Source organism: Homo sapiens, chromosome 10 (assembly GCF_000001405.40).
Source record: "Homo sapiens chromosome 10, GRCh38.p14 Primary Assembly".
NCBI lineage: Eukaryota > Metazoa > Chordata > Mammalia > Primates > Hominidae > Homo > Homo sapiens.
The window spans coordinates 102,092,535-103,198,671 of NC_000010.11; the positions used below are offsets into that span (position 1 = coordinate 102,092,535).

General features: G+C 46.2%; 23 protein-coding genes, 8 long non-coding RNA genes, 1 other non-coding gene and 9 pseudogenes across 227 annotated transcripts, besides 173 other annotated features; 23 read left to right on the forward strand and 18 right to left on the reverse strand.

The window, feature by feature from the left end:
• Positions 1-9,553: 9,553 nt before the first annotated feature.
• LDB1 (LIM domain binding 1) lies at positions 9,554-28,908 on the reverse strand. Of its 9 annotated transcripts, XR_001747255.3 has the most exons (12): positions 21,872-22,468; positions 18,900-19,002; positions 18,722-18,766; positions 18,535-18,610; positions 18,335-18,437; positions 17,995-18,167; positions 17,387-17,509; positions 17,066-17,149; positions 16,850-16,973; positions 16,501-16,643; positions 12,646-12,710; positions 9,554-10,012 (listed from the first exon to the last, which is right to left on the reverse strand). XR_001747255.3 is itself a non-coding variant. In XM_017016867.2 (11 exons), exons 1-11 carry the CDS (start codon positions 27,574-27,576, stop codon positions 12,696-12,698), a joined length of 1,020 nt encoding a protein of 339 aa, XP_016872356.1. In that variant the 5' UTR covers positions 27,577-27,834; the 3' UTR covers positions 11,426-12,695. The 9 variants fall into 9 exon arrangements, 8 of the variants coding, with proteins under 8 accessions (XP_016872356.1, XP_016872357.1, XP_047281936.1 ...); XM_017016867.2 differs by lacking the exons at positions 9,554-10,012; positions 21,872-22,468 and adding an exon at positions 27,552-27,834 and having other exon boundaries at positions 11,426-12,710; positions 16,495-16,643; XM_017016868.2 differs by lacking the exons at positions 9,554-10,012; positions 21,872-22,468 and adding an exon at positions 27,552-27,834 and having other exon boundaries at positions 12,681-12,710.
• Positions 14,986-15,487: an enhancer, noted in NCBI's record as "H3K4me1 hESC enhancer chr10:103867277-103867778 (GRCh37/hg19 assembly coordinates)". NCBI's record gives its function as "activates a minimal SCP1, AML or CMV promoter by ChIP-STARR-seq in naive H9 embryonic stem cells {active_cell/tissue: H9 hESC(naive)}" and the evidence as "EXISTENCE:reporter gene assay evidence [ECO:0000049][PMID:30033119]".
• Positions 17,725-18,924: an enhancer, noted in NCBI's record as "CDK7 strongly-dependent group 2 enhancer chr10:103870016-103871215 (GRCh37/hg19 assembly coordinates)". NCBI's record gives its function as "activates an origin of replication core promoter dependent on BRD2, BRD4, P300/CBP, MED14 and CDK7 cofactors, with strong dependence on CDK7, by STARR-seq in HCT116 cells {active_cell/tissue: HCT116}" and the evidence as "EXISTENCE:reporter gene assay evidence [ECO:0000049][PMID:35650434]".
• Positions 21,820-21,909: a silencer, noted in NCBI's record as "silent region_2739". NCBI's record gives its function as "represses an Ori minimal core promoter by ATAC-STARR-seq in GM12878 lymphoblastoid cells {active_cell/tissue: GM12878}" and the evidence as "EXISTENCE:reporter gene assay evidence [ECO:0000049][PMID:35858748]".
• Positions 21,960-22,109: a silencer, noted in NCBI's record as "silent region_2740". NCBI's record gives its function as "represses an Ori minimal core promoter by ATAC-STARR-seq in GM12878 lymphoblastoid cells {active_cell/tissue: GM12878}" and the evidence as "EXISTENCE:reporter gene assay evidence [ECO:0000049][PMID:35858748]".
• Positions 22,130-22,279: a silencer, noted in NCBI's record as "silent region_2741". NCBI's record gives its function as "represses an Ori minimal core promoter by ATAC-STARR-seq in GM12878 lymphoblastoid cells {active_cell/tissue: GM12878}" and the evidence as "EXISTENCE:reporter gene assay evidence [ECO:0000049][PMID:35858748]".
• Positions 22,390-22,599: a silencer, noted in NCBI's record as "silent region_2742". NCBI's record gives its function as "represses an Ori minimal core promoter by ATAC-STARR-seq in GM12878 lymphoblastoid cells {active_cell/tissue: GM12878}" and the evidence as "EXISTENCE:reporter gene assay evidence [ECO:0000049][PMID:35858748]".
• Positions 24,610-25,312: an enhancer, noted in NCBI's record as "H3K27ac-H3K4me1 hESC enhancer chr10:103876901-103877603 (GRCh37/hg19 assembly coordinates)". NCBI's record gives its function as "activates a minimal SCP1, AML or CMV promoter by ChIP-STARR-seq in primed H9 embryonic stem cells {active_cell/tissue: H9 hESC(primed)}" and the evidence as "EXISTENCE:reporter gene assay evidence [ECO:0000049][PMID:30033119]".
• Positions 24,901-25,140: a silencer, noted in NCBI's record as "silent region_2743". NCBI's record gives its function as "represses an Ori minimal core promoter by ATAC-STARR-seq in GM12878 lymphoblastoid cells {active_cell/tissue: GM12878}" and the evidence as "EXISTENCE:reporter gene assay evidence [ECO:0000049][PMID:35858748]".
• Positions 25,313-26,014: an enhancer, noted in NCBI's record as "H3K27ac-H3K4me1 hESC enhancer chr10:103877604-103878305 (GRCh37/hg19 assembly coordinates)". NCBI's record gives its function as "activates a minimal SCP1, AML or CMV promoter by ChIP-STARR-seq in primed H9 embryonic stem cells {active_cell/tissue: H9 hESC(primed)}" and the evidence as "EXISTENCE:reporter gene assay evidence [ECO:0000049][PMID:30033119]".
• On the forward strand, positions 27,355-57,799 carry PPRC1 (PPARG related coactivator 1). 25 transcript variants are annotated; one of them, XM_047424879.1, is made up of 15 exons: positions 27,355-27,490; positions 29,403-29,843; positions 45,316-45,504; positions 46,085-46,231; positions 46,345-46,446; positions 46,566-49,470; positions 50,511-50,564; positions 51,716-51,773; positions 52,486-52,556; positions 54,138-54,858; positions 55,838-55,987; positions 56,094-56,160; positions 56,283-56,404; positions 56,644-56,795; positions 57,392-57,799. In XM_047424879.1, the coding sequence occupies exons 3-15, from the start codon at positions 45,400-45,402 to the stop codon at positions 57,493-57,495; spliced, it is 4,758 nt and encodes a 1,585-aa protein (XP_047280835.1). In that variant the 5' UTR covers positions 27,355-27,490; positions 29,403-29,843; positions 45,316-45,399; the 3' UTR covers positions 57,496-57,799. The 25 variants fall into 25 exon arrangements, with proteins under 25 accessions (XP_047280835.1, XP_024303682.1, XP_047280834.1 ...); XM_024447914.2 differs by lacking the exon at positions 27,355-27,490 and adding an exon at positions 27,921-28,439; XM_047424878.1 differs by lacking the exon at positions 27,355-27,490 and adding an exon at positions 27,921-28,060.
• Positions 27,474-27,543: a silencer, noted in NCBI's record as "silent region_2744". NCBI's record gives its function as "represses an Ori minimal core promoter by ATAC-STARR-seq in GM12878 lymphoblastoid cells {active_cell/tissue: GM12878}" and the evidence as "EXISTENCE:reporter gene assay evidence [ECO:0000049][PMID:35858748]".
• Positions 27,634-27,713: a silencer, noted in NCBI's record as "silent region_2745". NCBI's record gives its function as "represses an Ori minimal core promoter by ATAC-STARR-seq in GM12878 lymphoblastoid cells {active_cell/tissue: GM12878}" and the evidence as "EXISTENCE:reporter gene assay evidence [ECO:0000049][PMID:35858748]".
• Positions 27,720-28,471: an enhancer, noted in NCBI's record as "NANOG-H3K27ac-H3K4me1 hESC enhancer chr10:103880011-103880762 (GRCh37/hg19 assembly coordinates)". NCBI's record gives its function as "activates a minimal SCP1, AML or CMV promoter by ChIP-STARR-seq in naive H9 embryonic stem cells {active_cell/tissue: H9 hESC(naive)}" and the evidence as "EXISTENCE:reporter gene assay evidence [ECO:0000049][PMID:30033119]".
• Positions 27,774-28,073: a silencer, noted in NCBI's record as "silent region_2746". NCBI's record gives its function as "represses an Ori minimal core promoter by ATAC-STARR-seq in GM12878 lymphoblastoid cells {active_cell/tissue: GM12878}" and the evidence as "EXISTENCE:reporter gene assay evidence [ECO:0000049][PMID:35858748]".
• Positions 28,094-28,223: a silencer, noted in NCBI's record as "silent region_2747". NCBI's record gives its function as "represses an Ori minimal core promoter by ATAC-STARR-seq in GM12878 lymphoblastoid cells {active_cell/tissue: GM12878}" and the evidence as "EXISTENCE:reporter gene assay evidence [ECO:0000049][PMID:35858748]".
• Positions 28,472-29,223: an enhancer, noted in NCBI's record as "H3K27ac hESC enhancer chr10:103880763-103881514 (GRCh37/hg19 assembly coordinates)". NCBI's record gives its function as "activates a minimal SCP1, AML or CMV promoter by ChIP-STARR-seq in naive and primed H9 embryonic stem cells {active_cell/tissue: H9 hESC(naive and primed)}" and the evidence as "EXISTENCE:reporter gene assay evidence [ECO:0000049][PMID:30033119]".
• Positions 29,224-29,973: an enhancer, noted in NCBI's record as "H3K27ac hESC enhancer chr10:103881515-103882264 (GRCh37/hg19 assembly coordinates)". NCBI's record gives its function as "activates a minimal SCP1, AML or CMV promoter by ChIP-STARR-seq in primed H9 embryonic stem cells {active_cell/tissue: H9 hESC(primed)}" and the evidence as "EXISTENCE:reporter gene assay evidence [ECO:0000049][PMID:30033119]".
• Positions 34,825-35,655: an enhancer, noted in NCBI's record as "H3K27ac-H3K4me1 hESC enhancer chr10:103887116-103887946 (GRCh37/hg19 assembly coordinates)". NCBI's record gives its function as "activates a minimal SCP1, AML or CMV promoter by ChIP-STARR-seq in naive H9 embryonic stem cells {active_cell/tissue: H9 hESC(naive)}" and the evidence as "EXISTENCE:reporter gene assay evidence [ECO:0000049][PMID:30033119]".
• Positions 40,329-40,608: an enhancer, noted in NCBI's record as "active region_3922". NCBI's record gives its function as "activates an Ori minimal core promoter by ATAC-STARR-seq in GM12878 lymphoblastoid cells {active_cell/tissue: GM12878}" and the evidence as "EXISTENCE:reporter gene assay evidence [ECO:0000049][PMID:35858748]".
• Positions 40,589-40,768: a silencer, noted in NCBI's record as "silent region_2748". NCBI's record gives its function as "represses an Ori minimal core promoter by ATAC-STARR-seq in GM12878 lymphoblastoid cells {active_cell/tissue: GM12878}" and the evidence as "EXISTENCE:reporter gene assay evidence [ECO:0000049][PMID:35858748]".
• Positions 40,979-41,028: a silencer, noted in NCBI's record as "silent region_2749". NCBI's record gives its function as "represses an Ori minimal core promoter by ATAC-STARR-seq in GM12878 lymphoblastoid cells {active_cell/tissue: GM12878}" and the evidence as "EXISTENCE:reporter gene assay evidence [ECO:0000049][PMID:35858748]".
• Positions 41,059-41,178: a silencer, noted in NCBI's record as "silent region_2750". NCBI's record gives its function as "represses an Ori minimal core promoter by ATAC-STARR-seq in GM12878 lymphoblastoid cells {active_cell/tissue: GM12878}" and the evidence as "EXISTENCE:reporter gene assay evidence [ECO:0000049][PMID:35858748]".
• Positions 45,704-46,903: an enhancer, noted in NCBI's record as "CDK7 strongly-dependent group 2 enhancer chr10:103897995-103899194 (GRCh37/hg19 assembly coordinates)". NCBI's record gives its function as "activates an origin of replication core promoter dependent on BRD2, BRD4, P300/CBP, MED14 and CDK7 cofactors, with strong dependence on CDK7, by STARR-seq in HCT116 cells {active_cell/tissue: HCT116}" and the evidence as "EXISTENCE:reporter gene assay evidence [ECO:0000049][PMID:35650434]".
• Positions 59,341-60,540: an enhancer, noted in NCBI's record as "CDK7 strongly-dependent group 2 enhancer chr10:103911632-103912831 (GRCh37/hg19 assembly coordinates)". NCBI's record gives its function as "activates an origin of replication core promoter dependent on BRD2, BRD4, P300/CBP, MED14 and CDK7 cofactors, with strong dependence on CDK7, by STARR-seq in HCT116 cells {active_cell/tissue: HCT116}" and the evidence as "EXISTENCE:reporter gene assay evidence [ECO:0000049][PMID:35650434]".
• Positions 59,446-59,745: an enhancer, noted in NCBI's record as "active region_3923". NCBI's record gives its function as "activates an Ori minimal core promoter by ATAC-STARR-seq in GM12878 lymphoblastoid cells {active_cell/tissue: GM12878}" and the evidence as "EXISTENCE:reporter gene assay evidence [ECO:0000049][PMID:35858748]".
• NOLC1 (nucleolar and coiled-body phosphoprotein 1) lies at positions 59,855-71,336 on the forward strand. Of its 4 annotated transcripts, none has more exons than XM_005270273.3 (13): positions 59,855-59,996; positions 64,485-64,540; positions 64,652-64,794; positions 64,897-65,021; positions 65,515-65,680; positions 66,659-66,804; positions 66,899-67,034; positions 67,362-67,490; positions 67,699-67,809; positions 67,918-68,559; positions 69,022-69,128; positions 69,299-69,391; positions 69,577-71,336. In XM_005270273.3, the coding sequence occupies exons 1-13, from the start codon at positions 59,877-59,879 to the stop codon at positions 69,733-69,735; spliced, it is 2,133 nt and encodes a 710-aa protein (XP_005270330.1). In that variant the 5' UTR covers positions 59,855-59,876; the 3' UTR covers positions 69,736-71,336. The 4 variants fall into 4 exon arrangements, with proteins under 4 accessions (XP_005270330.1, NP_001271318.1, NP_001271317.1 ...); NM_001284389.2 differs by having other exon boundaries at positions 66,659-66,774; NM_001284388.2 differs by having other exon boundaries at positions 64,655-64,794.
• Positions 59,916-59,965: an enhancer, noted in NCBI's record as "active region_3924". NCBI's record gives its function as "activates an Ori minimal core promoter by ATAC-STARR-seq in GM12878 lymphoblastoid cells {active_cell/tissue: GM12878}" and the evidence as "EXISTENCE:reporter gene assay evidence [ECO:0000049][PMID:35858748]".
• Positions 71,337-132,232: 60,896 nt separating the features above from the next.
• ELOVL3 (ELOVL fatty acid elongase 3) lies at positions 132,233-137,055 on the forward strand. Of its 2 annotated transcripts, XM_011540245.2 has the most exons (5): positions 132,233-133,378; positions 133,900-134,115; positions 135,092-135,223; positions 135,883-136,034; positions 136,291-137,055. In XM_011540245.2, the coding sequence occupies exons 2-5, from the start codon at positions 134,015-134,017 to the stop codon at positions 136,716-136,718; spliced, it is 813 nt and encodes a 270-aa protein (XP_011538547.1). In that variant the 5' UTR covers positions 132,233-133,378; positions 133,900-134,014; the 3' UTR covers positions 136,719-137,055. The 2 variants fall into 2 exon arrangements, with proteins under 2 accessions (XP_011538547.1, NP_689523.1); NM_152310.3 differs by lacking the exon at positions 132,233-133,378 and having other exon boundaries at positions 133,765-134,115.
• Positions 133,747-133,796: a silencer, noted in NCBI's record as "silent region_2751". NCBI's record gives its function as "represses an Ori minimal core promoter by ATAC-STARR-seq in GM12878 lymphoblastoid cells {active_cell/tissue: GM12878}" and the evidence as "EXISTENCE:reporter gene assay evidence [ECO:0000049][PMID:35858748]".
• Positions 137,324-137,492: a silencer, noted in NCBI's record as "fragment chr10:103989615-103989783 (GRCh37/hg19 assembly coordinates)". NCBI's record gives its function as "represses an EF-1alpha promoter that drives an FKBP-Casp9 reporter gene in an ReSE screen in HepG2 liver carcinoma cells {active_cell/tissue: HepG2}" and the evidence as "EXISTENCE:reporter gene assay evidence [ECO:0000049][PMID:32094911]".
• Positions 137,655-148,978, reverse strand: PITX3 (paired like homeodomain 3). 2 transcript variants are annotated; one of them, NM_005029.4, is made up of 4 exons: positions 148,799-148,978; positions 139,429-139,558; positions 139,054-139,256; positions 137,655-138,567 (listed from the first exon to the last, which is right to left on the reverse strand). In NM_005029.4, exons 2-4 carry the CDS (start codon positions 139,544-139,546, stop codon positions 137,980-137,982), a joined length of 909 nt encoding a protein of 302 aa, NP_005020.1. In that variant the 5' UTR covers positions 139,547-139,558; positions 148,799-148,978; the 3' UTR covers positions 137,655-137,979. The 2 variants fall into 2 exon arrangements, with proteins under 2 accessions (NP_005020.1, XP_047281308.1); XM_047425352.1 differs by lacking the exon at positions 148,799-148,978 and having other exon boundaries at positions 139,429-139,866.
• Positions 137,849-138,108: a silencer, noted in NCBI's record as "silent region_2752". NCBI's record gives its function as "represses an Ori minimal core promoter by ATAC-STARR-seq in GM12878 lymphoblastoid cells {active_cell/tissue: GM12878}" and the evidence as "EXISTENCE:reporter gene assay evidence [ECO:0000049][PMID:35858748]".
• GBF1 (golgi brefeldin A resistant guanine nucleotide exchange factor 1) lies at positions 138,109-290,362 on the forward strand. Of its 39 annotated transcripts, none has more exons than NM_001391924.1 (41): positions 138,109-138,382; positions 153,110-153,247; positions 166,395-166,500; positions 167,516-167,582; positions 251,517-251,648; positions 258,722-258,840; positions 259,309-259,417; positions 259,924-259,984; positions 261,066-261,120; positions 265,505-265,652; positions 265,972-266,195; positions 266,736-266,901; positions 267,650-267,861; positions 268,488-268,586; positions 269,184-269,378; positions 269,941-270,130; positions 270,722-270,862; positions 271,176-271,264; positions 272,863-273,065; positions 273,849-273,972; positions 274,551-274,676; positions 274,944-275,026; positions 275,684-275,920; positions 276,205-276,298; positions 276,677-276,853; positions 277,177-277,241; positions 277,327-277,450; positions 277,640-277,711; positions 277,850-277,944; positions 278,173-278,326; positions 282,825-283,050; positions 283,738-283,898; positions 284,026-284,266; positions 284,401-284,594; positions 286,750-286,900; positions 286,987-287,117; positions 287,319-287,420; positions 287,715-287,828; positions 287,972-288,152; positions 288,593-288,721; positions 289,522-290,362. In NM_001391924.1, the coding sequence occupies exons 3-41, from the start codon at positions 166,405-166,407 to the stop codon at positions 289,800-289,802; spliced, it is 5,568 nt and encodes a 1,855-aa protein (NP_001378853.1). In that variant the 5' UTR covers positions 138,109-138,382; positions 153,110-153,247; positions 166,395-166,404; the 3' UTR covers positions 289,803-290,362. The 39 variants fall into 39 exon arrangements, 33 of the variants coding, with proteins under 33 accessions (NP_001378853.1, NP_001378852.1, XP_006718110.1 ...); XM_006718047.3 differs by lacking the exon at positions 138,109-138,382 and adding an exon at positions 261,836-261,934 and having other exon boundaries at positions 152,998-153,247; positions 266,733-266,901; positions 284,401-284,606; XM_006718049.3 differs by lacking the exon at positions 138,109-138,382 and adding an exon at positions 261,836-261,934 and having other exon boundaries at positions 152,998-153,247; positions 266,733-266,901.
• Positions 138,119-138,218: a silencer, noted in NCBI's record as "silent region_2753". NCBI's record gives its function as "represses an Ori minimal core promoter by ATAC-STARR-seq in GM12878 lymphoblastoid cells {active_cell/tissue: GM12878}" and the evidence as "EXISTENCE:reporter gene assay evidence [ECO:0000049][PMID:35858748]".
• Positions 148,840-149,129: a silencer, noted in NCBI's record as "silent region_2754". NCBI's record gives its function as "represses an Ori minimal core promoter by ATAC-STARR-seq in GM12878 lymphoblastoid cells {active_cell/tissue: GM12878}" and the evidence as "EXISTENCE:reporter gene assay evidence [ECO:0000049][PMID:35858748]".
• Positions 152,746-152,805: an enhancer, noted in NCBI's record as "active region_3925". NCBI's record gives its function as "activates an Ori minimal core promoter by ATAC-STARR-seq in GM12878 lymphoblastoid cells {active_cell/tissue: GM12878}" and the evidence as "EXISTENCE:reporter gene assay evidence [ECO:0000049][PMID:35858748]".
• Positions 153,006-153,455: an enhancer, noted in NCBI's record as "active region_3926". NCBI's record gives its function as "activates an Ori minimal core promoter by ATAC-STARR-seq in GM12878 lymphoblastoid cells {active_cell/tissue: GM12878}" and the evidence as "EXISTENCE:reporter gene assay evidence [ECO:0000049][PMID:35858748]".
• Positions 176,947-177,447: an enhancer, noted in NCBI's record as "H3K4me1 hESC enhancer chr10:104029238-104029738 (GRCh37/hg19 assembly coordinates)". NCBI's record gives its function as "activates a minimal SCP1, AML or CMV promoter by ChIP-STARR-seq in naive and primed H9 embryonic stem cells {active_cell/tissue: H9 hESC(naive and primed)}" and the evidence as "EXISTENCE:reporter gene assay evidence [ECO:0000049][PMID:30033119]".
• Positions 177,448-177,948: an enhancer, noted in NCBI's record as "H3K4me1 hESC enhancer chr10:104029739-104030239 (GRCh37/hg19 assembly coordinates)". NCBI's record gives its function as "activates a minimal SCP1, AML or CMV promoter by ChIP-STARR-seq in primed H9 embryonic stem cells {active_cell/tissue: H9 hESC(primed)}" and the evidence as "EXISTENCE:reporter gene assay evidence [ECO:0000049][PMID:30033119]".
• Positions 198,898-199,192: a silencer, noted in NCBI's record as "tiled region #13217; HepG2 Repressive non-DNase unmatched - State 16:ElonW". NCBI's record gives its function as "represses a minimal TATA promoter and a strong SV40 promoter by Sharpr-MPRA in HepG2 cells {active_cell/tissue: HepG2}" and the evidence as "EXISTENCE:reporter gene assay evidence [ECO:0000049][PMID:27701403]".
• Positions 213,538-213,832: a silencer, noted in NCBI's record as "tiled region #15234; HepG2 Repressive non-DNase unmatched - State 15:Elon". NCBI's record gives its function as "represses a minimal TATA promoter and a strong SV40 promoter by Sharpr-MPRA in HepG2 cells {active_cell/tissue: HepG2}" and the evidence as "EXISTENCE:reporter gene assay evidence [ECO:0000049][PMID:27701403]".
• Positions 254,680-258,782, reverse strand: LOC107984263 (uncharacterized). The gene is made up of 2 exons (XR_001747574.3): positions 258,668-258,782; positions 254,680-255,025 (listed from the first exon to the last, which is right to left on the reverse strand). It is a non-coding gene; the product is annotated as an uncharacterized LOC107984263 (long non-coding RNA).
• Positions 269,305-269,505: a silencer, noted in NCBI's record as "peak1080 fragment used in MPRA reporter construct". NCBI's record gives its function as "represses an SCP1 promoter by STARR-seq MPRAs in K562 erythroleukemia cells {active_cell/tissue: K562}" and the evidence as "EXISTENCE:reporter gene assay evidence [ECO:0000049][PMID:32103011]".
• Positions 294,787-295,347: an enhancer, noted in NCBI's record as "H3K27ac hESC enhancer chr10:104147078-104147638 (GRCh37/hg19 assembly coordinates)". NCBI's record gives its function as "activates a minimal SCP1, AML or CMV promoter by ChIP-STARR-seq in naive H9 embryonic stem cells {active_cell/tissue: H9 hESC(naive)}" and the evidence as "EXISTENCE:reporter gene assay evidence [ECO:0000049][PMID:30033119]".
• Positions 298,993-299,500: an enhancer, noted in NCBI's record as "NANOG hESC enhancer chr10:104151284-104151791 (GRCh37/hg19 assembly coordinates)". NCBI's record gives its function as "activates a minimal SCP1, AML or CMV promoter by ChIP-STARR-seq in naive H9 embryonic stem cells {active_cell/tissue: H9 hESC(naive)}" and the evidence as "EXISTENCE:reporter gene assay evidence [ECO:0000049][PMID:30033119]".
• Positions 299,501-300,007: an enhancer, noted in NCBI's record as "NANOG-H3K27ac hESC enhancer chr10:104151792-104152298 (GRCh37/hg19 assembly coordinates)". NCBI's record gives its function as "activates a minimal SCP1, AML or CMV promoter by ChIP-STARR-seq in naive H9 embryonic stem cells {active_cell/tissue: H9 hESC(naive)}" and the evidence as "EXISTENCE:reporter gene assay evidence [ECO:0000049][PMID:30033119]".
• Positions 301,437-301,836: a silencer, noted in NCBI's record as "silent region_2755". NCBI's record gives its function as "represses an Ori minimal core promoter by ATAC-STARR-seq in GM12878 lymphoblastoid cells {active_cell/tissue: GM12878}" and the evidence as "EXISTENCE:reporter gene assay evidence [ECO:0000049][PMID:35858748]".
• NFKB2 (nuclear factor kappa B subunit 2) lies at positions 301,576-309,995 on the forward strand. Of its 6 annotated transcripts, none has more exon segments than NM_001288724.1 (23): positions 301,576-302,066; positions 303,354-303,446; positions 303,719-303,800; positions 303,915-303,955; positions 304,191-304,289; positions 304,370-304,521; positions 304,768-304,874; positions 304,993-305,151; positions 305,447-305,551; positions 305,678-305,763; positions 305,851-305,989; positions 306,205-306,330; positions 306,754-306,963; positions 307,043-307,184; positions 307,546-307,660; positions 307,744-307,957; positions 308,121-308,290; positions 308,413-308,515; positions 308,646-308,797; positions 308,915-308,984; positions 309,211-309,383; positions 309,514-309,625; positions 309,721-309,995. In NM_001288724.1, coding segments are annotated over 22 exon segments (2,700 nt in total). In that variant the 5' UTR covers positions 301,576-302,066; positions 303,354-303,425; the 3' UTR covers positions 309,843-309,995.
• Positions 301,847-302,136: an enhancer, noted in NCBI's record as "active region_3927". NCBI's record gives its function as "activates an Ori minimal core promoter by ATAC-STARR-seq in GM12878 lymphoblastoid cells {active_cell/tissue: GM12878}" and the evidence as "EXISTENCE:reporter gene assay evidence [ECO:0000049][PMID:35858748]".
• Positions 303,187-303,236: an enhancer, noted in NCBI's record as "active region_3928". NCBI's record gives its function as "activates an Ori minimal core promoter by ATAC-STARR-seq in GM12878 lymphoblastoid cells {active_cell/tissue: GM12878}" and the evidence as "EXISTENCE:reporter gene assay evidence [ECO:0000049][PMID:35858748]".
• Positions 303,647-303,766: an enhancer, noted in NCBI's record as "active region_3929". NCBI's record gives its function as "activates an Ori minimal core promoter by ATAC-STARR-seq in GM12878 lymphoblastoid cells {active_cell/tissue: GM12878}" and the evidence as "EXISTENCE:reporter gene assay evidence [ECO:0000049][PMID:35858748]".
• Positions 305,238-305,532: an enhancer, noted in NCBI's record as "tiled region #13585; K562 Activating DNase matched - State 16:ElonW". NCBI's record gives its function as "activates a minimal TATA promoter and a strong SV40 promoter by Sharpr-MPRA in K562 cells {active_cell/tissue: K562}" and the evidence as "EXISTENCE:reporter gene assay evidence [ECO:0000049][PMID:27701403]".
• Positions 306,747-307,066: a silencer, noted in NCBI's record as "silent region_2756". NCBI's record gives its function as "represses an Ori minimal core promoter by ATAC-STARR-seq in GM12878 lymphoblastoid cells {active_cell/tissue: GM12878}" and the evidence as "EXISTENCE:reporter gene assay evidence [ECO:0000049][PMID:35858748]".
• Positions 308,341-309,037: an enhancer, noted in NCBI's record as "H3K4me1 hESC enhancer chr10:104160632-104161328 (GRCh37/hg19 assembly coordinates)". NCBI's record gives its function as "activates a minimal SCP1, AML or CMV promoter by ChIP-STARR-seq in naive and primed H9 embryonic stem cells {active_cell/tissue: H9 hESC(naive and primed)}" and the evidence as "EXISTENCE:reporter gene assay evidence [ECO:0000049][PMID:30033119]".
• On the reverse strand, positions 310,085-327,412 carry PSD (pleckstrin and Sec7 domain containing). Of its 4 annotated transcripts, none has more exons than NM_001270965.2 (18): positions 327,340-327,412; positions 326,167-326,225; positions 323,851-324,587; positions 323,483-323,585; positions 322,329-322,695; positions 321,235-321,663; positions 319,847-320,041; positions 319,613-319,693; positions 319,173-319,285; positions 318,524-318,582; positions 318,324-318,413; positions 314,689-314,732; positions 312,812-313,002; positions 312,649-312,719; positions 312,364-312,521; positions 312,049-312,193; positions 311,308-311,451; positions 310,085-310,896 (listed from the first exon to the last, which is right to left on the reverse strand). In NM_001270965.2, the coding sequence occupies exons 3-18, from the start codon at positions 324,502-324,504 to the stop codon at positions 310,666-310,668; spliced, it is 3,075 nt and encodes a 1,024-aa protein (NP_001257894.1). In that variant the 5' UTR covers positions 324,505-324,587; positions 326,167-326,225; positions 327,340-327,412; the 3' UTR covers positions 310,085-310,665. The 4 variants fall into 4 exon arrangements, 3 of the variants coding, with proteins under 3 accessions (NP_001257894.1, NP_001257895.1, NP_002770.3); NM_001270966.2 differs by lacking the exon at positions 327,340-327,412 and adding an exon at positions 327,122-327,187 and having other exon boundaries at positions 323,851-324,097; NM_002779.5 differs by lacking the exon at positions 327,340-327,412 and having other exon boundaries at positions 326,167-326,251.
• Positions 311,278-311,572: a silencer, noted in NCBI's record as "tiled region #3575; K562 Repressive DNase unmatched - State 8:EnhW". NCBI's record gives its function as "represses a minimal TATA promoter and a strong SV40 promoter by Sharpr-MPRA in K562 cells {active_cell/tissue: K562}" and the evidence as "EXISTENCE:reporter gene assay evidence [ECO:0000049][PMID:27701403]".
• Positions 316,250-316,369: a silencer, noted in NCBI's record as "silent region_2757". NCBI's record gives its function as "represses an Ori minimal core promoter by ATAC-STARR-seq in GM12878 lymphoblastoid cells {active_cell/tissue: GM12878}" and the evidence as "EXISTENCE:reporter gene assay evidence [ECO:0000049][PMID:35858748]".
• Positions 317,579-318,261: an enhancer, noted in NCBI's record as "H3K4me1 hESC enhancer chr10:104169870-104170552 (GRCh37/hg19 assembly coordinates)". NCBI's record gives its function as "activates a minimal SCP1, AML or CMV promoter by ChIP-STARR-seq in primed H9 embryonic stem cells {active_cell/tissue: H9 hESC(primed)}" and the evidence as "EXISTENCE:reporter gene assay evidence [ECO:0000049][PMID:30033119]".
• Positions 318,262-318,943: an enhancer, noted in NCBI's record as "H3K4me1 hESC enhancer chr10:104170553-104171234 (GRCh37/hg19 assembly coordinates)". NCBI's record gives its function as "activates a minimal SCP1, AML or CMV promoter by ChIP-STARR-seq in primed H9 embryonic stem cells {active_cell/tissue: H9 hESC(primed)}" and the evidence as "EXISTENCE:reporter gene assay evidence [ECO:0000049][PMID:30033119]".
• Positions 320,610-320,759: a silencer, noted in NCBI's record as "silent region_2758". NCBI's record gives its function as "represses an Ori minimal core promoter by ATAC-STARR-seq in GM12878 lymphoblastoid cells {active_cell/tissue: GM12878}" and the evidence as "EXISTENCE:reporter gene assay evidence [ECO:0000049][PMID:35858748]".
• Positions 328,220-328,689: an enhancer, noted in NCBI's record as "active region_3930". NCBI's record gives its function as "activates an Ori minimal core promoter by ATAC-STARR-seq in GM12878 lymphoblastoid cells {active_cell/tissue: GM12878}" and the evidence as "EXISTENCE:reporter gene assay evidence [ECO:0000049][PMID:35858748]".
• Positions 328,302-330,602, forward strand: FBXL15 (F-box and leucine rich repeat protein 15). 2 transcript variants are annotated; one of them, NM_001387294.1, is made up of 5 exons: positions 328,302-328,423; positions 328,518-328,648; positions 328,820-328,973; positions 329,253-329,758; positions 330,270-330,602. In NM_001387294.1, the coding sequence occupies exons 2-5, from the start codon at positions 328,596-328,598 to the stop codon at positions 330,457-330,459; spliced, it is 903 nt and encodes a 300-aa protein (NP_001374223.1). In that variant the 5' UTR covers positions 328,302-328,423; positions 328,518-328,595; the 3' UTR covers positions 330,460-330,602. The 2 variants fall into 2 exon arrangements, with proteins under 2 accessions (NP_001374223.1, NP_077302.3); NM_024326.4 differs by having other exon boundaries at positions 328,302-328,648.
• Positions 328,930-329,099: a silencer, noted in NCBI's record as "silent region_2759". NCBI's record gives its function as "represses an Ori minimal core promoter by ATAC-STARR-seq in GM12878 lymphoblastoid cells {active_cell/tissue: GM12878}" and the evidence as "EXISTENCE:reporter gene assay evidence [ECO:0000049][PMID:35858748]".
• Positions 329,600-329,929: an enhancer, noted in NCBI's record as "active region_3931". NCBI's record gives its function as "activates an Ori minimal core promoter by ATAC-STARR-seq in GM12878 lymphoblastoid cells {active_cell/tissue: GM12878}" and the evidence as "EXISTENCE:reporter gene assay evidence [ECO:0000049][PMID:35858748]".
• Positions 330,160-330,219: an enhancer, noted in NCBI's record as "active region_3932". NCBI's record gives its function as "activates an Ori minimal core promoter by ATAC-STARR-seq in GM12878 lymphoblastoid cells {active_cell/tissue: GM12878}" and the evidence as "EXISTENCE:reporter gene assay evidence [ECO:0000049][PMID:35858748]".
• Positions 330,410-330,459: an enhancer, noted in NCBI's record as "active region_3933". NCBI's record gives its function as "activates an Ori minimal core promoter by ATAC-STARR-seq in GM12878 lymphoblastoid cells {active_cell/tissue: GM12878}" and the evidence as "EXISTENCE:reporter gene assay evidence [ECO:0000049][PMID:35858748]".
• Positions 330,550-330,609: an enhancer, noted in NCBI's record as "active region_3934". NCBI's record gives its function as "activates an Ori minimal core promoter by ATAC-STARR-seq in GM12878 lymphoblastoid cells {active_cell/tissue: GM12878}" and the evidence as "EXISTENCE:reporter gene assay evidence [ECO:0000049][PMID:35858748]".
• CUEDC2 (CUE domain containing 2) lies at positions 330,715-340,040 on the reverse strand. Its single transcript, NM_024040.3, has 9 exons — positions 339,992-340,040; positions 332,581-332,664; positions 332,115-332,258; positions 331,965-332,026; positions 331,730-331,860; positions 331,462-331,644; positions 331,264-331,325; positions 331,123-331,183; positions 330,715-331,038 (listed from the first exon to the last, which is right to left on the reverse strand). Exons 2-9 carry the CDS (start codon positions 332,652-332,654, stop codon positions 330,892-330,894), a joined length of 864 nt encoding a protein of 287 aa, NP_076945.2. The 5' UTR covers positions 332,655-332,664; positions 339,992-340,040; the 3' UTR covers positions 330,715-330,891.
• Positions 340,005-340,134: an enhancer, noted in NCBI's record as "active region_3935". NCBI's record gives its function as "activates an Ori minimal core promoter by ATAC-STARR-seq in GM12878 lymphoblastoid cells {active_cell/tissue: GM12878}" and the evidence as "EXISTENCE:reporter gene assay evidence [ECO:0000049][PMID:35858748]".
• Positions 340,305-340,474: an enhancer, noted in NCBI's record as "active region_3936". NCBI's record gives its function as "activates an Ori minimal core promoter by ATAC-STARR-seq in GM12878 lymphoblastoid cells {active_cell/tissue: GM12878}" and the evidence as "EXISTENCE:reporter gene assay evidence [ECO:0000049][PMID:35858748]".
• Positions 340,305-341,041: a biological region, named in NCBI's record as "H3K4me1 hESC enhancer GRCh37_chr10:104192697-104193332".
• Positions 340,406-341,041: an enhancer, noted in NCBI's record as "H3K4me1 hESC enhancer chr10:104192697-104193332 (GRCh37/hg19 assembly coordinates)". NCBI's record gives its function as "activates a minimal SCP1, AML or CMV promoter by ChIP-STARR-seq in primed H9 embryonic stem cells {active_cell/tissue: H9 hESC(primed)}" and the evidence as "EXISTENCE:reporter gene assay evidence [ECO:0000049][PMID:30033119]".
• Positions 341,042-341,675: an enhancer, noted in NCBI's record as "H3K4me1 hESC enhancer chr10:104193333-104193966 (GRCh37/hg19 assembly coordinates)". NCBI's record gives its function as "activates a minimal SCP1, AML or CMV promoter by ChIP-STARR-seq in primed H9 embryonic stem cells {active_cell/tissue: H9 hESC(primed)}" and the evidence as "EXISTENCE:reporter gene assay evidence [ECO:0000049][PMID:30033119]".
• MIR146B (microRNA 146b) lies at positions 343,978-344,050 on the forward strand. The gene has a single exon (NR_030169.1). It is a non-coding gene; the product is annotated as a microRNA 146b (primary transcript).
• Positions 344,051-357,282: 13,232 nt separating this feature from the next.
• Positions 357,283-363,759, forward strand: C10orf95-AS1 (C10orf95 antisense RNA 1). 2 transcript variants are annotated; one of them, NR_038937.1, is made up of 5 exons: positions 357,283-357,488; positions 357,653-357,826; positions 358,865-359,021; positions 359,556-359,653; positions 362,803-363,759. It is a non-coding gene; the product is annotated as a C10orf95 antisense RNA 1 (long non-coding RNA). The 2 variants fall into 2 exon arrangements; NR_038938.1 differs by lacking the exons at positions 358,865-359,021; positions 359,556-359,653 and having other exon boundaries at positions 357,653-357,796.
• C10orf95 (chromosome 10 open reading frame 95) lies at positions 357,303-359,009 on the reverse strand. Its single transcript, NM_001363580.1, has 2 exons — positions 358,852-359,009; positions 357,303-358,613 (listed from the first exon to the last, which is right to left on the reverse strand). The coding sequence occupies exon 2, from the start codon at positions 358,557-358,559 to the stop codon at positions 357,918-357,920; it is 642 nt and encodes a 213-aa protein (NP_001350509.1). The 5' UTR covers positions 358,560-358,613; positions 358,852-359,009; the 3' UTR covers positions 357,303-357,917.
• Positions 357,844-357,923: a silencer, noted in NCBI's record as "silent region_2760". NCBI's record gives its function as "represses an Ori minimal core promoter by ATAC-STARR-seq in GM12878 lymphoblastoid cells {active_cell/tissue: GM12878}" and the evidence as "EXISTENCE:reporter gene assay evidence [ECO:0000049][PMID:35858748]".
• Positions 357,964-358,453: a silencer, noted in NCBI's record as "silent region_2761". NCBI's record gives its function as "represses an Ori minimal core promoter by ATAC-STARR-seq in GM12878 lymphoblastoid cells {active_cell/tissue: GM12878}" and the evidence as "EXISTENCE:reporter gene assay evidence [ECO:0000049][PMID:35858748]".
• Positions 358,976-359,658: an enhancer, noted in NCBI's record as "H3K27ac-H3K4me1 hESC enhancer chr10:104211267-104211949 (GRCh37/hg19 assembly coordinates)". NCBI's record gives its function as "activates a minimal SCP1, AML or CMV promoter by ChIP-STARR-seq in primed H9 embryonic stem cells {active_cell/tissue: H9 hESC(primed)}" and the evidence as "EXISTENCE:reporter gene assay evidence [ECO:0000049][PMID:30033119]".
• Positions 361,847-362,435: an enhancer, noted in NCBI's record as "OCT4-NANOG-H3K27ac hESC enhancer chr10:104214138-104214726 (GRCh37/hg19 assembly coordinates)". NCBI's record gives its function as "activates a minimal SCP1, AML or CMV promoter by ChIP-STARR-seq in naive H9 embryonic stem cells {active_cell/tissue: H9 hESC(naive)}" and the evidence as "EXISTENCE:reporter gene assay evidence [ECO:0000049][PMID:30033119]".
• Positions 362,436-363,023: an enhancer, noted in NCBI's record as "OCT4-NANOG-H3K27ac hESC enhancer chr10:104214727-104215314 (GRCh37/hg19 assembly coordinates)". NCBI's record gives its function as "activates a minimal SCP1, AML or CMV promoter by ChIP-STARR-seq in naive and primed H9 embryonic stem cells {active_cell/tissue: H9 hESC(naive and primed)}" and the evidence as "EXISTENCE:reporter gene assay evidence [ECO:0000049][PMID:30033119]".
• Positions 363,024-363,613: an enhancer, noted in NCBI's record as "NANOG-H3K27ac hESC enhancer chr10:104215315-104215904 (GRCh37/hg19 assembly coordinates)". NCBI's record gives its function as "activates a minimal SCP1, AML or CMV promoter by ChIP-STARR-seq in naive H9 embryonic stem cells {active_cell/tissue: H9 hESC(naive)}" and the evidence as "EXISTENCE:reporter gene assay evidence [ECO:0000049][PMID:30033119]".
• Positions 363,614-364,201: an enhancer, noted in NCBI's record as "NANOG-H3K27ac hESC enhancer chr10:104215905-104216492 (GRCh37/hg19 assembly coordinates)". NCBI's record gives its function as "activates a minimal SCP1, AML or CMV promoter by ChIP-STARR-seq in naive H9 embryonic stem cells {active_cell/tissue: H9 hESC(naive)}" and the evidence as "EXISTENCE:reporter gene assay evidence [ECO:0000049][PMID:30033119]".
• Positions 364,202-364,790: an enhancer, noted in NCBI's record as "H3K27ac-H3K4me1 hESC enhancer chr10:104216493-104217081 (GRCh37/hg19 assembly coordinates)". NCBI's record gives its function as "activates a minimal SCP1, AML or CMV promoter by ChIP-STARR-seq in naive H9 embryonic stem cells {active_cell/tissue: H9 hESC(naive)}" and the evidence as "EXISTENCE:reporter gene assay evidence [ECO:0000049][PMID:30033119]".
• LOC124902493 (uncharacterized) lies at positions 368,259-380,381 on the reverse strand. 2 transcript variants are annotated; one of them, XR_007062270.1, is made up of 3 exons: positions 380,301-380,381; positions 373,144-373,280; positions 368,259-369,526 (listed from the first exon to the last, which is right to left on the reverse strand). It is a non-coding gene; the product is annotated as an uncharacterized LOC124902493 (long non-coding RNA). The 2 variants fall into 2 exon arrangements; XR_007062271.1 differs by lacking the exon at positions 368,259-369,526 and adding an exon at positions 374,199-374,291 and having other exon boundaries at positions 373,080-373,280; positions 380,301-380,359.
• Positions 368,380-368,449: an enhancer, noted in NCBI's record as "active region_3937". NCBI's record gives its function as "activates an Ori minimal core promoter by ATAC-STARR-seq in GM12878 lymphoblastoid cells {active_cell/tissue: GM12878}" and the evidence as "EXISTENCE:reporter gene assay evidence [ECO:0000049][PMID:35858748]".
• Positions 368,577-369,260: an enhancer, noted in NCBI's record as "H3K4me1 hESC enhancer chr10:104220868-104221551 (GRCh37/hg19 assembly coordinates)". NCBI's record gives its function as "activates a minimal SCP1, AML or CMV promoter by ChIP-STARR-seq in naive H9 embryonic stem cells {active_cell/tissue: H9 hESC(naive)}" and the evidence as "EXISTENCE:reporter gene assay evidence [ECO:0000049][PMID:30033119]".
• Positions 368,720-368,939: a silencer, noted in NCBI's record as "silent region_2762". NCBI's record gives its function as "represses an Ori minimal core promoter by ATAC-STARR-seq in GM12878 lymphoblastoid cells {active_cell/tissue: GM12878}" and the evidence as "EXISTENCE:reporter gene assay evidence [ECO:0000049][PMID:35858748]".
• Positions 368,861-384,511, forward strand: SLC68A1 (solute carrier family 68 member 1). Of its 23 annotated transcripts, XM_006717973.4 has the most exons (12): positions 368,861-368,916; positions 373,448-373,553; positions 375,753-375,798; positions 376,219-376,308; positions 376,421-376,663; positions 377,459-377,541; positions 378,131-378,583; positions 378,739-378,862; positions 380,320-380,416; positions 381,036-381,207; positions 381,285-381,478; positions 383,188-384,511. In XM_006717973.4, exons 5-12 carry the CDS (start codon positions 376,496-376,498, stop codon positions 383,448-383,450), a joined length of 1,554 nt encoding a protein of 517 aa, XP_006718036.1. In that variant the 5' UTR covers positions 368,861-368,916; positions 373,448-373,553; positions 375,753-375,798; positions 376,219-376,308; positions 376,421-376,495; the 3' UTR covers positions 383,451-384,511. The 23 variants fall into 23 exon arrangements, with proteins under 23 accessions (XP_006718036.1, XP_011538462.1, XP_024303939.1 ...); XM_011540160.3 differs by having other exon boundaries at positions 375,753-376,308; XM_024448171.2 differs by lacking the exon at positions 378,131-378,583.
• Positions 369,261-369,943: an enhancer, noted in NCBI's record as "H3K4me1 hESC enhancer chr10:104221552-104222234 (GRCh37/hg19 assembly coordinates)". NCBI's record gives its function as "activates a minimal SCP1, AML or CMV promoter by ChIP-STARR-seq in naive H9 embryonic stem cells {active_cell/tissue: H9 hESC(naive)}" and the evidence as "EXISTENCE:reporter gene assay evidence [ECO:0000049][PMID:30033119]".
• Positions 380,931-381,374: a silencer, noted in NCBI's record as "fragment chr10:104233222-104233665 (GRCh37/hg19 assembly coordinates)". NCBI's record gives its function as "represses an EF-1alpha promoter that drives an FKBP-Casp9 reporter gene in an ReSE screen in phorbol 12-myristate 13-acetate-treated (for megakaryocytic differentiation) K562 erythroleukemia cells {active_cell/tissue: K562(+PMA)}" and the evidence as "EXISTENCE:reporter gene assay evidence [ECO:0000049][PMID:32094911]".
• Positions 386,695-410,178, reverse strand: ACTR1A (actin related protein 1A). Of its 2 annotated transcripts, NM_005736.4 has the most exons (11): positions 410,066-410,178; positions 398,015-398,079; positions 396,529-396,604; positions 395,616-395,741; positions 393,075-393,199; positions 391,626-391,842; positions 390,477-390,569; positions 389,467-389,641; positions 389,303-389,364; positions 388,598-388,638; positions 386,695-388,431 (listed from the first exon to the last, which is right to left on the reverse strand). In NM_005736.4, the coding sequence occupies exons 1-11, from the start codon at positions 410,111-410,113 to the stop codon at positions 388,329-388,331; spliced, it is 1,131 nt and encodes a 376-aa protein (NP_005727.1). In that variant the 5' UTR covers positions 410,114-410,178; the 3' UTR covers positions 386,695-388,328. The 2 variants fall into 2 exon arrangements, with proteins under 2 accessions (NP_005727.1, XP_047280383.1); XM_047424427.1 differs by lacking the exon at positions 398,015-398,079.
• Positions 408,162-408,662: an enhancer, noted in NCBI's record as "H3K4me1 hESC enhancer chr10:104260453-104260953 (GRCh37/hg19 assembly coordinates)". NCBI's record gives its function as "activates a minimal SCP1, AML or CMV promoter by ChIP-STARR-seq in primed H9 embryonic stem cells {active_cell/tissue: H9 hESC(primed)}" and the evidence as "EXISTENCE:reporter gene assay evidence [ECO:0000049][PMID:30033119]".
• Positions 410,057-410,156: an enhancer, noted in NCBI's record as "active region_3938". NCBI's record gives its function as "activates an Ori minimal core promoter by ATAC-STARR-seq in GM12878 lymphoblastoid cells {active_cell/tissue: GM12878}" and the evidence as "EXISTENCE:reporter gene assay evidence [ECO:0000049][PMID:35858748]".
• On the forward strand, positions 410,285-541,001 carry SUFU (SUFU negative regulator of hedgehog signaling). 12 transcript variants are annotated; one of them, XM_047425335.1, is made up of 14 exons: positions 410,285-410,452; positions 411,590-411,800; positions 416,635-416,769; positions 457,436-457,572; positions 500,048-500,190; positions 501,102-501,187; positions 501,459-501,531; positions 504,603-504,759; positions 506,899-507,010; positions 522,734-522,868; positions 524,756-524,894; positions 533,277-533,402; positions 534,641-534,709; positions 537,532-541,001. In XM_047425335.1, the coding sequence occupies exons 2-14, from the start codon at positions 411,619-411,621 to the stop codon at positions 537,619-537,621; spliced, it is 1,584 nt and encodes a 527-aa protein (XP_047281291.1). In that variant the 5' UTR covers positions 410,285-410,452; positions 411,590-411,618; the 3' UTR covers positions 537,622-541,001. The 12 variants fall into 12 exon arrangements, with proteins under 12 accessions (XP_047281291.1, XP_011538165.1, XP_047281292.1 ...); XM_047425336.1 differs by lacking the exon at positions 410,285-410,452 and adding an exon at positions 412,749-412,885 and having other exon boundaries at positions 411,438-411,800; XM_011539863.4 differs by lacking the exon at positions 411,590-411,800.
• Positions 410,507-410,576: a silencer, noted in NCBI's record as "silent region_2763". NCBI's record gives its function as "represses an Ori minimal core promoter by ATAC-STARR-seq in GM12878 lymphoblastoid cells {active_cell/tissue: GM12878}" and the evidence as "EXISTENCE:reporter gene assay evidence [ECO:0000049][PMID:35858748]".
• Positions 411,254-411,723: a silencer, noted in NCBI's record as "silent region_2764". NCBI's record gives its function as "represses an Ori minimal core promoter by ATAC-STARR-seq in GM12878 lymphoblastoid cells {active_cell/tissue: GM12878}" and the evidence as "EXISTENCE:reporter gene assay evidence [ECO:0000049][PMID:35858748]".
• Positions 412,038-412,332: a silencer, noted in NCBI's record as "tiled region #236; HepG2 Repressive DNase unmatched - State 2:TssF". NCBI's record gives its function as "represses a minimal TATA promoter and a strong SV40 promoter by Sharpr-MPRA in HepG2 cells {active_cell/tissue: HepG2}" and the evidence as "EXISTENCE:reporter gene assay evidence [ECO:0000049][PMID:27701403]".
• Positions 412,625-413,125: an enhancer, noted in NCBI's record as "H3K4me1 hESC enhancer chr10:104264916-104265416 (GRCh37/hg19 assembly coordinates)". NCBI's record gives its function as "activates a minimal SCP1, AML or CMV promoter by ChIP-STARR-seq in naive H9 embryonic stem cells {active_cell/tissue: H9 hESC(naive)}" and the evidence as "EXISTENCE:reporter gene assay evidence [ECO:0000049][PMID:30033119]".
• Positions 419,633-419,772: an enhancer, noted in NCBI's record as "active region_3939". NCBI's record gives its function as "activates an Ori minimal core promoter by ATAC-STARR-seq in GM12878 lymphoblastoid cells {active_cell/tissue: GM12878}" and the evidence as "EXISTENCE:reporter gene assay evidence [ECO:0000049][PMID:35858748]".
• Positions 444,643-444,802: an enhancer, noted in NCBI's record as "active region_3940". NCBI's record gives its function as "activates an Ori minimal core promoter by ATAC-STARR-seq in GM12878 lymphoblastoid cells {active_cell/tissue: GM12878}" and the evidence as "EXISTENCE:reporter gene assay evidence [ECO:0000049][PMID:35858748]".
• Positions 473,144-473,843: an enhancer, noted in NCBI's record as "OCT4-NANOG hESC enhancer chr10:104325435-104326134 (GRCh37/hg19 assembly coordinates)". NCBI's record gives its function as "activates a minimal SCP1, AML or CMV promoter by ChIP-STARR-seq in naive H9 embryonic stem cells {active_cell/tissue: H9 hESC(naive)}" and the evidence as "EXISTENCE:reporter gene assay evidence [ECO:0000049][PMID:30033119]".
• On the reverse strand, positions 480,103-480,710 carry RPL23AP58 (ribosomal protein L23a pseudogene 58; annotated as a pseudogene).
• On the forward strand, positions 498,990-499,093 carry RNU6-43P (RNA, U6 small nuclear 43, pseudogene; annotated as a pseudogene).
• Positions 504,242-505,218: an enhancer, noted in NCBI's record as "H3K27ac-H3K4me1 hESC enhancer chr10:104356533-104357509 (GRCh37/hg19 assembly coordinates)". NCBI's record gives its function as "activates a minimal SCP1, AML or CMV promoter by ChIP-STARR-seq in naive H9 embryonic stem cells {active_cell/tissue: H9 hESC(naive)}" and the evidence as "EXISTENCE:reporter gene assay evidence [ECO:0000049][PMID:30033119]".
• Positions 507,218-507,968: an enhancer, noted in NCBI's record as "H3K27ac-H3K4me1 hESC enhancer chr10:104359509-104360259 (GRCh37/hg19 assembly coordinates)". NCBI's record gives its function as "activates a minimal SCP1, AML or CMV promoter by ChIP-STARR-seq in naive H9 embryonic stem cells {active_cell/tissue: H9 hESC(naive)}" and the evidence as "EXISTENCE:reporter gene assay evidence [ECO:0000049][PMID:30033119]".
• Positions 511,186-512,385: an enhancer, noted in NCBI's record as "P300/CBP strongly-dependent group 1 enhancer chr10:104363477-104364676 (GRCh37/hg19 assembly coordinates)". NCBI's record gives its function as "activates an origin of replication core promoter dependent on BRD2, BRD4, P300/CBP, MED14 and CDK7 cofactors, with strong dependence on P300/CBP, by STARR-seq in HCT116 cells {active_cell/tissue: HCT116}" and the evidence as "EXISTENCE:reporter gene assay evidence [ECO:0000049][PMID:35650434]".
• Positions 535,925-536,467: an enhancer, noted in NCBI's record as "H3K27ac-H3K4me1 hESC enhancer chr10:104388216-104388758 (GRCh37/hg19 assembly coordinates)". NCBI's record gives its function as "activates a minimal SCP1, AML or CMV promoter by ChIP-STARR-seq in primed H9 embryonic stem cells {active_cell/tissue: H9 hESC(primed)}" and the evidence as "EXISTENCE:reporter gene assay evidence [ECO:0000049][PMID:30033119]".
• Positions 537,078-537,372: an enhancer, noted in NCBI's record as "tiled region #14384; K562 Activating non-DNase unmatched - State 10:DNaseD". NCBI's record gives its function as "activates a minimal TATA promoter and a strong SV40 promoter by Sharpr-MPRA in K562 cells {active_cell/tissue: K562}" and the evidence as "EXISTENCE:reporter gene assay evidence [ECO:0000049][PMID:27701403]".
• Positions 539,026-539,773: an enhancer, noted in NCBI's record as "H3K27ac-H3K4me1 hESC enhancer chr10:104391317-104392064 (GRCh37/hg19 assembly coordinates)". NCBI's record gives its function as "activates a minimal SCP1, AML or CMV promoter by ChIP-STARR-seq in naive and primed H9 embryonic stem cells {active_cell/tissue: H9 hESC(naive and primed)}" and the evidence as "EXISTENCE:reporter gene assay evidence [ECO:0000049][PMID:30033119]".
• Positions 539,774-540,519: an enhancer, noted in NCBI's record as "H3K27ac-H3K4me1 hESC enhancer chr10:104392065-104392810 (GRCh37/hg19 assembly coordinates)". NCBI's record gives its function as "activates a minimal SCP1, AML or CMV promoter by ChIP-STARR-seq in naive H9 embryonic stem cells {active_cell/tissue: H9 hESC(naive)}" and the evidence as "EXISTENCE:reporter gene assay evidence [ECO:0000049][PMID:30033119]".
• Positions 548,918-549,212: a silencer, noted in NCBI's record as "tiled region #2079; HepG2 Repressive DNase matched - State 2:TssF". NCBI's record gives its function as "represses a minimal TATA promoter and a strong SV40 promoter by Sharpr-MPRA in HepG2 cells {active_cell/tissue: HepG2}" and the evidence as "EXISTENCE:reporter gene assay evidence [ECO:0000049][PMID:27701403]".
• Positions 549,645-550,274: a silencer, noted in NCBI's record as "silent region_2765". NCBI's record gives its function as "represses an Ori minimal core promoter by ATAC-STARR-seq in GM12878 lymphoblastoid cells {active_cell/tissue: GM12878}" and the evidence as "EXISTENCE:reporter gene assay evidence [ECO:0000049][PMID:35858748]".
• Positions 550,258-550,655, reverse strand: TRIM8-DT (TRIM8 divergent transcript). Its single transcript, NR_186489.1, has one exon. It is a non-coding gene; the product is annotated as a TRIM8 divergent transcript (long non-coding RNA).
• Positions 550,583-551,337: an enhancer, noted in NCBI's record as "H3K27ac hESC enhancer chr10:104402874-104403628 (GRCh37/hg19 assembly coordinates)". NCBI's record gives its function as "activates a minimal SCP1, AML or CMV promoter by ChIP-STARR-seq in primed H9 embryonic stem cells {active_cell/tissue: H9 hESC(primed)}" and the evidence as "EXISTENCE:reporter gene assay evidence [ECO:0000049][PMID:30033119]".
• Positions 550,583-552,094: a biological region, named in NCBI's record as "hESC enhancers GRCh37_chr10:104402874-104403628 and GRCh37_chr10:104403629-104404384".
• Positions 550,605-550,664: a silencer, noted in NCBI's record as "silent region_2766". NCBI's record gives its function as "represses an Ori minimal core promoter by ATAC-STARR-seq in GM12878 lymphoblastoid cells {active_cell/tissue: GM12878}" and the evidence as "EXISTENCE:reporter gene assay evidence [ECO:0000049][PMID:35858748]".
• Positions 550,935-551,034: a silencer, noted in NCBI's record as "silent region_2767". NCBI's record gives its function as "represses an Ori minimal core promoter by ATAC-STARR-seq in GM12878 lymphoblastoid cells {active_cell/tissue: GM12878}" and the evidence as "EXISTENCE:reporter gene assay evidence [ECO:0000049][PMID:35858748]".
• Positions 551,115-552,094: a silencer, noted in NCBI's record as "silent region_2768". NCBI's record gives its function as "represses an Ori minimal core promoter by ATAC-STARR-seq in GM12878 lymphoblastoid cells {active_cell/tissue: GM12878}" and the evidence as "EXISTENCE:reporter gene assay evidence [ECO:0000049][PMID:35858748]".
• Positions 551,338-552,093: an enhancer, noted in NCBI's record as "H3K27ac-H3K4me1 hESC enhancer chr10:104403629-104404384 (GRCh37/hg19 assembly coordinates)". NCBI's record gives its function as "activates a minimal SCP1, AML or CMV promoter by ChIP-STARR-seq in primed H9 embryonic stem cells {active_cell/tissue: H9 hESC(primed)}" and the evidence as "EXISTENCE:reporter gene assay evidence [ECO:0000049][PMID:30033119]".
• On the forward strand, positions 551,945-565,785 carry TRIM8 (tripartite motif containing 8). Of its 3 annotated transcripts, none has more exons than NM_030912.3 (6): positions 551,945-552,653; positions 562,119-562,214; positions 562,546-562,779; positions 563,572-563,603; positions 563,736-563,851; positions 564,213-565,784. In NM_030912.3, the coding sequence occupies exons 1-6, from the start codon at positions 552,084-552,086 to the stop codon at positions 564,818-564,820; spliced, it is 1,656 nt and encodes a 551-aa protein (NP_112174.2). In that variant the 5' UTR covers positions 551,945-552,083; the 3' UTR covers positions 564,821-565,784. The 3 variants fall into 3 exon arrangements, 2 of the variants coding, with proteins under 2 accessions (NP_112174.2, NP_001332879.1); NR_144321.1 differs by having other exon boundaries at positions 551,961-552,653; positions 563,711-563,851; positions 564,213-565,785; NM_001345950.1 differs by lacking the exon at positions 562,119-562,214 and having other exon boundaries at positions 551,961-552,653; positions 564,213-565,785.
• Positions 552,195-552,324: an enhancer, noted in NCBI's record as "active region_3941". NCBI's record gives its function as "activates an Ori minimal core promoter by ATAC-STARR-seq in GM12878 lymphoblastoid cells {active_cell/tissue: GM12878}" and the evidence as "EXISTENCE:reporter gene assay evidence [ECO:0000049][PMID:35858748]".
• Positions 553,105-553,204: an enhancer, noted in NCBI's record as "active region_3942". NCBI's record gives its function as "activates an Ori minimal core promoter by ATAC-STARR-seq in GM12878 lymphoblastoid cells {active_cell/tissue: GM12878}" and the evidence as "EXISTENCE:reporter gene assay evidence [ECO:0000049][PMID:35858748]".
• Positions 553,380-553,596: a silencer, noted in NCBI's record as "fragment chr10:104405671-104405887 (GRCh37/hg19 assembly coordinates)". NCBI's record gives its function as "represses an EF-1alpha promoter that drives an FKBP-Casp9 reporter gene in an ReSE screen in phorbol 12-myristate 13-acetate-treated (for megakaryocytic differentiation) K562 erythroleukemia cells {active_cell/tissue: K562(+PMA)}" and the evidence as "EXISTENCE:reporter gene assay evidence [ECO:0000049][PMID:32094911]".
• Positions 556,028-556,995: an enhancer, noted in NCBI's record as "H3K4me1 hESC enhancer chr10:104408319-104409286 (GRCh37/hg19 assembly coordinates)". NCBI's record gives its function as "activates a minimal SCP1, AML or CMV promoter by ChIP-STARR-seq in primed H9 embryonic stem cells {active_cell/tissue: H9 hESC(primed)}" and the evidence as "EXISTENCE:reporter gene assay evidence [ECO:0000049][PMID:30033119]".
• Positions 556,253-556,312: an enhancer, noted in NCBI's record as "active region_3943". NCBI's record gives its function as "activates an Ori minimal core promoter by ATAC-STARR-seq in GM12878 lymphoblastoid cells {active_cell/tissue: GM12878}" and the evidence as "EXISTENCE:reporter gene assay evidence [ECO:0000049][PMID:35858748]".
• Positions 556,323-556,372: an enhancer, noted in NCBI's record as "active region_3944". NCBI's record gives its function as "activates an Ori minimal core promoter by ATAC-STARR-seq in GM12878 lymphoblastoid cells {active_cell/tissue: GM12878}" and the evidence as "EXISTENCE:reporter gene assay evidence [ECO:0000049][PMID:35858748]".
• Positions 556,613-556,662: an enhancer, noted in NCBI's record as "active region_3945". NCBI's record gives its function as "activates an Ori minimal core promoter by ATAC-STARR-seq in GM12878 lymphoblastoid cells {active_cell/tissue: GM12878}" and the evidence as "EXISTENCE:reporter gene assay evidence [ECO:0000049][PMID:35858748]".
• Positions 556,763-556,822: an enhancer, noted in NCBI's record as "active region_3946". NCBI's record gives its function as "activates an Ori minimal core promoter by ATAC-STARR-seq in GM12878 lymphoblastoid cells {active_cell/tissue: GM12878}" and the evidence as "EXISTENCE:reporter gene assay evidence [ECO:0000049][PMID:35858748]".
• LOC105378460 (uncharacterized) lies at positions 557,622-562,597 on the reverse strand. 3 transcript variants are annotated; one of them, XR_007062272.1, is made up of 3 exons: positions 562,513-562,597; positions 559,004-559,593; positions 557,622-558,595 (listed from the first exon to the last, which is right to left on the reverse strand). It is a non-coding gene; the product is annotated as an uncharacterized LOC105378460 (long non-coding RNA). The 3 variants fall into 3 exon arrangements; XR_007062274.1 differs by lacking the exon at positions 562,513-562,597 and having other exon boundaries at positions 557,622-558,087; positions 558,353-558,595; positions 559,004-559,122; XR_007062273.1 differs by having other exon boundaries at positions 558,045-558,595; positions 559,004-559,066.
• Positions 560,580-560,629: an enhancer, noted in NCBI's record as "active region_3947". NCBI's record gives its function as "activates an Ori minimal core promoter by ATAC-STARR-seq in GM12878 lymphoblastoid cells {active_cell/tissue: GM12878}" and the evidence as "EXISTENCE:reporter gene assay evidence [ECO:0000049][PMID:35858748]".
• Positions 568,734-568,793: a silencer, noted in NCBI's record as "silent region_2769". NCBI's record gives its function as "represses an Ori minimal core promoter by ATAC-STARR-seq in GM12878 lymphoblastoid cells {active_cell/tissue: GM12878}" and the evidence as "EXISTENCE:reporter gene assay evidence [ECO:0000049][PMID:35858748]".
• Positions 576,561-577,163: an enhancer, noted in NCBI's record as "H3K27ac-H3K4me1 hESC enhancer chr10:104428852-104429454 (GRCh37/hg19 assembly coordinates)". NCBI's record gives its function as "activates a minimal SCP1, AML or CMV promoter by ChIP-STARR-seq in naive and primed H9 embryonic stem cells {active_cell/tissue: H9 hESC(naive and primed)}" and the evidence as "EXISTENCE:reporter gene assay evidence [ECO:0000049][PMID:30033119]".
• Positions 577,164-577,765: an enhancer, noted in NCBI's record as "NANOG-H3K27ac-H3K4me1 hESC enhancer chr10:104429455-104430056 (GRCh37/hg19 assembly coordinates)". NCBI's record gives its function as "activates a minimal SCP1, AML or CMV promoter by ChIP-STARR-seq in primed H9 embryonic stem cells {active_cell/tissue: H9 hESC(primed)}" and the evidence as "EXISTENCE:reporter gene assay evidence [ECO:0000049][PMID:30033119]".
• Positions 577,766-578,367: an enhancer, noted in NCBI's record as "NANOG-H3K4me1 hESC enhancer chr10:104430057-104430658 (GRCh37/hg19 assembly coordinates)". NCBI's record gives its function as "activates a minimal SCP1, AML or CMV promoter by ChIP-STARR-seq in naive H9 embryonic stem cells {active_cell/tissue: H9 hESC(naive)}" and the evidence as "EXISTENCE:reporter gene assay evidence [ECO:0000049][PMID:30033119]".
• ARL3 (ARF like GTPase 3) lies at positions 581,197-621,863 on the reverse strand. 2 transcript variants are annotated; one of them, NM_004311.4, is made up of 6 exons: positions 621,739-621,863; positions 612,812-612,955; positions 606,839-606,955; positions 597,359-597,409; positions 593,282-593,467; positions 581,197-584,407 (listed from the first exon to the last, which is right to left on the reverse strand). In NM_004311.4, the coding sequence occupies exons 1-6, from the start codon at positions 621,739-621,741 to the stop codon at positions 584,360-584,362; spliced, it is 549 nt and encodes a 182-aa protein (NP_004302.1). In that variant the 5' UTR covers positions 621,742-621,863; the 3' UTR covers positions 581,197-584,359. The 2 variants fall into 2 exon arrangements, with proteins under 2 accessions (NP_004302.1, XP_016871749.1); XM_017016260.2 differs by lacking the exon at positions 621,739-621,863 and adding an exon at positions 621,261-621,627.
• Positions 581,271-581,820: an enhancer, noted in NCBI's record as "H3K4me1 hESC enhancer chr10:104433562-104434111 (GRCh37/hg19 assembly coordinates)". NCBI's record gives its function as "activates a minimal SCP1, AML or CMV promoter by ChIP-STARR-seq in primed H9 embryonic stem cells {active_cell/tissue: H9 hESC(primed)}" and the evidence as "EXISTENCE:reporter gene assay evidence [ECO:0000049][PMID:30033119]".
• Positions 621,523-621,622: a silencer, noted in NCBI's record as "silent region_2770". NCBI's record gives its function as "represses an Ori minimal core promoter by ATAC-STARR-seq in GM12878 lymphoblastoid cells {active_cell/tissue: GM12878}" and the evidence as "EXISTENCE:reporter gene assay evidence [ECO:0000049][PMID:35858748]".
• Positions 621,663-621,712: a silencer, noted in NCBI's record as "silent region_2771". NCBI's record gives its function as "represses an Ori minimal core promoter by ATAC-STARR-seq in GM12878 lymphoblastoid cells {active_cell/tissue: GM12878}" and the evidence as "EXISTENCE:reporter gene assay evidence [ECO:0000049][PMID:35858748]".
• Positions 621,780-622,174: a silencer, noted in NCBI's record as "fragment chr10:104474071-104474465 (GRCh37/hg19 assembly coordinates)". NCBI's record gives its function as "represses an EF-1alpha promoter that drives an FKBP-Casp9 reporter gene in an ReSE screen in K562 erythroleukemia cells {active_cell/tissue: K562}" and the evidence as "EXISTENCE:reporter gene assay evidence [ECO:0000049][PMID:32094911]".
• Positions 621,780-622,504: a biological region, named in NCBI's record as "H3K27ac hESC enhancer GRCh37_chr10:104474219-104474795".
• Positions 621,928-622,504: an enhancer, noted in NCBI's record as "H3K27ac hESC enhancer chr10:104474219-104474795 (GRCh37/hg19 assembly coordinates)". NCBI's record gives its function as "activates a minimal SCP1, AML or CMV promoter by ChIP-STARR-seq in naive and primed H9 embryonic stem cells {active_cell/tissue: H9 hESC(naive and primed)}" and the evidence as "EXISTENCE:reporter gene assay evidence [ECO:0000049][PMID:30033119]".
• Positions 621,993-622,142: a silencer, noted in NCBI's record as "silent region_2772". NCBI's record gives its function as "represses an Ori minimal core promoter by ATAC-STARR-seq in GM12878 lymphoblastoid cells {active_cell/tissue: GM12878}" and the evidence as "EXISTENCE:reporter gene assay evidence [ECO:0000049][PMID:35858748]".
• SFXN2 (sideroflexin 2) lies at positions 622,102-650,958 on the forward strand. 14 transcript variants are annotated; one of them, XM_047424568.1, is made up of 15 exons: positions 622,102-622,147; positions 623,700-623,795; positions 624,080-624,177; positions 625,169-625,246; positions 634,078-634,263; positions 634,453-634,623; positions 635,897-635,995; positions 636,785-636,860; positions 637,189-637,274; positions 639,189-639,249; positions 639,618-639,684; positions 640,325-640,374; positions 641,020-641,069; positions 643,328-643,375; positions 645,129-650,958. In XM_047424568.1, the coding sequence occupies exons 4-15, from the start codon at positions 625,236-625,238 to the stop codon at positions 645,226-645,228; spliced, it is 1,005 nt and encodes a 334-aa protein (XP_047280524.1). In that variant the 5' UTR covers positions 622,102-622,147; positions 623,700-623,795; positions 624,080-624,177; positions 625,169-625,235; the 3' UTR covers positions 645,229-650,958. The 14 variants fall into 14 exon arrangements, 11 of the variants coding, with proteins under 11 accessions (XP_047280524.1, XP_047280525.1, XP_011537563.1 ...); XM_047424569.1 differs by lacking the exon at positions 623,700-623,795; XM_011539261.3 differs by lacking the exons at positions 624,080-624,177; positions 625,169-625,246.
• Positions 622,505-623,080: an enhancer, noted in NCBI's record as "H3K27ac hESC enhancer chr10:104474796-104475371 (GRCh37/hg19 assembly coordinates)". NCBI's record gives its function as "activates a minimal SCP1, AML or CMV promoter by ChIP-STARR-seq in naive H9 embryonic stem cells {active_cell/tissue: H9 hESC(naive)}" and the evidence as "EXISTENCE:reporter gene assay evidence [ECO:0000049][PMID:30033119]".
• Positions 636,239-637,013: an enhancer, noted in NCBI's record as "H3K4me1 hESC enhancer chr10:104488530-104489304 (GRCh37/hg19 assembly coordinates)". NCBI's record gives its function as "activates a minimal SCP1, AML or CMV promoter by ChIP-STARR-seq in primed H9 embryonic stem cells {active_cell/tissue: H9 hESC(primed)}" and the evidence as "EXISTENCE:reporter gene assay evidence [ECO:0000049][PMID:30033119]".
• Positions 637,014-637,786: an enhancer, noted in NCBI's record as "H3K4me1 hESC enhancer chr10:104489305-104490077 (GRCh37/hg19 assembly coordinates)". NCBI's record gives its function as "activates a minimal SCP1, AML or CMV promoter by ChIP-STARR-seq in primed H9 embryonic stem cells {active_cell/tissue: H9 hESC(primed)}" and the evidence as "EXISTENCE:reporter gene assay evidence [ECO:0000049][PMID:30033119]".
• Positions 651,061-651,110: an enhancer, noted in NCBI's record as "active region_3948". NCBI's record gives its function as "activates an Ori minimal core promoter by ATAC-STARR-seq in GM12878 lymphoblastoid cells {active_cell/tissue: GM12878}" and the evidence as "EXISTENCE:reporter gene assay evidence [ECO:0000049][PMID:35858748]".
• Positions 651,391-651,550: a silencer, noted in NCBI's record as "silent region_2773". NCBI's record gives its function as "represses an Ori minimal core promoter by ATAC-STARR-seq in GM12878 lymphoblastoid cells {active_cell/tissue: GM12878}" and the evidence as "EXISTENCE:reporter gene assay evidence [ECO:0000049][PMID:35858748]".
• Positions 651,414-723,728, forward strand: WBP1L (WW domain binding protein 1 like). 3 transcript variants are annotated; one of them, NM_001083913.2, is made up of 4 exons: positions 651,414-651,609; positions 705,459-705,561; positions 717,359-717,520; positions 720,061-723,728. In NM_001083913.2, exons 1-4 carry the CDS (start codon positions 651,520-651,522, stop codon positions 720,795-720,797), a joined length of 1,092 nt encoding a protein of 363 aa, NP_001077382.1. In that variant the 5' UTR covers positions 651,414-651,519; the 3' UTR covers positions 720,798-723,728. The 3 variants fall into 3 exon arrangements, with proteins under 3 accessions (NP_001077382.1, NP_060257.4, XP_011538215.1); NM_017787.5 differs by lacking the exon at positions 651,414-651,609 and adding an exon at positions 683,687-683,883; XM_011539913.3 differs by lacking the exon at positions 651,414-651,609 and adding an exon at positions 704,123-704,219.
• Positions 652,051-652,280: an enhancer, noted in NCBI's record as "active region_3949". NCBI's record gives its function as "activates an Ori minimal core promoter by ATAC-STARR-seq in GM12878 lymphoblastoid cells {active_cell/tissue: GM12878}" and the evidence as "EXISTENCE:reporter gene assay evidence [ECO:0000049][PMID:35858748]".
• Positions 682,542-683,073: an enhancer, noted in NCBI's record as "H3K27ac-H3K4me1 hESC enhancer chr10:104534833-104535364 (GRCh37/hg19 assembly coordinates)". NCBI's record gives its function as "activates a minimal SCP1, AML or CMV promoter by ChIP-STARR-seq in naive H9 embryonic stem cells {active_cell/tissue: H9 hESC(naive)}" and the evidence as "EXISTENCE:reporter gene assay evidence [ECO:0000049][PMID:30033119]".
• Positions 683,606-684,137: an enhancer, noted in NCBI's record as "H3K27ac-H3K4me1 hESC enhancer chr10:104535897-104536428 (GRCh37/hg19 assembly coordinates)". NCBI's record gives its function as "activates a minimal SCP1, AML or CMV promoter by ChIP-STARR-seq in naive H9 embryonic stem cells {active_cell/tissue: H9 hESC(naive)}" and the evidence as "EXISTENCE:reporter gene assay evidence [ECO:0000049][PMID:30033119]".
• Positions 684,138-684,669: an enhancer, noted in NCBI's record as "OCT4-NANOG-H3K27ac hESC enhancer chr10:104536429-104536960 (GRCh37/hg19 assembly coordinates)". NCBI's record gives its function as "activates a minimal SCP1, AML or CMV promoter by ChIP-STARR-seq in naive H9 embryonic stem cells {active_cell/tissue: H9 hESC(naive)}" and the evidence as "EXISTENCE:reporter gene assay evidence [ECO:0000049][PMID:30033119]".
• Positions 688,417-688,917: an enhancer, noted in NCBI's record as "H3K27ac hESC enhancer chr10:104540708-104541208 (GRCh37/hg19 assembly coordinates)". NCBI's record gives its function as "activates a minimal SCP1, AML or CMV promoter by ChIP-STARR-seq in primed H9 embryonic stem cells {active_cell/tissue: H9 hESC(primed)}" and the evidence as "EXISTENCE:reporter gene assay evidence [ECO:0000049][PMID:30033119]".
• Positions 688,918-689,418: an enhancer, noted in NCBI's record as "H3K27ac hESC enhancer chr10:104541209-104541709 (GRCh37/hg19 assembly coordinates)". NCBI's record gives its function as "activates a minimal SCP1, AML or CMV promoter by ChIP-STARR-seq in primed H9 embryonic stem cells {active_cell/tissue: H9 hESC(primed)}" and the evidence as "EXISTENCE:reporter gene assay evidence [ECO:0000049][PMID:30033119]".
• Positions 703,776-703,825: an enhancer, noted in NCBI's record as "active region_3950". NCBI's record gives its function as "activates an Ori minimal core promoter by ATAC-STARR-seq in GM12878 lymphoblastoid cells {active_cell/tissue: GM12878}" and the evidence as "EXISTENCE:reporter gene assay evidence [ECO:0000049][PMID:35858748]".
• Positions 711,395-711,497, forward strand: RNU6-1231P (RNA, U6 small nuclear 1231, pseudogene; annotated as a pseudogene).
• Positions 722,886-723,419: an enhancer, noted in NCBI's record as "H3K27ac-H3K4me1 hESC enhancer chr10:104575177-104575710 (GRCh37/hg19 assembly coordinates)". NCBI's record gives its function as "activates a minimal SCP1, AML or CMV promoter by ChIP-STARR-seq in naive H9 embryonic stem cells {active_cell/tissue: H9 hESC(naive)}" and the evidence as "EXISTENCE:reporter gene assay evidence [ECO:0000049][PMID:30033119]".
• On the reverse strand, positions 737,997-744,879 carry CYP17A1 (cytochrome P450 family 17 subfamily A member 1). Its single transcript, NM_000102.4, has 8 exons — positions 744,531-744,879; positions 742,720-742,858; positions 742,251-742,480; positions 741,502-741,588; positions 740,459-740,674; positions 739,977-740,146; positions 738,974-739,077; positions 737,997-738,451 (listed from the first exon to the last, which is right to left on the reverse strand). Exons 1-8 carry the CDS (start codon positions 744,825-744,827, stop codon positions 738,168-738,170), a joined length of 1,527 nt encoding a protein of 508 aa, NP_000093.1. The 5' UTR covers positions 744,828-744,879; the 3' UTR covers positions 737,997-738,167.
• CYP17A1-AS1 (CYP17A1 antisense RNA 1) lies at positions 740,142-741,970 on the forward strand. Its single transcript, XR_428804.2, has 2 exons — positions 740,142-740,337; positions 741,643-741,970. It is a non-coding gene; the product is annotated as a CYP17A1 antisense RNA 1 (long non-coding RNA).
• Positions 744,839-745,118: a promoter, noted in NCBI's record as "SacI/NaeI fragment for -235 to +72 promoter". NCBI's record gives the evidence for it as "EXISTENCE:reporter gene assay evidence [ECO:0000049][PMID:1964490]".
• Positions 744,839-745,651: a biological region, named in NCBI's record as "CYP17A1 promoter". NCBI's record gives its function as "regulatory_interactions: CYP17A1".
• Positions 744,921-744,939: a protein binding site, noted in NCBI's record as "-57 to -38". NCBI's record gives the evidence for it as "EXISTENCE:protein binding evidence [ECO:0000024][PMID:11897684]".
• Positions 744,921-744,939: a protein binding site, noted in NCBI's record as "H17-a Ad4BP site". NCBI's record gives its function as "positive regulation of promoter activity" and the evidence as "EXISTENCE:protein binding evidence [ECO:0000024][PMID:1517227, PMID:11897684]".
• Positions 744,921-744,939: a protein binding site, noted in NCBI's record as "-50 Ad4BP site". NCBI's record gives the evidence for it as "EXISTENCE:protein binding evidence [ECO:0000024][PMID:19359379]".
• Positions 744,921-744,939: a protein binding site, noted in NCBI's record as "-57 to -38". NCBI's record gives the evidence for it as "EXISTENCE:protein binding evidence [ECO:0000024][PMID:11897684]".
• Positions 744,933-744,959: a protein binding site, noted in NCBI's record as "GATA site -75 to -49". NCBI's record gives the evidence for it as "EXISTENCE:protein binding evidence [ECO:0000024][PMID:14988427]".
• Positions 744,955-744,992: a protein binding site, noted in NCBI's record as "FP1". NCBI's record gives the evidence for it as "EXISTENCE:protein binding evidence [ECO:0000024][PMID:11463853, PMID:14684846]".
• Positions 745,030-745,042: a protein binding site, noted in NCBI's record as "Ad4BP site -150/-142; H17-b". NCBI's record gives the evidence for it as "EXISTENCE:protein binding evidence [ECO:0000024][PMID:1517227, PMID:11145739]".
• Positions 745,030-745,042: a protein binding site, noted in NCBI's record as "Ad4BP site -146". NCBI's record gives the evidence for it as "EXISTENCE:protein binding evidence [ECO:0000024][PMID:19359379]".
• Positions 745,031-745,060: a protein binding site, noted in NCBI's record as "FP2". NCBI's record gives the evidence for it as "EXISTENCE:protein binding evidence [ECO:0000024][PMID:11463853, PMID:14684846]".
• Positions 745,064-745,101: a protein binding site, noted in NCBI's record as "FP3". NCBI's record gives the evidence for it as "EXISTENCE:protein binding evidence [ECO:0000024][PMID:11463853]".
• Positions 745,083-745,099: a protein binding site, noted in NCBI's record as "Ad4BP site -211/-204; H17-d". NCBI's record gives the evidence for it as "EXISTENCE:protein binding evidence [ECO:0000024][PMID:1517227, PMID:11145739]".
• Positions 745,152-745,180: a protein binding site, noted in NCBI's record as "SF1 -294/-285 site". NCBI's record gives the evidence for it as "EXISTENCE:protein binding evidence [ECO:0000024][PMID:19359379]".
• Positions 745,152-745,180: a protein binding site, noted in NCBI's record as "-290 to -276 SF1 site 3". NCBI's record gives the evidence for it as "EXISTENCE:protein binding evidence [ECO:0000024][PMID:11145739]".
• Positions 745,491-745,520: a protein binding site, noted in NCBI's record as "S2 site". NCBI's record gives the evidence for it as "EXISTENCE:protein binding evidence [ECO:0000024][PMID:28530704]".
• Positions 745,618-745,651: a protein binding site, noted in NCBI's record as "S1 site". NCBI's record gives the evidence for it as "EXISTENCE:protein binding evidence [ECO:0000024][PMID:28530704]".
• On the reverse strand, positions 752,615-753,033 carry PFN1P11 (profilin 1 pseudogene 11; annotated as a pseudogene).
• PTGES3P4 (prostaglandin E synthase 3 pseudogene 4) lies at positions 753,067-753,492 on the forward strand (annotated as a pseudogene).
• Positions 761,245-761,758: an enhancer, noted in NCBI's record as "H3K27ac hESC enhancer chr10:104613536-104614049 (GRCh37/hg19 assembly coordinates)". NCBI's record gives its function as "activates a minimal SCP1, AML or CMV promoter by ChIP-STARR-seq in naive H9 embryonic stem cells {active_cell/tissue: H9 hESC(naive)}" and the evidence as "EXISTENCE:reporter gene assay evidence [ECO:0000049][PMID:30033119]".
• BORCS7-ASMT (BORCS7-ASMT readthrough (NMD candidate)) lies at positions 761,676-809,365 on the forward strand. Its single transcript, NR_037644.1, has 15 exons — positions 761,676-761,893; positions 767,798-767,860; positions 767,964-768,007; positions 769,626-769,646; positions 770,339-770,398; positions 777,271-777,311; positions 777,550-777,677; positions 779,914-780,064; positions 780,563-780,699; positions 782,058-782,127; positions 784,420-784,501; positions 785,845-785,976; positions 786,315-786,457; positions 798,010-798,144; positions 808,059-809,365. It is a non-coding gene; the product is annotated as a BORCS7-ASMT readthrough (NMD candidate) (long non-coding RNA).
• Positions 761,725-772,427, forward strand: BORCS7 (BLOC-1 related complex subunit 7). 2 transcript variants are annotated; one of them, NM_144591.5, is made up of 6 exons: positions 761,725-761,893; positions 767,798-767,860; positions 767,964-768,007; positions 769,626-769,646; positions 770,339-770,398; positions 771,196-772,385. In NM_144591.5, exons 1-5 carry the CDS (start codon positions 761,753-761,755, stop codon positions 770,388-770,390), a joined length of 321 nt encoding a protein of 106 aa, NP_653192.2. In that variant the 5' UTR covers positions 761,725-761,752; the 3' UTR covers positions 770,391-770,398; positions 771,196-772,385. The 2 variants fall into 2 exon arrangements, with proteins under 2 accessions (NP_653192.2, NP_001129672.1); NM_001136200.2 differs by having other exon boundaries at positions 770,339-772,427.
• Positions 761,741-761,800: an enhancer, noted in NCBI's record as "active region_3951". NCBI's record gives its function as "activates an Ori minimal core promoter by ATAC-STARR-seq in GM12878 lymphoblastoid cells {active_cell/tissue: GM12878}" and the evidence as "EXISTENCE:reporter gene assay evidence [ECO:0000049][PMID:35858748]".
• Positions 761,741-762,271: a biological region, named in NCBI's record as "H3K27ac hESC enhancer GRCh37_chr10:104614050-104614562".
• Positions 761,759-762,271: an enhancer, noted in NCBI's record as "H3K27ac hESC enhancer chr10:104614050-104614562 (GRCh37/hg19 assembly coordinates)". NCBI's record gives its function as "activates a minimal SCP1, AML or CMV promoter by ChIP-STARR-seq in naive H9 embryonic stem cells {active_cell/tissue: H9 hESC(naive)}" and the evidence as "EXISTENCE:reporter gene assay evidence [ECO:0000049][PMID:30033119]".
• Positions 761,871-762,060: an enhancer, noted in NCBI's record as "active region_3952". NCBI's record gives its function as "activates an Ori minimal core promoter by ATAC-STARR-seq in GM12878 lymphoblastoid cells {active_cell/tissue: GM12878}" and the evidence as "EXISTENCE:reporter gene assay evidence [ECO:0000049][PMID:35858748]".
• Positions 763,068-764,040: an enhancer, noted in NCBI's record as "H3K27ac hESC enhancer chr10:104615359-104616331 (GRCh37/hg19 assembly coordinates)". NCBI's record gives its function as "activates a minimal SCP1, AML or CMV promoter by ChIP-STARR-seq in primed H9 embryonic stem cells {active_cell/tissue: H9 hESC(primed)}" and the evidence as "EXISTENCE:reporter gene assay evidence [ECO:0000049][PMID:30033119]".
• Positions 775,887-775,985, forward strand: LOC124902567 (uncharacterized; annotated as a pseudogene).
• AS3MT (arsenite methyltransferase) lies at positions 776,936-809,365 on the forward strand. Its single transcript, NM_020682.4, has 11 exons — positions 776,936-777,059; positions 777,271-777,311; positions 777,550-777,677; positions 779,914-780,064; positions 780,563-780,699; positions 782,058-782,127; positions 784,420-784,501; positions 785,845-785,976; positions 786,315-786,457; positions 798,010-798,144; positions 808,059-809,365. Coding segments are annotated over exons 1-11 (1,128 nt in total). The 5' UTR covers positions 776,936-777,058; the 3' UTR covers positions 808,167-809,365.
• Positions 795,252-795,682, reverse strand: RPL22P17 (ribosomal protein L22 pseudogene 17; annotated as a pseudogene).
• Positions 805,525-806,025: an enhancer, noted in NCBI's record as "H3K4me1 hESC enhancer chr10:104657816-104658316 (GRCh37/hg19 assembly coordinates)". NCBI's record gives its function as "activates a minimal SCP1, AML or CMV promoter by ChIP-STARR-seq in naive H9 embryonic stem cells {active_cell/tissue: H9 hESC(naive)}" and the evidence as "EXISTENCE:reporter gene assay evidence [ECO:0000049][PMID:30033119]".
• Positions 806,026-806,526: an enhancer, noted in NCBI's record as "H3K4me1 hESC enhancer chr10:104658317-104658817 (GRCh37/hg19 assembly coordinates)". NCBI's record gives its function as "activates a minimal SCP1, AML or CMV promoter by ChIP-STARR-seq in naive H9 embryonic stem cells {active_cell/tissue: H9 hESC(naive)}" and the evidence as "EXISTENCE:reporter gene assay evidence [ECO:0000049][PMID:30033119]".
• On the reverse strand, positions 806,169-825,801 carry LOC107984265 (uncharacterized). Its single transcript, NR_160733.1, has 3 exons — positions 825,634-825,801; positions 807,860-807,976; positions 806,169-806,938 (listed from the first exon to the last, which is right to left on the reverse strand). It is a non-coding gene; the product is annotated as an uncharacterized LOC107984265 (long non-coding RNA).
• Positions 817,498-817,792: an enhancer, noted in NCBI's record as "tiled region #3077; HepG2 Activating DNase matched - State 8:EnhW". NCBI's record gives its function as "activates a minimal TATA promoter and a strong SV40 promoter by Sharpr-MPRA in HepG2 cells {active_cell/tissue: HepG2}" and the evidence as "EXISTENCE:reporter gene assay evidence [ECO:0000049][PMID:27701403]".
• Positions 817,498-817,792: a silencer, noted in NCBI's record as "tiled region #3077; K562 Repressive non-DNase unmatched - State 23:Low". NCBI's record gives its function as "represses a minimal TATA promoter and a strong SV40 promoter by Sharpr-MPRA in K562 cells {active_cell/tissue: K562}" and the evidence as "EXISTENCE:reporter gene assay evidence [ECO:0000049][PMID:27701403]".
• Positions 824,713-825,399: an enhancer, noted in NCBI's record as "H3K27ac hESC enhancer chr10:104677004-104677690 (GRCh37/hg19 assembly coordinates)". NCBI's record gives its function as "activates a minimal SCP1, AML or CMV promoter by ChIP-STARR-seq in primed H9 embryonic stem cells {active_cell/tissue: H9 hESC(primed)}" and the evidence as "EXISTENCE:reporter gene assay evidence [ECO:0000049][PMID:30033119]".
• Positions 825,400-826,086: an enhancer, noted in NCBI's record as "H3K27ac hESC enhancer chr10:104677691-104678377 (GRCh37/hg19 assembly coordinates)". NCBI's record gives its function as "activates a minimal SCP1, AML or CMV promoter by ChIP-STARR-seq in naive H9 embryonic stem cells {active_cell/tissue: H9 hESC(naive)}" and the evidence as "EXISTENCE:reporter gene assay evidence [ECO:0000049][PMID:30033119]".
• Positions 825,556-825,735: a silencer, noted in NCBI's record as "silent region_2774". NCBI's record gives its function as "represses an Ori minimal core promoter by ATAC-STARR-seq in GM12878 lymphoblastoid cells {active_cell/tissue: GM12878}" and the evidence as "EXISTENCE:reporter gene assay evidence [ECO:0000049][PMID:35858748]".
• Positions 825,760-997,688, forward strand: CNNM2 (cyclin and CBS domain divalent metal cation transport mediator 2). 3 transcript variants are annotated; one of them, NM_017649.5, is made up of 8 exons: positions 825,760-827,567; positions 957,173-957,316; positions 961,795-961,932; positions 964,261-964,430; positions 976,095-976,188; positions 979,240-979,305; positions 983,552-983,736; positions 984,437-997,688. In NM_017649.5, exons 1-8 carry the CDS (start codon positions 825,947-825,949, stop codon positions 984,644-984,646), a joined length of 2,628 nt encoding a protein of 875 aa, NP_060119.3. In that variant the 5' UTR covers positions 825,760-825,946; the 3' UTR covers positions 984,647-997,688. The 3 variants fall into 3 exon arrangements, with proteins under 3 accessions (NP_060119.3, NP_951058.1, NP_951059.1); NM_199076.3 differs by lacking the exon at positions 979,240-979,305; NM_199077.3 differs by lacking the exons at positions 957,173-957,316; positions 961,795-961,932; positions 964,261-964,430; ... (2 more) ...; positions 983,552-983,736; positions 984,437-997,688 and adding an exon at positions 834,811-835,084.
• Positions 826,346-826,435: a silencer, noted in NCBI's record as "silent region_2775". NCBI's record gives its function as "represses an Ori minimal core promoter by ATAC-STARR-seq in GM12878 lymphoblastoid cells {active_cell/tissue: GM12878}" and the evidence as "EXISTENCE:reporter gene assay evidence [ECO:0000049][PMID:35858748]".
• Positions 880,205-880,405: a silencer, noted in NCBI's record as "peak1082 fragment used in MPRA reporter construct". NCBI's record gives its function as "represses an SCP1 promoter by STARR-seq MPRAs in K562 erythroleukemia cells {active_cell/tissue: K562}" and the evidence as "EXISTENCE:reporter gene assay evidence [ECO:0000049][PMID:32103011]".
• Positions 991,138-991,432: an enhancer, noted in NCBI's record as "tiled region #2614; HepG2 Activating DNase matched - State 5:Enh". NCBI's record gives its function as "activates a minimal TATA promoter and a strong SV40 promoter by Sharpr-MPRA in HepG2 cells {active_cell/tissue: HepG2}" and the evidence as "EXISTENCE:reporter gene assay evidence [ECO:0000049][PMID:27701403]".
• On the reverse strand, positions 995,483-1,100,738 carry NT5C2 (5'-nucleotidase, cytosolic II). Of its 53 annotated transcripts, NM_001351187.2 has the most exons (22): positions 1,100,702-1,100,738; positions 1,088,697-1,088,794; positions 1,082,324-1,082,448; positions 1,046,872-1,046,945; positions 1,019,211-1,019,271; positions 1,014,055-1,014,172; positions 1,013,172-1,013,267; positions 1,012,824-1,012,847; positions 1,008,701-1,008,792; positions 1,008,511-1,008,568; positions 1,008,218-1,008,430; positions 1,007,392-1,007,485; positions 1,006,397-1,006,450; positions 1,004,757-1,004,840; positions 1,003,405-1,003,446; positions 1,001,814-1,001,921; positions 1,001,438-1,001,504; positions 1,000,605-1,000,775; positions 999,030-999,081; positions 998,402-998,462; positions 998,077-998,253; positions 995,504-997,374 (listed from the first exon to the last, which is right to left on the reverse strand). In NM_001351187.2, the coding sequence occupies exons 12-22, from the start codon at positions 1,007,449-1,007,451 to the stop codon at positions 997,138-997,140; spliced, it is 1,113 nt and encodes a 370-aa protein (NP_001338116.1). In that variant the 5' UTR covers positions 1,007,452-1,007,485; positions 1,008,218-1,008,430; positions 1,008,511-1,008,568; positions 1,008,701-1,008,792; positions 1,012,824-1,012,847; positions 1,013,172-1,013,267; positions 1,014,055-1,014,172; positions 1,019,211-1,019,271; positions 1,046,872-1,046,945; positions 1,082,324-1,082,448; positions 1,088,697-1,088,794; positions 1,100,702-1,100,738; the 3' UTR covers positions 995,504-997,137. The 53 variants fall into 53 exon arrangements, with proteins under 53 accessions (XP_024303669.1, XP_047280809.1, XP_011537839.1 ...); NM_001351196.2 differs by lacking the exons at positions 1,008,218-1,008,430; positions 1,088,697-1,088,794 and adding an exon at positions 1,005,514-1,005,554; NM_001351186.2 differs by lacking the exon at positions 1,088,697-1,088,794 and having other exon boundaries at positions 1,008,218-1,008,409.
• RPS15AP29 (ribosomal protein S15a pseudogene 29) lies at positions 1,032,483-1,032,882 on the reverse strand (annotated as a pseudogene).
• Positions 1,042,844-1,042,993: an enhancer, noted in NCBI's record as "active region_3953". NCBI's record gives its function as "activates an Ori minimal core promoter by ATAC-STARR-seq in GM12878 lymphoblastoid cells {active_cell/tissue: GM12878}" and the evidence as "EXISTENCE:reporter gene assay evidence [ECO:0000049][PMID:35858748]".
• Positions 1,082,839-1,084,544, forward strand: MARCKSL1P1 (MARCKS like 1 pseudogene 1; annotated as a pseudogene).
• Positions 1,093,874-1,094,375: an enhancer, noted in NCBI's record as "H3K4me1 hESC enhancer chr10:104946165-104946666 (GRCh37/hg19 assembly coordinates)". NCBI's record gives its function as "activates a minimal SCP1, AML or CMV promoter by ChIP-STARR-seq in primed H9 embryonic stem cells {active_cell/tissue: H9 hESC(primed)}" and the evidence as "EXISTENCE:reporter gene assay evidence [ECO:0000049][PMID:30033119]".
• Positions 1,094,376-1,094,875: an enhancer, noted in NCBI's record as "H3K4me1 hESC enhancer chr10:104946667-104947166 (GRCh37/hg19 assembly coordinates)". NCBI's record gives its function as "activates a minimal SCP1, AML or CMV promoter by ChIP-STARR-seq in primed H9 embryonic stem cells {active_cell/tissue: H9 hESC(primed)}" and the evidence as "EXISTENCE:reporter gene assay evidence [ECO:0000049][PMID:30033119]".
• Positions 1,099,479-1,100,167: an enhancer, noted in NCBI's record as "H3K27ac hESC enhancer chr10:104951770-104952458 (GRCh37/hg19 assembly coordinates)". NCBI's record gives its function as "activates a minimal SCP1, AML or CMV promoter by ChIP-STARR-seq in primed H9 embryonic stem cells {active_cell/tissue: H9 hESC(primed)}" and the evidence as "EXISTENCE:reporter gene assay evidence [ECO:0000049][PMID:30033119]".
• Positions 1,100,168-1,100,854: an enhancer, noted in NCBI's record as "H3K27ac hESC enhancer chr10:104952459-104953145 (GRCh37/hg19 assembly coordinates)". NCBI's record gives its function as "activates a minimal SCP1, AML or CMV promoter by ChIP-STARR-seq in primed H9 embryonic stem cells {active_cell/tissue: H9 hESC(primed)}" and the evidence as "EXISTENCE:reporter gene assay evidence [ECO:0000049][PMID:30033119]".
• Positions 1,100,553-1,100,832: a silencer, noted in NCBI's record as "silent region_2776". NCBI's record gives its function as "represses an Ori minimal core promoter by ATAC-STARR-seq in GM12878 lymphoblastoid cells {active_cell/tissue: GM12878}" and the evidence as "EXISTENCE:reporter gene assay evidence [ECO:0000049][PMID:35858748]".
• Positions 1,104,588-1,105,069: a transcriptional cis regulatory region, noted in NCBI's record as "candidate enhancer chr10.3946 targeted for multiplex CRISPR interference". NCBI's record gives its function as "positively regulates NT5C2 gene expression with high confidence in K562 cells {active_cell/tissue: K562}" and the evidence as "EXISTENCE:mutant phenotype evidence [ECO:0000015][PMID:30612741]".

The window sequence follows — 1,106,137 nt, forward strand, 5'->3', positions numbered from 1 at the left end:
TATTACCACCCATCCACCTTTTCCTATCACACAAGTTTTAACAGAATTGAAGCCACTTTGTATGATTTTTTTTTTTTTTTTGAGATGGAGTTTCACTCTTGTTGCCCAGGCTTGAGTGCAATGGTGTGATCTCGGCTCACCGCAACCTCCATCTCCTTGGTCTCAAGTAATCTGCCTGTCTCAGCCTTCCAAAGTGCTGGCATTACAGGCACTAGCCACTGCACCTGACCTAGCAGCCTATTTCATAACAGCAAAAAAGTGGAAGTAACACAAATGTCCATCAATTGATGAAAGGATAACTATAGGGCCGGGCACGGTGGCTGACGCCTGTAATCCCAGCACTTTGGGAGGCTGAGACGGGCAGATCACGAGGTCAGGAGATCGAGACCATCCTGGCAAACACAGTGAAACCCCGTCTCTACTAAAAATACAAAAAATTAGCCGGCCGTGGTGGTGGATGCCTGTAGTCCCAGCTACTAGGGAGGCTGAGGCAAGAGAATGGCGTGAACCCGGGAGGCGGAGCTTGCAGTGAGCCGAGATCGCGCCACTGCACTCCAGCCTGGGCGACAGCAAGACTCTGTCTCAAAAAAAAAAAAAAAAAAAAAAAAAAAAAAAAAAAGAAAGGATAACTAAAATGTAGTATATCCATATAATGTAATATTATTGAGCAATAAAAAAATTAAGCCAGGTGCAGTGACATGTGCCAGGAGTTTGAGTCCAGCCTAGGCAACATAGTGAGACCTTGCCCCTTAAAAAAAAAAAAAAAAAGAAAAAAGAAAAGAAATACTGGTACTTGCTACAAAATGGATGAGTCTTGAAAACCTCATGCTAAGAGATAGAGGCCAGTCACAAAAGGTCATATATTGTATGATTCCATGTATATGAAATGTCTTATAGACATAGATTAACGATTACCTAGGGCTGAGAGAGTGGGGAAAATGTGGAATGACTGCCAACGGATACAGGTGTTCTTTCGGAAGTGATGAAAATGTTTTAAAATCAATTGTGGTGATGGTTGCACAACATTATGAATACGCTAAAAGCTGCTGAATTGTATACTTTATTTATCTATTTATTTATTGACAAGGTCTCACTCTGTTGCCCAGGCTGGAGTGCATTTGCCTGATCTTGGCTCACTGCAACCTTGACCTCCTGGGCTCAAGGCATCCTCCCACCTCAGCCTCTAGAGTAGCTGATTACTACATGCTTGTCTAATAGTTGTATTTTTTTGTAGAGACAGGGTCTTATTATGTTGCCCAGGCTGGCCCCCAGCTCCTGGACTCAAGTGATCCTACCACCTCAGACTCCCCAAAGTACTGGGATTACAGGCGTGAGCTGCCTGGCCCAGCTGAATTGTCATTTTCATTTTACTTTTTTGAGATGGAGTCTCACTCTGTCACTGAGGCTGGAGTGCAGTGGCACCGTGTCAGCTCACTATAACCTCCATCTCCTGGGTTCAAGCAATTCTCGTGCCTCAGCCTCCCGAGTGGCTGGGATTACAGGCACCTACCACCATGCCCAGCTAGTGCTTTTTTTGAGACAGAGTCTCGCTCTATCCAGGCTGGAGTGCAGTGGCGCCATCTCGGCTCACTGCAAGCTCCGCCTCCCCAGTTCACGCCATTCTCCTGTGTCAGCCTCCCGAGTAGCTGGGACTACAGGCGCCCACCACCACGCCCGGCTAATTTTTTGTATTTTTAGTAGAGACGGGGTTTCACTGTGTTAGCCAGGATGGTCTCGATCTGCTGACCTCGTGATCTGCCCGTCTCAGCCTCCCAAAGTGCTGGGATTACAGGCATGAGCCACCACGCCCGGCCATGCCCGGCTAGTTTTTATATTTTTAGTAGAGGTGGGGTTTCACCATGTTGTCCAGGCTGGTCTCGAACTCCTGACCTCAGGTAATCCACCCACCTCAGCCTCCCAAAGTGCTGGGATTACAGGGGTGAGCCACTGCGCCCAGCTGTCATTTTTATTTTTATTTGTTTTGTTTTTGAGACAGATTCTCACACCGTTGCTCAGGCTGAAGTGCAGTGGCACAATCTCAGCTCACTGCAACCTCTGTCCCGGGTTCAAGCGATCTCCAGTCTCAGCCCCCAAGTAGCTGGGATTACAAGCGCCTGCCACCATGTCCGGCTAATTTTTGTATTTTTTGTTGTTATTGTTGAGATGGAGTCTCGCTCTGTTGCCCAGGCTGGAGTGCAGTAACGTGATCTCAGCTCACCGCAACCTCTGCCTCCTGGGTTCAAGCGATTCTCCTGCCTCAGCCTCCCGAGTAGCTGGGATTACAGGTGTGTACCACCATGCCCAGCTATTTTTTTCTATTTTTACTAGAGACGGGGTTTCATCATATTGGCCAGGTTGGTCTTGAACTCCTGACCTCACGTGATCCGCCTGCCTCAGCCCCTCAAAAGGCTGGGACGACAGGCATGACCCACCATGCCTGGCTCCCATTTATTTATTGAGGGGCCTTTTAAAAAACAAAACAAAACCTATTTTGCATAAATTAATTATACAAAAATTATTTATTTATTTATTTTTAGGATCAGAGTCTTGCTATGCTGCCCAGGCTGGGCTCAAACTCCGAAGCTTTTTTTTCTTTTTCTTTTTTTGAGATAGAGTCTCGCTCTCACCCAGGCTGGAGTGCAGTGGCGCAATCTTGGCTCACTGCAAGCTCCGCCTCCCAGGTTCATGCCATTCTCCTGCCTCAGCCTCCTGAGTAGCTGGGACTACAGGCGCCCGCCACCGTGCCCGGCTAATTTTTTATATTTTTTAGTAGAGAAGGGGTTTCACCGTGTTAGCTAGGATAGTCTCGATCTTCTGACCTTGTGATCCGCCCGCCTCGTCCTCCCAAAGTGCTGGGATTACAGGTGTGAGCCACTGCGCCCGGCCTCAAACTCCGAAGCTTTATAAAGGGATCCTCCTGCCTCACCCTCCCCAGTAGCTTGGACTACAGGTGTCCCACACTGCACCCTACTTATACAAAAACATTTTAACTCTTTATCATATTTGCTGCAAATATATTTCTCAGCATATTGCTTTCTTGTTTGTTCTCTTTAGAGGTTTGGTTTCGTTTTTACTTATACATATATACACCAAAGTTGTAAATTTGTATGTAGTCAAACTGGTCATTCTTTCCTTTTTTTTTTTTTAATTGGGATAAAATTTACTCTCTTCCTTTTTGATTTCTTCTATAGTATTTAAGCTTGCAAGTTTATCACCCACACACATATTCCTACAAGGCTGATGAATACTATTTAATCTCATTTTCTTCTAACTTTATTTACTTACATTTAATTCTTTAATCTTGTTTTTCTTTTTTTTTTTTTTTCTTTTTTGATGGAGTCTTCTCTGTCACCCAGGCTGGAGTGCAGTGGCACTATCTCAGCTTACTACAACCTCAGCCTCCCAGGTCAAGCAATTCTCCTGCCTCAGCCTCCCGTAGCTGGGATTACAGGTACCTGCTACCACACCTGGCTAGTTTTTTTTTGTATTTTTAGTAGAGACAGGGTTTCACCATGTTGGCCAGGCTTGAACTCCTGACCTCAGGTTTTGAACTGCTGACCTCAGGTGATCCACCCACCTCGGCCTCCCAAAGTGCTGGGATTACAGGCGTGAGCCACCACACCCGGACTAATTCTTTAATCTTGTATTTGTTTTATTTTATAAGTTAGGATCTTTTTGTGTGGTTTGGTTTGGGTTTTCTACATTACTAGCAGCATGGACCTCATAGCCTCCTAATTAGTTTCCCCTCTCCAGTTCTACACACCACATCAAACTAACCTTATTTAAAAAAAATAAAAAAATTTAAAAAATAACAGATCTGAGTAGGTCACTTCTCTGTTGAAAAACTTTTGGTGGTTTTCCACTCTCTATAAAATTAAGTCTAAACTTCATTGGCCAGGCTGGTCTTGAACTCCTGACCTCAGGTGATCCACCCGCCTCGGCCTCCGAAAGTGCTGGGAGTACAGGTGTGAGCCACCACACCCGGCCCTTTCTCTCTTTTCTGGAAGGCAGGGACCAGCTCTTAAACATGACCTGCATTAGATCCTTTGGTGACAACCCATTACATTTGGATGAAATTCAAAATCCTTGCTGGCTCTGTGACCTTGGGCAAGCTGCTTGACCTCTCTGTTCCTTAGTTTCCTCCTAGGTAAATAAAATGGGAGACAGCTGGGCGTAGTAGTGCATGCCTTTAGTCCTAGCTATTTGAACGGCTGAGGCGTGAGAATCCTTTGAACCCAGGAGTTCATGGCTGAGATGAGATATGATAGCATCATTGCACTCCAGCCTGGGTGACAGTGAGACCCTGTCTCACAAAATATATAAATAAAAATAAAAAATAGGCCAGGCTAGCGGCCAGGTGCGGTGGCTCACGCCTGTAATCCCAGCACTTTGGGAGGCCGAGGCAGGCGGATCATGAGGTCAGGAGATTGAGACCATCCTGGCTAACACGGTGAAACCCCGTCTCTACTAAAAATACAAAGAAAAATTAGCCAGGTGTGGTGGTGGGCGCTTGTAGTCCCAGCTACTCGGGAGGCTGAGGCAGGAGAATGGCGTGAACCTGGGAGGTGGAGCTTGCAGTGAGCCAAGATCGCGCCACTGCAGCCCAGCCTGGGCGACAGAGTGAGACTCTGAATCAAAATAAATAAATAAATAAATAAAATAATAAAAAATAAATAAAAATAAAGATAAATAAAATGGGAGCTAATTGGTCCTCCATATATATGTTCAGGTTCTGCATTTGTGGATTCAACTGACCACGGATGGAAAATATTCCAAAAATATGATGTCAACATCATTATAGAAAAAGATAAGAAAAAAAAATTCCCCCTAAAAGGATGGTTGCATCTGCACTGAACATGTACAGAGATTTTTCCTTGTCATTATTCTCTAAACAACACAATATAACAATTATTTATATAGCATTTACATTGTATTAAGTATTATAAGTAATCTTGAGATGATTTAAAGTATATGGGAGAATATGCATAGGTCATATGCAAAGACTATACCATCTTATATAAGGGACTTAAGCATCCGTGGGTTTTGATATCCATTCTGGAACCAATTCCCCCAGTACCTACATCATACAGTATGGTCAGGTTTTTTTTTGTTTGTTGTTGTTGTTGTTTTGAGACAGAGTCTTGCTGTGTCGCCCAGGCTGGAGTGCAGTGGCACGATCTCCGCTCACTGCAACCTCTGCCTCCCGGGTTCAAGCGATTCTCCTGCCTCAGCCTCCCAAGTAGCTGGGACTACAGGCGCCCGCCACCACGCCCGGCTAATTTTTGTATTTTTAGTAGAGACAGGGTTTCACTATGTTGGCCAGGCTGGTCTTGAACTCCTGACCTGGTGATCTGCCTGCCTCAGCCTCCCAAAGTGCTGGGATTACAGGCGTGCGCCACCGCGCCTGGCCCAATGTGGTCAGTTTTTTTTGTTTGTTTGTTTGTTTTGAGATAGAGTCTTGCTGTGTTGCCCAGGCTGGAGTGCAGTGGTGCGATCTCGGCTCACTGCAACCTCCACCTCCCACTTTCAAGCAATTCTCCTGCCTCAGCCTCCCGAGGCACATGCCACCATGCCCAGCTAATTTTTGTATTTTTTTAGTAGAGACAGGGTTTCACCATGTTGGCCAAACTGGTCTCGAACTCCTGACCTTGTGATCTGCCCGCCTTGGCCTCCCAAAGTGCTGGGATTACAGGCGTGAGCCACCTCGCTTGGCTGGTCAGTTTTTAATGAGAAAATTGACTTAAAGGGTTTCTCACAGTAGCTGGTGCAGAATGAATGTTAAACGCTATCATTATAATAATCATCAACACAGCAGCCTTGTCCAGTCTGGCTCCAGCTTCTCCCTCCTGCTACCATTTGCCCTTGTTCAGAACCCACTGGTTTTCTTCTAATCTTTTTTTTTTTTTTTTTGAGACGGAGTCTCACTCTGTCGCCCAGACTGGAGTGCAGTGGCATAATGTTGGCTCACTGCAAGCTCCGCCTCCCAGGTTCACGCCATTCTCCTGCCTCAGCCTCCAGAGTAGCTGGGACTACAGGCGCCCGCCACCATGCCCAGCTAATTTTTTGTATTTTTAGTAGAGACGGGGTTTCACTGTGTTAGCCAGGATGGTCTTGATCTCCTGAGCTCGTGATTCGCCCGCCTCGGCCTCCCAAAGTGTTGGGATTACAGGCATGAGCCACTGTGCCCTGCCTTTTTTTTTTTTTCTTTGAGATGGAGTCTCGCTCTTTCACCATGCAGTGGCATGATCTCAGCTCACTGCAACTTCCACCTCCTGGGTTCAAGCGATTCTCCTGCCTCAGCCTCCCGAGTAGCTGGGACTACAGGCGGCTGCCACCACGCACAGCTAATTTTTGTATTTTTTAGTAGAGATGGGGTTTCACCATGTTGGCTAGGCTGGTCTTGAACTCCTGACCTCAGGTGATCTGCCCGCCTCGGCCTCCCAAAGTGCTGGGATTACAGGCATGAGCCACCTCGCCCAGGCTCTTTTTTTTTTTTTGAGATGGAGTCCCACTTAGTCGCCCAGGCTGGAGTGTAGTGGCATGATCCTCGCTCACTGCAACCTCTGCCTCCCAGGTTCGAGCAATTCTTGTGCCTCAGCCTCCTGAGCAGCTGGGACTACAGGCATGCACACCACACCTGGCTAATTTTTTTTTGGTATTTTTAGTAGAGACAGGGTTTCACCATGTTGACCAGGCTGGTCTTGAACTCCTGACCCCAAGTGATCCACCCACCTCAGTCTCCCAAAGTTCTGGGATTACAGGTGTGAGCCACTGCAGCTGGCCTTCTTCTAATTTAACCCAGCAAACACTCCCCAGCATCAGAGTGTGTTTCCTATACCTGAAATCCTATTCCCCATACTCTTTACTTGACTAAGTCTTCCTCATCCTTCAAGTCTCCGCTGAAATATTCCCTCAGAGAGGCTTTCCTTAACACACCAGATTAAATAAGGTCTCCCTGTTATATGTTTATCCTACACTATTTGGTTATATCATAAATTGTCAGCTGGGTACAGTGGCTCTCCCCTGTAATCCCAGCACTTTGAGAAGCCGAGGAGGGAGGATGGAGGATGGCTTGAGCCCAGGAGTTTGAGACCAACCTGGGCAACATGGCAAAACCCTGTCTCTGTAAAAGCATACAAATATTAGCCAGGCATGGTGGTGCATGCCTGTGGTCCCAGCTACTCTGGAGGCTGAGATAGGAGAATTGATTGAGCCCGGGAGGTTAAGTCTGCCACGAACCATGATCGCATTACTGCACTACAGCCTGGGCAACAGAGTGAGAGCCTGTCTCAAAAAAAAAAAAAAAAAATTGTCACTGCGTATGTGTATGTATGTGGCCATTTGTTTATTTTATTTTTTTATTTTTGAGACGGAGTCTTGCTCTGTTGCCCAGGCTGAAGTGCAGTGGCGTGATCACTGCTCACTGCAAACTCTGCCTCCCAGGTTCAAGTGATTCTCATGCCTCAACCTCCAGAGTAGCTGGGATTAGGTGTGTGCCACCACATCCGGCTAATTTTTTATTTTTCATAGAGATAGTGTTTCACCATATTAGCCAGGCTGGTCTCGAACTCCTGACCTCAAGTGATCCACCCACCTTGGCCTCCCAAAGTGCTGGGATAACAGACGTGAGCCACCGTGCCTGCCCCCATTTGTTGTAATATCTATTTCTCCACCCAGTTGTGTAATATGCCATATTGTCTTATTCACTGTTCTGTCTCCAGCTCCAGGCATTTTGTAGATGCTCACTAAATTTAGCTTGGTTGACCGAATGGATGAACGAGCCGAGTAGAGTTTATATAGCAGGGACTCAATAAATGTTAAAATTTTAATTTGAGTTAACCGTAGAACTTCCATAGTAAAAGCACTCAAGCTTAGGCTTCAGAGGTGGGAACATGAGTTTGCAGAGACTACTACTAAACATATAACCAGGAAAAACTGCACATTTACAGTAGGAGATGGAAGTAAAATTATGGAAATACTCTTCACAATAGCCAAAACCTGGAAACAACCCAAATGTCCAGTGACAGGAGAATGAATAACTGGGTAGAGTCACAAAATGGAATATTATAGAGTTCCCAAAATGAGTAAACTGTAAGCAATATGTAACAATATAAATCTTGTTAATACAATATAATAAGCCACCAAAAATTACATACAGCAATACTCCCTTATAATAATGTAAAAAATAACTAAACTTAAAAAAAATTTTTTTTTTCTGAGATGGAGTAATCCCAAGTAGCTGGGATTACATGTGCCTGCCACCATGCCCAGCTAATTTTTGTAGTTTTATTTTTTTTATTTTGAGACGGAGTCTCGCTCTGTCGCCCACGCTGGAGTGCAGTGGTGCCATCTCGGCTCACTGCAAGCTCCACCTCCTGGGTTCACCTGCCATTCTCCTGCCTCAGCCTCCCAAGTAGCTGGGACTACAGGCACCCACCACCACACCCGGCTAATTTTTTGTATTTTTAGTGGAGACGCGGTTTCATCGCATTAGCCAGGATGGTCTCAATCTCCTGACCTTGTGATCCGCCCGCCTCGGCCTCCCAAAGTGCTGGGATTATAGGCGTGAGCCACCACACCCGGCCAATTTTTGTATTTTTAGTAGAGACAGGGTTTCACCATGTTGGTCAAGCTGGTCTTGAACTCCTGACCTCAGGTGATCCACCCGCCTCGACCTTCCAAAGTGCTGGGATTACAGGTGTGAGCCACCGCTCCCAGCTAAAAATTCTTATAAATTTTCAGGAATACATACAGCTGGTAAGTATGGAAAAGGAGCCAGGTGTAGTGGTGCCACCTACAGTCCCAGCTATGCATGTAGTCCCAGCTACTTGGGAGGCTGAAGCAGGACGATTGCTTAAGTCTAGGAGTTTGAGGTTGCAGTGCACTATGATCGGGTCTGTGAATAGCTACAGCACTACATTCTGAGCAACATAGTGAAACTCTGTCTTATAAAATATATATGTGTGTGTATATAAGGAAAACAAGAGAATGATGGATATCTTGAGAGATGGAACACATAGCTAGATTTATTGCCAAGTTATTCCCAAGGTCCTAGCTTTCATGCTGATTATTTCTTTTTTTTTTTTTTTTTTGAGACGGAGTCTTGCTCTGTCGCCTAGGCTGGAGTGCAGTGGCGCGATCTTGGCTCACTGCAAGCACCGCCTCCCGGATTCACGCCATTCTCCTGCCTCAGCCTCCCGAGTAGCTGGGACTACAGGCACCCGCCACCATACCCGGCTAATTTTTTGTATTTTTAGTAGAGATGGGGTTTCACCGTGTCAGCCAGGATGGTCTCAAGCTCCTGACCTTGTGATCCGCCCGCCTTGGTCTCCCAAAGTGCTGGGATTACAGGCATGAGCCACCGTGCCCGGCCCATGTTGATTATTTCTTATAGTCTTTTTTTGAAATGGAGTCTCGCTCTGTCGCCCAGGCTGGAGTGCAATGGTGCAATCTCCGCTCACAGTAACCTCCACCTCCCGGACTCAAGTGATTCTCCTGCCTCAGCCTCGCAAGTAACTGGAATTAACAGGCATGCACCACCATGCCCAGCTAATTTTTTTTTGTATTTTTCATAGAGACAGGGTTTCACCATGTTGGCCAGGTGGGTCTTGAACTCCTGACCTCAGGTGATTCACCTGCCTTGGCTTCCCAAAATGTTGGGATTACAGGCGTAAGCCACCGCACCTGGCCCCATATGATAGCCTTATAAGTAAATGTGTGCTGTGCATGGAACAATGATGAGAGTGTGTCATGAACCAAGGTTATGATTAATCTAGTTCTGTGCATCTGAAATCCGTTAAAGGAAAGGGAGAGAAATTAGCCTACCTCATCCTCCAGGCAGCCTCAGTTGTTGGGGGTGATGGGGAGAAGATTTTTCTCCCCCAAGCTCCTTTGGGACTTTTCTCCAGGGACTGGCCCTAGGTCCTCCTCTTGTAGAGGTGAGCTGGTGGAATAGAGGTGGAGCAGCAAGGAGGGAAGTAATCCAGGGTTTGGCTTCCTCTGGAAATGGGTCCTGAAATCAGTGGGAAAATGAGCCTCTCCTGAGGCTGAAGAAGGAATCTGGAAGTGTGAGTCAGCTTCCATTCCCATTCAGCTTCCCACACTCCCCAGCTTAGAACTTTTGAGTATGTAGTCTCCCATCCATTTCATCTATGACCTTAGGGTGGGGGTTAGGAGGAGCCCCAGAGCTGGGCCCTGAGTGAATGGGGCTGTGGCCACATGAATGACAGTCATAGTCGTTATAAACATTCTGGGTACTAGGGAGCTGGGACCAAGGTCTTGCTATGTTGCCCAGGCTGAAGTGCAGTGGCGATTCCTTGGTGCTATCATAGCACACTGTGGCCTCAAGCTCCTGGCCTCAAACAATCCTCTTGCTTCAGCCTGCCACCTGCCAAGTAGCTGGGACTATAGGCACAGAACTATATGGGCACAGTCCCACTATGCCCAGCTTAAACCAGTGGCTTCGAAGTCCATCATGAAACTAGGGAGCTGCTGACTCAATATATATATATTTGAGACAAAGTGTTACTTTGTTGTTCAGGCTGGAGTGCAGTGGCACAATCTTAGCTCACTGCAACCTCTGCCTCCCAGGTTCAAGTGATTCTCATGCCTCGGCCTCCCGAGTAGCTGGGACTTCAGGTGCATGATCATGCCCAGCTAATTTTTGTATCTTTGGTAGAGATGGGGTTTCACCATGTTGGCCAGACTGGTCTCGAACTCCTGACCTCAGGTGATCAACCTGCCTCGGCCTCCAAAATTGTTGGGAGTACAGGCGTTCTGAACCACTGCACCTGTTTTGTTGTTGTTGTTGTTGTTGTTGTTTGAGACAGAGAGTCTTGCTCTGTCACTTGGGCTGGAGTGCAGTGGTGCAATCACAACTCACTGTTGTCTCAACTTCCCAGGCCCAAGTAATTCTCCCACCTCAGCCTCCCAAGTAGCTGGGACTATAGATGCACCACCACACTCAGCTTATTTATTTATTTTAGAGATGAGGTCTCGGTTGGGTGGAGTGACTCAGGTCTGTAATCTCAGCATTTTGGGAAGCCAAGGCAGGCAGATCACTTAAGGTCAAGGGTTCAAGACCAGCCTGGCTGACATGGTGAAAACCCATCTCTACTAAAATTACAAAAACTAGCTGGGCATGGTGGTGCGCACCTGTAGTCTCAGCTACTAGGGAGACTGAGGCAGGAGAATCACTTGAACCCAGGAGGCGGAGGTTGCAGTGAGCCGAGATCATGCCACTGCACTCCAGCCTCGTCGACAGAACAAGATTCCATCTCTTAAAAAAGAAAAAGTAGAGATGAGGTCTCACTATATTGCCCAGGCTAGTCTTGAACTCCTGATATGGTAAAACCACGTCGCTACTAAAAATAAAAAATAAAAAAATTAGCCAGGTATGGTGTCATGTGCCTGTAGTCCCAGCTACTTGGGACGCATGAGAATCATTTGAACTAGGAGGCAGAGGTTGCAGTGAGACGACATCATGCCACTACACTCCAGCCTGGGCGACACAGCAAGACTCTATCTTAAAAAAAAAAAAAAGAAGTCAGGCTGGACTGGGCTAAGGGTATAAAAGAGGGGTTGGAAGTTGCACCAGACTACAGTAGGTTCCTAGGAAAGGGGATGGAGCTCTCTGGCTGAATCAGATCAGACCGGGTCAGGAAAAATGAGGAAGGAGCTGGGAGTCCAGGAGGGACAGAGGTTTGGGGTTGGGTTCAGACCTCTGTGGATCCAGAAGCCCTGGCTGGGGTACATGGTCAGACTATCCGAATGAATTAATTCACCAACAGACACATACGTAAACATATGCGTATACATGCCTACATACAAACACACGTATACACTGCCTTACCTGCACATATAAACAGATCCAGGCCCTCCCTAGCTCAGCAGCACAAAGCTCTTCAGCAATGTGCTAAGGCTTGGGACTGGGCCCACATATGTACCTGAAAACAAAGGGCATGAGGGTTTTGGAGGGTCTCTCTCTTCCCTCACCCCAGTAATTCCTCTTCACCAGGGGTTCCTGGGGGCAAATGGGGAGGAGCCAGATATGGGGCTCCAGAGGAAGTTGCTGGCCACTGTGTTTCCTGAGTTCAATAGTGTGTTTTCCTGCTTCTCTGACCTACCCCCTGCCCCCAAGTAGGATGGGGTCCAGGCCTGGCAATCTACCTTTTCCCTTGACTATCTCCCTCCATACACAAACATATACATACAAGACGTGAACCTACAAATACCCAACCGAGTCACACAACCACTGTCCCAGCAGCCCCATAACTCAACACAGTCGCACTGCTAAGCCACACATTTAACAACACACCCTCATTTACGGATTTATAGCCTTCACTCACACTCAGCAGTCACATCTTCTCTGCTTTGTTCAACATCATATCCCCAGCACCTAGAATGGGCCTAGTACCTAAAGAGGGCTCAATGAATAATATTTGAATGAATTAATTAACCAACAGACACATACATAAACATATGCATATACATGCCCACATACAAACACATGTATATACTCCCTTACCTGCACATATAAACAGATCCAGGCCCTCCCTAGCTCAGCAGCACATACATACACACACACTCAGGCTAATGGGCTAGATGTACACTCAGTGCCAGACACAGACCCACTGTAGATGTTACCTGGCACTCTCAGGGTGAGTTGCTGGTGGCAGTTGGCTGGTAAATGTCCTTCAGGCTGGCCAGATCTACAAAGGAAGAGTTGGGGGTGGGGTGCAATAGCATTCCTTGGGGTCCTGAGGCACTGGGTTATGAGAAGCTGGGCTGGCAGCAGGGCACGGCCAAGATAACTGTAGATTGGAGATTGGACAGGTCATACAGTCCCTTCCTCTGGTGTCTTCCTACCAGCTAGGGAGGTGAGGGTAGAGGTGCCAGTCTATCGGGCTTTATTTCAGGTCCAGGGAGAACTTAGGAGGGGAACAGTTTGAGGCCTCAGCTTCCCCTGCCTGGGATGACAAAGAGGGACACTGGATAGGGAGCTTTATGGGCACTAAGACCCCATCTCCAATCTACAGCGGGGTCTCCATATCTTCCCAGTCTGGAGAGTAGCAATCCTGCTACTCTCTTAATCCCCCACCCAGGGACCTTAGCACCAGGGGAGACTAATTTAGACCTCAGCTGCTGACCGGGCAGAGTGGACCACGCCTATAATCCTAGTACTTTGAGAGGCCAAGGCGGGTGGATCACCTGAGGTCAAGAGTTTGAAACCAGCCTGGCCAACATGGTGAAACCCTATCTCTACTAAAAAAAAAAAAAAAAAAAATACAAAAATTAGCCAGGCATAGTGGTGGGCACCTGTAATCCCAGCTACTTGGAAGGCTGAGGCAGGAGAATCACTTGAACCCAGGAAGTGGAGGTTGCAGTGACCTCAGATCATGCCACTGCCCTCCAGCCTGGGTAATGGAGCAAGACTCCATCTCAAAATAAATAAACCAACTAACCAACCAACATCAGCCAGGCTAGTAGACTGGGGGCTGGGTAGGGGTAGGAGTCTCCCAGGTACTCTAAGTACCCCAAGACCATCTAACCCAAGCCCCCTCCTGGGCCAAGTCCCCTCTCCCACCCCTCCCTCAACGGCATAACCCAAGGCAGTCTATCCCAGGAACCTGCCCCAGGAGGGCCACCTGTCTGGCTGCCCCATGACAGCTAAGGGTGAGAAGCAACAGTCCTGGGGTGAGAGGTGGGGAGCAGACTGAGAAAGCCAACTCTCCCTCAACTTTTGAGGGAGATGGGGCCAAGCTGGGACATCTGGGAACAAACTTTAGGGTCTTGGGTGAAGGAGAAGTGTAATTCAGGGAAACAACTTCAAGAGTGAGGGGAAATGTGAGGTGAGTGAAGGGATCCAATTCATAGTCTTAGGAACTGCAAGGATGGGGAAAAGATTGCCTTGGACTGAGTCATTATTAGGCATCAATGACCAACCAGGACACTCTCAAACCGAAAAGTCTCTTTATTGATTGGTACCATACATGACTCAAATGGCCCAAAAAAAAAAAAAAAAAAAAAAAAAAAAAAAAAAAAAAAAAAAGGCATTACAGTTGGGATGGGATGTCCACCTTCCTCACCCCTTCCCTCAGCTCCTGACTCAATACCCTTCCAAAAGTGGCAGCTGGAGTGGAGGAAATACGGTGTGGGGGACCCCAGAATCCAGAGGGAAGAGTGGGGAGAGAGGTGGTGTTAGCACTTCCTGGGACTGGCCACAGGAAAAGGCAGCAAAGCCACAGAGCTGGACCAGCTGCGTGAAACCCTGCTCCTGGCTGCACCCTGGCAGAGCCGAGGATCCCGGCTGCCTCCTCCTCCTTCCTTCTGTGAGGAAGGAGCGGCAGGGGATACTGGCAGGTGAAGACCCTCTACCTCTACCTCACCTATGGGGACAGAGGCCTGTTCCTCCCTGGTGGGCTTAGAACTGGGATGTCATCTGTGGCTCCTTCCCCTCTATGAAGGACAGAGTAGGATTACATATGCAGTTGGAGGGGCTGAGGGAAGATTCTGGAGGAAAGTGGCTGAGCCCCTCTCCCATCCCATGCCTGCCCAACTGAAACAAAACCAAAAATACAGCAACAAGGCTGCTCCCTTCTCTCCACGCTCCCTAAGGGAAGGAGCCTCCCCTCCCCGCATCCTAGACAGCTGCTCTTGTGGAGGACTTGTAAGGAATATACATACCATGGGGGTGGGGCTGGAAGAGAGGGAGTCACAAGCACTAGGAGGGCAGGCCAGAGTCCAGAGAATGGGGACACAGAGACAACAGCAGGGGTCTGTCACCAAAATGTGGCCACCAATGTCCCCCTACCCCATGGCATGCTTTCCTCAACTGCAGTCACCCCAGAGGAAAGGGGGAGAGATGGTGAAATGTCTCCTTGGTCTGAAGCTCTCACACCATATAAAATGGTATGCACACCTCCCTCCCCCACTCTCACCCCCACCTAGGCCCTAGGCCCCCATCTGCCAAGAGTAGGGAGGTAGCTGGACTTTTAATAGGGGGAAGAGGGGGGGACATGAGTGATTTTTTTTTTAACTTACATTTTTAATAATATTATTTTTAAAAAAACTTGGAGCTGGGATAAGTGGCAGCAGGGAGGAGGGGCCCAGAGCTTTACCCCTCTATTACCAGCTGCCTAGGGGAAGGAGCATTCAACGAAGCCCCGTAACTTTAAGTCCCTAAGGGCTGTGGGTATAGACAACCCCAGGCTTGAAAGGGGTAAAGTCAGGGGGATGGGAAACCCACAATCTGGGGTGAAGATGGAGGCAAATGCCCTGGGGGGTGGTCAGGACATGTCTCAGAGGCCCAGGTTCCAAGTAGGCATCCACATGAGTACCCCCTCCCCCTAAAAGGCTCTGTAGAGGCCAGGCCCAGCCCAGGGCCACTGGGGGGGCAAATCTTGGCACCTGCCCCCAGAGAGTCCAGTTCCTCCCTGAAGCGGGTGGATGGAGGCTGCCCATTTTAGATGCTCAGTCTCTTCATTCTGTCTTCTGCTCCCTGGGGCTGTGAGGGGTGGGGCAGGTAGGCAGAGCACTGGGTGGCCACAGCAGGGCCTTTTACTGGGAGGCCTGTGACGTGGGGTTCTCCGATTTGCTTTCTTGGCTGGACGGAGGCTTGCTGTTCCAGGGGCTGTTGGCGCCCAGTGCAGGGGAGTTGTTAAAGCTGTCCTCGTCGTCAATGCCGTTGGCTGCGTCAAACTGGGTGTTCTCCAGCCGGGTGATGAGCCTCTCGTCCTCGTCCCCGAACTCCCCGCCCATCAGGGTGGGCTCCCCCACCACCATCACATCCTGAGAGTGGCGGAGGTCCCCAAACATAATCGGGGCAAGGGCTCGCCCGGCCCAGGGCGGCAGATACCCCCAGAGCCCCAGTACCCACCCTGGAAGCTCAAGAGTCCCCACCCCCTCCTCATACCCGAATTTAAAACCCCAACTCCTGACACCCTCAGCTCCTGGAATCCTTCCTACTGAAGAACACCAGAGCATCAAAGCCTTTAGCCCATATCCATTACATTCTAGAAGTCACTCTACTCCCCTAGCTCCCTAGCCCATCTCCCCAAAATTTTAGGGGACTCCTCAACTTCTGTCCACATGTAAGAAAGGGAGCATATCAAAAACATGAGGGAGGGCAGTGTGTGCATGTGCAAGGGTATGTATTCTGGATCTGCAAACACTCCAGTCTGCATGTCTATCAGTGTGAGTGTGTGTGCTGGATGGTCTGTGAGCCCCAAGCTGTCTGTCCTGAATATCCGTATGTCCTCATGGGTGTCTCTGTCCCTTTATGCCCTAGCTTCCTATGGCTGAGTCTGTGTGATCACACCCATGCAAGTGCCTGACAAGAACTCTCTCACCAGTAAAAGCAGTTAGCCCATGCTGGCAGAGTACATGAGAAAAACTGTCTTTGCTTCTACGCCTGCTAGTGAGCTCAGGCTTGGAAAGGGGTCAGGGGTGAGTGGTGGGGCAGCCCAGAAGAGAGAAGAAAGCCGAGATGCTTACAGGTACCTGGCTGGAGAGGGCGAAGGTGCTAGCTGGGCTCTTCTTCTTGCTGTTGCTGTTGTTGGTGTTGCCACCACCAGAGCTCATGGTGCTGCCCCCTGACATCTTCCGTTTCCGCCGTTTGCTGGGCTGCTGACGTGTGGGCTCCGCTGTGCCGGTAAACGGAGACTCAGATGGGAGAGGGCCCCAGGTCCCCTATTCTCCATTGTGGCTCCCAAGGAGCATGAGCCTGCCCTGATCCCAATTTTGTAGACCCGGGAACAAGGAAGGGGTGGGGAAAACTTCAAAAGGAAATAAAGATACAGCTTTGGGGAGCGGTGTGAGATCCTGGTAAGAGCAGGTGCAAGGCACTCACCAGGGGGTGCTACCATGCGCTGCCACTTCTGGAAAAGGCAGGTCTTGAGGCAGTCGCGGGGGCTGAGGCTGTAGGTCTTGTGGCGTGACATGAGCTCTTGCATGGGCTCGAGTATCACACAGAGCTAGGGGTAGACAAGGAGGTGGCTTGTCAGGGGACAGACATGGAGCCGAGACTAAATGGACTGGGGCAGAAACTGGGTGGTCGGAGACTCACTCGGAGGTAGTTGAGAGTGGAATTGGACAGCCCACACCGAGTGATGTTTTTGGAGAGCTGATCCAACATCTGGGGGTCTTGGGCCTAGAGTGGGAGAAAAGACAAGAAAGAACACTGACACCTGGGTTGCCTCTGCTCACCTGCCCTATCATCTGAGCATTGTGACACTCCTGAGAGAGGATAGTCTCTTATTAAACCTGCTGTTCAGATGAAGAAACCCTAACCCTCTGTCTAAGTAGTCAGTCGGGAAATGGCAGACCTTGTTCCACCCTTCCCCCGCCTGCCTTCACTCTTGCATCCTGGGTCCTGCCCACGACTCACATGCATGGCAAGGATGCTGCGGGGGATGAGCTCTCGGTGCTGCCGGATGCTGAAGTGCCACGTCTTTATCCGCATCATGTCGTCAAACATGAACTCCAGGTACAACCGGCCCTCCACACACACCTGGGGACAGGCTTGTCAGAACCCTGCCCCCTCCCCACATACCATACCTGAAGGTATGTCTATTACAGTCTCCCATTTGCTTACAACTCTCCCATTGCATACACTTTTGTCACCTGCACATTAAATCTGGGTGCATAAATGTCACAGTACCCCCCACCCATATACCTGGCCCTTACACACACAGACACACAGTAGAAAAGCTTAACAGATCCTTGTCCTCTCCCCATGTGGCTAGTGATACACCCACCTGCTCTAAGCTATATGAGGGCAGACTCTTGTTCACTCGTGTAGCCTTGGGGCCCAGAAAACTATCCCATACAAACACAATACATGTTTGCTGACGGTTGCAACATGCCTACCCGCCCTTCTTATTTTGCCAGTTCACATTATGCCTCCCTGGGGAACAGCTGTGAGTATACACTGGGAGAGAGGATGGGAATCAAACCCAGGTGCCATGGTGTTCCACATCCAGCTGGGTTGCTGACCTGGGTGAACATGGGCTTGCCATGCTGGGTCACCATGCTGCCCTGGTCACAGTCGAGGGACACAAAGTTGCTGTGGAATGCCTCCTTGGGGTGCTTAAGAACATAGTACAGCTCCGTAGCACCCCCCTCAAAGATGCTGCGGAAGTAGCGTGGGATCAGGGTCCGGCCAATGGCTGTAGAGATGGGACAAACTCTTCAGGACAAAGGGACCGCAAAAGGGGCCAGGCAGATGCCTCCCCTACCAATCTAGATATCCCCTGGCACTCCCAGACCCACTTCTAGACCTTAGAACGACATAGGAGGTATACACCCTCATAGCAAGACCCCAGAGGCCACTTACTATATCTCTTTGGTCCATCCTCCAGGCAGAAAGTGATGGTCAACATGGCATCATCCTCAAAGAACTCAGTCGTGAATGCATCCCACCAGAGATTGTCACACTCCTAGGGAGCATGGTAACGGGTGTTCATGTGTCATAAGATATCCCATAGGGTGCCCAGATGGCCCTCCTGCTCCCAGCCCCTTTTCCCTTGGCCATACCTCTGTCCAGTTCTGAAGCCGTTTGTTAAGCTCAAATATTCTGTAGTCAGTTTGGTTGCCATATGGTGTGTGCCTCCTGGAGGAAGTGAAGGAGAGAGGTCAGTAGGAGCGGAGCCTGCCCCCTCCACCCCCTACCTCGGCCTTCACCCAGTGGAAAGCACCTTCTTCCCCACTGGACTCCACTTACCCAATCCCTGGCTCCAGGTATGTAGGCGGATACATGGGAGTTGGGCTGTGTAAAGGAAGAGGCTATGAGAATGGGGGTTGAAGATAGGAATTATTGGGGGCAGGGGGCTACTCCCTCCCCTTTCCAGGCAGGATCCCACCTGGAGAAGGGTTAGGAAGTGGCCAAGAGACTCACTTACCCCACATCCCTATCCAGCATGGTGCCGGGATGGAAGGGGGGAAAGGCGTTGCCGTTCGGGGGCTCCTTCGGCGAGTACAGCTTGAATGACTTTGAGGAACAACCTAGACGAGAAAGAAAGGAGTCATAGCTGGGCGCGGTGGCTCACATCTGTAATCTAGCACTTTGGGAGTCCAAGGCAAGAAGATTGATTGAGCACAGGAGGTCGAGGCTGCAGGGACCAGCCTAGGCAACATAGCGAGACCTCGTCTCTAAAAATAATTGAAAAGTTGGCCGGGTGTGGTGGTGCATGCCTGTGGTTCCAGCTACTTGGGAGGCTGAGGCAGGAGGATCACTTGAGCCTGGGAGGTCAACACTGAAGTGAGCGGAGATCATACCACTGCACTCCAGCCTGGACAACAGAGTGAGACCCTGTCTCAAAAAGAAAAAGGAGTCCCCTGACCCCCTCTTGGGAGCTGTCCGATAATCCTGCTAGACTGTGTGGATAGGGACGGTCTTATGGAGCTCCCTGGCCTGATTATAAGAGAGTGGTGGACTAGGGGAGGGGGCTACTCTAGGGAGCACCTGTCTCTCCTTCTAATTCTGGCTCCAATCTTATTTCATTAAGAAACAAGAGTAGTCCACCCTAATCCCAGCGCATACCCAAGATCCCATTTCTTCATTTGGCTGAGTCCTAGATGACAGAAGAGGAATTGAAGCTGGGAAGAATGATTACAGAATAAATAAATATCCAATCATTAGAATCTAATATTGATAAACCCCCTTTTAATCTACATACTTTCACTCAATCATCAAAACAACCTTATGAGGTAGCAGGGCTGACCATAACATTCCCATTTTACAGATGAGGCAACTGAGGGCTCAAAGGACCTTGCCAAGATCATAAAGCTAGTAACTGTCAAAGCTAGGACTTGAGCTTGGATCTTCTGATTCCCACATCCTATACTCTTTCTACCATCTGACCCCTCTATTGCCCTCTAGAGACCAAAGTGGGGGAGGAAAAGGGAGGATTTTCAAACTCTGCCCTTCCTCCACCCTCAGGGTCTCAGGAGGGCAAGGGATGGAAAGATAAATGGGGGTGGGTGCCTGTTGGGTGTGGCCTACCAGATAACCAGTTGGGCCTTCTGCCTCCCCACTAACGGCCACTCCCTTATCAGCCCAGCCCCCACCCCCGCCCCCAAGGGTAGACAGTATTGTCTCCAAACCAGAAACCCAAAGCCTCAACCCCTTTTCTCTTCTGAGACTTGGGAGTCGGGGAAGCAGGCAGATGAGCCTCCTTTGCATCCCACTCTACCTACAATTGAGAAGTAGGTGGTCTGGGAAGAAGCCTATGTTCCTCAGTCTAGGGGCAAGTGGTCACTAGACAGGGGTCTCACTAGTGTGTATCTGTGATGTGCACATGTCCTCTCTCTCACCTCACCTAACAGCAAACAGTTCCTGGAATACTGTTTTCTGACTGGAAAAAGTGTTAAATTCATAGTTGGGTATGAGCCAGGTACCCCTGCAACTCTGTTTCCCCTTCTCACCAGATAGGAGGGGAAACTGAGGCACAGGCCCAAAAGTTCATCTGACTCCAATCACATTTGCTTCCTTGGGTCCCTAAAACTCGACTGCATTTGGAAGGGTAGCTAGATTGGCTGTATCTAGATCTCCTCCCCAACTTAGATACAAAACCTATTTTGTTTCTTTGGGGGGAAGAGACAAAAGAAGACCCTGTGCCAACATGTGTCATTTAATTCTCTCCCCAGAGCCCTGTCCTCACAATGCAGGCAAAAGGAGGGTCCCAGACTGCACAGTCTCTGAAGATGCCAAGTCAGAGCCTGTGTGTGCCTGCACACACGTGTGCCTCATCCTGCCTAGCAGGCTTTCACCCTCAGCTCGCCCTAACATGCCTATCAAGGGCTGGAACCCAGCAGCCCCAGGCAGATTCAGATGCCCGCAACAGGCCCTCACCCCATGCACGAGCTCTCACGGGCCACATCCATATGCTCCAAGAACAGCACACACAGCCTTCACATGCCAGTCTGGACTGAGCCTGTGTCTCCAGAAAGACAGTCCCCACCCAGCCACCAAGTCTCCCCAATCCACAGACAGGCAGACTAAGGCCACACAGGAAGCCCAAACTCACACAGCCCACCAGAGGCCAGGCCTGGGCAATAAACCCAAGAGTAGATTCTCAGACCTGGCCCTCATCCCCCAACTAGGCCATCCTTTCTCCCATAGCTTAACCACCCCTGCCTCCTCAGTTTCCGGGCCACTTGAAATGTGTTAGCTCAAGAACCTGAAGAGACAGGAGGCAGGACGCCTGGGTTTCTCTCCAATTTTGTAAAAAAAAAAAAAAAAAAACTCTCAGAGCCTCCATTTCTCTCTCTAGAGAATGAACAGGCATTGTCTAGGCCTGGGTAAATAGCTCTGAGGAGCTAGAGCCCAAAGCTCTGGGCCTCTATTTACACCTCCAGTGAATGGACACAAACTCAGCATCTCTCCAGAGCCACAACTCCCAGTGGCTCCAGCACAAGGGCTTGGGAGTGAGTAGAGAAGGGGAGGGACATCACCCAGACCATCTGTCCCTGTTGCTGCCTGTCCCCAGCAGCAGGAGTAGAGGCAGCAAGGTGGGGGGACGGAGGAGATGTGTCATCCAGCCCTGGAGTCAGCCATAGCCCCCCTCCCACCTCTAGCAAATTGGAAGCCTTTAGGAAGGGGGAGAGAAGAGCCCAGAACTAGTAAAGTTTTCTCAGGGTGGAAGCTGCATCCCGGGGCTGAGGGGGGCACCTCCAGCTGGGTATTGCCATGGTAACCAGGCTGACTCGAGGGCAGGCCTCCTCCCTTTAGGGACTGGCCACAGGTCAGCAGGCCTGAGCGCCCCGGCGGCTCTGGGCTGGGGCACCTCTCCCCCAGCCCGCAGATCAGGCCCGGGCCGGGCTGAGGGCCTTCCGCCCACCCCCAACAGGCTCGCAGGGTGCCCAGACTTACCTGGGAGAACTGAGGGGGCCAGGAGAGGTACGGGGGAGCGACTGCAAGCCCAGAGGAGTCCTGGCAGGGGTGAGGGCTGACGGGGGGACAACTTCAGCAGCTCATGTCCCGAGTGGGACGGGCAGGCCCGACTGGGAGCTCCAGTCCGCCGGCCGCACAAAGACTCGCACGCACTGCCTCGGCCCGCCCCGCGGCGGCCGCTGTCCCGGGGGAAAGTTACAATGGCCACTGGGCCGGGGGCCGGGGGCCAGGGGGCCGGCCTGGGGGGCGGGGGGCCGCGGGGAGTCCGGAGCCTTCTTTGTTTGCAAGGTTTCCCTCAACAATGGCTGCTCCGCTCTTTCCTCTCTCCTCCTCCTCCTTCTCGGCTCTCCCCGCCGCCGCCTCTTGCTGCCTCTGCCTCCGAGCAGCCCGCCCGCCCTCCCCAGGCCACCGGGCCCCTCTGCTGGGGGCACCAGGAGAGGCAGGACCCGGCACTCACACTCACTCACACTCGCACACTCAAACACACACGCAGCGCCCGCCGGCTGCCTGCCTTTCTCCCTTTCTCTCCCTGCCTCCCTCCCTCCCCGCTCGCTCTCTCCGAGCCTCTCTCAGAATGAGGCCCCAGGGCGGGCGGAGGGTGGAGCTGCCCCCACCGGCCCCGCCCCCTCCCTGAGAGGAAAGAGGAAGAGCAAGGGAGGGAGGGAGGCTGGGACGGAGGGACTGCTGAGAAAAACAAAAGAGAGACAGAGACTGGGAGAGACAGGGGACGGATCAGATTGGGCCAGGAGAGACCTGGATGGAGGAGAGGCCTGTGGGGGCCAGGAACGAAATGCAGCCCGCCTCCCCCGAGCCCCAGGCACGGTGCTCAGGAGTGAGCAGGTGGGCCAAAGCCACTGGCAGAGATGGAGGAGGGCGGGCTCCTCTCTGCAGACTCCAAGATCTTCAAAGCACCTCCCAAACCTCCCCCAAATCTTTCTCGCCCCTGTGATCGCTCAGGTTGAAGGCTGGCCCGGACTGCCAGCCTGGGCTCCCCTGGTGAAATCCTGGAGCAGCTGGGGGGAGAGGCTCCAGGGGGTTATTTTTGACAGACACACATTCTGACATCAGACTGTAAACACTGATTGGAGGAAGGGGGACACTCCAGGCTTCCCTGCCCCCAACCCAGCTAAATTCCAAGCCTTGACTTAGATCCCCCTTAACAGGAAGCCCCCTTCCCCACCACCACTGAAGACAAGTGGGTGCCAGGGAAAGAGGCATTGTCAGAGCTAGGGAAAGCCAACTTGGCCATCCAAGGGTCCCCAGAAGGAGCTTAGTTTGCTGCTGAATCCTCCCCACCACCCCAGAAAAAAAAACGTGTGGTTAGTGGATAGGACCTGTTCTCCCATCCAGCAGGGCATCCCAAGGGAGCAGATATTTCTATTTTTTTTCCTAAGGTAATTTTGTTGTAGCAGGAGGGAATATTTCTAAAACTTGGGTAGTGGGCCAGACCTTACTCGTGGACAAATAGGAAAAGGAAAATACATAGTACACACACACACACACAAACACACACACACACACGGGAAGGGGGAGCACGAACCTTCTATTTCCTTCTTTGCAATTTGAGTGTCTGTTTCTCTACTTCCTGTCTCCTACCCCCAACTATATTCACACATAACTCCAAGGACAGGATTTCTTATGACATACTCACTAGTTAACTGTGCAGTAATATTGCACCTGGCTCTGTGAACATCTTCCACATAAATAACACATCTCACTTTCACATAAATCACTACCTGATACACATTTCAACCTGTGATATATCTTTTTTCCAAGACGGAGTCTCGCTCTGTTGCTTAGGCTGGAGTGCAGTGGCGCGATCTCGGCTCACTGCAACCTCCAGCTCCTGGGTTCAAGCGATTCTCCTGCCTCAGCCTCCTGAGTAGCTGAGATTACAGGTGCATGCCACCACACCCAGCTAATTTTTGTATTTTTAGTAGAGACAGGTTTCACTATGTTGGCCAGGCTGGTCTCGAACGCCTGACCTCAGGTGATCCACCCACCTTGGCCTCCCAAAGTGCTAGTATTACAGATGTGAGCCACCGCGTCTGGCCATCAACCTGTGATATATCTCAAATCCTAAATATACCCAAATCCTGGATATATACACACACACACAGTCTAAGTCATACACACTGGGACCTATGACACGCATCCTGACCTCAATACACACACCAAAACTGTGTTATAACCCCTAAACCTGTGACAGCCTATCACATACACACCCCGATCATTTATTATGCAAGGACTTAACCTATAAATCACCCTCTCTGAAGCCTGCGTACCATTCCTCATCACAGCCTGGCCATAGAATAAACCCCAGCTTTCACAAACATACTGAAATCTATAACATTCAGCCAGACCCTGCAACATACAGCCTATCACCAGGACTTAAGACACTCCCACTGACTCCCAAATTTACAGCTTAACTCTGGGGTAGTCCCACTTCTCCCCCACTGCCTTTAAACTTTCCAAAGTGCATTCACAGGCAGTACCTCAAGAGATCCTCATAGCACATAGGGCCAAATATCCTAACAGTGAGATCCTAACAGAACCCACTGAGACAGGATGACCAGGGTGGGCTGGGGGGTGGGGGGGTTGAACCCTGCACTTCTAAACCCACCAGATACAAGCCAAGCCCTGCAGCCATTCCTACTCCCTTCCCCCTCCAGGCCTCAAATCACTGTCCTCATGGGGAGGGGGAAATGTGCTCTGGCTTTTGCCTCCAGCCCAGAGCTCAGAACCCCACACCCACCCTGTCTCCTCAGACAGGAGGGACTACAAGGGCCCTCCAGTCTCGCTGTGGGGTGGAGGGGCCCCTAAATGCCAAGATGTATCGACTGGCAAACCATTCAAAACAGGCCTTCTAGTTATTCTCTAGCAAGTCTGCTCCTTTCTCTGCTCTGACCAGATTTACCCAGTTGCACAGGGGCAGAACAGGTCCAGCTAAAAAGAGCAAGTCTGAGTTAGAAGGCCTTAGAATTGGTGGTGAGGTGGAGGGAGCAGCAAATAATGACAAAGATGATGAGGGAAAGTACTCCTCCTGGAGGTGGGGACTCAAAGGACAGCAGCCAGCCCCAGCCCACAGGATGAGGTACCAGCACTGCCCCCTGCCCGGGCCCCTGGGGCTCCCTGACCCAGGCCTCCAGTGTGCCTGCCCCCCTTCCTTTGTCTGTGCCCGGCCTCCCGTTGGCCTGGCGCTCTGCCATCCTCCTCTCCTGGCTCCCAGCCGCCACCACTGCTGCCTCCTCCCCTCCCCCTACTCCTCCCTGCCTTAACCCTTCTGAGCCACATGCTGCCCCAGACAGGCCCTGGCCCCCTCAGCCTCTTGCTCAGGGTGATGCCCCTTAGTCAGAGGCTCTCCCTGCTCCCAGCCATTCCAGCCCCAGAAGCTGGTCCTCACCCCAGGAGCAATATGGGTGTTGGGCATGTGTATGTGTGTATCTTGTGGTGCTTCTGCGTGTGCATGTGTGTGGGTCTGTGTGCGCTCTGGCTTCCCTCAGTCACATGTGTGGGGCATGTGCTGTCTCTGCCGGGCTGGGGGAGGAGGAGGAGCCCGGAGACAGCAGAACACAAAGGAGAGACTCAGACAGGCAGGCAGGCAGGCGGCAGGCGGCCTGCCAGGGCGCCTCAGCCCTCACCCCAGGGCTGCTCAAGGTGGGGGAAATCTTTGGGCCTGGACTGCTACATGCTGCCATGCCTTCCTTGTGTTCAAGCATGTGCTCCCCCATCCAAGCAAGCTGCAAGCCAGGTCCCCTCTCTAACCTCAACTGCTACTATTCCCCACCTCCAGTCTACTCTGAAGCCCTCCCCATGTGGTTCTCCTTGAAGTCTAACCTCCATCCACCCTCTTTGGCATCAATCTATAAGACTTCTTCATGATCTGGAAAAAGACTCCCCACTCTTCCCTATCTTTTGCCCTCTCTCCCTCAGTCAGACCACCAGACACAAAAGGAACATGCCTTCTGGGGCATTGACTGAAGTTGTCTTCCCACCCACCCACAAACCCCTGGGCTTGGGCCCTCTTCCTGTTCCCATGCTGCTCCCAGAGACTAAGAAGAAGAGATTTTCTCTCTCCTCCCACTGGACCCAGGCACCCTGCCCCAACTTCAGGGCCAACCTCCCATCCACCTCCAGCCTGACAACCCCTCCATACATACATACCCGCTTACCCACTATTTGTAGGAACTAAGAATCACAATTTAAGACTCATCCCTCTAGCTTGTTCAGATCCTTAGTTTAACTGCTCTGCTCATGTGTGTTGATGGAGGGTCAGGGCCCTGGGGTGGGCTAAGAACATGATGGATCTGAAAGGGGTACCCAGCATGGGTCAATTATAAAGGAGAAAATCCACAACATAAACATGTACACCAAGCTGGTAGAAAGAGGGACGACGGGGCCAGACAGGATTCCAGCTTGGCAAGCTCTTCCCTCTCCTCTCCCCAACCCTCTGCAGCAGGAGCCAGTGGTTCCCATACTCGGATATTCTAGGATTGTTAGGTTCTCTTATTCCTCCTTCTGGGACCCATGCCCCTTAGACATCAGCCTCAGCAGGCACCTGAAGTGTGTGCCCAGCCCAGCTTGGCCTGGGTCACATGATTTTCAAGGAAGCTTCCGCACTGGCAGCTTCCCTTGGGGATTTGTGGGGGAGTGGTGGGTGTCCAGCTGTGAAGTATGTAGCCAAAGCGGGCTACATTCAGGGACACTGACTTCCAGGAGAAAGCTGACTCCAGTCTGGGGCAGGAGGGCCAATTCCAGGACCCAGAGTCCCGGGGATGGAGACAGACAGTGTGCCGTGAGGCCCTCTGTAGACTACCTCTCCAGTCGCATGGCTTCTCTCTTTCCTCCTGGCAGTGAGGTAGACGCCCTCCGCCCCCCCCACCTGCCCCCCAGGAAAAAAACTCAGACCTAGGCTATCCCTGGCAAGAGCTGATATGTTTTGGGGAGGCAGGGATCTGAGCCTGGGTCCTCTCTCAAGTTCTCAGTTTTGGGTCAAGTATTGCTCCCCCAGCTTACCTCTCCACAAATCACTCTATTTCCTAGCCTGCCCTCCCACTAGGGCGGAGATGCCAGACCCAAGGGTCCAATTATCTGGCACCTCTTAGGAGTACCTCCGGTGCCTCAGGAGGGCCAACCTTCCCTGGCAACAGGCAGGAAAAGTTGAAGGTGGGGGGCAAGATGGGCCGCAATCAATACCTCCCTGCAAACAGGGTCCTCAGAAACAGCATGGGGGGGATGTCACAGGATAGGTAAGAGGCAATGGGCAGCAGGGAAGGGGGGGCAGCCCAAACCAGCCAATCACAACTCTATGGTGACCTGAGGGGGGGGGTCAAAAGTCCAGAGTCACTTCTGATTGGCTAACAACCTGGAATTCTGAGAATTTCAGCCCCCCCCAAACCTCTCCCCAATTAGCCTACCCCCAAAAAAACATACACATAAGCCACCCCCAGCGTCTCCTCCCCGTGTTTCTGGGCTGCTGCGCATTTACACAGTTGGGGAAAACGCTACCCGCCAGCCTGAGGCCCCGCGTAGCCCTTCCAGCCCCCGGCTTCCCCCATGCCATCGACGCCCCCCACACAAGTTCTCGCCAAACACGGGGTGAGGGGTCCGCAGGGACGGCTGGGCAGGAAGGGGCCGAGTGGCCGCACGCCCCACTCACCAGGACAGGCACAGCCCACTGACATCTTCACATCGCCCGCCTCTGGGGGCCCAGCCGAGTCACGGTGCCCGCCCCTCGCGGGGACAGGCCGGGCATGAGCCGCCGCCGCCGCCCGCGGCCCCCGCTGCGCTCGCCGCCGGCCCGGCCCGGCCTCGGCCCGGTGCGGGCGGCCCCTGGCTGCGGCGAGGGGCCTGTCAGGCGCGGAGCAGACAGGAAGGAAGCCAGGCAGGAAGGCGAGCGGCCTCTGCGTGTGTGCGCGCGGGTGTGAGTCCGCGGAGTGTGTGTCCGTGTGTGCGTGTGTGCGCGTGTGCGTGTGCGTGTCTGTGCGCTCCCGCCGCCGTCGCCGAGCGCCCCCCTCTCCGCCCTCGCGCTCGCGCTCCCTCGCGCCGGCGCCGGCTCCCCAGCCCAAGCCGGGCAGGGCCGGGCTTTATTAATATGCTAATTGTCCTGCTAGTGGGAGGGGAGAGCCGTGTCAAAGTGACCCGGGAGAGCGCGCAGCAAGCGACGACGTGCGTGCGCCGCGCGGCGGGCGGGCGGCGAGGGGCTGGGAGCGCTCGGGGAACGGCATGCATGTGACGCAGCTTTTAAAAAAGGAGACGGAGGCAGAGACCCCAGAGAGGGAGGGCGAAGGGGAGGGCTTGGAGGCGCAGCCGCGCGCTCGGTGTCCGTCCTCCGGGTGCCGCCGGATGGGGAGTCTGGCTGAGCCGGAGCGGGAGCCGCGGCTGGGGGAGGCGGAGCCGGGGTGGGCAGTGTGGTGTATCTCTCTCCACCCCGGGCCGCGCTCCGGGAGGGAAAAGGGACTGCAGACCCCCTGTCCGTGCTCCCTGCTGAGACGCCAGCCTTCTTCTGGAGGCCCCTTGTTTCGCGTCCCTACCCTAGGCTGGATGGGTAAAGAAGCATTCTCTTAATTCTTGTAGCAACCCCTCAACTCACCCCTTCCCTAAATTAACCACTCCTCCTTTGCCTGCGAAACCAGTTGGGACTAGAACTAAAAGGGTTAATTAAGTGGGGTCCCCGCCCTCCTCCGCCTAAGGGCTTGGGATCTGTGTTTTGCTGGGGGGAGGGGGCTGCGGAATGACCACCAGATTGGATTACGGAGGGGCGATAGGAGGCCATCCTTCCTTCTTGCAGACTGACGCATCAGTCAAGACACTCTCTTCCCTTCCCCCCTTTCTCCAGCCTTGGTGCCTTCACCTCCGTACCAACCGCCCAACCCCACCGCCTCCGACCCCCCTGCCTGGAAGCTGCTGTCCTTTGAGGGCTTCGGAGATGAGAACAGGAAACAGGCCCCTCCAGTGCCCCCTAACCCAGAGAGGCAGAGGCTGTGGGCCGTGGGGGGTTGGATGGGAGATGATGTGGATGGTCAATGTAAGGAACACTCCTTCCCCTGGGAGGAGCCTCCCAACCTTCAGTCACACTTCAAGGACTCCCCAACCCAGCCCTAGGAGGGGAGGGGCTCCATCTCCATCCCTTCCCAAAAGCTCAGCTTTAGCTGCCTCATAAACAGGAAATACCTATTAGCCAGGAGGAGGGAAGGGAGGGGAGCCGCCTGGAGTAGAGAGTTGACCCCCTCCCTCCTGGGGTCCCCAGCTGCTAGCTTTTCTTTCTTAAGTTTCAGTATGGGCTCCAGGGATAGACGATGGAGACTTGGACTAGTGTCTCCTCCCTAGGGCGTCTGGCCCTGACTGGGTAGGGGGTTCTCCTCTTTGTTACTTAGAGGGGTGTTGGTTGAGAAGGCTGTTTGGTTCCCTCACTCTGGCTCAGAGTCTGCACAGCTGGCTTGACTGGCTGGGGGAGGGTTACAAATGCGGAGGCTTAAAGTGTTTATGAGACCTCTTCTCTCCACCTTAGGTTTTTGCTGAGGGAGCATGAAATGATGGAACGGTGCAGAGTCCAGGGATTGAAAAGAAGGCCTGCCTAGGAATGGAGACCCTCCCCACCATGTGCTTAGGATGGGGGATAGGGGAGCTTGTACACTGTGGAGTCTCCCACCCCCAGGTTTCCCCATCTCCACCCCCACCAGGAGCAGAGAGGACCTGACTGAAGCCATCCACACTCACACAAGTATTTCCTTGGCAGCATCCCCTGCCTGAGTGCACCCCCTCCCTGCATTCTCCCAGACAAAGGTCAGCACTAGAGGGAGTAGAGAGAACATAAGGCAACAGAACACTGGCCCGAAATTGTGGATACCTAGGTTTGAACGCAAGATTCGCTCCTCAATACCTGAGTGATTTGAGACAACTGACCACCCCACCTGGGACACTAGCTTTATCCTCTGTAACCTATGGCTTGGTGAGTATCAAACTAGACAATGTACACCCAGTCACGTAGCCCAGTGTCAGCCAGGCAGTCCTGTAAATACGTGTTCTTTCTGCCCTTTTTTTTTTTTTTTTTTTAAGATTATCCAATTCCAAGAGAGGAGGGGGCTGGATTGGCAGGACAATTTGAGATGGTTTGGAGGAGGGGGAATACCTACCTTGACCTCCTTCTCTCTTTTCTGTCCATGAATTTGCCTTCCTCCAATCCTGTGACCACTTACGCCTAAGGCCACTCATTCCAAACAACTAGCTTGGTCAGATTCCATGCTGACCAACACAATGGTGATCATCTGGGTGGACAGGGGGACTACAACCCACCCTATAAAGGTCTTTGCCTCCTGTGAATCTGAGATTTCCCTCTCCTAGATTACACATGTGGAAGGTAGAAGCTTAGGAAGGAAGAAAAAACTGCCTTACTTGAGCATGCACTAATGCCAGGCACTGCCCTAGGCCTTTTACACTTGCCGACTCATTTACCTTTCATGAGGACCTTTGGAAGAAGGTGCTATTACCTCCATTGAACAAGTAGGAAAACTGAAGTTCAGAGATGATAATAAATTTGAACTTGCCTGTAAAACACTGTTCTCCCTCTTCTTCACCTACTAGTTAATGCTTCCTTAACACCTTAGTTCTAGCTTCACCTTCTCTGGGAAGATTACCCTTCCCACTCCCACTGACACTATAGCCCAGTTACCGGTAAGGAAATACCATCTCAGTACTGTTGAATGGGTGGTTAAAATAAGTGATTGGGGCTCCTACAGGAACTCCATTTAGGCAAGTTAGTTAACTTTGCCAAGGTAACAGAGCTAACAAGCACTTGACCCATTGCTCCACTCCTTGCCTTACTTCTAGTGTGGATCAGACCTGGGGAGGGAGAAGAGAACATCTTTGGAGCATCTCTGGGAATTGTGGTATAGGCAAAAATGGGAAGAGAGGTCACAGACACCTGGCAGACAGAAGGGATGTGGTAGGAAGGGGGTGGAGTCTATGTGGAGGGGGGGTCTTTAACTTAATGACAATGTCCTGGAGGACTGGAGGCTTAGCTGATTTGTATGGATGGGTGTAAGTGCCCAGTATTCTCTCTCTCTCCCTCTGTATGTGTGTGGTAAAATTCACATAACATAAAATTAACCTTTTTTTTTTAGACGGAGTCTTGCGCTGTCGCCCAAGCTGGAGTGCAGTGGTGCAATCTCAGCTCACTGCAACCTCCACCTCTCCAGTTCAAGCAATTCTCCCTACGCCTCAGCCTCCTGAGTAGCTGGGATTACAGGCACCTGCCACCACGCCTGGCTAATTTTTGTATTTTTTTTAGTAGAGACAGGGTTTCTCCATGTTGGTCAGGCTGGTCTGGATCTCCCAACCTCAGGTGATCCGCCCACCTTGGCCTCCCAAAATGCTGGGATTATAGGCGTGAGCCACCACGCCCGGCCTTTTTTTTTTTTTTTTTTTTTTTTGAGATGGAGTTTCGCTCTTGTTGCCCAGGCTGGAGTGCAATGGCGCAATTTCAGCTCACTGCAACCTCTGCCTCCCGGTTTCAAGTGATTCTCCTGCCTCAGCCTGCTGAGTACCTGGGATTATAGGCATGCACCACCATGCCTGGCTAAAAATTAACCATTTTTAAATGATCAATTCAGAGGCATTCTAGCTTTTTATTTTTAAACTTTATTCTTTTTTTTTTTTAGACAGAGTCTCGCTCTTGTCGCCCAGACTGGATTGCAGTGGCACGATCTCAGTTCACTGCAACCGCCGCCTCCCAGGTTCAAGCGATTCTCCTGCCTCAGTCTCCTGAGTAGCTAGGATTACAGGCACCACCACCACACCTGGCTAATTTTTGTATTTTTAGTAGAGATGGGGTTTCGCCATGTTAGTCAGGCTGGTCTCGAACTCCTGACCTTGTGATCTGCCTGCCTTGGCCTCCCAAAGTGCTGGGATTACAGATGTGAGCCACCGCGCCCGGCCTTCTTTCTTTTCTTTCTTGTTGAGACAGTCTCACTCTGTTGCCCAGGCTGGAGTGCAGTGGTGCAATCTCAGCTCACTTTAACCTCCGCCTCCCGGGTTGAAGTGATTCTCTTGCCTCAGCCTCCGGAGTAGCTGGGATTACAGGCGCGCACCACCACACTTGGCTAATTTTGTATTTTTAGTAGAGATGGGGTTTCACCATGTTGGCCTCCAAGTGATTCACCCGCCTCGGCCTCCCAAAGTGTTGGGATTACAGGCGTGAGCCACTGTGCCTGGCCATTTTTTTTTTTTTTTTTTTGAGACAGAATCTTGCTCTGTCACCCAGGCTGGAGTGCAGTGATATGGTCATAGGTAACTGCAGCCTCAAACTTCTGGGCTTAAGCAGTTCTCCTGCCTCAGCCTCCCAAGTAGCTAGGACTATAGGTACACACCACTGTGTCCAACTAACTTTTTTATTTTTTGTAGAGACAGGTTTCTTGCTGTTAGCCAGGCTGGTATTGAACTTCTGGCTGGCCTCAAGTGATCCTCCTGCCTTGACCTTCCAATGTGCTGGGATTACAGACATGAGCCACTGCCTGACCCTGGCCCTTGTTTTTTGTTTTTTATTTTATAGTCTTGCTGTGTTGCCCAGGCTGGACTCGGACTCCTGGGCTCAAGCAGTCCTCTTGCCTCAGCCTTCTGAATGTCTGGGACTACAGGCCCGTACCACACCAAGCCTCTAGTATTATTTATTTATTTATTTATTTTTGAGACAGAGTCTCGCTCTGTCACCAGGCTGAATGCAGTGGCTTGATCTCAGCTCACTGCAACCTCTGCCTCCCCAGTTCAAGCGATTCTCCTGCCTCAGCCTCCCAAGTAGCTGGTACTACAGGTGTGTGCCACCACACCCAGTTAATTTTTTTTTTTTTTTTTTTTGAGACAGAGTCTTGCTCTGTCACCAGGCTGGAGTGCAGTGGCACTATCTCAACTCACTGCAACCTCCGCCTCCTGGGTTGAAGCAATTCCCCTGCCTCAGCCTCCTGAGTAGCTGGGATTATAGGCATGAGCCACCACACCTGGCCAAATCTTTTGTATTTTAGTAGAGACGGGGTTTCACCATGATGGCCAGGATGATCTCGATCTCTTGACCTCATGATCCGCCTGCCTCAGCCTCCCAAAGTGCTGGGATTACAGGGGTGAGCCACCGTGCCCAGCCACTTTTAGTATTTTTCAATACTAGTCATTAGTGCAAGATGGACTCTGGACACAGGCAGGAGGTACTGAGAAGAGATTAAGATTAGGAAAGGGGAAGGGAAGAGGAGCCTTACAAAAAGGCAGACAGCAGAAGCAACTGGCTAGACTCATTCCAATAGAGGTAAGCCCCCTGTTTGTCCCAACTCCTAGAACCGCTCCCATCCAACTCCCTCTGCTGACCTTGGCCTTCTATATTTTCTCTTATATTTCTCTCACCCTTGAAATTCCTTCAACTAGTTATTGGCACCACTCTGTCTTTCTTTCTTTTCTTTTTTTTTTTTTTTTAGACAGAGTTTCGCTCTTGTTGCCCAGGCTGGAGTGCAGTGGCACAATCTCGGCTCACTGCAACCTCCGCCTCCCGGGTTCAAGCAATTCTCCTGCCTCAGCCTCCCAAGTAGCTGGGACTACAGGCATGCACCACCATGCCCGGCTAATATTTTGTATTTAGTAGAGTAGGGGTTTCACCATGTTGGTCAGGCTCATCTCGAATTCCTGACCTCAGGTGATCCACCCGCCTTGGCCTCCCAAAGTGCTGGGATTACAGGCATGAGCCACCGCGCCCGGCTTGGCATCACTCTGTCTTTCAAGGATGAATCTTGACCTGGATGCTATGGCTCACACATGTAATCCTAGAAACTCAGGAGGCTGAAGAGGGAGGATCACTTGAGCCCAAGAGTTTGAGACAGCAGTGAACTGAGATTGCACTATTGTACTTTAGCTTGAATGACAGAGTGAGACTGACTCAAAAGAAAAAAAAAAGGATGAATCTTTCTCCAAACAGACAGCAGATGATATATGTCTTATGGACGGCCAAACCTCCAGCATCTAACAGAGTACCTGGAACCTAGTTTGTGAACTATAACTTTTTTTTTTTTTTTTTTGAGATGGAGTCTTGCTCTGTTGCCCAGGTTGGAGTGCGGTGGTGCGATCTCAGCTCAGTGCAACCTCTGCCTCCTGGGTTCAAGCGATTCTCCTGCCTCAGCCTCCCACGTAGCTGGGATTACAAGCATCCACCACCATGCCCAGCTAATTTTTATATTTTTAGAAGAGACAGGGTTTCATCATGTTGGCTAGGCTGGTCTTGAACTCCTGACCTCAGGTGATCCGCCTGCCTCGGCCTCCCAAAATGCTAGGATTACAGGTGTAAGACACCACACCCAGCCGCAGCCGTGAACTGTAACTTTTGTTGAATGATTACAGCAATTTTTATAGATCGTCCCTTGCCCTGACACGTGACTCCTCCCCTCTTGTCCATTTGCTATCATCATCAACATCATTATTTACAAACATCAGTCATTTTTCTGCCAAAGCAGTTTCTCAAAGTATGTAAGAAATTCCCAGGAAACTTGTTAACCATGGAGAAGGCACCATCCTTGGATGAACTAAATCATATTTCTGGAGAACCAAGGAATATGGTTTTTTATCATATATATATATATATATATATATATATATATATATATATATATATATAAATTAAAAAAAAATTGAGACAGAGGTCAGGCATGGTGGCTCAAGCCTGTAATCCCAGCACTTTGGGAGGCTGAGGTGGGCAGATCACCTGAGGTCAGGAGTTCAAGATCAGCCTGGCCAACATGGTGAAACCTTGTCTCTACTAAAAATACAAAAATTAGGCAGGTGTGGGGGCACAAGCCTGTAATCCCGGCTACTCAGGAGGCTGAGGTAGGAGAATCGCTTGAACCTGGGAGGCAGAGGTTCAGTGGGCTGAGACCACGCCACTGCACTCCAGCCTGGGCAGCAGAGTGAGACTCCGTCTCAAAAAAATAAATAAAATAAAATACATTGTGATAGAGTCTTGCTCTGTCTCAAGGTTGAAGTGCAGTGGCGCAATCTCAGCTGGAGTACAGTTGCACGATCTCGGCTCACTGCAACATCCACCTGCTGGGTTCAAGTGATCCTCTCATCTCAGCCTCCCGAGTAGCTGGGATTACAGGCAAGTGCTACCACGCCCGGCTAATTTTTTGTATTTTTAGTAGAGACGGGGTTTCACTGTGTTAGTCAGGGTAGTCTTGATCTCCTGACCTTGTGATCCACCTGCCTCAGCCTCCCAAAGTGCTGGGATTACAGGCGAGAGTCACCACGCCCGGCCTGCCCAGCTGATTTTTTTTGTATTTTAGTAGAGACGGGGTTTCACCATGTTGCCCAAACTGGTCATGAACTCCTGAGCTCAGGCAATCTGCCCATCTCGGCCTCCCAAAGTGCTGGGATTACAGGCGTGAGCCACCGAGCCCAGCCTATTTTTTAAATTTTTTCTAGAGACAGGGGTTTCGCTATGTGTCCCAGAGTGGTCTTGAACTCCTGGGCTCAAGCGATCCTCCCATCTTGGCCTCCTAAAGTATTGGGATTACAGGTGTGAGTTGCCGCACCTAGCTGGTTTAAGATTTCTCACAAGGTTGCAGTCAAATGGCCAGCCAGGATGTAGTCATCTTAAGGCTTGACTGGTGTTGGAGAATCTGCTTCCAAGCTCACTGTCATGGTTGTTGGCCAGCCTCAGTTCTTCACTGGTTTTTGGTCAGAAGCTGCTGCTGCTTTTTTTTTTTTTGAGACAGAGTCTTGCTCTGTCATGAGGTTGGAATGCAGTGGTGCGATCTCAGCTCACTGCAACCTCCGACTCCCTGGTTCAAGCGATTCTGCTGCCTCAGCCTCCCGAGTATCTGGGATTACAGGCACGTGCCACCACGCCCAGCTAATTTTTGTATTTTTAGTAGAGACGGGGTTTCACCATGTTGGCCAGAATGGTCTCCATCTCCTGACCTCCCACATTTGATCTGCCCACCTCAGCCTCCCAAAGTGCTGGGATTACAGGCATGAGCCACCGCACCCCGCCCCTCTAAAAGCTTCCATTTTTTTGCCATGTGGGCCTCTCCATAGTACTGCTTATAACATGGCACTTTGATTTCCCCAGAGCAAGAGATCCAAAAGAGGGAGAAAGAGAGAGCAAGAGAGACAGAGAGAGACAGAAAATAGGAGCCCCTAAGCCCACAGCTGCAGTCTTTTTTTTTTTTTCTTTTTTTTTTTAAGAGTCTTGCTGTGTCGCCCAGGCTGGAGTGCAGTGGTGCAATCTCGGCTCACTGCAAGCTCTGCCTCCTGGGTTCACCTGCCATTCTCCTGCCTCAGCCTCCTGAGTAGCTGGCACTACAGGCACCCACCACCATGCCGGGCTAATTTTTTGTATTTTTGGTAGAGACGGGGTTTCACCATGTTAGCCAGGATGGTCTCGATCTCCTGACCTCGTGATCCGCCCGCCTCGGCCTCCCAAAGTGCTGGGATTACAGGCCTGAGCCACCATGCCCGGCCAGCGGCAGTCTTTTTTTTTTTTTTTTTTTTTTTTGAGACGGAGTCTCGCTCTGTCACCCAGGCTGGAGTGCAGTGGCGCGATCTCGGCTCACTGCAAGCTCCGCCTCCCGGGTTCACGCCATTCTCCTGCCTCAGCCTCCCGCGTAGCTGGGACTACAGGCGCCCGCCACCACGCCCGGCTAATTTTTTTGTGTTTTTTAGTAGAGACGGGGTTTCACTGTGTTAGCCAGGATGGTCTCGATCTCCTGACCTCGTGATCCGCCCGCCTCGGCCTCCCAAAGTGCTGGGATTACAGGTGTGCACCACCATGCCTGACCTCCACAGAAAATTATAAGTCAGTTATTATAATCAGATGAGTCTTTGGCGAGCATGGAGTCAGAAAAGGACAAACGATTGGAGGTTCCCAGTTTTTGGTGGCCTATGGCTCTAAGGTTTTCCTTCATGGTCATTAGGAATGCACTTAAGGACTAGTAGTCACAACACCCCTGTTCAGGTGGCACTGAAGACCCAGAGATATATTACCTTTTTTGAGTAGATTTTATGGAGACACCAGACTTAGATGAATAGATTGTTTCTTCAGATGCTGAATAAAGCAAAAAAGTGGCAAAACGTTCCGCTTTCTTTTATATTAGTCTTCCTCTCAAAGCCTTATCACCATAAACCAGTAGCATTTTATTTTTTTTTAATTTTTATTTACTTATTTATTTTGAGATGGAGTCTCGCCCCGTCGCCCAGGCTGGAGTGCAGCAGCGTGATCTTGGCTCACTGCAACCTCTGCCTCCCGGGTTCAAGCGATTCTCCCTGCCTCAGCCTCCTGAGTAGCTGGGATTACAGGTAGGCGCCACCACGCTTGGCTAATTTTTGTATTTTTAGTAGAGACAGGGTTTTGCCATGTTGGCCAGGCTGGTCTTGAATTCCTGACCTCGGTGATCCGCCTGCCTCGGCCTCCCAAAGTGTTGTAATTACAGGCGTGAGCCACTGTGCCCAGCCTTAGAGCATCTTTTAGAGTATGCATCTTCCACACAGGAAAAACTATGCCATCTGTATTAATCTTGCTGGCTGCTCATAGGCAACTTTATTTCAAACTTTATTGTTGCTCCTCATATGACTATTTTATACAGAAAACTGTGAACAAGACTCAGTTTCCAAATTAGTGGCTTTTAAAGCCTTTTTGAGAAGACAAAGTTAATTCACCTGAAACAACTAATTAAGAAACAATTAGGCTGGGCGCTGTGGCTCATGCCTGTAATCCCAGCACTTTGGGAGGCCAAGATGGGCAGATCACGAGATCAGGAAATCGAGACCATCCTGGTTAACATGGTGAAACCCCATCTCTACTAAATATACAAAAAAATTAGCCAGGCGTGGTGGCAGGTGCCTGTAGTCCCAGCTGCTGGGGAGGCTGAGGCAGGAAAATGGCATGAACCCGGGAGGCAGAGCTTGCAGTGAGCCGAGATCGCGCCACTGCACTCCAGCCTGGGTGACAGAGCAAGAATCCTTCTCAAAAAAAAAAAAAAAAAAAAAAAAAACAACTAAACAGGGCTGGGCGCAGTGGCTCACGCCCGTAATCCCAGAACTTTGGGAGGCTGAGGCAGGCAGATCACCTGAGGTCAGGAGTTTGAGACCAGCCAGACCAACATGGAGAAACCCCCTCTCTACTAAAAATACAAAATTAGCTGGGCGTGGTGGCACATGCCTGTAACCCCAGCTACTCAGGAGGCTGAGGCACAAGAATCACTTGAACCTGGGAGGCGGAGGTTGCGGTGAGCCGAGATTGCGCCATTGCACTCCAGCCTGGGTGACAAGAGTGAAACTCCATCTCACACACAAAAAACAAAACAAAAGAAACAACTAAACAGCCAGGCACACTGGCTGACACCTGTAATCCCAACACATTGGGAGGCCAAGGCAGGAGGATCTTCTGAGGCTAAGAGTTGGAGAACAGCCTGGGCAAGATGTGAGACCCCCCAAGAACCCCCAAAAAATTAGCTGGGCATGGCCAGGCGTGGTGGCTCACCCCTGTAATCCCAGCACTTTGGGAGGCCGAGGCAGGCAAATCACGAGGTCAAGAGATCGAGACCGTCCTGGCCAACATGGTGAAACCCTGTCTCTACTAAAAATACAAAAACAAATTAGCTGGGTGTGGTGGTGGGCACCTGTAGTCCCACCTACTCGGGAGGCTGAGGCAGGAGAATCACTTGAACCTGGGAGGTGGAGGTTGCAGTGAGCCAAGATCGCGCCACTGCACTCCAGCCTGGTGACAGAGTGACACTCCATCTCAAAAAAAAAAAAAAAAAAATTAGCTGGGCATGGCAGTGTGTACCTGTAGTACCCAGCTACTCTGGAGGCTGAGGCAGATGGATCCTTTGAGCTTGAGAGATCACAGTGAGCTATGCTATGATCTGCCACGGCACTCTTGCTCACCGCACTCCACACTGCAGCCCTGGGTGACAGAGTAAAACCCTATTGTCTAACAAAAAAAAAAAAAAGAAAGAACATCTAAGAAAAGGTCCAGAAAAGGTCCTCTCTTTTCATGAACATGTGTGGGGATGTATAGTGATGCAATATTTCTAAAGGGCAATTTTCTACTGTATTTCAAATACATGCATTGTTTAACTCGGCACTTGAATTTCATGGAAACTATTCCACAGAAAGATTGCACAAAAGTGCAAAGGTACATGTACATGACATATGCAAGGGTGTTCATCATAATAATATGTAATAGTGAGAAACTGTAAACAACTTAAATATTATTTATTTTTGAGAAGAAGTCTCACTCTGTCACCCAAGTTGGAGTGCTGTGGCATGATCTTGGCTCACTACAACCTCCACCTCCTGGGTTCAAGCAATCCTCCTGCCTCGGCCTCCCGAGTAGCTGGGACCACAGATGTGTGCCACCATGTCCAGCTAATTTTTAAATTTTTGGTAGAGGTGGGGTTTTGCCATGTTGTCCAGGCTGGTCTCAAACTCCTTAGTTCAAGTGATTCACCCACTTCAGCCTCCCAAAGTGCTGGGACTACAAGTGTGAGTCACCGAGCCACGGCCAGAAACAACTTCAATATAATTTAAATAACAATACATTCATAAAATAGAACTGGTGCTAAAGGCTCAGTAAATATTTAGCTAGTGAGTGGATTAACATATTGTTACATAAAAAAAGCAAATCACCAATTTGTGCCCCTATATATTTTTCCATTCATAGAAAAAAGCGTCAATGAATACACACTAAAAGTAACAAGGGGTTTAAATCTGGGCAGTAGAACTATAATTTGCAGGCCTACTACTTTTTTTCCTCTAAACAGTCTTGTACTTTTTGAAATAATTTTTGTGCTTTGTAAAAAGTTATTTAAAAATAGCAAATATGAAGTAGCTTTTAAGTGGCAAATGAATGAAGAGTAGAGACAGTGATGGACCGTAGAAACGCAGAGCGGGATCCCTCTTGGCTAGGACAACCAAAGCCTTTCCTAGATTAAATAAGGCATGAAATGTTTTGAGGTTCAAGTATTCCAGGTCGACATATAGGCAGGAGAACACCTGTTGTCTTTAGGGAACAGCAAGGAGACCTGAAACAGCAAGAAACAAATTTGATAGAGAAGGCAACGTAAGTTTCTGAGTAGTAGCAGAGAGGGCGGAGAACGCGACATTTTCCGATTAAGTTTGCAGTACTGCCGCAATATGGGATTAGGTGAGGATTAGCGCTTGGAGCGCAAGTGCCCACTAGGGGGTGGTGTTTCAAAACATATACAGGCCCACTTGGCCCCACTTGGACTAAGGTGAAAGGAACGTACAGCAGGTAGAACGTCAAAGAGGACGTTCCAACAGTTGGACAAGTTAACGACAATAAAATACGCAAATGTTAACTTTCCCCCTAACTGCTGAGCGCTCCCTAAATCGGTATCCCAGTGTAACGCAAAACTAAGCCCTACAGGATGCCTGCAGCTAGTGCCAAACGGTCCCCACTTAAAGGGACTACTACTCCCAGGAACCTTCGCGCGAGGCCAGGGCCTTCTTCCAGGGTGCAAGTGGGTCTCGCCGCACGGCTCTCTGGGATTCGTAGTCTTGCAGTGTCATTCGGGAGTTGTAGTTCCTTTCCCACAATCGGCTGGGCGAGGCGGCGCCAGCGATCAGAGCAGCGCTGGGTGTTCAGGGGCCAAGATGGCGGCGCGCCGGGGACGGAGAGACGGAGTCGCGCCGCCCCCGAGTGGGGGCCCCGGTCCGGACCCTGGCGGGGGAGCCCGCGGCAGTGGTTGGGGAAGTCGAAGCCAAGCGCCGTATGGGACTTTGGGCGCTGTGAGCGGCGGCGAGCAGGTGAGAGGTTGGCTGGCGGCCCGCGACAGGCAGCAAAGCGGTGTGTGCCGGGCGGTGACACGTGGACGCCACAGGAAAGAGAGGAAGCGCCTGAGAGTCGATGCCGGGTGGCCGCGGGAGCCGGGCCGGAGCAAGTGGGCCCTAGGCCGTTTGCTGGGGGTAGGCGGGCAGAGGCAGCGTCTCTACGGCCATTCCTGGGGGACGCCGGAGGGGGAGAGCGGGGTGTCGGAAACATAACCCGCGGCTGGGGGTCAGGGGTTCGGACTTGGGGTCGAAGGCTGAGACCTCCATGTAAGGATGCCCAGTGAGGCTCCCCGAGCCCGGCGCCGCAGTTCCCTTTTCGGAGCCACGTGGGGTTGGGGGAGCAATTTTCCCGGGAGAACTTGTCTGCCTCCCCTCCCCCTCTAGGCGGCCCGGGCATCCACGTGGGTCGGGCTCCTGGTGGAGGGGGGCGCAGGCAGCGGGTCCACGTGGGGGCGGGGAAGGAACGTCCACGTGGCTCCCGTCCCAGGCTGTCGGGCATCTAGTATCGGCCTTGGAGCCTGGCTGACGCGAACTGGGTGTGTCTCCACGGGTCCCGCCATCTCCTGCCGGGGCTGGAGGCCCGGGCCGGGAAGGAAGGTAAGGGCTGCTAGAGTCAACTTTGTTCAGAGCCTTGGAGGTTTTTTTTTTCCCTGCTGCTTGGGTCCGCAACGTCTCTCCACTGCGGATGGTGAAGGACTCTCCAGATGTTGCGGGAGTTTGTTCCCTGCGGATGGCTGAGTGTGATGGGGAGGGTAGAGGGCTGAGGCTGAAGGGTTGTGGAGGAGTGAGTTTGTGGCGCTTCCGTCTGACCGGCTTGGGGTGGGTTGTGAGTCACGGGCATTGGCGTTTTGGTTGCCTTGCAGTCTTGCCTTATTAGTGATTCAAGGGGTATGGGGAGTGTCAACATACACCTGGGACAAGGTTAAGAAAGGGAAAGGGAATCCTCTCCTCACTTTTTCCTCCAGCATCTCTTTTGGGAAGGCATGCTCCTGTAATCTGACACGCAGAAACTGGGGTGGTCCGTACTTAAGGCTCTTCGGATTTTTTGCTGGGGATGGGAAAAGTTGGAGGCGGTTTGAGAACTGTTCAACATGTTCAACAGTTGAACATACACTGGATGAGGAGGATTCTGTTAGATATTTTTTTCTTGGCCTTCAAAAAGTGTTATTGTTCTACTCTACAGTGGAGGGCTTCTTAAAAGTTTCCACCCAGGGTAGAAGGGGCAGGAATTAGTTTGAACTGTTACCTCTCTTAAACAATTAAGCTGAGTCCTTGACAGCATTTTTTGTGTGTTACTAGGTGGGAGTTGGGCTGCAGGCTGCCTGGTAATATCAGGTCCGGCAGACCAATCCAGGCCCTTGCCCAGGGGAGAATGGTTTCTGGGGCAAGAATTTGGGAGCGCTGATCCCTTCTCCCCTACTTTCTCAGAGGTCACATCTTTTGGGGCTGGTGCTGCCTACCTACCAGAGCCCCAGGGTCTAGGCCAGAATCTCAAGGCAATGCCCAGCTCTCTATGAACCATTCATCTTCACCTCCATCAGGTGTCCAGTCAGAGACACACCCTCACACCTGACCTCACCCATCACTGAATTCCCAAATAGCACAGGGAGAGTCAGGAAGGATCCAAGATCCAGCTATAATAGTTAAGTAGTAATTTGGGATTGGAGAGGATCTCATGGAGAGATTGTCATTCCCTTCCCCCGAAAACCAAAGATGGGTATATGTGAGCTGGTCAGTCAGCCAGTTATTTATTGAAATACCATTATGTTTAGGCACAGGGGACAAACTGGTAAACCACATAAACATGGTCTTTATCCCTCAGGATCTATGTTTTAATCAGGATAGACCGATGATAAATAATAATGAATGAGACAAAAGTGCAGGATATTTGGGATTATGTAATTGGCAGTAGTGATCTACTTTGCAGAGTCTGAGACGGGACATTTAAAGCTGAGATGTTAAAACTGTGGAAAACCTTTAATCAGGGAAAAGTGAAGCCCTCAAGGAGGAAGAGAGCATGGCTTATTGGAGAAACCGAGACCTGTACTACAGAGTAGTGGGAGAGGACACGCTGGAGCAGAGGTCTGGTGGGGAAGACAGGACTTTTGTAAGCTATATATATATATATTTTGTTGTTTTGTTGTTGTTTTTGAAATGGAGTCTTGCTTTGTCACCCAGGTTGGAGTGCAGTGGTGTGATCTTGGCTCACTGCAACCTCCATCTCCTGGGTTCATGCAATTCCCCTGCCTCAGACTCCTGAGTAGCAGGGATTACAGGCAAGCACCACCACACATGGCTAATTTTTGTATTTTTAGTAGAGACAGGGTTTCACCATATTGGTCAGGCTGGTCTTGAACTCCTGACCTCAAGTGATCCACCCACCTCAGCCTCCCAAAGTGCTGGGATTACAGGCGTGAGCCACCACACCCGGCCTGTAAGCTATATTAAAGAGTTTAAACCTAATGCTAAGAGCAGTAAAATGCCATTGAAGGGATTTAGGGAGGGTCTCAGGCAGTGATCAGATACATATTTAAAAAGTTTCTGACTGTTTTTGAACCCTGGAGGGAGCAGGTTTGGTGGGTGAAAGCTACTTGGGAGGTTTTTGAAGTTAGAGGTGCTGATGGCTGGCTTACTTTCAGCCTGGGCTTAGCACTCGGATGATCTTGGTACTCTGGGAGCTGTGCTGTTTGGGAATTGAGTGATGGGTGAGGTCAGGTGTGAGGGTGTGTCTCTGACTGGACACCTGATGGAGGTGAAGATGAGTGGTTCATAGAGAGCTGGGCATTGTCTTGAGATTCCAGCTTAGTCGCTGGGGCTCTGGTAGGTAGGTGGTGGCAGAGCAAATGGAGTTGCAGCCTCTTGGCTCACCCTGGAGTGTTTGCAGAGCCAGGTGCTATTCAGCTGCTGGTTTGTAATTATAGGATTGTGAAGGCCTGGGAGGAGTTAGTGCCTAAAACCTACCACTTTTTGCTTATTCTCTGGGCCTGGCCTCCTAACGCGTCCTTAACCAGCCTTTCCTTTTCCTGGGCGTTGGTACTCAGCTCTGTTAGGAGGGTATATATTGCCGGGGTGTGGGGGGTGGGGGTGTGGAAGACACCTGTTGCTTTTTTCTTTTGGAAGTGGTGCGGAATTTCACTTTGTTGCAGAAGAGGAAAGGGAAGGTCTGGCCTGTCTGTATGTGATCCTGTTCTCAGGCCTTTTTACTTCATGTTTCCTATGCGGTAGTTTCCCCTTATCCACAGTTTCTGTTAACCTGCTGTCAACTGGGGTCTAAAAATACATGAGTACAGTACAGTGAGATATTCTGAGAGCCAGAGAGCCCACATTCGCATAACTTTTATTATAGTATATTGTTTTAATCTATTTTATTATTAATTTCTTATTGTGCTTAATTTATAAGTTAAACTTCATCGTTGGTATGTATTGTTTGTATCAATACATACCAATGTATTGGTAGTATCTGTGGTTTCAGGCATCTACTGGGGATCTTGGAATGTATCCCTCTAGGATAAGGGGGGACTACTGTAGTGGAGATCCCCCTGGCTCTGGCCTCACCACTACCATTCTGGTCCCTTCCGGCCCTGCCCACACCCACACTCTTGACAGGTCTGGGCGGGCTGCTTGATGCCTGACACGAGAGGCCGTAAATGCTGCTAGTTCTTAGAGGAGTGTGGGGCGGGGCCTTTCCATCTAGGGAATCAAGCTTTCTCTTCACTTGCTCTCATCTGGTAGGAGTGGAGAAGAGGCCCTTCCCTTGGAATTACCATTGAGAGGTTGAGTGTCTCACTGTTGGGCCTTCAAAATAAGTGTCGGCCGGGCGTGGCGGCTCACGCCTGTAATCACAGCACTTTCAGAGGCTGAGTCGGGCGGATTACTTGAGATTTGGAGTTTGAGACCAGCCTGGCCAATAAGGTGAAACCCTGTCTCTACTAAAAATACAAAAATTAGCTGGGCGTGGTGGTGGGCGCCTATAATCCCAGCTGCTCCGGAGGCTGAGGCAGGAGAATCGCTTGAACCCAGGAGACCGAACCCATGAGTGTCATGGGGATGGGGGTAGGGGGTGGGGTGTGATTACCAGAAAAGTTAATGCTGCAGAAAAGTCTGTGATTTTAGAGTTGTGAGGAGAGATCACCGTGGGCTGGGGAAGCTGGGGTGTCTTCTTGAAGAAGGTAGGATTTGCACTAAGCAGAGAACTAAATGGGATTTGAGGTAGGTGAGGTTGTTGGAGCTGAAGCTGTCTCCTTGCTGACCTCTTTTGCTTTGGTGTGCCCCTCAGACTGTTATCTTCACTGCTGCCAGTAGATGATTCTGAACAATCTTGATTTTCCTGATGTTTTTACTCCCGGGTTTTAATCTGTGACTCTAGCTGTTTCTGGTTGGAGCCCAAACATTTTTCTGCCCCAGAAGGTCCCTGAAAACTGCCATCCTTATTGGGGTTTTTGCTCATAGGTTGTGCTTCTCTCTGCTCTGCTAGCCCAGAAGTTTGGCGACAGTGTTGCTGCTGCTGAGTTTGGCCCCAGCAGTGGAGGGTACCTGATTTATGGAGCATATTATCAGCTGCTGCCAGAGAGCTCATACCCTTCTCACCTTCTTCTCTGCTCCAGGTGCTGCTGCATGAGGAGGCGGGTGATTCTGGCTTTGTCAGTCTCTCTCGGCTGGGCCCATCTCTGAGGGACAAGGACCTGGAAATGGAGGAGCTAATGCTGCAGGATGAGACACTGCTGGGGACCATGCAGAGCTACATGGATGCCTCCCTTATCTCCCTCATTGAGGATTTTGGGAGCCTTGGAGAGGTGAGCTGGGGCTGGACTCTGAAATCTTCAAGCAGGAGGTTTACATGGGAGGTTCTAGCTCAAATTCTTGGCATGGCTCTGCTCTCCCAGGACCTTAGCTTCTTCCTGGGTGCCCAACCTGAATCCTTGAAGTGTATTTTTTGTCTCTAAGTGGGAATTAGGCTGCAGGCTGCCAGATTATGTCCCATGTAAGAATTCCTTTCCTAGCTTAGACTATAGTCCAAGGCCTTTCCCACTGTCTGGGCCCCTGAACTACATGTCCAGAGGATTCTGATCTCTGTTTTTCAGCTCATTTCTAGCCTAGCCGATGGTTGTCTGCTGAGCATCCCACATCTTATCTGAGGGTAGGGGAATGTGTGAAACCCAAGCTTGAGTCAAGTCTGACAGGTCTCTGTTGACACCAAGAGCTGGTGGATGGTAGCTGAGATTGGAATCCATGCCTTCTGGTATTCAGATCCTTCTCGCTGCCCCATTAGCTGAGTTGAACCTGGGAGACTGATTCTCTCGATATCCAGTCCTTAGTGGCATAGTAGGTCATTAGGGATGTTGGTAGGACCTTCTGGTTGTTTTTCTGGAGCAGAGCAGGTTATCTCTGGAGGACCAGAATGAAGTGTCGCTGCTCACGGCTCTGACGGAGATCTTGGACAATGCAGATTCTGAGAACCTTTCTCCATTTGACAGCATTCCTGATTCGGAGCTGCTTGTGTCACCCCGGGAGGGCTCCTCTGTGAGTGTGGGACCAGGGGAAGGGGATTAGTACAAAGTTTAGACCCATGCCTGTGGACCTACTCATATAGCTCTGAAGCATAGACTGATCTCAGGTCTTTCTTTCCCTCTTAGCTGCACAAGCTGCTTACTCTCTCTCGGACACCCCCAGAACGTGACCTCATCACCCCAGTTGACCCACTGGGGCCCAGTACAGGCAGCAGTAGAGGGAGTGGGGTAAGCCTGACCTAGAGGGTTTCAGAAACTCCCAGGTGGGAGGAGGAGTGTGTGGGGACAGGTCTGGAAAATACTTTCCCAAAGAAAACTCCTCCTGAGACCTCTCTTCTCTCCTGCAGGTTGAAATGTCTCTTCCAGATCCCTCTTGGGACTTCTCCCCACCCTCTTTCTTAGAGACCTCTTCCCCCAAGCTTCCTAGCTGGAGACCCCCAAGATCAAGACCACGCTGGGGCCAATCCCCACCTCCCCAGCAGCGCAGTGATGGAGAAGAAGAGGAGGAGGTGGCCAGCTTCAGTGGCCAGATTCTTGCCGGGGAGCTTGACAACTGTGTGAGCAGTATCCCGGACTTCCCCATGCATTTGGCCTGCCCTGAGGAGGAAGATAAAGCAACAGCAGCAGAGATGGCAGTGCCAGCAGCTGGTGATGAGAGCATCTCCTCCCTGAGTGAGCTGGTGCGGGCCATGCACCCATACTGCCTGCCCAACCTCACCCACCTGGCATCACTTGAGGATGAGCTTCAGGAGCAGCCAGATGATTTGACACTGCCTGAGGGCTGCGTAGTGCTGGAGATTGTGGGGCAGGCAGCCACAGCTGGCGATGACCTGGAGATCCCAGTTGTGGTGCGACAGGTCTCTCCTGGACCCCGGCCTGTGCTCCTGGATGACTCGCTAGAGACTAGTTCTGCCTTGCAGCTGCTTATGCCTACACTGGAGTCAGAGACAGAGGCTGCTGTGCCCAAGGTAACCCTCTGCTCTGAGAAAGAGGGGTTGTCATTGAACTCAGAGGAGAAGCTGGACTCAGCCTGCTTATTGAAGCCCAGGGAGGTCGTGGAGCCGGTGGTGCCCAAGGAGCCTCAGAACCCACCTGCCAATGCAGCACCAGGTTCCCAGAGAGCTCGAAAGGGCAGGAAGAAGAAGAGCAAGGAGCAGCCAGCAGCCTGTGTGGAAGGCTATGCCAGGAGGCTGAGGTCATCTTCTCGCGGGCAGTCTACTGTAGGTACAGAAGTGACCTCTCAGGTAGACAACTTGCAGAAACAGCCTCAGGAAGAACTTCAAAAAGAGTCTGGGCCTCTCCAGGGTAAGGGGAAGCCCCGGGCTTGGGCTCGGGCCTGGGCAGCTGCCTTGGAGAATTCTAGCCCTAAGAACTTGGAGAGAAGTGCTGGACAAAGTAGTCCTGCTAAAGAAGGCCCTCTAGACCTCTACCCAAAGCTGGCTGACACTATCCAAACCAATCCTATACCAACCCATCTCTCATTGGTCGACTCTGCCCAAGCCAGCCCCATGCCAGTTGACTCTGTTGAAGCTGATCCCACTGCAGTTGGCCCTGTTCTAGCTGGCCCTGTACCTGTTGACCCTGGGTTGGTTGACCTTGCTTCAACCAGCTCAGAACTGGTTGAGCCTCTCCCGGCTGAGCCAGTGCTGATCAACCCAGTCCTGGCTGACTCAGCAGCAGTTGACCCTGCAGTGGTTCCCATCTCAGATAACTTGCCACCAGTTGATGCTGTCCCGTCTGGCCCAGCACCAGTTGATCTAGCACTGGTTGACCCTGTTCCTAATGACCTGACTCCAGTTGACCCAGTGCTAGTTAAGTCCAGACCAACTGATCCCAGACGTGGTGCAGTGTCATCAGCCCTGGGGGGTTCAGCACCCCAGCTCCTCGTGGAGTCAGAGTCCTTGGACCCACCAAAGACCATCATCCCTGAAGTCAAAGAGGTTGTGGATTCTCTGAAAATTGAAAGTGGTACCAGTGCTACAACCCATGAAGCCAGACCTCGGCCTCTCAGCTTATCTGAGTACCGGCGACGAAGGCAGCAACGCCAAGCAGAAACAGAAGAGAGAAGTCCACAGCCCCCAACTGGGAAGTGGCCTAGCCTTCCAGAGACTCCCACAGGGCTGGCAGACATCCCTTGTCTTGTCATCCCACCAGCCCCAGCCAAGAAGACAGCTCTGCAGAGAAGCCCTGAAACACCCCTTGAGATTTGCCTTGTGCCTGTAGGTCCCAGCCCTGCTTCTCCTAGTCCTGAGCCACCTGTAAGCAAACCTGTGGCCTCATCTCCCACTGAGCAGGTGCCATCCCAGGAGATGCCACTGTTGGCGAGACCTTCCCCTCCTGTGCAGTCTGTGTCCCCTGCTGTGCCCACACCTCCCTCGATGTCTGCTGCCCTGCCTTTCCCTGCAGGTGGGCTTGGCATGCCCCCCAGTCTGCCCCCACCTCCCTTGCAGCCTCCTAGTCTTCCATTGTCTATGGGGCCAGTACTACCTGATCCGTTTACTCACTATGCCCCCTTGCCATCCTGGCCTTGTTATCCTCATGTGTCCCCTTCTGGCTATCCTTGCCTGCCCCCCCCACCAACGGTGCCCCTAGTGTCTGGTACTCCTGGTGCCTATGCCGTGCCTCCCACTTGCAGTGTGCCTTGGGCACCCCCTCCTGCCCCAGTCTCACCTTACAGTTCCACATGTACCTATGGGCCCTTGGGATGGGGCCCAGGGCCTCAACATGCTCCATTCTGGTCTACTGTTCCCCCACCTCCTTTGCCTCCAGCCTCCATTGGGAGAGCTGTTCCCCAACCTAAAATGGAGTCTAGGGGCACTCCAGCTGGCCCTCCTGAAAATGTACTTCCCTTGTCGATGGCTCCTCCCCTCAGTCTTGGGCTACCTGGCCATGGAGCTCCTCAGACAGAGCCTACCAAGGTGGAGGTCAAGCCAGTGCCTGCATCTCCCCATCCGAAACACAAGGTGTCTGCCCTGGTGCAAAGTCCCCAGATGAAGGCTCTAGCATGTGTGTCTGCTGAAGGTGTGACTGTTGAGGAGCCTGCATCAGAGAGGCTAAAGCCTGAGACCCAAGAGACCAGGCCCAGGGAGAAGCCCCCCTTGCCTGCTACCAAGGCTGTTCCCACACCAAGGCAGAGCACTGTCCCCAAGCTGCCTGCTGTCCACCCAGCCCGTCTAAGGAAGCTGTCCTTCCTGCCTACCCCACGTACTCAGGGTTCTGAAGATGTGGTACAGGCTTTCATCAGTGAGATTGGTGAGTGACACACAGTTCCCCCATGTAGTCCCCAAGTTGGCTGGGGGACTCTAGAATAGGATAAGCCACCCTGATGAGGCTGGCCTTTGTTGGATTTCTTTGGAGGAGTTTTTTTGTTTTTATTTTGAGATGGAGTCTTGCTCTGTCTCCAGGCTGGAGTGCAGTGGTGCAATCTCGGCTCACTGCCTCCCAGGTTCAAGCAATTCTCCTGCCTCAGCCTCCCAAGTAGCTGGGACTACAGGTGCCCGCCACCACGTCTGGCTAATTTTTCTATTTTTAGTAGAGACGAGGTTTCACTATGTTGGCCAGGTTGGTCTCAATCTCCTGATCTCGTGATCCGCCTACCTCAGCCTCCCAAAGTGCTGGGATTATAGGCGTGAGCCGCTGCACCATGCCTTTTTTTTTTTTTTTTTTTTTTTTTTTTTTTTTTTTGAGATGGAGTCTTCCTCTGTCGCCCAGGCTGGAGTGCAGTGGCGTGATCTCGGCTCACCGCAACCTCCGCCTCCCGGGTTCAAGCGATTCTCCTGCCTCAGCCTCCCCAGTAGCTGGGATTACAGGCACTCACACCCACGCCCGGCTTTTTGTATTTTTAGCAGAGATGAGGTTTCACCATGTTGGCCAGGTTGGTCTCAATCTCCTGACCTCGTGATCCGCCTGCCTCAGCCTCCCAAAGTGCTGGGATTACAGGTGTAAGCCACCGCCCTTGGCCTGTTTTTGTTTTTAAGAGATGAGGTCTCACTGTGTTGCCCAGGCTGGACTTGAACTCCTGGGCTCAAGTGGTCCTCCCACCTCAGCCTTCCAAGTAGCTGGGATTTATAGGCACAGGTGTGTGCCACCGTGCCTGGCTGTGGAGGGTTCTTCAGAGGCAGAGCCCTGGGTTGGTTTGAATCCTTCATGCTTTGTGCTGCTACCTTGGTTCACTTAGTACAGAGGGCAGGGGGAGTGGAAAGGGAGAAGTGAGATGATTTGGGGGCTTCCTGGGACCTGTGTACTAAGTTGATAGGGGCTCGTTTTCAATCCTGTGTTGTGTGCCTCCACAGGAATTGAGGCATCGGACCTGTCCAGTCTGCTGGAGCAGTTTGAGAAATCAGAAGGTGAGGGAACATGGGTAGTTTTGCTCCAACTCTTTTTTTGGTGATACTTTTTTGGGCCCAGCCCTGTAGTTGCTTAAACTAGGGTGAGAGGGGACAGCCTTAGCCACTGGAGCAGACCCCTAATTGGAAGAGAGAGACAAGATTGAACTGTGACGGTAATCCAAGCCAGGGACGGCAGTGATACAGTAAGGAAGGTATTAAAGAGTAGACTGGGAATCCAGGCCAGGCGTGGTGGCTCATGCCTGTAATCCCAGCACTCTGGGAAGCTGAGGCGGGTGGATCATGAGGTCAGGAGTTTGAGACCAGCCTGGCCAACATGGTGAAACCCCGTATCTACTAAAAATACAAAAATTAGCTGGGCGAGGTGGCGGGCACCTGTAATCCCAGTTACTCGGGAGGCTGAGGCAGGAGAATTGTTTGAACCCAGCAGGCAGAGATTGCAGTGAGCCGAGATCGTGCCATTGCACTCTAGCCTGGGCCACAGGGTGAGACTCTGTCTCAAAAAAAAAAAAAAAAAAAAAGGAATCCAAGCAGGTTGGGGTTGTTTAGGGACATTTTTCTAGAGGGAAGTAGCTTTCAGGCTGGGCATTGAAAGACAGGTAGGAATTCACAGAGAGAATATGTGTGGCAACTAAAGGCAGAGGGTAGGTATAGGAAGAATGGCATATGGCACATTTGAAAGGCAATGGATAGCTGGCTTTCTTAGTATAAGGCGTGGATGTAGGTGCTATGGAGGACACTATCTTCTTCTCAAGGAGCTTATGGTCTAACTGGGGAGAAGAATCTACAGAAATGATTCCTGAGTTGGTAACAAGGCAAAATAGAAAATGTGATTTGTAGAACAAGAGTAGGCTGTGAGGCCAGGAAGCTAGTTAGGCAGATCATAGATCACCTTGAACGCTAGGCTTATACATTTGGACTTTATCTCAGATTCAGTGGAGGAATGTGGGTGTTTCTGAGCAGAAAAGAGACATGATTAAAAATAGTACTTGGGCATCCACTGGAGGAGACTAGATCTCTTTGGGGAGATCCCAACAGGGAATATGTAGGCAAAGTGGATTTTCCTCCTTTGGGTCTCAAAGCAAGCCCTTCTGTGCCGCCTCAGTCTAGAACATCTGGTTGGGCTTTTAACTAGTATGGTTTCTTTGCAGCCAAAAAGGAGTGTCCTCCTCCGGCTCCTGCTGACAGCTTGGCTGTAGGAAACTCAGGGTAAGTATGGAGACATGAGCGAGTTACCCTACAGCTGTTAGTCAGCAGCCGGCTGACACTCCAGGACTGTCAACTGGATGCCTCTGTTGCAGGGACGCTGTAGTCAGCTCTAGAGTCTTTCCCTGTTTCCCCACCCCTTACTCTGCCTATCACTACCGGGCAGTGTCTTGGGTGGTGAGGTGAGAACGGGGCATGTTCACTGCCCTCCAGCTGATTCCAGTCGGGCTCCAAATGTCCTAGAGGTGCCTTTTATCTCCTGGCAAGTCATACCTTTGGGGATTTCTTTCTTTCATTTAATAACACTTCAAGTTTGCTCAGTGCTGGTAATGGTGTAACTTAAAGTGGAGGAAGATGTTAATGGCTAGGAGTCATTTTTCATGTTCATGATCCTCCATCCTGTTCTGCCAAGCATGTTCCCCTCCACATTGATTTCAGGTTGGTGTGAGCTGGGCAGGTGAGACTCGATGTGAAGGAGGTGGGGGGTATTCAAGGTCATGGCCAGCCTGCCTCTTGGAATTGGGCAGGGCTCAGTTGAGATCCAATTTGTAGTTCAGTCAATAAGACCCTTTTGTGCAGGAAGAAGATGATGGAGGCAGTTTGTGCATCCCATTCTTCTCTGCACCCACCCCCTCCCATTGATTTCTGAGAAAGGCAAATGTATAAGATATTGAGAAGGCAATGAATCAGGCTTTCCCTTTTCCCCCCCCGCCAGCGGCGTTGACATTCCCCAGGAGAAGAGGCCCCTAGACCGGTTACAAGCCCCAGAACTGGCCAACGTGGCAGGTGGGTTCAGGGTGGGGAATTCTGCCTGTGATTAGTCTATGCAGCAACACTTGCTGAGCCTACTCCAAATCCATTGTGTGTAGGCGTTAAGGACATAGAGATCTGATCTCCAGCCTTGAGATACTCACAGTCTAGGGGGCAGACTTGTAAACGAATGAGCATGTTGAGTATCAGGTGCTATGTTACAGCCTATGGGCTAGGCGCAGTGGCTCGCGCCTGTAATCCCAGCACTTGTGGGAGGCTGAGGCAGGCGGATCACTTGAGGTCAGGAGTTCGAGACCAGCCTGGCCAACATGGTGAAACCCTATCTCTACTAAAAAAAATACAAAAATTAGTTGGGCGTGGTGGTACACGCCTGTAGTCCCAGCTACTTGGGAGGCTGAGGCAGGAGAATTGCTAAAATCCAGGAGGTGGAGGTTGCAGGGAGCTGAGATCGTGCCACTGCACTCCAGCCTGGGGGACAGAGCAAGACTATCTAAAAAAAAAAAAAAATGTCGGGCGCGGTGGCCCACGCCTGTAATCCCAGCACTTGGGGAGGCCGAGGCAGGTGGATCACGAGGTCAGGAGATCGAGACCATCCTGGCTAACATGGTGAAACCCCATCTCTACTAAAAATACAAAAAAATTAGCCGGGCGTGATGGCGGGTGCCTGTAGTCCCAGCTACTTGGGAGGCTGAGGCAGGAGAATAGCGTGAACCCAGGAGGTTGAGCTTGCAGTGAGCTGAGATTGCGCCACTGCCCTCCAGCCTAGGCGACAGGGCAAGACTCTGTCTTTAAAAAAAACAAACAACAAAAAAAAACAACCATGGATTACAGTGAGATGTGAAGAGGGACAGTCAGGGAAGGGTTATATAGAAACTAATCCCCTAAGCTGAGGCTTGAGAAACTCTATCAGGTGGTAGATTTAGGGAACAGGGCATTCTAGGAAGACAGAGCATCTTGAATGAACTGAAGAAACAAAACCAACTGGGTATGTTTTGGGGAATTGTGAGAGGCTTGGTTTGGCTGGAGTGTAGTAGCTGATCAGGGCAGTGGGCAGAGGTAAAGCGAGAGATAAAACTGGAGTGGTAAATAGAAGGTCAGATTATTGGGACCTCGAATGCCATATTAAGCTCTTTGGACTTTATCCTGTGCATTGAAGAAACTTTGCCAGATTGGTTTTTGGGTGCTCCATCTAGCAGGAATGTAGAAGACAGGTGGACTCTGAAGCTGCAAGTGGGGAGACGATAGATGATGACTGCATGAGTGCAGGAAAGATGCAGCCTAGAAGTCAGGCAGTACTCGGGGGAAGGGGCGGATCTGAGAATGGAGAGCTTAGACTCTAGGACCTGGCTACTAGGTTTGGGTAGTGAGAGGATGAGGGCTTCAGGAAGACCCTAGCTGGCTGGATTTCTCTTGCTGGTCCCCAAGTTGGGGAACATGGGGAAGGGGCAGTTGAAGCAGTGGGAAAAGTTGGGCTGCTTACCTTGCTTGGTGTACTTTGTGAGATGAGGTGGGGGTCTCTGGAGGCTATATACACGGTATTTGGAAGCGTAGAATCGGATCTCATCCTGCTATCTCCATCCTCCCTCCCCACCACAGGGCTCACCCCTCCAGCTACCCCTCCCCACCAGTTATGGAAGCCCCTGGCTGCTGTCTCACTGCTGGCCAAAGCCAAATCTCCTAAGTCCACCGCCCAGGAGGGAACCCTGAAGCCTGAAGGAGTTACGGAGGCCAAACATCCAGCTGCAGTTCGCCTCCAAGAAGGGGTCCATGGCCCTAGTCGAGTCCATGTGGGCTCTGGGGACCATGACTATTGTGTCCGGAGCAGGACCCCCCCAAAAAAGATGCCTGCCCTAGTCATTCCAGAGGTGGGCTCCCGATGGAATGTCAAGCGCCATCAGGACATCACCATCAAACCTGTCTTGTCCTTGGGCCCAGCTGCCCCTCCGCCCCCATGCATAGCTGCCTCCCGGGAGCCGCTTGATCACAGGACTAGCAGTGAGCAGGCAGATCCCTCAGCACCCTGCCTTGCCCCATCCAGCTTGCTGTCCCCTGAGGCCTCACCCTGCCGGAATGACATGAACACTAGGACTCCCCCTGAACCCTCAGCCAAGCAGCGGTCAATGCGCTGTTACCGAAAAGCCTGCAGGTCAGCCAGCCCCTCAAGCCAGGGCTGGCAGGGCCGCCGAGGCCGCAACAGCCGTTCTGTCAGCTCTGGGTCCAACCGGACTAGCGAAGCATCTTCCTCATCCTCATCATCGTCTTCCTCATCCCGATCTCGGTCCAGGTCCCTCTCCCCCCCACACAAGAGGTGGCGAAGGTGAGCTTTGATGGCCCTGTAGGTCCTCTCCATTTAGGAAGTTCACGTACTTCTGTGGTTTACTTTGAAAGCTTTTACCCGTTGACTTTGGTACTTTCAGGCGCTAAGGCTTCTATTTCTGACTTTGGCTTTTGTGTTTTCCCTTTTCCTGGATTGTTGAAGGAGGCAAGCTGTGAGACAATTGCTTCTGTCCCCTGTTGGAGCTTGGGGTGTCAGGTCTCCTGCTTCTTTGAGACCTGCCTTGGGGAGACTTTTAGGGTTTGATTTTGACCATGTTGATTTTTTTCACATACTGTATCAGCCTTCATTTTTGGTATTCTGGGCGCTATGTGAGGTAGTGGGTTACTTGTTAATAGAAAATAGTTCTTCCCTTAATCATCTGCTGAGGAAGGTGTCTGGGGCAGTTCCTTTGGGTGTCACTATGGCCTCATCTATTTCCTGGCAGTATCTTTTTTTCTCAGTAACCAAGTTTTCCCACTTAATGAAGAATTCTTGGGTTTTGGAGATGATATATGTCTTCAGAACTGGCCCATACTACAAGTCTAGCAGTTAACCTCTCTCATGGTCACAGTATTTCAGTGAGACCTGGTAGGGGAGCAATAGTAACCCAAAAGACCCAGGCTTGGCCCCAGCACCACAGATAGCTGGGTGTGAGACCTAGGGCTCACCCCTCTCCCTGAGTCTCCATTTATTGTTCTTCCTCTTTCTGATTTGTTAAATATTTTTCAATTTTTAAGTGCACAATTGAAAATGTGATCTCTTCCAAAACACTTCACAACATTCCAGGTACACCTAAAGTTCCATGAAGGGCCTCAGTTTGTTCATCTCTGAATGAAAATTGTTCTTCTAGACCTCTTCTACTCTGCTTTGTCTTTGGTCCTGAGCTTCCTAAAAGAAAGGCAGGACTGGGGCCTGGGTGAGATAAGCAGAGTATACCTGAACCACTCCCAGCATTCCTGCATGCCCTCTTATCCTTCAGGTCCAGCTGTAGTTCCTCTGGACGTTCTCGAAGATGCTCTTCCTCTTCTTCGTCATCATCTTCCTCTTCGTCTTCCTCATCCTCATCATCCAGTTCTCGAAGCCGCTCACGATCCCCATCCCCCCGCCGGAGAAGTGACAGGAGGCGGCGGTGAGCATGTGTTCAGGGAGCGCCATGCACCTGGGATGCAGGTGCCTAAGAGTTGAGTCTTGAATTGTCTTATGTTTGGGGGGCTGATGACACCCTCTTTTGTCAGGTACAGCTCTTATCGTTCACATGACCATTACCAAAGGCAAAGAGTGCTACAAAAGGAGCGTGCAATAGTGAGTAGAGGAACAGATCATGGGAGGATGGGGCTTACCCCCTGAGCCTTGAGCTCAGAGAGCTGCCTGCAGCTGTAGCCCTGGCTAATGGTGTGTTGATTTTTTTTCATTTCCAAACATAGGAAGAAAGAAGGGTGGTCTTCATTGGAAAGATACCTGGCCGCATGACTCGATCAGAGCTGAAACAGAGGTTCTCCGTTTTTGGAGAGATTGAGGAGTGCACCATCCACTTCCGTGTCCAAGGGTAAGCTTGGGCCCCAGGCTCAGGATGTTCTTTCTATCCCATTCATCTACCTTGGTGTTTCTTTGTCTTGCCTCCTTGCTCTGGTGTGCTGAGCAATATGGGGCACCTTCATTTCTGCAGTCAGAGGGTTGGCCACTGGGAATGAGAAGAACCACCTCTGTACCTTGGGATGCTGTGTCTCCTCTATGGCATGGGCCCATATAGCCACTCCAGCCCCTGCCTCACTCTCCTCCTACTAGGGACAACTACGGCTTCGTCACTTATCGCTATGCTGAGGAGGCATTTGCAGCCATTGAGAGTGGCCACAAGCTGCGGCAGGCAGATGAGCAGCCCTTTGATCTCTGCTTTGGGGGCCGAAGGCAGTTCTGCAAGAGGAGCTATTCTGATCTTGGTGAGTGGAGGGAGGGCCTAAAGCTTTGGAATGCTTCATCCCCTCCCCAGAAGGGTTCCTAACCCTTTGTGAGTGGGGCTAGGCAGACTTACCTTAGTTTGACATACAAAGAACCCAAGGGGGCTGGGCATGGTGGCTCACGCCTGTAATCCCAGCACTTTGGGAGGCTGAGGCAGGCAAATCACGAGGTCAGGAGTTCGAGACCAGCCTGGCCAACATGATGAAACCCCATCTCTACCAAAAATAGAAAAAATTAGCTAGAGGTGGTGGCACGCACCTGTAATCCCAGCTACTCGGGAAGCTGAGGCAGGAGAATTGCTTGAACCCAGGAGGCGGAGGTTGCAGTGAGCTGACATCACAACACTGCACTCCAGCCTGGGCTACAGAACGAGACTGTCTCAAAAAAAAAAAAAAAAAAGACCCAAGGGGTGGGACGAGAGGAGAAATGGGGACTGGGGACTCTCCTATCTCTTTGACTTAAAATTAGAGCAGTTTTCACTCCATCCGTTTTTGGGATGGGAGATAGCTAGCCATTTGCAGACCCTGTGGTTGGGAAGTGTGGTCAGAGACCTTGAAGTTTGTCTTTACCTTTATAGACTCCAACCGGGAAGACTTTGACCCAGCACCTGTAAAGAGCAAATTTGATTCTCTTGACTTTGACACATTGTTGAAACAGGCCCAGAAGAACCTCAGGAGGTAACCTTGGGCCCTTCCCTGCTATCCTTTTTCTCCTTTGGAGGTGCCCAACCTCCTCCACCCCCTTCCCCTACTCTAGGGGAGAGAGCTGCTAGTGAGATGACTGTTTTATAAAGAAATGGAAAAAAGTGAAATAAAAAATATGTTGAATCAGATTTTTTAAAAGGGGTATTTGTTTTTTTATAACAGGTATTGAAACAAGTTAACTTGCATTCCTATGTAAGATAGGAGGGGCTGAGGGGATCCCCAGTGTTTGGAACATAAGTCACTATGCAGACTAATAAACATCAACTAGAGAGAACTCCCAACTGCTGTTGTGCGTCTTTATATGGTGCTAATGCCAAATGTATTCACTTTTCCTATCTGAACATGGTCCAGGGACATGCCTCTCCCTGGTCAGGTGCAAAAATCCCACTGGATTTGAACCTTGGTTCCTCAGATGTATTGTCTAAAATGAGTCATTTAGGACAGTGCTTCTCAACTTTAAAGGGAATTTGAATCATCTAGCGATCTTTTTAGAATGTAGATTCTGACAATGGGATGATGATACTGGTCCAGGAAGGGATTTTGATAACAAGGACCTAGAGAAGCTCACACTTGTTCCAAAGAAAGGTTTTCTAAACTGCGACAGGTGTATACATTCATCATGTCAGTTATGTTCATCATTTTATAATAGCTTGAGCACACTGCATGGCACAGCAGGTGCTCAAATGTTTTAAATAATGCATGCATGTGGGTAGAACAGGAAGCGTGGGGAAGAGGGAACTGTGGAGTTTTTTGTTTCTGTTTTTGAATTTTTTTGTTTTGTTTTGGAGATGGAGTCTTGTTCTGTCTCCCAGGCTGGAGTGCAGTGGCACGATTTTGGCTTACTGCAACCTCTGCCTCCCGGGTTCAAGTGATTCTCCTGCCTCAGCTTCCTGAGTAGCTGGGATTACAGGCACCCGCCACCATGCCTGGCTAATTTTTTTTGTATTTTTAGTAGAGACAGGGTTTCACCATGTTGGCCAGGGCTGTTCTTGAACTCCTGACCTCAGGTGATCCACCCACCTTAGCCTCCCAAAGTGCTGAGATTACAGGCATGAACCACCGTGCCCAGCTTTGTTTTTGATTTTTGAGATAGGATCTCACTCTGTGGCCCAGGCTGGATTGCAGTGGCAGGATCATAGCTCATTGCAGCTTTGACCTCCCTGGCTCAGTTGATCCTCCTGCCCCAGCCTCCCAAGTAGCTGGGACCACAGGTGCATGCCACTACACCTGGCTAATTTTAAAAATTTTTTGTAGAGATAGGGGGGTTTCACTGTGTTGTCCAGGCTGGCCTCTTAACTCCTGGGCTCAAGGGATCCTCCCACCTAGGCCTTCCAAAGTGTTGAGATAACAGTTGTGAGCCACTATGCCTGGCCAATTTTATATAGGAGAGGGGGGTGTGTTCCCATGAGGATCCTTATCTTTCCTGAGCGGCATTAGTGGGAGGTAGCCAAGGGGTAGTGGGTAGGATTGAAGGGATTGCTAACTGCTAATATCTGGAATGTGGCAGAACTTGGAATTAACTTGGTAGGTCTGAGCATTGATACTGGAGTTACTCATGACAAAGGCATTGATACTGGAGTTACTCATGACAAAGGCAGAGTGTGAACTCTGATCCCGGAGGAAGAAGGGTTATTTTCAACAATCTCTTCAGCTTGAATAGATTGTTGCTGTGTGTGATTCAGGTTTGGTGCATGACACCTTTCCTCTTCATGGAGCTGACCTAAGGCGGAATATAAGGGAGATGGGAGGGGCAGCTTGGGAAATCAACACCTCCCACCCTCACGACGGATAACCCGAAGGATCTTCTGCAGCAGAGGCAGGAGTCTGGAGGCTGGGATGGTATCAGAAAGGGCCTCCCTGGGTATTGGAGGCAGTGAAGATGAAGGGCGAGAATCCATTGGCCGTGCCAGTACGCCATGGGGGCGGTTGGGAGATCTTGTAGAACAACTGTTCGAGCCCGCTTGTCCACTCATTACTCTGGAATCCGAGTCCCAGCAGGGGCGCGGGAAACCGCTGCTCTGAGAAAAGGTACCTCCCCCAGAAAGACTGCGCGGGAAGTCCCGAGTTTTCCCGCCACGCCGAGGGCGTGATCCCTGACGTCAGAGCTCCGCCTCCACAAGCTGGCGGCCGGTGGGCTCCGCCCTTAACCAAGATGGCGATACGCGTGGGACCGGAAAGAGTTTATAGATTTCCCGTCTACCCTACCTCTGAGGTGAAGGTGGGACTGCCCTGTGGAGCCCACCCTTTCCGTTATGCGCCCGCGCGGCGCAATGACGTAACACAGGCCCGCCCACTGCCCCTGTTGGGTTCCTGAGTCGTGCTGCGTCGACAACGGTAGTGACGCGTATTGCCTGGAGGATGGCGGACGCCGGCATTCGCCGCGTGGTTCCCAGCGACCTGTATCCCCTCGTGCTCGGCTTCCTGCGCGATAACCAACTCTCAGAGGTGGCCAATAAGTTCGCCAAAGCGACAGGAGCTGTGAGTTCCGGGCTTGGGGCGGGGACCGGGCTGAGATGACCACAAGGCTTCAGGCCCTGACGTGCTTAGGTTTCCAGGTGGGGAAGTCTGGGGGTCCGCCAGTCCAGTGTCTGCAAGGCCTTTACGCCGACCCCTCGGCAGTGACCAGAGAAAGCCTGCGGCCTCGGTCGCTTACCTTCCTCCATGTCTGAGTAGATATCGCTGAGTCTTGTTGCTTTTTTCTTGTGACCTGTGCAGCGGCGGCAGCGTGGGAGCCTCGTGGCCCCAAGCCACATGGCTGGCAGAGTGCAGCGGGGAGGTAGAGTCTTGTTCCACTGAGGACGTTGGTTCTTCGGCATCTTCTGGGGGGCTTTTCGTTGGGTGAGGCAAACCGTGATTTGACCTTAGCCTCAGTCACATTTACTGGGATTCAAAAGCAAGTGAAATTTCTTTAGAATGAAGTCTGGGATTTTCGTTTGTAAAGAAGAAAATGAATGAAAGTAGAAGCAGAGTTTTGTTTTGAGTTACACTGAGAATTGAGAGTCATCAACAGCCCTACCAAGTAGGCATAGTAGTGGGCTTGGAGCTTTGGCTAATTGAATCAAACAAACCTAGGTTTGGGACCAGGCTCTGCCACTTTTTAGATACGTGACCCGGGCAGTTTATTTAACCTTTCTGAGTCTTTCTACAGGGATGTCATCATCCACTTTATAGGATTTTTGTGAGTTTCAGTAAGATGATGTGTAAGAGTAGCAATCTCAGTGCTGGTACAGAGGAATCTTGTAAAAGTGAAAGCTGTACCATAGTTATGGCAATTTAGGATGCTCCAAACACATGTAAGAGTAAGAGAACCAGGAATGTGAAAGGTTTGTAATCTACATCAACGGACATTCCTGCATGGGAAGACACTTTGAGAGAGGAGAGAGGGGGGGTCTTCAGCAGGGATGATAGCATGACTAGGAAGGATGGCTTGCACTTTTAGCAGAATCAGGCTGCGAAAGCAAAGAATCAGATCAGCCTCAAAACTTCCTTAAGCTGGGACAGGCTGCCATGTGATCTAACTGCTTTCTTAATGAAACTGTTTAGAGTTGACTGTTAAGGAGACTGCGGAGAGTGCTTTCACAGTGGACTGGATGGAATTGGACATTTCAGAATTAGGATTCTTTTTTTTTTTTTTTTTTTTTTGAGACGGAGTCTCTGTTGCCCAGGCTGGAGTGCAATGGTGCGATCTCGGCTCATTGTAACCTCCGCCTCCCAAGTTCAAGTGATTATCCTGCCTCAGCCTCCCCAGTAGCTGGGATTACAGGCGCGTACCACCACGCCCGGCTAATTTTTGTATTTTTAGTAGAGATGAGGTTTCACCATGTTGGCCAGGCTGGTCTTGAACTCCTGACCTCAAGAAATCCACTTGCCTCAGCCTCTCAAAGTGCTGGGATTACAGGCGCGAGCCACCGTGCCCGGCCTCAGGATTAGGATTCTGAAATGGTTTTATGTGAGAAAAGCTAATCTTTGTGAAGAGCTAACTAAGGGTCAGATGCTACGCCCTTCACATGCATTTAATTTTTTTTTTTTTTTTTTTTGAGGCGGAGTCTGGCTCTGTCGCCCAGGCTGGAGTGCAGTGGCACGATCTCAGCTCACTGCAACCTCTGCCTCTCAGGCTAAAGTGATTCTCCTGCCTCAGCTTCCCAAGTAGCTGGGACTACAGGTGTGCCCCACCATGCCTGGCTAATTTTTTTTTTTTTTTTTTGTATTTTTAGTAGAGACGGGGTTTCACCATGTTGGCCAGGCTGCTCTTGAACTCCTGACCTCAAGAATCTACTGCCTCGGCTTCCCAAAGTGCTGGGATTACAGGTGTGAGCCACCGCACCCGGCCAACATGCATTATGTCTTATCCTCTCAATAACTTAATGAGATGTGTAGTATTATCTCCATTTTATAGAAAAGAAAATAATCTCAGGGAGATAAGGTAATTTGTCCAAAGGTGAGTTCCCATCTGTACTGACTCTGATCATTTACTCTTTTTTGGACCACAGAGTCTCACTGTTGCCCAGGCGGGAGTGCAGTGGTGCAATCTCAGCTCACTGCAACCTTTGCCTCCCAGGTTGAAGCGATTCTTGTGCCTCAGCCTCATGCCTCAGCCTCCCAAATAGCTGGGATTACAGGCGCCCGCCTCCACGCCCAGCTTATGTTTGTATCTTTAGTAGAGATGGGGTTTCACCATACCAGCCAGGCTGGTCTCAAATTCCTGATCAGGTGATCCACCCACCTCAGCCTCCCAAAGTGTTGGGATTACAGGCCCGTGAGCCACTGCACCTGGCCTGATCCTGTACTCTTCTGTGTATTGTTTTGTGTTTGTTTGTTTCTTTTAGAGGGTCTCACTCTGTCGCCCAGGCTGGAGTAAAGTGATGCAATCATACTTCGCTGTAGCATCGAACTCCTGGGCTCAGGCAATCCTCCTGCCTCAGTCACTGGGGTAGCTAGGACTACAGACATGTACCACCACACCTGGCTAATTTTTTTTTTTTTTTTTTTGTGACAGTTTCGCTCTTGTTGCCCAGGCTGGAGTGCAATGGTGCAATCTCGGCTCACCACAACCTCCACCTCCTGGGTTCAAGCGATTCTCCTGCCTTAGCCTCCTGAGTAGCTGGGATTATTACAGGCATGCGCCACCACGCCCAGCTAATTTTGTATTTTTAGTAGAGACGGGGTTTCTCCATGTTGGTCAGGCTGGTCTCGAACTCCCGATCTCAGATGATCCACCCGCCTCAGCCTCACAAAGTGTTGGGATTACAGGCGTTTAGCCACCACAGGCCAAGCAACCGCAGTGCCATTGCAATCCAACCTGGGCGACCAAGAGCGAAATTCCATTTCAAAAAAAAAAAAAGAGAGAGAGAGAGAGATGGAGGTCTCACTGTCTTGCCCAGGCTGGTCTTGAACTCCTGTCCTTAAGTGATCCTCCTGCCTTGGCCTGCCAAAGTGTTAGCGTACCTGCGCCCGGCCTGAATGCATTTTTTTTTTTTTTTGAGACTTACTCTGTCGCCCAGGCTGGAGTACAATGGTGTGATACTGGCTCACTGCAACCTCAGCCTCCTGGGTTAAAGCGATTCTCCTGCCTCAGCCTCCTGAGTAGCTGGGATTACAGGTGTGCACCACCATGCCCAGTTAATTTTTTGTGTTTCTGGTAGAAATGGGGTTTCACCATGTTGGCCAGGCTGGTCTCAAACTCCTGACATCATGATCTGCCTACCTCGACCTCCCATAGTGCTGGGATTACAGCAGACCTGAGCCACCGTGCCTGGCCCTTAAATGCAGTTCTTTACATTCAATACAGTACTTACTAGTCTTGTTTCTTTCTTTTTTTTTTTGAGACAGAGTCTTGGTCTGTCGCACAGGCTGGAGTGCAGTGGCGCGATCTCAGCTTACTGCACCCTCCGCCTCTGGGGTTCAAACGATTCTTCTGCCTCAGCCTCCCGAGTACCTGGGATTACAGGCGCCTGCCACCACACCCGGCTAAGAGACAGGGTTTCTCCATGTTGGCCAGGCTGGTCTTGAACTCCTGGCCTCAGGCGATCTGCCCGCCTTGGCCTCCCAGAGTGTTGGGATTATAGGCGTGAGCCACTGCATCCCGCCTGGAGGCTTATTTCTAATGATTTGGTATTATAATCCACATTGCAGGAAAAACCTTCTTGTATTAGTGTTTGTACCCTCAAGTAATGGATAAGATTACATTCTTAGATAGTACATTGCTAGAGTAAAGAGAGAGCCTTTTTTTTGGCAGAGGGGTAGAGATGGGGGTCTTGCTATGTTGCTTAGGCTGGTCTTGAACTCCTGGCATCCAGTGATCCTCCTGTCTCAGCTTCCCAAAGTGCTGAGATAACATGAGATAACAGGCATAAGCCACTGTGCCCAGTCAAAAGTGATTTTTTTTTTTTTTTGAAATGGAGTCTTGCTCTTGTTGCTCAGGCTGGAGTGCAGTGGCGCGATCTCCTAGGTTCAAGTGATTCTCCTGCTTCAGCCTTCTAGGTTCAAGCAATTCTCCTGCTTCAGCCTCCCAAGTAGCTGGGACTACAGACATCTGCCATCATGCTGGGCTAATTTTTGTTTTAGTAGAGATGGGGTTTCACCATGTTGGCCAGGCTGGTCTTGAACTCCTGACCTCTTGATCTGCCTGCCTCGGCCTCCCAAAGTGCTGGGATTACAAGCATGAGCCACCGTGACTGGCTGATTTTTTGTTTTGTTTTGTTTTAGGACTTTGATCAATATAGATTGGCAGGCAGGGGGTTAGATGGTTAGATGGTGCCGCAAACATAGGAGTAGCCCGTTTTTTACATCAGAAATTGGGAAATCCACAAATAGAATATTTTTCTCCTGATTTATGCACGTAGCAAAAGTTTTATGAAGATGTAACATTTATACCAAATTTAGTAATTATGTATGTAACAGGCCACATTTAATGAAAGCATAACCAGGATAAAATAATTTCCTTACCCAGCTCTTTTTCTTCTACAGACACAGCAGGATGCCAATGCCTCTTCCCTCTTAGACATCTATAGCTTCTGGCTCAAGTAAGCCTTTCCTGTTCCATTTTGGCTATTTTCTCCCCCAAGATAGGCTGGGCTGTGTTTCTTGGTTTGGGAAGATTCCAGTCCCCTAGAAATTGGTCCAATCTACCTCAGCAGGTCTGCCAAGGTCCCAGAGCGAAAGTTACAGGCAAATGGACCAGTGGCTAAGAAAGCTAAGAAGAAGGCCTCATCCAGTGACAGTGAGGACAGCAGCGAGGAGGAGGAGGAAGTTCAAGGGCCTCCAGCAAAGAAGGCTGGTAAGGCAGAGTAGCAGGTGGGCTTGGTGGTGCCAGGAAAAGAATTTACAGCCTGCTTGTTTCACATGGCTGATTCTTACTGGGACCTGTGTGTTTGTTCAGCTGTACCTGCCAAGCGAGTCGGTCTGCCTCCTGGGAAGGCTGCAGCCAAAGCATCAGAGAGTAGCAGCAGTGAAGAGTCCAGTGATGATGATGATGAGGAGGACCAAAAGAAACAGCCTGTCCAGGTTTGCAGCTTTGGGAAGAAAAAGGGGTTTAAGGATTAGAAAGGAAGAAACCTAAAATCTTGGCCTCTAGCTTGTAACCAAGGGGTGATGGCGGCAATACAATAGGTGATTATGAGGAAGAAAATCTGGGGATTTTCAGGGAGCTGATAAAAGTATGAGGTCTGGAAGGGATGTGTGAGGTTGAGGTCAGGCTCCGAATCTAGAGGAAATTAAACCCATTCTGCTTGAGGAGTTTGGGTTCTTCTGGGACACTATTCAGGGCTCCAAGAATAAGAGAGAGTGTTTTCCTGGGAGCTTTGGCAGGATAAGGCAGGAACAGGGCCAGTGTATCAAGTGGCTGAACTTTGTTGTTTTTTGCCCTTTCCGTATCCTGTCCTTAGCTTTCTTTTGCTCTTACTGCTCCATTAGGCCCCTAAAAATAAAAGGAACCTAGGATGCCCTTTGGGTACCCGGAAGCTTTTGCTGATTTCTCTCCTTGTGTCTTTTCTAACAGAAGGGAGTTAAGCCCCAAGCCAAGGCAGCCAAAGCTCCTCCTAAGAAGGCCAAGAGCTCTGATTCTGATTCTGACTCAAGCTCCGAGGATGAGCCACCAAAGAACCAGAAGCCAAAGATAACACCTGTGACAGTTAAAGCTCAGACTAAAGCCCCTCCCAAACCAGGTACTGTTTCTGTTCCCAAGAGGCTGGGCTGGGGACCAGATTGCTCTGGGGACTGGAGTTAAAATTGCCGATTTGGCACAGGGGTGAAATGGTACTGTTTGTTGAACTGGAGGTGTTGATTACTGGTCTTTTAATTTTAAAGGTTTTACTAATAAATAACAAGATTTCATAGGAGCTAGTAAATAGAGAAAGTTATTGCAGCAAGAAAAAATGTGTATTTTTTTTAATGGTATCCATTTGGTATTTTGTGACATTTCATAGACATTTTATGTTTTCACACATCCCATTCCACTGTAATCACTTAAATATCTATTTGTTGTGCTTTTCACTGCCATTTTTACTCTTGTATGTTCATTCTATGAGACAAATGAGAATTTTTCTTTTTTTCTGTAACTTGTGATGAGGGTTAGGTTATTTCTCTGAATGGAGGTTGAAGTGAAAGATTTTAGAGGGCGTATTGAGATTATTTATGTCATCTTTTCTAAGAAGACAGTTTTATTCCTGCCATGGGATAGGAAAGGTATCCTTTGATGTGGTAAACCATGGCTGGCATTCTCCTCGATGGCTGCTCTAAAGTTGAAAGAATTGGTGGACTCCTGGCCAGGCACAGTGGCTCACACCTATAATCCCAGCACTTTGGGAGGCTGAGGCGGGCGGATTGCTTGAGGTCAGGAGTTCAAGACCAGCCTGGCCAACATGGCGAAACCCTGTGTCTACTAAAAATATAAAAATTAGCTGGGCATGGTGGTGGGCACCTGTAATCCCAGCTACTCCAGAGGCTGAGGCGGGAGAGTTGCCTGAACCACTGCACACTAGCCTGTGCAACAGAGCCAGAGCCAGACTCCGTCTCCAAAAAAAAAAAAAAAAAAAAAAAAAAAAATGGTGGACTCCTAAGTTCTCTGCTCATAGGAAGGAGGTTTTTCATGGTCCTGACTTGCCCTAATACTCCTTACTCTTTCTTTTTCTTGGGTATTCCAGCTCGAGCAGCACCTAAAATAGCCAATGGTAAAGCAGCCAGTAGCAGCAGTAGCAGCAGCAGCAGCAGTAGCAGTGATGACTCAGAGGAGGAGAAGGCAGCAGCCACCCCCAAGAAGGTCTGGACCATAACTTCTGTCAGGGCAGAGGTGACCAGGGTGTGATGTGTGTGTGTCTTCCTTCCCTGGCAGGATTGGTTGGGTCAGCATTTTCCTGTGGTAATCAATTTTCTTTCTAATGCAGACTGTACCTAAAAAGCAAGTTGTGGCCAAGGCCCCAGTGAAAGCAGCTACCACCCCTACCCGGAAGAGTTCTAGCAGTGAGGATTCCTCCAGTGACGAGGAAGAGGAGCAAAAAAAACCCATGAAAAATAAACCAGGTGACTGGACATGGGGAGCGAAGCTGTGTGACTGTGGTCAGGGCCCAGCTGCAGTAACCACATGGACCTCTCCATAGAGGTGCATGAGCGTCCTCATGACATGACAGCTAGCTTCTCCGAGCACTAGTGATCCAGGAAAGCAAGGAGAAATCTCCAGTGCCTTGTGTAACCTAGACTCAGAGGTGACACCATGTTCTGTTAGAACTGAGTCATTGATTCTGGCCCATACTCAAGTGAAGGGGAATTAAGCTTCATTTCTACAAGAAAGTAGTATCAAAAAAAGTTGTAGACATATCCTAAAACCATCACACTATCCTTTTTAAACAGGTCCCTACAGTTCAGTCCCCCCGCCTTCTGCTCCCCCACCAAAGAAGTCTCTGGGAACCCAGCCTCCCAAGAAGGCTGTGGAGAAGCAGCAGCCTGTGGAAAGCAGTGAAGACAGCAGTGATGAGTCTGGTGAGTCAGAGGGATGCAGCCTCCCCTCAGCGTGGGTCTGGAGGAGGGGATGAGGAATAAGGGAGAGAGAAAGCCTTCCATCCTTCGGTTGCTTTTTGCTTAAAGCAAGACAGAGCTAAGGCTCTGTGCGTGTCTTTGCATTCTTTTTATTGCTGTCCTGGTTGGGTTGGGACTCTGGACCCAGCATAATGCTACAGGTTCTCCTCAGATTCAAGTTCTGAAGAAGAGAAGAAACCCCCAACTAAGGCAGTAGTCTCTAAAGCAACCACTAAACCACCTCCAGCAAAGAAAGCAGCAGAGAGCTCTTCAGACAGCTCAGGTAAGGCATATGGAGGCCCTCAGTTCAGTGAGATGCTCTCAGGCAGCTGCTAAGGGCTCCCCTGAATCCAATTTGGGGAGCTGTTGATTCCATCCCTTCTGTGTCTAGACTCTGACAGCTCTGAGGATGATGAAGCTCCTTCTAAGCCAGCTGGTACCACCAAGAATTCTTCAAATAAGCCAGCTGTCACCACCAAGTCACCTGCAGTGAAGCCAGCTGCAGCCCCCAAGCAACCTGTGGGCGGTGGCCAGAAGCTTCTGACGAGAAAGGCTGACAGCAGCTCCAGTGAGGAAGAGAGCAGCTCCAGTGAGGAGGAGAAGACAAAGAAGATGGTGGCCACCACTAAGCCCAAGGCGACTGCCAAAGCAGCTCTATCTCTGCCTGCCAAGCAGGCTCCTCAGGGTAGTAGGGACAGCAGCTCTGATTCAGACAGCTCCAGCAGTGAGGAGGAGGAAGAGAAGACATCTAAGTCTGCAGTTAAGAAGAAGCCACAGAAGGTAGCAGGAGGTGCAGCCCCTTCCAAGCCAGCCTCTGCAAAGAAAGGAAAGGCTGAGAGCAGCAACAGTTCTTCTTCTGATGACTCCAGTGAGGAAGAGGAAGAGAAGCTCAAGGGCAAGGGCTCTCCAAGACCACAAGCCCCCAAGGCCAATGGCACCTCTGCACTGACTGCCCAGAATGGAAAAGCAGCTAAGAACAGTGAGGAGGAGGAAGAAGAAAAGAAAAAGGCGGCAGTGGTAGTTTCCAAATCAGGTCTGTACCCAATGAACATGCCCTCTGGGTTTTGTCCCCCCAAATCAGGATGGGATATACTCTTTGAGAGTAGGGTAGTGAGAGGAGGCCCACCACTGGGCTTCCAGTTGTGGAAACTGGGAGGAAGAACAGGAAACTGGTTACCTTTTTTTTTTTTTATTAGAGTCTCACTGTGTCACCCAGACCAGGGTGCAATGGCATGATCACGGCTTGTGCAGCCTTAACCTCATGGACTCAGGTGATCTTTCCACCCCAGCCTCCTGAGTAGCCGGGACTACAAGCATGCACCACCATGTCTGGCTCATTTTTTTAACTTTTTATAGAGACAGAATCTCACTATATTGCCCAGGCTGATCTGAATTTCCTGGGCTCAAGCGATCCTCCTACCTTGGACTCCCAAAATGCTGGGGTTACAGTTGTGAGCCACTGTACTCGGCCTGAGTCTGGCTTTTTGTTTTGTAGGTTCATTAAAGAAGCGGAAGCAGAATGAGGCTGCCAAGGAGGCAGAGACTCCTCAGGCCAAGAAGATAAAGCTTCAGACCCCTAACACATTTCCAAAAAGGAAGAAAGTAAGTTGTCTCACTTTCTTCTCAGGAGCCAGCTCTTTAAAAGTAGAAAAATCTAGGATCATCTTGACAGCTCTGCCTGGCGTGACCTGGTACATGTGCCCATGTGTATCACTCAGGAGAACTGTTACATGACCACTCTGTCTTTAATTTCCTACTTCATTCTTCTGTAGGGAGAAAAAAGGGCATCATCCCCATTCCGAAGGGTCAGGGAGGAGGAAATTGAGGTGGATTCACGAGTTGCGGACAACTCCTTTGATGCCAAGGTGAGAGAGAGATCTGTGCCATTCTTGGGAGGGAGGATGGGTAGTGTCAGAGAGGACAATTCTTGGTTCAGGTTGGTGGGAATCTTCTCTGGGTTCAGGTTTCCTTGAGCAGGGAGTAGAAAGAATAAAGTGACAGGGCTCCAGCATGGTCCTCCTCTGTGTTAATCTCCCTCTCTACTTACCAGCGAGGTGCAGCCGGAGACTGGGGAGAGCGAGCCAATCAGGTTTTGAAGTTCACCAAAGGCAAGTCCTTTCGGCATGAGAAAACCAAGAAGAAGCGGGGCAGCTACCGGGGAGGCTCAATCTCTGTCCAGGTCAATTCTATTAAGTTTGACAGCGAGTGACCTGAGGCCATCTTCGGTGAAGCAAGGGTGATGATCGGAGACTACTTACTTTCTCCAGTGGACCTGGGAACCCTCAGGTCTCTAGGTGAGGGTCTTGATGAGGACAGAAGTTTAGAGTAGGTCCTAAGACTTTACAGTGTAACATCCTCTCTGGTCCTTTTCTGTGTTCCTAGTTTTGTACAGACTTGTTTTTGAGTGTTGAGTAGCAGGGACAAAATAAGGGAATGTTATTTTTTAAGAAAATTCATTTTCATTGTTGTCTCCTTCCTTTTCTGTGAAAGTCCTCATACTGAGAAATTTGTATATTTTATATTAAATCACTTACTATTGATTTTTGTTGTGATTTTCAAAGGTGGATTCCCACAGATAAAATCTTGGCTATTGCCCAAAACATAGTAAAGGGTCACGTGTGACTTTTTATAATAGGAAGAAAATTCTGCCTTTGTGAGTGCACATGTCCACATTTCATCCCTCCTTCCCTCAAAACCCTAGAGAGGGGCATTAAAGAATTGTTGATGTATATGCAATGTCTGTTAAGCATGCACTATGTATTTCATCCTCATTTATTGGGTCTGGGACTGAAGTTTTTAGCCAGCATGGACCTAACCTACTTTTTGGGATAAAATTCTCTGTTTTGTTACAGGCAAAATTCTGGTATGGCGTGAATGCCATGGGTCATTCTGAATATATTTTTTTCTGTAATTTTATCATTACACGATGTTTGCAATACGTGCTTTGTTTTTTAATTTGAAAGCAAACTTTTCTACTGTTGAAAGACATTTTTTGACAACTTGACCCTTCCTAGTATTGAGTTCTAAGTTGAGGACTGCATCTTCTCGTTTTTTACAGTATAGAGAACAAAATGACATGAGTTTGAAAAATACATATCACTTGGTATTGCTGTCTTGGTTGCAGTGGTGATACAGAATTGGTTTCATTAATTCCTACATGGTTGAGAATCACTGATCAAGAAAGTGGGGGGAAAAAAAACAAACGTTAAAACCTCAATCCTCAGTAGGAAGGTAGATTACATTAGGTGAAATTATAGGTAATCTATGTATGTGCTAATGGGGTTGGAAAGAACCTTACAGAGCATATTACCTGATAAACTGGAGTGGGTTTGGGAGAACAAACTAATAGGATTATTGTGTCTCCTAGTTGGTACCTGGGAGCAATTGACATGCCCCCTTCAGAACCTTAACTGTTAGTAGCAGTGGCTGTAACAACACAAACCAGTGACCAGAGATAACAGCTTTTAGGCCAAGCTGGCCTGACGGTATGGCTGCAGGAAGTGACTGAGCAGTAGCGGTACTCAGCCAGACCAAGACGGAGAGGGAAGAGTCCACAGCTTTCTGGAAGCTAAGGCATTCTGGTGGTAGAAAAGTGTGCCCCAAGCCTTCATGGACGAGTTATAGGTCTTAAGATTAGTCTCCTCTTGTTTGGATTCCATACTTGCTAAATAACCTGATAATAACCTGGTTTTCCATGTAACTGCCTCTAGGAAGAAAATGTACTGTTCATGCTGACACAGATATTTCAGTCTGCATGGTAAAAGTTCTAAATCTTACTACAAAATAATAAACTGGCTGGTTTATAATGTGTCTTGGGAGTTTTATTATTGTGAGTCTAAACCCCTCCCACCCCCTACTCAAACCAGAACAACTTTGGTGCCAGTTATAGGACTGGGGTCCAGACCTGTGATTTCACTGCAGAGGCTTTTTGGCAGCAGCTTGTCTCACGGTGCCTTTTCCAGGCTATATTCTAGCCTACGCATAGTCCAAATTGGGGGTTGGCAAAATGGCCTATGGGTCAAATCCAGCCCATGGTTTGTTTTTGTATTACCTAGGAGCTAAGAATGGTTTTTACATTTGTAAAGGTCTTTTAAAAAGAGAATGTGTGACAGAGATCTTATCAATGGCCCACAAAGCCTAAGATATTTAGGATGCGGCCCTTTACAGAAGAAGTTTGCCAATCCCTGGTCTAAATCAGCGATTCCTAAGACATCAGCTGAAAATTAGAATCATCTGAGGAACTTAGAAGCACGGATACTCGCAAATCAAAACCACAATGAGATACCATCTCACACCAGTTAGAATGGCGATCATTAAAAAGTCAGGAAAGAACAGGTGCTGGAGAGGATGTGGAGAAATAGGAACACTTTTATACTGTTGGTTGGACTGTAAACTAGTTCAACCATTGTGGTAGACAGTGTGGCGATTCCTCAGGGATCTAGAACTAGAAATACCATTTGACCCAGCAATCCCATTGCTGAGTATATACCCAAAGGATTATAAATCATGCTGCTATAAAGACACATGCACACGTATGTTTATTGTGGCACTATTCACAATAGCAAAGACTTGGAACCAACCCAAATGTCCATCAATGATAGACTGGATTAAGAAAATGTGGCACATACACCCCATGGAATACTACAGCCATAAAAAAGGATGAGTTCGTGTCCTTTGTAGGGACATGGATGAAGCTGGAAACCATCATTCTCAGCAAACTATCACAAAGACAGAAAACCAAACACCGCATGTTCTCACTCATAGGTGGGAATTGAACAATGAGAACACTTGCACACAGGGTGGGGAACATCACACACCAGGGCCTAATGTGGGGTGGGGGGAGGGAAGGGATAGCATTAGGAGATAGATATACCTAATGTAAATGACAGTTAATGGGTGCAGCAAACCAACATGGCACATGTATACATATGTAACAAACCTGCACATTGTGCACATGTACCCTAGAACTTACCCTAGTATAATATAAAAAATAAAAAGAAACACGGATACTCAGGGGCCCATCCTGAGATCTATTGAGTCAGACCCTGGTGCTGTCTGGTGAGGCCCGGGCACTAGGGTATTTTTAAAGCTCCCAGATGATTCTAATGAACAGGTAGAGTTGAAAACCGCTTATCTAAAGAGTATTTGAAAAGAAGTGAATTGGTATTTCCCACCTTCATGCTTCCATTTTCAAATATACTTGTTAAAAATAATAGTATAAAATGAAAATTTCAGGCCAGGTACAGTGGCTTACGCATGTAATACCAGCACTTTGGGAGGCCAAGGCAGACGGATCACCTGAGGTCAGTAGTTCGAGACCAGCCTGGTCAACATGGTGAAACCCCGTCTCTACTAAAAAATACAAAAATTAGCTGGGCGTGGTGGCACGTGCCTGTAATCCCAGCTACTCGGGAGGCTGAGGCAGGAGAATTGCTTGAACCCTGGAGGTGGAGGTTGCAGTGAGCTGAGATCGTGCCACTGCACTCCAGCCTGGCGACACAGTGAGACGCTGTCTCAAAAATTTAAAAAAAAAAAAAAAAAATTTCATCTCAGCCCTGTTTCCTGGAACCTGCTTCTGTGTCTCCTTCCAGACAGTTTCTAGGTATGTGCTACTATATGCATCCTCCCCTCCTTTTTTTCTTGGCACAAATGGGGCAGTTCGTCAAGTGCAATGTTTTGCAACTTTCAGAGCTCAATTCATAGCAGAACACAGCAGCTCATTTTTAATGGCTATATGGTACTCTGTTTTAAGTTATTTAAATTAGTACTTTAGGGGCAGAAGTTTAAGTATTTTGCTATTACAAATAGTGTTACACTGGGTAGTCTTATACATGAGACTGAGTATCTGTGTGTTTTTATGTAGGAAATATTCCTAAAAATGATGGCTGGTTCAAAGGATATTTGCATTTATTAATAACATTTTGATCATTATTGCCCTCCAAAATCGTTCTACTAATCGTATAGTTCCAGCAACATTTTATCAAAGTGCCTCTTTGCCCTCTTGCCAACACTATTTACCAAATTGATCTTTGCTACTTGGATAAATGAAAATGCTCTCTCATTTTTGTTTGTTTTTGTTTTATAGTGGTAAAACACGACATTAAATTTACCACTAACCATTTTTAATTGTATGGTTTAGTAGTGTTAAGTATATTCCACTGTGTAACAGATACCTAGGACGTTTTCATCTTGTAAAATTGAAACTATATTCATTAAACACTAATATCCCCTCCTCCCCAGCCCTTGGCAACCATCTTTCTACTTTGTTTTTATGATTTTGGCTACTTTAGATATAACCTCATGAGTGGAACAGTAATGATATTATCTTTTTGTAGCTGGCTTATTTTACTTAGCCAAGCCAATGTCCTCAAGGTTCATCCATGTTATAGCAGGTGACAGGATTCCCTTCCTTTTTAAGACTGCATGATATTCCATTGTACGTCTATACCACTTTCGCCCAGACTGGAGTGCAGTGGCGTGATCTCAGCTTACTGCAACATCCGCCTCCCAGGTTCAAGCAATTCTCTGCCTCAGCCTCCTGAGTAGCTGGGATTATAGGCACCTGCCACCATGCCTGGCTAATTTTTGTATTTTTAGTAGAGACGGGATTTCACCATCTTGGCCAGGCTGGTCTTGAACTCCTGACCTCGTGATCTGCCCACCTCGGCCTCCCAAAGTGCTGGGATTACAGGTGTGAGCTACCACGCCTGGCCTTGGCATTTTTATTTTATTTATTTTGAGACAGGGTCTTGCTCTGTCACCCAGGCTGGAGTACAGTGGTGCAAACTTGGCTCACTACAACCTCCACCTCCCAGGCTCAAGCAATCCTCTCATCTTAGCCTTCCGAATAGCTGGGACCACAGGTATGTGCCACCACACTTGGCTAATTTTTGTGTTTTTTGTAGACAGGGTTTTGTCATGTTGCCCAGGCTGGTCTCGAACTGAGCTCAAGCTATCTGCCTGCCTTGGCCTCCCACAAGTGTTGGGATTACAGACGGGAGCCACCGCGCCCAGCCCGTTTTCATTTTTAAGTTGAATATGACATACATCCATTAATTTATTCTCCTTAAAACATAAATAATTTGTGAGGTTGCTGTTTATTGTTTAAATCATGACTTTTCTTCTGTATTGTATAACCCTTCTCAGTCTTGTTTGCTTTTTTCCGACAGAACTCATTTCCTCTTAGGCCTTGCAAAGCTGAGTCTGCTACGTTTTGCAGCTAGTGTGTTACACAAATGAGGCGGTTTAGCAAATTGCCTAACAGTATTCATTAGGAAGGTTAACCTGAGTCTGCGTTTGTTTGTTTGTTTGTTTGTTTTTGAGACAGGGTCTTGCTCTGTTGCACAGGCTGGAGTGCAGTGGTGCGATTACGATCACCGCTCACTGCAGCCTCAGCCTCTGGGGCTCAAGCAGATACTCTGATCTCAGCCCCCTGAGTAGCTGAGATCCTCCCACCTCAGCCTCCTGAGTAGCTGGGACTACAGTAGTCACTAGGCTTGGCTAGTTGTTTTTTTGTTTGTTTTGTTTTTGTTTTTGTTTTTAATTTTGTTTTGTAGAGACAGGGTCTCCCTGTGTTGCCCAGGCTACTCTCAAACAATCCTCCCACCTCAGCCTCCCAAAGTGCTGGGATTACAGGCGTGAGCCACTGTGCCCAGCCCAGAGTGTACCTTCTGATGTAAAATGAGAATACTGGCTGGGCCTGTAATCCCAGCACTTTGGGAGTCCAAGGCGGGTGGATCACGAGGTCAGGAGATCGAGACTATCCTGGCTACTTGCAGTGAGCTGAGATCGCACCACTGCACTCCAGGCTGGGTGACAGAGCAAGGCTCTGTCTCAAAAAAAGAGAGAATACTATCTCAACTCATTTGTAGATTCTTGACTCTCTCAGAGGCTTGTTGTAAGGACTGAGAATTTAAAGCACTTAGTACAGTCCCTGGCATATTATAAGCACTCCATAACTGCCTCTTGCTCAACAAAAAAAGCTTTGGAAATGATGTTCTTTGGTTTCCTTGTGATGTGCAACATGCCATTTTGGCAAAGGCATCAAGCATATGTTAATGATTATTTCCCTGCAATGGTTTTTTGTTGTTTCACGTTTATCATCTTTATTCCTGATACAAAAATGGATATGTGGAATTGGTCCTATTAGAAACTTCTTAGTTTTGTGAAGAATCTGGAATTCCTACCCCTTGCTGATGGGCTCTGGCACTGAAATCCGCAAATTCAGTCAACCAGACACATGGCTCATGCCCCTCTGCATCATGCTTCATGGACACAGGCAGGAGACTTCCTAATGCCCTGTTGGGGGCTTGCCCTTCGCCCGGTGTAGCCTTACTGCAACCCTGTTAGGTGGGTATCGAGTAGATCATTCCATTTGGGGCCAGGTAAGTCTTTGCTTTTGAGGACTGTCCTGTGTGTTGTAGGATGTGTGGCAGCGTCCCTGGCCTCTAACACTGCATGCCAATAGTTTCCCCTAGTTGTGACAACCAAAAACGGCTCCAGGCATTGCCAAATATTTTCTGGGAAGGAAAATTGCCCCTAGTTGAAAACCACTACGGAAACAGCCCTGAGTATCAAATGATTTACTTAGGGTTGATGAAACTGCAACTTAGTGGCACATTGAGACAAGAACACAGGTCTCTGTATGTCCAAACATGGAGCTACCTGTATTCAATAGTCTTTGTGAACCTGCTATGTACTCGTCATAGAACTCCCAGAGAGCTCAGTGTCTAATGGGGAAAGTCAGGCATGGGAATGGTTTCTGTGCACTGAGCTGAGTTCTGTCCCAAACTGAAGGTCAGAGTAGCACCCCTAAGGGTACAAGCAAGAAAATACTTGGCTTGGCCCGGTGTGGTGGCTCACACCTGTAATCCCAGCACTTTGGGAGGCCGAGGCAGGCAGATCACGAGGTCAGGAGTTCGAGACCAGCCTGGTCAACATAGTGAAACCTCGTCTCTACTAAAAATACAAAAAATTAGCCAGGTGTGGTGGCAGGCGCCTGTAATCCCAGCTACTCAGGAAACTGAGACAGGAGAATCGCTTGAAACCGGAAGGCGGAGGTTGCAGTGAGCCAAGATCGTGCCACTGCACTCCAGCCTGGGCAACAAAGTGAAACTCTGTCTCAAAAAAAAAAAAAAAAAAAAAGAAGAAGAAGAAGAAGAAAAGACTTGGCTGATGGTGGCCTAGGATTCTGAAGACAGCTGCAGTTTGCCAGGAGCGAGAAAAGTGCATACCGTGTAAGGAAGAGTGCCTTTTCCAGTGGGAGAAGAGGGCTGTTAGAATGGGTCAAGCAGAGGTGTGCGGGAGGTGGGGGCAAGATACTGCGAAATTTCACTGAGAGTTCAATGTCAATGGCCTTTTGTACCTAAGTTAGGAATTAGTACTTTATTTTGTCCACCTGAGTATGTTAGGAGATTTGATAGTCTAATACAATACTCCTGGCACTAATCCGGTTGCGGTGAAAGCACTATTTCTGCCGGACCACGAAGTTCTCAAATCCCTCCTGCAGAGCCTGTCTGCAGTTACCGATGGGGCCAGTAGGTGGCGATGTTGCCCCCCTGTTTAGGGAGCTGGGCTGGACTTAAATAGAAGCTTAACTCCTTACTTACTCCAGTGCTATTCAACAAACTTGAAGAGCCGGGCGCAGTGGCTCACGCCTGTAATCCCAGCACTTTGGGAGGCGGAGGCGGGCGGATCACGAGGTCAGCCGATCGAGACCAACCTGGTTAACACAGTGAAACCCCGTCTCTACTAAAAATACAAAAAATTAGCGGGGCGCCGTGGCGGGCGCCTATATAGTCCCAGCTACTCGGGAGGCTGAGGCAGGAGAATGGCGTGAGCCCGGGAGGCGGAGCTTGCAGTGAGCCGAGATAGCGCCACTGCACTCCAGCCTGGGCGACAGAGCGAGACTCCGTCTCAAAAAAAAAAAAAAACACCTTGAAGAGCCCACTGTGAGCCTTTGGATACACAGATGAATAAGACACAGGCCCTCATCTGAGGCTCTTTAGTTTTGGAAATTAGAGAAGGGGTTTTTTGTTTGTTTGTTTGTTTGTTTGTTTTGAGACAGAGTCTCGCTCTGTCGCCCAGGCTGGAGTGCTGTGGTGCCATCTCGGCTCACTGCAAGCTCTGCCTCCTGGGTTCACGCCATTCTCCTGCCTCAGCCTCCCGAGTAGCTGGGACTACAGGCGCCCGCTACGGCGCCCAGCTAATTTTTTTGTATTTTTTAGTAGAGACGGGGTTTCACCGTGCTCTCCATCTCCTGACCTCATGATCTGCCCGCCTCGGTCTCCCAAAGTGCTGGGATTACAGGCGTGAGGCACCGCGCCCGGCCGAGAAGGGAGGTTTTCTGGTCTCTGGTCTGTACTGGTTATCCATGAGAGGTTACCTGATACCTGAAAGCCAGTGGCAGGCAACATGGCTTGTAGAAGATTAATGTTCCCCGTGGAACCCCAACCCTACCTCCAGGTCCTGGCAGGGCCTTCGGGCTCCTGCAAGGGTGACCGGCTGCAGATCCCACTGCTGATGGAAATTGCGGGCCTGTGTTCTTCCTAGGTCTGGGAGCTCAGAGGCTTTGATGCCTTCTCCTCTCTCCTCTCTCTTCCCTCCTCTCCCAGCATAATCTCAAGGAGCTCAGGATTGAGGAGAACAAATGCCAGGCTTCCGCCTTGGAAGTGGATACTTCCAAGTGGCAGAGGAAGTACAGAGTATTTCAAGAAATTAGCCTGCCAAACAGAAATTTATCCATTCAGCAAAAATTCATCCATTCAGAAAATATGAGTGGCTGCCATGCGCCAGGTACATGACATGTGATCCTGTGTGGTAGCTGTTGCAGATACAATCCTGAATGAACAAAAAACACAGTTCCAGCAATCAAAGTTTACTCAAAAAAAGTTTTGTTTACTCAAAAAAGACAAAAAGTTTGTCCGACTAGTGAGGGACAAAAATATTAATCCTCACAAATAAATGTGTAAATACAAACTTCAGTGTGTGAAGGCAGGTTGTACAGAGCTATGAGAGCATGTAATAGGGGCAGCTGACCCATGTGGTGGTGGGACTTCCTCATGGATAGCATGACCATGTAACTTTTTTTTTTTTGAGACGGAGTCTGGCTCTGTCGCCCAGTCTGGAGTGCAGTGGCCTGATCTCCGCTCACTGCAAGCTCCGCCTCCCGGGTTCACTTCATTCTCCTGCCTCAGCCTCCCGAGTAGCTGGGAGTACAGGCGCCCGCCACGCTAATTTTTTGTATTTTTCATAGAGACGGGATTTCACCGTTTTAGCCAGGATGGTCTCGATCTCTTGACCTCGTGATCTGCCCGCCTCGGCCTCCCAAAGTGCTGGGATTACAGGCGTGAGCCACCGTGCCCAGCATGACCATGTAACTTATTGTCTGAACTGGGATGCTTTTGAGAGGAAGAGGGAGGGAAATTAGTCTGAGATGAATAGGTGTAAAGTGAGGCTATGCTAGTCATGCCAGGACATATGGTCACTCTAGTAATAGAAATCTAAGAATAGGAAGTGATGTTTCAGCCAAAACCTGAAGTTAAGGGTTAATTAGGGGAAGCTAGAGGGTTGGGGGTGCTAGATATGTGAGTTTTCCAGTTAGAGGGAATAGCACGTGCAAAGACCTTTTTGTGCCTTGGGAGGATGATGGAGACCCCACACTGAAAGGTCTATGCAGCTGGAATGCAGAGTGAGGAGAGAGAGCAGTGTAACATGAAGCTAGAGAGGTAGGCAGGGGTAGAGTAGGCAGAGGCTTTGTAAGGCATGTTTGAAATGTCGGTCTTTAATAAGGCAGTAGGGGCCAGGCTTGATGGCTCATGCCTGTAATCCCAGCACTTTGGGAGGCTGAGGCGGGCAGATTCCCTGAGGCCAGGAGTTTGAGACCAGTCTGGCCAACATGGCAAAACCCCGTGTCTACTAAAAGTACAAAAAATTAGCCGGGCGTGGTGGTGGGCACCTGTAGTCCCAGCTACTCGGAAAGCTGAGGTAGGAGAATTGCTTGAACCCGGGAGGCGGAAGCTGCAGTGAGCTGAGATTACACCATTGCACTCCAGCCTGGGCAACAAGAGTGAAACTCTGTCTCAAAAAAAAAAAAAAAAAAAAAAAAAAAAAAGGCAATAGGAAGCCATTCAAGGTGTGAGTGTCTTAGCTTGGGCTGCGATAACTAAATACTAGACTGGGTGGCTTAAACAACAGAAATTGATCTCTTACATTCTAGACTCTGGGAAGTGAAGCATCAAGGGGCCGACCAATTCACTTCCTGGTGAGGGCTGTCTTCCTGGCTTGCAGATGGCCATCTTGCTGTGGCCTCACATGATGGGGGCAGAATGGGGCGAACAAATTCTTTGGTGTCTCTCTTTTTTCTTTTGTGTTTGTTTGTTTTAGAGACAGGGTCTTGCTATGTTGTCCAGGCCATAGTGCAGTGGCTATTCACAGGTGTGATCGCAGCACACTACAGCCTCGAACTCCTGGGCTAAAGTGATCCTCCCACTTCAGCCTCCTGAGTAGCTGGGACTACAGACACGTGCCACTGCACCTGGGTCTTCGGTCTCTCTTTTTTTTTATTTTTTTGAGACAGAGTCTTGCTCTGTCGCCCAAGCTGGAGTGCAGTGGCACGATCTCAGCTCACTGCAACCTCCACCTCCTGGGTTTAAGTGATTCTCCTGCCTCAGCCTCCCAAGTAGCTGGGATTACAGGCACGTGCCACCATGCCCAGCTAATTTTTGTACTTTTAGTAGAGACGGGGTTTCCCCATGTTGGCAAGGCTGGTCTAAAACTCCTGACCTCAGGTCGGGCACAGTGGCTCACGCTTGTAATCCCAGTACTTCCGGAGGCTGAGGCAGGTGGATCACGAGGTCAGGAGATTGAGACCATTCTGGCTAACACGTGAAACCCCGTCTTTAGGGAATATACAAAAACTTAGCCAGGCGTGGGGGCGGGTGCCTGTAGTCCCAGCTACTCAGGAGGCTGAGGCAGGAGAATGGTGTGAATCTGGGAGGTGGAGCTTGCAGTGAGCCGAGATCGCACCACTGCACTCCAGCCTGGGCGACAGAGCAAGACTCCGTCTCAAAAAAACAAAACAAAACAAAACAAAACAAAACAAAAAAAACACTCCGGACCTTGTGATCCGCCCGCCTTGGCCTCCTGAAGTGTTGGGATTACAGACGTGAGCCACTGTGCCCAGGCAACGGGCTCTTCTTATGAAGGCACTGATCTCACCTGGGTCTGCACCATCATGACCTCATCTAAACCTAATTAGGTGGTGATTAAAGGCCCCATCTTCCAACATACCACACTGGGGATTAGGGAGTCAATATATGAACTTGAAGACTTCACAAATATTCAGTCCATAAGAGTGAATGTGTATGCGTGTGTGGTTTTTTTTTTTTAATTTTTTTTAATTTTTTTTTTTTTTTGAGGCAGAGTCTCGCTCTGTCGCCCAGGCTGGAGTGCAGTGGCACTATCTCGGCTCACTACAAGCTCCGCCTCCTGGGTTTGCGCCACTCTCCTGCCTTAGCCTCCCGAGTAGCTGAGACTACAGGCGCGTGCCACCACGCCCGGCTAATTTTTTGTATTTTTAGTAGAGATGGGGTTTCACCGTGTTAGCCAGGATGGTCTCGCTCTCCTGACCTTGTGATCCGCCCACCTTGGCCTCCCAAACTGCTGGGATTACAGGCGTGAGCCACCCTGTCCGGCCTTTTTATTTTTTTGAGACGGAGTCTCGCTGTGTCACCCAGGCTGGAGTGCAGTGGCGCCATCTCGGCTCACGGCAAGCTCCACCTCCTCGGGTTCACGCCATTCTCCTGCCTCAGCCTCCCGAGTAGCTGGGACTACAGGTGCCTGCCACCACGCCCAGCTAATGTTTGTATTTTTAGTAGAGACGGGATTTCACTGTGTTAGCCAGGAAGGTCTCGATCACCTGACCTCGTGATCTGCCCGCCTCAGCCTCCCAAAGTGCTGGGATTACAGGCGTGAGCCACTGCGCCTGGCCTTTTTTTTTTTTTTTTCCCCTAGAAACAAGGTCTCACTATGTTGCCCAGGCTGGTCTGAAACTCCTGGCCTCAAGTGATTCTCCTGTCTTGGCGTCCCAAAGTGCTGTGGTTACAGGCATGAGCTACTGTCCCCAGTTGTGTATGTGTGTTTTTTTCTTTTCTTTTCTTTTCTTTTTTTTTTTTTTTTGAGATGGAATCTTGCTCTGTCGCCCAGGCTGGAGTGCAGTGGTGCCATCTCGGCTCACGGCAAGCTCCGCCTCCCGGGTTCACACCATTCTCCTGCCTCAGCCTCCCGAGTAGCTGGGACTACAGGCCCCCGCCACCACGCCCGGCTCATTTTTTGTACTTTCAGTAGAGACGAGGTTTCCCCATGTTAGCCAGGATGGTCTCGATCTCCTGACCTCGTGATCCGCTTGCTTCGGCCTCCCAAAGTGCTGGGATTACAGGTGTGAGCCAGCGCGCCCGGCCGTATGTGTGTTTTTAAAAAGGATTTTATTAGGGAAATTTTCACATACTTACCAAAGTAGGAAGAACAGTATAATTAAGCCCCATCTTCCCATCCAGCTCTTAACAATACACAGCCCATCTTATTTCATCTCTTATTAGCCCAACTCATTCCCCTTCCCACTTCCCATTGGATAATTCTGAAGCAAAAACAAGACTTTTTTTTTTTCTAAGCAGTCTCACTCTGTTCCCCACCCTGGAGTGCAGTGGTGCAATCTGGGGTCACTGCAACCCCAAGCCTGCAACCTCCAGCCAGGCTCAAATGATCCTCCCATCTCAGCCTCCTGAGTAGCTGGGACTACAGGTGCACACCACCATGCCCAGCTAATTTTTCATCCCATCAGAACAAGTAAACATGTGGGCCCCACGGCTCTTGTGGGTACTGTCTCCCTCATGGTGAACAAGCCTCCTGGTGTTTCGTCCAAGAAAAGGAAGGGTGTCAGCGGAACCACAGTCCTTTTTCATTTATAAACTGCCTCTTCATGTTGCCTGCTCAAGTTTCCACGTAGAATTGCTATCACTGTGGCTCTTTATTTTTCTTTTTCTTTTTTTTTTTTTTGAGACGGAGTCTTGCTCTGTTGCCCAGGCTGGAGTGCAGTGGCGCGATCTCGGCTCACTGCAAGCTCCGCTTCCCGGGTTCACGCTATTCTCCTGCCTCAGCCTCCCGAGTAGCTGGGACTACAGGCGCCCGCCACGGCGCCCGGCTAATTTTTTGTATTTTTACAAAATACAAAGTAGAAACGGGGTTTCACCATGTTAGCCAAGATGGTCTCGATCTCCTGACCTCGTGATCCACCCACCTGGGCCTCCCAAAGTGCTGGGATTACAGGCGTAAGCCTCCGCCCCCGGCCCACTGTGGCTCTTTCTAAAAATCCTTCTATTTAACTGGCTCACTGAAATTAGTCATAGGAAACTTGTGATTTGGTGAAGAAGCATTCCTTGTAATAACCAAATGATGGGACGGTTTGCATAGCAACAGTGTTACACTTATGGGGGCCGTCTCTAGAATCCAGGAAGTCTCTGGATCTGAAGGATGAACAGTTCTTCCTGCTCTGAATGAGAGTGGACTCTTCCCCTCACCTCCAACTGAAACCACGAACACCCAGAATCTTCTGGGATTCTGACTTAAGAGTCCTTGTTATAGAAGACCTTGTTGCTATGGAACATGAAACTGTGTGTGTCAGATGGAGAGATTCCCTTAACTTAAGAGCCTTAAATAGCCCTGAAAGTACACCGGGACAGTTTGCCATGTAATTAAAATTAGAAGTGAATATTTTTAGGTGCCCTTGAAGCTTTCTGGGGACTCAAAATTATCAAGAGTCAGGGACAGTCCGAAGGAAGAACGTCTGTAAAAGTGGGTTCCTGGAAGTACAGACAGATGTGGCTTTTTGTAGAACTTGGTGGGGAGCGGTGCCTCGTAAGAGCGGAATGGCCTGGCGTAGCCAGTGCTTCCCGGCAACACGCAGCTCTGCCAGCCTCCAGAATTCCCCCGTTCTGAGCTTGATGCCCTTAGCCTGTCCCCCACCTCCTTCTTCCCCTCCCCTCTAGCCCTCTCACAGGGGTGATTGCTACCACTCTTTTCTTGGGCCTAGGCAAGTTTTAGAGGAGTTCTCAACCATTGTCACGAAGCCTGTGTGCTCCCTGGGCTGGATGGCCTGGGCTTGCGTGTGGCCCGAGGGCTCTCCTGGGGTCTTTTTCCCAGTCACCGTCCAAGCCACAGTGCACTCATTGGATGTATGTTCTTAACATAGCTCACTGCTTCTCTTTCTACATTAAAAAAAATCATTATTGCATTTTGGAAAGCAGTGCTTATCAAAAGCAACTTTTTTTTTTTTTTTTTTTTGAGAAACGGAGTCTCTCTCAGACGCCCAGGCTGGAGTGCAGTGCCACGCCCGGCCCAAAAGCAACTTTTAAAACCTATTTTATTGTTCCTTTAAATGTTCTCTCCCGCTGAAACTGCCTTGGGGAGGCTAGCAGCTGCTCTTCCATTTCCCCACATCAGGGTATTCTCCACGTCACTGAGTGGAGATGACTCCAGGTATGTTTAAAGACTGGACAATTCACCTGTACTGTGTAGGAAATTACCTCCTTAATTACCTGGTAGAATTGTCAGCAGACATGTTCATCCGATGATAGTACTGCAGTTTTCTATAAATAATTTGCTGACTTTTATCTAACCTGCACTCATGTACAGATTATTAAAAGTTTTAAAATGTAACTGATCAGTATTGATCAATCATTATCTTGACTTTTTTTTACCGTGTATATTTCTTTTTTCTTTTTATTTTTTTGAGACGGAGTCTCGCCCTGTTGCCCTGGCTGGAGTGCAGTGGTGCAATCTCGGCTCACTGCAAGCTCTGCCTCCCGGGTTCACGCCATTCGCCTGCCTCAGCCTCCCGAGTGGCTGGGACTACAGGCGCCCACCACCACGCCCAGCTAATTTTTTGTATTTTTAGTAGAGACGGGGTTTCACCGTGTTAGCCAGGATGGTCTTGATCTCCTGACCTCGTGATCCGCCCACCTCGGCCTCCCGAAGTGCTAACAGGCGTAAGCCACTGAGCCCACCCCCTATAGTGTATATTTCTAATCATATTCTTTAAAGCCAAGAGAACTGGTTGAATGAATGTTTATTTTCCTGAAGGTATTTTTAGGATAAAGCTGCCTAATGGCCTGTAAACTTTGCATATATATGTAGTTTGATACATATTGTCACATTTGAAAATCTTGTGAGTTGTAACTGGTTTTATACAAAATATCGAATAGTGGAAATTGTATAATTACAATCATGTAATTAAACTCCCCCCCCAAAAAATACCAAAATTAGTCGGGCGTGGTGGCATATGCCTATAATCCAAGCTACTCGGGGGGGCTGAGGCAGGAGAACCGCCTGAACTTGGGAGGTGGAGGTTGCAGTGAGCCGAGATCTCACCACTGCATGCCAAGCTGGGCAACAAGAGTGAGACTCCATCTCAAAAAAATTAAAGTTAAGCCTTTAAGGAAAAAGGCTTTACTTTTCACACTTAAAAGAATTATCAGGCCGGGCGCAGTGGCAGGCGCCTGTAGTCCCAGCTACTCGGCAGGAGAATCACTTGAACCCAGGAGGCGGAGGTTGCAGTGAGCTGAGATTGCACCACTGCACTCCTGCCTGGCGACAGAATGAGACTCTGCCTCAAAAAAAAAAAAAGAATTATCAGTATAGTAATTAGTTGGTATCATTAAACATCCAGTGAGTATCACCATCCAGTCAGTAGAGATGGGATTTCACCATGTTGCCCAGCCTGGTCTCAAACTCCTGGGTCCAAGAGATCTGCCCACCTCTGCCTCCCAAAGTGCTGGGATTATAGGCATGAGCCACCACACCAGGACTTTAAAAAATTTTTTTCTTGAATTGAGTAGTGCTTTAGAATTATCCATTAAGCTTCATGTTTATGTTTGCTGTATTTCACACACACATACAAAGTGTTGTTGTTGTTTTAAAGAAGAATGCTGTGTTTCCTTGGGACAGGTGAGGTGAGAGGAGAAACGTAGAAGGAGAAAAGTAGAGAGATGGAAAAAAGAGGGCTCTGAGGAATACAAAACCTGCAAGACAAAAGGGAAAAGAGTGGCTGTGGGGGCCGTGGACCCTGAGAAGGTGTTTCCAGGTTCTCCACAGAGGGACCCCAGACCTTGCATCTGCAAGCCCACTTGAGCTCCAGGCTTCTGGAGAGGTCTCCAGAGAGCGGGACTAGAAAGGCAGCCCCAGGAGTGATGATGGTGAGCCTGCCCGGGCCAGAGCAACTCCAGGACAAAAAGCAAAGGGGCCTGGGAAGTTGGAGAAAGTTTCTTTTCATTTTCTCTTTTTCATTTGAGAAAGGCAGCAGAGAGCAGTGGAAAGGACCAAAGGGCCCCGTGTCTGAATTGTAGCACTAGTAGTTGTGTGATACTGGGTTATGATACTCCATTAAATTTTTTTTTTTTACTCTCCTCTAATTTCTTTTACCAGACTCCATTAATTTTTATCTCAGCTTCATTATACAGGTTGAGTATCCCTTATCCAGAAGGGCTTCAGATTTTGTGTGTTTTTTTGTTTTTGTTTTTGGACTTTGGAATATTTGCATGTACATAATGAGATATCTTGGGGATGGGACGAAAGTCTAAACAAGAAATTCATTTGCGTTTCATATACATTTTATACACATAGCCTGAAGATAATTTTATTATGTATTTATGTATATAAACATAAAAATATGTGTGTATATTTATTTTTTTGAGATGGAATCTCACTCTATTGCAAGGCTGGAGTGCAGTGGCACGATTTTGGCTCACTGCAACCTCCACCTCCTGGGTTCAAGCGATTCTCCTGCCTCAGCCTCCTGAGTAGCTGGGACTACAGGAGTGTGCCACCACACCTGGCAAATTTTTGTATTTTTTAATAGAGACAGGGTTTCGCCATGTTGGCCAGGTTGATCTCGAACTCCTGACCTCAGGTGATCCACCCGCCTAGGCTTCCCAGAGTTCTGGGATTACAGGTGTGAGCCACTACACCTGGCCAATTTTATATTATATTTTAAAACAATTTTGTGGCTGGGCGGAGTGGCTCACACCTGTAATTCCAGCACTTTGGGAGGCTGAGGTGGAGCCCAGCATTTGGAGACCAGCCTGGCCAACATGTTGAAACCCCGTCTCTACTAAAAATACAAAAATTAGTCAGTAGTGGTAGCTGGTGCCTGTAATCCCAGTTTTTCGGGAGGCTGAGGCAGGAGAATCTCTTCAGCCTAGGAAGTGCAGTTTGCAGTGAGCCCAGATCGTGACACTGCACTCCAGCTTGGGCAACAGAGTGAGACCCCATCTCCAAAAATTAAAAAAAAAAAAAAGAAGCTGAGGTGGGCGGATCACTTGAGCCCAGGAGGTCAAGGCTTTGGTGAGCTGAGATCACGCCACTGCACTCCAGCCTGGGTGACAGAGCAAGACCCTGTCTCAAAAAATAAAATAATTTTGTGCATGAAACAAAATGTTGACTTCATTTGACTGAGACCTGTCATATGAGGTCAGGTGTGGAATTTTTCACTTGTGGCATCATGTTGGCACTTAAAAAGTATCAAATTTTGGAGTATTTTGGATTTCAGGTTTTGGATTAGAGATGCTCAGCTCAGCTTGCATGTAAATAGTAACAATAGCCAAGCTTTATTATATGCTTACAATAAGCCAGGCCCTGTAAACCTTGAAAATACAACTCATTTGGCCAGGCGCGGTGGCTCATGCCTGTAATCCCAGCACTTTGGGAGGCCAAGGCGGGCGGATCACGAGGCCAGGAGATAGAGAACATCTTGGCCAACATGGTGAAACCTCATCTCTACCAAAAATACTAAAAAAAATTAGCTGGGCATGGTGGCATGCACCTGTAGTCCCAGCTACCTGGGAGGCTGAGGCAGGAGAATCGCTTGAACCTGGGAGGCAGAGGTTGCTGTGAGCACCACTACTCCAGCCTGGCGACACAGCGTGACTGCATCTAAAAAATATATATATATATATATGCACATACATATATATATATGTCTTATTTACTCCTTACAACAGCCCTCGAAGGTATTATCCACATTTTACAGGTGAGGAAAATAAGGCAGACGGGTTATGTTACTTGCCCATATTCACACAGGGAAACGTAGAGCTGAGACTTGAATCCAGGCAATTGGACTCAGAATCCATGTCCTTACCACTATATTACCATTGCCAAGAGATATAACATTACAGAATTGTTTTATTGGTTATAGATAATTAATGCAAAGTACCTGGAACTGAGTAAGTATAGTCGTCCTTCAGTATGGGGGAGATTGGTTCCAACCCCCCAATACACCAGATATCAAAATCTGCAGATACTGAAGTCCCTTATATAAAATAAGCAGTACTTGCATTTAACCTATGAACATCTTCCTGTATACATTAAATCATTCTAGATTACTCATAATACTTAATACAATGTAAACTCTATGCAAGTAGTTGTTATACTATTTTTTTATTTGTTTGTTTTTTGAAATGGAGTCTCAGTCTGTCGCCCAGGCTGGAGTACAGTGGCGTGATCTAGGCTCACTGCAACCTCCACCTCCTGGGTTTAAGCAATTCTTCTGCCTCAGTCTCCTGAGTAGCTGGGATTACAGGCGCTTCCCAGAACGCCCGGCTAATTTTTGTACATTTAGTCAAGACAGGGTTTCACCATGTTGGCCAGGCTGGTCTCGAACTCCTGACCTCGGGTAATCCACCTGCCTCGGCCTCCCAAAGTACTGGGATTACAGGCGTGAGCCACTCCACCTGCTCCTGCCTCTTTTCTTCTTAAAAATCTGTTGGAGAAAGCATTTTAGAAGAAAATGAGTCTCTGGTCTCACGTTTCATCTGATCTCTTGTGGCTATTTTAGGACACTTTATTCCTAGACGGGTAGGTCCTGGAAGCTCATTTTTAGCAGGTTGTGAAGTCTCATGTCCTATGAAGAGAAAATGGGGGGAGGAAGAAAGAAAAACAACAACAAACAAAAGAATAATCCTGGAAAAATTGATATAGGCAACATTACTCTGAAGTCCATACATTAGTAGGCAGGTATGAAAGTGGCTTATGTATATAAATAGGTGGCTGTTATTTTCTTCTGACACTTAAATTGTCTGGCTTCAGTTCACAGGGCATTAAGAAAGCACAGTTTAGTTTTCAGTGAATCCAAATTAGGAAAAATGGGGGAAAAAGAAGAAAAAAAAATGAAAACAGTATTTTGAAGTCTTGTAGCTAAGAAAAATTAGAATTTGGTTCAAACTGTAGAAAACAATAAAAATTGGCCGGGCGCGGTGGCTCACGCCTGTAATCCCAGCACTTTGGGAGGCCGAGGCGGGCGGATCACAAGGTTAGGAGATCGAGACCATCTTGGCTAACACGGTGAAATCCCATCTCTACTAAAAATACAAAAAATTAGCCGGGCGCGGTGGCGGGCGTCTGTAATCCCAGCTACTCGGGAGGCTGAGGCAGGAGAATGGCATGAACCCGGGAGGTGGAGCTTGCAGTGAGCCGAGATAGCGCCACTGCAGTCCGGCCTGGGCGAAAGAGCGAGACTCCGTCTCTAAAAAAAGAAAAGAAAAGAAAAGAAAACAATAAAAATTGAAAAAATATTAGGCAAGACTAGAATCTAACAACAGGTGTACTATAGTTTTAAAACATAATTTTTCTCTCTCCAGTTTCCCATTTTTACTAAAGACAAATCATGGTAGGACTGGTTTGCTTTATTACACTTGGCATAATTATTTGTATACAGTGCAGCAAGAATAATCATTTTTTTAATGTAGGCTTTTAAATTGGCTTTGATGGAACTTGTTCCATAGGAGGATTCTCAGATAAGACTTTTTAAAGCCGAACCCAGTCATGGATTACAGGCATGAGCCACTGCACTCGGCCGCTTTTTGAGAAACTTTTACTATAATGGATTATAAAAATAACCACTTTAAGGACAGTATCAATAATTTAATTTTATTATTATTTTTTTGCCCCACCCCCTCTGCCTCTTAATTATTTATTTATTTATTTTTTGAGAGGGAGTCTCGCTCTGTCGCGAGGCTGGAGTTCAGTAGCGCAATCTCAGCTCACTGCAACCTCTGCCTCCCAGGTTCAAGTGATTCTCCTGCCTCAGCCTCCTGAGTAGCTGAGACTACAGGTGCACGCCACCATGACCAGCTAATTTTTGTATTTTTAGTAGAGACAGGGTTTCACCATGTTGGCCAGGCTGGTCTCAAACTCCTGACTTCAAGTGGATCTGCCTTCCTTGGCCTCCCAAAGTGCTGGGATTACAGGCATGAGTCACCAAGCCTGGCCAATTTATTTTTTTCTCCCCTTAATTTGAAATGCTACAGAATGAAAGATTTGTTTGTTTGTTTGTTTGTTTATTTATTGAGATGGAGTCTTGCTGTGTTGCCGAGGCTGGAGTGCAGTGGCGCGATCTTGGCTCACTGCAACATCCGCTTCCTTGGTTCAAGCAATTCTCTGCCTCAGCCTCCCGAGTAGCTGGGATTACAGGCGCTGCCACCACACCCAGCTAATTTTTGTATTTTTAGTAGAGACGGGGTTTCACCATCTTGGCCAGGCTGGTCTTGAACTCCTGACCTCGTGATCTGCCTGCCTCGGCCTCCCAAAGTGCTGGGATTACAGGCATGAGCTACCACGCCTGGCCTTGGCATTTTTATTTTATTTATTTTGAGACAGGGTCTTGCTCTGTCACCCAGGCTGGAGTGCAGTGGCACTATCTCGGCTCACTGCAAGCTCCGCCTCCCAGGTTCATGCCATTCTCCTTCCTCAGCCTCCTGAGTAGCCGGGACTACAGGCACCACCACCACGCCTGGCTGATTTTTGTATTTTTAGTAAAGACGGGGTCTCACCATGTTAGCCAGGATGGTCTCGATCTCCTGACCTCGCGATCCACCTGCCTTGGCCTCCCAAAGTGCTGGGATTACAGGCGTGAGCCATTGCTTCTGGCCTTGTTTATTTTTTATTTTTATTTTTTTAAATTGAGACACAGCCCAGGCTGAAGTGGTGAGATCTCGGGTCACTGCAACCTTTGCTTCCTGGGTTCAAGTGATTCTCCTGCCTCAGCCTCCCAAGTAGCTGGGATTACAGGCACTAAGTCCCTATGCTGCACACAGCACAGGAACCCTTGGCCCAGCCCACAAAACTAATTTTTCCTCCTAGGCCTCTTGGCCTGTGATGGGAAGGGATGCTGTGAAGACTTCTGACATGCACTGGAGACATTTTCCCCATTGTCTTGGGGATTAACATTCGGGTCCTCATTACTCATGCAAATTTCTGCAGCCAGCTTGAATTTCTCCTCAGAAAATGGGATTTTTTTTTCTATCGCATTGTCAGGCTGCACATTTTCCAAGCTTTTATGCCCTGTTTCCCTTTTAAAACTGAATGCCGGCTGGGCGCGGTGGCTCACGCCTGTAATACCAGCACTTTGGGAGGCTGAGGTGGGCAGATCACGAGGTCAGGAGATCGAGACCATCCTGGCTAACACGGTGAAACCCTGTCTCTACTAAAAAATACAAAAAATTAGCCGGGCGTGGTGGTGGGCGCCTGTAGTCCCAGCTACTCGGGAGGCTGAGGCAGGAGAATGTGTGAACCTGGGAGGTGGAGCTTGCAGTGAGCCGAGATTGTGCTACTGCACTCCAGCCTGGGCAACAGAGCAAGACTCCGTCTGAAAAAAAAAAACAAAACCAAAACTGAATGCCTTTAACAGCACCCAAGTCACCTCTTGAATGCTTTGCTACTTAGAAACTTTTTTCCACCGGATACCCTAAATCATCTCTCTCAAGTTCAAAGTTCCATAAATCTCTAGGGCAGGGGCAAAATGCTGCCAGTCTCTTTGCTAAAACATAACAAGAGTCACCTTTGCTCCAGTTCCCAACAAGTTCCTCATCTCCATCTGAGACCACCTCAGTCTGGACCTTATTGTTCATATCACTATCAACATTTTTTTTTTTTTGAGACGGAGTTTCGCTCTTGTTGCCCATGCTGGAATGCAATGGTGTGATCTTGGCTCACCACAACCTCCACCTCCTAGGTAAGTGATTCTTCTGCCTCAGCCTCCCGGGTAGCTGAGATTACAGGCATGCACCACCACGCCTGGCTAATTTTGTATTTTTAGTAGAGAAGGGGTTTCTCCATGTTGGTCAGGCTGGTCTTGAACTCCCGATGTCAGGTCATCTGCCCGCCTCGGCCCCCCAAAGTGTTGGGATTACAGGTGTGAGCCACCATGCCTGACCCATTATCAGCATTTTTGTCAAAGCCACTCAACAAGTCTCTAGGAAGTTCCAATCTTTTCCACATTTTTCTCTCTTCTTCTGAGCCCTCTAAATAGTTTCAGCCTCTCCCTGTTACCCAGTTCTGAAGTTGCTTCCACATTTTCAGGTATCTTTTCAGCAACACTCCACTCCTGGTACTAATTTACTGTATTAGTCCATTTTCATGCTGCTGATAAAGACATACCTGAAGCTGGGCAATTTACAAAAGAAAGAAGTTTAATGGGCTTACAGTTCCACATGGCTGGGAGGCCGCACAATCACAGTAGAAAGACAAGGAGGAGCAAGTTACAACTTACGTGGATGGCAGTAGGCAAAAAGAGAACTTGTGCTGAGAAACTCCCATTTTTAAAACCATCAGATCTTTTGAGACCCATTCACTATCACCAGAACAGCACAGGAAAGACCCACCCCCATGATTCAGTCATCTCCCACTGGGTCCCTCCCACATCTTATTGGAGCTACAAGATGAGATCTGGGTGGGGACACAGAGCCAAACATATCACTGCATGTTCTCACTTATAAGTGGGAGGTAAATGATGAGAACACATTGGCACAAAGAGGGGAACAACAGACACTGGAGCCTACTGGAGGGTGGAAGATGGGAGGAGAGAGAGGATCAGAAAAAATAACTAATACTAGACTTTATACTTGGGTGAAGAAATAATCTGTACAACAAACCGCTGTGACAAGTACAAATTTGCTTATATAACAAACCTGCACATGTACCCCTGAACTTAAAAGGTAAAAAACAAACAAATGAAATCAACCCAATAGTTCCAGAGACTATTGTTTTGGATAAACATAAAAATTTATCTTTCTGGTCTTAAAGCTTGAAACTTATATTTGCTTTATTTGAGTTCCTTCATTAGTAAATGACCTTCAGGCTTCTCCCCCGCAAAAAAAAAGTATCAATGAACTGAAACTCACCAGATCACTACATCCAGACAATGAGACTTTGGACCCCTCATTCATCATGATTACTTCCTTGGCCCTCCCTACTTCCTGTTTTCTTACACATTACATTTCTTCCCCTCTGTATAAAACCCTTGTTTTAGTTGATCAGGGAGATGGATTTGAGGTTTTGAGCTCCCATCTTCTCAGCTGCAGCACCCGATTAAAGCCTTCTTCCTTGGCAATACTTGTCATCTCAGTCATTGGCTTTCTGTGCAGCGAGCTGTAGGACCTAGACTGAACCCCTGATGTTTCAATAACATATTTTGGTTCCCTGACTGGGAACATGTTGCTTGTGGCTCAGCTGCCATGGGTGGAGTCTCAGAAGCCCTCTTATGCAGCTGCCTGACAAATTTTATTTTATTTTATTATTTTATTTTATTTCCTTTGAGATGGAGTCTCACAGTGTCACCCAGGCTGTAGTGCAGTGGCACAATCTTGGCTCACTGCAACCTCTGCCTCCCAGTGCTATAGGAGTCAGAAGAAATCACTTGGGCAGATAGCCAGGGTACGGGAATCCTCAGTAAGGCTTTTCTTTTTCTTTTTTAATGAAAAGCTGCCCCAAATCATTTTCTAACAAAGAGCAGCCTGAAACCTGGGAGTTTGCAAGGGTGAATGCCAGCAGGAACTAAGGAGTAGACATGTTCAAGATAGCGACTTCATCTTCCCTTCTCTGCCAGTCATGTGTACTGTAAGGAGCAGACCAGATGGTGTCGATCACCTCGCCTCTACTAAAAATATAAAAATTAGCTGGGCGTGGTGGTGGGCGCCTATAGTCCCAGCTGCTCAGGCGGCTGAGGCAGGAGAATTGCTTGAACCGGGGAGTCAGAAGTTGCAGCGAGCTGAGATCGCACCATTGCACTCCAGCCTGGATAACGAGAGCAAAACTCTGTCTCAAAAAAAAAAAAAAAAAAAAAGAAAAAGAAAAAAAAAACAGATGGTGTCGATCAACTGGAAAGGCCATTTGCGTAACAAGATTAGGGTGGGGCAACCAGCCTTTCCTGAGCACTATGTAAACGTCATAGCTGATCAAACCAATCTGTGAGCCCTATGTAAATCAAGACACATTAAAACAGTCCACACTAAATCAGACACTGCCTCCTCAAACTGGTGTCTTCACTACCAGCCAGTCCTTTCCATTCGGAGACCTCTTCTTCTATAGAGGAAGCTATTTCTCTTTTCTCTTCTACCTATTAAACCTCTGCTCCTAAACCCCTTGTGTGTGTCTGTGTCCTAAATTTTCCTGGCCTGTGACAATGATAAATATATACCTGAGGGCATATACCCCAGACAATGTAGCCACTTCACCAGGTTCAAGTTATTCTCCTGCCTCAGCCTCCCCAGTAGCTGGACTACAGGCATGCACCATGCCCATCTATTGACCAATATCAGCTGGAAGTGAGTTTCAGTTTCTCTCTGGCCCCACCATGGTCAGCCCCAACCATCCTCCTGATTGCCTTGGAAGAATAGCCTTCGAAATTGGACATCTGCATCCAGATAGGTGAGTATCCTTTGTGGGCCCAGACAGCAGGATTTGCTCCTCTCAATTTGGGAAATTTTTAAAAGAATTTTCATTTGCAGGTTGAACAAGCCCAACTGACTGAGGGAGGGAAACACCCTGACTGTTTTTATGTGGACACTCTTGGGGGCTAGTTTATAATTGTATGTTGTGTCTGGGCAAGTGAGTGCCTCGTGTGTGTACCAGACAGCGGGATCAGTTCCTCTCAATTTGGGAAATTTCCTAAGGAATTTTTGTTTGCATTTGATCAAGCCCAACCAATGAAGAGAGGAAGCACCCTGACTGTTTGAGTTTGGACACTCTTGGGGCTTGTTTTTTGCTGCAGCAGTTGGATTGTGTTTTGGTGATCATTTGTGTGTGTTTTATATAGTCATGAGAAGTTAGAATTCGGTAAACTGATATTCATTTGCAATACTGTTGGCCCCAGTGTTGTTTGGAATCTGGCGTTTGCTGTTTGGAATCTGGAGTTTGCTGCTGAATGGGAAAGTGGGATGGAGTTGTGTGTATCCAGGCTTTTGTGCTGCTGTTCTAAGCAAGGTTGGGCCTGGCAGGTATGTGATGTTCTCCTTTGTTGCTGTTTGACCCCAATGTTCTTTGGAGTCTGAGGAGGTTTGGCCTTTAAAAATCAAACTGCCATGGAAACTACTATACCCAAAATTTTGATTCACAGCCTTCACTGAATTACCTACTGGGACAAAGTGTAACCATGTAAAACCAGTAAGCTTGTATTGCTATCTCATAGCTATAGTTCCAAGGTAAAAGCTATTGGATCTTTGTTTATGTGTGTATATTCATGTTTAGATGTGTTTATTTGTATGTACCCTTATTGGTATATGTTGTGTCTACCAAATTGGCTTATAAGTAAAACAGCACTCATAAATTAAATAAGTCAAAGCAATTTTCAAGTTCGTGTGAGTTAAGTAAATTTTTTCGAAACCAGCTGGCTGTAAAATTATTGGTAAAATGAAAATAAAAATGTCTTCAAAATTGTGAGCATACATTTTTGTCTGGATTTTATATTTGTCTCTGGTAGATATTTTGAGGTTTCAGGGTTTGGCATAGAAGGTTATAAAATTATAAACCCAGCCAAAACAAATGATCTTCATGAAAATTTTTTGAAAAGTAGTATTACGGGATCACTGGATGTCAATTTTTCTGGCCAGAAACCTCTGTGGCCAGTGGTGCTTTGCCTGAGTTCTTGTCCTGCGTTCAGGAAGAATGAGGTACTCAGGCAAGTGAACCAGACAAAGAGGAGCTTTATTTAGTATTAGAGCAGCTCAGGGGAGACGCACAGTGGGTAGCTCCTTTCTGTTACTCGTTGTCCCAACGTCTGCTGCTCTCAGCAGAGAGGAGGCCCTGGAGAGGACAGCTCCTGTCTGCTACTGGTCATCTTGACGTATGCTGCCCTCAGCAGAGAGGAGGCCCTGGAGAGGATGGCTCCTCTCTGAAGCTGGTCCACGCAATGTCTCTTCTGGTCTCTGAAGCTCTTAGCAGAGAGGGTAGCTCCTTTCTGCCAGCTGGCCATCCCATTGTCTCTAGCTATCAGCAGGGGGAATAGCTCCTCTCTGCATTTGGTCCTCTTGTTGTCTCCCCAACCTCTGCCCTGCTGTGGCTGAGCCCAGGGCTTTTATGTGGCTCGGGGAAGGGAGTGTGTGCTGACTGGTCCACAGGAAAAAGCACCATGAGTTCCTCCTCCAATCAGCAGGAATGGCAGCCTGGCCCCCACACTTCAGGCCTGTCCTGGCATGAAGGTGGGGCTTCACTGGGGACTTGCCCCCTTCCACCCAGGAGCCTGTCTGCCTTCCACAGCCATCCATAGTGCCCAGGCTGCTGGCACCAAGGGGCACCTGCAGGCCAGCACCAGTCACTCTCAGCCCCTCTCAACTTCCCTTCCTGCACTCCTCAGTGCCCAAAGTCCAGAGGGGGGCAGGGCAGCAGGGGACTGGCGTGTCAGCACTGCCCTGAGCTTGCACACACCTGGCAGCACTGTGACAGCCCCTGGACTTGGCCCCAAGCCTGGTCCAAGATCAGAGTGGGCACCGGGAGCAGGGAAAGGCCAAGCAGCAAGAGCAGGGAGAGGCCAAGCAGCAGGAGCAGGCAACTCTGAGCCTACAAGGGCAAGGAGGGGGCCTTTTCAGGCCCCCCAAGAGTGCAGGGATGCCTGGGTCTGCAGCCCCAATTTGGGCGGCTGCAGCACCCCACAGCGGGGTGGGGTTCCTGCCTGCTCTGTGGAACTGGAGGCCTGTATCTGGAGCTGTGGACCAAGTTGCTGCAGCTGCACCCAGGAAGGGATGGATCCTGCCTGCTCCTGGCCCCAACAAGAGCACAGGGAGGCTCAGATCTGCAGCGAACACCTGTAGTCCCAGGTACTCAGGAGACTGAGGCAGGAGAATTGCTTGAACCTAGGAGGCAGAGATTGCAGTGAGCTGAGATTGTGTTACTGTGCTCTAGGCCAGGGAACAAAGCAAGACTCTGTCTCAAAAAAAAAAAAAAGACTTTTGTCAACCACAATCGATGTTTTGCTTTGATTCTTCTCAAAAAGTGACTTACAATCAGCTACAGTCCAGGGCTTGCTTCTTTGGAGGAGTTCATTAAAAGGACTTTTGATTTGCAGGTTTCTGATAACTTTGGGGTTTGTGCCACTGAATTAGAGAGAAAACTTCCAGGACTGTAATTGAAAAGCTGGTGTGTTCATAAAGATTGCTAACTCAATATGAAACAGAGCAAGAGTTGATTGCATGAATTGAAACTGAAACTGAAATAGTTTTTATGGCTTTTTGTTTGAAATATTGCTGATTCTTTTGTTTGTTTGTTTGTTTGAGACGGAGTTTCCCTCTTGTTGCTCAGGCTGGAGTGCAGTGGCGGATCTTGGCTCACTGCAACCTCTGCCTCCCAGGTTCAAGTGATTCTCCTGCCTCAGCCTCCTGAGTAGCTGGCATTTCAGGCATGCATCACCATGCCCAGCTAATTTTGTATTTTTAGTAGAGACAGGGTTTCTCTATGTTGGTCAGGCTGGTCTCGAACTCCTGACCTCAGGTGGTCCACCCACCTCAGCCTCCCAAACTGCTGGGATTACAGGTGTGAGTGACCACGCCCAGCTATATTGCTGATTCTTTTTGTTTTTTCAGAGTCTGAATAATTTTTCCTTTTGAGCTGTTTATAGCCTTTAAGCATACTTTAAGTGTATTAAGTGGAGTATACTTTTTTTTTTTTTTTGAGATGGAGTCTCGCTCTGTTGCCCAGGCTGGAGTGCAATGGTGTGATCTTGACTCACTGCAACCTCCACCTCCTGGGTTCAAGCAATTATCCTGCCTCAGCCTACTGAGTAGCTGGGATTACAGGTGTGCACCACCACTCCCAGCTAATTTTTGTATTTTCAGTATAGATGGGATTTTGCCATGTTGGCCAGGCTGGTCTTGAACTCCTGACCTCAGCTGATCTGCTTGCCTTAGCCTCCCAAAGTGCTAGCCACTGCACCCAGCAAAAGTGCAGTGTACTTTTTAATTTTTTTGAGATGGAGTGTCACTCTGTTGCCCAGGCTAGAGTGCAGTGGCGTGATCTTGGCTCACTGCAACCTCCGCCTCCTGGACCCAAGTGATTCTCCTGCCCCAGCCTCCTGAGTAGCTGGGATTACAGGCGTGCGCCACCATGTCTGGCTAATTTTTGTATTTTTAGTGGAGACAGGGTTTCACCATGTTGGCCAGGCTGGTCTCAAACTCCTGACCTCAAGTGATCCACCAGCCTCAGCCTCCCAAAGTGCTGGGATTACAGACGTGAGCCATCGCACCCAGCTGAGTATACTTTTGTAAACAGAATTTGAGTCATATATCTCTCTCTGCCTAATTTCTCCAAAATTTGTAAACTATTTGTGAATATTCTTAATTCATGGCAATGTATATGTTTGCATATACTTAATAACAACATATTTTCAGCCAGGCGCGGTGGCTCACTCCTGTAATCCCAGCACTCTGGGAGGCCGAGGTGGGCGGATCACGAGGTCAGGAGGTCGAGACCATCCTGGCTAACACGGTGAAACCCCATCTCTACTAAAAACACAAAAAATTAGCTGGGCGTGGTGGTGGGCGTCTGTAGTCCCACCTACTCGCAAGGCTGAGGCAGGAGAATGACGTGAACCCAGGAGGCAGAGCTTGCAATGAGCCAAGATTGTGCCACTGCACTCCAGCCTGGGCAACAGAGCGAGTGTCCATCTCAAAAAAAAAAAAAAAAAAAAAAACCAACAACATATTTTCTTTTGTAACAGGGCACAATTGAAGGAACTGGTTTTATTATCATTATTATTATTATTATTATTATTATTTTGAGACAGAGCCTTGCTCTGTCACCCAGGCTGGAGTGCAGTGGCATGATCTTGGCTCACTGCAAGCTCCGCCTCCTGGGTTCACGCCATTCTCCTGCCTTAGCCTCCCGAATAGCTGGGACCACAGGTGCCCACCACCACGCCTGGCTAATTTTTTTTTTTTGTATTTTTAGGAGAGACAGGGTTTCACCATGTTAGCCAGGATGGTCTCGATCTCCTGACCTCATGATCCACCCACCTCGGCCTCCCAAAGTGCTGGGATTACAGGTGTGAGCCACCACACCTGGCCAGGAACTGGTTATTTTCTCAGGGCTTTGACTGAAATGGTCTTGTGAGATGTTCCAGCAAAGCTGATTTGGGAGAGTCTATATGGACAATGATTCTTGCTGCACTGTGTGTGGGTAATCAGGTCGATTATATGGGACTGCAGCTTATTTTGCAGGTAGATTGGTCCTGCTGTGATTTGTCTTTGGTGGAAGCAGTGGACTGTAGAGAGAAATATCATGTGTCAGAAGAAACTCTACATTAGATTAACCTTTGATCCCTGGATGGCTACATGGTCACCCATGGTATGGAGCTGCCTATGACACCCCTCCTCATTATGAAGCAGCCAGAAAGATAGACAACCAGATTCCTCATGATTGAGGAATTGATCAATAGAAAGGGGGCACTGAAACCAACCCAATAGTCCCATAGACTGTTCTTTTGGATAAACATAGAAATTGACCTTTCTGATCTTAAAGCTTGAACCTTATATTTGTTCTACTTGAGTTCCTTCCTCAGGAAAGGACCCTTAGGCCTTTTAAAAAAAAAAAGAAAACTGAAACTCATCAGATCATTACATTTGGATAGACTTTGGACCCCTCATTCATCGCGATTGCTTTCTTACCCTTCTCTAGTTCCTGTTTGCCTACACATTGTTACATTTCTTCCCTGCTATATAAACCCTTTGTTTTAGTCAGTCAGGGAGATGGATTTGAGGCTGAGCTCCCATATCCTGGGCTGCAGCACCCGATTAAAGCCTTCTTCCTTGGCAATACTTGTCGTCTCAGTCATTGGCTTTCAGTGTGGCGAGCAGCAGGACCTGGACTGAACCCCTCGTGTTTTGGTAACACAAAAAGAAGATGGCTGACTGGAGGCATCTTGCACTTGCCTCCTCCACAAAGAAGAACCAAAATAGCGAATAGATAATAATACTTTGAATCAAGCATCTAAGGGAGACCACTGGAACTCAACAGGGAAGTGACAGGAAACACCTGAGGCACAGGAGGAGAGGGAAGCGAGACAGCCAGCTCTGCAGGCCAGGATTGGCTGGGAGGCCAAGGAGTTTCCCCAGTGTGGGAAAGTGTAAATGAGAGATCCCTAGTGATCCACATTCCCACCTGAAACCCGAGACATGGGAGAACCTCGTGATCCTTGCAGGCCCTGAGAATAGTGTAGGAGCTGCCTGGAGACTGTGTGACGTCAGTGCTCTAGAGAGGGAGCTCACACTGGGTCCCACACCCCTCCTCCATGACCCCTAAGCAGCTGCAGCATGGGATCATTTTTAGAGCTAAGCACCTATCAGACTGCATTCTGTCCTGGGGCCCAACAGCCCTTGCATCTCCACATCTCTGGAGCCTCACTGACATCCACCTGTGTCCACCTGGAGGGCTGAAGCAGCAGACGTGGTTGGACCCAGTAGAGGTTCCCTCTGATGTGGTTGCTCTAGCACACAGTATCTTGTACCCTAGGGAACAGGTAGTATAGCACACCAGGGAAGCTGCCCCTGGGGCAAACAGAGCCAAAACACAAAGTCCCTAGAGCCTGAGGGAGATGGGTTAATGGACACAAACATACAGTTAAATAGAAGGAATAAGTTCCAATATTCCACAGCAGAGTAGGGTGACTATAATTTGCAACAATATATTGTCTATTTCAAAATAGCTAGAAGAGAGGACTTTAAAGGTTCCTAACACATAGAAATGATAAATACTTGAAGTGATTATGAGAAACCCTCACCTGTCCAAAATCAAAGAATGGACTCAGAGACACGAAATGCAGCAGAAGCGAGACTTAATGGCGGTCTTGCAAGATCAGGTGTCCGGTAGGCAGGCATACCCGGGGCAGTTACAACAGGTAATTTATCTCCTAGCACGCAAGGCCCTCCCCCAGCTCCTCGTTGGTCTAGTACTATGGGGTTACAATCTTCCCGGACATCGCCTAAGTTTCATTATCCCCTTATAAGGTTATACCCCAGTCCCCTTCCTCACTTAAGTTTCAATTTCCCAATAATGAAACTTTCTTCCCTTTTATGGGCTGACCCCTCCTCTACATTCTGTTCTCTTATCGTGACTTTCTAGGTGCATGAGTTGTTCGGTTTGTCACATCTGCAGGCTGGCTGCCAGTACACAGATTTATCATGCCTTGAAAATAGACCATTTAAAATATTCTCTCACAAATTCCCTCCTCTTTTCTATTTACTTTCCTCAGTCTCATTTTTATCTAAACCCTTTTGGTCCTGAAATTGCTCTAGAAGTCATTTACTTTCTTCCTCATAGGAGAGTGAGTTTAATTTGGTTTCTAATAGTAGTAGGTTATTTTTCTGGTAAATCATGGGCATTTGTTTATTAATAGCTGTTTCAGGCCGGGCGCGGTGGCTCATGCCTGTAATCCCAGCACTTTGGGAGGCTGAGGCAGGCGGATCACTTGAGGTCAGGCCAACATAACAGCACCCCATCTCTACTAAAAATACAAAAATCAGCCTGGCATGGTGGTGCACACCTGTAATCGTAGCTACTCCAGAGGCTGAGGCAGGAGAATTGCTTGAACCCGAGAGGCAGAGGTTGCAGTGAGCTGAGATCGTGCTACTGCACTCCAGCCTGGGCGATAGAAGGAGACTCCAAAAAAAAAAAGAAAAGAAAAAATAGATGTTTCAGTTAATCTCTGTGCTAGTCCCCTCACACAAAGGATAATACAACATCCCACTGCTAAGACTTCTGCTACAATTATGAGAGATGTAAGGATTGAAGCTACCATGTACCATGCCTTTCCTTTTTTTTTTTTTTTTTTTTTTTTTGAGATGAAGTTTCACTGTAGCCCAGGCTGGAGTGCAGTGGTGCAAACTCAGCTCATTGCAATCTCTGCCTCCCAGGTTCAAGCGATTCTCCTGCCTCAGCCTTCCAAGTACCTGGGTCTACAGGCACACACCACCATGCCTGGCTAATTTTTGTATTTTTAATAGAGACAGAGTTTCATCATATTGGCCAGGCTGGTCTCAAACTTCTGAACTTATGATCCGCCCCACTCGGCCTCCCAAAGTGCTGGGATTATAGGCGTGAGCCACCATGCCCAGCCACCTTTCCATTTTTTTTTTTTTTTTTTTTTGAGACAGAGTCTCATTCAGTCGCCCAGGCTGAAGTGCAGTGACGCGATCTCGGCTCACTGCAAGCTCTGCCTCCCGGGTTCAAGCCATTCTCTTCCTGAGTAGCTCCTCCTCTCCTCAGCCTCCCGAGTAGCTGGGACTACAGGCACCTGCCACCACGCCCTGCTAATTTTTTTGTATTTTTAGTAGAGACGGGGTTTCACCATGTTAGGCAGGATGGTCTTGATCGCCTGACCTCGTGATCCACCCGCCTCGGCCTCCCAAAGTGCTGGGATTACACGTGTGAGCCACCGGGCCTGGCCCACCTTTCCATTTTTTAAACCATCTTTCTAGCCAGTCTATAAATGGGTCATCAATCCCAGCATTTTCTGCCAGTTTGTTGGCTAGGGTTGTTAGCCCTTGTAATGCCTTTGTGATAGTTCTATCTGGGGCAGTATTATTGGGAATGAAAGTACAACATTTTCCACCTAGCATAACACATACACCTCCTTTTTCTGCTAATATCATATCTAATGCAAACCTGTTTTCCTAGGCTGGTGGCATCTAACTGGCTAGCCACCCCCTTGAGGGCATCTTGAGTATAATGAATGTCTGTTGATTATAATAGATGTAATTAATCCAATCTACTTTTTTGTTAATAGTTGACCAGCAGAAGAGTGCTGACTCAAACCCCACAGCTATTTGGTTTTGGGCCTTGAATTAATTAGGCACCCCCCTGGGGACTCACTGTGTCAATGTAGATATTGGGATTAAAGGAATTTGTTAAATGTCTCCGGTTTTGGTGGCCATGTGAATTTTCAGGTATCTTATGGAATGCCAGGGTAAAGGGAACAGCCAGTTGGACTAAAGCACAAGTACCGGTCCAATTGGACCGTAACAGGTTATGGAGGTTCCTCTTCCCACAGTACCACCAGACATCAGCCCAGGGTATATGGAGAACTGAGTAATTGCCATTGCCTGACTCACCAGTGACGTTTAGGATGTGGGTACAAGTCAAGAGTTCTCCCATGGACTTATTGAACTCAGCCTCCTGCCTGGAGAGACAAGAGGAGTGGTTCATACTCCCTATAGAGAATGAGGGGATTGCTGTGGGATCCGACCTCTGCAATGCAGGAAAGAGTAATGACAGACTCTTACAAGTCTCATCTCCCCATGCATTCTTGTCCTGGTATAGAGCCAACATGCAATGCATTCCTTCAGGATTGGTATCCCGTCCTAGGGGAAACGGAACCACCTGTGCTTGTGGTCATCCTGCAGCACACATGTAGCAGTTACTCTTGTTGAGGGCTTGTACCAAAAATTTGACCTATTTGACCCAGGCATTCACATCTGCTTACCCTGTCTCAATTTCTTTTGCCTTTTTCCCCCTTCTTTCCTTCCTTCCTTCCTTCCTTCTGTCCTTCCTTTTTCTTTCTTTTCTTTCCTTCTTTCCTTTCTTTTTTTTGAGATAGAGTCTCACTCTGTTGCCCAGGCTGGAGTGCAGTGGCACAATCACGGCTCACTGCAACCTCCGCCTCCCAGGTTCAAGCTATTCTCCTGCCTCAGCCCCACTAGTAGCTGGGATTACAGGCACATGCCACCATGCCAGGCTAATTTTTGTATTTTTAATAGGGACGGGTTTTCGCCATGTTGGCCAGGCTGGTCTCAAACTCCGGGCCTCAGGTGATCCACCCGCCTTAGCCTCCCAAAGTGCTGGGATTACAGGTGTGAGCCACCGCACATGGCCCCCGTCCCAATTTCTAAGGTTTGCCTTAAATCCTTCAATTATTTCTATTCTTTTAGGATTATTGTTGGGTGAACTAGAGTGTTTGTTGGGGTCTGGAGTTGGAGTGGTCCCAGGCAAATGAGAGGTTGAGTTCTCGACTAACTTGAGGATAAATCTACCTAAAGGATCCCTCCCAATAATATCTGCCCCTAACTCATATACTCAAGATGCTACCTCTGGCTTTTGGTTTAAAATGACTGGGTTGTCAATAAAGATGAGTATAGCATTACATTGTAGATTCTGACAATTATTTGGTGGGGAGCCCTTGGACAGTTGTATTTTATTATTTAGGGCCCTCCAAGATGGGGTTACCCACCCCATATTGACAGTCCAACCCTGGTATTTGGTGGTCCAGCAAACATCATCCCAGCTAGGTCAGGGACTTGCCCTACGGTAGCCTTTGTCTGGTTCAGGGCAGAGATATACTTATCTGCCTGTGAAAGCTGCCTCTGGTTTTCTAAACTTCTACAGGATAAAATTTGGCAGGCATCAAACTATAGTTTGGGGTGCTATTGTTCTAGTCACATTAATCACCAATTTGATCGGGTAGGAAGGGGTCTCCTGCCAATTTCCATTTTGACCTTCCACCCTTTGTATAGTAAGCCATCCCAACCACATTAATTTCCAAAAGTAGGGCCTTCCCATGGTCTTCTTTGTTAAGTTTTTTTTCAGACTCAACTTTAAAGATTTCTCGGGTAACTGATACACTTTCCACTGGTCTTTCTTCCTCCCTTCTGGGGTTTCTTTTACCAGTCTCTTGACTCATGTATAGTGAGTCCACCCCCGTTCAGCTTTTCATACAGCTGTCTTGGTGGTCAGGAGCACTTGATAGGGAACTTCCCAGCTGGGTTGGAGCATATCTTCTTTCCAAGTCTTAATCAGCACCAAGTCATTGGATTGGAAGTGGTGAACTGTGAACTCAAGAGGCAGGGTTTGAGTTAGAAGTCCTTTTAACCTAAGGGATGACAAGGTGGAGTATATGGCCAGTATATAATTTCTTAAGAATTGGTCCTTGGTTTTCATAGTAGGAAGATCTGTAGCCCTGCCCAAATATTGGAGTCTGTATAATAACTCATATGGGGACAGTCCCAAGTCTGTTTTTGGGGGCTGTCCTTACCCTAAGGAGTGCTACTGGAAGACATTTGGTCCAAGGAATTTTAGTTTAGTTTAGTTTTTTTTTTTTGTTTTTGAGATGGAGTCTCACTCTGTCGCCAAGGCTGGAGTGCATTGGCGCTATCTCGGCTCACTGCAAGCTCCGCCTCCTGGGTTCACGCCATACTCCTGCCTCAGTCTCCCAAGTAGCTGGGACTACAGGCGCCCGCCACCACGCGTGGCTAATTTTTTGTATTTTTTAGTAGAGATAGGGTTTCACCGTGTTAGCCAGGATGGTCTCAATTTCCTGACCTTGTGATCCACCTGCCTCGGCTTCCCAAAGTGCTGGGATTACAGGCATGAACCACCGTGCCCAGCCGAATTTTAGTTTTTAAGATTAGTTTGGTAATATGCTTTTTGAGAGTTTGATTCATTCTTTCTACGTTTCCAGAGGAAGGGGGATGCCAAAGGGTGTGATAATCCCATGTAATTTGTAAACCTTCCGTAATTCCCCTTAATACCCTTGAGGTAAAATGGCTCCCATTGTCTGAATCAGTATTTTCTACCAAGCCAAATCGGGGTATAATCTGCTCTAAGATTATTTTGATCACATTCGTGGCAGTAGCTGTTGGAAGGGGAAAGGCTTCCACCCTGCTGGAAAGGTAATCTGCTATCACCAGCAAATACTTTAGTTTTCCTACTTCAGGCATTTCTGTGAAATCTACTTGAATGCTCTGGAATGGTCTCAGTCTGGGAGGTCTTCCTCCTGTGGCCTGTTTTCTAATTACCTTTTTGTTTGTCCTTTGACAAGTTACACAACTTCCACATATTTGTTTAGTGAGGGTGTGGATCCAGTTATTCCTAGGTATTCCATCACACAGAGCCTGGGGTTCCCAATGACTCCCTTTGCGTAATATAGACATTAGTTCTGTCATCAGGGGTTTACTTATCATTTCTCTCCCATCAGGAAGTACCCATTTCCCATCTTTAGTTCGAGTGACCCTCTATCCTGTCTAATTCTTCTTTCTTCTCTCTGGTAAGCTGGGGTCTTCATACTACCTTAGGGATGTCTGGGATCAGGCTAAATAGTCTAATTTCTTTCTCCAGGGAGGCTTGCTTAGCAGTTTCATCTGCAAGCCTGTTTTCTGCAGCTTCTATAGTGTTTCCTTTCTGATGACCATTTACTTTTATTTTTATTTATTTATTTATTTATTTATTTATTTTTGAGATGGAGTCTCTCTCTTGTCTCCCAGGCTGAAGTGCAATGGCGTGATCTCAGCTCACTGCAACCTCCACCTCCCAGGTTCAAGTGATTCTCCTGCCTCAGTCTCCTGAGTAGCTGGGATTACAGACACCTGCCACCAAGCCTGGCTAATTTTTGTATTTTTAGTAGAGACAGAGTTTTGCCATGTTGGCCAGGCTGGTCTCGAACTCCTGACCTCAGGTGATCCACCCACCTCGGCCTCCCAAAGTACTGGGATTACAGGTGTGAGCCACCACGCCCAGCCTGTCTGATGACCATTTATATGAACTATGGTTACTTCTGCTGGAAGAAGGAGGTTTCTAAAACCTGTCTGACCAGTTCCCCAAGTACCAATTCTTTTCCCTTGCTATTTATTAGGCCCTGCTCTGTCCAGATTTTTCCAAAACTGTGTACCACCCCATAGGCATATTTAGAATCAGTATATATAGTGCCTTCTTGGCCTTCAAGGAGCTTTATGGCCTGGTTAAGAGCATATAATTCACAAGTTTGGGCTGACCAGCCATTAGGTAATCTACCTTCCTCACATAAGGAGTGTTTATTTTTATTAATGACAGCATGACTGTTATGTTTCTTGGCATCTATCACTCTGGATGACACATCCACAAACAGGCTTATCCTACCATGTAGGGGAGCTTCTCTAAGGTCTGGGCTAACTTTGATTTGGTATTCTATGATATCTAAGGCAGTTATGGACTGATGCCTCTTTGTTCTTCTCTCCTTTCCATAAGAAACTGGCTGGATTCAGGCAAGTATCTGTTGTTATGACCAAATCATCTTTTTCTAGTAACATGGCTTCATATTTTAGAATCCAAGAATCCATTAACCATCTCTTGGCTTTTTGATTTAATATATTCCTGACCCGATGTGGGGTGCTCACTGTTAGGCCCCAGCAAAGGTTAACTTTTGACTCTCATCTGCCAGCAGGGCTGTGGCAGCTACTACTTGCACACATTTGGGCTATCCTCAAGAGACAGGATTGAGAAGCTTGGAGACAAAAGCAACAGGTTGCCTCTTCCCTCCCCAGGTTTGAGTGAGCACCCCAAGAGCCACACCCTGGTCTACTGTTACAAATAGATGGAATGGTTTCTCTAAAGATGGGAGGGCCAGGACCGGGGCTGTAAGGAGGGCCTGCTTTAGCTCTTTTGTGTCTGGAATTGGTGGGTTCTTGATTTCACTGACTTCAAGAATGAAGCCGCAGACCCTTGCGGTGAGTGTTATAGTTCTTAAAGCCAGAGTGTCTGGAGTTTGTTCATTCTGATGTTTGGATGTGTTTGGAGTTTCTTCCTTCTGGTGGGTTCGTGGTCTCGCTGGCTCAGGAGTGAAGCTGCAGACCTTCACAGTGAGTGTTACAGTTCACAAAGGCAGTGCGGACCCAAAGAGTGAGCAGCAGCAAGATTTATTGCAAAGAGCAAAAGAACAAAGCCTCCACAGTGTGAAAGGAGACCCGAGCAGGTTGCCACTGCTGGCTGGGGCAGCCTGCTTTTATTTCCTTATCTGGCCCCACCTACATCCTGCTGATTGGTGCATTTTGACAGGGTGCTGATTGGTGTGTTTACAATCCCTGAGCTAGACACAAAAGTTCTCCAAGTCCCCACAGAGCACTGGTTGGTGCATTTACAAACCTTGAGCTAGACACAGGGTGCTGACTGGTGTGTTTACAAACCTTGAGCTAGACACAGAGTGCTATTGGTGTATTTACAATCCCTTAGCTAGACATAAAGATTCTCCAAGTCCCCACCAGATTAGCTAGACACAGGGTGCTGATTGGTGTGTTTACAAACCTTGAGCTAGGCACAGAGTCCTGATTGGTGTATTTACAATCCCTTAGCTAGACATAAAGATTCTCCAAGTCCCCACCAGATTAGCTAGACACAGGGTACTGATTGGCGCATTTACAATCCTCTAGCTAGACATAAAAGTTCTCCAAGTCCCCACCAGATTAGGTAGGTACAGAGCACTGATTGGTGCATTTACAAACCTTTAGCTAGACACAGAGTGCTGATTCGTGCGTTTACAATCCTTTAGCTAGATGTAAAAGTTCTCCAAGTCCCCACCAGATTAGCTAGATACAGAGTGCTAATTGGTGCATCCACGAACTCTGAGCCAGACACAGAGTGCTGATTGGTGCATATACAATCCTCCTGCTAGACATAAAAGTTCTCCAAGTCCCCACCCGACTCAGGAGCCCAGCTGGCTTTGCCTAGTGGATCCCTCGCCGGGGCAGCGGGTGTACGCCTGCATTCCTCAGCCCTTGGGCGGTCGATGGGACCAGGCACTGTGGAGCAGGGGGTGGCACCTGTCGGGGAGGCTCAGGCCATGCGGGAGACTACTGCAGGGTGGGGGCTCGGGCATGACGGGCTGCCATTCCTGAGCCCTGCCTTGCGGGGAGGCGGCTGAGGCCCAGAGAGAATTTGAGCATGGCACAGGCGGGCTAGCAGTGCTGGGGGACCCGGCGCCCCCTCTGCAGCTGCTGGCCCAGGTGCTAAGCCCCTCACTGCCTGGGGCCGGCGGCGCTGGCCGGCCGCTCGGAGTGCGGGGCCTGCCAAGCCTGTGCCCACCTGGAACTCGCCCTGGCCCGTGAGTGCCACATGCAGCCCCGGTTCCCGCCCATGCCTCTCCCTCCACACCTCCCTGCAAGCAGAGGGAGCTGGCTTCGGCCTCGGCCAGCCCAGAGAGGGGCTCCCATAGTGCAGCTGCAGGCTGAAGGGCTCCTCAAGCACGGCCAGTGAGGCCGAGGAGGTGCTGAGAGCCAGCGAGGGCTGCGAGGGCTGCCAGCACGCTGTCACCTCTCACTTTCACTGCCTGAATTTCCTCTGGGGACTACTGCAAAGGATCAGGTTCCTCTTCTTGTGACTTGAGATACAGGATCTTTGTCTTTTGAGCACATGAGTCAATCCATAACCTCCAGTAGCCAGTTAAACCTAAAAATTTTCAGAGTTCTTTCTTTGTCTTAGGCAGAAGCCCACTATTCCTGGTATTCTTTCTGGGTTTATTCTCCACCTCCCTTCATTAATCAGGTATCCTAAATATTTAACTTATTTTTCTACAAACTGCAATTTGTTCTTAGAGATTTGCAACCCCCTTTCTCCTAGGGAATTAAGCAAGCTTATGGTGGTTTCTGATACTTTGGTCTTCCTCTCCCTAGAAATTAAAAGATCATCTACATATTGTAATAACTGGTTTCCCCTGGAAGGTTGGAATTCCTTCAGGACTTTTTCTAAGATTTGACCAAATAAGTTTGAGGCATCTGTGAAGCCTTGTGGCAGCACAGTCCAGCAGTACTGTTGTTTTCTGCCAGTTATGGGATTTTCCCATTCAAAGGCAAAGAGATCCCTACTCCTAAAGTCTAGGGGACATCTTTTCTTTCCTGCTCCTCTGTTAGGAGGCCCATCATTACTTTTATTTGTCCTTCCTCTATTCCTAATCCTAAACCCAATCTCACAATCAGGTCTCAACTCAGGAGGTTAGTTGCCTGCTTCAGGAACATATAAGAGTGACCCCTCTATTTGTTCTGGTCCTAATCTAATTACCATTTTCTTGAATATCAGAACCTGAAATCCCTCCCCTTTTACCCCTGATACTGTCAATTTTTCCTTCGAGTCCTGTACCCCTTGGTTGATTAATTAGGAAGGAGAGAGACAGCCCAGTATCAAGCAAAAATGTTACTTCTTCCCCATCGGGTCCCACCCTCAAATTTATCAAGAGTTCCTGGTGGGACCTACTTACAAGGAACCCCTGACTCCCTAATCTTCATCAAAAGTCATACAGTGGATTACTTCTCTTCCTTTTTCCATTCTGGACATTCTCTTTTAAAATGTCCTGGTTTTCCACACTTGTAACATCCACTTACAGTCTTAGGAGTTTTTCCTTGTATTTCTCTTCTGTCTTTTTGCTGAAACCTAGTATTTTCTTGTCTCCTCTGAGAGGGGTCTTGATCTAACTTCTTCCTGACTACCTCCTCTGCAGTGGAAACCATTATTTTCGCTTTTTGTTTCTGTTTCTCCTCTTCTCTTCTCACAAAGATCTTTTTGAGCTTCCCTCAGTAATTCCTCAATTGATTTTTCATTCCAACCATCAATCTTCTGTAATTTTTTTGTAATGTCAGGCTAGCTCTTAGTTACAAAGTTAACATTCAAAAGGCCTTGCCCTACTGGGGCCTCCAGATCTAATCCAGAGTATTTTCTCATCTGATCTCTGAGCCTCTGCAGGAATGCAGAGGGAGTTTCCTCTTTTTCTTGTTGAATCTTTGAGACATTTGAGACATTTTGTGTCCTAGAAGTCAATTATTTGATCCCTTTAATTATTAGTTCCCTGAGGTCCTGCATTTGGGCCTGGTCCCTGGGATCATTATTATCCCATTCGGGATTGACATTTGGAAATTTTTTGTTTGGCTGGCAAGACTCCTTTCCTCGGAGGATGTTGCCTCTTCCAGATGGTCATTGCCACCCTCCTAATCATTCCTCTTTCTTCTCCTGTGAATAAGATATTCATGATAGGCATTATTTCAGTCCAGGTATAAAAGCTGGTCCTAGGAATTGGTACAACTTGTCTGCTAAATGAAGGGGATCCTCTAGGAGTGGTTTCATTACCTTCTTGAAATTCCTAACTTCAGTACTTGTAAGAGGAGCGTTTACAAAGCCAATCTCTTTCTGTCCTGTGGGAACTTCCCTAAGAGGGAACATGCTAGATGTTTGCTGTTTGGAGGGGATAGGGAAGTTCTCAATATCTCTTTTACATTATTCTAATTCTTTTCTTAAATTTGGATAAGGGTCTAAAGGAGCAGTTGGTTCAGCTCCCCCATGGTCTCCAGGTCTTTCTTTCTCTAACTCTCCTGCTGCCCCTTGATCTCCCTGTCCCCTATTTTGTGAGACATATGGAGGGGGCTCCCATGATAGGGGGTCCCAGGGCTTTTCACTGGGCAAGGGCTTTTTACTAGGCTCTTTTTCTTCTTCTTTGAGGGGGGAACATGGGGGCTAATTCCTTGATCCCACAGACAGCATAACCTATCTTCTCCTGTGCAGATGGGGTTTTATCATTCACATAGAGAATTAAAGCTTGGCACACCCAATCCTCATCTGAGCCAACCTTAGGCCAAAAGACTGAAGGCTTATGAATGGGGTCTTTGGGTCAGGTAAAACAGCAATACTTTATCAACTTTTGCTTTTCCTTGTCCCTGGCTGCAGGGTTGTCCCTCCAAACCTGCAACATTCATTCACCCCAAAGGACTATCTGGGGGAATGTCAGAGGGAGTCTCTTTGGCTCCCTCTTTCCTTTGTCCCTAGGCCTAGAATTTCTGTTTCCCATTTTTGGCCAGTCTCTGTGTCTGGGCCTTTCCCTATGTACTCAACCCTCCTACTGGAGGTTTCTTGCACACCCTGAGAATCGCTTCATCTGTTTCCTGCCGATTCCCTCGCAGGAGAACGGAACTGTGGATTGGGACTCCGTGCTTGCTTCGTATCTAGGGTATGTCTCAGTCACACACACTCAACCTCCAAAAATGCCCAACCACCAAGGTGGTACTTACAGTCTGGTTTTCCTACCTTGGCTCATGCACAAGGTTGCCTGGTTGCCATAGTGTCTGCTTTTCTCCCTATGTCACCTCTGCTGCCTGCTGAATAACAATCTCAGGTTTGTCTATGGCCTATGTGGGGAGCTGGGACACCTGCACAGAGCGGGCCACCTAAAATTGGGTGAGATGTGTCTCCCCTCTTGGCTGGAGTCCCATTCCATGCAGGCACAGAGATCCTGGATGAGCCCCCAAGTTTGTGAGAAACGCTCACCTGTCCAAAATCAAATAATGGACTCAGAGACAGGAAGTGCAGCAGAAGCAAGACTTTTAATGGCAATCTTGCAAGATCAGATGTCTGGTAGGCAGGCACACCTGGGGCAGTTACAGCAGGTAATTTATCTCCTAGCATGCAAGTCTTTCCCCCAGTTCCTTACTGGTTGAGTACTACAGGGTTACAATCTTCCCAGACGTCACCTAAGTTTCATTATCCCCTTATAAGGTTATACTCTGGTCCCCTTCCCTGCCTATGTTTCAACTTCCCAATAATGAAACTTTCTCACCTTTTATGGGCTGACCCTTCTTCTACATCTTGTTCTCTTATGATGATTTTCTAGGTGCATGAGCCATTCAGTTTGTCACATCTGCAGGGTGGCTGCTAGTACATAGATTTATCATGCCCTGAAAATGAACCATTTAAATGTTTTTTCACAATGGCATATACCCTAAATGCCCTGACTTGATCATTACATATGCTATGCATATAACAAAATACCACATGCACCCCATAAAAATGTACAAATATTATATATCAATAAAAAATTTAAAAAAAAAGAAAAAGGGAGAAAGATGTTGAATCTACAACCACACTTTACAATCTAAGGAAGTAGAAAAAGAAAAACAAATGGTAGCAGAAAGAAAGAAATGAAGACTAGAGCAGAGATAAATGAAATAAGAAATAGAGAAAACAATAGAGAGAATCAATAAAAACCAAAAGTTGTTTGTTTGAAAAGATCAACAAAAGGCTGGGCTCGATGGCTCACGCCTGTAATCCCAGCACTTTGGGAGGCTGAGGTGGGCGGATCACGAGGTCAAGAGATTGAGACCATCCTAGCCAATATGGTGAAACCCCATCTCCACTAAAAATACAAAAATTAGCTGGGCATGGTGGTGTGTGCCTGTAGTCCCAGCTACTTGGGAGGGTGAGGCAGGAGAATCACTTGAACCCGGGAGGTGGAGGTTGCAGTGAGCCAAGATAGTGCCACTGCACTCCAGCCTGGCGACAGAGAGGGACTCTGTCTCAAAAAAAAAAAAAAATGTTCAACAAAATTAACAAACCTTAGGCCAGATGCAGTGGCTTACATCTGTAATCCCAGCACTTTGGGAGGCCAAGGCAGGCAGATCACCTGAACTCAGGAGTTTGATAACAGCCTGATCAACATGGTGAAACCCTGTCTCTACTAAAAATATAAAAATTAGCTGGGCATGGTGGTGCATGCCTGTAATCTCAGCTACTCAGGAGGCTGAGGCAGGAGAATCACTTGAACCCAGGAGGTGGAGGTTACAGTGAGCTAAGATCGTGCCGTTGACTCCACCCTGGGCAACAAGAGTGAAACTCTATCTAAAAAAATAAAAATAAAAATAAAATAAAATTAGTGGTGGTCCACACCTGTAATCCCAGATACTCAAGAGGCTGAGGTGGGAGGATCGCTTGAGCCTGGCTGGTTGAGGCTGCAGTGAGGTGTGCCACTGCACTACAGCCAGGGTGACAAGAGTGAGACCTTGTCTCAAAAAAAAAAAAGAAAAAAAGGCCAGGCGTGGTGGCTCATGCCTGTAATCCCAGCACTTTGGGAGGCCAAGCCGGGTGGATCACCTGAGGTCAGGAGTTCGAGATCAGCCTGGCCAACATGGTGAAACCCCGTTTCTACTAAAAATACAAAAATTAGCCAGGTGTGGTGGCAGGCGCCTGTAATCCCAGCTACTTGGGAAGCCTGAGGCAGGAGAATCACTTGAACCCAGAGGTGGAGGCTGCACTGAGCTGAGATCACGCGATTGCACTCTAGCCTGGGCAACAAGAGTGAAACTCCGTCTCAAAAAAAAAAAAAAAAAAAAAAGAAATGCCTAGAATAGGCAAATTAATACAGACAGAAAGTGGATGAGAGCTTACCAGGAGCCAGAGGGAAGGTGCAATGGTTAGCTGTTGCCTCACAAGTACAGAATTTCTGTTTGGAGTGATGAAAAAGTTTTGGAACTAGTCAGTAGTGATGGTTGTACATTATGAATGTAATTAATGCCACTTAAGAATGGTTAATGTGCACATGTACCCTAAAACTTAAAATATAATTTAAAAAAACAACAAAAAAAAGAATGGTTAAAAGGGGCCAGGCATGGTGGCTCATGCTTGTAGTCCCAGCACTTTGGGAGGCCGAGGCAAGTGGATTACGAGGTCAGGAGATCGAGACCATCCTGGCTAACATGGTGAAACACCGTCTCTACTAAAAATACAAAAAAAGTTAGCCAGGCGTGGTGGTGGGTGCCTGTAGTCCCAGCTACTAGAGAGGCTGAGGCAGGAGAATGGCGTGAACCTGGGAGGCAGAGGTTGCATTGCGCCGAGATCGTGCCGCTGCACTCCAGCCTGGGCGACAGTGCTAGGCTCCGTCTCAAAAAAAAAAAAAAAAAAAAAAGAATGGTTAAAATGGCAAATTTTATGTTATACATTTTCATCACACAAAACAAAGACACTTTGGCAGCTGTAAAGAAACAAGACTAGCCGGGCACAGTGGCTCACACCTGTAATCCCAGCACTTTGGGAGGCCAAGGCAGGTGGATCACGAGTTCAGGAGATTGAGACCATCCTGGCTAACACGGTGAAACCCCGTCTCTACTAAAAATACAAAAAATTAGCCAGGCGTGGTGGCGGGCGCCTGTAGTCCCAGCTACTCGGGAGGCTGAGGCAGGAGAATGGCGTTAACCCGGGAGGTGGAGCTTGCACTGAGCCGAGATTGCACCACTGCACTCCAGCCTGGGCGACAGAGCGAGACTCCGTTTCAAAAAAAAAAAAAAAGAAACTAGACTCTAGGTTAAGGTTACTGAAGTAATCCAGGCTAAAGATCATCTTCTGTTTGTCCTTCCAGGTGCACACTGCCCTCTTCCTTGCTTTGTGCTCCAGGATGCTGACCTGTGTTGACTGATTAGCAGATTCTTAGGCCCTCTGGCTTCTGGTTGAATTTGACCAATGTGGAGCACTGGCAAGTGATCCAAGAGTGAGAGGAAAGTGACAGCAGGGTAGTCCCCTGGCTCCCAATCTTCAGGTTGCTGTGGGCTGCTGTATCCCTTGACCAAAGGTCACAGCTCCTGTCAGGCAGCCTTCTCCACAAAGCTCTGTCTCTGTATTGTATTAATAGTAATGGCTTGGCCGGGCGCGGTGGCCCAAGCCTGTAATCCCTGCACTTTGGGAGGCCGAGGTGGGTGGATCATCTGAAGTCAGGAGTTTGAGACCAGCTGGCCAACATGATGAAACTCCGTCTCTACTGAAAATACAAAAAAAATTAGCCAGGCCTGGTGGCCGGCACCTGTAATCCCAGCTACTTGGGAGGCTGGGGCAGAAGGGTCGCTTGAACCCGGGAGGCAGAAGTTGCAGTGAGCCAAGATCATGCCACTGTACTCCAGCCTGGGTGACAAGAGCGAAAATCTGTGTCAGAAAATAATAATAATAATAATAAAATAGTAATGGCTCCCTCCGCCATTCCTCCTAGGGGAAAAATGGCCCCAACTAGTCTAAGGCAGGGGGTAGACAGCACGGTCCATTTGTGTGTTTTCCTTTGTGTGTTTTCCTACATGAGTTTATTAGTTTAATAATTCCTTTATTAAGCTTTCATCAAATTACCCAGTTTGACCGTGCTGTCTATTTCCTGCCTTAGACTAGGATGGAGAGAGAGCACTAAATCTATGTGGAGGTAGAGCCTTGAGGTTTTGGTAGTTTGGATGGTTTGGCAAACTTGGCCCCTGGCTCTCAGAAAAGTTCTCATAAACTGGGGGAGACAAGACACATAGCTTAGAAAAAACACAAGATTCACACTCATAGCAAGTAATCATAGTGAAGTCCAGTATAGGCTCAATTTGCAAAGTGGCTGATAGCAGGTACTTAATGCACTAATTCGTCTGTTTTCCTATGTTGGGGACAGAATTGACTCTTCTTCAAGTATGAGAGAGGTTGGAAGTGTTTGGCTAGTTTCCACAGAAGACTCAGAATACTCAAGTGTCCCGAGAAACAGTGGAAATAGAGGTTCTTGGAAATGATCCCAGAAAACAGGTCTAATCAACTGGGTGAAGTGTCAGGATCCAGACAGTGACTTATAATGGCTCAACCTCCAAACCAGTGATCCTGAGATAAATGGGAACACCCAGCTGTGGATGTGTGCCGACTTCAGGGTTTTTGAAGCAATACCCTGTTACATCCATCAGCTGTCCTCCTGAACCTGTTCCCTCCCTGAAGCCACGTATGGAGCAAAAAGAGTATATTTCTCCATTACAGGCCCTGCCTCACTTATCTCCTCCATACTACTTCCCCACTTTCCTTGTTTTCCCCAAAGGCCTCTCTCCCACTCTGGCTCTCCCAGCTACACATATCAAACCTACATCTCTGCCAGGAGGCAGGGTGTCTGTGGTAGAGGAGTGACCCACACATTTGAGATTTTCCCGGGTCACACTGGAAACCCTGGATTCCTGCCTGGTTTATTTCCCTTGGATTCAATCCATAAAACCCTGATTGGTGTGTAACTCCCATAACATGATCCTTATCTCTTGGGCCCAGGACCCATCATCTGAGGCCTGCCAGCTGTTTCAGCCCAGGCTTTCATGCCAAGCTCTCGAATGGATGTGGCCAGTAAAATACAGTCTCCTTTTTTTTTTTTTATTTAAAGGCAAAACTCAATAAATGTTAGCTATTATTATTATTACTAGATTTAAAAAGTACCAATATGCTCATATAATAAATACGAGCTGGGCATGGTGGCTCACGCCTGTAATCCCAGCACTTTGGGAGGCCGAGGCAGGCGGATCACCTGGTCGGGAGTTCGAGACCAGCCTGACCAACATGGAGAAACCCCGTCTCTACTAAAAATAGAAAATTAGCCGGGCATGGTGGCGCATGCATGTAGTCCCAGCTACTCAGGAGGCTGAGACAGGAGAATCGCTTGAACCTGGGAGGCGTAAGTTGCAGTGAGCTGAGATCGCACCATTGCACTCCAGCCTGGGTGAAAAGAGTGAAACTCTGTCTCAAAAGTAAATAAATAAGTATGACCCACTTCACCAAATTTGAGTCTAAAAGGATGGTCACATTTCTCCTCTCTCTTTTTTTTGAGATGGAGTCTCGCTGTGTCACCCAGGCTGGAATACAGTGGTGCAGTCTCGGCTCACTGCAACCTCTGCTTCTTAGGTTCAAACGATTCTCCTGCCTCAGCCTCCTGAGTAGCTGGGATTACAGGCACGCACCACCACGCTCAGCTAATTTTTTTGTATTTTTAGTAGAGATGGGTTTTCAGCATGTTGGTCAAGCTGGTCTTGAACTCCTGACCTGATGATCTGCCTGCCTTGGCCTCCCAAAGTGCTGGGATTACAGGCGTGAGCCACTGCACCTGACCTCTCCTCTCTCTTTTTAAAAAATTCAAAGTTCAGTTTATTTTTATACCTGTTTTACTTTATTTATTCCTTACATAAGTAATATGTGCACCCAGAAAAATTCTAAGAAAGTCAAAAGGCCTGCCACTTTTCCCAACCCCCAAGTTTCCCTCTCCACAGATGCCCCTCTTACCAACTTCTTCCATGGACTTGAAGAGAGTCTATGCAATTACAGACACTGATATGTTTTTCCTTGTACAAATACAAGTTATATATTTTGGAGAGTGTCAATTCTTATTGAGTTGCCTAATTCTTCCCTTTAATTACTCCCAAACCTATTGAGGTATGTGTGTACTATCCTTTTTTTTCCTTTCTTTCTTTTTTCTCTTTTTTTGAGACAGAGTCTCACTGTGTCACCCAGGCTGGAGTGCAGTGGCATGATCTTGGCTCACTGCAGCCTTGACCTCCTGGACTCAAGCAGTCCACCTGTGTTGGCCTCCCAACAGGCATTAGCCACCGCACCTGGTGAGGTATAGTTTTCTTTCTTTTTTTTTTGAGATGGAGTTTCGCTCTTGTTGCCCAGGCTGGAGTGCAATAGAATGATCTCGGCTCACCGCAACCTCCACCTCCCAGGTTCAAGCGATTCTTCTGCCTCAGCCTCCCTAGTAGCTGGGATTACAGGCACCTGCCACCATTCCTGGCTAATTTTTGTATTTTTAATAGAGACAGGGTTTCTCCTTTATTGGTCAGGCTGGTATCAAACTCCCGACCTCAGGTGATCTGCCCGCCTTGGCCTCCCAAAGTGCTGGGATTATAGACATGAGCCACCATGCTCAGGGAAGTATAGTTTTCATAAGGTAAAATTCATCCATTTTAACTTTACAGTTTGATAGATGTTGGCAATCGTATACTGTCATGCAACTGTCACTACAATTAAGATATAAAATGTTTCCATCACCCTAAAAAGTTACCTCCTGCCCTATTACAATTCAATCCCCTCACCTAACAGCTCTAGGCAACCACTGACCTGCTTTCTGACACTGTAGTTTTGCTTTTCCTAGAATTTCTTATAAATGGAATCCCACGATATATTTTTTTATGCTTGACTACTTTCACTTAGCATAACGTTTTTGAGATTCAGCCACATTGTTGTACATATCAATGTCTCATTTCTTTTTAGTACAGAGTAGTATTCCATAATAAAGAAATTGTTCATTCACTTACCAGTTGATGGATATTTGGTTTGTTTCCAGTTTGGCCCTATTATGAATAATGCTGCCGTAAAAATTTGCATACCAAGTCTTTAAGTAAGCATGTGTTCTCTTTTGTTCTTGGGTAAATACCTGAGAGTAGGATTGCTGGGTCATATGGTAAATAAAGTATTGTTACTTTCATAAGACACTGCCAAACTATTTCCCAAGTGTCTATACTATTTTGCAAATCTCACCTACAATGTTTTGGAGCTCTAGTTTGCCTCATTCATTGTAACAGCTGGAATGTAACTGGTGGTGGAAAAGAGCAATAAAGCAAATGTGGCAAATGCTAACAATTGGTGAATATAGATAGAGTATGTGGATGTTCATTTTATTATTAATCCCATTTCTTTTTTGAGACAAGTTCTCATTTTGTTGCCTAGGCTGGAGTTCAGTGGTGTGGTCATGGCTCCCTGAAGCCTCAACTGCCCAGGCTCAGAGGATACTCCTGCCTTAGCCTCTGAAGTAGCTGGGACTATTGATGCATACCACCATGCCTGGCTAATTTTTTGTACTTTTAGTAGAGACGGGGTTTCACCATGTTGGCCAGGCTGGTCTCGAACCCCTCACCTCAGGTGATCAGCCCGCCTTGGCCTCCCAAACTGCTGGGATTACAGGCGTGAGCCACTGCACCTGGCCTACATTACTAATTTAAAAATTGTGGCAAAATATATATAAAACATAAAATTTATCATTTTAAGTGTACAATTCAGTGCATCAGTTACATTCACAATGTTGTACAATCATCACTGCTATCTAGTTTCAAAACTTTTAATCACCTCAAACAGAAACTCTGTACTTATTAGGCAATAACTCTCTATTCACCCCTTGCACTAACCACTTGCAAGCTGTGGTCTACTTTCGGTATATGTGAATTTGCCTATTCTAGATATTTCATGTAACTGGAATCATACAATATTTGTCCTTTTATGTTTGACTTCTTTCACTTGGAATAATGTTTTCAAGGTTTATCCATGTTGTAACATGTATCAGAGCTTCATTCATCCCTTTGTATGGCTGAGTAATATTCTGTTGTTGAGTATACACCACATTTGGTTTATCCAGTCATCTGGTGATGGAGACTTCTGTTGTTTCCACTTTTTGGCTATTGTGAGCAAAGATGCTATGAATATTCACATACAAGTATCTGACTGAATCTTTGTTTTTAATTCTTTTGGGTATATACATAGGAGTAAAGTTGCTGGGTCATAAGGTAATTCTATGTTGAGCTCTTTGGGGAACCATCAGACTGTTTTCGATAGCAGTTGCACCATTTACATTTCCACCAACAATGCAGAAGGGCTCCAATTTCTCCACATCTTTGCTAACATTTGTCTTTTTCCTTTAAGAAAAAAAATAGCTATCCTAGTAGGCATAAAATGACCTCTCACTGTGTTTTTGATTTGTATTTCCCTAGACTAAGGATGTTAAACACATTGTGCTTATTGGCCAGTTGTATATCTTCTTTGAAAAAATGTTTATTCAAGTCATTTGCCCTTTTTATTTATTTATTTTTGAGACGGAGTCTTGTTCTGTCACCCAGGCTGGAGTGCAGTGGCACGATCTCAACTCACTGCAAGCTCCACCTCCTGGGTTCACGCCATTCTCCTGCCTCAGCCTCCTGAGTAGCTGGGACTACAGGCACCCGCCACCATGCCCAGCTAATTTTTTGTATTTTTCGTAGAGACAGGGTTTCACCGTGCTAGCCAGGATGGTCTCGACCTCCTGACCTCATGATCCGCTTGCCTCGGCCTCCCAAAGTGCTGGGATTACAGGTGTGAGCCACCGCGCTGGGCCTTCTTTTTCTTTTTCTTAAGTTATAGGATATGGTACATTCATGTAATGAAATAGTACACAGCTATTCAAAAAATGTACTAATATGGTACACTCTCTGAGACAAATTTAAAAAGCAAGGTATAGTCTGGGTACAATGGCTCATACCTGTAATCCCAACACTTTAGGAGGCTGAAGCAGGAGGATTGCTTGAGCCCAGGAGTTGAAGATAAGCCTAGGCAACATAATGGTATCTCATACCTATTTAAGAAAAAAAAAAGCAAGGTATAAAATAATATGGAAACCCACACACCTACAGTGAACCCATTTTCGACAAAGGTGCCAAGAACATACACTGGGAAAAGACAGTCTCTTCAACAAACGGTGCTGAAAAAACTGAATATCCATATGCAGAAGAAGGAAACTAGACCTGTATCTCTCACCATATATAAAAATCAAATTAAAATGGATTAAAAACTTAAGTCTAATACCTCAAACTATGAAACTACTACAAGAAAACATTGGGAAAAATATCCAGGACATTGAACTGGGCAAAAATTTCTTAAATAGCAACCCCAGAAGCACAGGCAACCAAAGCAAAAATGGACAAATGGGATAATGTCAAGTTAAAAGGCTTTTGCACAGCAAAGAATACACTCAACAAAGTTAAGAGACAACTTACAGAATGGGATAAAATATTTTCGAACTACCCAGGTGACAAGGGAATAATAACCAGAATATATATGAAGCTCCAACAACTCTATAGGGAAAAAAATCCAATAATCTGATCAAAAAATGGCAAAAGATTTGAATACACACTTCTCAAATTAAGACATACAAATGGCAGACAGCCACATGAAAAGGTGCTCAACATCACTGATCATCAGAGAAATGCAAATCAAAACTACAATGAGATATAATCTCACCCCAGTTGAAATGGCTTATATCGGTAAGGCCATAACAAATACAGGCAATAACAAATGCTGGTGAGGATGTGGAGAAAAGGGAACCACTTTACCACTGTTGGTGGGAATGTAAATTAGTACAACCACTATGGGGAACAGTTTGAAGGTTCCTCAAAACACTAAAAATTGAGCTACCATATGACCCAGCAATCCCACTGCTGGGTACCTGAAAGAAAGGAAATCAGTGTATCAAAGATATCTGCACCAGGCGCGGTGGCTCATGCCTATAATCCTAGCGCTTTGGGAGGCCAAGACAGGTGGATCACCTGAGGTCAGGAGTTTGAGACCAGCCTGGCCAACATGGTGAAACCCTGTCTCTACTAAAAATACAAAAATTAGCCAGGCGTGGTGGTGGATGCCTGCAATCCCCGCTACTTGGCAGGCTGAGGCAGGGAGAATTGCTTGAACCTGGGAGGTGGAGGTTGCAGTGAGCAAAGATCTCATGACTGCACTCCAGCCTGGGAGACAGTGAGACTCCGTCTCAAAAAAAAAAAGGCGATATCTGCACTCCTATGTTTGTTGCAGCACTCTTTATAATAGCCAAGATTTGCAAGCAACCTAAGTATCCATCAACAGATGAATGAATAAAGAAAATGTGGTACATATATACAATGGAGTACTATTCAGTCATAAAAAAGAATAAGGTCCTGTCATTTGCAACAACATGAATGGAATGGGAGATCATTATGTTAAGTGAAATAAGCCATGCACAGAAAGACAAACATCACATGTTCTCACTTATTTGTGGTATAAGTGAGAACAAAACAATTGAACTCGTGGACATAAAGAGTAGAATGGTGGTTATCAGAGGCTGGGAAGGGTAGTGAGGGGCTGGCTAGGGGAGGTGGTGATGGTTCATCAGTACAACAAAACAGAAAGAATGAATAAGACCTATTATTTGATAGTACAACAGGGTGCCTATAGTCAATAATAACTTAATTGCATATTTTAAAATAACATAAAGAGAGTAATTAGATTGTTAGTAACTCAAAGGATAAATGCTTGAGGGGATGAATACCCATGTTCCATGAGGTACTTATTTCACATTGCATGCTTGTATTGAAACATTTCATGTACCCCATAAAAATATATGCTTACTATGTACCCACAAAAATTAAAAATGAAATTTTAAAAAATTTTCTTTTTTCTTTTTTCAAGACAAGGTCTCACTCTGTCACCCAAGCTGGAGTGCAATGGCATGATCTTGGCTCACTGCCATCTCTACATCCTGGACTCAAATGATCCTCCTGCCTCAGCCTCCCAACTAGCTGGGACTACAGGCAAGCACCACTATGCTTGGCTAATTTTTATATTTTTGTAGAGACAGGTCTTGCCATGTTGGCCAGGCTGGTCTCGAACTCCTGGACTCAAGTAATCTGCCTGCCTCAGCCCCCCAAATTGCTGGGATTACAGGCGTGAGCCACCACGCCCAGCCCCCAAAAAAATTTTAATTAAAAAAAAATATGAAGGCCGGGCACGGTGGCTCACGCCTGTAATCCCAGCACTTTAGGAGGCCAAGACAGGTGGATCACGAGGTCAGGAGATTGAGACCATCCTGGCTAACACGGCGAAACCCCATCTCTACTAAAAATACAAAAAAATTAGCCGGGCGTGGTGGCAGGCGCCTGTAGTCCCAGCTACTTGGGAGGCTGAGGCAGGAGAATGGCGTGAACCCGGGAGGCGGAGCTTGCAGTGAGCCAAGATCACGCCACTGCACTCCAGGCTGGGCAACTGAGCGAGACTCTGTCTCAAAAAAAAAAAAAATATATGGAAACATGCTACCACTTAAGAAGTTATATACAAACATACCCTTTTATGCATAGATGATATTAGAAAGGGTATGTAGCAGACAGGTCATTGCAGTGCCTCTGGAAGGAGAACACTGAGGACAGCAGTGGGAGACAGTTAATTTTATCAGTTTACCTCTTCTTCTTCAAAAAAATTTTTTTTTGGGGGGACAGAATTTTGCTCTTGTTGCCTAGGCTGGAGTGCAAATGGCGCAGTCTCGGCTCACTACAAACTCTGCCTCCTGGGTTCAGGCGATTCTCCTTCCTCAGCCTCCCAAGTAGCTGGGATTACAGGTGCCCTCCACCACGCCTGGCTACTTTTGGTATTTTTAGTAGAGACGGAGTTTCACCATGTTGGCCTGGCTGGTCTCGAACTCCTGACCTCAGATGATCTGCCCACCTCCGCCTCCCAAAGTGCTGGGATTACAGGTGTGAGCCACCGCACCTGGCCTATTCTCTTTAAGTTTTTTTTACCATTCACTTCAATTTCACGTGTATGCGTGTGTGTGTGTGCACATATATGTTAGTAATGGAAAAAACACCATTTTTCCTTTCTTCTGATTAATTTCAGAAGACTTTCTGGACAAGGAAAGGATAATTCTAAAGTATTCAGAAGAGACAGGTTTTTCCTAGCTATGGGAGAGGGGAGAGGCTTAGGACAGGGCTTCAGAATAAGTTTTGAGGGTCATCAAAAATGGTAGAACAGGCCGGGCGCAGTGGTTCACGCCTGTAATCCTAGCACTTTGGGAGGCCGACGCGGGTGGATCACCTGAGGTCGGGAGTTTGAGACCAGCCTGACCAACATGGAGAAATCCCATCTCTACTAAAAATACAAAATTAGCCGGGTGTGTGGCGCATGCCTGTAATCCCAGCTACTCGGGAGGCTGAGGTAGAAGAATAGCTTGAACCTGGGAGGCGGAGGTTGTGGTGAGCTGAGATCGTGCCATTGCACTCCAGCCTGGGCAACAAGAGTGAAACTTCGTCTCAAAAAACAAAACAAAACAAAACAAAAGTAGAACAGGCAGCTTCAAAACCCCATCCCTCCATTAGGGCAATGATTAAGCTGCAAAAACTGTCAGAATCTACTTTTTTGGAATTCTGGAATCTAATAATAAAAAACCTGACAACAACCAGAGGAATTCTTTTCTTTTCTTTCTTTTTCTTTTTTTTTTTGAGACAGAGTTTTGCTCTTGTTGCCCAGGCTGGAGTGCAATGGCGTGATGTCATCTCACTGCAACCTCTGCCTCCTGGGTTCAAGCTATTCTCCTGTCTTAGCCTCCCGAGTAGCTGGGATTACAGGCATGCACCACCACGCCAGGCTAATTTTGTATTTTCAGTAGAGACGGGGTTTCTCCATGTTGGTCAGGCTGATCTCAAACTCCCAACCTCAGGTGATCCTCCCGCCTCGGCCTCCCAAAGTGCTTGGATTACAGGCCGGGCGCGGTGGCTCACGCCTGTAATCCCAGCACTTTGGGAGGCCAAGGCAGGCGGATCACGAGGTCAGGAGATCGAGACCATCCTGGCTAACATGGTGAAACCTCACCTCTACTAAAAATACAAAAAATTAGCCGGGCGTGGTGGCAGGCGCCTGTAATCCCAGCTAATCGGGAGGCTGAGGTAGGGGAATCACTTGAAACCAGGAGGTGAAGGTTGCAGTGAGCCGAGATTGTGCCACTGCACTCCAGCTGGGCAACAGAGCGAGACTCTGTCTCAGAAAAAAAAAAAAAGAAGAAGAAGAAGAACCAGCATTAAAGAGGTGGAAAGAAGGGGAAGAAAATCTCACAAAGGCACAGCCAGAAATATCAAGAAAAAAACAAGACAGTAAAATACCGGGGAAACGATGAGTTTGGGAGGAATGCAGGATCCCAGGGTAGGGAACCGGAAGCAGAGAAGTCAATTAGTGACAGAGCACATGTAAAAAAAAAAAGACTTCAAGATATTTCAATACATTTATTATTACTTTTAAACATTTACTCATTATAAGAATAATTTTAAAATTCTGCCATTCAGAGACAAATTCCATTAGCATCTTGGTATATTTCCTTCCAATCTTTTTTCTCTATGTGGTTTTCTTGCATATTTTTTCCCTACAAAAATTTTACAAACATTCTTCCCATCTGAATTGCCTCCACATTTTTAGTCAACAAATTTGAGACCATACTATACATATCGTCTCATATCCTACATTTTGAAACTTAACATAATATTCTGAGCATTTCTTATGCCATTAAAAAGCATTATTTATTGGATGCAAAGCATTCCAAAATGTATACATCAGTTTTAAAACAACATGAGAGAAAATTTAAAATACTTCTAAGTTTATGCCTATAATCTCACCCACACCATCAACTGATTTCACATTTTAGTGCTTCTTTTCAACTTCAGTCTTTAGGAACATTATTGCTTTTAGATAATTGAGGTAATAGGAAAGGTATGGTTTTGAATATTGTTTTTCTTTCACATTATTTTGGAAACATAGTTTCACGTTTCTTCATATTCTGATAGATGCAAGCTGTTCTGTGATGTTAGTTAAATGTTTGTTGCGATGTTAAATTCAGTAATTATCCATCAGTGGGTTGTTTCTAGCTGTCTTTTTTTTCTTTTTTTTTTTTTTTTTTTTGAGATGGAGCCTCACTCTGTCACCCAGGCTGGAGTGCAGTGGCTTGATCTCCACTCATTGCAACCTCTGCCCCCCAGGTTCAAGCAATTCTCCTACCTCAGCCTCCGGAGTCGCTGGGATTATGGGCGCGCACCACCACGCCCGGCTAATTTTTGTATTTTTAGTAGAGACAGGGTCTCAACATGTTGGCCAAGCTGGTCTCAAATTCCTGACCTCAAATGATCCACCCACTTCAGCCTCCCAAAGTGCTGGGATTACAGGCGTGAGCCACCGCCCCTAGCCTTCCAGCTTTCTATTATTTTAAGTCCCACTGACTTAATATGTGACTTAAAATATGACTTTCAAATATATATATATTTTTTGTTTGTTTTGTTTTGTTTTCAGATGGAGTGTCACTCTGTCCCCCAGGCTGGAGTGCAATGGTGTTATCTCGGCTCACTACAACATCTGCCTCCCAGGTTCAATCAATTCTCCTGCCTCAACCTCCCGAGTAGCTGGGACCACAGGAGCAGGCCACCACGTTCAGCTGATTTTTGTATTTTTAGTAGAGATGGGGTTTCACCATGTTGGCCAGGCTGGTCTCGAACTCCTGACTTCAAGTGATCCACCCACCTCGGCCTCCTAAAGTGTTGGGAATACAGGCATGAGCCACCTCACCTGGCCTAAAATATACATTTTAATAATGGTGACATAATTTGGTAGCCAAAGAAACTGCTTTGAATGTTCCAGGCTATTGGGCCATTGATGGGGAATTAAAGTAGGTTGAAATTTAATCAGTTGATATTACTTTGTAAGGCTAATTTTTTTCCTTTTTGAAATGATTTCATTAATAGCTGACATATTTATTTTGCAACAAGCTACTTACAATAAAGGAATAATAGTCTATTTATGTATTACTTGTGATTGGCCCTTTACTGCAAATAACAAATGCCACTAAATGCAAGCATTTACAAAAGGTTTACAATCCAGTCTACAATCATCAGAAACCTGCTCTACAAATCACTGCTTTTTTTAAAAAGTATTTAATCATTTTTTTAATTGACAAGTAAAATTGTGAATATTCATGGGGCAAATAGTGATGTTTTGATACATTATAATGTATACTGATCAGATTGGGGCAATTAACATCCATCATCTGGAACATTTATCATTTCTTTGCATTGGGAACATTCAATTTTTTTAAAAAGCTGGTTTTCATGGGGAAGAAAACCACACTTATTAATATTTTCTGTGTCTGGTCAAGTACTCTTTATATATAATTAACAGTCTCAGCTGGGTGCAGTGGCTCATCCCTATAACCCTAGCACTTTGGGAGGCCAAAGAGGGAGGATTATTTGAGCCAGGAGTTCAAGACCAGCCTTGGCAACATAGCGAGAACTTATCTCAAAAAAAAAAAAAAAAAGCTGATGTGGTGACACATGCCTGTCATCCTAATTACTTGAGTGGGTGGATTGCTTGAGCCCAGGAGGTCAAGGTTGCAGTGAGCCGTGGTTGCACCACTACACTCCAGCCTAGGCTGGACAGAGTCTTGCTCTGTCGGGATCTCCACTCACTGCAGCCTCCACCTGCCGGGTTCAAGTGATTCTCCTGCCTCAGCCTCCCGAGTAGCTGAGATTACAGGCATGTGCCGCCACACCTGGCTGATTTTTGTATTTTTAGTAGAGATGGGGTTTCACCACATTGCCCAAGCTGGTCTCGAACTCCTGACCTCAGGTGATCCACCTGCCTCGGCCTCCCAAAGTGCTAGGATTACAGGCTTGGGCCACCTCACCTGGCCTTTTTTTTTTTTTTTTTTTTTTTAGTCTTCCCAGACACTGATAATAGATAGGCATCTTTCAAGCTGATCCCCACTCGAGTTTATAGGTGGTTTGACAGCTGCCTCTCCTCAACGTTGCATCTGTTATGATGGTTTAATTGTTGAGTCAGAGCCAGTGAACATTTATATTTCCTACCAACTACCTTGAAGTAAATATCTTGGGAGCTGCTGGCCTGGAAAGGTTGTGAGAAGGCTCCTGGCTTCTTCTTTGTCTCACTTAACATTTATTTTAAGGTCAAAGCAATATCTGCACACTACTTTCTCTTTGGTCCCCCAGATACAGTGAGCCCCTTGGTCCAGTCCTCTCCATGTCCTATATGTAGTTTCACCCTAGATCAGATTTTGTGTCTTGGTTCTCAGACCAAAACGGGAACACTGCATGATTGTTTTCTGGAGCCCATCCATCGTGGATGCCAGCCTTGTATCCACATAGGAGTTGAAGCTCCTTTTGTATTGTATTTCCTGAATCACCACTAAGCGAATACAGTCTTTTCTCATCTAGGCTGGGGATGTTGAAAATGCTCAGCCTTCTATAGAAATTCTTAAGTTCTCATTAACACATTTCACAAAAGGAAATGAGTATTATTTGACATGGTTCAGATGGTGTTTTAATGGTCAGCATTTGAATAAATACTTGCATTATAATTTGTCCCTTTAAAAAAGTTGTAGCTGAATGTAACTTATTAAATGTTCAGTGGAATGTAAAAATATATATATATTAATACATACAGATTTTTTTTTCTTTTGGATTATTTCACTGGGTTGAATTCCTAGGTGAGACACTGGGTCAAAGCATACCAGCTCTTGCTAAGTGTTGCCTAAGTGTGTTTCTACAAGGATTATATCAGTTTACTTGGCCACTAGCCAGGTGTGATTGCACCTGTTTCCTAAAGCTTTGACTGGCATTAGGTATTTAATTGCTGCTTAGCTATTAATTGGGACCACACTATACATACAGTCTTTAATTTGCATTTCCTTAATTACTAAGAAAGTTGAGTCTTTTAAAAAAATGTTTATTGTTTGTATTTCCTCTTAGGTGCCTACTCAATTCAAAGCAACAGACATATTTTGAGTGCCCACTATGTGCCAGGTAGTATGTGCTACCCTCAAGGATGAGTGACCTAGTGAAAATGACCATTTGGGATAGGGTGAGGGAGCCAGAATAGTACAGAAAATATATGACTGACTGTCCTCCACAAGTAGAAGCACAATACTGGCAGGCAGTTTGGGCAAAGTTTTTTGAATGAAAGACAAAGAAGGAAGGGCCTGACTCTGAAATATATTAGGCTTTTGCAGGGCAAGTGACTTTAGAGCTAGAGCTAGAGTTAAGATTTGTCCAGGTGAGAAAATGATGTATGGGGGGAGAGGGAAAGATGCGTAGAGAGGTAAAGGGGTAAGTATGTAGAGTTGTCCATTATGGCTACAATGCGGAATGCTGGGGGGAGAGGGAAAGATGCGTAGAGAGGTAAAGGGGTAAAAGTATGTAGAGTTGTCCATTATGGCTACAATGCGGAATGCTGGGGCTGAGGGATGGTGGGATTTTGGCTGGAAATGAATGGTCAGGGCTAAACTCAGGAATCTGATCTTTGTCCTGAGGATTATTTTTGTTCTTAATGAGGAATGACATGAGCTCATGTGTTTTAGAAAGACCTTTCTGGCAGCAAATGAGAGGCAGATTTGGAGACACTGGAGTGTATGAAATGAGCTTGTTTGTATCCTTAGCCATTTACCAAGGGTCGAAGATAAGACTATGAATAAGATTTTTGTGTAGTATGCACATTAACCCTTTATCTGACCTACTTAAAACAACATTTCAGGCCAGGCACAGTGGCTCACGCCTGTAATCCCAGAACTTTGGGAGGCCGAGGCGTGTGGATCAACTGAGGTCGGGAGTTCGAGATCAGCCTGGCCAACATGGCAAAACCCCGTCTCTACTAAAAATACAAAAATTAGCCGGGCGTGGTGTCGCACGCCTGTAATCCCAGCTACTCTGGAGGCTGAGGAAGGAGAATCGCTTGAAGCCGGGAGGTGGAGGTTGCAGTGAGCCGAGATCGCGCCACTGTACTCCAGCCTGTGCAACAGGAGCGAGACTCCATCGCAAAAAACAAACAAACAAACAAAAAAAGAAGGTAAAAATGTCGCTTTTTTTGTAAATAATTACTGATGCTTACTCAACTCTTTACATTGTATAATGCTCTTTATTTATTTATTTTTAAATTGAGACAGAGTCTCACTCTGTTGCCCAGACTGGTCTTGAACTCCTGGCCTCAAGTGATCCTCCTGCCTTGGCCTCCCAAAGTGCTAGGATTACAGGCATAAGCCATCATGCCCCGCCAATGCTCTTTAACATATATTATTTCATTTGATCCTCATAAACATCCTTCTGAAGTAGTTATCTCCATTGTACAGATGAGAAAGCTGAGGCCATGATATGTTTGATGATGTCTTCGCCAAGGTTACCTAGGTAGTAAGTGGCAGAGATAAAATCTGAATATAGGCATTCTGATGACCATGCCACCTCCAGAAGAAATGACAGGACCTTGTGTCCTATAGAAGAATATAACTTGACCTCACAATTTCTAGCCTGAAAAATTATATAAATAGTGGCTGGAAAAATCAGCCTATTTTGGAGGTAGATAACAAATTCTGTTTGGGGTGTGTATTGCTAAGGATGCTAGCAGAACATACCGGTAGAGATGTCCAACAGGCAGTTGGAAATAGGGAGAGAAAGAAGTTGGGTTGAGAACTCATAGACACAGAAGGCAGCTACTTGGCACCAGGTAATACAAGTGATTGGTGTTCTATAAACTTCCAAAGCCTGCTCAGTTATTCATCTGCTCACACCATCCCATGCTTAGCGCTTCTTCCTCTATGTTGAGGCTTTCAGGAGGGCTACTGGGGAAAAAAAACAAAACAAAACCAGTGACCACACAAAAGATAGGCTTGGAGTATTTATCCTGGAGAATAAATAATGTCACTCAGGTTTACATGCCAAGGATTTCATCCATTCAATCACTTGCGCAACAAATATTACCTGGGTTATGCTCAGGGTTAGGAGAATGATGAAAAAAACAGACATATTCCGGCAGTGGCTCATGTCTGTAATCTCAGCACTTTGGGAAGCTGAAGTGGGCAGATCACTTGAGGTCAGGAGTTCAAGACTAGCCTGGCCAACATGGCGAAAACTGTCTCTACTAAAAGCACAAAAATTAGCAAGGCGTGGTGGCACACATCTGTAGTCCCAGCACTCAGGGGACTGAGGTACGAGAATCGCTTGAACTCAGGAGGCAGAGGTTGCGGTGAGCCAAGATCAGGCCACTGCACTCCAGCCTGGGCGACAGAGCAAGACTCTGTCTCATAATAAAAAATTTTAAAAAATAGACATAGTCCCTGCATTCATGGAGCTCAAGAACTAGTAGGAAAAACAGGCATTGATCAAGAAATCACAAAAACAACTAATTATAAACTCTCACTGAAGAAAAGAAATACCATGCTCTGAGAACAGTTTATATAAAATAAGGGTACCAGACCAAGTCCAAGGGTCAAGGAATGTTTCCTCTAGAATATAATTTCTGAAGATTTTTCCTCTTCTTTTTTCTTTTTTGAGACAGAGTCTCGCTCTGTTGCCCAGGCTGGAGTGCAGTGACACAATCTCTGCTCAGTGCAACCCACGCCTGCCAGATTCAAGCAATTCTCCCTGCCTCAGCCTGCCAAGTAGCTGGAATTACAGGTATCCGCCACTACACCTAGCTAATTTTTGTATTTTTAGTGGAGATGGGGTTTCACCATGTGGGCCAGGCTGGTCTTGAACTCCTGACCTCAGGTGATCTGCCCACCTCAGCCTCCCAAAGTGCTGGGATAACAGGCGTGAGCCACTGCACCTAGCTTTTTTTTTTTTTTTTTGAGACAGAGTCTCACTCTGTCACCCAGGCTGGAGTGCAGTGGTGTGATCACAGCTCAGTGGCACGATCACAGCTCACTGCAGCCTTGACCTCCCTGGCTCAAGTGATCCTCCCTCCTCAGTCCCTGAGTAGCTGGGACCACAGGTGGGCGCTACCATGCCCAGCTAATTTTTGTACTTTTTGTAGAGATGGATTTTCACCATGTTGCCCAGGCTGGTCTCAAATTCCTGGGCTCAAGCAATCCCCCCACCTCAGCTTCCTACAGTACTGGGATTACAGGCGTGAGCCACCGTGCCCAGCCCCGAGTGTTCTTCTTTCCCTCTTCCACATACACCTCCTCCAAGCCTCACCATTAAACCTCACAGGGAAAGACAATGTTAAATATCTTCACAGAGAAATCCAGGACTGAGTATATATTCTCCATATGCACTTGTAAACCTCCCATAATGATTCACCTTGCCATTTCCATGTGTCTAGTCCACAATATCATTTTATCTACATTATCTGGCTTGCATACTAATCACAACCTTGTGACATAAGCAGGCGAGTATGACTATATGCATTTTTTTCTGAAGTAGAATGTGACAAAGGCTAGGTAACTTGCCTAAAATCACATGGCTCATTAATGGGGGTGCTGGGACTTGAACTTGGGTCTTGTAAGACCTAGATGGCATTATTCTTGTAATATTCATTCTTTTATTTATTCATTCATCCATAGACATGTATTGATCACCTTTTGATTAGCTGTCAGGCTATATATGGAGCCATCAGGAACCACTGAAGGTTTTTTTTTTTTTTTTTTTTTTTGAGACGGAGTCTCACTCTGTCACCCAGGCTGGAGTGCAGTGGCACGATCTCTGCTCACTGCAAGCTCTGCCTCCCAGGTTCACGCCATTCTCCTGCCTCAGCCTCCCGAGTAGCTGGGACTACAGGCGCCTGCCACCACGCCCGGCTAATTTTTTGTATTTTTTAGTAGAGACGGGGTTTGACGGTGTTAGCCAGGATGGTCTCGATCTCCTGACCTCATGATCTGCCCGCCTCGGCCTCCCAAGGTGCTGGGATTACAGGCGTGAACCACCGTGCCCGGCCGAACCACTGAAGGTTTTTAAGCAGGAAAGCAGAGCTGTTTTCTGGATGAGCAAACAGAAAGTAGTGGTTTTCCAAGTACAGTCTGAGACAACCTATAGGACCAGAATCTCTGCAGTTGAGGCTCAGGAATCTGGTAATCAGCCAGGTATAGGAACTCTTTTCTGATTGCAATGCAGTGAAGAGCAGAAGCACTGTATTAGAGAAAGAGGCAGTGCAACCAGGTAACGTGACCAGGTGAGAAGTGATGAGGTACAGAGACAAAGAGATGCACTTTTGAGTCACTTAGATGGCACTGATAGGACTTCCACTACACCCTCGCATAGACAGTGGCTGAGGTTCAGGAAATAGAGCTGGGGTTCCTACTTGGATCCTCTGGCTCTAGAGCTTTACTGCACATAGCCATTTATACCCACATCTTGATTTTAATTATTTTATATCTATGTTTCTTAGCACTTTTTGCAAATTTCCACCTTATCTCAAACTGCCCTCAAGCCTTGTATTTCTCCTTCGCTTTCATAAAACCTAGGAAAGAAATAAGGGACAGCCAAGTAAAACTTTTAAAAGTTTTAGAACATTTATTTCTTTGGGGCTGGTTACACAGGCGAGAAAGAAGTAGATTTGGTTAGGGAGAGAAAACAACAGGCCTTGGGGAGATACACTGGCTCTCCCCCTCCCTAAACCCTAAGAGGCCTCCAGGAAACCTGAAGACAATAATTCCAGAAGCCCAGAGGGTGACCCCATTTCCTCTCTCCATGGTTATTACTGTCAGTCTGGAGCAGTTCAGGAATTCAGGAAACTATAAAGAAACCACAACAGCCTCAACAACCCAAACATCAACATCAACAACCTCAACAATAAAACTCCTTAAAATTCATCTCCTTCCACCCACTCACAACCGCAGACTCGAAGCTAGGAGGTGGAAGGGACTACAGAAGCTCTGCGTTGCCCAGGTTAGTATTTGCTCATCACAGGCCTGGGTTTCCCAGGATCTCAGGGAGCCTGGAAACTGACGCCTCCATTTCTGGGTGGGAGCACCAAAGCCTAAGGACACCTTTCCTCTCTCTTCACTGCTAAGCAGGTCAAGATTAAAGCAAACCGAGGCAAAGGCCACGGTTGACAGTTCCAAGGGAACCCGCAAGGCCGCACAGGATGGGGTGGACGTTTTACGGGAGAAAAGGCTGGGGAAGTGGGCGGGCGATGGCCTACGACGGGACTTGGGGCGGGGTGTGCGAAACGCCTGGCAGGCGGGCCCTTGAGTATGACCAATCAGAATGCGGACTGCGTCCCAGGGGCGGAGCAGAGGCGTATCTTGGTCGAGATTGGATAGCGGCGGGGCGCAGGAAAGAGGTCGCGCCAGCCCGGGCAGGCAGCTTTGCAAGTCCGCGTTATATATCGCAGTGGCTGCGCCCGGGATAGCTGGCTGCGCCGCCGCGCACATGCCTAGGTTCGACGCCCTCCTCCCTTTGCCCAGGAGTTCCTTCTGTCCCGGCTCTGTTCCGTCTCGCCCCGAGGTTCACGCCATCCTCGGAGCCCCAGCCTTTCACCCAGCGCCTCCAAGCTTTGGACCTTGACTTCTGCAAAACTAGATGGTCACAGCCATGAATGTCTCACATGAAGTAAATCAGCTGTTCCAGCCCTATAACTTCGAGCTGTCCAAGGACATGAGGCCCTTTTTCGAGGAGTATTGGTGAGACTTTGGGAGAGGGAAAGGCCATGCCAGGGCCCCGGGGCCGGGGCGCGAGGGGGTGGCATTGAATGCCCACAATGATTTTCTTACAGAGCAGAGTTATGGGACTCCCTTGTACTGGCTTCACACTACCTTTGTCCGAGGTGCAGGTAGTATGTGGCACCTCAAAGAGATTAGAGCTGAAAGCAAGCAAGCAGAAATAAGAGGATGAGGGAGAACGTGGAAATATACAGAAGTCAAAGAGAGCGTGTAGTGAGAAGGGTCTTGGAGGCGTGAGGTTGATCTGAAGCCTTACTAGATGACTTCCCCGTCCTTTGTGGCTGTGTGTGCGCGCGTGTGTGCACAGTGCAGGGCCCGGGGGACAGCCTGCCCTTTACAATTATCCCATCGTTCCCCAGGTGCTCCACCGTTCCTGCTGTGGAGAAGGAGGCGAAGTCAGAGAGCTCTTCCAAGCTTTCCCCAGGAAGAGCTCTCTGGCTTTGCCTTAAAGCTCCCCAGAGGTTTTGGAGGCTGACTTTATGCTCCAACCAATTTGCCATACCCCAGCCAGGGAGAAGCTATTGCCACATTCTTCTTACGCCACAGCCCTGGTATGCTTCTAGGAGCCCCAACCAGGGAGAAGCTATTGCCACACTTCTTACACCACAGCCCTGGGCTGCTTCTAGGCGCGGGCCAGACAGCCGTCACCCACCTCTAACCCCACTGAGAGAGCAATAATCACAGAAACCTTGGACATAGCTCCTGCCCTGTGCTAGATACTTTGTATACGTTAATACCCCCAGGAGAGATGTAGTATTCGCGCTCTACAAATGAGGAAGCCAAGGCTCAGAGAATTAAGTTGGTTTTTCCAATGTCACATAGCTAGTAAGTGGCAGAACTGGGACTCCAACCCAGAGCACTCACCTGGAGAGATGAGTGGGCATTTCTCTAATCAGCACCCACCCATGAGCCCATCCCTCTGCCTTCTGCTTGCCAGGGCAACCTCATTCCCCATAGCCCTGATCTACCTGGTTCTCATCGCTGTGGGGCAGAACTACATGAAGGAACGCAAGGGCTTCAACCTGCAAGGGCCTCTCATCCTCTGGTCCTTCTGCCTTGCAATCTTCAGGTAAGACCCCATCCCACTCCCTGCCTCTTCTCTAGATCTTAGACCACCATTCTATCCCTTGAAGCTTTCCCGATTGCATCAACCTCCATCCTGTCCCCAAGTTGCCTTGTAACACTCTCCCCATCTCATTCTCGGCTTTAGTTCCCCTCCCAGCCTTCACCCTCTTCTGTTATATTATCCTGTTTTCCTTCTCTTTTAGACCCCTACCTGGTGGTCTCTGCTTTGTCCCTCTTGCCTTCGTAGAGTCTGTACTCGCAACTAATTTCTCCAGCCTCTAATAGTGTCACCTCCTAACACCCTCTCTCAAGACCCTCCAATAACTTCCCCATATTTTCTCCCCCAAACTCCTTCAGTCTTCCCCTATCCCTCTACACATCTCCTCCCAGGCTCCTAACCCCTCCCAAGAACCCCATTCCTTAACTCAACTTTCAGTCCCATCCCCCTGCATTCCCTGATCTTTCTCCAGCCCTCGTCTCCTCTAGACTACTGATTGGATCTACCAGATTGGCTTCAGGATCTCAGGAGCTTTGACCCACCCCCTGTGGACAGGTGGGGAGGTGGTAGAGCTTGGAACACAGTAACCTGGCCAAGCCGGGGGAAGGGTGGATTATTGGTGCCTGGGGATGACACTTACACCATCTTCCTTTGTCCCATTTCAGTATCCTGGGGGCAGTGAGGATGTGGGGCATTATGGGGACTGTGCTACTTACCGGGGGCCTAAAGCAAACCGTGTGCTTCATCAACTTCATCGATAATTCCACAGTCAAATTCTGGTCCTGGGTCTTTCTTCTCAGCAAGGTCATAGAACTCGGTGAGTGGCAAAGCTTTGTCTTTCTGGTGCCTTGTGAACTGCATCCTTCCTCAGGGCCCTCCCTTCACCCATCCCATGGAGGGTCTCTTTCCTACCCTTGGGTCCCAATAATACCTCTCACCCAAGCCCCTCTACAGATTCTCTGCCACAAAGACCCCCTTCCCTCCCCTGAGAATTTCTCCCGTGTCCCTACATCCAGTGCAGAGGGTGGTCCCAGCACTGGGTGGTATGCCAACTATGACTCTCCATCTCCCAGGAGACACAGCCTTCATCATCCTGCGTAAGCGGCCACTCATCTTTATTCACTGGTACCACCACAGCACAGTGCTCGTGTACACAAGCTTTGGATACAAGAACAAAGTGCCTGCAGGAGGCTGGTTCGTCACCATGAACTTTGGTGTTCATGCCATCATGTACACCTACTACACTCTGAAGGCTGCCAACGTGAAGCCCCCCAAGATGCTGCCCATGCTCATCACCAGCCTGCAGATCTTGCAGATGTTTGTAGGAGCCATCGTCAGCATCCTCACGTACATCTGGAGGCAGGATCAGGGATGCCACACCACGATGGAACACTTATTCTGGTCCTTCATCTTGTATATGACCTATTTCATCCTCTTTGCCCACTTCTTCTGCCAGACCTACATCAGGCCCAAGGTCAAAGCCAAGACCAAGAGCCAGTGAAGGTTTGGAGAGAACAATGAAGCTCCAGGCTCTCTCTTCTCCAGGGCACCAAGAGGCTGGGCTTAGTTTTGGGAGAATGATTAGGTTGCCTTACCTGCATGGTTTCCCCAGAGGATGTGTGCCCCAAGGTGGCTGGAATTTTTGACAGACAAGAAGGGTGACCTTGGGATGGGGGTGTGGTCTGTTACTTTAATGTTTCTGTTTTTAATGTGAAGGCCAAGCAGGCCCTGGGATGGGAGTGGGGCGGAGGAGGGTCCTAAGAGCTGATTATTTAATTTCTATCCAGAAATCTTTCTTCTTCTTGCTCTGTTTTTTTAAATTAAAGATTTCAACAAAATTTTGAGAGTTGGGGGATTTGGGGGGAAAGAGGGCTGCTGTGATGGCAGGAGGCTGCTACCAAGGGGATGATCTGCAGGTGGGACGCCTGAGGGTGTGTGGAAGGGTGAGAGGCACACACACAGACACTGAAAGAATCCTAGGCCTGGTAGGCACTTAACAAATGTCTGTTACAGACCAGAATTTTATTGCTGTTAGAGACCCAAGCCCCTCATAGGAACAGTGAGAAACAGGTGCAGAAAGGCGGAGTAACTTTATCTAAAGTCATAGGCTCCCTGAATAGCAGAGCTGACACCTACAAGGAAGCGTTGGAGACCAGATCTACCAGCTAGCCTCCCTGAGACCACGAGGTGGCGCCGCAGCACCGGCTGTGGCCGATGCCAGCCAGGTAGCCGGTTTCCCACGTCCCCCGCACGCACGCACCTCTTTGCTGCAGGAATCCCGGGCTGCCCCGACCTGGAGTAGGGGGGGTGGTGAGTGGGACTGAGTCCCTAGAAGCCTGGACCCTCACTTCGTTCCTGTACATCCAGCTCGCCTGTAGACAGTGGGGGAGGATGAAGGGAAGAGGACTCAAGCGCAACTTTGAATCATCACGCCTTCGACAGTCCGCGCACGTTTATTTCATTTATCTTTGAAAACGAGGGAGGGGAAGCCTGGAGAAGGCGGGATGGGCCAAGGGTGAGTTGGCCCCCGGGGAGCTGGTCCCTGTTCCTGGCTTTAGTCCCAGGGGCGCGGTCTGTGTGTAGGGCCTAGTCCACCCCTCAGGGCTGGGAGGGGAAGGCCCTCTCCTGAGCCGGTGCCCCCCAGCTGCCCAAACACCCCTTTCAGACCCTGGGGCGGGAGCAAGCCAGTCAAAATGACCCCAGTCCGCGGAGGCTGTGAATCGTTGCCCCCGCCCTCGGGGATGATCTACGGGCGGGGCCGCTCATACGGGCCTTTCCACGGCGTACTGGCACGGACTAAGGTTGGCTGCCGGGGGCGGCCCGTGCACAGCGGGGTAGCTGAAGGAGGCGTGCTGTTTGGCTTTGAGCCGCAGGCTGGCCAGGCTCGAGTTACACGGGTCCCGATAGACGTAGGGGGAAGAGGCGGCAGCCGCGGCGGCGGCGGCGGCCGAGGCATAAGGGCAGGACACGGCCCCGGAGGACACGGCGGCCGGAGCCAGCCCGGGGGGGCCCCCGCCCAGGCCCTGCAGGGCCCCAGGCCCTGGCACGGTGCCCGGGGCAGCCGCGGCGGAGGGCACCATGGAGGCGGCGATGGAGCTGGGTGGCGAGAAGACGGGCTGCGAAGCCAGAGGCCCCACGTTGACCGAGTTGAAGGCGAATGGAAAGGTCTTGGCGGCGAGCGGCGGGGCAAGAGCCTTGGGCGGCCAGTTGCCGTACGAGTAGCCGGGGTACACCTCCTCGTAGGGCGGCACCAGCCCCCCGAGCGGCGCCGCGAAGCTGCCTTTGCATAGCTCGGCCTGCTGGCTGCGCTCGCGCTTCCGCCATTTGGCGCGCCGGTTCTTGAACCACACCTGCGGGCACGGGAGAAAGGCGGTCAGGGCCCGGGGCCGGGTCCCAGCGGCTGAAGGGCGGGCCACCCCGACGGGGCTTCCAGCCGGGGCCCTGCGGTCAATAAACGAGATGAGGTGGCTAGAGACGGGGTGGGAGGGAAGGAGCGCACGGAGTCCGGGGTCGGAGAACAGAAGGCGCGGGCGGCTGGACCGAGTCATCGGCGCCAGGGTCTGGCGGGACAGTAGGATGGGGTTGAGGAGGGGTGGTGAGGGGAAGGAGAGACGGTGTCAGGGCCGAAGAAGCGCGCGGTCCGAGTAGTAGGGAGCAGTGGGAGCAGAGGCTGGAGGTTGGCGGGCAAGAGACCGCGTGGGGCTGCGGCCGGGAGCCAGGGTCCGGGGTCCGGGGTCCGAGGGAGGGGGCAGGTGGGGTGGAACCGCTGGCCTCCGGGTCGCAGGCTGAGCGCGGAGGGCCCGCGCGGGTGCGAGTCGCGGGTCTGGAGAGCATACCCGCACGCGGGCCTCGGTGAGGTTGGTCCACACGGCGATCTCCTCGCGCGTGCTCATGTCGGGGTAGCGGTTCCTCTGGAAGGTCGCCTCTAGCTCCTGTAGCTGCTGGCTGGTGAAGTGCGTGCGCTGCCGCCGCTGCTTCTTTTTCAGCGAACCGTCCTCTGGGGAGCCGCCGGGCAGCGAAGCCGAGGCCTTTTCTGAGTCTGGGGGCCAGGGTGGGGGCAGGTCACAGAGCGCCCAAGCCAGCGCATATTCTCCGGCTCGGGGACCTCCTAAGCCACTCGCTGGCTCCCACCGGGGCTGCCCAGCCGGGGTCCCACCCGCACTGGGGATGAAGCTGTTATGTCCTGCACCCCCGGAAGGGGGCGCGCTTACCGCTGTGCTCCTGGCCCTTGCAGCCGTGCTCTGGGAGCTGGGGGTGCGGAGTGCCAGCGTCTGACAGCGACAGGGCAGGGCTCCGGGCCTCTGCCTCGCTGAGCAGGCCGAACTCCATGGAGGGAGGGCTCTGGAGGCGAGAGAAGACACAGACCAGGGTAATGGGGGTAAAATCTCCGGCTTAGCTAGGTCCCAGCAGCGTTTCCTCGTAAATTCCCTGGCGCCTTTCTCAACCCCAGCCGTAAAGCTGGGGCTGCGTGGGGCTCCTTAGGATAGAATCGGGAAATAGCATCCTAAGGACGCAGAGGTGCATGCTGAGAGGTTCTCTGCATAGATATATAAACTAGACTTCGTTTCGTTTACTGCTGGGAACTAGAACTGTGCCAGGTATACAGTTGGGGTTCAATATTTATTGAATTAATAAAAATGTAGACTATAGGCCGGGCGCAGTGGCTCACGCCTGTAATCCCAGCACTTTGGGAGGCCAAGGCGGGTGGATCACCTGAGGTCAGGAGTTCGAGACCAGCCTGGCCAACATGGTAAAATCCCGTCCCTACTAAAAATACAAAAATTGCTGGGCGGGGTGGCACGTGCCTGTAATCTCAGCTACTCGGGAGGCTGAGGCAGGAGAATCGCTTGAACCTGGGAGGCGGAGGTTGCAGCGAGCCGAGATGGTGCTACTGCACTCCAGCCTGGGTGACAGAGCAAGATGCTGTCTCAAAAAACAACAACAACAAAATCTACACTATAGCACGCTACATACCCTATACTACATCTGCAAAAACTTAAAATCCTTCTCACCTGAATGCTTAGTATCCCCCTATACTCATACATGGTCCTCAGCCAATCATACCTGAGACACAGACCAGATGTCTGTTACCCATTCTCCTTAGGACAGATTGTATTTTGAACCAGACCTGATATTTCTCCCTTAAGAATAATGTATACTTACTGTGAGCCTTTACCTCATTCTCTCTCCCCTCACAAGAATACCTCAAGTATGATCATCCTTTTTCTGCTGAGGAAACCGTAACTTGAAGGAACTTGATGAGGCTCACAGAGCTTGTAAGCAGTGGGATTGAGATCTGAACTAGGTCTGTGAGACTCCTAATGCTTTTTCTTTGTTTGCTTTTTATTTTTCTTTTATTATTATTTTATTTTTCTGATCCAGTCAACTCAGAACGCTTGTTTTCTCACACTGTGCTTTCTGGGGCCTTCCCTCGAGATTCGCTCAGGGACTCAGCTGCGGTTCTAGCCTGGCCTTGCTTGGGTCGGCTTCAGCTAGGGCAGCGCTGCTTTGGTCTGTTTCGTTTACGACTTCTTTCTTTTTTTTTTTTCCTTCTTTTTTTTTTTTTTTTTGAGATGGAGTCTCGCTTTGTTGCCCAGGCTGGAGTGCAGTGGTATGATCTCGGCTCACTGCAACCTCCACCTCCAGGGTTCAAGCTATTCTCCTGCCTCAGCCTCCCATGTAGCTGGGACTACAGGCACGTGCCCCCACGCCTGGCTAATTTTTGTATTTTTAGTAGAGACGGGGTTTCACCATGTTGGCTAGGCTGGTCTCGAACTCCTCATCGCAGGTGATCTGCCTGCCTCGGCCTCCCAAAGTGCTGGAATTACAGGTGTGAGCCACCATGCCCAGCCTGTTTTGTTTATTATTTCTGAAGAGATTTCATTTGAAAGAAGGTAACAAGATCAAACACAAGTATAAAAACCACTGGGTGCTTGGGCCGGGCCTGGTCTCATGCCTGCACCGACACACACTGCATCCCACCAGTGACTGCTCCACTCATGGACAGCCTCTACCAAGCCTGCTCCAGGCCATAGGCAGGAGCTTCATTAGACCACCTTCCTACTCATACTTCCTTTCCCAAACTTAGCCTCACATTGCCCAGGAGCCTCCCAGGGTCCTTCTCCAAGTTTCCCCCGCAGGGTCCCCTTTTCTGCCTGCTCTCCCAGGACCCCTCTGCTGCGAGGAAGGGAAATGGGCAATACTGGGGCTCAAGACTCTGGGTGCCTTTTGGTTGGAGGAGAACAGAAGGAGGCTAGGGACAGAGGGAAGGGGTAGAGAGCTGAGTGGGAGGGGCCTCTCTGCCTCTCTCACCCCTTCCCCATTAACAGGGGCTTAATGCAGGCTGCACAGGATGGCATTAATGTGGTGGATTAGCCTAGATTGAGATGTGTGTCACTTGGCTGCTCTGGATTTATTAGGAGCCTTTCTCAGGGAGGTGCAGATGGGCAGCAGCCTGTATTTGCACATGGTAATGCCCCCTTCAACAGCTCAGAGATCACAGCTGTGCCCCCACTCCCCACCCCACCTCTCAAGCCAGGTTGGGAGTGGAACCGAGGTCAAGGCAGGAGGTTGAGAAAGAGTCCCTGCTCTTTCCACAGGCAGAGGGGTCTAGATCTTGGACCTTTTATTGGGTGTGAAGAGACAGGGCTGGAGGGAACCCAGGACAGGAGAAAAGTCAGGCCAGAACTGGAGGTGTGCTCAGCTTACTTCCCCTTCCAGGTCGGGTCAGGTCAGGGGGTTTGGAGCTGGAAAACTTTGGCCAACAATGCTCTGATGGAAGGGAGATGTCCCTGAGAAGGAACTATGGTAGCCTTGGCTGGGAAGATGAGGGAGGAAGGGTTAGAACTGAGAGTTGGAAAAAGGGGTGCTCTGAAGTCTCCCCTTACTTCATACCCCTTACTTCATACCCAAGATGCCCTTGAAATGCAAATCATCCCCCTGACTTTTCCAGAGGCCATGGAAGCAACATGGAGCTGGGAAAAAACCCAGAGAGGGGTTTACCTGTGGGAAAAGCAGTCCCACCCTTGCCACCTAGCCTTCCAGTCAGCTTTGGCTCCCGACTTGCAGTTTTCCAAATTACCCTGTCCCCGGCATTCCATACCTGCATCTTGCTTTCACTTTATTTCAGCAGAGGGAGGCAGGGTGAGAAGGGATATGGGCGAGGAAAAGCCGAGGCCAGAAAGCCGAGTTCAGGCTGCGTGTTCCCAGAGACAGACAGACACATGTGCAGACACACACAGGCCCCCACTCAGACATAATAAGCACTTGGACTTGGAGCTAGGGGCACACAAACACACACTCTCCCACACATGCGCTGCCACATCCAGGCAGACAGACACGTACCGTCACACAGTCTCCTCTCTGTGACAGGGACAGCTGCCGGGGCTGTTTTGGAGCTAGCCATTATTACCCTTCCCCCACCCCCCACCCCCCCACCGCCTCCCTGGCCCCTCTGAACCTCAGCTCTCAGTCCCAGGAGCTAAGGACTCTGTGTGGGGGAGGAGCAGGCCAAGGGGCCAGGGGAGTGTTCTGCACTGGATGCTGCTGAGTGAGGAGAAGGCATGAGAATGCTGGAGCTAGAGGATGGGGTGGGGAGGAGGGGCAGAAAGTGCCCAGGCCCCTCTCAGGAAAGTCATCTGGTATAGCCCAAAGAAATTAGGTTTAGAGTCAGCAGATCTAGATTCACGTCCTGGCTGTACAACTTACTAGCTGTGTGTCCTCGGCAAGTTACTTTACCTCTCTGAGCACATTTCTTCATCTCCGAAAGGAAGTTCATGATCCCTTCCCTACTTGCCTTCAGTGTTGTTATAAGGTTTAGATAAAAACATAAACATGTAAATATGAGTAGGGATAAAACTCTACCTGAGTAGTTTTTTTTCCTCACTCATTAAACAAATGTTTATTTAGCACATTCTATGAGCTGGGCATTGAGTTAGGCACTGAGGGTGGAGTGGTGGCTAAGATCTCATCCCTGTGTCTGCCCTTCCTTGAGTGAGTCATCTGCCCAGACTCTGTATCCTCCAGTGAAGTGTTTCCCTGGTGAATGAAGGTGAGTACGCTGCATTACTGAGAGATAGGCAACACATGCTGTGAACACTCTGTCCTGAGCATAGGTGACCCAGTCAACAAGGTAACAGCAAAATGGGCAGAGTAACCCAAGCTGGGAGCCACTTTGGGGACAAGGGACTGGTAGAGGAAAGAATGAAGCCTTTAGGCTCTTGCATGGGCTAGTAACAGCAGAGAGAGGAGCCACAGCTGAGAAGGGACCTGACCGTGAAACTGAAGAGAGAAGGAAAGAACAGTAAAGCCAGGCAGGCAATAGAGAGATGGAAGGGTGGGGGCATAGACCTCTAGCCGACTCACGTCCGGGTGGGCTGGTCAGGCAAAGGCTGGGGGCGCCAAGCTGTTGTCTGAGCTGGAGACAGGCTGGCTGAAGATTAAGCTCCCCCAAACTGCTGGAGGTCAGGAAGCTAGGGAGTTGGGACTGAGGCCAGGGACTTCGCCTCACTCAGTGGATAGGGAAGAACAAGCAGTAGGTCTGGAAGCCGCAGGATTGGTTGATGCTAGTAAGAAATGCCCAGGCAGGGACAGAGAGAGTCAGAAGATAACAGTGATGGTGAGTCCAGCTCTGGAAGGGGGCTGCCGGCCCCACCCCTAGACTTTTTGCCACACCCTGCTAGGGATGTGAGGGATGTGTGGCCCAGTCCCACTGGTATCAGGGTGGCAATCCCAGGCCCAGGGAGTACAGAGGGCCTACAGGTATGCTCTGATTCTGTAGTACAGGCTGGAATTACAGGAAGCCTGGTCATGGACTGCAGCAAGAATGAAATATCCAGGACATATGAAGGTGGAGAGCAGATCCCAGGCCAGGGAGGCCACAGTGGGGAGGCCATGGTTTCCAAGAGACACAACCCCATGGCAATAAGTCAGCTGTCATGTGGACCCACTTAAGTCCTGAAGCCAGAGAGGTAGACCAGGGACATAGTGAGAGCCCACAATCGGTTGCAATAATAATGCCTGAGGCTGGAGGCATAACCTGGAACTCAAATAGGAGAAAACCTTTCTCATTCAGGGGCTAAATGGAGAGATGAGAGGAGCTGGAGTTGTGATGTTTTCATCTTATAAACATGAAACTGAAGTGAGGTCCTTAAGTGGACATGGCTGCATGTTCATTAGGGACGCTGAGCACCCAGACTCTATGGTTTGCTGAACTGCAGTGTGCAAATGGGAGCAAATCGAGACACATTTGCAGCAAAGATTTGAAGCACTCAAGTTATTAAGGGACGATTCGGGGATCAGAGAAATGACTCCACAGTCTTCCTGCTCTTCCTTGCTTCCTTCCTTCAGCAAGTATTAGGTGTTAAGAGGGATCCCAAGAACAGTAAGGCAGAGACCCTATCTTGTAGGAGTCTGCAGTGTAGGGAGGCAAACAGAGCACAGGATGGAAAGATGGACCGCATGGGTCTGACTCCCAGACTGTGGGAGATCAGAGAGAGGGAAGCCCATGGAAGGTGGTACCGAGTGTTGGGAGCTCAGAGAATATAGGCACGTGACTGAATTGGGAGTTCAAGAGGAAGAGAAGGGGTATGGCATTCTAAATAATCAGCAGTGTTGGGAATAAGCTGGCAGGCTGGGAGGGCAGTGGTGAGCCTAGGTTAGTCAGAGTCTCAGTGTAGGCCACGGGAGATCTGCAGAGAGAAACGAGTCAAACCGAGGGGGCCTCCAATGGGGGACAAGGGGCAGTGGTTCAGATTTGACAAAGTCTAGGCTACAGTATGTCCAGCTTTTTCATCAAAAACCGCTAAGATTCACACTGAGCAACAGCCCTGAATAAAGAAAAAAACCCTAAGACCAGTCAAAAACAACATCTACTAGAAAACAGAAGCATGACCTGAAACAGCTGCCACTAGTATGAAATTGTTTTGAGGTCACCAGCTTTATGTTAAAAATGCAAACAAATTTTTCGTTCTATTCCATACTTTAGTCATGGATTATAAAATATTTTAATATAAAAATAAAGCTTTTTTTAATATAAAACCCCCCAATCTTCAAGTGATATCACCACACCAGGAAGATGGGCCCTGTTTAGACTGTGTGTCATGCCTCCTCCACTCCCGTACTGCCCTCCTCCCCCGCCCACCCCACTATGAGAAGCAATGCACCAAGCAGTAGGGGTCACTGGAGGCTTGTATCCAGGGGTGTGACAAAAAACAGCATCTTTGTGACCTTTATTTGACCATGGTGAGCATAAAGGGTTGGGCAGGGAAGAAATAGGAAAGGAGAAACTATTAACTGAAAGGTGTAAAAAAGGCCCCGGGGCAGGACAATGGGAAAGGAGAGATAGAGTTTTGAAAGTTATTCCTCTCTGTCTTCCCCCAACTCTTACCCCACTGATGATCTTTTCCTTTTCCTCCCCATCATTCTTTTCATGAGTCCCTGGCAGTGGCCATGGACACCCTAGACACCCCAAAGCTCAGGACCTAATGGATCCTTCAGGTTAGTCTAGGAGGCATCATTTAGTGTGAATGGAGAAGAAAAGATTCTACTGGCCCCATCCTTCAGTCACCACAAGTCAGCTCTAGCCTGCTGCGTTTGCCCTCCCGTCCTGAACCTGAGTCCTGGGCCAATGTTCCCATCCCTGAGCAGGAGGCAGGCAGAGATATTTGGCCTGGTAGACAGGCTGAGCATTTGGGGAGCTCCCCAGAGTTCTCAGACAGCGGCAGGGGTAGTGGCCAGCATCTGAAGTCCACGATAGGGTGGCCCGTCTGTCATTAAGATCCCTCCTATGGCTGCATCAGGGATGAGATTAGGCTGCTCTAAGTCTCAGCCCCACTTTTCCAAACAAAGATTCTGCAGCTTGGGCATAATAATAGCAGTGCTTCTTATTTATATGATGCTCCTCCATTTGCAGAGGGCCTTCACAGACATAATTTCATTTAACTCGCACAACTGCCCTGCATGGCTGGAGTGCCTATCCCCATTACACCTCTAAGAAGGCAGGATGCAAGGTTACACAGTTTGAAGAGATTTGAAGAGATTCAAACCATCTAGTTCTGCTCTTTCCATGCCTCACTCCCTCCACCCTGTAGCCATTTGTGACTCTGACATGTGCTGATCCTTCCAAACCCTGAAGGATTCCATTTCTACTTCCTGCCTCTATCATCTCTCTGGAAATGAGCTCTGGAAGTATGCTGCCCACTGTGTGCCAAAGAACATTTTTCTATTCATCCTGAGCTTGCATCACTCCAGTTCTAAAAGGCCCCCTCATCTCCAGTTTCAAGATTTGGGGAGCAAGCAATTCTTCTGCATATCTAGGTCTTTTATTATGCTGTAGATTTCCATCCTGTCTCACCTTCCAGAGGACTAAACTTTGAAATTTGCCCTCACCAGCAACCCCTGGCTCCCCATTCTGCCAATCATTCTCTGACCCTACTCTAGGCCCATGACATTCTTCCTAAGAGCCAGTGACCAGGCATGCGTTCAGTTACAAGGCTTTATGCAAGGGTGGGAAAAGGTTCTGTCTTTTGTTTCCAATCACCTTCATTATGATACCACCTCTTTGGCCTTTTTGGCAAAAGCCAACTTTGAGCTAAAGTCTTCAGGGAACCATCTGTAATGCTTTCCCTGTTCCTTTCCTGACACAGAGTCCTTCATTTCACCTATAATTTCAGTGATTTTATGGGAGCACAGCAATGGGAGCACAAGCCCCTGAAAAGTGTATCAGAATGTGATGGGGATAATTGTGGTGTGTCTTTATATTGATCAAAATAGGGCAAATGAAAAACAAAAGTTGAGAATCCTAGCCAGTAATAAGCAAACTTTAGAACTGAGGAATGGACATGGGAGTATGGGGAATACGTATTGTATGTCACTCACAGGTGAAGGGTAAGAAAGGTTGAAACCACTGTTTAGATTACTCATTGCTAAATACAATGCCTTGCACTTGTCCTTGTGAAAACTCAGTCCCCAGCTGGGCTATCTTGCTCACTTATATGGACTCGTTCTCCCTGTTCTGTCCTCTTCAGCATAATTGAGCTGTGGTTAGAATTGGGGTCAGGGTGGATGGTCACTGTATGGGCCCAGCAGAGTCAGGGCTGTATCCCAGCTGCAGGGAAAGTAAACCCGGCTGTTAGGTAGGGCCAAGATATCCTTCCCAACCAGACTGAGAGGGCCAGATAGCCCCCTGTTGGACTCCAGAGTCTGGATTCCATGAGCCTCCTTCCCACCTCCGCTCAGCCACCAGGGTGGTGTTGGGACTGGTAGGGCTGAGGAAGAAAAAGGGAAACAGGACCACAGGATTTGCTTTGCTAATGGGGCTGTAGTTTTCTCTTCTGGCCTGGGCTCCTGCCCACTGTAGGGAAGGAGCCATTGGTCGCCTGATACTCCAGCAAGGAGTCTGGGGGGTGTCTGGTTAATTGTATTGGAATTAGGGGGCAACTGAGGCTGCCAGGGGCTTGTACCCAGCTCCTTCCTGTTTTCCCATTGCCTTTTGTCACCTATTCCTTCCTTTCCTGGTCTTGATTCCCACTAGCAGGCTCCTCATTGGCCTTCTGTCCTCAAATTTGGATTCTGGAAGTACAGAGTGATGCTCTGATCTATTCTGAATTGAAGGGGGCATGTGTCCCAGCCCACCTCACCCCAAGGCCAGGTTGTAGCCTTTACTCTCGCTCCCTGCTCACAGCTTCGCAGCCCGAAGGAGCTGAAACAAGTTTGCAAAGTGTGAGCTGGGATTTGAGGTGACCCACCGCAGCCGACCCCATCGCACACGCAGCAGCTGGGCAGGCGCTGCTGGGTAGACGGACATGCCACCCAGCCAGGGACATTCTGTCCGCCACTGCCAGACACAACTCCCGCTCCGGAGAGACCCACTTCGCTACCCGGACATTCTGTCCGCTCCGAGCCCCATGCACCGCGGACATTCTGTCCGATTCTGAGGCGGCCTCAAGTCAGGACCCTTCTGGGCCCAGACACCCCAAGCCAGATCCACTATACCCGCCGCCTGGTCACTCTGATCCGCACAGCGGCCATCTGACTCAGTCGCGGCCGGGCTCTCACAACACAGCTCCTATTCCAACTGCGGAGCAGCTGGGAAGAGAAGCGTGTGCGACCAGGCGCACCCCGGCTCCCAGCCCCAGGAGTCTGAGCCTAGGCCGAGGGGCATCGGGCGCCGTCAACTGCCCCCACACTGGGGGCCGCCCCGCCAGCTCCCCCGCTGGCCAGGGCCTCTGTAACCCCTTTCGCTCCCTGGCCGCCTGCCCCGTGCCCTGGGATTCCAGGGCGCTTTCTGGTAATGGTTTCCAGACTCCCTACTCCCTGCCTCGCGAAGCCCCTATCCTGGTTTCAAGTCTCCGGCTTCGTTCCGGATCCTCTGAGTCTCCCCCTTCCCTATCCCCTGGTTCTTACCCTGAGTTTCCCTTTTCCCAAGTCCTGGCCCCAGGTCTGCAGTCCGCCCTCCCATTCTCGACCTGTTCCCAAGGCACCGGAGTTCAGCTGCCCCAGGTCTCGTTTTAGGGATTCCAAGGTCCAGCAATAGCTCCTCGGCCCCATGAGCCCCTGTCCTTAGAATGGTCAAACACTCACAGTGCGTCCTGCAACAGGCAGACTCCCAGTAGCGGCGGCTGCGGCGGCGATCTAGAGGGCAGGCAGGGGCCAGGGGCCGGGCACCCGGCCGGAGTGGGGGCCGCCCCCCTGCTCCCGGGCCGCCTCTCCGCTCGGGCGCTCCTGGACTCTCGGAGGGAGTGAGCCTCACCGCGTACTGCCACCCCCAGCCGGCGCCCATTCACTTTATGGCAGACCAGGGCGCCCCCAGCCCGCCGCGGCGAGCCGCGCGCGTCAGGCCCCGCCCCTTTCCAGCTGCCCTGCTGGGGCTCCGCCCTTTCCAGCTGTGGATCTCCAGGCCCCGCCTTTGAGGGAGGGGTCTGGCCGGCGAGACGCCAAGAACCCCGCCCTCTGGCCAATCAGAAGCGCTCTTCAGCAACTCGGCCGCGCCCCTCCCCACGTGGCAGAGACCGCGCTCCGGCTAGGACGCTTAGGCAGAGCCAAGTGGGCGAGAGTAGAGTGGTCCCGGTAGCCACGGGTAAAAGGGATCGGCTGGCAGCGAAGTGGGTTGGGCCGCTACCCCGAGGAAAGTGGATCGGCGCCAGGTGGGAAGGCGCACGGGGCCGCCGGGTCTCAGCGCTCAGACTTCTCTGCCACTCAAGTTTCGCCGATTTTCTCCACTTGTCGCTGTCCGTCTCTCCTCCCTTTTGTCTCTGTTCCAATCCTCCCACGTCTCGCCTTTCTTTCCTCTTCTTTCTCCTCAGCCGCTTCGCTCCTGCTGTTTACCATTCTCCTTCCTCTGCCACTTTAAAAGACTCATTTCTCTTTCTCTCTGCTCCTCTTTCCTCATATCTTTCCTCTTCTTCATTTCCCCCTTCTTCTCCAAGGAAGGTGACTTCGTGGAGACAGCAGGGTTTGGAATGATACAAACCAAAGTAGTATTCCAACGCTGCCACGAACTGCACCATCACTGAGTGAACTTGGACGAGTAACTATCATCTCCCTCCCCGCGCAAAACAATTAAGAGGAGGTTCCTGCTGGATCTCAGGGCTTGGGCTGGGCACTCCAAAGGCATTGCCTTTCAGTCTGTACCCTTGTCTTGCTTAGGCTGTGCTCTCCCTCCTTCAGCAGGGCTGGTTTCCCGCTGGTGGTACCAGGTTAAGTCCTGTGGGCAAGGTGTGGCCTTGGTGCCTGCTGGTTAGGAATTTGCAAGGGACAGGACAGATGACCAAGGAACATCCTGGCAGACTGTGACTTCGGCCCTCTCTGACTTAGGCCTCAATTTCCAGGAAACAGGCTCCTTCTCTTCTCCCAGTTAGGCTATGTTGCTTGGGTGCTCCGAAGAGCCTAAGCCCAGGCCAAACACTGTGGCTCATGCCTGTAATCCCAGCACTTTGGGAGGCCGAGGCGGGCGGATCACAAGGTCAGGAGATTGAGACCACCCTGGCTAACACGGTGAAACCCCATCTCTACTAAAAAATACAAAAAATTAGCCGGGCTTGGTGGCGGGTGCCTGTAGTCTCAGCTACTGGGGAGGCTGAGGAAGAAGAATGGCGTGAACCCAGGAGGCAGAGCTTGCAGTGAGCTGAGATCGCGCCACTGCACTCCAGACTGGGCGACAGAGCAAGACTCTGTCTCAAAAAAAAAAAAAAAAAAGAGCCTAAGCCCAGTCACACAATATGCCCCTAAGGCAAATCTGAGCAGTCATGTCTTGACTGTTCAGTGACTCCCATTGCCCTTAGGATAAAGGTCAAGCTCCCTAGCCTGGCATACAAGACCTTCAGGACCTGACCTTGTCTTCATCTCCAATTTCCTAGTAGTGTCCTGCACACCTCTGGCCCTTCCTGTGAAAGTAACCCATCTTTATATTGTCAATTCCTACTCCTCCAATGTTCCACTCAAGTCTTATTTTCTCTGGGAAGCCTTTTCTGAACTCTCAGTTTAGCCCCTTGCTCTCATGACCCTCAGTGTATACCTTCTATTACACCACCCACCATATTGAAGGGATCAGCTTATGTGTTGTCTGCTATGATAATAAAATTTAGGAGGGTAAGGACCATGTCTGTTATTCCCAGGCATAATGTAGAATCTCAATAAATGTCACACTGAAATCTATGAGGAAGATGTTCTGCCTGGTAAGATGATGATTAGTGGTTAGGAGGGACTAGGGAATTGTCATCTCTCTCCTCCCCATCTCTATTGCACAATCACATGCTTTTAGAATGATGAATTTCTGGAGGTATGTAGAAGTAGATATTGGCGAGCAGAAATTTTTGGCCCACTTAGAGGATTTTCCAATCGGCTTTCCAGGACCTCTCAATCTGAGACAGGCCCAGGACACCAACTCTCAGTTTTCAAATGAAGAGGAAAATGGCTTTGAGGTAATGTGGAAAGAGGTGCTATGATGGTATATCCTCTTTCCCTGACTCTCTTTGGGTGATAGAGGCTAGATCCTCAGCTGGACCCACCGACCAGAAGCCCAATGTGCAGGTGTAGGAAGTTACTGAGGGGTTCTTCACGTCTGATATCTGATGGGTGCTTTACACTAGAGCATCGTGGCCAGGTGTGGTGGCTCACACCTGTAATCTCAACACTTTGGGAGGCTGAGGCGGGTGGATCACCTGAGGTCAGGAGTTCGAGACCAGCCTGTCCAACATGGTGAAACCCCATCTCTACTAAAAATACAAAAATTAGCCTGGTGTGGTGGCAGATGCCTGTAATCCCAGCTACTTGGGAGGCTGAGGCAGGAGAATCACTTGAACCCAGGAGGTGGAGGTTGCAGTGAGCCAAGATCACAGCACTGCACTCCATCCTGGATGACAAAGCAAGACTCTCTCAAAACAAACAAACAAACAAAAGACAAAAAAACAAAACAAAACAAAAAAATAGCGCATCGTAGCACACGGATGGTCTTTGGATGTCTGGTTTTGAGACTACTTTCCTATGTGGTTAGTTATAGAGCTTCCCTGGACTTGGGTCGTCCATAATTGGGAGGATGTATGGAAAGAATTAGGTATTTTTTTTTCACTGCCTCCCAGCAGCTTCTCCAGGTCTGCAGGGACACTGGGGCTCTAGTGTCCCAAATAGGCTGGGAATTTCATGATTCAGTCTCCTAGGAGAAAACCCATCCTCTTGTCCTCTTCTCACGCATTCTCACTTCCAGGTAATACAGGTAATTCTAAATAGCTTAGTAACCTCTATCATCTCTTGCAAGGGGAGGAGGCAGCTGGGGGCAAGACAGTGAAAACAGGTGGGCATCCAACCCTCAGGCCCCTTAGCGTTTCTAAGGCAAACAAGAAAGACTTCTGTTTCCTATCACTGATGAGGTGGGCTAAGCTGCGTATTTAGCCTGGTGGATAAGGCCCGTCAAAGGCTTGGTATGAAAGGCAGACCGGGAGTCAAAGCCCGATATACTAAGGCATAAGAGGTGACAAAAGGCGATGAAAAGAGTTGGCCTGGGGGTGAGGAGACCCAGGGGTTCGTCTCTCTGCTCTGCTATTTACTAATTATGTGAACATGGGCCCAGCCTTCCACCCTGGGGCTGTTTCCTATAATGTAAAATGAAGAGACTTAAATTAGATATCCAGGGCTTCTGCTACGTCCCATTTTCTCTATTTCTGGATGATGGGAGTGGGGCAGAGGACGCTGAAACAGAGTTGGGACGTGACAGACATAACTGTGAGAAGCCACGACAGGGAAGGTGGACAAGAGGGCGAGGAGAGCAGGGTGTGGAATAGATCGCTGGACTTGTTTTTAGAATGAAGGGAGCCCAGAGCTGCCTCGAAAAGGAGTGATTCCTCAAGGGGCATGGTCTTGGCCCAGGTAACTTTGATAATACGTGGACAGGGGAGTAGGGATGCCCGCTCAAGTTCTCAAAGCGGACCCCGCCCCTTTCCAGCCAATTGTAGCCTTTTTCCCCATAATGCCCAGCAGCCACTGCCAAACCGCGCACTGCAACCGAACTCTACCTAACTCCACCTCTCTAGCCGCCCAGCCCAGTTCCTCATTTTTTATTGGTTTTTTAAACTGTCACTCAGAGAGTACTCGTATCCGTTGGTTGTCCCCTAACATACCCTTTCTTTCCCTTGTAATCGCGCTTCTTTAGGCACTACCCGCCTCCTGAAGCCAATTTCCTTTATTCGATTGGATAGTCGGAATGCTACTTTTCACGGTGCAAAGCTATGATTGGCTGCGCGCGGCAGGGCTCGCGCAGTTACCAGGCAGCGGGCTAGACTGAGGCTAGTTACCACGTCAGTGAGCTGACAGGGAAGGTACCCGGCTCTACTGCCCGTCCCGGACGACTCATCCTGGCGGACTGTGCAGTCCCACCCTGACTTCGGCCTCAATTTCCAGGAAACAGGCTCCTTCTCTTCTCCCATCTGCTACCAGAGCCGGGAGAGCTGCTCGGAGACGCCTCCGGGGTGCGGGCTGGACATGAGCAGCGGCTGCCGGTCCTGGGACTAGGCCCCGCCATTTTGGATCCGCTGACAGGTCAGCGAAGTCTCTTCCTAGAGTTCCGGTGTCGTGAAGGCCGCCCTGACATCGCAATAGGGAATTAGTGGGAAGGGCCCTTAAATTGGGCGAGCCAAGGTGGGCTAAGGACGCAGCGGACAGGAATAAGACGAGGGAAGGGTTGTTGTGGGAGGGAACAGGGAGGTATGCAGGGGCAAAGGTCATGCCTCTGCCGCAGGAGGGGCGATTTCTGCTCTCATTACTGATCCTTTGCAGGTGCCCAAATCTTCTGTTTTCCCAGGCTTGACCTAGTATTTAGCTTCTCCTTTCCAGCGCTTTCTGCATCCTGAAGAGCCCAGTACTCAAAAGCTGAAAGCAAACCTAAGGAGCATTGTGTCTACTTTTATGGGTTTTCAGACTTTAGATGTGAAAGTCTCTCTAGATTCTGTACAGCGTCTACTTCTTTGTGATTGCCTCACTAATACAAAGGAACTGCTTCATTAATAATGATGAACTAGTGCACCCTAGAATCAGGTTGTCAGCAGAGGGACGTGTGGAAGGCTTGAGGTTATAGCAGCGCAGGGAACTGGGCTATGAGAAGGCTTCCCTCTTACAGGACAGCTCAGCTGCCAGTCTGGGTCTGTATGTAAACACTATACTTATCTTCTGGGCCTGTTTGTTCCTTTATACAATCTTTCACAGGCATTCTTTTGTAGTGTATGTTTTTGTTGACATTTTTCTCTCAGATCTTCACTAAGGAGATGAGGCTTAATCATAAGGAAACCACTCTATTATGACATATTTGACTGACAGCAGAGAGAGATATTTGAATACTGGCAAAGTTTGGTATTGTCGGCCTATTATGTTTAGTGGGCAAAAAGAGTCATGAGAGATTTTCAGCCAATTGTAGGGTCAGAGCCCCAGAGTGAATGATGGAACATAACCCTAGAGAGTAGTTTATGGCACTGTGATGACCTTTGATAAACTGCTGTGTTGTAAAGCTATAAAAGTCCACCAAGGGTAACGAATGCTTTTAGAAATAAGGAATAGTGTAGATGGTGTTTTTTAATGCACAATGTGGAAACTTGTGCATTAATTCAGGTATAAAAGGCACTCTAGGCCCTGTGGAGGATACAAATGGAAAGGTCTGCTTTGGGACTGCTCAGTTAATGCACTTCTTAAAAGTAGTAGCATGTATGTGCAGTGGCCTAGCTAGAGCATGTAGTAGGTTAAGAGCAGGATCAACCTAATACCTTTTGGTATGTAGTGGGCACTCAATAAACGTTATCTCTATCTGGGATTAGTTTCAGTATGTGATCAGGACTTGTGGCCTGCTTTTGGCCCTGGCAGTCAGGAACACTTTGCACTTTTGCATGATGAGGTAGTAACAAGGAGGATCAAAACCTCATAGTGTCAGAAGAGAAAACTATTTAGGATCTTGGAATGACTAACTCAATTTTTCCTACCTTTGTCCTTATGAAATTGAAATTTCATAATTTCCCTTTTCCCTTCCTACCTTCGTCCTTATGAAATTGAAATTTTTGTGTGTGTTGGGAGAAGGGGGATGGCATTATTTATGCTTCACCTGTGTTGATTTAGATGGAAATGGTACAGGAAACTATTTGCATTTTAACTTGCTGATCTAAGTTGTAGAATTCCTCCCCTCTCCCCGCCCCCAAGAAAGTAGTTGAACGCAGCAAATGAAATGACATACCTCAGGAGGTACCCAGGTTTGATGATCCTGCCTTGCTCACTTGGGCCATTGCCCTGTTGAGTTGATATGCTTTGCATAACAGGCAATCTAGTCTCTGGGTAGGCAGTGTGATCAATCCAGGATCCAGTCATCCTCAGTTGAGCCTAAGGGTGACTATAGAGGCATCAAAACGTTTTCTCTTTCTCTCTCTTTCTTTTTTTTAATCCTAAATGTCATTTCTAGATAGGAATAATTTTCTAGATAGGAATAATTCCCACTCCTACCCACAAATCAGAAAATTCATCCTTCAAATACAAGTCCCAAGCTTGTATTTGAGCTTCTTTTTAATGGTGTTTGTAGACAGTATGTTCCAGTCTTGACAGTGATGCTCATTGGCACAGTGGGAACTCAGGCTATAGACATATCTCCTCAGTAGCTGGGCACCAATCCCAGTTTCAGCTCAGAGTTCTCAAAGTTACACTACTATTTTATTTCCCTCTTTTCCAGAAGTCAGGATGACTGCCACTTTCACATAATAACCTCATTGATAGGGTACTTAGACTGGCTGCTGTGGGCAGCTAAAGAGGAAGAAGACACAGCTCTTGCTTTTGAGGAGACTCTATTTATAGAGTACTCACTGCAAGGATCACCCTAATCTTTGTATGACACTTCTCATTGATTGATCACACACTATATCCCTGTGGCTCTGTGTGACTGATTAGAATGATTCTGTTGTTGGGTTAATGGTGGGATTGAATTTAAGGGTGTATGTTTTTGTTGACATTTTATCCTCAGGCTAGAAGAGCTATGTAAATATAATGAGCTGCTGTTTAGCTGTTACTCTTTTTTTTTTTTAATATTTCAGTATGTTCAACTGCAGTTGTTTAACTAAATGAAAATATAATAAAGCAGTGTGCTGATTTGGAACCCCAATAATAATAGAAGTGATCATAGAAGTGATTATTTGTTCTAGTAGTAGTGGAAATTACGATAGATGCAATAGTAGTGTAAATGATCATGGAAGTATGATGGCAAAGTAATGGTTTGCCAATCATATAAACCAGGGGTTACGAGCTCATGTGCCTAAATGCCAGGCAGGTAATGTAAATGAGTTAATTGAGTCCCATGGGAATGTATTAGGATTAGTGGGGACTGTTGTGTACTGGACAACCCATGCCTTTATTTTTTTTTTGTCTTTAATTTTAATTTCTTTTTATTGAGACAGGGTCTTGCTCTGTCACCCCGGCTGGAGTGCAGAGGAACGATCACAGCTCACTGCAGCCTTGACCTCTGGGCTCAAGTGATCTTCCTACCTCAGCCTCCCAAGTAGCGGGGAACACAGATGTGCGCCATCATGCCCAGCTAATTTTTTAATATTTTGTAGAGACAAGGTCTCACTGTATTGCTCAGGCTGGTTTCGAACTCCTAGACTCAAGCAGTCCTCCCACTTTTGCCTCCCAAAGTGCTGGGATTTTAGGAATGAACCACCATGCTCAACCCATTCCTTTATTTAGAAGAGCCAACTGCTCCTTTTTCAGCAGATTGTTACTGTTTTAGAGTGCAGGCACAGAATGACCACTCTTTCTATTTTTCAGGAGAAACTGGAAATTTAGATCATTGTGTTTTCTAATTGTTGGAAACTAGTTAAAAGTATTTTTAAGCCTTTTTCAGGCCAAAGAAAATATGTCTGTGGACTGGATTCTGCCCAATGGTTACTGGATGATGACCCTCAATAAACAAAATGGGCAGGCCTTATGAGACTTAATCACTGCAGTTCTCTATACATAATCACATAGACTTTTTTTCTTTGTCCTACTCTGCCAGCTGTCACCTTTGTACCTTGGGTGCCCTGAGTGGCTAAAAGATGGAGTGAGATAGAGAAGGTTTGTTTTATTTTTCATCTCCAAGCTGGCAGAAGGGACAGCTTTGGACATATTAGTAGCTTACCTTGTAAACGGTTTTTGAGATACTCTCAGAATCTCCACAGGGGGAGGAGATGGCATGCTAGAGCTGAGGTACCCTGGTCACCCGATTATCAGGTCTGGGAGGATTTTCCAGTGATGCATTGTCAGGGCACCAGCTTTTTTCCCAGTTTAACCTTCTTTTACTTCCACCCTTTAAGTAAATTTCTTGAGCTCAGTAAGTTGTTTCCTAGTTTAGTAACTTTGGTTATTCTCAATAAAGCACAGAACTATGATGTGTTCCTAGGCCAGCTCTGGAAATGTTAAAAGCTCTGCATCTTTAGTGTTTCTCTGGCTTTTTTTTTTTTTTTCTCTGATGGAGTCTTGCTCTGTTGCCCAGGCTGGAGTGCAGTGGTGTGATCTTGGCTCACTGCAACCTCCGCCTCCTGGGTTCAAGCAATTCTCCTGCCTTAGCCTCCCAAGTAGCTGGGACTACAGGTGCACGCCACCACACCCAGCTAATTTTTGTATTTTTAATAGAGATGTGGTTTCACCATATTGGCCAGGCTGGTCTTGAACTCTTGACTTCGTGATCCGCCCACCTCGGCCTCCCAAAGTGCTGGGATTATAGGTGTGAGCCAATGCGCCCAGCCTTCTCTGGCTTTTAAAGGTATTGAGTGAACATAAACCTTAGAAGGGCCTATTGCTGGTCCTTTAGCTCCCTACTACCATCTACCTTTTCAGAAAGTCCATCAGTTTTTCTTGGTTTGCCCAGCTCTGTATTAGACACAAAGGCATCATGAAAAAGAAAAACAAAATTGCGCTTTTGCCTTTGGAGAATTTATTTGCTAGTTGGATAAGAATAATTTTTTTTTGAGACAGAGTCTCTCTCTGCCACCCAAGCTGGAATGCAGTGGTGTGAGATCTCGGCTCACTGCAACCTTTGCCTCTCAGGCTGAAGTGATCCTCCCATCTCAGCCTCCTGAGTAGCTGGGACTATAGGTGCGTGCCACCACGCCTGCCTGATTTTTGTGTTTTTTGTAGACACAGGATTTTACTATGTTGCCCAGAGTCCAGTGGTGTCATCATAGCCCATTGCAGCCTTGATTTTTTTTGGCTCAACTGATCCTCCTACCTTAGGCTCCCTAGTGGCTGGAACTACAGGCATGTATCACTATGTCCCACTAATTTTTTTTTTTTTTTTTTTAATTTATGTTGCCTAGGCTGGTCTCTGACTCCTGAGCTCAACCATTCCTCCTGCTTTGGCCTCCTAAAGTGCTGGGATTAAAGATGAGAGCTACTGCACCTGGCCAAGGAAATGTTTAAAAGTGATTAAGAGGCCGGGCGTGGTAGCTCATGCCTGTAATGCCAGCACTTTGGGAAGTCAAGGGAGGCAGATCACCTGAGGTCAGGAGTTAAAGGCCAGCCTGGCCAACATGGTGAAACGCTGTCTCTACTAAAAATATAAAAATTAGCTAGGCGTGGTTGTGGGCGCCTGTAATCCCAGCTACTCGGGAGGCTGAGGCAGGAGAATCACTTGAACCCTGGAGGTGGAGGTTGCAGTGAGCCGAGATTGCGCCACTGCACTCCAGCCTAGACGACAAGAGCGAAACTCTGTCTCAAAACAAACAACCAAACAAACACAAAACCAAACCCCATAAAAGTGATTAAGAAAAAAAAAAAAACCACTTAAACACTAGTGTACTAAAAACAGCTATTTAGAGCCAAAGAAAATAAGGCATATATGAAGAATTGACAGTTACATTAAAAATTATATATTTCACAAAAATGTGAATGTGCAAATAACACTTAAGGAGATGTCAGGAAGATAGACGTGAAAAAAGAAGCATTATGATATGGCTGGTAGGTAAATGTGGGTTCTTTTTACCTGTATGGAAGGTTTGTAACTTCTGGTAGAGAAGCAAATATATATTATCAAAAAAAGGTTTGCCAGTGTGGCTCAGAGTTATTGTCTTCTATGAAGTCATTTTTCTCATGAGGTGGATGTGTGCTGTACCACTCTTGAAGAGTCAGTCTTGATGTTATTTCATTTGTTCATCTAGTATTTATTGATCATTTTTCTTACTATGTGTCAGGCTTTGGAGATAAAAGGGTAAATAAATCATGGTCTTTCCCCCTGAGATAGAGCCTGATAGTCCCATGGTGGTGATACACTAAATAAATAATTATAAATTAGTATAAGATGTGTTTATTTTTATTTTCATTTATTTATTTGAGGCAGAGTCTCACTCTGTCACCCAGGCTGGAGTACAGTGGCACGATCATACCGCAAGGCAACCTGGAACTCCTGGGCTCAAGTGATCCTCCTGCCTTAGCCTCCCAAGTAGCTGGGACAACAGGTGTGCGCCACCACACCTGGCCAATTTTTCTTTATGTTTTGTAGAGACAGGGTCTCGCCATGTTGCCTAAGCTGGTCTTGAACTTCTAGGCTCAACTGATGCTCCCTCCTTGGCCTCCCAAAGTGCTGGGATCACAGACATCAGCCACTGTCCCCAGCCAAGATATGTTTAGAGATAACTACAAAGTGCTGTGGGTGGCCGGGCATGGTAGTTCATGCCTATAATCCCAGCACTTTGAGAGGCCGAGGCAGGCAGATCACTTGAGGTCAGGAGTTTGAGACCAGGAGTTTGAGACCAGCCTGGCCAACATGGTGAAACCCCAACTCTACTAAAAATACTCTGCTAAAAAAGTGGAAAAAAGGGCTGGGCGCAGTGGCTCACACCTGTAATCCCAGCACTTTGGGAGGCCGAGGTGGGCAGATCACCTGAGGCCGGGAGTTTGAGACCAGCCTGACCAACACGGAGAAACCTCATCTCTACTAAAAATACAAAATTGGCCCGGCATGGTGGCGCATGAATGTAATCCCAGCTGCTGGGAGGTTGAGGCAGGAGAATCGCTTAAACCTGGGAGGCAGAGGTTACGGTGAGCCGAGATTGTGCCATTGCACTCCAGCCTGGGCAACAAGGGGGAAACGCTGTCTCAAAAAAAAAAAAAAAGTGGAAAAATAAATAAATAAATAAATAAGTGGTTTTAAGATTGTTCTTAGAACCACTGTGATATTCTGACTCCCTCATTGACTTTTGGATGGAATGAGTAAGGGTTTATCAGGTGGACAAGAGTGAGAAAAAACATTCAGAATAGAAAGGGAGCTTCATATGCAAAGGCAAAGAGGCAGCAAAGACCATGACTTTAAAAAGTAGGAATGATGTGGCGTGGTGGCCCACACCTATAATCCCAGCATTTTGGGAGGCCAAGGCAGGCAGATTGCTTTGAGCTCTGGAGTTTGAGACCAGCCTGGGCAACATGGCAAAATGTTGTCTCTACAAAAAATACAAAAAAATTAGCCAGGCATGGTGACTCATGCCTGTAGTTCCAGCTACTTGGGAGGCTGAGGTGGGAGGATCGCTTGAGCCTGGGAAGCAGATATTGCAGTGAGTCAAGATTGTACCACTGCACTCCAGCCTGGGCGACAGAATGAGACCCTGTTTCAAAAAAAAAAAAGGAACTTTTTAACTTTTTAGGGTCTTTTATTTTATTTTATTATTATTATTTTTTGAGCCGGTGTCTTGCTCTGCTGCCCAGGCTGGAGACCAGTGATGCAATCTTGGCTTACTGCAACCTCCACCTCCTGGGTTCAAGCAATCCTCCTGCCTCAGCCTCCTGAGTAGCTGGGATTACAGGCCCCTGCCATCATGCCCAGCTAATTTTTGTATTTTTAGTAGAGTGGGGGTTTCACCATGCTGGCCAGGCTGGTCTCAAACTCCTGACCTCAGTTGATCTGCCTGCTTTGGCCTCCCAAAGTGCTGGGATTACAAGCATGAGCCACTGCCCCCAGCCGAGGGGCTATTTTAGACAAAGAATATGTGTAGCTTATATGGGGCACCAATGGCTGCCACCCAGCTTGAAAAATAACATCACCAAAACTGAGGCTGCATGTATGTATGCCCTTCCCTGTTAGTTCCCCCACACTCCCTGCCGCTTGCCACTATTCTCAATTTTTTTGTGTGAGCTTCTCTGGGGTATAGTCCTAGAAGTGGAATTGCTGAAATATAGGATATGAAGTGCTTTAGCTTTGTAAGATAATGCCAAATTGTTATTCAAATTCATATTAATTTAGATACATACCAGCCACTTGGTCTGCATTTTTTACCAACTTAAAAACAATTTTTTTTTTGAGACAGGGTCTTACTCTGTTGTCCAGGCTGGAGTACAGTGGTGTGATCGTGGCTCACTGCAGCCTTGACCTCCTAGGCTCAAGTGATCCTCCCACTTCAGCCTCTCAAGTAGCTGGGACTACAGGCACATGCCACCATGCCCTACTAATTTTTAAATTTTTTGTAGAGATGGAGTTTTGCTATGATGCCCAGGCTGTTCTCAAACTCCTTGGCTCAAGTGATCCTCCTGCATCGGCCTCCTAAAATGCTGGATTATAGGCGTGAGCACCTGGCCTTTTAAGTATTATCAGATTTAAAGTGTTTTGCTATTTCAGGAATGTAAAGTGGTATATCATTATAATCTTATTTTGTAATTTTCCTGATTATTAATGAAGCTAATAATCTTTTCATATATTTATTTGCTGTTTATGTTTCCTATTCTGTGAAACACCTATTCATCTCTGTTGCCAATTTTGGGGAGGGGTTATATGTCTAGTTCTTATAGTTTTGTAGCAGTTATTGTATACTCTGGATATTACTCCTTTATATTAGTTATATGTGCCTCAAATATTTTCTTCTGGTTTGTGCCTTATCTTTTCCCTCTTTTTTATGTTGTCTTTTGAACAGGCATTTTTAATTTTAACATGGTTGAATTCACCAATTTTTTAAAGAGGTTTTGCTTTTTGTTTCTTGTTTAGGTACTTCTCCCTTATGCTGAGTTTATAAAAATACTCTCCTGTAGCCAGGTGCTGTGGCACACACCTGTTGTCCCAGCTACCCAAGAGGCTGTTGTGGAAGGATTGCTTGAGCCTAGGAGTTTGAGTCCAGCCTGGGCAACATGGCAAGACCCTATCTCTAAAAAAAAATCAAAAAGAAAATATTCTCATATATTAGCTTCTAAGAGATTTCAAGTTTTGCTTTTCATATTTAAATAACCTGAGATATATTTTTGGTATTCCATTAAATAAGAATACAATTTATTGTTTCTTTTTCTCCTGCTTTTGTTGGATATAGACAGAGTTGCCAAGTGATACAGTGACTCCTCTTTGGATCCTGTTGAGGTAACTGGGATGCCACAAAGCACTAGGGGAATGTTCTAGACCCAGCTTTAAATGGACAGTGGTTTCAAGGGTACATGTTACTCAGAGTCTCTGGGCCAGTGGCTTATCTGGCTAAGGGTGTTAGTTGGTATTTATTTAGTTGTTCCCTCTCTTATTTATTTTTTTCTATTAATTTTTCATTTGTGTGGGTACATAATGAATGTATTTCTCTTGTTATTTCTGACACAAGATAAATCTTAAGTTCGTTTCTACTATACTTTTATGAGGTTTCTGCAGGCCTTTATGACCTTGTGACAAGGGATTTCTTGGCCATTGGCTACCAGGCAGCAAGTGGTTCATCAGTTTCCCATCTGAAGCTGAAGGGCACAACTGTTTGGAGATTCCCTGAGTGAGGGGACATACTCAGAGACCTAGAAGGAGATTAGGCAGCTCTGCATAGTACTTGAAAATAATTCCTCTTCATTCCCTAGATGTTTCTTTTTTTTTGAGACAGAGTCTCACTCTGTTGCCCAGGTTGGAATGCAGTGGCGCGATCTCGGCTCACTGTAACCTCCACCTCCTGGGTTCAAGTGATTCTCCTGCCTCAGCCTCCCAAGCAGCTGGGATTACAGGTGTGTGTCACCACACCTGGCTAATTTTTGTATTTTTAGTTGAGGTGGCGTTTCACCATGTTGGCCAGGCTGGTCTTGAACTCCCAACCTCAGGTGATCTGCCCACCTCAGCCTCCCAGAGTGCTGGGATTATAGGCGTGAACCACTGCGCCCAGCCCTAGATGTTTCTTTTTTACAATGATTTTTTGCTTAGACCTTTGCTGTCTTAGAAAGTGGTTACTTCTTTTCTAAAGGGCTTATTCATTTTTAGTCAATCAGCTGATTAAAATTTAAAAGTAGTTAATAGGTAATATATGTTTGTGACACAAAATTCAAAAGGTAAAAAAGAATATACAGAGAAAAGTTAGTCTTCCTTTCACTCCTCCACCACTCAGTTCCATAGTCATCCAGTTTCTTTCCCTGGAGGCCGTAACCTCTTAGCATTTTCTTACAAGTCCTTCCAGAGACCTAGAGCATATTCATCTTGCCTACATAATTTAAGGAAAGGGAAATACCAGGAAAGATTTAATCTTTTCTCTTCTGATACTTTAAATCATTTTTGAATATATCTTTCTTCTATTTCTAAGTTCTCCTCCTCCTCAGAAGAGAGCGTGGTTGTACATTCATATCATTGACACTTCTCAGAAGAGAACGTTGTTGTGTTCCTAGAGCATTTGGAAAGCAGATAGTCTTCTGAGATTAACCTAGTTTTTTAAATTGTCATTAATATAAATCTTGTGTTGGATTCCCTTGTGGACTGGGGAGCTGTCATGGGCATGGACACATTATTATTATTATTTTAAGACAGAGTCTCGCTCTGTTGCCCAGGCTTGAGTGCAGTGGCACGAACGCGGTTCACCGCAGCCTCAATCTACCGGCCTCAAGCAATCCTCCCACCGCAGCCTCCCTGGCAACTGGGACTACAGGTGTGCACCACCACACCTGGCTAATTTTTGTATTTTTTATAGAGACAGGGTTCGCCATGTTGCCAAGGCTGGTCTCGAACTCCTGGGCTCAAATGATCTGCCCACCTCAGCCTTCCAAAGTGTTAGGGATTACAGGTGTGAGCCACTGCGCATGGCCCCTGGACAAAATTTGTACCAGTTTCTTTTTCCTTTATCATGGTGGTTTTCATGCTTTTCACTTTCTTGGGGGGCCTCATCTTATGCAAAATATGCAAATTGAGCTACTTGCTAGGTACATTTCTTTCTCTATTATCTCTGGCTGTGTCTGTTTTTGTATCTATTCCACTAAACTGTATAAATGCCTCAAGGACATAAATTATATACCTCTTATCATTATTAATGTTTAATTATATTGATAGTACAGTAATACATTCTCTTTGTAAAAAAAAAAAATTTTTTTTTTTTTGGGATGGAGTCTGGCTCTGTTGCCCAGGCTGGATGGAGTACAGTGGCATGATCTCGGCTCACTTTAACCTCTGCCTCCCAGGTTCCAGCGATTCTTCTGCCTCAGCCACTCGAGTAGCTGGGATTACAGGCGCCCTCCACCACACCTGCCCAATTTTTGTATTTTGAGTGGAGATGGGTTTCACCATGTTGGCCAGGTTGGTCTCGAGCTCAGGTTATCTACCTGCCTTGACACTCCTGAAGTGCTGGGATTACAGGCATGAGCCACAGTGCCCGACCTTCTTGTAAAAAGTTAAAATATTACAGATCCAGCCTGGGCAACAAAGTGAGACCCCATCTCTACAAAAAGTACAAAAATTAGTTGGGTTGGTGGTGTGCGCCTGAAGTCCCTGCTACTCAGGAGGCTAAGGCAGGAGGATTGCTTGAGCCCAAGAGTTCAAGTCTGCAGTGAGGCATGACAGTGCCACAGGACTCCAACCTGGGTGACAGAGTGAGACCTTGTCTCAAAAAAACCCCAAAAGACAAAACGATTACAGATAAGGCTCAAGTATCCTCTGATTGCACCCTGTTTTCACAGCACCTTCTCTAGGAATAATTATGGTTATAAGTTTGGGTATATTAGCACAGACCTTTTATTTTATATTTACATATCATATTAATGCTTTCTTGCTGTCAGTTAATATGAGTTTTCAGAACTTTTCAAAGGTCTTGTCACTGTCACTGTCCAGTTTTCTGGAGCTGACTGGGCAGATTGGATGCAGTCATTTGTTTATATTTATATTTATATATTTTTAGAGATAGTGTCTTGCTCTGTGACCCAGGCTGGAGTGCAGTTGTGGGGTCATAGCTCACTGCAGCCTCGAACTCCTGAGCTCAAGTGATCCTCCCGCCTCAGCCTCCCCAGTAACTAGAACTACAGGTGTATGCCACCATGCCTGGCTAATTTTTTAGTTTTGTTTTTTTGGTAGAGACTGGGTCTCACTGTTTGCCCAGGCTGGTCTCAACTCCTGGGCTGAACTGATTCTCCTGCCTTGGATTCCCAAAGTGCTGGGATTGCAGGTGTGAGCCACTTCACCTTGTCTGGATGCAGCCTTTACGCTGACATTGCAACTGTGGTTCTAAACCAACACTATGCTTCCAACAACCTTTATTCTTTTCTTTAACTTGAATCTTTAAATTCAAGTTAAATTTTTATTGAGTAGATTAAAAAGAACAAAGGGAAGACTATATACTTAGGAGAGAGCGAGAGAGAGTGTCTCGATATGCTGCCCAGGCTGGTCTTAAATTCCTGGGCTCAAGCAATCCTCCCGCCTCGTCCTCCCAAAGTGCTAGGATTATAGGCATGAGCCACCATGTCTGGCCAGAAATATTGTTTTTAACAAGCTGACATTACAGTTGTATCTGTGTACTTAAAGGCATCATAGGACTTTGGGAACAATTGACTTTGAAGAATTTGACATGCTTCCTGAGGATTGTTGAGGTGCCTTTGAAAAATGTTCTGGATTGACTCGCTTTGAGTTGTATCTTGAACTACCTTGAACTTCTAAAGACCCCCAGGAGAGCCAGATAGTTGGATTCATAACATAAGATGGACTTCATCTCATTTTAGTATTACAGATTTTTTTTTTTTTTTTTTTTTTGAGGTGGAGTTTCACTCTTGTTGCCCAGGCTGGAGTGCAATGGGGCGATCTTGGCTCACACAACCTCTGCCTCCCAGGTCCAAGCAATTCTCCCATCTCAGCCTCCCGGGTGGCTGAGATTACAGGCATGCGCCACCTCGCCTGGCTAATTTTTTGTGTTTTTAGTGGAGAGAGGGTTTCTCCATGTTGGTCAGGCTGGTCTTGAGCTCCCGACCTCAGGTGATCCACCTGCCTCTGCCTCTCAAAGTGCTGGGATTACAGGCCTGAGCCACTGCACCTGGCTAACAGATTTTATGAGTATAGAAAATTTTGGTACTGGCCAGGTGCAGTGGCTCACGCCTGTAATCCCAGCACTTTGGGAGGCCCAGGCGGGTGGATTACCTGAGGTCTGGAGCTCGAGACCAGCCTGACCAACACAGAGAAACCCCGTCTCTTCTAAAAAAAATACAAAATTAGCCAGATATGGTGGCGCATGCCTGTAATCCCAGCTACTCAGGAGGCTGAGGCAGGAGAATTGCTTGAACTCGGGAGGCAGAGGTTGTGGTGAGCCAGGATCACGCCATTGCACTCCAGCCTGGGCAACAAGAGTGAAACTCTGCCTCAAAAAAAAAAAAAAAAAAAAGAAAGAAAGAAAGAAAATCTTGGTACTGAAAAGTTAAATCACAATTCTAACCTTATCAGGTACTGATTTTTAAACTTGGGTATGCTTTGGGTAACCAAATATTAACCAGACTATTATCTTAACTGTTTTGGTAGGTTTGCCAAGATGGTGGATAAGAATATTTACATCATTCAAGGGGAGATTAACATTGTGGTTGGGGCCATCAAACGAAATGCCCGATGGAGCACCCATACACCACTGGTAAGTGGGAAATGGATAAATAGCCTGGTCACTAAGTTTTTATAGGGGATCTGTTGGCATGGTTAAAAGAGTAATCAAATTCCTAGTAATAATGAGAATAGTAGGAATTCAGAGTTGTTCTTGATATCTTGTTTTTTTGTATCCCAACTAGCATCAGATATATAGGCTATCTTTTTTTCTCTGGGACCCAAAAGATGACACCATTCTTCTTCTAAATATTTTTGTAAACAGCTTAAGCTAGTCCTGTGCTTGGGACCTCTTTAGTATGCCTAAAAGTATCAGAAAGATTCTTTATTTTCTAATTCTTTAGGGCTATAATTAGCTATCAAATTTATTTAAATCAGGGTAGTTATTGATACATAGAACATGACTTAGTGATGGTACTCCTTCTTGGGGGTTCAGCAAACTTCCATATATAGAGTAGGCCATATCTTACCAATCAGATGAGTAAGAAACTTACCTGTTATACAGTTGGCTTTCTTTGCTATATATGTTTGAGGACTTTTTTTTGTAGAATTGTGTAAAACAATTTTTGGCCCAGTTGTAAAAGCAAGTTTAGAAATTGCCAACTTGGGAGTTTATATGAACATAGTTGGTAAGTGCATTTGGAAATTTCTCAAGTTCTTTCATAAAAATGTATTGATTTAAAAGTGAGCATGGCATCAGGAATATCTTTGAAATGAATATGTATGATGACATAGTGGGTATGAAAAGGGAGAGAAGACAGAATAATACACATATAAAGGACCTGGCAATCTGTAGTAGCTTGAGTGTTATGGTGATGATATAGATTAGCACTTAAGAATTCACTATTTTGTATAAGCCCAGAGTATCTCTACGAAATAAGAGATTAGGGTACAGAAAAATATGAACTATGGCTAATTTTCTTTTCCTCAGAAGGAAAACTTAAATGATTTTCTGATTGGATTCATAGAAAGAGCCCTTGATCTGTCCTTTATTTTCCTTTTCCTCTTTTGGCCCAATAATGACTTACTTTAATCTATGTGTTCTACAGGATGAAGAACGGGATCCTCTGCTGCATAGTTTCGGTCATCTAAAGGAGGTTTTAAACAGTATAACAGGTAAGTCTCCATATGTATGTGGATTACTAATCTTGGTAAAAAATATGTGTTTGATTTATTGAAAGGATAGACAAACTTTTTGTATAAAGGACTTTATAGTAAATAATTTAGGCTTTGTGGGCCATACACAACTGCAACTACTTAACTCTGCCTTTGTAGCTCAAAAGCAGCCATAGATAATATATAAATAAATGAGAAATATATATTTTCTTTTTGTTTATTTCATAGAGACAGGGTCTTGCTATGTTGCCCAGGCTGGTTTCAAATGCCTGAGCTCAAGCAATCCTCCTGTCTTGGCCTCTCAAAGTGTTGGGATTCCAGGCTTGAGCCACTGTGCCTGGCCTATATTTTCCTTTCTTCTTTTTTTTTTTTTTTTTTTTTTTGAGGTAGAGTCTCTGTTGCCCAGGCTGGAGTGCAGTGTCATGAACTCAGCTCACTGCAACCTCTGCCTCCTGGGTTTAAGCCAGTCTCCTGCCTCAGCCTCCTAAGTAGCTGGGATTACAGGCGCGTGCCACCACACCTGCCTAATTTTTGTATTTTTAGTAGAGACGGGGTTTCACCATGTTGGCCAGGCTGGTCTCAAACTCCTGGCCTCAGGTGATCCACTGCCTCGGCCTCTGAAAGTGCTGGGATTACAGGAATGAGCCACTGCGCCTGGCCTATATTTTCTTTAAAAAAAAGAATCTGCAAGCCAGATTTGGCCCATGGGTGCAGTTTTCCAATCCTTGGTTTATTGCATTGGTTTCAGTCTTCATGATCTTTCAGTCTTCATGTGTTCTAGAATCATTTGTCCCTTTGTTTGCCCCCTATTTTCCTAATCACGGTAACCTTATATAATATATTCATATGTTTAGAATTTTCAAAGCCATTTTCACATTTATTACCTTATTGAACTTTTATACAACCCTGTGAGGGAGGCATGGCAGCTATTGTCCCCTTTTTGTGAAAGAAGTTAAAGCCCAGAGGAGTTTAAAGTGATTTAGCTGAGGTCACACTAATCCTAAGAGGTGGAGTCAAAACTAGAATTCAGGCCTCTGTTGCCTGGTTTAGGGCTCTTTGCTCTATATTGCTTCTGTACATGTGATTAGAAGAGAATGTACACATTAAGTACCTTATATTTGTGTGTGTGTGTGTGTGTGTGTTTATTTTATGTATATATATACACACACACACACACATATACACTGGCAGGAAAGGAGGAAAGTGTCAAAACCAAGGGGATGTAGATACAGACTGAAAGGGACAGCCTCAGAGCTATGTTCCTTTGTTGACCACAAAGGGCTCCTGCAGTGTATAACCCTGGAATGCTTTTGGCTAGTGACATATGTCAGACTGTAATTGGATAGTGTTTAGGCTTCTGCAAATTAAACAAACAATAAGAAAATTTCTTCTTTTCATTAGAAATATGGGAGAAGATCTGGAGAAAAAATCTATTTTACTTTCCTAAACATGGGCTAAAGTTATCTAAGAGTTCCCTACATATTTTCTTTCTTTCTTTCTTTTTTTTTTTTTTTTTTGAAACAGTGTGTCTCTCTGTTGCCTAGGCTGGAGTGCAGTGGTGTGATCTCGGCTCACTGCAACTGCAACTTCCGTCTCCCAGATTCAAGCGATTTTCGTGCCTCAGCCTCCCAAGTAGCTGGGATTACAGACGTGCACCACCACACCCGACTAATTTTTGTATTTTTACTAGAGACGGAGTTTCACCATGTTGGCCAGGCTAGTCTCAGACTCCTGACCTCAGATGATCCACTTGCCTTGGCCTCCTAAAGTGCTAGGATTACAGACGTGAGCCACCGTGCTCAGCCCATATTTTCTTTTTGTGCAGTGGCGTGATCTCAGCTCACTGTAACTTCTGCTTCTTGGGTTCAAGCAAGTCTTCTGCCTCAGCCTCCTGAGTAACTGGGATTATAGGCGTGTGCCACTATGCCTGGCTAATTTTTGTATTTTTAGTAGAGATGATGTTTCACCGTTTTGGCCAGGCTGGTGTTGAACTTCTGACCTCAAGTGATCCGCCCACCTTGGCCTCCCAACCATATTTTCTTTAAAGGAGCAAATTTCACTCAATTGAAACAGCTTGGAAATGTTAGCTAAGAAGGATCAAGTATAGAGGAGGCAATTGTTGACTAGTTAGCAGGGCAAATGCTGCTACTAGGTGGCATGTTCTTATTTTATGGCCTGTACCGACTGGTACTTGAGTGCTTTAGAATGTTGGCTACTTGCACAGATTTTTTTTTTTAATTTTACAGATAAAGCTTACATATCCCAATTAGAAAGGAAATATAATGAATGGAGATTTACAGTTCTTTTTGTTTGGTTTTGAATTCAGAGTACTGTCTTCTTAAGAGATATTAAGAGGATCAAACAAGTTAATATAATTGGAAACACTTGGTAAACATCTTATACACAGTGAAGGATTGTTGTTATAAGTGACTGGGAATACCCTAAAATGACTGAGATCACCCTGGCCTTGTAGGCCTTTTGGTCATTCTGCAAACCTTGAGGAGCTGAGGTGGTGCTGCTATCCTGACAGAGCCACATTTCCTGCCTGCTACTGAATCCAGATCCCATGCTTATTTTCTTCATGCTAACATGTCCCAAGATTTTACCTCAGAGACCATACCTGTGGTGAATGATGCAGTCTAGGAATTGTAGACTATTTAAGAGCTATCAAAGTTGAGTCTGACGCCTGATTTCCTTACGTCCTTGGGTCAGAAATCCAGCCAGATTATCTGCTCTTGGAACTAGTAAAACCAGAGTGTGTTCAGGAGCCATTTCTCTCATTGGTGGTAGGAACATCTCTGGGTGTTGCTAAGCTTTCCCCTGGAGTGAGAGGGAAGGGAGTAGTGTTTTCCAAGGCCAACAGCTGTGGCATGTCTTGAAATGGTGCCTGCCAAGGTTGCTACATTGTTCTTGGTTTTTAGCATATTACCTGCCTGAGAAAATGACAGAATAGACCTAAAATAGAGCATTTATGGTCTTCATATTGCTTCTGACCCCACACACAGTGCCGGCTCCCAGGAGCAGGTTTATGGGTCAGCTGTCCCTGTGGTCCTGGACTCTGCAACCCATGACTAATTTCTTGTTTCTTTTACGGAAACAAACAGATTTTTCTGATTGGCAGTGTCAGGAGGACTGCTTTCCTGGAAGCTTATTAATGGTAGGAGGCTGGGAAAGGGTTTTTAACTTGGAGAGAAAACTGAAGGGAATGTGCTTGTGTTAGATGACCAGTTAAGGTGTACCACTTAGATTGGAGGAGGGATAGCAGGAATTCTAGGACTTCTACCCAGTTTCTCATGAAACTGACTTGGACATGGTCCTTTTTTGCAAAGGGTTTCTGTTTGCATTTTTCTAGGCTTTCTGCTGGCTTGATTGGTAAGACTATCACTGTTGGAAATGGGTGGTTCATTGGACATTGTCAGTAAACCAAAATGATTTTTTTTTCTCTTTTTGTAGAAAGAATCTTTAAAATGTATAAGTACTACCTACACTACTCCTCCAGGAATATTATCTCATTATTGTGAAGGAAATAAGTCCTTTTCTCCAGTAAGGTTGGCTAAGTCCATACTAGTTTTTCTCACAGATGTATGTCATTGGACCACATTTACAGTCAGTATTTGCCTAAACTGTATGATGACTACAAGGTCTATAGCATTTAGAGTAATAAGATATTCTAATAATACCAAATTTGAAAAGAGGGTTGCTCTTGGAAGAAAAAGGGTGTCCAAGAGCAAAGTTTGCATACTGTTACTTTGGATAAAGCTTTAGCTTACCACCAGTGAGAGAGACTTGACTGCTGTCCCTCATTTGGTCTTGAAGTCCTCTCAGGACTCCTTTTAGATTATTCTGAAGGAGTTAAAACAGATGTGTGGTTACCAGGGGCTGGGAGGGGGTATGGAGAGTGACTGCTAATGGCTACAGGGTTCCTTTTTGGGGTAATGAAAATGTTCTAGAATTAGATAGTAGCGATGGTTGCACAACTTTGTGAGTATACAAGAAACCACTGAATTGTATACTTGAAAAGGATAATTTTATAGTATGTGAATCATATCTCAGTTTATAAAGGAGGCAAATGTAGGCTGCAGAAGTGATGGATTTGCCAGTTTTTTCTCAGGTCTCAGAACTGTGGAGGGAAGTCTCTGTAGTCACTGCTGTGCTTTGGACCCATTACCCAGCAAAGGCAGCATAAGGCTCTGTTCAGCTTCTGGCCCAGTTTGTCCTTTTATGTCTCTCTCATTAACTCAAGGAAGCACATGGCTTTTATATTTAAATTTATTCAAACTGTAATCTTTGACATTTGAGTTAGCTTTTAGTACAGTTTTGCATTTATAGTAATATATATTATGTATTTTCTCTATCCCCAAAGAATCCGTTTTAATCTTTTCCGGATGCAAATTTCAGGCTGTCTTGTCCCATCTTCCCTCTCTTGCTCTCTTTCCCCTCCCCCCACGGAGTGTGTTTGATCAGGTGTGGCAGGAATATCCACTGTCAAGCTGCGCCCTTTATATTAGTCAATATTATCCTTCTCCCCCCTCCCTGTCTGTCTGCCCCTTTGGGCTTTCCCAGTTGATTTATAATTTTGGAATTCTCATTGGAGTCTGTAATACAGTTTGTTCATTATTTAACCAAAACCTGTTTAATGAGCAGAGAGAGGCAATGTAAATGTTAGGCATGTTGCAGTGATGTACCTTTGTGCTTCTCAGAGCGGGTGGGTAGTTAACTCTGTGCTGCCTGCAGGGCTGGGGTGTCCTGGCCTTAGGGGCAGAAGGGCCACTGCCTCTCTCTTACATCTGCCCAAGCCCTGCCATGGGTTTAGATTCCAAAGACACATTTCCTTTTATTCTTCTAAGAATCTTTTGGGGCTCTTGCATATGGGAGTTATCTTCAGTCTCGCAGCTAGACCTTGTGGTAGGATCTGTGGCATGGGATGGGGCATGGAAGGGAAAGTGAAATATCAGGATACTTGATATTGCTCTTGGTTTTAGATCTGACAAGAGTAGACAGTTTATGGGAATGCTTCTAGCCAATATGGTCTGTGGTCTTTGATCTCTTTGTTCCCAGACTAGATAAATTCTTGCAAGCCTTAGTTCCCTTCATCCAGTATAGCTTTATGGAAAGGGCTATAGTCAGTTGTGAGTTGTGGTGTTTGGTTGTAGTCATTTGCCTCCAGATATAGTCTGTCTTTGTCCTTGGTCTTTAAACTTAGATCATTACAAAGAGATTCTTTTCCAGAAAATTTTTGGTTTAAAACAGGAGAGGAACAGTCTAAAAGTATCACAACCAGGCTAGGTGCAGTGACCCACATCTGTAATCTAGCACTTTGGGTGGCCAAGACAGCAGGATTACTTGAGGCTGGGAGTTCGAGACCAGCATGGGCAACATACCAAGATTCCCCCCATCTCTACAAAAATAAAAATAAAAAAAATTAGTTGGGTATGGTGGCGTACAACTGTAGTTCCAGCTACTTAGGCTGAGGCGAGAGGATCACTTGAGCCCAGGAGTTCGAGGTTACAGTGACCCATGATTGCGCCACTGTACTCTAGCCTGAGTGACAAGAGTGAGACCCTTTCAATGAATGAATGAATGAATGAATGAATGAAAGAAAGTATCACAACCAAAATCTTCTCTTATGGGATCATCTTTTAATGACTTACTTTAAAGCCTTCAGGGCCAGGGCTTGAGGAAGACTTCTTAGGGTGTGCGTGTGTCTATGTGCGTGTGAGGGTGTGGTGGTGAGGAGTTTGCCTTTGGAGATTTAGTCCCAGGTCTTTTTAGCTCTGAGGACCTAATGTCCAGTTTTGGTTATCAGGACTGGGGTTCTCAGTGTAAGACTAAGGTGGAGGGCCGGGTGCGGTGGCTCACGCCTGTAATCCCAGCACTTTGGGAGGCCGAGGCGGGCAGATCACGAGGTCAGGAGATTGAGACCATCCTGGCGAACACGGTGAAACCCCGTCTCTACTAAAAAAATACAAAAAATTAGTCGGGCATGGTGGCAGGCGCCTGTAGTCCCAGCTACTCGGGAGGCTGAGGCAGGAGAATGGCCTGAACCTGGGAGGCGCAGCTTGCAGTGAGCCGAGATCGTGCCACTGCACTCCAGCCTGGGTGACAGAGCGATACTCTGTCTCAAAAAAAAAAACTAAGGTGGTCTTGAGGCCCAGTATAGGTACCCATATTAACTATAACATTGTTCTAGCTTCTTAGACCTTTTCTTTTGGGGATTCTCCAAGATTTGGATTCCTTCAGGGCCTAGCTTATTGAGTTGCTTCTAACTGATATTTATTGACTATCTGGTATGTGCCAGGCATTTTTCTTAGGTACTTAGGAAGTGGGTCTGTAATGGTAAACAATCAGTCAGACTTCCTGCCCTCATAGCCACTGGTTTGACAGGACTAATGACTCTAGCTGATCATTCCAAAGCTAACATTTTGTAGCCTCTACTTTATGCTATATGGTCCCTATCAGGCATGGAATGGATGACCATGAGTGAGAGCAATCTGCTGCCAGCTTTTCTTATTCCTGCTCTTTCCTTAAGGAACAAGCCAAAGAAATAAGTAAAAACAATAGCTCATATTTGCTTATTTGGCTTTCACATGTAAAGCTGTTATGGCCAGAGTTTAGCTATTCCCAAAGACATTGGTGGGTTGCATAGCGTAATTCTGGGGGATAGGATATTTCTTTACAGAGCTTACTGGGACAGCAGGTTATGGCGTGCTTGAGTTTAAGAGGGAGAAGCACGTGCCAGGAGAAAGTGGATGTGTCAGGAGTTTATTTAAGTATAGTTTATCCTGGACAAACACACCTGTAGGGTACTGTCTGTCTCAAGCTTTGTGAATTCAGAGTCTGAGCTAGGAGGTTTGAGTCCATCTAACCTCCAGAGGTTTGCAGAGAACATTTAAACAGAGTCTGGAAGCCAACTTGGGAGGAACTATGACTTAACACCTGTCTGGCCTGGGCCTCTTAGCAGTAGCCGCTTAGGTAGAAAAGAAACTGTTTGAGAATGCCTGATACCTCAAGTTTAATCTGTTTCATTTGGAAAATGGGGAGGTGTAGAGAAAAGAGATTTTAGTAGTCATTGTCAGGAAAAAGATTGAATAAGAGTATATTATATGTGCCAGGCATGGTGGCTCACACCTGTAATCCCAGCACTTTGGGAGGCTAAGGCGGGTGGATGACTTGAGGTCAGCAGTTCGAGACCAGCCTGGCCAACATGGTGAAACCCTGTCTCTACTAAAAATACAAAAATTAGCCAGGTGCGGTGGCGCATGCCTGTAGTCCCAGCTACTCAGGAGGCTGAAGCAGGTGAATTGCTTGAACCCAGGAGGTGAGATTGCAGTGAGCTGAGATCGTGCCACTGCACTCCAGCCTGGGTGGCAGATCAAGACTCCATCTCAACAACAACAACAACAACAACAACAAAAGCGAGTATGTTATATGAAAAAAATTTGCTGGAGTCCTATTGATTAAGTGCCTACTTTTATTTTTTCCTACAGGGGTCTATAGTTTAGGGAGTAAAGTAATATATCATTATTAATCAGCATGAGAAGAAGGTTGAATGGGTCATCAGCTTTTGTTCCACTTGGAATTGAGCTTGTGAATTGTTCAAGGCCTAAGTAGGAACTAAAAGAACCAAATGTGATAAAATTTGGCAGACAAATTTTGTGAAGGGCTGAGTGTTAGGAAAGGCAATGGGCACACTTAAAAGTATCCATTTCCTGTGCCCTGTTTTACTTTCTTGGTTTATAATATAAAACTATAGTTGAGTAATACATTAGAATGTGACTTGAATTTGAGTCAGACTGACTTTGGCACCTTAGAATCTCTGTAACTTGAGTGGCCACAGACTTGTAGACATTTCAGCACAGTTAGAGTGAATAAAGGTACTGTGATTCTTTTTTTCCCCAGGGACTATTCATATTAAAAGGGTAGCTCCAAGAGGCCTATATTTTGATGACTTGATTTTGCCATTTCTTTTTACTGGGGCCTTCCCCAGATGATTTATGAATGCTCTTCATTTGACACTTTTAAACCAAGAAGTTCTTCCAAACATTTGTTTGTACTCAAGGTTAGGAAATGAAGACTCTTGAGAAGAAACAGCTCTGCATAATCTGTCCTCTCATGGGTTCAGCTCTCTCTTTTTCTCTTCCTCATACCCAGGCACACTTAGCCATCAGAACTAGTTTCCTGGCTGTTGAGGGGGCACATTTTCTACTGCATGTATCAGAAAAGGAATTGTGTAAAAAGAGGGAAAAGCATTCTTAATAGTTTAGCTCTCAAAAACAGAGAAACCTAATTTCTTTGTAGCAAAGGTTAGGGGGCAGTGTAACAGTGTGGTTTGTGGTGGGTATCAAAGTTGCTGGTGTTTTTATTGCATTTGTCCTCTTTAGCACAGCTACCTCTTGAGGCCTGAAACTTCTGAGTATATGCCCAACTTACCATGACAGCAGTCAGATGAGTAAAAAGAAAGCCAGCTGCTGTTTTTTTTTCAAACAAGGAGGCAGGCAGAGTCCCTTCCTGCTTTTCCACCCATTCAAACTCAGGACAAGTGCCAAAAGGGTTTCAGAAGAAGCCAAATGCTTGAAATTCAATGTGTTGTTTTGATTAGGAGAGATAGTGAAGAGTTTGTCTCAGCCTTGCCCCCCTCTGACTATCTCTCTATGTTCATAGATACTTAGTTGATAACCCAGTTTCTGAAGTGATAGTGGATATGTTTATGGAAAGGGTGAGTACATTTGTCTTTTCTCTCCTGGCATCTGTTAGAAGATGGAGTTGGCTATAGAGCAAAATGGAGATAAGATCATTTCAGCTCAGATCACTTCATTAAGAAAGGGTAATAGATGGAGAGCAATGACTACTTTAGGCTCTCAGTTTTACTCTAGGAAACCAGGAGATAATTTGCACCTCACCAGTTTAGGGGCCTTTATTCCTTTCCTTTATTCTTTGAAGATCCTAAAGAACTTAGATGGACAAGCACTTCTGGCTGTCTGTTGGCTGGGTTCTCATGGCATGTCTCTTCTGTAACATCAGCATTCTGTTACCACTGTTACCACTGTAGGTCGAGTTGTGAAGGGCTGCCACATGTGCACAGATCACAACTGACCTTTCCTTGTTCCACGCTTATTGAGCAATTACTTGCCCGTTTGTGGAACTCACATTATTGTCTTGCATTTCTGGCCCAGTGTGAAGTGGGGGCATCCAGGAAGTGGCCTAATGGACTGTACATCAGAGGGCAATAAATTGGCATATGATTTGGTGGAAAGGCAGGGCCAGATGTAGTGTGGGAGCTAGAGTTTTTCTGCAGTCAGCCATGCAGCTTGCTTCCAGGTGTCCTGGAAAGCAGCTTGGGAACTAGAGGGTAAGAGTAGTTGAGGACATTCACTGGGGAAGAAAAGGATCAAAAGCACTTCAGTGTTATCTGGGATTGGCCCTGAATTGAAAAAAAATCCTCTAAAAGTAGAGGGACAAATGAGATTTCCCTGACACTGACAGGGACTTTTCCACAGATTATTTTTTGTTTTCAAGTAAAGTGAGTTATTGTAAGAAAAAAAATCTAAAATTTGAGAGACCCTTGACAAGAGGATGTAGAATGAGAAAGCCTCATTCCAAATGAGTTTTTGCATTTAAGAAAACTGGTACCAAATTGATTAAATGAAATGAGAGCTGATATGGTATTACAACTGCCCTGGGCTACAGTGGTGTTTTTCAGACTGTAGGTTGATTTGCATTAGTGAATTACATCACTGTAATGGGTTGCATGGCATTCTCTCCAATTTTTTTTTTTTTTTTGAGACGGAATCTTGCTCTGTCACCGCGGCTAGAGTGCAGTGGCGCGATCTCAGCTCACTGCCAGCTCTGCCTTCCGGGTTCACGCCATTCTCCTGCCTCAGCCTCCCAAGTAGCTGGGACTACAGGCGGCCGCCACCATGCCCGGCTAATTTTTTGTATTTTTAGTAGAGATGGCGTTTCACCATGTTAGCCAGGATGGTCTTGATCTCCTGACCTCATGATCTGCCCGTCTTGGCCTCCCAAAGTGCTGGGATTACAGGCGTGAACCACTGCACCCGGCCTTTTTTTTTTGAGACGGAGTCTAGCTCCATCACCCAGGCTGGAGTGTAGTGGCGCAATCTTGGCTCACTGCAACCTCCGCCTCCTGGGTTCAAGCAATTCTCCTGCCTCAGCCTTCTGAGTAGCTGGGATTACAGGCACGGGCCACCACGCCCAGCTAATTTTTGTATTTTTGGTAGAGACAGGGTTTCACCATGTTGGCCAGGTTGGTCTCGAACTCCCTCGGCCTCCCAAAGTGCTGGGATTACAAGTGTGAGCCACTGTGCCCGGACTGCTCTCCAGTTTTTTATGATGAAAAATTTTAAACTTAGCAAAAATTGAAAGAATACCATAATGATTACCCATATTTCACATTTAGAGTCAAAATTACTAACATTTAGGCATATTTGCTTTATCCGTATATGTGTATTATCATTTTTTTCATGATCCATTTGAAAATAAATTGCAAACATGTTGACATTTCACCCCTAAATACTTCAGCATGAATCCTAAATAAGGATGTTCTCCTACATAATACCATTATCACAACTAAGAAACAACAATAATTTGCCAATTCTAGTTAATATCCAGTTCATATTAAACATTTTCCGTTTGTCCCCAAACTTTTATAGCTATAATTGGTTTTAGAAACCAAAATCCAAGCACAATTCTCATTTCATTAGGTAGTTATGTCTTTTTAGACGTTTTATTTTATTTATTTTAGAGATGGGGGTCTCACTGTGTCACTTAGGGTGGAGTGCAGTGGTACGATCATAGCTCCCAGCAGCTCAAGCGATCCTCCTGCCTCAGCCTCCTGAGTAGCTGGGACTACAGGCGCATGCCACCAAGCCTAGCTAATTTTTTATTTTATTTTATTTTATTATTATTATTATTATTTTTTGAGATGGAGTCTTGCTCTTTCGCCCAGGCTGGACTGCAGTGGCGCTATCTCAGCTCACTGCAAGCTCCGCCTCCTGGGTTCATGCCATTCTCCTGCCTCAGCCTCCCAAGTAGCTGGGACTACAGGCGCCCGCCACTGCGCCCGGCTAATTTTTTGTATTTTTAGTAGAGATGGGGTTTCACTGTGTTAGCCCAGATGGTCTCAATCTCCTGACCTCGTGATCTGCCCGCCTCGGCCTCCCCAAGTGCTGGAATTACAGGCGTGAGCCACCGCACCTGGCCCATGCCTAGCTAATTTTTAAAATTTTTTGTAGAGACAGGATCTTGCTGTGTTTCCCAGGCTGTTCTCAAGCTCTTGGCCTCAAGCAATCCTCCCACCTTAACCTCCCAAAATTGTTGAGATTACAGGTGTGAGCCACTGCACCTGGCCCTAGGCTTTTAAAAGACAATTTTCTCCACCTTTTTTTTTTTTTTTCTTTTGCATTGGCTTTTTGAGGACACCAGCCCATTTATGTTTAGAATGTTCTACATTCTGGATTTGTCTGTGTCCTTGTGGTATCATTTAACTTGTTCCTCTTTCCCGTATGTTATGTACTAAAAGGATTAAAAGCTTGATTAGATTCAGGTTAAATATTTTTGGCAAGAGTATTTTATAGATGATACTATGTAATTCATATTATTACTATTATTATTATCATCATTACCATTATTTTTTGAGACAGAGTCCTGCTCTGTCCCCCAGGCTGGAGTACAGTGGTGTGATCTCAGCTCACCACAGTCTCCACCTCCTGGGCTCAAGTGATCCTCCCACCTCAGCCTCCCAAGTAGCTGGGACTACAGGTGCATGCCATCATGCCCAGCCAATTTTTTGTATTCTTTGTAGAGACAGGGTCTTGCCATGTTGCCCAGGCCTGTCTTGAACTCCTGAGCTCAAGTGATCCACCCACCTCAGCCTACCAAGGTACAGGGATTACAGGTGTGAGCTATTGCGCCCAGCCTTATTTCATATTATATCACCACAGGAAGCACATCCTGTCAGGTTGTCCTGCAATTGTTGATTTTTTTTTTTTTAGACGGAGTCTTGCTCTGTCACCCAAGCTGGACTGCAATGGTGTGATCTCAGCTCACTGCAACCTCACTCCCAGGTTCAAGTGATTCTCCTGCCTCAGCCTCCCCAGTAGCTGGGATTACAGGCACCCACCACCGCACATGGCTAATTTTTGTATTGTTAGTAGAGACAGAGTTTCGCCATGTTGGCCAGGCTGGTTTCGAACTCCTGACCTCAGGTGATCTGCCCACCTTGGCTTCCCAAAATGCTGAGATTACAGGCATGAGCCACTGCACCCGGCCGCAATTGTTGATTTTAACAGTTTTGTTACTTGCTTCTTATGGTGACTGCCATATCTCCTAATTTTGAAATACGTTAATTTTTCTTTTTGTAATTTTAAGTAATCTGTGAAGTAATATTTTTGCACCTTGTAAATATCCTGTCCTCTAATATCCTTTTACCTAATGGTTATCCACTGATTAATATTTGACTGAATCTTTTATTTCACTGGTCACAGAATGATTTTTCTAATTCTGTCATTTTTTTCTACATTTATTAGCTAGCATTTTCTGTAAAGAACTATTTTCCCTCATCAACTGGAGGATAAACCAATTTCTTCTAAAAAGGCAGGATAAATGCTTAATTCATTCCCTTTAATTGGCAGTTTTCAGATTCAGAAGTGAGTGTTAATAATGATCACTAGTGGTGGCAAATGTGGGTCTGCCTCCTCCTAGGGGCTTGTGAGTATTTTTTAGTGTTTTACAATTAATTACAGATATGTTTTTTTCCATTGTTATTTTTGGTGCTCACATTATTTCAAGTTTGGCCAGTGTGCGTCCCCTTCAGACTGGTTCCTTTGTCTTTTGACATGACATCTTTGAACACTTCCTTGCTTTCTGGTACAATCAACCAGCAATAAAGGGGAAAAAAGAATAGAATAGAAATTATCAGTGTATCTGGCCGAGTGTGGTAGCTCATGCCTGTAATCCCAGCACTTTGGGAGGCTGAGATGGGTGCATCATGAGGTCAGGAGTTTGAGACCAGCTTGGCCAACATGGTGAAACCTTGTCTCTACTAAAAATACAAAACTTAGCCAGGCATGGTGGCACGTGCCAGCTACTCAGGAGGCTGAGGCAGGAGAATTGCTTGAACCCAGGAGGCAGAGGTTGCAGTGAGCCGAAGTCGCGCCACTGCACTGCAGCCTGGGCGACAGAGCAAGACTGTCTCAAAAAAATAAATAAATAAAATAAAAAATAAAAAAAAGAAATTATCAGTGTATCATACTTAAGAAAGATAAGTATTGTTTTTCGCAACTTGTTTTAGTTAGAAACCTGTATTTTCTGGGTTGTAGCGTAAGCTGTATCTTCTCCTATCCATCATGGTCAAAAAAGTTTGAAAGCACTGGTAGAAAGTTTGTGATGTACTCCTGTTCTAGCACTGGTTTGAATTTGTCTGTCTGCAATGTTATTTCATGGGCAAGGAGTCAAGGAGGATATTGAGTCAGGGTGCCCTTCTCACCATTTTCTTGACATTCTGTGAAGGACTCTGTGAGGCACCTTAGCCCCCTTGACTTTTGGGAATGAGTGGATTCTTCATCCCTATCAACTTTGATTTCAGTAAGACAGTTCTATTTAGATGGTTGTTTCTGGATGAATCAGCTTTTGCCAGGCAGAGATTAATTTGAGCCTATTTGAGTCGTTATAATCCTGGAAAATATTAGAGTAAGTATTCTTCCCCAAGGAAATAAGAATTGTGGAAGTAATTATGACTGATTAGTCACTTTGCACCTTATCCCTTTTATGTGATGCTATACAGATTGTTTAGACATATCATGTTAGACATGGCCACCCTTTTGAATCATCTTGGTGAGCTGAGGGAATCATTTGTCCTCGAAAGACTCCAAAAGAGCATCTTCTCCAGGAACTTTTCTGTTAGTGGAAGTTCAACAAATATTTGTTGATTACTTACTATGTGCCAGGAATGGAACTAGGTTCTAGGGACCTAGTTTTCAAGGAGACTGACACAGTTCCTGTTCTCATAGTTTATGGTCTAGTGGGCTGGTGATTTGAGAAGCTCTGGAATTTGAGCAGACAACTGGGCACTAGTTTGAAGTCTGCCAGTTTCCACACGTGACCTCAGGAAATTGTTGTATGCTTTGGTTTGCTGAAAGAGGTTCTAGGATGGTCAAAAGAATAGCATTGGTGTTGTCCACATTGTCTGTCCCACCTCCACCCTGTGCCCTAGCCCTGCCTGCTTGGCAGTGACCCTGGAAATTCTGTGCATGGCAGCTTCATTAGCTGCTTTTAGGGCCTTGAATGTCTTATAGTTGATTAGTCTATTAAAAAAATTTTTTTCACCTATAATATGTTCTATGATATGATTAGTCTCTTTATATTGGCCTTTGATTAATCAGTCTGTGCATCACAGACTGACCACATCACAGACGGACCACAACTGACCACAGTTGAACCATAGGATAAGTTATCAATGGCTGATTGTTTTTTCTAATAAAATTCAACTTTGCATTTGAGTCCTCTTTGGCTTGGGCTTCTGACACAATTTTTAGGACATTGAAGTCTACAGGTGCAAAACAAAGATTTTTTTTTTTTTTTTTTTTTTTTTTTTTTGAGAGGGAGTCTCACTCTGTCGCCCAGGCTGGAGTACAGTGGCGTGATCTTTGCTCACTGCAACCTCTGCCTCCCGGGCTCAAGTAATTATCCTGCCTCAGCCTCCCAAGTAGCTAGGATTACAGGCACCCACCACCACGCCAGACTAATTTTTGTATTTTTAGTAGTGACAGGGTTTCACCATGTTGGCCAGGCTGGTCTTGAACTCCCAACCTCAGGTGATCTGCCCGCCTTGGCCTCCCAAAGTGCTGGGATTACAGGTGTGATCCACCGCGCCAGGACTTTTTTTTTTTTTTTTTTGAGACAGAATCTTGCTCTGTTGCCCAGGCTGGAGTGCAGTGGTGCAATCTCCTGCCCTCAAGTGATCCACCGGCCTCAGCCTCCCAAAGTGCTGGGATTACAGGCATGAGCCACTGCGCCCAGCCAAAAACAGATTTTAGTAGCTGTTTACCTTATGTTGCTAAAAGAATGAGGAAAGCTGTTTTTTCCAGCCAGGGTCTAATAGTCCCAGTTCACAAATAACAAAAGTGTTTTTTAGTAGCAGCCTACTACCTTTAGCCCAAGGGTCTCATGTGAGGAAAGTAGTACCAAAACCCTTGTAACTTTGAACAGGATTTAGCTTCATAATCAATAGGACATTTCATCATATATTTGTCTTTTGAATCCCAGAGAAAGCACCTAGAAGTAGCCTTTGGGAGCATTGAGACCTCAGAGAGACCGTCCCCTTGTGTAGGAATAGTATTCCTAGGATTTTCAAGGGTAGAAAGAGGTGGTGAGGCAGTGAAACAGTTAAACAGTGGTTAAGAACTTTCTAAAAGAGAAAGTTGGAGTGAATGTTGGAGTACAAATGTAGTCCACAGAAAGACCTGTGACCTGTCATTTGCTTGAATGGCTTATCGTGTTCTGAATTTAAAGTGCAATTCTTTCTCCTTTGCCTCTTTTTTTCTGGGATGAATCTATATCCAAGTTACATTATTTAATACCTACTATAGCTAAATACTTTTTGTGACCAGAATCTGTTGACTCTGATAGGATCCTTGTTCCCTCTGGCCTGGGAAAAAAAGTTCTTGGTTCAGTCCACCTGGACAGAAGCATTGTAGGGAAAATAGTCAAAGGAAAATGGACTTCGGTTCTCAGACTCCAAGTAGGTTTCATTAATCCTCCCAAGTGAGCCAAGACTGCATCTTAATCAGTTTCATTTCAGGGGTTTTAAATAATGTTTCTGGGCTGGGCGTGGTGGCTCACGCCTGTAATCCCAGCACTTTGGGAGGCCGAGGCAGGTGGATCACCTGAGGTTAGGAGTTCTAGACCAGCCTGGCCAACATGGTGAAACCTCGTCTCTATTAAAAATATGAAAATTAGCCGGGCATGGGTGTGAGCGCCTGTAATCCCAGCTACTGGGGAGGCTGAGGCAGGAGAATCGCTTGAACCTGGGAGGCAGAGATTGCTGTGAGCTGAGATCGCGCCACTGCACTCCAGCCTGGGCAACAGAGGGAGACTCCATCTCCAAAAAAAGGCCTGGCGCGGTGGCTCATGCCTGTAATCCCAGCACTTTGGGAGGCCGAGGCAGGCGGATCACGAGGTCAGGAGATCGAGACCATCCTGGCTAACACGGTGAAACCCCGTCTCTACTAAAAAAACAAAAAATTAGCTGGGCATGGTGGCGGGCGCCTATAGTCACAGCTACTCAGGAGTCTGAGGCAGGAGAATCGCTTGAACCTGGGAGGTGGAGGTTGCAGTGAGCTGAGATTGCACCACTGCACTCCAGCCTGGGCGACAGAGCTAGACTCTGCCTCAAAAAAAAAAAAAAAAAAAATGTTTCTGTTGCCAAGGTTCTATAAGGAAGAAAATGAGTAGTGCTTGCCTTTGGTAGAACTGCTTTTTATTTAGAGAATGGGAGATGGTGCCAGGGTCCTAAGTAATCCTGGGTAGGCCGTAGGCTCAATAGTCAACAAAATGGGTTGTGTGCATGTAGTAAAGGAAGGTAGAGAATGGGAAATATTTGGGTTGGTAATAGTCTAACAAAAGCTCCAAAGGGAAGCAAAAAGTTGGCTACTAGAGGTTGTTTTACTGCTATTTAGAATGTGAATTCATCCCTATTTCCTTTTTACCTAATTGGTATCAGGACATTGAATCAAATGAACAGATGGTGAATTTTCTTGAATTTTTATTTTGAAATAATTTCAAATTTAAAGGTGCAAGAATAATAGGTCTCCCATATGTCCTTTTGCTACTTACACACACACACACACACACACACACATGCACACACGTATGTATGTATGTATGTATATATAGACATAAAATTATTTTTTGGCTGGGCACAGTGGTTCACATATATAATTCCAGCACTTTGGAAGGCCAAGATGAGAGGATCACTTGAGCTCAGGAATTTGAGATTATCCTGGGCAACATAGGTAGACTCCATCTCTACAAAAAATTAAAAAGCCAGGTGTAGTGGCATGTGCCTGCTGTTCCAGCTACTTGGGAGGCTGAGGTAAGAGGATCACTTAAATCTGGGAGGTGAAGGCTGAAGTGAGCTGTGATCATGCCACTGCATTCCACCATGGGTGACAGAGTTAGACCCTGTCTCAAAAAAAGAAAAGTACATAAATAAATAAATTTTTCTAAATCATTTGAGAGTAGGTTATATACATTGTGACTTTTTTTTTTTTTTTTTCAGACAGTCTCGCTCTGTCACCCAGGCTGGAGTGCAATAGCGTGATCTCGGCTCGCCTCCCGGGTTCAACCGATTCTCCCTGCCTCAGCCTCCTGAGTAGCTAGGATTACAGGCGCCCGCCACCACGCCCAGCTAATTTTTGTATTTTTAGTAGAGACAGGGTTTCGCCATGATGGCCAGGCTGGTCTCGAACTCATGACCACAGGTGATCCGCCCACCTCGGCCTCCCAAAGTGCTAGGATTACAGGCGTGAGCCACCGCACCCAGCCTATCATGATCTTTTATCCCTTAATACTTCAGTGCATATTTCCTAAGAACAAGGATATTCTCTTACTAATTTAAGTATAGTTATCAAATTCAAGAAATTTAGCATTGATACAATAATTTACTATTCATATTCCAATTTTGTCAATAAACTTTTATTATTTGTTTTTTTTTTCCCCTTCAGCCAAGGATCACAAATTACATTAGTTGTCATGTTTCTTTAGTCTCCTTTAATCTGGGACCGTTCTTTAGCTTCTCTTTATGCTTCATGACATTAGCATTAAAAACATTTTTTTAAAATTTTTTCAGCCAGTGGTTTATGCCTGTAATTCTAGCGTTTTGGGAGGCCAAGGCAGGAGGGTTGCTTGAGGCCAGGAGTTTGAGACCAGCTTTGGCAACATAGTGAGAACTCATTGCTTCAAAAAATAAAAAAAATTAGCTGGGCATGGTGGCGTGTGCCTGTAGACCCAGCTACACAGGAGGCTGAGGTGGGAGGACTGCTTGAGCCCAGGATTTGGAGGCTGCGGTGAGCTATGATCATGCCACTGCACTCCAGCCTGGGTGATTAAGAAAACAAACAAAAAAACATTAAACAAAAACACTTTTTTTTTTTTTTAGAGTTATGGAGTTATCTGTAACTCCATAACTGTTTACAGAGTCTGGTGGTGGGATCGTAGCTTACTGCAGCCTAGAACTCCCAGCCTCAACTGGTCCTCCTGCCTTGGTCTTCCAAAGTGATGGAATTACAGGCATGAGCCACCACAGCCAGCTGACATTGACATTTTTTATAACTACAGACCAGTTCATGTCTGTGTTCTTTCTTTTTAAAAAATTGATCCATAATAATTATACTTATGTATTGGTTACATGTGATATTTTGATACATGAGTACAATGTGTAATGATTGTATTTAGGATATCTATCACCTCAAACATTTGTCGTTTCTTTGTGTTGGGAGCATTTCAAATCTTCTCTTATAGCTATTTGGAAATATACAGCAAATTATTGTTAACTATAGTCTCCCTAATTTATTTATTTCTTTCAAGAATATTTCTCATTTTGGGTTTGTCTGATGTTTTCTTATGGTTAGATTCAGGTGGTGTGTGTCTATCGTGAATCTGTAATATATACCACTACTGATATAGGGTCCTTCTCAGGGTATCACAACTGCAGGTGCTGTTCATTGGTGATACTAATTTTGATCATCTGGTCAAGTGTTAATCTGATTTATTTACTGTGTAGATGTTATTTCCCCTTGCAACTAATAAGCAATCTGTAGGGAAACATTTGAAGATCATACTCCTCTTTAAACTTTCCCTCTAATACCTAACATACATTGATAATTCTTGCCTGAACCAATTTCTGGTTGCAGTTATGGTGAAATTTGAGTGGTTGCTTAAAATACTTGTTCTTAGGTGGACACAAACTGTCTTTCTAGCTTGCTTCTGTTTGTTTCTCTTCCTATAAGAAACACAATTGCATACCCTAAAGATCTATATTTTTTTATGTCTAAATCTAATAACTAAAAAGAGTTTGAAAATTGGAAAAAGGTTTGGCTCAATGAGGCTTGACTTGGAACTTGGTAATTTCCTAGAATGGCCACATCACCCAGTGGAATTTGTTCTCCACTCAACCAACAGCATAAGTGCTTTTTCTCTAAGCCAGACTGACAACAGCCATGTGAAGTGGATTCTTTTTTTAAAATTTACTCCCTCTTTTAATAAGTGGGATTTGCTATGAATTCATCATTATATTTCAGCTTTTGTTCTCAAATCTATTTTAATAGCTTGATTCATCTTATTAAGCACTTCCACTTAAGCTTTAACAAAATCCATAAAGTTTGGAAATGCCCATTGTCCAGGAGCTTTAAGAGAGAAAAGGTTAGGAGAAACGTTTTCCTATTCTCCTTTTCTATCATTTTTTTCTTTCCTTCCCTCTTATTTTTCTGTATTTTTTCCTTGTGCCTTTCCTTTCATTCCTTTGAAGCATGATTAGGATGCATGACTGAGCCTCCAAAAGCAGAGAGAAAAAGAAGTATTGCTTCTTGAGACTCAGGTTTTTTATTGTTATTACTACGGAGAATAGGCTAATGATATGATAATTATGACCATTACTAATGAATGCCTTATCAGCTATCAGTTGTTTCTTCGAGGGAACCTTGCCCTCAAAAAAAGTGGCTTACGCCTGTAATGACCAGCACTTTGGGAGGGCGACGCAAGAGGATTGCTTGAGCTCAGGAGTTTGAAACCAGCCTGAGTAACTAGTGAGACCTCATCTCTACTAAATTTTTTTTTGTTTTAATTAGCCAGGCATGGTGGCACACACCAGTAGTCCCAGCTACTTGAGAGGCTAAGACAGGAGGATCTCTTGAACCCCAGAAATCAAGGCTGCAGTGAGTAATAATGGCACCACTGCACTCTAGCCTGGGTGACAGAGGAGTCCCTGTCTTAAAAAAAAAGAGAGAGAGAGAGAGAGAGAGAAATAAGTAGAGACAAAAGAAAACAACTAGAGAGTCAGAAAGAGGAAAGGGGCAGAAGCAAAGAACTTGGGGATGGGGAGGCAAGGGTAGGAGAGAAGGACAGAGAATACAGAACTCCTAAAATAGGAAAATGGGAGTCAGCTCTAACATTTACCTTTACCCAGTCCAGTGTGTGGGTTTTCCCCTTTCAGTAGAATGTTCTATGAGATAGGATGAGATGGGGTGAATGAAATTGTCCCATCCTTGACTCCTTGGATCTGTTTACATGGAACTGAAGGTTTTACCCTGTAATGTGACTTGATAGCCTGATCCTAGTGGGTTGGGTAGGAAGAGGCTATTAAGTGATGTTTTTTGGCTTGCTAGCATTAACAGAGTTATTTTTAACCTCCCATTTCAATCTCTTCGTTGTTCAGGTTCCTCTGCTGGCTACCATGAGAGCAGTCAAAATTAGCAACTATATAAAATGAAGTACCTCTTGTCTCCCCAGTCACTTCCAAAATAAACAGGGAGTAATACTGTCCATATTTTGTCTCACTTTACTCTGAAGGCTAGCAATAGAGGAAGCATGGATTAGTGTGTAGTGATTTCCAGGCTCTGCCCTCTGGACAGATTCCCCTCTGAGTGCTCCAGTTGAGTGACAGGACCATGTGGCAGGAGTGCAGCTGGAAGTATATCATCGGCAGATTTGGGTTGGGTAAATATAGCAGGAGCAGGATGTCAGTGTGGGAGATGGATTGTTCTGGGAAAGGAAGTGTTGTCTTTCGTCTGAGAAACAATTTCCTGCACTTCTGGGACTTTTGCTTTCTTCTTTTTCTTTTTTTTCCCAGGGCAGAGCAGGAGTTGGCAGGGGATGGGTACACTTGCTGAATTCTATCTCTGGATGTCTGCATGTTTCTACATTTGAAGTTGGGAGTAGAGATCAGATCTGTTTCAGCCAGTTAGGAAATGGACCTAATAAATTATCGTACCCATGCCTTAAGTTTCACTTTTTGAAGTTTTAAATTAAAGCACCTATCTGCTTAAAGCCTCTTTTTAAAAAGTTACTGTTCTTTTAGTGAAATAGACGGGTTGAGAGGCAAAAATAATTACGTAAAGAAAATCAACTCTATTGCAAGTCAGACATGAGGCACCAGCTGGCAGGAAACAGCTGGGATATTTCTGGGGGCTAGACTCTTCCACACCAGCACTTAACTCTTCAAGTGATCTCTGTTATCTGAGCTACTTAAGATAGCTACCTACCTTACCAACAATCTGCATAAAATACTAAATCTACTAAATTATGTGATATTTTACAATTGACTAGAACTTTATAATTTATAAAGTGGTTTTTCATTATAGCCTTTCAATTTTAGAATCTATAAAGCACATAAATTATAATCTATAAATTATATTTTTATAAATTATCTATAAATTATATTTATATAAATTGTTATATTATAACTTAGACTCATACATAATCTATAATAGATTATTTCTATAAACATATTTATAGAAGAGTTGTAAAGAAGTTCTCATCTATCCAATGCCCAGTTTCCCCTGTTATTAACATCTTACATTAATATGACACATTTGTCACAATTAATGAACAAATATTGATTCATCATTAATTAAAGTCCATACTTTATTCAGATTTCATTAGGTTTTTACTTAATGGCCTTTTTCTGTTCAAGGATTCCATCTAGGATACCACATTACATTTAGTCATCACATCTTGTTAGGTTCCACTTGGCTGTAACAGTTTGCCTGTATTCTTTTTCTTTTCTTTTTTCTTTCTTTTCTTTTTTTTTTTTTTGAGACAGAGTCTCGCTCTGTCGCCCAGGCTGGAGTGCAGTGGCGCGATCTTGGCTCACTGCAAGCTCCGCCTCCCAGGTTCCTGCCATTCTCCTGCCTCAGCCTCCTGAGTAGCTGGGACTACAGGCGCCCACCACCACACCCGGCTAATTTTTTTTTTTTTTGTATTTTTTAGTAGAGATGGGGTTTCACCGTGTTAGCCAGGATGGTCTCAATCTCCTGATCTTGTGATCCACCCGCCTCGGCCTCTCAAAGTGCTGGGATTACAGGTGTGAGCCACCGCGCCCGGCCGCCTGTATTCTTTTCAAGTTTCACAAAAACTCACAAGATAGACTGTGCCTTTATTAATATTCCCCTTTTACAGATAAAACTCAGGTTCCAGAAAAATTAAGTAACATTTTCAAGGTTATACAGTAAAAGCTTCTTTTAAAGTGTGATTATGATTTGGAAAAAGGCGATGAGGTTATTTATTTGCTTTTCACGTGAATAAGGGCAGACTTACAGCTAACCTTCAGGTGGGCCATTTACTGAAGAGGAACAAGAGACAGAGGTGAGTCTAGCTTGTTCCTGGACTCTTCTGTCTTGCTGGAGACAAATTAACATTATTATTTTAATCACAATTATTTTGGGAAAACCCCTTTCTCTTTGATTCTGCTATGTCTACCAAAGGAACTGATGGCAGAAAATCCTGAGTTAGCCTTGTTCCCTGGCAACAGACTTCAGGCTGCTTACTGGTCCCTGTTGTTGGATACCAGGTTCAGTAGGAAAGTCTGCTGAGAGTATAGCATGAACACTAACCCAACTAGCCTATTTCCAGCACGTGTGGTGTTAACTATCTGGGAATAGGAACATGAGTTTTTAAATTCCAGTCTCTAATTGGGTAGGCTGAAGTTCTGGCTTGGAGTAAGGAGATTCACAGAACTGCAGTGCTAAGAGATAGTAGAAAAATTTAAAAATTCAATAAGACATGGCACTTAACTGACTCTGAATGCTCTGTCCGGAGGGATGAGTAAAGGGGAGAGGTGAGAGGAGGTAAAGTAGCGGGTTACTAATGATCCTAGATACTATTAAAAGATTATCACAAGGAGGTGGAAACTATTGAGGTACAAACCATCAGATCTTAAGGTAAGGAGTCACTCATCTTGCCCAGAGAAGTAGTAGTGAAGATAGTACCTGGATCCTAAAAGGTAACTTTTAAAGTACTTCAACCTAAGATGACAGAGGGTAGGCAGTTTATTGATACCCTTAACAACCACTTGTTAGTAGAGCCATTTTAATTAATGGGAAAGGGGATCATTCTCCGTTTATGCTTTTATTATATGTAGCTATGAGCATAGAAGCTGTGTTTGGACCCTCTGGTGACTATTGCCCTCTTCTAGTTGTGTCCAGGCACAGGTAAATTCTTGAGGCCAGGAAGGGCCTGGCTTTATCTCCAAAAGGAAGCTGTGGAAATAGCAATGAGCAAAACAATGAGAAAGAGCTTTAGAAAATTTGCAAATATTGTGTATCTTCATGGCATGATGAAGTGGGATTAGGACAGGGGAGAAAGTATAAACCACCAATTATAGGAGTCTTTAAGGGCTTGGGTGACTGAGGCCTTCTGCTAGGAGGCTGGGAGGTTGTTGATGACAGCAAAGATGTAACAGGTATTGAATACTAGAGGATAGACCTCATACTCTGAAAATGCTTTTGCCTCAACAATTTGAAAGAGAAATATGAAAGACAAAGTGACAATATGAAGAATGACTATTCAAAGTGCTTCTACCAGTAAGTCTTGTCTGTTGGCAAGTTTTAACCTGTAGGTAGGGGAAAAACGTGGGAGGATCTCTTATTCAGAATGCAAAACAGGAGACAGTGAAGTACCTGTGTTTCCAAAGAACTCCGAATTGAGCTGTGGTGGAAGAGGAGGAAATTTCTTACTGTGGTCTTGTATAATGTGAAATCTTTGTGAAGTCTCAATAGATGTTAAGTCTCCAAGGAGGGGAGACTTTTTAGCTGCTAAAGAAGCTTAGGTTCAGTGAGCCTCCAGTGGGAATACAGACATAGACGTCCACTGACATTTCTGCAACCAGTTTTGGTGAGTGGAAAGCAACTAGGTAAGTTTCACTTTTTGCAAGAATCCCAAGTGACCCTTTGCACTATGGACTGAGGTACCTGCTTGTCTCTACAAAAACTATAGAGGAGACACGACAGGCTTTAACTGGAAATTGTTCATGGTTTCTTAGAAGGGAAGCTCATATCCTGTTAAAGCACTTTAGAAAAATAAAGTCAAATTAGAGATAAGAGGATCTTTACTTGTATTTTCAAGAGCTTTTTTAAAAAACTGAAGTGAAATGCATATAACATAAAATTAACCATTTTAAAGTGAAACAATATAGTGGCATTTAGTACATTCACAATGTACCCTATCTAATTCCAAAACATTTTCATCGCCCCAAAAGGAAATCCTGTACCCATTAAGCAGTTGCTCCACACTTTCCCTTCCCCTCCAGCCCCTGGTAGCCATCCATCTGCATTCTGTCTCTGTAAATTTACCTATTCTGGATATTTCATATAAATGGAATCATATAATATGTGTCCTTTTATGTCTGGCTTCTTTCTCTTAGCATAATGTTTTTGAGGGTCATCCATGCTGTAACATGAATCAGCACTTCAATTCTTTTTAGGATTGAATAATATTCCATTGTGTGTGTATACCACAATTTGTTCATCCATTCATTCGTTGATGGACATTTGGACCATTTCTTCCTTTTGGCAATTATGAATAGTGCTGCTAGGGACATGTGTATACATGTATTTGAGTATCTGTTTTCAATTCCTTTGGATATATACCTAGGACTGGAATTGCTGGGTTGTATGGTAATTCTATGTTTAACTTTTTGAGTAACTGCCAAACAGTTTTCTATAGCAGCTGAACCATACTACATTCCCACCAAGAATGCATGAGGGTTCCAGTTTTTCCGCATCCTTACCAACACTTGTTATTTGTGTTTGTTTTGTTTTATATAGCTTCAAAAGCTTTTGAGACTGGATAGGACTTTGATGATAAAGCTCCTTTCAGGTCTTATGGATCTTCTGACATGCTTCTCTCCTGAAATAACTGGATGGCTCTTCTGGGCCAAATAAGGTATTGAGATTTTAGCTTTTATACTAAAGGATTACTTTCTTCCAAAATTTCCAATAAACAGCGAACACAGATTTTACAGATTTTACAGGTTGCCTAGACAGGGTCGAATTCTGACTTGCCAAAAGAAGAGTGTCAGTTACACTTTGGGTCTTGAAAGTAGATGATGGTATTTCTGGTTTCATTTGCCATCAGAATCCTGGACCAGGCAATAGGCTAGGTCTTGCTGACTATACAGGTAGCTCAGTTTGCTTACACATTACCAGCTTATCTTCCTGCTCACAGAATAACCTTCTGGGGAGGGAGTTAACTCTAATTCCTGATAAATGACTGGCTCTTTTTAAGGTGCTATATAAACTGAATTTGGATGTTACTTCGCCACTACTTACAATGATACTATGTACAGATATTAAAACTCTAATGTTCCCATCTCCTTACTGTGTGGCTGGGTGGTTTCTTATTTTGATGTCTTCTACATCAAACTGTTGAGTTCCTAAGTGTTCTCTTCTTACCCCTCTCTTTTTTAGTCTCTCAGTTTCTACTTCTTGCATCTATATATTTTGTGATTTGTCTAATAGTCACTGTGATTAATGTTTTAGTTTGTTTTTCTTTTGTGAAAATTATTTTCTTCTTGTGAAAGGTGAAAATTAGTTTCTTCTTGTGAAAGGAGAAAACTGGTACAGAAATCTAGGACGCTGGAACTTCTAGCTCTCTCCGTTTTTTCTAGAATTGTAGCTTTCCTTCTTTTTTTTTCTTTGACTGTTTTCTCCAGTTTATATGTTGAGTGGTAGGTTTTTCTAACTTTTAGAAAAAAATTATTTTGCTATTTAATGTGTTTGCTGTATCTCCTTGAAATATTATAAATCAGAATACATTTTAGTGTTTATTGCTGCCATTGGTTGCTTTAAAAAAAAAGGTTGAACCTGTTTTCAAAGTAAACAAAATTGTAGCCTCTACTTACCTTCCTCCTTTCCCCACCACAATACACAGTGTTGTTGGGTTTGCAAATTCATCCTAACCATTTGATCAAAGTCAGGCTTTGAACAAGGCTTTATAGTGAGGTGTGGTGAATGACAGGTATGTCTGGATTTGGCCTTGAGAGATTTGGGGATGTAAAAGCATAAGGGTTTTTTTTTTTTTTTTTTTTTTTCTGTCTTTCTTTCTCTTCTCCTAATGTACTGTGGTCTATAATAGGTTGAGTTGTAACATTCATTAAACCACTCCTCGCATTCCCTGTTTTCAAAGCTTATCAGGATGACTTTGATTTAGTTATTTGGAACCAAAAAGGCAGTTTGTGGAGCCTGGTCTGGAGCTGTGTAGCAGTAATATATCAGAGATCAGACTTAGGTCCCAGTGGGATTATTCCTCGGGATTTATTTGCCTGGAAGTACACACAGGAGCCAAATGGTATGTATGGAAAGCTTTGCTGGAATGCAAATTGGACACATTTTGTTGGGACCTGTAGGGGATTTTCACTGCTTCATAATTTTTCAAAGGTTTGTTATACATCAGACAGTCACTGCCTCTTCTTTAAATCTTTAAATCCCCCCTCTTTTTCCTGTTGTAAAGGTCAGATTTTTTTTGACAACTGTGTGCAGGAACAAGATTTGCTAAATCCCTTCATTTTTATTCATACAAATATCGGAATTCAGTGAGCATCAGTTATTCCAGCATTTAGAGGTAAGGAAAACTCAGGGAGAATCTTGTGAATCTCAGCTTTGTGCTAGACATATATCTCTGGGGATAAATTTGCTGCCTCAACTTTAACCCCTTGACTGCTCTGATGTGAGACGACACCCTTACAGTGGCTGCCTTGTATGTGAAACCTACCCTTAACTAACCCCCATTTATGGCTGTAGGATATGTAATATAATTACTGGGAGGGGACTGTGTTGGACTCTTCTGATGGGGCCTTTTTGGCTGTGACAAGCCTTAGATTAGTGTTGGAAGAGAAGGACAATTCATTCCCTCCAGTGGAGCCCCTTCTTTAGGCATATTTAGCTTTTAATGGTATCATAGGCAATAACCACTTTTAATTTGCAGATGATTCTTTCTCAACCAGTAGATGAAATAATGATATCAAATGGTACATTTCCCCATCAAACTTGCTTAGTTTGATGTTATGTTATTATGTTATCGATTGCTGGGTAACAAATTACCCCAACAAATTACCTCTCCTACCCATCTATTGCTGGGTAGCAAATTACCCCCCAAAATGTGGCAGCTTAAAATTAAAAAACAAAAAAAATTTCACACAGTTTCTTTTATTTTATTTTCTTTTTTTTTTTTTTTTTTTTTTTTTTTGAGATGAGGTCTCACTGTGTTTCCCAGGCTAGTCTCAAACTCCTGGGCTCAAGTGATCCTCCCACCTTGGCCTCCCAAAGTGCTGGGATTACAGGCATGAGCCACTGCACCTGGTCTATTTCACACAATTTCTAAGGGTCAGGAATCTGGGAGCTGCTTAGCTAGTGGTTCTGGCTTAGGGTCTCTCAAGATGTCAGCCAGGGCAGCAGTCATTTGAAGGGGTGGGCTGGAAGATCCATTTCCAAGTTCATTCATGTGGTTGTTGGCCAGAGGCCTCAGTTCCTCACAATGTGGGCCTCTCAATAGGACTGCTCACAGCATGGAAACTAGATTCTCCATAGGTGAATGATCTGAGAGAGAGCAGAAGCCACACTTTGTTTTCTGACCCAACCTCAGAAGTAAACCTCAGGAGTAACCATCACTCCTGCTATATTATATTAGTCACATAGACCAACCTAAATACATAAAGATGTAATCACTGGGGACATCACTGGGAGTCATCTTGGAGGCTGGCCTTGCAGGAAGTTAAATGGAAATTTTTAGATGTTCACTGGGACTTCAAGATTGATTTTTTTAATTTGAAAAATTTTGTTCTCCCCAGTCAGCCCTGTCTCCCTGTCTTCTCCCAAACCTTTATGTCTCTGAAATTGTCCAATATGTATATGGCAAATATCTCTTTCTCTTCCTTTGCTGTCTCAGCCATAAGCGCTAGTAAAAACTTTCCGTTTTTCTAAAGCAAGCCAGTAAGCATGATCGATCTACCTCCTCTACCCGTTTTGCTGGGACATCCATGGCAGCTGGTCAAAGGAGGCTTCTGCTCATGAGAGCACTTCAACTGGATTCAGATAATCCTTTGTGGTTTCTCCACCTATTTACTACTGATCCTCTAAAATTTGGTGCAAATGAACTAGACTGACTAGAGTTACAGTGTTACCATGTTTTTTTCAGACTGAGATATATAATGATATAATGATATGAGCTCTTTTTGGATTCTATCCAGGATCTCCAAAATGGAGATAAAGACCTAATGCTCGGGAGTGATTTAAAAACGAAATTACGGCCGGGCGCGGTGGCTCACGCCTGTAATCCCAGCACTTTGGGAGGCCGAGGCGGGCGGATCATGAGGTCAGGAGATCGAGACCATCCTGGCTAACAAGGTGAAACCCCGTCTCTACTAAAAATACAAAAAATTAGCCGGGCGCGGTGGCGGGCGCCTGTAGTCCCAGCTACTCGAGAGGCTGAGGCAGGAGAATGGCGTGAACCCGGGAAGCGGAGCTTGCAGTGAGCCGAGATTGCGCCACTGCAGTCCGCAGTCCGGCCTGGGCGACAGAGCGAGACTCCGTCTCAAAGGAAAAAAAAAAAAACAAAAAAAAAAAACGAAATTACTTGTCACTAGATAGATTCATCTGGTCCTTTGTATACCAGTCAGATAAGAGCCTTAGGAGTTGGCCGCATGTGGTGGCTCACGCCTGTAATTGCAGCATTTTGGAACGCTGAGGCGGGCGGATTACTTGTGGCCAGGAGTTTGAGACCAGCCTGGCTAACACAGTGAAACCCCATCTCAACTGAAAATACAAAAAAATTATCTGGGTGTGGTGGCACACGTTTGTAATCCCAGCTACTTGGAAGGCTGAGGCATGAGAATCACTTGAACCCAGGAAGCAGAGGTTACAGTGAGCCAAGATCATGCCACTGCACTCCAGTCTGGGTGACAGAGCAAAGACTCTGTCTCAGAAAAAAAAAAAAAAAAGCCTTAGGAGTTATTTACTATTCTTCACCTTTCTAGGACAAGCAAGTCGATAGCCACAGTGATGAGGACTGCACAGGCAGACCCTAAAGCTAACCAGGGACACTGTCTTGCCTCTGTGTTTGGTAATCATTCCAGCTATGCAGTTTCATTGATGTCTTTCCCTCCTTGGTACATACCTTACTCTATACCTGATAATAGAAATCCTTGTGAGAATATACTTATTCAGCTCTTGGTGACAGGAGGTGGGTGGAAGTGTGGGGCAGAGAACAGGGGTGAGGTTGTTACAATGGAGAATCAGTTTACTTTTTCAAAAATTCTGGAAGCCAGACATGGTGGCATGCGCCTGTAATCCCAGCTACTTGGGAGGCTAAGGCAAGAGGATCATTTGAGCCCAGGTGTTTGAGACTAGCCTGAGCAACATAGTGAGACCCTATCTCAAAACAAACAAAAATTCCAGAGCATCTTTGGCTTCCTAGGAAATAGCCTAAGGCTGTAAATAAACCCTGGCCTCATATTCCTGTTGTCATTTACTGGCGTAGTAGACAATTCATAACTGGGAAAATCCTTTGGGTGTTTTTTTGATGTAGGTTTTATAGAATCAGAGAGGTTCCAAAATTGTGTTTAACTGATTCTATAGAAGACTATAAAAGTAACAAAGCAGGCAAACAAGAACAAAAACCTTTGTGCCATAAAATCACTATTTAGGCCAGGTGTGGTGGCTCATGCCTGTAATTCCAGCACTTTGAGAGAGGCCTAGGCGGGAGGATTGCTTGAGCACAGGAGCTCAAGACCAGCCTGGGCAACATAGTGGGACCCCGTCTGTACAAAAAAAAATTTTAATTAGCTGGGCGTGGTGGCAAGTGCCTGTAGTCCCAGCTACTCAGGAGGCTGTGACAGGAGGATTGCTTGAGCCCAGGAGGTCAAGACTTCAAGTGAGCCATAATCATGCCACTTTCCAGCCTGGGCAACAGAGTAAGACCCTTTCTCAACAAAAACACAAAAATCACTGTTTACCTTCTCTAACCCTTATCATTATGTAAACATAATTTAATAGTTTAATCAGTATGCCTTATTATTATTTTTTCCTCTTATTCATTTAGTATCATTTTTTAAAGTATATTTTTATAGGCACTATAGAACCTTGCTGAAATTGGCTGAGGATACTCTTCAGTGGGGCCAGAAGTTCTTAGCATTATTTCATACAGAATTTTCCATGCATTTACCTAATATATTTATCATCTTTAATGACATTATAAAAATACATTGAACCAGAATGCCATAGATTAACTATCCTTTTTAAATTTTGATTCATTATATGTAGTAGAACCTTATCTCTGTGTTGATAACAGTTTTTCTTTTTCTTTTTTATATTTTTAATTTTTAATTTAATTTAAATTTTCAGACAGGGTCTCTGTCGCCCAGGCTGGAGTGCAATAGTGTGATCACAGCTCACTGCAGCCTTGACTGCCTGGGCTTAGGTGATCCTCCATCTCAGCCTCCCTGAGTAGCTGGGACTACAGGTGTGTGCCTCCACTCCTGGCTAATTTCTATATATTAATATTTTGTAGAGATGGGTTTTTGCCATGTTTCCCAGGCTAGTCTCAAACTCCTGGGCTAAAGCAATCCACCTGCCTGAGCCTCCCAAAGTGTTGGGATTACAGGCGTGAGCCACCACACCCAGCCTGCTTTTCTTTTAAATTATTTTCTCGAAGTAATAGTCCCATAAGTAGAGTGGGTTTTGTAGCTATGCTGCATCCTATATTGAGTTTTCTAACTTCTCTTTAATTTTGCTAATTTAATTGACAAAGTGATGCTTTTATAATTTGTTTCACATTTCTTTAATTACTAGCATTTTCTCAAGTGTTTTACTGTTTGGGGTTTTTCCTATTGAATTATCTGTTCTTATCTCTTGGCCACTTATTGGACAGAAGTTGGATAGGAACCTTTCGGATTTGTATTACATGTATCAGGTTCTTTCATAGCTGGATAGTGTGTTTTTTATTGCCAAGTCTCTTTTTTTTTCTTTCTATTACTATGAGCTATTCACTGCTTTGTTTGTTTGTTTGTTTGTTTGTTTGTTTTAAATAATACCCAGACTGGTCTGAGACTATGGGCTATTTCAAACCTAAATAGGTAGTGGTATTTTTTTATCCTTACAGAGAAGTGCATCAACTAGTTTATTTGCATTTGAAGTGTAGAAACGAGAGGTCCTGGCTGAACTTTTGGCATGGGAGCAGTGTGTGTGGAGAGCAGGCTGTCCATGATAGGAGGGGAGTTGAGGACAAGGCTGACACCAGGCCTATAAATACCCTAAGGTTTAGCTTTGTACTTTGAAATAGGAATTAGGTCACTTTTATTGTCTTCCCCAGACTTTTTACTGGTTGGCTGTGGAGAAAAGGCATCAGGACTTTTAGAGGAAATGTTACTGTTTCCAGCTCTCAGAAAGGTGGAAAGTGCTGATATTGGTCAGCTCTTACTCTTGTTTTCTCATTTCTGTTAGACTGAGGTGACCAAATGGAAAGCGTGGGAGTGGAGACTTGATATTTGGCTTCCTAAGTAAGAAGTGGAATTCTGAACAGCGAAAGGCCTTGCCTGTATCCCTTTGCCGTGGCACCATGCCTTGGACAGATGGATGGGGAGCTAGTTACCCAGCATCTGTCATTCTCCTTACCATTGACAAAGGTTCTCTTTTACCTTTATCATAGGCTGCTGTGTCCAGTCATTCTAACTGGGCTTTCTGCAGAGGGACCCAAACCCCTAGAACTTTTCTTTTTTTTTTTTTTTTTGAGAGGGAGTCTCGCTGTGTCGCCCAGGCTGGAGTGCAGTGGCACAATCTCAGCTCACTGCAAGCTCCACCTCTCGGGTTCATGCCATTCTCCTGCCCCAGCCTCCTGAGTAGCTGGGACTACAGGCGCCCACCACCACGCCCAGCTAATTTTTTGTATTTTTAGTAGAGACGGGGTTTCACTGTGTTAGCCAGGATGGTCTCGATCTCTTGACCTCGTGATCTGCCCGCCTCGGCCTCCCAAAGTGCTGGGATTACAGGCATGAGCCACCATGCCCGGCCCCTAGAACTTTTTCTAAGGTCCTAGTTTCTAGTATTCTCTTTGGCCTTTCCATTTTCTTCTCTAAAATAAGAAAATTCTGGAATCTCTGGGACAAACAAACAGAAAAGAAAAAAAAATTTAATGATAAAAAAAATAAGAAAATTGGACCAAACGATCTCTCAAGTATGATGTATGTATGTACTTGTTAATTAAAGACAGGGCCTTGCTGTGACGCCCAGGCTGGAGTGAGTTGCACAATCGTGCAATACTTCACTACAGCCTTGAACTCCTGGGTTCAAGCAATTCTGCTTCAGCCTCTCCAATAGCTGGGGCTACAGGTGTGTGCCACCATTCTCGGCTACTTTATTTTTTCATATTTTTAGAGATGGGGTTCTCGCCAGTTCTGCCCAGGCTGGCCTTGAACTCCTGCCTCAAGTTTTCTTCTCACCTTGGTCTCCTAAAGTGCTGGGATTGCAGGCATGAGCCACTATGCCTGGCTCAAATGATCTCTAAAGTCCCTAAAGTCCTAAGATTTTTTGGAGTTTGATGTCTTCCCACACAAGTTTGGAAATACTTTCAGAGGGATTCTATTCCATATGAATGTCATTACAATTTTAATGAAAATTTTGATGTAGCAATATTGTAGAATATATTTTAAAGAGGTAAATATACACAGTCTTCTGTGCATTTTGAGATAGTCTGACTTTATAATTTTCCTTTGTCTTTCTGTTGTCCAGTTGTCAGTTTTCAGATAAATTCTGCTTCAAACTTGTTATGTAAGTTTCTATTGGGCATTTAGTTTCAAATTACTGTTTCCAAAATCTTCGTATTTCTTTAAATTTTCAATCATTCTTAAAAATAGATTAATATTGCATGAATGTCAAGAGAACCTCTTCTATTTTCATTTTAAAATTTTAATCATTAAAATATACTGCAGTGTCTCTATATTAATTTATCTGAAGATGCATCAGTGTACAGTCAGGTGCTGCATAACAACATTTCGGTTAACAATGGACCCCATACATGATAGTGGGCCCATAAGATTATAATGGAGGTAAAAAAATTCCTATCACTTAGTGATGTTGTAGCCATCATAATGTCATAGTATAACGTATCACTCGTGTTTGTGGTGATGCTGTTGTAAACAAACCTGTGCTGCCAGTCATATAAAAGCATAGCACATAAATTATGTACAGTATATAATACTTGATAATAAATGACCATTACTAGTTTATCTATTTCATATATTATATATCATTGTTTTAGAATGTACTCTTTCTACTAATCAAGAAAAAGAGTTAACTATAAAATAGCTTTAGACAGGTCTTTCAGGAGGTATTCCAGAAAGCATTATTATCATAGGAGATGACAGCTTCATGGGTGTTATTGCCCTGAAGACCTTCCAGTGGGACAAGCTGTGGAGGTGGAAACCAGTGATATTGATGATCCTGACACTCTGTAGGCCTAGGCCAATGTGAGTGTTTGTGGCTTAGTTTTTAACAAAAAAGTTTAAAAAGTACAAAATAAAAAATTTAAAAATAGAAGAAACCTTATATAATAAAGATATAAGAAAATATTTTGTACAGCTGTAGTATGTTTTGTGTTTTTTTTTTTTTTTTTTTTTTTTGAGATGGAGTCTCACTCTGTCGCCCAGGCTAGAGTGCAGTGGCGTGATCTCTGCTCACTGCAAGCTCAACCTCCCGGGTTCACACCATTCTCCTGCCTCAGCTTCCCGAGTAGCTGGGACTACAGGCACCCACCACCACGCCCAGCTAATTATTTGTATTTTTTAATAGAGACGGGGTTTCACCGTGTTAGCCAGGATGGTCTCGATCTCCTGACCTCATGATCCACCCGCCTCGGCCTCCCAAAGTGCTGGAATTACAGGCATGAGCCACCATGCCCGGGCTGTAGTATGTATGTTTTAAGCTAAGTATTATTATAAAAGTCCAAAAGCTTAAAAAAATTTAAAAGTTATAAGGTAAATTATGGTAAGCTAAGGTTAATTAATGAAGAAAGAAAAATCTTTTTAAAAATAAATTTAATGTAGCCTAAGCATAGTGTTTATAAAGTTTGCAGCAGCATACAGCAATGTCCTAGGCCTTCACATTCACTCACTATTCACTCACTGACTTATCCAGAGCAACTTCCAGTCCTGCAGGGTCCATTCATTCTAAGTACCCAGCACAGGGTTGCCATTTTCTTTTTTTTCTTTTTCTTTTTTTTTTTTTGAGACAGAGTCTTGCTCTGTCGCCCAGGCTGGAGTGCAGTGGCGCAATCTTGGCTCACTGCAACCTTCGCCTCCTGGGTTCAAGCCATTCTCCTGCCTCAGCCTCCTGAGTAGATGGGACTACAGGCGCCTGTCACCACGCCCGGCTAATTTTTTGTATTTTTAGTAGAGATGGGGTTTCACCGTGTTAGCCAGGATGGTCTCGATTTCCTGACCATCTGCCCACCTCGGCCTCCCAAAGTGCTGGGATTACAGGCGTGAGTCACCATGCCCGGCCCATTTTGTATCTTTTATGCAGTATTTTTACTGTACTTTTTCTGTGTTTAGATATACAAATCCTTACCATTGTGTTAAAATTGCTTACAGTGTATAGTATTCAATACAGTAACAGGCTGTACAGGTTTGTAGCCTAGAAGCAATAGGCTGTACCATATAGCCTAGATATGTAGTAGGCTATACCACGTAGGTTTGTGTAAGCATACTCTATGATTTTTGCACAACAATGAAATCACCTAACAATGCATTTCTTAGAATGTATCTCTGTCCTTAAGCAATGAATGCATATCAGTTAAGCCTGTGAGGTAGGCCTGAGGATGTGGAATAGCAGACACCAATATATCCTAATCCCAAGAGGCAACTTCTTTCATCTCTTTTAGTAGATTCTTTTGGAATTTACTCCCATATTTCTAATTAACAAGTGTGTATTGCTGCTTCTTAGTTTTTCAGATTAAAGGATAGAGCTCCACTCATTTGTTTTGTTTCTCTGTCAATATTTACAAGAGTCAAGTTATCTTAGAACTGGAAGAGACTTCAGATCCTCCAGAGAACTAAACTCAAAAACTGTCAAGGGCTTGGCAGATAACTTAAATGAAAAGAATAGGGAGTAGTATGGACTGTGGCAGACTAGAATTCTGTGCCATCTAAGGACATTCAATTCAGTTTTAACTCTGCACATATCAAACAGTTGCAATATATGGACCTTGTTTGGATAGTGATTTATACAACAAACTATCTTTAAAAGTTTATGGCAGTTATAGAAATTGAATAATTGCAAATTGAGCACTAACTAAAATTTTTATATTAAAGCAATATTACTCTTTTAGATGTGATGATAATGATATTAAGGTTAAAGATGTATGAAATGATATGATAGGCAAGATTTGCTTCAAAACAATATGGGAATAGAAGGGAATAGAAGGGAAAAAACAAGATAAGCCCTAAGTTGCTAATTATTGAGGCTGGGTTTGGGATATTTGGGCGTTTGTTAGTCTGTTTACATAATTTACATTTATATAATTTTGAAAATTTTCATAAGCTTTTTTTAAAAGACTTATGTGGGTAAAACCTTGTCTCCTTCGAAGAGGAATATTAGAATGAGGAGAAAAGGAATCCAGATTAAGCGAGAATAGAGGCAGTTCTGTTAGCTATACTGATTAAGGGTTGTCACCAGAACCTTACTAGTATATTCCATTGAATAAATATGTATTTGTTATTATACATATTTATTTGTTTGGCATATTCTGTTAAGTTTATTTGTATACTCAAATAAATACTTATATCTTAAGTAGCGGACAATAACATTCATTCCAAAATGTGGTTTCACTTATTCTCAATAAACTCATTTATTGCTATTAAAAAAATAAAACACAATATAATACTAAGCAAAACACATCTATGGACCAGCCCAAATTTGTAAGCTGGCTTTCAGTTTGTGATTTCTGAGTCTATTCTCACCAGCTTGTTTCACAGAAGAAACTAAAACTTAAACCAAGGTCACATAGCTTATCAGGGGGAAAGCTAGAACTCAGGTCTCCTGATTCCCCATTCATTGCTGCTGCTTATGAAAAAAACTGCCCAACTGACTTAAATAAGAAAGAAGGGTTATGGTTTTGCCTGGCAATTGTCTCCTGTTTCCTAACCTTGACTATTTTTTTTAGAATATAGGTTTGAGATTTGTCTTCTCTCTTTTTGTAAGATGATAGGGATAAGAGATTCAGCCTTAAACTTCTGGTAGAAATCCAGGTCTAAGGATAGTTATATTTCTTTGAATGATAAAGAATTGTAGGCCAGACGCGGTGGCTCACGCCTGTAATCTCAGCACTTTGGGAGGCCAAGGCGGGTAGATCATGAGGTCAGGAGTTCAAGACCAGCCTGGCCAAGATGGTGAAACCCCATCTCTACTAAAAAGACAAAATTAGCCGGGCTTAGTGGCGGATGCCTGTAATCCCAGCTACTCAGGAGACTGAGGCAGATAATTGCTTGAACCCGGGAGGTGGAGGTTGCAGTGAGCTGAGATCGTGCCACTGCACTCCAGCCTAGGCGACAGAGTGAGACTCTGTCTCAAAAAAAAAAAAAAGAATTGTAGGCCAGGCACAGTGGCTCACACCTGTAATTCCAGCACTTTGGGCAGCCAAGGTGGGCGGATCACTTGAGGCTAGAAGTTCAAGATCAAGCTGGCCAATTTAGTGAAATCCCGTCTCTACTAAAAATACAAAAATTAGCTGGACCTGGTGGCGCGTGCCTATAATTCCAGCTACTTGGGAGGCTGAGGCACAAGGATCGTTTGAACCCGGGAGGCAGAGGTTGCAGTGAGCCTACGTCGCACTACTGTACTCCAGCCTGAGCAACAGAGCGAGACTGTCTCAAAAAAAAAAAAAGGAAAAAAAAGGTAATTGTAGCATTTAAGCAAGTTATAAGCATAAGACTTAAGATGAGGCAGGACTGGAAAAATGAACCCCTTGGTTCTATTTGGTCCCCAAGTGACATTTCACTGCCACTAAAAATTGCTGCTGTGTGTGGGCTTTAACATTTATTTTTAAAATTTAATTCTTTTCTCTAAGTCCAGAGCACTAAGCAAGCAGCATAGATGTACAGACTTGCCAGCTATTGGGGATGTGTTGCTAAGTAGCTGTGACAGCCTTCGTTAGATGCTTTGCTGTACAGTTATCACTAGACTTTGCTCCCAGGTCTAATTGGGAAATAAGGATTCAGGCAGTTTTGTTTTATGTATGTTTTGTTAGCATGCTTAATTTAAAAGCCTAATAAACCTGAGCTGACTTTTGAAAAACCATTTCTGTACTAGCAAAGATTCACATAGCAAACATCAGTTGAGGAGAGATTACTAGAAAGCACCAGAAGAAATTAGAATGACTCTTGTAGATAGATTTGAATAGTCTTTCTACTATTCCAGCTTATTCTCTTCTTTTTTACCTTCTTATACTACTCCTGTTTGTTTATATATTTTTCCACTCAGACCAAATGGAAGCAGAAGGGAAAGAAATGATCTTATTGAATTCCTTTGGACATAGAATTTGAGTCCTTCTGGACCTTTTCATAACCCCTTTGAAGTATACTCTGTTTTCCTAAAGAACTTGAAAATTTTATAAACCAATCACTCATCAAGTAGTATAAAACTCAGGCCTTTTATAGAATTTTTTTCCTTTCATAGGTAAAAAGTTGTTAGAACAAATACCACTTTGAAATTGATGCAGGTACCTGGAATGAAAGAGTTGAAACTAGTAGTTTTGTTTTTGGTTTTTGGTTTTGGTTTTTTTGAGACAGAGTCTAGCTCTGTTACCCAGGCTGGAGTGCAGTGGTGCAATCTCAGCTCACTGCAACCTCCGCCTCCTGGTTTCAAGTGATTCTCCTGCCTCAGCCTCCCGAGTAGCTGGGATTACAGGCGCCCACCACCACGCCCAGCTAATTTTTGTATTTTTAGTAGAGACGGGGTTTCACTGTGTTAGCCAGGCCAGTCTTGAACTCCTGACCTCGTGATCCCCCCGCCTCAGCCTCCCAAAGTGCTGAGATTACAAGCATGAGCCACCATGCCCGGCCGAAACTAATAGTTTTAAAAATGTATTCTAGATGTCGACTAGTAAAGGCTTTGCTGTTATCTATACCTAGGTAATGTTCTAGACTAGATGACAAGTCGAGTCCACACCTGAGTGTTGATTTTGACTTTAAAAAATTAAATAGAAAGTTAAAGCTATTGGCTAAAATTGTGAGTTTATCTCTATATTTGTAGATCCAGTCACACAGTTTAGCATCATATTATATCATGACATTAGTTCTACTTTTAGAAAAGTGTATCTTTTAGCTAGAATATGTGCTCTTTGTAGTCAGGGACCATGCCTTCTAAATCTTTCAGAGATTAATAAATACTCGTATATTTCGTAAGCATTTTGGCCTCTCTTTTTGTCTCTACTCAATATAGGTGGTAATAATACTCTGTATCAGGAACTTTGTATGTATCATCTCATTGAGTTCCCCCAAGGATATTTCAAGGTAATATTATCCCCATTGTATAGAAGAGGAAACAGAGGTTCCAAAAAGTGAAGAACTTGTGTAAGGTCACATACTTAGTAAGTCACAGAAGTGGGACTGTAAACCTAGGCCTGTTTCACTGATTATACCTCCTACTCTTACCTCTACATCAAGATCCCTTGAGAGCTTTGGAATTGTCACTAGAAGTCTTGACTATTCTCATCCTCATTTTTGGTAAATATGAAACTCATTTGTTCTGTTGTTCTAGAAAAGCTCTTAATGTTTAAATCAGGATCATGGACTACTATCCCCCTCTTCTAAGAGCTTAGATTAATAGGGGCAGTATAACATAGTGGTTAAGAGTGTATATAGGTTCTAAAGCCATGCAGACTGGCTTTGAATACTGGCCTCACCTTGATGACCTTGGGCAGGTTGCATAACCTTGCTGTACTTTAAGTGCCTTATGAGGCACTTACCATAAAATGAGGATGGTATGGAATACTACTCAGCAATAAGAAAGAACTATTGATACATGCAATAACCTAGGTGGATCTCAAAGTCATTCTGCTGAGTGAATGATTCCAGTTACATAGCATTCTGGAAAAGGCAAAACTGTGGTGACCAGGAACAAGCATGATTGCCAGGGGTTGGTGGTGGGGAAAGCGTGTGACTACCATGGGGTAGTATGAGGTGATTTTTGAGGAGATGAAACTGTTCTGTATCCTCATTGTGGTAGTGGTTACATGAGTTAGTACATGTGTTAAAACTCATAGATAATACGCTTCCCCAAGGAATCCATTTACTATACATTAATTTGTTAAAAAAATAAATGTAAAAAGGGCCAGGCGCAGTGGCTCATGCCTGTAATCCCAGCACTTTGGGACGCAGAGGCGGGTGGATTACCTGAGTTCAGGAGTTCGAGACCAGCCTGACCAACATGGAGAAACCCCGTCTCTACTAAAAATACAAAATTAGCAGGGCATGGTGGCACATGCCTGTAATCCCAGCTACTTGGGAGGCTGAGGCAGGAGAATCGCTTGAACCCGGGAGGTGGAGGGGTTGTGGTGAGCCAAGATCACGCTGTTGCACTCCAGCCTGGGCAACAAAAGCGAAACTCCGTCCCAAAAAAATTAAAAAATAAATGTAAAAAATGGGGCAGTAACAAAACCTACACATACCTGTGTACTACCTACTATACAGTACATAACTATATACTAAATTATTTTTATTATTGTTATTTTATCATTGTTATTAAAAGTATGATATTAAATATGGTGACATTCATTTAAAGTAGGATAGAATAAACTTTCACACCATCTGCATGGGTATGGTCAGTAAATGTGAGAAAAATGAGTAACTGTTGAGTCAGGTGGAGTATGTTTTCACATGATTTGGCAGGGGATCTGAGGTTTTCTGGACAGTGGAGGATTAGGCCTAGTATTTCTGGAGTATCTTGCAACTGACTTCTTGTCTGGCTGCATATACAGTTCCCTTGATAGTATTCTTCAACAAAATAGCTTTGGTCTTAGAAGCCACAGCTCTTTTCACTGGCTTCAGATTAGATCTGAAATTTGGACTGAGCAAACTGGTCAAAGAAGGAGCTGGAAGTGGTTCTTATACTTGGAAGATGGTAGCTGTTCTGTATAACAGCTGTAGCTTCCAGAGGCATTTCTTCCTGCCAGCCATAGTCTCTGGATTAGACAGTGATAGCAGTAGGGCAAGCATTATTCAACAGCTAAAAAAAAAGTTAAGGTCGCAGTGGCATTGTAGTTACACTAGCAGTGAAAAAGAGGTTCTAAAGTGAAACCATGACCTTTCCATCAAGTGGGGTGGTGCTTTTGTAGAGGAACTCACAACCTGAATCAAAACAAGTTAAATAAATGGTAAAAAGGATTCTGACCTTAGAATGCTTGCTATGTTAGTTGGCACTTACTGGTCTGTATATTCATTTTTACCTAATGACGCCAGAATTCAGGAAGCAGGGGGGAAAGGGGAATGTTTGTGGTTCCTGGTACAGGGCATTGGTTTAGCAGTGACTTAACTTTTCCTAATTTCTTTACAACAGTGACACTAAATTTCAAGCAAAGCTCCGTCGTCATTCAGTTTGCTTCTTTTATAGCTTGTTGTACATATGTGACTAAGTTATTGATTGCTGTTGAGGAACATCACTCTTTTGTGGCTTTGAGGAGACAATGCCAAATTGACTAGCCTATTGTTTTATTTTGGTTTTGTGTTTTAGTTCTCGTTAATTATGCTAAGAGTAGTTTGTTAGGACAGTGGTTTAAAATATATAAGAGAATCAGTATTTTCTTTTCTTTTTTTTTTTTTTTTAAGTATTTATTGATCATTCTTGGGTGTTTCTCGCAGAGGGGGATTTGGCAGGGTCACAGGACAATAGTGGAGGGAAGGTCAGCAAATAAACAAGTGAACAGAGGTCTCTGGTTTTCCTAGGCAGAGGACCCTGTGGCCTTCCGCAGTGTTTGTGTCCCTGGGTACTTGAGATTAGGGAGTGGTGATGACTCTTAATGAGCATGCTGCCTTCAAGCATCTGTTTAACAAAGCACATCTTGCACCACCCTTAATCCATTTAACCCTGAGTGGACACAGCACATGTTTCAGAGAGCACGGGGTTGGGGGTAAGGTTATAGATTAACAGCATCCCAAGGCAGAAGAATTTTTCTTAGTACAGAACAAAGTGGAGTCTCCTGTGTCTACTTCTTTCTACACAGACACAGCAACAATCTGATTTCTCTATCTTTTCCCCACATTTCCCCCTTTTCTATTCGACAAAACCGCCATCGTCATCATGACCCGTTCTCAGTGAGCTGTTGGGTACACCTCCCAGACGGGGCGGCTGCCGGGCGGAGGGGCTCCTCACTTCTCAGACTGGGCAGCTGCCGGGCGGAGGGGCTCCTCACTTCTCAGACGGGGCGGCCGGGCAGAGACGCTCCTCACCTCCCAGACGGGGTCGCGGCCGGGCAGAGGCGCTCCTCACATCCCAGATGGGGCGGCGGGGCAGAGGCGCTCCCCACATCTCAGACGATGGGCGGCTGGGCAGAGACGCTCCTCACTTCCTAGACGGGATGGCGGCCGGGAAGAGGCGCTCCTCACTTCCCAGACTGGGCAGCTGGGCAGAGGGGCTCCTCACATCCCAGACGATGGGCGGCCAGGCAGAGACGCTCCTCACTTCCCAGAAGGGGTGGCGGCCGGGCAGAGGCTGCAATCTCGGCACTTTGGGAGGCCAAGGCAGGCGGCTGGGAGGTGGAGGTTGTAGCGAGCCGAGATCACGCCACTGCACTCCAGCCTGGGCAACATTGAGCATTGAGTGAACGAGACTCCCTCTGCAATCCCGGCACCTCGGGAGGCCGAGGCTGGCAGATCACTCGCGGTTAGGAGCTGGAGACCAGCCCGGCCAACACAGCGAAACCCCGTCTCCACCAAAAAAATAGAAAAACCAGTCAGGCGTGGCGGCGCGCGCCTGCAATCCCAGGCACTTGGCAGGCTGAGGCAGGAGAATCAGGCAGGGAGGTTGCAGTGAGCCGAGATGGCGGGAGTACAGTCCAGCTTCGGCTTGGCATCAGAGGGAGACTGTGGAAAGGGAGAGGGAAAGGGGAGAGGGGAGAGGTTAGTATTTTCAAAAATCATCATATAGTACGTGGTTACACAACTCTGAATATACTAAAACACATTGAATTGTATACTTTAAAGGAGTGAACTATATCTCAATATATAAGGGGTGAGTTATAGCTCAATAAAGCTGTTAACAACAAAACAAAAATGCCATACCAAAAAAAAAATCATCATACTGATCTGTGACCTTCCAATGGAAGGAATTAAACTAAACTTTTCAAAATGGGGCTACTGGCCCTTAGGCAAGGTCCTGAGATTATCCTAAAATTATGGATTTAGAGTATTTAATGACTTTTCTGAAGAATTCTTAGAATTCATCTACTAAGCAAATAACCATTCATGTAGTTATGATGTAGTCATTGTCAATTTTTACAAGGGAGGAGGATAAGGATCATCACTAAGACTAAAACAATGATTCTGAACTGGGTGATTTTGCCCCCCAGAGAAAGTCTGGCAATATCTGGAGACATTTTTGATTGTCATATCTCAGGCATGCTACTGGTATCTAGTGGATCAAAGCCAGGAGGGATGCTGGTAAACATCCTACAATGCATAGGACAGCCCCCATGATGAAGAATTACGTGGCCCAAACTGTCGTTAGTGCCAAGGTTGAGAAACTCTGGTACAAAATGTACATCTATGTTTTCTTTCAAGAGTTTTAGCTTTTACATTTAGATCTTTGATCCATTTTAAGCTTTTTTTTTTTTTTTTTTGGAGACAGAGTCTCACTCTGTTGCCCAGGCTGGAGTGCAGTGGTACGATGTCAACTCACTGCAACCTCCGCCTCCTGGGTTCAAGTGATTCTCCTGCCTCCACCTCCCAAGTAGCTGGGATTACAGGTGCATGCCACCACACCCAGCTAATTTTTGTATTTTAGGTAGAGATGGGGTTTCACCATGTTGGCCAGGCTGGTCTCAAACTCCTGACCTCAAGTGATCCACCCACCTCGGCCTCCCAAAGTGCTGGGATTACAGGCGTGAGCCACCATGACCAGCTTTAATTTTTGTATATGATATGAGGTAGGGGTCCAGTTCATTGTTTTACATGTGGGTATCGAGTTGTCCCAGCAACATTTGTTGAAAAGGCTATTCCCCATTGCATGGTCTTGGCATCCTTGTCAAAATCAATTGACCATAAATGGCCCTGGTGTAAAATGGCTAATGTCTGTACCTATTTCTCCTAGAAAAAGCCTTACACAGCCTCCCTGAGGTCTTAGAAAATCTTGATGACTTTCTACTGCTATGGCTGCCTAAAGAATAATTCAGGTTGTTTCCATATGAATACTGCTACACCTGAGTGAGAACAGGTTAAGGATTACAGTGTCTGTAAGCCTCCTGTCATATATTCAGGCAGCTCACACCACGCAGCTTCAGTTCTCCAGGCTAAGGCATGGCATTAAAATTGTGAAGGACTTCAAAAATTTAATCCGACTTTCTACCAAGTACTCTAAATTATCTCAAATATTATTGTTGTTTTATGATAAATCTCAATATACAAAGCAGGTACCCTCTCAGTACTTACTTTTTCAAAAATTTCCTTAGCTATTCTTATCTGAATGTTTTAAATACATTATTTTGTTTAATTATCAAGCCGAGGAGGTAGGGTTGTGCTATTTTCTTTGTCATTTTACAGATGCAGAAACTGAGGCTTAGAGAAGTTTATTTGCTATGGTCATACCAGGACTGGGATTTTAATCTAGTTTTTTTTTTACTCCAAAGGCATTGCCTTTAGAGAGCACATAATGAATTATATGTGAAGTCTCCATCTTCACATATAATTAAGTTCTTCTAATAGGAATAAAATAACTGCAAAAATATATCCAAACAGAAAAATGGTACATAAGGTTTAAGCTTAAGCCAATATATACTTAAGGGGAAAATCTAAACTATATTTAAGATTCATTGGCCTTTTATAATCTATATTCTGACTTAGAAAGGGGATATGGACCGTTCTTTGAATACTTACTTGTTTTATAGCTAAAGAGGTCCTCACAGTCATGGGCCACATCGTATGTAATTTTGAAAACATTACAACATGCAAAGACTTCGAATGCCGTATGTGGTTCTGGTTGCAGCATCTAAGAAAGATATATATATTTTTTAAATCTGAGAAAATTTTGGAGTGGTAAAATAAAATACTTTCCAGTCTTAGAATATTAGGATTTAGGAACATAATCTTCAAGGTGAAATTAGGTAAAAGGGGCCGGGCATGGTGGCTCATGCCTGTAATTCTAGCACTTTGGGAAGCCAGGGTAGGTGGATCACTGAGATCAGGAGTTAAAGACCAGCCTGGCCAACACAGTGAAACCCCATCTCTACTAAAAATACAAAAAAATTAGCCAGGTGCGGTGGCACACGCCAGTAATCTTGCTACTAGGGAGGCTGAGGCAGGAGAATTGCTTGAACCTGGGAGGTGGAGGTTGCAGTGAGCTGAGATTGTGCTACTCCACTCCAGCCTGGGCAACAGAGTGAGACTTCATCTCAAAAAAAAAAGAAAGAAAGAAAGAAAGAAATTAGGTAAAAGGAAAAGTTCTTCCTTATGTAGTAGTAAGTAAATTTTTAAAATTTTATACAAGCCGGGTGTGGTGGTGCAAGCCTGTAGTCCCAGCTACTCAGAAGCCTGAGACAGGAGGATCGTTTGAGCTCAGGAGTTCAAGACCAGCCTGGGCAACATAGCAAGACGCACATCTCTTAAAAAAAAAGAAAGAAAGAAAGAAAGAAAGAAAGAAAAAGAATAAAAAATTAGCTGGGTGTGGTGGTTCATACCAAAATAAAAATTTTATGTAAAACATTGGTTCCAGAAGGATTGAGATCAGGCATTCTGATCTGGGATCCAGCAATGGGCTTCAGGAGATTAATGAACCTTCTGAAATTATATGCAGATTTGTGTGTGTGTGTGTGTGTGTGTGTGTGTGTGTGTGTGTGTGTGTACTTGATCACCTCAGTGAAATAATATTAAGAGGTGAAATAATATTAAGAGGTACCACTGTACTTCTAATTCTGGACAAATCTTTCTCCTAGCTATAGAAATTGGAGTCCTGGCCAGGTGCAGTGGCTCATCCCTGTGATCCCAGCACTTTGGGAGGCCAAGACAGGCAGATCACTTGAGGTCAGCAGTTCAAGACTAGCCTGGCCAACCTAGTGAAACCCCATAGTGAAAAATACAAAAATTAGCTGGGTATGATGGCACGTGCCTGTAGTCCCAGCTACTTGGGAGGCTGAGGCAGGAGAATCACTTGAACCCAGGAGGCACAGGTTGAAGTGAGCCAAGATCATGCCACTGCACTCCAGGCTGGGCAACAGAGCAAGACTCCATCTCCAAAAAAAAAAGAAAAAAGAAATTGGAGTCCTTTCACTGTGTTTCTTTTGAGACGGAGTTCCGTTCTTGTCGCCCAGGCTGGAGTGCCATGACGCAAGACTCTGTCTCCAAAAAAAGAAAAAAGAAAAAAAGAAATAAATTCGAGTCCTTTCATTGTGTTTCTCTCCTAAAGAGTCATTTCAATAAATTTGTATTGAATATCTTTTGTATGCCAGACACTTGTGGGTGCTTTGTGTAATACAAACATGATCACTTTAAATGAGTGTGAAGTACTGTTCTGGGCAGGTGAAGGGTAAAAGGAGAGCATCCCTCTCAAAATGATGGAAATAGGATGATAGGTTTGGGGGAGAGCAGGGATCTCCAGAGGGAGAGAATGATGAATAGGTAGGTTGGATTCATGTTGTGGATGCCCTTAAATACCAACTGAGCAAGGTTACTATATATATATACAATTAAAGGATACCTAAGAAGAAGCCTGAAGACTTGAGATATAGACTGGGCTTTATCATAATTAGCTGTGTTACCCTTAGGTAAGTGATTTTACCTCTCTTGACCTCAGCTGCACTACTCAAACACACACATAAACACAAATGAGACGGGAAATGAGCTGGGTGTCTGTTTCCTTACAGCTCTAAATTCTGTTATTCCCCTTAATTCAGTTTTAATAGAAGTGGGAAATCATTCATTGAAGGTTTCTGAGCATGGGAGTTCTCTTCAACAGAATTACTGCTGTTTCACTACCTGGTTGCTCTATTTATTAATGCTCTTTCTTCCACCCTTATGTGATTGCTCTGGGAGGGACTGTCTCTTTATTTGTTTTTTTGTTTTTTTGAGATGGAGTTCTGCTCTTGTCGCCCAGGCTGGAGTGCAATGGCGCAATCTTGGATCACTGCACCCTCTGCCTCCCAGGTTCAAGCGATTCTCTGGCCTCAGCCTCCCGAGTAGCTGGGATTACAGGCGCCTGACACCAAGCCTGGCTTATTTTTGTATTTTTAGTAGAGACGGGGTTTTGCCATGTTGGCCAGGTTGGTCTTGATCTCCTGACTGCAGGTGATCTGCCCACCTGGGCCTCCCAAAGTGCTGGGATTACAGGCGTGAGCCACCGCACCCAGCCGGGGCTGTCTCTTTAGATAGTTACTGATGTGGCCAAGGAATTGGCCATTATTATTAGCTTATATTATTGAGAACATGGGGATGGTCAGGTATCTATTCTTGAATTAGATCTGAAGCTGGTCTTGTTTCCTCATGTTATCAGTCACTGACCTGTGAACTGATCCATGTGTCCACAATGTGGGCAGCAGGTAAGTGCTGACATTTTGATGGCCACATCATATTTCAGGGATCTATGAGAAGGTCTGTAATGACCATGGAAAGCCAGCCAAGAATCTCCTTGCCATGGACAAATGGGAGAAGTTACTAAATTTAGCGGACATTAAGCTGTAAATTATTTGAAAGGTGGAAAAGGATTCTATTCAGAGACTATCCAGAATTTCCATTTACTAATCAGGCCTTGTGCTGTAGAGGCTTTCATCCCAGGAAAAGTATTGCTTTCTCTCTTCCTCTTTCCCCACACTTTTGTTCCTGTTATAGTGGGAGGATGATTTTCAGCTCTTACTATAACATGGACTTCAGTGCATGTTGCTATTAGATGCCAAGAGCCTCAGGATGATAAAATCTGAGGATTCTGATTCTGATTCTGCTATTTAAAAATTAGAATATGAGCTGAGTTTGAATTTTTTAACTACAGAATGATAGAGACATATATGAAATACAGTACATTTTTGCTTTTTGAAAGGAATTGTTATAGTGATGTTCACAAATCACCAACCTTGGCAAAAAAAAAAAAAAAAGGTCCCTGTGAGAACCGGTGTAAATCAATAAGAAAAAAGCAGATTTCCCAGCTGGGCACAGTGGCTCACGCCTGTAATCCCAGCACTTTGGGAGGCCAAGGCAGGCGGATCACAAGGTCAGGAGATTGAGACCATCCTGGCTAACACAGGGAAACCCCATCTCTACTAAAAATACAAAAAAATTAGCCGGGCGTGGTGGCGGGTGCCTATAGTCCCAGCTGCCGGGGAGGCTGAGGCAGCAGAATGGCGTGAACCCGGGAGGCAGAGTTGCAACGAGCCGAGATCGCGCCATTGCACTCCAGCCTGACTGAGTGACAGAGCAAGACGCCGTCTCAAAAAAAACAAAAAAAACAAAAAATCAGATTTCCCAGTAGGAAAATGGGAGAAAGACTTGAACAGACATTCACAATAGAGGATACCTAAATAATCAGTAAACATAAGAAAAGGTGCTCAACTTCATTAGTCATTAGGGAACTTCAAAACCACCATAGAATACTACTACACATAGAGCAAAATAGCAAAAATGAAAAAGATACACAATATCAAGTGATAGCAAGGATGTGGAGTAACTCAGACTTTCATACCCTAAGGGTAAATAGGGTAAATTGGAAAGCTGGCTGCATCTACAAGAGCTGATTTGCCAGCAATTACATTTCTAAGAATATGCCCAGCAGGTAATCATATATATGTTCACCAAAAGATGTTTATGAGAATGTTTATAGCAGTGTTGTTCACAGAAGCTAAAAAAAAAAAAAAAAAAGAGGAAACTGCCCAAATCTCCATCAGAAATAAAATGGATAAGTAAAATGTGAAAATTCTCATAGTGGAATACTATAAATAAATGAGAATTAGTAAACTACAATATCTTACAACACAGATGACTTTCTCCAGCATAATATTGAGTGAAAGAAGCCAATCCATACCCAAAAGACTATAAATCATGCTGCTATAAAGACACACGCACACGTATGTTTATTGCGGCACTATTCCCAATAGCAAAGACTTGGAACCAACCCAAGTGTCCAACAGTGATAGACCGGATTAAGAAAATGTGGCACATATACACCATGGAATACTATGCAGCCATAAAAAATGATGAGTTCATGTCCTTTGTAGGGACATGGATGAAATTGGAAATCATCATTCTCAGTAAACTATCGCAAGGACAAAAAACCAAACACCACATGTTCTCACTCATAGGTGGGAATTGAACAATGAGAACACATGGACACAGGAAGGGGAACATCACACTCTGGGGACTGTTGTGGGGTAGGGGGAGGGGGGAGGGATAGCATTAGGAGATACACCTAATGCTAAATGATGAGTTAATGGGTGCAGCACACCAGCATGGCACATGTATACATATGTAACTAACCTGCACATTGTGCACATGTACCCTAAAACTTAAAGTATAATAATAATAAAATTAAAAAAAAAAAGAAGCCAAACCAAAGGAGCTTCTACTTCATGATGCCATTTATGTAAAGTTCAGGCAGAGAAAATCAGTGGTTTAAGAAGTTAGAATAATGATTATCTTTGGAGGGATTGCAACTGGAAGAAGTCATGATTGGGATTTCTGGGTCCTAATAGTGCTCTGTGTCTTGATCTGAGTGCCGACTACATGAGTGGTTAGGTTTGCAAAATTCATTGAGTTATGCACTTAATGGTGTTGTCTTATTAGAGCTGATGGAGGAGAGAGGGCTTCAATTTGCACAACTGAGTAATCAGCTAGGCCCAGTCACTAGGTGAACAACTTACTGCTACCAATCAGCCTTAGAGCAGGAATCAAACTCATGTCTCAGAAAAGTTATTAATTACAGCTTGTCTTGGGACTTCCTTCAGAGTCACTCTTGAATAGCTGAAATAGTAAATGTTAAATCTGTGGATGCAAGTGTGTAAATTATTTTAGTCATCAGCTCTAATAAGATGGCCTTTGGGGAAATGAGTATAAGGTCACGAAAATGAAATGGCAAGAAGGAGGTCTACTATTTCTTCTGTAATACTGATTTTTACCCCATCAGGGTCAGTCCCCAGAGGTTGTAAATGTGAAGCTTGTTCTTTTTCTTTAGTAAGCTGAGTTTGTGGCTTTTTAAAGCTTTGCTTCACTGTTCTCATTTGTAAGTGAGATATTGCTTGTTCACCTCCCATAGCTGATGAGGAGATTCTTGTGCACTGTATTTGTTGAGATAAGGCTGGTTTGGGGTTTTGTTTTCATCTTTGTTTTTTAGTTAAATCATAACCTAGTTATGATTTTTGTGTGTCCTTGTTTATGGATCTGGAATTTAATTCATTATTAGTTGTAGAATGAAAGGTAAGATTTTGTTTTACTCTTCTCCTGAATTTTCTCCCCATTCTAGATCTGTTGGCATAAAATTTTAACCAGAAGCTAATTTAGTGATGCTGAGTTAGTCCTAGAAATTAGTTTCAATTCTAGTGTTAATATAGTCTGGGTTTCTAAGTTGTAGAAAAATCTCATTTTTTGGTTCTTGGTTTTCATTTGTATAATTTAGGGAAAATACAACCAACTGTATTTTAAACATATATAGTCCTCATCTTTTCTGTTGGGCTTGAAGAGTTGTACTGGGTATTATGGAACTGGAAAGAAGCCATGTGGATAGTTACGGTATTTAGGTGGATTTGTTGTTGGTAGAAGTGGTGAATTGGAAAAGTGATAGGGTACATATGTTTCGCCTTCAAGGCAAGTCTATTCTTACTGTTTGATGTCAGAGTAAAAAGTGTCAGTAGCTGAAAAAGACAAAAGAATCTTGACAGAGTGGGAAAAGTCGTGCCTCATGTTCTATTGATCAAAAGGAGGTTATATTTTCAAACTAGCTTCCTAAGATGAAATTGAAGCTGTACATGTGCCCTACTTATCCTTGTTTTTCCTGATTTTGGTTTTTCAGATTATTCCTATTAAACATGATATGCTGATTAGCACTGAATATTTTAGGTCTGCTACGCCTGTATTAGTTGAGATTCCTCTTAATTTGTGTTAGATCTCTGTTAGGTCATTTCTACTGCTGGCATTCCCTAGACTAGAGGCCTGCACGCACATTTGTATTCTAATGAGTATAAGCACTAGGTGTTTTTCTTGGCACTAAGAAAACCTTGCAGCATCATTAACCTAGGAGAGATTTGGGGTTTACACATTAACTATGGGAGGTTGATCAGTTTGTGGCCTATACACCAAGACTGTTCTTTATCACCCCCAAGCCACATTTGAGCAGGGATTGAGGAAGGGGTTGATTTTTCTGTTTATTAGAGGTGACATGAGCAGTGGGGCAGCGGCAAAGAGGCCATGTTGCTCTTGCTAAATATACATCCCTGACAGTTGGATAATAGGTTCCAGGAAGTTCAGTGGAAAATTAAAACAAAGCAACATTTATAGCTGATTGAACTTGAAAAGCCATTTTGGTGTTGAATGGCAAATATGTGGACTTCAGCATTCCTGGAGCCTGATGCATCCCGCTGGATGGCCCTGTTCCTGTGTACATGATGGCCTGGGGACTCAGCAGTGTGCAGGGTACTCTCCTTTAGAGGGTGCTTTGAGGAAAGAAGTTTGCTGCCACTTACAGAAGTCCCCTTCCCATACAGTGATATAACACAAGTACCCCATGTCCAGGGAGCATCTTTCCTCTGATGGCTTGAGGACTTATTTATTAAAAGGACAGGAATGTCTGGCAAGAAACAGAGGAGCTCTTAAGTACTGTAAATACTCCTAGTCACTCTGCATCAGGGCTGCAAGTTTAAGCAGATTGCTGTGGTGTATACACATGATTTTAGCATGATAACACTTCTGTTTAATGTCCTTAGTTGTTCTGGGGCCACCACTGGCGTGAGCCTTAAGAAAGGCTAACGCGGCTGTGAAGAAAGGGCTTTATAGTCTGTGTGTGGAGTGGTTAATTTTCTTAGAACTAAAAGAGAAGCTGCAGGGGATGGGAAGGGAAAATGAAGTCATGGTACAGGAAATATAGGTGAAGAGAGAATTGAGCCATTTGCAAGTATCAAGAAAAGTTGCTACACATTCCCATCTTTTTCTCCAGGATGATCTTACGCTATTGCTTCTATGTGTTTGTCTTTTGAGAAGCAAGGCCAGGGTGTCTGATGGGAACTTACGAACCTTGGTTTGCTAAGGGTGATGAGAAAACCTCTGTCATTTGACCCTGTCAGTCCCTTGGTGACTTCATCCAAACCAGCTTGGCTGTCAGGAAAATATGAATTGTGGCTATGGGCCTAATTTCTTCTGTTCCCACTCAAATGAACTGCCTTTGCTAGCTGTAGAATCAACTATTCCTATGCCCCATGAATTTCCCCAAAGTTGAACTACTCCAGTGGAACTGAGGGTTTATTGGTTCCCTACCATTTCAGGGCATTTCCCCAGCAAATAAGAGTCTTTCATCCCTTGTGTTTTAACTGAAAAACAGAGACCCAGCCATAACAATTCCCTCAGCTCCTCCTTTACTTAATGAAGAGCTTGAGTAGGCCCCACTTTTAAATATCTCTTCTATAAGTATGGTGCACTGTTCACAAACTTAGAAAATGTTAAATCTCGCCGGGCGTGGTAGCTCACGCCTGTAATCCCAGCACTTTGGGAGGTCAAGGCAGGAGGATCACCTGAGGTCAGGAGTTTGAGACCAGCCTGACCAGCATGGAGAAACCCTGTCTCTACTAAAAATACAAAATTAGCTGGGCGTGGTGGCGCATGCCTGTAATCCCATCTATTCAATGGAGGCCGAGGCGGGAGAATGGCTTGAACCTCGGGGGTGGAGGTTGCGGTGAGCTGAGATCTTACCATTGCACTCCAGCCTGGGCAACAAGAGCGTAACTCTGTCTCAGAAAAAAAAAAAAAAAGAAAGAAAATGTTAAATCTCTCTCTGCCCTACTCTGCTGTGGGGTTGAGGAACAATCCACTTAATGGGTCTCTTCTCTTTTGCTTAGCTGTAGCCACGGCAGCTCTATGTGTAGGTTGGTTGGCAAGCATTTATAAACTTTGGATAACCTGGCACCCAGCCCTTGGTTCACTTATTTTAATGCTACTAAAGTTTAGTTTTCAATTCAATAATCTTTGTTGGTAGGGCGTAACTATTCTAGTTAGCAATTCCATCCGTTGTAAGGGAATGCTGACAGCTGACCTGCTGTCGTCTATGCAGGTTAAAAGATCTTAGTTAAAAGATCTTAGTTGGAGTAAGCCTATACTTTTGGTGTTCCCAGACTATGAAACTGCTGCAGGTAGAAACAACTGTTTGTTTTGGTTTCTTCAGCAGATAGAGCTTTGCCCATGAGACACTGCTCCTGGTGTTTGCCTCGGGTACCTGTAAAGTCACTGAGGAAGAAACAGATCTTCCAGTGAATTGAGCTTAATTGTGGTCTGTTGCTTTCTCTGTCTGTGTCTCATACTGGCATCATGAGTTTCCTTTCTGAGTCAGTTAAATCTGAGCTGTGCCTTGTCCTGTGGAAATCTGAGGCTTGGCTAGGCTCATCTTGATGGTCTCCAAATGGTGAAATTGGGGCTAAGGTGTGTGGAAATGCACACCTTAGCCCTGTGTGCAGGGCTGTGGTGTCTTATAGATACAGTACTTTCTAGTGAGTGCTCACTTAGGCAGGGCCAAGAAAGTAGTTCTGAATGGGAACTCCAGAGGCCTAATCCAGATATAGCATATTATAGGTGCTAATGAAGAGGAATTGTGCTGCTGAGCAAAGGAAAGCTTTTGTGACTTGAAAGCACGTTCTGTGTATCATGGAGGCTGGGTTATTTTCCCAGCTTTAGGCGAGTGGCACTAACTACAAGTTTCATGTTCTTCTGAGTACACATGAGTCGGTACTGCAGTCAGTATACTTCTTTTCCTGAAATAAGAAAGTGATTTACGAGGTGTGGGCCCTTACGTGAAAGAAAACAAAACCAGCCGCTCTGTGGGCCTGTAAAATTCCTGTGCCATCTCAGTGGTGTGGGTTACAGGAGGAGAAGATGGAGAGGGCTAGCTGGCCCTCCCTTGCTGGGGCTCAGCTGCCCCAAATACTTGTGATATTGCAGGTTATTTATGAGCTCGTCTGGACTGGGATTCACTGCCCCACACCCTGGTAGGTGAAGATTTGCAGGCAGAATGTAGAAGCCCTCATTAATCTTCCTGGTCTTGTTGAGGATTTCTTGTCGGCCTGAGCTCCTGTTGGAGAATGAACTGGCTTTTCCACTGAACTACAATGGCTCAGATTAATATTAATCCCCTTAATGCTGCAGTTCATGATATAGTCATTAGGTGACTTGGAACTAATCCTGTCCACCTAACTAGTGTGATTTATTAAATACACATGGAGATCGAGTCTGAATACAGCTAGGCAGAATCAGCAGCAAATAAATACCTCTGTGTATCTGTATTAATGCTGGTTGATTGGGACACAATTGCAGGCTGGGCTAGGGAGAAACAAGGGCCAAAAGGAGGCTGAGCTCTCTTAATCAACAGTATTTTCCCACCTCTACCCTTTAATTTAGATGGCAGAAACTATTAAACTCTTGGTAACAGTTTTAGGAGCAGTGATGAGAGCGTATGTCAGGAACAGGGATTATAAGTAATCCAGTTCTGTGCATGTAAAGTCAAAGAAGAGAAAAAAAGAAACCATATATGCATTTGAAAAAATGTAAAGACATAAGCTCAAACTAAGGAAGAAGAAATCCTTTAAACATATCTTTTTTTTTTTTTTTTTTTCTGGAGTCAGGATTACGCTCTTTTGCCCAGGCTGGAGTGCAGTGGTGTGAAAATGGCTCACTGCAGCCTCAACCTCCTGGGCTCAAGTGATCCTCCTGTCTCAGCCTCCCAACTAGCGGGACCATAGGTGCACACCACCACACCTGGCTAATTTTTAATTTTTTTTGTAGAGACAGGGATCTTCCTATGTTGTCCAGGCTGGTCTTGAACTCCTGGGCTCAAGCAGTCCTCCCGCCTAGGCCTCCCAAAATGCTGGGATTACAGGTATGAGCCACCGCACCCAGCAACCTGTCAATTATTTGAGTGACTTTTCCTCCTATACTTTCTTCCTTTAAGTTTTAAGAGTAACGGTTCAAATGGAGCTTTCTCTACAATTTAACTTCCTTAGCTTCCTTTAAATTCTTTATCAGTAGACACCCTAGGCCAGGCAATGATCTCACTGTTCTATTACTTCTCCTGGCTTCAAGGCTTGAATTTTTCTTTTTGAAATGGGTAAGGAGATGGAGTAGCCATGCCTGCCATATAACAGTTCTCTTCTCTGAGATCCTTGCCCAAGTTAGCAGAAGCATAATTTCTTTGGTAAATAATTGATGTTTATCGTTTCCCTTTCTCAAACCTCCTTTTCTTCCCCTTCTTTGCTCTTTCAGCAGAGATGGCATTAATATGAAAAACATCTACCTAGCTGGCTTCATTTAATCAGGCAAGTCTGACATTTGTGAAACCTCTCATTAACATTTTCCCCAAAGAGCACAAAATGGCCTCCCCTCCAAATACAGCCACCTCAAAGTTTAGGCTTCTTTCCATCACCATTGGCAGGCTGTTCTCAGAGATGTTACTTCTCTAAACTCACACTCCTGGCCAACAGCCACTGGTCACATATGGGGGGACCTTCTGTTCAGGTGCTGCCCTATTCCTTGTAAACATCGCTTATTACCAATTTTCCTGGAAATAACAAGAAATCTTTGATAGGAATACTGGAGTATAGGTTTCTTCAGTACTTACATAGGACCTTTCTCCACCAATTCAGAAACATCAGTTGAAGACTACTATGTTCATGGTCCTCTACTTCAGGGGGTCCCCAACCCCCTGGCCACGGACCCGTTAGGAACTGGGCCGCACAGCAGGAGGTAAGTGGTGGGCGAGCAAGCATTACTGCCTGAGCTCTGCCTCCTGTCAGTTAAGCTGCAGCATTAGATTCTCATAGGAGTGTGAACCCTATTGTGAACTGCACACATGAGGGATCTAGGTTACGTGCTCCTTATGAGAATGTAACTAACACTGTAGAACATCGGTTCCCCAACCTTTTCAGCACCAGGGACTGGTTTCATGGCAGACCATTTTTCCACAGACAGTGGGGCTGGAGGGCAAGGGAGGTGTTTGGGATGAAAGTGTTCGACCTCAGCTCATCAGGCATTAGATTCTCATAAGGAGCACCAACCTAGATCCCTCACATCCCTCACATGTGCAGTTCACAATAGGGTTTGTGCTCCTATGAAAATCTAATGTCGTCGCTAATCTGACAGGAGGCAGAGTTTAGGTGGTAATGCTCACTCGCCCGCTGCTCACCTCCTTCTGTGTGGCCTGGTTCCTAATGGGCCACAGACTGGTAGTGGTCCATGGCCTTGGGGTTGGGGACCCCTGCTGTAGGTAACAGAAAAGCAAAGAAGCCTTGTCCCTTTCTGCTTTCCAGGAGCTTGCAGACTACAATTTAGCAATTCCATAAACCAGAATATGCTATACTAAAGCAACAGAACTCTATAGAAGTTCTAAGAAGGAAGAAATTAATTCTGATAGCAGACTATATAATACTAATACTAGTAATAGTACTAATATAGTACTATTAGTGCTATATCCTCTTACCAATTCATATCAGGATGAGGACAGTAGTCTCTGTCATTTACCTTTCTGTTTTCCTTCCCTCCACTTTTTTTTTTTTTTTTTTTTGAGATGGAGTCTCACTCTGTCGCCCAAGCTGGAGTGCAGTGGTGCAATATCAGCTCACTGCAACCTCTGCCTCCTGGGTTCAAGCGATTCTCCTGCCTCAGCCTCCCATGTAGCTGGGATTACAAGCGTGTGCCACCACACCTGGCTAATTTTTGTATTTTTAGTAGAGATGGGATTTCACCGTCTTGGCCAGGCTGGTCTTGAACTTCTGACCTCAGGTGATCCGCCCGCCTTAGCCTCCCAAAGCGCTGGGATTTACAGGCATGAGCCACCACGCTCGGCCTTCCCTCTACTTTTTGACCTGTCTAGTTTTTGACTGAGTACAGTTTAAGTAAGGACATGGATTGCTTATACTTCTTGGTAATTTTAGTAGTCCTCTTCCTCTTACCTGTTCTCCATCTCATCACAATATTAGTGTCTTTTTAACAAGCATTAGGAACAGAACCACCATTTAGGTCTTCAGTGAGTCACAGATATAAAACTGTGCCACAGTTAACGAGTAGAATACTTGGCATGCCTGACAATCAGAAATCATAGTCATTGAATTTCTGAGCCATATGGCCATTTCCAGTCCTATCCTTTTAGATAGATAGACAGATAGACCAACTGATAAAATAAGACCCAGAAAATTTGAAGTTTGGCTGTGGTCATAAAAGCTAGTGTAGTCTATAGTCTGTAAGCAAGACTTTGGATTATTCTTCTTTGTATATCCAATGGCTAGCAGTGCCAGGCCCACAGAAGGTACAAAATAATATTCACTGAAGGAGAGGATGAGGGATTTGAATGCAGGAAGGCCAGTATTGTTTCAGTAATCCTATAAATGCCATTTTAAATAATTATTTTAAATTCCCTAATAATGGGAGATTATGCTAAACATCATTTTTAGCTATTCATGAACAACAAAGCAGTGCTCATATTAAGTTTTGGGAAGTGAGTTTTACTAAAACTTAGTAATAATAGTCTTCAGACTCTGTGATTTAGGCTGCCCAGTGCCCCCTTTTTTTTTCTAACTGGCTTTTAAAAAATAACATTTAGTAGTAATATAAGCCAGGCACAGTGGCATGTGTTGGTAGTCCCAGCTACTCCAGAGGCTGAGATGGGAGAATCGCTTAGCCCAGAAGTCCAAGTCTAGCCTGGGCAACATAGTGAGACCCTGTATCTAAAAAATAATAATAGCCCATGTCTACATAGACTATTATATAAATTTAGGAAGATACAAAAAAGTTTAAAGATGCTGGGCATGGTGGCTCATGCCTGTAATCCCAGCAGTTTGGGAGGCCAAGGTGGGTGGATCACCTGAGGTCAGGAGTTCGAGACCAACCTGGCCAACGTGGAGAAACCCCATCTTTACTAAAAATACAAAATTAGCCAGGCATGGTGGCACATGCCTGTAATCCTAGCTACTTGAGAAGGCTGAGGCAGGAGAATCGCTTGAACCCAGGAGGCGGAGGTTGCTGTGGCCAAAATCACGTCATTGCACTCCAGCCTGGGCGACAAGAGCAAGACTACATCTTTAAAAAAATAAAAAAGTTTAAAGAGATGGAAACAAGAACCTCCATAGTCCAATCACCTAAAGATAACTATTATTTTATCTTTTTTTAGCGCACGCAAACACAATATCACCCTTAGCAAAATGGGAATCATATTCTATACATTTTTGCCTCTTCTTTTATCATGTTATGGGCATTGTCCCACATCATTACACATTAGAAAATAAGATCTAATGATATTATTCATTGTATGAATGTTACAGAATTTATTTAAGAGCTTCCTGTTGTTGGTTATTTATTTATTTATTTTTATTTATTTATTTATTTATTTTGAGACGGAGTCTCGCCCTGTCACCCAGGCTGGAGTGCAGTGGTGTGATCTCAGCTCACTACAAGCTCTGCCTCCCGGGTTCACGCCATTCTCCTGCCTCAGCCTCCCAAATAGCTGGGACTACAGGCGCCTGCCACCACGCCTGGCTAATTTTTTGTATTTTTAGTAGAGACAAGGTTTCACCGTGGTCTCGATCTCCTGACCTTGTGATCCGCCCGGCCTCGGCCTCCCAAAGTGCTGGGATTACAGGTGTGAGCCACCATGCCCAGTCTATTTATTTATTTTAAGATAGTGTCTCACTTTGTTGCCTAGGCTAGAAGGCAGTGGTGTGGCTCACTGCACCCTCAACCTCCTGGGCTCAAGTGATTCTCCTGCCTTAGCCCCCCAAGTAGCTGGGACTACAGGTGCGCATCATCACACCCGGCTAATTTTTGTAATTTTTTTTTGTAGAGATGGGGTTTCGCCATGTTGCCAAGGCTGGTCTTGAACTCCTGGGCTCAAGCGATCCACCTACCTTGGCCTCCCAAAGTGCTGGGATTACAGGCATGAGCACCGTGCCCAGTGGTTATTTAGATTATTCCCAGTTTTTCAATATTATAAGCAATGTGGTATAAATATCTTGGTACACGATTTTTTGCTTATCACTCTTAAGGATCCTTATAATAAATTCCTTCTATTATTTTTATTTCTCTTTAGGTAATACATGTACATAGTTTTAAAAAGTCAAATTGTGCTGCAAAGTCCAACTTCCCCCCCTTCAAGGTCCCCTCCCTAAACTCTTTTAGCTGTTTATTCAGTTGTTTTCTTTTCTATTTCTAAATAATATGTTGATACTACATTTTTAAATAGGATTTTTACATTTTAAGCATTATCTATTGACTTCCTACTCCTACATGTAGATATAGCACATTTGCAATACTCACCACCCCATTCTCCTTTCCTCCATCCTCCCAATATAATTATCACCCCATTTGGTTAAACCAGTACTCATTCTTTACCTTATTAAGACCTTATAGCTGGGCACAGTGGCTCATGCCTGTAATCCCAGCATTTTGGGAAGCCAAGACAGGAGGATCTGTTGAGGCCAGAAGTTCAAGACTAGCCTGGGTAGGCTGGGCGCAGTGGCTCATGCCTGTAATCCCAGCACTTTGGGAGGCTAAGGCAGATGGATCACGAGGTCAGGAGATCGTGACTATCCTGGCTAACATGGTGAAACCCCGTCTCTACTAAAAATACAAAACAAAATTAGCCGGGCGTGGTGGCAGGTGCCTGTAGTCCCAGCTACTCGAGAGGCTAAGGCAGGAGAATGGCATGAACCCGGGAGGCGGAGCTTGCAGTGAGCCGAGATCGCGCCACTGCACTCCAGCCTGGGTGACAGAGTGAGACTCCGTCTCAACAACAACAACAACAAAAGGCTAGCCTGGGTAACATAGCAGGACTCCTGTCTCTAAAAAAAAAGATCTTTAGTATTATTCATTTGAATTCATTATTCAAGTTTTCCCTTCCTTTTGAAAATATGCTGTTTTCTGTTACTATTACTGTTTCTTCTCAAATTCTACAAGTTTTAAAAACTGAATATTATTTTTCCACGTGGTCAAACACACAGCTCTTCTCTTCCATTTTTATCTCTTCCTAGAAACTCCTTCTCAGAGCCTCCCATCCTCTTCTTCTATTCTGTATTGGTTACTGTCTAGACCTCAGGCACAGCTGTCCTTCTGGAACTTCCCTTCAGTTTTCTCTAGATCTCCTTTTTCTTGTTTATGCTATGTCCATTTCTTTCTTTTTTCTTTTTCTTTTTCTTTCTTTTTTTTTTTTTTTTTGAGACAGAGTTTCACTCATGTCGCCCAGGCTGGAGTGCAGTGATGTGATCTCGGCTCACTGCAACCTCCGCCTCCCAAGTTCAAGCAATTTTCCTGCCTCTGCCTCCTGAGTAGCTGGGATTACAGGTGCCTGCCACCACGCCCAACTAATTTTTATATTTTTAGTAGAGATGGGGTTTCACCATATTGGCCAGGTTGATCTCAAACTCCTGACCTAAGGTGATGTGCCTCTGCCTTCCAAAGTGCTGGGATTACAGGCGTGAACCACTGCACCTGGCCCATTTCTTTCTTGATTTACTGTCTCACATTGGTTTTTTATTTTTTATTTTTTACGTCATCCAGTAGCTTCTAGGAAAGGACACCTGGGGATGTATGGTTTTTTTAGACATTGCTTATCTGAAGCTATCTTTTTATTCTATACTGACACTAATTGAAGGTTTTACCGGATATAGAATTCTAGTTTGGAAATAGTTTTCCTTCGAAACTTGATGGCTCTGCTTCTTTTTCTTCTCATTTCCAGTGTTGATCTTGAGTAGTCTGATGCCATATTGAATCTCAGTCCTTTATATTTAAACTGGAGTTCTTACAATTTCTTTATCCTCATTATTCTGAAACACTTGGTGTGGGTCTCTTTTAGTTATTCTGCTAGGTTCTTAGTAAGGGTCTTTTTGATCTGCAAAATTATATCATTTGATTTTGGGAAATGATCTTATATTAGTTCCTCAATAATTTCCCCTTTTCCCCCTTCTCCATTTTTTCTGTTTTCTCAATTAGTCCCCCTGTTTTCTGTTCCATGTCTCACCTTCTACCTGGTGCCTCCTTCCAGAGCTTGTTTCTTATTGGTACTTCCTTCTAAAGCAACTTGCTCTTCAGCCTTTTCTGCTCTGCTTATATTTCCTTTTCTTCTGCTAAGAATCTGTTAATGAATCTATGCTTGATTTTAGCTGAAAGGCTGAGAAGCAATCTGTTAATGAATCTCAGACAGTTTTCTTTTCACCTCAAGATCATTTTATTCTACTTATTATATATTTTAGTTTTTATTTTTAATTCTTTTTTTTTTTAAATGGAGTCTGACTCTGTCGCCCAGACTGGAGTGCAGTGGTGCAGTCTCGGAGTCTCGGCTCACTACAACCTCCACCTCCTAGATTCAAGTGATTCTCAAGCGTCAGCCTCCCGAGTAGCTGGGATTACAGGTGTGCACCACCACGCCCGGCTAGTTTTTGTATTTTTAGTAGAGATGGGGTTTCACCATGTTGGCCAAGCTGGTCTCAAACTCCTGACCTCAAGTGATCCACCCACCTTGGCCTCCCGAAGTGCTGGGATTACAGGCATAAGCCACGGTGCCCAGCCTATATTTAATTCTTAACCACTCTGAACACCTTGTATTTCTTCATAACACTTACAATTAGTGTTAAAATCATAACTTATAATTAGTCACAATTATAATTAGTTAATTGTGTGATCCCTTGCCTAATGTCTTTCCCACTACACAGGAAACTCCATGAGGACAAGGATTGTGTTGCATTGTTCACCATCATATATCTATTATCTAGCCTGGTGACTGGCACAAAGTTGGCACTCATAAATATTTAATAAGTGTATTAATTTGCATCTTTCTTTAATCAATATAATTTATTCTGTCAAGTGGACTGAAATAGGAATTTAACTTTTCCCACCTAACATCCCATTTATTGAATGCTCTTTATCATATATCATATACTACATATTGTCCTACCTATTCTTTTGCCAATAGTATACTGATTTATTTGTTGTAGTATTATAAGACATTTTAAAATGATACTGCAGACTTCCTGAAATTAGTTTTTTGTTTGTTTTTGTTTTGAGACGGAGTCTCGCTCTACTACCCAGGCTGGAGTATAATGGCACGATCTCAGCTCACTGCAACCTCCACCTCCTGGGCTCAAGCAATATTCCTGTCTCAGCCTCCCGAGTAGCTGGGACCACAGGTGTGTGCCACCACACCTGGCTAATTTTTTGTAGAGACGGGGTTTCGCCATGTTGCCCAAGCTGGCCTTAAACTCCTGAACTCAAGTGATCTGCCCACCTTGGCCTCCCAAAGTGCCAGGATTACAGGTGTGAGTGAGCCACTGCACCCAGCCTGTTTGTTTTTGAGACAGGGTCTTGCTCTGTCACCCAGGCTGGAGTACAGTGGTGCAGTCACAGCTCACTCTAGCCTCAACCTCCTGGGCTGAAGCAATCCTCCCAGCTCAGCCTCCAGAGTAGTTGGGACTACAGGCCTGCAACACCACGCCCAGGTAATTTTTTGTATTTTTTGTAGAGACAGGGTTTCACCATGTTGGCCAAGCTGGTCTTGAACTCCTGGGCTTAAGCAATCCACCCACCTCGGCTTCCCACAGTGCTGGGATTACAGGCGCAAGCCAAGCCACCATGCCTGGCCTCATTAGTTGTTTGAAAAAATATTCTGGCTATCTTCATCTGGTTCTTCTTTCACATGAAGTACAGAGTCACTTATTCAAGTTCTTTTTCAAAGACCTTTAAGATTTTGATTCAAAAACATAAATTAGTATGGAGAGAATTGACATCTTTATAATATATTTGGCCTCCCTAACCAGGAACATGTTATGGCTTCTCCATTTAGTCAAGACTTCTCTGGTGACCTTGGTAAAGTTTGTAGATTCTTCTTTCCCCAGTTTATGTCCATTTCTTGTTAGATTTATTCCTAAATATGTGTATGTTCAATTGCTAAAGGAAATAGGATTTCTCCCCACTATAAATTCCTTTTATCTCACCTAAAACTGGGTAAGTTTCCCTTTATTCCTACAATACAGTTTACATTATATGCCCATGACAAAATACTAGTGTTAGTAGTTCTCCTTACATGTGGTGTCTCATGCCTGTAATTCTAGCACTTTGGGAGGCCGAGGCAGGAGGATCTCTTGAATCCAGGAGTTTGAGACCAGCCTGGGCAACATAGTGAGATCTCATCTCTACAAAAAAAAAAAAAAAAAAAAAAAAAATTGCTGGGTATGGTGGTGCATGTCTGTAGTCCCAGTTTCCTAAGTTAGCTTCATTTTTAATAAGAGCCAGTTGTTTCAGCAAGAATCGCTTGAACCCAGGAAGCAGAGGTTGCAGTGAGCTGAGATCACACCACTGTAGTCCAGCCTGGGTGACAGAGCAAGACTGTCTCAAAGTAATAATAATAATAAGAAGAAGACAAAGAAGAGCCAGCCATTTCAATGATCTATTACTGTGTAACCATTTCCAAACTTTGTGGCTTAAACCGACAACCATTTTATTGTATCACAATTTTGTGGGTTGTCCAGGGCCCAGCTGAACACCTCTTCTCACAGTCTCTCCTGTGGTTGCAGTCAGCTGCGGCTGTGGTTTGGATGTCTGGTACCATGTGGCTTCCTTTGACATGATACCTCAATCTCCAGGGCTTTTCCTCATGACCTAGCTCTCCTGCAGGGTAGCTTAGACTGTGTACATGGCAGTTTAGATCTCCAAAATTGAAAAAAAAAAAAAAAAAAAAAAGAAGAAGAAGAAGCTTCAAAGCCTTTTTAGTGCCTGGGCATGGAAGTCCCAGATTGTCATTTTCTCTGCATTCCGTATGTCAAAGCAGTCACAGACGAGATTCAAGGGGAGCAGACACAAGCTGTACCTCTTGATTGGAGGAGGAACATGTGAGGGGTGGCACTGTAAGGGACTACCTTTGGAGATTAACTGCCATAATGGCATTTGTTCATTGGCCCTTGTCTTCTTCCTTTTCTTCTTTTATTCCAGGTAGCTACCCTAGACTTCAGTGTAGACTAAGTTCTTTTAAGCATGTTTGCACTTTTTTTTCTGTCTTTTTTTTTTTTTTTCCTTTATGTGGAGAACGGGACCTCGCTATATTGCCCAACTCCTGGGCTCAAGTTATCCTCCCATCTCTGCCTCCCTAAGAGCTGGGATTACAGGCGTGAGCCACCATGCCTGGCCATAAGCTTGTTTAATCCAGTCAAATTTCAGTACCAAATAACTATATTCATTGTCATAAATAGGAATCTGAAGGGGGTAGCAAGGGAAGCCTTTCTTTTAATGTTTCCATCTTCACATTTGTTTTCCTGGATGAAGTTTAACTCTTATGGACAGAAATACAGAGTTCACTTGAGCATGAAATACCAGACAAAGAGACAGGTGTAAATTGGCCCTGTTCTTCTGAACCCTGCCTGCCTACTTTCTAGGAAGGCTAGCCTTCCCCTCTTTTCCCCAGCATAAGTCCAACCCCTTCCCTCATTATGGTTTGTCATAAGAACTCTCTCTTATACTGGTGCAAGTGGAAAAAAGAGAGTATTATTCCTTTTCTTTTTTTCACAAAATACTTCTTCCTACCCTGGATTTGCTAACCTCTGGCTTAAATACGCACCAAGCAAAGATGTATATATAGTCTTCCTCCCTTCCTCTCTCTCCCCTTAGTCTGAAGGAAAGCAGCAGGTGATGGAATGCATAAAGGATCGGGGCAGGGCTAGAGTCTTTTCTCACACACTATGGACGTTGCTCAACAGAATGGGTGTGAAATTTAGTCAGAGCCACAGCATGTGTTTCAGTTTTCCAGGGAATTTCCTCTTCCTAACTGTAGGTTTAACCCTTTCTTCTGTGTAGGGAATGCCAGGGGCTACCCAAGAAATATGAAATGAGTTATTTGTAAGAAGGAAAAAATGCCAGGCTTTTACCAGGCTCCTTTGGGATCTAGGATCTCCAACTTACTTCTTGCTAAATGATTGTGGAAAAAGACATAGACTTTGGAGTTGGATAGACCTGGCTTCATATCCCATCTCTACCATTGGGTGGTCTTGGGCAGTCATTGGTGGCAGTTACTTGATCTTTTTTTTTTATTTGAGACGGAGTTTCGCTCTGTCACCCAGGCTGGAGTGCAGTGGCGCAATCTTGGCTCACTGCAGCCTCCACCTTCCAGGTTCAAGCGATTCTCCTGCCTCAGCCTTCTGAGTAGCTGGGATTACAGGCGCCCGCCACCACGGCTGGCTAATTTTTGTATTTTTTAGTAAAGACAGGGTTTCACCATGTTGGCCAGGCTGATCTCAAACTCTTGACCTCAAGTGATCTGCCTACCTCTGCCTCCCAAAGTGCTGGGATTACAGGCGTGAGCCACTGTACCTGGCTGATCTTTTTGAATCTCCATTTTCTCATCTGCAAAATAATATAAAAACTTGCCTTATAGTATTCTTGTGAGAATTACATGAGTTGATGTGTATAAGGTGCCTAGTACAATGCATACCCTCTCCACAGTATGCACTCTACATATGATTATTTTCTTCTCCAGTCTTTACCTCTGGATTCTGAGGCTATCTACTCTTCTTTTGTGCCATGCCATGTTGGGTGTTTGCCATGGTAGCAGCTTTTCACTAAAGTTTGTTGCTTTTCTCCCCGAATCTAATTCCCTAAGTGCGTTACAGGGAGGAGTTATTTCACATGATATGCAGAATCCCTCTTGGGGTCCTCATTAAGCTAAAGGACAAGTCTCTATACGAATGCTGAGAAGGGCTGGGCCCAGTGGCTCACGCCTGTAATCCCAGCACTTTGGGAGGCCAAGGCAGGCGGATCACCTGAGGTCAGGAGTTCAAGACCAGCCTGGCCAACAATGGTGAAACCCCGTCTCTACTAAAAATGCAAAAATTAGCTAGGCGTGATGGTGGGCACCTGTAATGCCAGCTCCTTGGGAGGCTGAGGCAGGAGAATTGCTTGAACTCAGGAGACGGAGGTTGCAGTGAGCTGAGATTGCTCCACTGCACTCCAAGCCTGAGCGACAGAGCAAGACTCCGTCTCAAAAAAAAAAAAAAAAGAAAGAAAAAATGCTGAGAAGGACTATAGGGCTTTCCTTGCCCGTCTCATACTGGAACCCATATGAACTTACAAAAGTTTTTTTTGTTTTTGTTTTTTTTTAAGACACAGTCTCACTCTGTCACCCAGGCTGGAGTGCGGTGGCACAATCTTGGCTCACTGCACCCTCCGCCTCCTGAGTTCAAGCGATTCTCGTGCCTCAGCCTCCCGAGTAGGTGGGATTACAGGCACATGCCACCACACCTAACTAATTTTTGTATTTTTAGTAGAGATGGGGTTTTGCCATGTTGGCGAGGCTGGTCTTGAACTCCTGACCTCAAGTGATCCACCTGCCTCGGCCTCCCAAAGTGCTGGGATTATAGGTGTGAGCCACTGCGCCCAGCCTACACTTATAAGAGTTCTAAAATCATACAGTGTTAGAACTGAAATGAAGTATAGAGGTCACCTGGCCTATTTTATACGGAAAGAACTGTGGCTCGGAAAAGGTCATGTCATGCAAGGCCTCATAACGGAGTAGTGGCAGCTCTGGAACTAAAGATCTGTCTTACTTGTCTATTACTATGGTTATAATTTAATTTTTTTGAACGCTATCTGAGTTCTAAGTGCTCAGGGCCTAGTATGCAAGTTTACGCCAAGTATGTAAACTTGCTTCTAAATTGGAATGCTGATCATACTTTTAGCAATGGGGAAGTAAACACTGTTGAAGACATTTCAATATCATTCCCTTGGGGAGTAACAGGGCTTCAATGAGAATATTATAAGCTACCACCTGAAAACCTCATTTTTCTACAAAGGTTGCCCAAGGGGCACTGAGGTGGCAGTTCAGCTGGCTGTTGAGTCTCTGCTCCCAGACTGGTGAGTTGGGAAGCAAACTTGTTTCTTCTGTTCTTTCTTCATTCTCCCAAATAATACCAAGTAGGGGAAGCTCACCCCAAGCCCCCATCTGGCTTTCCTTTTTTTTCAACTTGAGGTATAATTAACATACAATAAAATATGCAGATGTTAGGTGTTCAGTTGGTAAGTTTTGATAATTGTATAAACCATGTAACCAGCATGAATAAAGAATACACAGAACATTTCATCTCCCCAGAAATATCCCCCATGCCTCTTTGAGTCCCCCAACCCCACACATATATACAAAACCATTTTCTATCACTATGGATAAGTTTTGTTTTTGGATTTCATATAAATGGAATCACACAGGATATACTCTTTCATAGCTAGCTTCTTTTAGCTTAGCATGTTTTTGGAATTTATCCATGTTGCATATATCAGTAGTTTTTTTCTGTTTTGCTTTTCTGAGTGGTAGTCAATTGTGTGGATATATAAGGAGAAAAGGTAGAGGTTGGTGAAGGGCTTTCATCTGGCACGTAGCCTGACTACCCTTTGCTCAAGAGCATTTGGACCACCAGAGGCCCCCCTCCTTAAGATTAAGATGTTCACTTACCTGCTTTAAATGTACCACGTCACAGCATATACACTATTATGTAGCTATGTCTTGTAAAAGTCTCTAATCGGCATCCATTAGATGAGCCGAATTCTCCTGGCCAAGCCTTAGCCTCTCAGGGGGCTGGCACCAAACAGGGAGGCTGGAGTAGGGTTTCAAACACCTGTTTCAGCTTTTTAAGTGTCCGATTCAGGCCACTGTGCTCTGGCAGCAGGGATCCTCATGATGTGGCTTCTTCTCTCCTGCCAAATCCTCAACTTAAAGAACCTAGGCCCTTAGGGGAGGAAAATATAGAGCTGGTGGAGAGGGGAGGGGTGTGCAGCAACATTGAAGAACTGTTTCTTTTAAAGTTAAATGCACATCTACCCTGTGGCTGAGCACTTTCGCTCTTAGGTATTTAGTCAAGAGAAACAAACACATTTACAAAGAGACTTTTATAGGAATGTATACAGCAGTAATAGTAAATAACTGGAAACAACTCAAATATCCTTCAATAAGAGAATGGATAAATTCTTTGGGAGTGAAGGACTTACAGAGGATTCTCTGGCGGCCCTCCTCTCTTTCTAGGAATCATTCTTGTTTCTATTCTTATTTCTTTCTGGATTTTTCTGAATTTGGTTGTGTTTTAAATGCCATGTAATGGAATACCCATTATTTGTAAGTTGATTGAGCATAAAGTATTTTATTATAAAGTGGTCATCCGTCACAAGAAGGCATGTGGCTGTAAAAAACATTAACTCTGCACTCTGGGCTGGAATGCAACTTTACCAGAATAATGGAGCTTTTGTATTAAGTGTGCAGTTGGGATAAAACAAGAGACAGACAGACAGACAGTGTTGGGGAAACAGGTGTTGGCTGGGCCCAGCTTCTGTCCCATGTTTTGTGAAATTGTTTTCCAACCCTTTGAGGATTGCTCCTCCAGATTCAGCTGTCTTAAAGGTTCTGTCAGCACCTTTCGAGCAAATAAGGTGTGACTTTTCAGGGTACTGCTGCTTCCATAAGCTTTATTTGTTTACTGTCCAGCTCACAGACATGTCTAGAGACAGCAGTGGCAAGTGATTACCATACTTATCCTAGCTCCATCTATTTTTGACGCTTTTGTTTTCCCCATCAGTAAAATGGGAAATATCCCTTATCATAAAGTTCTTGAGCCTTTTAGCATGAGGGTGGCTGAAACAGCATAAAGACTTCTTAATCTGGCTGGGCACAGTGGCTCATGCCTATAATCCTAGCACTTTGGGAGGCCAAGGAAGGAGGATCACTTGAACCCAGGAGTTCAAAACCAGCCTGGGAAATAATAGCAGGACCTCGTCTCTACAAAGAAAAAATTTTTTTTAATTAGCCAAGTGTGGTGGCACACGCTTTAGTCCCAGCTACTTGGGAGGCTGAGGTGGAAGGATTACTTGAGAGGTTGCAGTGAGCCGAGACTGTGCCACTGCACTCCAGCCAGGGTGACAGAGTGAAACCCTCTCTCAAAAAAAATAAAAATAAAAAGACCCCTTAGTCTTGTTGTCACTAAGAATTTATGATATGCTGCTGTAGTAACTATTTCCAGCTCTTGGGAAAACATTAACTCTGTACTCTGATAGTACAGTAAGTGAGAGTGAATAAGTAAGGTCCTATACACTGAAGGGATAGGGAAAGGTTACTTATCAGTCCTGTTATTGAGACTGGGGACTGTCTGATTCTTCTCCAGGAGCTTTGACTATTATCTCTTCAGGCTTTTTCATCATCTGTAAACTTTGCTAATGTCAGTTCAGAATTTAGTTCTTTTTAATTTCCTCTTTGTCTTTTTCAGGGCTGGTAGAGAAGACCTGACATAGTTATAATTGATAATAAACCTATAATGCTGCTGTTGAACAATGAAATTTTTTACTAGACTCTGAAAGGAATTTGTATTGAAAAAGCTGCTCCAAGTGTAATGACTGCATAAAGCTGGGGTAAATTGTTCTGTTGTCAAGTATACCAACAGAAGTTTTTAATTTCTCCTGGGCTTTCAGATTGCCTGCTTAAGTTGGGGCTTGGTCTTCTACAGTGCATGCAGAAAACAACAAGGCAGAGTGAAGGGCCACAGTAGCTCTGGTTTGTCTGTATGCTATAGCTGAATTGCTTGCCTTTCAATATGTGCCAATTTCCTCTAGAAAGAAGAGAACTAGTATTTAAGGTTGATACGCATCAAACTTGTGCTTTCAGTAAGACAGATGGATCAGTCTGTCCTTGGGTCTCTGAGATATGATTGAGGCCAGTCCCTGTGGGCCTCATTTATCCCTGCCAGCCTTGTTAAAGGGGCCTCACTCTCCCTCTTTGGATTAGGAGGGAACCTAGGTAAACCTGACACTTAATTTGTATGGCAGTACTACAAGCAATAACTAACAATGTTTAGTCACTGGTTAGGAGAAGGAGAGGTGCAGAAGAAACTTCAGTTCTAGGATGGTTGAGTTTTAAAATTTTTTGTTTTGTTTTGTTTTTGAGACGGAGTCTTGCTCTGTCTCCCAGGCTGGAGTGCAGTGGCACAATCTCGGCTCACTGCAAGCTCCGCCTCCCAGGTTCACTCCATTCTCCTGCCTCAGCCTCCTGAGTAGCTGGGACTACAGGTGCCCGCCACCACACCCGGCTAATTTTTTGTATTTTTAGTAGAGATAGGGTTTCACCGTGTTAACCAGGATGGTCTCAATCTCCTGATCTCATGATCCACCTGCCTCGGCCTCCCAAAGTGCTGGGATTACAGGTGTGAGCCACCAAGCCCGGCCAAGTTTTAAATTTTTGTCATCCAAGTCATGCAGTTAATATATCTAGTAGTAAACTTATACAATAGGCCAGGCACAGTGGCTTATGCCTATAATCCCAGCACTTTGGGAGGCTGAGGCAGGAGGATCATTTAAGGCCAGGAGTTCAAGACCAGCCTGGGCAACATAGCAAGACCCCCTATCTACAAAAAATTTAAAAAATTAGCTGGGCATGGTGGCACATGCCAGTAGTCTTAGCCACTCAGGAGTTGGTAGTCTTAGCCACTCAGGAGTCTGAGGCAGAAGGATTGCTTTTGAGCCTAGGACTTTGAGTTTGCAGTGAGCTATAATTGCACCATGGTACTCCAGCCTGAGCAACAGAGCAAGACTCTGTCTCAAAACAAACAAACAAACAAAAAGCCCCCTGTACCATAGCATGGTATAATATTGAAGAGTATAATACAGTGGCTTTGGAGTCACAATAGACCTGGATTCAAATTTTATCTCTTCCACTTGCTGTGTGACCTTGGGTAAGTCACTTAACCTCTTAGAGCCTCGGTGTCCTTATCTGTAAAGTGAGGACAGTAACACTATTTCCCAGAGTTATTGGGAGGATAAAATAAAATTATATATGGTAATTATGTTTAATAATATAATGTAGCTGGCCGGGTGCAGTGGCTCACACCTATAATCCCAGCACTTTGGGAGGCTGAGGCAGGCAGATCACCTCAGGTTAGGAGTTCAAGACCAGCCTGGCCAACATGGCGAAACCCCGTCTCTACTAAAAATACAAAAATTAGCTGGGTGTGGTAGTACACGCCTGTAATCCCAGCTACACTCAGGAGGCTGAGGCAGGAGAATCGCTTGAACTCTGGAGGTGGAGGTTGCAGTGAGCTGAAATCACGCCATTGCACTCCAGCCTGGGCAACAAGAGCAAAATTCCATCTCAAAAAAAAAATAAATAAAAATAATATAATGTAGCTGTTGCTGATGTCTGAGGCAAATTAAGGTTGTTGTTCTGGCAATGAAATGGGATTCTTGTGAGGGTGGTAGATAGCAGCTCCTAGCAACAAGTTAATCTGGCTATTTAGCAGGAATGCCCAAGGTAGGAAACTCATTCCTCTTCTAATCAGGATTCATACATCATATTGGACAAAATCATACAATAAACTATTTTCCCATGTGTATGCTGCCTTTAAGTGCCTGTCTTATCTTTTGAAAGTGGAGGCTAAATCTGACCTGAGGCAGACCAGGGCAGCCTCACTCAGCAAGGAGACGATGGCAAAAATGACGATTTCAGGAGCAGAGATTTACGGAAAGCAGCCTGCTCTGAGATACACATGCTGTTAGGGATTTTGACCCTGAAAAAATATATCCTCTTCCTATCCTCTCTCTAAGGAGAGGTTGAGCTGCTATAGGGATGGAGATGGGGGCAAGGTCCTGACAAAGGTGTTCAAGCCAGAGAGCATATATAGATGGCAAAAATAATTTTCTGTCATGGTCATCTTGAACCTTTTTGCACCAGGTATCTAGGGAGGAGGAGTTCTTACATAATCTCTGGGTTAGGTTGGGGCCTCATGAACATGATGCTCCATAAAGTACTTATCAGTGGCAGTTTTGGAGAAAATATAAAATTATGATTTCTAATCCCTGGGGTTTTCAGACTTTAAATGTAACCTCAAGGTGTATACATTCAGGAACTCCTCATGTTTAATCAGAGAGTTAAGGTTTGGGGTTTTGATTCATTAAAAAAAACAGATTGGGGCTGGGCACGGTGTCTCAAGCCTGTAGTCCCATCACTTTGAGGGCCAAGGTGGGTGGACTGCTTGAGCCCAGGAGTTCAAGACCAGCCTGGGCAAGAGAGAGAGAAGAAAAACAGGGTGGGTTGACCTTTGAGGGATTGATCAGCCAGAAAAGTGAACACTTTCCAAAGGGTTTGTTTTTGTTGTTGTTGTCTTTTGAGACAGGGCCTCACTCTGTCGCCCAGACTGGAATGCAGTGGTGCCATCATGGCTCACTCCAGCCATGACATCCCTGGGCTCAAGTGATCCACCCCACACGTCAGCCTCCCTAGTAGTTGGGACTACAGGCGCACGCCACCATACCTGGCTAATTTTTTTTTTTTTTTTTTTTTTTTTTGAGACAGCGTCTGGCTCTGTCGCCCAGGCTGGAGTGCAGTGGCGCAGTCTTGGCTCACTGCAACCTTTGCCTCCTGGGTTCAAGCGATTCTTCTGCCTCAGCCTCCTGAATAGCTGGGATTACAGGCGTCTGCCATCACGCCCAGCTAATCTTTGTATTTTTAGTAGGGACAGGGTTTCGCCATGTTGGCCAGGCTGGTTTCGAACTCCTGACCTCAAGTGATCTACCCGCCTCCGCCTCCCAAAGTGCTGGGATTACAGGTGTGAGCCACCGCACCCAGCCTTCCCCTATACTTTAAATCATCTCTAGATTACTTGTAATGCCTAACTCAATATAAATACTATGTAAATAGTTATACCATATTTAGGGAATAATGACAAGGGAAAAAGTTTGTAGATGTTCAGTACAGATGCAACCATCCACTTAATTTTTCTGAATATTTTTGATCTGTGGTTGATCGTGTACACTGATGTTGGATCCACAGACACAGAGGGTCAACTGTAATTTGCCTTTTTTTTTTTTTGAAACAGAGTCTTGCTGTGTCACCCAGGCTGGAGTAAAAATGTTATGATCTCGGCTAACTGCAACTTCTGCCTCCCCGGCTCAAGCGATTCTCGTGCCTCAGCTACCAGAGTAGCTGGGATTACAGGTGCGCACCACCATGCCCAACTAATTTTTATATTTTTTGTAGAGACAGTGTTTCACCATGTTGGTCAGGCTGGTATCTAACTTCTGACCTCAAGTGATTCGCCCACCTTTGCCTACCAAAGTGCTGGGATAACAAGCGTGAGCCACCAAGCCCAGCCTAATTTGCCTTTTTCAATGTAAGTGGTTGGTACCATTATCTTCTACTGCTGGCCCTAAGTGGATCTATGGATCCTGATTTTTACCTTGATGCAGCAATGATTAAGCCATAATCATACTTTGTCTCTTAAAAATCATAATGTCAAAGTTAATAGCCCCCTAAGTCTAGAAGCATCCTGAGAAGCTAAGAATGTGTTTGATAAAAAGAAGCAGATCTGAGAAACTGTTGTGTGATAGCTGAGAAAAGAGCCACTGTGAAGAGCTTAGACAAACAAACAGGACTTGCCTTCCCTCCAGGCTAGACTGTCTGCATTCATGTGCATTTACTTCCAAATGGTACTTTGCATTTAGAATCATAAGTTTTAGGGACCTTAAAGAATCTAGTTAAATTACTATCACCACCACCACCTTCCCCAGGAAATCCCAATGGATGAGGAAACTATGGCCCAGAGAAATGAGGTGTTTTTGCCCAAGGTCACACAGTTAATGACAGAATCAGAATTGGGCCTAGTGCATTTCTTTATTTCATATCTCCTGTTGTATAGGGCAGGGTCTATCTGGGTTTGACCCTTAAGCCCAGGCTAGGAAATACAGGTATGGGACCTGTCCGTTGACAGTGTTTTCTGGAATCCGTTCCTGAACCAAGCCTAAATTCCCACCTGTCCATTCATAGGTCTGGAAAACTTTGAAGCTGATAAACGAAGGTATGGGAGGTTTGGCAGTTATTCCAGAGGCTTCTGGCTTTGCCAAAGTTTAGCTTTGATTATTCTTTGGACCACTACCCCTCTTTTTTTTTTTTTTCTTTTTGAAACAGGGTTCCACTCTGTTGCTCAGGGTAGAATGCAATGGTATGATCAGGGCTCACCTCAGCTTCCTGAGTAGCCAGGACCACAGGTGCGCATGCCTGGCTAATTTTTTCATATTTTGTGCAGCTGAAGTCTCACTATGTCGCCCAGGCTGGTCTCGAACTGCTGGGCTCAAGTGATTCTCCCACCTCAGCCTCCCAAAGTGCTGGGATTACAGGTGTAAGCCACCACACCTGGCCTGGACCACTACTCTTGATGTCCTCTAGTGACCAAAAAGAACACAGCTTCTTCCTACGGAGCTTACCATACATCAGACATTTTTGTAGATCACTATCAATCTTGACTTTTGCAAGAAATATATTCCTGGGGTGTACAGCATAGTCAGAAAAGTAGCATATGAGACCTAACACTTTCTCCTAAAATGGAATGTACAGATACAGACAGAAAAGCCTAAAACCAAAAAGCTTTTGTCGTCTGTCTCTGGATACAGAAATGTTAGAGGGGTAAATGAACTAATTTCTTTTTTTATCATGCTATGATTTATTAGTCTGTTATACATGATCCATCTTGTGAATGATGGCATTCTGTCTCCAGGAACATGGGCCAATATTTGCAGGGTAAAGAACATGCATGGGAGCAGGCTGGTGACCCTCTAGAAAGCAAGAAGAGAGAAGTAGACTCTGAGGGCAAAAAGGTCGAGACAGGCATTTCTGAAGCCAAATGGTGTTGAAATAACATACCGCAGGCCTTTTTCCTTGTCAGCGTAATCCAATTGAGAATGCCCAACTGCCCCTGATAAGAGTCACTCAGGAGTGAAGAGCTTTGCTACCAGGGAAAGCAGCTTATGTGTGCATTTTGGCTCAGGAATGTGCCAGCCCAATGCTGGCCAAATGAGAAAAGGCTGCTGCGGCCTGGAGAACACAGCCTCCTGGGAGGATGGTGGCTGTTCCCTTGTAGCTTAGGAGAGTATTCTGTTTTGTCCAAGGGCAGTGCTTGAGGCCACATGTTGAGGCCTTTGACATAGATTATCAGAGATGGTAGCAGCTCTGACATGAGAAGAGAAAATAATGTCAAGATTCAGCTGGGCGCAGTGGTTCATCCCTGTAATCCCAGCACTTTGGGAGGCCGAGGCGGGCACATCACGAGGTCAGGAGATCGAGACCATCCTAGCTAATAACGGTGAAACCCCGTCTCTACTGAAAATACAAAAAATTAGCCAGGCGTGGTGGCTTGCGCCTGTAGTCCCAGCTACTCGGGAGGCTGTGGCAGGAGAATTGCTTGAACCGGAGAGGCGGAGGTTACAGTGAGCCAAAATTGCACCATTGCACTCCAGGCTGGGTGACAGAGCGAGACTTCGTCTCAAAAAAAAAAAAAAAAGTCAAGATTCATCCCCATTTTGGAGAGGTCACCTCATCATTTGGGAAGACAAGAGGTGTGGGACATCTGCAGATTCTCAGACAGACATTGGGCCAAATTGACACTTCTGTTTTAATGTCATAATATGGGGAGTGAAGCACCCTGCCCAGTCGTATTGAGTACAGTATGAGCAGACCACCACCAAGACATCTCCAAAGGGCTTCACTTTGCTTTGGGTTGAAGTGACTCATGAGCCTCTCCAGAAATAATTTAATAATTCTTGTTGTAATTTGTCACTGACTGTCCAGAAATTGGATCCGGATTTGATTCTGGAAGGATCCGAAGTGTTTTCTCCAATGGGGGGTTAGATTTCCCCTCCTTGTGCCCTTTTTCCCCCAGATGACTGGCTCATCTTAGAACATGGACCAGTCACCTTCAGAGCACCTCTCTACCTAATCTGCACTCTGTGTTTACTGGACTGTTTGTGCCTTGAGGTTGACAGTCTTCCAGGGCGGGAATTTTGGCTGCTTGGCTGGGGTGTCAGATGTCTCCTTGGTTGTGAAATTATTCAGCCTGCTTACTATGAGCAGAATCATGGCACTTTTCTCCTGAAGGACTCAGGCAGTTTTCACTCTTCTGGAGAAGATCCAGACAATTGAATCTCAGTTCCCAGCCAGGCTGAACCGTGAGATAGGACACCAGAAACCTTTCTGTTCTAGCCTTGTAGGAAGCAGTAAAGTCGGATGGCTACGAGCAGAGCTTTTGGAGTTGGATGGACCTGGATTTGATTCCTGTTTCCACTACTAGCTAGTGCTATGATCTTAGCTGGTGGGGACATCTCGTTATCCTTTCCAAGCCTCATTTTTATCTTCAAAATGGGGTTAATTATGAAGAGTGAAGGTATGTAAAGTGCATAGCACTTGGCATGGCGCAGGTAATAAATGTTAATGAGTACTTTAATAATTCATTTTATTAAAAGGAAGCCTGTTCTTTCTCTGATACCTTGGAGAAAGCTGAAGCCCTCAGAAATTAAAAGTGCTATCCCAAATTGTACCGTAAATATCAACCACCCGTTATCTCAGTATTTATCCTTAACTTGTGTTTGTTTTATGGTTTAGGAGTCAAAGGTAGAATTTTTATATATATATTTACTTAAATCTTAAGAAATGAACTGGTGGCCAGGTGCAGTGGCTCATGCCTGTAATCCCAGCACTTTGGGAGGCCGAGGCAGGCAGATCACAAGGTCAGGAGATCAAAACCATCTTGGCCAACATGGTGAAATCCCATCTCTACTAGAAAATACAAAAATTAGCTGGGTGTGGTGGCATGTGCCTGTAGTCCCAGCTACTCGGGAGGCTGAGCCAGGAGAATTACTTGAACCGGGGAGGTGGAGGTTGCAGTGAGCCAAGATCACTCCACTGCACTCTAGCCTGGTGACAGAGCGAGACTTTGTCTCAAAAAAAAAAAAAAAGAAAAAAAAAAAAGAAAGAAATGAACTGGTATACAATATAGAGAACACTGGACTGCTGTGACTCTAGAGCTAAAAACTAGAACAATATCTTAGTTATCTTTATTATACACTTTATTCCATGCATTGTACCAAGTGTTTTACATGCATCAAATGAGATAGTGTGTAAATTGCTTAATACCATGCCTGGCACATAGTATACGCTCAGTGAATGTTAGTTGCTATTATTATTTATTTTAAATGTAATTTATTTAAATTATCTAATACCCATTTACAAGTAATAAAATTAGAGACCCAGAACACTTAAGTAATTAAAGTCACATAGCTATTAAGTTGCAGAACTGGGATTTGAATCGTCCACGAAAGCCCATGATTCTACCTAGAGCCCTTAGCTTCTAGTCCTGGTTCCAATACTAACTGGCCTTGTACAAATTACTTAACTTCCCTAAATCTCAGTTACCTCATTATAAATTATTTTCAGGCCCTATTTTAGCTGTAATATCCTAGGATTTGGAGGATTTTCCTGAACAGTCAAAAATTATGACTTATTTTTGTAGGGTATGGTTTAATCTCTGAGTAACAGTTCCCTAGAAAACTGATGCAGCCTACAAACTGCTGCTTATACACAAAGAGATATATACAGAAGTTGAAAGTATTTTAAAAATTTTATAACAATGTGACAGTAGTTACATGTATGTTGATTCTAGTAATAAAAAAATTGGACTTTATGTTTTTAAAATTTTTCTAGTAATTAACTGTATTTTATAAAACTATGGGTCTGCACGGGCTGGGCGAGGTGGCTCACGTCTGTAATCCCAGCACTTTGGGAGGCCGAGGTGGGCGGATCACGAGGTCAGGAGGTCGAGACCATCCTGGCTAACGCGGCGAAACCCCATCTCTACTAAAAATACAAAAAGTTAGCCGGGCATGGTGGTGGGCGCCTGTAGTCCCAGGTACTCGGGGGGCTGAGGTGGAAGAATGGTGCGTGGGGGAGCTTGCAGTGAGCCAAGATCTCGCCACTGCACTCCAGCCTGGGCGACAGAGCGAGACTCCGCCTCAAAAAAAAAAAAAAAAACTATGGGTCTGCAGTGGATTGACATAAAGAAGAAAAAACTGCTCTTCATCACAGATAATTTGACAAGCACTATTCTAGATAACCATCTGAACATCTCACCAGGATTATAAATTCAAATTTGTTTGTTTTTAAATTACATGTTTACAAAAAGTTACCCCTTAAATTAGAAATATCCTTACTAAAGGCTGGACGTGGAGACTCACGCCTGTAATCACAGCACTTTGGGAGGCTGAGACAGGTGGACCACCTGAGGTCAGGAGTGCAGTTTGAGACCAGCCTGGCCAACATGAAGAAACCCCATCTCTACTAAAAATATAAAAATTAGCTGGGCCTGGTGGTACATGCCTGTAATCCCAGCTACCTGGGAGGCTGAGGCAGGAGAATCGCTTGAACCCAGGAGGCAGAGGTTGCAGTGAACCGAGATCACACCACTGCACTCCAGCCTGGGTGACAGAGCAAGACTCTGTCTCAAAAAGAAAGAAAGAAAGAAAGAAATATCCTTACTAGTGATGCCCCACTAGGAGTTCAACTTGCCCCCAACCCCACTTGTTGCAGAGTTGCTCCTGTTAGAGCTTCTCTTATGCTCCTGGCAATCAACAGTTGAACCTAGAGAGCAAAACTCTTGTTCTCCCTAGACAAAACTCTTTAAGGAAAGTTAACTTTATATATCATGATTCTCTTTTTTGGAAGAGGTAGGGAAGTGACATGATAATGAAGGTTCCTGGTGGGCTCATTAAAAAGTTTAACCCTTCTAGTTTTTCATCAGTAGGTTTCTATAAAGCACTGACTTACCAAATGAAAGTACTGGAATGAACATATCTTAGCAGTCATAGATTCCAACAACCTTCTTCTTTTTTTTTTTTTTTTTTTTTGAGACAGAGTCTCCTTCTGTCACCCAGGCTGGAGTGCAGTGGTGCAGTCTCGGCTCACTGTAGCCTCTGCCTCCCAGGTTGAAGCAATTCTCATGCCTCAGCCTCCAAAGTAGCTGAGATTACAGGCACGTGCCACCACACCAGGCTAATTTTTTTTGTATTTTTATTAGAGACATGGTTTCACTATGTTGGCCAGGCTGATCTGAAACTCGTGACCTCAAGTGATCCACTCACCTCGGCCTCCCAAAGTGCTGGGATTAGAGGTGTGAGCCACTGCGCCCAGCCGATTTCAACTATCTAATTTGACAGATGAAGGTCTTGGGTATCATATATCTGGCTATTGATAGGAGTGAGACTAGTCCATTGACTGAATTGTATGCTGTGTGAGGGTTACACACAGAGCCTCGGCTGGGTGCGGTGGCTTACACCTGTAATCCCAGCACTTTGGTAGGCCAAGGCAGGCGGATTACCTGAGGTTGGGAGTTTGAGACCAGCCTGACAAACATGGAGATACCCCGTCTCTACTAAAAATACAAAATTAGCTGGGCGTGGTGGCGCTCATCAGTACAGTGATGAGAGAAACCAAGAAGATCTGAATAATGGAGAGACATACCAAGTTCATGAATTGGTAGGCACAACATAGCAAAGATATCATGTCTCCCCAAATTGATCTATAGACTCAATGCAATTCCTTTCAAACTTCCAACAAGGCAAGTTTGTCTTAAATTGAAATGGAAAGGCAAAGGAATTGGAACACTGAATGATATTGGAAAAAAAAATGAAGTTGGAGGAATCACACCACTGTTATTAAGACTTAGTATAAGCCGGGCATGGTGGCTCACGCCTATAATCCCAGCACTTTGGAAGGCCGAGACGGGTGGATCACCTGAGGTCAGGAGTTCAAGACCAGCCTGGCCAACATGGCAAAATCTCGTCTATACTAAAAATACAAAAATTAGCCAGACGAGGTGGTGTGTGCCTGTAATCCCAACTACTCAGGAGGCTGAGGCATGAGAATCACTTGAACCCGGGAGGTAGAGGTTGCAGTGAGCCGAGATCATGCCACTGCACTCCAGCCTGGGTGACAGAGCGAGACTCTGTCTCAAAAAAAGACTTAGTATATATCGGCAGGGCACAGTGGCTTATGCCTGTAATGCCAGCACTTTGGGAGGCTGAGGCGGACAGATCACAGGGTCAAGAGATCGAGACCATCCTGGCCAACATGGTGAAACCCCGTCTCTACTAAAAGTACAAAAAAATTAACTGGGCGTGGTGGCACGTTCCTGTAGTCCCAGCTACTCAGGAGGCTGAGGCAGGAGAATCGCTTGAACCCAGGAGGCAAGGTTGCAGTGAGCCAAGATCGAGCCACTGCACTCTAGCCTGGGTAACAGAGCAAGACTCCGTCTCAAAAAAAAAAAGACTTAGTATATATTTATAATAATTAACACAGTGTCGTGTTGTCAGACTTAGACACATAGATCAATGAAACAGAACAGAACCCAGAAGAGACTCACAAAAATATGGCCAATTTAATTTTTATTTTTTGGAACAGGGTCTTACTCTGTCACCCCAGGCTGGAGTGCAGTGGTATGATCACAGTTCACTGCAGCCTCAGCCTCCCAGGCTCAAGCAATCCTCTCACCTCAGCCTCCTGAGTCGCTGGGACTACAGGCACATGCCATCATACCTGGTTAATTTTTTTTTTTTTTTTTTGAGACAGGATCTCACTTTGTCACCCAGGCTGGAGTGCAGTGGCACGATCTCAGCTCACTGCAGCCTCTACCTCCTGGGTTCAAGATATTCTTTCACCTCAGCCTCCCCAGTAGCTGGGACTACAGGTGCGCGCCACCATGCCCCACTAATTTTTGTATTTTTTGGTAGAGATGGGGTTTCACCATGTTTGCCAGGCTGGTCTTGAACTCCTGACCTCAGGTGATCCACCCACCTCAGCCTCCCAAAGTGCTGGGATTATAGGCATGAGGCATGAGCCACTGCTCCTGGTCCATGCCTTTTTTTTTTTTTTTTTTTTTTTGAGACAGAGTCTCGCTGTGTTGCCCAGGCTGGAGTGCAGTGGCACGATCTCCGCTCACTGCAAGCTCTGCCTCCCAGGTTCACGCCATTCTCCTGCCTCAGCCTTCCTGAGTAGCTGGGACTACAGGCTCCCGCCACCACGCCTGGCTAATTTTTTGTATTTTTAGTAGAGACGGGGTTTCACCGTGTTAGCCAGGATGGTCTCGATCTCCTGACCTTGTGATCCGCCTGCCTCGGCCTCCCAAAGTGCTGGGATTACAGGCGTGAGCCACCACGCCTGGCCGTTTTTTTAATTATTTTCTGTAGAGATGATCTCACTATGTTGCCCAGGCTGGTCTCGAACTCCTAGACTCAAGGGATCCACCCACCTCAGTCTTCCAAAGTGCTGGGACCAGTGCCCAACCTGGTCAATTTATTTTTGACAAAGGTGCAAAGACAACTTAATGAGATATGTTGGAAACAGTAGGAAATTCTTAGGCAAAGGAAAAATGAGCCTCAATCTAAACCTCACACCTTATGCAAAAATTAACTGAAAATAGATCATAGGTGAAAAACATAAATCTGTAAACATTTTAGGAGAAAATGGGAGGGTGGAAATCTTTGTGACTTGGAATTAGGCAGAGTCAATTTAGACATTAAACCAAAACACAATCCATAAAATATTAATAAGTTGGACTTCATCAAGAGTAAAAGTGTCTGTTCTATGAAAGATGTTAAGGGAATGAAAAAATAAGCTTAAGACTGGGAGAAAATACTTAGAAATAACTGTATCACTACTGAAGGACTTGAATTCAGAATAAAGAAGTCTCCAAACTCAATAGTAAGAAAACAATTTAGTTTAATAATGGATAAAAGACTTGAGCAGACATGTCACCCAAAAGGATATACAGACGGCAAATAAGCACATGAAAAGATGTTCAACATAATTAGTCATTAGAGAAATGCAAATTTAAACCACATGGAGCTACTATTACATACATACTTGAATCGCTTAAGTAAAAACACTGAAATACAAAGTACTGAAGAGGATGTGGAGAAACTAGAATTCTTATTGCTAGTGGGAATACAAAGTGATAAAATGACATTGGAAAAGAGTTTGACAGTAAAGCTAACCACACCTTTACCTTTTGACCCAGGAATCCTACCCCTGGGTACTTACCCTAAAGAAGTGGAAACCTGTGTTCACACAAACACTGATACACAAATGTTTATAGCAGCTCCATTCATAATTGCCCCAAACTGGAGATCCCACATGTCCTTCAACCAGTGAATGGATAAAGAAACTGATACATACAGGCAATGAATACTACTCAGCAGTAAAAAGAAACAAGCTATTGATATATGCAATAGCTTGGAAAAATTTCAGTCATCATGTTGAATGAAGGAAGCCAGTCTGAAAATTGGCTGTAAAATTACATGCTGTATAAATCATTCATTTAAAGAAAAGAATTAATTTTACCAAATTAGCAAAAAGAGGCTGAATGCACATCACCCTAGAAGTGTGGACCCCATATATAAAACTGCCCTACTCTTTTACCGTGAAGGAAGACATGAAGCAAGTATATAGTTGTAGCAACTAAATGAAATCACAGAAAATCTGTACCTGTCCCGATTCTCAAAGATTTTTTTCCTCTAGACTTTTATATGTCAAATATACCTCATGACCACTTTTAAGATAACAAACCAAATTGTACATAATTCATGCTCCTAAAGCAGCAAGACTAGATGACTTTACATTTTTTTATGTACTTTTTTTTTTTTTTTTGAGTCGGAGTCTTGTTCTGTCACCCAGGCTGGAGTGCAGTGGCGTGACCTCAGCTCACTGAAAGCTCTGCCTCCTGGGTTCACACCATTCTCCTGCCTCAGCCTCCCGAGTAGCTGGGACTACAGGTGCCCACCACCACACCCAGCTAATTTTTTTGTATTTTTAGTAGAGACCAGGTTTCACCATGTTAGCCAGGATGGTCTCGATCTCCTGACCTCGTGATGCGCCCGCCTCGGCCTCCCAAAGTGCTAGGATTACAGGCATGAGCCACCGTGCCCGGCCCTTTTATGTGCTTTTTAAAAGTACGTTATGTATTTCAGTTTTTCACACACACGCACACACACACACACACACTCACACACAGACACACACACACGTTCTTCTCTAGGTTTTTTCTGTAAATTTTACATCTCTAGGTGGGGGTAGTAGGGGAAGAGAAGCAGGTTTTTTTTACAGCTGATGTGATCACTGTACAGACAAGCTTGGAAAATGCTACCCAATCTGCCAATTAATTAAAGCGTTAATCTGAGGAGCAGCCGGGCCCAGGGAATGTTTACCCAGGGAGGAGTGGGGGTGGTAGGAACTGAGTAGGCAGCTCCCTATATTTGCATGAAAATGAAGGTGCTTAGGAAACCCTGCTTCCTTTTGTCTCTAAAGGTGGGGCAGCCTAGATCACATCCCTAAACACTTTTGGTCTCTTTAGGAAGCCTTTTAGGGAGCTGGTCTCTGAAAGATGAAAGCACAGCACAATCTAGAAAAACAAATTTAAATTCTGGTCAGAGTAAGGTAGGGAGTAAGTACAGTGTAGTATTCTTTGACCTAGAATGGAATCTTCTAAATTCAGGAGTAAAATTTCATCTATTTAGGTAGAATAGATGAAGGGGTTTTACAAGTTTTAAAACCACATAGGCTGGGTTCAAATCCCAGCTCTGCATATTAGTTGTGTGATTTGGGACTAATCATGTATCTTATCTGAGCCTTTTCTCATCTGTAAAATAAAGATTATCAATTGCCCCTTCATCTCAGAGCAGTTAGTTCTCTGCTAACTCTAGGCAGGAAACAGGCCGGACAGTGGTTACGAACTTCCAAGATTACAGACTGCCTCCATGACTAAGAGACTGCTCAGCCTTTTGTTCTTGTTAAACTTTTTTCTCAGCAAGGGATTATAAACCTCAGAGTTTCCTCTCACCCTCCTGGAATATGCTGCACTCTTTCTCTAAGAGAAGTGACCCTGACCATAACAGCAAAGGACATAAAGACAGGAGCCCACCTTGGGACCTAAGGGTCGCATTGGCTCTACCCAAGATGACGTTACCTATTTATATCACAGGGGAGGGTGGTGAAATGGGCATGGAAAATTGACTCACAATATTTGATGATATTGAAAAATTATTGTTAATTTTTAAAAATTGTGATAAAATACATATAATGCAAAATTTACCATTTTAACTGTTTGTTAACTCTTTAAGCATAATATTGTGGGCCAGGCACGGTGGCTCGCGCCTGTAATCCTAGCTCTTTGGGAGGGCAAGGCAGGGACAATTGCTTGAGCTCAGGAGTTCGAGACCAACCTGGGCAACATGGTGTAACCCCATCTCTACTAAAAATACAAAATTAGCCGGGCATGGTGACAGACGCCTATAGTCCCAGCTACTGAGGAGGCTGAGGGGCTTGAGCCCTGGAGGTGGAGGTTTGCAGTGAGCTGAGATCATGCCACTGCACTCCAAAGCAGGACTCTGTCTGACAAAAAAAAAAAAAAAAAGATAATATTGTGTTTTTGTTCTTTTTTTAAGATTCCTAATCTTTTAGATCTACATGCTGAAAATTTTACAGATAAAATGATACAGTGTCTGGGATTTGATTCAAGGTAATCCAGAGGGAAGAAGATTGACCCAACAACAAAGACCTCTAGCCTCATGGCACAAACAAGAAACTTTTTCCAGGGTTTAGTTTTCTCTTAGATGATACCTCTTCATTTCTGTGTATTTTCTTGCAGAACTCTCAGAAATTGAGCCCAATGTATTCCTTCGACCTTTTCTGGAAGTGATTCGCTCTGAAGATACCACTGGCCCTATCACTGGACTGGCACTCACCTCTGTCAACAAGTTCCTGTCCTATGCACTCATAGGTAAGAGCTCAGGCTTTGTTGCATGACCACAGCACTTCATTTCCCACCTTTCCTGGGGTGCCCAGGCCTTAGGCAATGAGCTGGTGATAGTGGGAAATTTTTTCCAGTCACCTCTTTTCTTGTAGAAGAGAAATAGGATTGTTGTTGGTTATTCATCATGCTAGCTGACTCACGTTGTACAGGGTGGGAAGGGCAAGAGAAGAAGTTTTCCTTGGCACTCTGGCTTCTCTATGCTTTGGAAAGAGTTAAGGGTATGGTACCTTACTCTTGGAAGTTTGGTTAGGTTTGTTTGTTTGTTTGTTTGTTTGTTTAGTTAGAGATGGAGTCTCACTCTGTCGCCCAGGCTGGAGTGCAGTGGTGTGATCTCGGCTCACTGCAAGCTCCACCTCCCGGGTTCATGCCAGTCTCCTGCCTCAGCCTCCCGAGGAGCTGGGACTACAGGCGCCCACCACCACGCCCAGCTAATTTTTTGTATTTTTAGTAAAGACGGGGTTTCACCATGTTAGCCAGGATGGTTTCGATCTCCTGACCTCATGATCTGCCCGCCTTGGCCTCCCAAAGTGCTGGGATTACAGGTGTGAGCCACTGTGCCTGGCCTGGTTAGGTTTATTTTTAAAGTTATTTTTTCAAACATAATGCATGCACATTATAAGAAGACAGACAATAGAGATGTTCAAAAGAAAAGTTAATTGTCCTTCCTGTACTTTCTCAATGTTCCTCCTCCTTCTTTAGGCAAATAGTGTGAACAGCCTAGTTTGAATCTTTATGTTTTTCTATGTCTTTATAAATGAAGTACCATTCCTTTTTAAAATGAAATAAGGCCGGGTGCGGTGGCTCACGCCTGTAAGCCTAGCACTTTGGGTGGCCAAGGCGGGTGGATCACGAGGTCAGGAGTTTGAGACCAGCCTGGCCAACATGGTGAAACCCCGTATCTACTAAAAATACAAATATTAGCCAGGCGTGGTGGCGGGCTTCTGTAACCCCAGCTACTGGGGAGGCTGAGGCAGGTGAATCGCTTGAACCCGGGAGGCGGAGTTTGCAGAGAGCAGAGATCGCGCCACTGTACTCTAACCTGAGCAACAGAGCGAGACTCTGTCTCAAAAAAAAAAAAAAAAGAATAGAATAAAATGAAATAAAAATAGGATTATGTGCTACATATTTTCTTTTTTCATTTAATGGTATTAACTTGACCAGGCACAGTGGCTCATGCCTGTAATCCCAGCACTTTTTGAGGCCGAGGCGGACGGATCATGAGGTCAGGAGTTTGAGACCAGCCTAACATGGTGAAACCCCATCTCTACTAAAAATACAAAAATTAGCCAGGCAGGGTGGTACGTGCCTGTAATCCCAGCTACTCAGGAGGCTGAGGCAGGAGAATCACTTGAACCCGGGAGGCGGAAGTTACAGTGAGCCAAGATCACACCATTGCACTCCAGCCTGGGTGACAGAGCAAGACTCCGTCTCAAAAAAAAAAAAAAAAAAAAAAAAAAGCAGATAGTATTAACTTAAATGTACATGATATAACTATTCATCTGATTTATTCTTTTATATTGTAGAAAATATATATAAAACTTGCTATTTCCATCAGTTTCAGTTTACAATTCATTGGCATTAATTACACTCACAATGTTGTGCAGCCGTCACCACCATCTATTTCCCAAACATTTTTATTACCCCAAATAGAAACTTAACATAATGGGGAGTTAACATTAACCAATAACTCCCCATTTCTCTCTCCCCTCAGCCCCTTGTATGATTTTTTTTACTAGCTCTATAATTTCCATAGTGTAATATAGATATAACACAATTCATGTGCTCATTCTTAATATTTAAGATTGTTTCCTATTGAAGTCATAAATAATGCTAATATAAGCATCCTTGATCACATGTCCTTATTAATAATTTTTTTAATTTTTATTTTTAGTAGAGACGGGGTTTCACCATTTTGTGCCACCACGCCCGGCTAATTTTTGTATTTTTAGTAGAGACAGGGTTTCACCATATTGGCCAGGCTGGTCTCAAACTCCTGACCTTGTGATCCACCCGCCTCGGCTTCCCAAAGTGCTGGGATTATAGGCATGAGCCACCATGCCCGGCCCCTTATTGCTAATTTTACTCTTGTATGAAAGATTTCTGAACTTGGAATTTCTGGATTAAAGACCACGTGCATATTGCATTTTTATAGCTATTACCAGGTTGCTTCCCCAAAAGGTTACATCATTTATACTTCCACCAGCAGTGATTGAGAATTTCTACTTCCTTACCCTGTCATCAGCACTGAATATTATCAGTTTTATTTGTGCCAACTTGGTAAGTAAAAAATGATATTTTGTTTTTATTTTTTGAGACAGGGTCTTGCTCTGTCACCCAGACTGGAGTGCAGTGGCACAATCACGGCTCACTGCAGCCTTGACCTTCGGGCTCAGGTGATCCTCCCACCTCCGCCTCCCAAGTAGCTGGGACTATAGGCACACGCCACCACACCCAGCTAGTTTTTGTACTTTTAGTAGAAGTGGAGTTTCTCCATGTTGCCCAGGCTGGTCTTGAACTCCTGAGCTCAAGAAATCCACCACCTTGGCCTCCCAAAGTGCTAGGATTACGGATGTGAGCCATTGCACTCAGCCTTTTGTTGCTTTTATTTCCTGGAGGCTGAACATTTGAATTTCCTGTCCTTCACTTCTTTTTTTAATTGAGTTGGGTTTGTTTTTCATGTCAATTTGTAGGAGTTCTTTGTATGGTAGGAATATTAACCCATTGCCTTTCATAGCATTACAATTATTTGCTCCTAATCTAGGCCAAATATTTCCCTTAATCTGTAGTTTATCTCTAAATTTCTTCATGGTGTCTTTCTTTGGATTTCTTTTTTAGTTGGTCTTGACACTCAATTTGGGAATTCATTTTCCCTGATTGGCAGCCCATGTACAAGGATGAAGAATATAGAAAACAGGCAGCTGTCTTTGTTTCTTAAGCAGGGAGACAAGAAAAGATAAGGCTCAGGCTTTAGCTAGCCAGAAAAGAAAATAGTCTTCAGTTCAGAGCAAGAAAACCCTTTATTCTAGAAATGTTGGATTTGCTTAGCTGATGCATTCAGGATCCTGAGCAGGAATCCTGGGTACCAACTAGCTTCTGAACAGGTGCATCAGCCTCTCCGACACCCTAGTCCCAGCTTCATACTTTTCCTAAACAAAATCAGGCCCAGCCACTTCCAGCCTTGCCCTGAGCACCACCTGCAGGTCATCTTTCTTCACAGCCTCCAGTGGCTGCCGCTGCTGTGCCTTTTCCCTCTGCTGTCTTGTTGGTGTTACTCTTTCCTCTTCCTGGACTTGGCAGACAGGCTGGTCATTGGAGACCTCAGGCCACCTGGTCATTGGAGTTTCCTGTGGTGGGAAAGGAGAATGCTGGAGGTGGTTATTGCAGTGGGCATGAGAAAAGGAGCAGGAAGGAGTGTATGAAAGCCAAGAAAGCAAAGGAGATGGGATTGGCAGATTTCCCTGAAGTTGGTTCCAGAGTAGCCAGAAGAGGAGGACATTTTAAAGAAGGGTTTAGGCTGCTCTTCTAGAAGAAAACTCCTGTCTCTTGCTCCTATGATCCAAGGTTTCAGGGATTATTTTAGATCCTCCAAGGACTAGCCTTTTGTTTGGCCCCATACAGCTGCCAGACCAGAATTTTTGTGCCATGGATTTCATGGGTTGCTAGCAAGCCTTGCCTATGGTTCTTGTCAAAGACCTGTCACTCTAGTCTGCCTTTTTATTTTTATTTTTTATTGGTTTTTATTGAGACAGTTCGCTCTGTTGCCCAGGTTGGAGTGCACTGGTGTGATCTTGGCTCACTGCAACCTCCATTTCCTGAGTTCAAGCAATTCTCATGCCTCAGCCTCCCAAGTAGCTGGGACCACAGGCATGCACCACCACGCCCGGCTAATTTTTGTATTTTTAGTAGAGATGGGGTCTCGCTGTATTGGCCAGGCTGGTCTCGAACTCCTGAGCTCCGGCAATCTGCCCACCTCAGCCTCCCAAAATGCTGGGATTACAGGCATGAGCCACCGTGCCCAGCCCATAACTGCCTGTTTAGAAAATTAACTTTGCTACTTCATTCAACCTCAGGGGACAAGAACTACAAAGAGATCAGTAGAGCTTAAACCCCATTAATGGAGTCTCTCTGAATCTATTCTGGTTGGGGGATGGAAGGAGTGTCTGATTCAAAGTAATAATTTAAAAGACACCTTAACAAGAGAGATTACTGAAAGAGAGGAAGAAATGGATCCCCAGGAGCCTTGTGAGATGGGAACAAGGCTACTATTCACTTATCTCTGAAATGCTACACAACACTGAGAAGGACCTGGGTTTCCTATGTGGGCCCTGGTGGCCTGGGTAGGGACTGTCAGGCAGGGCTATGAGATAGAGGCCCTGAGAGTATGGGATTTTTTTGTGCTGATCGGGAGAAACGTGGAGAGGTGGTGTGATAGGAGGAGCTGGGTCACCCCATTTTATTATATGTCATGAAACTGGCTTCCTTCTGCATGACCTCTAAAGTAACTACTCCCAGTGCTGAGTAGAAGGACACTGTAAATAGGACAAAGAAAGTCTTGATGTGGTGTCGGAGGCTAATGAGGACAGAAGAAAAAGAGGAAACATTCACAATTAGTAAAAGACTTCTGGCTTATCATTGCAAGAGAAATGTTTGGGGGCCAGGCACAGTGGCTCACACCTGTAATCCCAGCACTTTGGGGGTCCAGGCAGGCAGATCACTTGAGCCCAGGAGTTCAAGACCAGCCTGGACAATATGGGGAAACCCCATGTCTATAAAAAATACAAAAATTCTCCTGGCATGTTAGCACACATCTGTAGTCCTAGCTACTAAGGAGGCTTAGGTAGGAGGATCACTTGAGCCCCAGAGGTCGAGGCAGCAGTGAGCCATGATTGCACCACTGCACCCCAGCCTGGGCGATAGAGCAAGACCCTGTCTATTTAAAAACAAAAAAAGAAAAAAAAAAGTTTAGGTTCTCAGCCATCCCCTGAGCTTTAGGCTCAGGAACTCTCTGATTTCAGGTACCAAGAAAGAGAAAATGGGCTGGGCACAGTGGCCCAAGCCTGTAATCCCAGTACTTTGGGAGGCCAAGGTGGGTGAATCACCTGAGGTCAGGAGTTTGTGACCAGCCTGGCCAACATGGTGAAACCCCATCTCTACTAAAAATACAAAAATTGCTGGGTGTGGTGGCAGGCACCTGTAATCCCAGCTACTCAGGAGGCTGAGGCAGGAGAATTGCTTGAACCCAGGAGGCAGAGGTTGCAGTGATCCGAGATCATGCCACTGGACTCCATCTGGCCTGGATGACAGAGTGAGACTCTGTCTCAATTCAAAAGAAAGAGAGAGAAAAAATAACAACAATCTTATAATTCCTGTGACTAAAATTAGGGGGTGTTCCTGCATTACACCATGCCACCTCTGGAGCAACTTTCTCTGTCACTCACAAAGCTTTTTCATATGCCTGCCCTTTCCCCCTACTTAGGCTCCCCCTTTAGAACTAAACAGCTCTGGAAAGGATCCTTCAGAGCAGACCTAGGGCAGGAGCTAGGCAAGACCCTTGATGGTGACAACTTATTTGGCTATTTCTCGTGGCTATTTAATACATGAATGGGAGCTGAGTTCCCTGCTTAATAGCATTTGTGTTCATTTCCAGCGTGGTGCCGGTTGTCTGACCTCTAGCTTCTCCCCTCTTATTCTGTACAGCTGAAATTCTCCCTCCTGCCTACCCCCCAGCTAGTCAGCCTCCAGTCCTGTTTAGTTTATCTTTTTTCTCTCCTAATGCCTGTTAAGCTGGAAACAGGATTCTTGCTCGTCGTCATATTATTTTAAATAAGAATGAAACTAAAGAAGAGGTCTTTGGGCCAGGCATGGTAGCTCACACCTGTAATCCCAGCACTTTGGGAGGCCGAGGCTGGCAGATACCTGAGGTCGGGAGTTCGAGACCAGCCTGACCAACATGGAGAAACCCTGTCTCTACTAAAAATACAAAATTAGCCAGGCGTGGCGGCGCATGCCTGTAATCCCAGCTACTCGGGAAGCCTCAGGCAGGAGAATCGCTTGAACCTAGGAGACGGAGGTTGCAGTGAGCCAGGATCTCACCATAGCACTCCAGCCTGCCAACAAGAGCGAAACTCCATCTCCAAAAAAAAAAAAAAAGTCTTCAATCTGCTGTAATGTGGCACTCAGATATGAGTATTGGCGGCAGTGAGTGTTCATTTCCTCCTCCTGCTCCCCTAATTCAGTTGCGCCTGAACACAAAACTCCAAAAGCAACCAGAGAGAGAAGCTGTGTTGAAAGATGAAAGGAGAAAAGGCCACAAGCTTTGGCCCTACCTGGTTCTTGTTCTGAGTCAAAAACTCTTGTTTCCAGGCCCCTCGTCTATGAAATTAGTAGATTTATACTAGTGATTCCCAGAGTATGGTCCCCTGCTCGGTGGTGTTTAACTTCAACTGGGGTCTTGTTAGAAACACAAATTCTCAGGCCCCACTCTGGGCATACAAAATCAAAACTTTGTGGTATGGGTCCAGCAATTGAGAACCACAGTTTTACCCAGTGGATTTTGTGTTGAGGAGCTCATTAAAACCAGTTATGGGGCCGGGTGCAGTGGCTCACATCTGTAATCCCAGCACTTTGGGAGGCCGAGGCAGGTGGATCACCTGAGGTCAGGAGTTCAAGACCAGCCTAGCCAACATGGCAAAACCCCATCTCTACTAAAAGTACAAAAAAAATTAGCTGGGCATGGTGGTGGGCGCCTGTAATGCCAGCTACTCGGGAGGCTAAGGCAGGAAAATCGCTTGAACCCAAGAGGCGGAGGTTGCAGTAAGCTGAGATCACGTCATTGCACTCCAGCCTGGGCCACAAAGTGAGACTCTGTCTCAAAAAAAAAAAAAAAAAATCAGTTGTGGGCAAAAATTCTCAGGTAGCTCAAGGAGCCACGGGTTAGGGAACTGAAGAGGAAAAACTGTCTCTCAAAGCTAGACAGGCTGCCTTACCTTTTATCTCTCTCCTCTCCACATCACTTAATCTTTCCTTTTTCGCTGGAGCAGATCCCACCCATGAGGGCACAGCAGAGGGCATGGAGAACATGGCAGATGCTGTCACCCATGCTCGTTTTGTGGGCACGGATCCTGCCAGTGATGAAGTTGTCCTGATGAAAATCCTTCAGGTAAGCGAGAGGGAAATAGCAATTAGGCTAATGGCCAGGGGCTGGTGCCGCAGACTCTACTTACTCTGCCCACAGCATGAAACTGTGTTTTGACTCCACTGGGGCTTAGGGGAGCTACTTTGTTTCCAGACAAGCAGCTGGGGTACCCAAAGTAAAAGCTTTTTCTAAGGAAAATCAGTAAAAGCTTTATATGAAGTGATGTCAAATACCAGAAGCCTTAAATACACTTGTACCTCTGGCCGACTGTATTTGTGCCGTCCATCTCTTGGGCTCATGGGCTAGGGCTAGAATCAGTTCTGAAATATGTCAGGGTCATAAAAAGTGAAGAAACAATTCCAAGGACAAGCTTCTTGGAGACCTCTCTACCAAGCTGAGGTGAGGTCAGCATTCTTGCTAACCCCTCTCTCTTACCCTTGAGTACCTCTCAGTACCTTGTTTATCACAGTAATTCCTTTTTCTTCCTGATAGGTTCTACGGACTCTGCTGCTAACCCCAGTGGGTGCCCACCTAACCAATGAATCTGTGTGTGAGATTATGCAGTCTTGCTTCCGGATCTGCTTTGAAATGAGGCTCAGTGGTAGGTGCTTGGATATTAGCCCCTTCACCATTCCTGGGGCCAGTGTCTGAGTATGAATACAGGAGGCTGTCTTCCCAGAGAGATGGAAAATTCAGGACTTCTCCATCATCTATCTCATGCGATCATAGGGGTCTAGAAGAAATGTCTGTACTTGGCTATTGTGAAGCTAGAATAGAGACCTCAGCCCATTATGCCAGGGCAGGAGTTGGGATGGATCCCAGATTGACTTAGCCCAGGCACCAAATCACCCTCTCTTGGGGTTTCTGGGATTGACACCAACCTGCAACCCCCTAGAACACATCTATACCTCCCCTTTTTTCCCTGACTCAGTAGTGCCACCTAGTGGGCCAGTGAAGTTCTGGCTGCCAGGCTGAGCTGGAGCTGGTTTTAATAAGTTTGGCATAATCCTTGGTAAACAAGGTTTGGAGGGGAGTCTGCTCTGAGAACCCTCTTGATAATAGCACAGCAAGTAATGACACCTGTGTTATTTGTTTTTGCCTGTGCAGAGTTATTGAGAAAATCCGCAGAGCACACTCTCGTAGACATGGTGCAGCTGCTCTTCACAAGGTAAACCTGCTGCTGTTTGCTTCAGCCCGGCTGCCCAGGCCTCTTGAGTCTGCCTGCTTCCACACAGCCACGTCAGGGACCTGGCCAACCCCACAGCCGCATCAGAGGCCACTGGGATTATGGATGGGGGGTAGTTCTCTGGGCCCAGGGTTACTGAGCAAGGGAGAAGGAGGAGGGAGCTGATTTGGCCTCACGGGGAGGCAGAGGGTTATTTAATATAGGCCAGCAGACCTCATTCTGCTTCCCAAATTTGTGTCTGTTTCTGTGCAGGTAGCAGCTGGGAAAGGGAACCCAGAGAGGAAGCCAAACTCAAGGGATCATGATTTCTGTGGGAGAGGGCCAAAATTAGGGTGACTAGCAATTGTGAATTGCCTGGGACTGTCCTGATTTCAGCACTAAAAGTTCTGCATCCTGGCAAACCCCCCTCAGTCCCAGGCAAACCAAGATGGTTGGTTACCCTTTGGTAAGGCCCTTAGCCTAGGGCCTAGGAGGCCTTTTCATACTAGGCCTGTTTCCTGCACCTCCTTTCAACAGACTCACAGAAGAGCTGAGGCAATGGCTTTAAACCTTCCTCTGGGATTTCTTTTTGCTCTCAAATCTATAGATAATAATCCTTATTATCTACAGACTAGACTGCCCTTGGATCCTGCTGCAAAGAATTTTTTGCTCCTCAGGCTCAAATTTACTGGTTTCAAAACTTCAACCTGCCTGTTAATTCTTCTCTTTTGCCCACTCTCCTAGGGTTTTGATAGACTGCCCTCCCCCCATCTCTTGGCAGCAGTATTTGCCAAGTAAATATAAGCAGGAAGGAATCAGTCTCAGGATAAAAAGAGCCTCCACACTCCAAGGGCACTTACCTTGCTCTCACAACTACCTCCTTTTGTCCATGTCACACATCCCCCGATTCCTGTGGCTCTTTGATGAAGCTCTGAAAAGGATGAAATTAGTCTGCTTCTCTTTTGTAGCCTTTTCTAAGACACAGGGCATGCTCTGGCTCAGAGCACCTTTGGTTTGTGGCTGGCATGGAGGGAGACATTTGTCATTATCCCTAATGACAGTTGATGGATTTTCTATCTTATAGGTTACCTCAGTTTAAAGAAGAACCCAAGAACTATGTGGGGACCAACATGAAGAAGGTATGATCTGAGAGCTGATCTGCTGTCCCTCATCCAAACCTTAATCTCCCAACTTCAGTGCCTTGGGGTAACCTTGCTTAGCAAAGATATGCTTTTGCCTAAACAGGTCTGCTTGGAATCTAGAAGTAGCTCTCACTCCTTTCGTGAGAAATGTATTCTCTTCCAGATATATCCCTTCCTCAGCTTTTCTGCTCTGGCCTATCTTTGAACCACCATGTAAGCTGGTGAGCCAGTTCTTCATGGAAACTGCATGGTACCCATCAGTCTTGGCTAAAAATGTCTGTTGACAAAGATGAAAGTCCTGCCATCCCCTCAAGACTTAGCCTTATCCGCAGGTAGAAGGCCTAGAGAGGCTATGTCCCAAATCCTACCTCAATGCTGAATTAGACTGGGCTCTTGCTTGTGCTAGTCTGTATTGAAGAGATTAGTCAAGTTAAGAACCAAAGGGTTCTTAAACTGCTAGGAGAAGAATAGTGGTCAAAAGAATGGCTTCTTTCTATCTTGAACTGAAGCCCTGGACTTCACGGGCCTCTGATGAGGATTCCGCTTGCAGCCCTAAGAGGGTCTACCTATGGAGATGACCCTTAGCTGTGTGATGCATGCACCTGACCTTCTCCTCTCCCCTGTCATCCATCCCCATTCCTGCCCTGTTCCCTGTTGGTATGTGTCTGAGTTTATTTCACTGTTAAATCGTGCGTTTGCCTGTCTTTCGCAGATATCTCCATGTCTCCTCAACAAACTGGAGCTAAGTAGTGGGGAGCAGACCAAAGCCCTGAACCAGTTAGAGAGGGTACTACTCTTTAAGAACCTCAAGGTCTCTCTCCCTCTCTTTCCCTTCCCCTTTTTATTTCTTTCAATGTTTATTTTTTATATATAACACCTGGGTCCCATTTCCATTGTGTAGAGCACAACTTACTCCTCCCTAGTAACACAGCACGGCTTTGGAAGAGTTGCACGTGATTGTAGCTTTGCAGTGTTGGGAATTCTCCTGGGGCATCTGGTTGCCTGGATACAGGAGAAGGAAGACTTGAACATCACATAGTTAGCCTAGAAAGCCTGGGGTCTGCTGTTACCTTGTGGGGAGGCTTAAGATCTACCATTTCTAGGGAAACCGTGAGGGACCTTCAAGCAAGACCCTTCCCCCTTCTACCTTATCCTTGTCTCAGAGCTGGCATAGAGAGCTTAAGCACAGTCCTCAGCTCTATCTGGATTACCTGGACTGGGTTTGGAGGGAAAGGGTAGTCCATCTAGTTGGGATCTTTTTTTTTTTTTTTTTTCTTGGTTACCATTAAAGAGGTCATTCCAAGGATTAGAACTCTAGATTGATGGAAAGAAGCCAGGTGCCAGGATAGCCCAGGACACTGGGAATACTTTGGGATCTGTGAAGATGCCCTCTGTCCTCTAAAAGTCAAGGTATAGGGGAGCTTAGGGGAGGGATCCAAGCTAAAGATTACCCTAATCTGCATATACCTGCCTTAGGAAGAAAGGGGAGAGAAGGAGGTGTGGGCTGTCTGGGCTGTCCATCACAAGAGTGTGCATGCTGAAGGTGTGGTTGTGGACATACAGGTCACTGAAAGTAAAAAACTCTGTGTATGTACACCTAGCTAGATAGTCCATTGGCCCGTGTTCTCTTTGAATGCATTGTGTCATTTCATTTGTGTGCTTGCACAGTCTCAAGCTGCAGCTCTCATTAGTGGCTATCCAGCATGTTGCCATGATTATTAACCTGGGACCTGCTCCTTTTTTGTAAAGCTTACACTGTCCTTTGGAGTACAGAGTCATACAGATAAGGTGGCGTAGAATTCCATGAATACCTACTGCCCACCCCACACCTTCAGACCTTAGGAGAGGGAGAATAGCTATACCTTTTAAGGGCTGAGGCATTCGTGAGAACTGGCAGCCTCTTGGCCCCTACTCCAGCCAGCAGGCTGAGAACACTAATTGAAATGATCAGGTTGGAGCAAGCTTTGCAGAAGATAGAGAAGGAAACGTGAAAAACTGATCCTCGTATGGGAAGGAATCTCAATGACTGACTGGCTTCTCAGTGGAAGTAGGACTGCCTGGAGTCCCTGAAATGGGGGAGCCTCCTGGAGAGAAAGGCTACCTCATAAAAGTAGATCCAGTTCTTAGTACTTTTGGGAGCTCAATGATAACTGCCAGTAGAGCCAGGAGGTCTCTCATTGATCTCTTGGCCTCTTGCCCTTTTGCATGTTTGGCGGACTCTTCTCCCATAACATTTTTTACTATGAACTTGATCCAGTTGAGCTCCAGTGGTTCCTGGGGAGAGAATCCTTTTGCTTCCTCCTTAGCTATAGCGGTCAGTACGCCTGAAGCTCAGTTCTAAGCATATGACTGCAGGCATTTTGGAGATGGATCATCTAGAAGTATAAATCCAGTATGAGGCTGTTGCTATGTTACTAAGAGCTGGGGGAAGGAAGGGCTCAGCTGTTCAGCCTCATCTTTATTGGAAGGAGCTATGGGTAGGAATGGAAGAATTGTGTGGTTTCTAAGCAAGGAATCAAAGATTACCCAGGTTCTGAGAGCTTGGGGGAGCTTGAGGAAGGGAGTCAATCCCTCACTATCAAAAGGAATTGAACAGGCCATGGACAATAGGATATATTCAGCCTTTAGGAAGAGGCAGAGAGAAAAAGTGCTTCTGCTCTCTTTAGAGTCATTCTAATGGTTTCTGGAAGAGTGTTGCCATTGCCCAATCCAGGAATGGTCCAATCCAAGAATGGTCTATCAGTCTAGGAATAGTTTAGAATGACTTTGTAGAGGGACTGAGTTCAAACCCAACTGAGAAAACATCAGGGCTTAAAAAACAAATTGGGCCGGGCACAGTGGCTCACACCTGTAATCCCAGTACTTTGGGAGGCCAAGGCGGGCGGATCACGAGGTCAGGAGATCGAGACCATCCTGGCTAGCACGGTGAAACCCCGTCTCTACTAAAAATACAAAAAGAATTAGCCAGGCTTGGTGGCGGGCGCCTGTAGTCCCAGCTACTCAGGAGACTGAGGCAGGAGAATGGCGTGAACCCAGGAGGCGGAGCTTGCAGTGAGCCAAGATCACGCCACTGCACTCCAGCCTGGGTGGCACAGTGAGACTCTGTCTCAAAAAAAAAAAAAAAAAAAATGGGGCCTAAACAAAGTAACTTTGAACTTAGAATGGAGGAAATACATAAAAACACAGATCCTAGGGAATAGTTAACAAACAGGTGATAGAGATTGTCCCTTGCCACTAAAAGTAAGCTATAGGAAGAACAGAAATACAGCAAGAGGGGAGTGCAACAGAGCAAGGAGTCAAGGAATCAGTGGCCTTACCATCTGACAACATAAAACTGCATCTGGAAAGACCAATAGTGAGAGGGCCAGAGGGACAGGTAGTCTCATTGATATAACAAATTGGGAGCAGCAGAGAGCACAGCAGCAGCGTGACATGACCTTCTATCCTGAACTCCACAAAGAAACTGGGAGGCCACTCCTTCCTTAACTCCAAGGAATGAGCTTTTGACCAATCTGATACAGAAATTCCAGAGAGTAAGAGATATGTTAGCTGGGTGCAGTGGCTCACACCTGTAATCCCAGCACTTTGGGAGGCTGGGGCAGGCAGATCACCTAAGGTCAGGAGTTAGAGACTAGCCTGGCCAACATAGTGAAACCCTGTCTCTACTAAAAATACAAAAATTATCCAGGCGTGGTGGTCCACACCTGTAATCCCATTTACTCAGGAGGCTGAGGCAGGAGAATCACTTGAACCCAGGAGGCAGAGGTTGCAGTGAGCTGAGATCGTGCCACTGCACTCCAGCCTGGGTGGCAAAGCTAGACTCCATCTCAAAAAAAAAAAAAAAAATATGTTTATGGCTTAGGCCCAGCTCACATACCAGTAAGAAAACCAGGACAGGAAGGAATAGGCTCTTATAGTTGGATAAAACTACAAGTAGGAGGCTGCTCTACAAGCTAGTTGAGGAGGAAAGCCGAGAGACCATGCACCTGTAGAACTGAGTGTCAGGGCAAAGGAAACCCTGCCCTTACACTTTCTGCAAGAGGGTCATGCATCATCCATAGGGCTCGGGATTTCCTGCTTAATGTAACACTCAGGACCCAGAGAAGCAGAGTGATAAGTGTGAGGACTGGCCCTACCAATGACCAGCCCAGAAACAGAATGTCACCTTCTACATGGAGGCTGCCATGCCAACCTGTGAAGTGGTAAATGTAGAAGCCAAGTTAGAAGAGTAGGAATGTGAACTGATGGTCTAGAGTCTTACTTTAGCAAAGATATGGGGTATAGCTTGTTTTCTAGAGATCAGTAGGACTAAATGAAGGGAGATTAATAGGGATAGAGTCTTAGTTTGAATACCATTGCTAATGGGGTATGATATTTCCAGCTGAAAATGAGAGCCGGAGGCATGAGTGATTCATCCAAATGGAAGAAACAGAAGAGATCCCCTCGGCCCCCACGCCATATGACCAAAGTCACACCAGGTTCAGAGCTGCCCACTCCCAATGGAACCACCTTATCATCTAACCTCACTGGTGAGTGCCCTGGACTACTTCCTCTGATTAGACAAAAGAAGAGCTCCTTTCTCTCTTAGGGATTTTGAAATTGAAGACCAACCAACTGAGGGGCTTTGGTCTTGGCGCTGAGAACAAAAAGGGAAACTCCAGGTCAAATCAGAGTGTGACCATTCAGCAACTATGCAGTGACTTAAGGTTGTTCTCTGACAACTTTAGAGACCAATATATGCAAAGATAAGCATGTAATCTGGGAAACAGAGACCCTAGTACCATAGAGGGTTTGTTTTGCCCACAGCCTCTTTCTTCTCCTTCAAGCGTCACATACTTTTCTTGGCAGGTGGCATGCCCTTCATTGATGTGCCCACTCCCATCTCCTCTGCAAGTTCAGAAGCTGCCTCAGCAGTGGTCAGTCCCTCTACAGACAGTGGCCTGGAATTCTCCTCCCAAACCACTTCCAAGGAAGACCTTACTGATCTAGAGCAACCTGGCTCTCCAGGGTACAGCACAGCTACAGAGCCTGGAAGCAGTGAGCTAGGTGTTCCCGAGCAGCCTGACCTCCAGGTATGGCTTTGATTTTTAATGTCCCTCTTCAGTATTCCACTGTGGGAAATGGCTTGATCCTTTGGATCCTTTATGCAGGACTTGGCTCGAAAGAAGCTTGGGGTAACTTCAAAAGAAGCTCTGATCTTTCCTGCTTCTCAGAATTGGTTGTACTGCCTTGAAAACCCACAGCATGACTCACTGTGAGAGATAGCTCATGAGATTTATCAAGTTATGCATATAGGTAGTACTTGACAAAAGGGAAGGAGCTGGCCATTGCTTTTTCTGGAAGGTAATGATCCAAATCCTAAGCCTGTGAGAGGCTCTGTGTCTCTAAGGTTCTAGTCATTGTAGGTCAGTGAAGCCTCAGGAGATGTTTTTCTGAGTCCTTCATCATACTCCTACCTGAGCCATCTTGCGGTGATTCATAAACCACTGAGTTGGCCCTACATCTGTAGCCCATTAGAGACAGCTTGGAAGACAGCTACTTCAGGGGAGTAAGTTCCAAGTTGCTCTTGCCTCATCCCTCTTCCCATATCTCCCTGCTACTGGTCATAGCAGGAAGGGACCCATGTGGAAAAGTCCCAGTCAGCATCTGTGGAGTCCATCCCTGAAGTGTTAGAGGAGTGCACGTCCCCTGCCGACCACTCTGACTCTGCCTCTGTCCATGACATGGATTACGTCAATCCCCGGGGCGTGCGCTTTACACAGTCCTCCCAGAAAGAAGGTGGGTATTCTGGTAGGCTCTGCCAATTCACCTCCCCCATCCTACCTACTAAGCTGCCTGAGCCTAGACCGTCTTAAACCAAGATATTGGACTACTGCCTGTTGCTCCAAGTTCTAGGCTATTTTCTAGTCAGGAAATGGAGTCAAGCCATAGACTGTTGGCATGGAGGGAGCCCTTCCCTAACTTATACTACAGGGAGGAAGTTTGATGGGCAATAGGAAGCAAGAAGGAAGGGAAAAAAGCTTAGGACTTTTAACAGAAAGGTAGGATCATCAATTCTGATTTCCTCCAGAAGTAGACTAGTCCCCTCATGTCCCCAGGAAAAAAAAAAAAATCCTTTTCCTTTTTTTTTTTTTTTCCTGTCGCCCAGGCTGGATTGCTGCAGTGGCACAATCACAGCTCACTATATCCTCGACTTCCTGGGTTCAAGCAATCCTCCCACCTCAGCCTCCCAAGTATTTGAGACTATAGGCATGCACCACTGCACTTGGCTACTTTTAAAAAATCTTCTGTAGAGATGGGGTCTCTCTGTGTTGCCTGGGCTGGTCTCAAACTCCTGGCCTCAAACAGTCCTCCCACCTTAGCCTCCCAAAGCACTAGGATTACAGGCATGAGCCATCACGCCCAGCCCTTTTCTTCAAAGAGAATCACTTACCTAAAATTGCCTTGTGTAATGCAGAGCAGGCTAGGCAAAGCCAGCAGACTAGTTGTTTTATAGCAGTCTCACTCTCCTCCTGGCCTTCCCCAGGCACAGCTTTGGTCCCCTATGGTCTTCCCTGCATCCGCGAGCTCTTCCGCTTCCTCATCTCCCTCACCAATCCACACGACCGCCATAACTCAGAGGTTATGATTCACATGGGACTGCATTTGCTGACAGTGGCCCTTGAGTCAGCCCCTGTAGCCCAGTGCCAGACCCTCTTGGGCCTCATCAAGGATGAGATGTGCCGTCACTTATTCCAGGTAAGACAAGATTGCTAGAGGGTCTCAGAGCCTCTTTCAAGGGCCAGGGGAACACAGGGAGGTCTGGCTGATTACGCAAAGAGTATAGGACCTAGGAAAGCATCTCCCTCCCAGTTGGCTAGTAGTTTTAGTAAGAGGGTTCCAGTAGTTCCCCAGGGACTCTGGCAGCCAGAGAGAAATATAGGAATGGCTAGATGTAGAGTTCCCTGGAAGCAATGGACCTCAGTGACACCTTCACTCAGTTTGCCTCTTCTGCCTCTCTTGGTTGAGCCATAGTCAGCTTCAGAAACCTCACAGCCGGGCTGGGTGCAGTGGCTCACGCCTGTAATCCCAGCACTTTGGGAGGCCAAGGCGGGCGGATCACGAGGTCAGGAGATTGAGACCAGCCTGACCAATGTGGTGAAACCCAGTCTCTACTAAAAATATCAAATTAGCTGGGCATGGTGACGTGCGCCTGTAATCCCAGCTTCTTGGGAGGCTGAGGAAGGAGAATATCTTAAACCCAGGAGGCAGAGGTTGCAGTGAGCTGAGATTGCGCCACTGCACTCCAGCGTGGGCAACAGAGTGAAACTCCGCCTCAAAAAAAAAAAAAAAAAACTCATGGCCTACCCTGCTCTCATCTCCAGCTACTCAGCATAGAGCGACTAAACCTTTATGCTGCTTCCCTGCGAGTATGCTTCCTACTGTTTGAGAGCATGCGAGAGCACCTCAAGTTCCAAATGGAGGTGAGTTTCTTGATGTGGAAAGAAAAGGGGGAAAAAAAATAGGGAGATATATGGCATCTTCAGTGGGGCCAGCTCTATCATGCTACAGGGGTAGGATTTAGGGACTTCCTATAGGAGAGTCCTTTTAGCCTCCAGAGTTCGGTTCAATCAACTGGCCTCTTTTGTGGAAAAGTTAAAAGGAGACCAAAGGAAACTGGCTGACCCCAAATATGAGAACTGCCAGGTAACCTTACCATGAATAGGGACAGCTCTTCTGCCCAGCAGTTACTCTGCAACACAGGTAGGTAAGTCAAGCCAGCATTGTCACTAAATTGCTAAAAGGAACTCTAAATAGGACCAGGTCATGTTCACATAGCACAAAAGGGCAAGAGGCAACTTGTCTGGGACCAGGTATGTGGTAGAGAGCCAGGCCTTATCCCCCAACATGGAGGCCAAAGAAGAGATATATTTAGGGGATGGAATACCTTTGGGTGTCTCTTAATACATGCCTCTAGGCTGGGCTTCTGCATCCTGTTTAATGTTTTTCCTGTCTAATTTTTTCTCTTCCTATCTTGAATCCTTTCCCCACCCAAATGGCAATTACTGGGTTATTGCCAGATGTACATCAAAAAGCTTATGGAGATCATCACTGTGGAGAACCCCAAGATGCCTTATGAGATGAAGGAGATGGCACTGGAGGCCATTGTGCAGCTCTGGCGCATCCCCAGCTTTGTCACAGAGCTCTACATCAACTATGATTGTGACTACTACTGTTCCAACCTCTTTGAGGAACTCACAAAGCTGCTGTCCAAGGTGCTGAGCACTATAACTGGCTTCTAGGAAAAAACGCATTATAAAGGAAATCTCCCTGGTGGTAGTGAGGATGTTACATACAGAGAGGGGAACACTTGAGAGCTGGGAAATAGAAGAAAGGCATTTTCTTTTCTTTTCTTTTTTTTTTTTTTTTTTTTTTTTGAGATGGAGTCTCACTCTGTTGCCCAGGCTGGAGTGCAGTGGCGCGATCTCGGCTCACTGCAAGCTCCACCTCCCGGGTTCACACCATTCTCCTGCCTCAGCCTCCCGAGTAGCTGGGACTACAGGTGCCCACCACCACGCCCGGCTAATTTTTTGTATTTTTAGCAGAGACGGGGTTTCACCATGTTAGCCAGGATGGTCTCGATCTCCTGACCTTGTGATCCACCCGCCTCGGCCTCCCAAAGTGCTGGGATTACAGGCATGAGCCACCACGCCCGGCCAGAAAGACGTTTTCTAAGGGCAATGTACAAGTTAGAAGAAGTTTTGGAAATTTTAGAAAATGATCAAAGTGTAAAGTGTTCTCCTAACTACAAGTCCAATTGATCTGTTTACTTTCCAGAATGCCTTCCCTGTGTCTGGTCAACTCTATACAACACACCTACTATCTCTTGATGCCCTATTGACAGTGATTGACAGCACCGAGGCCCACTGCCAGGCTAAAGTCCTCAACAGCCTCACCCAGCAAGAGAAGAAGGAGACAGCCAGACCAAGCTGTGAGATAGTAGATGGCACCCGAGAAGCTAGCAATAGTGAGAGGCATTTCTTTCTTTGATGAACCCAGTGTTCTATGCTTATCCCTTCTCTACTCTCTGAGTCGTTTTTCCTGTCCCCATATCACTTCCCCTGGGATGCTCCCAATTCTGTTTCTGGGCTTTGGCAGTTTAAATCACAGGCCAGTCAGGCAGATTAGTAGAACTCATAGCCTTCTCCCTTTTTCCTCCTCCCCACTTTGGTTTTTTACAGAATTATTATTTCTTTATGGCAAGAGAAGAGAACAGAGATTAAAGAATATAGGATTTCTGTCTCTGAAAGCTCCAGGTCCCACCATCCCTCATCCCCAATATCTGCCTCCACTCTAATTAGTCCTCTCTAGCTCCCCCTTGAAATTTGAGGTTGCAGAAGATCAGGGAAAGTGACTGGGTAATCTCTTCATTAAATTAGAGAATCTAATGCTTGGCTGGGACAGGGACTACTTATTTTGGCTTGGGTTTGTCCTGCTCAGGGCTGGCGCCCTGTGCAGGAACCATGCAGGTCTTCTGGGCTTGGGATTTGATCTATCCTGCAGCTCTGCTTGGCTTCATACCCTATAAGTCTTCACGTATCTTCTTCTCTCTTACCAGCTGAGAGAACTGCCAGCGATGGGAAAGCTGTAGGCATGGCCTCAGACATCCCAGGCCTGCATCTGCCAGGTGGAGGGCGGCTGCCACCAGAACATGGGAAATCAGGATGCAGTGATCTGGAGGAAGCTGTTGACTCTGGGGGTGGGTACTGGGTGTCCATGACCCTAAGCTCCTCACCTGGAGGGCCTGGTGAAGAGCAGAGGGAGGGAGCAGACACCTAGGATAGTAACTAAGCAAGCCTTGGTAGCCCGCCTCGCCTTCAGACTCAGAGAGAGGGAAGCAAACATATGGACCCTCAGTTGATAGGACTTCCAGGGAAGTGGAAGACTGGTGAGGACAAGATTTCTGAGGCTCCTTCTTGAAACTGGGGAGTATATTGGTGACCTTCCAAAAGTCCTTATCTGGGTAAAAAAAGGTGTTACAGATATTTCCCCCCTCTTCTTCCTACTCCTAGCTGACAAAAAGTTTGCCCGGAAGCCACCCCGATTTTCCTGTCTCCTGCCAGATCCACGGGAACTAATTGAAATTAAAAACAAAAAGAAGGTACATACATGTATTCCCCAGCCTCTGTCCACCTCTGTCTGGGTGTCCAGTGTTGTAGGGTTTCCATCTCAGAAGATGAAGGAGAGTCTAGCACCTCATTGTACAGCTTCCTGAGGCCAGTCTTTGGGCTTGTTGGGACTTCAGCAACTCCCATTTGAAGCCCTTCCCTTACTCCTAAGCTATGTAGTTGAGCATACCCTATGTATGCCCCTGCGCAAATGCTGTACCAGTTGAGAGCCAAGTGTCACTAGTGGCAGTGACAGGAGCCTTGGGAGTTGGTGTCTTGTGGGTCATTGAAGGTTACTGTCATCTCCAGCTCTTGCAAGATGATTGGCAATAAAGGGAAATTGATATTCATTCTGGTGCTTTAGTAAGGTTCAAATAGTAAGGTTCAAATAACTGTTTGTACTTTGGATTTCTTTTTTTTTTTTTTTTTTTTTTTTTCAGACGGAGTCTCTCTCTGTTGCCTAGGCTGGAGTGCAGTGGCATGATCTCAGCTCACTGCAACCTCCACCTACCGGGTTCAAGCAATTCTTCTGCCTCAGGCTCCCAAGTAGCTGGGACTACAGGCGTGTGCCACCATGCCTGGCTAATTTTTTGTATTTTTAGTAGAGACGGGGTTTCACCGTGTTAGCCAGGGTGGTCTTGATCTCCTGACCTCGTGATCTGCCCACCTTGGCCTCCCAAAGTGCTGGGATTACAGTCGTGAGCCACCATGTCTGGCCTGTACTTTGGGTTTCTTAACACAAAGAAAACCTAACCCTTTCTGGCCGGGCGCAGTGGCTCACGCCTGTAATCCCAGCACTTTGGGAGATCGAGGTGGGCAGATCACCTGAGGTCAGGAGTTTGAGACCAGCCTGGCTAACACGATGAAACCCCGTCTCTACTAAAAATACAAAAATTAGCTGGGCATGGTGGTGCATGCCTGTAATCCCAGCTACTCGGGAGACTGAGGCAGGAGAATCAGTTGAACCTGGGAGGCAGAGGTTGCAGTGAGCTGAGATCACGCCACTGCACTCCAGCCTGGGCAACAGAGTGAAACTCCATCTCGGAAAAAGAAAAAAAAAACCTAACCCTTTCTTTCTCTTATTGCCAGCTTAAATGACTTTGGTTCATGTGTGCCCTTGAGTACCTGGCCGTGACTGGACATACAGAAATATGAGTTGCCTCCACAGTTAGTCCACTTTGTCTTTCAAACCCAGGGCATTAAGCTAGGCAACCAAAGAAGCTAAGCTAGGCTAAAAACAAGAGGCTGGCTATCAACAAATGTCAGGGATGGATATAAAACTGGAGAGAAGAATTACCTAGTTTCTTTCTTCTACTTTTCCCCCAATCCTAAGTTAGAGAAGAGGAACTGTTTTATGTATCTTGAGCACTCAGGAAAGGAGTAAAAAAGAGCTCGTAAGCCAATTCAATTAGACATGAAGATGGGGGAAGCTAAGGCCATTATGATCTAGCCTTAGTTCTGTAATCACTAAGAACCACATCCTAGGAGCTTTTTAGCTGACCAACTGTGGGTGGGCTATGGTGGACTCCAGGCTGGCCTTGTCTAATTTAGAGGCAAAGTAGCTTCTATACCTCTAGTTTTTCTCATGCAGCTGCTAATCACTGGCACAGAGCAGTTCAATCAGAAACCAAAGAAGGGGATTCAGTTTCTGCAAGAGAAAGGCCTCCTCACCATCCCAATGGACAACACAGAGGTTGCTCAGTGGCTCCGAGAGAACCCTCGGCTGGACAAGAAGATGATTGGAGAGTTTGTGAGTGACCGCAAAAACATTGACCTGTTGGAGAGCTTTGTGAGGTGAGGAAGCTGTAAGAAATGTGGGATATAGCCAGGTATGGTGGCTCATGCCTGTAATCCTGACACTTTGGGAGGCTGAGGCAGGCAGATCACTCGAGCTCAGGAGTTCAAGACCAGCCTGGGCAACATGGTGAAACCCTGTCTCTACAAAAAATACAAAAATTAGCTGGGCATGGTGGCATGTGCCTGTAGTCCCAGCTGTTCAGGAGGCTGAGGCAGGAAGATCACTTGAGTCTGGGAGTTCGAGGCTGCAGTGAGCTGTGATCATGCCACTGTGATAGAGTGAGATAGAGTGAGATAGAGTGAGATCATGCCACTGTGATAGAGCTGTGATAGAGTGAGACCTTGGCTCAAAAAAAAAAAAGGTGGGACATGGTTAGTGATCAGTTTAAAGGGACAGAACATCCCTACCTCAAAGCGGTCTCTATAAATTTCTTCTGGAGACCCTAGCCAATGTTCTTCCTCTACCCATCATTTATATCTATTGGACCTGAAAGGGACTCCAACGAGATAGTTTGGGGAGCCCCCTCCATTCTGCATGGAGTCCATTCCAAAGGGGTAGAGCAGGGTTCCAGGGGGTGAGGGTTCTAGGCAAGAGTCCGTGGATGTGAAAAGTATTAAGGCTAGGGGTTGTGTTAGGGATGAACAGGAGATACTGCCCCTTTACTAGAGACCTCAGCCTCCTCTCTTCCAGTAAGAGTAGGTTAGGAGGACAGTGACTAAAAGAGCCTGACATGTGCAGCTTACACATTTTCAGCCTCTTCTTCCTTTCTTTCCCTATAGCACCTTCAGTTTTCAGGGTCTGCGACTGGACGAAGCCCTCCGCCTCTACCTGGAAGCCTTCCGTTTGCCTGGGGAAGCACCAGTCATCCAGAGGTTGCTGGAGGCATTCACAGAGCGTTGGATGGTGAGTTTGAGTGTCAGGGGCTGAGCCCAGGATCCAAGGTCAGTTTGACTGAGGGCTGAAGAATCCAGCTGCTGTCTCTTTTTTTTTTTTTTTTTTTTGAGACAGAGTCTCGCTCTGTCACCCAGGCTGGAGTGCAGTAGCGCAGTCTCAGCACACTGCAACCTCCACCCCCCGGGTTCAAGCAATTCTCCTGCCTTAGCCTCCTGAGTAGCTGGGATTTCAGGCACCTGCCACCAAGCCTGGCTAATTTTTGTATTTTTAGTAGAGATGGGTTTTGCCATGTTGGTCAGGCTGGTCTCGAACTCCTGATCTCGGGTGATCCGCCCACCTCGGCCTCCCTGAGTGCTGGGATTACAAGCGTGAACCACCGCACCCAGCCTGCTGTCTCTTAAAAAGTCAGAGAGCAAAATTAGTGACCTTTCCACAAAGAGATCAGCTTCTGTTAAGGAGTTGGCAAGAGACTGGCCACTTTCTGGATGGTACCTCTCCTCTGTACTAGCACTGACCAGTGGGTTGGTAGTGAGGGTTTAATTGGCCAGAGAAGGGCATTGACACAGGCGGGATCTTTGCTTTTTCAGAATTGTAATGGCTCCCCATTTGCCAATAGCGATGCCTGCTTTTCCCTGGCCTATGCTGTCATCATGCTTAATACTGACCAGCACAACCACAATGTTCGTAAACAGAATGCACCCATGACCCTGGAGGTAAGCTTGGGTCCCAGTCAAGGCAAAGAAGACCCAGCACAGCTTGGGAGGTAGCAGGAAGGACATAGGATTTCCAGTGGGCATGATGGATGGGGTTCTGTCCAAGGGAATCAGGAAGGGCTGGCCAACCTAGAAAAGGGACTGGGGTGGGGAAGTGGGTTTTTTCGCTTACCTTTTCCTAAGTCCTATTTACTGAAAACCCAGGAGTTCCTTAGGTGGGGCTTCAGTGTTGACACAAGGGGAAAAAACTTACTGGCCTGTCTCTAGGAGTTTCGCAAAAATCTGAAAGGTGTGAATGGAGGCAAGGACTTTGAGCAAGACATCCTGGAGGACATGTACCATGCCATCAAGTGAGTATACATAGAGAATAGTGCAGTATCTCTGTTAAGAAGAAGCACATTGCTTCCTTTCCCAGTTTTTAGAGTCATGTCAGACTGCAGTGACTCACATGCCCTGGATTTAGCCTCAGGACTTAGTTGGGCAGCCCCCTCTCTGCCAACTGTTTCTTCCTTAAAGAAGCCCAAATGATATTGGGACTCTAGTACTCTAAGCCAGGGTCCAAAGTGCTGCTCTTAAGTAGGATATCATGGCCCCATTTTCTGAACTTAAAACAGGTACATTTTCCTGTATAGATTACAAGATGCTGGCTGGTAGAGAACCCAAGATGGGCACTGGAGTGTGAGGCCCAGGTTACAGGTCAGAAATGGGCCACTTAGTTTTTTACTGTAAATCAGAAAAGGTAGAATTGTTCATTTTATCACACCTAGTAAGAATGTGTGATCTTACTATAGAACTAAAGGCCTCACTTACAGATAGGGCTTTGAGATTATGGGACACTTCCTTTCTTTCTGTCTGCTCCCACTGGTGGGTGGAAAGCAGACCACTGAGCTGCAGTTCTGATGACCTCTCATCAGTGGAGAGTGCTAGTATGGATGAACTCCTAGTCTTGGTTTGGAACTAGTCAGGTTCAAAGCAGTGCAACTGCTCCTTCCCTTACCTCCTGACAGGAATGAGGAAATTGTAATGCCTGAGGAGCAGACAGGCTTGGTTCGGGAGAACTATGTGTGGAATGTGCTGCTTCATCGAGGTGCCACCCCTGAGGGCATATTCCTGCGTGTGCCTACTGCCAGCTATGATCTTGACCTCTTCACCATGACCTGGGGCCCCACTATTGCTGCTCTCTCTTATGTCTTTGACAAAAGCCTTGAGGAGACAATCATCCAGAAAGCCATCTCAGGCTTCAGGTAGCCCAGCTTTGGCCTTGGTCTTCACCTCCCACTAGCTCTGTGAGCTAACATGGTTTTCTCCATGCCTCTCTGACTCCTACTGTTACTTCATTAGAATGGGGTTCCCCCTGAGTTTTTGGAGGGAGGCTGAAGCTTGGGTAGGCTCAGTCTTAAACAGAAACAAAATTAAAAGGTTTCTTCCTGGGACTGACTGGGGAAGAGCCCCATGCAAGCTCAGGGACTTGGAAGGGCTGCTTGGCCTTCCAGTGACTCTGTTTCTGGGATGGGGGGTAACATTACAGGAAGTGCGCCATGATCTCCGCCCACTATGGCCTCAGCGATGTGTTTGACAATCTCATCATCTCTCTATGCAAATTCACAGCTCTCAGCAGTGAGGTGAGCAGGTGCAGGAACTGTGTACTTGGAGCTCCAAAGGAGGACCTCTCTTTTAGCCATGGATCTACCCTTATCAACAGACCTGGTTGCCCTCAGCGTCTTCCCTCACTGCCCCCACTTGAATATACCAGAGCTTAGGCCATTTCTGTCTTGCACACTCTGGGATAAAACTAGTGTTACTTCATGTAATGGGGATGGGAAAGGAGATACAGGAGTGGGGAAGGCCTTAACTAGGTTAACCCACTCCCACCAGTATTATGGGGGATTGAAGCAGAGCCAACAAAAGGACCTGAGGGAACCATCATAGGCAGAGACCTAAGAGATTTTCCTTTCCAGACATTAGCTCGGCCTTAAGTCTGTTCTCTTCCTCTTTTCCAGTCTATTGAGAACCTGCCCAGTGTATTTGGAAGCAACCCTAAAGCCCATATTGCAGCCAAGACAGTATTCCATTTGGCCCATCGTCATGGTGACATCCTGCGGGAGGGCTGGAAGAATATCATGGAGGCCATGCTGCAGCTCTTCCGAGCCCAACTACTGCCCAAGGCTATGATAGAGGTAATTCTTAGTAGGAGACTAGTGAGCGATAACAAGGCAAGAGCTGCAACATTGTATGCTACCTGTACATAGAAGTAAGTGGTTGAGAGTAATGTTGGGCCTGATGCCTGCCACAGCTCACCAGGAATGCCTCAAATGTAAGACCACAGATCTTGGGGGATAGCTGTAAAAGAAGGCTGGTAGATGCCATTGCCAGTCACCAATTGGCACAATAGCATAGGGGCAGAAGACTAGAGGAGGAAATCCAGAGAACTTTGGTGGGTGGAGGCGGGCACAAATGCAAAGGACACATGGAAAGAAATTATTTTGACTTACTTTTCCAGGTAGAAGATTTCGTGGATCCCAATGGCAAGATCTCTCTACAGCGGGAAGAGACACCATCAAACCGGTAAGAGCAGACCAGAGGCTCAGGGGCTTGGGGAGGGAGAGTCAGAACTTTGGGGCTCACCAGGCCATGTGCCCTTTTTCTACAGAGGAGAGTCAACAGTGCTGAGCTTTGTGAGCTGGCTAACACTGAGTGGTCCTGAGCAGTCTAGTGTTCGGGGCCCATCCACTGAAAACCAAGAGGCCAAGAGAGTGGCCTTAGAGTGTATAAAGGTAACTGCCCATCCACCCCTGGTGAGAAAGCCTAAACACCTTCCTATTAGATGCTACTTGGTGAACTGAAGAATAAATCATCCAGGATTTGTAACCAGGGCTGACTCTGCCCTCTCCCCCTGGCTCTTGGGGACATTCTGTTCTCTTCAGCCTTTGTCAAAGACCCCCTCTCTCTTTTGCCCTCTCTAGCAATGTGACCCAGAAAAAATGATCACAGAAAGCAAGTTCCTCCAGCTGGAGTCACTACAGGAGCTCATGAAGGTAAAGGATGAAGAAAGGAAACATGGAACAACTGGCTGAATCTGGGAGGGGTGACAGGGACAGTATTATTTCTGTCAGGGCAGGGCCAGTGGTTGGCTTCTTTTCCATGCCTACTTTCCTGCTGCTGTTCCCCTTCAGGCTCTGGTCTCAGTGACACCAGATGAAGAGACATATGATGAGGAAGATGCTGCTTTCTGCCTAGAGATGCTGCTAAGGATTGTGTTGGAGAACAGGTAAGATGAGCGTAGTCTTTAGGCAGACCCCATGCTGGGCTTGTGCCAAAGGGATGGAAGCCATCTTGCTGAGTGGGCTCTGGGGAACTGTAGGCAGCAGGGGAGAAGCTTACTCATCATACCTGTCTACTTAGGGTATAATACCAATGAGTCCTGAAAGGCCTAGGGGACCTGTTGCCCAGTGGCCCCTCTGGCTGAGACTATCTTCATTCCTTTATGTCTACACAGGGATCGTGTGGGCTGTGTGTGGCAGACTGTTCGAGACCATCTATACCACCTCTGTGTTCAGGCACAAGATTTCTGCTTCCTTGTGGAGCGGGCAGTGGTGGGGTTGCTACGCCTGGCCATTCGGCTTCTCCGGAGAGAAGAGATCAGTGCTCAGGTAAGCAGAATGCATCTTGGAGAGTGGGCAGGTATGCAAGGGATTAAGGCCACAGTTGTCAATTATGAATATGGCCTGAGACAGAGAGTACATTTAGTGCCCCATAGCATGAGTCCAGTGACCAACCACAGGGCTGGTGCAGTCTAGCGGGTGGTACTGGGAGTGAGCCTGGAATGGCCTCAGGCATGGAGCTTGTGTTTGGCACCTCAGCCTCCTATGAATCTGCTTTGTAGGACTGGCCTGCTACTGCCTTATAATAGTCTCAGCCCTATACCTGGTTTCCTGTCATGCTTATGACCCTCTTGAGATCTCTTTGCTTAACTACAAAAAACAACAAGCATAGAACTAATAAGTGGATTCAACAAGGTCACAGGATGTGAGATCAATACACAAAAAGTAATTATATCTCTACATGCTAACAATGAACAATATGGAAACTGAAATTTAAAATACAATACCATTTACAAGGGTTCCAAATAAAGTGAAATACTTAATATATAGCTGACAAAACATGTATAAGATTTGTATGATGAAAACTACAAAACTACAAAATAAATTGAAGAAGATGTAAATAAATGAAGAGGCATACTATGTTCATGGATTGGAAGGCTCAACATAGTAACTTTGTCACTTCTCCCCAAATTGATCTGTAAATTCAACATAACTCCTATAAAAATCCCAGAAAGGTTCTTGTAGACATAGGTAAGCTTATTCTAAAATTTAGATGGAAAGGCACAAGCTCTAGAATAGCTAGAAAGAATAAAGTGGAAAGAATCACTCTCTCTGGGCCGGTTGCTGTGGTTCATGCCTGTAATCTCAGCACTGCGGGAGGCCACAGCGGGCAGATCACTTGAGGTCAGGAGTTCAAGGCCAGCCTGGCCAACATGGTGAAACCCCATCTCTACTAAAAACACAAAAATTAGCAGGGTGTGGTGGCACACACCTGTAATCCTAGCTACTTGGGAGGCTGAGGCAGGAGAATCGCTTGAACTCAAGGCGGAGGTTGCAGTGAGCTGAGATCGCGCCACTGCACTCCAGCTGGGTGACAGAGTGAGATTCTGTCTCAAAAAAAAAAAAAAAGAATCACTCTGGTATTAAGACTTACTGTCCACTTTGGGGGGCTGAGGCGGGTGGATCACGAGGTCAGGAGATCAAGACCAGCCTGACTAACGTGGTGAAACCCCGTCTCTACTAAAAATAGAAAAATTAGCTGGGCGTGATGGTGAGCGCCTGATTGCTACTCGGGAGGCTGAGGCAGGAGAATCGCTTGAACCTGGGAGGCGGAGGTTGCAGTGAGCCAAGATTGCGCCACTGCACTCCAGCCTGGGCAACACAGCGAGACTCCATCTCAAAAAAAAAAAAAGACTTACTCTCGGCTGGACACAGTGGCTCACGTCTGTAATCCCAACACTTTGTGAGGCCAAGGCAGGCAATCACCTGAGGTTGGGAGTTCGAGACCAGCCTGACCAACATGGAGAAACCTCGTCTCTACTAAAAATACAGAATTAGCCAGGCATGGTGGGGCATGCCTGTAATCCCAGCTACTCAGGAGGCTGAGGCAGGAGAATCACTTGAACCTGGGAGGCAGAGGTTGTAGTAAGCCAAGATCACACCATTGCACTCCAGCCTGGACAGCGAAACTCTGTCTCAAAAAAAAGACTTACTGTATAGCTATAGTAGTCAAGATTATGTGGTGTCGATGGAGGGACAGACACGTAGATCAATGGAAAAGAATAGAGAGACCAGAAATAAGCTCAACACAAATATGTTCAGTGGATTTTTTGACCAAGATGTAAGAACAATTCAGTGGAGGAGGAATAGCCTTTTCAATAAGTGGTGGAGTGATTAAAATCCATAGGAGGAAAAACCAAATGAACCTTGACCTAAACCTCATACCTTACAGGAAAATTAACTCCAATGGATCATAGATTTAAATGTAAAGCTATAAAAACTTTAGAAACAGGAGAAAATCTTCAGGATCTAGAGCTAAGCAAAGAATTTTTAGCATGTTTGGCAGTCCTGTGGATCTGTCTCTTGCCTCAACACTGTCTGGATGGAACAGATCCGGGGGAGACTCTCTTTCAAAAAAAGTAATAATTTTTAGACTTGACATTAAAAGCACAATCTAGAAAAGGAAAAATTGATAAGTTGGGCTACATTAATATTTTTAAAAGTTTTGTTCTATGAGAGCCTATGTGAAGAGGATGAAAAGACAAGCTGTAGACGAGGAGGAAATATTTGCAAATCACATATTTGAAGAAAGGTATCTGTAATATAAAAACTCTCAAAACACAACAGTGATAAAACAATCCAATTATTAATAGAAAATGGACAAAACATAGGAACAGATGTTTCACCAAAGAACACATACAGATGGCAGATAGGCACATGAAATGAAGATAGCATCATTAACCATCAGAGTACTGCAAACTAAAACCACAATGAGGCTCACACCTGTAAGCCCAGCACTTTGGGAGGCTGAGGTGGGTGGATCACCTGAGGTCAGGAGTTTGAGCCCAGCCTGGCCAACATGGTGAAACCATGTCTCTACCAATAAATACAAAAATTAGCTGGGCGTGGTCACACACACCTGTAGTCTCACCTACTGAGGAGATTGAGGTGGGAGGATCGCTTGAACGCAGGAGGTTGCAGTGAGCTGAGATCGTGCCACTGCACTCCTGCCTGGGTGACAGAGCAAGACTCCAAAAAATAAAAACACAATGAGACATCACTACCCACTTTTCAGAATGGCTGAAATAAAAAGTAGTGACAATACCAAATGCTGAAAGGACGTGGAGAAACTGGGTCATTCATATATTGCTGGGTGGGAATGTAAAATGGTACAGCTACTCTGCTGGCAGTTTCTTATAAAATGAAACATATAATTACCATACAACCCAGCAATTGCACCCTTGGACATTTATCCCAGAAAAGTGAAAGCTTACTTTCTCATAAAAACCTGTACATGAATGTTTATAGAAGCCTTAGTTGTAATAGCCAAAAACTGGAATCGGCCCAGATGACTTTCAATAGGTGAATAAACTGTGGTACATACACACCATGGAATACTATTCAGCAATTTAAAGCAACAGACATCTCCAGGGAACTATGCTGAGTGAAAGAAAAGCCAATCTAAAAAGGTTATGTAATATATAATTCCACTTATATAACATTTTTGAAATGACAGAACTTTAGAATTTGAAGACAGGCTGGGCGCAGTGGCTCACACCTGTAATCCCAGCACTTTGGGAAACTGAGGCTGGTGAATCACTTGAGGTCAGGAGTTCGAGACCAGCCTGGCCAACATGGTGAAACCCCATCTCTACTAAAAATACAAAAATTAGCCAGGCGTGGTGGCTCGCACCTGTAATCCCATCTACTTGGGAGGCTGAGGCAGGAGAATCACTTGAACATGGGAAGCAGAGGTTGCAGTGAGCTGAGATCCTGCCTGCACTCTAGCCTGGGCAACAGAGTAAGACTCCATCTCAAAAAAAAAAAGAATTTGAAGACAGATTGCTAAGGATTAGGGATGGGGGCAGGAAGGAGGAGGTGGGTGTGGTTATAAAAGGGCAACATGAGCTGGGCATGGTGGTGCATGCCTGTAGTTCCAGCTACTCTGGAGGCTGAGACAGGAGGATCACTTGCGCCCAGGAGTTTGAGGCTGCTGTGAGCTATGATCATACCACTGCACTCCAGCCTGGGTGACAGAGCAAAACCTGTCTCTAAAAAAAGAAAAAGGCAACATGAGGGATACTGTTGTGGTGGAACTGTTCAGTATGTTGTTTTGTGGTGGATACCCAAACCTACACAGGTAATAAAATTGTATAGAAATTAATACACACAAAAATGCAAGTAAAACAGGAAATCTGAATAAGATCAGATAGTATCTTGATTATGATATTATACTATAGTTTTGCATAATGTTACCATTGGGATAAACTGGGCAAAGTGTATAAGGGACCTTTTTGTATTATTTCTTTACAACTGCATATGAGCCTATAATTTTCTCAATAAAAATTTGTATTTGAGGCTGGGTGCAGTGGCTCATGCCTATAATCCCAGCACTTCAGGAGGCTGAGACGGGAAGATCGCTTGAGCCTGGGAGTTCAAGACCAGCCTGGGCAACATAGCGAGACCCCATCTTTCCAAAAAAGAAAAAAAAAATTAGCCAGGTGTGGTCACATGCACCTGTAGTCCCAGCTACTCCAGAGACTGAGGCAGGAGGATCACTTGAGCCCAGGAGTTTCAGGTTGCAGTGAGCTGTGATTGTGCTACTGTGCTCCAGCCTGGGAGACAGACCAAGACCCTGTCTCAAATAATATAATTAATATATTTCTATTTGAAAAAAAAAAAAAAGACCAGAGCAGTATCCTAAATTGGGTCCTAGCCAAACTGTCTTCACTGGCCTAAGGAGACTGGTGGGAAAGAAAACTAGACAGGAAGCTGTGTGCCCACACAGCTCCCCGCTTCCCCGCTCCCTGCCCTAACCCCACTCCAGGTGCTGCTCTCCCTGCGCATTTTGCTACTGATGAAGCCCAGTGTGCTATCCCGAGTCAGCCACCAGGTTGCGTATGGGCTCCATGAACTCCTGAAGACCAATGCAGCCAACATCCACTCAGGTGATGACTGGGCCACACTCTTCACACTGCTGGAGTGCATCGGCTCAGGTGTGAAGCCTCCAGCTGCTCTGCAGGCCACAGCCAGGGCAGATGCACCTGATGCCGGTAAGCCCTTTCCCAGGGAGACTCAGGCTGGCAGATAAACAGTTACACCCCAGGAGTTGGGACAGGAAAACAAAACACAGGTTACTGTGTTCAGCAGATTAAACAGCCCTGGCTCCTGCCATCACTTCCAGAGCTTCCAGTGCCCGCTGGCTAGTACCCATAAGTTAAATAGCATGAGGGCAAATAAGCAATGCAGACGGCTGTGAAGCCAGGCTTCCTACTGTCCTGAGGACTGATTTGTCCTGAGGACTGTTTCCCAGTTTCTGTTTCTGAGCTGTCCCGAGGACTGTTTTCCCAGAATTCTGGGAAAATAGAATTCTGTGAGCAGACTTTATATCACTAAATCGATACATCACTAAATCCCAGAAACTGGGAAAACAGTCCTCAGGACAGTGGAAAGCCTGGCTTCATAGCCTTCTGCATTGCTTATTTGTCCTTGCCACCACTCCCTAGAGTGGTGCTACAGCTGCCACTAGATGCCATCAGGAACCCAGATTAGCCTGCCACCTTATTTGGTCAACAGAGAAACTGTTCCGGCCATCCTTTGGCCCTCTGGTGACAGAAATTAAACTATGCCAGAGAGAGGGGAGGCCAGGCCTCAGCATCTTTTTTCTGAGAGCCTGATTTATCCCTCATCCCAGTGCCCCATCCCCACCCTGACTCTGCCCTTCTCCCTGCCTACCATAGGGGCCCAGTCAGATAGTGAGCTCCCATCCTACCATCAGAATGACGTGAGCCTGGATCGAGGGTACACTTCCGACTCAGAGGTCTACACTGACCATGGCAGGCCGGGCAAGATACACCGATCAGCCACAGATGCCGATGTGGTCAACAGTGGTTGGTTAGTGGTGAGTGACAATATGGGCAGCAATTGAGTCTCTCCTGCTTGACCTGTGGGAAGAATTCCTGGTCCTCTGCAAGGACATTCACACAGGGGCCAAGCCTGTGTCCCCAGCTCCTCTGTGTACTTTACAGGTTGGGAAGGATGACGTTGATAACTCCAAGCCAGGGCCCAGCCGCCCAGGCCCTTCACCCCTGATCAATCAATACAGCCTAACAGTGGGACTGGATTTGGGGCCACACGACACTAAGTCTCTGCTTAAGTGTGTGGAATCGCTGTCCTTCATTGTGCGTGATGCTGCCCACATCACACCTGACAACTTTGAGCTCTGCGTCAAGACTCTCCGGATCTTTGTGGAGGCCAGTCTGAATGGCGGTGGGTCAGCTGATGAGGGGGCAGCTGGGGAGTAGCCATGCAATTATGCAGGGGAGAGGCTGAGAGGGGAGAAAAGGCAGGGTATCTATGCCTATATAGACACAGAAATGTGACCTGAGTCTGGCTCTGCTCAGGATGCAAGTCCCAGGAGAAACGTGGCAAGAGTCACAAATATGACAGCAAAGGGAACCGCTTCAAGAAGAAATCCAAAGAGGGATCAATGCTTCGCCGGCCTCGAACCTCCAGCCAACATGCCTCTCGGGGCGGGCAGAGTGATGATGATGAGGACGAAGGCGTGCCTGCCAGCTACCATACGGTGTCTTTACAGGTCAGTCAGGACGTAAGTATGGCACCCTTTACTTCCTCTCCTCCCCTGCACCTGATACTGGGAGCCTGGGGCGGCCAGGGAAAGCCAGGGCTGAGGGGAAGGGCCCATGTGTGCCAGCCCAGGCCCTGGACCACCATCTTCACAATATTCCCTTACCCAAAACCTTACCTGTAAGTCTTTATTTGCTTAAATTTATTTATTTATTTATTTTTATTTTTATTTATTTATTTATTTATTTATTTTTTGAGATGTAGTCTCTCTGTCACCCAGGCTGGAGTGCAGTGGCGTGATCTCGGCTCACTGCAACCTCCACCTCCCGGGTTCAAGCGATTCTCCTGCCTCAGCCTTCCAAGTAGCTAGGACTACAGGCGCGTGCCACCATGCCTGGCTAATTTTTTGTATTTTTAGTAGAAACGGGGTTTCACCATGTTGGCCAGGATGGCCTTGATCTCCTGACCTCGTGATCCGCCTGCCTCGGCCTCTCAAAGTGCTAGGATTACAGGCATGAGCCACCACACCTGGCCTTTAAATTTATTTTTAAACTAAGATTTACTTATTTTTTGAGTAGGTTCAAAATATACAAAAGGGTAAACTGATAAAACTAAGTTTCCAATCCATTCCTGTCCCCAGCTTCTGAGTTCCCCTCACTAGAGGCAGCCACTGTCACCAGTTTCTTGTCTATCCTTCCAGAGTTACCCTGTGTCTATTCAAAGGCATATAAAATTAATTATGTGAGCAGAGTTTATATCACTAAATTGATGGAGAACCAATTGCCTTAAATAGAATAACCATACAAAAATGACAAAAGTGGCTGGGCTTGGTGGCTCCTGCCTGTAATCCCAGCACTTTGGGAGGCCGAGGCGGGTGGATCATGAGGTCAGGAGATGGAGACCACCCTGGCTAACACGGTGAAACCCCGTCTCTACTAAAAATAGAAAAAATAGCTGTGCATGGTGGCAGGCGCCTGTAGTCCCAGCTACTCGGGAGGCTGAGACAGGAGAATGGCGTGAACCCGGGAGGCAGAGCTTGCAGTGAGCCGAGATTATGCCACTGCACTCCAGCCTGGGCGACAGAGCAAGACTCCATCTCAAAAAAAAAAAAAAGAAAGAAAAGAAAAATAACGAAAGTAAAAATGTATTAAATCTGGCCAGACACTATTGCCCAATCAAAGCCTCTGAGCCTGAGGTTTTCTGTTTTAAAAATGAGATTAACAGCCAGGTACAGTGGCTCACACCTGTAATTCCAGCACTTTGGGAGGCTGAGGCGGGAGGATCACTTGAGGCCAGGAGTTCGAGACCAGCCTGGGAAAAATAGCGAGACCCTGCCTCTACAAAAATAAAAATGCAAAAATTATCTGGGCATGGTGGCACACATTGTAGTCCCAGCTACTGGGGAGGCTGAGTAGCTGAGTAGGTGGGAGGATTTCTTGAGCCTAGGAGATCCAGGAGGCAGTGAGCCATGATGGTGCCATGCACTCCAGTTTTGCACAGAGCAAGACCCTGTCTCAAAAAATAAAATAAGAAATAAAATTAGGCCGGGCATGGTATAATCACACCTGTAATCCTAAAACTTTGGGAGGACTATTGCTTGGGCCCAGGAGCTCAAGATCAGCCTGGGCAACATGGCAAAACCCCATCTCTACAAAAATACAAAAAATTAGCTGGCTGTGGCAGCGCACAGCTGTAGTTCCATCTACTCATAAGGCTGAGGTGGGAGGATCACCTGAGCCCAGGAGTTCGAGGCTGCAGCGAGCCGTGATTGTGCCACTGCACTCCAGCCTGGGTGACAGAGTGAGACCCTGCCTCAAAAAATAAAATTAAATTAACAACATGAGGCTTTCTCTGTCATCAGCAGGTGTGAAATAGAATTGAAAAGAAAGTATCTTTCTCACTGTGAGTAAGGATTGTGAAATACTCAGTCCACACACCTCCTAAGGCTCTCTCTCTCATGAGTAATCTCTGACTTGGAGAGTCCTTTACAAGGACTGGAACAACCAGGAAGTCAAGTCAAGGGAAAGAGTAGCGAGGGGGTGAGGTATGGCATGATTGGTGCTAGGGACACCTTGAGGACTTAGTTAGGGACAGTGAGTGGGGAGGGGGAAAGGGATCCACGAGACCTAACCCCACTCACATCCTGCCCCCTCCTGTGATCCTAGTTGCTAGACCTGATGCACACCCTGCACACGCGGGCAGCCTCTATCTACAGCTCATGGGCGGAGGAGCAACGCCACCTGGAGACAGGTGGCCAGAAGATTGAAGCTGATTCTCGCACCCTCTGGGCCCACTGCTGGTGCCCTTTACTGCAGGGTAAACCAGGAGGGGCAGAGGTAGGGAGTTTGGGGAGCATCAGGATCAAGATGCCTGAAGGATCCTGACCCTGCTCTTGCTCTCAGGTATTGCCTGCCTGTGCTGCGATGCCCGGCGCCAGGTACGGATGCAGGCACTGACCTATCTGCAGCGAGCACTACTTGTACATGATCTGCAAAAGCTAGATGCCCTGGAATGGGAGTCCTGTTTTAACAAGGTGGGACTTCCTACTGGTCTTAAGATAAAGTTCAAATCCTAAGAAAAGGAAAGCCAGGCAGCCTGAAGAGCCCCTAATGTGAGTCTTCAGCCTGCATCATACCTTCCCTTCAGCTCTATGCCCATCCAGTTCCTGGCTTCCTTGGGGCAAGGCTGCCTAGCTGAACCTCATAGGGAGACATTGCACATTTACCCCCACCAGGTGCTGTTTCCTCTACTTACCAAGCTCTTGGAGAACATCAGCCCTGCAGATGTGGGTGGGATGGAGGAGACCCGGATGAGGGCTTCCACATTGCTCTCTAAGGTACTGCTCACCACCCTATACCCACCCTCTCTCCCATACCTGCCTTTTCCCGAGGAGGGAAGCCAGGGCTTCTGGCAGGACCTAGAGATGCACTGTAGGTGCTCACAACCCCCCAGCTATGGACACTAAGCAGGACCTAGGGACCTGAGAGGATTCTGAATCTTAAATCAGAGATTCCTCCATCTCTGATCTAAGATTCTCATGCAAGATAGGACAGGCTTAGCTACCCAGCCTCAGAGAGGGGTCCAGAGGCTCCTACAGTCCCCTCAGCTGAAGGGGGCTGGTGGGCCATAGGTCTTCCTGCAGCACCTGTCTCCACTGCTGTCACTCTCTACCTTTGCGGCCCTCTGGCTCACCATCTTGGACTTCATGGACAAGTACATGCACGCAGGCTCCAGCGACTTACTGGTATGTTCTACCTCAGCTCTGCTGCCTGCCTCCTGTCCCACCTGTTGGAAGGACTTGCCCTTTCCCCCTTGGTAGCTACCTCCCTTTACCATACTCCCCCCATGCCCTCTTTCCTATTCTCATGGTCCCACTGCCACCTGCAGTCAGAGGCGATCCCTGAGTCTCTGAAGAACATGCTTCTGGTGATGGACACAGCGGAGATTTTCCACAGTGCAGATGCACGGGGAGGCGGCCCCTCGGCCCTCTGGGAGATCACCTGGGAACGCATTGACTGTTTTCTCCCTCACCTACGAGATGAACTCTTCAAGCAGACCGTCATCCAGGGTAGGGGGCTCAGCCCAGCTTTATCAAAAAGAGTCTCCTGCCTGGGCACAATGGCTCACACCTCTAATCCCAGCACTTTGAGAGGCCGAGGTGGGTGGATCACCCGAGGGCAGGAATTTGAGACCAGCCTGACCAACATAGTGAAACCCCATGTCTACGAAAAATACAAAAATTAGCCAGGTGTGGCGGTGGGTGCCTGTAGTCCCAGCTACTCAGGAGGCTGAAACAGGAGAATCACTTGAACCCGGGAAGTGGAGGTTGCAGTGAGCCGAGATCACAGCCTGAGTGACAGAACGAGATTCCATCTCAAAAAAAAAAAGTCCCCAAAGCTGAATTTATTGTCTGTGCCCTGGGTGGGTAGAAAGGCTGTTGGGTAGCTAGGGCTCTGCTGGAGAGAGAAAGCACTAAGAGGTGCCATCTCAATTCTCTACCGTCTCCAGACCCCATGCCCATGGAGCCTCAAGGCCAAAAGCCTCTCGCCTCAGCCCACCTGACTTCCGCTGCTGGCGACACTAGGACACCTGGCCATCCACCGCCCCCAGAGATTCCATCTGAGCTGGGGGCCTGTGGTGAGTCTCTCTAGCCTAGCCTGATAGGCACTGAGTAGCAAGCAGGGGGCCTAAGAGGAGGCCCAAGGGGGCGTGGGAATGCTGCTGAGCAGGGTCTGTGAGCCGAGGGAAGAAGGCCACTAGAGAGAACTGTTGCCGCTCTTCCCATGGGAAATGACAGGACCATAAGCTATGAGGAACTAGCTGCTTGCAGTCTTCAGGCTTGGGAAGAGAAGGCTGGGTCAGGGACTTGGAATGAATTTGCAGAGGTTTCCTTTCAGGGATTCTAGTAGAGAGTAACCTGGCGGCCAGGCGCAGTGGCTCATACCTGTAATCCCAGCACTTTGGGAGGCTGAGGCAGGTAGATCACCTGAGGTCAGGAGTTTGAAACCAGCCTGGCCAACATGGTGAAACCCCGCCTGTACCAAAAAAATATAAAAATTAGCTGGGCGTGGTAGTGCACACCTATAATCCCAGCTACTGGGGAGGCTGAGGTGGAAGGATCGCTTGAACCCGGGAGGCAGAGGTTGCAGTGAGCTGAGATCATGCCACTGCACTCCAACCTGGGTGATAGTGAGACCCTGTCGCGAAAAAAAAAAAAAAAAAAAAAAAAAAGAGTAGCCTGGCAAAGGAGATAGAAGGTAGCTGAACATTGAAATGAGTTTTGAGGGGAGACTCCCAACTTTTTAGGCTGGTGGGGGGCCGTGTTGCTTACTGGAACAAGGAGGAACAGAGACTCTATAAGCAGCCAGCTGGGCAATGTGAGAGTTGTCTTGTACCAACAAGGGAATCTGACTGTAACCACCTTGCTTTCCCTACAGACTTTGAGAAGCCCGAGAGCCCCCGAGCCGCCAGCAGCAGCTCCCCAGGATCACCAGTGGCCTCAAGCCCCAGCAGGCTGAGCCCCACCCCCGACGGGCCTCCACCCTTGGCTCAGCCCCCACTGATCCTGCAGCCCTTGGCCTCCCCACTGCAGGTGGGCGTGCCACCTATGACTCTGCCCATCATCCTCAACCCTGCGCTCATCGAGGCCACCTCACCAGTGCCCCTCCTGGCCACACCCCGCCCCACAGATCCCATACCCACCTCTGAGGTCAACTAAGGCAGGTCACTCAGAGATCAGGACCAGTGCTTCCCACCAGGCTTTCCTTGACCCCACTTCTGGCTGTCCTGCGGGCCACAAGCTCTTCAGGCCAAGTCAGAGCTGCTGTTGCTGCCACTTGGATGGGGACCTGAAAAAGAGAATGTTGATAGCCCCAGCTAAGACCCCCAATCAGCTGTGGGACCTTTTTCCTCCTCTGCGCTCCATTCCTGGGGGTTCAGCCTGAGAGTGAACTCAGCTGTCATCTGCAGCCTCTGCCTCCAGCCCGGCAGCTCTGGGGAGGCATCCGTGTGCCGGCCCTGCAGTGCCTGCCCACGGTCAGGCATTGAAAACTAAGCCCAACCACTCTGCACTTTGTTTCCCACTCCCATTAGCCCTGGGCCACCTCCTCCAGTTCTTCCTCTTTTACTAATTAGTTGGTCAGTTTGGAGAGTTGACTGGCACCATGGAGGGTAGGCAGGTGGGGGCTGGGTGGGGGACTGCCCACAGGAGCATGTACATATGGAAAAACAGAACAACAGTGGACTTTTTATGATATAATAAATGTCTTAGTACCAGCATCATTGTCTCTCCCTCCGGTTTCCTTCTTGAGCTTGTGGGTCAGGGCACCATGTTATCGGGTGCGCAGGGCTTGGACTTGGTGTGAGCAGAGGCTGAGCCTACCTAACACCACCACCCCCCTCCCCCACCCCGCCAGATGCTAGGCCGGGGGTCAGGATTCCTTCACTGCTGCTGACCCCTGCCCTGCCACAGGGTGTACCCTTGTCATCACAGGTGTGCCCAGGGGCTTGGGCAGTGGCTCGGGCAGTTGTCGTAATCTTCCCTAACAACTGTAACAAGGGAGACACGTGAGACAACCTGGCCTAGGTGAGAGGGAAGAGGAGTGAGGGCTGAGTTGTAGTTATTCAGAAGTCTTCTCTCAGATGTGTCTCACCATCCAAGAGACCAAAACAGCTGTTGGGGTTTCAGAGGAGCCCAAGAGTTCGAGGCTGCAGTGAGCTATGATTGTGCCACTGCACTGGAGCCCCCCTCTGTCACCCAGCCTGGAGTGCAGTGGCACAATCATAGCTCACTGCAGCCTCAAACTCTTGGGTTCAAGCAGTCCTCTCACATCAGCCTCCCAAGTATCTGAGACTAAGGTGTGCACCACCACACTTGGCTAATTTTTTGTGTAATTTTTATAAAGACAGGGTCTCACTATGTTGCCCAGACTGGTCTGGAACTCCTGGGCTAAAATGATCTTCCTGCCTAGGCCTCCCAAAGTGCTGAGATTACAGGCATGAGCCACTGCACCCAGCCCTGGGAAGGGTATCTTGCCCACAGCTGCAGTCATGGGTTTGGAGCCCAGGGCATTCATTTTGACCCCAAACTGAAAAGGGGTAACTTTTCCCAGCCCCACAAACCTCAAACCTCACTCACTGCAGCATGATTAGAGGACCCCTCTTCTCCTTTCCCTTGGCATCAGGGTAAGACAGGTGGGAAGTGTGTATGGGGCAGGCTGTGTGGCCCCTGCAGGGTGGAGGTGCTATGGGTGTGTGATACTGTGAAATAGATATTTGGTCTTCACCCCGTTTCCTGGCATAACTCTTAAAATCCTTAGAATCTCCAAAGTGATGTCCTTTAATATATGATTGACTGATAGCTGGCAGCCCCTATGTAGCTGCTGGATGGGGGCTGGTCACCAAAGCAGAATTAAAGGGTTGGGACTTTCAGGCTCAGCCCCCAACCTCCAGGGAGGGAAGAGGGACTGAAGGTTAAGTTGATCACCACTGTCCAATGGTTTAATCAACCGTGCCTATGTAAGGAAGCTTCTCTAAGAACCCAAAAGGGCAGGGTTTGGTGAGCTTCCAGAGAGCTGAACATGTAGGCTTACAGGAAGCCAAACGAGTGCATCCTTGTGCCCAGAGGGTGGCGCACCACAACTCCACGGGGACATCACTCCCGGGCTCTGGACCCTTTCAGACCTCACCCTATGTATGTCTTCATGGCTGGTTATTTGTATCCTTTATAATATTCCCTGTAGTAAACTGGTAAGTGTGTTTCCTTGAGTTCTGTGAGCTACTCTAGCAAACTAGTTGAACCCAAACCCAAGAAGGGGGTCATGCGAAGCCCAATTTATAGCTGGTCAGTAAGAAATACAGGAAAAACCACCTGAAACTTAACAATTGGCATCAGAAGTGGAGGCAATGACCGGGCACCATGGCACACACCTGTAATCCCAGCACTTTCAGAGGCGAGGCAGAAGGATCCCTTGAGGCCAAGAGTTCAAGACCAACCTGGGCAACATAGCGAGACCCTGTCTCTATTTAAAAAAAAAAAAAAAGCATTTTTGTAAAGAAGTAGAGTACAGTCCTGGGGAATGAGCCCTCAACCTATGGGACCTGGCACTATTTCCAATTAGATAGTGTCAGAATTGAATTGGAGGCCACCCAGCTGGTGTCTACTATAGAGCTGATTGCTTGCCTGGTGTGTGGGGGTTTTCCCACACACACACATTTGGTCACAGAAGTCTTCTGTGTTGATTGTTTTTGAGTGAGAAAATAGAAACACTTTGAAGGTGTTTTCCCCTCTCATGGTGGGATACAAAATGCTGGGTATTAAGCTTTCCCAAGTGAAGCATCCACATCATCTTGGTTTCCACCTCCGCAATGGTGCCTTCCCTTCCCTGGGGCACAGAGAACAGTGTGGCCCTGTTGTACTTCCAGCTGGCCTCCATCACAGAGAGTTAGGGGCACTCACCCCCTGCACTGGGGCCCAGCTGGCAGTATGATTCTCCAGCACCAGGCTTCCCTTTGCTCAGCACATGCACATGGCTGGGCATTTGGACCTCTGCAACGCCTCCCTCAGTGTAGAAAAAGGCACCTCAGAGTGGGAACAACCTGAAGTGGAAAAATACTGATATGAAACCGGAAGCTCTTAGGCTAATTTCTCCCTCTTCCCTTCCTTCTTCCTGAAGTCCAGGCCATGCCTGGTTTGCATACTAACCAGAAGTCTTGCCCAACCCTGCCCCTGGGAAAATTAGGAGGGGCAGAAAGCTCTATGTGTGTGCAGAAAAGCCTGGATCTACAGCCAGCTAGATACTGGGGCATTTGGCTTCAACTGTGGTGTCTCTGTTCTCCCATCTGAGCCCCACAAGCTCTGCCTTTAGAAGCTTCCATGTGTTTCCCTATGGGAGAAATAGTGTTAACTGCTGCAAATAAGTCTGAAGGCCATCCTATGAACAAAGAAATAGGACAGCTCTAATGTTCCTTATAAAACCAATCTCAAAAATTAGGAAAGAAGTGGGAACAGGAGTGGGGTGGGGTGCGGTGGCTCACGCCTGTAATCCCAGCACTTTGGGAGACTGAGGCAGGAGGATCGCTTGCCCAGGAGTTCAAGACCATGTATCTGTGGCCTAGCTACTTGGGAAGCTGAGGCAGGAGGAGTGCTTGAGCCTGGGAGGTTGAGGCTGCAGTGAGCTATGATGGTGCCGCTGTACTCCAGCCTGGCAACAGAGCAAGACTCTGTCTCAAAAAAAAAAAAAAAAAGCTGGAGCAATTGCAAACTGGCCGTCTCCCTGCTGGGAAGCAAAGAAAAACATTTGCTGGAAGTTGCATTCTGTTATTAAAAAGTAGCTGAGGCCCGGTGCTGTGGCTCACATCTGTAATCCCAGTACTTTGGGAGGCTGAGGTGGGAGGATCACTTGAGGCCAGGAGTTTGAGATCAGCCTGGGCAACATAGTGAGACCCCCATCTCTATTTTTAAAAATATTTCAAAAATATATTTAAAAAACAAAAGACCAGCTGATATGCGTGATTTGTATTATGGACAATCTTGTCTCAGAAAGCAAAGGAAGCTGCAAGAGGAACTAATAAGTAAGCCTTAATCCTGACCAACAAAGAAGAATGGCTTGGTGATGTGGAAGTAACCAAACCTTGGGGAAAAGTAATAACATAGTCTGGAGGGAAATGCTGGTCTTAATGACATCTCCCACCAGAAATCCAGGATAGCAGATAAAGTCAGGAGGAAAGGTAGAGATGGTTCCATGACCTAAGACCCTAACATAGAGCACTGGCATCGCTAGAGCGCCTATATGTGTCAGTACTGAGTGCCTTGCTCAAACATTTTATTTTTATTTAATGTGGGGAGGGGGATTTTTTGTTTTTTGTTTTTTGTTTTTTTCTGAGACAGAGTCTCACTGTGTCACTCAGGCTAGAGTGCAGTGGTGCAATCTTGGCTCACTGCAACCTCCGCCTCCTGGGTTCAAGCAATTCTTGTGCTTCAGCCTCCCAAGAAGCTGGGATTACAGGTGTGCACCACCACAACTGACTAATGTTTTTGTTTATTTGTTTGTTTGTTTTTAGACAGAGTCTTGCTCTGTCACCCAGGCTGGAGTGCAGTGGCGCGATATCGGCTCACTGCAACCTCCACCACCCGGGTTCAAGCAATTCTCCTGCCTCAGTCTCCTGAGTAGCTGGGATTACAGGTGCGTGCTACCACGTCCAAGTAATTTTTGTATTTTTAGTAAAGATAGGGTTTCACCATGTTGGTCAGGCTGGTCTCGAACTCCTGACCTCATGATCTGCCCGCCTCGGCCTCCCAAAGTGCTAGGATTACAGGCCTGAGCCACCGCAACTGGCACTGGCTAATGTTTTGTACTTTTAGTAGAAATGGGGTGTCACCATGTTGGCCAGGCTGGTCTGAAACTCCTGGCCTCAGGTAACCCACCCACCTTGGCCTCCCGAAGTGCTGGGATTACAGGTGTGAGCCACTGCACCCGGCTGTTTTTGTTTTGTTTTTTGAGATAGGGTCTCCCCCTGTTGCCCAGGCTGGAGTGTAGTGGCACAATCACAGCTCACTGCAGCCTTGACCCCCAGGCTCAAGTGATCCTCCCACCTCAACCTTCAAACAACATTTTAGAGGCATTTTCTCCTCTTACAGATGAGGCTATAGGTTCAGAGGCCAAGTCATGGAATTTAGGGAGCTGGGAATCAAACCCAAGTCAGTGTCACTCTAAACCTTGTGTTCTTTGGTATGACACTTTTTCCATTCAGAAGTAGTGATGGTGAGGCCAGGTGCAGTGGCTCACACACGTAATCCCAACACTTTGGGAGGCTGAGGTGGGCGGATCACCTGAGGTCAGGAGTTTGACACCAGCCTGGCTAATATGGCAAAACCCTATCTCCACTAATAATACAAAAATAAGCCGGGTGTGGTGGCTCACACCTGTGATCCCAACACTTTGGGAGGCCGAGGCAGGGGGATCACGAGGTCAGGAGATCGAGACCATCCGGGCTAACATGGTGAAACCTATCTCTACTAAAAATACAAAAAAAAAAAAAATTAGCCGGGCACGGTGGCACACGCCTGTAGTCCCAGCTACTCAGGAGGCTGAGGCAGGAGAATCGCTTGAACCCAGGAGGTGGAGGTTGCAGTGAGCTGAGATTGTGCCACTGCACTCTAGCCTGGACAACAGAGCGAGACTCCCTCTCAAAAAAAAAAAAAATTTAGCCAGGAGTGGTGGTGGGCACCTGTAATCTCAGCTACTCGGGAGGCTGAGGCAGGAGAATCGCTTAAACCTGGGAGGCACAGGTTGCAGTAAGCCGAGATGGCACCACCGCACTCCAGTCTGAGCAAGAGCGCGAGACTCTGTCTCAGACAAATAAATAAATAAATAAATAAATAAATAAATAAATAAATAAATAAATAAAAGTAGTGGTGGTGGTGGTATAGAAACCCTCCAAAGCTAAACACATTTTCTGTAGCTTCTCATGTGAAATAAAAGGCTAAGTACCTGAGGAAACAGGTTATTACCTAGTGAGCTCAGAGTTTAGTAGGAGTTTATAAAAACTGGAAACAGATGCCCACAACCAAGAAAAATATGTGAATTTTCTACACACATAATGATATGAGAAAGAACAAAATATAGAATGAGCTACAATGGGCATTCCTCCCTGCCCCGCCACCAAATAGAAAAAAATACTAGGAACAACAAAAGCTGTGGTTATTGGAGCCATGGGTATTTACCTTTGTTGAGGGCTCACTGGTTGGAAGACAAGTGGCTGTGAATGAGCAGAGTCACTCAGCCCCAGGGCTCCCATTGAGAGGGGCCTGTAATCCCAGCTACTCAGGAGGGTGAGGCAGGAGAATCGCTTGAACCCGGGAGGCAGAGGTTGCTGTGAGCTAAGATTGTGCCACTGCACTCCAGCCTGGGCAACAGAGTGAGACTGTCTCAAAAAAAAAAAAAAAAAAAGGCTGGGCACGGCGGCTCACGCCTGTAATCCCAGCACTGTGGGAGGCCAAGGCGGGCAGATCACGAGGTCAGGAGTTCAAGACCAGCCTGACCAACATGGTGAAACCCTGTCTCTACTAAAAATACAAAAATTAGCCGGGCGTGGTGGCGGGTGCCTGTAATCCCAGCTACTCGGGAGGCTGAGGCAGGAGAATCACTTGAAACCGGAAAGCGGAGATTGCAGTGAGCCGAGATGGCGCCGCCGCACTCCAGCCTGGGCAACACAGTGAGACTCTGTCTCAAAAAAAAATAATAATAATAATTAAAGAGAAATAAAAATAAGTAAAAGGAAAAATTCTTGATACCCCCTACAAATCTGCTCCTCTCTCAGTGTGCCCCACATCACTAAAGGACAATTCCATTCTTTTTATGCCAAAACCCCCTCTTTTCTCACATCCTGCATCTAATCTTCAGCAAGTCTTGTTACTTCTATCTTTAAATCTATCTAGAATTGCGATTACTTCCCACCACCTTCATCATCCACTAGCACCCAAGCCTCAGCCGCTGTCTGTTGGACTCCTGGTCTCCCTCCTTCCTCCTAGGTCCTTGCATTCGATAGTCTTTACACAGCAGCCAAACGGATCCTTTTCTGTTTGTTTGAGACGGTCTCGCTCTGTTGCCCAGGCCGGAGTACAGTGGCACAATCTAGGCTCACTGCAATCTTCACCTCCTGGGCTCATGCAGTTCTCTGACCTCAGACTCCTGAGTAGCTGGGAATATAGGTGCATGCCACCACACCCAGCTAATCTTTGCATCTTTTGTAGAGAAGGGGTTTAACCATGTTACCCAGGCTGGTCTCGAACTCATGGGCTCAAGCAATCCTCCTGCCTCGGCCTTTCAAAGTGCTGGGATTACAGGCATGCAGCCCAAATGGATCCTTTTAAGACACATTATACCCCAGCCTGGACAACACAGCAAGACCTTGTCTCTAAAAAAAAAAAAAAAAAACTAAAAAATAAAAATTTAGGCTGGGCATGGTGGCTCACACCCATAATCCCAACACCTTGAGAGGTCAATGTGGGCAGGTCACTTGAGCGCAGGAGTTGGATACCAGCCTGAGCAACATGGTGAAACCCATCTCTACAAAAAAATGCAAAAATTAGCTGCACATGGTGGCATGTGCCTGTAGTCCTAGCTACTCAGGAGGCTAAGGTGGGAGGATTGCTTGAGCCCAAGAGTTTGAGGCCGCAGTGAGCTATGATCACGCCACTGCACACCACCCTGAGTAACAGAATGAGAGCCTCTCTCAAAAAAAAAAAAAAAAAAAAGGATACATTATACAATTTTCACTCCACTGCTCAGAACTCTCTAACGGCTTTCCATCTTGATCAGAACAAAACCCAAAGTTATTACTTTATTCCACCTACTAACTTTCTTGCTGTTCCTCAAATATGCCAAACACTTGTATCAGAGCTTGGCCCTACTGTTCCCTCCACCTGGAACACTCTTCCTCCAGATATTCCCCATGACTCACTCCCTCACTTTTTCAAGTCACTGTTTAATTGTTACCTTATCAGAGAGTCCTGCTTTGACTGATACCTAGAAAATCCTTGTCACTCTCAATCCTTTACCTACTTAATTTTTCTTTGTAGCACTTATTACCAACTGATATATATCTGTTTGAGTTTTGCCTGCAAGCAGCGGTGTTGTTTAATGGAGTGGGCTCTCACTATTTATCGGTAAATGAATGGAATAAATTAGTGGTGCATCTGCTCTGGGCTAGGCATTGTGCTAGAGCTGGGTGCGGAAACAGATGACGATTAGGATGAAAATTAGTGTAACATGCAATGAAGAACTTTCTTTCTTTCTTTCTTTCTTCTTTGTTTTGAGATGGAGTCTCACTTTGTTTTCCAGGCTGAAGTGCAGTGGCATGATCTCGGCTCACTGCAACCTCCACCTCCCAGATTCAAACGATTCTCCTGCCTCAGCCTCCCTAGTAGCTGGGACTACAGGCGCCCACCACCACACCCTGCTAATTTTTGTACTTTTAGTAGGGACAGGGTTTCACCATGTTGGCCAGGCTGGTCTCGAACTCCTGACCTCAAGTGATCCACCCGCCTTAGCCTCCCAAAGTGCTGGGATTACAGGTATGAGTCACTGTGCCCAGCCTAACAAAGAGGTTTCTTAAGCCCAGATAGATGAGGCTCTAGCAAGTGACAAGCTATTTTGAGTTAGTTTAAATCTCCAGGCTAACATGCATTAGGAATTGTTGAATCTGACAGAGGGGCACACGAGGGCTCATTATACTATTCTCTCCACTCTTCTTTTTTTGAGACAGCGTCTGTCTGTCACCTAGGCTGGATGGAATGCAGTGGCACGAACATGGCTCACAGCAGCCTCAACTTCCTGGGCTCAAGCAATCCTCCCACCTTAGCCTTCCGAGTAGCTGGGACTACAGGCACTCACCATCACATGTGGCTAACTTAAGTAGACATGAGGTCTCCCTATGTTGCCCAGGCTGTTCTCAAACTCCTGAGGTCAAGTGATCTGCCTGCCTCAGCCTCCCAAAGTGAAAATCTTTGTATGTTTGAAATGTTCTCTAATAAAGGTCTTGTTTTGTTCATCTTTAGATAAATTACGCCTTAGACTGTTGTAACTAAAATAGCTCAACCCTTAGGGGTGCTTTTAGAGATGTTGTGGAGACTCAAAGAATCCGTGCTGATTTTGGTGGCAATTTATGAGCACTTTGAAAGGATAGATGTGATCAGTGGTAACCAGCACGGGTTTACTAAGCTAGAGTATACCAAGATGAATTTACTCCATTATACATTTAATTTTTAATTTTTAATTTATTTATTTAGAGACCTAGTTATGAGACAGGCTAATTTTTGTATTTTTGTGGGGAAAAGCAAGAGAGATCAGATTGTTACTGTGTCTGTATAGAAAGAAGTAGACATAGGAGACTCCATTTTGTTCTGTACTAAGAAAAATTCTTCTGCCTTGAGATTCTGTTAATCTATGACCTTACCCCCAACCCCGTGCTCTCTGAAACATGTGCTGTGTCAAACTCAGGGTTAAATGGATTAAGGGTTGTGCAAGGTGTGCTTTGTTAAACAGATGCTTGAAGGCAGCATGCTCGTTAAGAGTCATCACCACTCCCTAATCTCAAGTACCCAGGGACACAAACACTGCGGAAGGCCGCAGGGACCTCTGTCTAGGAAAGCCAGGTATTGTCCAAGGTTTCTCCCCATGTGATAGTCTGAAATATGGCCTCGTGGGAAGGGAAAGACCTGACCGTCCCCCAGCCCGACACCCGTAAAGGGTCTGTGCTGAGGAGGATTAGTATAAGAGGAAGGAATGCCTCTTGCAGTTGAGACAAGAGGAAGGCATCTGTCTCCTGCCCGTCCCTGGGCAATGGAATGTCTCGGTATAAAACCCGATTGTACGTTCCATCTACTGAGATAGGGAAAAACCGCCTTAGGGCTGGAGGTGGGACATGCAGGCAGCAATACTGCTTTGTAAAGCATTGAGATGTTTATGTGTATACATATCTAAAAGCACAGCACTTAATCCTTTACCTTGTCTATGATGCAAAGACCTTTGTTTGTCTGCTGACCCTCTCCCCACTATTGTCTTGTGACCATGACACATCCCCCTCTCAGAGAAACACCCATGAATGATCAATAAATACTAAGGGAACTCAGAGGCTGGCGGGATCCTCCATATGCTGAATGCTGGTTCCTCGAGTCCTTTCTCTATACTTTGTCTCTGTGTCTTTTTCTTTTCCAAGTCTCTCATTCCACCTCACGAGAAACACCCACAGGTGTGGAGGGGCAACCCACCCCTTCAATTTTTTGAGACGGGGTTTCACCATGTTGCCAAGGCTGGTCTCGAACTCCTGGGCTCAAGTGATCCACCAGCCTTGGCTTCCTGAAGTGCTGAAATTACAGGTGTGAGTCACCATGCCCGGCCTTAGTCCATTTTAATTTAAGGTTAGGAATCTGACTTACCAGAGAAACGTAGTAGACAACATATCTGGATTTCAGCAAATTGTTTGGCAGAATCTTATGATATTTGTTTGAGAGGCCCACAGTAAGGTGGAAAGGGCTGCTTTGTTTTATATAAACTTAGGGGAGAAAGCTTCATCCTGGAGTCAACAGATTGGGTTTGAATCCTGGCTCTGTCCCTTTCTAGCTGTGTGTTTGGTTGTTACTCCACCTCTCTGAGCCTTAATTTCTTCATCAGTAAAAGTAATATTCACCTCCTAGGGTTGTTGGGAGGGAGAATAAGAACTTCTAAAGTACCCGAACCTAGCAACTAGGACACTATATTTGCAGGCAAGATGAAGAGGGGTGGGGAAGTAATAGGAAACAGCCCAAATCGAGAGCCATAATAGTCTCTCTTTACTTAGTGCCAGTGCAGGCCTGTGATTCTGTTCTTAAAAACGTCTGGGGCAAGCTGCAGGAAAGACCCGAGATAGTTTATGTTCTACCATAAGCCTAAGGGAGGAGGACTCCAGGCAGGGAGATTACTCATGGCACCTGCTAAGGAGAAACGCTACTGACCAGAGAGAGGTCCAGTCATGTACTCCGTGCTTGGTGAATTTCTGTCCTGACCTCGCTGCCTCTAGAAGTGTTCAGGTGGAAATTGGAAGGTCTATAAGAGGCAATTCGGCAGCATACAGTGGCTCACGTCTGTAATCCAAAATCCAAGCATTTTGGAAGGCCAAAGTAGGAGGATCACTTAAGCCCAGGAGTTTAAGACCAGCCTAGGCAACGCAGTGAGATCCATCTCCACTAAAAATTTTAAAATTTGCCAGGTATGGTGGTGTGCACCTGTAGCCCCAGCTACTCAGGAGAGTCAGAGAATCGGCGCACCCCGGAGTTCGAGGTTGCAGTGAGCCATGATCACGCCACTGTACTCCAGCCTGGGTGACAGAGCAAGACACTGTCTCAAAAACATAAATAAATAAATAAATAAATAAATAGGCCGTGCGCAGTGGCTCACGACTGTAATTCCAACATTTTAGAAGGCGGAGGCCAGCGGATCACCTGAGGTCAGGAGTTCGGGACCAGCCTGACCAACGTGGTGAAACCCCCAACTCTACTAAAAATACATAAATTAGGCGGGCGTGGTGGTGGCCGCCTGTAATCCCAGCTACTCGGTAGGCTGCAGCAGGAGAATGGTTTGAACCCGGGAGGCAGAGGTTGCAGTGAGCCAAAATCCCCTCACTGCATTCCAGCCTGAGACTAAAAAAAAGAGGCGATTTCCCACATCGGTGGAAATTTGAGCTGTTTAAACTCTGGATGCCTTTTTCAGTTCTAATATTCCAGATCTCCTTGGTGGATAAACACTTCATTTCCCTTCTCCTGAGCAGAGCTCCTGAGCCCTGGCCCGCTGGGAACCTGTCACTTCTAAAAAAGTTCGAGGTCCGGACTGTCTCTCCCGGAGCCTTGAGGCTGATGAGACGGAGCGAGAGAGGGGCCGGGGCCGAATGGAGTCTACTCGCGGGCCCAGGGAGGCCGCCAGAGGGCGCCCGGGACCGACCGCAAGAATAACTTCCTTCCTCTTCCGCTAACTTCCCGGCAGCGCGCCGCTCAGGGTGGGGGCCCCGAGGGCTGGGGCCGTCGGCTTCCCCCTGGGGATCCCCCGCTTCAGAGAAAGCCAAGCGTTAGGCGCAGCCAAAGCCGAGAGGCAGCGGAAGCTCCCGGCCCGGGGTGGCGCTGGGTCAGCGGGTACCTTCTCGGCGGTCCCCTGGCCGGCCGAACTCGCGCCTGGTGTCCTGTCACCCCGCTCCCCGCCCTGAGTGAGCCTGTCCCCTCTCAGGGGCGCGCCCGAGTCGCTCCGGGTTGGCTGCGCCAGTCCAGAGTTAAACTTTCAGCCAATGAAAAAGGGCGCGAGGCGTGACGCACGGAAACGTCATGGGAATTCCCCCCTCCGGGGGGCCGAGAAGGGGCTTTCCCGGCCCTGAGCCCTGCTGGCAGGCGAGGTGTCGCGACCGGTCCCAGGTGGGTCGGGCGCGGAGAGAAGCCGCAACCAGAGCCGCCGCCACGGTGAGTGGCTGGATTCAGACCCCTGGGTGGCCGGGACAAGAGAAAAGAGGGAGGAGGGCCTTTAGCGGACAGCGCCTGGGGCTGGAGAGCAGCAGCTGCACACAGCCGGAAAGGGCGCGCAGGCGACGACACTCGGATCCACGTCGACACCGTTGTACAAAGATACGCGGACCCGTACGTACACCTGTACCTGTGCTGGCGCACACACGGCAGCGTCCGTGCAGTCGCACTCGCACACACATGCACACGGAGACGTGCCCACCGGTGCACTGGTGCCTGCACCCACACCCTTCACGCACAAACTCAAGATACGCTCACCCGTGTCCGTACATCAAGACAGGCGCTGACACACACCCACACTGAGAAGCTCGGGATTCACCTATCTACACACATGCTCGCTTGCACACTCATGTTGACGCCATGGACACACAACATGCAACCAAGCACTACAGCCGAAACACACTTGTGGAGCTGTGATGGAGACACACTCTTGTATTAGGTGGGGGGGGGGGGGGGGGAGCGTGCAGAGATCTCCCTGTCGCCTGCGCGCCCAGAACCGGTGCGGTGTGGGACCAGCTGCTGTTGTGAGGTTTGGGAGAGAGAGAAAAGAGCCCACTCCGAGGAGGAGACACTTTTCCCGCAGCCCCAGAATCGCGTTCTCGGGGCAGAACCCCGGGGCCTCCCACAGGAAAGAGCCCCCGCCTACAGGCTGTTCGAAGGGGAGGCCGTCCGACAGCAGGAATGTCCCCCCAAAAGCCCCCGGGGTTTATCAGCCGTGGCCTCCCTCCTGGCAGAAAATCCCAAGGTTGCTCCAGACCGGGGGAGGGGAGCGGGAGGCGGACTTGGCCCCAGACTGCCAGCCTCCTCCCGGCCGTGAAAGACCCTCCTGTTCCCTGCCCTGGAGGGAGGAGGGGGCTTAACCCCCACCGGGGCTTCCCGGATTCTCCTAGACCTCTGCCCGCTGAAAAGCAGCGGGAGCCCGTAGACTGTCGAGGGCCTCCCGCCCCTCCCGTCGCGAGGGCGGGGCCAGTGGCGTCATTTCCAGGCCCGCCCCCTCCGGCCCCGCCTCCCCTTGGTATTTTCGGGACTTTCCTAAGCTGCTCTAACTTTCCTGCCCCTTCCCCGGCCAAGCCCAACTCCGGATCTCGCTCTCCACCGGATCTCACCCGCCACACCCGGACAGGCGGCTGGAGGAGGTCGGACCCTCCCCCAAATCTGGGCCCCCATCTCCCGCCCACCCCCATTTAGATCTGACCCCCTCCCCCACGCCACTCCTCCCAACTTTAGGCGGGCGTCTAAAATTCTGGGAAGCAGAACCTGGCCGGAGCCACTAGACAGAGCCGGGCCTAGCCCAGAGACATGGAGAGTTGCTACAACCCAGTGAGTCATGCCGCCTGCCCCTGACCCGGCCGGCTGCCCCTCGTGTCTGTCCACCTGTCTGCCCGAGCCCCCTCTGCTGCCTTACACCTGTATGCTCGCAGATGCTCTCAGCCTGCCAGTCTGTCCATCTGTCTGCAACTCTGCCTCCAAAAGGAGCTTTCTCTTGGGTCTGAGGAGGAGGGGGGAGTGACCACTGAAGACTTGGAGATGGGAGGTGGGGCTGTGGGGGGTGCTGAGAGTCGGATGCCACCCCCAGTCTGTCTCCAAACCAGGGTCTGGATGGTATTATTGAATATGATGATTTCAAATTGAACTCCTCCATTGTGGAACCCAAGGAGCCAGCCCCAGAAACAGGTCAGCAAGTTCACTAACCTCCCCTAGTCCTAAAGCGGGGGAGGGAGAGCATGTGCCCTCTCTCTGGGGGAGGGGCTGGGAGATCGTGGCTCAGCAAGGTCTCTCTGTCCCCAGCTGATGGCCCCTACCTGGTGATCGTGGAACAGCCTAAGCAGGTGAGTGAGCAAAAGGGAGGGTGTGGAATGGCTTCAGCTTTGGGGACAAATGGGGTAGTGGTAGCTGGCTGGCCATGGAGGAGCCATTGCCGAAGGAGGCCACAGGGGATTGGATGGTCACTGCTGCTGATCAGAGTGCTGTAGTTTGGTTCAGGGCTACTACCAGGCACTGCGGTCACTGCTGGCCTGGGTGGTCTTCCCTGATCACAATGCTACTATGCCCTTGGACCTTCAGAGAGGCTTCCGATTTCGATATGGCTGTGAAGGCCCCTCCCATGGAGGACTGCCCGGTGCCTCCAGTGAGAAGGGCCGAAAGACCTATCCCACTGTCAAGGTGAGCCAGGATGGTGCTGGAGGGTGGGCTAAGTGGACAGCATGCCCAAGGCCCTGACTGACAGTCCCTGCCTCTCCTAGATCTGTAACTACGAGGGACCAGCCAAGATCGAGGTGGACCTGGTAACACACAGTGACCCACCTCGTGCTCATGCCCACAGTCTGGTGGGCAAGCAATGCTCGGAGCTGGGGATCTGCGCCGTTTCTGTGGGGCCCAAGGACATGACTGCCCAGTAGGTGCCCTCTACGCCTGGCCCCCACTGGTATGCCCGTCTGCCAGTCCCAGGCCCCAGCCCACCTCCATGAGCTTAGCATCTGACCAAGGGGAAAGATGTAGGTTGGCCCCAAACCCAAGGGCCTAAGTAGAAACTCCAATGGCTTCCTTGAGGAAGTAAGGCTGAGCTGAGCCCTGGCAATGGGAAAGGTGCCTCAGGAAGAAAGAACTGCATGGCCAAAGGCCTCCGATTCTCTCTTCTCAGATTTAACAACCTGGGTGTCCTGCATGTGACTAAGAAGAACATGATGGGGACTATGATACAAAAACTTCAGAGGCAGCGGCTCCGCTCTAGGCCCCAGGGCCTTACGGGTATGGGTGCAGGGGGTGGGTCGGGTATGGGTGCAGGGGGTGGGTGGGTCATGGGAGGTGCTCATGGAAGGAGCAGGGAGGGAGAAGCCCAGGGGTCACACATGTACCTACTGCCCAGAGGCCGAGCAGCGGGAGCTGGAGCAAGAGGCCAAAGAACTGAAGAAGGTGATGGATCTGAGTATAGTGCGGCTGCGCTTCTCTGCCTTCCTTAGAGCCAGTGATGGCTCCTTCTCCCTGCCCCTGAAGCCAGTCATCTCCCAGCCCATCCATGACAGCAGTGAGTATCCTGATTGCCTGGGGTGCCAGGCCTGGTGGCAGAGGTGGCATGAGGGGTGACCTCAAGCTGTGCAGTCAAACAGACCCAGGTTTCAGAACCTGGCCCTGCCACATATGAGCTGAGTGATCCTGAGCAAGTCATTTCCCCCCCGAAGCTTCTGTCTTTAGTAAATGTGTATATTGGGTGTTTCCTGCAGCTCCAGGGGTTGCTGAGATAAGGAATACAAAGCCCCCAGCTTCTTAAATGTGGCCTTGGCTATTGCATCATCTCAACTAATCCATATCCCACTCCATAGAATCTCCGGGGGCATCAAACCTGAAGATTTCTCGAATGGACAAGACAGCAGGCTCTGTGCGGGGTGGAGATGAAGTTTATCTGCTTTGTGACAAGGTGCAGAAAGGTGAGACTGGAGCCCACTTTGGGCACCAAGGACATCGAGTATAAGACTGGGGCCAGGGAAGCTCTAGGGTAAATGGCCCCAGAGATTCCACCGGGAGCTGTGGCCAAGCTTCCGTTTTCCTTGTAGATGACATTGAGGTTCGGTTCTATGAGGATGATGAGAATGGATGGCAGGCCTTTGGGGACTTCTCTCCCACAGATGTGCATAAACAGGTACCCAGGGCTAGGGCCCGGGCCCGGGCTGGGGGCTAAATTAGGCTAAGGACTCACTGACACCCTGTGTCTCCCTGCACCCCCCAGTATGCCATTGTGTTCCGGACACCCCCCTATCACAAGATGAAGATTGAGCGGCCTGTAACAGTGTTTCTGCAACTGAAACGCAAGCGAGGAGGGGACGTGTCTGATTCCAAACAGTTCACCTATTACCCTCTGGTGGAAGGTGGAGCTGGGCTGAGGACCTCAGGGTGCTGGCGGGGGGCCAGGCTGGGCTAGAAGAAGGTCCCAAGAGCTAGATGTGGGGATGCATGAGCCAAGTCAGAAGTGCGAGGGTCCCAGGAGGTGCTTCCTAGGAGCCGGCCCTGAGGGCTCTTCTGGGAAGGGCCCCTGAGGCATGACACAATAACTGGGCTCAATCTCATTTTCCTCTGCCCCCAGACAAGGAAGAGGTGCAGCGGAAGCGGAGGAAGGCCTTGCCCACCTTCTCCCAGCCCTTCGGGGGTGGCTCCCACATGGGTGGAGGCTCTGGGGGTGCAGCCGGGGGCTACGGAGGAGCTGGAGGAGGTGAGGGGGTACTGATGGAGGGAGGGGTAAAGGTAAGAGAAGCTGTGGAGGAAAAAAATCTGGGGGAGGCCGGGCGTGGTGGCTCACGCCTGTAATCCAGCCCTTTGGGAGGCCAAGGCAGGCAGATTACCTGAGATCAGGAGTTCAAGACCAGCTTGGCCAACAGCGTGAAACCTCGTCTCTACTAAAAATACAAACATTAGCTGGGCATGGTGGCAGGCGCCTGTAATCCCAGCTACTCGGGAGGCTGAGGCAGGAGAATCGCTTGAACCCTGGGAGACAAGAGGTTGCAGTAAGCTGAGATCACACCACTGCACTCCAGGCTGGGCAATAAGAGCGAAACTCCGTCTCAAAAAAAAAAAAAAAAAATCTGGGAGAGTCATGGCTGGTGCCCGCTTCCCACAGCCCTGCCTGTATCCACAGGTGGCAGCCTCGGTTTCTTCCCCTCCTCCCTGGCCTACAGCCCCTACCAGTCCGGCGCGGGCCCCATGGGCTGCTACCCGGGAGGCGGGGGCGGGGCGCAGATGGCCGCCACGGTGCCCAGCAGGGACTCCGGGGAGGAAGCCGCGGAGCCAAGCGCCCCCTCCAGGACCCCCCAGTGCGAGCCGCAGGCCCCGGAGATGCTGCAGCGAGGTATGGACTCCGGGGCACGGGCGGTCGGGGCGCCGGGGCTGAGGACCTAGCCCTGACCCACGCCCTCTGTGGCCCGTAGCTCGAGAGTACAACGCGCGCCTGTTCGGCCTGGCGCAGCGCAGCGCCCGAGCCCTACTCGACTACGGCGTCACCGCGGACGCGCGCGCGCTGCTGGCGGGACAGCGCCACCTGCTGACGGCGCAGGACGAGAACGGAGACACGTAGGCAACAGAGGGCCTGGCGGACGAGGCGCGGGGTGGGGGCAGGAAAGGGACCGGCACGGAGGCGGGCTCTGCAGTTTTCGGACACGCCAGGCTTCAAGTCCGGCCTCGGTGTTCACAAGCTCTGTTCAAGCTGCTTGGTCTCTCCAAACTTCAGTTTGGTCGACCGTGCAAGGGGTACAGTCATAGCACTTACCTACCTCAAAAGGTGCTGCGAAACGTTAAGTGCAGGCACAGCGATGCCCTGGGCCACGTGCTGGGTTCCATGGGCCCCAGCGAGGGAGACTATGAGGGCGGTGGGGCCTTGAAAGCGAAGGATGCTCTGAGTGGCTGGGCCAGACTCTCGCTCCCCAACCCCCAGACCACTGCACCTAGCCATCATCCACGGGCAGACCAGTGTCATTGAGCAGATAGTCTATGTCATCCACCACGCCCAGGACCTCGGCGTTGTCAACCTCACCAACCACCTGCACCAGGTGCGGGGGCGCCTACTGGGGAGGTGGGAGGGGTTGGAAGGCAAGTGGGTCTCGGGCCTGGCTCACCCTGCTTTCATCCCCAGACGCCCCTGCACCTGGCGGTGATCACGGGGCAGACGAGTGTGGTGAGCTTTCTGCTGCGGGTAGGTGCAGACCCAGCTCTGCTGGATCGGCATGGAGACTCAGCCATGCATCTGGCGCTGCGGGCAGGCGCTGGTGCTCCTGAGCTGCTGCGTGCACTGCTTCAGAGTGGAGCTCCTGCTGTGCCCCAGCTGTTGCATATGCCTGACTTTGAGGGTGAGCTCCCCATCTCACCTGACTAAGGGGGCAGGCGGGGACCAGGGAGGGTATCTGGCCAGTGCCCAGAATGGACTATGAGGTGTCGAGATTGAATGGTCAGGGCTGGTCCAGGGGCTGCCTTAAGGGTCACAGCTGCAGGTTGAGCATCCTGCATCCTTAGGACTGTATCCAGTACACCTGGCAGTCCGAGCCCGAAGCCCTGAGTGCCTGGATCTGCTGGTGGACAGTGGGGCTGAAGTGGAGGCCACAGAGCGGCAGGGGGGACGAACAGCCTTGCATCTAGCCACAGAGATGGAGGAGCTGGGGTTGGTCACCCATCTGGTCACCAAGGTGGGACTGAGGATTGTGGAAGGAGTGGGGCCAAGGGTGGTGGAGGGGCCAAAGATGGTGAAGGGGGGGGCTGGCCAAGGGGACCATGCTGTGGTGTCAACTCTCGCTGCTCGCACCCCCAGCTCCGGGCCAACGTGAACGCTCGCACCTTTGCGGGAAACACACCCCTGCACCTGGCAGCTGGACTGGGGTACCCGACCCTCACCCGCCTCCTTCTGAAGGCTGGTCAGTCTCACCCTCAGGGGCACTTGAACAGGGTGGGGGGAAGGGAGAGAGGTGCCTCCCAGTCCCCCGACTTTGCAGTCCTTAATGTAGGCCCCCACCATACCGCCCCATGACGGCCTCCCTCTCCCAGGTGCTGACATCCATGCTGAAAACGAGGAGCCCCTGTGCCCACTGCCTTCACCCCCTACCTCTGATAGCGACTCGGACTCTGAAGGGCCTGAGAAGGACACCCGAAGCAGCTTCCGGGGCCACACGCCTCTTGACCTCACTTGCAGCACCAAGGTGAGGCCAGCCCGGGACTAGAAGTGCTCTGAGTGACGGGGTCCAGAGTATCTGGACTTAAAGACACAGGCTTAAGGACGAGGTGGGAGGTAGTCAGAACTGCGGCTGTCTCCCCAGGTGAAGACCTTGCTGCTAAATGCTGCTCAGAACACCATGGAGCCACCCCTGACCCCGCCCAGCCCAGCAGGTGAGAAGCATCAGGCATCCCCAGCCCGACTCCTCTGACTCCTCACAGAGGTCTCTTCTCCTTCAGGACCTCTGAAGGAGGCCTCCCTTTCTCTACCCTCAGCCCCGTCCATCACCCCTCATGGTCCTGTCTGTCGCTTACCTTGGGAGAAAGGCAGTGTTCAGGTGTCCATGTCCCCACCCAACTCTGGAGGTAAATGACATGTCTGTATGTGTGTCCCCCTAAGGGCCGGGACTGTCACTTGGTGATACAGCTCTGCAGAACCTGGAGCAGCTGCTAGACGGGCCAGAAGCCCAGGGCAGCTGGGCAGAGCTGGCAGAGCGTCTGGGGCTGCGCAGCCTGGTAGACACGTACCGACAGACAACCTCACCCAGTGGCAGCCTCCTGCGCAGCTACGAGGTGGGTTGGCCTGTGCCCTGCCCCCTCCCCAGCCTCCTTTCCCGATCTGAGTCCAGGTGCCTCCTTGGCCCCAGGGCTCCCGAGCACATGCCCTAACCATGACTCAGACCTCATTCCTCTGTCTTCTCAGCTGGCTGGCGGGGACCTGGCAGGTCTACTGGAGGCCCTGTCTGACATGGGCCTAGAGGAGGGAGTGAGGCTGCTGAGGGGTCCAGAAACCCGAGACAAGCTGCCCAGCACAGGTAAAGGGGCCTCCCTGGAAGGTGGATCTGGACCTGGAGGGCCGGAGGCCTGAGGCTTTGACTATCCCATTCCTGTCCCCATTTACCCCCAGCAGAGGTGAAGGAAGACAGTGCGTACGGGAGCCAGTCAGTGGAGCAGGAGGCAGAGAAGCTGGGCCCACCCCCTGAGCCACCAGGAGGGCTCTGCCACGGGCACCCCCAGCCTCAGGTGCACTGACCTGCTGCCTGCCCCCAGCCCCCTTCCCGGACCCCCTGTACAGCGTCCCCACCTATTTCAAATCTTATTTAACACCCCACACCCACCCCTCAGTTGGGACAAATAAAGGATTCTCATGGGAAGGGGAGGACCCCTCCTTCCCAACTTATGGCAGCCCCTGATGTGACTCTTGTCCCTGGAACCAGCTACCCACCCTGCCCACATGCCAGGCATGGTGAGAAGAGAAGGAGGAGGCCCAGCCAGCAAGTCCAGAGCAGTTTTAATGGGGGTGGAGGCTGTACAAAGGGCAAGGCCCACTGAAGCGGGGGAAAGCCAGGCCGTGCTGCCCCCGGCCCAGGTATGGGGCCTTGGCATGGACGCCCTTCCTCCACCTCCAGCAAGAGAAAGAGTAAGCCCTTGGGGAGGAAGGAGGGGAAACCAGCTCAGCCCCAAATCCTGGTCTCTGTCCAAGCCAGGCCCCAGGACAGAGGGGGACTGATGGTGTCAGGGTGGGGGTGGTCTCAGCAGAAAGCAGAAACGGCATCAGGCCTCTCCCACACAAAAAAAAAGCATCAAAAGTTCAGGGGCGCTAGCCCCTCCCGCCCCCGCCCACCCTGTACGAAAAAGTGCAAAACATTATCACAAAAAGGGGCTCTCGGAGGTGCCCCTAGCCTAGGCTCCTGAGGCCCAGGCCCCAGCCCTGCCCTGCCCCGGACACCGCGTCCGGCGCGGTCGGGCCCTAGGCCGGGAGGCCCTCGTGGGTGGCCCGAGGCCGGCCCGGGCTCAGGCAGGGCCATGTCATCCTTCAGGTGCCCAGCAGGCACTCCCCACCCTAAACCTCATCTCAGGGCTTCCGCCGCCCACTGCCTGCCCCTGGCCGAGGCTCTGAGCTGTGACGCTGAGCCCGGGGCTGGCTGGAGGGTTTGGGCTGCAGGGAGGGACTGGAGTGAGAAGGAGGGAGTCCATCCTCTGTGCTCCCGGCCTGGGCCAGTGCTGCCTCCACTGCATCCAGCTCCTCACTGCCTGCCTTCAGCTTGACCCGAAGCAGCGCTGCATAGGTGCTGTAGCGGGATTTCTGAGGCAGAGGGGCAGGGGCTGTGAGAGCCTCTTCTCTGCCTTCTGCCCACCCCACCATCTGGACCAGGGAGGGCCGCCAGCAGGGCAGAAGATGGCAGGTGCCCACCCAGGACTGTGAGATGGTCCCATGCGGGCTGGTGCCCCCTCTGGGCTCTCCTGGGACCATCATCTATAACCTAATGTGTCTTGAGCCTTTACTAGAGCTGGGGAAATGGCACGCTTGAGACATGCCTCACCTCGAGACCCCAGTGGATGTCAAATGTTATCCTTGTTGCACAGAGGAGGAAACTGAGGCTTAGGTTAAGCAACCTGCCCAAGGACCTCCGGCCGGTTCCACTGTTAGAGTTCATGCCCTTCACCCTAGTATGGGCCTGCGTGTGTGGACAGAGGGGCAGACAGGGAGGCTCACCTCAAACTCCAGGTAGGCCTCCTTCTGCCGCTGCTCTTCAGCCTCCTTGCCCCGGCCCTTCTTGCCCAGCTGGGCGGCCCGGTGCTCCCGCAGCTCACTTGCCATGGCCTTCAGCTTGGCCTCGTGGGTCCGCACCTGCTCCTCCTAGCGGCCAGGGGGAGGCATGGTCATGGTCACTCTGCCCTATACAGTGCCTCTGCAGATTTTTAAAAAGATACCCCTTCCAGCCGGGCGCGGTGGCTCACGCCTGTAATCCCAGCACTTTGGGAGGCCAAGGCGGGCGGATCACGAGGTCAGGAGATCGAGACCATCCTGGCTAACACGGTGAAACCCCGTCTCTACTAAAAATATAAAAAATTAGCCAGGCGTGGTGGCAGGTGCCTGTAGTCCCAGCTACTCAGGAGGCTGGGGCAGGAGAACGGCGTGAACCCGGGAGGCAGAGCTTGCAGTGAGCTGAGATCGTGCCACGGCACTCCCACCTGGGCAACAGAGCGAGACTCCATCTCAAAAAAAAAAAAAAAAAAGATGCCCCTTCCTTTGGACAAACAAAGCACTATGTTTGGGTTCCCAGCCGGCAAGCGGGACCCAGTGGGGGCTGGATTTCAGTCCCTGCTCACCCCTGTGGCCAGCATCCTGGTGCAGGGGACATCTCCACGATCACACGCAGCAGCCTTGAGTGCAGTGGGCCTGAGCCTAACACCCTCCATCCCACTGGCACTAGGTGGACAGAGCTTGGGCTACCTGGGAGAGGCGGGTGGCAGCGCTGGGCAGGAGAGGGCGGCTGAACTTCTTTTGGGAGCTAACAGCAGCTGGGAAGGGGGGCGCAGAGAACATAGCGGCTACTACATTGATGCGAGTGATCCAGGACTGCATCTGCTCCAGGCTCCTGGGGAGAAAGCACAGCCCTTTGGGACCTGGGCCCAGGGTTTCTGTCCCAGGATGCCAGTCCTGGCTCAAGTGTGGCCTGAGAAGGAATGAAAAAATCCAGGGACAGGGAGGGGAGCAGGATGGGAGGTGGGGGAAGGGGTCCGGGATGGGCAGGAGGAGGGCACTCACGGGGCCTGGAAGAGGAAGACCCGCCAGTCAGCTGTGCGCAGGTAGAAGACGTGGGGCCTCTTGCTGTAGTCACTGGCACGAGTGGCCAGGGCATGGTGGATGCTGATGGCATTCTTGAGCTCCGTCTCTGAAAGGGCCTTCCCAGGCTTGTACTCCTCCTGCAGGGGTGTCCATCTTGTCCTGGCCCCAAATGCAGCCTGGCCCAGCCCCTCCTATTCCCACCCATCACCCCACACCCACCAGCCAACTCAGTCCCAGCCCCAGCCCCCTGGCCTGACCCCGCACCTTCTGCAGGTAGAGGATCATGCCCTTGAGGATCCCGTGGAAGCTCTTCCAGCCCCGCTTGCCCCGAGGTGCTGCGGGGAGAGAAGACAGGTCAGGGGGCCCTGGAACAGGCCCACTCCCATCCATCCCCTAGACGCCCGCCCCCCGCAACTCGGCCACATACTCTTCCTGCAGTCAGGGTCTGCGTGCACCTTTCGCACCAGGGCCCCGTGCTTGTAGACGGCAGCCCCAGGCTCGGGAGTCAGGTCCAGGAAAGGGCTGGAGCCACTGCCACTGCCCCCGCTGATCCGCTTGATGACCTTGGGGTTGGGGTCGGCCAACTCAGACAGAGAGCGTCTCAGCTCCTCCTCGTCTCTGCAGGTGTGATCACCTCAGAGGGGGCTGGCCATGGAGCCGCGGCCCCCGCTTCAGTTCTGGCCTCTGCTCGCCCTGGAAAAGCTCCCCCAGTGTTTGTGGCTTGGGGGGCTCAACCTGAGGGTCCTGCCATGTCTCCCGTCTCAGATCAGGCCTCCACAATGTGTAGCTGTGCCTCCTCAGAGCAGGGCACCTCCCTCAGAGCTCCCCAGCCTAGAGCCACCACTGTCCCTTCCTCCCAGCAAGTAGGGCCAGCACTATCCTCTCCATTGCTGCACACCTGCAGCCCTCACACCCTTCTCCACCAGGACAGCCCCGGGCCTGCCTCCGCTGGCTCAACCACATCCAGCCCCAGGCTTTGCTCACGGTTTGTGGGCTAAATGGTAGCAGATGGAAGAAGTAGTTTCCTAGTGCCGCCCCCACCCCAACCCCATACATCCTGGTCTACAGGCTCAGTCAGATACAAAATTTCGGATTCTATCTTGTCACTCCCTTGCTCAAGAACCTGTGGTAGTTCCCTGTTACTTCCCATATGGAGCCTACACTGCATCTCCCCCAACAGTGTTTTTCTCCGTCCCAGCTAGGCCTGCCTCCCTTGGTCCCCCACCCCATACTCATTTCAGCCACCACACCTTTGCCTCCCAAATTCCAGCTTCCCCTTTCCTCTTCCCAAATGTTGCCCCAACTTCATGGCCCCAGTCTCAACCCTCCAAAAGCCTTCCCTGATCTCCCCCTGCACCCTAATCCTGAGCTGCACCTCCCCTGAGATCTCCAATGACTGGGAACTCCCAGCTAACTGGACAGTGAGGGAGTCTCAGTGGATAACGGCAAATTTGAATGATCTATGAACTGTGAAGATAAGGCCTCTACCCTCAGACTGGGGACCCCAAGGCCCAAACTGGATTTCTTCCCTCAGACTAGAAGACTAGACTCTTCCAAGACTTACTTATGAGTCTCTGTGTTTCTTTTTTCTTTTTTTTTTTTTTTTTGAGACGGAGTCTCTCTCTGTCACCCAGGCTGGAGTGCAGTGGCGGGATCTCGGCTCACTGCAAGCTCCACCTCTCGGGTTCACAGCATTCTCCTGCCTCAGCCTCCTGAGTAGCTGAGACTACAGGTGCGTGCCACCACGCCCGGCTAATTTTTTGTGTTTTTAGTGGAGACGGTTTCACCGTTTTAGCCAGGATGGTCTTGATCTCCTGACCTCGTGATCTGCCCGCCTTGGCCTCCCAAAGTGCTGGGATTACAGGCGTGAGCCACCTCGCCTGGCCGAGTATCTATGTTTCTATTGGAGCCTTCCAAGAACAGACAGCATGGTTACTTGTTTTGTTCTGTGACATCTGGGCTCCCTAGGACCTGTGAGGGCCTCTTGTGCTGCTGGTCAAGGCCCTGCTTCCAGAGGCTTCTGCTTTCCCACTCAGGTTGCCAGGGGACCTCCCTTTGATGTTTCAGCACCTCTCCTCCCACCCCAACCCACTTGTCATAACAACCCAGCTAGAGACAAGATACAGAACCCCAAATCCAGGCAGACATCTCCAAAGAAGGAAGTGAGGCAGCCTCACTGCCTCTCATGGCCTCTCACTCCCCTCCCCTACCCCCACCCAGGGCCTACCCCAGCTCTCTCAGCCTCCCCAGGCAGCCCCTTCCCCATGCCCCATCCTAGCCCCACCACGCAGCCCCGGGACTCACATGGCCCACTGCAGCTTCTCATTCTTGATGGAGCTGTACAAGGCCTGGGGGGTGGGGGGAACAAATTAGGGGGTTGTGGGTCAGTACCGCAGTGTCAGAGCTTAGAGCCTTCCCCTCTAACTTGAGAGATGAGCCAGAACTAAGGGGAAAGGGCAGCAAGATATAATGACCAAAAATACAGGCTCCAGAATGGAGACCCAGACCCGGCTCCACCACCTGAGCTGCATGACTTCGGGCAAGTATCCATGGAGAGGAACAAACGTAGTAACATGTGGGCACAGGCAGTTAGCACAGGGCATCCCAGCACAAGGCTGACGCACAGTAAATGGTTGTTGCTATTATTATCTTTATTGTTGTTAAGGGGCTGTCCTGCTCAGATCCTGGGCTGGAGAAGCACAGCCCTGGAGGGAACGGGAAAAGCAGCCCAAGAAATTCCCCTTCCCCCAACCACGCGCTCTGGCCTGTTTCCACAGGATGAGCCCACACATAGCATATGGGGAAACTGCGACCCCAGGATAGGGGACTCGCCCTCTCAGCACTTTCCTTCCCTAATAGAGAATACACTATCATGGCTCCCAACACCAAGACAAGCTGAGGCCTCCCCCTAACCCTGACAGCCCCACCAAGCCAAATGCCAGGGTGGTCCAACGCCCTGCCCACGTGCACACTTTGTCACTGGAGAGTGAACACTCCTCTAAAAAGCAGTGGTTTTAGCTTCCAATCCCTGCATAGCCCAAACTCTGTGCGATGTGAACCAGCCACTTCCCCTCTGTGCAGTTGGCCTGGGGACATTTGGGGGTCCTGGGGTGGTCAGAAGAGAGAATAGGCTCCAGGAGTGGCATGGGGTCCCCTCTTCTCCAGAGTGGTCTGGAATATGGGTCCACGCCAGCACCTCCAACTGTGGGGTACTTCCGTCAGCCTGTCCGTGAGTGGGTGTGTCCCCAGCATGTGCATGTTGGGCTAAGTGTGTGGCGTGTGATGCTGCCTGCATGTGAGCTGGGTGCAGTGGTGACGTAGGCACCTTCCCTGTGATGGGACACAGCCTCCCCTTCACTCCTCCCAACAAACCACAGTCTCTGACTCTCTCACTGCCCACAGCCATGCCCAGCCACAAGGCAAACCAGGCATCCCAACTGGGCACACACTGTTCACACCCTATCTGGGGATGGGTGTACCCCACAGCCTCCAACCCCCACTCCACCGCCCCCAGCACAACCAAGGCAAATCAACACATAGACCTTCCAGCACACACCCAGACGAAACCCAGCATGGCTCAGACCCTTAACCCTCACTCCGCAACTCTCTGGCCAGAAAGCGGAAGTGGCCACCAAGATCCAACCTGCAATCCTTGCCTCCCGCCTTCTAGTTCATCCCCTGCCCTGTCTCAGGACCCCCTTCGGCCCACCATCACACCTCATTCGAGGGCCCTGAACCCCATCGGTGGGCCGCAAGTCATATTCAATCTAGAAAAGCCTCTTCGGTTTTTGAGGCCCACCTTGGCCCCAGGGTCTGTGCCCTCCCTGCCCCCCCAGCCCGTGCCCGCCTCTGGCTGCCCATGACCTCTGTCCCTACCAGGCTCCGCCCTCGGTTGGCACCGCCCTCGGTGCCTCCCACAAGCCGCCCCCTCGGTCGCCCCGCAACCTGGCGTGGGCCGCGGCCCCAACGCCCTCACCGCCTTTTTCTTCTTGCGGCTCTGCAGGCGGCTGACCACCAGGTCGGTGTAGAGCACGGGCTTGAGGCTGCGCGAGCGCTGCGGCCAGCCGTAGCACAGGGTCTCCGCGCCGCGGTGGGTGCGCCCGTAGCGCACGGAGCACAGCGAGCGCGAGCGCAGCCGCCCGGCGCTGCTGTGGATGCTGTTGACGCCGATCATGCTGGCCCGGCCGGCGCGCCGCGGCCCCCGGCCATGCCCCCGTCCGCCCTCGGCCCCCGGGCCGCCCGGACGGCCCGCGGACCGCTCCCCCGACAGCCAGCGCGAGCGGCGCGGCCCGGCCCGAGCCGGCCCGGCTCTCACGGACGCACGGAGTGCGCGGCGGCGGCGGCGGCGCTGTCTGCTCTGCGGCTTGGCTAGAGCGGGAGGGGGGCGCCGACGGGAAAGGGAGGGCGAGGGCTGGGGGCGGGGACCGCATGAAATGGAGGCGCCCGATCGCGAAGGGGGCCCTCCCCGCGCGGCCACGGGGAGGAGCCTGGGGAGGCCAGCGTGGGTGGCAGCTCCAGGGAGGCTGAGAGCACCGCTAGGCCTGGGGCTGTGACGCTGGGCGGACCCGGCAGGGTCTGGAACTCCCTTCTGGCTGGTCTGGGTTGGGGTGGTGGGAGGGGAGAGGTCGGACCGCTTCCCTGCAGCCCTTTTCCACTGAGCCAAGAGGGGCCTCGAGGGAGGACGGAGGCAGGGAAGGAACAGCCCTGGCCTCATCCAGCTCACCCGCAGATACCCCACCCATATATAGATCTGAAGTCACGTAACACACCTCGATTCTGACATACACCCCAACAAACCAGACGCACCAGTTCACGGTCACCCCAACTCGCAGACACTACCCATTCAGATGGACACTTCAAAACTTAGAATCTTTAGCTCACAAAGATACACCCCCTACTCAGAGGCATATGGCATACCTCAGACACGGCCAATTCGAAGATGTAAACCCCACCACACATAAACATCCAGCCTACACCCCAACTCAAACACACACTCTGAATCGTAAGCCCTAAAGCACAAACACACCAAGCCATACAAACCCTTGATTCACGACGCCCGGGCACACAGATGCAACTCAACTCAAGCAACACCCCAGCTCACCATGGACGTTCCCTCTCAGATATACCCCAAACTCAGAAGCCCAGCACCCCAAGCTCACAGAAACGCCCTAGGACAATCCTGTGCTGTTACATGTATGTAGTGGAGCAGAGACACCTTTGTCCTAGCCTGGGGGTTTCTTCAAGTGAGTCCAGGCCTCTCTAGATAAACTACCACCAGATCAGGGAGAGGAGTGAACCCACTGGATGAGCCACTCCCTTCTCCTACCGGCACCAGCCCCTACGTATCTGAGCCCTCGGTTGCGGGCCATGGAGCTGGCGCCTGGGAACGGGACCTGCTCACAGGGAGCCAGAAAGCAGTTTCTAGCTCCAGCTTTGCGCTAACTCGCTGCCAGACCTTGGAAAAGCTTAGTCCCTCTCAGGCCCCTCTCCCTCCGGGTTCCTGCAGCGCAGCAGCACCGGGAAGGTCTTTTTGGCTGTCCACGCGGCGGGGGAGCAGTGTGGAGTGTACCCCCATCCAATCCCTGTCCCGTGCAGGGACCCCCGCAACTCCCGCCTTCCACCCCAGCGCACACTGGAGGAGGGGAACTGAAGGCAAACGCAGGGGCCGGGGCCGCCTGCTCGCGTTTTCCAGAGCCGGGTCCCCTCCCCCGCCGTGCGCAGTCGCGACCGCACGCATGTGCGCATGTTCCGGGAGAGCCTGCGCGTGGGGCCTGGGGAGGGGGCGGTCCCCAGGCTGAGTCACGAGAGCCCGGGCTTCCGTGGCAGGAGCCGGGGGTCGGCAAGCCCCAGCCCTGCCCTCCCTCCGACTCTGGACTCCGTCGCCGACTGGGTCCTCCATCCTTCCCCTCCAGCGACTTCTACCCTGCCCCGCCCCCCACCTTGAGCAGCTCCCTAGGGAAGTCGCCGCCATCATTGAGGCCCTCCAGGTTCCCGATGAAGTCCCCGCAGGTCATGCGCTTCCCGATGTTCTAAGGAAGGGAACGGAGGCCTGTGAGTTTGGAGGGCCCTTGGCCTCCCAGGTCCTGCATGTCTGGCCAGGGGTTTGTTTTCCGGCTCCTGCCCGCCCGCCTCCACTCACATGGCCGTGGAGATCCGTGTTGAGCAGCATGAGCGCACAGGTCAGCGTGTGGGCGCCGTCTAGGGGAGAGCTGACTTTCAGCCTTGGCTGCCTCCCAGGGACCCTTCCCACAGCCATCTTCCCCAACCTCCCATTTCATCCCCACCCCCTTTGGCCGGCAACTTCCTACCTCCTGAACCCCGCTAGTAAACCCTCCCCACAAAGAGCTCCTCTTCCAGCAGATCCGTCAGCAAGGACCCGTCCCTGGCTCCCTCAAGTACTGAGGGCTAGTTGCCCCAACGTACTAGTTGCCCCAACGTTCCCTTGCCTCTAAGCCTGGACCACGAGAAAGTGAACCGCAGCACAGTCCTGTAGACCAGTGCAGCCAAACAGAATCCCCTCTCCAGCCAAGCACTGGCCTGCACAGGCATGCAAACTCCTGCCTCTTCACAACACACTCAACCCTAGCAATATGCCTGCCCACATGTATAGTTCCACATACATGCAGCCATGACAGCGCTGTCTGCACACATGCAAGTTCACATGCCTACACGCATGTACATCCATTCCCTGCTGTACACACACTCATGCTCCTGTACACACACACAGGGCCCAGCCCATTTTGCCACTGTGGCCAGCTAAGGACACCCCTGCTCTCGGAACTCCTCACCCTCTGAGGACAGGGCTTCAGGATTGCACTGGAAGTATCGCTGGGAGAAGTGGGCCAGCACGCGCTCTCGTTCCTGGGTCTCACCCATTAAGGCCAGCTCCTTCAGAAACACCCTGGAGAAGGGGCAAGAGAGGGTTGCCTAGCAACCAGGAGTTTCCAGCCTCTGTCTCTGGGGTGACAGGAGGCTTTGAGAGTACAGCAGCTGGGGTGGGAAGGGGAGGAGAGAAAGGGGATGAGGGTATGCACCCTGACCCTCCACCCATCACCCCTACCCAAGGTCCCTTTACCAGGCAGCTCTGGCCCTTGGCCATGCCCAGCCATCTTGGGAAGGGTGATGTCAGGACGGCTTGTGGGGGACAGAGGGGCTCAAAGGAGGCATCCTGGGGCCCTAACACGAACCCCGGAGAGTGGGGGCTGTCCTCCAAGGGGTCAACACCCACCTGAGAGCTTGGTCCAGAGTCATGCCCGTGAAGACAAAGAACTTGAGGTACTCCCCAGCCACCAGTTTGCTGAAGTCATTGCTGTGGGCAGGGCAGAGAGACAGGTAGGGTCTCAAGGGGAAGTGCAGGGGGTCAGGTGGGGATTACCCAATGACCAGGGGACATTAGATGGAGAGCTGCCTTCAGGATGCATTCCCTCTGCCCCCATCCTCAGTCCCAGCCTAGTGGCTTTACTTCTTGCCCAGGTGCCGGGCCACATCGGCCTTCCTGAAGCCATCTAGTCGGTACAGCCTCTTGGCCAGGCGCTGCGCAGCCTCCAGGTCCGCTTTCTGCCCATTGGACAAGGTGTCTGTGCTTCCCAGGGCCAGCCGCTCTGTGCTGTCCAGCTCTGAGTCTGAGTCGGACACCAGCTGGCTCAGGGGTGGTTCGCTGCCGGGGTAGAACACCAGCTCAGGCTGGGGCAGGGTCCTTAGGAGCCATCCAGACCCTCCTTCTGCCTCCAGGCCCAGAAGATGGAGAAGGGGAGGGAGTGGAGGGACATGGGGAAAGCATTCTTCTTTTTTCCAGGGAAGGAGATTAGATTCTCTCCATCAGCCTACTCCATCATTACCACCTCTCTGTGGAAGTCCTGCCTCAAATCTAACCCACATCCGTCTTGCTGCTGTGGGAGTTCTGGCTGCTTCCTCAAGCTCCCAGGGGCCTACATTTGCTATTAGACATAGATTATCTGTTCCCACCCTGGCCCTACACAGAACATAGTCCTTTGTCTCTTAGACTATGGACAAAGCTGGAATAGATGGGCTACCACGGAGGAACTGTGGAGGGCCAGGGAAAGATTTGAGGGCAGCAGGGATACTGGTCCGAAGGCTTTCCCCCTCCTGCTTTTTAGGGAGAGGAACCTCTCCTTGGTGCTCCCCCTCTGCCCACACAGAAGCAGGCTCTGGAGTTAGGGGGTTAAGGGTCGGGGTGCATACCCTCATTCCCTTTCTTTCCTCCCCTTCCCACCCCAGCTGCTCTACTCGCAAAGCCACCTGTCAGCCCAGAGACAGAGGCCGGAAACTCCTGGTTGCTAGGCAACCCGGTCTCCCTGGCCACCCCCTCCTGTTGCCATGGCTTCCATGACTGAGAGGGTAGCTGGCAGAGGGGAGAGCAGAAAGGTTAGACTGTGAAAGGACTTCCTGGAGCTGGACGAGAGATGCCTGATTAGGCAGGGGTGACATGGGAGGGAGGCAGTGGGAGAGGCTGGTGGCTGCATCTTTGGTGAAGCCTTCAGGCTGGGTGAGGGTAAGGTCACAAGAATTCTGAGCAGGCTAAAGACTCTGCCAAGGGAAGAAAGGGCCCTCCAGGAGAGCAAGAAGGGTATTCTCCTGGGATCCTTCAATGCTGAATCATGCTTTCTCAAGCCACTGGACTTGAGACCAAGAGGGGTGCTGTGAGGGACTCTCCCTCACAGCTAATGGCAGTAGTCCTCCAAATAGGAAAACAGGATCTGCATCCCTTAACCACCCCTACTCAGGGGTCAGGAATATAAACCAATCCTCACACTCAGGATCTGTCCCTTACAGCAGCTGTTTCTGGAGCCCTGGGGGCCTCAAGTCTGAGGGACAAAAGGAATTACTTACCTGCCAAGGGGTGCTGCCCCCAGCCCAAGGCTGTCCTCTGAGTGGCAGGGACTAGGGGGCTCCCTCCCTGGGGCCAGCTTGGCTCTGGCCTCTGCCTCCTCCTCCTCCCCTCTCTGTGTCCAAGGACCATCAGCAGCAGAGCTGGTACCAGAATCCGGTTCAAGAGGGGCAAGTGGGGCGGGAGCTGGTGGGTCGGGCCGGGGTGCAGGGGGTTGGGGAGGCAGCTCAAAGGTGAAGAAGGGGCTCTGGGTTGGGCCAGGTGAGGCCAAGGCCTCCAGCGAGGCGAGGCTGGTATAGGAGGTGCCTTTGGCCCGGTGTGACTCCAGGATGGCTTCGAACACACAACTGAAAGAGTCAGGCCCATCAGCCGAGGGGCTCGTCCCAGGTAGAAAGGGCACAGGTGACTTGAGAGGCATCCGGCTCCCTGGCCTGCAGGGGCAGGGAGAATCTCTGATTAGGGGCCCAGATCACAGGGCTGGGGCAGGATTTCACTGAACTCTCACACTGACTCTGCTAAGGGGATTATCATCCCCTTTTCACTGGCTCCAGCCCACTAACAAAAAAGAGCCTCTAGGGTAGGGCGCCAAGCTATTCAGTGCCCCCTGGGGCACACCAGCCCTACCAGTCCCCAGCACCCCATCCCCTCCCTCCCTGCTAATCTCCCTTTCTCCTCCTTTTCCGTGATCCGCTTCCCTTCTGCCATCCCATTTCTATTTCTAGCAACATCTTAGGAGAAGATGAGGCTCCAAGCGACACTGGGGTGTGAGACGGAAAGGAATGTCCCCACACTCCCCACTCTCCCACCAGGATCCAGGATCCAGACTCATGCTCCTGTGTTCCTGGGCTTGACTGTGGCCTCTGGCCTCTCACCCTGCCCCCTGTTCTGCTAGAACCCCTGGCCTCTTTGCTCCCCACATCCCCAGTGTTCTGCCAAGCCTCAGGCCTCTGTCTAGAATCTCCTGCTATACACACTGCCCCGCCAGCCCCACACCCATCTCTATCCCAGGCCCTTTGAGCCCGGCTCTGCCTGTGGGCCAGTGCGAAGGAGCAAGCCGCTTCCCTCTCCCACTTCCCCCTCCCACTTCCCCACTCACCGGGCCCCTTCAGAGGCCTCAAACACCTCGTCGTCCACATCTTCTTCCCCACCTGCCTCATCGTCGTCCTCATCCTCATTGCCACTGCCGAGGCTGGGATGAGGGCCAGGGAGTGGGCCGGGCCGTGGGGCAGGTGGGTAGGCAGTGCCTGGTGGGCCCTCAGAGCTGGGCTGACTTTCGATGGCCGAGTCGGCCTCCTCCCGCTCAGCCAGCACCTCATCGATGTCAGTCTCGCGGTAGCACCTCAGGGGCACCGTGTCCAGGTCTGTCTCGGAGTACTTGGCTGCTCGCCCCACAGCCACCCCAGAGCCCTGCCTTGAGCCCACCCCAGGTGGAGATGGGGGGGCCTGCTCTGGGGGCTTAGCACCTGTAGTGTGCATAGGCATCCAGGTCAGGAGGTTATCCACGTCAGCTCCCTGTCCTAATTCTGCTCTAGGATCTCTGCCCACTGCCTCATATTGACAGGAAGTTCTTTCACTGTCTAGCCACCATTCCTCCTGCTACATACTTAGCTTGTTCCTGGTGCCAGTGGAGCTCATTTTAAATCAAGTTCTTGTCAAATGGCTTTGAGGAGCTGGGGGAAGACCAGCCTTTTTCTGTCTTTTTTATTTATTTATTTATTTATTTTGAGACAGGGTCTCACTGTGTCACTGAGGCTGAAGTGCAGTGGTGCAATCATAACTCACTGCAGCCTTGACTGCCTGGACTCAAGGGATCCTCCCACCCAACCTCCCCAGTAGCTAGGACTATAGGTGCACACCACTACATCCAGCTAATTAAATTTTTGGTAGAGACTTGCTTGTTGTCCAGGCTGGTCTTGGACTCCTGGCTTTGAGCAGTCCTCCTGCCTTGGCCTCCCAAAATACTGGGGCCACTGAGCCCTGCTGAGCCTCTTTTCTACTCCATGGAATGCCCCTCAATATCCTTCTGTCCCCTCCCTCCATTACTCAGCTTCCTCCAGGTGCCCTGCCCAGTCCTATCCTCCAGCCTCCCATCATAGCGCAGATGGAAAGATTGAGGCCTGGGGAGACATTGGCTGACTCAAGAGCCAATTCCAAGGATTGGGGGAAGTTTGAAGGAGGGCTCCCTACTGAGCCTCAGCTGCTGTGGGGAAGGCCCTGCCCTGTTCTCCCTGCCTCAGTCCCAGGCCTTACCTGAGCTGGGGGGGTCCAAGGAGCCATAGAAGAATTCCCATTTGGCTCTAGCGATTCTCTGGGCATGAGAGGAGACTTCCCGGGGGGAGGACCAGGTATCCCCCTGAGCCAACGAGGGAGACACAGGCACCCAGAGATAAAGCCAGACATACAAGGACACAAGAATATGGGACAGAAACAGAAATTAAAACATGCATCGACAGAGATGGAGGTTCAGAGACACAGAGACAAACACAGAGGGCAAGAGAGAGGCAGATTTAGAACAGATTAAAGGATTCAGAGTGAACAGCAGACAAGCCCATGTCTGACAGGAGGCTGAGCCTTGCCCCTTCACTGGGGGCCCAGGGAGCCCAGGGGAAGTTGCATACCTGGTTCAGGAATCCAGTGTCAGCAGGTCCTCCGAAGAGTGTGGCCAGGCGCTCAGGGGGGCCCCCCAGCCCATTGGGGAGAGAGGAGTAAAGGCCATCTGCTCCAACCTGGGGTGGGGCTGGCGGCCCATGTACAAGGTTCCGGCTGCCAGGTAGGGCCGAGCCTCCTCTGGCGGGGAGTGGGTCTGATGTGGATGCTTCCAGCCGTAACTTCCGGTTGGAGCCAGGCCCAAGGGCTGGGGTGGGCCTGGGAGGAGAAACCCCACCCAGATCCCAGCTCCGACTCAAGCCCCCTGGAGCAGGTAGCCCATTCAGTGGCCTCACACTGGCCTTCTCCACAAAGCGGAAGATGACCACAGAGCTCTGGGCCCCGGGTGGGGGCTGCCCAGTGGGTGAAGAGGGTGCCCAGGGTGAGGGAGCAACACGGGGTGAGGGGGGGCCACGCAGAGGTGTACAGGGTGCTGTCACACGTCCCAGTTCCCGGCCTCGAGGACCTGGACCTGCCACTCGCCGTAGCAAGGAGCCTGTGCTGCCATACATGCTGGCTGGGGGGCTCTGGGGCACCGGGCCTTCGGGGAGCCAGCGGCGTGGGCATCGTGGTGGGGAGATGGCACAGTCGCCTTCCGAGCAGAAGCGCATGGCACCCTGGGCCATGCTGGGGCCGGGGGTCAGGCTGGGGGGGCAGGGATGGCGAGGCCAGGCGGGGAGTAAGGGGGCTGCATGCTCTTCAGACAGGCCTGTAAGAGAGGAAGGGGAGCATGGGGTGAACTGCCAAGGAGTTAGATGGATAGGACAGCAGAGATAGGGAAGGGAAAGTTGGCTAGGGCCTCTGAGTATCAGGGACCTAGCACACCCTGGTAATATGGGATCATTGATCCCACGCCTGGGGACTACTTCCATAGAGGCCTGACGAGAAAAGACTTATACACCCAGTGGGCCCCTGGCTCCTTTCCTTCTGCCTGAGGCCCTGAGCATCACCCTGGGAGGAGAGAGGAAGCAACTTCAAAGTTGAGTGAGCCCGGAGTTCTTATGGCACTTTGGAGCTACTTCTAGAATAGGGGAAGTTGGTACCCCACCCTCTGGAAAAGGGGTGTCAGCCAGCTGTCACCATCATACAGCCCTGTGACCCCTATAGTCTCTCTTATGGAGGCCCCTCACTCAGGGAAGGGAAACTCAGGCCTCCTGGAAGGAGAGGGAAGAGGAACAGGTGTTATATAGGGATGCTGAAGGGCTGAGAGGCACAGCATGGAAGTGGGGAGAAAAGCCTGAGCAGAGGCTCCTACCCCCAATATATACATACTGAGTGGGAAAGGGACATTCTTCTTTTTTTTTTTTTTTTTTGAGATGGAGTTTCGCCCCTGCTGCCCAGGCTGGAGTGGAATGGCGCTATCTCAGCTCACTGCAACCTCCGCCTCCCAAGTTCAAGTGATTCTCCTGCCTCAGACTCCTGAATAGCTTGGATTACAGGCGCTCAGCACTATGCCTGGCTAATTTTTGTATTTTTAGTAGAGATGGAGTTTCACCATGTTGTCCAGGCTAGTTTCAAACTCCTGACCTCAGGGGATCCACCCACTTTGGCCTCCCAAAGTGTTGGGATTACAGGCGTGAGCCACCGCACCCGGCCAGGGACATTCTTTTCTTCATACAGGTACAGACAGGCACCTACACACACACAAACACACACACACACACACACACACACACACGCACACACATACATAAGGACAAATATGTCAGTACACAGTTAAACACATTCATAGGCAACACCCTCTGGCACACACACAGACACACACACACACACACTGCTCAAAGACACACCCTCATGCACTCTCACAGTCATAACAAGTATGTGTGTAATGAAAAGGCACATGCTTGTTTTACACACACACCATCATCAAACAGGAACACACAAAGAGGTACCCAAATATATACACAAGCTGTCATTCTCCAGTGCACACAGAGGTCCAGGTGTATCAGACACTCACAGAGACCTACTGCTCACAGTCACATACACATACAGATGTACACATACAGATGTACACACTCAAGCAGGGACACACACCGTCCCCTCCCCCCCACCTACTGGGGTCTCTTGAGGGGAATCTGCACCCATATTCCTCTCCTCTCCCTCTCTCCCCAGGGGTAAGACAGATCCCGCCCAGGAGAGACCATAACCAGGTAAAGGGGCCTCTGGTGGCAATGCAGGGGAGGGGCAGAGGTCAGGAGTAGCAACCCTGCCAGGCAGGTTCCGGAAGCTCAACGGGGTCCCAGCGCATACCCGGTGCAGCCCCAACTCAATGCCACCTCAGTACTCACCGCTGCTCGCCCAGAGCTGAGACCGAGGAGAGACAGAGGAGAGGCTGGGCCCAGCTGAGCTGTGAAGGCAGCGCGGCTCCCGTTTGCTCCAGGCCCGCCCGCCTCTCAGTCCCTCCCCCTACCCCCTACGCGCCGCTCAGGCAACGCTAATCCCCCCCACCCCCCGCCCTCTCCCAGGGCCCAGAGCCCCGGAGGCTGCCAGCCCCCCTTGTCGCTAGGTCCCCGCTGGGCTCTCCCGCCAACCTAAGACCCGCCCCAGACAAGGAGGAGGGCGCATGGAACCCCTGGTTCTATTCCCCAGACCCTCACGTGCCCCACCCCACTTGTGTCCACGTCTCTCTCGCCCACCGCCCCTTGAGCCACACGTAAGGCCCGGCTGCACACGCGTGTCCCGCTCCAGACCCCACGCGTGTCCCTAGGAGGCTGCCACATGACCTGTTACATGCCACACGCGCTCCCGCCCCCACGAGCACGCGGCCGCGCCAAGCACACGGTATGGGTGTAGACTGGACCCGCCCCCTAAATCCAGGAGACCATCAACTATGGAAAGGAGATCTAGGGAACACCGTCTTGAACCCGCCAGGGGTTTTGAGTCTCGGACCCAGGAGATCCAACCCTGACCACCCTCCCAGGATGCAGCAGGGGGATGTTAAATCAGACTTCAGGAAGAACTTCCTTGCTGCCTGAGTTAGGTGTCGTCACGCCTGCCCAGGGGTAAGAGGTTAGACGGGATGAACTAGGGACCGGAAGACGTGGGGGACCGGCAACCCTTGTGCCCTTGGCCAGGGTAGAAGGGGGCCCTGCTATTTTAAGAAAGAGCCGCTGGAGTTACTATGGCAACTACTCTCTTTGGGAGGGCCAGGGCGGGCAGATGGTGACCTCGGAAGGAAGAAGGGGTCTGTTCGGGCAGTCAGGGGGCGCGAGGACGTGCGAGGCGGGGGCGCGCGGGGCTCACCGCGGGGAGGGGCGGCGCGGACTCCGCGTGGTGCTGAAGGGGACAGCGCCAGATTTGTCGCACTGCGCAGGCGCAGAGGCGCGAACAAAGAGGGGAGGGGGACGAGGCGCGCGGCCGGAGGTGGTGCGCGCTCACGTGGCTCTATCTTTGCAGGGGTCTGTCCTCCCAGCTACCCCCTCCCTAAGCAGGCTGAGGAAGAAGAGATAGCAAGCCCTCACCTAACTTGACCCCTTTCTTGTCTCTCCCCGCTGCTAGCTTCTCCCTTCTCGCTGCCTTGCGGGGTGGGGAAACGTGGAAGGAATTCTGGGAAAACCAGATGTCTGGGTTCTCTATTCCCGTCTGGCTTGATTCTGGACAAGGGGCTTCCTCTCCAGGGCCTCGGTTTCCCCATCTTTAAAATGGACTGATAGCATAGACCTGCCCACCTTTCAGAGGTGCCCGAAGCCTTGACGAGATAACAGATGAGAAGTGGTTTTCGTTGTGATGAGCCAGCTGAAGCGGTTGCACCGGAGCGCCAGACCGTCAGCGGTGCAGTGGCTCTCGCGTCCTTCACATCCCCCCACACCCATCCCGTGGATGATGGGGGAAGGCACTACTCCTGGGGTTCCCCGAAGCGGATCCTGGGACTGGGACCTGGGGACGCGGTGAGAGGCAGCCCTGAAGCTGAGTCCAGAGGTCTGGGGCGTCATTGTCCCAGGGCGGACCCAGCCCCAGACCCTACAACTAAACCCAAGGCCAGCCGAGAAGCACTACCACTGGCGGGCTGAGCTGAGCTCTCATTCTTCTTAGGACTCTGGACCTTTGGAGGAAATGAAAGGGACCCAGTTGGAAATATAGTCTTTCTTCGCGCCCCCTACATCTCTCTCCCCCGGCGGAAACGCGGCCCAAACTGTTACGAAGTGGAAGAGGCTGGATAGCTCTTCATAATTAATCAGGAATGGGAGGTTTGAGCAGGTTTACTTGATGAGGGAAACATTATAGCCTCGCCAATTCATTCATTATTTCAACAATTACTTATTGAACACCTGCTACGTGGCAGACAGTAAGAGCCTGGATAGTTTCTCCCCGTTTTTCAAAGTCGCTAAACGCGACCAGAGGGCAGAGGAGAGGCCGGTAACCTAAGAGTCCTGGCTCCGCCCCCTCCGCGTTTGGCCTTGCCTGCTCCTCCCACCACCACTTCGCTCAGAGGCGGCTACTGGCTCAAGAGGACGACAGAAGCCAGTCTCTGATGCCCACCGCATTCTCCAGCTTCAGGCCTCAAGCCCTGTAGCCGAGAAGGCGAGGCCTAATGTTACACCACCGGTCTGTTCCGCCTCCGTTTCGGGGTCCACCCGAAAAGCTTTCAGATCGGATCCTCGGTGAGACGGCACTCGATTAAATAGGTCTGTCTCTACAGGCCAAGGAGGCGGGTTTGGTGCGGCCACTCCAAGGCCAAAGCGAGAAAATCTTACTGCGCACGCGCAATAGACAGCCGATGGAGCCACCGATGGAGCCGTCCGGAGGGGAGCAAGAGCCCGGAGCCGTCAGGTACCGAGCACCGGAGGGGCCGAGAGGGAAGAGGAACCTGAGGGAGGGGAGCCGAGCCGGGGCTGGGTCTGGGGGCCGCTCTTGGGAGCTGGGGCGCAGGAACATAACGGAGGCGGACTCGCAGGTAATAGTGGCCCCGGGACGCCAGTGCCAACGCCCCTTTACTCGCAGGTTCCTGGACCTGCCCTGGGAAGACGTGCTGCTCCCACACGTCCTGAACCGGGTCCCGCTGCGCCAGCTGCTCCGGCTGCAGCGCGTTAGCCGGGCCTTCCGGTCGCTGGTGCAGCTTCACCTGGCCGGGCTGCGTCGCTTCGATGCCGCGCAGGTGAGCCGGGGGCTGAAGCCCCGCCCCTGCCTGGGTACCGCCCCGCCTCTAGCCCAGCCCCCAGCCCCGCAGTATGCCCTTCTGGACCCCCTTGGGCCGCCGGGGCTGCCCGGAAGGGATCCACGCACCAAAGGGCAAATACTCGGTAGCGACTCAGAGGGAAAGTGGGGTCTCTCCTGGGAGAGCAGGAGGCTGCCAGAAAAGAACTCAGGTCAGGGGTGCATAGGCGGCTGAGGAGTGCGGGACGGGCTGAGAGTTGGGGTGCCTCCCCGCCCGCAGGTGGGTCCGCAGATCCCGCGGGCCGCATTGGCCCGGCTGCTGCGGGATGCCGAGGGGCTGCAGGAGCTGGCACTGGCGCCGTGTCACGAATGGCTGTCAGACGAGGACCTGGTGCCGGTGCTGGCGCGGAATCCGCAGCTGCGGAGTGTGGCGTTGGGCGGCTGCGGGCAACTGAGTCGCCGGGCGCTTGGGGCTTTGGCCGAGGGCTGCCCACGCCTGCAGCGCCTGTCGCTCGCGCACTGTGACTGGGTGGACGGGCTGGCGCTGCGCGGCCTCGCTGATCGCTGCCCGGCCCTGGAGGAGCTGGATCTCACCGCCTGCCGCCAGCTCAAGGACGAGGCCATCGTGTACCTGGCGCAGAGGCGCGGCGCTGGTCTCCGCAGCCTCTCTCTGGCCGTCAACGCCAACGTGGGGGACGCCGCGGTTCAAGAGTTGGCTCGGAACTGCCCAGAACTCCACCACCTTGACCTCACCGGCTGCCTCCGCGTCGGAAGCGACGGTGTCAGGTGCCTGGGCCTGATAGGGCGGGAGGAGGGCAGTCACTTAGCCTCTGCTGGTATGGGGCGGGCTGTAGTTGTTAAAAGGCCGGACTGAGGGTTCTGAATCTTCCTGCAAACCACAGCACCCCCATTCTGAACAGAAAGGGCCTCTAGGATTGCCTAGGCCAGAGAGCCCATAGTTTAAAAACTTTTTTCAACCAATGTTTACACATTGGGAGATTTCACATAGAAAGTCGACTTCTGGCTTTTCTTCAACAAGGGGGAGATCTTGCAATCCTAGGCGGAGCTGAGGGCCAGGTTCCCCCCTTAAATGAGACAGGAAGTCTCCAGCTCACTGGAAGCCAATCCAGGCGCCTCCCTTGTGTAGGGACGGAAAAAGTATGCCCCTGCCCCGAGCTGGAGGGAGACCGGGATTTTGCCGGAGCCAGTCCGAGGCTGAGTGAGCCCGGGCCTCCACCTTACCCCACCAAAGGTGTGGTGGCCTCATGTCCCTAGCCTCACCCTGCTCCTCCCTCAGGACATTGGCCGAGTACTGCCCCGTGCTGCGTTCGCTGCGGGTGCGGCACTGCCACCATGTGGCGGAGTCCAGCCTGAGCCGCTTGCGGAAGCGCGGCGTGGACATCGACGTGGAGCCGCCGCTGCACCAGGCCCTGGTGCTGCTGCAGGATATGGCGGGCTTCGCACCTTTTGTCAACCTGCAGGTCTGACCCGCCTGCCAATCGGAGCACAGCTGGACTGTGTGGCTGGGGCCTGACACTGAGCTGTAGGGAAACTGAACTGTGAGGACCTCTGGTGAGAGGCCAGTGCCCTGCCCCACCCTGGAGCTTCAAATAAAGAGCTTTTTACCCCCTCTTGCCTGGTGCTGCCCTGTTGAAGATAGGGGATTCGAGGTTGGGGAGGAAAGGTCAGACAGGCATAGTATCCCAGTCCTGAGGCAGAAATGACCAGAATGCACTCACACCTTCCTTGGGCCACCTTTACTGTGCCCATGGAGGCAGCTCCGAGAGTAGGTTAACACTATGGAGCAAAGGAGTAGAGAAGGGGGACAGGAGTTAGGGGGCCCCTGTGTAGGGGTATAGGGCTCCTGCATCCCTCTGGGATCTGAGCCTAGAAGGCTCGGGCAGAGTCCGGCGAGTGCCTCAATGGAAGCGGTACTTTCTGGCTGGCTTGAGGTTGATGTATGTGGCCTTCATCTCCTCGGCCTCAGGGTTCCGCACATCTTTGAATCGCTCCCCTTTGGTGCTCACTACCTGGTTGTCGATGTATCGGATCAGCTTCTTGGGGGCCTGTCAGGCAATCAGCAGTGAGTGGCAGAAGCCAGGAGCCAGTCCCACCCATTCCGCATCCCCAGCAACCCTTAACTCTCTCACCTCCTTGGGAGCCATGGGCCGGTGAATCTTCTGATCCTCTGCGCTATCCACCATCATGTACCTGTCAAAAACTGGCTGGGTGAAGCTCCTGTCACCCTGGGAAGACCCTCTAGGGCCCAGCCCAGCCCAGCCCAGACTCACTTCTGCAGGATGAAGGACTTCAGCTCATCCTTTTGGGGGCCTCTGAGGCGTCTGGGCAGGTCCTGCAGAGAGGGGAGGCCTGGTCTAGGCCCAAGGGCACCAGCAGGGGAAACAGATGGGGATAGGTAGGGGTTGGGGCTTAACACCAAGGTGGAATGTAGCTGAGGCTACATGGTAGAGGGTGCTGGGAAAAGATACCTGGTTGGGGCCCTCCCAGGCTGCAGGCCCCTCTTCCTTTCCCTCTACCAGCATCTGCACAGCTTCTTCCAAGTCCCCCCGAGCTTTGGCCAGCACCCACTGGGCCTGCTCCACCGAACAGGTAGGGAACACCTCCAGGAGTACATCCACCCCTGGCAGAAGCTCCTCCTCAGCGCCAGTTGCCTAAGGGTACAAACGTTAACAAGAGGCAATACTCCCCCCTTTCCAGCCCCCTGGGTCCCTCATCGGTACCCTCCTCTACCAGTACCTCATCTTGGGTGTCTGCAGCAGCAGCAGCCGAAGACCTAGTCTCTTCTTTGAGCATTTCGGGCCGCTGCAGGGGCTCTGGGGAGATGGGCACCTGACCTTGGACACCAGAGCTCTGCGGTTGCAGGTTCTCTTAAAGAGGCAAAGAGAGCATCAGGTTTGCCAAGGCTCTGGGGAGCAGGCAGTTGGGGGAGCGGGATTATGAATCACTCAGGTGCCCAGAGCCCCAGACTCACCTTTGTTCCTGGCATCGCTCAGCTGCCCTGAGAGCTTCTGCATCATGTCCCCTATTGTGCCCCTGAAAAGATGAGGGCAGTGAGAGGATGACTCTGCCCACCCCATAATCAGCCAGCCCCTTCCTCCTCCTGGCCCTAGCCAGAACCTACCTGGGGATGTGGGCGAAGCCAGGCACATAGGCCTCCATCATCTCAGTGAAAGCCTCCATATCGAAGTTCTCCTCTGATGGGCCCGAGGGGCCCAGGTCCTCCAGGACCCCAAGCACATAGGAGAAGATGACCTCATCCAAGCCACTGCAGGAAGGGAACAGGACAAGCCCTGGGTAGGACACTGGATGCCTCCAGCACCCCCACCTATCCTGAGACTCCAGCCCTCAGCTTCATGGGGTCTATGAGCTAGACCTTTATCTTTAAGGCCAGAGAGTATAACCCCCTCCCTCAGAGCTATGGTTTCCCATCTGCCCAACAAAGGTGACAGGGACAGGATGAGAGGTAAGGCCTCTCAGCAAATCCTAGTCAGCCCTCCTGCTGTCTTTCCATCAGCCAGTACCCATAGTACTGCCCGGCAGCTCCAGCTCCAGCACTGACATGAGCCTTCCGGGGGACCCGTCTCTACCTGAGGTCGGCCTCCGGGAGGTGTGTCTGGACAAAGGCAAGGAGGGCTGCACTGACGATCCTCTCCAGCTCCATGCTCTCTCTTCTGAAGGGACACAGACAGGATGGCCAGGCCTTCTTCTGCCTGCCCCCACCCACTGGGCCTGGGGGCAGTGGCTCCTCCCTCCTGGCCTGCTATGGAACCATCTGTTGATGCTGCCCTCTCTGTTCCCCCAAGTAGAACCATGCCCCCTCCTCCGCCCATCTCACCTCCTTCAGCCTGAGACAGGACAGGGCACTGTGTCTGGAGACAGCCTCTAGAGGAGGCGCCCCCCCACCTCTCCCCACCCCCCTACCTCTCCCCACCCCCCTACCCCATTCCCCAGCAGCAGTCCCAGACCTTCTGACAAGGTCTTGGGGTCACATGCCTCCTGGCTCAGGAATCCCATCACTGAGGGAGCCCCTTGGCCCCCAAGTCCAATCACAAGGGGCCCCATTGTCCAGCCCCTCAAGGCTCAGCCTCAGGACCAAGCACAGCCCTTCCCCCACCCAGAACAGGCCACCCACCCTCTGCACAAAGGGGCTTTTCTGGCTCTGGGGCCCAGATAGAAGGGGAAGCCTTTCATGGATTCTCTCTTCTCGCCCAGTCCCTGCCCTTCCTGCAGCTTAGGACTATCTGCACAGCACTTTCCATCCTCCTCCCCAAGGCCTGAGGAGCCCACAGATCTGGCCCTCTCCCAGCTCTCCAGCCTCCCCAGTCCCTCCTCCCTAGCTTGCTCCCACCCCACCTTCTGTCCCTCAGACTTGCTGAGCTTCCTCCTGTCTGTGTCCTGCGGGACATCCATGGCTCGTCCAGTCACTCCTCAGGGCTCCGCTCAAATGTTACCTCCTCAGAGAGCCCTTCCCTGACTAACCTATGGCAAGTAAGTCTTCTCCATGCCCCTTAACCCTACATAGCACTTACTACCATTAACATTATTTTGTGCTTATTTGCCTATTGTCTGTCTGCCCCCATAAAATGGAAGCTCCAAAGCAAGGTGGGGATGAGGGGGACACTCTGTCTTATTCATGAGTGTAACCCTAGCACCTAGAAAAATGCCCATACTGGCTAGGTGCTGAATACATACCTGTTGACATGCTCCATTCCCATCTACATGCTTTTGACTCCCAAAAGTCTGTTTGGGAGTCAGGAGCATATGGGTGGTAATGAATGGCTCCAGACCCATAGGTCCAAATGCCAGCTCATCATCCCACTCAGAAGGCTCCGAGGCACCACCAGTTCCACGCACCTCACACTCATCATAGACTACTGATCTGCGCACATCCCCCTCCAAACACACATCTGCTTCATCAGCTGACACCACTCACTCAGCTGCCAAAGCTGAAACCTGGGGATTACCCTTGATTTTGCCCTCTTTCACCCCTACCAGTCAATCACCAAGTCTGTCAATTCTATTTCCTTCTTTCCTTCTTATCTGCATTGTATCCACTTCTCCCTATCCTGAGTCTGGCTTCTGCTCCAAAATCTCCACCAAAATTTCTTCTTTTTCTTTTTTTTAGGCAGGGTCTGGCTCTGTCACCCAGGCTGGAGTGCAGTGGTATGATCTCGGCTCACTGCAACCTCCATCTCCCCAGCTCAAGCCATCCTCCTGCCTTAGCCTCCGGAGTAGCTGGACTACAGGCACACACCACCTACTAGTTTTTTGTTGTTGTTGTTTGTTTGTTTGTTTTAGTAGAGATGCAGTTTTGCCATGTTTTGAGTCCAGGGTTCGAGACCCAGGCTGGTCTCGAACTCCTGGGCTCAAAGCAGTTCGCCCACCTCAGCCTCCCAAAGTGCTGGGATTACAGCCATGAGTCACCGTGCCCGGCCTCAAAATTTCTTAGACTGAGGTCATCAGTTACTTTTTCCAGGTTTTAGTCTAATTAGGTTGAACCATATGAGCTTGCCAATTTTGTCTGGTTTTGATCTACAAAAAAAAAGGGGGGAATTTCTCATGATTTCACCTTCTATTTGCCCTTTCAGCAGCTCCAACTTTGGTTTCTGAGATGCCATTCTTTCCTGGTTTCCTTCTACCTCTCTGGCCATTTCTTCGAAGGCCCTTTCTCTGTCCCCTTCTCTGCTCCCCTCTAAATGTGGGAGTTCCTCACATGCAAGGCTGCCTCTCCTTCTCACTGCAGCGCTCTCTCTCTCTCTGGAAGATCTCATCTGGGCCCACATCTTTATGTACCAATGCCATGTCATCAATTCCCAAATGTCCAGTCCTCTAGTCCAGTCTCCTCTGAGCTACAGGCTTGGACATCTACCTCTCTAACACTGCCACGTGTATGTTTTACAGGCATCTCACAGTTAGCGTGTCCCAAACTAATGTTCTCTCAAGTGCTTTACTCCTCCAAGGCCATTCTCAGTAAATGCATGTCCAGGCACCCGGCTGTTCCTGCCACAAATCTGGGAAATATCCTTGACACCATCCTACCCCTTGCTCTCCCTCATCCAATCAGTCGCCAAGCCCTAATCATTATCTCTTGCCACATCTATTTCTCTCCATCTCTACTCCCACTTTTCTCCATCTCTTGCCTGCAAGAACTTCCTAACCCTTCTCCCCACTCCATCTTCCCCCCAACAACCTATTCTCCACACCACAGCTGTGTGATCTTTACAAAAAAATCACATCTTTTCCTGCTTAAAATCTATCAATGCCTTCCTGCTACCCTTCAGGGAAGTCCAGAATCTTTTCATGGCTTTCCATTGCCGTCCTTACCCTGTCTATATCTCTCTCCAGCTTCACCATGCACCATACCTTCCTGGATCATTTCCCTCCCTCCACCCTGGCTTTGTTTTTTGTTTGTTTGTTTGTTTTGTTTTGTTTTTGAGACAGCCTCACTCTGTTGCCCAGGCTAGAGTGCAGTGGTGCCATCTTGGCTCACTGCAACCTCTGCCTCCTGGGTTCAAGCGATTCTCCTGCCTCAGCCTCCCGAGTAACTGGGATTACAGACATGTGCACCACACCTGGCTAATTTTTGTATTTCTAGTAGAGACAGGGTTTCACCATGTTGGCCAGGCAGGTCTTGAACTCCTGACCTCAGGTGATCCACCTGCCTTGGCCTCCCAAAGTGCTGGGATTACAGGCATGACAAAGCACCCGGCCCCACCCTGGCTTTCTTTCAGTTTGCTAACACTCAAACTCTTTCATGGCAAGGTAGTATACCCTCTGAGCCTTCTGCCTCATCATCTGAGTGGGACAATGAGCTGCCATTTGGACCTATGGGTCTGGAGCCATTCATTACCACCCACATGCTCCTGACTCCCAAACAGACTTTTGGGAGTTAAAAGCATGTAGATGGGAATGGAACATGTCAACAAGTATGTATTGAGCACCTAGCCAGCACGGGCATTTTTCTAGGTGCTAGGGTACACAAACTATTTCCTCTGCCTGGGCACCCTTCTGCCTCCACCCCTTCACTTACTGTCACTCTGATCTTTTGGGTCTCATTTTAAAATTCCCTTCCTTGGCTGGGCACGGTGCCTCATGCCTGTAATTCCAGCACTTTGGGAGGCTGAGGCAAGAGGATCGTTTGAGCTCAGGAGTTTAAGACCAGCCTCGGCAACATATCAAGACCCCATCTCTCTTTTTGTAGAAAAATATTTTTAGGCCAGGCACGGAGGCTCATGCCTGTAATCCCAGCACTTTGGGAGACCCAGGGGGTTGGATCACGAGGTCAGGAGATCAAGACCATCTTGGCTAACACAGTGAAACCCCGTCTCTACTAAAAATACAAAAATTAGCTGGGTGTGGTGGCACGCGCCTGTAGTCCCAGCTACTCAGGAGGCTGAGGCAGGAGAATGACATGAACCTGGGAGGCGGAGGTTGCAGTGAGCCGAGATTGCACCACTGCACTCCAGCCTGGACGACAGAGTGAGACTTTGTCTCAAAAAAAAAAAAAAAAGAAAAGAAAAATATTTTCAAATAAAAATAAAATAATTCCCTTCTTCCTCAAGGGACATCACCCCTGACCTAGAACTCATTTGGGCCCTGCCATATTACACTCTCTATGCAGGCTGCAAGTTTTCTGACTAGCAGCACCTTTCACAGCCATAATTATTATTTGGACAATGTTTAATGTTTCTTCCAGTTGTCTCATGAAGCAGGGACTAAACACCGGGCTGACATTCACCAGTGTATACTCAGCATCTCTCATGAAGTGGGCACTCAATAAACAGTTGAACCCCAATTTACCTATGAAGAAATGAAGTTCAGTGTGTTTAATGACTTGCCCAGAGTCACCTGGCTTGACTGCGGTAGTCAGATTTAAATCCAGGTCACCTAGTTCAGCATCTATTCTAGGGGCTACTCTGGGGAAGGGAGGATATCAAGACTTTCAAGTGGGTTGGGACAGGGCTACCTTCTATGCTTACAGTTGCCTGGTCCCGAGTGGTAACAGAGTTGCTCATAGCACAGGGGTCACTTTGGAAAGCAGGACTGAGAAGCCCCAGCCTACCAGGGGAATTCATACCACCTGCGCCAGAGCCCTCATGGGCCCTGAGGAAGAGCAGAATGGCTCAGCCCAGGCATACTAGATCCCATCATGCAGCTCCCTCAGGGTAGAACCGCCTCCAGGGACCTACCTCGACCCTGGGTTACATCACCCTCGAATCCTGGGCTGTCAGTTGCATGGTAGCCTCTGCCGGGACAAAGGCCCATGGCTGCTGCATGAAAGCCCAGTTTCTTTCTTTTTTTTTTTTTTTGAGACGGAGTTTCGCTCTTGTTGCCCAGGCTGGAGTGCAATGGTGTGAACCTGACAGGGTCAAGCAATTCTCCTGCCTCAGCCTCCTGAGTAGCTGGGATTACAGGCGCCTGCCACAACGCCCAGCTAATTTTTTGTATTTTTGGTAGAGACGGGGTTTCACCATGTTGGCCAGGCTGGTCTCGAACTCCTGACCTCAGGTGATCTGCCCACCTTGGCCTCCCAAAGTGCTGGGATTACAGGCATGAGCCACCTGTGTGGTGGTGACTGAAACTTGGCTGAAAGCCCAGGTTTTCTTTTTTTTTTTTTAATTTTATTTATTTATTTATTTATTTATTTATTTTACTTTTGAGACAGAGTTTCACTCTTGTTGCCCAGGCTAGAGTGCAATGGCGCGATCTTGGCTCACCGCAACCTCCACCTCCTGGGTTCAAGCGATTCTCCTGCCTCAGCCCTCCTGAGTAGCTGGGATTACAAGCATGTGCCACCATGCTCGGCTAATTTTGTATTTTTAGTAGAGACAGGGTTTCTCCATGTTGGTCAGGCTGGTCTCGAACTCCCGACCTCAGGTGATCTGCCCGCCTAGGCCTCCCAAAGTGCTGGGATTATAGGCGTGAGCCACCGTGCCCGGCCTGAGAGCCCAGTTTCTAGGGAAGAAGCTTCTCAGGGATGTGTCTCATGCTTCTGGGTTTTTAGCCAAGGCCTGGGGGCCAGGGAATTTTTAGGAAACTCTTCACTGTCCCCAAATAAAAAGACTTGCTCCCCTAAGCTTTTCTCTAGTTTGTATTCCAAGGGAACATCCTCCCTCCCTCCTCCTGTTTTTGGTCTACCCAAACTTCACCCAGGCTTCTAAGCTCTTTTACCCTTCCCCATCCCCGGTAGCCTTCCTAAGTACATCCTTCCTGCTCAGGGGCTCCTAATACTTCTCCCCGCATAGCCCCTGAGTTGGGGAAGATCTGGTCTGCCAGACTGGTTTCCTAAGTAGCACCTAAGCAGCCACCCTTCTCCAGGGTAAGAACATGATTTCCATGAGACATTTCAAATTCCAGATGTAGCCCACAGAACCCCATTGCTTCTTGGGGGCCGCAAATTAGAGATCATTGGTTGATGGTGTCTACCAAATGTGACTGTCATCCTGTCATGAGTCCTGCCTAAATGCCTCCGATGATGGTAATATTAGCATTTATTGCCTCTGCTTACGAGGCATTGTCCTAAGCACTTTTACATGTATTAACTTACCTAATCCTTACAATAACTCTAAAATGTAGATACTGTTATTCTCCCCATTTTATTTTATTTATTTTATTTATTTATGTATTTTTGAGACGGAGTCTCGCTCTGCCATCCAGGCTGGAGTGCAGTGGTGCGATCTCAGCTCACTGCAACCTCCACCTCCCTGGTTCAAGCAATTCCCCTGCCTCAGCCTCCTGAGTAGCTGGGATTACAGTCGCATGCCACCATGCCTGGCAAATTTATTTTGTATTTTTTAGTAGAGACGGGGTTTCACCATGTTGGCCAGACTGGTCTCGAACTCCTGACCTCAGGCAATCCACCCGCCTCGGTCTCCCAAAGTGCTGGGATTACAGGCATGAACCACCGCGCCCGGCCGTATTATCCACATTTTACCTGAAAGGAAATGAAGGCACTATGAGGTTAAGTAACTTGCCCAAGGTCACAAGGCAAGTTAATGGCAGATTTACACCCAGGCTGTCTGGATCCAGAACCCTCACTGTTAACCACCACACTACATCACCTCTCACGATGCAAATTGTGTGGCCCCATCCTATATTCTGAATCTCCTCTCCTGCCTGGCTGGCTATATTGTCTATTTCAGAATCTTTGCTCACACCACTCTCCCAGCCCAGAGCATCTGTCCCTCTGCCTCTCCAAATCTCATTCTGCAGGACTCCCTTTCTGCAGCCAACCCTAACTGCCCCACCTTCACTGCTCCCAGCTAGCCTGGGAGCTTCCCAAGGGCAGCACAGGCCTGGACCCTCCAGATGCTAGATAGAGACACTGTGGACAAATTTAAGTGAGAGTGGGGTAAGAAGTACTATGCTGCTCCCTTGGGGTGGGGAGGTGCTTAAAGTGGAGGGAGAGCAGGCCATGTGGGAGGAGGAATCCTGGGAGCTAGTGTGAAAGGAGTCCTAGCGAACTTCTCAGGGAGGCAGCAAGGGGTCTAGCATGGAAGGTCTTCACTGCTTCTCCCAGCCCCTGTGAAGCCCGGTTCCTGAGGCCCTGGACCCATAACGCAGGCCCCAGAGGATATCATTGTCCTCTGATACCCAAGTCAGACCTTAGAGGCACCAAGGGCATTGAGGGGAACAAGGGATCCCTGCATCCAAAGTCAGGCGGGAGCACAAACAGGGAGGGCGAGCACAGGAAGTGGGACCGCGATGATGGACGACCCCTGAAGCAGCAGCTCCCTAAACCCGCTAGCGGGACACCCGTAAGCGTCCAGAATAGTGGGCCCGAAGGCACAGGGATGCGGCTGTGGCCTTGGAGGACACATGACGAGGCAGGCCTGAGCAAACTGGATGTGCCTTGATACAGGCCACGGCGAGAATCAGAGATGGGGGTCCGACGGGCCCCGGGGGGGGTACCGTGGGGGAACACATCGGACGGGTACCCTGGGTCAGCGCTCTCCGCGACTCTCCTAGCCCTGGGCCGGGGGCAGGAGGGGAAATCACCTGCTCCGTCGGGCGCCGCCGGCGACTTGTCCCGCGCGGTGCAGCTCTCATCCCCCAGCCCCACCAACGAGATCAAAGGCGGGGCCCAGAGCGGTTCCCTTCCAGAGGCGCCGTGGCGGCCATGTTTGAGAAGGGCAAGTTGCCCACAACAGGGCGGAGCTCCTGCTCTAATTCTCTAACGTCCCAGGGCTATGGACGGGCTCCCTTGGCGGCCAGTTTTGTTGCGCGTAGGGAGGCGTTAGGCGTGAAGGTCTTGAGAGGGGGTGGAGTCGAAGTGGGTAGGACTGCATCCCCGTCTTGTTCCTTCTCATCCGTCAGAGACCCGAAACCTTTCTCTTTCTTTCTCTCTCTCTTTTTCTCGTCTCTCTCTCTCTCTCTCTCTCACTTTTTTTTCCTTTTCTTCTTCTTTTTTTTTTTTGGGAGGGAGCCTCGCACTGTCTCCCGGGCTGGAGTGCAGTGGCGCGATCTCGGCTCACTGCAACCTCCGCCTCCCGGGTTCAAGAGATTCTCCTGCCTCAGCCTCCCGAGTAGCTGGGATTACAGGCGCGCGCCACCACGCCCAGATAATTTATTGTATTTTTAGTAGAAACGGGGTTTCACCATGTTGGCCAGGCTGGTCTCAAACTCCTGACCTCGTGATTCGCCTGCCTCGGCCTCCCAAAGTGCTGGGATTACAGGCATGAGCCACCGCGCCTGGCCTCTTTTCTTTTCTTCTTTCTTTATTTTCCTTTCTTTCCCTCCCTCCCTTCCTTCCTTCTCTTTCTTTTTCTTCTTTTCTTGCTGTTACAGCCCCAGGCTGGAGTGCAGGTTCACGAGTGCGAACATGGCTCACTGCAGCCCCGACCTCCTGGGTTCAAGTGATCCTCCCATCTCAGCCTCTGGAGTAGCTGGAACCACAGGCGCGTGCCACCACGCCGAGCTAATTTTTTTTTTTTTTTTTTTTTTTGTAGAGACAGGGTTTTTGCCACGTGGCCCAGGCTGGTCTCTTAGGTACTGACTTCCCCACCCTGTCTGTACCTTTTGCATTCCCTTAACAGCAATGTCTCCCCTAGATTGGGGTGAGCTACAGGTCTGTGTCTCCGGAGGGTGGAGCCTGGGATTTTGGACGTGGTCTGGGAGAGGTGGAGTGGTAGCAGGTGCCAGGATGAGGATCCACCTGAGCCCTGTCATGGACAGCCTGTAGACCATGCCTACCCCCCGGGGCCTTCATCCCCCATGTTGGCAGGGCTGCTTGTCTAGGACAGGAGAGCTGAACTCCAGGGCCCAACAAGACTTCAACTTCCTCTTTTTGTTCCTGCTGCCACAGATTCCCGGTGCTGCCCTGTGGGGAAGCCCCACAGCCCTCCCCTCTTGGGAACCCTGAAATGGGTCACAAGGGGAAGAGTCCCCTTCAAGGATAAAATTTCCCATCCCCCATCAGCAGGGATGAGCCCTTTTTAGTGCTAGTTCCTTCGTGGGGTGCTGGGGACCCGGAAGCTGTCCCTGCCCTCAGGGAGCTCACAGTCCAAGAGAGAAGTCCCATCTTTCCTCTCTCCTAGGGACTAAGGCAGTGCCAAGATACTATGCTGCAGTGGCTCACACCTGTAATTCTAGCACTTTGCAAGGCTGAGGTGGGAGGATCGCTTGAGCCCAGGAATTTGAGACCAGCCTGGGCAACATGGCAAAACCTCGTCTCTACAAAAAATTTAAAAAATAAAAAATTATCTGGGCATGGTGACACACGCCAGTAGTCCCAGCTACTCCAGAGACTGAGGTGGGAGGATCATTTGAGCCCCAGAGGTCAAGGCTGCAGTAAGCCGTGATTGTGCTACTGCACTCCAGCCTGAGTGACAAAGCAAGACCCTGTCTCAAAAAAAAAAAAAAAAAAAAAAAAGAAGAAGAAAAGAAGGAGAAGGAAGAAGAAGAAACTATGGAGAAAACGGGATGACTGCTTATTGCTTTCTCTTCCACCTCTGGTCCTCACAACAGCCTCCTTCCTCTTCTGGCCTCAGAGACAGCAAGATGTTGGCTGCTTGGGGGAGGTAGCAGGGAAGGAAGGGGCACATTCGCGTCGCTTTGCCCATAAAAACACTGCCACTCCAGCCTGGTGATACTAGGGTTAATGAGGGGTGGGGTGACAGCGACTTTGAACTCTGGCCGGGCAGGCCCCTAGGAAGGGGGTGATGGGCAGCCCACAGCCCCAGGCCTTTGCCTGTCCTCCAGAGACCAGCCATCCCTTTCCTCCCCCGTCCCCTTTCCTGCTTCCCCCTGTCCATTGCACAATACTGATGACTCTTCTCTCCCTACCACCCTCCATTCCCGGAACTTTCAAGTTTCCTCAGTAGAGCTGCCCTGAGTTCTGGCCCAAGACCCCTGCAAGCCATTTCTGACTGTGTGCCTTCCCCTCTCCCCTATCCCCTGTTTGCTGGATGGCAGCTGCATGTGACTTGGTATCAGAAAGAACTTCCTGAGCTTTCAAGGGAGGAGGATGGAAAAGACTTCTTAGGGGGAGTCCCTCCTTTCCCAACTCAAACTCTGGGGAGTCCCAGCTCTGTGCAGCAGGAGTCAAGTTCTGGGGGGTCGAGGACAGAAGGTGGGCTGAGGAGAGGGAACCCCACAGACACAAGGACACACACATACTGTAAGGTAGGGGCTCCCGGGATCCCTGCCCTGAGGGATTCTGAAGCTGGCTGGAACTTCAGCCCCTGATTTTCTTTCCCCTCAGGTCTCAGTCTCTCTCTCCCCAAAATGGGAACAGACTCCCCACTGCCCTTTGGTACTGCTTGAAGCGGCACAGAGCTAAAGGAGGCAGAGGGATGCCTTTTCACCGCCATTCCTTCCAGTGAATTTTGCAGCTGGTGTTTGGGTGCCTGGATCGCCTTAGCTGGTGGGAAAAGCTAGAAACCTACGCTGAGGCTTCCCCTAGCACCTCCATTCCCCATCATCCTGCTTCAAAATGAGAAACTGGACTTGAATTTGGCATAAAGGGCAGATTTTTCAGGCAGAGTAGAGAGAGAGCCCAGCGGGCTGGTCTCAAGGGGTGGGAAGAACTCAGTTAGAGACCAAGGTGAGGAAGGGGAGGCTTCAAAGAATGGCGGGGGCGGGGTCCCGCTCTGGCTTGAGGTTAGAAAGGGCTCTCTGGGCAGGGTTCCTGGCCCTCCCACACCTTCCTCCTTTCTCAGAAGAGCCAGCATGGGGCGGGGGCGGGAGGCGGCTGGGGCGGGGGTGGGGGCCTTATTTAAGGAGCACCGGCTGAGAACATCGTTGCAGATCCAGCCCCAGGAGCCATAGAGAGGAGGTTTCGTGGGTAAGTGGCTGTCCCTCTCTCTGGATTCAAGCAGGGGTCGGGATGGGGTGCCCCTGAGGCGCAGGCTTGGCTTTCCCTCTCTGGGATAGGCTGCAGCTTTGCCATGTGAGTGAGGGGAGCACCCAGCCCTCGGCTGAACTCTCCAGAAAATGAAAGTGTGCTTCAGGGAACTCTTTCTCCTCCACTCCACTATCCCAGGTACTTCAAATCTTTATTCAGGGTTTTGGGGAGATTTCTGGGGAGCTAGGACTCCTGGGCTGGGCTCCTATCTTGGGGATCCATATCTTGGGGACTCCCTTTAGCTCAGAAAGCCCCTTGGTTTGCATAGAGATGCCCTTCTCAGTGTGCGTGTTCTGGCTCTTTCCCCAGCCCCTCACCCCTCCAGCCCCACATCAGGCCCCACCAGGAACACATCTGGGCAGGAAGCGACAGATGGATCCCTGCCATGGCCCTGAGCCCCCTCCCCTCTTAACCTACTCCAATTCCTGTTGGAATTTATGGAACTCCTGTCCATTTCCTTAGCTGTGGGCCCCCATTTTCAGCTCCAAGCTCAGACCCTCCCTGGAATAGGAGTTCTCTTGGTATCACAAGTTCCTTATGTGACCCATCCTGGGCCTCAACTTACTCATCCTGGGAACGGGAGACGATTCACAGAAGAAAGCATGCAAGAGCAGCGTCCAGGCTGAAAGAACTTTGGCCACCTGGCACTGAGAACTGAATTCCATAGGCTGTGAGCTCTAGCAATGCCCTGTGGACTCAGTTCTGGTGCCCGGCAGTGCTACAACATCAATGCCAAGGCCGTGGGGCAGCTGATGGTTTGGGCTCCCAACTTCCCAGCCAGGTGCTTCTGCAGGCCCACATCTTGCCCACTGGCCAAACCTTTAAATAACTTTGACTCGGGCTACTCTTATGCTCAAAGACGTCAGGGGCTCTCCCAAATCTCTTTACCCTGCCAGAAAGTCTTCTATAGTACGGCCTCCACTTAGCTTTCACGCCTGATCTTCCATCGCATCCTGCTCATAACCTGCCACTAGTGAACCCCTGCTGCTCCGGCTCCACACTTCTCATGCTGGTCCTTCCTCAGTGCTCCTGGGGACACCTCTTGCCTGTCACTGTCTGTTGGAATCCTGGACATTCTTCAAAGCCTCTCTCAGATGCCTCTTCTTTTTTCCTTTTTATTTATTTTTTTTGGGATGGAGTCTCATTCTGTGGCCCAGGCTGGAGTGCAGTGGCGCAATATCAGCTCACTGCAACCTCCACCTCCCAGGTTTAAGTGATTCTCCTGCCTCAGCCTCCCCGAGTAGCTGGGACTACAGGCGTGTGCCAACACACCTGGCTAATTTTTTTTTTTTTTTTTTTTTTTTTGGAGACGGAGTCTTGTTCTGTTGCCCAGGCTGGAGTGTGGTGGTGCAATCTCGGCTCACTGCAACCTCTGCTTCCCGGGTTCAAGTGATTCTCCTGTCTCAGCCTCCCAAGTAGCTGGGATTATAGGCACACACCACCACGCCTGGCTGATTTTTTATTTTTAGTAGAGATGGGGTTTCACCAGGTTGGCCAGGCTGCTCTTGAACTCTCGACCTCAGGTGATCCGCCTGCCTTGGCCTACCAAAGTGCTGGGATTACAGGCGTGAGCCACTGTGCCCAGCCAGATGCCTTTTCCAAGAAGCCTCTCTCAACTCCCCAACAGTGCATATGATCTCTTACAGATCCTCCACACCCCTCTTCATGAGCCCTGTAGGGTCTAGTCCAGCGTCCAGCATATAGTAGCTGTTCAATAAATATTCCTTGCATTTTTGTTGAGTTTGTCTCCTGTATGAAGAGACAGTTTGACCTACAGGTTAAGACTGCGATCAGTTAGCCAGGCATGGTGATGCGTGCCTATAGTCTCAGTTACTCAGGAGGCTGAGATGGGAGGATGGCTTGAGCCTGAGAGGCAGAGGTGGCAGTGAGCCAAGATCATACCACTGCACTCCAGCCTGGGCCACAGAGCAAGACCCTGTCTCTCTCTCAAAAAGAAAAAAAAAAAAAAAAAAAGAAAAGAAAAGAAAAAAAAAAAGATAAGAAAATTACAATCAAATTTCCCAGGGACATTCTTGGGGTATAGCCTTGGGTAAGTTGTTAACATCAATGGCCCTCAGTTTTCTCATCTGCAAATGGGAATGATAATTGCATCCATGGGATGTAATTATATCCACATCAAGGTTTTGTGAAGATTAAATTAAATGTGTTGATAGTTTCTGTTCAGGGTTTTAACGTGGTGCCTGGCATAGAGCAAGTTCTCATAAGTATGTAATGTTATGATTCCTATTTTATTCCCTTGAGTAGAATGTGAGCCAGACAAAGGTAAGGTCATTGCGGGGTGGAGGAGGGCTTGAAATTGGTCAGTCAGGGCTTGTTGACTGAGGGGGTCCTGACAAAATGGATTGGGCGACAGGTAAGGCTGGGGCAGGGCCAGGAGGAGGAGGCCATCAGGTCAGGGCTTGGAGGCCCAGGCCCCGCTGGGAGCTAAGAGTCCTGGATTCCTGCCTACAGTTTGAGCTCCGGTGAAGCACTCCTTCTTGATGGCTCTGGTTTCCCAGCATAATGTAAATTGAAGAGATCGAACCAGATGAATGGCAAGGTCCCTGGCAGCCCAGATGTTTTGTGAGTTCTGAGCTTCTAAGTTAATTTGAAAAAAAAAAAGATCAAACAAGGAAGCATCTGTGCTTCCTCTAGGGCTCACATCAACAGGGCCTGGAGTGAAATGGGATGCTGGACTCAGTGAGTGGTAGCACCTCCTTCAAAATGCCTGCAGTCAGGGGCCCTCCTCCCTCACTGGGGCTGGGGCTAGGGGTAAACTGTGTGCAGTCCAGGGCCACTTCCAGAGAATGCCCCAGGGAGGAATGGCTAAGAGAATGCAGATCCTCAGAGGTGGGGGACATTGAGAGACTTCAAGACCCAAGAGACTTCAAGACCCAAGACTTCTAGGCCGGGCACAGTGGCTCACGCCTGTAATCCCAGTACTTTGGGAGGCCGAGGCGGGAGGATCAGAGGATCACGAGGTCAGGAGATCGAGACCATCCTGCCTAACACGGTGAAACCCCGTCTCTACTAAAAATACAAAAAATTAGCCGGGTGCGGTGGCGGGCGCCTGTAGTCCCAGCTACTTAGGAGGCTGATGCAGGAGAATGGCCTGAACCCGGGAGGCAGAGTTTGCGGTGAGCCGAGATCGCGCCACTGCACTCCAGCCTGGGCAACAGAGCCAGACTCCGTCTCAAAAAAAAAAAAAAAAAAAGACCCAAGACTTCTGGACCCAAGAGGACAGAGAGGGAAGTGAATACACAACACACCTTATGCTGGAGTGGGACTCATCATTTATTTGAAGCCTGCATTGTTTCAAAAAAGGATTTGAGAATGCTCACCAGCATGCACACAATTCTCCAACATTAAAAAGTAAAATCAGGCTGGGTGTGGTGGCTCACTCCTCTAATCTCAGCAATTTGGGAGGCCCAGGTGGGTGGATCACCTGAAGTCAGGAGTTCGAGACCAGCCAAGCCCACATGGCGAAACCCCATCTCTACTAAAAATACAAATACAAAAATTAGCCAGGCATAGTGGCAGGTGCCTGTAATCCCAGCTACCTGGGAGGCTGAGGCAAGAGAATCACTTGTACCTGGGAGGCAGAGTTGCAGTGAGCCACGATCATGCCACTGCACTCCAGCCTGGGCAACAGAATGAGACTACGTCTCAAAAAATAAAATAAAATAAAAATAAAAGTAGGCTGGGCGCAGTGGCTCACACCTGTAATCCCAGCACTTTGGGAGGCCGAGGTGGGAGGATCACGAGGTCAGGAGATTGAGACCACCCTGGCTAACATGGTGAAACCCCATCTCTACTAAAAAAATACAAAAAATTAGCCAGGCATGGTGGCGGGCGCCTGTAGTCCCAGCTACTCTGAGGCTAAGGCAGGAGAATGGCGTGAACCCGGGAGGCGGAGCTTGCAGTGAGCCGAGATCGCGCCACTGCACTCCAGCCTGGGGGACAGAGCAAGACTCCGTCTCAAAAAATAAAAAATTAAAAAAAAAAGTAAAATCAAAGCCAGGTGCGGCCGGGCGCAGTGGCTCATGCCTGTAATCCCTGCACTTTGGGAGGCCGAAGCGGGTGGATCACGAGGTCAGGAGATCAAGACCATCCTGGCTAACATGGTGAAACCCCGTCTCTACTAAAAATACAAAAAATTATCCGGGCACGGTGGCGGGCGCCTGTAGTCCCAGATACTCGGGAGGCTGAGGCAAGAGAATGGCTTGAACCTGGGAGGCGGGGCTTGCAGTGAGCCGAGATCACGCCACAGCACTCCAGCCTGGGCGACAGAGCGAGACTCTGTCTCAAAAAAAAAAAAAAAAAAAGCCAGGTGCATTGGCGAGGGCTTGTATTCCCAGCTATTCAGGAGCCTGAGGCAGAAGGATCACTTGAGCCCAAGAGTGTGAGGCTGCAGGGAGCAGTAATTGCACCAGTGCACTCGAGCCTGGGCGACAGAGCAAGATCTGTCTCAAAACAAATAAATAAAAATAAATAAATTATTTTGAAAAAGTAAATACTGTCTAATGTTAGCACTATGTAAAAAAGAGGTTTAAAAGATAAGCTCGGCCGGGCGTGGTGGCTCATGCCTGTAATCCCAGCACTTTGGGAGGCTGAGGCGGGTGGGTCACGAGGTCAGGAGATCAAGACCATCCTGGCCAACACGGTGAAACCCTGTCTCTACTAAAAACACAAAAATTAGCCGGGCGTGGTGGCGGGCGCCTGTAGTCCCAGCTACTCAGAAGGCTGAGGCAGGAGAATTGCTTGAACCCAGGAGGTGGAGGTTGCAGTGAGCTGAGATGGCGCCAGTGCACTCCAGCCTGGGTGACAGAGAGAGACTCTGTCTCAAAAAAAAAAAAAAAAAAAAAAGCTCACTCGTGCAGTGGCTCACGCCTGTAATCCCAACACTTTGGGAGATCAAAGCAAGTGGATCACTTGAGTCCAGGAGTTCCTTTGAGACCAACCTGGGCAACGTGGTGAAACCCTGTCTCTACTAAAAATATAAAAACTTAGCTGGGTGTAGTGGCACACGCCTATAGTCCCAGTTACTAGGGAAGCTGAGGAGGGAGGATTGATTGAGCCCAAAAGGTCGAGGCTGCAGTGAGCAATGATTCTGCCACTGCACTCCAGCCCTGGGCAACAGAGTGAGACCCTGTCTCAAGGGGATTTAAAAAAAAAAGCTCATTGGTTGGGTCCCAGTACAATGACTCATACCTGTTATGCCAGTGCTTTAGGAGGCTGAAGTGGGAGGATCCTTTAAGACCACCTGGCAACATCTCCTAGACCCTGTCTCTATAAAAAATTAAAAACAAGGCTGGGCACAGTGGCTCACGCCTGTAATCCCAGCACTTTGGGAGGCCGAGGTGGGCAGATCACGAGGTCAGGAGATCGAGACCATCCTGGCTAACACAGTAAAACCCCGTCTCTACTAAAAATACAAAAAATGAGCCGGGCGTGATGGCGGCCTGTAGTCCCAGCTACTCTGGAGGCTGAGGCAGGAGAATGGCGTGAACCCAGGAGGCAGAGCTTTCAGTGAGCCAAGATTGTGCCACTGCACTCCAGCCTGGGCGACAGAGCAAGACTCCATCTCAAAAAAAAAAAAAAAGAAAGAAAGAAAGAAAAGAAAGGGCTGGGCATGATCTTATCCCCATGGCTGAGCATAATCTATAGTTCTTATTCAAATCTTGCTACTTGTCCCAGTAATGTCCTTCGTAACAGGTTTTATTTTGGTTCAGGATCCAATCCAGGATTATGCATTGCATTTAGTTTTCATGCCTTTTTAGCCTCCTTTGAATCTGAGACATTTCTCAAGTTCCCATAGTCTTTTTTTGAGACAGGGTCTCACTTTGTCACTCAGGCTGGAGTGCAGTGGCATGATCACAGCTCACTGCTGCCTGTACCTGCCAGGCTCAAGCGATCCTTCCACCTCAGCCTCACGAGTAGTTGGGACCACAGGTGCACATCACCATGCCCGGCTAATTTTTGTATTTTTTGTAGAGATGAGGTTTTTCTATGTGTCCCAGGCTGTCCTTGAACTCTGGGGTTCAAGCGATACACCCACCTAGGCCTCCTAAAGTGATGAAATTACAGGTTTGAGCCACCGCGCTGGGCTGGTGTCATAGTCTTTTATGACATTGCCATTTTTGAGCAATACAGACAAGTGGAATCATCTCTCCGTTTAGGTTTATCTGAGGTTTCCTCATGACTGCATTACTGCTGAACTGATGTTGTGTTTTTTAACATATCAGGAAGCTTATGATGTTGATTTGTCCCCTCTAATGATAATGTCAACTTGTTTCATCCTGCTGAACCCACAGTTGGAATCACCCCAAAAGCCTTAGCAGGGGAGTTTCCACAAGGGAGTGCCCCAGACCTTTTCCAGGTGGGGCCAGTTGGGATTCCAAGGGAAGTAGCACTTAGCACTAAATAAACAACAGGGTGATCAGTCCAAAGCATTTATTTATTCATTTAGACAGGGTCTCGCTTGCTCTGTTGCCCAGACTGGAGTGCAGTCACACAATCATAGCTTACTGCAGCCTCAATCTCTTGGGCTCAAGCGATCCTCCCACCTCAGTCTCCCAAGTAGCTGGGACTACAGGCAGACACCCCCACACCCAGCTAATTTCTTTTTTTTTTTTTTTTTTTAGTAGAGAGAGGTCTTGCTATGTTGCCCAGGCTGGTCTCAAACTACTGAGCTCATGCCATCCTCCTTCCTCAGCCTCCCAAAGTGCTAGGATCACAGATGTGAGCTGCCATGGTCAGCCAGTCCAAAGCATTTATTAGGGGAACCTTACGTACAGAGTGCTACAGCAATCCTCACGACAGACAGTAACAGAAAAGCGGTGATCCCCCTAGGTATATCCAAGCAAAGTGGTCAGGGGATAGAGTTTATGTGAGCCTTTAAGGCATTTGGCTCAGGGCTGGGGCTTGTTTCTTTCTGTTTTGGTAACAACCTAGATAATTTTATCAGTGCCAGGAAATGTTCAAGACCCCAGTGTGGGTTCAAGCCTTCAGGGTAAAACATGTTGGGTCACAGAGGGATCAAAAGGACTCTGTGATCTTTGGGTCAAGACACAGAAATAGGGGACAGACACTGGGGGACCCTACAGCTTTGATAACTTAGTTAAGGTGATATACACCAGTTTTCCCTATTATACGACTAGCTTACTCTTTTTCGCTTTGTAATTAATAAATATCTTATTGGAACATATTTTGAAACTAAACTAAATAAATATCCTGTTTTTATTCAAATTTGTACTCATTAGTTTTATTATCCATGAGTGACCTGAATCAATTTAGTATCACCTGAATCAATTATTACTATGATGGCTGGGATGGGAATGGCAATTTTCTTTTCTTTCCTTTCTTTTTTTTTTTTTGAGAAGAAGTTTCGCTCTTGTTGCCCAGGCTGGAGCGCAATGGCACGATCTCAGCAGCTCACTGCAACCTCTGCCTCCCGGGTTCCAGCAATGCTCCTGCCTCAGCCTCCCGAGTAGCTGGGATTACAGGCGCCCGCCACCACGCCCGCCTAATTTTTGTATATTTAGTAGAGACGGGGTTTCACCATGTTGACCAGGCTGTCTTGAACTTCTGACCTCAGGTGAACTGCCCACCTCGGCCTCCCAAAGTGCTGGGATTACAGGCGTGAGCCATGGCGCCCAGCCTTTTTTTCTTTTCTTTTCTTTATTTTTTTTCCCCGAGATGGAGTTTCACTCTTGTTGCCCAGGCTGGAGTGCAATGGCTGCGATCTCAGCTCACCACAATCTCCGCCTCCTGGGTTCAAGCAATTCTTCTGCCTCAGCCTCCCGAGTAGCTGGGATTACAGGCATGTGCCACCATGCCTGGCTAATTTTGTACTGTTAATAGAGACGGGGTTTCTCCATGTTGGTCAGGCTGGTCTCCAACTCCCGACCTCAGGTGATCGATCTGCCCGCCTCGGCCTCCCAAAGTGCTGGGATTACAGGCGTGAGCCACCGCACTGGGAATGGCAATTTTCTAATTTTATTATTCCTTCTACTGTAAGGATTAGTTTTTCCTTCATATTTATTTATTTAGTGATTATTAGTATGGACTTATGGATTCTTATTTTTTTCAATGAGTTATAATGAATTACTGTCATTATTTGTTTTGATGCTTAAATTGTCCCTAATTTGGCCAGTGGAATTCCCTTGAAGCTGGCTTCTTTGTACTTTTGACTTTTTTTTTTTGAGATGGAGTCTCACTCTGTCGCCCAGGCTGGAGTGCAGTGGCGCCATCTCGGCTCACTGCAAGCTCCACCTCCCAGGTTCACGCCATTTTCCTGCCTCAGCCTACCGAGTAGCTGGGACTACAGGCGCCCGCCACCAAGCCCGGCTAATTTTTTGTATTTTTAGTAGAGACGGGGTTTCACCGTGTTAGCCAGGATGGTCTTGATCTCCTGACCTCGTGATCCGCCCGCCTCCGCCTCCCAAAGTGCTGGGATTACAGGCGTGAGCCACCGCGCCCAGCTGTACTTTTGACATTTTTGAGCAGTCCTTTATTTTCTGGAATAAGTTGTTCTAGGCTCCTCATGTACCTTCACTGCCCCAGACCTGGAATCAGCCATTTTCCCAAGGACCCTCATTCCTTTTAGTTGGGAATGGAATTTAGAACTAAAGACCTGAAGCGGCCGGGTGCGGTGGCTCACACCTGTAATCCTAGCACTTTGGGAGGCCGAGGAGGGCCAATCACGAGGTCAGGAGTTCGAGACCAGACTGGCCAACATGGTGAAACCCAGTCTCTACTAAAAATCCAAAAATTAGTGGTGGTGGGCGCCTGTAATCCCAGCTACTCAGGAGGCTGAGGCAGGAGAATCGCTTGAACCTGCGAGGCGGAGGTTGCAGTGAGCTGCTGAGATTGCGCCATTGCACTCCAGCCCGGGCGACAGAGTGAGACTCTGTCCCCCCACAAAACAAAACAAAACAAAACAAAAAAAGAACTAAAGACCTGGATTTTGGTCATTCTTATTGCTACTAGCTGTCATTGTTCAGTGATTCAGTTTCCATCTCAAAGACTTTACATTCGACAATTTAATACTTGTATATGTGAACAAAGATGCATATTCAAGGACATTTATTTTCTCATCACCCTTACTACTTCCAAATAAAACGAAGTCATGTCTTCTATTTCCTGTATTACAGTCATGTATTGCTTAATGATGGGGATACATTCTGAGAAGTGCATCATTAGGCCATTTTGTCATTGTCTGAACATTCTAGAGTGTACTTACACAAATCTAGATGGTAAAGCCTACTACACACCTAGGCCATATGGTAGAGCCTATTGCTCCTAGGCTACAAACCTGTACAGTTTGAGGCTGTACTGAATACTGAAGACAATTGAACACAATGGTAAGTGTTTGTGTATCTAAACAGAAAAGTTACAGTAAGAATATAGCATTATAATCTTAAGGGACCACCATCATATATGCGCTCCGTCGTCAACTGAACCGTCATTATGGGGTGCATGACTGTACTTCAAAGCCTAACTGCCCCCCATTTCCATGATGACCCCTCTATAGTCTCTTTTCCACATAGCAGCCAGAATAATAATAATTTTTAAATCTGATAACATTACTCCTATGCTCATAACCCTCCACCCACTAATAATAAAATCCAGCCGGGCACTGTGGCTTGCTCCTGTAATCCCAGCACTTTGGGAGGCCGAGGTGGGTGGATCACAAGGTCAGGAGTTCGAGACCAGCCTGACCAACATGGTGAAACCCCATCTCTACTAAAAATACAAAAAATTAGCCGGCCATAGTGGTGCGTGCCTGTAATCCCAGCTATAGCTACTCAGGAGGCTGAGGCAGGAGAATCACTTGAATCAAAGAGGCGGAGATTGCAGTGAGCAGAGATCACACCACTGCACTCCAGCCCAGCCTGGGCGACAGAGTGAGACTCCGTCTCAAAAAAAAAAAAAAGAATAAAATCCAAAATTCTCAATACAGCTTCATTGCACCACAGGTTCTGCTTAATCTCTTATCACATGTGCTTGCTCACAGGACAAGGACACTCATCCACAGGGTGGTCATACCTGCTTTTCTTCCCCAGGTACTCAAATGACTTGCAAAGGTCTTTATTATGACTATACTCAAGTCACCTCTTGGGAGAAGCCTCCTCAATCCCATTTAAAACACCACCCATCAATTATCACTATTTGACGCTATATCACATATTCACCTATTTGCTTGTCAGTCTCTCCTCCTCTGTTACACCTCTAATGTAAGATCCATGAGGGCAGAGACTTGTTTGGTTTTCTGCTGTAGCCCCAGTACCTGGAATTCTGACTGGCATATTTGGGCTCTCAATGCCTGTTAAGTGAATGAAGATAACTTTCACTCCTTAGGGCTTCTGCACTCACCATACTCTCTGCCTGGCTTCCCCCTCACCCTTCTCTGCATGGTTAACTTTGCATTCTTTAGATCTCAGTTTAAATGTCACCTGCTCAGAGAAGCCATCTTATTCTAAAGTAAGTTCTGACACTTATTTTCTAAATCAAAAATAAAAATAGACCGGATGTGATGGCTCACACCTGTAATCTCACCACTTTGGGAGTTTGAGGTGGATGGATTACCTGAGGTCAGCACTTTGAGACCAGCTTGGCCAACATGGTGAAACACTGTCTCTACTAAAAATACAAAAATTAGCTGGGCATGGTGGCCCACACCCATAATCTCAGCTACTTTGGAGGCTGCGGCAGGAGAATTGCTTGAACCCGGGAGGTGGAGGTTGCAATGAACTGAGATTGCCCCACTGCACTCAAGCCTGGGTGATGGAGCGAGACTCCGTCTCAAAAAAATAAAATAAAATAAAATAAAATAAGAAATAAAAATAAAAATAAAGCCTGGGTGGGGTGGCTCACGCCTGTAATCCCAGCACTTTGGGAGGCTGAGGCGGGTGGATCACTTGAGGTCAGCAGTTCAAGACCAGCTTGACCAACATGGTGAAACACTGTCTCCACTAAAAATACAAAAAAATTAGCCGGGCATGGTGGCGTGTGCCTCTAATCCCAGCTATTTGGGAGAAGAATTGCTTGGACCCAGGAGGCAGAGGTTGCAGTGAGCTGAGATGGCACCATTGCACTCCAGCAGCCTGGGTGACAAGAGCGAAACTCCGTCTAAAATACATACATACATACATATATATATATACACACACACACATATATATATACACACATATATATATATATATTTTTTTTTGTGCATAGAAAAATAGTAGATTGGACCTCAATGATCATTAAGGGGTGAGGGAAATCAGAAAAGAATTTAACTTCCTATATCACATATTTCTGTATTGCAAACTATGTTTAAATCAAACACTGGCCAGGTGCAGTGGCTCACGCCTGTAATCCCAGCACTCTAGGAGGCCGAGGCAGGCAGATCACGCGGTCAGGAGTTCAAGACCAGCCTGACCAATATGGTGAAACCCCATCTCTACTAAAAAAAAAAAAAATACAGGCTGGGCGTGGTGGCTCATGCCTGTAATCCCAGCACTTTGGGAGGCTGAGGTGGGTGGATCACGGGGTCAGGAGTTCAAGACCAGCCTGGCCAAGATGGTGAAACCCTGTCCATACTAAAAATACAAAAAAATTTGCCAGGCATGGTGGCGTGCTCCTGTAATCCCAGCTACTTGGGAGGCTGAGGCAGAGAATCCCAGGAGGCAGAGGTTGCAGTGAGTCAAGATCATGCCACTGCACTCCAGCCTGGGAGACAGAGCCAGACTCCACCTCAAAAAAAGAAAAAAAAAATTAGCCGGGTGTGGTGGCGCATGCCTATAGTCCCACCTGCTTGGGAGGCTGAGGCAGGAGAATCGCTGGAACCCAGGAGGCAGAGGTTGCAGTGAGCCAAGATTGTGCCACTGCACTCCAGCCTGGGTGACAGACTGAGACTCCATCTCAAAACGAACAAACAAACAAACAAACACTAACATTTTAGCACTTAACACATGCCAGGCACCGTGGTAAATGCTTTCTGTGCACTGTAGAAACACAGATGTCATGGCATCTTCTCAATAACCTCATGAGATAGGTTTTTGTATCATCATCCCCATTTGGGATGGGGAAACTGTTTCATGGACATTAATTTGCCCAAGGTCACACAGCAGACCCATCACACTATGCCACCTCACCTTCTTGTGTTTTATAATTTTTTACAAAGGAAAAATAAGGTGAAACTAGGGATAACAGAGTTCAGGATGCAGGTTTTATATAAAAGACACTAAGCAGGCCGGGCACGGTGGCCATGCCTGTGATCCCAGCACTTAATGAGGCCAAGGCGGGCAGATCACTTGAGGCCAGGAGTTTGACACCAGCCTGGCCATCATGGGAAAACCCCATCTCTACTAAAAATACAAAAATTAGCTGGGCGTAGTGGCACACACCTATAATCCCAGCTACTTGGAAGGCTGAGGCAGGAGAAGCGCTTGAACCAGGAGGTGGAGGTTGCAGCTGCAGTGAGCTGAGATCATGCCACTACACTGCAGCCTGGACAACAGAGTGAGACTCTGTTTCAAAAAAAAAAAAAAAAAAAGACACAAAGCAAATTTGGCTCTGAGCTCCTTGGAAACCAGGACCAAAAGAAAAATATGATCAGTAATGAGATTCGTAGCGCTTAAAAGACAAAAGCAAACCACTGATCAGGAGAAACACCTTTTCCAAGGGCTGAGGTTTGAGACAACTTCTCCAAGAAGCTCACAAATACAGCAGTGCCCAATCAGCTGGCCTACAGCTTCAATAACTCACCTGTGTATACCCAGGTAACTATTGGTCAGTTACAAATGGAAGTTCAGTAAAAGAAATTTCTACAGCTGGGCCTCAAATCTGGCTAGATCCTAGTTAAAATTGGCTATGTGGCCTAACATTCCAGAAAACTCCTAGAATATTGCAAACCTCAGCCTATTAAGAATTAACGATTATTAGCAAGAATTGGGAGACAAGAAGATACATTCATCTTTTTTTTTTTTTTTTTTTTTTGAGACGGAGTCTCGCTCTGTCGCCCAGGCTGGAGTGCAGTGGGGCCATCTCGGCTCACTGCAAACTCCGCCTCCCGGGTTCACGCCATTCTCCTGCCTCAGCCTCCCGAGTAGCTGGGACTACAGGCGCCCACCACCTCGCCCGGCTAATTCTTTGTATTTTTAGTAGAGACGGGGTTTCACCGTGTTATCCAGGATGGTCTGGATCTCCTGACCTCGTGATCCGCCCACCTTGGCCTCCCAAAGTGCTGGGATTACAGGCATGAGCCACCGCGCCGGGCGGAGACATTCATCTTAACTTCCAATTAGGCCGGGCCGAGACATTCATCTTAACTTCCAATTAGGCTGGGTTACTTTTACGCCTCTTTTACTGATGAAGAAACTGAGAGTCAGAAAGCCTTAAGTTACACAGGTAGAAAATGTCAGAGCCAGCCCTAAACTCAGGTCTCAGACATCCCTCTCCTAGTGAAGCCTTCCACACTTCAAAAATAGAGCTTATGCCCTCAGCATCTCGGAGGGTGGTGGGCCAAAGGACCAAGGAGAGTTAGAAGGTGCTGGCCTGCACACTTGGAGGGAGATGGTGAAGAGGGCAGCTGGGCCCAGCGATCAGACACATGCTTTCTCCAGAGGGCCAGTTCAACTTCACGCCCCTCCACCCTACCTTCCTGTACCCCAGGGTGGGCGGTAAGACTCCCATTAAACAGATAAACAGATGGAGAAACACCACCCCAAAACATAACAATGATCTCGCAGTGTATACTTGACTTCGCTCATTTATTTATTGTTTTTTTTTTTGTTTGTTTTTGTTTTTGAGACAGGGTTTCAGTCACCCAGGCTGGAGTGCAGTGGTGCGTTCGCGGCTCCTTGCAGCCCCGCCCTCTCGGGCTCAGGTGATCCTCCCATCTCCGCCTCCCGAGTAGGTGGGACTACAGTAGTGTATCAGCACACCCGGCTATTTTTTTTTTTTTTTTTTTTTGTAGAGACAGGGTTTCGCCATGTTGCCTAGGCTGGTCTCCAACCTGGTCTCCTGGGCTCAAGCGATCCGCCCGCCTCGGCCTCCCACAGTGCTGGGATTCCAGGCGTGAGCTACCGCGCCCGGCCTATTTACTTTTCTTACTAAGCTGGGGATCACCGTCGCCCTCGGCTTGGCAGGAAGGCGGGGGTAGGGGAGCGGTGGGAAAGGGGGGTGGGCGACGACTCTGATAGAGGGAAAAGAGGAAGGGAAAGTTGGGGCTTACTGCAGGGCAAGCTCCTTAGGAGAAGGTGGGGAGGAGGAAGGAGGGAGGTCCAGGCCCTTCTTCCATCCCACGTCCTCCACTTCCCAAGGTGCAAGAAGAAAAGAGGTACAGAACACCCAGAGGTGCCCTCGATTCCGTCTTGCACTTGCCCTTCTCCCACCGTCCAGCAATAAAGCGAGAGAAACAAGTGCAGGAAACTGGCCGGCAGTCATGGGAGAAGCCAAAAAGACAGGTGAGCAGCGCGTCCGCCTCCCGCGCACAGGTGAGGGCTCACTTCTGCCTGTCGGCGGCGGCACACACAGGAAAGAGCCAAGCGCGTGCACGCGGGCCCGCCCCTAGGCCTTGCGGCGGCTTCAGCTCAGGCCCTTGCTCTTCCTGGGGCGGCCGCGCTCCGCGGCTTCCCGGGCTGGGCTGCTGTCGCCGCTGTCGGGCCGGCGCCGCACGCGCCACTCCACGCGGTGGTCGGGCTCGAGCACGCGCGGCGTCGCCTGCAGCAGGAACTGGCCGCGGCGCTGGGTGACGCGCACGTCGGCGCGGGGGTAGGTGCCGTACGCGCGCCGCAGCTCCCGGCGCACGAAGTCCGGTAGCTGCAGAGGGGGGCCCCGCGCGCGCTCCACGCGGCCCCAGCGCAGCTCGGTTTGCAGGCTCCCGCCCTCCGGCCACGGCGCCCAGCTCTCGGCCACCGCCGCGGGCGCCTGCAGCGACAGTCCCGAGATGCCGGCGGCGGCGCAGGGCCGGCGCAGGGTCGTGGCGTAGGCCGGAGGGCAGGCCCACCAGGGCGGCGCGGCCTCGGGTGGCGCGGCGGGGCCGTAGAAGCGGTGGTATTCCCGTGGGGCCGCCCACTCGCCCGCATGCAGGCTCCCGGGCCGGCTGCGGAAGCTGTGGGCCTGGACTGGGGGTAGCAGCAGAGGGGCGGCCAGGTAGGTGCAGGTGAGCAGCTGCGGCGGCGGCGGCCAGACGCCCTGTTTGGGCGGCGGCCAGCTGTACACATACATGGTCGGCCCCCCAGGCGGCTGCTGTTCTTACTGGGGGCTCCTGCGGATCCAGACCTGCGGCGGAGGAAGGGATATGTAGACAGACTTTCTACTTAACCGCCTCCTGTCCCTGTGGGCCGGTTCCCCGGGACGCCGGTTCATGGCTTTGGGGGAATTCATCCCAAATCGAACATTCAGCTCCCCGCCTAGCCTCTTGTCCCAAGGTCGGGCAGAGCCTCAGGCTCCCAGCAGACAATAAGGAGCCTTTTCAAGCCCTCCGCCGGGATGCTCTTCCCAGTGACTCCCCACTCACTTGTCTCCTTCAGCCTTGGGGAGCCGGCGGGATCCAGAGCGGGGCTCCTCTCCGCACTTTGTAGCTGCGTTGCTCCGCTCCATGCCCTGCCTCAGCCACTCCTCCTGGTTACCAGGCAAAAGGAAACACCTTGAGCTGGCCAGGAGCTACCAGCGTCTGTCTACACCTGGGTGAGCCGTACTGGTCGTAGTGGCCCCACCCTACAAGGATGCCCTTCCTACAGTATTACTGATGGCTGTCTAATCCGGTTAGCTCCCAGTCACTACACCCCAGCCTCCCAGCGCCTGCAGGTGGATTGGGTTATCCTCACATTTGAGTGAAACTCCTGCACACCAGACACTGAATCGAGTTGTCTGGGAGCATCTAACTGCAAGTTATGTCGATCCGAGGAAGGGGGGTACTGATATTACCCCTGCTTTCCATAGCAAAAAGCTGCTTGCCTCACAGTTGGTGTCCAGTGTATTCAGTGACTGGAGCTTATGTAGGTTAAATAACTCATCCCAACTCACACAGCTGGCTATAGTAAGGGCAAAATTCAACCCCCAGTCTGTCTCAAGACTCAGGCTCACAATGTTGGTCTTATTGCCCACCTGTGCAGGAGCTTCTCGCAGACTGTCTCGAAGTCCTCCCACTCTAGAATGTTACATAAGCGCTTTAATTTTTTTTTTTTTTTTTTTGAGATGGGGTCTTGCTCTGTTGTCTAGGCTGGAGTGCAGCGGCATGATCTCGGCACACTGCAGCCACCGTCTTCCAGGTTCAAGCGATTCTCCCACCTCAGCCTCCCGAGGAGCTGGGATTACAGGTGCACCACCACCTCCTGCTAATTTTTGTAGTTTTAGTAGAGACGGGGTTTTCACTATGTTGGCCAGGCTGGTCCCGAACTCCTGACCTCAGGTGATCCACCCTCCTTGGCTTCCCAAAGTGCTGATTTTACAGGCGTGAGCCATCGCGCCCGGCTGCTTTAAATTCTTTTCTTCCTTTTTTTTTTTTTTTTTTTTGAGACAGAATCTTGCTCTGTCGCCCAGGCTGGAGTGCGGTGGCACGATCTTGGCTTACTGCAACCTCTGCCTCCCAGCTTCAAGCGATTCTTCTGCCTCAGCCTCCCAAGTAGGTGGGACTACAGGCGTGCCCCACCACACCTGGCTAATTTTTGTATTTTTTAGTAGAAATGGCGTTTCACCATATTGGCCAGACTGGTCTTGAACTCCCAACCCCGTGATCCGCCCACCTTGGCCTCCCAAAGTTTTGGGATTACAAGGATGAGCTACTGCGCCCGGCCTACTTTAAATTCTTAATAGCTATGTGAAGTGCATAGTGATGTCATGCTCTTTTAGTAGATAAGGAACCAGAGGCTCAGAGAAGTTAGGCCACTGTCCCAGGTTCACACAGCCTGTAAGTACCACAGTGGAATTTGAACCCAGTCCAACTGATGTCAAAGGCCAGAAGCCATTTGAGTGAAGGCAGGAAGATTGCTTCATCCAGATGGGGTGAGCCCTGTCTGAGTTCCAGTCCCTTCTGGTGTGGGTCACAACCCCTGCACCTCTTCCTTCTCCAGTGGGGAGAGTGGTAGTTATGGATGATTAAAACTGAAACCGTCTCCCAGCTGCAGGGCTGCCATGTTGCCACACTTTCCTTCCCCATCTCCTGTTGACTGAAGCAGTATCACCAGCAGCCCTGACAGAAAGGTTCTTCTGGGTTCTCAGTATCCCTCAAAACTCAGCTACCCTCTGGTGGTGGCCACCATTTGGTGACTCACCCTGGTGATGTCATGCTATTCGTGACTGAGCCACTGCTCCAAGTCTTAATTCGGGCCAGTCCTTTTGAAGGCAGGTGCTGGGGCTGGGCTGTGGATGGAAAAAAGGGGCCTGGTTAGGGTTTCATTTGGACTCTAACACTGTCATAGAAACCCAGATTCAGGCTGGTGAACCTGATGCACAGCTAAGGCCAAACAGTGGGAGATAGAGAAAGGTTTATTTGATTTGGCCAAAGTGAGAAGGCGGGAGAGCAAATCTCTCAAATCCCTATTAACAGAAAAAAAGCAGCAGGGTGGCTTACACCTGTAATCCTAGCACTTTTGGAGGCTGAGGCAGGTGGACTGCTTGAGCTCAGGAGTTCGAGATCAGCCTGGGCAACATGGTGAAACACCGGCTCTACAAAAAAAAAAAAAAAAAAAAACCAGGCATGGTGGCATGTGCCTGTAGTTCCAGTTACTTGGGGCGCTGAGGCAGAATGATCACTTGAGCCCAGGAGGTCAAGCCTGCAGTGAGCTGTGTTCATACCACTGCACTACAGCCTGGGTGGCAGACTGAGAGCCTGTCTCAAAAAGCAGCAGGGAGTTTTTAATGTGACTAAGGAGTGACGGAGGGGGCATTTCAGGGAACCCAGGGTAAAAGTCTGTGTTTCTTCAGTCTCAGATAACCCCTTGAGCCACCAGACTTCTGGGCATCAGCAGCTGGTCACAACGTCCTTCAAGGCATTCATTCCTGCAATTTTTTTTTTTTGAGACGGAGTTTTGCTCTTTTTGTCCAGGCTGGAGTGCAATGGCGGGGATCTTGGCTCACTGCAACCTCCGCCTCCCGGGTTCAAGCCATTCTCCTATCTCAGCCTCCCAAGTAGCTGGGATTACAGGCATGCGCCACCATGGCCAGCTAATTTTTTGTATTTTTAGTAGAGACGGAGTTTCACCATATTGGTCAGCTGGTCTTGAACTCCAGACCTCGGGTGATTCACCCACCTCGGCCTCCCAAAGTGCTGGGATTACAGGCATGAGCCACTGTGCCTGGCCTGCAATTTTTTTTCATGACCACAAAGTTACCTCTTCCTGCTTGACCAAGAAACAGCACATCAGCAGTTTATATTGTGGGAACAAGGAATATTGGGCAAAAAGTGAGTGGTTAGCACGTGCAAGCAAGCATCGGCCTGATCAGAATTTTTTTTCTTTTTTTTTTTCTTTTTGACAAGGTCTCATTCTGTCACCCAGGCTGGAGTGTGAAGGGGTGGGTTGCCCCTCCACACCTGTGGGTTTTTCTCGTTAGGTGGAACGAGAGACTTGGAAAAGAAAGAGACACAGAGACAAAGTATAGAGAAAGAAAAAAGGGGGCCCATGGGACCGGCGTTCAGCACACGGAGGATCCCCCCAGCCTCTGAGTTCCCTTAGTATTTATTGATCATTATTGGGTGTTTCTCGGAGAGGGGGATGTGGCAGGGTCATAGGATAATAGTGGAGAGAAGGTCAGCAGGTAAACAGTGAACAAAGGTCTCTGCATCATAAGGTAAAGAATTAAGTGCTGTGCTTTAGATATGTATACACATAAACATCCCAATGCCTTGAAGAGCAGTATTGCTGCCCGCATGTCCCACCTCCAGCCCTAAGGCGGTTTTCCCCTATCTCAGCAGATGGAATATACAATCGGGTTTTACACCGAGACGTTCCATTGCCCAGGGATGAGCAGGAGACAGATGCCTTCCTCTTGTCTGAACTGCAACGAGGCATTCCTTCCTCTTTTACTAATCCTCCTCAGCACAGACCCTTTACGGGTGTCGGGCTGGGGGACGGTCAGGTCTTTCCCTTCCCACGAGGCCAAATCTCAGGCTATCACATAGGGAGAAACCTTGGACAATACCTGGCTTTCCTAGGCAGAGGTCCCTGCGGCCTTCCGCAGTGTTTTTTGTCCCTGGGTACTTGAGATTAGGGAGTGGTGATGACTCTTAACAAGCATGCTGCCTTCAAGCATTTGTTTAACAAAGCACACCTTGCACAGCCCTTAAGCCATTTAACCCTGAGTTGACACAGCACATGTCTCAGGGAGCACAGGGTTGGGGGTAGGGTTACAGATTAACAGCATCTTAAGGCAGAAGAATTTTTCTTACAGAACAAAATGGAGTCTCCTATGTCTACTTTTTTCTACACAGACACAGTAACAATCTGATCTCTCTTTCTTTTCCCCACAGGAGTTCAGTGGCATGACCAGGGCTCACTGCAACCTTGATCTGGGCTCAAGTGATCCTCCTACCTCAGCTTCCTGAGTAGCTAGGACCACAGGTGTGCACCAACCACACCCGACTAATTTTTGTAGAGATGAGATCCCACTATGTTACCCAGGCTGGTCTTGAACTCCTGGGCTCAGGTGATCATCCTGCCTTGGCTTCCCAAAGTACTGGGATTATAGGCTTGAGCCACCGTGCCTGGCCTGTGATCAGAATTCTCATTTTTTTAGTCACTAAAAATGCTGGGGGGCACTCCATTCTCCATTATGTGATTAGTTCACATTGCATGCTTGTATCAAAACATCATATATACCCCACAAATATATACAAAAAACTTTAAAATTTTAAGTATTAATTGCTCAGGAAAAAATTAAAATGCTGGGGTGCTGAAATCTCAAGGGCCCCATTACAAAACTCCTTAGGAACCTCGCCCTCTCTCTGCTGTAAGGACTGGTTCCAGAATGAGAGAATTTAAAAGACATTCCCCCCCCAAAATGTTCATAATGTCACCCCGGAAACCTGCGAATATGTTATATTACATGACCAGGGAGAAGTAAGGTTGCAGATGGCAGTAAGGTTGCTAATGGGCTGACCTTAAGATAAGGAGATGATCCTGGATTATCTGGGTGGACCCAATGTAATCACAAGGGTCCTTAACTGTGGAATAGTGAGGTGGCTGAGTCAGAGGCAGAGTGATGCAATGACTGAAAGACTTAACCAGCCATCACCGGCTTTGAATACGGAAGACGGTCATGAGCCAGGGAATGCAGGCAGGCTCTGGGAGCTGAAAAAAGCAAGAAAATGGATTCTCCCCTGGAGCCTCCAGAAGGGATGCGGTCCTGCCAACCCCTTGTCAGTGAGCCATTTCAGATTTCTGACTTCCAGGACTGTAAGAAAATAAACTTGTCTTGTTTTCAGCCACCAAGTTTGTGGTGATTTGTTACAACATCAGTAGGAAACTAATACACCTCCCTGCTCCTGTTTATAACTTCGTCCCTGTCCTAAAATCCCAGCACCTGGGAGTATTCACGGCTATCCATGGACTGACCACACCCCAGCCTGGAGTTCAGTAGTGGACCCATGGCACTGGCCAGGTTTTCCATCTCTTCTGGGTGGAGAGTGGGGAGCAAGCAAGACGAAGCTCAAGTGGAGCCTGGGAAGGAAATTTTCAGGCAAAATGAGAAAAATAATGGCCAAGCTGTGAGTTTCTCAGTATTTGTTCACCCTGATTCCAGTGCCAGTCCCCAGTATTTTGAAGTCCCACACCTTATCTATTCTCAGGAAAGTAGTTCTGGTGGAGTTGAATCTACTGTATCCTTAGGTTTGGGTGATTTAGGGCTAAGCCTTTCAGCACAGCCATCCCTCTGGCCATAGTGATTGACTTGGGCTAGCCCTTGACATGATATGGGCCAATGCAAGTCAAGCCTAGGACTTTATTTTCTTGTTGGGTGGAGGGGATTTTCTGCTTTTCCCAGGACAGAAATCAGAAAGGGTCCTGGACTTAACTTACACAGGCCAGTAAATTCCTTCTTTATTTAAGCTAGTTTAAATGGTCTATTGCTTCCACCAATGATACACCCCAGGATATTTCCTAACCGTCCCCCCCCCCGCCAGCACTTTGTTATGAATTATGAAAAAAAATTTTTTTTTAGACGAGTCTCTTTCACCCAGGCTGGAGAGCAGTGGTGTGGTCATAGCTGGGCTCAAGCAATCCTCCCACCTTAGCCTCCTGAGTAGTTGGAACTACAGGTGTGCCTCACCACATTCCACATAATTTTTAAAAATTTTTTATTTTATTACTACTTTTTGAGACAGAGTCTCACTCTGTTGCCCAGGCTGGAGTGCAGTGGCGCGATCTCGGCTCACTGCAACCCCCCGGGTTCAAGCGATTCCCCTGCCTCAGCCTCCCGAGTTGCTGGGACTATAGGCGTGTGCCACCGTGCTCGGCTAATTTTTTGTATTTTAGTAGAGACGGGATTTCACCATGTTGGCCAGGATGGTCTCGATATCCTGACCTTGTGATCCGTCCACCTTGGCCTCCTAAAGTGCTGGGATTACAGTTGTGAGCCACTGCACCCGGCCTGATTTTTTTATTTTTTGAAATTTTTTATAGAGATGGAGTCTCACTATGTTGCCCAGGCTGGTCTCCACCTCCTGGGCTCAAGCGATCCTCATGCCTCAGACTCCCAAGGTGCTAGGATTACAGATGTGAGCCACTGCATCTGGCCATGAAAATTTTCAGTATATAGCAACCTGAGAAGCTTTTGCTCAGGGAAGCTTGCGATCGGAAACTCACTTGAGGGCAAAATGGAGGACAGATTAGAGAGCGTGGGGGTGGAAGCTAGTCATGGAGGAGGTTCTCGTGTTAGCTTATGAAAGCTGAGAACCAAACAGGAGCAAGGGATGGAAAAGACAGATGGGAGTAGGATTCACCTGGACTTGATCCAAGATGGTGGTTTTGATGAAGTGCGTAGGATGGAGGGTGGATGCACATGTTTCCGCCTTGGCCACCTCAATGGACAGTTAAGGCAGTCCTGGAGGTAGAAAATGCTGGAGGGAGATTGGAAGTTTAAGGAATGGTGAATTCGGATGGGCCATTCTGGATATTCTCTTCAGGTTGGACATGGGAGGTGTGGAAGTAGTCATGAAGGAAAAGGTACTAGGTGAAATTACCGTAACAGCTGCCACCCTGGGCTTGTCTCCATCTGGTCCCTATCACACTATTGACATCTTGGCTGCCAGCTTGTTTGGACCCCACTCAACGCCTCTTGCAGGTAGCTATCTTGTTTTTTTTATTTTTTGAGACAGAGTCTTGCTCTGTCAACAGGCTGGAGTGCAGTGGCGCGATCTTGGCTCACTGCAACCTCCGCCTCCCGGGTTCAAGCGATTCTCCTGCCTCAGCCTCCTAAGTAGCTGGGATTACAGGCATCCATCACCGGGCCTGGCTAATTTTTTGTGTGTTTTTTAGTAGAGATGGGGTTTCACCATATTGGCCAGACTGGTTTCAAACTCCTTACCTCAGGTGATCCGCCCACCTCGGCCTCCCAAAGTTCTGGGATTACAGGCGTGAGCCACCGCACCTGGCCAGCAATCTTGTTTTTGAAGTCCCCTTTACCTCACAGCCTGTGGCCTGGCATGGATTAAAAGTTTGAGTGAGTATATGAGTATTCAAGATGGAAACTTGGGACACCCTCCCTTTTCCTTTAGAGGCCCTGGGAGAAAGTGCCGCAGTGAAGGGGACTGAGGAGGAATTATTAGGTAGGAAGAGAACATGGCAGAAACTAGATCAGAGAGGTGGGAAGTAAAGGGAGGAGAGAATTTCAAAGACAGAGAGTGCACAATCTATCTGTCCCATGGTCCAGGGACTCCGGTATGGCTCAATGAGTTAGGGAGGTGATATGGCCTCTAGTTCATTGCATTTCCCCTCCCAGTTAGCTCTGTGACTGGCAACCACAAAGAGAAATCAGACAGAATCACAAGGCCCTGCCCTGATGCTGACATAAAAGGTAACTGGCTACGTTGTCTATATAATCAGAGGGTTGAGGGGCCTCAGAGTGTAACTGTGGGGCATTAAGTGCAACGTGAGAGACCAAAGGTCTTTTCTTTTTTTCTTTTTTCTGTTTTTCTTTTTTTTTTTTTTTTAGCCAGAGTCTCACTCTGTCGCTAGGCTGGAGTGCAGTGGTGCAATCTTGGCTCACTGCAAATTCCGATTCCCTGGATCAAGCAGTTCTCCTCCCTCAGCCTCCTGAGTAGCTGGGATTACAGGCACACGCTACCACGCCCAGCTAATTTTAGTATTTTAGTAGAGATGGGGTTTCACTATGTTGGCCAGGATGGTCTCGATCTCCTGACCTCGTGATCCAACCACCTCAGCCTCCCAAAGTGCTGGGATTACAGGTGTGAGCCACCTTGCCTGGCTGTGAGGGACCAAAGGTCTTTTCTCCTGGGTCACATCCAGCTCTGGCCCCTGCCAGCCCTCCCCATTTCCATTTCCCCACTGGATACCCAGGGAGGGCTAAGTAAAGACTCGGGTTTGCTTTGAAATAAAAGCACATGCTGGCCACAGATAGAAAGGCGGGGAGACTCCTTTAGCAAATGTATGGAGATCCCAGTGTGCCGGACCCCAGGCTGAATGCTGGGTTTTCTGTTCTCACAGCCAGGAAAGCACAGATGGAGGTAAGAGGTGAGGAGAGGGACAAAATGATCACCTGTCTTCTACTCATGAGGCTTTCTGGATCAGGAGGAGTTTCAGCAGTTGTCTAAGTCTAGAAGAGAGATGGTTGTATGTATGTGTGTGCGTGTATGTGTGGCTTGGGGTGACATGGGAAGTGTGAAGGGTGTCCGAAAGAGAGAGATTGGGAAGGAGGGAAATGAGACAGGTTAGTGGGAGATGGATTCTGGGGGCAAGGTTCATGGCATCCCTGGGGGCTCCTCAGGAACTGGTTGAATAATCTGTAGCCCCTGGACACTAGGCGTCTACATTGGACCATTTGCTGTGGTTGTTAGGAGGAGGACAACATTCCTGTTGCAGGAAGTTAGCCGACAACCATCAATGAAGGTCATAAGGATGAGCAGTTCACAAAGCTCCTACACCCTTGTTTCTCATTTAATGTCTGAAAAATCCCTGTAAAGCATAAAACAGACTCACAAAAGGAGGGTCCCAGCCAGGTGCAGTGACTCACGCTTATCATTCCAGCACTTTGGGAGGCTGAAGCGGGAGGGTCCCTTGAGCCCAGGAGTTCAAGACCAGCCTGGGTAACATAGTGAGACTCCATCTCTACAAATAATTCTAGAAATTAGCCAGGCATGGTGGAGTGAGGTGGTGGTCCCAGCAACTTGGGAGGCTAAGGTGAGAGGATCATCTGAGCCAGGGAGGTGGAGGTTACAGTGAGCTGAGATCATGCCACCACTGCACTCTAGCCTGAGCAACAGAGCAAGACCCTGTTTCAAAAAATAATAATAAAGAAGTCCCTTAGCAAAGAAGTGTTGGAGCTAGGGGTTGAGTTCCAAGTCCCCCATAAGGCAAAGGCCACAGGCTTTTTGCCCTGTGTCCCAAGGTAGGGGAACCAGGCAGAGCTGGAATGTGTGCTGTTTGCTTGCCCAAAAACCTATCCAGGCTTACAGGCCAATTGGGAGAAAACATAAAACATCCTCCACAGCCTACATTGAGCCAAACAAAACTTGATTTTGAGGGATTGTGCAGGTGTGGGAAGAGGAAAGACTCTTGTTATGGGAGTCAGGATAGCGGGTTCCACCTCGACTGGGCCCTTGCTGTTTGCGTGTCATTGAATCTCTCTGAAATGCAGTTTCTTCACATATAAAATGTGGATAAAAGCGCCTACCTCCTAGGAATGATGTGAGGACTCAACAAGAGAATGCACGTGTTGTTCTGAATGTAGTACGGTGCACATAGCAAGCACTCAGTACTCCTTAGGTTTTATTATTGCCGTTATTAATACAAAGAGGTTGTGCTGCATGGTTGCTCATTCAGGCCCTGGTGGCTGTTTCCCACCTTCAGCCCTGGCTCCTGTGGCTAGAGCCCTGGTGCCCACAGCTCAACCTGGACCTGTCCACCCTTGAAGGGCTCATGATGCAGCATCAGGGAGTCCCAGATCGAGCCGCTGACACCTCCAAGTCGGCTGCAGCTGTGCATCCGCTCAGACCACAAGACTCAATGGAGGATGCTGACCTCTCTTTGTTCTCCCAACGAGTACTAGGCAAGGAGGGAAGGAAGGTGAGCGCTTAGAAAAAACGTGTTGGTTTCAACTGAAATGACATTAAGCTATCGTGGAGGTAAAGGAGAGGGGTTGAGCCGGTCAGGAATCCAGGCAACCTGACCCTATTTGCCAGTGTCCGCTTTTAATTTTGGTCGCTAAGGGCAAGCGCCCGTGACAAACATGGCGGCGGCAGCCTCAGGCGCAGTCACCTGCCGGAGCTGCGCCCGGGGGCCGCGCGGAGCCAATCGCTGGGCGGGGGCGGAGGGAGAGGCTGGGGAAGCCCTAGAAGTGCGCGCAGGCGCATTGGCTCGCACCTGGCTCCCGCCAGCCGTGGGATTAGGCTTCGCCGGCTACGATTGCGGTGAGACGCTGGCCAGCGGCCGGGGCTCGCGGGCAGGAGCGGGCTGGGCTGGGGCCGATCTGGCACAAACGACAGACCCGAGGGGGAGGGGAATGCTTTGCGCTCTGGGAGTCATGGGGGCTATCTGCGGGGGTCTTTGGGGTGATCATATTGTGGATTGGGAGAGTTGTGTGGTCCGGGCGGAAGAAGCGGGGTTCAAGGGGGCAAGGGTGGAATCCTCGCAGAAAGGCTCTCCGGGGGTCTGGAGGAAAGGGATGCAGTGGGTCAAATAGCTCCCTGGTGGTCTGGGATCGAGGGATGCACTGGTCAGGTCGGGATCCGTGCCATTAGCATAAAGGCATTTAACCCTGGTGGCACTTGGGGAGCTTTGAAAAACACCGATGCTGGGCCCGCCCGAAGAGATTCCGATTTAACTGTTCTGGGTGAGGCCTGGGCCTCGGTATTATTGCACAGCTCCTCAGGTGATTTTAACGTGCAGGCGGTGGGGAGCAGCCCTACACGTGTTTCAGCACCAGCTATTGAGTGAAGAGCTCCTGGGCTGATCCCAAACTCCTCAGTGGCTTGGGAGGGGTGGGTGGTCCTGAGGTGAAGCTGTCGCCTCTTCTGGGACCTGTGGGGGAGGGAGAGGGAGAAGGTCCCCATCTCAACAAGTTGAAAGCTCATTTCCAGCCGGAGGAGGAGGATGGGCCCCCACCCCCCAACCCTGGTGCTAGACCCTGCTGTGGGGAGACTGGGCAGGAAGACAAGACCCCGAGAGTGAAACAGGAAACACAGCAGACAATTCAGGGGTCAGCTGCCTGTTGAGAAAAGGGCACATATTATACCTTTCATGTTCATTTGTTCATTTGGTATTCCTGAGGATAGGCAGAGAATGGAATTGTTTTCTCTGCTTCACAGATGTAGGAATAGACTCAGATAGTAAGTTAAAGATAATGTTCACACCTGACCCAGGGCTCCTGACTCCAAATTATGCCTCTTCTTAGCTTTTACCTCTGCACTAATGTCTCTTGTACAGTCTGATACCTCTCACTCCAGGGGCCCAGTTCGGCATTCTTGGTTTCCGCCACTAAATTCATCAACCTCCCCCACCCACCATAGGTTGGTTCAGAAATCAGGGAGATGTTGCTGCTTCCATCCCTTTCTAGTCTTTACCTACCAGGGGCCTGGTAGGGTGAAGGGGAAGAGTTTTGACACCTGCTAGAGGGCTTCTTCCAAACAGATCTGTCACTTCCCCACCCCCAGCGCCCCACCTGTTGTCCTCAGCATAGAATCTTGCACAAGGTTTACAAAACCCTTCCTGATGTGGCCCCTTTCTCCCGCGCTGCTCTGAGCTCTCTTCCCAGATTGTTTCTGTGTCTCTTAGCACAGTGCTGTGCACCCGGCGAAAGCTTAATAAATGTTCCTCTGTTATGATCACTATTCTTCTTTGTACCTGCTGCCTTGCTTTAGTGTCTTACTCAGAGAGGCACATCAAGCCTCCCAGGCTGCCCCTTCTCTCTGACTCCCACAGTTAAGCAGAACACAGAGCTAGGAGGGGCACAGTGGGGTCTGAAGATGACAGTTTTCCTATGACTGCTGCTGCTGTTCCCTAGGGCTGAGGATGTTGTTGATATTGACCTTTTAGGGGCCAATCGACCCAGCAGGGATTGACTGAGCAAGCTGAGGGAGCCTGGTGGAGGCAAAGGGCAGGGATCAAGGGCGGGACTAACCCAGCCCTGCTTTTTTTTTTTTTTTTTTTAAGAGACGGAGTCTCACTCTGTCCTCCAGGCTGGAGTGCAGTGGCGCGATTTCGGCTCACTGCAAGCTCCTCCTCCCGGGTTCACGCTATTCTGCCTCAGCCTCCCGAGTAAGCTGGTACTACAGGCGTGCCCGCCACCACGCCTGGCTAATTTTTGTATTTTTAGTAGAGAGGAGGTTTCATCGTGTTAGCCAGGATGATCTCGATCTCCTGACCTCGTGATTCGCCCGCGTCGGCCTCCCCAAGTGCTGGGATTACAGGCGTGAGCCACCGCGCCCGGTATCAGCCCTGCTTTTAAGAAGCCTGTGGGCTGGAGGAGGGGAAGGGAGGCATTTGGATGCCTGATAAGGGGGAAAACGGGAGAGAACACGTGATTGGGTGTGCTTGGGAAAGCCGTGACACTGGATGAGCAGGATTTGATAAGATGGGGGCAGGGTGTGGGGGGGATGATGAAGTGAGAACGCTGTTGTTTTAGTCAAAACCTGTTTTGAATCTTGACTCCAGCACCTACTAGCTTTGTAACTTGGGCCTGTTATTTAATCTTCAGAGCCTTGGTTTCTTCATGTACAGAACGTGAATGCAGATAGTAACAGAGCTGTAAGGGGTCTGATGATGGATATAAAAGCCAAGCATACCCTGTATGGCTGAGGAATAGTATATAGTTATCCTAGGGTATCTTAGGTGACAGGAACAGCATGAACAAAAGTGTGGAGGTGGCATTTAGAAAGGAATTTGATGGATGGCAGACAAGAGGGGCTAGGATATTCCAGGTGGCAAAAGGCATAAAGCTTGGGTGCTGGAAAGACAATTTCAATCATGGATTTGGCAGAAAGGTCAATGATTTTTATTTTTGATTGATGTTGCCCCAGCTGGTCTCTAACTTCTGGCCCCAAGTAATCCTTCTGTCTTGGCCTTCCCAAGTCCTAAAATTACAGGCATGAGCCACAACGCCCCACCTAGTGACTGATCTTTAAAGATCATGAAACCACACGGTGGCTCTCGCCTGTGAGCCAGCACTTCAGGAGGCCAAGGCGGGCGGATTGCTTGAGGTCAGGAGTTCAAGACCAGCCTGGCCAACGTGGCGAAACCCCGTCTGTACAAAAAATACAAAAATTAGCCAGGCATGGTGGCGCACGCCTGTGATCCCAACCATTTGGGAGGCTGAGGCAGGAAAATTTCTTGAACCTGGGAGGCGGAGGTTGCAGTGAGCCAAGATCCCACCACTGCACTCTAGCCTGGGCGACAGAGTGAGACTCCGTCTCAAAAAAAAAAAAATCATGAAACCAAACTTCAAAGAAATGGAAAGAAAATGGCTACTGTAGGCCGGGCGCAGTGGCTCATGCCTGTAATCCCAGCAGTTTGGGAGGCCAAGGTGGGTGGATCACAAGGTCAGGAGTTCAAGACTAACCTGACCAACATGGTGAAACCCTGTCTCTACTAAAAATACAAAAATTAGCTGGGCGTGGTGGTGCATGCCTGTAATCCCAGCTACTCGGGTGGCTGAAGCAGGAGAATTGCTTGAACCTGGGAGGCAGAGGTTGCAGTAAGCCGAGATTGTGCCACTGCACTCCAGCCTGGGCAACAGAGCGAGACTCTGTCTCAAAAAAAAAAAAAAAAGAGGAAAAAGAAAAAGAAAATGGCTACTGTGGGCCAGGCATAGTGGCTCACACCTGTAATCCCAACACTTTGGGAGGCCGAGGCAGGTAAATCACTTGAGGTCAGGAGTTCAAGACCAGCCTGGCCAATATGGTGAAACCCCAGTTCTATGAAAAATACAAAAATTAGGCCGGGTGTGGAGGCTCATGGCTGCAATCCCAGTACTTTGGGAGGCCGAGGCAGGCGGATCACAAGGTCAGGAGTTTGAGACCAGCCTGACCAATATGGTGAAACCCCGTCTCTACTAAATATACAAAAAAAAAATTTGCCGAGTGTGGTGGCGTGCGCCTGTAAATCCCAGCTACTCAGGAGGCTGAGGCAGGAGAATGGCTTGAACCCAGGAGGCAGAGGTTGCAGTGAGCCTAGATTGCGCCACTGCACTCCAGCCTGGGCGACAGAGCAAGACTCCATCTCTACAAAAAGAAAAAAAATTAGCCGAGTGTGGTGGCAGGCGCCTGTAATCCCAGCTACTGAGGAGACTGAGGAAGGAGAATTGCTTGAACCCAGGAGGCGGAGGTTGCAGTGAGCTGAGATTGAGCCACTGCACTCCAGCCTGCGTGACAGAGCGAGACTCTATCTTTAAAAAAAAAAAAATAGCTGCTGTGTATTGAGGGTCTTCCACGTAGCAGGCACTTGGCTTTAAATTCCTTTTGCATTTCAGCCCACAGCCATCTAAGAGGTTGACATTAACATCCCCACTTTGTGGGCGAGGAGCCTGAGGCTCAGGGAGAGGGAGTGACTGGCTCAAGGCCACCAGCTGGGACCATGAGGGTGGGTCTTGGAAGGTGCCAGGGAGGTGGGTGGAGTTGGTTGCAGGTTACAGGATTTCTCACCAGCTTATGCAAGGAGGCTGGTGTGGGCTCCAAGCTGTTCTTCCCTGGGAGAGGTGGGGCTGCTGTTCTCTGCTGGGGCAGATTGAGGGTGGGGAGGGCAAGTGGGAGAAGGCTGTTTCCCGATGGAGGAGTGGAATCTGGAAGAGAAAACATTAAAAGAGTAACCCTGCACACTCCTGCCTCAGCTTCCTCTCCAGGATGGCTGTTTACCTGGACAAGTTGCAGTTGGCACAGGTCTACAGGGGGCCGGGGGCAGTTTGTCTTTGGCATTCTCAAACATTGTATGTGTTCCTGCTCCTTGCAGGCCCCCATCTTCTGACTTTTCCTCGTGTGACCCATCTTTTCAAATTCCCTTACCTGAGGAAGGAGCCCGATTACAAGGATATTTACCTGCTCCTACCCTGATCTAGGTGAGCCCAATAAAAAGCTACTTTCTGAGCATCTTCCGTGTGACAGCACGGTGCTCTGTGCTTCCTGGACATTTGTTTAATCCTTTCTGTACCCCTGTAAAGATAGGCATTATTGGCCAGGCGCGGTGGCTCACACCTGTAATCCCAGCACTTTGGGAGGCTGAGGTGGGTAGATCACCTGAGGTCAGGAGTTCAAGACCAGCCTGGGCAACATGGTGAAACCCCATCTCTACAAAAATACAAAAATAAGCTGGGCATGATGGCAGGTGCCTGTAATCCCAGCTACTCGGGAGGCTGAGGTGGGAGAATTGCTTGAACCTGGGAAGCGGAGGTTGCAGTGAGCCAAGATTGCACCATTACACTCCAGCCTGGGCAACAGAGCAAGACTCCACCTCAAAAAAAAAAAAAAAAAAAAAGATAAGCATTATTACCTGATTTTATAGATGAGGAAACTCCGGCCCAGAAGGGTTGAATTGCCTGAGGTTACACTCTTAGTAGGAAGTACAGTTGGGATTTGAACCCAGGCCCTGCTGATGGCAAAGGTCATACCTGTTCCATCTCATTAACCTTTGAGGTTTTCTTCTACCCAGTGTGGGTGCAGGGAGGTGGCTGGGGGAGGCTGGGGACCTTGTGTTCAGGGCTCACCTTCTCCAGCAACAAGGACAAATCACTGGGCATCTGGGTAGGCGGGGGGAGCCTTCACTCCATTTTGACAAAGGCAGGAGAGTTCTGAAAGCCCTGGAGGAATTGGAGTAAGTGACCCTGCTAAGGATAGTGACAGAGGCGGACATTGTGCTTTACAGCCCTAAGCACCTTTAGAGAGCGTCTCATTTAATTCCCACCTCAGCCCTGTGTGGCGGGCATGGGGCCTCTCCATTTTAGGGAAGGGCTGAGAGGTTGGATAGTAATGATCTGTAAAGCTTTAATGCTCACCATTTTTAAACATTTATTTGTATTTATTTCTTTTTGAGGTAGAGTCTTGCTCCGTCGCCCAGGCTGAAGTGTAGTGGCATGTTCTGGGCTCACTGTAACCTCCACCTCTGGGGTTCAAGCGATTCTCCTGCCTCAGCTCCCCAGTAGCTGGGATTACAGGCGCCCGCCACCACGCCGGCTAATTTTTGTATTTTTAGTAGAGACGAGGTTGTGCCATGTTGGCCAGACTGGTCTCAAATTCCTGGCCTCAAGTGATCTGCCCACCTTGGCCTCCCAAAGTGCTGGGATTACAGGTGTGAGCCACTCCGCCCAGCCCCATATGTCTTTTTAACATACGTTACTCAGAAAAGCAGTGTCGAGGGAATGTAGGGTAATAGATGTGTTCATTATCTTGTTTGTGGTTATGATTTCACAGGTACATGCATATGGTAAAACTTATCAGCTTGCATGCTTTGAAAACTGTGCAGTTTAGTGTTTGTCAATTAGACCTGAATAAAGCTTTGAGGAAAAAAAGAAATGCATTTTCTTCAGGGGGTTCAAGGGCCTCAGGGAAAGGCCATCCTCCTGCCTTGGGACAAGATAGGATCACTGTGGCCCACGGGGGTGGTGGTGGGGACTTGCAGGCTTACAGTGCTTCTTCTTTTTTTCTTTTTGAGACTGAGTTTCGCTCTTGGTGCCCAGGCTAGAGTGCGTTGGCGCAATCTTGGCTCACTGCAGCCTCTGCCTCCCGGGTTCAAGCAATTCTCCTCCCTCAGCCTCCCTAGTAGCTGGGATTACAGGCATGTGCCACCATGCCCGGCTAATTTTTTGTATTTTTAGTAGAGACGGGGTTTCACCGTGTTGGCCAGGCTGGTCTTGAACTCCTGACCTCAGGTGATCCGCCTACCCCGGCCTCCCAAAGTGCCTTATTACAGGCGTGAGCCACGGCACCCGGCTGGGTCTCAGGGTTTTTATAAGCATAGGATGGGGGTGTGGTGGGCCGGGTGGTCTTGGGAAATGCAACATTTGGGCAGGAAAAAAAAAAATGCCTGTCCTCACCTAGGTCAGGCCCAGGGGTGGAGCCCTAGCCAGGGACCACGCCCTCCTCTACCCAGCACTTCCCTTCCCTGATTCCATATCATTTAAAGGGACCACATTCTTCCGTTTCTGGCACTTCCCTTCCCGTCTTCCTTATCAATACCAACAGTGAGTGCTTTCTGTGAGTTACCTTGTTTAATCCTTATGATTTGCAAAATAGGCCTAACAATCTCCTTTTACCTTTTGCAGAAGAGGAAGCTAAGGCCTGGGTTGGGTAACTGCCTGACGTTTTACTGTAAGTGCATTGTGTGCCCAAGCTCAGGGTTGTCCCGTCTAGACCATTAAAGTCACACAGTGCAATTTAAGAAGACAATGAGGCAATCTCAGCACTTTGGGAGGCCGAGGTGGGTGGATCACAAGGTCAGGAGATCGAGACCATCCTGGTGAATGAAACCCCGTCTCTACTAAAAATACAAAAAATTAGCCGGGCGTGGCGGCGGGTGCCTGTGGTCCCAGCTACTCGGGAGGCTGAGGCAGGAGAATGGCGTGAATCCGGGAGGTGGAGCTTACAGTGAGCGGAGATCTGGCTACTGCACTCCAGCCTGGGCAACAGAGCGAGACTCTGTCTCAAAAAAAAAAAAAAGACATCGAGCATCCAGCCCTGGCACGCGACCTGGCTCAGCACTTGCTGGGTGTCTGCCGTCTCTTCCCACAGGCTCTCTGTTTCCTCGAGTCACTCCCAGATTAGTGGTGTCTAGCTCAGCACTGTTTCTGTTATACTTCATTCATAATTCCCAGCGCTGTTGTAAGTACAAACTCTCTCCTGTTGGAAATGAGTTTTTAAATGATTCAGAGGTCTGGGGTTAAGAACAGAGCTGGCTCTGATCCCTGTTGCTCACTGGTTCCTTCTTCCCCAGGGACGAGGATGGGAAGACCGCCTGTGGCCATGAGCCCTCCCCGGTGCTCCTGGGGCTAAGGCTGGGGCTGCAGCCATGGGGCTGGGTCAGCCCCAGGCCTGGTTGCTGGGTCTGCCCACAGCTGTGGTCTATGGCTCCCTGGCTCTCTTCACCACCATCCTGCACAATGTCTTCCTGCTCTACTATGTGGACACCTTTGTCTCAGTGTACAAGATCAACAAAATGGCCTTCTGGGTCGGAGAGGTAGGGCCAGTGCTGGGTGGCTAACATGGAGGAGGGGGTGGGGTGGAGACTAGAGGCTGCCCAGGCTGCTGGGCAGATTGCAGGTGCCTGGTCCCACCCAGTCAGAGGCCTGGGCAGTCCAGGTTGTTCACCAAGACTCATCAAGAAAAGCTGTGGAGGCCTTGATGACTCCTCCTCGATGGGGACTAGACTAGCTTTCCTGGCCACTGTCTTACATAGTTGCTGTTCTGTGTACTCATATATATAATATGTTCACGTATATGAATTTATCAGCTGCATACATTTACCAGCTGGGCCCTGGATGGGTGGGAGTTTGAAGGGGGCAGTGGTTTGACTGGCAGAGTAGGTTTTTTTGTTTTTTTTTTTGAGATGGAGTTTCACTTTTGTCTCACAGGCTGGAGTGCAATGGCGCAATCTCAGCTCACTGCAACCTCCGCCTTCGTGGTTCAAGTGATTCTCCTGTCTCAACCTCATGAGTAGATGGGATTACAAGCACCCGCCACCACGCCCGGCTAATTTTTGTATTTTTAGTAGAGACGGGGTTTCGCCATGTTGGCCAGGCTGGTCTCAAACTCCTGACCTCAGGTGATCCACCTGCCTCGGCCTCCCAAAGTGCTGGTGTGAGCCACCAGCGCCTGGCCAGAGTGGGTTTTAGCAGAGGAACTGACACCAGCAAAGGTTTGCAGGTAGGAAAGCTGGGGCCATCTTTCAGGGGTGGTGAGCAGGCTGAGGGGGGAGGAGCCCTGGAGAGGATGCTGTCTAGAGCCCACCTTCCTGTCTCCCCTCTGCCTGCAGACAGTGTTTCTCCTCTGGAACAGCCTCAATGACCCCCTCTTCGGTTGGCTCAGTGACCGGCAGTTCCTCAGCTCCCAGCCCCGGTTGGTGTATTGGGAACAGCTCGTAATTGGTTCAGTCCCACCCTACTGCTACCCAGGAGGGAGGACCCCTGCCTGTGTTTGGGGTGGGGAAGGAAGGGGAGACTATTTCAGTGTTGCCCATGGCTCTTCCCTTACTGGGGTCCAGGGTGCTCTGTTTGGGTTGGAGAGGTGGCCTTGGACGTACACTTGCCTGGCTCGGCAGGGGAAGAGATCTACCCTGGCTTGGCTTGGTTGGCCCCTCTGGACTGTGGACTGCAAACACCCTCTGCTGCTTCTGGAAGATTCCTTTGCCCCATCCCTGCTTGAGCCCGTCATCACCCCCAACCTTGAGAAGTGGGCATCCCATACCCTTTGGCCATCAGCCCAACAGGCTAATAAGGGGGTGGAAATTGGGGCAGAGGAGGAGAGTGTACCCACTGGTGAGTTGTGCTTCCTAAGTTGCAGACTGGGGACTTAGGGGACAGTGGCACCACCCTGTTGTGAGTCCCACACCCTGGGCCTCCATCCCTCCCCTGGGGCCTGGGCAAGGGGAACTTCAGCCTGCCAAGTCTGACACGGCATCTCCCAACAACTCTCCTTTCCCCGGCAGGTCAGGCGCCGGGCTCTCCTCAAGGGCTGTGGTGCTGGCCCGGGTGCAGGCCCTGGGCTGGCATGGGCCGCTGCTGGCGCTGTCGTTCCTGGCGTTCTGGGTGCCCTGGGCCCCAGCTGGCCTGCAGTTCTTGCTGTGCCTGTGCCTCTATGATGGCTTCCTGACGCTCGTGGACCTGCACCACCATGCCTTGCTGGCCGACCTGGCCCTCTCAGCCCACGACCGCACCCACCTCAACTTCTACTGCTCCCTCTTCAGCGCGGCCGGCTCCCTCTCTGTCTTTGCATCCTATGCCTTTTGGAACAAGGAGGATTTCTCCTCCTTCCGCGCTTTCTGCGTGACACTGGCTGTCAGCTCTGGGCTGGGCTTTCTGGGGGCCACACAGCTGCTGAGGCGGCGGGTTGAGGCGGCCCGAAAGGACCCAGGGTGCTCAGGCCTGGTTGTGGATAGCGGGTGAGTGGCCAGCCCCGGCTCTTCAGGTCCTCACCAGCAACCTTCTAAGTCTGATTTCGGTGCTGGGTCCCCGGCTGATGGGGGCTGCCCTGGGATGTGTTGGGGGATAACTCTGGCCAGCCCCAGGCAGTTCTCCACTCCCTTCTGCCCCATAGCCTGTGTGGAGAGGAGCTGCTTGTAGGCAGTGAGGAGGCGGACAGCATCACCTTGGGCCGGTATCTCCGGCAGCTGGCACGCCATCGGAACTTCCTGTGGTTCGTGAGCATGGACCTGGTGCAGGTATGGGGAGCAGCTCCCGGCCCCTCTACAGCTGGGCTGGACTTCACTCAAGGGGACAGACTCCTCAAGAGCTGGGAACTTGGCCACGCATGGTGGCTCATGCCTGTAGTCCCAGCACTTTGGGAGGCTGAGGTGGGTGGATCACTTGAGGACAGGGGTTCGAGACCAGCCTGGCTAACATGGCGAAACCCCATAAAAATACAAAAATTAGCTGGGCGTGGTGTAATTCCAGCATATCTGTAATTCCAACTACTTGGGAGGCTGAGGCAGGAGAATCACTTGAACCCGGAAGGCGGAGGTTGCAGTGAGCTAAGATGGCACCACTGTACTCCAGTCTGGGCAACAGAGTGAGACTCCTTCTCAAAGAAAAAAAAAAAAAGAGCTGGGAACTGAGTTCTGGGCCACCCAGGAGGTCTGCTGGGCAATTCGATGGCAGGAATGCAGGTTGAGTAGTCAGGAGGCCTGGATTCTAGCTCCCTCTGAGCTTTTCCCTCCCTATGTGATCTTAGGCAGGTCTCAGGCTCTCTGGGTAGCCCTGTCCTCTCCTGTAAAGTGAGGATATGAGACAGAGATGCCCCCTTTGGGGACCCTCTAACAATCTTTTTAAGACAGCAACCACTGCCAGGTGCAGTGGCTCACGCCTGTAATCCCAGCACTTCGGGACGCCAAGGTGGAAAGACCGCTTGAGCCCAGGAGTTCGAGGCTGCAATGAGTTATGATTGCACCACTGCACTCCAGCCTGGGCGGCAGAGAAAGGCTCCATCTCTAAAAAAAGAAGAGCTAAGTGCTGTACCTAAAACATGCAGTATATAAACTGGCTGAACTTAGAAATAAACTGTTTTCATGTTATGAAATTTGTTTCACTAATGTGTTTTCTTTTCTTTTTTTTTTCTTCTCACTTTGTTGCCCAGGCTGGAGTGTAGTGGCATGATCTAGGCTCACTGCAACCTCTGCCTCCTGGGTTCAAATGATTCTCCCACCTCAGCTTCCTGGGTAGCTGGGATTATAGGCATGCAACACAACACCCGACTAAGTTTTTATATTTTTAGTAGAGACGGGGTTTCGCCATGTTGGCCATGCTGGTCTCAAACTCCTGGCCTTAAGTGATCTGCCTGCCTTGGCCTCCCAAAGTGCTAAGGTGCTAGGATTACAAGTGTGAGCCCCTGTGCCGAGCCTCACTAATGTGTTTTCAATTAAAAAGAAAAAGCTTTTAATTGCTCCAGTACTATTTTGCCGTGGCTTCTAACTTTTTAGCAAAGTTAGATAGCACCAGGAATGTGGTTTTAGGTTGTGTTCTGGCATGTTCTGTGTTTAGGGACATGGGGAAAAAGGCCTGCTCTCGCTCTTGCTGCTCTGAGGATGGGGAGTTGGGGGGGATGTGTGTTCCCCTGTTGGCTTCTGGCCTTGTCAGCTCTCCTCCCACTGGAAGCCTCCTCACCATCCCTGTCGGGTTGCAGGTCTTCCACTGCCACTTCAACAGCAACTTCTTCCCTCTCTTCCTGGAGCATCTGTTGTCCGACCATATCTCCCTTTCCACGGGCTCCATCCTGTTGGGTGAGTGTGGACCTTGGGTGCTTCATGCAAGCTGGAAGGAGAGAGACCTGTATTTTTAGTAGAGATGGGGTTTCACCGTATTAGCCAGGATGGTCTCCATTTCCCGACCCAGTGATCCACCTGCCTCTGCCTCCCAAAGTACTGGGATTACAGGTGTGAGCCACTGCGCCCAGCCAGGGACAATCTTTTTAAGACACCAAGTGCTGCCGGGTGCAGTGGGCATGGGGGGCAGGGTGTGGTGGGTGTTGAGGGGGGCGGAGGCTGTGCTGGTGTGGGTCCTCTTGGAGATGGTGGCACCCTGAGGGGGTGCAGTGGCTGGTTAACACAGAGGAATATCATCTGATGGGCCTGGGTGTGAGTCTTGACTCTGTGCTCATTTGGTGGGCAGCCTCAGGTGGGTTAGTTCATCTTTTTGGGCCTCTCTTTCTCATCCGTAAAGTGGGGATGATAATAGTACTCACCTTAAGGGGCTGTGAAGATGAACTAAGACAGTGAAGCTCTTAGCACAGAGCCCAGTGCATCGCTAGTGTACAGGAATGCAGTCGGCTGTGAAGCTGATGGCGCTCACTGGCACTGCAGCAGTGCCCTTGACAAGGTGGCTCCCCGTCTTCCTCCCCAGGCCTCTCCTATGTCGCTCCCCATCTCAACAACCTCTACTTCCTGTCCCTGTGCCGGCGCTGGGGCGTCTACGCGGTGGTGCGGGGGCTCTTCCTGCTCAAGCTGGGACTTAGCCTGCTCATGTTGTTGGCCGGCCCGGACCACCTCAGCCTGCTGTGCCTCTTCATTGCCAGGTATGCCCCTGCCCACGCTCCCCGCAACACCTCCATCCCATGCCTTCATTCCTGCCTGCTCTCTCCCTCTACTGCAGCAACCGCGTCTTCACTGAGGGCACCTGTAAGCTGCTGACCTTGGTGGTCACTGACCTGGTAGACGAGGACCTGGTGCTGAACCACCGCAAGCAGGCAGCCTCGGCACTCCTCTTTGGCATGGTTGCCTTGGTGACCAAGCCAGGCCAGACCTTTGCCCCGCTGCTGGGCACCTGGCTGCTCTGTTTCTACACAGGTGAGGGCCTGGTAGCAGGCAAGGGCTCTTAAGGCTCCAGGGGGCACAGCTTACCTGGCACAGTGGCTGGCAAGCCTGGGCTCTGGGTCCAGTGACGGAAGGTGGCAACTGGCGTCCCCTCAACATGGCTAGAGTCACTGGGTCACCGATTCCGCCATGCTTTCTTAGTTCATTCATTTATTCATTCATTCAACAAATATGTACGGAATCCCTTCTCTGCAGGTCCTGCTGTGGGTGCCAGGGAGCTAACCATGAATAAGATAGACAAAGTCTTTGCCACCACGGAGCTTGTATTCTAGTCAGGGGTGGGCTGGGGTTGGCAATAAACATCCAAACAAGACATTATCAGGCAGTAATAGTGTTATGGTGAAATTAAGGTGATGTGAGATGGCGTGACCAAGAAGCTATGTAGTATTATCAGGGAAGGCCTCTCCGAGAAGGTGCCCCTCAGGATGTGAGCTGAATGGCAAGGATTTGTCTAGAAAAGGTCTCAGTGAATCGCAGGCAGAGGGAACAGCAGGCGCAAAGGCCCAGGGTGTCAGGGGTGATTAGGAAATGTGGCTGGAAAAGCGAAGAGGACTTTGTTGATCAGGGCAGTGTTGGAAGCAAGCTGTTGGGAGGGTTTTATTTTTATTTATTTATTTATTTACTTTTTGAGATAGGGTCTCCCTGTCACCCAGGCTGGAGTGCAGTGGCACGATCTTGGCTCACTGCAGCCTCGACCTCCCAGGTTCAAGTGAGCCTGCCACCTAGCCTCCCAAGTAGTTGGGACCACAGGCGTATGCCACCATGCCTGGGTAACTTTTTGTATTTTATGTAGAGATGGGGTTTTGCCAGGTTGCCCAGGCTGGTCTCAAACTCCTGAGCTCAGGTGATCCACCCACCTTGGCCTCCCAAAGTGCTGGGATTACAGGCATGAGCCACCACGCCCGGCCAGGGAGGGTTTTAAACAGGGAAGTGACGTAGTGTGATTGACTTTTTAACAAAATTCACTCTGGGCTGGGTGAGGTGGCTCACACCTGTAATCCCAGCACTTTGGGAGGCTGAGGAGGGCAGATCACCTGAGGTCAGGAGTTTGAGACCAGCCTGGTCAACATATAGTGAAACCCCCGCCTCTACTAAAAAATACAAAAATTAGCTGGGTGTGGTGGCGCATGCCTGTAGCCCCAGCTATTTGGGAAGCTGAGGCAGGAGAATCGCTTGAAACTGGGAGGCCGAGGTTGCAGTGAGTGGAGATCGTGCTACTTCACTCCAGCCTAGGTGACAGAGCGAGACTCCCTCTTTCCAAAAAAAAAAAAGTTCACTCTGGCTGCCATATGGACAGCAGATCATAGGGAGGCCAGAATGGGGACAGCAGGGACATCTTTGGGAGACTGGCAGAGGCCGTGGAGACTTGGGCCAGGGTGGTGGCAGGTGGGATACGTTTTGGAGTTGGGGGGAGATGAAGGATTGGGTGTTGGGGAGTGATGGCGTGAAACCAACCAGGGAACTGAGGAGGACTTTGAGGTTTTGGGCCTGAGTTATTGGGTGGATGGTGGTGCCCGTCACTGAGATGGGAAGAGTAGGAGAGGAGTGGGTTTGGAGGAATCAGGAGTTGTGGTCTGGACACGTCCATGTGGTGTCTGAGATGTCACACCATAGACTTGGAGGGCACCAAGGCTTGGAGGACAGTGGGCTGACCATGGTCTTTCTGTGCTCTCTTGTCCTAGGTCATGACCTCTTCCAGCAGTCCCTCATAACCCCTGTGGGGAGTGCCCATCCCTGGCCAGAGCCCCCAGCTCCAGCCCCTGCACAGGCCCCGACGCTCCGCCAGGGCTGCTTCTACCTGCTGGTGCTGGTGCCCATCACCTGTGCTCTGCTGCAGCTCTTCACCTGGTCCCAGTTCACGCTGCATGGGAGACGCCTGCACATGGTCAAGGCCCAGCGCCAGAACCTGTCACAGGCCCAAACCCTGGATGTTAAGATGGTGTGAGAGCTGTGGCAAGGTCACCCCACTGAGGATGCTGCTGGCAGCCTGGGGAAGGAGCCAGTTTTTTTTGGTTTTTTTTTTAAGGATTTCATAGTTTTTTTTTTTTTTTTTTGGAGCTGTTGCCCAAAAAAATGGATCTGTTGCAGTGGTGCAATCTGGGCTCACTGAAACCACCACCCAGGTTCAAGCAATTATCCTGCCTCAGCCTCCCGAGTAGGTGGGATTATAGGAGCGTGCCACCATGCCCGGCTACTTTTTGTATTTTTAGTAGAGACAGGGTTTCATCATGTTGGCCAGGCTAGTCTCAAACCCCTGACCTTAGGTGATCAGCCCGCCTCGGCCTCCCAGAGTGCTGGGATTACAGGCGTGAGCCACTGTGGCCAACCTAATTTTTGTATTATTTAGTAGAGACAGGGTTTCACCACATTGGCCAGGCTGGTCTCGAACTCCTGACCTCAAGTGATCTGCCTGCCTTGGTCTCCCAAAGTGCTGGGAATACAGGCATGAGCCACCGCACTCGGCCAGGAGCTAGTTTTACCAGCACCCTGCTCCACTGCCTTCCTCTAGTGCAGCCTGGAAGACATGGCAGCGGGTAGCTCCTGGGGCTGAGCCAGAAGCATCACTGCAGTGAAAGTCTCTGCTTACCTGTCTGGCTCAGCTTGGGCAAGGGCTGGGCCATATGTGCTCAGGGACGTGCTTCTCTTGTAAGGCAGGAGGACAGAAGAGGACCAAGAAGGGAGGGGGCTGCCCTGTGGTGCACACAGGCCTGCCATGGGGCGTGGGAGCCCATCCCGCTGCCTGACTGGAGCTGGCCGCTGTGGTGGACTCAGGAACCACTTTTAATACTGCAACTGCTCCCTTTTGCCCAGTCAGGGAAAGCTGACTGTAAGTCCCACCTCCCACTCCGTCCACCCTTCTAGTGGTTTCTCTGAGAGGTTTCTCTGCTTCAGCTGTGCTTGAAGTGGCATGCCTCCTCTGCTGCAGGGCTCCCCCACCCCCACACGGCCTCTAAAGATGTTTATTTCCTTATAGACTGATTAAAGTCAGCCATTCTTTTTCCTCAAGTCTGTGCTGTGTGAGTGAGTGGTGGGTTGCTGGGGTTGAGAACCAGGATTCCTTACTGACTAGAAAAAGCCCCTGAGAGCATTTTTCTGAATAAGAGTGGTAGGTAGGCCGGGCGCAGTGGCTCATGCCTGTAATCCCAGCACTTTGGGAAGCCGAGGTGGGTGGATCACCTGAGGTCTGGAGTTTGAGACCAGCCTGAGCCAACATGGCAAAACCCCATCTCTACTAAAAATACAAAAATTAGCCAGGTGTAGTGGTGTGTGCCTGTAATCCCAGCTACTTGGGAGGCTGGGGCAGGAGAATCGCTTGAACCCAGGAGGAGGAGGTTGCATTGATCGCGCCACTGCATGCACTCCAACCTGGGCGACAGAATGAGACTCCATCTCAAAGAAAAAAAAAACCCACCTTGGTGGGTTACCAAGATGCCAGGGAGAAAAACATAGATTGGTAACTGCATAGGCACTCGGGCCCAAAATGACCATTAGGCCTCAGTGCATTTCCCATGTATCACTGCTGGACATGGTAGTCAAAGAGAGAGGAGCCTCTTTTAGGCCCGAGGTTCTCAGCCTTGGGGTCCCCTGGGGAACTTAAAAAATACTGACATCTCAGTTCCATTCCTTGGGATTCTGACTTAATGTGTCTGGGGTATGGCCTGGGCAGTAGGATTTTGAACATCTCTGTAGGTGATTTTATCATGCAGCTGGCACTGAAAACCATGACTCTCAGCCACCATTTCTCAACCTTGGCACTAGCACTGGAGATATTTGGGGCCAGATTGTTCTCTGTTGTAGACATTTAGCACCCCCCACCCCACCCCACACACACACCAGTTGCGACAAACAAATACATCTCCAGGCATTGCCAGATGTGTCCTGGGAGGCAAAATTGGTTCCAATTGGGAACCACTGCTCTAGGCCAATGGTTTTTTACAGGCTGCATGGTGATTAAAAATGTAGGCTGTAGGTTCTATGGCCTGGGTTTACATTCGGGATTAAGAAAGGCCAGCGCTGGGCACGGTGGCTCACACCTGTAATCCCAGCACTTTGGGAGGCCGAGGCAGGCAGATCACCTGAGGTCAGAAGTTCGAGACTAGCTTGGCCAACATGGTCAAACCCCATCTTTATTAAAAATATGAAAATTAGCTGGGCACAGTGGCAGGCACCTGTAATCCCAGATACTTGGGAGGCTGAGGCAGGAGAATTGCTTGAACCCAGGAGGCAGAGGTTGCAGTGAGCGGAGATTGAGATTGTGCCTCTGTACTCTAGCCTGGTGACAAAGTGAGACATGATCTCAAAAAAAAAAAAAAAAAAAAAAAAAGGCAGAACTTTGGAAAATTGCTTAATCTTTCTGTGGCTCCAAATCCTTATCTGTAAAATGGACAACAAAAGCACGTATATTTTGTAAGGTTATTGGGAAGATTAAATAGTTACCATTTGGCAAAGACCTGGCAATTTTCCTCCCAAGTGCAGGTTTTAAACGGAGAAGTGATTAATCAGGATATCTGAGTATGGGCCCTGGAAACTGCACTGTAATAAGCTCCTGGCCTTCTTCTTTTTTTTTTTTTTTTTTTTGAGACAGAGTCTTACTCTGTCGCCCAGGCTGGTGCGATCTCAGCTCACTGCAACCTCTACTGCCCGGGTTCAAGCGATTCTCCTGCGTCAGCCTCCTGAGTAGCTGGGATTACAGGCGCCTGCCACCACGCCCGGCTAATTTTTGTAGTTTTTAGTAGAGACGGGATCTCACCATCTTGGCCAGGCTGGTCTTGAACTCCTGACCTTATGATGCACTTGCCTTGGCCTCCCAAAGTGCTGGGATTACAGGTGTGGCGTGAGCCACCGTGCCCGGCCAAGCTCCTGGCCTTCTTATTCACTTGACAGTTTTGAGAATCTTTGATTTCAGGGATGTTGAGAGCTGCTCCTGTCATCTGGAGTTGAGTCTCACCCATGGGCTACAGTGTACACAGGAGTGGGACCTTCTGTTCTTGAACTTAGGCTGTGGTGTGATCACCCTTTTCTCTGCATCCACCTGACAGGCTGGGACTTGGGCTATGCTCTGGACAAGGCTGGCTGGTGCAATGATGCCCTCTAGAGGATGGATCAGGCCCAGTCACCACCTCAGATTCAGTGCCTGCTGCTCTTCCTCTTTCCACTTGGCCCTGGTGACAGACAGATAGAGGCCCAGCTGACGTGTCTATCGGAACGACTTTATTTCAGTACACTGGGCCCCACCAGGCAATGTGGTTTGTGCGAGGCTGTGCGAGGGACAGGCTTGGGCTAAGAGAAGGGAGGTGAGTTGGTTAAGCGCACTGCAGTCCGCGGGGCGCTACGTTGCTTTCACACATACCTGCTGCTGTGGCCCACACCTGGCAGGGGCCTTTGGTCATAGGACGGCGTGGGGGAGAATACTGTGTGAAGTCTGGGATTGGGGTGGGTCTTGGTGTCACAGGTGAGGGTGCCGGTGAAGACAGGCTGGCCCCAGCTTTGCACCATCTAGGCTGAAGGCCTTTGGACCACTCCTAGGAGTCAGGCCTGGCTCCATTAGCTCCTGGCACTCTGGTCTGGCCCACTCCCTCCTTAACCAAGCAGGTCCAAGGTCAAGAATGGCACAAGATCAGCCCAGAGGGGGCCTTCCCACCTCTACAACCTAGTCCCCTGGTCAGCTACAGTGGCAAAAGGCAACTTGGTAAATTGCAGCTTTCTCCAGTCTTAAGGGCACTGGCTCTCCAACACCCCTCCCTTGCTTAGGGGCCTCTGCCAAAGAAAAATTTTACCTCCTGTTTCAGAAAATCTAACCAGCAACCAGCCTGTTGATTCCAGGGCAGTGAGCAAGAGGAAAAGGGAGAAAGAGCCTGGTGGGAGTGTCTTTGAGTGTAGCTTCCAATCTCAAATGGTCCTGGAACCTGTGGACACTGTCAGCTCACCATCAGCTGGGAGAGGTGGGGCCCTGGAGGCTAAGCTTAGGTGCTGTAAACATTAGTGTAGCAAGGCAGGAGGCAGCAAGCTCCCTCTCTCCAGCCCCTAACTGAACAAACACTTCAATAAATAAAACGGTTTGAAGATGGCATTGCAACAAGAACAGATGGAAAGCGAGGTCCTGGAACCAGCAGGTGCCTTAAACTCTCCCAAGGCCCCCGAAAGGGGACTGGGCTGGGAACATTAACTCTGCAGCCATTCAGAGTGAGGACTGCTCCTGCCCTCCTCCAGTGGCCGGTGTGGTCCTGTTCCCTGGTGAACATGAGGGCCTCCTGCTCTCTCCTGACTCCAGTCTCTGTAATAGCTCTTGGGGTGCTTTTCCAGCCTCCCAAACCAAAATGGCAACAAAACCAGACAGAACTCAACCCCAGTCCCAGTCCTCAGTGTGCAGTCAGGAGGCATCGATAGTGGAGGCAGCAGCTGCCTGGGGCCTCAGGGCACCCTGGGGGTGGGGGTGAGGGTGGGGCCAGCCCAGCCTAGGATGGTCAGCAGCAAGGTCTCCCGGGGGATGGCTTACCTCCCTCTGTCTCCCTGTGGTAGTAAACGGAGTCCCCCACAGCCAGCCAGAGGCCACCTGAGGAGGGAGCACAGCCTCTGCCAGCGCTCTTCCCTGTCAGGAGCCAGTTAGTGGTCAACCCCAGGCCTCAGGCCATCACCACTGCAGGTAGTTCATCGTCCTTTCTGGGCCCAGGGTCCCAGGGCCACACGGCACTCGCATGTGCACACACACTCATATCCACACACGCACTCACACACAGGCAGTTCCTCGCAAACACTCCGACTCAAGAAAGCGAGTTTTAAAGTGGAGTTAACTTCAGAGAGAGGTGAAGATGATGTCCCGACATTAGAAGGTTTTTCTGTGGATGGATCGGGCACCGTCTTCCTCATATTCCTTTTTGGAGACCCACATCTTCTTAAAGGTGTCCAGGGAGGCAAGGATGGAGCCCCTGGAGGGAGGAAACCCAGAGGAACTGTGTGAGAGAGAAGTGGCTGTGTGTGGAGCCTACCAGTCCCCTGGGGCCAAACCAAATCAGGCTTTTCTTTAGAGGGTGCTGAGGGGTTATCAGTGCCATCACTTCCTGTTCTGTTCTTACTCCTGGAAGAGCTACTCACCCAATCCACGTGGAATACAGTCTCTCCTGAGGTGCAGATATCTGCAAAGGTGGGGGAAAGAGGAATCTGAGACTTCCAGCCCTCCCGCTCCCTTTCCCTACAATGCTCCTCTTTCTGCCCATGGCAGGGGATACATTTTACACAAGCCTGAAGCTCTGGCCTCTCTGGAGGGCACTGTGGCCAGCCTGCCACTCATCTGGGGAAGCAGGTTTCCAGTCCCCACAGGTCCCAGGGAAGCTGGGACTATTGGGGGGGGCAGGGAGAAGCAGACTCCATGGCAAGAACTGTACTCCTTCCTTTAGGATCCCCGCTCTCCTCAGACAGCCAACCTCCTTCACCTATCACTAAGGTGTCAGACTGTGTGACAGGGGAGCCACCTGGGCAGGGGGCACAGCAACAGTAAGTCAGTCTCCTCTTAAGATTATAGTTTCCCTGAAAGATCACGCAGGGGGCCCTCTACCTAGTACCCTGCCTCATCTGGGTATTAGAACTGCCTGCCTTTGGTGTGAAGAGGGAGAATGAGAACTCAGCCTCCCTGTGGCTGACCTAGACCTCAGGGTCAGTGTACAGGCTGGGAACCTGGCGCTGCTTGTAGAGCCATGGCTGCTTGAAGAGCTTGGGCAAAGCTAGAGGGAAGCTACGCCAGGTGGCACTCTGTCCATGGAAGCCTAGTTCCACCCAGGCCAGGCCCCACCATGCTCCTACCCTGATCTTCACATCTTTTGGAGCTAGTTTCTTCACTTCACTCAGGAGCCTGTCACCAAAACCTGAATGGGCAAAGAGGAGAACTTCAAGTCAATTCTCAGGGTGCCTGGAGCCAGCAGGAGCTGAACACTTCCAGGGGAAGGGCTCCAAGAGAAGAGACAAACCTTTGAACAGGGTAGAGCCTCCTGAGAGGACAATGTTAGAGAAAAGCGTGCGCCGCAGGTCCATGTCTGACTTCTGAATGGCGAACACCAGGACCTCGTGGATGCCTTCACTCTCCTCTCCAATCAAATCTGGCCTGAAGAGCAACTCAGGGGCCCGGAATCGGGAAGGACCAATCTGCAGGTAGGAGGGCCAGCTGAAGAGGTCGGAGCTGGGACCAAGGTCCCTTTGGGAGTGGGAATGGAAGACGCCCCTCTGCACGTCACTTAGTAACTGGGTGGCTATGAAGGCCAGGCTCAAGACAGACTCTACATGTCAAGGGCTTAAAGGAACAAAGATAGGCCTCCTGGAAACTAGTGAGGGGAGGCTCCTATATTTCCTTCTCGCTCTGGCATTTTCCAGCCAAGAGGTCTTTGGCATCAGTACATGGATTTATTTGCTCATGGAAACGTCTTCCTAGCAATGGGGGTTCAAGGGAGTGGTAACTCACCCTACACTGCACCCAGGTGTGGTGAAGGATGGCACTAACCATCCCACTTCCTAATCTCATACTGATGTGGGACAATCCCTTAGGAGCTTCCTCCCCTCTAGCGGGAGGGAGCAAAGTTCTGGCTGCCTCCTCTGCAGGAGACAGGGCCACTCATGCTCAGGAGCTCTGCTGCTCCAGAGAGAGGGTGTAAGGCTGGGGTGTCCAGTCTTTTGGCTTCCCTGGGCCACATTGGAAGAAGAATTGTCTTGGGCCACACATAATATACACTAACACTAATGACAGCTGCTGAGCTAAAAAAAAAAATTGCAAAAGAATCTCATAATGTTTTAAGAAAGTTTACGACTTTGTGTTGGGCCTTACTGAAAGCCATCCTGGGCCACGTGCAGCCCATGGGCCAGGGGTTGGACAAGCTTGGTGTAAAGGGACTGGCCTGCCAGACTCCAGACCCTGATGGAGAATTCTGGTTGGGCCCAGAGCTTTTGTGGACCTAAGGGGACCGAAGAAAGAAGGCAGGCCACCTACCTCAATGGTGCTGCCATCAGGCAGGTAGTACTGAGCTTTCTCTGTCTCTAGCGTCTCATCCTTTTGGGGGTTTATGGATAGGTAACAGGCTCTCTGCAGATCCAAGCAAGACAGTCAGGCTGGCAGGAAATCTGGTGCACATCCAGTCAAAGGCCCAGGGGAGGAATGTGCTGCTGCACAAACCTGTCTAAACGTTGTGATGGCCCCAATGGTCACTATAGCTGCTGCCCAGAAGCAGGGGCAGTGAGGTCTCTGTTGGCCTTCACTGGGTGGCATTTAGCATATGAGTTCTTAACCGCTCCACCTTCCTGATGGGCAAGCTTGGAAACTTGGCCCCTGGATCCTAGGTCTGAGACCACAACCTAAGTTCAGCCCAGGCCCAGGCATCTTTCTCCTTCTACCACTCATATGGTTCTGGTCCTACCCAGCTCGAGTTTTCCCTATAGCCACAGGTGGCAGGAGGTTTCAGTTTACTTACAAAGACAAATGTTTTAAATGTATTATGACTTCTTCAAGGATGTTAAAAAAATAAAAATAAAAAAACCAGGAGTGGGCGCGGTAGCTCATGCTGCAATTCTAGCACTTTGGGAGGCTGAGGCGGGCAGATCACTTGTGGTCAGGAGTTTGAGACCAGCCTGATCAACATGGTGAAACCATGTCTCTGCTAAAAATACAAAAATTAGTGGGGTGTGGTGGCAGGCACCTATAATCCCAGCTACTTGGGAGGCTGAGGCAGGATTCAAGCGATTGCTTGAACCCGGGAGGCAGAGGTTACAGTGAGCCGAGATCACACCATTGCACTGCAGCCTGGGCGACAGAGCGAGACTCCATCTCAGAAACAAAACAAAATGAAACAAAACCAAACCCTATGTAATTTGCATATAAGGTATAAAAAACATACTGAGCCCCTATGTAGCCATCACCCAACTGAAGAAATGGAAGCAGCTCCCTTTCCCCCAACAAGATGGCAGCACGTCAGGAAGGCGAATCTGTCAGTGTGACGTAGGGGAGACCTGGCTGGGAAGAACAAGGCCTCACCAGGGACCCCCAGGCAGGTGCTTTGCCTGGCTTCACTGGCAGGTCACCAAGGTCCTGGGTGCTATGCTCCCAACCCCCACTCCATCCCTAGGCCCAGGGGGCAGCACTTACTTCTTTTATGGCCTTGACAATCTCAAACTCAGAGGATGAGTGGAAGTCGTAGCCCTCCTTACGCAGGTAGAGGCGCAGGAAGCGAGAGACGTCCCGGCCCGCGATGTCGATGCGCATGATGGAGTGGGGCATGGCAAAGCCCTCATAGATGGGCACAGCATGGGTGACTCCATCCCCAGAATCCAGCACCACCCCTGTGGTCCTGCCTGTAGCGTAACTGAAGCAAAGGGGCAAACCGTCACTCAGCACTGCCTCCTCACGCTGGGAAGAAATACACTTCTTTATTTAGGGTTCAATGTCAGCTAAACTAAAGCTTGGGCCTGCCTCTCTCCAGGGTCTGTAGAATGGACTGGGTACTAAGGAAGCCCAGGTGTTGGAGCAAGCCATGAAATACCTGAACGGAAGTTGCTGATCTTCTCCAAGTTCCCTCCCCGTACCCAGAAGAGCAGGCCTTCCTGTCTGAGATGGCCTGGCCTTCAGCTGCTTCAGAGACCCAGCCTAGGGGCCAGTTTTAACTCTCTAGACAAAAGGCAAAAACCCTCAAATGTCAACAGGGGCCAGGCAGGAAAAGTAAGAGTAAAGAAAAATAAGAATATTTTTCACTTCCATAAAAAACAAAGGCAGGAGAAGACCCTGCTTTACTGGTTTGAGAGCCCGGGGACCTTTGTCAGCCTCCCTCCAAAAAAAGGCAAGTGAGGCAACTGACCCCCTGCTTCAGTGCGGAGAGGCCAACAGAGCATGGACAGGCTGTGGGGAGGGTGGGCTTGCCAGCCCCATCTCAAGTGGCAGCCGCTCTTCAGCTCCAGCTGATTTTTGCCCTGTGGGAATGTGTGCCCGACCTTCCCAGATCTTCCCATTTTTTCAGAGAAGCCAAAAATTTGGGTTTTGATGGGACACCTCTTGATTTTTAAATGCTGGCTCACAGTTTGTTAATGGGGTCAAATAAATCCCACGTGTAGGTCACTTGTGGATAATCTCTGCCGTAGACCTCACTCTGGTGTGAGGTGGGGTAGGAGTGTGACAGGAGCCACGGGGGATGGGAACAAGGACTGTGGTGGCATTCGGATCATGGTTGTCTCACAGCCTGGCAGAGCAGCTGGCCACAGTAAGTGCTGAATAATAAGTGGACACATTACGGGGGCCTCCGGGAAGAGCTGCTGCAGCATGTGGCTGCCTCGGCAGGCCCAGCCAAGGCCTTGGGGACCAAACCCACTAGGAGTCCTGACACTGGGATATGGTCAATAGCAGCCACATGTCCTTCTTTGCTTTCAACTACGAAGCCTCAGTGCTCAGTTTCAGCAAAAGCCTCTCTCTCTTTCCCACCATCTTTAACCTTTCCCTAGCAGAGGGGGCTCAAGTTACTCTGAACCATTCCAGAGGAGAGCCAGCCTCAGCTGTGCCAAAGGACTGCTTTCCCCGCAGGGGCCGGGCTAGCCAGCTGCTACTCACAGGCTGAGTACAGCTTGCATGGAGATGAAAAGAGCGGGCACATTGAAGGTCTCGAAGAAAACTTCGGCAGCTCGTTCCCGGTTTTTTCGTGGGTTTAAAGGCGCCTCAGTCAGGAGCACAGGATGCTGGTGAAAGGAGCCCGGGAGACAATGAGGCCAAGGCCAGATTTCCATCTTCATTAGTCTTAGGGGAGAAGACCCTGCCTTGCTGGTTTGAGAGCCCGGGGACTTCAGTCAGCCTCACTCCAAAAAAAGGCAAGCTGTGCCTGTCAACTATCCCTGCCCAAGTAGTTTTCTCAACTTTTCAAGTTAATGCCCACTTTAAAATTTCATTCTGTCCTCAGCTGTGCCCCCCAACTCCCCTCCTTGTCCTCCAAGATTGTTATACAGGCCCCTGTGTCTACTGTGTATCTCCAACTGTCAAGAAGATTTTGTGAAACTCTAAATTCCTGCCGCAGACCAGTTCTAGTCTGTGACCTGTTAGGAACCAGGCTGCACAGCAGGAGGTGAATGGCAGGTAAGCGAGCATTATTGTCTGAGCTCCACCTCCCATCAGATCATCCAAGGCACTAGATTCTCATAGGAGTGTGAACCCTACTGTGAACTGCGCATGTGAGGGATCTAGGTTGGGCACTCCTTATGAGAATTGAATGCCTGATGATCAGAGGTGGAACAGCTTCATCCTGAAACTATCTGGCCACCCCAAACCCCCACCCCCATGGAAAAACTGTCTTCCAAGAAACTAGTCCCTGGTGCCAGAAAGGTTGGGGACCACTGCTTTAAAAAAACTGTCTGAAAACAGCCGGGCGTGGTGGCTCACACCTGTAATCCCAGCACCTTGGGAGGCTGAGGCGTGCGGATCATCTGAGGTCGGGAGTTCGAGACCAGCCTGACCAACATGGAGAAACCCCGTCTCTACTAAAAATACAAAATTAGCCGGGCTTGGTGGTGGTGCATGCCTGTAATCCCAGCTACTCAGGAAGGCTCAGGCAGGAGAATCGCTTGAACCTGGGAGGCAGAGGTTGCGGTGAGCCGAGATTGCGCCATTGCACTCTAGCCTAGGCCACAAGAGCGAAACTCCATCTCAAAAAAGCAAACAAAAAAAACCCAAAACTGAAAACATCCCACCTGCACCTGGAAATTGATACACCTAGTCTGCACCTCTCTGCATTTTCTTTCTTTCTTTTTTTTTTTTTGAGACAAGGTCTCACTCTGTCACCAGGCTGCGAGTTCAGTGGTGCGATCTTGGCTTACTGCAACCTCGATGCCCCCAGGCTCAAGCAGTCCTCCCACCTCATCATTTCAAGTAGCTGGGACTACAGGCACGCACCACTGTACCCGGCTATTTTTTTTTTTTTCATATTTTTAGTAGAGGTGGTGTTTCGCCATGCTGCCCAACTTGGTCTCAAACTCCTGAGCTCAAGAGATCCACCCAAAGTGCTGGGATTACAGGCATGACCCACAGTGACCAGCCTCCCTTTACATTTTTGAATGGAGAGTTACTTCCTTACAAGTTAATAAGCACAGGCTGCACAAGGTGGCTCACGCCTGTAATCCCAGCACTTTGAGAGGTGGAGGCGGATAGATTGCCTGAACCCAGGAGTTCGAGACCAGCCTGGGCAACATGGCAAAACCTTGTCTCTACAAAAAATACAAAATTTGCCAGGTGCCATGGCTCATGCTGTAATCCCAGCTACTTGGGAAGCTGAGGCAGGAGAATCATTTGAATCCGGGAGGCAGAGGTTGCAGTGAGCCTAGATCACGCCATTGCACTCCAGCCTGGCCAACAAGAGCAAAACCCCACCACACACACACACACAAAATTAGCCGGGCATGGTGGGGGGTGGGGCTGAGATGGGAGGATTACTTGAGCCCAGGAGGTCGAGGCTGCAGTGAGCTATTGCACTCCAGTCTGGGTGAAAGAAGTTAATGAGCACAGGCTTTGAATTCTAAAAGACATAGGTTTGAATTCCATCTCTACCCTTTGTTCACTTGGTGACCTTGGAAATACCACTTGGCTTTTCTTTTTTTTTTTTTTTTTTGGGACGGAGTCTCACTCTGTCACCCAGGCTGGAGCACAGTGGCGCAATCTCGGCTCACTGCAAGCTCCGCCTCCCGGGTTCACGCCATTCTCCTGCCTCAGCCTCCGGAGTAGCTGGGACTACAGGCGCCCGCCACCACGCCCGGAGAATTTTTTGTATTTTTAGTGGAGACAGGGTTTCACCGTGTTAGCCAGGATGGTCTCGATCTCCTGACCTCGTGATCCACCCGCCTCGGCCTCCCAAAGTGCTGGGATTACAGGTGTGAGCCACCGCGCCCGGCCACGACTTGGCTTTTCTGAACTTGTTCCCTTGTTTGTAAAATGAGATAATACTACCTATATCTCATAGGAATGGTGTTAAGATTAAATCTGAATATGCCTGAAAATCAAATGGCTCCAGCACTCTTGGCAGTGATCATCGTCCTCCTCATCATCTCTAGGGTAGGAGTTTGACACAGCTTTGCATACCCTACAGGAGTGCCCTACACACAGGATCCTCACCTCCTCTGAGAAAGTCTGCAGCTGGTCCTTAGAATAGACATATTGCCAAATGCGTTCCATGTCGTTCCAATCCTTGACGATGCCATGCTCCATGGGATAGCGGATTGAAAGCAGCCCTCGGTGCTCCTGGGAAAAGAGAACAGGACTTACGACTGCAGTCAGGCTCCACCCAGGACCCTGTTCTCCCAAGACTAAGCAGTGCAAGCTGAATCCCTTGCAAAGAAGCCTCAGCTTCCTGAGCTTCCACCCTGCTGTCCTTGCCCAGGGCTAAGGGTGGGCACTCATTCTCCAAGGCTAAATACTGTTTGCTGCAAACTGCCCTCATTCCCGAGGAGCCGGCAAAGCAGGGGCTTCTGCATTTCCATGGCCCCTCAGGTGCCTCTAGGGCAAGTGGCAGGAGGCATCTTCCTCATTGCCTGGTTCCAGGACACAATCTCCTGGCTCCCACCTCTGGGCCTCAGCACTTGAAGCCAAGGATGGCAACAGCGATTCTGCTATCTGCTTACAAGAGGCTGCATGAGGGCTCTGACAAAGCTGTGTGAATTAACTCATCCCTAGGGTACCCCAGCCAGGATCTCCCCACTGAATATTTTTTGTGAAAAAAATAATAAACACAGTAAATTTGATCACTGACAAGGCAGTGACAGGATGCAGAAGACAACAGCCCTGTTTCCTAGACTGGTCTCAGTGTGTCCCAAAGTGAGGTCCCAGGTATTTTCTTCTCCAAGACCACAGGCTGTTCCTGGGAAAAATAAACCACCTAAGCCTAGGATGAGAGAATCAAAAAGGAGATTTTCAGAGAAAGTTGCCCCTTTTACTTATGGGTATGTCCAAATGTTGGGACATGTTCCATGTGGTGAATAATGAAGGTCCTCTGCTGGCTTAAGGCTTGTTCTGTAGGCCTGGGAATTACCTCAGCTTTGGGGCCAATGAAGATGTCGCCTTCAAGGGCTCCTGCCATGACACGAACGTGCTTGGGTCGGCCCACACTAGAAAAGACAGTGAGGAGGACCATCATTTTTCATTTCATGACAGAACACAGGAAGGATGTATAGATGTACATACACACTCAAATTCTACTGAGATTATCTTCAAGGAGTGAAGTCACAGTTGATTTTGATTTTCTTCTTTATACTTTTCTGTATTTTCCACAATTTCTAAAATGAACATGTATTATTTATATATTATTTCATATTTTATATTTATTATAAATTATGAAAACAAATTTTTAGAGTATTTAATACCTCTAGTTCTTCTCTTTCTGCAGTGTATGAACAGACCAAGAAAGATGAGGAAATGAGAATTTCTAAAGGAGTGATTAACTCAAAACATTTTAGTGTCCTTAGTCCCCTTCCCAGGACCTCTAAGTAAAACTGATGCTGGGCTGGGCTCGATGGCTCACACCTATAATCCCAGCACTTTGGGAGGCTGAGGCAGGTGGATCATTTGAGGTCAAGAGTTTGAGACCAGCCTGGCCAACATGGTGAAACCCCATCTCTACTAAAAATACAAACATTAGCTGGGCGTGATGGCACATGCCTATAATCCCAGCTACTTGGGAGGCTGAGGCACGAGAATCGCTTGAACCTGCAAGGCAGGAGTTGCAGTGAGCCGAGATTGCGCCACTGCACTCCAGCCTGGGCTACAGAATGAGACTCCATCTCAGAAAACAAAAAAAACTGTGATGCTATAGATCGGACAGATAGCCTCTTCCTTTCCTCCCCCTTTAAGCCCTTCCTGTAAGCCTCTGTGCTCTTCTCCTGCCTGCAGTCTCTCTGTCTTAGGAGGAAAGTTCTGAGAAACTCCTCATTAAGATGGTAGAAGGGCTGTAATCCCAGCACTTTGGGAGGCCGAGGCAGGCAGACCATGAGGTCAGGAGATCAAGACCATCCTGGCTAATACGGTGAAATCCCATCTCTACTAAAAATACAAAAAAATTAGCCAGGCACGGTGGCAGGCGCCTGTAGTCCCAGCTACTCGGGAGGCTGAGGCAGAATGGTGTGAACCCGGGATGCAGAGCTTGCAGTAAGCCAAGATCACACCACTGCACTCCAGCCTGGGCAACACAGCGAGACTCCGTCTCAAAAAAAAAAAAAAAAAAAAAAAGATGGTAGATGGGTTAAATGTTAATCCCCAGCCTGGGTGATAGGAGAATTTTAAAAGGAGGGCTCCACCAAGAGGCAATCCTCCAAAGCAATAAGTTACCAATGATAAAATTTTTTAGCATCAGATAAAATTGGATTTTTAAAAAGAGGCCTCTTATCTGTGCCTCTCAAATTGTACCATGTAGACAACTGTTTTCCTTTGTTGACTCCAAACTCGGCTCCTGTCCCTTATAGGGCTGGGCCTGTAACAAAGCTGATGAGCCTCCAAAACGTCTAAGCTACAGAATGACTTACTAGTTTGGAAAGCAGTATTTGGGGATCTGATCACCAGCAAAACCAGCTTTAATCACACCGGATCCCTGAGGAAAGAGGAGAGAGAATGAGGAGTCAGAACTATCACAAATACAAAAGGAAAAATACATTATATGGTACCATTTTTATTTAAGAAAAGAAAGCGGCCGGGCGCAGTGGCTCACACTTGTAATCCCAACACTTTGGGAGGCAGAGGCAGGCGGATCACTTGAGGTCAGGAGTTTGAGACCAGCCTAGCCACCATGGTGAAAGCCTGTCTCTAGTAAAAATGCAACAATTAGCTGGGCATGTTGGCAGGCACCTGTAGTTCCAGCTACTTGGGAGGCTGAGGTGGGAGAATCACTTGAATCTGGGAGGCAGAGGTTGCAGTGAGCCAAGATTGTGCCACTGCACTCCAGCCTGGGTGACAGACTCTGTCTCACAGGAAAAAAAAAACAAAACTAATATTTGTATATAATATATACATTTATTTGAACCTAGAAAAAGGTAAATGCACACCAAAAGAAGGGAAGTGGAAATAGGATGGTGAGGAGGATTCTCACTGTATACACAACCGTATGTGTGATTTTTCTGTAGTCTCTGACTTTTCTACATTGAACATGTTTTGCTTTGGGAATTAAAAATACTAGTAATAAAGGGAAGAAAAAGACAGAAAACCTGGGGAAAGAAGAAAGTACCTAGAAGCATCAAAGCAGCCAAGTTCAGGAACATAAGGTAGGAAAAGCACATGACTCCTTGTTACGCCACCCTGGGGTGCTTTTAACCTACTTTCCCAGCTCAGGCCTGAACTCTCCCAGCTTCCAGGGCCTCTGTGACAGACACCGCCATGAGCACTGTCATGCTTGAAATGGACTCCCATGGAACACGTGCTGTCTGGTTCTTATTGCAAGGGCAGAGCACGATGCTTTGGGAGATTTTTGTTGTTGTTTTCTTTTTAACTATGCTTTCCTTTTACTCCTTGGTCTCCTGATGGTAAAGAGAAGCAAAGACTAAAGCCTACTCTGAGAATAGAAGAGAACCACAGTCCTGCTGCTCCAACACTTGGTATGTCGAGTGAGGTGTCCAGAAAAGAATCTGAGTTCTCCCAGCATCTCAGGTACCACCCAGGGCCCAATCAATGTAAACAGTGACTCTGGACACAGAGACCAACCCTGTGCAGGACAGATGTCAAGGCTTAGTATTGCTTGTAGATACACCCTGTCCTCTTCCTTTTTTTTGAGATGGAGTCTCGCTCTGTCGCCCAGGCTGGAGTGCAGTGGTGCAATCTGGGCTCACTGCAAGCTCTGCCTCCCAGGTTCATGCCATTCTCCTGCCTCAGCCTCCTGAGTAGCTGGGACTACAGGTGCCCACCAGCATGCCTGGCTAATTTTTTTTTTTTTTTTTTAGTAGAGACAGGGTTTCACCGTGTTAGCCAGGATGATCTCGATCTCCTGACCTCGTGATCCGCCCGCCTTGGCCTCCCAAAGTGCTGGGATTATAGGCGTGAGCCCACCGTGCCCGGCCTTTTTTTTTTTTTTTTTTTGAGACAGAATCTCGGTCTGTCACCCAGGCTGGAGTGTGGTGGCACAATCTCAGCTCACTGCAACCTCCACCTCCTGGGTTCAAGCGATTCTCCTGCCTCAGCCTCCTGAATAGCTGGGATTACAGGCGCGCACCACCATGCCTGGCTAATTTTTGTATTTTTAGTGGAGATGAGGGTTCACCGTGTTGGTCAGGCTGGTCTCGAACTCCTGACCTTGTGATCCACCTGCCTCGGCCTCCCAAAGTGCTGGGATTACAGGCATGAACCACCGCGCCTGGCCTCTTCTTCCTTCTTAACTCTTCTACCACCACACCTGATACCCTCACCTTTCTAACCCAACATGGTTTGCAGCTGCACCCGTAGCTGGGGCAAGCCTTTTCCTGCTGCCTGTTGACCACTCTCCTGGGGTGGAGTGTGGTATTTACTGACCTCATTCTACAAGCACTGAACACACCTGGAGACTCTAAGTAGCCAAGGTTATCTGCACCAAAGGCTTCCCAGCAACATGCCTGCTTCCCTCCTTGACTCTCTTATTCCTGCTCTTCTGCAGGAAGAGGGGGAGTGAGACTGGCCATCTGGTGCTTGCCTTTGGCAAGACAGAGGTTGGTGGAGGAAGCAAGTGGTTGAAGGAAGCCAGGTGTGGTGGCTCACGCCTGTAATCCCAGCACTGTGGGAGGCCGAAGCGGGGCAGATCACATGAGGCCAGGGAGTTCAAGGCCAGCCTGGCCAACATGGCAAAACACTGTCTTTACTACAAATACAAAAATTAGCCAGGTGTGCTACACGTCTGTAATCCCAGCTACTCAGGGAGGCTGAGGCAGGAGAATCACTTGAACCCAGGAGGTGGAGGTTGCAGTGAGCCAAGATCGCACCACTGCACTCTAGCCAGGGAGACAGAGTGAGACTCCACCTCAAAAAAAAAAAAAAAAAAAAAAAGAAGTGGTTGAAGGGCAGAGAAAGTGGTATGAGAGGAGAGCAGGGCAGCCAGTTCTCTAAGGGAGCAGGAATCTTTGCCAACAGAAGAGAGTGAAAACAGAAGACAATGTGCAAACTCATTGGACTGGGCAGTACAACAAGGAGCCTGGAAAAGGTGCAGCTGTCAAGTGAGCTGAAAGACTGGGAAGGAGGGGCAATTTGCCTACAAACCCAAGGGCTCTGAGAGCAAGGCACGGACAGGCAAGGGGGGAACTCCTAGAACTTGTTTGCTCAGGCTTCCAATGATTGCTCACTGCCTTCATCTGGGTGTGGTGATGCCAACAGACTAATTGGGTCTCCCGGCAGAGGTTAAAAACAAGAGAGGATGAGATCTGTCCTTCAGACCCTGGATATTTTTAAGAGATGATTTTCCTGGGTATTTTATTTTTAGTTTACTAGCAAAAGGACTAGAGTCTGGGTAAACAGGCAGATTATGAAGTCAGATTTGTTTTTTCTTCTCTGTCCTTCCTAGCAAAGAGTATAAAAAGCCCAGTTCAAATATCATCACCTTCCTCCTGAAGAAACATCCCCAGTTGGAATGAATGATCATCTTCCTATTATCTCACAGCAAATTTCCATTACCTGTACCACGAGGTGGCATGCACTTCATTCTGCTTTTTATTACAATGTAAGGTTTCCACTTTCGTCTCTTTTCAGTTGAAGTTCCTTAAGGCTAAAATACATTTTGGCAGTATCTGGCATTTGCTGGGTACTCAACAGATGCTGGCTGAGTAAAATTAAAATCAAGTGCAAATGACTGGCAGATAGAACCTAAAGTATGGAACCTGAATGACCAGCTGAAATGACAGAAGCCCCAGGCAGAGGCGGTTCAGCAAAGGGGAAAGCAGCACTGGGAGTGATGCACAAGGTGGAACCAGACCCAGCGTGTCCTTGCAGCCCCCAAGCAGGCCTGCCATGCCAGTCATAGGGTGAAGAATCAGTGGAGAATGAGGAGCAGCTGAGCTGCCTCAATTCTGCTCAAGCCACACAAATTCTGCTCAAGAGCATACAAAAGGGTTATGTCCATTTCTTTAACAGTATTTACAACTAGGAACTGTGTACCTGGCAAATAAGCTGCCACTGTCTTTGTTATTCACTCTGGCAAGGCCAAATGAAAAAATGCCTGGTAGAGGCTTCTTGAGTAGTCTTGGCTGGGTGTGGTAACTCATGCCTATAATCCAAGCACTTAGGAAGGCCGAGGCACGCAAATCACTTTGAGGCCAGGAGTTTGAGACCAGCCTGGCCAAAATGGAGAAACCCCATCACTACAAAAAATACCAAAAAGTTAGCCAGGCATGGTGATGTGTGCCTGTACTCCTAGCTACTTGGGAGGCTGAGCTAGGAAGACTGCCTGAGCCCGGGAGGTCGAGACCAGCCTGCACATGGCGAAACCCCGTCTCTACAAAAATACAAAAATTAGCTGGGCATGGTGGTTGTGTGCCTGTGGTCCCAGCTACTCAGGAGGCTGAGGTTGGAGGATCACTTGAGTCTGGGAGGTCAAGGCTGCAGCAAGCTGTAATTGCACTGCTGCACTCCAGGCTGGATGACAGAGTAAGATAAGACCCTGTCTCAAAACCAACCAACCAACCAACCAAACAAACAAAAAGTATGGCTGGGTGCGGTGGCCCACGCCTGTCACCCCATCACTTTGGAAGGCAGATGAGGGAGGATTGCTTGAGGCCAAGAGTTCGAGAGACCAGCCTGGGCAACATGGCAAAACGCTGTCTCTACAAAATATTAATTTTAATTTTAATTTTAATTTTTTTGAGATGGAGTCTGGCTCTGTCACCCACCTAGAGTGCGGTGGCACAATCTCGGCTCACTGTAACCTCCGCCTCCTGGATTTAAGCGATAGTCCTGTCTCAGACTCCTGAGTAGTTGTTGTTACAGGTGTGCGCCACCACGCCCGGCTAATTTTTGTATTTTTAGTGTAGAGGGGGTTTCACCATGTTGGCCAGGCTGGTCTCGAACTCCTGATCTCAAGTGATCCACCCGCCTTGGCCTCCCAAAGTGCTAGGATTACAGGCATGTGCCACCACACCAGGCCTACAAAATATTTAAAAATTACTCGGGTGTGGTGGTGCGGGTCCATAGTCCTTGCTACTTGGGAGGCTGAGCCCAAGAGGTCAGGGCTGCAGTGAGCTGTGATCTTGCCACTGCACTCCAGACTGGGCGATAGAGTGAGCCTCTGCCTCAAAAAATATATACAAAAAATTCAAAATAAGGCCAGGCGCAGTAGCTCACACCTGTAATCCCAGCATTTTGCGAGGCCAAGGCGGGCAGATCACGAGGTCAGGAGATTGAGACCATCCTGGCTAACACGGTGAAACCCCGTCTTCACTAAAAGTACAAAAAATTAGCCGGGTGAAGTGGTGGGCGCCTGTAGTCCCAGCTACTCTGGAGGCTGAGGCAGGAGAATGGCGTGAACCCAGGAGGCGGAGCTTGTAGTGAGCAGACATTGCGCGACTGCACTCCAGCCTGGACGACAGTGCGAGACTCCATCTAAAAAAAAAAAAATTAGCCGGGTGTGGTGGCACGTGCCTATAGTCCCAGTACTCGGGAGGCTGAGGCAGGAGAATCTCTTGAACCCACAAGGGGGAGGTTGCAGTGAGCCGAGATTGCGCCACTGCAATTTAGCCTGGGCGACAGAGACAGCCTCCGTCTCAAAATAAATAAATAAATAAATACACAATTTTTTTTTTTTTTTTTTTTTTTGATACGGACTCTTGCTCTGTCGCCCAGGCTGGAGTGCAGTGGCGTGATCTCGGCTCACTGCAAGCTCCGCCTCCCGGGTCCAAAGCCATTCTCCTGCCTCAGCCTCCCGAGTAGCTGGGACCACAGGCGCCTGCCACCACACCTGGCTAATTTTTTTGTATTTTTATTTTATTTTGTTTTTGTTTGAGACGCAGTCTCGCTCTGTTGCCCAGGCTGGAGTCCAGTGGCGAGATCTCGGCTCACTGCAAGTTCCGCCTCCCGGGTTCATGCCATTCTCCTGCCTCAGCCTCCTGCATAGCTGGGACTACAGGTGCCCGCCACCACGCCTGGCTAATTTTTTGTATTTTTAATAAAGACGGGGTTTCACCATGTTAGCCAGGATGGTCTCGATCTCCTGACCTCGATAAATACACAAATTTTTAAAAATCAGAATATCTGGCAACACTAGGCCGGTATTCCTGCATGGGGACAATTGGATAGAAAGGAGAATCAGTTAACATTTTGGTCAGGCATGCTCAATTCAATGCACCTTTCAGATTTCCCAGCCTGGAAGAGGTGCCTTTCAGGCTATTCTCTCTCTTCTCTTTTGAGTATATTTCCATTCCTGCTTGGCCTCTGCAGGCATTGAATTTGAAATCCCTATTCTAGGCATTTGCAGCCACTAATTGGTGACGTTTCTTCTTCCACATGGTATCTGATTTCTTTTTTACCCTCAGAGGACTTAGCTCAGTGTGAAGCACATCCTTGGCTTGCAAAATATACATAATTGAACAGTGAAAATATCTTTATAAGTCACCTCTTCTTCACCTTTTCTGTCAAGCTAGGGATGGATTCTTGCTGAAGCTGTACAACCAACAGCCTGAATATCACACTGCAAGTGACAGTGTTAGATAAATACATTGACTTCATTTCCTCAGCTAATTCTAGTGTCCCTAAAAACTTAAGTGAATCAGCATTAGTAGGATCAGAAAAGCTGATAACAAATTGTAAAAGAAAAATTTTTTTAGACAATTAGTGAAATCTGAACATTGACTAGATAACTGATAAGATTAAGGGGTTCTTGTTGATTTGATTAGGCATGATAATAGTATATTGATTATGTTTTTAAATGAGTGTGGGGCTGGGCGTGGTGGCTCACGCCTATAATCCTAGCACATTGGGAGGCTGAGGCGGGTGGATCCTTTGAGGCCAGAAGTTCGAGACCAGCCTGGCCAACATGGCAAAACCCCGTCTCTACTAAAAATACAAAAATTAGCTGGGCATGGTGGTGCATGCCTGTAGTCCCAACTACTCGGGAGGCTGAAGCAGGAGAATCGCTTGAGCCACGGAGGTGGAGGTTGCAGTGAGCATCACTGCACTCCAGCCTGGGCCACACAGCAGACTCCATCTCAGGAAAAAAAAAAAAAAAAAAAAAAGAATGTGGGAGAGGGAAATGGGCAGGAATGTAGTTGAAAAGATTGGCCAAGAGTTTGATAACTGTTACAGCTAGGTGAACGTATGGATGTTCCTTACACTATTCCTTCTCCTTTGTATGTTTGAAATTGCTATAATAAAAAGAGATAACAGTAGGATGATAGCACTTAAGTAAACTTTCAAAACACAAACAGCACACTCCCCTGCCAAACTTAAAATGCATATGCACATAAAATCATGGATGGATCTAGGCATGGTGGCTTGCTCCTCCTATACTCCCAGCTACTTGGGAGGCTGAGGCAGGAGGTTTGCTCGAGCTCAGGAGTTTGAGGCTGCAGTGAGCTACGACTGCAGCACTGCACTCTAATCTGGGTGATAGAGTGAGACCTCATCTCTAAAAAAAATTTAAAAACAAATAATAATTAAAAATTAAAAAAAATCATAGGTGGAAAGGAGCACAATTTTTTTTTTTAAAGAGATGGGGGTCTTGCTGTATTGCCCAGGCTGGCCTTGAACAACACAATTCTCCTGACTTATCTTCCAGAGTATAAAAGGAGGACAATTTTATGATGATGGTTGTTTTGCGGATTATTTGTAAAACAGAGAGAAAGGATAGGGTTGCCAGGCACAGTGGCTCATGCCTGTAATACCAGCACTTTGGGAAGCTGAGGTGGGAGGACTGCTTCAGCCCAGGAGTTCTAGATCAGCCTGGGGAACACAGGGAGACCCCATTTCTACAAAAAAAAAAAAAAAGGCTGAGCAGGTGGTACACGGCTGTAGTCCCAGCTACTTGGGAGGCTGAGGTGGGAGGATTGCTTAAGCTTGGCAAGCTGAGGCTGCAGTGAGCTTTGATTGTGCCAATGAGCCCCAACCTGGGCAACAGAGTGAGACCTTGTCTCAAAAAAAAAAAAAAGATAGGGTTGTGGAGGGGTACAAAGAGTCTTCAATTATATCTGTAATGTTTTATTTCCTTAAAACATGAAGGTGGATGGGAACACTAAAGCAAAAAAAATACTGAAGCAAATATGGCAACATCAATATTTACTAAATCTGGGTAGTAGACACATGCTACCTGGGTGCTTGTTATATACCACACCGAATTTTTCTGTGTGTTTAAAGTATCTCTCTCTCTCTTTTTTTTTTTTTAAAGGGGGCTGAAGCAGCACAACATCCAAAGCAAAACAAACAAATGCTTAGCTTATTGTTGAACTTCTGAAGAGCCTGCATTTAGGTCCATATAGTCACAAAGACAGTTTTAAGTTTGACAGGAATGTTGATCCATTTTAGGTTCAGGCAAAACTGTAAACTTAGAGTTTTTTTGTTTTTGTTTTTAAATAGGCTGGAGTGAGGTGCACGATCTCACTGCAGCCTCAAACTCCTGGGCTCAAGTGATTCTCCCATCTCAGCCTCCTACAGGTGCATGCCACCAAGCAAGCCTGGCTAATTTTTTTTTTTTTTTAAAGTAGAGATGAAGTCTCACTATGTTGCCCAGGCTGGTCTCCAATTCCTGGGCTCAAACGATCTTCCAGCCTTGGCTTTCCAAAATGCTGGAATTACAGGAGTAAGCCACCACATTTGGCCTGGATCTTAGGAAAAATTTGAGTTTCAGAATAAACATAGTATTCTGATCAAAGTGTAGTCCTCAAAATGTGGCCTAGGAGCTGCTCCTATCTTACACTATTCTCTATGTCTTTGGGAAGAAATGACTTATATTTGGTTTTAAAAAATATCTATCATCATAAAGCTTCTTGGGTGATTAAAAAAATACCTATCACTTTATTGTTGTCATTAAAGCACACACCTACCTGCCCCTCCATTTTCCTCATTAAATTCTGATGAAATGACTTGATGCCAGAGTAAGATGAAAGACGTGGTCACAATTGTCTTATGATTGGGAAAGGCTGTGAACTTAATGGGGCTCTTTCCCTGCTTTCTTTCTCCTGCATTCTTTTGATTATACTCTTCTGCCCATAAATAAAGTGTAGCAACATGTTAAGCTATGGAGTTAACATAGCTAGTGATACATTATTCTCATTATATGTAATAAGTTGTCTCAGGTATTTCAAATAATGTTTCCTATACATCTACCATCTTGAAAATAATAAAAACAAAATGACCCCCCAAATGTTAAACAACAAGGACTACCTGAGACCGCACATGTAAAAATGTGGCAGATTTTCAGCAAATACTAATAGGAAAATGACTTAAGTTTCTCCTACTTCACCTTTTGGCAGAAATACTGGCATAATAAAGGACATGTTTTCCCAGAGGGGGAAAAAAAAGACAAGTCAATTCTTTAAATCTTGAAACTAAAAATGCATCACTGCTGTAATGCATTTCGAAACATACTACCAGGAAAGAGAAAGAAAAAAATTAAGACGCATTAGTGTAAGTGATATTAAAGAAAATGGCCGGAGATGGAACTCCTGCCTAGCAATTCAAGAAGCAAAGGAGCTGGTGGGATAGACAGGTTGTTCCTTCTGCATTGCTGATGAAAACAGGAAATTGAATTTCTATATATTTTTCCTTTTTACAACTAAGAAAAAGGCAGAAGAAGCACAAAGAGCCTGGCTAAAGACAGAAATCGTAGTGCTCTCTGAAAATCAACATCAAGAACAAAAAGTCCTACTCAATTATCTGCAGTAACTAACTAGAGAAAACTCCCCATCTTTTCTTTATTTAGGAATATCTTTGTTACTTTGATAGAGATATTCAGTCATTCATCCAATCACCCATCAATCCAATGAAAAAACATTTATTGAGCACACAGAGGTGCCAGACCCTAGGTATACTGTGTGTGTGTGGAGAGAAGTGGGTGAAGTGAGACTAAAGGAATATCATCTTTCTTAAATTTTTTTTCCCAACACCACTAAACCTGTGGGAGAATATCATCTTTTTCCACAAGGATTTAATAGTCTAGTGAGGGAGACAAAAAGATCCTCTCAAAAATGAAGTATCTGGGCTGGGTGTGGTGGCTCATGCTTGTAATCCCAGCACTTTGGGAGGCCAAGGCGGGTGGATCATTTGAGGTCAGGAGTTCAGGACAAGTCTGGCCAATATGGTGAAACCCCATCTCTACTAAAAATACAAAAATTAGGCCGGGCGCGGTGGCTGACGCCTGTAATACCAGCACTTTGGGAGGCCGAGGTGGGCGGATCACGAGGTCAGGAGATCGAGACCATCCTGGCTAACACGGTGAAACCCCATCTCTACTAAAAATACAAAAAATTAGCCGGGCGAGGTGACGGGCGCCTGTAGTCCCAGCTACTCGGGAGGCTGAGGCAGGAGAATGGCGTGAACCCGGGAGGCGGAGCTTGCAGTGAGCCGAGATCGCGCCACTGCACTCCAGCCTGGGCGACAGTGAGACTCCGTCTCAAAAACAAACAAACAAACAAACAAACAAACAAACAAACAAAAATTAGCCAGGCGTGGTGGTGCACATCTGTAATCCCAGCTACTTGGGAGTCTAGGCTGGAGAATCTCTTGAACCTGGAGGCGGAGGCTGCAGTGAGCTGAGATCGCACAATTGCACTCCAGCCTGGGTGACAAAGCGAGATCCTGTTCCCTCCACCCCCCCACACCAAAAAAAGAGGCGTCTCTGCCAGGCACGGTGGCTCAGGCCTATAATCCCAGCACTTTGGGAGGCCAAGGTAGGAGAATCGCAACAGCCCAGGAGTTTGAGACCAGCCTGGACAACATGGTGAAACCCTTCCTACAAAAAATACAAAAATTAGCCAGGGGTGGTGGCGCGTGCCTGCAGCCCCAGCTACTCGGGAGGCTTAAGCGGGAGGATCACTTGAGCCCAGGAGGTTGAGGCTGCAGTGAGCTGTGATCGCGCCACTGCATTTCAGACTCAGCAACAGAGCGAGACCCTGTCTCCAAAAAAAAAAAAGAAAAAAAAAATGAGCTGTCTCATTGAGCTCAATCCTGCCCCTTTCTAAGGGGGAATAATAAAAACAAAATACCCATGGAGAGAAGGAAAATTTAATGAAAACAACAACAAAAATATATTGGAAAAAGCAAGCAACTTGGAACTGGATCTTAGTCTGATGACTGGCTCCTCAATTCCTAAACTGGATGGTTTGAAATCTGTTATTTAACATCCCTGCATACACTGGGGATAGTAATTCCTATCTACCTAACAGAGCTGAAGCTTAAACGAGAACATTGTAATATGCCTAAGGTCCCAAGAGCTGAATCAACAAAGGGAATCTGACAGAGTCAGCTTACAACAGAGGGAACTGGTAGTTTTGCCTCAATGGAGGGACCTACAAGGGACACAGACAGGGATCAATCTCTGTGGGACCAAAGCTTTGAATCGAAGGCAGAAATGCAGTCGTTTTACAATTTTCTCCTTTCCCCCCAAAATAAGAGCAGTATTTAGATTCTTTCTATTGGTCAATATTGATGCTTCTGCATGGTGGTGCTGGCAAAAGGGATGACGGATAAAGTACTGGATTTAGGGCACCTCTGCTATGTGACCTTGGGCTCACGTTACGTCTTCGCGCTTCAGTTTTCTCATCGGTAACACGAAGATCAAAGTTCCTTTTAAACTATGCGTCCAGTTTTTGTGAGGATCCAACTCGAATGTATGTGAAAACGCCCTGGAAGCGCTAGAGCGCCAGGCAAATATTAAGTTTGGTAATTTTTTCCCCGTAAGAACTAGGCGTTCCAAAGAGGAGGACAACCTCTCTGCTTCCTTTGTCACTCTCCTTTCTTCTCGACCTTTACCAACTTTGTAATTTATAATCACAGTAATAGCTGACATCCTACAGCGGTTTCTGGCACCAGATTCTCGGGCCCCACCCAGATCCACACCACCAAGCCGCAGCGCCGGCTGAGACCGAAGGAAAACTTAGCCGTTCTCCACCCGCGGGCGGGCACTCGCCTCTAGGCCCCACCACCCAGAGTCCCGGAAGCCAATCCCCACAGCCCTGGAGCACTGCCCCGCCCCTTCAAGAGGGAAAACAATATGGCGGCAAGGAAGAATGGCAGGGGCGTGAGCCAATCACCGCAGAGGCCTAGCCTCATCCGGCAAGGCTAAGAGGCGGTATCATTGGCTAAGATGGACAGCCAGAGCAACCAATAGAGCGATCGGAAATGGGGGAGAGGGCGGGCGACGGGAATCTCACACAGCGGTTAAGGCCCCTAGAGCCAAGGGCCCAAGGACTGGCTTGGACTATAACTCTTTCCTTTATCCACTCCAGAGTTCTCCATCCCACTTTTGCTGGCTGGCCGCCTTGCCTGCGGACTATGTGATAAGGGGAGGAAGGAGGCGGCGGTGGCTGAACGCGCCTGACAGGCCGGGCCAGTGACAAAGAGCCGGCGGCTCAGGCTGAACCCCGGGAAGCGATCCTTTCGAGGAGGAGAGCCCAAGTCCCCTTATAGATAGGAAAGACGCAACTCACGTTGTCGATCACGACAGGCTGGTTGGCGATCACATCGTAGGACTCCATGGCAGAGGAATCTCTCCTTCTGGGGAAGGAACTGCCCAGCCGGGTCCGCCGCTAGCGCCACTGACACGCATGCGCAGTCTAGCCGCCGGTTCAGGGCGGCGAGGGAGCGGCCCGACCTCGCCTCTGAAGAACTACAATCCCCAGCAAGCTTTGCGCCTGGGTTAGCGATCTAGCTTGCTTTGTTGCCCGCCTAGTTTAAGATTGGGAGTCGCATTTCCAATGCGCAGTACCCTGGGATTTGTGGTCTCCCTAGATTAAACAGCCAGAGACACAGGTTGATGGTCATGTTGCATGCCTGGATCTGTAGTCCCTTTGAAGGAGTTCGCAGTGCATGCTGAGGTATGTAGTCTTCTCGAGTACTTGTCTGTAGTTCGGTTTGGATTGGTCGTAATTCATGGATGTTTGGATTTTGCAGATCAGCCCTGCCACTCCCCCCGACGTTCCCTTAGACAATATAAGGTTCTCATGTTTTTATTTGGGTCTGTAAGACTTTAATAAACATCTCCTAGCACCTCACACTCTAACAAAAAGGAAATGTTAACACACGTACGCGAGAGGACATATTCCTACAACAAAGGAAAACAATTTAAATTGCATAAAATTAGCTTTAAGTTTAAAAACCTGTACATTGTCGTTGCCTTTTGCATTTTCTTTTTTTCTGCATAACAGGCTAACATTGATCCGAAGATTGGCAATTGGAACTACTGGTATAGGTAATCTTTTGGTCATTAAAACATCATCTAAGGGTTTCAGAAACTGCTCGAGTATCTCTTTAATTTTCATAACGAGCTAGAATTGACACTGATGGTTGAGAAAATGGAGGTGAAGAGAGGTTATGTGTCACTGCTTTCAAATGAGCCCAGTGCATTTTTTTCTCTGGATTATGTTCTCCCCCAGCCCCCTTGAAATTTCAGGGACCTTTTTGTCAATAGCCCTAGAAAACATTAGATTTATTATCATCTATTAATACTAACGCCCCATGGATGAATGAATCAATCCATTGTCAGATTTATGTTTAAATCCTAGTTAGCAGCGCGTCAGCAAAACAGTAACAAATCCTTTGTTGGCGCACTTCTCGCTGCTTTCGTGGGACCTTAGCACCTCAGAGGGTGCTCAGCATCTCTAAACTTGGGTTCCTCCTAACACTAGGGGGAGACCAAGAGCCTTGGGACACTCCCAACACAGGGAGGGGAGGCGGGGCCTATTGTCAAGTCACACCTTCCCTGCCTGTGACTGGCACAGACATTAGCCAATGGGTGCTTGGATAGGGTGCGCCGGCGCCCCGCCCCCCTTAGCGCCCCGCCGCCCCGAGGCACCCTCTGGCAGACTCGGCGGCGGCGACAGCCTGGGCGGACAGTGCGCCGTGCGCAGGCGCGGAGCTAGACCTCGCTGCAGCCCCCATCGCCTCGGGGAGTCTCACCCACCGAGTCCGCCCGCTGGCCCGTCAGTGCTCTCCCCGTCGTTTGCCCTCTCCAGTTCCCCCAGTGCCTGCCCTACGCACCCCGATGGCGGAGCTGCGGCCTAGCGGCGCCCCCGGCCCCACCGCGCCCCCGGCCCCTGGCCCGACTGCCCCCCCGGCCTTCGCTTCGCTCTTTCCCCCGGGACTGCACGCCATCTACGGAGAGTGCCGCCGCCTTTACCCTGACCAGCCGAACCCGCTCCAGGTTACCGCTATCGTCAAGTACTGGTATGCTCTGGGCCGCGGGGAGACGGACAGGCGCGGGCTGGAAAGGGTTAAAGCGCCGAGGGCGAAGTAATTTGTGGGAGGTGGGAGGAGGGGTAGAGAATGGTTAAAGCACTCAGAAGGAGGGCTTCTTGCTGCGAGGGAAGGAGTTAAGGCTCAAGTTGGGAATGGGGACAAAGGGGTTAACGGAGCCCGTGGGTACTGAGGGGTTAACCGGGATTAGGAGAATAGAGTGAGGACTGGGGGTGTGTGTAGGAGCAGAGGGGGGAACGGCAGGAGCGAGGGAACTGTAAACGTGGTGAAAAGAGGGGGCGCCTGTAGGGGGTCATTAGTGGGCGAGGGGAAGCCAAGCGGGGGCGGCCGAAGTGGGATGGGAGAGGCGAGGCGGGGCCTGGGGAGCATTTGAGAGGGCTTTGGAGGAGCGAAGCCGAAGAAGCTCAGAGGGCACGAGACTGCATAGAATGGGGGGTTCGGGGGGCCCAGGGCTCTCCTGTGGTGGGTAGGAGGGCCAAAGATGAGGGCCTGGTGCTTGTGGAGAGAGGAGGAGGTCTCCTTTTGATACCTTCCCGATTAGCTCAGACGTCGTATCAGGGCAAAGCTTTTGCTTTTGAAGTTTGACGGAGCAGCTCTTCCTGATAAACTTTTTGCTTACTCTGCACTGTTCTCTTTCTCCGTGCAGAGCTTCCTCCTAGCTCTGCAGTTGCTTCGCTTTAGGGCATTAGGTAGAGAGAACCATGGTTTGGCTTAGGATTGAAGGGGCCGACAGCTTCCCACCTCCAGTTGGAAATAAATGGTGGAGACTCTGGGACCCCAGCAGGGAGGAATTGTGCAGTGGGACATTAAGAGGAGCTTCTCGGCCATGGCCTGCAGTTTCTCCGGGGAGCTGAGAGTAACCCTCAAGTAGCTTTAGGGTAGGAATGGTCTTTTCTAATTTCCCATTCCTGTTTGCAGCCTGTTTCTTCCTTCAGCATTTGGGCAGAACAGATGTTCTGGGGACTCTGGAAAAGAACCTGTCCTCAAAGTCTTGCTGGACCAAAAACTGAGATATTGGTTGAAACTGTCCAGGACCACATTCATGCAGGCATTGTGTAAGATGATCTTCAATGAGTCTTGAAAGACTGTTCTGCAGCTGCTTGGGGGTGTAGCCAAAGGGTAGACCTGAAGGGGCAAGTGGACATCTTTGCTGGTTACCTCTCCTTTTAGGACTGAGTCTTCCTCCTGGTGAAAACCTGTTGCTTCCCCTGGACATCGGTGTCAGTAGGCTGTGCAGGGCTGAGGCCAGCTGCCCGCATCAATGGGAGGATGCCAAGAGGCCAACAGCGTGGAGAGCCTGGGGACCAGCCACCTGCTGTCTAGGGAGGATTGTAGGGAACAGCCTCCTCTGTCAGAGTAGACGGGAGGAGGTGGAACTGGTGTCGCAGTCCTCTCTCACTGGCGAACTGTTCTCTGGTTGAGAGGAGTTGTTGAAGAGCGCTTCTGAGTGGAAAGCAGCTCTTGCTAGCTTAATGACCCATTCTCATTGTGCCTTTATATTTAACTATGTGTTGTGATGAACTTGTTGTCATGTGTCAGGAGAAAAGTGGGCCTGGGCTGGGCACAGTGGCTCATGCATGTATTCCCACCACTTTGGGAGGCCTTGAGGATCCCTTGAGGCCAGGAGTTCGAGACCAGTGTGGGGAGCGTAGCCAGACCCTAACTCTGTTATTTGAAAAAAAAAAAAAAAAAAAAAAAAAAAGAAGTGGGCCTGGCTCTGCCACGCTGTTTGTTCAGGCCTCATTTGAGTGTGAGGAGAAATCCCTACACAGATTCAGGCAACTATTTTTATGTCACCCAAGTAGCCATAAAGGATAGAATTGTATGTAAAAGGTATGAAAGCATGTGCAAAGGACTAAGGGCAATTTTTTTTTCCTTCCTGCTGCAAGCTTGTTAACAGCCATATCTTCAGAGATGGGCCAACATGTGATAATGAAGAAAAGGGATTATACAGCACTTTGTGAAAGCCCTTCCTAGATGCAGAAAAGTATAAAGAGAAACAGCACAGTGACTGGTACTTTCTTTTTTTTTTGAGACAGAGTTTTGCTCTGTCACCCAGGCTGGAGTGCAGTGGCACGATCTTGGCTTACTGCAACCTCTGTCTCCCGGTTTCAAGCGATTCTCGTGCCTCAGCCTCCCAAGTAGCTGATATTACAGGCACACGCCACCTTGCCCAGCTAATTTTTGTATTTTTAGTAGAGGCAGAGTTTCACCATGTTGGCCAGGCTGGTCTCGAACTCCTGACCTCAAGTGATCAACCCACCTCGGCCTCCCAAAGTGCTAGGATTACAGGCGTGAGCCAGTGCGACCAGCCATCAGTGACTGGTACTTTCTAAGATGTGGAGGGGTTTGCAAAAATAAGATCCTGAAATTCATTTATATTCCTCACATTTGGGATCCCACGAGGTTTCTAGCAGGATGACTGACCCAGGCTGTCTGGGTCTGTCTGTGGCCCAGGGTAGCTTGGGATTCATTTTGCAATAGCAGTGTGGCTCTGTGACTGGTGATCCCTGAGTAGTGGGGACATTCTAACTGAAAGCTGAGACTTTGGTGAGCAAGGATCAAAGCAGAGAGGCAGAACCTGTACTCATGGCCCACTTCAGTCCTGCAACTGCCCTGCAGAGAGAAGTTGGGTGTTCAAGGAATTAAGTTGAGGGATGCCCTGGGACCTTGGATAACATCATTTGCTAAGTGTAAAATGCGATTTTTTTCCACATACTCATCTGGCCTCTGAGTAGTAAGTAAACAGAATACTCTGTGCTTGGGGACAGGGTTAATTTTATCTGACTCTTGGTAGTTCCTTGCAGTTGGAGTTTGAAGGTTAAGCTTCTCTCCTTGATGTGACACCTTGTGGGAGACTTGGTGAGAAAGAGGGCTGCAGGGATGCTGCAGATGGAGCAGAGAATGGTAAACACAGTTTTGCAGCTTGGTGCAGGATGGACCTAGGCTGTAGCGGGGCAGGTTTGGAAATTTGCAGCAGGAAACTGGAGCAGGTATGGGGCCTGTAGTGGCTCTCATCTGCTCTGGAGTTCTGTAGCTCTAATGGGGTCTTTCCAGGGATCTCTACTCTTTTCTTTCTTCCCTTGCCCCACAAACTTTTCTAAATCCAACCTGTTGTAGAATTAGTCAAGTGATTTGTTGAAATCAGTTAAGGCAGACATGGAGAGTTGTCCCTCTTCCTCTGTTGAGATGCTAAGCTATTTGTAGCAACTTTCTTAAAAGTTCTATAAATAACTTAGCATTTCCTAACAGAGAATAGGGATTTCTATCCACAAAGGCAAATAATATCCTGGTGAAAGAGGACGAAACAAGACCAACTGGTTTTAAATAGTGTTTAAATTGCCTGGTGCTGGCACCATTGACTGGGATCACTTGTAACATGTCTTTTATTTGGTTGTTAGCTTTCCACCAGCATGCTATCCCAGTTGCAAAGTGTACTCCATCGATGTCCCAGGGGCAGGTGAAGCTTTTGCAGTCTGTGGAATGGTCAGATGTTTGAGGCAGCTCAAATGCCGTGTTTGTGGGCTAAATGCAGACTTCCTTCCACTGATGGTTTCTATTTGGTCTATTTCTCTAGCTACCAAAATTTCTTATCCATTTTTTTTTTTTTTTTTTTTTTTAGACAAAGTCTCACTCTGTCACCCAGGCTGGAGTGCAGTGGCGCAATCTTGGCTCCCTGCAACCTCTGCCTCTGTTGTCCAGGCGATTCTCCTGCCTCAGCCTCTCAAATAGCAAATAGCTGGGATTACAGGCACCTGCCACCACACCTGGCTAATTTTTTGTATCTTTAGTAGAGATGGGGTTTCACCATGTTGGCCAGGCTGGTCTCAAACTCCTGACCTCAAGTAATCCACCCACTTCGGCCTCCCAAAGTGCAGAGATTACAGGTGTGAGCCACCGTGCCCGGCCAAAACAGGATTTTTTTTAAAAAGCACTGATTACTAAAGGGAACTCTTATTGTATTAAATCCTCAGAGTGAGATAATAACTGAATCTCTTCCGCAACTCCTTCTCAGTTGAATGGTGGGGGAAATTTAATGTGGTCCTGAGAGGCCCCAAATCATTTACCATCCCAGCTCTACCTTTGATGTGGCAGTCTCTCCTGGGATCATTTTCTGGGTGCAGATGCTCACAGGGCGCAGTTTGACTCCTTCTGCAGTTCTCTGTGCAGAACTAAGTTAAGCCTAAGTTTGGCCTTTGTCACTTGCAATGATAAGAGACCAGCTTTGGTCTATGGGGTGCAGGCTGGTGTCAGCACAGACTAGAGGCTTTGGGTTTGTTTAGAACAAACTGTAATTAACATAGGGCACAATATAGTCTTTCAGGAATTAGCTGTCTAAGAGGCTGGAGTGGAGCAGAGCCTCTGCTTCCAGGAACAATGCCCATTGGGGATGCTTGGGATGGTCTTTCAACAGAGGCCAATTGATTGACTGATGTACCTCTTGCCTTGAAGCTTGGCATGTATACAGGCACCACAGAAGAGAGACAATCCCTGCCAATCTCATTTGGGATCGGTAATTTGAAACAGGAGAAAGCAAAATGGGTAACCATCCAGTCTGTTTTATTTCTAAAAGAGGCCCAGTCTTTCAGGGGTAGGAGAAGGGAGCCTCTTGGGCTTGCAGAGTTGGGCAGCCTTAGCTGTCCATCCCTTAGTCTCATTCTGGAGAGATGTGGCCTCTGTTTAGTTACCTTTCACCCAGGTTCCTCCAGGATGGGTCCTTTAGGTTTACAAAGTAGAGCGCCTTAGCTTGACATTGTCTGATTTCCAGGCTTACACTAACACCCCTGTGTTTTGTTTTTTGCAGGTTGGGTGGCCCAGACCCCTTGGACTATGTTAGCATGTACAGGAATGTGGGGAGCCCTTCTGCTAACATCCCCGAGCACTGGCACTACATCAGCTTCGGCCTGAGTGATCTCTATGGTGACAACAGAGTCCATGAGTGAGTATATGCCACCTGTTCTTTATCCAGAGCCTTATTCCTGAGGTCTTCCTGAGCAGGGGTGACAATGTCATAGTGCTGTGAGCATGGTACTTCTCCGTGGAACCTCTGCATTTCTGCCCTCTGACTATATCTACTCATGCCAAGGTGGTCCTCGTTAACACCTGATTCCTGCTTATCTAGTGCAGGAAAGTCTTGATGAGCAGGATTCCCAAATCAGGTTTTTCTAAGCTTGCCCTGGAGTTTGGGCTCATAGGACAGGAAGGTAGCATGGTTATGACTCAGAACTTGGGCTGATGCCTCTGTGTCTACTTCCTTTTATTCCCCTAGCTTATTATGAAACATTTTAAACATAAAGCAAAGTTGGAAGGATTTTATAGTGAACACTCATATACCCACAACCCAGATTCTACTGTTAACTTTATACTTGCTTTATCACAAATCTGTTCATCTCTTATCCTTTATCTATCTTACCTACTTCCTTTTAACCTGTATTTATTTATTTTTTTATCTTAGTCTGCTTCCGTTTGTTGCCCTATATGCTTTTTTTTGGAGATAGGGTCTCACTCTGTCATCCAGGCTAGAGTGCAGTGGTATGATCATGGTTCACTGCAGCCTCGACCTCCCTAGGCTCAGGTGATCCTCCAACCTCAGCCTCCCGAGTAGCTGGGACGACAGGCAAGCACCACCATGCCCAGCTAATTTTTGTAATTTTTTTGTAGAGACAGGGTTTCACCATGTTGCCCAGGCTGGTCTCAAACTCCTGGGCTTAAGCAGTTCTTCCACCTCAGCTTCCCAAAGTGTCGGGATTATGGGTGTGAGCCACTGTGCCCAACTCAGAGTTCATACTGTTAATGACTGTATTCTCTTGCCTTTTGAGCAATTATATCATGTACTCCAATAAGCTACCAACTATTTTTTTTAGAAACAGAGTCTCGCTTTGTTGCCCAGGCTGGAGTGCAGTGGGGTGATCTTGGCTCACTGCAAGCTCCACCTGCCGGGTTCACGCCATTCTCCTGTCTCAGCCTCCTGAGTACCTGGGACTATAGGCACCCACCACCACGCCCAGCTAATTTTTGTATTTTTAGTAGAGACGGGGTTTCACCATGTTAGCCAGGATGGTCTTGATCTCCTGACCTCGTGATCTGCCTGCCTCGGCCTCCCAAAGTGCTGGGATTACAGGCGTGACGACTGTGCCCGGCCTGCTACCATCTATATTTTAAAAAGATTTTTTTTGGCTGGGCACAGTGGCTCATGCCTGTAATCCCAGCACTTTGTGGGGCTGAGGCAGGTGGCTCACTTGAGGTCAGGAGTTCGAGACCAGCCCGGCCAACATGGTGAAACCTTGTCTCTACTAAAAATACAAAAAATTAGCCAGGCATGGTAGCATGTGCCTGTACTCCCAACTACCCCGGAGGCTGAGGCACGAGAATCACTTGAACCTGGGAGGCAGAGGTTGCAGTGAGCTGAGATCGTGCCACTGTGCTCCAGCCTGGGCAACAGAGTGAAACTGTGTCTTAAAAAAATAATAATTAGGCTGGGTGTGGTGGCTCACGCCTATAATCCCAGCACTTTGGGAGGTCGAGGCAGGCGGATCACCTGAGGTTGGGAGTTTGAGACAAGCCTGACCAACATGGAGAAACCCTGTCTCTACTAAAAATAATAAAATTAGCCGGGCGTGGTGGCACATGCCTGTAATCCCAGCTACTAGGGAGGCTGAGGCAGGATAATTGCTTGAACCTGGGAGGAGTAGGTTGCAGTGAGCCAAGATTGTGCCATTGTACTCCAGCCTGGGCAACAAGAGTGAAACTCCATCTCAAAAAAAAAAAAAAAAGTAATAATAATAATAATAATAATGAAAATAAACAAAGTTTTTTTTATTTATATTCTTTTGATGGAGAGTTTCTTTTCTTCAATTTAAATGTAATCTTTCTATGTTTGTATTCTGTCAATTAAAAATAAAATAAATAGTCTTCCCTCAACCTCATTAGCATGGTTAATCAAGAGCTGATTTTATTTGTATTGTCATATCCTCTTCTGGTTTTTGCCTTTTGTACTTTTTTGCCCCTTATACCATGTCTTTTCTATCTTGGTGGTGGCTGCTTAACCTGGGCAGGTTGAAAGAGTAGCAGGACTCGTCCTGTCCTGCCTTTGCATAGCGACCAATTCTGGAGATGATGATGGTATCATAAAGAAGATGATGATAGCCTTTTTTCCCTTTGTTTAGTACTTACTGTCTTCCGTGTCATTGTGTTAAATGCTTTACAATCTTATCAGGGTCTCGTTATTCCTATTTTATAGATAAGAAAAATGAGTCTCTTGAGGGGTTAAATGAATTGCTAAAGTTACAGATCTAGGGGTAAAAGAGCTGGGATTGAATTGGGCTGTTTGAGTCCAAAGTTTGAGCTTTTTTGTTTTGTTTTTTGAGACAGGGTCACGCTCTGTCACCCAGGCAGGAGTGTAGTGGCTCAGTCATGGCTCACTGCAGCCTCAACCTCCTGGGCTCAAGCAATTATCCCACCTTAACCTGCCAAGGAGCTGGGACTACAGGCATGCACCACCACACCTGGCTAATTTTTCAAATTTTCTGTAGAGTTGAGGTCTCACTATGTTGCCCAGGCTGGTCTCAGATGCCTGGGCTGAAGCGATCTTCCTGCCTTGGCCTCCCAGAGTGTTGGGATTACAGGCGTGAACCACTGTATTCAGCCTCAGAGTTTGAGCTTTTAACCACTGGGCTATTCCACCTCTCTGAACACAGGCCTAACCCAACTTCCTCTTCTCTCTTGTTAAGCTCAGAGGCCCAGGTTTCATCTCTTCGCTGGTCACGTGTTGGGAGCAATGTCTGCAGCTGCCTTTACAGCCTTCCAAATGGATTCATTGCAGTGTCAGCAGAAGGATTTGGGAAGAGGGAATTAATCTTGCCTGAATGGGGACCCAGCATTACAGTATTAATAATGGAGATAGAATAGCAAACAGATGTGGGGAGTAAAGAGACTATGCTGGACCTTAATTTATATTTTTAATAAGAACCTGCAGAGAGTATTTAGTGCAGCTAGCCTGTACCTTTTTGTTGACAGATTTATTCTGGTTAAAAGAATATCATTTCCTATGTGGCTTAAGGATTCTTCCAGTCTACCTGCTAGGTATAGGCCCAAGGCCCAAAATAACATGAAGAATGTGATTGAGCAAGCCTCATATTTCAGAAGGGGCAACCTCTTAATTTGAAATAGGACCTTTCTTATTGTTTTTTTCTGGTTTAATACTATCCTCTTACATGTGTTTCATTTCTACATGGTACAGCACTTTGTATTCATATGTCATTTATGACAAGAGTGAAACCTCTATTTGGGTTTTCATGTCACCAATCAAGCCTAGTATTTTCCAGTATTACATCCTGGCACTAGAAGAATGTGGAAGGAATGTTCTCAGATATTTACCCAGTTCTGGTCTATGTTGCAGAAGTCAAAAGTACTTCTATAGGCTGCGCATGGTGCCTCATGCCTATAGTCCTAGCACTTTGGAGGTCAAGGCAGGAGGATCGCTTGAGCCCAGGAGTTTGACACCAGCCTGGGGAACATAGTGAGACCCTCCCCCATCTCTACAGAAAATACAGAAATTAGCCAGACATGGTGGTGTGCATCGTAGCCCTAGCTGCTTGGGGGGCTGAGGTGGGAGGATCACTGGAGCCTGGGAGTTTGAAGCTGCAGTAAGCCATAATTGCACTACTGCGCTCCAGTTTGGGTAACAGAGCGAGACCCTATCTCAAAAAATAAATAAAGAAAGAAAAATAATAAAACACGAATAGGTACCTTTATAATTGGCTTTGTACTGGGATGACTGGTTTCTTTTTGATCCTGTTAAGTTTCTTGAAGAAAAATGTGATTTTCCACACATTTCGTAATGGTGGGGCCTCTTTAAAATGACTTAATGAATCCTCATTTAAATTAGTACTCAAAGCTAGGCCAGAAAGGCAAGTGTTCTGCCATCCAGCTTAAGTGCTAAGGGGCGCTGGGTTGGAATGATGGCAAATGGATCTCTGGCAACAATTCTTCCACTGTCTGTGTCTTCTCTTCAGCAAAAAAGGAGCAGAAGCATTGATTCATTTTTTCAGCACACATTCATCAAGCACCTACTTTGTATCAGACACAGAACATCGTAATAGATGTCTTGGGGGATAAAATAGCAAGACATAATTCTTGTCTGAAGGAGCTCATGTTCTAGAGGGGAGATAAACATGTAAAGATGGTTATAATATTGAGTAATAAATGCTACAGTCCATGGGTGTAAAACACGGTCTGGGAGCAGAGCAGAGGGAGTAACTTCTAGTGAGGCTGCTGAATTGCTAGAGGCTGCAGTGAGGAGGTAGCGTTTGAGAGGAACCCTGTAGGAAGGGGCCTGGGATGCCATCTGCAGCCTGACGCGGTACCAACAACGCTTTTAGGAGTGAGAGGGACTTGAAAAACCTTCTAGCTCAGTATTTCAAAAACTTCTAGTGCCACTTTCATAATTGTTGCCACTTGTAGTATTATTTACTTCATGTTCCTTTTAAGTTATCCTCTCCTTTTTTAAACTGATATGAATTTATTTTTATTTTTATTTTTGAGATGGTCTCGCTCTGTTGCCTAGGCTGGAGGGCAGTGGCGAGGTCACGGCTCACTGCAGCCTCAACCACTCTGGCTCAAACGATCCTCCTACCTCAGCCTCCCAAGTAGCTGGGACCACAGGCATGCACCACCACACCCGGCAAATTTTTTTTTTTTTATTGTTGACACGAGGTCTTGCTATGTTGCCCAGGCTGGTCTCGAACTACTGGACTCAAGCAATCCTCCTGCCTTGGCCTCTCAAAGTGCTGGAATTGCAGGCAAGAGCCAGTGCTCCTGGCAACGGCATTTATTAAATGCCTGCTGTGTACCTCCTCCTATTATGATCTTTCCTTCTCCTCACAGCCTGTTGAGGGTAGGGACAGGCAGAAGCGAGGGGTCCTCTGCATTTCTTCTTGCTCCTGGCAGGCATGCTTCAGGGTCAGGAGGGGATGCCCACCCTGGTAACCCTAAAAGGGATGAAGAGTATGATGATTTGATAAGCCTTGGGATGGCCATTTTCATTCAAGTTCTTTCCTTATTCACATTCACTAAAGGAAACCAGGCAAGAGAGCACTTGTTTTGATCAAGATTCTTAAGAAGCCATTTCTGAAGTTGGAGAGATGGAACAAGTTCCAGGTCTGGGCAGCCACAGGAGAGAACAGAGTGCTTTTCTAGGAACCCCAAGGCTGCTCCCAACTGACCTGAGTGGAGAAATTGTCCTGTGGGACTCTTCCCTGGGACTTGGGAGGTGTCAGACAGCTGAGCCTCAGCTGCCAAGTGCTGTCGGAGCTTGCAGCTCTGGCCTTCCCCTTCATGGCCAGCTAGCTGTGGACTGGAATGTGGGGATCTATGCGGCTGTAGAAGTGGTTTCAGCATCACTCTGTGAGGATTTCTGGCTGTCCCTGGTACCACCAACAGCTCTGGCTAGACAGAGCCTATGGGGCCCTAACCGAGGCTGGAAGGCTGGGTAGTTGGAGAGTGCATTTGAGAACTCAGGCAGACTTCCCTGGTGGGATTTTCCCAGGGCAGGTCATCTGCTGTACAAGTCGGGCTGGTTCCAAAGACAGCCTTTGTGTGGAGTTGGCCCAAAAGCATGGGTCATGCCCATGCCTCACCACCATGGGTGATCTAGGCTCTGTCTCACAAATGTGACTTCTTGGCGCACATGTCCAGTGGAGTTTGGAGCAGTTCTGCACCCCCCGTGGGGTCTGGAACTGCCGCTGACCGGCTTTCTGGGGCTGCCTCCACCCGGTTGGTGGAGAGCCTCCCTTTCCCTTGTGTTCTTCTTAGCTGGGCTCTGCACCCGCATGAGTTATTTATTAAAACACTGGATACAGATTAACTTTTCCACTTGTTGTTTAGTGTGGCCTCCGTCTCCTGCAGTTGAGAAATGCTAATTTTTCCTCCTCAAAGCTTAGTTTGCCGGAACTTTTTTTTTTTTTTTTTTTGAGACGGAGTCTTGCTCTGTCACCCAGGCTGGAGTGCAATGGTGTGATCTCACTCACTGCAACCTCCACCTCCCTGGTTCAAGTGATTCACCTGCCTCAGCCTCCCAAGTAGCTGGGACTACAGGCGCATGCCACCATGCCTGGCTAATTCTTGTATTTTTAGTAGAGACGGGGTTTCACCATGTTGGCCGGGCTGGTCTCGAACTCCTGACCTCAGGTGATCCACCCACCTCAGCCTCCCAAAGTGCTGGGATTACAGGTGTGAGCCATCCCGCCTGGCCTGCAGGAACTTTTTAACATGTCGTTTCCAAGAGAGATCCTTTCTTCGCCATACACATCTGTACTGGGAGCTTGGTCCCTCCTCTGGTTGGACCTTTGCCCTCCTCCTAGAGCTCTCATGAGGCTGGCAACCAGAATGCCTCCCTAAGCCACTGGACCCACCCCTGGCTAAGTTTAGCAGGCTAAAAGAAGTGTTCTGCAGGCTCATTGGGGGGCACACCTCCCTGAAGCCTGGTCCCTCTGCCTTTCCTCTCAGGGATGTTCAGTGTCAGGATGACTATTTGCATGAGATGGTGGAGTTCCCTGCTAAGAACAGGTGATCTGGACCACCAAGCAAGCGTGAGGCGTCCTTTGTCACGGCCCAGTGTGGGGCAGGGCCCAACAGGGACTCTCCAGAGCCCTTCCTGAGGCCAAAGCTTTCACTTAGGGTTGGAGTTCAGGCCCCAAATCTCTGAATTTGTGAATTTTTAAATGTTGAGGAGAATTTCTTTTCTTTTTCTTTCTTTCTTTTCTTTTTTTTTTTTTTTTTTGAGATAGAGTCTTCCTTTGTTGCCGAGGCTGGAGTGCAGTGACACGACCTCGACTCTGCTGAGATTATTTATAGGTGTGCGCCACCATGCCCGGCTAATTTTTTATTTTTATTAGAGATGGGGTTTTACTATGTTGGCCAGGCTGGTCTCAGACTCCTGACCTCAAGTGATCTACCCGTCTCAGCCTCCCAAAGTGCTGGGATTTCTTTTCTTTTGTAGCTACAGGAAGACCTGTATTGTGGGGGTTCCCAGCAGATGTCTGTGGGTGCATGGCTTCATCCTTTATAAAGCATTTCATTTGCAGCATGGATTGTTTCTTCCTTCATGGGGTAAGGGTTACAAATTCTCCAATTCAGAGAGTCCCTCAACAGTTGGGAAAAAACTTGTCCAGCTGGCCCAGTTAAACTCAATTTTCTTTTTTTTGAGACAGAGTCTCGCTCTGTTGCCAGGCTGGAGTGCAGTGGCACGATCTCGGCTCACTGCAACCTCCACCTCCCGGGTTCAAGCGATTGTCCTGCTTCAGCCTCCCAAGTAGCTGGGATTACAGGTGCCCGCCAACACGCCCAGCTAATTTTTGTATTTTTAGTAGAGATGAGGTTTCACCATGTTGGCCAGGATGGTCTCGATCTCTTGACCTTGTGCTGGGATTACAGGTGTAAGCCTCTGTACTGGCCTAAACTCACTTCTAAAAAGCCTGTAGCTGGGCATGGTGGCTCACATCTGTAATCCCAGCATTTTGGGAGGCTGAGGTGGGCGGATCACCTGAGGTCAGGAGTTCGAGACCAGCCTGGCCAACATGGTGAAACCTGTCTCTACTAAAAATACAAAAATTAGCCGGGTGTGGTGGTGGGCACCTGTAATCCCAGCTACTGGGGAGGCTGAGACAGGAGAATCGCTTGAATCCAGGAGGTGGAGGTTGCAGTGAGCCGAGACTGCATCATTGCACTCTAGCCTGGGCAATAAGAGTGAAACTCCATCTCAAAAAAAAAAAAAAATTAGCTGGGCATGGTGGCACACACCTGTAAACCAAGCTACTTGGGAGGCTGAGGCAGGAGAATCGCTTGGACTCGGGGGCCAGAGATTACACTGAGCCGAGATCTCGCCACTGCACTCCAGTCTGGGTTAAGGAGTGAGACTCTGTCCAAAAAAACAAAACAAAGCAAAACAAACAAACAAAAAGAACAACTGAGTGGTGTGGTATTGTAAGTGACTACCAGGCCAGAGTGGTGCCAGGTAGGTCAGCGCTGGGAAAGTTCCTTCTCTTCCTCAAGAGACTTGGAAGCCTTTATGGGTTTGATGCAATCTGATCTCTCAGTCCCGGGATTTTTCCCTGTTCAGCCCACCCTTTTGGGCTCTCCTCTTCCAAGCTGTGCTGTTATCTATTTTGAATGCTATTCCCCATACCTCTCATGTCCTGGGTCTGAGTTTGCTAGCCTCTCCCTTATCCACCTTTCTGATTCAGGGGTCCCAACTCTGGCCTTTGGCCCTTGACTCCTGAATTCATTCATGTATCTTGCCTCTGAGGTATTCAGTGCAGCTTCATTTCTTGTTTCAGTTCTGATGTTGTTCCTGAGATGTGTCTGGTGGGATCTTATCCTCTATGACCTCAGCCCTGAGGAATGGTATCCTCACCCGTCCAACTAACTTTGCAGCTTGCTGTCCTGCCTACCAAGCTCTTGAGAACCAGGCTGTGCAGCACACTCACCAGCAGAGCTATCTTGAGTCCCCTGTACAGGCAGAACATTGGACAAGATGATGTGTTTGAGTGTGGAGACAATGAAGAATCTGACCGAGCGCCTGCCCTTAAAAATGCAGCATGTGCTTGGTAGGAGATGGTGAGGTCCTTGAGAAAGAAGATGACAGTGAGGATTGGGACTGGGAGCAGCTTCCTGTCTCCCTGTGACTTTGAGGCTCTCTCCCCTCATCCTGTGATCTTCAGTGTTCCAAGAAACTTTAAACATATAATTATTATTACAAACAATTATAGCCCTTACTTTGTATAAGGCACTTTTCTAAGTGCTTTATATAAACTCATTTAATCCTCAGAACAACTCTATGGTGTAGGACTTATTATCCTTATTTTACACATAAGGAAACTGAGATGCAGAAATGTTAAGGAACTCATCCACCCAGCCAGTGAATGCTGGAACTGGGATATAAACCCAGGCAGTCTGGATCCAGTAGTCACCACCTCCTTTTTCTACCTCCTGCAGAGAGCTGGAGAATTCTATTCAGAATTATGCTGCTAAATTCAAAGTTATCTTGGATTAATGGAATGAAATGATCAAGACTGAGTAGAGTTAACCAGAAAGTGCTTTGTGGGGGGAAATGTTGAGCTGGATGTAGAAGCTATCTATCTAACTGTCTGTCTGTCTGTCTATCTATCTATCTATCTATCTATCTATTTATTTATTTATTTTTGACACAGGGCCTGGCCCTCTCGCCCAGGCTGGAGTGCACTGGCTCCATCTTGGCTCACTGCAACCTCTGCTTCCCAGGCTTAAGTCATCCTCCTACCTCAACCTCCTGAGTAGCTGGTACTGCAGGCATGCACCATCATGCCTGGCTAATTTTTATACTTTTTGTAGAGATTGGGTTTTGCCATGTTGCCCAGGCTGGTCTCAAACTCATGAGCTCAAGCCATCCCAAAGTGCTGGGATTATAGACGTGAGTCACCGCACCCGGCCTGGAAGCAGCTTTTAAAGAAAGGGTCTGGCCGGGTGCGGTGGCTCACACTTGTAATCCCAGCACTTTGGGAGGCCGAGGCAGGCGGATCATGAGGTCAGGAGATCGAGACCATCCTGGCTAACACCCTGAAACCCCGTCTCTACTAAAAAAATAGAAAAAATTAGCCAGGCGTGGTGGCAGGCGCCTGTAGTCCCAGCTAGGCGGGAGGCTGAGGCAGGAGAATGGCATGAACCCGGGGGGCGGAGCTTGCAGTGAGTGGAGATGCGCCACTGCACTCCAGCCTGGGAGACAGCGAGACTCTGTCTCAAAAAAAAAAAAAAAAAAGAAAGAGTCCTTCAGGGCAATGGCAGGAGGGTAAAATGGGACAGCAGGTGACAGGTGTCATCTCTCAAGTCAAGACTTCACCAACCAGGCTGGGCATGGTGGCTCACTCGTGTAATCCCAGCACTTTGGGAGGCTGAGGCAGGTGGATCACCTGAGGTCGGGAGTTCGAGACCGACCTGGCCAACATGGTGAAACCGTCTCTACTAAAAAAAACCACGAAAATTAGCCGGGCCTGTTGGCGGGCACCTGTAATCTCAGCTCTTCAGGAGGCTGAGGCAGGAGAATGGCTTGAACCCACGAGGCAGAGGTTGCAGTGAGCTGAGATCATGCCATTGCACTCCAGCTTTGGCAACAAGAGAGAAACTCTGTCTCAAAAAAAAAAAAAAAAAGTCTTCTGCAACCTTATCGTAGTCATTTACAGTAAGTTGCCAGGAAAGTCTGCAACTTTTAAAAACATAAAAATTTCTGGCTTAGATGGCAAGTTCCCATGGTCATGCTGCTGCTTCTGTGGTCAGGGATGTGCCCAGCATCTCAGTGATCCTTATATCAATGCAGATAGTCATTTAAAATTTTTTAAATTCCTTTAATGATTTATTTTTAATCAATAGACTTTATATTTTTGTGGGGTTTTTTTGAGATGGAGTCTCGCTCTGTCGCTCAGGCTGGAATGCGGTGGCATGATCTCAGCTCACTGCAACCTCCGTTTCCTGGGTTCAAGCAATTCTCCTGCCTCAGCCTCCCGAGTAGCTGGGATTACAGATGCCCACCACCACGCCCAGCTAATTTTTGTATTTTTAGTAGAGAGGGGGTTTCGCCATGTTGGCCAGGCTGGTCTTGAACTCCTGACCTCAGGTGATCTGCCCACCTCGGCCTCCCAAAGTGCTGGGATTACAGGTGTGAGCCACCGCGCCTGGCCAGTTTCCCCTATTATTAACACCTTGCATTATTGTGGTTTATTTGTTATCATTGGGGAACCAATATTGATACTTATTACTACCTTAAGTCCATAGTTTACCTTAGGCTTCACTCTTTGTGTTGTACAGTTCTTTTTTCTTTCTTTTTTTTTTTTTTTTTTTTTTGAGGCAGAGTTTCACTCTTGTTGCCCAGGCTGGAGCACAATGGTGCGATCTCAGCTCACTGCAGCCTCCGCCTCCTGGGTTCAAGTGATTCTCCTGCCTCAGCCTCCTGAGTAGCTGGGACTACAGGCACCCGCCACCACGCCCGGCTAATTTTTTTGTATGTTTAGTAGAGATGGGGTTCTACCATGTTGGCCAGGCTGGTCTCGAACTCCTGACCTCAGGTGATCCAACCACCTCGGCCTCCCAAAGTGCTGGGATTACAGGCGTGAGCCACCGTGCCTGGCCAGTTCTTGGGTTTTGACAAATGCATGTCATGTATATACCATCACAGCACCATACAAACTAGTTTCACTGCTCTAAAAATTCCTTGTGCTCCACCTGTTCATTCCTCCCTCCCCCGAAACCCCTGGCAACAACTGTTTGGTTTTTTTTACTATCTCTGTAGTTTTTGCCTTTTCCAAAAGGTCATAGAGTTGGAATCAAATAGTATGTAACTTTTGCAGACTAGCTTCTTTCACTGAGTAATATACAGTTAAGATTCCGCCGTGCCTTTTGGTGACTTGATAGCTCCTTTCTTTTTATCACTTGATACTATTCCATTGTTTGTTATGTACCACAGTTTATTCTTTCACCTTTTGAAAAATATCTTGATTGCTTCCAGTATTTTTTGGCGATTTTTAATTAAGCTTCTATAAACATTTGTATACAGGTTTTTGTGTGGACATACGTTTTCAACTCATCTGGGTAAATCCCTAGGAATGTAATGCTAGATCGTATGTTAAGACTATGTTTAGCTTTATGAGAAGCTGCCAAACCATTTTCCATAGTGGCTATACCATTTTTCATTCCCACTAGCAATGAATGAGAGTTCCTATTGTTTCATGTCCTCACCAGCATTTGGTATTGTCTGTTTTTTGGATTTTAGCCATTCCAATAGGTGTGGAGTGGTATCTAATTGTTTTAATTTGCAGTTCTCTCATGACATATGCTGTTGAGCGTCTTTTCATATGCTTGTCTGTCATCTGTATATCTTCTTTGGTGACATATCTTTGTTTTTCTTCCTAACCTCCAGCCACTCCCCATTCTACCTCTGCCCATACATACCTTTTTCTCACATCATGGGTTCAGACCATGGGGCTAATTATGCTTTCTGGCATATTTTTCTTTTGGTCACTTCTCAAGCCGTTAAATGAGTTAGATCCGCTGAGTAGGTGCTGGGCCTACCTCTGAATTCCTAAGTTGCTGTTGGTTTTAACTGGGGCTGGCTCATGAGTTCTCCACCTTATATTCTCCAATGATGGTGTCTTCCATAAAGTGTAGCTGCTACTGAGATTTGCAACCTCAATCCTAAGGTTTGAGATTGATTCTGCCCTCCAGTACAGACTGTAGAGAGACTGGTATGCAGATTTGTCCATTCCATACCCTATTGGGCTTAACCTTGCCTTTGATGAGAAATGCATATACCATGCTCCTTTGAAGCCCCAACCAGATCTCAAACTCTCATAGTTGAACCAGCATCAAGAAGACAAAGTCTAAAACTTTCCTGGCCTGGCCTTTTGCTGTTAAATTCGTTATTGTTATCCAATGTCTTAGTTGTAATTTTGCTTTTTTTCACTTATAAAAACAGTTGAACCATTTTACTAAAAATGTTGGGAATTAGAAATGGGAGAAAACAATTACTGATAATCCTATCACCTTTTGTTTACAATTCTATGTCTGTTCTTATGATGATTTCTGTAAATGATTCTATAAATAACTGGGAGTGACGCTGTCCCAGTTGTGCACAGGGCTTTTGCTTTGCGTGCATCTCATCTTCTTAGTGAGGACTTAACATCTTCTGAGGCTTCCCTGCTACCTGCTTAACGCTGTTGTCTGAATTCAGCTTGCCCACTGTTGCTAGGGTTTCTAGATTCTGAAAACAGCACATTTGCTTGGGAAGATAGCTCTTACCCACTGCCATGTTACATTAACGATATTCCCATTTTTCCTCCTTGACGTCTCACAGCAGTGAAGAGTGGTTTAGGTAGTATATGTATGAACTGTGCTGTTTGCCTACTTCTCAGATCACAGCTTTACTATCACAAATGGTGGTAGCTGTCCTGAGGGGTTGTGTTCTTCCAGTTGTTGCTTTTATTGTTATTTTCCCCTTAGAACAGTCAAGATTTGGTGATCAGTGTCACCTGGAATAAATACCACACGCCTCCTCCTTTCTCTCTTTCTTGGGTGCGTGGTACAGAAGACTGAGATTGGCTTACAGAGTGCCCCAGGGTCCTTGTACTCGAGGGACACAGAAGGTTCACAGGCATAAGCACAAATGCCTAGAGCTCCTTTTCAGGTAATTGCCTGAAACAAATGGGCTACCATTTAGGGCTTCTGTCACACAGGAAGTCAGATAACTTAATACTACTGTATGTTTGCAGCAGGACTAGATCTAGAGATCTAGAGAAGGAGTGGCCCACTGTCCTTTCCTAGCACTGGGTTGTGGGTAAGCAGACACACTTAGTTCCCATCCAGCGTTGATCGCTGTCCTCTCTTCTTTGGAAGGCCAGACGTTAATCTGCTCCGTAGATTGTCATCGTTGGGACACAGTTCTGGGCATGAGGCTTGTAGTAACAAGCAACATAAACCTGGTCCTGGTCCTCATTGGGCTGAAGGGTCCTTGAGCTAGAAGACATTGTGGGGAGGTGGGCCTGATACAGTTTCACAGCCTTAGGTTATCACCTGGTGCCTCTTTGTCTCCTCTTCAGCAGTCCATGGCTTGAGGCCTAGTGGAGGGCTCTTGGCAAGCAGGAGTCCTGAGGCTCAGAAATGATGTGACCAGGCCTGAGTTTGAGGCTGAGACAGTTGTCCATTTGTCAGCGAGATCATAGCTTCACAGCAGCTTCTCAGAGAGGTATGGTTCACTGGACTCCAGGCCCCTAGCATGTTAGTAAAAGATAGTGGCCCTCACAGATCCCTTTCCTTCCTACTCCTATGTTACTCAGTCTCTTGGAGTCCCTGGTCATAGAATCAGCTTAGCCACAGGAAGGCCAATCAAAGAGATGTCTTGTTTTTCTAGTACTAACCCTCATGTGATACCTGGGGCCTCTTGGAGCCCTGCCTCCGACCACCAGTTTCTCTTACTCTGACCTCAGGCCTTTCAACATGATGTCAGGCTGCCCACGGCCATGGCTGTAGGGAAGAGTAACTGCTAGAGAATGGGACTTGGCCCAGGCTACCAGTCCCAGGGGGGTCGAGCTGGCTGGCTGTGCTTTTGGCCTGTGATGGATTTGACTCTTCAAGGCTTCTGACAAAGCTTGGTTGGTTAGAGGAAAAATGTAGTGAAAACCTACAGGCAACACCATGGCTTGCCCTAACCCTCTCGTCTTCCTGTTCTAGCTTTTCCCATATATCAGGTTGCAGACATGCTGAATTCCCACCCTCCTGGAGCCAAGCTGCCAATTTCTCATTCCTGTAACCAGTGGTTTTGTGTAGATAAAAGGCCCAGAAGGAAGATGGTCGCTGAGCAGGGAGCCTTCGGAGTTAGACCTTCTTTAGCCAGGGCCAGTGGACACTCATCTCATGAATCATGCTCAGAACCATCCAGTGGCTTCATGTCTCACTTGAGTAAAGGCCAAAGGCCATCACCTTTAAGGTCCTTTGTACTCTACTTCAATCGGCCTTCTCTCTGACTGCTCTGCTCTTCCTATTCTGCCCCCCTTGCTTTTCCTCTGAAGTGCCAGGCATTCTTCTACCTCAGGGCCTTTGCACTTACTCTCCCTATGCCTGCAAAGTTCTGCCTGCAGATAGCTTCATACCTTACCTCACTTCCTTAGACCCTTTCGCAAATAACTTCTCTCAGTTAGGCCTTCCCTGACCTCCTTATTTAAAAAGGAAATCCTGCACCCTCCTCCCACAAAGCAGTATCCCCCTTTCCTGCCTAATTCTTCTTTTTAAAAAGTTATATATATTTGTATAGTCAGGGTCTCACTATGTTACCCAGGCTGGTCTCGGACTCCTGGACTCAAGCGATCCTTCTGTCTTGCCTCCTAAAGTGCTGAGATTACAGACATGAGCCACCGCACCCAGCCTAATTTTTCTTTTTCTTTTCTTTTCTTTTTTTTTTTTTTGAGATGAAGTCTAGCTCTGTTGCCCAGGCTGGAGTGCAGTGGTGCAATCTCGGCTCACTGTAACCTCCGCCTCCTGGGATCAAGCGATTCTCCTGCCTCACCCTCCCAAGTAGCTGGGACTACAGGCACGTGCCACCACACCTGGCTAATTTTTATATTTTTTGTAGAGACGGGGTTTCACCATGTTGGCCAGGCTGGTCTCAAACTCCTCAAGTGATCTGCCTGCCTCAGCCTCCCAAAGTTCTGGGATTACAGGCGTGAGCCACCGTGCCCAGCCTATTTCTTCTTTAAAACACTTATCACTTCTGCGATGTCTATTATGCTTTAAGAAATTTTTTTTTAAATTACCATCTAGCTTATTTTACTTACTTACTTATTTGTCTTGTTTATTGTCTGTCCCCCCTCCTTCCCACTAGAACATAAGCTCCCTGAAGATAAGGATGGAAATGTGCTTTATCCATTAATGTTTCTCCAGTACATCAGTAAATATTTGTTGAACAAATGAATAAAATGGAGGAAGCTCTTGCTTTGGGGTTTTTCCGACTGTTGGAAAAATATTCTCACCACTGGAGACGGAGAATTCTCCTGGCCCAGCACCAAGCCCGAGCTTTTAGCTCATTCAAGAGCACTTCTTCAGTTTGGACCCTTATTCCCATAGGAGAGGAGACATTCCAAGGGCATTTTCATAGGAGTCAGAACCCTTCTGTGGGAGGAGGTATGTGATTTTGGAAAAATTGTCTGAACCTTGCTTTATTTTATTTTATTTTATTTTATTTTTTATTTTTGAGACGGAGTCTCTCTCTGTCGCCCAGGCTGGAGTGCGGTAGTGTAATCTCGGCTCACTGCAACCTCCACCTCCTGGGTTCAAGTGATCCTCCTGCCTCAGCCTCCCAAGTAGCTGGGATTACAGGGCACGCTACCACGCCTGGCTAATTTTTGTATTTTTAGTAGAGATGGGGTTTTGCCATGTTGGCCAGGCTGGCCTCAAACTCCCGGCCTTAAGTGATCTGCCCACATCAGCCTCCCAAAGTGCTGAGATTATAAGCATGAGCCACCGTATCTGGCCTGAACCTTGCTTTATGAGGTGAGGGAGTACCTCCATCCCAGCAACTGGCACAGTGCTTAGTATGTGTCAAGCACTTAATTTATTTTCTTTTTTTGTTTGGTTTGAGATGGACCCTTGCTCTGTCGCCCAGGCTGGAGTGTAGTGGTGCGATCTTGCGATCTCAGTTCACTGCAACCTCTGCCTCCTAGGTTCCAGCGATTCTCCTGCCTCAGTCTCCTGAGTAGCTGGGATTACAGGCACGCAGTACCATGCCCAACTAGTTTCTTGTATTTTTAGTAAAGATGGGGTTTTGCCATGTTGGCCAGGCTGGTCTTGAACTCCTGACCTCAGGTGATCCACCTGCCTCGGTGTCCCAAAGTGCTAGGATTACATGCATGAGCCACTGCACCTGGCCTATTTTCATAAATTTTTAGAGCACATTACCTAAATATCCAGTGCTTTCTTAGTGCTGAGGATACCATGGAAAGCAAAGCAGGCAAGGTTTCTGCTCTCATGAATCTTATATTCTTATTGGAGAAACATGAAAAATTTTATATAGTTTTAGATAGTACAAGTGCTGTGTTGAAAATAAAGCAGGGCCCCAGCTACTCAGGAGGCTGAGGTGGGAGGATCACTTGAGCTCAGGAGTTCTGGGCTATTATGCACTATGCCAGTCAGGTGTCCACACTAAGTTCAGCATCAATATGGTGACCTCCCAGGAGCATGGGACCACCAGGTTGCCTAAGGAGGGGTGACCTGGCCCAGTAGGTCAAAACTCCTGTGCTGATCAGTAGTGGGATTGTGCCTGTGAATAGCCACTGCACGCCAGCCTGGGCAACATGGGGAGACCCTGTCTCTTAAAAAAATGAAAGTAAAGCAGGGCGCCAAGTGTGGTGACTCATGCCTCTAATCCCAGCACTTTGGGAGGCCACGGGGGGGTGGATCACTTGAGCCAGGAGTTCGAGAGCAGCCTGGGCAATGTGGTGAAACCCCATCTCTACAAAAAATACAAAAATTAGTCAGGCATGGTGGTGCGTGCCTGTAGTCCCAGCTACTTGGGAGGCTGAGGTGGGAGGATCGCTTGAGCCCAGGAGGCAGAGGCTGCAGTGAGCCAAGATCGTGCCACTGCACTCCAGCCTAGGTGACAGAGTGAGACCCTGTCTTAAAAAAATAAATAAAATTAAAAAAGCAGGGATGGTACTCTGGAGCTTACATGGGTAGAAGTAGTGGTTGAGGTGGGTGGGGAGGATGCTGTTAGCAGTAATCAGTGATGGCTTCCTTGAAGATTTGAACTGAGACCTCAAAGACCGGTGGCAGCCAGGGCTGTCACATTGTACAACTCTAGGGCCACCGTTCACATTATTCTGTGCAATTGCTGCCCCCTGGAGTTGTACAATGCTGGGAGTCCTGATGAAGGTCCTAGGCAGTGAAACAGCTAGTATAAAGGCCCTGAGGGCAGCACGGACCTCGAAGTGTTTAAGGAAAAGAAAGAAGGCCAGTGCATCTGAGGCTTGGTAAGAGAGAACAGTGGAACAAGATGAGGTTGCAGAGTTTGAAGACAATGTAAAGAATGTGACATTCAATAAATTATAATTATTATTATTGTTTTTTTTTTTTTTTTTTTTTGAGATGGAGTCTCGCTCTGTCGCCCAGGCTGGAGTGCAGTGGCAGTGGTGCGATCTCAGCTCACTGCAAGCTCCGCCTTCTGGTGTCATGCCATTCTCCTGCCTCAGCCTCCCAAGTAGCTGGGACCACAGGCACCCACCACCACGCCTGGCTAACTTTTTGTATTTTTAGTAGAGACAGGGTTTCACCGTGTTAGCCAGGATGGTCTCGATCTCCTGACCTTGTGATCCGCCCACCTTGGCCTCCCAGAGTGCTGGGATTACAGGCGTGAGCCACCGCGCCCGGCCGACATTCAATAAATTATTTGTTGACTGATGAGGAAAGAAAAAGGATGATATGATGGAGGCTGGAGTGGGGTTTTAGGAAGCATTCCAGTGTGGGACCTCAGCTTTAGTATGAAGACAGGAGAACTGAGTTGAGTGACGGTTTTATTTCCCCAAAAAGGAAATAGTAGCAAAAGTGGCTCAAAGGAAATACCATTAAGATATATATATATATATGTATATTTATAGTACATCATGACATTCAAAGCCATGAAGATATTTGAATCTACTTTGATAGTGACTAAGAGGGAGGCACATTGCTTTTTAATACCATCTTATCTTGTTGAATGTCTCGGCTTGATTATCTCTTTGGGTGGCAGTGGGAATATTATTACCATTTAGCATTGCTCAGCCATGACATGATGTATTCATGTACAGAACACACAAAAAGTACAGTCCTTGCCCTTGGGGAACTGAAATGCCAAAAAGATTTGTTTCTTCCCATTGCCCTGTTTAGGTTTCTTGATCTTCTGGGATGGCTGGCTTCCCAGAGTTCTGGAGGAGAGTGGGTGGACAAAAGGCCCTTGGGTAGATGCCTTGCCTCTTGGGTCAGTAAGAAGTCCCCAAGCTGCATACTTAGGCACAGAGGGCACCTCGCTTCCCAAATCAGACTGTGATCTTGTCGCCATTGGCCTAGCCTGTCTTTTTTTATTTTTAAGAAGACCTTTGTAAAGGTGTTGCTTTAAGCCAAAGCCAAGAGTGGGAGCTACCATATTGATGCCAAGAAACCCAAGCACTGGGCTTCTTCCTTGGCCCAGAATTCCTGTAGCGCTCCAGGCTGGCTTAGGAGTCCCCTGGGGGCTGGCTGACCTTTGAGTTTGGGGGTGGTTGGGAGTAGATGGAAGAAGGTGCAACAGATGTCCAGCAGGGGATGGTTGAATGTGAGCTTTTACCACCCTGCAAGAAAGGGTCTGGTGCCCTTGGCTTAGAATTTCTAAAATTCAGTATCTTGGCTGGTACAATGGCTCACACCTGTAATCCTAACACTTTGGGAGGCCGAGGTAGGAGAACTGCTTGAGCCCAGGAGTTCAAGACCAGCCTGGGCAACATAGTGAGGCCTCATTTCTACAAATAATAAAAAAAATTAGCCAGGCATGGTGGCATGTGTCTGTAGTCTCAGCTACTCAGTGGCTGAGGTGGGAGGATTACTTGAGCCCAGGAGATCAAGGCTGTAGTGAGCTGTGATCACGGCACTACACTCTAGCTTGGGCAACAGAGTGAGACCCTGTCTCAAAAAATAAATAAAAATAAAATTCAGTGTCTTATTCCAGGAAACCCTTTGCTCACTGAAAGCCCAGGACAGAGTTAAGCTGCCTGAAGTGTTGGGAGCCGGAAGAGTTTATTTGACTGGATTCTCAGCCGAATCAGTGCTGGGAGCCACTGTTTTTGAACTTGAGGAATGCTGTGGGAACATGGTCTTTGGCTCCCAGCAAAATGTCTCAGGAACCATCTACTTGAGTGGGGCAAATGCATTCCATGAATCTGGTTGGTTGGGGTATAGCGCAAAGAAAGCTTCTATAACCCAGAGTTGCAACTCAAAGGTGGCTGCTGCACTGTAGCCTTATTGGACTCCCAGGTCAGAGTATGAGAGTGCAGTCTTCGCTGATGTGGCTTTTTTCCTTTCTTTTTTTTTTTTTTTTTAAGATTATATAAAATTGATTAAATATAACGAGATTTATGGGTTTTTTTTCTATTATTTTGTTTTTATAACTGGAGGCTTAAAAGCTTAGCTATATCAGAATATTATCATATAAACATATTTCAAAAGTTATTTTTACAAAGTTTTGCTACATACAGTAGTATTTGTGTTGTCACCCAACACCATTTTCAAATGTCTAATAAAGTATCAGTAATTTTGAATTATAAATAAAAAATAATCTCTGCAGTTGTTTATTTAGTAGTTGTTGACTGAATTCTGTTGTAATGGCTGTGACTCAAAGCATCTCACAAAGGAAATCTCAGGTCTGGTTAGAAGGTTCTGGGAGGGACCCAAGGTCAGGAAATTGGGTGAAGCTGAAAGCAGCTTTTGAAGGACTGGGCTGATTAAGATCCAGAGCCCAGAAGTTAGGGAAGCTGGAGGCATCTGCTGATATTTTAAAGGATAAATGATGAGCAGAGTTTGCTTTGAGTGAGTACTAAGAAAAGGAAAGTTGCAGCCAGGCTCAGTGGCTCACGCCTGTAATCGCAGCACTTTGGGAGGCCTAGGCGGGTGGATCACGAGGTCAGGAGTTCGAGACCAGCCTGGCCAATATGGAAGGCTGAGGCAGCAGTGAGCCATGATCATGCCACTGCACTCCAGCCTGGGCAACAGAGTGAGACTTTATCTCTACTAAAACCCCATCTCTACTAAAAATACAAATATTAGCCGGGAGGCCAAGGCGGGCAGATCACAAGATCAAGAGATCAAGACCATCCTGGCCAACATGGTGAAACCCCATCTCTACTAAAAATACAAAAATTAGCTGGGCATGGTGGCATGCACCTATAGTCCCAGCTACTCGGGAGGCTGAGGCAGGAGAATCGCTTGAACCCGGGAGGCAGAGGTTGCAGTGAGCCGAGATCGCGCCACTGCACTCCAGCCTAGCGACAGAGTGAGACTCCGTCTCAAAAAAAAAAAAAGAAAAGAAAAAGGAAAGTTGCACACTAACTGCCGTGGAAGGGCACTTGCTAGGTGCCAGACACTGTGCTGTCACACTAAAACCTCCCACCCTATGAGATGAGTGTTCTTCTCCCAGTTTTACAGATGAGGAGCCTTGCACACATGGAAGTTAACTTGCCCACCAGTCAGCTAGAGAAAGGTGGAGCTGGGGTTTGATGGGCTCAGTTGCTTCCACAGCGTGTATTCTCGTCCACTTTGCTGGGCTCCTCTCTGGCATCTTATTGGGATGCTGGAGTAATATGTTAATAATTTCATGCAGTTTCCACCTAAGTCCACCCAGAGACCTCCAAAGGGTCCAAAGATCGTGAGACTAAGAATGTCTGACACCTGCCTTCCTCACTTCCCAACTTCCCTGTCTCTAAGCCAGGCTCAACACTCTGCCTAAGTCCTTCAGCCCATAACCTTGGGCTGGCATTTAGTTTCTCTTTACCTTTGTCCACTATTTTAAATCTTTTTTTTTTTTTTTTTTTTTAATGGAGACAGGGACTCACTCTGTTGCCCAGCCTGAGTGCAGTGGCACAGTCATAGCTCACTACAGCCTCAAACTCCTGGGCTCAAGTGGTCCTCATGCCTCAGCCTCTTGAGTAGATAGGACTTCAAGTTTGTGCCACCATGCTTGGTTAATTTTTAAATTTTTTATAGAGATGGGGTCTCACTATGTTGCCCAGACTGGTCTTGAACTCCTGGGCTAAAGCAATCCTACTGCCTCGGCCTCCCAAAGTACTGGGATTACAGGTGTGAGCCACCATGTCTGGCCTTCTGTGACTCTTAATCCCAAGGAAATAACCCAAATATGGGAAGGAAACGAGGTAATATGCACAAAAATATTTTCCAAGGCATAGCTTTGGAAGCAACCTTATGTCCAACAAGAAAGCAGTGGTCAAATAGAGGACTATATATGGTTTTCCTGGTTTTGTAATAAATGATAATAGTAATTATCAAGAAAATTGTAGTTTCTTGGCTGTGCATGGTGGTTCACACCTGTAGTCCCAGCGCTTTGGGAGGCTGAGTCAGGAGGATTGCTTGAGCCCAGAAGTTTGAGACCAGTCCAGGCAACATAGCAATACCCCATAACCCATTTCTACCAAAAAAAAAAAAAAAAAAAAAATGTAATCAGGTGTAGTGGTGCACACATGTAGTCCCAGCTACTCAGGAGACTGAGGCAGGAGGATCACTTGAGCCTGGAAGGCTGAGGCAGCAGTGAGTCACGATCATGCCACTGCACTCCAGCCTGGGCAACAGAGTGAGACTTTATCTCTAAAAGAATAAAAAATAAAAATAGTAATTTCTTAATTGTGTAAACTGACAGATCAAAAATTGGAGAGCCTTGGAGTCTTAACCAAGGGGCCAGGCACCCCCAGAGTCAACATCAGAAGCTCAAAATTGCAGGACTGGTTCAGCCTCATTACTCCCATCGCCCAGCCTTTGTAGTCCCAACTGGCTTTGCTGGACAGGTCACCTTTCTTGTTGAGCTGATGCCCATTCCTTTGTTCGGCTGCTTTCACTGAGCACTCCTGTGCCAGTCAGTGGGGTGTACAAAGGGGTAAATCCTGTCCTGATGGGAGAGATAGGCAGCTGCAATACAGCAAGGAGAGTCCTGTGATGGAGGTTTGCACAGGGGTAAGGAAGAAGTGATGAGAGCCCTCTCTTGGTCAGGGTCCCAAATAAGGGATTGGTGCCTTCAAAGTAAGATATTGGAGGAAGGTATATTTATAAAGGAATAGCATAGGGGATAGTGATGTAACCCAGGGCTAGTGGTTGGCCTGGCTGTCACTCTCCTAAGGCTGAAGGGACCAGAAGAGGGAGTGGGATCCAAGAACCTAGAGGAGAAAGTTGTGTTGAGTGTTCTTGAGAGTGACTGTTAGCAGTGACCTTCAATCAAGGGGCATAGCACCTCGGGCAATCCCAAAGGGAGGGAACTCTAGCCTCACTCTCCTCCCTTCTGCTGATTTCCTGTGAGAACTTTTTTTTTTTTTGAGATAGAGTCTTGCTCTGTTGCCCAGGCTGGAGTGCAGTGGCATAGTGGCATGATCTTGGCTCACTGCAGCCTCTGCCTCCCGAGTTCAAGCAATTCTCCTGCCTCGGCCTCCTGAGTAGCTGGGATTACAGGTGCATGCTACTATGCTCAGCTATTTTATTATTATTATTTTTGGTAGAAACAGGGTTTCACCATGCTGGCCAGGCTGGTCTGGAACTCCTGACCCTCTAGTGATTCTCCCATCTCTGCCACCCAAAGTGCTGGGATTGCAGGCGTGAGCCACCATGCTCCTGTTAGAACTTTCACTGGCTTAACCCAATTAGATGCCAGAGGGCCCAGGAGCCCCACACAGGCCAGCCCTCTAGGGCAGGGAGCAGGGTGGACATACTGGTTTTCTGTTGCTGCAAATCAGCAGCTTACAACACACATTTGTTCTCTCACATCTCCTTTGCACCAGGAGTCCAGGAATAGCTCATCTGAGTGCTATGCTTAGGTCCTCCTAAGGCTGTGGTCAGAGTGTCAGGCGGGCTGCATCCTCATCTGGGGCTCCAGTGGGGAAGGATCTGCTTCCCAGCTCCCTCAGGTTTGTGTTGGCAGAATTCCTTTCCTTGGAGCTGTCAGGGATCTGTCTTGCACAGTGGGGAATGGAAGGGCAAACAGAAGATACTCAGAGAAGGTGACACCTGAGCCTTCCTGAAGATGAGCAGAGGGCAAAGAAGAGAACACCTGCGCAGAGTTTCGGAGGCAAGGGAGTCATCAGTGTGTCCACAGATCTGCCAGTCCATTCATTTGGCCTAGAGTATAAGGCAGAGGAGGTATAGGACCTGTTTCACGGTGGCCTAGTGAGACTTACTGAGAAGTCTGGACTTTGTTCTGCAGATTGGGGATAGGGATGGGCTTTGGAGGATTTTTAAGCAGGAGAAAGGTGTATCGTTTCCATTTTGGGAACAACACTGAACAGCAGGAGGCAGGAGATCAGTGAGGAAGAGGTTGTTGGCCACCCAAGTGAAGGATGCAGAAGGCTAACGCATGGTGTGGCAGTTGAGATGGAGAGAAGAGGACAGATTGAGGGCCACTGAGAAGGGAGGGGGCAGAGTTGCCAGAACTCACTGACTGTCTGACCAGCTGCACATGGGGAGAGGGAGGACTGGAGGATAACTCTTGGGATTCTGGCCTGGTGGATTTTTTAGTTCCTATTGCTGCCATAAAAAATTACCACAAAATTAGTGTCTTGGAACAATATACACTTATTGTGTTATAATTCTGGAGGTCAGAAGTCTAACATGTATCTCACTGGGTCAAAATCAAGGTGCCAGGCTGGGTGCGGTGGCTCACACCTGTAATCCCAGCACCTTGGGAGGCTGAGGCAGGAGGATGGCTTGAGCCCAGGAGTTCGGGACCAGCCTGGGCAACATGGTGGAACCCCATCTCTACAAAAAAAAAAAAAAAATTAGCCAAGCATGGTGGCCTGTGCTTGTGGTCCCAGCTATTTGGGAGGTTGAGGTGAGAGGATCACCTGAGCCCAAGAGGCTGAGGCAACAGTGAGCCGTGATCATGCCACTGCACTGCAGCCTGGGCAACAGAGCAAGACCCTGTCTTGAAAAAAAGCAAAGTGCCTGAGGGAGAATTCGTTTCCTTGCTGTTTCCAGCTTCTAGAGGCCATGTCCATTCCTTAGCTCACGGCCACTCCCTCCATCTTCAAAGTGAGCAACAACAGACAAATTCTCACGTCACATCTCTCTGATCTTTTACCTGTCTCTTTCATTAAGGATTCATGGATTAGATTGAGCCCACCGAGGTAATTCACTGTAAGATCATCCCCATCTCAAGATCCCTAACTGAATTACATTTGCAAAGTCCCTTTTGCCATTTAAGGTAGCATATCACAAGTTCCAGGGATTCAAATGTGGGCATTAGGGAACATTTATTCAGGCTACCACAGTGGTGCTCTTCTTCAAGCTAGGTAAAGATGGAAAGATCAGGTTTGGTAAGATACTGAGTTTGGATTTGTGTAGACTGAACTAGAAGTATCTAGGTCTGGTTCTTTGCTTGGGTATAGATTTGGGAATCCTCAACAGAGGTGTGGTGGCTGAAGCCATTTCATGAGGTTGCTGAAGGAGACCGTGTGGTGAGGAGGGGCGGAGACTGAGTCCTGGAGAAAGTGGAACTCTGGGCCAGGCGCGGTGGCTCACGCCTGTAATCCCAGCACTTTGGGAGGCTGAGGCGGGTGGATCACTAGGTCAGGAGATCGAGACCACCCTGGCTAACACAGTGAAACCCCGTCTCTACTAAAAATACAAAAAATAAGCCGGTGTGGTGGCAGGTGCCTATAGTCCCAGCTACTTGGGAGGCGGAGGCAGGAGAATGGCGTGAACCCGGGAAGCGGAGCTTGTGGTGAGCCAAGATCGTGCCACTGCACTCTGGCCTGGGCTACAGAGCGAGACTCTGTCTCAAAAAAAAAGAAAGTGGAACTCTGACTTTGTCCCTCTTTCCCCACCTAGGAAGTCCCCTAGGGGACAGGCGGAGGCCACGCAAGGGGAAATGTTCACGTTCTGCTTTCCTAGTGAAGAGGTTTCCAATGACGGCCTCCCTTCGCCAGACTGTCGTTCATCCTCTGCGTAGGTGTAAGGGGCAGAGCAGTGGCTAGTCCTGGGGCATCATGGGGCTTGGGCCAGCACTGAAGGTCTTAGAGCAGATTGACAGGAAACGGTACAAATAGGAAAGGCAGCTGGCATTCCAAGCATGTGCTGGAGTTTGGGTGAGTGGTCCTTGGACTTGCTTGGCATTGCCCTGGGATACAGAGAGATTGTAGAGAAGCTGCAGGCAGCCTCTGTAAAGCCCTAGAGCAACAGGAGGTCTGCGGTTTAGGTTTCTCTATAGTCTCTGGGTCCAGCTGGGCCTAAGGCTGGGCTTGTCCCTATGCCTGTTGGAGACATGCATGGGAGATGTGTATGTGTGTGCACTTAGAGGGAGGCCACTGAAGGAAAAGGTCTGCAGGTCTATACCACCCATGCCCACCTCCACCCCCTACCCCCTGCACAGGATCTAGGTCCATTCTTCTGGAGGGAATAGCTAGCCCAGTAAGGTGAGAACTCAGCCTGATTCCCAAGGAGAAGGGCTGGTTGGAAAGGAGGACTAACCCCAGGATAAAGGATGGGTCTGCCCAGTTCTCCATCCAGCCTGGGACCAGGAGGAAGGGGAAGAGGAAGGGGGAAAGAAAGAGACAACAGGGCCGGGCGCGGTGGCTCACGCCTGTAATCCCAACACTCTGGGAGGCTGAGGCAGGCGGATCATGAGGTCTGGAGTTCGAGACCATCCTGGCCAACATGGAGAAACCTCGTCTCTACTAAAAATACAAAAAATGAGCCGGGCATGGTGGCACACGCCTGTAGTCCCAGCTACTCAGGAGGCTGAAGCAGGAGAATCTCTTGAACCTGGGAGGTGGAGGTTGCAGTGAGCCCAGATTGCACCACTGCACTTCAACCTGGTGACAGCGTGAGACTCCGTCTCAAAAAAAAAAAAAAGAGAAAGAAAAGAAAGAAAAAAGAAAGAAATAAGAGCTTTTGTAGGGGAAGAAGTGACATCACCCCTGGTTCTGGAGTTGGACTGGGCTGGCCTCCTATGCCATGTGTTTCCGGAGGCACATGGTCCCCTCTTCCCTTTCTTCTGATACCATCACTGGGCTTGAGACTGAGCCATAATGCCTAACCCTGGTACCTTTGCAGGGTCAGTAGCCACCGTGGCTGGCCTGGCATTCCTTGCTTCAAAGACCAATGGAAGCATCCAGGCCACCCCCAGAGGAAGGGGCCTGACCTTGGGCCTCTCTTGCCATGTCCTTGGCATATGCATATGAACACTTAGCAACAGACTATGTGAAGCCTTGCACGCTAGACCTGCAGATACAGTAGTGACCAAGATACAACCCTGCCCTTGTGGGGTTTATAGTCTAGGCTGGAGATGATGATGATGATGATGATGATGATGATGATGATGATGTTGTTGATGATTTTAAGACAGAGTCTTGCTCTGTCTCGCTTCGGTTAGAGTGCAGTGGCACCATCTCAGCTCACTAGAGCCTCTGTTTCCTGGGTTCAAGAGATTCTCCTGTCTCAGCCTCCTAAGTAGCTGGGACTACAGGCGCCCACCAACACACCCGGTAATTTTGTATTTTTAGTGGAGACGGTTTCACCATGTTGGCCAGGCTGGTCTGAAACTCCTGACCTCAGGTGATCCACCTGCCTCGGCCTCCCAAAGTGCTGGGATTACAGGCGTGAGCGTGAGCCACTGTGCCTGGCCAGGAGATTATAAATGGTAGAAAATTTTGGAAAATACAAAGAAGTTTGAAAAACAAAAATTATACTGTAGTAGCCACTATAATAATTTTATTGCTTTTTTTTTTTTTTTTTTTGAGACAGAACCTCACTCTGTTGCCAGGCTGGAGTGCAGTGGTGCAATCTCGGCGCACTGCAACCTCCGCCTCCCGGGTTCAAGCAATTCTCCTGCCTCAGCATCCCGAGTAGCTGGGACTACAGGCGCCTGCCACTACACCTGGCTAATTTTTGTATTTTTAGTAGAGACAGGGTTTCACCATGTTGGCCAGGATGGTCTCGATCTCTTGACCTCGTGATCCACCTGCCTCGGCCTCCCAAAGTGTTGAGATTTCAGGCGTGAGCCACCATGCCTGGCCTGCATTTTCTTTTTCCCTTATATATTTTACTCACATTTAAAATTTCGTATTTACATCAACATTTTGAATCATACTTTATGTTGAATTTTGTTTTGTGTTTTTTCATAACTACTTATTTGTGGCATAATGTACATAACTTATCTTTTTCTTAAATTATTATACTTTTTGAGATGGAGTCTTACTCTGTTGCCCAGGCTAGAGTGCAGTGGTGTGATCTTAGCTCACGGCAACTTCTGCCTCCTGGGCTCCACTGATCCTCCTGCCTCAGCCTCCCGAATAGCTGGGACTGCAGGCATGTGCCACCAAACCCAGCTAATTTTTGTATTTTTAGCAGAGAGAGGGTTTCACTGTGTTGGCCAGGCTGGTCTTGAATTCCTGACCTCAGGTGATCTGCCCGCGTTGGTCTCTCAAAGTGCTGGGATTACAGGCATGAGCCACTGCACCCAGCCTACATAATTTAAATTTACCTTTTTTTTTTTTTTTTTTTTTGAGTCAAGGTCTTGCTCTGTCACTCAGGCTGCAGTGCAGTGGTGCAGCCACAACTTACTGCAGCCTGGACCTCCCAGACTCAGTGATTCTTCTGCTACAGACTCCGAGTAGCTGGGACCACAGCTGCACACCACCATGGCCAGCTAATTTTTAAATTGCTTGTAGAGATGGGATGTCCTTATGTTGCCCAGGTTGGTCGCAGACTCCTGGGCTCAAGCAGTCCTCCCACCTTGGACTCCTATAGTGCTGGGATTATAGGCATGATCCACTGCACCCAGCCCAAAATTTACCATTTTAACCATTTTTAGATTTACAGTTCAGTGGAATTAAGTACATTTACCTTGTTGTGCAACCATAACCACCTTCCACTTTCAGAAACACTCTGTACCCCTTAAACAATAACTCCCCCTTCTCACTTCCTCCAAACCCTGGCAACCACCATCTTATTTCTGTCTCTATGAATGTGACTACTCTGGGTACTTCATATAAGTGGAATCATATGACATTTGTCCCTTTGTGCCTGGCTTATTTCACTTAGCATAATGTCTTCAGGGTTCATCCATGTTGTAGCAGATGTCAGAATTTTCTTCCTTTTTAAAGGCTAATATTCCATTATATGTGTATACCAATTTGGCTTGTCCATCCATCTATTGACTGACTCTTGGGTTGCTTCTACCTTTTGACTATTGCTAATAATGCTACTCTGAACATCAGTATACAAATTTCTATTCAAGACCCTGCTTTCAGTTCTTTTGGATATATACCTGGAAGTAGAATTGCTGGATCATGTGGCAATTCTATGTTTAATTTTTGAGGAACCGCCATACTGTTTTCCATAGCAGCTGTATCATCTTACATTTCCACCAGCAATGTGTAAGGGTCCTAATTTCATGACCATTGTGAAAGGAGTTTATTTTTATGCTATAGTGAATAATAGGTGAACAGAAAACATTAGAGGCTATAGAGTGGGGTTCTGATGTAAAGTTCCTGTTCCTCTTTACCAGTAAGAGGTGGAAAGAGAACCCCTCACCTCTCAAAGATTAGTCCCTCTGCTTTCAGAACCATTGTTTTTAGTGACTTGTAATGTCCTACCACATAATGTGCCAGAACTCATATAATACCGCTACTTGTAGAACAGTTAGATTGTTTCTAGATTTTTTATTCTTATAAATACTACTGAATATACTTATGCAAGAGGCTTTTTTTTTTCCAAATGTAAGATTATTCCCTTAGGTAAATTAGCAGAACTGGAAACTGCTACTGTAAGTAATCACTGACACTAAGATCTACTGTGTTCCAGGTGCTGTTCTAAGTGTTTTCTATATTATATGTTAACTCATTTTAGTAGCTACCATATGGAAACTACAATTATCTTCGTTTTTGAAAAAAGACTTTTTTAGAGCCGTTTTAGGTTCTCAGCAAAATTGAGCAGAAAGTACAGAGAGCTACCACACACCCTCTGCTTACCACACGCATGCATGCACACACACACATGTATGCAGCCTCTCCCGCTGTCAACATCCTTACCCAGATTGGTACATTTGTTACAGTCAGTGAACCTACGTTGACACATCATCACCACCCAAAGTTCATAGTTTACATTAGAAGTGAGAAGGTATATAAGTGAAATGTAGATAAGAAGAGAAGTAAACTCTTCTTATCTACATTTTACAGATGAAGAAACTGAGGTACAGAGAGGCTAAGTGATTTGCCAAGGGTCACACAGCCAGGAAGGGTGGCAGAGCTAGGATTTGGGCATAGGCAGCCTGGCTTCAGAGACTGTGCTCTGGCACTGCTGACATTTTGGTGGCTCTTGATGCATATTCAGTGCTTTTTAAGTGTGGCAGTGTTTTGCTTTGTGCGGGTCAGACAGTGGACACTTCAGGATCGGTTGACCAACTGTCCCCATTTGCCTGGGCTTTTCCTGGTATGTGGGGCTTTCAGTTCTAAAGCCAGAAAAGTCCTGGGCAAACAAGACAAGTTGGTCACCCTGCTTCAGTGACTCCAGAGTCTTTTTTAGTAACTTAATTGTCACATCTCTTAGATGCCTTCAAATGTTTCCTCAATCTTTCTGTTTTTCATGACCTTTTGAAGAGTACAGGTCAGTTATTTTATAGAATGTCCTTCAATTTGGATTTATCTGATGTTTCCTCATGCGTAGGATCAGTGTATGTATTTCTCCATAGGAATATCACAGACATGTTGTGCCCTTCTTAGTGATCATATCAGGAGGCACTTGATGTTGATTTGTCTAATTACTGTTGATGATGTCTAATTACTTTGATTGTTTGGTTAAGGTGGTGTCTGCTAGGTTTCTCTTCTGTATAGTTACTGCTTTTCCATTAATAATTAATAAGTAACTTGTGGGAAGGCATTTTGAGGCTATGTCAGTATCTTGTTTCTCATCAGATTTTTTACCCACTATTTTTACCACCCGTTGATGATTCTTGCCTGAATTATTATTACAATAGTTGTCAAATGGTGACTTCTCATTTGATAATTGTTTCTACATTCATTCATTGATATTGAGATTTTACTGTAAGGAAGAGTCTTCTCCATATTTACTTACTTATTCATTTATTTATATCAATGTATTAGGGCTCTCTAGGAAAAACAATTGGAGATGCACATCCACATATCTATATATTATCTATACACATAATATAAATACAAATCTATAAAGAGATTTAGGAGAAAGAATTAGCTCATGCGATTACAGATGCTGGCAAGTCCAAAATCTTTAGAGCCAGTGTCACTAGGTCCATTACAATCAGTGTGGACTCATAGATTTTTATTTTAATTAATAGATTATAATTTGTTAGGATGCTTTAATTTAATGCTCAGATTGTTGTTGATTTGGCCAGTGAGAACCTTGAGTTTGGCTTCTCTCTACTTTTGGCATGTTCCCATCATTCTCTGAACCACTTCCTTACTTTCTGGCACAGTAGGAAATTTCAGAATCATTTTGTACTTTGCCAGCCCAGGAATCAGCCATTTATCCAGGAAGCCCTGGTTTTATTTAGTGGAGAATGGTATATAGAAGCCATGATCCGGAGGCTAGGTATTATCATTGCTCTTGGAGTGTCACTGCTCCCAGTGGCCAGAACTAGGAAACACACATGCACATATACACATACCACTCTATTTCCATATTGGTTTCTCTCTTAAATACCATGAATTCATACTGATACCTCCAATTCTAAAGCTATACCTATGGGGGCCTGGTGCAGTGACTCATGCCTGTAATCCCAGCACTTTGGGAGGCCCAAGTGGGTGGATCACTTGAGGTCAGTAGTTCAAGACCAGCCTGGCCAACATGGTGAAACCCCGTCTCTACCAAAAATACAAAAATTAGCCAGGTGTGTTGGTGCACACCTGTAGTCCCAGCTGCTCAGGAGGCTGAGGCAGGAGAATCACTTGAACCTGGGAGGCAGAAGTTGCAGTGAGCCAAGATCACACCACTGCACTCCAGCCTGGGCAACAGAGCAAGACTCTGTCTCAAAAAATAATAACTAACTAACTAAATAAATACTATACCCGTGGCATTCATTCCTGCCTGCCTTTAAAATATATATATATATATATTTCAGACCAGGCACAGTGGCTCACACCTACAATCCTAGCGCTCTGGGAGGCCAAGGTGGGTGGATCACTTGAGGTCAGGAGCTCGAGACCAGCCTGGCCAACATGGTGAAACCCTGTCTCTACTAAAAATACAAAAATTAGCTGGCCGTGATGGTGTGCGCCTGTAATCCCAGCTACTCGGGAGGCTGAGGCAGGTGAATCACTTGAACCCGGGAGGCGGAGGTTGCAGTGATCAGAGATCGCGCCATTGCACTCCAGACTGGGTGACAGAGCAAGACTCCATCTCGAAAAAAAAAAGTTACTTGGGTTATATCTTTTCTTCCCCCTTTCAGTGTGGTTATATGGTTGATTTGAAATACTGTTAGGTTCATTAATTTCTGTTTGTATTATATTTTAGCATTTTCTCCCTCCTCATTGATTCTGTTTCATTTATTTTGAGTATGTGAAAGCATTATCACGGATCCAAAACCAAAAGTGAGAACTATACAAAAAGGTATATTCAAATAAATGTTACCCACCTCCACACCCTGCAGTGCTTTCTACCGCCTTCCCACCTACTGTATGTAAGAATCCATCTCATTCATTTTTGGTTTATCCTTCCCACATGGCTTTCTACAGAAATGAGTAGGTAATGTATATTTTCCTACTTTTCTTTCTTTCTTTCTTTCTTTCTTTTTTTTTGAGATGGAGTCTCGCTCTGTCACCCAGGCTGGAGTGCAGTGGTGCGATCTCGGCTCACTGCAACCTCTGCCTTCTGGGTTCAAGCGATTCCCCTGCCTCAGCCTCCCTAGTAGCTGGAACTACAGGCATGTGCCACCACGCCTGGCAAATTTTTGTATTTTTAGTAGAGACGAGGTTTCACCATGTTGGCCAGGCTGGTCTCCAACTCCTGACCTCAGGTGATCTGCCTGCCTCGGCCTCCCAAAGTGCTAGGATTGCAGGCGTGAGCCACCGCGCCCGGCTTTTTTTTTTTTTTTTTTTTTTTTCCTTTTGAGACAGTTTTGCTCTTGGTGCCCAAGCTGGAGTATAATGGTGTGATCTCGGCTCACCGCAACCTCCACCTCCCAGGTTCAAACAATTCTCCTGCCTCAGCTTCCCTAGCAGCTGGGATTGCAGGTGTACACCGCCATGCCCGGCTAATTTTTTTTTTTTTTTTTTTTTTTGAGACAGAGTTTCGCTCTTGTTGCCCAGGCTGGAGGGCAATGATGGTGCGATCTTGGCTCACTGCAACCTCTGCCTCCTGGGTTCAAGCAGTTCTCCTGCCTCAGTCTCCCGAGTAGCTGAGATTACAGGCATGCGCCACCATGCCCGACTAATTTTGTATTTTTGGTAGAGATGGGGTTTCTCCATGTTGGTCAGGCTGGACTTGAACTCCCGACCTCAAGTGATCCACCCACCTTGGCGTTTTTTTTTTTGAGATGGAGTCTCACTCTGTTGCCTGGGCTGGAGTGCAGTGGCGTGATCTCGGCTCACTGCCACCTCTGCCTCCCGGATTCAAGCGATTCTCCTGCCTCAGCCTCCTGAGTAGCTGGGATTACAGGTGCACGCCACCACTCCCAGCTAGTTTTTGTATTTTTAGTAGAGACAGGGTTTCTCCATGTTGGTCAGGCAGGTCTTGAACTCCTGACCTCATGATCCGCCCACCTCGGCCTCCCAAAGTGCTGGGATTACAGATGTGAGCCACTGCGCCCGGCCTATATATATATATATTTTTTTTTAAGTAGAGATGGGGTTTCATCATGTTGGCCAGGCTGGTCTTGAACTCCTGAACTCAGGTGATCCACCTGCTTTGGCCTCCCAAAGTTCTGGGATTACAGATGTCAGCCACCATGCCTGGCTCCTATCTTCCTTTCTTTCTTCCTCAAAAACATACTATAATATCCTTTTGCTCTTTTTTTTTTTTTTTTGAGACTGAGTCTCCCTCTGTCACCCAGGCTGGAGTGCAGTGGCGTAATCACAGCTCACTGTACCTTCTGCTTCCTGGATTCAAGCAATCCTCCTGCCTTAGCCTCCTGAGTAGCTGGGACTACAGGCACGTGCCACCATGCCCAGCTAATTTTTGTACTTTTTGTGGAGGCAAGGCTTCGCCATGTTGCCCAGCCTGGTGTCGAATTCCTGGGCTCAAGCAATCTACCGGCTTTGGCCTCCCAAAGTGCTGGAATTACAGGCATGAACCACCGTGCCCAGCCTCTTTTGCTTTTTTCGCCTAACAGTGTTTATACCAATTTGTAGAGTTCTTCATTCTTTCTTACAGCAGCATTTTCTTACAGCACTTTGAGTCATTCTCCTATAAATGGGCATTTAGGTGATTTCCAGTATTTTGCAATTATAAGTTCTTAGAAGTGGGATTGCTGGATCCAAAGGTATAAACCTATACGTAGTTTTATTAGGTACTGCCTAATTCTCCTCCATATAAGTTGTACTAATTTATATCCATACCGGCAACATATGAGAGTGTCTCTTCCCCCACAACCTCAGCAACAGAATATGATGTCATACTTACTAATTTTTGCCAATCTGATAGGTGAGAATGGTATCTCATTGTTTTCATTTGCATTTCTTTTATTATGTGTGAGGTCAAACATCTTGTCTTATGCTTAAGGGATATCTGTATATCTCGTTTGTGAATTTTTTCTATCAGGTTTTTGAGTTTTTTCCAAATTAAAAAATAAATGAATAAAGCATTTATTGATATAATTAATGTAGCATACAGTTCACCCATTTAAAATGTACGCTTTCATGGTTTTTTGCATATTTATAGTTATGTAACCTTCACTACAATCTAATTTTAGAACTTTTTCTTTACCCTGAAAAGAAACTCCATCCATATTCATTAGCAGTTACTCCCAATTCATCCCCACTACCCCAGTCCTAGGCAACCATTAATCCACTTTCCCCATAGATTTGTCCATTCTGGACATTTGATGTAAGTATAATTTATATTATATATTACGAATTATACAATTTTTCCTGTAATATAAATAAAATCATACAACATATGGTCTTTTGTGACTGGCTTTCTTCACTTAATGTAAGTGATATAATGCTTATAGTGTTCTGAGTACTGTTTCCAAATGTTTAATCCCCAATAACAACTCTATGAAACAGTTACTGTTATTATCCCCATTTTATAGATGAGGAAACTGACACACAGAAGAGGTTAAATAGCTTGCCTCTGGTCACACAGCCATAAGAAGATAGACTTAATTAGGCAAAAATAGATTAATTAGGCACACACTTGTAATTTCAGCTACTCGGGAGGCTGAGGTGAGAGGATCTCTTGAACCCAGGAGGTCATGGCTGTGATGAGCCCTGATTGTGCAGCTATACTCCAGCCTGGGCAGCAGAGTGAGACCCTGTCTCACAAAAAAAAGATGAGCTTTGGAGTTATACAGACTTCAAGTTCTAGCTCTATCACTTGTTCTGTGATTTATGGACTATTACACAAACTCCATCAGTGTTTCTCATTTGTTTGTTAAATGAGTATAACAATGGCTGAGTCCTAGAGTTATAGAGAGTTAAACGATATGACATCAGGTATACCTGAGATGCCAGCTTTTTAAAAATAAATCATATACCATGAAATTCACCCTGTTAAAGTGTGTAATTCATTGGTTTTTAAGTATATTTATAAGGTTACACAACCAGTACATTATCTAATTCCAGAACATTTCCATCTCCCAGGCCAGGCACGGTGGCTGACGCCTATAATCCCAGCACTTTGGGAGGCCGAGACGGGCAGATCACTTGAGATCAGGAGTTTGAGACCAACCTGGCCAACATGGTGAAACCCTATTTCTAGTAAAAATACAAAAATTAATGGTGTGGTGGCACGCGCCTGTAGTCCCAACTACTTGGGAGGCTGAGGCAGGAGAATCGCTTGAACCCAGGAGGCAGAGGTTGCAGTGAGCCAAGATTGTGCCACTGCACTCCAGCCTGGGCAACGGAGTGAGACTCTGTTTCAAAAACAACAACAACAAAAAAGAATTTCCATCATCCCAAAAAGAAATTCTGTACCCATCAGCAGTCACTCCCCATTCTGTCCTCACCCTAGTTTCTGGCAACCACCAACCTATTTTCTGTCTCTATAGATTTGTCTATTATGGACATTTCATAAAAATAGAATCATACAATAGGTAGTCTTTTGTATCTGGCTTCTTTCACTTAGCATGATGTTTTCAAGGTCATCCATGTTATAGCGTATGCATACTTCATTCTTTTTTATTTCCAAGTTATATTTCATTGTACAGGTATACCATATTTTGTTTATCCATTCCTCAGTTGATGGACATTTGGGTTGTTTCTACTTTTTGGCTACTATGAATAATGCTACTATGAACATTGATGTATACGTTTTCATGTGAACAGGTTTTCTTTTTTCTTTTTTTTTTTAGACAAGGTCTTACTCTGTCACCCAGGGTGGAGTGCAGTGGCACCATCAAGGCTCACTGCTGCCTTGACCTCCCTCGGCTCAGATGATTTTCCCACTGCCTCAGCACCCCCACCCTGGGTAGCTGGGACTACAGGTGTGAGCCACCATGCCTGGCTAATTTTTGTATTTTTTTTTTTTTTTTTTTTTGTAGAAACGGGGTTTGGCCATGTTGCCTAAGGTGGCCTCAAACTCCTCGGCTCAAGTGGTCCATCCACCTCGGTCCCCCAAAGTGCTGGTATTACAGGCATGAGCCACTGCATCCAGCCAGGTTTTCAGTTCTCTTGGGCATATACTTAGGAGTGGAATTGCTGGATCATATGGTGACTCTGTTTAACTTTTTTAGGAACTGCCAAACTCTTTTTCCAAAGTAGCTCCATCATTTTATATTCCCCCTAATGATGTGCAAGTATTCCTATTTCTCCACGTCCTCTCTAACACTTACTATCTCTTAGTTATGATAGAGGGTGTGGAGGGGCAGTAGCTCACTGTGGTTTTGATTTGCATTTCCTTAGTAATAAATAATGGGCTGGGCACAGTGGCTCACGCCTGTAATCCCAGCACTTTGAGAGGTAGAGGCGGGCAGATCATCTGAGGTCAGAAGTTCGAGACCAGCCTGGGCAACATAATGAAACCCTGTCTCTACTAAAAATACAAAAGTCAGCTGGGTGTGGTGGCACACACCTGTAATCCCAGCTACTCAGGAGGCTGAGGCAGGAGAATCACTTGAGCCCAGGAGGCAGAGGCTGCAGTGAGCTGTGATCGCACCACTGCACTCCAGCCTGGGAGACAGAGTGAGGCTCGGTCTCACATATAAATAAATAATGGTGTTGAGCATGAGATGCTGACTTTCAGCAGTCATTTTGGGCTCTTGGATGCTCACTGATACCTTCTTAGTGAGGTACTCTGGGGGAGACCTTTGGGTGAGTTCTGATGGTCAGGCTGTTGTGTGTCTAGGATTCAAGGCATGTGTTCTTGTCTTTGGTTTGATGTTACTCTTGGGGCTGGCACAGCCATCAGGCAGACTTGCCAAACTGCTGGGACAAAGCCAGCCTTCCCCCGGACACCCCCGTGAACAGGATCCAGGGTTCTTGAGCAGGAAACAATCTTGAGAGTCTTATCTCATCCTTCCTTTTGCAATAAGACAGTTAGAACCCCTTACCCCCACTCTGCCAGCCTGGGAAGAATTTTTTTCTTTCTTTCTTTAATTTCTATAGGAAGAAATTCCACTGGCCCCAGTTACCACCAGCCAGTATTTTAGTAGACTTCTGTGTTAGAAAAATGCTTTGCTCTGACCCAGATCCCACCTTCTGCAGCACATGCCAATTTCCCCTTATACTTTCCTTTCTTGGAAGATGTGAGAGACAGCCGCTCCCTAGGAGGGGCTTCATTCTCTGTTCAGACAAAACCACTTTGGCTAGAGAAGCCCTCATGTGAGGAAGTCCAGACCAAGCCAGGCCCCTCCAGGAGACTTTAAAGATGGAATGACCTTGTCACTTGGTGATTGCTTGGGCAGCCTGCTTTGAAAAAGAGAACTTCTGACAGACTTCAGGTCGTGTGTTTATCCTGAGGCTGGGCCATTCCAAACTCATGTTTCAGGGTTTAGAGGTTGCGTCCAGCCAGCCCGTGGGTGGTAATCAAATGCAGGTGGAGACCATCTGGCCGGGCCTGTCCCTCCCACCCAGCCAAGTAAGGGCTGGCCTGCCCACCACAGAACTGGCCCAGAAAGCACCCTGCGTGGAGGCAGATGGTGGACACATGCGTGTGCACGCATGCACACCTCTAGGCGCGTGTGCACGGACCCTCCTTAGTGAAGTGGTGCTGTGTGGATGCATCTGATCCAGTGATTTCTTTCTCTGCATTTGAGGGTTCTTCCCATTGTGCAGCCGAAGAGGAACAAGTTTCTTTTAGTCTGTTTCTCAAGTTTTTGTGGTTAGAAATCATGTACGTTTCTTGGCCCAAGATGAAAGCCCTGGAGTAATAGTCTAATACATTTTACAAAGCTGCCTCTAATTGGTGGCTGCTTAAAATCTTCCCTTTGCCCTACTGACCCATCTCCCTTTACAGAGTTTTAACTCTAGTCAATCTTGCATTACTCCATGTTTTCACACCCCTCCCAAACCTGCAGCTCCAGGGAGGTAGCTCTTCCAACTTCAGTTTGATAGCTGTTCCCTCAGCCTGCCTGCACTGAATTGACCTCAAACAGGGTAATTCAGCAAGGAAATAAAATAGCTTACAATGTGTTGTCCAAGCATCTTCTGCTGGCCTGGTCTCCAAAATTCCACGTGTGTACCCTCAAAATGGATTCTGTTTCCCACATTGCTATAGATACCTGGGGAAAATGAAACCGTGGATACTTCATTTAAACATAGTTGGGCCAGGTGCTGTGGCTCTTGCCTGTGTTCCTAGCACTTTGGGAGGCCAAGGCGGGAGGATTACTTGAGCCTGGGAGTTCAAGGACTAGCCTAGGCAATGTGTTGAGACCTGTCTCTACAAAAGTTTTAAAAATTAGCTGGACATGGTGGTGCACACCTGTGGTTCCAGCTACTTGGGAGGTTGAGGTGGAAGGATTGCCTAAGACCGGGAGGTCAAGGCTACAGTGAGCCATGTTCACACCATTGTATAGAGCAAGATGCTGTCTCGGAAAGAAAGAGAGAGAGGCGGGGGGGAGAGAGAGAGAGAAAGAAAGAGAGAAAGAAAGAGAGGCTGGGCATGGTGGCTCATATCTGTAATCCCAATACTTTGAGAGGCTGAGGCCAAAGGATTGCTTGAGCCCAGGAATTTGAAACCAGTCTGGGCAACATAGGGAGACTTTATCTCTACTAAAAAAAAAGAAAGAAATTAGCCAGGTGCTAGGTGCCATGATGTGCCAGCTACTCGGGAGGCTGAGACAAGAGGATCGCTTGAGCCCCCAGGAGTTCACACATGCAGTGAGCTGAAGATCACGCCACTGCACTCCAGCCTGAGTAACAGAGCGAGACCCTGTCTCAAAAAAATACATAGATGATAGAGAGATAGAGAGATAGATAGATAGATACATACATACATAGAGTTTGATCATGATGGTTTCTAATGATACCTTTTCAGTCCATTGGAGAACTTAGCTTCTCAGAGGTGATCTTTCCCTGCAAAGTGCAGGAGGTCTGGGTTCACCCAGGCACAGAAAACTAGGACAGATGTCAGCTTCTGAGACTTGGGAATCTCTTTCTATCCCATCTCCTGGCCTTGCCTCTCGGGGTGATGATGATCATGATGAAGAAAAGATGCCACGTGGAATTCTAGGGTTGGGCATTGACTGCATCATCAGCCCTTGAGAATTCTCACCTCTGATCACCTGTTTCAGGAGCTTGGTTGGCTGTCATCTTAGTTTATGGTTTGTGTTTGTATGCTGACGAGTTTACAGGTGTATAATCATTGTGGCTCATGTTTGTACAAGATATAATTACTGAAAATTATATCATGAATGTATTTTAATTTTAACCTTCCCATGCTGGCAAGCCTCATGTAGCTCTCCCTGGATGCTTCCCTTACCTGGGGAGGTGTGGCACCCCACCAGCCAGGCCCAGCTCTCTGATCCACATCACTGCCCTCTCTGATGGAAGTCCCTTTCAGGGACTTCCCTGAGACTTGGGGCTCCTGAGTGTTTCCTACAAACAGGGAGGCAGGGATTCCTGCTTTCTCTCATTGTCACTTTAATGAATTGTGGCCACAGAAGCAGTCATCCTCATTATTCTGGGTCACTGAGGGATGGGAAGGGAGGGCAACCCATGCATCTCTAGGGTTCCAGCAATTGAAGAGTACATGTGGAGTGCCAGGTTTCAGGAAGAGCTTGTGCTAATTGAGGAGTGTGTGTTGGGTGCTGAGTTTCAGGAAGAATATGGGCCCACCCAGTATTTGGAATCTGCCTTAGGACCTGTCCACAAATGCTGAGTCTGGAGGCCAGCCAGTGCCACCCAAGGTTGTACCCTTGTGGGCAGAGTGGAGGTGGGAGTGGAGAAAGGGTCTCATCCTCACAGAGTGTATTAATCCATTCTCACACTGATATAAAGACATACCTGAGATTGGGTAATTTATAAAGGAAAATAGGTTTAATTGACTCACAGTTCCACATGACTGGGAAGACCTCAGGAAACTTACAATGTTGGTGGAAGGAGAAGAGGGTGGCAGGCACAAGAGAGTGGGCAAAAGCAGAGAAAACTGCCCTATAAACCCATCAGATCTTGTGAGAACTCACTCACTATGACAAGAACACTGTGGAGGAAACCACCCCTGTGATCCAGTTATCTCCCACCTGGTTCCTCCCTTTACACGTGGAGACTATGGGGATTACAATTCAAGATGAGATTTGGGTGGGGACACAGAGCCAAACCATATCACAGAGCATATAGCCTTGTGGCTCACAGGACATGTATCCTTAGCAAACAAAGTAGATGCCTATTAATAGCTTGAAGGAATAAGGAGCATGAACAAGGGAGATTTTCAGCAGTGTTGCCTCAATCATCCAGGAAGGAATGTTCCAGAGCCACAAAATTTGGAACTCATAATTCAGAGTGCCAGCAGTAGAATTTGGCCAGGCCAAGGTCACATCCACATACCCGCAGCTGGCAGGAGGATGAGGCAAGAGTTCTGGTTCCTTATGGGCTTCTCAGGTTCCCTCCCCACAAGGCTCACATCCTGGGATACTCCTCTGAATGGAGGATTTGGATACTGAGGCCACCATAAAAAGGGGGAGAACTTTAGACTTTCAAGAGAGTGTTTTTCCTAAGGTAATTGAGCTTAAAACACTTGCTTTTTATGTCTTTCAGGTTTACAGGAACAGATGGACCTAGTGGTTTTGGCTTTGAGTTGACCTTTCGTCTGAAGAGAGAAACTGGGGAGTCTGCCCCACCAACATGGCCCGCAGAGTTAATGCAGGGCTTGGCACGATACGTGTTCCAGTCAGGTAGGAGGCCAGGGCTGGCTGCTGTGCTGGTCCTTTTGCCATGAGCCTGGTTGACTTTGAGTACTAGCAGCTATATTTTGATGTTTGTGGAGTGGCCTTTCCTGGGAGTACTATGCCCCAATTCTACCATGAGGATGGCTTGTTTTGCCTGGTGTTTCCTGGTTGGAAAACCAACTGGGCCATGGCAGAGAGGGGTACTCCCCTGTGCCCTCCAGCAGCAAGTTCTGTGTTATGTTGTGCCACCCTGCACCCTTGTCGTGTTTCATGGAGGGTTTCTTTCATGTCATCTGATATATGTTTCTCTGTGGCTAATTGCTCAGAAGCATTTCCCATCTGATCTCAGATTTTGTTTCTTTGTTTTTGTAAGTAGCCTTCAAATGAAGGCCAAGATACTTTTCCCAACCTTTTGCTCTTGAAATATCACAGATAAAGTTCAGAGCAAGCCATGGTCTCTCAAAGCATGGTTCTTATACCACCTGCCTCTGAACTACCTGGAGAGCTTGTTGCAAATACATATTCCTAGGCCCCATTGCAGATGTCTGACTCAGAATCTTTGAGGGTGATGTTCCTTGGTGCTTCTGGTAGAGACTAAATTTGGAGAACCATAGATCTGGTAGCTTCTGTAGTTACAGTGACTTTTTTTTTTTTTTTTGAGATGGAGTTTTGCTCTTGTTGCCCAGGCTGGAGTGCAATGGCGCAATCTCGACTCACTGCAACCTATGCCTCCCAGGTTCAAGTGGTTCTCCTGCCTCAGCCTCCTGTGTAGCTGAGATTATAGGAATGCGCCACCACACCCAGCTAATTTTTTTGTTTTTTTAGTAGAGATGGGATTTTTCCATGTTGGTCAGGCTGCTATCGAACTCCTGACCTCAGGTGATCTGCCCGCCTCGCCTCCCAAAGTGCTGGGATTGTAGGCATGGGCCACCGCGCCTGGCCAGTGACTTCTTTTTTTAAACCTTGAGTAGGTTATACATTTGGGGTACAATAGACCTGTCTAGGTTGAACCCCTCTGCCCGCATTTCACACCTGTGGGAGCCAGTTGTTGGCACATGAGGCAGATCCATAACTACCACCTACCATTGTATGCCCTGTGGAACAGTCCCCTCATGGAGGCTACAATGGGTCTTCTCTAAGCAGGAGTTCCTAAATCTGGCTGCCCATCAACCTCTTCGAGGAGCTTGTCAACACACTGATTTCCAAACCTTCCTGTGGGGCTCCAGTTGAGTTGGCCAGAAGTGGGACTAGGGCAGGCCAGGCACAGTGGCTCACGCCTGTAATCCCAGCACTTTGGGAGGCCGAGGTGGTTGGATCACCTGAGGTCAGGAGTTCGAGACCAGCCTGGCTAACATGGTGAAACCCTGTGTCTACTGAAAATACAAAAATTAGCCAGGCATGGTGGTGGGCACCTGTAATCCCAGCTACTCGGGAGGCTGAGGCAGGAGAATCGCTTGAACGCGGGAGGCAGATGTTACTGTGAGCCAAGATCGCACCACTGTACTCCAGCCTGGGCAACAGAGCAAGACTCCGTATCAAAAAAAAAAAAGTAACAATCACAGTAGTTGTGAAACAGAACAGCACTAATAATGGAACAAATTATTATTATGTGCCTTCTTTTTTTTTTTTTTTTTTTTTTTTGGAGATGGAGTCTCACTCTGTCCCCCAGGCTGGAGTGCAGTGGTGCGATCTCGGCTCACTACAAGCTCCGCCTTCTGGGTTCAGGCCATTCTCCTGCTTGAGCCTCCCGAGTAGCTGCGACTACAGGTGCCCGCCACCACGCCTGGCTAATTTTTTGTATATTTTAGTAGAGACGGGGTTTCACCTTGTTAGCCAGGACGGTCTCGATCTCCTGACCTCGTGATCCACCCGCCTCAGCCTCCCAAAGTGTTGGGATTACAGGCGTGAGCCACTGTGCCCGACCTTATTATGTACCTTCTTATGTGTTGCAGTGTGAGGTATGTAACATCAACTATGTAGCATTTTCCCAAAAATGTTTAACCTGAATCAAGTTATAAGCAGACAAATACAGATTGTGAGACACTTTACAAGACAAATGCCTATATTCTTCAAAAATGTCAATGCTCTAATCCCAGCAGTTTGAGAGGCTGAAGCAGGAGGATCACTTGAGCTCAGGAGTTTGAGACCAGCCTGGGCAATGAAGCAAGACCCTGTAAATTAAAGATTAGCCAGGTGTGGTGGCATGCCTATAGTCCCAGCTACTTGGGAGGCTGAGGTAGGAGGACCATTTGAGCCCAAGAGGTTGAGGCTGCAGTGAGCCATGATTGTGCCACCACATTCCAGGCTGGGCGACACAGTGAGACCCCACCTAAAAAAAAAATACACACACACACACACGCACCCCAGTGCTATGAAAGACATAAAAAGGCAAGGGGCAGGGACTGTTCTACATTAAAGGAAACATGGCAGTTTAAATGCATTGTTGATCCTTGATTAGATCCTGAATTGAAAAAAAAGGGTCATTTTTTAAGGACAATTGGAAAAATGTGAATTTACACTGTGTATTAGTTAATAGTACTGTATGTGAAATTCCCTGGATGTGATTATGGTATTATGGTTATACAGGATAATGTCCCTGTTGCTAGAGATAAAGGCTAAAGTATTAACGGATAAAAGGACCTGATGTCTTTAACTTAATTGTCAAATGACTCAAATGATTTAACTTAATTGTCAAAAAATAAAACATCTGTGTATGAAGAGAAGCTAAAGCAAATGAGGCGAAATGTTAACAACTTGTGAAGCTGGGTGAATGGTATTTGGTTATTCATTGTATCATTCTTTTAACTTTTCTGTAGGATTGGAAATTTTCAAAATAAAATAAAAGTTGTGGCTGTTTGTTGAGTATACATTGACTAATATGTGCTCTGAGGCCCTTTCTGTACCTGATGGCCCCACTTATGGTCGTTATAATGTGCCTGCTGTAGTTTGTGTCTGCAGATCACTTTAGGGACGTCAGAACGGGACAGGGTGACTACACTCCTAAAAGTGTAATACTTGACTTTCTATTTTCCAGATTTCTTGTGATATGATTGTATTATTTAAATAACAGGTAAAACAAATCTACTTTAAATTTTTTTTAGAACATGGTAGGAAATAATAGTAAATTGTTTAAATAATGGGAAAATGATAAAGAAAAGTAAATGGTAACTGATTTAAGATAGGAGACCATGGCTATGGGCCTAAATGGTGATGGGAATGACTAACATTTAGACTTGTGCTCTGTGTGCCATTGAATATGTGAGGTTAGGGACTGTGATATACCAGCTTTTCAGTTGCAGCAAGCAAGACAACACAGGTTGAGCTGCATGTTCAAGATCACACATCTAGTGGGTACAAAGGCAAATTTTTTTTTTTTTTTTTGAGATGGAGTCTCGCTCTATTGCCCAGGCTGGAGTGCAGTGGTGTGATCTTGGCTCACTGCAAGCTCCGCCTCCCAGATTCACGCCATTCTCCTGCCTCAGCCTCCCAAGTAGCTGGGACTACAGGCGCCCGCCACCGCGCCCAGCTAATTTTTTGCGTTTTTAGTAGAGATGGGGCTTCACTGTGTTAGCTAGAATGGTCTCCATCTCCTGACCTCGTGATCCGCCCGCCTCAGCCTCCCAAAGTGCTGGGATTACAGGCGTGAGCCACCGCGCCCGGCCACAAAGGCAAATTTTAACCCAGACAGTGTAGCTCTGAATGGCAGCTCTTGGCCAGACACGGTGGCTCATGTCTGTAATTCTAGCACTTCAGGAGGCCAAGGTGGGAGGTTGGCCTAAGCCCAGGAGTTCAGGACCAGCGTAGGCAACATAAGGATATTCTGTCTCTACAAAAATTTTAAAAATTAGCCATTGTGGTGACGCGTGCTTGTGGTCCCAGCTACTCAGGAGGCTGAGGTGGGAGGATTACGCATAAGCCTGGAAGGTACAGGCAGCAGTGAATGGTGATTGCACCATTGCACTCCAGCCTGAATGACAGAGTGAAACCCTGTCTCAAAAAACAAAAACAAAAACAAAAACAGGTCAGGCGCAGTGGCTCATGCCTGTAATCCCAGCACTCTGGGAGGCCGAGGTGGTTGGATCACCTGAGGTCAGGAGTTCGAGACCAGCCTGGCCAGCATGGTGAAACCTCGTCTCTACTAAACATAGAAAATTTAGCTGGGCATGGTGGTGGACACCTGTAATCCCAGCTACACGGGAGGCTGAGGCAGGAGAATCACTTGAACCTGGGAGGCAGAGGTTGTAGTGAGCTGAGATCACGCCATTGCACTCCAGCTTGGGCAACAAGAGCAAAACTCTGTCTCAAAACAAAACAAAGCAAAAAAAAGTACACATAACTGTACAGCTTGATGAGTTTTCACAAACCACATACACCCATGTAACCAGCACCTAAATTGAGAAACAGACCAGTTCTCTAGAAACCTCCCTTACGTCTCCTTTTAGTCAATACTCTTACCGTCTCCTGACTTCCAACATCATTCTTTTCTTTTGTTTGATTTCACTGCATAGTTAGATCCTTAGCACTGTGTGTCTGAACTCATTGCTAATAGCTTAAGTAGCTCCGCATCCCCACTCCTCTTGCCTGAACTGTTCTCCATCTGCCTGTGACTGCCAGATCAAGGCAGCAGCATGGTGTGGTGGTTTAAGAGTGTGGCCTCCTGACCCAGATAGCCTGCATTCATATTGGCTCTGCCAGTTACTGCCTTCTTGGGCAACATGTACATCCATTTGCTCAGCTATAAAGCAGGGATAATAGTAACCGCATGAAGTTATCGAGAGGTGAATTAATACCTGTAAAACACTTAGAATGTGCCTGGTACGCAGTAAGTACTATGTTTTACCTGCAATCATTATCATTATTCAGTCTTTAAAAACTTTATATGGATTGGCCGGGCGCAGTGGCTCATGCCTGTAATCCCAGTACTCTGGGAGGCCGAGGCGGGCGAATCACAAGGTCAGGAGATCAAGACCATCCTGGCTAACACAGTGAAACCCCGTCTCTACTAAAAATAAAAAAAATTAGCCGGACGTGGTGGTGGGCGCCTGTGGTCCCAGCTACTTGGGAGGCTGAGGCAGGAGAATGGCATGAACCCAAGAGATGGAGCTTGCAGTGAGCTGAGACTGCGCCACTGCACTCCAGCCTGGGCGTCAGAGTGAGACTCCGTCTCACAAAAAAAAAAAAAAAAAAAAACTTTATATGGATCAAGATGGACACCTTGGTCTTTTTTTTTTTTTTTTCCTCAATGACAGACCCTACTTAACAGCAAAACTGTATTAGGAAATGTCTTGCTCGTCCCTGAATCAGATATGCAGCCTCAGCTGACATGATGACATTTGGAGGCATTATCTTACTCACACGGAAAATCAGTAATATTGATACAAATAAAATTACCTCGTTTTGTACATCATATTATATAGCTGAAAACATTCAGTTCAGGTGTGGCTCCTTGGTTTTTTGTAGTTGATTTATGTAGTTGCCTGTGAAGTCTTAGGCAAATCAAACCCTATTCTAAGTCCGGTAGAGCCTATGCAGTTTAGTGGGACCTTGTAGTAAATCCTTTAATAAGGTGAAGAATCTTTCTATAGTGTAAGTAATTGCCCCTTATTGTAAATATTTTGTAAGATTGGGTGTAGGTCTATCAGGTTTTCTCAGAGCAGATCACTCAGCTGCTGCTGCAGAGCACCTCCTTTGTGACTTGTAGGCATTACTCTACCCCTGTGTGGTTACACGCTACAAGAGTTACATGCATATGTACTGTACAGAACGTGTGTCATTTATGTTTGATGTGTACACAGATATACCTGCCTACGTACATAGTGTTGTAATTCTGTTTGATGGTCTTGCCTCACTTGTGCTGTCCACCTTAAACTTAGTGAGTTTATGGGGAGCACTCCACCCACCCATTTGCACGTGAGAACATGCTCAGCAGTGTAATCAAGCAAGTGAACTGTTTAGACCTGCTTTTCCAGATCTAAGTGACATCCGCAGTCCTACAACCCAGCCTTGGAAATAGCATCAAGGCAGTGGGAGGCGAATGAAAGGGGAACGATGAGGCTCCGGTGGGTGTGGGGGCGGGGGCGGAGATGCCCACAGCCAGCCATGGAGCTGTATGAGGCAGCCTTGGAAGCCTGCTCTGAAGCATGACTCAGATGGCTTCTATAACAGCCCTGACCTGCTGGCAGACAGCTACCCTCTGGGAGGTTTGCGCAGAGGTGGAAGCTGAGCTGGAGAGAAAAGGAAGTAGAAATGGGAGAGATCTGAGAATGAAGAGCATCCAGAGGCAGTGAAGGCTTCCAGATATGGCTAGATATAGACAGATTAGGGTGATTTAGTTAGGATTCTTCTAGTTATAAGAAAATGGGCCAGGCATGGTGCCTCAGGCCTGTAATCCCAGCACTTTGGGAGGCCGAGGCATGTGGATCACCTGAGGTCAGGAGTTTGAGACTAGCCTGACCAACATGGAGAAACCGTGTCTCTACTAAAAACTCAAAAATTAGCCGGGAGTGCTGGCACGTGCCTGTAATCCCAGCTACTCAGGAGGCTGAGGCAGGAGAATCGCTTGAACCCGGGAGGCGGAGATTGCAGTGAGCCCAGATCGTGCCACTGCACTTCAGCCTGGATGACAGAGTGAGACTCAAAAAAAAAAAAAAGGAAGGGAGGGAGGAAGGAAGGGAAGAAGGAAGGGAGGAAGGAAGGAAGGAAGATGGGTGGGGCACAGTGGCTCATTACTTGTAATCCCAGCACTTTGGGAGCCCGAGACAGGCAGATCACTTCAGGTTAGGAGTTCGAAACCAGCCTGGCCAACATGGTGAAACCCTGTCTCTACTAAAAATACAAAAAATTAGCTGGATGGTGGTGCACATCTGTAATCACAGCTACTCAGGAGGCTGAGGCAGGAGAATGGAGAATCACTTTGAACCTGGGAGGCGGAGGTTGCACTACTGCACTCCAGTCTGAGCAATAGAGCGAGACTCCCTCTCAAAAAAAAAGAAATTAGCTTGATGTGGTGGTATGCACTTGTGGTCTCAGCTACTTGGGAGGCTGAGTTTGAGCCCAGGAGGTCAAGGCTACAGTTAGCTGTGATCATGCCACTGCACTCAGCCTGGGTGATAGAGCAAGACCCTGCCTCTAAAAAAAAAAAAAAAGAAAAAGAAAATGGCAGAAACCCAACTGAAACTACCTTAAACAATAACAGGGCCAGGCGTGGTGGCTCACATCTGTAATCCCAATACTTTGGGAGGCTGAGGCAGTGAGGCGGGCAGATTGCTTGAGCCCAGGAGTTTGAGACCAGCCTGGGCAACATGGTGAAACCCCACAGGGGTAGAGTGAAAAGATTGAAAAAATTAGCTAGGCATGGTGGCATGCATCTGTAGTCCCAGCTATTCAGGAGGCTGAGGTAGGAGGATTACTTGAGCCAGGGAGGTCGAGGCTGCCTTGAGCCAGGGAGGTCGAGGCTGCAGTGAGCCATGATCACACAACTGGACACTCCACCCTGGACAGCAGAGCAAGACCCTGTCTCAAAAACAAAAAACAAAGAAAAACAATAACAGACTTCATTGGCTCAGGTGACTGGGACAACAAGGGTTTCAGGTGTGGCTTGATCTGTATGTTCAAATGGGGTCCTCTGGGCTATGACTATAGCTATGACTCTCTGTATGTTGATCTTGTTCTGCAGACTCTCCCCATGTGCCACCACTGGGGAGATGAGCACCATCATTCCTAGTTTCAGTTTCTCTCAGTTTGTAGTCCCAGCAGGCACAGGGCTTTGTGCTTTTAACTTCGGTGTTTTGTTTGTTTTTTACTGATTTTTTTTTTTTTGAGACGGAGTCTTGTTCTGTTGCCCAAGCTGGAGTGCAGTGACACAATTCCAGCTCACTGCACCTCCGCCTCCTGAGTTCAAGCAGTTCTCCTTCCTCAGCCTCCCGAGTAGCTGGGACCATAGGCATGCACCAACATGCCTGGCTAACTTTTGTATTTTTAGTAGAGATACAGGGTTTCACCATGTTGGCCAGGCTGGTCTCGAACTCCTGACTTCAGGTGATCCACCCGCCATGGCCTCCCAAAGTGTTGGGATTACAGGCACAAGCCCCAACACCTGGCCTGTTTTTTAATTGATTTTTGAGACAGGGTTCTTGCTTTGTCACCCAGACTAGAGGCTAGAGTACCATAGCACCTTTTTAGTTCACTGCAGCCTCAAATTTCTGGGCTCAAGTGATCTTCCCATTTCAGCCTCCTGAGTAGCTACGACTACAGGTGCACACCACCACCCTCAGCTAATTTTTAAACTTTTTGTAGAGACAGGGTCTCGCTGTTGCCCAGGTTTTAGTCTTGAACTCCTGGGCTCAAGTGCTCTACCCACTTTGGCCACCCAAAGTGCTAGGACTACACATGCGAGCCACTGCGCCCAGCCAAGGCTTTAAACTTTGGACATTTCTACATCAGTTCTGGGGTAGGACACAGATTAGTTCTGTCTGGCCATGTGACCACCTTGGTTGGTGGCAGTGGTCCAGATGGACCACCAGGATTTACGTTGAAAGTCTTCCCTCTGCTCATCACTTCCAAGCACATGGAATAGGAGGGAAGTCCTCTAAAGCAAAGGCTAACCACCAGCAGAAGAATAGCACGGCTTTGCATAGGCAAAATCAGTTGCTGCCACGGGACTGGAGGGACATGTCTTACCTCAGTAATCATGGTGTACAGTTAACACTTGGAAGTCAGATTATTAGAGGAGATGTCGATGGAGCGGGCACTTTCTGTTCTGTCTTGTATGTGTTGGGATGGTTTTGACTACAAGTAATAGAACACCCTGACCAGAGTGGCCTAACAATAAGGGCACTTACCTTACATGGCAAGCCATCTGGAGGAGGGGCAATTCCAGGGTTGGCTGCCATCTGTTCAGCGATGTTCTCAAGGACCTGAGTTGTTCTTAACTTCTCTGCCTTCCTTAGCACTTGGCTTGTCTTTTTAAATTGGTTTCCTCATATTCCAGAGATGGCTGCCATGATCCTAGCGTCCTGATCACCCTTGACAGAGTCTACAGGCAGTAAGAGAGACATTTCTGTCCTATGTCCTTTAAAGATGAACCAAAACCTCCACAGAACCGCCCTCATTGGTGTCCCCTTTGCATCTCATTGGCTAGAGTTAGGTCAAGGATGATATTGGCTGGGAATGGGCCTGGCTCGCAGAAGGGAATGGCCAGGAAAAGGCAGAAAACCAAAATTGGGGTTCTGTTAGTAAGGAGGGGAATGCCCATCGTGTGGGCAAAACACTCCCCACCTAAGAAGCCCCAGCCCTGCCTGGGATCAGAGGAACCTTGCCTATTGATCAGGACACTGGGCCTGGGAAGAGAATGTTCCAGTCACGAGGACAGGATGGCTGTCATTTCACCTGCTATGGCAGATTTACAAACAAATCTAGCCTGTGGCATGAGTCGTTTGGAAAGTTTTGCAATAAATGTATCAGTAACTTCACCAGTAGACACATCCATGTCTGTCTGTCCTACTTTGCAGCCAGTTTTTCTTACTTCCCTGTTCCCCTTTCATTTTACGATCAGTTTATTCTTTTCAGATTGCCAGTTACTCTTCCCCTGCCCCCCATCCTCTGGGTTTCATTAGAAAGAAACCATTCCCCAACTCAACAGGGCTTGATTTCTGAACTGTGCTTTAGAATTCTGCTGGAGAGGCTATCTGCTCTCAGTTCTGCCATTGGTAGGCTTTAACCACAAATTCCAAGGCAATTTCATTTGCGTTTTTAGGAAAAACGTATCTCCCCAACCTTGTAACTGACACTGGAAATTGAAGTGCCTTCACTTGCTGCTGTTTAATGGCAACCTCATGACATGTGCTCAGTTGGCTCGATTTGTGAGTGGCTCGATTTCTGAGTGCTGGGATGGCACTGCATGAGTAGGGATCTCTCCCAGGCCATCAGAGCTCATGGCTGATCCAACCCTGTGGTACTGACAGACTCTAATGCTAACAGAGATTTTTTTTTGTTTTCACATTTTCTTCCCTTTCCCCTGTTTACAAAAGAAATACTTGCTCATTATAAAATTGAAACTTAGAAATTTAAAATCTGACACAGAAGGTGAAAGTCCTTCATAATTCATTCCCTCACAGAGAAAACTTTGGTGTTCCTCTTTCCAGGTTTTGTTTGCCATGCGTATGTCTGGATAGAATTTGCAGTATTTTGACCAGGCGCAGTGGCTCACACCTGTAATCCCAGCACTTTGGGAGGCTGAGATGGGTGGATCACTTGAGGTCAGGAGTTTGAGACCAGCCTGGCCAACATGATGAAACCCCATCTCTGCTAAAAAAAAAATACAAAAATTAGCCAGGTGTGGTGGTACATGCCTGTAGTCCCAGCTACTTGGGAGGCTGAGGCACGAGAATTGCTTGAACCTGGGAGGCGGAGGTTGCAGTGAGCTGGGAGCACGCCACTGCACTCCAGCATGGGTGATAGAGCAAGACTCAGTCTCAAAAAAAAAGAACTTGCAGTATTTTGTAAAAATGGACTATGCTTTTCATACTGTTTTTCACCTTGCTTTTTTAACTTACTATCATTTGGACATCTGTCAGGATGTTCTTTTTAACGCGACACTTTTTTAATACCTACATATACTGTACTTTATTTAACCAGTCTTCTATTGTTAGACATTTGGGTCATTTCTAATTTTTTCCTTTCACAAAGCTGCAGTGAGCGTCCTCGTATATGTACATCTTTGTATTCTTACCGAAGTATTTCTTTTTTTTTTTGATGAGATGGAGATTTACTCTTGTTGCCCAGGCTGGAGTGCAATGGCGCGATCTCGGCTCACCGCATCCTCCGCCTCCCAGGTTCTCCTCCCAGCGATTTTCCTGCCTCAGCCTCCCGAGTAGCTGGGATTATAGGCATGTGCCACCACACCCGGCTAATTTTGTATTTTTAGTAGAGACGGGGTTTCACCGTGTTGCCCAGGCTGATCTCGAACTCCTGACCTCAGGTGATCCGCCCGCCTTGGCCTCCCAAAGTGCTGGGATTACAGGCATAAGCAACTGCACCCAGCCTTACCGGAGTATTTCTTCAGGATAAATTCCTTTAAATGGGATCACTTAGCCAGGTGTGGAGAAATTAACCTTTACATGTTAATAACCATTGCTAAAGGATTTTTAAAGTGAGGAGGAATTAGATAAATTAATATGTTATTAAAATAATACTATTGGGGCCATCCAGTAAATGTTATCGTTATTTTCAACAAACAATAGAAGGATCATTATATAAAAGTGGTTGTTTTTGTTTGTGTGTTTTGTTTGAGACAGAGTCTCGCTCTGTCACCCAGGCTGGAGTGCAGTGGTATGATCTTGGCTCACTGCAAGCTCCACCTCCCAGGCTCAAGTGATTCTCCTGCCTCAGCCTCCTGAGTAGCTGGGATTACAGATGTGAGCCACTGCACCGAGCCTAGTGTTTTTATAGCAACAAAATACTTTACTGAGTCCTTGAGAATAGGTCCCCCTTCTTAGGTTCCTTGGCCAGAGAGATTGGTTCATACACACTATGTGGCATGCATTTAGGGTTAGGAAAGACCAGCAAGCTTTTTTTTTTTTTTTTTTTGAGATGGGATCTCACTCTGTTGCTCAGACCGGAGTCCAGTGGTACGATTATGGCTCACTGCAGCTTTGACCTCCCGAGCTCAGTTGATCCTCTTATCTCAGCCTCCCAAGTAGCTGGGACTACAGGTGCATGCCACCACACCCGGCTAATTTTTAAATTTTTTGTGGAGACAGGATTTCGCCATGTTGCCCAGGCTGGTCTTGAACTCCTGGGCTCAAGTGATCTGCCCATGTTGGCCTCCCAAAGTGGAGGGATTATAGGCATGACCCACTGCGCCTGGCTAGCAAACCTTATACAGTGTGTTGCACAGTTTAGAGTTCCAGGAATCCATCCATCATGCTTCCTGTCTCTGAAGTTGGAAGTGCTGAGGGACACAGCCTGCCTCTGTAAGTCAGAGAGACTTTTCCAGATATTGACAGCAAGTCATGTTTTACATAAGGAACCTCAATGCATTGTAGAGTTTTCTTGGGGTTTGCCTCCTCTTGCCTTCCCAAAAGTTAACAGATGTGATTCAGTCTTTTCCTGTTGAGGCCCTTTTTTAAAACTTGCTTTTCTATGCCAGGTGCGGTGGCTCACGCCTGTAATCCCAGCACTTTGGGAGGCCCAGGTGGGTGGATCACGAGGTCAAGAGGTTGAGATCATCCTGGCCAACATGGTGGAACCACGTCTCTACTAAAAATATAAAAATTTAGCTGGGTGTGGTGGCACGCACCTGTAGTCCCAGCTATCGGGAGGCTGAGGCAGGAGAATTGCTTGAACCTGGGAGGCAGAGGTTGCAGTGAGCCGAGATCGCGCCGCTACAGTCTAGCCTGGGCAACAGAGCGAGACTCTGTCTCAAAAACAACAACAACAACAACAACAACAGCAACAACAAAACTTGCTTTTCTATAGTTAAAAGTAAGTAAATAAAACAGTAGGTATTGGCTGGCTGTGGTGGCTCACACCTGTAATCCCAGCACTTTGGGAGGCTGAAGCAGTTGGATCACTTGAGGCCAGGAGTTCAAGACCAGGCTGGACAACATGGTGAAACCTCATCTCTACTGAAAATACAAAAATTAGCTGAGAATGATGGTGCATATCTGTAATCCCAGCTACTCAGGAGGCTGAGGCATGAGAATTGCTTGAACCTAGGAGGCGGAGGTTGCAGTGAGCTGAGATCGTGCCATTGCACTCTAGCCTGGGCGACAGAGTGAGACTCCGTCTCAAAAAAACAAAACAGTAGATATTGAGCACCAATATCATAGGTACTTACCTTCTCTTATTTAACCTGTGCGGTGGGTAGCGTGGTGAGGAAGATACTGGTTCATATTGCCCCTTTTCAGATGAGGCGATAGGGAGGTGATGGGCCCTGGAGAACTTCCTATAGCTGCTGAGTGGCAAGAGCAAGCCTCCAGGGACAGTCTAACCAGCCTGCTCTGCGTGCTCCAGCCTCTCAGCCGCCAAGGGTCCATTTTAGATGAAGAGAGAGGACTTGGGGAAAAGGAGCTTTTTCATCAGTTATATTTATTTTATTTAAGTGCCTGCGACATACCAGAGGCTCTGTCAAATGCTAGGTAAGCTGTGTGGAACAAACTTTCCACTGCCGTTAGCTAGTAGAGACAGACATTGAAAAAATAAGCAAATAAATATTTGATTCCATAAGATCACTAAAAGGGAAAGGTGAGGAACTGAAAGAAGGCTTATGTAGCTGGAGGGAGGTGAGGGAGAGGCGAGGGCTCAGGAAAAGCTGGAGGCCTGGCAAGAATAGGAAAGTGCTGGGCTTGAGGCAAGTCATGGTGCATTTGCCTCAATAGAGTCTTGATTCTAAGGGTAATGGAAAGCTACGAAAGCATGTTAAGGGCTGGGTGTGGTGGCTTATACGTGTACTCCCAGATACTTGGGAGGTTGAGTGGGGAGGATAGATTGAGTCCGGGAGGTTGAGGCTGCAGTGAGCCAGGATCATGCCACTGCAGTGAGCCAGGATCATGCCACTGCACTCCAGCCTAGGCAACAGAGCAAGACCCTGCCTCAAAAAACAAAAAAAGAAAAGAAAATGAAAGCATGTTAAGGAGGAAGGTGAAATGGCCAGTTTGGGGAGTGAAGTCCTTTTTTTTTTGTTGTTAAATTAAGATGTACTTGGATTTGAAGTATTTGAGACTCTAGCTGCATTTTGAGAGTGGCTCTTACGCAGAAGGGACAGGGGCTGCTGCAGCAGTTGGAGCGCAGCCCTCAGGGTCATGGATACTTCTCAGCTCTGCCATTCCAGTCCCTGGGGTCTTGAACTCAGCAGAATCCTGTCTCAAGCCTGCTCTATCCTGAGGCTCTCCAGCCTAAGAAGGGGACCCTCTTATCTTGGGGGTGTTAGCAGCCTCAGCATTGCTGTGCTCAGCAGCACACCACAGGGCTGTCTTCTCAGATCCAAGAGGGAGATCAGGCTTTGCCTCCTCTTCCCTGCCCTGCAGGTGAGTAAAGGAAGTCAGGAAGGTTGAGTGAGGAGTTCAGAGTACGTCCCCAGGTAAGATGTTACTAGGCTGCAGGCAGCTTCTCATCTACAGCTCACCTGGCTTTCTTCTCTCATGTCCCAAATGTATGTGGTCTTAATATCTTTTCCTCAGGTAAAGCTTTCTGGAAAGAGGTGCTCCATCATTACCAATGAGAGCTGTCAAGCTGTATCTCTCTTTTTTGGAGACAGAGTCTCACTCTGTCACCCAAGCTGGAGTGCAGTGGTGTGATCTCGGCTTACTGCAGCCTCCACCTCCTAGGTTCATACTGTTCTCATGCCTCAGATTCCTGAGTAGCTGGGATTACAGGCGTGCACCACCACACCCGGCTAATTTTTGTATTTTTAGTAGAGATGAGGTTTCGCCATGTTGGCCACGCTGGTCTCCAACTCTTGGGGTCAAGTGATCCACCCGCCTTGGCCTCCCAAAGTACTGGGGTTACAAGCATGAGCCGTCGCACCCAACCTCAAGCTCTCGTTTCCTGGTTTCGCTAAGCTGCCTATTGCCCCAGTCAGCTAACTAAAGCCAAATGGAGCTGCCTGGTTATATTCATATCATTTTTCTCCCTCACACTCTTTTTAATTTTCCTGACATTTTCTTTGCCTCAACCTGATTCATCCTCTTTTCTGGTTGCTGTGGATCTGTGAAATATTTTCACTTTTATCAGTTAGTAATACTGACCAACTGTAAGACAAAACAACTCTTGATTTCTCTGCACTTTCCTAAGATTTTAGATTAATAGTTGAAAGATTGTGTTCCTACTGCACTGAAGAAAAACAGGTCAGTCCCTCAGAAATGAGTTTGTGCCCTAAAATTTAAGTGATTTAGCCAATATATAAATCTGGGTATTTTTAGGGAAAACTTAAACCCTGAGAGCAGAGGTTGGCAAGTACAGCCTGCAGGCCAAATCCTGATAATCACCTGTTTTTATAAGTAAAATTATATTGGAACATAGCCATACCCATCATGGATTACCTGGGCTTCTTTTGTGCCACAGCAGTGGAGTTGACTAGTTGTAACAAGAATGATATGGCCCTCAAAGCCTGAAATATTTTATCTCTGGCCGTTCACTGCAAAAGTCGGCCGACAACTGACTTAGAGAATGTTTTCCACTTCTGAATAACAACTCAGGTGGAGAGGTAGCCATCTCTGTGAGATTTCAGAGGTCCCGAGAAATGAGTTGCCTTAGCTGGGTCCTGTGCTCTGTGGCCTGTGGTAGAGGAATCAATTACAGTACCTAGAGTTTGTTGGGGTTGGGGGGTATGCATCTCCTGCTGTGTTGCTGAAGGATTTTCTTTAGCAAGTTCCTTTAGCTTCTATAGGTCTGTATCCTACATTGGAGAACTACATTAAATGACTTGAAACTCTTAGTAGAAAGAGTCTATTTATTGTTTTTGAGACGGAGTCTCGCTCTGTCGCCCAGGCTGGAGTGCAGTGGCGCGATCTCGGCTCACTGCAAGCTCCGCCTTCCAGGTTCACGGCATTCTCCTGCCTTAGCCTCCCGAGTAGCTGGGACTACAGGTGCCCGCCACCACGCACGGCTAATTTTTTTTGTATTTTTAGTAGAGATGGGGTTTCACCTTGTTAGCCAGGATGGTCTCTATCTCCTGACCTCGTGATCTACCCGCCTCGGCCTCCCAAAGTGCTGGGATTACAAGCGTGAGCCACCACGCCTGGCCGAAAGCATTTATTTGATACAGGCATTCAGCTAGGATAATTCACCCTCGGACAAGGTCTCTCATCTCTGGACCCCTGTGGAGTTTTAATTGGTTGGCTCTTTCAGCGGAATGTGGCCCTTTTGTCTCTAGCACTTGCAATTCAGGGATGCTTTCTGCAGAGGGCAGTGAAGCCCACTGGCAAGCAGAGATTGCCGCTGGAGAGTTAGGACAGTAGAACTAGCATCTCTGCAGGAGGTAAAGCACTTTGATGACTGGAAACTGCTCATGATAGAGTGTTCAGCGAAGAGGGCTGGAAAAGAACATGGCTGAGAGCAGGAATCCAAATGGCAGGTTGCCTGGGTTCAAATCCTAGTTGGGCCATGTAGGACCAAAATTGAACATCTCTAACAGTTGGTTACTTCATCTGTGAAACACAGGTAATAGTAATATCTACTTCATAATATAGGTAGTGTTCCTAATGCAGACCCTAGCATTATACATAGAAACAATCAATATTATTTATGGCTGGGTGCAGTGTCTCACGCCTGTAACCCCATTACTTTGGGAGGCTGAGATGGGTGGATCACCTGAGGTCAGGAATTCGAGACCAGCGGGGCCAACATGGTGAAACCACGTCTCTATTAAAAGTACAAAAATTAGGTCAGGCGCGGTAGCTCACGCCTATAATCCCAGCACTTTGGGAGGCCAAGGGGGCGGCTCACAGGGTCAGGAGTTCTAGACCAGCCTGGCCAACATAGTGAAACCCCGTCTCTACTAAAAAATACAAAAAATAAACCAGGCGTGGTGGCGGGCGCCTGTAATCCCAGCTACTTGGGAGGCTGAGGCAGGAGAATCGCCTGAACTTGGGAGGCGGAGGTTGCAGTGAGCCGAGATTATGCCATTGCACTCCAGCCCAGGCAATAATGTGAGACTCTGTCTCAAAAAAAAAAAAAAAAAAAAGTACAGAAATTAGCCGGGCATGGTGGTGGGCACCTGTATAGTCCCAGCTACTCAGGAGGCTGAGGCAGGAGAATCACTTGAACCCGGAAGGCGGAGGTTGCAGTGAGCCGAGATTGTGCCACTGCACTCCAGCCTGGGTGACAGAGCGACTCCATCTCAAAAAAAAAAAAAGTTTATGTTGTTGTTTAAGAAGCACATTGCAAAAGAAAAGGAAACAGGCTCTTTTTTTTTTTTTTTTTTTTTTTGAGACAGAGTCTCGCTGTGTTGCTCAGGCTGGAGTGCAGTGACACAATCTCGGCTCACTGCAACCTCTGCCTCCCGGGTTCATGCCATTCTCCTGCCTCAGCCTCCCTAGTAGCTGGAATTACAGGTGCCCACCACCATGCCCTGCTAATTTTTTGTATTTTTATTAGAGACGGGGTTTCACTGTGTTAGCCAGGAGGGTCTCGATCTCCTGACCTCGTGATCCGCCTGCCTCGGCCTCCCAAAGTGCTGGGATTACAGGCGTGAGCCACTGCGCCCCATCCAAAACCTGTCAAGAAAAAAAAAGGCCAGGGCAGTGGCTTTCTTACTCAGTTTCTTCATAGCTCTCTCAGTGGAAAATGACTGGCACCCGTAAGCCATACACAGTACTGCTTGAGATTCCCTGGGAGTGGGTCTCCACCGCCAGGCCTGTCTTCTTGCCTTGCAGGGCAGACATGAGGACAAGCTTGTTGTTTAGGTTCTTCCCAGGACTCAAGGACCAAGAGAACAGAATGGCCCTCCCTCGAGGGTTCTGATGAGGTTCAAGCAGCATTTCTGACTCCTCACAGAGCCCTCTCTCTGGACAGATGACAGTTGGAGCTTGAGCCAGGGGAGGAAGAGAAAAGGGAGGGAATTCGGGTGCTTTTAAAGAGGGATTGCAGCACACCCAGGCAGTGGATTGTTGTTTTGCTGGCATGCAGCAGGTAGACTCTGAAACAGCAGTGGGGGTCCTTCTCTGCCTTGTCCTGCTTGGCCCAGTGGAAGCTGCATACCTGGGGCACTGTGCTGGGCAGGGAACACATCTCTGGGAGAGGCTATAGCCCAATATCCCCTAGCCCCAGGCCTAGCTCCAGCAGCCTATGTTTGGCTTTGAAGATTTAGGAAGAACAGGACACTATCAACCTCCTGGGCCAACCGGGCATGTCTAGGTCCTCCTGTATTGAGTACCGTGGTGATCTGAACACAGGAAAACCTTGTCCTTTGCTTCTCTTTACTGGGCCACTCACATCACACATTCATTGTCTTCTGTCCTTGGCTGGTACACTTTTATTCCCCCAAACAAATATAACATTATTGTTTTCCCTAATTACAAAAAGGACATTAAAAAAATCCAGGCAACACTGAAAACATAAAGAAACCTTGTCGCAGAACAATGGGTAGAGTGGAGTTTCATTTTTACTTAAAAAAAAAAAAAAGTATGACTTTGATTATACATGCTGAAAAGAAAGTCTTAAAGACTGCATATCAGATGTTAACAGCAAATGTTAATAGCTGAGAAATGGGACTGATGGGAAAAGAGATTTTCATGTTTTACTTTATACATTTCTTTGTTGTTTGACTCTCTTATAATAAGCCTATGTTACTTTGTAACTTAAATAAATATATGTTGAAAACAAAAATAAATATTATGCTGCTGAGACAGCCATTTTTATTTGGTTACTATCCTTCTAGATATGTCTCTATACAAAAAATAGGCAGTTGTACTAAGTACTGTATATATTAACATGCTTTATTCACACAGCATCATGTCATGGAAGTCTTTCTAGCTAAGTAACTATAGTTCAGCCGGGCACAGTGGCTCACGCCTGTAATCCCAGCACTTTGGAAGGCCAAGGCAGGTGGATCACCTGAGGTCAGGAGTTCAAGACCAGCTTGGCCAATGTGATGAAACCCTGTCTCTGCTAAAAATACAAAAATTATCTGGGTGAGGTGGCGGGCGCCTGTAATCCCAGCTACTTGGGAGGCTGAGGCAGGAGAATCACTTGAACCTGGGAGGCGGAGGTTGCAGTGAGCCAAGATTGCACTATTGCACTCCAGCCTGGGCGACAAGAGCAAAACTCTGTCTCAAAAAAAAAAAAAAAAAAAAAAAATATATATATATATATATATATACACATATATATATATATATATATATATATATATATATATATATCTATAGCAGTGCTTGTAATTGTATGGCATTTCATTGTATGATACTAACATAACAGGCCCCTCTAGGATAAATAGACCCCTCTGGATGAACTTGCAGATAGTTTCCAGTTTTCCCTATTTTAAACAACACTATAAGATTGTTGCCCATATATGAACATCTTGGCAACTGCGTCCAATTATCTCAGGATCAGTTTCTAAAGTGGGATTGTGGGTCACAAGGTCCGCAGATTTTACAGTTTGGCACATATGCCCAGCTCTCCTTTTGAAGGTGATTCCACTAGGCAGGGTGGCCCCTGCCGCGGCTGCCACTGTGTTCTCACCTGTAGTCATGGCCATTTGGCAGTCCAGGCACTGAGGAAGCACTGTGTAGTCTTTCAAGTCCGTAAAATAAGACACAGGACTCTTCCCACTCTTGATAGCTTTAAAGCTGGCCGTATTCCAACATTAAGGAAGTTCTTTGAGGCTGGAGGCCCACAGGCTACTCAGACTCTGTGGCTCTTGGAAAGCCCTGCACTACCTGAGTTCACCCTCACAACTCAGTCCCTTCTCTATCTCTCCAAGCAGGTAGAAATGTCCTGGAAGAGTCTGGCCTGAACACCAAAAGGGTTCACTAATGATTTATTGCTATCTCTTCCTATAATCAAATCACCCAAAATTGGTTATCTAAACCCCTTTCCTGTATCTGATTGGTAGGGAAACTTTGAAATTTGGGCAGGTACATAGACGGCTGAGGGGCTGTTCTTTATACAGATACTCAGAGGTAAGTGCCTGCCTCATGTCCGTCTCTGACCCAACAGCCCCTTCTGGGTGCAACATTCAACAAGGGATTTAAACCAATCAGAGTGTGTCCAGAGAATGGTGGCATTCAAACTGGCAAAACCTTTCAAAACTGTCCATCTATGAGGAATGACTATAAAAGTGAGGTAACTGGAAATATTCTAGTTTGAAGACGAAAAGACTTTGAGATGGAATATGTAGGGAGTTGAACTATGACCCACAACAGGTATTTAAAAATAGCTGAGGTCTTCCCATATGGAAAAGGGATTTGACTTTTTGTTACTCAGAATAGAGAGCTAGAAAGCTGTTAACTCTTCATTGGGATGTAGAAGAATTTCCAAATGTGGATAGGCACTGGGAGGCAGTAAACTCACCATCCCTGAAGTTTTCCTAGTCGTCTGGGCAGTTGCTGGCCCAGGCGCTTGTAGAGGGGATTTAAGCGCTGGGTGTGCAGTTGGTGATTTGGGAATCTAGATTGCCGAACCGAGAGAATATTTATTTATTTATTTATTTATTTATTGAGACGGAGTCTTGTTCTGTTGCCCAGGCTGGAGTGCAGTGGTGCAATCTCGGCTCACTGCAACCTCCGCCTCCCAGGTTCAAGCAATTCTCTTGCCTCAGCCTCTCAAGTAGCTGGGACTACAGGCACACGCCACCACGCCTGGCTAATTCTTATATTTTTTAGTAGAGACGGAGTTTCACCATGTTGACCAGGCTGGTCTCGAACTCCTGACTTTGTGATCCGCCTGCCTCGGTCTCCCAAAGGAGACCATTTATTAATGCTGGGGTTTTTTTAGTTTTTTGTTTGTTTGTTTTCTAATCGGTATTTTTGTGACCCCTTCTTCTGTGTTCCAGTCTGGTTTCTTGCAAACAAGTCCTTCCCCCTTCCTCTTCTCGATGCTTCCCAGGTCCTCCAGGTCTGACCCAGCTGGGTGACTTCTGAGAACATCCATAAGTACTATAGCTGTGCTTCTTGGTGTAAACTAAGGCAGGAAGAAGGGAGTTAGTTTCCTAAGCTGAAAATTAGAATCGTGGCTCCTCGAAGAAAACATCTGCTCTTCCTATGTGGGTGGATTCTATGTCTGTGTCTCAGTTCTACTGGATCCTTCTGTCTTCATTTCTTTTTGTGTAAATAGTGGCCATATTTTCCAGTGGTCAGATCTTTCAAATGAATAGCAACTGTTTAATTTGTACAGTATTTTCAGTACACAAGGCAATTTTTACATATTTTGTTTTCTTGGATTCTAAAAAAAAAACCAAAACCTTCAAGGTGTACAGTATATCATCACATCATGTTTTGGTAGGTGAAAAAACAGATGCAGAGAAGTTAAGTGGCTTCTTCAAGGTTACACAGTAAGAAAATCGTATCAGAGAATAAAGCTAAGAGAGGAGACTCTTAACTAGAGGATCTGATTTTGTCTTGAACAGGAGGGTATACATAATACATTTTGGGTGACTATTTGCACCCATGACCTGATAGAAGAAAAATAGTCAGTACTAATAAGTAACGGTTTCACCTTACACTAAGATGGCCAGTGACTGAGCTAAAGAGAAGTTAGTGTTTCATTAATTTATCTTTTTTTGGGTTGCTGGGGATGAGGCCAACCAAAATTCTCTCTGGGTTAAAAGTTGATGTTTAAGGAGGCCGGGCACAGTGGCTGACGCCTGTAATCCCAGCACTTTGGGAGGCTGAGGTGGGTGGATCACTTGAGGCCAGGATTTCAAGACCAGCCTGGGCAACATGCCGAAACCCTGTCTCTACTAAAAAACAAACAAACAAAACAAACAAACAAACAAAAAATTAGCCAGGCATGGTGGTGCACACCTGTAATTCCAGCTACTTGGGAGACTAAGGCAGGAGAATCATTTGAACCTGGGAGACAGAGGTTGCAGTGAGTCAAGATTGCGCCACTGCACTCTAGCCTGGGCGACAGAGCAAGACTCTGTTTCAAAAAACAAAACAACAACAAAAAATTAGTGGCTTAAAACCCAATTTCTGTGTGTCTCAAGTTTGGACACAGCTTATCTCTAGGTCCTCTGGCCAGGGCCTTGCAAGGCTACAATTAAGGTGTTTACCATGCTGCATTCTTTTCTTTTCTTTTTTTTCCTTGTTCATATACAGGCTGCATTCTTATTTGAGGCTCCCCTGGAGAAGAATATGCTTCCAAGTTCCGTCAGGTTGTTGACAGAATTCCTTTCCTTGCAACTTTAGGATTCAAGGCAGCTTGCTTCTTTAAAGCAGCAATGGAGGAAGAGTCTGACGTTTGTGTAGGGGTACAGTTCCCTTTTAAAGGGCTTTTACCTGTTTCAGTCAAGTCCACCCAGGAGAATCTCTTTTTTTCTGAGATGGAGTTTCACTCTTGTTGCCCAGGCTGGAGTGCAATGATATGATCTTGGCTCATTGCAAACTCCGCCTCCCAGGTTCAAGCCATTCTCCTGCCTCAGCCTCCCGAGTAGCTGGGATTACAGGCACCGGCCACCACGCCTGGATAATTTTTTTTTTTTTTTGTAATTTTAGTAGAGGACGGGTTTCATCATGTTGGTCAGGCTGGTCTGGAACTCCTGACCTCAGGTGATCCGTCTGCCTCGGCCTCCCAAAGTGCTGGGATTACAGGTGTGAGCCACCGTGACCGGCCTCTCCCCTTTTTCTTTCTTTTTTTTTTTTTTTGAGACAGAGTCTCACTCTATTGCCCAGGTTGGAGTGTAGTGGCGCGATCTTGGCTCACTACAACCTCTGCCACCCGGGTTCAAGCAATTCTCCTGCCCCAGCCTCCTGAGTAGCTGGGATTACAGGCACCTGCCACCACACCCGGCTACTTTTTGTATTTTTAGTACAGATGGGGTTTTGCCATCTTGCCCAGGCTGATCTTGAACCCCTGACCTCGTGATCCACCCTCCTTGGCCTCCCAAACTGCTGAGATTACAGGTGTGAGTGAGCCACCATGCCCAGCCTTTTTTTTGTTGTTGTTATGGTGAAAAGATATACATATATTTAGAATTACCCAGCTGGACTCAGTTTAAATGATCCCAATTTTGTTGGCAACATCCAAAGCATCGTAATCAGGAGCCAGTCCAACATATGCCTTCTTCTCTCCATCACGCTGAATCAGGGTGTTGACCTTGGTCACATCAGTGTCATAGAGCTTCTTCACAGCCTATTTGATCTGGTGCTTGTTGGCTTTAACATCCACAGTGAACACAAGTGTGTTGTTGTCTTCTATCTTCTTCATGGCAGACTCAGTGGTCAGTGGAAACTTGATGATAGCATAGTGGTCAAGCTTGTTCTCCGGGGTTGGTCTTCTGAGGGTACTTGGGCTGCCTCCAGAATCGCAGTGTCTTGGGCCGCTGGAAGGTAGGTGACGTGCGGATCTTCTTTTTTTTGTGGCTGTGGACACCTTTCAACACTGCCTTCTTGGCCTTCAAAGCCTTTGCTTTGGCTTCGGCTTTAGGAGGAGCAGGAGCTTCCTTCTTTGCTTTCGGCACCGTCTTGTGAAAAGGGCCTCCATTTTAATTAACACAAAATCATCTACTTTGGCCTCACAGCCGTTAGAATGGCTACTATCAAAAAAAGAAAAAACAAAACAAAACAGAAAATAGTATGTTAGCAAGCATGTGAAGAAATTGGCACCCTTGTACACTGTTGATAGGAATGTAAAATGGTGCAGCTGCTGTGGAAAATGGTCTGGTGCTTCTTCAGAAAGTTCAAAATGGAATTACTGTATGATCCAGCAATCTCACCTCTGGGTATGTGTCCAAAAGAATTGAAAGCAGGGACTTGAACAGATATTTGTGCACCAGTTTTCATAGCATCCAAAAAGTGGAAGTAACTCAAGTGTCCATCAACAGATGAATGGGTAAACAAAGTATGGTATATACATATAATGGAATATTACTCAGCCTTAATAAAAGGAAGGAAATTCTGCCACATGCTGCAGGCTACAACATGGATGAACCCAGGAGACATTATGGCAAGTGAAATAAGCCAGACACAAAAAGACAAATATTGTATGATTCCACTTACATAAGGTACTTAGAGTAGTTAGGTTCATAGAGACAGAAGGCAAAATGTTGGTTTCCAGGGGTTGGAAGCAGTGGAATGGGGAGTTACTGTTTACTGTATAGAGTTTCAGTTGGGGAAGATGAAAAAAAGTCCTGGAAATGGAAGCTTCTTATGGTTGCACAACAATATGAATGTACTTAATGCCACTTAAAAATGGCTAAATTGGTGAATTTTATGTTGATGTATTTTACTACAACTAAAACTGAAAAAAAAATTAATAAATGATTTGGGATGTTACTTTACATCTTTAAAATATCTTTACTTTTGCCATATTCTGTTAGCAAGAAGCAAGTTATAGGTCTCGCCCACACTTGGGGGAAAGTATTAGACAGGGCTTGAGTACCAAGGGGATTGGGGACCATGGGGGCACCTTAGAGTCTGTCTGCCACATTTCCTAAAACTCAGAAGCAAAATAAAACAAGTGAAATTCACAGCATACCAAATTGGTGTCAAAACAATATACAGAGATCTTAAACTATAGTAATTTGTCTGTATATCCCTAATATATACACAAAGACAGAAAAAACTGTTTTCAGTAATCATGTTGTTAATAAAAATATTGACTTTAACCTAAAACTAGTATATGGATATAATAGGATAAAGCAAATAAGTAATTATGTTAGAAAGCAAGATGTTCAGCATAAGATTAGAAAGATACAAATATATGGCCAGGCGTTGTGGCTCACATTTGTAGTGCCAGCTGTTTGAGAGGCTAAGACGAGAGGATTGCTTGAGCCCAGGAATTTGAGCCTGCAGTGAGCTGTAATTGTGCCACTACACTCTAGCCTGAGTGACACAGTGAGACCTTGTCTCTAAAACAGTAATAAAATAAATAAAAGATACAAATATAAAATCAAATAAGTAAAAATGTTATATTCTTAAATTTGGATTCTAATTAGCAAGATGAACAAAAGATGTGTTTTCTCTTTCTTTTAAAAAAAATGTATTTTATCTTCGTCACTAAAAAAGCCTTGAAACAGGCCGGGCACAGTGGCTCCTGTAATCCCAGCACTTTGGGAGGCCAAGGCAGGCGGATCATGAGGTCAGGAGTTCAAGACCAGCCTAGCCAATATGGTGAAACCCTGTCTGTACTAAAAATACAAAAAATTAGCCCGGCATGGTGGCATGCACCTGTAGTCCCAGCTACTCAGGAGGCTGAGGCAGGAGAATCACTTGAACCCGGGAGGCGGAGGTTGCAGTGAGCTGAGATTGAGCCACTGCACTCCAGCCTGGGTGACAGAGCAAGACTCTGTCTCAAAAAAAAAAAAAAATTAGGCATGGTGGTGTGCCTGTAGTCTTAGCTACTCGGGAAGCTGAGGTGGAAGGATTGCTTGAGCCTAGGAGGTTAAGGCTACAGTGAGCCATAATGGTGCCACCACACTCCAGCCTGGGAAACAGAGCAAGACCTTGTCTCAAAATTTTTTTAAAAAGCTAGCCTGGTTGAAAATGCCAGTGGTGCCATTTTAGTTGCCAGCCAAGGATGGCTCCTAATGTTCTAGTCCATTTTCTGCTGCTTATAACAGAATATCTGAAACTGCTAATTTATAAAGAAAAGGAATTTATTTCTTACAGTTATGGAGGCTGAGAAGTCCAAGGTTAAAGGGCCCCATCTGATGAAGGCCTTCTTGCTGGTGAGGAGTCCCTGCAGAGTCCCAGGGACATCACATGGCAAGGAGGCTGAACTTGCTAGCTCAGGTCTCTATTCTGATAAACCCACCAGTTTCTACCCCCATTGTCCACCTCTGTGATAATCCATTAACTTATTAATCTATATATGAGGGCAGGGCCCACATGACCCAATCACCTCTTAAAGGCCCCACCTCTCAATACTGCTAGATTGGAGACTGAGTTTCAACATACCTTTTGAAGGAGGCAGACATTCAAATCATACCACCTAGCTTCCTGGCATGTCCAGATTAGTGCCACTGCATTTGGAGTGATGCCACAGTAGCCAGTGTGATGGCTGCTGGTGCCACATAGCAGAGGGGTCAAGGAGGAGGATCATCTTTCCAACATTAAGTATATAGATAATACATAAATAAATTTCAGATTTTTTTTTGGAAACGGGGTCTCTGTTGGCCAGGCTGGAGTGCAGAGGCGTGATCTTGGCTCACTGCAGCCTCAACCTCCCGGGCTCAAGTGATCCTCCCACCTTAGCCTCTGAGTGGCTGGGTCTACTGGCACATGCCACCATACCCCGCTAATTTTTCTGTGTTTTTTTTTTTTTGTAGAGATGGGGTCTTGGTATGTTGTCCAGGCTGGTCTTGAACTTCTGGACTGAAGTGATCCACCCACCTCAGCCTCCCAAAGTGCTGGGATTACAGGCATGAGGTACTGCAACTGACCTCAGATGTTAAAAACTTAGACTATACAGATAAAGTCAAAGTTCTCTGTGACCACCCCACCCAATCTCAGGGCCCTCGCTAAAGAAACCCTCTTTATCCATTTGGTGTGCGTCCTTGCAGCTTGCCAGATTTTTTTCTATGTATTCACCTTCTTCTGGGTACCTATGAAATGGTTTGGGTTTCTATGTTTTTTTTTCTTTCTTTAATGTAAATGAAACTGTACTGCCCTTCACAATTGGATTTTTCAGTTGACGGTATGTCTTGAAGATCTTTATTTAATTTTTTTTACTGTTGTCTGTGATTTTATTGTATGAATAAACCATAATTTAACTATTCCCCTGGTGATGCACCTTTAGGTTGTTGCCATTTTTGCAGTATTACAAACAGTACAAAGATGCAGTGACCATCCTTATTCATTCCTCCTTGTGACATGTTTTGCTCTAGGGTAGATATTTATAAGTAGAATGATTGGGTCAAAGGGAAGTTACCTTTTATATTAATAGATTCTGCCATTTGGTCCTCCAAAGTGACCATACTAGTTTATAGGTCCATGGCAACTAAATGTTTTGTTTTGTTTTGCAGTGACAGGGTCTTTCTCTGTTGCCCAGGTTGGAGTGCAATGGTACAATTATAGCTCACTGTAACCTGGAATGCTTTGGCTCAAATGATCCTCAAGCCTCAGCCTCCCAAGTAGCTGTGGAACTACAAGTGTGCACCACCATGCCTGACTAATTTTTAAATTTTTTTGTAGAGACAGGGTCTCACTGTGTTGCCCAGGCTGGTCTTGAACTCCTGGTCTGAAGCGACCTTCCTGCCTCAGCTGTGGGATTGCAGGTGTGAATCACTGTACCCAGTCTAAATGGGTTTTCATTCCTGATTTAACTGGTCTCTTCAGGAAGAAGATGGGAGGAGTAGAAGCATGTCCTGGATTTTTTCTTTTCTTTTTTTTTTTTTTTTGAGATGGAGTCTCACCCTGTTGCCCAGTCTGGAGTGCAGTGGCACCATCTTGGCTCACTGCAACCTCCGCCTCCCAGGTTCAAACGATTCTCCTGCCTCAGCCTCCTGAGTAGCTGGCATTATAGGCGTCCACTAACACGCCAAGCTAATTTTTGTATTTTTAGTAGAGACAGGGTTTCACCATGTTGGCCAGGCTAGTCTTGGATTTTAAAGCTTCAAAGGATTTCCTGGGATTTTTTTTTCTTGTTTCTTTTTTTTTGGAAATGGAGTCTCACGTCTTACTCTGTCACCCAGGAGTGCAGTGGTGTGATCATGGGTCACTGCAGCCTCCCTCTCCCAGGGCTTAAGTGATCCTCCCACTTCAGCCTCTGGGACCACAGGCATGTGCCACCACACCTGGCTAAATTTTGTATTTTTTGCAGAGGCAGGGTTTTGCCATGTTGCCAAGGATGGTATCAAACTCCTGTGCTCAAGTGATCCACCTACCTCAGCCTCCCAAAGTGCTAGGATTACAGGCGTGAGCCACTGCACCCAGCCCTCCTGGCATTCTTTGGTTGAAATGTATATAGGACTACGAGTTGTTTTTTTTTTTTTTTTGAGACGTAGTCTCGCTCTGTTGCCCAGGCTGGAGTGCAGTGGCACGATCCCGGCTCACTGCAAGCTCCGCCTCCCGGATTCACGCCATTCTCCTGTTTGAGCCTCCTGAGTAGCTGGGACTACAGGTGCCCACCACCATGCCCGGCTAATTTTTTTGTATTTTTAGTAGAGATGGGGTTTCACCATGTTAGCCAGGATGGTCTCCATCTCCTGACCTCGTGATCTGCCCGCCTCGGCCTCCCAAAGTGCTGGGATTACAGGCGTGAGCCACCGTGCCTGGCCAGGACTACGAGTTTAAAACCTCCTTAGTCCCTTTGGCTTTAAGAACAAAGAGGCTGGTGGCTCATGCCTGTAATCCCAGTACTTTGGGAGGCCGAGGCGGGTGAATCACGAGGTCAGGAGATCGAGACCATCCTGGCTAACATGGTGAAACCCCGTCTCTACTAAAAATACAAAAAAATTAGCTGGGCGTGGTGGTGGGCGCTTGTAATCCCAGCTACTCGGGATCGCGCCACTGCACTCCAGCCTGGGCGACAAAGCGAGACTCCGTCTCAAAAAAAAAAACAAAAACAAAAAACAAAGAACAAAGAGGCTTGGGGCCAGGCATGATGGCTCATGCCTGTAATTCCAGAACTTTGGGAGGCCGAGGTGGGTGGATCACTTGAAGTCAGGAGTTCGAGACCAGCCTGGCCAACATGGTGAAACCCCATCTCTACTAAAAATACAAAAATTAGTCTGGGTGCAGTGGCACCTGTAACCCCAGCACTTTGGGAGGCTGAGGCGGGTGGATCATAAGGTCAAGAGATTGAGAACATCCTGGCCAACATGGTGAAACCCTGTCTGTACTAAAAGTACAAACATTAGCTGGTCATGGTGGCGCGTGCCTATAGTCCCAGGTACTCGGTAGGCTGAGGCAGGAGAACTGCTTGGACCTGTGAGGCAGAGGTTGCCGTGAGCTGAGATCATGTCACCGCACTCCAGCCTGGCGACAGAGCAAGACTCCGTTTCAAAAAAAAAAAAAAATTAGATGGACATGATGGTGCGCGCCTGTAATCCCAGCTGCTCGGGAGGCTGAGGCACGAGACTTGCCTGAACCTGGGAGGCAGAGGTTGCAGTGAGCTGAGATGGCACCACTGCACTCCAGTTTGGGCAACAGAGTGAGACTCTGTCTCAAAGGGAGAAAAAAAAAAAAGAGCAAAGAGGCTTGGGCTCTGCCTTGTGTGTAGGTGGCAGGCCCTCGTGCTGGTGAAGGAGAGAGGAACAAGGGCAGGTCTTGCTCAGTTACAAGCTTGTGGGCAGAAGATTCTGCCTTCTCATGCTGACAGGTGTCTAAACAGATGGAGCTGCTTAAAAAGAAAAGTGAAGGCATCTGCTAGATTAGGACTTCAGGCTCTCTCTAAGGGGTAAGCAAGGACCTGTGTACTTTACAGGTGGGCATAGCATATATGGGTGAGTAAATGAGGTTTGACTAGTGACAGCTACAAGCTGTGGCCAGGTGAACCCTCCTGAGCTCTGTGGGCAGTCAGGGTCCTCACCCTCATTGGGGGGAGAATGAGGCTGTCTGCTGTGTGCCCTGCCCATGTGGGCACAGGGTGAGTGTCAGGTCCACAGTCTATCTCTAGCTAGCGAAACTGCATCAGTCCAGTTCTGAAAGGTTTGCAGCCCCCTACACTCGCTTTGGGGTGAGAACCTGCAGGGTCTCTGGCAGCCCGCCAGCCTCCCACCTCCCCTGCTGTGACTTGTATTCCAGTTTACTGAGCATCTCTGCTTATAAAGGGATTTTCCTTACACTTCACTGTTTGCCTTTATGATTGCGGCTTTGAGGGACAGGAAGGAAGCTGAAGAGCGGGCGGTTCTGGAGAAAATGCATAGGGAAGCAGTTTTGAGTCTCCTTTGGCTAGCTGTGCGATTCCTTTGATTCCAGGCAAAACCTGGAAGGAATAGCCTTTACATTTCCTTTCAGTTTTGCAAGAGCAAATATGTCTTCTCTCAGTCTTCTTTAATCAAGTGGGACTGCGTATTCATTTCCCGTCTCCATGTCTTGCAACCACATTTAGCCAAATTAATATCAGACAGAGCTAGCTGAGGGAAGCTCTCAAACCAAACACTCAAATGAACTTTTCAAGTGATAAAACTGCATCCAGAACTTTGAAAAGGTAGGTGGGTGAGGGTAGGGGTTAATTCTTGCTTCTACCACATGACCAAGTTGGGAAACTCTACAACTGGTCACCATCTGCGCCATTTGACCAGCTATGAAGAACTTTACCTTCTAGCCCCAAGAGCTCCTCAGCCACATGTACAGAGAATCTGTTTTGGGTCTCCTCCCCCGCACCCCCCCCCCGCCCCCAGTTTGTTTGCTTTGTTGTTTTTTCTTTCTTAAAGAGAGTTTCTGTCTTTCCCCTTCTTTGGAGTTTGATTGGAAGCCCTGCAGAGGGGCTGTTGAGCAGTCAGCCATGTTCCTGGGATTATCCTTCCTTTGGAGCATCTGTCTGCTGTGCACTGTGTTGGGAGAAAGGCAGGGGTGCGAAATTCTGTTGGTTTGTAACAAATTGTAGCTTCTGAGCTGGGGAGTATCCCATCTTTTCCTCTCCTTGCAGGAGGTCCACTGTTAAAGGGGAATTACGCAGGATGTGTTTATTTTTTTTGCTCCTACGCTGTTTATACATCATTGTATTCAATTTCTGTCCCAGTTCCTAGTGTGGGCCTTGTCTCAAGACTCTGCTGCAAGGTTTCTGTCCTAGTTCTTAGTGTGGGTCTTGCGTCATTACTCTGCTGTAAGGTTCTTTGGCTTGGGGAGGGGGTATGGAGCCGGGTAGGCAGGGAAGTGGAGGGAGGTGCTCACTCTCAGCTTTATTTGGATTCCTGGAGGAAGGAGAGTTGCTGTTACCAGGAAAAGTCAGTGTTGATCAGACAAGAAGAGGATCTGCTGCCTTCCTTTGGTGGGTGGGTACTGTTAGGTTGAGGGAGAATTTGCCTGGAGGAGGCTCTGTGTCTTCCTGAGGGCAGTGCCCTCTGTACAGTGCCTGGGGTTACTCCTCCCTAAAATGAGGGTAGCATTGTGCGGGTGTGCTAAGGGCTCCAGAAATGTCATTTGTGGCTGTGCTACACCCTGTGGCCTAAAACTTTGTAGGCTTTTCATTTCTGGCAATAGACTAGGCACACACATCCCTATTCTCCTCTCTGGTCTAGAAATTAGGCTTGGGCTGGGCGTGGTGGCTCACACCTGTAATCCCAGCACTCTGGGAGGCCGAGACAGGTGGATCACTTGAGGTCAGGAGTTCAAGACTAGCCTGGCCAACATGGCAAAACTCCATCTCTACTAAATACAAAAATTAGCTGGGCATGGTGGTGTGTACCTGTGGTCCCAGCTACTTGAGAGGCTGAGGCACGAGAATCACTTGAACCCAGGAAGTGGAGGTTGCAGTGAGCCGAGATTGTGTCATTGCACTCCAGCCTGGGCGACAGAGAGAGACTCTGTCTCCAAAAAAAAAAAAAAAAAAAAAAAAAAAAAAAGAAGAAGAAGAAATTAGGCATGGGTTTTAGAAATTAGTATGGGCTTACAGAGAGATCCAGTGGGGGCAGTAGGCAGACTGAGTGGCCCCCATTAGGAGCATCTGGGCTGGGCAGAAGCCAACAGGACTAACTTTGAACTTTATTTCCTTCACTGCCTCAGCCAGAGATGTTTTGTTCAACAAAAACTCCAGATTTTCTCCTCCTCTCACTGGGGAGTCATGAAGCTCCCAGGCCTGTGTGGACCTGTAGTTCTGCCCCCGTAAATATATTTCTGCTCGTGGGCCTTCTGTTGACTTGAGAAGGAGCTGTCTTCCAATCTCAGAGGAAGCCTCCTCTGGGCCCAGCTCCGCTGCGCAGTCCACCATGGCCGCAGCAGTAGCAGCTTGAGCCTTCTCAGGAAGGAGGGCGGGTTAGGCAGTTGCCAGTCTCCCCACAGGTGTCGGCTTCATCCTGGGACTTCCAGATATGGGGCATAGGCTAACTGAACCTTTCCTCCTCAGCAGTCTGTGTTACTGGGGACATGTCTGGCACATCTGACATTTTGGGAAAGAACTGCTAAGCCCCCCTAGGACCAGCTCCGGGTGTTCACAGAAGACACTTAAGCCCTGGTTATCAGAATGATTTGTGAACACCAGAAATGCAAGAGGAGTGGAGATTTTTTCTTGAGAGATTATGATGGCTGTGCCATTGTCAAATATTTGACCTCCAAGTTGACAGACCTGAGTCTCCCAGCCTGCTTTGGGTCACCTCCCATTTTCCTGCTCTCTCAAAAACACCTCTTGCAGACTAGCCACTCCTGTGACACCTGGCACAGTCCAGCTGCGTTTCCTGCCCTTGTTCTCTGTCCCTGGAAAGCACGGAATAATCTCAGAGCACGCAGAAGAGCACCTGGAGAAAAGGGGCATTTGGCTTTCACAGCGCCAAGCTTCACGCTCCTGGGCTCCCAAAGGGAACATTAGTCCCCGCTCCACAGACCAAGCATGTTAATTCTGACCCTGGGTTGGGGTGTTAGTTTCCAGGCTATTATGTAGAACATCACGGGGCCTGTACTTTTGCACAGAAGGGAGGCAGGCTGGCACTGTCTAGAGTTAGGATGAATTAAGAACTCTTGAAGAATGTATTTGTAAGAACTCAAGGAATGTATTTGCTTCTATGTTTCAAAGGCAGCACTATTTTACAAACAATAGCTGTTTTCTTCTGCAACCCCTCTCCCTAGATTTTGCTAACTTATTATATCCGGGACAGTCCAACTTCAAACCACCATAACTGAAGCTGGATGTCAGGGAGGTGGGGGTGGGGTGATGGCCAATTGGAGGAGCCAGTAGGATTCTGTGCGCCTGTTCAGCACCCCCCACGTTTTCAGAGTTCTTGCCCAGGAGTTGTTTGTTAATGGGGAATGAGACGTGGAGGAATGAAATCTTTCTCCCAAGTGAGCAAGGTGTAGAACTGTAACTAGCATTTTTGGCGGGGAGGGGAGAGACTCCTTTTGCTATCCTGGAGTGGTATTTCCCTTCCAGTGAATTTGCCAAACAACATAAAAGTCGGGTAGCTGAGGGAGGTTTCTCCTGGTACCTGGGGGCAAAGCTCCAAGGAGGGAAGGGAATAGAAAGTGTCTACCCAGCCCTTACCTGGAATGGCGACGTTCTTTCAGACACTGGGTGCGGGGGAGCCTCTGCTGTGTGGTTTAAGTGGAGGTCTCTGGGATTTTCACCCTGACTTTTCAATGAGGATACCTTGGGGAGCAAGAGAGAGGAAGCCAGCTCCTGTAACCGCTGGACTGAACAGCTGGGCCTCTAACTGAGACATTATTAGCATTTGAAAGCCCCTCTGAAGGGGCCAAGAGCTTCCCAGGGTGGGCGCAGGGGCCTGAGTGCTGAGACCCCACAGTGGCTCCAACAGAATGGGTCTGAGCATCCAGGGCATAAAGACCAGACCGGACTCAAGAATGAACTCATTGTGGCTTTGTCCCATGCTTGAAAACTGTGACCAGGGCTCTTTCATTGTTAAGAAAGACCATTTCTTGTCCACAGAAGAGCTCATAAGTCTAGTTCCTTCATCAGGCAGAGCTGCGGAAGACCCTGCCCCTCACTAGAAGTTTCTGTTAGTGTCCTGCTCTCCAAGCATTTCTGATGGAAGTTGCACTTTCTGCTCCCCACTTTAACTCAGGAGTACCTTTGGCCAAAGCCTGATCACACATGCTCAGGGTGGAACGTGTTGATCCTAGAGCAACACCTGGGCCCGACTCCCTTTTCTTGCCTTAGAGTCTCCCTTTCCCAGCTGCCTAAATTAAGCCTCTTCCCAAGTTATTAAGCCTGCACAAAGTGCTTTTTGGTCATTCTGGTTCAAACAGTTTGGGTTTGCACAGTATTTTAAAATCATGTTAATTCTGGTTAATAAAAGGTCAAAGGTCATGGCTCCAAATCTTTCCAGCCTTTTCCCTGTTTCCAGCCTAAATAAATCCCCACCCGGTTTGGGGTATGTTTCTTTTTCTTTTTTCTTTTTTTTTAATTGTACTTTAAGTTTTAGGGTACATGTGCACAACGTGCAGGTTTGTTGCATATGTATACATGTGCCATGTTGGTGTGCTGCACCGATTAACTCGTCATTTAACATTAGGTATATCTCCTAATGCTATCCCTCCCCCCTCTCCCCACCCCACAACAGGCCCTGGTGTGTGATGTTCGGTTTGGGGTATGTTTCTACAGACTAGACATCAGATAGGGATGCAGAGCTCCAGGGAACTGGCCCATCTGTTTCTTAAACCAGGAGCAATGGTGCCACCTACTGGGCACTTGCTGGTAGCGACAAGCTCTGTGGCCAGTCCTGTTTTCTGGTGACTTGGGTGAGAGTATCTGTACTGTATTCCAGTACACGAGTAATAACATACTGCAGTAGAAAGCATATTGAGTAGGCACGCTATTTCCTGTTAACAGGCTTAGATACTGTGTTTGGGCAAGTTGCCCAGGGTCACATCCAGTTAGGGATGGAGGCAAATAGAAACAGGGCCTTCCCAACTCCGAAGTTCACCACTAAGCCAGGGTTTGCCAAAACCAGCAGGCGATTTCAGCTGGTAACTGCACAAGAGTGGTAACTGGTAGCATGAATAGTGAAGCCACTTTTCTCTCTTTGGTTCTCTTTGTCTTTTTTTTAATTTAAGATGGGGTCTTACTATGTTGCCCAGGCTGGTTTTGAACTCCTGGGCTCAAGAGATCCTCTCACTGGGCCTCCCAAAATGCTAGGATTACAGGCATGAGCCACCATGCCCGGCCCAGTTTGTTCTCTCTCAGTCTTGGTGATTTTGTCTCAGCTCTATATGACTCTTTAAACCTTGAACAGCTCTTTGACCCTTGTTTATTTCATTTTTTAAACAATTTTAGGTAGGCAACAATATCAGTTAGAAATTAATAACATTTTGTTATATTATCCTGAAGTTACCACTTGAGGTAAGCAACGCTAATTTGCCATTAATTTTCCTTATTTAGTATAGTGATATGAAGTTGCCTTTTCAGAGTAAGTTTGTTTAGGTTAAAAAAAAAAGGCAAGTCAATTTTAGGGGGAAAAATACAGGTAAGTAATGGTACAGATGGTGCACAGATATGGCAAACATGCTGATGGGTGTTGTGGATGAGCCCAAAGTTTGGAAAGTGTTGGGCCATGCCCATCATCACTGACGTACTGTGAGACTGTGGGCAATCTCAAGCATCCTTTTCTCATTTGTAGAAAAGAACATGTTAGTAGGTGATTGTTCAGGTCATGTAGACATACACAGTGCTGTGATGTCTCAGCATTATGGGTCAGGTTTCTCCCAGGCCAGGCTGCTGTGCCTGGGGTGGTGGGAACAAGGAATTTAAAGGCTTGGCCTTGCTTCCCCTACTTTGCCTGTGCCTCAAGATTCCTTCCTTTTGCCTGCTATATTTTCTTTTTTAATAACAGATTTATTGACATACGATTCACATACCATGTAATCCACAGTTGTGAAACCATCACCATAAAAAAAGAACCTCATATTGGTCACTCCCTATTCCCTCCAACCATCACAGCCCTAGACAACCACTAATCTACTATCTGTTTCCATAGATTTGCCTATTCTGGACATTCCATATGGATGGAATCATATAAGGTCTATTATGACTGGCTTTTTTCACTTAGCATAATGTCTTTAAGGTTCATGTTATAGTATATATTAGTATTTTGTTCCTTTTTATTGCCAGATAATACTTGTAATTGCCATCTTTTTTGTTTTAAACATTCTAGTGGATATGAAGTGGTGGTGTCTCATTGTGGGTTTTCTGTTTTCTTTTCTTTTGTTTTTTGAGACAGGGTCTCACTCTGTCATCCAGGCTGGAATACTATGGTGCGACCAAAGCTCACTGCAGCCTCCACATCCCGGGCTCAAACAATCCTCCCACTTCAACCTCCCGAGTACCTGGGACTACAGGCTTGGGCCACCACACCCAGCTAATTTTTTGTTTGTTTGTTTGTTTTTTATAGAGATGGGGTTTTGCCATGGTTGCCCTGGCTGGTCTCAAACTCCTGGCCTCAAGCGATCCTCTCACCTTGGCCTCCCAACACTTTGGGAGGCCACTGCACTGGCCTCATTGTGGTTTTGATTTGCATTCCTCTGATGGTTAATGGCATTGAGGATCTTTTTATGTGCTTATTAGCTATTTGTATATCTTTTTTTTTTTTTTTTGACAGAGTCTCACTCTGTTGCCCAGGCTGGAAGGCAATGGCACGATCCTGGCTCACTGCAACCTCTGCCTTCCGGGTTCAAACAATTCTCCTGTCTCAACCTCCCTAGTAGCTGGGATTACAGGCTCATGCCACCACACCTGGCTAATATTTGTATTTTTAGTAGAGACGGGGTTTCACCATGTTGGCCAGGCTGGTCTTGAACTTCTGACCTCAGGTGATCTGCCCGCCTTGGCCTCCCAAAGTGCTGGGATTACAGGTGTGAGCCACCATGCCCGGCCAGCTATTTGTATGTCTTCTTTGGAGAAATATATTCAGATCCTTTGCTCATTTTTAAATTGAATTATTTATCTTTTATTATTGAGTTGTAAGAACTCTTTATATATTCTGGATACAAAATACTTAATATATGCTGGATACTTATTAGATATATGATTTGCAAATATTTTCTCTCATTCTCTGGGTTTTTTCTTTTAAAATGTGATTAAGCCTGGGCACGGTGGCTTACGCCTGTAATCCCAGCACTTTGGGAGGCCGAGGCGGGTGGATCATGAGGTCAGGAGATCGAGACCATCCTGGCTAACACGGTGAAACCCTGTCTCTACTAAAAATACTAAAAATTAGCCGGGCATGGTGGCGGGTGCCTGTAGTCCCAGCTACTCGGGAGGCTGAGGCAGGAGAATGGCCAGAACTCGGGAGGCGGAGCTTGCAGTGAGCCGAGATCACGCCACCGCACTCTAGCCTGGGCGACAGAGCGAGACTCCGTCTCAAAAAAAAAGAAATTGTGATTAAATATATGTAACATAAAATTTATCATTTTAACAATTTCTAAGTGTACAGTTCTGTGACATTATTAAGTACATTCACATTGTTTTGCAGACATTACCACCATCCATCTCTAGAAGTTTTTCATCTTCCCCAACTTAAACTCTGTACCCACTAAGCAATAACTCCCCACTCGCTTCTCCCCCAGCCTCTGACAACCACCATTCTATTTTCTGTCTCTATAAATTTGCCTACCCTAGGTACTTCATGTAAGTGAAATCATGCAGTATTTGTCCTTTTGTGTCTAGCTTATTTCACTTAACATAATATTATCAAGTTTCACCCATGTTTTAGCATTTGCCAGAATTTCTTTTTTATGGCTGAATAGTATTCCATTGTGTGTAAATACTACATTTTGTTAATCCATTCATCTCTTGATGGACATTTGGGTTGTTTCCACCTTCTGGCAATTGTGAATAATGCTGCTGTGAACATAGGTATACAAATATCTGTTTGAGACCATGCTTTCAGTTATTTTGGCTATATACCCAGATGTGAGCTTGCTGGATCATATGGTAATTCTGTGTTTAAATTTTTTTTGCAGAACCGCCGTACTGTTTTGCACAGCGGCTGCTTCATTTTATATTCCACCAGCAATGCACACGGATTCCAAATTCTTTGCATCCTCACCAACACTTGTGCACTTATTTTCTGTTTTCTTTTTTTTATTAATAGTCACCCTAATGGGTATAAAGTGATATCTCAAAAGTGATTTTGCTTTGCATTTCTTTTTACTTTCTTGATGGTATTGTTTACAGCACAAACAGTTTGTTTTGTTTTGAGACGAAGTCTTGGTCTTGTCACCCAGGCTGGAGTGCAGTAGCGTGATCTCGGCTCACTGCAACCTCCTCCTCCCGGGTTCAAGCAATTCTCCTGCCATAGCCTCCCGAGTAGCTGGGATTACAGGTGCCCACCACTACGCCCGGCAAATTTTTTTGTATTTTTAGTGGAGACGGGGTTTCACCATGTTGGCCAGGCTGGTCTTGAACTCCTGACCTCAGGTGATCTGCCCACCTCAGCCTCCCAAAGTGCTGGGATTACAGGCATGAGCCACTGCGCCCAGCCAGCACAAAAGGTTTTAATTTTGATGAAGTCTAATTTACCTATCCTTTGTTACTTATGCTTTTGATATTGTATGGAAGAAACCTTTGCCTAATCCAAGGTCAAAAGATTTACTCCAATGTTTGCTTCTAAAAGTTTTATAGTTTTAGCTATTACAGTTAGGTCTGTGATCCATTTTGAATTGACTTTTGTTTGTGATATAAGAAAGAGCTCCAACTTTATCCTTTTGCGTGTGAGTATCCAGTTCTTTTAGCAGCATTTGCTGAAAAGACTATTTCCTTTATCGAATTGTTTTGGCCCCCTTGTTGAAAATTAATGCCCACAGGCTGGGCGCAGTGGCTCACGCCTGTAATCCCAGCACTTTGGGAGGCCGAGGCACGCGGATCACGAGGTCAGGAGATCGAGACCCTGGCTAACATGGTGAAACCCCATCTCTACTAAAAATACAAAAAATTAGCTGGGCGTGGTGGCGGGCACCTGTAGTTCCAGCTACTCGGGAGGCTGAGGCAGGAGAACGGCGTGAACCTGGGAGGTGGAGTTGGCAGTGAGCCGAGATCGTGCCACTACACTCCAGCCTGGGCGACAGAGCAAGACTCTGTCTCAAAAAAAAAAAAAAAAGAAAAGTAAATTAATGCCCACAAATGTGAGAGTTTATTTCAGGCCTCTCAATTCTATTACATTGATCAAATGTCTGTCCTTATGCCAGTGCCGCACTGACTTGGTGACTATATCTTTGTAGCAAGTTTTGAAATCAGGAAAATTAAGACCTTCAACTTTGCTCGTCTTCTTTAAGAATGTTTTGGCTATTCTGGGTGTCTTGCATTTCCACGTGAAGTTTTGAATCCGTTTGTGAATTACTGCAAACAGCATACCTGGCATTTTCATAGGGATTGCACTGAACCCGTAGATGGATTTGGGGATACTGCCATCTCAACAACACTAAGTCTTCCGATCCATGAATGTTGGATATTTTTCCGTTTATGTAGGTCTTCTCGAATTTCTTTCAATGATGTTTTGTAGTTTTCAGAGTATAAGTTTTCATTTCCTTTGTTAAATGAAGCATTGTATTATATTTGATGCTACTGTGAAAGAATTGTTTTTCTTACTTTCATTTTTTATTTTGTTTATTTATTTATTTATTTATTTTTTTGAGACACAGTCTCACTCTGTTGCCCAGGCTGGAATGCAGTGATGTGATCATAGCTCACTGCAACCTTCAACTTCTGGGCTCAAGCCATCCTCCTGCTCCAGCCTCCCAGATAGCTGCAGCTACAGGTGTGCACTACCATGCCTGGCTAATTTGTGTGTGTGTGTGTATGGAGATGGGTGTTCTTGCTCTGTTGCCTAGGCTGGTCTCTAACTGCCAGGCTCAAGCAATCCTCCTACCTCGGCCTCTGAAAGTGCTGGGATTAGAGGCATGAGCCACCATGCATGGCCTTAGTTTTGTTTTTGGATTGTTCCTTGCTAGTATATACAAATACAAATAACTTTTGCATATTGTTTTTGTACCCTACAACCTTGCTGAACTTGTTTAATAGTTCTAGTAATTTTTAGCACATTCCTTAAGGTTTTCTGTATACAATATCATGCTATCCATGAATAGAGGCAGTTTTACTTCTTCCTTTCCAATCTGGAAGTATTTTCTTTCTTTCTTTTTTTTTTTTTTTTTTTTTGAGACAGTGTCTTACTCTGTCACCCAGGCTGGAATGCAGTGGCATGATCTCGGCTCACTGCAACCTCTGCCTCCCAGATTCAAGCAATCCTCCTGTCTTGGCCTCCCGAGTAGCTGGGACTACAGGTGCACGCCACCACGCCTGGCTAATTTTTGTATTTTTAGTAGAGACAGGGTTTCACCATATTGGTCAGGCTGGTCTCAGACTCCTGACCTCAGGTGGTCCACCTGCCTCGACCTCCCAAAGTGCTGGGATTAGAGGCGTGAGCCACCACACCTGGCCTTTTATTTTGTACTTCTTTTTCTTGCCTAATTGTCCTGGCTTGCACTCTAATACAGTGTTGAATAGAAGTGGTGAGAGTAAGCACCTCTGTCGTGTTCCTGATCGTAGAAGGAATTAGTTCAGTCACTTACCATTAATCAAGTATGATGTTAGCTGTGGGGTTTTTTGTTAATGTCCTTTATCAAGATGAGGAAGTTCCATCTATTCCAAATCTGAGTTTTTTTTTTTATCATGAAAAGGATCTTGTCAAATGCTTTTTCTGTGTCTATTGACATGATCATGTAGTAATTTTTATAATCTGTATTACATTGATTTTCTTGTGTATAACTAACCTTGCATTTCTGGGATAGATTCTACTTGGTCATTGTGTATAACCACCTCCCCCCCGACTTTTTCTTTTTTTTTTTCTTTTTTCTTTTTTTTTTTTTTTTGAGACAGAGTACAGAGTCTCACACTGTCACCCAGGCTAGAGTGCAGTGGCGCAATCTCTGCTCACTGCAACCTCCACCTCCCAGGTTCAAGTGATTCTCCTGCCTCAGCCTCCCGAGTAGCTGGGATTACAGGCGCCTTCTACCACGCCCTGCTAATTTTTTGTATTTTTAGTAGAGACGGGGTTTCACTTTGTTGGCCAGGCTAGTCTTGAACTCCTGACCTCGTGATCCGCGTGCCTCGGCCTCCCAAAGTGCTGGGATTACAGGCATGAGCCACCACGCCAGGCCTGTATAACCCTTTTTATATGTTGCTGGGTTCTGTTTGCTGGTATTTTGTTGAGGATTTTTGTTTGTATATGCATAAAGTATATTGGTCTATAGTTGTTTTTTTTCTTGTCTTACCTTTGCTTTTCATATCATGGTAATACTGGTTTCATAGAATGAATTAGAAATTATTTCTTTTATTTTTTGGAAGAGTTTGCGAAAAGTTGATATTAATTCTTCTCTAAATCTTTGGCAGAATTTACCAGTGGAGTCATCTGGTGGACCTGGACTGTTTGTATTGTGTATGTTGTTGGTGGGGGTTAATTACTTATTCATTCCTTTTACCTGTTGCATTGTTTCTTGCTTGCAGAACATGCAGGTTGCTTGTAGAAACACACTTACGTAAAAGGAGAGAGATTCTGGGAAGAGTGGGCCTAGCAGGAATTTGGAAATTTAGGGGTTTCTAGTTGGCTCTACCTGAAGCTGTGCCTTCTCCTCTCCCCTGTATTATCACATCTCAGATGAAGCAGTCTTCCTTCTCCTGCCTGAATGAACACTATTGAGGTTAGGACCAATAACTGAAGCCGTATCTTGGATGGAAAAGGTGTGTCTGTGTGTGTATGTGTGTGTTCTGCCTTACCTTAAATATTGATAAAAAGTGAAGAAAGATACCTCAACTGTTGAGATTCCGAGATCGTGAATGACAGACCATAGTGAACTCTGGAACAGCCATTTAAAGAATGAGATAGCTCTCCATATGCTGAGAAGCAGTGATCTCTGCTGGGTGCTGTGGCTCATACTTGTAATCCCCGCACTTTGGGAGGCCGAGGAGGGCGGATCACGAGGTCAGGAGATCGAGGCCATCCTGGCTAACACCGTGAAATCCCACCTCTACTAAAAATACAAAAAATTAGCCAGGTGTGGTGGCACATGCCAGTAATCCCAGCTACTCAGGAGGCTGAGGCAGGAGAATCGCTTGAACCCAGGAGGCGGAGGTTGCAGTGAGCAGAGATCGCGCCACTGCACTGCAGCCTGGCAACAGAGCGAGACTCCATCTCAAAAAAAAAAAAAAAAGGTGATCTCGTGCTCACTTCAGCAGCACATATACTAAAATTGGAACGATACAGAGAAGATTAGTATGGCCCCTGCGCAAGGATGACATGCAAATTCGTGAAGTGTTCCATATTAAAAAAAAAAAGGTGCTGTCTAAGATATATAATTAAGTGAAATCTGCAGAATAGTGTGCTTCCATTTGTGTAAGGACAAAACATGGAAGGGAGCCTGTGGATGCATAGGCTGGACATATAGAGCACCTTGGCACCCACGATGAGAGTCAGAGCTGGTGAGAGACTTAGTACCCTGTGGGGTTGTTTTCCCTTGTGGTTATGTGGCCTTAAACAAAACTCTCTCTAAAGTAACGTACCTGCTTGAAGTGCAGTGGTGAGCCTGTGTGTGAGGAGGCTATGCCCTCATGGCAACAGCTACCCTTGGCAGAATCTGAACATCTCAGAGACATGGCCTGAGGATCCTCATGAGTTGTCTCTGCCACGGTGTGGGAGGCACTATTTAGACCTCCATTTACTTGAAGCCTAGTGTTCCTCAGGAATTCCTACATCTGCCTGTGGGAAAATGGTGATAGATTTCAAAGGCTCTCCAAGGTTCGATGTTTCCTTCTGAGTGCCATTTCAGCAACATAGGAATTTCGGTCTGTTTCTCCAAGGTGAAGGGCTTTCATTGCCCTGTTGCCTCTCTGTGGACTTCTGGCCAGGTGGCCCTACAGAAAAGCACCTTATTCTTTCTTGGCAGATCCAGTCATGGCTCCTGCCTCCCACCATGAGTCGGGATATTGGGGAAGCGAAGCAGATGCCAGAAGTCTTTCTGGTTTCCCAGGCCGAAGGAGCTTTCACACTAATAGCCTGTCCTTTTCAAGTCTGACAGAACTGGCAAGCAGGAACAATTTAGGTTTTTGGAAATATCCACAAACTCTTTGCTTCCATCCGGAGTGAATGCTTCTCTTCCTTCACAGGGGCTACCCTAAGAGGCTGGGAAGCCTCCCAGCCTGGGCTAGTGAGATCCCAGCCCAGATTCCAGGCCTGGATCTGGGGCCTTGAACAATGAGGATCCTTGTATCTCTCCCACAGAGAACACCTTCTGCAGTGGGGACCATGTGTCCTGGCACAGCCCTTTGGATAACAGTGAGTCAAGAATTCAGCACATGCTGCTGACAGAGGACCCACAGATGCAGCCCGTGCAGACACCCTTTGGGGTAGTTACCTTCCTCCAGGTGAGGCACAGGTTGGACGCTGGCTCAAGCCTTCCTGTGGGAAGGGTCCTGGGAGGACAAGGAGGCTTGAGGAGGGGGAGTGAAGGGAGTGGGAGGTTTCCTTTGGCCTCGTCCTGATTTCTGTTTCCTCTGATGGTTTGTCAGGTAGATTCAGATGGTCTGATTTAACCTGCTGAGATGGGAGAGGGGAGAAAGGGAAGGGGGCATTTGGTTGGGAGAGAATGGCTGTAGCTGAGAGGGAGTAATGGGGTGGCGGGTATTCTTTGAACAGTGAAGACCCAGTCTCAGGAACAGGACTTTCCAGCGGGAAGCCAGCTCTGGGTCGTCCTTGCTCTTTGCCAGAAGCTGTGGGAACCTGCCCAGCTTTGACCAGTGCTTGTTTTTGGTCACGAAGTCTATGTGAAGGTTCCACTGATTCCCTTGATATTTACACAAAGGCCTATCCCCTAATAAGGAAGGGAGGAGTTTCTCTGCAGGCTGCTATGACCTATTGGTGGTGGTTCCAAGCCTGATAGGTCTCAAAGTCTCTTGTTTACATTCCCCATGATACCAGACTGGGTAGGAATGGCTCCCTGAACCTCCCCTACTTCCAGAGACATGGCCTGAGGACACATCTTGAGTTGCTCAGGCCTTGGTTTTCTCCTTTGTAGCTAAGAGCTAGACTTGGTGTCATCCAGACACAGCAAGGGCAAGGGTCAGGCCTCAGGGCCCACATGTGGACCCAGCCATTTCCCAGCCAGGCAGCCACTCCCTCCTAAGGGAATCATCCAATCTTGGCTGCACCAGCTCCTGAGCACAGATCCTGCCTGTGGTCTCCCAACTGGAGGTGACTCAGAGAGCCTGGGTAGCTGACCTTCTTGGGGTGGGGGGTGGCCATTAACACACAATGGGCTTTCTATCCTGGGCCTCAGATCGTTGGTGTCTGCACTGAAGAGCTACACTCAGCCCAGCAGTGGAACGGGCAGGGCATCCTGGAGCTGCTGCGGACAGTGCCTATGTGAGTACCCATGCAAGGTGGGAGCGCGGCTCCCTGGGCCTGGGGGTGGGAGTCCCTCCACTACCCTCCATGTGGGGCTCCCTCTTGCGTTGTTATTTCAGACCCTGGTTTTTCACATCAGGGCTTCCTGACGACTCACTCCCTGACAGTCCCTGACCACGAACTATTCCCCTGTGTCCTAGGCCTGGGGCAGCAAACAGGGCAGGCTGTAGGCCCAGCCCATCAGCCCCAGACCCTCAGTTACCATTGTATCCCCTTTCCTTGTCCACAGTGCTGGCGGCCCCTGGCTGATAACTGACATGCGGAGGGGAGAGACCATATTTGAGATCGATCCACACCTGCAAGTATGTCTTGAGTGAGGAAAACCTTTCTAGCACCCTGTGCCTAGGCCTCTTCCAAATAACACTGGCTTTCATCCTGGGAAAACAGAGGACCTTTATGTGTGAGTGAGTAGAAATATGGCATCACTTGGAACTTGTCCCCTGAATTCTGCAGAGCACGTAGGGAGCAGAGGTTTCAGCCCAGGAAAGCTAGTCCTCAGACATATGTATTTTGGCATTTTAAAAGGATATTTTTATTGTATGTAAATTATATATTGGCTTAAAAAATTAGATTGCCAGCAATAAAAGATAAGTGTAGTGGATATTGCTTGCTTGCCCAGTATTCATTCTCCTGCCTCCCAGACTTTCTTTTAGGGAGCCACCACGGCCACCACCGCCCTGTACCAGACAGTAGTGTAGGTGATACTGACTCCATGGCTCAGCTGCAGGAGTGAGGGCTGATTGGTCTAATGGTCCTATCCCCATTTTCGCCACATTTTCTATCTTGGACAGTCAGATGCAGAGCTCCTAGCCTGGAAAGATTGGCACCTTAGACACACAGGCTGGCAGCTGCCCACTCCCTGTGGCCCACCTGGACATTGTTTCAGTGTCATCTTTGCTGTTTTAGAAGCATTCCTTTGTCATGCAGGTAAAGTTTGAAAGCCACAAGAACGTAACTGCCTTTTCTTTTTTTGAGACGGAGTTTCGCTCTTCTCACCCAGCCTGGAGTGCAGTGGCACAATCTCGGCTTACTGCAGCCTCCGCCTCCCAGGGTCAAGCAGTTCTCCTGCCTCAGCCTCCCGAGTAGCTGAGATTACAGGCGCCCACCACCACGCCCAGATAATTTTTTGTATTTTTAGTAGAGACAGGGTTTCACCATGTTGGCCAGGCTGGTCTCGAACTCTTGACCTCAGATGATCCGCCCGCCTCGGCCTCCCAAAGTGCTGGGATTACAGGTTTGAGCTAGTGCGCCTGGCCCATAACTGCCTTTCTTATGGGCTTCTCTTGAAGCAGGAGCCACAGACAGCTAATAATGTTACCTGCCTGGTGTCTGGCTCCTTCTACTCCCCTGACCAAATGCAGGTCATTGCCATCTCTAAACCTGCCATGCTTCTGTAAAATATCTGGTAGGCCACAGGCAGTTGCCGGGAGTTCCATGTGTTAGAGCAAGAGAAAGGTGGCAGATGGACATGTAGCCAGCAGCCCCTGAGTTCTTCACTGTAGACTTGTGAGTTCTTGGGCATAAATCCTCTTCATTCACAGATGATGCTCCTCTGTTTTCCTAGTGCCTTTAACACTGAACATTTCAAACTGCTGCCAGGATCCTCTGTTCTCTCTGCTTTAAACTTGGTTTCCTTGTATCTTCTGCATATGCAAGAACCAGGAACCAGGAAGGCTATCTTTCCCTAAGCCCTTGTTCTGTAGCCACACTGGGATCCAGCATGGGGCACTGTGGGCCGTTGTTTGGCCCCTGTCATAAGTGCCAAGTACTAAGAAAGAACCTGGTCCTTTGCACTAGTAGGGTAAACAGCTGTCCTTCCATGCCAAGGGCTGTTCTTCCTAGTCTGCAGGATCCCCTGAGAGCAGCCCACAGGACCCGGAGCACCTAGTGGTCTTTGAAAGCAAGCCAGGGTCCCACAGGAACAAAGGACAGCTTTCTTTCCTGGTGGCTCTGTGCACCAAGTGTGAACTCCTCTGTATTCACTGTGCCTTTCTGGGGCCTGCTTGCTATCAGTCTCTTTAGAGCTGGCATATATTCCTGTGATTCAAGCTCTACACTAACCAGCTGTGTGCCCAAATAAGTCCCTCGCCTTCTGGGTCTTAACTTTTTCTTTTTACTTATAAAGTAAATAGCCCAGACAAGTTGAGCCAAGAATTGTCTGTCTGCAACTCTTTACCTAAGTGAGGGACCCCAGGGCAGCCAGTGCAGAGGAAAAAGCTCAGACTATCCCCTGAGCACACCAGGGTATACATGCTCCCTGCCCAGAGTACACAGAGCGCTTCCCTGCTTAGCCTCTTCCTGCTCGGAACCCACAGCTTTGCCCAGGCCAGCATTAGCACTTGAAAGGAGGAGATGACTGATGGGAAGGAGGCGTCTGGGGCAGAGCCACTTGCTGACTGGTCCCAGGAAATAAGGACAGTACCTGTACTTCTCCCACATGGGGCTTCTGGGCTGATCAGCAGGCCAGTGTGGTACCTGTGGAGCCGGGAAGCACAGATTATTGTTGAGATGCTCAGTCACAAGCTTGATTTGGCCCACATGGACATAGAGCCTTCCAGATGACTTTTAATTCAAGGTCCAGCATCAATGAACTGTGTTTTACCAGAAAATCCAGGGATGTTTTGAGTACAACTCTTCCTTGAAGCCATTTGGAGAGTGTTTGTACTCAGCAGTACCAAGGCCTGCACAAAGGCAGGGTCTCGATGGGGAGAGAAGGGTGTCTGCAGATAGTCACTGCACTCTAGGCCCCCATTTCAGTCTAAGAAATGGGAAGGAATCTCCATCCAGAGTCCTTTGCTAAACAAGGGAACCAATGCATCTAGGGAAGTCCAGCCTTTGTTCTCCAGTGGCTCTTCCCTGTGTGACCACACCCTCTAGCTGTTAGAAGGGGAAACTGCAGGTGTGGCCTGTTGCCTGTGGCAGGCTTCCACCCTGTTTTCTATAGCAGTGACTGGGAGGTTCTGCCTGAAGATCGGGAGGAGAGGAAGGATCACACCTCTCCTCAGAGAAGTAGGCTCTCTCATGGCCACATCAGCCCCACCAGCCAGCGTGGCGGGGACAGGTTTGGGGCTCTGAAACAGGTAGAGGCCATTGTGCTGGAAGGCTGATGGTAGAAGAGATGTTTCCCTTGGGATTTGCATTCCTCCTGGCTTCCCCTAATCCCTGGTTCCCCTGGAGGAGTCCAGGAGCTGGCAGAGACCATCATGCATTGGTAACCAGGGCAGAACAAGGTCAGAGATCCTGCTCTCCAGCATTTGTCCCATGCTCAGCACCACAAGGGCTCAGTAAATACTGTAAGAGCAGTGGCTGAAAGGGTGGTCACCTTGGGTCACCAGTTCTCTGAAAGAACTCTGGCTCTTTGGTTCTTTTCAAGCAGGAGAGAGTTGACAAAGGCATCGAGACAGATGGCTCCAACCTGAGTGGTGTCAGTGCCAAGTGTGCCTGGGATGACCTGAGCCGGCCCCCCGAGGATGACGAGGACAGCCGGAGCATCTGCATCGGCACACAGCCCCGGCGACTCTCTGGCAAAGGTGGGAGCCATCACTCAGCATTCCACCAGCCTTCCTCCTTCCTTTTCCCCAGGGCCTGGTTTCCAGTCTCTCTAGGATGGGTCTCTAACAAAAACAACCCATTCAATAGTTTATTTCCTGGCATGATTTAAACAGCAAGTGAAGTCTTCCAGCAGGGCGGAATTAAGGGAGCTTTATTGGCCCATTCCTAGTTGTGTTTCCTGTGTGTATTTCAAATGCATCACCAGCAGGCACCGTTGTGTTTTAGATATGCCCTTTGCAATCTGAGGTCATGGAGGTGAGTGGAAGCCTCAGAACAGTTACAGGAAAAGTCCATAGTCCACCCAAGTGCAAGAGAAAAGTGTCGGCCACCCACGGAATTGACACAGGGCCCAGCTCTGGCCTGAAGGCCATGCCAGATCCAAGGATCACTCTGGCCTCGGGCCCTCCCAGGCCTTCAACAAATGAGGCCTGAGTGTGAGGCTGGCTTGCAAATTGCCCACCTCCTGTCATATAGATACAGGGTTAGGGGCTGTGGGCAGGGCCTCTGGACCCACCGTGTTCCGGATGGGGTCTTTGGGAAGGAGGATGTGGCTGTCCTGTTGGAATCTCCCTGTGCTGATCTTGGCTACAGAAACAGTTGTGGTTTTTAGTAGAGGGCGTCCCCAGCTAACTGCAAAGGAGAAGCAGCCACTTACATATACATGTGTTGACAGCTTCTTTGTCTACTTCCTTTCTTCATTCTTCCATCTTTTCTTTTTTTGAAGAATAAGATGTCTACAGCCCTGAATAAAATCCTTACATATATGATAACACTTATAAAAGGTTTTTGTTCGTTCTGTAAAGGACAAACTTAAACTCCTAGTGCAAATATTTGAGCCCTTTCTTTTTTTTTTTCTTTGAAACAGGGGTCTCTGTTGCCCAGGCTGGAGTACAGTGGGTTGATCTTGGCTCACTGCAACCTCTGCTTCCCAGGCTGAAGTGATTCTCCAGCCTCAGCATCCCAAGTAGCTGGGACTACAGGCGTGAGCCACCAACGCCCAGCTAATTTTTGTATTTTTTTGTAGAGTCAGGGCTTCGCTGTGTTGCCCACGCTGGTCTTAAACTCCTGAGCTCAAAACAATCCACCCGCCTCAGCCTCCCGAAGTGCTGGGATTACAGATGTGAGCCACCGCACCCGGCCAAGCCCTTTCTTTCCTTCCTGTTTGTTCTAATGGCATGCCAAGCCTATTGGAGGCTCAAAGAGAGGGTATACAGTTATTGGAATCATTTGGTTGCTTTTGACAAAAGAGGTGATTTAAAGAGGGAGTCATAGTCTTGTCTAAAATTTCAGTCATTACTGGCTATTTTTAAAAATTGTAAAAGTAATCCATTCCACTGTAACAAGTCAAATAGTTAGAAAAGTTAGTAATCATCTCCTTCCCACTCTAAGGCCACTCTTTGAGCAACTAATTTTAATTTGCTTTTTTGTATCTGTTTACAGTTTGCAGAGGTAAATTTAGATCCAAATCTCAATACAGGGGACCAGACTAGTAAGCTTCATCCCAAAGACCAGCAAAGCACCTTACAAAGAAATAATCCCACCAAGGGAACTCTTTCACTTCCTGGCCCTTGCCTCTCCATGGAGAGGCAGAGTTTCCTGGGATAGACCAAGGTGGAGAGATGATCTTAGCATCTCACTGACTTGAATGCAAGGGGAAGGAGTGGCGGGACCAGATGCTAGTTGACTACCCAGAACCCAGAAAGGTGTGTTAGAGGCACCTGCCCATTCATGGCAGGGTGCTTGCAGCCTTAACTCACATCCATTTCAGTGGGCAGAATCCCCAGTAGTCAGTCACTGTGTGGAGCCATGTTAAGGGTAAACCTCGGGCCTGTGACACAGGAAAGAAAAGGATGGTGGAGAGCGCTCTTCTGAACTCTAGAGGCTGCCCCTGGCTTCTACAAGAATGGTACTCTTCCAACCCAGAGCTTCTTAAGAGCGCGGTTGTCCCCTCGCAATCTGTACTCACTCAGCGCTTACATCTGGATGCGTAGAGTGGGCTCAGGACTGGCCAGCGTGGTAGTTTTTCTTAGCACCTCTGCTGAGCCAGGTTTCAAGAGCGGGGTGAGAATTGCTGGGAGCCCACTGGGCCACTGGGCAACTTAGTGGTGTCGTTGCAGACACAGAGCAGATCCGGGAGACCCTGAGGAGAGGACTCGAGATCAACAGCAAACCTGTCCTTCCACCAATCAACCCTCAGCGGCAGAATGGCCTCGCCCACGACCGGGCCCCGTAAGTTCCCCAGTGTCCCTGGGCTGGAACAAGAGGACGACTTTTTTCTGAAGGGCCTGTCCCTGTGGATTGCATGAGAGAGAACAATGCACATAGCCCTTGCTGGATGGGCCCAGGATCTCTAGGCTTAAGGGCAGGCATGGTCTGGGGCACACAGATCTATCTGTGGGTCATAGGAGAGGGCCTCAGAGGGGACCCAGCAGACCGTGAATATTAACATCAGTAAATATTTACATGAGCCGTGTGAACAGACAGGAGGCCAGGTTGGGGAGAAATCTGACTTGGGGCCTCCCAGCCTTGTGGGAGCCCATTGTGCTGAGCACGGTTCCCTCCTTATCTCAGTCTTGGCCAGAGTTGCCCTTCCTTCCTTCCTGGAGCCTGGTCTCCGGCTGATAGCTGCAACCCTGGGGGCCTCCCTCTCTGGCCAGCCCCATACTGGATGCCTGTGGCTGAGGCCCTTCTTCCTGCCTCTCTTCCCTGGGGCCCAGGGAAGGGAAAGGAAGTCTTTTGCAGGCCTCTGCTGCCTGTCCAGGGGCCCCTGTAGCCCTCCGGAGAGACTGTGGCCACCCTAGAGGTCAGATCCGCTTCCTGCCAACCTCTCTTCCTCTGATAGAGGGGATGAGTGATAGGCAGGGCTGAAGCTGGGCACCCCCCTCTGCCCTTAGTCCCAGGGCAGCTCTAGGGAATAGCTGCTGGCAGGAGATACCTGGGGGCTGGCAGCCCAAAGCAGGAACCTTGCCTGCCAGGGAGGAAATTGCTGTGCCTTGGGCTGAAAGGGAGGTTGATCATCCTGCAAGACCAGGGTGATCTAGCCTTCTTCTATGAAGTCTTTATTACACATTTGCTGTCTGACAAGCTCGGACCTAGGGGGCCATCTGGGGTGCACAGGCTCTTCCTTTGGGAGAACATGAGTGAAACAGTTACCTTTTAATGGTGTGCATCTGGCTGTCGATGTGATTTGTTGGAAATGGCTGCTTCTCTGGATTCTAGCTCTAGTTGCTGATCGTGTTTCCCAGAAGTAGTAATGCTTCAGTGCACTACAGAAAAGACAGGTCCACAGGATCTGGGGTAGTTAGGGAGGGCATCTTGGAGGAGGAAGAACATAGCATCGACCTTGAGGGCACCTTAGAATTTTAATAAGCAGGGGAAGGAACTCAAGAGGATAGCACAGGGGAGGCCTGGCTGGTTAAAGTTGAGGCTGCCTGCTGGGACCTGACTGGAACTAGAGTTACTCTGGGAACAGGGCTGTACTGAGAGTTGAGCTCTTTGGCAAAAGCCTGGAGAAGCCTCCACCGCCACCTCAGAGCAGCTTTTAACTCCGGCCTGTAGGTTTCTCCAGCCAGCTGCCCTGAAGTAGCTGGCTGGAGGCATCCTGATCATCCCCTGGCAGCAGCAGATGGCCACACCAGGTCATACGACATATGGAAGCTCTCTACCTGTGAGTCTGGACCCTGTCCCGGGTCTACACTCCTTCCCATTCCCTGAGCTTGGCTTCTCGCTTTGGGCCTCCTTGGCACTGTTGGCAGGCCAGAGGTACTGGAAGGCCTATAACATGGACACAGTCTCAGTCCAGATGGCTCTCTGCCTCTGGAAGCCTGGGGTTTCTAGGCAGAAGGGCACAAGCTCCTGCAGAGATACAACCTTCTTGCCCCGCTTGTGTATCTGGAACAGGCCTGAGATCTCACTCCCTGGCTTGGGGGCACTTCCAGCTACTGCACCCCTGGACATTGCAATGGGGCACAAGGCTCTGTGCTCCTAGATATACACATAAGCCGAGACTCTCAGCCTACACCCTAACTGGGCAGTCGGGTATTGGTTCTGGCCCAAGGGTTCTCTGTAAACATAAGGCAGAGAGGCTGCAGCTTCTACCCTTTGGCTTGAGTTGGCTGAGATACAGAGAGATGGGTGAGAATAGATTCGAGGTGCCGGGGTTGTCTCCCCTTCCTGAAGGTTTAGTGCCCAGTAAGGTCTCTAAAGCACCAGGACCTGTAGTCTGAGGGGAATAGAATGTTTCCTCTGAGGCTGTCAGTATTGGTTACCAATTTGTTAGCAATTGGTTGAGAAATGGTTTCTCCTCCTCCTTTGCCAAGAACATTCTCCAACACACCCCTCAAGCCTGTCAGACTCAAGTTTCCTGTTATCTCAGGATCGATGATGATGGACTCAGTTCAGATCAGTGAGCGTGACGGTAATATCTGTGCTGCCCACTCTGGGACCTGACCCCATTTCACATACACCACATGGATTGCAACTGAGAAAGCTGACCCAAAATGTGCTGGCACCAGTGTTTGCTCCTCTCCCTGTTGGGGGGCAGCCAGCGTGGGCCATATTTTGTCTGCGGGTCTGATTTCCCCTTAGTCAGGACTTCTGGGCCAGGGAGCTCTTATGCATGGGTCTTCGCGGGTTTGTCTGTGGTCTAAGGAAGATACAGAGCTAAATCAGAGGCTCAGAGCAGCTGATCAAGCCTGGGCAATAGCAGCCGGGTGCCGGCCTACTTGGGGGTGTCAAGCACTTGCTCTTTTCACACTTCAGCAGCAGCTAAAACCTTATTAGTGCTCATTCTGTGCTAGGTAATGTGCCAGCTACTATGTGCTGCCATTCATTTATCTTATCCTCATAGCCATCCTGTGGTCGATAATCTTACATATTCCCCTTTAATGGATGAGGTACAGAGAGGCTAATAAGTATCTTTTCCAAGGTTGGAAAGGGGTAGAGCTTAGTTACAGCCATCTATCAGCCATTAAAATGGATGTAATCTTCCTTACCCCATTCTCAGGGACCCCATGGGGGACACATCAGACTGTGTCTCTGAGAAAATAATGACCTTTACTGGTAGAATTCATCTAACTAGTTGCAGCATGAATCAGGACCTCTCACATGGCACCAAGGACAAGGCCAAAGCCTCATATTAGAAGCTTATTGGGCTTATTTAACTAAACTCTAGGGGAGTTAAATAACTCCTATGAGATGCCATGAGCCTTGATGATTCCAAATCCCAGAAATAACAAGCTATGTCATAATTGGCTCATTTATACCAAAATTATTTTGTGACACAAGGCCTTACTTTCTTCATGTGCAGAAACTAAAACAACCCTCTCTCTGGTCCCTCTACCACCTCAGGGCTAGGGGATTTCTTTCCATTTTGAGGGTCTATTTCTTCCTTTCCAGAAAGGCAGGCCCCCTGGGTAACCCGCTCCTCTCCTACTCTTCATTGCCAGCCCTCCTCCCACTGCCTTCCCGGAAGGAGAGTCCTTGGCCCTCTTTGGGGCTTCTTCAGCATTTCACAACCCTTGCATTCCAGCCATGAAATCTGTATCTGGCTTTTCCCAAGATGATCAGTTGAGAAAAGCCTCCTTCAGCTTGCTGGCGCCTCCCTTCCCACTGCCTGCTCGGGTGAGTTTGGGAAGGATGGGAAGCAGTTCCTTTGTGCCACATGAGGACAGCCTGGCTTAAAGACTGTGCCTGCCAATATCTGTAGAGATTTGAGGAGGGAAAAGTTCCTGGGCATCCTCTCTGTCTGAGGTCACCTGGTCAGACATGGTCTACGGAGTCTGGTCTCTCTACAGTGCACAGAAGATACGTGTGGTCAGGTGAATTGTGTGTAGAGGTTTTCTTTTATTTATTTCTTTTTTTTAGACACAGGGTCTCCTTCTGTCACCCAGGCTGGAATGTGGTGGCAAGATCATAGCTCACTGCAGCCTCGAGCTCCTGGCCTCAAGTGATCCTCCTACCTTGGCCTCCCAAAATGCTGGGACTACAGGCATGAGCCACCACACCTGGCCTGTATTTCTCTAAACTGTTGCTCAGATGCTGGGAACCTGCACCAGTATTCTAGGGCCACCTCCTCCCTCAGCCAGTGACTTACCACCTGAGGCTGGGAACTCTTAGGAAGCTCTCTGAGTTGTGTGCCCTCCCAGAGAGGGACAGGGCACATGCAGGTGTGCACACTTATGTTAGAGGGGAAAAGTTCCTGACTATGGGAGAAGCACTTTGTAGTTGAGGCACCTCTAAAAAGCGAACTCACCATCACTGCTGAGTTTCTCAGTCTTCTAGAATCACACCAGCAGCTTTTAAGACCTTTAAAAAATTTTTTTTGCCTTAATTTCATGGAGAATTAAGATTCTGTACCATGAATTCCTCTGCTGTAACATTCACATTTGCAACACCTCCCCAACATACACACACACACATATACATAGATTTCTCTCTACTCTTAGGAGTGTCTCTGCACTTGTCTGTTTGGCCTTTGATTGGGGTGACTTTGCTCCCTCTAATTCCCATCTTGAATACCTTGTAACCTGGCCAGGGAGTCATCCTTTAGAGAAAATTGTGTTTTGTTTTGCTCAGCTTGTGAGGTCCATGAAGATTAATTAGAGGAAGAAAATATCTTGTTTGCATCCAACTTACCAGTGAATTGGGGTGAAGGAAGGTGAGTTTCCATCTGGGGAAACAGCTGGGCTGTGGCTGGTGCCGCTCGCACGAAGGGCAGTGTTGGGTAACCCTGCTTCAAGGGGTCTCTCCTGTCAGCGCAGTGGCCAGCCTGGAGCCCTCTCTGTCACGTTGGCTTCCCTCACACTCCCACGCTGGGGAAGTACAGTTGCTTGCACTGGAAAGAAAGCCCAGAAAGAAACAGCCCTTCTCTTAGGGCCCCAGCCAGACTCTGCAGGGCTGATGAGAGGAACAGCCCAGGCCTCTCTGCTCCCTGCGTCCTGGACAGCAGGCTCCTTTTTGCCTCCCTCACTGTGATCCATGTTGTCATGCCAAGTGCCTTTACAGGCCTTTCTCAGAAATACATATTTGAAAGGGCAGAGCAAGGGGCTCCACAGCAAGTCTGGCATGGGTAAATTTCTGTTTTAACTCCGTTCTTTGCTCCGCTTCCCCAAAGAGATGAAGTCACGGCCATTGTTAACACCTCAACTTCAGAATTCCTTGCTGGTGCTTGAATTCTCAGTCCAAACGCTGCATCCCCCTCCCTCGAGTTGCACAATCAGGGGTATTTTTATCGCCCATCCTTGATCCTCGGTGTCACCCAACACTTCAGCAGTGAGTCACTTCTCCAGGGAAGGGAAAAGGAAGGCTCAAAGGTAAGAGCTAGAGAAAGGAAATGACTCAGTGTCTCAGAAAAAGGAAAGCTGGGGTTCTGGCTAGAGTAAGCTCATTCAGGAGAGTAGGGGTCCTAATCTCCCACCCAAGTCAGAGGGTAGGGCTGGGGATGGCGGCCCCTGGTGCCCAGAGGAGTTAATAGTTGACTAGGAAATCCCCTAACCTTGATGCAGATTTTACTCACCCTGACTTCTTTAGCCATACTCTGTCCCACCATTTCATGATTTCATGATCACATTTTACCTTTGGGATATTCCCGATGAAAATATTGCCTTTTTTTTTTTTTTTTTTTTTTTTAACACGAGGTGAAGTCTCACTCTGTCACCTAGACTGGAGTGCAGTGGCACAATCTCGGCTTACTGCAACCCCTGCCTCCTGTGTTCAAGCGATTCTCCTGAGTAGCTGGGATTATAAGCACACACCACCACGTCCAGCTAATTTTTGTATTTTTAGTACAGATGGGTTTTCACCATGTTGGTCAGGCTGGTCTCGAACTCCTGACCTTATGATCTGCCCGCCTCAGCCTCCCAAAGTGCTGGGATTACAGGCATGAGCCACTGTGCCCTGCCAAATATTGCATTTTTAAACTGGGTGTGGTGGCTCATACCTGTAATCCCAGCACTCTGGGAGGCTGAGGCAGAAAGAGCTCTTGAGTCCAGGAGTTCGAGACCAGCCTGGGCAACATGGCAAAACCCCATCTCTACAAAACATTAGCCAGGTGTGGTGGCACATGCCTGTAGTCCCAGCTACTCAGGAGGCTGAGGTGGGAGGATTGCCTGGGCCTGGGAGGTTGAGGCTGCAGTGAACCGTGATCACACCACTGCACTCCAGCCTGAGACCCTGTCTCAAAGCAAAAAAAGAAAATACTGCATTTTGTCATTTGGTTATTGGTGTTTACTATTCACCTTTTGTGGCCTTTTACTCCTATATTGTCCTTATAAGAAAATTTGTCAGAATAACCAGGTTATACAGCCTTGTGCTTAATAAGAACTTCAGAGGTGAGCTGGTCCCCTCTCCCTCGATCCCACAGCCACACCCTTTTCCAGTTCTGCCTTAAAGGGAGACCTGCAGGTGGTTCTTTCTCTGGAAAGTTCAGAGCTTTCGTCAGCAATCAGAAAGCAAAAGGAAGAATCTCCCAGGCAAGGGGCAGAAGCCAGAGGTTGGGCTGGGCTCAGCAGGCCAAATCCACTTCACTTGTGAATAGTTGCCAAGCTTGATGCCCTGGTTCCTGTTCCTGGGCATCCCCAAGGAGAAGGCCCCAAGTCGTGTGTCCACTGCAGACGTCATGACTCACAGGACTGGGATTGTGGCTAAAAGGAGTCTCAATGGTTCAGCTCCTCTCCTTTCCACCCATGCTGCCACTGACTGAATGGGACCAATGCCCTTTAGGCGAATGTGAAAAATTAAGACTTTTCCGTTCAGAGAGACCAGGGTGGAGGGGAAGCATGGTTGAGACTCTGTTGGTCTGTTATGTGTAGGTAGGGTGATCAAGGCATGTACTATGAACTGTACACTGCTAGAAATCAGGAATCTACCTTGACACTGGAAGGAGAGGGTATATTAGGATCTATAAAAAGTCACCTTATGCAGTGAGAAATACAAGTATAGAATGTGTTATATAGACAGGTGGTTAAAGATGAAATAGATCAGTTTAGATCAATTGCACCTCTAAGCCATCCCATAAACCACCCCTTGGTGTGGTGCTCTCAATATAGAAGGAATCCTGGGCTGGTCCTCGCGGCTGAGTGGGCAGTTTTTATTGCGCATCACCTTGTGCCAGGCCTTGCGTCGTGGGATGCCCTTGTTCCTGTCTTGTGACTTAGAACACTGAGACTTAGCCAGGTTGTAGAACTTATCTAGCATCAGACTGCAGGGATTAAGTGTCAGCCAGGATTTGAACCTGAGTGGTGTGACTCTAGATCTGAGCCTCTTCACTGAGTATTGCCTGTAAAAGAGGATAAAGGTGGAGGGATACATGCCAGTTCACCAGAAAACATAACTGGAAACAGGGTCTTTGATGCCTGCATGCCGGTGCACAGAGGAAAGCTGGTATTTTAGTTTGCCTGGAAACCCCTGAAGGTGGCAGTTCAGGAGAGACCATTTAGCTGAGAGAGGCATACTAAAAAAATAAAGTGAAATCAGCTAGAGGATACACTCCATCCAAATCTAAGTGAGGAAGACATATGGGGGTAGGAAATGGATTCAACATGAGAAAGAGACAAGGAGAATCCGGGGTGAATGGGAGAGTGATCCCAGATGACAACGGTATAGCAGGAATGAAAGGCAGCCAACTCAGGTGGGAGCGGGTTGGAAGGATCCTCTGGAGAAATGTCTCCAAGAAAATAAAATTGATAAATACCTGATGTATTTGAATGTCCTGGGAGGAGGATGTGTGGACCATTGGTAAGAGTAATTTTTTTTTTTTTTTTGAGACGGCGTCTGACTCTGTCGCCTTGGCTGGAGTGCAGTGGTGTGATCTCAACCTCTGCCTCCTGAGCTCAAGTGATCTTCCCTCCTCAGCCTCCTGAGTATCTGGTACCACAGGCACATGCCACCATGCCTGGCTAATTTTTTGTACTTTTGGTAGAGGTGGGGTTTTACTGCGTTGCCCAGGCTGGCCTTGAACTCCTGAGCTCAATCGATTTTCCCACCCGGCCTCCCAAAGTGCTGGGATTACGGGCATGAGCCGCCACGCCCAGCCAATAATAGTAATTCTGATTTAATTGGTGATAAGCACATAGAAAACTAAGACAGGTATTAAATCCAAGGAAAATAGAAAATTATGACAGAAAGGAAAAGTATATTAATATAATACATGGCTCAACTGTAAACAGCATTGATATAGTCATAAAATTTAAACACACCAGTCCACACAAACTGATGGTGCAGTTATCCTGAAAAGGTGGGAAGGTGCATGGAAGAGAGCTAAAAGCTCATCTTCCCTAGTGGGGAGTCAGTAGGTAAAGCCTGAAAAGGAAATACCAGGCCAGGTGTGGTGACTCACGCCTGTAATCCCAGCACTTTGAGAGGCCAAGGCGTGCAGATCACTTGAGGTCAGGAGTTGGAGACTGGCCTGGCCAACATGGTGAAACCCCGTCTCTACTAAAATACAAAAATTAGCTGGAAACGGTTGCGTGCCTGTAGTCCCAGCTACTCGGGAGGCCGAGGCAGGAGAATCGCTTGAACCCAGGAGGTGGAGGTTGCAGTGAGCCGAGATCTTGCCACTGCACTCCAGCCTGGGCGACAGAGCAAGATTCCATCTCAAACAAAAAAAAAAAGAAAAGAAAGAAAAGAAAAGGAAACACCGGGGAAAGTTTATTTAAAATATCAAGGATGGGAGGCTGAGGTGGGTGGATCACCTGAGGTCAGGAGTTCAAGACCAGCCTGGCCAACATGATAAAACCCCATCTCTACAAAAATATAAAAATCAGCCAGGCGTGATGGTGGGTGCCTATAATCCCAGCTCTTCGGGAGGCTGAGGTGGGAGAATCGCTTGAACCCAGGAGTTGGGGGTTGTAGTGAACCAAGATAGCACCATTGCACTCCAGCCTGGGCAACAGAGCGAGACTCTGTCTAAAAAAACAAAAAAAAAATTTAAGGAAAATGCGAAAGAATCATCTACAGAGGTGACAGTTGTCTCCGAGGAGGGGAGCATGGGAAAACAGTGACTATTGTAATGACCCTCATGAAACCGTTTGACTAAACACTAAAAAAGAAAAAAGAAAAAGATATTGTATGAGCTGTTACAGTTTACCCTGCCCAGTGAAAAGAAAGGATGATGTGTGCCAGGTAAAAAGCACACAGTTAGTGCCAAGGCAAGCCCAGGGGAACTTCAGCTTCCCCAGCCTCAGGCTGAGAGTTGAGGGTGAGCCATGGAGAATCATCTGACAGCCCCCTGAAAAGTGTCTGTCTCAGGGGCACAGAAGATAATGGGGGGAACTTGGCTGTGGACCCAATTCTGACCAGCAGGGAGTGTGAGTCCTGTGAGAAAGCAGCTTGGGCAGGCAGAGTTCAGGAGGGAAAACCCTGGGCCAGTAGTCCCTAGAGGAGGTCCCCACAGCGTTTTAGGGGATTTTCTTGGGTGTTCAGCCAGAAGAGGGTTCTCTGGCTACAGTTGGAAAATGCTGGCTTACACAAAATGAAACCGGTACATTTTCCCTCTGTCCTCCTCAGAGTCCAAAATGCCAACATTTTGTGAATCTCTAATCTGAGATGGGACATATTCCATCCACCTTTGCCACACCTGTTTTTCTAGAGGCTTCTCTTAAATTAAAATTCCATCGAATACCCTTTGGGAAGTCCTGCCCTGTCTTCCAGGAAGGCAGTTCTTTTAAGAATTCAAGGAAAAGATAGATATGTCTTCATAGTCTTGAAACCCCGGAAGAAAAGACCACTCAAAAGAGATGGGAGTTTCTTAAGGAGAAATGTAGAAATATTATAGTTACTTTTGGGGTTTTATCTCAGCTCTTTACTCATTGTGCGATCTTGGGCTAGTTATTTAAGTTTCTGAGTTTCAGTGTCTTTATCTGTAAAATGGGGAAAATAATGCCTCTTTATAGAGTTGTGATGGAAATGAAAGGAAGCAAAGTACACAAAGGATTAGCATGGGACCCAGCACCATAGTCTGTGCTCAATAAAGATGTCTCTTATTATTGTGAATAGTCCCCTGAAAACCAAAAGGAGGTCTATTACCTCCAGGGACCAATATAGGTCTGTAGAGAATACTTCACACAACTCAATTTGGAAGAATTTGAACAAATGCTGGAAGGAGAGAGATGTTATGTCAGCATAGACTTTAAAGAACAGGGTCAAGAAAAGCTGAAACTCAAGAACTGAGTCTTGCAAAAAAAGTGCAATGACCAGCAAAAAGGACATTATTTTTGTACTTCTCTTTGGAGCAAGAAGAAGAAAACCTAGACCCAATTGTTTGGACAGAGTAACATTTATCAGTGGCAGAGAGAAAGCAAAATTTGCTTAAGTTCTGTTATGGTTCCATATTAAAGCAAATGGTTATCAGACCAGGAAGGGTCCCACAGGCATTGACAAGAGGGTTGAATCTATTATTTCAGCTCTCCTGGCTCACATGTATTGTGCCTCCAGAACACCAGAATTGGCAGGCGAGAGTCATGAAGCTGGTGTCAGCAATCTTTGAGGGAATGGGAGAGAGGTGTTGGCAGACTGGAAGTACTCGGAAGTTTCAGGATGCAAAAAGCATCTTGCACTCTCTAGACTAGTGAGCTTGGTGTCACTCTCAGTGAAAATTCTGGACTAGATTATTCAGCAAGTAGGCTGTGAACACTCCAAGGGAAAGAGCGAGTCCTGAGAGTCAGAAACAGCCAGGCTTGCCAGACCATCCTCATTGCCTTTTTATTTATTTATTTTTAATTTTTTCCAAAGACCGCTAAGTGGACTCAACATCGTCGTTGCCTTTTTAGAAATGCCTACCTGGCTGGGCGCGGTGACTCACACCTGTAATCCCAGCACTTTGGGAGGCTGAGGCGGGCAGATCACTTGAGGTCAGGATCACTTGAGGTCAGGAGTTCGAGACCAGCCTGGCCAATATGGTGAAACCCCGTCTCTACTAAAAATACAAAAATTAGCCAGGTGTGGTGGTGGGCACCTATAATCCTAGCTGCTCGGTAGGCTGAGGCAGGAGAATTGCTTGAACCTGGGAGGCGGAGGTTGCAGTGAGCCGAGATCACACCATTGCACTCCAGCCTGGGCGTCGCAGCAAGACTCTGTCTCAAAAAAAAAAAGAAAAAGAGAAAAGAAATGCTTACCTGCCCAAGTAGACAAAGGAAGTGCTGTAGACCTTATATAGGCGGGGTTTAGCAAGATGTTTTGAGAACATTCTGACAGCATTATAGGCAAAACAGAAATGTCCAGAGAACATCCAGAAGGGTGAGGGCCGTGGCGATGGGAAGGTTGGGTTGATTTATAACTGGTTGGATGAGCATACCCAAAGAGTAATGATGTCAGTCCGTCAGCCTGTCTGCCTAGCCCTTTCCTGTTTACTTTTTAATCAAAGCCTGGGATGAGAACATCGATGACGAATTTATCAGTTTTGTCAGTGATCTGAAGTCAGGAAGGAATGCCAATATGATGGATGCCAGAGTCAGGTTTCAGAAATACCCGAACTGCCGGAACACTAGCCAGATAGCGCAGAGTTCTTCTGCTCCTAGCTCCATGTAATCAGCCAGACATATGGGGGAGAACGGGTCCCAGGGCATCCCATGGGAGAAAGCCCGAGGGAGATTTCGTTGACAGAGGGAGTGCAGTGTGAGTTGGTAGTATGAGGAGGTTACAAAGAGTAGATAATTCGATGACAGTTTTAATAGAAATAAAATGTCCTGGACAAGAGAGATCATAGTCCCTCTGTGATCTGCACTGGTGAGGTCACATACTATGTTTATTGCCACACACGACACTTCACTTCTGGATGGGACATCAAACTTTGACAGGTTAGAATGAGCCCAGGGGAGGTGACTTGAATGGATGGAGGATTTCAGAACCTTGTCAAGAATCTAGTTAAAAGTTAGAGCCACAGATAGTAGAAAAAGAAACTTGGTGGGATGTGAGAGCAGCCTCAGGGATTGGAAAGTCTGTTATGGGAAGATGGATTCAGCTCGCTCTGGGCAACTTGAAGAACAGTGGTTTGAGAATTGCAGGAAGGCAGCTTGTGCTCTGTAGAAGGAAGAGAGCCCTGGCGTCACCTCCCTCAGTAGAGCAAAGGCCTCAGTGTTTCTGTTGGACTGTAGTTGGGCCTTTCCAGAGCACCAGTGGTTGACCAAAGCCTGCAGGGTCCACTCAAGGAGTCAGGAGCTCTTTCAAGCCCCATCTCAGAAGTACCCTCTCCCAAGCTCCAGGCAAGAACCTTTGTTCAGCAGGGAACTGGCCTGGCCAGAGGCAGTTGTAAAGGCAAACAAGTTTTGGTTAAGCCATTGACATTTTTACAGGAGGAGCAGATAGACTTTTAGAGGCAGCCAGCTAACGTCAACACATTAATGCACTTGTCAGATATATTGTGAGCACCTACTACATCCCAGGCACTATTGGCCTTATCTGAGTCATCCCATTTAGTCATAATGACCTATTGTTATTTATTCTTGTTAAGAGGATACCAAAGCCCAGAGAGAAGTTAAGCCCAATGTCACATAAAACTGGAACCCAGAACTTAAGCTGTTAGCCACTCTGCCTCCTGGAGCACAGCCTTGGCCCCATGCCCCTGGCAGTCCCCAGCGGGTATGAGCTGTGCCTCCCTGAGAGCCCCTCTCCCTTCCAGCCCCCAAAGCCATGCCTTCCCCTCCACTGGGAACTCAGGGAGAAAACAGCCCAGCTGAAAAATTAGGCCATGCTGCCGAGCACACTACTTATTTTTTATGACTAAGATTAAGCTGACAACCATGCAAAACATTGCAAACCTGTGTCGGCTGCAGATTTAATACCTCACCTAGCCCACACAAATAATTCATGCTTCTGCATCGATGTCCAGAAGAAACAAATCAGCAGAAAACTGGGTTCTTGTGTGTGTGTGTGTGTGTGTGTGTGTGTGTGTGTGTGTGCACGCGCATGTGTGTGTGTGTGTATAGCAGCCGCGTTTCCATCGAAGCAGCATGCCGGAAATACCCAAGCTCCAGGACTGCAAATCTTGCATTTTGCAATTTTTTTTTCTCTTAAAAGATTAAAGTACAGTTTCAAATGATTGAAGGTTGGTGGGAGGTGTAAATGTGGGCACTTGTCACATTAATTCTTCAGATGATTAAGTTCTTTTCCATTTCTTTAAGGCTGTTTGCAGTTGGGTTTGATGTCCTGGTTCTGGGTGAGTGTGTTGTGGCAGTTACCAAGGTGACTTTAGCTGACTTTCAACAATTTATTTTTCCCTCCAGCTTGAGACGTCTCTAGCCCTGTGTGCTGTTGATTCTTTTCTGCAAGCCCCCACCCCACCTCCCATTGCTATTCATGAGCATTTTTGCCTGCACCATAGAGGCTGGGATTCTCTAGCACGCCCTGCCTGGACAAGCTAGGCCTCAGCCCCTCTCAGGAGGACAGTAGTGTGTCTGGAGGCAGGAACCGGTGGTCAAAGATGGCACAGGGGAGTGATTGTGAGAGTCACCCCCTGGTCCTTTCGCTTAAACTCACTCTGAGCCCTTCGGCTCGTCACCTCACCTCCCTAAGCCTCAGTTACCTCCTCTGTGAAAGAAGGCTTGACAACAGAGCCTACCTCGTGCTTGCTGGGAGGAATCAGCGAGTGAACCTATGGCCTTAGCAGAGGGTTGGCGCAGAGTAAGGGCTCAGGAAACATGGCTCAGGAAACACTGCTTCCTGAGTTCTGCTCTTGTTTGGGCCCTGAGGGCACCCTATGTCTCCACTGAGCCCTCACCTGTGACTGCTGCCTCCCTCAGAAGGAAGGGAGGTGCAGTGGCCCTGGTGGAAGGGAAAGAGAGTTGGTCGGAAGTCTGAGGCTTCGATCAGAAGTCTGACGCACGGTGAGGGGGGACGCGTCACCCACTCTCTTTTGTAAAGGAAAGAGGGAGATTAAACAACCTCAGAGTTTCCTTCCAGTCCTGAATACTGTGACCCTCTTGGCCATAGCATTTGTCTCCTTCACAGGTCTTGCGCAAAGGCGAAGCCAGGGGAAAAGGCAGTTTTAGAGCTGGCTTTAGGAAAGCAGAGGAAGGGACCGCTTTGTGAAGGAACAGTCAGATCCAGGAGTGAGTCCTCACAAGGAGAAGGCCAGCAGGCAGGCACGGCCCATGACCTCAGGGGCACGTCTAACCCACTGCCGCCACAGGGCCATCCTCTGTCTTTGGCCTGCGGACCCTACACCTTCCCCTGGGGAGGTGCCCTGCCTGTTGGGGTGCCACCCTGGCTGCAGGCCCCAGCACCTAGCCCCGCAACGTGTGAGGAGGTTGGGCCTGCCCCTCAGTGGCTGTCTGGCTGTCATCCTGGGTGGCTCCTGCCTGCCACTTGAATGATAAATAACTAGAGCTTCTCACCCAGTTTTTGATGGACACTTGGGGAATTGTTCTGAGATTCACAGCCCAAACCAGGATCCGGCCTTTTGAATGGGATCAGTGGGTAACTCTTATTTCTGGCTGAGGCAGATTTGAGAGGTTGTCAGTGGGGGCAGCTGAATTTGAAAGAGCAAATCTTAGAATGCAAAGGGACCCTGTGTCCCAGCCGTGGGCCGCACTTTTGGTGGGGAGCAGGCAGGAGGGAGTGTGGGGCAGCAGTGACAGCTCACCGTGCCAAGGCCACAGTCAGGAGGAATCTGGTACAGGCTCCTGGGGCCTTAAAGCCCAGCAGGGCGGGGGCCCGGTTCTGCTTTCCAGCCAAGCCCACTGGTCTGACTCGTAAGAGCCCAGCTTGTACTCAGCAGTACAGATTGTATCATCATCTGGTTAGATGAAGGGTGTGAATGTCCCTGCAGCTCCTGGCTGTTGGCGGAATGTGCATCCTCAGAGCCTTCAGGGTCAGCTGGACAGAAACTCTTGGAGCCGCATCTCATGGTGCTCAGAGCTAGGGCTCAGAGGCTCCAGGGCAGGAGAGGAAGGGCTCCCAGAAGCTCCTGCTGATCACAGGGAAAGACAAGCCACTGTGCCATAAACTTTAATATAGAATGTTGGGGCCAGGCACGGTGGCTCATGCCTATAATCCCAGCACTTTGGGAGGCCGAGGTAGGCAGATCACCTGAGGTCAGGAGTTTGAAACCAGCCTTGCCAACATGGTGAAACCCTGTCTCTACTAAAAATACAAAAAAATTAGCTGGACATGATGGCAGGTCCCTGTAATCCCAGCTACTTGGGAGGCTGAGGCAGGAGAATTGCTTGAACCTGGGAGGCGGAGGTTGCAGTGAGCCAAGATCGTGCCACTGCACTCCAGCCTGGGTGACACGGCGAGATGCTATCTCAAAAAAAAAAAACGAAACAAAAAAACAAAAACCAAAGGCTGGGTGCAGTGGCTCACGCCTATAATCCCAGCACTTTGGGAGGCCAGGACGGGCAGATCACCTGAGGTCAGGAGTTCGAGACCAGCCTGGCCAACATGGTGAAACCCCGTCTCTACTAAAAAGACAAAAATTAGCTGGGTGTAGTGGTGGATGCCTGTGATCCCAGCTACTCGGGAGGCTAAGGCGGGAGAATTGCTTGAACCCAGGAGGCGGAGGTTGCAGTGAGCTGAAATCGCACCACTGTGCTCCAGCCTGGGTAATAGAACGAGACACCATCTCAATTAAAAAAAAAAAAAAAATAGAATGTTGGCCAAAGATGCAGGCTTTATAGAATCAGACCTGCCCGAGACTGGATCTCAACTCTGCCCACTCCCTGGCTGTGCAACCTGTGCAAATTACTTAGCCTCCCTGTCCCCAGTTCCTCCTCTGTAAAAAGAGACAATGGTGGCAGCCACCTCTTGGGGGCATTGTGAGGAGTAGCCAGTCAGTGAGAAGTGCTTGGTGCAGTGGCTGGCGCTCGCCAGGCATATACAGAATGATGGCTGTCACCATCATTATCATCAGTCACCATTATTGTCTTTATTACTCAGGAGCCCAGCTGGAGACTCCCATCTTGCTCCTCCCTGAGCTTTTCACCTTGTGCCGAACCTTTTCCTGTGCTTGCTTCACAGGAGCCGCAAAGACAGCCTGGAAAGTGACAGCTCCACGGCCATCATTCCCCATGAGCTGATTCGCACGCGGCAGCTTGAGAGCGTACATCTGAAATTCAACCAGGAGTCCGGAGCCCTCATTCCTCTCTGCCTAAGGTGAGCGAGACAGCCCTGCCACACAGTTTACCCCACAGCACCCAGCTCAGCCTCCAGGGGGCACTTCAGAGCCTCCCCAGCCCCCTCCCCCAGCAGGCGTCCTCCAGGGCCTCCAAGGAGCCACCAGGCCCGTGCTTCCCGTCTCCCTGTCTCCCTGATGAGGGTGAGGTGCCTGTTGGCAGCCTACACACCTAAGCAGGCTGGGTCTCAGGGAGGGAGGAGAGCTACTCCACATGGGGCCTGTTTAGGAGCCTGGGGACTGTGAACCAGCCAGTCGCCCCCATGTCACTGGGCCATGCGGTGTTCTCCTTGCCCAACCCTCTGGCTGGCCTAGGTGGTGAGAAGTCTGCCATGCTTCCTAGAGCGGGGCTCTCTTATCTGCATCTCCTGTCTAGCCCAGAGCAGCAACAGTCCCCAATGCGCCCAGCACTGTGACCAGAGAGCCCCACTGGTCTCCTATTGCTTGTTTGACAGACCTTCCTCGTTCGCAAGTTCTGGAGTCAGAATCCACAGGGAGAAGTATTCCTCAGCCCTGCTCCCCTTAGGAAGGCTCTGTGACCCAGGGAGTCTCAGGTGCCCCCAGCCACCGACAAGCCCAGGGCAGGGATGGCAGGGTCCCCAGTAGCACTGGTTTGTCAGGGTGGGGTTGGGTGGGTTGGGCTCTATTTTCTCCTGCTTGCTGCTTTTCCCATGCAAAACACTCAGTTCTAAAACCTAGTGGCCAGCCCAGCAAACTCCTTGAGGGACCAGGAAGCCCAGCTGTGTCCCTTCTGCTTCTGTCCACAGTGCCAAAAGCCCAGCCCTATGGCCAGAACTCAGCTCTGTGCTCAGGGCTGCTGCACGGCTGCATCTGCTACAGCTGGCTACCCCACAGCCCAGGGGCTCCACCCACACTTTGAGCAGCAGAGTCACCAAGAGTAATTCTAAACTCACAGAACAGTGACAGGGAAGAAGAACTTGCACACTTGGGGACTCCCCACTGTCCCCAGCACCTGGGAGTGAGTTTGAAGGGTAACTAGCCTTGGCCAGCCACCCTGGGCAGCAGACAGAGAGCAAATGGCCAGAATGAACAGGACCTGGAGGGGCCCACTGCCATCCCACAGCCACATCCTCCCCAGCCACTTCTCTGGCCCAGGCCCAGGGCCTTTCAACTGGTGAAGGGTTAATTGGAGGCAGCCTGAGAAGGCAGAGGGCAGGTTCCACTTCCTTTGCTGATGAGTGGCTCTGCCCATTAGCTGCCCCTGCCTGCCCCTCCCCCAGGTGTATTTCCAGACTAGGGATTAACAGTAACTTCTGTGGCTCCCTGAGTGACCCCACTTGGCTTCAGCTTGCTTGCTTGCTTTTTTTTTAAAGATGTGCTGTGGCCTTTGGGCCAGCCACTTGAATGTTATGGGAAAGCCCAGGAGCAGGTGGAAGATTCTGCCCTGGACACTGAAGGGTCCCACTGCGGAGGCACTATCCCATCGTCCCAGGGAAACTTGTCTAGACGCTACTTCACCTCCGTCCCCTAAGGGGGGATGTGACCCCCCTCTTACCTCTGGGCATGACCTTCAGCACATTGCTACCTTCCCTCTCTGCCCTCAATTTTCCTAAGGGAGGTGAGCTCCAGGATCTCTGCAGGGCTTTTGAACTCAGTGTTTTCTGCTAGCTTTGAGCACTTTGGAAGGATGATGTTAGAGAACTTGTGAGAGGAGCTTCTCTTTGAAGGTGTTGAAATGAGCGTGTTTGGATACAGTCCCCTGTTGATGGGCAGGTGGGCAGCCAGGAGGGCATGTTACCTGGCCCGCGGACCATAGTCCCCACTGTCCCAGAGCCTTGGCCAGGCCTGCTGTGCTTGGAACTGTTTCCAAGCCCAGCTCCTCACTGTCTCCATGTTCCCATCTCCAGGGGCAGGCTCCTGCATGGACGGCACTTTACATATAAAAGTATCACAGGTGACATGGCCATCACGTTTGTCTCCACGGGAGTGGAAGGCGCCTTTGCCACTGAGGAGCATCCTTACGCGGCTCATGGACCCTGGTTACAAGTGAGAAGGCCCTTTTTCTTCTCCCTCCTTCCTTTCATAGACTTCCTTGCCCACCCCTCCTCTTCTCCCTTGGCAGCTCTTGATGGCACCCCTTCCTGGGGGGCTGGTCATGAATGCCTCATGGATTCAGGGCCTGGGGCCTGTGTGTAGGTATGGAGTGTGGATGCTGCTACCCACTCCAGCAGCTTAGGAGCACTTCCTGACCTTCTCCCCCTGTCACCTGAGACACAAGTGTTAACTCTCCAGGCCCTGGCTCTTGGTAATTCTGGTTCCCCGTGGAAATCCAGGTTGGAGGGATATAAGACTTTCTGCACCTTGGGTAAACCAAGGTACAAGAACTCAAGGATGAAGCAAGATGGGAGGATGTGTGGAGGCCACTCTCCAATGGCTACATGGAAATCCCACCAGAATTCAGACAGTGGCATGTGTGCCTGGACCAGGGCTGGGCAGGCCTCAGTGGGAAGAGCCTCCCCTTCTTAGCCTACCCCCATCTGACAGCCCTCCCGTTCCTCCTGAGTTTGTGTGACCAGAGACCTGCTGGCTTATCCGGAGCACTTTGTCCTTCCTTTGCTCTTCTGGCTGGAGCGAGCTTCAGAGCTGTTGCCAAGCAGGGTACCAGGGCCTCAGAGCCATAGGCCTCCTTCCAGTCCCCACCCCGTCCCGGGTCTCTAACAGGTGCTCAACCTACTCCACCACACTCCCGAGTGTCTTGGAGGGACAGCATCCTTTTTTGGCATTTGTTTGTTGCGGGTGGGGAGAGGATTGAACCCTTAACCTCACCTCGCTCGCAAGTATCAAGAAAGGGAACCTGACCCTAAACCTAAAGGTGGCCATACCTGGTTTGTGAATGTATTGGAGAGGCATGCAGCATTACAGTAGAGGGGAAGAGAATGATGCTAGGTTTGTGAGTTTCACCCAGTCTGGGGAGTCTGTGAAGCATATGTAGTCAATACAGACACACTTTTTGTCCCTGCATGTCTACAGAATTTCTCCTCCTTCAGGCCAGGCCCCTCTTCTCCCGCCACCACCAAAATACAACCCTTAATTAAAACAAACAGCAAACAAAGGACACCAACCACACTCCCCAGACTAAGCCGAGATAGAAATGGAAGCTAGTGCTTTAGGGATATTGTGTTCCATAAATTATCTTGCCTTTTTCCACTGTTGTTATTATATCGTTTCATAACAAAATTACTTTGAACCATAAAGTTATAAATACATTTTAAAAGTCCCACTTGGTAACATTAGATTTCTGTCCATGTGGTGTTGGTAGTTACTGTAACAAAAGCTCTGAAGTGTAATATTTGAAATTAGCCCAGCACAAGTGGAAAGGGCCTCCCTCCATTCCCTACCCCCAGCCATGTCCCGGGCTGCTGCGTCTGCCCCTGTGGAGAACAGGGAGGGAGCAGGCCTGTCTCCTGGGCGGAGCTGCTGAGGAGGCTGGAGGTAAGGACAAGCCCCTGAGAGTTCACAGGTCATCATTCCCAAGTGTCCTCAGGTAGCGTGTGTGTGTGTGTGTGTGTGTGTGTGTGTGTGTGTGTGTGTGTGTGTAATGTTCAAGCACGTTTTCCTGGGACAGTCGGGACTGGGGCCTCCCCAAACTGCAGAATCTACCCAGTTATGTTTGACATCCTCAGCTCTGAACCTATCCTCGGAGCTCTGCCCTCCCGTCCTGGAACGTCTTTCTGCCCTGAGGAGAGGGTAGTCAGCATCTCCAATTTTCAGCAGCTCAAGAACCTTGGCCCCCACAGGACTTCGCAGATGTCACATTGCCCCTCAGTCCCCTGAATGCCCTTCGGACCCAACCCCAATTCCCCAAGCCCCTGACCCCCTAGCTGCCGGGGTTCCCACTCCCAGTGCCACAACCCCCTCACCTCCCTGGCAGCCCCTCAGCGAGCCTGAGGCCCAGCACCCGCTGGCTCCCCAGCACATGGTCCCCTCCCATGGGCTGTTGCCCAGGGAACCGGGGCGCGGTGGGAACGAGCTGCTGGCCTCGGCATGTTTCAATAAAGTTGCTGTGCTGGGAGCTACTCAATCAAAGGCCTGTGTTATGGGCTCATTAGTGTGGTCCACCACGGGGCCGGCTCACAGGAGAGCTCCTGGGAAGGCTGGCGGAGGCCCCACACCCCAAGCACCCACCCTTGATCACCGAGGGGTTTCTCAGGCCCTTTCCAAGGAGCCCTGGGAAACCCTCTGACCCTGCCCCCAGCCGGATTCTCAGCAGTGGAGCCAACACCCACACCAGCCCTCCTCCCCCTGCCAGGCAGTCAGCACTTTCTCCCTCTGACTGCCAGCCAGCCGCCCCTGTTAGGGTCCTGCCACTGTGGTCACAGGCAGCTCCCTTGCTTGTGGGAACCTGGGCTTGTAATTACTTGTGGGCCTCTAGATCTCCCTCTGGGGCTGGCTGTCTCCCTGGGAGTCTGCAGGACCTCCTAGAGGCCTGGGGTTAGACTTGCAGTCGCCAGTGAGGGCCACTCCACTGGGCCAAGGAGAGCCATAGGTCCCTCAGGAGGGGACCCCAGCACAAAGAGGCCCACCCTTGCTCCCTGCAGGCATCTCTTGCTCGCACCCCCAGGGTTCCGAGGTGTCTTCTTGGGCCTTGTGTGCCCAGGCCTATTGGAGGCAGAGGAGTAGGAAGGAGTGAAATCCAATAGACCCAGGACATGACGAGACCCAGTCTTATGTTCTCTTAACTGCTGCCGGAACTCTCCCATTGGTCCCAGCTGAAATGGAGGGGCTGGGATGACTTTGTTACAGCAGCCTTGGAAGCCCTCACTCCCAGCCTTGGCACCTTGTTCTGGCCACCAGCCCAGCCCAGGCCTGTTATCTCTTGGGAGAAAGCGTGGCAGAGACATCCTGCAGGGGGAAGAGTGACAAGGAGAGGCCGAGAGGAAAAGGCAGAAGGTTTAGGAACCCGAGCCCCTTTCCGGAGCCTGTGGAATGGCCCCAGACAGGCCTCCACACCCACCTGCTCCACAGCCTTCCCCCATCAGTCCAGACCCAGGAGAGTCAGGGCCCCAGCATGTGGCAAAGCAGGGCTTGTCTGCAGCACCAGGTGGAGCACAGTGGACACTCCCTGCTTTATGGAGGATCTGGGGGTGCAGGAAGCCAGCTCCAGTTCCACAGGCTTTCACTTTCTGGAGAACAGCACCTTGACTCCGTCTGCCCTGCCATTTGCTGTTTTCATCCTTGCTGAGACTGTAAAGCTTATCAGCCAATTCCGGGGCTGTGCAGGAGGCTCTTCAGACCCTGGGAGGGGGCCTGCCAAGGTCTGCTCCTGCACCTCCTTCCCCCAGCATTCCTCATCCTGGTGGCTTTAACAAGCCTCTCTCCCTTGAGCCTGTCAACACTGGGCTGTTAGTCTTCTGAGCGGGAGCCCGGCCCAGAGCTGAGTTGTTCATCCGTCCCCAGCCAGGGTTGATCTGAAGGGGGATAAGTCTCAGCCCCAGCGGTCACATAGGGGTCACATCACCAAATATGAGAATATTGTTTTAGGCCCCGCAATGCTTTCTCAGCTGTGTGGTGTCTGACAGCTCACCCAGGTTGCGCCCCTAGTCCCAGCCATTCTCTGCCAGTCCTGATGGGAAGCCCCAGGCGTGGGAGAAGACGCCCAGCAGCTGTTCCAAGTGGGCTCTGCTGCTCCAGGCCAGGCTTGGGAAGGTGCTGCCGAGCTCTCCTCTGGGCAAGCCCTGCCTTCTGCTACCCATTTGGATATTGTGTAGAAGATGACTTGGGAATCCCCAGCCCATGCCCTGGGCACCTCCTCTTTGGTGCCTCTACTGTTCCTCCTTCCACGGGTGAACCCAGGCATACTTATTCTCCCTGGAGACCTTTGCTTGGACTGCCCCGAGACCTTGTTGTCCAGGGGGACACCCATTAAGGTTTAGAGCCCAGCAATGCGCCTGGGGAAGTACCCTCCCTTGTAGGAAAGGACTGTGATGCCGCCCTGTGTCCCTGGCAGCCCACAGCCAGAGCAGGAGTCTGAGCCCGCTTCTGGCCACCAGAGCCAACTTTTCACCGCCCACTAAGAACAGGAAATGAGCGAGACCTGTGCCCCAACTGCAGCCCGCTACCTGCCGCACCACACGCCTCTGTCCCTGACCTGGGTTGGGGGTGTTCTCCAGGCTGTTTTCTGGCTTTTGTCTGGCCTGTGGAGTGGGGGTGGGAGGGAAGGGATGCAGACAGGACTGCTTCCCCGTCCCTGCCTCCTCCACTGCCATCGTGGGTGCCAGAGCAGCTCCTTGGCAGGCTCTTCCACTGTAAACAACACATTTCCTTCCCTGAGAGGAGGAAAGGGAGGGAAAAGAAAGCCAAATTTGTTGGGAAGCAAGTACAACGTGTCAACATGAAGAACAAACAATGCCCTGGACAAAGTGTGGATTGTCATACCAAAGGGAAGGAGTGGGCATTGTCAGCCACTCTTTGCAGACTCAGAAATATCATTGACCACAGACATCTGAATCGGCGTCAGATCTGCAGCAGCTGGGCCCCTGCCTGCAGTGCAGCCTGGCTTGCCCAGGGCAGGCACTGACACAAGATCACTTTTCGGGTTCCTTTCTGGAACTTGCTGGGGCCTGGGGAATTGGGAGGTTGTTGACAGTCCTCCCTCACCACCACCCAGCCAAGCTGGTTAAGGCAGCTGGTGTGAGCCCACTGGAGTAGCTGCTGGCCTAGATTCCAAGCCCCCCTCCCTGGCCAAAGGTGGGAACTGGGGGTAACCAAGATCCATTGCCCCCCTCGCAGCTCAGCCCGTTTGATGGTGGTGAAGCTACAGCCACCAACTCACCCCTGTTGGTTAAGCCTGTGCCCAAACCCCCTTTCCCTGTGGGCCTGAGTATTTCCCCAGCAGCCCCTCACCATGATCTCCTGGGGCACCACTTAAGAATACAAGTGCTGGCCAGGTGCGGTGGCTCACGCCTGTAATCAGTCCCAGCACTTTGGGAGGCTGAGGTGGGTGGATCATCTGAGGTCGGGAGTTCGAGACCAGCCTGACCAATGTGGAGAAACCCCATCTCTACTAAAAATACAAAATTGCCAGGCACGGTGGCTCACACCTGTAATCCTAGCACTTTGGGAGGCCGAGGCGGGCGGATCATGAGGTCAGGAGATCGAGACCATCCTGGCTAACACAGTAAAACCCCGTCTCTACTAAAAATACAAAAAATTAGCCGGGCATGGCGGCGGGCGCCTGTAGTCCCAGCTTGTTTGTCTGCTGTTAAACAGCAGACAAAACTCCAGCCCCTGGCCGGGCCCAGTGGCTCACGCCTGTAATCCCAACACTTTGGGAGGCTGAGGCAGGAGAATGGCATGAACCCAGGAGGCGGAGCTTGCAGTGAGCCAAGATCATGCTACTGCACTCCAGCCTGGGTGACAGAGTGAGACTCCGTCTCAGAAGAAAAAAAAAAAAAAAAAATTAGCTGGGCATGGTGGCACATGCCTGTAATCCCAGCTACTTGAGAGACTGAGGCAGGAGAATCACTTGAACCCAGGAGGCAGAGGTTGCGGTGAGTTGAGATCGTGCCATTGCACTCCAGCCTGGAAAACAAGAGCAAAACTCCGTCTCAAAAAAAAAAAAAAAAAAAAAAAAAGCATGGGCCTTGGCCTTACCCCAGAGTATTCTGATTCAGGAAGTGTGAATGGGGCCTAGCATCGCCATATTTTCAGAAGCTTCCCAGGGGAGTGTGCTGCTCAGATTGGTTGAGGGTCTTCCTCTCTTACTAGAGGGTCTCCTCCCTCTGAGGGCTGTTTGTGTACAAACATAAGTGTTTTCTGCCTGGCTCTTGGTAAGTGCAAATATCAGTGAGTGCTGTTATCAATATTATTTCTACTGCTACTTTCTGGGCTAGAGAACTGTCAAGATATATGTATTCACTAGGCTGGCCTGGGAATTTGCCCCACCGTCCCCACTTGGGAACCATCTCTGGGCATTGGTTTGCCTTCCTTTTCATTGGCCAGTCTGGTTTTTTAGCAGTGTCTGTGACTCTCAGGCTTCTAGCCCTCTTAAGTTGAGCAGGTGGCCAGGAAATGTGTGGCTGGTGGAGGTTGGGACTGCTGATTTTCCAGGTCATTGGTAAAAACCAAAGCTACCTTCACCTCCCTCATCAGAAGACAGAGAAGTTATCCCCATCTATATAGGCTTCTACAGTTGGGGTGTCTTCCCCAGACAGGAAAAGAGCATCCTCTATCACCATGAGATCAGATAGCCGTTCCTCTAAAGTCCAGAGCCTTGAGCCAGGCGTGGTGGCTCTTGCCTGTGATCCCAGCACTTTGGGAGGCCAAGGCGGATGGATCATTTGAGGTCAGGAGTTCAAGACCAGCCTGGCCAACATGGCAAAACCCCATCTCTACTAAAAATACAAAAATTAGCCGGACATGGTGATGGTCACCTGTAATCCCAGCTACTCGGGAGGCTGAGGCAGGAGAATCGCTTGAACCCAGGAGGCGGAGGTTGCAATGAGCCAAGATTGTACCACTGCACTCCAGCCTGGGCGATAGGGCAAGAGATTCCATCTAAAAAATAAAAAGAAAAGTCCAGAGCCTTGTCTCCTCTGGGTACCTACCCTTGGGCAAAGTGGGGATGATAGTCACCTCCCTAGCAGAACTGCCATAAGGATTCAATGAAATGACACTGATCAAGCTCTTAGCACAGCGCCTAGCACATGGTGGAGGTACTGCTTCTGCTATTGGCCATTTTTACTGTCATTTTTATCATCACCATTCCCATTATTATTCGTGACAGAGCCAAGCAGCTCTGTAGGGACCCAGTGAGCCTCAGGAGTGCCAAGCCCCAGAACTGCACAGGCTTTTCCCACAGTTGCATCACAAGGGCAAGTCTGTTACTCGGGAGAGCTCCCAGGAGCTGCCCCATCTTAGCTGTCTATCTCCAGTGTCCTGTTGATAAGATCTGTTAACATTCTCAGCTCCAGGTCTGAAATATACAAAGAACAGGGCCTGTTTGTTCAATCCAACCTTCTAAGGTTTAACTCCCAAAGGAAATTAAATTAGGTGCCTGGAGCTATGACAGTCTGTCGTGTTTCTTTGCAGAGAATGTCACCTTTAATATCATGTAGATCTCATGTATAATTTTTCCCCTTTAATTCTTTTAAAATAACGTGAAGTTTCCAGCGGGAACCAGCAAATCACCAAAAGCAAAAATGGAGGAGCAGCTAGGGTTTGTCCTCATTTTTGATCTGGCCATCCCCTCCCCCAACCGAGTCCAAAATAAGTCCACACACAGATGGTGCCGCGCATGGTCGTTGCTCTACTAAAAGCCACCATAACTCACCCTCTCCTTAGCACCAGTTCCAGACCTTTGTCAGGGGAACCAGCTTAGAATTGAACTCAGTGTTGGTGGCATTACGTTTCCTTGAAGAATAACTCTGGCGTCTCACTGGGTGGCCACAGCCTCTGTGAACCCTTGCCCCTCTTCCTGTCCTCCCTCCACCCCATCTCACCCCCAGCACTTGTTATAGTCCCACATCTATTTACTGATCTGGCAGAAAGCCCCTCCCTCCAAGTTATTTGTGAGTTAGAAATTAGCCCAGCCCGGCCCAGACTGGAGCCATTGTAATATAATTGGGTTTTAGGTATGCTTGTGTTTGTGCTAGCATTTGCAGAGATGGCAACGAGCCCCGGAAATGCCAAAAATATGAATGTAACTTTTGTATTGCTTGAGCAGACTGGTGATAACTGGTGGGGAAACTGAACTTTTGGGGAGGACACCCCTGGGATAAGAGAGTAGGAGGAGCAAGGGCTTAGGCTGTGAGAGGGAGTACGTGTATGGCTGGAGTCTGTGGGCAGAGTCGGCCAGTCCCACTTTGGGGAATTAGGAAGAACTGTAGGGGTGCACCTCCCCGAACTTTGCCAACTTTGCCTCTCCTGCTCTGTCTCTAAGCCTTGTCTCTGTCCTTGGTCGGGGCCCTAGCTCCTAGAACAGAGAGTTTGGTGAGGAGACGTGGACCAGTGGTCAGAGTTATTTTGTTCCTGCTATGGGCTTGGAGCCTGGGAAGGCTGGGTCTCTTGTCTCCTTGCCAGCCAAAAGAGGGTGCTTGTCCTGGTGGGAAATGAGCTGCCTTCATGCCTGTGTCCCTGGAAGGATGAATGGATGAGTTAGTGTCCTGGGGGTGAGAGTTCAGCATTCGGGAGCAGTACTCCAGGCACTAAATTGAGAGTCCAGACATGATCAGGATATGGTCTTAACCACTCACAAGCCGTGTGACACTGAGCAAATTACATAACCTGCCTGTGCCTGTTTCCTCCACTGTAAGGAGACATGGAGATGAGCAGTTAGCATGCCCGGTATGATGGCGGCTTTTCTGCTCACTTGGGGGTAGTGTTCTTATTTCTCACTCCCTCCTCCACCCCGTCCACTTCTTGCTTTAGAGACCTCCGTCCTGTGAGCTCCCGAGCCGTCCTGTGTGCTCACCTTCCTGTGTGCACTCCTTCCTTGTTATCTCACAGCGTGGAAACTTTTGTTCTTGGCAGCTGACAATTCCCAGGGGAAACCTGGTGGGTATTTTTTCAAGTTCTCAATTCTCCTCCTCACAGGGAGGGTTTCCCCTCAGAGGAGCCCCTCACCTGGATCTTCACCCCATTATCTTTCTTCCTTTGTGCCCTACCTGGGTGCTCAAGGTGTACGGGAGAAGACAGGTAGAGCTGTGGCCTGGGGGTACAGAAGGGTCTGCAGTGGAGGGAGGCTGGGAGGCCCTGGGGACAAGGACAGGGAGGGGGAGGGGTGAAGGAAGGGGTCACAGTTGGAAGAGGAAAGACACCCTCACCCAGGGCGTGGTGGGGTGCAGACCTGGGATCAGCTTGGCCTGGCTCTGCCTAGCAGCCTGACGAGAGGGGTGGGTGGGGAAGAATGGCCCAGCAGATTGAGGAAGGCCGGTTTTAGAGGGCCTGAGAGCCCTTGGACGTTGGTATTGGCTGTGAAAACTTCTTTAGCGGATGAAGTTGGTGTTTGTGCCAGCCAAATAGTGGGGCCAGACTCAGCATCAAAGCGAGAGGCAATGAGGTGTCAGACTAGAACAGCAACGTGGAATGCTGGGAGGTGACCTAGAGAAGAGGAACCTCAAAGAAGGCTGGAGGAACTCAGTGGCTGATCGAGCACAGCAGGTCAGGGGCTTGGGAGCTTCCAGCCTGGGAGGATGTGGCTACTGTGAATGGGAATGGAAGTTGGGAGTCCCTTTGTCATCTGTAAAATGAGACGTTGGTCCACAATCTCCAGATTCTCCAGCTCAGACATTCTTGGATGTACCTTCCAGGGCACTTCCAGATTCCAGATAGGGCTTGTATTCCAAATCCAAACAGTTTCCTTTTGTCCTTCTACGGTGAGGGGCAGAGGGGGACACTAGAGCCTGACTGGGCAGCAGCTTTAATTTAATTTTTTTTCCTTTTAATTTTTCTTTTCTGTTCCTTTTTCTTCCTGAGATTCCTTTTTACCGGCCCCACCAGTGTTCATCTCCCTTCTGGGAGCAGCATTCCCAGCTCTCCCAGTGTCCTCCCTCCCCTCCCCATTGTCCCCTGACCCCTTTCCTTCTATGCCTCAGTCTGATATTGCAGGGAGGTGAGGGTGTGGGGGGAATGACAGCTGGGGACAGGCCTCAAACACTTCCCTGTGTCCCTTGAACAGATCACAGTGAGCTCATCTCTCCTCCATGGTCAGAAGAGAGGTATAACGCTTGGTGGTTGGCAAAAAGATCATACATTTAAAAATAATAATAAAAGCCTGCCTTGTGCCTTCACAGATTCTGTTGACCGAAGAGTTTGTAGAGAAAATGTTGGAGGATTTAGAAGATTTGACTTCTCCAGAGGAAGTAAGCTTGTTTGACTTTTCCTGACAACAGGTCCCGTCTCTGGGACCATGTGTGTGCGTGCGTGTGCACGTCTGTGCATGCATGTGTGCGTGTGTACCTGTGGTGCGTGTGTGCTTGCATGTATCTGTGTGGCTGCATCTGTGGGCTCCTCCCCAAGGTGCAGGGATAGGCTGGAGAGGAGACTGTAGATTTCTCTTCTGTTTCTATGCACCCTCACCATCCCCTGCCCTACCCCCAGCCCTTGTAAGGACACCCAGCAAATCGTCTGAATTGCCAGCTCCTGAGAGCCTCATTGAAGAGGAAGCCAGGGCCTTCAGGCTAGTACGAGTTCTCCCCAGCCCCTGCTGTTCCCTGGCAGATTCTGAACAGAACGCCCATGTCTGTTGCCAGAGAACATTCCGCTGGGGAGTTCTGGTGGGCAGCAAGGGACTCCTGCTCTCGCCTCGGGCCACCCAGGAGCCACTCTCCCTTCTTCGTCCTCCAGCCATGAGCTGTGCCTCTTAGTCTCCCTCTTCCAGCCCTGGCTCAGAGCTGGAGGAGCTGGCAGGCCAGCTGTGGCTGTGCCTTCTTTAGCTGCTCCTCTGGGGTAGAGGAATGGAGTCCATAATCCCCTTTGTTTTTTCTCCCTTGTTCCCGGCATCCTTATTTGCGAGGGCTTACCTCATCCTGGAAAATCCCTTCCCCTCCCCCGCTCCTGCCCGCAGCACCCCAGTGGGATGGGAGCTTTCCTGGCCCCAGTGCCCCATGGGTTAGTGAACTCTAGCAGGCTGGCCGGGCCTCTGGAGAGCTCTCCTGGGCCCTGCCCTGCCTGTGGCAGAGGCAGACCCTTCCCTTGTCCTGTCTGCCAGGAAATGTGCTTGGGGGAGAACTCCTTCGCCTCCCAGGGGCCAGGCTTTCTACCAAGAGGGAGGCCAGGCGGGAGCTAGGTTCCAGCCAGGGCTGGAGCTTCCAGCTTCCAGGGCTCCCTGGGCTGCAACAGCCAGGACACAGGCCTCTGGTGTTTAGGAAGCTGAGGGGAGTGCACAGGGCGGGACCGTCCAGTCCAGGTCTCCAGTTGGACAGGAACTCCCCAGAGCCAGGGTCACCTCAATAGAGCAGGGTCTCCTCTGTCCTCTGGGATGCAGCTTGAGAAATTTGTTCATTTATATATTCCAAAGCCATCAAGCACCCAGTCCATGCCAGCCAATCAACCCCCACAAGTCACTGGTCCCTGAGTCCCAGCTCCCCATTCAGTCAGACCAGAGCCAGCTGCCCAGAAGCGCTTCCGGAGAGGCCTTGTCGCACTGGGATGGCGCTGTGCCAGGCTGCTGCTTTGAGCTTGGGGGTAGGAGGGGGACAGTCCAGGCAAGAGGGACAGAAGCCTGGGGGAGCAGAGGAAAGTAGGTCACTAAAAATGACTTTTTTCTTTTTTTCCTTTTCTGTCCAGAGGCTGTCCCTACACCCTGCCTCACTCGCCACTTTGGTCCTGGCAGAGACAGTCCCCCAGCAGAGGGAGCGAAGAGGGAGGCAGCCAGGAAGGGTCAGGCTCGTCTGCCTCCAGCCCCAGACCGAGGCAGGCTGAGAACACTGTTCTCTCCTTTCCACCCTGCCCTGACTTCCGGCCTAGCCAAATTAGAAAAGACAGACCCTGGGCCGGGCGCAGTGACTCATGTCTGTAATCCCAGCACTTTGGGAGGCCGAGGCAGGTGGATCACCTGAGGTCGGGAATTTGAGACCAGCCTGACCAACATGGAGAAAACCCATCTCTACTAATAATACAATAATTAGCCGGGCTTGGTGGTGCATGCCTGTAATCTCAGCTACTCGGGAGGCTGAGGCACGAGAATCGCTTGAACCCGGGAAGCAAAAGTTGCAGTGAGCCGAGATCGCGCCATTGCACTCCAGCCTGGGCAACAAGAGCGAAACTCCGTCTCAAAAGAAAAAGAAAAGACAGACCCTGTGTCTAAGTTCCGGTATCAGTCCCAGGCAGTGAGCATTTATTGAGCTCCATCTGTGTGCCAGACTGCATGCAAAGTTCTACAGTAAAGAGGGAATAAGAGGCATCAGCCTCTTCCCCTTCCCCTACCAGAAACTCCCAGGTGAATGGGAGAAACAGAACTGTAGGCAAATCAGTGTATCCTGGGATGGGGTGGGAGACATTTGGCTCTCCTTGGCCACCACTGGGACCACTCTGAGGCTGGTAACCCTGGGAAGTGGTGCGAATGAATACAGGGAGCAGGGTGGGGATTGGCCCCTCTCAGGCCCAAGGGATCACCTCAAACCACACTTGTCCCACTCTTCTGCTCCCACCAAGGCCGCAAGTGTGGTTCTGACTTTGGGGCCGAACTGGGGCCTCCTTCCCTTTGGAGCCTTTGGCCAAGTATACAGAGGACAGGTTCCAGGGTTCTTCCTGCACTAGCCTCTGAAAGAGAGGCCATGGCAGTGACAGAGCTCAGGCCACTTCCCCATAGCCTCCAGACCCTCCCCCAGCCCCCATCCTCCAGCCCCAGGGCCTCAGGGAGCAGATTCTTTACATGCCTGTGGCCAGAGGCAGAACCAAGGAAGTGAGCAAGAGGGAGGTCAGCTTAGTGGAGAAAGGAGGAGAAAACGCCCTCCTCCAACCTGCCTCATTATTGACAGGCCGTGGGGAAAGAAGGGGTCACCAACTCCAGCCGTTTGAGCCCAGCCTGCCACCTGGGTCTAGCATTTGAGAATGAAGCCACGCCTCCCGCGGCCTGTCCTATCCCTAGCTCCCCGGGGACAGGCCTGGGCAATCTCTGGAAAGACCACGGTGTATTCTGCTAACCACTCACACTCCTGGTCTGTGCTTGCTCCCTCCACAGTTCAAACTTCCCAAAGAGTACAGCTGGCCTGAAAAGAAGCTGAAGGTCTCCATCCTGCCTGACGTGGTGTTCGACAGTCCGCTACACTAGCCTGGGCTGGGCCCTGCAGTGGCCAGCAGGGAGCCCAGCTGCTCCCCAGTGACTTCCAGTGTAACAGTTGTGTCAACGAGATCTCCACAAATAAAAGGACAAGTGTGAGGAAGACTGCGCAGTGCCACCCCGCAGCCCAGTGGGGTGCCATGCACAGGCCACAGGCCCTCCACCTCACCTCCAGCTCAGGGGCCGCACCCCGCCGCTGGCTAAGCCTTGTGACCCATCAGGCCAGTGAGTGGGCAAATGCGGACCCTCCCTGCCTGCAGCCTGCACAGATTCTGGTTTGAGGTTTGACTCTGGACCCTGGCTGTGCCCCTAGGTGGAGACAGCCCTCTTTCTCACCTACCCCCTGCCGCACAGCCCAGCAGGAGGGAGGCGGACAGCCAGATGCAGAGCGAGTGGATGCACTTCCCAGCTCATCTCTGGAAGCCTTTGCTACTCAAGCTCCTCTGGCCGCGGAACAATTCCTCTGATCATGTTTGGTTTTCTTCTTCCTTATTTTATTTTGTAGAAACCGGGTGGTATTTTATTGCTCTGCAAAGATGTCCAGAAGCCATGTATATAATGTTTTTTAAACAGAACTTCATTCCCCGTTGAACTTTCGCATTCTCTGACAGAGGCCTAGGGCTGTATCTCTCCCTGGGCTGCCACCAGAGAAGGTGCTTGGTGTTCGCCTGCCAGCCCAGAGCCCTGGAGGAGCCGGCTGCACAGAGAGGCTTTTCTTCCCAGCTGGGCCTGGTGGAGCCCGGGGCAGGGGGAGAGTAGAGACACTCCCTTGTGCAGCTTTGAGCCTAGTTTAGCTGGGGCCAGGGAGGGGTGCTACTGTTTTCCAAGTGAATGGGTCTCAAAGACTTGGTGACCCCAGCCTCATCTTCTAGGCCTTTTCCACCCAACCAGGCCTACCTGGGAGAGGGTGAGGTTCAGCACATCACACACCATCCCCACTGTCATTCAGGGCCTGGGTCTCCAGCTCTGTAACCAGTCCTGTCCCATTTCCTCAGTCCCTGGGCCTCCCAGCCTTCAGGCTGTAGGGCTGCCTTACTAAAATTGAAAAATCCACCTCTTAACATCTCTTTCACTTTGGTTTTGCTAACACTGCTCTCTGCTGCCCTCCCATCCTCCCTGTATCCATTCATGCCCTATCTTTCATTCTCCACTCCTAATCCCTCTCCTTTCTGGCATCCTGGCCTCTCGTGGTCCTCAGCCCCTCACCCCCAGTACTGCAGATCTCACAGTTTGCCTTCCAGAAGCCAGCCTATCTCTAGCCCATGGTTTTGGAGTTCCTCTCGGGTTATCTCCCACGCCTGACCTGGAACCAGCAAGCCCCTTTCCTGCCTTCTTACCCCCAACTCTAGGGATGGGACTGTTACAATACTTCAAGATCACTCTTTACACCTCTTCAAAGCAAAGTCATGACAATGCAGGGCTCCTCATTGCTCCCATCTGCCTCTGCTGCACACACAGGCACCAGCAGGGATGCCACAGGAGTGCCCACAGGGTGCAGGACTCCACTGATGAGAGATCCAGCCAAAGAGCTGCCCCCAGGGGTATGAGGGCACCAGCTGGGTTCTCCAGGGAGCAGGAGTTGGACCTCCATGGAGCCACTAGGCCTGGCCTCCTCTACACATCCCCAGGGCTATCTGGTTAATTCCATCAAGCTCAGAGTTAAAAGGCATATCAGCCTGGAGTATTTGGGAGAGACTGGCTGCAGATCCCCGCCAGCCAAGATGCAAGCCACTCGGGACCTGATGTCGGCAGCTGTGCCTCTACTGCCCTGAGGACTTACCAGAGGGAGCCCTACTGGCCTTCCCCCACCACAGCAGCCCTGCCTGTGAAGCTCTTGTTTCTGACATTTCACAGGCAGAGAGGTGCCATCAGTTCGCCTCCATTCCTTGCCACCATGACCAGCCTCTCCCTGAACTCTCTCTTGCTCGGGACCTGCCTGAGGGCTCCCTGCTGCAGTTCGCCGTACTTCCATCTGCTGGGTGCCTCCATCGTTGGTTGGGTGGGGATGGGGCATTTTCTGAGCTAAGCTTTGTCATTAGTTTGTGAAGCACCTGGTCAGCAACCTGCCCCAGACCTGGAGGGTCTTTGTGGACTGAAGGTAGACACCAGCCAGCATGGTGGCCCTGTTCTGGGGGAGCAGGGTAAGGCAGGAGGAAGTGGGTGAGCTCCGAGATGATGAGCACATGAAGCCTGTGGCCCCTTCGTACCTGCAATATGTCAGGAGCCTCACGCTCACCCAAGATCCTGCAGGGGCCAGGCTCCATCTCACTGGCTCTGAGGGCAGGACAGGGTATCACACATTTCTCACCAGGCCTCCTTTCCTATGGGCATTGGTGCCTCCCAGAGGTTTCTTGGGCTGCTGGCTGGTGAGAGAGGACCCTTAAAGAAGATCAAGCCAAGCTGACCTTGGACCCTGTCCAGCACAGCTTCTGGCACAGGATGCTTGGTGAATGTACCCTTTCTTTCCCTCCCTGCAGCTCTGAGGGAGCCCCTGACCTTGTAGTGGGTGGAGGAGGTAAGGGGCCTCCCTCCCTAAATCTGCCTCTTCTGCAAGCTACTTGGAGACTTGCCTAGTTGTACCCACCCCTCCAGGTCCCTGGTGCTAGAGCTTCTGAGAAGGGCCTTTCCCTTTCCTCTTTGCCTGCTATATAAGGCAGGCTCCTGTGGCTCTGCTGGCTCAGTGTGGGCTGCAGGAGGACTGCAGACTCAGCTGCAATTCTGAGGGGGGTTTGGGAGGCTTGTGCGAGGTCTCAGGCCTGTGTGGGGAGCTGGTGCCTCTTCCTGCCCGTATCTTTCTCTTCCAAGGGCAGTGCTCCAAGGCAGGGACTGGAGAAGCCAAGGGGAGAGTCTAAAAGGGCTAGAGCATTTTTAAAAATAGACACAGGGTCTTGGGACTGGGGTTTCGGATTGAGTTGCAAGCAGGGAGAAAACCTGAAGGTCGGTGCCCCTATGGGGCTGACCAGTAGAGAATTTCCTTTACTGTATTTTTGTGTCTGGTCTTCCCTTTCTGGCTTCTAGGACATCCATGCCAGGTGAGGTGCCTGGGTCCCTGTTACAAGTCAGGAGCCCTGTAGGGAGACCCCTCCTTTTGTACAAGTACCTGAATGCTGCGACAAGCAGATTTTTGTAAAATTTTATATTAGTTTTTAATGTCAGTGGCGACTCGGTTCCTGGGGCTGCAGCCAGCCTGGGACTTTTGTAAGAATTTTTGGGTGACTCACTTAGATGTCGTTTCCTTCTTGCCCCCTCTTCCTCTCTGTAATCTAAGTGCATTAAACATCTTTGCAGAAGTGCCTGGGTTGTGTGCTCATTTCTGGCTGCCTGAAGTAGTGGAGCCGGAAGCCCGGGGCCCTGGCAGAGGGAGTGGGTTGTTGTTAGCCACTTAGAAGCCAGGATGGAGGGAGGCCCCCAGGATTGTTGTCGAGAGTGGAGGAGGTGCCAGAGAGTGGGATCACACAGCTGGTGGCTCTTCAGTCTTGAAGAAATGACCTTGCAAGGACAGGCTCTCCCTCACTGGTCCTGAATTCCTCTAAGGTCAAGGGGGTGGGAGCGAGGAGCAGTCTGGGGAGATGAGGCGGTGGGAAAAGACCCTCTCCCTGCCACTACATCCCTCTTCTATCCTCCTCTCACCAAAAACCCCTTTTGCCTTAGGAAGAGGGGCCCAGACAGGTGAGGAGGGCAGGCCCTCCTCATCTCCTTTGGAGTCCTTGCCCGGCTTCCAGCTCCTCTCACATGACATCTAAATTCCACCTCCTAATCCAGGGCCCAGGGGCAGGATCCAGATAGAAGGGCAATTCAGAACCGGTGGCACCCACTGGGTGACACAGAGGCCAGCCCACCCGCCCTAGCAACTCCACTGGGCCTGGCAGTGGAGGGAGGTATCAGGTATATCTTCCTTTCCTGGACTGCCCAGCTCCTGCCTCTCCAGGGCTGGGGGGCAGCAAAACAGCCCAACGCCCAGTGTGGGGAGGCACTGAGCTGGGGGAGAAGGCACTAGCCTGGCAGGCAGGATAAGGGCTGCGCCCAGACAGAGTTCTTGGAACCTGTGACCACCTGGGCCCTCACATATTCATTCCCTTCTGGTTTTCTATCCTGGATAGTGGCAGGGGATTTGGCTGGGGCTGGGGGCTGGGGCGGAGGTCCTAGGACATCATAAGCAAGGGAGAGGGGGTGTCAGCTCCTATGAGGGGGTTCTTATGTCCTGTCCCTTCTGTGAGACCTAGCCATGTGGGGGGCCTTTGCTGAGAGGTCCGCACTCCTTCCCCTGCAGCCTCTTACTGAACTCTCCAACGGAGCAGTGCAGCAGGTCCTGTCTGGGGCCCTCATGCCCTTTCCCTTTTCTCCCCGGAGACTGGGGGCTGGGGGAGGTATCCTCATCTGACTTTAGCCTACAAGGACACAGTATCAGGGTGAAGTTCTTGCCCCAGAGAATGCAGAATAGCAAGATCCTCTGCTTAGGTGGTTCTGCAAGATACCAGGCTGACGCTGTTTCTGGAAAGAGAAGGACTCCTGGGCCTAGGGCAGAGACCCTAGCCCTAGAATTAGGGAGGAGAGAGATCTGCCATGCCATCTGTAATATCTCCTACAGAAAGTCATGTGCCTTCCTCCCAGGTGTCTGCTTTGCCTCATCTGGGGGCCTTGGGGAGGGAGTCCCACAGGTTTCAGGGGGGCTGGGGAGCCTGAGAGGTTTGCCAAACTGGCCTGACCAGAAGAAGAATGCAAACTACAAGTGACTCAACCCAGCCTGCCAGGCACGGAGGCAGCAGCAGGGTGCAAGGGGGTAGGTGGTGGGGAGGCCGGGGTGGGGTGATCTGCTGCGCAGGAGAAGGGGGAAGCCTGCAGGGGCAGGTCTGGATGTGGTCTGAGAGGGGCAGCCATCTCCAGGCCCCTTCCAGGGGACATGGTGGGACTGACCCGTTCCCTCCTTTCCTCCTTATTGCCAACAAGTCTGGGAGGTGAGGACACCATGAGGGAAGAAGCAGCTGACTGCTGGTGGGTGTCCATGGCTTGAATGAGCTTAACTCTCCAAGTAACTCGTAGGACGAGGGAAACTTTGAGGGGGTTATGATGAGAGTAGTGGTCTTACTGGGGCCAGAGAACTGGTCTTACTGGGGCAGAGACCCTCTTCCTTGTTTTTCCAATTTCACCCACACCCACCCCACACCCATTTCAGTACCACGAGAGCACTGCAAGGACGGAGAATGGAGTTTTGAGTCTTAACCTTTACAAGACAGATGAAGGCCAACCATGCATTGTCCAGCCTCTACAATAACACTGTGGGAATGAACTAGAAAACATTCCGTTGTTCTTTCAACAAGTGTGTGCCAGGCACTCTGTAATATACTGGGACGCTGGACTCAGGCCCTGCCTTAAGAGGCTCAGAGTGTGGTGAGGGGAAATAGACGAGGAAACAGATACTTATGAGGAAGAACCATCAAAGAGGAAGGCAGTAAGCTGCTTCCTGTCCTACCCCAGCTCCACCACTTATCAGGGTGACTTCAGACAGGTGCCTAACCCCATCTGCGGAGATTCAAAAAAACTCCCTGAAGAAGTGACATCTAAGCTAAAACCTAAAGGATGCTTAAGGATGAGTTGAGCAAAACAAGAGGAAACTTTACTTTCATAAGCTCTCCAGGCAGTCAAAAAAACAAGGGTAGAAGCCTTAAAACTGCTTGGGAACTAGAGTGCAAATTGCCTGGAGTATATGGTTTAAGGCATCAAACTTTCATTTTAGGATCATCTCCTTGTCTGCTGGATGGAGAATGTTTTGAAAGGGAGTAAGAGTGAAGGCAAGGTGACCAGTGATGCTTGGATTAGGGTAGAAGCAGTAGGGATGGAGAGAATGGGATTCATTTATTGATTCGACAAATATTTATTGGGGATCTACAATGTGCTAGGTCCCATTCTAGGCACCAGGGATACAGCATTAAAGAAAATACCTCCTTTGACAGATCTTACTTTTTTTTTTTTTGAGACAGGGTCTCACTCTGTCGCCCAGGCTGGAGTGTGGTAGCGCGATCTCAGCTCACTGCAACCTCCCAGGCTGGAGTGCACTGGCGCGATCTCAGTTCACTGTAACCTCTGTCTCCCGGGTTCAAGAGATTCTCCTGCCTCAGCTTCCCGAACAGCTGGGACTACAGGCACGTGCCACCACGCCCAGCTCATTTTTTATTTTTAGTAGAGACAGGGTTTCACCATGTTGGCCAGGCTGGTCTCGAACTCTTGACCTCAGGTGATCCACCTGCCTCGGCCTCCCAAAGCGCTGGGATTACAGGCATAAGCCACCGCGCCCGGCCTCACAGATCTTATATTTTAATGATGGGTGACAGATAATAATTTCTTTTTCTTTTTTTTGAGACAGAGATTTGCTCTTATTGCCCAGGCTGGAGTGCAGTGGCGCAATCTCGGCTTACTGCAACCTCCGCCTCCCAGGTTCAAGCAATTCTGCCACCTCAGCCTCCCGAGTAGCTGGGATTACAGGCGCCTGCCACCACGCCCAGCTAATTTTTGTACTTTTAGTAGAGATGGGGTTTCACTACGTTGGCCAAGCTGGTCTTGAACTCCTGACCTCAGGTGATCCACCTGCCTTGGACTCCCAAAGTGGTGGGATTACAGGCGTGAGCCACCATGCCTGGTCAGATAATAATTTTCAAAAGGAGGATATATCTTACATAGAGACCCATGCTATGGAGAAACAGAGGAGGAGGGATAGTGGGGCTGGAGGGAGGGATGCATTTTAAATAGAGAAGTCAGGGACGGCATCACAGCATAGGTGACATTTGAACAAAGGATAAGGATCTCAATTACTGGAAGAAGTGTGCCATAGGGCTATCTGGGGGAAGATGGGCCAGGGAAACTGAAGAGCACCTGCAAAGGATGAGGGAGTCAAGAATAAACACACCGGGTGTCTTTGAGAAGCACCAAGGAAGCCAGTGTAGGTGCAGCAGAGTGGGAGAAGAGAAGGCTAGAAAATTATGCAGAGGCCAGACTGTGCAGGACCTCGGAGGGAATTCTAAAACTTTCACCTTTATTCTGGTTGAATTGAGAAGGCATTGGAAGATTCTGAGCAGAGGAGTGACATTTTCTGATATATATATATATAATATATATATTATATATTATATAACTATATATTATATATAATATATATATTATATATTATATAACTATATATTATATATAATATATATATTATATATTATATAACTATATATTATATATAATATATAATTATATATTATATAACTATATATTATATATAATATATATATTATATATTATATAACTATATATTATATATAATATATATATTATATATTATATAACTATATATTATATATAATATATAATTATATATTATATAACTATATATTATATATTATATAACTATATATTATATACGATTATAAAATATAATCATATATAATATATGATTATAAAATATAATTATATATAATATATGATTATAAAATATAATTATATATAATATATGATGATTATAAAATATAATTATATATATTATACATGATCATATAAAATATATAATATACATGATCATATAAAATATATAATATACATGATCATATAAAATATATAATATACATGATCATATAAAATATATAATATACATGATCATATAAAATATATAATATATTATACATGATCATATAAAATATATAATATACATGATCATATAAAATATGTATTATACATGATCATATAAAATATATAATATATTATACATGATCATATAAAATATATAATATATTATACATGATCATATAAAATATATAATATACATGATCATATAAAATATATAATATAATATACATGATCATATAAAATATATAATATACATGATCATATAAAATATATATTATACATGATCATATAAAAATATATAATATATTATATATGATCATATAAAATATATAATATATTATATATGATCATATAAATATATAATATATTATATATGATCATATAAATATATAATATATTATATATGATCATATAAAATATATAATATATTATATATAATATATTATCCCAAAGTGCTGGGATTATAGGCATGAGCCACCATGCCCAGCCATTCTGACTTATGTCTTTAAAAAACTGGCCGGGGCCTGGTGTGCTGGCTCACACCTGTAATCCCAGCACTCTGAGTCCAAGGTGGGCAGATCACTTGAGGCCAGGAGTTCGAAAACAGCTTGGCCAACATGGCAAAACCCAGTCTCTACTAAAGATACAAAAATCAGCTGGGTGTGGTGGTGCACACCTGTAATCCCAGCTACTTGGGAGGCTGAGGCAGGAGAATCACTTGAACCCAGGAGACAGAGGTTACAATGAGCCAAGTTCGTGCCACAAAAAAGATTACCCTGGCTACTACATTGAGAATTGACTCCAGGAGTTAAGGGCAGAAGCATGGAAACCAGTTAGGATACACTGAAATAATCTAGGCAAGAGATTATGGTGAAGTAATGGAGAGGTTAAGAAGTAGTCAAGATTTGCTGGCTGGACACAGTGGCTCACACCTGTAATCCCAGCACTTTGGGAGGCCAAGGCAGGTGGATCACTTGAGCTCGGTAGTTCAAGACCAGCCTGGGCAACATAGCAAGACTCCATCTCCACAAAAAGTACAAAAATTGGCTGGGTGTGGTGGCATACACCTGTTGTCCCAGCCACTCTGGAGGCTGAGGCAGGAAATCACTTCAGGCCAGGAAGCAGACATTGCAGTGAGCCATGATCGCACCACTGCACTCCAGCCTGGGCACTACAGAGACCCTGTCTCAAAAAAAAAAAAAAAAGATCTGCTGAAGGGTTGGTTCACCAAAAAGCAGAATACGGCAACAAGAACAGGTTTAAGAGGGAGCAGAGATTAGTATCCTTTTGGACATGCTGAGTTTGAGATGTTTGTTCTAACCACATGAGGATGTCATGTGAGCAATAGATATACAAGTGGATGATCGGAGAGATTTAAGAGAAGGACCTATAGGACCGGATACCTGATTGAATGGATAAGGGGTCAGGGAGGGCAGTAAGGGACAGACAGCTGTCAAGGTTGTCTTCTTCATCCTCAGCTTGGTAATACATTTTTGAAGTCCAGGCGCGGTGGCTCACGTCTGTAATCCCAGCACTTTGGGAGGCCGAGGAAGGCAGATCACCTGAGGTGAGGAGTTTGAGATTAGCCTGGCTAACATGGGCAAAATCCTGTCTCTACCAAAAATACAAAAATTAGCCAGGCATGGTGGCGCGCACTTGTATTCCCAGATATTTGGGAGGCTGAGGCAGGAGAATCGCTTTAACTTGGGAGGCAGAGGTTGCAGCGCGCCACTAGCACTCCAGCCTGAGTGACAGAGCAAGACTGTCTCAAAAAAAAAACAAAAAACAAAAAACAAGTTGTTGATAGGTCCACCAATAGAGATGGGGAATGCAGGAGGAAGAACAGGCTGGAATGTGAAGATAATGAGTTTGGCTTCCAATACATTGAATTCAACGTGCCTGTGGGACATCTGTGCAGACAGCATAGCCAGTTACACAGATCTGCAACCAGGAGGTGAGGATTTAGCCTGGAGATACTGACTGGGGAGTCATCAGCATGTAGATGGTAATAAAGCTCAGGAGTAAATGAGATAGCCCCAGGGTGTAGATTGGTAAGAGAAGAGGATGGAAAGCAGAACTCTGAAGACTGCCAACATTTATGAGATGGAAATTGGAGACATCTATGATTAGAAGATAAGAAGAAAACGACAAGCATATGATATCTTACAAGTTAAGGGGAGTGTTCAAAAAAGACAAGAAGTGAGGAATTGTTTAGATTGTTTATCCTGGAGGTCACTGGTGAGGAGGTCAGAAAGGGCCCTCCAACTGCTTCCAAGCTAGACCTTCTTTCTTTGCACCATCCTTACAGCATGGAATTGAGGATTAGGGCTTAGAAGCCACTTTCTCCTTGTTTGTTCATTCATTCATTTATTCACATATTCACTTGCCCTGCATATAACCCCCCATGTGAAGAGATACAAAACACTAAAGACAGGCTCTGTCATCAGAGGATCAGGGACCCAGGGGTCATACTGAACTAGATTTCAATCTCAGTTCTACCATTTAGAACATAATCTTTGATGACTCCAAAATCCCTATCTCCAGGACAAACATCCCCACTGGGCCTGTATATACAATTGTCTCCTCAATATTTCCATTGGGATATGAGCCAACTCAACTTAGAAAATCCCTTTACTCACCAGCCTGGGCAACATGGTGAAACCCTCACTCTACAAAAAAATACAAAAATTTAGCTGGGCTGTTTTGTGAGCTTGTAGTCCTAGCTACTCAGGTGGCTGAGGAGGTAGGATCACCTGAGCCTGGGAAGTTGAGGCTGCAGTGAGCCATGATTGCGCCACTGCACTCAAGCCAGGGCAACAGGGTGAAACCCTGTCTCAAAAAAAAAGAAAAGAAAAGAAAAGAAAAGAGAAAATAGAGAAGAAAAGAAAATACCCTTACTCAAATAATCTAATCCTGTTCAATTTTCCCCTTTTTAGTAAATGGTGCTACCATCAGCCTTTTGTTGAGATCCAAATCCTAGGAATCATTTTTAAAACATTTTTGGAGGATAGAAGGGAAAAATATAGAGTATAAATATTATAGTATAGCCTGGCATGGAGGCTGACGCCTGTAATCCTAGCACTTTGGGAGGCCAACGCAGCTGGATTACCTGAGGTCAGGAGTTTGAGACCAGGCTTACCAATATAGTGAAACCTTGTCTCTACTAAAAATACAAAATTAGCCAAGCGTGGTGGTGCATGCCTGTAACCCCAGCTACTCAGGAGGCTGAGGCAGGAGAATCACTTGAACCCTGGAGGCGGAGGTTGGAGTGAGCCGAGATCACGCCATTGCACTCCAGCCCGAGCAACAAGAGTGAAACTTGTCTCAAAAAACAATAATTATAGTATATATAATATATGGTATATTATAGTATATATATGGTATAGTATATATGGTATATTATAGTATATAATATATGGTATAGTATATATATGGTATATTATAGTATATATAATATATGGTATGGTATATATAACATGGTATATTATAGCATATATAATATACACTATAAATACATATAATACATATAGTATATTTATACTATATACTTATCACCATATACTGTATATCCTATACTAGATATAATATGTACTATATATAATAGTATACTATACTTTTATAGTGTACTTATAATATATAGTATCTTATACTATACTTATATAGCACACTTATAATAAGCGTACTATTATATAATATATAATAGATATATAAGGAAGGCCCTGTGTGTTCTGGCCCCTACCTTTCTTCCTGGACACATGGCCTTCTTTCTGTCCTGGAACCTGCCTGTTCTATTGCTTTTGCATTTGTTTTTTCTTCCGACTGGATCGCTCCTCCCCCAGGTTTCACCTATCTGACTCTTTGTGTGCATTCAGGTCCCAGCTCAAATGTCACTTTTTCAGAAAGCCTTTGTGTGAGCCTGTTATTCTCTATCACGTAAATTGTCCTCCGTGTATTTACGTTAAATTTTTTGTACGTTTTTCTGGGAATTCTCAGGGCCTAGAAAAATATTTTGTTAAAGATTTATTGACTGACCATTGACCTTGGCAGATTTCTGCAGTTCTTTAAGCCATGGTTTCCTTATTAATAGAGGAATAAATGCCTATCTTGCTAGGTAGTTTAAAGTGCCAGGGATGAAGTTAAAAGTATTAAGGACATCGGGAAATCTCCCCACACTGAACCTTTGCATTTCCCTGCTCAGTTCCACCGGACTGCTGAGCAGACCGACAAACGCTCCTTTCCCTCTGGGTAAAAAGAGCCACGGGTCTTCACTTCAGGCCCAGGAAGAGGTGGTCCCACTACGCCGTGGCATCATCGCTTTTTTAACAAGCGCGGAAAACCCCCTCCCATCCCAATGTTTAATGTACCGAAGTTTGTGAGAGTCACGTGAGACTCTCGGGTCTGCCCCGCCTTAGGGAGGTGGAGCCTCAGCTTGTGGGCCAATAGCAGGAGCAGCCTCCGGAACAGCCCCAACGCGACAGGGAAAGGGGGAGGAGCCGGGCGCCCGGCCCTGTAACTGTACTTCCGGAAAGCACGCCCCGCCCCTTCCCCCCCACCGCGCCCGTTTCTTTCGCCAGTGCCGGGTGGGCCGAACCGGCGGGTGCCGATTAAAGGCGCCGCCTGCCGCTTTCTCCTCGCCCCCCAGCGCCGCAGCTCTCCGCCCCCTTCCCGAGTAGCGGGACCGGCCTTGATGTAGGGACACCACCCCCCGTCTCCTTCCGCCCCAGCCCGGGAGCTCGGCTCGCTGCAGCCCCTGGCCCTCCCGTTTCCCCACCCTGCCTGCCCCGCTCTGCTCCGAACCCATTGTATACGGCCGGCTGCGGACTCCCAGGCCGGGCCGTGGCGGGGGCCCCGGGACCCCCGAGTGCCCCTCCGGCTGGTCCCGCGGGCCGCGGCATCTCCGCCGCCGCCTTCCTCGCGGCGGCGGCGAGGGCGCCCTTTCCTCCCCGCGCGGGTGACGGGGACGCACCCCCACCCCGGGGCGCCCCTTCGCGGGGGGAGAGCCGGGCCCGAGCAAGTCGAGGCAGGAAAGGGCCGCCACGGACTGCCCGGCCCGCCGATCGTTTTTATTATCGAGATTATTATTAAAAGGGGGCGGGGACCCCAGGACGCGGGGGAGGGGCTGGATACGCAGGTATTTTTATTAAACAGATTATTCCTGAAATAATAATACGCGCAAGATGGCTGAAGGTGGCTGTGATGAGAGTGTTGGGGTTGGGATTTTTTTCTTCCTGTTTTTTCTTTTTTGATCTGAGGATAAAGCTCTGAGGCGACAGCGGCTGCGGAGACCCTGCCCGAAGCGCCCTCCCCTCCCTTGAGAAGCCGCGGGCAGACAGACGGACCTCGGACCGAGCAACGGGTGCGGGCCCGCCCCGGACGCGTCGCCTGGGCAGCAGCCGGGGACCGCGGGCTCTCGCCTTTCTGCCGACTTCTTCCAATTCTCATCTTCTTTTATTTTTTGGACAGGACCGGGGTGGGTGGAGCAGAGGTGGAGAGAAATCGGGACTTGGCATTTTCTCCCTCTCTCTCTCCTAATTTGTTGGAGGCCGCCAGCCCTCCCCTTGGAAAAAAAAAAATCCCACCAAAAAAAAAAAAAAAAGAATCAGGAGCGAGAGGACGCCGCGGGGCCCTCAGCGAGCGCGCCCAGACCCCGGCCGCCGCCGCGGAGCCCAAGATGGCTGGGCGCTGAGGGTGGCGGCTCGGCCTGGCCCCGCCGCCGCAGGCTGGCTCCGACCGCAGCCCCGAGCCTTCCAGGCCCCAGCAGAGGCCGAGAAGAAAAGAAAGTGGGGAGGAGGGGGCCGGGGGGGCGAAGGGGGAGGGCCGGGGGAGGGGAGGGGAGGGCCGGGAGCCGAGCCTCCTGTTCATTAGCAGTTGAGAAAAATTCCTTTCTAGTTTGATCAATCCTTGTTTTCCTCGGCAGAGCCCGGGCGCCCGCCCAGCGCGGAGACGGGCGCGCGGGGTCTCTCCGCGGCGGGGGCGCCGGGCCTCGGGGGAGCGCAGAAGTAGCCGCCCGGGGGTCAGGCCGGAGCGCCGCCGGGGCTTCTCCCTCCCTCCCTCGCCGGTTGCCTTTTTTTCCACTTCTCTCCCTCCCCCTTCCGTTTCTATTTGTGAAGGGAGGAGGAAGGCAGAGGCGGGCTGGTGTCTCTGGCCGGGGACTGGAATTTCATCTGAATGACTGCCCCTGCGCGCACGCAGCGCCCCGGAGTCGGCCCGCCCGCGCCCCGCAGCCCGCGCCCGGCCAGCCAGCCGGGGGACGCCTGCACCGTGGCCCGGGGACCGCCGGCCTGCCCCTCCCGCCCCGTCCGGATCTAGCAGCCCTCGGCGCGGCCGCCCTCGCCTCCTGGCCCCGCAGACCCCGGGCTCCGGCCCCTGCGAGGGAGGTGCGGCGCCGACGAGCCAGGCAGGAGCCGCCGCTGCCGCCGCCGCCGGAAGAAGTGTGCTGCTCCCAAGCTCCGTCTGCCGCGGGGCGCGCCCCAATGTCAGCCGCGGGGACGAGCGCAGGCCGCGGGCCGCCACTGCCCTAGCCGCGCCGACGGGGAGGCGGCCTCTTATATGGAATTTGGACCCCGGCGCTCCCCTCCAAGGCTGGAGTCCCGGCCGCGGCCCTGGCGCAGTCCGCCGCCTCCCGCTAGGCGCTCGGGAGGAGGAGGAGACGCAGCCCGCTGCGCGCGCGGCGTGAGGACCGCGGCTCCCTCCTCCGGGGGGCGGGCACGCGGAAGGCGCTGCTGACTGAGCGACCGTCGGGGCCGGCTGGGGCCGGAGCTCGGGGCTCGGTGGGCCTACAGCGGCTCCGGACGGACCCCCGGGGCTGGGGAGTCGGGGAGGCCTGCCCCGGCCCCCTGCCCGCGGCCGCCATGGCGGAGAATTGGAAGAACTGCTTCGAGGAGGAGCTCATCTGCCCTATCTGCCTGCACGTTTTCGTGGAGCCAGTGCAGCTGCCGTGCAAACACAACTTCTGCCGGGGCTGCATCGGCGAGGCGTGGGCCAAGGACAGCGGCCTCGTACGCTGCCCAGAGTGCAACCAGGCCTACAACCAGAAGCCGGGCCTGGAGAAGAACCTGAAGCTCACCAACATCGTGGAGAAGTTCAATGCCCTGCACGTGGAGAAGCCGCCGGCGGCGCTGCACTGCGTGTTCTGCCGCCGCGGCCCCCCGCTGCCCGCGCAGAAGGTCTGCCTGCGCTGCGAGGCGCCCTGCTGCCAGTCCCACGTGCAGACGCACCTGCAGCAGCCCTCCACCGCCCGCGGGCACCTCCTGGTGGAGGCGGACGACGTGCGGGCCTGGAGCTGCCCGCAGCACAACGCCTACCGCCTCTACCACTGCGAGGCCGAGCAGGTGGCCGTGTGCCAGTACTGCTGCTACTACAGCGGCGCGCATCAGGGACACTCGGTGTGCGACGTGGAGATCCGAAGGAATGAAATCCGGGCAAGTACCCTACGCGCGCGCGCGCACACACACACACACAGACACACAGTCCCTTCCTCTCTCCCGCCCCGGGACCACCCATCCCGACAGGCTGACTCTTGTGACATCAGGCCAGTGGCCCCTGGCCAAACTCTTCTCTGAAAGTTTGGGGACAGGGTCCTGGGAAGAAGGGCCCCGGGTCGCTACTTGGTACATTCTCGCACCTGTGCGCACAGGGTCCGTCTTCTGAGTGCTTTATGGGATTGGGGTGTGGGACCGTCAGGGGTAGAGTCTGGGTGTTGCTTTTCTGTGGTGCGCAGCTCCCTCCCCCAGTCTTGTTGCTGTAGGCCCTACGGGAAGTCACCGAGGCAGTGACCCCGGTCCTGCCTCTCCAGCTGCTGTTTATGTAATGAGTGTCCCGGTGCCGCTGCTGTGGCTGACATGATCCATGATGCTGGCATACCAATGAGGAAGTAAACAAAAGCAGCCATGTTAGTTTTCAGCGCTATTGGAAACACACTGGGGGGGGAGTGGGGGGAGTTTCCAGAGGGAGAGCAGAACTCCGGCCGTCTCTCTGGACAGGGCCTGGGCAGCCAGCGAGGCCCCGACAGCGGCTCCGCTATTTGGATTCCTCCCGAGAGCCGGCTCTCCCTGTGTGAGAATCGCTGCCCTGTGTGCCTGTGTGTCGCACGGGCCGCATGAACAAGCCTTCAAGTATCTGTCTTCATCATCCTGGCCCTTTCGCCTAGCACAGCCCTCTCGCCGCCCTCCCACATTTGGGGAGGGGAAGTGGAAGACGGAAAAAGAATCCTGTGGGTTTAAGGTTGAGCCGCCTTGAAATCTGGTTTCAGGCAGCTGGCTCCCCTGGGCTGCCGGCTGGGTGATTACGGAACCGCGTCCCCTCCCATTGTATACACCCTGCGGCCGCGGCCAATGTCAAACCGCCTCCCCCCTCAGGCCTCTGGGCCTGGTTTTGGAGCTGGACTGAGGCAATACTTCCGTCCCCTTCAGTGGAGGGGGCTCCTCCTAGGTCCCTCCCCAGTCCTCTGGCTTTCAGGGTTGAGTCATACCAAAATGAAGGGGTTGGCCTGACACCGAGGAGTCCTCTCTGAAGCCCCACCTTGGGGCCTGGGGCCTGGGTGTGATATCTGGGGGCTAGGCTGCACTCTGGTGGGACTGGGAGTGTCTCTGGGTGGGGATCCCTGGAGGTTAGTGGAGGCCAGTGCGGAGGCTGGCTATGAGGAAGCTCTGTTCAGGGCATGATTGGAGATGGGGCTGTTTCCTGTGTGGGGGGACCAGTCAGAATGAGTCACTGTTTAGCAATTAAAAAACATACACATACAACCAACAAAAGGCAGGAGGGCCACCACAGGCTGGGGCGGGGGCAGCAAATACGATTTGCTGTATAATTAGTTTCCAATCGGATGGACTAGCCCTGGGTTTGTGTGCCAGGATAGGCCTCTGGTTTCTTAAAGGAAGTGTGTCCTCCACCCCCTGTGTCCTCCATCCCCGTTCAGGGCAGGCACAGCCCACACTTTCCCCAGTATTGGGAAGCTGCTGCTATTAATAAAGATGGAAGGGCTGGGGGAGGAGGCCGGGAAAAGTGCAGAGGCAGGAGAAAGGAGGGCTGTCCAGTTCTGTCCTGGGATTGGCAGTGGAAAATGAGAGGAGGGGAAAGGAGATGTGGCTGAAAGGAACAGGGGAGGGGCAGCAACCTGGGCGATGGGCGGATGCCTGCCCGCACCCACAGTGCTGCTGTAGCTGGTCTGAGTTCTAGGGATGTCTTTAATTGGGGTGGGGGAGAAAACGTCATTATACCTGACTTGGTGTAGGAGGATAGCTTTAGGTGTCTGTGTTTTTGAATGTCTTTGAGACTGTGTGCTTCGCCCTCCAATGCACCTGTCTCCTGTCTCTACAGTTCAGGGCACAGGCAGGGGTGGGTGGGTGGCATGTGCATGCAGAGTATTCCCTGGGGTGCCCCCCAGCAGGCCCCTCATTTCCAGACTCGTGGATTGGATGGAAGCAGGCACTGAACTTTGTCGGCAACTCCGCAGGGTGTGTGTGTGCGTGTGTGCGTGTGTGTGCGTGCGCGTGCATGCGCGTGCTTTCTTGTGCCTGGTGTGGGCAGGCTCAGAAGTAGTGGGTTGCATCAGGGCCAGATGTGCAATTCTGTGCGTTCAGCAGCTGTGCCCTGCAGTGGCAGCCTGAGCCTCATCCTTCTCCAGGTTCCCCCTCCCCAGGCCCCTGATTCTTTCTGGTGCCCCAGGCCACTGGGGTTGGAAACCCTTCAGTAGCCCAGTGTCACTCAAGTATGAGTTTGACTTATTGAATGTGGAGGAATAGGGGCCCTGCCTGCCCTCCCAGGAGGGAGAGGAGGGGGTGAACCATAGGAACCTAAATGGAAGAACCCTCTGCACTCTCTGTAGGCCAAACAGGGGGAGTGGGTGGAGCGCTCTTCCTTGGCCCCTTTTCTCTTCCCGGAGGGAGTCTGCCTTAAAGGGCCTTTGCTGGTGTTGTGGGCGAGGGCCACAGAATTCCCCAGGATACAGGGGCAGAAGCACAGAGACCTGGCACCTGCCTTAAAATCTAGGCTCTGCTTCTTGTGCGTCCTCTTCTGCCCTCCCAGGGGGATTGCTGACATGCCTGTCAACTGGCTAGAAATAGGAAACTCTGATTAACCCCTCCCTGGTGGCCTCACCCTCATATACTTACAGCATCCACAGGTGCACATGGGCCATAGCCTAGAGCAGGGACCCAGCAGGAGAGCAAACAGGTCCTCCATCCATCCTGGGGAACTACAAGGGGGACTCTCAGAATCAGGCCCAAGCAGGTTGTTGCCCTAATCTTCCCTTGGGAAGCCAGTGTGTCGGCCACATTGCCGAGGCCTGGATACTCACTGGATGATCCCGAGACCATTGTCTAGGATGTGCCTAGATCCTAAATGTGCTCTCCCATGAGGCTGTGGGGAAGCTAAGGGCCCAAGATTTGGACATCCAGGTGGGCTCAGGCCTGGCAGTCCTGAGTGGTCAGACCCCTCCTAGCCCCCAGGTTCAGGGGTTCATCTAAGCATTGAAGGACTGGTGGGAGCTGGGGGGCATCCTTATCTCATGACCCCCCATGACATGGAAAGAAGACCCAAGAGCAGGCCCGGTTGCATGTGTGAGGGGCCTGCAGGTATGTGGTGCGTATGTGTCTATGCAGGTGTATCTGCTTGAGTCTTGTGCAGTTACGGTTGTGTTTCTGCATCGTCCCTGGTGTCCCAGAGCAAGGCCAGACATGTTGCTAGGGCCCTGTTCCTTGCATTTTCAGAGGTTCAGAGTCAAGAAGAGGTTCTCTGGGGGAGGAGATCCCACTGCTTGGGCCAGTGTGGGGTTTGCCCCTGCTTGGAGTGAGGGTATCCTGTGCACATTGCCGGTGGCTGGAGGGGTCACCCTGAGACCCTGGAGGGAATCCTGGGTTTCCTCTCCATTTATCTGTCTCTGAGTACGCAGTGAGAGTGAGGGCTGGCTCTACTGGGGCTGGTGCTGAGGCTGGGGCTGCAGCCTGACTCCAGCAGTGCAAACCTCACTGCTCCCTCTCCCTACAGCAGACCATACTCCTGCAGGGGTGTGTGTGTTTGTGTGCACGCACGTGTGTTTGTGGTGTGACGGTCATGTGGCCCCTTCTTTGGCCACCCCCGAGTCTTCGTGGAAGGAGGCCCTGGCTTGGCTTTCTCCGTTGCCCGTGAAAGGGAGCCTCAGGCAGAGGCCCAGCTGCCCACCCCTACCCCAGGATCCTGCTGACATGGCCAGGCACCTGTCATGCACACACTATTATTACTCTGCCTTCTGCGGCCCTGGGTGGCTGCACATCTGTGTCTGTCTGCAGGTGTGTGTGTGTGTGTGTGTGCGTGCATGTGTAGCCAGCACGTCTGGGTCGTGTATCTTGGATGTGACTGATCTTTTTGCATCTCACATGGGTGTCTCTGAGAAGGCGCAGCCTGCCTGACTTCAGTCCCTAGTTGCGCAGCCGTGTCTGCCTGCCGGGCTTGCTGAGCGCCTGCGAGTTGAAGTTGAGTGTGCCTTCCTGACAGTTGGCAGCACTACTGTGCTGCTGTGTGAGTGCCCGCTCAGGTGATCCTTGCTTGGTGGCTGTGAGTTTGTCAGGGGTCCTGGGACTTCCCCCTGTGGTGGGGTTGTTGGGGAAAGGAGGGAAAGATGGGCTTCCCCTTGGGGTGAGCCTGTGGCGGGTATTGGAGGCAGGAGCTGAAAGGGTCCTGCGCTGTTGTGTTGGGTGCAGTCTGGCGAGGCGGAGCAAGCCCGGCTTGGGCCCCTGCCCCGGGCCGAGCAGGCTGGCCTGGCTGGCCTCCTCCCTGGCTCTGGGAAAGCCTTCCTTTCCCGGCTGGCCTGGCATTCAAAGCCAGACAAAGGGGGGCTTTCTCTCTCGCCTCTTTGTTCTGCTGCCCCAGAGCGCTGCTCTCTGCATGGCAAAAGCTAATTCCACTCTGCAGCTGGGAAGCCCTCTCTGGGGTCTGCCGGGCTCGCATCTGAGGTGCTGCCTCTCTCCTTGCCCTGGCGCCTGCCCTGGAGCCCCTTCCCTCTGCAGCTTGTGGTTTCCCCAGCCTGGGGTTCAGTTCACATGATAGCCCAAGGCAGTGGCTTGAGGCATGGAAAGGGGGTTTAGGGCAGGCAGAAGCTTTTCTGAGGAAAGGGGAGAGTGCTATGAGCGCAGAGACCCAGGGAGAGATGGGGACAGGGACCAGGGGGAGGAGTAGGGGAGGGTTAGGATGGGGTGGCTCTGAGAAGGGGGCTGGAGCCAGAACTGGAGCTGGCCGGGCAGGGACCTAAGCAGGAAGAGGCTGCCCAGCCCCCTCTTCTTGCCCCTCCCACCACCACAGGGGCTTCTGGAGCTAGCCATGGTCTTGTCTGAAAACCTAGGGACTGCCTCTGTCCCAGTCCCTGGGGCCCTGTTTCCTCCTGACCTTGTTTCTCTTCAAGGTTGACTTGAGGGTTTTATTATTATTATTTATTAACTTTTATACAGCCCAGAGTCCCCAAGCCTCACCCGTCTGCCCAGTCTAGTCTGGCATCAAAAATGGCAGCTGGCCTGGCCAGTCAGTCTCCAGAGGGACATGAGGCTTTCCTGGGGCAGGAATGTAGGGGCTCAGGGTTCGCTGCTCCAGGCCGGGAGGGGAGTCAGAGGAAGCAGCGGCAAAGCTGAGGAGTGGGGGCCCAGGTGGTGGAGGGTGGGAATGGCGGCTCCTGATTCTTCATGCTTTTGTCCTCATAGGCCCCGGGCAGATCACCAAAGGCCTGAGGCCCGACAGGCAGGGCTGGGGGTGTGAAGGTCCTCCCTGGGCCCCACCTAGTCCCAGTCTCCCTGGTGGCCTGGGGCCTCCAGAGCTTCTAGCCCAGGCCACGTTCCACTCTGCTCTGCTCCTGCATGCTCCAGTGTACGCAGTCCAGGCCATGCACTGCTGTGGGGGGATGGGGCGGTGGCATGTGTAAGGTGCCTCCAGCCCACCTGCCTGCGCAGAGAGTACTTGCTCTGAACTGAGCTGGGAAATCTGGTCGGATCTCAGCTATGGGTTTTTCCCAGGTGGGAAGTGGGGCCTTGGCTCTTAGCCATTCCCTGGGGAGGCAGGTGGGGGTTGGGATGGAAAGGAGGCTGCTGGTGGTGGGGGGTCTGGGCCTTGCTTCCTCTGCTCCCTGTTTTCCAGCATTTTCCAGTGTCTTGGCAACCTGATTTGCTCATTCGGTGAACTGGGGTGGGGTCGTGAAGGGGACGGCAGGCAGGTATTTCCCATCTTCCTTCCAGTTTCCCAGGCTTGAAGCGGCAGCAGCTCCCACTGTTCTCCCAGGCGCTGTCTGTAGCAGGAGTTGGCCCTGAGGGAGAGCAGGCCAGACCAGTGCAGCCCCCCGGACTCCTCCCTGGCTGGCACCCCCTGGCCAGCCTCCTTCCTCTTCCTGCTCTCACTCCAACCCCTGCAGCAGAGACAGGAGCCCAGTGGCCTCAGCAGCAGGAGGGGGAAATGAAACCCTCCCACCTGCTAGGGACTGTGTGGCCTGGGCTGGTGTCCCACCCAGATTGCCTGGGACAGACAGAAGCTTGGGAAGACCCTGCCGGCTCCCAGGGTAGAAGTGCTGTCAGGGGAGGCTGAGGAAAGCCCGGAAGAAGAGGGAAGGGGCTGAGCCCCACCCCCCCAGGACTGGACAGGAAGGCCCTCCCTCTGCTGTGCCCTGAGGGGTCACTCCCTGGGCATCAGCAAGGGATGGGGCAAAGGGGCACCCACCAGCCTGCGGGGTGGGTGTGGACAGCTCAGTTCCTGTCCCCAAGGAAGCTGCGCTGGGACCTTGGAGCTGCCTCTTTCCTACCCCTCCCCTGGGACTCACCTGAATCCTCCCTGAACCAGCTCCTGGTGGGTTTGGTCGTGGAGAAGCAGCCATGCAGTAAGCCTGTGGTGTGAGATGTGTGGGGCCAGCAGGGCCTTTCAGATGTCCTGGGCACTGGATGGAGGGATCAGCCTGGACTCTGAAGAGCACCTGGGGGGCCCTGTCCTCCTGAGGGTGGGCTTGGGGCAACCAGCAGGCAAGAATTTGAGGGCCAATTGTTCCAGGGGAGGTCAGTGGGCCTGATGTTCCCAGAGTGTCCTGGCCACCTCGCCATCGTGCCAGGCCTCTTGCCATTGTCTGGGGCCTCCAGGAGGTCCAGCCTTCCCTGTGAGGGGGTTGGGTCAAGTGCCTTTGCACCTCTGGCTGTGCCCGCCAGCATACCTGAGGCGGGCTCGGGGCTCAGGTGGCAAGGTATTCCCATGTGCGTGCGCAGCTTTGTGCCAGGTGCCCCTGCGCCTGCCCACTCATGCTGTGTGTGCTGTCGGGCTCTGACCCTTGGGCTGGCAGCAGATTCCTGTGCCTCTTGGTGCTTCTGGGGGCAGGGCAAGGTCTCCCAGGCCTGATTCTTTTAGAGGTCCTGTCCTGGGTCACTGAAAGGTTAAGTTGTGTGTGGGCCCCCTGCACCCAGCTTATAAGGTGAAAGCCTCACCCCCACACTTCCTCCTGCTCCCAGGGTTCTGGTTTTTTCCACAGTAGCCTCCAACACAAAATAGGGTCAGGCTGAAGTCTGTGGTGGGCCTTGGTTTGCCCCTACGTAAAATGGGCTGGCGGGGTGAGGAAGGGATTGATGGCAGCTTGTCTTCGGGGAGCCAGCTGGGAGTGGCTGGGATGGGAGTCATGGGGTTGAACTGGAGGGTTACTTTGAGGCCCCCACAGAGGAAGAAAGAGAACCACTCCTTGCAGCATGACAGTTACTGTGAATGTCTGTGGTTACACAGAGCTGCTTTGCAAATTTTAGTTTGTGTATGGAACCCATGGGCTTATTGAGTGAATTTGTTATGCATCTCAGGCCGCCCAGGCCTTTGTGTGGCCTGCCTCTGAAGGAAGGTGGAGAAAGACAGCAGCAAATCCCCATTCTTAAGAGGCCCTGTGTCTTGTAGGGAGATGAGACCATGGTTTGTGAGGCAATTAGAAGACTCCAGAATAGTGCTGTCTAATAGAACTTCTGCATGATGGTAACATTTTATAACTTTAGTATCTGAGACTAGTGATACGTAGGTACTGGGCACTTGAAATGAGGTTGGTGCATGAGGAACCGATACTTAACTTTTTTTTTTTTTTTTGAGACAGACTTTCGCTCTTGTTGCCCAGGCTGGAGTGCAATGGCGCGATCTTGGCTCGCTACAGCCTTCGTCTCCCGGGTTCAAGTGATTCTCCTGCCTCAGCCTCCTGAGTAGTTGCGATTACAGGCATGCACCACCTTGCCCAGCTAATTTTGTATTTTTAGGAGAGATGGGGTTTCTCCATGTTAGGCTGGTCTCGAACTCCCGACCTCAGGTGATCCGCCTGCCTCGGCCTCCCAAAGTGCTGGGATTACAGGCATGAGCCACAGCACCTGACCTTATTTTTTATTTTTTGTTAACTTGGATTTAAATAGCCACATATGACTAGTGGCTACCATATTGGACAGCACAACCTGAGAGGGAGGGCAGAATGGGACAGCCCCACCCCGTAGCCAGGACAGGGAGGGACCTGCACAGGCTCAGAGCAGGGGTCATGGAAAGTTTCCTAGAGGAGTGGGGACTTCAGTTGGGCCTTGAAGAATAGACAGGGGAGGGAGGAGGCACTGTGGGCTGCAGAAGAATGTACCTAGAGCTACAGGGAGTTTCCATGTGTGGAGGGCTGGGGACAGGATACCAGCCCAGCTGGCTGGAAGAGTCAGGGTGTAAAAGAGCCTTCATTGCCATGCTAAAGTAGTTGATAGGACGGAGTCACGGAGAGTTTTTGAGCAGGGGAGAGAGCCTGTCTAAAGAGGCATATCTGGTGAGAGGAGGGCAGGAGAGATGGAGTGACTGGCAGGAAAGGGGTTGTGGGGACAGGAGATTATGAGCTGAGAAGAGCACTTTGGTCCAGCACCTTCCAGCAGCCTGGCCTCAGGTCTTAGGAGACCTCAAATCTCCTTTCTGCCTGGGTCCCACTGAGGGGGCTGAGGGAGCTAGCCAGGACTCCAGAGTCCTAGCTCTCAGTCTTAAGAACAAGGGAGGGGGTGACTGGCCTGATGCCCCCTAATGTAAGGCGAGGGTAAAGTGAGATCTTTGGACTGGGACAGAGGTTCACGTGGCTATGGAAGGGAATTTGACCCCCTGCATCTTAGGGTACTCATCTCTTAGAGGATGCTCCCCAGGGAGAGGCAGCACAGCCTGGGTAAGAACGGACCCTGCTGCCAGATCACCTGTGTTTGTGCCCAAGCTCTGCTATTTACAAGCTGTGTGACTGTGGACAAATTACTTAACCTCTCTAGGCCTCAGTTTCCTCTTCTGTGAAATGAGAATAATGATAGTACTTATCTCATGACATTACTGGGATGATTAGATAAATCTGTACAGGAAAAGTGTTTAGAACAGAGGTTGGTGTAGCCCTGCCCTCAGAAAGCTCAGGGTTTAAATATGCATGGGGGCTGGGCATGGTGGCTCACGCCCATAATCCCCGCACTTTGGGAGGCCGAGGCGGGCAGATCATTTGAGGTCAGTAGTTTGAGACCAGCCTGGCCAACATGGTGAAACCCCGTCTCTACTAAAACTACAAAAAAATTAGCTGGGCGTTGTGGCGCACGCCTGTAATCCCAGCTACTCGGGAGGCTAAGACAGGAGAATCACTTGAACCGGGGAGGCGGAGGTTACAGTGAGCCGAGATCGCACCACTGCACTCCAGCCTGGGCAACAGAGTGAGAATCCATCTAAAAAAATAATAAGATAAATAAATATGCATGGGAAGCTATTCTGGGGAGAGCTGGGAATAGGCCCCTGGGATTGGAGGGGGCCAAAGGGGCTGGGTAGCAGAGGCTTGGTGCCATCGGGTCAAAGGATCCATAGGATGCATGTGTTGTGTAGAGGGAAGCATGGGTCAGGGTTGGAGCCACAGTCCCTCTGATACTCCCACCCAAATGTCCCTGCAGAAGATGCTCATGAAGCAGCAGGACCGGCTGGAGGAGCGAGAGCAGGACATTGAGGACCAGCTGTACAAACTCGAGTCAGACAAGCGCCTGGTGGAGGTAGCTAAGCCCAAGGCCATGCTGCGGGGTGGGGGTGGCTTGAGCGCAGGGCTTTGGGTGAGTTCCTTACTAAGGATTGATTGTGTAGCCCTATGCCAGAACCACTCCATCAGTCATTCAATCAACTGCCCGTGGATGCCCACTGGTGCCAGGGGATGCTGGCCCAGAGCCCTGTGCTACCAGTGGGGAACTGGCAGGTCAGACCTTGCCCTTGGGAGCCTGGGGCAGCCTGGTGACTTAGGGTTCTAGGATGTGAGAAGGGTAAGAGGGGGGGAAACCAAAGGTTTCCAGTGCTTACCTGCCTGCCCACTCCTGCCCTCTGTACTCGCAGGAGAAAGTGAACCAACTGAAGGAGGAAGTTCGGCTGCAGTACGAGAAGCTGCACCAGCTGCTGGACGAGGACCTGCGGCAGACAGTGGAGGTCCTAGACAAGGCCCAGGCCAAGTTCTGCAGCGAGAACGCAGCGCAGGCGCTGCACCTCGGGGAGCGCATGCAGGAGGCCAAGAAGCTGCTGGGCTCCCTGCAGCTGCTCTTTGATAAGACGGAGGATGTCAGCTTCATGAAGGTGGGCTGGGCTCAGGACCAGGCTGGTGGCACCCAGAGGGCCATTTCCAAATTGAGATCTGCAGTTTCCTGCACCTGTAGCTCACATGCCCTTACCTTTGGAGCCAGCATGCATGGGTTCAAATCCACCTGCCTGCTCTTTCTAGCACTGTGACCTTGGGCAAGTCATAGGTACATCCCGGGCCTTGTTCCCTCACCTACGAAGTGGTGTTGATGATACAGGTCTACTATTCTTTATCCACAATTCCACATTTATAAACATCTCTGGAAACTAAACAAATTTTGGCATCTAATTTAACAGCAAAAATTGACCTAAACTGATGTTAGGCAATTTATGGTCTTTATCTTGCTTAGTATGAAAATTCAAACATTTTGCTGCAGAAATGTTGCTGTATTAGATTGTTGTGTCTTGCTGGGGATGATAATGTAATATATGATACAGGCACTGTATTCTCCGTCTAAAATCCAAAAAATTCCAAATTCCAAAACACATCTGGCCCCAAAGACTTGAGCTAAAACAGTGTGGGCCTGCAGAGCCCTTCTCCTCGGGTATGGATGAAGTTATGGATGCACAGAAAGCACTTACAATGCCTGGGTCACGTGGCAAGAGCTCAGTAAATGTTAGCTCTTCTTCCGCAAATGGCCACCCCTACCCCTGCCACTTTCTGTCCAGAATGAGAGGATCCACCCAGCCTGGGGGAGGCTCAGGGGGGGCAGCTTTTGTCTTCCCCTCTCCCCGGGCTCTCCCTGGACTGCCTTTTCCACTGACTTGACTCTTTTCTCTCCCCAACAGAACACCAAGTCTGTGAAAATCCTGATGGACAGGTAAGCTGAGGGCCCTAGCCCTCCCGGGGGCACATCCTGGGGAGGGCAGGGGGGCCAGGCCCATGGCGGGGAGGTAGGGCGGGCTCACCGGTGATGCCTCCTCACAGCAGATGCCCCGTCCACTGCCCCCAGGACCCAGACCTGCACGAGCAGCAGCCTTTCCCCCACTAAGATCGGCCACCTGAACTCCAAGCTCTTCCTGAACGAAGTGGCCAAGAAGGAGAAGCAGCTGCGGAAAATGCTAGAAGGTGAGGGTGGGGTGTTCCGCCGAAGGGAGACAGGGACCTTTGGGGAGGGGTTCAGCGCCACAGCCTTCCCTCCAAGAGGCAGTGTGGCCCAGTCTGGGAGACCTGTCCTCATATCCAGGCTTTGCCACTTGTAGCTGTGGGACAGTGGGTAAGCAACATGACCTCCCCAGCCTCCATTTCTTCAGCTTAAAGTGGGGATATAACTATTCTGTACCTCCTAATGGTAGAGGAGCAAGCATCACCTGAGATGTAACATTCTTGGGCCTCTAGGTGTCAATGGTCCCCAGGTCCAACCCAGGGAGAGGAGGCCTGGGTTGCTTGGGGTGGGAGCTTTGGCGACTTTTGCCCCAACTCTCCACAGGCCCCTTCAGCACGCCGGTGCCCTTCCTGCAGAGTGTCCCCCTGTACCCTTGCGGCGTGAGCAGCTCTGGGGCGGAAAAGCGCAAGCACTCAACGGCCTTCCCAGAGGCCAGTTTCCTAGAGACGTCGTCGGGCCCTGTGGGCGGCCAGTACGGGGCGGCGGGCACAGCCAGCGGTGAGGGCCAGTCTGGGCAGCCCCTGGGGCCCTGCAGCTCCACGCAGCACTTGGTGGCCCTGCCGGGCGGCGCCCAACCAGTGCACTCAAGCCCCGTGTTCCCCCCATCGCAGTATCCCAATGGCTCCGCCGCCCAGCAGCCCATGCTCCCCCAGTATGGCGGCCGCAAGATTCTCGTCTGTTCTGTGGACAACTGTTACTGTTCTTCCGTGGCCAACCATGGCGGCCACCAGCCCTACCCCCGCTCCGGCCACTTTCCCTGGACAGTGCCCTCGCAGGAGTACTCACACCCGCTCCCGCCCACACCCTCCGTCCCCCAGTCCCTTCCCAGCCTGGCGGTCAGAGACTGGCTTGACGCCTCCCAGCAGCCCGGCCACCAGGATTTCTACAGGGTGTATGGGCAGCCGTCCACCAAACACTACGTGACGAGCTAACGCCACGCAGGCGGCGGGGCGCTGGGGAATCTTCCTCCCCAGCCCCCGGGCTCGGGAGTTATGCATCCAGAGACCTGCCCTTCTACCTTCCTCGCCTCCCCTCTTCCTCATTCCATTGCCCCAGGTCTTTTCCTTTTGGATTTTGTTTTGGTTTTGGCTTTGTTTTTGATTTTTTTTTATTATGAATCTCCTGGACGCAGAGGTGACAGTGGGAGCTGGCCTGGGCCAGGACGGCAGGTGGCCCTGGAGATGGGAAAGTGTCTGTGTCGAGGCGCTGAGCTCTCTCTCTGTTTCTCCTTTTTTCCTCTACTCCTTCCCCTTCACACCCCCGTGGCTGGAAGGAACCTCGGCTTCCCTGAAAGCTTGGGGGTCCCACCCTTCTTACCCCACCCGGGAGGAACGCCCAGGGCCCCGGGCTTGTTTCTCCTCTTGTTTTCCTTTTGGGCAGTTTGATCACTGATCGAGTAAGGAATGACCTTTAGATTGTGCGACTTTTGTTTTTGTTTTTTTAAATTTTTTTAAACCAAGAATGATTTCTCCTGCTTCCTTCTCCTCACCATCTTCCCAGACGGAGTTCAAAGGCCACTTCTCAAGCAGCTTTTGGCACCTTCAGCCTCAGAGTGGAATCTTTTAAAGACAGGACCCCTATGTCCAGGAAAGGGGAAAAGGAACTTTGCCAATGATAGTGACCACAGCAAAAGCAAATAATAATAATATTAATAATAATAAAGAGAAATAAAATAATAAAATAAAAAACAATAGCACAGCCCTTGTTGAGGTCAGCAGGGAGGAGGGGCTGCCCGGAGTTGGGTCCTTGCCTGGATTTTGACACAGCAACTTCCTGTAGTGAGCACTTTGTATGAATCGTGGACTTCCTGTTCTCAAGGCGCAGGTATTTATTCTGTATCTGTCTAGAGCACACACCAAAATCCAACCTTCTAATAAACATGATGGCGCAGTCCCACTCCCTGCCTCGCCTGTTCCCCTATCCCCCCCAGGCCTGGGATCTTCAGGCGTCGGTGTGGGGAGGGGCCCCTGCCCTCCTTGCCTTGATTTTGCTCCCCTGGGTCCAGCTGGTTCCAGGCCTGTGAATGTCAGTTCGTCGGGCACTGACTCCGTCTGCTCTTGGCCTTGGGTTCATTTGACAAATATTTGCCCAGGGCCTCCCAGGCCCAGCCCCATGCCACCTGGGCCCCGGCATCTCTTTGAGGTTCTGCCAATGTGCTCTTAGCTGAGGACGAAGGAGGAACACCTTTCTATGAGTCTTGCAAAGTTTACCTCCTTCAGGCCACAAATATTTGAGTGCACACTACGTGCCAGGCACTGTGCAGGGCTGCAGGCATAGAGACAGAATGTAATCTAGCTGGGCCTTGGACCCCATAGGGAGAGGGGACCACTCAGGTCCATACTTCCTTTGGACTTGGGGCTTTGGCCTTGGGAGGGGTGGAGGTGGGGTGGCAAGATGAAAAAGACATCCTGCCCCCATCCACTTCGGCAGAGCTTCTCAAAGTCTCAAGCATGTCTTGGGAGCTTGTTAAAAGGGCCGATTCCTTGCTGTGGCTCACGCCTGTAATCCTGACATTTTGGGAGGCCAAGGCAAATTGCCTGAGCTCAGGGGTTTGAGACCAGCCTGGGCAACATGTCGGAACCCTGTTTCTACAAAAAATACAAGAATTAGTTGGGCGTGGTGGGGCACACCACACCTGTGGTCCCAGCTACTCTGGGACTGAGGTGGGAGAACTGCTTGAGCCTGGGAGGCAGAGGTTGCAGTAGGTCTAGATCAAGTCACTGCACTCCAGCCTGTGCAACAAAACAACAGAGCAAGACCCTGTCTCAAAAAAAAAAAAAAAAAAAGGGTAAGGGTGCTGATTCCTGAGGCCTAGCTTAGACTCATCGGGAATCTCTGAGAGCCCAGGAATTTGCATTTTTAACTCTATTCTCCCATATCCTGGGTTTAGAGAAGTGCTGCCATTGTGGTGGTCAGGGTCCTCCCTGCTGCTTGTCACAGAGGCCACTGCGGGGAGAGGAAGCTGGGACACCCCCAAGGCCCTTCTCTGGAGAGGGGCCTCACCTTCAAAAAGGCTCCGGTTGTTGCCTGATGCTCTGCACAGAGCTGTAAGTCCGCAGCCCATGCACTTCTGTAATCTGCTGGGTGCCTAGTTATCTTTCTTCTTGTTTGGGCAGAATCCGGGCCTGAATGCCACCCACCCCAGGAAGCCCAGGACAAGGCAGACAGCCTTGTAAAGTCCCATTCCTGCCAGGCGCGGTGGCTCATGCCTGTAATCCCAGCACTTTGGGAGGCTGAGATGGGCGGATCACCTGAGGTCGGGAGTTCGAGACCAGCCTGGTCAACGTGGTGAAATTTCATCTCTATTAAAAATACAAAAATTAGCCGGCATGGTGGTGGGCGCCTGTAGTCCCAGCTACTCAGGAGGCTGAGGCAGGAGAATCGCTTGAACCTGGGAGGCAGAGGTTGCAGTGAGCCGAGATCGTGCCACTGCACTGCAGCCTGGGTGACAGAGCCAGACTCCATCTCAAAAAAAAAAAAAAAAAGTCCCATGCCAGTGGTCCAAGCCTCACTGACCCCTAGCCACCCCTCCCCTCAGAAAAATAAAGGCTTGCCGAGCACGTTGGCTCATGCCTGGAATCCCAGCAGTTTGAAGGTGGATGGATCACTTGAGTTCAGGAGTTCAAAACCAGCCTGGGCCACATGGTGAAACCCCATCTCTACTAAAACGAAAAATTAGCCAGGCGTGGTGCCACGGGCCTGTGGTCCTAGCTACTCTGGAGGCTGAAGTGGGAGGATTGCTTGATTGAGGCTGGGAGGTGGAGGTTGCAGTGAGCTGAGATCTTGCCACTGCACTCCAACCTGGGCAACAGAGCAAGATCCTGTCTCAAAGAAAAAAAAGAAAAATAAAGACTTTGGGGCTGGCCAGACCAAACCATAGCCTTGGTCTTGCTAACTGCCTCCGCCTTCCTGCCCTGAGGGAGTAGAGGATGACTCGGGTGGGGTGGTGGACCCTTGCTTCATTGTTCCCCTCCCCAGTGTGGCAGGGAGCCAGGAGCAGTATGACAACAGCTGGCCTACCCCTTCCCTCCCCGTGCACCTGTTTGGGGCTAAAGGGAGTGGGGAAATGACTGGAGCACAGTGCCCCTCCAGCCCAGGGTGCAGGATGCCTGGGGGCAGGTGCCGGTGGACAGTCACTTCACTCCACTCAAATCTGCTTCTGTCTCACTGTCCCTTTCTCCAGTTCTCAGGAGCCCTGAGACATCCCCCGTGCCAAGAGTTGGGAGCCAAGATAAAAAGCTGCCTAATTTCTTTCCCACTTGGCCTAGTTTTGTTTTGGCTGAGGGGAGAGGCCCTTTCCCCAGGTGCGTCAATCCACTGAGATGTGGAGGGGACATTCTGGTGGGAATGGGATGGGCTTGAGCCCCTCCATGTCCCAGCTTTGAAGCCCACTCCAGACAATGACACGCTCAGGCACACATCTATAGGTGAAGCAGCAGCTGCCCAGAGTTGGCTTGGGGGGGGTTCCCTAGGCAGCCAGGGAAGCAGGGAGACGCTAACCCACCCAGCTGTCCCCAGCCACCCAGCTGTCCCTGGCTTTGTAGGAGCAGCTGTCACCCAGCTCCCAAAAGGGTCGGGGCAGAGGAGGCCCAGAAAGAGCTGGGGCTGCCCCAGGGAACAGGCTTATTCAGAAGTCATCGGAGGGGCCTTCTCTGCCCTGAACTGGTGGCCCCTTGGAGGGCTGGCTGCAGCCACAGGTGCCCCAGTGCCCAGCCCTCCCCTCCTGCCTTCCCCCAAAGGCCATCACGCCTCCCCTTTCCGGGAAGGGTTGGGGATCTGACCACGTCTCCCTACCCCACAGACTGGGGCCGACAGCTCCTGTGGCCCAGATGTGCTGAGCCCGCAGCGAGGCCACCGCGAGGGAGTGGGTGGGGGTGGTTTCCTCTGCTGCCTGCCGGCCCCAGCTCTTTCATGTTGCCGCCCTCCCCATCCCAGCCCGGAGCCAAGCAGCTGGGCCGCTCCTGCCCCCTCCCTCGGCCTCGCTCCCAGCTGTCTTTGGGGTGGGGCAGGGCAGCTGGGGAACAGCTGCAAGGCAGGAGCCTGGGGGGTGATGGGTGCCCCCTGCAACTGCCGGAAACGGTCTTTGGGCCAAGAAGGGAGTCTGAAGGGTGGGGGTGGAGAGGGCGAGGCCTAGGGGATGATCGGCTCCACCCCTTCTCCCAGCGCATCTGGCCAGGAGACCCCAGCTCAAAGCCCCCTCCAGCTTCAAAGGGCACCCTGGGGTGGGAGGCAGGAGACGAGGGTGGATGCCCTGACCCACTGAGTCCGCACCCCAGGGCCCCTCTCTCCAAGCTGTGACCTCACCTCAGGGTTCTTAACAGGCCTTGCTAACACTCTCCCACTCAGATCCTGTCATTGTCACCATGGCCTTCCTAAGACACCCTCATCTTCTCCCATCCGAGGGTGGGGGAGAACCAATTCGATTCGCAACTTCAGGACCCAGGACCCATCTAGCCGCCTGGGGGATTCCCTACCCCACCTCTGCAGCCTGTAAATTCTGGGGGAGGAGGCCCTGGAGGGAGGATCAGAGGCATGTCCTTCCCCAACCTCCCACTCTGGCCTACTAAGAAATGGGAGCAGGGCTGACCCTATGAAAGTGTGGGAGGTGAAGGAGCTGGAGTCGTGATTCCTGGGTATCCCCAGACAGACATCACCACACTACAGCCCCTCTTCTAAGGTGATCCCAGCACTTTGGGAGGCTGAAGCAGGAGGATCCCTTGATGAGACCAGCATGGGCAGTATAAGGAGATCCTGTCTCTATAAAAAATTAAAATATTAGGCTGGGCGCGGTGGCTCATGCCTGTAATCCCAACACTTTGGGAGGCCAAGGCAAGCAGATCACTTGAGGTCAGGAGTTCGAGACCAGCCTGGCCAACATGGTGAAAGCCCAACTCTACTAAAAATAAAAAAAATTATCTGGGCCGGGCACGGTTGTTCACACCTGTAATCCCAGCACTTTGGGAGGCTGAGGCAGGCGGATTACGAGGTCAGGAGATGGAGACCATCTTGGCCAACATGGTGAAACCCTGTCTCTACTAAAATACAAAAACTTAGCTGGGCGTGAAGGCACATGCCTGTAATTCCAGCTACTTGGAAGGCTGAGGCAGGGGAATCGCTTGAAACTGGGAGGCGGAGGTTGCACTGAGCAGAGATCGTGCCACTGCATTCCAGCCTCGGGACAGAGCAAGACTTCCTCTCAAAAAAAAAAAATTATCTGGGTGTGGTGGTGGGCACCTGCAATCACAGCTACTGGGGAGCCTGAGGCAGGAGAATCGCTTGAACAGGGGAGGCGGAGGTTGCAGTGAGCCGAGATGGCGCCATTGCACTCCAACTGGGGTGACAGCGCGAGACTCCATATCAAAAAAAAAAAAAAAAAAAAAAGGCCGGCACGGTGGCTCACGCCTGTAATCCCAGCACTTTGGGAGGCTGAGGCGGGAGGATCATGAGGTCAGGAGATCGAGACTATCCTAGCTAACACAGTGAAACCCCGTCTCTACTAAAAATACAAATAATTAGCTGGGCGTGGTGGCCTGCACTTGTAGTCCTGGCTACTCGGGAGGCAGAGGCAGGAGAATGGTGTGAACCCAGGAGGCAGAGCTTGCAGTGAGCCGAGATCGTGTCACTGCACTCCAGCCTGGGCCACAGAGCAAGACTCTGTCTCAAAAACAAAACAAAACAAAACAAAAACCCACAAAAAATTAAAAATTTAACCTGACGTGCTGGCATGTGTGGTCTCAGCTACTCAGGAGGCTGAGGCAAGAGGATCACTTGAGTGCTGGAGGATCCCTTGAGCCTGGGAGGTCAAGGCTGCAGTGAGCTGTGATTGCACCACTGAACTCCAGCCTGGACGACAGAGCGAGACCCTGTCTCAAGTAAATAAAATAAAATAAAATAAATAAAATAAAATAAATAAAATAAAATAAAATAAAATAAATAAAATAAAAAATAAAATAAAATAAAATAAAATAAAATAAATAAAATAAAATAAAATAAATAAAATAAAATAAATAAAATGCCTGGCATGGTGTCTTATGCCTGTAATCCCAGCACTTTGGGAGGCCGAGGCAGGTGGATTGCCTGAGGTCAGGAGTTGGAGACCAGCCAGGCCAACATGGTGAAACCCTGTCTCTAGTAAGAATACAAAAATTAGCAGGGCATGTTGGTGGGTGCCTGTAATCCCAGCTACTTGGGAGACTGAGGCAGGAGAATTGCTTGAACCTGGGAGGTGGAGGTTGCTGTGAGCCGAGATTGCGCCACTGCACTCCAGCCTGGGTGACAGAGCAAGACTCCGTCTCAAAATAAATAAAATAAAATAAAATAAAATATAAAATAAAATAAAATAAAATAAAATAAATAAAATAAAATAAAATTAAAATAAAATAAAATAAAATAAAATATAAAATAAAATAAAATAAAATAAAATAAATAAAATAAAATAAGTCTCCCTGCGTGTTTTTGGAAAATTCTTCCTTGGAGGAGCTTTAGAAACAGTGGTCTCCAGAACCCGGATTCTGGTGCTGGTTCTAGAATCCTCTGGGTCCTGTTTGTTTTTGTTAAGAGGGCAAGGAAGGAAATTGAGAGCACTCTTAGACGGCCTTTGTCTTTTTTTTTTTTTTTTTTTGGGGAGACGGAGTCTCGCTCTGTTGCCCAGGCTGGAGTGCAGTGACGATCTCGGCTCACTGCAAGCTCCGCCTCCCAGGTTCACGCCATTCTCCTGCCTCAGGCTCCCCAGTAGCTGGGACTATAGGCGCCTGCCACCACGCCCGGCTAATTTTGCCCGGCTAATTTTTTTGTATTTTTAGTAGAGACGGGGTTTCACTGTGTTAGCCAGGATGGTCTCGATCTCCTGACCTTGTGATCTGCCCACCTCGGCCTCCCAAAGTGCTGGGATTACAGGCGTGAGCCACCACGCCCGGCCCTAGATTGCCTCTGTCTTATACTCTGTGCAGAAGAGCTGGGGCAGGGCCTGGGGTTCAGGCTTTTCCAGGGCTAAGCTTCCAGAATCTTCTTTGGAGGCTGGGAGAAATGGGAAATACTTCACAGTATGGGGCAGAGGCTGCTAGGGTTGAGGGGCTTATGGTGAGAAGGGATCCGCCTGGACCAGGAAGGGGCTGGCCCCAAGAACATGAGCTTCTTCCTTCAGCTTTAGCTTCCGTCTTTCTTTCCTAACACTGTGTCCTTCCACCTGAATCCCAAAGTCTGTCTTCCTTTCCAGGATAGCATGTGTTCCAACCCTGCTGGAATTCCTACACAGCCCACAACCTCAGGATGTCACTGTCACAGTGAAAGTCCTTCGACATAACCAATAGAAAGCTGATGGACAGAGCTGTGGTCTCTACCATATCCATTCTCTCTTTTTTTTTTTTTTTGAGACAGAGTCTTGCTCTGTCATCCAGGCTGGAGTGCAGTGGCCTGGACTTATCCCAGAGCTCTGCACTAGGGGGGTCTTCGAATGTTTCCTTCACGAGAGACCAGTTTTCTTTCACTTTTGTGTGGTTAATGCCTCTCAACTGTAGCAAACTGGGATATTTATGACTTCTCCTTGCACTAGATCTTCAATAATTGGCTCTTTCTTGAGAAAGGACCCATCTGCTCTGTGATACAGATTTTTTTTATTATTATTATTTACACTGAGGCAAGCAGGGGGCGATACATGAGGTGGTATGCAGCTTGTAGCATGGGGGCTTAGAGAAGGCACAGAATGGCCGGGTGCACTGGCTCATGCCTGTAATTCCAGCACTTTGGGAGGCTGAGGCCGGTGTATCACCTGAGGTCGGGAGTTCAAGACTAGCCTGGCCAACATGGTGAAACCCCGTCTCTACTAAAAGTACAAAAATTAGCCAGGAGTGGTAGCAGGCGCCTGTAATCCCAGCTACTCAGGAGGCTGAGGCAGGAGAATCGCCTGAACCCGGGAGATGGAGGTTGCAGTGAGCCGAGATCTCACTACTGCACTCCAGCCTGGGTGACAAGAGTGAGACTTTAGTCTCAAAAAAAAGAGATGGCACAGAATTCCATCTCAGAAGTAGAATGCAGGGAGGGGTGTTCCAAGAACTGGGTGTAAAGGTGGTATGAACTTCTGGTCCACCTGGAAAAAAAAACAGCAGTGAATCATTTGACATATAAAAGTCCTGGGCCAGGCGCGGTGGCTCACACCTGTGATCCCCGCACTTTGGGAGGCTGAGGCGGGCGGATCACCTGAGGTCGGGAGTTCGAGACCAGCCTGGCCAACACGGTGGAATCCCATGTCTACTAAAAACACAAAAATTAACCGGGCGTGGTGGTGGGCGTCTGTAATCCCAGTTACTCAGGAGGCTGAGGCAGGAGAATTGCTTGAACCCGGGAGGCGGACGTTGCAGTGAGCCAAGAGCACATCATTGCACTCCAGCCTGCACAACAAGAGTGAAACTCCGTCCCAAAAAAATACATAAATAAAAATAAATGTCCTGGCTGCCTGGTTGTGAATTGGTTGTTGCCATCAGACACTACCCATGTGCATGCCTGCTGCAGGGCACTGAGCTGGGAGGGGGCATGGATGCAGATGTGCAGCTTGTGGCCTAAGAGGGACTTACCAGCCACACCAAATGCCAGTCCCGCCCGCTGCAGCTCCCTAGTCTCCACCCAGCACACCATATGCTGGAAGTCAGTCTGCCTGCAACCTGCGTGCTTCCATGCCTCACTGGCTTTGGACTTGCTGACCCTCTGCCTGGACTGACTCTCTAGCCTCAAAGTCTCACCTCTGTGCAGCCCTCGTGGCCCCCGCCCCCTCTGCAGAGAGTGGCTAAGGGGTAATGAGACGATGCATATGAGTGCCAGGTCTGGTGCTGGCATAGGTGACTTTCAGGCATCCGCAGCTATCACAATGTTTATGTTCCTTTGGGCCAGCCATACTCCCATGCACTTCGCTCCCTCACTTTGGATTTTAACTAATTGTGGTTCACAGGTTAAGTTGCAAGCTGCCTGGCTTAATGTCCAACTAGGCTGTGAGTGCCTGGAGGACGTGAATGTGAGTCAGCTCTGATTTTTTTTTCAGGGCCTAGCACAATGCCTGTATGTTTGTTTCATTCATTCATTCATCCAATAAGTCATTATTGAGCTCCTTCTTGTTCCAGGCATTGCTTCAATGTCAGGGATATAGCAGCGAACAAAACAAACTCTGCCATCTTGGAGCTGATCATCTGTGGGGAAGAGCTAGACAATCAACCCTAAAGAAGTCACCGTGAGAGGCCGGGCCTGGTGGCTAATGCCTGTAATCCTAGCACTTTGAGAGGCCAAGGCAGGCAGATTGCCTGAGCTCAGGAGTTCGAGACCAGCCTGGGCAACATGGTGAAACCCTGTCTCTACTAAAAATACAAAAAAATTAGCTAGGCATGGTGGCACATGCCTGTAATCCCAGCTACTCGGGATGCTGAGGCAGGAGAATTGCTTGAACCTGGGAGGCGCAGGTTGCAGTGAGCCGAGATCACACCACTGCACTCCAGCCTGGGCGACAGAGTGAGACTCCGTCTCCAAAAAAAAAAAAAAAAGTCACTGTGAGGCTGGGCGCAGTGGCTCACACCTGTAATCCCAGCACTTGGGAGGCCGAGGTGGGCAGATCACCCGAGGTCAGGAGTTCGAGACCAGCCTGGCCAACATGGCAAAACTCCGTCTCTACTAAAAACACAAAAATTAGCCGGGCGTGGTGATGCATGCGCCTGTAGTCCCAGCTACTTGGGAGGCTGAGGCAGGAGAATCACTTGAACTCAGGAGGCAAAGGTTGCAGTGAGCCGAGATCGTGCCACTGCACTCTGACCTGGGCAACAGAGCAAGACTCCGTCTCAAAAAAAAAAAAAGGCCAGGCACGGTGGCTCATGCCTGTAATCCCAGCACTTTGGGAGGCCGAGGCAGGCGGATCACGAGGTCAGGAAATTGAGACCATCCTGGCTAACATGGTGAAACCCCGTCTCTAATAAAAATACAAAAAAATTAGCCGGGCGTGGTGGCGGGGCGGGCACCTGTAGTCCCAGCTACCTGGGAGGCTGAGGCAGGAGAATTGCTTGAACCTGGGAGGCGGAGGTTGCAGGGAGCCGAGATCGCACCACTGCACTCCAGCCTGGGCAACAAGAATGAAACTCCATCTCAAAAAAAAAAAAAAAAAGTCACCATGAGTTGGCGATAAGTACAGTCCAGGAAGGCAAAGCAGGTGGGGGCACAGGGGATACCAGAAGGGGAGGGGGTGTGGAAGTGTTTACAGGGAGGACTGGGCAGTCTGGCTGAGGAGGTGGCATTGAGCAGAAACCTCAGAATTTGGGGGGGCAAGATCTGGGGGATACTTGGAGCTAGAATGCTTCTGGCAGAGAGAACCAGTGCAAAGGCCTCAGGCAGAAAATGTTGTTTCAGGAAGAGTCAGGGGGCGAGGGCAGCTGGAAAGTGTTGGGGGTGGGAGAGAGTAGCAAGTGATGAGGTCAGACAAGGCAGTGAGGGGACAGGGCAGGGCACAGGCTATGGGAGGGGTTTTGCTTCTGCTCGAGAGATATTTGCTGGATGAAGGGTTTCACAGGGAGAGGGTTAGAGGGTACCCGGCTGTCCTCTTAGGGAGGTAGGACTTGAAGCACGCCCTAAAGGAACAGAAAGCTCAAAAGAGGGGGCAGACATCCCAGGGAGGAGGTCGCTGTGCACACAGGTGGGAAAATGAAATTGTAGGGATTGTGCTTGGGGGAGTAGTGAGGAGAGACTTGGGCACAAAGGCTGTGTGGAGTCCATGGCTGATAAGTCCATTAAAAAGGTTTGGGGTCAGATCAGCAGGGCCTTGAATAACAGGATAAATGGTTTGGCTGGAGGGACCCACAGCAGCAGGGCCTCTGAAGGCATCTTAGCAGGGTACTGCATTTTAATAATGGCGCTAACCCCTCAAAGGAGGATCAGGCAGGGGAGTCCAGCCCAAGCTGGGAGGCAGTGGGAGGGCCAAGGGAGAGACAGGTGGGGTTCAGGGTGCACCCTCAACCCAGTCTAAGGAGTGGGAAGGCAGGTGGCTGGGTGTCCAGGTCCTGCTGCTCAGCCAAGGGATGGAAGCCTGGATCAAGCTTTCCCCTTCCCTGCCAGCTAGCCATGGGCCCCAGAGTCAGCAGAAAATCCCGGCTCCAGGGAGGAGGCGGCGTGGAGCCAGAAGCTGCTGAGGGAGCACTGGCAGCAAGATGCCATTGTACATCCGCAATCAAGATGCTTCAGAGGAAATCAAAAGCACCAACCAGGGAAATGATGTGTGCACTCTCTTTCTCTCAAACACACATACAAACTTCTGCCTCCAAAATGGGTCAAGTGAAGGCTGTGGGCGTGGGTTGGGGAGGGAGGGCTGGGAGAAGTGGGGGCCTGGGAGCCCGGGAGCAGGCTGGGCCCTGGTGCCCACTCACCCTCCTGGCATAGGGGATGGCAGCAGCTGCAGGGTGGGGCGGGATGTGAGGATAAATATACACCTCCCATGCATATGGATCATGCTCACAGCTGCCCTGCTTGCTTAGTGTTCATTAGGACCAACTGTTTCAGGAGCAGTGGCAGGCGGGCGGGAGAGGGTGATGTACCCATTCACAGACTGGGGGTAGGGGGGCTGCCTGCAGCTGTGCAGATGCCTCCCCCACTGCCTGGATCAGCATCTCAGCCCCTGAATGCCCCTTCCTCCTGCTTTTTCTTCTTCCGACCTGCTGCTATGCCAGATCTGGAGGTCTCAGGGCGGGAAAGGGGCCTGGGGCATGAGTAAGGATGAAATCCAGGCTGCATCCCCATAGGAGCTGGGGAGAGTGAGGGAAGAGTTGGGCTGGATTGGATCCCTTGGTCCAGGATGGGCTGTTGTTTACAAACCAAAGCTTCTTATCCCCATCTTCCCAGAAGCCATCTGTAGCATTCCAGCAGGAAAACTGCTTTGGCACTGTCCCCTGGAGACTCGAGGGAAGCCCCATTCCTATGTGACAACCCTAGACCAGGCTTGCTCTGTGCCTCCAAAGGGAATCCAAGGGGGCTGAGGTTGGTGGACCAGCATCATTCTGCAGGATTCTGACGTCCTGGCAGCAAGGAGGGCTAGGGAAGGAGAATGCTGGGCTCCAGCCCGGGACCAGGTGCTCTAGGTGGGCCTGGGCCTGGGCTGGGGAACAGTGCTGAAATGTAGGCCCAGGGAAGGGTCTGGCTGGTGTCACAGGCAGGGCCAAGTGTAGCTGTACAGCTTGTGCCCTACCCAAGGGAACTGGCTGAGGGGCCTGCAGCTGGTGCCACGCCTTGTACTCTGGTGTGGGGCATAATCTCCCACATGAGTCAGTGGTGGCCTGGGTGACAGGCCTCTCTAGTGTTAGGAATGTGGCCAAGAGGGCCTGCCTGTGGACGGAGCCCGTGTGTCTCCTATGGTGAGCTCTTTCTCCTCCTGCTCCAGCGGTCTTGGGGGGCTCCTAGGGCTGTGCCTCCAGGGGGCTGGCACAGGGGCTTCTGAGTCCTGGGTGGAAGTGGAGGCAGCTGATCCCAGGCCAAAGCCCCAACTACAACAGCCTCCCCAGGCCCTTTCCTTGGTTGTAAGGGTGGGGCTGGGCACCTCCTGCCCCCTCTACTGGTGGCATCCAGAGCAGCAGCTGACTCTGGGACCCCAGGGCAGGGTCTTCTGGATCCTGAAAACAGGGTGAGTGGCAAAAAGCGAGGGCCGCCTCTCACCTACCTCCCTGGGGTGGCATCATGGAATAAAATGGGCTTTCAGCAAGTGGGCTGGCGGGAATCACAGTCAAGCCATTTCCTAGCTGTGTGACTCTGGGCAAGTGACTTAACCTTTGTGAGCCTTGGTTTCATCATCTGGGAACTAGGGACAGTAAACGGCTATCTTGTAGGGCTAATCAAAGGATGAGACCCACTAATGACTCAAAGGAGAAGCAGTTGGCTTAGCTAAATGGGATTCTGACCCCAACCCTGTACCTCTCAGCTTCAGGTATCCAAGCAAATTCTCCCTGCCCCCTCCTGGACACAGCTTGCTTTCTGCAGTTCTGTCATTAATATTTCATTTCTTTAGCAAAGGCTTTTTGTCCCTGGGACACTGCTATTCGCTCTGGAGAAGAAACTGTTCCGTGTTCCTTCGTGCAGAAGGATTCCTTAGCTCCTTTTCTGAGAGCAGAGCATTAGGAGCCAAAAGCAAACAGGTATTGTGGTATAAATTTGGGACCCAGCAGTGAAATAGGCCTGAGTTCAAATCCTGACTGTGCCCAGTTCTTCCTGTGCGATCATGGGCGAGTGATTCAAATTCTATGAGCCCCATCCTCATACTGTGAATGACAATACCTACAGTTAACAGTGTCTTTGCGAGGATTAAATAAGGTAACTGTGAAGTACCTGGTGCAAGTGGCTACCTCCTTAACTCTTTCCCCCGGTTCTGACACTGTGGGGGACTGGTTGTTGGCTGCACTTCCACGCCTGTGTGTGGTTGGTTCTGGACACACACACACACCAGTGCTGGACCAGCAGAATGACTGCAGGGAGCCAGGGCTCTCTTTCTCTCCTCCCTGCCCCTGCTCCTGGTGGCTGCAGCTTCTCTGTGTTCTGCAGTGTTGGAAAAGGAAATTACAGAACAGATTGCAATTAAGGGGGATGAGGGGGAGACAGGGACAGAGGCCGTGAGATGCAGCTTGACTGAGCACTAAACTGTGTTTGCGCCTGGAGCCAATCAGGAGCCTCTGATAAGAGCCTTTCCCACTTACAAAGCTAAGCAGGAGGTGTGGTTGGGGTGGCCCTGGGAGTCCCGAAGGGAGGGGGCTGCTGGCCTTGAAAGTCACAGAGCCACATGGGAGGGAAGGTGGGAGGTAGAGGTCTTAGGGGCCTTGGAAAGCCTGGACTCCAGACTTTCTGCCAGCTGTTATATTTGCTACCATTGATTTAGCACCTACTACTCACTGTACGGACATCTCATCTCATCCTCTTGACAACTGTGCAGCATGATTATTGCCCAATTTTGAAGATAAGAAACTGAGGGCCAGGCACGGTGGCTCACGCCTATAATCCCAGCACTTTGGGAGGCCAAAGCACGTGGATCACCTGAGGTCAGGAGTTCAAGACCAGCCTAGTCAATATGGTGAAACCCCATCTCTACGAAAAATACAAAAATTAGCTGGGGATGGTGGCACATGCCTGTAATCCCAGCTATTCGGGAGGCTGAGGCAGGAGAATCGCTTGAACCTGGAAGGTGGAGGTTGCAGTGAGCCGAGATCGTGCCACTGAATTCCAGTCTGGGCAGAAGAGCGAAACTCCGTCTCCAAAAAAAAAAAGAAAAGAAAAAGAAACTGAGGCATGGAATGTTCCTTCTATGTGCTAGGTATTGTCCTAGATCTAGGCACTTTGTTTACATGAGATCTCTTTTAAATCTCCCTGTGCTGACCTAGTCAACATGAAAATGCTGGGATTATGGGCATAAGCCACCGCACCCAGCCACACTTTTTAATTGCACTGCGCTGTCCCTTTTTTGGGCAGGGAGTGCTGGGAAGGGTTTTGCCAGCTTTATCAAAACAAAACCAAAAAGCTAGGATGGCCAGTTAAATTTGAATTTAAGGTAAACAATGCATTTTTCTAATGTTATACTGATGTCCCAAATATTGCATGGGATATACTTGAATTAAAAACTATTCATTGTTTATCTGAAATTCAAGTTTAACTGAATGTTCTGTAATGTATCTGGCAACCCTAATTCTTCTTTCTCCTGCTTCCAGCTACCAGCTAGTTCTGCCCACAGCTTGCTCTTTAAAGGCCGGGCGCAGTGGCCCACGCCTGTAATCCCAGCACTTTGGGAGGCCGAGGTGGGCAGATCACGAGGTCAGGAGATTGAGACCATCCTGGCTAACACGGTGAAACCCCATCTCTACTAAAAATACAAAAAAACCCCAAAAGTTAGCCGGCGTGGTGACAGACGCCTGTAGTCCCAGCTACTAGGGAGGCTGAGGTGGGAGAATGGCATGAACCCGGGAGGCGGAGCTTGCAGTGAGCTGAGATTGCGCCACTGCACTCCAGCCTGGGCGACAGAGCGAGACTGTCTCAAAAAAAAAAAAAAAAAATTAGCCAGACATGGTGGTACATGCCTCTAGTCCCAGCCACTTGGGAGGCTGAGTTGGGAGGATGGCCTGAGCCCAGGAGGTTGAGGCTGCAGTGAGTTGTGACTGTGCCACTGCACTCCAGCCTGGGTGACAGAGCGAAGTCCTGTCTCAAAAACACAAAACACACACACACACACACAAATGGTGAGGCCCTTTGGGACCAGCTGTGCTGCTGTGTCTCTAGCCTGCTGAAGGGACAACGAACTCTTCTGCTCCAGAGGGCAGAGCCCGGGACAGCTGCCAACTCTGCACCTTCCATGTAACACTGGGCAGGTCTGTTCCCTCTCGGAACCCTCTGTAAATGGAAGATCCAGTATTAGGTACTATGTAACTGCAAGTCTCCCTGAAGGCCCTAACTTTGCTAATTATTTCTTCTCCCTTTTTCCTGTCTGTTGGGCTGGACTTGGCCAAGGATGAAACCCAGTCTATGGTTGTGCTGTGTGAGCAGAGGACACCCAACACCTGGGGCAGGGAACCCAGGGGAGCAGTGCTTGTCAGAGGCTGAGGGGAGGAGGCTGGGCAGAAGTAGCACTCAGAGGCTGGGGGGGCTGAGGCTGCTGGGAGATGAGCCATTGACAAATTTTTTTTTTTTTTTTTTTTTTGCAATGGAGTTTTCTCCTGTTGCCCAGGCTGGAGTGCAATGGCACGATCTCAGCTCACTGCAACCTCTGACTCCTGGGTTCAAGCAATTCTCCTGCCTCAGCCTCCCAAGCAGCTGGGATTACAGGCACGTGCCACCACGCCCGGCTAATTTTGTATTTTTAGTAGAGACGGGATTTCACCATGTTGGTCAGGCTCGTCTTGAACTCCTGACTTCAGGAGATCTACCTGCCTTGGCCTCTGAAAGTGCTGGGATTACAGGCGTGATCCGGCCTTGCCATTGACTGTTTTTGTTCTCCAGAGGCGGCAGCTTGCTGAGCATTGAGACCCAGGCTCCAGGCCCCACCTGCACTTAAAGGCTCTGTGATTTCAGGCAAATTCCTTAACTGGGGCAAATGTCTCAATGTCCTCTGCTGCAAAGGGGGACTAATGCTCACCACGATGTATCTGAAGTGCCCGGCACGTAGGAGGGGCTTAATGAAGGGCTATTATTGCTATTGTTGGTATCCTATTTTATATATATATCCTTCTGGAAAAAACCTCTTGAAGAAAGCTAACCCCTGAAAGGACAAACACATTTCAGGCCCTCTCTGAGCTTCAGCAAAGAACACAACACATTCCAGGCTGCCTTCGTTCCAGCTAAATTTTATTTGTCGGATTTTTGACAGACGTCTAAATTATACATTGAGTTTTCCACATGACCAAACACCACATCTCTTCCTTTGATTATCATTTTCAAAAGGGATTATAAAAAAAGAACCTTTTGATGGATCAGACTGAACCCTGAAACCACATGGAGTGCAGAGCTAAAAATAAAAGGAAGTAAGAACTGGTCCCCGAGAAGGAAAGGAAAGGGAAATCAAAGCAAACTCTGACGGGAATGGAGAGACGAGTCCTGGTGAGGGTGACATGGTGTCACCCTCCAGGCCAGGCCGGATAAGGAGCGGCCAACAGTGAGGGTGGGGCGCAGAGTGGCACAAAAATAGCCACTACTTTAGTCCAGAGGGGAATAAAGAAATTTGTCAAAAGCAAGGAGAGAGAAGTGGAGACGGAGGGAGGGAGGAAGGAAGGGGGCAGGACCATGTCCTCCCAGCAGCCGTGGGAGCTGCGGACTCCTTTAACCCTGGCACATTTCTAACCGCCGGCATAATCGCTGACTTTCAGCTGTGCACCGACATGTTCCCCAGCTCAGCCCACATCAATGACACCCTTGTTTCCATAGTAACCAAGGGAGAGTGAAGGGGAAAGGGTGTGTTGCACTGGGTGCAGGGAATCCAGCCAAAAGCAGCCACACGGGGTAGGTCGGGAGGAGGGGAGGACTCGAGTTTTTCCCACAACTGGCTTGAGCACATATCACGAGCACCCCCCAGGCCTTGCCTGCCCTCCGGCCCCCAGCCCTCTCCCCCGCACATTCAGATGCAATTGTGCGCAGGGCAAAAGTCTCGCTAAGACTCACTGGGGACAGGAGGAGGGGAAAAGGGGTCTTCCCTTTCCAGCTTCAAATTCTGTCTTCTGGTCAGGGGGCAGGAGTGGGCAGGGAAGAGGCAAGAGGGCTTTAAAAAGTATTTTGTTTTTAAATGGGAGCTTTCAAACTCTGCCTTTTTCAGGCTTCTCTCATCTACCCCAGAGCCCCAGGAGGGTTCAAAAGGGCTCAAAGGGAAGATGAAAGCGTGTGACATCTGCAGTGTCTCTGTGTCTCTGCAGCTGAGAGCAAATCAGAACATTTACAGAGGCCGTTATCAGAGGAGTGGCTTCTGCCTGCTAGGAGAGGCCTTGGGATGGCTCTTTAAAACAGTCCCCTAAGTTGGTGGTAAAAGAACAAAAATATTTTACAGACCCTCCAATGCCAAAGTTCCATACTGCAGTGTTCCAAAATTGCAGACCTCCAAGCAGGCATTTTGCCCCTCAGATAACTTGTCCCTGCTGAACTATTCGGAAGAAAAAACAATTTGCAAGTGCTAGAGCCACATTTGCAGCCTGGTAGAAGGGGGATTTCTGATTCCTTATAATTCTGTGTTGCCTCTGTAAGGGAGAGCTTGGGTGAGCCAGAGAAGCCAGTGGAGGAGGCTGCAGAGAGCAGCTAGCTCTGAGGTTAAAAAAACCCCTCACTTTCTTTTGTTTTGCAAGTCCTTACAGGTCTGTCCACAGCAACTCTGGGGCACCTTTTCACGGCTGGCTTTGTTAATGACTTTCATGTCAGATCGCTTTTGAAGCTGGCTATGCCTCAGTCTCTGCTGCACTCTTAGCCAGAAGCAGCTGGGTATTGAGGGCCAGGGGCTGCAGCGGCCCCTTCAGTCTGCTCACACGCCCTGATGGGCTTGGGAAGGGCCACCTCCCAGGATGAGAAGGCAGCTGGCCCCCAGGGACCCACCAGTCACTGGACAGTCTCTTATTCATTCTCTGAAAACCCCTGAGCTCAGGCACCAGAACAGAGTTTAATTCAGGAGCCGGGCAATGCTCTGGCCTGTTTCCCCATGTTTGAAGCTGAGGATTTCTGAGGTTCAGGGAAACAAGCTCGTTTTGCAACGAGGGGCAGGAGAAATGTTCTGCTATTCCTCTCCAATCAATCAACAGAGGACGGACATTCTGCTGCAGAGAGGCAGAGGAGCCCAGCAGCTGGGGTGACTCTTGATTCCTTGGACACGACCCCTGCAGTCACACACACACCCATGTCCTCCCCAGCAGCAAACCCTCTCCATCCAGGAGCATCCCACACCACCAAGTTGCCAGCACTGTAAAAATTGATCTAAAAATCGATCTGCCTGGCTTTTCTCAGTGGAGCAGGTTCATGGTAAAGCTGCATTTATTTCTAAAATCTGATAGCAGCGGCCTATTGTGATCGTTTAAACACAGAATTCTTTGAGCTTTAGAAATCCTGTCTATAGGACGGCCGTGGAGAAGCCAGCTAATCTCAGAGTCGGCTGCTCACTGCTCCACTGAGCTGGAGAAAGCCTGTTTACGCTAGCCTGAGCCCTCGATGTGAGAGCTTTTTAAGGACCTTGTAATTTTTCTGGAATTAAACCTCCCACCTCTCCTTACATTCCAGATGTCATTACAGTCAAAAGTCATAAGAATTTGCTTCTCTGTGTGGCTGGCTGGGGCAGAGGCAGGGGTGGGTGGGATGGGGTATGTTTCTGTAGTGACTTGTCTGCAAGAAAGACTTTTTTTTTTTTTTCTGTCCAAAGAGTGAGGATTACATACGTAGTCTCCGACCTGCAAGACGATGAGATGGTTTAATTATCTGCCTTTTCTCCCCCCACCCCCACCCAGCAGCTTCCTGTCGGACAGACTGAAGCCTGGCTGGGCTAGTGACGGTAAAAATCACTGACAGCACCAGCAAACACTGTCTGTGGTTTCAAAACCATGGAGGGAATGCAAGGGACGGGTCAGTAAATAAATGAACTCAGCAAAGCTGCTTCTTCCTCTTTTTCTTTTTCTTTTTTTTTTTTTGAGAGGAAAAAAAAGCCCACTGGAATTGTCTAAACTGCAATGCAATCTCTTGCTCATTTAAAAGATCTCATTTTCTAATCATGTGCTTTGAGACATTTAATACTATTTCAATTATGCAGAGGAAATAATATAATTCCTTTATTTGAAAAATGATACTGAACCTCAGAGATCAGTTAAATCTACTGCTGGAATGGGGATTCTTTCTAAACCGTGTTGTTCCCTCTCTTCAAACAGCTGGAGCTGTACACAGATGGAAAAACATTTGGTCAGAAAGCAGCAAATTAGTGTTTTTCAGGACCGAATTCGGCTCCCGCAGCTCCTGCATCTCCATTCGTCTAGATTTTATTTCTTCTTTGCATTGACATTTTTGCAGACCCAGTTCATGCCATCCTTTGAGGGAAATGGGCAGAGAAAGGCAGTGTTAGTTATAAGAAAAGCACCACACACTCTAGCCTGGAGGGGCGGGCAGTGGGGGTCCCAGGCCCTCCCTCCCAGACCGCCAGCTTTAGGGAGTTTGCTTGGCTCAGGGGCCCACCTGGGTGACCAGGGACAGTGACCTCCCAGGAGGAGGAGGAGGGAGGTCTCTGAGAGCACAAGAGGGCGATGGGAGGGGGATGCCCAGCGCCTGAACTTGAGATGGGTCCTCAGGAACTCCCTCTGAAAAAATAAACACATCTGCCTGCATCCAAAGCCTGACTGAAGAGCTATCAGGAAAGATTCCAGCCATTTTTGGCTTTTTCTAAAAGGTGACCTTTGCCAGGGCATTAAATTCAATAAGCCACCCTTTTGGTGCCCCATGTGTTTACAGTGTGACAGTGTACACTTGGGTTAAATTAAATTTCTTTTTGGAAAAACAAACCTACTGCAGTGAGTGTTGCGAGGCACACACCAGGGCGATGTGCATTTACTTCTCTTCCTGCAGCACTCCAGATAGGTTTAAAAGGGTCTGGCCCGCTTCTTATAGCTTTAAGCACCAGCATCCAGAGGGACTGGGGAGAAGGTTCCCTTAAAGGCACAATGACCTTGAAAGCGCCCTCTCTTAGAAGGCTGAAGAGGGACCAAGGTAAAAATCACACAATGCCTACAGCTACCTGGCAGGCAGCATAATTCCTACGGATGCCAGGCCTGTCAGAGGTGAACTCCTTCCCAACCCCCTTTGGAGCCAAACCTGGACACTCTCCCCTTCCCTAGAGTCTCCCCAACCTTCAAGAGTGTGTGGAGTTCCCTCAGAAGCCCTGAACAAAATCCAAGGCAGCTGCTGCCATGAGTCCTTCCCCTTGCATCTGTAACAGAGGCTCACGGAGGTCCCAGCTACATCTGCACACATCAGCCATACTGGACATGCCACCGAGTCCCACATTTCCTGTGGCCATGGATCTAGCTGCCGAACCTGAACAGCTGAGACAGCTTACAGTAATAAATATCAGCTGACACCCTTGGCCATTCGGAACATTAATCCCATAAACAATACATCACTGCAAAAAAACAACCAGCAGGCATCCTCTCTCCTGGCTCATCTGACCGTCACCTGAATTTACAGTGATTACAACTCTGCCAGTTGCTGTCAGTGCACTTGGGCAGCAGAACTAGATAATCTGACGGCTGTCCCAGAGCCGACATCTGACCTTTGCCAAGATGAGGCCGGTGGCGCCGAAAGCCCGAAGGTGGACAGCACCTGGCAGCAGCAGGGGGAAGGGCAGAGGAATGCCGAGGTGGGAGAAATGAGGACTCCAAACGCATCTCTAATTACAATGGGGTCAGCTACTTACTCTGAGAAGCTAAGGCCAATTTTAAGACCATTTTATGAAAAGGATTAATTTAAAGAGAAGCATGTTTAATTTTAGTAGCTAATTGGTTTCCAGGAAAAAAAAAAGATCACCTGTCAAGAGACAAAAAAGATTTTACAAATAAAAGAGGGATGAATAAGATAAGCATCTTCTCTCGCCTGGGAAGCTGAATAGCTCAGCACTTACATAGCACTTTCCACCTTCAGGGGCTCACACAAACACTCAAAGGTGGGCACCTCAACACTCTCTCCTCTACGGAGGCTCGCACTCAAACCATCTTCTCAGAGAAATCAAGGACAGTGTGCCCACACTATGTGAATAGCGCTTTGCCTTTTCCTTGCTTTATGGCTGATTAAGGAGAGATTATTGCATATAACTGAACATGAATGCAGGCAAAGAGATAGGAAAAATATTTACTCAGCTGCAGGAGCCCAAAGCAGAAGGTGGAGGGTGTGGGGTGGTTTTATGCCGGGTCTCTGTTATGGAGGCAAAGGAGGGTTCAAACGGCAGAGCCCTGCTGAGGGACAGTGTCTGGTGTCTCCAGGTGCCTGTGAGGGCCAGCAGTGGTGAAGCCCTTCTAGCCACTGTCCTGCCAACAGAGGGCGCACAGAGGCCAGTCCCTGCCAGCTGACCCCCGGCCTGGGCCCCTGCAGCTGCCGCTGCAACCCTGAGTGTGGGAAGCACAGGGAGCGTAAACAGGGGACCGAGCCCTGTGGCTGCCCTGGGCCCGGGAGGCCCCTCTAATCTGAAGCGGCTAGTGCTTGGGGAGTGGCATCTTTCTTGTGCTGGGCAGAAGAGAACTGGGCTGGAGGTGGGAGGGGAGGGAAGGGGAGGCATTGGCCAACAATGGTACCTCCTCAATCACGTGGCCATGGATCTAGCTGGGGCAAGCTTTGTCAATCACATCAGGGCAAGCTTTGTCAAGCTGCCTCCTGGAAAGGAAAGGCAATGGTGGTGCCCAAGCTCCCCTAGGGGAGGCTCCCATCAGACTTGCTGGAGATTATATTCCCAGAACCTAACATGATGTCTAGCCCACAGCCCACTTAATTCACATCTTTTAAGTCAATCCTTGTAGAAGCCTGCAAAGTAGGTGCTGGTGTTATTTCTCTATCACAGCTGAGGAGATGAAGGCACAGGACAGAGCAGGGCAATGGCAAGCTGTGGTGCCCAGCGTGGTGCTCCAGAGCTGCTTACCAGTTCTCCACGGATGTGGGTACCTGCCGGGTGAAGGGTTCTGCCCCAAGCTTAAAGAGGAGCTGGGAAGCACCCTGAAGATGGGAAAAGGAGGAATTCTGGTTTTATCCTCCTTGTGACTTCCGCTAAAAACAGGGGCCTGAGACTGGAGTAGCCCCAGCCAAGCCTCCCTGCAGCTCCGATAGTGCCAGAGGTTGTTATGGGCCATTCAGTTCTCAAGATTCCTGGGCTGTGGGTATCTGTATATGCAGAGGCCTGGTTATCTGCCTGGCTGCACAATCCTCACATATTAACCATCCACCCAGACCACCTCCTCCAGTGGAAATGCTACATTTAGAGAAAACATACTTGCAAGAGGAGGAACCTTCTGCTTCTTATGTTTAAATAAATGTTCCATACCACTCTTGCTTTCACCTGGCAAGGAAGGCTTTTTTTTTGAGACGGAGTCTTGCTCTGTCGCCCAGGCTGGAGTGCAGTGGCATGATCTCGACTCGCTGCAAGCTCCGCCTCATGCCATTCTCCTGCCTCAGCCTCCCAAGTAGCTGGGACTACAGGCGCCCGCCACCATGCCCGACTAATATTTTTGTATTTTTAGTAGAGACAGCGTTTCACCATGTTAGCCAGGATGGTCTCGATCTCCTGATCTTGTGATCCACCCACCTCAGTCTCCCAAAGTGCTGGGATTACAGGCGTGAGCCACTGCACCTGGCCGAATCTTTATTGTTAAAAACTGGTTTGACCAATTTTCTGTACATTTGATCTTCATTATGGGGATGACGATCTTACGGTATGAATAGTCCTCCCTTCCTTCCTTCCCTGGACCCTCCCCTGACCAATCTTGCTGAAACTGAATTTGAATTGATTAGCTTCAATTCAATAACAGAGACTAAAGAGAGACATGGAATTTCAAATACTGAGCTTTGTTTGGCCTCCTAGAGAGGAAATAAAGTTTCCTATGTCACAATATTATTCTCCCCTATAACCACTGGGAGAAACAGCAGGCCACCCCTAAGCATACAGGGGAAACTCACTCCTCCCAAATCTCTGCATCCCAGAAGTTAAGGTGCACTGCTTCTTTCCAAGGGAAGAGTGGTCTCTGACTATGCTGCTCTCTTAAATTTGATCTCTGTACATTGCATCCATCACTGCTCGGTAGCTGGAAGGAAGCGGTGGCAGCCATGGCTGTGTGGGCCTGGTTTTTAGAGCCATGCTGGTTACGTGGTCACAGCAGTAATTGCTTTAAGATGATGAGGTGCTCGGACCCTTGCTGAGCAATGCAGCCTACCTCATTGTGCCATCAGGCCCCCAGGGTCAAGAAGCAGCTGGATGCTGCTTCCATCAAATATGGCTCGCTATTAGTAGTTTTTTTTTCTGGTGACAAAGGGCATTGCACCAGAAAGGTAGTGAAATCGCATGTCCTGAGACTGCTTTCTTAGTCTCCAGAAAAGTTTGAAAATTTAAAAATAAACCTGAGGTCTGACTCACAGATAAGCAGTTCCATATACACCTGGAGTCAACAATAACTGATGCCAGGCCTAGAAAGAAGTGGTAAATTTTGTTTTTCAAAATATCAGGCCAGGCGTGGTGGCTCACGCCTGTAATCCCAGCACTTTGGGAGGCTGAGGCAGGCGGATCACCTGAGGTCAGGAGTTCGAGACCAGCCTGGCCAACATGGTGAAACCTCGTTGCTACTAAAAAAAATACAAAAAATTAGCCAGGCGTGGTGGTGGGCATCTGTAATCCCAGCTACTCGGGAGGCTGAGGCAGGAGAATCGCTTGAACCCAGGAGGTGGAGGTTGCAGTGAGCCAAGGTTGTGCCATCGCATTCCAGCCTGGGCAAGAAGAGCGAAACTCCATCTCAAAAAAAAAAAAAAAATTAAAATTCTGTGGCATATTAGGGACAAGTCCCCCAAATCAAGGAAAAAGAAGCAAAACCAAGAAATGGGCGAGTGAGCATTTAGTGTTCCTCTGGAGGCTGACTCAGGCACGGATCACAGCTCGGCGCTCGGACTGCTCATGGCCCCTTTTGTGGACACAAGGCAACTGAAAGCCTATGTGACCTGCTCATGGCTCCTGTCTCCAGGAGGAGGAGAGGAACGTGGGGCAGACATCACAAGAAAAGGTGAGCATGAGGGGGTGGCCTGGAGAGCAGCACCCAGGGCACGATCTGCTGGCTTAAGGTTATGGGAGGAGGCAAGTCTCCGTGGTGACCATGGCTAGAGGTCAGGTTAAAACTTCGGATCTCTGCTTTGAGAGGAAATTCAAAGCCAGTATCATTTTAATTACACATACCACACACACATGCACACTCAGAGTATTTTAGAGAGAAAATGTCTTCAAATGCCTGGAACTGTAACAGCAGAAAGAGCTGTGGTTTGGGGTTCAAGTTCAGGTCTGTGGGTGGAGGAGGGATGGATTTCTCGATACCTTTCTCTGGCTCTAAGCCAGATCCTTTGTTCACTATTTTCTAGACACCCAAGGAGGGAAAAAAAAGACTGAGAGTCCCAGTGCAGAATGTTTCATCCTAGGAGGGGCCCTGGCAACCTGGGCCTGACCTCGAGGGCGCAGAGTGACACTTCCTCCATGTTGATAATGGAGTCTGGCTTCGGTTCTCCCTCCCAGACATTTTTCAGTTTCTCCTCTTTCCGCTTTCATCCACTTGACATAACTGGGTCTCTCCTCATCACTCCCCTGGACAGTGGGCCTCTTGGCACAACAGAGTTTCTGAGATTGATGATCTCCTTCTGCTTCTCGTGCCCTTTACCTACTCTCTGCTCCTGATGGTCTCCCGTGAAAACCTGCTTTAATCATACAATGGGCTGGCTTCCCAGTCAGCACCAATGAGGAAAAGAAACCCCGGTTCCATCCTCTCTCAAAAGTCAGTTTCCACACCTGAAGCAGAGGCTGGTGAACAACACGTGGTACTTCCCACCCCTGTAATGGCTTCGTATGTGCTGCCTTCAGGACACCAGGTGGAACGGGACCCTGAAATCCATCCCAGGAATCACTAACTTCCATAGTCTCAAATCATGTGTTTAAGCTACTCCACTAATGAGAAGTGATGTACCTGCCCTACTTCATCCACAGAGGGGCGTGGCTTGCCATCTAGCAGCTCCATGGCTGTTTCCTTAACTCGCCCCCGTGAGGCTACCTATTGTTAAGCAGTACAAGACAGGTCTCTTAAATATGTTTTGATTAAACATGTACGATGTATGTGTCTGTCTTTAAACACTTGAAACTGCAACAGAAATTCCAGGTCCTTTTTTTATTTTTAAACCTTTGTACATTTTCTTTCAGAGTTGTTAGAATCAGATGTCACCTGACTTGCCTATTCAGTGCCTAATCATTTGGGCCAGCTTTTGGGGAGGTGGGGTGGGGTAGGGAGGAAAAAAACAGGAATTTAGGGCATTTCAGTAATTATTGCACAGTTTTCACGTTTGAAAGTGAACCTCAAACCATTCGATCTTTATTGATATTTTTCTAGTAAAGTCTTTCAGTTTTAGAATATTTTTAGCCCTAATAAATAAAAATTACTAAAGGCCTGTACTTCAACTAAGCAATGCTGGAAAGGAATTCCACTTAAGTGACTCTTTTTAAGGCAAAAACCAGGAAGCTGGTGTGTGGACAAGAGCTTGGGTCAGAGGCACCACCTTAGGGAGGTACACGGTCAACCAGTGGCTCACAGTGAAAAGCGCTTCCACAGCAAAACTCCATGACCTTTCTCTAGTCCCCAAAGGTTACCACGAAAGGACAATAGACAGCAGATTCCCTTCTTAATTAACATTTTTATTAAATAACCCATTTCAAATAATGGTTAAATTCTCTAAATTTATATCATTCTATTAACCATAATCTAATCTCATTAACCTTGAAATCCCAGTCTTAACTACCCAATTCTATACACCATGGTACTATCTACTAAACTAATTAAGTGACCTTCAAACTATTTCTCCTCCATACAAAAATCATTTTTTATTTTTTGCTCATAGTTTTTTGTTGGATCTCTCTTGATATCATTTCCTGTGAACTTGGTTGCTGAAGGCCCCAATCTGGGAAGAACTTTCTTATCAAAATCAAATCATATATAATAATCTCACTTTACTCACTCAAACTGGTTTATTTTGCAGTGCTCCCCTGCCTGTCCCCAACCCCACCCTCTAGCTGCCTAGTAGCTTGCTGCCTCTTTTGTGGCCTAAAGATCCCGTGAAGGGCACTGTCTACGGTGGTTACACAGCCAGGAGCATGGAGTTCTATCCTTTAATCTCCACCTGATGGGAGTTGGGGGAGGGCTGGGGGTTGGGAAGAAAATGACAGGAGATCCCTCTCTACCTCCAGGCTTCTCTGAAGCAGTGTCCTTGACTTTAAATGCCACGGCTCTAAATACTGATTCTAGATTACTCTAGTTCTCCTTTTTCACATCGCTAAGGCTGGTGGAAGATACAAGAGGCTTACTGTTAATTCTCGCTTTGCTTTTTCTTCAACACTCTGGTCAAGCAAAAGAAAGATTCCAGAGCTGTACTTGCACTTTCTTACGAATATGCACACAAACTATATTGCTTTTCTTCAGCCCCACCTTCATAATAGCCCCCAACCTCAAGATGCTCTCAGCTTTCTCTCTCTTTTTTTCTTTTTCTGAGACAGAGTCTCACTCTTTCACCCAGGCTGGAGTGCAGTAGTGCAATCTCAGCTCATTGCAAGCTCCGCCTCCTGGGTTCAGGCCATTCTCCTGCCTCAGCCTCCCGTGTAGCTGGGACTACAGGTGCCCGCCACCACACCCGGCTAATTTTTTTGTATTTTTAGTAGAGACGGGGCTTCACTGTGTTAGCCAGGATGGTCTCGATCTCCTGACCTCGTGATCTGCCTGCCTCGGCCTCCCAAAGTGCTGGGATTACAGGTGTGAGCCACCACAGCCGGCTACTCTCAGCTTTCTAAATTTGTCATCTAAACCTTTTAGACAGGCTCATGCTGAAGTGGTTTTCAGAAACACAAGAAAATTACTATCTTTTCTTGGGTCTCATCTTCATCAAAATAACCTTAGGCCTTATGACTGCCATCCTATGTGCAATCGGAGTAAAATATGTTAGACAAATTTTGATTGTTTATTTTTATTTATTTATTTATTTTGAGAGAGAGTCTTGCTCTGTCGCCCAGGCTGGAGTGCAGTGATGCGATCTTGGCTCACTGGAACCTTCGCCTCCCAGCTTCAAGCAATTCTGCTGCCTCAGCCTCCCAAGTAGCTGGGATTACAGGTGTGCACCACCATGTCCGGCTGATTTTTTTTGTATTTTTAGTAGAGACGGGGGTTTCACCATGTTGGCCAGGCTGGTCTCGAACCCCTGACCTCAGGTGATCCACCCGCCTCGGCCTCCCAAAGTGCTGGGATTACAGGCATGAGCCACTGCACCTGGCCTTGATGTTTTAAAAAGCAGCCAGGGCCGGGCAGGGTGGCTCATGCCTGTAATCCCAGCACTTTGGGAGGCTGACGCAGGCAGATCACTTGGGGTCAGGAGTTCAAGACCAGCCTGGTCAACATGGCGAAATCCCGTTTCTACTAAAAATACAAAAAATTAGCTGGGTGTGGTGGTGAATGCCTGTAATCCCAGCTACTTGCAAGGCTGAGGCAGGAGAATCACTTGAACCTGGAAGGCGGAGGTTGCAGTGAGCCGAGATTGTGCCACTGCACTCCAGCCTGGGCAATGAGAATGAAACTCCGTCTCAAAAAAAAAAAAAAAAAAAATTAGGGGGAGCCTGCTTTTCCGGTACACAGTTCCTCAGTACAAAGCATGGGGCTTTCTGTCAGCAGAAGCCTCCCAGTGGGAAACCAACCTGAAGTAGCAGGAAACAGACACCAACCCTAGGGGTAGGGAAGATAACCAACAGAAGAAACAAAAACACTTCTAGGATGACTAGTACGTGTATGGTTATTGGTGGCTATCACCTTGGAAGTACAGGCATTTTAGCATCCGTAATATTAGACACAACACAAAACCCCAATCCAATCAATCATCAAAGAATCCTAGAGTTAGAGACAATCCTCAGTCTTCTGTTCTCACATCCCTCCCAAAGGGGAAGCTTGCTGCACATGTGGGGTGGCTTACCTGGGGCACTGTTGGGGCACCTCATGATATCTGATTGGTTGCTAAGCAGAAAAGAACCAAATTCCTCCATGCCCTTCATATCTTGGAATGGCTCATCTGCCCATCAAGATCAGCCCAACCAATGAGACAGACCACCTCGGTTAGCTGTCATGTTGCCAGGTGGCCAAGCCTTCCTGTAATCTCACCTGAACGCCCTCTCCTGTGAGAGCTGAGCAAGACTGGATCTGCCAGACTCGGTCGCGGATGGTATGCAGGTTCAGTCCTTCTGCAATTTCAGAGGCAGGGGCTGCTGTGAGCAAATCCTGCTTATTAGCAAAGATGAGCACTGGCACACAACTTAGTTTTTCTTCCTCCAGTAATTCCGCTAGTTCCTGGATTTTGAGAAGGGAGAGGGAGGGAAGGTTAAAATCTATACATCTATGATATTTAACCATACACTACTTTTTTTTTTTTTTTTTTGAGACAGAGTCTCACTCTGTCACCCAGGCTGGAGTGCAATGGCGTGATCTCGGCTCACTGCAACCTTCGCTTCCCAGGTTCAAGTGATTCTCCTGCCTCAACCTCCTGAGTAGCTGGGACTACAGGCATGCACCACCACACTCAGCTAATTTTTGTATTTTTAGTAGAGACAGGGTTTTGCCACGTTGGGCAGGCTGGTCTAGAACTGCACACCTCAGGTGATCCACCCACCTCGGCCTCCCAAAGTGCTGGGATTACAGGCGTGAGCTACCATGCCCGGACAACCATGCAGTTCTAATCAGAAAAAAAAATAACAGTTAAGCTGATCAACTAGCAACTTTCAAGAGTAGTGATTCTCAAACTTTTTTTTTTCTTTCTTTTTTTTTTTTTTTGAGACAGGGTCTCGCTCTGTCGCCCAGGCTGGAGTGCAGTGGCGCAATCCCGGCTCACTGCAACCTTTCACCTCCCAGGTTCAAGCAATTCTCACCCCTCAGCCTCCTGAGTAGCTGGGACTGCAGGTGCACACTACCATGCCCAGCTAATTTCTGTATTTTTAGTAGAGATGGGTTTTCACCATGTTGGTCAGGCTGGTCTTGAACTCCTGGCCTCAAGTGATCTGCCCGCCTTGGCCTCCCAAAGTGCTGGGATTACGGTGTGAGCCGCCGTGCTCAGTCTGATTATCAAACTTGAACCTGTATAAGATTCCCCTGGCAGATTCCTGGGCCCAACCCAGAGATGCTGACTTTGGAAAGTCTGAGCTAGGGCTCAGGAATTTACTTTTTTTTTTTTTTTTTTTTTTTTTTTTGAGACGAGTCTTGCTCTGTTGCCCAGGCTGGAGTGCAGTGGCGCGATCTCGGCTCACTGCAACCTCCGCCTCCCGGGTTCAAGCAATTCTCTGCCTCAGCCTCCCAAGTGGCTGGGATTACAGGCGCCCACCACCATGCCTCGCTAATTTTTTTTGTATTTTTAGTAGAGACGGGGTTTCACCATCTTGGCCAGGCTAGTCTTGAACTCCTGACCTTGTGATCCACCCCCCACCTTGGCCTCCCAAAGTGCTGGGATTACAGGCGTGAGCCACCGCGCCCGGCATAGGAATCCACATTTTTAGCAAACTCCTGAAGTGATTCCGCTACAGATGATTCACAGATCACTTTTTTTTTTTGAGACAATATCTCACTCTGTCATCCAGGCTGGAGTGCAGTGGTGCGATCACAGCTTACTGCAGGCTCAACCTCCTGGGCTCAAGCAATGCTTAACTTAGCCTCCTGATCAGCTAGCTGGGACCTCAGGTGATTGCCACCATGCCCAGCTAATTAAAAAAAAATTTTTTTTGGCCAGGCGCGGTGGCTCACCCATGTAATCCCAGCATTTTGGGAGGCTGAGGTGGGCGGAGTTCGAGACCAGTCTGACCAATATGGTGAAACCCTGTCTCTATTAAAAATACAAAAATTAGCTGTGCATGGTGGTGGGCACATGTAGTCCCAACTACTTGGGAGGCTGAGACAGGAGAATTGCTTGAACCCAGGAGGCAAAGGTTGCAGTGAGCTAAGATCATGCCACTGCACTCCAGCCAGGGTGACAGAGTGAGATTCTGCCTGGAAAAAAAAAATTTTTTTTTGTAGAGACAGGGTTTTGATATATTGCCCACGCTGGTCTTGAACTCCTGGGCTCAAGGGATCCTCCTGCCTCAGCCTAACAAAGTGCTAGAATTATAGCGATGAGCCATCACACCTGGCCCATAGAACACTTTTGAGAAAATCATTCAAGGGAGAAGACAAGAAGTGGTTTGAGATTCAAAACTTACCCAAGGTTATTACCTGCAAATAACTTTCAATGCGTGTGTGTGTGTGTATGTGTGTGTGTGTATGAAATTTAAACTGAAAATGACAATTACTTTAGAGATAATTCTGTTTCATCAATCTCTATCTCTAAAACATGCATGCACATGCTTCACATTTCATCAAACCTACATCCTAAAATAACTTTATTGGTCCATCTGGCAAGGTCCCTGATATTTAGGTTATAGGTTGGGGTCTAAACTATATGTGATTTTGTTTACAAAAACTATAGGAAAGGGTGTATATGTACTTAAATGATAGGCCCCACCTTTTCCTCATTAAATCCACATTTTAGCTACTTAAAACACATGGGCTTTCAAAGAGAACTGTATGGATCAAGAGGCAGATGACTACATAGGACCCCCTCCACCTCCAAGCTCATTTCACATGAGTGATAATCCAGAAATCATCAGGGTATGGAAGGGTGGTGGGTTGTTTCCAGAAGTCTGGAGAGTTCTCAACTCAATTTCAAAAAAAGGGACATAAACATGAGAACTGCTACCTTTGGAAGGCCACCTGTGGTCATTTAGGACACAGGCCAAGGACTCTGCAATGATAACTTTTTAAAAAACTTTTTTTTTTTTTTTTTTTTGAGAGGGAGTCTCACTCTGTCACCCAGGCTGGAGTGCAGTGACACAATCTCGGCTCAGTGCAACCTCTGCAGTGGGTTCAAGTGATTCTCCTGCCTCAGCCTCCAGAGTAGCTGGGACTGTACAGGCACGTGCCACCACACCTGGCTAATTTTTTGTGTTTTTAGTAGAGACAGGGTTTCACTGTGTTAGCCAGGATGGTCTTGATCTCCTGACTGCAAGTGATCTGCCCACCTCAGCCTCCCAAAGGGCTGGGATTACAGGCGCGAGCCACCGCACCCAGCCCTTGGCATGTGCATTTTTTCCTGTCCTTTCAGATTTGTCAAAGTTACCCCTGAATCAATTAAGTAGGTATTGAAAAATGTAAATAAAAATGAGAAGTGACTTGTTCCTCTGGGTTCGTTTTCACATGGCCTGGGAAAAAACCTGAAGAGCCTTTGGGCATGGTGCTAAGTTCCACTTGTCTGTATCTCATATATTCAATTTGATTAAAGCTAAAAAGCTTTAATTAGAAAACTGTTTAGGCTGGGCATGGAGGCTCACGCCTGTAATCCCAGCACTTTGGGAGGCTGAGGTGGGTGGATCATCTGAGGTCAAGAGTTCAAGACCAGCCTGGTCAACATGGTGAAACCCTGTCTCTACTAAAAATACAAAAAAATTAGCCGGGCGTGGTGGCGCACGCCTGTAATCCCAGCTACTTGGGAGGCTGAGGCAGGAGAATCACTTGAACCTGGGAGGTTGAAGTTGCAGTGAGCTGAAATTGTGCCATTGCACTCCAGCCTGGGTGACAAGAGTGAAACTCCGTTTTGGAGGGGGGAAAAAAAAACTGTTTAAAGAACTCTCAACTAATTTCAGACAACTGGTATTTTTGCCTGCTTGCTAGAATAACTGTCTTGTTTGAACTGTAAAGGTTAACAAACAAAACAAAACAAAAACCTCCCTCACTCTCACACATTTACAAGGTTGATTAATGAATACCCAGTTATTTGGGAACTATCTCAACAGAAGAATTAGTATTTAAAAAATATACTAGGCTGGGCGTGGTGGCTCACGCCTGTAATCCCAGCACCTTGTGAGGCTGAGGCGGGAAGATCACCTGAGGTCGGGAGTTCAAGACCAGCCTGACCAATGTGGTGAAACCCTCTCTCTACTAAAAATACAAAATTAGCCAGGCGTGGTGGTGCATGCTAATTCCAGCTACTCGGGAGGCTGAGGCAGGAGAATTGCTTGAACCTGGGAGGCGGAGGTTGGGGTGAGCCGAGATCATGCCATTGCACTCTAGCCTGGGCAACAAGAGCAAAAACTCCGTCTCAAAAAAAAAAAAGTACATACATATATATATATAAGAACTTTGATATAAAAAAGAATTATTTACCTGACCCGTCTCTTCAAATCTTTTTCTGTCTGCACTGTCGATTACATATATCTATAAAGGAAAAGAAGAAGGTTATTTCAGTGAGCAGAGATGGAAAAGACAGGGCAATTTCTGCAAAAGGAGCAGGTGATCCCCAATCAGCATATTCCAATTAGCACAACATACAGAAATTGACTGGTGAGTCTCATCTCATTTATGAAGGCCAAACAAACAAATACACAAATTAATTAAATAGGGATGCCCAGAAAATACCTTCAGCAATGCTCCAAAGTCTAGGATTTAGGAAAACCAAGTGGGATAAAATAGCTACATTTAATGGGCACTTGATGTTGTCACTAAACATTACTAGGTCTACTCTATTAACCCTCATTACAACTCTACAATATAGATTTCACTATTTTCCTTTTTTTTTTTTTTTTTTTGAGACAGAGTCTTGCTCTGCTCTGTCACCCAGGCTGGAGTGCAGTGGCATGATTTCGGCTCTGGGTTCACCCCATTCTCCTGCCTCAGCCTCCCCAGCAGCTGGGACTACAGGCACACGCCACCATGCCCAGCTAATTTTTTTGTAGTTTTAGTAGAGACGGCGTTTCACCATGTCGGCCAGGCTGGTCTCGAACTCCTGACCTCAAGTGATCCACCTGCCTCAGCCTCCTAAAGTGCTGGGATTACAAGCATGAGCTACTGTGGCTGGCCTACTTTGTTTAAATTATGTTAAGTTTAAACACAAAGCTGATATTAATAATAATACAGTAAATGATTAGTAGTAACATGAATATATCTTGAAAAGACATTTATATCTGTCAAAAGGCTGTTATTATTTCTCGGCCTAAAGAGAAATGGAAGATACCCTATCCCCTCCCTTCCATCACACTTCAAGTTTTATTTCTTAGACAAACCCTCAAATTAATAAAGCTCATGTCAGATGTTCTCAATGTCGTCTTCCCTAAGAATAACTCTGGTACTTCTAGGAGTTACTCTTAGTCTTTCAAACCTCTTTTTTTTTTTTTTTTTTGAGATGGGGTCTTGCTATGTTACCCAGGCTGGTCTCAGACTCCTGGGCTCAAGGGATCCTCCCACCTCAGCCTCCTGAGTAGTTGAGATTACAGGCATGCACCACCAGACACAGTTTAGAGAACCATTTAATTTAATACTCCAAAGCAAGGGTAGGCAAACTTTTTCTGTAAGAGGTCAGCAGTCAATATTTTAGCCTCTGTGGCCCATACAATCTCTCTTTTTCTTTTTATTATACTTTAAGTTTTAGGGTACATGTGCACACTGTGCAGGTTAGTTACATGTGTATACATGTGCCATGCTGGTGCGCTGCACCCACTAACTCGTCATCTAGCATTAGGTATATCTCCCAATGCTATCCCTCCCCCCTCCCCCCACCCCACCACAGTCCCCAGAGTGTGATATTCCCCTTCCTGTGTCCATGTGATCTCATTGTTCAATTCCCACCTATGAGTGAGAATATGCGGTGTTTGGTTTTTTGTTCTTGCGACAGTTTACTGAGAATGATGATTTCCATACAATCTCTTTCACAACTCTTGAACGCTCCTGTTATTGTTAGAAGGCAACCACAGAAAATCTGTAAACAAATGTATGTGGCTATGTTCCAAGTAACTTCATGGACACTGAAATGTGAATTTCATATAATTTTCACATGTTGTGAAACATTATTCTTTTGGCGTTTTTCTCCCCAACCACTTAGAAATGTAAAAACCACTCCTAGCTTGAAGGCTGTACAAAAACTGGAGGCAGCCTGGATCAATTTGTCGACCTGCTCTATAAAGCAAGATTTGATTACGGTACTCTAGAGATAATGGGAAAGAATGAACCAGGCAACTCTTGTGTCAAGCCTCAAGCCTGCTCTTCTAGGCAGTGTGGAGTCTAGCGTAATAAGTCTTTTTCAACCAACAATGGAAGACTATTAAACATAGACAAATATAACCCATCCACCACCTTCACTCTAAGCTGCTACAAAACTGGCAGACAGGGCTGTGAGTCACAAGGCCTTAGAATCTAATCCCAGGGACTCAGTTCCTCCCTCATACTTGTTTAATCTCAAACAGCACTGGAAAATAATGAAAGGTTGACTCTCAATCCAAACTATTATCTTGTACTAGTGTCGAGTACAAGGATGCAGCTGGAGGAAGCTTCTCTAGTGTTGCTGTGAACCGATTTTTGCTGGATTGTACGTTAATTCCCAGGTACTCTCAGATCATGTGAATGTGGAATCCAGGGTTACATTATATTACAACCAACTTGCAGTCTGCCCTCAAGCTGTTAGAGCTTATGATTTAAAATTACCCTTACCTGGAGACCAGAAAGTTTCTGAGACCTCCTTATGGAGACTTACAATCATTAATGTCTTTATATACTTCTCTTCCTTGGGTATTTCTTTCAAGATACCTTAATCCAGCAGATGAACAGATAGGAATGTAATTTCTCTCAGCCACCTGCTTTTTCCTAACTCATGATTGAAAGAGGAAAAAGGAGTCTATAGCTTTTGAAACATGTATACACTTTTGTTTTTTTGTTGAGACGGAGTCTCGCTCTGTCACCCAGGCTGGAGTGCAGTAGTGTGATCTCGGCTCACTGCAACCTCTGCCTCCTGGGTTCAAGCGATACTCCTGCCTCAGCTTCTCGAGGAGCTGGGATTACAGGCATGTGCCACCACACCTGGCTAATTTTTATATTTTTAGCAGAGATGGGGTTTCGCCATGCTGGCCAGGCTGGCCTCGAACTCCTGACCTCAGGTGATCCACCCACCTCAGCCTCCCAAAGTGCTGGGATTACAGGTGTGAGCCCTCCGTGTCTTTTTTCTTTTTTTTGAGACAGAGTCTCGCTCTGTCACCCAGGCTGGAGTGCAGTGGCGCGATCTTGGCTCACTGCAAGCTCCATCTTCTGGGTTCATGCCATTCTCCTGCCTCAGCCTCCCTAGTAGGCTGGGACTACAGGCGCCCGCCGGCACGCCCAGCTTTTAGTAGAGACAGGGTTTCACCGTGTTAGCCAGGATGGTCTCGATCTCCTGACCTCGTGATCTGCCCGCCTTGGCCTCCCAAACTGCTGGGATTACAGGCATGAGCCACCGCACCCGGCCCCTCTGTGTCTTTTCATGACTTGATAGCTCATGTATTTTTATCATTGAACAATATTCTACTATACGGGTGTACCACAGTTTGTTTATCTATTAACCTATTGAAGGACATCTTGGATGCTTCCAGGTTTTGGCAATTAGGAATAAAGATGCCATAAACATTCCTATGCAGAATTTTGTGTGGAATATCAATTTCCAACTAACTGGGTATATATCTTGGAGTACTGCTGGACTGTATGCTAAGACTATGTTTAGCTTTGTAAGAAACTACCAACTGTCTTCCAAAGTGGGTGTACTATTTTGTATTTCCACCAGCAATGAAGAGGAGTCCCATTGCTCTACATCCGTATCAGCATTTGGTATTGTCAGTTTTTTTTTTATTTTAGCCAGTCTAGTAGGTATTAATATGTAGTACCATATTATTGCTGTTTTAATTTGTAAATCCATAATGACATATAATACTGAACATTTTTTATATGCTTATCTGTTTCTTTGATGAGGTGTCTGTTCAGATCTTTTGCCCATTTGTAAAACCAAGTTGTTTGCTTATTCTTGAGTTTTGAGTTATTTGTATATTTTAGATATAACTACTTTAACATATATGTGTTTTGCAAATATTTTCTCCCAGTCTGTGGTTTGTATTTTTATTCTCTTAGCAGTCTCTTTTGCAGAGCAGAAGTTTTATTTTATTTATTTTTTTGAGATAGAGTCTCACTCTGTCACCCAGACTGGAGTGCAGTAGTGATCACAGCTCACTGCAGACTCAACCTCCTGGGCTCAAGTGATCCTTCCACCTCAGTCTCCCGAGTAGCTGGGACTACAGGTCCACATCACCATGACTGGCTAATTTTTTTTTATTTTTTGTAGAGACAGGGTCACAGTATATTGTGCAAGCTGGTCTTGAACTTCTGGACTCGAAGCATCCTCCCACCTCGGCCTCCCAAAGGGCTGAGATTACAGACATGAGCCACCAAATCCAGCTTCCAGAAGTTTTATTTTTATTTATTTTTTTTGAGATGGATTCTTGCTCTGTCGCCCAGGCTGGAGTGCAGTGGTGTGATCTCGGCTCACTGCAAGCTCTGCCTCCCACGTTCACGCCATTCTCCTGCCTCAGCCTCCTGAGTAGCTGGGACTACAGGCGCCTGCCACCGCGCCCGGCTAATTTTTTTTGTATTTTTTGTAGAGATGGGGTTTCACCGTGTTAGCCAGGATGGTCTCGATCTCCTGACCTCGTGATCCTCCCGCCTTGGCCTCCCAAAGTGCTGGGATTACAGGCATGAGCCACCGCGCCCGGCTGCTTCCAGAAGTTTTAAATTCATTTAAGTCCAATTTATTTCTTTCATGGATTATGCTTTTTGTGTATCTAAAACCTCATCACCAAACTCAAGGTCACCTAGATGTTCTCCTATGTTGTCTTCTAGGAGTTTTATAGTGTTTGGGTTTTACATTTAGGTTTAAGATCCATTTTGTCAAGGGCTCTAGGTCGAAGGAAAAAAGAATCTATTTTAACATTTTAAGTTAAGGGGTAAGGATGGGTCTAGATTCTTTTTTTTTTGCATGTCGATGTCCCATTATTCCAGCGCCACTTGCTGAAAAGATTATCCTTCCTCCCTTGAACTGTCATGTTCTTTTGTCAGAGAGAGTGGGCCATATTCATGTAAGCCTATTTTGGGGCTCTCTATTCTGTTCTGTTGATCAATTTGTCTACTCTTTCTCTAATGTATGCTGTCTTCTTTTTTTTTTGAGACGGAGTTTCACACTTGTTGCCCAGGCTGGAGTGCAATGGTGCAATCTCGGCTCACTGCAACCTCTGCCTCCTGGGTTCAAGCGATTCTCCTGTCTTAGCCTCCCGAGCAGCTGGGATTACAGGTGCCTGCCACTACACCCGGCTAATTTTTGTATTTTTAATACAGATGGGGTTTCACCCCATTGGCCAGGCTGCTCTTGAACTCCTGACCTCAGGTGATCTGCCTGCCTCAGCCTCCCAAAGTGTTGGGAGTGCGGGCGTGAGCCACTGCGCCCGGCCTATGCTGTCTTGTTTACTTGCTTTACAGAGAATCTTGATGTCAGGTAGTGTCAGTCCTCTAACTTGTTCCTTTTCAGTACTATGTTAGCCATCTAAATCTTTTGCTTTTCCATATAAACATTAGAATCAGTTTGTCAATATCCCCAAAGTAACTTGCTGTGATTTTGATTGGGATTCTATTAAATCTATAAATCAAGTTGGGTATAACTGACATCTTAATAATACTGAGTTTTCCTATCCATGAGCACGGACTGTCTCTTTATTTACCTAGATCTTCTTTATGAGTTTTGCAGGTTTCTTCAAGTAGGTCCTGAATGTATTTTGTTAGATTTATGCCTAAGTGTTTCATTTTGGGGGTGCTAAATGGTATTTTGCTATTAATTTCAAATTTCAATTGTTCACTGCTGATATAAAGGAAAGCAACCGACTTGTACATATTAACCTTATATCCTGCAGCCTTGGTATGATCACTTATTAGTTCTAAGTGTTTCCTTGTTGATTTAAAATTTTTTTTTTGTTTTTGAGACTTGTTTTTTGTTTTGAGACTCTTGTTGCCCTGGCTGGAATGCAATGCCATGATCTTGGCTCACCGCAACCTCCACCTTCCGGGTTTAAGCGATTTTCCACCTGAGTAGCTTACGGGCATGTGCCGCCACGCCCAGCTAATTTTGTATTTTTAGTAGAGACGGGGTTTCTCCATGTTGGTCAAGCTGGTCTCGAACTCCTGACCTTAAGTGATCCACTTGCCTCGGCCTCCCAAAGTGCTGGGATTACAGGAATGAGCCATCGCACCAGGCCTGATTTAAAATATTTTTAATTATTTTTATTTTTTTGTTTTTTTCTGAATTAAAAGAATTTTATCTTACCTCACCTTATCTTATCTCATCTTATCTTAGAGAGAGTCTCACTCTTGTTGCCCAGGCTGGAGTGACCACCATGCCCGGCCTTATTTTATTTTTTATTCAGACAGAGTCTCACTCTGTCACCCAGGCTGGAGTGCAGTGGTGCAATCTTGGCTCACTGCAAGCTCCGCCTCCCAGGTTCATGCCATTCTCCTGCCTCAGCCTCCCGAGCAGCTAGGACTACAGGCGCCCGCCACCATGCCCGGCTATTTTTTTGTATTTTTTAGTAGAGACGGGGTTTCACCGTGTTAGCCAGGATGGTCTCGATCTCCTGACCTCGTGATCCACCCACCTCGGCCTCCCAAAGTGCTGGGATTACAAGCGTTAGCCACAGAGCCTGGCCAACATTTTTTTTTTTTTTTTGAGACGGAGTCTTGGTCTGTCGCCAAAGCTGGAGAGCAGTGGCGCAATCTTGGCTCACTGCAACCTGCACCTCCCTGATTCAAGCAATTCTCTGCCTCAGCCTCCCAAATAGCTGGGATTACAGGCGCCCACCACCACGCCTGGCTAATTTTTTGTATTTTTAGTAGAGATGGGGTTTCACCATCTTGGCCAGGCTGGTCTTGAACTCCTGACCTTGTGATCCACCCGCCTCAGCCTCCCAAAGTGCTGGGATTACAGGCGTGAGCCACCGCACCCGGCCAACAGTTTTTTAAAATGCAAAAATTCCTGTCCTCACGGAGCTTACCTTACAGTGCAAGAGAAAGCTAATAAATAAAAATACGTCTGATGGCAATAGGTACAAAGAATCTGCTGATAGATCAGATGAGGGGAGTGAGGAGAGGGAGCCAAGGATGATTGCATTGTTTCCGGAGGAATGGGACTCCCATTTACTGAGAAGACTGTGGGAAGAGTAGGGTTGAGTAGAACAGGATGAAAACAGGAATTTGGTTTTAGACATGTTGAGGCTGAGGGACTTACCAGCCGCTGAAGTGGAGATGTCAAATAGGCAGCTGGCTTATATAGTCATGTGTTGCTTAATGACAGGGGCATGTTCTGAGAAATGCATTATTAGGCAATTCTGACATGGTGCCAACATCATACAGTGTACTTACACACACCTAGATGGTCTACTGCACACCTAGGCTGTATGGCATAGCCTATTGCCCCAGGCTACAAACCTGTACACGAAGTTACTGTATCGAATACTGCAGGCAACTGTAAAACAATGGTAAGTATTTATGGATCTAAACATATAAAAGGTAATGTGTTATGACAGCTATGTCACTAGGTAATATAAATTTTTCAGCTTTATTATAATTTTTTTTTTTTTTTGAGAAAGAGAGTCTCGCTGTGTTGCCCAGGCTGGAGTGCAGTGGCGCAATCTTGGCTCACCGCAATCTCCACCTCCTGGGTTCAAGCAATTCTCTTCCTCAGCCTCCTGAGTAGCTGGGATTACAGGCATCCACCACCATGCCCAGCTAATTTTCATATTTTTAGTAGAGATGCAGTTTCACCATCTTGGCCAGGCTAGTCTTGAATTCCTGACCTCGTGATCCACCTGCCTTGGCCTCCCAAAGTGCTGGGATTACAGGCGTGAGCCGCTGCGCCCGGCAGCTCTATTATAATCTTAAGGGACCACTATCATTTATGAGGTCAGTCACTGACCCAAGTGTCATTATGTGGCACATGACTGTATATGAAACTCAAGTTCAGGGGAGAATTCCAGGCTAGAGATGATAGTTTGAGATTCATAAGCATCTAAGTGGTCATTAAATCCTTCAAATTAGACGAGGTCACCTAAGCAGTGACTCAGAGAAGAAAAACACAAGGACTCCGGGGCTCTCTAACATTTGGAGGTTGGGAGATTAAAAAAAAATAGCAATGGAGATTTAGGAGGAGTAGCCAGTGAGGAGGAAAACCAAGATAGAATGGTGTCTTGGAAGCCAAGAAAAGACAATGTTTCAAAGAGAGCATGACCAATGTTAAATGGCCTGATAGGTCAAGTGAGATGAGTACTGAAAACTGAACCCTACTTTTAGCAATGTGGAATTATCAGTGACCCTGAAAAGAAGGCTCAAGAGTAACTAGGAGGAGATAAAGCAAAGACAGAGAGCATAACAAACTCTTTCAAGGAGTTTTGCTATAAAGGGAGGCTGAGGAATGGGACAGTATTGGAGGGGGATGTATGGTCAGGAGGAGTTTTCTGGGGCTTATTTTTTCTTCATTAAGCAAGAGAAGCTACAGGATATGTTTATGTTGATGGGAATGATCCAGAGGAGAGAGACACTTAGGAAACAACAGCAGAAGGTGAAGCTGTTTGAGATGCAAGATGATTTCTTTTTTTTTTTCTTGTCTTGAGACAGAGTATCACTCTGTCTTCCAGGCTGGAGTGTGGTGGCCTGATCTCAATCTGGGCTCACTGCAACCTCCGCCTCCTGGGCTCAAGCGATCCTCCCACCTCAGCCACCCCAAACTGCTGAGATTACAGGCATGAGCCACCACACCTGGTCTAGATGATTTCTATTCGTAATAAAGACATAGATATGGCTGCTATTATTGCAGTTTATTGCCTTTCATCATAATTGATGTAAACGCAAACTTTTGGTTAGAGGTTAGTAAAAGCGACATGCAATTTTTCTCCCATCTAAGTTCATGAGCCCCCCTAGTTTTAGGGTATGATTATGCAAGTATGTGGCTGAGGTAGAGTAGATGACAAGACCATTGAAGGAGGGCTGGTGAAGGAACTGAGAGGCTGAGGTTTTGTGGAAATCATGTAAGTGGACAGTGAAATCTCCAAGAATTCTGAAACTGTGATGGTCCTAAAGGAAGTGACAGCGAGCTGGGAGCTAAAATCTCGGCCTCCACTTGAATGAACGCTCCCTGAGTCAGGGTATTCCCAATGCACGAGGCAGCTTCTCCTACTACTGGACGATTGTAATTATAGGAAACTTCTTCCTTAATCTGAATTACATTCTACCACCTAACATTCCCCATCTTGCTCTTGGCTCAGCCCTCTAGAACTATTCAATCCCTCTGACTTAAGATAATTCTTGAAGCAGCCTAGACAGTTCCCAGTGTTCTCTTTTCCAGGAATAACATTCTCAGGTCTTTCAACCACTCCTTACACATCATGGTTTCCAGTACTTTCACTATTTTGCTTGCTCTCTTTGCAATACACTTGATTCGTTGTCTTCCTAGGGGTGACAGTCAGTGGCATGATCTTCTGACTTCCCTTCTGCTATTCAAATCACTATGGCAATTAATAACACTTTATTTTGCCAAGATGGGTGTGGGTACAACATTGTTACTGAGCGACAGCAAAACATCTTATACAAGTTATACAAAGATGTTTTTCCTTTATAATCTGTAGCCTTCTGCTATCCCTGCTAAATTCACAGTGATTAATGTTATGGTGGTGGAATTACTGACAAGAAAGAATGTTACAGTGTCCATGTTTCTAACACATGGCAGAAAATACTATGAATTAGTGCGTCAGAAGGAGTACTTACAAGAATATCGGTATTTTCAAAATAATTCTTCCAGTATGGTCTGATTTTCCTCTGTCCACCAATGTCCCATACATTCAGTTTAAAACCTTGTGATTGTACACTTTTGATGTTGAAACCCTGAAACAGGGACAAAAACATCAAGTTTTATTAAACTTTGGGATCATAATTCTGACAAAGTTACATTTAATAGCTATGTTTTTTATTAATTCTAAAGTACTCTGCCATATGTGATACTGGTAATGCTGAAAATGATTTGTTGTGACAGAGAATACAGAAACATATTTATACATGCTTGTTTCATCCAGGTTGTGGAGTCAGTGTTAATAATGTCAGGCTAACACAATGTTTTTCTACAATGAACATATATACATATATAATTACTGAGGATAACTCCAAATGAGAATAGCTCTAATTAACCAACACACATCACATGCCCATGAATCTTCAGGATGGTAAAATTTAACAGGACATTTCATGTAACTAACAACAAAAAAAAAGCTGAATCTGAAGACTCAACAGGAAAGAACACAAGCTAAATTTAAAGAGGCAAAAGCTACAAATCTAGAGGATTAGATTCTTCAAGAGCAGCTCAAAATAAATTTCCTACAGGGATTAATCAGGAAAAAGAGCAGAACTGAGGATGCTATGGGGGAGGCTGGGTTTGTAACTCGAATATATCAGCCCAGTAGGGAGGTGGAGCCCTCAGTTGCAGACACTGATGGAAACAAACAAGTGGTCAGTTAAAATTGTGCTTTCAGGCTGGGTGCGTAGCTCACGCCTGTAATCCCAGCACTCTGGGAGGCCGAGGCGGATGGATCAGGAGGTCAGGAGTTCGAGATCAGCCTGGTCAATATGGTGAAACACCGTCTCTACTAAAAATACAAAAATTAGCCAGGCGTGTTGGCGCATGCCTGGAGTCCCAGCTACTCAGGATGCCGAGGCAAGAGAATCACTTGAACCCTGGAGGCAGAGGTTGCAGTGAGCTGAGATCATGCCACTGCACTCTGGCCTGGGCGACAGAGTGAGATTCCATCTCAAAAAAAAAAAAAGTGCTTTCATAGGGAACTATGATGAACTTGAACTTGAAAAGGAAGTCTTCATTTTTTTTTTGAGACAGAGTCTCGCTCTGTTGCCCAGACTGGAGTGCAGTGGCATGGTCTTGGCTCACTGCAACCTCCGCCTCCCAAGTTCGAGTGATTCTCCTGCCTCAGCCTCCCGAGTAGCTGGAATTACAGGCGCCTGCCACCACACCCGGCTAATTTTTTGTATTTTTAGTAGAGACAGGGTTTCACCATATTGGTCAGGCTGGTCTCAAACTCCTGACCTCATGATCCGCCCACCTTGGCCTTCCAAAGCACTGGGATTACAGGCATGCGCCACTGTGCCCAGCCGGAAGTCTTTTTTTTTTTTTTTTTTTTGCAGAGTTGTGCTCTCGGCTCACCGCAACCTCCACCTCCCGGATTCAAGCGATTATCCTGCCTCAGCCTCCCGAGTAGCTGGGATTACAGGCATGCGCCACCATGCCTGGCTAATTTTGTATTTTTAGTAGAGATGGGGTTTCTCCATGTTGGTCAGGCTGGTCTTGAACTCCCGACCTCAGGTGATCCGCCCGCCTCAGCCTCCCAAAGTGCTGGGATTACAGGTGTGAGCCACTGCACCGGGCTGGAAGTCTTCATTTTTAAGACAGTTACTTGAGGTGAAACTTTGAGGAAGGTGAGCAAATCAGGGACAGGCAGAATTGCCAGGTGGGGGTCAGTGTGGAAAGAAACAAATTAACAAGCCCTTTGGGGTTCCCAGAGAATGTATTGCATGAACAAGAATTTTTTTTAAAGTCTTCTTGCAAAAATTACATAGGGAAACCAGGATTTGAAAAACCCAGTCAACAGCTTGCTACCACAGAAGAGACATTTCATCCAGAATAACTGGAGTTAGATAGCTTTGGGGATGCCTCCACAAACATTTGTTTCATGTGGTAGCCTGTCAACACTGCTGCCTGGCACAGAAGGAGAAGGCACAGTGCAATAGGACAGGAATATTGCCACCCAATTTCCACTGCGGATACACAGTCTCTGGAGGATAACTGGGGATCCTGCTGACTCTCACTTCTCTAACACGCCAATGACTGAATACATTAGAAGTTCGAGAATTCTAAAGGGAAATGGCTTAAGCTTATTGAAAAAAGTTTCATTGTGACTCACTGGCAAAACTACTTTAGTGTATTTAAAAATTCCACACTCAACAATGATATTAAATGTCAAACTCAGTAATACTGAATCCTTTCTGGAATAAAGCAGAAAATAAATAACAGTAAATCTTGGAATACAAGTAACAGTGAATCTTGGAATTTGACCATATGTATCAATGGGCTTAAACAGCTATAAGTCATGAGACCCAACAAATCTAGGAATTTATTCTGAGGAAATAATAATGATGAATGGGCAAAAACATTTAGAGATGTATATTACATAAGTATTTACATATATAATAACATAGAAAGATGTTCATGATCTATTATTAAGTGAACAAGAGGAGACAGGTTCAGTGGCTCACACCCATAATCCCAATTTTGGGAGACTGAGGCGGGAGGACTGCTTGAGCCCAGGAGTTCAAGGCCAGCCTGGGCAATGTAGTGAGACCCCATCTCTACCAAAAAAAAAAAAAAAAAAAAATTAGCTGGGTGTGGTGGCACATGCCTGCAGTCCTAACTACTCAGGAGCCTGAGGTGGGAAGATTGCTTGAACCCAGGAATTTGAGGCTGCAGTGAGCTATGGATGGTGCCACTGTACTCCAGCCTGGCCGACAGAGTGAAACCCCGTCTCTAAAAAAAATCTATATCTAGATATAGATGATACAAGCTAGTATATCCTCTATGAGCCATTTTTATTTTTTATTTTAAATATACCCATCATATATATGCATAGAAAAAAACTTGATACATTCCTAAATGTGAACAGTGGTATGTCTGACTGGGCATTATAGGTGACTTTTAGTTTCTCAATTGTATTTATTTATACTTCCTAAATTTACTACAATGAGCATTTATTACTTTTTCTAATATAAAACAAAAAACATAATAAAAGTTTGTTTTTAAAGAATATGAAACCTTGACACAATATAATATCAGAGTTACCTATAACACATCAAACAAAGCCTGAAGGTTAGAATGAGAACTTTGGGTTCCTAACTTTGAGTTTATTTCTGTGTTTGCAGTGTGGAAGTCTTCACGTTAGTGTTCTTGAGAGACACAGTTTATTGCTAATACTAAAAAAACAAAAACAAAAACAAAAAAACCCCACAAGCGCATGCACACAAAAACTAGTGCTTCTTTTTCTGGCAGAAATCTTGACACACTAATATGTGTTTTCAGCCCTTCTAGGCTAGATTACTGTAATTTGCTTGGGCTATACATTAAATTTGTTCAGAAGCTGTAAAAATTGTTCATTTGGTAGCAGTTGAAATGACTTTTCCATAAAGAGTTGTGAATCAGTAAGACTCATGGGCCGTGAAGTATGCATGCACACCAGCACAGCCATTCAAACCTGACACCAGGGTCTTATCACGGTACAGTGATGGAAAATAACTCTGGTTTTGCTAAAACCTCTAACCTTTAATGCTCAAACACTTTAAAGTGACTAAGACCAACAAGCTCTCCCTGTTGGCTTAGCCAAAGGTCAGGCATTCTTAGGATTTCCTACAGGGAATGAGTTCTAAGAAACCCACTACAGTTTTTCCAATCAGGTCTTGTCTTTTTTTTTTTTTTTTTTTTTTGAGACGGAGTCTCACTCTGTCGCCAGGCTGGAGTGCAATGGCACAATCTCAGCTCACTGTAATCTCCGCCTCCCAAGTTCAAGCCATTCTCCTGCCTCAGTCTCCTGAGTAGCTGGGATAACAGGTGCACACCACCACATCCAGCTAATTTTTGTATTTTTAGTAGAGACAGGATTTCACCATGTTGTCCAGGATGGTCTCCATGTCCTGACCTCATGATCCACCCACCTCGGCCTCCCAAAGTGCTGGGATTACAGGCATGAGCCATGGTGCCCAGGACTTGTCTTTTTTTTTTTTTTTTTTTTTTTTTTTTTTTTTTTTGTGATGGAGTCTCGCTCTGTCGCCCAGGCTGGAGTGCAGTGGCATGATCTCGGCTCACTGCAAGCTCCACCTCCTGGGTTCACGCCATTCTCCTGCCTCAGCCTCCCAAGTAGCTGGGACTACAGGTGCCCACTGCCACGCCCAGCCAATTTTTTGTATTTTTAGTAGAGACGGGGTTTCACCATGTTAGCCAGGATGGTCTCGATCTCCTGACCTTGTGATCCGCCCACCTCGGCCTCCCAAAGTGCTGGGATTATGGGCATGAGCCACCACGCCCGGCCCAGGACTCATCTTTAAACCTCCACGCTGTGAGCACTATCATTCCCTTATCCTTTATGCTTTGCTTGCTTGCCCTTTTCAGGAAAGAGGAAGGTTGATGAGACTGGATTTAAAAAGGCAGGTAATTGGCCGGGCAAGGTGGTTCACGCCTGTAATCCTAGCACTTTGGGAGGCCGAGGCAGGTGGACTGCCTGAGCTCAGGAGTTCGAGACCAGCCTGGGCAACAACGGTGAAACCCTGTCTCTACTAAAATACAACAAATTAGCCAGGCGTGGTGGCGTGCACCTGTAGTCCCAGCTACTTGGGAGGCTGAGGCAGGAGAATCACTTGAACCCAGGAGGCGCAGGTTGCAGTGAGCTGAGATTGCACTGCTGCATTCCAGCCTGGGAAACAGAACGAGACTCTGTCTCCAAAAAAAAAAAAAAAAAAAAAAAGGCAGGTAATTTTTTTTTCTTTTAAAAATTGATACATATTTGTATTTATTAAGTCTGAAAAGTACACGGTAAAATATTAACCATGGTTTTTCTCAGAGTTTTCTCCTTTATACTTTCTCTGTGTTTTCTACATGCACTACTTTCATAATCAGAGAAGATAAAGCTATTTTTTAAAAAAGAATAGGCTGGGTGTGGTGGCTCACACCTGTAATCCCAGCACTTTGGGAGGCTGGGGTGGGTGGATCATTGAGGTCTGGAGTTTGAGACCAGCCTGGCCAACATGGCAAAACCCTGGCTCTACAAAAAAATACAAAAATTAGCGGGCCATGGCGGTGTGCGCCTGTAATCCCAGCTACTAGGGAGGCTGAGGTCCAAGAATCGCTTGAACCTGGGAGGCGGAGGTTGCAGTGAGCCAAGATTGCACTACCACACTTCAGCCTGTGTGACAAAGCAAGACTGTGTCTCAAAAAATAAATAATTTAAAGAAATAAAATAAAAATAAAAAGAATATAGGTACTCAGATCTGCTGGATTTGTCTATATACACACAAACACACACATGTGTATATATGTATACATATATTTTAAATTGTAACATAACACGTACAATATGCAGCTGCTGAGGACATGTGCGGGTGGGGAAGGTGGGGCAGAGACGGAAGAGGGGTGCATGTGCTGAAAGGTGCTGTGTGGAGGCTGAAGCCCAGTGGGATGCAGATGCTGCAGTGGGGTGGCCTGATGAAGTGGGTACTGTGAAGTGTGTCTGCGTACACATTTTAACGTTATAACATAAAACGTACCATTTCAGCCATTTTAAAGTGTACAGTTCCATGGCATTAAATACATTCACACTGTGGGCCGTTACCCACAGAACTCTTTCCATCTTGCAAAACTGACTCACTGTACCCGTTAAACAATAACTCCCCATTCCCCCTCCCCAGCTCCAGTAACCACCATTCTGCATTCTGTCTCTATGAATCTGACTACTCTAAATACCTCATGAGAATGGAATCTCTTACATATTTTTGAAATCTGGTTATCTTTAGATTGTATAGACTTTTCTCAGAGACAAAACTTGGAAGTGGACAAAACTGTATTTCCCATTTTGTCTTTCACATTGCTATTATCGTCTTCCTGTGTCACACGGCATCTGGAGCCAAGGCAGTGCTCACCTGTGTAGGTGTGATGTGGCTGATGTCTTCAGATGCAAGCTGCTTCAGAAGAGTGGTCTTGCCAGCATTATCCAAGCCCAGGAGAAGTATTCTCACCTCCTGGTCTGGTGCACTTTTCAACTTGCGCAAAATTGAGAGCAAGCCCTTCAACAACCACAAAGGAGACAGATTACTCTGGGGGCACTGACTGTGATATTAACTGGATATGAGAATAACTTCTCCTTGAAAAAAGTTATTGGTTATGGAGAGCTTATGTTATTATTTTTCATTCTAATGCCACTTATTCCATTTGCTTCCTCTTTCCAAGTTTCGGTAGAAGTGCTACAGTAAATTCAGCAACTTAATAAGTAGCAGGGCTTATTTCTGCTCCTCCAATCAATCTAGCTTAGCAGTCACCCCAAATCTCCTGGGAGTGTGAACTCTACCCCATCTGTGTTCCTAAAGCCCTTTACATACACTTAGAGCAGAACATTCATCATATCAAACTAGGTAACTGATGTTTGTATTTTTCTCCTTTACTAAAGTTTCTCGTGGTAAGGGCTATACTTGTCCCATAATGCCTGGCACTTATCAAACAGACACTAGATAACACTTGTGGAATTAAATAGGATGACACACCCAAGTTAACACACGATTTTAAGGTGTTATACAAAAATATATAAAAAGGCTATATAAAATTATAGTTGGGCTTCCTGTTAATGATTTTATCTATTTCATCATTTCACATTGCATGCCTGTATCAAAACATCTCATGTACCCTATAAATATATAACACCATGGACCCACAAAAATTAAAAGGAAAAAATTTTTAAAAAAGATTTTATCGCCGGGCACGGTGGCTCACATCTGTAATCCCAGCACTTTGGGAGGCCAAGGTGGGCGGATCACGAGGTCAGGAGATCGAGACCATCCTGGCTAACACGGTGAAACCCTGTCTCTACAAAAAATATAAAAAATTAGTCGGGCGTGGTGGCAGGCGCTTTGTAGTCCCACCTACTCGAAATGCTGAGGCAGGAGAATCGCTTGAACCTGGGAGGCGGAGGTTGCAGTGAGCCGATATTGCACACTGCACTCCAGCCTGGGTGACAGAGCAAGACTCCGTCTCAAAAAAAAAGATTTTATCTATTTCAGCACATCTTCAAGACTTCTTCATTCAAAATGTTCTACTATCATCTTTCACAAGACCCTACAGGATAGGTGCATGGTATAGATAATCTGTGTTTTTTAGATGAAAAATTTGGTACAACAGAGAAGTTAAGAAATCATAAAAGGCATCCATGAAGCAAAACAAAACAAAACAAAACAAAAACCCACCAAAATTAACCAAGGAATTTTTTACTGTTAATCTAATATTTCCCTCTGTCACCCAGGCTGGAGTGCAGTGGTGCAATCTCGGCTCAACTACAACCTCTGTCTCCTGGGTTCAAGCAATTCTTGTGCCTCAGCCTCCAGAGTAGCTGGTATTACAGGCATGTGCCACCATGCCTAGCTAATTTTTATATTTTTAGTAGAGATGGGGTTTCGCCATGTTAGCCAGGCTGGTCTTGAACTCCTGGCCTCCAGCGATCAGCCCACCTTGGCCTCCCAAAGTGCTGGGATTACAGGCCATGAGCCACCTCTCCTGGCCATTATTTATTATTTTTTATGGATAGAAATATAAAGCATGTTGCTGGGCATGGTGGCTCACGCCTATAATCCCAGCACTTTGGGAGGCCAAGGCAGGAGGGCTGCTTGAGCCCAGGAGTTCAAGACCAGCCCTGGCAACATAGTGAGACCCTGTCCCTACAAAAAATAAAAAACAAATAAGCCAGGCATGGTGGCGCAGGCCTGTGGTCCCAGCTACTCAGGAAGCTGAGGTGAGAGAATTGCTAGAGCCTGGGAGGTCGAGATTGCAGTAAGCTGTATTTGTACCACTGCACTCCAGCCTGGGTGACAGAGTGAGACTCTGTCTCAAAAAGAAAAAAAAAGAAAAAAGAAAAAGAAAACAAAGAAAAAATAAATAAACCATGTTGATTTTTAGTTAAGAACATAAGAACATCTTTATAGGAAAGTTATTTGTTCTGTGCTATAGCTGATAATCTTGTTCTAACGACACATGGCTAGAACAAGAGTCAAAGAATCCCAGAGTTTAAAGGGCATATAATTTAATCTCCCAGCCCAAGAAGAAATTCCTTCAAACTGAGTCTTAGAATTATGCAAAATGGTTGTATTTGTTATTCACATTGTACCAGGCAATAATTCAAACCAGTTTGTTCACTAAGATCAAAGGATACTTCTGAGAAATAATTCTCAACAACTGCATCTTTGGACAATCATACGCAAATATGCATAATTATTAAGAATTCCTTTCTGCCTCAGAGACTCTTTGTTTACCACTTCTAGTACTGTATCTGTACTGACTTGCTAAGGACCACATTAACCTTTCTATGCCTCAATTTTTTCCAGCAGTAAGATGGAAGGTTTAGTCTAAGCTAGACAAATTCTATGCCAAAAGATTTGGGGGACAGAGATTGAATAGATTGGAAACAAACAGAAGTCTGGCTTTTTAAAAGGCCAGACTTTTTTTTCCTTTTTCTTTTTTTTGGGGGGACAGGGTCTTCCTCTGTGGCCTAGGCTGGAATGTAGTGGCGTGAACACGGCTAACTGCAGCTTCGACTCCCTGGGCTCAAGCGATCCTCCCACCTCAGCCTCTCCAGTAGCTGGGACTACCGGCTCACACCACCACGCCCCACTAAGTTTTGTATTTTTTGTAGAGATGGGGTTTTGCCATGTTGCCCAGGCTGGTCTTGAACTCCTAAGCTCAAGCGATCCACCCAAAGGCAAGATTTTTTTTTTTGCTGTTTTTATCTCATCTGGTCTTGAATACTTTGACAGCATTCCTTCTTAAAACTATATTTACAAGAAGTCTCCCTGGTTTCTATTAGCTATATTGCAATCACTCATTTATAATATCACCTTTCAGAAAAGTAAAAATTAAAATTCTGAGATCCTTAGGGGACTGGTGACATAAAAAGGCTAAGAGGAAAACCCATTTTACTACTCATCCTGAGTTCCTGATTGTAAGTGAAAAGAAGAGGTCTCATTACCTCTTAAAATAAATTATAAAACATCTGGAATTTATCAAATTAGTACATTAAATGACACAGGCAAAGTTCTTCTCATGCATTTTCTGCTTAGTGCAGAAATTATGAAGGAAGATCTGTTTCCTATTTTAAAAAAAATTTTTTTTGGCCGGGTGTGGTGGCTCACACCTGTAATTCCAGCACTTTGGGAGGCCGAGGTGGGTGGATCACTTGAGGTCAGGAGTTCGAGACCAGCCTGGCCAACATGGCGAAATCCCGTATCTACTAAAAATACAAAATTAGCCGGGTATGGTGGCACATGCCTGTAATCCCAGCTACTTGGGAAGCTGAGGCAGGAGAATTGCTTAAACCCAGGAGGTAGAGGTTGCAGTGAGCCAAGATCATGCCTCTGCACTCCAGCCTGGACAACAAAAGTGAAACTCCATCTCAAAACAAAAACAAAAAATAAAACCATATATTATATATATATATATATATATATTTTTTTTTTTTTTGAGACAAGGTCTCACTCCTAATGCCAGGCTGGAGTACAGTGGTGAAATCATGGTTCACTACAGCTTCAGCCTCCCAGGCTCAGGTGATCCTTCCACCTCAGCCTCCGGAGTAGCTGGGACTATAGATGTGTACAACCGCACCCAGCTAATTTTGTGTATTTTTAGTAGAGACAGGGTTTCACTATGTTGCCCAAGCTAGTCTCAAACTCCTGGCCTTAGGCAATCTGCCCGTGACGGCCTCCCAAAGTGCTGGGATTACAAGAGTGAGCCACTGCACCCGGCCTATAAAATATTTTCAAAGTTTAAAATTAATGTTTTGGGTTTTTCCTCATGTGTCTCTTTTAAAGAAGTTACTAAAAATACTGTTTTTTTTTTCAGGCAGAGACTTGCTCCACACTCATTACATTTGATATTAAAGAATTAAGAGAAAAACAAGGCCAGGCACAGTGGTTCACACCTGTAATACCAGTGCTTTGGGAGGCTGAGGCAGGAGGATAGCTCAAGGCCAGGAATTCAAGATCAGCCTGGGCAACAAACACGAGACACATATCCCTACCAAAAAAAAAAAAAAAAAATTATCCAGGTGTGGTGGTGTGCACCTGCGGTTCCAGCTACTCAGGAGGCTGAGACAGAAGGATGGCTTGAGCCCAAGAGTTTGAGGCTGCAGTGAACTATGGTCGGGCCACTGCATTATGGGCTAGGTGACAGAGCAAGACTCTGTCTCAAAAAAAAAAAAAAAAAAAAAGAGACAAACATAATGTTTATTCACCTTAAAAGGAGAGGAGCAAAGCACAGATAAGAAAGAAAAAGAAATCATTCTAACTATAAGGCTGAGTGCAGTGGCTCATGCCTGTAATCCCAGCACTTCGGGAGGCTGAGGCTGGCGGATCATTTGAGGCCAGGAGTTTGAGACCAACCTGGCCAACATGGTGAAACCCTGCCTCTACTAAAAATACAAAAAATTGGCCAGGCATGGTGGTGGGCACCTATATTCCCAGCTACTTGGGAGGCTGAGGCAGGAGAATCGCTTGAACCTGCGAGGTGGAGGTTGCAGTGAGCCGAGATCACACCAGTGTACTCCAGCCTGGGCCACAGAGCTAGACTGTTTCAAAAAAAAAAAAAATTCTAACTATAGATAAACTTTATTAACCTAATGGTGTAGAATACAGTGCTTCTACATTTCTAATGAGTAATTTTCCTTATTAGGAAATAATAACTTCAGATACTTCACCTTTGAGTGAAATTACAGAGAAATGCAAAGTTCAGCTAATGTTTTCTTCCAGCAAAATGATAAATGGCATTTCAAGCATGGTCTAGGGAAGACAAGTGCAAATATAATACAGCATCATATTAATCCAACTACTGAGGATGGGATCACAGGATTATCAGGGTTTGCTAAATAGGGAAGAGGATATTTATAGAGATCAGGGTTCTGCCTGAAAGGTACAAAGTAAGCTGATTTAAGAGGCTGGATGAAAGAGACCAGAATAAGTCTATTCTGTGCATCTATACATATATGCCCATATTTTATTTTAACTGTCAAATGAAGGGAGACAGCGATTAGAAGTTAAATTTATCATAGGGCTGAGTTTTGCAGTATAAATACAATGACATTAATTTTTAAAGTGCATTTTTTGGCCAAAATATCCATTCACGCAATTATCATTAAACACCCTTAATGTGCCCCAAGTACAACAGTGAGCAAAACGGGCATGATCTCTATGTAGGATTTATATTCCTGTGACATTAAATAAAACAATTTAAGAAACATGAACTTCAGTTAAAAGTATATTGTGTGTTACCAGCATGTGTGTATACAAGTTATCTACACCCTGGTGGGCAGAAGTGGTCTGACTCAACCACAAAACATTTAAACAAACTTTTCTACAGTCAAATCATGAATAGATGTGCTATGGACTACAGACGTTTTATCTGCCTCGAAATCAGCTTAAACTACTGGCAGAGGCATGGTGCCCTGACCTAAAACAATACAAACTAGGTCATTCAAAGAAACCAGAGTGGTGGAGGGAGAAGGAATGCGTTGGTATATGGAAAATATATGTGGTTGTGAGGACCAGCTAAAATTTGAATTCTGAAATTACGAAGCCAACAGTCAAGTACATACGGTCCCCATAACTAGCTTAAATATAACTGACTTCCATTTGTTTTTACGTCTTTCAACTGAACTCCTATCAGCTTAAAGCTCAAAATTGAGAACTTAATCCAAACTGTGTCTTCTTTCTCATCACCCTCTCCTAAATAAATACAAACAATGTTTCCTAAGGAACAAAGTCTGAGCATCTCCTCAGGAAGAGTGGGTTCCCACTTCACCAGAGTCCTAATGAAATGAATGTTATGGGCTTTAGAATTTCACAGACTTGTATTCAGCTTCTGTGTGTGTGTGTGTGTGTGTGTATATATATATATATATGTATGTATATGTATCTGTATATATATATGTATATATATGTATGTGTGTGTGTGTTTTTATATATATATATGTATATACATAACACTGCACACAGTTTCAGCTAGAAAATAGGAACAGGCCGGGCGCGGTGGCTCACGCCTGTAATCCCGGCACTTTGGGAGGCCGAGGCGGGCGGATCACGAGGTCAGGAGATACAGACCATCCTGGCTAACATGGTGAAACCCCGTCTCTACTAAAAACACACACACACAAAATTAGCCGGGCGTGGTGGCGGGCGCCCATAGTCCCATCTGCTGCGGAGGCTAAGGCAGGAGAATGGCGTGAACCCGGGAGGCGGAGCTTGCAGTGAACGGAGATCGCGCCACTGCACTCCAGTCTGGGTGACAGAGCAAGACTCCGTCTCAAAAAAAGAAAAAAAAAAGAAGAAAACAGGAACAATACTTACATCTCAAGAGATGATGCTATGAGGATGAAATGAGGTCATGTATGTAAAGCATGACACATAACAGCCACTGAAAAGACTACCCTCGTGTTTTGTTTATTTTTTTAAAATAATTTTTCACGGGCCATTTTCTAACCAGAAAACATAAGTAACTGTTGGGAACAATCTTCAAATGTTGAACATGCTTGAGAACGACCACAAGCTCCATATATGTAGAAAGTGCTCCATAAATAATTACTGAATGAAGGAATCATATGTTAAATATAAGTGGTTAGTTACGTGCTAAAATTACTGTCATTTTAGTATTTTAGTAATTCATCAAGAACCTGGCACTGTAAAGCAGGGGTAAAATAGCTGACTCTAAATGTTCAGAGAAACCCATATTTGGGTTTTTGCCACAGTTACCCAAATTTGAAAAAAAATATGTATTTGTCACAGCTGAAGTTTAAAACAAAAACCAAAAAAACCTTGGGGTTCACGCTTCAGTTGTACAGTTAACCATGGGGGCTCATGGGATACCAGATGGGATACACTTAAGTCACACGACTGACTAAATTCAGTGTTTCACTTCAAGTTTTAAGAACAGCTCACGCTTGTGGAGATAGAAAAAAAATGTTTTTGGGAAACCAGATAAAGAATCCGGAATAATTTGTCTTAATTTCTTATTGTTCATCTTAGGAAAAAGGAAAAAAGAAAAACAAAATCTGTTTTCATCATTGAACACAACAGTTGTATACAACAGTGTTGTATATACACTGTAAATTTGTTGTATACTGTGCCAATTTGCACCTGGAAACATGGGCAGTGGTTAATTTACTGTGGCCTGTAATTATAAATTAAACAATCATGGATTACACAGTACACTTAATTGATCAACAAACTGGGAAAAGTTAGCCAACTCTCATGCACTTCTCATCCATAATGATGAATCTCAATCTCTGTTGGTTCGGCATGCCCTTTTCATTCCAATTCTAGCTATTTTCTGGGTAAATATTTATGTTTGTACTCATTTGTTGAGAAAAACTTTAACTTTAAAAGGACAGCTCACGTATAAATGATTAAGAAAAAGAAACAGTTGTAAAAATCTGTTTAGCCTGAGGTTAAAAAAAAACTGCAAGTGTAGCAAGTGTGAAATGTGATTGGCAACTTCAGATCAAATAACCCTACTTCTTTAACAATCTGACAATGTAAAATCAATTGAGTTTTTTTTTTCCTTTCTAAATCTACTCACTGGATAATCTGACCAAACATACATCTATTTTTTTTTTTCCTGGGCATCTAGTTTTTTTGTTTTTTTTTTTACTTCTTAAATCAACAGAAATGGCTCAACATTTCTAAAAGTCAAGAAAGGAACTAGGAAGAGAGTTGGAGCAGTGACTATAAGTTTGATGACAGGCTCTTTGCAGCCAACTAACCTGCTTTAAGTGTTCAAAATCAATTTTTCTTTGATAGCTCTAAAATTACTCAATTCCATTTTAACTCCCTCCAACTAACTGTACAGACATTAACAAGAAACAGAGTGTCAACGGTCAGATCTGTCACAACCATAATTTAGAATTTGGGAAAGCTTTAATTGGGACTGACAGAGAAAAGCCTTGCCCCGGATTGAAGTTCGATCTCCATTTTTAACTTCTCGTTCTTTTCAGTTTGGAGAACTCAAGCTAGGATTAAGATCTTTTGGTCCTGGTATGGTCACACGCAAGAGGAGACTGCAAAAGGTTTCGAAGGAAATTCTAGAGACGGAGCAGCTAATATGTCTTCATCAACATGGATTATGTATTGAATGAAAAATCGGTCATCACCAACAATCAGATCCTGCAAAACTCTCAGCAAATAACTAAATAATTCGGGACTGAGGAAGCGCACCCGCCACGCAGACACCAAGACGGCGTAAAATCCACCAGGCATCCCTTCCAAGCGGCACCCCTTTGTGTCGTGGGACTTACTTCCCTACCCCCCAGGGGCCCGCACAGCGCGAGAAGGAGGAGAGCTAGGCTACCATCTCCCCTGCTACCGCCAGGGCGACCTCAGAGCCAATGGGGCCGGCCTTCTCTCCGCTTCTGGCCGGGCTCCAGACGAACCCCACTTTACTGCAAAGCCGCGAGACCGATTGCCCGGGAAGTCTAAGCCTGCTAGCGAAAGCTGCTCTCCGCAGTTCCTGGGATCCGCCCTCACCCCTGTCCCCAGAGTAATGATGGAGCCCGGGCTCCGCACCCGGCCAGCCGCGCACTCTGCCAGCCCCTTCCCCAAGCCTCGGACCCGCTGCAAGCCCCGCCTTCCTCTCCAGGCCCAGGCCTCCCTCCAGGGCCCACCCTCGGGTCTCCCCGCCGACCCCCGAAATCAGTCCACAACCCAGATAGCAGGCTGAGCGACGTCCCATTCCCTCCTTGGCTTTAAGCGCAGTGCTCCGCCCTGGGCCTGGGGACGGGAGGGGGATAACCGGCCGGCTCCAAGGGGGCCCAGGCCCCCACACTCACCATCCTCCCGCCGAGTCCCTCCTCCTCCTCCTCCTCCTGCTGCCTCCCCCGTTACCAGGGGCAACTGCTGCGGCGCCGCCCCCGACGTCCCTCGCACGCACAGCTGAGGAGCTGAGCAGCAATACGGGGCGGGGTGCAGCTCCGCTTTCCCCAGAGTGCGCAAGTGCGCTAAGGCGCCCGCCCACGCAGTGGGCGGGCTACGGGAGCTGCAGAGGCCGCCGCCGGCTCGCCTGGACCAGGGAGTGGAGAAAGCCTGCCCACGTGGCTGGCGGGAGCCTCCCGGCCTGGGATTGGTCGAAAAGGAGGGGCGTGGGGCGGGCGTGGGGGCAGTTCCCCAGCCCAGGTCCTCCTCTCACCCGGGCCAGTTTTCAAGGCGGGCTGTAACTGGTGGCATTTGTCCCGGGACCAGGTAAGGGGCCTTGGGACAATGGCGCTCGCCCTGTCTACCTCCAATCCCCACATCTCGGGTGGGTGCTGAGATTGCTGTCCTGACTGCCCAGGCGGGGCTGCAGCGCGGGCTGGACTTCCACCTGCAGAAGCCACGTGGCGCGAAGTGCGCCCTGGGGCTGCAGATGGGCCCCTCTGCTCTGACCCCCATTGCCTAGGAGTGCCAGGCCGAGCGGCTGGGGCGTTACGAGCTGTCCGGGATGGGGGAGTACCGATGGGGGGAGGCCGTCTGTCGGAGGGCAAGAAGCAGCCTGGGGGCTGGCCCTGAGCCCTGAGGTGAGCTGAAAGCACAGGTGAAAGGCGTTTTGGGGATCGGCCCGGTTTTTGTTTTGACACAGGGTGTCGCTCTGTCGCCCGGGCCGGAGTGCGGTGGCGCGATCTCGGCTCACTGCAGCCTTTGCCTCACAGGCTTAAGCGATTCTCCCGCCTCAGACTCTCGAGTAGCTGGGATTGCAGGCGGGCGCCACCACGCCTGGATAATTTTTTGTATTTTGTTTTTGTAGAGACGGAGTTTCGCCATGTTGCCCAGGCTGGGCTCGAACTCCTGGGGTCAAGCCATCCGCCCGCCTAGGCCTCCCAAAGTGCTGAGACTACAGGTGTTCCAAAGTGGTGAGCCACTGTGCCCAGCCTCTGGCCGGTTTTGCTAAGCTGCTTTGGACAGGACCGCGTACCATCTGTAGTCCTGGAGGAGGCAAAAATGAGCCTGCATTTTTAGCCAAGGAAGAGCAAGTGGGACACTGGGGTGGGTTGGGAAGTGCTACCTCCCATCCCTTTCCCGATGCAGAGGACTATAAGAAGAGTTTACACAAACGTGCTAGGCCCTGTTCTAGACGCTGGAGACACAGCAGTGGACAAAATCAGCCCGTATGGAAATTACATCCTTCCTAATGAAATACATTTCATACCAAATTTCATTTTCACAACCCCTAGAAATTGGTAATTGCGGCCAGGCGCAGTGGCTCATGCCTATAATCCCAGCACTTTGAGAGGTGGAAGGGGAGGAAGGCTTGAGCCCAGGAGTTGGAGACCAGCCCGGGCAACACAGTAGGACCCTGCCTCTACAAAAAAAAATTTTTTTTAATTAGCCAGGTTCCGTGGCGCACTTGTAGTCCTAGCTACTCGGGAGGTTGAGGCTGGAGGATTGCTTGAGCCCAGGAGCTATTATCACATCACTGTACTCCAGCCTGGGTGAAAGAGCAAGACCCTGCCTCAAAAAAAAAAAAAAAAATGAAAACAAAAATCAACATCTGCTGCTTGCATACCTGCTTCAGATCCTTGGAGAGAAAAAGCAGTTCAGAGCCTTGACTAAGGAGGTGATGAATGGAGGTGATACAGGAGCACAAACCCCTATAATCTACTCATCTCCAGACTGTTGGCCCTTTTGTGAAAAAGGCAAGGGAGGTTGCTCTTTCTAAGTTGTCTGGTGCCTAACAGCCCACTTGCCTTGGAGTCAGACGAGTACCCATAAGCCTATACCTGGGCCTGCTCTTGTAATTATTACCCTCATTTTCCAGCTTGCTCTAGGCAGCCTTGACCTTAATCCTTGCCTGTCTCAGTGGTCTTTGTGTCTGACCTTCTGGGGTCTTTGGCTACCTTGATCTTCCTCTGATGTGAGTACCAGCGATGATGTTTCGTTTTTCTCCCTACCTGGGGCTACAAACAGTAATCTTGTGCACTTCTGCTTGTAAGAGGATACCTCAGAAGGAATTTGGAAGCTTGTTTTCTGATCTCTGATACCATTTGCCAGAGAAAATCTGCTCTTTCTGGGAAGGATGAGCATTACGTCAGAGGTGGCAGTAGTCTATTACTTTTTTTTTCTCTTTGTTTCCCTCTCTTTCTTTCCTTTTTTTTTTTTTTTTTTTTTTTGAGATGGAGTTTCACTCTTATTGCCCAGGCTGGAGTGCAACGGTGCGATCTCGGCTCATCACAACCTCCACCTCTCGGGTTCAAACGATTCTCCTGCCTTAGCCTCCCAAGTAGCTGGGATTACAGGTATGCACCACCACGCCTGGCTAATTTTTTATTTTTAGTAGAGACGGGGGTTTCTCCATGTTGGTCAGGCTGGTCTTGAACTCTCAACCTCAGGTGATCTCTCTGCTTTGGGCTCTCAAAGTGTTGGGATTACAGGTGTGAGCCACCGTGCCAGGCCTCGGAGTTGGCAAGTAGGCTATAGTGGATAGAGGACCTTGGGGAAGTAAGGCCTTAGCTGTTGTCCAATCTTTGAGGACTGGATCTGTTGATTGTTCGTGTTTATATCTGCTGCAAGCGCTTAGTGCAGGGCCAAGTGTATCAAAAATGCCCACTGTGGTGGCCCAATCCATGTGCACCTTTCTAGGCTTCAGTTTCCTCTTCTGTAAACTGAGATCTTAGATCACATGTCTTCAGGCTATGACATTCTCTCTCTCTTTTTTTTTTTTTTTTTTTTTTGTGGAGACGGAGTCTCGCTCTGTCACCCAGACTGGAGTGCAGTGGTGCGATCTTGGCTCACTACAACCTCCGCCTCCCGGGTTCAAGCGATCCTCCTTCCTCAGCTTCCTGAGTAGCTAGGATTACAGGTGCGTGCCACCACGCCTGGCTAATTTTTTGTATTTTTAGTAGAGACAGAGTTTCACAGGGTTAGCCAGGATGGTCTCGATCTGACCTCGTGATCCGTCCGCCTCGGCCTCCTAAATTGCTGGGATTACAGGCGTGAGCCACTGCGCCCGGCCTCAAGCTGTGACATTCTCTAATCCTAGGAGGGAGATATCATTAAATCACTGGTCTGATTTTTACTCCTACTTTGTTCCTAGTAGTGGGACCATACAGAAGTGGGGCTACCCTGGACATGATGATGACCTTTTTAGGGAAGACTAGATGTGGCTTGTGTGGGAGGAGGGACAGTAACTGTAGAAGAAAATTTAGAGACCAGTATGACTTAGTACAGGCAAGGTAGACAGTTTTGCAACTTCATGAAAGAAAGCGTGCTCTTAATTCTGTAACCTAGGCAGGTTCTAAGTTTGACTTAAAAGAGGTGACATCCTTGATGCCAAGAGACCCAAGAAGAAGTTGGAATGCATTTCAGGTAAGCAGTAAATATTCTTCGAGGGCATGTGAAACATGTAGCAGTAAACATCACAGACATGATCCCGATGCTTGTGAGCCTTACAGTCTGTCAGGGGAGGCAGACTTTACACAAATCACAGTCAATGACAAGAAGGTGACAATCACAAACGCCCAGCATGCTGCAAAGGACAGGATGCTGTAGGAGTATATATCACAGAAGGATTTGAGTTTGTCCTGAAGGAGTCGGGGAAGAGTGCCCATTGGGGGACAGTGGGTGTGTGGGGGGAAATGTTCCAGACAGATCGTTTAGTGTTTTTTTTGTTTTGTTTTTGTTTTGGCTTTATGTTTTATTTAAGACAGGGACTCTGCAGTTTCTATCCTGACTTCAATTAAGAAGGCAAAGGCTCTTGCATAATTAGCAAATGTTTAGATTACCCCTTGATGATAGTCCCTCCATTCTGAGAAGCAGAGGACTTTGCAATGTTGTGTTAAGGTGAACAGAGATGTCAGAGAAGGTCTGGCTCTGTGTGTATGTGTGTGCTGAGGGGGAGGCATAGCATTTTGCTCAGTCAGGCTGTCTCCAGCATGTATGAGCCTGGGGCTCTGTAAGCCAAGGCAGCGTGTGTTCAGCCAGCCAAGCTGACTCCTTTTAGGTTCATGTAGAGCATGGGAAAGTGAACTCTTTCCCCTCCTCCCACTCTTGCTTCAGCTGGGACTGAGATAAATGCCTTTGGTCTTTGAAGCAGCCTGCAGGAGGCCAGGTGGCAGGGAGAGGGGAAGTCTGTTTTGGCAGTGGACTCTTTCTGTCTGCCTTCTGACTTCTCTGGAGATTGCCGCTTCAGAGAAGCATCGGGGCCAGGCCAGGGCGCTGTGGATACTCCATATTGAGCCTCTCCTCTTGTTCCTGGTCTTTCCTCTTAGGAAATGGCGTACCTCCAGCATATCAGCTTCCTGATGTCTCTTCCGCCTTAACGAAAAATCTAAAAATTGACCACTGCTCTTCCTTCCCCAACACTGTCCCTTCTGCCTCCTTTCTTGAACTTGAACTCCTGGCCTCCCAAAGTGCTGGGATTACAGGCCTGTGCCTGTCTCCACCTCCTTTCTCTCTTCTTTCTGGTGGTTCTTCCCATCTTTGGGGGCTTCCTTTTCTCGGCTTCTTTTTTTTTTTTTTTTTTTTTTTTGAGACAGGGTCTTGCTATGTTGCCAAGATGGAGTGCAGTGGCGCCATCTCGGCTCGCTGCAACCTTCACCTCCCGGGTTCAAGTGATTCTCCTGCCTCAGCCTCCCAAGTAGCTGGGATTACAGGCGCCTGCCACCACGCCCGGCTAATTTTTTGTATTTTTAGTAGAGACAGGGTTTCACCATGTTAGCCAGGCTGGTCTCAAACTCCTGACCTCGTGATCCGCCCGCCTCAGCCTTCCAAAGCACTGGGGTTACAGGCATGAGCCACCGTGCCCGGCCTCAGCTTCTTTTTTTTTGAGACAGAGTCTCACTCTGTTGCCCAGGCTGGAGTACAGTGGCACAATCTCGGCTCACTGCAACCTCCGCCTCCTGGGTTCAATCAATTCTTGTGCCTCAGCCTCCTGAATAGCTAGGATGATAGGTGCCTGCCACCACGCCCAGCTAATTTTTGTATTTTTTTTTTTTATTAGAGATGGGGTTTCACCATCTTGGCCAGCCTGGTCTCAAACCCCTGACCTCAGGTGATCCACCCGCCTCGGCCTCCCAAAGTGCTGGGATTACAGGTGTGAGCCACTGTGCCCGGCCTTGGCTTCTTAAATGTCCTGATTTTTCAGGGTTTGTCCTCAGCTCTCTCCTCTTCCCATTCTGTGTGTTCTCACTGGAAAACTTTATCGTAAATCACCTCGATGCTGCTGACTCAGTTTTTTCCTTCTAGCTCTGACCTCTGTTTCCTTTCAAGCCTGAATACCCACAGGCTGATGAACTTCTTATTCAGCAAATACTTGAATATTGTGCTAGGCACTGGGGTGACAGTCGTGAGCAAAATGAACATACCACCTCACTTCACAGGTGAATTATTTAACTTAGCTAAGGTGCTATTTCCAAGAAAAAAACAAAATGACCTAGTAGTAGAAGCTATAGAAGTAAATCTGAAAATTATTTGTACAAAAAAATAAAAGGACAAATAGGTACTATTTAGTGAAGAGAGGAAAGACTAGCTTTTGAGTATTGTGTTTGGAAAGGACCTGAGACAGGAAGAGGCCTATTGCATTTAAGAAAATCCCGGCCGGGCTTGGTGGCTCACGCCTGTAATCCCAACACTTGGGGAGGCCGACGCGGGTAATGGGTCACGAGGTCAGGAGATCGAGACCATCCTGGCTAACACGGTGAAACCGCGTCTCTACTAAAAATACAAACAATTAGCTGGGTGTGGTGGCACGCACCTGTAATCCCAGCTACTCAGGAGGCTGAGGCAGGAGAATTGCTTGAACCCAGGAGGTGGACGTTGCAGTGAGCCGAGATCGCACCACTGCACTCCAGTCTGGGTGACAGAGCAAGACTCCCTCTCAAAAAAAAAAAAAAAAAAAAAAAAAACCCATGGCAGGACCGGGGCTGGTAGCTCACTCCTGTAATCCCAGCACTTTGGGAGGCTGAGGCAGGTAGATCCCTTGAGCTCAGGAGTTGAGACCAGCCTAGCAACATAGGGAGACCCTGTCTCTACAAAAAATACAAAAACTAGCCGGGCATGTTGGCACATGCCTGTGGTCCCAGCTACTTGAGAGGCTAAGGTCAGAGGATCGTTTGAGCCTGGGAGGTGGAGGCTGGAGTAGTGAGCCATGATCATACCACTGTACTCCCACCTGGGCAACAGAGCAAGACCCTGTCTCAAAAAAAAAAAAAAATCCCATGGTATTTGAAACTTAACATGCAGAAATCAAGCTTACTATTAATATTTTCTCCCTCAAAGCCAATTTTTCTGTGCTCTCCCTGTTAGCACCTATCGCCCAAGTCAGAAACCCTAGGTATCACTCTGGATATTTGTCATGTGTCAACTTGGCTAAGCTAAGCAAGACTCCCGGGATTCCCTCTCTGGTATATTCCAGTTATAGTGGCTACCCAGGAGCACACACACACCATCTTCCAGCTCTTCAGACAAACAGTAATCTAGGTGCTGCTGTGAGGGGATTTTGCAGACCTAATTAAATTCCTCAATTGTTTGGCTTTAAGTTAATCAAAAGGGAGATTATCCTGGGTGGCCTGACCTAATCAGGTGGAAGCCCTTTAAAGGAGGGCTAGAACACCCCTGAACCCCCTCTGAGGTTCTGGACTCTGAGCCATTACCCGCGTTGCTCCCTCTCCCCTGGGATGGTCTGTTGCTGGCCGCCTGCCCTGCTGACTTCAGGATTGCCTAGCCAACAGCCACAGTTATGTGAGCCAATTCGCTAATTCCTTGTGATAAATCAATTTCTATATTTTATCAATATTATATTACGTCAGCATTATATATATTTAGGCCAGGAGTGGTGCATGCCTGTAATCCCAGCACTTAGGGAGGATGAGATGGGAGGATTCCTTGAGCCCAGGAGTTTGAGATTACAGTGAGCTATGATTGCACCACTCCACTCTACCCTGGGCAACCAGCTGAGACCCTGCCTAAAAAAAGAAGAAAAAATTATAAAATCTATATAGATAGATCAACATATATTTATAACATATAAAGTTATATATTTATATATGATTTTATATAGCTATATGAATTATTTATGTTTATATATTATTTTTATATGTTATATTTAAACGTAATTCATGTCTATATAAATAAATGTATATATAAATTTATATATTATAAATATATGTTGCTATATCTATAAATTTAAAAAATTATATATTTATATAGTTATATAATTTATATATTTAGAAAATATATATTATAGTATACAAATATATTTTAGAAATATATAAAATATGTATATGTGTGTGTCATAGCCAGGTGCAGTGGCACACACCTGTAATCCTGGCACTTTGGGAGGCCAAGGCAGGCAGATTGCTTGAGCTCAGGAGTTAGAGGAACTCCATGTTGCCCCATGTTATGTTTTGGTATCTACCTGTCTGTCTGTCTGTAATCTACTGATTCTGCTTCTCTGGTTGAACCTTGACTGATAAAATGTTCCTCTTATACCTATTGCTTAGCAGACCTTAACATTCCGCTTCTTTGAAAGATTCTCTCCTGTTGGTCTCTCCTCTGAGTGCACGTGGGTTCATTTGAGCCCTACCTCTTCTTGCCTGGATTACTGGGGTTCTCGTCCAGCTGGTCTCCCTGCATCCCGTGAGGTCCATCCACATCCTGTTTATTCTCATGACTACCCAGTTTGTTCTTAGTAAACTACATATCTGATCTTGTCACTCTTCTTCTTAAAGTCTTTCAATGACTCCCTGAAGCTTTCAGGCAAACATTTAAAAGCGTCAGCTTTTTTTGTATGACTCCATTTTCTCTCCTCTCTTAGCATATCAATTATACTTCTTTTGAAAACCTTTTTAGTGGTTGCCCAGGAGTCTGCAATGTACATTTATGACTAATCCAAATCCACTTTCAAATAACACTATACCACTGCATGGAGTGTGCAAGTACCTTAGAATGGAGTCCTCCCAATTCTCCCCTCCTGTCCTTGATATTACTGCTGTCATGGATTTCTCTGATCCATAAACTGTAATCACCAAATACATTGTTGCTACTATTGTTTTAAACAAACGTATCTGTTTGTTAACTGTTAACAGTTCAGAATAAGAGAAATAAAGATTTTTATTTGTTTGTTTGTTAGTGTTTTTTCCCAGACAGGGTCTCACTCTGTCGTGCAGGCTGGAGTGCAGTGGCACGATCACAGTTCACTGCAGGCTTAGCCTTAGCCTCCCAGACTCAAGCAGTCCCCGCACCTCAGCCTCCCAAGTAGCTGGGACCACAGGCACATGCAACCACGCCTGGCTATGTTTTTTTCTTTTTTAATTTTTATAGAGACAGGGTCTCACTCTGTTGCCCAGACTGGTCTCAAACTCCTGGGCTCAAGCGATGCTCCTGCCTTGGCCTGCCAAAGTGCTGGGATTATAGGTGTGAACCATCCCACCTGACCAGAAGAACTTCTTTTAACATCTTGTAAGTCAGGTCTGCCAGTGACAAATTTCCTGTTTTGTTTGTCCAAGAAAGTCCTTTTTTTTTTTTTTTTTTTTTTTTGAGACAGGGTCTTACTCTGTCACCCAGGCTGGAGTGCAGTGGCTTGATCTTGGCTCACTGCAGCCTCCGCCTCCTGGGCTCAAGCATTCCTCCCACATCAGCCTCCCCAGTAGCTGGGACTGCAGGTGTGCACCACCACACCTGGCTAATTTTTCTATTTTTTGGTAGAAAAAAAAATACAAAATGAGGTTTCACCATGTTGGCCAGGCTGGTCTCAAACTTTTGACCTCAGGTGGTCCACCGGCCTTGGCCTCCAAAGTGCTGAGATTACAGATGTGAGCTACCATGCCTGGCCGACTAGAAAGTTTTGTTTTTTTTTTTTGACAGAGTCTCACTCTGTCACCCAGGCTTGAGTGCAGTGGCGTGATCTCGGCTCACTGCAACCTCTGCTGCCCAGGTACAAGCGATTCTCCTGCCTCAGCCTCCCGAATTGCTGAGATAACGGGCACCTGCCACTGCGCCCGGCTAATTTTTGTATTTTTAGTAGAGATGGGGTTTCACCGTCTTGGTCAGGCTGGTCTCAAACTCCCGACCTCAGGTGATCCAACCGCCTCGGCCTCCCAAAGTGTTGGGATTACAGGTGTGAGCCACTGCGCCTGGCCCCAACTAGAAATGTTTTAAGGGATATAAAGCAGTTAGTACTTGAGATGATTCTTCTGTAAGATATGGGATAGGTGGAAATGGGTAACGACTAACAGAATCAGATGGTATGCATCCCCAAATAGTAATTCCAATGATCTAGGAAGACCAACATTCCCACACCATCCCTACCACCACAGACTCAGTGTTTCTCAATGAGAGACAGAATTTGTGTATGGAGGATCTGAGTCCAAGCCCTTCTATTAGTATAATTGCATTAATATTATTTGTTTCTTTTTTTTGTTTTAACTTTTACTTTAGATTCAGGGGTACACGTGCAGGTTTGTTACATAGGTAAACTTGTGTCACTGGGGTTGTACAGATTGTTTCATCACCCAGCTACTAAGTTTAGTACCCATTAGTTATTTTTTCTGATCCTCTCCCTCCTCCCACCCTTCACCCTCAAGTGAGCCCCAGTGGGGTCTGTTGCTCCCGTTTTTGTGTCCATGTGTTCTTATCATTTAGCTCCCACTTTTAAGTGAGATATTTGGTTTTCTTACTTATAAATGTGATATTTGGTTTTCTGTTCCTGCATTAGTTTGCTAAGGATAATGGCCTCCATCTTCATCCATGTCCCTGCAAAGGACGTGATCTCGTTCTTTTTTGTGGCTGCATAGTATTCCATGGTGTACATATACCACATTTTCTTTATCCAGTCTGCCATGGATGGGCCTTTTGCATTTGGACAATTTCTACTGACACGTGTTCAGGCTCACTGATTCTTTCCCTGGCCATGTCCAGTCTACTGATGAGTCCATCCAAGACTTTCTTCATCTTTGTTACAGTATTTTTGATTTCCAACATTTCCTTTTGATTCTTTCTTAAGAGTTTCCGGCTGGACGTGGTGGCTCACGCCTGTAATCCCAGCACTTTGGGAGGCCGAGGTGGGCGGATCACGAGGTCAGGAGATCGAGACCATCCTGGCTAACATGGTGAAACCCCATCTCTACTAAAAATACAAAAAATAGCTGGGCATGGTGGTGCACGCCTGTAGTCTCAGCTACTTGGGAGGCTGAGGCAGGAGAACCACTTGAACACGGGAGGCAGAGGTTGAAGTGAGCCGAGATCGTGCCATTGTACTCCAGCCTGGTGGCAGAGCAAGACTCCGTCTCAAAAAAAAAAAGATTTTCCATCACTGCTTATGTTATTTGTCTGTTCTTGTCTGTTGTCCACTTTTCCCTTCAGAGTCCTTAGAATATTAACCATCGTTGTAATTAATTAATTAATTAATTTTAACCATAGTTATTTAAAATTCCTGGTCTGATAATTCTAAAATCTCATATCTAAATCTGATTCTGATACTTGGCCTGTTTCTTCAAACTGCGTTTTTTTTTTTTTTCTTTTTAGTATGCCTTGTAATTTTTCACTGAAAGCTGGACATGATGTACCCTGTGAGAGGAACTGAGGGGTGAGGTTTTGTTTATCTAGGCTATGTTTACTGTTTGCTGTAGCTATAGGTATAAAAGGCTAAATTTTCTTCTGGTGTCCTTGTTCTTATCTCCCTTGCTGTCTATGGGTCTCTAGAGACTTCTTAAATAGGGCCTAAGACTTGTTACTCTTTTTGTTATAATCCTTGTAATGATACAGGAGCCCTGCTGGTGCAGTGGTGAGGTGAGGGAGTGGAGGATCTACAGTCCTGTGATGAGGTCTCAGTCTTCTGGGGAGCCTGTGCCCCTGAACCTTCACAAGAGCTTCTCAGCCTCCCCTTGTCCTCTTTAGGTGAGGCAGGAAGGCAAGAGGTGGCTGGAGTTCTCTTTCCCCAAGTCACTTAAGTTCTGGTACAACCCAAGATGGTTAGGCTCTGGTAAAATAGTTTCCCTCAAGGGTAGACCTTGTTGAGAAGAATAAAAGGGCTGGGCATGATAGTGCATGCCTGTAGTCCCAGCTACTTGGGAGGCTGAGGTTGGAGGATTGCTTGAGCCCAGGAGTTCGAGGTTGCAGTGAGCTATAATCATGCCTGTCAATTACCATTCACTCCAGCCTGGATAAAATAATGAGACTCTGTCTCTAAATAATAAAACAGGCCAGATGCGGCAGCTCACACCTGTAATCCCAGCACTTTGGGAGGCCGAGGCAGAAGGATTGCTTGAACCTAGGAGTTTGAAACCAGCCTGGGCAACATAGCGAGGTGCCATCTCTACAAAAAAATACAAAAATTAGCCAGGGTGGTGGTATGTGCCTGTAGTCCCAGTTACTCAGGAGGCTGACCTGGGAGGTAATAGTTGCATTGAACCATGATCACACCACTGCATCCCAGCCTGGGTGAGAGAATGAGACCCTGTCTCAAAAAAAAAGTAAAATTAAATAAAAAAAAGAAGTATAAAGGGCTTTGGGTGTTTTTTTGTTTGTTTGTTTTGTTTTGTTTTTCCCCCCAAGATGGAGTCTTGCTCTGTCACCCAGGCTCAGGCTGGAGTGCAGTGGTGTGATCTCAGCTCACTGCAACCTCTGCCTCCTGGGTTCAAGCAATTTTTCTGCCTCAGCCTCCTGAGTAGCTGGGATTACAGGTGCCTGGCACTGCGCCCGGCTCATTTTTGTATTTTTAGTAGAGATGGGGTTTCACCATGTTGGCCAGGCTGGTCTCAAACTCCTGACCTCATGATCCCCCTGCCTCGGCCTCCCAAAGTACTGGGATTACAGGCATGAGCCACTGCACCCAGCTGGCTGTTTTTCAAAATGGCTACTTTTCCCATCTCCCCTGCCAGAAACACCTGGGGGTATTATACTATTTAATGGGTGGGCTTTTGTTCCCAGAGCTCTCCAAGCACAGGCACTGTATTGTCCCCTTTTCCAGTCCCTCCTGCTGTATGGTCAAGCACAGAGCTGGCCACCAGCAGGCCCTCAGGAAACACATGTTGGTGCCCAGTTGCTCAATCTGATGACCATTCACTTGGGCCCTCCCAAGCTGAGTCAGACGATGCCCAGTAGCTGGTGAGAGCAGGCAGTCTGCAACAGTGGGACGTGCTCAGGTCCTCTGTGGTGGGCTTTGATTTAGGGGACAGTCATCTTCTTCCTTTGTCCCTTAGGTCCACAGTTTTATGTGTGAGCAAGATGGAGGCTGACCTGTCTGGCTTTAACATCGATGCCCCCCGTTGGGACCAGCGCACCTTCCTGGGGAGAGTGAAGCACTTCCTAAACATCACGGACCCCCGCACTGTCTTTGTATCTGAGCGGGAGCTGGACTGGGCCAAGGTGATGGTGGAGAAGAGCAGGTGAGGGGTCGGGGAAGGGGCTGGAAGTAGTAGGGTAACATTGATGGGGTCCTCTTGGGAGGAGGTGGAAACCGAAGGTGAAGGAATAGGCAGAAATCTCAGGGCTGGGGGCTGGAAGAAGTGAGAGTGGGGAGACTGGGAGACATTGATCAGGCAGGATGGTGACTGCCTGCTGTCCTTGGGTGGCAGGATGGGGGTTGTGCCCCCAGGCACCCAAGTGGAGCAGCTGCTGTATGCCAAGAAGCTGTATGACTCGGCCTTCCACCCCGACACTGGGGAGAAGATGAATGTCATCGGGCGCATGTCTTTCCAGCTTCCTGGCGGCATGATCATCACGGGCTTCATGCTCCAGTTCTACAGGTGGGACCTGGGGGCAGGGCCGTGGGAGGTACAGCTGCCTGGATCTGCTGGTCAGGGAGCCATACTATGATAATAATAATAGTTCTCTTGATTGGTCACTTACCAGATACCAGGCACTATGCTACATTCTTTGCTCGTATTGCTTCATTTAACCCTCGCAACAACCCTACACTATAGGTACTATTATTTCCATTTTATAGATGAAGAACTAGAGTTCTAGAGAAGCTGAAGAACTTGTCCAGGTTTAAACAGGCAGGAAATATGGGTGCCTGGATTTTAACTGAGGCAGTCCTGTGTAGAACCCTCAACAAATAAGCTACCCCAATTCCCTCTTTAAAAAGTACTTATTCCACAATGATTTTAATTATGTAACACCCAAACAAAACAATAGGAAGTCCCTTTCTTGGCTTGGTTGGGGAGAGAATAGACTGCCTCTGTAGCTGCTGGACATGTGACTCTTCTTCCTACCTCTTCCTTCCTCCCCTGCGTCCCCCACCCCACGCATTGATTGGTTCAGCTATTGAGCTGGGCTTTGGGCCGGGTGTTGGGAATGTGAAGGCTTCAGTAACCTCCCGTCAAGGAGCTCCCAGTTTTGTTGAGGAGACCAAGAAGTAAACAGTTACAGTACAGCTTGGTAAGTGGTAGGTTGGAGGAAGAACATGGGGTTGTGGGAGCAGGAGCATGGAGTGACTTACTCTGTCTCAGGAGGGGCAGGGAAAGGGTCGGGAAGGTTCCATGGAGGAAGTGATCCCTCTCAACAGGGCAGGGTTGGCCATGTATGGAAGGAGGAGGGGGAGATATTTGAGGCAGAGGGGCCAGCCTGCGCAGAAGCCCAGGTGCATAAAACAGTATGGGAACAAGCTGGGCACGGTGGCTCATGTCTGTAATCCCAGCACTTTGGGAAGCCAAGGCGGGTGGATTACTTGAGGTCAAGAGTTCAAGACCAGCCTGACCAATATGGTGAAACCCCGTCTCTACTAAAAATACAAAAATTAGCCAGGCGTGGTGGTGTGTGCCTGTAGTCCCAGCCACTTGGGAGGCTGAGACAGGAGAATTGCTTGAACCTGGGAGGCGGAGGTTGCAGTGAGCTGAGATCGTACCACTGCACTCCAGCCTGGGTGACAGAGTGAGACTCCGTCTCAAAAAAATAAAAATAAAAAACTAGTATGGGAACAGTGTGGGGACCTGCAGATCATGTGCTTTGACTGGCATACCCTCAGGACTCCCTGCCATCTGACTTCTCTCTGCCTCTCCTGGCCTTCCTCACTGGTAGGACGATGCCGGCGGTGATCTTCTGGCAGTGGGTGAACCAGTCCTTCAATGCCTTAGTCAACTACACCAACAGGAATGCGGCTTCCCCCACATCAGTCAGGTAGGAGACCTGAACCCCAGGCTGTCCTCGTGTCTCCCCACGAACAGCTTTTCTAAAGGGTTCTGGGCTGTCAGTCCTTCCTGGGTAGCACCTGCACTGAGCAGGTGACCAAGTCACCCTTTCCCAGGGTTTGGAAATATTTTCTCAAGCTGAGTAGGGGTGGATCTTCTTCCTAGACCAATTCCAAATGTGTTTATTCATTCATTCTCTAAATATTTCTTCTTGAGTGTGTCTTATGTGCTGGGGATGTGCATGGTTCTAGATGCTGGGATACATTGTTAAGACATGTGGTTGGGCCAGGCACGGTGGTTCTCACCTGTAATCCTAGCGCTTTGGGAGGCTGAGGCAGGCAGATTGCCTAAGATCAGTCTCAAAACAAACAAAAAAAACCACCCAGAAAACCAGGGTTGCAAGGCAGAGAACAGCAGAGCGGTGTCTGTGTAGTTAGGCCACTTAGAGCAGTCCCATCTGTGAAGACGACATTTCAACTGTCCTGAAGGATGAGGGATGAATGACCCAAGAGCCCAGGGAACACCTCCCCGCATAGGGAGCAGCCGTGTGCAGAGGCTCCGAGGCAGGGAGGAACTTGGCATGTTCACAGTACTGAAAGAAGACCAAGGGGGCTGGAGCACTGTGAGTGAGGGGGAGAGGGTCACAAGATAAGGCTGGGGACAGATCCTGTGCGGTTTTCACGCACGAAGCCTCGCCAGCCGACTTTCTCCCTGAAGCCCGTGGTTTGGCCCTCAGCCGGCAGGGGCCCCACTCCCAAGCATCTCTCTCCTCCCCCAGGCAGATGGCCCTTTCCTACTTCACAGCCACAACCACTGCTGTGGCCACGGCTGTGGGCATGAACATGTTGACAAAGGTATGGTCTGGGGCCGCTGCAGCATGGTGGCCACGCGGGGGCAGCAGAGTCCTAGGGAAAACGTCCTTCCCCCAGGGACAGTTCCCCAGGCTGGGTGAGTTGGGAATGGCCAGAGCCCGGCTGGCCAAGTGATGAGAAATACACCAGGGCCGTCCCCAGGTTGGTTCTTCTTGGGCCTTTGAGGGAGTTTGGGGTTCCCAGACTGGGTGTCTGGATGTGTGGCGGTAGCAAGGCCTAGTTTTCTTTTTTGTATTCTAGTCGTTCAGCCCCCTCCCCTCCCATCTTCCAGCGCTTCTGAACAACTCCTACTGTTCTCTTCCCCCAACAGAAAGCGCCGCCCTTGGTGGGCCGCTGGGTGCCCTTTGCCGCTGTGGCTGCGGCTAACTGTGTCAATATCCCCATGATGCGACAGCAGTGAGTAAAGGCCCCTTTTTCTCCCTACAAACCACAAGATTAGCAGAAAAGGGGCAAGAAACCAAAGCAGTGGGTGGCTTCTGGGGACTGCGGTGGGCATGGGGAGGGCTGCTGGGCTGAGCCTCTGAAGGGCCCTGGGATTGGCAGCTCCCATGGTGATGGCCCCGGGAGTGGTGGGTGACTTTGGGTTAGGCCGTGTGTTGAGTCCCGTGGGAGTCCTCTCCTGGGTGATGTGGGATGGGAAAGACAGGGTGGACCTGTGGAGTTTTACACTGGATCATGTCCTTTTGGACCTGTGTTAAAATTGTGAACTCCTCCTACTTCCCAAGCCCTGGGGATGGCATACAGAATGAAATGTAGCAGGCTGAGGTGTCTAAAGATAGCATAGAACCCAGAAGCTTTGAAAGAAGCCAGAGGAGTAGACAGAAGTTTTCCAGGCACCCAACTCTAAGCTTTTCAGGAGAAAAGGTAAAGGAGAAACTCATTGTGTCTCACAGTTCTTATTTCTTGACTAGAGAAATCTCTGTTATGAGGTTTTAATGATGTAATATATGTAAAGCACTCAAAATAGCACCTGGAACATAAGAGATGCTACATAAGTGTTCACTGTTATTTCTACCATTGTCATCATCATCAATATCTACAAGCCACATTTTCTTGGGACTACCAACAAATGGAAAATGTTCACACTAGTCTTTGTAGAGGAAGCACTACCAGAATAGTTGTGCACACATGCTGCTCCATTCATCTTTCCTTCCCCATCCAGTGGCCCTTTCCTAACAGGAGAATGAGTCCCTGCCACCTACCGGGGCTTGAGTTGAGTGCTGTCAAGAACTGGCCTGAGAAGAACAGCTGGGGTGGGCTGGGTGCGGTGGCTCACGCCTGTAATCCCAGCACTTTGGGATGCTGAGGCAGGAGGATCACCTGAGGCCAGGAGTTTGAGACCAGCCTGGCCAACATGGCAAAACCCCATCTCTACTAAAAATACAAAAATTAGGGCCAGGCGTGGTAGCTCACGCCTGTAATCCCAGCACTTTGGGAGGCTGAGGTGGGCGGATCACGAGGTCAGGAGATCGAGACCATCCTGGCTAACACGGTGAAACCCCGTCTCTACTAAAAAATACAAAAAATTAGCCAGGTATGGTGGCGGGTGCCTGTAGTCCCGGCAACTTGGGAGGCTGAGGCAGGAGAATGTTGTGAACCCGGGAGGCGGAGCTTGTAGTGAGCCAAGATCGCACCACTGCACTCCAGCCTGGGTGACAGAGTGAGACTCCATCACAAAAAAAAAACCAAAAAACAAAAACAAAAATTAGCCGGGCATGGTGGCGCATGCCTGTAATTCTAGCTACTGGGGAGGTTGAGGCAGGAGAATCGCTTGAACCCAGGAGATGGAGGTTGCAGTGAGCCAAGATCATGCCACTACACTCCAGCCTGGGTGACAGAGTGCGATTGTCTCAAAAAAAAAAAAAAAAAAAAAAGGAATAGCTAGAGTAGCTACTGTTTGTGGAGTGATCACACTGTGTGTCAGGTGCTGGACCAAGTATTTCATAGCCATTATCTCATTTAATCCTTACCAGGTCCTGTAAAGTGGGTGCCAGGATGATCCCCATTTTGCAGATAAGCAAAACTGAGGCTTTGGGAGGGTTAAAGACTGTGCTCAAGGTCACACACATCCCCTGCAGTTTCAGGACTCAACCCAGACAGTCCGGGCCCAGGGCCACCGCTCTCAGCCACTGCCCTAGATCACTCCTAAGATACTGCTTATTGGAGTGCAGAAGGAAGGTCAAAGGCCCAGGCTACAGGAGGTGGCTTCCTGGAGCTTAAGTGGCCTGGCCTTGGTCCCCTGGCATGTCATGTGGCTGGCAGGCTTCCATCACCCCTTTCCCAAGTCCATTAACTCCTGTCTGTGTTTAGGGAGCTCATAAAGGGAATCTGCGTGAAGGACAGGAATGAAAATGAGATTGGTCATTCCCGGGTGAGCAGAGGCCTCCCTTTGGGGTGGGAGGAGGGAATTCCCTCTCATACCCTGTCCCCTCCTTAGTGGTCAGAGTAGGCACCAATATAGGATTGAGAAGCCTTTTCTGGCTCCATCCTCACTCCCTATCAAATTTTCCCCATGTTTCTCTGTTCAGAACAGGCCCCTTCTCTCTTTTCTCCATCATTTCTGGTCCATAAAAACCTGGCTAGGTGGGAGGGGATAAAGTGAGGTCACTCAGCAACTGGAGGGTCCTTCCCTTCCCCTTTACCATCTCAGACTTGGCCATGATGCTGACCCAGCCCCCTGGTGCAGCACATGTACACTGGATACATCATTTCTGACAACTTACTATTTTCTGCCCTCAGAGAGCTGCGGCCATAGGCATCACCCAAGTAGTTATTTCTCGGATCACCATGTCAGCTCCTGGGATGAGTAAGATGGGGAAGCCCTTCCATCCTGGGGAAGCCTGTGACACAGGGTGGAGGTCTCAGCCACACTCAGCTTTTGGGTGGGAGGTGGGGCCCACCTTCTACAGCCATGCTTCTCAAACTGCTTTGCTTGATTGCTGTAAGCCTAGAAGAACCACACTAGTTCCTAGAACATCAGTTCATCCAAGGTTTGGGGTAGAAAGTTATTTTCATTTTATTAATACTTGTCAAGCCCTTGTGTTTAATGTTAGACACAGTGTGGGGTGCTAGGGAGAGTGATAGAGAAAATAAATTCCCTGCTTTGGTTTGCTTCCAGCAGTGGGTGTATTGCAAAATTTGTTTGCACGAACGTACAAATACATTTTTGAGTTTTGAGAAGGTAGCTTTGGACCTAGCAGCACATGTTTTCCTGATATTGCAAGTGTGCAGGTTGAGAAGCTTGGGAAGCACTGTTCTGCCAGGACTTTGGGGAGAAAGTTTGGGGGTGGTCATGCCTACTTGCTCTTCTGTTCTGCCTAGTGGTAAGTATTTTCTGGAGCTTCTGCTGAAGGAGAGGGAACCACTTGGTTCCTGGTCTGACTTCAGAAGGAGTCCTGGGGAGAGCCTCCCAGCCCTCCCCTCAGCTTCTCCCTGGTCTCTTCCAGTCTTGCTGCCAGTCATCATGGAAAGGCTTGAGAAATTGCACTTCATGCAGGTATGTAGGGTTTGCTTTGGCATTTTCCCTGCCCAGAGTGCGTCCAGCCACATCTGTCCCTAGGGATACCTGACCTGCCCTCCCCCACCCATCCTTCCCTTTAGCTACCATGCTGTCATCTCACTCAAGCCCACACCAATCTCCACTGACCTCCTGTTTAGATATACCATGGCCAGTTTCCTTACCTGGTCTGCAGAGAACAAGGCCTTCTTTAAGGGCCAGGGGGTCCTTGCCTGTGGGTTTTTCTTTTTTCTTTTGAGATGGAGTCTCGCTCTGTCGCCCAGGCTGGAGTGCAGTGGCGCGATCTTGGCTCACTGCAAGCTCCGCTTCCTGGGTTCATGCCATTCTCCTGCCTCAGCCTCCCGAGCAGCTGGGACTACAGGTGCCTGCCACCACGCCCAGCTATTTTTTTTGTATTTTTAGTAGAGACGGGTTTTCACTGTGTTAGCCAGGATGGTCTCGATCTCCTGACCTTGTGATCTGCCCATCTCGGTCTCCCAAAGTGCTGGGATTACAGGCATGAGCCACTGCGCCCAGCCACCTGTGGGCTTTTCTAGCTGGCTGATCCATGGCAGAGCAGGGTTGGGGTTCACCTTAAGGCATAGAAGTACCATGTGGATCTGTCTTTTATTTGTTTTTATACAGAAAGTCAAGGTCCTGCACGCCCCATTGCAGGTCATGCTGAGCGGGTGCTTGTAAGTATCATATTTTGATGATTTGGGTTCTGCGTGGCTGGAGCACTCAAGATGTGTCGTCTTGTCTAGCCCGTGTTGGAGAACGTGTACTCCTTTACCTGACTTTAAAAGTGGTCAAGCTCAGAATACCTGTGGTCCATCTGGAAAGCTCTCACCCCATCTTTTGTGAGGGCATCAGGCTGGCTAGACTTTATGCACGTGTCCATGTAGGAAGTCCAGTGCTGAGGTGCCCTCCCATCCCAGGGTCTCTCCTTTGACCTTAAGTCTGGAGCAATTTTTTTGTTTTTTGCTTTTTTTTTTTTGAGATGGAGTCTCGCTCTGTCGCCCAGTCTGGAGTGCAATGGCGCAGCCTCAGCTCGCTGCAACCTCCACCTCCCAGGTTCAAGCAATGCTCCTGCCTCAGCCTCCTGAGTAGCTGGGATTACAGGCACGCACCATGATGCCTTGCTAATTTTTGTATTTCATCATGTTGGCCAGGCTGGTCTCGAACTCCTGACCTCAAGTGATCCACCTGCCTCGGCCTCCCAAATTGCTGGGATTATAGGCATGAGCCACTGCGCCTGGCTGTCTGGAGCAGTTTTACAGAAGAGATAAGAACGAGGAGACATAGCTTTGGCTGGGACTGTCATGTGTCCCAGACTCACACAGGAGGGAAATGCCACCAGTCACGTCAGGGTTCTTAGGTATCTGCCATTAACTGGAGATGTCCTAGCGTTCACCATGCATTTCAGGGCCACGAGACTAATGACAGCATCACTAACAGCTAACACTGACTGTATATTTTCTCTGTGTCCCCACTGAACCCAGTGTTTCATATCTATAATTTCACTTAATTCTCCCAGCCTTAGAAATCTACATATTATTATCATCTCCTTTTACAAATGAAGAAACTGAGACTTAGACAGAGTAAGAAACTTGCCCAAGGGTATATAGCTGGTAACTGCTGGAGCTGAGATTTGATCAACAGTCTAACATTATGCTATACCAACTTCTGCTAATTGAGTAGTTACCATGGGCTGGGTGCTTTACATACATATCTCATTGAATCCTCACAGTAACCCTGCAAAGTAGGCACTGCAAAGTGGTCTGCAGTAGCCCTAAAAAGTAGGTTGTCCTCCCTCTGTGTCTCTGAGGTAACTTGTCCAAGATGGCACAGCTAGTAAGTGGTAAAACTGGGATACCAACCCAGGTCTGTCAGAGTCCCGCGTCCTGTAAGACCTTGCCTCCCAAACCCTGGTCCATGCCAGCATCGTTGGCATCCTCTGATAACTTGTTAGAAGTAAAGACTCTGAAGTCCTTCCCCAGACCCCCTCAGTTGGCACCTGGCATTTTAATAAGCTCCTGAAGTTATATGCACAGTGAAGCTGGAGAAACTGCCTTTCACTGTGCTCTGACAGCCCAGGTGTTCAACCAATAAAGAAGCAGGTCTCAGAATCCACAGACTCACTCCTCCCCCTCCATAGTGCCCCTCCCCCACTCCAAAGTGCCCCTCCCCATCCTGGTCACTCCTCCCGATACAAGTCAATCCTCCCCCTCCAAGTTGCTCCTCTCCCTCCTCATCCCTCCTCCCCTCTGTGTCCTTCCTCCCTCTCCATGTTGCTCCTCCCCTCCATGTCCTTCTCCCTCTCCATGTTGCTCCTCCCTGTCCAAGTAGTTCTTCCTACTCCAAGTAGTTCCTTCCCTCCAAGTCACTCCTCCCCCTTCAAGTCGCTCCTCCCCATCCAAGTTGCTCCTCAACCTCCAAGTCATTCTTCCCTCTCCAAGTCGCTCCCCACCCTCCATGCTGTTCCTCCAAGTTGCTCCTGTCCCTCCATGTCGCTCCTCCCCCTCCATGTCCCTCCTCTCCCTCCATGATGCTCCTCCCCTCCATGTCGCTCTTCCCCCTCCATGTTGCTCCTCCCCCTCCAAGTTTCTCCTCTCCCTCCTCGTCGCTCCTTTCGCTCGATGCCAGCAGTGCCTGTGCTCCTTAGGCCTGCTGCTCACAGTCCCTGTTTACTTCATTGTCTTCTTCCTCTGCTTGAACAATGCAGTAAGGGTGGGAATGAGTGATGGGGGTCAGGAGGGTACTGGTTTTATCCCCCTGCCAGAATGAGTATCCTCGCACTGCGGGAACAGGAGGAGGGTTGGAGGGAGAGGATATGGTGCCAGCTGGGAAGGCAGGCCAGGTGCCTGGGCATTGCTCCTTTCCCTTGGGGATGGGGGATGGACGGGCCTGTGGGGAGATGTCCCCTGATGCTTTGGTTTCTCCTTTCTTGCAGCCTCATCTTCATGGTGCCAGTGGCGTGTGGGCTTTTCCCACAGAAATGGTATCTGCTGTTCATTCCTTACTTGGTTTAATTGACCATGCTGCCAGCGCGCTCCCTGATCTGCCTGCTGTCCAGAAGGAGACAGGGAAGGGGCAGGAAGGGCAGCACCTGTCTGAGGACAAGTGTCCATCAGCCTAAAGGCTGGGCCTCTTAACCCTGGTGAATTCTGACAAACGAAAACAGATCTGCGAGGGGCAGGAGAAGCCAGGGACAGGAATAAGGTTGCTCCCTCCCAGTGGAGCAAGCACTGCCTTGAAGAGAAGGTGGGGGAGCAACAACAGACTTTCTCTTCCTGCCAGCTGGGTTATTAGGAAGCTCTCCTCTGGCTGGATCTGGTTTTTAACTTTTTTTTTTTTCTTTTTTTTGAGATGGAGTTTCACTCTTGTTGTCTAGGCTGGAGTGCAGTGGCACGATCTCGGCTCACCACAGCCTCCGCCTCCCAGTTCAAGTGATTCTCCTGCCTCAGCCTCCAGAGTAGCTGGGATTACAGGTGCCTGCCACCATGCCCAGCTCATTTTTTTTTTTTTTTTTGAGATGGAGTTTCACTCCGTCGCCAGGCTGGGGTGCAGAGGTGCAGTCTCGGCTCACTGCAACCTCCGACTCCCTGAACGATTCTCCTGCCTCAGCCTCACGAGTAGCTGGGATTATAGGCACGTGCCACCACGCACAGCTAATTTTTGTATTTTTAGTAGAGACGGGGTTTCACCATGTTGGCCAGGATGGTCTCAATCTCCTCACCTTGTGATCCGCCCGCCTCAGCCTCCCAAAGTGCTGGCACTACAGGCGTGAGCCACCGCGCCTGGCCTCATTTTGTATTTTTAGTAGAGATGGGGTTTCACCATGTTGGCCATGGTTGGTCTTGAAATCCTGACCTCAGGTGATCTGCCCGCCTCAGCCTCCCAAAGTATTGGGATTACAGGCGTGAGCCACCGTTCCCCGTTGGTCGTTAACATTAAATAAGGGGGCTGGTCGTGGTGGCTCACGCCTGTAACCCCAGCACTTTGGGAGGCCGAGGTGGGCAGATCACCTGAGGTCGAGAGTTCAAGACCAGCCTGACCAACATGGAGAAACCCCGTCTCTACTAAAAATACAAAATTATCTGGGTGTGGTGGTGCATGCCTGTAATCCCAGCTACTTGGGAAGCTGAAGCAGGAGAATTGCTTGAACCTGGGAAGTGGAGGTTGCGGTGAGCCGAGATTGCACCACTGCACTCCAGCCTGGGCAACAAGAGTGAAACTCCATCTCAATAAATAAGTAAATAAATAAATAAATAAATAAAGGGACAGGCAGAGGGCTGACAACCGAAACCCCTCTATTTCCTTTGTGTGTCCAAGAAGGAGGAAGCAGGGAGAAGGGATGATGGAAAAGGGAAGGGATACATCAGACTAGGGGGTGGAGGGTGACTGACCCCAGGAGACAAGTGTAGCTTGAATATATACCCAGACAATTCCAGTCTCCCCTTCCTCAGTACTCTAGTTCAATACTACTTCCATGGTCATCTGCTAGACATCTCTTGTGTCCCAAGCACTGTGTTTGTAATCTTGTGGAGAAGATGGAAGTTGAAACGAAGAACCATAGCCCAAGGAGAATGAAGTCAGGCCTGCGTAATGGTAAAGCAACATTGTGGTATACAGAGGCCAATAATAATCCTAGATGGAAAAATCAGGAGGGCTTCTTGGAGGTGATATTCATCTGAGGGTAACTTACTGCTTGTTCCTGGTGGCATGCTCATAATCCACTTCTCTCTTTTCAGTGAATTGCCAGTTTCCTATCTGGAACCGAAGCTCCAAGACACTATCAAGGCCAAGTATGGAGAACTTGAGCCTTATGTCTACTTCAATAAGGGTCTCTAAATGCCCCACTTCAGCAAGGACCAGTCTATTCCCATATTCACCAGCTCCTCCTTAGCTACGTGCACACTTGTGTCCTCCTTCCCCTTTGCCAACAAGGCCTGAAGGCCAGGGTAGATTGGGGGGTGGGACAATGAATGCCTCATACTTACACCCTGGTACTGGTTGATTGGACCTCAGGGGAAAAAAGTGAAAAAGGGTAGCAAAGGCCAATGTCTTCTAGCTGCTTCCTCAACCCCTGTCCCCTGGAGACCAGAAGCTGAGGCCCTCTCAGGGAGGAGACATCCAAGCAAATCATTTGGAAAAGTTAGGAAACCTTTAGGATTCTGGTTCCAGCCAGGGTTGAGGAAAAGACCTTGGATCAAAAGGAAGCTTCTATACCTCTTTCTTCTTCGCTTCCTCCTCTCCCAAGCAATGGAAACTTTTACCCATGTAATTCTAGCTGAACTCAGGAAAAAGAAGGGGGAAAGGACTCTGTCCCCTTGGGGCTCATCACCCTTCCACATCCTCCTCCTCGTTGCCCCCTGGTCAGGCAGCTTCTTTTTTTTTTTTTTCAAGATGGAGTCTTGCTCTGTCGCCCAGGCTGGAATGCAGTGGCGCGATCTCGGCTCACTGCAAACTCTGCCTCCTGGATTCAAGCGATTCTCCTGCCTCAGCCTCTCAAGTAGCTGGGATTACAGGGCACCTGCCACCACGCCTGGCTAATTTTTGTATTTTAGTGGAGACGGGGTTTCACCATGCTGGCCAGACTGGTCTCGAACTCCTGACCTCAGGTGATCCGCCCGCCTCAGCCTCTGAAATTGCTGGGATTACAGGCATGAGCCACCACACCCAGCCCGGACAGCTTCTTTGGGAGTGCTGCTAACCTTGAAATTATCAGACACTTAGGAGTTATTAGTGCTAAAAAGGGGACCGTGCAAGGCAGCAGAGTTACATGGTTCTTCAAATCATGTCTGAACCTATTCTTGGAATCTTCTCTATAATAAGGGAAGTTCTCTTACCCCACTGCCACATACCTCTGTTTTAAAAGATAAGTCCACTAACTGTGAGTAAAAATGATATATATAGGCATTAACCACACACTTTAATGGGTATAATTTCCTGGCTGCCTCCCTTCCTCAGCCCATTAGGTTAAACACCAAAGAAAGACTGGTGTGTACTGAATAGGAAAGGGAAGTTTTATTTGGAACCTTCTAAGAGGAAATCAACCAGGACCAAAGAGCCTTAAAGGACACACAGCAATGCACAGCCACTTCCCTTCCCCAGCTTGGCTGCCCTAGGTGATTTCTCAAGCTCCTTGGGGGACTGTTGTTTCTCATCTGGAATCAATGTGTGTATGAGTTTTGTCTGGTAGGATTGCTGACTCTGTCCAACAGATATCACTGTGAATTGAATAAATTTGTTGAAAGAGCACACAGGCACACATACACACAAACTGTAAACTAAGTTAATGAAGCCTGAATGGAAAGCAGGATCTGGCCTTACTTTGGCCTTGGCATGTCAGAAGGTATCACAACTACTATATAAGGGGAACTTGTCTGATGCCTGGAGGCTGTTGTTTATTTCCCTCATTAAAGGGGAAATCCACCTGTCTCCACAGGAAGCTCCAGATCTCCCAGAATGGGAGCTGTGTTGCCCTAGAGCAAGAGTTGGCAAGCTATGGCTCAAGGGGCCAAATCCACCTGCCACCTGTTTTTGTGCAATTGGAAGCTAAGAATGTTTTTACATTTTTAAAGAGTTGTAAAAGGGAACAACAGGAATGACAGAGACCCTACCTATGTGGCATACAAAGCCTAAAATATTTACTGTCTGATCCTTGACACAAAAAGTTTCCCCTGCCCTGGAGCAGTGGTTCTTAAGCACATGCATCAACCGGGCGCAGTGGCTCATGCCTGTAATCCCCACACTTTGGGAGGCCGAGGCAGGTGGATCACCTGAGGTCAGGAGTTCGAGACCAGCCTGATCAACATGGTGAAACCCGATCTCTACTAAAAATACAAAAAATTTGCTGGGTGTGGTGGCATACACCTGTAATCCCAGCTACTCGGGGGGCTGAGACTGGAGAATCACTTGAACCTGGGAGGTGGAGGTTGTGGTGAGCCAAGATTGCGCCACTGCACTCCAACCTGGGCGACTCCGTCTCAAAAAAAAAAAAGAAAACACATCAGAATTAGCTGGCAGGCTTGTTAAAGCACAGATTGCAGGATCCATTGCCAGATTCTGTCACTCTGGGCTGGAGCCTGAGAACGTGCATTTCTAGTCATTGCCCGGTGATGCTGATTCTGTTGGTCTTGGCACCATACGTGGAGGAGCACTGCTCTAAGGGGAAAGGGCCTCCTCCCCGAGGCCAAGGAATTCACTGCAACTTGATTTTTCTCCCCGTTTAAAAAAGTTAAAATATAACTCACATACCATAAACTTAGTCCTTTTAAAGTGTACAATTCAGTGGTTTTTAATGTAGTCACAAAGTTGTACAAGCATCACCACTAATTCCAGAATTATTTTGAGACAGGATCTCACTCTGTTACCCTGGTTGGAGTGCAGTAGTGCAATCACTGCTCATTGCAGCCTCAACCTCCTGAGCTCAAGTAATCCTCCTGCCTCAGCCTCTGGGGTAGCTGGGACCACAGGCTAATTTGATTTTTTTGATGAGGTCTCACTATGTTGCCCCAGGCTGGTCTCGAACTCATGGCCTCAAGTGATCCTCCTCCCTCAGCCTTCCAAAGTGTTGGAATTACACACATGAGCCACTGCATCTGGTCTCAGAACATTTTTCTTAGCCCCAAAAGAAACCCCATACCCATTGGCAGTCACTCCACATTCTCCCTACCTGCCAGCGCCTCACAATTCACTTCCTGTCTTTAGAGATTTGCGTATTCTGAACATTTCATGTAAGTGGAGTAATGCAGTATGTGGCCCTCTGTGTCTGGTTTCTTTCCTTAGGATAATGTTTTCAAGGTTCATCCATGTTGTAGCATATGCAATTTGATTTTAGCTGGTGTCTGAACAGAAAAGTCTGTCTTTGAGCTAGCTTCTTTAGGACAGGAGACCTGGCTTTATTTCCAAAAGCAAATAGGAAAAGGGAAACATTACCAGAGCCAGTAGAGCTTGGAAACAACTCCTGACTGATGTTCTTTCAGAACATACAATGTTTCCCCTTCCTTCTCAGCTCCTCAAGCCTCTTGGATTTCCTGTTCTCTTATAGACAACTGCTCTTTTGGAAATGTCTGGAAGGTATGTGGTGGCTATAATGTTCAGGGACATTCTAAAAAGTGGTCACTCAAACTGCATCTCAGTCTCATTTTGTAACATCTCTCTTCTTTGAGTTGGCTGCTGTGGGATGTTGAATAAGAGGCAGTTAAGGTTACTAAAAGGCCTTGGTGTGGGAAGTGCTAATCCAGACTGTCCTATCCAATAGCTCAGCTTGAGCTTTCAGGTAAAAGGAGAAAGGGAAGTTGGGGCAAAATCCCCTGTGTTTGCCAAACTGAATTGGGGTTTCTTATTTATTGAGAGAAAGAGGGTATCACTTTCTTGCCCAGGCTGGAGTGCAATGGTATGATCATGACTCATTGCTTCCTCAGCCTCCTGGACTCAAGTGATCCTCCTGCCTTAGCCTCCCGAGTAGCTTCTTTTTCCTGAGTTCGGCTAGAATAGCATGGGTAAAAGGTTCCATTGCTCGGGAGAGGAGGAGGAAGGGAAGAAGAAGAGGTATAGAAGCTTCCTTTTGATCCAAGGTCTTTTCCTCAATCCTGGCTAGAACCAGAATCCTAAAGGTTTCCTGACTACAGGTACATGCCACCATGCCCAGCTAATTTTTAAATTTTTTGTAGACAGAGGGCCTCACTATGTTTCCCAGGTTGGTCTTGAACCCCTGACCTCAAGCAATCCTCATGCCTTGGCCTCCCAAAGTGTTGGGATTACAGGCGTGAGCCACTACATCCCACCTGGGGTTTCTTAGTGATGATGAAACCTAGCCTTTATGTGGAAGACTTACAACTTTTTGAGGCCAGGAATTAGAGACCTTGTGCCATGAAAATAATTTGGTCCTTCCCTAGTACTCAATTTTTACTTCTCCTCTAAGGAGCTTGACTTGTGGAATGGATAAATTTCTAAGAAACGAGAGATTGGCAAAAATACGTGTCACTTTTTATAGTACTTGGAAAAGCAGGATCAAGATAAAGGCAGAACTATGGACTTTCTTAAGCTGAGGGAAGACTGACTTAACTCTTACCTGTTTCCCATTTTTCCAACACTTAAGCCAAGAACAACTTCCTCTGGGCTCAGATGTGGGCTAGACTGGGCCAGGCTGTAAAACACTTTGACAGGTTTTTGAGAGGAAATTGACTGCTAAAGTCAACTGTGTTATTTGCCATGGGTCTTCCTTTGTCCATTTATTTTACCAACTTTTTTTTTTCTTTTTTTTTTGAGACAGAGTCTCACTCTGTCACCTAGGGTGGAGTGCAGTGGCACAGTCTTGGCTCACTGCAACCTCTGCCTCCCAGGTTCAAGCGATTCTTCTGCTTTAGCCTCCTGAGTAGCTGGGACTACAGGCATGCACCACCACGCCTGGCTAATTTTTTGTATTTTTAGTAGAGATTGGGTTTCACAATGTTGGCCAGGCTCGAACTCCTGACCATGTGATCCGCCCACCTCGGCCTCCCAAAGTGCTGGGATTACAGGCAGGAGCCACCGCACCTGGCCTTTTTTTTTTTTTGAGACAGGGTCTCACTCTGTTGCCCAGGCTGGAGTACAGTGGCACAATCAAGGCTCATTGCAGCTTCAATCTCCCTAGCTCTGGTGATTGTCCCACCTCAGCCTCCCAAGTAGCTGGGACTACAAGTGTGCACCACCATGCTTGGCTAATTTGGCTAATTTAGTTTTTTTATTTTTGTAGAGACAGGGTTCTCTCCATGTTGCCCAGGCTGGTTTCAAACTCCTGAGCTCAAGGGATCTACCTGCCTCAGCCTCCCAAAGGGCTAGGATTATAAGCATGAGCCACCACACCTGGCTATTTTACCAACATTGATCAAGCTCTGGTTGAGCCTTGTACAGGATATTATAGGCTTTAAAAGAAGAAGAAGAAAGACCTGGTATGCTGTACAAAAAACTGCAAACCAGGCACGCAGATATAAGTGTTACAAGAATCCAGAAGAAGCAGCAAGGAGATGGGGCTAGGAGTTTGTAAGCAGGGAACTGTATCTGTAATATGTAAATGAAGTTACTGGGCATCTCTTCAATGGTCAGTGTGAGTGGAATGTGTGGGAAAATGTAGTGGTGAGAGGTGAGATAAAGAGAAGTAGACAGGGACGAAGTCACAGAGAGGACCGTGTTGGGAAGTTTGGACTCTCTATTCTGTAGGTAGATGAAGTATTTAAAAGAAGAGGCCATGATATAGTAATATTTGGTTTAATGTGGTATGGTTGTAGTGTGTGGCGGAAATTTGAGAGGAAGAATTGTCAACTTGCAGGGCAGCAGGGAAGCCATTTGTATTTAGCTAGAAGAACATGGATTGAAGCAATGGATGATGGATTTCAGAGCAATTTGTGAAGTAGAACCAGAATTTTGTCCGTCGAACTTGGGGTGACGAAGCACTATGCCTCAGATAAAGGTACTATCTTCTAGGGAATTCAAACGGACCTAAGCTGCTATTTGGGCAGTTGAGACCAAGAGAGGCATCCTGGTAATAGTGCTGTGCTTCAAGACAAAAGACATTAAAATATTTTTACATTGCAATTGTTTTCCTCTTCAGGAGCGCCTGGTTACCTTTCAGGAATAATTTATTTTCCAACACCCTTGAGAAACATTAAACCTTTTTTCTTTTTTTGATGTGGAAAACTGGAAAACTAGTACTTCCGCCACACTCAAGATGGCTACATCAGAAATAGACTTTTCCATCCACCTGGGTGGCCCCGCCCCCTTATGAAGCTGCTTCCGCCACTCTCTGCGGGTTGGGACGAATTTTACACTTCTTCGCAGCATTCAAGATGGTCCGGCTTCCTCCTACTTTTTATTGGCTGCATCGCTTCGTCTTCAGGGGAAGGCGGGACTTATATTTGATCGACAGCTACATTGATCAATGGACAAAGGGCAAAGGCCAATGAAGCGCTGGAACTGGAGAGTCTCTCGCGTGTCTGGGAGGGTGTTTTGCGCGGGGCGGGGTGGAGCAGAGCCGGAAGCGGGAGGGGAGCGTCAAACAGGAAAAGAAGGGAAGAAGGAAGAAGAGGGTAGAGGAGGAGAGGGAGGAGGAGGAGGGAGGTGGCGGCGCCGTGGCGGAGGAGCAGGAGCAGGAGGGGGATGGAGAGGAGAAGGCTCCTGGGTGGCATGGCGCTCCTGCTCCTCCAGGCGCTGCCCAGCCCCTTGTCAGCCAGGGCTGAACCCCCGCAGGTAAGGGGGAGGGGGCGTCTGGGCCATGTTGGGTCCTGGGGGTCGTCGAGGCCTGGCTGGAGGGGTCTGAAGGAGTGTTGTTGCCAAGAGTTGAGGGGTCCCGAGAGGGGCGTCTATGCCTGGCGTGGACAGGATCTAAAGGGGCGTCGGTATTTAGCTGAGGGACACCTGTGACAGTTTTGGTGTCAAGGAGGTGGCAGAGGCATGATGCCAAGCGAGTGAGGGGCGTTTGAGACGGCAGGTTGGTTAGGTGGGCTGGGGTGACTGTGGCTGGATAGCGGTGCCAAGCTGAGGATGTGGGCCTTATTCGTGTCCCTCTGTGGAGCAGGTGTCCCAGGCAGTAATGCAGTATGTACGTCTGTGTGTGTAGGGGTACACAGGCTATTGAGTTGGCCTGTGAGGGAGGGGATCCTGAGGATATTTCTTTAAGGATGGACTGGGGAAAGTTCCGAGGGCATCTTAGTACGTTTAAAAAAAATTACTATGTTCCTGGGAGAGACTTGGCCCCATTTTAAAATCTGTAAGCCATGGCGCACTTGGTTGGAGGGAGGACTCTCAGAAGGCAGGTGGGATGAAACAGAGTGGAACCCCTCAGGAGGAGGAGCACACTTGAGCTGTAACAAGCTCTTGCTGTTAGGCTGGCTGGCCTGGGAGAGCAAGTCACGGATGCTGATCTGAGCCAGCTCAGGGCTTTTGACCAGAGGGTGGTTCTGATGCCAATATGGGCAGCAAATGGAGCACCCTAGCTTTTCTTGCTGGGTGGCTTGCTCTTTATCCAGGCAGAGAAGCTTGCTTGTGCTGATTCCAGCTCCAGCTGGCATTTCAAAACCCTAATGGGAGCGTTACTCCTGGTGCCAAGTTGGGTGGGGTGCAGTGGGGGCAATCACCCCTCCTTCCTTGCATGTGGCAAAGCTTTATGATTCTTTTTTCTTCACTTTCTGTTCTTTTCCCCGTTTTTTCAGAAAGGCATACACACATAGACGCATAGCGTAGTGGCAAAGTTTATACAACTTAGCGCTTGAACTTGTGTTGTGAACAAGAGCAGAAACTGAGTGCCAGCAAAAATACTTATCTTTTCCCTAGGAGTTTTAGGGCTGCCTTTTCACAAATACATCTTGTTTTGCCCATTATCCTCTATTTTAAAATACTGATTAAAAAATAAGTTGAAATTCACATGACAAAAACCATTTTAAAGTGAACAATTCAGTGGCATTTAGTACACTTACAATGTTGTGCAACTACCACCTCTATCTAGTTCCAAAACATTTTCATCACCCCAATAGAAAACCTCGTCCCTACTAAGCAGTTACTCTCTGTCTCCCTTTTCCCCCAGCCCCTGGCAACCACCCGTCTGCTTTCAGTCTCTATGGATTTATCTATTCTGGATATTTTATATAAACGGGATCCTACAATATGTGGTCTTTGTGCCTGGCTCCTTTCACTTAGCGTAATGTTTATAAGGCCCATCCACATCGTAGCATGTACTAGTACTTCATTCCTGTTCATGACCAAGTAACATTCTGTTATCTGTAAACCACAATTTATTTATGCATTGAAGTGTCTAATTTTTCCTCAGGATATGTTTGTGTATACTAGAAATACCATGTGAAAGGAATGTAGCTCATTTTCTAGCCCAGTGTATTCCCTTTTCGAGGGTTGGGACCCTTCTGTTTTAGCCTTTGTTGGGGTTGTTTTTCCAGTGGAAATCATAAACTGGCAGAAGAAATATATTTTTTTTGTTTACTAGAAATGTTATAGCCCTCAGGACCAGTAAAGTTAAGTATAGGTATTGACAACAAAATATAGAATATAGTAAATACAGAATTTACTTTTCCTTTGCACATGTCTGTTTCTGTAAGTATCTCGAAAAGGCTGTCCCCAGTAACCAATAAATAACATCGGTAGAGGTTTGGTTTAGGAATGTCAGAGCCTTTGGAGATGGGCTGGTCAAAGATAGGAACTAGATCCACTTTTTCAGCAACGGGGATGATGGAAAGTGGAGGTTCCTACCAGGTCGTGGAGCCTGGGAGGTGTTGTGAACATGTGGAAGGGGATTGTTAATGTTATATTCTAATTGCAGTTTGCAAACCACAGGCTGCTTTCTTATATCTGTGGCACTTCTAATACTTAATTTTGGGGACAGGTGTCTTTTGTACTTTGTTCCATTTGGATGAATGCTATCACTGACCAACAGCTGTTACACGGTTACAATTCCTGCAGAGAAGGGAAAGTTTTCGTAATGAGCAGTGGCCCTCTTCCTAACCAGCCCCCACATACCCTCACTCCTGACGCTCCCTATACAATTCCATCCCCCACCTTATACTCCTGTCTCTTTCTGTCTGGGAGTACTAGATATCTATAGTGAGATTTCTGTTTTGAATTTTAACCTTCGGAATGCAAGTTACTATATAATTATTAACTCTGAATCCACCGCAATTTAGTCAGTGTATTTTTTTGGGTTTTTTTGGGGGGGGTGGGGGAAGGGGTTGCTTGTACAAATCAGTAAGGAAAAAAAAATCCCAAGGCCATTTTGGCACAGGGCATACTTTAAGTACCCATGGTCCTTAATTCAACAATGAAGTCCAGCTAACTTTGAATTCAGGAGGACTTACTATACTCATTCTGTATCGAATAATGGTATTGGTACCTTATTGCATTTCTCCCACAAAATTGATCTACTTACAATACAATCTTTTTTTTACATGCACAATCTTTTTTTTACATACACATTTACCATCAGAAATAAATGATACTAGGCAACTTGCTTTCCCTGTTACCAGCTCTGCACTGAAACAGCCATTTCTTGTTTATGCAGGCAGGCCCTGGAAAGTTCATCAGCTAGTTCATTCTGTGGTTAGGAACTTAGACTTAACTCTCCTACAGGTTATGACATTACAACTCACAGACGTGAATCCTTAAATCTATAAAGAATGAAAAAGGCTGGGCATGGTGGCTCACCCCTGTAATCCCAGCACTTTGGGAGGCCAAGGCAGGCAGATCACAAGGTCAGGAGATCAAGACCATTCTGGCCAACATGGTGAAACCCTGTCTCTACTAAAAATACAAAAATTAGCCAGGCATGGTGGCACACCTGTAGTCTCAGCTACTCGGGAGGCTGAGGCAGAAGAATCGCTTGAACGTGGGAGGTAGAGGTTGTGGTGAGCCAAGATCATGCCACTGCACTCTAGCCTGGTGACAGAGCGAGACTCCGTCTCAAAAAAAAAAAAAAAAAAAAAAGAATGAGAAAACAGTAGATGCTCCAAATAGTAAGGCTCCGACAGCCTTGGCGTTTGTTTCCTCCAGTTAAATTATCATTGAGATACATAGAGTTTCTTTTGGTTGTTTAGATTTAACCAGAATGTTTGTTTTTGTTGTTGTTGTTTTTGTTTTGTTTTTGAGACAGGATCTCACTCTGTTGCCCAGGCTGGAGTGTAGTGGTGTGATGTGATCTTGGATCACTGCAGCCTCGACCTCCCAGGCTCAAACGAGCCTCCCACCTCAGCCTCCTGAGTAACTGGGACTACAGGTGCATGCCACCACGCCCTGCTAATTTTTGTATTTTTCTGTAGAGATGGGGTTTCGCCATGTTGCCCAGGCCGGTCGCAAACTCCTGGGCTCAAGCGATCTGCCCATCTCAGCCTCCCAGAGTGTTGGGATTACAGGCATGAGCCACTCTGCCCAGCCTAAACAGAATATTTGACTATGTTATTTAAAACAAAGTTTTGGTAGAAATGTCTTTTTTTAATAGGGTAACTCAGCCAGTGGTTTAGGGACAAATCTCTAGAGATGCAGTCCTTACCTTTCCTTTGCCAGGCTTAAAACTTTGAGCTGGGCCTGGCACGGTGGCTCACACCTGTAATCCCAGCACTTTGGGAGGCCGAGGCAGGCGGATCACGAGATCAGGAGATTGAGACCATCCTGGCTAACACAGTGAAACCCCGTCTCTACTAAAAATACAAAAAATTAGCTGGGCATGGTGGTGGGCACCTGTAGTCCCAGCTACTCGGGAGGCTGAGGCAGGAGAATGGCGTGAACCTGGGAGGCGGAGCTTGCAGTGAGCCGAGGTCGCGCCACTGCACTCTCCAGCCTGGGCAACAGAGCGAGACTCCGTCTCAAAAAAAAAAAACCAAACAAACAAAAAAAAACTTTGAGCTGGATGGGGGCCTCAGTTCCTGCTATTTTTTCCCACCTCACCCTCAATGGTATACCCTTTGGTTCCCACCTTACCTTTACTCACCTCCATTCCCAGTTTTCAGTCTGGAAGCCCTACTCCATTCTCCTTTCTTACAAATGGTATTTCAATGCCATCACCATCATTCCTCCTTATACAATAGTGGGATTCGAGACTTCCAGATTCTAATCCCTTTTACCTCACCTGCTTAGTGCGTTTGATGTACCAAAGTGTAAAATCAGCACCTTGAGTTTCTGCAAACTCTTTCAGTGGAATTCAGTAGGCATCAAAGAATGGACATTTACTGAAATGTCTACTCTTTGCAGCAGGCTATTATTGCTAGGCCCTGGGAACCATCAAATGAGTATGGAATCCCTGTTCCCCAGGAGCTGGAAATCTTGTGGCAAGGACAGATAGCGCACACAGTGAATTGTAATCCAGAGGTTTTGCTGAAATGGAAGTACAAACAAAGGACTGTCAGCACAACTGATTCTGCTAGGGCAAGAGGAAGATGGGGTGCTAAGAAGAACTTCATTAAGGAAAAAGCATTTGTTCAGGACTTTAAAGGTTGATAAGCATGGGTAGAGTATGGACCAGGAAGGGGAAAAATGGATTCCAGTGTGGAAGAATGAAAATGGAGAGTGTGTTTGGAGGTGACATGTACTCTGTGGCAGAAGCTTTGTGTGTGGATGTGTAGAGGAGTGTGGAAGTGGGGGAGGCTCGAAAGAGAGGCTGTTGTCACATGGTCAGGAGGCCTTTCATCCATTCATCTAAGGCTGCACCATCCAGTAGAACCTTCTGTGATGCTGGAAATGATCTCTCTCTGTGCCGTCCAATTCAGTAGCCACTTAGCCAGGTGGCTGCTGAGCATTTGAAATGTGGCTAGGATAACTGAGGAACTGAATTTTGAAACATATTTAATTTTGAAACATATTTGTTTATTTACATATTTTTATTTTTTAGAGACAGAATCTTGCTCTGTTGCCCATAGGGTTTCTGTCGCTGGAATGCAGTGGTGTAGTCGTAGCTCACTGCAGCTTTGAACTCCTGGGCTCAAGCGATCCTTCTGCCTCAGCCTCCCAAGGAGCTAGGATTGTTGGTGCATGCCACCACACCTGGCCCTATATTTAATTTTTTTTCTTTTTTTTTTCTCTCTAATAAAAAAAATTTTTTTTTAAGTAGAGATGAGTGTCTCACCATGTTGCCCAGGTGGGTCTAGAACTCCTTGGGCTCAAGTGATCCTTCCACCTTGGCCTCCCAAAGTGTTTGGATTACAGGCGTGAGCCACCATGCCTGGCCTAATTTTTTTTAATTAAAAAAATTTTTTTATAGAGCAGAAGTCTCACTATATTGCCCAGTCTGGTCTTGAACTCCTTGGCTCAAGTGATTTTCCTGCCTCAGCCTCCCAAAGTGCTGGGATTGCAGGCGTGAGCCACTGTTCCTGGCCCTCCATATTTATTTATTTATTTATTTATTTTTTGAGATGGAGTTTCATTCTTGTTGCCCAGGCTGGAGTGCAATGGTGCAGTCTTGGCTCACTGCCACCTCTGACTCCCGGGTTCAAGGGATTCTCATGCCTCAGCCTCCCAAATAGCTGGGATTACAAGCACTGCCACCATGCCTGGGTAATTTTTTTTGTATTTTTTTTGTAGATACGGGGTTTCACCATGTTGGCCAGGCTGGTCTCGAACTCCTGACCTCAGATGATCTGCCCGCCTTGGCCTCTCAAAGTGTTGGGATTACAGGCGTTAGCGACCACGCCTGGCTGCCCATATTTAATTTTTTATATCAACTTTATTGAGATATAATCAGGTCAGGCGCAGTGGTTCACACCTGTAATCCCAGCACTTTGGGAGGCTGAGGCGGGTGGATCATTTGAGGTCAGGAGTTCTAGACCAGCGTGGCCAACATGGTGAAACCTCATCTCTACCAAAAATAGAAAAATTAGCGTGCACCTGTAATCCCAGCTACTCAGGAGGCTGAGGCAGGAGAATCGCTTGAGCCCCATAGGCAGAGGCTGCAGCGAGCCTAGATCACGCCACTGCACTCCAGTCTGGGCGATAGAGTGAGACCCTGTCTCAAAAAAAGAAAAAAAAACTTTATTGAGGTAATTTACATGCCAAAAAAATTCACCCTTTTAAAGTATACATAAATTGGTGTTTCAGTATAGTCACAGAATTTGTGACTATCAGTGCTAATTTTAGCATATTTTCTTTTTTTTTTTCTTTTGAAACGGTGTCTTGCTCCGTCGCCCAGGTTGGAGTGCAAACTCCGCCTCCAGAGTTCAAGCGCTTCTCCTGCCTCAGCCTCCTGAGTAGCTGGGACTACAGGTGCCCACCACCACACCTGGCTAATTTTTTGTATTTTTAGTACAGATGGGGTTTCACTGTGTTAGCCAGGATGGTCTCGATCTCCTGACCTTGTGATCCGCCCGCCTCAGCCTCCCAAAGTTCTAGAATTACAGGTGTGAGCCACCACGCCCGGCCCAATTTTAGCATATTTTCTTTACCCCAGAAAGAAACCCCATAGCCATTAGCAGTCACTTCCCTTTCTAGCCCCTTTTCTTCCATCCCTTAGTGACCACTGATCTACTTGCCATTCCTATGGATTTGCCTGTTCTAGACATTTCATATAAAGTGAATGGTACACTATGTGGTCTTTTGTGGCTTATTTCACTTACCATAAGGTTTTCCTTTCTTTTTTTGAGACAGAGTCTCACTCTGTCACCCAGGCTGGAGTGCAGTGGTGTGATCTTGGCTCACTGCAACCTCTGCCTCCTGGGTTCAAGTGATTCTCCTGTCTCAGCCTCCTGAGTAGCTGGGACTACAGGTATGCACCACCATGCCTAGCTAACTTTTGTATTTTTTAGTAGAGATGGGGTTTTGCCATGTTGGCCAGGCTGTTCTCGAACTCCTGACCTCAGGCGATCTGCCCGACTTGGCCTCCCAAAGTGCTGAGATTACAGGTGTGTGCCACTGCGCCCAATCAAGGTTTTCTTTTTTCTTTCCTTTTTTTTTTTTTGAGACACGATCTCCCTCTGTTGCCCAGGCTGAAGTGCAGTGGTGCAATCTCAGCTCACTGCAATCTCCACCTCAAGCAAACCTCCTATCTCAGCCCTCCTAGTAGCTGGAGCTACAGGTGCGCACCCACACCCAGTTAATTTTTGTATTTTTTGTAGAGATGGAGTTTCACCACGTTGGCCAGGCTGGTCTTGAACTCCTGGGCACAAGCGATCTGCTCGCCTTGGCCTCTCAAAGTGTTGGGATTACAGGTGTGAGCCACCACACCTGGCCAATGTGATATTTACTTAAAATAATTTAAACTAAATAGCTGTATGTAGATAGTGACTACATATTGGAGGATACTGATCTAACAACTTTCCAGAGTAGGGATTTGGTACAGTCAAACCTAGTGGTCATGTCATGAGCTCTGGGGTCAGACCACCTGAGTTCCAAATTTGATACTGTCCTTGAGCAAGTTACATAACCTCTTTGTGCCTCAGCTTCCTCATCTATAAAATGGGAATTGTACTAGTATGGGGTTGTCATGAGGTGAAAAGACATAATATATGTAAAGCTCTTGGAATATATTCAATGATTAATAAGTATAATAATAATTATCACCATTATTGCTGTTGGCAGTCCTCAGAGTGTATTATGGTTTGTAAGTTAGTGTCAACTCCCAGACTAACTTCAGGAACTGAGATCTGGAGATTTTGCAAGTGACTTTCTTTATTCTGTTCTATGTCTGAATTTAGGTTTGGGGAGAATTTTGTCCTTCCAGAGGACATTAGTCACTGTCACAGCTTGGGAGTGCCACTGGTATCTAGTGAGTGGAGGCCAGGGATGCTGCTTAGCATCCTGGAATGCTCAGGACAGCCCCCCACGACAAAGACTTTTCCAGCCCAGAATGTCAGTGGTCCCGAGGTGGAGAAATCCTGGCTTAGTGGGACCTGCTGTGGCCTTACCAGGTCCTGTTCATTATTGCAGAGCTTGGGGTCAGCTTTCTTGCAAGAACAACATAGCATTGTGAAGTGTATGAAATAACCTTGGACAGCGAGTTTTCGGTGGGACTTGAAGCTTTGATATGCCGAATCTCACTGCCTTTCAGGTTTGTTGATGTATGTGGTCAGTCAGCTCTGTCTTGTCAGCCAACATCAAACATTTTGAAAACACGTTTTTTTGATTTGTGATTCAGTAAGCAGGTGAGCCTCCCTTATTTACCCCATCTTGAACTTTCTTTCCTCTTGCTTTGATCTGCTCTGTGGTTTTATTTTAAGAACATGATTTGCTTTGCTCCCAGTGAAAGCCTGATGGTCAGTTATTTTCTGTGTCCTCCATAGTCCTGCAACCAATCTGAACTGAGTCATGTTCTTAGAACTTTTTCCTTTCCCCATTCCAAGTCCTGGCTCTACTCTGATTTTCGGCCTCAGGAATGTTGGTTTGCTCTCACGCACGCTTAGCCTGTGGAAATCATTAGGTGTTCTCAGGGTCTGTCACAAGAGAAGCTAAGTGTCCTGGACCTCAGGGTGGCTGTGTCTTGAGGAGAGTCCTCTTTTCAGGCCCCCAAGAGGCAGCTCATCTGTGGATGTTTGAGCCGTCGGGTCTTTGTTGTTGTCATGGGTATCTTGCATGGCTTTGGATTCAAAACTTCACCTGTCTTTTGAATGCCTGTCCACCCATACCCTTGAGAGGACCTCTTGCTTTCCTGCCATCAGCTATTAGGACTAACACTTGGGAGATCATCAGGTTCCAGGTGGTAGAATGGCTTGGGTTGGTTCCTTGCTCCTACTACCCCATTCATGGACACCACTGGGGCCGCTGATCCCACTGTAACTGCACAGCCAGTAAGAGCAGCCACTGAGTGATGGATTATCCTGCCTCCGCCTCTCAAGTAGCTAGGACTACAGGCACACGCTACAGCAACAGAGGGTCTTGGTGGCTTCTCTCCTTGGTGGCATACAGTAGACAGGCTGAGGTCTGGTCTGTGGGCACCTCCCTTTTGAAACATCCTTTTCAGTTCCACTAGGTGGAGCAAAGTCTGGCCTGAAAACTGCATGCTATGTGGAAACCACAAAGAAACACAAGTAAATCCAGAACATTGCAACCTGGGAGGTCAAGAAGGGGGAAACAAATCCCATCCTATTGAATTTTAAGGCTTGTTGATACAATTCTGAGCTTTCCTGATCTGGGGATTAAGTAGGTCATCCTCTCAGACTTGCAGATCACCCGTCTTGCATGGTCTGGGTTTTTGGGATATGCTTGCTTACTCAGTTACATTCCCATAGCTCTGATTTATTTACTTTTGGTTTTCTCCTTTCCACACTTTCTTCTGTGGGAAATCAGAGGAGTTGTTTTTCTTCTGCTCCTGGTGCTGTCGTCTTCACAGTGCCAAAGCTAAGTTTTGATTCAAGATCTCAGGTGTTTAAAATAATTTAACTTAAACATTTTTGGAAGAGGTAAAAATAAATGTAAGATGTTACAAGAATATCTGTGGCTTGGAAGGGTGGGTCCTAGAATGGAGAGTTACAAAAACATGTCTGTTTTGATTTTTAAATATCTAGCAAGACAAATGTTATGTTGTAACACTTTTATTACACATTCTTTCAGATCAGAGGCATGCATTCATGGAGAAAATATTCGTATTTTTCAAAATTCTACATGTTACTTTTTGGTTTGCCATTTCCTAATTTATTTTCCTCATTTAAAATTCCACCTGACAGTTTCATCAAACACAGAAACAACAAGGGAAAAAACCACAGCTTAGTTTATTGATCAGATTTAAATATTTTTCTCTCTTAGTAGTTCATTTGGGAGAAGAAATTACTATTTGGCTTTCTACACCAGGATGTTGGAATATTGTAACTCTTTGGAACTTAAATACAGAATTGAATAGTGTGAGTTCATCCTGCTTACTCCTTTCTTTTTCCCTGGATAATTTGTCTTTAAGTTTTGCAAATCCCTTTGCTACATTTGGGAGGGGGTAAGGAGCATAAAACCTACCCCAGTATGATTTGGCACTATGGCTGACTTTCCATTTTTCTTCCTTAGAGCTGATTGCTGCTTTTCTTTGAGCTTTAAAATACCTTTCACCTTTTTTTTGGAGATGAAGTCTTGCTCTGTTGCCCAAGCTGGAGTGCAGCGGTGCGATCTCAGCTCACTGCAACCTCCGCCTCCCAGGTTCAAGCGATTCTCCTGCCTCAGCCTCCCGAGTGGCTGGGACTACAGGCATGTGCCACCATGCCTGGCTAATTTTTGTATTTTAGAAGAGATGGGGTTTCACTATGTTGGCCAGGCTGGTCTCGAACTCCTGACGTAATCCACCTGCCTCGACCTCCCAAAGTGCTGGGCTTACAGGCATGAGACACCGCGGCAGGCCCCTTTTTACATTTTTTGTTTTTGTTTTTTAGCGTCAGGGTCTCGCTATGCTGCCCAGGCTGGAGTACAGTGGCGCAATCATAGCTCACTGCAGCTTCGAACTCCTGGGCTAAAGCGATTCTCCTGCCTCTGCCTCCCAAGTAGCTAGGACTACAGGCACACACTACAGTGTCCAGCTAATTTTGTTTTATTTATTTATTTATTTATTTATTTATTTTTTGAGATGGAATCTTGGTCTGTCACCCAGCTTTAAAATACCTTTCACCTTTTTTTTTTGAGATGAAGTCTCGCTCTGTCGCCCAGGCTGGAGTGCATTGGCACGACCTTGGCTCACTGCAACCTCCGCCTCCTGGGTTCAAGCCATTCTCCTGCCTCAGCCTCCCCAGTAGTTGGGATTACAGGTGCGCACCACCATGCCCAGCTAATTTTTGTATTTTAACTAGAGACGGGTTTCACCATGTTGGCCAGGCTGGTCTTGAACCCCTGACCTTGTGATCCACCCGCCTCAGCTTCCCAAAGTGCTGGGATTACAGGTGTGAGCCACCGCACCTGGCCTTGTTTTATTTTTTGTAGAGGTAGGGTCTTGCTATGTTGCCCAGGTTGGAGTACAGTGGTGATTCCCAGGCATAGTCATAGTGCACGGCAGCTTTGAATCCCTGGCCTCAAGTGTTCCTTCTGCCTTAGCCTCCTGAGTAGCTAGGACTATTACTTTTTATTTGAGATGGAGTTTTGCTCCATTGCCCAGGCTGGAGTGCAGTGGTACAATCTTGGCTTACTGCAACCTCCGCCTCCTGGGTACAAGTGATTCTCCTGCCTCAGCTCCCTGAGTACCTGGGATTACAGGCACACACTACTATGCCTGGCTAATTTTTGTATTTTTATTAGAGATCGGGATTTCACCATGTTGGCCAGGCTGGTCTTGAACTCCTGAGCTCAAGTGATCTGCCTGTCTTGGCCTCCCAGAGTGCTGGGATTACAGGTGTGAGCCACTGTGCCCAGCCTACATTCTTTTTAAATGACACAAAAACAACACGTGCTCATAACAATGTTAAATAATAGATTTTAAAATGTTGGCCGGGCGCGGTGGCTCATGCCTGTAATTCCAGCACTTTGGGAGGCCAAGGCAGGTGGATCACGAGGTCAGGAGATCGAGACCATCCTGGCTAACATGGTGAAACCCCGTCTCTACTAAAAATACAAAAAATTAGCCGGGCGTGGTGGTGGGTGCCTGTAGTCCCAGCTACTCGGGAGGCTGAGGCAGGAGAATGGCATGAACCCGGGAGGCAGAGCTTGCAGCGAGCCAAGATGGCCTATGGCTCAGGCTAGAGTGCAGTGGCTAGATATAGACAACCATATATCTATATATAGTCTATATATAGAGAACCATAACATTGTTTGGTATGGGTAGGGTTCTTTATTTGTTTTAAAAACAAAAATGTGGCCGTGCGTGGTGGCTCATGCCTGTAATCCCAGCACTTTGGGAGGCCAAGGCGGGTGGATCACGAGGTCAGGAGTTCGAGACCAGCCTGGCCAACATGTGAAACCTCGTCTCTACTAAAAGTACAAAAGTTAGCCAGGCATGGTGGCGCATGGCTGTAGTCCTAGCTACTGAAGAGGCTGAGGCAGGAGAATCACTTGAACCCGGGAAGCAGAGGTTGCAGTGAGCCAAGATCGTGCCTCCATACTCCAGCCTGGGTGACAGAGCAAGACTCTGTCTCAGGGGGGTGGTGGGGGGAAGGGATCATTTGTAATGTAGCATTTCACAAGATGCATTTTTTTTTAACCTTAATATACTGTGGACTAATTTCCATATTGTAGATACTCCTCTGATTTCTTAAAATACCTGTATTCTGTTGCTTTATACCGTGATTTATTTAAACACTTCTCCATTGTTAATGGAGTTTTTGCCATTTCACACAGTGCTACGTTGAACATTGTTGTACTTATTTCTTTTTGCAATTGTGCTAGATTCCTAAAAGTGGAACTGAGGATTGTGTGGTTATAGGGTATGCACATTTAAAGGCTGGAGTAGATAGTGCCACGTTGTTCTCCGGTATGGTTGTATCAGTTTACATTCGCATCAATAGGATCTGCAGGCCGGGTCCACTGGCTCACGCCTGTAATCCCAGTACTTTGGGAGACTGAGGTGGGCAGATCGCTTGAGCCCAGGAGTTCGAGACCAGCCTGGGCAACAGAGCGAGTCTCTGTATCTTTGAGACAGAGTCTCGATCTGTTGCCCAGGCTGGAGTGCAGTGGCACAATCTCAATTCACTGCAGTCTCTGCCTCCTGGGTTTAAACAATTCTCGGGCCTCAGCCCCATGAGTAGCTGGGATTACCAACGTTTGCCACCACACCTAGCTAATTTTTTTGTGTTTTTAATAGAGACAAGGTTTTGCCATGTTGGTCAGGCTGGTCTCAAACTCCTGTCCTCAATGATCCATCCATCTTAGCCTCTCAAAGTGCTGGGATTACAGATGTGAGCCACCACACCCAGCCCAATTTTTAAATTTTTTATAGAGACAGGGTCTTGCTATGTTCCCCAGGCTGGTCTTGAATTCCTGGCCTCAAGTGCTTCTGCCTCAGCATCCCAAGTAGCTGGGATTACAGGCACAAGTCACCGCACCCAGCGATACTATTATTCTTGTTTGCACATCATCGTGCCCTTGAGTGAGAAGAGTGATGGGGTCACCGCCAAGGCGGATGGGCACTGTTTGTCAAGTATGGGGGTCGTCACCCATCTTGACCACAGGGCTAGACCACATGTGGCTCTGTCTGCTCTCATACACAGTACTGTGCTGCAGTGAGGGGGATCCTTAACTTCTGTCCCCAACCTCCATTTGGCACTTCCTGTTCTCAGGGGAAGATGGTTTCTGAGCCTTTTTTTTTTTTTTTTTTTTTTTGTTGATACAAGCTCTCCCTGTGTCACCCAGGCTGGAGTGCAGTGGCATGATCATAGTTCATGGCAGCCTGACCTCCTGAGTTCTAGCGATCATCCCACCTTAGCCTCCTTAGTAGCTGGGACTATAGGCGTGCACCATTATGCCCAGCTAATATTTGTATTTTTAGTACAGACTGGGTTTCACTGTGTTGACCAAGCTGGTCTTGAACTCCTGACCTCCAGTGATCCTCCTGCCTCGGCCTCCCAAAGTGCTGGGATTACAGCATGAGCCACTGTACCTGCCCTCCCCCCCCCCCTTTTTTTTTTTTTTTTGAGACAGAGTCTCACTCTGTCACCCAGGCTGAAGTGCAATGGCACGATCTCGGCTCACTGTAACCTCCGCTTCCCAGGTTCAGGCAATTCCCCTGCCTCAGCCTCCTGAGTAGCTGGACTACAGGCGCCCGCTACCACGCCTGGCTAATTTTTGTATTTTTAGTAGAGACGGGGTTTCCCCATGTTGGCCAGACTGGTCTCGAACTCCTGACCTCATGTGATCCACCCGCCTCGGCCTCCCAAAGTACTGGGATTACAGGCGTGAGCCACCATGCACAGCCCTTTTTTTTTTTAGTAACAGTTTTATTAAGATCTAATTCACAGACCATAACATTCACCATTTTCAAGGGTATTAATTAAGTGGTTTTTAATATATCCACAAGGTGAGCCACCATCACCGCTATCTTAATTTTAGACTATTTTCATCACTCCAAAAAGAAGCCTTATAGCCATTAGCATTCATTCCCCTTATTTTCTTCCCTCCAGTCCCTGGCAACCACTCATCTACTTCCTGTTTTTATGGATTTATCTATTCTGGACATTTCATATGAATGGAACCATACACCATGTGGTCTTTTATGACTGGTTTTCTTTACTTAGCATGTTTTCAAGGTTCATCCATGTTGTAGCATGTATCAATACTTCATACCTTTTTATGGTCAATTAATGTAGGTCCAGCCCTATGGGGCTTAGCGGGTGTTCTCCCTGTGTGCGGAGACGAGAGATTGTAATAAATAAAGACACAAGACAAAGAGATAAAGAGAAAGCAGCTGGGCCTGGGGGACCACTACCATCAAGATGCAGAGACCGGTAGTGGCCCCGAGCAGCTGGGCTTGCTGAGATTTATTGCATACAAGACAAGGGGGCAGGGTAAGGAGGGTCAGTCTTCTAAGTGGTTGACAAGGTGAAGCAGGTCACGTGCTTACAGGATAGGGGGCCCTTCCTTTTAGGTAGCCAGAGCAGAGAGAGAAGGCAGCATACGTCAGCGTTTTCTTCTCTGCACTTACAAAGAAAAGATCAAAGACTTTAAGACTTTCACTATTTCTTCTACCGCTATCTACTACGAACTTCAAAGAGGAACCAGGAGTACGGGAGGAGCATGAAAGTGGACAAGGAGCGTGACCACTGAAGCACAGCACCACAGGGAGGGGTTTAGGACTCCGGATGACTGTGGGCAGGCCTGGATAATATCCAGCCTTCCACAAGAAGCTGGTGGAGCAGAGTGTTCCCTGACTCCTCCAAGGAAAGGAGACTCCCTTTCGCGGTCTGCTAAGTAACGGGTGCCTTCCCAGACACTGGCGTTACCGCTTGACCAAGGAGCCCTCAAGCGGCCCTTATGCGGGCATGACAGAAGGCTCACCTCTTGCCTTCTAGGTCACTTCTCACAATGTCCCTTCAGCACCTGACCCTATACCTGCCGGTTATTCCTAGGTTATATTAGTAATGCAACAAAAAGTAACATTAAAAGCTAATGATTAATAATGTTTATAATAATGATTGATAATTGTCCATGATCATCTCTGTATCTAATTTGTATTATGACTATTCTTATTCTGTTTTCTTTATTATACTGAAATAGTTTGTGCCTTCAGTCTCTTGCCTTGGCACCTGGGTACTCTTTGCCTACAAATTAATACTCCATTTTATAGATATACTCCATTTTATTTATTCATCAATTGATGAACATTTGAGCTGTTTCCAGTTTGGGACTATTATGAATAATGCTGCTGTGAACGTTGGTGTACAAGTTTTTTTGTTTGTTTGTTGTAGAGATGGGGGTCTTACTATATTGCCCAGGCTGGGGAGTAAGCTATTCACAGGAAAGATCATAGCTCACTACAGCCTCCAACTCCCAGGCTCAAGCGAATCCTCCTGCCTCAGCCTCCTGAGTAGCTGCAACTACAGGCACATGCCACTCTGCCTGACTTGATGTACAAGTTTTTATGTGGACTTGTTTTTAATTATCTTGGGTATATACCTAGTAGTGGAATTGCTGGGTTATTTGGTAATGCTATGTTTAACTTTTTGAGAGACTTCCAGACTTTTCTGAAGCAGCTGCACCATTTTACACCCCCACCAGCAATGTATGAGAGTTTCAATTTCTCCAACACTTGTTATGGTCTGCCTTTTTAATTACAGCCATGCTAGTGGGTGTGAAGTAGTTTCTCATTGTGATTTTGATTTGCATTTCCCTAATGACTAGTAATATCAAATATTTTTCCTGTTCTTATTGGCCATTTGTGTATCTTCCTTGGAGAAATTTCTATTCAATCCTTTGTCCATTTACCCTTATCTGACTCGGGGGCCAGAGCTCTTCCCAGTGAGTGATGCCCAGGGTGAGATTTTCTTTTAAACTGGGCTCGGTCAGGGCTCTGGCATTTCCAGACCTGGCTATGTTCCTGCCTAGTCTTGTGACCCTGGGCCACTTAACCTCTCTGAGCCTTCCTTGTTTCTTTCTTTCTTTCTTTCTTTCTTTTTTTTTTTTTTTTTGAGGTGGAGTTTTGCTCTTGTAGCCCAGGCTGGAGTGCAATGGCACGATCTTGGCTCAACTCAACCTCCGCCTCCCGGGTTCAAGCGATTCTCCTGCCTCAGCCTTCCGAGTAGCTGGGATTACGGGCATGCACCACCACGCCCTGCTAATTTTGTATTGTTAGTAGAGACGGGGTTTCTCTATGTTGGTCAGGCTAGTCTCGAACTCCTGAGCTCAGGTGATCGCCTGCCTCAGCCTCCAAAAGTGCTGGGATTACAGGCGTGAGCCACCGTGCCTGGCCGAGTCTTCCTTATTTCCATCAGCATTGCCCAGAGACTGCTCTGAGGCCAGCCATTCTGTGATAAGAGGCCCATGTGGTCAGAGAAGGCTCCCCGCTCGTTTGGGGAGTCTTAGTGCATATGCTTACAGTTCAGCTTCTGAACAGTCACACAGTTAGGACATCTATATGAATCTTTTATCCAATATATAAATTGCAAATGTTTTCTCCCGTTCTGTTTTGCCCCCACTTTTTTTTGAGATGGAGTCTCTGTCATCTGGGCTGGAGTGCAGTGGCACAATCTCGGCTCATTGCAACCTCTGCCTCCCGAGTTCAAGTGATTCTCCTTCCTCAGCTTCCTTAGTAGCTGGGAATACAAGTGTGTGCCACCACACCTGGCTAATTTTTTTTTATTTTTTAATTTTTTGTGTTTTTTGGTAGAGACAGGGTTTCACCATGTTGGCCAGGCTGTTTTTTTTTTTTTTTTTCTTTTCTTTTCTTTTTTTTGAGACGGAGTCTCACTCTGCTGCCCAGGCTGGAGTGCAGTGGCGCGATCTTGGCTCACTGCAGCCTCTACCTCCTGGGTTCCAGTGATTCTCCTGCCTCAGCCTCTCAAGTAGCTGGGATTACAGGCACCTACCACCATGCCTGGCTAATTTTTGTATTTTTAGTAGAGATGGGGTTTTCCTGTGTTGATCAGGCTGGTCTGGAACTCCTGACCTCAGGCAATCTGCCTGCCTCGGCCTCCCAAAGTGCTGGGATTACAGGCGTGAGCCACTACACTCAGCCTTAAATTTTTTTATGTTTAATTTTTTCTTTTTTTGAGACGGAGTTTCACTCTTGTTGCCCAGGCTGGAGTGCAATGGTACAATCTTGGCTCATTGCAACCTCCGCCTCCCAGGTTCAAGTGAGTCTCCTGCCTCAGCCTTCTGAGTAGCTGGGATTACAGGCACCTTCCACCATGCCCAGCTAATTTTTTGTATTTTTAGTGGAGACAGGGTTTAACTGTGTTAGCCAGGATGGTCTCAATTTCCTGATCTCGTGATACACCCACCTCGGCCTAATTTTTTGTATTTTTAGTAGAGATGGGGTTTCACCATGTTGGCCAGGCTTGTCTCGAACTCCAGATTTCAGGTGATCCACCCACCTCGGCCTCCGAAAGTGCTGGGATTATAAGTGTGAGCCACTGTGCCAGGCCTTTAATGTTTAATTTTTTAGGGACAGTGTCTTGCTGTTGCCCAGGCTGGAGTGCAGTGGCGTGATCACAGCTCACTGTAGCCTCAAACTCCTGAGCTCAAGCAATCCCCCTACCTTAACCTCTCCAGTAGCTGGGACTGCAAGTGTGTGCCACCACATCTAGCTAATTTTTAAAACAATTTTTTTATAGAGGCGGAGTCTCCCTATGTTGCTTACGTTGGTCTAGAACTCCTGGCCTCAAGCATTCTTCCCACCTCAGCTTCCCAAAGTGCTAAGATTACAGACAGGAGCCGCTACAGCTGGCCATCTTTTAGTGGTCGCACCACTCCAGCCTGGGTGACCCTGTCTCAAAAAATGAAGAAGTAAAAATAAATAAAAAATGAATCTCTGAAAGATAACAATGTTCCTCAACATTAGTCATCCCATAGCATACCCAGAAAACTTGACAATAATCCCTTAATGTTGTAGGATAGGATCTTGCACTTGAGAATTTAAATAAGATCTAAGAATAAAAATATTACTACAAAATTCAGCTAATTATGACAGTTCTTCAGTTTTCTTAAGTAATTAGCCCTCAGGAAGTTCCTCTACTTGAAAAAATGTTACTCCCAACAGTACCCTTAATCCCATGAGAATCAAAAGTGCTCTTCCAATCCCAGCATTCTCAGTCTTACTTGAACAGGTCTAGTAGTGGCGTTTTAACCATAACCTTTCTTCCACCCTGCAAAACTTGGTCTTTCATTTTCTTTGACACACACATCCATTTCCAACCTTTGCTTAGTGGATAAAGTGAAAGATTAACTTACGACGTTTGCCCTCAATTTTTAGTGAAGAGAGAATTTTGGGGAAAATCCTACTCTTATCTGAGATTGCATAAATGTTCAGAGAAACGTGGAAAAATGAAGAGACCCTGCCAGCATATCTTCTCCTCTTCCAGCTCTTCGGGGATGCAAGCTGTTGGTCCCTATCCTGTGTTTGGCTGACTATGCCTACCCTTCCGGTACAGTACTGGGGGTTTCAGGGCAGGTGAGCAAGGCTGCTGAGGGAGAAATGGAACATAGAATTTAGAGACTGAGGCTGGGTGCAGTGGCTCACGCTTGTAATCCCAGTGCTTTGGGTGGCCAAGGTGGAAGGATCACTTGAGCCCAGGAGTTTGAGACCAGCCTGGGCAAGATGGTCAAACCCTGTCTCTACAAAAATACAAAAATTAGCTGGGTGGTGTGGCTCATGCCTGTTGTCCCAGCTACTTCGGAAGCTGAGGTGGGAGGATCACTTGAGACTGGGAGGCAGAGGCTGCAGTGAGCTGAGATCATCGCACCATTGCACTCCAGCCTGGGTGACAGAGTGAAACTTTTGTCTCAAAAAAAAAAAAAAAAAAAAGAATTTGGAGACTGAAAGACACTGGAGAGATAACGATACTGTGAACAGATGTTCAGTTAGAGAGTCTGTGCTGCTCAAAATATAGGAGATTTGGGGTTGAGCAGACTCAACTGTGTGACTGTTCCGAGGCTTAACCGTAAGCTTATACATTGTGACTCCACAAACGAGATGGTAGACTTTGATTACATGGGCCTCTTATCACAGAAATGGCTGGCCTGGGAGGGGTCTCTGTGCACTGCTGATAGAAGTAAGGAAGGCTCAGAGAGATTAAGTCATTCGCCCAGAGTAATGAGACTAGGTGCTAGCATGGCCAGGTCTGGAATGCAAGAGACCTGGAACAATTTAGTTTAAAGGAAAGTCTCCCCCTGGGCATTCTTCACTGGAGTCCCATGGGAAGACCTCTGTCCCTTCAGCCAGAAACCCTTAGTCCAATCCAAGGTCACTTTACATTTTCAGACCTCCAGTATATTCATCTGGGAAGCAGGGATAGCAATATCCTGTTACCAGCTGTATTCCAGCTGATAGAAGGAGCAGCTAAAATGGATGGGTAAGTTGTTTATCAACCTTGAATTCTGATTTTGTTGAATTTTCTTTCTGTTTTTTTGAGACAGAGTCTCGCTCTGTCATCCAGGCTGGAGTGCAGTGGCGCGATCTCGACTCACTGCAACCTCTGCCTCCCAGATTCCAGCAATTCTCATGCCTCAGCCTCCCAAGTAGCTGGGACTATAGGTGTGCGCCACCACGCCCGGCTAATTTTCGTATTTTTGGTAAAGACATGGTTTCACCATGTTGGCGAGGTCGGTCTCAAACTCCTGACCTCAGGTGATCCGCCTGCCTCGGCCTCCCAAAATGCTGAGATTACAGGTGTGAGCCACCACGCCCGGCCTTCTCTGTATTTTCTTGAAGTTTGCTGAGCTTCCTTAAAACCCTGAGTTCTCTGCAAGAAGAAGGATGATGACTTATGGTGCCTCTCACTGGTGAGGTCCACCTTTTCTGCAATTTTGAGCACAGTCCAAGGCCTTGGAAAAGCTTTGTTTCTTGAGTCTCTCAAATAAGAACAACAACATTAGCTTTTCTGGGAGGGCCAATGGCTGTGCTGTGATGGGGCATGGATGCTTTCTCAGAGGTACTTTCCCCCTAAGCTTTAGGCACGTCTGACCATTTCTTCTGCTTTGGTCCAGTGCTTTCCTCATGATTTAGACTCTGGATGAAGGTGTTTTTGAAGTAGGTTTACTTGCTGCTGTCATCCTGTGTCACCTCACTCTCTGTGGCCTGGAAGTGCAGGGTTTCAGGCCTGGCTGTGGGCGGCCATTATATGACAAAGGGTTCAGCGTCCCCTGCATCTGGTATGATGCCCTCTCTGGTTTCACCACCTTTAGTCATCATTTTACTTGGGGTGTGGACATATTTGTTCCAGGAGCTTCCCCACCCTCTACAACTTATTGGAGGGATAAATTGTCCTAATGTTTTCTTCTGGTGTTTTTAACCATGAAATCTTAGACCTGGAGTAGATTTGGTTACCAAATAGCCTAAGGAGAGAGGACATAATATTTGATTTATGTAAGATCCAGGAAATGAGGAAAGGCACGGTGCCATGAGCTGTGCTTCCAGCCAGACCTTATTAACTTTCACAATTCTTTATGCAAAAGAGACAACTTCCAGGTGTTGCTAATGGAGGTATCTCATGACCTAGAGACAAAACCAGGAGCAGCTTCCTTCTATTTCTCCAAATCCAAAAACGATTGCTAGGGAGTTAGACCATGGCCCAGCTCTGCTTTGAGAAAGGGAATTTTGCTTTTGAGATGATTGAAGTGCTTTAAATTCCTCAGCTGAGAAATGAGAGATGTACAGATAATGAGACACACGGAGGCTTTGCCGCATCAGACTTCATGAGCTTGGAGAACATGCAGGTGCTCTTCTGACCTCTTAGCTGTTTGTCAGGTTTCTATGACCAGGCAGGTGTTACCAGCACTAATGTTTAGGGATTCAGCTATATTTTAGCTTCATTTTTATGATCCTTTTTTTTTCCAGACAGGATCTTGCACAGGCTGGAGTGCAGTGGTGTGATCACAGCTCACTGCAGCCTCAACCTCCCTGGACACTCAGTTGATCCTCCTACCTCACCCTCCCCAGCAACTAGGACTACAGTCATGTGCCATCACGCCCGACTAATTTTTGTATTTTTTTTGTGGAGATGGAGTTTTGCCATGTTGCCAGACTGGTCTCGAACTCCTGGGCTCAAGTGATCCACCCTCCTTGGCCTCCCAAAGTGCTGGCATTACAGGCATGTGCCACCACACCCAGCCAGGATCCTCTCTTTAGTCACGTCTTTATCTCTTCATTCATGTGACGATCTTTTCTTGAGGGCCTGCTTTGTGCAAGGCATCGTGCTTGGTCCTGTGAGGGATATGGAAGTGAACGTTTCACATCTTACCCCTAAGTTGCTTACTTTAGAGGAGAAGGTAGGGCTGAGAAGAAATATCTAAAACATAAAGTGTGAAATGGCTTTGTTGAGTTTATGAGTTGCATGTAAGAAGTGAGTGGATTTTCCTATAAAAGCACAACCAAGATGATTGCTTTCTGGACAGTGAGAATGCTTAGAGCACCCAGAACTGCTTCTAAGGACTCAGAGAGAGTTGAGATGTCTGTCATAAAATGACCTTGCTGTTAGCCTTTTTCTTGGGTCAGCCACCATTGTACCCACATTCCCACTTAATATAGACCATGTCTCTCTTTATCTCACCCAAAGTTTAAATAACAGTGAAAGATGAAATCAGATTGGTGGAGACCTGGAAGCTTAATTTTCCTAATGGTTCTCTTTCCAAATTACATCTGGCCGAGGCAGGAGGATCACTTGAACCTAGGAGTTCGAGACCAGCCTTGGCAACATAGGAAGACCCTGCCTCTATAAAGATTAAAAAAAATTAGCCAGGGCCAGGTGCAGTGGCTCACATCTGTAATCCCAGCACTTTGGGAGGCCGAGGCAGGCGGATCACCTCAGGTCGGGAGTTTGAGACCAGCCTGACCAACATGGAAAAACCCCATCTCTACTAAAAATACAAAAATTAGCTGGGCATGGTGCGCATGCCTGTAATCTCAGCTACTCAGGAAGCTGAGGTAGGAGAATTTCTTGAACCCGGGAGGCGGAGGTTGCAGTTAGCTGAGATCGCACCATTGCACTCCAGCCTGGGCAACAAGAGCGAAACTCTGTCTCAAAAAAAAAAAAAAAAAAAAAGGAAAAAAAATAAGTTGGGCATTGTAGTAAACGCCTGTAGTCTCAGCTACTTGGGAGGCTGAGGTGGGAGGATTGCTTGTGCCTGCGAGGTTGGAGGCTACAGTGAGCCATGATCGCACCACTGCAGTCCAGCTTGGGTGACAGAGCAAGATCCTGTCTCAAAAACAAAAAGCCGGCCTGGCCAACATGGTGAAACCATGTCTCTATTGAAAATACAAAAATTAGCTGGGCATGGTGGCACGAGCCTGTAGTCCTAGCTACTTGGGAGGCTGAGCAGGAGAATTGCTTGAACTCAGGAGGCGGAGGTTGCAGTGAGCCGAGATTGCGCCTCTGCACTCCAGCCTGAGCGACAGAGCGAGACTCTGTCTCAAAAAAAAAAAAAGCAAAAAACAAATTTCATCTGAGTGTGTTTCATGTAGTTGGTGTGATCTACATCCCTCCTTTTGTTCTTATTCCGATCTTTGGTTTGGAGAGCAATTGTGAGGAGGCATGAAATGTATCTGGAGATAGCTATGAGCTGCAGCCTGCTGATTTTCATGTAATTCTTGGCTACTTGCCAGTATGGTTGGGGTTAAACTGTTTCCAGGGTAGGAAAAACACGAACCTAGCATTTTGATATGAAAACAAACAAGGCTACTTTGTACTTGATGAAGCTCAAGTTGCAGATCCAGTGAGAGCCCATTAACTATTGGTGAAGGCCCACTGACAGTGTTGAGTTTCAGAGACCCCTGCACATTCTGGAGATGGCAGCGAATTGTTGTGCAGCCTACGAAAGTAATAAATATTTCTGCAGTGATTGTCAACAACAAAATGATTTTCTTGTTTGGGGGGTGGGGAGGCAAGAGGCAGAAACCTTAGGAAGCTGTTGCAAACCAGTTTCAGCTTCTGCTACTTTTATTTCTTTCCATTTAAAGCTGGGTGCAGTGGCACATGCCTGTAGTCCCAGTTACTCAGGAGCCTGAGGTGGGAGGCTCACTTGAACCCAGGATTTTGAGGCTGCAGTGTATTATGATGGCCCCTGTAAGTAGCCACTGCACCCCAGCCAGGGCAACATAATGAGACCCTGTCTCTCAAAAAAAATAAAAGACTGAGGCTGCACCAATGACATGGGGTGGAGTCAGGAACCTAGGACTCTTTCTGGCCCACTTTGGAGACCGAGAGCAGGATTCTGTGAGGTTGAGGTCAATGACTGGGAAAGCCCCAAAGTTCTCATCTGTATCTTCCTTCCACCTCCCCCAACCTCTGCAATAAAACAAAATCAACTCCAAGATTGACCATATTTTAGTAGTAAATATCAAACAAGCAAAATGAGGGCCTAAAATACTCCACTAAAATAGAAATTCCTATATTTGATATTCATGCTGCTACTGTAATCATCAGAAAGAAAAACTGTGCTGGTCAAAGATACTCACTCATTAGATGTGTACATGTGTAGGGCCTTGACATTCTACCCCCAACTAATCTTTGCGTCATCTTTTTCTGCCTTTGGACGTATGCCCCATGCGTCCTTGTTTCCATACTTTTATTCATGCTCTGCTCTGCGTAGTGTGCTCATTTTATCCACTGAAACCCTACGTATTATTTCAGTATCCATCTCTTTGGGGTTTTTTAGTTTGTTTGCTTTTTGAGACGAATTCTTGCTCTGTTGCCCAGGCTGACATGCATTGGCATGATCTCGGCTCACTGCAACCTCCGCCTCCTGGGTTCAAGCGATTCGTTCTCCTGCCTCAGCCTCCCAAGTAGCTGAGTTTACAGGCATGTGCCACCATGCCCGGCTAATTTTTATATTTTTAGTAGAGGCTGGTTTTGCCATGTTTGCCAGGCTGGTCTTGAACTCCTGATCTCAGATGTTCCACCCACCTTGGCTTCCTAAAGTGCTTGAGCCATTGCGCCTGGCATTAGTTTTTTGTTTTTTTTTTTTTTTTTTTTTTTTTGAGACGGAGTCTCGCTCTGTCGCCCAGGCTGGACTGCGGACTGCAGTGGCGCAATCTCGGCTCACTGCAAGCTCCGCTTCCCGGGTTCAACGCCATTCTCCTGCCTCAGCCTCCCCAGTAGCTGTGACTACAGGCGCCCGCCACCGCGCCCGGCTAATTTTTTTTTGTATTTTTAGTAGAGACGGGGTTTCACCTTGTTAGCCAGGATGGTCTCGATCTCCTGACCTCATGATCCACCCGCCTCGGCCTCCCAAAGTGCTGGGATTACAGGCGTGAGCCACCGCGCCCGGCCAGTTTTTTTTTTTTTTTGAGACAGAGTCTCGCTCTGTCCCCCAGGCTGGAGTGCAGTGGTGTGATCTCGGCTCACTGAAAGCTCCACCTCCCGGGTTCATGCCATTCTCCTGCCTCAGCCTCCCAAGTAGCTGGGACTACAGGTGCCTGCCACCACGCCCGGCTAATTTTTTGTATTTTTTAGTAGAGACGGGGTTTCACCGTGTTAGCCAGGATGGTCTTGATCTCCTGACCTCGTGATCCACCTGCCTCAGCCTCCCAAAGTGCTGAGATTACAGGCTTGAGCCATTGCGCTTGGCCTCGTTTGTTTTTCAAGAGAAAAGGTCTCACTCTGATACCCAGGCTAGAGTGCAGTGGTATAATCACAGCTCACTACAACCTCAACTTCTTGGGCTCAAGTGATCCTCCTGCCTCAGCCTACTGAGTAGCTGAACCTACAAGGTGTACGCCGCCATGCCTGGCTAATTTCTTAATTTTTGTAGAAACAGGGTCTCCCTATGTTGCTCAGGCTGGTCTTGAAATCCTGGCCTCAAGTGATCATCCCACATCAGCCTCCTGAAGTGTTGGGGAACCACTGTGTTCAGCTCTTGATAAAATTTTCTTTGAAAACAAAAACCTTCTTTGGCCATTCTGTCCCTCAACAGCATCCCTTCTTTGTTTTCTTTTTTCTTTCTTTTTTTTTTTTTTACTGGAAGCTGAGAGGATCATCCAGCATCTCTTCTTTGAGCTCCTCTTGTGTGACTGTGTTTGTCCCTCGCCTCACCATGTTTATCATAGAGTGCGTATGTTTGTTTCTGTGTAACTAACTAAATAAATCCTCCAGGGCAAGACTGATTCATCCAACAGTACATCTTTGTTATCCCCACAGCACATCCTGGGTGGACTGGATGCAACTGTAAATATCAGGTCACAAGTAAGGGGGAAGTGACGATTAATATCAAAATCCTATCTGCATATGTGTCCAAGCCATTTTGGAGTCATACAGACCTGGTTGAGATTCTGGCTGCACTGCCTATTAGGTGTGTGTCCTTGAACGAGTTACCTAACGTCACTGTGTAAAATATGAGATGTCACCATCTGTTGGAATCTTCCCTCTCTGAAATACATGATTTGATGTTTAGCAAAGGATTACATACTGCAGTTAAGAACCGTTTACCTAACTCTCTTTCCTGAAAGACTCAGTAGTAGGAAAGCACCATGGGTTTTTATAGATACCTTGTGGAAGAGATAAGCTCTGTGACTTGTAAAACGCCTTGTCCTGCCCAGAAGCAGGAGAGGTGTGTGTTTTCTTGCCTCAGCAGGCCTGCTACATGCCTGCCTTTGTCCAGCCCCAGGACATAGATAAAGCTAGTGTTCTTGGTTTCTAGCAGTTAAGCAACCTATAGTGTTTCTGCCTGGCAGAGTTCTGGGTTTGGGATTTATCCCCTTGCATTCCCCAAAATTATTACTTCAGGATTCTTTTGTTAATGCCTAGCCTCACACCCATGACATGAAGATGTCTCAGTTTAACTTTTGTTGTGACACTCATGTTGGTTTGAGGTTTGAGTTAGTATTCATTCTCTCCTTTCTTGAGTTAGAACTCTGAGGCATTTAAATGGGTGCGTGCCCAAACCGGAGAAAGATAAGAAAGATCTCTTATCTTAGACATTCTGTGTCTGCCCAGCAGCCTCTGCTCAAAGCTCCTGGAAATAAAATGGCCTTACGCCTGGAGATTATCTCCTACCCTAGAAGCCTGGCAGTTACTGTCCTGTTCTGACAAACTCTCTTTCTTCAGATCCCTTGATTGTAAAATAAGATACCCCTAGACCTTCAGCCCTAGTCGCCGTCAGCCTCAGTTGACCAGATGGCAAAGGTGTGGGAACAGCTCACCAGGTTCCCAAGAGCCATGTCCTAGGAAGGTCTCCAGCCTATTCCTTGTGTGTGGATCTGTTGTGCATTAGGAACAGATGAGAACTTTAGGGCTTTCCCAGTCTTTGACCTCATAGAACCTTGCTTTCCAAAGTGGGTCAGAAGGACCCTAGGACCCTGACTTCACACTCCAGAACACCACCATCATATCCAGTGTGCATGGCAGTCTCATAAACAGGGTTCCAGAGCGCTGACCAGGGACCTGCCTGTCTGCTTAACATTCACCTGACCCTCAGTTCTGGTTTTTGCTGTTTGTTTTTTCCTTGTTTGTAACTTCTGATATTCTAATAGCTGACGCCTGTGTGTTCATAAAGGAAAGAGCCTGTGGAGCCAGAGTCTTCACTCAAATCCTTGCTGTCTCACAGCCAGCTGTGTGACCTTGGGCAAGTTACATAAACCCCATTTGCCTCCATTTCTGTAACTGAGTAATAGGGATGGTAATAGCCACATCATAGGGTTGTTGTGGCTGTGAGATACTTAGCATGGAGTCTGGCTCATGGTCAGGGTTGAACAAATGATTATCTCTCCCCTACCCCACCCCAGAATTTAAAGATTATAAATATATAGACTGCCTACAAAAATGTTGCCAAAAGATACTTAAACAAATTTTCTACAGTAAAAGAATGAATTCAGGTAGCTGTGAGCATGTATGTTTTTGCAGTATGTCTTAAATTAATCCGGTACGGCACAGTGGTTCGTGCCTGTGATGTCAGCATTTGAGGATGCTGAGGTGGGAAGATTGCTTGAGGCCAGGGATTCGAGACCAGCTTGGGTAACATAGCAAGACTCCCTATTTAAAATAAAATTTTAGGGAGGCACGGTGGCTCAGTCCTGATGTCCTGGCTCATAAGGAGGCGAGGTGAAGCGTTCGAGACCAGCCTGGGCAACATAGGAAGCCCTCATCTATAATGACAGAAAAAATTTTAAATAAAAATTTAAAAAGTTAATCTGAGGCCAGACATGGTGGCTCATGCCTGTAATCCCAGCACTTTGGTTGAGGTCAGGAGTTCGAGACCAGCCTGGCCAACATGGTGAAACCCCATCTCTAATAAAAAGACAAAAATTAGCTGGGAGTGGTGGCGCACACTTGTAGTCCCAGCTACTTGGGAGTCTGAGGCAGGGGGATCGCTTGAACCTGGGAGGCAGAGGTTGCAGTGAGCCAAGATCGTGCCACCACACTCCAGCCTGGTTGACAGAGTGAGACTCTGTCTCAAGAAAAAAAAAAAAAAGTTAATCTGAATCCAAAGGGTAGTATTTCCAGCAGTACTATCTCTGGGGGTTCTCTGAATTGCAGAGGAGGAGACTGCCTCGGTAGAAGGATATCTCAGATGCTGCTTGGGGCCATAAGTAGTTGTTAATCTGCAACATTTTTTTTTTTTTCTTGAGACGGAGTCTCGCTCTGTCGCCCAGGCTGGAGTGCAGTGGCACAATCTCAGCTCACTGCAAGCTCTGCCTCCCGGGTTCACTCCATTCTCCTGCCTCAGCTCCCAAGTAGCTGGAACTACAGGCGCCCGCCACCACGCTGGTTAATTTTTTGTATTTTTAGTAGAGACGGGGTTTCACCATGTTAGCCAGGATGGTCTTGATCTCCCGACTTCGTGATCCACCCGCCTCTGCCTCCTAAAGTGCTGGGATTACAAGCGTAAGCCACTGCGCCCGGCCTTTTTTTTTTTTTTTTTTTTTTTGAGACAGTCTCGCTCTGTCGCCCAGGCTGGAGTGCAGTGGCATGATCTCAGCTCACTGCAGCCTCCATCTCCCAGGTTCAAGTGATTCTCCTGCTTCAGTCTCTCAAGTAGCTGGGACTACAGGTATGTGTCACCATGCTTAGCTAATTTTTCTATTTTTAGTAGAGATGGGGTTTCCCCATGTCGGTCAGGCTGGTCTGGAACTCCTGACCTCAGGTGATCTGCCTGCCTTGGCCTCCCAAAGTGCTGGGATTACAAGCATGAGCCATGCCCGGCCCTTTTTTTTTTTTTTTTTTTTTTTTTTTTTGAGACAGAGTCTCGTTCTGTCGCTCAGGCTGGAGTGCAGTGGTGTGATCTTGGCTCACTGCAACCTCTCCCTCCTGGGCTCAAGTGTCCCTCCCACCTCAGCTTCCCGAGTAGCTGAGACAACAGGCATGTGCCACCATGCCCAGCTAATTTTTGTATTTTCTGTAGAGATGGGGTTTTGCCATGTTGCCCAAGCTGGTTTTGAACTCCTGGGCTCAAGCAATCTGCCCACCTCAGCCTCCCAAAGTACTAGGATTACAGGCGTGAGCCATGGTGCCCAGCCAACCTGCAACATTTTGACAACATAATCCTGCTTAATTCTAATTTAGTATGACTTCCTTTTTTTTTTTTTTTTTAAGTTGGTGAATTCAGCATTGAATTTAATTCTGCATTGGCAGGCGGATGACTAAAGTCATTTGAAGAAGGATTTACCCTACCTTTGGCTCATCATGTATGAGGCTGGATCACGTACATAGGAGAACCCATTTTTTCAGGCTAGCAGAAATTGTTAATGATCATCTTGCTTTTCAAATGGCAAAGCTGACTCCTTTGTCACTAGGTTGTAGTAATATTTGTATAACATGGCAGAAAGTGAACTCACTTTCCTGGGAATGCCTGAATTTGCCAACTCAATCTCTTTTTCTCCTCACCCCTCAGATATCAGCGCTTAGTGAACGTTAGTGAGGGGCTGTAGGCAAGAAGTTGATAGAAAGAAGCTGTTGTCAGCAGTCACTTTTTTAGAATATATTGTATTGTACTAGGTGTAATGCCTTGGGTTAAATGCTGCCTTGCACACAAGAATTTATAATCTGTGAGAAGATAAAAATAGACGAATGCTGATTAGAAACACTGTCTTGGGTAGCATCATAAAAGGATGATTCATTAGGAAATCAGGAAGTCTATAATGCAATTTTGATCATTTAGGTTGTATTTTTACAAGTTTTTTTTTGGATTTCTAGTAATTTTGTTGCAATTCCACTTCTGAGATCATCACTGATGAATATTATTTAGAATTATGGGGCCAAGCTTAGTGGCTCATGCCTGTAATCTTAACACTTTGAAAGGCTGAGGCAGGAGGATCACTTGAGGACAAGAGTTCAAGCCTGGACAACATAGTGAGACCCTGTCTCTACAAAAAATAAAAATTAAAAAAACTTAGCTGAGTGTGGTGGCGTGGTGGCGTGTGCCTGTAGTGCCAGCTTTTTGGGAGGATGAGGCAGGAGGATCACTTGAGCCTAGGGTGACAGAACAAAACCCTATCTCTTAAAAAAACAAAACAAAAAAAAAAAAGGAAGGAAGAAAAATATGGAACACTTCATAGCCCATTAGAGCAAGGTTTATTGTGTGTTTTGGTCATAGTGGCATCCCCAGTGCCTAAAACAATGCCTGGCACACTGTAGGCATTCAGTGAGCGTGGAGTGAGTGAATGAATGGTACACTTATGCCATGGCACTCTTTCTGGAGAATTTCAGGTGCCAGTCTGTCTTGTTAGATCAGTGCAGATTACATTGCCCATGAGGGGATGAGGATGCTGTTTCCATCAGTTTGATTGCCAAAGTTAGTGCTGCGTATGTTTTGTGGTTCTCAGTGGTTGCCAGGGAACCGAGGAAGTGAAAGGAAGGGGTTGAAAGCAGCCTCATTGCTGTTCCCTGGGCGGCTGTGCCTTGATGTCCAGCCTTGTCTGTATGGCAGTTTGGCCTGGTTGTGAGAGTGGTGACAAGGCCTGGGATAGACTGACCATGTCTTGAGAATATGTATGTGCTGAAGAATGGCTTCCCAGTCCCCAAACACCGGCAGCAGCAGGAGCCACTTCTTTTACACATCAGCCACCTTTTCCTCTAGCAATGAAGCTGTGATCCATTCTTTCAGTGAGTCTCAAGGAAATGGTTCAGCCAGTTTGGCACATTCATTTTCTTGTCAGGAAAGTCAATGTGACCTTGACCATCATTGGGGACCTGCGGTAAACACGTTGTGTGTCTGGCTGGATTCTAATGATCAAACAGTGCTTTTGGCACCTCACTGTGCTGTACGTGTCATGTGCTCCTAATTTATTGTCCTAGGTTGGGGGTTATAGGTACTAATTTGCAAGAATCATTTCTGACTTACATGGATCATGCCCAGCACAGTGCCACTACCATGGAGGCCTTGGATAAGTATCATGAAAGAAAATTGTTGCAGAAAATGAAAGGAAAGATGAAATATACTTGCTTTGAGTCCTGGACAGTGTAATTAATTTGTAGCTGAGGAAGTTATTGAAAAGTAACTTTTTGTAATCCCAGCACTTTAGGAGGCTAAGGTGGGCAGATCACTTGAGCCCAGGAGTTCAAGACCAGCCTGGGCAACATGGCGAAACCCCATCTCTACACAAAAAAACAAAAATTAGCTGCGCATGGTAGCACGTGCCTGTGGTACCAGCTCCTTGGGAGGCTGAGGTGGGAGGATCGCTTGAGCTCGGAAGGCAGAGGTTGCAGTGAGCCAAGATCATCACACCACTGTACTCCAGCCTGGGTAACAGAGTGAGACCCTATCTCAAAAAAAAAAAAAAAAAAAAAAAAGTAACTTTCGATTTATAAAGCTCCTCTGAAGATTGTTCTCCTTGAGTCATTTCTGGAAATCCGAACCCAAACATGGACCTTTTGTGCTGTGCAAGTGTTGTCTTTGGTAGAGGATTCAGGCCGAGGGAGAGCTGCTGTGACCTCCTGTTTCAGGGAGGGTAGCCAGAAGGGATTTGGCTTACACCACCGACTAGGGAAAGTCAGAGCAGGACACCATCCCCAGGGCCCTTGCTTGTGCAAAGCTTGCGTTAGAGAACTCTTGTCTCCCTGAGCTGAACTTAGTGAAGAAAGCACGACAAACCTAAGGCGGTGAACTTTTCTGAACCAAGAGTTGGTTTAAATATAGATGATCTGCCTTTCTGGCAACTTGGAGGCTGCGGTGGGACTTGTTGTACCTTTTATAAGACAAGTGAGGAAAGATGTTGGCACCTGTACTTGCGCAGTTTGTTTATGAAATATAAACTCTCCGGTGGAAGCGAGGGCTCGAAAGGTCAGTGTCCAAGGTAGCGTGTCGTACCTTAGCTGGGGAAAAGGTGCCTCTCCAAGCCCCCGCTGCGAATTGCCTCATTCCCTAGAGAAAGTTGGGACAGCCAGGCTTCATGTCCTATTATTTACTGAGCACCGACTCTGGCAGGGGTGGGGGTGGAAAAGTTTCTGTGAAACTGACAGACACTGGACTTGATTTTCTTTCCCAGGGAGGAGAAACAATACTCTAGGAGCTACAAAGTCAGTCCTTATTCAGAGCAGTGTTCCTGTTTTCAGCTTTAGAGACTTGATTTATGTACCCCCCAGCCTGCTTAGAGCCAAGGGGTTGCAGCAGCCTGCTCCCATCTGCAGCCCCCACCATCCTCCCACAGTGGGCTCTGGCTCTAGGTGGGTCCAGGGCTGGGCATCGCGGGTCTGCAGCACATCCTCCTCAGTATTCCAGTGCAGCTGTCTGAAGTTTTTTCTGCTGCGCCTGAACTGATGTCATTTCCCCCTTGGCAGACAGCTTCGGCTTTGCTGCGTCTGAGATATGTCACGAGAAGGTGGGGGTGGGCCAGAGCCAGGCAGGGGGAGTAGCGAGGAGAGCAGGAGACAGTGTGCCTGCTCGGTCCCAGGACTCTGTTTACTTTGTCTGCTTTGCTAAAGAAGGCCGGTGAACCAGGACCACCGCACACACAGGCCCACCAGGGGCAATGCTCATTCCAAGACCTTAACTTTTAAGAGCCCTTTGTTCCAACGTTAGTGTGGACGATGCTCTTGCAGGATGCCTTTCCTTTTGGGTCTTAGACAGGTAATTGTTTCTGCACGGATCGGGTTTGGAAGGGAAGAAGGGGTGGGAGCTTGTTTATTGTACTACTGCTTTGGGTGGAGGGAATATTTTAGCAAATGCCTCTCAGTTAGACCAGGCCAGCTCCCACACAGAACTTTCCAGTCTCCCTTCTTGTTTGCTAGTTGCTCCTTACTTTCAGAGCCACCGTGTTCTTAACCCTCTACGTCCCCGAGGTTTCTCTAGGGCTGACCAGTTCTGATTTTCCATCAGACACTGTAAAACTGCTTTGGAAACTTCACGGAGAAACAGCTGAAGAATGGGGCTGGGGAAGGGGAGAGGCAGAGTGCGATTCTTGCTCCAAACCCCTTTTATTCCTTCTCCATTTTGATTTGGCTAGTTAGTGGAGATTTCCTCACAGTCCTCTGGTTCTGAAGGGACTCTGTGTTGGGGGTGGGGTGAGGGCTCCGTTCTTCTTTTAAAGGAAAGGCTTTCTTCCTTTCAAGCATGTGCCTGGGGCTGTGCAGCTGAGGGACGTTCCCGACGCCTCAGGGGAAGGGGTGTGGAATTGACCCCATTTTGGCCTTACTGACCAGTTTTTCAAAAAGACCCCTGTGGCAGAGACTTGATTGCTCGGTGAGCCGCCCTTTGAAGTGGGAGCACTGCATTCATTCCAGCCGGTAAAGCAGTGTGGAATGAGAGAACAGTAGCAAGCCACCAACTGCTGTCTGCTGAGAACACAGCTGTTGCCAACTATTTGTTCCAGGGCTTCTGAGAGTCAGACACCCCCACCCCCTCTTCGTCTGAGAGGCATGTCTGTATCGGAATGTGTAACTGTAACCAGCAGCTGCTGGCCATAAGGGGTGGGGAGGGAGCACACACCCTCTGCTGCCTGTTCCTGGGTGAGGAAAAGCCACAGATGAGCTCACAGCAGAAGCCCTAGAGGGGAGCTGCTAGGGACCACTGGTTGCCCTCACTCTGAGAAAAGTGCTAGGTGGACAACTCTCCCTTGAGTTGCCTACAGTTCTGTTCAAAGGAAGCTCCTCTGAAAAGCCCCAAACATTCCATTACAGCTCTTGTTATCTTCAGAGTGTTGCGTTGACACAGCTGATGGGCAGAGAGGTGACCACTCTGAACATCCCTTCTGCCCCCACAAGAAAGGCTGTCCTTTTTTTTTTTTTTTTTTTTTTTTTTGAGATGGAGTCTCACTCTGTTGCCCAGGCTGGAGTGTAGTGGCGTTAGCTCACTGCAACTTCTGTCTCCTGGGTTCAAGCGATTCTCCTGCCTCAGCCTCCTGAGTAGCTGGGATTACAGGCATGTGCCACTATACCCGGCTAAGTTTTGTATTTTTAGTAGAGACGGGGTTTCGCCATGTTGGTCTGACTGGTCTCGAACTCCTGACCTCCGGTGATCCGGCCACCTCAGCCTCCCGAAGTGCTAGGATTACAGGCGTGAGCCACTGTGCCTGGCCAGAAAGGCTGTCCTTTTAACCTATGGGCAGAGTGAGCCCTGGAGAGGATTTCAAGCAGTGTTGGAAATAGGATGAAGCTGGATGAAGCGTCTCATGCTGTGTCAGCAGGCTGGTAGGGTGAAAACTGCCTAACAGAGTGGAAAGAGTGGGCTGGGAGCTGGAAAGACCTGCGTTCATATCCCAGCTTCCCTGAGGTCTTGGGCAGGCCCTTAACTGTTCTGAACCTCATCTCTGAGGTCACACAGGGATTCCACGAAAGAATGTATGTGAACGTTAGCACCTGGGCTGGTAGAGAGTAGACATAACTCTTACTTTGATCTACTCATTCCCAAAGGATGCAACACTGCAGGGGTGCAGGAAACGAGAAGCGAAGGGACTGATACCTTGACAGGAGCCAGGTGTGCTGGGCAGGAGCCCACAGCCAGGGGAGTGAGCTCTTGCATCTGTAGTCAGTGACTGCCATTGTGCAGTGACGTACAGCTGGGAGGCCACCTCTTACTCTACCGAGACACTGTTAATCTTATATACTGAGGTGGCAAGAGGGCGAGGGCTTGTGTCCAGTTACTTGGACATGTAGTGAGAGAATGAAGCAGTGGGTAGCATTAAACTCTTCAAGGAGAGTGAAGGGTTGGGATGGTTGTTTTGGGAAGGATCTGAGAGGATCAACAGCAGGTGAACCTTTAGCTCTTGTGTCTGAACAGTTGCCTGGTGGAAGGCAGAATTTAGAAGACCTCCGAAGGCCCTTCCTGCCCTAGGCTTCTGTGACTCAAATGTTGCCTGTACAATCTTGGAGTAGTTTTGGTTACATATTTTGTATATTTCTAGTATTTTCTGTCAGACAGTGTAACTATGTTCTTTATTGGAGCCATGTAGCCTTCTAAAGATCACTTGGTGATAATTCTGTTTAAGAAAAAATGACACATAATGCACACACACACACATAAAATTCATCTTTATCGTACATATGTATGCACTTTGATTTATTTTTTTCCCTTAATCCATATGATTGTTTTTTCCCCTTAATCCTGTGTCTTATGTGGTAGGATTATTCTGTTTGTACAGAGGTGCATGCTGAGGCTTAGAGAAGTTAAGCCATTTGCCCAGCATTGCTCAATTGTCTAGAGAAAGGGTAATTGAAGATTTTTGTTGCTGTTTTTTAACTTGAGTCTTTCCCAAATCCTGGATTTTTCTCACTACCTAGACTGTGCGGCTCAATGTCTGAGAGTAGAGTATGATTAATGCATTGTTCTCCTTGGGGCATGTTTCTTTCTAGCCTGCCTAGGTAGGAGATAAAATGCTGCTTACCCCTTAATCCCAGCTTTTCAGGAGGCTGAGGCAGGAGAATCGCTTAAACCCGGGAGGGGAAGGTTGCAGTGAGCCGAGAGGCCCCACCATTGCACTCCAGCATGGGCGACAAGAGCGAGACTCCATTTCAAAAAAAAAAATCATTCTTGTTGAGTCTCGTTCTTGTCACCCAGGCTGGAGTGCAATGGTGCGATCTCAGCTCACTGCAACCTCTGCCTTCCGGTTTCAAGCCATTCTCCTGCCTCAGCCTCCCAGGTAGCTGGGACTACAGGCATGTGCCACCACGCCCAGCTAATTTTTTGGGTATTTTTAATAGAGATGGGGTTTCACCATGGCTGGCCAGGCTGATCTCAAACTCCTGACCTCAAGTGGTCCGCTCGCCTCGGCCTCCCAAAGTGCTGGGATTATAGACATGAGCCACCAGGCCCGGCCAAAAAAAATGTAGATTCTTTATGTCTGGGCCAGGGCCCCAGAATATGCATTTCTGTGAAGTTCCCCAGGTGTTTCTGATCCCGGTTGTTTCCGGCCACACTTTGAGAGACTGTCCTCCAGAGCTGGGCGGCATGGAAATAATTACAAGCCAGCATGCTGAGACTACAACAGAGGAACGCCCAGGGACTGGGAGAGCAGAGCGTGGGGGCAGGTATCTGAATCAGGCTAGGAGAGGCTTTCCTGAGAAGCCGATATCTGATCTGACTCTTGAAGGATGAGGAGGAGAGTTTACCAGACATGTGAGTTGGGGAAAGAGCATTCCGGACAGATCAGGTTGGGAGAGTTGTTTTTGTTTTCTTCTGCAGATGACAAGGGAAGCTGTCATTCATCTCTTGAGTCTTGGCATTGAATTTGCCTGGGGCAAGATAAGGACCTTAGTTCACCAGGTATGGGTGTCTTTTATGGGTACCAAGAAGGAGGAAGACCTCAGGGCCCTTCTTTCTAATAATGAGCATGGCATGATTTCAGTGTCTGTAAAGGGCAGATAAACTGTAGGATTTATTAGTTCTTTCATGCAAGGGACAGTTAGACAGCTCATGGAAGCTACAGTGTTGACTAAAAAAAATGCTTTTTGTGCTTAGATGAGCCAGAGCTCAGAAGAAGATAGTCACCTGGTGAACTTTTTGGGTATGGCACTATATACCAAATTTTAGATATAACAAACAATTAGGCATGCTATCCCTTTATTATCTGACAAGATCAGAAAATAGGTTTTCTGGTTAAGAGAAATTCCATTATGTGTACCTAACAAAGGGATTACTAATTTTCGGAGAACAGTATTGCAACAGAATGTTCTTAGTCATGATTTGAACGAATTCTATTTCATGTTTATCCAGAAGATATTGATTGGGTAATGTCGAAGGTTTCTTAGGAGCAACACTCAGCATCTGAAAAGTCCTGTGCACCTGTTCTACCCAAAGCATGTTGTGGATACAAAGAGGTATAAACTCCATCCCTGCCCTCAAGGGGTTTACAGTCAGCTAGGGAAAGTAGAATAAGTGCACAGGTAATGAGGACATTCTGCAGGTGGTAGCAAATGACACTAGAAAAGAATAGAATGCCGCAGTTCAGAGGTGTGAAGAGGCAACCCTTCTGCAGGTGGCCCTTCCCACAGTCCAATCCAGTAGTATCAGTTGTTGCACTATAGGTGCTAGGTGTGTGGAAGGACCAGTGGGTGGTAAGTTCTAGTTGATGGAATGCAGGCTAGATCCATTAAGACACTAATTTTACATCTTGCACCTTGGAATATTGCCTTTCTCAGTGGGAAAGACCCATTGTCCTCCAAGTTGTCCACACCAGTGAGATGGGATGATCCCTGATACTGGAAATGAATAATACCCATCAAAGCCCTCTTAGGGTCCCTTTTCCAGGTTGGAATTTGTCATGGAAAGAGGCACAGGGGGCAACTCCTGGCCCAAGGGGCTGTTTGTATTTTTGAAAGGGTGAGCTGGTCCCTGGGCTGATGCCGAATGTGACAAGGCAACTAGAATGTTGCATGGTACTTACTCCCTGGGCATAGGAAGTGGCTTTAGAGTCTCACAAGGAGAGCAGTGGAAAGGCTGTGTGATAGCCAGCTAAAGCTGCAGGGTGGAGCCATGACTGTGGAGAGGGAAGGGGGGGAATTGCCGGCTTCCAATTTAACCCCTCAACTGCTGAATGTTAGCCAGCATTGACTTGGGGTATTTATTATTTCACCACAGCGGCCACCCATGAGGGAGGAGGTCTTATCTCCTTTTTGCTGTAAGGAAACTGAAACCCAGGGAGAAGTTATCTGTTCCAGAACCCAGGGCTAATGTGTGGCAGGAGGGGCCTGGAGTACAAGTCTTCTTGGTGTCTGTCTGCCCCTGCCCGTTGCTCTGGCTTGGTACCCATATCCACAGTCCACTGCAGGCCTCCTCCTCCCTGCCTGCTCTGTGCACAGCAGAGGACCGAATGTTGACTACCAGTTGCTGTTACCCTCGGGCCCAACCTCTTTCCACCAGGTTGAGGACAAATTAAGCAAGATCTTGCTTGGAAGGAAACTAGCTGTATATAGCAGCAAACACCAAGGTGACACTTGTTTGTGCTACCAAAAGTTGAAGCCAGAATCCTTATCTAAACTGATTTGTGAAAGTCTTGTGACAGCTCCACAGAACACCTCATTTCCCTACTGTCACCACAGGTGAGAAAGGTGGTGCTTACGCAAGCCCTTTCAGGTTAATTTTTTTTGGGGGGGGTGGGGGGAGGGATGGAGTCTCGCTCTTGCTCTGTCACCCAGACTGGAGTGCAGTGGCGCCATCTTGGCTTACTACAACTTCTGCCTCCCAGGTTCAAGGAATTCTCGTGCCTCAGCCTCCCAAGTAGCTGGTAGCACCTGCCACCATGCCCAGCTAATTTTTCTATTTTTAGGAAAGATGGAGTTTCACCATGTTGGCCAGGTTGGTCTGAAACTCCTGACCTCAGGTGATGCACCTGCCACGGCCTGTCAAAGTGCTGGGATTACAGGTGTGAGCAACTGTGCCTGGCCTCGGGTTAATTTTTGAACCCCCAACCATCTCTGTTGAAAGAAGCTGCTTTTTTTTTTTTTTTTTTTTTTTTGAGGAACGTGGCTTGTTTTTCATTGCATCTCTGTTATCAGAGCAAAGAGAAAGTGTACTGGACAGTAACTTAGTGGAAAAGAGGACTGTGCCTGCTGATTTTGAAACATTATCCAGGATGGAGCCAAAGAAAACAGTCACTTCCTCCAGTGATAGCCCATGAGTTTGACCCGCCCCCTCCCACCCCTTTTCCATGAAGAGGTAAATTTTAGTCCAGGAAAACAGAATACTTTGGGGCTATTTAAAAAAATGCTTTGAAATCCCTTCTTCTGCCCTAATTCCTTAGCACTAGTAAGATACTAGTTTCTTACCTCTTCCTCTCTAGGGCTTCTTGACTCTTATTTCTTGCTAATTTGTAGCAACAGTGGGTTGAAAGAGCCCTGAGAATGGACCTGCCTGAGCCATTTCTGTGCCCCTCTGTAGCCATTGTTTCTCTGGGCAGAGCTCACCTGAACTTGAACCCCAGACCTCACAAGAGGCTTCTATTGCTGGTTGCTGGAAATGGTGATAAAATCCTGTGAGGGGAGGGGCAGTGCAGGGAAGGAGACTTGGCTTTGGGAATGGCTGGAGTGTGACATACTGACTTCTTTTCCTGAAAGTGGCTGAGGGTTTGCCGGGACTGTGTTGCACATAAGACTTCGGTTTCCTCTGGCATTGCATCAAGGAGGCCAGAGTATTTATTATTGTTTGGTTTTCTTGCTTAACACACAAGACTTAAGGATCTCCCAACTGTGATGCACGGTCTCGATGTGGTTTCAAATACTGTCCAATTGATCTTGTGGTTTCCATCGAGGGTGTGAAATCCCTGGTTACCCACCAGGCAGGCAGTGGTTTGAATACCTGTGATCTCCCACCCCTCTGGGTGTGGTTCTGGAGTGCCGTGGGAGGTTAGGACAGGCTGGGGCGGACCGCCAGCACAAATAGAACATACAGTCATTCCTGCGTCTCTGTGTAAGGTTCCAGATTCATGGGCCAGGCTCGGCTTGTGCTGGGTTACTGTAAACCAGGATGAGAGAGCCACAGCCAGAGAGCCACGGTTCATTCTCGCACTGGTCATGTGAAAATCACACCCCCACAGCCTTGCCTTAGGCTTTGAAGGACCCCTTCATGCTGCTGCTTGTACCATGTAGCTAAGAGGCACGAGGGATGACCAGCTCCTATGGTTACTTGACTCAGCGGTCGCTAGGTTCAGGACTTTGTGAAGGGTTTTTGGCCAGGGTAGGTATGCTTGTGAGACTGACATCAGTCCTGCCCACGGGGAATTTAGAGCGGGGTGGTGGCAGGGAGTCTGTGAGGCACTCGGAGAACAAGACTGGCTAAAACACGGTTCTGTACAAAATATTGTGCTGCAGTTTGGCTAAAACAGGGGCTCTAAACTGGGACAGTTTTGCCCTTCCCCCATAGGGGATATTTGGCAGTGTCCAGACATGGTTAGCTGTCACAGCTAGGGGAGTAGGAAGTTGCTACTGGCATATCTAGTTAATAGAGGCCAGGGATGTTGCTAAACATCCTACAATGTACAGTTCAGTCCCGTATGACAAATAATTACCTGACTCCAAATGTCAGTAGGGCTAAGGTGGAGAAACCTTGGGGTAGAAACCACAGACTCATAGTAGTCCACTCTGCTTGGGAAGCAGGAGTCACAGGACTGAGGGAAGAAGTACCATATTGTTTTAATAAAGGGGAAATAGGTAGAGCTTTCCTGCTGCCTTCTAAGCAGTGTGTGTTCATTATCTGCCCAGAAATTTAGAATTTTCACATTGGTTGTTCCTTTAATCACTAGGTACTCTGTCTTATTAATGACAGGTACAGAGTCATTTTTTGTGGGCCAGTAGATATGACCAAGCCCATCTGAAATATGGATATGACCAAGTCCATCTGAAAAGTCGGATGGAACTGACGTTTCATCCCTTACTCAAATAACCGGGATTACTACCCCCCAGGAGGAGAGGATCTCAGTGGTACCCAAATGACTTTGTACATACAACTTAAAGAAAAAGCAGGCATAGTTATTTTAGCAGCAGCCCATATTTCAAGCCAGGTACCTATTGCTGTGGGTTGGGTTTATTGTAATCTATCATTAGTAACATACTAACACCCCCACTCCCCCAAGGTTTTCTACATCACTGAAGTCTATTTTAATCTTAAAGTCCAAGCTCTCAGAGTTCCAAAAGTTCTTGTTTCTTTTTTTTTTTTTTTTTTTTTTGAGACAGAGTCTTGCTCTGTCGCCCAGGCTGGAGTGCAGTGGCACAATCTTGGCTCACTGCAAGCTCTGCCTCCTGGGTTCACGCCTTTCTCCTGCCCCAGCCTCCCAAGTAGCTGGGACTACAGGCGCCCGCCACCACACCCGGCTAATTTTTTGTATTTTTAGTAGAGACGGGGTTTCACCGTGTTAGCCAGGATGGTCTCGACCTCCTGATCTCGTGATCTGCCCACCTTGGCCTCCCAAAGTGCTGGGATTACAGGCGTGAGCCACCGCGCCCGGCGAATTTTTTAAATTTTTAATAGAGATGAGGTCACGCTTTTTTGCCCAGGCTGGTCTCAAACTCCTGGGCTCAAGCAGTCCTCCCACTTCAGCCTCCCAAAGTGCTGGGATTGTAGGCCTGACCCACTGCACCCAGCCCACTTTTTTTTCTTTTTTTTTTTTTTTTAGGGCGGGGACAGAGTCTTGCTCTGTTACCTGGGCTGGAGTGCAATGGCACGATCTCAGGTCACTGCAACCTCCGCCTCCAGGTTCAAGTGATTCTTCCGCCTCAGCATCCCAGGTAGCTGGGATTACAGGCACCCGCCATCATGCCCGGCTAAATTTTGTATTTTGTAGAGACAGGGTTTCACCATGGTAGCCGGGCAGATCTTGAACTCCTGACCTCAGGTAATCTGCCCACCACAGCCTCCCAAAGTGCTGGGATTACAGGCGTGAGCCACTGCGCCAGGCACCAGCCCACTTTTTTTTTTTTTTTTTTGAGACAGAGTTTCGATCTTGTTGTCCACCCAGGCTGGAGTGCAGTAGTGCGATTTCGGCTCACTGCAAGCTCCACCTCCCAGGTTCATGCCATTCTCCTGCCTCAGCCTCCCGAGATGTTGGGACTACAGGCGCCTGCCACCACGCCCAGCTAATTTTTTGTATTTTTAGTAGGGATGGGGTTTCACCGTGTTAGCCAGGATGGTCTCGAACTCCTGATCTCATGATCCACCTAGCTCGGCCTCCCAAAGTGCTGGGATTACAGGCGTGAGCCACTGCGCCCAGCCTCAGCCCACTTTTTAAAAGTTGAAAAACAACGGTGCCATGTAGGCATAGAACTCATTAGTGGGTCCACTGGGGCTTAAGGGCCACTAGTGCAATCCCCACTTTTAAGAGGGGAGAGGCAGTGATACAACTGTGGGAAGAAAAGGACCTACTTCATGGCACCAACTGTGAGTGGATGACAGTAGGCTAAACTGCCCCTCTGCTCTGCCTGAGTGCCACCTGCTACTCACCTGCTCCGCTGCATGCTACCTGCTATTTCAGCCCTCAGCTCTCTGCACCAGCCCTTGCTAAAGAAGCCATGCTTCTCAATGGACTTACTCTGTAGCAGAAGAGGCCAGTGATGAGGAATTCCTGGGGACTGCTTTTCCTTCTAAGTGTCCAGGGGTGAAAGAGTGGTCCATGAACCAGGGTCCAGTGCCTCTGTAGCCTGCCAGACTCCACAGGCCTGCATGCCCTGGGACATTGACAAGTAGACCTTAATAAAACCATGGGATATGTTGCAACTTCCGATTTTTGCTGTGGGATTTTCCTACCAGGGTCAAGTAGCTTTTTCTGAATTTGTTATTCAGGTTCCTAATAGCAACACAGGAAATGGATTTTAATTTTTTTGCTGGCTGCTCTGTTTGGGGGCTGTTTAATGAGGATGTAGTTGCAGTGCAGCTTTGGCAGTAACAGTACTGGTGTGGATGGGAGCGTAGCTAACATGTCACTTCTTTTTAAAATTTATGTGTATGATCTATTATATGTTTTAATGGAATGAGGCATAGAGAGTATAAATAATGTGCCTTGATTCTATGTAGGTACTCTTGTGGGTAACTGTGTTGGGACACGTTTGGGATTCTAGAAAACGAATATGAGTCTATTTCATGTTTAGAGAGCAGGAACTGTTTATTGTATGTTCTTTTTAGATCCAGGGCAGTGGTTCTCAAGCTTGAATATACATAAACATAACCAGGGGAGCATGTTTTAAAAGGCGGATTTTCAGTCCCTGCCCCTAGAGGGTCTCAGTCTATCTACATTCTTGACAAATATTTCAGATGATCTGGGGCCCATGGACCACACTTTTGGGAAACACATCCCTATTTTGTTGCATTTGTTGTCTAAGCATGTTCATTGTTATGTGGGGGCAAATTCACTTATTTATAAGATGCCCTTATTGTCCTGATTCACTGTGTTGCCCTTCCTCAGATTCTTGACTAGTGTTAGTCTTTGGGAGGGACCAGACCAGATTGTTCCAGGATGCCCTGTGGGTTGAAGTCAGTGGACCTCTATTGTCCCCACTACTACCCCTGGGACTCCCCTTTGGGGACCATGACACTGTGGGCTCATCTTGAAGCAGCAGCCATCTCTTTTGATCCTAGGCTTTTCTTACATTGGTCACAAGCTCCAGTCTTTGGCTTTACTCTTTAGGGTACTCTATAGCTAAAGCATGGGGGACTGGGTCCTCTTAAGCCCAGGGAGCTGGAGTCCAGAGCCCTTAAGGAGTAAACCACACTATCAGATCTGAGGGATGAGGCTGAACCTTATCAGAAGATTTACTGGCTTGGTTAGGGGAACCTACCCATGTAGCCCAGGCTATTTGTTCTTTTGGAAAACTACTGAATTCAGCCAAACAGCATAAAAATCCATTCCTAGTGTCCCATTGCATGCAAGACAAAGTCTTGGTTAACTTCTTAGCAGTGGCTTGCCCTTTATGGGGAAGGATGGAATTGAGTAAGCTCTTTTAGCCAAAGCTTATGGAATAATTGTCAGGTGTGGTATATACTAGAAAGGATACGAAAGTAGTACATGACAACCCCACCATCAAAGAAAGGGAGATTAGACTGGGCACAGTGGCTCCCGACTGAAATCCCAGCACTGTTGGAGGCTGAGGCAGGAGAATCACTTGAGCCCAGAGTTTGAGACCAGCCTGAGCAACGTAGTGAGATCCTGTCTCTACAACCAATAAAAAAAATTAGCTGGGTGTGGTGGCGTATGCCTGTGGTCCTAGCTAATTGGGAGGCTGAGGTGGGAGGATTGCTTGAGCCTGGGAAGTTGAGGCTGCAGTGAGCTATGATCGTGCCACTACACTCTAGCCTTGGTGACAGAGTGAGACCCTGTTTCCAGAGGGGGAAAAAAAAGAGAGGGGAGACTAGACTAACACATGGGAAGCAATAGGCCAGGACTCCTGCTGCATCATCCCCCTTCTTGAGCTTACTTTCTTCATCCTCAGCCCTTCTGTACTCTCCTTCTACCCAATTTGAAAATGTGTGCCCTTGAACAGTTCTCTTTATTTCCCTCAGGTCTTTGAACAGTCTAAAAAACCAATAGTGGTCAGGCACGGTGGCTCACGCCTGTAATCCCAGCACTTTGGGAGGCCGAGGTGGGCGGATCACCTGAGGTCAGGCGTGCGAGACCAGCCTGGCCAATATGGTGAAACCCTGTCTCTATTAATAATACAAAAAATTAGCTGGGCGTGGTGGTGCACGCCTGATGTCCCAGCTACTCGGGAGGCTGAGGCAGGAGAATCACTGGAACCTGGGAGGTGGTGGTTGCAGTGAGCCGAGATCGTGCCACTGTACTCTAGCCTGAGTGACAGAGACCCTGCCTCAGGAAAAAAAAAACAAAACCAATACTATCAGGGAGAACGTGATCTTAACTTTCTTTCTTTCTTTTTTTTTTTTTGAGACAGTCTCACTCTGTCACCCAGGCTGGAGTGCAGTGGTGCGATCTCGGCTCACTGCAACCTCTGCCTCCTGGGTTCATGCCATTCTCCTGCCTCAGCCTCCCGAGTAGCTACCACGCCCGGCTAATTTTTTGCATTTTTTAGTAGAGACGGGGTTTCACAGTGTTAGCCAGGATGGTCTTGATCTCCTGATCTCATGATCCGCCTGTTTCGGCCTCCCAAAGTGCTGGGATTACAGGCATGAGCCACCACACCTGGCTGATCTTAACTTTCTAATTGTAAAAATATAGGTAAAAATATAGGTGAATACATGAAGCTTTGCCTCCTTACCACCTACAAATATGTTTCTAAGGACCTGGGCTTGAAAGTGCTGCATTTTCAGAACTTGAAGATTCTATCTAGGATAGAACAAAAATAGCTGATTCTAAGTTAAAGTTGTTTGCTGTCTTATTTAGCCATTTCAAATGTCTGCTTTATGAAAACTGCGTTATCCTTTAGCTACAGAGCATTACCAAAATCATTTAGAACTTTTTCCTAGTAGATATGCAGTGCTAGACTTTGGTCTCCTTTCTAGAAAGCCATTCCTGGTTCAAGAATGGAAGGAAAGTTTGTTTTGTTGCTTACTCTGCAAGAGCAGCCACAACCTGGCTGGGGGGGATAAATAAAGGCTCAAGGTAAAGAATAAGTATGAGAGTTGCAAAAATATTTATATATTTATTCAAGTCTCCACCATAACCTAAGGGAGGGACTAGCCAAAGCCAACAATGAATTCATAAACTGTGGTACTTTGGAGATTATTTTATTTTATTTTATTATTTATTTTTTACTGAGACGGAGTCTTGCTCTGTTGCTCAGGCTGGAGTGCAGTGGCACAATCTCGGTTTGCTGCAACCTCCACCGCCTGGGTTCAAGTGATTCTTGTGCCTCAGCCTCCTGAGTAGCTGGGACTACAGGTGCGCACAACCACGCATGGCTAATTTTTTAAATATTTTTAATAGCGATGGGTTTTCGCCATGTTGGCCAGGCTGGTCTCGAATTCGTAACCTCAGGTGATCCACCTGCCTCAGCCTCCCAAAGTGCTGGGATTACAGGCATGAGCCACTGCACCCAGCCTGGAGATTATTTTAATTGTTATACAAAGCCTATGAGATCTGACCTCAGCTGAATTCTTAGCTCCCCTTTCACACTGCTTTCCCTGAGATCACTGTACTCAGCTACACTAGTCTTCTTTCTCTTCCTTGAGCACACCAAGCTTGTTTCTGCCCTGGTGTTTTTGCGTGGATTTGATATTTCTTCTTCCTGGAACACTGTTCTCACCGGTCTGGTTAAGCTGGCTCTTTTTCAGCAGTCAGGGCTCTACTCAGATGTCACCTACTCAGAGTGGCCTTTCCTGACCACCCTATCTAAAACTCTTTGTCTCATTATCGTGTTTTATTATCCTCATGGAGCTTATTACTGCTAGTGAAATTATAATTTTGCTTGTTAATTGTCCGTCTTCCCAACTGGAACATATTTAAAAATCTTTTTGCCTTTGTCACTCTGCAGTTTCATACAGTGTACCTAGGTGTGGGCTTCTTATTATCTGGAAATTTTGTATCTTTTTTTTTTTTTTTTTGACAGTCTCACTCTGTCACCCAGGCTGGAGTGCAGTGGCATGATCTCGGCTCACTGCAACCCCCGCCTCTCAGGTTCAAGCGATTTTCCTGCCTCAGCCTCCCGAGTAGCTGGGACTACAGGCGCCCGCCACCACGCCCAGCTAATTGTATTTTTAGTAGAGATGGGGTTTCACAGTGTTAGCCAGGATGGTCTCGATCTCCTGACCTCATGATCTGCCCAACTTGGCCTCCCAAAGTGCTGGGATTATAGGCATGAGCCACCACGCCCGGCCGAAATTTTGTATCTTTAATCAGTCTTATATAGAAAATTTTTAGTTATCCCTTTAAATATTTCCTCTCCTCCATTCTTTTCTTCTCAAGCTTCTTTCTCATTTTTCATTTCCATGTTTTCTCTTGTAGAAGCACTTTGATGGTAATTTTCTCAGATCTGTTCTCTAGTTCATCAATTTCCTCTTTAACTTGGTCTCCTCTCTGTGTGACCCATCTGTTGAGTTTTTTCTTTCAATAACTATTTTTCTACAAGTTTTATCTGCCTGTTACTATTTCTTGTTTGGTAGTGTTCTTTTCTTGTGTTTTTAATTCTTTCTTTTTGGCTTTAATCATTTGAGATATGCTTGTATCTTATAGGGACTTTTTTTCAGGGGGTCTTATCCTGCTATTTGTTGAATTTGTCATCTTGTTTGTAATGGATTAGTTTTGCATACATTTTTATATTTTGGATTGTGAGCTTATCTTCAACAGAACTTTATTTTTATTTTTATTTTTGAGACAGTCTCTCACTGTCGCCCAGGCTGGAGTACAATGGTGCAATCTCGGCTCACTGCAACCTCTGCCTCCCGGGTTCAAGCAATTCTCCTGCCTCAGCGTCCGGAGTAGCTGGGATTACAGGCGCCCGCCACCACGCCCAGCTAATTTTTTTGTATTTTTATTAGAGACAGGATTTCACTATGTTGGCCAGGCTGGTCTCGAATTCCTGACCTCGTCATCCGCCCGCCTCAGCCTCCCAAAGTCCTGGAATTACAAGCGTGAGCCACCGCGCCTGGCCAACAGAACTTTATGTGTAGGAATCCTTTGTGCCGTGGCTGAGGGTAGATCTGTTCAGTTTTGTATTTCTGCCAGATGTTGCAGGTTTATTGCCAGCCTGGGACTACTTTTTGTGTTAAATTTTTGGCTTGGGGATCCTCAGACCATGTAGTAGTACAATTCAAATCTGAAATAATCTGTGATCACACATTATTAGAGGAGATACTGTTTTCCTCCCACTTCAGAGTTTTTATTGTCACTATGTGCCAGTGGGCTAATGTTTTTTCTAATCTGTTCTCCCCCTCTGAGGGCGCCAGCTTTGTACTGGTTCTCAGTTCCAATTCCCTGTTTCAGGTGGGCCCAAGATCAACAAACTACCCCACTTTCTAGGTCAACTGGAAAGGCCTGATCTCATTTACTACTGTGGTTTCTAGTTCCCGCTGTCGTTTTTGGTCCCAGGTGATCCTCCTTGCTTTCTTGCAAGTTCAGCTTTGTAATTAAAAGTGATTGTTGTATAGCCAGGGTTTTATAGCAGAATAATTTTTAGTTACCTACCCAGCTATATTGCCAGAAGCGGAAACTCTCCCCTCCCACCCCCCGAATCTCTTGCTTATTGCTATAGCTATAGCATCCCACATAGTGCCTGGCACATGGTTGGGGGAAGGGGGTCAATACATATGTGTTAAATGATTTGGAGAACTGAACATTTCCATTAGGAATTAGTTCTTGGCCAGGCACGGTGGCTCACACCTGTAATCCCAGCACTTTGGGAGGCCGAGGTGGGAGGATCCCTTGAGCCCAGGAGTTCAAGACCAGCCTGGGCAACATGAGGAGACCCTGTCTCTATTTAAACAAACAAAAAAAGATTTAGTTCTTCCTGCAGGGAAAGCCAGAGGTGATGCTCCAAATTAATTCATATCCAGCAGCCAAGATATTTGGTGTCCTGTGCTTTAGCATCCCAGGAAGGACTTCAATTCTTATTTTTCACTCTTAAACTTTAAAGTGTTTTCCTAAGGACATGACGCTGTTGCCATTAGCCAGTTGCTAGCAGAGTTTTCCAGACCCATAAATTGGCAGATTAAAACCATGCCTGGGGAAACATTACTGCCCAGTGTGTCTTTTTATGCTGGCACTTAGAAAGTTTTTACGCTGATTAAATTGACCTTTACAGTGGCTCAGCTAAGAATAGCAACTGTAAGATGTGGAAACTGTTGAGGAAAATGTTGTTAGTCCCACAGTTTATACTGCCACCAAAGAGAGGAGATAATTTTTTGCATATGTGCAAAAGGCATACTGTTTATCCTTTCCAGTGTAAAAATGTTTTTTCCAGTTTGGTGTTGGTCTTGCTTGTCTCTTCTTTATGCCTTTGTTTTCTGTTTGGTAACCATGTGTGCCTTGTCTCTCAGAGCTGGTCACTGTGGCACCGGGGCTGAAGGCACATACCTGTAATAGATGGGGCTCCTAGTAGCCACTACCACGGTCATTCCCGAGGTGAAAGGCCTCGCGTAAGCGCATTCATTATGCACCAAAGTTCCTTTTTGACAAGTTGTACATTTCTAGCTTTCTGGGGTTTTGTTTTAGCCATGGAGTTTTGTGCAAATGAAAACATTGCCAGGAAGATGATATCTTTAAAATGCAAGTATGATCTTGTTACCTCCCTGTACAGAGTGGTCCCCACCTACCTAACTTTCCTATCTACTACTTCTACCATCTCCTTCTAGCCAAAAGGGCTTTGCTTGTAGCGTTTTCTCTGCCTGCGATGTTCTTCCCTGTCCTCTTCCTAGTTACTTTTTTTTTTCTTTTCTTTTTTTTTTTTTTTTTTTGAGACAGTGTTTCGCTCTTGTTGCCCAGGCTGGCGTGCAATGGTGCGATCTCAGCTCACCACAGCCTCCACCTCCCGGGTTCAAGCGATTCTTCTGCCTCAGGCTCCCAAGTAGCTGGGATTACAGGCATGTGCCACCACACCTGGCTAATTTTTGTATCTTTAGTAGAGACGGGGTTTCTCCATGCTGGTCAGGCTGGTTTCAAACTCCTGACCTCAAGTGATCTGCCTGCCTTGGCCTCCCAAATTGCTGGAATTACAGACGTGAGCCACCGCGCCGCCTAGTTACTGACTTTTTAACCGTACTGTCAATCTCAGTTCAAGCTTACCTTCCTCCCAGAAGCTGTTCTGGACCTTCTTGACCAGTTCCTGGGTCTTTTACTCACTGTCACCTAATCTGCACTTTTCCTTCCCAACATTTATTGTAGTCGCAGTTTTATCTGCGTAAGTATTTTACCATCTTTCATTAGACTGTAAGTTCCGTGAGGATGGCCTAAACAATATAATAATGTGTAATGTGCTTTGAAGATGCTTGGAAGAAAAGCATAAGCTAGGTGTGGTGGCTCATGCCTGTAACCCCAGCACTTTGGGAGGCCAAGATGGGACGATTGCTTAAGGCCAGGAGTTTGAGATCTGCCTGAGCAACATAGTGAGACCCTGCCTCTACCAAAAAAGTAAAAATAAAAAAGCCAGATATGGTGGCACATGCCTGTAGTCCTAGCTACTCGGGAGGCTGAGGCAGAAGGATCACGTGAGCCCAGGAGTTTGAGGCTGTAGTGAGCTACAGTCGTGCCACTGTACTCCAGCCTGGACAACAGAGCAAGACCTTGTCTCCAATAAATACGTAAATAGTAAAAGCATAGGATAATCATAAAGGGTGCTGATAATTTTTCATATTTGACCTTTCCATTGCATTCTTTCCAGTTCCTTTTTCTTTTCTTCTTCATGTGTCTGGAGCAGCCCACATTGCCACAGAGAACTTGGCTGTTCTGAAACAATTCTGAGTGAAGGCAAAGTGCTTTTTGGATGGTCTTTCATGCTCAGCAATAGTGGCTCACAGAATAATGTTGATAGTAGGAGCCCAGAGAATTTAATTAGCCCAAGGTCACACAGTTAATAGCCCTACTGTAAAAGCTGGGCTTTGAACCCAGATCCAGCTCACTCTTTTTTTTTTTTGAGACAGGGTCTGGCTCTGTCACCCAGGCTAGCGTGCAGTGGTGCAATCATGGCTTGCTGCAGCCTCAACCTTCTGGGCTCAAGCAGTCCTCCCACCTCAGCCTCCCAAGTAGCTGGGACTACAGGTGTGCAACATCACACCCAGCTAATTGTATTATTATTTTTTTGGTTGAGATGGGGTTTTGCCATGTCCAGGCTGGTCTCAAACTCCTGGGCTCCAGTAATCTGCCCACCTTGGCCTCCCAAAGTGCTGAAATTATAGGCGTGACCCACCACACCTGGCCCCAGCGAACTCTTAACTACTTAGGCTTTGTGTAGATCTTAAGCCACCGGGAGGTGTTTGAGTCCTAGGTGTGCAACAATTAGGCTCCTCATATAAGGAGGGGTGGAAGATCACCAGGCAGCATTTCCACACCACTGTTCTTTGCTGTGGATTTGCATGAGAGGAGACATAGATTTCATGATATCTTGCATTGGCTTGAGGCTGCTATGTCAGGGTGGAAAGGGGATGGGGAGGATAATAAAACCTTAAAGTTGAAGGAGACGGCTGGGCGTGGTGGCTCACGCCTGTAATCCCAGCTACTCGGGAGGCTGAGGCAGGAGAATCATTTGAACCCGGGAGGTGGAGGTTGCAGTGAGTCAAAATCACGCCACTGCATACCAGCTTGGGCAACAGAGTGAGACTCCATCCTCCCCACCCCCACAAAAGAAAATTTAAGGAGACATTACAGGTGATCTTAACCAGACCTAGGGCCATTGAGTAACTTGCCTAAAGTTCATTTCTGTGTAGTGATAGAGCTGGGATCTACAAAAATTAGCCGGGTGTGGTGGCGTGCACCTGTAGTCCCAGCTACTCAGGAGGCTGAGGCAGGAGGATCAGTTGAGCCTGGAGGTCGAGGCTGCAGTTAGCTGTGATCAGGCCACTCTACTCCAGCCTGGGCAACAGTTAGACTCTGAGTGAAAAAGAAAAAAGTAGGGGGGTGCGAGGAGAGCTGGGGCCAAACCCAAGGCTCCTGGGTTTTCCATACCACTATTGACTGACACCAGCATGTCTCTCTGAAGGAACTCACTTTGGCACTCATATCTCACTATCTCCTGAATCCTCCTTCACCTCTTCCTTGCTAGAGGTACACCTTCTTTCGTACCGCTGCAGCAGAAAATGACAGTTCCCATAACCAAGACTATCCCAGGCAGCTCAGGGACTCTGTATTTAGAGGAGGGAGAAGGACCACAGGGGACTAGATATATAGATGGCCACAACTTGTGATGGTTCAACTTAGTGATTTTTCAACTTTATGGTGGTGCAATTGATACATGCAGCCAGTAGAAATCATTTGTTTTTCATTTTTAATACAGTATTAAGTAGATGACATGAGATATTCAATACTTTATTGTAAAATAATTTGTGTTAGAGGATTTTACCAAACCATAGGCTGATGTAAGTTCCGAGCAGTTTAAGGTAAGCTAGGCTAAGCTATGCTGTTCAGTAGATTAACTGTGTTAAATGCATTTTTGACTGACGATATTTTCAATTTATGATGGGTTTACCAGAACATGACCCCATCGTAAGCCGAGAAACTTCCGTACTGTGTTAAAAACTGTTTGAGGAACACTGGATTAAATGATGCTTCCACTGTTCTGCTCTCCCTGGGAAAGCGGAGGCAGAACGGTGAAGCAGAGTGAGGTCTTGTTTATTCCAGGCCCCCTGCCTCGGTGCACAGAAGATCCGAGAGAAAAGCTGACTGACAGCAGTAGGTCATGAGGATGCCACTTGTTTAGATTTCAAATGCATTCCACTCTATGTCTCACTTAAGACCAGTTGACAGCCATGTGTTCCGAGCCTGGGCTGCCTCTGGTGAATTTTCCTGAGACAGAAGTGTCATTGGATTCTTTCTTGTGCCAAGTGTAGGCACCACTGCCTCTTTTAGAAACTATGTGGACACTTTGAACTGTGCTCTTTTAAGCCAGTGCCGGAAGAATGGCATTCGCAGGGCCTGGTAAACTGGGGAGAAACTTTCTGATGTTTTTATGAAAGGCATGTTTTGCTCTGAAGTCAAAGAGTGTGTGTTCTGGCCAAAGTAGCAAGCATAGATCTGCTTTTTCCACACGCACCAGGCTTCAGAGGAGAAGTTGACTAGATAGCCAGTGTCTCATTTTGTTTGTGGTGGGCATGGGATGGTGAAAACGGAAGGAGGAAGAAGTACAGGGGACAAGATATTTAGATGGTCCACAACTTGCGATGGTTCAACTTAATGGTTTTTCAGCTATGATGGTGTGAATGGCATACATGGCCAGTAGAAATCATTCTGTTTTTCACTTTTAGTACAGGATTAAGTAGATGGTATGAGAAATCCAACTTGATAGCCAGTGTCTCATTTTGCTTATGGTGGACATGGGAGGGTGGTGGTGGGGCGGCGGGGGAAGGAGCACATAGAAGGAACTCTGCGTGCAATGTTGTGAGGGCCTCATTGTCAGGGTTTATGAATTTCTCGTTTCCTTCTTTCTAAACTGTCATATCAGAATGTAAAGTTTTTAAGACCAAGAAACACCTAAAGATTTATGGTGGAAACGTGCACTAAGCCGGGGAACTGGTTTTCAGTCCTGTGCTTTCTCTTGTCCTCTCCGTGTGGCTTCAGGTGCCAGTCCTGTTTCTGCCCAGCCTCTAGCCCTGTAGACAGTCACTGGAGTGCCTGGTGTATACCCTTGGCCAAGTAGACAGTGTAGTAAAGCATGGCCCAGAGAGGAGGAGCCGACCATGTGACTTCAGTTTCCACTGGCAGCTGTCCGCCGGATGTGCACTGTGGGCAGGGCCAGCCTGAGTTGCCGCAAATACTGTGGCTTTAGTTTATTTGCTGAGCAGGGCTTTTTTCCTTCTTAACTCTGAGCTTCTTGGGGATAAGGACAATGTCTTATTCATCTTTGTATCCCTTGAACCCAACACAATGCTTGGCACAAAGACAGCGTCCAGTAAGTGACTGTGTTATTGTTTAGAATGAAGAAATGTTGAAGGCCACATATAGCAGATGCCTTACAGGTTTCGTCATCTGCATAGTGGCCCCAAGTACATTTTGGGCTGAGGTTAACGTTGGTCTGGGAGGTATTTTATATCTTACATGTGAAACTTTTTTTTAAAGTTCCCCTCCATCCTCATCCACCAGTGCTGTGGACAGAATTTGGCAGACAGCTAGATGGCCACTCAGTAGTGCCCTTTATGTGAGTGTCCCTGACAAGGGACAGTATGAATCCTGGATCCAGTCAGGATTCTTTTTCAATAAGCAAAAATGATCTAGCAGATTGAAATTAGACTGGGTTATCTGAGCAGTTCGGCCCTTTATTGAAAAGTAAAGAATTTCAGTTGTAGATTTTTTTTGTTGTTGCCCTCTTTAGGATCACACTGTGAATTAACCTTGGAGAGAAAGTGTTTTAAAAAGAAGAATGGAATAACTGAGCAGATGCTAATCCTAGAATACATACCGCTTTAATTATTCCAGGAAGTTTCACAGAAAAGCCAGTTTTATTTAAAATGTACTGCTAATTACCAGGGAATCATCACCCTCCTACCGGCTGAGGTTAGCACCGGAACATGAAATGTTTCTACTTGGACCTAAAGTGAGGCAGCCCTTGCCTGTCCTGTCTGAGGAAAACTTCACTCTGCCAATTGCTTTTGTGTCCTGAATCTCCTCTCCTCTTTAATAAACCATATTTTTTCCCCTAAACTCTGTTGTTGTTGTGTAAATCTTTTAAAGTTTTTTTTGTTTGTTTGTCTTTTTTATTTTTTATTTTTGAGATGGAGTCTCGCTCTGTCGCCCAGGCTGGAGTGCAGTGGCGTGATCTTGGCTCACTGCAATCTCTGCCTCTCTTGTTCAAGCGATTTTCCTGCCTCAACCTCCTGAGTAGCTGGGATTACAGGCGCGCACCACCACGCCTGGCTAATTTTTATATTTTTAGTAGAGACGGGATTTCATCATGTTGGTCAGGCTGGTCTCGAACTCCTGACCTCGCGATCTGCCTGCCTCGGCCTCCCAAAGTGCTGGCAATACAGGTGTGAGCCACCGCGCCTGGCCAAAGTTGATTTTCTTAATGGAATAAACATTGATACAAACTGTTTTGGGGGCTGGTGAATAGACAACCAGGAGGACAATGATGAGAAGGAAAGTGTTCAAAAGCTGTCATTTAATATGCTAACATGCTTTTTTAATTTTTTAGGATAAGGAAGCCTGTGTGGGTACCAACAATCAAAGCTACATCTGTGACACAGGACACTGCTGTGGACAGTCTCAGTGCTGCAACTACTACTATGAACTCTGGTGTAAGTCCTTGCTTGGGTGCCTCTCAGTATCCCAGGGTCCCAGTTACTGCCTCTGCTTAGTGGGAAACTCTGGGCATTAGCCCTTTTCGGATTCTCTTGGGGACAGTGTTGGTGAGTGGAATCTGTTTATGGGTTCCAGAAGTGCTTCCTTTGTAGAGGAAGAGAGTTCTGGTGCTCTTTGGACTTTGTTAGCTGAAGACTAGAGAATATGGTCTTAGCCAGGTCTGCTGCAGAAGCTCTTGCCTGAGGTTCTCCTGGCTGCCCTCTCCATTGTGTGCTGAGCAGCTGACAACAACTTAGATGCTTCCTTGGGCCCTCCCAGAAGCCCAGGTTTGCCTTTCTTTTTTTTTTTGACGGAGTCTCGCTCTGTCACCAGGCTGGAGTGCAGGCGCAACCTCAGCTCATTGCAGCCTCTGCCTCCCGAGTTCAACTGATTCTCCTCCCTCAGCCTCCTGAGTAGCTGGTACTACAGGTGTGCACCACCATGCCCAACTAATTTTTGTATTTTTAGGAGAGATGGGGTTTCACCGTATTGGCCAAGATGGTCTCGATCTGTTGACCTCGTGATCTGCCCGCCTTGGCTTCCCAAAGTGCTGGGATTAGAGGCGTGAGCCACCACACCTGGCTGGCTTGCTGTTTTTGCAGAGAGAGGTTGCAAGCCAAGCTACTATGAATGCCAGGCCACTCTAGATGGTCACTATGCCATTTTCTTGTAAGGACCACAGGGGCTTCCAGAATTTCCCATAGAACCTCATGGAGTGCCTCTGTTTCTGAGGGTCCTTCGGAAAGGAACAGTCTTTCCCTAGGTCCTTGCCTATAGAGGACCTTCTGGAGAAAGGGAGTCTTGAGGCTCAGCTCCTTTTATTTCTTACCCAGTTCTCACATGGAAGTTCCTGGAGGATTCTCCAGTGTACCTAACCTTTTACTGTCAGCTAAATCCCATGTGGAGGCTGGGCACAGTAGCTCACGCTTATAATCCCAGCACCCTGGGAGGCCAAGGCATGTGGATCACTTGAGCCCAAGAGTTCAATACCAGCCTGGCTAACATGGTGAAACCCCCTCTCTACTAAAAATACAAAAATTATCTGGGCATGGTGGTGTGTGCCTGCAGTCCCAGCTACTCAGGAGGCTGAGGCAGGAGAATCACTTGAACCCGGGAGGCGGAGGTTGCAGTGAGCCGAGGTTGCGCCACTGCACTCCAGCCTGGGCAACAGAGCGAGGCTCCATCTAAAAAAAAAAAAAGAAAAATGCCATGTGGAAACCATCTTTGTCTTGCCACTGGTTTGACTGAAGCCAGAACCACTTGCTTCTTCAAGTTGCACGACAGTGGTGATGGTGTTAGGGTCTTCAGGGAGTGACCCAAGGTTGCTTCAACTGACACTCTTTGTACTCTGACCTTCCTGGAACTCAGACGAGACAGTGTAGGATGCTGGACAAAGAATGAGAGGGTGTTGGGGGGGTGGTGCTTAGGACAGCGAGGCCCCAGGTGACTGACATTGCCGTAGTTCTTACAATTGTCTCTTGAGAAAGGAGACTGCAGGCGGTTTCCCCAGATGATTCTAAGCCCTCATCACTGCCTCCATTTGGAAACAGACTTCGGGTTTGTCAAACCATGACCTTGCCCCCACCATCCTATCTGCGCCTTTCCCCTTTCTCATCCCCCCCATCAACCCCTGTGTCAGTGATATGGCAAGAAAGCAGCCAGAAGGACTATTGTTTGGTCCAGAAAGGAAATTAGACTCTTGGCTGGGAGGTCTGTCCATCTGAAATGCAGTTGTATTTGTAGCCAACAGGAGTGGTTCCTCCAAACAAGACCTCTCCCTCACCCTCGCTTTTCCCTTTTGAGGACTGAGGACGGGCTCATCTGCCTTTCTGAGGAATTCCAGGAGCAGTCCAGTGCAGGAGAGCACAAGGCTCAAGATGTCCCCACCAGACCTGCAGATATATAAGCAGCAGTGAAGGAGGGCACAGTCATTGTTGCTATTTTAGAAGGGGTGGGGCTGAGAAACTTACTAGAGGACACACAGTGCCAAGCAGGTAGACAGACTCTGTTTAAATGTTTTAAAATGCAGATAACCACAGGGTTCAAATTCTCCTTCCCACCCTTTGTTAAAACAAAAGTTGAAGCTGGGCTGCCAAAAAGCCACAGAGCTGTAGTTTGTTTTTCTGGGTCCTGGCCAGGCGGCATCAGTTGTGAAAAGGAACGAAGTTGCTCATGGCCCCGTCTCAGATTGACAGAGCCTCCTGGGCTTTTGGCAGAGCCGACTCAGGAGCCACCTGAATTGGGTCACCAAAGCCAGGGCAGGGGGGTGGAGTGGTGGGGACAGGGAGACCCAGAGGGCAAGGAGGTAGTCTGGGAAAGCAGGTGCCTCACCCCAAGGGCTTAAAGAAAGTCAGAGAAAGAGCTGCATGAACGGCTAAGTGTCTCTCTAGCTACGGGCGTTTAGGAAAGGAGGCCCAGCAGAGAGCAGTGTCTAGACGGAGAGAAAAGGTGCCCCGTTAAATGAGCTGGCATGTGTTTTCCACGTTCTGGAGGCATGGGAGACATAAAAGCAAAACGCCCTTCTCAGGAAGTCCTCCGATCTCCCTCTTTATTGAGGTCATGGCTTCTGCCTGGTGTGTATGGGAGGGAGGTTGATGTTGGAACAAACACCTGAAGTTCTCATCAAAATGGCACTTTTTGTTGCTTTCAACCCTGTTCCCTCTAACTGCCTCTCAACTTTGCCTGAAGTGTGAAAGTCACGGGCTTTGGGCTGATTTCCTTCCCACCTTCCTTTGGAAAGAAAATTCCTCAGCCAGGAAATCCTTTGGCAGAGTTTTCATCAGACAGGGCAACTCCTTAACTATAGTTGCCTACAGGAAAGGCCTCCGGGAAAAAATGCCATTTCTACCCACCCTTTACCTCTACTAAACTGCATTTTCCTGTGTGCTGAGGAAAATTCTCAATTCTCACACACATACTTACACACACACACGGTTTACACAGACACACAAGCACACATAGACCTGAGCTCTGGCCGGCAACCTTTCCCACATGTCTTTTCAATGTTTCATAACCCAAACCAGTTATTGGGCCTGCATGTGTTGAGAACGGCAGATCCTGTTTAATAGGGGCAGTAGTTGAGGCTATTAAGGACCTGATCGTTGTTAGTATTATCTCCATGCATTTTTACGGCACCTGTACTTTAATTCATCATTCCATCAGTTATTCATTCAGCAAACCCTTATTCCAGTGCTCTTGAACTTTAGCAGGCATCAGAATTTCCTGAAGGGCTACCGAAAACACACACTTCTGGGCCCTACTCCCAGAGCTTTTGATTCAAAACTGAGAATTTAAAAACCTGAGAATGTGCAATTGTAACAAGTTCCTAGTTGATGCTGTGACCTCCTCTGGGCTGGAAACTGGAGAGACAGAATTCTTACCTTCAGAAGGTAATCCAGCGGGGAGGGGATAGGATGTGCATTGGCCCAAACCCCAAAGCCACTCCTCCCTGTTCTCATCCTGGGGCTCTCTCCACTCAGCAAGCTACATTTTCCAGGGAGAGATCAAAGTTGGGAATTTCTGCCCTTGAGATCATTTGGGAGAATTTCACCCAGGCATCAGTTTCCCCTGGTTTGGGCTTTAGGAGGGAGAGGGGTATGTTTCTGGACAGTGGAATTTCCCTGAAGTGACACAAAACAGGCTATTAGCAAATCCTGTCAGTGCTGCCCAACTCGTTTTTCATTTTTTATTCTCTCTCTTTTTTTCTTTCTCTCTCTCTTTCCTTTCCCTCCCTCCCATCTCCCTCCTCCTCTCTCCCCTCCCTCTCCACTCTTCCTCTCCCCTCCCTCCCCACTTTTCCTCCCCCCTCCCTCCCACCCTTCCCTACCCTTCCCCCCACCCCCACCCTTCCCCCACCCTGCCACCCCTCCCCCACCTTCCCACCCTTCCCCCCACCCTCCCCTCCCCTTCCTCCACCCTCCCCTACCCTTCCCCCAGCCTTTCCCTTTCCCCCTTCCCCCTCCTCCTTCCACCTTCTCCTTCCTTCCTTCCTTCCTTCCTTCCTTCCTCTTTTTGTGTGTGTGAGACAAGGTTTCACTCTATCACCCAGGCTGGAGTGTAGTGGTATGATCTTTGGTCACTGCAGCCTTAACCTCCTGGACTCAAGGGATCCTCCTGCCTCAGCCACTTAAGTAGCTGGGACTATGAGTATGTGCCACCATGCCCATCTAATTTTTGTATTTTTTTGTAGAGATAAGGTTTCGCCATGTTGCCCAAGCTTCGTTTTTTACCTGCCGTTTTTTTTTGTTTTGTTTTTAGTTTGTCTTAAGATACCCATTGTTAGCAAGAGCTCAGTAAATAGGAGTTGATTGAATTTCCAGTGCCAAGAACAGAACCTAAAAGCAGACTTTGGACTTGTTCCTAACCTGTGTTTCTTTTTTCCTTTTCTTTCTTGAGACAGCGTCTCACTCCCTCGCCCAGGCTGAAGTGCAGTGGCATGATCTCGCTTCCCAGGTCCAAGCGATTCTCCCACCTCAGCCTCCCAAATAGCTGGAATTACAGGTGTGCGCCAGCATGCCCAGCTAATTTTTGTATTTTTAGTAGAGATGGGGTTTCACCATGTTGGCCAGGCTGGTCTCCAAATTCTGACCTCAAGTGATCCACCTGCCTCAGCCTCCCAAAGTGCTGGGATTACAGGCATGAGCCACCACACTGGGCCCTGTGTTTCTTTATGGAATACTTTTTGGGGGTTAAAAGGGAAATTGAAAGGAAATTTTAAAGGAAACCCTGCCCATCTATGGTTAAGCCTGTAACAACAACAATAAACACACTAAGAACTTACCATACATCAGGCATAGTTCTGCGTATACTACATATATTAACTCATTTAGTCCTCACAGTGACCAGATAAGTTAGAGACCTTTATTCTCCCCGTTTTACAGATGAGGGAAGTAAAACCAAAATGACCAAGGTCACAAAGCTAGAATATGTGTTTTTAAGCTGGGCTTTGAACCCAGGCCATCTGCCTTTTCTCTTCCACGTCTGCAGTCATGCTTGTAGGAAAGTTGGCTGGGCTTTCAGAAGAAGTTGCGAGTCTCTGACGTCTTCATTTCCCAAATTCAGGCCTTTTCCACTGTGGCAGTGGCAGGAGCTCTTGCTGAGAGCAAGGAAGGGCCAGGGGAGCCAGTCACCCACCGTCCTGCAGGATGGGAGGAGAGCTCACTTACAGTATGCTTGAGCCTCCTAATGGGGAATTTCCTGCCAGTTGAAGAGTGGTGTTTTCCCAAGTTTGTAGTGAACTCTTGGGGTTTGTAGTGTAGTCATGGGGCACATGACTCAGTTCCTACACTGGACTGTGATTGTTTTTAAAAACATGTTTTCCATTTTGCTTAGCATGACAAATGCACCCCACAGTGAACTCACAATTTTCAAAACTTGTCTTTGAGGAATGTAGTCTCTTGGTAGGTGTGTGTTTGTTGGGGAAAGGAGGGTCATATTTCTGTCTCTGGTGTGTCTTTTGTTGGGTTTTCCTTTTTTTTTTTTTTGGAGGCAGGGTCTTGCTCTGTCTGTTGCCCAGGCTGGAGTGCAGTGGCGCTATCTTGGCTCACTGCAAGCTCCGCCTCCCAGGTTCACGCCATTCTCCTGCCTCAGCCTCCCGAGTGGCTGGGACTATAGGTGCCTGCCACTACGCCCAGCTAATTTTTTGTATTTTTAGTGGAGACGAGGTTTCACTGTGTTAGCTAGGATGGTCTCCTCGTGATTCGCCCGCCTTGTCCTCCCAAAGTGCTGGGATTCTAGCCTTGAGCCACCGCGCCCAGCCAGGTTTTCCTTTTTTTTAAAGTTTTCTTCTTTGTGCTTACTTCAGCAGCACCTATACTAAAATTGGAATGATACTGAGATTAGTGTGGCCCCGGCCAAGGATAGCAGGCAAATTTGTGAAGCACTCCATAAAAAAAAGTAAAAAATGTAAAAATGAACTTTCTTCCTTGGTTTTGAAATCTAGCTAAAAGATTAAAATTTTTCCTAAGTTGGCCAGGTGTGGTGACTCACACCTGTAATCCCAGCACTTTGGGAGGCTGAGGTGGGTGGATCACTTGAGGTCAGGAGTTCGAGACCAGCCTGGCCAACATGGTGAAATGCCATCTCCACTAAAAATACAAAATTAGCTGGGTGTGGTGGTGCATGCCTGTAGTTCCAGCTACTTGGGAGGCTGAGGCAGGAGATTCGTTTGAACCCGAGAGGCGGAGGTTGCAGTGAGCCGAGATCACACCACTCCACTCCAGCCTGGGTGACAGAGCAAGACCCTGTCTCAAAAAAAAAAAAAAAAAAGCCCTTTTTTTTTTAAAAAAAAAATTATACTTCTGGTTCAGTGAATCTAGCCTTTTTCTGGATCAAGGATTCCTTTAAAAATCTGATGAACACTTTAAATTCTCTCCCCAAGAAAAACTTGTAATCACACTGCAGTAGTCAGGATAGGCTAAGTTGTGCCACAGGAACAAGCAAGTCCAAAATCCTAGTGACCTAAAAACAGCAGGTTTATTCCTCACTCACACTGTGTGTCCATCGAAGGTTGGATGAGAGTTTTGTTTCCACTTCACCATCCTCTGGGACCCAGACTGATGTGAAATCACCATCTGGGATGTTGCCAGTTGCCAAAACAGAAGGAAGACTAATGGAGGGTCTCATATTAGCAAGACACATTTTGGCCTCTAAGTGACATATATCACATCCAATCTCAATTCATTAGTTAGACTTAGTCCCAAAGCCTCACCCAGTCACAAGGGGGTCAGGAAGTTCAAGCCTACCCACATGCCTAGAAGGAGAAGAAGCAGAAATACTTGGCAAACATGAAAACCAATGCATGAGATTTTCTTTAAAACGGGGAAAACAAAACAAAACAAAACAAAACAAAAACAACCATGTTGGCCAGGTGTGGTGGCTCATACCTGTAATCCTAGCACTTTGGGAGCCAAGGTGGGAGGATTACTTGAAGCCAGGAGTTTGAGAGCAGCCTGGGCAACAAAGTGAGACCACCCCCCTATATCTACAAAAAATTTAAAAATTAGCCAGGTGTGGTGTGCACCTGTAGTCCTAGCTACTAGAGAGGCTAAAGTGGGCTCCTTGAGCCCAGGAGTTGGAGGCTGTAGTGAGTTCTGGTCTCTACTGTACTCCAGCCTGGGTGACAGAGTAATACCTGTCTCAAAAATTTATTTTAATTAAATTTTTTAAAAAATTGTAAAAGCTGTGAAATAGATCATATATATTGCAGTATAAAAGTTAGAAGTTGGTTTACCTTTAGGTAGAGAACTATTGAAAAAATGACTGGTGGCCAGGTAAAAAACTAGTAGAGTTAGATGCTGGCTATCTTTTTTTTTTTTAGAGATGGGATCTCGCTGTGTTACCCAGGCTGACCTCACAAGAAGCAATCCTCTCATCTCAGCCTCCCAAGTAGCTAGGATTTTAGTTGTGAGCCACTGCGCCAAGCAGATGCTGATTACCTAACGGGAGAATGTACTTTTAAAATTTTAAAGTTTGGCCATCTCTGGTATTTCACACCTGTAATCCCAGCACTTTGGGAGGCTGAGGCAGGGGGATTGCTTGAGACCAGAGTTTGTTTGAGACCAGCCTGGGCAACCTTGTGAGACCTCATCTCAACAACAACAACAACAAAATTAGTGGGGTGTGGTGGTGCATGCCCGTAGTCCCAGCTACTCAGGAGGCCAGAGCGGGAGGATCACCTGAGCCCAGGAGATCAAGGCTGCAGTGAGCTGCGTTCACACCACTGCACTCTACCCTGGGTGACAGTGAGACCTTGTCTCTTAAAAATAAGTTAAAAAAAATTGGCCTGGCACGGTGGCTCACACCTGTAATCCCAGCACTTTGGGAGGCTGAGGCGGGCGGATCACTTGAGCTCAGGATTTTGAGACCAGCCTGGCCAACATGGTGAAACCCTGTCTCTACTAAAAATACAAAAAAAAAAAAACCAATTAGATGGGTGTAGTGGCACGCACCTGTAGTTGCAGCTGCTGAGGAGGCTGAGGCACAAGAATCACGTGAGCCTGGGAGGCGGAGGTTGCAGTGAGCTGAGTTCCCTTGCCACTCCAGCCTAAGCGACAGAATGAGACCCTGTCTCAAAAAATAAATAAATAACAATAAAGTAAAAAAAAAAAAAGTTATAAAGTAACACAGAAGTATAATGGACTGTGAGATTACACTGAGAAAGTAAGAGAAGTATAGGTAATACAAAATGGTTGTCAGCCCAGAATAATTTAGACTTGACTCCGAAATACACATGCAGCCAGGTTCTTAAGCAGAGTGTCCACCCCAACAACCCTAGGAGATGTTATCAAACTGCATCTGTAGCCAGTTTCACCTCCATAACTCCTTTCCAGCCTCTCCACCCTTCTGCAAGGGTTCCTCTGCCAGTGTCTACTCTTAAGTCAGCCAGAATTCATAAAGAAAGAAACATAAGTTAAGCAAGTTTGACTAGTGAACCGGGAAAGACCAAAAAGGAGACTGCTAAGTTCACTTTATGGTCTCTGGTTAGGAATGGATTTTCCTGTCTGCTGATGGGTAACAGGGAAAAAAATCCTCTGTCTGTTCTCTTGCTGCAAGGCTGCAGCATGAAGCTTTGGTTGAACAGCGATACCCACTGAAAGCAATTAAGTGCCGTGGAATGGTACTGCCAGCCTGCCGGGGCTGGGGGGCATGTCACTGTCCTGCCCCACTTGGTGGAGGGCAGCTTTGTGAGGAGATTCAATGGGGGCATTCCAGGGGGACAGAGAAAGAGCTGTCGCCAGATGCCACACCCTAAATGCCAAGGGATCTTTTGGAAAATTGTGTATATACAAATAAGGGGGAAAAACATCAAGGATTTATTCATTTTTACAAGTCTGTTTTGTGGGGGAGGGAGGCATTTTTTTCTTTTTTTAAACAAGGTTAACTTGATTTAACTCATTCTGACAAGAGATACATGTGGAACTACTTTTAAAATTTTAAACACAAATTTATAATTACAAAGCAGATGATAAAAAATACACATAGCATTTGGAATGGAAAACAATGGAAGTTTTTCAAGAATAGAGAACAAACAATATTATCTATTCTCATTTAGTAACAACTCATCTTAAAATTATTCCTTTGATACATTTTTAGTTGAGAAAAAAATATTCTTTTTACTACAGAGAAGCACATGTCCATCTTAGAAAAATTAGGAAATAGAACAAAGGAGCAGGTACTGTCTGTCATCCAGAGTTACCCCATGGTTAGAGCTTCCTGACCATACCCCTCCTTTTTCTGTCCATATATACTTTTTTTTTTAAGACTGAATCTCACTCGGTTGCCAGGCTGGAGTGCAGTGGCGTGATCTCAGCTCACTGCAACCTCCCCTCCTGGGTTCAAGCGATTCTCAGCCTCCCAAGTAGCTGGGACTATAGGTGTGTGCCACCATGCCCAGCTAATTTTTGTATTTATTTTTAGTAGAGATGGGGTTTCACCATGTTGGCCAGGATGGTCTCGATCTCTTGATGTCGTGATCCGCCCACCTTGGCCTCCCAAAGTGCTGGGATTACAGGGTGTGAGCCCCTGCGCCCAGCCATACGTACTTTTTTTAAGCAAAAGTTAGGATCATATTTTATTTTGTCATCTGCTTTTTTTCATTTAATATCAGAAACTCTTTGTATGTCAAAAATAATATTATGTGAGTAATTTTTTAATGATTCATATTATTTCATTGTATAGCCATATTCCTAGAGGAATTTAAAAACCTACCCAGAAATTATTGATTAAAAAAAAAAAGCTAGCCAAAGTAAAATTAGTCATAGATATTTTTAAAATTTAATTTGTTTTGGCCGGGCGCGGTGGCTCACACCTGTAATCCTAGCACTTTGGGAGGCTGAGACGTGAGGATCTCTTGAGCCCAGGGTTCAAGACCAGCCTGGGCAACACAGGGAGAAAGCCAGGCATGGTGGCATATGCTTGTAGTCCCAGCTACTCAGAAGGTGGAGGTGGGAGGACAGCTTGCGCCCAGAAGGTTGAGGCTTCGGTTGAGCTGTGATCGCACCACTGTACTCCATCCTGGGTGACAGAGCAAGACCCTGTCTCAGAAAAAAAGAAAATTAATTTGTTTCTAGTTTTATATTTTGAAAGAAAATAATCAAAAGAAGAAAATTTAAATTTCTTATTCTGTCATTTAAAGATGTCATTATTTTTGTTTTCCTTTCAGTTCTTTCCCCCTCGTGCGTATATGTGTATGTGTGTTATGTGAAAAGCAAAATTCCTCATTAATTAAAAAAAAAATTTAAAAGCCTTTTGTGCCACACATTTAAAAATTGGAGAGGAGGTCTTATATTGGGGTTTGCTGAGATTCTCTGAGTATGATCCCAGAGACAGCACAGAGGGAAGTAAAGAGCTGTGGGGCTTGGCCTCTGTTCCGCCACCCTTCCCTGGAGCAGGGAGGAAGAAGCGGCTGCTAATGGCCCTGCATCTACTGCAAGGGCAGGCCAAAGGGAGGGAGAGTTGATTGTGGCAGTGGGAGATGGAATTGTACCCGATTAGGATTATGTCGAGAGCAGAGGAAATCATTTACACTCTCTAGGGAGGAGATGGACCTGAGGCAATTAGAATTTTTCCACCTCTAACTTTAGTGATTCTTGTATTACAGAGGCATACATGATAGAGAAAAGCACCTGATTTTTTTGATGCTATCAGGAGAATCATAAGACTTCTTTTGTCAGGGGGCCCCTCTGAGGCCCCTTGCAAGTGCTGATCTTCTGAGTTGCGGGGGAGGGGAGATGGGCACTAAGAAAGTGAAGCATTTTCTCAGAAATCTCTTAAGAGAGGAGGAGGAGACCATCCCAGAAGGTCTGCATATTTAATGCTCACAAAACCTATAATACGGGGGGACCCATCAGTGGTGCTGGAGAGATGCCTTGGCACTTGTGCCTTCCCCCAAGGTGCTGGAGGCGTCCTGGAGTGAGAGACCTGCTTTGCTGTCATCATTCTGTTTTGTTTTGTTTTGTTTTGTGACGGTGTCTTGCTCACCCAGGCTGGAGTGCAATGGTGCAATCTCGGCTCACTGCAGCCTCCGCCTCCTGGGTTCAAGCAATTCTCCTGCCTCAGCCTCCTGAGTAGCTGGGATTATAGGTGCATGCCATCACGCCTGGCTAATTTTTGTATTTTTAGTAGAGACAGGGTTTCACCATGTTGGCCAGGCTGGTCTTGAACTCCTGACCTCAGGTGATCTGCACGCCTCGGCCTCCCAAAATGCTGGGATTACAGGCATGAGCCACTGCACCCAGCCATTCTTTTTTTTGAGACAGAGTCTTGCTCTGTCGCCCAGGCTGGAGTGCAGTGGCGCAATCTTGGCTCACTACAACCTCTATCTCCTGGTTTTAAGTGATTCTCGTGCCTCAGCCTCCTGAGTAGCTGGGATTACAGGCGCCTGCCACCATACCTGGCTGATTTTTGTATTTTTAGTAGAGATGGGGGTTTCACCATGTTGGCCAGGCTGGTCTCGAACTCCTGACCTCAAGTGATCCACCCATCTTGGCCTGGGATTACAGGCATGAGCCACCACGCCCGGCCTGTTGTCATCATTCTTACATTCCTGCCCACTTCTATCCCATGTGTCTTTCACTCTGGCACAAGCATTTATGGAAATTGATCACATGGCTTCAATGTAAATTAACTGGGTGAGGCCCAGCCATGCCAGCTTCAACCACGTGGGCACCGTCCAGGGACCTCCCTGTTCCGCAAGCTGCCCCTCTGGCTGGTACTCACTGTGTGCCTCTCTGTCTTGCCTTGCCCACCCCCCAGGGTTCTGGCTGGTGTGGACCATCATCATCATCCTGAGCTGCTGCTGTGTTTGCCACCACCGCCGAGCCAAGCACCGCCTTCAGGCCCAGCAGCGGCAACATGAAATCAACCTGATCGCTTACCGAGAAGCCCACAATTACTCAGCGCTGCCATTTTATTTCAGTACGTACACCCAAGCCCCCATACCCACCCTCAGGAGCTCAGGTGCACAGACCCAGGGCTCACACTGAATATTGGTGGCCAGGCTCCTGTAGGCATAGGGGGTTTGTCCTCTCCCTGCCCCTCCGTAGAGCAAGGTCTTGAAAGTACAGGAACAAGGGGACACTCCTTCAGCACAGAGGAGCATGTGCTAGGGGTGCAGTTCCCTGAAGCCACTGGGCCATTCCAAAGCTCACAGTGGCTGGGTTCTGGCTGGATCTCTGCTTCTTTAGCACCTGCGTACATACCTACCTACCTAACTTCCTCCCTTCCTCCCTCCCTTCCTTCCTCCCTCCCTCTTTCTCTCTTTCTTTCTTTCTTTCTTTCCCTGCCTGCCTGCCTTTCCATCCCTCCCTCCCTCCCTTCTTTTCCTTCCTTCCTTCCCTCCTTCCTTCCTTCCCTCCTTCCTTCCTTCCTTCCTTCCTTCCTTCCTTCCTTCCATCCATCCTCCCTCCCTCTCTCTCTCTCTATTTCTTTTTTTTTTTTTTTTTTTGAGATGGAGTTTCTCTCTTGTTGCCCAGGCTGGAGTGCAGTGGCGCAATCTTGGCTCACTGCAACCTCTGCTTTCCAGGTTCAAGCGATTCTCCCGCCTCAGCCTCCAAAGTAGCTGGGATTACAGGCATGCACCACCACACCCAGCTAATTTTTGTGTTTTTAGTAGAGACAGGGTTTCTCCATGTTGGTCAGGCTGGCCTCGAACTCCTGACCTCAAGTGATCTGCTCGTCTCGGCCTCCCAAAGTGCTGGGATTACAGGCGTGAGCCACCGTGCCCCTGCCCTCCCCTTCCCTCCCCTCTTTTCCTTTCCCTCCCCTCCCCTCCCCTTCCTCTTTCTTTTCCTTTCTCTTTCTTACCCTTCCTTTCTTTCCCTTCCTTCTTCCCTCCCTCCCTTCATTCATCCATCTCTCTCTCTCTCTTTAATGGCAGATAGTCAGATAATAGAACAATAATTATTAACATTTATTGAGCACTTACTATATGCCAGGTACTGTGCTAAGCACCTAGTCCTTCTAGATGTGGAATTGAAACAATTGTGGGCCGGGCTCAGTGGCTCACACCGGGCTCGGTGGCTCAGCACTTTGGGAGGCCGAGGCGGGCAGATCATTTGAGGTCAGGAGTCAGTTATAACGTGAGTGAATTGAGACTTGGGGTTCATTGGCCTGAATTCCTCCCATTTTGCTTATTTCTGTGTGATATGCCTGAGCAGAGGCTGCCATGAAAGGGGCGGGTTGGGGGGTGGCATTGGGACTTCTGAGCACCAAGAAACTTAGTGACTCTCTGAAGAGCACTTCCCGGACTTCCCTGGGGCTCCTTACATGTGACCTCTCATATGGTCAGTGGAGGCCCAGCTGTGCCAGTTTTCCAAAGCCAGTCTACAGTGTATTCTACAAAATAAACTTTCACAATTGTTTCTTTACAATTGTTTCTTTTTTTCTTTTTAAGACAGAATCTCGCTCTGTCACCCAGGCTTGACTGCAGTGGCGTGATCTTGGCTCACTGCAACCTCCTCCTCTGGGGTTCAAGTGATTCTTGTGCCTGAGCTTCCCAAGTAGCTGGGACTACAAGACCATGCCATCACACCTAGCTAATGTTTGTATTTTTAGTAGAGATGGGGTTTTACCATGTTGGTCAGGCTGTTCTCAAACTCCTGAGCTCAAGTGATCTGCCCGCCTCGGCTTCCCACAGTGCTGAGATTACAGGCGTAAGCCACTGTGACCCACCATTATTTCAGTTCCACATCTAGAGGGGTTAAGTGCTTAGCACAGTGCCTGGCATATAGTAAGTGCTCAATAAATGTTAGTAATGTTATATTATAATTAAATTATCTGTGTCATAAGGCATTCAGCACATTCAAAAGATAACTCACCTAGCATGTTTTTAATAAGCCTTGGATGGCAGAGGCCCCTTACCCTTTGCCGGTCACCCATCTGCTCCTGATCTGAGTCAAGGTGAAGCTTGGTTTGTGTTTCCAGACCACCTCCAGCCACAGTAGAGACAACAGAGATTTCTAACCCCCTAGCAAAAGACCCTACATAGTGCATTTGGAAGGTTAGGAGGAAGAAAAGTAGTTAAGAAGTCTGAAGTTAGGGACCCTGGCCCTGAGGCCTGTGGGACTTGGATGAAGGACACACTCTAAGCAAGAACATGAGACTTGTGTGCATGTGGAAGTGGGTCCATTCCAGGCAGAAGTTATTTTTTGGCCATCTACCACGTTTGCCTAATTCTCTGCCTTAACTCCCAACAGGCGTGAAGTCCTTGCCTACGAAGCAGCTTTAGGGGCTCTCAGATTTCAAGAAGCTAGGTTAGGCCCTTCCCAAACTGCCCCTCTCTCTCTGCAGAATTGCTCGCAGCTGTCTCTCCTCTGCTCACAACCAAGAGCTGTAGCCATCACTTGTTGGGTGCTCTGGGGTGGGAAGAGACAATGCAAATATTCAGTGGGAGCTTTGCAGTCTGCCTAGAACAATGACCAGTGCAGTAATTTCTCCTTCCTACCTCCCCATTTTAGGGTTTTTGCCAAACTATTTACTACCTCCTTATGAGGAAGTGGTGAACCGACCTCCAACTCCTCCCCCACCATACAGTGCCTTCCAGCTACAGCAGCAGCAGCTGCTGCCTCCACAGTGTGGCCCTGCAGGTGGCAGTCCCCCGGGCATCGATCCCACCAGGGGATCCCAGGGGGCACAGAGCAGCCCCTTGTCTGAGCCCAGCAGAAGCAGCACAAGACCCCCAAGCATCGCTGACCCTGATCCCTCTGACCTACCAGTTGACCGAGCAGCCACCAAAGCCCCAGGGATGGAGCCCAGTGGCTCTGTGGCTGGCCTGGGGGAGCTGGACCCGGGGGCCTTCCTGGACAAAGATGCAGAATGTAGGGAGGAGCTGCTGAAAGATGACAGCTCTGAACACGGCGCACCCGACAGCAAAGAGAAGACGCCTGGGAGACATCGCCGCTTCACAGGTGACTCGGGCATTGAAGTGTGTGTGTGCAACCGGGGCCACCATGACGATGACCTCAAAGAGTTCAACACACTCATCGATGATGCTCTGGATGGGCCCCTGGACTTCTGCGACAGCTGCCATGTGCGGCCCCCTGGTGATGAGGAGGAAGGCCTCTGTCAGTCCTCTGAGGAGCAGGCTCGAGAGCCTGGGCACCCGCACCTGCCACGGCCGCCCGCATGCCTGCTGCTGAACACCATCAACGAGCAGGACTCTCCCAACTCCCAGAGCAGCAGCTCCCCCAGCTAGAGCAGGTCCTGCCAGCACCCAGCAACTTGGCAAAGCAACCAGGGTAGGGGAGAACCACGAGAGAAGCATTAAGTGACTTTCAAAGACTTTCAGAGTACAGCCACTTGGTTCCTTTTTGTTTGTTTTCCTTCTCCTCTCCTGCATTTTCCTCCATCTCCAGGTACAGTTCGGGGTGTGGATGCCTCTTCCTCCACAAGGGCACAGTGTTGTGGAGGGCTAAGTTGGTTCTGTGACTCATTCCTCATACCCTAACTCCATCTCCTTTCTTTAAAGTCAAATCTCACCTACCTGTTTGGGTCAGAGAGATGTGTTTTAAAAGCCCCCAAGGAAGGAGGCTGGGACTGTGCCCTGACATGATTCTTGGTGATGGAATAGGTTTGTGCTCTGATTCTAGTTTAAGAGAACGTTGCTGTATCTCAGTCCAGGAGAGGCAGCCCATCTTGGCCCTGGATGAAGAAGGAAACCCACAGAGGCCCAGGGCTTGTCATTGGGCTGCCAGTGTCTGCCAAGCCAGCATTGAGCTAATCCTGTGGGAGGATGAGAGCTACTGGGCCGTTGTATGATAGGTTGGTAGGGGCTTGTTGATCTGTCAAATTCCAGGTGACAAGATCTATGCACCCCATGCGTCCTTGAGGGGCCTCTTCCCCGCAGGCTCTGGCTGGCCGCAGGCTGGTTCTGGTGTGAAAGGTTATACTGCCTTTTCTTTGTTTGTTTGTTTTTTTCTCTAAAAACAAACAGCAAAAGACAGCTGAAAACAAGAACTTCACCGGTGGGCAGGCAAGAATTCTCTTCTGGAAAATGACGTTTGTGGCTCTTTCCCAAGTTGGCCTTCAAAGAGCCTGCCTGCTGTTGAGCCAGAAGATGTCTCGTGTGAAGGCTGGGGTGGCGGCTGTCTTGGAACCTCTGTGAGCAGGAGGCCCTAAGCCGCAGCAGTGGATAGAGGTGCAGCTCTCTGCCTCTCTGCCCTTTGGTCTGTGTTCACAGGTGACCCGTGTCAGCCTGCATCGCAAGCACACACCCTGCGGGCCTTCAAGTCTCACTGTTCCGTATGAGGAAACAGACAGCGGACTGAGGAAGCGATGGCCCCAGAGAAAGGGCCCCTGTAGCCTGGCTCTCACACAGTATTTTATCTTTGATTCTGAATAAATATTTTTTGTGGGGTTTTTTTTTTTTTTTTGGTGGCAGTTGTTTGTTTTAAACTGACCACTTGGAAGAAACACCTTGGTTATCTGTGGTTTTCATGCCTTGTCCCTGCCTCTACCCCCACCCCTTTTGAGTCGGGTGACTCATTTTTCTGTGTAGAGACTCGGTGGCCCAGGCAGGAGGTGAAAGCAGCCATCCGGAAGGCCCTGGGGACCCTTGTGCCTGTTGCTCGCCTTCAGGTCACCAGCTGAGCTGCGATAGGAAAATCTGAATGGAGGCAGCAAACAGCCAAAACAAACATTCCCCACCCGGCCCTGTGCATATGAAGTCTTTCTTCCCCCAACTCTTGAACGATGATGATATTCAGACGAAGCATTGATGTTATGGAAGAAAGAAAGAAACAAACAAAATATATATATATATGTCCAAAAACAGACAAATCCAAGGGTGTGAGGTAAACGAGTGTCTGCATTTAGATTCCACAAAACCAAAATCCATGTTGAACAAAGTTAAGTCCGTACACAGTGACTTTTTGGGTGAGCCGTGTGTGTCTGTCTGTTGTGTGTGTGCCTCAAGCCCTGTTTTCCTGTGAAGATACTTTGAGTGGCAGCCATTCTCTCCACGTGAACCACACGTCTGGAGCACAGACAGGCCTCTCAAGGTCATTGATCTTACGCATTTACTGTTTACCGAACAAATGTCTGACTGTGTACTCGGGTGTACTCCGCAGCATTGTCGACTGCAGTCCCCTGTGTTTGCCAGAGATACTGTGCTCGAAGTAGAGGTTTTACTCTACTCATCACTGCGATTTGCACATTGCTCCGTGGACACTCGGAGGCCTGCGTTCTGTTCCCTATAAATGGAAGCGTGCTCTGAGCCTGTCTGCCTCCCTCGGCTGCTGCTGGTCCTCAGTACCAGCGCCCGGGGGTGTCCACAACCACTTGGGACAGAAGAAGGTGGAATTTCAGACAGAAGCTTGACTGGGTCTTCAATGACAGGCTTGGACTAGCTGTGGCCCAGACATCGGCCCTGCCCAGAATTGCCAGGAGGAGGCTTTGCAGGCTCTAGAGGAGCCGCAGGGCCTGCCTGCCTCTGGTGAGTCCAACAGGCACAAGCAAGCTGGCGTGTGGCCAGAGGTAGCCGGAGTGTGTCACAGCCCCTCAGATGCCTTTCCTTCCACCTTTTTTTATTTTTTAAGAATCCCAAATAACTCACTGAAGTGTCTCAAAGGCGAACAAGTTTTACCAAAATGAATCCTTTTTCAGTTAACAGATCAAATGGATGAGTTCTGAGCCTCTCAAGTTCCTTTCCCCAGTTAGAGTGGGGAACTGGGCAAGTGTTAACTGTGGGACTCACTGCAGCGTCCTATCCTAAAGGCACGAGAAGACGGAAATGCAACCTGCGGAGCTGGGCTTGGTTCCCAGGTCACAGTTTGGCCCCCGCTACAGGATGCTGCCCTGCTCAGAGAGAGATTTAATAGGGAGCTGAAGGAATCGTTAGGGGGCCAGGGAGATGTGACTGAGGCTGGCTTTCCACGTGAATGAGACGGGGTCGGTGGAGGGTTTGGTGCTACAGCCAGTCAGAAGATTTGCAAATGCGAACACATTCCTGTGTGAGGCACGTTACCCTTTGTCAGTTATTGTGAATATGTGTATTTTAAGCAATAAGATTCAGCTGGTCAGACTTTTCTGGGCAGTCTCAGTGACGCATTTCCTGTGCTGTGATTGTTCTGAAGACAGAGTGGCTCTAACCACTGTGAGAAGCCCAAATAAAAATTGATCCCAAAAATGCTACTGCTCTTTCTTGCTGCACTTTGTTCCCTCTTCTTCTTCCTCAGTCTTCAGGAAATTGCACCTCAAGATCCTAAACCACAAGCACTTTTCTCCACACAGAGACTGAGAGGTTGTCACACAGTCATTGAGGATAGGGCCCTGGGCCAAAGAGAAACCACAGGGCCAAGGGCAGCTGGACAGTGCTGCTGGGTCCACACTCTGTTCTGAGGAGTCCTCCCCTCTCTCTGTCAGGGTGTGTTCCTGATGTTTGGAATACTTTGGAAAGTCCCACAAACAGGCTAAAATCAGATCCCGAGAAAGCAGAGACAAGTTTTGTCAGATACCCTGTTGCTAAAACATGGCTTTTTTTTGAGACACAGTCTCACTCTGCCGCCCAGGCTGGAGTGCAGTGGCGCGATCTTGTCTCACGCAGCCTCTGCCTCCCAGGTTCAAGTGATTCTCCTGCCTCAGCCTCCTGAGTAGCTGGGATTACAGGTGCCTACCACCACGCCCGGCTCATTTTTGTATTTTTAGTAGAGACGAGGTTTCACCATGTTGGCCAGGCTGGTCTCAAATCTCCTGACCTCAGGTGATCCGCCTGCCTTGAGCTCCCAAAGTGCTGGGATAACAGGCCAGCCACCCTGGCCTGGGACTATAGGCATGAGCCACTGTGCCCAGCTATTTTTTTATTTTTATTTTTTAAATAACAGAGATGGGCTGGGCGAGGTGGCTCACGCCTGTAATCCCAGCATTTTGGGAGGCCAAGCTAGGCAGATCACTTGAGCTCAGGAGTTTGAGACCAGTCTGGGTAACATGGCAAAACACCATCTCTACAAAAAATACAAAACTTGGCTGGGTGTGGTGCTGTGTGCCTGTGGTCCCAGCTATGTGGGAGGCTGAGGTGGGAGGATGGCTTGAGCCCAGGAAGTGGAGGCTGTAGTGAGCTGAGATCACACCACTGCACTCCAGCCTGGGCAACAGAGCGAGACCCTGTATCAAAAAAAAAAAAAAAAAAAAAGAAAAAAACTATATGTATGTATATATATATATATATAGAGAGAGAGAGATAGGGTCTGACTGTGTTGCCCAGGCTGGGCTCAAGTGATCCTATAGAGTCTAACTATGTTGCCCAGGCTGGGCTCAAGTGATCGTACTGGCTTGGTTTCCCAAAGTGCTGGGATTACAGGTGTAAGTCACTGTGCCCGGCCAAAACATGGCATTTAAAAGAAAGCAAGCACTCTGAGAGATCTTTTTTGTTGATATGATAGACATGGGGGTATATGCTTGGCCTTGGAATTTAACACACAGTATAATGTATCGAGTTGCCCACTTTCTGCCCAGCACTGTGTCAGAGGCTCAGGATAATGTCAAAGACATAGAAGATGAGGCCTCTGCCCTCCAGAACTTACAGTCAGAAAGACAAAACATGGCCGAGCATGGTGGCTCATGCCTGTAATCCCAGCACTTTGGGAGGCTGAGGCGGGTGGATTACCTGAGGTTAGGAGTTCGAGACCAGCCTGACCAACATGGAGAAACCCCGTCTCTACTAAAAATATTAAAAAATTAGCCAGGTGTGGTGGCATGCGACTGTAATCCCAGCTACTTGGGAGCCTGAGGCAGGAGAATCGCTTTAACTCGGGAAGTGGAGGTTGTGGTGAGCTGAGATCGCACCATTGCGCTCCAGCCTGGACAACAAGAGCGAAACTCCATCTCAAAAAAAAAAAAAAAAAAACATACTTGTGTGAAATAGTTAATTAACAATATAAGTTAAGTTTGAGGTGAAGTGAATGGTACAGATTTGGAGCTTTTCAGGGAATAGTGGGAGGTAGTTTGAGGTCTTGAATGCCAAGCAAGAGGTCTCGGAGCTGATTTTAGGTAGTGAGGAAGCCACCAGTGTGCCAGAATCTGTCATTGTGGGCCAATGATTCTTTCCTAATACAAGGAGAGTTCCTTTGTTCATTTTACCATCTGCTTAAGACTGACCTCTTAGGTGTAAGTGCTTTTTTTTTTTTTTTTTGAGATGGAGTCTCGCTCTGTCGCCCAGGCTGGAGTGCAGTCGTGCCATTTTTGCTCAGTGCAACCTCCACCTCCTGGGTTCAAGTAATTCTCCTGCCTCAGCCTCCCAAGTAGCTGGGATTACAGGTGCCTGCCATGACGCCCAGCTTATTTTTGTATTTTTAGTAAGGATGGGGTTTCACCATGTTGCCCAGACTGGTCTCGAACTCCTGGCCTCAAGTGATCCACCTGCCTCAGCCTCCCAAAGTCCTGGGATTACAGGCGTGAACCACTGTGCCTGGCCAGGTATAAGTCCTTGTTTGAAGAACAGCTTGCTACTTCTCTGCCCAGGGAGGACACCCCTACCCAGCAAGACTGCAGATGGGCAAAGCAAGGTAGTACACATCCTAGGAACCCTCCAGGAAGGGGTTCCTGCCTCCATAAGTGGAGTGCTCACTGGTGGGCTGGCACCCAGGGGGTGCTGGCAAGTGAGTGTTGTCCTCCCTAGGCCCTGGCTTGCCCAGCAGTCAGCGCTGTTTTTTCTGAAGGCCAGTTTTAGCCAGACATGCCGCCACCCCTGTCTTTGACCCTCTGGCAGAGGACATTCCTGGCCTCTCGGTGACACTAGTGGAGTGGTTGCTGACTTGTTCTTTCTAAACTGTTGGGTTCCTTCAGGCAACCCCAGTAGGGCCATGCTAGCATCTAGAGACAGTTCTGTTCTAAAACCACGGGAAAGAACTGGGAGTATATCATTCTTGCCTTTGAGCTAATATCTGAGTGGCACAAAAACAAAATGGTGTAACTCTTAGGGGCTGGTTGCCAGAGGCTGTGCATGTACCCTGGGTGCCCAGGTCTAGAGGGGACACCATGCCATTGAACCCCAGGCTGGTGGGTCACTGAGTTCCTCATTTCTGTAATGAAGTATGACGTTGTTTGTCTCTGTTGCCCCATGTGACCAAGTGCAGATGGCGACAGTACCAACGCCCAGAACTGCAAAACAGAGTACTTTTGGTGAACAAGAATTTCAAGAAACTCCACATTCTTCAGTTTCCTGTTTTCAGCCAGGGGCGAAAACCGGGGTTTGACTCGGAAAAGGAGGGAGAAGTGGGTTTGGTTGGTAGCTTCTTGCTGAACCTGCTGGGAAGGGTTGTGGGTCTTGGGAGGATTTGGGTTCTGGCCTGGGGGCAAGTGTGGCCTCACTGAAGAGCTGAGCCTTTACTGAGCACCTAGCAGGTGCCAAGGCATGAGAATTCAAAGATGCCTTAGGACTGGCTCCTTTCCTTTTTTTGAGACAGAGTCTTGCTCTGGAGTGCAGTGGTGCGATCTCGGCTCACTATAACCTCCGCCTCCCAGGTTCAAGCGATTCTCCTGTCTTAGCCTCCTGAGTAACTGGGATTACAGATGTGCACCACGACGCCTGGCTAATTTTTGTATTTGGGGTAGAGACGGGGTTTCACCATGTTGGCCAGGCTGGTCTCAAACTCCTGACCTCAAGTGATCTGCCTGTCTCAGCCTCCCAAAGTGCTGGGATTACAGGTGTGGAGCCACCACGCCTGGCCCTGGCTCCTCTTTAGAAGAGCTAATGGTATTCTCGAGAGGAAGGCAGGCACATCGGCAGTTTTAGTACCACATGGAAAGCACCACGAAGCATGTGTGCACAGAGGAGAATCTAGCCAAACTAGGGGATTAAGGCAGGCTTCCTGGAGGAGATACCTCTAAATTGAGTTTATCAGGTGAAGAAAGGTGCAAGGGAATTCTAGGCAAATGTTTTTTCTGCAGACTATTGAGTGCTTACTATGTGCCTGGTGCTGAAAAGCACAAAAAAGCATGGGAGGCCTAGAATGGGAGACTCTGCATGGCATGTAGAAAGCTGCGAGCAATTTATCACTGCATTCTGGGAAGTAGCAAGAGATCAAACTGGAGAGAGAAGCAGGTTGTTTTATTTTATTTTATATTATTTATTTTAATTTTATTTTATTTTATTTTATTTTATTTTATTTTATTTTATTTTAATTTTTTGAGAGGGGGTCTTGCTCTGTCACCCAGGCTGGAGTGCAGTGGTGCAATCTTGGCTTACGGCAACCTCCGCCCCCCGGGTTGAAGTGATTCTCCTGCCTTAGCCTCCTGAGTAGCTGGAATTATAGGCGCACACCACCATGCCTGGCTAATTTTCATATTTTTAGTAGAGATGGGGTTTTGCTATGTTGCCCAGGCTGGTCTCAAACTCCTGAGCTCAAATGATCCTTCTGCCTCAGCCTCCCGAAGTGCTGGGATTACAAGCGTGAGCCACTGCACCTAGCAAAATATTTTAATTTAATTTGTCTTTATTGTTTTGTTGGTTGACGGTTTCCACAATGCCAGTCTTGTGTGAGCATCTTAGCTACATTTAAAAAAAAAAATTAGCCTCAGGCCGGGCACGGTGGCTCACACCTGTAATCCTAGCACTTTGGGAGGCCGAGGTGGGCGGATCACCTGAGGTCGGGAGTTCGAGACCAGCCTGACCAACACAGAGAAACCCCGTCTCTACTAAAAATACGAAATTAGCCAGGTGTGGTGGTGCATGCCTGTAGTCCCAGCTACTCAGGAGGCTGAGGCAGGAGAATCGCTTGAACCCGGGGGGCTCAGGTTGCAGTGAGCCGAGATCACGCCATTGTACTCCAGCCTGGGTAACAAGAGCGAAACTCCATCTCAAAAAAATAAAAAAATGTAGCCTCAAAACAGGTCTCTGAGGTATATAGGCTGCAATTATTCCTGCTTTATTAATGGGATTGTGGCATCCAGAGGACTTAACTAACTTTATAAGATCACATAGCTAATAAGTGGCAGAGCTAGGATTTGAAGCCAGGTCTAATGGCTCCAAGGCCAATGTAATAACCAGAAGGCAGGACAGTGAAGAGCTGTAATGTAGGTACTCACAAGCCACCTGAAGAACTTGTGACTTCTTCCTCTCTCTCTTCTCTTCTCTTTTGGCCCAGGCTGGAGTGCAGTGGCACAATCTCAGCTCACTGCAGCCTCAACTTCCCAGGCTCAAGTGATCTTCCCACTTCATCCTCCCCAAGCAGGTGAGACTACAGGCGCACACCGTCATGCCCAGCTAATTTCTGTATTTTTTGTAGAGACAGGATTTTGCCATGTTGCCTAGGCTGCTCTTGAACTCCTGGGCTCAAGCGATCCACCTGCCTTGGCCTCCCAAAGTGCTGGGATTACAGGCATGAGCCTTGTAATTTCTTTTCAAAGGTGAGGGAGAACTAGAGAACAATATATTGAGCTAAGAGTAACATGGTGAAAGATGAAACAGACACCATTTCCTCAGGAGCTACCCTATCTCCTCTTGCTCCAGGGGGCAGACCCCCCCACACCCAGCCAGGCTTCACCTCCAAGAGCAATTCAGTGCTAAAATGGCGTCACCCCTGGGACAGGTGATGCTGCTTGCCACCAGTATTCGGACCAATGTCAACTTCCAGGGACGGTGTAACCCCTTGGAAACACTGTAAAATTCTCAGGAGTTACAGTTTGGATCTTCTTTGTCTCTTTTCCTTGAAAGAGTGTTTTTGTTCTTCCTCCAAGGTGATGAAAGTACAGCTTTCTGTGTTTGTGAGGGGAGAAGAGGATTTTTGTTTGACCTGAAATTTCTCCTCACTCTGTTTTGTTTGTTTTTGGCTTTTTTTTCTTCCTTTGAGATGGAGTTTTGCTCTTGTCGCCCAGGCTGGAGTGCAGTAGCGCAATCTTGGCTCACTGCAATCTCCGCCTCCCGGGTTCAAGTGATTCTCCTGTCTCAGCCTCTCAAGTAGCTGGGATTAACAAGCACCCACCAACACACCTGGCTAATTTTTTGTATTTTTAGTAGAGACGAGGTTTCGCCACGTTGGGCAGGCTGGTCTTGAACTCCTGACCTCAGGTGATCCGCCCGCCTCGGCCTCCCAAAGTGCTGAGATTACGGGCATGAGCCACCACACCTGGCCTCTCCTTACTCTGTTATAAGCCTGTTCCTCACCATAGCTTCAGATTCCCTTCATTTCATGTTTTTTCACCAAGAAGGCTCAAGAAACCCAATCCCACAGAAACTGTGACGGAACACCTGTGCTGGAGCCGTGAGTTTGTCTTTGGGTTCTCCACCCGCTGCCCGGCAGTCCATCAGCCCTGGCTCTGCGGGGACGGAGTGGGCAGGTGGCAGGCCAGGGGCTGTAGTGGGCCCTGCAGGGATGGAACGGGGAGGGTGGGTTCCCCAGGGTTCCATCCTGCGGAGGGACTCATCTGCACACACCCGCTCCCCCTCCTGACCAAACTGGTGGCTTTTGGGGAGGTTTGTATAAAACCCTGAGAAGGACTCATTTCGTGGGTTTGGATATAGACAACGACGAGAAACCCAATATTTATCAAGGCACTAAATGTATTTCATAGGTTCACATTTCATCCTCACAGTAACGCTATGACACAAACATCCCAGTTCCCTACCACCCGCCCCCGCCATATTACAGATGGGAAAACCAAGGCTTAAGGCCACCTAAGGTGTCCATGGCCACGCAGTCTGTAAATGACAACACTGGGAGGATTTGTCTCTGCAACCTGACTTCGAGTCATTTGCATTCCCGTCTGTGTGGGACTCTCCTGCCCACACACTCTTTTCTGCCTCTCATCCTCACCAGAGCCTCGGAAGATGGGCAGCGCAGGTGTTAGGTTCCCCCACATTATCCATGGGGAAATTGAGGCTCAGGAAGTTAGTGATGGGCCTAAGATCCAGGGTCAGGAAACGGGAGCTGGGGCAGAGCACCGGGGTGGTCTGGGTCCAATTTATCCGTTGCGCTTCCCACCCCACTGCACGGCCTCTGTGACTGGATCCCCACCCTCCAGAGAAGGGCGCTAACATCTACGAGTGTGACTGCAGAGAGGGCTCCTCATTTGCCTCAGGTTTTGTGGCCACCAGAGGCTGATAGAACATTCACTCACTCTCACCCTCCCACAATAGGGAAGGATTTCCCTCCTGTCAACAAGGAGACTCAGGGGAACTGCTTTTCTTTCTCTTTTTTCTTTTTTTTTTTTTTGAGACAAGTTCTTGCTATGTCACCCAGGCTGGAGCGCAGTGGCGCACTCACTGCCAGCCTTGACCTCCTGGGTTCAATGTGATCCTCCCACTTCAGCCTCCCAAGTAACTGGGACCAGCTGGGACCACAGGTATGTGCCACTACACCTGGCTAATTTTTTGTATTTTTTTGTAGTGATGGGGTTTTACCATGTTGCCCAGCTGGTCTGGAACTCCAGAGCTCAAGAGATCCACCCACCTTGACTTCCCAAAGTGGTGGGATTACAAAGTGCTGGTGTGGTGAGCCACTGTCCCCAGCCCAGGAACTCCTTTTCGTTTTTTGTTTGTCTGTTTTGAGACGGAGTCTTGTTCTGTCTCACAGGCTGGAGTGCAGTGGCACAATCTCGGCTCACTGCAACCTCCACCTAGTTCTAGTGATTCTCCTGCCTCAGCCTCCCGAGTAGCTGGGACTACAGGTGCACGCCACCACACCCCGCTAATTTTTGTATTTTTAGTAGAGACGGGGTTTCACCAAGTTGGCCAGGCTGGTCTCAAACTCCTGACCTCAGGTGATCCACCTGCCTCGGCCTCCCAAAGTGCTGAGATTACAGGCATGAGCCACTTCGCCCAGCCAGGAACTGCTTTTCTTTAAGACAAGCGTGGCCCATTTCTCCTGGGAGGGTTGGCTCTTAATAGCTCACTAGAACTGATTTTTAAATTTTCAGGAATTTTATGAGCTGTTTATATGAAACAGCCAATTTAAAAAACTTAAACCTACAATTGAGTTATATTAAAAACAAAGGTAATAGATACTCAAAACTGATCATTTCCTAGTTATTTTACTACATGTTACTGTTATCTGTGCCCTTGAGGTTATTTACATTTACCTATCAGTATGGTGGAAATACTACATAATGGCATTTACTATGTAATAATAACAACGGTAAAGAACATATAATGCTACTATGTGTCTCTTTCCAACCCTGTTTACTGGCATCACATTGGTAGTTTAAAATTGGTCACGTTGGGAGTATCTACACCACAGTAATCAGCAAACATTACAAATCAAGGCTATTCCGCACACCCCCGCCCCTCCCAGACCTGGTTGTTAAACATTTATTTATCATCACATCACTGGTTAAGGACAGTCTGAGGCTCAGACGGTTAACTGTGGGGTCTTGGCAAAGACCTTCCAGTTTTGTCAAAGATCTGGGCTTCCTTCTGCATAAGGAGATAGAATTTATTTACTATCATTGGGCCAATTAACCAAGTGATTTAGAGCATTTGATTCAGTCCTCTTGAGGTAGGAGGCGGGGCTCGGACATGGAACCAAATTAAGGACTAGCTAAAACAGGTAGGGGGGCAGAAGCAGCTTTCCATGACATGCCTGCCAGTGTGCCATGTCAGTTTACCATTGCCATGGCAAAACCTAGGAGTTACCATCCCTTTTCGTGGCAACGACCTGATGACCTGGAAGTTACTACCCTCATCCTGGAAATCTCTGCATAATCCACCCCTTAATTTGCATATAATTAAAAGTAGATGTCCATATGAGTGCAGCCCTGCCCCTGCGTTGCTCTTCTGGGCACACTGCCTCTGGGTAGCCCTGCTCCACAAGGAGCAGTACCTCTGCTGCTCTGTGCACTGCGGCTTGCTGGCTACCACCACTGCTGCTTGCTGGAATTCTTTCTGGGTGAAGCCATGAACCCTCCTGGGCTAAGCCCCAATTTTAGGGCTTGCCTGTCCTGCATCACTCTTGTTTGTCTACCCTTCTATTTGTCAGGTGCTGATATGCAGGATAAAGAACATGAGAAGGCTCAGTCTTGAACTCCAGAGGTACAGGAGGTGGACAGTGTCTGTGGGGGGCCCCACCCATTTCAAGTCCAGGCAGATGCTCAGATGCCAAGGTTCAGTTTAGGTTCAGTACCAAGGAACAGAAGCTGAGTGCTGAAGAGGGATGGTCATGGTGGACTCAGGAGTCATAAAAAATGTGTCTGAGCCTCAAGGCAGGTGGGTTTAGATCAGTGGTGAAAAGGCCTTCCAGACGGGAGAGCACAGTTTGGGCAGGAGTCAAAGTTCATAAAGTCATTTTCTAAAAGGTCACTCCGCTTGCCTGAAAGGTACTCTCCCGGCCAAATATCCCAAGAGCCCTTCTGCATGACCACAGGGGACAGGTGGGAAAGCATGGCTGGCTCCCCACCATGCACCATTGAAATCTTGAGTTCTGGTCCCAGCCCTGCTGCTACGTAGCTGTGTGATCTGGGGCAAGTCATACCCTATACCCAGCCCACACAATGGCCCTCAGTTTCCTTCAAAATGAAGGTTTAGACAGGACACAGTGGCTCACATCTGTAATCCTAGAATTTTGGGAGGCCAAGGCAGAAGGATCACTAGGGGCCATGAGTTTGAGACCAGCCTGGGCAACATAATAAGATCCCCATCTCTTCAAAAAACTTAAAAATTAGCCAGAGTGGTGGCACACACCTGTAGTCCCAGCTACCCAGGAAGCTGAGGCAGGAAGCTCTCTTGAGCCCAGGTGTTCCAGACTGCGGTGAGCCATGATTGCACCACTGCACTCCAGCCTGGGTGACAGAGTGAGACCCTGTCTCAAAAAAAAAATGAAGTCCGTAGGAGAGCTTGTGGGCAGCTGACCCCAGCCCCCATCACAAGCAGCCTGGGAGAGATGCTGACACCACAGTGAGCCCAAGGGAAAGGCTATACTGGAGTTTGTCCCTTCCCTCTCCCGGTTCCTCTGCCCCCATCAGCTGGGTGCTGGATCGAGTCAAGCTATCCTCAGCTCAAAGCAGAGGGGAATAAGATTGGCTGGAGGAAAGTTAAGTATTTCAGATTTGCTCAGAATTTGAAAGGCTTTTTTTTTTTTTTTTTTTTTTTTTTTTTGAGACGGCGTCTCTCTCACTCACTCTGTCACCCAGTTGGAGTGCAGTGGCACAATCTTGGCTCACTGCAACTTCCACCTCCTGGGTTCAAGCGATTCTCCCACCTCAGCCTCCTGAGTAGCTGGAACTAGAGGTGTGCGCCAACATGCCCAGCTAGAGACGAGGTTTCACCATGTTGGCCAGGCTGGTCTCAGATTCCTGAGCTCAAGCGTTGTGCCCACCTTGGCCTCCCATAGTGTTGGGATTACAGGTGTGAGCCACTGTGCTTGGCCTGAAAGGCATTTTGTAGACTAGTGATGAAGAGATAAGCAATTAGCAGAAGATCTGTGTCCTCTGTGGAAGTGGTGGGTGGGTTTAACTGGGATGGAAAACATCGCAAGTTTGCAAGAATCTCACACAATGTCACTTGAGGACTCGGGGGGGGTGCGCAGCAGTGTGTACAAGATTCACCTGGATAGCCTGTAAAATGCAGATTTCCAGGCCCTGCTCCCAGAGTGTACTCAATGCATGAAAGATAGGGACCAGAGTCTGTGTTCTTAAGTAAGTTTCTCAGATGAGTCTGGCTCAAGGGGTCTGTGAGCCACACTTTGACAGATACTGACCTGGTGCATATTACATCTATCTATATCTGTTTGTCTGTCTATAGGTTCCCATATATCTTCATCTCTTTCTCTCTCTCACTCTGCCCCCCAACACACATATGCACTCTTTCATTCTCCAACTATTGAACCAGAACATTGAATGGCAGGAAAGTGAAATACTAATCCTTCTTCTTCTTTCTTTCTTTTTCTTTAGAGATTGGGTCTTGCTCTAGGATGCAGTGCAGTGGCACGATCTCAGATCACTGCAGCCTCGGCCTCCTGGGGTCCAGCAATCCTCCCACCTCAGCCTCCTGAGTAGCTGAGACTACAGGTATGCCACCATGCCTGGGTAATTTTTTTTTTTTTTTTTGAGACAGAGTCTTGCTCTGTCGCCCACGCTGGAGTACAGTGGCGCGATCTCTGCTCACTGCAAGCTCCGCCTCCCAGGTTCACGCCATTCTCCTGCCTCAGCCTCCCGATTAGCTGGGACTACAGGCGCCTGCCAGCACGCCCGGCTAATTTTTTGTATCATTAGTAGAGACAGGGTTTCATCGTGTTAGCCAGGATGGTCTCGATCTCCTGATCTTGTGATCTGCCTGCCTCGGCCTCCCAAAGTGCTGAGATTACAGGCATGAGCCACCGCGCCCGGCCAATTTTTTTTTAAGTGTTGTAGAAACAGGGCCTCACTCTGTTGCCCAGGCTGCTCTCGAACTCCTGGGCTCAAGGGATCCTCCTGCCTAGGCCCCCCAAAGTGCTGGAATTCCAGGCATAAGCCACCACACTTGGCCTCCTGCAGGCTCTTTAGCAAAGTCCCAGGGTAAATGGCAGATGAAGGCCAAGACCGAGTTAGGGAATAGTAGGGAACGGTCCACTGCCACCTGATTAACAAAGCTCTTTATAAGGAAGAAGGTAGTGTCGTAACTGAAAACCTTGTCTTGCTCCCTATAGGGACGTCTTCTCTCTAAGACTTAGCTAGGCAGGGTATCAGCCATGCTCTGCTGACGTCCTTCTGTCTAGTCAGAGGGGAAGGACTGGGTTGTTGATGACCTGACCCTGGTCTGGCTGGCACCAGGGAGCTGGGGATGGGGCCTCTCTCTAGGCTAAAAGGGTCAGTTTCTTCCGGGATGTCTCAGGACATTCATTTGCAGACTGGCCAATGACCAAGGTTTAAATATACCAGTTTCCAGATATAAAGGAGTCAGGGCTTCATTTTCTAGTGAGGAAGCTTTGTTTTTTTTTTTTTTTTTTTGAGACGGAGTCTCGCACTGTTGCCCAGGCTGGAGTGCAGTGGCGCGATCTCAGCTCACTGCAAGCTCCCCCTCCCGGGTTCATGCCATTCTCCTGCCTCAGCCTCCCGAGTAGCTAGGACTATAGGTGCCCGCCACCATGCCCGGCTAATTTTTTGTATTTTTAGTAGAGACGGGGTTTCATCGTGTTAGCCAGGACAGTCTCGATCTCCTGACCTCGTGATCTGCCCGCCTCGGCCTCCCAAAGTGCTGGGATTACAGGCGTGAGCCACTGCACCCAGCCCTAGTGAGGAAGCTTTTACAGACTTCCTGGGGTTTTTGAGTGGGGAGAAGGAGGTGGAACCCAGGCACTGCTGCAGAAGACAGCTGTAGAAGCCCTTACCTGGCAGTGTTTACCCCAGGGAAGGGTGAGGAAAGGGGGACACACCAGTCTTGGTCTTTGCAGACCAAGACAGAGGGATGGCAACGGCAGGTCCAGTCTGTGGGTCACATACACTCCCCCAAGGTCGAACCTGTGAGGTAACATGCAGTGAAGCCTATTTGGATCAAAACAAACAACACTTTTGCCCTACTTTCTTTTTCTTTTCCTTTTTTCTTTTTTTTGAGACAGAGTCTTGAACTGTTGCCCAGGCTGGAGTGCAGTGGCGCGATCTCCGCTCACTGCAAGCTCCGCCTCCGGGGTTCACGCCATTCTCCTGTCTCAGCCTCCCGAGTAGCTGGGACTACAGGTGCCTGCCACCACGCCCGGGTAATTTTTTGTATTTTTAGTAGAGACGGGGTTTTGCCATGTTGGGCAGGCTAGTCTAGAACTCCACACCTCAGGCGATCCACCCATCTCGGACTCCCAAAGTGCTGGAATTACAGGCACGAGCCACCACGCCCGGCCTGCCCTACTTTCAAAATATAAACTCAGGCCAGGCTCGGTGGCTCACACCTGTAGTCCTGGCACTTTGGGAGGCTGAGGTGGGATCACTTGAGGTCAGGAGTTCGAGACCAGCCTGGCCAACATGGCGAAACCCCATCTCTGGTAAAAATAAAAAAATTATCCAGGCGCCTGTAATTCCAGCTACTTGGGAGACTGAGGCAGCAGAATCGCTCAAGGGAGGTGGAGGTTGTAGTGAGCTGAGATTGTGCCATTGCAGTCCAGCCTGTGTGAAAGAGCAAGAGTCTGTCTCAAAACACACACACACACACACACACACACACACACACACACACACACAAACAAACAGAAAACAAAAGATAAACTCAATCCTACCACTTCTCACTGTTTCCACTGCTGTGGCCGTGGTTTAACTCATCAACATCTGGCTTTCCTGGACCAGCACAACAGCCTCCTTCCTAACTGTTCTCCTGCTCCCACTCCCATCCCTTAGCAGAACATTCTCCACACAGCAACTACGGCGATCTTTCAGAAATACAAACCAGCTGGGCACAGCGGCTCATGCCTATAATCCAAACACTTTGGGAGGCTGAGGTGGGAGAAGCGCTTGAGCTTAGGAGTTTGAGACCAGCCTAGAAAACACAGCAAAACCCCATCTCTACAAAAAGTAAAACATTAGTCAGGCCTGGTGATGTGTGCCTGTAGTCCTAGTTACTTGGGATGCTGAGGTGGGAGGATCACTTGAGCCTGGGAGGTTGAGGCTGCAGTGAGCCATGATTGTGCCACTGCAATCAGCCTGGCAACAGAGTGAGACCATGTCACTCAAAAAACAGAACAAAAAACAACAACAAAAAAACCCAAACAAAACAAAACAAAAAACAGGCTAGGCGCTGTGGCTCATGTCTATAATCCCAGCACTTTGGGAGGCCGAGATGGGTGGATCACCTGAGGTCAGGAGTTCGAGACCAGCCTGACCAACATGGCAAAACCTCATCTCTACTAAAAATACAAAATTAGCTGGGCATGGTGGCACACGCCTGCAATCCCAGCTATTTTGGAGGCTGAGGCAGGAGAATCACTTGAACTCAGGAGGCAGGGGTTGCAGTGAGCCAAGATCATGCCATTGCACTCCAGCCAGGGCAACAAGAGCGAAACTCCTTCTCAAACAAAAACAAAAACAAAAAAACAGATTGTTCCACTTACATACTTAAAATCCTCCAGTGACTTCCTGTCATAATTAGAATAAAACCCAACCTCCCTCCTGGCCTCCTGTAATCCCAGCTACAGTGGGAACGGACCACTATGTCCACTCTGACCTCATCAGGGCCCACTCTCCCCTTCACTGGCCATGCTGACCTCTCCCACCTGGAGGCCTTTTTACCTGCTTCTCAGCATGCAACACTTTTCCTGACCCCTTGTTCAAAGCAGCCACCCACTGCCTCTGCCATTTTCTCATCACATCACACAAATTGTGATTGACTTCAAAGCACTTACGAGTCTCTGAACTTATTCACTTGTTAGCCCTCACTAGAATGTAAGCTTCAGAGACCACGGAGCTCGAGTGTCCTGAGAAAGTGAATGGCACATAGTAGGTGCTCAATAAAATCGGTGTTGAAAGAATGAGTGAGCAAATGAATACATAAATGAACTACTCAGGGACCTTATGGAAAAAAAAAAACTGTTTATGCACATCACTGGCATTGCCACAAGCTGAAAAAGAAGGCAGAGTGGGTTGGGAGTAGGGAAGAATGGCGGAGAAGGGTGGGGGGTTGTATCTCTAAATCTGTGTTGTGGGGCCACATAGGGTGGACAGGGGCTGTGAGTTACAGCCTTTAGGTGCTACCCTCAGCCTGGGCTTCCCTCCAGGCCTGGCGCACCTTGATCTTCACTTTGAAAGAGTCGATCAGAAAGACCACCTTGGGGATGCCTTCCAGGGAGGGCAGCTGCCCATCATCTGGCACCTCCAGGTCGAACCTCTGCAGCAGCCAGGCCATGATGAGGAAGAGCTCCTGGCGGGCCAGGATCTCACCTATACAGGAGCGAGGTCCTGCTCCGAAGGGCAAATAGCTTACTGACGGTGAGATGAGCTGGGTCCCCGCTGGATTCAAGAAACGCTCTGCAGGCAAGGAGTGGCATCAGCCAGGGGTTAGGGCAGGAGGGAGGAGAGGCATGGTTCTGCCCTGGTTGAGGGGGAGACATGGCCCTGCCCAGGGAACCCTGATCTGAGGATGTAGCCTTATTATGGGGGAACCCCCGCCTGGGGAGAGATACAGCCCTGCTTTCAGGTAGCCCTTAACGACACAGAGGAAATGAAATATTCAGGAAGGATGGAAAAGAGATGGAATTAACCTATGAAAATAGCACCATCCGAGGGGAGAAGGGACAGACTTAATGGCAGACAGAGGCGTAGAGGGCTTCTTGGAGGGTGAATTTGCAGTTGGTTGGAAGAAGAGCGTGGGAAACCCAGCTGTGAAGAGTTTGGGTAAGTCTATGGCAGGATGAGGGTGTCAACAGGTCCGTATAGTTGGAGCCAAGAGTTTTCTAGCAGCAAGCTTGGCAGAGGTGAAGGGGTACTGGGGTGGTGGAGCAGAGTCCAGGCTCGCTGTGTGGCCCAGGGCGCAGGACAGGACAGACTCACCAGGCATGAACTGATCCGGCTGGTGCCACTCCTTCTCATTGTGATGCAGCGCCCACAGATTGATGATAACTTCTGTGCCCTTGTCCACAGCAAACTCACCGATGCTGCTCCAGAGTGGAAGAGGAAAAGTGGGTCTGGGACTTCGTACTCCCTTCCTTGCTCAGCCTCATGCCCCCTCATTCTTCCGCCGTGAGGAAAATGCCCTTTACTCCCTCATTCCCACTCACTCATGTTTTCCTCAGCTTCTGCCAGATCAAACCTAAATCCAGCCCTTCTCCATCCCTTCCCTCCTAACAGGCGCTTCTGTCTGAACACCTGTGTCTGTGGACTTTGGTGTCTGGCAGTGTATGTGGGTGTGCGTTTGGAGCTGCAGCGCATGTTATGTGCGTGCTGCAGCTGGTTGGAACATGGAGCTCCCAGCCTTTCATCCCAGACCACATGTCTCTGAGGGCAGCAGGAAGCTCCTCTGGGAAGTCAGGCAGATCTGTGGATGAGTCAATGCGTGTCTGTAGGTGGTAGAGACATGGAGCCACGGGGCTGGGGGCAGGATGATTTTTATATTTAATTAATTAATTATTTATTTTGAGACAGAGTCCCGCTCTGTCACCCAGGCTGGAGTGCAGTGGTGCAATCTTGGCTCACTGCAACCTCCGCCGCCTTGGTTCAAGTGATTCTCCTGCCTCAGCCTCCTGAGTAGCTGGGACTACAGGCACGCGCCACGATGCATGGCTAATTTTTGTATTTTTAGTAGAGACGGGGTTTCACCATATTGGTCAGGCTGGTCTTGAACCCCTGACCTCATGATCCACCCGCCTCGACCTCCCAAAGTGTTGGGATGACAGGTGTGAGCCACCGTGCCCGGCCGGCAGGATGATTTTTAGTAGTTGATGGTTGACTGACTTTAGGTTGGCCAGCAGGGGCCGGGGGTAGGGGGAGCCAGGTGGGCTGGCAAGCAGTGTTGAATGCATCATGGGGCTAGATGTCACTGGGAGGGCAGGCACACCTGGAGTCAACGTTGGCCTTGTGGGGGATGAGCATAGGGGCCACGGGCCTGAGGCGAAGCACCTCTCGGATGGTGGCCTCCAGCAGGAGGAGACGGTTACGGTCACTGATAGTTGGTGTGCGGCTGAAACCCACATTCTGGTCAATCTCCTCGTAGAGCTTCTTCTTCACCTGAAGACCAGAGTAGGTTGGAGGTGACTAGTGTGTGTAAGCCCAGGAGAAGCAAGGGCTTAGAGAAGAATCCAACTGTGACATCGAGAAGAGCCTGTCCAGTCCCTTCCCAGTAGTGGCTCTGGGGCCCAGGCCCGGCTTCCAGAAGATGGGGCAGCTCTACTCTGGGGTCAAAGCCAACTACTGCTTGGGTAAGGAGCAGGGCAGGCCTAGTCTTCCTGCACAGAAAGCCTGAGAGAATTGGCTCTCCCTTTCTCTGGAGCCCAGAGATTGGGCTGGCTGGGGTCTAGGATCAATGAGGGGGAAGCACACCTGAGGATTGTGCAGCAGGAAGGCCAGGGTCCATTTAACCACAGAGGTGGTGGTCTCCACGCCAGCCCCAAAGATGTCCCCTATGGTGGTGAGAATGTGGTTATCTGAAAGCAGCTCTGAGTCTTGATCTGGGCCAGCATTGCCATTATCTGAGTTCATCTTGGCTTGCATCAGTGTGTCCAGCATGTTGGTGATAGAGTCACTCCGGAATTTCTCCTGGGTTGGGTGAGGTTGGGAGACATTAATAAGGAAGGAGCCCCATCTGTGACACTCCTGCCATACTTCTGTCCCTGACTAGAGATAACAAGGCTCCTTCCACTTGGAAGTAGAGCAAGTCTGGGCAGGACCTACGAACTTGTGGAGGTAGGAGGCAGCCCCGGGCCCTCTTTAAATTTGGTGGAGAGGTTAGGTCTCTTCTAGGATCCTCTTCAGTTCCTCACTTTTCGATCCCAACTCCTTGAGTCAGTTTTTTTTTTTTTTTTGAGACAGAATCTTGGTGCAATGCCCAGGCTGGAGTGCAATGGCATGATCTCAGCTCACTGCAACCTCTGCTTCTCGGGTTCAAGTGAGTCTCCTGCCTCAGCCTCCCAAATAGCTGGGATTATAGGCATGCGCCACCGTGCCCGGCTAATTTTGTATTTTTAGTAGAGACAGAGTTTCTCCATGTTGGTCAGGCTGGTCTCGAACTCCCAACCTCAGGTGATCTGCCCACCTTGGCCTCCCAAAATGTTGGGATTACAGGTGTGAGCCATCTTGCCTGGCCTAGTTTTTGTATTTTTAGTACAGACGGGGTTTCACCATATTGGCCAGGCTCATCTCGAACTCCTGACCTCAATTGATCTGCCCACCTCGGCCTCCCAAAGTGTTGGGATTACAGGCGTGAGCCACCGCGCCCAGCCCTTAAGTCAGTTTTTATTGTACACCTACTATGTGCCAGGTTCTCTGCTTGGTTTTGAAGCTTCTACAGTGTGTAGAATGGACTCCACCCTGCTCTTGTGATTACTTTTAGCCTAACTCATATTCTCTTCTGCTCTATCACCTACCTTGTAATTTTCAAGTATTTTATTCAGCAGATCATTTCGTATTTTAACATGGCTCTTTAATTTTTCCAGGGTTTTGTTGGGGAAAATCTGGGAAATAAAAAGAAATGTTAAATCCACCCTTCTTCCATTTTGCTTCTCCAGCTGCCAGAGTCTCTCCTGGAGGCGGATCTTAGCTTTCTGTCTCTGGAAGTTCCTACTCCACCCCTGACCTTCAGCCAGAATGGAAGGCAAGATGGGGACACAGAACGGGTTTATCATGACGACGAAGACAATTCTAAACAAGGGAGGAGGGCGTGGTCTCCACCTCTCCTTCCCCATTCAATCAAACATCAAGCGCTGACTCTGCTATGTGTCCAGCCCTTAGGAGTGAGAGAGACATGAGCCTGAAGGCTCAGACAAGCTCCTTAACCCCGCTAAGCCTGCTTCTCACCTGCACAATGGGGATAATAAAACCTACTTCCAAGGGGAATTCAGCGATGAATGCGTATAGAATGCTTAGTACTGGCACATGGTAATTGGAAAAGAAATGAAGGTCATTATCTGGAGTACTAAGGTGCATAATTAAAAGGCTAAATCTATCTCTGCAGAGAAATGGCAAAGGTTTTAAGTGGCAGAGGAGGTAGAGGTGGCGGAGGTAATCAGGAAAAAGATGGGTCATTGCGGCTGGAGCAGGGAAGTAAAAAGGAAGGAAGATTGGGGACAATGTCAGGGTCTACTAGAACCTGAAGGCAGGGCTGGCAGCATCTCACCTTCAACCAGGGGACTAGGTCCACCAGGCTGTCTTTGCTCAGGTTGTCTATGATGCCTTCATTGTAATTCTGTATGACATTCAACTCAGGGTCCCCATTCTTGTAGGAGGTATTGAAGCAGATCAAGGAGATGACATTGGTTACCGCCACGAAGACAGGAAAGGAGATGTCTATGGACTGTCCGTTGTGGGTGGCCAGCATATCACACAATGTACTGATTTCCTGACAAACTGAAGGGAGAGGGGGCATGAGGGTGGGAAATGAATCAGCACCCTTACCCCCTCTCTGTACCAGTTGCCTCTTAACAGGAGCGGGGGACAGATAGCAGATGGCCACTAGATGGCAGCAGTAGCCAAGAAAAGGCTGCATTGCGCTCTAGTCCTAACCCTTACCCCTGCCCAACCCTCCTCTCCCTCCAGCAGCTCCTGTGGGATCCAGCCCCAGCCCCAGGGGCCAGCCTGGCACTCACTGATCTTCTCCAGCTTCTGATCGCCATCCTTGAACAGGGCAAAGGTGGCCATCGCCAGCCTTCGATGCAGCTGCCAGTGTGCGCCAGAGTCAGCGAAGGCGATACCCTTACGGTTGTTGGACGCGATGTCTAGAGTTGCCTTTAGAGAGCAGGCAAGGCTGTAGGAATCTCACACCATCCACCCCACTCTTGCCCTTACACCTCTGGTCCCTGCTTTCCTTCCTGGAGGAGAAGGCAGGTACCTGGCATGCTGACTCCCATGTGGGCACAGCCCCACTGCACTCCACCATGACTGCAAGGACTTGGTAGGACAGACCCTAAGGCCTCCTACTCCCAATTCCTTCAGAAATACAGTAGATCAAGGAGAAAGAAAGAACCCTTAATTAGAATGCAGCAGCATTGGGGTTCTTTTCGCTGACAGGGTGCCCTCTGGGCTTCTTTTTGCTCATCAGTTTCTGACCACAGGAAGGCAACTCTGGATGGGATAAACTCTCTAAACTATGCCTGTCCAGAGGGTAGGGAGCAGGTGAGCTTGTAGAGGCTGAGGACTGCACAGATCTCTGCTTTTCCCTGAGCCCTTAGCTGAGCTAAAGGCACAGCTCACCTCACTCAGGTTTACCCTTCCATTGCAAGCCTGCATACCCAGCCACAAGCCCACATTTGGAGAGTGCAGATGTTTTGTCTACCCAGTCTGGACTTGGGCCGAGCCGCCTCCTCCTAGAGGTGCCCCCCAAAGCAAAAGGGTCCAAAGCCTCCCTTTTCCATTTCCTGACCCTGAAGATCCACATGACTAGCCTTCTCCATCTTCTCTGCCCCCGGGAGGAAGCCAGCAGAGGTGGGAGCTAGGTAGTTGGTCAGCAGACCTGGCTGATTGGTCCAAGAAAAAATAAACCAACCCTTGGCTTGATCAAAGCTGAGAGGCTGGCAGGGCACAGTGGCTTACGCCTATAATCCTAGCACTTTGGGAGGCTAAGGTGGGAGGATCACGAGGTCAGGAGATCGAGACCATCCTGGCTAACATGGTGAAACACCATCTCTACTAAAAATACAAAAAATTAGCGGGCATGGTGGCATGCTCCTGTAGTCCCAGGTACTCAGGAGGCTGAGGCAGGAGAATCACTTGAACCCGGGAGGCAGAGGTTGCAGTGAGCTGAGATTGGCCACTGCACTCCAGGCTGGGCGACAGAGAGAGACTCTGTCTCAAAAAAAAAAAAAAAAAAAAAAAATGCTGAGAGGCTGGGGGCCCTGCTGAGTGGGAGGCTCATCAGCAACCCTGAAATGTCATTGTAGAAAACTGCCCCTGTGAGCCTGAGTAGCTGGAAATAGCACCAGGAAAGCAGCAATCCCAGCCTGCAATAGCTAGGCTAATTCTCCCCAGCAGCTTTCATGGAGGACAGTAGTCACTGCCCCCATTTTCCATGAAAAGTAACATGAATCCTGGCTGTATAAGGGGCACTTACTGTGCTGGGTGCTAGGCTAAGTGCTGTACATGCACCTTCTCAGTCCATTAGAGAAGTCTAGGCTCAGAGAGAGGAGTGGAGTGAGGATTCCTTGACCCCTCAGACCACTGTGGTCCTCCCATCCCACCTCCTGGGCAGCCTGGTAGAGGAGACATTCCTTTAATTCTTCCTGCCTAATTTAGAGGCTGGGTGGGGGTCTGAAGGTTCACTCCCTTCACATCATCCCACTAGTCTACTTTGGGAAGAATTACAGGTTGTTGGAGCTGGAAGCCCCATTCTAGGCATGGTCTGAAGACCTGAACAATCCCAGGGGGTGGTGAAGGGGGCAGGGAGGAGATGGGCACCACTTACCATTTGAGGCCGCCCAGAGAAGTCCTTGCCCTTCTTAATAAGCACCTCCTTGGCCAGCTGGTGGTGGCCGACAATCACTGTAGTCTTGGTGCCCATACGAACCGAATAGATGGGGCCATATTTTTTCTGCAGCTTGAAGAAGTTGTTATGCATATGGCCGTGTCTGGGGAGGAATGGCAGGCTGCCCACCAGGGGCAGGGACAGGAGGCTCTTGGGGTACTTGGCACCAGGGCACCTTCTCTTGGGCCAAAACAAATAAGCTAGGGTAAGCAGCAAGAGAGCCACGAGCTCCCACATGGTGGCTGGGTGCCGGCAGGCAAGATAGACAGCAGTGGAGTAGAAGAGCTGTGGCAACTCTAGGGCACAAGGAGGCCTTTTAAAGGGCTACCCTGATCTTCACCTTGACTTTGTGTTATCTCTTGCCTTGTGGAAAGATTCTCCTGGAGCCCAGCCAGGCCTGAGCTCATATCCAGAAGGGAGAGAGGCGGTGGGAGTGAAGGCCTCCTCAAGGGCTGGCTCAACTCCAGGGCAAACCTCCGGAGGAGGAGCTAGGTAAGGGAGGTCAGTTGATCACCCTCTGAGGAGCTCCCCATGCTTGAATGACTCCAGAGTGCGAATGGTATCTGGGCTCAGGAGTCAAGGCTTGGAACTTTCCATGTTGCAAAATCAAAATCACTGGACAGATGACAGATTCAGGAGGGTCACAAGTAGCAGGGACTGTTAAAGGTCTTTTATGCTTCTTTTTTTTTTTTTCAGAGTCTTGCTCCATCACCAGGCTGGTGTGCAGTGGTGTGACTGTCCATGCAGCCCTGGCCCTCCAGCCCATGTGGTTTTGGCAGCGATAAGGGCTGTGGGTTAATGGTCCCCAAAATAAAAATGTACATGTGTATGGGAACGAAAGGGGTGCTAAGCTGTGGGGAGCGGTGGAAGGGAAGGGAGAGATAGGTCAGTACTAGGAATGCCAGAGGTGGGAGGCCGTTTCATAACATTTCTTGTTGATCAAAATGCCATCAACACCTTCTTTGCTCATCAGCAGGACTAGCGTACTGGGGGAACCCACCCCCAATATTTCAACGTAGGTTCTTTCTATAAGTGTCAGCCGGCTGAGAAATAAAGAGAGACAGTATAAAGAGAGGAATTTTACAGCTGGGCCGCCGGGGGTGGCATCACATATCGGTAGGACTGTGATACCCACCTGAGCCTCAAACCAGCAAGTTTTTATTAAGGGTTTCAAAAAGGGGAGGGGGTGTAAGAACAGGGAGTAGGTACAAAGATCACATGCTTCAAAGGGCGAAAAGCAGAACTACTAATAAGTGTCTAACAAAGATCACATGCTTCTGAGGGAAAGGACAAAGGGCAAAAGCAGAACTACCGATAAGGGTCCAACAAAGATCACAAGGCAAAGGGCAAAAGCAGAACCACTGATAAGGGTCCAACAAAGATCACAAGGCAAAGGGCAAAAGCAGAACTACAGATGAGGGTCTATGTTCAGCGGTGCACATACTGTCTTGATAAACACCTTAAACAACAGCAAACAGGGTTCGACAGCAGAGAACCGGTCTGACCACAAATTTACCAGGGCGGAGTTTTTCCCCACCCTAGTAAGCCTGAGGGTACTGCAGGAGACCAGGGCGTATCTCAGTCCTTATCTCAACTGCACAAGATAGACATTCCCAGAGCGGCTGTTTATAGACCTCCCCCCAGGAATGCATTCCTTTCCCAGGGTATTAATAATAATACTCCTTGCTAGGAAAAGAATTTAGTGATATCTTCCCTACTTGCATGTCCATTTATAGCCTCTCTCAAGAAGGAAAATATGGCTCTTTCTGCCCGACCCTGCAGGCAGTCAGACCTTATGGTTGTTTTCCCTTGTTCCCTAAAAATTGCTCTTATTCTGTTCTTTTTCAAGGTGCACTAATTTCATATTGTTCAAACACATGTCTTACAATCAATTTGTACAGTTAACACAATTATCACAGTGGTCCTGAAGTGACAAACATCCTCAGCTTACAAAGATAACAGGATTAAGAGATTAAAGTAAAGACAGGCATAAGAAATTATAAAAGTATTATTTGGGAACTGATAAATGTCCATATTAAAATGAAATCTTCACAATTTATGTTCCTCTGCCATGGCTCCAGCCAGTCCCTCCATTCAGGGTCCCTGACTTCCCGCAACATCTCTCCCTTTCTTTTTATATAAATGTGCCGTGGCGATGAAGGCTTGCTCGTTCTCTCGGTTTTGATGCAGGATTCTTTGACTGGTCTGGCACACTAAAAACAAGCCGATTAAACAGAGAAACATGATTCCAAAATTTCCTACAGTGGAGCCCCCAGTAGACTTAATCCAAGTTGTGGAGTTTAGTCCAGAAAGACTTTCTGCCACCTGATCTAACGCCTCAGCTCCAGGCACAATGGATAAATGAGCTTGAGAGGCTTCAAAAATTTGTTTCTTTAATTTAGTTATGTCCAAGGATAAATTATCTTCCCTACCCAGAAGGTGTCCTTTGACCATTTCCCATGATCAGTCTCGTTGTAGGAATATGGTGTGCTATAGAAATCAGAAGTGTTGCAATCGAACTGCATTTGCATGTGATGTTCGAGACTCATTAGCTGGTCCCCAAGCCAAATAACAGACTGTCTTAAATCATTAGCTAATTTTTGATCAATGCCTTGTTGAGGATTCCACATTTGGGTGGAATTGCCTTACCAATCATTAACAAAATTAGCCATTTGAATAGATTGGTGTAATGCCACTCCGGCAGTGGTGGCCAGTGCAGTGACTGTAATTAGGCCCATGATCACAGTGATTAAAGTGAAAACAAATCTCTTGATCTTTTGAGAATTCGTTGTAACACTTCATTAATTAAATGTACTGAGGGGGAAGATTCCCAAGTTCTGGGTAAAGTTACTGGTATCCAGATTCCTTCTCAAGCTCGAACCAACATTACACTTTTCCTGAGTCAAAACGGGAGTTAACACAAGTGGATAAATGACAATTAATGCATTGGACGGTTTGATTGTTCATCCAAATTTTGATATTTCCCACTAACAGCATGTAAGGAGGCTTAACACAACTCTGTATAATAGTCAGGCTGGAGGTAAACAAAGCAGAATGTTTGAATCTACGTTGATACCGAGGGGGAGGAGTGGCGGTGGCAACGCCCAATGTTTGATGCCGTAAAGAAGCAATCCGAGGTGCCCGGGGATTCTGAAGAGGTAGGGGGACATACCTGGGTCCAGAAGAATTATCATAATGCCAATCAGAGTCCCATAAAGGAGGACTGGCATCAAAAAGAGGAAAATGGTCCAAAGGGGATTTATCATGGGTTTCAGAATCACGGATGTGAGGGGTGGTAGTGGGGACAACAGAAAGAAAAGTTTCCCCTTCCCATACTCGCAGTCTGGACATGGCAATAGCCAATTTCCAAAGTTCTGGGTGTTCTGGGCTCAGAATGGGGGATATCATAAGAGGCCTCGGGTGGCAGGGGGTAATGCTCTTATCTTCCCATTTTAAGGGACAGAATGAGCTGAACCTCCTATGCAAAGTAGGATGATGATCCTCGTCCTCCCAATAAGAAATAAAACAAGTAGCCTCCAGGCATTCCCTTCCAGCAGAAGAGCAACTGCTTTTCAAATAGCCCTTTGGTGCCCAGTCTCTTACTAAACCATATGAGTCATTTTTTAATAGTACTGCATGTGAATTAACACAATCTTCCCAAATTAAAGATTTAGATGGGCCCTCAAAAATTTTAGGACATGGTTTTCCTACAGGTTTATATTGAAAGTAGGGGGTATCTCCTATTACTCCCCCTTTCATTTGTCTTAAAGGAGAAAGGGAGAGGCTGGAGACCAAATGTCCCCGTTCCCCTGTGGCTGATCTCTCCAGAAGGTACGCAGCCCAGACTTGAGTTTCTAGATGGATACAACAAGGTGCATGTCCGAGGCACAGAGGAGGGTATTTATAACCGTAGGAACATTAAATGCAGTGCCTTCTTTTCCTGGTTGAGTGGGGCAACGGTCATCTGTAGCTCCAGGCATCCACACACTATCATTAGTATAGATTTCCGCAGGAGCATCCATCCAGGTGAGAGGTTGAATAAGTGGAGGAAAAGGCACATAAGCCCAGCAAGAATAATTTTGTGTAGCAGGTAAATCAATGTGAGGGGAAACTGGTGAGACAGAAAGTATAAGGAAGAGAATTATTAAATAAAACCTATTGTAAGCAAGATCCAGTGCTGAAGGAGGAATAGAAGAATAAGGGGATGTTATTTTCAGGCTAATAGAAATGGTGAGATTTTTAGGTTCGTAAGGAGAAAAAGAAAGGGAATTAGGAGAAGTGGGATTAGTTAGAGGGGTTTCTGTTGCCATTAGGGAGGATTGAACCAGACCCATTTTGATTTGGCGTGCCAGTTTCTGAGGAGTTGGCACAGATCTCACCAGGTATGAGGGTGGTCTCTGACGTGGACGTCTCTTCCCTGTGGTTTTTATTGTCAGTATTCACATGAAGTTTAAGTCTTCTAGTGGGCACCCAGACAGGGGATTGATGATCTCCTGGTGAAACACAAGCATACCCTCTTCCCCATGTTATAATCGTTCCAGGTTTCCAGGTATTGGTCTGGGAATTAAAGGCAAAGAATTAGGTAGTAAATTTAGAGGAATGGTACTACAGAGATTGACCGCCCCTCCCCTTACTCTGGAGCATAGATAAGCGTTGTACTGAGACAGAAGAAGAGGCTGGGACACATCTGGGTTGGCTGTAGGTAAATTTGTTTGTGCTGGGGGCTGCGTTGGGACCGATTGAAGCAGAAAGGCAACATTCGTCTGAGTCTGAGGTGTCCCATTTGAAATTGGGGCCTAGGACTGGCCCCATTTCCCATTTCCCTGGTTCTGTGGCAAGGGATTTCCATCTATATCAGACTTAGAGTGGCAAGTACTTGCCCAATGTTTACCTTTACAACAACAAGGGCAAACAGTAGCAGGAGCATTTGGCTGTGTTTTTTGAGCCGGCTTGGCTGCCTTTAAGTTTTTAACTGTGCAATTTTTTCGAGTATGACCAAGTTGACCACAATTATAGCAGGCTCCAAGAAAAGAATCAGTCGAGCCAGTTTGATTGCCGTCCTTCATGGCCCGTGCCCACAGAATAGCTTTGTGGGCACAGAATAGCTTTGTGTCTGATCCAATGCCTTCATATTTAATATACTCAGGCAACACCTCACGATCAGGTAAATTTTGTTGTTGGACGGAATGCATGGCCATTTTACACTCATGGTTCGCATTCTCAAAAGCTAACATTCGAAGAAGAATACCTTGAGCGTGCTCATCAGAGACAGATTTTTCAACAGCATCTTGTAATTTAGCTAAAAAATCAGGATATAATTCATTGTGACCCTGTTTAACAGTAGTAAAAGAAACAGGAGCTTGGCCTGGGGCGCGTAATTTATCCCAAGCTCTCATACACACCTTTGTTACTTGTTCCACGGTGAGAGCATCAAAGCCTAATTGGGCAGTAGTGTCAGAGTAATTATTGGAGCCTGTGAGCTGAGCCTGAGTAATTAGAATGCCATCAGCCCGATTTAGCTGAGCCTGCAGATGGGCCTCCCGTGACCACCAGGTACAGAATTGTAAATGTTGAGATGGAGTTAGAACAGCTTTTGCCAAAAGTCCCAGTCTAAAGGAAGCAAAATGACCTCAGTACAAAGAGTCTGTAATACCATTTTAACATATGGAGAAGTAGGACCATACTGAGTACAAGCATCCTTGAATTCTTTTAAAAAGGTAAGATTGAGCAGCGCCTATCGATGCACTTGTACCCCTTGAGCATTGCAAGGTTCCAGCATGAACGGATAAGCCCACGCCTCTAATCCACTTGTTTGTTTTGGCGTAATAAGCATTGCATGGAAATTTCAACAACAGGCACATGAGACAGAGTTGGCACAGAAGTGACAGGAAAATTATGTGTAGATAAGGGAAACTGAGGCTGAGGAGGTTGGACCAGTATGAGAGCGTGAGAAAGGGGCACCAGAGGAGCAGAAGAGGCAGAAGCATACTGGTGATTATTGCCCAATCCTGTGCAACCAGAGTGGCAGGGGTGTCCACATGTGAAGAAGGGTACAGAGAAGCAGGTTGAGTGGATGGCAAAGTGACCAGTTGAGGAACCGAAATGACAGGAGGGTGAGGGGCTGTGGTGGATGGGGGAGGGCCTGCAGAATTACAGGTAAATTGTAGTTTAGTTCCGGAGCCATTAGATGGCTCCGGAGGCAAAGGCTGCAAAGGTTTGAAGAGGGAAGAGTTAGCATAGATACAGTCCTGGGCTGTCCAAGTCGGGGCCGTGGGAGCTACAAGTACTGGCTGTTCGTGAAAAGAAATAAGATCATCAGGGGGTGACGTTAAGCCAAAGTCACTGGAGTTAGATATTGAATCTTCAATATCCTCAGGTGGGGAAGGAGTAGGCGAAGGGAGAGGCTGATCAGGTAACGAAGGCCGTGCGGGAGAGGAAGGTTGAGGAAGAGGTGGAGGGTTTCCAGATTCAGAAAACTGTGGTAACTGCAGGGGGTGATGGGATTGGTATGTCATTAGGACGGCACATACCAAGGCCCAGTCACCCCAAACAGTGACGGGAACATAATTTCCTGTTGGGACCAGTTCCCGGAATTTTGCACCAACACGATCCCATAGTTCCACGTCTAATGTTCCCTTTTCAGGAAACAAAGGACAATGTTCTTCCACTGCCCTGAATAGGGTGACCATATTTTCCATGGGTACCCAAACTCCCCCCTGTTTTAACAGGAGTTTAATATGGCAGAGATAAGCATAATGTTTAGACTCTGAGTGACCCAAAGTTAGCCTGGACAATACACAGACAACTTACCAATCATCAGAGAGCTGAACAAGCATTTCTGTGGACCAGACCAATGAACGTTTCTCCGCACCTACCAAAGGGAATCAGGTTCCCACATGCAATTAGGAGAAAGAAAACCACATTGGTGTGCCAGATATTGGGGGAACCAGCCCCCAATATTTCAACATAGGTTCTTTCTATTTTCCATAAGTGTCGGCTGGCTGAGAAATAAAGAGAGACAGTATAAAGAGAGGAATTTTACAGCTAGGCCACCGGGGGTGGCATCACATATCAGTAGGACTGTGATGCCCGCCTGAGCCTCAAACCAGCAAGTTTTTATTAAGGGTTTCAAAAAGGGGAGGGGGTGTAAGAACAGGGAGTAGGTACAAAGATCACATGCTTCAAAGGGCAAAAAGCAGAACTACTAATATGGGTCTAACAAAGATCACATGCTTCTCAGGGAACAGGACAAAGGGCAAAAGCAGAACCACTGATAAGGGTCCAACAAAGATCACAAGGCAAAGGGCAAAAGCAGAACTACAGATGAGGGTCTATGTTCAGCGGTGCACATATTGTCTTGAGAAACATCTTAAACAACAGAAAACAGGGTTCGAGAGCAGAGAACCAGTCTGACCACAAATTTACCAGGGCAGAGTTTTTCCCCACCCTAGTAAGCCTGAGGGTACTGCAGGAGACCAGGGCATATCTCAGTCCTTATCTCAACTGTACAAGACAGACATTCCCAGAGTGGCCGTTTATAGACCTCCCCGGAGGAATGCATTCCTTTCACAGGGTATTAATATTAATATTCCTTGCTAGGAAAAGAATTTAGCAATATCTTTCCTACTTGCACGTCCATTTATATCCTCTCTGCAAGAAAGAAAATATGGCTCTTTTTGCCCGACCCCACAGGCAGTCAGACCTTATGGTTGTCTTCCCTTGTTCCCTAAAAATCGCTATTATTCTGTTCTTTTTCAAGGTGCACTGATTTCATATTGTTCAAACACACATGTTTTACAATCAATTTGTACAGTTAACACAATTATCACAGTGGTCCTGAGGTGACATACACCCTCAGCTTATGAAGATAACAGGATTAAGAGATTAAAGACAGGCATAAGAAATTATAAAAGTATTATTTGGGAACTGATAAATGTCCATATTAAAATGAAATCTTCACAATTTCTGTTCCTCTGCCATGCCTCCAGCCCATCCCTCCATTTGGGTCCCTGACTTCCTACAACACTAGCATCCTAGCAGTCATGGTGACAGTGACATTGAAGGTGGGGGCTCCATCGGTGCTCTTGGTATAAAGATAGGTCAGTTCCCCATCCTGCAGCAGTAGGTCCCAGATCACAGAACATTTCTGGCCCCCAAGTGTCACCTCATTCACAAAAAAACTTGACCAGTCTTTGCCAACCAGGACATCAACCTCAGCTGGCTTGACGTTGATGAAGGTTTTCCCAGGGATGGTGGCCTGGATGGAAGGCAAGTCCTTGTAGCCCACGATGGCTGCATCCTACAGGTCCCTTCCACCACGAGGTTGTCGATGTGGGTGTTCCACCCTGCCGTGGGCTGCTTGTGGCACTGCTGCCACCTCGCAGACAGGCAGGGGAGGCGGAGAGCTCAGGGCATGCACTGTGGTCGGGACCACTGCTCTGCTATCCGTGCAGAAGCCCTTGTACTGCCACTTCCTGGAAGTGATCATTTTAAGCATTTATATGGCATCAATCTTTTTCACTGTATTGATCCAAATGATTTCAAGCATAAGAGAATGGACAGATCGGTTTTGTTTGTTTACAAAAAGGAAAATGGGGCCAGTCATGGCCAAGGTTAACAAAACAAAGGGCAAAGCTTAACTGGCTTAGTGTGGACTCCAATCATTGGAAAGACTGGGAAGATGGTTCAGATGAAGCCATGTCTGATTTTGATTATTTCTCTGAGATGATGAACCACATGGGTGGTGAAGAGGATGTAGATTTAGCAGATGGAGCAGATGATCATTCACAAGACAGTGATGATGAAAAAATGCCAGATCTGGAGTAAGGAATATTGTCATCATCTGGATTTTGAGAAAGAAAAATAACTTCTCTGCAAGATTTCATAATTGAGAGAATTCCTGGCCGGGCATGGTGGCTCACGCCTGTAATCCCAGCACTTTGGGAGGCTGACGCCAGCAGATCACAAGGTCAGGAGATCGAGACCATCCTGGCTAACACGGTGAAACTCCGTCTCTACTAAAAGTACAAAAAATTAGCCGGGCGTGGTGGCGGGCACCTGTAGTCCCAGCTACTCCGGAGACTGAGGCAGGAGAATGGTGTGAACCTGGGAGGCAGAGCTTGTAGTGAGCCGAGATTGCACCACTGCACTCCAGCCTGGGTGACAGAGCAAGACTCCATCTCAAAAAAAAAAAAAAAAAAAAAAAAATTGAGAGAATTCCTGAGTTGATAGCTCTAAAGACAGATGCTGTATTTGCCTACTTTAATCTATTTTTCAACCTGTTTGTTTTTTAAAAGGCCTCACTAAGGGTTGATATGTACCACTGTATGGGGCAATTTTCAGTCAGCTAAGGCAATAACCTTATGCCTGAACATTTCCCAGACTTCCATGAAGCTGTTGAAGTCCTAGGCAATTGATGCAGCAGTTGTGATAAATACAAACATCTCACCTAAGTCTCCTTTTCTTCATAACATACATACTGACATGATAGAAAGCTCTCAGCTTAGGGAAAGAGAACTAAATTTTAGATTATAGGACATGGATTCAAAAGTGACTGGAACAAATTGGCTGACACCTTACTGGTAACCTGTTATTCCTCTTGTGTTATTCTTCAGGATTGTTCCACTAAAGCTTATTTCAAAAAATTTACCTCTCGGGCTGGGCGCAGTGGCCCACGCCTATAATCCCAGCACTTTGGGAGGCCAATGCAGGTGGATCACATGAGGCCAGGAGTTCAAGACCAGCCTGACTGACACGCCAAAACCCCATCTCTACTAAAAATACACAAATTAGCTGGTCATGGTGGCGTGCATCTGCAATCCCAGCTACTTGGGAGGCTGAGGCAGGAGAATCGCTTGAACCCGGGAGGTACAGGTTGCAGTGAGCTGAGATCATGCCACTGCACTCCAGCCTGGATGACAGAGTGAGACTCTCAAAAAAAAAATTTTTTTTATATTACCAGATGAAATCACAGCCCCAAGGTAGCAGACATTCTTGGTGTCAATCATTATAGAAGAGATGGGCCAAACAGGAGTTGTTAGTTGAGGCTCACAGAGGTGGGAGATGGCATCTGATGGCATCTGTCCCACTCTCTGGGAGTGGTCTGTCTGCAAGTTTAGTAAGGATGGAGTGAAGGCTGCTGGAATTAGGCAGGAAGGCAGCAGGTAGGGGGCCTCATGATGAAGAAGAGCTGGCCAGGCCTCATAAGCCAGACTGCCTGGTTGCCCATTACTCAGAATTTTCAAATGTTGTTCAGATTTTTAAGGCCATTTGCAGCCAGAGGTATGGGCTGGGATGAAACCTATGAGAAACCTTCATGCAAGAAAGGGGATTTGAGGTAGGCCTTGAAGGAGAGCTAGGACTGATGCAGGACAGACAGACAGGCAAACCTCTAAACTGGGGCTTAGCCCAGGAGGGTTCTTGGCTTCACCCAGGAAAGAATTCCAGGGCAAGCTGGTGGTGGTAGCCAGCAAGCAGCAGCGCACAGAGCAGAAGAGGTACTGCTCCTCGTGGAGCAGGGCTACCCAGGGGCAGTGCCCCCAAAGTCACAGCTCAGAGGCAGAGCTGCACTCACATTTACAGTCACTTTTAATTATATGCAAATTAAGGGGTGGTTTATGTAGAAATTTCTAGGATGAGGTAGTAATTTTCAGGCCATCAAGTTATTGCCATGGAAAGGGGTGTTAATATCCGGGTGTTGCCAAGGCAATGGTAAAGTGACATGGCACACTGGTGGGTGGGTCTTATGGAAAGCTGCTTCTGCCCTGGACCTGGTTTTTTGTTTTGTTTTGTTTTGTTTTTTTTTGAGATGGAACCTCACTTTGTTGGCTCACTGCAACCTCCACCTCCCATGTGCAAGCGATTCTCATGCCTCGGCCTCCCAAGCAGGTGGGACTACAGGCACCCACCACCACACTGGCTAATTTTTGTATTTTAGTAGAGATGGGGTTTCACCATGTTGACTAGGGTGATCTTGAACTCCTGAGCTCAGGCAATCTGCCTGCATCAGCCTCCCAAAGTGCTAGGATTACAGGTGTGAGCCACTGTGCCCGGCCTGCCCTAGATCTGTTTAACTGGTCCTCAATTTGGTCAGGTGTCTGAGCCCTGCCTCCAGAGTAAGGTTCACCTTCCTGAGTCCAGTCCTACCTCCTACCTCAGAACTGTTAGGTAGAGATGTGAAGGAGTAGGGAGAGAAGGGTGTTGCTGGAAGGGAGAGTAGCAGAGGCTGGAAGGAGCATGGCAGGAGGGGAATGGTGATGGCCTTAGCTGAAGAGACAAAGAGGTGTGTTGTGGGGGATCCCTGAGAAAGATCTGAGGGGTACATTGTGTCAGGCTCTGGAGCCCTGGAATGGAAGGGTATAAAGGGTATAGGGAGGCTGTAGGAGCTATTGAGAGCACTGCAGCAGGGAGCAGCAAGGTGACAGTGGTGTTTTAGGAGGGTGAAACTGGTGTTGGTGCATGGGGTAGGCTGGATGAGGAGATCGTGTGTAAAGCCTGAGAGCTGGACTGACAAGTGGAGAGGCCTGAATCCTAAGATCCAGGCAGGGGCCTCAGTCGGGTCAACCAGCTGGTAGGGAAATATGAATGGCTACTTTCTACTCCTACAGAGACTGCCAAGCTGACCTGATATTTCACCCCAATCAGAAACAAGAAATGGGAATTTAAAACACACACACACACAAAATGTGTTGCTTCACACTCTCATCACCATATTATAAAAGTTATACATCATAATTGCAGAAATTTGGAAAACACAAATTACTAAAACTAAATATTTTTAAACTGTATTTTTTAACCTAAATGAGGCTGTATTTTTGGCATGAATATTTTTCTATAACTTTCCTATTATTATTTCTCTTTCTTCTCTCACTTTTGACAATGTCCGTCTTATTTTTTTATTTTTAGATGGAGTCTCACTCTGTTACCCAGGTTGGAGTGGAATGGCGCGATCTTGGCTCACTTCAACGTCCGCCTCCCGGGTTCGAGCGATTCTCCTGCCTCACCCTCCTGTGTAGCTGGAACTACAGATGCGTGCCACCATGCCTGGCTAATTTTTGTATTTTTAGTAGAGACGGGGTTTCACCATGTTGGCCAGGCTGGTCTCAAGCTCCTGATCTCAGGCAATCCACCCACCTCTGCCTGGGATTGCAGGTGTGAGCCATTGCGCCCAGCCTCTTTTGACAATGTCTTTCTATGTTGCCCAGGCAGGACTCAAACTCCTGAATGATTGATATTCAGAAGTGAAGGGGCAGATCCTGATTGTTTGGTTTGCAAAAGGGGGTTCACTGAGGTGAGTTGTCATAAATTGATTGAACAGATTTCTTTTTCTGTTTCTTTTCTTTTTTTTTTTTTTGAGACAGGGTCTGGTTCTGTCACTTAGTCTGAGCGCAGTGGTGCAATCACGGCTCACTTCAGCCTCGACTTCCTGGGTTCAGGTGATCCTCCCACCTCAGCCTCCCAAGTAGCTGGGACTACAGGCGCACATCTTCACGCTCAGCTAATGTTTGAATTTTTCATAGGGATGGGGTTTCACCATGATCCCCAGGCTGGTCTTGAATTCCTGAGCTCAAGTGATCCTCCCTACTTGGCCTCCCAAAGTGCTGGGATTACCAGTGTGAGCCACTGCGCCCAGCTGAACAGATTTCAAATGAGTTCTGGTAATATATTAGTTTTCTACTACCACATTACCATGAATATTACCAGAAACTTTGTGGCTTAAAACAACACACATGTATTATCTTACAGTCTTGGTGGGTTAGGAACCTAAGTATAGCTTCTCTGGGCCATCTACTTAGTGTCTCACAGGCTGCAGTAAAGGTGTGGGCCAGGGTTGGGTTCCATCTGGAGGCTCTACTGGGGAAGAATCTGCTTCCTATGTGCCTGGTTGTTAGCAGGATTGAGTTCCTTTTGATTGTTGGACTGAGAGCTTTTTTTTTTTTTTTCCGCTGGCTGTCAGCTGGAGGCCCAGAGGTAGGTGACTAGATGGTACTTGCAGTTCCTTGTCACGTGGAGTTCTCCAACGTGGCCACTCGCTTACTCACAGCCGGCAAGAGAGAGAGGCTCTGGCAAGAGAGAGGCTCCAGCAAGATGAGGGGAATGGTGATGTAACATGTAATCTTATGTAACATCATCATGTGTTTCCTATCACCTGTGCATACACTATCGATTAGAAGCAAATCAAAGATCATGTCCACAAGGAAGAGAAGAGGATCACACAAGAGCAAGAACACCAGGAGGTGGGGTCAAAGGCTACCCTGAGCGGCCAGTCTGTCCACCACAGGTAGCTACGTGTTACCATGGCTATAGAACATTCCATCTTTTCCTAAGTTTGTGGATGTGGAGCAACTGGAGTGGCATACACTGCTATCGGAAATGTAAAGTGTTAAACCACTTTGGAAAATGGTTTGGCAGTTTCTTGAAAACTGAAACACTTACCATATGATCCAGCCATTCCACTACTAGATAGTTACCCAAGAGAAATGAAAACAACCCACATAAAGACTTGTGTACAAATGTTCATAGCAGAATATTCATAATATTCCAAAAGTGGAGGCCAGGTGTGATGGGCTTATGCCTGTAATCCCAGAACTTTGGGAGGGCAAGGCAGGAAAATCACTTGAGCCCAGGCAACATAGGGAGACCCTGTCTTTACAGAAAAAATTGTAAAAATTAGCCAGGCATGGTGGCATGAACCTGTAGTTCCAGCTATTCCGGAGGTTGAGGTGGGAGGATTGCTTGAGCCTGGGAGCTTGAGCTGTGGTTATGCCATACACTCCAGCCTGGATGACAGAGGAGTGACTCTGTCTCAAAAACAACGACAAAAACCAAAACCAAAAAACAACAAAACAAAACAAAAACCCAAAAGTGGAAACAACCCAAGTGTCCATCAACAAGAGAGTGAATAAACACAGTGAGAACTATCCATGCAGTGGAATATTTCTCAGCAATAAAAATGAACAGGCTAGTTATATGCACAACAACATGTCAAATCATCATGCTGCAAGAATGAAGCCAGACAAAAAAAGACCCCCCTCCCCTCAAAAAAGCCTGTATGATGCTATTTATTTGCCATTCTAGAAATGCAAATTAATCTATAGTTCCCAAAAGCAGGGCAGTGGTTGCCCGGGTGAGACAGAGAAGGAGAGATGGACTTTAAAGGGCACTTGGAAACTTCTGAGGGTGATGAAATGTTTTGCATCTTTTTTTTTTTTTTTTTAATTGAGACAAGGGGCCGGGCGTGGTGGCTCATGTCTGTAATCCCAGCACTTTGGGAGGCCAAGGTGGGCCGATCATGAGGTCAGGAGTTCAAGACCAGCCTGGCCAACATGGTGAAACCCCACCTCTACTAAAAATACAAAAATTAGCCGGGCGCGATGGTGCGTACCTGTAGTCCCAGCTACTTGGGAGGCTGAGGCAGGAGAATCGCTTGAACCCGGGAGGCGGAGGTTGCAGTGAGCCAAGATCACACCCGTGTACTCCAGCCTGGGTGACAGGGCAAGACTCCGTCTCAAAATAAAGTAAATAAATAATAAAAATAAATAAATAAAATGAGACAAGTTATCGCTATGTTGCCCAGGCTGCTGATATTGAACTCCTGGCCTCAAGCAATCTTTCTGCCTCGGCCTCCCAAAGTGCTGGGAATACAGGCATGAGCTACTGCTCCCACCCTGTTCTGTATCTTAATAGTGGTGGTGGTTCACAGATGTATACGTCTGTCACACTCATCAAATCGTACACTTTAAAGAATGTGGTTATTGTGCAGGCCGGGCGTGGTGGCTCAACGCCTGTAATCCCAGCACTTTGGGAGGCCAAGGCAGGTGGATCACCTGAGGTCAGGAGTTCAAGACCAGCCTAGCCAACATGGTGAAACCCATCTCTACTAAAAATACAAAAATTAGCCAGGCGTGATAGTGGGCACCTGTAATCCCAGCTACTCGGGAGGCTGAGGCAGGAGAATCGCTTGAACCAGGGAGGCAAAGGTTGCAGTGAGCCAAGATCGTGCCACTGCACTCCAGCCTGGGTGACAAAGCAAGACTCCATCTCAAAAAATAATGTTGTTATTGTACATAAATTATAACATAAATTCATGCACATAAACTCAATAAAGTTTATTAAGGACAAAAAGTAAACAGTAAATGAGATTCAACGGAGACATATGAATCTAGACACTTGGAAGAGGAAGTAATGTTGATATTGAATACAGGTAATTTTGAACAAAATTTTCAATACAATAACATTCTCACATCTTTTATTAACTAAAAAAGAAATGGAGCTACTTGAAATATTTTATTTTTTTTTTGAGACAGAGTCTCACTCTGTCGCCTAGGCTGGAATACAGTGGCATGATCTCGGCTCACTGCAACCTCTGCCTCCCGGGTTCAAGAAATTCTCCTGCCTCAGCCTCCAGAGTAGCTGGGACTACAGGTGCCCACCACCACGCCCGGCTAATTTTTGTATTTTTAGTAGAGACGGGGTTCCACCATGTTGGGCAGGCTGGTCTCGAACTCCTGACCTCAGGTGATCCTCCCGCCTCAACTTCCCAAAGTGCTGGGATTACAGGCGTGAGCCACGGCACCTGGCCTACTTGAAATATTTTACATATTAATTCACTTACAAGGTGGTTACCATCAGTTTGGTATTAATACAATAAAGAGGTTATCAATAAAAATTACTAGTGATGTTGAGCATTTTTCACATTTATCAGCCAGTTGATTTTTTTTTTTGAATTGCCTACTTGTGCCTTTTGCCAATTTTTCTATTAGATTGTTTTTCCTTCTTCATTTGTTTACAGGCCTATCTGCCTCATCAGCCTGGGAGTTCCACAGAGACAAGAACTGTATTTCATTTCTTTCTCTATCCCCAGCCTAGTACAGTGTCTGGTATTTAGTTCATGAAATGTTTGTTAAAATTGAATGGAATGAGGCCAGGTGCAGTGGCTCACGCCTGTAATCCCACCATTTTGGAAGGCCAAGGCTGGTGGATCATTAGATGTCAGGAATTTGAGACCAGCCTGGCCAACATGGTGAAACCCTATCTCTACTAAAAATACAAAAATTAGCCGGGCCTGGTGGCAAGCACCTGTAATCCCAGCTACTTGGGAGGCTGAGGCAGGAGAATCACTTGAACTCAGGAGGCGGATGTTGCAGTGAGCTGAGATCGAGCCACTGCACTCCAGCCTGGGCAACAAAGCGAGACTCCATCTCAAAAAAAAAATAAAATAAAATAAAATTAAATAAAATGAGACAAGTTATCGCTATGTTGCCCAGGCTGCTGATACTGAACTCCTGGCCTTGAGTGACCCTTCTGCCTCGGCCTCCCAAAGTGCTGGGACTACAGGTGTGTCACCATATGGATAGGTTGGCCTTGAACTCCTGACCTCAAGTGATCCACCTTGGCCTTTCAAAGTGTTGGGATTACAGGCGTGAGCCACCACGCCTGGCCCCTTGTCTCAATTAATCAAAAAAAGGCCTAGGCAACAGAACAAGACTCTGGGGAAAAAAAAATATATATGTATATATATATGTGTATATATATGTATATATATGTATATATGTGTATATATGTGTATATATATGTGTATATATATATATGTGTATATATATATGAATGGAATGATATTCTCATAACCCCTTGGAAACATTATTACTTCTGTTTAACAGATGAGGAATATAAGACAGAAGCTGAGTAATTTGCAGCCACACACTGCTAAATGGTAGCATTGGGACTGTAATCCGGGCCTTCTGATTCTTTTTAATTATTTGTATTAATTTTAATTTTATTTTATTTTTAAAGAGATGGAGTTTCGCTATGTTGCCCAGGGTGGTCTGGAACTCTCAGGCTCAGGTGATCCTCCTGCCTGGGTCTCCCAAAGGGCTGGGATTTCAGGCGTGCGCCGCCATGCCCTGCCGCAGGCTTTCCGATTCTGAACCATAGAGTCAATGAAACTGTCCTCCATCCCCTCCAGAGATGTTTGCCTGGACCCTGTTTTCCTCAGGATATCAATGAATAGTTCATGAGTTTAGTGAGCAAAGGTCAACCTCCATCAGGCGCATGCGTCCCTTCCTTTTCCCATGGAGGAAGAGACGCCTCTTTTCCTTCCGCTTTGCTTGTCTTTTGGCCCCGGCGACTCACCATCGTCAGTGCGCAACCGTTCGCTAACTGAAATGATGGCGACTGGAACGCCAGAGTCTCAAGCGCGGTTCGGTCAGTCCGTGAAGGGGCTTCTCACGGAGAAGGTGACCACCTGTGGTACTGACGTAATCGCGCTCACCAAGCAGGTGCTGAAAGGCTCCCGGAGCTCCGAGGTGAGCTGGAAGTGGACTCTCCCGGCCTGATAGTCCGGGGAGTCGCAGTCTTTCGTTGCTGTGGGAAGGAGGTCGCGTTGCATCTTGGGAATTGTAGGCTGTGAAGTACTTGCTATGAGTAGGTCTTCTTCGCGGAGGCGCGTGTTGCATTCTGGGGTGTGCAGTCTCTTTGGTTAGGGACAGTGTGTGAGGGTTGGGGGAAGAAGCGATGCCATGGGAACCTGTGCTTTAAAACAGCTCTTTGGGAGGCCGAGGCGGGCGGATCACCTGAGGTCGGGAGTTCGAAACTAGCCTGACAATCATGGAGAAACCCCCGTCTCTACTAAAAAATAATAATTAAAAAAATATATAGCCGAGCGTGGTGGCACATGCCTGTAATCCCAGTTACTTGGGAGGCTGAGGCAGGAGAATTGCTTGAACCTGGGAGGCGAATTATATATATAAGTATTATATATTACGTATTATATAATATATATACGTATATATTATATATAATGTGTATGTATATATTACATATATAATATACATATATATTATATATAATATATGTAATATATATTATATATATTTTCAACTAGAGGTGTTTATAGTTAACCACCTGTAAATATTCAACATATTCATCATAATAAACGTACATTTATTTAGCATTTTATATATGCTAGACACTGTTGTCTTTTATGGAGTTTAATTCATGAAGTCTTTAGAATGACTAATTGAAGGAAGTACTTTTCCTTTTTTTTTTTTTTTTTTGAGACGGAGTCTAGCTCTGTCGCCAGGCTGGAGTGTAGTGGTGTGATCTTGGCTCACTGCAACTTCCGCCTCCTGGGTTCAAGTGATTCTCCCGCCTCAGCCTCCTGAGTAGCTGGGATTACAGGCACGCACCACCACACCTGGCTATTTTTGTATTCTTAGTAGAGATGAGGTTTCACCATGTTGGCCAGGCTGGTCTCGAACTCTTGACCTCATGATCTGCCTGCATCAGCCTTCCAAAGTGCTGGGATTACAGGCGTGAGCCACCGCTCCTGGCAGCATTGCTTCTTGAGCAGTCTCCACATAGCTATTTTGTTTGATTAGCTGAGAATTTCATGTGTAAAAAACTCATTCCACAGTATTCATTTAACAAATACTTATTGGGTGTCTGCTATGTGCCAGGAACTGCTCTAGGTACACGGAATAAACAAAACTAAATCCCTCTACTTGGGAAGTTTACATTTTAGTGAAGAGACAGACGATAAACAAGTGAAACAGAAAAAAATCAGGTGGTGGTAAATCCTGTGAAGCAAAATTAATCTGGGAATAGAGAGTGATGAAAGGGTTAATCTTTGTTTGTTTGTTTGTTTTGAGACAGAGGAGGAGTCCCACTAGCTCTGTCACCCAGGCTAAAGTGCAGTGGCCCGATCTCGGGCTCACTGCAACCTCTGCCTCCTGGGTTCAAGCGATTCTCCTGCCTCAGCCTCCTGAGTAGCTGGGATTATAGGCGCCTGCCACCACACCCAGCTAATTTTTGTGTTTTTAGTAGAGATGGGGTTTCACCATGTTGGCCAGGCTGGTCTCAAACTCCTGACCTCAAGTGATCCTTCCCGCTTTGGCCCCCTAAAGTGCTGGGATTACAGGCATGAGCCACCACACCCGGTCGAAAGGGTTAATCTTAAACAGATGATCAGGGAAGGGGTCTCTGGGGAGAGAGCCTGTGAGGAGAAACACACTGACATTTGCCCACAGCATAATGAGTGGTTATGACTCATAGGCTTGTCTCTTGCATGCCTGCGCTTCTCCTCCTCCATTTGAGTTGTGTGCTTAGTGAGGGTCCATTGTGTTTTTTTCTAAACATCATGTGTCTGTGGGCTGGGCGCAGTGGCTCATGCCTGTAATCCTAACACTTTGGGAGGCCGAGGCAGGATTGCTTAAGCCCAGGGGTTCGAGACCAGCCTGGGCCACATAGTGATATCTTGTCTCTGTAAAAAAAGGAAAAAAAAAAAGAATGAAAACAATTTTTTAAATGTGTGTATGGCACTTATGCTTACAGTTGCAACTACGTAATTTAATGAAATAATACGAAAAATGAAATATGAGTACCAAAAAAGAGGGTTGCTATTGCTATGAAAACTAAGTTGAAAATCAGAAACACTTGTTGAAGATGAGTAGCTAAGACAAATTGTTATTGAGTTAATTATGAACAAGTTAATGGTAAAAGCCTAGGAGAAAAATTTATAGAAATCTAAAAAGATTCTGTAGTGAAGATTGTTTTACAGGTGTATTCAAGATGTTCTTCCATTTTAAAGAAAGCAAAACTAGAAATCTCAGATGGTATGTTATGTGTCTGGTCTGTTTATGTAGGAAAGTGATGCAGAATGCCAATGAATATATCAAGGAAAAGCCTTGGCTTTACATTACAACAGCCCCTGCCTTCAAGGCAACCACAACTCCCATTGAGTCTGTTTTCTAAATGTCTCACAAATCCTTTGTTTCTTTTTTTCTTGGCTACTTCTGTGTTTCAGGCCATCCTCATTCCTTGCTTAGAGTACTGCTGTGTCATCCTAACCAATCTCTCTGCCTCATTCCCCACTCTAGTCCACCTGCTTACCACATTTCTAAAACAGAAAAATGGATCATGCCATTTTTCTCTAGAATTACACACAAAGATGAATTCTAAACCCTAACTTTTAAGTCTCAGATTAGAAGTCACTTCTTTTAGGGACCTTTCCTGAACACCTACCCCTGTAATCAGTTAGACACTCCTGCCCCACTACATGCTCCCGGAGCAGCCAATGCTTCCCCATCAGCACTTACCATAAGGTGATGTAAGTGCCTATGTTCCCTTTGTAACCCCTCCAGATTCTGAGCCCCGTTATCACTCTTAACCAGAGTAAGGGCATATGTTAAACACTCAACAAATGTTTATTAAATGAGTAAGTGAATGAAGTAGATTGTTGGAACCCTTTTTTTTCTGCCATCGGTTTGTAAGTCACCATCTCCCATCTATAGGAGTTTGAAGTTTACCCTTAAAAGTAGCCACAGGAGGAACAGGTACTCTCATAATTGTTGGTGGGAATGCAAAGTGGTACAGCCCTAAAGGAGAGGAATTTGGCAATATGTAGCAAAATTAAAACCCCACAGTCACAAATCACAGTCCTGTGAGTCCATCCCAAACATATGCTGGCAAAAAGATGCAAAGATAGGAGATATTTGTAACAGTAAAAGCTATGAGATAAGATCCAAGATTTGAGAATTTTTTGTACCACTACTTACCGTGGCAAAAGACTGGGAACAGCCTCCAAATCCGTCAGCAGAGAACTGACTGAATAATGTTATGGTCACCTGTAGAGTGTGGTACTCTGCAGTTGTAAAAGAGCAATGGATTCATTAGGAGATAGCAATTGAATAGGAGATTCAATATGTATTGCTGCAGATAACCCTCAGGGATCTATTGCAAAGTGAAAACAGCAAGGTGTAGGCTGGGCACGGTGGCTCATGCTTATAATCCCAGCACTTTGGGAGGCTGAGGCAGGCAAATCACTTGAGCCCAGGAGTTTGAAACCAGCTTGGGCAACATGGCAAAACCCCATCTCTACAAAAAAATACAAAAAACTATCTGCGCATGGTGGCATGCACTTGTAGTCCCAGCTACTCTGGAGGCTAAGGTGGAAGGATCACCTGAGTCCGGGAGGTTGAGGCTTCAGTGAACAGTGATGGTGCCACTGCGCTCCAGCCTGGGTGACAGAGTGAGACCATGTCTCAAAAAAAAAAAAATATATATATATATAGAGAGAGAGAGCGAGCGAGAGAGAGAGAGAGAGAGAGCAAGGTGTAAACAAGTACACATAGTATGTTACATTTTAAGTAGGAAAGTGGTATGGAGGAAAATAAATACATGTGTCCATTGTTTAAAAAGGAACAATGGAAAGAAAACCACAAAGCTAATAAAAATAGTTATGCATGGGGCTGGGTGTAGGGGCTCATGCCTGTAATCCCAGTACTTTGGGAGGCTGAGGCGGGTGGATCACCTGAGGATGGGAGTTTGAGACCAGCCTGGCCAACACAGTGAAACCTCGTCTCTACTAAAAATATAAAAATTAGGTGAGCGTGGTGGCATGTACCTATAATCCCAGCTACTCAGGAGGCTGCTGCAGGAGAATCTCTTGAATCCAGGATGCGGAGGTTGCAGTGAGCCAAGATCGCATCACTGCACTCCAGCCTGGGTGACAGAGTGATACCCTGTTTCAAAAAAATGAAAATTAAAAAATAAAAAAATAGTTTTGCATATGGGGGAGAGAACAGGGAAAGAAAGGGACAGAGATGGAAAATCCTATTTTATTGTTTTGACTTTAGACATCCAGAAGGGGTTACTAACTTTAAAACTTTAAATAAAGTTGCCCTGTGTTGGGGAAGAAATCTGGCAATCCTAGTTACTTTGAAGTCACGCTACCCTTTTCACTAGAGTCTCCCTGACCCAAGAGAACAGGGAAGGGCCGGTAGGATACACATAACAGTAGCTCCTTTTACTTGGCTGAATTTAGGTATGCCAGGAGCAGGGTGCAGTATTAGGCCAGAAATCTCTGTTGGTCTCTGCTTGCCTCTCAGTGCTAATGTGGTCAGCTCTCCTTGACTGTAGACCATCCAGCCAAATCCAAGCTCTGCTTTTCTCTTTTGGACTCAGGACCCATTAAACTCAGTAACCTCATTAAATTCTGCCTGCACATTTCTCCTTTCTTTTCTTTTCTTTTTTTTTTTTTTGAGACAGAGTCTCACTCTGTTGCCAGGCTGGAGTGCAATGGTGCGATCTCGGCTCACTGCAACCTCTGCCTCCCAAGTTCAAGAGATTCTCCTGCCTCAGCCTCCTGAATAACTGGGATTACAGGCACGTGCCACCACGCCTGGCTAATTTTTGTAATTTTGGTAGAGGGGTTTTGCCATGTTGGCCAGGCTGGTCTTGAACTCCTGATCTCAGGTGATTGCCTGCCTCGGCCTCCGAAAGTGCTGGGATTACAGGTGTGAGCCACCGCACCTGGCCATCTCCTTTCTTTTCTTTTTCCCAGCCCTGTCTGGTCATCTTTTATGGGGTGGTTCCCCATTTTAAGCCCTGAGCTTCTCCTCATGGCTTCCCCACACCCCCCACTGTTTCTCTTATTCCATTTTTTTTTTCTTTTTTTTTTTTTGAGACAGGGTCTTGCTTTGTCGCCCAGGCTGGAGTACAGTGGTGAGATCTTGGCTCACTGCAACTTTCGCCTCCTGGGTTCAAGCAATTCTCCCACCTCAGCCTCCCAAGTAGCTGGGATTACAAGCGCAGCCACCATGCCCAGCTAACTTGTATTTTTCGGTAGAGATGCGGTTTCACCATGTTGCCCAGGCTGGTCTTAAACTCCTGACCTCAAGTGATCCACCCACCTTGGCCTCCCGAAGTGCTGAGATTACGGGCATGAGCCACCGCACCTGGCCTTCTCTTATTTCATTTCTAAATAGCTGTATTCCTCTGTCCTTTTCAGCCCCATTCTAACTCTTGCATCTTTACTACTTTCAAACAACCCCAAATCTCAAATCTGCCTTTAAAGAATTACGAGTCATGTTCTCTCACTGGACTTGTGGAGCCAAAGTTTTTTTGCAGACTTCTCTTAGCACTTAATGAATACACTGTGCCAACAGCCCAGCAGTTAGGAAGCACTTGATTTCTCAGGCAGTGGCCTTTGAAACAGATGTCGGGTCCATGCCAGAACTGCCATAGTGCCAATGAAATGAATTTTCAACATGAACAAATAGAAAATTATCCTTCATTACATTTTGAGTGTTTGTGGTTGTATAGGGTGGAGGAGTGGGAGAGGAGAGAGGGTAGTAGTGTAACAGCTGCAGAGAGAAGATTACAGGAAGTTTGGGAATTTTGATTATTACCATTTTATTTTTGTCTTCCAGCTGCTAGGTCAGGCAGCTCGAAACATGGTACTCCAGGAAGATGCCATCTTGCACTCAGAAGATGTAAGAAACAACTTTTTTTTTTAATGATTTGGGTTTATGTATATGGTTTGTGTGGCCACAGGGAAGTGGAAATGTTCTATTTCTCTCTCTCTTTTTTATGCAGAGTTTAAGGAAGATGGCAATAATAACAACACATCTTCAATACCAGTGAGTATGCCCCCTCCAGCAACTATTTGCTGCAGAATCATTATCCCTGGTCTGCTTTCATGGACTTTGTGCTTCAGCACTTTCCTGTGGAGGCCAGAGTGGGAGTAAAGGTGGGGGTGGCCAAGGATGACTTTCTCGATGGCAAAGATGCCTGAGACTACAGAAGAAGTGGGGGTAAAGGATGAGAATCAGGAGCAGAGTCCACCCTTTATGAACCTCCCCATGTTAAATTGAGGGCTCCTCAGAGAGAGACTATAAACCCTGTAAAGGCAGGGCCCGTGCCAGGACCATGCTAGCACTGTACTTGGCACCTGTGAGGCCGTTGATCAGTATTTGATGACTGACTGTGCCCAAGGTCTCTTCTGGGAAGTTAAGTTGGGTCCTCTACTAGGGAATGAAGTATAACATACCTGTATCCTACATGGTACATAGGTAAGTGTGGCACCTGCTACATATAAATCATGTAGGGAATTTTGAAATATAAGACCCCCTCTTTCTCCATTATAATTTGCTCTTCATCTTATTTCATGTTGTTTTATATTTTATGTACTTGATATTATACTTATGTACCTCTTAGAAATATATGGTTGGGGCTGGGCATGGTGGCTCACACCTGTAATCCCAGCACTTTGGGAGGCCGAGGAGGGCGGATCACCTGAGATCAGGGGTTCAAGACCAGCCTGGCCAACATGGTGAAACCCCGTCTCTACTAAAGATACAAAAAAGTAGCCGGGTGTGGTGGTGGGTGCCTGTAATCCCAGATACTCAGAAGGCTGAAGCATGAGAATTGCTTGAACCTGGGAGGTGGAGTTTGCAGTGAGTGGAGATTGCACCTCTGCACTCTAGCCAGGGTGACAAAAGTGAAACTCTGCCTCCAGAAAAAAAAAAAAAGAGGCTGGGCACAGTGGCTCATGCCTGTAATTCCAGCACTTTGGGAGGCTGAGGCAGGTGGATCACCTGAGGTCAGGAGTTCTAGATTAGCCTGGCCAACACGGCAAAACCCCGTCTCTACTAAAAATACAAAAATTAGCCGGGTGTGGTGGCACACACCTGTAATCCCAGCTACTCGGGAGGCTGAGGCAGGAGAACTGCTTGAGCCCGGGAGACGGAAATGGCAGTGAGCTGAGATCGGGCACCACTCCACTGCATCCTGGCGACAGAGTGAGACTCTGTCTCAAAAAAAAAACAAAAAAACAAAAACAAAAGCAAACAAACAAAATATATATATATGGTTAGGAATTTCACTCTTCGATATTTAAATAGCTAATGTTTGTCATAATCATTAGTCATTCTTTGGGTATCTACATATTAGGTATTAGGTATGTGACCATTTGATTCCATATACACAGACTAATTTTAAGCCATGCATGTAGTCTGTTGAACCACATTTCTCACTCTGGGAGAATGTTACTATCTGTTTGGGTTTAGATTCCATCTTTTCAGCAGCTCTGCACTCAGACAGGAATCCCTGTTCAATAGCACAATCTTAGGATAGGATGGACAGAAATACAGGATGTGACATAAGCTGAAATTTCTTCTGCCTATATGTATTATCTGGTCATAAATGAAACTTATTAGTTCACTTATGTGTATTTTCCTCTTTCCTTTTCTGATTTAGGCAAGAAGCTATTCAGAAGAAGTAAGTAACCCCAAAGGTAGAGGAGTAGGGAACCAACTGAAGCAGGCTGGGGGGATTTATACTGCTGGGTCCAGAATCAATACAAAACCCTGGTTGACACCTGCCCTCAAATTGAAATATGCTCTGGGATACTCACTTGGGATTTAAAGATACAGCATATTTCAAAGGTGTGCAGTAACTCAACTCACTGCTATTAATAGTAAAACTTTCTAAAAGTTATGGGGTATAGAGACCAACCTTAAGGAGTAGAAAACCTTTTACATTGGTAATATTCATTAAGCAGAGTAAATGTGCAAAAACCATTAAACAGCCTTGTTTTCTAAAATGGATTAAATTTGTCCCTTGCAACATTGTTTACATTACTAATTGGCTTTGCAAACCTTTCTTCAGAGTTTAAACACTTCTGGGACACAACTGGACCAATATAAATTTTGATTTACATGCAACAGTATTTATGCATTAAAGTACAGATAGCTTGTACAGGACAGGTGTAGTGGCTGGCTCATGCCTGTAATTGCAGGACTTTGGAAGGCTGAGGCTGGAGGATTGCTTGAGCCCAGAGTTTGAGATTGCCTTGTGCAGCATAGTGAGACCCTGTCTGTAATGGAAAAAAAAAATTTGTAAATAGTTGTACAAAGATGTCTTTATTATTGCTCATTTCAGATAAACCCTGTCTCTATTCTAATTCCTAGTGTTGAACAGTCATCGGATCTACAGGACCAGTTGAATCATCTGTTGAAATAGAATGACATGTAAGAGTGCTGTAGGACTCCTTTGCCTAATGCTGAGGAGTAAATACCTTACACAGCTGTCCTCTGGGTTTGGTTTTCTATTTTCTTCTCCAAAAGTTAAGTTAGAAAAGTTCTGTGTTAGGGCCGGGCGCGGTAGCTCACGCCTGTAATCCCAGCACTTTGGGAGGCCGAGGCGGGTGGATCACGAGGTCAGGAGTTCGAGACCAGCCTGGCCAAGATGGTGAAACCCCGTCTCTACTAAAAATACAAAGAATTAGCTGGGCGTGGTGGCGGGCGCCTGTAATCCCAGCTACTCGGGAAGCTGAGGCAAGAGAATCGCTTGAACCCAGGAGGTGGAGGTTGCAGTGAGCCAAGATCGCGCCACTGCACTCCAGCCTGGGCGACAGAGTGAGATTCCATCTCCAAAAAAAAAAAAAGAAAAAAAAAAGAAAAGTTCTGTGTTGATGTACAGTTTCTCCTAAGAAGAAGCGAGGTGGTTGAATTTTGGAAGCACTTCTTGAATCGGATTAACCCATGCTCTTATTGAATTTTTTCATCTGCTCTGTTTAGTTTGATATTAAAGCAAAATTAAGAGGTCTTAGTTTTTCCTATAGAACTTTTAATATGTCAAAAGCTATATTGTCTAAATTTCAGTACTTAAGCAAATACTGAGTAGTGTTTTAAATTCAGAAATAGAGCTTCTATTATGAACACATGAGAATGATTTTTTTCTCTTAATCATTATTAAGGAAATATTTTAATTTCATGGTCATATAATGGTGATAAGTAATACCTGATTGTTTCCTTTTCTGTTCTAGTAACTCAGAGGAGATACGTGTTTTATTTGTGATAGCAAATTCCTAAATGAACATTAGGCAAGTGGTATCATTATCAGGCCAGCTGCAGCCTCTTGCCTTGACCTGCATTCCTAGAATTTCTTTGTTGCTGTAATTCTTGATTAAGTGACCTTGACTTTCATTTTGTAATTTTGCTAATCATCAGCAAATTCACTTGCATGACGTTACTGCCAAATATGAAGGCAGTTGAATTATTATGAGTGATTGTGGCAGAGGTTTGTGCCATGGTGAAAACTTTGATGTTTGTCTGTGTTCATTGGATCCATCTTTTTAAATGACATTACCATGAGTCTGTTGTCAAACCTAAATATCTTTGTTTGAATTTAAAATGGGACTCTATATTGTTGTAGTTCAGGTCTTCATTGACTAAGAGATTGAGAGAAATCTGACATAAGAAAATATTGTTTTCACTGCAGGAATAAAGAGGAAGTAACAGTGAATCCAATATAGTTCATATTGTTATTGTCCAATCATCAAGTTAACTAAGCATTATCAGATTACGTTTATTTCTCATACATATGGATATTAACTTAAGGTAAAAAAGCTGGATGTGAAGGATCTGAAAAGGCATTAATTTATGTACTAATTCTATAAACATGTATTAATAATTGCAGTATTATTAAATACAGATGGACTCAATGTACCTTTGAAAAGACCACTAATTTAGAAAACAAAGCTAAGTGCAGTCATTACAAGAAGCAAAGAAATACTTAAGTTAGAAAAAAATTAAAATGAAGGGATGGTCTAAGTTTTCTTCATGCTGGAACAAATGTTAAAGAAGCAGTGATTGCTTACAATGTATGTGATAAAATAATACCTTTCACAATCAAAATTTTAATAGTAAATATAAGATAAAATTTATATTAAATAATGAAAACGTATTTGTACTGAATTTAGTCACTAGAGAACATCGTAACAAAATACATGAAACAAAAGTAGCCAGAAATGTTAGAACAGGTGGAAATGTATACATTATTTGATGGTTTGTTTTTTTATGGAAATAAACAACATACATAGAATTAAATGGTGATCAAAAACATGGAAAAAATACTTCACTAAATAACGTCTAAGTTGTAGAGGTTGTGCCGGAAGATAATATTTTTAAAATAACAAATGTTCAAATGCCATAAAAGAAAATTTGTGTGATAATACCAAAGCAGTACTATAAGAAAATAAGCATGCTTTAAATCCCTGTATTAGGGATAGAGTGGAAATATTTTTGTTTTTTTTAAGGGGTATATAGTTAGAATTTAGAAAGAATGGAAATGGAAATAATAAAACTAAACAAATTAGAAAAAAATAACAAATTAGAAAAAATAAAAAGTATTAAGTAGTTCTTGTAGATTAAATGGGTAAAGTGTCAGCTCAGCCAGAAAAGTACAAATTAGTAAATTCGTAATTGAATAGGCAATACATAAAATCAATGAGATTTGAAAAGAGTTATCAGTTTGCTGCAAAAAATGTGATTAATATATGCCCAGCTCCTTATAAAGATAAAAAATTATGAAACTGACACTTTTAACAGAGAATATTCCAGATTGGTTATGAGAAATAACCCACAAACTAAGAATAACCAATTAAAATGGCATTTGCTTGTGAAAGCTTTCATGAGACTTTTCCAAACTGTCAAAGAACATATACTCCTGGCCGGGTGTGGTGGCTCACGCCTGTAATCCCACCACTTTGGGAGGCCGAGGCAGGCGGATCACAGAGTCAGGAGTTCGAGACCAGCCTGGCCAACATGGTGAAACCCCGTCTCTACTTAAAAAATACAAAAATTAACCAGGCATGGTGGCACATGCCTGTAATCCCAGCTACTCAGGAGGCTGAGACAGGAGAATTGCTTGAACCCAGGAGGCAGAGGTTGCAGTGAGCCGAGATCGAGCCACTGCACTCCAGCCTGGGTGGCAGAGCAAGACTCCATCTCAAAAAACAAAACAAAACAAAACAAAAAACCCCTATACTCCCAAAATATAGAAAATGATCATAAGACACTAATTCATTTAATGAAGTAAACAGGATTTTCATTTTAAAAATAAAATTATGTAAGAAAGATGATGCAAGAGGATGTAAGATAATGTAGGTGATTTTTTTATGAGTATAGATGCAAAAATCCGAATAAAATCTTAGAAAACTGAATAGAGAAATATTTTGAATAATTGTTCATGTAACTCCAGAATTTCAAAGTTGATGTAATAGTTACAAAACACATTACATTAATAAGAAATAATAAAATCTTTTGTCACTATAATATATACCAAAAAGGCATTTAAAATACACTTTCTATTTCAAAAAAACTAAAAGAATTTTTTAAAAGGGTATGTTTTAAAACCCAACATAATATTTGATGAAGAAGAGTCGTATAAAACCCCAGAATATTAGAGCTGTATGGGGCCTTAAAAGTTATTAAATTCTGGCCCCATGTTTTACAGATGAAAAAAACACAGCCAGGAAGATGAAATGACTTACCCAAGGTCACTGAGCTTGATGGTAGGTCTTTTGACTACTAGTCTGGCTCTATTACCTGTTAGTTTCCTTATGCATAGAAACAAGGGTGCCACCTTCATTACTAGTCTTCAACATAATACTAAAGAGCTCTTAGAAAAGGAAAGGATCTTGAAGTAGCTGAATCCAATCCATTTGCCCCTGCTTCTGCATCTCAGGTGAGCCATCATCCAGTCATTCATCTGCTTCTGCTTCCGATATTTGGGGAATCCTTTACTTAGGAGTGCTGATCCTTTTGGAAATCTCCACTTCTTGAAAGATGGTTCTGTGTAATTAACCAAAATCTGCCTTTCTGGATAATCCTGGAATTGTCACTCCAGTAGCTTCCAAGATAGAATGTGTGACGGTGTGCACAGGCCTCTGTTAAAGGGTAGGGGAGAAAATTTCTATGTATGTTAGTTTTTTATCTTAAAAAAATTAGCTTTTGTGAGGCTGGGCGTGGTGGCTCACGCCTGTAATCCCAGCACTTTGGGAGGCCGAGGCGGGCAGATCACGAGGTCTGGAGATTGAGACCGTCCTGGCTAACACAGTGAAACCCCGTCTCTACTAAAAATACAAAAAATTAGCTGGGCGTGGTGGCGGGCGCCTGTAGTCCCAGCTATTCGGGAGGTGAGGCAGTAGAATGGCATGAACCCGGGAGGCGGAGCTTGCAGTGAGCTGAGATCCTGCCACTGCACTCCAGCCTGGGTGACAGAGCGAGACTCTGTCTCAAAAAAATAAAAAAGCTTTTGCCAATATTTAAAATATGACTTGATGTGAGAGTCTTAATTTCTTCTACGCAGTATACAGATATATAGCATTCCTGTCATTTAGCAGGGGTGATAGTAAAACAAAAAAACAAAAAACCCCACAAAACCTGTGGTGAGGCACTGACCAATCAGAATGATTGATGGTCACAGTCTGGTCCAAAATTAGCCCCCACACCAGACACCATGGAGGAAAAGTGAGAGTAACTCAATTTAAGTTGACAGTGGTTTGTTTTATTGCAGTTTATCTGTGTGTGAATAGGTAGATTTAAGGATTGTTGGCCAGGTGTGGTGGCTCACACCTGGAATCCCAGCACTTTTAGGAGGCAGAGGCAGGCGGATCACTTGAGATCAGGAGTTCGAGACAGCCTGGCCAACATGGTGAAACCCTGTCTCTACTAAAAATACAAATTAGCCAGGCATGGTAGTGCATGCCTGTAATTCCAGCTACTTGGGAGGCTGAGGCAGGAGAATCGCTTGAACCGGGGAGGCAGAGGTTGCAGTGAGCCGAGATTGCGCCATTGCGCTCCAGCTTGGGCAACAAGAGCGAAACTCTGTCTCAAAAAAAAAAAAAAAAAAAAAGGATTGTCAAATGATTCTTGTAAGTAAACCATAAATTAAAGATAACAAAACAAGCACAAGAGAAAAATGATACAGCCCTTTCCTTGACCTCTCACTAATCTGCCCTTTTAAGATAAAGATATCATTTTAACTATGAGAAGGTAACTGCTTTTCTAAAGGAGCTCATTTTATGAAGATAATATTTTGAAAACTAATATTTAGGAGTGTTTTCACCATTCTATGATTGCCCAAAAACTAAGTGATACTTATAAAAACACTAAGTTTTATACATATACTAGTTGGAAATATTCCAAGCTGTAGAAATATTCCAACAAGGATTATTTCCATGGGGTTAATTTGTTAAAAATATAAAAGACACCACCTTTCTATTAATTTGTAACAACTAATTGACATCAGAGAAGATGAAAATTTACTAGCTGGATATCAACCAGATTTTTGTATTATTGGCAACTGAGATTGAAAAATGAATGAAAGAGTCTACTTCATCCATTTAGATATCCTTTCACTTGGATCTCCCTGTTTCCTTACTGTCCTAATGAATAGAAATGATCGTTACAAGCTGGGCATGGTGGCTTGCACCTGTAGTCCCAGCTACTGGGGAGGCTGAGGAGGGAGGATGGCTTGAGGCCAGAGTTGAAGGATCCAGAGATGATTGCGCAGTGACGCTAAGCTTGGGCCACAGAGTTGAGACCCTGTCTCTAAAAATTTTTTTTTAATTTAAATTATAAAAAGAGAAATGCTTGTTACAACCACAAAGGGAAACAAGATATACACATATAATTGTGGAAGTAAAAATAAATAATTTAAAAATACTTTTGGGTGCTCGCTTCGGCAGCACATATAGTTGGAATGATAGAGAAGATTTGCATGGCCCCTGCGCAAGATGACATACAAATTCGTGAAGTGTTCCATATTTAAAAAAACAAAAAATACTTTTGGGCCTGGCACTGTGGCTCATGCCTGTAATCCAAACACTTTGGGAGGCTGAGGCGGGCGGATTGCTTGAACCCAGGAGTTGGAGACCAGCCTGGACAACATGGTGAAATCCCGTCTCTATAAAAAAATACAAAAATTAACCAGGTGTGGTGGTGCACGCCTGTAATCCAAGGTACTTGGGAGGCTGAGGCGGGAGGATCGCTTGAGCCAGGAGGTTGGGCCTGGGTAACAGAGACCGTCTCAAAAAAATTTAAAAATTAAAAAAAAAACTTTCTGCAAGATGAAGTGACAATACCTGGAAAATACATGTGACTTGACCAAAAATTACTATAGGTGAAAATAAATTTAGCAAAGTTGCTTTCCTAAATACAACCCAAAATAGACTGGGAACAGCTACATACTGTTAATGGTTCCCTCTATGTGACATTCTAGAAAAGGCAGAACTATAGGGAGGGAAAACATCTGTGGTTGCCCAGGAGCTAGGGGTGGGAAGAGGGAATTTACTACAAAGAGGCACGAAGAAACTTGTGGGCCAGAGCTATTTTGGTCTCCGTTTTGGTGATGTATATACGTTTGCCAGAGTTCACAGAACTGCACACTGAAGAAAGATGGATTTCACGGAATGTGAATTATATCTCAACAAACTTGACTTCAAAAAACAGATCGAGAAAAGATGATTCTATTCCCAAAAAGGGGGAGGGGGGAAGATCATTATATAGGTGAGTGTTCATTTAAATCAGAGTACGAGATTTATCCGTGAAAATCGCAGTGGAGCGAACAAGGGGGATGCTGATACCGACCTCCTGGTTGGAAAGCCTGTAGAGCAGCGCGGATGACAGTGGAACAGCGGGTCAGGCGGTGGGCGCCTGAGCGAGGGGCTAGAGCGGGATGGGCGGGCGGAGCAAGCCTGCCAGCCTGGGCGGGGCCTCGGCACAGGAGCTGGCTGCGGGAGCCCGCCGTCCTGAGTCGCAGGCCGAGGAGACAGTGAGTGCGCGCCCTGAGTCGCAGGCCGAGGAGACAGTGAGTGCGCGCCCTGAGTCGCAGGCCGAGGAGACAGTGAGTGCGCGCCCTGGGCGCCCCGCCCCAGCCCCCAGCCCCTTCCCTGGGCCCCCGCAAGGCGGGAACGCGAGCGCCTCCCCCGAGCTGTGTCTCGAGACCTTTGTCCTCCCCTCACCCCTCGGCCCGCTGCCTGCCCTTTACTGGCCCCCTCCCTCATGCCCGTCCCTCAGCACCCTCTCCTTTCAACTAACTTTCCCGCTCCCGACAGTGGCTGCACTTCGTGACGCTGAGATACAGAAGGACGTGCAGGTGAGAGCTGTAGGGCCTGGAATGGCCCAAGTGGAGCCTAGGCTAATGGAAGTCTGGCCTGGCCCGCACCCTGTCCCCCGGGACTCCTGGAGTCGGGGTAGGGCAGGGTCTAGGCTTCGACCTTTCCAGGGAACTGAGGTCGGCCAAGTGGAGGTGGAGGTGGTGACGGAGCCCTCGCGCTGCAGTCACAGCTCTTCTCCCTCTCTACCCCTCACTCCACTGTGGGACGCTGGGTCAGACCTACTACGGGCAGGTGCTGAAGAGATCGGCAGACCTCCAGACCAACGGCTGTGTCACCACAGCCAGGCCGGTCCCCAAGCACATCCGGGAAGCCTTGCAAAATGTACACGAAGAAGTAGCCCTAAGGTAGAGTGCCCTGTGCTGTCCCCAGGAAGACCCCAAACAGCAGTTTTCCCAAAAGATAATGATGCAGGTCACTAGGGAATTAACCCGTAGCCACCAACCCATCAGCTTGCCTTGTCTATTGTAAAAATCCTAAATCTCAGCACCCATCATCTTACTGCTCTAAGAACCTCCGATGAGTCTGGGCGCGCCAGTGAGCCTGTAGTCCCAAGTGCTTGGGAGGCTGAGGCAGAGGATCGCGTGAGCCCAGAAGTTACAGGCTGTAGTGTGCGATCCGGGATGTGAATAGCCACTGCACTCCAGCTTGGTCAACATAGCCAGATGCATCTCTAAAATAAATGCGTACTTTAAAAAAATTGCCTAAAAAAAAGAACCTCCAGCGTGAACACTCTGTAGTCCCTACCCATGCTCACAGAATACAGTCACACTCACTGGATCTGCCATTCAAGATATGCGCAGTTCAGCACCCACTAATCAACCTTGGCCCTTTTGACCCTTCCCTTCCTCACTCCATCAGCACTGCCTGCCCAGCCGGCAGTCACCAATTTGGAAGGTCTTCCCTTTTCTTTTTCCTTCCCAACCCTGCGCATCCAGCACCACGCTGCTGTCCCACCTACTGCATGGAGCCTTCTCTAATCCTTGAGCGGCCTCTTCCCCAAACTGCCACAGCACTCTGTCACTCGGTCTGTCCGTAAATCACGGGAAGTGTTTTCTGTGCACGATGTTTTATCTCGCCTCTCAAATACACCTACGCGGCGGGGAGCGGTGGCTCACGTCCGTCATCCCAGAACTTGGGAGGCCAAGGCAGGTAGATCACTTGAGGTCAGAAGTTCAAGACCGACCTGGTCAACATAGTGAAACCCTGTCTCTACTGAAAATACAAAAATTAGCTGGGTGTAGTGGGGCACGCCTGTAGTCCCAGCTACTTGGGAGGCTGAGGGAGGAGAATCACTTGAACGTGGAAGGCGGAGGTCGCAGTGAGCGGAGATTGTGCCACTGCACTCCAGCCTGGGCAACAGAGAAAAACTCAGTCAAAACAAAACAAAACAAAAAAAAGGCCGGGGGTGGTGGCTTATGTCTGTAATCCCAGCACTTTGGGAGGCCGAGGCGGGAGGATCACGAGGCCAGGAGATCGAGACCATCCTGGCTATCATGGTGAAACCCCGTCTCTACTAAAAATACAAAAATATTATCCGGGTGTGGCGGCACGCGCCTGTAGTTCCGGCTGCTGGGGAGGCTGAGGCAGGAGAACGGCGTGAACCCGGGAGGCGGAGCTTGCAGTGAGCTGAGTTCGAGCCACTGCACTCCAGCCTGGGTGACAGGGCAAGACTCCGTCTCAAAAAAAAAAAAAAAAAAAAAAAAAAAAAAAATTAGCCAGGAGTGGTGGCAGGCGCTCGTAGTCCTAGCTACTCGGGAGGCTGAGGTAGGAGAATGGTGTCAACCCGGGAGGCGGAGCTTGCGGTGAGCTGAGATCGCGCCACTGCACTCCAGCCTGGGCGACAGAGCGAGACTCCGTCTCAAACAAAACAAAACAAAACAAAACAAAACAAATCAAAACAAAAAACGCCTATGGGACAGAAACCTTACATTTTTTCCTCAATAACTAGCGCAGTCCTGGGCCTGAATTAGAAGCTCAGCTAATGATTAAATGTATTTATTCAACACATTATTTTATTTTATTTATTTATTTTTGAGACGGAGTCTCACTCTGTCCCTTAGGCTGGAGTGCAGTGGCGCCATCTCTGCTCACTGCAACCTCTGCCTCCTGGGTTCAAGCCATTCTCCTGCCTCAGCCTCCCGAGGAGCTGGGATTACAGGTACCTGCTACCGTGCCCAGCTGATTTTTTGGTATTTTTAGTAGAGACAGGGTTTCACTATGTTGGCCAGGCTGGTCTCCAACTCCTTGCCTCAAGCGATCCGCCTGCCTTGACCTCCCAAAGTGCTGTGATTATAGGCGTGAGCCACCGCGCCCAGCCTGAACACATTATTTTAGATGGCTTATGAAGTCTTAGTGCCTAGCACATGCCCAACAATACTGTGGTAAAGCAGATACAGTCCCAGCCTTCATGGGTGTCCAGTTCAGTGGAGACTAAACATCAGAAGTATGAGTGAATGATGCAAGAAAGAAGGAAGGAAGGAAGGAACGGAGGGAGGGAGGGAGGAGGGAAGTATGTATAAGATTTAGTGGTTTCATGTCTTACAGTCTCCAGGGAAAAAATATGTGTTTTCCATTTCCCAGATATTATGGCTGTGGTCTGGTGATCCCTGAGCATCTAGAAAACTGCTGGATTTTGGATCTGGGTAGTGGAAGTGGCAGAGATTGCTATGTACTTAGCCAGCTGGTTGGTGAAAAAGGACACGTGACTGGAATAGACATGACCAAAGGCCAGGTGAGGCATGATTTGGAAGACAAGGAGAAAAAGATTCTCAAAAGCATTATTTGAAAAATAAAGTTGTTTTCTTCGTGGCTCTTCAAGGATAATTTAAGAAAGCTTCTAGTTAGCAATGCTCATTTGTGCCACTAGTGCTTCCTGTCTTGGAAACTGATAACTTGAACAATTAGGGGTTCTTCTGGGCGAACACAAGAGTCGGAGGTTTGCTCTGATATGAATATCGTGACGATAGAGTGGACTTTGATCTTTCCCTTCTTGCTGCCATCTATCCTGAAAGATTTTGTTATTGAATGAGGAGTTTATTCAAGCCAAACTGCACGGGCAGCAGGGAGTTTATGTCCCAGGTTGTAGTATATCCTACGTGTCCACAGGAATCTTGTATGTTTATCCAAAATAATCTAGGGGAAGTATATTCTGTTAGTGATAGGAAATTTTTAGGAAAAAGTTGTGTATTTTTTTCAAAATGTTATCAAAACTATATTTTTCTTACTTTAGGTGGAAGTGGCTGAAAAGTATCTTGACTATCACATGGAAAAATATGGCTTCCAGGCATCTAATGTGACTTTTATTCATGGCTACATTGAGAAGTTGGGAGAGGCTGGAATCAAGAATGAGAGCCATGATATTGTTGTGTAGGTCTATATTCTTACTGTTATGACTATAGCCCATTTTCTTTATTATTATTATTATTATTATTGAGATGGACTCTCGCTCTGTCACCCAGGCCAGAGTGCAGTGGCCCAATGTCAGCTCACGATAACCTCTGCCTCCCGGGTTCAACTGATTCTCTTGCCTCAGCCTCTCAAGTAGCTGGGATTATAGGCACACGCTACCACATCCAGCTAATTTTTTAAATCTTCTTTTAGTAGAGACAGGGTTTCACCATGTTGGCCAGGCTGGTCTCAAACTCCTGATCTCAGGTGATCCACCCGCTTCCACCTCCCAAAGTGCTGGGATTACAGGTGTGAGGCACTGTGCTCAGCCCTCATTTCCTTTTGAACACAGAGATGTCACTATTACTGTTTGCTGAATTGACTCTCATTTAGGGTGTTAAACTAAACTTAGCATGGCTTACTAATGGGAGAGAGCTGGTTTGAGCTGCTGGAGCTCACCAGCAGCAGAACACACCAGACCAAGAGGGAACTTACTTGAAACTTAACCACAAACCAATGAACCCAAAAGACCAGCAGGACCACTAAGTTTGCTCCTACAATACATGCTGACCTGTATCTTTCATAATATTTTCATGGTAAATTATAGGATTCTATTTCCTTTTTTCCCTCAAGTTGTTATTGTCAAATCATGCCCAAGTGACAGCTGCCTTTGAGGAACATAGCCTGTTTACGTGAAGCATAAGAAATGCCTTGTGCCGGCCAGGTGCGGTGGCTCACGCCTATAATCCCAGCATTTTGGGAGGCCGAGGCAGGTGGATCACGAGGTCAGGAATTCCAGACCAGCTTGAACAACATGGCGAAACCCCGTCTCTACTAAAAATACAAAAATTAGCTGGGTGTGGTGGCACATGCCTGTAATCCCAGCTATTTAGGAGGCTGAGGCAGGAGAATCACTTGAACCCGGGAGGCGGAGGTTGCAATGAGCCGAGATTGCGCCATTGTACTCCAGCCTGGGCAACAGGAGTGAAACATCCTCTCGGGAAAAAAAAAAAAAGAAAGAAATGCCTTGTGCAGTAGGCATCTGGTCTGAGGTTTCATCTTGTTACATGGTGAACATCAGGACAGAAACAAGTAAGAATCATGCCTGATGTTATTTTCTGCACATTCAAACTTGCTAACAATTTATTGAGATTTTAAGCACTCTGTCTCTGATCTTGGGGAAAAGCTTAGTTGAAGGCATTAGAAAGAGAGGAGGGAGGCGGTAAGAATGGGGTAGCTTTGACAGAACGGTGGGAACCACCTTTAGGGTCTGAAAGGATTTGCAGATCTCTGAGTGTTGTGAAGATTTGCTCGACATTTCATCTGTTCTCTTTTAGATCAAACTGTGTTATTAACCTTGTGCCTGATAAACAACAAGTGCTTCAGGAGGCATATCGGGTGCTGAAGGTGAGGAGGAGAGTGAGATAAATTATCTTTGAACATCAGTAAGAGCTGATGGGTTAAGTCTTGTTTGTTCCCCCTTGAACTAAGAGCTCAAACTCTCTTAATTTATCCATTAAATGAATAAGGGGTGGCAAAAGGGGGAAGGGGCAGGAATACCCCGGATATGGATTACTTTCCCTCTTAGGTTGCAAAAGGTAGTAAATCCGAGGTGACAGTTGTCACTGAATGTGTTAAGGTATTTGCTTTCTTGACTGTCTCTCCTATTTGCTGCTGTACATGATCCTAGAAGAGCATCTGTGGAGCTATAGGAATCTTTGCACTGACTACTAATGATTGCTTTGAATATACTCTCTTCTAGCATGTACAGTGTTTCTCAGGGCTTCTGATTTCTTATCTGTCATGATTTCAGATCTTTGGGAAGTTACAGAAGATGGAACTTTTACATTAACTACTTGCTAAAAGGAAAGCTTGCAGGAGCTCCACAGCCTTCATTGTATCATGAGATGTGTATCTTCATGATAGTAGATGAAATATTCAGCCAGGTGCGGTAGCTCACACCTGTAATCCCAGTGCTGTGGGAGGCCGAGGCGGGCAGATCACCTGAGGTCAGGAGTTTGAGACCAGCTTGGCCAACATGGAGAAACTCTGTCTCTACTAAAAATACAAAAATTAGCTGGGTGTGGTGGTGCGTGCCTGTAATCCCAGCTCCTCGGGAGGCTGAGGTAGGAGAATAGCTTGAACCCAGAAGTCAGAGGTTGCAGTGAGCCAGGATCGTGCCACTGCACTCCAGCCTGGGAGACAGAGCGAGACTCCATCTCAAAAAAAAAAAAAAAAAAAAAAGATTCTAGCTGGGTGGGTGGTACATGCCTGTACTCCCAGCTACTTGGATGCTGAGGCAAGAGGATTGCTTGAGCTCTGGAGTTTGTGTGCAGCTTGGGCAATATAGTGTGATCACTGCCTCTAAAAAAATGTTTTTTTTTTTGAGATGGAGTCTCACTCTGCTGTCCAGGCTGTAGTGCAGTGGCAGGATTTCATCTCACTGCAACCTCCGCCTCCTGGGTTCAAACAATTCTTTTGCCTCAGCCTCCCTAGTAGCTGGGACTACAGGCGTGTGCCACCATGCCCAGCTAATTTTTGTACTTTTAGTAGAGACAAGATTTCACCATATTGGTCAGGCTGATCTTGAACTCCTGATCTCATGATCTGCCTCAGCCTCCCAAAGTGCTGGGATTACAGGCATGAGCCGCTGTGCCTGGCCAAAATTTTTTTTTAAATTGACAACAGATTTTTGAGATTTTTGGTTTACAAAGCTGTCATAGAACTCAAATACAAATATCTATATAGAAATGATTTAATGATTTAGTGATGTCTTTGTTAGTATGTCATTTTACACGCCAGTTCACTATCTCCACCAAAAATGTACTTATAAAAGGTAGAAACACTATTATAGAATCTAGATCTCCAGGTTTCCAGGTTTTTGAAATTAGCTAAATAAAATGTTAAGTTCCTGATCACTCATTTGCCTTACATTTTAAGGATAATATTTTAAAGATAAAATGTGTTGTTATAAAAGTAAATAACAACATTACAAAAAGTTATATTTTTTAATAGAAATGGGGTCTTGCTGTCACCCAGGCTGGAATGCAGTGTCACTATCTGTACCCCTCTAACTCCTGAGTTAGAGGGGTCCAGATAGTGACACTCACTGTACCCTCTAACTCCTGGGCTCAAACAATCCTCTTGAGTAGCTAGGACTCCAGGCACATGCCACCATGCCCAGCTAGTTTTTAAATTTCTATATGGGAGAGAGGGTCTTGCTGTGTTGCCAAGGCTAGTCTCAAACTGCTCTCCTCCAGCAAGCCTCCCACTTCGGCCTCCTGAGTCATTGGGATTAGAGGCCTGAGCCATCATACCTGGCAAAGTTATACTATTCTTAAGAGATAAAAGATTATGAATACTGATGATATCCTCTGTTCTACAATGACCTGGGGCTGCTTTTGGTTCAGATTGGCTAAAAATTTAAATGTAAGTAACCTGAAAATCTTTATTTAGGAGACAGACACTCTTAGAATGTGATTTTATTACCTGTTGGATAAGCCACTGGGAGGAAAAAAAACCTTGGCACTTGACTATTGATTGTAACTAAAGAGGCAGCTGCTATTTGTTCACAAAGGGTCAGCTTAAACATTGCTATTGATTTTTAAATTTGATTTTGTTCCCCTATTCCTTTCTTTGTTATGTGGGGTCAATGTAATCATTAATCATCTTGTTTGGACTAATATGCCTCTGTTTCAGCATGGTGGGGAGTTATATTTCAGTGACGTCTATACGAGCCTTGAACTGCCAGAAGAAATCAGGACACACAAAGTTTTATGGGGTAGGTGATTTTGTTTAGTTTAGTATTAAGGCAGATGGTTGTACATGTGCAGAACTCCTTTCTGCTAATAGCCAGGATGAGGCTATATGAGATCACATGGGGTTAGGCCATGAGGCCAAGGTTCCATTCTTCCTCTGCCATTCAAAAGTGATAGGGCTTTGGATAGTTTAATTCATCTCTTTGAGTTATCGTTTTCCAAATTGTAAAATGTAAATAATAATACAATCTGCCTTATAGGGCTGTTATGAAGATTAAATGGGATAAAGAATGGGAAAAATACTTTGAAAACTCTAGTGTGGAAATGAGGACAATTGTTCCCAAGCTGGTGTCCTCTTAGTCCCCTTATGTTCTCATCATTATTGTGTTCTTTATTCCTTTATTATCATTTTAATAGTCTGGAAGTTGAGATAAATGCATGCTTTTCATCAGTCTATGAAATCAAAAGTTCTTATTCTTAAAATAATATTAACTTTATTCTTACTATGTAATAATAAATAGGTACCGTTAACAAGTTGGAAAGTGCCAAAAAAAAAAAAAAAAAAGAAAAAATTACTAAGCTGGACACAGTGGCACACACCTGTAACCCCAGATATTTGGGAGGCTGAGTCAGGAGGATTGCTTGAGCCTAGGAGTTCAGGTACAGCCTGGGTGTCATAGTAAAACCCTATCTCTTAAAAAAATTACTTATAATCATATAACCCAGTGATAACTTCTTTTTTTTTTTTTTTTTTTTTTGAGATGGAGTCTCGCTCTGTCACCCAGGCTAGAGTGCAGTGGCGCAATCTTGGCTCACTGCAACCTCCACTTCCCGGGTTCAAGTGATTCTCCTGCCTCAGCCTCCCAAGTAGCTGGGATTACAGGTGCATGCCACCATGCCCAGCTAATTTTTGTATTTTTAGTAGAGATGGGGTTTCACTGTGTTGGCCAGGCTGGTCTCCAACACCTGACCTCATGATCTGCCCACCTCGGCCTCCCAAAGTGCTGGGATTACAGGCATGAGCCACCGCGCTCGGCCTATGATTTATTTTTTATACTACTTTATTCACATAACAGTGCTTTTCAGAATGTGGCGTACTGCATACATGAATATTATGCTTGCAGCTGAGTAGAACCAATCCACCAGTGAGTGTCCTGAAGAATGGTTCCTAGAGACCATCAGCTAGCACACCCAGTCTTAACCATGGCTTTCTAGACCTTGGAGGGATGCTCAAGTTAGCTTCTACTGCTAGGATCTATGTTTTAACTAATACCATGTCCTAATTAATTATATAGAAGAATAGTTCCCTTAATACTGTATTAAGTGTTGGCTGGTCTGTGGTTTTTTGTTGTTGTTTGTTTTTTAGGTGAGTGTCTGGGTGGTGCTTTATACTGGAAGGAACTTGCTGTCCTTGCTCAAAAAATTGGGTTCTGCCCTCCACGTTTGGTCACTGCCAATCTCATTACAATTCAAAACAAGGAACTGGAAAGAGTTATCGGTAAGATATGACAGACAGCAGGGACTATTATAACTACAGCTTGAATGATTGAAATGTGGTGATTAGTAAGTAACTTCTGAAGGAGTCTCATTGAGGGATACTTTCTGTTATCTGGAAATAGCTATCTTGCCTCCTGTACAATGGTAACCCCCCAAAAATTTTGATATTTAATAAAGCACTTTGAAGTCATTCAGTAAATAGAGTGAAGTGCTCAGAAAGATAACTGATGACATGCAAGGAAGAAAATCATCTTTATAACGTGTTTGCTCCTTGTCTGCTGAGCAAGGCAACAACTGGGGGAGTGCTGGAGATGAACCGTGAATAAATTCTATTTTTAGGTGACTGTCGTTTTGTTTCTGCAACATTTCGCCTCTTCAAACACTCTAAGACAGGACCAACCAAGAGATGCCAAGTTATTTACAATGGAGGAATTACAGGACATGAAAAAGAACTAATGTTTGATGCCAATTTTACATTTAAGGTAAATAAAACAATTTCCATGACTTCTGGTATTCTTTCTGCTCTTGCCCTTGCTCCAGCTATCTTTTCTTGACTTTGCATTGCCTCCCATTTTTCTGGTGTTGGTTTGTTTGTGTGTGTGTTTAAATGTATGTGTGTGTTTCAAGTGGAGTAAAAAAGCATTTTTTCCCCAATACTTATTTATTTATTGACAGGGTCTCGCTCTGTCACCCAGGCTGGAGTGCAGTAGCACAATCATAGTTCACTGCAGCCTGACCTCCTGGGCTCAAGCGATCCTCCCACCTCAGGCTTCTGAGTAGCTAGGACTACAGACTCATCACCACACCTGGCTAATATTTGTATTTTTTGTAGAGATGGGGTTTTGCCATGTTGCCCAGACTGGTCTTGAACTCCTGGGCTCAAGTGATGTGCCCACCTCAGCCTCCCAAAGTGCTGGGATTACAGGCGTGAACCACCGTGCCCAGCCCTCAATATTTATTATAAAAATGTTTTTGGCCAGGTGCGGTGGCTCACACCTGTAATCCTAGCACTTTGGGAGGCTGAGGCAGGCAGATTACCTGAGGTCAGGAGTTCGAGACCAGCCTGACGAACATGGCGAAAACCCATCTCTACTAATAAAAATACAAAAATTAGCCGGGCGTGGTGGTGGGTGCCTGTAATCCCAACTACTCTGGAGGCTGAGGCAGGAGAATTGCATGAACCCGGGAGGTGGAGGTTGAGGTGAGCTGAGATCATGCCATTGCACTCCAGCCTGGGCAACAGAGTGAGACTCCATCTCAAAAAAAAAAAAAAAAAAAGAAGTTTTTGAATACAGAAAAGTTAATAGTACAATGAATACCCACATAGGCATTACCTATATTTCAGCAATTGAGAACATTTTTCCATGTTTGTGTGTTTATATGTGTATATATATATATATATTTATTTGCTGAGCCATTGAAAATAAGTTGCAGATATTATGACATTTTACCCTTAAATATTTCAGCATGCGTCCCATAGGAATGTAATATCCCTCTGCATAATCACAATACCATTACACACCTAAGAAAACTTTTTACAAGAAGCCTCATTCAGACATTGGATTAATAGGGCTATAGAGAAGTAGGATGGAAAAGAGTAGGAGTATGTACAATAGTATTTCAATTGTTTAATTGTGTCAAGGAATTAAGAAATTTTAATGTTGGATGATGGCACTAATTGGCATTTTTACTGCCCTGTGCATAGTAAGATTTGTTTTCTCAAAATGGAAAAGTTCAGGCTTTGGAATCAGATACCTGGGTTCAAATTCTGGCTCTATTATTATTGTTTTTTATTTTTTTTTCTGAATGTCACTAGACAAACTTTTATTGAAGCATAAATTGTGGTACAGAAATACATTTTAACTGATTTAAGTCCAACACCAGTGAAAGGAGAGATTATGGCACCAAAACTTTCCCTTTCCTATCATACCATGATTTAGATTATGATGCAATCTACATTTCTCTTTTCTAGGCTTTGTCCCATACAAATTTGGGCAGTTTTTCAACATTAGAATTTCAACATTAGAATTCTTAATTCTATTAGGAAAAAAAGCAACAAAAAAACCAGACCTCAAGTCAACAAATCTATTGGATATTGTTTATGAACGAAGTCCACGTTAAGCATTGGTCCTCAAAACAGAGCTCCTCAAAATATTAGGTGCTGTGCTCATTACAGAATCAAACTGATCACACTGATTGAAAACTTCCTCAATGAAATTTTCAATCAACAACATGCTTCAAATAAAAGTCAAACAGTGTTCCAACCACTTGACTTCAAACCAAGTAGATTTTAGGTTTAGAAACACTAAAAAAAGGTGTTTCATTTATAAATACAGAAGGAACAAAAACATCACTGCATCAATCCAGAAATTATCAAAATATTTAGAGGACAAGAAATATAAAATTTAGTCAACTTTGCTGCTTTCTCAGTTCCTTAAAATCCCAGAGTATCTGCAAATATAGCTAAAAAGTACCAACTCTTGAAAGCCTATATTACTAGTCATTTCCCATTGAGTATTTTGGAATTTTATTTATGTTCTACTTATTTATTCATGTATTCTGCTTTATGATGTTTATCTGAATAATCTGGACAAATTCTCATTCTGGGCAGTCATTCGTTTCATCCTATGAATGCCATGGTGAGGGAAACAGTGTAGTTAGAGGAACAGATGAAGTCAGAACACTCACATGCATCACGGTCACAGAACTTTAAGTCACAAGACAGAAAAGAAATCGATTCTGCTTTGGATCAAAGTTTATAGAACACTACTTAATGGAAACTAGTGGAAATGGCTGCTAAAGGAAAAGTTAAGGTGAATGATCCAAGCTGACTTGATTACTGAATCCAGAACAAAATTATGCTAAATCTCTCTGGTAATTAACTAAATAAAAATCATTTTATACTATTATTTAGTAAGTTAGTAAAGGCGTGCTACTCATTAGATGCTAATCTCATTTACTGAGGAACACAGAATTGTATATGTTTTCTGGCTCTATTATTTATTACTTGGGTAAACTTGAACAAGTCACCAAAATTCGTTGGGTTACAGTTTGTTCTACTGTAAAAGCAGGGATAATAATACTTACTTTGCAGAATTTCTATAAGGATTAGCAATAATGTAGCAAAACACTGGGTACATACTGCAAGTTCAGTGAAAAGAAGATACTGTCATTATTTGTTCCAAAAGTGGAAGAACTTACTATTAATATTTCATTTTTCTGATTTATTTATTTATCTATTTTAGAGACAAAGTCTCTCTCTGTCACCCATGCTGGAGTGTAGTGGCACAGTCATAGCTCACTGTAACCTCAAACTCCTGGGCTCAAGCGATTCTCCCATCTCAGCCTCCCAAGTAGCTGGGACTACAGGCATGTGTCACCATGCCTGGCTAATTTTTTATTTTTATTTTTTTGTTGGTGAGACAGGTTTTTTTTTTTTTTCTTTTTTGAGACCAAGTCTCGCTCTGTCACTCAGGCTGGAGTGCAGTGGCCCGATCTCGGCTCACTGCAAGCTCCACCTCCCGGGTTCACGCCATTCTCCTGCCTTAGCCTCCCAAGTAGCTGGGACTACAGGTGCCCGCCACCACACCCGGCTAATTTTTTGTATTTTTAGTAGAGTTGGGATTTCACCGTGTTAGCCAGGATGGTCTCAATCTCCTGGCCTCGTGATCCACCCGCCTCGGCCTCCCAAAGTGCTGGGATTACAGGCGTGAGCCACCACTCCCGGCCAAGACAGGTTCTTATATTGCCCAGGCTGGTCTTGAACTCCTGGCCTCAAGCAATTCTCCCACCTCAGCCTCCCAAAGTTGCAAGCATGTGTCACTGTGCCTGGCTTCTTCTGATTTTTTTGGTCTAAATAGCATCTCCAGATTTCTTTTTTTTTTTTAATTTAAAAAATGTATTTATTTCTTTATTTAGACACAGGGTCTTGCTATGTTGCCCACACTGGGGTACACTGGCTATTCACAGGTGTAAGCATAGCCCACTATAGTCTTGAACTCCTGGCCTCAAGGGATCCTTCCACCTCAGCCTTCCAAGTCTGGGACTACATCTGGCTAAGCATCTTCAAATTTCTTATTTATTTATTTATTTATTTTTGAGATGGAGTCTTGCTCTGTTGCCTAGGCTGGAGTGCAGTGACTCAATCTCAGCTCACTGCAACCTCTGCCTCCTGGGTTCAAGCCGATTCTCCTGCCTTAGCCTCTCGAGTAGCAGGGATTACAGGCGTGTGCCACCACACCCAGCTAATTTTTATATTTTTATTAGAGACAGGGTTTCACCATGTTGGCCAGGCTGGTCTCGAACTCCTGACCTCAGGTAATCTACCCGCCTCGGCCTCCCAAAGTGCTGGGATTACAGGCGTGAGCCACTGTGCCCGGCTGCATCTTCAAATTTCTTAAATACTCCTTGGTATAGTGGAGCCCTTAATGCTTTTCACTAATGCACTGCTCCTTGATGTGCTGCCTATTCCAGTAGATACACAGAATCAGAGTGGTAAGGGCCTTTGAAACCATTGATTTGTTCTAGTGGCTTTCAAAAACCATTTTTAATACAATTATTTTTTAAGCAAAATGTTTTATATATATATATATATGGTTTTTTTTTTTTTGAGATGGAGTCTTGCTCTGTTGCCCAGGCTAGAGTGCAGTGGTGCAATCTCGGCTCACTGCAACCTCAGCCTCCCTGGTTCAAGTGATTTTCCTGCCTCAGCCTCCCCAGTAGCTTGGACTACAGGTGGGTGCCAACGCACCTGGCTAATTTTTGCATTTTTAGTAGAGACAGGGTTTCACCATGTTGGCCAGGCTGGTCTTAAACTCCTGACCTCAGGTGATCTGCCCACCTCGGCCTCCCAAAGTACTAGGATTATAGATGTGAGCCACTGTGCCCAGCCAGAAATGCACTTTAAAAACCACCAGTCCTTGCCTGGGCATGGTGGCTCACACCTGTAATCCCAGCACTTTGGGAGGCTGAGGCGGGTGGATTACCTGAGGTCAGGAGTTCGAGACCAGCCTGATCAACATGATGAAACCCTGTCTCTACTAAAAATACAAAAATTAGCCGGGCGTGGTGGCGTGTGCCTGTTATCCCAGCTACTCGAGAGGCTAAGGCAGGAGAATCGGCTTGAACCCAGGAGGCAGAGGTTGCAGTGAGCTGAGATTGAGTCACTGCACTCCAGCCTGGGCAACAGAGCAAGACTTCATCTCAAAAACAAACAAACAAAGAAAAAACCCCCAATAGTCCAAAGCCCTAATTTTCCCCCCATTATTTATTTTTTTAATGGGCAAATTTTAAAAATTGTATATATATTTATGGTGTACAATGGGATGTTTTGACATATGTATACATTATGGAATGACTAAATCAAGATAATTAAAATGCATTACCTCACATACTCACCATTTATTTGTGATGAGATCAAAGTCTACTCTTTTAGCAATTTTCTTTTTTCTTTTCTTTTCTTTCTTTATTTCTTTTTTTTTTTTTTTTGAGGCAGAATCTTGCTCTGTCGCCCAGGCTGGAGTGCAGTGGCACAATCTCGGCTCACTGCAACCTCCACCTCTCAGGTTCAAGCGATTATCCTGCCTCAGCCTTCCAAGTAGCTGGGACTATAGGTGTGTGCTACCACACCCAGCTAATTTTTTGTATTTTTAGTAGAGATGGAGTTTCACCATGTTGGCCAGGCTGGTCTTGAACTCCTGACCTCAGGTGATCCCCCTGCTTCAGCCTCCCAAAGTGCTGGGATTACAGGCGCGAGGTGCCCAGCCTTTTAGCAATTTCCAATACATTGTTATTAACTATAGTCACCATGTTGTATAATAGATCTCTTTAACTTATTCCTGATAACTGAAATTTTGTATCCTTTAACCAACATCTATCCTGTTCCACCCCTGCCCTCCCACCCCCTACCCCCAGCCCCTGGTAAGAGCCTCTACTCTTCACCTCTATGAGTTCAACTTTTTGAAATTCCACATATAATCTAGCGAGGTTATGCAGTATTTGTTTTTCAGTGCCTGCAGATATGACATTTTTGGGTTCAACTTTTTGTTTGTTTTTGAGATGGAATCTCACTCTTGTCGCCCAGGCTGGAGTGCAGTGGCGTGATCTTGGCTCACTGCAATCTCCGCCTCCTGGGTTCAAGCCATTCTCCTGTCTCAGCCTCCTGAGTAGCAGGGATTACAGGCGCCTGCCACCGTGCCCAGCTAATTTTTGTATTTTTAGTAGAGACGGGGTTTCACTATGTTGGCCAGGCTGGTCTCTAACTCCTGACCTCAGACGATCTGCCTGCATTGGCCTCCAAAACTGCTGGGATTACAGGCATGAGACACTGCGACCGGCCAAACATTTTTTTAATGCATAATAGATGTACATACTTTCAGGGCACATCTGATAATTTAATATATTCATATAATTTGTACAGATCAAGTCAATGTAACTGGTATATCCATCGCCTTAAACATTTGTCTTTTCTTTATTCTAGGAACCCATTTGAATTATTCTTTTCTAGCTATTTTGAAATATACAATAGATTATTGTGAACTATAGTCACCCTACTGATCCATCGAACACTAGGTCTTATTTCTTCTTATTAAACTGGATTTTGTACTCATTAATCAAGCTCTCTTCATCCTCCCCACTCTACCTGGCGTCTGGTAACCACCAATCTACTCTCTATTATCATGAGGTCCACTTTTTTAGCTCCCACATATCAGCGAGAACATGTAATATTCGTCTTTTTGAGGTTGGCTTATTTCTCTTAACATAATGACCTGCAGTTCCATGCATGTTGCTGCAGGTGACAGGATTTCCTTCTTTTATTTTATTTTATTTTATTTTTTTGAGACAGAGTCTTACTCTGTCTCCCAGGTTGGAGTGCAGTGGCGTGATCTTGGCTCACTGAAACCTCCGGCTGCCAGGTTCAAGTAATTCTCCTGCCTCAGCCTCCTGAGTAGCTGGGACTACAGGCGCGTGCCACCACACCCAACTAATTTTTTTTTTTTTTTTTTTTTTTTTTTTTTTTTTTTTTTTTTTTTTTTTTTTGAGACGGAGTCTCGCTCTGTCGCCCAGGCTGGAGTGCAGTGGCGGGATCTCGGCTCACTGCAAGCTCCGCCTCCCGGGTTCACGCCATTCTCCTGCCTCAGCCTCCCAAGTAGCTGGGACTACAGGCGCCCGCCACTACGCCCGGCTAATTTTTTGTATTTTTAGTAGAGACGGGGTTTCACCGTTTTAGCCGGGATGGTCTCGATCTCCTGACCTCGTGATCCGCCCGCCTCGGCCTCCCAAAGTGCTGGGATTACAGGCGTGAGCCACCGCGCCCGGCCCACTAATTTTTGTATTTTTAGTAGAGATGGGGTTTCACATGTTGGCAAGGCTGGTCTCGAACTCCTGACCTCAGGTGATCCGCCTGCCTCGGCCTCCCAAAGTGCTGGGATTACAGGCTTGGGCCACCGCACCAGGCCAGGATTTCCTTCTTTTTCAAGTCTGAATAGTATTCCAGTGTGTACATATACTACTACGTTTTCTTTATCCGTTCATCTGTTTGAGTCTTCTTTTTTTCTTAGTTTAGCTAAAGATTTATTTTATTTTTTCAAAAAACTAATTTTTCATTTTGTTGATCTTCTGTATTTTTTTAGTCTCAATTTCATTTATTTCTGCTGTGATGTTCTTTCTTTCCTTCTACTAATTTTGAGTTTGATTTGTTCTTGCTTTTATAGTTCCCTCATGGGCATTACTAGGTTGTTTATTTGAAGTCTGTTCCTTCTTTCCTTCATTCCTTCCTTCCTCCCTCCCTCCCTCCCTCCCTTCTTCCTTCCTTCCATTCTTTCTTTTTTTTTTGAGAGGGAATCTCGCTCTGTTGCCCAGGTTGGAGTGCAGTGGCGCGATCTCAGCTCACTGCAACCTCCACCTCCCGGGTTCAAGCAATTCTCCTGTCTCAGCCTCCCAAGTAGCTGGGATTACAGGCATGCACCACCACGCCTGGCTAATTTTTTTGTATTTTTAGTAGAGACGGGGTTTCACCATATTGGCCAGGCTGGTCTTGAACTCCTGACTCTGCCCGCCTCAGCCTCCCAAAGTTCTGGGATTACAGGTGTTAGCCATTGTGCCCGGCCCTTCTTTCCTTTCTTCTTCTTTCTTTCTCAGGGTCTCACTCTGTCACCTGGACTGGAGTGCAGTGGTGCAATCATGGCTCACAGCAGCTTTGACCTCCTGGGCTCAGGCAATCCTCCTACCCCAGCATCCCAAGTAGCTGGGACTAAGGCTACCATGCCTGGCTGATTTTTGTATTTTCTGTAGAGACAGGCTTTCACCATGTTGCCCAGTCTGCTCTTGAACTCCTGGGCTCAAGCAATCCACCTGCCTTGGCCTCCCAAAGTGCTGAGATCTTATTTGAAATCTTTCAACTTTTTTGATATAGGCATTACTTGAAATCTTTCTACTTTTTTGATATAGGCATTTATTGCTATAAACTTTCCTCTTAGTGCTGCTTCTGCTGTATCCCATAGATTTTTGCATGTTGTATTTCCATTTTCATCTGTTTCAAGATATTTTAAATTTTTCTCCTAATTTCTTCATGGACCCATTGGCTATTCAGGAGCATGTTGTTTAATTTCCATGTGTTTGTGTATTTTCCAAGGTTCTTGTTATTGATTTCTAATTTTATTCCATAGTGGTGAGAAAGATACTTGTTATGATGTCTACTTTTCTGAATTTGTTAAGACTTGTTTTGTGGCCTAAGATATAGTCTATGCTGGAGAATGTTCCATGTGCTATTGAGCAGAATGTCTATTCTGCAGCAGTTGAGTAAAATGCTCTGTGAATGTCAGCTAGGCCTATTTGAGCTAGTATATAGTTTAATGTTTCTTTATTATTTTCTGTCTGGATGATCTGTTTTACTGAGAGTGAGGTGTGGTGTTAGAGTCCCCTACTACTATTGCATTACAGTATATCTCTTCTTTTAGATCTATTAATGTTTGCTTTATATACTTTGGAGCTCCAATGTTGAGTGCAAAGATACTTATATCTTCTTGCTGAATTGACCCCTTTATCATTATATAGTAACCTTCTTTGCCTCTTTGACAGCCTTGATTCACAGTCTGTTTTATCTGATGTAAGTATAGCTACTCCTGTTCTTTTTTGGTTTCCAGTTGCTTGGAATGTCTTTTTTCCACCCCTTAACTTCCAGTATTTTTATAAGTAAAGTAGGTTTCTTGTAGGCAGCATATAATTTGGTCCCATTTTTGTATCCATTCAGCCACTCTATTCCTTTTTTTTGGGGGGGGTTCCCAAGTTTTATTCAAGAACTCATACCAAATATTCCAGATAAATAAATTTTTATCTTCACCTTCCTCCTCTTCTTTTTCCAGGTTAATCTGGAATTAACGTCATTCATAATAACTCTTTTTGCTGTTAGCAACTACACACAACAAATCACATAGATTATTCTTCAAATATTTTTTGGTGAGATATTTCAAATACCTTTTGGAAAAAGGTACCTCAGAAGTCACAGTGATCTTGCTGTTGCTCCTTTCGATGGTTATAATGCTCCACCAAGATTCCCAGCTTTTCCATTCACTTTAATCCTCTCTTGCAAAAACTGCTCAAAATTGGCAGCATCTATGATTCCATTTTCTACAAGGTGGGTACAGTCAAGAGTGAACATCATAACCTGCTTCTTTTTTTGCCTCTCTTTGCCACAAGCTTTTTCACAGCACTATGCCTCTTAATTGGAGAATTGAGTCCATTTACATTTAGTGTTATTATTGATACATAAAGACTTAACATTTTTTTAAATTGATACATAATTGATGTAGCTATTTTGGGGCGTTCATGTGATAATTTAATACATTCATATAATTTGTAAAGATTAAATTAGTGTAATTGGGATACCTATCACCTTCAATATTTGTCTTTTCTTTTCTTTTTTTTTCTGTGAGATGGAGTTTTGCTTTTTTTGCCCAGGCTGGAGTGCAATGGCGCAATCTCGGCTCACTGCAACCTCCACCTCCCGGGTTCAAGCAATTCTCCTGCCTCAGCCTCCCGAGTAGCTGGGATTACAGGCATGCACCACCATGCTCAGCTAATTTTGTATTTTTAGTAGAGACGGGGTTTTACCATGTTGGTCAGGCTGGTCTCGAACTCCTGACCTCAGGTGATCCACTCGCCCTGGCCTACCAAAGTGCTGGGATTATAGGCATGAGCCACCACACCTGGCCCTGTCTTTTCTTTATGTTGGAAACATTCAAATTATTCTCTTCTAGCTATTTTGAAATATACAATATATTATTGTAAACTAGTCACTTTACTGATATATCAAACACTAGGTCTTATTTCTTTCATCAAACCCTATATATATATATATATATATATATATATATTTTTTTTTTTTTTTTTGAGACGGAGTCTCGCTCTGTCTCGCTCTGTCGCCCAGGCTAGAGTGCAGTGGCACAATCTCGGCCCACTGCAAGCTCCGCCTCCCGGGTTCATGCCATTCTCCTGCCTCAGCGCCCCGAGTAGCTGGGACTACAGGTGCCTGCCACCATGCCCGGCTAATTTTTTGTATTTTTAGTAGAGACGGGGTTTTACCATGTTAGCCAGGATGGTCTCAATCTCCTGACCTTGTGATCCACCCACCTCGGCCTCCCAAAGTGCTGGGATTACAGGCTTGAGCCACCGTGCCCGGCCAAACCCTATATTTATAACCATTAATCAACTTCTCTTTATCTCCCCCATTCTGTACCCTTTCTGGCCTTTGGTAACTATCAATATACTCTCTATCTTAATGAGTTCCACTTTTTTTAGCTTCCACATATCAGTGAGAACATATGATATTTGTCTTTCTGTGTTTGCCTTATTTCTCTTAACATGACCTGCAGTTCCATGCATCTTGCTGCAAATGACAGGATTTCCTTCTGTTTTAAAATCTGAATAGTATTCCATTGTGTATATATGCCACGTTTTCCTCATCCATTCATCCATTGCTGGATGCTTAGGTTGATTCCATATCTTGGTTATTGTGATTAATGCTGCAGTCAACATTAGGAGTGCAGATATTTCCCTGACATACTGATTTCATTTCATTCCCTTCCCTTCCCCTGCCTGTCTGCCTGCCTTCCTTCCTTCCTTCCTTCCTTCCTTCCTTTCTTCCTTCCTTCCTTCCCTTCCTCCCTCCACCCCCCCCGCCCCTTTCAGATGGAATCTGGCTCTGTCGCCCAGGCTGGAGTGCAGTGGCGCAATCTCAGCTCACTACAACCTCCGCCTCCTGGGTTCAAGCAATTCTTCTGCCTCAGCCTCCCGAGTAGCTGGGATTACGGGCATGTGCCGCCATACCCAGCTAATTTTTTTGTATTTTTAGTAGAGGCAGGGTTTTACCATATTGGCCAGGCTGGTCTCGAACTCCTGACCTCATGATCCACCTGCCTCAGCCTCCCAAAGTGCTGGGATTACATAGGTGTGAGCCACCGTACACAGCCAGTTTCATTTTCTTTTCTTTTTTTTTTTTTTTTGAGACGGAGTCTCGCTCTGTTGCCCAGGCTGGAGTGCTGGAGTGCAGTGGCACGATCTCGGCTCACTGCAAGCTCCACCTCCCGGGTTCACACCATTCTCCTGCCTCAGCCTCCCAAGTAGCTGGGACAACAGGCGCCTGCCACTATGTCCGGCTAATTTTTTGTATTTTTTTAGTAGAGATGGGGTTTCACTGTGTTAGCCAGGATGGTCTCGATCTCCTGACCTTGTGATCGGCCCACCTCGGCCTCCCAGAGTGCTGGGATTACAGGTGTGAGCCACCGCGCCTGGCCCATTTTCTTTAGATATATACCCAAGTAGGGGGATTGCTGGGTCATATAGTAGTTCTATTTTTAATTTTTTGAGGAATCTCCATACTGTTTCCCATAATGGCTGTACTAATTTAAATTCCCACCAACAGTGTGTAAGGATTAGTGCTGGTGAGGATGTGGAGAAAACGATACTTCTGGGCATTTTTTCTTCTATTGAGACTAAAGTTGCAACTCTTAGTATTTTTTTTTATACTACCCTTTAGGAAGGTGAAATTGTTGAAGTGGATGAAGAAACAGCAGCTATCTTGAAGAATTCAAGATTTGCTCAAGATTTTCTGATCAGACCAATTGGAGAGAAGTTGCCAACATCTGGAGGCTGTTCTGCTTTGGAGTTAAAGGTTAGTTTGGCTTTCACTACCTGAGAGAACTATTTTATTTATTTATTTTTGAGATGGAGTCTCTCTCTGTCACCCAGACTGGAGTGCAGTGGTGTGATCTTGGCTCACTGCAACCTCCGCCTCCTGGGTTCAAGCAATTCTCCCTGCCTCAGCCTCCCGATTAGCTAAGATTACAGGCACCCACCACCACGCCCGGCTAATTTTTGTGTTTTTTAGTAGAGATGGGGTTTCGCCATGTTGGCCAGGCTGGTCTTGAACTCCTGACCTCAGGTAACCCACCTGCCTCAGTCTCCCAAAGTGCTGGGATTACAGGCGTGAGCCACTGTGCCCGGCCAGTATGCATGGTCTCTTGAGGCGCACTTCTCTTGCTGGTCAAATGTTGTTAGACGGTTATATACCAGTTAAACGCCACCATTTTGCCTCTTAATGTGCATGCTTGAGCCCACTTGCCCAACTCCCGAGATCTTATCGGGAAGCTGCTGATCACCAGTTTCAGGTGTTTCTGTTTATTGGGAGACTTCCTTTCCCTGGTACTGTCTGTGACTAATTATGATTTTCGAGAGACAGTTAACAACCACCTGATCATCACCTAATGATCGCCTGACATTCCTGGTGGAGTCGGCGCGGGGAGCCCTCTCCTGCCCTGCTCACGCCTGACTAGCTATTATACCTGCTTTAACAAGTTCTCCAAAATTCAGAGACCTTTCGTGAGTATTCTGATTTTATAATAAAATAGTTATTTGCATAAGTTTAGTAAGAGTCTTTTCTCTCAAAACAGGACAATTGGAGACACTTGGTTATTTTACCAAAGCTTTGACTGGAATAACATTTGTAGGTAAAGTTCCAGCAAAGCCAACTTGAAAAGAGCCTATCTGGCCAAACTCTTGCTGGACTTCATGCAAATGATCAGGCAAAGTTTAATAAGCCTAAAATTTATTTTGCACATAAATTGGCCTTACTATAATTTGTCTTTAGTATAAAAGGAGGAGCTGGGTGCAGAAGTTCACACTCATAATCCCAGCACTTTGGGAGGCTGAGACAGGCAGATCACTTGAGGCCAGGAGTTTGACACCAGCCTGGGTAACATGTTGAAACCCTGTCTCTACCAAAAATACAAAAAAATTATCTGGGTATGGTGGTGCATGCTGGTAGTTCCAGTTACTCAAGAGGCTGAGATGGGAGGATTGCTTGAGCCCAGGGAGGTGGAGGGCAATGAGCCAAGACTGCACCACTGCACTCCAGCCTGGGCAACAGAGTGAGACTCTGTCTCAAAAAAAAAAAAAAAAAAAAAAAAAAGAAAGAAGGCTAGAGAGAGAAATGGTTTCAAAGGAAAACTATAACACTTGTTACTAGATTTCCAGCCTGGACTTTTGTTTTTGAGTGCATATTGAATCATTAATTATTTCTTGGCTACAATAACCCTCTAAAGATAAACCAGGTTATAATTTTTCTTCATGTTTTTAGTTTGTGCCCTAAGTGGAATAGGTTCCTTATTCTGTTCTGACACACGAATACTCTTTTGACTGTCATATTATTAATGTTATTTATAGCTCCTTGTTTTACTTCCAAAGAAACCAGAATCATGATATTCTAAGGTTAGAGAATCCCCCGTTTGGAATCCCACTGGTCCTAATCTGCTTTTCACTGCAAATTCCGTGCTGCTAAAATTATATAAGCACTCTTCTCTAGGCCCAGGGACCTATCACACAAAAGGTAGGTGTGTGAGACTGTAAGGGCCAGTTTTGAGAGAATTATTTCAGACTCTCCAAATCAAAAATGGGCACACAGATGCATAAACAGCTGGTAAAATAAGGGACTCTGCCTCCTGGGTTATTATGTGTGTGGCACCTTTTCATCCATCCCAATCATAAAGAATTTCCTGCTTCTCGTAGAATGAAAAGAAAATTATTACTGAGAGGATATAAAGGTACCTCATGTCAAAGCCTCCTAGGTTTAATACTCTGAGTTATGAGATTTATGCAGATAACATATATATTTTTTAAAATTTTAGAACAGGCCAGGCACAGTGGCTCAAGCCTGTAATCCTAGCACTTTGGGAGGCCAAGGTGGGCAGATTGCCTGAGCTCAGGAGTTCAAGACCAGCCTGGGCAACATGGTGACACCCCATCTCTACTAAAATACAAAAAATAAATTAGATGGGCATGGTGGCGTGCGCCTGTAGTCCCAGCTACTTGGGAGGCTGAGGCAGGAGAATTGCTTGAGCCCGGGAGGCGGAGGTTGCAATGAGACGAGATTGAGATGGCGCCACTGCACTCCAGCCTGGCAACAGAGTGAGACTCTGTCTCAAAATAAATAAATAAATAAATAAATAAATAAATAAATAAATAAATAATTTTAGAACAAATTACTGAAAGACCACAAAAAAAAAAACTGTAGCACAACGGAAGTCTCTAAATTCCTTAGCTTAAAAGGTTTTAACAGTGCTTATGTTTTGTATAGCTAATTGCTGTAAGTCTGTAACTAAAACCAAGATTACAGTAGCACAATGCATAGAAGTTAAAGATAAGTCAATTTTTTAACCTCACCTTTGGCTTTTTGTTTGTTGGCTTTTATATTAAGAAATTTTAAGGGTTTATTAATGCCTATCCACATCCATTCCCATCTGGCCTAGAACTTTCTTTTTTTTGGTGGGGGAGGGGGACGGAGTCTTCCTCTGTCACCCAGGCTGGGGTGCAGTGGCGTGATCTCATCTCACTGCAACCTCCGCCTCACAGGTTCAAGTGATTCTCCTGCCTCAGCCTCCTGAGTAGCTGTAATTACAGGCATGTGCCACCATGCCTGGCTAATTTTTTTTTCTTTTTTTTTTTTTTTTCCGAGATGGAGTCTTGCTCTGTTGCCCAGGCTGGAGTGCAGTGGTGCGACCTCGGCTCACTGCAACCTCTGCCTCCCAAGTTCAAGCGATTCTTCTGCCTCAGCCTCCAGAGTAGATGGGACTACAGGTGCGTGCCACCATGCCTGGCTAATTTTTATTTTATTTTTTTAGTAGAGATGGGGTTTCATCATATTGGCCAGGCTGGTCTCGAACTCCTTACCTCATGATCCACCCACCTTGGCCTCCCAAAGTGCTGGGATTATAGGCATGAGCCACTGTGCCCAGCCCTAATTCGTATTTTTAGTAGAGACAGGGTTTCACCATGTTGGTCAGGCTGGTCTCAAACTGCTGATCTTAGGTGACCAACCTGTCTCGGCCTCCCAAAGTGCTGAGATTACAGGGGTGAACCACCATGCCTGGTCTGGCCTAGAACTTTCAAATTCGCTATGTGTCTTTTGGCTCTAAGCCCCTTGACCATAGGGGTCCCACCAAGGCACAAGATGGACCCAGGGAAGGCAGCTGTGCCACCCCAGCAACACAGTGAGATAAAATAAAAGTTTGGTGACCATTGATGTTGCCTCTGACAAATCTAGGCCAGAATGCGGAGAAAGTAAATCAAAAATAAAATTCTAGGCCGGGCGCGGTGGCTCACACCTGTAATCCCAGCACTTTGGGAGGCCGAGGCGGGTGGATCACAAGGTCAGGAGTTCGAGACCAGCCTGGCCAACATAGTGAAACCCCGTCTCTACTAAAAATAAAAAATCAGCCAGGCGTGGGGGCAGGCACCTGTAGTCCCAGCTACTTGGGAGGCTGAGGCAGGAGAATTCCTTGAACCTGGGAGGTGGAGGTTGCAGTGAGCCGAGATCATGCCACTGCACTCTAACCTGGGCGACAGAGCGAGACTCCATCTCAAAAAATAAAAAAAAATAAAAAAATAAAAAAATAAAATAAAATTATAAACCCTCAACCATCTGAACGGACCCCTCCTGTCGGGCAAAGGCATTGCAAAGTTATCCTAAAAAACTAGTTCAGGTCACGAAGGGAAGGAGAAGTTTGGACATGCCTCATTATTCCCTCCTCCCTTTTGGAATTCAGACACTGCTGACCAGCATTACCATTAAAACAGATCTTAAGACTGATAGAACAGACTCTTTAAATCTGGTAAGAAACATTTACAATCTATTCTCTCTGTAGCCTGCTGCCTAGAGGCTTCATCTGCATGATAAAACCTTGGTCTCCACAATCTCTTATCATAACCTAGACACTCCCTTCTATTGATCCCAGGTCTTTGGATTATAACTCAACCAATTGCCAATCACAAAATCTTTGAATCTGCCTGTGACCTGGAAATCCCCACTTCCAGTTGTCCCACGTTTCTGGTCTGAACCAATGTACATATTATATGTATTGATTGATGTCTTATGTCTCTCTAAAATGTATAAAACCAAGTTATAGGGTGACCACTTTGGGCACATGTTTGCAGATCTCCTGAGGGCTGTGTCACAGGCCATTGGTCACTTATTTGGCTCAGAATAAATCTTTTTAAGTATTTTAGAGTTTGACCCTTTTTGTTGACAATGTTTAACATCCTACAGTTATGACACCCTAATTTGAATTTATACAGCTTAACTTCAATAACATACTAAAATTCTGCTCCTTTAAAGCTTGTTCTCAACTATTTTAGTTCTTTTTTTTTTTTTTCCATTGACAGAGTTTCACTCTATCACCCAGGCTGGAGTGCAGTGGCACGATCTTGGCTCACTGCAGCCTCTGCCTCCTGGGTTCAAGTGATTCTCCTGCCCCAGCCTCACAAGTAGCTGGGATTACAGGTGCGCCAGCCACCATGCCTGGCTAATTTTTTGTATTTTTAGTAGAGGCGGGGTCTCATCATGTTGGCCAGCCTGGTCTCGAACTCCTGACATCAGATGATCCACCAGCCTCGGCCTCCCAAAGTGCTGGGATTACAGGTGTGAACTACCACGCCCGGGTCTTTCTAGTTCTTGATATCACAAAATTATGTCTTTATTCATTTTGTGCCCCCAAAACGTAAACTAATAATTATTTTAAATGCATTGGTCTCTTAAATCATGTGGAAAACAAAAAGTAGAGTTACAAACCATTGTTACAATAATACTAGCTTTGCCGGGTGTGGTGGCTTACGCCACCAGGTGATCCACCCACCTAGGTTGCCCAGCCTGGGCAACAAGAGCACAACTCCATCTCAAAAAAACAAAAACAAATAAACAAAAAACCCCAATAATACCAGCTTTTTTTTTTTTTTGAGACAGAGCTTCGCTCTTGTTGCCCAGGCTAGAGTGCAATGGTGCGGTCTTGGCTCACCGCAACCTCCGCCTCCTGGGTTCAAGCGGTTCTCCTGCCTCAGCTTCCCAAGTAGCTGGGATTACAGGTGCGCACCATCACAGCCGGCTAATTTTTGTATTTTTAGTAGAGACGGGGTTTTACCATGTTGGTCAAGCTGGTCTCAAACTCCTGACCTCAGGTAATCCACCTGCCTTGGCCTCCCAAAGTGCTGGGATTACAGGCATGAGCCACCGTGCCCGGCCAATCCCAGCACTTTGGGAGGCTGAGGCTGGCAGACCACTTGAGGTCAGGAGGTCAAGACCAGCCTGGCCAACATGCTGAAACCGTGTCTGTACTAAAAATACAAAAATTAGCTGGGCACGGTGGCAAATGCCTATAATCCCAGTTACTTGGGGGGCTGAGGCAGGAGGATCGTTTTGAGCCCGGGATGTGGAGGCTGTAGTGAGCCGTGATCACAACACTGTACCCCAGCCTGGGCGACAGAGCAAGACCCTGCCTCAAAAAAAAAAAAAAAAAAGCACAAAGCTTTTTGAGAAATCACTTTCAAAAATGGTACATTTGTAGTTGGGGAAGGTTAATCGAACCTAAAATATAAGAATCCTGGACCCCAAAACCTGGAGCCAGTATTACCAGCATGAATCTAACCCAAGCTCAGTATACAAGCCACCTGTAGAGCTAAAGAGTGATTTACTAGGCCGGGCACGGTGGCTTACGCCTGTAATCCCAGCACTTTGGGAGCCGAGGCGGGTGGATCACGAGGTCAGGAGTTCAAGACCAGCCTGGCCAAGATGGTGAAACCCCGTCTCTACTAAAAATACAAAAAAAATTAGCCGGGCGTGGTGGCATGCGCCTGTAATCCCAGCTACTCCAGAGGCTGAGGCAGAGAATTGCTTAAACCTGGAGGGGCGGAGGTTGCAGTGAGCCGAGATCGCGCCACTGCACTCCAGCTGGGGTGACAGAGTGAGACTCCATCTCAAAAAAAAAAAAAAAGAGTGATTTACTTTCTTTGCTTTATTAAATTCTTCAGCACTCTGCTATTCTGACTCTTCTGTTGTTCGAAGAAGGTGATACTTTGGAAAGTAGACAGATTTGGCTTTTGAGTATTCAATCCATTAAACATTTCAAAAATATGTCACTGATATTTTGAAACTCCTGAGAGTTCATTGATAAGGAAAGCTGCTGGTGAGAATCAATATTTATTTTAAAAGGCTTTTATCATTCTAATTCTTCTAAAACCTGGTTTCCTAAATACTGATTATAAAAGCTATCAGAAGGCGTGGTGGCTCACGCCTGTAATCCCAGCACTTTGGGGAGGCCGAGGCGGGTGGATCACGAGGTCAGGAGATCGAGACCATCCTGGCTAACACGGTGAAACCCCGTCTCTACTAAAAATACAAAAAATTAGCCGGGCGTGGTGGCGGGTGCCTGTAGTCCCAGCTACTCGGGAGGCTGAGGCAGGAGAATGGCGTGAACCCGGGAGGCGGAGCTTGCAGTGAGCAGAGATCATGCCACTGCACTCCAGCCTGGGCGACAGAGTGAGGCTCCGTCTCAAGAAAAAAAAAAAATGCTATCAGAAGATAATGGTTACAAGTAAAGAGGGTCTTTCCTCGAGCTACAGTATTTTCAGTGTACTCTGGCTTTTTTTTTTTCCTTTGAGACAGAGTCTCGCTCTGTCACCCAGGCTGGAGTGCAGTGGCACGATCTTGGCTTACTCCTCCGCCTCCTGGGTTCAAACAATTCTCCTGCCTCAGCTTCCCGAGTAGCTGGGACTACAGGCACACGCCACCACGCCCGGCTCATTTTTTGTATTTTAATAGAGACGGGGTTTCACCGGGTTGCCCAGGCTGGTGGTGAACTCCTGAGCTCAGGCAATCCGCCCGCCTCGGCCTCCCAAAGTGCTGGGATGACAGGTGTGAGCCACTGTGCCCAGCCACTCTGGCTATTTTTTTTAAAAAAGGAGTTAAATGAGTTTGCTTCTGCAGATGACCATTTTCTTTCTGCGTAGCTGTCCTTGTTCTCCCTCCCAGTGTGCGTGCAACACATGTACAGGAGGTTCTTGACCTTAGATATAAATTGTAAAATTCCACATATTTGAACTGGTTTATCCCAACATAAGGTCTCCTTTCTGCTTTATTTCAGCCTGCAGATGTGCCAATGTCTTTAGGTCAGTTTCAAGTTTTTGAAATGGGAATAAGTGACACTGAAGGAAGATTTTAATAAATGAAACAGTTGTGTGACCTAGGAATATAACCTTGTGCTCTTAGGGAAGGACATTCTTATCTTTTTTTTTTTTTTCTTAACGGAAGACCTTTATGATAAACGCTGGAGTACAGACAGTACACGCAGCTGGCATGCAGGGTATTGCATATACTTAACATCTTGAGAGTCCTTCTGCTTTTTCTTCATCTTCTTTTTAATCCTGATATGCAAAATGTATTTTGCCATTAAAACAATTGTACTATTAAAACACTGCAGCATCTGGCTGGGCGTGGTGGCTCACACCTGTAATCCCAGCATTTTGGGAGGCTGAGGCGGGTGGATCACTTGAGGTCAGGAGTTCAACAGCAGCCTGTCTAACATGGTGAAACCCCCTCTCTACTAAAAATACAAAAATTAGCTGGGTGTGGTGGCGGGTGCCTGTAATCCCAGCTTTTTGGAAGACTGAGGCAGGAGGATCACCTGGGAGGCAGAGGTTGCAGTGAGCCAAGATCGTGCCACTGCACTCCAGCCTCGGCGACAAAGGGAGACTCCCTCTCAAAAACAAAAAAACAACAAAACACTGCAGCATCTGAAATGATGCAAACAGGATTAGGGCTATGGACTGTCTTAATAGTAATGGTAGTAATAGCATTAACAACCATAGCAGTAATATAGAGGAATTAACTTTTATTGAATAGTTAATATGTTTAAGGCACCCTGTCATTTAGTCCTCACAATCACCCCTATTATCTTCATTTGACAGATGGAGAGACTGAGGCTCTGAAAGATTCATTTACAAATCCAAAGTCATACAGCTAGAAAGTGGTGAATTTGCACCCACATCTGATTCTGGAGCTGGCACTCTAAACCAGTGTGCTGCTCCATCTCTCCATAGTTGTACTTCTCATAGAATCACAGGATGTTGGTGCAGGAAAGGACTGCTTATATCTGGGTACCCCACCTTTCATTTCCTTCAAGTCTTGAGATCTTTTTGAACTAGAAGCATGCATTTAGAAGTGATATTGATATCACCATCTCCTGTTGGTAGATAGATCATTGAGTGGAAAGAAGAGGGTTCAAGGGATTCTCCCACCTCAGCCTCATAGTAGCCACCACGCCCAACTAATTTTTATATTTTCAGTAGAGACGGGGTTTCATCATGTTGGCCAGGCTGGTCTCGAACTCCTGACCTCAGGTGATCCACTGCCTTGGCCTCCCAGAGTGCTGGGATTACTCCCAGAGTACATGAGCCACCGCACCAGGCCAGGGCAAACCCTTTCAAGCAGGAGTTCCAGTATACTGAGAGATGGAAATGCAATTGATGTGAAGTCCTAGCAGTAGCAACCAGCAGAGCTGGCCTTCTTCCAGGCTTGGAGATCCTCTGCCAGATGCTCATCTTACCAGATGCAGGCAGACCTCTTCATTTCAGAAAGGTAGACACTGAGGGACAGAGAGACCAAGGCCAGCAGGAAGTCAGTCACTTTAGTAAAGGGTCCACCAGTCTATCAGTTTCATGAATGTAGAGTCTGTGCCTGCCTTGTACACCCCTCTATTTGCAGTGACCAGAATAAGTAGTAGGACTGTAAATTTATGTTATAATGAATTCATTACCATTATTTAAAGTGGCATGTTCATGCTTTTTTTTTTTTTTTTGAGATGGAGTCTCGCTCTGTCACCCAGGTTGGAGTGCAGTGGTGTGATCTCAGCTCACTGCAACCTCCACCTCCTAGGTTCAAGTGATTCTCTTGCCTCAGCCTCCCGAGTAGCTGAGACTACAGACGTGCCACCACACCCAGCTAATTTTTTGTATTTTTAGTAGAGATGGGATTTTGCCATATTGCCCAGGCTTGTCTCAAACTCCTGGCCTCAGGTGATCCATTGGCCTCGGCCTCTCAAAGTGCTGGGATTACAGGCGTGAGCCACCGTGCCCAGACCCTGTGCTCTTGATTTCCTATCTTTGTACTTGGCTTTTCTCTGGCCCCACTGGTACTATTGTTAGAGGTATCTCATTTGGAGGTGAAAGGAGGGGAAATAAATACAGCAGTCTTGTCTTTTAAATAAATACAGCAGTCTTATGTTACTCTACTCTGAGATCTGTCTGGCCATTGTTGGCAATTTCATCTGAGCATCAGCAATTGCTAGTGACAGCCCTACATCTGGGACTCACTTTCCTGTTTGGTATAAATGTTTCTGGAGATTAGAATAAGGGAAGAGAAGTCGTTTTAGCATTTCCGTATCTCAGTTCCAAAGAGGTTTAAAAGGCACGTGCAAATGACAACCCCACAAAACAAAATCAACTGAGCAAAAATCAATGCTCTGCCCAAGAGGGACCATCTTTAAGAAGCTTTAAGTGAAGTTTACCTTGAAAGTTGTAATTAGAAGCTTCAGGAAGCAAGTGCCTTTATGGCAGAATGACTGATGTTACTCCCAGGATCTCATGGAATTGTAAAATTTTATCTCTGTTCTGTGTAAGTCAACCTAAATCAAACAGAAATATTAGTGTTTGGGTACATCAAAACACCTTTAACTTGTCCTTTCATTTTGGTTTGCCTTTTGACAGGATATAATCACAGATCCATTTAAGCTTGCAGAAGAGTCTGACAGTATGAAGTCCAGATGTGTCCCTGATGCTGCTGGAGGCTGCTGTGGCACAAAGAAAAGCTGCTAAATCTATAGCCAACCAGGGGACCACAGTAGTGGGCAAGAGTGATCTGCATGTTTTTTAACCTGCTTTTCCCCATAGCACAGACCATAAGAAACAACAAATGGGGCCGGGCACAGTGGCTCATGCCTATAATCCCAGCACTTTGGGAGGCCGAGGCAGGCAGATCACCTGAGGTCAGGAGTTTGATACCAGCCTGGCCAACATGGTGAAATCCTGTCTCTACCAAAAATACAAAAAAAATTAGCTGGGCATGGTGGTGCACACCTATAGTCTCAGCTACTCGGGAGGCTGAGGCAGGAGAATTGCTTGAACCCAGGAAGTAGAGGCTGCAGTGAGTAAGCATCACGCCACTGTACTCCAGCCTGGGCAACAGAGCAAGACTCTGTCTCAAAAGCAAAAAAAAAAAAAAAAAAAGAAAGAAAGAAAAAGAAAACAACAAATGGCAGAGAGCCACCATATTCCAAATCACTGAAAAAAATAAATGAATTATTTTTATTTATTTATTTATTTTTTTGAGATGGAGTCTCGGTCTGTTGCCCAGGCTGAAGTGCAGTGGCCCCATCTCAACTCACTGCAAGCTCCACCTCCTGGGTTCACGCCATTCTCCTGCCTCAGACTCCCAAGTAGCTGGGACTACAGGCACCTACCACCATGCCCAGCTAATTTTTTGTATTTTTAGTAGAGACGGGGTTTCACCATGTTAGCCAGGATGGTCTTGATCTCCTGACCTCGTGATCCGCCCGCCTCGGCCTCCCAAAGTGCTGGGATTACAAGCATGAGCCACTGCGCCCGGCCATAAATGAATTATTTTTAAGAGGCATTGATTAAAGATTCACAGCAAATCACTAGTTAAGCAGATTTTTTTTCTATTTCCTACTTCAAAGTTCTGGTGCCACATAGTGGTCAGAAATGGAACAGAGAAGCTGTCTTAAGCCTTGTTCAAGAAGCAGGAAAGGCATCAGAAGAAGTAACAGTTGGCAGAGGGTCTCAGGAAAAACATCTTCCTTCTGATCTTTTGCATAGCACCTTTTGGAATTTTCATCATGTTTGCTTATTAAACAAAGCTCCTACTGCCATCATACTAATCATGCAAAAAGATTGCCAAATCATGTTTGGTAGGAGGACTTTTGAGGTAGCTTTTGAACAAATGTTTTTTTCTTTTTTCTTTTTTTTTGCAATAAAGAAAACAAATTAATCATAAACATCTTTGAATCAAGTATCTCAAGAAAACAAATGAATCATAAGTATCTCACCCTAATGACTGATGACATAGTGATTATTTATTGTAAATTATCCTAACTGGGTCAGGAATAGAGTTCGATCGTTTTTTAAAAAGAGAGCTAAAAGATGTAAAAATGACCAGGCATGGTGGTATGTACCTGTAGTCCCAGCTACTGGAGAGGCTGAGGCAAGAGGATCGCTTGAGCCCAGGAGTTCCAGGCTGCAGTGAGCTATGATTGCACCACTGCACTCCAGCTGGGTGACAGAGCAAGACCCTGTCTCTAAAAAACAATAAATAAATAGGCTGGGTGCGATGGCTCACGCCTGTAATCCCAGCACCTTGGGAGGTCAAGGTGGGTGGATCACTTGAGGTCAGGAGTTCGAGACCAGCCTGACCAACATGGTGAGACCCCCATCTCTACTAAAAATTCAAAACTCAGCCGGGTGTGGTGGCATGTGCATGTAATCCCAGCTACTCGAGAGGTTGAGGCACAAGAATTGCTTGAATCTGGGAGGTGGAGGTTGTAGTGAGCCAAGATCGCACCACTGCACTCCAGCCTGAGTGACAGAGTGAGACCCTGTCAAAGAAAGAAAGAGAGAGAGAGAGGAAGGGAAGGAGAGAGGAAGGGAGGGGAGGGAGGAAAGAGATGTAAAAATGGTAGGTTTTCTTTTTCTTTATAAGGTGTCCTGGTTAAACTTTTAGCAAAATGATAGATTCAGTTTTTCCATAGTTAAAGAAGAATATTAAGAACATTAAAGAAAGGTTCAAGGATGGTAAATAATTTGAATTCCAGCTGTACTTGAAGACTTTATTGGAGGACACAGAAAGGTATAAGTGATGGTCATTATCATCAGGAGCTGGATAATTCAGTTTTTAAATAACAGCCTTCAGGCTGGGCGCGGTGGCTCACACCTGTAATCCCAGCACTTTGGGTGGCCGAGGTGGGTGTATTGCTTGAGTTCAGGAGTTCGAGACCAGCCTGGACAACATGGTGAAACCCTATCGCTACTAAAAATTCAAAAAATTAGCTGGGTGTGGTGGTGCACGCCTGCAATCCCAGCTACTCGAGGCTGAGGCACGAGAATTGCTTGAACCCAGGGGATGGAGGTTCCAGTGACCCGAGATTGCGCCACTGCACTCCAGGCTGGGTAATAGGGCGAGACTCCGTCTCAAAAACAATAAATACAAATAAATAAATAAATAGCCTTCAACCAATCAAGGGTTTTGATAAGATGTCAACCAGTTGCCCTGGGCTCAGTACAAAAACAACCAGGGGCATGGCATGGTCCAGGGGATTTCGGACTAGGGGTTTGAGAATTTTAAGGCATGTAAAACATTGGAATGGATTCCGTAGGATAGACTTCTGTTTTAAGAAAGCTGTTTAATATGGAGAAATTCTCAAATTTTTGAGTAGGTTCAGCTATAGAGCCTAACTTACTATTACAGACAGAGGAAAGAACTAGGTAGTATTTTTTTAAGCCCTATTCACCTCCATGACCTTAATTTTAAACATGCTTGCTTGGTTCTAGGGTGCCGTATCTATCTAGTCGTAACCTACTTTAATGTGAAAATGGTACATTACAGCATTAGCTACAATGGTACAGCTGGAATAAGCATACTTTGCTCTTCATGAGCACAAGATGGCCCTGCTTGGGGGGAATTGATTGAAGGGTGTTCTGTTGGCTGGGTGTGGTGGCTCATGCCTGTAATCCCAGTACTTTGGGAGGCTGAGGCGAGTGGATCACTTGAGGCCAGGAGTTCAAGACCAGCCTGGCCAACATGGCAAAACTCTGTCTCTACTAAAAATACAAAAATTAGACAGGCATGGTGGCCAAGGCCTATAATCTCAGCTACTCAGGTGGCTGAGGCACAAGACTCGGCTGAGCCTGGGAAGTGGAGGTTGCAGTGAGCCTGGGAAGTGGAGGTTGCAGTGAGCCGAGATCACACCACTGCACTCCAACTTGGGTGGCAGAGCGAGACTCTGTCTCAGAAAAAAAAAAGGGGGGGGGTGTTTTGTTTATTTGGTTTATTGGGCTTTTTGGCATTTACAAGGAGAGGGTATTAGCTTTTTACTTGTCCTTCTGAACTCTCAGTTCCCCAAAAAGATGTTGAGTAATGGGATTGGGCTGGGCAACTTAGCAAGACCCCATCTCTAAAAAATAAAAATTTTATATTTTTTTATTTTTATTTTTTTTCAAGACGGAGTCTTGCTCTGTCGCTCAGGCTGGAGTGCAGTGGCATGATCTTGGCTCACTGCAACCTCCGCCTCCCAGGTTCAAGTGATTCTCCTGCCTCAGCCTCCCGAGTAGCTGAGATTACAGGCACACACCACCACACCTGGCTAATTTTTGTATTTTTAGTAGAGACGAGGTTTCACCATGTTAGCCAGGGTGGTCTCAAACTCCTGACCTCATGATCCACCTGCCTTGGCCTCCCAAAGTTCTGGGATTACAGGTGTGAGCCACTGTGCCCAGCCTAAAAAAAAAAAATTAAAAAAAAAAAAAAAGAATCATGGAAGGCTGCAGAAACTTTTCAGCTTACCAACTCAGGGAGGCCCAGCAGTAGCCTCAACAGGCCCCCACCCCCACATCCAGCCATGCATAGCTGAAAAGGGCATGGCTTTGTGCCAAGACAGCCCCAGAGCCTGCTCCTCCTATTTATTCTTGGCCTTTACTTGGATGGCTCCAGGGAAGCAGCTGAGGTAGTCACTCATTCTGCCATGTTAAGATGGGAATTGTATTAAATGAGTCTGGCAAGGTATGGGAACTGTCTATCCTTTCTTTCATTCATTCACTAAATAGTATTATCTCCTGTGTACCAGGCACTGTCCTAGGCACTGGTTGCTAAAATGGAATATTATGAACCCCATGGGCCAAGAGGACAAAAACTGCTGAGTGTATTTTCTAAACTTTGTTGGTACCTGTCCTGACTTCTGTGATTTGCCAATTTTCTTCAACCACACACCACAATTTGGGTCCAAACAAAGGTTCTTCTGTAGGCCCTGCCCTGAGAGTCAGTAGAGGGAGATCTCACTAGAGTAAAAATGAACTCTTTTTGAGGTTACAGTAAGCTATGATCATGCTACTGCACTCCAACCTGGGTGACAGAGCAAGACCTTGTCTCCCAAAAAAAAAAAAAAATTCTTTTGCAAATATGAAGCTGAAATTATACAATCCTAACAACAACCTATGATGAGCTTTACTGCTTCATTCCAGTTTCTGTTCAACTGCTGACCCTGCAATTCCTGAAAGCACAACTCCCACTGAGGTTAATAGGAGTGTTATGCGAATGTAAGTTTTGTACTTAATTTCCTCCTGCTGAGTGAGCCTTGGTTGTGTTGGACTCACAATTGTAACAATTCCTTTCCGCAGTGGGAACATGGTGGCCCCACCTTCCATGTGGCAGGGCCATGCTGCAGTGCAATGCTCCAGGTGAGGGGGGAGATCAATTTAGAACCAAAATATTCTGGCTTAATACTACTTCATTGCCTCATATAGTAGCATGATGCCTCATAAGCCAGAGAGAGTAAAAATGTAGACTGGCCAGTCAATGATGTTCTAGGCACACTGTAATCCAGACTTGGGTCTGATAACTTTTTTTTTTTTTAGAAATGAGGTCTTGCTATCTTGTCTGGGCCAGACTTGAACTTCTGGGCTCAAGTGATCCTCCCATCTCAGCCTCCCAGGTAGCTGGGACTGCAGGCACATGCCAGTGAGCTCATCTCTAACTTTTAAACTAGGCCTAAAGCCACTAACCTTTTTCTCATTGGTGGAGTGAAAAGTGATGCAGGAGACAGGAAGCAAGTATTCTTTTAGATCCGGCTCTGCCGCTGAACTAGTTATTTGGCCATAGGAACATCATTTGTCCACTTTGGGATTCACTTTCTCCATCTGTCAAGTGAAGGCATTGAACTTGGAAGACTCTCAAGTTCTCTTCCATATGTAAAAACAGATTTATGGGTCCAGATTCTGTGGAGGTCACAGTGTTTTTTCCAATTTTTTACAATCAGTTGCCCACATTTATAAATCAGAAAATTCTGTATAAAATATGAATTTGGGCTGGGCGCAGTGGCTCATGCCTGTAATCCCAACACTTTGGGAAGCCGAGGTGGGCGGATCAGGAGTTCGAAACTAGCCTGGCCAACATGGTGAAACCCGTCTCTACTAAAGATACAAAAATTAGCCAGGCGTGGTGGTGCATGCCTGGAGTCTCAGCTACTCGGGAGGCTGAGGCAGGAGAATCGCTTGAACCCAGGAGGCAGAGGTTGCAGTGACCTGAGATCACACCACTGCACTCCAGCCTGGGTGACAGAGCAAGACTCCGTCTCAAAAAAAAAAAAAAAAAAAAAAAAAAAAAAATATATATATATATATATATATATATGAATGAATTTGGGGCTTCTTGAAAAATTGAAAATGCTGGCAACAGCAGCCCTACATTTCTGCATAGTTGTGATGGCCATGGCTGAGTAATGGGTTCCCCTTCAGACAGGGCATGTCACTTTAGACAGTGTGCCACCATCCCCACCTCAAGTCAACTTCACTCACCCCTGTAGGCCTTTGAGTTTGTGACCCTTTTTTAAGTATTAGAATTAGTACAGTTTCATCAATGTTACAAGTGAGGTTTTTTTCTATCATACCTCAGATGATGGAAGTCAGTGACCTAATCTATGACACTAACATATATTTAATTCATTACAAGCAGTAGCCAAGAAGGGCACATGGAGCTTTGCAGGGACGCTCGCAGGAGGACACCAGAGAGTGCTAGAGCTGCTTATGGTAATGTGACCTACAACTCAGAGCCTAATTGTGTCAGGTGAAGTGGCCTGGACAGTTTACTCTCTGTTCTCAGAGTTAACAAGCTCCCATCACATAACTTTCTTTGTGAATATTAAATAAGCCTACGCTGGAAAGCAAATGTCAAGTTGCCAGGGAGGAGAGGTTTGCACAGCAAGTGCAGAATGATTCGTGTGGCTTCTAGGCTTTGTAGTTAATCTTTTATTAACTGTCCTTATTTTCTTTTTAAAATTAACCTTATTATTCCTTTCAACTGGATCTAACTAAGGAAATGCTATGAAGGAGGTATTTTTATTTTTGCTTTTAAATAATGTAGCAGGAGCCCATGAAGCCAGTGCAACCCTTTAAAGATGGTGATTTCTCATGGTTATGAGGAAGATTCATTGGTTTGTGTGAGATAAAAACCAGACAAATACCCCACGTTGTTTCTTTACTAAACTCCCTTATGCCTCCCTCACAATGCTGATTTTTCTAATTTTACAGAAAACTGAGGCTGAGTATATTCAAATGGTTTAAATGATGGGATCACTTTTTTTGTTTGTTTTTGAGACAGGGTCTTGTTCTGTCACCGAGGCTGGAGTGCAGTGGGGCGATCTGGGCTTACTGCAACCTCTGCCTCTTGGGCTCAAGTGATCCTCCCATCTCAGCCTTCCGAGTAGCAGGGACTACAAGCATGCGCCACCATCACAGAGCTAATTTTTGTATTTTTTGTGGAGATAGGGTCTTCCTGTGGTGCGCAGGCTGGTCTAGAACTCTTGGGCTCAAGCGATCCACCTGCCTCGGCCTCCCAAAGTGTGGGGATTACAGGCATGAGCCACCGTGCCTGGCCGGGATCACATTCTAATAAATGTTAGAACAAAGGCCAGAACTTGTTCTGACTCTTATACCATTGTATTAAATGGTTTGTCCTTGTTTTCCTTTAGGGAATTTTCCCAAATTTAAGAATATAGCAACTAAAAAGGGAAATGATTACTATAAAAGTAAGGATAGTGGCCAGGGGTGTGGTGGCTCACACCTGTAATCCCAGAACTTTGGGAGACTGAGGCAGGCAGATCACTTGAGATTAGGAGTTTGAGACTAGCCTGTCTAACATGGCGAAACCCCATCTCTACTAAAAATACAAAAATTAGCTGGGCGTGGTGGTGTGCACCTGTAATTCCAGTTACTCAGGAGGCTGAGGTGGGAGAATTGCTTGAACCCGGGAGGTGGAGGTTGCAGTGAGTCAAGATTGCACCACTGCCCTCCAGCCTAGGCAACAGAGCAGGAATCTGTCTCAAAAAAAAAAAAAAAAAAAAAGTAAGGATAGTAGATACATCTGGATTAGAGGGAGAGGTGTGTAGTCTAGTGGTCTAGAAGGGATATATAGGGGTTTTCTTGACTAGGGGGTGGTCACCTTTACCATGATAATTATCAAGTGAACATAGTCTGCCTGGGGCTGTCCCAGTTTAAGCCTCAAACCAGGTTAAATTTTTTTTTTTTTTTGACACGGAGTCTTGCTCTGTCACTGAGGCTGGACTGCAGCGGCGTGATCTCAGCTCACTGCAACCTCTGCCTCCCGGATTCCAGCTATTCTCCTGCCTCTGCCTCCCAAGTAGCTGAGATTACAGGCGCCCACCACCACACCCAACTAATTTTTATATTTTTAGTAGAGACATGGTTTCGCCATATTGGCCAGACTGGTCTCGAACTCCTGACCTCAGGTAATCCACCTGCCTTGGCCTCCCAAAGTGCTGGGATTACAGGCGTGAGCCACCATGCCCAGCCAGGTTAAATATTAATAGTAGCCTTTTTTCATTTTCAAAGGGGTTCTGTTTTAGATGATATGTTATGTGTTCAGCTATTATACTGTACATTTATGTTTTATGCACTTTTATGTATTTATTATATGTCAAAAATGTTTTTAAGTTAAAAAAATTAGTATCAGGAAGTCTGGCCTATGATCAGGAGTCCAGGCCAACCTGGGAAACCTTGCATTTGCTTTAAGATTCAAGATTACTACAGAGACCACAGCAGTAGTATTGCCAATCCAGGTGTGGACTTCCTGAACAGAGGCTGTGATGCCCCACCTTGGTTTTCTTCTGGCTCCTGTGACATGAGATAGTTAGCTTTGGTTCTTTGTCCTGCATATGGCTGGAGAAGTGGCATAGCTCTTAGTTCTAATTGTGAAGGTCAGTCCAAGATAATATATGAGAAAGTGCATTGTAAACAGTTTAGGTTTTTTCTACTTTGAGTGGCAGGAGTTTCCTAAATTCCTAGATCGGCAGGACCTCAACATCATTGCAGTGCTACCTGTCAGGTTAATCTTCCTGTAATACAGCCTTTCTACTTGAAACTTTTTACTATAACTCCTGGATACCTACAGAATGAAATCTAAAGTCCTAAACTTGGCATTCAACGCACCACAAACTGACATCCAACCAAGTTTCCAACACTATTTCTGCTGTTCCTCTTCATTGGCTATTGAACCACATTCAACCATGTGGTGTTCCAAAAATGCTGTTCCCTTTCCAACCTCACCTCATACTTTTCTCTCCAGTAGAATGCCTTGTTCTTTCTTATTTTATTTTTATTTTTTTTGACGGAGTCTTGCTCTTTTGCCCAGGCTGGAGTGCAGTGGCATGATCTTGGCTCACTGCAAACTTCTGCCTCCTGGGATTGATTCTCCTGCCTCAGCCTCCCAAGTAGCTGGGATTACAGGCACCCGCCACCACGCCTGGCTAATTTTTGTATTTTTATTAGAGATGGGGTTTCACCATGTTGGCCAGGCTGGTCTTGAACTCTTGACCTCATGACCCACCCACCTCAGCCTCTCAAAGTGCTGGGATTGCAGGCGTGAGCCACCGTGCCTGGCTTCTTTCTTATCTTTCAATCCCTTTGGTGGGGACCGAATGTCCGTGTCTCCCCAAAATTCATACATTGAAGCCCACAAGGTGACTGTATTTGAAGATGGAACCTCTAAGGAAGTACTTAAGGTTAACATAGGTCATCAGGGTGGGGCCCTGATCCAGGCGCCTAGTGTCCTTACAAGAAGAGACACCTAGGCCGGGCACAATGGCTCACGCCTGTAATCCCAGCACTTTGGGAGGCCGAGGCGGGCGGATCACGAGGTCAGGAGATCGAGACCATCTTGGCTAACACGGTGAAACCCTGTCTCTACTAAAAAAAAATACAAAAAATTAGCCGGGCGTGGTGGCGGGCGCCTGTAATCCCAGCTACTTGGGAGGCTGAGGCAGGAGAATGGCGTGAACCCGGGAGGTGGAGCTTGCAGTGAGCCAAGATCGCGCCACTGCAGTCCAGCCTGGGCGACAGAGCAAGACTCCGTCTCAAAAAAAAAAAAAAAAAAAAAAAAAAAAAAAAAGAAGAGACACCAGAGAGCTGGCTCTCTCTGTGCACATATAGAGGAAAGTCCATATGAGGACAAAGTGGCTGTCTGCAAGCCAGGAAGAGAGGCTTCCCTGGAAACTCACCCTGTTGGACCTTGATCTGGAACTTTTAGCCTCCAGAACAGTGTCCATTGTATAGGCCAACCCGTCTGTTATGGTTTGTTTGTTTTTGTTTTTTTTTTTTGAGAGACGGAGTCTCACTCTGTCGCCCAAGCTGGAATGCAGTGGCACAATCTCGGCTCACTGCAATCTCCGCTCACTGCAATCTCCGCCTCCTGGTTCTAGCAATTCTCCTGCCTCAGCCTCCCAAGTAGCTGGGACTACAGGTGCACACCGCCACGCCTGGCTAATTTTTTGTATTTTAGTAGAGACTGGGTTTCACTGTGTTGCCCAGTCTGGTCTCTAACTCCTGAGCTCAGGCAATCCACCTGCCTCGGCCTCCCAAAGTGCTAGGATTACACGCGTGAGCCACCACACCCAGCCCTGTTATCGTTAATACTGAGTGTCAACTTGATTGAAGGATGCAAAGTATTGTTCCTGGGTGGGTCTGTGAGGGTGTTGCCAAAGGAGATTAACATTTGAGTCAGCGGGCTGGGGAAGGCAGACCCACCCTTAATCTGGTGGCCACAATCTAATCAGTTGCCAGCGAATATAAAGCAGGCAGAAAAACGTGAAAATGTGAGACTGGCCTAGCCTCCCAGCCTACCTCTTTCTCCTGTGCTGGATACTTCCTGCCCTCCAACATTGGACTCCAAGTTCTTCAATTTGGAGATTCAGATTGGGTCTCCTCGCTTCTCAAGCTTGCAGACAGCCAATTGTGGGACCTCGTGATCGTTTAAGTTAATACTTAATAAACTCATTTATATATATATATATATATAAAGGCTATATATATATATAAAGGCTATATATATATAGGCTATATATATAAAGGCTATATATATATAAAGGCTATATATATATAAAGGCTCTCTCTCTATATAAAGGCTATATATATATAAAGGCTCTCTCTATATATAAAGGATATATATATAAAAAGGATATATCTATAAAAAGGATATATCTATATAAAGGATATATATCTATATAAAGGATATATATCTATATAAAGGATATATATCTATATATAGGATATATATATATATAAAGTTCTGTCCCTCTAGGGAACCCTGAGTGATACACTGTCTACAGTATTTTGTTATGGCACCGTGAGCACACTAAGACACCCTTTTTGGAATAGCTCTGACATGGCATATACCTAAAACTTCTATTCCTCAAAGTTCTTCAATCCTTCCCCTTTATTTTACTTCTTAAGACATTTGATGCTCTATCTTGTATTATGTAGTTATTTATGTAAACATTTGCTAACTTCCTTGCTAGTAAGTTTTTAGGGTAACCCCTGATTCCATATTGCAGCTCTGCAGTGCCTAGTACACGGTTTGGAAGTTATTAAATATACAATATATATTAGTTGATAAATTTACAAATAAAAGGGGAAAACTAAATGAGGTGAGAAAACACAAACTTTTTATTTAAAATTTAAAGAGGACATAGAAAATTGAGGCAATGTATTACTAAATGGGAACAAATAAGTTAAATCTTCAGTTTAGTGATATTTAAAATAAATAGGTTCCTGCCAGCAGAGGTGTTAAAATATATATATAAAAAAAATAGGTATCTCAGAGGAACTAAAAATAGGGGCGGTTTTGTTTTGTTTTGTTTCTCCCACTGACATGTTGTTTTGTCTTTGCATGGGGGGATTTGACTTATTGGAGTAGAATTTTAGCCCAGCTTCAGAGGCTGTGGAGAAAAGACCATGGGAATGAGCTTAGCTGGTATGGGAAAGCTGATATTTTATGACTAGGGTCATAAATGGAAGCTCTGGTGTCAGCACCCTGCAGGTCTGAGTCTTATGGGAGGGCTCAGAATTGGACATTCAGGACCTATTTGTTTTCCTGGCATCTTATTCCTAGTTACCATCCTCCTGTCAGAGTCTTCTTTATTTCCCACCTGTTTCTCACTTCCCAAATGTAATTTTAAATTAGTCTTTTGAATAGGTAAGATTCATATGGTTCAACATTTTAAAACTTCTATATAGAAGTGAACTGCTTCCCTAAAAGCATGGCCTGGGTTGAGTGTTTTAGTCACAGTGATAAGGATAACCAAGCTCAGAGCCTTGCTTACACCCTTGTCCACACCTGAGCAGGAGGCTGGAAGAAACAGGCATAAAGAGCGTTCTAGAAGATTCTAGAAAATCTCACAGTGGCAGGGCTTGGCAGTCAGAGAGCAGGGGTGCTGGAGTAGGGCAAACAGTGGACTTTTAGCAGCAGAACTGTTCTCTGAGTGGCCCAGTAGGGTCAAGGGGGCAGTGGAGAAAAGGAGGGAGTGCCAGCTCAGAGCACAGAAGACCTCCCATGTGGGCACCTGACAGCCCCATTCCCAGGAACAGCGGCACCCAAGGAGCGTGGGGGCCCTTCTCAAAGAAGGATGCTTTTCCCACAACTCCATCAAAAAGCCACATTTTTCTCTCCTACCTAGTAACAATGTTCAGAAAATATTTAGCAAAAGGAGGAAAATGGGAAAGCCCTAAATAAGAGGCCTGAAAACTCTTCTTGAAATGGTAAATGGTGTTGTAGATTTTATGTTACTTTTTTTTTTAACTGTTGTGAAAAAGTCTTAGCTAAAAGGGTTCTATGTATTTGAGCAAGTGGATAGTGTTGCTTCAGAGAAATCCCTCTCAGGGTGAACAGATTTGATACAGATTTGACTCTATGGAAAGTGTGGTTAACTCCAGCATTTTCCTAGTTCCTGTTTTTCCTCAGATCTTGTGGGGTTGTTTGTTTCAGACAGTCTTACTGTCACCCAGGCTGGAGTACAGTGGCGCCATCTCGGCTCACTACAATCTCCACCTCCCGGGTTCAAGCGATTCTCCTGCCTCAGCCTCCCGAGTAGCTGGGATTACAGGCGCCCACTACCACACCCGGCTAATTTTAGTATTTTTAGTAGAGAAAGGGTTTCACCATGTTGGCCAGACTGTTCTTGAACTCCTGACCTCAGGTGATCTGCCTGCCTCAGCTTCCCAAAGTGCTGGGATTACAGGCATGCACCATCATGCCCAGCCCTTTTTTTTTTTTTTTTTTTTTCTGAGATAGGGTCTCATTCTGTCACCCAGGCTGGAGTGCAGTGGCACGATCACAGCTCACTGTAGCCTTGAACTCCTGGGCTCAAGTGATCCTCCCACGTCAGCCTCCTGAGTAGTTGGGACTACAGGAACATGCCACCATGCCCAGCTAACATTTCATTTTATTTTTGGTAGACAGTGTCTATGTTGCCCAGGCTAGTCTTGAACTCCTGGGCTCAAGTTATCCTTCTGCCTCAGCCTCCCAAAGTCGTGGGATTACAGGCATGAGCCACCATGGCCAGCCAAGATCTTGTGTTTTGGTGTGATTAAAATGTCATTGTTGGAGCCTGGTGCATTAGCTTGTGCCTATAGCTTCAGCTACTCAGGAGGCTGAGGAAGGAAGATTGCTTGAGTTTGAGCCCAGGAGTTTGAGGCTGCGGTGAGCTATGATTGTGCCACTGCACTCCAGTCTGGGCAACAGAGTGAGACCCTGTTCCCTAAAAAGAAAAAAGAAATGATACCGTTGAAGCAATAAATACGAATACTTTTTATAAGTAGGCAATTTTTGGAAAAAAGAAAAGCTTCTCTATAAAATCAGCTTTATGTTCAGCAACAAAATGTGTAGAATGACATTTAGTGTTTTACTTGCCATCTTTAAGAAAATCAAACTTATCAAACTTTAAAAGACTTTTAGGTCTGGATGCAATGCCTTCTAAATCCCTGAACCTACAGACTTGGGAGCTTATCTTTTGCAGATGAGAAAATTGAAGTCACCTTTCCCTTTTAGTATATAGTGAAGGATTCTGGAAAGAGAGGGTTAGTTAGGGAAGGTATGTGGTTCTAGCTTTATCTAAATGACTTGCCCAAGGTCAGACCGTCAGAACTTTAAATAGGATTGGGCAGCAGCAGCAACCATTTAGCAATCTTGGGCCTTTTGTCCCCCTTTATGGAGGTGAAATATCATAATTCAAGAGCCTCATTTTTGTTTTTCTTCCAGATTTCAGAAGAGATCCCTAGAGGCAGGTGTTGACCTTGCCCTCCATTTAAACAAATGGACGGGCTGGGAAGTCCCTGGAAGTCACCATAAGCCTGCTCTATAGCAGGTACTCACTAAAGAGGGTAACGGCCGAGCATGGTAGTTCACGCCTGTAATCCCAGCACTTTGGGAAGCCGAGGCAGGCAGATCACCTGAGGTCAGGAGTTCGAGACCAGCCTGCCCAACATGGCAAAACCCCGTCTCTACTAAAAATACAAAAAATTAGCCGGGCGTGGTGGCAGGCTCCTGTAATCTCAGCTACTTGGGAGGCTAAGGCAGGAGAATTGCTTGAACCTGGGAAGCAGAGCTTGCAGTGAGCTGAGATCATGCTGCTGCACTGCACTTTAGCCTGGGCGACGAGCAAAACTCCTTCCCCACCACAAAAAAAAAAAAAAAAAAAAAAAAAAAGAAGAGAAACTACTGAAGCCAAAAAGCCTCCAAACTTGAAGATCCCTCTTGCTAAGGAACAATTACTTGACTTAGGCATCTAGATTGCTCTGTGTGTCTTGAGTATACATGAAGAGTATAAACCCCCACCAACCATCCAGGATCATTCAGCAACCCTCTGTGTGAATTTGAGTTTTTTTTTTTTTTTAATATTGTAAGTTGTCTGGGTGTCCTTTCTGACCTTTTCTTCTATGAAGTCCTGAATTTCTAACTTGCTTCTAAATTGCTGAATGTCACATTGTCCTGTTGTAGCTTTCTCTGAAATGCACAGGAAATGTCTGTAGGGTTGGCAAGCTCCTCCTCCCCCGACTTCACTCCTATTCCACACATGTACTTTCAGCATTTGAGAGCCTGTCTTCTCTCTTAGCTCCCTTAAAAACATTTGTAGTATTTCCACTTTTTATGAAGTTAAAATGGTTTATTTTCAATCCACTGAGTTAGAAGGATCATGTCTATCCTTAACCTTTGCCAAATATCCTTAAAAATCATTTTTTTCTTGGGAAACTTCCATAATGCCATTCTTATAAATGCATGCCAAGCCTGAGCCTGTGGGTGGTTTTCTTCATCTGAACTTACTTTTCAAATATAGCAGTATGAGACTTGAGGTAGGGGAAGCAGCATCAGAAATGGAAGGGCTGGAAACTAGACTCAGGACATTGTTTAAAATAATCAGAATAAATACTTTCATTTATTTAACATTCTACATATATTGTTTTGAATATCTATCATTGGCCAGGCCTGGTGGCTCATACATGTAATCCCAGCACTTTGGGAGGCCAAGTAAGGAGGATCTCTTGAGGCAAGAAGTTTGAGACCAGCCTGGGAACATGGCGAAACCCTGTCTCTACTAAAAATTAAAAAAAAAATTAGGCAGATGTGGTGGCATGTGCCGGTAGTCCCAGCTACTTGGGAGGCTGAGCCCAGGAAGTGGAGACTGCAGTGAGCCATGATTGTGCCACTGCACTCCAGCCTGGATGACAGAGCGAGACCCTGTTTTGTTTGTTTGTTTTAAAAAAAGAATAAAGAATATCTAGGGCCAGGTGTGGTGGCTCATGCCTGTAATCCAGGCACTTTGGGAGGCCCAAATGGGTGGATCACCTGAGGTCCGGAGTTTGAGACCAGCCTAGCCAACATATAGTGAAATCTCGTCTCTACTAAAAATACAAAAATTAGCTGGGCGAAGTGGTGCATGCCTGTAGTCCCAGCTACTTGGGAAGCTGAGGCAAGAGAGAATCCTTTGAACCTAGGAGGCAGAGGTTGCAGTGAGCCGAGATCGCACCACTGCACTCCAGCCTGGGTGCCAGAATGAGACTCCATCTCTCTCTCTCAAAAAAAAAAAAGAAATATATATATATATATATATATATATATATATAAAATATATATGTATATAATATACATCTATCTATCTATATATCTACTATTCTTCTAGGCCCCTGTGATACAGCAGTGAACAAACAGACACACTTTCTGCCCTCAGGGAGCTTAAGTTCTAGTGGAAGAAGACAGATAACAAACCAAATCAATAATTTACATAGTGTATTAGAAAGTGATCTTTGCTTTCAAGAAAAATAAAGTAGACGCGGCATAGAGGGAGTGTTTTCCGCAAGTTTAAAATCAGATGGCTTTTGAGCAAAGCACTAAAGGAGGTGAACAACAAGGCTATGCTGACATCTGGGGGAAGAAAGTCCCAAGCCCAGGAAACAAACAGTAAGTGCAAAGGCTCGCAAGGGAAAATCCCTGGAGTGATGGAGAAACAGTTTGGAGAGAAATTAATTTGGCTTATTATCAGTCTCCTTCCACTAGGAGAGCAGCAGGTAATGAGGTCCGAGAAGTAACGGGAGGTAGCAGACCTTCGAGCCTAGTAGGATGTTGTAGGTCCTTTGGCTTTCTCTAGGATGAGATGGGAAGCCAATGGAGGCGTTTCAGCCAAGGGAGCAACAGAATCTCATGGACAAGATCACTTGCTGCTGGGTTGAGAAGGGAAAGGAACAGGTATCGAAGAGGAAAGATCAGTTAGGAGGCCACTGCAATCATTCCAGAAATTACTCATACCAGAAATTAATCAGAGACGTTTGATGCATTTACAAAAGCGGTGGTAGGGGGGCGCGGGATGTGCTTGTAGAATACAAAAGAGGTAGAGAAACATTAAACATTTTGAATGTTTTAAGTTTCTTTTTTTTCTTTTTTTTTTTTTGATACGGAGTCTCCCTGTGTCACCCAGGCTGGAGTGCAGTGGCGCGATCTCGGCTCACTGCAAGCTCCGCCTCCCGGGTTCACGCCATTCTCCTGCCTCAGCCTCTCCGAGTAGCTGGGACTACAGGCGCCCGCCACCATGCCCGGTTAATTTTTTGTATTTTTAGTAGAGACGGGGTTTCACCGTGGTCTACGATCTCCTGACCTCATGCTCCGCCCGCCTCGGCCTCCCAAAGTACTGGGATTACAAGCGTGAGCCACCAACGCCCGGCCTGAATGTTTTAAGTTTCAAGGAAAAGACCAATTTGGCAGCTACTCTGCTACCTCGTCACCTCCAGGTGACGTTGGGAGTACTGGGGAGCTAGGTTTCCAGAACTTTTTGCTCTTGAGTGACCTAAGACCCTAGCAGAGTTTGGTCAGTGTGATTAAGAATGAGCCTCTGTGGGTCTGTTTAGGATGCTTGCCCCCTCCCATTTCCTTAACTTGCCTGAATTCCTGCTGGGAATACAGATTCGGGGCCCTTCCCACTCTGTAAATATGGGAAAAGGTCTAGGAAGTATATACTCCTAGCAATAATATGTAGGGGTTCTATGACTAGGAAATTTGGGGAACTGTCCCCCTGACCGCTCCATCCGTAACTTCTGCACACCTTTTGGGGTACGCCGCCGACCTGGAAAGCGTTGCAGGGCGCTCATGCTGCCCGCAGGTGGCGCCACGTGATCGCGAGCCGCAGAGAGCCCGTACCCTAGGAGTCTCGAGGCGCGAGGACTGCTGGTCCGCAGCTGTGCCGGGGCCACCGACGCCGCTTACCCCGGCGGAGCGCCGCGCAGGTGGAGTTGGGGACAGCGGCCGGTGCCCCGGCTTTTTAGGCTGTGTGCATCCCAAGCCGCCTCTAGTTGGCTTCTCGGGCTTCCGGGGCAGGAGGGCGCGCGGCTTTGTGCCTACGAATTGAGAACTGGAGAGCCAGTAACCGGTGCACCGGGAACCTGCCGCCTTGCGCCGCAGGGCTTTAGTCCAAACCTGGCCGGTCCAGGCTCCGGGATCTACTACAGGGGCCCCTGGGGAGCGCGGGCCCCAGGGACGGCTCCTTCCCATTGGCAGCAGGACGGATGCCACGCCCCTTTTTCTTCAGCTCTCATCTTTGACTGGCTCTCGAGTCCCAGATGGCCACGCCCCCTCCCCTCGCACATACACAAGAGTCACGCGCCTTTCAGTTGGAAACTTGGCGTGCAGACGGGGACGGTGGCTCTCGTCGCCCCACCCACTTACCTTGCCATTGGTCCGCGGAGCGGCACACGGTCACGCCCCCATTCCAGCCCCCTGGCTGGGAGGGCGGGCACCCGCTTGTGATTGGCTGGTCGGCCTGCCTCTCGCGGGAGCAGCCGGCGCTCCTCTCCCTCCCTCTTTCCCTCCCGCGAGCCTCGGGGTTCCTCAGCTGGCTGAGGTGGAGTCAGTGTCAGTCAGGGAGGCGAACTGCTGAGCACTGGCCGCGGACGCTCCGTTGCAGTCTCGCCCAGGGGCCGGTACCTGCGCTCGCGCCGCCGGGTTGAAAGGATGAAGCCGCAGCTGGAGCAGCCACCCTATGATTGGCTGTGGCGCTTGTGAACCCAAAGTAAAGATGGCGGGCGGGCAGGCAGCCGCCGCACTGCCCACTTGGAAGATGGCGGCGCGCCGCAGCCTCAGCGCTCGCGGCCGGGGGATCCTGCAGGCGGCTGCGGGGCGGCTGCTGCCGCTGCTCCTGCTGAGCTGCTGCTGCGGTGCGGGCGGCTGCGCAGCGGTGGGCGAGAATGAGGAGACGGTGATCATCGGGCTGCGACTGGAGGACACGAACGACGTGTCGTTCATGGAAGGGGGGGCGCTGCGGGTGAGCGAACGGACCCGGGTCAAGCTGCGGGTGTACGGGCAGAACATCAATAACGAGACGTGGTCCCGCATCGCCTTCACCGAGCACGAGCGGCGGCGCCACAGCCCGGGGGAGCGCGGGCTGGGGGGCCCCGCGCCGCCAGAGCCGGACAGCGGCCCCCAGCGATGCGGCATCCGCACCTCAGACATCATCATCTTGCCCCACATCATTCTCAACCGCCGCACCTCGGGCATCATCGAGATCGAGATCAAACCGCTACGCAAGATGGAGAAGAGCAAGTCCTATTACCTGTGCACGTCGCTCTCCACGCCCGCCCTGGGCGCCGGCGGCTCGGGGTCCACGGGTGGCGCCGTCGGGGGCAAGGGTGGCTCGGGGGTGGCCGGGCTCCCGCCGCCCCCGTGGGCCGAGACCACCTGGATTTACCACGACGGCGAGGACACCAAGATGATCGTAGGCGAAGAGAAGAAGTTCCTGCTGCCCTTCTGGCTGCAGGTGATCTTCATTTCGCTGCTGCTGTGCCTGTCGGGCATGTTCAGCGGCCTCAACCTGGGGCTCATGGCCCTGGACCCGATGGAGCTGCGCATCGTGCAGAACTGCGGCACGGAGAAGGAGAAGAATTACGCCAAGCGCATCGAGCCGGTGCGCAGGCAGGGCAACTACCTGCTGTGCTCACTGCTGCTGGGCAACGTGCTGGTCAACACCACGCTCACCATCCTGCTCGACGACATCGCCGGCTCGGGCCTCGTGGCCGTGGTAGTCTCCACCATCGGTATCGTCATCTTCGGAGAGATCGTGCCCCAGGCCATCTGCTCCCGGCATGGCCTGGCTGTGGGGGCCAACACCATCTTCCTCACCAAGTTTTTCATGATGATGACCTTCCCCGCTTCCTACCCGGTCAGCAAGCTGCTGGACTGCGTCCTGGGCCAGGAGATAGGCACCGTCTATAACCGGGAAAAACTGCTGGAGATGCTCCGGGTCACCGATCCCTACAACGACCTCGTTAAGGAGGAGCTGAACATCATCCAAGGGGCGCTGGAGCTCCGCACCAAGACGGTGGAGGACGTGATGACCCCACTCCGGGACTGCTTCATGATCACCGGCGAAGCCATCCTGGACTTCAACACCATGTCTGAGATCATGGAGAGCGGCTACACCCGCATTCCAGTGTTTGAAGGGGAGCGCTCCAATATCGTGGACCTGCTGTTTGTCAAAGACTTGGCCTTCGTGGATCCCGATGACTGTACCCCCCTGAAAACCATCACCAAATTTTATAACCACCCCTTGCACTTTGTTTTCAATGACACCAAGTTGGACGCTATGCTGGAAGAATTTAAGAAAGGTGGGAAATTTTGGTCTCTTTCATTGGCTTGCTCTTTCTCTCTCCATCCTCCTCCCTACTTGAGTCCTCTACCCTCAGACCAACCCCCCAAGGCGAGTTGACCGGGATTTCTCCTTCTCCCTCTTAATTGCAAAGTTGAAAGGGTGGCGTGGATTTGGGGATGGATTGAACTAGTAAGTGCTACTAGGTTATTTTAAAGCACAAGACTGCCATCACTTACTTTTTCCCATTATCAAAAAGCAGGCTGTGTAATTTCTGTGCATGACACTTATTTATTTTTTTTTTTTTGGTCCCGTGTGTGGGCCTCTGTTCTTGAGGGGTCTGCCGCCTTCATTGTCTGGGTTCTCAGTGAGTAGGTGAAGGTAGGGGCTGGCTGATGCCATGCCATTTGGTGGACTTTAATCACAGGCATTTGGAAAACATGTAACTAGCTTTTGTAAACCCAGTGCAGTCCTTTTTCTCCTCCTTAAACATCCACACTGGCCTTTCAAAGATCGAAGTACATTTTCTATAGCTTCTGTTCCTGCTTGCCTGGCAACTTGTGGGGAAGATTGAGGTCTGCCTTTGAGGGTAAGGGGTGGGGTAAACTAAGTATCGCCAAAAAAAATCACCCATTTTGGATGTGACTTCTCTTAGCTAGAAAAGAGTTGTTGTTGTTGTTTTAAATTAAAGTTATTAATATGTAACTTGGAAAGATTAGAGGTTAGCCAGCCTTTTGTGAAGAGGCTGTATGTCCCGTAGCCTTCTTCACTATTTGTTTACATTTATCTGACAACAGTTACAGTTGCCCAAACCAAGTGTGATTTTGGCAGAAAGCTTGAACCTTTAACAGTGGGATGAATCCCTCTATTGGGGCTTATTTATTTCTTGACTCTTTCAGTTTAACGTGTTCTTTTTTTCCACCTTGATCATCCGATACATTAAGTTGAAGTATGTCTCCGTCAACTCTCACCGTTCCAAGATGCTTATACAGTACATCATTTATATTTGTTCGTTTGACCATATAATGAACAGGTAAATAGCAACTTGTACTATTATTATTGAAGTTCTGAATGTTTCCAGTAAATAGTGTTATTTGAAAACCAAGGGATGCTGAGTTTTTGAATTATTAAGATGCTAGGGCATGTGCAGGTATTGAAATGTGTATGTAACCTTTCGTGACCTGATAGTCCTCAAAACCAAGTTTCCCTTCTTCAAATAGAATTTTGATCACTGGTAGTAGTCTCTCCTCTGAAAAAGGTGATATGTACCTGGTGACAGCTCACTGGATGTGATGATCTGAACATACTCAAAGAGTGTATGGTTGTCCTAATGCCATTTTTCTGGTTGAATGATGTCCTCTCTAGAACAGGATCACATTGTAGTAAGTTTTATGTAAAGGAACAGGGCAGAATGTGCTTTGAAGATTGGTAAATTTGCATTTAAAAGCAGAAGGAGGTTCTTCTGGTTTCTTAAATAGTAAAAAGAAAATGTCCAGTATCTCTAGGTGACATAGCTTCTTTTGGGGGTGTCATTCTTTCACCACTAAGTTGTTAATTAGAGCATCTAACTTCTTTCATTTTGCAGTAATATCTGTAATACAGAAAGATATATTGGGATGTTTGGAAATGCCCCTGAAAGTCTTTCTATTGCTAAATTTCCCAATATTGATACAGATGATCTATTGCATGAGTTTTTTATTACTTAGAATTTTGCACATTTACTCATGAATTGATAACACTAGTTTGTACTTCTTGCTGAAGTCTTTTCTTCACTTCTATATCTTTTTACCTTGAGAATTTAGTTTTTCACCTCACAGCTCCTTAATGCCGCCCTTACTCAAAATTTCAAAATTCGTATTATTTTGAAATTTGTGCTTGATTGACCTTGAACAATTTTTCTATGATGGATTTATTTTCATGAGGAGCTGTTTTTCCTTCAGAATTACCACTCAGTATTTTTTTGAAATGTATTCTTTAAATGATGGAATTACTAATATTTCCCTATGAATTCTAGAAAAATAATAATGCACAAGATTTAATTTTTGTCTTTAACTAGAATGATGTATTTGGTTAAGAAGATAGTCCAAGTTAAAGGCATACATTCAAGCTAGTGGCATATTCGGAAGAGCAGGCAAAGATAGTTGGTTGCAAATGGGAAATTTAAGCCATGATCTTAAAAGGACAGAATGGATATTTGTTACTTAAACTATGGGAATAATTGATTTTTTCACCTTCCCTTTCTTGGATTTTTTTTTTATTATCAGTTTGGTTACTTTAACCTTACTGTCAGTTATATTGGTTCTTTTTTTTATGTCTGAGTTAAAACATTTTACCTGATTTTCATGTCTTCATTTTCTAAATCAATTATGACAGTGTTAACAATCAACCTTTTATTTTTCTCTACTGAATAACGGCGTATTAAATGGTTTGAAGACTTTTTCTTCCTCTACCTCTCTCCTAAATTCCTCATTTACAAAAGAAAACCCAAAACAAAACAAACAACCCCAACAATACCAATTGTAACTCCCCAGACCAGTTAGATCATAGATCCAGATCTCATTGAAAATTATCCTTTTGGCTAGGCATGGTGGCTCATGCCCGTAATCCCAGCACTTTGGGAGGCCAAGGTGGGCAGATGGCTTGAGCCCAAGAGTTTGAGACTAGCCTGGGCTACCTGGTGACACCCCGTGCCTACAAAAAATACAAAAATTAGCTGGGCGTGGTGGTGTGTGCCTGTGGTCCCAGCTCCTTGGGAGGCCTGAGGTGGGAGGATTCCTTGAGCCTGGGAGGCGGAGATTGCAATGAGCTGAGATGGTGCCATTGCACTACAGCCTTGGGGACAAAGACCCTGTCTCAAAAAAAAAAAAAAAAAAGAAACAAAATTGTCCTTCCTAGTTAAGAACTTCTGTATTGAAGACTTTCCTGTATATAGCTGTAGAGAATTAGTCTGAGTTGTTCTTTATTAAAGAGGAGGAAATAGAATGTTCTGAATGTGGGAAGAAAAGCCACCTTTATATTAGTATATGTGAATGTCTTCTTTCTTCTTCCTTTTTTTTTTCCCCAAGAGACAAGGTCTCACTGTGTTGCCCAGGCTGGATTCGAACTGTGATTGTCTTTTTTCTCTGGCTACCAGGAAACTCTTGGCTTTATTTGAGACAGTAATTGTGCTGATTTTACAGTTTGATCATGATGATGGTGATGATTATTACTTACCTATGTATTCTGTGCCAGGTACAGGGGCTGGGGCTTTATATGAATCACCTTGTTTAAATCTCAAATGGCTGAATGAAGTATTATCTCCATTTTACAAATGAGGAAATTGACTTGGGTGAAATGATTTGTTCAAGGTCACACAGTAATTTGTGCCTTGGGGTTTTAACTTAGGTCTTTGTGACACCAGAACCTGCTCTCTTAACCTCTCTCTTATGCTGCTCTCCTTGATCCTGGTTTGACATTTCTATTTTACTGAGTGTGAGGTTTAGTCTTTTGTCTCAACACTGCCTCAGAGCCTGTTGGGCAATAGAAAAGAAATGTGTTTAAACATATATATGGCTTTAAACCCAGTGCTTCTGTGGTGTTGTGCATAACAACTGGTGTCCCCTTTTTTGCCATTAAAACAGTTTTTTGGCCTGTGTGATCCTAAGTCTAAAGAATTGTGTTGACAGCATTTGCATATCCAGCATCAAGATTCATTTTGGAAAGTTTTGTACTAACAATGTGCTGTACTAATGTGCTTCTTCCATGGGCTGCTCTACAGCTGTTTTTCCCATAGCTAAATTATGTAATCATGTTTCACTATTGGTTTCTTATCTGTTTCTGTTGCAAGGGTCACATAGTAATTGGTCAAACTCAGTTTTGTGTTTTAATCTTGGTTTTTATTTACATTTTTGAATCTATCTGTATAACTGGTTGCTAATGAGCATCCTTTACACAACTCTGCTCTCTGTATTCCATGCAAGGAACCTTTCTCTTTTTTTGTGTGTGTTAGTTTTGTAGTTACTTACAAGTCTAAATAAGAGAATAAATTCAGTAAATACCGCTAGAGGATTATGAGAATTTTAGAAAAACTAGAGCAATGTAGTGTAGGGGAAGGAAAAGCAAAATGAAAGGCTGCCACCTTTGTGTGTGGAAAGCATGTTAGAGGCTCTCCATTCACCTGACAAAACCGTCCTCACAAAAGATTGGGCCACCAAGTTGTCTATGCTGAGGTGCATTTGAAGAATTTGTAACCAGTTACTGTTTCATTGTTTTTCTTTTAGCTTTATAACAGTTGCATTCCAGTATTGCAGAGCATGCTATTTACAGCTGCTAGGGACTTAGCCAGCCTCTTTTCTAGCTTTTTCTTAGTAACAGGTGGGATCACCAGATAATGTTGTTCTTCAAGGAAAGAATGCACTGTACAGTTTTCACCTAAGATATTAGGTAATTTCTTTCTATAACTCAGCAAATCTCTCCATATTAATATACTGAGAGCTTAATATTAAACACATTTTTTTCTCACCAAATTAAGTGTTGTATTTGCCTTGAATCTAGGAAGTTGTTTTTTTTTTTTTAATTATTTTATACGTATTTGTTAGGGTCTTGCTATGTTGCCCAGGCCTGGTCTTGAACTCCTGGCCTCAAGCAATCCTCCCATCTGAGCCTTCCAAGGTGCTGGGATTACAGGTGCATGCCACCATGCCTGGCCAGAAGATGTTTTTATTAGTGTTTAAAGGTATGAATGGTGTCACCGGGAGCTGATATATTTGTTTTCATGATGTTGTACATTTATTTTTGTGCAGTAACATACATTAAATGATTGTAATTTTGTGTGTTTTTAGAACACTATTATGAAATATCCAGATAATACAGAATCAGAGCTGGAAGGCAGGCAGCTTGAGGATTATCTAGTCCAGTGTTTGCCAGATTTACCTGATGATAAGATTTACTTGGGGCTGGGTGCGGTGGCTCACGCCTGTAATCCAGGCACTTTGGGAGGCTGAGACGGGTGGATCACCTGAGGAAGGGAATTCAAGACCAGCCTGACCAACATGGAGAGACCTTGTCTCTGCTGAAAATACAAAATTAGCCGGGCATGGTGGCACATGCCTGTAATCCCAACTACTCGGGAGGCTGAGGCAGGAGGATTGCTTGAACCCGGGAGGCGGAGGCTGTGGTGAACTGAGATCGCACCATTGCATTCCAGCCTGGGCAACAAGAGCGAAACTCCATCTCAAAAAAAAAAAAAAAAAAAAAAAAAAAAAAGATTTACTTGGGTCACTTAATAAGAGTAAGGTCTTAGGCCTCACCCAGAGACCTCTGAATTGGGAAAGAGCTTTTGGAATCCATGTCGTTTACAGTTTCCCTGGGGTACTTCTTATGGTTAGGTGAGTTTAGGAAAAACTGGTCTAGTCAGCCCCTTGATTAAGGAAAGTAAACCCTGAGAAAGAGAAAAAACAAAGTAAATGACCTATTTAGGGCCACCTACCTAGCTAGTAGCATCAACTGAACTAGATCCCATGTCCCTGACTTCTAGATTGGAGTTCTTCCTGCTCCAGCAGGCTGGTCTTCTGGTCCCAAGTTATTCAGAGATGAAGGTAGCAGCATCATTGAAAAAACAAATAGTGAGTGTTACCGTTGGTTTTTATTGGTCTCGTGATTTTCCTGTCAATATGTTAGATGCCCTGGATTCAAGCAATTTTTGACAAGCATTTTATTATATAGAAAATAAGTCCAAGTGTGTGAGCTCATTTTTATTTAATTTTATGTTTTATTTTTATCTTAGTTTAACTGAGTTTTTTACTTTGTTGTGGTTAGACTAGGAGGGTATTTTAGGAAATGAGTGTTGATACCTAGGTTATTTGAAGCCTCAGGTAATTAAATATAAGATGTTTTATTTGACTTAGCTTATTTTGGATATCCTTTAATGATTTGTTTTCTCATTGATTATTTCTTCTGTGAGAGTAATGATGATTGGATTTGGTTAGGACTGTGGGGGTGAAGCTTCCTTGACTTTTCATTTCTGTTCACAGTACATACAGATCTGTAAAATTTCCATGGAAATGTTCATCAAAGCATTTGAAGCCCATGTCCTATTCGTGCATTTGTGTACCCTCTGTACCACACACCTCCCAAGTTTTAACAAATAATATAAGTGAAATTCTCACAGAGAATCATGCTGATTTGTAGAAGTTATTGCGTTACTAGGATCACCGAAGTCTGAGCATAGACATTTAGGTGAGGAGAGACCCTAGTTAAATACCAGCCCTGACTAAGTAGGAGCTGGATGAAGCGGGAAAGGAACTTGTCTGCGTTTTCTCTTGGTTTTTATGGGGATTACACACTATCTTTCCTGAAGCATTCTTAACCATTGTGAGGGGCTGGTTAATTTTAATTATTAGCAAATCTAAACACAATTTAAAATATCATCAACCAAGAAAACCCACAAAACAGACTGAACTGTTCTGTGGGTTTTCCTGCTTTTACTTATTTATTTTCAAAACAGGGTCTTGCTCTGTTACCCAGGCTGGAATGCAGTGGTGCTAGCTAGCATAGCTCACTGCAGCCTCGACCTCCCAGGTTCGAGTGATCCTCCCATCTCAGCCTCCAGAGTACCTGGGACCACAGGCGTGTGCCACCACACCCAGCTAATTTTTTTTTTTTTTTTTTTTTGAGATGGAGTCTCGCACTGTTGCCCAGGCTGGAGTGCAGTGGCACGATATCGGCTCACTGCAAGCTCCACCTCCTGGGCTCATGCCATTCTCATGCCTCAGCTTCCCGAGAAGCTGGGATTACAGGCACCCGCTGCCATGCCCGGCTAATTTTTTTTGTATTTTTAGTAGAAACGAGGTCATGCCATGTTGTCCAGGCTGATCTTGAACTCCTGGGCTCAAGTGATCTGCCTTCCTCGGCCTCCTGAAGTGCTGGGATTACAAGCATGAGACACCATGCCTGACCCCTGCTTTTATTTTCAATATAAAATTTTATGTTTACAAGCGTGAGCCACCACACCCAGCCTTACATAAACTTTTAAGAGCAAACCTGTAGAGTGTAATTAGATGCGTAGTTACTTATAAAGTGGTATATATTTTTCAAATGAGCCCTTTTCTCTAAATATATATATATGTGTGTATGTATATGTTATTGACAGTAAACTTTCAATTCATTAAGATTTGCTTGACATATAAAGAGTACTATTAAACTCAAACATGTGGAAGTGGATCACTAGGATTGAATACAGTTTTTTAAAGTATTGTCTTTTCATCTCTTTTTGTTTTTCTCAGAACACACAAACAAGAAACCCAAATCATACCAACACTGAAAAGAAGAGACAATAAGAAGCATTCTTTCTTTCAACATCACAGACATTGGCAACTCTAGGATGTCTATACAGAGGGATAAAAAGGGGTGGCAGTTGGCTGGGCGTGGTGGCTCATGCCTGTAATCCCGGCACTTTGGGAGGCCCAGGGAGGTGGATCACTTGAGGTCAGGAGTTCCAGACTGACAGTCTGGCCACCATGGTGAAACCCCGTTTCTAATAAAAATACAGAAAAATTAGCTGTGCGTGGTGGTGGGTGCTTGAATTCCCAGCTTCTTGGGAGGCTGAGACAGGAGAATCACTTGAACTTAGGTGGCGGAGGTTGCCGTGAGCTGAGATCACGTCACTGGACGACAAAGTGAGACTCTGTCTCAAAAAAAAAGGAGGGGGTGGTGGCAGGCTTTCGAAGGAGGAACTAGAGGTTTGTGGTCTAGCTTAGATGTTGATGGATAATGGGGATGCCAAACCCTCTCCCTGTGTTACATTAGTGCTATGACTGAACATAAACACTGCTGTAATGGACGGTGAGATCTTCGTGTCATCCTATTTAACCCTCCCTTGCTGTCATTCGGAGGTGGGAGTGCTTCTTTTTGAATTCACATGCTGTGGGGAGGATAGCATCTGTTAATGCAAAGGTTAAGAACAATGTGCTCTTCCTGGATCTGTTTTGGACAAGTAACTTATCCTCTTTAACCCTAAGTTTTTTTCAAAGTAAAATGGGGATATTTTCTAACTCATATGGTACTTAGTAAGAATTATTGTACTAATAAATATATAAATGTTTCTAACAGTACCTGGCACTTTGTGCTTAACCAGTATTTTTATTATAACAATTCTTTCTGTAGGCTCTTGGTTGTTATCTTAGTCTGTTTGTGCTGCTGTAACAAAATACCACAGACTGGGTAACTTAAAAATAATAGAAGGTGGCCGGGCATTGTGGCTCATGCTTGTAATCCCTGCACTTTGGGAGGCCGAGGCGGGTGGATCACCTGAGGTAAGATCACCAGCCTGGCCAACATGATGAAACCCTGTCTCTACTAAAAACACAAAAAATTAGCCAGCTGTGGTGGTGGGCGCCTGTAATTCCAGCTACTCAGGAGGCTGAGGGAGGAGAATCTCTTGAACCCATGAGGTGGAGGTTGCAGTGAGCCGGGATTGCGCCACTGCACTCCAGCCTGGGCAACAAGAGTGAAACTCTGTCTCAAAAAAAAAAAAAAAAAGAAATTTATTTCTCAGTTCTAGAGGCTGGGAAGTCCAAGATCAAGACACTGGCACTGGCGTCTGGTGAGAGCCTTCATATGGCATCCTCACATAGCAGAGAAATGGAAGGTGAAAAGGGCCTAAGCTAGTTCCCTCCAGCACTTGTATGAGGCGCTGGTTCAGAGTCCCCATGGCTTAATCACTTCCCCCAAAGGCCCCACCTCTTAATATCACTACTGTGGGGATTAAGTGTCAACATGAAATTTTGAGAGGACGCATTCAAACCATAGCAATTGTTCTTGGTCATTCTCTTGACTGGAGCCTGATAGTCAAGAGAGACATTTTAGCGTGTGTCCTTATAATTATTATTGGTGTTGAAATCTAAAAGTGGCTAGGCTCGCTGGGCGTGGTGGCTCATGCCTGTAATCCCAGCACTTTGGGAGGCCTAGGTGGGTGGATCACTTGAGGTCAGGAGTTCAAGACCAGCATGGCCAACATGGTGAAACCCAGTCTCCACTAAAAATACAAAAATTAGCCGGGCGTGGTGGCATGTGCCTGTAGTCCCAGCTACTTAGGAGGCTGAGGTGGGAGAATTGCTTGAACCCAGGGGGCTGAGGTTGCAGTGAGCCGAGATCATGCCACTGTACTCCGCCTGTGCGACAGAGCGAGACTCTGTCTCAAAACAAGAAAAAAAAGAGTGGCTAGGCTGGGTGCAGTGGCTCATGTCTGTAATCCCAGCACTTTAGGAAGCTTTTAGGAAAGCTGAGGCAGAAGGATTGCTTGAATCTAGGAGTTTGAGGCTGCAATGAGCTGTGATTGTACTACTGCATTCCAGCCTGGGTGACAGAGCAAGAGCATGTCTTTTTTAAAAAAAAAAAAAAAAAGTGACTAGTTATTGTAGGTTTTTTCTTTTCCTTTTTGTTGTGATTGAATCCTAAGCTTTGTTATTTTCCTAGCAGTTGACAAGGTGACTACATGCATATATATTTTTAAGGAAAACAGAACAATTTATTATAGGTTCTACTTTCCTTAGAGTAAGAATACTGTGTTTTAAAATAATTCTTCATTCTCTTTAATCATAAACAACTGAAAAAGACAACAAGTCTTTTGAGTTGTTTATCCGCTCATCCGTTGATAGACATTTAGACAGTTTCCACTTTTTGGCCATTATGATTGGTTATTATGAATAATGCTGCTGTGAACATTGGCATGCATTTTAAAAGCAAGTGCTTGTGGATTTTGGAAGCCCTTGAATAACCAAAGACTTTTAAGACTAAAGGAAGATCAAAAAAGATAAAATATTTTAACACTGATTGCATAAAAAGTATAAAAAATGGTAATGCCTAATATAGCAAGTTTGTATTGCTTATAGCAGTGTAAATTTATAATGATTTTGGAAGGCAACTGGGTGTCATAAAAATGATTTAGTATTTTTTTCCCCTGGAAATCTTAATTCAGTGATCCAAGAGAAGAAAAGAGCTATGTTAGCTTTTTATGTTGTATGTGTGTTGCAGCGTTATCTAGAAACAGTGAAAAATTGGAAGTAAATATCTAACACTTCAAGGCAAGGAGTGGAGGAGAAAGAGTTAAGAAAATTATAAATGTGAACTATTTCCAACCATTCAGTGATAATCTTGAAAGCCACATAGCAATATGGGAAAATTTGCACTGATTATTTGCACGGAATATAGACATGCAAAAAAATATATATATGTATACACTGGAAGGTAACGTGGAAAAAATGAAAATAGTTGATGTATTAGGGTGGGGTGATCATAGCCAGTCTTTGTGAAAATCTCCTTGTTAACTTTGTACATGATATACCTGGAAAAAATTCAAATCTGCTAAGAACATTATGAATCCTGATCTTGTGAAAACTAACCATTGCTCGTATTAAGGAACTCATTCCATTTCTCTTGAGGAACATTTTACTGCTGAAACAGTTGGTTCTTTTTTAAAATTTTAAAAATTGAGATATAATTCACATATCTTAAAACTCACCCTTTTAAAGTATGTGATTTGATGCTTTTTGGTATGTTCACAAGGTTGTGCAGTCATTACTACTGTCTACTTACAGAACATTTTCATCACCCCGAAAGAAACTCCATACCTCTTTGCAGTCACTTCTCATTTTCTGTTCCCCCTAGTCACTGGCAACTAATTTACTGTCTGTATGGATTAGCTTATTCTGGACATTTCATATAACATGTAAATGAAATGTGGCCTTTTGTGGCTGGCTTCTTTCATTTAACATGTTTTCAAGGTTCATCCATGTTGTAGCATGTATCAGTATTTCATTCCTTTTTACGGCCAAATATTCAGTTTTATAGATATACCACATGTTGTTTATCCACTCATCAGTTGATGGGCATTTCGATTGTTTCCACTTTTTGCCTATTAATAATGATTCTATGAACATTGGTGTGCATGTTGCATTCTTGACAAATCCCATTCTAGTCTGAAGATAGTTCAGTGGTCTCATAGAGTAGGACTGTGATTTAGTTTGGGCATGTTATTGGGGTGAGTTCTGAGCAACTTAAAAGTGTGTGAGTCACAACTACCTTCCTTCCATTGGTCTGTACTGGGCTTCTGCCTCAGTGCCCCTGCTTGGTATGTCTTCATGAAGGATGTTTTAAATAATGAGCAATACTAAAGGCACAGAAAACCAACCTATTGCAAGTTGGCCATAGAGCTGGAGCAGGGTCTCAGAAGCCCTTCTGTTAGGCCAGATGTTAATCTTTTAGTGTTAAGAGTGTGGACATGTATTTCCTTCTTTCTTTTTTTTTTTTTTTTTTCGAGACAGTTTCACTCTTGTTGCCCAGGCTGTAGTGCAATGGTGCGATCTCACCTCACCGCAACCTCCGCCTTCCCGGGTTCAAGTGATTCTCCTGCCTCAGCCTCCCAGGTAGCTGGGATTACAGGCACGCACCACCACGGCCGGCTAATTTTGTATTTTTAGTAGAGACGGGGTTTCTCCATGTTGGTCAGGCTGGTCTTGAATTTTCTTCCTCAGGTGATCCATCCGCCTTGGCCTCCCAAAGTGCTGGGATTCCAGGCGTGAGTCACAGCGCCCGGCCATGGACATTTATTTCTAATTCTCTTGGATATATACACGGGAATAGAATTGCTGGATCATATGGTAATTCTATTAACTTTTTGAGAAACTGCCAAACTGTTTTTCAAAGTGGCTGCACCATTTGACATTCCCATGAATAATGTATGAAGGTTCTAATTTCTCCAGCATCCTCACCAGCACTTGTTATTGTTAAAAAAAAAAAAAAAAAAAAGAATGCCATCCTAGTGAGAAGTGGTATCTCATCGTGGTTTTGATTTGCATTTCCTTAATGACTAATGAAGTTGGGCATCTCTTCACGTGCTTACTGGCCATTTCTATAACTTTGGAGAAATGTCTATGCAGTTCTTTTGCCCATTTTTAACTTGGGTTATTTGTCTTTTTATTGTTGAGTTGTAAGAGTTCTTTTTATATTCTGGATACTAGTCACTTGTCAGATATATGATTTGCAAATATTTTTCTCCCATGCTATATGTCGTCTTTTTACTTTCTTGGTAGTGACCTTTGAAGCAGAAAAAGGTTTTAATTTTGATTGAGTCCAACTTGTCTTTTTTTCCTTTTTTTTTTTAACTCATTTTTTGAGCAACGGGGTTTTGCTATGTGCCTAGGGTGGTCTTGAATTCCTGGCCTCAACCGATCCTCCAGCCTTGGCCTCCCAAAGTGCTGGGATTACAGGTGTGAGCCACTGCAACCAGCTCTATTTTTTTTCTTTTGTTGCTTATGCTTTTGGTGTCATAGCTAAGAAACCATTGCCTAATCCAAGGTCACAAAGATTTATGCCTATGTTTTCTTCTAAGAGTTTTATAGTTTTAGCTCTTTCATTTAAGTCATTAATCCATTTTGAGTTTTTATATATGGTGTGAGGGATGGGTCCAACTTTATTGTTTTGCATGTGGCTATTCAGTTGTCCCAGTACTGTCTGTTGAAAATACTATTCTTTCTCCATTGAATTGTCTTGACATACTTGTCAAAAATCAATTGGTAACCAGGCACGGTGGCTCACGCCTGTAATCCCGGAACCTTGGGAGGCTGAGGCAGGTGGATCACTTGAGGTCAGGAGTTCAAGACCAGCCTGGCCAACATGGTGAAACCCCGTCTCTACTAAAAATACAAAAATTAGCCAGCGTGGTGGTGCATGCCTGTAGTCCCAGCTGATGAGGAGGCTGAGGCAGGAGAATCGCTTTAACCCAAGAGGTCAAGGTTGCAATGAGCTGAGATTGCACCACTGCACTCCAGGCTGGGTGACAGAGCAAGACTCTGTCTCAAAAAAAAAAAAAAAAAAAAAATTGGCCATACATTTGAGAGTTTACTTCTGAACCTTAAGATCTGTTCCACTGATCTTTAATTTTATGTCAGTACTACACTGTTTTGATTACTGCAGCTTTGTAATAAGTTTTGAAATTAGAAAGTTTGAATCCTCCAACTTCATTCTTCCTTGTCAAGATTGTTTTGGCTGTCAGGATTCCTTGCATTTCCATGTGAATTTTTCAGGGATCAACTTGCCCATTTCTGCAAAAAAAGGCAGTTGGAATTTACATAGGGGCATTGCATCTGTAGATCAATTTAGGAGTATTGCAATGTTAACAGTACAAAGTCTTCCATCCATGAACGGGGATGTCATATCATTTATTTAGGTCCTCTTTAATTTCCTTCAACAACGTTTTGTAGTTTTCAGTGTGCTTGCAATCCTTTTGTTAAACTTATTCCTAAGTATTTTATTTTTTGATGCTATTATAAATGGAATTGTTTTATTAATGTTATCTTCAGATTGTTCATTGCTTGTATATAGATATACAAGTGATTTTTGTATGTTGATCTTCTATCCTGCAACCTTGCAGAACTTGTTAGGTGACAAATGGTTCTTAAGATAGAAAAATGCTTTTAAAAAACATGAGTTTGTTGAGGTTATCTTACATTTACTTCTTTAATTTGCTTGTAGTGGATTTTGTTTTTTTAAAAAATGTAGGGATTTTTACTTGCCACTTTTATATGTAGATATTGAAATATCCACAATTGGTTATTGACAGTCATTTAGGAAATTTGATAGGAAAGACTAAATTTTTTTTTAAGACAGGGTCTCATTAGCACATAAATACGTATTAACTGTCTGACACAAAATCAAGTATTAGTCCAGGAAGAAACGGATATGGAATTGGGAAGATATACACCATCAGGCACTTCTGTGTTTTTGTTTGTATTTGTGACAGGGTCTCCCTCCATTGCCCAGGCCAGATTGCAGTGGTACAGTCATAACTCACTGCAGCCTCAAACCCTGGGCACAAGCGATCCTTCCACCTCAGCCTCCCAAGTAGCTAGGACTATAGGTTCCTGCCACTGTGCCCAGCTTATTTTAACTTTTTTTTTTTTTTTTTGGAGAGACAGAGTCTGGCTATGTTGCCCAGGCTGATCTTGAACTCCTGGCCTTAAGCAATCCTACTGCCTCAGCCTCCCAAAACACTGGGATTACGGATGAGTCACCATGCCTGCCATAAAAGAGTAAGTTTTCTGTCCCAGATTAGATAGGAAAAGAAGAAATAGGTTGTATAAAATGTCAGTCAAGACAAAAAATATGCCTGGCTGGAGCTTAGGAGTTTAAAAGCAAGTCTATTTCTTTCTTTCTTTCTTTCTTTTTTTTTTTTTGAGACAGAGCCTTGCTCTGTCGCCCAGGCTGGAGTGCAAGTGCTGTGGTGCGATCTCTGCTCACTGCAAACTCTGCCTCCTGGGTTCAAGCGATTCTCCTGCCTCAGCCTCCCAAGTAGCTGGGACTACAGGCGCCTGCCACCACACCTGGCTAATTTTTGTATTTTTAGTAGAGGTGAGGTTTCACCATGTTGGCGAGGCTGGTCTTGAACTTCTGACCTCAAATGATCCACCCACCTCGGCCTCCCAAAGTGCTGGGATTACAGGCATGAGCCACCGCGCCCAGCCTGAGCCACCGGCCAAATCTATTTCTTTCTACTATTTAGAGTGGCTTTTTATCAGTCTAGGGACTTGGGATTGGAGATAAGCACAGAAAGACTAGCTAATATCTAAATGTTTTCGTAAACCAGGTGTTGTGGCACGCACCTGTAGTCCTGGCTACTTGGGAGGCTGAGGTGGGAGGATCACTTGTGCCTGGGAGTTCAAGGCTGCAGTGAGCAAGCTATGATTGTGTCACTGTACACCAGCCAGGTGACAGAGTAAGACTCCTGTATCTAAAAATAAAAAGTTTAAAAATGATTTTGGGCTGGGCATGGTGGCTCATGCCTGTAATCCCAGCACTTTGGGAGGCTGAGGAGGGCCAATCACCTGAGGTCAGGAGTTCGAGACCAGCCTGACCAAGATGGTGAAACCCCGACTCTACCAAAAATACAAAAATTAGCTGGGCATGGTGGCGGGCACCTGTAATCCCAGCTACTTGGGAGGCTAAGGCAGGAGAATTGCTTGAACCCAGGAGGTGGAGGTTGCAGTGAGCCGAGACCGCGCCATTGCATTCCAGCCTGGGCGACAGAGCGAGACTCCATCTCAAAAAAAAAAAAAAAAAAAAAAAAGACTTTGGGCCAGACATGGTGGCCTGTAATCCTAGCGCTAACTTTGGGAGGTGGGAGGATTGCTTGAGTCCAGGAATTCAAGACCAGCCTAGACAATATTGGGAGACCCTGCCTCTACAGAAAATAAAAAGAAAATGGGTGTGGTGGTGCACACCTGTGGTCTTAGCTACTTGGGGGGTTGAGGTGGGAGGATCACTTGAGCCAGGAGGTCAAGGCTACAGTGAGCTGTGATCACACCTCTGCAATCCAGTCTGAGCAACAGAGGAGACCTCATCTCAAAAAAAACTTTTGTAGTATCTTTCTTCTCCACATCAATTTATCAAGGGTCTTCTTTGGTTTTATTTGCAAAGACTAGAAGAAACCCTGACTTCTGTTACTCTGCATTTCTTACTGCTATGAGCAGTATGGTCCTTTAAAAAAAAATTTTTTTTTTTTTTTTTTTGAGACAGGGTCTTGCTCTATTGCCCAGGATGGAGTGCAGTGACACAATCACAGCTCACTGCAGCCCTGGTTGACTAGCAGCGCTCAAGTGATCCTCCCGCCTCAGCCTGCCAAATAGCTGTGATCACAGGCACACTCCACTGCACCTGGCTTTTTTTTTTTTTTTTTTTTTTTTGTAGAAGGCAAAGTGTCGCTATGTTGCCCAGGCTGGTCTTTAACTCCTGGCCTCAAGCAGTCCTTCCACCTTGGACTCCTAAAGTGTTGGGATTACGATATGAAATGCCACGCCCGGCCTAGCACTATAATCCTTGAGGTTTTTGGGTTCCAGGTGACCAGAAGAGACAAAATGAAACTCTATGGTGTTTTTTTTTGTTTGTTTTTTTGGTTTTTTTTTTGGTGCTGTGGGGGTAGGGGGCTGGTAATCTGAGAGGGAGAATGTTTTCCCATGCTAGCAAAGACAGATTGAGGGCATCATCTGATCTTTATGGGAGTGTGCAAAGCCTCAGTTTTTCCATTTGCCCATCTGCAATCATAGAAACAATGTGCTGACTCAACTCGGAGCCTCTGCGGAGTGGCGTTTGGGTTTAGACAGTCCTCAGAATCATTCAAGAGATGGAAATATTTGAGCAGGTCTTCAGAGGTAAAATTAAAACTAAAAACAACTAGAACAAGATAGCATGCTTTCTTATCTCTTTCAAGATTATTTCCTTTAGTCACTAGTGTACCTCCTTGATGTAAGGTTTGGCAGGAATAATTTCATCTCTGTAGAGTTGATAACTAAGCAGAGAAAAAACCCTACCTTTTAGTCATTGCTTTTCATCTTGCTATCATCAGTCTGATCCTTGAGGGTTTGGGGTTCCAGGTAAACAGAAGAGACAAAATGAAACTCTTTGCTTTTTTTTTTTTTTTTGGTGCAATGGGGGTGGGGGAGATTGGGTGTGGAGAGGGGTGAGATTCTGCTGGAAACAAGTCAATTGGCTAAAATACTCTTTTAATCATATTTTGTGGACCATCTTCTGCTTAGTTTTGCTCTTTTATGTTTTTATTTGCTTGTTCATATATACATACATTAACCTGCAACAACTAGAAGAACATTTACCAAAATATTAACCAACAGTGACTATCTTTTGATGTGGTGGGTTTAGGGGAGGAAGTATGTTTTTCTGTGTTGCTCCAAGTTTTTCTGTTTAAAGCATGTATTTTGTAATGTTTGGGGGAAACCAAATCCATCAAAATAAAGTGCAAGTTTTGTAACCTGAACCACTCATTGAGGTACAGAATTGAAATGTATTTAGATGAAACTCACAGGTATTTTTTCTTGGAGAATGTGGAATATTTTATCTATAGTGCAGCTGTGCTGTCATTTATGCCATTTTTTCCTCCTCATTGTGATTCTTACTGTTTGGGGTGAAAGATGAGTAGTATTTTAAAGCCCGTAATGTGTGTGAGTACACACGTGACATCTTAGTAAGATTCATTTTGTGTGAGAAATAAGGGAATTTAGGCTTTTGGGTTACATTTGTTTTCAAAACATGTTAATAGGTGACAAAAATCCAGTTTGTTTAGATTTGTATGTAGTCTGCCTGGAATGAAACTTTTTTATACTTACATGATAGCCCTGATTAAATAAAAGTTTGGTGAAAGCCAGCAGGGTGGCATGTGCCCCATGATCCCAGCTACTCTTGAGGCTGAGGTAGGAAGATAGCAAGTTCAAGCCCAGCCTGGGCAAAATAGCGAGACCCCATCTCAAAAAAAAAAAAATGTTTTGTTAAGTAGTTGAGTTCCAACTAGATCTGTACTTTTAACATAAAGCTATAATCCCAAGATACCTCTTATTTGGGGACATGATGGTTTTGGAAACTGGTGCTTCCTTTTGTCTAAATAAATAATCACTGTAAATCTAGTCTTGATTATTAAAAGGAGACAAAAAGATAAAAGGAGTGTTCTGAACCACCTGTGCTTGAAGCTCAGTTAATAGTTTCCAGACTATTAAGCCTACAAAATGTATATCTTACACATTTTGCTAAAATAAAAAGACCTTTTAGCTTTGATCAAGACAAGATCAAATATTTGGTTTGATTATACTCCTAAAACGTACATATTCTCAGACAGATAAACAGATGTGATTTTCTTTCGTTCTTTTTCTGGATGTATACAGAAACCTTTTTTTTTTCTTTTTTTGGTAGAGACAGGCTCTCCCTATGTTGCCCAGGCTGGTCTCAAACTATTGGGCTCAAACAATCCTCCCACCTTGGCTTCCCAAAGTGTTGGGAGTATAGGCATGAGCCACTGCACCCAACCCCAGAAACGTTTAATTTAACTATAGGATAAGTTAGCTATCATTTAGGTGCCTTTACTAAAGTCTGTTAAAATGACATAAAATAATGACAATGTGTGGGGCGCAGTGACTCACGCCTATAATCCAAGCACTTTGGGAGGCCCAGTTGGGAGGATGGCTTGAGCCCAGGAGTTTGAGACCAGCCTGGGCAACATAGTGAGACCTCATCTCTACAAAAAAATTAAAAAATTAGGCCGGGTGCGGTGGCACGTACCTGTAATCCCAGCACTCTGGGAGGCCGAGGCAGGTGGATTGCTCAAGATCAGGAGTTCGAGACCAGCCTGGCCAACATGGTGAAACCCCATCTCTTCTAAAAAAAAAAAAATACAAAAATTAGCTGGGCATGGTGGTGGGCACCTGTAATCCCAGCTACTCGAGAGGCTGAGGCAGGGGAATTGCTTGAACCCAGGAGGCGGCGCTTGCAGTGAGCCAAGATTGTGCCACTGCACTCCAGCCTGGGTGACAGAGCAACGCTCTGTCTCAAAAAATGGAAAAAAAAAAAGAAAAAATTAGCTGAGCATGGTGGCACACACCTGTCATGCTGGCTACTCAGGAGGCTGAAGTAGGGGGATTGCTTGAGCCTGGGAAGTAGAGGCTGCAGTTAGATGGGATTGCGCCACTGCACTCCTGCCTGGGTGACAGAGTGAGACCCTGTCTCAAAAAAAAAAAAAAAAAAAAAAAAAGACAACGCCTCTACTCCTTTAGCCAACTTTCTAAAAAAATTAAACATTTTAGGGAGAGAAATCGATGTTTCCTTTACTTACAGATGGCATTGCTCTTAAATAGTCCTATGCCTATTAGACAGTTAAATTTAATTTTTACTGAGTTCCTTGATATTAAAAATATACCAGCGTTTTGACCTGATTACTGTAGAGTGAAGATCATCAGTTGACACAGAACTTCCAGCCAGCATTTTAATGCTTTCCTCTGAAATATGAATGGACAGCGATAGATCTCTGAATATTTGAGGAGAGCCTCTAATAGGAGTTATGGAGACTAAAATAAACAAGCAGACAAAGGCCCTTAGTTGATTTAAGCTGATTTATCTCACATTACCTAAATATCCAAAAAGTCAGCAGTTATTACTTTATCTGTGACCTCCCAAAGCCACTTACCAAACCAGGTATGAGTAGCAAATTCGAAGATTTGTTGCCTTTTTCAGACATGGTGTAGGTAGGATCTTTCCTGTATTCATTCAACCTGCCTAGTTGTTTGAGGATCCCAGCCAGGTTGAAGGTTGTAAATATTTCCTTAAGGCTTACTTAGCTTCAGTGCAGGATCAGAGGCTAATTTCTGGCAGAGTTCTATGTCTTAGGGGATCATTAGCTGTCTATTTTTCCTTTCTCTTTTTACTGCAAGATTTCTTCAAGAATAGCTAGTTACTTCCTTTTCCTTGCCATCTTTAATCCTCTACAATCTTGTTTCAAACAGTTACAACCCATGACTTCTTTTATTGCCACATCTACATCTTGGTTGTTACCTTTCCTCTCTTGCTTGGCCCCTTTACTGTTTTTAGCTGTAGGTGAGGACCACTCTTCAGGTTGGCTCCTGCTGTTTCTCTGACTGCTTCCTTTTTCTTTTTAGGTTCTTGATTTTCCCTTCCATTTCTAATTGAGCAGTCCCCAAGATTTTGTCCTTATGTCTCCTTCCATGTTCTTTTTCCATCTTGAGAAGACTTTCTTTGACTCATCTTTAATCCATAAGCATGTATTTAGCATCATAATAAAGAACTGGCGGCCAGGCGCAGTGGCTCACGCCTGTAATCCCAGCACTTTGGTATGGACGAATCACCTGAGGTCAGGAGTTCAAGATCAGCATGACCAACATGGTGAAACACCGTCTCTACTAAAAATACAAAAATCAGCTGGGCGTGGCGCACACCTGTAATCCCAGCTACTCGGGAGGCTGAGGCAGGAGAATCGCTTGAATCCGGGAGGTGGAGGCTGCAGTGATCTGAGATCGCGCCACTGCACTCCAGCCTGGGCGACAGGGTGAGTCTCCATCTCAAAAAACAAACAAACAACAACAACAACAACAACAAAAAAAAAACCGCCATGTAGGAGACGGCCAAAGAGGAATTAGACAGATTTCCTGCTCTCAGGTAACTTGAAGTACATATGAATTTATACTCTTTTCCATTCTGTATCTTCTTTTTTAAAAATTTTTATTTTTAGTAGATGTGGGGTTTTACCATGTTGGCCAGGCTGGTCTCAAACTCCTGACCTCAAGTGATCTGCCTGCCTTGGCCTTCCAAGGTGTTGGGATTACAGGTGTGAGCCACTGCGCCTGGCCTCCCCTCTGTATATTGTTATCAAACATAATTGATCTGTTTTGAAAACGCATCTTTTACTTTTTGTTTTCTCTCCATTCCCACTGCTACAGTGCCAGCCCTTAGCCCCTCTTATTTGTGCTTATTATGTTTTGGGTGCTCCAGAAATACATTTTGTTTTATTTTATTTTATTTATTTATTTTTTGAGATGGAGTCTCACTCTGTCACCCAGGCTGGAGTGCACTGGCGCAATCTCGGCTCACTGCAAGCTCCGCCTCCCGGGTTCACACCATTCTCCTGTCTCAGCCTCCCAAGTAGCTGGGACTACAGGTGCCTGCCACCATGCCTGGCTAATTTTTTGTATTTTTAGTAGAGACAGGGTTTCACCGTGTTAGCCAGGATGGTCTTGATCTCCTGACCTCGTGATCCGCCCTCCTTGGCCTCCTAAAGTGCTGGGATTACAGGTGTGAGCCACCGCGCCTGGTCCTTATTTTATTATTATTTTTTTGAGATGGAGTCTCGTTCTGTCACCCAGGCTGGAGTGCAGTGGCACTATCTTGGCTCACTGAAACCTCCACCTCCAGGGTTCAAGTGATTTTCCTGCCTCAGCCTCCCAGGTAGTTGGGATTACAGGTGCCTGCCATCACGCCTGGCCAAATTTTTATATTTTTAGTAGAGATGGGGTTTCACACTATGTTGTCCAGGCTGGTCACAAACTCCTGACCTCAAGTGATCCACCTGCCTTGGCCTCCCAAAGGGTTGGGATTACATATGAATTTGTACTCTTTTCCATTCTGTATCTGGGTGATACAGAATGTGTGAGCCATTGCGCCCAGCCTAGAAATACATTTTAAATTAATGCATGAATCAGTCTATTTTGATTATCATTAAACTTCCAAGATGGCTTTCTTTATTGTCTGTTTCATCAAGCATACCTCTGCCAGGCTGATCTTCCTTAAACATAACTTTCATCTTACCAGTTTGTTAAAAACCTCTTATAATTACAGTAATATGATATTGTCTTTATTTTATTTTTTATTTTATAAAAAATTACGTAGTAGAGATGGGGTCTCGCTATGTTGCCCAGGCTGGTCTTAAACAACTGGGCTCAAGTGATCTGCCCGCCTTGGCCTACCAAAGTGCTGGGATTACAGGCGTGAGCCACTGTGCCCAGTTGATATTGTCTTTTAACAAGTCAAAATAGCCAGCATAAAAAAAAATGATCATATACAACTGGCAAGGTCCCATGGGATATGGCCCCTTCTTTGGCTGCATCTCCTACTCCTCCAGCAGCTACAGTGACCTCTGGCTGTTTCCTGAGTGCCACAGGTACTCTAGGCATGCCCCTGCCTTGGAGCCTGTGTTGTTGCTGCTCCTTCTCCCTGGAATGTCCTTTCGCCAGATAGCTTTGCAGCTTGCTCCCTCCTTCCTTCAGATCTGTACTCAGATATCCCCGCTGTGGCCAGGCTGTCCATGGCAGTCTTACGATTCCAGCCCCTCTCCTGCAACTTTTTCTCCTTAGCCCTCTACTGTACTATATCTTATTCATCTTTTTTCTTTTTTTTTCACCTGCCTCTCCTACTAGAACGTAAGCTCCATAAGGGCAGGGACTTGTCTGTCTTGTTCACTGCTGCGTTGCCAGGGCCCACAGCAGGGCCTGGCACATAGGTGCTTAATAGATATTGTTGAATGATTGAACTGAATATTGTTGAGAATGTGTTGTGATACTAGTACTCTTTTATGCTACTGATGGTAGTGTTAATTTGTATAATCTTCCTAGGAAGCCATTTGGCTCTATATTTAAGAACCTGATACTTTTTGTATATCTTTTCACCTAGTAGCTCCACTTCCAGAATGTGATCTTAGGAACTAATCAGAAATACATGTAAAACTTAAAACACAGAGGTGCTCATTTAAATTTCTATTTATTTTTAAACATTTCTGTAAAATATAACATAAAAATTACCATTTTAACCATCTCAAGTATACGATTCAGTAGTATTAAGTACATTCACATGGTGTGCCACCATTCCAGAACGCTTTTCATCTTGCAAAACTGAATCTCTATACCTATTAAACAAAACTTCCTATTCCCCAATTCCCAGCCCATGGCAACCAATGTTCTACTTTCTGTCTCTATGATTGTGACTTCTCCAGGTACCTCATATAAATGGAATTATATGGTATTTATCTTTTTGTGACTGACTTATTTTACTTTATGTAATGTTCTCAAGGTTCATCCATGTTGTAGCATGTGTCAGAAATTCCTTCTTTCTTAAGGCTGAATTATGTTCCGTTGTGTATATGTGCCACATTTTGTTTATCCATTCGTCTGTTGATGGACATTTGAGTTGCCTTTTGGCTATTGTGAATAATGCTGCTATGAACATGGGTGTGAAAACATCTGTTGGAGTCCCTGCTTTGAGTTCTTTTGGATATATAACCAGAAGTGGAATTGCTAGGTCATATAGTAATTCTATTCTTAATTTTTTGAGAAACTAAATAGTTTTTAAAAATAGCAAAACATTATAACAGTCTAAAAGTCCAGCATTGAAGAATAGTTAACCAAGTCTAGCTATATACATATGATGTTGCCAGTAGAGTTACATTTATAAAGTTTTTAATAACATGGGGGAGATTATTATTTTAAGTGAAAAGAGCAACATGGTTTCAACTGTGTTTTAAAAACTGCATTGCAGTCCAGGCGCGCCTGGATCACAGGCTGGTTCACGCCTGTGATCCCAGCACTTTGGGAAGCTGATGGGGGTGGATCACCTGAGGTCAGGAGTTCAAAACCAGCCTGGCCAACATAGTGAAACCCCATCTCTACTAAAAATACAAAAAGTAGCCAGGCGTGGTGGCACACTCCTGTAATCCCAGCTACTTGGGAGGCTGAGGCAGGAGAATTGCTTGAACCCGGGAGGTGGAGGTTGCAGTGAGCTGAGATCGTGCCACTGCACTTCAGCCTGGGTGACAAAGCAAGACTCTGTCTCAAAAAAACAAACAAAAACCAAAAAAACCCACCAAAAACAAAAAAAGAAAGCTGCATTGCTGGGCATGGTGGCATGCACCTGTAGTCCCAGCTCCTTGGGAGGCTGAGGCGGGAGGATGGCTTAAGCCCAGGAGTTCAAGGCTGTGTAGTACATTATGATCTCACCTCTGAATAGCCACTGCACTCCAGCCTGGGCAACATAGCAAAACCCCATCTCTAAAACAAAAAACAAAAAAAAATTACATACAAAACTGGTAGGAGATACACTGAAATGTTAATAAAAATGAGGTGATATCTATATGCATCTAATTTTCTTCTGTACTTTCTAAATTGAGCAGGCATTACTTTTATTATTTAGGAAAAAAACGCACAAAAAAAGTCAAGAGTACTCATTACCAACTACTACTGTATGGAATCCAGAGCCTTCCAGAGTTTGTAGAGCTCTTCATACTCTGGCTCTAGCCCTTGTTTTTATTTTCTGTCTAAAATGGCTAATCTCATAACTGCATGTCATATATGTGTATAATATATGTATATTCATATGTATGTCTGTATGTCTGTGTGTTGTATATATATGTGTTTATGTCTGTACACATTGTCTGTAGTTAACACACCTCTGCTCATGTTCTCATCCTAAAGAGTACTTAGTTCTGTTCGTCTAAAACTCTGCTCAGCCTTTAATACCTAGTTACAATTCCATTGTTTTCTTGAAATCTATGCTGACTTCTGAACTTCTATACCCCTTATACCTAAGGGATCCGTAAGTTTACATATATGTAAGATTGGCAGAAAATTAACCTACAATTAAAACCTCACATTTCTTAATTCTCTTTAATCTTTAAGTTGCTACTTTCATAATTCTTTTTTTTTTTTTTTTTGAGATGGAGTCTTGCTTTGTCGCCCAGGCAAGACTGGTGCGATCTCGGCTCACTGCAGTCTCCGCCTCCTGGGTTCAAGCAATTCTCCTGTCTCAGCCCCCCGAGTAGCTAGGATTACAGGCACCCACCACCACGCCCAGCTAGTTTTTGTATTTTTAATAAAGATGGGGTTTCACCATATTGGCCAGGCTGGCCTCGAACTCCTGAATTCAGGTGATCGCCTGCCTTGACCTCCCAAAGTGCTGGGATTACAGGCGTGAGCCATCGTGCCTGGCCTGCTTTCGTAACTCTTATAGTACCTGTCTGGAAAATGCCCTGGCTTTTCTCTGCTTATCTAATTCTCATTCATCCTACTCCCCTGCAATTTTTTATTTTGAAAATAATTCCAGCACAGAAAAGTTTAATTGGTACAATGAATTCCCTTATACTCTTCATCTACATTCACCAGTTGTTAATATTTTGCCATATTTGTATCTTTTCGTGTGTGTGTGTGTGTGTGTGTGTGTGTGTGTGTGTACATCTTTTCTTCCTGGACCATTGGTCATTTGAAAGTAGGTTGCAGACATCATGATACTTCACTCCTAAACACTTCAGCATGTATCTCTTAAGTATGTTCTCCCAAATAAGCACAGTACCATGATCACACCCACGAAATTTAATGTCAGTACAAACATATTATCTAATATTCAGTCCACATTCATTCACTTGGCATGTCTCTTTGATGTCCTTTTATCCAGAATAGCTCCTTTGCCTTTTTTTCTTTCATGACATTGACATTTTTGGAGTCCGGGCTAGTTGTAGAATGTTCTGCAATCTGGATTTATCTTATCTTCTCATAATTAGAAGCAGGGTTAAATATGGTTTTGTTTTGTTTTTTGTTTTTTTTTTTGGCAAGAATACCACATAGTAAAAAGTACCTTCTTCCCTTAATAATTAACAAGGAATCTATGAGGTGATATTTTTAGATTGTGTACATATCCTGTATCCCCCACAAACTCACCCAAGGATTTTGGCATCTCACTCCTCCCTTTAAAAAGTATGACTCTGCAAAGCCTTCTTTGTCCATCCTTGTCTATAGTAACCTGTTTCTTTTCCCATTCAAGCATCGAAATAGGCGTTTAAATAAGAAGGGGAAGAAGTGAATGTAGTTCAAAGCACCTTATTTTCCAGAGGAGTGTTTAGTGTTTTGCCCAAGAGCAACTGTGTAGTTGGTAACAACTGTTTTAGGACTAGAACCTGGGTTTCCTGATTCTTATCTAGTGCTATTTCCAGCTGCCTCTTAGTGACCCCTAACCAATAAGACAAAACAAATACAGTATAATCTCAAATAGAGTATAACTTTTTTGCAAGTAGAAAGAAAGCATATATTATGTTTTCTTTTGCGTACATTCCTTTATTCATTTATTCAAAAGAGGCAGATCAGCCTCCTCTCCTGCTCCCCCCACTCCATCCCCCTGCGCCCCACAGTGTCCTTTACCCTCCAGCCACACTGAAGCAGAGCTCCAGGCTCTCTCCTCTCTCTGCCTGCTTCTGTGCTTCCCTTTGGCTTGTTCCATTCTCCCTTCCCTTGTTGTTTTCTCCTAAGCATTACATGAGCTTAGCTAGTTGCTCAGAGGAGGCCTTTACCTACCTGCAGGCTATGTTAGGTACCCTCTTCTGTGTTATTGTAAGACTCTATGTATCCATGTTTATCTTTTCTTTTTTTCCCTTTGGGTAATTGTTGTTTACAATTTCTTCTCGCAGGATGATGAGCTCCTTGAGGTCAGGAATTTTGTTTAGTTTGCCTTGGGCCTGCCACTTGGAGGTGCTCAGTCGATATTTGCTTTACCTGTAAAGCTACTTCATCTCTGTGGTCATTGATTACTTTACCATAAAGGCAGGGTTGAGACTCAGACCTCCACGTCTCTCCAGTTTTGACAGCTTCCATAAATATTTGATCTATAATGTGCAAGGCAGTGTGGAAAATGCAAAGCCATTTTACGTGTTGAGCAAGTCCTTCAGGAACATGGGGGAAAGTCCTGGCTGTAGTTATAAAAAGACAGAATGAGTTCATTGGTGCTGCAGGGAATGTTACAAAGTGCTTTAGCAATGGGAAGATGAAGGTGTTCTTAGGGCAGTCTCAAAGGAGGCCAGAGGCTGGGGGAGGGTCAGAACATTTTAGTTGCAGGGACCAATACTGGGAAAGGCACAGAGGCAGAAAGGTTGTGTTTGGGAGAATTGTGAGCAGTTGATTTGACTGGCTCTTAGGATTCTTTGCCCTACATTTAATGTACATATTGATTATTCTTGTGATATATTGATTGTTGTCCGGAATCTTTTCCATTTTGCTTTTAGGGATACCTAAAAGCAATTAGTGATACTAATTGAACTTGTATATTGACAGAAAAGTCTCTCACGGGGGTAATTTCTATCATGCAGGACTTTTTTAAAGCACTTGTGCTAGCTGTTGTTTGAATCAAAGTATTGTTTTTTTAAAGATCTATTCTTCCCTGCTTGTGCAACTCCTTTGAGCCCAAATTCTTCACTCCTAGGTTAAACAGGGTAAGCTTCAGGGGAAGTACATTAATAATTGAACACCCGTGAGGTGTTACTGCTTCTGTTCTGCACTTTTAGTGTTTTCTGTAGCCTGAAAGAGTTACTTCACTATTTTGATTTGCAACCGGGATAGAACTTGAAGCACCGTTAAGAAAGGATTGGAGACTTTGTCATGGTACTTATTTTCCAGATGTTTACTTTTTAAATAAGGAAAAACTACAACATGTTAATAACCAACTTGGAAAAAACAATATTGTGATCTGAGAAAGAACAAAACACATGCCATACTTAATATGTTAGTATCCATTTTTTCCCCTTCAAATACAATTCTGCATGTATCTGAGTAGCTCTTCACCAAATGCCAGAACTTTTTACTCAGAGTAAATGTTGATGAGATAGGACATGTGAACCATTGAAGAACTGATTTTTTTTCTCATAAATACTAACTTACTCTGAACTAGTTTATAGTTACTAACCCCACTGCCATAAATTCTCCAGTCATATGTTTTGTAATCCCTTCCCTGGCATACATTTTAATCATTTTCCTACTGCTTCATAGGTACTATAATCCTTTTATAGTTCCCTGGGTTTTAAAATAACCCTATAAAGGGTTCAGTTTTATATTTAATAGTCATGTTTCACACTGTTCTAAAGCTGTGAATAAGTTCAGGCAAGCAGAAGTTTCTAATTTGAAACGACTTTGTTTCTGTTTTAGAAAGATGTATGCGTCTTCTAGTGTTTTTCATTGTGATGATGTTATATATTGGCTAGAATTTTAAAAATATTTGGAAATACTTATAAAGTGAAGAAAAATGAAGAAAAAAAACCACTGACTGCTGAGCACAGTGGCTCGCGCCTGTAATTCCAACACTTTGGGAGGCCGAGGTGGGCAGATCACATGAGGTCAGGAGTTTGAGATTAGCCTGGCCAATGGTGAAACCCTGTCTCTACTAAAAATACAAAAATTAGCTGGGCGTAGTGGTGCACGCCTGTAATCCCAGCTACTTGGGAGGCTGAGGCAGGAGAATCACTTGAGTCTGGGAGATGGAGGTTGCAGTGAGCTGAGTTTGCGCCACTGCACTCCATCCAGCCTGGTTGACAGACTGAGACTCTGTCTCAAAAACAAACAAACAGGCCAGGCGCGGTGGCTCATGCCTGTAATCCTAGCACTTTGGGAGGCCAAGGCGGGCAAATCACGAGGTCAGGAGATCGAGACCATCTGGCTAACACGGTGAAACCCTGTCTTTACTAAAAATACAAAAAAAAATTAGCCGGGCGTGGTGGCAGGCACCTGTAGTCCCAGCTACTCAGGAGGCTGGGGCAGGAGAATGGCGTGAACCCGGGAGGTGGAGCTTGCAGTGAGCCGAGATTGCACCACTACACTCCAGCCTGGGGATAGAGCGAGACTCCCTCTCAAAAAACAAAAAAACAAACACAAACAAAAACCCCACACAGGTAAAAACATTCATCTTGTAATTTTCTATTATCAGGTTTCAAAAGATCACTTCTTTCTTGAAACATACATTGTATGTCTTTTGGTGAACAAGATTGTTGTTGTCTTCCTGGTGCTGACAGTTTGGTGGGGGAGATAGACATGAAGCAAATCATCACACGAATAAACTCATCTGCATGTGCTGTGGGGGAGAAGTACTTAGTGCCCTGAGAATATTGGCAGGTGGGACGGGAGGGAAGAAAGTAGCTTTTGGGTGACTTGAGATCTGACAGATAAGTAGGCGTCAACTAGAGGAAATTTGGGTGTGGAAAAGAGACTATTGCAGGGAGACATGATAAGGTGGGAGGTAACATTGTACACTCAAGGAGCTGAAAGATGATTAGTGTGGCTGGAACACAAATAATTTGTGTGTGTGCATGTTGAGGGGTAGGTTGGGTGGTACAAGATGCTATTGGCGAAGTCAGCAGAAGCAAGCAGGGACTCCAGCAGGCAGACCTTGCAGGCCACACTAAGGGTTCCAGGATTTCTTCTAAGAGCAACAATATGTCCTTGAAGTATTGGGGGTACATGAGCATGACATTATTAGAGTTGCATTTTCAAAAGGTCTTCTGTGTGGAAAATCTTTTGATGAGGAGAGAGAAAAGATGTGGAGAGACAGAGACTGGCATTTGGAGGCCTTTGCAGAAGTCTGGTAAGAAATGATGACAGCTGGGTGGTTGGGATGGGGAGAGGATGATTGATTTGAAGATGCCAAAAAGGACAAGGCTTTACCAACCCCCCTTTCAATGATAGAGAGAGAGAGGCAAAATATAGATATTATCTTCATAACCGGGGCCCGAAAAGTCAAAGATCATGCAGTTAGTAAGCAGAAGTAGACCTGGCACTGGAAGCTGTCTGACCTCACATACGCTGCTCTCTTTTATGGCACTCTGCCTTTTTAGGAGAGAACCTTGAGTTTGGAGAACTTAGGTATTCTCTGACTGACACAGCACCAACTACAGTGTCCAGCTCTTGTGCATTAAAGCTAAATTTAGGCAATGGACTCATATCTGACAATGAGCATTGCTTTGTCAGGTTCACTAGATACCATTTATTTATTTATTTGAGGTGGAGTCTTGCTGTGTTGCCCAGGCTGGAGTGCAGTGGTGTGATCTCGGCTCACCGCAACCTCCGCCTCCCCGATTCAAGCAATTCTCCTGCCTCAGCCTCCTGAGGAGCTGGGATTACAGGCACATGCCACCACGCCTGGCTAATTTTGTATTTTTAGTAGAGAAGGGGTTTCTCCATGTTGGTCAGGCTGATCTTGAACTCCCGACCTCAGGTAATCCGCCTGCCTCAGCCTCCCAAAGTGCTGGGATTACAGGCATGAGCCACCACACCTGGCGGTAGTAGTGATTTAAATGGTATCTAGTGGCCGGGCACAGTGGCTCATGCCTGTAATTCTAGCACTTTGGGAGGCCGAGACAGGCAGATCACTTGAGGTCAGAAGTTCGAGACCAGCCTGGCCAATATGGAGAAACCCCATCTCTACTGAGAAAATACTAAAAATACGCGCGTGGTGGCGCGTGCCTGTAATCCCAGCTACTAGGGAAGCTGAGGCAGGAATCTGGAAGGTGCTTGAATCTGGAGGGCGGAGGTTGCAGTGAGCCGAGATTGCGCCACTGTACTCCAGCTTGGGCAACAAGAGTGAAACTCCATCTCAAATAATAATAATAACAATAATAATAATAACAACAACAACAAATAAATCACTACTACCTTCTGATGAGGAGACACACTCCATCCTAACTATTGGGTTGTGAATAAGCTTATCAGTAAAGTCACAGTTTACCAATCTGTTTGATAATACTGGTTTATTGAGTCCATGATATGTTCCTAGCACTCTATTAGTTATAAAAGATACCTAAAGCACGACCACTATAGAACTTACTATCTAATAGGGGAGAAAAGACTCAAATACATGATTCCAGCATGACAGCTCCTGTCGTGGAGATACATGCAGGATGCTATGGGCACCCAGAGGAAGGACTTTGGGCCGAGAGTTAGTCACAGGCAGATATTGGTATTAATCATTATGTGGTAATATTTCCTGAACAAGAGCATAGGCGTTGTCAGGCAAAAATGTCTAGAAAATACTCAGTTGATTAATTTGATGGAGGAAAAATAACTTCTAAGGTAAAAATGAAATGTTTGTAAGTTATGAAGGTTACAGTTTCAGGCTGATAAGGAGTTTAGCAAAATTGCCTTAAACATTAATTCACTTGTGGAAATAATATGAGAAACAGAGTCTTACCATATTTTTCAACTGTGCATGTATTTTTTAATATGTAGTTATTTAGTATGATATTAATATTTTGTCAGTTATTATTTTTCTTTGAAGGTGATTTAGGCCTGGGTGAGGTGGCTCACATCTGTAATCTTAGCACTTTGGGAGGCTTGAGGCGGGAGGATTGCTTGGAGCTAAGAGTTCTAGACCAGCCTGGACAATAAAGCTGAGACCCCATCTTTACAAAAATTAGCCGGGTGTGGTGATGCGCACCTGCACTCCCAGCTACTCATGACACTGAGGCTGGAGGATCGCTTAAGCCCAGGAATTCAAGGTTGTATAGAGCTATGATTAAACCAGTACACTCCAGCCTGGACAACGTGAGACCCTGTCTCAAAAAAAAGAAAAAGAAAATAATTTGGGAAAACTCACTGTAATTTTAATTTTAAGGGGATGCTTTATAATAAAGCAAGAATTGCAAGATAAAAGTCACTTTTCAGCAATTTGTTTTACAGAAGCTACATTAGGACATATCTCTATCTTTAAGTGAGGTGTACTCATATATATATTTTTCCCTTTCTGTAATATTAGTTCCTCCTGGGGGCAATAGGAATTCTTTCTTTCTCTTTTTTTTTTTTTTTTTTTTTTTTGAGATGGAGTCTCATTCTGTCACCCAGGCTTGAGTGCAGTGGTGTGATCTCAGCTCACTGCAACCTCTGCCTCTTGGATTCAAGCAATTCTCCTGCCTCAACCTCCCAAGTAGCTGGGACTACAGGCGCCTGCCACCATAGCTGGCTAATTTTTGTATTTTTTTAGTAGAGACAGAGTTTTACTATATTGGCCAGGCTGGGTTTTTTTTGAGGCGGAGTCTCACTCTGTCACCCAGGCTGGAGTGTAGTGGCGCAGTCTTGGCTTACTGCAACCTCCACCTCCTGTGTTCAAGTGATCCTCCTGCCTCAGCCTCCTGAGTATCTGGGATTACAAGCGTGTGCCACCATGCCCTGATAATTTTTGTATTTTTAGTAGAGACAGGGTTTCACCATGTTGGCCAGGCTGGTTTCGAATTCTTGATCTCAAGTGATCTGCCTGCTTTGGCCTCCCAAAGTGCTGGGATTATGGGGATGAGCCACCATGCCTGGCTGAAAGTATTTCTTTTAAGCCTGAGTCATTCTGTGGGCTTTGAGCACGCTTGCATGCTTTTAAGGATAACTTGCCAAACTGAATCTACCTTTATTTTGCTGTGTGTTTTATGGTTGTCTAAAAATTTTAGAAACTTTTTTTTTTCTTTTTTTTTTTTTTTACAGACAAGGTCTCACTTTGTTGCCCAGGCTGGGGTGCAGTGGTCTGATCCTAGCTCACCGCAATATTGACCTTCTGGGCTCTAGCAGTCCTCCCACCTCAGCCTCTTGAGTAGCTGGCACTATAGGTGTGTGCCGCCATGCCTGGCTAATTTTTTTTTTTTTTGAGACAGGAATTTCGCTCTTGTTGCCCAGGCTGGAGTGCAATGGCACAATCTCGGCTCACTGCAACCTCTGCCTCCTAGGTTCAAGCTATTCTCCTGCCTCAGCCTCCCGAGGAGCTGGGATCACAGGCATGCGCCACCACACCCGGCTAATTTTGTATTTTTAGTAGAGACAGGGTTTCTCCATGTTGGTCAGGCTGGTCTCGAGCTCCCGACCTCAGTTGATCCACCCACCTCGGCCTCCCAAAGTTCTGGGATCACAGGCGTGAGCCACCACGCCCGGCCAATTTTTTAAATTTTTTGGGAGAGTCAGAGTCTTTGCTATAATGTCCAGGCTTGTCTTGAACTCCTGGGCTCAAACAGTCGTCCTGCCTTGGCCTCCCAAAGGGCTGGGATTATAGGCGTGAGCCACCACGCTGGCCAGAAACTGATTTTAATAATATTTTAAAAATGTTAAATGATGGGGGCCGGGCGCAGTGGCTCACGCCTGTAATCCCAGCACTTTAGGAGGCCAAGACTGGCGGATCATGAGGTCAGGAAATCGAGACCATCCTGGTTAACATGGTGAAACCCCGTCTCTACTAACAATATGAAAAATTGGCTGGGCGTGGTGGCGGGTGCCTGTAGTCCCAGCTACTCGGGAAGCTGAGCCAGGAGAATGGCATGAACCTGGGAGGCGGAGCTTGCAGTGAGCCGAGATTGCACCACTGCACTCCAGCCTGGGTGACAGAGTGAGACTCCGTCTCAAAAACAAAAACAAACAAACAAAAGTTAAATGATGACATAGTGAGACCCTGTCTCTACCAAAAAAAAAAAAAAAAAGTTAAATGGATACCCTTTCACATAAGTCTGTTTAAATTCATTAGTTGGGGCACTGGGGAACATTGGAGCTTGTTTTCCTGAGGAACCCGAGTGTTGGGGGCAACCTAGTATTCCACCCCATCTGGTAGAAGCTCTATAGGATGTGTTACGTAGGTCTCTTAAATATATCAATGCAACTGTGACTAAAAAGTAGTTCTGCTTCAGTACTTGAATAGAAGTCCTTGATGGTTCTGGGCTGGAAACATATAGGGTGTGCTAATAAGGTTGGTAAGAACTCTGTATGTTGGTGATGTCATTGTGAAGTCAGTTGGTATATTTATTGCAGGGAAACTTGGAATTATTTCCTACTGATGAGTGTAAAGGAGAAAATATAATTTGGCATTTGTTGAACTACTTAACCATTCTCTTAAGCCAGTTTTACTAAGCTTTAAAATGTCAGTATTGCACCTGTTATATTATGAAACTTTATGGACATGACTTGAGATTTCTCAGTGAAGAATTACAGGAAATAAAATTTTAAAAAATCAAAAGTGCTGGTTTCAGTTTTTATTTAGATTGTTACTTAAAACTTATAATCTAGCACAATGGGAGAGTTTTCAGGTGATAATAATTGTAGCTTCATTTATTTATTTATTGAGATGGAGTCTCACTCTGTCGCCCAGGCTGGAGTGCAGTGATGCGACCTCGGCTTGCTGCAACCTCTGCCTCCTGGGTTCAAGCAGTTCTCCTGCCTCAGCCTCCTGAGTAGCTGGGATTACAGGTGCCCGCCACTACACCTGGCTAATTTTTTTGTATTTTTAGTAGAGACACGGTTTCACCATGTAGGCTAGGCTGGTTTTGAACTCCTGAAGACCTCAAGTGATCCACCTGCCTCGGCCTCCCAAAGTGCTAGGATTACAGGCATGAGCCACTGTGCCCGGCCTATTTATTTATTTTTAAAGATGAGATCTCATTCTGTCATCCAGGCTGGAGTGCACTGGCTTGATCTCAGCTCACTACAGTGTCCACCTTCAGGGCTCAAGCGATCCTCCCACCTCAGCCTGCTGAGTAGCTGCGACCACAGGCACGTGCCACCATGTCTGGCTAATTTTCTGTATTTCTGGTAGAGACTGGGTTTTGTCATGCTGGCTAGGCTGGTCTCTAGCTCCTAAACTCAGGCAATCCACCTGCCTTGACCTCCCAAAATGCTGGGATTACAGGCATGAGCCACTGTGCCTGGCCTAATTGTAGCTCTATGTATTATTGACTATATGCGAGGTACTGTGCTATTTAATTTTACCTAACAACAGCCCAGTGAAGCCCAATGAGTAAATTATTAGTTCCAATTTATAAGTCAGGAAACCAAAGCTCAGAAAGGCCAAATCACTTGCTCAAGGTTACTTTGTGAGTAAGTGGCATAGTAAGAATTGAACCCCAGACTGCTCAAAGACACCAAACCACTGTGCTATTTTCTATGTAACATTGTATTTTTCTTTTCTTTTCTTTTCTTTTTTTTTTTTTTTTTGAGACAGGGTTTCCCTCTGTCATCAGGAGGCTGGAGTGCAGTGGTGTGATTATAGCTCACTTTAGCCTCGACCTCCTGGGCTCAAGCAATCCTCCTGCCTCAGCTTCCTGAGTAGCTGGGACCACAGGCACACAGCACCATGCCTGGCTCATTCTTTGTATTTTTGGGGTCTCACTATGTGGCTTGGGCTGTATCGAACTTCTGGACTCAACTGATTCTCCCACTTTGGTCTCCCAAAATGCTGGGAATACAGGCATGAGACACCGTGCCTGGCCTGTATTTTTCAATAGTCATATTTAATAAAATTTTTAAAGGCATAATTCAATTAATAAATGTAAGATGATGAGGGACCTGATACAGTTTCACCTTTCATGTTTCCTATGACATCTCTTCAGAAGCGTTTGTTGAGCCACTGTATGCAGTGCACAATGCTGCTAGGCATTTGTGGACAATGCAAAGATGATGACATCTTGGCCTCCTGGGTGATCCAGGAATTTACAGCAATGCAATCCAGGTCCAGGAATTTACAATCCAGGAATTTTCGGGGAGAAAGACATTGCCAGTAATTTTTGGATAAGCTGGTTCTTCTGGATAGATAAAAGGACATTGTTAAGAACCACTTGCTGGCTGGAGGTGGGGACTTCAAGGGGACTTCATTTTTTGAGAAGGACCTTAAAAGGTGGTAAGATTGGGATCTCTTCAAGGAAAACTACAAACCACTGCTCAATGAAATAAAAGAGGACACAAATAGAAGAACATTCCATGCTCATGGATAGGAAGAATCAATATCGTGAAAATGGCGATACTGCCCAAGGTAATTTATAGATTCGATGCCATCCCCATCAAGCTACCAATGACTTTCTTCACAGAATTGAAAAAACTACTTTAAAGTTCATATGGAACCAAAAAAGGGCCCGTGTTGCCAAGACAGTCCTAAGCAAAAAGAACAAAGCTGGAGGCGTCACACTACCTGACTTCAAACTATGCTACAAGGCTACAGTAACCAAAACAGCATGGTACTGGTGCCAAAACAGAGGTATAGACCAATGGAACAGAACAGAGGCCTCAGAAATAACACCACACATCTACAACCATCTGATCTTTGACAAACCTGACAAAAGCAAGAAATGGGGAAGGGATTCCCTATTTAATAAATGGTGCTGGGAAAACTGGCTAGCCATATGTAGAAAGCTGAAACTGGATCCCTTACACCTTATACAAAAATTAATTCAAGGTGGATTAAAGACTTAAATGTTAGACCTAAAACCATAAAAACCCTAGAAGAAAACCTACGCAGTACCATTCAGGATATAGGCATGGGCAAGAACTTCATGACTAAAACACCAAAAGCAATGGCAACAAAAGCCAAAACTGACAAATGGGATCTAATTAAACTAAAGAGCTTCTGCACAGCCAAAGAAACTACCATCAGAGTGAACAGGCAACCTACAGAATGGGAGAAAATTTTTGCAATCTACCCATCTGACAAAGGGCTAATATCCAGAATCTACAAAGAACTTAAACAAATTTACAAGAAAAAAACAAACAACCCCATCAAAAAGTGGGCAAAGGATATGAACAGACACTTCTCAAAAGAAGACATTTATGCAGCCAACAGACACATGAAAAAATGCTCATCATCACTGGTCATCAGAGAAATGCAAATCAAAACCACAATGAGATACCATCTCAAACCAGTTAGAATGGTGATCATTAAAAAGTCAGGAAACAGGCCAGGAGCGTTGGCTCACGCCTGTAATCCCAGCACTTTGGGAGGCTGGGGCAGGTGGATCACGAGGTCAGTTCAAGACCAGCCTGACCAACATGGTGAAACCCCATCTCTATTAAAAATACAGAAGTTAGGCCAGGCATGGTGGCTCACGCCTGTAATCCCAGCACTTTGGGAGGCTGAGGCGGGCGGATCACCAGGTCAGGAGATCGAGACCATCCTGGCTAACACGGTGAAACTCCGTCTCTACTAAAAATAGAAAAAAATTAGCCGGGCGTGGTGGCGGGCGCCTGTAGTCCCAGCTGCTCGGGAGGCTGAGGCAGGAGAATGGCGTGAACCCAGGAGGCGGAGCCTGCAGTGAGCTGAAATCGCGCCACTTCACTCCAGCCTGGGCAATAAGAGCAAGATTCCATCTCAAAAAAAAAAAAAAAAAAAAGTCAGGAAACAACAGATGCTGGAGAGGATGTGGAGAAATAGGAACGCTTTTACACTGTTGGTGCGAGTGTAAACTAGTTCAACTATTGTGGAAGACAGTGTGGTGATTCCTCAAGGATCTGTAACTAGAAATACCGTTTGACCCAGCAATCCCATTACTGGATATATACCCAAAGGATTATAAATCATGCTACTATAAAGACACGTGCACACGTATGTTTATTGTGGCACTATTCACAATAGCAAAGACTTGGAACCAACCCAAATGTTCATCAATGATAGACCGGATAAAGAAAATGTGGCACATATACACCATCGAATACTGTGCAGCCATAAAAAAGGATGAGTGCATGTCCTTTGCAGGGACGTGGATGAAGCTGGAAACCATCATTCTGAGCAAACTATCACAAGCACAGAAAACCAAACACTGCATGTTCTCACTCATAGGTGGGAATTGAACAATGAGAACACTTGGACACAGGGCGGGGAACAACACACACTGGGGCCTGTCATGTGGTGGGGGGCAGGGGGAGGGATAGCATTGGGAGAAATACCTAATGTAAATACCTAATGTAAACGACGAGTTAATGGGTGTAGCAAACCAACATGGCACATGTATACCTATGTAACAAACCTGCACGTTGTGCACGTGTACCCTAGAACTTAAAAGTATAGTAATAATAATAATTTTTTTAAAAAAGATGGTAAGATTGGCTGGGCACGGTGGCTCATGCCTGTAATCCCAGCACTTTGGGAGGCTGAGGCAGGCAGATCACTTGAGGTCAGGAGTTCGAAACCAGCCTGGCCAACATGGTGAAACCCCGTCTCTACTAAAAATACCAAAAAAATTAGCCAGGCATGGTGGCAGGTGCCTGTAATCCCAGCTACTTGGGAGGCTGAGGCAGGAGAATCGCCTTGTACCTGGGAGGCGGAGGTTGCAGTGAGCCGAGATTGCACCACTGCACTCCAGCCTGGGCAACAGAGCGAGACTCCGTCTCAAAAAAATAATAATAAATAAAAAAGATGATAAGATTTCAGCTGGTGGAGATAGGACTAGGAGAGGCCATTTCTCCTTGAGGGGATGGGAAAGCAAAGGTGAAGATGAGAGAACAATGGGAGTGGGGCTGGAAACGTAAATTGGTTTAGAAGGGAAAGTTTTTGAGTGCTAGGATAAGTGATTTGAACTCTATGCACTAGGTAATTACATTTTCATTAACATTTATCAAGAATCTATTAAGCTAAGTCACTGTTTTTAATGTTAAGAAATCAAAGAATTGTTTTTATAGTTGTCCGACTTTTCACCAAAGACAGCACCTTTCATAACCTTTATCTCAGGATTCCTTCCACGTCCAAGGTCCTGACTTTTGTCCTTGGAATTAAGCCCTAATAGGAGAGAACCATCTTTTTAAGACATTGACTGATTTCTCTGTTTAATTTTGATGCAGTTTAACACCATCTAATATAATCTGCCATTTTGAGCTATGTTAGGCTGGTAGATCGCTTACCTGGGCATTACTTGTTTGCTTCTCTGGAATCCTTAAAAGGATCACAATATAGAATATAGTACTAAAGGGCAGTTGCTGTGGGAGAGTTGGAAGTGCTGAGTTGTGGGATATTTCAGAAGCTCTACTTTTTCTTTTTTCTTTGAGATGGAGTTTTGCTCTTGTCGCCCAGGCTGGAGTGCAGTGGCACGATCTTGGCTCACTGCAACCTCCGCCTCCTGGGTTCAAGCGATTTTCCTGCCTCAGCATCCTGAGTAGCTGGGATTACAGGCATGTGCCACCACACCCGGCTAATTTTGTATTTTTAGTAGAGACGGGGTTTCTCCATGTTGGTCAGGCTGATCTCGAACTCCCGACCTCAGGTGATCCGCCCGCCTTAGCCTCCCAAAGTGCTGGGATTACAGGTGTGAGCCACTGCGCCCGGCCTGAGCCACTGCACCTGGCCTGTTTTTTCTAACTGTGTTGAATAATTTGGGATTCCTCTCTACCCTTAGTTTCAAAAAGCAATATTGTGCAGAAAGCAAATGAAGTCAAGTGAATATGATTTGAAGTTGGACGGTTTTTGGTATGTCTTCATCTTTTAAAACCATCCTCTTTTCCAATATAAACTGTTGAGTCTGAATTGACTTGTTCTGAATTCAAGCAACTTGTTTTTTTTTTTTTTTTTTTTTTTTTTTTTTGAGATGGAGTCTCATCTGTCACCCAGGCTGGAGTGCAGTGGCGTGATCTTGGCTTGCTGCAACCTCCGCCTCCCAGGTTCAGGCGATTCTCCTGCCTCAGCCTCCTGAGTAGCTGGGATTACAGGTGCATGCCACCACGCCCAGCTAATTTTTGTATTTTTAATAGAGACGGGGTTTCACTATATTGCCAGGCTGATCTCAAACTCCTGATCTCAGGTGATCTACATGCCTTGGCCTCCCAAAGTGCTGGGATTATAGGTGTGAGCCACTGTGCCTGGCCTTGTATTTGTTTTTAATCAACTAGGACTTTGTGCTTTGGTTTGTGATAGCTATTTCAGTTTGGTGCTTTAAAAAACCCTCTTTTAAATGATGGCCAGAAGTTAGTGGGTGCTTTCAGATTGTGAGGCAGGATAGTTATCCAGGTTTTGGCAGTTTCAAGTGAGATCATTTTATTTTATTTATTATTCTTATTTTTTGAGACAGGGTCTTGCTGTGTCACCCAGGCTGGAGTTAAGTGGCACAGTCATGGCTCACTGCAGCCTCAACCTCCTGGGCTCAAGTGGTCCTTCTGCCTCAGCCTCACGACTAGCTGGGATCACCACACCTGGCTAATTTTTGTATTTTTTGTAGAGATGAGGTTTTACCATGTTGCCTAGGCTGGTCTCAAACTCCTGGGCTCAAGCGATCACCCGCCTTAGTCTCCCAAAGTGCTGATTACAGGCCTCGGCCACTGTGCCTGGCTCATTTTATTTATTATATGCCACATTTACCCATATAACTACACGTGAAAAGTGAACCGAGTACTTCTATTCAGGAGGGATTCTCAAGCTTTTTGTAGAAGAGTAAATGGTGTTGTGCTTGTAACCCAGGAAGCTGCAGTCTGTATCTGGTCTATATCTGGAATATTTGCTGTAGTTAACACTCTCAGTCTGGTTGTTATTGAAGACAATGCAAATGTCCCATTCTCAGTAAAAGTGTGAGCCTTGATATCAGACATCTGGCTTTGAATTCTGGCTCCTTTGCTTAATAGCTGCATAACACCAGGAAAGTTACTTTAGCTTATCTGTAAGCCTCAGCTTCCTCATCTTTTTGTTTGTTTGCTTTAGAGACAGGGTCTTGCTCTGTCACCCAAGCTGGGGTGCAGTGATGTGAACATGGCTGACTGCAGCCTTGAACTTCTGGGCTCAAGGAATCCTCCTGCAGTGGCTTCCCAGTGTGCTAGGATTACAGGCATGCGCCACTGCAGCTGGCCAGCTTCCTCATCTTTAAAATGAGAATAGTGGCTGGGTGTGGTGGCTCACACCTGTAATCCCAGCACTTTGGGAGGCCAAGGAGGGTGGATTACGAGGTCAGGAGATCGAAACCATCCTGGCTAACATGGTGAAACCCCGTCTCTACTAAAAATACAAAAAATTAGCCGGGCATGGTGGCAGGCACCTGTAGTCCCAGCTACTCAGGAGACTGAGGCAGGAAAATGGTGTGAACCCGGGAGGTGGAGCTTGCAGTGAGCCGAGATCACACCACCCCACTCCAACCTGGGCGACAGAGCAAGACTCTGTCTCAAAAAAATAAAAAATAAATAAATAAATAAATAAATAAAATGAGAATAGTAATAATCTCTCCTAGGGTCATGAAAGGGCGAAATGAAATAATCCATGTGAAGAGCTCAGCACAGTGCCTGACGCATGCTACGTGCCCAGGAAAAGTAGTTTTTGAAAAACGCTGATTTTCTATTTGCACTTTATTGAAAACTTGGTGGATGCTTTGAATACTGAGAATTTCATTACCACTTTTTCAGTTCTAATGTGCATACTGTTGTACACTGGTACCTACTGTGCAGATCATGACTGAAAGGTGTTTGAAAGGACAGTATTGTGAAATCTTTTGTCATTACGTTAATGTTATTGCAATAAAATAACAAATTTTTAACTATTAAAAGTAATGCCATCTGTTTTTCTTCATCTGTGTTTTCACCACAAAGAGATAAAACTACTGTTGACATTTTGACATATCTTTTTTCCTCCAGTGCGTATTTATTTATCTTTTTAAAATTTATTTTTAACATAATTGAGATTACACCGGGTTGTAATTTTTGTTATGTCTTAAATTCAACAGAATTTTATTTTATTACTTTACTTTGTTTTTTGAGACAAGACCTCACTTTGTTGCCTATGCTGGAGTGCAGTGGCGTGTGATCATGGCTCACTGTGGCCTTGACCTCCCAGGCTCAAGCTATCCTCCCGCCTCAGCCTCCCGAGTAGCTGAGACTGTAGGTATGTGCCACCATACCTGGCTTTTTTTTTTTTTTTTTTTTTGAGATGGAGTCCTGCTCCGTCGCCCAGGTGGAGCGCAGTGGCATGATCTTGGCTTACTACAACCTCCGCCTCCTGAGTTCAAGTGATTCTCTGTTTTTTTTTTTTTGAGACAGAGTTTCGCTCTTGTTGTCCAGGCTGGAGTGCAATGGTGAGATCTTGGCTCACTCCAACCTCCGGTTTCTCTTGCCTCAGCCTCCCAAGTAGCTGGGATTACAGGCACGCACCACCACACCTAGCTAATTTTTGTATCTTCAGTAGATACGGGGTTTCACCGTGTTGGCCAGGCTGGTCTTGAACTCCTGACCTCAAGTGATCCAGCCGCCTCAGCCTCCCAAAGTGCTGGGATTACAGGTGTGAGCCACCATACCTGGTTCAACAGAATTTTAAATAAGGCTGCACAGAAATATCCCATCAGATGGATCTTACCTCTGCGTTGTCATTCTCCATCAAATAATGTAACCTAAACCAGATAACACCATGCTCTGGTAATGTATCGTTGAGTAATTTGATTCTGCTGTCTTAACTGATACTTAAGCCTTCATCATGAGCCAAGAGATAGCTCTCATTTATGAGATGAAGCTGAGAATATGAAAAGAAAGAGGATTTACTTATGCTCAAAAATTTACTCTATTTTTGGCAATGCTCAGGCTATTTCTCTAGTAATTCACTTGAAGCACATGTCTTATAGAAATAAATATTTACATTTTTACAGAGGAAGAAATTAATGAAATGCTTTTCCTGTAAAATGGGGAATTTTACATTGTTTTTGGCTACTAGATTTAATATAGTGTGACTAGCTTAGCATTTTAATTATAAAATTTCAAAATTAGGTTAAATTATGTGAAACTCTTGTTTTGAAAATATCACTCTTTCTTTGCAGTAGTTAATCTGAGAATAGTCAAATGGATTTTGTCATGGTGTAGGATAAGGTCACTTAGAACCAGCTGAAAATTTTACAAAGTTTTAAAAAAGGAGGCTGGGTGCAGTGGCTCACACCTGTAATCCCAGCAGTTTGAGAGGCTGAGGCAGGAGGATCACATGAGCCCAGAAGTTTGAGACCAGCCTGGGCAACAAAGCGATACTCCAATCTCTAAAAACATTAAATTAAATATTAAAAAAAAATAAGAAAGGTTGTCTAACGATACTTATAAAAAACAAACTTATGACTTGAAATAAGGCACTTACTTTTTTTAAAATGAAGAAAAATTCTACCTTGGTAATAAGAGAAGTGCAAATTAAAACAGCAAGATACCAGCTTTTGTGTAACAAATTAGCAAAAAAAAAATTTTAATGGTAAAATTCAGTGTTGAAATGAGGACACATGGACAAAGGGTGGGGAACAACACACACTGGGGCCTGTCCCGGGGGGTGGTGGGGTAGGGAGAGCATCAGGATACATAGCTAATGCATGCGGGGCTTAATATCTAAGGTGATGGGTTGATTTGTGCAGCAAACCACCATGGCACAAGTTTACCTGTGTAACCAACCTGCACATCCTGCACATATATCCTGGAAACGTAAAATAAAATTAAATTTAAAAAATGATTAAAGAAACATTCAGCATTGACCTGGGTATGAGGAGGTGGGTGCTATCACTGTGAGTGGGAATTGACACACCCTTTCTGGTAAATGCTTTTGTTTGGGATTCTTGTGATTATACTCCTAGTAGTCAACTTTCCTGAGGGCATGGTCTAACTCAGACACAGAGACATTTATCAAAGCATTATTCATACTAGAAAAATAGCAGAAACAATTCAAATGTTCAACAAAAGGAGAATAGTTAAGTCAATTTCAACATATCCAAATAATGAAATATTACATAGCTATTAAATAATGCTTTCAAAGCATAATTAACAACTTGGGAGAATTCTCACAATATGATATACTGTGTGTGTGTGTGTGTGTGTGTGTGTGTGTGTGTGTGTGTATTGTAGTATACCTATTTTACCATCAATATCTTTGCATAGAATAATTTTTAAAAGACTAAGGAGAAACAAAATGTGCTTTCAGATTTTTCCAAAATTTCTTCCGTGAGCATTTATCCTATAATCAGAAAGAAGTGAATAAACATTAGTGTAAAATAATGATTTTAAACAAATGGCCATGGTAGTTCACTTCAAATGGCTGGAGTTTTACTGTATGGATCACAACATATTGTACTTAATGGAAAAACTATTACTAGGAGCCATTCATTTTTTAAAATGACACATTATGTGTAGGTACATTTTCACATTTAGATGGGCAAAATTAAGTCCTGAGAGCTTGCATCTGAAATCATATGGCCAATCAGTTTAAGCGAACTCTAAACTTCTTTGATGAGAACTTTGGCACAATTTCATCAATTCTAGGAAAACACTTCTGCAGTACTTAATAAGTGATATGAGTAAGTAAAATGGGAAGAGGACTAAGTAAGTAGTTCCAAAAAGAGAAACCTTTTAAAAATGGAAAAAGGACAAACTTCCCTGTCCTTGACTTCTTCCCCTTCACCACCACCCCCTTTCCTTGGCCTAACTGGAACGCACAGTCACATTAAGTGATGCCTTGCCCTTTGACTGACTCTCTCAGTAAAAGTTCAGATAGCCATCTAGTGGAAAGAAGACTCTTTAAGAATGACTTTCCTCCAGACACCCAATATCATGTTTGTTCAGTTGGCTTGTCCAAACAATTTTTCTGTGTTTTCACCAGAGTAGTATCAACTTAGCATGAAGATTAAAGCTGTTCTCCATCTGCTTTATCTGCCGTTCTTAATTAGAACCTGATGACAGAAATCAACTTTGATTCAAGGCTGATTGTTCCCGGAGAATCTCATTATTATTGTAAACAGTTTTTATTTTTCTTTCTTTTTTTTTATTAAACACATTGATTCTGAGCATCTATATGGCAGAAGTGAGGGTAAAAAAATAATTTTCTTCATTTAATCGTGTATTCAGCATCTGCTCTGCTAGATGCCGTGGGGCATATTGAAGTTGCTTAAAGTCTGGTAGAGAAGATAAAGCATGCACAGAAATAGTTTTTAATACAAACTTGAGGTGATAAGTGCCCAAAGGGACAGGCACAATGTATGTGGAAATTCAGAGGAGCAGTTATTTCTCGTTAAGGAATCGTGTTTTCTGAGTTTTCTTTTAGAAATTAAACAGATGTGCATTGTTCTGATGGACTGAAAAAAAGAGAAACAAATGGTCCCTTGCTTTCACACTTTATTTTACTTTATGAGAAATTAAGAGGCAAATGTTTGTATATCAATCCCTTAGGCAAGTAATGGACTTTAGAGTGCCTTAATGGTTTTCAAAAAATAGTCTACAAATATTAAGTCTACACTCAGAGTCTGCAGTCTACCAACTTTAATGAAATGTAATTTTATGCATAACATAAAGTAATATTAAAAATTACTTGTAGAAATAGTTAATTGGGCTAATTAGATATTCTTTTTTTTTTTTTCTTTGAGATGGAGTCTTGCTGAGTCACCCAGGCTGGAGTGCAGTGGCACCATCTCGGCTCACTGCAGCCTCCACCTCCCAGGTTCAAGTGATTCTCCTGTCTCAGGCTCCCGAGTAGCTGGGACTACAGGTGTGTGCCACCACATCTAGCTTATTTTTGTATTTTTAGTGGAGACAGGGTTTCACTGTGTTGGCCAGGCTGATCTTAAACTCCTGACCTTAAGTGATTCACCCGCTTCGGCCTCCGAAAGAGCTGGGGTCACACTCATGAGCCACTGCGCCTGGCTAGATATTCTTAATGGGCAAATTGGGAGCCTAGTCTTGGCATCAGGTGTCCTGTATTTAATCAGTTGGCAGAGCTAGTTACCTGGACCACCTACTCAGCCTAGGAGGTGCTGTGATACAGCAGAGAAGACATAAACTTGGGCTCTGCTACTTGGTAGCTTTGGGCCTTGGTAAGTTTTACTTTGTCTTTCTATTCCTTGGTCTTCTCATCTTTAAAACACCTCCTAGGATTCTTGTTAGGATTAAATGAAATACTATATGTTGCTTTGATTTGAGTGGATCCCCTCCAAAATTAACCTGTTGAAACTTAATGGCTAACGTGATAGTGTTAAGCGAGGGGGTTGCCTTTAAGAGGGAGTTAAGGCCATGAGGGCTTCTCCCTCATGAAAGTGATTGAAGCCCTCATAAAAGAGGCTTCACTCAGCACTTGGCCCTCCTACTCTTCTGCCCTCTGCGGTGTGAAGACACAGCGTTCCTCCCCTCCAGAGGATGCAAGGCGCCATCTTGGAGGCAGAGACCGTGCCCCTCACCAGACACTCAGCCTGCCCGCGCCTTGATCTTAGACTTCCCAGCCTCCAGAACTGTGAGAAATAAATTTCTCTTCTTTACAAATTACCCATTCTGTGGTATTCTGCTATAGCAGTACAAACTGACCAAGACATATATGAAGCACCTGACACACAGCTCTCTATAAATAATGCTTCTTCCCTGCTCTGTCTTGACTTGTTTGAAGGATCAGCAGTTAACAATGAACAGTTTAAAATGATCTCAGTATTCTTTCTTTTTCCTCTTGAGGGTGAACCTCTTAAATTGGGCTGGCTTATAGTTCCTAAAATCACAGCTGTTTGATATAGACGGGGGATTATTTGAAAGTCTGAGTCAAAGACGAGAAGTAGGAAATCAGTTTTTCCCCGGCTGTCGTTGTGCGCCTCCTTCCAGGGGAGTAATCAGCTCAGACTATCTCAATAGTTAATACTTGCTGTTCTACTCAAAATTGAACTCACTAAAATCTCAGTGATTTCTTCATTGAAGATTGCCAGTAGATGGCTTTTAATTCCCTGTAGTGTCTGCTTTACTGTTTTCATGCTTGTTTTTCTAAAGTCTTGAGTCAGCGTCTTTATCCTTATCAGTGTTTGGCCTTTGTCTACTCTATCTCTGTAAATCATTTGTAGGAGGGTTAAATTCCATCTGACGCAAATTGTGATTTTAAAAATAAATTGCTTTGTCCTACCATCTCTGAAAATAAAAGCAGATAATTTTCCTAAGTCACTTATTTAAGAAGTAGCACAAGCTAAATGCCAACCACTTGAAGTTGTAGACTTGCTAGACTTTTTTAAGCTTCAAGGTCTCTGTGTTTTCTGTTTCAGGTAAAAATGGTCAGGACTAAACAGTTCTTCAGGGGAAAAAAAAAATAGGGTCTTTGTCACAGCTGAGTCTTCATCTTAACCAAGATTTTTGCCAGAAAGCCTTTCCTTCTCTTGGAATTTTATGCTGGTTGAAATTTGGGTTTAGTTGAAGTATAAGGAGCTGTATTTCCTTATGTCTGGTTAAGTTCCACTGTCTTTTCCACTTGCAGATTTTATATTCAGTTGTCAAATTTGCTTGTGCTCAGCATTGAACGTGATTTCTGTACTTGTATGATTAAACTGGAAAAATCTGGAATAAATAAACTGGAATAAATAAACTAGAACTGTTTTCTGAAATTGGAAGGGATTTAGATAATGGTTTGATGGATGGAGGAGGAGTGAAAGGTGGGTTAGTATGAATTTTAAAAGTTTAGATTTTTGCCACTGTTCATGCTAATGTAAAAAAGGATCTTGTTGGCCTGGCGTGTGGCTCATGCCTGTAATCCCAGCACTTTGGGAGGCTGAGGTGGGCAGACATCTGAGGTCAGGAGTTTGAGGCCAGCCTGGCCAACATGGCGAAACCCCATCTCTACTAAATATACAAAACAGCCGGGCTGGGTGGCAGGCACCTGTAATCCTAGCTACTCAGGAGGCTTAGGCAGGAGAATTGCTTGAACCTGGGAGACGGAGGCTGCAGTGAGTCGAGATCGCACCATTGCACTCCAGCCTGGGCAACAGAGCGTGGACTCCATCCCAACCTAAAAGGATCTTGTTTAAATGGTGCCTATTCCCTGTAGATTTTGTAGCTTGGTATTACAAATATTTATTTAGTGCCTGCTATATGTAGGATGTAATATAAAATAGATTAATAACATGGTCCTTTCCTCAAGGAATTGTCATGGAATTAGGAGGTGGGAATAAAGGAGACGAAGATACATGTGCTGAGTGCAAAGCTCAGGGAAGATTGAAAATATGCAGTCTCCTTGGGAGTGAGGTGGGATGAGGAGTGGGGCAGGATATAAATGAAGTTTCTAGGAGGAGGTACTTAATTAAGGCACAGAATCATGGAAGTGTCTGGAAGAATGCAGAGAGCTATGAGCAATCTGGTAGGTCCATGGGGCTACCTGGGGTCTGGTGTGATCCAGCTCACTTTAGCCTCGAATTTCTGGGCTCAGAGGATCCTCCCATGTCAGCCTCCCCAGTATCTGGGATTACAGGTGCATGCCAACATACTTCGCTACGTTTTTTAAAAAATTTCTTTTAGAGATAGGGGTCTTGCTGTGTTGCCCAGGATGGTCTTGAACTCCTGGCCACAAACAGTCCTCCCACCTCAGCCTCCTGAGTAGCTGGGATTATAGGTGGGAGCCACTGTGCCTGGCCTCCTTTCTCCTCCTAAACTGGTTTTATTGAGGTATAATTTACATACCATAAAACCCACCCATGTAAGCATACAATCCAGTGATTTGTAAAAGTAAATTTATAGAGTTGGGAATTGCCACCTCAACCCAGTTTTAGAACACTGCTTTGTCCCTGGAAGTTTCCTTTCTTCTGGGTCAATCCCTGCTTTCATCTCCAGCCTCTGGCAAACACTGTTATGCTTTCTGTCTCTATAGATTTGACTTTTCTAGAAATTTCCTATAAAAGGAATCATAGGTAGTCTTTTTTGTTTGGCTACTTTCACTTAGCAAAATGTTTTTGAGGCTCAGCCATGGTGTAGCATGTATAAGTTGTTTGTTCCTTTATGCCGATTAATTGTATTTGATTGCATGGATATACCACATTCTGTTACCCATTTGCTAGTTGATGGGCATTTGTATTGTGTCCAGGTTTAGGCTGTTATTAATAACGCTCCAAGGCTGGGCGCGGGAGCTCATGCCTGTAATCCCAGCACTTTGGGGGGCCGAGGCGGGCGGATCACCTGAGGTCAGGAGTTCCTGCCCAGACTGGCCAACATGGTGAAACCCCGTCTCTACTAAAAATACAAAGTTAGCCAGGCATGGTGGCAAGTGCCTGTAATCCCAGCTACGTGGGAGGCTGAGGCAGGAGAATCGCTTGAACCTGGGAGGCGGAGGTGGCAATGAGCTGAGATTGTGTCACTGTGCTCCAGCCTGAGCGACACAGTGAGACTCTGTCTCAAAATAATAATTCCCTGTGGGCACTTGCATGAAGTCTTTGTGTGGACATGTTTTCATTTCTCTTGTGGAGATACTTAAGAGTGAAGTTTCTGGGTCATATAGTAAGAATATATATATATTTTACTTTTCAAGAAGCTGCCAAACTGTTCTCCAACTTGGCTGTATGTACCATTTTACAACCAGCAATGTCTGAGGGTTTTGGTTTTTCCACATCTTTTTGTTGTTGTTGTTGTTGTTGTTTTGTTTTGTTTTTGTTTGAGACGGAGTCTGGCTCTGTCACCTAGGCTGGAGTGCAATGGCGCAATCTCGGCTGACTGTAACCTCTGCCTCCTGGGTTCAAGTGATTCTCCTGCCTTAGCCTCCCAAGTAGCTGGGACTACAGGTGCCCAGCACCAAGCCCGGCTAATTTTTGTATTTTTAGTAGAGACAGGGTTTCACCATATTGACCAGGCTTGTCTCGAACTCCTAACCTTGTGATCTGCCCGCCTTGGCCTCCCAAAGTGCTGGGATTACAGATGTGAGCCACCCAACCTGGTTATTTTCCACATCTTTGTCAACACTTGGCATGTGAGTTATAACCATGCTACTGGGAGTGTAGTGCTTTTTTTTTTTTTTCTTTGAGACAGGGTCTTGCTCTGCCTCAGGCTGGTCAGTGGTGCGATTATAGCTCATTGCAACCTTGACCTCTGTGGCTCAAGTGATCCTTCCGCCTCATTGCACTGAGTAGCTGGGACTACATACAGGTGCACGCCACCATGCCAGGCTAATTTTTTTGTAGAGACAGCATCTGACTATGTTGCCTAGTCTGGTCTCAAACTCCTGGGCTCAAGCAATATTCTTGCCTTGGCTTCTCAAAGTGCTGGGGTTACAGGCATGAGCCACTTGTGCCCAGCCAGTGCTGTCTTTTTTTTTTTTTTTTTTTTTGAGACAGGGTCTCACTCTGTCACCCAGGCTAGAATGCAGTGGAATGATCTTGGCTTACTGCAGTCTCCACCTCCTGGGCTCAAGTAATCCTCCCACTTAAACTTTCCGAGTAGCTGGGATTACAGGTGTGCACCACCATGCCTGGCTAATTTTTTCTATTTTTTGTAGAGACAGGGATTTGCCATGTTGTCCAGGCTAGTTTTGAACTCCTGGGCTCAAGTGATATGCCCACCTCAGCCTCCCAAAGTGCTGGGACTACAGGCATGAGCCACTGCACTGCGCCTAGTAGTGCTTTTTTTTGAGGCGGAGTCTCGCCCTGTCGCCCAGGTTGGAGTGCAATGGGGCAATCTCAACTCACTGAAATCTCCGCCTCTGGGGTTCAAACGATTCTCCTGCCTCAGCCTCCCGAGTAGCTAGAATTACAGGTGCCTGCCACCACGCCTAGCTAATTTTTGTATTTTTAGTAGGGACGGGGTTTCACCATGTTGGCCAGGCTGGTCTCGAACTCGTGACCTTGTGATTTGCCCGCCTCGGCCTCCCAAAGTGCTGGGATTACAGGCGTGAGCCACCATGCCCAGCCAGTAGTGCTATCTTAGTTGTAGTTTTGCTTTGTATTTCTCCACCGACTGGCAGTCTTTTAATATTGTAAATTATTTCGGCTATTTCAGAAAACACTACTCTATAATAGCGGCAATTGGTGTTGTGGTTCACTGTTTTGTTTGTTTTCTTGAGGCGGAGTTTTGCTCTTTGTTGCCCAGGCTGGAGTGCAGTGTTGCGATCTCAGCTCACCGCAACCTCTGCCTCTGGGTTCAAGTGATTCTCCTGCCTCAGCCTCCCGAGTAGCTGGGATTACAGGCGTGCACCACCACGCCTGGCTAATTTTGTATTTTTAGTGGAGACGGGGTTTCTCCATGTTGGTCAGGCTGGTCTCAAGCTCCTGACCTCAGGTGATCCGCCCACCTCGGCCTCCCAAAGTGCTGGGATTACAGGTATGAGCCACCGTGCCTGCCTTATTAACTGTATTTTTTTCTAAAGCTCTTGAAAGAATTTTTGTATGTGAAGAATCCAGACACTATTTTATTAGAGACTCTTTGCTTACTTATTTTTACTCTTTCTTTTTGAGATTTGTAAAATTATCCTCTGATATAAACTACCTGTGGCCTGCCACCTGCTTTTGTATGCCCCAGGAGTAAAGAATTTTATTTTTAAATGGTCGAAAGTAAAAGAATACTATTTTAGCCAGGTGTGGTGGTGCATACTTATGGTCCCAGCTACTTGGGAGGTTGAGGTGGGAGGATTGTTTGAGCTGAGGAGTTTGAGGCTGCAGTAGCCATGATTGTGCCCCTGCACTCCAGTCTGGGCAACAGCATGAAATGCTGTCTTGAAAATAATTGTGATATGTGAAAATTACATGAAATTCAAATTTCAGTGTCATAAATAAATTTTGATTGGAATACAGCCATGCCTATTCATTTATGTGTTACCCATGTCTGCTTTTGTGCTATAAGGGCAAGAGTAGGGTAGTTTCAGTAGAGACTGTACAGCCTGCGTAGCCTAAAATACTTACTGCCTGGCTCTTTACAGAAAGTTTGCCCACCCTGGCTCTCACCCATTCCAGATGTTGCCTATTCTCAGAAAAAAATTTGCTATTGACTTGTCCTTTTGGTTCAGTTCCTTTTTTAGAGATAGGGTCTCACAATGTTGCCCAGGCTGAAGTAGAGTGGCTGTTCACAGGCACAGTACCAGTACTGATCAGCATGGGAATTTTGACCTGCTCTGTTTCCTCCCTGGGCCAGTTCACCCCCCTTCTTCAGGCATTGGTTCAGTTCTTGTGTTGGTTCTCCAGTTTGTTGTTACTGGGAAACCTGAATTCATTTCTCAAGTGTCACCCTGGAAGGGAAGAGACTTATTGAAAGATTCCTGTTTTGTAATGTGTTCTTTCCTGGCTTGGTGACTCTAGTTAAAGTTAGTCTCTGGGGCTTGGTGTGGTGGCTCATGCCTATAATCCCAACACTTTGGGAGGCCAAGGTAGGATAATCATGTGAGCCCAGGAGTTTGAGACCAGCCTGGACAAGATGGTGAGACCCTGTCTCTACAAAAAAAAAAAAAATCTAAAAATTAGCTGGTCCTGGTGGCACTTGCCTCTAGTCCTGGTTACTCAGTAGGCTGAGGTGGGAGGATCCCTTGAGCCCAGGAGTTCAAGGCTGCAGTGAGCTATGATTGTGCCATTTACACAATCCAGCCTGGGTGACAGAGTGAGACCCCATCCTTTTTTTTTTTCTGCAAACACTATGGTGACTTAGAGACCTCGTCCCTAAAAAAAAAAAAAAGAAAAAAAAAAAAGTCTCTGGGACCTTTTAAGAAAGTCACCCAGTAAACAAAGGGGAAAGAATGGTGCTTTTGTAGATGAAGGTATCACGTTAACTATTTGTGTTTGGAAAGTGATGCTGTGTAACATAGATAATTTTGTTTATTGGTTTTTTTAAGTGCCCATTATAAAATTTAAGATAATACAGAGGTATAGGAAGTCACTTACCCCCTCATTCTACTCTTACTTGTCGCCATTATTAGGAATTTATTTCCTTTTATACCTTTTTCTATGCAGATATAAACATAGCCAGTTGGGTTTTGTGGCTGTTTTTTTCAGAAATGAAACTGCAGTGTACATTTTGTTTTAAAATGAAGGTTTTTCAGAACTTGGCCCAGGGTATGGTGGCTGTGCATACCTGTAGATTTGCTGTCTTCATTTTAGCAGCTGCATGGCCTTTTTTTGTATGACTCTACCATAATCTACTTAACTGTTGATGAAGTTTAAGGTTTTTGCTTATGTAAGTAATGTCCGTGTGTTTCAGTTGGCCTTACTAACACTGGTTATATTCATCTTTAACATATTTTTCTTTTTTTGGCCTATTTGGTAAGTGAAAAATAGCTCATTGTCATAACTTGCACTTCTTCAGTGAGACTGAACATTTTCCTTATTTTAGCCACTTGTACTTCTATGAATTATCTATTGCTTATTTTTCTTTGGGTTGTTTGTGTCTTTTAATTGGTTGCAGATCTTTATATATTATAAACCCTAACTCTTAATTTGCAAATATTTCTTACAATTGATCGTTTCTTATTTATGGTGGCGTTTTTCCTTACAGAAGTCTTAGTTTTGTATGTTGTCAGATCTGTCAAACATTTATAGCTCTTGGATTTGGAGGTATGCTTGCAACGTGTTTCCATGTTTTAATATTCTAAGTGTAACTATCTTAATTCAGTGATTCCTAATCATGACTGCATCAGAATAATTTAGGGGAATTTTTTTCAGCATATATGCTGTGATTTCCAACTAAGATATTCTTTCTTCGTAGATAAAATGTGGGGTCCAAATCTGTGGAGTTTGGTTTGTTTTGTTTTGGAGAGAGGAAGAAGCTTCCTGGCCAGGCACGGTGGCTCATACCTGTAATCCCAGCACTTTGGGAGGCCGAGGCAGGCGAATCACGAGGTCAGGAGATCAAGACCATCCTGGCTAACATGGTGAAACCCTGTCTCTACTAAAAATACAAAAAAATTAGACGGGCGTGGTGGCGGGCGCCTGTAGTCCCAGCTACTCGGGAGGCTGAGGCAGGAGAAGGCGTGAACCCGGGCGGCGGAGCTTGCAGTGAGCTGAGATCGCGCCTCTGCACTCCAGCCTGGGAGACAGAGCGAGACTGTCTCAAAATAAAAAAAGCTCCCTGATTCTGATGTGAAACCCTAGTTAAAAAATCACAGTATGTAAAACAGATTTCATTGCCTCTTTCCAGTTGAGTTGTGTTTTTTTCTTTGAGAGTGTGAAGGGGGTGGTGCTGCTTGGTTCCTTTTACTTAACATTCATTGAGTTCCTGTGACACACTTGGAGAATTAGTAAGGAGAGAATTCATGCAACTGATAAGGAGAGAAACTGCTGTACATTGTACCCTTTGCTGTGCACTGTAACTGTACAATCAAGTTTCTTTATCTTGACAATTGTGTTAAACCACAAGCTATTGGCTATATTTCATTGGTTGAAAGATGCACTTTTTTTCCCCACGTTTTAACATCCATGAAACTGGGATGACAGCATGACATAGTTTATTTGGCAGCATTTTAAATTTTGTAGTATAATGGTTCATCTTAGTCAACTTGGAGAAGTTGGATAATTTTTTATCTTTCATTTTTGTATCTAAAGTACATCAGTACGGTTTTTTTTTTTCCATACTGGCCTTCATGTTCCTGAGTGGTCTCTTCTCTTCTAGTGTTTCTTTCCTTCTAATTAAGTTTTATATACTGCTGCCAGATTAATCTTCCCAGACCATGATTCTGATTAAATCACTGCTATATGCAATAACTTTTTTTTTTTGAGCTAGGGTCTCGCTCTGTTGCCCAGACTGGAATACAGTGGTGCAATTATGGCTCATTGGAGCCTCAGCCTCCCAGGCTCAAGTGATCTCCTACTTCTCAGCCTCCAGAGTAGCTGGAACTACTACAGGCAAATGCCACCACACTCAGCTAATGTGTGCAATGTGAGCCTAAAATACACTAAAACATGCATGCTTGTGCTAATTTTCTGTGTGTGTGTGTGTGTTTTTTTTTTTTTTGGTAGAGACAAGGTCTTACTATGTTGTGCCCCCAGGCTGGTCTTAAACTCCTGGGCTCAAGAGATCCACCCACCTTGGCTTCCCAGAGTACTGGGATTACAGGCATGAGCCACTGTGCCTGGCCTTATGCAGTGACTTTTAATAAGAAACAACTGTAACAGAAAGTTCAAACATTTTAATATTTCATTTTAGACCCTTTGAATGAAATATTTACCTCTTCAACCTTTTATTCTTCACATACTCCAATTTTGCATTGATAAGCTAACAGCATCTTTTCATGTATTCCCCCCCCCCCTTTTTTAAAACAACATCATCTTGTATTTACTTATTGAATCCTTATGCGGGATTGCTCCCTACCCTCTCCCCAGACCTCTGGCTGTTTGAAACCCACCTATCCTTTCTGCTCAGCTTCTGTCATTCATCCATCTCCATGCAATTGCTGCTGGTATAACAGGGGTGAAAGATAACTATTGACAAAGAACAGGGAAGTTTTTTTGGAACTCTGGGGTTTTAAGAAAGGCATTGACGTCCTTGGGAACTAGGTAATACAGTTTCCTCTCCTTTTCCTATTTTTGATTTTGGCTTTGGCTTTGTATTTGAAATTCTCTTCTTCACTTCAGATGGAGGTGTGGGAGGGGATGTGTGGGGTGTAGTATGTGTGGCCCCACAGGTAGATCACCTGATCAGTCTTTTACCCTAAACATAAGAGAGGGAAAAGCACAAAAAACAACAGCTCTAAGATGGGGCATGTACATGTCCAAATTTGAACTCAGTCATGTTTTTGTCAAACTAAGATGATGAACTAGTTATAAGATGAAGTTTGACTGGACGAATGTAGATCCTATTTTGACCATAAAGCTAGTTGCATAAGTAAGCACAGGATGATGTTGAGGGGTTTGTGGCTTAGGAGTAGCACTTAAGGACATCTGCGGAGGGCCAAATGTGAGTCCGTAGTGAGATGTGGCAACAACAAAAATAAAATCTCAGATGCATTATTGAAAGAAAAAAAGAATATCTAGAATTGGGGGAGATGATAATCCTATTTATTTTTTTTTTTGAGACAGGGTCTTGCCCTGTAGCCCAGGCTGGAGTGCAGTGGTATGATCACAGCTCACTTCAGCCCTGCCAGTAGCTGGGACTGTGGGTACACACTACTGTGCCTGGCCAACTTTTAAAATTTTTTTCATACAGGCAGGGTCTCACCATCGAGCCCAGGCTGGTCTTGAACTCCTGGGCTCAAGCAGTCCTCCCGCCTTGGCCTCCCAAAGTGCTGGGATTATAGGTATGAGCCAGCATGCCCATGAATCCTATTTTATTCTGTATTGGGGTGGACACAACTATCAAGTCTTGGTCAATTCTGGGGCACACATTTTGAAATTAGAAGCCACATACAGAAGAACAATTGAAGAAAGATCTGCTTTGGAGACATGAGAACTTGGGGCATGGGAAGCCCATAATTAGCCATCAGGATATGTAAAGGAAGAGGATTTGTACCTTGTGGTTCTAGGGAATAGAACTAAGGCCAGTGGATGGAAGCCACAGATAGAAAGACATGGCTCAATTTAAAGACTAATTTGCAGTGAGAGCTGTTTAATGATGGAGTAGAAGATGGTAAACTTCCTGTTTGTAGGAGGTTGAACAATCATTTGGCAGCTGTGTTTTAGAGGATATAAAAATGTTGAATCACTAACAAGTGTTCACTTTTCCTCATTATAAATGGAAAAGGCAAGAAACACTCAAAATTTAAATTGGCACTCATAATATACTATCATGACATAACATGTTATCAAATTTATTATTTTGCAACTGACAGTAATCACTTAGCCAGCAGATGTACTTCAGCCTTAGCATTGAATTAAGCAGAGTGGTGACAGTGAACTGGATGGTGAATTTGCTCTAGCAAGTTTACCTGAGTGGATTCTGTGGGATGGAATTAGAAAAAAAAAAAAAAAAAAACAAACCTCCACAGAGTTAAACAGCCTTTTCTCATCAGTGATACAGTGGTAAGAACCTGCAAATACATGTATGTACACTGAGAGGGCAGGAGGAACTTTATGCCAAGGTCTTCATAAGCCCAAATTAACAAATTGCCAAGTATGTCAAAACTTGTGTCTGTGTTGGCAGGACCTGTGAAGCACTCCTCTGGAACATAGTCTGCAAACCACAACACTAAGTGATTGATCTCTAAGGCCTCCTTCCAATTGTAAAATTCTTTGGTAAATGACCTTGTAATATATGCTTGGCAGTAGTTTAGGGTTATGGAGTAACAGAAGCATAGCCAATTAAAACTATGAGAAAACTTAGGTGTATTATAATTGGCCCCTCTGGAATTTGGCCCCAGCTTTGAGGATCATAATTACAACGAAGTCAGCAGTTTGAAATAAGTTTTCACCATAGGGGAGAAGAGACTCAGTGGCACTACGGCTTGCTTTCAGTCTTAAGTGAAATTCTACTTCCTTGTCTTAAAAGAACCTCACTGGTTCTTTCAATTGAGAAACCTTGATGGTTTGAAAGAGATACTTGGAAGAGAGTGATTAATGAAAATAATATTGGTGTGTATAAAGTCATTGAGCAGCTGAGGGGCTTAGAAGCTGAGAAGATCTGAAAGCAATGTGAGCCTAAAATACACTAAAACATGCATGCTTGTGCTAATTTTCTGTCAAATTTACAAAATCTTTGGAGGGAGAGTGGAATTTAGAAGAGAAAGCAAAGTGAATAACATTTTATGATTAATGAAAGAAGAATTTAGTAGAGTAGTGCAGAATTGAAGCCCTAGGCAGATTCTGAATTATCCTTTGTTTCAGGGTTCTCTGAACCCTCAAGGCTGGGTTAGGTGCCCACCTTGGTACTGTGTAACATTATGTCTGTTACAGTATCAGTTCCAATTCTTGCCTTTTTTTTTTTTTTTTTTTTTTTTTTGAGATGGAATCTTGCTCTGTCACCCAGGCTGGAGTGCAGGGGTGTGATTGCAGCTTAGATTGCAGCTTACTGCAACCTCCGCCTTCTGGGTTCAAGCAGTTCCCTTGCCTCACCCTCATGAGTAGCTGGAATTACAGGTGTGCGCCACACGCCCAGGTAATTTTTTTTTTTTTTTTTTTTTTTTTTTTGTATTTTTAGTAGAGACAGGGTTTTACCATGTTGACCAGGCTGGTCTTGAACTCCTGACCTGAAGTGATTTGTCCACCTTGGCCTCCCAAAGTGCTGGGATTACAGGCGTGAGCCACTGCGCTTGCCCTGTCCACTACTTTCTAATTGGTTGTTTTCAAACTCTCTGAGCTTCAGGAAGACAAGGACCATGTTTGGACTCTCAGGGTTGGATGTACGTTAAGGGTTTAATAAATGTTTGTTGAATGAATAAACAGGAACCCCTTTACCTTTCTTTCATTTATGCTACTTCCTTGTTTTGGCATTTCTGAGATATTGCTGTTAACATCATGCAGCTTGACTATTAACACTTTACCTTTATGTGCTGATAATTGGTCAAGTTGGGTATTGGGTACAGGGAGGCTCACAGTATTATTCTTCCCATAATAAAAAGAGTTTTAGAAAAGACATTAACATCTGTAAAACTGATTGTCCTAAAGAGCTATTCCCATCTGACTGCAGAGTGGAAAGCATCTGATGGCCCAATTGTGACAAGCTCTTATTATTTACTCTCATGGATGTTTGTACAGGTTGCGTATTCCTTGTATGTATGTTTGGGAACAAGCATTTTGGATTTTTTTTTAAAGGTTTTGGTATATTTGCATTATGTTTACTGGCTGAGCATCTGAAATCCAAAAATCCAAAATCTGAAATGCTCCAGTGAACATTTCTTCTGAGCATCATGTCAGTGCTCAAAAAGTTTTGGATTTTGGAGTATTTCAGATTTTGGATTTGGGATACTCAACCTGTATTTCAACTGGGAATAGTTTGTTTCTCAAATTGTAGTTCCCTTATGATTTGAGGACATACTCTAAGGATCCTTAAGTTTCCTTGTGAAAAAATTTTTAAAAATTGTGTTATTGGCTGGGCGCAGTGGCTCATGCCTATAATCCCAGCACTTTGGGAGGCCAAGGTGGGTGGATCACCTGAGGTCAGGAGTTCAAGACCAGCCTGACCAACATAATGAAATTCTGTCTCTACTAAAAATGCAAAAATTAGCCGAGTGTGGTGGCACAAACCTGTAGTCCCAGCTACTGGGGTGGCTGAGGCAGGAGAATCACTTGAACTCTGGAGGCGGAGGTTGCAGTAAGCCAAGAGCGAGACTCTGTCTACTTTTTTTTGTTTTTAAAAGAGGAAGTGAGGAAAGTAGGTGAACAGGAGGAATGATGAATGATGCTGTTAGACAGAATCTCCAGACCATTCCTTGGTCTTTGAGTTCCTCCTGGGACCTATTTTGTTGTTGTTGTCGTCGAGACAGAGTCTTGCTCTGTTGCCCAGGCTGGAGTGCAATGGTGTGATCTCTGCTCACCACAACCTCCACCTCCTGGGTTCAAGCGATTCTCCTGCCTCAGCTTCCCAAGTAGCTGGGATTACAGGCATGCACCACCACGCCTGGCTAACTTTTTGTATTTTTAGTAGAGACAGCGTTTCACCATGTTGGCCAGGCTGGTCTCAAACTCCTGACCTCGTGATCCACCCGCCTCGGCCTCCCAAAGTGCTGGGATGACGGACGTAAGCCACCATGCCTGGACTTTTTTTTTTTTTTTTAAGCTCCACTTAGAGCCATCTCAAACATACGATTTTCAAAACTGGACTCGATTTTTTTTTTCCTCTTCTCCCCGCCCTCTGCAAATCTATACTTGCTGCCATCATCCTTATTTTAATTAATGGCCGTCCTGTCTTTCCAGTTGTCAGGGTAAAATCTGAATGTTATCCTTTATGACTTCGATTCTCTTAACCTTAGGTGTAATCTGTTAGGAAATCTTACTGACTCTAGCTTCAGAATATTTCCAGAATGTGGCCACTCCATACCATCTCTACCTCTACCACCCAAGCCCCTGTCATTTTATAGCATATTATGGCTGTACCATTAGCCTCCTTGCTGGTCTCCTTGCTGTTTTATCTTTGCCTCCTTATAATTATTTTCCACACAGCAGTCAGTGATCTTTCAAACAAAAAACTTTACTGATGTTTATAAGCACACACAAAAATGCACATGTTATGAGTTTGCAGTGAATTTTCGCAAACTGGTCATACCTGTGTGTGACCAGCGCCCAGAGCAAGAAACGGAATGTGACCAGCAACTCATGCTGCCTTCCAGTCCCTGTCCCAAGGGTAATCATCACCTTGACTTGTAGAACATAGGTCAGTTTTGTTGTTTTTGTACTTTATCTATAATAAATGGAATCGTACAATATGTACTGTATTGAGTCTGGCTTCTTTTATGCAGCCTTATGTGTGTGTGAATCATCCATGATGTTTTATGAAATTGTAAATGGTTTCTTCTCATTGCTGTGTGCTATCACATTGTGTTAATATACCACGATTTATTTATCCATTCTTCCATTCTGCTAATGGGCATTCAGATAGTTCCCGGCTTTAGGCTATTTTGAATCATGCTGCTTGGACATTCTAGTACGAGTCTTTTGGCAAATATATGTATGTGTTTATGTTGGGTATATACCTAGGAGTAGGATCTGTGGTTCATGAGGTATGTGTGGGTTCGGGCTTTGTATTACCAAATAATTTTCCAAAATGGTTGTACCCCAGCGAGTGATCTTTTAAAATATTTGTTAAATCCTATTATTTGTTGTTTGAAAGCTTGTCAGTGGTTTATCAACTCACTCAATAATAGCTGAAATTCTTACAGTGGCATATCACTTGTCTTCCTACTTCTCTTTGAACATGCTAAGCACACGTATCTTCAGGCCTTTGTGCTAGCTGCCCCCACTACCTCATTTGTTATACCACCTAGCTATGTTACCTGCTTAAATTCAGATGTCTGCTCACAGGTCACTAACATATGTAAAATAGCCTATTCTTTTCATCTCTGTCCCTTTATTTTGCATTATTTTTCCTCGTACTACTTACTACTGAGCATGTCTATGTTTAATATGTGTAACATTTGTCTCCCCGCCACCCACCAGGGACTTTGTTTTTTTGTTAATTGTTGTATCCATTATCCTCTAGAACAGTAGACATTAATAGTTGCCCAATAAATAGTTGAGTGAGTAAATGAATACATAAAACAAATAGTTGTAATAGACATAATGGATGAAAATAGAATTTGGGGAGAATAAGACAAATGAGGTTAAAAATTGATAAAAATTACTTAATTTTAATTTTTATTAAAACATAGCTGAAAAAGACACAGGGCTTAAAATAGCAACTCCTTATCTCATTCTAATTCCTACTCTCCAAAGTTAACTACTTTGTTCTCTTCCATCTCTTTCTTTTCTTTTTATTTTTTTTTTTGAGACATATTCTTGCTGGATCACCCAGCCTGGAGTGCGGCGGGGTGATCTCGGCTCACTGCAATCTCTGCCTCCTGGGTTCAAGCCATTCTCCTGCCTCAACCTCCCAAGTAGCTGGGATTACAGGCACGTGCCACCAAGCCCAGCTAAGTTTTGTATTTTTTAGTAGAGACAAGTGTTTCGCCATGTTGGCAGGCTGGTCTCAGACGCCATGTTGGCCAGGCTGGTCTCAGAACTCCTGACCTCAAGTGATCTGCCCACCTCGGCCTCCCAGAGTGCTGGGATTACAGGTGTGAGCCACTGCGTCCAGCCTCATCTCTTTCTCATACCATTAAACTTGATATTTCTAAACTTTTAGTTAAATTGCTATCTATTTTATTTCAGTTTTAGTGGGTTTTTTTTTTTTTCATAGCTCACTGCAGCCTCAACTTCCTGGCTTAGGTGATCCTCCCACCTTAGCCTCCTGAGTAGCTGGACTACAGGCGCATACCACTACACCTGGCTAATTTTTGTATCTTTTGTAGAGACAGGGTCTCGCCATGTTATCCAAGCTGGTCTCGAACTCCTGGGCTCAAGTGATCTGCCCGCCTTGGGCTCCAGAGTGGTGGGATTATAGGTGTGAGGTGCCATGCCCAACCCAGTTTTAGATCTTCTTTGTTGGCTCTTACGCTGAAAGATAAGGACTTTCCTTTTCTGTATTTCCCCTCTCCCCACACCACACATTCATACTTTTCTTCCTCTATCCTGTTGTTATAATTATCAGATTTAAGATGTGCTTTAGATGTCACTTCCTTAGAGAAATGTTCCCTAACTTTTCATCTTAAACCAATGTGTTCAGTGTTTACATTATTATGACTACATAAAGATTGTTCATATGATACAATCAACATATTGCGATCACATGCTTTTTTTTCTTCCCTGGAATCCTTCATAAATCTCTTTTTCTTTGCTTACTTTTCTTCACATCACCAGCTTATCCACATACACTTTGCTGGAATTCTAAAGTAAATACATCAGGTTATGCATCAGTTCTTTAGCTTGTTTCGGAAGCACATCTCCTAGAACTGCCAACCTGTGCTGGCTCTGTACTGCTGTTGCCCTGAATCTTACCTTCACAAATTAAGAATTCCCTTCATCACCAGGTGTGGTGGCTCGCACCTGTAATCCCAGCACTTTGGGAGGCTGAAACAGGTGATCGCTTGAGTCCAGGACTTCAGACCATTCTGGGCAACATGGCATAACCCTATCTCTACAAAAAAAAATTTAAAAATTAGCCAGGTGTGATGGCGTGTGCCTGTGGTTCCAGCTACTTGAGAGGCTGAGATGGGAGGATCACCTGAGTCCGGGAGGTTGAGGCTGCAGTGAGCTGTGATCATGCCAGTGTACTTCAGCTTGGGTGACAGAGCGAGACCAGTCTCAAAAAAAAACCCCAAAACAAATAATTCCCTTCCTCTTTTTTCCTATATTAAATTTTTTACCTCTGGATCCCCACATCAGGATCTTTGTTGGTTTACTCACTTATCTTGGGAGAACATATCCTCCAGTAGTTCCTAGAGAAAAGTGATCCTCCCACCTCAGCCTCCCGAGTAGCTGGGACCCACAGGTGCATGCCACCACACCCGGCTAACTTTGGTATTTTTTTTTTTTAAGTCAAGGTTCGCCATGTTGCCCAGGCTGGTTTTGAACTCCTGAGCTCAAGCGATTTGCCTGCCTTGGCCTCCCAACGTGCTGGGATTATAGGGATACACCACCACGCCTGACCAGGGATGGTAATTTTTTTTTTGATCTTGTGTATCAGTTATCTATTGCCATAATACTATATCTCAGATCACTGAGAGACCTCAGTTGCACATAATAGTAAGTGTTTATTGGCCATATGTCTAGGATAGTTGGCTGGGAGGCTCTGCTGATCTCGAGGGTTGGCCAGCTATTAGCTGATCTAGGATGGCCTTGGTTGGAATGACTAGGGTGACTGCCTCTTCTTCATTTGTTTCATCTTTCTTGGAGGACCAGTGGTCTAGCCAAGGTGTGCTTTTCTCATGGTAACAGTGGAGGGCAAATGGAATGCATAAGTGCTTTTCTTACATTTGAAGTATATCCACTACATATTCAGAAATATCCTATTTTGGAACTATAGTCATTTGGTGACCAGAAAAATTATCCATGCAAATGTGCAGAGAAAAAATTTAAGATATTTAGTATCCTTCAGACGACTAAACAGTCGTCACTTTCTCAAGGAGGTGTTCTTTGCCTTTTTATATTAGGTAAGATTCTCCTTTAAATCTCACTATTAGCACTTGGTTATTGTTATTTCATAATTATCACACTGGCTATATTATTTGATTCATATTGGTCTGTCTCTCTAGACCTTAAGCTCCACTGAAGACAGCAACCCAGTCCAGCATAGGGTTAGCCTGGGGCCTGCAGTAGTGAGTACATAATAAATATTTGTCAGACAAATGAATGAAATGATTAGATCTCAGGAATAGAAGGTATTTTTAGGGTTCTTTTTATTGGCTCTTTTTGTATTTGAAGTGTGTTCCTTCTTCAAGGATTTGGCAGAGAAGAGGAAAAACATAGACCATTACTAATTTGCAGGAGAGAGAAGCTGGCCCAGCTTTGGGCTGTTTGCTCGGCCTAGCTGCATTCCCCTGTGTAATCAAGACTGTAAAGCTTTGATGGGTAGTTAGTTCTTTGTGGCTTTAGGGCTTTCCGATATAAGTAATTGTTTTCATGAGTGTATTAATTTGACTCTGGAACTTGTAAGCAACTGGAAACAAGACTGTTCCTACTTGTTTATGTGAATGTTTGTTGTTCTGAATTGGATGACGATACTCATTGTTATTTCAGAGGAGTGGTTGAAGAATACATTTTTAAACTAATTAGTGATGGAGTTGCAATACAGTTTTGTCATTGGTGCTGCATTCAATAAACTTATATTACAGTCTAAATCTTGGAATGTATGGAAAATTAACATTAATTAAACTAATCTAAGTTACAGAAAGCTGACAAGTGAACAGAACTGAATATTAAAAACTATTCCTTAAACATGAGTTTACTTCATCCACTCTATGGTGTTTAGTTCTACTTAATAATTCCAGCCTTTTCATAATTTGAAAGGAGACCCATATTTTGTGGCTTATTGTTTGTTCAACTTTGATATTGATTTTAATTGTTAGGACAGGAAATTGTGATAGAACTAGAAATTTCCTCCCAGGATTGAAAAAAGACCTTGCTCAGGTGTGATCTAAATATTATATTTCTTATTAATGACAAGTTTTTTTGTGTTTTGCTTTTTTGATAATTAAGGAGTAAAATATATGCTATATATTATATAACTATGGAATTTTAGGTCTTAAATGGACAATATCAAAGCAGCCTAGCTGTCTTTAAAATATTTATATTTTTATATATATTTTATATATATATTTATATATATAAATTTTTTAGGTCGGGCGTGGTGGCTCACACCTGTAATCCCAGCACTTTGGGAGGCCAAGTCGGGCAGATCACAAGGTCAGGAGATTGAGATCATCCTGGCCAACATGGTGAAACCCTGTCTCTACTAAAAATACAAAAATTACTGCAGCCTTGACCTCCCAGGCTCAAGTGATCCTCTCACCTCAGCCTCCCAAGTAGCTGGGATCGTAGGTGCACACCACGATGCTCGGCTAGTTTTTTAAATTTTTGTGTAGAGACAGGGTCTTTCTATGTTGCCCAGGCTGGTCTTGAACTCTTGGGCTCAAGTGCTCCTCCTTCCTTGTCTTCCCAAAGTGCTGGGATTACAGGCATGAGCCACCTGGCCTAGTTTGTTTCATTTTACATAGCACTTAAATTGTAAATTTTTTTTTTTTTGACAGAGTCTTGCTCTGTTGCCCAGGCTGGAATACAGTGGCGGGATCTTGGCTTATTGCAACCTCCACCTCCCAGGTTTGAGCGATCCTCCTGCCTCAGCCTCCTGAGTAGCTGGGATTAAAGTGCCCGCCACCACGCCTGGCTAATTCTTGTATTTTTAGTAGAGATGGGGTTTGATCGGGCTGGTCTCGAACTCCTGACTTCAGGTGATCCACCCGCCTTGGCCTCCCAAAGTGCTGGGATTACAGGTGTGAGCCACTGTGCCTGGCCAGATTGTAAATTTTATGAGCCTACTGTTGGTTGGCAGTAGTTGTTCAGTAAATATTTTTTGAAAGAGTTAATAAATGAATGCATGTAGTTATGGATGAAGATTACGTGAATAAAGACTGAAGCCCAGAGAGGTTAAAAACTTATGTGATAATCCAAGACAATAAATAAAGCTATTTGGGAATGTTCTTTATTGTCCCCTGATGGATGTGTGGAATTGTTTTACTAGGGAGGAGGATTCAGCAGAAGCTGGATAAACAATTATAGGGTTTTTATGTGGTGTTGACATGTAGAATAGCCAAGGTTAAATTGGCCAATTAAAGCTGGAGTAAGATGGCTTTAGGAAGTGTTATATATTAACAGAATGAGAGAAATAATCAGAAATAATTTCTTAGTCCCAGTAGCCATTAAGTAGGGGAATTTTAATTTTTAAGTGATGGCTCCAGGTCTTCATGTGTATAAGATTCTTGCAGGAAAATTTTTTGATGTTACTAGTAATTTTAAAGGAATATGTGTAAAAGGCTTAGGGTAGTGCTCGCTCTACAACTAGATATTTGACAATCTAAGCCTAGATTATAACTGAAATATAATTGTGTAATCTTGTCCTTACTTCTATCTTATTTTTTTGAGACGGTCTCACTCTGTCACCCAGGCTGGAGTGCAGTGGTGTGATCTCGGCTCACTGCAACCTCTGCCTCCCGGGTTCAAGTGATTCTCCCAAGTAGCTGGGACTACAGGCGCCTGTCACTACGCCTGGCTAATTTTTGTATTTTTAGTAGAGGTGGTGTTTCACCATGTTGGCCAGGCTGGTCTCTAACTCCTGACCTCAAATGATCCACCCACCTCAGCCTCCCAAAGGGCTGGGATTATAGGCTTGACCACTGTGCCCGGGCTTTACTCTTATTTTAAATGTCAGTTTGTTAAGGACAGAAAAAAAGACTGAATTTTGCTAATATTTTCTACACTTGATCTTAGCCAAAAGGCCGAGAAGCGATGAATTTTGCTAATATTTTCTAACATGAAAAGGAAATAACGAAGGGAAAGTCTTTTTTTTCTTTTTAACTTTCTGCAGCAGTTGGGCAAAATTCCTGCTTTGTGTAGGAAACCCTGGCAGACCTTGAGAATTCTAAATTGCTGCAGATTGTTTTATCTTTTTTTTCTAAAACAATTTGAATAGCGGATCCTTTCCATCTGAAACAAGTTTTTCCCCTTCTCACCCTCTTGTTTCATGTAATTAGCAGTCCTCCTCTGTATATTCCTATTTTGTCTGATATAGCCAAAATTCTTTAAAAAGAATTTTAAAATTTTAAAATTCTGCTGTGAGTCCGGCAAAGGGGCTGAGAGAATTTCTGTGTCAACATCATTGAGAACTCTGAAAGCTTCTTTACATACCAAGCTCCTCCTCATCAAAGCTAGATACAGGAAGTGTTTATGGTCCCTTTCTTCCAAGGGAATGGCTCTAAACTAACCAGCAGACCCTGTCTCACTTATGTTCTCCTTCAGGTTCTTCCTTGACATCCTACTGGCTACTCTTAGTCATGTTCTTTCTAGCCATCAAGTCTCCAAACTGCGTGGCCAGACAACTTGAGTTACCTGGGAAGTTCCTAGGGGCTAGATAAGTACTTTATGCCTTATTCTACAGCAGAATATTTGTTTTGTTTACATGACCAGCTCAGATTGATAGAATAGCTGTCTTTTAGCAACAGTGTAATCATTTAATGACAGCTGTTCAAGGGACTAGTAAAAGGATTGGGAAAGGGGGGCCTTCTAAACAAAGTGAATGGGCCCTGCCAACTGAGGAGTGATGTCTCCTAAATGGTTGGCATGTTCAGACTTCAGAGTATTATCCATCAGCTTGGAGACCCACAAGTTTTTTAAATATCTAGTGTTATCTGTTTACCTGTTAGCTTGGTGCCAAAGTGATTGCACCTTACCTCCAGACCATGTCTGTGCTTGCCCTGATGTACCTGTCATGTTCAGTACCTGTTTTGGTTTATAGGGCTTGGACTAGCTCCGATGTTCACTTGCCCTGTTTTACTTAGAGAAAGTCATCATGTGACTAAATTTTAAGATTACAAAGATAATGCATGTGATTTAGACTTGAGTGTGTAAAAGGCTTAGGGTAGTGCTCACTCTACAACTAGATATTTGACAATCTAAGCCTAGATTATAACTGAAATATAATTGTGTGATCTTGTCCTTACTTCTATCTTATTTTTTTGAGGCGGTCTCACTCTGTCACCCAGGCTGGAGTGCAGTGGTGTGATCTCGGCTCACTGCAACCTCTGCCTCCCGGGTTCAAGTGATTCTCCCGAGTATGGGTGGTGATGGACCATTTGTAAAGCCTCAGAAGCCAAACTGGAATTAATGTGAAAGTTATAGGGAAGTTAGTTTCAGCTTAATCAAAGTAGAATTTCCAAAAAGTAGAGCCATTTGAAAATGTCCTGTGGCTGGGCGCGGTGGCTCACGCCTGTAATACCAGTACTTTGGGAGGCCGAGGTGGGCGGATCACGAGGTCAAGAGATTGAGACCATCCTGGCTAACACGATGAAACCATGTCTCTACTTAAAAAAAAAAGTCAGCTGGGCATGGTGGCAGGTACCTGTAGTCCCAGCTACTTGGGAGGCTGAGGCAGGAGAATGCTGTGAACCTGGGAGGCGGAGCTTGCAGTGACCCGAGATTGCGCCACTGCACTCCAGCCGGGGTGACAGTGCAAGACTCAGTCTCAAAAAAAAAAAAAAAAAGTTTTTATCCTCCAGATCGTAGAATTATATTACTAGAGGTGGTGATTCAGCAGAAGCTGGATAAGCAATAATAGGGATTTTGTGTAAGTGTTGACATATGGGTAGGGTGGGCTAGGTGATTTGCTAATAGTGAGATATTTTGATTCAAGTATAAATTTCAGTAGTTGCAGATGAACACAGAAGGAACAAGCACAGATTTCTGCTGATGGTTAGTAAGACAACATTGCCAAGGGAGGGTGTCCCCAGAAGAGCAGAAAACCTAATATGAAAGCTCAAATTTAAAAGATGGAAGCAGGAAGTAAACTGCTGAAGGAGAATGTTCAGAGGAAGAAAACCAGAGGGTTTAGGGTACAAAGGCTGAGGGTGGAGAGTTTGAAGGAAGAAGAAGAAATTAGAGAACCATAAAGAAAATGATATATTCTAAAGCGGTAGTCCTCAAGGTAAATTGCATGTAGCTGTGCCTTGGGATGCAGTAGGACTTACATATATATATATGAATGAATATGCATATACATTAAGCTTATTATTATTATTATTATTTTGAGACGGAGTCTCGCTCTGTCACCCAGACTGGAGTGCAGTGGCGTGATCTCGGCTCACTGCAAGCTCCGCCTCCCAGGTTCACGCCATTCTCCTGCCCCAGCCTCCTGAGTAGCTGGGACCACAGGTGCCCACCACCACGCCTGGCTAATTTTTTTGTATTTTTAGTAGAGGTGGGGTTTCACCATGTTGGCGAGGATGGTCTCGAACTGCTGACCTCGTGATCTGCCCGCCTCGGCCTCCCAAAGTGCTGGGATTACAGGCTTGAGCCACTGCGCCCGGCCAAGCTTATTTTTATATGGATTTCATGATGTATATATTTTGTAATATATATAATTTATAAGTAAATATAAATTAGGGAGGTGTACTCAACATTTTCATAGAATACATAGTCAAAAATGGTTTGCAACCTCTGCTCTAACAAAAATAAAACACCCTACATCTTTGGTTCAAGATTGTCACCCCCAACAGTTGTGTGAAATGTGGGGCAGGAATTATCACTATTTTCCTTTGGAAATTAAGGTTCCAAAGATAATGAGACCAGAGCCAAAGGTCAGAGTCCACTGTCTTCTCTCTGAGGCCTCAATGTGAAGACCTGAACTGTGGCAGCAGATAATTCTGGAGACCTGTTAATCAGCTGTATGCACCACGCTACTTAATTGATTTAGAAATATTGAAAAGGCCGGGCATGGTGGCTCATGCCTGTAATCCCAGCACTTTGGGAGGCCGAGGCGGGTGGATCACCTGAGGTCAGGAGTTTGAGACCAGCCTCGGTAACCTGGTGAAACCCCGTCTCTATTAAAAATACAAAAAAACTTAGCCGGGAGTGGTGGTGGGCGCCTGTAATCCCAGCTACTTGGGAGGCTGAGGCAGGAGAATCACTTGAACCTGGGAGGCGGAGGTTGCAGTGAGCCGGGATTGCACCTAGTGCATTCCAGCCTGGGCAACAGAGCGAGGCTGTTTCAAAAAAATAATAATAGAAATATTGAAAAGGCGTGGGACAAAGATAGGGTCTCAAGACCCTTACTGTAGTCAGGGGTGTTAATACGTTTTAGACTGAAACCTGTGAATGCTCACAGGTGCAAATGAAAGTGACACAGATACTACAAAAGTGCTTTCGTTTGACCACAAAGAAATTCTATAGGTCTGGGATTCTCAAAGTTTTGACATGTCATTTTAAGAATCTTATACAAAGTATAGACCTTTTCCCCAGAAGTATGCATACACACACATACTTTGGCATACAGTTTGAGTGAATGTCTCGTTCTGCAGCTGCCCTAGAGCATCCAGGGACCTCAGCTCATCATTTGCTAACTTTACCAAATGATGGGTTAAAATTCTCTTCCTTGGTAAAATTCTGCCCACACCCTATCTTTTGGGCACTTAATTATACCTAAAAATAGCATTGAGAAAAGCAGCTATTTCATCCACAATTAGAGAATATTCTTGAGTCCAGCATCAAAGCCATTATGGTGCTTTGATCAATAAGTTTGTTCTCCACGGAAGTGAGGCTTAATGGCTTAGGTGACCGACTAACTTTCTCCTTAGTTGCTCTAGAAGTCACCTGTGAATGAGCCCTTTCAAAGGGAATGATTTTGACTTCTGAAAACTTAAGCAGATTAGAAGCCTTGAGTATAGGATTTAGAATAAGAAGTACTCAGTAGTAACCCTGGTTGTCTAACTACACAGGCTTGTATGATTTGAACTTTTGTTGTTGTTGCTCTTCTGGTTTCCTTAAACACCAGACAGATCCGATTACAATTCTAAATATTTAGTTCTGTGCAAACAGGAACAGCTCAACAGTTCACCTTCACTGAGTAACGTATGTCTATTTAGATAAGCAAACTACTGTTGCAAAAACCCTGGCAAAATGTCAGGATGAGCAGGGGAAACTTTCATTATCTTTTCAGCCATCCGAACAGTTCCCCAAGAATCGGACATTTTTGAGACTTAACTAGTCAAGGTTAAATTACTCATTGTTCAGTGAGTAAATTCTGTCTAAAGACTTAGCTGGGGTCGTCTTTATTTTATTTTTTTCATTCTTCTTTTTTTTTGGAGGTTACTTCAACAAATAAAGTTTTATTTTTATTTAGGCTTTCCTTGTATTTTAGGGAAGAGAAAATATTTGCTTTATGTTCTTAAAGTGAGTTTAAAAAAAAAATGGTACATTTAAAGATAGTTTGGGGACGGGCATGGTGACTCATGCCTGTAATCCCAGCACTTTGGGAGGCTGAGGCGGGCGGATCACCTTAGGTCAAGAGTTCGAGACCAGCCTGGCCAACATGGCGAAACCCGATCTCTACTAAAAATACAAAAATTAGCCAGGCATGGTGGCGCATCCTTGTGGTCCCAGCTACTTGGGAGGCTGAGGCAGGAGAATTGTTTGACCCAGGAGACGGAGGTTGCAGTGAGCTGAGATGGCACCACTGCACTCCAGCCTGGGCGACAGAGTGAGAATCCTATCTCAAAATAAAATACAATTTGGGGTTTCTTAATGCCTATACTCCTTTGTTTAACTATAGGGCTTCTAGTTCTTTAAAGATGATTAGTGATTGTACAAAAGGTATAATATAATAATTATAACAGCCTCTTACTTTTCATATCCATTAAACTTTTTTTTTTTTTTGAGACAGAGTCTGGCTCTGTCACCCAGGCTGCAGTGCAGTGGTGCAATCTCGTCTCACTGCAACCTCTCCCTCCCCGGTTCAAGCGATTCTCATGCCTCAGCCTCCCAAGTAGCTGGGATTATAGGCATGTGCCACCACACCTGGCTAATTCTTTGTTGTTTTTTGTTTGTTTGTTTGTTTTTAGTAGAGATAGGGTTTCATTATGTTGGCCAGGCTGATCTCGAACTCCTCACCTCAGGTGATCCGCCTGCCTTGGCTTCCCAAAGTGCTGGGATTACAGGTGTGAGCCACCGCGCCCGGTTTAAGCCACCGTGCCCGGTCTTAAACTTTCAAGTAGACAGGACACACTGGCTACTTGTGTGCCCCCAGATGTATAGAATTATGTTACTAGGGATGGGGATGCTACAGAAGCTGGATAAGCAATTGTAGGGATTTTGCGTGGGAATAAAAGTGTGGAATGGCTAAGGTTAAACTGGCCAGTTTAAGAAAACTGAAGAGCAAGATGGCTTTAGTAAGTGGTATAGATGAATAGAATCAGAAAAATAATAGAAACAGTTTCTATTAGTGTAGTTCCCAATAGGCATTAAGTAGGAGAATTCTAACTTTAAGCTATAGCAATGGCTCTAAGTCTTCATGTGTACAAAGTTCTTGGAAGTAAAAGTGAAAGGGGTGGGCGTAGAATGAGCCTCATTCCTAACCAGAACACTCATCACTGACCACCTATACTTGTTTTGTAACAGAGTGAAGCGATCTTTAATGCAATTTTGATATTCTTTCCATCCACTCTTGCATTTTGTTCTTTGAGGTGTGAGAGAAGTGTGTATCTGTCCGTTCCTTAATGTACAGTGCCTTGAATGGTTGACGGTGTGGAACTTTAAAGATCTTTGTGTAAATTTACCTTCTGATTTCTTTTACCCCCTGTTCCTCAGCCTACATGGAGAACTTTCACTGTAATTGGAGAGTAGGAATAGTTATCTCTGTGTACAAATGAGACCCAATTCTTACATTTTCCATTGTGGCTGTAGGAAATTTTATTTTATTTTGAGACATTCTTGCTCTGTTGCCCAGGCTGGAGTGCGGTGGTGCGATCTCGGCACACTGCAACCTCTGCTTCCCAGGTTCAAGCAATTCTCCTGCCTCAGCCTCCCGAGTAGCTGGGATTACAGGCGTGTGCCACCATGCCAGGCTAATATTTTATATTTTTAGTAGAGACGAGGTTTCACCATGTTGGCCAGACTGGTCTCGAACTCCTGACCTCAAGTGATCTGCCTGCCTCGGCCTCCCAAAGTGCTGGGATTACGGATGTGACTCGCCGCACCAGGCCAGAAATTTTAAATTTTGAAATGGTGTGCCCCTTCTCTTACTTGGTTCTCTTCATAAAATCCCTCCAACTTCAAAAGGGATGGAAATAATTAATGGAAGCAAATAAGATATTGATTAAAAGGATATTTATTTTTAGTAATATTTCTTTTGGGTTACTTCCTTGCCCCATTTTAAGATTACAGTATCTGATCTTAGGATTTGAACTGTTCCATCTGCTTTCCTCCATTACAGTGCTCTCCTGCTTTTTCATATTTGGCTTGCTTAACTATCAGAATTTTGATTCTTTCATTTCTTAAATTCCATCGTCTGAAGTAAAGCTATACTAATTTGGAGTATCTGAAGGAGTAGAGGGAAGGCCACTCTGAACTAGCATAAGATCTTAAATACAGAGCATTTTTCAAGGAATGTTATATTATCATTTGTACTGATAAATTAAAGACTAGAACCACAATATATTACCTAGTATTGGTCCTTAAGGAATTTGCAATTACCTGAGCCTTGGTTTTGCATGTAAATAGATGCTTCTAAGTGCTTGAGTCTACTTTGAAAGAGTTCTTAATAGTTTAACCAGTAACACTTAGTCTTGGTTATACTCTTATTTAGTAAACATTTTATTTTTTTTCTCCATAGATGGGGTAAAGGTAAATTTAGCTCAGCTGTATGAACTATTACATTAAAGTTTTTTAGAGCAATTTTTATAGCTTTTCTCTATATACATTTGCATTTACATTACCTGTATGTACTATACATACAAATTGATATGTACATGCTGATGTATTAAAATCCCTGAGCAAACTACATATTTGTGGACAATTTGAGCAAATAATCTTTTGAGTATAAACTTAGACTAAGCTTTCTGAGTACAGGAATCACATACTTTGACATTCTTCTACTTGCTTCCAAAGTAAACATATTTGCCAAAAACTTTGCCCAGGTACCCACATTGTAGTGGGGGCAGCCTTTTACTGGGAGCAAGCTCCAAGTTCCTTTTTTTTTTTTTTTTTTGAGATGCAGTTTGCTCTCTTGCCCAGGCTGGAGTGCAGTGGTGTGATCTTGGCTCACTGCAACCTCTGCCTCCTGGGTTCAAGTGATTCTCCTGCCTCAGTTTTCTGAGCAGCTGGGATTTACAGGCATCTGCCACCAAGCCCTGCTAATTTTTGTATTTTTAGTAGAGATGGGTTTCACCATGTTGGCCAGGCTGGTCTCGAACTCCTGATCTCGAAGTGATCCTCCCACCTCGGCCTCCCAAAGTGCTGGGATTACAGATGTGAGCCACCGTGCCCGGCCTCCAGTTCTTTTCTGTTTGGTTTGTGAGTGAGTGAGAATGGAGTGTGTGTAAAGGGGGACTGGGAGGCTGGGAGGTTGACCTTTGTGCAGTCTACCTACTTGTGAATGGGAATGTGATTCCATGCCTATTGCTGATTCTCAAGCCTGCCTCGGTACCACAGTAGTTCACAGCAAGGGCTTTGGAGTCAGCCCTGTATTTGAACCTCAGCTCTCTGATTTTCCAGCTGGGGATCTATGTTGGGCAAATCAAGTTAATCTGCTTAAACTTCAGTTTCCTCACCTAGAAAATGAAGGTCATAATTGCAGCCTCACTAGGGTATCTGTGATCTAGGAGGGATTTTTGATAGTGGTAAACAGTAGATTCCTGCCTTACTAATGTGTAGGTCAGTTTATCATCTACCTAGCACCATCACTTTTTTCAAAAAAGGTCTTTTCAACCAAGAATATGTCATACATATCTGTATTTTCTGACTAGATTGCAGGTTCTTGGTCCTTGTCTTACTTGTTTTCGTAACTGGCTTATAGAACTTGATACTCAGCACATGTTAATTGAATGACTAGATGATGCATGGTCTCCTTTGAGCCTACCATAGCATTTGGATTTACCATCATTATGTTTACTTATGTGCGTTGAGAAACTTATGTGATATAAGGTTTGCTTTAAACTATGAGGTCTTAAATATTTCCCATGGTCAGAGTAGATTATTGATCTAGTTTGGCTAGACATGTTCCCTAACTTCCTTAGGATTGCTGTTAGACTTCCTGAAGCTGAATTTTTGTGGGAAGAAGATTAAGACTTTTGTGACTTAGGAGAGGTAAGTTTTCCCTAGTTGTATACTAGCAGGGGCTAACTTACCTGATTTCACCCTTTAATTGGTCAAAAGTTTTGGATTGCAGCAACTTCTGTATAACTTTTTCCAAAGAGAATTCTATTATCTGATAATTTTGGAATGTTTTTTGTTTTGTCTGTTGCCTTTTGCTTATAGTGGATTGTTTCCTCCTATTGTTTGTGATTGTGGCTTGTGAGTAGGTTTTTTGTTGTTTCTCTCTCCCAAGAAGAGCTTTACCTGTGGAATCCTGTATGGCTTTGGTTGAGGATGTATTCTTTGTTGTTAATTTCTTGACTTAAAGGTTTCAGGACGACCAAGGTAGTAAAAATTTAAGCTTCAAACCTACGTAAGGTGTAGGTCTGTCATTAAAAATTTTCAGGGTATACTTTTCCTTCCTTCCTTCCCAGAGCCTCAGCAGAGGCAGGTAAGTGTCCTTAGCAGCTCACCTGGCTTGGTGGGCAGATTCTTTGTGGTCTACTCTTTTCCTAAAGGGGCATCCCTTTGGAGGTTCTGGCTTTATGTCAAAATCTTTTTTCTGTGTGTGTGTGAGTGTGACAGAGTCTTACTCTGTCACCCAGGCTGGAGTACAGTGGTATCATCTTGGTTCACTGCAACCTCTGCCTCCCGGGTTCAAGTGATTTTCCTGCCTCAGCCTCGTGAGTAGCTGGGATTACAGGCACATGCCACCACGCCGAGCTAATTTTTGTATTTTTAGTAGAGACGGGGTTTCACCATGTTGGCCAGGCTGGTCTTGAACCCCTGACCTCAAGTGATCCACCCGCCTTGGGCTCCCAAAGTGCTGGGATTACAGGCGTGAGCTACCGCACCCGGCTCAAAATCTTAACTTCTACTCCTTACTTGATATGAGTTGTGAAGTTGCAGACATATAATTTATTCTAGTTAGTTTAAGCAGGAGAGGTTTACCATAAAGCATTAAACACCAACAAAATTGCCGGAAGGGCTGAAGAAATAGATTTCAAGTTTGTTCATTCAATCAGATATTTATTGAGCATCTACCATATGTTTAGTACTATTTTTGGGTTCTTGGGGAACACATTAGTGAACAAAACAGACAAAGCTCACTTTCCTTGAGGAACTTACGTTCTAGAGGGTTTTGTCTTTAGGAACAATTCTCAAAGCCACACACAAAACTGGCCAACAAAATAGCTGCCAGTTGGGGTTTTAAAAACCAACCCAGAACCACATGACCACTGCCATGGTTAGGAAACCACACTGATCAGGAAGCCTCCACTAAAGCTGTCGGCTCCAGAATCATGCTCATCTGCTTTTGATCCACAGTAAATACCCAGGCCTTGCCTCTGATACCCGTGACACTAGTTACTAGACACTGTACACTCAACTAATGATGCTGCAGAACAATCAAATGCCTTGGCCTATGCCTGTTTGCAAAGTAGCAGAACTAGGTCTTCAGTTTCTCTTTCCAAATCCATGTTAGTGCATATGATTGGTGGAACCTAATTACATCAGGAGCCCTAGCTGGAAGAGGCTCTTGAGCCTTCATGGTACAGAGCAGACGACCTACAAAGAAAGGAGAATATTCAATGCCAATCGACCAAATGTTCCTTTCTTCTTCATGTTGGTTTTTAAAACCCTATCCCCTATATTATGGGTGTAGATCTCTATTTTGCCATCCCAGCTCAGGAAAGGGGCTGCCCACATGCGTTTGGTTTTTAGTTCTCTCTGCTTTTCTGGCTCCTGGGGTTTTCTTCTTCTTATTCTTCCTCCTCCCCCTCTTCCTCCTCCTCCCCCTCTTCCTCCTCCTCCCCCTCTTCCTCCTCCTTCCTCTTCCTCCTCCTTTTTTCTCTCCAGACAGAGTCTAGCTCTGTCACCTGGGCTGGAGTGCAGTGGCATGATCATGGCTTACCACAACCTCTGCCTCCCAGGTTCAAGTGATTCTCCTGCCTCAGCCTCCCAAGCAGCTGGGACTACAGGCATGTGCCACTATGCCCAGCTAATTTTTGTATTTTTAGTGGTGATAGGGTTTTGCCATGTTGGCCAGGCCGGTTTTGAACTCCTGACCTCAAGTGATCCACCTGCCTTGGCCTCCCAACGTGCTGGGATTACAGGTGTGAGCCACACCTGTCCTTTCTCTTTCTTGCTAACTCAGCTTTGCCTTTAAAATAATATTTGTTCTATTATATGTAGAGTTTTTGGGGGAAAGTTTTCAGGTTATGTAGATAATTTCAGAATTAGATGCCCCTAGTTTACAAGTACTAATTTAATAAACCATGTTAGCTTATTAAAAATGTGTTACGTCTGGTGGGGGTGGGGGTTGGAGAAAGATGGTAGGCATTCCATTGATTTAAAGTTTTTTTTTTTGAGATGGAGTTTCACTCTTGTTGCCCAGGCTGGAGTGCAGTGGCGTGATCTCGGCTCACCACAACCTCCGCCTCAGCCTCCCGAGTAGCCGGGAGTACAGGCATGCACCACTCCCCCCAGCTAATTTTGTATTTTTAGTAGAGATGGGGTTTCTCCATGTTGGTTAAGCTGGTCTCAAACTCCCGACCTCAGGTGATCTGCCTGCCTGGGCCTCCCAAAGTGCTGGGATCACAGGCATGAGCCACCGTGCCTGGCCTCATAGTTTGGAGTTTTTAAGGAATTGGTCCATTTTATCAAAGTTGTCCAATTTGTGTGTATAGAATTATCGTATTATCCTACTATCCTTTTATTATCTGTGAGGTCTGTAATGGTATTCCCCTCTTTTTTATTCCTGATGTTGTAATTTATATTATGTCTTTCTTTTTTGTTAGTCTTTCTAGAGGTTTATCAATTTTATTGATCTTTTCAAAGAATGAAGGTTTGGTTTCATTTTTTTTTTTCTATTGTTTTTCTGCTTTCAGTAGTTACAACAGCAGTGCCTCTACCTTTTTATTTGGCCATCCCTCTTGTATCCCTATATTCTGCCATCTTTTTTTTCCACTTTTTATTATCAAGGCCTTTTCTTCATCAAGGCTGATGAAATTTCATACTGTTTATAACTGCAATTAAGACTTCTTTGGGCCAGGTGCAACAGCTCACGCCTGTAATCCCAGCACCTTGGGAGGCTGAGGCCAAAAGATTGCTTAAGGCCAGGAGTTCAAGACCAGCCTGGGCAACATAGGGAGACCTTGTCTCTACAAATAATTTAAAAATCAGTTGGGCATGGTGGCGCATGCCTGTAGTCCTAGTACTCGGGAGGCCGAGGTGGGAGGTTGAAGCTCAGTAAGCTGTGATTGCCCTACTATATTCCAGCCTGGGAAACAGAGCAAGACCCTGATTCAAAAACAAAACAAAAAACTTTGATTTGTGAATAGGTTGAATCTAAAAGTTAATTTATTTGCATTATCATAATTACATAAAAATTGTTCACTTCATATCCTAGTAGTATACCTTTCTTTCCTTGTACAGCATTTATTTTCTCATGGCCTTTCTTCCACGAGATATTTGCCTTTGTTATGTCCTCAATTATTTTCAAGCTCTCCATTGTATAATTCATTCTCTTATTCTATTCACTCACATCTCCAACCTCCTCCTAGAGCACATTGTTTCTCCAAACTGGGCTGACTGCTCTCTAGAGCTGACATCCTGTGACTTCCCATTACTGCTTTCCTAGATTATTTCCTGGATCCCATATCCTCTCCTTTCTAGACATACTCCCTGATTTTGATGAAACATGTCAGTAAGGACTGTCCTAAAGAAGGTGAAGAGAAAGGATACTTTCTGAGTCCTTTCATTTAGCTCTACATTTGATGAGAGTTGGGATGAGAATGGAATTCTAGATTGAAGAGAATTTTCCCTGAGAATTCTTATGGATTGCTTCATTGTCTGCAAGCATCCAGTCTTAATAATGAGGAGGCCAGTTTTATCCTAATTCTTGATCCACTGCAGGTGACTGATTTCTCTGGAAGCTTTTCAGAATCTTAGTATTTTGAAAGATTGGAAATAGGTCTTTTACAACTTGCTGTTCGGGCCATTGATAGGCCATTTTAGTTTGAAGATGCATGTTCTTTCCAAATATTATTTTGATAGTTTTCTCCTGTTTTCTGTTTTCTCTTTCTGGATATTGAATATGTATAAAAGTTTGCTTCGAATTCTGAAGAATAAATATAATGGGAAGACAGATGTGAGGTCTAGATTCTTGGTTTTAATATTTATGTAGCATTTGTCTAAAATGTGGAAGTCACATGCTGTAGACCAACTAAGTTTGTAAAATATTTGTAAAATATTTATAAAGTATAATTTATATAAAAAGCAGTTAAGAAAAAGACCCAAATAATATAAAGTTACCATTATAAGGTCCCATATGAAGCTGTCCTTCAATTAAGAACAAAAATCAATGTACAGGATAAAGCTACAATATTAAGCAAGAAAGATACATTTTAATTTTGTTTGCAGTCCCATTAGATTTCTAATATGATTTTATAGCTCATTTCCTCCCCTTTTACAAATGGCTTTGTATCATAATCTGTAGCAACTCTAAACATTGCAAGAGTAAAAGAATATACTGACATTACTTCATGGTTTAGAACAAACACCTTGAGAATAAAAAGTCATGTTTAACATGACTTGCACTGAACTAGATACACACCATATTTATGGCTTTATGTCAGTGTTCAAGTGTTTTTGTTTTTTTTTTCTGTTTCTTGATGGCTCTGATTAAGTTAGAGTTAACAAACTCTCTTCTGATGCCACATTAGTGGGCATTTATTTTCTGGCTTGTAAAAGCAGGATTAGTCCCTTAGACTGAAGCCACACTTGTGTTTTTCTTACTCATAATGCAAATAATGACTTCAGGCAGTGGTGTGGGTGTTCAGCGAATGCATACTTCTATTTGCAGAGCAGTTTTACCTGTATCTACAGCAGGGAAGCCCCTCTGGGCTTTATTTAGTAGGTGACAGAGGAAATTAGAATGGCCTGGCTAAGCACATCAATATGCATAATTGACAGGCTATTCAATACTGTTAAAGATAAGTACTTTCCATTCTTTAACTATCAAATGCAGCTCAAATGTATTCTAGATTGTATTATTTTCTGAGTATTTTGTTACAGATCCTTCACGTATATATGCGAACTTAAAGTAAACAAATCTAAGGAACTAGAAAAACACAGGCTTGTCTCTGGGCAAGGTCTTTAAAATTATCAATGTGATTATAATGAATGAATAACATATAGCCCTTCGAAGGGATAAGGTAAACACCAAGATTGGAAAGGCAGACATAAAACTTTATTCACAGGTGACACGATCTTCTATATAGAAAATGCTGAGGAATCGACTACAAAACTATTAGGTTTAGGCCGGCAGGGTGACTCACGCCTGTAATCCCAGCTCTTTGGGAGGCAAAGCCAGTTGGATTGCTTGAGAACCAGGAGTTTGAGACCACTCTGGCCAACATGGTGAAACCCTGTCTCTACTAAAAGACAAACAAAAAAACCTATTAGCATTAATAAATGAGTTCAGCAGGGTTGCAGGGTACAAGAGCAATATTAAAAAATCACTTATTTCTTTTTGTTTGTTTTTTGAGACAGGGTCTTATTCTGTTGCCCAGGCTAGAGTGCAGTGGCGCAATCCGGGCTCACTACAGCCTCTGCTTCCTGGGTTCAAGTGATTCTTGTGCCTCAGCCTCCCGAGTAGCTGGGATTACAGGCAAAAAAATCGCTTATATTTCTTTTTTCTTTTTTTTTTTTGAGACGGAGTCTTGCTCTGTCTCCCAGGCTTGAGTGTAGTGGCGCGATCTTGGCTCACTGCAAGCTCCGCCTCCTGGGTTCACGCCATTCTCCCGCCTCAGCCTCCCGAGTAGCTGGGACTACAGGTGCCCGTCACCCTGCCCGGCTAATTTTTTTTTTTTTTTTTTGTATTTTTAGTAGAGATGGGGTTTCACCAGGTTAGCCAGGATGGTCTCGATCTCCTGACCTTGTGATCTGCCCGCCTCAGCCTCCCAAAGTGCTGTGATTACAGGCGTGAGCCACTGCACCCGGCCAAAAATTGCTTATATTTCTATACACTTGGATCTGATAATGAAATTAAGAAAAGAGTTTTATTTACAATAAAATACTTAGGAATAATTTAATTAAAAATTTCAAAACTTGTGTTCTACAAACTAAAACATTAAAAGAAATTAAAGACTCAAATGGAAAGCTGTGTTTGTCGACTCATGGATTCATGAATTAGAGGACTATTTTTAAAATGGCAATGCTTATCAGATCTACCTATTTAATACAATCCTTATCAAAATCCAGGCTGCCCTTCCCCCCCCACCTCTCCGCACCAGAGGTTGGCATATTGATCCCAAAATTCATGTGGAAATTCAAGGGACACAGAATAGCTAAAAACAGTCTTGAAAAAACTTTCAAAATTTACTGTTGGCCAATAAGCACATGTAAAGATTCTTATCACTAATCACTAGGGAAATGCAAATTAAAACTTTAATAAGATGTTACCTCAGACCCATTCTGATGACTACTGTCAAAAAAACAGAACATAAGAAGTGTTGGCAAAGATGTGGGGAAATTGGAACCCTTGTGCACTGTTAGTGGTAGTTTAAAATGGAATAGCTGGGCATGGTGGCTCATGCCTGTAATCCCAGCAGTTTGGGAGGTCAAGGCAGATGGATCACCTGAGGTCAGGAGTTCCAGACCAGCCTGGCCAATGTTGTGAAACTCCATCTCTACTAAAAATACAAAAATTAGTTGGGTGTGGTGGCAGGCACCTATAATACCAGCTACTTGGGAGGCTGAGGCAGGAGACTCGCTTGAACCTGGGGAGTGGAGGTTGCAGTGAGCCGATATCATGCCGTTGCACTCCAGCGTGTGTGACAAGAGCGAAACTCCGTCTCAAAAACAAATAAATAAATAAATAAATAAATAAATAAATAAATAAATAAAATGGAATAGCTGCTATAGAAAACTGTGTGGCATCTCCTCAAAAAGTTAAAAATAGAATTACCGTATGATCCAGCAATTCCAATTCTGAGTATATGCCAAAAATAGAGCAGTGTCTTGAAGAGATATTTGTACACCCCTTTGATTTTTTTGTGTGTGTTTTATTTTATTTTATTTTTTATTTTTTTTGAGACACGATCTCACCGTGTCACTCAGGATGGAGTGCAGTGGTGCAATCTCGGCTCACTACAGCCTCGGCCTCCTGGGTTCAAGCAATTCTTGTGCCTTTCCCTCCCAAGTAGCTGGGATTACAGGTGCGTGCCACCACACCTGGCTCATTTTTAGTAGAGTAAGGGTTTCACCATATTGGCCAGGCTGTTCTCGAACTCCTGACCTCAAATGATCCACTGACTTGGCCTCCCAAAGTGCTGGGATTACAGGTATGTACTACCATGCCCAGCTAATTTTTGTATTTTAGTAGAGATGGGGTTTTGCCATGTTGGCCAGTCTGGTCTTGAACTCCTGACCTCAAGTGATCTGCCCTCCTTGGCTTCCCAGAGTGCTGGGATTGCAGGCATGAGCCACTGTACCTGGCCTGTACACCATGTTTATAATAGTATTATTCACAGTTGCTAAAACATAGAAGCCAACCAACTGTCCATCAGTGGATGAATGGGTAAGCAAAATGTGGTATTTACCAACAATGGAATATGTTCTGTTTTAGGAAGGAAGAAATTCTGACATATGCTACAACATGGATGGACCTTGAAGATAGTATACTAAGTGAAATAAGCCGGTCACAAAAAGACAATTACTATATGATTCTACTTATATGAAGAACTTAGATTAGTCAAAATTATAGAGATAGAAAGTATTAGGGTGGTTGTCAGGGGCTGTGGAGAGGGGAATATGGGAAATTGTTGAATGCATTTTAGTTTTGCAGGATTAAAAGAGGTGTGGAGATGGGTGTTGGTGATGGTTGTACAACAGTGTGAATGTACTCAGTGCCACTGAACTGTACAGTTAAAAAAATGGTTAAAATGGTAAATCTTATGTATGTTTTACTGCAATACAAAAAATTGGGGGAAAAAATCTTATTACACAGCTACAGTAATGAAGACTCTGTGTTAGTGGCCAAAGGATAAGCATAGATCAATGGAATAGAATTGAGACTAGAAATAAACCCTAATATTTATGGTCAATTGATGTCTGCCCCATCCCAGCCCCACAAGGATGCCAGATGAGTCAATGGAGGAAAGAAAAGAGCTTATCTATTTGTAGACTATTCATTCTCATAGTCTTTTCAACAAAACAGTGTGCTGAGACAATTGGATATCCACATGCAAAAGAATGGAAATAGACCCCTTCCTTATATCCTACACAAAAATGAACTAAAAATATATCAGAGACCTAAATGTACGAACTAAAGCTATAAAACAGGCCAGGTGCGCTGGCTCATACCTGTAATTCCAGCACTTTGGGAGGCTGAGGTGGGTGGATCATTTGAGGTCAGGAGTTCGAGACCAGCCTAGCCAAAATGGTGAAACCCCCTGTATACTAAAAATACAAAAATAGCCAGGTGCATGCCTGTAATCCCAGCTACTTGGGAGGCTGAGACACAGGAGAATCACTTGAATCGGGAGGCAGAGGTTGCAGTGAGCCGAGGTCCTGCCACTGCGCCCCAGCCTGGGTGATCAGAGCAAGACTTTCTCCCAAATAAATAAATAAATAATAAAACTATAAAACACCTAGAAGAAAACAGGAATAAACCTTCATGACTTTGGATTAGGTAAAGCTTTCTTAGATATGACACCAAAAGCAAAAGCAACCACAGAAGAAAATTGATGAATTGGACATCACAGTTAAAAATTTCTGCTCCTAAAGGATACCATCAAGGAAGTGAAAAGAACCCACAGAATATGAGAATATTTTTGCAGATTATATCTGATAAGGGACTGTAAGAGTTCTTTATTCTGGATACAACTTAATAGTAAAAAGACAATCCAATTTAAAAATGGGCAAAGGATCTTAATAGACATTTCTCTAACAAGGATGTACAAATGAACAATAAGCACGTGAAAAGATGGGAAATACAAATCAAAACTACAAGACAGCACTTTGTACTCACTAGGACGGCTATAATAGAAAAAGATAACAAGCCTGGGCTGGCGAGGATGTGGCTGACAAGACTGGAATCTTTTTTTTTTTTTTTTTGAGACAGAGTTTCGCTTTTGTCGCCCAGGCTGGAGTGCAATGGCGTGATCTTGGCCCACTGCAGCCTCCACCTCCTGGGTTCGAGTGATTCTCCTGCCTCAGTCTCCTGAGTAGCTGGGATTACAGGCATGCGCCACCACACCCGGCTAATTTTGTATTTTTAGTAGAGAGGGGGTTTCTCCATGTTGGTCAGACTTGTTTCGAACTCCCAGCCTCAGGTGATCCACTTGCCTCAGCCTCCCAAAGTGCAGGGATTACAGGCGTGAGCCACTGCGCCTGGCTGGTTGGAATCCTTATACATTGGTGGAGGTAATGTGGAATGGTCTAACTGCTCTGAAATAGTTTGGCAGTTACTCCAAATGCTAAACATAGATTTACCATATGACCCTGCAATTCTGCTACTAGGTATATGCTCAAGAGAAAGAAAAACATATATTCACATAAAAACTTGTACGCAGTTGTTCATAGCGGCATTATTTATAATACTTAAAAAGTGGAAACAACCCAAATGTTCATCATTTGGTAAATGGGTAAATAAATGTGGTGTATCCATGCTATGGACTATTATTCAGCCATAAAAAGGAATGAAGTATGCATACATGCTATAACATGTGTGAATCTTTTTTTTTTTTTTTAATAGGAGTCTCACTCTGTTGCCCAGGCTGGAGTGCAGTGGCATGGTCTCAGCTCACTGCAACCTCCGCCTCCTGGGTCCAAGCGATTCTCATGGCCTCAGCCTCCTGAGTAGCTGGGATTACACGCACGAGCCACCATACCTGGATAATTTTTGTGGTTTTAGTAGAGACAGGGTTTCACCATGTTGGCCAAGCTGGTCGCCAACCTCTGACCTCAGGTAATCCGCCTGCCTCAGCTTCCCAAAGTACTGGGATTACAGGCATAAGCTACCACACCTAGCCCTCCTTCTAGTACTTTTTTAAGTGAACTTTTAAATTATAACGTGTATACAGAAAAGTATGCAAAAAGTTACTAGTATATAGCTTGATGGGTTTTCCCATCCATGTAGAATTATGCATGTCATGAAATAAACTGGGTGCGTTGGCTCATGCCTGTAATCCTAGCACTTTGGGAGGCTGAGCCAAGCAGATCACTTGAGGTCAGAAGTTTGAGACCAGCCTGGCTAACATGGTGAAACCCTGTCTCTACTAAAAATACAAAAATTAGCCGGAAATCACTTAAACCCAGGATGCTGTGGTTGCATTGAGCCAAGATCGCGCCACTGCACTCCAGCCTGGGCACCAGAGCGAGACTCTATCTTTTTTTTAAAACACTATTCTCTCCTAGTTACTGTATCCCCCCGGGTAACCACTGTCCTGACATTAACATCAATTTTTCCTGTTTTTATACTTTATATAAATGAAAACATACAAGGTGTATTCTTCTGATATGATTTCTTTTACACAGCATTATATTTGTGAGTTGTATTGTAGACTGTGCATTCTCATTGCTGAGTAGTACTCCATTGCATGAATTTTTTTTTTTTTTTTTTTTTTTTTTGAGATGGAGTCTTGCTCTGTCTCCAGGCTGGAGTGCAGTGGCGCAATCTCGGCTCACTGCAACCTCTGCCCCCACCCCCGCCCCGGGTTCAAGCGATTCTCCTACCTCAGCCTCCCAAGTAGCTGGAATTACAGGCACCTGCCACCAAGCCTGGCTAATTTTTTTGTATTTAGTAGCAATGGGGTTTCACCATGTTGGCCAGGTTGGTCTCGAACTCCCGACCTCAGGTGATCTGCCCGCCTCAGCCTCCCTAAGTGCTGGATTACAGGCGTGAGCCACCATGCTCAGCCTCATTGCGTGATTATACCACACTTTATTCTTTCTATTTTTGAACATTTAGGTAGTTTTCTTGTTTTTAGCTATTATGAATAGTGTTGCTATGAATATTCTCGAACATGTCTTTTGGTGGACATCTGTGTGCATTTCTGATAAGTGTGTGCCAGGAAGTGGAATTGCTGGATCATAAGGCAGTGCTTCTCAAACTGTATTGTGCACATCAGTTTCCTGGGAATCTTGTTAAAAGGTAGATTCTGCTTCAGTAGTTCAAGGGTAGAGCCTGAGAGTCTGCATTTGTCAGGAGCCAGTTGGACTGGCTGTGGACCACACTTTGAGTATACCAAGGCCATAGGATATGCTTGTGTTTGGTTTTAGTAAAGAATGCCAAATGGTTTTCCAAAGTTACTGTCTCAGTTTACATCTCCAACAGCAGTGCATGAGATTCCTTTGTTTAGGTGTGTGTGAGTCTGTTTCGCTCAAACTTTTACATATCTTCTTCTAGATCGTCTCAGCTTTTCTTGGACCTTTTGTGTTTTCACATAAATTTTATAATTGGTATCAGTTTCCACATACAACCTGCTGGATTTTTGATTTGGATTGTATTGAATCTGTAGATCAACTTGAGAAAGAACTAGTGTTTCAACATCCAAATTCCTGAACATGGCTTATAGCCCTCCATTATTGAATGGTCTTTAATTTCTTTTTTTTTCCCCCCTCCAGGTTAAAGTGATTCTCCTTCCTCAGCCTCCCGAGTAGCTGGGATTATGGGCATGCGCCACCACACCCAGCTAATTTTTTTGTATTTTTAGTAGAGACGGGGTTTTTCCCTGTTGGCCAGGCTGGTCTCGAACTCATGACCTCAAGTGATCCACCCACCTCGGCTCCCAAAGTGATAGGATTACAGACCTGAGCCACTGTGTCTGGCCTAATTTCTTTCAGTAATATTTCTAGTTTTCTGTATAGAGATTTTATTTGCTAGTTCATTCTTAAGTATATGATTCGTTGATACTATTGTCAATGATTTCATTCTAAAATTTCTATTTAATAATTGTTGGCTGCTGGTATATAGAAGTACAGTTGGCCAGGTGCGGTGTCTCACACCTGTAATCCCAGCACTTTGGGAGGCCAAGGTGGGTGGATCACCTGAGGTCAGGAGTACAAGACCAGCCTGGCCAACATGGTGAAACCCCGTCTCTGCTAAAAATACAAAAATTAGCCAAGCATGGTGGTGCACACCTGTAATCACAGCTACATAGGAGGCTGAGGCAGGAGAACTGCTTGAACCTGGGAGGCAGAGATTGCAGTGAGCTGAGACCGCACCACTGCACTCCAACCTGGGCAACAAGAGCGAAACTCCGTCTCTCAAAAAAAAAATTGATTTTTGTATGTTAACCTTTAATGGAACAATATTGGTAAATTCACTTACCATTTTTCATTGTATATATTACTTTATTTTTTTGAGACAGGGTCTCATTTGTTCACCCAGGCTGGAGTGCAGTGGCATGATCATAGCTCACTGCAGCCTTGATCTCCTAGTCTCCAACAGTCCTCTTGCCTCAGCCTCCCAAGTAGCTGGGACCACAGGCACATACCACCATGCCCAGCTAATTTTTGTATGTTTTGTAGAGACAGGGTTTTACCATATTGCCCAGGCTGGTCTCAAACCCCTGGGCTCAAGCTCATGGTTATATATAGATTCTCTTGGATTTTCTTTGTGAATGTAATCGTGTCATATGCAAATCATGACAGTTTAATATATTTCCTTTCCGAGGTTATTTCTTTCTCTTTCTGGAATGTACTGTTTGGGACCTGCAGTTGAATAGGAGTGATAGTGATATCCTTGTCTTATTTCCCATTGCAGGGGGAAAGCTTTCAGTATTTCACCATTAACTGTGATGTTTGCTTTAGATTTATTTTCTTTTTTCTTTTTTTTTTTTGAGATGGAGTCTGGCTTTGTCATCCAGGCTGGAGCACAGTGTCTGGATCTTGGCTCACTGCAACCTCTGCCTTGGGGGTTCAAGCAATTCTCCTGCTTCAGCCTCCCAAGTAGCTGGGATTATAGGCACCTGCTGCCACGCCCAGCTAATTTTTGTATTATTGGTAGAGACTGGGTTTCACCATGTTGGCCAGGCTGGTCTTGAATCCGGACCTCAAGTGATCCACCCGCCTCAGCCTCCCAAAGTGCTGGGATTACAGGTGTGAACCACCACTCCTGGCCTGCTTTAGATTTTGTATAGCTCCCCTTCATCAGATTGAAAAAGGCCTTATATTCCTAAATTTGCTAAAAGATGGTTTTGGTTTTTTGGTTTTAAAATCATGGCCAGATACTGAATTTTGTCAAATGCTGGTTCTTCTTTTACTTAGGGTCTCACTCTGTCACCCAGGCTGGAGTGCAATGGTGCGATCTCAGCTTACCGCAGCCTTGACCCCTCTAGCTCAAGCGGTCCTCCTACCACAGCCTCCTGAGTAGCTGGGATTACAGGTGCACACCATCATACCCAGATAATTTTATTTATTTATTCATTTATAGTGATGGGGTCTCGCTATGTTGCCCAGGCTGGTCTGAAATTCCTGGCCTCAAGCGATCCTTCTGCCTCAGCTGCTGAAGCACTGGTATTAAAGGTGTGAGCCTCCACCCCTGGCCCATTTATATGATTTTAATTTTTGAGGCCTTAAGTTCTATAACCCAATAAATTTCTATCAGGGGAACCCACCCCCAGTATTTCAACGTAGGTTCTTTCTATTTTCCCTAAGTGTCGGCTGATCTGAGAAATAGAGTACAAATAGAGGAATTTTACAGCTGGGCCTCTGGAGGTGACATCACATATCGGTAGGACCGTGATGCCCACCTGAACTGCAAAACCAGCAGGCTTTCATTAAGGACTTCAAAAGCAGGGAGGGCCTGTACGAACAGGGAGTAGGTCACAAAGATCACATGCTTCAAAGGGCAAACAAGAGAACAAAGATCACATGATTTTGAGGAAACAGGACCAGGGCAAAATCAAACTCCTGATAAGGGTCTATGTTCAGTGGTACACATGTTGTCTTGAGAAACATCTTAACAGAAAACAGGGCTCCAGAGCAGAGAACCGGTCTGACCTCAGATTTACCAGGGTGGGGTTTCTTTCCCACCCTAATAATCCTGAGGGTACTGCAGGAGACCAGGGTGTATGTCAGTCCTTATCTCAACCACGTAAGACAGACACTCCCAGAGCGGCCATTTATAGACCTCCCCCCAGGAATGCATTCCTTTCCCAGGGTCTTAATTATTAATATTCCTTCCTAGGAAAATAATTCGCGATATCTTCCCTACTTGCACATCCGTTTATAGGCTCTCTGCAAGAAGAAAAATATGGCTCTATTCTGCCTGACCCCGCAGGCAGTCAGACCTTATGGTTGTCTTCCCTTGTTCCCTGAAAATCACTGTTATTCTGTTCTTTTTCAAGGTGCACTGATTTCATATTGTTCAAACTCACTTGTTTTACAATCAGTTTGTACAGTTAGATACAATTATCACAGTGGTCCTGAGGTGACGTACATCCTCAGCTTATGAAGATAACAGGATTAAGAGATTAAAATAAGACAGGCGTTAAGAAATTATAAAAGTATTAATTTGGGGAACTGATATATGTCCGTATTAAAATGAAATCTTCACAATTTCTGTTCCTCTGCCGCGGCTCCAGCCGGTCCCTCCGTTCGGGGTCCCTGACTTCCCACAACAATTTCTCTTCACTAAAATAATCACATTTTTGCTCTATGTCTCTGAAATTGCTCCTAAATCCCACTGAGTAGAGTTTGTGTTCTGGATCTCTTCAGTCACATATTTACAATATCTTGTGTTAGATTGCTGGAGGATTTTTTTTTTTTTAAACCAGTTTCCATGTTTGATTCTAGAGAGAAACCTTTATTTATCTTAGCTTCAAATTACTATTGGGCAGGGGGCTGTACCTCACTGTCACTCAGGATCAACTGTGTAATTTGTAGGACCCAGGGCAAGATGAAAATGTGAAATACTTTCCTCAAACATTAAGAATTTCAAAACAGTGGCAAAGCTTTATACCAAGTGCAGGCCCTTCCAAACATGGGGCTTGTGTGATGGCATGTGTTGTATACTTGAGAAGCCACCCTTGCTGTCACCACTGTGTATAGACTAGCTTTGGATTAGAAATACTCTGTCAGAAATTAAATGAGTTTCAAGTGTTTAACTTTTGGCCGGGGTGGTGCCTCACACTTGTGATCCCAGCACTTTGGGAGGCCAAGGCAGGAGGATCACTTGAGGTCAGGAATTTGAGACCATCCTGGCCAACATGGCAAAACTGTATCTCTACCAAAAATACAAAAATTAGCCGGGCGTGGTGGCACATGCCTGTAGTCCTAGCTACCAGGGAGACTGAAGCAGGAGAATCATTTGAACCGGGGAGGCGGAGGCTGCTGTGAGCCGAGATCAAGCCACTTCACTCCAGCCTGGGTGACAGAGCGAGACCCTGTCTCAAAAAAAAAAAAAAAAAAAACCCAAATGCTCATACTGTACTTCTACAAATATGGACTCTGAAATGCACATTCCCAAGCATTTGTAAAACAAGATTTTTCGAGTTCCCATTTATAATTGTAGTATAGTTTATAATATGAGCTAAATGCCTGTCAGTTTAGACAACCTGATATACTCAACTGTGGGACACTTTGAGAGTTCTTAAAAATACAGCTAATGGCCAGACACGGTGGCCCACACCTGTAATCCCAGCACTTTGGGAGGCCGAGGCAGGCGGATGACCTGAGGTCAGGAGTTTGAGACCAGCCTGACCAACATGGAGAAACCCTGTCTCTACTAAAAATACAAAAGTAGCCAGGTGTGGTGGCGCATGCCTGTTATCCCAGCTACTTGGGAGGCTGAGGCAGGAGAAGCACTTGAACCAGGAGGCGGAGGTTGTGCTGGGCCAAGATCACACCATTGCATTCCAGCCTGGGCAACAAGATTGAAACTCCGTCTCAAAAAAAACGGAAAACACAACTAACTTATACAAATTATTCTCTGTAAGAGAAATTTCTTGTTGGTTTATGACATTTGAGTTAACTAAAAAATTGGGATTGAACCAGAAAAATTTTGCTCAATAACTAGATTTTAGGCTGGGTATGATGGCTGACGCCTTTAGTCACAGCACTTTGGGAAGCCAAGGTGGGAATATCGCTTGAGCCTGGGAATTTGAGACCAGCCTGGGCAACACCGTGAGACACTTGTCTACAAAATTTTTAAAAATTAGCTGAGCATGATGGTGTGTTCCTATAGTCTCAGGTCCTTGGAAGGCTGAGGCAGGAGGATCGCTTGAGCCCAGGAGGTGGGAGGCTGCAGTGAGCCATGATCATACCACTACATTCTAGCCTGAGTCTCCAAAAAAAAAAAAAAAAAAAAAAAAGTATATTGGGAGAATGGAGAACCAGAGGGTGGGAGATATTGAAAATCATCTGTAGTGAGTTGAAGTCCATAGACAGTGTCTAAATGAGATATATCCAGAAAAAGTAGTAATCAAGAGCTGTTGACTGTTTGGAAGATTACCTTGTTTATTGCTGTTCCTCTTAAGGTATTTATATTAGTACAGCACACCTGCATCAGACTGGATTTGTGGCTGTCACATGCAAATGGAGGAAATTTAAGACTTTTTTTTTTTTTCACAATTAGAGACAAAAATTGCGAAGAACGTATTAAACTTCACTAATACAGATTATTTTATTAAAATATCATGTCAAATAATGGTAGAAACATTTAGAGAGATGGAAATAATTACAAAAGACTGCTAAAAGAAGTTGGAACAAGTTGGGGGATGTTTAATTATATATGCATATTTGATTTAGAACAATTTAAAACATTTCAATAACGTAATATAGAAACATGTTCATATACAAGAGGAAAATGTACATTGCAAAATAGTATATATAATATGACCATCTTTTTTTTTTTTATTTTTTTCCCCTGGAGACAGAGTTTCACCCTGTTACCCAGACTGGAGTGCAGTGGTGCAATCATGGCGCACTACAGCCTGGACCTCCTGGGGTCAGGTGATCCTCCCACGTCAGCCTCCCAGATAGCTGGGACTACAGGCATGTGCCACCATGCCCGGCTAATTTTTTGTAGAGATGGGGTTTCGCCATGTTGCCCAGGCTGGTGTTGAACTCATGGGCTCAAGCAATCCACCTGCCTTGGCTTCTCAAAGTGCTGGGATTATAGGCATGAGCCACTGTACCTGGCCTCATTTTTGTTTCTAAAAAGAAATGAAATGAAAAATTTTGGACAGATAAACACTGAAATGTTAAAGGGTAGTGGGATTTAACATGATTTTTATTTTCTTTTTTGAGACAGTCTCCCTTTTTCGCCCAGGCTGGAGTGCAGTGGTGTGATATTGGCTCACTGTAACCTTTGCCTCCTGGGTTCAAGCGATTCTCCTGCCTCAGCGTCCGGAGTAGCTGGGATTATAGGCGCCCGCCACCATGCCCAGCTAATTTTTGTATTTTTAGTAGAGACAGGGTTTCACCATGTTGGCCAGCCTGGTCTTGAAATCCTGACCACAGGTGATCCACTCCCCCCAGCCTCCCAGGGTGCTGGGATTACAGGCGTAAGCTACCGTGCCTGGCCGTGATATTTATATTCTTATGTTTTATATTACTTTTTCGTTTTTTCAGAGCAATTACCCTGTATTACTTTCTCATAATCAGAGGGAAAAAATTTCATTTTGAAAAAAGTAGTAATTGTGACATAACTTTAAGCAGGGACTATATATCTTTTTATTTCAAACATCCACCACAATGCGTAGCATGTGGAAGATGTAAATATCTGCACATACTGAGGAAAGGTGTGTGTCAGTGAGTTGCTTCTTTGCTTAATAAAAGCATTCCGGCCGGGCACAGTGGCTCATGCCTGTAATCTCAACACTTTAGGAGGCTGAGGCAGGCAGATCACGAGGGCAGGAGTTCGAGACCAGCTTGACCAACATGATGAAACCCTGTCTCTACTAAAAATACAAAAATTAGCCAGGTGTGGTGGTGCGTGCCTGTAATCCCAGCTACTCAGGAGGCTGAGGCAGGAGAATCATTTGAACCCAGGAGGCAGAGGTTGCAGTAAGCTGAGATTGTGCCACTGCATTCCAGCCTGGGCAACAGAGCAAGACTCCATCTCAAAAAATAAAAGCATTCCATGGCCATTGGCAAAGCAAAATAAGCTATCTAAGAAACAGTGTATTATAAAAAATGCTTCAAGAATTAAATGAAAAGCTTAGGAATTATGATTGTCAGAGAGAAGTGAGAAAAGAAAATGCAAAAAGCAACTGGTAACTGTTATTTAGTTTTCTTTTGCATAAGTAATACTTGCACTGTGTGTGTGTGTGTGTGTGTGTGTGTGTGTGTGTGTGTATGTATAATTTTTTTTTTTTGAGATGGAGTTTCACTCTTGTTGCCCAGGCTGCAGTGTAGTGGCGTGATCTTGGCTCACTGCAACCTCTGCCTCCCAGGTTCGTTCAAGCGATTCTTCTGCCTCAACCTCCCAAATAGCTGGGACTACAGGCACGCGCCACCATGCCCAGCTAATTTTTGTATTTTTAGTAGAGACGGGGTTTCACCATGTTGGCCAAGCTGGTCTTGAACTCCTGACCTCGTGATCTGCCCACCTCGGCCTCCCAAAGTGCTGAGATTACAAGTGTGAGCCACCATGCCCAGCCTAATGTATACAATTTTTAAAGCACAGAGAAGTATATAGTGAAAATTCTTCCCCTTGCTATCAGATCAGCACACTCTTCAGAGGCAGCCATTGTTATTCTTGTATATCCTTCCAGAAATACAGGATATTAACAGTACAACAAAGAATTTCATTGTTTACACATCATTTTATGCTTATGTAAGTTTCCCTGTAGGATAAATTCCTAGAAGTAGAATTGCTGAATCAAGGGATACCTGCATTTGCAATTTTTGTAGATTTGGCCAAATTGCCCTCCAATGAAATTATATTAGTTAACACCCCCACCACCAATGTAGGAGAGATTTTATGTAATTTCCTAGGTATCATTGATAATGTTTAAGAATTTCTTATTGCCAGGCTGGGCATGGTGGCTCGCGCCTGTAATCCCAGCACTTTGGGAGGCCGAGGCCGGCAGACCACCTGAGGTCAGGAGTTCAAGACCAGCCTGGCCTACATGGTGAAATCCTGATTCTACTAAAAATACAAAAAAATTATCCAGGCGTGGTGGTGGGTGCCTGTAATCCCAGCTACTTGGGAGGCTGAGGCAGGAGAATTGCTTGAACCTGGGAGGCGAAGGTTGCAGTGAGCCGAGATTGCACCACTGCACTCCAGCCTGGGAAACAGAGCAAGACTTTTTTTTTTTTTTTTTTTTTTAAAGACAAATTCTTATTGCCTATATGAGTGATCTAATCCTTGACAAATGAGTTTTCATTTTCAGTATATAGTTTGGTGAATAAACTCTTCTCTACAACAACAGTCTGTACCACACTGGCTAGAGTTATAGTGAAATATGGTTAAGTACTGAACCCTTTCTTAGACCCTATCAGATCCAAAGATACTGAACATTCTCCAGTGCTATCAAATCTTTGGAGAGAAAGTTTACCATAGCCTTTCCTTCCTTCTCTTTCCTTTTCCTATCTTGCTTCAAACATAGAAAGAAGTACCATATGAAATAAGTAAGCCTTTTTAGGCAGTTTTTTCATTCCTTAGCTGAGAGTAGAAGAGTGTGCTGCAAAAGACCTTCATAAAATTGAATAGGTAACATAGCAAAATAAGCTACAGTGTGGATCTTGGAATCAGACAGACTTGAATTCTGGTTCTGTGTGCCTCTTAGCTGTATAATCTTTGATATTTAATATTTATAAAATGAGGATAATAATTCATAGGGCCCTATTCTACAAAAGGACACTGTTTTTGTCAAATCCAGACACCTTCAAAGTAAGGATAAAAACCCAGGGAATGTTAGTTCCTTTTTAAGTCTGTTTTGTGATTTATAAAATGGGATAAATAGTCTCTTCTTCACGAGTTCTTGGAATAATTAAGATATACAAACACATTGGCACGCAGAGCACCCTCAGTAATTGTGAATTATTTTTTACTGTTACTGCAGTCATTTGATGTCTGTTGAAGGAATTATAGCCTGCATGGACTTACTGTGCACTGGAAGGAAGGGAAATCTGCTACCTGGTGGGTTAAAGCATTTTGCTTTAAAAGGTCGTTAGTAGAAGGCAGGCTGAGTGCTGGGTGCGCTCAGGTGTGACTGACTGCAGGACACCAAGAAGAAATGGGGTTTGAAGTAACAGCTCCCTTTATCCAAGCCGAAAACTGTGACGCAAACAGTGCTTTCTAAATCGCTGTGAATGGAACAACCTATTAGGGAAAGTTTCCATCTGGAGTACTGGTAATGAACTCAAATGAGAGTAAACTGCTGGAAAATTGCAAGAGCAATGGAAAATAAAAAGGGTGCCTAGATTGAATGAGTTAAGGTTGTATTATACTTTAGTTCAGAAACAAGTTATGGTGACTGGAAAAAGTTTAAGTAATTAATTCTAGAGTAAACTGTGTTAGATTAAATTTATTGGAGGGACAGCTCAAATTCTGTATTAAATCTGTGTAATTCTAGATCTAGGGTCAAGATTTAGATGAGCTCTCATCGTCTAATCCCAGTAGAAATTCCCTTAAGACAATTAGGACCTGAGAAACTCCTAGAGTAAGTAAGAACCATTCCAAATTGTAAGAAACAGTATTTTCTGACTGTATAAAATCTTGTTTTTCATTGGCCTGTTTATCTTTGCCCCTGCCATTTGTCATGTTGGTTCTCTTTACGCATTACAGCTTGAAAGTCATACCCTGATAGCTAGAATTTTAGACTCTTCAGTTAAATTCAGGCAATATTAATTGCATGCCTATTGGGTACCAGGCAGCATGCTAAATGTTAGGCATGTAAAGACAAGACGTTGTCCTTGCCCTCAAAGTATGCATAGCCTTGGCAGGTGGTATCAGTGATACTAACGATGGTGATAATCTAGCTAACATTGATGAAGCACCTGCAATTTACTCAATAACAGTTCTTGGTGCTTTGTATATATTAACTCAGTCCTCACAAGGGTCTTGATGTAGGTATTAATAGTATTATTTCATTTTACAAATGGAGACCCTGAGGCACAAAAATTCGAGTAACTTGCCTAAGGTCAAGCGGGTGAGAATTTGGAGCAAAGCCCTCGATTCTGCTATGCCAGACAGTTCCTGAGTTATTTATGCTTTGGTCAGAGCTTAGCTTATTAAAATTATGATTTTTAAAAGCCCACTTTTCTTTAAACCTTAAATATACTTAAAAATTCACTGAAAAATTTAGTTGGGTGTTAATATTAAAAATGCCTATTTGCTTGTTTTTTGACTGATGCTCAAGCGCTTTTACATTTGACAGATGAAATTCCTCTATTAAATACCATTTACAGGCTGGGTGCAGTGGCTCATGCCTATAATCCTAGAGCTTTGGGAGGCTGAGGTGGGAGGATCACTTGAACCCAGCAGTTCAGGGCTGCAGTTATCTATGATTGTGCCACTGCACTGCAGCCTGGGTGGCAGAGCACTACCCTGTCTTTAAAAAAAAAAAAAATTATAAACTTGACTAGAATTCCTTAAACATTTCAAAACATGCTTACAAATTTAATATATCTGATATCCCCAGGCACTTCAAACTTCTTCCAGTAAATCAACTACATAACTTTAATAAGTCAAATAGTCTCTTAAGAATTTTAAACATTTGAAAAACCAGAACATATACTCATGAGTGTAATGGTTACAAAAATGATGATTACACTTGCTTAAATACAACTTATACAAATATATCACTACCATTTATTCATTCAGGGGTTACAAATTTACCCAACCAAGGTGGACAAAATTACCATTTCGAACCTGCTATAGAGTTTTGGGGGTGGAGATTTAGGACTGGGTCAATAACTTTGAGGCTTATTTATTGGGCTAAGCTCTTTCATAGTGGTGGGATTGTCCAAGCCTGTACCTCTTGTGCTTACCCAATTTTTGACCACAATCTCTTACCTGCTCTAGAGGGAATGGAATTCTGCAGACCCTACTCAAACTGTGTCTTTACTGACTGATTTGCACTGATAGAACTGTGTCTAATAAATACTCATGTAATAATTTGGATTGATTTATAACACTTACAAATTATTGGAAACTCATGTATGTCATAATTCCATACCGAGGACCATCTCTAGCACAAATAGTACCTTTGTGTGAATTAACAGAAAGGTGCCCGGCCGGCTGCAGTGGCTCACGCCTGTAATCACAGCACTTTAGAAGGCCAAGGAGGGTGGATCACTTGACATCGGGAGTTCGAGACCAGCCTGGCGAATGTGGTGAAACCCCATCTCTACTAAAAATACAAGATTAGCCAGGCGTAGTGCTGCACGTCTGTAATCCCAGCTACTCGGGAGGCTGAAGCAGGAGAATCGCTTGAACCCGGGAGGTAGAAGTTCCAGTGAGCTGAGATCATGCCACTGCACTCCAACCTGGGCAAGAGAGCAAGACTCCATCTCAAAAAAACAACAACAAAAAACAAACAAAAAACTCAGAAAGGTGCCCCTCTAGGTAGATGAATTACAAAAGCTCAAAGTTAAGCTCACCCCAGGCCTGGCTGGATTTTAATCTCTACTTGCCCCCTTACAGCTTTTAAGATTTCTCCCCTTTTAAGTACCATTAAGACTGATGAATCTTAACTGAATTGTCAGATTGTCATTTGAGCCTTTAAACTGGCTCCTTTGTAGACTTTCTGACAGAAACAAGATCTAGCCCCATCTAGATTCCCACGCCCCCAAGCCCCCCGCTTCCCCCAAGGCTAGAATCAGCTATTCTCCATGGAGCCAGTTGCTTTTGTGGTAGAATAGTATTAGGTACTGTTAGATACATTAGTGATTTCATTGCATATCAAATTTTTCTGTTGGATTACTGATACGGTTCTCTAGTGACAAAGCTCTAAAAGATCTCTTTTTAATGGGTCATGGTGTTTCCAGTGTAATTTTAATCCTTTAAAAATCTTTTCAATATTTCAATATTTCAAAATATTGAAAAGATTTTTAAAGGACTTATTTAAGTCCTACTATGTGGCAGACAGCATTCTAGGCACAGAGGAGACGGCAGTGAATCAGGTCATGTCCCTGCCTTCGTGGATTCAGTATCTAAGTGGGGAGCAGACAAGCCTTACATCTACCCCCCACTTATTTTCAAGCCACAAGCTTGTTTCCTGTGTCATTTGCAATACTTATTTGCCAGTTTTGATATATGCTGCCATGCCAAGCGGTGTGATTAAATTACAGTGTCGTCTAAACTTTCTATGATGTAACTGGATGTGTATTAACCAATTCGATCCTGGTCTTGAAGCCAGGCTTCGTTTGTAATCATTCAGTGCCTACTTGATGATCCTTCTATAGTTCAAGCATTCAATAGGGAAGACAGCGAATGGAGGCCAGTTCTTCACATTGCCTCACTCTTGCCCGTAGCCTCCTTTCCTGGGTGTTACTCCTCAGACGCTCTGCTGGCCCCTGCTGCTTCCTGCCCTGTTGTTTGTTTCTTCCTTTTGTTTCCTCCATCCAAAAGCCCCAATCTCACTGCAACATAGGGCTTTTTTTTTGGGCGGGGGGTACTTTGTCATATAGTTTTGTTTCCTTTTTTTTTTTTTAACCAGGTTAAAAAAGGGTGAATCAAACACTTTTCTCCTTCAGGTTCTCTTCAAGTCTGGTGTTAAGTTCTCTCAGTGGAGTAGGTATTTGTGAGGCCCAACAATACTTGGAAAGGTTTTATTCCTTAAGCTTGGTGGTAAGAACGTGGATGTTTGTTTTCTTTTACGCTGTTCGTCGTGTCTGAAATCTTTTGTAATAACTTAATGTTTTAATGTTCTGGTCTGATAACTTCTGGAGGAGTGGCAAAAGATGGATTATTAACAGCTAGTAGACGAATGCATGAAGACGTACGATGGAGGATGTCATTAGGTGTCTACTATGTGGCAGACAGCGTTCTAGGCATGGAGGAGACAGCAGTGAATCAGGTCATGTCCCTGCCTTCTTGGTTTCAGTATCTAAGTGGGGAGCAGACTAAGCAAATAAATATGAACCAAAACATCAGATGCTGGCAGGTGGTATGTATGGCAGAGAAAGGGCATAGTGACTGGGCAGGGGAACTGTTTTAGATAGTGGTCAGCAAAGGCCTTGTGAGGAGGTGACATTTGAGAAGAGACCTGAATGAAGTGGGGGATAATGAGTGTGAACATGTGAGGAATTGCTTTCCAGAAGTGGAGACAGGAAGAGCAAAGACTCTTCTTGGATAGGACTGTGTTTGATAAACAGCAAGAAGTGCCTAGAGAAAGGCAAGCCAGGCTGGGCACAGTGACTCACACCTGTAATCCCAGCACTTTGGGAGGCTGAGGCAGGTGGATCACCTGAGGTCAGGAATTCAAGACCAACCTGGCCAATGTGGTGAAACCCTGTCTCTACTAAACATACAGATTAGCTGGGCATGGTAGTGGGCACCTGTAATCCCAGCTACTCGGGAGGCTGAGGCAGGAGAATCACTTGAGCCTGGGAGGTGGAGGTTGCAGTGAACCAAGTTAGCACCATTGCTCTCCAGCCTGGGGGACAGAGCAAGAATCTGTCTCAAAAAAAAAAAAAAAAAAGGCAAGCCGCCAGGCCAAAATCGGTGGGCTGTGGCACCATAAAGATCCTCACGAGCTGCTCTAGTGGGGAGGTTTGGGAGAGTTTTGAGCAGGGGAGTGGCAGAATCTTACCCTTTAGAAAAGATTACTTTGGCTTTTCTGCAAAGGACTTACTGTGGAGAGCAAGGGTGAGACAAAGAGATCAGTAAGCTGTTGTAATTCAGGGGAGAAAGAATAGTGACTTGGACCAAGAGGGTAGAGGTATGGGGGTGGTGAGAAAAAATCAGATTCTGGATAGAAAAAGAGAAGAGGTAAGGATGAGGCCTAGGTTTTTGGCTTGAACAACTGGGTAGATGTTAATGCATCCTTCCCCTCCTTAAAGGAGGAACATATTTAGAGAAAGAAAGTGTGATATGCTTGGTAGACAGCCAGTGGAGATACTAAGTAGGCAATTGGATGTATAAATCCAGAATTCAGAGGAATGATCTGGAGGGAGACATAAAAGATCACCAGCAGATAGATAATGAAAATTTTGAGACAAAATGAGATCATTACTCAAATGAAGAAGTATAGACAGAAGAAAAGAGATCCAAAAGTGGAGGTTCAAGAGTGCTCTGATTTTTAGAGGTCAGGAATGAGAAGCTAGTACAGAGGATTGAGGTGGAATCTCCACTAAGGAGAACCAGGAAAATATGGTGGAAGCAAGGTAAATATACTCTTCTTTCCTTTTTTTTTTTTTTTTTTTTTGAGATGGAGTCTCCCTCTTGCACTCACTGCAACCTCCAACTCTCGGGTTCAAGTGATTCTCCTCCCTCAGCCCCCCGAGTAGCTGGGATTACAGGCATGAGCCACCACGCCCTCCTAATTTTTGTATTTTTAGTAGAGGTCGGGTTTCACCATGTTGGCCAGGATGGTCTCGATCTCCTGAACTTGTGATCTACCACCTCAGCCTCCCAAAGTGCTGGGATTACAGGCGTGAGCCGCTGTACCTGGCCTGTTTACTCCTTTCTTAAAAGGATATTTACGGCCGGGTGCAGTGGCTCACGCCTGTAATCCCAGCACTTTGGGAGGCTGAGGCAGGCAGATCACTTGAGCCCAGGAGTTAGAGACCAGCCTGGGCAGCACGGCGAGATCCCATCCCTACTAAAAATAGAAAAACTTATTCAGATGTGGTGGCATACACCTGTAGTCCCAGCTACTCAGGAGGCTGAGTTGGGAGGATCACCTGAGCCAGGGAGGTTGAGACTGCAGTAAGCCATTATAGCACCACTGCACTCCAGCCTGGGCGACATAGTGAGACCCTGTCTCAAAAAAAAAAAAAAAAAGAGTAATGAAATACTGAACAAGATGAGGGCTAAGAATCATTGTATTTAGCAAAATGAGAGGTCATGGAGATCACAAGAGGGGTTCTATTGGACAAGACTAATTTGGAGCATGTGGAAGAGAAATGAAAGTTGAGCAAGTGGGGACAGTGAATAGAGACAGCTCTCCTAAGGCTTTTGGTGTAAAGAGAAGTAAAGTAGAGTGATAGCAGGAACCAGATAGGGGACATGGAGAAGTTTTTCATTTTTAAAGATGGGAGGTATTTCAGCCTTTGGGTGTGCTAATGCAGATTATCTGGGAGAGGAAAGCCTGTGATGATGGAGGCGTCTCACCATGTAGCATTCTGTGGCCTCCTCCCAATCCTGTGGAGGTGGCGGTTAAGGGAAGGAATAGTTTTACCAGGAGCAACTATTAAACATATGATAGAATGAATCATTGGAAACAATGGAAATATCTAACACAGAGGAATTTAAATACACTGTTCTATAGCCATAATTGTTAGATATGCATAAATTGAACTATTCAGCCACTAAAAATCGTAATAAGGTTCTATATTGATATGAAGAGACTTTCAAGACTTAAGTGAAAGAGGTAATTATTGTGAAAAAAATATGTAAGACACACACACTTTGGAAAAAAATGTCTGAAAGGTAGTATTATGAATGATTTTCAATTTTTCCATTAGGTTCTAATTGTTTTCCAAATTACTCCCCCATGGATTCTCTACAACGAACATGTGTTACTCGTGTGGTTTTTTTCTTAAGTTATTAGTATGTCAGTGAGTTCAACTCTTTCATAGCAATTATAAAATATTTCTATATTTTGACTTTTTTAGCCATTTTATTTCAGGTTTTCAATCTTGCATTTTTGTTCTTTTTTTTTTTCGTCTGAGACAGAGGCTTGCTCTGTCACCCAGACTAGAAATGCAATGGTGCGATCTCAGCTCACTGCAACCTCCGCCTCCTGGGTTCAAGCGATTCTCCTGCCTTAGTCTCCCGAGTAGCTGGGATTACAGACACCCACCACCACGCCCAGCTAATTTTTGTATTTTTAGTAGGGATGGGGTTTCACCATGTTGGCCAGGCTGGTCTCAAAATCCTGACCTCAGGTGATCCGCTTGCGTCAGCCTCCCAAAGTGCTGGGATTACAGGCATGAGCACTTTTGAATTCTTGTTTTGAGCTTTGGGTTATATTAATTAATCCATTCAACCAATATTTAATCAGTATTTTCCATGGGTTGATAATTGTTTTAAGCTTTGGGAATACAACAATAAACAATAACAGATGAGAATCCCTGCCCTAGTAGAACTTTCTTTCTAGTGGGATATAAGATAATAAACAAGATAAAAGTATAAATTTCATACTGTTTCTTAGGTAGTGAGTTGGATTTAAGACAGGTTGTGGTGTGGCCAGGCAAATAAGATGAGGTGAGAGGGGAAAGGGAGTTGAGGGTCTGATTAGAATTATTGACAGTAGAATGAATGAAAGCTAGACTGGGAAGGGGCGAAGGGCGCATGAGGGTGTAGGAACAGTGGATTGAAAACCAGGCAAAGGCTTGTTGGAATTGGTACTAACAGGAGGGATCTGTAAAGATATAGGTATTGGCTGGAGAGGGGATGTTTGGAAGTGAGATAATGGATAGGTTGTAGTAATTGTGAATGACAAGGTCAATGGAGTGATCATAGAAGAGAGTGACTAAGTTAAGATTGAAAATATAAAACATGAGAAGAGACCTTTGCTTCTCCCTATGGTGGAGTAACAGGGCCCAGATTTTATGCCCTTTCCTTAACAAGGAAACTATGCAGAATATCCTGAAACAGTGGTTTTTAGACACTAGACAACAGGCAAGGCGGGAGAGAAGGCAGTGCTTGGGAGAAAAGTGAGCCCCCGTGATTGTCCCAGCTGACCGACTGGAGATCACAGGGCAAGGAGGGACAGGCTAAATGGAGCCCCACAGCCTCCCTGACGAAGGAGACAGAGTGGAGAATGTAAGGAAACCAAAGAGAGTAGAATTCCCAGAACCTTGGAAGAATGCACTGCACACCTCCCAGAGAAATGCGGCGCATTCCTGAGTCTTCAGCAGAGTCCCGTCGAATGTGTGTGTGTGAGGAGACCACCAAGGCTGCTGAAAAATAAGGGATGGCCTTGGAGTCCCGGGCTTCTTGTGGTGAGTCGATGAAATTAGTCCTGATGGTGCTAAGACAGACAATAATGGAGAGGCTGTGAGTATTGAGGGGCAGGGGGAGGAGTGGTCTTACCCGAAACGCCAGAGTTCTGGCGCTTTCGCTCGATTTTGACAATGAGTGAGACCTGTAGGGTGATAGTCTTGCTCCCACAGTTCCCTCTTGACTTCTGCTGCTTCCCTTGACTCCTGCTGTAGGAAACAGAGTCCTGCCGAGAGTTGGACTTCATTGTTAATCATCCGGGTTAAAGGGCAACATTGTCGGTGTTCTCCTTTTTCTATGGACTCTTTCCCCCAGAATACAACTCTATGGTTTCAAAACAGGAGTCATTGAACAAAATATTTTCTAGCAAATTTTTGAGAAAATACTGGTTCCTAGAGGTAAGAATTACTTCTGCCGTGTATGTGTGAATATATATGTGTGTATGTATATGTAGTAATCTTAGCCAAAGATAGTTGCCTATGGTTAGATCAATTCCTGGTAAAGAAGGTTTTGAAGGCCAAATTAGAATTCTTTAAGGTCAGAGAGAGTTCTGTTCATCTTTGATGAATGTGTTTAAGTGAGACGTGGCATTCTGAGTGAGTGAAAGCGTCATAGGAATTTCATCATGGGACTGAAGCAGCCACAATTCTGACTTCTTATATAAACAGACCTGTGAAACTGCAGTTTCTACCGCGTCAGCTGGGCGTGCTGATTTGGAACTTTTTCTTAGGGTTTGTAGTTGTTGAGATGACCTTTTAGATTTTGGATCAGGTTAGGAAATGATAGTAATAGAAGGTTCTTAGTAAGTTAGTCATTATTTCATATGCCAAGCATTGTGCTGAGTATTTTATATGTAATTTATTTAATCTTCAAAGCAGCTCTTTGAGGAAGATCCTATCATACTTTTTTTCCTGTGTTTAAACTCTTTCTTCTTCATCCCCTATTGTCAGCTGGTGACCTTATAGACAAGGTGTCCCCCTGCTATGGTCTGGATCCAGTGATGTTAGAACTGGATCCTATACCGGCTTAAAAAACTGATTGTGCTTATCTCTTTCCAACTCTGTTTAGTGACACTGTTAATAACTTGGGATCAGCCATGGTAGGAATACTTACACCATGGAAATTGCCAAATGCTACAAATCAGCTTTTTCCAGAGAGCTGGCTGTTAAACTTTTATCATCACACCACCTTCTGGGTCCTCTCCTGTCTTACCCTTAGTTGATTCATGTATTAGTCCATTTGCATTGCTGTAAAGGAGTACCTGAGACTGGGTAATTTATAAAGAAAAAAGGTTTATTTTGGCATATGGTTCTGCAGGCTGTACAGGAAGCATGGCACTGGCATCTGCTCCTGGTGAGGGTCTCAGGAAGTTTACGATCATGGTGAAAGGCAAAGGGGGAGCAGATGTATCACATGGCAAGAGAGAGAGCAAGAGAAAGGAGGAGAAGGTTCAGACTCTTTATTTTTTTTTGAGACAGGGTCTTACTGTGGTTGCCCAGGCTGGAGTGCAGTGGCATGATTTCAGTTCACTGCAGCATTGACCTCCCGGGCTCAGGTGATTCTCCTACCTCAGCCTCTCAAGTAGCTGGGATTACAGGTGCACACCACCACACTCGGCTAATTTTTTGTATTTTTTAGTAGGGAGGGCGCTTCGCTATGTTGCCCAAACTGGTCTTGAATTCCTGGACTGAAGCAATTCACCTGCCTTAGCCTCCCAGAGTGCTGGGATTACAGGCATAAGCCACCATGCCCAGCCAAGGTCCCAGACTCTTTTAAATGATCAGATCTTGGGTGAACTGAGCAAGAACTCGCCCAACACTGGGCCTGGCGCAGTGGCTCATGCCTATAATCCCAACACTTTGGGTGGCTGACGGCAGGTGGATCACCTGAGGTCAGGAGTTCGAGACCAGCCTAACCAAAATGGTGAAACCCCATCTCTACTAAAAATAGAGGGTGTGGCATGGTGGTGAGTACCTGTAATCCCAGCTACTCAGGAGGCTGAGGCAGGAGAATCGCTTGAACCTGGGAGGCGGAGATTTTGGTGAGCCGAGATCGTGCCATTGCACTCCAGCCTGGGCGACAAGAGTGAAACTCTGTTCCCCCCTCCCCATCCCCACAAAAAAAGAACTCACCCAACACCAACTGAATAGCACTAAGCCATTCATGAGGAGTCCACCCCCATGATCCAGTACCTCTCACTAGGCCCCATCTCCAACATTGGGGATCACATTTCAACAAGAGATTTGGAGGGGACACACATCCAGACCATGTGATTTCCATTAAACAACAAAGTCAGCAAAAGGATGGAATCATTAAAAATTATATATACCCTAAATATTATTTTGAAATAAAACAAATTTGCAATCATTTGACAAACTTGTTTTGATTATAAAAATGTGCAAAAATGTAAAAATTGAGACTAGTATAATGAATATACATATATTTTTTAGATGTGATAATTTTTAATTTTTTGAACCATTTCAAAGAAAGTTACAGATATCATACTTTATCCTAAACTGTTTTTGCATACTTCTTCCACATAACCTAATTCCATCATCACTCTTAAGAAAATTAGGGTACCCTAAAATCATTGACTACTCTCTCCATATTCACATTTTCCCAATTGTTCCACAAATGTCATTTGTAGTTGGTTTTCTTCTAACAAGGATGCAATCAAGATTTTTGCATTGCATTGTGATATTATGCTTTTTTTGGTGTCTTTAAGCTAGAATAATTCCTCTCATTTTTTCATGACATTGAGTATTTTTTCATGATACTGACTTTTTAATAAGTTTAAAGTATATATAAAAGTAGAGAAAATAGACAATAAACCACAATATACCCATTACCAATTCAATAACTATCATGGCTTTGTTATATTGGTTTCATTTATCTTTTTTCTTTGCAAAAATATTTCAAAACAGATTCAAGACATACCATTTCATGCCTCATAAGTCTAAGCAATAAAGTCATTTTGTGATGTAACCAAATACAGTACTGTGATAATACCAAGCAAAATTTATTTTTATTTTTATTTTTATTTTTTTTGAGATGGAGTCTTGCTCTGTCACCCAGGCTGGAATGCGGTGGCGTGATCTCGGCTCACTGCAATCTCCGCCTCCCGGGTTCAAGCGATTCTCCTGCCTCAGCCTCCCGAGCAGCTGGGACTGCAGGTGCGTGCCACCATGCCTGGCTAGTTTTTTGTATTTTTAGTAGAGATGGGGTTTCACCGTGTTAGTCAGGATGATCTTGATCTCCTGACCTCGTGATCGACCCACTTCAGCCTCCCAAATTGCTGGGATTACAGGCGTGAGCCACCGCACCCGGCCGATATTGGCTTTTTAAAGAAACCAAGCTAGTTGTTTTGTAGAGTGCCCTACATTTGGGGCTTGTATGATTGTTTTGTCATTGTATCATTTAACTCATTTATCTATCCCATGTATTTCCTGTACACTGGAAGCTAGATCCAAATTCCTGACTACATTAAACACCTTCATCAGTAATACTTTATAAAGGATGAAATATATTTTGGTGTGCAATACTTTAGGTGGTACATATGGTCTGGTTATCCACTACTAATGATTTTAAATTTGATCACTTGATTAAGGTAGTGACTGCAGTTGGCTCCGTTCTATTTTATTTATTTTTTATTTTTATTTTTGAGACAGCGTCTCGCCCTGTCACCCAGGCTGGAGTGCAGTGGCGTGATCTCCGCTCGCGGCAACCTCCAACTCCCTGGTTCAAGCGATTCTCCTGCCTCAGCCTCCCAAGTAGCTGGGATTACAGGCATGTGCCACCATGCCCGGCTAATTTTTGTATTTTAGTAGAGGTGGGGTTTCACCGTGTTGGCCAGGATGGTCTTGATCTCCTGACCTTGTGATCCACCCACCTCGGCCTCCCAAATTGCTGGGATTACAGGCGTGAGCCACCACGCCCAGCCAAGTTGGCTCCATTCTAGAGATAAGCTTTCTTCTTTGGGATTAGCAATGATCTGTGGAGTGATACTTCAGCACCACACAAATATTATTTTCTCCATCAACCTCTCCCCCTAATAGTTTTAGCATCTGTTAATGTTCTTTGCCTGAATCAATACATTTCAACAGGCATTGGAAGATGGTGTTGCCATTCTTCTGAAGTAGGACCCAGGCATTTTCTTTGAGTTGGGCTTACTGATTCGTGTTTCATACAATAGTGCATGAATCACATCCGTAGTATATCTTCTCTAAGTTATCCAAATCTTCTCTAAATCTGAGTTTTCACTTCAAGTGGAACAAGCAATGCAAAGCATTTTCAAAGCAATACAAGTGCAGAATCTTCCTAGATCTGTTTTCTCTTACCCCCTCCTAATTCAACAGCAGGGATTTTTTTGTTTAACAGCCTGCTTTTACTGATTCTTTCTGAAAGATTCATCATATTTGCTGTGGGTTGAATGTGTCTCACAAAGTTCATGTGGCGAAACTTAATCTCCAATGCAAACACTGGGAGATGGGGGTCTAATAAGAGGTGATTGGGTCATCAGGTTCCTCGTGAATGGATTGGTGTCATTATGTAGTTAGGTTAGTTACTGTGAGAATGGGCTTGTTATAGGAGCAAGTTCAGTCCCCTCTTGCTCTCTTGCCCTTCTGCCATGGGATGACACAGCATGAAGGCCCTTGCCAGATGTGGGCCCCTCAATCTTGCACTTCCCAGCCTCCAAACTGTAAGAAATCTGTTCTTCATAAATTAACCTGTCTTGGGTATTGTGATGTAGCAGCACAAAATGGACTGAGACAGTGTCCGTAGAAACAACTTTTCTATTCTCTTAAGTTTTTATAATACTTAAATTACATAATTGCAGCATCAAGTACAAATGTCATAAATATTTTTGGAGGCTGGGAGTAGTGGCTCATGCCTGTAATCCCAGCACTTTGGGAGGCCAAGGCGGGTGGATCGCTTGAGCTCAGGAGTTTGAGACCAGTCTGGGAAACACGGCAAAACTGTGTCTCTACAAAAAATACAAAAATTTAGCTGGGCATGGTTGCACATACCTGTAGTCTCAGCTACTCAAGAGGCTGAGGTGAGAGAATTGCTGGAGCCCAGGAGGTCAAGGTTGCAGTGAGCTGTGATCGTGCCACTGCACTCTAGCCTTAGGGACAGAGTGAGACCTTGTCTTCAAAAAAAAAAAAAAAAAAAAAAAAGGTTTGGAAACAGAAATAACCAATTCTTAGTAAAATTTCTACTTAATCCAGGGGAGTTTAGAATGCAGAGTACTAGATAGCAGTCTATTAGACAAAAGCATTCAGTGTGCTGTGGGCCTCAGTCAGTGTGTTCTACAGGGAGAATGGAGTGTGTTCATTAGCACATTGTTACATGGAGGTCAGTTAAGAGAAGAGTCTAACATGTTGTAATTTTCCTTGCCTGTCTTCCTTGGTCGACTTCCAGTTCCTTGACAGTAAGGAAATCAGTCTTGTATGTGTTTGAGTTTAATCGCTGGTGCATGGTACAGTGCTTAGCATATAGTGAGTGCTCAAGAAAAATACTTGTTGAATGAATTCATGACTGGCCATATTGACCTCAAGTGAATTCTAATCATAAACATGGAAACCTTTGCAATATCTTTAAAAATGTCAAGGTTGGTATGGCCATTGCACATAATTTATTATTTCATTGGCTTTTCCCCTTCTCATTCCCTCAGTCTTTGAGTCTTTCTCTGCTCTGTGCCAACTTCCTTCAATTTATTGTGTATTACAAGCTACCTGTGTTTATTATCATTCCAGTTTCCTGACAAAGATGCAAAAAGAATGTGTAGCAGTTTGGCTGCAATGGCGCTCTGCCCAAAGAGAGATGAGATTCTTAGGAAAATACAAAGTAGTTCCTTAGTTCTCTATTCTAGAGCTTAACCAATCCCAGGAACTGAAGTCTTCTGTTTCTTCACAGAGGAAATATGACAAAGGCAGTGGCTGTACAAGCTTCCTTCATGGGCCGCCCTCCCCACTGCCTCATCCAGTAAGCGGGAGCAACTACTTCTAGAGGTGAGAGGGGAGGGAGGACAATCTCCATAACCCATTCGATGCACCCAGCTGCAAAATTTTGGTATTGAGAAACTGAGCAAACAATTTGTAGAGTTGCTATATTGAACTTTAAAGCAAAATAAGCCTACATAGGATTGAATGCTCAGGTGATACAAATGATGGTCTTTGATAGAAGCCTACAATCTATATTTTGAAAGAAGCTACTTATAGCTGTATAATTCCAATAATCCCAAGATCCTGTTTCTATAGATATTAAAAGGTATTATGCATGTACATTTGAGATGATTTTTAGCTTCCTAACCCATGAGAAAGTTCATCAGTAATATAATCATTATCATTTATTGAGCACTTACTATGTGCCAGGCACTATTTAAATTGTTTTTTCATTTGATTTTTCAATTTTTATAGTAAACATAGGGTATATCTCCATTTACAGACGGTCAAAGTGGGAGGCCATGAGAAGGTAAATGACTTGCTCTCAGTCACACAGGTAGTATGTAACAGAGTCAAAGCATCTACACCCATACTTGTCTAATTTTAAAGTTCTTAATCACTGATAGTATGCCTAGGGTCCTGTCACATATTTGAGCTCTTAAAATCTGTGCCTTTTTTGATGAGGGGTCAGTGACCGAGAGCAGCCTAGATCTGCTGAACATTGTATCAGGAACTGAGGTGATGTTCCATAAGGCATTTGTAGTGCGTACTCACAGAAAGCTTAAGACAGTTTGTCATTTTTACCAAGGACCAGGTCCCTCAAAAGGATGGTCTGTTTCTAAGGTTCTTTACGGAAGCAAATGAATGTTGAGTTCTTTTGGCCATTCATTCGCTCATTTATTCATCTAGTCATTCAGTAAACACTTATCTTTTTTTACTTGACAACTCATTGTATTTGAGTATCAGAGTCTCGGTTTTCAGGTTGAATTCATGTTTTGTGTTTATAAGAAGATAATGAAAATTCTTGAAGACATTCTCAAGCACAACAGAGGAAGGAGCACAGGGTTTGATTTCTACTTGTTTTTCAAGTGGGCTTCATCTGAGAACAAACTCTATTGTAACCTTTCTAGAATTTGGTGCCAATAAGAGTTAAAATAATAAAATCAGTACAATTAAATAGGAAATGAGTGTCTTTTATGTACAAGGCCTTAGATTAGGTAACAACAGTTGGTCATTCCTCTGGGAAATGGTTGCTAAAATTATAATCAACTGGCAGTCACTGATTGGCCTTGTTTACTTCATTGTGTCCCAGGAAAAAAAAGACAATCTCCTCTTATGACAAGATCTTGCAGAGATAATACCATTTCCGCCATAATCTTCATCCCCCTCCCATTTTCTTCTTTCTTTTCTTTTTCTTTTTCTTTTTTTTTTTTTCTTTTTTTTTTTTTTGAGACAGTCTCGCTGTGTCACTCAGGCTGGAGTGCAGTGATGTGATATCGGCTCACTGCAACCTCCGCACACCAGGTTCAATCGATTGTCATGTCTCAGTCTCCCAAGTAGCTGGCATTATAGGCGTGTGCCACCATGCCCACTAACTTTTGTATTTTTAGTAAAGACGAGGTTCCACCATGTTGGCCAGGCTGGTTTTGAACCCCTGACCTCAAATGATCCACCCGCCTCGGCCTCCCAAAATGCTGGGATTACAGGCATGAGCCACCGTGCCCGGCCCCCACTCCTATTTTCTTAAGATTAATTTGAGCTATTTAGTTAAGCTTTATTAAAAGTATTGGCCAGGCATGGTGGCTCACACCTGTAATCCCAGTACTTTAGGATGCTGAGGCAGGTGGATCACCTGGTCAGGAGTTCAAGACCAGCTTGGCCAACATGGCGAAACCCCATCTCTACTTAAAAAAAAAAAAAAAAAAATAGGCGGGCGTGGTGGCCAGCACCTGTAATCCCAGCTCCTCAGGAGGCTGAGGAGAATCACTTGAACCCAGGTGGCAGAGGTTGCAGTGAGCTGAGATGGTGCCACTGCACTCCAGCCTGGGTGACAGAGCAAAACTCCGTCTCAAAATAAATAAATAAATACATAAATAATCTACCAGACACTGTGCTAGTTTCTAAGGCTTTAGATGTGAAAGAGAACCCTTCCTTCAATAATCTCACAGAGGACTAAAAATTCAGAGGAGCCAGGCACGGTGGCTCACGCCTGTAATCCCAGCACTTTGGGAGGCTGAGGCGGGTGGATCACGAGGTTCAGGAGATAGAGACCAGCCTGGCTAACACGATGAAACCCCGTCTCTACTAAAAATACAAAAAAAAATTAGCCAGGCATGGCGGCACGTGCCTGTAGTCCCAGCTACTAGGGAGGCTGAGGCGGGAGAATCCCTTGAACCTGGGAGGCGGAGGTTGCAGTGAGCCAAGATCACGCCACTGCACTCTAGCCTGGGAGACAGAGCAAGACTCCGTCTCAAAAAAAAAAAAAATAATCTCAGAGGAGAGTGAGATAGTTATTAATACAGGGTAATAAGTGCCCTAATGGAGCCAATGAAGGCTTTGTGGGAACAGTGACAGGCACCAAACCCAGCTGGTCTAGGTGAGGTTAGGAAGACTTCCAAGATGAGATGATGCTTACATTGAATATTTGAGGGAGAATAAGAGTAAAGAAGCCAAGGGGAGGCCAGTGTTTATGGCAAAGAGAACAGTGAAATAGCATATCTAGTTTGGGGAATTGGAAAATGTATGCTCTTGGATGGAATGAGCAAAGCTATGGGAGATGTGGCTAGAGAAGGATCCCATCATGACGGGCTTTGAATGCCATCCCAAAGAACTTAAACGTTCCTAAATGCAGTGGGAAGTTATGGAAGAATTTTAAGCAGAGGAGTAACATGTTCAGATTTGGTCTTTAATAAGATTACTATGGCATCAGTGAGGTGGCCTTGAGGAAATTACATTAAAGTTAGGTACATTAGAAGTAATGAGGACTTGGAATTTAGGTGAACTGGTGATAGGGATGGAGACTATGAAATAATCAATATTGGCTGGACATGGTGGCTCATGCCTATAATCTCAGCACTTTGGGAGGCCGAGGCAGGTGGATCACTTGAGGTCAGGAGTTCAAGACCAGCCTGGCCAACACGGTGAAACCCAGTCTCTACTAAAAATACAAAAAATTAGCCAGGCGTGGTGGCACACCTGTAGTCCCAGCCACTTGTGAGGTGGGAGAATTGCTTGAGCCTGGGAGGCGGAGGCTGCAGTGAGCTGAGATCATGCCACTGCACTCCAGCCTGGGCAACAGAGTGAGGCTCCCTCTTGGCAGGGGGGGAAGTCGATATTTAGGAGGCAGTCTTAAATTTAGAACCTAACACAATGTTAGGTACCAATATGTCATAGCCGGATGAAACTAGAGGGAAAAGAGGCATCTAAGTTGACTTTCACAGTTTCACATTTGACCTTTACAGATGTCATTAGTATAAGGATTAGAAGCAGGGAAACAGGTTTTGTGAAGAAGATGATAGGTTTAGTTTTGGACATGTTGAACTTAAGATGCTTATTGGACAAGAGGAGGAGGAGGACCAGATGGACAGATGGAATATTTTTATATCTGAGGTTTAGATGAGACTGGGATGGTGGAGTATGTAGATTTTAGGGTTTTCAGTCTGTGCTTTATGCTCCCTTTGTTGTAGTTACTCAATTAGTGCATCGTGAAAAGCATATTACCACAAAGCTAATGAAGCTAAAGCTTAAGTGCTCAGATGTGTGGGCTGCTTCCAAGGCCCTGGGAAGACCCCTAGCAAGTTTTACATGTTTATGTGTATTTGTAAATTTTGAAAAATCGGAAAGTTTACTGTGGGCCAAAATTACTCTTTCCACATTGAGTTACCCTCTCTTACTCTTGTGTGTGGCAATGTTGGAGTGGTCCCAAGCATTTTTGGGATTCAGCTGTGGGAAAGTTAAGCTGTGGATATACACTTTGTTTGAGTTTACTGGGATATATCTCTGTGGTTGCAGTCACTTTGATGTATAGTTATTGGTGGCCATCTCACTGCATAAATGATATCCAACAATGTGGATGTCACTCAAAGGTACAAGCCCTGCATTGTATTGAGACAGGAGTGTGTTCTAACACATCTGGCACTGGAATCTGCAAGTAGAAGAGCATGAAATGTGTGAAACCAAAAAGTGGCTGGTGGAAAAACTTTCCACTCACCCGATGTCTTAGCCTGAACATCAGCCTGGTAGAAAGACTTGCATGCAGGGAAGTTTATATGGAGTGCAGTCCCAGGAAGCAGGAGTTCAGGACAAGGAAAGTGAAATGAGAAGGAGGGAAAGAAAATTTAAGGATCTGATAGCGCCTAGGCAGCAGGTGTTCAATTCCACTAGAACCTTTTTAGGAACCTATGGAATGGAATGCTCTCAGAACTGTCTGCTTAAGTACAAAATGCGGGGGGGGCGTGAGGGGATTTATCCCGTTGATTTCTCCCTCTTGTTTGCATATGCATAACTGCAGAATAAGTTTCAAGAGAAATCCTAAGGCAGGAAGTGAAATATTGAGCATTAGCAATGAGGCAGTGTCTGCCTGCACTGATGCACGAGCATGAAGCCACTGCAAGCCTGCGTGAACTAGTCACTGCGGCAGTGGAGGGAGTGAGCACTGGGGCCTAGGGGGTTGGAAGTGGCTTTTTAGAGGTGTCCAACACTGTCAGAGGACCCTATTCCCCTTGATCCCTGGTTGAAATACACATTTTCTCTTGTTAGAAATATATACATTAGGGGCCGGGTACGGTGACTCATGCCTGTAATCCCAGCACTTTGGGAGGCCGAGGCAGGTGGATCACCTGAGGTCAGGAGTTCAAGACCAGCCTGGCCAACATGGTGAAACCCCATCTCTACTAAAAAAGACAAAAAACAGCTGGGCGTGATGGTGCACATCTGTAATTCCAGCTACTCAGGAGGCTGAGGCAGGAGAATCGCTTGAACCTGGGAGATGGAGGTTGCAGCGAGCCGAGATCACCCCACCGCACTCCAACCTGGGGGACAGAGTGAGACTCCATCTCAAAAAGAAAAAAAGAATTACCCTGTAGAATGCAAATTTTTAACAGTACTGCAAATTTCATCCAGAATGCCACTGTTAACATTTGTTTCTAGAGTTTTCTATATATAATTATGATTAATGCAATTAATTACAATGAATACAAATGGGAACATACTATAATATTCTACATGACTTTTTTTTAGAGTAGCCTTTCATAACAATTGATGTAGCTCTTTTTTTTTTTTTTTTTTTTTAAATAGCTGCATAGCATTCTATTGCTGATAGAATCCTACTATATCCACGCTAGCTGCATAGCATTCTAGTGTGGATATTGTAGAATTTACTTAACGGGGCTTTATCGTGGATGTTTAGGTGGTGACTTTTTTCTTATAGAAATATAAAAACTTAGCTGAGTGTGGTGGCTCACGTCTGTAATCCCAACACTTTGGGAGGCTGAGGTGGATGGATTGCTTGAGCTTAAGAGTTTGAGACCAGCCTGGGCAACATGGTGAAACCCTGTCACTACAAAAGATACAAAAATTAGCCAGATGTGGCTACCCATGCCTGTAATCCCAGCTACTTATGAGGCTGAGGCAGGAGAATCACATGAACCCAAGAGGTGGAGGTTGTAGTGAGCCATGATCATGCCACTGCACTCTAGCCTGAGTGACAGAGTAAGACCCTGTCCAAAAAAAAAAAAAGAAAAGAAAAACAGAAAAACTAATTTTTGTCTTCTATACATTTTTTAAATTTATTTTATTTTTATTTTTATGTTTTTGAGATGGAGTCTTGCTTTGTCACACAGGCTGGAGTACAATGGCATGATCTCAGCTCACTGCAACCTCCGCCTCCCAGGTTCAAGCAATTCTCCTGCCTCAGCCTCCCGAGTAGTTGGGACTACAGGCGCCCACCACCAGGCCCACTTAATTTTATTGTATTTTTTAGTAGAGACGGGGTTTCACTGTGTTAGCCAGGACAGTCTCAATCTCCAGACCTCCTGATCTGCCTGCCTTGGCCTCCCAAAGTGCTGGGATTACAAATAGGCGTGAGCCACCACGCCTGGACAATCTAAGGTTTTTTTTAAAAAGCTTCTGGTGAAGAAAAAACATGTACAAACAATTGTGAAAATGTTGCAAAAAATTTCCTCTCTTGAAATACATCCGTCTCTACAACTTAAAGGAGGATGAGTTAGGAAAGCCATAAACACAAATTCTACCCTAGGATCCTATTTTTGGTTGGTAGAGATGGGGGTTTCACCATGTTGGCCAGGCTGGTCTCGAACTCCTAACCTTGTGATCCGCCTGCCTCGGCCTCCCAAAGTGCTGGGATTACAGGCGTGAGCCACCGTGCCCAGCCCTTCTACACATTTTTAAGAGCTATTGGGGGAAAGTAGATCATGGGAATGGTGAGTAGGAATTATGAAGGAATCTATAATAGAGAACACTGGGTTTTAAAAGTTGTTTGCATCTTTTTTCTCCTCTATAATGAAGATGAAGTGCTTGAAGTTTCTGGGGACAGGAAGCAAAAGTAAAATGCTAGGATTTTAGGACAATGAGGAAGACCTTGAAATATTTTCACCCTTTCATTTTTTTTTTTGAAGTTTATCATATGCACAAAATTTACAGAAGATAATTAATACATTGGATAAGAATTTATCTAGATGATTAATTTTCCTTCTAATATCCAGAGATTTTTTGGGAGGGGGATAATCTTGATAGCTCTTTTCCCTTATATCACATAATTATTAACTATGTAATATATGTTTACTATTAAATGTATAATAATAAATAATAGCAATTCTACCTCGCTCCAAATTGAGGTCATCAGGAAGGACTTCCCAAAAAGAGGAGACTTGAGTGAGAAAAGGGGTTAAGGTCTGTCTTTCTTGTTTTTTTTTTTTGGTTTTAAAAACAAAACAAAACAAAAAAAACCATTACTTTCCCCTTCAAGCAGGTTTAAAAACCGACCTCATTCCTCTCCTTAAAACGCCTGTGACTGCAGCAAATGTACGGTGTGGTTTGATCTGCAGTGTTATTTAGCACATTGTCTGGGCTTAGGTAATTTTTGTTCAGTGACTGTGACAACAGGACCACATTTTTATGTATGACTTTTGTATAATTACTGATCTTGTCTACTTGTGTTGTAGAAATCAGCCAAGAAATTAGCTTAGTTGAAATCAGTAAGTTTGGACTGTAAAACAAAGCTTCTAAATAATTATTGGTCTAAAAACTAAAACCTTATAATGGAACAGAAGAGTAAATCATAAAACCAAAGCCCTAACATTTGGGCTTAGCAGCAGAAGTATAGATCTCTTTTAAAAATCTCCTACTGATCGAGACCATCCTGGCTAACAAGGTGAAACCCCGTCTCTACTAAAAATACAAAAAATTAGCCGGGCGCGGTGGCGGGCGCCTGTAGTCCCAGCTACTCGGGAGGCTGAGGCAGGAGAATGGCGTGAACCCGGGAAGCGGAGCTTGCAGTGAGCCGAGATTGCGCCACTGCAGTCTGCAGTCCGGCCTGGGCGACAGAGCGAGACTCCGTCTCAAAAAAAAAAAAAAAAAATCTCCTACTATTGGCTGGGCATGGTGGTTCATGTCTATAATCCCAGCACTTTGGGAGGCTGAGGTGGAAGGATCACTTGAGTCCAGGAATTCGAGACCAGTCTGGGCAACATAGTGGGACCGTGTCTTGAAAAATAAAAAATAACTCCTACTATTATTGGATATATTGGAATTCTACTAAACGGACTACTAAGTAGTCTGGTCAGTCCTCGTTTATCATTCTTATAAACGCTGCAGGCCTAAAGGAAAGACAGAAATAGTCTCATTGGTTCTAAAATAAACCCCTTAGTTCTATAGAAGAACTACCTGTCTCTTGGGGAACATGAGAAGGTTCCCATCATCTCAGCCTGAAAGCCATCTTTTGTCTTAGCCATGTTTTCCATTGCCCATCACTTACTAGGGAAACATTCCAATGAGTGTACAGTGAGTGTTACAGACCACCAAAAAAGATGAAGTGGAGATGCCCAGCATGCCTCACTATTTATAAGAAAATATTTCCCCAAAAGATGGGAAAATCCGAGTCTTTAAATACTCAGAGAGAGAAATAATGGAAAAAACTCTTCAGTCTCTGTTCTGTTGGTTCATGAGATTTTCTCACAAGTCATTTGGATGGGCCATTAAGTAAGTCACATAATGACTGGAATTTTCTATTAATTGCCTCACTTTGGGTTTCTGGCTAAAGTATCTGGCAGCAAGACTGAAGAACAAGCGAAAGAGAAAAGGAGTGGGTGGTGGTGGGAATGTGAGACCATCCATTGTTTGTTTATTGCCTGGAATCCTAACTTAGGGGAGAGGGCTGGAGGGCTGTCTTTGATAGGACCATCCACTTGGATGGCTAGAAGTAAATGACTTGGCTTCTTGTCTTTTAAACAGTTTAGGTTTCTTTGTTTCAGAGGGTTACTTTACTTTCTGTGTCTGCTGTTGTCACCGGGAAGTTCATGGATCGAATTCTCTGGCATAGCGCACACACATTAGTTTGTCTTCTTATACGCATCAGTCATTAGCTGTCTTGGCTTTGGGAAATGAGAACTTAGTTTAATCCTAGTTTTCCTTTTGCTTTCTGCTTTCTGTTAATCCCTTTGTGGTATAGATCCTGAGTCTATCAGTCAGGATCCAACCAGAGAAACAAAACCAATAGGACACACACACACACACACACTCTTTCATCAAGGGATTTATTATAAGACTCTAGCTTATGTATTGTGGAGGATGTTTAAGAAAGCCCAAATTGATAGGACAGGTCATTAGGAAGAGAAGATGACAAGCAGGCTGGAATCCCACAGGCACAGTCTGAAGTTGTTTTCTATGGGAGAAATTTCTTCTCTCCTTCAGAAAGTCTTAAGGCCCGGCTTTTAAGGCCTTCCAACTGATTAAGTCAGGTCTACCAAGAGTGATCTCCCTTAAAGTCAACCCATGAAGTCCCATTAGGGACTTCATTTGCATCTGCAAAATCCCTTCACAACAGCACCTAGATTAGTGTTTAATTGAATTACCAGGGATTGTTAAATTCATCAACACATTGGGAGAAGCCAAAGAGGAGCTGCCTGGAAAATCATCCTGCCACAGGTGTGCCTCTGCAGACGTTTATCAAATCGAGGTGGGGTCTCTGCTACTCTCTCCAAAAACCGTTTCTCTCTTAGTTATACAACTACCTGCTGTATACCTCACCCAGGAAAGCATGGTTGGCTAATCTTTGTCAGGATTGGACCTCACTCGGGTTTTCAAATGTTGCATGTAAAACAATTTTTTGACTGAAAAATGTTTTTCTATTGATAACCGTTTAGTGAGCTTTTTAAATATTTGTTTAAACTTAAACACTAAAGCATAAGGGCCACTGTCAATAGAAAACTAAGGCCTTATTTTACCAAGGAAACTATTAAAATGATTAGTTTGTGGGTATGGCTATAAAAGGGAAATAGGAAGGTCATTGTGGTGGTAGAAGTGTCCTATACTGTGGCTCTGTCAATGCTCATATCGTGGTTGTGACTCTGTGCTGTAGTTTTGCAAGATGTTACCATTGGGGGAAACTGGGGAAAAGTAAATGGGATCTTGAGCAAAATCCACAGGATCTTCCTGTTGTTCCTTACAATTGCATGTGAATATACAATTGTTTCAAAATTAAAATAAAATGTTCCATTTTGTAACAGCAAAGGATTTTTCAAATAATATGAATAATCATTTCCTAATTGATCTTTTTAATCATATTAAAGAAGTAGACATCTATATATATTTAGCCCTGTGTTGGGAATTATATATATTATATAGTATTATATAATAAATATATATATTTTATTTTTATATATAATACATTTTCATAGAGGGGGGCCTCACTATGTTACCTAGGCTAGACTCACTTTTGGGCTCAATCATCTTCCAGCCTCAGCCTCCCAAGTAGCTGGGACAATGGAGGCACACCACCATGACCACCATGTCTGGCTACTCAATATGTATTTGAGTGGAAGAAAGCATACGATGGGAAAATTGATGGTGACAGTTAAGTATAGTGTTGAATATAAAAACGTTTTGTAAAAATCAGGGTCAAATTATTAAATGAAATATTGGGTATAGTATAAGAAGATGGAGTCTTCTCTCTGTAATGATGACTTAGAGAAGATAGATAGCATAGCCTCAAAAAATAATGCCAGACATAAACATAAAGTATAAGTACAAAGGAAAACTCTAGAAATGTGGAGAGGGTAGTTTTAGGACAAATATAAAATATCTTTTAGCTCAGAAAGTTGTATACGTTGAAAATATGTTTAAAAGGTTTAAATGCGATTTGTAGATCACTCATTCAGTAAATATCTGCCTGCCTATAGTGTGTCAGGCAGGTATCTACAGCTTTTTTGTTTTTGTTTTTGTTTTTTTTAAACAGCTCTTAGTTTTGTCACCCAGGCTGGAGTGCAGTGGTGCAATCTTGGCTCACTGCAACCTCCACCTCTTGGGTTCAAGCGATTCTCCTGCCTCATCCTCCCAAGCAGCTGGGATTACAGGCATGTACCACCATACCCAGCTAATTTTTGTATTTTTAGTAGAGACGGGGTTTCACCATGTTGGCCAGCCTGGTCTCGAACTCCTGACTTCAAGCCATTTGCGCACCTTAGCCTCCCAAAGTGCAGGGATTACAGGCGTTGAGTCACCGTGCCTAGCCTACAGTCTTGTGTATTTCAGGAACTTTCCTAACATGTAAATGTTGATGTCCTTGAGGGTAACCATACCTTTCCCAAATCTCCATTGATAAAACTGTAAAATCTGAGAACCACCTAGATTAGTTTTTCTCAATGTATAATATTTCTGGTCTTACTGCATGGAGATTTTTACAGAGAAGTGAAATTCAACCAGTCAATTTTAAAATAACACTCCTGGCTGCTGCATGCACTGTGCCAAGACTGTTTAGCCACTAATGGAGAGGACTTGTCTACTTTGCTTCTCCTGGTTTTAAACAAAGTCTTTTAGAGGGTGACCACCTCAGTGAGTGCTACCTCCCTACTGTCAGAGTTGTTCAAGTGGCCAAAGAGCAGCAGCAACACTGTCATCGACGCTAATAGATAAATTCAGGGTCCTGTCCAGGAGAGGGCCCTGTATCAAATAAACCTCTACCCTCACCAAAAAATGTTAGATTTTTTTAAAGAAACCATGATTCCATATTCCACCAGTCAGCCTCACTGGCAGACGCATTAGTTCAGGCCTAACCAGGAGTGAGGATGTTCATGGCTGGACTGAAGGAACTGTCCTGCTAGGGAGGTCTGGGCCGGCCACTTATGGGTCAGACTTTGGAATTTTTGGAAGTAGTAAAAGGAGGCTTTTGTCTCCCAGAATAGCAACAGTTATCATTTAAAACCAGTGGCTTCTATATACAGCAAGTGCTTCTATATATACACTCATGTATTGTTTATATAGGACTATTTTAAGATCTGTGTCACATTTTTCTGGTGTATTTTATGGTGGGAAAATTCAATTGGAAAAAATGTACTTAGATCTGGTGGGGATGGTAAGGTAAAATAAGTACTTAAAAAAAAAAGAAGATACACACAGTTTGTTTTTATTTTTATTTTAGCTTTCAGTACAGAAATAGCTAGGTGATAGTTTCCTAAATGAAATTGTATTGCTTCTCCTTAAGCAGGTTTGATTATAGCTCGTGTTCTAATACTAGATTTTTTTTGCTTTTTTTTTGAGATGGAGTCTCGCTCTGTCAGCCAGGCTGGAATGCATGGCGTGATCTCAGCTCATTGCAGCCTCTACCTCCCAGATTCAGTCCTGCCTCAGCCTCCCGAGTAGCTGGGACTACAGGAGTGCACCACCATGCCTGGCTAATTTTTGTATTTTTAGTAGAGACGGGGTTTTGCCCTGTTGGCCAAGTTGGTCTCGAACTCCTGACCTGAGGTGATCCGCCCGCCTCGGCCTCCCAAAGTGCTGGGATTTCAGGTGTGACCGATTGCGCCTGGCCTCTAATACTAGGTTGATCTCCACAGTAGTCCGAAGACTTGCAAGGCACATATCAGCATTCATCCATGTATTCATTACAAAAATCTGAGTGTTTGTTACGTGGCTTGTAATTCAGGGTTTATTTTTCTTTGGGTTTTGCCGGTGTTTAATTGAGAGGGAAATGGATAGAGAAATGACTTGTCTAAAATACTATTAAGAGTAATGTGGGTATAGAGTCCCAGGCATTCCCATAGCCTAGGTACGGTGCGGCTGTGGCAGGGCAGCCCCAGTGGGTTGTGTGTGTTAGGGCAGTGAGTGAGGGGCTGGGGCTCTATAAGGGCTGACCCCTTCTTACCTGCTCTTTGTAGAGGGTGGCATCAAGCTAGGTGTTCTGGGAGAAAGGTGAGAAACAAGGAGCTTCCAGTCTAGCAGGGAAAAGATCACAAACTTAGTATAAGAAAGAGATGTGGCCAGATGGCAGTGGCTCATGCCTGTAGTCCTAGCACCTCTGGGAGGCCAAGAAGGGTGGATCACCTGAGGTCAGGAGTTCAAGACCAGCCTGGCCAACATGGTGAAACCCTGTCTCTACTAAAAATACAAAAATTAGCCAGGCATGGTGGTGCATGCCTGTAATCTCAGCTACTTGGGAGGCTGAGGCAGGAGAATCACTTGAACCTGGGAGGTAGAGGTTGTAATGAGCCAAGATTGTACCACTGCAGTTCAGCCTGCTTAACAGAGTGAGACTCCATCTCAAAAAACAAAAAAGACAGATGCCTTAAGAGAAATTCAGATGACATTATAGGAGCTCAAAAATATAAAAGATAATTTCTACTTTTGGGAATAGAACAGGCTTCCTGGTATGGGTGATATTATGTGTGGAATTAAGAGCAAGGTAAAAAAGGATTAAAAGGGCTCAAGCAGAGGAAGGGGTGAGTAGAGCCATGGAGGACCTGACTGTGAAAAGTCAAGTCTGGGCGGATGAAGCTTAAGAAGGGGAGAGTGGAGGTTGCAGTGTGGTGATGCCTTTGAGCCCTGCCCTAGGAACATTTTCTCCTTAATTCAGTAGCTGGTGGGAAGTGAGCACTGTGCATGCGTGATGGAATGCTGTGGTTATGTTATGGTGAGTAAGTCTTCCTTTGTGAATGGAGGAGTAGAGAAGAAACAGGAGTGTTGGCCGTTGGCTAGACTTGGCAGGGGCTGACACAAAGGTGGATCCGGAGTTGATCTGGAGCTGATGGCCTAATCAGGGAGACCATGTTGTAGCACACTGAGCTACAGGTGTGCAGATAACAAGCTGTGGGGTGAGGAGGCATGGAGCTGACTGATTTCAGATATTTGAAGGCTGCTGTCAACCTCATCCCTGCCCAGATGTCTCTTCCATCTAAACGTCTCTGGCTTATGTAATTGTTCCTCCCGTGACATAGTTTGTATATCGTACAGCATTTCCCCTCAGTTTGCCTCTTGTAAAATACAAGACCCAGACCTGAACTAAGATTCCAGATATAGCTAAATACGGGAGGAGAATTGCTTCTCTTATTCTGAAGTTGTGCTGTCCCCCAGTTATCATGACATGCCCTGTTGCTGGACCAGCATGTGATCTGTCTATGCTTAAGGGACCTGCTATCAACAAAGGGAAGGGGCAGGAAAGGGAGCCCTACCGAAGGGGCCACATGGAGGGTGTTCGCCTTGGAGCCTGAAGTCTGCTGAACCTACTTAGCCCCTCCTCTTATCACAACATTACCTATTCCCCGTTCCTGTCTCCAGCCCCGTCTTCCGCCTCACCCACCCCTGTAGCTGTTGTCAACACCCTGACTCCCACCGGCTCTTTCCGGTGGTAGTTTTCCAGGTATACACAAATGTCAAGTTTCACTGAGCTGTGAAACTTATGCAGCTGTGTGTGTGTACCTATTCATTCATTCATTCTTCATTGAAAAGGAAGAAAAAGAGAAAAGACAAAGATTTCAGAGTTTTAAAGCCTGGGTGATTGGAAATCTAATGGTGTCATGTTCAGATCTAGGGACTCAAAGAGGGAGGTGTTATTTTGAAGAGGACAGCTGAACTGTCCTAATGACAGGCCTTTTCTCTGTGGTCAAGGCTACTTGGCAGAAGCAGGCCAGTTCGGGCCTCCGTGTTAGAAGCAGAAAGGGCTCGAGGGGAAAGCACACTAGCCAGACTCTAGAGTCTTCAGCATGTCACTTACACTGTGGCCCTCAGGCCCTTCCTCCACCACAGTCTTTATCTCCAGCATCTTCTGTCGCCAAAATCACCTTTCGTGACCTTTCGGCTGCATTTGATACTTTTGACTGCTTTCTGCTATTTGGGACAGTTTTTGTTTTTGAATGTGGCTTCCAAAACACCCATTCCCTTTATTCCCCCCTCCCCTTCCTGCTGGCCACTCTTTCTCAAGTCTCTCTTTGGTTCTATCTCAGCCTCCTGACCCAGGAAACTCGGGCACCCCCATGCTTAGCGCTGGCTCTTTTCGCCATCCATGGCCTAGGTGATCTCAGTGGGTTTCTGGCTCTGCTACCATCTGTACTTGCTCAGTTTTTGTCTGTAGCTTACCTCTGTGTCTCTCTCTCTTGAATTCTGGACTCTTGTATCTATCTGACATTTCTACTAGGATGTCAAATTTATCCAAAACCGAGCTGACTTCTGCCTTCTAGACTGATGCCATGCACTGTCCTCCACTGGGAGCGGCAGCTCTGTTCCTCTCATTGCTCAGGCCAAAAAGCAAGTCAGCCTGACTCTCTCATTCTCCTCCACCCGCTATCCAGTCCATCAGCAAATCCTGCTGGCTCTTTCTGAAACACTGTCTATCCAGAATGCAGGTACTTCTCATCACCTGCACCATTGCTCCCGGGCCCACCATCCTCCCTGGCTTGGCTTACTGGTAACTTCCTGATTGGGTTTCCCCGCCTCAGCCCTTTCCCAGGGCTATTCTCCTCCCACCTGCTGCCAGGCCTTTCCCTGGCCATCCTGTGTTAAATGTCATCCCGCCCCTACTGTTATGTTCTCCACAGCACTTGAACACGACCCAACATGCCTTTTCACTTCAAGGTTTATTCTTCTATTAGTTTTCCCAGAGTCTGCTTCCCTAGTGTCCATCTCCCCTGCTCGAATGCCTCTTGAGAGCCAGTGCTTGTATTTTGGTCCTTGTGGTATGGGCCTGGCACATAGTAGGCAGTCAGCAGATATTTATGGAACAAACAAATGAATTTGTGTGACTATAGTTCATTGTTCATAGTTCATTCATAGCCCGGATTTTATGGCTTATATATTATGTTCATATACATTCTCTCACTTGATCAGTTTGTTCACTTGTAAATCTGACTAAATCCAATTGTAATTATATTTAAAGTGTATTGACTTCCTTGACTGCCAATATGCAAATTGGCTTCCTCTGGAGATCTTAAGTGTAGCCATTAAAAGATCATGTCATTTTTTGTTAGTGACATGGGACCTAAATTTAGACTTGGAGAGCTTTTGCTTCTTTTATCACTAGTTCTATAGAACTCCCTTTTTGCAATTTTATTGATTCCTATTTATTGAATTATTATAATTTTATGTTAGTAGATCAGAAATTTAAAAACAAAAGCATATCAGATGCTTCATTTGCCGTCTCCTTGGTTAGTAAGGAGGCCGCAGCATCTCACAACTTCAGGGAAACATGAAGCATTGCATTCTGTGCTAACGGTGCCCCCTGGAGTTGTGCAACGCAGATGTCATGGCGAATGTAAGATGTTTGGCTTGAGTTTCTCATGACGGGGGTCTGTTTTCTTCCTGCTGTTTGAGTGGCATTTTAGGACCCCACAGGCTCAGTTTGCCTTGTGCTTGCATTATTGGGTCTTCTTGACTACTCTGTGTCACTTTTTATTAGCACAGCTATATCACGTTGTTCCTAATTCCCTTCCACTACATCCATTCCATCGACTTTCTTCCTTAATGTCTGCCTAGTCCCATTTCACTTCATTGACATCAACATTGTCTGATAGCAAACAAGTCCATATTTTCATCTGGCCGTTACAGGTGTCCTTGTTGGCTTAATCATAATAAAAACAGTTATTACCATCAAAATACAAATGGTATCTGTCATTTAAAATTTGAGCCTAGAAGTATGGTAAGGTTAAAAGATGCAAATGTGGTAATCCACTACCATTCTGGGCTGGTTTACCAATTCAGAGAGAATATGCAAATAATAAACTTTAATTTGTGGAGCAGTGGAAGCAGGCAGAGGTAGAAATTTGATCCCAATTCTACCTTGTATAGATGATTTTAGTTGCTTAGTCCATCTCCCAGTGCAGACATGGTTTTTGTAATTTCACCTGTGTTACTGCCCTGCCCTGAGCACTAGTGGTTATAGAAAGATGGGCAATCTAGGCTGTTCATAATAGCTTGCTTAGGATTCTGAATTTGAGGAGAGATGTATTTGTAAAACCCTGTACTCTGAAAACAGGCCTGTTTAGATTCCCTTAGGACCAGAAAAGGAGGAGAAGGGCTAGGAATTTAAATACCAGAACAGTTCAAACTGCCTGGTGTACAGCAAGATCTCTTACAGCTTGCAAGAAAGGGCGCTCTCCCAAGCCCTGATCGTGACAACAATTTATGCTTTATTTGATCTATATGCAGTTTATAAAGTTTATTTAGTCTATGCATATTTAAAAGTTTTAGTGTTTAATATCTGTGATTAAATATTTTGTTGACTGCTATATTTTCATTCTTCTCGTTGGAAGTTAAGAATCCATCAGTTTATCATCTTTTTAAGTTTTGGGTTTATTCTTCTATTCGTTTTCCCAGAGTCGCTTTTCTGCTTTCAGTCCTGACTTAATTTTTCCAATGCTCAGGTTAAGAAAGGTCCTATTTGAGCTCGGTTTTGAAAATTTATGTATTGAAAAGTTGTTTATTTGGGAGGCCCATGTGGATCACTTGAGGCCAGGAGTTCCAGACCAGCCTGAGCAATATAGCGAGACCCTGTCTCAACAAAAAATTTAAAAATTAGTTGGGCATGGTGGTGCACGCCTATAGTCCTAGCTGCTCAGGAGGCTGAGGTGGGAGGATCACTTGAGCCCAGGAGTTCAAGGCTGCAGTGAGCTACGATCATGCCACTGCACTCCAGCCAGGGAGTGAGACCCTGTCTCAGAAAAAAAAAAAAAAGTTGTTTACATTTTCTTTTTGATTTATCCCTTGACAAGGACTAAAGTCCCTGCAGTGAATGGTTAAGTGGGAAGGTGCATGGAATCACTGTTCTCCAAAAGCCTGAGTGAAGGAGAGAGGTGTCATTGTTTTTCCTTTGTACTGTGCACAGGGAAGAAGTTTCAGAAAACAGGACTTCTCACCAGGAATTCCAAAGTTAAAAGAATGTGGCCCTGGGGCAGATGGAGAAGTTTCAGCCTTGAAACAAGTGAACTTGGAGGAAAACTTAATTTTCAGTGTAAGAAGCCTAATTCACAGGAATAATTTCTCCTAGAGTAAGGCCCTTTCCAGCCAAATCTGTCGGTGCTATTGAGCTGGTATTTCAAGTATGTCCATCTGCATTTAAACGAGTTGCTCCAAGACAATCTGATTATACGGTAGTTACTTTGGTGAGAATAGCGCCTCAGTGGAATGGAAACTTCATTTTGAGTCTAATATTAGACCTTGCTTTGGAAAATTCCTTTTAAATGATCACAAGCTGGGAATAGCAAAAGAATTTAACTTTCGACAGACAGCATTCACCAAGAATTTTTAACTGCTTATGTTGGGTCCTTGGGAAAGCAGATGTGAGAAACCTACCGGACCAAGTGGATGAGATGAGAATTGACTTGACCTGATGCAGTGTTTATATCCATTGCTGATAAGTTTCCCTCCTCGTCTCCTCTGCTCAAAATGTTTTCATTCTTTGAGCGTGAGCATGCTAGGGATGAAGATTGTAGGATGCCTAATTGTCTAACAATCTAAACTTCTAGGCTTGTAGACACAGCTGCCTAGAAGGGGGTCTGAGGCAGAGCAGAAGCTGACTTAGACTGCCAAGTTAAGAAAGGGCCAACAGATCTGCAGGACCAGAGCCATTGTCTGCGTAAGTGCTGGGAGCTTGATCAGATGCAGCCCTCAGAATATTTTTAATGTGGCTGGTTGTATCTGGGTGAACTTACCCAACTTAAAGTGTTAACTAAACTTTATTTAAAGCTCTTGCACCCCACCCCCCGCCACCGCCACCAAGAAAACACTCTGTCATTAAACAAAAATTATACAAAAATTAGCTGATTAGGAAGTTTCCAGATAATGCCTACTTTGGCTTCATTTATGGATATGTTTTAGATACTTTGCATGCTTTGGATTGGGAAAACCAATATTGTTGTTTGAGAGATGCTGTTACTATTTTAAAAGATCTTTGAGATTGAAATGCATCTTTTTAACTTTTTATTTTATTTTTTTATAGAAATGAGTTCTTACTATGTTGCCCAGGCTGGTCCCAAACTCCTGGCCTCAAGCGATCCTCCTGCCTTGGCCTCCCAAGATGCTGGGATTACAGGCGTGAGCCATTGTGCCCTGCCTGAGGTGCATCTTCTAATCACTTTGTACATTTAATAATATAGTGGGGTTTTTTCCCTCTAAGTTGGTAATAAGTTGATGGTGCCTTAGAATTTAGGAAAAACATTAATAAAATAACGAGCATTACCACTTAGTGATCACCCAGCCGATTCCAGGCAGTGTCTTTGCTGGGTACCAGCATTATCTCTGATTTTCACAACAATCCTATTGCAGTAACAATTATGAGGCTGGCTTTAAAGATAAGGAAGCTCAGAAAAGTTATGTTTGGTCATGGTCTTCTGCTAGTAATGGCTAATGAGTGGCCTGCTGGAGTTCAAATCCAGAACTGTTCGACTCATGTTCTTCCCTTGCCATCCTGGTCTCAAGCAATCCATCCCCCAAAGCAGCAGTCTTTAACCTATTTATGCCTAGTGTTCCATTATTGGAATGCTAAGCTTGTGGGAGTTATTTATATTCTACTGCTCAAGGTCATCACCAAGGTCTGATTTTTCACAAAAACTTGCAACCTGTGACATAAATGGGTTAAACTTTTTTTGGTCTCAGGACCCCTTGAAACTCTTAAAAATGATTGAGGATCCTTTTATTTATGTGGGTTCTATCTTTTGATATTTACTGTATTTGAATTAAAACAGAGACCTTCAAAACATTGGTTGATTTAAAGGACAATAATCCATTGCTTGCTAATATAGTGTTATTAATAAAAATATTTTCTAAAACAAACAGTAGAAGAGTGCCATTGTTTTACTTTTTGCATGTCTAATCAAGCTAAAAGGAAGGCAGCTGGGTTCAGTCTTGTGCATTCAGTCTGTGCAGTATACTGTGTTAGTTGAAGTATATCAGGAGAATCTGGCCTCACACAGGTATGTATTTGGAAAAGGGAGGAGTATCAGCTTTTTTGGACAGTGATGGGTATTCTCCTTTGATATTACATCAAAACTCCATACATAGTAATTTATTAAAGGTTAGTTGTAATGTAGAATCTGAAACCATACCAGTAGACCTTTGGACTCTTACATTAACTTTGTTTGGTCCGAAATCTTCTTTACAGAAGAATACTGAATAATATATGCAGGTACTCCCCCTTCTAAATAATACATGTAGATACTCCCATATTCCAGGAAGTAGAGCTTAACTCCCACCCTTGTATGGGTGGGCTAGACTTAGTGATTTGTTTTCAAATAATAGAATTAAGGAAAGGGAAAAATGAGTAACTTTCCAATGGAGAAACCTGGGAAACACAGCCTTAACCAAGTGATGAAAAAGGTGAATGTCAGCAGTGATGTCATATAACCACTGATGTAACTAGAAAACCTATAACCCAGTATACTCATGGGTGAAACATCAGACAAGCTCAAATCGGGGGACATTCTGCAGGAGGCCTGACCAGTACCCTTCAATATTGTCAATGTCATAAAAAGCAAAGACCGAAAAACTGTCACAGACCAGAGGAGACTAAAGAGACATGACAACTAAATGTGGTGTGGTGCCCTGAACCAGACAACAAAACAAAGAGGATGTTGTAGAAATAATCAGCGAAATCCAAATAAAGTCTGGAGTTTACTTAATAGTAATGTACCAATGCCAATTTTTTAGTTTTGACAAATATATCATGGTAGTGTAAGATGTTAACAATGGGGGAAACCGGGTGAAGGGTTTATAGGAACTCTCTGTACTCTCTTTGCAACTTTTCTGTAAATCTAAAATTATTCCAAAGTAAGAATTTTTAAAAATCTGTTGTTCTGTCTTATACTCCAAATGGATTGTGTACTCGTGCATGATTTTGTAACATTGCCATAGTCACTTGGAAAATATTGGTTCACTGAGTTATACAGATCTTCAAAATGTTGACAGATTGCAATATTCAATATTTTTAACAATCGTTTGTTAATATCACCAGCAATCTCATCAGAAAAGTCTTTAATTGTTGAGAAGCTGTTACGCTCGTGGCTACAAGTCTCCCAAAATTTTAATTTTCTTTTCTTTTTTTTCTTTTTTGTTGAGACAGAGTCTCACTTGTTGCCCAGGCTGGAGTGTAATGGCACGATCTTGGCTCACTGCAACCTCCACCTCCTGGGTTCAAGCCATTCTCCTGCCTCAGCCTCCTGAGTAGCTGGGATTACAGGCGTGCACCACCACACCTGGCTAATTTATTTTGTATTTTTAGTAGAGACAGGGTTTCACCATGTTGGCCAGGTTGGTCTTGAACTCCTGACTTCAAGTGATCCGCCTCCCAAAGGGCTGGGATTACAAATGTGAGCCACTGCGCTCAGCATTTTTTTTTTTTTTTTTTGAGTGGGAGTCTCACTCTGTTGCCCAGGCCTGGAGTGCAGTGGCACAATCTCGGCTCACTGCAACCTCCGCCTCCCAGATTCAAGTGATTCTCCCACCTCAGCCTCCTGAGTAGCTGGAATCACAGGCACACACCACCACATCCAGCTAGTTTTTGTATTTTTAGTAGAGATGGGGTTTTGCCATGTTGGCCAGGCTGGTCTCAAACTCCTGACCTCAGGTGATCTACCTGCCTCAGCCTCCCAAAACGCTGGGATTACAGGCGTGAGCCACCGCACCCAGCTAAAATTTTAACTGTCTGTTGAAAGCTCAAATTTTATCATTGGCAGTCCACACTGCCTATTGTTTTCCTTGATGTGACAGGTTCATTTTTGAGAAAATGCCTGACAAATACCCAAGTCTATATAACCATAGTTTGTCTAGTAGTCGTGTTTGAAGTAAAAACATTCAACAATGAAAGTGGCCAGTCCAACTTGCAAGTCAATCACAAGAGTCTTTCCTCAGGACGGCTGCCATACTTCAGAATTCAACAGAAGTGTTTTATGACAATTCCCATGTTGTCATACAGATTACCAAAAGACATGTACTCAGGTCAGGATTTAATGAAATTAATGTTTACTGCTTCAGCAAGGACTTTTTTTTAAGACAGTGTCTTACTCTGTCGCCTAGGCTGGAGTGCAGTGGCTCGATCATAGCTCACTGCAGCCTCGAACTCCTGGATCCTCCCACCTCAGCCTCCCAGGAAGCTGGGACTGTAGGCCTGCATGTCCAGCTACTTTTTCTGTTTATTTTTTTGTAGAGACAGGATCTCACTGTGTTGCCTAGGCTGATTGTGAACCCCTGGGCTCAAGTGGTCTTCCCGCCCGGGCCTCCCAAAGCTCTTGGATTACAAGAGTGAGCCATCGCTCCCAGCCAAGTACATTCTTAAGAGAAGCTACTTCCTTCCCTTTACTGCATGTGTGTTGTGACAGAGAACAGTGTTCACTAAGTGCAGCTTGCTCCCACTACGTTCATCTGTGCTAAGGTGCCTTTTCACCATCAGTTCAAATTTCAACACAGTGAAAACAGCCAATAGCATCTTAGTATTCTTATGAAAATAGTTGGGCCTCATGGACCTCCTATAAGGGTCTTGGGAATCCCTAGGGCACCATGGACCACACTTTGAGAACCACTCTCTTTAGGTGGCAGTTGCCGAAAGGTTACGCAACAAGAGACATTACCATTAGGAAGCAGAGAACAATGGTGCAGTGCAATGTATGTGGAGGGTGACGCTCTTCTGGCGTAACTTTCTGCCTTTTAATGGCTCTTGAAGTTCTTCCATTTGTTTGTGATGTCTCAGTACCATTTTAAAATGCTGAAACAGAGATTTTGATAATTCGACATCTGTGTTTGCTGGTGTTTTTACCATATCACATATAACATGTCATTCAGAAAATTCAGAAAGTCACTTCCTAAACTTTTTCTTGTCTCTAAAGGTAAATCTCACCTGGCTATCGTGCAGCGGGTAAACAATGAGGGAGAAGGGGATCCATTTTATGAAGTTCTGGGAATCGTCACCTTAGAAGATGTGATTGAAGAAATCATCAAATCTGAGATTCTTGATGAAACAGATTTATACAGTAAGTAGCATTGTCTGAGTGTATTTCCCGAAACCTTTGCTTTTTTTGTTGTGCTGTTTGTGAGTCTTCTGACGTTTCTCCAGTTGCTGCCTCTGTTTATAATGACACATGATGTGTGTAGGCCGTGCACAACCTGTTGGTATATTCCAGTCCTTTTATCAGAAGGAGCAGACCCTGTAATGTCAAGCGACAGCATTCTTCTGAACAGCCAGCTGCTTCTAACCACTGATGAGGGCATTACTTGCCCTAAACAGAAAACTGCTGTTGGTTTTAAATTTTATTTTACATATGTAAAAAAATCTCTACTAAAATTTCATTTTATACAACTAGGTATATTGTTTTCAGATAAACTTCTGTTTGTACTTTTCATAACTCAAGTACTCTTTAAAGTGAATGGGAGGCCGGGCGTGGTGGCTCACGTGTGTAATCCCAGCACTTTAGGAGGCCGAGGCAGGTGAATCACCTGAGGTCAGGAGTTCGAGACTAGCCTGGCCGACATGGTGAAACCTTGTCTTTACTAAAGATACAAAATTAGCTGGGCGTAGTGGTAGTGGTGCATGCCTGTAATTCCAGCTACTCTGGAGGCTAAAGCAGGAGAATCGCTTGAACCCAGGAGACAGAGGTTGCAGTGAGCCAAGATTGTGCCACTGTACTCCAGCCTGGTTAACAGAGTGAGAGTCCACCTCAAAAAAAAAAAAAAAAGTGAATGGGATTTGTTAAACTGATAGATGACAACTGTTTATACTTCCTTGTTCCAGAACCCTTGGGTCAGGGGTGGAGGTGAGATGTGCAAGTGTAGCTTGCTGGGGCAGTGGGTCGGGGGTGTGGGAAGCAGGATAGGGTAGGGTACACAGTAAGAATGTGTTTTTCCTGTTCTCTGCTTCTCTGCTTTCTCTTTGGGGGAAGGTGAAAGTGGGGAGTGGCTTGGATCAGGGCAGGGTGAGGTAAGTATGGATACCTTATTTGCCCAGGTGTAGACTTGATCCTGAACTGAGTGTTGAACTGAGTCCTGTCTCATTAAAGTGTAAAATATGATTGCTGGACTGTGGAGCTTAAATCTTCTTTGGCCACACCCTTAGCAATGCTCAAGGGTTCCATAAAGCCAGAGATGGTCCAGGCCTGAGATGTTTGGGGGTCCCAGGGGTGGGATAGAGAAAGAGCATCTGGGCTCTGTGTATGCTGCCTGGTTTTAAAGCATGGCTTGGCGGAGGGGAAATGGACTGTCTGAGCTTCCCAACAAGCTGGTCATTCAGGATAAAGTCTGCTTTGCTCAAAGCAGGGTGCTTTTTATTCAGTCCTGCTAGAAGGAAACATCCCACATTTTAAAATTGAGAAAGTTTGGGAGGCCGAGGTGGGTAGATCACAAAGTCAAGAGATCAAGACCATCCTGGCCAACATGGTGAAACTCCGTCTCTACTAAAAATACAAAAATTAGCTGGGCGTGGTGGCACATGCCTGTAGTCTCAGCTACTTGGGAGGCTGAGGCAGGAGAATCACTTGAACCCGGGAGGCGGAGGTTGCAGTGAGCTGAGATTGCGTCACTGCACTCCAGCCTGGTGACAGAGCCAGACTCTCTCTCCAAAAAATGATAATAATAACTGAGAAAGTCACTGGGCATGGTGGCTCACCCCTGTAATGCCAGCACTTTGGGAGGCCGAGGCGGGTGGATCACTTGAGTTCGGGAGTTAGAGACCAGCCTGACCAACATGGCGAAACACCATCTCTACAAAAATATAAAAATCAGCTGGGCATGGTGGCACGCACCTGTGATCCCAGCTACTCAGGAAGCTGAGGCAGGATAATCGCTTGAACCCAGGAGGTGGAGGTTGCAGTGAGCCGAGATTACACCACTGCACTCCAGCCTGGGCAACAGAGTGAGACTCTCTCAAAATAAATAAATAAAACTGAGAAAGTCTTCCCTGTACCCACAAAAGAAAAAATTTTACACTTAACTAACGACTATTTTCTGAAAACGTATCCTGTTTTATCCTCACATCTGAATAGCATTCTTAAAAAACACCCTTTCCCACATCTGTTTTATCCTTTCCTCACTTGGAGGGTCGTCAGAGGTCTCAGAGAATATTATTTGTACGTTTACGTTCTTTTCATCCTTCCTCACAAATGACTGTTTAAAAACCAACTGTGGCTGGGCGTGGTGGCTCATGCCTGTAATCCCAGCACTTTGGGAGGGCGAGGCAGGCGGATCATGAGGTCAAGAGATGGAGAACATCCTGGTCAACATGGTGAAACCCTGACTCTACTAAAAAAAAAAATACAAAAATCAGCTGGGTGTGGTGGCGTGCGCCTGTAGTCCCAGCTGCTCGGGAGGCTGAGGCAGGAGAATCACTTGAACCCAGGAGGCAGAGGTTGCAGTGAGCAGAGATCGCACCACTGCACTCCAGCCTGGCGACAGAGTGAGAATCCGTCTCAAAAAAAAAAACAAAAAAAAAAAAACCCAAACCGAGTGTGTCTGTATTTCTGTTTGCCCAGGGGTAGTACTTACCATTAGGAAGGCGATTTACCATTTAGGAGATCCTATGTTTGCACTTCAGTTTTATACAAATGTTAGTTTAACTTCTCTTAAGCCTTGATTGGACTGATCTCATACAGAAGTGTTGCCTGATGTTACTGGCTCAAGATGCTGGACTTGTGGTTTCAGGTTTTTTTCTTTTTTTTTTTTTTAGACTAAGTCTTGCTCTATTGCCCAGGCTGGAGTGCAGTGGTGCAATCTCACCTCACTGCAACCTCCGCCTCCTGGGTTCAAGGGAGTCTCCTGCCTCAGCCTCCTGAGTAGCTGGGATTACAGGCACCCGCCATCACACCTGGCTAATTTTTGTATTTTTAGTAGAGACAAGGTTTCACCATGTTGTTCAGGCTGGTCTCGAACTCCTGACCTCAAGTGATCCACCTGCCTTGGCCTTCCAAAGTGCTGGGATTATAGGCGTCACCGTGCCTGGCCGATTTCAGGTATATTCTTGATCTGGATAGAGATTGGGAGTGACAGCTGTTGCCATTAGAAAATTATTTTTAAATTCTGTATTGATTTCTACTGTCTGGTTCTCAAAAGAATTGAGACAGACAGAAAGTGGAAGTTGCAGTCGCCTTCTCAGGAAAAGCCTAGTAATCAATCTGTTTTGCTTTATGCAAGAAACAATAATGCAGTGACTCAGTCCTTGGGAAGGAGCAAGCAATTGGGGTCTTGTCTTTAAGCTCGTTTTTTCTTGATCATTAATTTGTCTAGAAAAATACTTGAAAGATGGTTTTGCAGGAGTTACCTTCCAGGTCAGGAACTGGTAAACCAAAGCCCATGGGTGCCTGCACTCTGCTTCTGGTGACCTGCAAGCTAAGAGTGTCTTTTCACATCTTAAAATTGTTGCAAAATGGCTAAGCATGGTGGCTCATGTCTGTAATCCCAGCACTTTGGGAGGCTGAGGCAGGAGGATTGCTTGAGCCCAGGAGTTCAATACCAGCCTGGGTAACATAGTGAGACTCTGTCTCTACAAAAAAAATTTTAAAATTAGCTGGGCGTGGTGGCACACACCTGCAGTCCCAGCTACTTGGGAGGCAGAGGTGAGAGGATCACTTGAGCCTTGGAGTTGAGGCTGCAGTGAGCTGCGATTGTGCTGCTGTACTCCAGCCTGGGCAATAGAGCAAGAGCCTGTCTTAAGAAAAGAAAAGAAACCAAAAGAAGAACAATTACTTTGTGACATGCAAAAATTATATGCAATTCAAATTGCAGTGTTCATAAAGAAAGTTTGATTGGAAAACAGCCATGCTCCTTCATTTTTCTAAACAGCAGTGTGGAGACTATGTAGACCCACATAGCCTAAAATATTGACTCTCTGGCCCTTTTCGGAGGAAGTTCGCAGACCTCTGTCCGGATCCCATTCGTATCTGCTTGACCTTGAGGATCTCATGGTCTGGAGTAGCAGTGAAGCAAACATATTATTAAAACACTGCTCTGCGAAAGCATTCATGTTTGTTTCTTAAGGGGGTTTTGTTTGTGTGTTGTCTTTCAGCAGAGGGAAGGGGCCTCTTACAGGCAGGGACACTCCTCCCTTGTGTGTACACAGTGGTGGTCCTTTGCTGGAGGATGGTGACATTGAGCAACAGTGGACTGTGCACTCCAGGCTGCGCGCCCTGTTGCTGTGTGCTTCTGTGGGTCTTGTGAGAGGCTCTGTCAGCATTTGCCTGATGCTGTGCTCACAAGGGCCCTCTACAGACCTTCCTGAAGTACATTCACTAATCAGGCTGCCTGCGGTCACTCGCTGCGGACTGCGTGGTGCCCAGGCCGCCGTGCTGATTTGATGAGGATCTGGCTCTCCCTCCCTCCTTCCCCGTGGCATCTGTGCATAGAGCGCCTGCATCTGGAAATACAGTCCAGCTCTTCCAATATATTTTGTCTTTTTCATTCAAAAAGAGCCCTCATCTCATGGGATGCATTTCTTTTTTTTTCTCTCTTTTAATTCCTCCCTTAGCTGACAACAGAACGAAAAAGAAAGTGGCTCACCGGGAACGAAAGCAAGATTTTTCTGCCTTTAAGCAGACAGACAGTGAGATGAAGGTTAAAATATCACCACAGCTCCTCCTGGCCATGCACCGTTTCCTAGCAACAGGCAAGTGCAGCTTATCACAGTTTGAGATCTCTACCAACCCTGAAGCGTGTTTCTCACCCACCACTGACTGGGGTGGGTTGGGGGTGGACACTGGGAAATGGGGTGATAAGTAATGCCACTTTTGTGTTTTGTTTTTTTTGTTTTTTTGTTTTGTTTTGTTTTTTTCTTTTTAAATTCTCTCCTCTCCTATGTTCAGTGTCGGCATGAACCCTCTGAGACATTTACCAGGGGTGGACCAGTAACTTAAAATTGGTCTGAAAGGTAAGGATGAATGTTAGTGCCACACTGCATGTGTACAGTAGGCCAGGCCATCTCCTTCCAGCTAGGTCCGTGGGAGAGCCAGCTGGCGGAGCAGGCTGATGGTGCCAGCCTGGCACCAGCTTGTTTGATGGACAATTGAGTCCAATCTCTCTTCAGCTTGTCCTGGAAGCACAGTTGGACATCAGTGGTAACACAGGGGCTGTGATTTGCAAAGAAGAAAACTAGGTTTTCACAATTAAATCTTTATCTTTTATGATTTTAATGAAATCAAATTCTAAGAACTTTGATATGGATTTCTTGATGGCCTCCTCAGATCAGATTAACTCGAGTCCATTTCAGGAGGCAAGTGTTCATGTTGTTTAAACCACCAACCCAGCCGGCACTGACTGCTCCAGAGAGGTCAAGGTTGAATGGACTTAAGATACTGACCAACCCTTCTCCCATCCCCAGATGCTCTCCAGGGTTGAGCTCTGGTGGCCAGGGGAAGTGTGAGAAAGTCTAAAGCATCCAGTGGCTTTAGAAGACATCGGTGTCCCTGATAGGCAGCCAGTGCCTTTCATCTGCATGCAGTAAACTTAAACCATGTTTAAAAGAAGGCTAGCCGCAACCACATGGTGGAATGCTGTTTAACTCTTTAAGGTCGTGTTCTCAGACACATGGAAATGCTCACAATATTATATTTATCACATCAGAAAATATAGCTTAATACAAAGTGGGGAGAAACAGAATCTAAAACTATGTGTACATTAAGATTAGAGTTGTGTTTTTGTGTGTACACACATGTATACATGAGCACACGTGCCTGGGCATGGCACTGGAAAGAAATGCTCACTTGATTGCTCAGAATGGTAATCTGAGTGGTTGGCTTATAGATAAGTTTTTCTTTCTTCTTTCTTTTTCTGTATTTTCTAAAATTCCTGTAATTACTATCTTATTACAAAAAAGTCACAAGTTAATACAGAACTTACAGCTTTCATAAATACATAATTAGAAAATAAAAGAACAGACGATGTCTTTCACTTATTATTCTTTTTCTAATTTTGATAATACTGTTCCTCATTTAAGTACCACAAATTAAAACTAAACATCTAGGCCGGGCATGGTGGCTCATTGCCTGTAATCTCAGCTCTTGGCGGGGCCAAGGCAGGCTGATTGCTTGAGACCAGTCTGGCCAACATGATGAAACTCTATCTCCACTAAAAATACAAAAATTAGCCAGGCATGGTGGTGGGTGCCTGTAATCCCAGTTACTCGGGAGGCTGAGGCAGAAGAATCACTTGAACCCGGGAGGTGGCGGTTGCAGTGAGCCGAGATTGCGTCACTGCACTCCAGCCTGGGTGACAGAGTGAGACTCCTTCTCAAAAAAAAAAAAAATTTAAATTAAAAAAAAAGAAAACTAAAACTAAATCTCCTACTCTGCTTCTGAGATATCATAGAGTCCAGTTGTAGGATAGCACCCTTCAGTCAGTAATTTTTGTTTTTGTTATTTAAAATAAAATTGCTGTCTTTGTAAATACTTTTGAACATTACTTTTTTTTTTTAAATTAGCATGTTGATGTGTGCACATGCCCTGCTCTTATTTCCAGTCTCGACCCTCTTTGTTCCCCACATTCCTTGGGGTAGTTGAGTGGGAGAGGGAGACGTGGGGCACCTGTGTGTGTGCGCTGGCACTAACCGCACCTGATGCTCCTGACCTTGGCTTCTTCCTTTGGCTGTTGGTCGACAGTCAGGCTGTTATGGCTTGTTGAGGGGCATCCCCCGCACTCAAGGAGCCCGCTTGCCGTTGATTTTCGTTTCTGTCAGTGAAATTAGTGTACTTTTATGAGGACTGAAGTCAATGATGGGTTGAAAAGGAAAGAAGTAAAAGGAACAAATGTGAGAATTCAGCACTTTCTAATTTCTCCCAGGTAATCTGTCCCCAGTGGATCACCAAACGGAAGCCTCGTCCATTCAAATGCTATCACTTTGATTCCAAGTATTCTTATCTAAACACCTCAATTACTATTAATAGTATAATTTTTCTCTCTCTGTTTGAAATGTAATATCAAGTTGTGTTTATATCTATAGAAGTAGAAGCATTTAGCCCATCCCAGATGTCAGAGAAGATCCTTCTAAGGCTGCTAAAGCACCCCAATGTCATCCAGGAACTGAAATATGATGAGAAGAACAAGAAAGCCCCCGAATACTACCTCTACCAGCGCAACAAGCCAGTAGACTACTTCGTTCTCATTCTGCAGGTCAGAAGAATTATTCAATAGTGGTTTGCTCTCACTGAGTATCCATCTTTCAGTTTGGTGTAAGTGAATGGGTGTCACCGTGTACATACTGAACCTTTCTATAGGGGGTAGCCTTAGACATGGGAGAATTTTATCTTCCTGTTTTCATATCTGTAAAGTAATTCTAATATAAAGCAATGCCAATAGTTACTTTAATTTTCAATACTAAAAGGTGCTTAGTAGGCTCGGTGCAGTGGCACATACCTGTCATTCCACCACTTTGAGAGGCCAAGGTGGGAGGATTGCTTGAGGCCAGAAGTTCAAGACCAGCCTGGGCAACATGGCGAGACCACCATCTCTACAAAAAATTTAAAAATGAGCTGGATGTGGTGGCATGCACCTGTGGTCCCAGCTACTTGGGAGGCTAAGACAGGGGGCGGGGCGGGGATTGCTTGAGCCCAGGAGGTTGCCATGTTTGCACCACTGCACTCCAGCCTGGATGACAGAGCAAAACCCTGTTTTAAAAAAAAAAAAAAAGTTGGGGGGATGCACCTAGTGATTACTGAGTCAGATGAAAATGGTGAATTCAATTGTTAGTATTTTTTGAAGAGTGTGGGAGAGTTTACCAGTACATGTCTGAATCTCAGTGGGTGTTTGAAATTTAAGTGTCATGGGTTATTGGTCCTTTTTCCATCCTTTTTTCCATCCTTCATGAGGACTTAAGTTTATACAGCTTCTTAGAGATATCTTAGCATCTCTTCCATTAACGCCATCAAAATAATCCATTTGTTGTTGTTTTTATTCCTGGTTACCAACCAAACTGTTTTATAGAGGAACTGATAGGATAATTACAGCCTCTTACAGCAGAGTAGCTAATTCCTTCTCACTGTAACATAATTCAGTAGATGAGGTGAGAAGGTCAATTCATTCTAAACTTCCTTTGAGTGGCTTTGGTGCTTGGGTTGACAGGAGGCCTTGTTTTATCACAGTTTCACTTAATAGAGCTCTATCCTTGGCATGGAGGCCAAGGTGGATATTAGTCGATAAAATGCTAATGTGGATCAAATGTGTAGATTCAAGCTCGGGAAAGTGTTGTGTTCATGTGTGACCCCATGTTTGGGCAGCATTGTGGTGTTTGGAAGCAGGAGTGAGGAGTAGGAAAATGCCGAGGGTTAGCTGATTACATGTCACATTCTTACAGTCCTTCTTAGAAACTTCTGTTTGCAAGTTTACTAATTTAGTACGCTGATTCATCTTCTAAATTTAGTTTTCCTCAATTGTTTTTTTTCTTTCCTCTTTGGAGATAATGTAAGCTTGTAACTCTGAGTGCACTGTTGGGAATTTAGTTTATTTACTGCAGTGAGGGAATAAAACATTCATGTTTCTCATAAGAGTGAGATGCGAATATTCCTTAAGCCTGGAGAAACTCTGGATACATCAAAGACTGTCACAGGAGGAATTGGAATATTGACATTGTGAATTTTAGTGTTAATATTAGAAACTGTGGTTTTCAGTTGTCTACTTTTATATAGTTAGTGTTTATGAAGTTGTGATTCAGTAATGCTTTATTGCTATATAAGAAAGCCATGGATCTAAAAATCTTATGGAAAAGGGACTTCATAATCTCTGTCCATTTACAAGTAAATCTTTTAAGATATTTTTGATAAGACATCTATGTATATTTACCTGTATTTGTATACCAATTTGTGTTAAATACTTATATAAAGGTGACAAGTTTTTTGAACTGTTAGGCTGATAATGCCATGGGGGTTTTACAAGTAGTGTGTATGTTTGATGAACAGGACTTACGGAGATGTTTGGTGAAAAACCATGATCTTGCAGACAGCCAGTTACCTAAGGTACAAAGAGAAGAGCAAAATGAAACACCCTCACAGCCTCAGTCAATCTGGCATAGCTGCCATCATTAACAAAGCATATTCTACCTAATATGTCACTAAGCCAGCGTTGGAAGTTCATGCCACTTTAGGGAGCATGATCCACTGTGGAGTTTGTTTGTTTTTTTGTTTGTTTTGTTTTTTGTTTGTTTTGAGAGGGAATCTTGCTCTGTCACCCAGGCTAGAGTGCAGTGGTGTGATCTTGGCTCACCGCAACCTCTGCTTCCCAAATTTAAGCAATTCTCCTGCCTCAGGCTCCCAAGTAGTTGGGACTACAGGCGTGCTCCACCACACCCGGCTAATTTTTGTATTTTCAGTCGAGATGGGGTTTCACCTTGTTGGCCAGGCTGGTCTTGAACTCCTGACCTCAAGTGATCCACCTGCCTTAGCCTCCCAAAGCACTGGGATTACAAGCATGAGCCACCGCGTCTGGCCTCCACTGCATTTCAAGAGCACTAAATAAGAAAAAAGCAATAATATCTGCCTTCCCTTCCTGGCCTCAGTGCCAGTGAGATGCTCTCCCTGCAGGAAAAAACCCTTTAAGTAATTGATAGGAATATAATTGTAAATAGAAACACATCATTTTTTAGTTGAAGCCCTAGATAAGATAAATTCCAAATTATTCAAGGAAAATGACCTAAGTAAACAAGAGTATTTTGTAAGTTACCATGTACATACCTCCCACTACATATGCATAAAAAAGCCAAAACTTCAAGTTTTATCTGTAAAAGTAGATTTTTACACCAAAATGCATTTCAGAAGCAATAAAGACAGTTAAAAGCACAGTAAATCATGGAAAAAACTTTATTGGCTCTACATGCTTTAAATAACTTAACAAAATACGTATGTAAGAAATAGGAACATGATTTTGGTGGAAGTGTTTTTCCACCATCATAGAAGATCAGGCATACTAAAAAAAAAAGTCATAGTTTTAAACTGAATACCTTGTAAAATAGAATTAACAGATTTGGAGGAAATTAAACATAATCAAGAGAAATATACTTTCGAAAAAGCTTATGTGGGCTGGGTGTGGTAGCTCATGCCTGTAATCCCAGAACTTTGGGAGGTCAAGATAGGATCGTTTGAGGCCAGAAGTTTATCAGCCTGGGCTACAGAGCAAGATCCCCTTCTCTACAAAAAATTTTTTAAAAATTAGCCGGGTTTGGTGACAGGTACCTACAGTCCCAGCTGCTCAGGAGGCTGAGGCAGGATTGCTTAAGCCCAGGTGTTGGAGGCTGCAGTGAGCTGTGATTGTGCCACTGTACTCCAGCCTGGGCGACAGAGTGAGCATGTCTCAATAAAAAAGCTATGTGACTCATAAAAATTGATCATTTATCATGTTACAGTGTACATGCTAGTAAATACAAAAAGATAGAAATTTCATGAAACTACCTGAATCGATGATAATGAAATAAAATTCGAAATAAAAAATACATAAAAGTGCTGGGCATGGTGGCTCACGCCTGTAATCCCAGAACTTTGGGAGGTTGAGGCGGGCAGATCACTTGAGTCCAGGAGTTCAAGACCAGCCTGGGCAATGTGGTGAAACCCTGTCTTTACAAAAATACAAACATCAGCTAGGAGTGGTGGCAGCTACTCAGGAGGCTGAGGTGGGAGAATCACTTGAGCCTGGGAGGCAGAGATTGCAGTGAGCCGAGATCGTGCCACTGCACTCCAGCCTGAGGGACAGAGTGAGACCCCCATCTCCAAACAAAATAAGATAAATTTAAAAAAAGAAAAGGTCATATATTAAAAAATACTAAGTCATGTTAAAATTGTGATACATTCTCTTATGTAGGTTTATATTCAAGACACAGAACATAGTGTATAATGTACTCTCTTTTTTGTAAAAGAAACATGCAAATCTACATGAAATATCTTCAGAAGGTTACCCAATAAACTGGTAACAACGAGTCTCTAAGGAGGCAACTTGAAAGGTTGAAAACAGGGTGGAAGGAAGACTGACTTCTTCCTTGCATAGTTTAAATTTCTCACCATGCGCATGTACTATTTAATTTAAAAATAGAGCTAATGACAAAATAAAAGTCCTAAATAGCAACTGAGTTAGAGAAAACATATAGAATGTAATAAAATATATATAGTATTACCATAAAAGTCTATTATTAAATAATGTAAATACCATAGAGGTGGTCTGTCAGTTTTAAGAAATCTTATTCCTTACGTACTTAAAAAGAAAATAGAACTATAATTATGTGGAAAAAGAGCAAAGCAGCAAACTAAAAAAGAACAAATTAATAAAGATTGTTATATAAACTGGCCGGGCGTGGTGGCTTGCACCTGTCCAGCACTTTGGGAGGCTGAGGCAGGCGGATCACTTGAGGTCAGGAGTTTGAGACCAGCCTGGCCAACATGGTGAAACCCCGTCTCTACTAAAAATGCAAAACTTAGCTAGACGTGTTGGTGTGCGCCTGTGGTCCCAGCTACTCAGGAAGCTGAGGCCCGAGAATCACTTGAACCCAGAAGGCGGAGGTTGCAGTGAGCTGAGATCGCGCCACTGCTCCAGCCTGGGCAACAGAGCGAGACTCTGTCTCAAAAAAATATATATAATAATAATTTAAAATTGAAAATGCCTTATAACCAACAAACACAATCAAGATTTGGCTCTTTGAAAATATGAACAGAGTCAGTGTTCTGTTGGCATAATTGATGTGATAAAAGGAAAAAAAAGTTCTCTCCTCTCCTATAAAAGCAGCTAGAATAAAAGGATTTGCTAGAAAAAATAGTCAATCTTCAAAAAACTCACAATTTCTATATTATAGAACAAGATGGCATGATAGTCAATTGCATTCTTTAAGGCTAATATGGGCTTAATCCTAAAATCTGATAATATAAGCCAATCTCACTTGTTAACATTGATGTAGAATTTCTAAATAAAATGGTAGCAGATAGCAACACACACCCAGGGTTACTGACTTGTGGCTGTGACTGAACTGGGTTTATTTTAGGAATGCAGTTCTAGTTTAAGAACAACAAAACCAAAATATGTCACATTAATTGGGAAAGTAGTAAAAAAAAATGATATTTATATCAGTAGATGTCAGACAGTTGACAAAGTTAAGCATCTATTACTGATTTTAGGAAACAGATGCCCCATCCCCTCAAATTTTTAACTGAATGGTAGACAAAAAAGAAAAAGTACAATAAATCATATCCTAAACTGGTAGCCTCCCATCTAAATCATTGTTTTACAAAGCTATCTATGCAAATATATTTATAGCAAATCTATTAACTATAAAGTAGTAGAAACAGTTCACGTCTAGCTAATCAAAGTGAGATGATAATATGAGGGATCACTATGTAGTAATGGAAGAAGTGGAAAGCATGTGCCCGGCCCATCCACACTCTTTTTTAGAGCATCTGACATGGATTCAAAAGGGACTTTTCCCTATAAACGGGGGTCGTCTTGTGGAGTATGGCAGGTGGCATCTTAAAATTTATACAGCCCTTGAAATACTTAGTATGCCTTCACCCTTCACCTGATAGGAAGGAGAATTTAAGCTTTTAATAGCAACCTCCTCATGGGTTTTTAAGTTGCACGGTCTGTGTACCCTAGTGCAGTAACGGATCCTTAATCTTGAGTCAAGCACAGATAACACACCCATTTTACTTGGACACCCAGCATTGAAACTTTTAAAATTATACTACTTAAGTATATGTCAGTATAAAATTGACTAGGTATAAGATTCCTTTGCTTAGAACTCTTATATATAACTATAAACCAAAACAAACTATCAAATGAATAAATTCTCAATGTGTAGATGATATTTGGCTGACCTGGAAGGGCCCCATCCCAGGGCTGTGGAGGGCTGCTGCCCTGCGAGCTCCCTTGCATTCAGCACACCTGGGCCTTTGTGTGTCCAAGATGTCTGCACCCTCCAGCCCTTTGCCAAATTTGAGCTACTTTGAATGTTTCTACAGTGTGTCGTGCTATTATTTGGCCTCCACTGGGTGTGACTGAATTACTTCCCTGTTAAATCCCACTCTGTTCCCTACTCATTAGCTCAGTGCTTCTCAGAATTTAATGTGCAGAGGATTCACCTGTGGGTCTTGTTGAACGGCAGATCCTTCAGTATGAAACGAATGCTTCAGTAGGTCTGGGGTGGAGTCTGAGATGCTGCGTTACCAGCAAGCTCCCAGTTGACAGTAGCAAGGCTTAGCTGTGATGCTCCAAGTAATACCACGTGGCACCAGAGTGGCCAAGGCGGGTGCTGGCACTGACATCTGGTGGTAGCACTTGATTGGAAAATGGTCAGTCAGATGGTCCAAAATGTGTCTAAATTAATTTTGACCATCAATATTTAGAAAAGTAAATTTAGCAAACTTGCTGAGTCTGGCCATTCCATTGCAGACTCCAGATTGAAAGCATTGCTAGAGAGTGTCGGGGCACCAGGTCTCCCCAGGCTTTGAGTGGGCATCTTTGGGTGCTGCAACTCCTCTCTCGGTTAATACAACCCAGTCTTTGTGCCCCTGGCATCTCATCACCTGCTTTCAGGAGTCAGGCCCCCCTGAATACTTTGTGATGGCGATTTAAAAAACAAGAAGGTGAGCGGGAGACCAGGTGGCTGCTCAGCATGTGGCGCATGGGGAAGTCCCGCCTTGAGCCGCATGCACTGATCCCGGGTTGGCACTGTTTGCACCAGTGTGGTTGTGCCCACGCTGGCTAGGGAAGTTTAGGATTCCACTTTGAAGCCAGACATGGCACGGGCTGTTGAGTAGGTTGTGGACACTTAGAAACTTTGAGAAGAGGTTATCTGATACCTTTGTCCAAAGAAGGGCAGGATGCTGTGAGAGATGCTTTACTCAGGAAGCCAACTTTGCTGGTCCAGTGAGTCCTTCTTCCAAGTTCGTCAGTTTATAAGCATGAAGCCCTACTTCCCTCTGGGAATTCTTGGAATTCATCATGTCCTGTCCTGGTTTTTTTGGTGATATGCTCGACTAGAGTAAACTTACAGATGTTTCAAAAGTAAAATCAATATGTAGCTTCCTTATATGGAAAAAGTTGTTATCTGAAAGGACACCTAATTAATCTCGAACCAGGTAAGCCATCTCCTCCTGTGCCCTAATTTTTGTATACTGGTAGGTTATTTGAAAATGAATGTTTTTTGGAACCACTAACACGTAAATGAATAAGATACGTTTACTGGATGTTTTTAAAACTTGCCTGCCAGAAAAGCTTAAATCCTATAGAGAGGGATGTAGTGGGGTGGGCAGGTTTGACAACTCTTGGAATTGTAGAGTCATAGAATGCTATTATAGAACTGAAAGAACTGCAGGTACCCTTTAATCTGTTGCAACTTTATATGAAGTAAAATTACTCTAATGTGATAACTCTTCCTAAGTGCTGAGATATTTTAACAAAGTTTTTGCCAGTTTGAGGCAGAATGAGAAAATAAAGACAGTTGCGATGAGCTTTTCATAAAGCTATGTGTATTCAGTTTGAAGACCTATTACTCTGAAATGACATATTTTCTAAATTTGAGGGGTTAAATGTCTGGTCTTTTATGAAATGATGGTAACAGTAGATAGCTGTTTTTTTTGTTTTGTTTTGTTTTGAGACAGTGCCTCACTATTTCGCCCAGGCTAGTCTTGAGCTCCTGACCTCAAGCAATCCTCCTGCCTCAGCCTCCCCAGTAACTGGGATTACAGGTGTGAGCTACTGTGCCTGGCAATAGTTGTGTTTTTTAAAATAAATACCTTTATTTTGCCCTGGCACGGTGGCTCATGCCTGTAATCCCAACACTTTGGGAGACTGAGGAGGGAGGATCAGCCAGGAGTTCAAGACCAGCCTGGGAAACATAGTGAGACCCCGTCTCTATAAAAAAATAGAAAAATTAGCTGGGCATGGTGGTGCACACCTGTAGTGCCAGCTACTCAGGAGGCTGAGTTACAAGTGTTGCTTGAGCTCAGGAGTTCAAGGCTGCAGGATTCTCACCACCGGTGCGGTGAGCCATGATTGCACCACTGCACTCCAGCCTGGGTGACAGAGTAAGACCCTGTCTGAAAAAATAAATTTTAAAACCATCTTTATGAAAAAAAAATTTGGCAACCCCGTATCTTTCCCTGTATCTGTCTCTGTAGAGGTGCGTCTTACTGGCCGTTAGGATGGAAATGTCTAGGAATCACTGAGCTTAGCATATCCACCCCGCAGCAGTGAATCTCAACTAGATGGAGTCCAGAGGGAAGATGGCAGATCCTCCCCTGCCTGGGATCCTGTCTGGAAGGACAGAGGAAGCATCAGCTGGAATGGCAGTGGTCTGGAGTTTTGAGTCTTGCAGCCGCCCTTGCTTAATCAGTTGACTCAGCTACACTGCCTTTGAGGGAGTCCCTTGAGAGGCCAGGGCACACAGTTTCCAGGGCTGGGGCCATTGTTCACAGACAGAGCCTTAAAGCAATGATTCCCAAAGTTTGTGGCTTGCTAGAATCACCCGGAAATCTTTTTAAATAAAATCCTGATGCCCAGATTCACCTATATTGTTAAATGAGAATGCCCGAGGGCCGGAGCCAGAGTCGGTAATCTGGGAATCTCTGCTTTGAGTGTGCAAGGCAGAGCTTCAGGCCTCAGAGTGGAACCACCGCACGCTTCCAAGAGACAGATGGTGTGAACCTATGGATTAAATAGAAAAAAAGATGTACAGTTTTCTGTTTTACAGTCTTGTTTTGGTTGTGCCTGCCCTACTAGTCCTGACAGTTTTATCTCCAAAGAATAGTGACCTGGCATCTGTCTGCAGGGACACAACACAAAAGGCCCTGTAACTTGTACAACAAATGCTCCAGATAACTGGAGACACCCAGGAACGGAAGTCACCATGAGGCTCCACTGCATTTGACTCTTCCTCCTGATTTCCTGCATGGAGGGTCAGGCTCAGAGCTGGTCACGCAGCCACTCTTGAGGTTACAAACTACAAAGCAGACATTTGCAGCCAGCACATACATGTCAGTTCAGGAAGAGATGGACACGGAATTGGGGAGACATGTACCGTGGCTACTCCTGTGTGTGTTGCTATCTCTGAACCTTGTTCCTCCCCTCCTCTTTGAAGGGACCCTACTTCAGGGACTTCCCCAGCACCCAGAGTCCTGAATTTTCAACAGCCTTCCCATGGCCCCACAGATGGGGATGTCCTGCTGCCTGTCCCTCTCCTGCCGGGGCCACTGTCCTCCCACTGATTCCTCTGTAGGGTAGGAAAGCCTCCTGCAGCCCCCAGCGGCCTGTGGTCAGTGATTGCTCCCGGCGGCCTTGAGCACCTTGAGGCCCTGACCGTCCTTGCCCCTGGAATTCTCCTGACCCCTGCTCTTCTGCCATGGTGCCGTGGTCTGGGCCTCCCTTTTCAGGCTCTGCCATGGTCCTGTTATGGTTTCAGTTTTCCCTGCTGCTCTCAGTCACGGGCTGAGCTTCGGTCCTTTTCCTGTCTCAGGTCCCCATCTCCAGCCCTGACCTCTCTCCAGACCTTCTTTCTCCCACTCGTGGTGTCCCTGTTCCTCAGCCCCTCCCAATGGGCCTCTGGTTCCTATACTCCTGTCTCCCTGATGGCTTCTTCGAATCATGCTGGTCCCTTATCAATAGCTTCTCTACCGCACTCCCTCCCCAGGCCTGTGGCTGCCACCCTCGTGGAAGCAGACTCTGTTCCTCCACCCAGGACCCAACCCTGCCAGCCCATTGCCTGGGGATCTGCTCACCCAGCTGCCTTCCAGATGTGCCCTCACTCCTCCCTGCAAACACAGAGCCTGGCCGGCCGCTGCCGCCACCCTGGGCCTCCCTCATGCTGTCCCTTTCTCTTGGTCATCCACAGCTTTTCCTTCCTGTATGCGATTTGTCTTTATATAAGAACAAGAAGTAAGATTTTTCTGGGAGCTTCTGTTCCCAATGTCTTTTTCCTCATGCTGAGCTCTTGTGTGCCATGTGGGCTGTTGCTTCTCATGTGCTCGCCTGTCCCTGCTGCATGGTCAGCCCGTGGGGGATGACGGCTGTCATCTCCGACTCCACAGTGTCATCTCTAGGGCCCTGCCTGTGTGGGGAAGGTTTGTAGCACCTGCCCATTTGCAGGTGGATTTTATATCATGGGTGGAGTTGTAAGTTTATACGGCAAGATAATTGGCTAGGGACTGGTGAACTGTCATTTCTGTTGAGCAGGAAAACCTGAGAGGCAGTAGTTCTTCTCCTGAAGCTATGGCCCAAGAAAGACCTTTTGTAATTGGAAACTTAATATAAAATGATAGTTTGCATCAGGTGGCATAGCATCTTTTTTTTTTTTTTTTCTTTGAGACAGGGTCTCATTCTGTGGCCTGGGCTGGAGTGCAGTGGCGTGATCATGGCTCACTGCCTCACAGGTTCAAGTAATCCTCCCAAGTAGCTGAGACTACAGGTGCACGCCACCATGCCTGGCTAATTTTTGTAGAGATGGGGTCTTGCTGTGTTGCCCAGGCTGATCTTGAACTCCTGGGCTCAAGCAATTTGCCTGCCTCGGTCTCCCAAAGTGCTGAGGTTACAGGTATGAGCCACTGCTCCCAGCCTCCTAGCATCCTGATGAAGAGCTTGTTCTTTACTAAATCTTGCTGATCCCCCCTCCCCTGATTTGTAGGAGGGCAATGATTTGTCTGCTGCATCGAGTTGTGCACATTAAATGAATTCATAAAACACTGATGTGTTAGCACAATTCCTTTTCAATACATGGCATCTTAATTTTTGTTCACCCATTGTAAAGGATGCCTCACACAGTTGTAGTAATGGGAACAAGAGCATTTCTGACCCTTGGCCTGAGAAACTAGAAGTGAAACTGACTTAGAGCATTTCAGTAGCCCAGAAAACACAATGAGCACCTACCATGCAGGGATTATAGTGGACCCTGGGGTTCCAGGGATGAATAAGACACTCTATCCCAAAAGAACTCATCAAGGTAAAGAAGAAGTTGTCGACAAGTTAGCGAAAGTGAAGAAAAGGGAAAATCTTAGGGGGAGGAGAGGGGAACTTTATTTTAATGGAAGGAGACTTTCTTCAAACTGCTTTTCCAAGACAGGAGAAAAATCCCATGGAATTTAAGTGCCTCCAGGAGTGTAGACAGCAAGTTACCAGCCTGCGAGGGGTCTGCTCAGTGGTCAGGACACCGTGCTCGTGAGACAGAGTGGGTTCTACCCAGGTTATTCCTCTCTGTTCCATGGCCACAAACCATGTCGGCCCTTGACCCTGATTCAGCCCCGGCCCTGGCTCCTTGGACAGCCTAGGCAGCCATCGCCCAGCATCATCTTGGTGCTGGTCCCACTGATGGAGCAAGAGCACCACCTTTCCATTGCTGGAGGCCTCCTGAAGAATCCAAGAACTACAGATATTGGGAAGATACTAAGTGGACTCACAGAAAGTAAACATCACAGGCCAGGCACAGTGATTCACGCCTGTAATCCCTTTGGGAGCACTTTGGGAGGCCAAGACAGTGAGACAGGATTATTTGAGCTCAAGAGTTCAAAACCAGCCTAGGTAACATAAGGAGATCTATCTCTACAAAGAAAACTGTATTTTAAGTTTTTAATTTAAGAATTATTTTAAAAATAAACATCACATTTACACTGTCACCTCTGTATAATCAGCCAAATCCAGTTTTCATATTTAAAGCGAATGAGCCCCCTCCTCTCAGTGGGAAAGATGAGCTGAAGCTTTACTCCCTCGATAGTGTTGGGAAAAGAAATCAGACAAAAATCTAAGGAAGGACCAAATATTGTACAGAGTGTGCCAGTAGGCTTTTGCAACTGGACTGAAAATACCTGCCTTTTCTCTCCACAGGGGAAAGTGGAAGTTGAAGCTGGGAAAGAAGGTATGAAGTTTGAAGCGAGCGCCTTCTCATACTATGGCGTGATGGCCCTGACAGCCTCTCCAGGTATGTTTGGTTCCCAGCCGCATAGGGCAGGACCACGTGTTAGGAAGTAAGGCCCCTCTCCTTTCATCTTGCTTTCTGTATCTGCCAGCTGACCCCATTCACTTCCTTTTTGAACTTTTTTTTTGAAGTATATCATATATGCAGAAAATCTGCACAAATCCTAAGTATATACCTCCATGAATTCTCACAAACTGAACACGTGTAAAGTGGCACCCAGACCAAGAGACAGGACGTTACCAGCCCCACAGAACTCCCATCACGCTCCCTTTTAGTCACTGGTCCCCCAGAGTAACTGCTTTCTTGACTTCTCAGCCTAATTCTGCCTGCTTTTGAACTTTGCATAAATGGAGACACTGTGTGTGTTACACAGAGGCTGGCTCCTTTCTCTGTGTCGTGCTTGTCACATCACCTCTGTTGCTGTGTGTGATCACACTATTTCCTCTTGCCATGTCTAGTATGCCACTGTGTGAATACACAGCAGTGCACGTGTCCTTTCATTGCTGATAGACATTGGGGTAGTCCCGTCTGGGGCTACTGTCAATATGTGGCTTTGAACATTCTTATACATGTCTTTGGGTGAACGTGTGTGTCCATTTCTGCTGGGTGCGCACCTGGGACTGGCGCTACGTGTCAGAGGGTGTGCCTCTGGATTCAGCTCTGATGTACCTGCTTACTCCCAACCTGTGCTGTGTGAATTCCGGTTGCTCTGCATCCAGCACTTGGTATTGTTGAGTCTGTTAAATGTTAGCAGTTTGGGAGGTCTTAATTTGCATGTTTCTGAGGACGAATGAGGTTGTTGCTATATACTGACTGCCTGTGGCCGGCTCTTGTCTGGAGAGCTGGCCAGGCGAGTCAGCCAGTTAAGGGTGGGTGGCCATGGGGGATTGACAGTTCTCTGAACACAAGATTCCAAGATGCCAGCCAGCCAGATGTGCTCTCAGACATGAACACAGATAGATACCTGGTGGCTTGCTGGCCTCTGGGGATGGCGCTGCTTGGCAGAGCGCACACGCTTGCTATTAATACCTGAGGCAGCCCGAACAGGTCGGGCAGGTCGACAGAGATGCTGGGGTGCCACCTTGTGGCAAAAACACCAAATGATGTGCGGTTTTAGGAAACTTCATTTACAAACCTCAAACCTAAAAATAACCCATTTTAAAAGAATTCCTGAAAGCCAGGCTTCCAAGGGGAGGAGATGCCTCCAGACAAGACTGTTTCTGTGACATTGGTCTTCATCGACTGCTCCACCCAGTAGTCTGAGGAACCCAAAGATGTTTCAGTTAGAAAGTCACTGAGACGTCAAGAATTCTGTCGTATTTCTAAACTTCCTCTGCCCCAAATGCCCCTTCTCACTATCCTTGTGCAGGTGTTTGAGTCCTGGAGGCACAGTGTCCCCACTGTCAACTGCTGACCAACACCCAACACCCACTGTGAACATGGGCCTGTCTGACCCTACTTAATGAGTAGGTTTCTGTTGTAAACTTGAAGGTGACCTTCGTTTTCACTGCTTAGTGAGAGAGACAGGGTAGCTCTTACCTAGGCATGAGAAGACCTGGGTTATAGCTTCAGTTCCATCACAGGCAGGTCGTGTGGTGTTGAGCGAGGCCCTTGGTCTCATCCTTGTTAAGAGGATATAATGATGCCAGCTCATGTGATTATTAGAAGACTAGGATGCAGTGATCCTCACACAAGTGCTTCGTCCCCTTGAAAGCATGAGGGGAAATGTGAGTATAGTAGAAAGGTGCCTGACTGTGATGAGTTTTGGCAGCTGACCTCAAATTAGCCCCAGGTGAGCAGAACCAGATTTATAAGATGGCTTTGAAAATAAACTAGGAGTGGGTTGTACATTTCTACCAATTACTGGTTCCTGAAACATAAATACCAGCGCAGTTCCTGTTGAACTGTAATGGAAGGACAAGTCTCATTTAGAAGAGGATGTGGTGAGCAGCCCTCTGAGTCTGGAACTGCTAAAAAGGAAGGGGAAATCACTTGAGGTCAGGAGTTCAAGACCAGCCTGGCCAACATGGTGAAACCCCATCTCTACTAAAAATACAAAAATTAGCCAGGCATGGTGGCACATGCCTGTAGTCCTAGCTACTTGGGAGGCTGAGGCAGGAGAATCGCTTGAACCTGGGAGGTGGAGGTTGCAGTGAGCGCAGAGCACGCCACTGTACTCCAGCCCAGGTGACAGAGCGAGAATCCATCTGAAACTAAAAAAGCGGGGGGGGAATTTCATTAATGGCATCTTACCTATTCCAAAGCCTAGTATTTTACTTAACTTTACAACTAAGATTTGGGATTTTGTATATTCATTGAGAGGCACAGTTAGTACAGATATCACAAGGTAAAGTTTCTGTTTATTGATGTTCGCTGTCTGGGGAAAACCGACAATAATCAGTTCTTAAGACCTACCTGCCCCAGAGGTGTGATTCCTGCTCAACATTTCATGTTCTGAGACTTTTCAATCTGATGGGGCAGTGAGTAAGTGGTGATGAGGATGACTCTGGTCTGCATTCCCAGGAAATCTGTGTATGCGTTCTTTACTTACTTTCCTCTATGTTGAGATTTGAAAGCGTTCCTAACAATTCAAAGCTTCAGGTCAAAATTAAAATGAGCTAAAGTTGCACAGATGGGGAGCTGTAGGCTGTGCAGTGAGTGAGTATTGGGGTGCAGGCGCCAGCGGTTTGAGTCAGGCTCTTAGGGCAGTTGACTAATCGAGCTCCCCTTTTGCGCAGCTACTGGTGATTTAAGCCCTTAAGAGTAGCAGGTTTCGAGCTATCAACCCCAATTGGTTATTAGTGGCTTAAGAGATTTCTTGGTTAGTAACAAACTCGTGGGTAGGATTTCTCCTGATCTTGGCCTCCCTGTATTCCTCTTCCTGGAAAGCAGTGTGTGTTGTTTTGTTTCTATAATACCATACCGACTTGCATTTCTGCAACTGAATGCTCATATTGTATTGATAGAACAAGTATCCCCTCCTGTCCCTTGATTACAGAGATCTCTGTTCTTGCCTTTTGATGCGATCTCACCCTGTTTTTCTCCATTTTTCAGTTCCTTTGTCCCTGTCTCGTACCTTTGTTGTCAGCAGAACAGAGTTGTTAGCAGCAGGTTCTCCAGGTAATTCTGCATGCTTCCTTTCCGTAATTCTCCTGATTGCCTTCCTTGCCCCCCATCACGCCTGGCTGGCTGGGTCTGCTCCCTTTACCTGGACAGGCTGTTTTCAGTGTTCCTTGGAGCGCTAAAGCTCTAAGGTTCCGTAACTTTATAGCGAGCTCTCCAGGAAAGCATAAGCCACAGCAGGTGGAGAGTCCAGAACAGCGCAAAGTCACCATGCACAGGAGTAGCCATGAAGCATGGAAAGGGAGGGCGGCTCTGGTGTGGATTGTTAGCGCTCCCTGCCCTTGTGGCTGACCTTGAATTTTCAGGTCAGCAGTAGGGGACTGTTCTTGGTTCTTATTCTGACCTCAGCAAGTCATGGTATCTGGAGTTTGCAGAGGCCCTGAGGGCCTCAAACCCTGAGGCCGCTTTTATAGAGCACATTTGCCAAAGGCCTGAGAGCTGTGAACTCTTCTTGGTAAGCAAGAAAAATACCCCATCCACACAGGCGCACGACATTCTTGTATCCTGGGTTCTTCCCACATCCGTGTGAGTGGAGCGCGAGCGCCTCTGCTGTCCGCCAGGCAGGCGGCCCTACTTCTCCCCACCACCAGGCAGGCGACCCCGCTTCTCCCCACCACCAGGCAGGCGACCCCGCTTCTCCCCGCCACCAGGCAGGCGACCCCGCTTCTCCCCGCCACCAGGCAGGCGACCCCGCTTCTCCCTGCCACCTGACTTTGTTTTGGAGTGAACACCCGGCACATTCCTATCCCGCTGCTGCCGACTGCCCTGCAGGAGAGGGTGGCCAGTCCTAACTAATACGTCCAGCTATTAAAAAGAAGGGAAAAGGCTTAATCTGTCTTTAATTAAAATTGCTGGGATTTCCTAGTTGGTAACACAATTTTCCTATATTTATCTTCGGAGTTTTTTCCATAATTACTATCATAAAACTTTGGAACATAAACTTGGCCACAAAACCTGACCTGAACTGGGGGTCAGCCACTACGGTTTTAGCTCTACTTGTTGTGAATCCTTGTCCGTCTCACCAAAAGTTAATGTGTTTGCGGACTAGGGCCGCCCCAGAATTGCTGGTGGTGTATGTAACATGGGGTGTATGGACTGTATCACCTTCCAGAATTCAAACATCTCTCTGGCCCCCAAGGGCTTCAGATGAAGAATGTGGACCTTTATTATTATTAATATTTTAAGTAAGATGGCACTTGAGGCTCTGAGCAGTGGGCTCAAGCTCAGGGTTGCAGCGCCTCTGCTCGCGCTGGCGCCCGTCGAGCTGTTGAAAGGGACATGGAAGGCAGGGCCTGCTCCTCCAGAGGGTGGCCATGGGGCCAGGCATCAGGCTCTTGGCAGAGGAGAGGGTCCACTCACACAAACAGAGGGCAGTGGGGCGAGAGGAAGCAGACTGAGTCTAGATGCTTTGGAAGATCAGAGAAATCCCCCTAAAATCCTTCTCAGGAGAAAACAGGAGACTCAGAATTACTGCAGGAGGCCTCAGACAAGCAAAGTACCTTGAAATGTTTTGTTTTTATAGCCTTCAAATGTTAACACACAAACACTGTTTCAAAAGTATCTAGAAATGGTGATGAGATTGGTGGCCAAAGCGCAGGGATACAGTAAGATCTCGTTTCAAAAAAAGGACTAATCTGTCACCCTGGGTGAAGTCACTGCATGTGCAAAACCTTGGTCATGGGGTGGGCGCATGGTGGCAAGGTCCGGGAGGAAGCTGACAAGAAAGAATAGAAAATGGGCCGGGCGCGGTGGCTCACGCCTGTAATCCCAGCACTTTCGGAGGCCGAGGCGGGTGGATCATGAGGTCAGGAGATCGAGACCATCCTGGCTAACAAGGTGAAACCCCGTCTCTACTAAAAATACAAAAAAATTAGCCGGGCGCTGTGGTGGGCGCCTGTAGTCCCAGCTACTCGGGAGGCTGAGGCAGGAGAATGGCGTGAACCCGGGAAGCGGAACTTGCAGTGAGCCGAGATTCCGCCACTGCAGTCCGCAGTCTGGCCTGGGCGACAGAGCGAGACTCCGTCTCAAAAAAAAAAAAAAAAAAAAAAAAAAGAATAGAAAATGCCAGCTGGGCTCACTTATGGGGTACCTACTGTTGTCAGATAAGCACTTTGTACGTGATCTTATTTTTAATCCTTGTCAGACCTTATAAGATGGGTACCAGGGCTGGGTGCAGCACTCACACCTGTAATCCCAGCACTTTGGGAGGCCAAGGCAGGTGGATCACCTGAGGTCAGGAGTTCAAGACCAGCTTAGTCAACACGGTGAAACCCCGTCTCTACTAAAAATACAAAAATTAGCTGGGCGTGGTGGTGCATGCCTATAATCCCAGCTACTCAGGAGGCTGAGGCAAGAGAATTGCTTGAACCTGGGAGGTGGAGGTTGCAGTGGGCCAAGATCGCACCACTGCATTCCAGCCTGGGTGACGAGAGGGAGACTGTCTCAAAACAAAACAAAACAAAAGGGTACCCGGTACCATCATCCACATTTTACAGATAAAGAATCTGAAACTTAGCAAAATTGGGTCACCTATTCAAAGATCCATTCTGCTAAATATAAGTCTGATAAATTGTTAATTTGCCTTGTTCTCGTAGAAATGGAAACAAGGGGAACTGCCACTCTGAATTTAATTTGTCTAACAATGGAAAATTAGTTCATGACTTGACAATTGGAGGGAGAGTTAAGATACAAAAATTTTAGGAGAAAGTGGCCAGGCACGGTGGCTCACGCCTGTAATCCCAGCACTTTGGGAGGCTGAGGCGACAAGATCACTTGAGCTCAGGAGTTCAAGACCAGGCTGGGCAACATGGCAAAAACCCCATCTATACCAAAAATACAAAACTTAGCTGGGCATGGTGGCACATGCCTATAGTCCCAGCTACTCAGGAGGCTGAGGTAGGAGGATCCCCTGAGCCCAGGAGGTTGAAGCTACAGTGAGCCAAGATCACACTACTGCATTCCAGCCTGGGTGATAAAGCAAGACCCTGTCTCAAAAAGAAAAAAATATTAGGAGAAAGTGAACTCATCACTGGAGATTCTTGGAGTACTTATGTTTTGTTCCGGGTGTCCTGTTTTAAGACGGTGATGGGGTGAGATGAACAGCTGCAAGATTTATCCTAGAGAAGAGACTTAAGGAGACCATCACTCTCTTCACCTATCTAAGGGCTATTTTGAATAGCAGAGAAAGAAAAGGTACTAAAGCTCCACACAGAGGAAGTGAGGCTGTCATCTGAAGTTAGGGAGGCACATTTGGATGGGCACAATGACAAACTTTCCCGATAGCCGAAGGGCAGGTGCAGCCAAGGGCCAGCTCCTCCGAGGGCAGCTGTCAGGGACACATTGCAAAGAGGAGCCAAGCGTCAGATGGGAGAAATGGTCCCCTCCAATCCTGTGATACGATGCAATTCAAGACCTGGCCAGGGTGGGCACACAGTTCCTATCTGCAGTAGTTGGTTAGAAAAGCAAAAAGTGAAAGAAGCCTTGATGAGGGGGCATTTTTTAATGACGTTTCCATTAGAAGCCACAGTGAACTTCCATTTAAGAGCAACAACACCCAGACTGGCGCTCCTTCCACTTTGTTTTAAGGGAAGGATGCCACAAAACCTCACTGAAGACTCTAGCACCCAAGATAACTTACTCAAACTCGTTAGGGATTTGGTGTCTTCTAGCTTTCTTGAATTCCTGAGACATCCTCGGGCTACCTGATGGGGGATTTTACTGGGGTCAGAGACGAAGATAATAGGTTCAGCTAGAGGGTATGGTATGAGCAGATGAGTATTTTGATCCCTTTATAATACATACTGATTTATTAATATTCTCAAGAGTCCCTTGTTTTTACTTCGGGCAAAGTAATGAAGTGCTGTCCTCTGCGTAGCCTACCTTTGATATCAAGCAGCTTCTGCATGTTGGGCCTTGGCCCAACCTCGCCTGAGCATCTCACAGTACCCGGGAATGTTCCTCACGAAGGCACACAGTGCAGGGTTTTTGCTGTTAGAGACTTGGGAGGATTGTGTCTGTCACATACACAGGGCCAAGCAGCTGAGATGGACATAGCCTGCTGGTACAGGGAAGCCCGCGAGTCCGCCATACATAGGATACCCTCTGGCATACTGTGCGGCCGAGACATCTGGAATCAGTTGGCTGGGCTTGTGTGGCATTTAGTATTTTTTATTTTGGAAAATAACTGGTTTTATTGGCTGTATCTACTTCACTTAAACAGTTGGATTTTTCCCTCCTTTTCCAGGTGAAAATAAGTCCCCTCCTCGCCCATGTGGCTTGAATCACTCAGACTCTCTCAGTCGAAGCGACCGGATTGACGCCGTCACACCAACACTGGGGAGCAGCAATAACCAGCTCAATTCTTCGCTCCTCCAAGTCTACATCCCCGATTACTCGGTGCGAGCCCTTTCGGATCTGCAGTTTGTTAAGGTGAGAGACGTGAGTGCAGTGTGGCTGGACCTGGCAGTTAGTTGTCAACTTCCCTGGCAAATTGTCTGTTTTGCTCCTTGCCCTCCTCAGAACTCTCCCTTTGTCACTTTGTGGGTGCCCTGCCTTCCATTCTCAACTACACACCCTGTCTTCGTCTGCTGTGCCCAAGCCTCAGGTTGAGAAAAACGTTGATCTTCTTGGTTCTATCCAATGAGCTGCCAAATCAAATGTGGCTCTTTCAGGGAATGGGAGCCAGAGATCCTGGAAAAAAGAGTAGCCCCTTTTCAAAGAGCTCCTGGGTGCGTGGCTCCCTGCCTGGCCCTGGGAAGGCTGAGGTCAGGAGACTTGGAGGGTTGCGGGGAAGGCTCCACCTCTGTCTTCTGCCGGGCAGTCAGAGTACTCATCTTGGTCTGAAATAAAGATGACTTTTGGAGAACAAGCCAGCTTTAGCTGGGAGAAACCAGTCTCTATTTTCTAGTCCCTAAAATTTTGAGACAATATTTGGAAGTGGGTTACATCAGTAAGAACTGACTTGTTCACCAAAGTCAACTTGAACTTGACAAAGTGGCTCACTGCGCTCAAGTGTGATTTTCTCCTAGAGAGGCTGCTGTGGGCCTGTCGGGATTGAACGTGTGGAGATCAGAGAACCTAAAAATAAGCATTATCTTGGTTTGTTTTCTGTGCCATCTTCTGGCCCCAGATCTCAAGACAGCAATACCAAAATGCCTTGATGGCATCCCGGATGGACAAAACCCCCCAGTCTTCAGACAGTGAAAACACTAAAATCGAATTGACTCTTACGGAGCTGCATGACGGGTTGCCAGACGAGACAGCCAACCTGCTCAACGAACAGAACTGTGTGACGCACAGTAAGGCCAACCACAGCCTGCACAACGAAGGCGCCATCTAGGCCGCGCTGGCTGCACCCGCCCAGGCCCGCACCCGCCCAGTCCCGAGGGCCCGGCCCTGTCTGCCCATGACTTCACTGGTGTGAGCTTGTCCGCCATGCTGTACCCTGCAACATCCTGAGACCAAAGACCTTGTGCCCTTCCCAGGAGCCGCGGAGGAGGACAGTGAGGGAGGAATGGAAACGAGAGATGTGAAGTTGGCAGCCGGGGCATGGCGTTCAAGATTTTGGAGATGAACTGATTCCGCCCAAATAGAATCATGTTTATTTTTTCAGCTCTCCCTTTTATCATTATTCACACTCCTCTGCCCTCGATTTGCATGAAGTTGAAAATTGTTGCGATTTATTTTTTCAAGAGATCATGTTTTTAAAGTGTCTTTTGCAGAGTTTTAAGTTGTTCTGTCTGAACTCTGCTGTGATCCCATGATGTGACCCTGATGGGCTGGACTTGCCCCTCCGGTAGCCTTCCTTGGCCCTCCCAGCGAGGGGCACCCTTCCTCTGTGCCCCAGTGGGCATCACCGTCGATCTCGCTGGCTGAATGAAGAAGACCGTGTTACTGCAGAACCTGCCAAGTCTGTCATCACTGTGGGGTGTAGCCTGCCTCAGAGGGACCTGCAATCACCTCTCTGAGCTCAGTGGTATTTTGAGAATTTAATGTTTAACTGTACCCCTTTCCCTCAGGAAGATTTAACATTTGCTTGGGAATGTGATTTTGCTCCCACCCTAAGGAATTTTTATCACCAAAATGAATGTTAATGAATTTAAAACCCATGGTTTATCATTGGCAAGAGGCAAGTTGACTTCATCCTGTCATTCCAGCCTGGGGTCTGCCAGCCAGCCCTCCTCCCCGACCCAGCGCCTAAGCTCACAGAGTGTCGTCGCCCACCTCCCTGGTCCTTGCTCTTGTTAACCCAAGATGCTGCTACACAGATGCCAAATGGAAATCTTCCACAGGGCTTTTTCAGTAAACACGTGATGTGGAGTGCAAGCTCCTCCCCTTCCCACTAGAACATACTTTAACAGAAAACGAGTCGGACCTTCTAGCTGCACTCTGTACTGTGTGCCGAGAAGGCATTTCTAGACCCGTGTTTTTAAAGGAGGGAACTTTGGGGATTGCCAGCCCCTGCTCCTCCTCCCAGGGAGCCAACTGTCCCTCCTCCCCTGTCCCTGGGCCCATGGGGCCCGGCAGTGGCTGTGTCCCCTGCCTGAGGGCTCTGTGCCTCCTGCCTCAGATGCGGCCTGTGCCAGAGAGGCTGCCTGTACAGCCAGGGTCAGTTTGGCCCCAAACAGGGATTCAGAAACCAAATGTGTGTTGTGGCCATTTTATGTGTGTCTCCGTCTTATTTTAATACCAAATTCATCATGTAGTGAAATTATGTCAGGAGGTATATGAGTGACTGAATTCTTAACTATAGCTTATCTGTGTTTTGTTAGCCCGAGGGATATGTGCAGGTTGTTGGCGCTATTCATGCACTGAAATGAAATCATACTGACCAGTGTACACACAAGATTATCAGTGCCCGCCGCATCCATCACTAGGAAAGGAGAGAGCGTTTTCTGTTTAGGCTCACTGCGCAAAGGGAGGCCTTGGCTAAGTGGCAGTTTTCTTCTCCCTACTCCAGGTAGGAAGTCTGTTCAGCCACGGCTGGGCTGTGTGCGGGGCAGGGAGCGTGGCTGAGGAGCAGACAGCAGCGGGCCGGGCTGGCTGCCTGGTGAGCAGTTTGGTGCCTCGGGTGTTGTGCATGCCCGGCTCAGTATTTCCTCTGGGATGCCAGTCCTGGAGTGTCTTCCTCAGAAGGTGCCGTGTCCCTTAGTGGGGGGAAGTACTGATCTCACTTGGTGTAGAGGGTCACAGGGACCCCCCGAGGGTGCTGAGTGGCCTGCTACTGGCACGCAACCTGCCCCCGTGGGATGAAGCCCCACCGCGTAGCTTGACCTTAGAGGGGACCCCACTCTAAGCATCCTTTTTTTTAAACAGAGCCATCTAGATACAAAAGTCAGTTTCTTAAGATGCCTCTCACTGAGCACAACACCAGTGTGATGAGTGTATAAAGATGAGGGGTCCTTGCAACAAAGCAAAGCGTAGCCCATGCTGGAAGAGGGCATCTATCCCCCTCTTCGGGTCTGCGCAGTGCTGGCCTTCCCTGAGCTGTGGGGAGCCAAGCCTGCCTAGCCCAGCTTCTCTGGCCTCAGGAACTCTGCCCTGTCAACCTATCTGGGCTCACGTCTGCTTCTCCACACACAGTCTCTCGGGGATGCCTTGCTACTGGGAGAGCCTCTGGAATCAGAGCTAGTGTGTTGGTGCCCTTTTCAGAGCTCTGCTGTTCCTTTATAAATCCTAAAGAACTGAGTCTGGGGAGAGGAGAGGGGATGCCAGCTGCTGCCTCTGACTTCAGGGAGAAGCAGACTTCTTAATACTGTCTTACGTGCTCGGTGTGATGGCTTCTTGCAAATTATTCTCTTATAAAAGAGCTCGGCAGGAGTGGCATCAGTGAGGCTCCCAAAGGATGAAATTTTAGCCGCCAAGTTCGTATTCATTTTCTGTTATTCTTTACCTTCTGTTAGTCACACTATTTTATAACATTAGGGAATCTAAAATAATTCCTGTCAGGTCCCTGAAGGAATGAAGGCTAACATCTCCTTTGGGGAGAGCTTAGGACCCTTCAAACAACACTCATGTCTGAGCGGCCAGATTCCTCCTCCAGGCCCCATTTTCCCTCAGGAAACCAACCTCTCAGATGGTTGGAGGAGAAACACTGGGCTGTTGCTTCTTTGGGGCAGCAGGAGAATGACTTTGGCTTGGAAGGCCTCTGCCATTCATCTCTACAAAGCCAGTGGGGTCCGGCAGAGAAAGACCGTGGAATAGCTGCGGTCTCGATGTGGCTGCTCTTTGGCACCTCCGCTGGACTGCCCTCCCGCGGCGGTGACCTTTTCAAGTGTGGAAGGGAGTGGGTCGAGTGGACCAGATGCAGACCCCTGAGTTCTGGATACTGATGGGAGGCCTCACCCTCCTTTACGGGGCCTCTCTGGGTGGGACAGAGCCTCACCTGCTCCTGAGCAGCCACTGGTGCCCCACGGTTCCTCTGAAACTAAATCCCTAGCATCCAGATAGTCCTGGGACACTCTGCCTGCTCTGTAAATGAGGAGGGCTTTTCTCCTGCTGTTTGGAGGTTCCGTCCCTTCACTGCTTGTCCCATATGCGTCAGGCAAATTCAAAATCATACATTTAAACTCTTAGGAAAACAAAATCTTAAGACTTACACAGATATCGGGGTGCTAATCAACTGGCTTAAATCTTGATTCTTACATAATTTGAACTTGAAAGGTTACATTGAACTCTGTTCTTTCCTCCCTCCTCACCTCACTCCCTGCAGGGAGTTCAATGCCATGTTGAAGTGGTTGGCATCCCCAAGTGGGAGGGAGTGGGGCATCTTACCATCTTCTAATGTGACTTCAAGGAACAGTGCAAATGTTGAATGCAGAGCTTCACACTAATACGGAACAGTAACTGTGAGTATATTTACCTGTGCTGTCGTCAGCACTGTACACTAAAGGACCAGCTTTTCCAAGCCTAGGAAAATAATGGTAGATACAAATAGAAATACATTTTCCCTAGGAAATAGAGCAATAGGAATTTGAGCTAAGCAGGTACCATGAACTTCTGCCCTCAAATTCTCTCTTTGGGTTGAGGAGCAGACCTGTATAGGCCCTGGCTGATCAAGTCTGTGTCCTGCCTAGTAAAAACACACAACCACCTCTGTCATCTGAAGGCCAGCCGGGGATCTGTAGCCATCCTCGCCTTGCCTAGGCCCAGGAAGGTGAGGTCTCCTGGGCAACCAGAGTTGCCCCTGTGGTTCCCCAGGGGTGATCCTAGGCAGATGACTCACCCGGGCTGGCACAGGAAGGTGCTCACCTTGTTCTCTGGGGCTCCAAGCAAGAGCAGGCCAGGGAGGGCTGGCTTTGCACGCTATGTAGCATGACCCAAGCTCCCTGGTGGCATGGGAAAAACTCCCCTCTGCTTTTGAGCCCAGATATGGGCTTTTCTTTGCAAAGGGTTGAGGAGAAATACAAGACTGAGCTGGTAGGTTAGGGTCCAGAAGGCCTCTGAGGTGCCATTGCTTACTTCCTTACTGAGGAAACTGGCTCTTGTCCTGGGCCATGTAGTTCCATTCTGGGCTCTAGGCTAGTGGTGCTTCTGTCCATCAAGGGTATCTGGGTGAGTTGTAGGTTAACCCAGAATTTAGTAGGGATATAGGGGTTTGAATAGGAAAGTGATCTGGGGATTCAGAAATTTTTCTGATGTATCAATGAGCAACTTCTCAGTGGATTTTTATACCTCAGGGTCATTTGCAAATCTTTATCTTTTCCTATTTCTTAGGTGTTCAAGTTGGTTAATAGGAGAGAGACGTTCAGAGACTTCTAAGTTGAGGTTCATTTGCCTCCGTTTGAGGGGTGAGTGGTGCACCAATAGCTTGCTGCTGTTACTTAGCAAGGCTGTGACAAGTAGGCCTTCCTCCTCTAGCACTTGCAAGCTTTCTGTCTGCGATCACGGTTTACTTGCCCATTTCCCTTTTGCTACCTTCTTTCCTATCTGGAGATTCATATTCTAGAGTCCCTGGTCAACCCTACGGATGCGAAGAAGAGATGGCAGTTCACAGCAACTGCATAGAGTAGGGAGCAGCTTTCCTCCCACCATCCTAGGCTGGGGACCTTCTTTGCTTCTCACACCACTGTGGTTGGCTCAGCTCAAGTAAGCACGTTCTCTCTGTATGCTAGAGCTACTGACATCATCTCTACTAGAATTGTTTTAAATATCTTTTGATGGGAAATACCAGGTTGAACTTCAAGCATCATGGAAACAAAGGTTCTAGCTGCAAGAGAGTAAAGTTCTAGGTGTTTGTATGCCAAGGTTTATATGTACACAGATCCAACACATACTGTAAGAAAGACTTGAGTACACAAGGTTTTCAGGTTTTAATGCCCATTGGGACCGTGAACAAATGAGAAGAATGGGAGCATTGTCTTGCCTCGCTTGGAAGGACGCCTTCCGGCATCTGATCCACATGGATTCACTTTTAGGATGCAGTTCTTTGGGGGCCAGATTTGGCTGCAGATTCACCCTGAAGAGAACTATCCAATGGGCCTGGTGGGGCTTGGGTGCCTGCCTTTTTTGTTGGAGGCTCAGACTTCTAGAGCAGAGCAAAGTTGGGAAGAATGAGGTCTTAGGATTCTCATTCCCCAGAGAGCCCCAGCCTCGCTTCTGATCATTACTCCCCAAGTCTGAATCTACTGTGAAGGTGAAGTTATCAATTTTTTCTTGTTTGAGTCCTTTAAACCCACAAATGTATATGCTTTATTTTATATTATTTATTATGTACATATGCCTGTTAGTACTTCGTCTGTGACTAGGACAAGGTCTGTCTTGAAGCTTCCTCATCCATGGATCCTAGGGTTCTGCTGTCCTTTAAGGCGGGTGAGAGGGTAGTGTTGTTTTTTATAAACAGGTTGCTGCTTTTATGTTGGCCCTAGCATCCCCAGCCCCTTTAGTTGGGCCCACCTGTATTCCTTATGACCAGTGTTTTGGATGAGGATGGAGGCAGGTCTCCTACCTTGTGGGCAGGGCCTCTCAAGTACCTCCATGAAATATTTCCAAGGTGGTTTCTTGGTGACAGGCTCTCTTCCCCTATGTAGGGTACAGTACAGCTGTGAGTCCACGGCCTCCCTCCTCCCAAGGCAGGTCACTTGCCTGGCCCCACAGTGATAATGGTTTCTTCCACTTACCTTAGATTGCATAATCCATCTTTCTGGATAATGGAAGCTGCCTGCCTATCTGGGCTCTTAATATGCCTTTTCTTGGTTTTGAGGCCCAGTGCCAACATTGCCTTGGCCCTCAAGTAAGACCCTGCTTTGTGTCTGACTTTGATCCTCCTCAGCCTTTATTCACTGTATCATAGTGTACAGGTCATGCATTTGAGCAGTGAAGTTTTCTGAACACAGTATTCAGAGCTGTGTACATAAACCTAAATAAGCACAAATGACATGTATAGGATTGAGCTGATTGTCTTAATGAATGCATTTTATAATTCAAATGATGTAGATGTACAGTCTCTCCTATTTATTTTGTACCAATTTATTTGTAAATTTTGTGATTGTTTTACAAGGTTTTTGTTTATTTCTATTCTATTTAGATAAATGATGTTCTGTTCACCCTGCTAGCAGATGTGTGTTCCCTCTTCCCTTTCATCTGTGCAACACCAACCATGCCATTGTATTCAGCTTGGCTGAACCAACTGCCCTACCCACTTGCCTGGCTTTGCTGGTGGGAAAGCTGGGACTGGATCTCAGCATGACAACATAGAAGAGCATCTTCTTTGGACAGTGTAAAGTCTTAAGAGAAGTGGGTACTAGTTCTGTGCCTCCAAGTCACAGCCTGGTACAGCCAATCCTAGGGGGAAGGTGTCCTTCTTTGCAAGGATTATAATCTGTTCTCCATCAGTTACTCTCTACATAAGAACATTCGGAGTATCCAGTCAAATTGCCCCAGACATTGGCTGCTCAGTCACTAATAACAACACACAGTGCCGCTGGGCTAAGCCGGCATTTCCTAGGTAAGACCAAAGGTCTCATTCAGGCCTCTCAATTGGCTCTTGAAAACAAGGATGGCTTTATAGGTCCTCCTCTGCTATGCTAAGCCTGGGAGGAAGGTCGGAGCAGGCATGGATAGTCACTTTCAAGTGGAAAACATCCGGCCTGAGTGTGGCGAGGCGTGTGCAGGTGGGTCTTCAGGATTCAGTGGATATCCTGCATTCCCCAGTAATCGGTGTGTATGATACACGTTCTTTTCCATCACTACTTTGTCTTCTGTTCCTTCTTACCCTCATCACTCACATGAGACCAGTCCCTGAAGAACTTACGGTGGAGCTTCAGGGACCCTCTGTGATCCATTCCTAAACCACATCTTTTTGGAATCCCTTTTCTCTCCACTTTTAGTCTCTATTTTACATTCCAAAGAGGATCGTGCTCTGAAAATTTAGCCTCTTGACTGGTCCATTTATAGTCTCCACTGAATTTATTTAACCGTGGCATTTGCAGTCTTTTACTTACACTTGTTCTGTGGATGGAGACATTTCAGGGAAGAACTGCTGACAGAATTGGCTTTCAGACACTGCCTGACCTAACTACCGCTCCCATCTCCCCAGGTATCGCCCAACTACCTGAAAGTAGAATGAGGTGTATCTTAGCCCAGTGAAATGCTGTCTTCGAACCCTGCTTGCTTTCATTAGAAGCAGGGCAGAAAGTGGCAGCAGAGCTAGGGAAAGAAATCATGGTAGCACATTCACTCCCAGCCTCCTGCCTTGGTTTGTTTTTCCTGTTTTACTCACTTGGTCTAGATGAGCCCTTAGCTCAAATCAGGAAATGCTCCAAGGAAAATGGAGGCAATTTTTCCTGCTGTCAAGATGAGATTTGCCTAAAACTCCCCCCTGCATCCTCAGAGTGCGCACACATCCGCTCATTTCTAAGCTTTATCGTGATGCACCCGGGGTTTCTATTTCACAAAAATTGTGCTCCCTAGAGCCGTTTTTCAACTCGGCACTTCTGAGGAAACAAATATTGATCAGAGGGTCTTGTAGAGAAAGTGGTTAAAAACTGACCTTTTTATAGCCTGGAGTTGATTTCTGGAAACTTATTTTATACTTTTTGAAGGTAATTTAAAAGAGATGATTCTTTATTAAAGCCAAAAAGTTGAATTCTATTAGGTGGATAATAAACTCTTTTGCTTTCTTTGTATGGTGGTTTTGTCATTTTCCCTCCAAGGGCCTCATATCTGTGCTCTTATTTTCAAGCAGTCCCAGGACAAAGGGATGGTTCTAGGGCCCTTTTCTCTGACTTTCTGCTGGCATGCCATCTCCCCTAGTGGATTACTGAGGACTGAGGATGCACGTTTCTAAGGGAGAATTAGTTGCCCGACTTCTGAAGTGCTTTTCCTGTCAGGGTATTAGTGACTGTGCAGTGTTCAAACAGGAGGCCAACACATGATAGGAAATTTTAGATGGGGCCAGTTTTCCTACTGCAGTTCTACTAAGTCATTGACTTGAGGTCAGTGGGTCCAAAAAGTGACTTGTTTAAAGATACCCACACACTCAAGTCAAAGATAACTCTGGTGAGAACACTCTCTCAAAGACTGGACACTGAGTAAACATTTTTCAGTGTGGGGAAGGTTTGCTTGGCAAATCTTCTTTCCAAGTATCTCAAGAACTTGTGAGACGTGGAAGGACTATTGCTGCCTTTCGTGGGAAAAATGTGTGCTCAGCTGCTTGGGCTCCAGTTTGTGTGGGAAGGTTTATCTCAGGCCTTGTCTACTCCCCTCGCCAGACATGGCTTTGGGAAGAGCTCCATGGGAGACCAGAACATCTGGGGACATAGTTGTACCTAGTTATTTTGTGTGAAGAAACAAAGGGACGAGATTCAAAATTCATCATTGTGTTTTAAATTTAAATTGGAAAACATAGATTCCTCATCCTTAAACAGAGTCAGCAAGTTTGAGATGAAATGTTTGTGTTCAATGGGGAGTACTTTTTTGTGTTAAAGCTCTACAGAGAAACTTCTGTATATATTTTATTTTTGAGATCACATACCTTTGTTGGAATGAATCAGACTGTTGTGGCCTTGGGATGAAGACATTGTGTGTGAGGACAGGGAAAAATGGTTGAGAAATCCAGGTTAAAGAATAGAAAAGCTTTTTACTCATTCTATAAATGAACATGCTGCCTGTTTAAAGGACTTGCTTTCTGCTGTTTCTAGATACCTAGCAGCGCGAGAACTGTGTGACGTGCTGCGTTCTTGTTACGGGAGGTGCGTGACGGGGCAGCGGGGGTTTCTGGAAGTCACCTGTTTCTGCTTTCTGGTTGCCTGTGCCTGTGGTCATCCCTGCTCCTTAGCAGTAGTGCATGTTTTTCTTCTATCTGCAGGGTTGCTCTGGTAGCTCCATGGTAGAGATTTCACTCTCAGGGCCTCCCAAAAGTTGTGTATCATTTGAAATTGTTCTATTTGAGGAAAAACTTTTAAGAAAAGCTGGATTCCCTGATCACCACTAAAGATCATCATGAGAAACATAAGTATTTGAGCCCTAAACTACTAAGCCCAGTGAGGAATTGGAGCGTTAACTGTATGGCAATAGCTAGATCATAGTTACCATTTTTCCCACCATCAAAGACAGATTAAATAGTTTCCATAACATGGAATGTGGGTAAGGTTCCTACCCTAATACAGACTTAAATATGTAGTTGTCTCAGGCTATTCGTGGTGAATAAGCAGAGTATTTATTTTAAAATGACCAGGCAGCCTTGGAAAAATTGCTGGGCTTTAAAGTTGTTGACAAAGTATTTCTTAAATAAATACATCTGATTTAGAAATACCTAAACATGGACAAAATACTTCTAAATCTGACATGCAACTGCATGTGGCTTTTTAAAGTGGTTTCTTAACAATGCTAATGTGACTTAAGGATTTGTAGTTCTATTAAAAACGACTTCTAAAAGTATCTTAGGGTAGCTTGAAGGGTTTGCGTTATTATTTTAGGTCTCAGCAGAGGTATGCTTATGGCAAGAGAAAAATCTTAGGTCTAAATAGAACCCTAAACTTTCTTGGCTGTGACCAACTTTTCTGAAGTACACCATCAGAGTTTTCACTGACTATCTATCTTTGCAGAGATGAATGAATGTACTGGGCAATTCCTCTGCCCAAGGAAACCCAGCAGGGCCTGGGTCTGCTGTACCACTGACCAACTGCTGGGGAGGCTAGGGGACCTGTCAGTACATGCTGTAAGGTTGGGAGTTCAGTCTAGCAACCAAGAAGGGGTTGCCTGGTGTTCTACAATGCCTATAGTGTTTTCAAAATGCCTGGGAAAAAATTCTCAAAAGAAGTGGCAGAATGGTCTTCTCACGGTATAAAACTCCGCAGGATTTTTTTTTTTTTTTTTTTTTTTTTTTTTTTTAAGGAAAAAAGTATACCTTTTAAGTTCAGCTTCCTTAACTACTGGCAACAGAGAGAAAACTCATAATTTGTTTTAAAAAGCCCAGTTACAGCTGCCCTGCCTACCCATGGACCATTGACTTCCCAGCACACTCTTAAGAATAATATACAGAGAGGCACCATTTTGCTCTGGGTCTTATGGAATCCTAGAGCTCTTGAATACGTTTTGGTGGTCCTACGGAGAGCTGTAACTAGCAGTGGAGTTGTTGCTTATTCCAGCTGTGTGCTTTTCACTTTCCGATCTTTGGACCCAGAGAATCATTTGCCATGGAATCATCTGGCTAGTAAGACACTCTTATATGGATGCAATACAAAAAGTGGTAAATTAAAGCAAAGCAATCATGTGGTCCTTACTCTAAAAGAGACAATATGTAAATGTACTATTATAATAAGGTAGCTCTGCAGATGTAATAAGCTACTCATAAATTATTTGGGTTTAAGAAAACTTAAGACTATGTTAAACTGGACAACATCTCCATCTTGAGTGAGAGTAATTAGTAACTAGGATGACCACACATTCTCCTAACACGGGCAACAGTCTAGTCTAATTGTTATTGCATTTCTGACCTGATTCTTTTAAAGGGGCATATATTCCCAATATATACCATTTAGAATGTATGTATGTTTCTTGGATGACTTAATCTGAAGCCATATAAGTCCAAAGTAGTGAGACAGACAGTATATCCTTGACTAAGTTATCAGGCTGTGTTCTCTGCTTATAAAATAATTTTTTAAAAAGCCTCACTTCACAGTCCTGTTCCAAAAATCTTTCTGTGAAAAAATTGAGGCCTATGTAACACCATGAATATAATCATGTTAGAACATAATCAGTTCTTGAATATTTATTTCCTTTAAGAGAATATCAAACTGATGTCACCAAATCTAAACCCACTTGAAGACCAATAGCTATTACAGTTGTACTACAGAATAGGTCAAAGTCACCGTTAGAAATATTACACTTTATTGAATTCTGGAGCAGCTAATCTACCCTCCCCTATTGACCAATGACAAGAATGGAAGAAAATATACAATGGTTAAAGAAAGAGTCTATAACCACTGTTTGTTTAAAATGTTGAAACAACTTTCACTGTACTGGTGAAACAGTTTTAATACCCTAACATACACAGTAATGATTCATTCTTGTTTAAAACAAGAGGTGATTTCGACTTGGGATTGGGATTTTTATTTTTTGAGATGGAGTTTTGTTCTTGTTGCCCAGGCTGGAGTGCAATGGCACAATCCTGGCTCACTGCAACCTCCGCCTCCTGGGTTCAAGCAATTCTCCTGCCTCAGCCTCCTGAGTAGATGATGGGATTACAGGCATGCACCACCACGCCCAGGTAATTTTGTATTTTTAGTAGAGATGGGGTTTCTCCATGTTGGTAAGGCTGGTCTCGAACTCCCGACCTCAGGTGATCCGCCTGTCTCGGCCTCCCAAAGTGCTGGGATTACAGGCGTGAGCCGCCGTGCCTGGCCTTGACTTGAGATTCTGAAGTGAATTTATTCACACTGATTGTGCCCTCTACTTTAGTAAGGTTCTGGCTTACAGAGCCCTCTTCCCATCCTCTGATGTTCAATTTTAATATACAGCAATCAACTCTTAGAGGACAAAGAAATCTGGAATTGGGTAGCATGAGCCACAGCTATATAGCCCACACTAATGCATGTTCTGTAGTATAAGAAGGCAGTTCTTCCCTTTCTTTTCTGGGGGCTTGTTCCTTTGTCCACTTGCAGCTAAATTCTTTCTATAGATTTATCACAGATAAGAAGGAGGTTGTTTTTGGATAACAAATAAGCATTTGTGCTATTAAACAAACAAAAGGTAATAAGGATACTGTCTTTTCCCTCAAAATAGAATCCTGCCCTAAAGCAACGCAAGTAGAGCATACTTCTGTGCAAAGCCAGTGATAGAGAAGCAGCCTTGCCAGAGTCACTGAGGATGAATTAAAGGCTTATAAAAGAAAACTTGACCTTAACAGAGACTACATTTGATCATGGAAATAATACATTTCTCCACTGATATACAATACCATGTAATGCACTGGAAAAGTTGGACCTTGGAGTAATAGCACAATTTGTAACATTACAGATCACCTCTTCCCACTCTTTGTTCCACTCTGAGACTCTTTCCTTTTCCTCGTGTATCCAGATACACTGACATACGGATGATTTTAAAAGTGTCACAAGCCACAGTGGAGCCATATACATGCAGTTCAGCCTGATTTTACCCTTATTTTCTTCTAATACAGACTCCATTACAATTTTGGACCATCTGCAGAGAGTACAGATACACAAAACCAAAACAAGTATCTATGATAATAAAATCTTCAGAAACTTTTCAGACGTACCTTTCATGGAGCCCCCTCCCTCCCCCGAGTAGAACCCTAACAGGGACCTCGTTTGTTCCTGTGAGTCCTGCCAGGACTTGTTTAATGGGTGCTTGGGGTTTTGGTTTTCCTCCTTATTCTTCCTCCTCCTCCTCCTCTTCATCATCATCTTCGTCATGGCAGTGTGTAATTTCCTGGGGGGCCAGTGGGAAGAGGTTGGGAGGTTTAATCTCACTAATTGACCGTGTCAGCTGGTGCCGCTTGTAGTCAGTGTCTTTGAAATCCACTGATGTGCGGTTCCGGGTGGCAAGAGGAGACTCCATCTCATTGATATCTACGTGTGTGTGCTCCACCGTTGATTCATGAGGCATCTAGACAGAAAAAAGCTAGAGGCTCAGAAAGCAGGCAGAGCAAAGTAGCTACTCCCCAAATCCTAACCCCTCTCCTCTGTTAGGTGGCCATGCAATTACATCTATAATGGACCACAGGACAAGTCAATATAGACTTATCTTCATAGAACTACTTATAGTTGCCTGTCTTCCTCTCTCCCTGCCCCTCAAAATGGTGCCCATATTGTCTACTGCAGCTGGAAATTGGAAAAGATGGAGAGGGGAGTTTACTTTCTATTTTACAGCAAAAACAAGATAGTCCTGAAACAGATCAGAATAAAGGAATGTAAAAACCACATTTTCTTTTTCTTGAGATGGTCTCTCGCTGTCACCCAGGCTGGAGTACAGTGGAGCAATCACAGCCCACTGCAGCCTCGACTTCCTGGGCTCAATCAATCCTCCCACCTCAGCCTCTAAAGTTCTGGGGTTACAGGCATGAGCCACCATGCCTGGCCCACATACAGCTTTTAATAGAGTAGACTTCAGAGAGTAAAGTTACACTCTTAACTTCCAATGTTGGTTCTACTTTCTCAAAGACCCCTTCTTATGCAACCATATAACCTGCCCCTGGGCTCTGTACATCAGAAAGAAATGTTCAAACTATCTCCTGTGCCATCTCACAAAGGTGGTTGCTGACCCTGGGCTTAGAGTACATCTTGGCTGTCCATTACAGCTTTAACTCACCAAGACATGGGCAGCCCTGAAGAGGTAGCTGAAAGGGTAATACAGCAGGTTGATGAAAGATGCTGCATAGAGGTCAGCATAACGCATCACTTGACTGGCAAAAAGGGTCTGCCGGGAGCCACTGCGAAACAGGCTTCCCATCATCCCATAGCACATGTCCATGTCATGAGTTACTTTCTAAAACAAAGAACAAGATTGATTCTTGGCTCATTCAACAAATATTTATTGAGCAGTAGTTGAATGCTAGTCTCTATAATAAATCAGGAATGTGAAAAAAGCATTTAAACTTATTTCCCAAGTTTTCTCCCAAATCCCATTTGGATACCTTAATACGTCTCTGGATGGAACTGATGTCTGGACGCTCATTGCTACTGCTGTCAAGATGCCTAAAGATAAAAGAAAAACTCAGTGAAAATCTCTGGGAAGAGCTTTTTTTTATTCTTTAAGACAGTCTCATTCTGTCACTCAGGCTGGAGTGCAGGGGTGTGATCGCGGCTCACTGCAACCTCTGCCTCCCAGCTTCAAGCGATTCTCCTGCCTCAGCCACCCTAATTAGCTGGGATTACAGGCATGTGCCACCACACTCAGCTACTTTTTGTATTTCTGGTAGAGATGGGGTTTCGTTTGCCATGTTGGTCAGGCTGGTCTCAAACTTCTGGCCTCAAGCAACCCGCCTGCCTTGGCCTCCCAAAGTGCTGGGATTACAGGCATGAGCCACTGCGCCTGGCCTGGAAAGAACTTTTTTTTTTTTTGAGACGGAGTTTCACTCTTGTCGCCCAGGCTGGAGTGCAATGGTGCAATCTCAGCTCACTGCAACCTCCATTTCCCCGGTTCAAACGATTCTCCTGCCTCAGCCTCCCAAATAGCTGGGATTACTGGCCTGGAAAGAACATTTCTTATATCTAAGTGATTCCTGAGTAAGTTTTTGGGAAAGAAATTTTTAGAAAACTTACTTGTAGAGTTCAGCCAAGAAAATATCCAAGCTCTGAAGTTCTTCGAAAAGTGCTAGTTAAGGTTTGGAAGGAAAAGGAAGACATTTTAAATAAATAAGCACCTAGTTCTTAACTGCTGCTAAACTAAAAGGTTGCAGATGTGACTGGAAAGTAGAACCTGGGACTAACATGCTGAGTGTACAGTTACCTCCTCTTCCCCTCTTCAGGATAACTCACTGATACCTGCTTGGAGTCTGACAACAGATGAACACCATCACCTTCTCTTTAACTGCCTTTCCTCCTGCTTAAACACCATGATGACAACTTTCCCTTCCAGCTGCACGCTCATTCTGAGCTTGTAAAGTACCAGAATTTACATGCTGTCTCAGGTGCAGTCAGCTAAGCAAATGTTAACAGTCCCATTTTCAGATGAAAGATTGAGAATCAGGTGACTTTTCCTGAGTCACAGGTCCAGGGCCAAATCAACTAGATTTCTAAAACTTCATAGGTAGAAAGTTGAAAATGTGAATGAAAGGCTAGCCAGAAAATCCCACTGATAGTACAGACAGTAACAGCAACAGCCAGCATCTACAGCATGCTGCCGGTGTGTTGCAGCCTTTGTCAGTCTGGGTTCCTCAAGACAAGCCCTCCTTCATCTACTGTATGTAACACATTTTCTTCTATCTACCATCTTTAGGAGAATTGAGAAAAGTGTTACTCAAATAATTTTCTGTATTCAGCTCCATTGGAAAGGTAAAATAATAGTAATAATTTTCTGTGTTTCGGATATGGAGCCTTGGTTGAGAAAGGCTGTCATGTCTATCTTTATACACATATTACCTCCGTTTTTCATCAGCTTTAGGAGGTAGGTATTATCCCCATTTTTACATTTGAGGAAACTAAGGCACAGGGTATCTCATTAACTTGCCTAACGGCATGCAGATTTCAAGTTATGGAGCCAGGGCTCCTACCCCAGGCAGGCTGAGTTTCCGGAGTCACCTTCACCACACTGCAGGTAATGCGCATCAAGGCTGGCTGGAGAACTTGTATATCAAGCACTTTTACAGAACTATATCCGTAACTCAGTTCAGCACAGTGTGTATACTGCATATACACAGCATAGCTTAGTTCAAGAATACAATATGGCCTCATTCTCTAGATCTCAGAAGAGTAAATAAAAAATACCAGAGGTGATTAACATTCAGAGCCATCACTGCCCCAGAATCACAGATATGGGCTGTTAGCAGAGAGACTGGGACTGCTAGGCATGGTTGGGGAAATATGGGACCACAGAGGAAAAGTTGAGCTCCAGTTCACAACTTAGTGTTACTGTAACACAACTCAAGACGCCAACATTCTAAACTTAACCTCGAAGAGATTCAAGAAGGTTAAACAAGATAACCTCTCATATTTATTCAAATTCTGGAGTTCTGTGAAATATCTGAATATTCTATGGGAAGGAAGTATCCAAATATCAAGGCCTGCCTTTTGACCACCTCTGACTTCCTGAATACAAAGTAATGGTTTATCAAAGACGACTGATTCAAAGCTGGTCATTTAGATATAAATTACACCAAAGATTTATGAATGGCTTACAACTCTTGTCAGTCCAGACATGTAGCTCCTGTGCGAGTTCAGGAATCACCAAAAAAGTTCGCCACCCTTGCCGTTTCTTTGATTTTAAAATGTCCCCAAAAATGTGATCTCCAATATACAAAATGTCTTTTCCCTTGGCTCCCAACAGGTCACAGATCGTATCAGAAGAACCTGAACCAACAGAGTGAACAATGAGAAAACTGTCCCTATATTAAAATCAGCATTCCAATAGTATTTAACCATTAAATACTATGATTCATTTTATTCTTATATGAGGAACAGACTAGGAAGAATAGACAAAGACTCACCATTCTCTTTTTACTGCCTTCTAAGACAAGGCCTTCAGCTCCACTGTGCTGACCAGAGCTCTTGCTCACCAAATCCAAGAGCAACAAAACTACATCCTCAGCTTAGTGAAAATAACCTTCAAAACAGCCACTGCCAATTTCATCACAAATCTGCCATTAAGCTGGCTTTACTCAACTGTTTATAACTCCAACATACTATGTACCTATACCCATGGAACTCCTTGAGAAACCCTTGAGAACATATTGAGAAGTACCCCCAAGTGATTCGAAGCACTGAGAAAAAGCCTCCAATAGGATTTAAAAAAAAAACTGATCATTTTAGTGAAAATCAGATTCATTAGGATATACTAACAACTGCTCAAACCCAGACTCCTATTGCATTAAGAGGTGACTAAACTATTTACCTTCAGTAGATGACATCTTAGACTACTAAACAGTATATGTGGCACTTTGCTGAGAGATTACCAAAGCTTTCACTGTGAGGTCTGAGCAAAGACATTAAATAAAGGGAAGTCTGTGACTTACCTCCTGAGTAGACGATACCATGCTGTAGGGGCCCTGTGTAGGTACCAATTTTCAGCTTGCCAGTTTTCTGTATGAAGAATATGGATTTTGTAATACTTTATCATCCTATCACAATCCTCCCCTCACCCCACAACCCTCCCATCCCACCCCCCACCACCAGTGCTACTTGGCCAGACAGCCAAATGAATGGCACTTACTCTTTTCAATTAGTGGGTTTGTTTGACTGTTTCAGTTAAGACCAAAACTCTTAATTTCAAAAGAGAGATACGGCTAATTAAAAAAAAAAAATTCCTGTTTCCTTATGTAGAGTAAGAGTGGGGGAAGGAGAAACATTAAGGACAATGTGCTAGCAAGACAGATCATTCTCATGACTTACAGTATCCACCTGACGCAGTACTGTGCCTTCTCCAAAAAAGAGTGGTTTCCGTGCATCCACCAAGATCAAGTCAAAGTAGGACTGCCATGGTCGATGGGAGCTCCCAGGCTGGTGAAGGAGAAACAGCAAAAGTTGAAACATCACTCCTTACCTTAAGGCATTACTATTTAATCTCACTCAGATGCAAGGAATATAAAAATACTAAGTATAGCCAGAAGATCCCACTATTTTATTTTTTAAAAAGGTATTGTGTCAGCCAGGCACAGTGGCTCACACCTGTAATCCCAGTACTTTGGGAGGCCGAGGCGGGCAGATCACAAGGTCCGGAAATCAAGACCATCCTGGCCAACATGGTGAAAACCTGTCTCTACTAAAACTACAAAAATTAGCCGGGCGTGGTGGCGGGCGCCTGTAGTCCCAGCTACTTGGGAGGCTGAGGCTCGAGAATCGCTTGAACCTAGGAGGGGGAGGTTGCAGTGAGCCGAGATCGTGCCACTGCACTCCAGCTTGGCAACAGAGCAAGACTCCATCTCAAAAAAAAAAAAAAAATTGTGTCTATGTATTATAAGCCATATCCTTTGGGAAGCAGACAAGATATAAATAATAAATAACTGTAATAACACATTCTATACATTAAATCATTTCATCTACTACTAAATTACAATACTTATTTTACAGCACTTTATGAAAGTGTGCTCACCTGAAATTTGCTAAAAGGAGCTCAAAAGAGCTAGGGAGAGATGCAAATCAATACCCAAGGGACAGATTAAGACAGAGGCAGGCATCAGAGCTAAAGTATACAAACTAACATGGAACTATTAGGAAATTTTACTGGTTACATTCTCAGAATGATGGCTCTAGGTACACACTGGCTTTTGGCTCACAGTGTAAGCTAATCACAATACTGAGTTATGCCCATTAAAATCATGACTATCCTGAAATGGAACCCTGGCATTAACCTTTTAAGACCAACCTGAAGGGCACTGCACACTGTGATTTCAGGTGTTCTCAAAACAGGGATTTGCTGATGTTTATTCACTAAAGTCTAGGACTAAAATTCTGTAAGTATGTGACTAAGTTGCAAGGAGTATTCCTTAAACCTAAGTGCAGCCGTACTGCAGAAATGAAGACTTCTCTGCTAAATATCAAGGCTGAGTGCTCTCTTGGCAAAAACTTAGCAACAACTAATACAAAATCTAGAAGTTGTCAAGAATACACATACATTTTCTGTTTCTGTTAATCAAATATCATCCACAACCTGAAAATTCCTTTCATTGCCACACAAACTTAATTTTGCATAGAACTTCTTGGGCATAAAATTATTCTGATCCCATCCTACTAAATATCACATGAATATCCCTTTTATTTCTGTCTATTAAGTATTCAAGTTGCGGACTCTAAATTAGCAATTTGATTTTAAATTCTACTAGCTCCTGGATTACTTCTAATGTTAATGAAGATTAGACAATAGGCTTAAAAAGTAGGACTTTTCTGGGTGGGTTCTGACCAATTCTTTCCCCCTTAATATTCCAGAATGATTAAATGCATTCATTGTTATTAAAGCAGTGGTCTATTGAGTCACATACGGTACCTTGGGGCCATGTGGGAAGTCAAACAGGTAAGTCATAATTTTCTGGAAAAAAAAATTTAACATAAGGTCCATATACTACTTTTGCAAAAGGTATATAACCTAAAGAAATTACAAGCTTTTCACAAAACATGTCTTTTTCAACATAGGACTCACCACATTCTTGTTTCCTCTAAATTTTATGAAATCATGGCAGTGGAAGCCAGAAATTAATGCTTTACCATATACCAAAAAGAAAAAAAGGCTTCTGACATTCTCAGGGAGGATACATACTTCCTCTGGAAGATGTTTTTGAACACACATTTGGAGGAAAGGAGCATATGAGGTAGGGGTATAGAGAAAACTAATGACTCACACAGAAATAACCTATCACCTTGGCTTCGCTACTGCCATCCCTAGACCAACTAAGTCAACAAACCAACGGTTTATGTAAGACTGTTTACTACAAATCACCAGGTGTCTAAATCAAGTTTACATGTACAGCGAATTGGGGGAAGTGGAACTTCTTGCCAGTACTATAAATTTTTAAGTGTCTCAGCAAAAGTAAGATGAAGTTAAGGAGTTAGATCAGTTTTTCCACATGCTTTAATCATGGGAAAAAACTGTTTTTAAGAGGTAGTAAATTTTGGGCTGGGCACAGTGACTCACGCCTGTAATCCCAGCACTTTGGGAGGCCAAGGTGGGTGGATCACGAGGTCAGGAGTTCAAGACCAGCCTGTCCAAGATGTTAAAACCTCGTCTCTACTAAAAATACAAAAAAATTAGCCAGGCGCAGTGGCAGGTGCCTGTAATCCCAGCTACTTGGGAGGCTGAGGCAGGAGAATTGCTTGAACCCAGGCGGCAGAGGTTGCAGTGAGCCGAGATCGCACCACTGCACCCCAGCCTGGGCGACAGAGTGAGACTCTGTCTCAAAAAAAAAAAAAAAAAAAAAAAAAAGATATATAAATTTTGACAGCTAAGAGCCAAAACATCTGTGCAGCATCTATTGCTGCAGGTCTTCCAACAGCAGGGAAAGTCATACATACACATCAATAAGGGGTGTGACTGCTCAAGTTTATAGAAATGATGCTCCAAAGAGACACAAAAGCCATTTTAATCTTTACAAATGTTTTAAATAACCCCAAGATTAAAATTTTCAAGTAGCCAATTATAATCAGTGAAAATGGTTAAAATAAATTTCTAGAAAAATTTGAGAACCACTGTTATCCTGTATATTTTTGCCTTTTTACTCTTTGAAAATGAGAAGGCAAGAAACTATTTTCACTTAATAAACTTCTATCTTCCTCATTGTCTTCACAGTTCTTTAGGCCAAAATAATTCCACTGCATAAATAAATATACACATGAAGCACTTACATCTGTATATTTATAGTCACTGTTGGTAGCAAGAAATACTTTCCCTACTTCCTTCATCCGGCTCAGAAGCAAAGGCAGTTTTCCCTGAAATGTAATTGGATAATGAGTGAAACACGAAAACATTTTTATCTTTACACTTTGGAGTTGTCAAATACTGGATTTCTGTCCACAACAGGAATGGGGGAACCTTTTAAGGGTTAGCTGATTTCAGAATTTTGCACTTAAAAGCCCACATTATCACTATAAATGAATAAAGTATTAACATATGTAGTATACACAGTGTATGTAATAGATTTACATGTAAAATTATACACATATTTATAGGGGTTATATGGCTGTTAACAACATATCTCTACCTTCCTCATGATGTCTGCCTCAGGAAAGAGTTTAAATTACCTTGAGATTTCTTGAAGTATGTGAGGTGTGTTAAAGGTCAGCAGAAGCTGATTTAAACATGCTCTACATAGAGATTATTAGATATGGCTTTCAGTGTGTACACTATGGTTTTATAAAACACCTTGCAGAATGAAATGACATGTGCAGATGCTACCTAGAAATACCCACACCCACGTGCGCTTAAATGAGGAAATTCTAACCCCTCATGTGCCTGGAAAGAAAAATATCTTTTCCTTCTCGCATAGCAAATAGATTCCTTCACTCAAATTCTCCCGGACCCTCCCCATTCAGTGTTCTTTCTTGAAATAAGGGAGGTGGGTGAAAATAGGAAGCACAAAAACTGAAAACAAGAAATCTTTACCACAGTACTTTGAGAAAATACTGTATTCTGCTACTTTTACTCTGTAGGAAAAGAAAGAAGTATGTCATCTTGGGGCACTATGTGTGTTTAATTTTTATTCTAAAACAGTTCTAGACTTATAGAAAAGCTGTGAAAATAAAGAGTTCCCATATATTCTTCCTCCAGTTTCCCTTAATATTAACATCTTATATAACCACAGTATAATTATGAAAAGTATGAAATTAACATTGGTACAATACTATTAACCACAGATTTTTTAAAAAATTTTATCAGGTTTGCCACTAATGCCTTTTAAGGTACTTTAAAGCTTTCCTCATTACTCTCTGTTGACAGGTTAAAGGCATTTTAAATAACAGTAACATATATGCACATTTTTGAGATGATCTAGTGCAGTAGTTATGATTTGGGTGTGACTTAGCTTTACTACTTACTAACTGTGTGACCTCTGGCAAGTTATTTAATCCCTCTATTTCTCAGGTTTTTTATCTATAAAACAGAGGCAACAATAATACCTAACTCAAGGTCATACAGAAGATTAAATGGCATAATGCATGTAATCACTTAGCATGGTGATGATGTGCATACAGTAAACCTCTAACTGCTATTATAATTGAAGCTAAGCGAACAAATGCAATACTGAGTCTTCTTGCCTATCAAGAAACAGGAAAAATGAAATACTGAGTCTTCTTGCCTATCAAGAAACAGGAAAAACTCTACTAAGACCTATGCTCTAGCTGAATATTCTTGGTGATTATACCCGACACATACTATGCCAAGACAAATCTCTTCTTTTGTCCATTTCATTATAAATCAGCTTGTTATTAATTTCCCTAATAGGTAAAATGAGCTATTATGCAGATCTATTTTCCCCTATATTACTTACATCTTTGACTACATACTTCTCAAGATTTTCAACTGTCTTTTCCTTAAGGGAGCCCTGGAGGAAGACAAAAAAAAGAATTAAGAAAAGAACAAAATCAGTTTTTAACATGTAGTTTATAAGAAAAATGGTTTTTACTAATCAACCCAAATCCTTTCTTTTTTTGAGACAAGGTCACCCTGTTGCCCATGCTAGAGTGCAGTGGTACAATCTCAGCTCACTGCAGCCTCGACCTCCCCAGGCTCAGGTGATCCTCCCACTTCAGCCTCCCAAGTAGCTAGGACCACAGGTCCACACCAACATGCCTGGCTAATTTTCTGTATTTCTTGTACAGACAGGGTTTTGTCATGTTGCCCAGGCTAGTCTTGAACTCCTGAGCTCAAGCAATCCACCTGCCTTGGCATCACAAAGTGCTGGGATTACAGGCATGAGCCATCATGCCCAGCCCCAAATGCATTTCTTAAGGATTTACCAAAATGGAAAAGTGGACAAACTAGAGAAGGCCAGAAAAAAGTAGCAGGTATGATTTGCTGCAACCCTGCCTCTAAAATTTGTCTTCAAAATATAAAACAGTTTCTATTTTAAGTTTGAAATTAAAAGGCATTTCATATTTTATTCAATAGTTTATAATACATGTAAATTTAATATTTATTAATGTTATTAGTCGGGTGGGAGGTATCTGGACAAAAAAAATGGACCACTGTCATCCACAAAGGATATGTTAAGTATAATGTAATACACTAAAACCTCTTCTAAGTTTGAGAAATGCAAACTAAAATAAAATCCAGAAGCCAAACACCATCACTGAGGAAAGATCAACATTACCACCGAGACCAAAGACAAGAACAAATGTATTCTAGAGGGCTATCACTAGGCGGGGGCAAATCTGTTTTTTCTTTTTTTAAAAAAAGAAATATTCTGCTCCATTTGGAAAGTTAATGCCACGCCATAAAATACATGCCAGAAAGCAAGCAGGTGAAGAAACAGCTTCTAGGTACCTTGTAATGAACCCAGTCAACAGCATCTCTTACATCCTGGAACATACTCCGGTAGGACATGAAGAGGTCCCCATCTTTAAATCCTGTTTCACAACTACAGAAAGATAAAAATAACATGACAGGGGATCCAAAACAGGGTAAACAAAATATATATCAAAAATTTCCCAGGGGACCCAAAGGTTCCATATCACATGGGTAAAGGCTGTGGCTAATGAGGAAAATAATTACTCCCTAATGAAAGTCCACTTTGACCACCAGAAATGGCTATAGTGTTCAATGGAATACAGTAATTGTGAACAAATACAAAGTGATAGAAGAATATATTGAATGGAAGCTAAAAGGCCAAAGTTCCAAAAATGTCAGGTTTTTTTATTTATCACTTTTTAGAAACAGGTTGAAGAAACATTTAAAACTTAAAATTGGTCATTTAGGTTCTTTCCACCCTGACTTTCCTGACACTGTCCCTAAGTACAAAGGTACTGTCCATTTTTTTATTTAGTTCAGTGACTCAGCTTTCCACCAAATTTAGTGTCTTCAAGTGGATAAAGCCCAAAGAGGATAAGAAGTTAGCCAACTCTGGTATATAGATGGCTAAACTTTCAGTATTGGCTATATAATTCTCCCTAAAGGGAGAGGATAACTTGTTTAAGACTTACGCAAAATTTTACTTCTGATAAGATACACAGTATTTATTCCTTAATCAAATCTTGCCTGGCCTGGGAATGAAATTAAATTACCATCCCTGAATGGCTCCTGGGTAGCTGCTGTGAAATGAGTTGGGGGGTTTTAGTGTAATTCTGCTTGGACAGATAATCATCACACAAACCTCCCACTCAGTTGTCACAATTAGCACCTCTGCTGGCCGTCTTCATTCCCAGGAGAAGCCAATCAGAAGTGGTGGCTGCAGCACACTGGCAAGGAGAGGGGCCGTGTGGGAGGTGAGAGCCTGCATGGAGCTGCTGGTGCTGTCCCATCTCTCAGGTTGGCAATGTGGCATCTCTCACTAGCACTAAATTCACTTTAGAAAAGCAGAAAAGACCTACAATGGCCAGTTCTCTAAAACCCTGTGCATTAATTTTAAAAATCAATTGGAAAAAAATAATTATAGTATATACATACCTGGTATATCTGGGACAATTAGTAAAAAAATCTACTAGGCAGGCCAACAGGTAGGTCTCTGAAAAATGAAGAACAGATATTCATAAGCTATAATGAAATAATTCAAACTTATTTCATTACCTCCCTTGAATACAGACTAATGGTCACAGAAGGGAAAGCATCAGTATAAATAAGCATAGAATGAATCTACCTGGTAGGTTGAATAGTGTGTTCAGAATGTAAAATCTTTCAGTATCATCTCGCTGGATAAATTTATTTGGATACTGTTCTCTAGTTTCTGGTCTGAAAGAAAAATTTAAAAATTAACTGATTTTTAAAATAACATTATAATAATTGGGAAATAGCATTATTCAAAAATTAACTCAAATATTTTGATGGCTATGTGCAAGACAGAATTCCGAATATTACGCATGGATAGCTATGAAGATGAACGAGTTCAGGTTCCAGCTCTTTATTTTTTTTAATTTTAATTTTTTTTTTTTTTTAAGACAGTCTTGCTATTTTAAGTCCAGGCTGGACTCAAACTCCTGAAGATTGCTCAAGCAATCTTCCCACCTCAGCCTCCCAAGTAGCTGGGATTACAGGTGTGATGTCCAGCTTAGGTTCCAGCTCTTAAAAGAGTTGTCAGTGTGGTGGGCGAGGTGGGTCACATACACATATAATTATAAGGTAAAAAATCACAACTACTACAAGAAAGGTGCAAACATTTATGAGAAAACCAAAGAAGGGAACACCATTTCAACTTAAGAGGTAGAGAGAAGCAAATGTGAGGACTAAGGAGAGGAAAATCTAGGAAGGATTCATGCACGTGCTGGTATATGAGCTGGGCCTTAAAGGCTAGGTGGACCAGTTGTGAAACTAGTCCAACTTGGGTAGAGAAAGGGGAGCAGAGAAAAATTAAGCTAGAAAGATGGGTTGAGGCAGATTAAGCTACTGTTTCTACACCATTTAGGGGCAAGAGGGTACTACTGACAGTTTTAAAGCAGAGGATAATCCCATCGGGGCTGAGTTGTAAAACAAAATTAAATTAGTGGCTGTTTTAGGATAAACTGGGGAAAGACAATGTGATGCACTCCAACAATGGCCACAAATTCTTCCTGTCTCTTTGTGATGCAATTTTGTGGCTCCTCCCATTAGAACTCAGTCTATTTCTCTATCCTTGAATATAGGCTTGTATAGCAGCAAATGGGATCCAAGCAGAGACCTAGAAAAACATGTGTGTATTGAGGCTTAATCTCTCTTGCAGCACTTGGAACCATGGACTACTATGTGCATGACAGTGAGATAGTCTGCTGGAGGATAGAAGGCTACATGTAGAAATGAAGCACTCGGCCAACAGCCTGTGAATGCCAGACATGTGCATGAGGCCATTGTAGATCAGATGCCAGGTCACCCACCAGCTAACCACAGACATGTGAAAGAGCATAGAGAGATCAGCTGTGCAACCCAGAATCACCCAGTTGACTCTCAGAATTTTTTCTTTTTTCTTTTTTTTTTTTTGAGACAGAGTCTCACTCTGTCGGCCAGGCTGGAGTGCAGTGGCGTGATCTCAGCTCACTCATATATTCAAGAGAGATTACCAAGGTAAAATAAGACCCGGCAAACTGAGCAGATTTGGCTGGGGGAACATTAAAGAGTCAAAGATGATGATGTCCATGCTAAGGTGTCTCTGAGAGGTGGTTGGTACGATGAACAGAAATATGAAAACTAGATAAGAAGTGATGTGAGAGTAGTTCTATTTTAGTGATACTAAGTTTGAAGTAAACTGATTTTTATTAGGCAATTAGAAACAAAGGTCAAGAACTTAAAAGAGATTCAGCCTTGAGAGATAACTGAGATCATCTACGTACAGATACTAGATGGAATCATGAAAAGTATTAGAGGAGATGAAACCACTTAGTGTGCAGAGAAGGAAGAGAAGAGACAGAACAGAACCATGAAGAAAATTCAAGGTTTAAAAGAAAAAAGCCAGTGAAGCAGAATTTGTTAAAGATGCAAAAACACTTCTAGAAGAAAACATTTCAGAGAAACTCAAAGGGAAAAATACTAAAATATAAAAATGCACAGTTCTGACAGTGAATACATGGAGATTAACAATGTAAATAAAGGAAATCAAATTTAAAGCTCACACTCAGAGTGACCTGGATTAATTCCTGCCTGGGTTTGTTAACTACAAATGGCATAAACTCTAGTTAGACATATAAAAATCACATTAGCTCCCTGTCTTAAGTCACTCTTCTGAGATGAGAGTTCCCAATAATGAATAACTTTGTAGAGTATCTTATCTTCTAGCTTTCCAAGATTTTCTTTAATAAAAGTAAGGTGGAAGGTAACAGTAAAAATATACTTTCTTCAGTTAGATTTAATAAGCTGACACTGTCTCCTTAGATACAATATACTTCCCTATTCCCTCCATCATTAAAGAAAAATTCCTTTACATAAAGATGGTTAACATTTATTAGGCAGTTAGAACCCAAATTGATTTATAAATATAGTTAGCAATTACATTGTAAACTTCAGTGTCAAATCACACTAGTATATATTTAAAATAAAAATCAATTTGGGGGAGGTAATATATCATAAAAGAAATGCTACACTTGGAATGGGAAGAAAACAGTTACAGCACAGATTACTACTAACTTTCTGTGACCCACAGAATAAAAATTTATCAAAAAATAAGGTCCTAACTCATTAGCAAAGCCTGATGGAGTCCTTCTTTTCCAGCCTTGTCTACCACTGTAATAGCTTCGATAACTTTCTTTCCCTCTATCTTCAGTCTCTTCTTTTCATGGGAATTTTAATTTTATTAATTTATTTTTATTTTTTTGAGATAGGGTCTTGCTCTGTTACACAGGCTGTACTACAGTGGCACCAACACAGCTCACTGCAGCCTCAACCTCCTGGGCTCAAGCACTCCTCCTGCCTCAGTCTCCCATATAGCTGGGACCAAAGGCATGTACCACCATGCCCAGCTAATTTTTGATATTTGTAGAGATAGGGTTTCACTTTATTGTCCAGGCTGGTCTCCTAGGCTCAAGAAGTCTTCTTGCCTTGTCCTCCCAAAGTGCTGAGATTATAGGCGTAAGCCACTGTGCCTGGCCAGCTTTTCTGTTTAACTCTAAAGACTGCACAGTGCTAAGTGCTATTTGAATGATTCTGCATTTACTCATAAATGACTTATTTTTGAAACACTATTAAATGCATTAGCAAAGGAGCTATGTGGAAACTTTATTGGCTTATTTAAGGGAAGAGAGGAAGTCTGTGGATCTTGAGTTGGAAATTTGATCGTAGTACTAACTTATCCAACTGCTTCTCTTTTCTTCTCTGCCTACCCCTCCCTTATAATACAAAAATTCCTTTTTAGACATAATAGAACCCTGGTTCATCTTCATTGAGATTCTGAGTTATGATGACAATATCTGTGTATAAAATAGCTTAAGTTACTAGTACAACCTGTAATTACTTCATATTCTAAATCCTGTTTCCTGATATTTTCATGGATCCTGAACAAACCCCCTCATGAAAGAAACAGTGAAAGAAATGTGGATGTAATCACTGGCCTGCTCAGATGTGTCAAGATGGGTGTTTACTTCACACCGTTCTCATGTATACATGGAAATCTCTGAGCCTGTGTAATGTCAGTAATGCCAACTAAAGAGTCTTAGATGCTTCAATTCTAAGGGGCATCCTGTGACCTCAAATCTAAAGGAAGCTCTGGTACAATTACAGTTGGTTTGTGCCTCTTATCACAAAAAAAGACATTGTCTTTTTAAACATTTCAATGTAGCCTGGTGTTTTTCCTATTCTGCCATCAAGAATGAATAGTAAATGGAAAAGTTACATAAGAGACTGACACACATCCTATTCTGGTTTTACGAGCTGTTGTTCTGACCTTAATACAATGTCAATAGTAAATAAGGTGGCATAACAGTAGAGAAAATGTATAACAGTAAAGCTATAGCTACAGAAGTTGTCAAATTGTGGCATTATGATTTGAAAATATCGGGACATTTCACAAAAAAATAGTAGATACTAAATTTCATCTGCTGTTTACTAGGGTAAAAAGTTCAAATTAGTGACAATAGTGGAAATATTTTTATTTTGAAAATAAAGCTTATTCTTATTTGTTTAAAATATTATTAGCACATATTCACTTTAACCTTATGTTTACATTTTTTTAATGACACAATCAAATGTCAGGATTCAAAGTTTAGATTCATTAGAATCTAAAAAACGTATTGGCTATTAAAAATCTCTTAATCATTTAAATTGCTATAGTTTAAAATTTTTTCAAAGCATTTTTATATACATACCTCTTCTGAACAGCTACCTGAGAACTGTATTAGAAAGAAGAAAATAAAAATCTTAGAATTTCAAATAAGTCAAAACTACTAAAGTTCTTCTGGGCAAGTTTTAAGATTAGTTTTGTTGTATGCTGTATAATTGGAAGGCACTTAATTTAAACAAAATGTAATTGCTAACTATATGTCAGTTTGGGTTCCAACTGCCTAATAAATAACTGTTAACTAACCTTATGTAAGGGAATTTGCTCTTTAATGATGAAAAGTAATAGGGAAATATATTACATCTGGGGAGATGATGTCATCTTCACATTGTTTGACTTTAACATTAGAAAGAGGCTAAAGGTTCTCTGTACTCACCCCCTTATAAAGTTAAATCCATGTGCACAGACCAAGAGGTTTCCATAGGCATCGACTTTCAAAAGATTTCCATACAGTGTGTCAAAGACAAGTCCCCTATGTGAAAATGAAGACATTATTGATAATGCAAAGTAATACAGGCAATAATTTTATGTAGTAGTATTTAATCATCATGAACCAACCTCATTTAATTCAAGCTTTGTACCAACTCAAAGTATGTCCTAATATAGCTAAAGTGAGTAAAATCTTAAAAACTAATTCTAAAGCAACTAAAAAATATTGACTCCGTCCAGACAGAAAATCATAATTGTTTTCTGTAAGGAATAAGTGCTTAATCAAACAAGGTATAAAAAACATTCTTCTTACTACACAGCTGGTACCATTCTAAAACATAGTCTTTTTTCTTGGACAACTGAGAAGGCTTATATTTTTCTCCATTAGATGCTGTATGTGGGATATATATGATAGCATCTCAAACATCATTTTCTTAATCTTAAATATTCCCTATCAAATCCAGAAATGGAAACTGCCAAGCTTCTATCATGTTAAGTGTATTAGAGAAACACGTACCTATTTGCCAACAGCCCCAAATAGCACCACCTGTGATTACTGCCCATCAGTTTTAGTAATCTCCTTTTTTACCTGTAAGTGGGTCTTCCTCAGTTGCAATAAACTGAGCTTAATTCAGGAACACCAAGATATGGTGTATATGGAAAGTTCATGGTAATTTTAGAATCAACATCAACCAACCAAAAAAACAACAAAGAATTATTCAATGTTTTGGGGGGTTTTTTTGTTAAGGATAAATCTGGAATGTCTAATTTGAGGGGTAAGGAAAGTAGTCTTAATCTAGTCTTAATCCAAAAATATCTTTAAAAATTACCTGGTAGGGAATGTAGAATCATAAGCAAAGCTGAGCAACTCCTGGGGATAGCCAATAGAAACTAATCTCTCCACAGTAAGCTCAAAACCAAGGGACTCATACTCTGGGGACTTGTACACTGCACAAAGAGGAGGTTTTCATTAGTTAGCAGAAAGAACAGCCAATTAAAACAGAATGCAAATGAATGAATTTCTGCTCTTTCCCAGTTCTTCCCCCCTCCTAATTCTGCCATTTTTCTTCTTCCCCCTCAAACTCCATGTTCTGTATTGCCCCAAGTAATTAGAGAACTCAATTGTTAGTCTGTGGAAATAGGTCATATTATATAGCAGGAGCACAGCAACAAGCTGAATTATCAAATTATTCAGTATAGTTCCTTCATTCTCAGGAAACCTATTCCAAACTTTTTTTTCCTTTATTCTTTCATTCCCACAGTTTAAAAAAATGAATATGCATAGCTGTGATATTAATCGTGAGAATAAAAGTACACAGAAAACTAGGTAAGGGAGGTCTATGTATGCTGAAGGCTTCGGTGTTGTGCATAATTGTTGCAGAAATCCTTCAAAATGAACTTTTAAAATAATTTATTTTTGGAATTCCTGTTTGGCTTGGGTAATTGCTTTATATGCCTTCTCCAATCAACATATTTGTTCCACTTGTTAGATTAACTGTTTTCTTATCAGCTCTAACAATGTATGCCATCAAAATTGTATTTTGCAGGTTATTATTGTAAACCAACCATAAAAAGACATGTTTGTGACAATTAGGGAAATCTAAATATGAAATGGAGTTAGATATTGAAGAATTGGTCAGGCGTGGTGGCTCATGCCTGTAGTTCCAGCACTTTGAGAAGCCGAGGCGGGCAGATCACTTGAGGTGAAGAGTTCGAGACCAGCCTGACCAACATGGTGAAACCCCCGTCTCTATTAAAAATACAAAAAATTAGCCGGGTGTGGTGGCGCATGCCTGTTGTCCCAGCTAGGAGGCTGAGGTGGGAGAATCGCTTGAACCTGAGAGGCAGAGGTTGCAGTGAACTGAGATCATGCCACTGCACTCCAGCCTGGGTGACAGAGCGAGACTCTGTCTAAAAAAAAAAAATATGCAAATGTGTATATAAAACTAAATCTCTCCTTATCTGCCAAAGGAGCATTGAGTTTGTTACAGGTCAAATAACAGGGATTTCAGGCAATGAGGGGTTCTCTCTCTATTGTGTAAGTCTGAAATTTTCCATAATGAAAAAACTTTTCAGAGTTTACTACTGAAATTCAAGCAGAAAGAAAATGTTGCGGCCAGGTGCGGTGGCTCACGCCTGTAATCCCAGCACTTTGGGAGCCCAAGGCGGGCGGATCACTTGAGGTCAGGAGTTCCAGACCAGCCTGGCCAACACAGTGAAACCCCGTCTCTACTAAAAACACAAAAATTAGTTGGACGTTGTGGCGGGCACCTGTAATCCCAGCTACTCGGGAGGGTGAGGCAGGAGAATCGCTTGAACCCAGGAGGTGGAGGCTGCAGTGAGCCGAGACCGTGCCACTACACTCCAGCCTTGGCGACAGAGTGAGACTGTCTCAAAAAGAAAAAAAAGAAAAGAAAAGAAAATGTTGCTCCTTTAAATAGGTTTCTTCCAAATGAAATATTTAGGTAAGCATCTTTCCATCAGTCTCCAGGAGTGAGTAAGCCATATTAAAAATAACAGCTAAAAAGACCTGCTAGCTTGCTAAATGCCAAATGAGGCAAAAATATCCATCCTATTCTTGTAATCTCATAATAATGCAACTATTATTATTATAGTTCTTCCATCTACTATTAACATCTTTAGCTTTTGGCGCAAACTGATTTTTCATTGCAATTAGTCTACCTATCCAAGTTGGTGCTAATACTTTAATGAGTGTGATTCAACTTTCCCTTTCCAAAAACAATCCTTTAGAATATTTCTGGAAATATATAACAGTAATACTAGTTGCCACGTAGGAAAGGAACTGAGTGGCCTTTAAGAGACAGGGAAGGAAACTGTCATGTACTTCTTGTACCTTTAAAACTTACATTAATGTATATCTATTTTTAAAATTAAACTGAAGTTTTTAAAAAGCAAGCTGGGCTTTCAAAATCCTTTAATAAATATTTGTCAGATTTTAAAACCAGAAGCCTTTTAAGGTCTTTTGAGTCTCATCAGAACAATGCCAAAAGAAAAAAACCATCTTTATTTCTTTTGTTGTCACAAGGGTAATAATAATTTAATGCCAATGCTAACCCTGGCTAACTTTTTTTTTTCTTTTTCTTTTTCTTTTTTTCTGAGTCAGAGTCTCGCTCCATTGCCCAGGCTGGAGTGCAGTGGCCGTGATCTTGACTCACTGCAACCTCTGCCTCCCAGATTCAAGCGATTCTCATGACTCAGCCTCCCAAGTAGCTGGGATTACAGGTGCCCGCCACCACACCTGGTATTTTTAGTTGAGACGGGGGTTTCACCATGTTGGCCAGGCTGGTCTCGAACTCCTGACCTCAAGTGATCCGCCTGCCTCGGGCTCCCAAAGTGCTGCTATTACAGGCTGAGCCACCATGCCCAGCCATGGCTAACATTTTCAAAACTGGCTATATTACCTTCTTCCCCTTAAATCCTGCCTCATCCTCTCCCATCCCCCTAAAAAAAACTTGTTGAAGACTTAAGTGTGGAATTCCTAAATCTATATGATGTACACTGTGGATAAAAAAATAAAGTGCTATATACACTAATAGAGTAAGAGCTGGTGTATCATAAAACCATAAGGCATGGCACCTACTGTTGTAAATTTGTTATAAGTATAACCACTCTCACCTTACCCTCCTCAATGCCCCATGCTCCCACCCCAGTTGCAAGTAAATCTCATTTTAGTACAATCTCCATAAAACAAAAATTATTTCTCAATCCTAACCAAGGCCCCATTTATTTCAAACTGTATTTAATGAAATAAAGTTCCAGTATAGCTAAGTAATTTGGGTAATCTACTGACATTTATTCTTACAGGATTTGGTCCATATAAAATGTTTTCAATTGTTAATTTTTTCAGAAGGACAATTTGCTGGATATGCCTTAAGAGTGGGAGACAAAAAACAAACCTTAATTACTCCCACCCACACTCACCCCTAAATCAGCAATTTCTCCAGCTAGAGAAATTAGGTAACTATAGAGCAATGGAGTGACTATCGAGTAAAACCTATGTCTATGAGACAATTTGGATTTGAAGCACAAATTAATGTACTCATAATTTTCAGTGAAAAACAATACAGGAGAGAAAAAGTCTCAAATCCCCATTTTGACAGCACAAATCCTAGAATAGCAGAAAATAAAAACACTATACTTGCCACATTATATTTATTGGCAGGGCAGAATTTCCCAAGTGTTCAACCGAAGTGACTTTCTAGAAATTCCACCTATGGAAATACTTTAAATTTCCTTTTTCTCAATGAACTCAGAGTACTTCCTAAAAATATGATATATCTTCCCCATTTGCTGACGTGAAGTTATATAGCAAGTACAAACATCAGCTGAAGCCAAAATTTAGGTCTCTTTGAGTCTCCAAAAGCTCTTTGTAAGGCCAGGAGTGGTAACTCACACCTGTAATCCCAGCACTTACACCTGTAATCCCAGCACTTTGGGAGGCCGGGGCGTGTGGATCACTTGAGGTCAGGAGTTTGAGACCACCCTGGCCAATATGGCGAAACCCCGTCTCTACTAAAAACACAAAAATTAGCTGGGCGTGGTGGCTCGCACCTGCAGTCCCAGCTACTTAGGAGGCTGAGGCAGGAGAAATGCTTGAACCCAGGAGGCGGAGGTTGCAGTGATCCAAGACTGCACCACTGCACTCCAGTCTGGGCAACAGAGTGAGACTTCATCTCAAAAAGCAAACAAACAAAAGCTCTTTGTGATAGGGTATATATACTACCACTGCAAAAAGTGAATTTCTAGATTACATAAGCCATCAAAACTTAAGCTTGGGTGTTGAAACATACACTTCTCCCTCCAATTTTTTTCAACTAGTCCAAAATAAACTGCTCTACTCACAAGTGGGAATGGATTTAATAAAGAGAGTCCAAGTTCTACCCTGACAACACTATTTCATCAAGCTCTATTAATCAGTAAGACCTACAAGCTTATGAGAAAATGTCAGTTTTCCCAGATAATCACAAATGATTTTCCCAGATAATCATTTCAGCAACACAAACTCCTTGGTCATTAAATTATCTGCTATATAGTACAACCAAGGTTGGAGACGCAGAATTGCAGCCACACAGAGCATGAATTTAGATGTTTTATTCTAAGTGTCCCTCAGTGATAAACATATTTATTGTGACCTGGTGGCAAAAATTCCTGAAGCTAAGTACTGCCATTCCTTTAAAAATAAAAGTAAAATATAAAAAATAAAATTCCTTTTTTAATCAACCAGGCCCTACAAAGCCAGCCTCAGATATTTATAGGAAACCACATATATCTCCTCAGACTTAGAGCTTTATGCCTCTCCACAGCTGCAAAGGCTCTAATTTCAATTTCTCTCCCACAACTGTGGCAAGTAAATGATGCACAGCTTCAAGCTCAACTCTCACAATTGACTTTCTGTGGTTCCAAAACCCAGGCAATAGCTTCAGAGTAAACATAACTTCACACAATATCTGCTTATTTCTTCTCCCAGAAGGTACTCTGGCCTACCCCTAGTTACTCAATATCGGAAGACAAAGGAAGAAGCTATTTTAAGGGCTAGAGTCCCAAAAGGAGGACTGCTTCAGCCACTAGGACAGCACACAGTGTTCTCAGGTTACATAATTAGACTATAAAGAAAACAACCAACGCTTTGAAAGTTGAAGTTACTGAGAGCATTTAAAGATATTCTTTACTCCATAATCTGCAAGGAAAAAACAGTTCTTCAAAAAATAACTATGTTTTCAGGATGAAAGTTGTGGGCTCTGTTTTGAGTAGATGCTGTTCATACAAGATAGAATACATATTAAAGGACAAAGTCCCTTTGGAATGAGCAGAAAACTTTCTGCAGAGAAGTTTGGAATTCTCATGCACTTTTTACCATTGCCACCAAGACACACTATGTAGTAATTTATAGATTTAGAAAAATAAAGGGCAAACCTCTACAGAGGTTCCAGCCTAGCAGAGTGCTGCTGCCAAAATGAGAACTCACATGAGGCAGATGCAGATGCAGTGTGTGTCACTCCAGTCTTGAAGGAGTTACACTGGCTCTCCTGTTAAAAAACAAAAAGCAACAAAACAAAACAAAAACAAAAACAAAAGCTGGTTTTAAAACTGTTGTGATGGGCTGGAACAGAGAGATACCATTTGGAAATTGGTATTTACAGGAGTTACTACTGCCCTCCAATTTAGAAGCCTCTGACCATCACTAAAATTAGCCTAATTGGCCATAACAAAACAAGGGTATTGAAGATAAGCCTAAGTATTATTGTGTATTATTTACTTTTCTGGCACCCTGAGTCTGGAATACAAGCCAAGTCTGATCCTAAAATGTTAAGTCGAAAGACAAACAGAAAAATAAGTCTATTGGTCTTAGTTTATTTTCTCTAGCACATTTCAGGCTAACACGATAGAAACTGAATACAGCTGGCAAATGGTGTTTAAAATTAAACTATGGGTAGTGAAACAGACTGAATAAAGGATACAAATACCAGAGTGGCCTCATCTTGCTTCCAAGTACCCATTTTAGCTGAGTCTACCTATACCTAACTACTAGGTTAGTCATTATCAAGATTCTAGTCATCATTATCAAGATGACTAGAATCAACTGCACACTGCTAAAAATCTAACCAGATATCTAAATTTGGAATGGAAGGAAATTTTTAAATTTTGATTGTCAGTGGAAATCTGCCCTTAGTAAGCCAATTTATACTCTATAAAGTTAAAAGAAACTACCTAGTCTAGTAAAATAACTGAGTTGAAGATACATAATCCATTAAATATACTGACACTTTAAAGATATGCATTATGTTTAACTTTATAGGGAGTCATTTTCCCTAGAGACATTTAGGTTTTTGAAAACATGTCACTGGGCTCCTCCAATTCTTGGATTTTTGGGGTACTCAACCGAAGAGCAGAAATGACCAGATGCAATGTCTAAAAGTCCTAAAAGCATTACAACACTACCAACAGTCACAATGAAAACCAAAAATGCAACCCAACCACCCAAGAATAGTCATTTGCTTTTATGTTATAAGAATGATCAACATCAACATGCTCATCTATTTAGCTGTAGGCTACATGATGTTGGTTCTCTAAGCCTCTAACTAGAAAAGGTGATAACGCACATTTTTCTCTGAGAAAATTTTAAGTGAGATCTTTCCAATTATCATATAAACAAATGCCCAAGGACTTTTTTCCATTTTCCAAAACTATATGAAAATCCTCCTAACACATTAAATAGACACAGGCAAAAATCCTATCTCTAACCTAAGAGATCACAAATGACCTAAAAAAGATATTTTCATATCTTTCTAAATTTTCAAAGCAAATTTCCTAAAATGGCCTCAATTTTAATTTACTTAAAACAGCTAGATATCATAGCAATACTTTTAGTAATACAAAGTAAAACACATTCCCAAATAACTAGATGTGTAAATAAGTAAAGTGGAGTTTGAGCAACTGCCAATTTCAGTTTATTGCAAGCAAATGCAAAATTAAATGGTAATTAAGAGTTATTTGTTTAAAAAATACTAAGAATATTAGAAGAATATTTTTAAATAAAATGAAAAAAATACCTACTTCAAAAATATTCCATCTGAGAATCTGAACACTTACAAATATCTTGTATTTTCAGTACTGTTTTCAATTTAAGACAGAAAAATTGAAAATTATTGAAATAACTTTTAAAAATCGTCTTTAACCAAAGGAGCTGCTTGTAATACAAAAACAGAAATAGCTAATATTTTTTTTTTCAAAAATAAAAACAGATCACAGCACTCAAATGCCTATACTAAAGTTAGAAGAATTTAACAAACATTTGGATACCTACAGTGTACCAGGTACTAGAAGCTGAGAAGAAGAAACAAAATAATGTATGATCCTGGGCCGTGAAAGAGCTTATAGCTCATGGCATATTAGAGGGGATATACATTTAGATATTTATAATAAGTTTTAGGAGATCAATAACTAAGACTAATCAAATGACTAAGAAAGTATAGAGAGACAAAAAGAGGACCAATCAATCCAGCCCAGGAAGTCTTCTTAAAACCTATGCATGATTTATGTCTGACTTATTCAGGCTTATACAGATAACTCATTTTTATAACCAATTTCTCAAGGTACTATAAAGTTTACCTGACAACTCTCTGAAATTCAGATTCAACTAATACATTACAAACATCTATGTCAAGACTAGGCAAGTGAATTAATGTGTGAAGTGGGATACATGAGGGTGCACATCTTGTCTAGAGGAGGAAGTGGCTACTCAAGTGTAGCTGACTTCCCTGAGGGAATGGGAGCCAAATGTTCCCAATTGCGTGATAACAGCCAACCTAGACTTTTACCTGTAGTCTCTCAACTGTATAACACTGACCCAATTAGGCCGGCTTGGTGGCTCACGCCTGTAATCCCAGCACTTTGGGAGGCCAAGGTGGGCGGATCACGAGGTAAGGAGTTCGAGACCAGCCTGGCCAATATGGTGAAACCCTGTCTCTACTAAAAAATACAACAACAAAAAAAATTAGCCGAGTGTGGTGGCGCACACCTGTCGTGGTGGCACGTGCCTGTATCACTGGTACCAGGGAGGCGGAGGTTGCAGTGAGCTGAGATCACGCCACTGCACTCCAGCCTGGGTGACAGAGCGAGACTCTGTCTCAAAAATAAATAAATAAATAAAAAATAAAAATAAAAATACTGACCCAATTAAATAAACAAAAACTCTTTCAGCCAAACTATGGTCTGTGGTCTAAGTTGGGTCCATGGGCCAACAGTGTGCACCTCTAGCCTATACTTTAGGTCATATACTTCCACATACATTATCTATCCCATTTAATTGAAGTGTTTGACTACCTTCTTCAAAGAGTCTTAAGGAAATAAATAGAATTTAGGTACTTAATGAATTGGAAATCTAGATGGAAATACATTCATTCTTTAATAACATAAAGTATTCTGGGTAATACTGTCAGTCTATTCATCCCAAGAAAAAACGGAGGAAGTGGATTAAAAACAGAAAATAAAAGAACCTCTATGTGGTAACTTGATGTGGACCCCTATAATCGTCTGAATCTGATTTCTTCACTAGATTATCAAAACCGAACAAATGTTCCCAGTGACAGAATCACAACATCCTCATGATCTGCTTAGGTAACCAACTACAGTATTAGTGTCTTATTCATAAGGTTTAACCTAAATCTTTGCTATACAACTTAATTCCATTATCATTTGTCCTTTCCTCATTGGCCATTATCTGCATGATAAAACAAACATCCAGAGAATGTGTAAGCAGAAAGGAGATAATGAATCAAAGGTAGCTATTATGTTAGAAGTATGCTGAAAACAAGTTTAGTCATGTTGAAAATAGCCTTTGGCTGGGCGCGGTGGCTCACGCCTATAACCCCAGCACTTTGGGAGGCCGAGGCAGGTGGACTACCTGAGCTCAGGAGTTCCAGACCTGCCTGGGCAACACAGTGAAACCCCGTCTCTACTAAAATACAAAAAAATTAGCCGGGCATGGCAGTGTGCATCTGTAGTCCCAGCTACTCAGGAGGCTGAGGCAGGAGAATTGCTTGAACCCGGGAGGCGGAGGTTGCAGTGAGTCGAGATTGTGCCAATGCATTCTTGCCTGGGTGACAGAGCAAGACTCCGTCTCCAGAATAAAAAAAAAAGAAAATAGCCTGGATGCTGGGAGCGAAAAATTCATCTTAATAACTTCACTGATGCCACTAATATTATTACATGACATTTATTCACACAAAAAATCTGGCCTACATTTGAATGCTTTTATAATTGGCAATAAAAAGTAAAGATCATAAACACTAGTAATTGATTCTTTCTATCACTTACCATGTAATGGAGATGAAATGGGTTTTATTAAGCAATCTTTTAAATTTCCTAATCTAGAAACAAACCAAGTATTACTGCAATTCAGAGAGATTAATTTAATATTAGTGAAAACTTTAACTGGGATACAGACTTGACATAAAGGGAATCAAAGCTTGGAAACTAAGTATAGACTCATATATTAAAAAGTTGTCTAAGAAGTAAATAATATACACCTAAAATATGCCATATATTTCATATGTAATATATATATCTAAAAATAATAGTATTGAGGGTGTTTATCTCAATGAATACAAAGGCCTTTCATCTACAAGTAAGATAATGCACTGAAGTATTATTTCTTTTAAATTATTTCCTAACATGGAGGGACCACCTCAAAAACACTGCCTGACTGTAGACAGTACTTTATTTCCTGAGGAAGGTAGTGTAAGAAATTCTGAAGTTTAAGAAAAATAATAGCAGCTAAAATAACAAGGACTATAATATCTCAAATGGAAATGAAAAGACTAAAGGACCTTAACATTTAAATGCCTTTTTAAAAAAACCATTTTATTGGTATTTTTTTAGTTTCTGCCACATGATTTTTAAATTTAATATTATTAAGGATATTTTTACTCATACATACAAAAGTAGAGGAAATATGTAATGAGCTGCTTTAAACACATCACACAGCTTTAACAACTTTTGCTATTTTGGATTTTTGTTTCATCCATCTTCCCTAACTTATTCTCACCCAACTTAATAAATTTTATCAAATCAGAAAGTTTTAACATTGTTCTTTCATAAAATATTTTAAATAGCAGAAGTGTACACAAGTATTATGTATCACACATACAGAATTATTTTATTAACTAGTTGAGTTGTTCCTTTAATTACTGCTTAAATTTCCTCCCCACTTAGAGGTCCATGCAATACTCGAAGTCTTTTATCAGCAATTAGTTAGAAGAGGCTTCCAAATTAAGGGCTGCTTCAGATTTTTTTCTTTTTTTTTTTTCTTTTTTTTTTTTTGCTCTGCCATCCTGGCTGGAATGCCCTAGCATGATCATAGCTCACTGTATCCTCAAACTACTAGGCTCAAGCAATCCTCCTCCTCAGCCTCAGCCTCCCCAGTAGCTGGGGCTTACCAACATCCACCACCACACCTGGCTAATTTTTTTTTTTTTTTAAAGATGGGGTCTCACCATATTGCCCAGGCTGGTCTAGAACTCCTGGCCTTAAGTGATCCTCTCGCCTTGGCTGCCCAAAGCACTGCAATTACAGTCATGAAACACGATGCCCAGCCCAGAAATATTGTAACTATACTATGTTGTCAATATTATAGCCTTAATGAGAAAACCTGTTCTACCAACAGCATTGTTCTTTTGGTAAGATAGTACTGGTATTATTATTAGGTATTAATATTCTTGGAAAATCAGAGCAAGAGATAGGTAATATATTGGGCCAAAGAAAATAAAACAGTGTAACCACTGAGAAAAATTTTTAAATAAGGGACGACACCAAAGTAGCTTAGTTTAAATAAAGCTTAGTTCAGTTAAAGAAACAAACTACAAATGACGAGTATTTTTACCTAACGATCAATGGATTTGCTCCAAAATAAGCTGTCTCTCTCTAAAAGACAATTATCTCAAAATAACAGAAACAAAAATGGAATTCTGAAATGAAAATAATCAAACTGTATTATGAGATATGAGTAATAATATCTGTTAAAAACAAACATAATAGAACTTACACATCGAAATGAGCCTTCACCCATTCAAAACAATCACTACCAGGCTGGGCGTGATGGCTCACACTTAACAGTCTCAGCACTTTTGGGGGCTGGGGTAGGAGGACTGCTTGAGCCCAGCAGTTCAAGATCCAACTGGGCAACACAGCAAGGCCCCCTCTCTACAGAAAATTTAAAAATTAGCCAGCCATGGTGGCATACACCTATAGTCCTTGCTATTCAGGAGTTTGAGGTAAGAGGATCACTTGAGCCCAGTAGTTCAAGGTTATAGTAAACTACAATTGCACCACTGTGCTGCAGCCTGGGTGACAGAGCAAGAACCTGTCTCAAAACAACAACAACAACAAACAATATGCAGAAGCAATTGTATTTATCCAGAAGCAATATGTATTTATTCTAGTATTGCAACCACTACTCAAAACATTGAAAATTCTTATTTTAAAATTACTTTTAGCGTCTACAGCACATTATTCTAGATATCCTCCCTGGTGGCACATGTTTGTTCCTCAACAGGTGATGAATTTAATTGAGGTGAGGGTTATTCGGAGCAACTAATGAATAAATGGGGAAAACGAGCTGGGTTTAAAAAAAAAAAGTATGACTATGTAGAACAATAAAGCAGGTTTTGAGTTTATAAGCTGGCTCTGAAAACAATTCCAAAAGAATTCCTAAAATGTCTAAGAAAGCAATATTGGAGTAAGTTTTCCTTAATAAGGTGACTATATGAAGGATAATATCTATTTGGAAGCATATTTTCTTATGTGCTTTATTTTAAAAAATTAGTCTTTTGACCCATTTTATATGTGCTTAATTTTGCAAGTCACCTCAAATCCCTTTTGGAAAAAAAGTAAAGTATAAATCCTATATAACAGTAGTCTTTATAGTCTATTCATCATTTATTGCTTCATAGTTAAAACTATAAATAATGAACCTAACAGCTATGTAAATCTATTCACCATAGGCCTTGTCAAGTTCAGTTTAGTCTAATCAGAACATTGATACAATTCAATGAATCTAGCATGAAATTATCATATTTCTTTTCCTTTTTTTTTTTTTTTGGATAGGTCTCATTCTGTAGCCCAGGCTGAAGTGCAGTGGCACAATCTCAGCTCACTGCAACCTCCGCCTCCCAGGATCAAGCAATTCTCCCACCTCAGCCTCCAGAGTAGCTGGGATTACAGACGTGCACCACGCTCAACTAATTTTTGCATTTTTTGTAGAGATGCGGTTTTGTTATGTTGCTCAGGCTGGTCCTGGACTCCTAGGTGCAAGCAATCCATCTGCCTCGGCCTCCCAAAGTGCTGGCATTAATTACAGGAATAAGCCACCATGCCTGGACAAAATCATCACATTTCATCTTCACAAATCTCCTTTAGGGGTTGAGTCCTTATGATATATTCTGATTAGATTTTTACTTTGTTTAGTTTTATGAATGTTTTCTAATTTATTTTTATTAATTTTATTAACCACAATTATCTTTTTTGTTTGTTTGTTTTTTAAGGGATCATCTCTTTTTGGAGAGGGAATTTTTTTTTTCTTTTTATCTGTTACCCTAGTTTAAATACTCAGCTTATTCTCTTATTCTACCCTATTTGTGGGGGAGGGCAAGAGTCCAAAAACTCTTAAGAAAAAAGATCACTAAGGGAGATCATGAATGCATTTTTAAGATGTAGTAAGTCAAACTACATCTATTTTTCTGTTCTTTAATTTTCAGTTGTATGCTTTTGATCCATTCACAAACTGATAAATCTCTCAAGAATAAGTCAGAGGGCCGGGCACAGTGGCTCACACCTGTAATCCCAGTACTTTGGGAAGCCAAGATGGGTGGATCACCTGAGATGGGGAGTTCAAGACCAGCCTGACCAACATGGAGAAACCCCATCTCTACTAAAAATACAAAATTAGCCAGGCATGGTGGCACATGCCTGAAATCCCAGCTACTCAGGAGGCTGAGGCAGGAGAATCATTTGAATCCAGGAGGCAGAGGTTGCGGTGAGCTGAGATCGCGCCATTGTACTCCAGCCTGGGCAACAAGAGCAAAATTTTGTCTCCAAAAAAAAGTCAGAGGGTATATACAGGTTGGTAGCTTTCACTGACTTAGAAGTGCTCATTCCCTCACACAAATATCTCTTGCACATATAATCTGGAAGCCAGTGGGATGAGGTAATGCACAAGTTCTATATTTTCCAAGTTGTGAGGAGGATGCCCTGAGTATTATTTCATGACCTAGGACAATGAGAATTTCTTTGGTCTTTTTGATAAAGGTTACCTTTCTTGTTTTGTACCAAAGACTTTTCAACAAATACATTCCTTTCAGAGACCTCTCGTCACAGTAAGAACTCCAAATAGATGCAACCAGTTTACACGCTATCAATAGTAAGTTCAGCTCAGCTAATCTTCCATCTTAATTCATCAAAGAGTTTCATCGTTCTTTAAGAAGAAATGCTAAAGCACAGACTTTTACATTGTCATTGGTTTCATTAAACAAAAAAAAAGGCGTGGCCAGTTGCAGTCTCATGCCTGTAATCCCAGCACTCTGGAAGGCTGAGGCTGGTGGACTGCTTGAGTCCAGGAATTAGAGACCAGCCTGGGCAACATGGTGAAACCCCATTTCTACAAAAAATAAAAAAATTAGCCAGGCATGATGGCACGAGCCTATAGTCCCAGCTACTTGGGAGGCTGAAATGGGAGAATCACTTGAGCCTGGGAGGCAGAGGTTGCAGTGAGCTGAGATCACACCACTGCACTCCAGCCTGGATGACAGTGTGAGACCCTGTTTCAAAAAAAAAAAAGGAAGAAAAGAAAAGAAGTAAACTCAAAATGGATCAAAGACCTAAATGTAGGAGTTAAAACTATAAAACTCTTAGAAGAAAACATGGCAGAAAATCTTCCTTATATTGGATTTGGGAATGATTTCACAGCTATGACAGCAAAAAGCACTGGCAACAAAAGAAAAAAACAGATAAACTGGACTTCAAAATTAAAAACTTTTGTGCCTCAAAAGCCATGATCAAGAGAGGGAAAAGAAAACCCACAGAATGAGAGACAATATTTGCAAATTGTGTATCTGATGAGGGATTAATATCCAGAATATATAAAGATTAATATGCAGAATGTGTAACTCCACAGTTATTTTAAAAACCTAATTTTAAAAAACTGATATTTCTCCAAAGAAGTTATATAACTGACTAAATAAACACATGAAATGATGCTTAATATCACCAGCCATTAGAGAAACATGAAATCAAAACCATAAGATACCGTAACTTCACACCCAGTAGAATGAGTATTATCAAACAACAACAAAAAACCTGAAAATAAGTATTGCCAAGATGTGAAGAAACTGGAACTCTCATTCATGTATTGCTGGTGGGGATGTAAGATGTTACAGCCACTATAGAGAACAGTTTGGCAGTTCTTTAAAAAGCTAAACATAGATTTACGTTATGATCCAGCAATTCCATTCCTGGGTATATACCCAAAACAACTGAAAGCAGGAAGCAGGAACTCAAACAGATGCTTAAATACCAATGTTCACAGCAGCCTATTCATAATAGCCAAAAGGTGGAGACAATCCCCATGTCCATCAACAGATGAACAGATAAACAAATGTATATACCTACAGTAGAATATTATTCAGTCTCAAAAAGTAATATATGCTATAACATGGACAAATTTAAAAAATATGCTAAAAGAAATAAGCCAGACACAAAACAAGTATTGTATAATTTCACTTTTATGAAATACCTATAACAGACAAATTCATAGAGACAAAATAAATTAGAGGTTACTAGCAACTGAGGGGTGGAGGGAATGGGGAGTTATTGCTTAATGGGTATGGAGTTTCTGTTTGGGATGATGAAAAAGTTCTGGAAATGGATAGTGGTGAGCATTGTGCAACTTTGTGAATGTGCTTAATGCCATTGAATTGTATACTTGAAAATGGTTTAAAATGGTAATATTATATTCTATATATTTTACCATAAATTTTTTTAATGCTGGACTTGAGATGCCTGTAGTGACAATACACCAATACTGCATAATATTTCTTGCTTTAAATAGTTTTTCTCACTCATTTAAGCACCTCCAATGCCAGTAAGTTTGGTGAGGATATACAATTGCTGACAGAAACATGATGAGGGCCCTGGACTCTAGTCCAAGTAAACACACCATCCAAAAAATGTTCACTTAAATGTCAAGTGAGTTGAGTCCATTCCAATAACAATAAAACAAGATCAGAGTGCATCTACTATGTTCGAGAGGACAGGGATCAAAGGTCCTGAGATGCCTCTGCTAGTAGCAAGATAATGCTCTGATTTACTGACATCACAGGCTAGTTTCTCTTAATTTCTTCCCCGGTACTCTTAACAGCTTTATTCATCACCTCTCCCACACTTGAGGTTTGTTAATGCCAAGTGCTTAGGTTTGGGATAACTCCCCAGAGGCTAATGATATGGCCTAGAAAGGAGGGGAGGGCAGAAAAATTCAAAAGAGAGGGACCTAAAATGTATTTCCAATCCCCCTAAGATTTTTTAATTGAGAAAAAAATGCACTATTTAATTTTAGAATTCTCGGCCAGGCACGATGGCTCAAGCCTGTAATCCCAGCATTTTAGGAGGCTGAGGAGGGCAGATCACCTGAGGTCAGTAGTTCAAGACCAGCCTGGACCAGCCTAGCCAACCCTGTCTCTACTAAAAATACAAAAATTAGCCAGGCGTGGTGGCAGACGCCTGTAATCCCAGCTACTTGGGAGACTGAGGCGCCAGAATCGCTTGAATCCGGGAGGAGGGGGTTGTAGTGAGCCGAGATCACCCCACTGCACTCCCACCTAGGTGACAGGGCAAGACTCTGTCTCAAAATAATAATAATTCTAACAACATTTCTAATACAGTACTTATATAGTAATCCTGAGGCTTAACGAAGCTTTAAGATTATTTCTAAAAATTAAGCAAAAGAAAAACTGTGTTTTAACACAGTTTCTATCTGTATTCTAAAGATGGAAGATTACAATTCAACTGCAAAAGAAACATGCAGTTTTGCCCCAGGCAGGGTTTTCATTTGGGGGGAAAAAATTAAGGATGATCTTCTTTGTTTATGGGTTTTTGTCTCTTATTGATATCTCATCTAGAGTTACTGGATAATTTCTGTTCTGAAAGCTGGGAGCAGCATGAGAAATAGAAACTGACCTGAGTTTAAATTCCAGCTATGAGTTTTAACAAATCTGTTGCTAGTTACTGATAGGATTTAGGACATCTGAACCCAAAATATGATACCTGGGCATTTGAGAAAACAGCAGAAGCAGGAAGGTCACTCTCACCTCCCGACTTCTTCCCTGAAGGAAGTCATAAAATCTAGGAAGAATTTTTCTCACCTTCCCCTAAAGCAGGTCATACTACTCTCATTTGAGAGGTGTCATCCTTATACCACGAGGAAAGGAACATCCTTACCTCTGAAGACCCAGGGACGCAGCAAAGAATCTGAATGAACAGAGCTTACTAAGTTCCTCCCAGTTTATCACCATTAGATCATACCCCCTTTTGTCCAACCATACTTCTCTACAACTATCCACTTCTTTATCAATCCTGTCATAGAAAACACACAGGTTTACTCATTTCTCCAGGTCTTCATTTCCTTATGAAGGCTCCTGTGTCCCATAAAACTTACATTAAATAAATCTGTATGCTTTTCTCTCACTAATCTGTCTTTTCTTATAGGGGCCGCAACCATGAACCTAAGATGGGAAGGAAAGATATTTCTTTCCCCTACACTACATATAAGTCATCTTATCTGTTGACTTAGTAGCCTTTTTTATTTTTTGACTTTTTGTTTGAGACAGGGTCTTGTTCTATAGCCCAGGATAGAGGCACAATCACAACTCACCAAAACCTCAAACTCCTTGGCTAACACCATCCTCCTCCCTCTGCTTCCCAAGTAGCTGGGACTACAGGCATGCACTACCACACACTGCTAATATTTTTTTTTTCCTAAGTTCCAGGGTATACGTGCAGGATGTGCAGGTTTGTTACACAGGTAAACATGTGCTATGGTGGTTTGCTGTACCACACCCTGGTAATCTTTATTTTTTGTAGAGATGAGGTCTCACTATGTTGCACAGAGGGATCTCGAACTCCTGGGCTCAAGGGCTCACAGCCTCCCAAAGCACTGGGATTACCCCTGTGAGCAATCATGCCTGGCCTTATTTTTGTACAATGTTGCTAGTAATCCCTACCTCAGCAGGCTGTGGTAAGGATTAAAAGGTACATTGTACATAAAGTACATTTTCTAGTACGTTTAATAAATGTTCATTTCTATCTTCCTGAAAATTTCTCAGAGAAATGCGAAGGAGTGGACACTAGCCATGGTATCCACTGATTCTGAAATAACAGAAATAAGGAGCTTATTGCTGGATTTACTGAAACGGCTCAGAATCTAAAGTGCTGGAGCTGGAAAAAAACTGGAATGTACCTCCTTCCGGATTTCCAAGCACCAGGAGTCACAAGAGAGCCAAAAAACTCAAGCCTTCGAAATTGGGGGGGGAAAAAAAAAGTCATTATGATTTCCCAAATGAGCCAGTAAGCCAAGTTAGAAATACTATAGTTTCATAATCCTAAACCAAGAGTCACTCTATATTTGTGAAGGGCTTAAATAAATATTAACAACTCATCCCCCCACTTTCTACCATTATGTTGCTCTAGTCTTCCTTGGGGTTAAGACTTCTGGAAATTTAATAATTCTACATGTATAATTTTTGTGTTAACTTCATGAAATTTACCACATTTACTCTTTCGTGCAACTGCAAACATTAACTATTTCTTCCTTTCTTATTGTTTCAAAAAGGCAAGTAACTCTCCTTGCATCTATTAGAAGCATAATGACACCTCTGTCATAAAGAATTTTTTTTTTTTTAATTTAAAGAAGGACCTGTTGTCCAAAATCTATTTCCTTCAGCACACTGGTAAACATGCTCATGGAAACATGCTCTGTTGCCAAAATACCCTGTCATTCAGCTGCTCAAAAAAGAGCTTTAACTTTCTATTAAGTTCATGATCATTTGCAATACTTAAACACACAGAAAAGAGCATTAAATATTCCACTGCCATCTACCAAGCAAGCCAGGTTTTTCCATAATATATAGAAGTGTAAATAAGGTCAATATTGGTATTTTTCTCCTTATTCCTCAGATTTTTTCCCTTTCAGCTCAAGTTTCAGTATATTAATACCTTGGTATCACCAGTCAGACAAAGAGTGCACTAGTCACTGCACTAGTCATTTCATGTACACTACTGCAATTAAACCTTACACCAAAAGTTTATCCCTGCCACACCGCCCCTCCCCCCACCTTTTAAAAAAATTAAATGAAGAAACTGAGACATAGGTTAAGTAACAATGCTGGTGGTCAAGAGCTAGTACAAGGCAGAGCTGGGATCCAACCCAGGTCTACCACACCATGAGGTTTTTTTCCACCAACCACATAACCTCTAGAGTAAGGATAAAAGTAAGACTAGGTCTAAAGTTGGAATGTATGGGACTTATATTTAATATTAATATATAATTTAATAATTAAATTTAATGTAATTATATTTAATATAATTAATATATTTAATATAATTTAACAGAAAAAGGATTATTCTCCCTTTTTTTAAAAAATAACTTTTTGTTTTCCATGAGGCATTTTATTTGTAAATATGTATTACATCTCTAGAAAAAGAATCCTACGATTTTCCCTCCTGTGCATTTTCGTCTTGCTTCTTCACGGTCTATGATGTCAGCTGAGATAGTTAGTACAATGAAACCAAACTGGCAGGATGGAAGCAGATTACTCTACCATTTTTCTAGATCTTTGAGTTGCACATCAAATCTGGGACTCATCCCTCCACACCTGTTTAGCCTGCCTGTGAGGTTCACTACAATTTTCCCAGCTCTGTGATCATCAATGATTTCAAATTCGCCAATGGAACCATGCTTCATTGTCACAGTTAAAAAAAAAAAAAAAGACAATGACTTTGGAGCACAGCCTAGTAAGAACCTGGCGTTTGCCTGTCTTTTCGACATTGCTGATGCTCTTGAGGGCATCAGCCAAGTCGTTCATGTGCACCATTGTGGTGGCGTGGAAAGATGATGGAAAGAAAAAAAAATCACTTCTTACACTCAGATTACTCTCACTTAACAGCTGCTGGCTAGCATTCTGCTTCTTGAAGAAACCACATTTTGCAGATTAGCAGTCTGTCAGATGCTGATCTGTAACCACGAGGAGATAATGTTAAGGACTTTATGTCACTCATTTACTCGGAAAAGAATTTCTCATTTGAAGCCTCAGAACTAGATTTCTGGATTTAGTATTATAAAACTAAGTAACAATACTAATGGAAATCACTAGTCTGTTTATGCCTATTTGCCATTTGAAAAAAAACAAGCACTGAACAGCCTGAAATTTACCAATTCTGTTTTCTATTTTCACTCCATTGTCCACTGTTGGTAACAACAAATTCAGCAATATAACACTTTTAGCAGTTGTCTATGCAAATAAAACCAAAGAAACCAAATTCAGAAATAGTATAGATTAGTCCCTTCATTTTGTGGAGAGTGCATAGTTTGATTAAAAACAACTTTCTTGCTCTGTCCCAGGTCCAAAGACCTAATCTTAGATTGGCTTTCAAGATCTTTTTAAGCTTGTTTTGTCCTGGGGTTAGCCTGACTCATCTGTGTAGGTCACTTAACCATAAAAAGGCTAAAAAAGACTGTGTGCTCAGATAAGGACCACAAATGAAAAACCTGGGGTATAGAAAGTATATACATGAGGGCAACTTAATAAATTAGGAAACTAGAGCACCCGACAGGTCTAATTAAGGGAGAAAGAGGCCTCGAAAAAAGGGAAAAGAAAAACACATACCCGCAGAGGAAGTCAAAATGCAAAGGGCCAAATCCTGATACATATCATGTGCAAAGAACGTCGCTAAAGTAATTTGGGGTGAAAGAGGAATTGTAAATAGGCTTGGCAGGTATTTTTTATATAAAACATAGTTGGCCGGATGCAGTGGCTCACATCTGTAATCCCAGCACTTTGGGAGGCCAAGGTGGGCAGATCACAAGGTCAGGAGTTCGAGACCAGCCTCGTCAATATGGTGAAACCCTATCTCTACAAAAAATACAAAAATTAACAGGGCGCGGTGGTGCATGCCTGTAGTCCCAGCTACTCAGGAGGCTGAGGCAGAAGAATCGCTTGAACCTGGAAGGCGGAGGTTGCAGTGAGCAGAGATCATGCCACTGCACTGCAGCCTGGGTGACAGAGCGAGACTCCGTCTAAAAAACTAAAAAACAAACAAAAAAACATAGTCCACTCTTGGCCAGTGGTAAAGCTAACACATATGATTCAGTACTATCTAGATTCTAAACATGACTTTCATATATAAACTCATCTGTACTCGACAGACAAACTACAGCTGACTTGAATAATGCGGGTTTGAACTGCACAGGTCCACTTATATGCGGATTTTTTATTTTTATTTTTTTGGAGACAAGGTCTTGATGTATCACCCAGGAGGGAGTGCAGTGGCATGACCACAGCTCACTGAAACCTCAAACTCCTGGGCTCAAGTGATCCTCCCATCTCAGTCTCCCAAGTAGCTGGAACTACACATACCATCATGTCTGGGTAATTTCTGAGAAGTTTTTATAGAGACAGGGTCTCATTAGGTTCCCCAGGCTGGTCTCAAACTCCTGGCTTCAAGCAATCCACCTGCCTCAGCCAGTGGGGAGAGTTGAGGTTTTCGATTGCATGGGAGCCAGTGCCTTTAGCTGCTGTATTATTCAAGGGTTAACTGTAGTTAAAGCATAATTAATGTACATAATCTCATTAGATAAATAAAGTGTTAATCTACAACAATACAGACATAAGGAGCTAAATACAAATACTGGCATTCTATGGGTAGTAGATTCAGGATTAATACTGATTTAGGTTCAAGACAACCAGGCAAAATTACTTTTGTCAATAAACAAGATTTTTGCATATTTTGTTCTGTTCTATATACAAATGTTAGTCTTACATAGAAATCCTGCAAATAAACCGATACACAGCTGGCTTCAATTATGGGGATAATTGGTGATAAAGGAATCTTCTCTGAAAAATATTTGTGGCATTAGGCTGGCATTTAGATGAGATGAAGATAATGAAGCTCCCATCAGAATGGATTATGTTACTGAACACTATGTGACACACTTCATTGGGGAAATAAATGATTACCAAATGATTACCAAACTGTAAGCAAAATAAGAAACATTTTAATACAAGAAAGGCCATCAATTTCTCTTTTAACAAACTACTCTCAACTCTCAACAAACTCCCAACAACCAACTCTCCCACAGTACCCAGTAACACCTTTAGCAAAATCCGTATCATTAACTTTTGAAAAATTAGAAGTTTAGAGAGACGGGGTTTCACTGTGTTGGCCAGGATGGTCTCGATCTCCTGACCTTGTGATCCGCCCGCCTCGGCCTCCCAAGGTGCTGGGATTACAGGCGTGAGCCACCGCGCCCGGCCTACACCTGGCTAATTTTTATATTTTTTGGTAGAGATGGGGTTTTGCCAGGCTGGTCTGGAACTCCTGACCTCAGGTTATCCTCCCGCCTCAGCCTCCCAAAGTGCTGGGATTACAGGAGTGAACCACTGTACCCATACCCACCCCCTGCAAAAACAAACAAACAAAAACTGTATTTAAAATGATCCGGTCTCTCCCTCTCCCTCTCCCTCTCCCTCTCCCTCTCCCTCTCCCTCTGTCTCCCTCTCCCCACGGTCTCCCTCTCATGCGGAGCCGAAGCTGGACTGTACTGCTGCCATCTCGGCTCACTGCAACCTCCCTGCCTGATTCTCCTGCCTCAGCCTGCCGAGTGCCTGCCATTGCAGGCACGCGCCGCCACGCCTGACTGGTTTTGGTGGAGACGGGGTTTCGCTGTGTTGGCCGGGCCGGTCTCCAGCCCCTAACCGCGAGTGATCCCGCCAACCTCGGCCTCCCGAGGTGCCGGGATTGCAGACGGAGTCTCCTTCACTCAGTGCTCAATGGTGCCCAGGCTGGAGTGCAGTGGCGTGATCTCGGCTCACTACAACCTACACCTCCCAGCCGCCTGCCTTGGCCTCCCAAAGTGCCGAGATTGCAGCCTCTGCCCGGCCACCACCCCGTCTGGGAAGTGAGGAGTGTCTCTGCCTGGCCGCCCATCGTCTGGGATGTGAGGAGCCCCTCTGCCTGGCTGCCCAGTCTGGAAAGTGAGGAGCGTCTCCGCCCGGCCGCCATCCCATCTAGGAAGTGAGGAGCGCCTCTTCCCAGCCGCCATCACATCTAGGAAGTGAGGAGCGTCTCTGCCCGGCCGCCCATCGTCTGAGATGTGGGGAGCGCCTCTGCCCCGCCGCCCCATCTGGGATGTGAGGAGCGCCTCTGCCCGGCCGAGACCCCGTCTGGGAGGTGAGGAGCGTCTCTGCCCGGCCGCCCCGTCTGAGAAGTGAGGAGACCCTCTGCCTGGCAACCACCCCGTCTGAGAAGTGAGGAGCCCCTCCGCCCGGCAGCTGCCCCGTCTGAGAAGTGAGGAGCCTCTCCGCCCGGCAGCCACCCCATCTGGGAAGTGAGGAGCATCTCCGCCCGGCAGCCACCCCGTCCGGGAGGGAGGTAGGGGGGGGTCAACCCCCCGCCCGGCCAGCCGCCCCATCTGGGAGGGAGGTGGGGGGTCAGCCCCCCCGACCGGCCAGCCGTGCCATCCGGGAGGGAGGTGGGGGGGTCAGCCCCCCACCTGGCCAGCCGTGCCGTCCGGGAGGGAGGTGGGGGGTCAGCCCCCCGCCCGGCCAGCCGCCCCGTCCGGGAGGTGAGGGGTGCCTCTGCCCGGCCGCCCCTACTGGGAAGTGAGGAGCCCCTCAGCCTGGCCAGCCACCCCGTCCGGGAGGGAGATGGGGGGGTCAGCCCCCCACCCGGCCAGCCGCCCCGTCCGGGAGGGAGGTGGGGGGGTCAGCCCCCCGCCCGGCCAGCCGCCCCGTCCGGGAGGGAGGTGGGGGGGTCAGCTCTCCGCCCGGCCAGCCGCCCCGTCTGGGAGGTGAGGGGCGCCTCTGCCCGGCCGCCCCTACTGGGAAGTGAGGAGCCCCTCAGCCCGGCCAGCCACCCCGTCCGGGAGGGAGATGGGGGGGTCAGCCCCCCCACCCGGCCAGCCGCCCCGTCCGGGAGGGAGGTGGGGGGGTCAGCCCCCCGCCCGGCCAGCCGCCCCGTCCGGGAGGGAGGTGGGGGTGTCAGCCCCCCGCCCGGCCAGCCGCCCCGTCCGGGAGGGAGGTGGGGGGGGGTCAGCCCCCCCGCCCGGCCAGCCGCCCTGTCCGGGAGGTGAGGGGCGCCTCTGCCCGGCCGCCCCTACTGGGAAGTGAGGAGCCCCTCTGCCCGGCCAGCCGCCCCGTCCGGGAGGGAGGTGGGGGTGTCAGCCCCCCGCCCGGCCAGCCGCCCCGTCCGGGAGGTGAGGGGCGCCTCTGCCCGGCCGCCCCTACTGGGAAGTGAGGAGCCCCTCTGCCCGGCCAGCCGCCCTGTCCGGGAGGGAGGTGGGGGTGTCAGCCCCCCGCCCGGCCAGCCGCCCCGTCCGGGAGGGAGGTGGGGGGGGTCAGCCCCCCCGCCCGGCCAGCCGCCCTGTCCGGGAGGTGAGGGGCGCCTCTGCCCGGCCGCCCCTACTGGGAAGTGAGGAGCCCCTCTGCCCGGCCACCACCCTGTCTGGGAGGTGTGCCCAACAGCTCATTGAGAACGGGCCAGGATGACAATGGCGGCTTTGTGGAATAGAAAGGCAGGAAAGGTGGGGAAAAGATTGAGAAATCGGATGGTTACCGTGTCTGTGTAGAAAGAAGTAGACATGGGAGACTTTTCATTTTGTTCTGCACTAAGAAAAATTCCTCTGCCTTGGGATCCTGTTGATCTGTGACCTTACCCCCAACCCTGTGCTCTCTGAAACATGCGCTGTGTCCACTCAGGGTTAAATGGATTAAGGGCGGTGCAAGATGTGCTTTGTTAAACAGATGCTTGAAGGCAGCATGCTCGTTAAGAGTCATCACAAATCCCTAATCTCAAGTAATCAGGGACACAAACACTGCGGAAGGCCGCAGGGTCCTCTGCCTAGGAAAACCAGAGACCTTTGTTCACTTGTTTATCTGCTGACCTTCCCTCCACTATTGTCCCATGACCCTGCCAAATCCCCCTCTGTGAGAAACACCCAAGAATTATCAATAAAAAAATAAATTTAAAAAAAAAATAAAAATTAAAAAAAAAAAAAAGAAAAATTAGAAGTTTACAAGTTTAGAATTATTATATATTCAGCTTAACATTCCTACAGTCCACATATATATTTTTGCTTCAGTTACCCTCTTCCTCATTCATTAGTGACATCAAAGTTTTAAATAATTATTTACCACTAATTCTATCAACTCCAGCATTTAACATAAAAAACAGGATTCTCAAAACATCATTATTCAAAGTAAATTTTCTTATCTATTAATAGGAACCATTAAAAAGCTGAAAAATCAAAAAACCCCTCTCCCCAAAGAAGGTCTTCTGTAGCCATCTTCAGGAAGACCAAAAACAGAGTTTCCTTATGAAAATATCTCAATTTGCCAAGACTAAATCCCAACCCCCATCCTTTCCAAAAAGAAGTCATATGTATTTCCCACATTTGAAAACAAGAAAAAAGAACTTTGAGGAAACCCTATGTAGCTGTTTCCTCAGAACAAATTTAGGCAAATTTACAGTGTGATAAGGATCATGAGCCAACAACCACCTCTCAATGAACACACCATTCCAAAACACGACTTTGAGATGTTATGTTTGACATGTGATGTCCTATGCAGACACTTCAGAAGCATCAATCCTAGGATCACTGTATTCTAAGAATTTCACTACATTCTAACTCTGAAAACTAGTAATCTATCTATGCTGTAAGGTAATTATATATCACTCAAAATACTGTTTGCCAGAATAGCCAATTCATAGATTATGCTAGACAGATAGTTTTATAGTTCATTCTATGGTCTCAATATTTGTGTCCTTTAAAGTTCATATGCTGAAATATAATCATCAATGTGATGGTGTCAGGAAGTGATGCTTCTGGGAAGTGATTGGTGTCCTCTTTTATAAAGGCGGAGCACTTGTGAATGGGATTAGTGCCCTTATAAAAGAGGCCTAAGAGAGACCCCTTACTACTTCTACCACATAAGGACACAGCTAGAAGGTGCTTTCTATGAACCACAAAGCAGACAAACCCACGTTGTGGAACATTCTACAAAATACCTAGCCAGTACTCTTTAAAAGTCTCAAAGCAACGCCGGGTGCAGTGGCTCACACCTGTAGTCTCAGCACTTTGGGAGGCCAAGGCAGGTAGATCGCTTGAGCCCAGAAGTTCCAGACCAGTCTGAGTGACATGGTGAAACCCTGTCACTACTAAACAATGAAAAAGTTATCTGGGCATGGTGGCTTGCACCTGTATCTCCAGCTACTTGGGAAGCTGAAATGGGAGGATCACCTAAGTCTGGGAGGTTAAGGCTGCAATGAACCATGATTGCACCACTGCACTCCAGCCTGGGCAACAGAGTGAGACACTGTCTCAAAAGAGAAAAAAAAAATTATTTTTTAAAAAAGTATTGGCCAGGCATGGTGGCTCATGCCTGTAATCCCAGCACTTTGGGAGGCTGAGGCGGGTGGATCATCTGAAGTCAGGAGTTCGAGACCAGCCTGACCAACACGGTGAAACCCTATCTCTACTAAATACAAGAAATTAGCTGGGTGTGGTGATGCATGCCTGTAACCCCAGCTACTTGGGAGGCCGAGGCACAAGAATTGCTTGAACCTGGGAGGCGGAGGTTGCAGTGAGCCAAGACTGCACTATTGCACTCCAGCCTGGGTAACAAGAGCAAAACTTCATCTCGAAAAAAAAAAAAAAGTGTCATAGCAATGAAAGAGAAGACTTAGGAACAATCACAGATTAGAAGAGACTAAGGAGATAAGACAACTAAATGCAATATGCGATTCGGGACTGGATCCTAGAATAAAAAGATGACATTAGTGGAAAAACTGATAAAAAACAAAGTCCATAGTTCAACTAATAATACTGTACTGGTGTTAATTTCTCAGTTTTTATAATTGTACTATGGTCAAGCAAGATGTTACCATAGGAGAGGGGAAAGGAGAACTCTCTAAATTATTTTTGTAGCTCTTCTGTAGGTCTAAAGTAATTTCTTTTTTTTTTGAGACGGAATCTCACTCTGTCACCCAAGCTGGAGTGCACAGTGGCGCGATCTCGGCTCACTGTAAGCTCTGCATCCCAGGTTCACGCCATTCTCCTGCCTCAGCCTCCTGAGTAGCTGGGACTCGGTACAGGCGCCCGCCACCACGCCCGGCTAATTTTTGTATTTTTTTAGTAGAGACAGGGTTTCACTGTGTTAGCCAGGATGGTCTCGATCTCCTGACCTTGTGATCTGCCTGCCTCGGTCTCCCAAAGTGTTGGGATTATAGGCGTGAGCCACCGCGCCTGGCCGCGGTCTAAAGTAATTAAAAAAAAAAATTATGTCAAGAGTTAAAAAAAGAATGAACTACTTACTGGTAGACACAACAATGTGAATGAATCATAAAAACATGCTGAGCAAAATAAGGCAGACAAAAAGGAGTACATACTATATGATATGCCTTGGCTATGTCCCCACCCAAATGTCATCTTGAATTTGCACGTGTTGTGGGAGGGACCCAGTGGGAAGTAATTGAATCACAGGGGTGTGTCTTTCCTCTGCTGTTCTCGTGATAGTGAATAACTCTCACAAGATCTGATGGTTTTAAAAAGGGGAATTTCCCTGCACAAGCTCTCTTCTCTTGTCTGCTGCCATATGAGACATGCCTTTTGCCTTTCACCTTCCACCATGATTGTGGAGCCACTCCAGCCACATGGAACTGTAAGTCCATTAAACTTTTTTTTTTTGAAATGGAGTTTTGCTCTTTTTGCCCAGGCCGGAGTGCAGTGGCACGATGTCAGCTCACCGCAATCTCCACCTCCCGGGTTCAAGTTATTCTCCTACCTCCCAAGTAGCTGGGATTACAGGCATGCACCACTGCACCCAGCTAATTTTGTATTTTTAGTAGAGATGGGGTCTCACCATGTTGGCCAGGCAGGTCTCGAACTCCTGACCTCAGGTGATCTGCCCACTTCAACCTCTCAAAGTGCTGGGATTACAGGTGTGAGCCACCACACCTGGCCTAAACCTCTTTCTTTTGTAAACTGCCCAGTCTCAGGTATGTCTTTATTAGCAGCATGAAAACAAACTAATATAGTAAATTGGTACCAGTAGAGTGGAGCACTGCTGAAAAGATATCCAAAAATGTGGAAGCAACTTTGGAACTGGGTAACAGACAAATGTTAGAACAATTTGGAGGGCTCAGAAGAAGAGAGAAAAATGTGGGAAAGTTTAGAACTTCCTAGAGACTTGTTGAATGGCTTTGACAAAAATATTGATAGTGACATGGGCAACAAATTCTAGGCTGAGGTGGTCTCAGATGGAAATGAGGAACTTATTGGGAGCTGGAGCAAAGCTGAGTCTTTATATATTTTAGCAAAGAGACTGGTGGCATTTTGCCCCTACCCTAGAGATTTGTGGAACTTTGAACTTGAGAGAGATGATTTAGGGTATCTGATGGAAGAAATTTCTAAGCAGCAAAGCATTCAAGAGATGACTTGGATGCTGTTAAAGTCATTCAGTTTTATAAGGGAAGCAGAGCATAAAAGTTCCGAAAATTTGCAGCCTCACAATGCAATAGAAAAGAAAACTCATCTCTGAGAAGAAATTCAAGCCCTGTACAGAAATTTGCATAAGTAACAAAGAGCCTAATGCTAATCACCGAGACAATGGGGAAAATGTCTCCAGGGCATGTCAGAAGTCTTCATGGTAGCCCCTTCCACCACAGGCCAGGAGGCCTCAGAGGAAAAAGTGGTTTCATGGGCCAGGCCCAGGCTCCCCATGCTGTGTGCAGTCTGGCGACTTAGTGCCGAGTCCCAGCCACTCCTGCCATGGCTGAAAGGGGCCAATATAGAGCTCGGGCTGTGGCTTCAGAGGGTGCAAGCCTCAAGCCTTGGCACCTTCCATGTGGTGTTGAGCCTGCAAGTGCACAGAAGTCAAAAATTGGGGTTTAGGAACCTCCACCTATATTTCAGAGGATGTATGGAAATGCCTGGATGTCCAGGCAGAAGTTTGCTGCCAGGGTGGGGCTCTCATGGAAAACCTCTGCTAAGGCAGTGCAGAAGGGAAATGTGGGGTCAGAGCCCCCACACAGAGTCCCTACTAGGGCACTGCCTATTGGAGCTGTGAGAAGAGGATCACCGTCCTCCAGACCCCAGAATAATAGATCCACTGACAGCTTGCACCGTGCACCTGGAAAAGCCACAGACACCCAACACCAGCCTGTGAAAGCAGCTGGGAGGGAAGCTGTACCCTGCAAAGCCACAGAAGTGGAGCTGCCCAAAACCATGGGAATCCACCTCTTGCATCAGCAAGACCTGGATGTGAGACACAGGGTCAAAATATATCATTTTGGAGCTTTAAGATTTGACTGCCCCACTGGATTTCAAACTTGCATGGGGCCTGTAGCCCCTTTGTTTTGGCCAATTTCTCCCATTTGGAATGGCTGTATTTACTCAATGCCTGTATCCCCATTGTATGTAAGAAGTAACTAACTTGCTTTTGATTTTACAGGTTCATAGGCAGAAGGGACTTGCCTTGTTTCAGATGAGATATTGGACTGTGAACTTTTTAGTTAATGTTGAAATGAGTTAAGACTTTGGGGGACTGTTGGGAAGGCATGATTGGTTTTGAAATGTGAGGACAAGAGATTTAGAAGGGCCAGGGGCAGAATGATATGGTTTGGCTGTGTCCCCACCCAAATCTCATCTTCAATTCCCACATGGTGTAGGAGGGATCCAGTGGGAGGTAATTGAATCATGGGAGTGGGTCTTTCCCTTGCTGTTCCTGTAATAGTGAATAAGTCTCATGAGATCTGATGGTTTTAAAAAGGGGAATTTCCCTGCACAATCTCTCTTCTCCTGTCTGCTGCCATGTGAGACATGCCTTTCACCTTCTGCCATGATGCTGGGGATTCCCCAGCCAGGTGGAAATATAAGTCCATTAAACTTCTTTCTGGTTGGGCTCGGTGGCTCACGCTTGTAATCCCAGCACTTTGGGAGGCCGAGGCAGGCAGATCACCTGAGGTCAGGAGTTCAAGACCAGCCTGGCCAACATAATGAAACCCCCACTGCCCCCCACATCTCTACTAAAAATACAAAAATTAGCCGGGCATAGTGGCAGGCACCTGTAATCCCAGCTACTCAGGAGGCTGAGGCAGGAGAATCGATTGAACCCAGGAGGCGGAGGTTGCAATGAGCTGAGATCGCACCACTGCACTCCAGGCTGAGTGACACAGCAAGATTCCATCTCAAAACAGAACAAAATGGCTGGGCGTGGTGGCTCATGCCTGTAATCCCAGCACTTTGGGAGGCCGAGGCAGGTGGATCACCTGAGGTCAGGGGTTCGAGACTGGCCTGGGTAACCTGGTGAAACCCCATCTCTATTAAAAATACAAAAAACTTAGCTGGGTGTGGTGGTGGGCACCTGTAATCCCAGCTACTCAGGAGGCTGAGGCAGGAGAATCTCTTGAACCTGGGAGGCACAGGTTGCAGTGAGCCAGGATTGCACCATTGCACTCCAGCCTGGGAGACAGAGCGAGACTCTGCCTCCAAAAAAAAAACCCTCTTTCTTTTGTAAATTGCCCAATCTCAGGTATGTCTATCAGCAGCATGAAAACAGACTAATACACCATATGTTTCTATTCATATGAAAATCTCGATAAACTGTCATTATCCAAAATGATCATTTTAACATTATATGCCTATACATACATGCATGCTTAGGTTTGAATCTTGGTTCAGGTATATCATAACTAAATGTCCTTGGACAAAGTGCTTGATGTCTCAGAGTCATATGTAAAATGGAGATGATAGTAGTAACTGCTTCACAGGGTTTCTGTAAATATTAAATAACAGATGTGAATGACAGAATCCATGTGTTAAATGAGATAATCTATGTAATAAAGCACTTGGAACGGGTCCTGGCATATAATAAGTACTTAATAAATGTTACCACTTACTGTTAAATATACACAAAGTATGTTTGTGTGTAGACTAGGAGAAAGCATTAAAATACGAAGTGGCATTGCAAAAAACAAAAAGAAGAAATCATAAGGTGCATTAAAGTTTAGAGACAGATTCAGTTAATTATTTTTTTTTTTTTTTTGAGACACGGTCTCACTCTGTTGCCCAGGCTGGAGTGCATTGGCACCATCTCAGCTCACTGCAACCTCTGCCTCCCCAGTTCAAGCGGTTCTCCCACCTCAGCCTCCTGACCAGCTGAGACTACAGGCACGTACCACCACACCCAACTAATTTTTGTATTTTTTAGTAGAGATGGGGTTTCACCATGTTGGGCAGGCTGGTCTCGAACTCCTGTCAAGTAATCCACCCGCCTCAGTCTCCCAAAGTGCTGGGATTACAGGCATGAGCCACCGCGCCAGGCCAATTAAGTGACCTTTTCAATATACAAGATAGTTTATTTTTTCATTATTCTGTGGGAATATATAATCACCTCAGTTTTCAGTAACAAAATGTGCCAGGCACATTATAGATTCTCAATAAATACTTACTAAATTGAACTATTTCAATGTAAAGAGATTGTCTTAATAACCAAGGGAAAAATATTTGTCACTTTTTGACACCATTAACTTCTATTTCTGCTTTAGATAATCTCTTTCAGCTGCCAAATTAACTCACCATTCCTTTCCCTAGAGAGCTAGAATCTTGAAAGAAGAGACTATAGATTTTCTTCCCATTTGAACAGCAAGATCTACATTGGGAAAGTATACTGCTTTCCCCTGCTTTCTGACAAGTGCTCCTAAAAGTGTCTGTGACCAATTAGAAAAACATTAAATGCTGCAAAAATAAGGTTAAGGCAATAGAAAAACAAATAAATGACAAAGAGTATGGAGGGAAGAGAAAAATTCAAATCAGGAACTGTGTATATTTTTAATGTATTACTTGTTTGGTAAAAAAATCATGACCGTATCTATGTAGCAAGTACTCCCGTAATTTCGTGTTTGAACACGTATTATTCATTCACATTTGTAGCCTAAATCGAACATCAAACTGTGATTTGTCTAATTTGAGATGGACAAATTAATACTGTTATATTAATAGTTCCTGAGAAGTGTCTTTATACGTCTTAAGGTTTTTGTGTAAAGACAAAATTTTTTAACAGACAATTTCTGAAAGATTCTGTGTGTCACAGTTTCACATACACGTGCAAGCATATATGCTCAACTTGATCCCTCATCCCCACTACTTCTTAAATTAAATGCATTTCCACGAGATTGAAAATATTTTACTAAATTCTGGAAAGATGTTATAACTACTGATTAATACATTGACTCTTTCAAATATATCTTAGAGAAGGAAGGGAAAAACAGCACAGTGCTGGTGTTTAAGGGCTACAGGATAATGAAAAAAGCTAATGGCTCTAGTTTTTTGTTTGGTTGGTTGGTTAGTTGGTTTCAGAAGCTATATAATTTATTTAATAAAAAAGGATGTGGAAACTTAAACACAAAGTTTACACAAATAGGAGACCATGAGATGGTACCCAATGCCCCACATCCTCATAAGGACAAAACATGCTGATGAAAACATCTACACAGACTAAGGATTCTACAAGTTAAAAAAGAAGTTCATCTTTTCCATATTTGTCATGGAGTTTCAATGACTTCTTGCCCAGTCCTCCATCTAACTGCAGCTGACCATTGGGAAGACTGGCTAAATTCCTGCATATACCCTAGGTACAGAAAAGAAACCCCAGTACATCTCTGAGTTTTTTGGGGTTTGTTTGTTTTTTGTTAAGTTCTGGGATACATATGCAGAATGTGCAGGTTACATAGGTATACATGTACCATGGTGGTTTGCTGCACCTATAAACCCGTCATCTAGGTTTTAAGCCCTGCATGCGTTAGGTATTTGTCCTAATGCTCTCCCTCCCTTTGCCTCTCACCCCCCGACAAGCCTCAGTGTGTGATGTTCCCCCTCCCTGTGTTCATGTGTTCTCAATGTTCAACTCCCACTTATGAGTGAGAACATGCAGTGTTTGCTTTTTGGTTCCTGTGTTAGTCTGCTGAGAATGATGGCTTCTAGCTTCATTCATGTCCCTGCAAAAGGCACAAACTCATTCCTTTATGTGGCTGCAGCTCTAGTTTTTAAAAAGCCTTATACATACTACGTGTGCAATCATTTCAATGGAAAATGAACACATTTCCCATCTGTGTTAAGAATAACATACTGTCCGGGTGCAGTGGCTCACGCCTGTAAACCCAGCACTTTGGAAGGCCAAGTGGGGAGATCATCTGAGGTCAGGAGTTCGAGATCAGCCTGGCCAACATGGTGAAACCCCATCTCTACTAAAAATACAAAAATTAGCCGGGTGTGGTGGTGCATGCCTGTAATCCCAGCTACCTGGGAGGCTGAGGCAGGAGAATCGCTTGAACCCAGGAGGTGGAAGTTGCAGTGAGCCAAGATCGCGCCATTGCACTCCAGCCTGGAGGACAAGAGCGAAACTCCGTCTCAAAAAAAAAAAAACTAAAATTTTTAACTGATACAAGTTTATCTGTGGCAGTGCAAGAGACACAAAATCTCATACCTAAAGAATGGCTAAGAGTAAAAGTCAAAAATGCCCAAATATACCTATCAATATATGATTTTACCATATTATTTCTTACCAGGGTCTCTAAAATAGTAAAATTTAGTACTTTTTCTATCTATGTGTACAAACTCATGAGCCACATCTCAAGGATATCTGATAATTTCAATATTCACAAATCTTACTGGAAGCAACCTGATAATAAAAGCTTCTGGCAGCCAAATACATGATTAAGTCAGCAAATGTCAATTGAATTGCCTACTGTGAACCCACTGTGTTATACCCAAAGCAGCAGTTCTTAAGCAATCAGAAATTGCTACTCACCAGCAAGGGTATAATCCATATCAAAACCAAAACACTTTATCTTTTCCATTGCTAAACTTCGGTTCACAAACACCCTATAGAAAATAATAAAAAATAATATCTCAACACTGGAAAATAAATTCTCAAGTTTAATAAAGTTATTTGGCTATTTTTCTAGGTTTTCTCATTTATTTTTCCAATTGATTTTTTAAACTTTTAAAATTATATATTAAGATGTATAACACGACATGCTGTTTGATATACTTATCTTGATACACATATACACAGTGAAATGATTAATACAGTCAAACAAATTAACATACCCATTATCCCATACAGTTACCTTGTTTTCTTTCTTCTTGTTTATTGTGGTACAAGTACTTAAAATCTATTGTCTTGGCAAATTAACAGTACATAATACAATATTATTAAATATAGCCCTCATGCTATACATTAGATCTCTTAGACTTATTCATCCAACATAACTGCAACTTTGTACCCTTTGATCTACATCTTTCCATCCTTCCCCAACACTGTTTTGTTTTTGTTTTTTGAGGCAGAGTCACTCTGTCACCCAGGCTGGAGTGCAGTGGTGAAATCATGACTCACTGCAGCCTCAGCCTCCTAGGCTCAGGAGATCCTCCTTACCTCAGCCTCCTGAGTAGCAGGAACTACAGGCACACGTCAGCAAGCCCGGATAATTTTTTATTTTTTGTAGAGACAGAGGCTCACCTATGTTGCTCTGGCTCATCTTGAACTCCTGGGCTCAAGCAACCCTCCTATCTCGGCCTCTCAAAGTCCTGGGATTACAGGCATGATCCACCGCGCCTGGCCTCCAATCACTGCTTTGCTCTTTGTTTCTATGGTTTCCTTTTTTGATTGTTTTTTAGATTCCACATGTGAAATCATGCAGTATTCTTTGGTGTGTCTGGCTTATTTCACTTAGCATAATGTCTTCTACGTTCATCCATGGTGTTGCAAACGGTAGAATCTCCTTTTTTAAGGCTGAATATTCCATTGTGTGTATATATACCACAATTTCTTTATCCATTCATTCAGCCCATCAACAGATATCTTTTTTCCATCTCCTAGCTATTCTAAATAATGTTGCAATGAACATGGGAGTGCAGGTATCTTCACAAAGTGGTGATTTTACTTCCTTTGGGCATACAACTAGAAGAACTGCTGGGTCATATGGCAGCTGTATTTTCTTTAGGAAGCTCTACAGCATTTTCCACGGTGGCTGCATCAATTTACATTGCCACCAACAGTGTACAAGTGTTCCCTTTTCATGCATCATTGCCAACATTTATTTCTTATCTTTTTGATAAAAGGCATTCTAATAGGTATGAGATGATATCTCATTGTGGTTTTGATTTGCACTTCCCCTGATGATTAATGATGTTAAGCTCCTTTTCAAATACCTGTTAGCCATTTGCATGTCTGCTTTGGAGAAATGTCTATGCAGGTCCTTTGCCCATTTTTGGGTCATTTCTTTTTTCGCTATTGTTTGAGGTCCTCATATATTTTAGATGTTAATCCCTTAACAGATACATGGTTCGCAAACAGTTTCTCCCAATCCATAGGCTGCCTTTTTGTTTCTCCTTTGCTGCGCAGAAGCTTTTTAGTTTGAGGTAGTCCCACTTGTTTTTGCTTTTGCTGCCTGTGCTTTTGGTGTCCTATCCAAAAAAATCACTGCCGAGACCAAGGTCAAGAAGCTTTTCCTTTGTTTTCTTTTAGATCTTCTCATTTAAATACCAATATTAAAATCCATAATAAAAATTATTCAAGGTTGGGAGCAGTGGCTCACACCTGTAATCCCAGCATTTTGAGAGGCCGAGGCAGGCAGATGGCTTTAGCTCAAGAGTTCTAGACCAGCCTAGGTTAACATGGTGAGAACCCAACTCTACAAAAAATACAAAAATCAGCTGGGGATGGTGGTGTGCACCTGTGGTCCCAGCTACTTGGGAGGCTGAGGTAGGAGGATTGCTTGAGTCTACGAGATCAAGGCTGTAGTGAGCCAAGATCACACCACTGCACTTCAGCCTGGGCAGCAGAGTGAGACCCTGTTCCCAAAAAAATAACAAATAAATTAAAAATTGAAAAATATTATCCAAGTCTTTCTTATACAGTAAATGAAATCAGATATTATACAAAAATATACAGATTTGTGTATTGTGTCCTGGCATTAAAAATGCCATGTATTCAAGATTTCAGGGAAGAGGCTCTCCTTTCCAAAGTCTGACCCCATAAAATAAGATTACTTTTGGGATTTTATAACTCATTCACTTATTAATTTATAATTTATTTAATAAACAAGTCATTTAAAGCCCACTGAAGATAAAAATATAGACTAATTAAATAAATAGCTACTGTCTATTACACCCAGATACTGTGATTGAACAAAAGACTGTACCAGCCCTCATGAAACTTATATTGTAATTTACTCTGTTTATCCTTGAGGAACTCAGCCTACTAGGAAGGAGACCTTTAAATAATTTCAGCAATTCAGTAAGTACTATAAAATAACATGGAGGAGAGAGTACCAGTTGTTTAGAGAGGTCAGGAAGAAATGTTTGAACTGAATCTTAATCAATCAGTAGTTTTCCATTAGGAAAATGCAAGAAAGGCAACGCAGGCAAAATAACCAAGCAAAGAAAAGGTTTACAGTAAACTACAAAGCATTTATTGTGGCTGGAGTTGAGAAGCTTTCTTTGGTTTTGCTTCTGTTTGTTTTCACAGAAAGAGGTTTTCCAGGGGGCAAGGATGGGGGAAGGAGCAATAAAAGCTATGAAAGGTTAGTAGGGGTCAAAATCCTGAAGATTTTGTAAGCCACATTAGGGAATTTGGACTTTATCCCGCATTTAAGACCAAAATATCAGAGTTTAAGGAAATGAAATAATCAGAAAGATCACTATGAAGACATAGGAAAAACTGAACATATAATAGTATGGTAGATCATCAGCATGATGGTCTTTCAGGGTAAGTTTTAATCATCTTTAAAAATAAAGGCCAGGTGTAGTAGCTCACGCCTGTAATCCCAGTACTTTACAAGGCAGGCAGATCGCTTGAGCACAGGAGTTCGAAACCAGCCTAGGCAACATGGCAAAACCCCGTCTCCACAAAAAATACAAAAAAAAGCTGGGTGTGGTGGCACATGCCTGTAGTCCCAGTTACTCGGGAGGCTGAAGTGGGATCTCCTGAGCCTGAGAGGCAGAAGTTGCAATGAGCCAAGATTGTACCACTGCATTCCAGCATGGGTGACAGAGTAAGACCCTGTTTCAAAAAGAAAAAAAAGAAAGAAGAAAAGAAAGGAAGGGCCAGGCACGGTGGCTCACGCCTGTAATTCCAACACTTTGGGAGGCTGAGGCGGGTGGATCACGAGGTCAGGAGTTCAAGACCAGCCTGGCCAACATGGTGAAACCCTGTCTCTACTAAAAATACAAAAATTAGCTGAGCATGGTGGCGTGTTCCTGTAATCCCAGCTACTCAGGAGGCTGAGGTAGGAGAACTGCTTGAGCCTAGACCCGGGAGGCAGAGGTTGCCGTGAGCCAAGATCACACCACTGCACTCCAGCCTGGGCTACAAAGCAAGATTCCATCAAAAAAAAAAAAAAAAAGAAGAATAGAAAAGAGAAAAGAAAAGAGGAAAGGGAACGGAAAGGGAAAAGACAGAAAATAAGGTTATCCTTTCCACTTGATCCTCAGCTTGGTAGCCAAAGTTAAAACTGCATGGCTTCTCCTCTTATTACCAAACCTTTTCTTTGTCTTCATTTCATAAGTAACTGTAGGAAATTAGAATGATATAGATCAGTGGATCTCAAAACTGCAGTGTACATCAAAATCACAATCACCTGAGTAACTTGTTAAAAATAAAAAAGCCTGGGCTGGGCTCCCCCATCAGTGATCTAGGTCAATGGTCTCCAAAGAAGAGTAACTGCATCAAGGGATGCAAAAAGCCTCCACTGGGATACAGAAAGAAAATATCAGATCTTCTATTGATATTTACCTCACCATTTAAAAATGCCTAATTTATATATTTATATATGTTTCTTATTTATTTTCAAGACAGAGTCTTACTCTGTTGCCCAGGCTGGAGTACAGTGGTGTGATAATGGCTCACTGCAGCCTCAACCTCCCAGGCTCATGTTATCCTCCTACCTCAGCCTCAGCCTCCCAAGTAGCTGGGACCACAGGTACGCACCACCATGTCCAGCTATTTTTTTTTTTTTTTTTTTTTTTTTTTTTTGTAGAGATGGCCTTGGAGACTTTTTTTAAAAAGGAGTTTGAGACCAGAAGTGGTGCCTCACACCTATAATCCCAGCACTTTGGGAGGCCAAGGTGGGAGGACTGCTTCAGCCCAGGAGTCTGAGACCAGCCTGGGCAATATAGTGAGACCCTATCTCAACAAAAAATAAAAAATTAGCCACGTGTAGTGGCACATGCCTATAGTCTCAGCTACTCAAGAGGCTGAGGCAGGAAGATCACTTGAGCCCAAGAGGTCAAGGCTGCAGCGAACTGAGATCGTGCCACTGCATTCTAGCCTGGGCAACAGAGCAAGACCCTGTCTCAAACAAAGAAACAAAAAACACCCTCCAACCTCCAGCCCCCAAACATATCACCTTCTAATATTTCATCAAATATCACCCTGTTATTACTGATAAAAGCATCTACTTTATTATATTTTCCCAGTTACATAAATCCTTTTGAAAGTACAACAGGGATAAAAGACAAAATAATGGTTGTAGCTCTAGAAACTAAATGTAACTACTGAAGGCTTTTCAAACAGATTCTTAATTCAGGCTAGAGAGCCAACTGGATCAAATCCTTGATCAGGCCCTAACAGCTGACATGCCTAAAATATTCTATGGGAATACAAGCAGGAATGGATTGGGGATGATTTTTTCCCTTGTGATACAATCCAGGAGAGAAGTATGCGGAACGACATAATAAAAGAAACAGCTTTTACTCTCATAGAAGAAAGATGCTAGCTAGCTTCAAGCACAGCTAACATTACAGGAAAAAGGAGATTTTGCTGTTAATGTCAATCAGTGCTTAAGACAAGAACAACAGTCTCAGCCAAGTACCAGCTTCTTTCTTTGTTAGAAAAGAGATTAAGCTTGTACTGTCATGAAAATATATCAAATCATTTATGTATATTTTTAAGGATTCAAAGATTATAATGTACCTTTATTATCTATGTAAACTCTAGGAATAACATATTTCAGGAATATGAAAATCTGGTTTTGCCAAAATAATCATTGCTACATATCCATCAAATTGCACTTCTCCTCTCTTTAACCTAGTCACATTAACTATTCAATCAACACATTCATTGTCTACTACAAAGCAGATACCATTTTGTGACATATGTCATATAAGCTGTTCTTTAGGGAGCAGAAAGAGCTAGGACAGACTTTATAAGAGTCTAAAATTAGGAAATATGATGTTTTCCTATGAAGTTCTACCAAATATCCTTTATCTTTCCATTTTCATTCAAAATAAGTGCTCTAACCACAAAAGCAATTCCTGAACTTAGAAACAATCACTTCTGTCTCCCCCCAATTCATTTCTATTATGATATTTATAAAAATGAAAAGCCTCACATATATTCTCATCTTTCCTTTTCTTTCCCTAATCTAGGCTACAAAACATGAGGGGAGGCGCAGTGTGGAATTAAATCTAATTTGTTGTATGAATAGCTGAAGTGCATAAGCAAAGCTATAATGGCAAAATAGAACAGCTGTATTATAGAGAACTGCAATAAGCCAAATATAGTTATTTGGCTATATATTCCACAGTTTACAAAGATAATAAACACCCAAATGCTTAAAGTATGCAGTGACTTCAGCACAGAGGCAGCCTTAAAGCATGAAATACCATGTCTCCAGGATACAGTCTTCAAGAGAAACTAATCTCTTGGTCTCAAACTAATGACTACTCTTCACTGAGGTTATAGCAAAACAAAGTGTTAGGTACTATATCAACTAAAAGGTACTATATCAATTACAAGGCTGGCCCACTGCCCCATCATACATTTCAAAACAAAAAGATTTATCTGCTTGAGGAATCCAAAAATTTCTATTGGTCTCCGGACCTTGACTGTACCTTTGCCAATGTCAGTTTACTGTGTCACATTTCTAAATTATTAACAAGTGGAACATACTCCACCCCTATGTTCAAGAGCTTGAACATATCGGAGAAATTAACTTCCCGAAGCTTGCTTTTAAAAAAGCACAAACTTGCCGCCCTAGAAAGCATGACTAAACTAAGCATCCAATCTTAAAGCACAATTAGCCAGCAATTCCAACATACTAAGTCTTTGTAAGTTGCAGATTTGAGCATTAACATGAAAAACAATCTCTAGGTGACAGGAACACTCTAAAACGAAGCACAGACTTCAATATAAAGACAAATGTAACAGCTTTTATTATCATATCCCACAGCAGTTAAGACATTAAACTTGAATAAACTCCATCCAAGTAAATATAAATATTAACCATAAGAAATAGAGCCATTAATATAATGTGCTTTAGAAATAAGAATATTCTCACACTTAAGTAACATGAACATGCAATTTATTAAATTTGAAATTTTGTAAATAGCAATCTTAATGGCTTTAACTTGTAATTCAAAGCAGTATTACCTCATCTGTCACTGGTTGCCGTTTTGAAAAGTGTAAAACTATCTGAGTCAACTAGTTCTTGAAGTCACATAACAAAATTCTTCGTAAGGTCCCTAGTATAGTTTTTTTGTGACTTAACTTCAAGAAGTTTAACCTGAATCAGGCCCCTCAAAAGCATGTATCTTCCGAGACAGTGCTGGAGAAAACACCTCTGTGTTTAATTTAACTTGTCATTGGATATCACTGTTGCTCCACACAAATCCATTTGGAATAGAATTTCTTTGGCAATGGTGAACTTTATCTGTAACTCCTCCCCTTGCCTAGGAGTCACAATTTCCTGGCCAAGTGCCCAATGACAGTTAGTGCAACAACAAATGAGACTAAGGATTCAAGTATAAAATCTTCTTGGGCATCTGTTTTCCTTATGGGCTTGCATAATTACACATTGAAAATTTGCTACAATCAAGAAAAGAAAAAGTTACAAGTGCTTTTTGAGAGGGCAAATTGAAATTATGAACTAAAAAGTATGTGTCTGTATATATGCATATTTTTACTTAATAGAAAATGCTATAATGTGGATTTTTTGTTGAAAACCCAATCTCCAAACTAGTTCCTATTTCTGCTATGGGCACTCCCATTCTCCCACTCAAGCTTAAAATCTAGTTACTATCTTTTGATTCTTTCCTCTTCTTCAAATCCACATCCAATCATCTAATGTGCCTTCATTTAAATTACCAAACGTCTCTGGAATCCAATCTTCCATTCAATTCACAGTGCTAACAACATGTCCAGGTCCTCATTAGTCCAGCAATCATCTCCCAATTGCTCTGCCCTCGCACTAATGCCAAATTAATTGCTTTGAAGTAGTGCTACTCAAAGCATGGTCCACAGGCCAATGCTGGATTATGAACATTTGTTGCTAACCCATGACATGACACATACAGAAATTTTAAGTATTTAGAAACTTTTACAGTAATTTGACAGAGCAATTTTGTTTGTTGAATGTAGTAATAAAAAAGGTAGGCTTACATTTTGTGTCTTCATTTTTCTTGAAATTCATTTTTATTTTATAAACGTGTCCATTTGAAACAGATTGGAAAAAAGTTATTTATAAACTGGTCCTCCCTCACAGACAGTTTGAGAAGCACTGTCCTAAAACCCTGATCCAATCATATCACTCTCTTAAGAACTTTTAGTCATCGCTCACTACCTACCCAATTAATAAATTGCAAATTATTGGATCTTAAAGTTCAAAAACTTTCATTTTGTCAAAATCAGTTTGATCTTACATTGTCCCACATCATGCACCTTTGGCTGTAGTAATCAAAGTGAGCTACTTGCTATTTCCTAAATATGCCCTAAGGCTTTGTTTATATTCTTTTCCCTAAAAGGGCCACCTCAGTTATCTCTAATTATCAAGACCCTGCATCTCAAGTGATTTTGTCAAGGAACTATCAATATTCTGGTTGTGCCACAGAACTATGTGACAGTAATGTCTCTGGGTCTCATTACTTTTCTACTTAATGAAAGAAACTGCATCAGCAACTAAAATTCTATAAAGTTGTGACCCAAATGAGAGGCTTAAACCTTCAAAATTCCCTGTTTTGACACTTACTATATGTTGTCATAGACATAAAATATGGTAGTTCTCTTATTCTTTATTGGATTATAAACTTTGAGACCAGGATTTATAATCTTCCCAACACCTAACATAGGGCCTTGTAATAGCAGACACAATATTTAACTGAACTAAAAATTAAGCTTAAACTAGAAACTTAATAGGGGTTTGTCATTGCCAGAGGCTGTGGGGAGGAGGGAACGGGCAGTTTCCGCTAATGGGTACAGGGTTTCTTGTGGGGGTAATGAAATGTTCTAAAATTAGATAGCGGTATTGGTTGCACAACTCTGTGAATATACTAAAATGATCAAATTGTATGCTTTAAAAGGGTGAATTGAATGATACGTGAATTGTATCTCAATAAAGCTGTTATTAAAAAAAAGTAATAGGAAGACCTCAGTCTGCCATTATGTCTCCATCCTCCGTAAAAAGTATGCTTAATGATATAAAAAGTATTATAGGTAAGAACTTTATGAAATGGATTCTTAAAAATTCAAAGCTCAAATACCATGGACATACAGACACAACAAGAAATTTTGGGTTAGATTCTAAAAGCAACAGACATCTAGTAGCATTAGTTTTGCTTTCATAAATTCTAACCAGTAACTTCTTACTAATTTGTTTTAACATTTTCTCTGAGGAACATCAAGAGGGATACATTTTGTTTATCAGATTGTGTCAAGAGAACAGCAGTGGCTGGGTGCGGTGGCTCACGCCTGTAATCCCAGCACTTTGGGAGGCTGAGGCGGGTGGATCACGAGGTCAGGAGATTGAGACCATCCTGGCTGACATGGTGAAACCCCGTCTCTACTAAAAATAAAAAAATTAGCCGGGCATGGTGGCAGGTGCCTGCTGTAGTCCCAGCTACTCGGGAGTCTAAGGCAGGAGAATGGCGTGAACCCAGGAGGCAGAGCTTGCAGTGAGCCAAGATCGTGCCACTGCACTCCAGCCTGGGCAACAGAGTGAGACTCCGTCTCAAAAAAAAAAAAAAAGAACAGCCTCCTGTGCATTAAAAATCTGAACAGTGCTCACTTCGGCAGCACACACACTAAAAATCTGAACAAATGTGTTATCACTTATAAAATAAAACATGAAATTATAATACTCATTTTACTCACTCATATACTCAGTATTTAAAAGTTCCAGAGAAAAGTCAGTATGGAGACATACATGGAACAAAATTTAAGATGATTAAGATTTAAAATGCCATCAATTATAAAATGTACCCATATTATATACCAGTAAGAAAAGGGGGGAAATTCCAAGTCACAGCCTAGGAGATTCCACAAAAAGTTAGGATAGCAAAAGGGATATACTCATAATATGAGGATAAGGGAGAAATATATCTACAACACAGAAGGGCCCACAAAGAAATCTGTACATCTCAGCCTTGACTGTACATCTATTTCCCATTTTGTACTGCGTCCAGGGAGGGGGAAAATCTCTCCCTGAGAATTTGAACAAGTCAGTCATGTAGGTTGTGCTCTGAATTTATACTATCAGGATGGTTGATATTTTCCCCAGGTGACCGAAAGAAGCGAAAGCAAATCCTCTCTGGAAGAACTCAACTTGAATTCTAGGTGGTATATTGCCAGATATAGCCCAGTTTCTGGGATGTTTAAATGTAAAAGAAGGTCTATCTTAAAAACTATAAAATAATAGGAGTACTGATGATAATGCAGACTCTCTTTCCAGCAAAGATTTTAAAGCACACTTTAAGGAGATTCATCAAAAATATTTAAGGAAAAGACATTAAAATTCCCTTCACCTTCATTCTCAAATGAAGAAATTGTGATAATGGGAGCAGGATGGTAGGAAATATAAGAGAGGGCTGACTACCAAATTAGAAAAATACACAAGTTACGGGAGAAACCAGGACAATACCAGTACTTCTAAGAATATATTTACTATTCTAAAACCTCAGTCTAATTAAGCATAGGCTTTTCCAATCCCTTTTTTCCTATTTTCCTCTAAATTGTTTTTCACTTTTTCTCTACAATTTTTGAAAGACCAGTGTATAGAGGATCATTCATAAAACACAGCAAAATTTCAGGGTTAAACTCTGTGAGATAGAAATTAGAGAAGAAAATATGGTTATCCATGTTAGCTAAGTCCAAATTAACAAGTATACTGTGCCTATATTGGAAGAAAGGTCAAAACCCAGAATTTAAAATAAAAACAAATAATAAAATTCATTTTGGCCTTTTACCTAAACGACAGCAACTCTAGTAATTAAAAAAAAAAAAAAAAGCACTTTAACAACTCCAGAGGGCTAATTCAATCATGACACTGCAAAGAGAGTATATTTTTCCCTGCATTACACATCCTAGGAGCAACCATATTTTCCCAAAGATATCCTTTTGAATCAACAACCGCTTTACAAAATTTTAAATCAGCAGGATGAGGAGCTTCTCAAGTCTCATTCCTCCACCAACTTTACTAAGGTATCATTTACTTAAAATAACATTCACCCCCCTTAAATGAAAATTTTGGTGAGTCTGATAACAGTATACACTCATGCAACAACTACTACAATCAAGATGTAGAATATTTTCTTCAATCCAAAAAATTCCTTCATGTTCTTTTGCAATACCCTCCCCAGCCCTTGGCCCTGAGCTACCACTAGTACTTTCTGTCACTGTAGTTTTCATATAAATGGAATCAAGTATTACTTTGTCATGTGTCTGGCTTACTTAGCAATACTTCTGAGATTCATCCATGTTGCTGCATATATGATTAGTTCTTTTATTCCTGAGTATTTCATTGTATGGATATACCACAATTTGTTTATCCATTCAGTTAATGGACACTTGGTTTGTTTCCAGCTTTCGACTATTATAAATAATGCTGCTACAAACAGTCACATACAAATTTATGTGGGCATTTTTTAATCTCTTGGGTAAATATCTAAAAATGGAATTACTAGGTCATATGTTAAGCATATGTTTAACTTAAAAAGACATTGCCAAAACTCTTTTCTCTTTTGCACTCTTATCAGCAATGCATGAGAGTTACCATTGCTCCACAGTCAGTGTTTTTAATTGTAGCCATTTTAGTGTGTGTGCAGTGGTATCTCACTATAGTTTTAATTTGTATTTCCCTAATGACCAATAACATCTTTTCAAATCCAATTTTGTGAAGCATCAATTCAAATATTTTGCCCGTTTTTAAACTGGGCTGTCTTATTATTGAATTACAAGAGTTCTTCGTATATTTTGGATCCAAGTCTTTTATCAGATATAAACATATTCAGAATATTTTCTCCCAGTCTGCAGCTTGCCTTTAAATATTCTTCATGATGTCTTTCAAGAAACAGGAATTTGATTTTTTAAATTTTGATGAAGCCCAACTTATCAGTTTTGTCTAACAATTTTTATTCAGTTTACCTAAGAAATGTGTACCTCATTCAGGGTCACAAAGATTATATTCAGGTCTATGATCCATTTATTTTAATGTACAGTTTGAGATAAAGGTCAAGGGTCAAGGTTCATTTTTTTTTTCCTATATGAATATTCAGTTGTTCCAGTACATTTGTTAAAAACACTAGCCTCTCCTGGCCAGGCACAGTGGCTCACGCCTGTAATCCCCAGCACTTTGGGAGGCCAAGGTGGGTGGATCATCTGAGGTCGGGAGTTCGAGACCAGCCTGACCAACATGGAGAAATCCTGTCTCTACTAAAAATATAAAATTAGCCGGGCATGGTGGTGCATGCCTGTAATCCCAGCTACTAAGGAAGGCTGAGGCAGGAGAATCGCTTCAACCTGGAGGTGGAGGTTGCGGTGAGCCAAGATTACGCCACTGCACTCCAGCCTGGGCAACAAGAGTGAAACCTGTTCTTAAAAAAAAAAAAAAACACTAGCCTCTCGCCATTGAATTAGCTTAACTTCATTGCTGAAAATCAATTGATTATATATATGTGGGTCTATGAACTCCCCATTTGGTTCCATAATCTATATGCCTATCTTAACACTAATATCACACTGTCTTAATTACCATAGACTTACATAAAGCTCAAGTATAACTTTGGGTGATTTAACTCTATTAATCTTTTCCTATTACTATTAGGGAAATATTTCATAGCTATCAAATGATAACACGGTACTAAATGTCAATATTGCACTTATGAAAACGGTGAATGTAAGAATTTTTTTCATCCCCAAGCACAAAATGTATCCATTTATTTCTAAAGATAGCATAGAGAATAAAACTTAATTGATGTCATTTATATACTCCATGTACTTCAAATGCACTTATTATCCATTCGGACAGTACAGACATTGCTCCAGAGGCTCCTAGAGATAAACCTAAAAAAAAAATCTGCCGTTACAGTGTCCTAGAGGGGTAATATAGGTCCCTCCAACTTTCTCTAACTAACCAAGTCTAACATATACTTTACCATAGGGTAAAAATTAGCACTAACTACTTCCAAGAACTTTAACCGCGTCTAGAAATACAATTCATCTTAAATCTACAAACTATAATAGCTTTATAAACAACCCTGTGTACAAGATTGACAAACATACTAGCACCTGTGATAGTCCTTATCATAAAAATGGTTTAACACCTACCTATCTATAGCCAGTGGTAGAAGGAAAGAAAATATACCAACCTAAAAAGGCAGTCCTTTAAGAAAATATACCAATCTAAAACAGCAGTCCTTTCATAATTTTCACATTTAAAAGAAACCTCAAATTTCTAGTGATGTCATAAAAGGTCTAAAAATAATACAGAATTACTTATACCCCTGGTTGTTCTCGTTATTCAATAATGAAATCTAAAAATAGCAGTAAAGTGGGCCAATTTTATTTTGTTCATAATCAATACATGATTAGATTAAAATAAGTTGTAAATGTGAGGCTCTGGAACCACTTCAAATTTTCTTACAGAACAAAAGAACTAGAAAGATAATTAATAGATTCCAGAAAAATAAAAACTAAACTTTTACTGTATTTTTAAAGAATTTTTTTGAGAGATTTATGTCCTATTTTATTAAAAGAAACATCTCTCTAAAATTAACCAGGTCTAGTTATGCCTGAAGGCTAGAAATGAAATAACCAACAGTATGCAGTTATTAACTTATCACTTATTATAGTGGTCACAAAAAGAGAATCAGTAATAATTCAGACTCTGAAGCATAAGAGAAAATAATACAAAAATAATATGGAACTATCTTATATTGCAAAGCAAATTAGAATAGGGAATTCTACTCTAAATTATTTTTTGCCTACATGCCCCAGAAACAAAATCATAGGCTGTTTTTCACTAAATATTTCACACCATTTTCTAAAGGTACAACTTATTTTAAAACGCCATTGAATTTTTAAGCTTCCCTCAATTCTTCGGTAAACCACCGTTTGCTTCCAATCTTGATAAATACATTCTGCAGAAAAACAAAATGAATTTACCACAGAGTAAACAAAGTACTTATATCTTACAAAATTCCTATTAAGATTGCCCTTACTCAGTGCTGTCTTTCAAAACAACAATAGCAACTTTATAGTAGATTACACATGAAACACTATAAGATTTGGGCTGAATTTCTTTCAATCTCTGCCTCTACCTCCACTCTCGGACTGGTAGCACTGCTTATTAATCTTTTAATTCATGCAGATGATACCTCTTCACTGAGAAAAATGAAAGAGAAAGAATAATAAAATCACTTACCCTTCCTTAGACATTCTCAAAGATCTACTTCCTCTGGATGAGAATACAGGATCAACAAACAAGCTTCACTGATCTCTTGAGAACTGTAGCTCATTTGTTAAAGCACAGAGAACTCAGGCCCTGAGAGGCCCAACAAATTTGGGCACAATGCCGAACCCTAACTAGGCAATATCTCAGTGACCAATATCCTCAGCTTTAAATACTTGAAAACTTAAGAATAATTTTTTTAAAAATTTCAAGACTAGGAAAAATAACTAATGGCCTGAACTGTTTAAGGCTGGCCAGTTAAGGAAGGAGACAATCCAAATGGCAAGTTCCTGTAAGAGACAGGAATCGTTACTGGCAAACACAGAAAAAGCAAATTTACCCCCTAATGAGGCCCTCCAACAGTACGCAAACAATGTGAGTTTCACAGAATCAAGCAGCCCTGGTCGGTCAAAATCATTTTTAGTTTACTCTGGGAGCAAAAAACACAGGATAAATAATTTTATGTTTTAATTATTAGTGTAGTTATTTCCTCCCTCAGAAAATAAACAATGTGAATTACAAGAGAAGGAAGTATGTGCAGATCATATTACAGGAGGAACCTAAAGTATTTCCACAGCGAGGTATTTTTTTTTCTGACTTCATTAACTGCTTTTAAACAAAACATCTGCGTTCACAAATATTTCACTTAATCGCCTGAAAATTTCAGCTCATGTGAAAAGATATTTACAGATCTTTGGCATATGGGGGATAAATCCAGAACATTCTAAAGGTTAATTCCAAATCTCAGAGCAAACTGAGCTTTGAAAAAAAAGAATCTGTAACATTCCTGCCTCCCGACCAATATAATGCATAGGGATTATGCAACAGGGGAAGAAATAAATAAGTCTGCTAAAGTCTAAGAACATTGAGATGGCAAATCCTCCTCACGGTGATTCAAATTAAAAATAAAATACATATACCTTAAAGAACTACTACTTGAATTAAGGCTTAAAATTTTTAAAAGCTTTATCCCTTTAAATATTACCTAAATATCTTACCATAAAGGTTTCTTTTTGTTATTAAAATGTTTAAATAGTTACTAAGTAATTAAAAGCACTACTAAATACTATAAATTCAAAATAAAATTAAGGGATAAAAGACTTTAAGGTAGAAAAAATAAAAAAGAAAAAACAAAAGAAAATTATTTTCAGTTTATTTAGAAAAGCAGTATGGTGTAATGGAAAGAGAATGGGCACTAGAAGAACTAAGGCTTAAATTCCAGCTCCTCCACTTTCTGGCTTTGGAACTTTGAATAAGTTACTTAACCTAAGCCTGAGCGTTTTAATCTATAAAAGGGAAGATAACATCTGGTAGGGATGTTGTCTGTCACATGTAAGCGCTCCAAGAACTATTACTGAGGGTAGGGGAACAGGAAAAGCAACTGGATTATCAGGCATTGCCTCATTAATATATCTCATGGGAAATACTTTTTTAAAAAATCTAAATCTCAAGTTTTACACAAATATGAAGGATTTCCATTGACTATCCTCAAAGCAAATTCCATAACTACAAGAATACAAATTGAATATGGAAAAATGATCTAATCCTTAAGGGTGCCAACTTCCCATGGATTCCCTAGATTTTCAGCTTGTGGTATCACAGCTCAGTGCAGTGGAAATAAATGTAATTACTATTTTAAGACTTTACTATTGGCAAAGAGAAAGGAAAACAAAAATTATCACTTGAACTGAGGGTACACACTTACAGAAGCTTCCTGTGCAAAAGGTAAGGCATTGTCTAAAGATGATTAGCTCTTTCAAACTCCATGCATACATTAAACAAATATTTACTGAATGTCTGTGTGCCAGATACCAGTGATACAAAGATAAACTTGGAAGTCCTTGATTTTAAGAAGCTAGTGAGAAGGTCCATTCAAAAGTAGCTATGAAGTAGTGTGTTAATAGTAGTATTAGAGATACGCACAACAGAGAGGGACATATAGATCCTCTTGGCTGAGTCTTAGAGATAGGATGAGATACTGTTTTTTAAAAACTGACACTGTGCTAAGCTCTTTATTTATTACCTCATCTAATCTTTGCAATAACTCTATGAGGTAAAGTTATTCCAGTTTAAAAGATTACAAAATTAAAATTTACAAAACTTAAATGCTGGGATTCTAAAGAAATGGAACAATCCAAAATGCCAACCCTAGCCCCAAGCTCTTAATCACCAGGCTAAAAGTATTAGCAGCAGGCTAAGAGGAAAAGAAGAGGTCTCCAACAGAAGAGGAACCATGAACAAAAAGCAAAATGACATAAACATCATGATGTGTGAATAAAAACAAAGCTATGAGCCCGGGAGGTCAAGGCTGCAGTGAGCCATGATCACACCACTGCACTCCAGCCTAGGTGACAGAGCAAGACCCAGTCTCAGAGAAAAAGCAAAGCTAGATACAGTTGACAGAACACAGAATCTGAGGAAGAGAACTGCTCAACACAAAAGTGGACAGAAAAAGATCAGTCTTAGAGAGTCTTGGCGGGGTTAGAATTTATCCTGTTGCATGCTCGATGTGATATCACTAAAGGATCTAAGCAGGATTATAACATTATTTAAAAAATGAATTTGGCCAGGTGCCATGGCTCACACCTGTAATCCCAGCGACTCAGGAAGCTGAACTGGGAGGACTGCTTGAGGCCAAGAGTTTTAGACCAGCATGGGCAACATACAAGATCCTGTCTCTACAAAAAAAAATTTAAAAATTAGCCAGGTATGGTGGCATGCACCTGTAGTCCCAGGTACTTGGGAGGCTGAGGTGTGAGAATTACTTGAGGTCAAGGTGACCACAGTGAGTTATGATCATGCCATTACACTCCAGCCTGAGCAACAGAGTGAGACTCCATCTCTTGAAAAAAAAATTTTTTTGAGGAGGACAAGGCTGAAGGTGGGGAGACCTACGGGGGGATACTGCTGTAATCTAGGACAGCGATAACAAGGGCCTGGACCATGGCAATACTATCAGGAATGAAAAGGCCAGAGTCTAGAAATAATTAGATTCATTTTAAAGTATGCATGTGTGCTTAAATAAGACACTAAAATTTGAGCATGGTGACTATATTATTCCTCACTTCTTGGATCTATGGTGGTAATATTTAGAAATTGCTTCCTAATAATGGATGTAGTAACAATTAAAGTCCTCTTTTAAAAAGCTTTCAAGGGGCCACGTGCCGTGGCTCATGCCTGTAATCCCAGCACTTTGGGAGGCCGAGGCGGGCGGATCACCTGAGGTCAGGAGTTCTAAGACCAGCCCAGCCAACGTGGCGAAACCCCATCTCTACTAAAAATATGAAATTAGCCAGGCATGGTGGCGCATGCCTGTAATCCCAGCTACTCGGGAGGCTGAGGCTCGACAATCACTTGAACCCAGGAGGCGGAGGTTGTGGTGAGCTGAGATCACGCCATTGCACTCCAGCCTGGGCAACAAGAGCGAAACTCTATCTCAAAAAAAAAAAACTTTCAAGGGCCAGGTACAGTGGCTCACGCCTGTAATCCCAGCACTTTGGGAGGCCGAGGCAGGCAGATCACGAGGTCAGGAGATGGAGACCATCCTGGCTAGCACAGTGAAATCCCATCTCTACTAAAAATACAAAAACTTAACCACGCGTGGTGGCACGTGCCTGTAATCCCAGCTACTCGGGAGGCTGAGGCAGGAGAATGCCGTGAACCCATATGTCTCCCAAAGTTGGTAGGTAACATTTCTGATATGCCTTTTGCATAATTTTGACTTTTAAATGTATATTACTCTTATATATATTATATATAATAATGCTATAACATAGGATGTATTATGAAATGTTGTATTATGTTAAATTATTTAAAAATTAGATCAATAGAATGAAAAAGAAAAAAACACTTAACTGAAAGCAAACAAATGAACCTAATTATACTGTATACAAATACCCTAACCATGCTGTAGAGAAAAAAAGCAAGAACGAACTAATCCAAGGAACTAAAAAACACAAAGTCTAAGCCTTTAGACTTTGGCAGGGTAAGGTAAGAAAGTGGAAGAATGGCAAATAAATCCTGAACTTTTTAGGTTTGTTTGTTATGGTATGAGTTAATCAACTGAAGCAATTTTAGATTAAGCAAACTAAATATGTTGATGATGTCAGGAGCCAGGGCTTTCACTGTGGAACAAGAGATATACAAACATGGAATGGGAGTGAACAAGAAGGAACTTTCCTAGGATGGACTAGCATTAGATGTAATGGTGTGAACTCATGATTTCTACAATACATATAAAAATGCATACCCAGTGAAAAATGCTACACAAATTAAGGTAAAGACATCTTTAGAATATGCCACTCAACATCAGCAGAATACACATTCTTGTCAAAAGCATAGAGATTATTCAAGATAGACCACAGAGTAGCCCATAAACCAAGACACAGTAAATTTAAAAGGACTAAAATCATGTAAAATATGTTCTACAACCACAATGGAATGCAAGTACAAGTCAATGACAAAAGAAAATTTGGGGCCAGGTGCGGTGGCTCACACCTGTAATCCCAGCCCTCTGGGAGGCTGAGGCGGACAGATCGTGAGGTCAAGAAATTGAGACCATCCTGGCCAACACTGGGAAACCCCGTCTCTACTAAAAATACAATAATTAGCTGGGCATGGTGGCACGCACCTGTAGCCCCAGCTACTCAGGAGGCTGAGGCAGGAGAATCGCTTGAACCCGGGAGGTGGAGGATGCAGTGAGCCAGGATCGTGCCACTGCACTCCAGCATGACAACAGAGCGAGACTCCATCTCAAAAAGAAAAAAAAAAAAGAAAATTTGGGACATTCACAAATATGTAGAAATTAAACAACACACTCCTAAATAATAGAAATCACAAAGAAAGCTAGAAAACGCTTACAATTTAACGAAAAAAAGGACATAACAAAATCATTGGGGTACAGCAAAAGCAGTGCTCAGAAGAAAATTTATAGCTGTAAATGCACATATTTAAAAAGAAGAAACATCTCAATTAATAGCCTAGCCTTCCACATTAAGAAATTATAGAAAAAGAAGAACAAAATCAACCCAAATCAAACAGAAGGACAGAAATAATATATTACAGATTAGAGCAGAGATTTAAATATATATATACAAAATCTAAAGCACTGGAGAAAAATCAATGCTTTTTCTTTAAAAACATCAACAAAATTGACATTTAGCTAGACTGACCCAAAAAAAGAAGACTCAAATTACTAAAATCAAGAATAAAAGCAGAGGCCAGGCACGGTGGCTCACACTTAACAATCCCAGCACTTTGGAAGGCCAAGGCAGGCGATCACTTGAGGTGAGGAGTTCGAGACCAGCCTGGCCAACATGGTGAAACCCTGTCTCTACTAAAAATACAAAAATTAGCCAAGCATGGTGGCGGGCACTTGTCATCCCAGCTACTTTGGGAAGCAGAGGCAGGAGAATCGCTTTAACCCAGGAGGCGGAGGTTGCTGTGAGCCGAGATTGCGCCACTGCACTCCAGCCTGGGTGACAGAGCGAGACTCTTATCTAAAAAAAAAAAAAAAAGAAGAATAAAAGCAGAGACATTACTACTGACCTCACAGAAATAAAAACAGATATAATACTATAAATAACTATATGCCAACATATTAGGTAACCAAGATAAAACAGACAAAAGTAGTACAAGACTTGTACACTAAAGACTACAATACCTGGAAACACACAAATTACCAACATTGACTCAAAAAGAAATAGAAAATCTAAAGAGATCTATCAGTAGTAAGGAGATTAAGTCAGTAATCAAAAAACTTCTAACACTGCCAGGTGCAGTAGCAGATGCTTGTAGTTCCAGCTATTCAGGAGGCTGAGGCAGGGGGATCACTTGAGGCCAAGAGTTAGAGGCTACAGTGCACTATGATCAGGCCCGTGAATAGCCACTGCATCCAGCCTAGGTAACAGAGTGAGACCTCATCTCCAAAACATGCACACACACACACACACACACACACACACACACACACACACAATTAGAGCTAATAAACAAGTTCAGCAAAGTGGCAGGATACAAGATTAATATACAAAAAACCAGTTGTGTTTCCATAAACTAGCAATGAACAATCCAGAAATAAAATTAAGAAAACAATTATATTTACTATAGCATCAGAAATAATGAAAGACACCAGACTGGACAACATAGCAAGACCCCCTTCTCCACCAAAAAGAAAAAAATTTAATTAGCTAAGCATGGTGGTACATCTATAGTCCTAGCTACTTGAGAAGCTGAGGTGGGAGAATCACGTGAAGCCAGGAGTTCAGGGTTACAGTGAGCTATGATCATGTCACTGTACTACACCTTGGGTGACAGAGCAAGACCCTGTCTCTTTAAAAAAAAAAAAAAGAAAGAAAAGAAAATACTTAGGAATAAATTTAACAACAGAAGTGCAAGACCTGTACAATGAAGACTACAAAATACTGTTGAAAGAATTAAAGAAAATCTAAATAAATGGAAAGACATCCCATACTCATGGATCAAAACACTTAATACTATTAGGACAGCAATACTTCTCAAAGTTATATATAGAGAGAGTCAATGTAATTCATAACAAAATCCAGCTGGCTTTTTTATATAAATTGACAAGCTGATCCTAAGATTCATATGGATATAGAAGGGCACCAGAATAGCCAAAACAATCTTGAAAAAGAAGAGTAGGTTGCTGTTTTTCAAAACTTACTACAAAGCTGCAGTAATCAAGACTGTGTGCTACTGGCATAAGGACAAATAGATCAAACAAATATAATTCAGAGTCCAGAAATAAATTCATACATCTATGTTCAAATGATACTTGACATGGGTGCCAAGACCATTCAATGTGAAAAGAATAGTCTTTTCAAAAAATGGTGCTAGGACAACTGGATAGTCATGTGCAAAAAAATGAATCTGGACCCCTATCTTATATAATAACAAAAAAAGTAAATGAAAATGGATCAAAAACGTAAATGTAAGACCTAAAGCTGTAAAACTAACAGAAGAGAACACAGGAGTAAATCACTGTGACTTTGGAATAAGCAATGGTTTCTTAAACATGTCATGAAAAGCATACTCGAAAAAAGAAAACATACATAAATTGGACTTCACCGGTATTAAAATAACATGTGTTTCAAAGGACACTACCAAAAAAGTTATTAATGAAAGTCAGCCCACAGAACAGGAGACAATATTGGAAAATCATGTATCTGATAAAGGTCTAGAATCCAGAATATATAAAGAACTTTTACAACTCCACAATATAAACAACTCATTTAATAATAATAGGCAAAACACCTAAACAGACACTTCACAAAAGATACACAAATGGCCAGTAAGAACATGAAAACACGCTTACCATTACTGGTCATAAGGGCAAGTAAAGACCACAATGAGATACTATTTCACACACACTCACATGGCTATAATTAAAAAGGCAGGGCCAGGCACGGTGGCTCACGCCTGTAATCCCAGCATTTTGGGAGGCCGAGGCAGGCAGATCACGAGGTCAAGAGATCGAGACCATCCTGACCAACATGGTGAACCCCTATCTCTACTAAAAATACAAAAATTAGCTGTGCGTGGTGCATGCCTGTAGTCCCAGCTACTTGGAAGGCTGAGGCAGGAGAATCACTTGAACCCGGGAGGCAGAGGTTGCAGTGACCTGAGATCGTGCCACACTGCACTCCAGCCTGGCGACAGCAAGACTCCATCTCAAAAAAAAGGCAGTAAGTGTGATGAGGATTTGGAGAAACTGGAACATTCATACACTGCTAGAGGGAATGTAAAATGATGCATCTGCACTGGAAAATGGTTTGGCAAAGTGGAAGCAACCCAAATGTTAAGCAACAGATGAATGGAAAAACAAAATATGGTATATCCATACAATATATTTTTTTTCTTTAGACAAGGTCTCCCTCTGTCATCCAGGCTGGAGTGCACTGGCACAATCATAGCTCACTGCCACTTTGACTTCCCAGGCTCAAGTGATCCTCCCACCTCAGCCTCTTGAATAGCTGGGACTACAGGCATGCACCACCATGCCTGGCTAATTTATGTATTTTCTGTAGAGATGGGGTTTTGCTATGTTGCCCAGGCTAGTCTCAAACTCCTGGTATTATGATGCAATTTGCCCGTCTCACCTACCAGGAAGTGCTGGGATTACAGGCATCAGCCACTGTGCCTGACCAATAGAATATTATTTGGCAATAAAAAATAATGAAGTACTGAGATAGGCTACAATACAGATGAACCTTGAAAACACTATGCTAAGTGATGCAGGGCACAGTGGCTTGTGCCTGTAGTGCTACAGTCCCAGCTACTCAGGAAACTGAGGCAGGAGTATCATTTGAGCCCATGAGTGTGAGGCTTCTGTGAGCTATGACTGCGCCACTGTACTCCAGCCTGGATGACAGAGTAAGACTCCAACTCTTAAAAAAAAAATAATGAAAAAAGAAAATACTATGCTAAGTGAAAGAAGTCAGACACAGAAGGCCATAAACTGTATAAGTTCATTTATATGAAATATCCAGAATAGGCAATTCCATAGAGACAGAAAGTAAATTAGTGGCTGACACGGGCTGGAGAGAGAGGGAAACGTGGAGTGGACTACTAATGAGTATGAGGTTTCTTTTGGGATAATGAAAAATGGTTGTACCACTTTGTAAATATACTAAAAGCCACTGAATAATATACTTCTATTTTATATTATGTAAATTATAATTCAATTGTTTGTTTGTTTTTTGAGACATTCTCGCTCTGTTGCCAGGCTGGAGTGCAGTGGTGCAATCTTGGCTCACTGCAACCTCCGCCTCATGGGTTCAAGTGACTCTCCTGCCTCAGCCTCCCAAGTAGCTGGGACTACAGGCACGCACCACCACGCCCAGCAAATTTTTGTATTTTTAGTAGAGACGGGGTTTCACCATGTTGGCCAGGATGGTCTCGATCTCTTGACCTCATGATCCACCCACCTCGGCCTCCCAAAGTCCTAGGATTATAGGCATGAGCCACCACGCCCCACTGAAGCTGCTATTTTTTAAGAGAATACACACACACACCTTCCATAAATCAATATGGAAAAAAAAGACAACACAATTGGCAAACAACTTGAAAAGGCAAGTCACAGAAGAGGATCTTCTGCAAATGGCTACTTACAATATGAAGGTGTTCAACCTATTTATTCATCAGAAAAATACAACTTAAAACCAAAAGGAGATGCCACTATGTATACACTAGAATAACTTTTAAATTAAACACACAATTCAAAAGATTAATATTAAAGTGTTGGTGATACTGCTCTCATACATTGTAAGTGGAACTATAAACTGCTAGGGAAAACTATTTTGCGGTATCTACAAAAACTAAACGTATGCTTAACCTATGGCCCAGCAATTCCATTCCTGGGTAGAAACCAATAGAATTGAATGTATATATCCACAAAAAGATTTGTTCAAGAACATTTATAACAGCATTATTCTTATTTTTTTCAACTAAAAATTACTATTATTTTATTATTACTAAAATACAGTAATAGTTTATTTAAAATACACTGTTTATGTATACATTTCTATGAATCCTAACTCACATAATAGTTACAATCTGAAATTTAAAAGTTCCATCACCCCAAAAAACTCTCCCCTACTATCCTTCTGTAGTCACACTTTCCTTCTCTACTAACTCTTAGAACCCACTAATGTGTTCTCCCCATCACTACAGTTTTGTCTTTGAGACTATCATATAAATAAAATCATGCCAGATGTCATTTAAGACTGTCTTATTTGACTCAGCATTATGCCTTTGAGAGTGATCAGTTGCTCTATGTATCACTAGTTCATTATTTTACCTGAGTTATAATCTATTCTATAAATATACCACATACTGTTTATGTATGTACCTGCTGAAGAACATTTGGGCTGCCTTCAGTTTTGAGCAATTATAAACAGAGATACTATAAACATTATCCATTGTGTGAACCTAAGTTTTCATTTCTCTAGGGTAAATATCTAGGAGTGGGATTTCTGGGTCATTAATGTTAAGGTCTCTAACTTGATAAGAAACTGCCAAACTGTTTTTCCAGAGGAGCTGCACCCTCTCTGTTCACGAGCAATGTATGAGAAGTTCCAGTGGCTCCACATCCTTGGCAACACTTGATATTGTCAATATTTTTTATTTTAGCTATTGTAACAGGCATATATACAGTTGCTTTAATTTTTATCTTCCTAATGGGTAAAGAAGTTAAATATGTGTTTTTATGTCATCTGTATATATCTTCTTAGTGATGTTCAGTCTTTTAACCATTTCATAATTTGGTTATTTTCATATTGTTAAATTTTAAAAGTTCTTTATATACTCCAGATATAAGTCCTTTATCGAATTTTTTTCAGTCTATAACAGCTTTATATGCAATAACTAAAAACTTAAAAAAAAAAAAAACTCAAATGTGGGCCAGGCATGGTGGCTCACACCTGTAATCCCAGCACTTTGGGAGGCTGAGGCAGGTGAATCACTTGAGGTCAGGAGTTCAAGACCAGCCTGGCCAACATAGTGAAACCGTCTCTACTAAAAATACAAAAAAAAAACAAAAAAAAAAAAACCTGGTGGCACACACCTGTAATCCCAGCTACTCAGGAGCCTGAGGCACAAGAATCGCTTGAACCTGGGAGGCAGCCAGGCATGGTGACTCACGCCTAAAATCCCAGTATTTTGGGAGTCCAAGGCAGGAGAACTGTTTGAAGCCCGGGGTTTGAGACCAGCCTGGACATCAAAGTGAGACCCTATCTCTACGAAAAATAAAAAATAAAAAAATAGCTAGGTGTGGTGGTGTGCTCCTGTATTTCTAGCTGCTTGGAAGGCTGAGTTGGGAGGATCACTAGAGCCCAGGAGGAGGTCAAGGCTGCAGTGAGCTATGATTGCGCCACTGCACTCCATCCTGGGCAACAGTGAAATCGTGTCTCTGAAAAACAATGCTTTTTTTTTTCTTATTTTGAGACGGAGTCTCACTCTGTCGCCAGGCTGGAGTGCACTGGCTCAATCTTGGCTCACTGCAACTTCTGCCTCCTGGGTTCAAGTGATTCTCCTGCCTCAGCCTCCTGAGTAGCTGGGATTACAGGCATGCGCCACCACGCCCAGCTAATTTTTGTATATTTAGTAGAGACAGGGTTTCACCATGTTGGCCAGGATGGTCTCGATCTCTTGACCTTGTGATCCACCTGCTTCAGCCTCCCAAAGGGCTGGGATTACAGGCATGCACCACCGCGCCCGGCCAAAAACAATGTTTTTAGTATTAAAAAAACCTAAATGTCCACCAACAGAAAATAAATGATGAAATAAATTGTGGTATATTGATACAATGGAATGACACACAGTAATTAAAAAGAACAAATTACTGATACAAAAACATGAATAAATCTCTCTCTCAGACATTACAATTAATACAGAAGCCATACCCTTTAAGGTGAAATACACCATCTAAATGTAAATATAAATGATACTTCCTCAACATAAGTTTCTTCTTATACTATTTCAATAAATCTCAGATCTGCTTTTATTCTTTCTCTTCCATGCCACCAATACCACTTTTCTTCTTAATTTTACTGTTAGATATGTTGTTTTTGGAAGAAGTATAGAGGGAATGGTAGTAAAGAGAGAGTGCTTTAGGATTCAATACATTCTTTTGAACAGTAACATTTAGAGAATCTGTACTCCATAGTGGTATCACTGCACATTTTTAAGAGCATCTTGTATCTAGAACAGATAAGGAATTCATGTGACGTAAGAAAAGGTGTCACTGTGAAAATTTTTATTTTGTTTTTGTTTCTTAAGAGACAGGGTCTCGCTCTGTTTTCCAAGCTAGAGTATGATAGCATGATCACAGCTCACTGTAACCTCAAACTCCTGGGCTCAAGAAATCCACCTGCCTCAGCCAGGCGCAATGGCTCACGCCTGTAATCCCAGCATTTTGGGAGGCCAAGGCGGGTGGATCACCTGAGGTCAGGAGTTCAAGGCCAGACTGACCAACATGGTGAAACTCCATTTCTACTAAAAATACAAAATTAGCCTGGCGTGCTGGCACATCCCTGTAATCCCAGCTACTCGGGAAGCTGAGGCAGGAGAATCGCTTGAACCCAGGAGGCAGAGGTTGCAGTGAGCCAACATCACGCCATTGCACTCCAGCTGGGGCAACAAGAGCAAAACTCCATCTCAAAAAAAAAAGAAAAACAGAAATCCTCCTGCCTCAGCCTCCCTAGTGTCTGGGATTACAGGCGTGCACTACCACCTGTGGCTTTTTTTTTTTTTTTTTTTCTAGAAACAGGGTCTTACTCTGTTGCCAGAATCTCAAACTCTTAGACTCAAGTGATGTCCCCACCTCAGCCTCCCAAGAGAATTTTTTTTTTTTTGAGACAGAGTTTCACTCTTATTGCCCAGGCTGTAGTGCAATGGTACAATCTAGGCTCACTGTAACCTCCGCCTCCCAGGTTCAAGCGATTCTCCTGCCTCAGCCTCCCCAGTAGCTGGGATTACAGGCATGTACCACCACGCCTGGCTAATTTGTATTTTTAGCAGAAACAGGGTTTCTCCATGTTAGTCAGGCTAGTCTCGAACTCCCAACCTCAGGTGATCCGCCTGGCTTGGCCTCCCAAAGTGCTGGGATTACAGGCGTGAGCCACCGTGCCTGGCTTACCCAAGAGAATTTTTTAAGTTAAACTTTTTAATTTGGAGTAATTGTAGATTCACACGCAGTTGAGTAAGAAATGATACAGAGATTTCATGAACCCTTCACACAGTGTCCCCCAATGGGGAAATCTTGTGCCATATAGAAAAATATCACAACAAAGAAATTGACATTGACACAATTCACAACTTTATTCAGACTTCATCAGTTTTACATGCACTCTGTGTATGTGTAGATTAATATATTTACCACTAGAGTTAGACACAAGAGTTTCCTCATAAGGTATTCCTTGTGCTACCCTTTTACAGGTACACCCACCATCTCCCTCCACCCACCCCAATCTCTACCCCTAGCAACCATTAATTTATCAATCTCAATAATTTTGTAATTTCAAGAATGTTACAGAAATGGAACCATACAGAGTGTAACCTTTTCAGATTGGCTTTACTAACTCAGCATAATTCTCTTGAGATATATCAAAGCTGTTGCACGTATCAACAGTTCACTTTTTACTGCTGAATAGAATTCCATACACAGAATTTTGGGAGGAAAATAATAAGCTGAAAAATTTCTTACCAGTCCCTAAATTCTTACCTGTCATTCCTTAGGAAGATGAAACATGAATAAAAGCATTAGAATGATAAAAAACAAACAAACAAACAAAAAACAGAGTTTTGAATTTTTTTCTTTCTTTCTTTCTTTTTTCTAGAGACAGGGTTTTCCTGTGTCACCAGGCTGGAGTGCAATGGCGCAATCAAAACTCATTGCAACCTCAAACTCCCAAGTTCAAGTGATCTTCCTGCCCCAGCCTCCCCAGTAGCTAGGACGACAGGTGCACAGCACCATACTCAGCTAATCTTTTTACTTTTTGTAGAGACAGGGTATCATTATGTTCCCCAGGCTGGTCTCAAATTCCTGGCCTCAAGCCATCTTCCCATCTCGGTCTCTCAAAGTGCTAGTATTATAGGTGTAAGCCACCACACCCAGCCACAGTTTTGATGTTCTACCTTACTCTTCTTATTCCGACAAGATATATCCCATATATATATTATTTTTCTTTTTTTTTTTTCTTGAGACAGTCTCGCTCTGTCACCCAGGCTGGAGTGCAGTGGTAAAATCTCAGCTCACTGCATCCTCTGCCTCCTGTATTCAAGCGATTCTCCTGCCTCAGCCTCCCGAGTAGCTGGGATTACAGGCACCCGCCACCACACCTGGCTAATTTTTGTATTCTTTAAGTAGAGATGGGGTTTCACCATGTTGGCCAGGCTAGTCTCAAACTCCTGACCTCAGGCGAGCCACCCACCTCGGCCTCCCAAAGTGCTGGGATTACAAACATGAGCCACCATGCCCAGTCCCATATGTATACTATTTAAGAAACATGGCTCTTCAGCATTCCAGAGGACCTATATTTTCCGCATGATTTTCAATTTACAAAGTGGCTACTGAAATTTTAACAATTATCCACTGAATATTTGAACCAATACTAAAATGACAGTTTACTACTCAGCTTGATTAATGACAAAATTAAAAAGCTGAATGACATTCATATGATATCCATAAGTGATTAAAAGAGAAATTAAAATTGATCAACCTGGCAGTCTCTATCTACATATAACCTGATACCTGTTTTTAGTATGAGGTTTAAAAAAAAAAATAAAGATTTCCCCTTTTTTTGTTTTTGTTTTTGAGACACAGTCTCACTCTGTCACCTAGGCTGAAGTGCAGTGGCGCAATCATGGCTCACTGCAGCCTTGACCTCCCAGGCACAAGCAATCCTCCCGCCTTAGACTCCTGAGTAACCAGGACTACAGGTGCACACCACCATGCCCAGCTAATTTTTGTATTTTTGGTAAAGACGGGGTTTGCCATGTTGCCCAGGCTGGTCTTGAACTCCTGTGCTCAATGAGCCATCCACCCGCCTGGGTCTCCCAAAGTGCTAGGATCACAGGCATAAGCCACCGTGCCTGGTCCATCATAAACATTTCTAGATCGAAGCCATAAGTACTAGCAAAATTACATATACACAAATTCCTTTTCACTCCTTAAACATGTACAAGAAATTTACTTTGATTTTAGAAGAAACGATTATTCAACAGATTTATATAAAGACTGATATGGCTCTGGAAGCCTAAACTGCAACTAAAAAAAAAAAAACTTCAGATATATAATTTAAGATAAATATACAAAAGTCTTTAAAGAATTTTAAAGAGAAAAATCACTGCAATATTTTCTAAAATAAGGCAAAAGACTGGTTAACAAAAAATTCACAAGCCTAATAACGTGCCACATTTCAGTTCAATATGATAAAACCACTGCTAAATTAATAAGCTGTGTTCACAAAGAAAAAGCCAATTCATTGTCCTACAGAAATTCTGTTCTACTGGAAGCATCAGAGCTTTACAAACGTAAAAACTAAATACCTGACTTCGGTATCCTGGGCACAGTCAATGTAGAGAGCAGATGAAAAACCTAATTGTTCCATTCTTGGATTGGTAAATACAAATTCTGATCTATAGTGATCACTAAAAGATTCTAGTATTAAACAAAAACTATTTAAGAGGTAATTTTTGAAGCTGCCTCTTTCAGGTCACTATGACATCTGAGCAGCTCAGCTTGTCTTCTAACCATATAGCAAAACACATTCCACTGAAAGGTTTGGCCTGATGACTTATCCTCAGCCCAGAAAACTAAACAACCATAAGGAAATGAAGAAGGAGCAACAGTCATACATTTTAAAGGCTAGTTTCTTAATAATGACATATGACTGGCATCTCTATATTGAAATTCAGAAAACTGATATTAAGCAAGAAAAAAGCTGGAAGTTAGATATTTATTTACTTAACTAAGAATATTTAGCTTCTTCTAAAGGGAAATTGTAAAGCATCACATACGATGTATACTTTGTGATAATGATCAGCATAGCCTAACTTAACCAATGATAAATTACCAATCCAAATAAATGTCTTTAATGAAAAGACCTGGAAACAGAATATTCTACAAATTGACTTAACTAGAAAACTAAAATAAATTTCTTCTAAATGGTTTCTATTTAAAATTTTTAATTAACAAAAGCAAATACTGTTAGGAGATACAAGTCTGATGACTACATCATGATGAGTACAGATAATAATCTACTGTATACCTCAAAATTGCAAAGGGATTAGATTTTAAATGTTCTCATCACAAAAAAAAATGATAAATGTAAGAGGTTATGCATGTTAATTGGCTTGATTTAGCCATTCCATATCAACTTGTACACCATAAATACATACAATTTTTGTCAATGTTTAAAAAGACATATACATATACACACACACATATATATATAATGTTTTTATTGTTCTAAAAGCACACATATACTTTATTTTAAACACGGGGCATGGTGGCTCACACTTGTAATCCCAGCACTTTGGAAGGACAAGGCAGGAGGATCACTTGAGAACAAGAGTTCAAGATCAACCTGGGTAACACAGCAAGACTTTGTCTCTACAAAAACAATACAAAGATTAGACAGGTGTAGTGGTACACGCCTGTAGTCCCAGCTATTCAGGAGGCTGAGACAGGAGAATCACTTGACCCCAGGAAGTTAAGGCTATAGTGAGCCATGATCAAGCCACTGCACTCTAGCCTGGGTGACAGAGCAAGACCCTGTCTCAAAAAAAATTATAATAATTTTAAAGCAAATTCTTGCAAGATACCAAGAACCCAAATTTTCTACATTTAATTTTTTTTTCAGGCTGGGAGTGATGGCTCACATCTGTAATTCCAGCACTTTTGGAGGCCGAGGCAGGAGGACTGCTTGCAGCCAGAAGATCAAAACCAGCTTGGACAACATAGTGAGACCACATCTCTAGAAAAAAATTTTTTAAATTACCAAGCATGGCTAGGCATGGTGGCTCACGCCTGTAATCCCAGAACTTTGGGAGGCTGAGGCAGGCGGATCACAAGGTCAGGAGTTCAAGACCAGCCTGGCCAACATGGTGAAACCCAGTCTCTAAAAATACAAAAATTACTTGGGCATGGTGGCGCATGCCTATAATCACAGCTACTCCAGAGGCTGAAGCAGGAGAGTTGCTTGAACCAGACCCAGGAGGCAGAGGTTGCAGTGAGCCAAGATCATGCCACTGCACCCCAACCTGGGCTACAGAGCGAGACTCTGTCTCAAAAAAAATTAATTAATTTAAAAAAATAATAAAAATTACTGAGCACTGTGGTACACACCTGTAGTCCTAGCTACTGGGGAGGCTGTGGCAGGTGGATTGCTTAAGCCCAGAAGTTTGAGGTTACCGTGAACTATGATCACACTACTGCACTGCAGCCTAGGCAACAGAATGAGACCCTGCCTCTTTAAATAACATAGATAAAAAATTTTTTTCAATGATCTAAAACATCAAGCCTTTGAAAATGTTTTTTCTATTGTTTCCAGTACATACACCTTACTATATGAAAGAACGTAGGGTACAGAATCCATCTAAAATATTCCAGGAAATACCATTCCAAATGAGTTAGGAGTATACTCATTCAGGCTATGATACACACACACAAGCACACACACATGCACACTTTTTTTTTTTTTTTTTTTTTGAGACATGCTCTCATTCTGTCACCCAGGCTGGTGGCATGATCTCAGCTCACTACAGCGTCCACCTCTCAGACGCAGGTGATCCTCCCACCTCAGCCTCCCAGGTAGCTGAGTCCACAGGCGTAAGCCACCACACCTGGCTAATTTTTATGTTTTTTTTTTGTAGAGACAGGGTTTCGCCATCTTGCCCAGGCTGGTCTCAAACTCCTGAGCTCAAGGACTCCGCCTGGCTCGGCCTCCCAAAGTGTGTGGACTACAGGCGTGAACCACCATGCCCAGCCTATGATATATATTAAATATAATTAGGATGTTTATTAAATAATGTTTACCAGTCCTCATTTCCACTGCTAAAAATGTTACACCCTAATGTTAATTAATACTTTATAGTGTAAAGACCAAGCAAATAATTGAAGAAAAAGTATAGAACTCCATATAACATAATCTTTTCCAAATGTTATGTTTTATTACATAGACACACATAAATGTTCTGTTTTATACTTTAACACGCCATACCTAGCAACATATCTCACACACAGAAGAGAATCGTTAGTACCCATTTGACAGGAATCTTTAATGTTTTCACTTTTTCAGGGTTTAAGGAGTAACAGCATCCTAACACCCAGAAATGCCACAGTGACCTACCATGAGGCAAATATCACCAGCCTACTTAAAAAACCAACTATTGATATAATAATTAACTTCTGATATACTCAATAACAAGTAACTATATTTTTCAAAATATTAGTATCTATTGAAACAACAAAATATTACCTAATTCTGACTTAGCTTTCCTATACAGAGAAGACTGCACTTAGAAATTTTTTGTCTGCTTACAAAAACTTACCTACATAAACCAGTTTAGCCACTTTTCCAGTAAGATTTCAAAGTAATATTCATTTCCTTTTTCCTGTAGCCCAGAAACAGCTAAGTGATTAAGAGTCATTTTAGACTTCCTGTAGTTCCCATGCAACTTTTTAGCACTGCCAATATACCAGCACCTGTACTTACTGCCGGCTTTCCTGGTGTGGGAGGCAAAGATGGTTCTAGTAGGGCCCAGATTTTTCTACCCCAGAAATTCACTTTAGGTGTAGATTTCTAATTTCTTCTTAAAAATAAATAATTACTAAATACATTATCTACTCCCAAGGACCCTAACTACTTAAGATTTAGGTAGAAGCAAACATTTAATTGAATCTATAAAAAGAGTTAAGTAAAAAGAAAATACAATTTAGGCCGGGCTCAGTGGCTCATGCCTGTAATCCCAGCACTTTGGGAGACCAAGGCTGGAGGAATGCTTGAGCCCAGGCATTTGAGACCAACCTGAGCAACACAGCAAGACCCCGTCTCTAATAAAATAAATTTTTTTTTAAAATACAGGTTAAGGCCGGGAGCAGTGGCTCACGTCTGTAATCCCAGCACTATGGGAGGCCAAGGCAAGTAGATCACCTGATATCAGGAGTTTGTGACCAGCCTGGCAAACACGGTGAAACCCTGTCTCTACTAAAAATTAAAAAATTAGCCAGGTGTGGTGGTGTGTGCCTGTAATCCCAGCTACTCGGGACGGTGAGGCAGGAGAATCGCTTGAACCTGGGAGGCAGAGGTTGCAGTGAGCTGAGACCGCGCCACTGTACTGAGAGACAAGAGCAAAGACTCTGTCTCAAAAAATAAAAAACAAAAATTTAAATACAATTTTAACTTTAAATTTTTTTTTTTTTTTTTGAGACGGAGTCTCGCTCTGTCACCCAGGCTGGAGTGTGCAGTGGTGTGATCGCAGCTCACTGCAAGCTCCGCCTCCTAGGTTCACACCATTCTCCTGCCTCAGCCTCCCGAGTAGCTGGGACTACAGGCACCTGCCACCACACCCGGCTAATTTTTGTATTTTTAGTAGAGACGAGGTTTCACTGTGTTAGCCAGGAAGGTCTCGATCTCCTGACCTTGTGATCCACCCGCCTCGGCCTCCCAAAGTGCTAGGATTACAGGAAAAAAATTTTATTTAAAAATATTTGGGGACCACTCACGGTGGTTCATACCTGCAATCCCAGCAGTTTGGGAGGCTGAGGCGGGTGGATCACTTGAGGCCAGGAGTTCAAGACCAGCCTGGCCAACATGGCGAAACTCCATCTCTACTAAAATTACAAAAATTAGCTGGGCATGGTGGCCACACCTGTAATCCCAGCTACCAGAGAGGCTGAGGCATGAGAATTGCTTGAACCCAGGAGGCAGAGGTTGCAGTGAGCTGAGATCGCATCACTGCATTCCAGCCTGGGCGACAGAATGAACTCTGTCTCAAAAACAAAAACAAAAAAATACAAAAATTAGTCAGGTGCAGTGGCCCACGCCTGTACTCAGCTACTCAGACAGCTGAGGCAGGAGAATTGCTTGAACCCAGGAGGTGGAGATTACAGTGAGCCGAGATCAAGCCACTGGACTTCAGCCTTGGCAACAGAACGAGACTCTGTCTCAAAACAAAACAAAACAAAATCTGTAGAGTTGGGGTCTCATCATATTGCCCAGGCTGTTCTCAAACTCCTGGGTTCAAGCAATCCTCCTGCTTTGGTCTACCAAAGTGCTGGGATTACAGATGCGAGCCACCATGCCTGGCCTACACTTTTAAAGAAAAAGTGATTTCGAGAAAATATTACAGTCTAAAATCAAAACAAGGAAACTTTGCTAATACCCAGAGTTACCCACATTCAATCTAACACACAGTAGCCAGCAGACACAATTTTTAAATTCTGTTTAAAAATTACAGTCAGTTTGTGGTAAATATCAATTAATAATTTCATTCTTGGCCAGGCGCGGTGGCTCACGCCTGTAATCCCAGCACTTTGGGAGGCTGAGGTGGGCGGATCACAAGAAGAGTAGATCAAGACCATCCTGGCTAACACAGTGAAACCCCATCTCTACCAAAAATACAAAAAATTAGCTGGGCATGGTGGCGGGCACCTGTAGTCCCAGCTACTTGGGAGGCTGAGGCAGGAGAATGGCGTGGACCCGGGAGACGGAGCCTGCAGTGAGATCGTGCTACTGCACTCCAGCCTGGGCCAGGGAGCGAGACGCCGTCTCAAAAAAAAAAAAAAAAAAAAGAATTTCATTCTTGGCCGGGCGCAGTGGCTCACACCTGTAATCTCAGCACTTTGGGAGGCCGAGGCAGGTGGATCACGAGGTCTGGAGTTCAAAACCAGCCTGGCCAAGATGGTGAAACCCTGTCACTACTAAAAAAAAAAAAATAAGTAAATAAATAAAAAATACAAGAATTTCATTCCTGGGCTGGGTGCGGTGGCTCACGCCTGTAATCCTAGCACTCTAGGATGCCGAGGCAGGTGGATCACCTGAGGTCAGGAGTTCAAGACCAGCCTGGCTAACACGGTGAAACCCTGTCTCTACTAAAAATACAAAAATTAGCCAGCCGTGGTGACGCACGCCTGTAATCCCAGCTACTTGGGAGGCTGAGGCAGGAGAACCGCTTGAACCCAGGAGGTGGAGGTTGCAGTGAGCTGAGATCATGCCACTGCATTCCAGCCTAGGCGACAGAGCCAGACTCCGTCTCAAAAAAAAAAAAAAAAAAAATTCATTCTTGGCAGGGTGTGGTGGCTCAAGCCTATAATCCCAGCACTTCGGGAGGCTGAGGTGGGGAGATCACTTGAGGCCAGGAGTTCAAGATCACCCTGGCCAACATGGCAAAACCCTGTCTCTACCAAAACTACAAAAATTAGTTTGGCATGGGGCCATGCCTGTAATCCCAGCTACTGGGGAAGTTGAGGCATGAGAATTGCTTGAAGCCAGAAGGCAGAGGTTGCAGTGAACTGAGACTGCACCACTGCACTCCAGCCTAGGCAACAGAGTGAGACTCTGTCTCAAAAAAGAAAACAAAAACTAGCTGGGTGCAGTAGCCCACACCTGTAGTCTCAGCTACTCAGGAGGCTGAGGCAAGAGAATTGCTTGAGCCTGGGAGGTGAAGGTTACAGTTAGCCAAGATTGCGCCATTGTACTCCAGCCTGGGCAACAGAGCAAGACTCTGTCCATCCAGCACTCCCTCAAAAAAAGAAAGAAAAAAAAATTTTTATTAACTTAGGTGCAATTTTCTAGCAACCAAAGACATTTTTCTCTTAAATACTTTTACTAGTAGATACACAAAGCAGTATGGTGTACTAGTAGTTAAAAGTCTCGACTTAGAACTAGATTTGTACCATGTACTAGACATACGATCTGGGTTATTTACTTAACCTCTCTGTACATTAATTTCATCATCTGTAAAATGAAGTCCCACTTCATAGAGGGGTTTTGAGGATTAAATAGACAAAATACTTACCGATGATAGGCTTCTCGACGATACTTTTTCAGGGCATGCTTATCCATGTTAGCAGGCATATCTGCTGCATTCTGTAACCGATCACTCCAGGAGGTTGACATTTTATTTTAACTGTATTTTGTATTCTAGAAAAGAAAATCATTAATTTAGTAACTTAATATTGGCATCTGTATACTGACATCTGATTTTTTTAAAAATCAGAAAAACTCCAGCTTGCAAACTGCCTAATATAATTACCTATTAAAACACACTGAATACAGTAAATATGCTGAAAATTATACTGACACTTCTCAATAATCTAAAGTTGGAAAAATAATTTCATATGGTAATTTCAATCCGGAAAGATAACATATACTTCCAAATAATTAAGCATGGCTGCCAGTAATTACTCTAATCCTAGATTCTAGAAAAGGCACTAAAACCACAGCACAGCAGTTTGTGAAGATATATAATTTTAAGTTGATGTATGTTTTTAAAATGTGTGTAGTAGGCAAATTTTAAATTCTAATCAACAGATTCTGGTGTGGAGTAGAACAGTAGCAGGCACAGCTAGCGGGTTGGAATGGGGGTACAGCTCGTTTCCCCATTCCCGTAAGACGCCAGCCCCACCCCTCTGCCTGCCCAGCCAACCCCGCTGTACTACCCCAAGGTGTGAGTCTGGGTTGGATACTGGCTACCCCCCAGCAGACCCCCATCATAGGCAGCCAGAGCTCCAAGGCTCCTCGGAAGACGTGACCACCAAGGTTGCGGCAGGTGCTTCCCCTGCAAAGGCCAACGGACAAGACGATGGCCACGTGAAAAGCAATGAAGACTTATCTCCCAAGGGTGAAGGAGTGTTGCCTCTGTGAACAGAACACATGAGGCAGCCGGGGCCACTGGCGATGCCATTGAGCCAGCATCCCCTATCCAGGGTGCTGAGGCCAAGGGGGCAGTCTCCCCTAATAAGTTCTCTCTCAAGAAGTCTTTCAAATTCAGCAGGCTGCTCTTCCACAAAAATTGGAAGGAGGACGGGGGCAGTTCTTCTGCCTCTCAGCCAGAGGAAATGCAGGAGCAAGGTGCCTGTAGCAACAAGGGCACTGCCCAGGAAAGGAAGGCTGCTGCTACCCCTGAGAGCCAGGAGCCCCAAGCCAAGGGGGCAGAGGGTAATGCTGCCTCAGAAGAAGCCCCAGGCTACAGAGACATCCACTCCCTTGGGGCAGAGAGTGGCCCTATACCAGGCAGTGCTGAGCAGAATGAGGAGCTAGGTGGGGGCAGCAAAAACCGTGCTGTCCTTGTGAGGTCATTGCCTGGACCTGGTGCCCTGACTGCCTTCCTGTGCCCAGAAAGGAAGGGGCTATTGCCTCCTGCCAGCCACATTCCCTTTTCCCCTCTCCCTCCTGTGGATTCTCCCATCAGCGATCTGGTTTTCCTCTTAAGGCCAGCTGAAGATAGGCCCTGATAGCTCCCCAGGTTAGGTCACTGATGTAAAATGCTCCTCGCCTTGGCCCTACCTCCCTCCCTGTCCCCACCCCTGCAGAAGGCAACTGTTGGTTTTCTTCCTCGATTCTTTTCCAAGTAGGTTTTGTTTACCCTACTCCCCAAATCCCTGAGCCAGAAGTGTGGTGCTTATACTCCCAAACATTGCATACCCAGCCTCCCGCCGTTGAGTTTTAGTCTCTTGTGCTGTGTCTGCTGGCACTTGGGCTGAAAAGGCCACTGCCTCATCTAGGTTTTTGGTTTGTTTTTGAAACAGGGTCGCAGTGGCGTGATCTCTGCTCACTGCATCCCAGGCTCAAGCCATCTTCCCAACTCAGCTTCCCTAGTAGCTGGGACCACAGGCAGAGACCGGGGCGAGGGGGTCTCTACAAAAAGTGTTGGCCAGGCTGGTCTCGAACTCCTGGGTTCAAGCAATCTGCTCACCTCAATCTCCCAAAGTGCTGGGATTACAGTTGGGAGCCACCCGCCGGCCTCCATCTAGGTTTTCATAAATATCTTACTCATGTGGAAACCTCCAGCTTGTACATCAAATGTGTCTCTTTTTTTGACTTGGTAAGAAAGCATTAGGCTTTGGGGTTGGGGTAGGTCTGTAATGTGAAACAACTTGTCTTTTCTTCTCCCATTGTTATAAAACTTTTAATGGCCAAACCTCAGATTTGTACTTTTTTTTTTTAAGCTGCTAAAACCATTCTCTTCCACCTGGTTTTACTGTAACATTTGAAAAGGAAAAAATGTCATCCCTTTAAAAGATAAATAAATACATTTTGATAACATACTAAGCTCAGTCAATGGTGGCACAAATACAAGCAATAAATATTTGATTTCTAGTTATTTAATGCTTTTACATTTTTCTGTAATAACTTATTTTCAGCTGGCAATAAAGACTATGAACAAAAAGAAGGAATAAACTAAAACATTCCATCTAATTAGGATAAGCATCTAAAATGAGGTGGGCAGCTTAAGTGTTTTTAACTACTTTTACATTAGGCTATTCTTAGGTTTCACTTCTGTTTTTGAAGTTTTCATCAGTAAGTAGTTTCAAATAAGGATGAAAAATATCCTCTTAGAGTTAAGTAGTAGATTAATATTTTATAAAAATAGCATTATTTGTGAAAACATCTGTAGCCTGTTATTTCCCATCTTGAAAATGCTAACATCGTTTATGACATGAAGTCAATATATACCTCCCTTCCTCTCTCCCTTCTTCTGAGACAGGGTCTCACTGTTGCCCAGGCTGGAGTGCAGTGACATGATCATAGCTCACTGTAACCCTGAACTCCTGGACTCAAGTGATCCTTCCACCTCAGGCTCCAGAACAGCTAGAAATACAGGTACTCACTACAAAACCCAGCTAATTATTATTTTTTTTAATTTGTGTACAGACAGGGTCTCATTATGTTGTCCAGGCTAAGTCTTTTTTATATAAATCACCTCTGTGGCTTTTAAAAAAATAATTTATTCAGGGGAAATTCACATAAAATTGGCCACTTTAAAGTGAACAAGTTGGTGGCATTTAGTGCAACCACCAACTCCTTTTAGTGTCAAAATACTTCCATGACTCTAAAGTAAAACCCCTCATCCATTAAGCAGTTTCTTCCCACTATGCCCTCTACCCAGCCCCTGGCAACAACCAATCTGGACTCTGTCTCTGGATTTAACTATCCTGGATATTTCATATAAATGGAATCATACAACATGTGACCTTTTGTGTCTGCCTTCTTTCAGTTGGCATAGTATTTTCAAAGCTCATCCATGTAGTATCACATATCACATTTCATTCTTTCTAATGACTGAATAATAATCCACTGTGCAGGCGCAACTGGCTCTCCTTTTGTGGAAAAGTGAACTTAATCCACACGTCTCATCATATACAAAATTTAAGATGGATCATAGACCTAAACGTAATATCTAAAACTATAAAACTTGTACACAGACCAGGCGCAGTGGCTCATGCCTATAATCCCATCACTTTGGGAGGCCAAAGTGGGTGGATCACTTGAGCTCAAGAGTTTGAAAGCCTGGGCAACATGGCAAAAACCCATCTCTACAAAATATACAAAAATTAGTTGGGCATGGTGGTCCGTATCTGTAGTCCCAGCTACTTGGGAGGCTGAGGCAGGAGTATCACTTGAGCCCAGCAGAGGTTGCAGTGAGGCGGAGGTTGAAGCAGAGCTTGCAGTGAGCTGATTATGCCACTGCGCTCCAGCCTCAGTGACAGAGGAAGACCTGTGGCTCATGCCTGTAATCCCAGCACTTTGGGAGGCTAAGGAGGGTGGATCACGAGGTCAAGAGATGGAGACCATCTTGGCCATCATGGTGAAACCCCGTCTCTACTAAATACAAAAAATTAGCTGGGCATGGTGGCACGCATCTGTAATCCCAGCTACTCAGGTGGCTGACGCAGGAGAATCGCTTTCACCTGGGAGGTGGAGGTTGCAATGAGCTGAGCCGAGATCACACCACTACACTCCAGCCTGGGCAACAAGATCAAGACTGTCTCAAAAAAAAAAAAAAAAGACAAGCAAGCAACCCTTGGGGTTGCTCTGTAAACAGAGTGGTCATTCCTCTGTTTCCTCTACGTTTTCTCTGTATTCCTCTACGTTTTCTTTTTTCTTTTTTTCTTTTTTTTTTTTGAGATAGAGTCTTGCTCTGTCACCCAGGCTGGAGTGCAGTGATGCGATCTTGGCTCACTGCAACCTCCACCTCCCAGGTTCAAGCGATTCTCCTGCCTCAGCCTCCTGAGTAACTGGGATTACAGGCACGCACCACCTTGCCCGGCTAATTTTTGTATTTTTAGTACAGACGGAGTTTCACCATGTTGGTCAGGCTGGTGCCAAACTCCTGACCTCATGATCTGCCCACCTTGGCCTTCCAAAGTGCTGGGATTACAGGTGTGAGCCACTGTGCCCAGCCTCCTCTACTTCCTTAATAAACTTGCTTTCACTTTACTTTATGGACTCGCCCTAAATTCTTTATTACATCAGATCCAAGAACCCTCTCTTGGGGTCTGGATCAGGACCCCTTTCCAGTAACAATACTGTAGGTAGGAAAACCATGGAAGGCCTCTTTGAGGAGGTAATATTTGTTCAGAGACCTGAGTAAAGTAAAGGAGTGATATACAAAATAAAACAAACAGCAACTGCATATACACAAACAACAACTGCACCCAAGTAGCTGGGATTACAGGTGCACACCACCATGCCCGGCTAATTTTTTGTATTTAGTAACACAGTGGTTTGCAACTATACTCCCAGCTACTTGGGAGGCTGAGACAGGAGGATCGCTTTGAGCCCAGGAGTTTGAGGCTGCAGTGAGCTATAATCACACCACTGCACTTCAGCCTGGGTGACAGAGTGAGACCCAATCTCTAAACAAAAAAATAAAACAAACAATAAACCAACCTACTACAGGGTTGGCATATAACATCATATTAATCTGTTTTGCATATTATGGTTTATATGCATATGCAAAAGATTTAGAATATTTTATTCTCTTAGAAGGTTAGATTATCTCTGCAACCTTGTTTGTATACTTAATTTAAGTCCCTCTTCATGGCTAACAGAGGACTTAAAAAACTAAAACAAAATTGCATTTATATATTATCCTTCCATTAGAGTATTGAGAGGAAAAAGACAAGCTATGGTTTGGGACAAAATATTTGCAAACACACATCTGACAAAAGGACTTGTATCCAGAATATAGGAAGAGCTCTCAAAATGCAATAATAAGCTAAATAATCCAATTAAAATACAGGCAAAACATATGCATAGACATTTCATCAAAGAATATATACAAATGGCAAATAAGCATATGAAGTGATGTTTAACATCATTTGTCACTAGGGAAATACAAATTAAAAACACAATAAGATACCAAAATATGCCTATTTGAATATTTAAAATTAAAAAGACAGTATCAAATGTTGTTGAGAATGTAGAGCAACCTGAATTCTACTACACTGCTGGAAAGAAAATAAAAAAGGCACAAGCACTCTGGAAAAGTTTGCCATTTCTTTAAAACTTAAACATATATCTATCATATGTCCCAGACTTTCTAATTGTAAGTAATTGTCCAAGAGAAATTAAAGCACATATCCATATAAAGACTTGAACACAGGCTTGGGCACAGTGGCTCACACCTCTAATCCCAACACTTTGGGAGGCCAAGATGGGTGGATTGCTTGAACCCAGGAGTTCAAGAGCAGCCTGGGCAACATGGCAAAATGCAGTCTTTACGAAAATTGAAAAATTAGTTGGGCATGGTAGCACATGCCTGTAGTCCCAGCTACTTGGGAGGATCACACGAGCCCAAGAGGTTGAGGCTACAGTGAGCCAAGATTGTCTCGTGCCACTGCACTCCAGCCTGGGCGACAGAGATCCTGTCTCAAAAGAAAAAAAAAAACTTATACACAAATGTTCTTAGCAGCTTTGTAATGGCCAGAAACTACAAACAACCCAAATGTTATCCACAAGTAAATGGATAAAAAAAATTATGGTACATCTGTACAATGTAATACTACTATGCAATATAAAGGAATAAAGTATTTACATGCAAAACATTAAAAAATTCGTAATAACTACACTGAGTGAAAGAAGACAAAAAGAGTACATAGTGTATGATTCCGTATATATAAAATCCTAGAAAATGCACACTAATCTGACAGAACACAGACCAGTGGTTCCCTGGGGTAAGGAGGTCAAGTACGGAGAGGAGGAGGTATTACAAAGGAGCCCAGGAAAACTTTTGGGGAGAAGGGGTGATACGTTCAATATCTTCATTATGGTGATGGTTTCATGGGTACATATATATATGTTAAAATTTATTATATACTCTGTGCAACTTATTGTATACCAATTATGCCACAATAAGACTTTTTCAGCCAGTGGCAGTGGCTCACACTTGTAATCCCAGAACTTTGGGAGGCCGAGGCGAATGGATCACTTGACGTCAGGAGATCACATCACTGTACTCCAGCCTGGGCAGCAGAGCGAAACTCTGTCTCAAAAAAAAAAAAAATAATAATTCACAGGCAAAACATGCACAGTCCCCTTCACCACTACCATCACCCTCCCCCAAAGAAAGGAAAACAGCTGCTCCAACAGCTCTAGGCAACTGCTGAAAACAGGAAGCAAAGAGCAACTGAAACTGTAGGGTAAGCCTGGTTAGCAATCTGCACTGAATATTCTTTCCTTCAAAATGGTGTGCCAATAAAATGCTGATAGCCACATATAGTAAGACCACTATCTTTAAACTACAATGAAAGGAAATTTTGTCCCTCCCATAATTACCTCATTACTTAACATAATGTTAAGAAAAGTTCAAGAATTATGATGTAGTACAGTAATATTCTTCACGCCCAAACTGATAAAAGTATAAAAATAGCAGTAAAGGCCTGGCGTGGTGGCTCACGCCTGTAATCCTGGCACTTTGGGAGGCCAAGGTGGGTGGATCATTTGAGGTCAGGAGTTCGAGACCAGCCTGGCCAACATGATGAAACCCTGTCTCTACTAAAAACGGAAAAAAATCAGCCAGGCGTGGTGGCGTATCCCTGTAGTCCCAGCTACTCGAGAAGCTGAGGCAGGAGAATTGCTTCTCCCACCCGGGAGGCGGAGGTTGAAGTGAGCTGAGACTGCGCCACTGCACTCCAGCCTGGGCAACAGAGCGAGACTCTATCTCAAAAAAAAAAAAAAGAAAAAATAGCAGTCAGCACTTCTTTTCATGACAATTCTGCATTAAGACAAAATGCCACGCTGCTAGAGTTATACATTGGCAAACGCTCTTTAAAAAGTCATTTTACATGTCTGTTTCAAGTCAGGTCAGTAATTCATTTGGAATAAAGTGAGGAGCACTTTAACAATATGTAGAGCAGGTCTATCAGGCAGTGTTTAACACATGGCAATTTGAATCAAATATTCATTTTTCAATGGAATAAGTATGTCAACATAGATAATAGGGTAATAATAGCAGTATGAATAATCAGTAGTTTCTACTTCACTCAAATTTTAATTTTGTATTTAAAATACAAAACCTGGGTGGCTCACACCTGTAATCCCAGCACTTTGGGAAGCCGAGGCGGGTGGATCATCTGAGGTCAGGAGTTCAAGACCAGCCTGGCCAACATGGTGAAACCCTGTCTACTAAAAATATAAAAAGTAGCCAGGCGTGGTGGCAGGCACCCATAATCCCAGCAACTTGGGAGGGTGAGGCAGGAGAATCACTTGAACCCAGGAGGCAGAGCTTGCAGTGAGCCGAGATCCCGCCACTGTACTCTAGCCTGGGTGACAGAGCAAGACTCCATCTCAAAAAAAAAAAACTAAACTTGGCATTTTTAAGTTTTATAATCAACCATTCATTCTCATTCTAAGAACACTGCCCTAAAACTTACATGGAAAGGATAATTTTGAATAATTTCTTCAAATTTTCTCACCAGCCTGAAACTTATTTTGGTCTCTAAATACAACAACTTTCACTGCATATTACTCATGTTAAACTAGTTTATGGAAAAACAAAAGTTAAAGCTATATCCTCCATTTGTATGCCTCATATTGTACTAAATAGCCACATTTTATTCAGTCTTTGATAACCCTAGTCCTTGGCAGATAAGCAAGTAAAATCAATAACCTATAGTAGTTAGACATTTGGTTTTATCATTATATTGTGCTTAAGGGCCTCTCTGTAACATAGCCACAGACCAACTTACTTACAAATACATCCCCTTAAAAACATGGAAAGTCAGATGCAAGTTTACTTTAATTCATCTACCAGTACTGCTGAAAAACTAAATCCTCATATTTGTAGTTAACAGTGTCACCTATAACTCAAAGAATAGCACTGTGAAATAAGCTATAGCTTTTTTAAGTATTTTGTAACCTTTACTCCTTATCATCACAAAACACATGAAAGGAGATATATATATATGTGTGTGTGTGATATATATATATATATATATATATATATATATCACACACTCCTTCCCTCCCCTCTTTCCTGAAATTATTAGCTTTTTTTTTTTTTTTTTAACAATCTATCCCTCCTTCTTGGAATTACTAGTTTTAAACTGTTCTTTAATAACTCTAATGAATTTTGAAAAATTCCTGCCCCAAATCCCTCTCAATATTGCCTCTGCATCATTCTTCCTTTCTTTTCTTCTACTGCAAAAATAATTAAACAAATGCTTTTTTTTTTTTTTTTTTTTAAAGACGAAGTCTCTTTCGCTCTGTCTTCCAGGCTGGAGTACAGTGGCACCATCTCAGCTCACTGCAAGCTCTGCCTCCTGGGTTCACGCCATATATATATATATACATATACATACACACATACACACACACATATATATATACTTTAAGTGGGGGTGGGAGGAGGGTGAGGGATGAGAAATTACCTGATGAGTACAATGTACACTATTCAGGTGATGGTTACACTAAAAAGCCAGACCACTGCTATGCTATATATCCAAAACTGTACCCCCTAAATCTATAAAAATTAAAAAATAAAATAGTTTAAGATGAAGAAATGCCTATTTTTCCAGAAGGCTCCTTGAAACTGTTGCATTTAAATTATCTTAAATGTTTCATTACCTCTCATCTTTTAAATAGTTCATGATAAGTTTTTGGTTTTTTTTTTTTTTAGTTTTTTTGAGACAGAGTTTCACTCTTGTTGCCCAGGCTGGAGTGCAATGACGCGATCTCGGCTCAATGCAACCTCCGCCTCCCAGATTCAAGCGATTCTCCTGCGTCAGCCTCCCAAGTAGCTGGGATTACAGGCATGAGCCACCACGCCCGGCTAATTTTGTATTTTTAGTACAGACGGGGTTTCACCGTGTTGGTTAGGCTGGTCTCGAATTCCTGACCTCAAGTGATCCACCTGCCTCCCAAAGTGCTGGAATTACAGGAATGTGCCACCGTGCCCAGCCTATAAACAAGTTTTTTTGTTTATTTTTCATTTCATTATTTTCATTCAGAGTTCTTTATGTCACTTGTCCCAAACTGCACTACACATTCCTGTCAAAGGCCAACACTCAATAGTTCACACACCAAAGTGATGCCAACAGTTAACAAACTCCAACTAATAACATCACACTTACCCACACACATCACTCACTGTCCTCTTACCCTGCTTTACTTGTTTTTTGCACATAACCCTTACATTTGACAGTTTGCATTCTGTCAATCTCTCCAAAATATAAGCTCCATAAGGGAGAGGAGTGTTTTATTTGCTGCTGTATCCCCAGCATCTCGCACAGTAGACTTAACAGACAGAAATAAATGAACCATTAAACGTCTACACATGGAGCCCTTTGCTTTTCAGAAGCCTATTTTTGTGTAAGCCTGAAAATGCAAGAATAACTGCAGAAGTCCCTTTTAATACTCTAAATGAATCTTTGTGAAATCTTATTCTTGGTTCACAAATACATAAGATTCTTGGCTTGATTAACATAATATTTTGCTAACATTTCAACATCAGGCCTCGGAACAAAAGCTTCCTTGTTCTCCGAAGGAAAAATAACAAAGTTGAGAAGAGAGAACTTGTCGAGTGAGAAATGCAGTACCTGTTGCCTTGACAATTTGTTTTTCTTCTTCAAGCAGCTACATGCTCCTATCTGTAGTCTGAAATTGTAACTAGAAACTACAAATTTATTTCATCTGTTCCTAAACTTTTGAAAATATACAAAAAAGACTAATTTTGCTATGTTCTCATCAACATTCTATTGCTACTATCCTGCCATATCACATAGAATGCTATATATTTGTTCTACATCAACACATTAAGGCTGCTTCTAACTGAATGTTTTGAATAATACCGGACCTTCAACAATAACATGGTTATTGACACAAAGGAACAAGAGAGCATGTAAGGAAAACATTTTAAAAGACTGAGCTATTTCTTCAAAACGTTGCCATAATTAACTGAGGTCTTCAAAAGCATAAAGGTATAAACCAGCTGTACAATTTTTACATTCAGACGATATATAATACTTTGCACCTTTAGTAATGACTCCTGAATACTCCTTTAAAAAAAAAAAATACATAGGGCAAGGTGCAGTGGCTCACACCTATAATCCCACCACTCTGGGAGGCCAAGCCAGGCGGATCCCTTGAGCCTAGGAGTTCGAGACCAGCCTAAGCAACATGGCAAAACCCCCATCTCTATAAAAACATGCAAAAATTAGACAGGCATGGTGACGGGTGCCTGTAGACCCAGCTACTCGGGAGGCTGAGGTAGGAAGATTGCTTGAGCCGGGAAGGCAGAGATTGCGTGAGCCAAGATCGCACCACTGCACACTCCAGCCTGGACAACAGACAAAGACCCTGTCTCCAAAAAAAAAAAAAAGGAAAAAAAAAAAAAAGCAGGTAAAAAACTGCTTTATTTCAGGAAAGAACTCATTCTCTTACCAATGAACTCCTGCTCACCATTCAACTTTGGTTTAGCTCTTATTTTTCCTGTTACAAAATAATTTAAAAAGATAAAATCGGAAAGGCATAAATAACCACAGACCACAGTATTTCTACCTTTTAATATATAAATTCATACTTAAGGTTTAGTCCACCTATTTGGTTAAAATTCAGAGATATGCATGAGTTCGATGCCTTAATAATGCTAACATAATAACAGCTGACATTTATTGAGTACTTACTATTTTTCATGTATGATTCTAAGCAGCATAGTACATATTTTAACTCACTGACTTTTCAGAACAACCCTATATGTTAGGTACTATTATCCTCATTTTACGAAGAAGTAAACAGGAAAGAGAAGTTAGATAATTTGAAGTCACAGAATTATACTGTGGTTAAGAGTACGGATTCTGGAGCCACACTGCCTGCGTTCAAAACCTGGCTCTAACACCAACTAGCTCTACGACTAAGCAAATTATAAGCACTACAGTTTCTTCCATTGCAAAACAGGTAGAGTTGGAACAAGGATGTAAGGTGCTAAGAACAGTGGCTGAGACATGGAAATTGGTCAATATAAACTGTTTATAATGCTTGAGTGCAAGATGTTTGAATACTTGAAGCCTTAGCACAATACAGTACTTGATGTTTGCAGGAATGAGTAATAGGCTTCTACTTTTGGAGTCAAAACCTCATAGCGTCCATTACGTATCAGAGGCTGTAACAATTTCACACATTTATCACGTCAATTAAAGTATCCTAAATATAAGGACAACTATAGCTATAGGTTTGTTTCCTTTCTTCCTGGAAGCTCTCAGACCTAGAGAGAATTAATTCAAGATTTATTTCACCAAACCTACTTCAAAAGTAAACGAGTAATTCAAGGCTTAAAAAAATGGCATTTACTGGCTGGGTGCGGTGGCTCATGCCTGTAATCCCAGCACTTTGGGAGGCCGAGGCGGGCGGATCACAAGGTACAGAGATCGAGACCATCCTGGCTAACACAGTGAAACCCCGTCTCTACTAAAAATACAAAAAAATAGCCAGGCGTGGTGGCACATGCCTGTAATCCCAGCACTAGGGAGGCTGAGGCAGAGGAACAGCTTGAACCCGGGAGATGGAGGCTGCAGTGAGCTGACATGGAGCCACTGCACTCCAGCCTGGGTGACAGAGCAAGACTCCGTCTCAAAAAAAAAAAAAAAAAGGCATTTACTGACCAGATTTGTGAAAGATTCTAATGTTAGGCCAGGGGCGGTGGTTCACGCCTATAATCCCAGCACTCTGGGAGGCTGAGGTGGGCGGATCACCTGAGGTCAGGAGTTCAAGACCAGCCTGGCCAACAGGGCAAAACCTGTCTCTACTAAAAATACAAAAATTAGCTAGGCATGGTGGCGCATACCTGTAATCCCAGCTACTAGGGAGGCTGAGGCAGGAGAATCGCTTAAACCCAGCAGGCGGAAGTTGCAGTACGCTGAGAGCGCACCTCTACACTCCAGCTTGGGCAACACAGAGAGACTCCACCTTAAAAAAATAAAAAAGGCCAGTTGCAGTGGCTCACATCTGTAATCCCAGCACTTTGGGAGGCTGAGGCGGGTAGATTACAAGGTCAGGAGTTCAAGACCAGCTTGGCCAAAATGAAGAAACTCCATCTCTACTAAAAATAAAATAAAATAAAAAATTAGCCAGGTGTAGTGGTGGGCGCCTGTAATCCCAGCTACTCGGGAGATTAAGGCAGAGAATTGCTTGAACCCGGGAGGCAGAGGTTGCAGTGAGCTGAGACTGCACCAATGCACTTCAGCCTGGGGGGCAGAGTGAGAATCCATCTTAAAAAAAAAAAAAAAAAAAAACTTTTAATGTTTACTCTCCAAGCCACAGCTTGGTCTTATTTACACAGCATGATACTGTTAAATGCTTATTAAAATAACTTAAAATTCTTATAATTTTGATACAGAATGTTTGAGCTATTTCAATCTACACACTATTATTCTAGCTGGTTTACTTAGCAGCTCTCAAACAAACTAGATAGAGATACACAAATGCCTAACTAGATTCTAATATGACTGCTATAAAAAGTGTGCAAAATATTTTTCAAGGATAGTCAAATACATGTACTACTCATCTTTAAAGGCAAATGAGACAAAATAATGTAGAAGAGCAGAAATCTGTAAAATATTTACACTAAAATGAATTCAAAAATTTCATTTTCTACAATATTCTGACCCAAAATCAGAGCATAACAAAAGCATGTCCTGTCCTTATGAATTTATAGAGCATAATTTTATGACAAACATAATGGTAGAAAAAGAATATGTAACACAAATACTAGCTGATCATATTAAAGATAAAATAGGGCGGACGCGGTGGCTCACGCCTGTAATCCCAATGCTTTGGGAGGCCGAGGCAGGTGGATCACGAGGTCAGGAGTTCGAGACCAGCCTGGCCAACATAGCGAAACCCCCATCTCCACTAAAAATACAAAAAAATTAGCCAGGCATGGTGGCGGGCGCCTGTAATCCCAGCTACTCGGGAGGCTGAGCCAGACGAATCACTTGAACCCAGGAGGTGGAAGTTGCAGTAAGCAGAGATCACGCCATTGCACTCCAGCCCAGGCGACAGTGCAAAAATCAAAAATGAATAAATAAATAAAAAATAAAGATAAACTAAGCAGAAAAAAATACGCACTGTCAATAAACCTAAATGTGAAAAAGCAAAACCATACAATTTACAGAAGAATATAGAGATGAACAGCCTTACGGATCAAAGGTAGGGAAGACTTTCTTGCATAAAAGACAAAAAATGCAAAACATTTTGGGATTCACTTTCCCCATCTGTCAAATGAAGGCATTGAACGTGGAAGACTCTCAAGTTCCCTTCCAGATGTAGAAACAGATTTATGGGTCCAGATTCTGTAGAGGTCACAGTGTTTTTTACAATTTTTTACGATCAGTTGCCCACATTTATAAATCAGAAAATTCTGTATAACATACGAATTTGGGCTGGGCGCAGTGGCTTATGCCTATAATCCCAGCACTTCGGGAGGCTGAGGTGGGCAGGTCACCTGAGGTCAGGAGTTTGAAACCAGCCTGGCCAACATGGTGAAACCCCATCTCTACCGAAAACACAAAAATTAGCCGGGCACAGTGTCACATGCCTGTATTCTCAGCATGCCTGTAGTACTCGGGAGGCAGAGGCAGGAGAATTGCTTGAACCCAGGAGGTAGAGGTTGCAGTGAGCTGAGATCGAGCCAGCCTGGGCAACAAAGTGAGACTCCGTCTCGGAAAAAAAAAAAGAGTGTGGGATGAAAGAGCCTGCTTGTACTATGTGCTTGGAAAGAGAAGACTGAAATCTGATGCCTGAAATTTAACGGCTTAAAAAAAAAAATCAGTAAGCTTGCTGAGTATTAGCATGTTTTCATTACAGATGCCCAGTGGGATATATATTTTTATAGGCTCATTAGTTTAATGGAGTTTCTTTAATGTTTTATTTTAGGTTCATCTTAAAATACTGTGAAATATTTCAAACACACAGAAAATAATATAATGATCATTTGATATGTCTACTACCCACCTTCTTTATCAAATTTTAACAATTAAAATTAAGGGCCGGGCGTGGTAGCTCACGCCTGTAATCGCAGCACTTTGGGAGGCCAAGGCGGACGGATCATGAGGTAAAGAGATTGAGACCATCCTGGCCAACATGGTGAAACCCCATCTCTACTAAAAATACAAAAATTAGCTGGGCGTGGTGGCACACGCCTTTAGTCCTAGCTACTCGGTAGGCTGAGGCAGGAGAATCGCTTGAACCCAGGAAGCGGAGGCTGCAGTGAGCCGAGATCGCACCACTGCACTACAGCCTGGCGACAGAGCGAGACTCCATCTCAAAAAAAAAAACGAAAAAAAAAACAAAGATTAAGACTGTCATAATTTTTTTAACTTTTTTCTTTTACTGTTTACTGAATTTTTTTTTTTTGAGATGCTCTGTCGCCCAAGCTGGAGTGCAGTGGCACGATATAGGCTCACTGCAACCTCTGCCTCCCAGGTTCAAGCGATTCTCGTGTCTCAGCCTCCTGAGTAGCTGGGACTACAGGTGGGCGCCATCACGCCCAGCTAATTTTTTATATTTTTAGTAGAGACGGGGTTTCACCATGTTGGCCAGGCTGGTCTCGAACTCCTGACCTCAGGTGATCCACCTGCCTCGACCTCCCAAAGTGCTGGGATTACAGGCGTGAGCCACCGCACCTGGCCGGTTTGCCGCATTAATTTTGTGGCTTTCTTTTTTTTTTTTTTTTTTTTTGAGACAGAGTTTCACTCTTGTCACCCAGGCTGGAGTGCGTGGCGCAATCTCAGCTCACTGCAACCTCCGCCTCCTGGGTTCAAGCGATTCTCCTGCCTCAGCCTCCCAAGTAGCTGGGATTACAGGCATGCGCTACCACGCCTGATTAATTTTTGTATTTTTAGTAGAGATGGGGTTTCACCATGTTGGCCAGGCTGGTCTCAAACTCCTGACCTCAGGTGGTCATTCACTCCGCTCTAATTGCAAAGAATCCATGTAGCATACTTGTAAACTGCTTACCAGAATTTCTCTTTCCAGTTTTATCTCAGACTACTGCTCTACCAAACCCTTTTAGTGAGAACAATCTATTAATCATACCCTCAATACATCCACTTCAGCATCTTCTCCCTACTCTGAAGTGTTACTGTTTTTCCTGATCCCACCAAGCTACATTAATATTCCTTCACTCTGAGCAAAAAAAACTAACATTTATAGAGAACTTAATGTGTGCCAGTATCACTTCAACTGAATTATTCTATTTAATCCACATAACTCTGTAAAATTTGTTCTATTTTTCCCTTCTCAAGGTGAGAGAAACTGAGTGAGCTTGTCTAAGGTTAACTGAGTTCCCCGAGGTTGCATGATGTTAAGTAGCAAGCCAGACTACAAAATCCGGGCCCTTAAATAAATGCAATGTCTCCTGGCTGAAAGTATGACTGCCTTTACTGCTCACGTCACTCAACATATGCCTTGTGATAGTTAGTATTTTGTGTTAAATGTCTAAAAACCTCAAAACATTACAACACTTATTCAACAAAAATTTACTAAGAGCCTGTGTGCCAGGCATTGTTGACTACCGGGGCACATTAGAGAGCATCTACTAATGAAGATTAGATGAATTCTCTAAATACATGGACATCCCAGAAATATTGGTAAGAGCAAAATCCCAAATAATATGTACACAGCAAGTGTACTAGATAAAAACCAGTCTATGTAAGTACTTTAAAAGAGCACAGTCATAACATGACAAAGTTGTGGGTTTTTGTTTTTGGGGATTTGTTGTTATTTACTATTTCACTGAATTAAGCTTTTGGTAAGAGAATTAAGCAACAGGGTCGGACGCAGTGGCTCAAGCCTGTAATCCCAGTACTTGGGAGGCCGAGGCGGGCAGATCACCTGAGGTCAGGAGTTCGAGACCAGCCTGACCAACTTGGAGAAACCCCGTCTCTACAAAATTAGCCAGGCGTGGTGGCGCATGCCTGTAATCCCAGCTACTCGGGAGGCCGAGGCAGGAGAACTGCTTGAACCCGGGAGGTGGAGGTTGCAATGAGCCAAGATCATGCCATTGCACTCCAGCCTGGCCAACAAGAGCAAAGCTCCGTCTCAAAAAAAAAAAAAAAAGAGAGAGAGAGGAAATACTTAAAAAAAAAAACCTGTGTTTTATGTACTCCTCTTTCCCCATAAAACAGGAGAAATAGCCTAGAGAAAGATTAATGAGCACCTCTGTGCCTAACATTCTATTGTAATCTGGCTTTCTTTAGGAAGATGTGATGTCTTCTGGTTAAGGGTGGCAGGTACTATAAGGGAATACTATCTATATAAATCTTCTTACAATTACAAACTTCTGAAAACTTGTAGCTGATGGTAAATTTTCATACAATGGCATCAAACCTTTGAACTGAAAGGAATCTTGCATAACATCTCCTTCAGAACCCCCCCCACTCCACCCCGCGCCCCTCCACCTTATTTTACAGATTTGTTGGTTACTAAATCCTAAAACCTTAATTCTGGGTCAATGAGAGTAATGCAGCTACCTATACTGTTGAAATGTAGTGGTTTACACTGCAATGGAAATGCACTTCAGAAATAAGTCTGTGTATGCTAGTATCAACCCTGCATGTGGAGTTTTTATTTTAATTACTAACCAGCTATGTTTTCTTGAACTTAACCTTTTTTGTTCTTTTTTTTTTTTCCACTCTCAGCTCACACCTATTTTTTTTCTCTTTTCGAACTTCACCCTTTCAGGCCTGGATGTCTTCATCTGGATAAATTCTAACCGTTGTTGAAAAGCCATGTGGTAAATATTTTTGAAACCTAAAGCCTTCTCTACGCAATAACACTAAGTTTTCATGGTAAATGACACAGTTTCAATATTCTCCCTTTCACATTATGGTCAGTAGTTTGCATTCGTTGCTTGAAGAGGCGAAATGAATAGTCTACAGACACTGGGAACCAAGTACAGCTCAATCCTGAAGAACTCATCGGCCCCTGGACGGGCGCGCACACACCCCCCTGTAATGGTGACTAGTCATTTCGGGGCGCTGTACTTCAGAGCACGACCCCCCTCAAACATCAAGGCCCTAAAGGTGAAAGCCCAGGAAAACGTCGATTCGGACAGCAGCCTCTACCTGCTGCTTTTAGAAGCTGTGGCCTGCCGGAGTCAAACCCCCAAAACGTTTTTCTTAAACTAAGGGTTCAGGCCTCAGATCGGCATCTCGCCCTCTCCGATTTCAGGAGCCCCGAAAAAAGGAGAAGAATAGGCCGCCACTGAACGGCTCAGCCCCCTGACCAGGAGCTGTCCGGATGTTTTTTGTGGCGGCTTGCAATTCGCTGTGACCTTTCCAGGAAGTGTTGCACACGGGCGTGTGGCAAACGAGCTGGCCGTTTCTCGCGGTCCTGCTAAAACGCTGTCAACCTGGCGCTCCACCAGAGGCCCCTTGGCTTCTCGGGAGGCGACCGAGGAGCTCTGGGGGCGGGGAGGCTTTTACAAGAAGCGAAAAGACGGCCTCAGGGGTGGCCGGGAACAGCCTGGAATCAGCTGGAGGACGTCAGCAGGACTGAGGAAAGGGCTACCACCAGCGTGAGGAAAGGGGGGAAGAGGGCGGAACGCGGCGAACGGCCGCGCTGGGAGGCTGAGGCGGGGTCCCAGCGAGCCGGCGGCTGGGAAACAATGGCGCGAGCGTGACGTGGGCCGGAGGCGTCGCGGCGGCGCGGAGGAAGGGGCTGCCGTGGGGCGGGGGCCGCACCGAGGGAGTTGGGAGGCGTGCGGCGTCCGCGAGCGCGCTGGCGGGGACTCGGCCTAAGGAGAGGGGCCTTGGGGCCATGGTCCCTGGGGGCCGGGGGCGGGGGCAGGCGGCGGCCGCTACCCTGGGGTCGCGTGTTCGGCCGCGCACCTCCCCACCTAGCTCCCCGTTCGCCCGCTCCTTCCCCGCCCGCCCACGGGGCCCGCCGCACTCACCGGCTCCAGCGCACCGCAACAATCCCAGCGCGCAACTGCCGCAGCCGCCTCAACGCGCGCCCTCCCCGCCCCCGCCGCCCGGCACCGCCCCGCGCCGCCCCTCTGCTCGCGCCCGGCCAGGGACCGGCGCGCTGTTCCGTCCCCCAGCTCCGCCGCAGAGTTCGGCGAAGCCGACGCTCCCTGACCGCGCTGCGTCTGTCTGTCCCGCGGGTCTGGAGATCTTCAAACGATGGAACACCGGCTTTGCCCTTCTGAGGGTCTCCATCCCTTGGCATTCTGCCTGCGCCCCTCAGCCTGGCCCTGGGCTAACCTCTCCACTGTGTCTCATTCAGAAGAAGCTTTTCCTTGGGAGGAGAGGGCATCCTTTTTCCCAGTCACAGAATGTTTTGGTCTAATGGACCTCAAGGCCCCTCATGCGTCCACACCCCCATGGCACCCTCGAATCCCCTTGATGGCTAAAAACACCAGCTTTGAAGTTTGTCAGAACGAGTTCCAGTCCCAGTACCACCACTTACAAACTGTAACCTCGGGCGAGGTACCTGACCTCCTATACCTGGTGCCCACATTTGTAGCACCAGGATAGGGAACAACAGTCCCCACATCAAAGGGTGTTGACGGGATGAAATCACACAATATAGGTGAGGCCCTCAGCAGGATCCTGGCACACAGTAAGCACTCAATAAATGTTCACCCCACCACCAGCAACTCAGCAGGAAGACTCCGCAAAAGCAGCTAGCTATTTCCAGAGGACTGAATTCCTTGGTCCGAGCAGCTCTCACCAGTGAGAAAATGTGTCTAAACTTCCACTCTCAGGGCCGAAATTCGATGCCTTGGAGCCACAGAGAACAAACGTCTAATCTCTCCTGGACCTTTGACTTTTCAGATACTTTACTTCTATCACCTCTGCCCAAGGTCTTCTCATTCCACATCAGTGTCTCCCGTTCCTTCCATTGTTCCTCCTCTGCCCTGGTTTTGAGGGTCTTTATCCCTCTCACGCAAATGGTAGATTTGACTGTGATTTCTTTAGAATACATCACCCAAGACTGAACCAAATGTTTGTGGTATCATCAGAGCAAAGCAGGACTATAGCTTCCTCCTTTTGGGACCTATCGCTTTGCACTCCTGCGATAAAGTTCTTGGCACCCATACTGTTGACTCATATTGGGCTTGCAGTCAACCAAAACCTCCGCGTCTTTTTAATAAGTGCTCCGCCAGAGCACTTCTACCCCTTCTTGTGCTTCTCAGCCAACTTCGCTTCAGGTCAGCTAAGGATAGACCTTGGGCCCCTCACCTTCTAAATTTCTCAGGATATATGGAAAAGAGGAATAGGGGTTGGAAGCTGGCATAACACAATCTTTAAACCAAGTGCATTTGAAAAAAGGCCAGGGTGGCGGGGCGTGGTAGCTCACACCTGTAATCCCATCACTTTGGGAAGCCAAGGCAGGTGGATCATTTGAGGTCAGGAGTTCAAGACCAGCCTGACCAACATGGCGAAACCCCATCTCTACTAAAAATACAAAAATTAGCTGGGCATGGTGGCACGCACCTGTAGTCCCAGCTACTCGGGAGGCTGAGGCAGGAGAATCGCTTGAACCCGGAAGGCGGAGGTTGCAGTGAGCCAAGATCACGCCACTGAACTCCAGCCTGGGCGACAGAGGGAGACTCCATCTCCAAAAAAAAAAAAAAAGAAGAAACGAAAAAAGGCCAGGGTTTGTGTCTAAACACTATGGTACTGAGAGAAAAACAAATATAGAGACACACACAAATGAATGTGATCACAACTGTGAAAAAAAACTGCACACGCAAAAGACTACAGGGAAATATGTAATTGATTATGTTGTTTTCTCTCAGTGATAAGATGGGGTGGTTTCTTCTTTGTACTTTTGTATTAATTTCTTACGGTGTTTGTATTACTTTTATAATCAAGAACTTTGTTTTAAAAAATAAATCAGAAAAAAGAATTTAAAAAATCAGAGAGATGGAATAACTTGAAAAAAACTGAAAACAAAGTTAAAAGATAACAGAATAAGGGGAAAACTATTCGCAATACACAAAAGACAAAGGATTTGTCTATAAAGGACTCTTAACAAATCAATAATAAAAAGAATGAGGCCGGGCGCGGTGGCTCACGCCTGTAATCCCAGCCCTTTGGGAGGCCGAGGCGGGCAGATCACGAGGTCAGGAGATTGAGACCATCCTGGCTAACGTGGTGAAACCCTGTCTCTACTAAAAACACAAAAAATTAGCTGGACGTGGTGGCAGGCGCCTATAGTCCCAGCTACTCAGGAGGCTGAGGCAGGAGAATGGCGTGAACCCGGGAGGCGGAGCTTGCAGTGAGCCGAGATCCCGCCACTGCACTCCAGCCTGGGCGACAGAGCGAGACTCCGTCTCAAAAAAAAAAAAAAAAAAAAAAAAAAAGAATTGATATGTAATCTCAGCACTTTGGGAGGCCAAGGCTGGCATATCATGAGGTCAGGAGTTCAAGACCAGTCTGACCAATATGGTGAAACCTTGTCTCTACTAAAAATACAAAAATTAGCCAGGTGTGGTGGCGCACACCTGTAATCTCAGCTACTCAGGAGGCTGAGGCAGGAGAATCGCCTGAACCCAGGAGGCAGAGGTTGCAGTGAGCCGAGATTGCACCACTGCATTCCAGCCTGGGTGACAGAGTGAAACTTTGTCTTTAAAAAAAAAAAAAGAGAGAGAGAAAGAAAATTTAGAATCAGCTAAATGCCCACCAATGGGGGGTGGCTAACTAAAATGTAGAATATTTATATAATAAAATTCTATAGAGAATTTAAATGAAGCATGGGCAACATAGTGAGACCTCATTTCTACAAACAGTTTTTAAAAATCAGCCGGGCGTGGTGGCTCCAGCATGTAGTTGCAACTGCTACTCAGGAGGCTGAGGTGGGAGGATCACTTGAGCCCAGGAGGTCAAGGCCGCAGTAAGCTGTGATCGTGCCACTGCACTCAAGCCTGGGTGACAGAGAAAGACCCTGTCTCCAAAAATAATAATAATAAAAAATAAAAGAAGTGACTTTGATCTGCATGAATCAACATGGATATATCTTAGTCATATTTTTGAATGAAAATAGGAAGTTGCAGAATTATTTATCTATATCTATCTATTATATATAGATAGATGGATAGTATCAATATTTAAAAAATTATTCCCCCAATGCAAAACTTCAGTTAATCATGAAAAAACATCAAATAAACCCACATTGAGGGAATATTCTACAAAATACTTGATGTGTAATCTTCAAAATTGTCAAGGTTGTGAAAGTCAAGGAAAGACTGAGAAACTGTCAGAGATTGTCGTATTCACAGATAGGAGACTAAAGAGATCTGATAACTAAACGCAATGTGGTATCCTGGAACACAAAAAGGACATTAGTGAAAAAACTGGTGAAACTGGAATAAGGTCTGAACTGGAATAAGGTCTGTAGTTCTGTTATTAGTATTGTGCTACTGTTAATTTCTTAGTTTTGAACCAGGGTTACATAAATTGTTAACATTAAGAGAAGCTGGGTGAAGTGTATGTTGAAACTTTCTATACTAGCTCTGCAACTCCTCTGTAAATCTAAAATTATTTCAAAATAAAAAGCTAAAACAGAACACACATAAATAATACCATTATTCCCTATTATCATACATTAGGTTTATGAAAGATTTTTAAAACAGGTCTGTAAAGCTACATGCCCAAAATATATCAGAAGTTCTCTCTAAGCTAGGGATAAAGGACCATTATTTTATTGAGAGAATGTTCAAAGGGAGTATTGGCTTTCCTTTTAATGTTTTGGAAGATAAGTGTAATCATGTATTGCTTTTATAACAAAAAATTAATTCTTTTAAATGCAAAAGGATAGAACAATTTTGCCTCATGACTTTCAAGGGTAAGAAAAGCCATGCCAACTCATGAAACAACCTTCTAACAAAGGGCTGGGAGGCTGAGGAACCATAAAGAGCTTGCTTGAGGTCTCTAACCTGACATTAGCTGAAGAGCCTGGGCACTGCTTGGCAAAAGAGGCCACCCCACTGTGGCCTTGGATGGCCTCTCATCAACTTCCTGCCAGGCACTCATGTGACTGTCCTATCCAATCTGACCTACACTGTTTTCCCCAGAATACCCAGAAACTCTGAGTCACCCAGAATATCAGCAGCATTCACAAGCCACTCATCAGTTTTTCTGCTTCTTGGTAGAAGCTCTCCTCAAAACTACGCATTGAGTGCCTACTATGTGCCTAACACTGACGGATACAGACATGAGTTGCTGCCCTCATGGAGACTGCTGACTACTTGGAAGATGAACGCTAAATAAACAAAAAGTTGCTTTACTACAATTTTGATAAGTGCTATGCAGGAAAAGTAAAAGATGCTATGAGGGAGAACAAAATGGAGTTTAGAGTTAGGATCGGGTGAGGGTCAGGAAACAGTTCCCTGAGGAAATGACATCTCAGCTGAGATCTGAAGGGTGAGTAGGACTCAGGTGAAAAAGTGAGAGGGCCGGGTGCAGTGGCTCATACCTGTAATCCCAGCACTTTGGGAGGTTGAGACAGGAGGATCGCTTGAGCCCAGGAGTTTAAGACCAGCCTGGAGAACGTAGCAAGACCCCATCTCTACAAAAAAAAAATTTTTTTTAATTAGCCCAGCATGGTGGCACATACCTATAGTCCTAGCTACTTGGGAGGCTGAAGCAGGAGGGTCACTTGAGCCCAGGAGTTTGAGGTTTCAGTGAGCTATGACCGGACCACTGCACTCCTGCCTGAGTGACAGAACAACACCCTGTTTCAAAAAAGGAAAGAAAGAGAGAGAGAAAGAGAGGAATAAAGAGAGGGAGAGGAAGGAAGGAAGGGAGTGAGGGAGGCAAAAGTGAGGGGGAACTTGTTTGCAAGAGTGAAAGAGAAAACAGCTGGTGCTAGAGATGAGTCTTGTGTATCTAAGGAATAACCCAAGCCTAAAGAAAAAGGGAGAAAGCCCTGGAGGGAGGCAAGGTCAGACCTGGCAGGGCACTGCAGACCACGTTAATGAACAGGGGCCCCAACCTTAAGTGCAATGGAGAGTAACTGACGGGCATCAAGCAGAGTGGCAGGGATCAGATTAGCAGTTTAAATGTAACCAACAACTAACTGCCTCACATAGTCATGAAAATTAATTCATTTGAATTAAGCAAAAATCTCTCAGATGCCTTTTGGAAACTTCCACTGGGTGTCTACAGTGTGAGAGAGACAAGATCTGCGACCTTTATCGCAATTATTTTATTTGTTGAACATCTACCAGATAGTAGACACTGGAGATTCAAATTGATCCCCCACCCACACCTTGTTCCAAAGTTGCTGAACATCTATTAAGGAAATCAGACACTTGGGTAAAAAATGAAGGCAGGTCATTGTAAGCCTCATGCCAGATTAGTGACCCCAAAGATCTTCAGAG

Bases quoted from the DNA above. Each gene is read 5' to 3' on its own strand.
- LDB1 (NM_001113407.3), bottom strand. From the start codon at position 27,576: ATGTCAGTGGGCTGTGCCTGTCCTG. The intron at 18,168-18,334 runs GTAAGTGGCCTC...CCATCTCTACAG, and splicing joins GGATGGACCAAAGAGATATA to CCATTGGCCGGACCCTGATC. The intron at 17,510-17,994 runs GTCAGCAACCCA...GCCTGTCCCCAG, and splicing joins GCAAGCCCATGTTCACCCAG to GTGTGTGTGGAGGGCCGGTT.
- PPRC1 (XM_024447915.2), top strand. From the start codon at position 40,535: ATGGCGGCGCGCCGGGGACGGAGAGACGGAGTCGCGCCGCCCCCGAGT. The intron at 46,232-46,344 runs GTGAGTGTGGGA...TTTCCCTCTTAG, and splicing joins CACCCCGGGAGGGCTCCTCT to CTGCACAAGCTGCTTACTCT. The intron at 56,796-57,391 runs GTGAGTGGAGGG...TTACCTTTATAG, and splicing joins GAGGAGCTATTCTGATCTTG to ACTCCAACCGGGAAGACTTT.
- NOLC1 (XM_005270273.3), top strand. From the start codon at position 59,877: ATGGCGGACGCCGGCATTCGCCGCGTGGTTCCCAGCGACCTGTATCCC. The intron at 65,022-65,514 runs GTTTGCAGCTTT...CTTTTCTAACAG, and splicing joins AAAAGAAACAGCCTGTCCAG to AAGGGAGTTAAGCCCCAAGC. The intron at 68,560-69,021 runs GTCTGTACCCAA...TTTGTTTTGTAG, and splicing joins AGTGGTAGTTTCCAAATCAG to GTTCATTAAAGAAGCGGAAG.
- ELOVL3 (XM_011540245.2), top strand. From the start codon at position 134,015: ATGGTCACAGCCATGAATGTCTCACATGAAGTAAATCAGCTGTTCCAG. The intron at 135,224-135,882 runs GTAAGACCCCAT...GTCCCATTTCAG, and splicing joins TTCTGCCTTGCAATCTTCAG to TATCCTGGGGGCAGTGAGGA. The intron at 136,035-136,290 runs GTGAGTGGCAAA...TCCATCTCCCAG, and splicing joins CAGCAAGGTCATAGAACTCG to GAGACACAGCCTTCATCATC.
- PITX3 (NM_005029.4), bottom strand. From the start codon at position 139,546: ATGGAGTTCGGCCTGCTCAGCGAGGCAGAGGCCCGGAGCCCTGCCCTG. The intron at 139,257-139,428 runs GTAAGCGCGCCC...CCTGGCCCCCAG, and splicing joins CAAGGGCCAGGAGCACAGCG to ACTCAGAAAAGGCCTCGGCT. The intron at 138,568-139,053 runs GTATGCTCTCCA...CCGTGCCCGCAG, and splicing joins TCACCGAGGCCCGCGTGCGG to GTGTGGTTCAAGAACCGGCG.
- GBF1 (XM_006718047.3), top strand. From the start codon at position 166,405: ATGGTGGATAAGAATATTTACATCATTCAAGGGGAGATTAACATTGTG. The intron at 261,935-265,504 runs GTCTCTCTCCCT...TGATATTTCCAG, and splicing joins TACTCTTTAAGAACCTCAAG to CTGAAAATGAGAGCCGGAGG. The intron at 273,066-273,848 runs GTGAGGAAGCTG...CTTTCCCTATAG, and splicing joins CTGTTGGAGAGCTTTGTGAG to CACCTTCAGTTTTCAGGGTC.
- NFKB2 (NM_001322934.2), top strand. From the start codon at position 303,426: ATGGAGAGTTGCTACAACCCA. The intron at 304,522-304,767 runs GTAGGTGCCCTC...CTCTCTTCTCAG, and splicing joins CCCAAGGACATGACTGCCCA to ATTTAACAACCTGGGTGTCC. The intron at 308,798-308,914 runs GTGAGGCCAGCC...CTGTCTCCCCAG, and splicing joins ACCTCACTTGCAGCACCAAG to GTGAAGACCTTGCTGCTAAA.
- PSD (NM_001270965.2), bottom strand. From the start codon at position 324,504: ATGGCCCAGGGTGCCATGCGCTTCTGCTCGGAAGGCGACTGTGCCATC. The intron at 319,286-319,612 runs GTGGGTGTTGAC...CCCCTTCTCCAG, and splicing joins ACTCTGGACCAAGCTCTCAG to GGTGTTTCTGAAGGAGCTGG. The intron at 318,583-319,172 runs GTGAGGAGTTCC...GCTCTCCCCTAG, and splicing joins TGAAGCCCTGTCCTCAGAGG to ACGGCGCCCACACGCTGACC.
- FBXL15 (NM_024326.4), top strand. From the start codon at position 328,596: ATGGAGCCACCGATGGAGCCGTCCGGAGGGGAGCAAGAGCCCGGAGCC. The intron at 328,649-328,819 runs GTACCGAGCACC...CTTTACTCGCAG, and splicing joins CAAGAGCCCGGAGCCGTCAG to GTTCCTGGACCTGCCCTGGG. The intron at 328,974-329,252 runs GTGAGCCGGGGG...CCCCGCCCGCAG, and splicing joins GTCGCTTCGATGCCGCGCAG to GTGGGTCCGCAGATCCCGCG.
- CUEDC2 (NM_024040.3), bottom strand. From the start codon at position 332,654: ATGGAGCTGGAGAGGATCGTCAGTGCAGCCCTCCTTGCCTTTGTCCAG. The intron at 332,027-332,114 runs GTAGGTTCTGGC...TCATCTTTTCAG, and splicing joins GGCTTCGCCCACATCCCCAG to GGGCACAATAGGGGACATGA. The intron at 331,861-331,964 runs GTGAGTCTGGGG...TGCCTCTTTAAG, and splicing joins GAGCGATGCCAGGAACAAAG to AGAACCTGCAACCGCAGAGC.
- C10orf95 (NM_001363580.1), bottom strand. From the start codon at position 358,559: ATGTATGTGTACAGCTGGCCGCCGCCCAAACAGGGCGTCTGGCCGCCG.
- SLC68A1 (XM_011540160.3), top strand. From the start codon at position 376,496: ATGGGGCTGGGTCAGCCCCAGGCCTGGTTGCTGGGTCTGCCCACAGCT. The intron at 378,584-378,738 runs GTGAGTGGCCAG...TCTGCCCCATAG, and splicing joins GGCCTGGTTGTGGATAGCGG to CCTGTGTGGAGAGGAGCTGC. The intron at 381,479-383,187 runs GTGAGGGCCTGG...CTCTTGTCCTAG, and splicing joins GCTGCTCTGTTTCTACACAG to GTCATGACCTCTTCCAGCAG.
- ACTR1A (NM_005736.4), bottom strand. From the start codon at position 410,113: ATGGAGTCCTACGATGTGATCGCCAACCAGCCTGTCGTGATCGACAAC. The intron at 398,080-410,065 runs GTGAGTTGCGTC...CTCTTTCCTCAG, and splicing joins AGCCTGTCGTGATCGACAAC to GGATCCGGTGTGATTAAAGC. The intron at 396,605-398,014 runs GTAAGTCATTCT...TGTCTTTTCTAG, and splicing joins AAATACTGCTTTCCAAACTA to TGTGGGCCGACCCAAGCACG.
- SUFU (XM_047425335.1), top strand. From the start codon at position 411,619: ATGGCGGAGCTGCGGCCTAGCGGCGCCCCCGGCCCCACCGCGCCCCCG. The intron at 500,191-501,101 runs GTGAGGCACAGG...CCTGGGCCTCAG, and splicing joins GGGTAGTTACCTTCCTCCAG to ATCGTTGGTGTCTGCACTGA. The intron at 504,760-506,898 runs GTGGGAGCCATC...GTGTCGTTGCAG, and splicing joins CCGGCGACTCTCTGGCAAAG to ACACAGAGCAGATCCGGGAG.
- TRIM8 (NM_030912.3), top strand. From the start codon at position 552,084: ATGGCGGAGAATTGGAAGAACTGCTTCGAGGAGGAGCTCATCTGCCCT. The intron at 562,780-563,571 runs GTGGGCTGGGCT...TCTCCCCAACAG, and splicing joins AGGATGTCAGCTTCATGAAG to AACACCAAGTCTGTGAAAAT. The intron at 563,852-564,212 runs GTGAGGGTGGGG...AACTCTCCACAG, and splicing joins GCTGCGGAAAATGCTAGAAG to GCCCCTTCAGCACGCCGGTG.
- ARL3 (NM_004311.4), bottom strand. The intron at 606,956-612,811 runs GTGAGCACTGCC...TCCCTGTTTCAG, and splicing joins GCCACATCACACCTACACAG to GGTTTCAACATCAAAAGTGT. The intron at 584,408-593,281 runs GTGAGATTACAG...TTTCCCTCAAAG, and splicing joins TCACAGGAGAGGGCGTTCAG to GATGGCATGAACTGGGTCTG.
- SFXN2 (XM_024447792.2), top strand. From the start codon at position 632,434: ATGATGTACCCTGTGAGAGGAACTGAGGG. The intron at 640,375-641,019 runs GTATGTAGGGTT...GTTTTTATACAG, and splicing joins AGAAATTGCACTTCATGCAG to AAAGTCAAGGTCCTGCACGC. The intron at 643,376-645,128 runs GTATCTGCTGTT...CTCTCTTTTCAG, and splicing joins GGGCTTTTCCCACAGAAATG to TGAATTGCCAGTTTCCTATC.
- WBP1L (NM_001083913.2), top strand. From the start codon at position 651,520: ATGGAGAGGAGAAGGCTCCTGGGTGGCATGGCGCTCCTGCTCCTCCAG. The intron at 705,562-717,358 runs GTAAGTCCTTGC...CCCACCCCCCAG, and splicing joins CTACTACTATGAACTCTGGT to GGTTCTGGCTGGTGTGGACC. The intron at 717,521-720,060 runs GTACGTACACCC...TCCCCATTTTAG, and splicing joins AGCGCTGCCATTTTATTTCA to GGTTTTTGCCAAACTATTTA.
- CYP17A1 (NM_000102.4), bottom strand. From the start codon at position 744,827: ATGTGGGAGCTCGTGGCTCTCTTGCTGCTTACCCTAGCTTATTTGTTT. The intron at 742,859-744,530 runs GTAAGTGGTGCC...TGCTCTCTAAAG, and splicing joins TCTCTGGGCGGCCTCAAATG to GCAACTCTAGACATCGCGTC. The intron at 740,675-741,501 runs GTAGGTGATAGA...CACCCAACCCAG, and splicing joins AAATACTTGAAAATTACAAG to GAGAAATTCCGGAGTGACTC.
- BORCS7 (NM_001136200.2), top strand. From the start codon at position 761,753: ATGATGGCGACTGGAACGCCAGAGTCTCAAGCGCGGTTCGGTCAGTCC. The intron at 761,894-767,797 runs GTGAGCTGGAAG...TTTGTCTTCCAG, and splicing joins AAGGCTCCCGGAGCTCCGAG to CTGCTAGGTCAGGCAGCTCG. The intron at 768,008-769,625 runs GTGAGTATGCCC...TTTCTGATTTAG, and splicing joins ACAACACATCTTCAATACCA to GCAAGAAGCTATTCAGAAGA.
- AS3MT (NM_020682.4), top strand. The intron at 777,312-777,549 runs GTGAGAGCTGTA...ACGCTGGGTCAG, and splicing joins AGATACAGAAGGACGTGCAG to ACCTACTACGGGCAGGTGCT. The intron at 785,977-786,314 runs GTAAGATATGAC...TTCTATTTTTAG, and splicing joins GGAACTGGAAAGAGTTATCG to GTGACTGTCGTTTTGTTTCT.
- CNNM2 (NM_017649.5), top strand. From the start codon at position 825,947: ATGATTGGCTGTGGCGCTTGTGAACCCAAAGTAAAGATGGCGGGCGGG. The intron at 976,189-979,239 runs GTATGTTTGGTT...TCCATTTTTCAG, and splicing joins GGCCCTGACAGCCTCTCCAG to TTCCTTTGTCCCTGTCTCGT. The intron at 983,737-984,436 runs GTGAGAGACGTG...TTCTGGCCCCAG, and splicing joins CGGATCTGCAGTTTGTTAAG to ATCTCAAGACAGCAATACCA.
- NT5C2 (XM_047424845.1), bottom strand. From the start codon at position 1,082,424: ATGTCAACCTCCTGGAGTGATCGGTTACAGAATGCAGCAGATATGCCT. The intron at 1,012,848-1,013,171 runs GTGAGTACAGAG...TTTCTAATACAG, and splicing joins GGATTTAACTTTATAAGGGG to TTCTCAGGTAGCTGTTCAGA. The intron at 998,254-998,401 runs GTATCCAAATGG...TCTTTGTTTTAG, and splicing joins CCATCCAGAGACGTATTAAG to AAAGTAACTCATGACATGGA.